We start from the raw sequence: 1,153,433 nt of genomic DNA on the forward strand, positions 1-1,153,433 counted from the left end.
GCACATTATTTCTCATCTGCATATCTAATAGCCTTCTAACAGGTCTTCTAACCTTGCTTCCAAGAGGATATTCTCAACACAGAGGCTAGGAGTACACCTAAGTTAGACAACATCACTCCTCTACACAAGGCTCTGAACTGGTTTCCTATCTCTTTGATTAAAGTCAAAGTCTTTATAACGATCTTTGAGGTCCCATGCAATCTTCTGTCAATATCTCTCACCCTCGTTTACCACCAATGTCCTCTATAAACATTCCATTCCAAACACACTGGCCTCTAGGTTGTTCCTCAAACACAGCACTTGAACACATCAGAGAGATCACTGCCTCCAGGGCCATTCCTGGTTTTGTTCCTATTCTGAGCATTAAAACAGAGCCTGCCACATAGTAAGTGCACAATAAACATTTGTCAAGCAATTTAATAAATTATAATTTAAGACCTCTGTTAATTTAATTTGTTTTATCAAAAGGACAGATTTTAAATTCTTCATACAGTGCCAGAAAGTAAGAATAGGCTTAATGATCAATGGAACCTAATAAGAATGACCAGAAACAATTTTGAAGGGACTAAGATCATTTAAATTGTGAAAAATGGAGTTCAGGGAGACACACACTAAGTCCGTAGAAGTGAAGCACCAAGAAAAGAAAACCAAGCAAACAAACTGAGTGACACTGTGAAGGTGAGTAGGTCTAAGACAGCTTGAAACCTTGACAGAGCAAGCAGTTCTACAGGTCTCAGGCGGAAAGCGTTTCGCTTGGCTAAACCGTATGTGCGGGGCCAGGGTGTTGTCTGCGGTATGGCTCTTGTGCGTAGCAAGTTAAGGATTCACAGAGGTTTGAACATGTTCTTACCTTCACAAATCTTTTACTTTTGCAGTCACTTTCACAGTACAGATTTTATAAACGATTTAGTTCAACTTTTACTAAAATTTGGAATCCCCTGATACTCTCTTTTTTCCCAATAAATCCATCTTACAAGAAAAAGTATACTCAGACCATTTTTTTCTACAGAATCCAGTTCTGATCATGTAACTGCAAAAAATATTTCAATAGTCCCAGTTCCCTTAACCTGGCCTTTGATGGTCTCCTGGTCTAAATATATCTTTTCACCTTTCAGATCATGGTCCAGAGTGGGTTGGCTGGTGTTCTCTTTTCTTGCAAAGGCCAGGGATCAAGGGTCCTTTCATCTTAGGATTCTTAACTTCTCTAGGTCATTAGAGGCTTCTCTCTTCAGGATGAAAGTGAAGATTGTGCCTGGAGGTTTTTATGGGCAAGGCTTGGAGGTGCACATAGCTTCTGCCACATTCCATGACTTATCTCAACACTTAAATAGAAACTGGGAAGTGCAATCAAGCTGTGTGCTCCCAGGAAGAAGAGGCAGATATGGGTATTGGTGAGTAAAGGATTTTCCGTATGGCAATTTGTCTCCCCAACTCCCCTAATTACTCATGTTTCAAGGCATAACCTGGGTTTTCCAGATTCCAGGATCTTCAAATATGTAAACAGTCTCTCCCCTCCTTGAATGCTTTAAGCATTTGTCTCTACTTTTGCTTTTACTTACTGTATTTTCTCTTTTTGATAGTTCTTTTAGTATGCCATTTTTCCACCAGGTTGAAAGCTCCCTGAGCTGTTGTTGACTGTCTTAGCTGAGCCCAATATGGCACGAGATGAAAAATGCATGTATGCTGAGTGACTTAATGAATAATCCATGTAAATCTCTCAGTTAAAAGGAGAAAAAGTGGAAGAGAGCTAAGTAATTTCATAAACTTAATCCTAAGATTTCACCCTGAGATATTTGGGGAGAGTCAGTCACACTGTAACTAAAACACTGTTATCTTTAAACATTTTGAAATGCTCTTAGAAATGCTGATACTCCCATATAAGAACATAAAATAATATTTTCGTTTTAAAAACTATTTTGTCATGGGACAGAATGCTTTTGACCATACTTAATTCTTGCCTGGATTTGTTTTTTTTTGCTTTTTTTAATTAAAAAATATAGTAAAATTTATTCTTATTAAGGTAAAGTTTGATGAGTTTTGACAAGTCCATGTTATGTGACTGCCAACAAAATCAAGACTTAGAACATTTCCATTACCCTAAAAGTCCCCTTGTGTCCCTTTTTAGTCACTCTCTCTCATCCCCTCTGGCCTTTGGCAAACATTGATCTGTTTTTTTCTTTTTTCCCTATAGTTGTGCCATTTCCAAAAAGTGGCATCATACAGTAGGTGAATTTTTGAGTCTGACTTCTCTTCACTTTGCATAATGTATCTGAGATTCATTCATTTGTGGCATGTAGTTTATTTTTATTCTTGAGTAGTATTCTGTCGTTGTGTAGATCATGGTTTCTTTATCCATTAAAAAGTTGAAGGATTGCCTAAATTTTGAGTAAAATTATCGTCCTAATTTGGAAGATCCCGTAGAGCATGGCATGGCAACACACTCCAGTATTATTGCCTGGAGAATCCCCATGGACAGAGGAGGCTGGCAGGCTGTGGTCCACAAGGTCGCAAAGAGTCGGACATGACTGAGTGACTAGGCACAGCACAGTGCATCATCATAATCAAAATTATTTACGCTTCTGCTTTCCTCTTCTTTGTCACTCACTAGTCTTAGCTGCTGTGCAAGATTTCCCAGGATAGGTCATACTATTGCTATTACTTTGCTGACATTTATCTGCTGTTTTATAAAAAAGCCTAAGTGAACCTGGAGTAGAGATTTCCATCTTGAACAATCAGACCAAAACATTAACATAAATATTTCATATTTCAATTTTTGATAGTATAATTTAAATTATACTATCAAATATATAATTATATTATATAAAATTAATTAATTTTAATTAATTTTAATTATGCTGCTTTATTCATTACACCAATAGTTTCTGGGTACTTACTTTTTCCTGAAATTGACAAATCCTCGGAGATAGTGGCAAGCAAATACTTGACATAATTTCTATGCTTGCAGAGTTTACTGTCTAATGAAGGAGACATTCAGTTAGGTAAATGGTGATTAAAAGAAGAAAAATATTAATAATAAAAGTACTAATGGGCTCTGAAACCTGAAACTGTGAGTTAAGGCTCAGGAAGTGAAGTTTGAGCAGACATCAGATTCAAGAGAAGAGAGGACCATTCTAGAAACAGAGACCAGACCCATGACTCAGTCAGGAGGAGGCATAGTATGTATGAAATTTAGAAGTTTAGAGAGCAAAGGAGATGGAGGTGTGACAAGAGACTTGAAATGAAGGTAAGAGACAGAAGGACTTAGGAGCCGCAGTCAGTCAGTCAGTTCAGTCACTGAGTCGTGTTTATTTATGGAAATAAGATAATTCTGGGGGAATTATTAGGAGCTCAGTTTCAGACTTTTAAAATTTGAGGTGTTTTTATTTTTTAATTGAAGTATAGTTGGTTTACAATGTTGTATTACTTTATGGTCACAGCAAAGTGATTTTAGCTATATATATTTATAGCTAGCACCACCTGGGAAGCCCATAATGGTAAAGAGTCTGCCTACAATGCAGGAGGCACAGGAGATGCAGGTTCGATCCCTGGGTCGGGAAGATCCCCTGGAGGACAGCATGGCAACCACTCTAGTATTCTTGTCTGGAGAACCCCATGGAAATCCGGCAGGCTGTGGTCTACAGGGTCACAAAGAGTCAGACAAAACTGAAGTGATTTTGCATGTGTGCACATGCATATGTGTGCACATGCACACACACACACATATTCTTTATTATATTATTTTCAGTATGTTTTATTGCAATACATTGAATATAGTTCCCGGTAATGTACAGTAGGGCTTTGTTGTTTATCTATTTTATACACAGTAGTTTGTACCTGCTAAACTCAAACTCTTACTTTATCCCCCTTGCCACTCTTTTTCCCCTTTGGTTAACATAAGTTTGTTTTCTATGCCTGTGAGTCTGTTTATTTGTGACATATTTTAGATCCCACATATACTTTACATCATATAGTATTTATCTTTCTCTTTCTGACTTACTTCAGTTAGTATGATAATCTTTAGGTCCATCCATGTTGCTACAAATGTCATTATTTTATTCTTTTTTATGGCTGAGCAGTTTCTATTGTGTGCATGCGTGTGTGTGTGTGTGTGTATAAAGAGGTGATATAGATACACCATTCATCTGTCTATGGACATTTAAGTTGCTTCCATATCTTGCTTATTGTTAACGGTGTTGCTATGAATACTGGAGTACATGTATCTTTTTAGTTTTCACCTTTTCTGGACCTAAACCCAGGAGTGGGATTGCTGTATCATATGGCAATTCTATTTTTAGTTTTTTAAGGAAAAGGAAACTTCATATTGTTTTCCATAATGGCTGTGGAATTGACATTCACACCAACAGTCTAGGAGGGTTCCCTTTTCTCTACACCCTCTCCAGCATTTGTTGTTTATAGACTTTTTAATGCTTAAAGTGTTTTAAACATTCAAAAGGACTTCTAAGCATGCAGGGTTGGCATGGGTCAAAAGAGGGTTATATAAAGCCTGCTGATATAACTCTTTGGGTAGTCTGCCTAGGTGGGAATTGAAACATAGTCATAGATTAGAATGCTAGGGCATAGATACAGAGGAAAGTAGTAGAAATTAAGATTAATCTTTTAACACTGCAACATTAAATGGACAGGAAGGGGAGAATAATTTTAGAAGAACATCCAGAGATATACAAAAAAGCCAAAATGTGTAAAATGATGAAAATTCAGAGATGAGAGTGTTTCAGAAAGGAGGAACAAGTCAACATAGCGAATGCTACCAAGTGAGAGCAGTGTTCAAGAGATAATGAGTAGAAGTCACATCAGAGTGGTTTGAAGGGTAAATAGAAGATGAAAAAATGTAGACAGAGAATACACACAACACTTCAGAAGAATATTACTGTAAAGGGCAGTGGTGAATCATCAGGAGAAAGAAAATGTGGCAACTCAGAGCATGAATGATTTGGTGAAGGTTTTCTTTCCTTTAATCTTAAAGACATGAACATGGCTAAAAAAGCTAAAGGAGGGACTTCCTTGGTAGTCCAGCAATTAAAACTTTGCCCTCCAAGGGGGTGCGGCTTCAGTCCCTGGTTGTGGAGCTAACATCTCACATGCCTCGCAGTCAAAAAAAAAATCAAAACATAAAGCAGAAGCGATATTGTAACAAATTCAATAAAAACTTTAAAAATCTTCCACATCAAAACAAATCTTTAAAAAAAAAGCCAAGAGATGGAATATATTAAAAGGGAGGTGTTTAGAATAAGAGGGCAGGGGAGGCTGGAAGGAATGGGTTCTAGAAAATAGGTGGTGGAATTAGCTTTAGGTGATTATTAAGAGAGAGCTCCTTGCTTTTAATAAGAAAGATAGAAACAGATATGGGTGGGATTATTTTTGCTGTCAGGGAAGACAAAAAAAGTTGTAACTTAATGGCCGATGTTTCCTCTGTAAAGTGTTAGTTGCCCACTTGTGTCCGACTCTTTGCGATCCCATGAACTGTAACCCACAGGCTCCTCTGTCCATGGAATTCTCCAGGCAAGAATACTGGAGTGGGTTGCTGTTCCCTTCTCCAGGGTATCTTCCCAACCTAGGGATCAAACCCTGGTCTCTTGTAATCTGCATTACAAGCAGATTCTTTACCGTCTGAGCTGCCAGGGAAGCCTATTTTCTCTGTAAGGTAGAAGGTAAATCAAAGCACTGTAAGAGTCTGCAGGTCTGAGTGTTGGTGGTTTAAACTGAATAGAAAAGGTTGGAAATGACAGCTGAAATGTGAGACAGTGAATTAACAGAGACTGGCATAGGCTTGACATAAACTGATCCCTTCCTGGATTGCATTCAAATCATCCTCTACCCATATGTTCAATGCTTACCTTTGTAACAGTCTCTGCAGTATTGAATTACCAAATGAGATGAAATCTTGCATTCAACTCTTTCTCCCACACTGTTCCTTTTACAGATAGTCATACTATGCAGACATATCTAGAAATGCACAGCTTCACCATTATGTCTTTTCTTTATGTCCCTTCATGAGGAAAATGTTATTCCTGTGGGCACTGGAATTTCCCCCAGAACATTTGTGGCTGCCTCAAAATTTTTCTTCTAGATCCTTCTGCTGAGACACCAATCTATTGGTGGCATTCCCCATTCCTCTTTAGACTATAGTCATCTTCTCACAGATTTGAGAATATTATTAACTTTGTCATTTTTAGCATAAACAATTGATTTGGTATAATTGGCCTGGAGTAAAATTGTCCATGTAATATTATTGTGCCTCTTGGTAAAGTCCTTCGCAGCTAAAACAGTGCATTATCAAAGTATGTGATTAACGTTTTCATAGTTTCTATGAAATCACTATGACCAAATTTTAAATAATTATGTATTGGCAAGCACTTTTTAGTAACATAAATATAGACACTATGTGTGTCACATAGTAGAAAGTGAATGCTGCATTCCACCTTTAATTTGAGGGAAGTAAGGGAAGAAGAGAAGGAAGCATCTACAGACACCACATGCACTTTGCAACAGAATATAATAAAATATATTTTAAATTGTAACTATGTCTTTATTTATAAATTATATTCAAGTTTCAGTCATGCCTTTTGCTAAGCTAAGGGGCTTCCCTGGTGGCTCAGAGGTTAAAGCATCTGCCTCCAATGCAGGAGACCTGGGTTCGATCCCTGGGTCTGGAAGATCTCCTGGAGAAGGAAATGGCAACCCACTCCAGTACTCTTGCCTGGAGAATCCCATGGATGGAGAAGCCTGGTAGGCTACAGTCTACGGGGTCGCAAAGAGTCGGACACAACTGAGTGACTTCACTTCACTTCACTTTGCTAAGCTAAAGTGAATCCTCCCATGCAGGTGTTAATGCTTTAAATTATAAATGGTCAAGAAGCCTAGTTAGGAAGAAATATTAGATGCTTATATGATATCAATGTCTGGGTGCTCAGAAAAAAATATAATTAAAGTTCATTAGCTAATGCATATAAACAAAATATAAAATAAAGCTGCATAACTTAAGGCTTTTTAATATATTCTATTTTTTTAAATTTTGTTCTGTTAAAGAAAGTGTTAACAGCATGCAGCAATTTTAGAAAATAACTGTAAGAGGGAATAGTATCTTACAATGACCATCTGCCTTCCTGATTTAGGATCACTCATCTACAGCCTGTAGTCTGTGTCCAGTGCTAAATATTTGCTCTTGTTTTCTGTTTTCTTATTCCTTTGAGTGGATAATTTTGTGTCAAGAAGCTTTTACCTTGTAGTACAATATTCATACTTGATTTTTCTTAAAGCCATGTTACAGTCAAATTAAATATATATATATATATATAGATGGCTTAACAGGAATTATTTAGGAAGAAAAAAGAGGTAATGGGAAAACAGACTACATGCAAAAGCAAAAATGACCTTCTGTAGTGAATTTCACTGTTTTTCAAGTGTGGCAAGAATAATAAATCTTGGCAGCTGAAACTTGCTGTTCACCTGAGGGCTGCCAATCACTCCCATTTTGAGAGGCAGAATTTGTGAATTGTCAACACATCTTTTAGGCGAGAAACCAGTGTTCATCAAGAGTAAAATGAAAGCAAATGCTCAAATAAATTGAAAATCAAAATGCTTCCTGGTCATCTGATCTTGAGAACATTTTACATATAATCTACAGTGCCTATGTTATAACAACTATAATATGTGAGATACAGATGACAAAATGCATGGCTCTTAGTGTGCTTCTTAGATGGATTACATTCTAGAGATCAGTGACTGGAGTTTTTTCTGCAACCCTTAAACAGTAAACTATTTCTCATTGAGCAACTCCCATAAATACAACCCTATCACTGAAACTGCTGACAGCCTGGTAGGCGATTTCAGCGGTGGAAGCCAGGACTAAACACACTGAACTACATTAGAGTTGGTCCCTGGAGGACAGAATTGAACTTCATTGGCAAGGGCACAGTAAGAGTTCCATTTGACTCCTCATTAAACCTCTCATAGGGATTACAGCTCCTTCTTTGTGGGCTGCTATTGCTTCACTTTCTACAGAAGAGATAGATGTGAACACTTAGTCCTGGCTATCTTTTTTTTTTTTTTTTTAACCTATTTAGGAAAAGATTACTTTTCCTAACCAAAACAAAGTCTCTTGCAGATTAAAAAAAAAAAAACCGTCTTCCAGTTTCTTGCTCATTAACCACCTTATTATTTCCTAAGGAAGCAGAGAGCTTTATTTCATTTTGTGAGAATTCATTTTTAAATGCCTGTCTTAGGGAATGCAAGAGATTCTATTTTATCTGCATTTATTATTTGTCCCAGAAATGCAGCATTACAGAGGAAACAGTTGGTGCTAACGATCTCAGCCTTCTTTGTCAAGCAGTGTCATTTTGATCATGTAATCACAACAAACATTTTGAAGCATACATTACTATAGGCACCTTATGTTGCCCATGGCCATTGTTGTGGATTTGGAGTCCTGAAAATAGCAAAATAAGATTCACCATCCTTTGGAAGTACTGCACTGGAAAAACCAATCAATAGTTCAAAAAGCACACAGCAGGCTCTATGGATTGAAAACCCCACACAGGTGATGATGCAGCATTTGCATTCTTCTTGGGTGTCACTCCCAGAAAGATTCTCAAGCCTGCTATTTTTTTAAGTGCAATAAAAACAAATGAAAGTATTCACAAACACATGAAAAGATGCTCAACATCACTCATTATCAGAGAAATGCAAATCAAAACCACTATGAGGTACCATTTCACACCAGTCAGAATGGCTGCGATCCAAAAGTCTACAAGCAATAAATGCTGGAGAGGGTGTGGAGAAAAGGGAACCCTCTTACACTGTTGGTGGGAATGCAAACTAGTACAGCCACTATGGAGAACAGTGTGGAGATTCCTTAAAAAACTGGAAATAGACCTGCCTTATGATCCAGCAATCCCACTGCTGGGCATACACACTGAGGAAACCAGAAGGGAAAGAGACACGTGTACCCCAATGTTCATCGCAGCACTGTTTATAATAGCCAGGACATGGAAGCAACCTAGATGTCCATCAGCAGATGAATGGATAAGAAAGCTATGGTACATATACACAATGGAGTATTACTCAGCCATTAAAAAGAATACATTTGAATCAGTTCTAATGAGGTGGATGAAACTGGAGCCTATTATACAGAGTGAAGTAAGCCAGAAAGAAAAACACCAATACAGTATACTAACGCATATATATGGAATTTAGAAAGATGGTAACAATAACCCTGTATACGAGACAGCAAAAGAGACACAGATGTATAGAACAGTCTTATGGACTCTGTGGGAGAGGGAGAGGGTGGGAAGATTTGGGAGAATGGCATTGAAACATGTAAAATATCATGTATGAAACGAGTTGCCAGTCCAGGTTCGATGCACGATACTGGATGCTTGGGGCTAGTGCACTGGGACGACCCAGAGGGATGGTATGGGGAGGGAGGACGGAGGAGGGTTCAGGATGGGGAACACATGTATACCTGTGGCGGATTCATTTTGATATTTGGCAAAACTAATACAATTATGTAAAGTTTAAAAATAAAATAAAATAAAAAAAAATAATAAAGATATGGAAGCTTTAAAAAAAAACAAAACAACAAATGAAAGTATTTTATCCAGCAATGGCTAAGTGAAATACCTTCTCTGAAGAGAACATTTTCTCTGATTATGAAATAATACCCTCAGTATTCAGTCCACCTAATCACAGTATCAGAATGGAATATTAAAAATGTTAACAACTAATTCTTCACTGGGGAATGCTTTACTGCTTACCGTTTACTGTTATTGTTCTCTCAAAGTGGTCCATGTGTGCAAGTGTACAAGAGCATAAAGGGCTAAGCAACTTGTGATGTAAGTGATAAAGAGAAAAACAGAAAAGCAACATAGAAAAGATGATTATTGTAAAAATGCACATTATTGTGAAAGTTCTTTTTGCATTTACATGATGAATATATGATTAGTAGACTGTATTTCTAACACCCAATGGCATCCCACTCCAGTACTTTTGCCTGGAAAATCCCATGGATGGAGGAGCCTGGTGGGCTGCAGTCCATGGGGTCGCTAGAGTCGGACACGACTGAGTGACTTCACTTTCACTTTTCACTTTCATGCACTGGAGAAGGAAATGGCAACCCACTCCAGTGTTCTTGCCTGGAGAATCCCAGGAACGGGGAAGCCTAGTGGGCTGCCATCTATGGGGTCGCACAGAGTCGGACACGACTGAAGTGACTTAGCAGCAGCAGCACACACATCTGTTAAGCCTATATCCATGCAGTATCTACACACCCATGGGTGGGTGCTCAGTCACTCAGTCGTGTCTGACTCTTTGTGACCCCATGGACTGTAGCCCATCAGGCTCCTCTGTCCATGGGATTTTCCGGGCAAACATACTGAAGTGGGTTGCCATGCCCACCTCCAGGGGATCTTCCCTACCCAGGGACTGAACCTGTGTCTCCTACCGCTCCTGCATTGCAGGCGGATTCTTTACCACTGAGCCACCGGGGAAGCCCATCTACACATGCATACATGAACATATGCACACACATATGTATCTTTATATATATTTATAATCCAAACACATACTTTAAAATCTAACTTTATTTAAAGTAGAAATTGTTGGAAACTTACGAGTGTGGTTTTGGCCTAAACATCGTTTTGGTTCCAGACATGAGATCATTTTACTGTCACTTTTGGGAGTGAGTGGGAATAGAATTCTGCTTTTAGGAGCTTCTGAATATAAAGAGAATATACCGAACTAAAACCCTACAAGTCTAGTCCCAAGAATAACATTTTCAGATAGCCCATGACTCTGACTTAGAGGGATGCAGAAACAACTAATATTTTCTCAAGAGAAAGAGAAGGTCCAGGCCAATCAAGTGGACACGAGGGCACTAAATTGAGTATGTGAAGAGAAGAAGGTGAGAAGGAAAGTAGTTTCCAAAGGAAGACACCAAAGGCATAAATTCAGACCATTATTCTATATTTATGCAAATAAGAAATCAGTACACATATATACTCATGTAAGTATATTCAATTTAAACCTTTCTAAGATGCTCAAATACATACCAGCCATCTGTGCAAACAAATATGGAGTCATTATGTTGTACCTCTGAAACTAATACAGTGTTATATGTCAATTATAGCTCAATAATAATTAAAAAAATAGTACAGAAAGGTCCCACGTACCTCCACCCAGTTTCCTTCAAGAGTAACATCTTATATAACTATAGTATTTGGGTATTAAAATCAGACAACTGACAGTGGGAGCATTCACAGACCTTATTCAAATTTCACCAGTCTGTACTCATTTGTGTGTGTTTCTGTACAATTTTATCATCTGGGTAGATTTGTGTAACCACCACAGTCAAGATACAGAACTATTTTATCACCACTTTTAACTTACACAGCCTCTCTTTCCCCTCCTCCTACTCATACTTTGCTAGTGGGAATGTAAAATGACATAATGACTCTGGAAAAGTTCAATAGTTTCTGTAATCATTAAACATTTTAAAAAGTATATAAATGTTTATATGTTTATAAATATGAGTCATATAATGTGAACAAACCTCCTCCTACATTCTACTCAGGTTTCAAAGGACAGCCCTTGCAGTTTACAAAATCTCTGACTTCAAACAGGAAAAAAAAAAAAAATATATATATATATATACACACACACATATATATATATGCTAGTTCCTCCTGGGTGAGTGTTGGATAGAGAGAATGAGAGTGTTTATTTAATTAATTTTTATTGAGGTATGAAGTGAAAGTGAAAGTCTCTCAGTCCTGTCCAACTCTTTGAGACCCCATGGACTATACAGTCCGTGGACTTTTCTAGGCCAGAATACTGGAGTGGGTAGCCTTTCTCTTCTCCAGGGGATCTTCCCAACCCAGGGATCTAATCCAAGTGTCCCACATGACAGGCGGATTCTTGACCAGCTGAGCCACAAGGGAAGTTTAGTTGCTTTATACTGCTGTGTTAGTTTCTGCTGGACAGCAAAGTGAATCAGCTCTACTTGTACGTGCTGCTGCTGCTAAGTCACTTCAGTCGTGTCCGACTCTGTGCGACCCCATAGACGGCAGCCCACCAGGCTCCACCATCCCTGGGATTCTCCAGGCAAGAACACTGGAGTGGGTTGCCATTTCCTTCTCCAATGCATGAAAGTGAAAAGTGAAAGTGAAATCGCTCAGTCGTGTCCGACTCTTGGCGACCCCATGGACTGCGGCCTACCAGGCTCCTCCATCCATGGGATTTTACAGGCAAGAGTACCGGAGTGGGGTGCCATTGTACGTGAGCGCATGCTAAATAGCTTCAGTCATGTCCGACTCTTTGTGACCCTATGGACAATAGCCCGCTAGGGTCCTCTGTCCATGGAATTCCCCAGGCAAGAATACTGGAGTGGGTAGCCATGCCCTCCTCTAGGGGACCATCCTCATCCAGAGATCCACACCACCTCTCTTATGTCTCCTGCATTTGCAGGCCTTTTTCACTAAGGCCACCTGGGAAGCCCATACCTGTACATATATCTCCTCTTTTTCGGATTTCCTTCCCATTTAGGTCATCACAGAGTAATCAGTGAAATTCTCTGTACCATACAGTAGCCTGGAGAATGGGAGTATTTAAATGCGAGGAAGAGAGTAGAAACCGGAAGGATTATCCTCCTGAGTGGGCTTCCTAGGTGGCGCTGCTGCTGCTGCTGCTAAGTCGCTTCAGTCGTGTCCGACTCTGTGCGACCCCATAGACGGCAGCCCACCAGGCTCCCCCGTCCCTGGGATTCTCCAGGCAAGAACACTGGAGTGGGTTGCCATTTCCTTCTCCAATGCATGAAAGTGGAAAGTGAAAAGTGAAATTGAAGTCGCTCAGTCGTGTCCGACTCTTAGCGACCCCATGGACTGCAGCCTACCAGGCTCCTCCGTCCATGAGATTTTCCAGGCAAGAGTACTGGAGTGGGGTGCCATTGCCTTCTCCGTCCCAGGTGGCGCTAGTGGTCAAGAATCTGCTTGCCAATACAGGAGATGCAAGAGATGGGGGTTCAATCCCTGGGTCCGGATGATACACTGAAGTAGGAAGTGGCAACCCCCTCCAGTATTCTTGCCTGGAAAATTCCATGGAGAGAAGAGCCTGGCGGGCTACAGTTCATGGGGTCGCAAAGAGTCAAACACACGGGCGCGCGCGTGCGCGCGCATACACACACACACACACACACACACACACACTGAGCTCCATCACTACATTCACAACCACCACTTCCCCCAACAAGGGTTAACTGCAACTAGTAGCAGATATAGGTAGATCTAGAGGGGACCCGGGTTCCAGTTCATGAGTTGCTCAAGAGGAGTCCGGGAAGAACTCTTGCGTCCCAGAGACTGTGGAAAGCGTCGGGGCGGAGCCTGGAGTGAGGGGCCGTCCAGTGCTGCGAGGCGGCGGGCGGACCCTGGTGGGAGGGCCCCGCGGCTGCTGTCACTTTACGAGTCCGCAGCCCGGAGCGTGAGTATCTCGGCAGCCGGAAGACCGCGGCGGGCGGTGCGCAAGGCCCCCGCCTCTCGCTCCCCACGCGGACGCCGCGCCAGAGCCTCGCCCACTCCAATCCCCACCCTCACCATCCTTAACTGTTGAAGAACAGCCGCGCCTGGCGCGTTCCTAGAGGATCCCGGGTGCAGAAGGCGGAAGGGGGGCAGGCACAGGGTGACTGGAAAGGCAGGATGCGCCCTCCCGGAGCAACCTCGGCGCCCAGGGTCTGAGGCTGCAGCCCCAGCTCGCCATTGTGAGCCGCCGGCGGAGCCAGGCGGCGCCACCGTACTCCCGGCTCCCTGTCCACGCCGCGATGGGGCACCTACCCACGAGGACGCGCGGCGGCCGCCGCCTCCTGCCTCTGCTCTGGCTCTTTGTGCTGTTCAAGGTAGGGGACCCCCCTCCCCCAGCCCCCGCGGTCCTGCCTGCGCTCGCGCTCCCTAGCTCTGCCGCCCGGGAGCCGCGCGCCCCGCGGGCGGGATGGCCCGGCTGCCGGCAGCTCCAGCTGTGCCGCCGGAGCGCACGCTTTGTTGTCCTTGCCTCTGCGTGTTCCCCACGGGCTTAAGGGATGGGGTGGAAGAACAAGGAAGTTTGCTCCCTCCAGCTTTGACCCTATGTGCTCTTTGACCGCCTTCGGCATCTCCATCAAAGGTCGGCTCTCCGGTGGTGCTTCCTCAGACAAAATGAGGTCACTTTCCCTTCTGGTCGCTACTGCACCTTCACCTTCAATGCAGCTTCACCTTTCTACCCTCCCCCAACGGGGTTGTGGAGTCTTTGTCTTAATTTACTTTCTGCTGGAATGATACACCGGGGGCTGAGCTCCCTGGCCGAAAATGGACTGCCGGGGTGGGTAGTGAGCGTGATCGTCTTTGACTAAGGAGTGTAAGCATGAGCCTGGACAGGACTCCTCTCCCTACGTTTTCCTCTCCAACCTTTACAAAGTCTCTAGACTTTCCCTCACTATATTTACTGAGGATGCTACCTCTAAATTTCAGTGTCAGACATCTGTATAATTAACTTTGTCGTGTCTTCTTTGGAATATCTTCCTCAGTGTTTTACTTTGGGGAATATAAACCAGACAAGGACTGCTTTGAAAGAAATCCTAGTTTGATAACTATACTGGACGTAAAAATTTTTTTAAGAAATTTAAGTTAGATGTCTTTGGAGAAGTGTTATGAAGTTATAAGGAAGGTAATTGTCTTTTCTTCGTGTCTTCCGGGTGCCTACTTCAGTTCTGTTATTTAGTCCTTTTTTTGTTAAAGCAAACTCCAGTGTCGACAGGTGACCAGGAGCTATCCTTTCAGCACCACAGCGCTATCTTAGAAATGGATGAAATATTAATGGATGCAAACGTTTTCTTATCAAAGAGTCACTTCTTGCTCATACGCACCATTAATTATGAATGTCTGATAAAGAGATAGTGGAACAGAGCCAATGGATTGAGAACAGCCAGTTTTAAATATTCCATATTTTCATTTACCTTCGTGGAAAAAAAGAAAAATAGTTTCTGGGAGAACAAGCAATAGAGAGCCTAAACACTGTTCCAAATTATACTTAATATGTTTTTACATTTTCTGAAGCTATCAATAATTTTTAAAATCTGATGAATAATAAGCTTGGTCATATATTTTTACTCTAAGAGGCTGCTCTCTAAATAGACACCATAAATGTGTACATTCTATGAACATGCACAAACTTTGAAGTTCCTATTAATATTTCTATTTGTCATATTCTGTCATGTTTATTATGTCTATGCAACACTTGTCAGTAAGAAACTGAATAACCACAGATTTGACTAAGCAACAGCTAGGACTTGCACGTATGACATCTGATCCAAATTGAACCTTTGGCAGTATCTCAGGTTTTTATTTGAATGCTTTATACGGAGCAAGAATTTCAGAAATGATCAAATGATGAGTTTGGGAGTGGAGGAAGAGTGCCATAAATAAAATGGAAAAATTTGTGGCAGGAGTTCTAATCAGAAACTTGATATTGGAATTAGAAATTGCAGTCAGTGATGGAATAGACTGTAATAGATGTTCACCCAGTTCCACATAATGAATGTTTTCCTGCATATTTGTAGTTTAGTGTAACTTCTGATAGTAAGTACATTAATAAAGCTTGCCATTTAATAAATACTGTCATGGGACAAATGATCTTGTAAAGAAAATCATTACTTAATATTTCATGTAAATGCAGCATTTTATGTCTCCTGAATATAAAGTATAACAGAGAAAGGATATATATATATGAAAGTGTTAGTCACTTAGTCATATCCTACTCATTGCAACCCCATGGACTGTAGCCCACCAGGCTCCTCTGTCCCTGGGATTTCCCACGCAAGAATACTGGAGTGGGTAGCCATTCCCTTCCCTATATGTCTGTGTATATATATGTATATATATATATATATATATATATATATATATATTCCCACTATGTAAGTCTTCTAGGTATTTTGCATATGCTATTTCATTCACTTATTTTGTTACAATTGACAAGAAAGTGGTTAACCAGGCACATAGAATAATGCATTTACATCTTGTAAATATTATATTTCACAGTAAATTTGGTTCACAGCATAATCTTTCCACAATTTGTAGATGCTTTTGCATTCAAGATCCTGAATAAGTGCCAAACAGTCCACTAGAAACTATTACAACATTGTTAATTGGTCATATTCCAACATAAAATAAATGTTTAGTAGAAAATAATTTTAAAAATTTAAAAAAGGAAACATCAGTTCAGTTCAGTCACTCAGTCATGTCCGACTCCTTGCGACCCCATGAATTGCAGCATGCCAGACCTCCCTGTCCAACACCAACTCCTGGAGTTCACTCAAACTCACATCCATCGAGTCGGTGATGCCATCCAGCCATCTCCTCCTTTGTCGTCCCCTTCTCCTCCTGCCCCCAATCCCTCCCAGCATCAGAGTCTTTTCCAATGAGTCAACTCTTCACATGAGGTGGCCAAAGTACTGGAGTTTCAGCTTTAGCATCATTCTTTCCAAACAACACCCAGGGCTGATCTCCTTTAGGATGGATTGGTTGGATCTCCTTGCAGTCCAAGGGACTCTCGAGAGTCTTCTCCAACACCACAGTTCAAAAGCATCAATTTTTCAGCGCTCAGCCTTCTTCACAGTCCAACTCTCACATCCATACGTGACTACTGGTAAAACCATAGCCTTGACTAGACGGACCTTTGTTGGCAAAGTAATGTCTCTGCTTTTGAATATGCTATCTAGGTTGGTCATAACTTTCCTTCCAAGGAGTAAGCATCTTTTAATTTCATGCCTGCAGTCACCATCTGCAATGAGTACATAGCATTCCATTATTAAATGCCAATTTGTTGGTGGAATCTCAGTGATGAAATCTAAAAAGGTTTATCTGTGTTGAGTCAGAACGAGCCCATTTCCCTATGTGATTGACTATAACCAATTTCATTGCTGTAGCCTCAAGATGCCTGGCTAAGGAAGCCTTTGTGCACTGTTCTCTGTTCATGGTTTAGATATGGACACATTTAATCAGGCACGTCCAATTGTTTAAATCACCCACTTTATATTGTGAGGTTAATATCTGCATAATTGATGTTTCCTAAGCACAATGTTGGTTATGAGGATTTCTACTTTCATATAAATAGTGGTGGTATATATAAAAATAGAAAACAAAAGAAAAACTCTGTTATCAAATATACTGGGAGGCTACCAAACTCACTTGAGCTTCCCAGGTGACCCAGTGGTACAGAATCCACTGCCGATCGATGCAGGAGATGCTGGTTCTATCCCTGGGTCAGAAAGATGCCCTGGAGAAGGAAATGGTAACCCACTCCAATATTCTTGCCTGGAAAAATTCCACAGAGAGAGGAGCCTGATGAGCTACCATCTGTGGGGTCACAAAGACTCTGACATGACTGAGCACACGCACACACAGCAATCTCAAAGTGTTCTACCCTTGCTGTGTGACCCCATGGACTGTAGCCTGCCAGGCTCCTCAGTCCATGAGATTCTCCAGGCAAGAATATTGGAGTGGGTTGCCACGCTCTCCTCTAGGGGGATCTTCCCAACACAGGGATCGAACCCAGGTCTCCTGCATTGCAGGTGTTTTCTTTACCATCTGAGCCACTGGGGAAGACCAAGAATACTGGAGTGGGTAGCCTATCCCTTCTCCGGGAATCTTCCCGACCCAGTAATTGAACCAGGGTCTCTCCTGCATTGCAGGGGGATTCTTTACCAGCTGAGCTACCAGGCAAGCCGTTCTACCCATGGAGTAGTGTTAATATTTATCTGGTGATTCTCCCTCTCTGTACATCTTCCCATAATTTCAGGGGAAACAATGTAATTTCTCTCGCTTAGCCTATCTTTACTAAACCTCTCCTTGAAAATTACTTCCTATATCACTTCACTCAACATCAGTATTTTCTCAATGAAGATGTAAATTGTGGAATATGACATCATAGGAATTAAAATTCTGCCTTCCCTGAAATGGTTCCCATTAGTGGTCAACTGGAAGGTTTCCCTAAAGTCATAGGCTTGGCATGAATTCTTCTTTCTTTCTTAACCTCCTCTCTATATTTCCTTCTATCTCTGCTCTTACTTGATATATAATCGAGGAACATTAAATTTGAAAGGGCCTCAATTACATTTTCTGAAAGAGGTTTATGTAGAATTCTATAAAGCATATGTGTTATCATGCTGATCAGAGTATTTATTCAGGAGAAATACCCACTTTCCAAGGTTTATCTGTCTTTCTCCGCTTCCTTTCCCCTGCCCCTCTCGTTTGATGTGGACCATTTTTAAAGTCTTTACTGAATTTGTTATAATATTACTTCTGTTTTATGTTCTGGGTTTTTTTTTTTTTTTTGCCATGAGGCATGTGAGGTCTCAGCTTCCCAACCAGGGATGGAATCCTCACTCCTTCCATTGGAAGACAAAGTCTTAACCACTGGACTGCCAGGGAAGTCCTTTATCTTTCTTTTTCTCCCTAATTCTCTTCACCACCTCCGTTTCTCTCCCTCTTCCCCCACCCTCCCGCCCACCCCACACACATACAGGCACAGACACACAGAAAAATCTTCACTTTCCTTTTTGAGGTTTTACATTCACATTCTATATCACACAAGGTTGGCAGTTGAACTACAATCTTTTCATCTTTCTGAAGCAGCTTATACATTCTCCTTGCAGTGAAGTTTGCTGCCATTAATTTCTTCGTCAATTGACTTCCTTGGCAAATGTTGTTGCCAACCTATTAGAAAAACTCTTTTACATGTGACATCCCTAGTAAATTGGAGAAGGTTCACTGGGCTGGACTTCTACAGGGAATTGGGTGATAATCCTTCCCAACGTGAACATCTGTTTGCTTCTGTTCTTTGCTATGTGAAAAATTGTTGCTCTGTGAAAGTATAAAAAATTCAGAATTACCTGTTTCTCATTTTGGCTCATAAGAAAATATGTGTCTGTATGAATAAATAATTTAAAACAAGGGGAGTTTTACTTTATTTTTTTTAATGTAGTGCTAGTTCTAGTATTTAAATATCCAACTTACAGGTATTTAAATTTATAAGTACATAGATTCTTTTGTTTCATAAACATAATTTTGACTTGAGTCTTTAGTGTTTCCAAAGGATCTTGGTGTTGGATAGAGTTGGTACATCTGTGTAAGCCATTGTGATCAGTAGCAGCTTAGCACAGTAGAATGCCTCACAGCTGTGACCACAGATATTTATTTTTCATTTTCTTCCTAATATAATACCTTCAGGTACACAGTTCCAGTGGTGTTGTATTTTCAGAAATATAGCATAGTGCAGCGATGAGCTTTACTGGAAAAAAAGCAGTGTGTTCATTTAGTTACTCCAAATACATTGTGAATGTTTTTGAAATGAAGCCAAGCCTATTGTAAATTTTGGGCTTCCCTTGTGGCTCAGCTGGCAAAGAATCCACCTGCAATGTAGGAGACCTGGGTTCGATCCCTGGGTTGGGAAGATTTAATGGAGAAGGGAAAGGCTACCCACTCCAGTATTCTTGCCTAGAGAATTCTAGGCAAGAGTTGAATATGACTTAGCGACTTTCACTTCCACTTTCATTGTAAGTTTTTGTCTTCTATTGTGCCTAGTATGCAGTGTTAGGCATATGATAGAAGTTTAATAAACAGGTTTTAAATTTTTGGTATTGTATAAGTAGTTTTTGACAGAGATGTGGTATCAGTAATATTGAGTTGTGAACTTATCTTTAAGGAAAACATGAGGAAATTAGCATTGTGTGAATTAAATCATTATAATTACAATGCAATCATTATACCAAAAATAATAAAATATTACCCATCCCTTATATTAAGAACTTATTAAAGTCTTAAATCAAAACACCTACATGGTCAGTTCAGTTCAGTCACTCAGTCATGTTGGACTCTTTGTGACCCCCTGGACTGCAGCACACCAGGCTTCCCTGTCCATCCCCAACACCCAGAGCCTACTCAAACTCATGTCCATCGAGTTGCTGATGCCATCCAACCATCTCACTCTCTGTCATCCCCTTCTCCTCCTGCCTTCAGTCTTTTTTTTTTTTTATTTTATTTTTAAACTTTACATAACTGTATTAGATTTGCCAAATATCAAAATGAATCCGCCACAGGTTTACATCAGTCTTTCCCAGCATCAGCGTCTTTTCCAATGAATCAGTTCTTCGCATCAGGTGGCCAAAGTACTGGAGTTTCAGCTTCAGCATCAGACCTCCCAAAGAACACTCAGGACTGATTTCCTTTCGGATGGATTGGTTCGATCTCCTTGCAGTCCAAGGGACTCTCAAGAGTCTTCTCTAACACAATTCAAAAGCATTAATTCTTTGGTGCTCAGCTTTCTTTATGTTCCAACTCTCACATCCATACACGACTACTGGAAAAACCATAACTTTGATTAGATGGACGTTTGTTGGCAAAGGAAATACCCATATGGTATTTCCCTCCAAAATAATACTTTGGATTGCTCATTTATTCATCACTGTTACCTCAAATGCTATTAACTGTCATCAGTTAAAAGTTTGTGTTGAGGACTTCCCTGGTGGTCTGGTGGTTGGGAATCCACCTACCAATGCAGGCGACATGGGTTCAATCCCTGGTCTGTGAGAATTCCACCTGTTGGGAGGCAATTAAGCCCATGTGCCACAACTACTGAAGCCCATGCTCACCTCAACTTGAGAAAGTCTTCATCAGCAACAAAAACCCAATGCAGCCAAAAATAAATAATATGTTTAAAATATGATATATTTTGTACAAGTTTGAGTTAAAATACTAGGAGGAATAACTTTCCTTACCTATATATATGACCTACAGCTTCAGCCAATATGCAGATACACAGGTGATATTTTTGCTTCCTTTTCCATATCAGCCTTCTTCTGCGACCAGTACCAACTGGAACTGACAAAGGTTTCTGCATTCTTCTAATAGAAATCCCTCTGATTTTTTGCCATAACTTTGCTTTTAGGAGATGAGGCCTTTTCTACAGCCTGGTCTTAATCATATCTGTGGTAGTGTTCAACCCAGGGGCATAAACCAATGCAAAGCCTTAAAGAACTCTTCTTTGGTGCTCTTAGAGCCACACTGGTGTCAGTTCCTTCTCCTTAAATAAGTATGTGGGAGACCTCCTTGTGCACTTGTGTCATTGATTTGAAAAGCTAAAACAAGGTTGACATGGCACCAGTGGAATGAACACCAGGGTAAATGGGGTAGGACAAAGCTAGAGACAGAACAAAGTCTCTTGTCCTCTCCTCTTCTGGTGCTATTGGTTCCAGCAGGTTCCATGTTGTTTATATCAATGATTCAGAAGGGTATATAAATAACCTTCTTGAACACCTCTTATGTAATCTGTCATCACTATGCTATGCTATGCTAAATCACTTTAGTCGTGTCTGACTGTGTGTGACCCCATAGACAGCAGCCCACCAGGCTCCCCCATCCCTGGGATTCTCCAGGCAAGAACACTGGAGTGGGTTGCCATTTCCTTCTCCAATGCATGAAAGTGAAAAGTGAAAGTGAAATCGCTCAGTCGTGTCTGACTCTTAGCGACCCCGTGGACTGTAGCCCACCAGGCTCCTCCATCCATGGGATTTTCCAGGCAAGAGTACTGGAGTGGGGTGCCATTGCCTTCTCCGCTGTCATCACTAATTACTCATAATTGATGAGCTTGTCCTTTCCTAAGCTTGTTCTTGGTCTTCAGGGTGCTGATTTCTAGTTTTCTTTTTCCTCTGAAGATGGTGCCTTCCAATTTATTTCTATGAGTATAACCATGTCTTATCTCTGTGTCAGAAAATCATCCTCAACTCATTCATTCAGAATCTAATTCTCCAGTAAAATGTGTCTCTTTTCCCTAGGCATTCCAGATCAATTCCTCTTACTTCTAAATATACTAAAATCATCAAACAAACAAGAAGATATTTGAAACAATGTTGTAGAGGTTTCTGGATAGAGCAGTTTTCCTCTCCTTTTTGTCAAGAAGTTGAGATGAAAGAGAGAGAAATGATATATGCTTGAAAAAATCTTTCGGAAGCGGAGAATCAGAATTGAAACTAGGACTCTGAGTTCAAGGGCTGTGTTGCAAATTATAAATACTCATGGTAATTTCTGTAAGAAAGTGAATATAGGGAAAATTAAGGAATCAAAAGAAAAAAGTTTGATGAAAACAGTATATGGCCAACCTTCTATCTATATGTAAATGTGTTTCTTCTTGAATACTCTTCATTTGTTTGGTATCCCACTCTTCCTAAATAGGAATACTGCACAGTTCATTTTTCTAACAATAAAAATGCTGTTTTCTCTCATAAACCAAATTAAAACCAAATGAATCTGGTCATTTTGTACCTTTACTAGCAAATAAAAATAATAGGGATGTGACTTATCTACAATGTAGAGGTACAAAATCAGAACTATATTTTGTAACACTAATGTATATGTGATTTAAATTATGAATGTTTCTCTTGTTTTGTATCATCTCATTTAACTGTTATTTAGACTTTTGTTGCCTTTTTTCAGACCCACTGTTGTGAAAAGCATGGTGGCAGTTAGGAAAATACAAATTTATACACATGGAAATCAAGGGATGGAAGTCAGTTTAAGGAAATTCCTGTATGCTGAGCCAGAATGTAGAGTCTTTATCCTCTAGGTGAAGAAGACTACTGAAGGGTTTAATCAAAGCTGAATGGAATAAGATTTGCATTTTTGATAGAGCCTTTGGCTATTGGAAAGGCTTTCTCAAAGGTATACCAGATCTGGAAGCAGTTAAACTGGTAGGAGGTTATTCACACTAGGGTGATGGGAAAAGGGACCAAAGGTGGTGTTCAAAATAGCTAAACTGACAAGACTAGTTACATGTGGGAAATTAATGAAAGAGGAGTCCAAGGTCTTTTCCAAGTAACTGATATCTTTGCCTGAAATGTTGCTGCTATTATGATACCAAGTGGGCTGGTGGCATCCATTTTCCTCCAGATCAGCGTACCCCTTTCTCCACCTACAGTGCTAGGGAGCTCCCCTATAAAGGCTGCTTCTTCAGGTCCCCTTGCCCTTTGGCCTATAGTGAGTTTGACTGATAGGAAGCATCAGAGTCCTTATTCTGACAGCGTCCACCTTGGCTGGACCCTGATAGGCAGTAGATTCAGTCTCTCTTCCAATCTTGTAGTCAGCCTTTCTGTTAAGGCCAAGTTCTGGCCAAGTTCCAGAAACAGCTTCTTGGTCCCTGTAGGATAATAGCTTCTCACTGCTGCTTCTCCCTGGGTACTTTAACATCCCTATTTAGTATCATTATTTCTGCTCCACACCTTAATTAACAGTCTCTTGATTAAACTCTATGAAGTTTCTCCTGACTGCACTGCTGGGACTTCTACTGCTGTAGTGCATGATGAGGTTAGTGGAGGGCCTCTTGAGTTTGACTTGCCTAAAAAAGCAGGTGCTTAGTTAGAAATGAGTCTGATCTAGGGGAAAGGGCAAGCCTGAAGTTGTGAATGGGGATGTTTCAGCAGAGAGCAAAGGAGAGAAGGGCAATGGGCCAGGGTGGGACCTTGAGGAGCACTAACATTTAATAAGGAACCTTGGAAGGTGAAGAAGGAATAGCCAGAGAGGTATAAGAATCAAGGAACCCAAGCTCTGGTTTCAAGTGGGAGTGATTTGTCAACAGTGTCAAACACAACAGAAAGGTCCTGTAAACTAAGGTCTGGAAAATTTTTGGATTGGGAAATAGTCTGTTGGTCTTTTAGAGCTTCGGAAGGGTGGCATGCTTCTGGGACTTGAAGAGTTAAGAACTGGCCTCTTGTTTTTTAGGATTGGCATCTACATCCCTGTCTGTATTTATACTTTGCAAATAAGATGTAGAGAAAAAAATGTATGGACACCAAAGGGGAAAGGAGGGAGTGGTAGGATTAATTGGGAGATTGGGATTGACATATATACACAGTTGATACTGTGTATAAAATATATAACTAGTGAGATCCTACTGTATAGCATGGGGAACTCTACTCTGTGCTCCATATGACCTAAATGGGAAGGAAACTCACAAAAGAGGGGATATATGTAAACACAGAGCTGATTCACATTGCTGTACAGCAGAAACTAATGCACTCCAATAAAAATTAGTAAAAAAATAAATAAATACATTACCACTTTAACAAGAAAAAAAAAAAGATAGATATTGTTGGGCCAGAGAGACCTGATTTCAATCTCAACTCTCTAGGTTGTTGTTCTTACTAGCAGCAGGATGTGGGGGAAATTATTTCTCTTCTCTGGGGTTCCTATGGTGATTGGCTATATTTATCTCAGAGGATTACTGTCAGGAATAATTGGGATAATGACCATAAAATATCTTAAACAGTGCCTAGAATACAGAAAGCACTTAATAAATGTTGTGTCTAAAAACTAAAATAGAAAGAAACAGGATAATAAAAATAACCAAAGGAAAATCAAAGAAGATGAACAATTAAAACTGCACCTAAAGCAGCATCATCCCAAATGTACCCGAACACTAGAGACTTCAAATATTAACAGGTGTTGTTAAAAATAAACACTTTTGTGCAGACTTGAATTTGGGAAGTAATCTATTTATTAATAACTTTGTTTTAAACTAGTATCAATTAATTTATTATTTTTTTGTACCAGGATTTCTTGAAAAGTTTACTATGCTAATATTCACTGTGTTTTCAGAAGGAAGACATAGTGTGTAACATTTTCAAGTTTGACTGCAGAATTATGTTTTTAAAAATGATTCATGTGTATGTGTATGTATGTTAGTTGCTCAATTATGTTCAACTTTTTGTGACCCCATTGATTGTAGTCTGCAAGGCTTCTCTGTCCATGGGGATTCTCCAGGCAAGAATACTGGAGTTGGTATCCATTCCCTTCTCTAGGGTATCTTCCCAACCTAGGAATTGGAGCTGGGTCTCCTGCATTACAGGTGGATTCTTTACCATCTGAGCCACCAGGGAAGCCACAAAATGATTCACTGGAATAGTGAATACACTATAAAATATGGAAAACATGTACATTTTTTTCTTCCAAGAGAGCTGAACATCAGTCCTTGGAAAGAAAGCAGGGAATAGTTGCTCTCCTTCATGCAAATTCTTCAGATTCTGAAATTTAGACTATGATAAATATTACTTCTATGTTTTCCTATCATTAAGATTATTTTCTTTATTAAAAAAGAAAGACATAAAGAAAAATGTGTCCAGTGTACAAGCGTATTCTTTCTTAATATTATTTCATATTATTTATTCACTATAAAATGCTTCATGGAAATAGTGAATACACTTTAAGAAACAATATGCTTGTACACTAGACACTTTTTTCTTTGTCTCTCTTTTTTATGAGGAAAGTAACCCTAATGAGAGGGAAAACATAACAGTAAGATCAATCATAATCTAAATCTCAGAATCTGAAAAATTTGCATGAAGGAAAACAACTATTCCCTGCTTTCTTTCCAAAGAACTGATGTTCAACTCTCTTGGAAGAAAAAAATGTGCGTGTTTTCCTTATTTTATGGGTTATGCTAATTCTGGGTTTGGTAACTGTACATACAAAAATTTCTTTGGTCTTTGTTAAAAGGATGGAAAATTAATTTTAACATTATTTTTCAAATATCATTGTCTTAATATATGACTTGACTTAGAACAATTTTGTTCAGTATATTTCATTGAATCTAAAGCTATACTTTTCAAAGGTCATGTAATTCAATGCTTGAAGTGAAAGTGAAGTCACTCAGTCATGTCCGACTCTTTGCGACCCCGTGGACTATAGCCTACCAGGCTCCTCCGTCCATGGGATTCTCCAGGCAAGAGTACTGGAGTGGATTGCCATTTCCCTCTCCAGGGATCTTCCCAACCCAGGGATCAAACCCAGGTCTCTAGCATTGGAGGCAATGGCGTTAACCTCTGAGCCACCAGGGAAGCAAGCTACTACTTATCTAATATGACTGCCAATTGGTCACCAATGGAAGAATTGCTGTCCGCTGAGAAGTAACTGTCCCACTTTGGAGCAGTCATTTCGTTGTTTGGTTTGGTGTTGAGGTAAGCTGGCTCTGGCTGTATCTTTCACATATTATTTCTATCCCTGTCTTAACTGTCCCACTTTGGAGCAGTCATTTCGTTGTTTGGTTTGGTGTTGAGGTAAGCTGGCTCTGGCTGTATCTTTCACATATTATTTCTATCCCTGTCTTATTTTAGTATGGCACTATGTTGTGACTGTTCCTGCTTTCTTGAATGTTATGAACAATTGCTTGCCAACAGACTTGTCAGGCTATAAAGATAATATGTGAGAAGCTTGTCATCACTCTGTCGTGGCCTCAGCCCTCCATCATACCACTTTAAGCTGTTTACAGCAGCCCAGAATTTCTGCCTGTTGCCATTCTTCTCTTTCATGGCCATAATAGCCATTCGAGCAAAAGACAATTCTCTTTCTTCTCAAGTTCCATGATGAACCATTAAGAGCGCCCATCTCTGCTCCAAGAACATTCCTCAGCATGTTTTTCCCAAGCAGCCAATCTAAAATCACCCCCATCACTCCAAAATGTTACCACATTTACGCAGCTTTAGTTTCTTAAGAGAAGGTATTACTCCCTCCATGACATTATACCAACTCTTTATTATGACTTAACTCCTCTCCTGGAATGCTTGTAGGTTCCATGAAGGCAGCATCTTTATTTTTTTTGCTCACTGCTGTATCTCCAGCTGTTGGAAGGGTGCCTAGTCCAGGGTAGATGCTCAGTAAAATATTTGTTGAATATATGAATGAACATTGAAAGAATACACGGAGTGAGAAAGGTCAAACAGGAGTTACGGGACAGGCTTGAGACAGAGGAAGAGCAGGTTGTAAGCAGGTGCAAGTTCAGGGAACGGAGCCAATGCACAGTGAGATGAACCAGGAGGAAGAGTCCATCAGGTGCGCAGTGCTGAGCAAGGCTCCGGGAGAGAGTGGAGTCAGAATGGGGAGGTAATCTTGAAATGCTATTTTATTGGTCTTGTGGAGGAAGCAGAGGTTTTATCACCAGAGTGAAAATGAAGTCTTTTGGACATTAAGATAAGCTTCTTCATACATTCCCCCCTCCCTCGCTATTGTATTGTCAGAATAAAGTACTGACAAATGATGTATGTTCAAGCAACGGATGCATTCCCCTCTGTGGCAAATTCTCATCTGTAGTGAAGTAAAAACTCAGCCTTTCTGATCACTTATTCTCTATTTTATTCACTGATTATGCATACAATTTACTTTAATTTCCAAACAAAGTGGCTTTGGGTTTTTTCAAATCCAAAAATGTGTTCTTGGTTCTACAATTTGAGAATATCAAAAAATAAAAATAATTTTTAAAATAAAACTTTTCCTTTATTTTTCTCTCACCATGCATATTAATGTGCTCAGAATGACTGTAGACCACTAAAAACATTTTCAGAAACTCACATGACTGATTGAAACTCAGATGATTATTATTTTCCTTCATTAATTGAAAGCTATGATTCCCTTTATTCCTTAAAATAATATATATCTATATTTTTTATTTTTTAAATACATGTTAGTATCTCCTAGAAATTTTTTAATGGATTTTAGATAATGAATGTTTTCTCTTGTATAAGATTCCAATAGGTCATTTTATATAGAAACAAATGGTAATTTTTATATTCAATTGAATACTAGATAATAAATATTTTATTATCCAAACATGGACAGACCATTAAATATTCTGATTGAATTAGTGTTGTAGTCATTAAAATGTTAGTACATATACACCAATCTTGACAATCTGGATTGTCAAGAGTTTCAAATGACTAAAATATAAAACTATGCATAAAACAAATGCTATTTTTACTTATGCTATTCTGCTAGAGAATTGAAAGGTATTATATTGTCTTGTAATATACTACATTTTGTCCACAGTCTACTTCTGTATTGGTAAAGAGTGAGATTTTGAGTTACTTGCAATTACTTTTCTCTATGACTAATTTTCTTTTTGTTTGTTGATAATTCAATATCTTCTCAAGAGTCAAAAACAGAGGAAAATTGTGATCAGATAATCTGTACACTCACATAAATGGCTTAAAAAGGATTTTCCCCTTCCATGGATTTATGATAAGGAGAAATGCGTGTGGAAAGCACAAAAATAATATTAATAATTCTATGATTAATAATTTTTTTAAGGTTTGTGCTTTTTTTTATTGAAATCTGCAGTTATTTATTTATTTGTTTATTTGTTTTGGCTACCCCTGATGGCATGTGGTATCTTAGTTTCCTGACCAGGGATAGAACCTGCGCCCCCTGCAGTGGAAGTGTGGAGTCTTAACCACTGGACCTCCAGAGAAGTCCAGATAAATTATTATTTTTTTAAGTTTAACAGTTTTCTTTCTTTCTTTTTTTTTTTTAGTATCAAAGCAAAATTTCTAGGAATCTCTAAGAACACAATTATATGAGTCTCTTTCTGTCTCTGTGTGGTGCCTCAGAATTTGGCTAACTGTCATACTTCATGCTTCCCTACTGAAGTCAACTTGGTGGTCGAGAAAATAGATAGTCTAGTAATATTGCTTTGGGATGTCCGTTTACTTTGATGTTGTGCTGAAAACTAAAGTGTAATCCTAAAAATGGAGTGTCTTGACAAACGCCACAAAGTAGTAAGCATCATTTTTATAATAAGGGTTGACAGCATCACCATAAGAAATCCCTTATTACTTGGATGTACTAAAAACCCCTAGATTTTATCTAGGAAGAAAAATTGACTTGTAAATTTTCTGAATGTTAAGTGGATTAATAAGGTGAATAATACAAAGCCAAGGGAATTGTATAATGTCTGTAATGTATTATTAAACAGTGAGTCATGTGGTTCTCCCTTAAAGGATTTTAGAAAAAGCTGGCTTATTATAGAGTTATTTACATATAAATATAGAGATTAGATGTGGCCAAGTTAATTTTGCATCATCATGGGGACTTTCTTCCACAGTTTCCCTGAACTAAATTATACTTTTTAATTAGTCCTTCAGAAATAACTATAGGCCTCACTCAAAATGGATAGGTACTTGGGATTTATGATATGAAGATTCTGGTATTATCAAAACTGCTCAAAAATGATTGCAAGGACTTAGATTTAAGTTCAGTTCAGTTCAGTTCAGTCGCTCAATCGTGTCTGACTCTTTGCGACCCCATGAATCACAGCACGCCAGGCCTCCCTGTCCATCACCAACTCCCGAAGTTCACTCAGACTCATGTCCATTGAGTCGGTGATGCCATCCAGCCACCTCATCCTCTGTCGTCCCCTTCTCCTCCTGCCCCCAATCCCTCCCAGCATCAGAGTCTTTTCCAATGAGTCAACTCTTCACATGAGGTGGCCAAAGTACTGGAGTTTCAGCTTTAGCATCATTCCTTCCAAAGAACACCCAGGACTGAATTCCTTTAGGATGGACTGGTTGGATCTCCTTACAGTCCAAGGGACTCTCAGGAGTCTTCTCCAACACCACAGTTCAAAAGCATCAATTCTTCAGCGCTCAGCTTTCTTCACAGTCCAACTCTTACATCCATACATGACCACTGGAAAAACCATAGCCTTGACTAGACGGAACTATGGACTTAATCCTGAAAATTTAGCTTATCAGTTGTTCAGTTTCTAGGTTGTGTCCGACTCTTTGCAACCCCATGGACTACAGCATGCTAGGCTTCCCTGTCCTTCACTATCTCATGGAGCTTGCTCAGACTTATGTGCACTGAGCTGGTGATGCCATCCAACCATCTCATCCTCTTCACTCCTTTCTCCGCCTGCCCTCAGTCTTTCCTAGCATCAAGGTCTTTTCCAATGAGTTGGCTCTTCTCATCAAGTGGCCAAAGTATTGGAGTTTCAGCTTCAATATCAGTCTTTCCAAGGAATATTCAGGGTTGAGTTACATAACAGTTTTACCTAATTAAAAAGAAGTCCCTTATCAATTGCTTCTTTTTAATTAGGTAAAACTTAAATCTGCAAAAAATAAGCACCCTACCTTTAGACATGTTCCAGCTTCCTTCCTTGAATTTATTTTTTTGTCTATTTGCACCTGACAAAAGACAACTGTATTTCTAATTCTTTTCTGCATCTGATTGCTGCCACATCTTTTTATTTTGTTTTTGAAGGCTAGTTAGAAATCTAATAAGACTCTTTCATTGAAATTCTTGTTGCTATGTTGAGGGTTTCAATTAGCCTTTTTTTAAAACCATGTGATTTCTTGTGGTTCTGAAGTAGGGAGTTCTTAATTTGAAGTAAGTCTGAATCAGGCATGCATCACCAAACACAAGAATTTTCTAAAGTGGATTAAAAATTTGAGAACTAATACATGTTCATTGTGGAAAATGTATAAAATACAACCAGCAGAAAGGGAAGAAAGTTGTCATTCCTACACATTCAATTCTAAAATAACTACCATCTGGGGATATATCATTCCAATTTTTTTCCCATGTCTGTGTAGCTGAGTGGGTAAGTAAAAAAAAAAAAATAGCATCAAATTGTCCTACTATTTTAGCATGCTCTTTTCACTTAAATGTATTATGATAATTTTTTCAGGACGTGAGTGTTTTCAGTTCTCTTCAATTTATGAATTAAGCCACGGGTCTGAGGGTCAATTATATTCAAGTCCCAGTTGTGTTGGCACCAGTGAAGGACGTGGATAATCATACATATTGATTATGACCATGAACTGCTGGGGATCATCACCTATATGTGTGCCTTCCATTAGCATGATTAGCTCAGAATTAGTCACAGAAAAACTTCAAAGGCTATGTTGACAGGCATTTATTTTCTATTTCTCCATAGTTAAATATCATGCATAAAAAAAATTAAGAATAGGGACTTCCCTGGCAGTCTGTTGGTCAAGACTTCACCTTCCAATGCAGGTGGTGTGGGTTTGATCCCAAGTTGGGGAGTTAAGATACCAAATGCCTCAGGGCCAAAAAAACAAAAACAAAAAAACCATGAAACAGAGACAACATTGCAACAAGTTCAATAAAGACTTGTTAAAAAACTTAAGAGTATAGGCTCAGTCCTGAAGAAAATCAACCCTGAATGACTCTTCCAGTACTCTTCCAATACTTCCAAAGCTCCAGTACTTTGGCCACCTGTTGGGAGGAGCAGACTCATTGGAAAAGACCCTGATGCTGGGAAAGACTGAGGGCAGGAGAAGAAGTGGGTGACAGAGGATGAGATGGTTGGATGGCATCATGAGTTTGAGCAAACTTCAGGAACTAGTGAAGGATAGGGAAGCCTGGCATGCTTTAGTTCATGGGGTTGCAGAGTTGGACATGGCTTACCAACTGATCAATAACAACAACACAACAATAAACTCTGTAGTCAAAAAGATACAGGGTTGAATTTTGGCTCTGCTCTTCTAGCTGTGTGTCATCTGATGGTGTACTGACTTTGTACTGACTTCTTCACTGAAGACGCAAATTACAGTGACTGCCCAAACCATTATTTTTTCCAGTGGCCAAGTCTGCCATCTTCTCCACCACCTGCCATCTTTTGAGGAAAACGCCTTTTTGATTTGATTTTTATGGTTGGAAAGGGTCCTCCTTGACCTTAATGTCCTGGACAGAGTGATCAATCGAGGGGTGAACCCTGACCTGAGCTAAACCCAATGAGGACTGCACCCCACCACTGTCTTTGACATTAGCATGAGATCTAAGCCAAACCTATCAGAAACTTTCCCTGTAATTACTTCCAAACTGGCAATGGTTGGAAAGAATATGCTTCAGCTGTGACATGAGCTAAGACACAGGAGCTAAGACATAAGCCTGAAAGCTATCCCCAATAAAGCTGATTCATAAGAAGAAATATTTTCTAGCAGAAAAGGAGGAGGTAGAAGCAATGGAGGAGCTTCCCTGGTGGCTCAGTTGTAAAGAACCCACCTGCCAACACAGGAGCCATGGGTTTGATCCCTGGGTCGGGAAGATCCCCTGGAGAAGGGAATGACAGTCCACTCCAGTATTCTTGCCTAGGAAATCCCATGGACAGAGGAGCCTCCCATGGGCTATAATCCATGGGGTTGCAAACTGTCAGACACAATTTAGCAACTAAAAACAACAACAGAAATGGTAGAGGCTTCAGCAAGACATCTTTCATTGCATAAAGACTATCTCACTTCTCAGACTCTAGCATGACTCTACAGCAGTCTACAAAAATGCAGTTCTATCACAGTCAAGCAGGCACATAAATGCTTGGAATCTTTAAGAAATCTGAATCTTGTACACCTAAAGCTAAGACAGCATTATAAATCAACTATACTTCCATTTAAAAAAAAAAGAAGTGCGAATCCGAGTTGGTATGATACAATTTATCATACCAACTGGGGCCCTTCCAAGACTGAAAGGGATCATTATGCCAGGACAGCAGACATAAATCGGCCTGTTCTGTCCTGGAAAAACAGGACAGATGGTTACTCCTTCCTGAATGTACTAACAGGCATGTTTGATGCAGTATGGAGTCACTAGCTCCTTGCCCATGTCATCCATCTCTGAAAACTTCTGTTCTAAACAAGACAAGTTGGCTGTGTAAGAGGAATTGTAATTATCTTTGTCAAAAAACTAAAGCTGGTATAGGAATGTTTATAGTAGCTTGGTTTGTACTAGCCAAGCACTGCAAATAACCAAAATGACCTTCAATAAGTGAATGGTTAAACAAACGATGGTATTTTTGGTACCATGTGATATTATTACTCAGCAACAACAAAAAAATAAATTATTGAAACCCACAGGAACTTGAATAAACCACAAGGAAATCATGCTGACTGAAAAAAGCCACTCTCAAAATGTTGCAAAATATATAATTTCATTTATATGAAAGTGAAAGTGTTAGTCACTCAGTCATGTCCGACTCTGTGACCCCATGGACTGTAGCCCACCAGGCTCCTCTGTCCATGGGATTCTCCAGGCAAGAATACTGGAGTGGGTTGCCATTCCCTTCTCTAAGGGATCTTCCCAACCCAGGGATCGAACCCAGGTCACCTGTATTGCAGGCAGATTCTTTACCATCTGAACCACAAGGGAAGCCCTTCATTTATACAGCACCCTAGAAACAACAAAATTATAGAGATGGAGAACAAATTGCTGGTTCCCAAGGATTAGGGATTAAGTGGGGTGGAGGAGGAAGTGTACGTGACTATGAAGGTGTAATGTGAAAGGGACTTATGATAAGTGAACCATTGTGTATCCTGATCATTGTGATAGTTACATGAAGTTATACATGTGATCAAAGTGTGTAGATCTACATATACACACACAGATGAGCACATTATCATTTGTGGAATCTTAGTATATTCTGTGGATTTTACCAATGTCAATCTCTTAGTTTGGGTATTTCCTTTTTTGGGGATATTTTCTTCTTTTGGTATGCAAAATATCAACCTTGGAGGAGCCAGGGTGAAGGGTGCATGGGACCTGCCTGTACATTTCTTTGCAACCTCCTATAAATCTATAATTTTCCAAAGAAAAATGTTAAATAACTTTGTTTAGTTTGTATTATATTCTCTTTTTTCCTGTGCCAGGCACTCTGCTAAGTATTTTAAATGACTAATTGATACAGACTTTTAGTGAGGAGGACTGTATGTGAAAGGCAATAATTATATGTGCAGGGAAAGGAAAGCCATCTAAGCAAATGTGAAAAAAAATAAGGAAAATACACAAGGACCTCAATATAATAAGATTAGCTGCAAACTCAAATGCGTTATGAGAATGATGACACGTTGAACGCTGATCTGGTGAGATAGCTACTGAATCCTGGAAATGAGCAAATGTTAAGGCGTTCCTAGTCATAATTCCCATCCAATCAATGTTAAAGACAACATTTTCATGATTCTTTAGAGAATCAGTTAAGAATGGAGTCGTGGAAACTACCATTTGGGGAGATTAGGACAAAACACTTGGATGAAGTAATATCATTCTTCCATTCTTTTAGCAATTATTAAGTGACATATCTGGAAATAATATAAATAAATCAGAATGAAATAGTAAGTTAAAGAAAAGCTTAAGAGGCTTTTACTCTTGCCTGGAAAATCCCATGGACGGAGGAGCCTGGTAGGCTGCAGTCCATGGGGTCGCTAAGAGTCGGACACGACTGAGCGACTTCACTTTCACTTCACTTTCAGTAAGAGGCTTTAGCAAAACAGGGGCAATGAATGGAGGATATATGAAGGTGAATAGACTTTTAATATTTCAACTAACCTCTCATCAAACAGGTATTTAACTGTACATAAAAGAAAAGTGCTGTATTCATCATTTTTAAGAGTAGAAAACAAAGTTATGGGAACTTCCTTGGTTGTCTAGTGGCTAAGAATCCATATTCCCGTGGCAGGGGCCCTAGGTTTGAACCCTAGTCAGAGAACTTGATCCCACATGCTGCACCTAAGACCTGGTGCAGCTAAATAAATAAATGAATATGTATATGTATAAAGAAACAAACAAAAAAAAGTTAGGTCCTCAGGAAGTCTGTCAAACAGGGAAAACTAACATAAACATGTTACATGCTAAAGAGCTACATGCATATGACTTACCACTGTAAGAGAACCCTCAAGTAGTAACACACTAATTTGCAAAGCAATGAGACAGACACCTCTATCCAGCCAAGTGTCTTTCTCTTCAGATAAGGGAGAACACACTTAGGCTTGAGGGAGCACTGGTTTCATGAACGAAGACAGATTTTGATCTAAACCTTGCCTGTTGAAGCTCAGACAAGGTTAAAGAAAACATTCCAGATTGAAGAAACAGAGGCGCAAACACAGGAATGTGAGAAAATATAAGTCCTGGTTAGGAGGGTTGAATAAAAACAGGGCGGATGGAAGTGAGGTGGTTTTGCCCAGCCATGAGCTTTTATTCATAACCTTCTGTTCAGTAGTGCTACAAAGGCAAACATTAAAATGAGCTTTAGCTCAGCAGTGGTGTGCAGAAAAAAAAAATTATACCTCATTTTAGCTTTAATTGCTTTTATAATTCTGAATTTGCTGTTAAATGCAAATGCTTAATTCTAAATACTTGTGCTCTGTCTTAATTAGATAAAATAATCCTCTGTTGCTTGGGTAGTTTGGTAAATTAGTCCCTAGGCTTAAATTCCCCTGGATCATGTTGTTTATGCATTAATCTTTATGCATTCTTTAGAGATAATGGAAAATAAATGGATTTTTTTTGCAGAGATAAGTTGTAACTGTCAGCATACTTTCAAATTTATATCCTCCATGTGACTGAAAAATTGCTATGTTTATCATAGTAATTATTATTCACATGTATATTATCCTATACATGTAAAATTTCTTCTGCAATTTTATACTTCACTTAAAACCGCTTCAGTTAAAATTACATGTTGTTAGTCAAAACTAAATAAAGAATCTAAACCTCTCTTTCATGTATTGGGTTGACCAAAAATTTCATTCGGGTTTTTCTGTAAGCTCTTATGTAGTAAAGAACCTGCCTGTCAATGCAGGAGATGCAGGTTGGATCCCTGTGTCGGGAAGGTCCCCTGGAGGAGGAAATGGCAACCCATTCCAGTATTGCTGCCTGGGAAATTCCATGGACAGAGGAGTCTGGTGGGCTACAGTCCATGGATGGCAAAGAGTCAGACACAGCTGAGCACTCATGCAAACACACTTATGAAAAAACCCAAAGGAACATTTTGGGCAACCTGGTACCTCAACATCCTGCCAACTCAGAAATCAGCGAACTACAAATAGTGCTGCATAAGGCTTGTCCCAAAGGAAGCAACCAATACAAGTGTCTTGGGCAGGAGTCAGAAGTTCCTCCAAGCCTCACTGGTTTTCTGAGAACGATGGTGATGATAACTGAAAATCACTACCATTTACTGGGTAGCTGCTGTTTAGAGGGCATCCTTATCTAATCTTGAGCATCACCACTTTAGTAAATGGGGAAACTGAGTTCCAGAGAGGTACTGAAACAGTTCAGAAGGAAACCTTCGACTGACCACAGAACCTTTGCACACTATCCCATATTGTTTTTTGTGAAAACTCTGGCACAGCTTTTACTTCCCCACTCTCTAGACTACAACCTCTGCCTCTTCCTCTAGAAATATCTCAAGACACAGGCAACTGACTGAATTGGTTTTGAAGTCCTTGGTGAGGACTGCCATTTGGAGAGAAGTGGGAGATTGGGTGGGCTTCCCAGGTGGCATTAGTGGTAAAAAACCCAAACTACCTGCCAATGCAGATAGACTTAAGAGACATAGGTTCGATGTGTGGGTCCAGAAGGTCTGCTGGAGGACGGCATGGCAACCCACTCCAGCGTTCTTGCCTGGAGAATCCCACAGAGAGAGGACCCTGGTGGGCTATAGTCTGTGGGGTCACACACAGTCGGACACAACTGAAGCGACTTAGCACATACAAAAGCATGGGGGATGGAGTAGCCCTGGGGACAACTGATTCCCATTCATTCCCAAATTTTCCTGCAGTTTCTCTTCTCTGTCAATCAGTCTGTGAGTCACATGTTCCCTGACCAAGGTCTGCTGACTGTCAGAGGATTCCTGCAAATTCACAAGTGTCAGATTTATGCTTTTGTTTATCACCTTCTTCAGTTTAGTGGATCTGTGGTGTCTGCCCTTTGTTGGATAATTGCACAGAGCTGAAAGGAGTGGAATGTGCTGATGCGAGGGCCTGGGTTTCAGTTTTTGTACATCCAGAGCTTTCAGAGTCAGTGCCTGAAGCACGAGGGAAGGTTTTGCCCTGGCTTTAGAAACCTGCATGGAATTGTGTGACTTGCTTCCAATATGTGACATTTGCACCTCAGACAGGCTTTTCCCCCCATGAAAGATACCACCTGGACAAAAACAATTTTAACACTAATGTCTTCCTCTGATTGCATTAGATTTGCAAATTAAACAGATTAGTGGCAGTGTTCTGTGTTCCTCTCAGCTCTTCTGTTTAATACTCTTATCTGACAAAGTGTAAACAGAAGACATAATTAATTACTCATAACTTACCCGTCAAGTTGAATAAAAAATTACCTCCCCAAGAGTCCCATTATTACATATCTGACTGTTCTGTGAAATTAGTTTTGCAAAGAAAAAGCATACCTAAAGATAAGAGTTTTGTTTGTTTTTCTCTCCTTTTTATTTAATTTAGTAGAGTATCTGAATAAAGATATGGAGGAACAACAGTAACTGTTAACATAATTTTAAGGAGCTTACTTCATTTGCCCAAGGGGATGTTGTTTCTCTTTTTAAAAAATTTTTGTGTTTGTGAGATACCAAACCCTATGAAAGTTATAAAAATGAGGAAGCTTCTATAGAGGAAGGCCTCAGAATATGATTATTATCCTTCTAGTGTCCTGCTGAGAAAGTTATTAGCCAAGCAGACTATGCCATACCATCCCCTCCATAAATTGCCTGAATCCCAAGCCAGGAAATGTACTACTATGACTGAAAACAAAGTTGAGTAATTGTTAAGCCGTTTCTTCTGCTTTGTCTATCAAGGGTTGATCTGAATAAAATGATGCTTCTTCTTTAACTGGAGAGCTTAGCATTTCATATTTAGCCCTCAATCTGTTTCATGATAATTTTTGAAGGAGCAAACTGCTCATGACAAAATGTGCTGTACTATTATTAAAGGTGTATTGCCTTTATAGATTTCTATCACTTTGAAGCAAAATGATGGCTAGGAAGAGATACTGAGTGAACGTTGTTTCTAAGTTTCAATAGCTATTTAATAACGTGCTATAGTGAAAGTGAAAGTCACTCAGTCGTGTCTGACTCTTTGCGACCCCATGGACTATACAGTCCATGAAATTCACCAGGCCAGGATACTGGAGTGGGTAGCGGTTACCTTCTTCAGGGGATCTTTGCAACCCAGGGATTGGACCCAGATCTCCCACATTGCAGGTGGATTCTTTACCAGCTAAGCTATGAGGGAAGCCCAACATGTAGTATGTGTGTCCCCAATTGCTCAGCAGGTAAAGAATCCGCTTGCCAATGCAGGAGACACAGGAGATGTGGGTTCGATCCCTAGGTCAGGAAGTTCCCCTGGAGGAGGAAATGGCAACTCACTCCAGTATACTGGAGCTTGGACAGAGGAGTTTGGCTGACCATAGTCAACGGGGTTGCAAAAAGTCGAACGTGACTGAGCACACACACATATTAAATATATGCCCTGGGTTAAAGAAAACCAAATATTTGATGAAAAACATGTAAGAGTTATCAATAAAACAAGGCAATGTAAAGAAAACTTGCCCACAATCACTTAGTCACACAATCTCTCTGCAAAAATGAGGCTCATAATCACTTCCCCCTCCCAGGATTACAGTGCAGGCTAAATGAGATAATCTGTGAAATCTCTTTGTAAACTGTAAAGCAAAATTTAAATGTAAAATATTATTTTATTAAAACTACTTGCAACCCCCATTTCATTTAGTCTGGTATAGAGGTGTTTTCTTTACCCACATGTAACTGTCCATGTGTGTGGGATGTGTCATTAAGGTCTGTAATTAACACTGCAATACATTCATTTTCTTCTTAAAAAGTAAAATTTGCTATACCCAAGTTAACTTTGGGTCTCCTATCATCATAACTTGGTTATGTAACAATTTATTAAATGCGGCAAAATATTTTCAAATCAGCTCTAGCTCTCATCTACTGATCAGATCATTCTCATAAGAAAGTGATTTTCATTTAACTTCATGATATAATATTGTTGAGCAGTCTATTCGTACAGGTTTCTATCTATGATCACCTGTCATCTTTCATACATGTTCAACAATTATCCATTCTTTCTCTCCATGAACATTTATTGAGCAACAATTGTATGCTAAATATTGTTCTGAACATGCACTGTTTCTTTGGGTTTCACTCATCCATGGTATAAATAGCTTCATATTTACAATAATAATTCCAATTATAGAGGCACACAAAGCATCTACCTTCTTCCTACAAAGTGCTCACTCAGTACTTCTCAGACTACCTAGTGGAGCATGAGCTATGGAACCCTAGCTCTTCTGGGTACCACCTCTGCCCTTCCAAGGCCTACATTTCCCTTTTAGACTTCTCTCCCATTCCACCAGGTACTACCCCTGCCAGCCCCAGGATCTTTCCTGATGCATTCAAAAATATGGGGAACTGCTAAGTCACTTCAGTCATGTCCGACTGTGCGCGACCCCATAGACGGCAGCCCACCAGGCTCCCCCGTCCCTGGGATTCTCCAGGCAAGAACACTGGAGTGGGTTGCCATTTCCTTCTCCAATGCATGAAAGTGAAAAGTGAAAGGGAAGTCGCTCAGTCGTGTCCGACTCCTAGCGACCCCATGGACTGCAGCTTACCAGGCTCCTCCGTCCATGAGATTTGCCAGGCAACAGTACTGGAGTGGGTTGCTATTGCCTTCTCTGAAATATGGGGAAAGAATCTAAAAAAGAAGGGATATGTGTATATGTAAAACTGATTCACTTTGCTGTATGCCTGAAACTAACACAACACTGTAAATCGACTATACTCCAATAAAATATTTCAAAAAAAGAAAAATAAATTTCCATCCCTTTGATAGCTAAGCCTTTCTTACTGACTCAAGCATGTATTTTTTAAAATTTTATTTTTATTGTTTTTTTTCCCCTAGGGGCTTGTCAGCCATAAGCCAAATAGATTTCTGTAATTCCTGTCCCACTAATTCTTGAAGCATGTGTAATTTCCATTTAGACATAGCTTGGTTCTCCTCCCCCAAACTTCATCACATTAACAGTAGCAAAAACTACTCATCTAATTTGATCTTCCTCTTATTTGCCTTGTCCACCTTCTAGTGGAGTTGAATAAACTAGCAGACAGTGAAATATCAAATGTTTAGTAGCTAACTGGAAGATTTTTTAAAAATGAAGACAACATAACAAAGAAAGAAAAAAGCTTGTGTTAAATGCATTCTGTGTTATGACCTTTATAAAACTTTGACAACTGAATGTAAAAATAATAGATACAAGGTCAAATTTTATATACATTTGATACTCTGTCTCAGGCATTTATTTATATTCCCAGGTGGTGCTAGTGGCAAAGTACCCACCTGCTAATGCAGAGGATTTAAAAGATGTGGGTCCGATTCCTGGGTTGAGAATATCTCCTGAAGAAAGAAACGACAACCCATTCCCGTATTCTTGCCTGGAAAATCCTATGGACATAGGAGCCTGGTGGGTTACAGTTCATAGGGTTGCAAAGAGTAGGACAACAGACATAACTGAAGCACCTTAGCGTGTATTGAGATATTAAAAATTACTAAAAGTTCTATTTATTTCAAGGGTATTTGTATTTTACATTAGATGTCTGAAATAAATAGCCATTTTACATAAATTTACAATTAAAATTTGAAAGAGCTTTATTGTTTTATGAACATATTCTAACTTAAAAGAATTTTTATATGAGTCTACTTAATAATTAGGCTTCCTTGGTGGCTCAGTGGTAAAGAATCTGCCTGCCAATGCAGGAGATGCAGCTTCTATCCTTGGGCTGAGAAGATCCCTTCGAGAAGAAAATGGCCGCCCACTCCAGCATTCCTGTTCCATGGATAGAGGAGCCTGGCGGGCTACAGTCTGTGGGGTCACAAAGGAGTCAGACATGACTTAATAACTAAACAACAATCTAATAATTATCATGTCCTAGCAAAAATAGAAGAAAAATATAGAAAGCAGGTTTTGTATCTTGAAAAAAGAGAAATAATAAGAAATGTGCATCACAATTTTCAATTTTGAACATTATTAATGTTAAAAATCCCAGAATTATGTACTATGTCATACTGTGAGTGTGGTGCTTGCTGATGACATCATTTTCAGAATGATCAGTGAGCATAATCAAATGGCTCTAAAATACATTTATTTGGAAATTTAAGTTCCAAGAGCAGATCACCTTCAAGTAAGAGGATGTATTTCACAGACATGGCACTGATTTTTCAGAGCATGTTTTCCAAAGGATTGCCAAATTCTATTAGATCTCCTTCTATAGAAGTCTTCTAAAACTGGGGTATATGCATATAAGTCAGTGAAAATAATATCAATTTCTTCCTCCTAACTCAGTAACTTAAGATTAATCAAACACCTATTAAAAGAGATGAAAGCAAATGTAGTATGTATTATTGAAATGGGTCCAGGTTATAAATTAAAACTTCTATATGTGATCTTTCAGATCATAAAAAATTCACATGATATTTCCTTAAAGAAAATTTCCAAGCACTATACGGAAAAGAATGTTTTAAGTTTGTGATTTCATGGCTCTTGTCATATGTTGATCTCAGTTCAATATCAAGTCTCTCTCTTTTCACAAGCCATCTGGGAGATTGACAAGCTGCATCTCACCAGATGGCCCACCATACCAACCCTCTCCCTTCCATGGCACCACACCTTCATGATAAATCCTGGAATGCTTTGATATAAAGTCCCAGCTCAGGAAGGAATCCGTAGCTCATGGCATTAAGGTTCATCACTGTCTACTTCATTTCCCAAGGTTGAAATGGGATATAACTTCCTAAACAATTCTAGGGCACAGATGACCAAAGTGACTCTACCCACCAGCTTCCCATCATCCCTACTTTCTACTACTGCATCTCTCTCTCTCTGCTCTCTGGTCTATTACTTTTATGACTACCACACTTTATAGAGGGCTTCCCTGGTAGCTCAGTGGTAAAGAATCTGCCTGCAGTGCAGGAGACCTGGTTTTGATCCCTGGGTTGGGAATATCCCCTGAAAGATGAAATGGCAACCCCCTCCAGTATTCTTGCCTGGAGAATCCCGTGGACAGAGTGGCCCGGTGGGCTACAGTCCATAGAGTAACAAACAGATGCAACTGAGCACGCACACACTCACACTTTATAGAAAAATGTCCCTTTCTTCTTTCTTCCTTTCTGTTTTTCTCCTCTACAAATCATTGGAATATATACATTAAAGAATCAGAAAGTAACTACACAGTTTTGAGCTCTGTGTGAATGATAATATTATCCAGAATCTGGCATGCAGCTTGTTTATATCTTGTAACAAGAAGTTTAATTGCCTGTGTCAATTATTTTATAGAAAAACTACATATTTAAAATTTATTGCCTGTGAAGAGGCTCTCAAGGCCCTCTGTCTTCCTTTTGTCTTTATAAATATCAGGGAGACGCTAGAGAATTCGTGAAGGACAAGGACATGCAAAGGGGTCTTTTTGTTTTCCAATTTAGAACTCCTCTCATAAGTTTTAAAACTTCCTCCAGCTCTTTAGTTTTTAAGAACAAAGTGTAAATCAGAAACCTGTACAAACACAATAGGTTTCATTTATCTGGTGTCGGGGCATCTTTCTTTTTAATAGATTGGATTTTAGCTTCTAAAGTTCTGCTTTCTTTTTTAATTTTTGTTTGTTGACTTTTATACTGCCTCTGAATTCTTTGACAAAGGTATGAACTTCCCATATTCTTAAAACCATGTTCTGAATGTCAAGCCTGAGTACTTCCTAAGCTTTTCTTCTCATTAAAGAGTAATTGGCTGTCATAAATGTACTACCGCAAGAAACAAACCCCATCATATAGAACTTTGCCTTTACAGATTTTATTTCAAAACTTCTTTTTGCTCAAGTTTTCAATGGGCTATCTTATGTATAACTTTATTTCTCCCATTGCATGCCCCACTTGATTGTTTAGTTGCTAAGTTGTACCTGACTCTTTTGTGACCCCATGGACCATAGCCCTCCAGGCTTCTCTGGCCATGAGATTTTCCAGGCAAGAATACTGGTGTGGGTTGCCATTTCCTTCTCCAGAAGATCTTCTTGGCCAAGGGATTGAACCTGTGGCTCCTGCCACGTTTCCTGCATTGCAGGCAGATTCTTTACTGCAGAGCCACTGGGGAAGCCTGCCCAGCTTGGACATGGTAATAGTACAGCTGTATTGTTTTCATGTATGGATATTTGCTTTTCTGTCTATCAGACACAGAGTCATAGGAAATTTTCCATGGGCTTGTCAGAGACAACTTGAGGGAACCTCAACTCAATCCAATCTGATGTAGATCCCAAACAAGTTGAACACTTCCCTCTGGTATGCTTTTGTAGACTAGAAGAACATCAGCCAATCTTTTCTAAGAATCCTGCATGTTCTCTTTGTTGTAGAGAAAAAGATAAATAGAATAATGAATGAAAGAGGACTGTCTCCATGTAGCAAGAATAGATTAGTTCCAGCATAGCAGAGGAGGAACTACTGCTAATTCAGATAGTCAAAGGATAATGGAGTTGAACAAGATGGAAATCTGTCATCTCCTCTCCCTACTTAAAACACATAAATGGCTTCCTATGATTCTTTGGAGGAAATCCACCCTTCTCCCTTAGCCTCCCTTCTTGATCTGATTTATGACAACTTTTCTGGTATCATTTCTTTCCTCATTCCTCACTTTTTATACTGTGGTCATTCTGAATTTTTCTCAATTCCTCAACCTTCATAGTCATTCTCACCATTCTCCAATCCTTTGTACATGCCATTTTCTCTGCCTGGAAAATTCCTTTTTCCCACACTCTCTCCTTAATTCAACAAGCACATATTTACCCTCCAGGTCTCAGCTAAGATAACCTTTTATACAGAGACCATTCTTGACCTTCTCTCCTTCTGAATTGGGAGAAGTGCTTAAGTAAGTTTTTAACCTTCTCTTTAGGTCTCTTCTCCCCTCCATCCCTCTGTGTTCATCCATCTGGAAAAGTTCTATTTATTCCTCAAGATACAACTTAAAATCTCTTCTTATTTGAAATCATCCCAAGCTCATTTGAAGTGCGATAGATTTCTTCCTCCTTCATGCATCACTGTAACTTGAAAATATGTTTATTATTGGTTACATTACATTGTAGTGGTGATATTTGGCAGTATCTTTGTATTTCTGACCAGACTGTAATATTACCTTTCGAAGAAAAACTTTGTCTTAGAGTATAATATGCCTTTATTATTTTTGTATGCACAAATCTGTTCTTCCCTATATGTATTTCCTACAGGTATAATTTGCTTAATTATCTGTCTCTCAATTATTCTGTAAGCCTTCTAGGGGAGGGACAATGTTTTATTTACCACTTGTCATCACATTTCACAAAACTTGGCTCACATAGAGACTTTAATACTTTTAGAATAAAAGTATGAGTTCATAGTAACTTCATACAACTGATAAATCTTTCTATAATAAGTCACAGAAAGGACAGGGCAAAAGACTTTTGACTTTAAGTAGCCTTTACTAATAATATTGATGATTTATGGTAAATCAGAGGTTGTAAAAAGATTCATTTGGTCTATTTGGTTACAAATCATTTGCATTGTTCCATGAAGGGCAAACATCTAGAAAACATGATGTCTAGCCTTTCTATAAAAAATTACAGTGAATAAACCAGATAATAACATCAAATTAAGATAGAAAGCCCAGAAATAAACCCATGCACCTATGGGCACCTTATTTTTGACAAAGGAGGCAAGAATACGCAATGGGGCAAAGATAGTCTCTTCAATAAATGGTGCTGGGAAAACTGGACAGCTACATGTAAAAATGAAATTAGAACACTTCCTAACACCATGCTGCTGCTGCTGCTAAGTCGCATCAGTTGTGTCTGACTCTGTGCGACCCCATAGATGGCAGCCCACCAGGCTCCTCTGTCCCTGGGATTCTCCAGGCAAGAATACTGGGGTGGGTTGCCATTTCCTTCTCCTCCTAACACCATACACAAAGATAAACTCAAAGTGGATTAAAGACCTAAATGTAAGACCAGAAGCTATAAAACTCTTAGAGGAAAACATAGGCAGAACACTAGATGACATAAATCAAAGCAAGATCCTCTATGACCCACCTCCTAGAGTAATGAAATAAAAACAGAAGTAAACAAGTAGGACCTGATTAAACTTAAAAGCTTTTGCACAGCACAGGAAACTATAAGCAAGGTGAAAAGACAGGTCTCAGAATGGAAGAAAATACTAGCAAATGAAACATCTGACAAAGGATTAATTTCCAAAATATACAAGCAGCTCATACAACTCAATACCAGAAATACAAACAACCCAATCAAAGAGTGGGAAAAAGATCTAAGCAGACATTTCTCCAAAGAAGACATACAGATGGCTAACAAACACATGAAAAGATGCTCAACATTGCTCATTATTAGAGAAATGCAAATCAAGCTGCAATGAGATATCACCTCACACTGGTCGGAATGGCCATCACCAAAAAGTCTACAAATAATAAATGCTGGAGAGAGTGTGAAGAAAGGGGAACACTCTTGCATTGTTGGTGGGAATGTAAATTGATACAGCCACTATGGAAGACAGTATGGAGATTCCTTTAAAAAAAAGTAGGAATAAAACCACCATCAGTTCAGTTCAGTCACTCAGTTGTGTCCAACTCTTTGCAATACCATGGACTGCAGCACACCAGGTTTCCCTGTCTAACTCCCGGAGCTTACTCAAACTCATGTCCATTGAGTCAGTGATGCCCCAGCAATCCCACTCCTGGGCATATACCCTGAGGAAAACAAAATAAAAGGACACATGTATCCTATTATTCATTGCAGCACTACTTACAATAGCTAGAACATGGAAACCACCTAGATGTCCATTGACAGATGAATGGATAAAGAAGTTGTGGTACATATACACAATGGAATATTACTCAGCCATAAAAAGGTACGCATTTGAGTCGGTTCTGATGAGGTGAATGAACCTAGAACCTATTATACAGAGTGAAGTGAGTCAGAAAGAGAAAGATAAATATCATATTCTAACACATATATATGGAATCTAGAAGAATAGTACTGAAGAACTTATTTACAGGGCAGCAATGGAGAAACAGACATAGAGGAAAGACTTATGAACATGGGGAAAGGGGAGGAGAAGGTGAGATGTATGGAAAGAGTAACATGGAAACTTACATTACCATATGTAAAATAGATAGCCAACGGGAATTTGCTGTATGGCTCAGGAAACTCAAACGGGCTTTGTATCAACCTAGATGGGTGGGATGGGGAGGCAGATGGGAAGGAGGTTCAAAAGGGAGGGGATATATGTATACCTGTGGCTGATTCATGTTGAGGTTTGACAAAAAACAACAAAATTCTGTAAAGCAATTTTCCTTCAATAAAAAAAATTTTAAACCCATCAAATTGTTTACCAATGGCCTAAAAAATTGCCTAATACACTCAAAATACCTAAATACTAATATACCTGCATACATTTATTTTTGTCACTCAGCACATTATTTATCAGTTAAAATATTCTAGGCTCTTTTAATAGGCAGAATATTGGTTTCCCAAAGTTGACTATACCCTAACCTTGGGATGTATAAATATGTTACCTTATATGACAAAGGAGACTTTGCAGGTGTAATTAAGATTAAAGATCCTACAGTACTGAGATTGCAATACTGAGATTATCCTGTAATTCCTATTGGGATCAATCTAATCCCATGAATCCTTAAAATTGGAAGAAGGAGGTGGAAGAATAGCTCAGGATGCACTCAGAGAGAATCTGCCATTGCTAGCCTTTGAGATGAAGAGAGTCAGGCACAATCCAAAGTGTGCAGCTAAACTCTAGAATCTCAGCACAGTCCTCAGCTGACAACTAGCAAAGAAATAAGAACCTCTGTTGTACAACCACAAGGAGTTAATTCTGCCATCAAACCTGAATGAGAAGAAAGATTTACCCCTAGAGCTTCTGGAAAGGAAGCCCTGCCAACACCTTGATTTTAGCCTAGATTTCTGACCTATAGAATTGTAAGGTAATAAATGTATGTTTTAAGTTGCTGTAGAAATTTATTATGGCAACAATAGAGAACTAAGACAGCACTGGACTAAACTCTCGGGGGAAACATGATTAAGGTATAGTCTTAACTGCAGTCTCTTCTTCAAGGATTCTTGAAGACCACAGAAGAGTCTGGTCAGAAAAACACATTTATGGACAAATAAGACAAATTTAATGTAATTAATCCTATTACAGGAATATATAAGATTTATGATTCACAAAAGAGTGATGGAATTAAGGAAGGAACCAGCTGTATTTGCATGGGGTCAGGGAAAGTTTCAGAAAAGAGAGGATTCTAAGGTGGGTCTTTAAGTGATAAATCCTAGTTATGCAATTGGCTGTGTGGATAGATAGCTTGTGCACCAGTTAGTAAGATTTAGGTGAAGAAAGGGTGTGATGTGAGATAGAGTATATAGATGGGTAAACGACACAGGGACTTATTTATCATATAAAATACTTTGTCAAGGGATTTGTATTTTTAGAACTTTACTCCAGCAGCAGAATGTAAAATGAAGAATAGAGAAGGGGCAAGTCTGTATATAGGGAGACTGCTATAGTATTCTTAGACAGAAACGATGGACTCTCGGCTTCATACCAGCTACTATTTACCAGAACTTTGTTATGCCTCAATAGCTATGCCAATATTGTATGTATGTAATCTAATTTAATTCTTATTAGTCAGTCCTAGTGAAGTAGATGTCATCTCCATTTCCTAGATGAGGAAATGAAGCTTAGACTGACACACCCTTCAAAAAGATAGAGGTCCGAGAGGGAGGGAATATATGTATGCATATAGCTGATTCACTTCGTTGTACAGCAAAAAGTAACACAGCATTGTAAAGCATCTATACCCCAATAAAAAATGATATGCACCCCAAAGAGAAAACAAAAATGAGATCTAAGCTCGGGTGTTAATAGGGTTAAAACCTGAAATCTAATCCTTTCTGCAGTTTTGAAGCAGGGACCCAAAATAAGGGGATAGAATGGAGAAATATAATAGATAAAAATCAAGTGAGCTTAGACAGAGTAGATGTGGTAATAAGAGAGAATTAGGGTTCATTGCAAGATTTATGACTGGAATTATCCAATTAAAGATGGCACTGTTCACTAAAAGGCCATAGAGAAATTTTCTAAGTCGGGGCAAGGTAAAATAAAATTAGTTTTGGATGAATCTGAAGTGTAAATGCAGGGACTTCCCTGGTGGTCCAATGGTTAAGACATCACCTTCCTGTGCAGGGGGTGCAGGCTGGATCCCTGCTCAGGGAGCCATGCATGCATGCTAAGTTGCTTCAGTCTTGTCCAACTCTTTGGGTCCACAAGGACTGTAGCCCGCCAGGCTCCTCTGTGGGATTCTCCAGGCAAGAATACTGGAGTGAGTTGCCATGCCCCACTCCAGGGGATCTTCCCAACACAGGGATCGAACCCTGTCTCTTATGTCTCCTGAACTGGCAGGTGGGTTCTTTACCACTAGCACCACCTGGGAAGTCCGGCTTGGAGAGGCTAAGATCCCATGGAAATCAGAACATAAACAATAGAAACAATGTTGTAACAAACTCAATAAAGACTTGAAAAATGCTCCACATTAAAAAAAGTCTTTAAAAAAAGTATAAATGGTATGTCCAAGGAGAGATACCTAGAAGCCCTTTAGATACGTGTGCAGAACCAGGATGTGAATTGAAGATAAGGATTTTAAAGTCATCTACCTAGAGATAACTTTTATAGACTAGAATGTTTCATATGAAAATCTTGGAGAAATTTCCTATTTCTAAAGGATAATGTACGAGTCTATCCTTAACCTTGTCCTGAAAAAAAGTCTCATCTGAGGCTAGATGGCTCAGCCAATACTTTGGCCATCTGATGCAAAGAGCCAACTCACTGGAAAAGACCCTGATGCTGGGAAAGACTGAAGGCAGGAGGTGAAGGGGACAACAGAGGGTGAGGTGGTTGGATGGCATCACCGACTCAAATGGACACAAGTTTGAGCAAACTCTGGGAGATAGTGAAGGACAGGGAAGCCTGGCGTGCTGCAGTTCATGGAGTCACAAAGAGCTGGACACGACTTAACGACTGAACAACAACAACAACATCAATGTGCCGACTGCCAGAGTGGGGCTGCTGGCAGAATGCTAGATGACCAAGCAGCCTGGGATCCTACCCAGGTGTCCTGCCTAACAGGGTCAGAGCCCTGTTCCCATGGAAGACCCTCTATACCAACCAGCGTGAATTTGAGCTTTTCCTCTAGATAACATTTTAACCCCTTCATGAACATGTGGACTCATCACCCCCCCCACCCCCAGGTTAGCTGCATATCTGACAGTCAGCAGACTGACAGCTCAGCCAAGGGAACAGCAAAGGCCAGTTTTGCAGAGAATTGTTAAATCTGGTTTAAGTTTACGAGTGGAAAATGGGAGAAATTGAGGGCCATACTGCTTCCCGGTCCCTGACCAAAATCTTTTAAATGAAATAACTGTCTTCAAATATTCTGATATAGGATTTCTTGAAACTGTCTGGTGACTTCATTAGAGGGAGAAGCAGCCACTAACTGCAAAAGACTACCTCTGTTGTACCAGACACACAAGAAGAGGTTTTCACAATTGCAGAGCTATTTATACACAGCCAGCTTCTGTCCTCAGTTCGCGCACACACACAGCTCCCATTGATATCGGTGGAAGCTACAGACATGTGGCTAGAACAGAACTTGGCCCACAGAGCTGCAAGGCTTGGCATTCTTTTGCTCACCCTGACAACTCCAGCACAGGATCCCTCAGCGTATCAGCTTTTAGAGGAGAGTTCTTGATTTCTTTTTTTCTTTCACCCTCCTTTTCATGGCCTTGAGATACAAAAGGGGAGCCTGAGAAACTCCTGGTGGCAAGGGGCTTCTTGCAGAGAATAAACTGTGTGAGGGACGTGGAGAAACTGTGACCTCCAAGTGTCTGGATTCAAAAACTTGACAAAATAATTTCATTCATTGTTGTAGTCCCCAAGGTACAGATGAATGATCTGGCTCCAGAGTCACCCTGGAAATAAAAGCAAAAGGTGTCTTGAAACAACTTTTGAACCCATAAAAATTCTCAGGTCTGACATTTAAATTTGCAAGTGACATATTTCAATATGGGGCTTCTCACGTGGCTCAGTGGTAAAGAATCTGCCTGCCAATGAAAGAGACATGGGTTCAATCCCTGGGTTAGGAAGATCCCTTGGAAGAGGAAATGGCAACCCACTTCAGTATTCTGAAGAATTCCTGGACAGAGGAGCCTGGTGGACTGCAACCCATGGGGTAGCAAAGAGACGGACATGACTGAGCGACTGAACACACACATATTTCAATAAATATTTAAAATCTGTCATGAATATGTAGTTTATATTCTTCCTTATAGGAAGTGTTCCTTCTCTAGTCCAAGTGATTCCAGTGGGACTATAATGGAGATTCCTGTCTCCATTATAAGGTTATATGTAAGGCTGGGCAATCAGCGTATCCAGTCCCCCTGGACACAAAAACTGACACAAGTGGGCACAGAAACCAAGGAGAGATAATCAAGCTAAGCTATTTTAAAAATTATAGAGGGCATATGTATACCTATGGCTGATTCATACTGATGTATGGCAGAAACCAACACAATATTGTAAAGCAATTATCCTTCAATTAAAAATAAATAAATTTTTAAAAAATTATAGGGGAATTCCCTGGTGGTCCAGAGGTTAGGACTCTCTGCTTCCACTGAAGGAGGCCCAGATTCAGTCCCTAGCTGGGGAAATAAGATCCTGCAAGCCACATGGCATGGCCCCCAAAAAAGTTAAATTAAAAAAAAAATAAGATTATAGGGTCACAAGGAAACTGAGATGCTCTTGAGATCAGGAGATGAAAGGATACAAAAAGCATTGAGCAGTCTGGGCTAGTTTTCTACCATTTAGAGAAAACTTGACACATGATGAAGCCAACAGAGAGGAAGGTAATGGTATTAGAGGAAAAAATACACATTTTTGAGGATATCATTTAAGTATCTGGATCTAGCCATGCCTCACTGGATTTCCATAATAAAAAAGAAAGTAAATGCTTCTTATTCTCAACCTATAAAGATTTTATAAAAAGCCTTGTTCACTTAAGATGTTTCTCTCTGTCCCCAAAATATATTTGACTGTAGGGATGACAAGAAAGTTCATTTTCCTTCTATTTTAAAGTGTGTGTCTATTACTGAATAATAGGAAGAGGAACCATTCAAAGTGCTTTGCATATGTTGTCTTACTGAATATTGCAACAGGCCTATGAGACAAGTAGAGTGACCCGCATTTTACAAACGAGAAAAACAGGGCTCAGAGATATGAAGTAACCAAGCAAATGGGTTTGACTCCAAAGCTCATTCCCATAACCACTAAGTACATCTTTCTATATTGTAATGAAACTGTAGAAAGGGTCTCTAAAGACTCAGATTCTTTCTGCGTGTAGTTACCAGCACATCCACTTCACCACACAGCATGTTACCCCATATACCTTTTCCTTTAGTGTAGACGGATCTTCTCAATTCTATGAATTTTGAAAGTCTAAGTAGTAAAGGAATTTAGAGTGAGGCTGAAGGGAGACAGGAAAGAAGAGAGAAGCACATAGATTGAAATGAGTTTGGAAATTAAGGTAACTATGACTCATGTTGGTGTTATTTCTCTCTGCCTCCAAACAGGGCTCTCACCCGAAATGAATCTTTTGTAGGCTGGGTTGAGTATCATTCTATAGTTCTCACTGCTTCACTCCTAACTCTCTTCTCCTCCAAAGGACTGAGAATAGTGACCAGAAATGACCTCTTCCATCAATAGTCATAGCTCGGTTTGGGTTTCACATAAGTTAGAACTGTGCTCTCCTTTCCCACTGATTTCCATGTTCATTCATGGTCTTGGGCAGATAACTGGGCTAGGACTCTCCCTTTTCTGCCCAGCAACAGCCCAGTGCTTTCTGGGTAATTTTAGTTCCCACTATTAAGCAAACACATCAGTATGGACATATAGTGTCAGTTAAGTCTTCTCCTGAGAAGCAGCGTTGCCCTCACATCCAGGACAAGAAATGTAGGTATTTATTTGTAATCTCTGATTGACTGCAAATCAGTCAGAGATTTGAGAGTGGCATTGTCATATATACACTGCTGCTGCTGCGTCACTTCAGTCGTGTCCGACTCTGTGCGACCCCAGAGACGGCAGCCCACCAGGCTCCCCCGTCCCTGGGATTCTCCAGGCAAGTACACCGGAGTGGGTTGCCATTTCCTTCTCCAATGCATGAAAGTGAAAAGTGAAAGTGAAGTCGCTCAGTAGTGTCCGACTCCTAGCGACCCCATGGACTGCAGCCTACCAGGCTCCTCCGCCCATGGGATTTTCCAGGCAAGAGTACTGGAGTGGGGTGCCATTGCCTTCTCCACATATATACACTACAATGTGTAAAATAGATAGCTAGTTGGAACCTGCTGTATAACACAGGGAGCTCAGCTCAGTGCTCTGAGATGACCTAAAGGTGTGGGATGGGGAGGCATGTAGGCTCAAAAAGGAGGAGATAGATGTATACATATAGCTGATTCATGTTTTCGAGTGGAATCTAACATGACATTGTAAAGCAATTATTCTCCAATAATAAAATTTTTAAAAATCCTATTCTCATAGTTTTCTTCATCCGAAGTTAAAAAAAAAGAATCACACTTGAAATCTTGCCGGACAAAAGAACATTTTGGTCGGCTCTTTTAAATCTGAAAGTCATGTAGCTTCACTAAAAGTTAATAGAAGGTTTAATATTTATTAGACTGAAGTGTTAGGTTGAAAACTCCTTGTAAATGGACCCTGAAGTTTTCTGTGGCTATTTGTATTATTATATAAAAGAAAAAAAAAGCTTTTATTCATTTGAGGAGGTAGCTGGTATTTGCTAGCAAAGGAGAACTGCCATATAATTAACTGTGTCAAAATGTTTTCTTTGTTCACAGTTAATCTAACTGCAGCTGCTAGGAGGCAGAATGCATAAATATGACTGTGTACTTTTAATTACAGAAAATGACAGGCGTAAGTTGTGACTGGAGCCTTGCCTGATATTGTTATAGGCGAAAATGTTGCTCAGAGACTCATTGAATTAATAAGTAGCCTTTTGTTTTTTTGGGTGTCAAAATTTTATAGATGTTAATAGTGATGAAAATAAAATTAAAATTCTAAATTCTATTCAGCCAAAGGAAATTAGCATGAAATCAACTTAACATATTGAGAAATGGTGGTACACAAAAACCATTTTATATCGAGTTTTACCCAGAATAATGTTTCATGCATGTGACTTTGTCTTGGAGAAAGAAATGTCCCAAATATGTGAATTTTCTAGAGGCACTGGTAAGAATCAAATTTTTTTTCCAATTTCCTTTCTGTTCTTTGCAAAGTCACTCCAAATTTAATTTTGATCCTGGGTTCTCTATTAATAATGAAGAAAAATATAATTCATATTTGCTGACCTTTCTGATTCTGATGATACGTAGTAGCCCATACAGGGAAAAATGGGTACTCCTGGGCCCTCAAGTTCATTCACCTCTAAACATTTATGCTTATTCAATTCTCTTAACTGGAAATGAAGCAGCACTTCATTCTTTGAGACACTATTCTCTTCTTGCTCCTCTCTCTTCTTTTGCTGGATGGTACAGCAGAACGTTCACTAGGTTTTACATCAAACAACATGTTTTATCTTCTTTGTAATCTTGAGCAAAGTATTTAAAATCTCTCTGAAAACCATTTCATTCTTCTCTAAGTATGTAATAGAATAATCTGTATTTAAATCCTAAATCCAGTGGTTGCTCAAAATGTCATTTTTTTTCCTTTGTATGTCTTTCCTCTATGATTATTTTTTAATCATCCATTTTCTTTTGTTCTTTTTATTTATTTTTTTCTGTACAGTGTTAGACAGGTAGAGGGTATGGTTTTGGTTAGAGAGGTTTCAAGAGTCATGGTCAAGGCTGTTGGATAAGTACTGTTTTCAGCTTCCCTGTTGCCTTCATTCTACTGTTTAATCCCCCTATGTGGTCACTGTGGGGGTGGCTGTCACCTTGGTGACAGCAGTTTTGTGCAGCACACGTGGTGTGAACTAGGCCCGTGCGAAGTATAAACAGGACCTGCTGTCTCAAGTAATTCACTATAAGCAGACAAGCTATTGCCTTTGTTCTCTTAGCAGCTCTGCTGCTGAAATACACTAATAATAGAACATGTTAGTTGAAATGGTGCCTCTCCATCTCTAATTACTGCATGCCAACGTATTCTGACTGCTACCGTCAACAGTTGATGGCTGGGGGTGGGGGTGGGGGTTGTTTCAGCTTGTGCTCAAGGGAGTTCTCCTGCTCATCCTGTCTTCACCCCCTTCATGGCATGTGCAGTGACTTGACTGATTCATTTCAGTATGCTGAATGGTTTCAACGAAATAGAAATGAACATTAAGAAAATATTTTCAGATGAGCAGATGTTCCTTGTGGGTTGATTCTGTGGAAAGGGAATGAACAGTCAGAAATTTCTCAGTTAAGACAATGCATCCATTCTTGACTCCAATGTCTCTGCTCTTGTTAGAGACAGTTATTCAGTTTCACCTCTACAACTACCTGCTCCCCCCAAGTCTCCCCATATTTCAGACAGTCCTTAAACCATGAACCCGGCTTTCTTCCTGCTGTTGTTGCTCCATCGCCAAGCTGTGTCCGACTCTTTGCAATCCCATGATCTGCAGCACGCCAGGCTTCCCTGTTCCTCACCGTCTCCCAGGGTTTGCCCAAGTTCATGTCCATTGAATCAGTGGTGCCATCCAACCATCTCATCCTCTGTGGCCCTCTTCTTCTGCCTTCAATTTTTCCCAGCAGCAGAGTCTTCCTGCTGTAGATAGTCAATTCTGCTCAGTCAGATGTTGAGGGCTTAGGTAATCTGTAATATAAATTGCATAAATGAAAGAAGCTTGATGCTAAATGATTTAGTCCACGTCCTCCCAGCAGTTAAAGCAAAGATAGAACAAAAATCCAGGTTTCCCATCTGTTGATCTATGTGCTTTCTTCCTCACTTTATTGTGTCTTTTACTTGTTAGTTCAGGTCACAGGTGTTGCTGATAAAATGTGAACAGAAGTTGGCAGTGGCAGGTACAAATCCCAGGCCAACATGGAAAGTTTGTCACTGCAAGAACTTCTGTTCAGTGTTAGTTACATCTGCTAGAGATTTTATGCTCAGTTTGCATGAAGCTTCCAAAAGACTCTTGGCATTTTTACATCACTTTCATTTATTCCCTCCTCATACATTTTGGCATAGATCAAAATGCTGTGTACAGTTTACACATTTTTGCACTCAAAGTTGAATTTTAGGTGCATCCCAGAATTTGGTCTAATTCTGTAAAATAAAACCTGAGTTGAAATTGGGCTACACACCAAAACAAGTATGATATACGTGAGTTACAAAGACATTGTGTGTTTTCTAGATCCAACCAGCAATTTCTTAAAGAAACAGTACATGATCTCAAAGACCACTAGAAGCAAATTGTGGGGAGTTTTGCCTTTAAAATGTATTTACTTATTTATATTTTAAATTACTTTTTATTGGAATTTAGATGATTTAGTTTGCAATGTTGTGTTAGTTTCTGCTGTACACCAAAGTGAGTGTTATACATATACATATATCCACTCTTTTTTAGATTCGTTTCCCATGTAGGTCATTACAGAGCATTGAGTAGCGTTCCCTGTGCTATACAGTAGGTTCTTATTAGTTATCTATTTTATGTGTAGTAGTGTGTATGTGTCAATCCCAATCTCACAGTTTATCCTTCCCCCCCCACCTTTCCCTCCTTGGTGTGTGTTGTATGCTCAGTCGTATCCGACGCTTTGTGACCCCATGGACTATAGCCCGCCAGGCTCCTCCATCCACGTGCATCTATTATCAAAAAGCCACAAATAATGTATAATAGTAATGAACACACATGATAAATAAAAATTGTAAAATGTCCTGTTTAAATAACTGTCCAAACATAGTATGCAGGAAAAATAACAAAAAATTAATGTGTTATTAACCACCAGAATTTAAAGTCTATATTCTTTTTAGTCATATACATACTTTTTAACTTGTAACATATAGTTAGCTATTAAAAATATATACCAATAAAAGAATATATATGATAAATATTTAATAAATAGTTCAGGAATGACTTGCTTAAGAAACTCAGGATAGCAGAAGAATGGTGCTTATTTGGTCAAGGTTCATTAACAAAGTGTTCTGTTAAAGAACCTAGCCTCTACCACAAGAATAAAAGGCTATTTTGATCTGTCAAAAAAAATGAATTGCGTATCTAGTAGTGCATCTGGTTTTGTTGAAGAACACAAATGACTAAAGGAATCAATGAGTTAAAACATTAAATTAGTTATGATGTTTGGTGAATGTTAAAAAAAAAATCAACTTTGAAATTCTGTCACCATGTAGATTCTGTGTTACACTATACTGCCCCTAATAGTCAACATTAAATCAAATTTGTGTGTAGAAGAGAATAACTATCCCTTCATTATTCCTACTCTTATACCATACTCTTCTGGAACAAGCATAACCTATGAACACAAACTCTCCCATTGACCCCATTTATAAGGACTTTCTGTGTTTCTGTTACTGGAACACACACTGCCATTGCATCCCATTCTCCAAGCTTCTGAATAATCTCTGAAAATCACTGAAGACCCCAGGTTCACCATGAACTGTGAAAGCCATCAGCTACTGAGAAAACAATAAAAATGAAGTGCAACCCTGGTTGTGGACAGTACATATGGATTAGGATACTGAGTCCACGTGAAACATTTTCAGCCTCATTCATCAGAGCTAAATGTCAGGTTTTGTACAATGGTGTCACATTTACTAAGTTGGCTAAAAAGTTATTTGGGGTTTTTCTGTAACATCTGGAGGACAAACCCAAACAACCTTTTTGGCCAATCCACTAGTTTTATTTCACATATAAAGTATAATTCCAGTTTAGAAGTTCACCTATAGCATTGACATTATACACTACCATGTGTAAAATAGCTAGCTAGTGGAAAGCTGCTGTATAGCACAGGAGCTCAGCTCGGTGCTCTGTGACCACCTAGATGCGTAGGATCGGGGTCGGGGGTGGGAGAGAGGCCCAAGTGGGAGGGGATATAAATATATAGTTATGGCTGATTTTATATATATATAGGTATGGCTGATTTGCATTGTTGTACGGCAGAAACTAACACAATATTGTAAATCAATTATCGTCCAATTAAAAATTTTAAAAGTTGCTTTAAAGTTCATCTATTCTTAAATGTTTCTAAGTACATTTTATCTAAATATTTTCTTAGATTTACTTTGAATAGGTCAGGCCTTTATAAAGCAAACAGCAAATAGAAAATACTTGATATTTACAGAGCATTTCCTCAGGTTAATGTATCTTATTATCATATGCCCTTTCTTCTATGATATAGTTTATAAAGTTTTAGAGTTTACCAGAAAATGGATTGGGACGTAGGAACTGGGTCCAGTAAAACAGGAACCAATACAAAAAAAGGAATACTTTCTTAATTTAGAAGTAATTTAAACTATAATATAAAGTCTAGTTCCAAATAAATGAAATTTGACATGTATATTCCACAGATACTAATAAATTACATGATACTTTTTAAAAGTATAAATCTGAGTTAAGCATTTTCATTATTATAGACTAATGCACACAGAATTTTCTAATTCCAAATTGGAAAAGTTAAACCTATTCACTAAAACATTTTTAAAATATTATATATATTTTCATTATTACTTGAGTTTTCTAAAGTATACAAATTAATATTGAGAAACCTTGCAAAATGTGATTGAAATGAAATTTACAAGAAAGACTAAGCTGTAAATTCAAGATGGTAGAAATTTAATTTCTATGCTGACCTTAGGTATGTCTTGGGATGAAAATTGTCATCCACTTAACAAAATAAATCCAAGCTCGGTTTCTATATGGAATGAAGTTTAAAGTGAATATAGAATGAAAGTAAATATTTAGAATATTAATTCCTTGAGCTCCTCAATATCTTAGTTTTGCAAAGACTTCAAAATCATCTTCTCTGGGGACAAAAGAAAGTAATTACCTCTCCTCCACATGGTGTTTAATCATGGTCTATTTTTCGAAGAACAGCTGTGTAACACTGGCTGGGCTACAAAGTAAATACACCTCCTTCAACTTGCCTAGATTTAAAAGATAATGAATGTGTTGGATGACAGAATCTGAGTTTAAAAGTTGAATAGGCTGGAGCTATAGGCTGGAGAAGGAAATGGCAACCCACTCCAGTGTTCTTGCCTGGAGAATCCCAGGGACGGGGGAGCATGGTGGGCTGCCGTCTATGGGGTTGCACAGAGTCGGACATGACTGAAGCGACTTAGCAGCACAGTCTGAGAAAGAGATGAAAGTTATCAAGGATAAATATAACTCTTGTACTTGAGTCCAGGAAATCAAGCGAGCAAACACAAGGTGAAGAAGGTGTGACTTAGCAGCAAGAGAGCAGCAAGGGTAAATTAAAAAACACAAAATCTATTTGACAAGGAACTAAATATGCCAGTAGTTCGATCTGATTAACAGAAAAAGAATGTGACTCACACTACATTAGTAAAAGCATTCATGAATTAAAACCTTAGTTTGACACAACAAAAAATAATTGTGGCGGACTTATGGCTCTTTGAGGCTTCTCTTATGGCTCAGCTGGTAAAGAATCTGCCTGTGATTCGGGAGACCTGGGTTTGATCCCTGGGTTGGGAAGATCCGCTGGAGAAGGGAAAGGCAACCCACTCCAGTGTGCTGGCCTAGAGGATTCCATGGACTGTATAGTCCATGGGGTCACAAAGAGTTGGACACAACTGAGAGACTTTCACTTTAATGCCATCACTATTCATTTAAAGTTTCGTTACACAGAGGTTGAAAGATTTGCACTGACATTATTACCAGTAATACTAAAACTCCAAGAGATTCTTTTATGATGGAATTTGTAAATTCATCAGTACTTGGTGGCATCAGAATTTTATGCACATAAAAATATTAGCAAATATGCAATACATAAATCACTGATACAACATGCAGCTAAAATGAAATTATAGTGGGGAACTAAATATTTAACTTATACCTCACTTGTTAATGGCTTCCCCAATGGCTCAATGGGTAAAGAATCCACCTGCAATGCAGGAGGCACAGGAGACACGGATTAGATCCCTGGGTGGGGAAGATCCCTGTTAGGAGGAAATGGCAACCCGCTCCATTATTCTTGCCTAAAAAAATCCCATGGACAGAGGAGCCTGGTAGGCCACAGTCCATGGGTTGCAAAGAGTTGGATAAGACTGGGTGATTGAGTATGAATGTCTTTTTAAATCTACATTTTCATGATTCTGGCAAACACTGATCATTTCCCTTTGCACAATACAGAAGAAAAAATATGGTCAACATAAAAATCGCAGGAGGATCTGGGACTATGACATATAAGACATTTTTGAGGCTTCACTCTGGAGAACAAAGAGTGCAACAAGACACACATGCCAGGAGATAAGATAAACCTCTAAGCATATGTAAAAGAGAGAGGTTATTAGTACCTTTGTGAATATTCATTATTACAGAATTGGTACATTTCCTAGGTGGAAAAAGTGTTTTCTTGGCTTCTCTCTACAAATAAATCACTATAATAAAAACCCTCAAAGGAATGTCAGGTGGATTTTCTGGTAATGTTTACCATAATTGATTTCTGTGGGTTCCTAAATGCTTTAATCCAAAACCTCATTTATCAGCTTTCTGTCTATTTCATGGTAATTACAGGGTTTCCTATTACTGTATCATGGCAGGTCAAAGCAGTGTTGTGACAAGGAGCCCCTGTATTAGAAGAGAAGCACATTCCACATACCAGCCCAGCAATCCAAGCTCTTGACTGTAATTAAACTTGCAGGGGAGTTATCCTTGATGACAGGGAGGAGGTGGGATGATTTGCAGGACTTACTATGTCTTAACAACAATGCAAATACCTGCCCCCGAATTTTTGCAGCATCTGTACACATCTGGCTGAAGAAAAAAAGACCGAGTAATTTTATTCTGCAACAGAGAGATGCACCCTGATATTTCTGAGCCATACCCTTGAATCCTAGAAGCATTGGTCACATTAATTGAACAGTAGGAACATGCCCTTTAAAGAAACTGATCAACAAAATTTTGCTATTTTACTGCTAATTCATTGCAGGTAGAGACTTCTGGCCTGGAATCCAGAAACAAGGTCATTTTTGAAATGGGTTAATAGCTAAATCTATTAACACTGCATTCTGACCTAGTCTTTTTTTTTTTTTTTTTTTCTGGATTTGACTTATTTTTCTTTTTACTTATTTATTTTTCAAGTTTTCTTTTATTTTTAATTGGAGGGTAATTACTTTAAAATATCATGTTGGTTTCTGCCATACATCAACATGAATCGGGCATAGGTATACATATGTCCCCTCCTTCTTAAGCCTCCCTTCCACCTTCCAGACTTTCCCACCCCTCTAGATTGTCAAAGAGCAACTTTGTCCTTGCTCTTCCTCACTTCTATGGCTTTGACTATTGACTTCTATCTTTATCAAGAACTTAGAATCTGGTTTTGACTATACTGCTTCTTCTTCACTGGGCAGGGCCTCTTACTATTCAATGGCAGTCCTGAGGAACCTTATATTCTAGATGCCTGGCTCTTTCCCTTCCTCCATCCCACCCCCGCCCCTGAAAATCCCACCAGAAATCTGACCAATCCGCATGACTCTTCAGTTTTTGTGAGTTTCAAACAAAAGTGTAACACAAAATAGAAGTGATTCAGACTTTTGAATAGTACTGTTTGAAACATGTTCAGGTCCTCTGGGATTCAAAAATTTGCTCATTGCCACCTGGTTTTTCTTTTGCCTCTGGGGGAGAGGGGAGTAGTTTTATAATAGCTGAAAAACTATTTTAATATGTATCTTCTAAAATAGCAAGACTTTATGGTATGTAACTTGGAGCACCTGGAAGTTGTATTTTAATCCAAATAATACATTTCTATTAAAGGAAAAGGCCCTTTAAGGAAAATGTATTAAGCTAAATTAGATACAATCCAGAATAGCTTTGAGTAGCTGAGCAAATCCTTGGATGATGAGGGTCACTTTGGGCTCACCGTCATGAGCGCAAGTTCCACTAGACAAGACACAACCATACAAGCTGCATTTGCTAAATAGTATCCCCACTCACTCAAACTTCCACAGCTGCTACAGAAAGTAAAAAGCCCTCCTTATGGAAAATGGCAAGTAATGAGCTTGCTACTGAGAAACGGTATATTTCTTGCTATATCGGTAAACAAGGATGTCACAGTCATCAGTGATTCCAGCCCTCCAGGGCACTCAGGAAGAAGAATACCTGAGCTATGTGGCAACCATCAAGCTGTAGTCACTCCCTACAGGGAACCCTGAAGAACTCAGGATATAAAAAATTGCAGAATACTGACCCCAGATAGCTGGGATGCACATGAAAGGAATGATTTCATTGAGTCCAGACTCTTGCATCTTCCCATATATAGAAAAGCACTAAATTCCTTAACTTGAGTGACCTGATTTTCTTTAATTCACAAAAATACTTTTGGTGTTCAGACTACCCGCCCTTTGTTGCAAGCTTCTATATAACCTGACTCTGTACCTCTCCTCCTCTCCACCCCACTCCCTCCAAGGAGCACTTGAGGCTACTTGAGGATGCTGCCTACCAAGTTTGAAGTTATAAAGATTCCCACAGAATAAACCATAACTCTCAACTTTTAGGTTGTGACTATTTTTTTAGTTGACGCTACCAAACCCTGATTTTGGCTACTGAGTATGTCATGCTGTAATTGCTCATTTTTATCCTTTGGGGAAAGGAAATGGAAAGATATCAGCAGAGTTGGAGTCTGAGACAAAGTTGAGAGTTGGGGCTGGTGCACTGGGACGACCCAGAGGGATGGTGTGGGGAGGGAGGAGGGAGGAGGGTTCAGGATGGGGAACACATGTATACCTGTGGCGGATTCATTTTGATATTTGGCAAAACTAATACAATTATGTAAAGTTTAAAAAATAAAATTAAATTAAAAAAAAAAAGAAAACAAAGAGGGCTCCCAGAGTAAGATTTAAAGGAAATCAGGGGGAAAATAAAAGAATTAGACTCATGGTGCCTTTCCTATCTCTACTTGTGTTGGATCCCTGTGCTGCTTGCAGGAATTTGACTTTCTGTCCCTTCTCACAGCTTCTTGACTGTTTCTTTTGTTTTCTTTACTTCAACTCAAAAAGTATGGTTTTAACTCCTCAAATAGATCTTTATTATTATTCTCATTTTACAGATGAAGAAGCTGCGGAACAGTGAGGCAGGTCACCCAGTTAATAAGCAGTGGAGCAGACTATTTAACTACTAAGCTATACTAATGTGCTCTGTCGCCGAGTCACGTCTGACACTTTGTGGACCATGGACTGCAGCCTACCAGGCTCCTCTGTCTATGGCATTTTCTAGGCAGGAATACTGGAGTGGGCTGCCATTTCCTTCTCCAGGGGATTTTCCCAATTCAGGGATTGAACCCACGTTTCTTGTGTCTCATGCATTGACAGGTGGATTCTTTACCACTAGCACCAGCTGGGAAGCTATGTTGTTGTTGTTCAGCCACTAAGTTGTGTCTGAGTCTTTGAGACCCCATGAACTACAGCATGCCAGGCTTCCCTGACCATCACTGTTTCCCAGAGTTTGCTCAAATTCACGTCCATTGAGTCTGTGATACTATCTAACCGTCTCATCCTCTGCCGCCCTCTTCTCCTTTAGCCTTCAATCTTTCCCAGCATCAGCATCTTTTCCAGTGAGTCAGCTCTTCACATCAGGTGGCCAAAGTATTGGAGTTACACTGCCTCCAAAGGAATCTAAAGGTATTAATATCAACTGGTGTCTACAGTGGTAGCAACAAGATCAATAAAGTGGATCAGTTTTTTGTTATTCTTATTATAGGCTATGTAAGACTACCAATAAACAGCATTATTTAAACCCACAACACAAAAGATTTTGAAATACTTGTTTTATACAGACCTAGCCTAAGTTTTCTCAATTTTTCTGTGGCTACAGAAACTTCACTGTGGAATATCCTTTGCATGTAAAAAGCATCTTTTTATACATCTGAAATATCCTATTTAAAAAATCAATGAAATAAGACAGTGTCTTTTTCTCCATTCCATTAACAAAGAACATCCTCTTCAACCCAGTAGGCTGCTTATAAATGCATACTTTTATCATAAGAAAGGCAGAACCAAAATTTGGAGATGGATCAGTATGCATCCAATACTTGCCACTAAAAGCTAAGAAGGGTAAGTGCTTGTGACTGGATGTGCTGTGTGTGCTTAGCTGCTCGGTCATGTCTGATTCTTTTTGACCTCATGGACTGTAGCCCGCCTGGCTTCTCTGTCCATGGGGACTCTCCAGACAGGAATACTGGAGTGGGTTGCCATGCCAAATGGTGGCAATAACTAAATATGTTAGGAATAGCATTAATCCTGGATCTCAACCAAGCAAGTGTTTGGGCAAGAGCTGCTTACACACACAGTTGCTATTTTCAAGTAACTCATAGTTAGTTGATAGAATATGTAAAACTACATTTAAGTACATCTGTAAAATCACTTCCGTAAGTGAGGAGTGCCAGAAAGAGCCAGGTGCTCCATAGTGCCAGGTATCAGTGAAGACATCAGGTGCATCCTCAAAGCAAAGTCAGTTATTAGGTGACAAATACCTCGCAAAACTTTTGCATGCTGTTTTGAGTTGTAATTTTTCTTCTGTTCTTTTTGTGATGTTTCCATGTGGTATTTCTTAAAGATAAATTATGTCTGATTAGAGTGCCAAAATATTGATACTTTAGACTGCTAGTTCGTAGCCTACTCTTTACTAAGAAGGTTGTCATTCATGTTTTTCTGAGATCATAGAATAGCATTTCACAGATAAGTTACCAGTAGTATCCAGTATCCTTAACAGAGGAAGGGGGAAAAATTAAAATGATTGATAGACTCTAAGTAAACATTTTAATTTATATACTATACTAAATTTATATTTAATTTAATTTATATATACTTCATTCTGCTATCTATATTTTTACCCTAAGAATGCTGTTTTTTGAAAAGCATAGGTGAAACTTGAAAGTCCCATTTTTCTTATATGTAAAAATATTTAGTATAATATTTATAGGAATTTCAATGAAGATTTTAAGACAAAAATTGTACACAAAGATCCTTTTGTTAAGAAATATATGGGTCATATAATTAAGATAGCACCTAATTCATACTAATATAGAAAAATTCTTAAGTTTGTTGACTGAAATGTTACCTTTTTACCTGTTGAAATGTGTGCATGTATGTTTGTGTGTGTGTAGATTCTAAATATAACTATCTGGTGACCAAAAAGCTAAGCAGGAGATGGTATAAATTAATAAATGTCAAAGTTAGATCAGATAATCAAACTACTGACTTGTTTCAGGTAGTGCCTGAATATTTGAATATTTTGTTTATGTATCTTATATTTATTTCAAATTAGCCAAAGATTTTATAATTAAAAAATTAAGAAGGTCAAGGAAAAAATGCAAAGTTACTCACTAGTGACAAAATTGAGTGAAGGAGATAATGAAATAACTCCACTCCATAAATACACACAAAGGTACATGCTATTCCTGAAAGCAGGAGAAGGAAGTTGTGATGATTCATGTCTTCATCACAGCTAAATTAAGTCAATACATATTTTCTGAGCATCCATTTTAAAATAGCAATTTTTTAGGCTCCTCAAGAATGCAGATATGCACAGCCTTTGGTATCATATCTTCAACAAAAAAATTTATAAAGAAACATTTAAAGAGCAGGAATCAAATTACAGCACAAGATAACAAGAAGCACTGCAACAAGACACTAAGTGGGATAAACCACTTGTGTACCATGACCGAGGAAAACCTTACCTAGAAGCAGGGAGCTAAAAAACTGCTAGAAGTCTGATGGTTAAAAAGAAGAGGGAAGAATGTTCTTGAATACTGTGAGACTGGTAGGCTACAAGCCATAGGGTCTCAAAGAGTTGGACACGACTGAAGCGACTTAGCACACACATGCACATCATACGAGTAACAAAAAAAGGTAGTAAACAACTCTGAATGGCAGTTTCAAGTCTGTCATAATCAATTCAATGAAAAAAAAATTAAAAACCACAATAAATTACAAAATAATTAAAGACTTGTATTCAAATTAAAACTGTAAAATAATTTTCAAAAAATATGTGAACAGTAATTTGATTATACCATGTGGAAAACTTCTCAAAATATAATTCTATAGGCATACAAATCTAACCCTCTGTATGTCAAATTTCATTATAAATAAAATTAAAAACCAAGAAAAATTAAGGGGAAAGGATCATTCACTATGTAGGCATCACAGGTGTCCTAATTTTTTATGTTCCTGATGCTTTTAACATATTAAGGATTTTTGCAAATCAATTCAGGAGATGAATATTTCAGTAGAAAAATAGGCAAAGGAATTAATGAGTGACTCCAAAACAAATTAAAAGTGTCTAAGAGCCATGAAAAATATTAATAAATATTGTAAAAATTTACAAGGAAACTTTTATCTTTTTTTGCACAAAAATTATAATTCTCTTTGTTAGAGTGATACAGGAAAACTATAAACTTCTCAAGAGCAAGTGACATAAAAAATCCAAAGGCTTGCAAATGTGAATATATTTAACCCAGTAATCCTACTTAAAAATCTATCCTAAGGGATTAATAAAAGATGATACAAAACCTTTGTCAAAGATGACTGAAATGATACATATGAAGAATATTCATTGCAACAGTACTTAGGATATTAGCAAAATTAAGAAGCCTAAATTTCCAACCAGAGATTATAAGTTAAGACATATTTATACTTTGTAAGCAAGAACATTAATATTGCATAAAATTCCAGCAACATAAAAAATGTTCATGATGTATTGCTAAATTAAAAAATAAATGGGCTTCAGTAACTATAAAACAGATGATAATATGGAAGGATTTTCACCAAACTATTTACATTAACTTTTTCAAGTTGGTGAGAGAATGATTTTCCAAATTTTCTGCAATGAGCACATATTATATTGATATTTATAGTTAGCAAAATACTTATATCTTGTAAAAGTTGTAATACTTTGCAACCAATAAGTAATCAGTAAATGTTAAAATAGCTAGCAAAATCTCAAACTCACATTTTGATTTTAACTACTGATTACATGAAAATGAGATTCCTTAGCATTCACTAAATCAGCCATTTATTGCATGTATGTGTGTGTTTGTAATTTTATTCCATATGTGTGCAGGATTTTTATTTTTTGGAAATTAAAAATTATCTTTTAAAGAAGTTTCACTTTGTAAAAATTCTTAAATTATGACTCCTCTAAAATATATTGTGTTCACTAATTTAATTCTTCTGTATCCCAGGTATTTGTGGTATATTAGTGGTGATGTGTGCTCCTAATGTATCACTCACTGGAACGTACTGAGAATGTTTTCTGCCTTCTTAGCATACGTGTGGGTGCTAAGTCACTTGAGTCATGTCTGACTCTTTGTGACCCTATGGATCATGAACCCCCACCCCCATTCCCTCAGGCTCCTTGTGCATGGAGATTCTCCAGACAAGAATACTGGAGTGGGTTGCTATGTCTTCCTCCAGAGTTTCTTCTTCACCCAGGGATCAAACCGGCCTCTCTTCTCCTGCACTGGGTGCAGTGGTCTCCTGCACTGGGATGCACTGGGAGGTGGGCTCTTTACCACTAGCACCACCTGGGAAGCCCTCTTCTTAGCATATTGGGATGCAGTTTAAGAACTGAGATGCTCAGGACTTCCCTGGCAGTGCTGTGGTTAAGACTCTGCTCTCCCCATGCAGGAGGCACAGGTTTGATCCCTGGTTGGGAAATTAAGATCCAGCATGCCTCACAGTGTGGCCTAAAACACAAAAACAAGAACGAATTGAGACACTTGATAAACAAGAATCCTGGAGCCTAAGGAGAATACATTTGAAAGATCTTCACCTTTTGCTGTCTGTAGCAAGAGCCATTTGTACAATAATAGCATGTTCAAATTCCATGATATCTTTTATCTGAAAGACTCTAAAGTCCATTATGGAACCAATTAGGAGATTCCTACCTATTGTAAAACACAGCACCTCTGGTTGACCACAGCTTGACCACGTGGCAGTAGAAATTCAATTGGATAGTTTCTCATCTGTCTTAAGAGAGGACGTAAAGAATAACTTCTGTAATGAAAACTCCTATGATTTTATTTTTCTTCAAGAGGGAGGACAGTGTCATTACACAGATTGGAAGGCAGCCAAAACAACAAAGCTAAATACTTGAAAGTGAAGTACCCTGCAAGAATTTACCAATAATAAGTTGCTGGAGGTGGGCAGATGGGCTTGGAAATGATACACAGCACTCTTCCTACTGGCTTGTGAATTGAACAAATAAATCGTTATAGATAAGCTAGATGTTGATTTTGAAATATAATGAGAATACTGTTTTCCTCTATAGTTTTGTCAGTGTGGACCATTTTTAAGGTCTTTGTTAAATTTGTTACAATATTGCTTCTCTTTATGTTCTGTTTTTTGGGGGGCATGAGGCATGTGGGATCTTAGCTCCTTCACCAAGGGTTGAACCCACACCCCCTGCATTGGAAGGCAAAATCTTAACCACTGGAACTGGACCGCCAGGGAAGTCCCCTTCCATAATTTAGCCTGAGAAATAAGTAGTCTGTCTTATCAATGCCCAGAATTTTCATAAGCAGTGCTACTGAAGATATATTATTTTGTGCTGCTGCTGCTGCTGCTGCTAAGTCACTTCAGTCATGTCCGACTCTGTGCAACCCATAGACGGCAGCCCACCAGGCTTCCCCTCCCTGGGATTCTCCAAGCAAGAACACTGGAGTGGGTTGCCATTTCCTTCTCCAATGCATGAAAGTGAAAAGTGAAAGTGAAGTCGCTCAGTCATGTCCGACTCTAGCAACCCCATGGACTGCAGCCTACCAGGCTCCTCCTTCTGTGGGATTTCTACGAAAAAGTACTGGAGTGGGGTGCCATATTTTGTGCTAGATTCAGACTAAAAATGGTGCAGGCAGGTGAACCATCTATATTTATCAGTTGATTAACTAGACTTGGTTCTGAGTCAGTTAATGACATGACTGTCACAAAGGCAAATTGGAATGTAAGTTTATAGGACAGGCAGTAATTATTGTCTCCAGACGTTTTACATGGAATCTAGTTAAAATACATGGAAAAATTAAAGTAGACGTAATCGCAGTACCTATGAGAAGCTGATACAATATTCAGATCCATATCTAAAGTGCTAAGTAAAGTGGGCACAGGGGCTTGGTAGAAACAAACATAATTATGTAGCTATGAGGTTGAACATAGGCTTTGCTGTCTTGGACCATTAATGCTAGCATGGTGATGGCAAATAGTCTTGTGAGAGACACACAATGAGACAGGAGAGGAAAGGAATTTGGGCCCTGAGACTGGCATCACAATTGAGGTTTTCAACAGCACATTTTCATGAGTTGTTTTATATTATTTCATACTGAAAGAACTTTTGGAGAGGCAGATCTTAGGAGTGGTGGAAATTGAGAGATTTCTAAAGTTTCCCAAAGTTTATTTTGAATCTCTCCTCAATATCATCAGTAGTTTTTTTATCTTTTTCCCTCTACCCTCTCTGCTGTTTCTTGAGTATAATATACTATCAAACTATTCTAGTTTTTTTATTTAGGGCAATGTTTCTCTATTAAAAGTTAAGAAATCAGGGAGACTGAAATAAGTGAAGTAGTGTTTATGCAAAATATAATTAGGCACCTAATATGAACAAATCATTTTATATAACATGATGATTGACATTTAATTGACACTCAATAAATGTTGATTTCATCTTTTGTGTTTACTACCAGTGAGAAATTTTTTCAGAGACAAAGATGGTAAAAAATATACAAATAATGTTTATAAACAAATGTAGCATAAAACACTGAGAGAAATTCTTAATCTGTGTTCCAGAGATATTTTAGGGATTCAGGACCATAAACACATTATAAAAAGTATGTATTTTTGTACTCACAAGTATATATTGGGAGTGAAAGTCCATACCATTCATTACCTTTTTTAAAAGATTCTACCACTCCCCAAATCCAAAGAACAACTGATTGAAGAAAAGGAGTGAGGATATTGAATCAATTAAAGAACATGCTGATTTGTACAGACATTTGTTAATACTTTTGCTTTGAAAATATTTCACAATATATTTATTACCTAATTTGGAATGGTTCAGAACAATTCCAAGACTTATATCCATATGAAAGAACAGTCTCATTGAAATATTGGAAAGAGAGTAAGGTAAAAATAGGAGTAGTCAATAAAGGGACTTGGAGCATCTAGGATATCAGAGTGAGAACTTCCATAAATCTATTCTATAAAAGAATGAAAATAGACCCTCCTATACCTGAAAAAAAAAAAAAGAGAATGAAAACAGAAAAGAAATTTCTAAGTCAAATTTTCAGAGCTCTAGAAATTCACCCAAGTTTTACAACAATCTGAGATGCATTTATTCAAGAAAAGCTGCTGAACCTCAGTAAGAACAAGATTTATGGCTATTTAACTTGACCTACACTATTCCCTGCTTGTTCCCCAGTTCTCAAGCAGCCTTGAAAATTAACAGACTTGGAGCCAATACGGAGGCAGACCAAGTCTGGATCTTCTCATATAGTCTCATCCTTAAAGCATCAATATTATCTGATTTGTCTCAAAGCTTCTTAGAAAATCTCTGTTCACAGGTCACTGTCATTATTTGACCTGATTTAGAGCTCAAAAGTCCTACCTCCAGGTCATTTGTTGAAAACAATCAGTAGAAATTACTATCATAGATGCCTACATTAATAATTGTGGCAAACAAAAGCCTGGACAAATTATAAAAGGAAGATATATTAATGAGATGTTCATAGGGGTTTTTAGAAAGCTCTGATATATTGCTGAGAATTTAGAAGGGCATATACTTGCTCCTTGGAAGGAAAGTTATGATGAACCTAGGCAGCATGTTAAAAAGCAGAGATGTCACTTTGCCAACAAAGGTCAAAAGCTATGGTTTTTCCAGTAGTCATGTAAGAGTTGGACCATAGAAAAGCCTGAGCACCAAAGAATTAGTGCTTTCAAATTGTAGTGCTGAAAAGACTCTTTTTTTTTTTTTTTTTTTGTAGTTCTGTTACATTTATTACAGCACGCATCTTACTTCTGGTTTGATTTTAGAAAATATAAAAATATTGGCCTTAAGAAAGAAAACAAAGCCTTCTAAAATTCCAATCCTAAGATATAACTATTATGAATATTTTTGGTTCATTTTCTTAATTTTCAAAAATATATAATTGGTAAGTTCAAGACAAACTGTAAATGCAGTAATTTTTCTTCTTTTTTCACAGATTATAGTATATCTTATTACATATTTTCTCAAGAATCTTTAATATATGCATATTATTCCTTCATAAGGATGAAATATTGTTTAATCATCTAAATGTTGACTTATACATAAGAGAAAAAAGAAATGAATCTATGTCCAAAATAACTTCAAATTTTGAAATTTCATTTACAGAGACTAAATATTTTCCCGTGTTTTAATTGGCTATTTGACTCTTTCTTTTTTCTTTTATGTTGTCCTAATGTTTTATGTTTGGGAAAAATTTCCTTATACCCAACTTTCCCTATAACAGCTAATTAATCCCTTCTATATTCTTTGAAGTATTTCCATTATCAAAACAATATATGTTCATGATACAAATTTTGGAAATATTTGAAAACTGAAAGAATAAAAAAGGTCATCTTTAGTATTTTGATGTTTTACTGTTAAGAATCCCTTAGGCTGCAAGGAAATCAAATCAGTCAATCCTAAAAGAAGTCAACCCTGAATATTCATTGGAAGGACTGATGCTGAGGCTGAAGGTCCAGTAATGTGGCCACCTGATGCAAACAGCAAACTCATTGGAAAAGACCTTGATACTGGGAAAGACTGAGGGCAGGAGGAGAAGAGGAGATGGTTGGATGACATCACCACCTAAGTATACATGAATTTGAGAAAACTCTGGGGGATAGTGAAGGACGGGGAAGCCTGGTGTGCTGCAGTCCCTGGGGTCGCAAAGAGCTGGGCATTACTGAGCAACTGAACAGCAACAGCAGCATATTCTGTCTGTAAAGAAAGGCACTTCAGATTCAAAGACATGAATAGATTAAAAGTTTAAAAGATGAAAGAAAAATACCATGCAAACAGTAACCAGAAGCAAAACCTCTTAATAGAAATGAAGGGAGAAATAGACAATTCAATAAAATTAATTGATGAATTCAGTATCTCACTTTCAAAAAAATGAATGGAACACCTAAGGGGGATATCAGCAAAGAAATAGAAGACTTCAGTTCAGTTCAGTTCAGTCACTCAGTCGTGTCCAACTTTTTGCGACCCCATGAATCGCAGCACGCCAGGCCTCCCTGTCCATCACCAGCTCCCGGAGTTCACTCAGACTCACATCCATCGAGTCAGTGATGCCATCCAGCCATCTCATCCTCTGTCGTCCCCTTCTCCTCCTGCCCCCAATCCCTCCCAGCATCAGAGTCTTTTCCAACAAGTCAACTCTTCGCATGAGGTGGCCAAAGTACTGGAGTTTCAGCTTTAGCATCATTCCCTCCAAAGAAATCCCAGGGCTGATCTCCTTCAGAATGGACTGGTTGGATCTCCTTGCAGTCCAAGGGATTCTCAAGAGTCTTCTCCAACACCACAGTTCAAAAGCATCAATTCTTCAGTGCTCAGCCTTCTTCACAGTCCAACTCTCACATCCATACATGACCACTGGAAAAACCATAGCCTTGACTAGACGAACCTTTGCTGGCAAAGTAATGTCTCTGCTTTTGAATATGCTATCTAGGTTGGTCATAACTTTCCTTCCAAGGAGCAAGTGTCTTTTAATTTCTGCATGGCTGCAGTCACCATCTGCAGTGATTTTGGAGCCCCCCAAAATAAAGTCTGACATTGTTTCCACTGTTTCCCCATCTATTTCCCATGAAGTGATGGGACCAGATGCCATGATCTTAGTTTTCTGAATGTTGAGCTTTAAGCCAACTTTTTCACTCTCCACTTTCAGTTTCATCAAGAGGCTTTTGAGTTCCTCTTCACTTTCTGCCATAAGGGTGGTATCATCTGCATATCTGAGGTTATTGATATTTCTCCCAGCAATCTTGATTCCAGCTTGTGTTTCTCCCAGTCCAGCGTTTCTCATGATGTACTCTGCATAGAAATTAAATAAGCAGGGTGACAATATACAGCCTTGACGAACTCCTTTTCCTATTTGGAACCAGTCTGTTGTTCCATGTCCAGTTCTAACTGTTGCTTCCTGACCTGCATACAGATTTCTCAAGAGGCAGGTCAGGTGGTCTGGTATTCCCATCTCTTTCAGAATTTTCCACAGTTTATTGTGACCCACACAGTCAAAGGCTTTGGCATAGTCAATAAAGCAGAAATAGATGTTTTTCTGGAACTCTCTTGCTTTTTCCATGATCCAGAGGATATTGGCAATTTGATCTCTGGTTCCTCTGCCTTTTCTAAAACCAGCTTGAACATCAGGAAGTTCACGGTTCACATATTGCTGAAGCCTGGCTTGGAGAATTTTGAGCATTACTTTACTAGCATGTGAGATGAGTGCAATTGTGCAGTAGTTTGAGCATTCTTTAGCATTGCCTTTCTTTGGGATTGGAATGAAAACTGACCTTTTGCAGTCCTGTGGCCACTGCTGAGTTTTCCAAATGTGCTGGCATATTGAGTGCATCACTTTCACAGCATCATCTTTCAGGATTTGAAATAGCTCAACTGGAATTCCATCACCTCCACTAGCTTTGTTCGTAATGATGCTTTCTAAGGTCCACTTGACTTCACATTCCAGAATATCTGGACAACACTATAAACCAACCAAACTGAACAAATATCTATAGCATACTCCATCCATCAATAGCAGACTACACAGTCTTCTCAAGTGCACACCAAATATTTTACAGGATAGAAAACGTGCTAAGTCATTGAACAAACCTCAGTGAATGTAAAAGAATTGAAATAATCAAAGTACATTCTCCAGTCACAATAGAATTAAATTATAAATCAATAAGGGGAAATTTGAAGAATTAAAAAAATGTGGAAATGAAACAATACGTCTAAATAATCAATAGTTCAAATAAAAAATAGCAAGTAAAGTTTAAAATGCTTAAAATGAGTGAAAGTGAAAATACAAAATACTAAAACTTACGAGGTGCAGCTAAAATAATGTTAACAGGGGAATTTATAGCTGTGAACATCTGTATTAAAAAAGAAGAATCTTAAATCAATAATCTAATTTTCCAAATTAAAAAAACTGGAAAAAGAAGAGAAAGCTATATCTAAAGCAAGCAAAAGGAAGGAAGTCATTTAAAAAATTAGAGCATAAATAAATGAGATAGAGAGTAGTAAAGCAATAGAGAAAAATCAGTGAAGCCAAAATTGGTTCTTTGATCAGCAAAATTAACAACAGTTTGCTAGAATGATCAAGAAATGAAGAGAACAGAATCAAATTACTAAAATCAGGAATAAAAAGGAGACAGCTTACATAACTTAGACAAAAATGACAAATTTTTAGAAAAACACAAAATGCCAAAAGTGATTCAAGAAGAGTTAGAAAATCTGTACCTCTATATGTTTATTGGCACATTTTCCCCCCTTTGTTTCCTCTTTCCCTAAATTTTAATTAAAAATCCAGTAATAGATACATTTGCCTTTTTTAGTGGCAAAAATCGACTTAAAATGTTTAATTTTCTTCTCCTTTTTCTTTCCCTAAATGGAAAAGATCTCTTAGGCAGTGTTAATGTCTAAGCTTCAAACTCCTAGTTGGAAAAATATTTGCATTTAATAAACATTTTGTGGCTTTTTAACTTTAAGTGACTTTTAAACTGTGAGTTTAAAATTTCCTTATCTCTAAACTTGAGGTATTATAGCTTATAGTAGCCTTTGATAGAGGATTTACTGAACAAAATAATTTAGGAAAATCTAAAAATATTTCTTATTATTTCTACAGCCATCCTTGTAAAGCCCAGATTCTCAAGCAAACAGAGCCTTGATGAAAGCTCTTGTGTTATTGCTTTATTAGGGAGGGCAATTCTCAGAAAAGTAGGAGGAAGAAAAAAGGGAGATAACACAGAATTGAGCACAGTCTGTGTGTGATTACCAAGCCTGCCACTGCTTGGTACCAAGCAAACTGCAGCAGATATTTTTGACAGTCTTTCAAGAGGCTGGGTGAATCATCACATCTCAGGATGGCCCATTTGGGAGACGAATAAAAAAGAATTTATCTGCTAGCTCCCATCTCTCAAAACTCCTGAAATTTACCCCAACAGACATTAACTTCCCCACACTTCCAGGTGACGGTACAAAGACTCTGAGCAGCCTTTGTTATCACATGTCTCAGCTCCAACAGGGAAGCCTTGGCATCAGAGAGAAGAACCCCACAGCACAGGCTCTGATGAGAGAGACAGAATAGACCAGCATGATGTCCATTAGAGCCCGTGCATAGATGAAACGGTGGCAGCAGCAGGGGTTTCAGAGACAGGTGACCCGAAGAGGGAATGAGACAGGGCACAAGTGTGTCTGATTCAACATCCAACCAAAGTCTCCAAGTAAAAACTAGGCACGTGTTTGTGCATGCTATAGGCTTCAGTTGTGTCTGACTCTTTGCGACCCTATGGACCATAGCCTACCAGGCTCCTCTTTCTATGGGATTCTCCAGGCAAGAATACTGGAGTGGGTTGTCGTGCCCTCCACCAGGAGATCTTCCCTACCCAGGGATCGAACCCACATCTCTTAAGTCTCCTGCACTGGCATGCAGGTTCTTTACCACTAGCACCACCTGGGAAGCCCAGACACTAGGCAGAATATTCAAATTCAATGTAGGAAGCCTTTTGAATGAATATGTTATTGTTCTGTTCTCGGAGAAAAGACAGTGTTAAAGGCTTGATTATAACCACTTTCAAAGAACCATAAAAATTAGAAATGTTTTAGTACATTGCATCAAAGCACAACTTTTGGCTCTCATTGTAAGTCTTTATACGTACTCTAATTTTTATTGATCAGTTTGCTGTATTAGTCATCTCGGGCTGACGAAACAGAATGCCATGAATTGGGGGCTTAAACAACAGAAATTTATTTTCTCATAGTTTTGGAGGCTGGGAAGTCCAGGTCTTCCTGGTGGGCACTTTCTTCCAGTGTGTCAGTGGCTGCCTTCTCACTGTGTCCTCCAGAGCAGAGAGAGAAAGAGATCTCTTTCTTCCTCTTCATATAAGACCGCCAGTCCTATCAAATTAGAACTCATGTCTCTATGATCTCCTGTGTGTGTGCTCAGTTGCTCAGTCATGTCTGACTCTTTGCGACCCCATGTACTGTAGTTCACCAGGCTCTTCTGTCTATGGATTTTTCCAGGCAAGAATCCTGGAGTGGGCTGCCATGTCATTCTCCCGGGGATCTTCCTGACCCAAGGACTGAACTTGAATATCATACATTGGCAGGCGGATTCATTACCCCAGAGCCACCTGGGACACCCCTTTATGATCTCATTTAGTCTCAATTACTGCCTAAAAGTCCTGTCTCTGAATACAGTCATGTTGGAGGTTAAGGTTTCAATGTATGAGTTTTGAGGACACACAATTTAGTCCATAGCACTCACTTATCACAAAGAATAATCTACTGAAATGTTAAAATAAAATGGAATTTGAATAATCCAAAACATTTACATTTTTATAAATTACTATAATTAAAATATCTTTGGGTGCCAATAATTTTGAGGTATCTCCATATACGACACAGTTTTCTTCTCAAAAATAAGACGTGTGAAAAAATAGAAAGTATCACTATAACTCTGAAAGTATCGCTTCCTTGTCAAGTTTTCAGATAAGAATATTTTAGATAGTGCCACTAAATTGATACATACATGAACCAGTAAATATATCCACACTGATTTATTTGAGCCTAATCCTGATGGCTCAGTTGTAAAGAATCCACCTGCCAAGCAGGAGAAGCAGGTTTGATCCCTTGGTCGGGAAGATTCCCTGGAGAAGAAAATGTCCACCCACTCCAGTATGCTTGCCTGGGAAATCCCATGGACAGAGGAGCCTAGCAGGGCTACAGTCCATGGGGTCGCAAAAGAGTTGGACGTAACTGTGTGACTATACAACAACAAAGCCTATACACGCATCTACGATTAAAGATGCACTATATATTATGAGTTTTCCATATAAAGGTAAAAATAAAAACCTCATTACCGCTCAAAATTCTCAGAGTCCTGTCTCATAATAATAACATGTTTGCAGGGTTGTAGATCCTACCCGCAAGGTTGCATCACTTAGCTCCACTCATGATAAGAATGCTCAGTATTTAACTGGCTTTGTCAGACACTCACCCATATGTCCACGTCTTCTTCCATAACAGACAAGTATCTAGACCTAAGGTTCTCATTTCCCTCTGGAAACTGCTTGTATGAATAGCTACGCCACCTTGCTCTTTATTTTGGGCTGCCAGATATTAGGTTGGAGACTCATTTGAAATATCAGTTGGAAAGCTTTTCTGTTTTCAAGTTACGTAGCCCATGAAAACTTTCATGAGCCACATCTGTCTCAAAATGAAATAACATGAGCAACCTAAAGAAAAATGTTGCTTTCCTTACAGAGTGCCATGTTATTGCCCCAGGGGAAAAAAGTCCAAATCTCTTAACAAGCTGTTACAATGAGTTGGGGCAGGAGGCTGCCCTCATACCACAGAACTTGTAATATCCTGCATATGGTCACTCCCTCCAGAGCTCCATGTCTTTCCTCTTGCTCTTCCTGTGCCCATAAATTCTTCCCACCTGCCTGGTGATGCGTACCCCTCTTCCTCAAATGTTATCTCCTCAGGGAAGCCCTTCCTGATGTCCTCAACAGAGTTGATGTTTTTTCCTTTATGCTCCCTTGGTATTTTCTTTTTTAAATTTTTTAAAAGTCTTTACTGAATTTGCTACAATATTGTCTCTGTTTTATATTTTGGTTGTCTGGCCTTGAGGTATGCGCTATCTCAGCTCCCCAATCAGGGAGTGAACCTGTACCACCTGCCCGGGAAGGTGAAATTCCAACCACTGAACTGCCAGGGACGTCCCCATCCCCTAGCTTTTTATTCATCTCTCCGGCTGCCTCGCCCACTTGGCCAGCATTCACTTTTGGCAGGGGTCCTGCCATCTGAGTATATCTGTATCTAGAACATACCTGGTACTGCACCTCTCTACTGAATGAATGATGTTGCTCAGTCACTCAGTCGTGTCCGACTCTGCAATCCCATGGACTGCAGCACTCCAGACTTCCCTGTCCTCCACTGTCTCCCAGAGCTTGCACAGATTCATATTGATTGAGGTGGTGGTGCTACCTACCTTCTAATCCTCTGTCACCCTCCTCCTTTTTGTCTTCAGTCAGTCTTTCCCAGCATCAGGATCTTTTTCAGTGAGTCATCTTCCAATCAGGTAGCCAAAGTATTGGAGCTTCGGCATCATTGGCAGTCCTTCCAGTGAACATTCAGGGTTGATTTCCTTTAGGATTGACTGGTTTGATCTCCTTGCAGTCCAAGAGAATCTCAAGATTCTTCTCCAGCACCACAATTCAAAAGCATCACTTCTTTAGCACCTAGCCTTCCTTATGGTCCAACTTTTGTTGTAGTGATGTCTCCATGGTCCAGAGTCCATGGAGTCTGGTCCATGGTCCAGAGTAATGTCTCTGCTTTTTAATATGCTATATAGGTTTGTCATAGCTTTACTTCCAAGGAGCAAGTGTCTTTTATTTTAATGGCTGCAGTCACCATCTACAGTGATTTTGGAGCCAAGAAAATAAAAATCTGTCACTGCTTCTTTTTCCCCATCTGCTGAATGAATGAATCAACCAGCAAATGCATTAAAGACCAATGATGCAAGTTACTGAAATAAAAGAAATAATGCTTGAATACTAGTATATTACTTCATAACAAACCAGAAAAATCATAAACAGTGGTTTTCAAAGTCAGAAGCATATCCTTCTGATGATACCAATCTTAGAAGAGGAGTTTCTCTCTTGCTATTGTTATGCCAGAATTCAAAGACTTTTTTCTGGTTATTCCAGAGACTGGAGCTGTACATCTACAGGACTAGTTATTTCTCTGATCCCACAGTTTAGTGTATGTGAATCTCAGCACTCTACAAGGAAAAAAAAAGCTGTAAACAGTGTTCATAATAGCACAGCCTCCAGTAAGGCCACTGCTGGAAGCCTGTGTGCATGCTTGGGCATGCCCAGTTCCTTCAGTCATGTCCAGCCCTTTTTCAACCCCATGGACTATAGCCAGCCAGGCTCCTCCATCCATGGGACTTCCCAGGCAAGAATACTGTCATGGGATGTCATTTCTTCCTCCAGGGGATCTTCCCAACCCAGTGATTGAATTCAGGTCTCCTGCACTGCAGGCAGATTCTTTACTGTCTGAGCCACTGGGGAAACCCACTGGAGGCCTTAGTGAATTCTAAAAGAGAGTGCAATTTTTTCCTTGCAAGTACAAATTATTTTTTTAACTGTAAAATGCAACGTGCAAATTTGTCTCCCTAATGGAAGTATGGTTAATTTTCATCATGTGAGAAAACAATATATAAATTTCAAGGAAAAAAATATGTAAATTCAAGAACAAATACTGCATAAAAATTTTTCTATACCTCTTTTGGATGCTGTAGAAGAGCCACCCACCTGCCCTCACACCAGTTTTGTTATAAAATTCTATTTTTTAATTAAAAAGATATTGAGGCTTTTTTTCTTCCCATACTTTAAGCTGTTCAGAAATGATAAGATTTGAAAGACCTTTGATCTTCGCCAGAGAGTAATGCCATTAACAAATGCAAAAGAATAATAAAATGCCTAAAACGATAAGGTATTAGGGTCTGAGCTAAATAGTCCTTTAATTGGAAAAGGTTCATGTGTTAATAGTCAACGTTAAGCGGTAACTAGTAGATATAATATGTGCTTTTTTTTAGTAGAGAAGATAAAAACTTGTCCAATTTTAATGTAAATTTAGTGGAAATTTTAATGTCCCACTCTAAAATGCTATGATTAGTTTCAGAGGAATAAAAAAAAAAGTCTTTATCAGTGAGCACATCCATAAGGTTTTAACAACAAAGTTCCTTAAATAATTTTATTCTCTGAAATTGTTTCATAACTGGCAAGAAGATTTTCATGTTTAATAAGTACATGTTATATCCCTTGTTTAAAAAAGGAAATCCAAAAATGTTCATTCTTGTCTTCATCTTAGAAAAGCTGTTTGACCTCTTTCCTTGCTCTCACTGAGTGATTTTTTTAAAACCTATTTTTTTCTGTCTTCTTCAAGAAAGGCGTATTTTGACAGTATTTTTTCCCCCAGGGAATCTTTAAATAGCCAGGTAACAAGAATTCATTGTGCAAATGGTACAGTGAATGTGAAAGTAAAGAATGACATTTAGGACAATTTTTACTCTAGTTTCATGTTCAGGGATCTCAGTTTATTAATGAAGAGATTTGGTCTAACCATGTTCCCCAAATATTGTTGTCACATTAAATAATTTGCTGGGTTTTATTTAATCTGAGAAGCTCATCCTTTCTCACAGCTTTTCTATCATCCAATTCCTTCCTTTCACCTTAAATAAAGTGTTGGAATGCCAAAAGATTTCTGGATGAAGTCCATGTTCAGTTCCATCATCTGAGATTAGACATTGCCTGTTTCCATTAACAAAACCAGTTGTCTATCCAGGCTCAAGAAGTTAGTATGCAGGTTCTAGCTGCCCCTTCAACTTTATATCTCTAGAGCTGTTGTGGTTTAGTCACTAAGTCATGTCCAACTCTTTGCCTCTGGACTGCAGCACTCCAGACTTCCCTGTCCTTCACCATCTCCCATCTTCATCATCTCAAACTCATGTCCACTGAGTTGGTGGTGCCATCCAACCATCTCATCCTCTGTCATCCCTTTCTCTTCCTGTCTTCAGTTGTTCCCAGCCTCAGGGTCTTTTCCAATGAGTCAGCTCTTCACATCTAGTGGCCAAAGTATTGGAGCTTCAGCTTAAGCATCAGTCCTTCCAATAAATATTCAGGGTTGATTTCTTGGTTTGATCTCCTTGCTGTCCAAGGGACTCTCAAAAGTCTTCTCTAGCACCACAGTTCAAAAGCATCAATTCTTTGGCACTTAGCCTTCTTTATGGTCCAACTTTCACATCTGTACATGACTACTGGGAAAGCCATAGCATTGACTATATGGACCTTTGTCGGCAAAGTGATGTCTCTGCTTTTTAATACACTGTCTAGATTTGGCTTCCTTGGTGGCTCAGACAGTAAAGAATCCCCTCGAAATGTGGGAGACTTGGGTTTGATCCCTGGGTTGGGAAGATTCCCCTGGAGGAAGGCATAGCAACCCACCCCAGTATTCTTGCCTAGAGAATCCCCAGGGACAGAGGAGCCTGGCAGGCTACAGTCCCTGGGGTTGTAAAGAGTCAGACATGGCTGAGCGACAAAGTACACACTAGCACTAGATTTGTCATAGCTTTTCTTAGAAGGAGCAAGCATCTTTTAATTTCATGGCTGCAGTCTCTCTCCACAGTGATTTTGGAGCCCAAGGAAAGAGAGTCTGTCACTGTTTTCATTTTCCCCCCATCTATTTGCCATGGGAGTCTCCCCAAAAAAGTTTCCTTCAAAAGCATATTCAAGTCCTATGTTAAACTCAGTTTCTCCCTAACGCAAATCAGAGATCACTGCTTGTATAAAGGTAGCTTTTTTTACTGAGGAGTATAATCTTAGAGATCAAGCATGGGGAGCACAGATTTTGAACAGGGAAAGAAGAAAAACCAATGTGGAGATGGGTTACTGATAAGACACCGCAAGTACAACCATTGTTCAGTCTCACAGGATCTTTTGGAAGCCTTGTGTTTCAGAACTGATGGCTTGGCGGCAAGAGGAGGAAGCATTTTCCATTGGTCCTCATCTCTAGTACTTAAGGTTGGAACTTAAGTGGTACACTTCTGGTTTGTATACCTTGGGGCCAAACATGGTCCCACGGGTATCCCACACCCTTGTGCCAGGCAATCTTATGGCAGGAAGTAAGAGTTACATGGTGAAGGCCCCAAATCAGGTACTGTATGACTGAACCAGGGTGAAGATTGTTGCCGTATTTAATAAAACTAGTCAGCACAGCGGTGGTTATGGTCAGAGATGGGCTGAGAGGATATGAAATGGTCAGTATAGCCCATCCCTTGCACCACCAGATCCACCATGCCCTCCACTAAGTGCAATCTGTCAGAGTCCCCTTCAAAGTCATGTAATCTGTGAGCAGACTTACTTCCAAGATTTATTGGGATGAACTCTAGTCCCCACTTTGCAACCAGTAACAAAGTCAGAGTTGACATGAATCATCTCCCTTCTTGTCTATTCACTCTATTGACTTCCCTTGCTCTTACCCAGTGCTTTGACTGGCTTAGATTTCTTGTTGCTGAGATGACCTTGATTCTCATACTTGAGAGATCTGAGCCCTTAGTTGCCTTTCCACTTGGTGGTATATTTGCCGTAATGGCCCATTCACATTATCTCTTTGCAAAGAAATACAAATATTTACTCCTCATGTATGTTACAGTTCCATACATATTCCTTCCTGTTCCCGTTATGTATCACCAATCCTAGCACCGCACAGAAACTTGAGTCAGTTGCCTCCACCTCATGCTGCAATGGCGTGAGCAGCCCAAATGACCAAGAGGTAGCTGTAGCTTCAAGTTAGAGTGGAAAATAAGAATATAGTTCTACTTTGTCCTGTGGTAAAAATAATCCCTTTCCAGAGATCAAGCCCACTTATCCTGCAGAACCTATATTTGTGGAAATGGGGAGCACACATTCCACAAGTGAGTCCCTGAAGAGTGGTCAGATGAATCCTACTCCTTGTTTCTGGGACCCACATATTCTAGCTGCTAGAGGCAGCAGCATATATTAAAGCCACTGATTTGTGCATATACACATCCTAGAAAGGGCTTCCCTGGTAGCTCAGATGGTAAAGAATCTGCCTGCAATGCAGGACACCTCGGTTTGATCCCTGGATTAGGAAGATCCCCTGGAGAAGGAAATGGCAACCCTCTCCAGTATTTTTGCCTGGGAAATCCCATGGACAGAGGAGCCTGAGTCCATGGGGTCACAGGAGTTGGACACTACTTAGCGACTAAATCACCACCACCTAAAGGATTTATAAATACTTAGTTGCTCAGTCATGCCCAACTCTGTGGCCCCAGGGACTGTAGCCTGCCAGGGTCCTCTGCCCATGGAATTTTGCAGGAGAGTATACCGGAATGGGTTGACATTTCCTCCTCCAGGGGATCTTCCCAACCTAGGGATTGAATCTTCATCTTCCACATTGCAGGCAGACTCTTTACCACTGAGCCATCAGGGAAGCCCGGCACTAACATGAGACACAAACAAAAGAATCCTTTTGTGCCCAAGGCCACAGACTCCGTCACATGCATCTTCCTAAGAGTTCACTGTCTCATCTTCTAATTATCTTTCTCCAGAGTCCTGACTGAATAGCCGAACCATTTACTCTGCCCGGGAGCCCAAAGCCAAGGCCACTTTTTCTTCCATGCGAAGTGAACTTCCAAATATTAATTTTGAAAGTTTACTTCCCTTACCATGTCCTAAGTGAGCCTAGACTGTAGCAATTATCCAGTAATGCTAGCATGAGTAAATTTGGGTTGGTCAAAAAGTTCATTTGGAAAGATCCTGTGGAAAAACTTGAATGAACTTTTTGACCACCTCAAAGCATCAACTTGTCTGTGAAGATACCTCAATTGTTGTCACCTCTTTTATTCAGTCATGGTGGTGGGAGGGGGTTGGTACCATACAGATGACTTGGGCACTTCACCACCTGTTTATGTAGTTTACTTCTGTCTTTTGGAACTTCCCAGACTTCATCTTGAATGGTACTTTTATTAGATATCACTACACTTTCTGCCCAAACTTATGATTCAATGGCTTAGATAATATACAGTTCTAGTCCCATAGTCCAGAGAAGGCAACGGCACCCCACTCCAGTACTCTTGCCTGGAATATCCCATGGATGGAGGAGCCTGGAAGGCTGCATGCAGTCCATGGGGTCGCGAAGAGTCGGACACGAATGAGCGACTTCAGTTTCACTTTTCACTTTCATGCATTGGAGAAGGAAATGGCAACCCACTCCAGTGTTCTTGCCTGGAGGATCCCAGGGATGGGGGAGCCTGGTGGGCTGCCATCTATGGGGTTGCACAGAGTCGGACATGACTGAAGCGACTTAGCAGCAGCAGCAGCAGCAGCAGCAAGATCTACTATCATGCCAGGAACTGTTTTTCAAATGTTACATAATTGTCTACTACTCAGGAAATTGTCTTGCTCTAATACACTAGGGTTTTGTTTTTTTTTTTGCCATGAGCTTTTGTCTATTGAGGTTTGCCCTCTGGCACATAGGCAGCTTATTAGGATGCCTAAAAGTACTGGCCAATTACTGCTAATCATGTTCAATTTCTATTTATGTCAGCAATATTATAATCCAACTTGAGGTGTTACAGAATATAAAAATGATCAAGGTCCCTGCAGACTATATAGTGACAGAGAACAGGAGATTTAGTTTAGCTCTGAGGGAAGAAAATGAATGTATATTGTCCTTCCCGTGGAAAAGTGACCTGATTTTTATTTCTGTTATCAAAGAGAGTTATGGAGAACATGTCCACCAGATCACTAGTTGCCACAAGCTACCACGTCTAAGAGGCTGACTTGATCTGATACCAAAAAAGGTACCTCTACATGTGGTAATTAGGATGACCACTGATTAAGCTCTGATGTTTCATTGTCATTTGCCCTGATACATCTGGATTATTCAAAGGCCAGACAAATTGATTACATGATATTATAAGGAGAATCTCCACTTTTGCAACCCTTAGGATTTTAATGGTGGTATGAATGTCTGAAATTCTTGGAATGAAGTACGAGTTCTGACTGCTGTCTTTACTGGAGGTGGTAAGGGCGGATACAATTTCTAGGGCTTTTCTTAGCTTTTCCTGCCATAGTGACTGCTTCTTCTTAATAAGGTACAGTTTTTCCAACTTCAGAGTATAGCTATCTCCAATTTATACATTCAAGAGCCTGGGGAAATAACGAGGTTTTGTCCATGTTCCTATTAAACATTTGAGATGGACTTGAACCCAAACTCAATTTATCACCTTTAGAGGATACCACAGGAGTGGAAGAAATCATGTATAATATTGATTGGCCAAAAAGTTCCTTTGGTTTTTCCATAACAGCTATGGGAAAAACCAAATAAACATTTTGGCCAACCCAATAGCACAGATGAGAACTCTGATAATATTTAAGAGGGAGGCAGAGGGGAAACTTGCAGTTAAAAAAAAAAAAAAAGAGAGAGAGAGAGAAAGAGGAGTCAGAAAGGAGAATGAAATGAGAGCAATAATCAACAAATGTAGGGAAGAAAATCTTTTCAGGAGGGAGAAGTGATAATCAATGTGAAATAGTGCTGAGTATCACATTCAAAGTTAGAATGACCTGAAGTCAATAGGTAGAGACAATACGAAGACATTTTTCCTTTGCTTGAACAAGTGAAGCAGAAGAGCATGGGGCAGATGCCAGATTGCAAGGGGCTGAGAATTACAGGGAAACTGAAGAAACTCAGGCAATGAGGTGGCTCAGACAGTAAAGAATCTACCTGCAATGCAGGAGACCTGAGTTCAATCCCTGGGTCTGGAAGATCCACTGGAGAAGAAAATCGCAACCCACTCCAGTATTCTTACCTGGAGAATCCCATGAACAGAGGACCCTGGAAGTCTACAGTCTATGGGGTCACAGAATGAAACATCACTGAGTGACTAACATTAAGCTGTTTTAATAAATTGACCCATGAAAAGAGGACATGAAGGGATGATGATTTGAAGGGAAGAAGAACCAGAGTAAGGTGTGGCTGTTGCTGTTTTTTATTTGGTATTGAAACAGTATGAATGAGTTTTAGTTAGATGAGAGAGAGAAATCAAAGTAATAAGAAGGTGAATAAAAAAAAGATTCCTTTTTCCCCTAAATGCTTTTATTCTTCTAATTCTTATGTGAATAATGAAAGATTTTCCCATAGCCCCCTCTAGAATCAAATTTTTAGTTTCTTTTATTGGCTCATTTTACAACCAACATTTTAATTTTATTTTCTTATTGCTTGTAGCTTAGTTCAGGAAGATTTTGCAAAACTATTAAATGTTACACTGCAGCATAAGAAAAGGCAGGCATAATTCCACAATTACCTTGCCCAAATTGAAGCTGTCCAAATTTGAATTATTAGAGCTTTTAAAGAGATAACGACCTATTTCATTTTATTGTCTCTTAATATATGACAGCACTGTAGAATTAAAGATCACACACACTGATGATGAAGGCCCTTTTATTGGAAAATGGGATATTCCGGTATGCCTGAAAAGATTGATTAAGAACTGAACCAGGATAAGTGTGTGGTTGTTTCAAAGTAATCAGGCCTTTGGGACTCCTTAAGGTTATAAACAGAAGCAGGTGTCTAATTCTTCATGAGTCGTTTTTACCACTGAGAACACAGATCACATTGTGTGTGTTTGTTTGTGTGTGTGTGTAGCATATAATTTCTGGAAGATACTGTATGCTGCAGAAATTAGTTTCCTTTAGTTCTTTTTACAAGTGGGGTCCTTCTTTGGATGTATTCTCATGGAAGTATATCTGAATATATGTGATGTGTTATGTACAAGTGTATTTGTGAATTTGCACATAAATACACAGGTTCGTATGTATATATAGGTGCATATATTTGTATGTTTGTATATGCAAATTAAAGTTCAATCATTGGTGTTGGACTCATTTGAATCACCCTTGTGTGTTCAATTATGATTTTAAAATTTCCTTTCAGGTGTGGGAAAATAAGTCAGTTAGGTATGTATGCTTAGTTTGGAGAAAAACATAGATAAGTCATACAATAGCCTTAAATGCTACTAAATTACTATATTTTACTGAGAAATAATTGACATACACCACTAAGGCATACAGCGTGAAGATTTGATTTACATGTATTGTGAAATTATTATTGCAGTAGTTCCAGTAAGCATCCATAATCTCAAAGATACAATAAAAAGACAATAAAAAAAGAAAAGAAAAAAATTTTCTCCTTGTGATAATTCTTGGGATTTACTCTCATAACAACTTTCCTATATAATCATATGGCAGTAGTTGGCTATTGTTATCATGTTCAACATTACAACTCTAGTCCTTATTTATCTCACAGCGGCAATGTGTGCATTTTGACCATCTTCCTCCAATTCTCTCCTCCCCCCACATTCTGCCACTGGTCACCACATATCTGATCTCTCTTTATACTAGTTTGATTGGATGGTAGGTTTAGGTTCCATATATAAGTGAGATCATACAGTATTTGCCTTTCTCTGTCTGACTTACTTCACTTAGTTTAATGCCTTTAAGGTTCACCCCATATTGTCACAAAGGTTAGAATTTTCTCACTTTTTTATGGCTAAATAACATTCCATTGTGTGTGTGTACATATACATTCTTTTTACCATTCCTTTCCATTATAATTTATTGCAACATATTGAATATAGTTTCTTATACTATAACTAGGACCTTGTTGTTTATCTGTAGTCGTTTGCTGATAGCTTTTATTTACTTGCCTGGTTGCTCAATGTAGGTACCGTGTTGATAGGAGTGGTAAGAGTGGGTACCATTGTCTTGTTCCTGACTGTAAAGATAAAGCTTTCAACCTTTCATCATTGAGTATAATATTAGCTCTGGGCTGGTCATGTAGGTATTTATTAAGATATGTTCCTTCTCTGTCTAATATCTAAGAGTTGTTACCATGAATGGATGCTGAATTTTGTCAAATGCATTTTCTGTACCAGTTGAGATGATTATGATTCTTCTGTTTCATTGTTTTAATGTGATGTATCACACTGATTGATTTGCAAATGTTGAACCATTCCAGGGGTAAATCCCACTGGATCATGGTGAATGATTCTTTTAATGTGCTGATAAATTTAGCTTGGAAGTATTTTATTGTGAGTTTTTGCATCTATATTCACCACTAGCAGTTTTCGTTTCTACTGGAGTCCTTTTCTGGCATTGGTATCAGGATAATGCTAGCCTCACAAAATGAGTTTGTGAGTGTTCTCTCCTCTTCAATTTCTCAAAAATGTTTCAGAAGGGTTGATGTTAATTCTTCTTTAAATGTTTGGTAAAATTCACCAGTGAAGCCATCTCAGTTCAGTTCAGTTGCTCAGTCCTGTCTGACTCTTTGCAGCCCCATGGACTGCAGCACACCAGGCCTCCCTGTTCATCACCAACTCCTGAAGTTTAATCAAACTCATGTCCATTGAGTCAGTGATGCTATCCAACCATCTCATCCTCTGTCATCCCCTTCTCTTCCCACCTTCAATCTTTCCCAGCATCAGGGTCTTTTCAAATGAGTCAGTTCTTTGCATCAGGTGGCCAAAGTATTGGACTTTCAGCTTCAGCTTCAGTCCTTCCAATGAATATTCAGGACTGATTTCCTTTAGCATGGACTAGTTGGATCTCCTTGCAGTCCAAGGGACTCTCAAGAGTCTTATCCAACACCACAGTTCTAAAGCATCAATTCTTCAGCCCTCAGCTTTCTTTATAGTCCAGCTCTCACATCCATACATGACTACTGGAAAAACCATAACCTTGACTAGATGGACCATTGTTGGCAAAGTAATGTCTCTGCTTTTTAATGTGCTGTCTAGGTTGGTCATAACTTTTCTTCCAAGGAGCAAGAATCTTTTAATTTCATGGCTGCAGTCACCATATGAAATGATTTTGGAGCCTAAAAAGTAAAATCTCTCACTGTTTCCACTGTTTCCCCATCTATTTGCCATGAAGTGGTAGGACCAGATGCCATGATCTTAGTTTTCCTGAGTTTTAAGCCAACTTTTTCACTCTCCTCTTTTACTTTCATCAAGAGGCTCTTTAGTTCTTTGCTTTCTGCCATAAGGGTGGTGTAATCTGCATATCTGAGGTTATTGATATTTCTCCCGGCAATCTTGATTCCAGCTTGTACTTCATCCAGCCTGGCATTTCTCATGATGTACACTGAATATAAGTTAAATAAGCAGGGTGACAATATACAGCCTTGATGTACTCCTTTTCCTATTTGGAACCAGTCTGTTGTTCCATGTCCCAGTTCTAACTGTTGCTTCCTGACATGCATATAGATTTCTCAAAAGGCAGGTCAGGTGGTCTGGTATTCCCATCTCTTGAAGAATTTCCCACAGTTTGTTGTGATCCACACAGTCAAAGGCTTTGGCATAGTCAATAAAACAGAAGTAGATGTTTTTCTCAGAGAAGGGAATGGCAGCCCACTCCAGTACTCTTTTGCCTGGAAAATCCCATGGACCGAAGAGCCTGACAGGCTTCAGTCCATAGGATTGCTAAGAGTTGGACACGACTGAGCAACTTCACTTTCACTTTTTACTTTCATGCATTGGAGAAGGAAATGGCAACCCACTCGAGTGCTCTTGCCTGGAGAATCCCAGGGACGGGGGAACCTGGTGGGCTGCCGTCTATGGGGTCAGACAGAGTTGGACACTACTAAAGTGACTTAGCAGCAGCAGCAGATGTTTTTCTGGAACTCCCTTGTTTTTTTGATGACCCAATAGATGTTGGCAATTTGATCTCTGGTTCCTCTGCCTTTTCTAAATCCAGCTTGAACATTAGGAAGTTCATGGTTCACACACTGTTTGAAGCCTGGCTTGGAGAATTTTGAGCATTACTTTGCTAGTGTGTGCTGCTGCTGCTGCTAAGTCACTTCAGTCGTGTACGACTCTGTGCGACCCCATAGATGGCAGCCCACCAGGCTCCTCTGTCCCTGGGGTTCTCCAGGCAAGAACACTGGAGTGGGTTGCCATTTCCTTCTCCAATGCATGTAAGTGAAAAGTGAAAGTGAAGTCACTCAGTTGTGTCCCACCCTTAGTGACCCATGTGAGATGAGTGCAATTGTGCAGTAGTTTGAACATTCTTTGGCATTGACTTTCTTTGAAATTGGAATAAAAACTGGTCTTTTCCAGTCCTGTGGCCACTGCTGAATTTCCAAATTTGCTGGCATATTGAGTGCAGCACTTTCACTGCATCATCTTTCACGATTTGAAATAGCTCAACTGGAATTCCATCACCTCCACTATTTTGTTCATAGTCATGCTTCCTAAGCCCATTTGACTTCACATTCCAGGATGTCTGGCACTAGGTGAGTGATCATATCATCATGATTATCTGGGTCGTGAAGATCTTTTTTGTACAGTTCTTCTGTGTATTCTTGCCACCTCTTCGTAATATCTTCTGCTTCTGTTAGGTCCATACCACTTTTGTCCTTTATTGTGTCCATCTTTGCATGAAATGTTCCCTTGGTATCTCTAATTTTCTTGAAGCGATCTCTAGTCTTTCCCATTCTGTTGTTTTCCTCTATTTCTTTGTATTGATCACTGAGGAATGATCACAAGATCACTTTCTCATCTCTCCTTGCTCTTCTTTGGAACTCTGCATTCAAATGGGTATATCTTCCCTTTTCTTCTTTGCCTTTAGCTTCTCTTCTTTTCACAGCTATTTGTAAGGCCTCCTCAGACAACCACTTTGCCTTCTTTCATTTTTTTTCTTGGGGATGGCCTTTTTTTTTAGAGAGAGAGCTTTATATTTCTTTCTTTATTTATTTTTAATATAAATTTATTTAATTGGAGGCTAATTACTTTACAATATTGTATTGGTTTTGCCATACATTGACATGAATCCGCCACGGGTGTACTCGTGTTCCCCATCCTAAACCCCCTCCCCTCTCCCTCCCAATACCGTCCCTCTGGGTCATCCCAGTGCACCAGCCCCGAGCATCCTGTATCATGCATCAAACCTGGACTGGTGATCCGTTTCACATATGATAATATACATGTTTCAATGCCATTCTCCCAAATCATCCCACCCTCACCCTCTCCCACAGAGTCCAAAAGACTATTCTATACATCTGTGTCTCTTTTGTTATCTCACATACAGGGTTATTGTTACCATCATTCTAAATTCCATATATATGTGTTAGTGTACTGTTTTGGTGTTTTTCTTTCTGGCATACTTCACTCTGTATAATAGCCTCCAGTTTCATCCACCTCATTAGAACTGATTCAAATGTATTCTTTTTTTTTTTGCATATTTTTTTTAAATTTTATTTTATTTTTAAACTTTACATAATTGTATTAGTTTTGCCAAACATCAAAATGAATCCACCACAGGTATACATGTGTTCCCCATCCTGAACCCTCCTCCCTCCTCCCTCCCCATTCCATCCCTCTGGGTCGTCCCAGTGCACCAGCCCCAAGCATCCAGTATCGTGCATTGAACCTGGACTGGCAACTCGGTTCATACATGATATTTTACATGTTTCAATGCCATTCTCCCAAATCTTCCCACCCTCTCCCTCTCCCACAGAGTCCCTAAGACTGTTCTATACATCAGTGTCTCTTTTGCTGTCTCATACACAGGGTTATTGTTACCATCTTTCTAAATTCCATATATATGCGTTAGTATACTGTATTGGTGTTTTTCTTTCTGGCTTACTTCACTCTGTATAATAGGCTCCAGTTTCATCCACCTCATTAGAACTGATTCAAATGTATTCTTTTTAATGGCTGAGTAATACTCCATTGTGTATATGTACCACAGCTTTCTTATCCATTCGTCTGCCGATGGACATCTAGGTTGCTTCCATGTCCTGGCTATTGTAAACAGTGCACAATGAATATTGGGGTACACGTGCCTCTTTCCCTTCTGGTTTCCTCAGTGTGTATGCCCAGCAGTGGGATTACTGGGTCGTATGGCAGTTCTGTCTCCAGTTTTTTAAGGAATCTCCACACTATTCTCTATAGTAGCTGTACTAGTTTGCATTCCTACCAACAGTGTAAGAGGGTTCCCTTTTCTCCACACCCTCTCCAGCATTTATTGCTTGTAGACTTTTGGATCACAGCCATTCTGACTGGCATGAAATGGTACTTCATAGTAGTTTTGATTTGCATTTCTCTGATAATGAGTGATGTTGAGCATCTTTTCATGCATTTGTTAGCCATCTGTATGTCTTCTTTGGAGAAATGTCTATTTAGTTCTTTGGCCCATTTTTTGATTGGGTCGTTTATTTTTCTGGAATTGAGCTGCAGGAGTTGCTTTCATTATTTTTGAGGTTAATTCTTTGTCAGTTGCTTCATTTGCTATTATTTTCTCCCATTCTAAAGGCTGTCTTTTCACCTTGCTTATAGTTTCCTTTATTGTGCAAAATCTTTTAAGTTTAATTAGGTCCCATTTGTTTATTTTTGCTTTTATTTCCAATAGTCTGGGAGGTGGGTCATAGGGGACCCTGCTATGATTTATGTTGGAGAGTGTTTTGCCTATGTTCTCCTCTAGGAGTTTTATAGTTTCTGGTCTTACATTTAGATCTTTAATCCATTTTGAGTTTATTTTTGTGTGTGGTGTTAGAAAGTGTTCTAGTTTCATTCTTTTACAAGTGGTTGACCAGTTTTCCCAGCACTTGTTAAAGAGACTGTCTTTTCTCCACTGTATATTCTTGCCTCCTTTTTCAAAGATAAGGTGTCCATGGGTGCGTGGATTTATCTCTGGGCTTTCTATTTTGTTCCACTGATCTATATTTCTTTCTTTGTGCCAGTAACATACTGTCTTGATGACTGTGGCTTTGTAGTAGAGACTGAAGTCAGGCAAGTTGATTCCTCCCCTATCTTACTCAAACTCTTAGAGAAAATTGCAGAGGAAGGTAAACTTCCAAACGCATTCTATGAGGCCACCATCACCCTAATACCAAAACCTGACAAAGATCCCACAAAAAAAGAAAACTACAGGCCAATATCACTGATGAACATAGATGCAAAAATCCTTAACAAAATTTTAGCAGTCAGAATCCAACAACACATTAAAAAGATCATACATCATGATCAAGTGGGCTTTATCCCAGGGATGCAAAGATTCTTCAATATCCACAAATCAATCAATGTAATACACCACATTAACAAATTGAAAAGGAAAAGCCATATGATTATCTCAATAGATGCAGAGAAAGCCTTTGACAAAATTCAACATCCATTTATGACAAAAACCCTGCAGAAAGCAGGAATAGAAGGAACATATCTCAACATAATAAAAGCTATATATGACAAACCCGCAGCAAACTTTATCCTCAATGGTGAAAAATTGAAAGCATTTCCCCTAAAGTTAGGAACAAGACAAAGGTGCCCACTCTCACCACTACTATTCAACATAGTTTTGGAAGTTTTGGCCACAGCAATCAGAGCAGAAAAAGAAATAAAAGGAATCCAAATTGGAAAAGAAGAAGTAAAACTCTCACTGTTTTCAGATCACATGATCCTCTACATAGAAAACCCTAAAGACTCCACCAGAAAATTACTAGAGCTAATCAATGAATACAGTAAAGTTGCAGGATATAAAATCAACACCCAGAAATCCCTTGCATTCCTATACACTAATAATGAGAAAACAGAAAGAGAAATTAAGGAAACAATTCCATTCACCATTGCAACGGAAAGAATAAAATACTTAACCTAAAGAAACAAAAGAACTATATATAGAAAACTATAAAACACTGATGAAAGAAGTCAAAGAGGACACTAATAGATGGAGAAATATACCGTATTCATTGATCGGAAGAATCAATATAGTGAAAATGAGTATACTACCCAAAGCAATCTATAGATTCAATGCAATCCCTATAAAGCTACCAAGGGTATTTTTCACAGAGCTAGAACAAATAATTTCACAATTTGTATGGAAATACAAAAAACCTCGAATAGCCAAAGCAATCTTGAGAAAGAACAATGAGGATGGTTTTGATCCCTGCCTCCAGTACAATGTCACAAACCTCCATCCATAGTTCTTCAGGCATTCTGTCTATCAGATCTAATCCCTTGAATCTGTTTCTTGCTTCCACTGTATAATCATAAGGGATTTAATTTAGGTCATACCTGAATGGTCTAGTGGTTTTCCCCACTTTCTTCAATTTCAGTCTAAATTTGGCAATAAGGAGTTCGTGATCTGAGCCATAGTCAGCTTCTGGTCTTGTTTTTGCTAACTGTATAGAGCTTCTCCATCTTTGGCTGCAAAGAATATCATCAATCTGATTTCGGTATTGACCATCTGGTGATGTCCATGTGTAGAGTCTTCTCTTGTGTTGTTGGAACAGGGTGTTTGCTATGTCCAGTGTGTTCTCTTGGCAAAGCTATTACCATTTGCTCTGCTTCATTCAGAATGTTTCACCTTCATTCCAAGGCCAAATTTGCCTGTTAGTCCAGGTATTTCTTGACTTCCTATTTTTGCATTCCAGCCCCCTATAATGTAAAGGACATCTTGTTGGGGTGTTAGTCTAGAAGGTCTTGTAGGTCTTCATAGAAACATTCAACTTCAGGTTCTTCAGCATTACTAGTCAAGGCATAAAGTTGGATTACTGTGATATTGTATGGTTTGCCTTGGAAACGAACAGAGATCATTCTGTCATTTTTTGAGATTGCACCCAAATACTGCATTTTGGACTCTTTTGTTGACTATGATGGCTACTCCATTTTTTCTAAGGGATTCTTGCCCACAGTAGTAGATATAATGGTCATCTGAGTTTAATTCACCCATTCCCACCCTTTTAGTTCACTGATTCCTAAAATGTCAATGTTCACTCTTGACATCTCCTGTTTGACCACTTTCAATTTTCTTCATTGCAGATTTTCTTATTACTGATTCAATCTTCTTACCAATCTATTCAAAGATTTTATTTCTTCCTGTCAGTCTTCATAAGATGTATGTCTCTAAGAAAGTTCCCATTTCTTCTAGTCTGTTGGTGGTGTATAGTTGTTCATAATAGCATTTATAATCTAGGAATTATCACCAACACTTCTGGTAAGATCCACTTCAAAGTGGATAGGGCTGTGACTCAGCACCTTTGCCTGGGTGCAGGCAAACTGGGTTTGAGGGCCAGTGAAACTCCTCATTAGAGGACTCAAGTCAGGCAGATCTGAGTTTCCTGGTCAGAGTGCACCCTTGACTTGATTGTGCAGATGAATAAAGCCACTGGTTGGGATTCCTACTTGGGCACTGCAGGTAGGAACTCAGTTCGTCAGGATCCATGTGCTGGATATTGCAAGCCCCTCTGCCCTTCTCCATCACAGATTCTCAGTGATTGAGCCCCACAGATGCCACCACAATCCCTGGGGTGTGAGAACAGAGCAGGGCTTCCCACAGAGAAACACACAACGCTGCGGGTGGGAGCTACTTGTTCCCCTTGGATTTTTCTTTTTCCACTGGAGGGACTGAAGGCTCAGGAAAGACCTCTTTTCACTGTGTTAAGCTAGAGGAGGAGCAATACAGTTGACAAGTAGCTGTCCTTGTACCCTTCTAACACAGTCTTTCTTGGTCTCTAAGGAGAAAGGAGGTGGTTTAGCCTCACCCCCATGTTGTAGAATTCTCTCAGTGGTATCTTGTTCTTGAATAGCTTTGACTTTTAATAGTTTTCTTCTTATAAAGAGGAGGAGCAAAATCCTAGGAACACTTGTATCACCATTCTAGTAATATCACTTCTACTCTTTTTTTAATGAGTTTTTGCATTTATTAATTTATTTTTATTATTCTGTTATTTATTTTTTAATTGGAGTATAACTGCTTTACAACATTGTGTTAGTTTCTGCTGTACAACAATGTGAATTGCTATATGCACACATATATCCCTTCCTTCTTGAGGGGGATCCCACCTCCCCGTGCATCCCATCCCTCTACGTCATCAAAGAACACCGAGCTGAGTTCCCTGAGCTATACAGCAGCTTCCCACTAGCTATCTATTTTACACCTGGTAGTGTATACAGGTCAATCCTACTCTCTCAATTCGTCCCATCTTCTCCTTCCCCAACTGTGTTCACAAGGCCACTCTGTTTTTTAATTTTCCTTTTCCTCCACTCTTTACATAGTTAAGAACTGTGTAAAAATTTGAATCCCAAGTATAATTCTTACTGTGATGAGATAATAATACATGATTAGGAAAAAAATCAAAAGGAAAATTTTCAATGAAAAAATAATCCAGAAACAAAAATTCATAGGGCCAGATAAGGTATCTACAGGCTCATTCCCTATTAGGTTTTTCATCTGACATCAGCTGACCCTTCAACATTATATGAACCCTTATAGAGGAAGAAAATAAAATCAAGTTAAGAGAGCATCTTTATTAGGTCATTTACTCCTCTTAACATAGTCCTTCCATTTGAATATTTACAATAAAACAGACTTCTTTGCTTCCCTATGGGAAGTTTAACAAAGAAAATGGAATTGTAAAAGGAGCCACAGGTCATAGACAAAGTATTTTTACAAACTCTCCCAGGAAGTGACTGAGTTCTGTGACCGATGTAATTAAAACCATCTCTGGGAGTTTTGCCATTGGATATCTGGGAGCTGGGCACATATGTGAGTTATTGGATATTTCTCCTTTACTTATAATTCATAACTAAATTCTAAGACCATATGATATTTGTCCTCAATAGAAAGATACTATGATACACTGAAATAATTTAGTGTTTTAGTCACTGGCCTACCATCAAAATTTGTAACTCAAAGTTTATGTTTCTTTCTAATTACATTTGCTTTCCTTAGTCACCAAGATCTAAGCCACTGATAATATTTATATCTCTAACAACTGTGTTTTATTTATACAAAGAAAGAACACAGACAAGCTTTCATTAAGCAATGACTGTGTGCCAATCACTGTGAAATATGCTATCACATGTGGTGTTTACTCCTTGCAATAACACTAAGGGATTAATATCATTATCCCCATTTTACAGGCAATACAATGAAGAAGTTAGGTTCCAAGCGAGTTCTCTCTGATTGAAAAGCCCTGGCTTGTGCTGACAGTCAGAGGAAATAAGGATTTTCTTCCATTAGATTTTTTGGAGTCGGCCTCAGTTATCCAGTGTTTTTCAAAATAGTCACACTTTAATAAACTTGGATTTCACAAGCTCATTTCACCTTTAAAAGTGAAAATGTGAATATGTACAACAGTCCATTTGGTCTTATTCATCCAGTCATCAATCTTTATTGAGTATCAATGTGCAATCTACTATTTAAGGACCTGAGAACAAATCAGGAAAAGCTCCAGCCATCAAGAGCCTCACGTCCTAGTGAAGTCTGTGAGGGAAAGCTCCATCTCCATTGATGAAAATAATATACAAGAGTATTATGAATACTAATTGACCAATGCTATTGAAATACACCTTAGGAGGGTATACCCTCCTAAGGTACGCCTTGTGGAAGTGGGTCTTATGCATTACCATGGCAATGGTTTATCTCCCAGACCACAAACTTTTTTTTCAGTTACCCTGAAGAATTAAGATATAAGGAGTAAACCCCGAATCAAAACCAGTGTCCACAAGACAGTCAGTATGGAGACAAGGCAAGAATTAAATGATGCTTCCAGCACAGTGTGACTACCATCTTTAATGTGAAGATAAATATAAGAGAGATAAGGAGAAATTTAAAGTGGCCACAATGAGACTGATGTAAATGAATGGTGAGCCACTCTATATAATGACAACATGGTTAGCAGCACATAAAAAGGCTGTATATTTTATTGGTGAAATTATTTATTCATACAATAGCACTGTTTGAATATTCAGAAACAGTCTTAAACCTCTCCTTTTTTGGCCTACCATTTTTAAATAATGGTTCTTTGGCACCCTGAAGTCAATTCTTTCTATGTGCATTTTTACTTCTCATATTACTTTTGCCCTTTAAACCTTTGGATTCAGTGGGAAAAAACTGACAGAAATGTGTTCCAATTCTAGGTCTGCTATTTATATACCAGCTATAGTTACATTTATTTGAAAAATAACTCTCTGAATCTTGGTTTCTCAGTTACTTTACTGTAAGAACAAAACCAAACTGTTGTTTAATTGCTGAGTTGTGTCTGACTCTTTTGCAACCCCATGGACTGTGGCCCATTAGGCTCCCCTGTCCATGGGACTTCCCAGGCAAGTATACTGGTGTGGGTTGTCATTTCATCCTCCAGGAGATCTTCCTGACCTAGGGTCGTACCTGAGTCTCCTACATTGGCAGGCATGTTCTTTACCCCTGAGCAACCAGAGAAGCTCATCAAAACAATAATACCTACCATAAAGGTTTGTGAAAAATAAGTGAAATTTAAGTTGCCTATCATTTAAGTAGGAATTTAGTAAATTTAGTTAAATCCCTGGAATATCTCTTCCTGTTTCAACACCATATAAATGTAGTTCTTTACAGAAACTTCATTTTTTAAATTATGTGCCTAATTCAAAGTAGGTCTTCAATAAATACCTGTGGATTAAGTGCTCATATTTTATATTTCAAGTATTTTAAATTCAATACACTTAACTACGTACAACTTAGTAAGTATCATGTTTGGGGCATATCAAATTATTTTGCCACTAGTGTATTAATTCAGGATGGAAACCCAGTCTTAGTGTCTTCTTTTTTTGTTTGTTTTAGAGTTTGGTTCAACCCTTGAAAAGCTTTCTAACCATTAGAGCTACCCTACAATGGAATGGAATGAATTGTTCAGGAGTAGGCTCCAAATTTCTGCAAATGCCAACAAAGGCTGAATAGACATCCATTAGGAAAGTGGTAGAGATTTCTAAATTAGTTGGAAATTGTCCAAGATGATTCCCAAGGTCTCTTCTCTCTCAATGATCTCTTAACTCTCAACAGCATACAGTGCTTCACTTAGAGGCAAGTAAGAAAAAGAAGCTAGGATTTCCCAGTGTCTTTCACAGGAACACTTAAAGTGTTCCTTATACTTTAATACTTAAAGTATTATTTCATCTCAAATCCTCTTTATAGGTAATAATAATAGCTAACAATATTGTGACTCCACCAGGCACTATTCTGAGTTCTTTATGTGCATTCACTCATTTAATCCTTATAACAATCCTAGGAGGTAGGTACTACCAGCATCGCTATTTTACACTGGAGGAAAGTAACGAGTAGAAAAAGTCAAATAACTTGCCCAAGGTCAAGTAAGTAAGTGATGGAGCTGGGAATCAAATCCAAAGGAGGTCCAGCTTTAAATCCTGCTAGTATGCGATACAGAGGGTCTCACACAGTACAAGCCTCTTTCTCACAGATCCAGAGTTTGTCCCACTAAACTAGAAGTTCATAAAGGCACAGACCATATCTATTTATATTCATCCTTGAAACTATGGTACCATCCCACTCCAGTACTCCTGCCTGGAAAATCCCATGGACGGAGGAGCCTGGTGGGCTGCAGTCCATGGGGTCACGAAGAGTCGGACACAACTGAGCAACTTCACTTTCACTTTTCACTTTCATGCATTGGAGAAGGAAATGGCAACGCACTCCAGTGTTCTTGCCTGGAGAATCCCAGGGATGGGAGAGCTTGGTGGGCTACTGTCTATGGGGTCACACAGAGTCGGACACGACTGAAGCGACTTAGCAGCAGCAGCAGCAACACATAACAAGTAACCAATGAATGATTTTCTTGCTGTATTAAAATTAATCTGGCTCCTCTTTTTCATGTTTTTTAAAAAGTTGTATGTTGTTATTTAGTCACTAAGTTATCTCTGACTCTCCGTGACCCAGTGGATTATAGCCCATCAGCTCCTCTGTCCATGGGATTTCTCAGGCAAGAGTACTGGAGCAGGTTGTCACTTCCTTCTCCAGGGAAATCTTCCCAACCAGGGGTTGAACTCATGTCTCCTGCATTGCCAGGCAGATTCTTACCACTGAGCCAAGGAAGCTCCCTTTTAAAAGTTATATCATAGAAAAGTGTGTTGTTTAGCTCTCATATTAAGATTATTTACCTGATTAGAGATAAGAAGTAGTTCAGAAATGCTTGTTTTTACTATATTTAGAACCAAAATGCTGAAGCTTATGTGAACAGATAACCTATTAGAAAAGCCTCTGATGCTGTGAAAGATTTAGGGAAGAAGGAGAAGAGGGTGTCAGAGGATGAGATGGCTGGATGGCATCACTGATGCAATGAATATAAACTTTGGCAAACTCTGGGAAATAGTGAAGGACAGGGAGGCCTGGTGTGCTGCAGTCCATGGGATCGCAGAGTCAGACACGACCGGGAGATTGAACAACAACAGAACCAAAAGACCTTTAAGATAACTTAGGATGAATACCTAAAACATGCTAGGATGACCTACATTAGAAGTACGTAAGAATAAAAAGCAAAACTGAGGGCATAAACATACCAAGGAGACAGTTTAATATATATACACATGCTGTCCCATACAATTACGTCAAGTGGGACACACGTTTGTTCTGAGCTTTTCAAAACACAGTCACAGGAAAAGGGAAATTGATCAGCTTCAAATTTTAGCTGTCCTCAAAATATAAAAAGAATATTTCTCAAGAGAAGCAAATCTATTCTTAGTGTCAAACTAGGAAAAAATCTCTTCCAAAGATCAAAAGAGACTTCAAAAGGAAATGAACAATGTCTTCCAGAAAATTCTGTGAGTATTTTTCTTGACACTATCTTTTATATGAGATTAAGGTCTTATACCAAATCTCTTTAGTTGGGAGGGGACCACACAGACAGCAGGTTCCTCCTCTGTAACTGGTTGGTATTTAGTTTCAATCAAAAGACTGAGGTGAATTGCCAAGATCCAAAGTGATAGTCCAAATCACTGTTTAATTCTGAGTTAGAGTTAGCAATAAATTGAGTCAATATCCTGCATAAACCCTTTTTTTGTTGCTTTGTTTTTTCTAAATTTTACTTTTTAAGGGGTAGTTAGAGACTTGGGGAAGGTCATGTACACACTGTTATATTTCAAATGGATAACCAACAAAGACCTATTGTATGGCACATGAACTCTGTTCAATATTACGTGCCAGCCTGAATGGGAGAGGGGTTTGGGGGAGAACAGATACATGTGTATCTATGGCTGAGTCCCTTCACTGTTCACCTGAATTGATCACAACATTGTTAATCAGCTCTACCCCCATACAAAATGTTTTTGGTCATAAACTCTTTATTTTTTTAAAAAAATCTTTCTAATTTATTATTATTATTATTATTATTTTTGCACACCAGCTTGAATCTAACAGTCCCTTCAAATGCTGTCTGCCATTTCCTTAGGCTAAACCTGCAATTCTTTTTTTTTTCTTTTTTTTAAATTTTTTGTTTATTTTTTAACTTTACAATGTTGTATTGGTTTTGCCATATATCAACATGAATCCGCCACAGGTATACATGTTCCCCATCCTGAACCCTCCTCCACCCTCCCTCCCCGTACCATCCCTCTGGGTCGTCTCAGTGCACCAGCCTCAAGCATCCAGTAGAAAAGAGAACCCTCTTACACTGTTAGTGGAAATGCAAACTAGTACAGCCACTATGGAGAACAGTGTGGAGATTCCTTAAAAACTGGAAATAGAACTGTCTTTTTTTTTTTTTTTTTTTTGGTTTTCAATTTTCTATTGCAAGATAATTGCTTTACAATTTTGTGTTGGTTTCTGCTGTACAACAAAGCAGATCAGCCGTAAGTATACACATATACCCTCCCTCGTGAGCCTCCCTTCCTTCCATCCCACCACTTGCGGTCATCACAGAGCGCCAGGCTGGGCTCCTTGTGTTATACAGTAACTTCCCACTAGCTATCTGATTTACGCTTGGTATATATGTCAATGCTACTCTTTTGGAGAGGGTTGGAGGAATCGAAAGAGTAAACCTACAGTTCTTAACAAGATCCACAAGGCTCCCCAGCAGCCTCACCCACCACACCTTGTTCCACTGTACCTACTGTTCCCTGTCCTTAAGCTAAATTACCATCATTTCTTCCTCATGCCATTGTCATTCCATGTCAGTGGTTCTGCACACACCATTCTATTTGCTTGCAACTTGTTCTCCTTTCCAACTGTGCCATCCCTTACCTAGTAAATTCCTGCTTCCCAAAAGTTACTCTTGGACCAGGATGTCATCTCTACTCCCCTTATGTGGACTGGGCACCTTGCATCATTACCAAAGGTCTTCACACTCTGTAACAAGTATCAATACTTCATGAGCTCATTCACTTTATCCTTCATTTGTTCAACAGTTAATCTCAGATGAGCATCTCCTTTGAACTAGGTACATTTCTAGCCCTGAGATACAGCCATGAACAAAATATACAAATATTCCTACCCTCACGTAGCTTTCATTCTAGTGTGTGGAGCTATTAATAAACGTCTTCACTAAAATACAAGCATCACGTGGTCATTCACAATTTCTATCTTACTCACTGATGCAACCCCTAGCATCAAGCACAAGGTGTTGCATGCAGCAGCAGCAGCATGGGTATAGACATGGAAGCAAATGACCCTAAAACTGCAGTGGCTTAAAGCAATACAGATTTGTTTTCTGACCGTTTTATATGACTGGGATCTCTTCCACCCCTCCCATCACAGTCAATCAGGGACATATATCAGAAGAAAAGCCATCATTACAAATACTGCTGATCATTATACTGGAGAGAACTCTCCAGAATTTTAACCAGGATTAAATATCTCTCCAAGGTTTTAACCAAGAGTTGAATACTCCACGCCTGAAGTGCTACACAAGACACTTCCACTTATAACTCACTGGCCAAAATTAGTCAAATGAGTCACCTGGCCATATCCAACAATTAATACAAAGAGCCAGAGGGAAGAAATAGATATTTGGCAGCTGTCACTGTTGATTGTAACAGAGAGAACTCAATGAACATTTGAGGAAAAGAAGACTGAATCACAGTGAGAACTAGCTGTGACAAAGATAAAAACCATGTCCTTTCTCTGCGTGAATTCCTCTGTGAAATATGTTTGCTCCTATTGTGCCATATGTAAGGATTAAGCTAAGGATAAATTGAGGATGCATTGCTTCTGCTCACATCATCTACTCATAGCTTGATTAAACACAACCAGGGATGGCAAAATTGTTATCCACAAAATATAAAGCAGATATCCTTCAGGCAAGATAACTAAAATTTCACTATGTACTAAAGTGATTATTCAACTGAACTATAAAATATTTCATGGGTCGAATTTCATTAGACTAGTTCACACGGCTATTTTCTTTGCAGTGCCTTGCAAATCAACCTTAAACACATTCTGCAGGGTTGATTGAAAAGCAAAATCTATTACACATTTTGCTCTCCTTGCCAACTATAATTTTGTATTTTGCCTGAATATTCAATTTTCTATATTTAATTAAAAATTAATTAAAATTCATTAGAGTATAAACTGTAGCTCATCATTCCATTGAATCCTAACTATAGGTCATGCTTCTTAAATACAGAAATGGCCTAGCATTTTATTTCAATATGAGTGGAAGAACTGTCAAGATTATAGTATTTTGGTGCCCAGATGGGGATTTGGTTTTTATTTGACTGAATTCTGTCTTTAATTTAGGACCTGAAAGGAGCTTTGGGGACTTAAATTAGAAGGTTTAGCCAGAGCAATATGAAAACCTAATAGGGCGAGCCTAGACAGAAATGCGGGTGGAGAAGCCTGAGCCAGAGCCTGACCAGGAGCAGGTCTTCGGGGCTCCAGCTGTGGAGACTGCTGGGTCTGGCAGCGGTGGTGATGCTATGGGCTGGCCTATTAAAAAAAGAAAGAAAAAGAAAATTCAGCAGGAAATTCTTCTTGAAATTTAGGGGCTTTTTTGTGAGATATGTTTGCCTCTGCTTAGTGGGATTTTTAACTATATAATTCTGACAATTATGAGCCCCTACCTAAAGGACTAATCCACAATACTATACTTTAGAGCTGTGCTTCCCACTTGAGGTCTTAGGACATACAGTTGGGTACCTGGACATTTCCTATGTAAGTTGTTAAGTGTTCCATTTCTATTTGATTTTTTTTTTCTTATTTATTTATTTTTTTTTTAATTTTATTTTATTTTTAAACTTTACATAATTGTATTAGTTTTGCCAAATATCAAAATGAATCCACCACAGGTATACATGTGTTCCCCATCCTGAACCCTCCTCCCTCCTCCCTCCCCATACCATCCCTCTGGGTCTTCCCAGTGCACCAGCCCCAAGCATCCAGTATCGTGCATCGAACCTGGACTGGCAACTCGTTTCATACATGATATTTTACATGTTTCAATGCCATTCTCCCAAATCTTCCCACCCTCTCCCTCTCCCACAGAGTCCATAAGACTGTTCTATACATCAGTGTCTCTTTTGCTGTCTCGTACACAGGGTTATTGTTACTGATTCAAACGCATAGATAAATAAACACATATACATATAAATATTCTAGATACTCAAGATGATAAACGCTGTCATTCCTTTTATTTCTGACTTTAATCTTTGTTTGAATTATATTTATTTATTTCATTAAGAATGTAGCATGAGCTCTGTCCTCTTACAATACACTATTCTTGACTCTCAGTACCCTGTTAGACAGCAGATCTCTAGAGCTCATTCATTTCACTTAACTGAAACTTTATGCCTAACCTATTAATAATGTCCTATTCCGCCCTTCCTTCTAGCCCTTGGTGACCATCACTTCAGTCTTTGATTTTATGAATGTGACTCCTTTAATTTTCTCATATAAGTGGAATCAAGCAGTACTGGTCTTTCTGTGGCTTAGTTCACCTAGCATAATGTCCTCAAAGTCTATATATTGTCCCATATTGTAGAACTTTCTTCTTTTTAAAGATTGAAATAGATCACGTTTTCTTTATCCATTCATCTGTTGGTAGACATTAAGGCTGTTCTCACATCTAATCTATTTGAATAGTTCTACAATGAACAGCAGTGTCCTTGCATCTCTTTGAGATCCTTATTTCTGTTATTTTACTGACACCAAGCAGTGCTACTTTAGTGATTCTGTTGAATATATAGAATGCAATAGGAAAATTGAGAATTTAAGCAAGTGAAACATAAATAATAAGATATAAAAGAGAAGTTGTAAAATAACTAGAATAAGATTGGTGTTAATGTAAGTACATATAACCAAGAAGAACTTAGACTGTCACAGTCGGTGCTAAATGCAAGCATCAAATGCAATGCGGTGTCAGCAAAGAACATCCGCCGCATTAAATCAATGTGGCAATTTCAGTTTTATCAGTTGTGTAATTTTACTTCCATTTGATCAGTAAATTTTTAAAATGTAATTATTTTTAATTGAAGGATAATTGCTTTACAATGTTGTGTTGGTTTCTGCCATATGCCAATATGAATCAGCCATAGTTATATATGTGTCCCCTCCCTCTTGAACCTCCCTCTCACCTTCCACCTCCTCCCATCCCCCTAGGTTGTCTCAGAGCCCCGGTTTGAGTTCCCTGAGTCATACAGCAAATTCTCACTGGCTACCTATTTTACATATGGTGGTGTATGTGTTTTCATGCTGCTCTTTCCATTCACCCTCCCTCTCCTTCCCCCAGTGTCCACAGGTGTGTTCTCTATGTCTTTGTCTCCATTGCAGCCCTGCAAGTAGTTTCATCAGTACCATCTTTCTAGATCCCATATATATGTGTTAATATACAATATTTGTTTACCTGTTTCTAACTTAACTTCACTCCATATAATAGGCTCTAGGTTCATCCACCTCATTAGAACTGACTTAAATGCATTCCTTTTTAGGACTGAGTAATATTCTGTTGTGTATATGTACCACAGCTTCTTTATCCATTCATCTGTTGATAGAAGACATCTGTGTTGCTTCCATATCCTAGCTATTGTAAATAATGCTGCAGTGAACATTGGGGTACATGTATTTTTTTCAATTATTGTTTCCTCAGGATATATGCCCAGTAGTGGGATTGTTGGAGAAGGCAATGGCACCCCACTCCAGTACTCTTGCCTGGAAAACCCCATGGACGGTGGAGCCTGGTAGGCTGCAGTCCATGGGGTCACTAAGAGTCGGGCACGACTGAGCGACTTCACTTTCACTTTTCACTTTCATGCATTGGAGAAGGCAATGGCAACCCACTCCAGTACTCTTGCCTGGAGTATCCCAGGGACAGAGGAGCCTAGTGGGCTGCCGTCTATGGGGTCGCACAGAGTAGGACATGACTGAAGCGACTTAGCAGCAGCAGCAGCAGTGGGATTGTTGGGTCATATGATAGTTTTATTTCTAGTTTTTTAAGAAATCTCCATACTGTCTTCCATAGTGACTATATCAGTTTACATTCCCACCTAATTGTAATTGGTAAATTACCACTAATTGGTAAATTTTTAGTTTATATTCTACCTGCACAGTAAACATTTGCTTTCTTATTCATTGAAAGTTTGTATCTGTTTGATGTTGCACTAAGAGTAAAATTCAAACCCCTTTCCATGATCTGTAAGGTCACCATCGACCTGGTCTCTTCCCACCTGGCCTCTTGCCATCTTGCTACACTTATTGTGTCACTGTGCTCCAACTTCACTGGCTTTTCTGACAATTCTTAAAGCACACCCAGCCCTCTCTTAATTCAGTGTCTTTATACTTGGTGTTTCCTCTGCCTGGAAACTTTTTCAGGCTCTTAACAGAACTAGTAGCGTAGTAGTGTCTCATCTCTACAGTTTTAGCTTAAAATACCCTTTTAAAAGGGGCTTTCCCTGACCTCACTCTCTCCTCTACCATTATTTTCTATCAGAGTCCCTGTTTATTTCCTTCATGGTACTTAGCTCATTTACAACCTTTTGTTTATTTAGTTGATCATTGCTTGACTCCCCTGAAAAACACACACACCTCAGAATATAAAGTCTGTGAGTACAATGATCCCATTGTCTTATTGTTCATTTTGTCTTCATTTCTTAAAAGAATGCTTGGTCCATACAATCCTATTTGACCCAATAAAATATGCATCCATCGCAAGTCTCCAGTACTTTTTTTCTAAAAATCTATGTTAATTTCATCTGTGAAGGGTGGCATGTTGTGTTTTGTGTATTATTTATTGTCTCTAATTACTTATGGCATTGAACATTATTATGTATTTATTGGCCATATATATTTTTGCTGGAAAATTTCATGTTCTTTGCTCACTTTTCATTAAGGGGAATCATTTCATTTATTAGTAAGCATTATTTATATAATCAAGATTTTGATCTCTTAACCATTTTGTCCATTACAAACATGTGACTTGCAATATTTTATAATTTTTGTACCCAGTACTTTCCCTTTTTGATATGAGAGTTGTCAGTGTTTTACTAATCATATTTCACAGGTGAGTAAACTGAGACTTAGAGGAAAAAATTTACAAATGATTCATTTTTAATATGAATTCTCTAACTCAAAACTCTTAGTTTTTTCATTCTCCAGATCAGCTGATTTCTGCACATTTAGAGATGCAATATGTCTCAATGTCTGACAGTGGATATTTAGCCAAAGTTACATTTCTGTGCGTATGTTTAAGAGAAGAAGTAAGTCTGATTGCTTTATGTCACATTCACATGAATATATCATGATGCTATCTAGTAAAAGATCTCAGGCCCCAGGGGGAATAAATTAGCAGTTTGGGATTAACATATACAGACTACTATATATAAAATAGATAACTAACAAGGACCTACTATATAGCACAGGAGCTATATTCAGTAACTTATAATAAAAAAAGAGTTTGAAAAATAACTGTCACTTCGCTGTACACCTGAAATTAACACAGGTTTGCAAATCAACTAGATGTCAAATAAATAAATAAATAGATTCATGGAATCTCAATTTGAGAAAGGCTGTTCTGGTGTTTTTCATGGAAATTTCTCATTTGCCTGCATGGAGATCATGTGGGCTAACTGAAACCTATATTTCTGAACTAAGGGCTAACTTGTTTTATAATCACCTCAGCAATGGCAGCAGTGATATCTTGTCCTAATCAGACCCTCTAATTGATAGTCGTATATATCCTTGGCTAATACAAATGGGAATGTGCATGATTTCCTAATTAGCTATTAGGTGGACAAAAATGTTTAATAATATAGAACCAATTGGGGAGAAGAACATCAATGGGTATTCTTCTTTGTGAACAAAATAGGAACCATTATCCAAGATTATCTTTATTTTCATTTGACTCTACAGAATATTGTGTAACATTTAATGGTAGATAAATAGAATACCTACCATTAAGGGATCAAGTACAAATTCCAAATGTTTTTGTATAGTTACTAAAAGAAACTGCATTTCATATTAAGATATTAAAGTCAATGAATCTAATTTTTCATTGTGTTGTTTATTTTATTTTAATTGGTGGTTCTTTTTGCCTTTTGGCCTACCATAGCATTAAAAAGGTACTGGCAGCTTTGGGACCAGAATTCAGGGGTCACTGAGTCCATTATAATATTCTTGTAACCATAACTGACTATTTCTAACTCAGAGGATGGTTTGGTTTGTAATTATCACAATTATATATGTAACCCATCTTCTACTGGCCACTAGGTATGCAGTTATTCGACATGTAACCCCATGGATATAGCCCACCAGGCTCCCCTGTCAGTAGAATTCTCCAGGCAGGAATACTGGAGTGGGCAGCCGTTTCCTTCTCCAGGGGAACTTCCCAACCCAGGGACCAAACCCAGGTCTCCGAATTGCAGGCAGATTCTTTCTACCATCTGAACCACCAGGGAAGCCTGGTACATTGCACATGGATACTCTTAAAGCAAATTTCACAAAGCGTGTAAGGATATATGGCAGGTTTCTGTAAGTCCAGAAGAGATATAAAGAATCATGAAACATCAAATGAAATTCATGTTTCTGGAGCAGCCAAATCAATCATGAACCCTGAAACTTTGAGCATGCTTTGATCAGCTTATAGCCTTATGTACACTGTCTACCTTGAAATATTGTCATTTTTGAAAGTAATTTAGGTACTGATTTTTAATCTTCTTTTTATTTTTGGTATTACATACAGACTTTTGTTTGCTTATTCAAACTGCCTTATATGCATTTTTTCTCTAGTGAACTTCCTTGGTTAAACAAAGCTGATAACGACATGGTCTTAGATTAAGTTTGGTGATGATTGTCTCCTCAAAGATTTGAAATTAGGTCACGGTAAAAAATAAGTGCTGTCCCAATAATAATTGTGTTAATAGAAAGTGCACACAATGTCACATAAATAATGAGACCCAAAAAGGATTATTATAATATTTTGTTAACTTTCAATTTGTTAATTCTCAATTTACATTTGACCCATCAGGATAAGGAATCAAAAAATCATAACAAGAGAATAATTTTGCACCAGCATAAAGTGGAATAGTATTAACACAATATTTATCTTTAAAAAAAAAGTTTTACTAGTCATTAAAGTGGTATGGACTTAAGAGACTAAATGATATTATCCTGATTAAAAACTAAACTAAAACAAAGATGTGCAAATAGTCAGTGGTTTGGGTACATAAAGGGATTTTACAGCCATTTATTATTTGTGCTATTTAATTTGGTCACAGTCTGAGAGATTTTTCCCAAGTTTTGGATCACAGGAACAAGATTATCACTTTTACATGGCTTAGACAATAAAGAATCTGCCTGCAATGTGGCAGACATGGGTTCGATCTTTGGATCAGGAAGATCCCCTGGAAATGGGAATGGCAACCCATTCCAGTATTCTTGCCTGGAAAATTCCATAGACAGAGGAGCCTGGAGGGCTACAGTCCATGGGGTCACAAAGAGTTGGACATGACTGAGCAACTAACACTTTCACTACATACTTCAGGGTTGTGGTCCCTTCATCATTTTCCTTAAGATAAGCTTCATCTCTGAGTTAAGGGTAAAAATGTATTCTAACCTCCAATTTAGTGCCTTTTTTAGACTCAGCATTATAGAGAAAAATCTAAGAACAATGTCATTCTAGATCCTACTGTGGCTTGTAATCAATAATAGAAGTTATTTAAAGGCTCATGAAAATTCATTTTGTACATAAACACAAAAATACCAACTTCTTTTCTCAGCTTGAATTCCTGGAATTTAGTACAGTGTCTAATCCAAAAAGTACTAAAGAATATCAATCTGTGAACAATTCTGGGCTCTGTGAAGGAAAACAGGATAAGTAGAAAATGCATTTTTCCTCTTCGGTAGCTTACTATCTGGGAGAAGGAAATGGCAACCCACTCGAGTACTCTTGCCAGGAGAATCCCAGGGACGGGGGAGCCTGGTGGGCTGCCATCTATGGGTCACACAGAGTCGGACACGACTGAAGCGACTTAGCAGCAGCAGCAGTAGCAGCTTACTGTCTACTTAAGAGTGCCAATACAGAACAAAGAAAGAACAAAACTATATGCATATATATTGCATAATAAGCTTCTGTCCAATTCTGCAATTACAGCTGGGATTTCTAACTTTTCTCTTGCCATAACCCCAAACATTTTTATTCTCTTCCTTTTTTTTATTATGTTCATCGAATATGAAATTAGACCTCAGAGGATTTCTAAAAGAAGGAGGAGAAAATGAAAATGAAGAAGGACAAGAATGTAGATGACTATTCATTCAAGTGTTTCTGTGGTCTTCATGCACGAGACTTGAAACTATCTATTTATTTATCAGGCTCATTCAGTTTGCCTTCCTAGCAATTTCAAAGTTGACTGCTCCTTCAAGATAAGAAAATTAAAGGATGAGAAAGAGCAGGCACAGATGGTATGGAATGGAAGATTGGATCGAAAGGCTGATTTGATTTCCTTAAAATCCCAAACTCTAGCTCAAGATTATTTTCTTCAGTATTCTCCCTTATCATTATTTAATTTTGGTCTCCATGATTGAGATACTGTTGTCCCAAGAAAGAATACATATTTTATATTAACCATTTGAGTATTTACCTCCTTTGGATATACGTGAATGTTTCTCTATGTTGAGGGAGGGAGATTTTTAATAGTGTCGGCCATTATTGGTATCTGCTAGAATCATTACTGTTTTCTTCATTATCATATATTAGAAAAGCAGAGTGAAGTTTTTTTTAAGTATTAAAGTTAATACCATTTTTACTTTAATACTCTATGAAAGGCTGCATTATCAATATCTCTTCCCAAATAAGGTCAGTGACATTCTATGTTTGATAAAATGGCCATAGTTTTGGAAAGCAGATGAGTCATATGAGGTTCCATTCTCTCTTTAGGTAATTTGAAAAAGGTTTTAAGCTTGATGGAAGTCAAATTTCCTGTTTTTCACAAATGTTATCTCTGAGGTGTGAAAATAAAGGAAATGCACCTTATTTTCCATTAAAGGTGATCTAGCATACTATAATTTCCCCTCAGCCATAATTTTTTACCTGTAAAATGGAAGTACTCATATCAATCTGCTTGAGTTGTCAAGAGCATTAGGCATTTATAAAGAACTAAATTTGACACATAACGATCAAATAAATGGTACTTGCTATTGTTTGCAATATACTGTCTACTTTTTCTTCAAGGTTGAATTCAGGTCCTAATTTTTCTTTGAAAATCTTCCCTGAAAATTCAACCCTTTGTGATCACTACCTATTCTAAACACTTCTCTGTATTTGTCATATGTATTTTGGTATACAGTACTTTGTACCTGGGCTTCCCAGGTGGTGCTAGTGGTAAAGAATCCGCCTGCCAATGCTGGAGATGCAGGTTTGATCCCTGGGATGAGAAAATCCCCTGGAGAAGGAAATGGCAAACCACTCCAGTATTCTTGCTTGGAGAATCCCATGGGCAGAGGAGCCTGGCAGGCTATAGTCCATGGGGCCCCAAAGAGCTGGACACAACAGAGCTGAGCACACACACTCTTTGTACTTATATTTGTGTTTTTCATGTTTGTCTAGTCTCCCCAGATAGACTGTAAACCTCAAGAGATAACAAATAATAAATAATGCCATTTTGTATCTCTAGGATCTACCTAACATAGTACCCTGTGACTAGTTGACTCTCAATAAAAATGGAGGATAATTCAGTAATATTTCAGCTTCCATATTTTCATGATAAATGTGATTTCTATATTAACATCTTAGAGTTAAATAGTATTTTATAATAATAACTCACTTTGAAATTCCAAACTATCATTGGAATCTAATGAAGAAAAAATGAATCTGGTGGAAGTCAGCTAGTAAATATCACAATTGTGTCAAAACACTACACCTGATTTCAAAGCCTGGCTTTGATTCTCACTCCACCAATTTATCTTCCCCAAGATGTTCCAAGCTGGTGAAGAATCTGCCTGCAAAGCAGGAGACCCTAGTTCAGATCCCTGGGTCAGAAAGATCCCCTGGAGAATGGAATGGCAACTTACTGCAGTATCCTTGCCTGGAGAATTCCATGGACAGAGAAGCCTGGCAGGCTTCAGTCCATGGGGTTGCAAAGAGTCGGACATGACTGAATGACTAACACTTTCACTAAGGTGTTTCGTCCACTATAAGGGTCCTGACAACAAAGAGCTCAGAGACGTTGCCAATGTACACAGACCAATGGCTTGGTTGCCTGTATTGAGAAACATGCAGGACGTTTTGTCTGACATTTAGAGTTGGGAAATAGCACAAGCCAAGAGAGTATCTGCTTTCATTTGTCAACTAGCAGACAAGTGTGTAAAAGTAATGTTTATTGTAATAAGTATCCACAGGAAGTAAACTTTTATTGGCCTATAAGATGCTGTTGCTCTCTCTCTTACTCTCAGAGTAAGGACCACTAGACTCAACAAGCTGAGGAAAATGTAGCAGAAGAGAGAGCCTCATGGCAATGATGCCTGCCTGATTAAGGTACACTGCAAGGTTATTGGTTCAAAAATGATGAGAAAAAAAGACAGAAAAAAAAGAATGGGGAAGAATATTTACAGATGTAAATAAAAAGAAAAGGAAATAAAAGATTGCATAAAGATGACACTAGAAATATCAAATCAATGAACAGAACCAGTGAAACATATATAAGGAAAATAGTTCCCTAAATGCAACAGGATCTTTGATGTGAGAGCAAATGTTAATCAGAATTAGCACAAAACTTCATGACCATTTCTTTTCCCCTCACAGGTACACAATGAATCAATAGGGTTATTGTTGAATACATTACCACTCAACAGCAGTGTGCCACAGGGAGAGAACAAAGTATGCAAAGATCGATGGTCTTGATTTTGAATCAAGTTCCTCTCATTCATTTTCTTAATGTGTAGCCGTAGTAAATTATTCTGAGTCTCAGTATCCTAACTTAATAATGGAGTTTTTTCCTTCCTGATGATTGAGAGTATTTTATTAATAAAATGAATGGACATTCAGTATGGTGGCTCCTATTGTATCCTATTTGTATAGAAGTTTTGGACTTAAAAAATGATAATCAAATTTAACACTGTAATGACTTAACATTTGATTATTATTGAGGGGTGGCCAATAATGTCTAATGTGAACTGGGCTAGGTTGTGAGCTATGTGCTTTGAGGGAAAACCAGAGAACTGGAAGAGCTATGAAGGAGACTGACTCTGGGAGGGTGAAAGTGAAAGTTCTCAGTCGTGTCCGACTCTTTGTGACCCCATGAATTATAGAGTCCATGGAATTCTCCAGGCCAGAATACTGGAGTGGGTAGCCTTTCCCTTTTCCAGGGGATCCTCCCAACCCAGGGATTGAACCCATGTCTCCCGCATTGCAGGCAGATTTTTTTTACCAGCTGAGACAGAAGGGAAGCCCAGGTATGAAGAGATAAATCTAGAAAAGGGAAGAAAGGAAAAAGGCCTGGTATTGGGTACCATGAGTGTGAAAGCCTTGATGATGAGATAGCCCAGAGGCAAGGCAAGAGGTTGCTGGGATAGTGGTAGATTGTGCAGTGGTGGAGGGGGGTGTGAGGGGGAGGTGGGGAGAAAGGATAATGCTGATGTTTTTGAACTAGTTAACAAAGGGGGTTCATAAATAACACTGTATTATTGGAAATTCTTTAAGGTAATCATGTTTGTTTACTTTAATTTATAATATCAGGTTTCAGTATCTATTATTTAAGCTAAAATAATAGCAAACTAATAACAATATGTAATATTTATTATTTGCTATTTACATCATATTTACAGGACTTCCCTGGTTGCTCAGACAGTAAAAGAATCTGCCTGCAATGTGGGAGACCTGAGTTCGATCCCTGGGTTGAGACGATTTCCTGGAGGAGGGCATGGCAACCCACTCTAGTATTCTTGCCTGGAGAATCCCCATGGACAGAGGAGCCTGGCGGGCTACAGTCCATGGGGTTGCAAAAAGTCGAACACAACTGAGTGACTAAGAACATTTACATCATATGGGTTTATGGACTGTCTCTAAATATTAACTGTGTTTTCATGACCCAAACACAACAAAAGTGATTCTGCGTGAATCACTCCTTTGTAGTTCATGTGCACTGGCATTTTCTGATTCTTTTTTACCAAGAGAAAAAGAAATGAAAATGAAATTCATGTTGATGTATTGCAGAAACCAATACATTATTGGAGAATAATTATTATCCTCCAATTTAAAAAAAGGCAAAAATCATGCTAGAAAACCAAGTGGAAATTGAATATAATCCTATATATTCTGTATTAATTAAGTTGCATATACTTTGGGTGAAAATGGATTTCATCAGTAATCAGATCAGATCAGATCAGATCAGTCGCTCAGTCAACTCTTTGCGACCCCATGAATCGCAGCATGCCAGACCTCCCTGTCCATCACCAACTCCCGGAGTTCACTCAGACTCATGTCCATCGAGTCAGTAACGCCATCCAGCCATCTCATCCTCTGTCGTCCCCTTCTCCTCCTGCCCCCAATCCCTCCCAGCATCAGAGTCTTTTCCAATGAGTCAACTCTTCGCATGAGGTGGCCAAAGTACTGGAGTTTCAGCTTCAGCATCATTCCTTCCAAAGAAATCCCAGGGCTGATCTCCTTCAGAATGGACTGGTTGGATCTCCTTGCAGTCCAAGGGACTCTCAAGAATAATATCCAGGTATAATTGCAAAGATAAATTTACATTTTTCTATGGAAACAATTTAGTCTATGAATTAAATTCAGATCTGCTTATCATTATCAACTAATGGAAAGTCCTGCCAATCATAAAAATATTATTGCATCCTAATAAAAATGTAAGTGTTATGATAGAGAATACTGTAATCAGGGGGGTGAAATTTAGAATCATTCATGATCAGGAAACCACAGGTTCCTCATTGAAAAAGTGGTTTATTATTGATGTTCACATGTAATATAACACCTCATATTTGACAGTAAAATTGGAAGGAGAGTGATTTAAATCTTGGCATGAAGGAAATTAAGTGTCCCTGACAGCTAATTTTCCAAGCTGAGATCAGGATGCTATGCAATTAACTTCCTAAAGGAATTACATGGACAATTATGCAATATTTTTGGTAATGAGGAAATGTTAATTCAGTAAATTAAAGTCTGAGGAAGTAAACTGTTATGAGAAATGTGAAGTTAATGATTTCAAAAATGATATTTGAACTGTATCTTAAAGATAATGAATGCCCTTTAGGTCATCCAGTAATTTTAAAAATTACTTAATTAAAAAAGTAAGAAGGATGTTTGGTAACTTAGACTGTATCTTTTCTTCAAGTCAATTAAAGCAATGATTCAAATCTTTAATCCCATCACCTCCTAATTGGTATACTCAGATAACTGTATATGGTTCAAATTAGTTATTTGCCTACATTTTTTCTGAATATTTGCTTCCATTGGCTTCATGTAAAATGTAAACTACTGCTTGATGTAAAAATAAAATAGAGTTCTGCGCAGGGGTTTTCTCTGGTAATAGAGCAGGTTTGCTTCAGAGCAAGTAGTCCTATTTTTAACTTCTTTAAATAATCTACTTTTCTTGCTTCTCCTGGGCATGTGCCTTGCCCTTGGGAAGGGAACAGAAAAGGTTAAAATATCTGTAGAGAAGCTGACGGCAAAGTAGTGGAGTTATAGAATCTCCACATATTCACCAGTGACTGTAAATTGATACAGAATGTTCTAATGTGTACAAATCACTACCATTCTAAAGTCTGCCCATGACACTTGACCACATTCAACCCTGACCTAAATAGTTTGGTGGACACATTTGATATTTAAGATAGAAAGTCTAAAGGACCACACTAAATACTACCATGATGTTTAAATTAGGCAATCAGAATACAATCTCCTTGGAAAGTGATTTCCTGTTATTTCCTTTTTTTTTTTTTAAGAACTTAATCCTCACATAATTTATCACAGAGATTCAACATGTTTTGGGGTCATTTTACTCTATGTAACCTAGCCCCGTCACAGTTTGTGAGAAAATCAGCTATATTGGCCAAGCTGCATGCTTCAAGCAGTCTAAAAACCATCTAAACTATTATCATTGAATAAGAAAAGAGACAATCATCAAGTGACTGGGAGAAGGGTTTGTGGGATGTTTTGCCAAGACCAGTTACTACCACGTTTATTGGCTTCACTCACTGGACTCTGACCCAAGTGTCAGCAAAATTGCAAAATGTCTTTGGGGTCACTTACATATGGCTGGGACACTATGAATTTTTAATTTAGAAACACTAGATTTTCTGGTGAGAGTAAAAATTGAAAGATACCTGATGCTATTTTAAGATACCCAGTGTTATTATTTCTTGTCCCAAGGGATACCGTTCCTTTTGAAAACCAATTTTTAGAAATCAGTTTTTTCAGTGTTTGGTATGTCTTTAAACCTAGATACACTATCAGTTACATTTTATATACATTTCAAGAGAGGTGAGGCTTTTTTATTAACAGTGTTAAAATCTGGCTGATAAAATGCTTCAAAATAAAATGTTTTACAGTAAGAAAGGATATCATGAGGTCATTGGGTTACCCAAAATGTTTTTGTTTCTTTCTGTTTGTTAAGATATGTTTAGCTGCTGCTGCTTTGCGGATGAAGAAAACCCTTAATTAGAAAACCCTTAATTACTGTAACTTCTACTCTTTTTTTTTTTGTCATCCTAGTTATAACTAGTTGAGTCATTATAGGGAAACAACTTAATAAACAAACCTAAGTAATTGTATTGAATAGTGTTTATTTTTTATCTTCTTATAAATGTATATTTGATCATCTTTACCTTCACGTGCTCACCATTAATTACTAGAAATAGTAATTAATTGCTTAGTTGCTATCATGTTTGACTCTTTGTGACCCCATGAACTGTAACCAGCCAGGCTCCCCTGTCCATTGGGTTTCCAAGGCAAAAATACTGTAGTGGGTTGCCGTTTCCTTCTCCAAGGGATCTTCCTAACCCAGGGACCAAACCTGTATCTACTGCATTGGCAGGCAGATTCTTTACCACTGAGCTTCCAAGGAAGCCTGGAAACAGTATTATAAAGCTCTTGAAGCTGGAAAAGGCAAAGAAACAGGTATTTCCTTGAGCCTCCATATAGAGCAGATTCCTGCTAACACCTTGATGTTGGCCCCGTGAAACTGACTTCAAACTCTGACTTGCAGAACTATAATGTGTGTTGTTTTAAGCCAAAACAAGACAAAAACCCCCTTTGTGTACTTGCAAAAAATTACAGGCCAATGAACAGATGTTCTCATTACAATTAATGTTTGGCTATGACTATAAGTGGGATGACTGCTTTGACTAAAAATAGTTATCTATTTTAAATCATACTTTTTGAGATTGATAAGGTTTTAAAATATTTTAAATATTAAAAGATTTGTTAAGTGGGAAAAATATTTATTTGATCTAATTGTTCCATGGCTAAAGAGAAGGTTTAAAATGACTGACATCTACTGTATAGCACAGGGAACTTTGCTCAGTGTTATGTGGCAGCCTGGATGGGAGGAGAGTTTGAGGGGAGAATGGATAAATGTATATATAAGGCTGAGTCCCTTTGCTCTCCACCTGAAACTATCACAACATTGTTACGTTTAATTAAAAAAAGACTGACATGGCATCAAGGAACATATTTAAAATTAAAGTTTAAGTGTCAATATGTTAAATAAATATTCCCATTTATCTAAGTACAAAATGTAAATTGAAAAATAATTAGAAGAGAAACAATTGTTCTTTACCCCATCAGCTTTTATACATTATTTATCTAGTACAACATTTATCAGACTCATCTAATCGTAAGAATTTCCTGGGTCCCTTGTTAAAATATGATTCCCAGAAGTAACTGAGCACATCCTGACATACTTTTAGGAAATGTTGATTTATTTTTTGCATTAGAGATGGATGCCTCAAAACTTTACATATGGATGATATTCATAAGATTTAGGACTCTTATTAAAATGCAAATTTAGATACATTTATTACAAGCTCCCAAAAGATACAAACAGTGCTGTTCTATAGACCACGCATTGAGTCAGCAAAGCATTCTAGAAGCATACAAACCCCCACCACAGTGTCTCCTATGTAGCAGGTCCTCAGCAAATGTTTGCTGCTCAATCAGAATCTAGCTAGAGCCATTAAAAATAATGAAATAATGCCATCTTCAGCAATATGGGTGGACCTGGAGATTATTATATTAAGAGAAGTTAAAGAAAGACAAATATATAATATTGTTTATATGTGTAATGTAAAAAACAATGATACAAATGAACTTATTTACAAAAGAGAAACAGACTCACAGACTTAGAAAACAAACTTATGGTTACCAAAGGGGAAAGGTTGGGAGGGAGGATAAATTGGGAGTTTGGGACTGACATGTACACATGTTACATGTACCATTATATTTAAAATAGATAACCAGAAAGGACCTGCTGTGTAGCACAGGGAACTCTGTTCAATATTCTGTAATAACCTAAATGGGAACAGAGTTTGAAAAAGAATAGATACCTATCTATGTATAACCGAATCACGTTACTGAATACCTGAAATGAAGACAACATTGTTAATCAATGATACCCCAATATAAAATAAAAATTTAAAAAATCTAGCTAGATGCATTGATATAAATCATCTCCTTTTCTTTTCTTATTTGTTCTCCCTGTCTTAACTAAATCCTCTACAAGAAGCTATTTTATCTTATCCTGGTAAATTGAGCACTTATGTTTGTTCTGTGGGAGTTGTGCCCTTTCTGTGGAGTAGCTGTCTAATGGTCTGAATCATACTTCTGACAGTATTTACTTCAATTTTTTAATTTATTAGCTACTTCAATCATAGTCATAAATTACCTTTTAGGAGGCCTTCTTTTCTTAACCATTACCTTGAGCAGAAACTCAATTTGCTGAACACCTGTAAGAGAAGTAGAAAGTGTCTACTAACCTTTTATTTTCAAAAAGCACCAAAAAGAGAGGAAATGGATGTGATTATTTTTTCTTGAAAAGGAAATTTAGTCATCTAATACAGTCATTTAGAAAAGTACCATTCCCGAATCTGTACTTGATTTTCTATGTTAAATTGGTCAAAATCTATCCAATTATTTTTTAAGCCTATAAATGTTACCACAGAGAGTGTGAAGCCATTACTGTCCATTAGTTTCTTCAAAAACAAGCTCAAAAGCTAATTCCACCAAGATGGTGTGGACTCTAACAGCCATTTATAGCATGAGAAGCTCTAATAAGAGAAATGGTGGTGAGCAGACATAGTTCGGATGGAGAGGCCAAGAAAGAACTGAGACAGGATTCAAACTCAGCTGCCATGCCCACTTCATAGGAAAACACTCAGATTTTGGAAAATCCATAAATCATCTAAATTGCTTTCCTTGCTGACCCATCTGGCTGCCCAAAGGCAAAATGCCCTAAATGGCCTCTTTGCAGTCTCCCAGATAATTAGCAGCTTGCTCAGGAAGAGGTAAGAGAAATTTGCTGTTTGAAATCGTCCCCAGCATTTTCTTCTTCATGCAACTTCCTATTCTATAAGCCAGGGTTTTTATTAGATGAAACAAGTGTATGATACACTCTGTTGTTGTTCAGTCACCGAGTTGTGTCCAGCTCTTTGCGACCCCATGGACTACAGCACACTAGGCTGTCCTGTCTTTCACTACCTCCCAGAGTTTGCTCAAATTCATGACCATTGAATCAGTGATGCTATCTAACCATCTCATCCTCTGCCGCCCCTTCTCCTCTGGCCCTTCTCCTTCAATTTTTTCCAGCATCGGGATCTTTTCCAATGAGTCGTCTTTTTGCATCAGGTGGCCAAAGTATTGGAGCTTCAGCATCAGTACTTCCAATGAATATTCAGGGTTGATTTCCTTTAGGATTGACTGGTTTGATTTCCTTGCAGCCCAAGGGACTGTCAATACCACAATTCGAAGGCATCTGTTCTTTGGTGCTCAGCCTTTTATAAAGAAATCCAGCTCTCATATCCATACGTGACTACTGGGAAAACCATATCTTTGACTAGATGCACCTTTGTTGGCTAAGTGATGTCTCTGCTTTTAATACACTGCCTAGGTTTGTCATAGCTTTCCTTCCCAGGAGCAAGTGTCTTTTAATTTCATGGCTGCAGTCATTGTCCGCAGTGATTTTGGAGCCCAGGAAAATAAAATCTGTCACTGACTCCACTTTCCCCCCTTCTATTTGCCATGAAGTGATGGGACTGGTTGCCAAGAGTTTTTTTAATGTTGAGTTTTAAGCCAGCTTTTTCATTCTACTGATTCTATAAGGAAAATAATGTGCAAAGCATTAACTATGTGTATTTCTATTACTCTTTGGAAAAAGAAATAGTGTTTAGTTTAAAGAAGTATCTAAATATAATTATGATAGCCAGCCTCAATTATTAAAAGGTTGTCATGATGAAGATAGCAGAAGTTTCATTTTTGCTACAGAAAAAAAAATCAACAAGTGTGACTCACATGATAAAGAGCTTTATTATAATCAGAATCTCAATAACATCTCATTTAAGCTCAAGGATTGTATAACTTAGACATGGGACAAATAGCATTTATTATACATTTTAATCTCTAATTTATTTTTCCATAAGTTCCATCTGTATGCAGTGGACTACTTGAGGCTAGGAACTATTTGTCATTCATCACTGTATTTCCTGAATCTGTACAGTATCAAGCTCATATTCCCTGAACATGTTTTACTGAGCAGTACTAAAAGGCACAGACTCAAGTCTTTGGAAGCTTTGCCATGGCACTGTGAATGAATGGATGAGTCATGAGTCTCAAGCATCCTTAACATTTCCCACTTGCCATGATTAATGATCAGGCTAAATCTTAGCTCCTCTCTGTTAATCCAATTTTCTGAGCTCTTTATTGGCAGCCCTATGTTAGCAGTTTCTTTATATTCTGACATAGTTTTACCACTTTCTCTTTTCTTGGCAAATTGACATGCTCATATCTGTGACTAAGTGGAATTGTGCAGTATTTTCTCTAACTTGTAAACAGTAACACAAGTTCTCTGACATTTTTTTCATTACCCTTATAAATTTGCACTTATGTCTGTGGTTGGCCAGAGAAAATCAATAGTAATATAAAATCAGTATACCATATGAGAAGTGGAAAATTGGCTGGTATATAAATTTTATATTAAATTCCTATCTAAACACTCTTATACAGATTGCATGTAGTTGCAAGATTCTCTATTATTTACTCTAGACCTATCTGTGCCTTCCTAAGAGCCACAGGACTCTAGACTCGAGTGCTTTATGAAATTATCTGAACAAATTTATGGGAATGGTCAGGTCCTTTATTCCTACACAGTCCACCGACCTATATGCAAAGGGACCCAGCATAAGCTTTGAAATTTTAATTAACAATACTTGTGAAAACATAAGTATCAAGAGAAAAATGAGTGAATTCTACTCATATTACTTATAAGTTTTTTAATAACTCTGAATATAATAGAGGATCTTTAATTCATATCTTCAAAAGAATATGTTGACAATGACTGAGCCCAATTTGCTGTAATGCTGTATGCTTTGAACTGTAACTACCACAAACAGCAAACCTCGTGACTCAGTGTGACCCACTATCCAGCAGCATTCGAATTGTCTGGAAGCTTGTTAAAACTGTAGAAGCTAGGGCCTGCTCAGACTGACTGAATCAGAACCTAATTCTTATTAAGGCCCTCAGGAGATTTGTATGTACATTATGTTTGAGAAGATACTTTAATGAGTACATAGTAAGTATTGATCACACTCCAATTCCTTCTCAGAAAGGAGCTGATGTAGTCTTAACCGGAGTGATATACAGAATATAACTGAAGGACGGAAACACTGGCCTGTTTGAAATTCACTTCTGTGTCTGTGTTATCTCCAAAGTGAACTCTGAACTGGGATTCTTTGGGGCCTTTAATACTAGGATTTCATCTTTCCTTAAGCATGTTCTCAAATCGTAGCTTCTGTGGACTGAGTTCACAACTGATCATTCTCAACAAGGTGGAAATATGCTCTGTGTAGGAGTGAGTCACTCAGTTGTGTCCAGCTCTTTGCGAACCCATGGACTGTAGCCCACCAGTCTCCTCTGTCTATGGAATTCTCCAGGCAAGAATACAGAGTGGGTAGCCAGCCATTCCTTTCTCCAGGGGATCTTCCCAGGACTTCTGCATTGCAGGCAGATTCTTTACCGTCTGAGCCACCAGGGAAGCCCAAAAGGGAATGTACTCTAAAGCAATGCAATTCAAACAGGTCAGAAGACTGGTTGCCCATCTGTGAATACTTTCTTACTAGTCTTCAGCCAGATAAGGACCTTGGTAGAATATGAAGGATGACATCAGACACTTGTGTAGAATATGAATTGCCTACATCACTACGAAGTGAAGTAAAAGTGAAAGTCGCTCAGTTGTATCTGACTCTTTGTGACACCATGGACTATGAAGTCCATGGTATTCTCCAGGCCAGAATACTGGAATGGGTAGCCTTTCCCTCTCCAGGGGATCTTCTTAACTCAGGGATTGAACCCAGGGTCTCCAGCACTGCAGGCGGATTCTTAACCAGCTGAGCTGCAAGGAAAGTCTCTTAATTTCTGCTACTATTTTTTTTCTTAAAGAGTTATTCAACAAAGGCAGCATTGTGTTGATTTCCATTTGAGTATGAGCTCATGGACTTTGTCATGGAAAACAGGCAAAGAGATTAAATGAAGAAGTTTTCTGTATTCACTGCAATGTAAACATGCTTAATCACTCCAAGCTCTTCATACTATAGGAGCTCCCTGGTGGCTCAGCTGGTAAAGAATCTGTCTGCCAATGTAGGAGACACAGAAGATGTGAGTTTGAAACCTGAGTCAGGAAGATCCCCTGGAGAAGGAAATGGCTACACTCCATGGGGTCGGGTAGCAGAGTTGAATGTGACTGAGCACACACATGCTTCATAGTATAGCACAAATCACTGGCATAGAATAATTTGTCCATAAATACCATTATTTTCATTGTATTCACTACTGAGTTTCTGGAAGCTAGCACAGAGATGGACTTAAATAAATGTCTATAGAACAAACAAACCACCTAACTCAATTCCTGCTATAGTTGTTTTCTTCTTTTCTGGCTTGGATTATGAGCTTTTTGAGGTATAGATGTAGTTGGTCCTCTTTGAAGGGCCATCAGTAGACATGACTTTAGGAACCAAACACATTCCACACGTGCATACACACATATATACACACACCAAATATTGTAATAAAAGTAGAAAATTTTGATGCTTTTGAAAGCTTTAGGAGTCATGCATATGTACCTTTGTTGTACCTATGGTCTTTCACTGAACTGATTTATTTTCCTGTATTTCCTTCTGGGCTCTGAGTCTCTAGCTTGCTGGCTAAAATATGGTAGGAGGTCAATAAAGGTGTTTTGTTTTGTTTTTTTAAAGGATGGGGAGAAACAGAGGAGAAGGGTGGAAAGAAGGAAGGAGAGAGGTTCACGTAAAGAAATAACATAGCTGACATTAAAAGATATGATATAGAGAATTTCCTGGTGGTTCAGTAATTAGTACTCATGCTTTCATTACTCAGGGCATGGGTTCAATCCCTGGTCAGGGAACTTAAGATCCTACAAGCTGCATGAGTTGGCCAAAATAAAGAAAAGATAAAATATAGTACAAGTAGTACCTGACTGGCATAAAGGACCAAAACCAGAGTTCTGGAGAGATGACTCAGAAACCTGTAAATAGCAAAGTCTAATTGGTGGGGAGATTATTACTTCATTGCCTGGACTAGGTAGGAATGAAGAGAGAGAAATAAAAGCATGTGATTTTCTTATCATCAAGGTATCAGAGTGTTTTCCTTGGAGTCTATATCTCTACCATATTCCCAATAATATATGATATTATTTATCATTTCTGAAACCACTTCAGTATTCTTTCCTTGAGAACCCCATGAACAGTTTGAAAAGGCAAAAAGATAGAACACTGAAAGATGAACTCCCCAGGTCGGTAGATGTGCAATATGCTGCTGGAGAAGAGTGGAGAAATAACTCCAGAAAGAATGAAGAGATGGAGTCAAAGTGAAAACAACGCCCAGGTATAGATGTGATGGGTGATGGAAGTAAAGTCCGATGCTGTAGAGAACAATATTGCATAAGAACCTGGAATGTTAGGTTTATGAATAAAGGTAAATTGGAAGTGGTCAAACAGGAGTTGGCAAGAGTGAGCATTGACATTTTAGGAATCAGTGAACTAAAATGGACTGGAAGGGGGGAATTTAACTCAGATAACCATTATATTTACTACTGTGGGCAAGAATCCCTTAAAAGAAATGGAGTAGTCAACAAAAGAGTCCAAAATGCAATACTTGGGTGCAATCTCAAAAATGAAAGAATGATCTCTGTTCGTTTCCAAGGCAAACCATTCAATATCACGGTAATTCAAGTCTATGCCCCGATGAGTAAGGCCGAAGAAGCTGAAGTTGAATGGTTCTGTGAAGACCTACAAGACCTTCTAGAACTAACACCCAAAAAAGATGTCCTTTTCATTATAGGGACTGGAGTGCAAAAGTAGGAAGTCAAGAGATAACTGGAGTAATAGGCAAATTTGGCTTTGGAGTAGAAAATGAAGCAGGGCAAAGACTAACAGAGTTTTGCCAAGAGAATGCACTGGTCATAGCAAACACCCTCTTCCAACAACACAAGAGATGACTCTACACATTGACATCACCAGATGGTCAATACTGAAATCAGATTGATTATATTCTTTGCAGCCAAAGATGGAGAAGCTCTATACAGTCAGCAAAAACAAGACCAGGAGCTGACTATGGCTCAGATCATGAACTCCTTTTTGCCAAATTCAGACGTAAATTGAAGAGAGTAGGGAAAACCACTAGACCATTCAGGTATGACCTAAATCAAATCCCTTATGATTATACAGTGGGAGTGAAAAATAGATTCAAGGGATTAGATCTGTTAGGTGCCTGAAGAACTATGGGCAGAGGTTTGTGACATTGTACAGGAGGCAGGGATCAAGACCATCCCAGAGAAAAAGAAATGCAAAAAGGCAAAATGGTTGTCTGATGAGGCCATACAAATAGCTGAGAATAGAGGAAAAGCTAAAGGCAAAGGAGAAAAGGAAAGCTATACCATTCTGAATGCACTTCCTCACTAATAAGAAATACTTCCTCACTAATCAATGCAAAGAAATAGAGGAAAGCAATAGAATGGGAAGGACTAGAGAGCTCTTCAAGAAAATTAGCCATACCAAGGGAATGTTTTGTGCAAAGATGGGCACAATAAAGGAGAGAAACAGCCCTAACAAAAGCAGAAGATATTAAGAAGAGGAGGCAAGAATACACAGAACAATACAAAAATTTTTTTAATGACCTGATAACCACAATGGTGTGATCACTCACCTAGAGCCAGACATCCTGAAGTGTGAAGTCAAATGGTCCTTAGGAAGCATCACCACGAACAAAGCTAATGGAGGTGATGGAATCCCAGTTGAGCTATTTCAAATCCTAAAAGATGATGCTGTTAAAGTGCTACACTCAATATGCCAGCAAATTTGGAAAACTCAGCAGTGGCCACAGACTGGAAAAGATCAGTTTTCATTCCAATCCCAAAGAAAAGCAATGCCAAAGAATGTTCAAACTACCACAGAACTGAACTCATCTCTCAAGCTAGTAAAGTAATGCTCAAAATTCTCCAAGCCAGGCTTCAACAGTACATGAACTGTGAACTTCCAGATGTTCAAGCTGGATTTAGAAAAGACAGAGGAACCAGAGATCAAATTGTCAACATCCACTGGATCTTTGAAAAAGAAAGAGAGTTCCAGAAAAACATCTACTTCTGCTTTATTGACTACATCAAAGCCTTTAATTGTGTGGACCACAACAAACTGTGGAAAATTCTTCAAGAGATGGGAATACCAGACCACTGTACCTGCCTCCAGAGAAATCTGTATGCTGGTGAAGAGGAAACAGTTGGAACTGAACAGGGAACAGCAGACTGGTTCCAAGTTGGGCAAGGAGTACATCAAGTTTGTATATTGTCACTCTGCTTATTTAACTTATATGCAGAGTACATCATGAGAAATGCCACACTGGATGAAGCACAGGCTGGAATCAAGATTGCCAGGAGAAACATCATTAACCTCAGGTATGCAAATGACACCACTCTTATGACAGAAAGTGAAGAGGAACTGAGAAGCCTTTTGATGAAAGTGAAAGAGGAGAGTGAAAAACCTGGCTTAAAACCCAACATTAAAAAAAACTAACATCATGGTATCTGGTCCCAACACTTCATGGAAAATTAATGGGGAAAAAATGCAAACAGTGACAGGCTTTATTTTCTTGGGCTCTAAAATCACTGCAGATGGTGACTGCAGCCATGAAATTAAAAGATGCTTGCTCCTTGGAAGAAAAGCTATGACCAACCTAGACAGCATATTAAAAGCAGAGACATTACTTTGCCAACAAAGGTCAGTCTAGTCAAGGCTGTGGTTTTTCCAGTAGTCGTGTATGGATGTGAGAGTTGGACCATAAAGAAAGCTGAGCGCCAAAGAATTGATGCTTTTGAACTGTGGTATTGGAGAAGACTCTTGAGAGTCCCTTGGACTGCAAGGAGATCCAACCAGCCCATCCTAAAGGAAATCAGTCCTGAATATTCATTGAAAGGACTGATGCTGAAGCTCAAGCTCCAATACTTTGGCCACCTGATGTGAAGAGCTGACTCATTGGAAAAGATCCTGAGGCTGGGAAAGATTGAATGTGGGAGGAGAAGGGTATGACAGAAGATGAGATGGTTGGATGGAATCACCAACTCAATGGGCTTGAGTTTGAGCAAGCTCCGGTAGTTGGTGATGGACCGGGAAGCCTGGGGTGCTGCAGCCCATGGCATCGCAAAGAGTTGGACACGACTGACCGACTGAACTGAACTGAACTGATCATTACTGAAGGATTACTTTGTTTAAACCATGTGACATCTAGTGTGAAAAATAAGAAAGTACAAAGCTCAAATGTCAGATTGCCTAGGGTCTGATTCTAGTTTGACCTTAACTAGCTCTGTGACTTTGAGTAAGTCACTCTGTATTTCAGTTCTTCATTTTCAAAGTGGGACAGTGTTAGCACCAACCTCCTTGTATTGTTGAGAATACATGATGTTCTTAAGACCACATGTGATTCATGAATTTTTAAAAAATTTTATCTATTAATATTGAAATCTAGTTATAAGAGAACAAAGAGATAAATGTGACGTTTTTACTTAAAAAAAGAAAAGAAAGAATGATTCCCTCTCAGATGCTTCCTTCGACATAGAGTTGCTTAAGCAAAGCTTTGCAACAATTCTAGAATAACTTACCCCAGGGAGTGAAATTTGAATATTGCTACACTGAGGATTATGTAGCCACTACATAAATATGAAGGTGAAGACTTGGTACCAAGATGGCTTTCTTTCTTTTTTTTTTTTTTTTTTCCTCAAGGACTTCTCAGAGCCTTTTTTTTTTTTTAATTTTACATAATTGTATTAGTTTTGCCAAATATAAAAATGAATCCACCACAGGTATATGGCTTTCTAATGGGTGAAATAGCAATAAATAGCTTGAAAGAGAATTATGTAGGTATGTTATCTAAAACTGAGTTCCTGATGTGTGCCAAATATTTCATATATTGGGTCAAACCGAATAACATTGACAGTAGTTTATATTTCTAAACTGAGAAATTGCTACATAATAAGAATCTGCCCAATTGCACTGCTTCCACTCCTTTAAATAGAATTTTTATTTTTCAGGAATGAAATTGGAGCTCAGGGAAGTTAGGTGACTTGCCTAAACCACACAGCTACAAAGGAACAGCATGGAGAAGTGGGTCCAAGTTTCTAGGCTCATCTCATTAGTGGCTAATTCCAACATTCTTCACATATTTCCTGGTCATGTAAACAGTACAAGTCACAATACATGTTTGCTATATAAATGAGAGACTGGGCAGTAAGACAGTAAATATTTAAAAGAGGGTATTTAGTGGTTAATTCAAGATAGCACAAAGCATGTTGATGTTTTAGCAGAAAATATGGATTAAAGATGCAAGTCCAATGTCACATAAAACCAAAGAACGTTTCCCCTCTGCATAATAATGAGGTAATTACTATCTGTCAATTCCTGTGCGTTAACATTGTACATCCTTTCTCCCTAAATTCTAAAAGTTTCGGTCATATTGATATGTAAAGGGAATTTCTTATTTGTTTGCTTAACTTTTTAAAGCGAGAGTAAGGAAGAGAAAATATTATGTATTCGGGGAGAGAATCATTTTTGAGAAAGTGAAGAAAAGACTGGTGGAGGCAGGGTCATGATGGAAAGTGCCACTCCCCACCCACTCCTGGAACCCCTGGGAGGGAGAGGAACAGCTCCCTGTCCTGCTTCTCACTAACTGCTGTGAAACCTGGGAAAACGCCTTACCTGGGCCTCCAATTCCTCTTCTATAAAGGAAGGTGGCGGAATCATTTTCTTCTCTGGATATATGCTCAGGAGTGGGACTGCTGAAACACATGGCAGCTCTATTTTTAGTTTCTTAAGGAACCTCCATGCTGCTCTTCACAGTGGCGGTACTGATTTACATACCCACTAACAGCGTAGGAGGGCTCCCTTTTTTCCACATCCTCGCCAGCATTTATTGTTTGTAGATGTTTTGATGACGGCTAGTCTGGCTGGTGTGAGGTGATATCTCATCATAGTTCTGATTTGCATTTCTCCAATCATTAGCAGCATTGAGTATCTTTTCATGTGCTTCTTGATCATCTGTATGTCTTCTTTGGAGAAATGTCTATTTAGGTCTTCTGCCCATTTTTTGATTGGGTTGTTTCTTTTTACGTTATTGAGCTGCAGGAGCTGTTTGTAAATTTTGGCGACCTTGTTGGTTGCATCATTTGCAAATATTTTCTCCCATTCTGTAGGTTGTATTTTCATTTTGTTTATGGTTTCCTTTGCTGTGAAAAAGCTTTTGATTTTAATTAGGCCCCATTTGTTTACAAGGATCTCTTAGGACAGGGAAGCCTGTTCAATATCCTGTAATAACCTAAATGGGAAAGAATTTGAAGAATAGATGCATGTATATGTATAACTGAATCATTTTGCTGTACACCTGAAACTTACACAACATTGTTCATCAACTATGCTTCAATAAAAGATAAATATAGTAAGTGAAGTGGCTGAGCTAGATGCTTTCCAAGGTTTCTTAGAGCTTTTATAATGTATTGATCATGTAAAATTAGACAATTATCTTTTGAATGTATGCTTTGCAGAATGCTGTGCTTAGTTGTTCAGTCATGTCCAGTTCTTTGCGACCCCACGGACTGTAGCCTGCCAGGCTCCTCTGTCCGTGGGGATTCTCCAGGCAAGAACACTGGAGTGGGTTGCCATTCCCTTCTCCATTGCAGAATGCTAAGGTGTAAGAATAGATTGGTAAAACATGAATTAGTCTGTGATTGGAAACAGTCTATTTAATTATAGTTTATTTCTTACAGGAATATAAACTGAGGTGGGTTGTAGTTAAACCAATATTAGGCCAAAGTGTGAAATAATTAGCTCAGTGCGCTTAAATATTTTTGAATAATCAGGAGTCATTGACTATTCTGTCCATAAACTCAACTTTACTATCTACTTCAGCCTTAAGTTAAAAGCAAGCATTTTGATTCATTCATATCTATCACAATTTGGGGGACATAGAAGGGTTTTTTTTTTACATTTACACATTGGCAACTCAGGTTTATGTGGTTTTAAGAGTTGCTTCTTGGCTTTCAATATCATGCTGATAAGGCAAGAAATAGGACAATTAGAGGTTCCCTCGCATACATTGCTTCTGGCTGCCAATACCCTAATTACTCCTCTAACCCATTTACATGACTCACACTCAGTGCCTTGAATCCTGATGATAAGAGATGATGCTAGGAGTAACATACTGTAGTTCCATCCCATCTCTCTGCTTTTACCTTTCCTCCAGCTGAGAACTTAAGTCCACAAGTTGGAGAAGAGTCTGGTCATCAAAAGGGAATTCATTAGCCTTTTAAAATATGACAGGCTAATTGCCCAGGCAACCTACAAGGAAAAGCACTTCTGACTTGCAGGACAGCATTTCCAGTCATCACCAATTTTCTGGCACTTTAAGTTTTAACTGAATAGCCTCAAATAAATACAGTAAGAAAATGAAAGGTAGCATATGTTTTACCTTTTCAGTGAAATATATTATTTACTTGCACAGAACACATTCTATTTTAAATTTTGTATTTATGGAACATCAAAATTTACACATTTGACAAGCTCTTTTTTTCTGTAGAGGCTTTCTCCACTAGAGCATGAAGATGGGAATTTAAAAATGACATTGATTGATGCTTACATTTTCCTTTAACATTTGAAAATGTTACACAATTATGTTTTTAAGTAACAGTGGACCTATTACTGTAGAATCAACTTGTAATTATCCACAAAAACAGAAGTATTTTAAAATAAATATTATTCATTCATCATTTACAAAGATTAAGTCTCTAATATAAAAACTAACAACAAAAGAAATAAACAAATGATCGCCTGGTGCTTAGGATGATTGTAATCTTTTGGAGACATGCACACAGAATGAGAAAGCAAGTCAAGAGATGGTGATGAACCCATAGTTAACACATAAACCAAAAAATAAGTGCATGAAAGAGGGGACTTTTTATCCCTTTTGAGATGCTAAGGAAGATCTCCCAGAAGAGAAAACATCTAAAGGATGCACAGAATAGTCCCAGGATGAAGAAATAGAATCAGGTCATTTCAGGTGGAGGAAATATAAACAGATGTTCATGAGGTGTGTGAAATATTCAGGGAACGGTTGCAAGGCCAAGGCTGTTCAAGAGTAAAGGTGAAGGTGAGCTGGGGCCTCACTGTGTAGGCCATTTGATGTGGATGATTATCACTCAGTAGGGAACCAGGTCTCATCTGTGAGGCTAGATAGAGGTCCCTCTTCTCCATCAAACATCAAGTCATTCCTTCCTATGCTATGCTATGCTAAGTCACTTCAGTCATGTCCGACTCTGTGCAACCCCACAGACAGCAGCCCACCAGGCTCCCTCGTCCCTGGGATTCTCCAGGCAAGAACACTGGAGTGGGTTGCCATTTCCTTCTCCAATGCATGAAAGTGAAAAGTGAAAGTGAAGTCGCTCAGTCATATCAGACTCTTAGCGACCCCATGGATTGCAGCCTAACAGGCTCCTCCGTCCATGGGATTTTCCAAGCAAGAGTACTGGAGTGGCTGTGGTTATTTCAAAACTCTTTGTATTTTCCCAGTTACTAGAAGTTACAGTAAGATTGAGGACTTCCCCTGTGGCTTAGCGGTAAAGAATCTGTCTGTAATGCAGGAGACAAGGATAGACAAGGGTCCAAGGTTCCATCCCTGGGTCAGGAAGATTCACTGGAGGAGGAAATGGCAACCCACTCCAGTATTCTTGCCTGGGAAATCCCATGGATGCAGGAGCCTGGTGGCCTACAGTCCACGGGGTTGCAAAGAGTTGGACACGACTGAGCGACTTCACTTCACTTCACTTGTGTGCATGGGTGCATGCATGTGTGTGCTCAGTTGTGTCCGACTGTTTGTGACCCCATGGACTGCAGCACACCAGGCTTCCCTGTCCATCACCAACTCCTGGAGTTTACTCAAACTCATATCCATTGAGTTGGTGATGTCATCCAACCATCTCATCCTCTATGGTCCTCTTCTCCTCCTGCTTCCAATCTTTCCCAGCATCAGAGTCTTTTCTAATGAGTTGGTTGTTTGCATTGGTTGTACTATAGGCTCAAGGAAGTATTGTAGAACAGGAGAATATAGCCAATATTTTGTAATAACTGTAAATGGAAAGTAACCTTTAAGAATTAAAATAAGCAAAAATGACAAAGAAAAAGAAATAGGAATCGTCCAAAGAGTTTGAGGCAACGAACAACATGACCAGTTTTATATATTGAAAAGATTATCTGAATACAGTGTATAGAAAAACTGAAAGTGTATAAGAAGAAAATACCACAGAAATCCAGGCAAAATTAATGAGAGAATGTGGGCAGAATTAAGAAATTAAAAAGGATGGGACTTGACAAGTTAAAGAAGACCAGAGAGTGTGAGGGTGAGAGATGAGTTGGAGGTGATTCCCTCATTTTCAGATTGTGCAAAGGATGGATGGTGAACCATCTTCAGAAACAGGGGAATACCTAATAAAGGTTAGGTTTAGGAGCAAGGTTTAGTTTGTTTTAAGAATCCTGAGTTTGAAATGTCTTCCAGACATTCAAATAGGTATTTCAAGGAGATAGCTAAATATACAGGTCTAGAGCTCAGAGGAAATACCAAGGCTGGAGAAACAGATTTGAGAGTTTTCAGCACAGATGGTTGGTAACTAAACTACAACCCTGGATGAGATCACCAACAAAGATAGTAGAGGGAAGAAAAAAATAAAAATCTAGATTATGGGGGAATTCCTTGGCAGTCCAGTGGTTAGAACTCTATGCTTTCCCTGCTGAGGACCTGGGTTCAATCCTGCAGGTCACAAGGAATGGCCAAAATAAAAATGTAGAACATAAATATAAAAAACATGCAGAAGGAAGGTGGTAACGGCAGGCAAAGGAGATTGAGGAGGGGGTGGGCAGGGAGAGGTTACATGAGGAGTTTGTGGTGAAACAGAAGCCCAGAGGGGGCATCTGTATAGAGAGGTCAAAGAAGATGAGGAGAGAAAATGAAATTTCAGACTATAAAAGGGGTCTGAAATGTTACTGTCAGGACAAGGTATGACCAATACCTCTTCAAGTCTGTAATGTGTATGTCATGCGTTAATGTCTAAACCACTCTGAAGCCAGAGTGGTTTAGACAGATTCTCAAATGATCCTAATAAAGATTTAGCTTTGTTGAAAACAGTGTTTTCATAAAATACTTGGAAATAGTAAAGTAGATTTCAACACAATATTTTGATGTTAACCTCGATTAAAAATTGTTTATTCATTTGAAAGTAAAAGTGTTAGTTGCTCAGTCGTGTCCAACTGTTTGAGAGCCTGTGGACGTAGCCCGCCAGGCTCCTCTCTCCATGGGATTCTCCTGGCAAGAATACTGGAGTGGGTTGCTGTTTCCTACCCCAAGGAATCTTCCCATCCCAGGGATCAAAGCCAGGTCTCCCACATTGCAAGCAGATTATCATCTGAGCCAACTTCCAGTAACTCAAAGGACAAAATGACTGATGACTCTTTCCAGTCCTAGGATGAAATGCCCTGAGTACTTGGCACAGGAGTCCATAGTTGGTCCTTGATTAAAAAAAACAGGAAAAAAAAAAAAAAAAAAAGAGTAGCTATTTCCCTCAGAGATACTGCTGAATATCACAATATTAGACTCTAAAAGGGCTTCCCTGGTGGCTCAGATGGTGAAGAATCTGCCTGCTGTGAGGGAGTCCCAGGTTCGAACCCTGGGTCTGGAAGATTCTCTGGAGAAGGGAATGGCAACCCACTCCAGTATTCTTGCCTGGAAAATTCTGTGGACAGAGGAACCTGGTGTGGTACAGTCCATAGACTTGCCAAGAGTCAGACACAACTGAGTGACTAACACTTTAACTTTCTTTCAGACTCTAAAAATTGGAATTGTAGCCAAACAAGGCTTTCTTTAGTGTCCAAATGAATGGAGTTGGGTTTGAGAAAGCAGATGGACTGGCATTCCTTCTCCTCTCAGATGGTATTTATTCATTATTTCATTCACATTGAAAGAATGTTTTTTTTTTTTTCAAAAATTGAACCTACTGGAAAGCCATATCACTTAATCATTTCTCTCCCCCAAATATCATGAAGTATTTCATTTTTCTCTCACTTCAGTTCTTCAAAGTTTTTACAATAAAGTGCCATGTTCAATTATCTCTTTTTGTAATTAAAATATTTTAGTGGATGAGCAAACTGATTGCCAAACTGTACAAGACCTATGGTTATTTTAAGAGACAATTATCATTTTAATGGTTCTAATCATCCTTATAGTTCAATGAAATAAGTTTTTCATGGATGCAGCTGTAAAAGCAAATGAAAAAAATTCAGATACTTTTCAAAGGGATTATTTACTCTTGCATTTGGCTTTTTAGTTTAGAAAACAATTAATATTTGAAAAACTTTGCATAAGGTTTTGAAGTTATAACCAAAGGACTATATATTATTTAAAAGCCTATTTACTAATGTTTAATCATTTCCACTACTGTATAGCAAGGAAATTATATTCAATATCTTGTAATAATTCACAAGGGACTATAATCTGAAAAAAATGGAATCTTTGTGCTGTACAGCTGACACTTACATAATATTATAAATCAACTATACTTCAATTTTTTTTTAATTTTATTTTATTTTTATTTTTTTATTTTTTATTTTTTTATTTATTTTATTTTATTTTTAAACTTTACATAATTGTATTAGTTTTGCCAAATAATTTGTTTTAGATCTGCATTGTCAACCTAGAGGAGCATGATTAGTTTCACTTCATAATTATGCTGCATATTATCACATGTCAGTCTTAGCTAATATTTTCTGACCACTCAAGCACCTTTAATTTGTTTAAATTAATGTGCATTATGATTTTCAGTTCAGCAGTTTATTTTTTCTTTTGGGACAAAATGTTATCCTGTGTCTTATCCAAAGCTCTCTGTGCATTAATAAATACTTGATCTCTGGGTCACCATGTAGCCGCTGAATTTCCTTTCTGTGCCTGTATCACAGGTCCTTTTTACCCAACATGTGCAAAAATAGCATATTTAAAAGGGAGTCATCCTGTAAAATGTCCCTGGCAGAATTATTTCCATTATTAGTATTACAAATCTTATTAAATCTTGGCACAACTGCAGGAGACATTTTATTATTTTTTAAATTTTTATTGGAGTATAGTTACTTTACAGTGTTGTTAATTTTTACTGTACAGCAAAGTGAATCAACTGTACATTTACATAGACCCCTCTTTTTTGGATTTCCTCCCCATTAGGTCACCACAGAGCACTGAGTAGAGTTCTGTAGTTATCCCTTTTATACATAGTATCAATAGTGTATATGTATCAATCCCAAACTCCCAATTCATCCAGTCTATCCCATTTCCCCCCTTAATATCCATGTTTTTTTCTTTACATCTGTGTCTCTATTTCTGCTTTGTAAATAAGATCATCTGCATCAGTTTTTTCAGATTCCACATATATGCATTAATATACGATATTCGTTTTTCTCTTTCTGACTGCAAAAGACTTAAAATCATTCAAAAATTATTGCTTTATCAAGTGAAAGCAGATGTAGACTCAGATGAAATATTTTATGTGCAAATGTGTTAATTTCACATTTCACATAAAATTTTAAAATACCTGTAGGTCTCAATTTAACATTTTGGTTTTGATCCACAAGCAAAACAGTCACACTAAAAGTAAATTCATTTGGATAGCATGTCTCCAATATAAGGAAAATTAAAGAGGTTGAGAGCAAGTGCTTTATTTTCTTTCAGGTGATAAAGTAGCAAAGATTGATATTTCCTAGAAAAGTAAAAATTCTAATGGTTGTGCCAGGGGTCTGAAAATCCATTTGAATAGCAATCATTGTTCACAGAAAACATAGAAAGTATGACTCACACATACATGCATGGGAATTTTTTCCAATTTTATAGGTGCTATTATGATTAATACAACAGAGTTTATAGCAGCCTTTTGAAAATTTGACCAAACTGAATTGACTTCTCCTAGCAACTACTAACATTTCAATCCAGTGAATGTCTGAGAAACTCTCTGACATTTAAAAGAACTTTTGAATTGTGTGTAAAGGTTTATAGGGTTGTTCAGCATATCACTAATTATAGCAGAAGATGTGAAATGACCTAAATACATGAAAATAGGAGTTTGATTAATAAATCATATTATATCTATAATTATGTCCTTTAGGTTGCAAGAACCACAGACACAGCCAGTTTCAAAATAATCATAGTTACTGCAAAGAAGCATAGCAGCTGTGCTATTGGACACAGCTCTTGGGTTTATCCTTCTCTTCTCAAGGGTCTCTATTGGTATAGCTCCTGCTTTCCCAGATGGCTCAGACGGTAAAGAATCCACACGCAATGCAGAAGACACAGGTTCATTCCCTGGGTCGGAAAGATAATCTGGAGAAGGAAGTGGCTACCCACTCCAGTATTCTTGCCTGGAGAATTCCGTGGACAGAGAAGCCTGGTGGGCTACAGTCCATGGATTACAAAGGGTCAGACACAACTGAGTAACTAACACTTTCACACTTCACAGTTTCTCTTATACTTAACTTGTATAAGCAGAGACTGTCTGATCAGATTATTCAGTCACTATCATATATGAAGCATCTCCCATAATCATAACATGTGGGCAGGAAGCTAGGATGGAGTCCCTGACCTTCCCAACTATCAGATGGTAAGAGTAATTGCAATAAAAATATGACAGCCTTCTCAAAGTATATGAAATTATCCATTCAAATAATTATTCATAAAACATGATTCTATATGATTTAGGGTATTTTTACAAAACACAGTTTACACCTATCTTGAAAACTAAAGCAGAGAACCCATAAAATTTTTTCTGTAACTGACATGACATATGGGTCATGTTGTCCCTGCTTGCTTAGTATTTTGTCATTCTTTCAAAAGTAATTTATTAATGTCAATCCTGATGCAATATTGAATGGGCTATAAATTTGTTCTTTTAGCATTTGGGCTAAGATTGACTGCAGCTATTTAGTAAATGAATTCACAAAGCATTTCCCCTCTCCTTGGCAATCTCCCTCTAAAATGCTTCCTTACCTCTCTCAATTTTTCTCTTTCTTCATATTTCCCACTCTATATCATCCTGTTTTCTTCTTTCTCCTGATTCAGGAGATCTGGGGGCAGGGCATGGTGGGGTGGGGATGGTCTAGAGTAATCAGCTCTCCAAAGTTAGAAGAAATCAGTAGCAGCAGCAGCAGTGATAAATGATGGTTCAGTACCATGGAGAGCAGAACACGTGCTTTCCAAAATACTAACCCATACCCTACCAAATGTCAGTTGCCATGTTATTGAAAACATTCTTATCAGCCAGCTATTGACTCAGACTGTGATTCATGTCAAGAAGTTCTAGCAAGATTGGTTTTACCTCTTTAACTATCTATGCTAAAGGAACAAGTACCCCTCCTCCAACCTAGATGGACCAATACTTCATCAAAAACAAATGTATGAAAAGTTAAATTGAGTTAAAGCAGACATATAAAATACAAGTCCCAATTTGTTTTTCATTACTGCATGACAGCAGACATAAAACAGTGTGGCAAATTGTGATAAATGCTTTTGATACTTACCCTCAATTGATGTGCTTACTTTGTCACAGATGATTAATAAATAGCTATTAGACTGGTTCTGTCCCACAGACCTTCCTTTGATTAGTAATTACTGAGGATCATAGCACTTTTTGTTTCATTATGGGCTCCATAGTTGGCAAACCTTATAAAGTTTCAAGCACCCCAAAGTGGAATACTACCCAGTCACTCAAATAAAAGGAGAGAATATTTATTGATGTGCAGAGATTTTTCCCATATGCTAATTTGTAAAAGCATGTTATAAAGAAGCATAACCCCATTTTCATTAAAAAGAATAGTTACATGGTGAAAGGAGGAGGGCATGGCAACCCACTCCAGTATTCTTGCCTGGAGAATCCAATGGGCAGAGAAGCCTAGCAGGCTGCTATAGGGTCTCAAAGAGCTGGACATGCCTGAAGTGACTTAGCACATAGAACAACATGGAAAAAGTCAGAAAATATAACAGTGGTTCCTGGGTGATGGATATATGAAGGACTTTATGCTGTTAACTGTTTCTTTCCTATATATTTAAAATTTTAATGCCATGATTATTTATTAGAATATTGAGACTCACAGAAATGAACAATTATTTTTTAATTGATCATTCACTCAATATTTTTGCATTGCAATTCAGAGTCTATCACTGTGTCTCTATATGCTTTGATAAGTCACTAGTTTCAGTTCAGTTCAGTTCAGTCACTCAGTCTGGTCCAACTCTCTGTGACCCCACAGACTGCAGCACCTCAGGCTTCCCTGTCCATCATCAACTACTAGAGCTTGCTCAAACTCATATCCGTTGAGACAGTGATGACATCCAACCATCTCATCCTCTTTCATCCCCCTCTTCTTTGGACTTCAATCTTTCCCGGGATCAGGGTCTTTTCCAATGAGTCAATTCTTCACATCAGGTGGCCAAAGTATTGGAGCTACAGCTTCAGCATCAGTCCTTCCAATGAATATTCAGGACTGGTTTCCTTTAGGATTGACTGGCTTGATGTCCTTGCTGTCCAAGGGACTCTCAAGAGTCTTCTCCAACACCATAGATAAAAAGCATCAATTCTTTGGTGCTCATCTTTCTTTATGATCCAACTCTCACACCCATATATGGCTACTGGAAAAACCATAACTTTGGCTAGACAGGTCTTTGTAGGCAAAGTAATGTCTCTGCTTTTTAATATGCTGTCCTGATTTGCCACAGTTTTTCTTCCAAGGAGCAAGTGTCTTAATTTCATGGCTGCAGTCACCCTCCACAGTGATTTTGGAGCCTGAGAAAATAATCTGTCACTGTTTGCATTGTTTCCCTATTTGTCATGAAGTGATGGGACCAGATGCCATGATCTTAGATTTTTTAATGTTGAGTTTTAAGCCAGCTTTTTCACTGTCCTATTTCACTTGCATCAAGAGGCTCTTTACTTCCTCTTCACTTTCTGCCATAAAAGTGGTGTCATCCGCATATCTAAGTTATTGATATTTCTCTCTGCAATCTTGATTCCAGCTTGGGCTTCATCCAGTCTGGCATTTCTCATGATGTACTCTGCATATAAGCTAAATAAGCAGAGTGACAATATACAGCCTTGAAGTACTCCTTTCCCTATTTAGAACCAGTCCATTGTTCCATGTCCAGTTCTAACTGTTGCTTCCTGACATGCGTATAGATTTCTCAAAAGGCAGGTCAGGTGGTCTGGTATTCCCATCTCTTGAAGAATTTCCCACAGTTTGTTTTGATCCACAGAGTCAAAGGCTTTAGCGTACTCAAGGAAGCACAATTAGATGTTTTTCTAGAACTCACTTGCTTTTTCTATGATCCAATGGATGTTGGCAATTTGATCTCTGGTTCCTCTGTCTTTTCGAAATCCAGCTTGAACATCTGGACGTTCTCAGTTCATGTACTGTTGAAGCCTAGCTTGTAGAAGTTTGAGCATTTCTTTGCTAGCGTGCTAGCCCATAAATAGTGTGTACAGCCTTGTGTGTGTGCTTAGTCTCTCAGTAGTATCTGACTCTTTGTGACCCCATGGGCCTGTCAGGCTCTTCTGTCCATGGGATTTTTCAAGGAAGAATACTGGAGTGGGTTGCCATTTCCTCCTCCAGGGGATTTCCCCAACCCAGGGATTGAACCTGTGTCTCCTGCATTGCAGGCAGATTCTTTATCCACTGAGCCATGGGGGAAGCATGTAAAAGAAATGTAGAAACATTTATTATATGGAAGTGGAAGGGCTGATCTTATTTGATTTTTATTTTCAAAACATTCAGTTTCAAAGATGTATTTGATTAAATAGCAGAAATTTCATATGGCTTACCAAACATTAAATGAGTTATAGCTAAGTAAGACTTCCTGTCCCCTTTTTCTAAAAATTATTTAAGTTCCCATAACAAATAGATAATCATTACTCTTATCCATTTTACAAAATATACCTTGGTATCCCCATGTAGGAAAAAAAAGACTCCAATATAATGTTCCAATCTTAACTGACTGACACAAACGACAAGTTCTGCAAATATCTGCTTGGTTTCTGCATTGTAAGTTATCTTTAATTAATTAACCCTTATCTCTATAGGGCAGGCCTTTGACATGTCTGGAACAAAACTCAGCCAAATTTCATGATAGGAGGGACAGAAACAGCTCAAATGAAACACACCTGCCAAGTCTAGCTTAGATGAATTTATTTCTTTTGGGGCAGAAAACACTTATGAAATTGATATTTATAAAGTAGAGTTGGTAGCATATTTATAAAAATTATTAAACACGTACTTTTCAAAAAAGTTTTGTTGGAGGATAGCGCTTTGCAATATTGTTTTGGTTTCCTATGTACATCAACATGAATCAGCCACCTGTATGCCCCCTCCCTCTTGAACCTCCCTCCTGTCTCCCACCCCATCCCACCCCTCTAGGTTGTTGCAGAGTACTGGGTTGAGCTTCCTGTGCCACACAGCAAATTCCCACTGGCTGTCTATTTTACATATGGTATTAAAATGGTAAATCACTTAGAACTCTAATACCTCATTAATACATCATTAATGTATTTAGAAAAGGCATAATAGAGCATTATTCCTCAGTAGATTATTCTAATATTCTTCAATTTGTACAGGAATAAACAATCCCAAACTTGTTTCTTAAACTTTTGTTTTTTTTTAATTTAAAATTAATTTAAAATTAAAGTTAAAATTAAAGCTAAATTTTATGTTAACTAAGTTTTAAATTTTACTAATATATCCACATCTCCATACTTAAAGTCTCCTTGTCAGGGTAAAGAGAATTATTCAATGAAACAGAATGAGAAATACATACATTTTAAAACCTTCTAGGGACTTTCCTGGTCGTCTAGTGGTTAAGACTTCACCTTCTAATGCAGGGGGTACAGTTTCAATGCCAGATCAGGGAGCTAAATAAGATCCCACATGCCTCAAGGCCCAAAAAAACCAAAACGTAAATCAGAGGCAATATATTGTAATAAATTCAATAGAGAATTTGAAAATGGTCCACATCAAAAAATCTTAAAAAGTAAAAATAAAACCTAGTCCTCTTCCAAGAGATGGGAGGCTAGAGGCCCCACAAATGTAGTAGCTGCTGAAACACCTCAAAATCAAATAGCCTGCTCTTATTTACAGGGGGCTCAAAAGCAAAGGAGGGAAATATTCCTTTCGGTGCCACCAAGATCCATCTGATGGTGCCAGCAAAGAGTGTTTTAAGAAAGACTTTCTTGTGAAGGGGTTTCTCTGGTGACACAACAGTAAAGAATCAGCCTGCAATGCAGGAGCAGCAGGAGATGTGGGTTTGATCCCTGGATGGGAAGACAGAGGAGCCTGGCCGGTGACAGTCCATATGGGAGTCAGACATGTCTGATGTGAGTTAGCATGCATGCACGCTGTGAGCTTGGAAAGAGCAGACCAAGTTATACTTGTCTCTTTTCTTTTTGTCATTAGAAGACAAAAAAAAAAAAAAAAAGGAACACCTGCACAGATCCTACATTACTGATGCTTGGGTTAATTACCATGCCTCCTTTGTGCCACGCCCCCTTCCCTGTATGTTGGCTCACAGCAAGTGGCCCAACCTCCATGACTCTTGTGGTATTTGCTTGCAGCCGAGGTACAGCATAAGAATCATCAAGCACCCCCAGCAGAGGGCTGCCTGGAAAAAAAATAAGATTTCAGTTAGAAAACCAGTTCTATGGTTGAATCTTACTGTATAACTCTTATGGCAAGTAACACAGGATAACCACCAGTGGTCACACTTTTCTCTTTGTTAATGGATGTCAAGGGGGAAAAGGCTGTAGAAAGGGTAAATGTCATAAAAAAATGAATATTCAGCTCCAAAATTGTGCACAAGTAAATCTGAAAAAAAGAATCACAGCAGGTTCTTATTGCTCAATTCCAGCCCATTGACAGAGAATAAAAAGGCAGAGCAATATGAGTGAAAAGCAAGCTATCAGGCTCAGCAGGACTTTGCCACCTTAGCTTTGCATGCTGCTGCATTTATGAGTTTAACTCTTTTGCTACCAGCCTTCTTTGATCTCACTTGATCCAAAAAGATGGTGAAGGTCTGGATGAACTAGGCTCCGCTGACACAAAATTGCTGTTGTTGTTAGGTTGCTAAGTTGTGTCCGACTCTTTTTCGACCCCACGGACTGCAGCCCACCAGACTCCTCTGTCCATGGGATTTCCCAGGCAAGAATACTGGAATGGGTTGCCCTTTCCTTCTCCAGGGGAATCTTTCCAACCCAAAGGATCAAACCTGCATCTACTGCTTGGTAGGGAGATTCTTTACCACTGAGCCAGCTAGAAAGCATGGACACAAAACTAGGTCTAGGAGTAAGATAACACATACCATGATGATGGAATTACTAACTTAAAACCAACTAATGAATTCCTGGTATAAATCCTGAAGGATGCATCCAGTAGTTGATCCTTGAATTAGTCACAAACCTAAATGCCTCATAACTAGTATTTGCCACATACACACACACACACACACACAAGATCCTGGGAGCAGTTTTTGAGAGCTAAATTTGCCAGCAACATAAGTGGGTTGCATCTTACTGTCTTCAAACAAAAAAGAACAATTGCAGGCATATTGGATTGCTGGTTCTTTTAAAACTAAGGATTCAATACTTAATTTCATGTTCATTTCTAAAGGATTGCCATTGATAAAAGAGAAATTGTGGATTTCATGTGAGTCTTCTCAGAAAATGTTTATTTCGGGTTGAAGTTTAATTTCAGTTGAGCTGCCTCACAGAAAGAAGTAAACATTACTACTGTTGTCACTGAGATTGTGATTTCAGTTTTCAAAAACTTCTACATTGTATTTACTTCTGGGGAGTGTAACAATAGAGTCACAAATCTGTAACAATATTATAGCAATGTAGCTGCTACTGCTGTTGCTACTGCTGCTGCTAAGTCGCTTCAGTCCTGTCGGACTCTGTGCGACCCCATAGACGGTAGCCTACCAGGCTCTCCCATCCTTGGGATTCTCCAGGCAAGAACACTGGAGTGAGTTGCCATTTCCGTCTCCAATGCATGAAAGTGAAAAGTGAAAGTGAAGTCGCTCAGTCGTGTCCGACTCCTAGCCTTCCCCTCTCCAACAAATGGAGGGTGTTAACTACTTGACGACCATGAGCACGTAGCCCTCGGCCTCCTGAACCCAAAGGACTGGTCATGTTCACCGCTGTGACACCACCCAGCTACCTCACTATCAGCCAATCGAGAATTGTGCACTAGCTGATCACAAACCCTGCCACCACCCCCTCTTCCTCACCTGGCCTTTAAAAGTGCTTTGCGAACCCCCTGGGAGAGCTCAAGGCTTTTTATGGCATGCATGAGACACACGGTCTCCTTGCATGGTCCTGCAGTAAACCTTTATCTGCTCCAAACTCCAAGGATGATTCAGTTTGTTTGGCCTCACGGTGCTTCAGGCACATGAACTTGCACTAAGAAATTCTTATACCTTGTAATTTTGAGAAGCTCTACTAAAGTATGACATGCATTTTTGTAGTACAAAATAGTACGAAAGCTATTTCTCTTATGCTATGATAACTTTTTGTATGTTTGTGCCTAAATGCAGTGAAAAACCCTCAATTTTTTGTTTTGTGTTTTTAATTTGTTCATTAGTTATATTAAAAAAAATGATCAATTCTGCCAGCAGTCTCCATCTCTCCTTGGAAAATAATCACTTGTATACAACAACAGACTCCAACTCTGTCCACTCCACTCATGTGAGTGCCAAATTTACCTTGTTGTTCAGGTGCTAAGTCCTGTTGAGCTCTTTGCAACTCCATGATCCGCAGCACGAGAGACTCCCCTGTCCTCCAGTATCTCCTGGAGTTTGCTCAAATTCATGTCCATTGATTCAGTGATGCTATCTAATCATTCCATCCTCTGTTGCCCTCTTCTCCTCCTGCCCTTAATCTTTCCCAGCATCAGAGTCTTTTCCAATGAGTTCGCTCTTTGCCTCTGGTGATGAAAGTATTGGAGTTTCAGCATCAGTCCTTCCAATGAATATTCAGGGTTGATTTCCCTTAGGAATGACTGGTTTGATCTCCTTGCAGTCCAAGGGACTCTCAAGATTCTTCTCCAGCACCAAAATTTGAAAGCATCAGTTCTTCAGCACCTAAGTCAGCTTTATTTCTTGTGGCAGAAATATAAAAAAATTAATTGATTTGGTAGGTTTGGGAGGATAAAGTAGCATCATGGAAATATCACTGGGGTGAGTTCAAGATCTGCATTTCAAAGGCATCTTCCTCTAACCAGGTGGATACCTCTAGGCAGACCCTTTCCCACCTCCTGGCCTTGGATTTCCTCATCTGTATTAAGGAGTTTGGACACCGTAATCTCCAAGCCTCAAGCCTGCTTCCCACCGACAGCTTGTAGGGACTTTACTGATTCTTCCTTACTAGATCTCTCATTGCCACCCTTGTTTCCTTTGCCACTACCACATCCAGATAAGTCTTGCTTCAACTGTTACCACAGCTTTCTTTCTTTATATAGCTTTATTTTATTTTTTGAATGTGCTTTTTGTACACTTTTTTATTGGATTATAATTGCTTTACAATGTTGTGTTAGTTTCTGCTGTACAACAACATGAATCAGCTATACATATACATATATCCCCTCCCTCTTGAGTCTCCCTCCCACCCCTAACCCGACCCTCTTGGTCATCACAGAGCACCAAGCTGAGCTCTCTGTGCTATACAGCATCTTCCCACTAGCTGTCTGGTTTACACATGGTGCTGTATGTATGTCAATGCCACTGTCTCAATTCATCCCACCACTTCCTTTCCCTCCTTGGTACCCATATGCTTGTTCTCTACATCTGCTTCTCTATTTCTGCCTTGTAAATAAGGTCATCTAACCCATTTTTTCAGATTCCACATATATACATTAACATATGATATTTGTTTTTCTCTTTCTGACTTATGTCCATCTACCTCACTGCAAATGACCCAGTTTCATTCCTTTACCATGGCCTTCTAATTGATCTTCTACTTCATTTCACCCTCTCTCCATCTGAGCTCCACACCACTACTTCTTTTGTTCTCAAAAGAAAATCTACTCATGGCCATCGATGCTTAGACCACTTCAGTGGTCCCAAGGTGATGCCCAAACACATGAACATGGTCTGCAAGTCCCTTCCTGTTCCTTGAAGACACTCTGCTGCCCCCTGTCCCTGTACACACTGCTGCTCTCAGCCCCTTCCTCCTGAACCATCCTCTATACTCTAGCCTGTTGACCACTGAGTCCTGATCTATCTTTCAAGCATCAGCTTCATCATCACTAGGTAAGATATTCTTGGCGACCAGAGGACATTGGGCTTCTCGTCATAATTTTTGCTGCTTTGACTGTTATGGTTCACTTAGAATTAATCTTTGTGAGGGCTGAACTGGTCTTCCTTGCTTACTGTCGTGCTCTTGTAGCCAACACCAAGTAAGCATTACAAATTATTATTTGAATTCCATCCTCTGCTTCCTAGTTATTGATAAAATAATAATAAGTGCTAAATATTGCTTTAAGGATTAGGCATAATTCATCTAAACACCTAGAATAAACCTTGGCATATATTAGGCATTTAATATATGCTAGCTGTTACTATTGTTACTATTCTTTTCTTTATTTAATTATAGCAGTTAGTATGGGCTTAATTATAATTACCTGATAAAAATCTTTCTCACTTCAATGCTAAATGAAATACACAAAGTAGATGCATTAATCAACTAAACAAATGCATCAGGTTAATGGTATTTCTTATTCCAATGAAACAGAAAATCATTTTGTTATGTAGTAAATATATATAACTAATCATATCTATTGTAAACTATACAGCAATATAGTTGGAAAATATAGTATTGAATTTTCATAAAGTATTACTAAATTCTTCCAGTAAATGTTCTATGTTTTGTTTCCCTGAAGCTTAAGCTAATGGAAAAGGCTTGAGAGAAATTGTAATTTTGAAGAAAACAGACCGTGGATACTCATGACCTAAAAGAAAATCTGGCATGCATATCTTAATATTCTTAGAAATTACTCTTAGGTTCAGCTTTTATTAATTCATAACTCTTCAAAGTTATGAATTGAAAGGGACCCTGTAGCCCAATCTCCCATCCAATATTTGAATCTCCATGGCACCATCTTAGCCAAGTGGATGGACAGCCTCTGCATGGGCAGTTAGATGATTAAATCTCTATTAGTTCCCATAGCAACATATGAATCATTAATGGTTTATCTACGAGTCTTTAAGAATACATTATCTGCAAGTCAGAAACAAATTATATCATAGTCACAGAAGCAAAAAAAAGAAAGTGGATATGGATAAGGAAACAATTGAGAGATTAATAAAAATTTAGCTTGATTTTTGTCTCTATCATATATTAAGTAATAACATAGAGTCATGACCAGCAAAGATATAAAATGTGTCTTTTTCTGCCACTGCTTTATTGTTCACAATTACTTATTCCAAGTTTACAAGTTTTCTTCATTATCTCTCATGCATTCTTCCTTTATATCCCTTTAGTCTTACCTCTGTGCCTAATTCCTGCTTTCTCTCTACTTACTTACTTGCCTTTCTCCCTAATACGTTTCTTGCTTTGGCCGAGTATTCTTTTGGTTTTAAATACAGTGATATGATTTTGCCATAATAATCCAGAAACAGCTGCAATAAGAAATTCTCTGACATGTAAAAATAAGCTGAACAGACACAGAAAGAATATGTGGTTGAAGGCTCAATAACTGTAGGGTAGGTGGATGAATGGATAAATGGATGAATTTCAGTTGATAAATATTTATTAAGTTCCAAATAGTAAATTGCTGCGTTAGATTCTGTGATAGATAGAAGTGACGTCTGCTTCTCTGCCTTTAGAAGGTTAAAATCTACAGGAAATTTATACACAGAACTAACCAAACATAGCACAAGACAGACAGTGAGTAGCAATTTGAAAGGGAAGAAAAACTGGGGGGAGGGGGGAAGGTAGAGAAGAAGGGAGACATGGAATATTATTCAAGAAGGAGGAAATAAAAAGTAGTTAGCAAATAGAAAATTAATATTGAATAAGTATTATATTTCAGGATATTCCAGAAAGGAAAGCTGTGTTTTAAAACTTAAAGCACATGATATTAATTTGTAAAAAAAAGTCATAGAGATCTCACAGTCAGCCACAACCTAGTAAAAGTATTGCATGCTATGACTTTAATTCAGGCTGTGTGTGTGTGTGTATGTGTGTGTGTGTGCATATACACTCAGTCATGTCCAACTCTTTGAGACCCACAGACTGTAGCCCACCAGGTTCTGTTACTAAAGATATTTTGTTTGACATAAATTGTGTAGGTTATTGCAAATTGGCATGAGGTACTTGTATCAGGTCACCAGTAACAGCTGTTGCCTTTAGGAACAGAAACTAAAATAGTAATCAAAGATGTAGAAAAAGATTTGAACATTTCTGTACAGAATACTATGAAAAAGTTTTACCTTTACCAGTCATTTCTGTCCCATCAAAATGTTCTAATGGTAAAAACCACCTTTAAAATTATTTCAAGGATACAAACATTTCTATTTTTGTCACCTTTTCAATTACATCTTGTACAGGGCAATAAGAAGCTATTTAATGATGAAATGCCAATTAACAACAAGTGCAGTATGTCAAGTAAAAGTAATGATATTTCCTCACCAAATACCACAGCATGATTTATAGAAATGCCATCCTTTCTCAAAGAATGGGATCCTTTCATTTGGTGCAGTAAATTGCATACTGTCTTTTTACAGCTGTTCCCAAAGACAAAGATATTTTTGAGCTTCATTTATAACACTTAAATATAAGATTGTTGTTTTAACCTTCTTGTAATTCAAAATAGCATCAGTGATGGCGGAACATATTATTCATGCAGTGGAAAGTAAGAAATGGTGATGATTTAAAGTTAACACTGTGAAATAAAGATGAATGTGTACAACGTTAACCTCAAATTGTTTGAATAGATGTTATGAACACTTAACATGAGGCTAGCAGGATCTTGGTAAAAGAGCCATTCAAAATTATTTCCACTTCCTACTGTAAGATAGATAAAATTATATTTATCTTAGAGGGTTGTTAAGAGGATTAAGTAAAGTAATGTGTAAGAAGTATTAATACAAAGTATATTCTTTTCTGTTGACTGATTGCCCCTTCTATACCCCAATATCTCATCATCATCTGGCTCTTCATTTTCTTTCCAGCCCCTCCTCTCTTATCAGGGCTTTCCTGGTGGCTCAGACAGTAAAGAATCTGCCTGCAATGCAGGAGACCCGGGTTCTGTGCTTGGGTTGGGAATATCCCTTGGAAGAGGCAATTCCTCTCTACTCAAGTATTCTGGAAAATCCCATGGACAGAGGAGCTGGCAGGCTACAGTCTGTGATGTCGCAAAGAGTCAGACACAACTGAATGACTTTCACTCACCCCTCTATTATCTGTCCCCCTTTCTTTCTGGAAAAGTCCATTCTTTGTAATTTGAATAATAGCTTAGCTGTCTTTTTTGGGGATTTTGTTTGCCTACATTCCTCTGTTCATACTGTTAGAGTGTTCCTTTCTGTCCCAAGTGGTTCCTTATCAAGTATTTTTTCATTAAAATTTCCCCCACTAAGAATTTAACATAATAAATATTTTGCTTCTATTGCAGAAAGCAAATCTGAGTGTTTCACTCACCTGCTTGATAACCCATATGTGGCTTTCCATTGCCTTGAGCAGTAAGCCTCAGTTTTTTTAGAAGGACTTACAAAATATCCCATGGTCTAGTCTCCACTACAGGACATTCTGATCTCATTCTGGTTTCACAAATACCTTGTGCTTTCTCCAGCCCCTAAATCTTCATATATCGTATTTTCTTCATAGATCGTATTTTTTCTCCAGCTCATCAGCAGTCCAACTCTTACTATAGCTTGTACTTACCTGCAAAGGCTCTTGCTTTCTCTAGGGTAATTCTATTGCTAGGTCCTCTTTTATCATCATTCACTTCTTTACAAAAGTGCCTTTTCCACTTATAATTATTTAATTATCTAAAACACTATAATTCTTCTTTTCTGCTATAGACTCCAAACACCCCTGGAACCAGGCCGAAATTCCTTTTCTTCACCATCCTGTCTGCATACAGCAGACACTCAATTTTCAAAACTATGTGAAGATACACACTGAGCAAAGCATGTGTGTAAAGTACAGCATGTCATCCTTGACTTCTGGGCTTTAATTTATCTGGCATGGGGGGAATCCATCTTCTGAGAAAATCATAAAATCCCAGTAATGGTGGAAGGCATAAAAAACTATTTGCCTTAGAGGTCTGGAAGCTCTGCTGTTTACAATGTTAACAACTCAATGAGGAGGGGCGTCAAAGGGCAGTGCTTACAGAAGGTCACAGGGATCCCACCTAAATTTGCAGTGAACTGTGTGTTTTGTAAGCAGATGGCACTCTTTGTTAACTGTCCTCAGGATTTATTAATAATTAACTGCTGTTACAGTTGGAGAGATGCTTCATGCCTGTGGAGAAATTCGACTGAATTCAACCACTCTAAAATAAATGATTAATAGATAACTAATGAGAACCTGCTGTATATCACACGAACTGTACTCAATTGTCTGTGGTGACAAAGAGGGCCTATATATATACGAATAGCTGATTCACTTTGCTGTACAGGAGAAACTAACACAACATCGTAAAGCAACTTAACTCCACTAAAAACATTTTTTAAGTATTTAACTTTTTACTGTATGTCCTATAAAAACTTACCTTCTTTCATTCAGCATTAAGTTTTTATATTACTTGGTGGCTCAGATGGCAAAGAATCTGCCTGCAATGCAGCAGACCTGGGTTCAAACCCTGGGTCGGGAAGATACCCTGGAGAAGGAAATGGCAACCCACTCCAGGATTCTTGCCTGGAGAATTCCCTGGGCAGAGGAGCCTGGCAGAGTTGGGGCGGTGGGGTGAGGGAGGAGGCAGGGCGTGGGCACTACACTCCATGGGGTTGCAAAGAATAGAGCATGACTGAGCAGCTAACACACTTTGGGCTTCCCTGGTGGCTTAAATTGTAAAGAATCTGCCTATAATGCAGGAGACCTGGGTTTAATCCCTGGGTGAGGAAGATCCCCTGGAGAAAAGTGTTAGTCACTCCAGTCATGTCCAACTCTTTGCAGCCTCATAGAAGAAATGGCAACCTATTCCAGTATTCTTGCCTGGAGAATCCCATGGAGAGGTGCCTGGTGGGCTACAGGTTATGGGGTTCCAAAGAGTCAGACACAACTGAGAGACCAACAAAAAAATAAATGATTAACACCATCATCTTTCACATTATCTTTCAATAAGTGGGACAGCTACATTTTTTACAAGCATCTTTCTGATGCTTAAAACCTATAAATCCTGGCAAGAATAGAGAAGAGAGATGGGGAATTTAAAAATTCAGGCAAAATAATGTTTGTCCGGGCTTCACGTTATGAAAATAACACTTTTTTCACAAAATTGACCTGTCAGGGACCCCTATTTTTCATAACATATTAAGCCAGAAGAATGTCACACATTGCAGAACTTGCCTGGTCATTGAATTGTTGAGAACAGATGTATGTCATGGCTTCCTGGATGGCGGAGCCACCTCCTCCTGAGTGGATCATCAGCAAGGCATAGCTTCCCAGGTCTTTAAACTTGTCAACACAGTAGGTCTTAGAAACTGTTCCCATAGTAACCTTCAGTCAAACAGGTTGGCTCAGGCTGTCACGTACAAGCATGAGAGAAAAAAAAAAATGCTGGCCACTCTTGTTCCGGATGCCACCAAAGGGGTAATATTAATTATTCAATAAGTAGACCAAAAGAGTGGTTATGGAACCATTTATGATCCATGGTGTTAGTGTCCTAAGAAGATACATCTGCTAAAATTTACATGTCCCCAAATATATAACTTGCTTGCTTGCTTGCTAAGTCGCTTCAGTCATGTCCGACTCTGTTTGACCCCATAGACGGCAGCCCACTAGGCTCCTCTGTCCCTGGGATTCTCCAGGCAAGAATACTGGAGTGGGTTGCCATTTCCTTCTCCAATGCATGAAAGTGAAAAGTGAAAGTGAAATTGCTCAGTCGTGCCTGACTCTTAGCGACCCCATGGATTGCAGCCTACCAGGCTCCTCTGTCCATGGGATTTTCCAGGCAAGAATACTGGAGTGGGTTGCCATTTCCTTCTCCAATGCATGAAAGTGAAAAGTGAAAGTGAAATTGCTCAGTCGTGCCTGACTCTTAGCGACCCCATGGATTGCAGCCTACCAGGCTCTTCCGTCCATGGGATTTTCCAGGCAAGAATACTGGAGTGGGTTGCCATTTCCTTCTCCAATGCATGAAAGTGAAAAGTGAAAGTGAAATTGCTCAGTCGTGCCTGACTCTTAGCGACCCCATGAATTGCAGCCTACCAGGCTCCTCCATCCATGGGATTTTCCAGGCAAGAGTACTGGAGTGGGTTGCCGTTCCCTTGCTTTTATGGAGCCATTTTATCTATAATTATTTGATGGGGAAAGTAATAAATTTCAGGTTGTTGTTATTCAGTCACTAAATTGTGTCTGACTCTTTGTGATCCCATGGACTATGGCATGCCAGGCTCCTCTGTCCTCCACCATCTCCCACAGTTTGCTCAGATTCATGTCCATTGAATTGGTGATGCTATCTAACCATCTCATCATCTGCTGCTGCCTTCCCCCTTTGCCTTCACTCTTTCCCAGCATCAATGTCTTTTCTAATGAGTCAGCTCTTCACATCAGGTGGCCAAAATACTGAAGTTTCAGCTTCAGCATCAGCCCTTCCAAATTCCAGGTAGTCTATTGTATTTTCTAACTAAACTTTCCCTTTTAGGTACACATGCATACACACACATACATGCATATGTATACATATATGTATGTATATATTATTTTTATATATAATGTAAATCTTAAATAGGACCATGATTCTATTCCTGTTGATAATCTCCCAAGAAAGTAAAAATAAATCAAATTTACATACCCCAAAGAGGGGTATGTAAAAAGAATCAAGGAGAAAATTAGGTCATAAATAATGTAACAACAATTAGCTATTGTTTTTGAAGGCCCTAAGTATTTGGTATTCAACTGGGTAATACACACATGTGATCTTGTTTTTCCCCCCAAATCTGATTATAATAGGTTCTAGCTTTTCCATAATTTACAAGAAGCAAAGGAGGCTCAAAGAATTAAAATGAGAGACTATCACTCAAGTGAGATTTGAACTCAGGTCAGCCTACCTCCAACATTTCTTTTTTATCTCCCAAACTGATTTTTTTTCATGATATCACACTTTTTTTTTTAGCATGTCTCAAGCATGACCTAGAGGAAAAAATCATAGCTTGTGTTGAGGGAGCTCACCACCAATTAAGGAGAGCCACAGGGCTTCCCTTGTGGCTCAGCTGGTAAGAAATCCACCTGCAGTGCAGGAGACCTGGGTTTGATCCCTGGGATCAGAAGATCCCCTTGAGAAGGGAATGGCTACCCACTCCAGTATTCTGGCTTAGAGAATTCCATGGACTGTATTGTCCATGGGGTCACAAAGAGTTGGACGTGAATGAGCGACTTACTTTCACTAAAGGACAGGTAAGTGGCTTAAATGGTAAAGAATCCACCTGCAATGCAGGGGACCTGGGTTCAATCCCTCGGTCAGGAAGATCCCTTGGAAAAGGAAATGGCTACCTACTCCAGTATTCTTGTCTGGAGGATTCCATGACAGAGGAGCCTGTGGGGCTACAGTCCATGGAGTCACAAAGAGTCAGACACAACTGAGTGACTAACACTTTCATTTTTCATGAAAGTTAGCTTTTGGGAAATCTTTTTGGCTCCAGGATCTGACAGTATGGGGACTGTGGTAAAATAGTCATAAAATTTGTAGTTCAAGCATTGCTTTGAGCACCAGCTCCTCCACATAACAGTAGAGTAACCTTAAGAAATTTTAATTTCTTTGTGTTTCAGTGTGTTCATCTGTGAAATGAGATAATAACTTAATGGAAGTTTCTGAGGATCAAATGAGAAAATTTATTTGAAGCATTTTATAAAATATAAAATTACTGTTATAAATTACTGTTATAAATATAAAAATTACTGTTATTTTATAAAACATAAAATTGCTATTGTTATTATCTTACATATTATATTCAGTCTTGGCATGTATCTTCACCATAAGTTTCTTTACACTTTAAAAAATGCCACATTGAATTCTTTCCTCAAATTAATTAATGTGTTTGCTTTAATCCACAAAAGTTAAGAGTTCCACAGAGCTTCTACCCCAAGTCTGTATCAAGAGTCAGGAAATAATTCCTGCATTAGCATATATAATAAAATGCCATTTTAGTCATTCATAGGCACACACACATGGCAACTTGCTAAGCAAAAAATATCCATATTTATTTAAATTATTGCTTAATGGGTAAAAATTGACTTATCATTCTACTCTGGTTGGACAGAGCAAACAGAATGCTGAGAGTGCAAAGATAATCTATTTAATCAAGGACATGGCCAGTGCAACAAATTCAAGGGTTATAATCCAGTAGCCTATGGGCTGAGACTGAACTGCAAATGTATTCTTCTTCTTTTTTTTTATTTTGGTATGGCACTTTTTATTTGTAACATTTATTTACAATATAACCAATGTTCATGAACCCAGAAACTTACCACAACGCCAAAACAAAGCTAATACGAACATTCTCGTACATGTGTGCATTCATTTCTGCTGAGCATGTATCTAGAACTAGAATTCCTGGGTCATGTGCTATTTAAATATTCAGCTTTAGTAGATATTGCCAGTTTTCCAAAATGCTTAAGCTAATTTCCACTACCACCAGCAGAGAATGAAAACACCTCTTGGCCTGAATCGTTGTCAACACTTGCTTGTCTTTTAAATTTTAACTATCCTATGGGTATGTAGTTTATCTTACTCTTTAACTCCTTAAAAGTTGTCTTATGCTTTTATTACTTTATACTAGTAAAGGATGTGCCCTTTAAAATGTCACTAGTAACTTCTTTTTTTATCTTTATTTTATTTTTTAATTTTACAAAATTGTATTAACTTCTTGATGACCAAATCTAAAGGCTTTTCTTCAATCCTTGCCCTTCATCTCTTAGCAATGTCTGACACCACTGACCACCGCTTTCTTCTTGACACTGTATTCCTTCAACTCCCACGATATTGCTTTATCCTAGAAGATATACCTTTTTTAAATTGGAGAATAGTTGCTTTACAATATTGTGTTAGTTTCTGCTGTACAACAACATCAATCAGCTATATGTATACATATATCCCCTCCCCCTTGAACATCCCTCCCTTCCCCTTCCCCCATTCCGCCCATCTAGGTCATCACAGAGTACTGAGCTCAGCTCCCTGTGCTATATAGCAGATTCCCACTAGCTATCTATTTCACATGTGGTGGTATAATTATGTCATTAAAAAGCACCATACAACAAAATAAAGATACACTGGCCAAAGAAAACACATGTGTTTGCCCCTAGGCAAACATAAAATAAAGGGTATACTAGACTTTGGAATTGTGGATAAAGATGTACTTTCTATTTATGATAGATTAGGTTTGACATTATACATCTTTATCTACAATTCCAAAGTCCCGTATAACCTTTATGTTATGTTTGCCTAGAGGCAACCAAATGTGTTTTCTTTGGCCAGTATATCTTTATCTTTGTTGTAATGGTGCTTTTTAATGATGCTCTACGACAATGCCTGTACCTTCCCATTTGCTAACTATTCCATCATTCAATCCTCTTATACTTGACTGCTTCACACATTTATATTACCTGGCTGACATTTGAGTTTAGGCCTCTTTACCAAGAGGCCAAAGAAATGAGGGCTCTGTCTTATGAAGTCACAAAGACAGAAATGGCTGTATCTGAGCATGTTAAAACATGAAAGGCAGAATTGGTATTAATGTGGACTCAGGCACCTGGTTAGAACTGATATATTCCAACCGAAAAGATACATTTAAGTGTTAGTCGCTCAGTCGTGCCCAGCTCGTTGCGATCCCATGAACTGCAGCCCACCAGGCTCCTCTGTCCATGGGATTTTCCAGGCAAGGATACTGGAGTAGGCTGCCATTTCCTTCTCCAGCGGATCTTCCCAACCCAGGGATTGAACCCGGGTCTCCTACACTGCAGGCAGATTCTTTTAGGACCCACATAAAGAAGTCTGGCAGTACAGAGCAGATTGTAAACATATTCACCCAGAAAGCCATTATCAAGGACCTGCTGTTTGATGAGTGAATTAAGTCAGACAGAGAAGGAGAAATATTATATGACATCCTTTATATGTGGAATCTAAAAAGAAATGATGCAAATGAACTTACAAAACAGAAAGAGACTCACAGACTTAGAGAATGAGCTTATGGCTGCCAGGGGGAAGGGATAGTTAGGGAGTTTGGGATCGACATGTACACACTGCTGTATTTAAAATGGATAGCCAACAAGGAACTAGTGTATAATACAGGGAACTCTGCTCAGTGTTATGTGGCAGCCTGGATGGGAGGGGAGTATCAGGAGAATGGATACATGTGTATGTGTGGCTGAGTTGCCCTGCTGTGCACCTGAAACTATGGTAACATTGTTAATTGGCTACAACACAGTACAAATTAAAAAGCTTAAAGAAAAGAACCTGCTGTATGAGCTTTCTACTAGCACATAATAAAAACTGTATAAATTAATGTTCTTTATTACAATAGGGTCATAATTGTTGCCATTGTCATTGCTATGATTATTGGTAAGACACAATTCTAGGAAGAACAGAGTCACATAAGGCCTGTCTTTCTCTTTACTCACAAATTGAATATATCCCCAATGTCTTGCCCAATTCCTGATATATGCTGGTTGCTCAAAACATTTCTTAAGAATAATCAGAATAAATAATGGAAGATTAGGGAGAGGCCATCCTTAGCCTTTGAGACCAACATCCAAATTCTCCTCTGACAATTTCTGAAAGACAGTTGTCAATCATTCTAGGAAGTCGTCAGAGCAGCTCTAGGACTGTGATCATCCTGAAGGAAATGAAAGGAAAGACTGTGTGTGCTCAGTCACGTCTGACTCTCTGTGAATCTATGGACTTTAGCCCACCAGGCTCCTCTGCCCATGGGATTTCCCAAGCCAGAATACTGGAGTGGATCACCGTTTCTTCCTCCAGGGGATCTTCCCGACCCAGGGATTGAACCCACGTCCCCTGTGTCTCCTGTATTGCAGGTGGATTCTTTACCACTGTACCAAGACTATCTTGTTGGAAAAGGTTTCCCAGGAACCGGACAGGAGTCTAAGTGGATGCATTACATAATGTCTGCAGAGAATTATGGTCGTAAGTGCTATATAAGCACCAGACACCATTAATATTACTATTTTAAAAAATTGAGCATTCTATCATTTCCTCTGTGGTAACCTTAGCACAGCAGAATTGTTTAAGTGTTCCCTCTAAAATGCCCTCTGATAAGACTAATCATTGACTGGATTGCCGGCTGGTGCACTGGTAATTTTCTAGAAGTACATCACACAGACGGGTCAACATGGGCAGATCTGGCGCACTTGCTCGGAGACCGCTCAGGTCTTATGTGAATTGTTACAACAGCCTCCTTACTTTCTCCTGGCCTTCGATGAGCCCAGTCAGACAACTCCTAACTATACTAGTCCATCCTCCTAACTATATCGGCCTTTCTAAATTGTGATCTGTCTAATCATGTCACTTTTCTACATTAGAACTGTTCACGATTTCTTTTGGGCTAAAATACATCCTGAATCCTTAACAAGGCACAAATTGTGCTAGGGCTCTCCAGCCTCTCTTCTGAGCATCCTACCACTATCTAACTACTCCAGAGCACTGTGGAGCCTCTTCCCACTTCTCTAGGTGACTTTTCTGACCGTTGTACCTCTGGGAAACTCCTAAGTAGCTTTCAAGCATCGCTTTCACCCTGAAAACTTCCCTGATATCTATCCAGAGAAACAGAATGGATCACTGTCTTCTTTACACGTCTATAATACTGGACAATATTCTTCTTTCAAGGTCTTTGGCTGCAAATTTTGGAAGTCCAGCTTTAAACAACGTAAGCTATAAGGTGGAATTTATTCACTCATGTCACCAAACTGCATGGTGGGTGGGCCTTATGATGACAGAGACTGGGGCCTTTGAACAAATCAGAAATTCTCCCTCAAACAATGATCTTCAAGGGGCAGAAATTACAGACACTGACTTCCCCAGGTCTGCATCCACACACGCAAGAGACCAGAAGAGAAGGGCTCCTTATCACTAATTCTAGTTAAAACTTTTCAGAGGAAGCATTTTGGTTGTCTGGCTTGGTCCATGTACGTGTCTCTGTAACTGTCTTCATGGGGAGGGGATAGGTACTATGATTCACCCAAACTGAGTCCTGGGGTGCTTTGACCTGGGAGTTGGGCACCATAATCAGCAACCCCATCAGCATCCTTACAGGCTTTATAATGAAGAAGAAGCAGTGATCCAGAGAAGAGGGTACAATCTAAGTCGGGATTTCAGATAGACAGGAAAAACAGGTATCAACCAGTTTTTCAAAGTTTTTAACTAATGATTTTCAGCTGGGTTATAACTATGCACCTCTCCCTGGAGTCTGAGTTTCTGGAGTTTAAGTATCCTGTCTTACACACTTCTCTTTCACTAACACCGAGCACGCCAGCACTATGCCTGATGTCATGTTGTCAGTTAGCTAATGTTTGTTGTTGAACTAATAAATGCTATTTCTCCAAGGATCTGTGATTAAAACATCCAGTGAACACAGCTACTGAATTTGGCTGGGTTTTGAAGTTCGTTAAGTGACTATTTACAGAACCTCTATAGTTTAAAGGTCATTGAATGGTTCAAAACATAACTAAAACAAAACCTGTTTTTACACACTCCAAAATTTATACATACACATAAACTTAGAAAACAACGTCAAATTTTATGAATCCAAGAGTAGGGATATCTGCATTATATGGTCTTAAAAATGCAAGCAGTCAATAAGTTATCTATGATGTGACATTTTGAATTTGATGTGGTCATGGAATGATATCTTGGGGGTTTTTTTTGATCTCATGGTCTTTGTGTGAATGACTTTTATTTTCTTCATTAATTTGAAAGACATGCTAAAACAGAAAAAAATAGATGTGTGGCAGAACCAATATAATATTGTAAAGTAATTAGCCTCCAATTAAAATAAATAAATTAAAAAAAAAAGAAAATAATAGAACAGCCACTGAATGAAAAATTTCTACCATGCAAGAGAATACCATCAGGAACATTCCAAGATATTCCTTTTTTTCTTTTTGGTAACTTATTGGTAAAATTTTAGTCCATGATGTTAATTACAACTTTAAAATTTTTTGAAGCTTGCATTTTCCTCTTTAATGGGATGGAATAATAATTATAAAATAGATGTCTCTATTTTGCTTAGTCAGTCATGGGTAATTATTTTTACCATCTTTATGGAGGTATAATTGACAGATACAAATTGTACATATTTAAATTGTACTTATTAAAGTTTGATTTTTAAAGTTTTATTTTATATAGGAGTATAGTTGATGAACACAATAATTTTTGAAATATAGCTAATATTAATTGATTTCACACTTTCAGCACTTTTGTAAAAGCCATCTAACTCTTACAAAAATCCCATGAGTTATAGGAATTATCCCTATTTTATATATTAAGAAGCTATGGTTAAAAGATCCCTGGGATTTCCCAAGTTCACAAGGGTAATACTCTGCCCAAAAAGAATAGAAATTCAGACCCTCTGATTCCAAGTCCATTGCTGTGTTCTTAAGGAAATTATTTAATCTCTCTGAGCAAAATAGGAATAATAACACTGATTTCTTTTTTAATTGATTACTTATTTATTTATTTTTGACTGCACTTGGGCTTTCTATAGTTGCAGCAAGTGGGGGCTACTGTTCCCTGCGTTGCTTGGGGTTTTCATTGTGGTGGCTTCATTGGTTGTAGCTCACAAGCTCTAGAATGCAGGCTCAGTAGTTGTGGCACACAGGCTGAGTTGTCCCACAGCATGAGATCTTCCCAGGCCAGGGGTCAAACCCTTGTCCCTTGCATTGGCAAGTGGATTTTTAACCACTGGACCACTAGGGAAGTCCCAATAACACTTACTTCTAAAGATGGTTGTAAGGAATAAAAGGAAAATATACATAGGTATGTATCAGTTCAGTTCAGTTCAGTCACTCAGTCATGTCTGACTCTTTGTGACTCCGTGAACCGCAGCACACCAGGCCTCCCTGTCCATCACCAACTCCTGTAGACCACACAAACACATGTCCATTGAGTTGGTGATGCCATCCAACCATCTCATCCTCTGTCGTCCCCTTCTCCTCCTGCCCCCAATCCCTCCCAGCATCAGGGTCTTTTCCAATGAGTCAGCTCTTTGCATCAGGTGGCCAAAGTACTGGCGTTTCATCTTCAACATCAGTCCTTCCAATGAACACCCAGGACTGATCTCCTTTAGGATGGACTGGTTGGATCTCCTTTCAGTCCAAGGGACTCTCAAGAGTCTTCTCCTACACCACAGTTCAAAACCATCAATTCTTTGGTGCTCAGCTTTCTTTATAGTCCAACTCTCATGTATATACATATATATATAAGTCAGTTCAGTTCAGTCTCTCAGTCGTGTCCAACTCTTTACAACCCCATAGACTGCAGCACACCAGGCTTCCCTGTCCATCAGCAACTCCCGGAGCTTGCTCAAACTCAAGTCCATCAAGTCGCTAATGCCATCCAACCATCTCATCCTCTATCAACCCGTTCTCCTCCTGCCTTCAGTCTTTCCCAGGATCAAGGTCTTTACCAATGAGTCAATTCTTCACATCAGGTGGCCAAAGTATTGGAGCTTCAGCTTCAGCATCAGTCTTTCCAATGAATATTCAGGGTTGATTTCCTTTAGAATTGACTGGTTGGATCTCCTTCCTGTCCAAGCGACTCTCAAGAGTCTTCTCCGGCACCACAGTTCAAAAGCATCAATTCTTCAGTGCTCAGCTTTCTTTATGGTCCACTCTTACATCCATACATGACTATTGGGAAGACCATATCTTTGACTAGATGGGCCTTTGTTGGCAAAGTGATGTCTCAGCTTTTTCATATATATTAGTGCAAAGTTCAACCCAGATCAAGGGACAGAGAGACAGGTCAGTGCAGCACAGTTGCTACTTTTGTCAAGGATGCTAGAAGAGATTCTTGGACTTCTGATGAGTCCATACCTGTGGCCAGTTCACGTCCTTATCCCATATCCTAGGGGATTCATCCCCCATTTTTTCTCCTCTTTAGTGCTGCCCACTCTATTTCCAGTAGCTTCTTTCTCCCAAGACTGGCTATAGAACAGGTGGCAGGCTCCTGGGCTCCCCTTCCTTGCTGAAGCCAAGCCCCCAGGCCCCGTTTTGCTGCCTTAAGCCAGGTACCTCCAGTTTAGGAAAAGAGAAATACCAAGGGGCACCAGAAAACTTGTGGATCCCAGACCTTGTTCTGACATCGACTATCTGCCTGATATTTGCACCACTGTTCTCTCAAGTGTGAAATGAGGGTGTTGGACCAGAGAAATTCCTATATTAAACTTTGTTCTGCAAAGGACATTTCAGTGAAAATATTTTTACTGTGGAGTCAAGCAATAGCATTACCAGTCTCAGAAGGAAAAGAAAAGTTTTAAATATTTTTCTAGCCACCAGATAAATCAGCATTGGCCTTGCCTAAGTGCACCAGATCCATTTTGATTATTTCTAACGCTTCTTTTTGGCCCTGCTTCTCAGCAAGGATAGCATGCCTGCAGCATACATTCAGAATTTTCTCCTGAATATAGATTCCAGGAAAAGCTAGAGCAAAGAGGACAGAGAAGAAAGAAATAGCATAGATGACATTTCTTTTAGGCTCACTGCCTAGATCGCACTTGGCCTGCTGCCTTCTTCTCATTAGTTCCACTGACTGAATCTGATTAGCCCACCCTGATTTATTTTTGGCAACCTGGGAGCACATGGGCCAATGCTTATTTTCATGGCTGATACAATCATCCTCAAAGCTGTTGTTAGCATTTGGAAGATTAGTTCCTTTCCCTGGAAGCTGTTACTGTCTACAAAGCATCGTGACACATGAGACATATATTTCTTCAACACGCTACAAAATTGAGTTTATTTATTCTTCTTTTCGTTATCACAAACACTTCCAGTTTACTGGCTGTTAAAACATACAGCAAAGAATTCTTAGCAATTGCATATTCCATGTCTGTAAACTTATTATTTTCTGAATTAGTAAATTGACTTCTGTAATCAATAATGTATAAAAACCAGGTTTCAGGTCTATTGGGTATTCAGTGCTTGCATCAGCCTCATGTTCTACCTGACCACTGCCAGTGGAGAATGGGTCATGTTTTAGATATGATCCCAAAAGTACATAACTCAGTTTTAAAAATCTGCAGATGTATCAGAGGATGAGAGACAAATGTGAACAAAGGGATCTGGGACTTTCCTGGTGGTCCAGTGATTACGACTCCATGCTTCTGTTGCAGGGGGCATGGATTCAATCCTTCATTACAGAACTAAAATCCCACATGCTACAGGCTGTGACAAATATTTTTTAAAGCAAATCTGGGGGCTTCCCAGGTGGTGCCAGTGGTAAAGAACCTGCCTGCCAATACAGGAGACATAAGAGACCTGGATTCGACCCCTGGGTCAGGAAGATCCCCTGGAGGAGGACATGGCAACACACTCCAGTATTCTTGCCTGGAGAATCCCATAGACTGTGGAGCCTGGTGGGCTATAGTCCATACCGTCACAAAGAGTCAGACATGACTGAAGTGACTTAACACACAGGCATGCAAGTGGTACTGTAGTTATTGTTTGGAGTCCATTTCACTAACATAAAATAAATGTATTTAAAAAATAAAGTAAATCTGTACTGACAATCCATTATTAAAGAAATTTTCCCAGGCCTATTCAGGTCACAAACCACTTGGCATATGCCATGTACTGGTCTTAGAGCTGAAGACACAGCTAGAAATAAGATGCAGTCTCTGCCCTGGAGGGCTTACAGACTAGTGAGGTAGGGATGATATGAACACTATTAAGTCTACTAAATGTTAACATATAATTAAACTTCTCTTAATAGCCAGATAGTCTTTATAAGTGGTGCTAAGTCGTTTCCATCATGTATGACTCTGTGTGACCCTATGGACTACAGCCCACCAGGCTCTTCTGTCCGTGGGATTCTTCAGGCAACAATACTGGAGTGAGTTGCCACGCCCTTCTCCAATTCTTTATTAGTACCAGGACCTTTAAAAACTAGGTTTCTTTAAAAAATTAAATAAGAAGAAAAAAATCAGTATATTTTTACGTCTTCTTTTAAAGGATTGATGTATCACATGCTTGATTTGTCTTGACACTATGCGAGGTACCAAAATCAATAAGCAGATTAATTCTAAGAGGAGAAGGCTCCCATAGAATTAATATAATCAGCAATTCTTTCGTTCATTTTACAAATGCTTATCAGCTATATACTGTGTGTCAGTCTCAATGTTAGGAAAATAAGTCAAGAGGAGAAGACAAAGACGTGTGGAATGATCAAGCTTGATACTTGTGTAGATTAGTGGTTAACAGTCTGAACTATATGTGTGACCTGGATCAAGTGACTTACTCTTTCTGGCTCGCAGTTTTCTCAGCTATAAGCCGAGATTAAAAATAATAATACCTGTCTCCTGAGACCCCTATGAATCTTAAATGTGATGATTATGTTTACCAAGCCTGCCTACCTTGGTACCTGGATGCTTGTAAGTCCTTGACAAGTTTCAGCAATTTTTCTGTCCCACTTTCATGGAAGAAAAACCTGAGGCTCAGAGCAATGAAATAATTTGTCCTGGACATCACGCACACCCAGAAGGAAAAGTAAAACAGAACAGCAAATGTTACAAAGTACATGAATTTTGTCAAGATCAGAGAACAGAAGTCCCAGTCTGCCTATGGAGTGTGGGAAAGAATCAGGAAGGAATATTTAAACCAACTACACAAATGATTTTTCAAATACTGTTCATAAACAGTTACCTGGGGACTTGGAGCAAAGTTTTCAGTGCACTGACTGCTGACTTTTCCATCAATGCCCACGGCTTTTCAGTCCAGTCCCTTCTTCAAAGAGCATCATGGTTTCTTTTAATGAGGACTGGCTAAAATTTAAAGAGAAGGATAATAAGGTTTCTCAGCCCTGATTTTTTTTTTTTTTTAGTTGTCAGAACTGGCAGATGAGATGTCAAGGAGAAAATAACTGCGTTGAAACATTTTTCTAGAATTTTCCTAGGACTACAGCAGGACTACTCCCTCCCAAGTAAAACAGTGCTTCTTCAAACCATATAGCTTTTTCAACAAAGATGAAACCAAGGACTTCTCTGAAAGTTGAGTGCCAAGATGATTTTCATTCATTTATTTTTACACAGTTCCATGATGTTTTTATTTTGTGTTTACTACATGGCACAATCCGTGAATTGAAAGTAGCTTTTCAATCCGGAAGAATACTAAAAGTGAAAAAGCCTGAGAAGATCAATAGCCACAATAGGGCTAATATTCCTCTTTTTGATTTTCCACATATACTAAAAAAAAACCTGTGTAACCTTATTTCAGGAAGCAATATTTGTCACAACATTAGTTTTGGGGGAAATTATCTCAGTATAATTTTAATGAAAATAATCTGAAACTTGACCTCCATTTTCTTTTTCTCTGTTTTCTTAAACAGGATGCTACCACATTCCACGTAACTGTCCGAGATGATAATAGCATCGCTGTCTCTTTAGAAGCTTCAGACATCATGAGTCCATCATCTGTGTATGTTGTGAAGATAACTGGTGAATCAAAAAATTACTTCTTTGAATTTGAGGAATTCAACAGTACTTTGCCTCCTCCCATTATCTTTAAGGCCAATTATCATGGCCTATATTATATAATCACTCTGGTAGTGGTAAATGGAAATGTGGTTACCAAGCCGTCCAGATCAATTACTGTGTTAACAAGTAAGCATCATATGTAATATGATCCTCTGTGTTTCTTTGTTGGGTGTATTCTCTTGTAGTTCTCAGTCAGTCCAGAACGGCAAGATCAACTGCCTTCAAATCAAGTGACAAGGTTCGAAGTTCTGCTTCACTTGGAATATAGTTTCTCACAGAAGTTGATCACATTATAGTGTAACCTTTTGTTTAAAAAAAAAAATGTGTTTTAAACAAAAAAGTCAACCTCAATAGTGTATTTTGAGATTGAATGGCCATTTTAGATTCATGACTGGACCATGTAATTTGCTATTATATAACTTAATAGTATGATCATAATTAAGTTTTTTTTCCCACTAGAACATATAGTCTCATGTTAAGCAACTTGCTTTTTGAAGTAAAGAATTTATACTCATATTTAGCTGGCTCAAATTCCAATTACACATTTTTAGCTGAGAAAATAAAAGACATCAGTTATCAGTTGCTTTTCCCCACCTCAGCCTGAAAATAGCCTATGTTTCCAATGCCCAAGAAAAAAACTGAGGACAAAAAATGTCATTGATATTTTAATCTTTAGTAACTCCTGCCTTAAGAGGTCATGCTGATATTAGAAGTGTTTTAGGAATGGTTTTATCTATATATGATTTTTACTTTACTCTCTGACTTTAAAACCTACTCTCAAAATAAAATTCAATGCTACTGTATAAGGTGAGGTTGTTGTTGTTTAGTCGCTAAGTTGTGTTGTGGACTGTAGCCTGCCAGGCTTCTGTGTCCATGGGATTTCCCAGGTAAGAATACTAGAGTGGCTTACCATTTCCTCCTCTAGGGGATCTTCCTGACCCAGGGATGGAGCCTGAGTCTCCTGCGTTGCCAGGTAGATTCTTTACTGCAGAGCCACCAGAGAAGCCCCATAAGCTGAGGTATAGATGAAAACTGTTATCTATCAGTTCAGTGGCTCAGTCGTGTCTAACTGTTTATGGCCCCATGGACTGCAGCACGCCAGGCCTCTCTGTCCATCACCAACTGTTATCTATAAGATGGTAGAGTTTATCACTTAAGCAATGTAATGTCTCAGCAAAGTTCTTTTTGTTCATTGTTCCTCAGTGCAAATTTTCCAGGGACTGTAACCTTTTAATTGCCATCTGAAAGTGATCTTTCTGGCTACAGTTAAGGAAAAGGACATAGTGATATTTACATTGGGGTAAAAAGAAAGAGAAACACCAAAGAAGCAAGAATGCAGAATCAAGCTAAAGGACCTATTTTTAACATGTCTGTCAAAAATTATTTAAAGTTTCCCTTGGTAGAATACCAGGAACAGTACTGAGTTCTAAAAATTAGGAATGGCACAGACCCAAGACCTTCATGGTTTAAAGATATAATGAACAAATCTCTAAGCTCACTGAATCAAAGAATGGACTTGCCTGGTGAAATACTATCTTAAGCTTCGGAAATAGTGAATTAGGAGCTAATAGAGCCAGGCAGCAGATCTAGGTACATAATGCCTATAATATAACTCCTTGAAATCAGAAGCCCTCTGCTTTATTCATCTTCATAATGTCAAAGGAACATCTAGCATAACCCTTATGCTTAATTGGTGATCAATAAATATTAATTCAATTTAGTTAAGCAAGTAACAGGAAAAAGAGCCAGGGGAAAAAAGGGCTAAGACACAGAGAAAAATAAAGCTGTAGTAACTTTTGCTGACCCAACACTCATTAACATGAGCTCAGCTACTCTGGATTAGACAAAGCTGGAGAAGTCAGCTTTTAGTTAACGGTTCACAAAGAAATTTAAGTAAGTAAATAGTGAAAGATTTCTGAAATATCTTGTTGATATTTTAGCACATGAAGTAAGTTCTATTCAAAGTATCTTCTATTTTCTTTTGTGATTTTATTCTTTGATATGCAGGCTGGGAGGTGTGTTGTTGATGATCCAAAAACTGGGCAATTTTGCAGAGACCTTTTTGTTGATCTAAGTAAATGAGAGACCGTTGTTGCTGTTCAGTCACTAAGTCACTTTTGACTCTTTGAGACCCCATGAACTACAGCATGTCAGCTTCCCTGTTCTTCACTATCTCCTGGAGTTTGCTAAAACTTATGTCCACTGAGTCACTGATGCCATCCAATTATCTCATCCTCTGTTTCCCCTTTTCCTACTGCCCTCAGCATCAGGGTCTTTTCCCAGCATTGAGGTCTTTTTCATTGAGTCAGCTTTTTGCATCAAGTGGCCAAAATTGGAACTTTAGCTTCAGCATCAGTCCTTCCAATGAATATTCAGGGTTGATTTCCTTTAGGACTGACTGGTTTGACTGCCTTGCTGTCCAAGGGATTCTCAAGCATCTTCTCCAGCACCACAGTTAGAAAGCATCAGTTCTTCAGTGCTTAGCCTTATTTATAGTCCAACTCTCATATCCTTTTATGACTATTGGAAAAACCATAGCTTGACTATATGGACTTTTGTCAGCAAAATGATGTCTCTGCTTTTTGTCCAGGTTTGTATGTAGTAGCTTTTCTTCCAAGAAGCAAGCGTCTTTTGATTTTGTGGCTGTAGTCACTGTCTGCAGTGATTTTGGAGCCCAAGAAAATAAAATCTGTCACTGTTTCCACTTTTTCCCCATCTATTTGCCATGAAGTAATGGGACCAGATACCATGAACTTAGTTTTTTGAATGTCAAGTTTTAAGCCAGCTTTTTTACTCTCCTCTTTCACCCTCATCAAGAGGCTCTTTAGTTCCTCTTCGCTTATGCAAATTCAATCAAATGGCCTATCTTATTATGCATTCTGTGAGCACTGGTTGAGTGATGTTTTAATAAATGTCAGTTTAGGTCACATTGGTTGTTCAAGCCTTCTATCCTTAATGATTTGCTTTCAACTTGTTGTAACAGTGATTGACAGAGAGTGTGGATCTGTTTATTTCACCTTTCACTTTTTTTAATTTATGCTTTATCTATTTTCAAGCTCTATTGTTATGTTGTTAGGTGCAAATAATTTTAGGATTACTATGTCTTCTTGTTGGAGAAGGAAATGGCAACCCCCTCCAATACTCTTGCCTGGAAAATAGGTTGAGCTTCTTATCTGTATGCAATGTCCCCCTTTATCCCTGATCAAATGACTTGTGTTGAAGACTATTTTGTCTGATATTAATATAGACATTTTAGTTTTCTTTAAGTATTTTCATAGTTTACTTGTTTCATCTTTATACTTTAACCTACTTACATCTTTATAGGTAAATGGGTTTCTTGTAAACAGCATACAGTTGGTTCTGCTTTTTCCCCCAATCTGAAAATCTCTGTCTTTTAATTGGAGTGTTTAGACTAGCACTAGCCAATAATCACATATGTAATATTAAATTTTCTGAGAGACACATATTTTCTGAAAAGGTGAAATAAATTTTAATAACATAGTTTACTTAACCAATTGCATTCAAAATATTATTGTTTTAGCATGTCAACTTTAAATACACACAACCTAAAAGTTGAAAGTTAAGTTTTGTTCAGGGAACATACTGAGAACTTCAAGCTCCGGAGGCAGCATCTCAAGTGACCCTGAGAAAACTGCTCCAAGGAGGCAAGTGGGGAGCTAGGATATATAGGAGTTTTGCAACAAAGGGGAGATAGTAGGAACAGCCAATTGTTAATAAAAGAAAATAAAATATCTCAAGGAATGTAGCCATCTTCTACGTATGGGAGGAACTTCCTGGAAAATGCTAGTGGGAAAGAATCCACCTGCCAGTGTAGGAATTGCAAGAGCTATGGGTTCCATCCCTGGGTTGGGAGGATCCCCTGGAGTAGGAAATGGCAACCCACTCCAGTGTTCTTCCCTGAAGAATCCCATGGACAGAGAAGCCTGGCAGGCTACAGTCCATGTGGTCACAAAAAGTCAGACATGACTGAGCATAAATGCACACACACTGCCTGTATGAATCAGGAAAATGCTAGTTGCTTTCTTCTCTCCGGCTTTAATGGTGCTCCTTCTTTCTGCCATGCCCTACTAAAGGGAAAAGTGTTGCTGTGTCCTCTCTGGTGTCCCAGAGGGGCTCATCTTTGGAATTTAGCTCATTTGGGTGCCTTGCAATCTCATCTCTCCGATAAACTCAAGAAAAATTATGTCTCACGCGTTATTTGGCTTTTTCTTCTCACTGTTAGATGTTAAGGGATAATACTGAATTGCAGTTTTCTACACCCTAAGTGAAAGAGGAAACTTGCATTGATATCTAAAGAGTAAAAATTAATTATGATGGTTTATTGTCTCTCACTTTCTATTCCATTTTCAAATACTTAATTATACCATCCCAGTTTTGAAAGCAGTAATAGTTTGGGACTATAGGAACTGGGTTGTTTTTTTTTTTTTTGTACAAATATTTCTGGGACATTAGTGATATTTGGGTTTCAGCTTCCTCTTTTAAAAAAGAGAGGGTTAAAATGGATGACTAAGATTACTTTTGAGCTCTAAAATTACCATTATTTATCTGCTAATGATGCATTTTTCCCATCTTTATTTTTCTAAGGGGAAGGTTTCTTGAAAGTTTACGAAACATTTGTAGGATCTGCTCCCATAGCTGACAAGTTGAGAATGAAAGGGTACATTTGATGCAGTCATTTATTGTGTGTTGCATCTTTGTCTTCATGAAATAAGCAATGACAAAGCAATTGGCCCTAGGGCAGTCCTTTGATATTTCTCTACAGTTGTTCTGAGTCTGGCACTCTTCAGAGAAAGCTGAGGAACATAGCAAAGAATAAATTCAGCACAAACAAGTCATTTGGCCAGTTCAAGAGTTTATAACCCTTAGGCTCTGATATCTGATTAATATTTAACTGTTTGAGAACCTTCAGCATATCATGGGCACATTAGAAACAAGGAGTAGTTTCTCAGGAGATAAAATAATACATGAAAACAACTTCTTAGAAAGTTGGGAAATCCTGTTTACACACTGCTGTCTCCTGTGTTTGTTAAGTCCTAGAGACATGACTACAGAACATACATGGGGCATACAAATTCAGCCATGATAAATAAAAATAATGTCTGAGTTTTTACTTTATATATTGTCTACATTCTCTATGCCACATCCTAGGTGCCAGAGAAATAAATAAAATGCCCATTCTCAAAGATCGTATACAATAGTGGAAAAGATAAAGAAAACTTTAAAAATATATGATAAGTGCTGTAAAAAAATTATGTAAGAGACTACCCAACCTTCTTAGGAAACACTGGGAAGGCACCTCAGAAGAAACAATGATAAAAAAATTTAGTGAAAATTTGCCAAATGGATAAGCAATGGAAAGTGTTACACTCAGACTTAAAGTGAATCATAGATTTTTTAAAAATGCAGGCATAGCATTTTTTAATAGCAGGGCACACCTATGAACTGCAAGAGTGAAGATGGCAAGCATCTATGATTTCAGAAAATGAATAAAAAGGTCACTAGAAATATTGGGAATAACCTTGAATACTTTACAAAAGTGTTTAGACCTTAATCTTTAAATGATGAGGAATGAGGACAGGTCTTATACAAGGAATGACACACAATTTGATTGGGGGAAATCTGCTTCTTATAACAGAGCTGCAAGGCACACGGTCTGAATCTTGCCTTGGAATGGACAAATTATCACACAGATATTTTGAATAGTGGATCAAAGCATGAACTTTAGAGTCAGAGAAATCTGGGAACCATAATGTAGACTTTGGCAGATTATTCCATTCTTCTAGTTTTCTAATTTATAATCTATTCCACTGGTTAGCCAACTTTTCCTGTAAAGGCCTAGGTAATAAATATTCTATGCTTTGTGGACCATATGGTCTGTGTTACAGTGATTCAACTCCACTATGTTAGCAGAAAAACAGCCATAGATAACACATAAACAAATAAGCATGGCTGTGTTCTAAGGCAACTTTATTTAAAAACACCAAAATTTGAATTTCACATAATTTTCATGTGTCATGAAATAGTATTCTTCTGTTGAGTTTTGTCAACCATTTTAAACTGTAAATAGCCTTCTTTGCTCAAAAATCATACAAAAACATGTGGCAGGCCAGATTTGGCTTGTGGGCTGTTGATTACTGATTTGGTAGTGGGTGCTATTAAATAATGTAAATTTTTTATACTAAAAAAATTTAAATAAACTCCTTAACATAGTTTGTAGAATCGAGTATAAGATCACTAAGTATAATTAATACCAATGATATTAAATAGAAAATTTCTCAAGAGGCTGAGAGCAAAGGAGAAACAGAAAAGATCAGATGGGGAAAAATCAGTGAGATGGAGGTGACAGATTTAAAACAGAGACTGACAAAAGTGAGAATATCAAGTAGCCTGAAAGCTTAAAACGTTTAAACAGAGATAAGAAAAATTAAGGTGAGGTTGGAGGCAGGAAGAGTAATTTAGAAAGTTGTTTAAATATTCCAGGAAAGTGTTGGAGAGGAAGAAATTCTTACCTACCCTTCTAGGTTTTTCAGGCTGGTCTAAGAATTAAACTGATGTGAGACAGATGAACAAAAGAAAATCAAACTGAAATGTAATCAATTGTGTAGATGGGAGAGACCCAGGAAACAAGAATTCTCTGAAATGGCCAAAACCTTCACCTTAGAAACCATCTTCAGCTAAAGACAAAAGAAGATGTTGGGGGTAGTGATTTGAGACCATAAAGGAGGAGGAAGGCAATGTACATGAAGATGGAAAAGCAGATGTTTGATAAACAAAAGCTGGGCCCTGAAGAGACCACAGGACACAGAGAGGACTCTGATCTCCAAGCCCTGCTGAGTTTCTCTCACCACTTCCAGCCCATATTCTTTGCCAATCCCCCTGGTGATACTCTATTCCAGGAACAGGCCATCTAAATTCTTTTAACAGTTAGGGGGAAGATCAAAGTTTCTTCCTGATTCTTCTGTTTCTTAAAAAACAAAAAAGCCTCATGCCAAAGAGACACATTTTGTGGTGGCAAATTTTGCTCTCTACAAAAGAAATGAAGACTTGAACTAAGTTAGTAGATGCGATGTTAAACATCCTTCCTGGGCCACAGGTGGCTGCTGCTGCCAGCTCAACTCAGTGGCCTGTTTGGATACAGCTGAACCATTAGGTCAGGTCCCAGGCTGTTATCTAAGCATCAGACAAGAGCTCTGGCCTGGGACCTGGATCGTTCCCTTTTCCCTACTCCTGACATCAGAAGTGGGGGACTAAGCCCAGGTTTGTCTCCATCAAGAGGATCATGTCAGAAGACACATGTCCTTAGGTTGGTCACATCAGAAGCAAAGGATACTGAGCTTTCCTTTTAATTCCTAAAAAACAGAGCAATCACAGGAAGAAATCACCTCAGCAACTAGCAGATATTAACAAGTACAAGCCTACATCTGCTTTCTTAAAACAGTACTTACTCCGCATTTGCTTTTGTTTTTTCATCTTCTAAGATAGTCACATCCAGAACTTCAAGAGTCTTCCTATTCATGAACTGTCATGATGGTTCAAAGGGAATTAAGAAACAGGAAATATTCTTCAATTTGAAGATAGTTTTAATTATGTGGGCCACCTAATGAGGAAATAATGATCCTATTAAATGCCATTTTTAATTTTTTATTAAAAGAAAAAATGGGACTCTATGGTAGGATTTTTTAGTAAAAATAATGCAGTAAATTTCTGCTTTGTCATATATTCTTTGCTCCCACCACAAAGTGAAAAGAAAACCAGAAATATATTTCTAGGCTCAGAAATAAGACAGGTGTTTCCATGAATCAGAAACTCAAAGTACACAAAACCAATACAATGTTGTAAAGTAATTAACCTCCAATTAAAATAAATAAATTTATATTTAAAAAAAGAAAGAAACTCAAAGTAAGGAAGAAGGCTGAAGTCATGGAGCCTTTGTGCTCTGAGTCTGAAAGAAGACAGTACTGAGTCTGGGTCACCATAGAGTAGGAAGGATTGAATTTTTACAAGTTAGATATGACCCAGAGCCAGGCTCATTGTTGAAAGCAAAGATTCTTCCTGCTTGTCAAAAAAGACACTTGTGGAGTCCTAAGGATGCAAGAGACACATAGTCTTACTATCAAGTACCAAGCTTAGTTACGCTCTTACTCAGAGAACAAGTTTGTGAAAACAGCTATATCATCCATAATAGCAAGAACCCCAGAGTGATGTTATACGCCCTGGCCCTAGACTACAGCTTCTGGTGAGCTGAAAGGATGCTAAACTGCCTCAAAACAGTGAAGAAAAAGCAAGAAATGGGACAATGAGAAAGCAAAATTTGGCCAAGGGCTTATGGTTTAGAACAAATGAAATCTATGCTAGACAAGATAGACATCAAAATTATTATCACATTTTGGATTATGTTTTATGTAGCAACATAACAAAAATTTGTAGTATGTTATCATCTATAAAATGATAGATGAAAGAATTCTACTTATTTAAAAAGATTAAGCAATAATGAAACAAAAATTGGCAAAAATAAAACAGAAACATTTAGAATATAAATTTAGATTTTTTAAAACAACAAAAAAGATATTTAGATTGAGACAAAGTAGGTAATTGTTGAATGAACTAAGTCAAATTTTGGTTTCTTATGTTATTGAAATTGAAATTTCAAAGTGTAAAACTTAAACTAAGTCTATTTCTTTTGTTTTGTTTTGTTTTTTAATTTAATTTATTTTAATTGGAGGCTTCAGTTAGGCTATAGATGTCCAAGAATCCTCTCAATACTAAAACTTTGAATCAAAATCAGTTTTTTCTATAAGAGTTGATTCATGCTTTGTCGCTCAGTTGTATCTGACTCTGCAACCCCACAGACTGTAGCCGGCCAGGCTCCTCTGTCGATTGGATTTTTTTAGCTGAGAATATTGAAGTGGGTTGCCATCTTCCCCATTCAGGGATTGAACCCGTGACCCCTGTGCCTCCTGCTTTGCAAGGGAATTCTTTATCCACTGAGCCATCAGGGAAGCCAATAAAGAATTGACTCCATGCCAAATTATTTTAAATATTTTCTTGAATGAAATGCATGCTAGTAAGACTCATTCAGTAGTCCCTACTAAAGAGTGAAGGGACTCTGGCACTGTACAAGACTTCGGCTGAAAAGTGGTAATGGAAGAGATTCAGACGTAAATCAATCAATCGGTTATTTAAAAAATGAGTGTTTATTTACAAAGTTTTGTGATGAGTTAACAACTCATACAAAATAAAAATAAACATTTTTAAACTTCTGTAGAAAAGCTGGTAAATATTATGAACTATAATTCTCATAATATAGGATGGTTTGCAATCTTATACTTAATATTTAAAAAGTGCTAAGCTCACATGAAGAAATAACTGATTATTAAAACATTTATGCCTGGTCAGAGCCAAAACATATTTTCTATTGTACTCAGTCATGTCCCACTCTTTGTGACCCCATGGACTGTAGCTTGCCAGTCTCCTCTGTCCATGGAATTTTCCAGGCAAGAATACTGGAGCAGGTTGCCATTTCTTCCTCCAGGGAATCTTCTCCACCCAGGAATCCAAACCAAGTCCCATGCATCTCCTGCATTTGCAGGTGGATTCTTTACCACTGCACCCGCCTCCCAGGAAGCCTATTTTCTGTTACTTGTCTGTTATTAATATCAAATTTTCTTGACTTGGGGGAAAAATGAACTAGGAATCTGTAGATACAGACTCCGCTATGTCCTTGTTAAATTACCATTGACAAGTAATTTAAAGTCTCAGTTATCATTATTTTTATATGTTGAATTTTGTTCTTCCTAGATCTTAGGGTTGTTGCAAAAGGCAATTGGAAAAATGAATATGAAAGTTCTTTGAAAAGCAGAAATCACCACATAAAATATGCTTTATTAATTACTGCTAAGGAGAACAGTCAGCTCAGGAGTACTGAGGAGTTTAGTGTCTTACAGATAATTAAAGTATGTGTAAAATGCTAATAGGTGTCATCCTTGGCACTTCCAAGTATTAATAATGGTATTTTGCTCTCTTCCCAATTCCCCTTTCTCCATTAACTTTCCTTCTGCAGAACCTCTTCCTGTAACCAGTGTTTCAATATATGACTATAAACCTTCTCCTGAAACAGGAGTCCTCTTTGAAATTCATTATCCAGAAAAATACAACGTTTTCACAAGAGTAAACATAAGCTATTGGGAAGGTAAAGACTTCCGGACAATGCTATATAAAGGTAAGAGGCAACAGAAAGATGAAAAATGATGACTCTTACATTTTACATAATTTCTGCCAAATGGTCTTGCTCTTGCTCTGAAGAAGTCTTATAATTCACTGTTTGATCATAATGAACCAATAAAAATAGTTACTGATGCATGAAAATATTGTTATGAGGAGACTTAAAATGTTTGGTTCATTATTTTAGAGTCATGTGTCATGCATAAACATAAAAACTCAAATTATTATGACTTACATGTTATTCTTGCCAAATATTATTCCTGCATGTCTGGTGTAGGAAACAAATTTAAATTTAGAAGCACAGCACCTAATCATTTCCTTCTGAGTGCATTAAGGCATTTCCAGACCTGGGAAGTTAGATGGGGGTCTTTCAAAAAATTTCATTTGGAGATGGTCCAACATTATTCTCAAATGCTTAAGACAATACTTTACAGTTCCTTTGTGTATATTTATCTGTATGACTAGTTAAATGACTGCATTAATATACAAAAATGGGTTTCACTATTTTTACTGGCTTGATGGGAATCTTGTGGTTAGAGAGAGAGAAGGTGGTCCAGGGGAATTAAAAATTTCTAAAGAATCCCAATCAATTTCTCTGAATAGACTAGAGGGCAGAAGTGGGCCAAGTGGGAGAGGGACAGGGAGAGGACAGAGGACATTCAGTTTGGGGAATTGAACTGGAGAGACAAACATTCTCAGGACACAGAGCCACTACATATATCTGCACTGAGCGTAGGTGCTGGTCTCAAAGTTGATTAGCTGTAAATGAAAACCAGGTAGAGGATACTTACTCAACCACCTAAGGCATGATACCCAGAAACATCCCACTTTGACTTGCTGCTTTTATAAACTCCTGAATCTTCCAAGGATTTTTTTTAATGAGACAGTGTTTAAGGCACATGCAGTAACTCTACAGGTTTTTGTTTTAAACTTAAAAGAAATCAAATAAACAAAAATAGACTCTCTTACTGCATTCTTTGCTTTCAATGAAAACAGATTACCTGAAAATTAGTAATTGGGACCTTGTTTGCTTATTGATCACATGCAAATATAAGTTTATAAATAACTGAAAACCATCACTGATACTTTTGTTGAGCTAAATTCCATGAGTTTAAAAATGTTAACTAGTATGCTCTTTTTTTAAGTTAATTAATTTTTCAAATTATTTTTGGCTTTTCATTCAATAAGTGATATTTTCAGTTCCTTTCCCTCATTTCTTTCCAACTTGGATTGGGTTTTTAAGTTTATTATTATCTTCCAAAAAAAAACATTTTCTAAATAAAATTCAATTTTTAAAATTTTCTTCTTTTTTCAGGAAGGTCCCATTTGCCAAATGACAAATCATTTTCTTTTAAAAAATAGGCTATATTTTACAAGTGAGTCTAGTGAAAACATTTCTTGTAAAATTATTTTTTCCTAAGTCATAAATTGGCAAAATACCTTGGGTTCTTACAGTAAATGATTAGCATAAACCTAATCTCTACAATTTCTATATGTAACCATTTCCACTTAATGCATCAAATGTTCCTATAATAAAATTTTAATTCCAAATATATCTAATTCTTGCAGAAAAAGCCTTTGAGTCTACAAATTTCAATTCTCATCTCTAGCCTTAAATCAATTTTTTATTACTGACTATACTAGAAGTCACAGGAAATATTATTTGACAGATAGTCATAATTGTTCAAAACTTTCTAGAAGTCTGTGGCATTTAGAAAACCAAAAATTTAATATAATTGTTTTTTTTCCTCAGATTTTTTTAAGGGAAAAACAGTGTTTAATCACTGGCTGCCAGGAATATGCTATAGTAATATCACCTTTCAGCTGGTATCAGAGGCAAATTTTAATAAAAGCACTCTTGTGGAGTACAGCGGTGTCAGTCATGAACCCAAACAGCATAGAACTGGTAAGTCATTTGAAAAATTAAATTTAGTGAAAAAATAATTAAATTATATGTTGTTGTTATATATATGCTTTCTGTTATTCTAAGGAAAATTCTGTTCCAGAACTCAGAAAAAAAAACATATTTCAATAATCTAAAATGAATTTTCTATCAATGCAAAATGAGCTGAGCAAAATACTCAATAATAAATTTAAATATCAATGAAATCACAGATTTTTAATCTTTGAGAAATCAAGTTATAAGTAAGTAACTTAACTGAATCAAGTAGACATCAGTAAATCTACAATATGACATAATAACCATATGGCAGAAGAACAGATGTGAGATGCTCTGGTATAGATTATCTGATTATTAAAAGAAAATATTAGGATTCAGGTACACTTAAAACTTGGCAGTGCTTAACTTTAGTATCATCACTAATTTGAAGCACAATCATAGGATGGATAGATGGATGAATGGATGGATGGATAGATAGGTGGGCAGGAAGGTGAAAGAACAGATGGATAAAATAAATACACACATGCTAAATACCCATCACCAATACCAATATAACTGACATTTTCCCCCCAAAACATGCTTAAGTATTCAATAAGCATGAGGAGACACAATTGATACAAACATTGGGAATGGGTTATAATAGATCACTAACAGACCCTGCCAATCTGAAATTTTAAGATGTCATGATTCTCATTCTTTAGGCCAAAACAAAGAAACTATTTCAGCTAAATATTAATATTTTATTCACCTCACATCAACACCTAAGATTCTACTTGTAGTTTTCATTATTCAAGTAAAGAAACTGTTTGAGCATCTTTTCCCTGGGAGATTTTTAAAGTACTGGAGAGATGAAGACAAAGTCCGCTGAAATGGTTTCCTGGCCTCAAAAATGGTAGAGGTACTATTGGCACTCATGGGCTTCCCTGGAGGCTCAGTGGTAAAGAATCCGCCTGCCAGTGCAGGAGACATGGGTTCAATCCCTGGGTCAGGAATATCCGCTGGAGGAGGAAATGGCAACCCACTCCAGTATTCTTGTCTGGGAAATCCCATGGACAGGAGTCTGATGGGCTACATCCATGGGGTCACAAAGAGTTGGACATGACTTAGCAACTAAACAGCTATTGGCAATCATACAAGGTAGAATGCAATAAATATTATTAAAGAGTCAGACACGACTGAGTGACTGAGCATGTACACACAAAGATATATAGCAGCATGAAAGAGCGAAAGATTAATTTTTATTAAAAGCTCCTAAGAGGTGAGTGTTGAGTTGCTATTTGAAAGATATGTAGAATTTGTTGTAGGTAGAGACCATTCAGTGGCCTTCATAATTTTCTACCACTAGAAAAGCATACTTCCATAATTCATAAACTTATTTTGTGGGCATAGTTTTCATTTTGAGAGGTTAGAAGCGAAGCCATATTTGCAACATGTGTATTAAAATTCCTAAGGTAATTTCAACATGCAACTCTCCTAAGTGCAACTATGTCATAGGGAGTATTTTTAGTCTTGATAGCTGTAAGACACTATAGTTGCTTTTTTGTAAAAAAGATCTAGTGACAGAGACTCGGTTTTTTAGAAAGGAGATTGTGATGAGCTGAAAAATATGAATGTAACTCTACTTTGGAAGTGATTCAGTCACCACTTTGACTAACATAGTACCACTATTTAATGTATCTGAAGTGTGACTGATGATACGATAATGTGTGCGCATCATGTACAAAATCTTAAGTAGACATGTACTTGAAACGACACTTGTTCTTGATGTAAAAGTACAATTAAACTCTTTTTTCTGAATCTGCTTTTATGTTTGACTCATTAATAAAGTATTCATTATAGTAGTTTAAAAATACATAAAATGATAATTCTCTTTCTTACAGCCCCTTATCCACCTCGGAATATCTCAGTTCGTATAGTGAACTTGAACAAAAACAACTGGGAAGAAGAGAGCGGCAGTTTCCCAGAGGAATCATTCATGAGGTCACAAGATACAAGGGGAAAGGACAAAGTCTTCCATTTTACAGATGACATTCCTGAAATTCCCTCTGGCAACATTTCTTCTGGTTGGCCTGATTTTAACAGCAGTGATTTCGAAACAACATCCCAGCCATATTGGTGGGACAGTGCATCTGCGACTCCTGAAAGCGAAGATGAATTTGTCAGTGTGCTTCCCACAGAATACGAAAACAACAGGACACTCAGTGAGATGGAGAAATCGGCATCCAGCTCTTTCTCTTCTTTCCCTGTACAAATGATATTGAGTTGGTTACCACCAAAACCACCCACTGCCTTTGATGGGTTCCATATCCACATAGAAAGAGAAGGTAAAGTACTAGGAAATCAGAGGACTTAAATGGTGCAAAGGTAAAGGAAATGGGAACTTTTAAAAATTACATTTAGAAAGAAAGACTGCAGGCAGACAGTTAAGATATAAAGAAAAATGGTAGAGAAAATGAAGAATATATTGACTATCCCAAGGCAGACTGAAACCAGAAAACGAAAATGAACAGATTGGGTCAGAACCTGGTTTGGGTAGTTCACACATCGCCAAGTATAGGCAATTGTACATATTTTATTGCTGACATTTCACCTCCCCCAGGCCACTGAGGAAACTTTGAATAGATTTTGAATTAAATTTCTAACCATCACAAATTACAGAATATCCTGGAGAAGTGTTCTGTTTTCCCAGTACACAAACTTGTGAAGCATGCAGCGAAAGAATCTTGCTGACAACATGGCTACTTTCCCTAGAGTATCAGACCTGTGTTCTGCTCATCAGGCTAGTCTTATTCCCCTCTGGGGGTGCTCCCTTGGAACCAGCACAACTCACATTTTTCCAAAGAGGGACTGGTAGTAGAATAAAAATACATAGCAACTGGTATTCCCACTCTAGCTACTATATTATATATATTGTATTCACTTAGCAGCCAAGAGACATTCTTTATATTTAACCCATTACTTTATGAAAAATAGGGCCATGGCATTCAGTAAATTTGGGTCATGAATCATATCTGAATTGTTGTTTGGTAGATTTTCATAGTTATTTGTTGTTTATTTTGTTTTTATAATGACATAATTCATTATTTGCTCTCCAGTCTAGTAGTTTGAGTGGCAAAGGTTGTCAAGCTGTCAAAATTTGAGGTTAAATTGACAGCCTTACTTACATGCTAGGGTATTCAAATCATATAGTCTCATAGATGACATATTGTTTGCCCTTGTTTGATCCAATAGAATGAAATACAAGATTTGTGAATTCCTCTATACTGGAGTATAGAGCAACCAACAATACCCAAATATTATATAAAATTGAAATCCTTTGTCATTTACAATTATTTGAGTCAAAAGTCTTAACATTTGCCTAAAATTGCCTATATTTGTAAAAAGTTCCCTTAGTCTTTTATTTTTCTGTTGCTCGATATAGTCTCTGGAAAAAAAGGTCTTATATCTTAGAATATTTTGTAATGCCTCTTTCCATGAAAGTTCAATCATGCTTTTATCTGACTGCAGTGTGTTCTGTTGAAGGCTACTCTGGTCACCAAATGATAAAAAAAAAAAAAACTTCAAATGAAGTAATAAGCAGCAGGAGATGGACTTTGAAGCAATGTAAAAATCATTTTTACTTTTAAAATTTCTGGAAGTCAGCCAATGAAGCAAAATATAATGTGTCAGAAAATATACCCAGAGGATTATTTCTAACTAGAAAATAATTCAATATATTTTAAGACAATTATGGATATTTAATGTTATCACAAAGGACTTGCACAACATTTGGTACTGTTTCTTTTAATTCTTTATATCCAAATGAGAAAGTTGATCATTGCTATCTTCTCCTAACATTATACTTCCATTTCGTGTGTATCATTTTACTGCTGACAGTATGTAAGAATGCAGTATATATTTATCCATATTTTTATTGATTTGGACACTGTATTTTAATTTTGTTATTTTAAAGTACTGTAAGAAAACAATTTGAACTCTTAACCATCTTTTTTCAATAGCAATTTTAGTTTGGAGGTATAATTCAACTTGACATAGGGAAAGAGGCAAAATAAGAAAATACTTTTTAAAAAAATTAATTGACTTGTCTATAGCCAAGGCTGTTCCAGATATCAATTCATATATATTCTCTTCTTTATATATGATTTAGAAAACTTTACTGAATATTTGACAGTGGATGAAGAAGCACATGAATTTGTTGCAGAACTGAAGGAGCCCGGGAAATATAAGTTATCTGTGACAACCTTTAGTTCCTCAGGATCTTGTGAAACTCGAAACAGTCAGTCAGCAAAATCACTCAGTTTTTATATCAGTAAGTACCAAAGAGATTATTTTGCACTTACAGAGGAGCTAGAACAATGGAGCTGGTGTGATGAATGATGCTTAAGCATCAATTATTCATCAAACCTTAGAGACCCTGAGAATTCTTCAAGGTCATGAGAGGCCCAAATCCATGTGATTTTTGACAGCAGAGAAAATATATGTATGTTTCATAGTAGCAAATTTACCCCGGGATTTAACTTGAGGATCTTTTTTTTATTATTGAGATAATCGAACATTTGTTAAACTGACCTTTCACACTAGTGGTAACAAACCCTCCAAGGACATGGACACATAGTTGAGGAAAGAGGACTTTTGTTTGAAGCCATAATGAAAACTGGTATTTTTGAACTGTGTGAAAAGGCTCATTGAGTTTGAGGAGCTTGAAAGAAGCAGAGATTCAAATGTAGTAAGACCTAGGTGGTCTCTCCAAAAATTAGCACAAACTAAGATAGAGTATGGGACTTCCCTGATGGCTCAGATAATAAAGAATCCACCTGCAATGCAGAAGACACAGGTTCAATCCCTGGGTCGGGAAGATCTCCTGGAGAAGGAAATGGCAACCCAATCCAGTATTCTTGCCTGGAAAATCCCAGGGACAGAGGAGCCTGGTGAGCTACAGCCCATGGGGTCCCAAGAAGACAGGCATGACTTAATGACTAAACGACAACAATGAAGCTATAGCATCATGAAAATACCAATACCAAGTCTTAGGGCAGCTTCTACTGATTCCATCAGGGATAATAGCAGGCCAATAACTAGCCTCAGAAAGCTATACAAATAGTGCACATAGGTAATGTTTTCTGCTAATCTGACTATGCTTACCAAAAGTTTAGAGGCCAAAAATCTGTTTCCTAGCTTATCCAGAGTTAATGTGCCTCTGATCAGCAGAAAAAAAAACCCAGAAGGCAATGGATAAAAACTTCATTCCGAGAAGGATGATCACCATATGTTATCTCCTCCTCCAAAGGCAAAATACCACCTTTCACTAAATGACCCTCAAAAAGACAGGCAAGATAAAAAGGAGGAGGGCAGAGGAGAGAAATCAGTTTATTTAGCAGCCTAAAAATGTTGAAAATACCCTATATAACAATTTTTCTAAGGAAATCAAAAATGTCACCATTTGTGAAAAGGCTTGAAATATCCACTAGACAAGCAGAAAAAAAAATCCGTGATCAGCCTACATGTCTGTCAGTTACAGGAGATCTTTGACATGGCATCATTTGAGAATGAAAGCAAAGTTTAGTATTGAGTTCTTCCCATGAGGCTTAAAATGTTTCATTAACCCAGAGATTCCCTTGTCTGCCAGCAGAGACCCACTGCAAGTTCCAGGAAAACTCCCACAACTTCAGGCCATTAGCTCTTCCCTGCTCTGAATTTCTACTGTGTTTCATAATGAAGTGAAAGTGTTAGTCGGTCAATCGCATCCAACTCTTTGTGACCCCATGGACTGTAGCCTACCAGGCCCCTCTGTCCATGAGTTTGTCCAGGCAAGGATATTGGAGTGGGTAGCCACTCTCTTCTCTAGGGGATCTTCCTGGCCCAGGGACTGAACTCAGGTCTCCTGAATTGCAGGCAGATTCTTTACAGTACAGAGCTTATCTCTGAGTGTGATATTTTTCTAGATGGATTTTATTTGGGTACCTCTTGTTTTTCATGCCACATAATAAAACCCTAAGTTGGGGTTATACTCTTTGCTTATTTATTATTTCTGTTGTACATTCAACAAATATTTATTGAATCACTTTCCAGTGATAGGCACTTTATTCTTAGAGTATCCAAACTGACCAGAGCTGCTGAGAATGTCAGAATTGCTCACAAATATGATTCTTTTGAAGAGATGCATGTTAATATTCATTTAGGAAAATATAGAGTACTAGAAATTTTGCTGTTTCTTTGCCAATAAAATAACCTGTTTGGAGCTTCAGATACTCTGTTTTGCAGTAATGAGTTATTCAGGTATACTATGTGTATACCTTTGATTTTACAAGAATACTGTATTTATGTAGTTTTGAAGGCTTTCCTCAGAGGTGAAAATTAAGGTAGAAATTTGCATTAGTCTCCCAAAAGCCTTCTGAAGGGAGCATTGCTATTATCTCCATTTTTAGGTGGGAAAAAAAAAAAAAACTTAGACACAGAAACTGTAGCCACTTAGTGTGAGAAGGAGAATCAGACTCTAGAAATCTTTAGTAGCAGAGCCCATTTCCATGGAGTCTGCAGTGACCTGTTACCTTGGGTTGATTATCAGGTCCATCCTATTATAAAGCCATTAAATGAGTGAGGTTTTTTTGCCTCCATCCACCCTCGCCCCCACAACCTCAGATCTTTGTAAAAGTAATAACACTTCACATTTGATAGTTTTCTAATACATTACAATCTCATTTGATCCCAGCAACAGTCTTGTAAAGCAGACTAATCATATGGCATCTTGGTAAGCTAACACAAAGCCCTGGCCCAGGAGATAGGAATCCCAGGTTGTCTCTCAATACTCGCTCTGTGACACTGGGCAGGTCATTCACATCTTTGGGCCCCAATTTCCCCATCAGTAACCCACACTGGAACTCTTAAGTCCTTTCCAATCCTAACGTTCTATGATTTGTCCATTTGACAGATGCAGTGACTGAGATTCAGAGAAGTCATTTGCCCAACGTTGTATCGCTAATAATGAGCAAAACTTGAGTTTGGGACCAACTTTCCTGCTTCCAGATGCATCCTTCTCACAGTTTCATAGTGCTCCAGGAAGTTTCACACAGGGGTTAAGAGCATGGATTTTGAAACCAAACTTCTTGTGTGTGAATCCCAGCTCTACTTATTCTATCTCTGCCTCAGTTTCCTCATCTGAAACTGAAACCAATCCAGTACTTATAAGTTTAGTTAAGAAAATTAAAGAATTAAAATATGTAAACATAAATAAGCTTAAAAGAGCCTGGCAAACAGTGAGTCCTACATCTCTTTGCCATTGTAATTATTATTATCATTTATATTATTTTTATTTTCTTTGCCCCATTTCCCATGAGCTTGAGACTGCCCTCCCCAGCAGAGTCACTTATTCCTCCCCTTTTCCTGGGCTCCAGAAATACAGCTTCTTATTGAGAGAACTGAGAAATGTATCCTAAGCAAATAAAAGAAGTTGCACATTTGCATTTTAACAGGGACTTTCAGGAGATAATAATCACCTTACCATTTCTTGGGTCTTCACTATGTGTCAGGCACTGTGCTAATAACCACTTTGGAAATTTAAAAGAACAAAGCTAATGGCGGGCACTTTTAGGGAGATATTTTATAATGAGGATCCCACCGTGTCCTTAAATTATCACCCAGGTTTCCACCAGCTTCTATAATTGAGCCTTTCTGTTGCCTATTTCTTCTCTAAGGGAGTCACACTCTGCTTTTTGATCCTGCTGTCACCAAATTTAAAATTTTCTTCACAGGATTGCAGTAGAGGCTAATTTGAATCTCAACATAATTATTTCTAGAGCCCAAAGATCCTAACAGCAAAAGAATCACAAACACTCAGGAAACCACACCGCCACACACACTCTTTGTTTAAAGAGAAGTAAACTCTGTCTAGTGTAGAAGTTACCAGAATAATCTCAGAGGCATGTTATAAATGAAGTGGAGCTTCTGTCTCTCAGTAGAATTGGTTTCGTTGCTGCCACCAGGCTGTTGCTTAGGTCGATGGGGAGGTCACCCAGTGGAGACCGTAGCTAAGCAGAGGATGTGAAGACTTGCCAGTCTGGCTGCCAGTCTGACTTGGAATGTCTTTGTAAGGGCAAAAGGAAAACAGTTTTAATTTTTAAAACTATAGTCAATCTCAACCTGCTCAGCCTGAAACCTCCCCTGTGCTCTGATTTGACATCCAGGTCCTTCAGGAGAATGGATTGAAGAACTCACGGAGAAACCCCAGCACGTGAGTGTCCACGTCCTAAGCTCAACCACTGCCTTGATGTCCTGGACGTCTCCCCAAGAGAACTACAATGGCACCATCGTGTCTGTGGTGTCCCTCACCTGCCAGAAACAAAAGGAGAGCCAGAGGCTGGAAAAGCAGTACTGCACTCAGGTAAAGGAAAGGAAGGGCCCGTCAGGCTCACTCACCTCCTGCAGCCCAGCCTCGCAGGAGATGCCAGGGTGCCACCGTGGCAAGCAGCTGTGCCAAGGTCTCCCTGGTGCATCATGGATACAGGAGCCAGGAAGTCAATACGCAAGGCTCTGCAATCACAGTCACCTTCCTTTCCTCTCTTAGAACTACCGTCTTCCTTTTACTTCCATTCCTCGTTCAAGAACATATCCTGAGCACCTGTGATGTGCTGGGTACTGGAGGAGATGGTGGGAATCTAGACAATTTTTATACATCCTGCTCTTGCTGACTTTATAGTCTAGAGAGAACAATAGTAAGAACACATGTTATTACTGCAGAGTATAAGACCTAGGCTAAAAGTAAGTGACGGTGGGGCTATATGAATTCACAGAAAGAAGGGCATGAATAAATATGGATTGGGGCAAAAGGATTTGAAAACTAATCAGAAGAACTTTACCTTCTAGGGGAGGAGACATGAAGCAGAAGGTTTAGTGGAGATTTGTTTACTTGGTGCAGATTTTTTATTTTTTCTATTTTTCCTTGTTGTCTTAACTATAAAGGTAATACATGCTCACTGAAAAAAAACCAATGAAAAAACTTCAGGTACATAAAGTGAAAAACAATCTCCTCACTAATATAAATGGAGACTTTTAAAGGACAAATAGCAGTTAGCTGAGTGAAAGGGGTAGGTGGGGGAGGTGGAGAAACCTGGGAATCTGTAGTTCTGGGCGTGACTACCAGAATGAATTGCCATGCCCCGTCATCAGTTCTGAATGAAACCACCAACCTGGGCATCTAAGCAGACTTTGCTCTCAGATGCCCTGAATACATCCACTGGAAGCCTGCAGCCAGTCCTATTTTCCTAAACCAGGTTTTACTTTTTTTTTTTTCCATAAGATCAAAGAAACTGATTCTTAGTGTCTTACAAACACAATACTTTAAAAATTGGAGTGTAACTGCTTTACAATGTTGTGTTAGTTAATGCTGTACAATGAACTGAATCAGCTATATGTATACATATATCTCCTCCCTCTTAAACCTCCCTCCACCACCTCCCCCGCATCCTACCCCTCTGGGCCATCACAGAGCATCCAGCTGAGCTCCCTGTGCTATACAGCTGCTTCCCACTAGTTGTCTGTTTAGCATATGGTAGTGTATATAGCAGCAGCAGCAGCAGCAGCAGCAGTGTATATATATGTCAATGCTGTTCTCTCCGTTCATCTCACACTCCCTACCCCATGTCCACATATGCATTCTCTACTTCTGCTTCTCTATTCCTGACCTGCAAACAGGCTCATCTGTACCATCTCTCTAAATTCCGTATATATGCATTAATATACATTATTTCAAACACAATCTTTTCTTGCTTAAAGGCAAAAAAAGTTTAATTATTAATTTATGTGGAGTATGCTGGAAATAGAATATGCACTCAAAACAGGTGTTTGCTGTGTGGAAGCTATTTGGAGTGTTTCCATTTATTCCATTAAAATCAGGCATTTCGTGCAATTCAAAGGGTGAGAAATTTTAAATTAAGAAGATGAATTCGGGAATCATGGCCTTTGGAGCTCTCAAAAACCCTAGAGAGCTGAGATAAGCCCAGCATGAAGATGAGGCTACCCTCTCGGCTTGAATTAAAGAGTAAACACGCTAAACAGATTAACTAGTCATCACAGCTCACTGTGCAGTTTATTAGCTTCCTTCCCTGAGTGTACCCAGCACGACTGACTCTTCACATTGATAGAAAATGTGTTGTGCCCCAGAACATGACTAGAACTTGACTGCTCTCAGGTATGATTTTTCTTCTTCCCTCTAATGTTACATATAAGTTACATATCTTAAGTTACATATCTTATACATAGAAGTGTTAGTGTTAGTCGCTCAGTTCAGTTCAGTTCAGTTTAGTCGCTCAGTGGTGTCCAACTCTTGCAACCCCATGGACTGTAGCACGCCAGGCTCCCTGTCCATCACCAACTCCTGGAGTTTACCCAAACTCATGTCCATTGATCCGTGATGCCATCCATCCATCTCATGTCTGTCATCCCCTTCTCCTCCTGCCCTCAATCTTTCCCAGCATCAGGGTCTTTGCAAATGAGTCAGCTTTTCACATCAGGTGGCCAAAGTATTGGAGTTTAAGCTTCAACATCAGTCCTTCCAATGAAGACCCAGGACTGATCTCCTCTAGGATGGACTGTTGGATCTCCTTGCAGTCCAAGAGACTTTCAAGAATCTTCTCCAACACCACAGTTCAAAAGCATCAATTCCTCAGTGCTCAGCCTTCTTTATAGTCCAACTCTCACATCCATACATGACTACTGGAAAAACCATAGCCTTGACTAGAAGGACCTTGGTTGACAAAGTAATGTCTCTGCTTTTGAATATGCTATCTAGGTTGGTCATAACTTTCCTTCCAAGGAGTAAGCATCTTTTAATTTCATGGCTGCAGTCACCATCTGCAGTGATTTTGAAGCCCAGAAAAATAAAGTCTGACACTGTTTCCACTGTTTCCCCATCTATTTCCCATGAAGTGATGGAACTGGATGCCATGATCTTCGTTTTCTGAATGTTGAGCTTTAAGCCAACTTTTTCACTCTCCACTTTCACTTTCATCAAGAGGCTTTTGAGTTCCTCTTCCCTTTGTGCCATAAGGGTGGTTTCATCTGCATATCTGAGGTTATTGATATTTCTCCCGGCAATCTTGATTCCAGCTTGTGTTTCTTCCAGTCCAGCATTTCTCATGATGTACTCTGCATATAAGTTAAATAAGCAGGGTGACAATATACAGTCTTGACGTACTCCTTTTCCTGTTTGGAACCAGTCTGTTGTTCATGTCCAGTTCTAACTGTTGCTTCCTGACCTGCATACAAATCTCTCAAGAGGCAGATCAGGTGGTCTGGTATTCCCATCTCTTTCAGAATTTTCCACAGTTTATTGTGATCCACACAGTCAAAGGCTTTGGCATAGTCAATAAAGCAGAAATAGATGTTTTTCTGGAACTCTCTTGCTTTTTCCATGATCCAGCAGATGTTGGCAATTTGATCTCTGGTTCCTCTGCCTTTTCCAAAACCAGCTTGAACATCTGGAGGTTCACAGTTCATGTATTGCTGAAGCCTGGCTTGGAGAATTTTGAGCATTACTTTGCTAGTGTGTGAATTGAGTACAATTGTGCGGTAGTTGGAGCATTCTTTGGCATTGCCTTTCTCAAGGATTGTAATGAAAACTGACCTTTTCCAGTCCTGTGGCCACTGCTGAGTTTTCCAAATTTGCTGGCATATTGAGTGCAGCACTTTCACAGCATCACCTTTTAGGATTTGACATAGTTCAACTGGAATTCCTTCACCTCCACTAGCTTTGTTTGTAGTGATGCTTCCTAAGGCCCACTTGACTTCACATTCCAAGATGTCTGGCCCTAGGTGAGTGATCACACCATCATGATTATCTTGGTCATGAAGGTCTTTTTTGTATAGTTCTGTGTATTCTTACCATCTCTTCTTAATATCTTCTGCTTCTGTTAGGTCCATACCATTTCTGTCCTTTATCGAGCCCATCTTTGCATGAAATGTTCCCTTGGTATCTCTAATTTTCTTGAAGAGATCTCTAGTCTTTCCCATTCTATTGTCTTCCTCTATTTCTTTGCATTGATCGCTGAGGAAGGCTTTCTTATCTCTCCTTGCTATTCTTTGGAACTCTGCATTCAAATGGGTATATCTTTCCTTTTCTCCTTTGCTTTTGGCTTCTCTTCTTTTCACAGCTATTTGTAAGGCCTCCTCAGACAGCCATTTTGCTTTTTTACATTTCTTTTTCATGGGGATGGTCTTGATCCCTGTCTCCTGTACAATGTCACAAACCTCTGTCAATAGTTCATCAGGCACTTTGTCTATCTGATCTAGTCCCTTAAATCTATTTCTCATTTCTCACTCAGTTGTGTGCAACTCTTTGCGACCTCATGTACTCTAGCCCACCAGGATCCTCTGTCCATGGGATTTCCCAGGCAATAATACTGGAGTGGGTTACCATTTCCTCCTCCATATACATGGAAGCCAAAGGCTAAAAGTGTAGAGAGATAGTGTAAATTATATATGAACCAGAAAAGTCTGGTCTAATTGCTTGCTGACAGTGGTTTCTTTGAAACGCAAATGTGAAACTGTTGAAGATTGTAGGCAAGGAGGGAAAGTAGAGGGCAGAAACTGGACCGCTGTTCTAGGTGTTACCTCAGTTACCAGAAGAGGATTGTGGTAGTATTACATCATTACATCATCATCATCATCACACACACCTATATTTTCAAAGAAGGAAACATCAGTTCAAAAATCTCAAAAATTGGCCTAGAGAGGAATCCAGAATATGCTCTCACCAACACTGGTCTGACTTAGGTTATTTCTTAAAGCAACCATTATCCAGAGGGAAAGAAATTATAATATTTCTTCAGTTCTCTTTTCAGTGGTATGGTGATTATGTTAAATCGAAAATTCAAAATGCAGCTCAAAAATAAGAGTGATTCTAAAGTCAAACACAGATGAATAATTAACCACAATGTTTTATTCTCTCATACTTTCCTTCTCCCTACTTTTTCCCTACATTCATCTCATCACCTGTACCACAGGATCACTGCTTTATTGATTACCATCACCCATGAGATTTGGTGCTAGTTCCCCTGCTCCTCCCCACAGTTTCATTGATTTGTTTTCTAGGAGGTTCTGTGTGAGATGCTAGAAATAAGAACAAATTTGATTTGAGCCTTGATTTCATGAAGCTTAGAGTCTAGCCTTGCATGTAGATATCTTGAAGTGAAGTGAAGTAAAAACTCACTCAGTCATGTCCGACTCTTTGCAACCCCCACAGACTGTAGCCCCCAAGGCTCATCTCTCCAAGGAATTCTCCAGGCAAGAATACCAGAGTAGGTAGCCAATCCCTTCTCCACGGGATCTTCCTGATTCAGGGATCAAACCCAAGTCTCCTGCATTGCAGGCAGATTCTTTACCATCTGAGCCACCAGGGAAGACCCTTGGTACCTCTCAATTTGAATTTGTCCTCATTAAGTGTATGTACTTCATGTCTGGTTGCTGTTTTGTGTGAGTTCATACGTGAATATTCATGAGAAAGAGAGTTTTGTAATATGTCCCTGTTAATAAGCATTGTATTCAAGCTATTCACTAATAAGTCTGTGAAAATGCAGTGAGCATAATAAAGCCAGTGCTCAGTGTCATATAAAGGACTCTCCAAAGACTTACACACAATTACAAATTTCAGAATAAAGAAGCATCATGTAATATATGGATATATATTTAATATCTTTTAAAGGCCAGGTCCATTCTTTTTACCATTTTTAAAATTTTTACCTTCACACATGGCATGTGGGATCTTAGTTCTCCAACTAGGGCTCAAACATGTGCTCCAGCAGTGGAAGCATGGAGTCTTAACCACTGGACCACCAGGAAAGTCCCAATGTACATTTATTTTTACATGTGGTCTGCTTGGTCCATACATGTTTGGTGACAATTTACAGGCGTGTATAATAACTAAGTGACTAAATTGGAAAGAAAGACCAATCAGTCAATCAGTTTGTTAGCTTTACAAATAAGGAAATGATAGAGCTAAGAGGGTGAATATTGAAGGGACCTGCCTGCCGTCACACAACTGATTAGTATCAGAGCTGAGACCCCATCTCAAGTGATTTGACTTCTGGGAGAGAACTTTTTCTTGTGCATTACAGATGATACACTAGGAGAAGGTCATCCTCACCACTCATCCTGATGGAGTCAAGAGTGTTGACTAAAAGCAGAGACTCTAGACTCAAACAGAATTGAGTTTCAGACCTGATTTTAGCAGCTACCAGCTCTGAGTTCTTTCTTTCTAAGTCCTACCATCTGAATCTGTAATAGAAGGAGAAGCATATCCTACCTCATAGAGCTGTAATAAAAATAAGAGGACTTGATGCTTAATGCAATGTTTGGAACATACCAATAGTAAGGTGTGCTGGAAATTAACTTTTATTATTATGCAGACCTAACTGAATACTTTTTGTGTCAAGGGAAGAAGCTGAAGAGGTTCTAGAGATTCTCCATAGAAACTGAGTAACTATAATAAGTATACAGAAAGATGTCACGGAAAGAGGATTCCATAATATATACATAAGACCATTTCTGGGGAATTCCCTTGTGGTGCAGTGGTTAGAACTCCAAGCTTCCACTGCCAGGGCCCAGGTTCAATCCCTGATTGGGGAACTAAAATCCCAGAAGCCATGTGGTTCAGCCAAAGAAAGAGAGAAGACCATTTCAGACTTAAAAGAACTCTCATCTAGTTTAACCTCCTTGTTTATATTTCCTATGCTGTATGGTGTATCTTTCCTCCATTTCTTTAGCTGAGAAAGGATAGGGCCAGGGCCTAGATGGAAATGCATTGGGCTGGACTGAATTCTTTGGAATGGAGACAAAGCCAGTCAGAAATAAGAGATAGGAAATACTGGAATGCAAACATGGGGTGAAAATTGGAGAAGGAGTGTGGAGTACTCCTCTAGAGAACGAAACATGTTATTTAGTAAGTAGAGTATTACTACTTGGGGCTCTCCATGTGGTGCTAGTGGTAAAGAACCCACCTGCCAATGAAGGAGAGGTAAGAGACGCAGGCTCAGTCCCTTTGTTGGGAAGATCCCCTGGAGTAAGAAATGACAACCCATTCCACTATTCTTGCCTGGAGAATCCCATGGACAGAGGAGCCAGGCAGGCTATGGTCATAGGGTTGCAAAAGAGTAAGACACAGCTGAAGCGACTTAACACTAGTATAGGAATATTTCCCCTGCCCACCTCCAATCCACCGCTAAGCAGGTCCAGGATAAAGAAAAAGGTATAAAGGAATAGAAGTGATGTAGGTGCCTCAGTAAATATTTTAAAAGTAGGAGGAAATTAGTATTTATATTAATAATTTGTGACTAAAGTCAAGTTCAATATCATTTGCCCTCCTCTCACTTTTTTAGTAGTGTGATACATATACACATTATTGGTTCTTATTTTTTTTTAAGGCAGTGTAATTTTCCTGGCATGAATTTATTAGGATAGCATATTTAAGTGGTTATAATTCCAGGAAGTCATTTGAATAATTAGAATCAACCACTGCCTAAAATATTATCAAACCAAAGAAACTTTACCATCACCCTGAAACAATCTACCCTCTGTGTGTTTTTTGAGATACTCTAAATGAAAGCAAGGTTACATTGTCAGGTATGTTCACATGTTTACAATTGTTAAGTTTAAAGGAAAAGTTTGGAGCAATATTTATGGTATAACACCTGTATGGTTCAATACTTAATTGTTTATGGATATATGTATCAAAGAAGGTCTAGAAGACTGCCCCCCAAAATGTGGGAAGTGGTGAGAGGAGACCAGAAAGGCTACAAATTGACCTCATTTGCTCTTCTACAGTGTGACCAGTTTTAACAATGAGCACTATTAGTTTTACCACTTAAAATGTGTTAAGTACTAGAATAAATCCCACTTGATCGTGGTGAATGATCCATTTTATGTATTGTTGAATTCAGTTTGCTAATATTTTGTTGAGAATTTTTGCATCTATAGTCATCAAAGATATTGGCCTGTAATTTTCTCTCTTGGTTTTGGTATCAGGGTAATGGTAGTCCTGTACAATGAATTTTTGGAATAGTTTGAGAAGGATAGGTATTAACTTTTCTTTATATATTTGGCAGAATTCCCCTGTGAAACTGTCTAATACTGGACTTTTGCTTGCTGGGAGATTTTTTTTTATTACAAATTCAGTTTCACTACTAGTGATCAGCCTGTTCCAGTTCTTCCTGATTCAGTCTTGGCAGGTTGTCACAGTGGCCTTGTAAAGCGCTTGCTGCTGTGTCTTGGTGCTTTGCCCATATCATGGAGTGGAGGTCACGATGCTAGGCTTCCAGTCCCAACACTGATCCAAATATGTGACCTTGGCTATTCTGTAGCTTTACCTTCTTGATCTACTAAATGAGAGATTTGGACTAGATAATCTCTGAGGTCATTTCCATCACTATAATTAGATATTTTATGCTTCTAAGTGTTGAGAGACTAAAGACATTCCTGCACTGATCTTTGTATGTAATCAGCTGACACTACAATTTAGGATGTCAGACTATCCTTATTTTATTGCTGATTTGATTTTGGTTAGAGGCTGATGTGTCTCTAGTGTACATAATTACAATTGACATTGATGGGTATAGAGCAGTTCACAAGGCTTATTAAAGCCAGCCATAGAATTTGAATGTTCTGGGTTCCCTTCAGCCTTCTCATAAACTATAAATCATCCTAATGTTGAAACTTGACCTTCCTCAGCATGAATAAAGGCTTCTGGATTTCAAAGGCATTTGTGAGTTTGCAGTGCCCCTGAATACAATGTTATCCTGTGAGTCACACGCTGAAACCCAGTTCTAAATAGATCTTATTGGGTGTTTGGTTTAAAGGTGAACTCAAGCAAATCTATTATTGAAAATCTCGTTCCTGGTGCCCAGTACCAGGTTGTGATGTACCTAAGAAAAGGCCCTTTGATTGGACCACCTTCAGATCCTGTGACATTTGCTATTGGTAAGTTGCTAGCCACAAGAAAAATACCTTTATCAGAGTACTGTTTGGAGGGGTGCCATGTCTAAGTTCGAGTCATTATCATCAGTTATGGGAGGTCCATACTTGTTCTCCCAATATTCAACCTTCAGAGTAATTAATGACCACAATTGTATACCTGGAAGACATCCTTAGCATTCATTACTTAGGAAAAAGAAAATCTCAGGCAAATATGGTTAGTTTTCAATGATTGTATCAAAAAAGTGAAATACCTAGTTAGTCAGTAAGTAGAGATGTGAAGCCATTGTTAAGATATTAAACATTCCTTCTTGACTTTCTTTTTTCACTCCCCTCCCTTCTTCTTAGTTCCAACTGGAATAAAAGACTTGATGCTCTATCCCCTGGGTCCTACAGCAGTCGTTTTGAGCTGGACCAGGCCTTACTTAGGAGTGTTCAGAAAATATGTGGTCGAAATGTTTTATTTCAACCCTACAACAATGACATCAGAATGGACAACCTACTATGAAATAGCAGCGACTGTCTCCTTAACTGCCTCAGTGGTAATTTTCCTTAACCGGCTGTCACATTTTCCTGTGTCAACATGCATTCACATACCAACTGTGTCTGAAAAAATTATTATGTAAACTAGATCATTTGTAAACACATGCAGGTAACTTGCTACTTTCAAGTTTGGGATTGTTTTAGCTCTTAATTTTATTTTTGTATTTTGAGAAAGAAAACTGTGTGAAACTGGCTTTCACTCTTAATTGAGTGTATTTGCTAATCCCCAATTTAGTAGACCTGTCACATGCTTGCTTCTTTGGTGGCTCAGCTGGTAAAGAATCTGCCTGCAATGTGGGAGACCTGTGTTGGATCCCTGGGTGGGAAAGATCCCCTGGAGGAGGGCATGGCAACCCACTCCAGTACTCTTTGCCTGGAGAACCCCCACGGACAGAGGAGCCTGGTGGGCTATATAGTCCATGGGGTCGCAAAGAGTCGGACATGACTGAGCAACTAAGCACATCACATGCTTATTGTTTCTTTCTGCTCCTAAAACAGAAAACACATTTTCCTTTAGTTATTCAGTAGTGAGTGGACACTTCTTAACTTGAGTGATGACTATTCTTGACATCAACAAATCAGTTAAATACCTGCAATGTCAGACCATTAGTGATGGTCTTCAAATGAGCAGGTAAAGATTGCTCTTTTGGAATAAGTTTAGAAGTACAGGTTATCTACAGGTCACACAGAAAGCAAACAACTGTCCACTACTCAGCTGACAACACTCATGATTGCCACCCAGTATGAACACATGCTAACAGTCCAAGATGAGAGAATGTAGAATTGTGAAAGATCATGTCTTAGAAATAGGAAGATGTGTCCATCCAGTCACTTACAATTAAGTACCAGTTCACTTGTGTAATTTAAGAAACTGCAAATGAAAACCCATTTTCAAACTATCTGTATCTTCGAATAATTGTTTCAGTTCAGTTCAGTTCAATCGCTTAGTCGTATCCGACTCTTTGCGACCCCACGAATCACAGCACGCCAGGCCTCCCTGTCCATCACCAACTCCCGGAGTTCACTGAGACTCATGTCCATCGAGTCAGTGATGCCATCCAGCCATCTCATCCTCTGTCGTCCCCTTCTCCTCCTGCCCCCAATGCCTCCCAGCATCAGAGTCTTTTCCAATGAGTCAACTCTTCGCATGAGGTGACCAAAGTACTGGAGTTTCAGCTTTAGCATCATTCCTTCCAAAGAAATCCCAGGGCTGATCTTCAGAATGCACTGGTTGGATCTCCTTGCAGTCCAAGGGAGTCTCAAGAGTCTTCTCCAACACCACAGTTCAAAAGCATCAATTCTTCAGCTCTCAGCCTTTTTCACAGTCCAACTCTCACATCCATACATGACCATAGGAAAAACCATAGCCTTGACTAGATGAACCTTTGTTGGCAAAGTAATTTAAGAAACTGCAAATGAAAACCCATTTTCAAACTATCTGTATCTTCGAATAATTGTTTAAATTGTGTTAAATTTATGTGTATCATTTTATTTACATCTCACTTCATTCCAAAGAGAATATTTTAATGGAAAATTTGAGAAGCACAAAATCATCTGTAGACAGTCAGGTTCCTCTGTCCATGGGATTTCCCAGGCAGCAATACTGGAGCGGGTTGCCATTTCCTTCTCCAGAGGATCTTCCCAACCCAGGATTGAAGCTGCATTTCCTGCATTGACAGGCAGACTCTTTACCACTGAGCCACCAGGGAGGCCTCCCAAAGGCACAGAAAGGAAATTAAAAATTACTCATTTTTTCATAGCCTAAGAGAAATATATAACTCTATTCCAAAAATATGATTTTCCTTCTGGGCCTTTTTCTTCTTGCTTTTTTTAGAGGATAGCGAATCTGTTGCCAGCATGGTACTACAACTTTCGAGTTACCATGGTAACGTGGGGAGACCCGGAGCTCAGCTGCTGTGACAGGTCCACTATAAGCTTCATAACAGGTGAGTGTGTGGGAAGTGGCCCCATGAGAGCAGATGCCTATTTTGAGGGAGTTCTGAAGGGGCTTATCTCCAGAAAATGGCAGTCCTTCACCCAGGACCAATTGAACATCACTTTCATGGAAGATGCTGCTGCTGCAGCTGCTGAGTCGCTTCAGTCCTGTCCAACTCTGTGCGACCCCATAGACGGCAGCCCCCCTGGCTCCTCTGTCCCTGGGATTCTTCAGGCAAGAACACTGGAGTAGGTTGCCATTTTCTTCTCCAATGCATGAAAGGGAAAAGTGAAAGGAAAGTCTCTCAGTCGTGTCCGACTCTGTGCGACCCCATAGACGGGCAGCCCACCAGGTTCCTCCGTCCATGGGATTTTCCAGGCAAGAGTACTGGAGTGGGGTGCCATTTACTTTTCTGTTCATGAAGATGATACACTTGATTCTGAAAGTTCATAATTTGTTTAAATGATAGCCTTTAAAAATTAAAATGCAATTTTTCTCTGAGTTACTGTCCTTGATTTCTTTTTATCCTGAGTCACTGCCCTTGATTTATGCACCACTGTTAGGAATTGATTAGAATCGAGATGTAACAGGCAGAGCTTTCAGCTTCACACCGCACTGAATTGATTTTATCCATTTGATAATTGTATTTGCTAGAGTGCCTCCATTTCCTTATTAATTAAGCCATTTGTAAAGTCACAGGCTGACTGCAGTATGGTCCACGGCAGGAATTAAAACAGGCTTGCAGACTTGTAGACTTGGGTGTGAGTCACAACTTTGCTGCCTTCTACCTGTAAACTCCAGCAATTCTTCTAAGCCTCAGGTTTTTTCAGTTGTAAAATAAGGATAATAATAGTATCTATTATCTGTTACTATTATCTATTATTAGGTCCCAATTAAATAAGCTATTTAGCAAAATACATGACCCAGACTTAAAGTACTTACAATACTATTAGTGATGGATCCTCAGAACCTTAAGTTATGTATTAATAGTTCACTATCATATGTCAGAGACAGCAGAGGTGGGCAGAGGTAGCAATTAAGAAGAAATTCAACCAAGAACAGTAACCCTCGTTGTCTGAACTAAGATTGTTCAAGAACTTTTGATGAGACTGCAAAACTGTCATTAGAGTTATACTGAGAAAAGAAAAATATTGTTTAGATGAAGAATAACTGTCAAAATATTTCCCTCACCGGACAGCTAGTTTTATAGGCTTAAGATGTATCAATTAAAAAACAATGGAAAGATAGTAATCTTGTGGATTCTTATACAGTTAACTTACATAGTTCACAGCTTTTCTTTACTGGCCAATGTCTGGTACTTCCTTTGTTCCAGATGTTAATGGTAATATTAGAGTAGGAGAATGAAAGGCCACCGTAAAAAGAGAAAATGCCAATTATTTGACAAGCCCTGTGTTAGGCTTTTTGAGTACATTAATAATCACATATTTAATTATAATTAAACTTCACTGTGTGAGTAATTCATACACTTAACTTGATTGAGATGAGTGGTCTGAGAATGCTCTTTCCTTGTCAGAAGAAGAAGCTGTCTAGAAAAAGCCCAGACTTCACATCTGATCACTTATTGAGCAGATCTGACCTTGCTAATTTCCAGCTACAAAACTTTGAGCAAATTAACTTAAGGATCCTGAATTTCTATTTTCTCACCGGTAAGACTGAAAATATTGCCTAGCAGGTGACTAACTGGACAAAACTAACTGTCTTAGAACTCACTGCAGTGTCGGGAAACTACCTGGACAGAGGCTCTGTGGTGTCTCCCAGGAGTGACATCAGAAATGACGTATTAATAGGATTTGGAGTTCTGGACCCAAGTGCTTTTGGTGTGCCTTTCAAAGCTGGAACCACCTGGGAATAGGCAGAAATCATGAGATAACAGTTTAGGTGGACAAAGCAAGTGTGCATTCATAAACTTTGGTTAGTAAGCAAGCTACTTGCCTAGGTAAGCAGTCTGTTGTCTCCAATGAATTGATCTTTGGGAATTTCTGATTTTTTCCTGGGATCAACTACTAAGTCATGCTGACACTGGCAGTCCACAGTCTTACCTAAGCATATTGACACAGATGGCCTCAATTTCCATATCTATAAAATGGGCATAGGGACTTCTTTGGTGGTCCAGTGGCCAAGACTCCGTTGCTCCCAATGCAGGGAATTCAGGTTGCATCCCTGGTCAAGGAACTAGATCCCACATGCCCCAACTAAAGATCCTGCATGCTGCAAATGAGACCCAAGGCAGTCAAATAAATAAGCAAATAATTTTTAAATAGGCATAATAATACCTCACAGGGTAGTGTGAGAATTAAATCATGCAATCTAAATTGTTATTAAAACATATGTGGTACCTGAGCTTTATTTCTATAACTATATCTAAAACTATTTGAAATTTTAGCCTTTTTAGGGGCAAGGGGCGCTTTCTTCCCTCATTTCAATTTTAAAGCAAATAAAGATCTGATACTTCACTTTCATATGCTTTTTAATCGTAATCCAAATTGACAAATTGTGTAGTATAAGAGAAAATAGGAATAAAATATTTGAATAATGGCTGATTTTTAGGCCCTCAAGTCTACCATCTGGCAGGCAACTTGTCTGCAAGTCAAGTTCATAATTATACTAGTGTACCAAGTAATGTTTAATAAACAAATAGTGACATCTGGTGGTCTTTCAGCAATACACTGGATTTGAAAGCAACAACATGAAGGAGAATGATCTGAAGACTTGGTACTTGTGATGGGGAGACGTATATGTCTGGCTTTTTAATTTTATTTTTTTAACTCTTTATTTTGTACCGGGGTATAGCCAGTTAACAATGTTGTGATAGTTTCAAGTGAACAGCAAAGGAACTCAGCCATACTTATACATATATCCATTCTCCACCCAAACTCCCCTCCTTTCCAGGCTGCCACATAAGCAGAGTTCCATGTGCTATACAGCAGGTCCTTGTTGGTTATCTATTTTAAATATAGCAGTGTGTACATGTCCATCCCAAACTCCCTATAATTTTAAATGTGTCTTGTCTTCACTCAAATTAGAACATGAGAATATACCCTTTGAAGAAGCATTAAGCATAGGTACTTGTAAATAATGAAGTATGTACAAATATGTTAAGCCAGGGTGATTATGCTTTATTAGAATTTTCTGCATTATGATATGGGTTTGTGCTACTTGTTATAGATATTGTTGACAATTTAAAATTTTCATTGTCAAACATATAGAAATGCTATTCATACACAGTATGAAACAGAAATGTATTTTTTACTCTGTTAAAATCTCTTCAGTAAACAATTATTCTGAAACATATATATGAATATTCATTATATATATTACGGCATGTTGAAAAAAATGTCTTTTTTTTCCATTATGATTTATTATTTTATTTATTTATTTTTGGCTGTCCTGGGTCTCTGTTGCTGCACGCAGGCTTTCTTAGTTGCAGTGAGTGGGGCTACTCTTCATTGCAGCGTGTGGGCTTCTTACTGCAGTAGCCTCACTTGTGGATCACATGTTCTAGGTACATGGGCTCAGTAGTCATGGCATTTGGGCTTAGTTGCTCCCCAGCATGAGGGATCTTCCTGGACCGGGGATCAAACTCATTTTTCCTACATTGGCAGGTGGATTCTTTACCACTGAGCTTCCAGGGAAGCCCCAAAATAAGTCTTTTTTAATATGTAGAAATTCTCCTCCAACCATTAGTTGATTTGGGGCTGAATCATGCAAAGAAAACTTGCTTGGCTATATTCAAGATCACATGGAATTTAAATTCAACTGTCTATGTGCTTGCTGAAATCTTCAGAATTATCAGTTACTTTTAAAAAATAATTAAAGTATGCTTTCAGAACTTATGTATTACAAAGCTTGTGATGAAATCTCGTCCCCTACTGGGATTCTTAAAAATTTAAATGTGTAAGATTATAAAATAAATTAATAAACTTGGTGTTAGAATTTAGCTTTGAAGCATGATTTTCAAAATCCCTTCCTTCCTTTCTTTAATACTTGCTTCAGCAACTTTATTTAGAGCCCTACCTTCCACAAAGCACTGGGCTACACACTGTCAATGCCATTGTCTTGTTATCTTATGGACATATTATTTATTTTTCTGTCCCTTTACTCATTGATTCTACTGTCTATCCTGTAACCTTCTTTGCTGCCAAAATAAAAAAGATTTATTTTTACAGGACCCCAGAGTTTTCAGTACTGCTTGGAAAATAAGTTCACCAGTGCCTAATAATATTAATTTATTGATGCAGCAACAAATTAACTGAACAATTGACCCAAACAAGTTAATGTTTTAGTAATCTTATAACTGAAATTTTTGTAAAAAGGCGTGCTCTCCTCAGGCATAGTTGAGTCTGGCTGTCCTGGGTCTGAGCCACGCAAGGTAACATCCCACAGAACAACTGCCCACCTCATACCATCCAACTTCACTATATTACAGACATGTCCACGAGTCCCTAGGACTATCATGCGTGCTGTTGTGCATACATGCTAAGCCACTTCAGTTGTGTTCTAACTCTTTGCAATGCTATGGACTGTAGCCCTCCTAGTTCCTTTGTCTATGGTATTCTCCAGGCAAGAATACTGGAGTGGGCCAGTATTTCATTCCTGCCCCAGGAATGAAACTCCCATCTCTTATGTCTCCTGCATTGCCAGGCGGGTTCTTTACCACTAGTGCCACTTGGGAAGTCCATCATGAGGTGTGAATTTTAATTCTTTAAACTCTGTATAGAGTTTGGTTTCCCTGGTGGCTCAGACGGGGAGACCTGGATTTGATCCCTCTGGGGATCCCTTTGGGAAGATCCCCTGGAGAAGGGCATGGCAAGCCACTTCAGTATTATTGCCTGGAGAATCCCCATAGATGGAGGAGCCTGGCGGGCTGCAGTCCATAGAGTCACAAAGAGTTGGACGTGACTGAGTAACTAAGCACAAGCTCTGAATGGGATTTCATGTTGTATTGATAAGTTCTTTAATTACTAGTATTCTACTAAATTAAAGTGTGTTTCTTTCCTCCATTGTAGCCCCAGTTGCTCCGGAAATCACGTCTGTGGAATATTTCAACAGTCTGTTGTACATCAGTTGGACCTACGGGGATGACACCACAGACCTCTCCCATTCTAGAATGCTCCACTGGATGGTTGTTGCAGAAGGAAAGAAGAAAATTAAAAAGAGTGTATGTTTCTTTGAGTCCCAGTATTGGGCACCTGACATTTATTTGCGTATACTATTGAAAATCATGAAGCAAACATTTACTGAGACATTAAGCAAGTGTTTGCACGCCAATTAGCACTGTTTTTGGTTCTGGAGATGGTGTGTGTGTGTGTGTGTGTGTGTGTGTGTGTGTGCATGCGTGCATGTGGATGCACGCGTGCTCATGTGCATGCTCAGTTGAGTCTAATTCTTGCAACCCCAAAGACCGTAGCCCGCCAGGCTCCTCTGTCCATGGAATTTTCCAGGCAAGAATACTGGAATGGGTTGCCATTTCCTCCCCTAGGGGATCTTAGAATCCACTCTCTCTTGAGTCTCCTGTATTGGCAGGCAGGTTTTTTTTTTTTTTTTTTTAACCACTAGCACCACCTGAGAAGCCTCTCTGGAGATAGGATAATGAACAAAATTGAAGTCCTTCTTTCACAGAGCTTACCTTTTAATTTTTAATAGTTGTAGTTGATTTCACCTATATTTAAAGTTATGATTTGAGCTTTTTCTTCGTAATACCAAACATTTTCAAGAAAATCACAGTATTTTCACTTTTTTCTCCATATGTCCCTAACACCCTCAATATTTGGAGACTTTGAAAGTACTGATTTCTCTCCTGGTTTATTAAGCTTTTTGACATTGTACTAGTTAGGGTACCAACTAAACAATTGAAATAAAAAAAATTTTTAAGATTGTGGTTTAAAAAATATCAACATCTATATCTCTCTCAAGGTGCCCAGGACTAAAGGGGTACCTCTGCCATGAGAGATTATTCAAGAGTCCAGATTTGTTCTATTTTGCTGCTCCATCTGCCACTGCGTATAGTCATCACCTGCATAGGTTAACTCCACTCACCTTTACAGCCCCATTCCAGCCTGCGGGAAGGGAAAAAGAGAGGATGTGGAGGCCCAGCACTTAAAAGGTGTCAACAAAACTCTAAGTTGACCATGGGACTTCCTCTAACAATCCATTGATTGGAATTGGGTCACATGGTCCCTACTATCAATATTAGAAACTGGGAAATGTAGTCTTTAGTTAAGAAGCCAGGTGTCTGTGGATATGGCTAAGTTTCCTCTGAGCTTCTCAGCTTGGGCTGAGCAATGTTCCTATTTTTGCAACCCAGTAATTGCTTTTTCTAAAATTTGCTGTGAATGCAAGAGGGACAAAAAAAATCATAGTAATACCTATTCCAAACAAAGGAATTAATCACAAAAAATGTTCTGATCTGTGTTGTGCTTATTTAGAGCTACCTTGTATTTGGCTCAGTTGAGGAATTTGTATCATTTTCAGAGGAAATCACATATCCATAAGGTTTAATCAGCTGTAGACTGCAGCACAGAACAGAGATGGGATGCCTGTGATAGCCCTACAGCTTGATTTTGGTGATCTTGCAGGTAACGCGCAATGTCATGACTGCAGTTCTCAGCCTGCCGCCTGGAGATATCTACAATCTCTCTGTAACTGCTTGCACAGAGAGAGGAAGTAACACCTCCATGCTCCGTCTTGTCAAGCTAGGTAAGAAGAGAACACAGGTGTGTGTGTGTGCAAGTAATCATGCTGGAGGACTAGTGTTTGTATCTCTTGGTTTAGCATGGTCTTCTCAACTCAAAGAAATGGAAAAAACTGGTTCAGTGTCTTTTATAAATGCAAAAAAAGACTTTACACTATCCAAAAAAGTACATTCAACATATGTTTCTGTGAGGACAGTGTCTACTGTGTTGGGAGAAGGGAGTTCATTGTTCATAATAAGATTAGAAGAACCACAGAGTCTTAGGATTTTAGAGCTGGAAGGACCTAGTGCAATAGTCTCAACCCTATCAGATACTATTTCCCTTTTACATAAATAAAGCTGAACTTCATAGATAAAATAATCCACATATTGATTTTTCAAATTTGATGTAGCATCCTAAGTCTACGATAAAATCAAGATAAAAGGACAATAATTTATATTAAAAAAATAACATGGATTCCCTATGTATGTGTTCAGGTACAGCTTTTCACTCTTCTAAAAGTCGTAATGGGACTACTTGATGACCACCTACAATGAAAATGAATAAATATGAGTTTGTAAGAAGTAACAAGAACTGTAGTTCTTCCATACAAGAAGGATAAAAATAAAGGAATGAACAAATTCATATTAACTCATTTATTACTATTAATTAAAAATAAATAACTGTCAAGCTTAAGTGCAGCTGGGCCCTAGAATAAAAACTAGAGTTAGGAGAAATATTAAGAGAGTAGATATATTTGCTTATAATGAAAGAAAGTGGAAAATAATGTTGGTTAGAGTGAGGATAACATGCTAAGGAAAATGATGAGCTGCAAGGGAAAATGAGGAAATTGCGTGGTGTTAAAATAATTATATTATGAAAAGCAACTGGGAAGTGACGCTATGTAATGCAAAACACATCTTCTACATTCAACAATACCATGTGTTAAAATATTTAGTTTCGGGTACTTAAAGGGACCTCAGAGATGACATCCTATAATTTGCAAAAGAGAACATATTGGCAAAAAGTTGGGTGGTAGACTTCTTGGGCAGTGTCAGTTTAAGGATGATAACCCCACAATAAATGCACATCAATATACAATTATTACAGCAGAGACCTCATCATTTTAATCATTGAAAATAAAGCCTATACGTGACTAGATGTCATGAAATCATTTTGTGATCAATAAAAATATTGAATAATTACATTGTACACCTGAAACTAATACAATATTGTGTATCAATTATAATTCAATAAAAAATAAATTTACATACAGAGTGGCAATAAAAATATTTTCAAAACACTTAGTGCAACTTACTGACATCATCATTTCAGATGTCTGCCAGCTTGTACTCTGTGTCCGAGTCTGTCCATAAAAATCTCAAATCCTCTCTGTTAGTACTATGTTCTATGTACTGCTTAAGTGAAGATGAACCAGGGTGACTTAGTAGCAGCTTAAATACCAGGATCAGTAGTGCTGTCAGTGATGCTTTAGAAATTCTTGGAAAATCTGAGACAAAACAAAACAATATTTTCTCAGATTTTCCACTAGTTGCATTTTCTCTATAATTCAATGCACAAGACATTAAGTTTTAAATCTTTTTTGTCTCCTATTTGCCGTGATAAGAACTAAACTCTTGCACTGAAAGCATTTAGAATTAAATAGATAATTGAAAATGCATGATGTACTAAATAGACAATCTGGTCAGTAAATTATTGAGTAGTTTTTCAGTATCACTTTCAAAAATGTATTGAAGTACAATTGATTACCAATGTTGTGTTAGTTTCAGGTGTCCTGCTAAGGGATTCAGGTATACATATACATGTATTCATTCTTTTTCAGATTCTTTACCCATATAGGTTATTAAGAATATTGAGTAGACTTTTCTGTGCTATACAGTAGGTCCTTGTTGGTTATTTATCTTATATATAGCAGAGTGTGTTTGTTAATTCCAAGGTCCTAACTTATCCCTCCCCTTCCCCACATTTTCCTTTCAGTAACTATAGCTTTGTTTTCTAAAACCATGAGTATGTTTCTGTTTTTCAAATAAGTTCATTTATAGCATTTGTAAATTCAATTCCACCTATAAGTGATATCATATGGTTTGTCTTTCTCTTCTTGACTTACTTTATTTAGAATGATAATTTTTTCCAATATTAATTGTGTGATAAAGTACTTGTAACTATATTTATAATGAATTTATTCTGGTCACAAAATTAGAAGTTTATGTGGAATGTGGGACATGGGACAATTTTTCTCTTTGGAACTTTCTTGATCATAGAAAGACATGTAGAATTTCTGAGCCCTGCCCACAGAAGTCTGATTGACTTTGTGACTTTGTGATCTTTTGTGACAGCTAAAAACATTTCTGCAAATTTCCAAGCACCCTTAAGGGGGCTCTACTGCTCTTATCAAGACTCATGAAAGTGAAAGTGAAGTCACTCAGTTGACTCACTTTTTGCTCAGTCTTTGCTCACTCTTTGCAACCCCATGGGTTGTAGCCTACCAGGCTTTTCCGTCCATGTGATTTTCCAGACAAGAGTACTGGAGTGGGTTGCCATTTCCTTCTCCAGGACTCATCAAGACTCATGAGTTAAGTTCAATCTTTCTTGCACTGCCCCCAATCTACTCCTCCTTAGCAGTCTATACTTGAATTTCAGGAATGTGGAGATCACCAGTTTCCAATACTAGATGATCTATTTATTAAGAAAAAAATCATCTGCTTAGCAATTCCAACCATTATCTCTGATTTTTTAAATTTAATTTATTTATTTTAATTGGAGGCTAATTACTTTACAATTTTGTCGTGGTTTTTGCCATACATCGACATGAATCAGCCAAGGGTGTACATGTGTTCCCCCATCCCATCCCTCTGGGTTGTCCCAGTGCACAGACCCTGAATGCCTGCTTCAAGCATTGAACTTGGACTGGTCAGCTATTTCACATATGGTAATATACATGTTTCAGTGCTATTCTCTCAAATCTTCCCACCCTTGCCTTCTCCCACAGAGTCCAAAAGTCTGTTCTTTACATCTGTGTCTCTTTTGTCTTTTGCATGAATGTTAGTTCAAATTTGCTTCCAGGTAACTGGAATTACTTGAAGACTCTGCCTGTGCTCCCCAAGGCTTTCTCTTTCCAAGCTTCTAGATGCTTTATCCAATTCATTTGGTATGCTGGTCTCCCTTACAGTGTAAGTTCAGAGGTGGTCTTACCAAAGTAGCCTTCAGTGGCCTATTGCTTTGCTGTCATTTTTACGTGACATTATGAATGATCTATGAAGTCTCAAGAATATGGGTTAAAGTCATAAACTGAAACAATTACACTCACACAAATAGGAGTGGGAGTAAGAAACTGACTTTGTTTCCCAAACTTGCCATTGGGTTTTGAGCCTCCATATCTCTCCATTAATGAACAAGATTGCCTATACCAATTTAGGAAGTTCCTTTAAATGTTTCAAGTAGGGAAGCAAGTTATCACAGCAATTATTTCTAGTGAATCATTACCCTTAGAATCAATCAGCTTTTCCATGTTGTATATTAATATCAGACAGAATATTCCCTCAATCTTGTTCCTCTCTGAAAGCAAGACAATCTTTGTATAATGTATCTGTCCTCAGCCTTTTTTTTTCTGAAAACAAAATAGAACAGTCTTATGGACTCTGAGAGAGAGGGAGAGGGTGGGAAGATTTGGGAGAATGGCATTGAAACATGTAAAATATCATGTATGAAACGAGTTGCCAGTCCAGGTTCGATGCACGATACTGGATGCTTGGGGCTGGTGCACTGGGACGACCCAGAGGGATGGAATGGGGAGGGAGGAGGGAGGAGGGTTCAGGATGGGGAACACACGTATACCTGTGGCGGATTCATTTTGATATTTGGCAAAACTAATACAATTATGTAAAGTTTAAAAAATAAAATTAAATTAAAAAAAATAAAATAAAAGCAAAATGTGAAATTAAAAAAAAATAAGAACATACTTTTTATCCATTTGTCTAAAGGTCTATTTTCCATTCTCTAATCACATTATTGTGTTTTATAAGCTGTTTTAATTTTCTACAACACAATGCCTTCTCTGCTGTAGATACTTAATAGGTATTTGTTGAATGGAAATGAAACTACAGACTTCAAAGTTGAAATTAGTATTATTGTTAATATTTAACCAAAACAAGTTCCATCTTTCAGAGAAGTGAAATATTTTGCTTTAGTAATAACTGAGTTGCAAGTTTTTTTTCACAAAACATTCATTCTTGCCATCTGAGGAAAGAAACCATTCTATCAGTGAATCCAGAACAAAAGTAAATTAATCCAAAATGGTATACTACCAAAATTATCCGATTATTATGTCATCAATGGACATCCAGGAGAAGACAGTACTGCTGATGGTGCTGTTTGCAAGGCTTGGAGCCAGTCATCCCATTAAGAATTTTAGAGTGCCAAGAGTTTCATGGTACTACAGTGGTAGATGATGGCAGTTCCCTTTGGCAGTCAACACAAATGTCAATCAAATCTGCATTAAGACTTGTCATTTTACAAGTACTCATTGGTCTGCATGCAATCATGGCTTCAACCAGCAACCAGTCATAAATTCTAGCCTTGGTGAATCCACCTGGAGCTCTGGTGAAACATTAGGAGGATTTGTAAGTTTACATCAGACAATCAGTTTTCCAACTGAAAAAAAAGGAAAAGAAGGAAAGAAGGAGTGAGGGAAAGAAATAAGAATAAAAAAAAAAAAAAAAGAATGAGATTCATAAAATAGATCAATGGTAATGTTGCAGGAAGAAGGACCTGAGAGTGGGCCCAAGAGTGGGCTCTTGTTTAGCACTTGGAAATGAATTGTCCGAGGAGACACACATACTGACAAAGCAAGAGATTTTATTGGGAAACAGTGCCCAGGTGGTTAGCAATAGAGTAAGGGAAACCAGGAGAACTTCTCTGCCATGTGGCTCACAGTCTAGGGTTTTATGGGGTTAGTTTCTGGGTTGTCTCTGGGCAATCATTCTGACTCAGGGTTCTTCCTAATGGCACAGACTTTGCTCAATCAAGATGAACTCCAACAAGAAGGATTCTGGAAGGTTGGTGGGACATTTGGACTGAAATTTCTCCTTTTGACCTTTTCTGAATTCTTCCAGTTGGTGGTAGCTTGTTAGTTCCATGTCCCTTACCAGGACCTTCTGTTGTAAGATAACTTATGCAAGTGGTTACTATGGTAATCTGGCCTGGGTGGGTGGTCTCAGTCAGAGGTTCCCCTAACAGTAATAGCATATCCATTCATTAATTTATTTAACAAATATATGCTGAGAAACTTCTAAGCACTGTTCAGATGTCAGACTTCTTATGTGCTCAGCTGTGTCCGACTCTTTGCAACCCCCCTGGACTGTGGCCCACCAGGCCCTTCTGTCCATGGAATTCTCTAGACAAGAATACTGGAGTGGGTTGCCGTTCCCTCCTTCCAGCAATCTTCCCAATCAAATCCAGGTCTCCCACATTGCAGGCAGATTCTTTACCTTCTGAGCCACTGGGGAAGAGCATTAAAATAGGGCAGTACAATGCAGATGGCTTTCCAGTAAAAGCTTTCTCTGAAGAAGCAATGAGAAGAGATCTGAATAACAAGAAAGGACCAGCCATGAAAAGGTTGGGCAAGAGCTCCTGGGCAGAAAGAATCAGATTATATAGGATTATAAGGCTTGGAGTTGAGATTTTATTTTCAGGTTGCATATGAGAAGTCATTTAGAGAATTAAACAAATAATCTGACTTATATTTAAAACAATCCTTCTGGTTGCTCAAGGGAGAAAAGATTTGGAGGTCAAAAATAAAGGTAGGGAACCAGTTAAGGGGTTAGTCATCACTAACCTTAAAAACAGCATTCTAATTCAAATAAGTGCCATGGGAAATGATGGTGACTTTGACCAAAATGGTAGGAAGGGAGATGGAGAGAAGTGGGCAGAATTCTGGAGCTGTTTTGGAGGTTGTGGCCACAGAACTTTCTGATGGGGTGAAAACAAGAAATGAGTGAAAGAGAAATTAAGAATGGCTCCTAGACTTTGCCCTTGAGCAACTAGGGTGGGGGTCGGGCAATTTATTGAGATTGAAAGGACTAGAAAAACTAGAAGAGGAGTTACCTGGGCACAAGTTGAGAGTCAAGGATTCTTCCTCAGACATAAAAAAACATAAAAAATGCAGTTGTCGAATAAAGAGACTATTGCTATGTAGTGTTAGTGTTAGTCACTCAGTTGTGTCTGACTCTTTAAGACCCCATGGACTGTAGCCTGCCAGGCTCCTCTGTCCATGGAATTCTCTAGACAAGAATACTGGAGTGGGTGGCCATTTCCTCCTCCAGGAGATCTTCCCAACCCAAGGCTCGAACCTGGGTCTCCTATACTGCAAATTCTTTACCATCTGAATCACCAGGGAAGCCCATTGATATATGTGTCTGAAGGTCAGGGGAGAATTCTAGGCTGGGAATATAAATTTGGGAGTGACTGAATAATTACATACTAATTAAAAATAGAGAAAAAGAGCTCTGGTCTAGGCAAGAAGAGCTACTCCAGTATTTAGTGATTGAGCAGAGAAAGAGAAGACAGCAAGAGAAACCTGGAAGAAAGAGGCAATAAAGTCAGAGAAAGGCAAAAAACTGTATGTACACCAACATTGTAAGAGGTCTGCTTTATCCTGACCACAGACATGTTCAGACAGGTTCAAGGTATGCACTCAGATAACTTTAGCTCTGGAAGAGATTTGGAAACAATTTAGTGTCATGTCCTCCCTTGGGCAAGCTGAAATCTAGAGAAATCTGACCCACATTACACACTGTTGAACCTGGATCTGGAAACACTACTTTTTAATCTGTTTAATCTGTTTCTTGCCTCTTCCTGGATTGCGGGTGGACTTTTTTTCTAAAACTTCATGTTTCTATGAACACATTTAACAGAGCAGGGAAGAGCCTCACACCCATTCCTGTGGCTTTCTGTTCCTGTTTGGGAATTTGAGCATTGTGAAATTGACTTGATTTCCTAAGTCTCAGTCATGAAAGTTTTTATATAGATTAGAAATCTTTAAAACATAATTTGACTATGGACACAAATATTAGGAATTGGAAGGGATATTTGAATCTTCTCACTTCTCCTAACTTTCTCTCTCTCACACACAGACATCAAATTTAAGTAGATTACAAATAATTATATCCATTTCGATGAAATGTAATTTCTGACTTTATAAGAGCCCAGCCATTGCAAGGCATTGGCCTTCTGGGTCTCATTCTCAGTTGAGAAAATATGTTTAATTCTTGTGTTGAAGTCACTGAGTTTACAATTTTGGAAATAGTTACTTACATATAGGCAGTTGTTATTTTTGGTAAGAAGTGAGTGAAGTGTTGTAAGTCACAGCCAACTGATGTCTAAAGTACCACTCCCGGGCCACCCATTCCTTTCTGTGAATCCTCTTCCAATGCGTGACTAACTTGTTGCTGCTGCTGCTGCTGCTGCTAAGTCGCTTCAGTCGTGTCCGACTCTGTGCGACTCCATAGACGGCAGCCCACCAGGCTTCCCTGTCCCTGGGATTCTCCAGGCAAGAACACTGGAGTGGGTTGCCATTTCCTTCTCCAATGCATGAAAGTGAAAAGTGAAAGTAAAGTCGCTCAGTCGTGTCCGACTCTTAGCGACCCCATGGACTGCAGCCTACCAGGCTCCTCCATCCATGGGATTTTCCAGGCAAGAGTACTGGAGTGGGGTGCCATTGCCTTCTCCGGACTAACTTGTTATCCCCCACCAAAACAAATAAGCAGAAATGAGTTCAATAATAGGATGAATACATCTGTGTCAATATAGCACAGAGAGGGGACAGGAAAATGGATGAATGAATGGATTGAAGGGAAGAAGGAAATGAGAAAGGAAAGAAAGTATGCATATTATTTATATATATACATAGAGACAGATATTTGTATTTCGGTTTCCCTAGTGGCTCAGAAGGAAAAGAATCTGCCGGCAATGAAGGATACCCGGGTTCAATCCCCAAGTCTGGACGGTCCCCTGGAGAAGGAAATGACAACCTATTCCAGTTTTCTTGCCTGGGAAATCCCCTGGACAGAGAAGCCTGGTGGACTGCAGTTCATCGGGTCATAAAGAGTCAGACACAATTGAGCAACACTTTAGGTAGTTATTCTATTAAATTGGGATAATCGTATGACTGTGGTGGCTGGCACAAAGTTTATCAAGTAGAACATATATATATACACACCACCAGTCAATTAGCAGCTAATAAAATAACTAAGGTACTCTACTTTTAAAAAATTAATTTATTCTATCAACAAATCTGTACTTAACATTTATTGTGTGCTATACACTAAACTAGGTGCTGATGAAACAGAAATGAACAAAGTTGACAAAAATGTCTACCCTCATTCTCATGGAGAAAAAGAAATGATCAAATAAGCATAAGAATGTCAAGTGATGATGAGTTTTGTGGAGAAAAATGAATCAGCAAATGAGAAAGGAAAGGAAAGTTCTGGGCAGCTGGGGGGATGCACTTTTTGCAGAAATGGAGATAGAGAAAGCTTTACAGTGAAGATGCTATTTCAGACAGATCCTGAGGCAGCTGCGGGAGGCAGCTGGGCAGGTAACTGGGAGAAGTTATAAGAAGCAGCAATGTAGGGAGGGAGGGAGTAGGAGGGTGGCTCAGGATGGGGGGAATACATGTGCACCCATGGCTGATTCATGTTGATGTAATGCAAAATCCATCACAATAGTGCAAAGTAATTATCCTCCAGTTCAAATAAATTAATTTTTTTAAAAAGAAAAAGAATACTATATAAGTGGAATTATATAATATGTAACTTATCAGGAATTTTTTGTTCGCTTGGCATGATTTTCTGACATAAGATTCTTCCAAATTGTTGCATGTATCAATTGTCATTCCTTTTTTAGTGCTGTGTAGCAGTCCATAATGTGGCTATACCATAGCTTACTTAATCATTTATCCATTGAAAGCCATTTGGATTGTTTCTAGTTTGGGACTATTACAAATAAAGCTGCTATGAACATTTGTGTAAAAAAAAAAAAAATCAGCAGTGTGCCTAGCAAGTTCAAGGAAAAGTCAGGAAGGCAGTATGGCTAAAATGGAATGAACGAGAAGGGGGGAGAAGGGTAGCAAGGGAGCAAATCATGCAGGGTTTTGTCTTTCATGTTTTATCTCTGGCTGCTCTGGGTCTTAGTTGCTGCATGAGGGCTTTCTCTAGTTGCAAACAGCAGGGGCTACTCTTTGCTGTGGTGCACAGGTTTCTTATTGTCACCTGAGAAGCCGAGAAAATGGGCAGTAGCTAATGATAAAAGGATCCAGTTGTGTTTGTTTATCTGGTTTTTGTTTTATTTTTCCTTCCCTTTAAGTGGGTGGAAAAACCTTGTCTTTGAGCTAAACAGATTGATTCAACAGAGCAGGGGAAATGATGATGCAGAATAGTTAGAGGTGAGATTTGTTGGGGTGATGTCTTTGATTGGGCCAAAGGATTTGGGACCCAGGGTGCCAGTGGAGGGGATGGCCTCAGGCTGGGTGGCTCTGTAGTAAGGTAACAAATGACAGAGTACATGGGCATCATGGGGGTGTGTGAGTAAATGGAATTAATGGAGAAAGCTTGTAACAGTTTTCATCTGTTTGACCTCTTATAAAGACATGCAATTTCCTTTGGTTTGCAGAGGAAACCCACTTGCATTGATTAGGCTGCCATGCATGTCACTGTTCCATGGCTCCATTCCTGGGCGCAAGACAAATCGATACCTGTCCTCAACATACATCTCCCCCATTTCTCATCACGGTGGTTTTCTGAGTAATGCTGAAATTTGCCAGCTGTCCACAGCCCTGTCACACTTTCAGCAAGTCCTTAAAAGCATTTGTCCTGCCCACTGTAAAGTGACTTGCATGTTTTGCTTGTTTCTCTTCAATCTATTACAAGAATCTGGATGTGCTGGACTGATAGGGCAGCTATTGTGATGTCTGGCACAGATTTAAATACACAATCAAGTTCCTGCTCTGGAAAAGTTGGTCTTCTGGACAAACGAAGTTTCCAGAAGTTTCATCATCTGGAAGTTTCATCATCCCCAGTTATATGGAAGTTAATGGAAAATGTTCATATGTTTAGGAAGGAAGTCAGGTGCAGAAGGGAGACCCTTAACTGGGAGTACTTGCCTTCACAGTCAAATTGTGTCATCTTAGAAAGATGACTCAAGCCCTTTGAATTTCAGCTTACTTTTCTACAAAATGAGGCTCTGGACTAAATGATCTTTAATGTTCCTTTCAGTTTTAGGATTTAGTTCATAACTGCGTTCAGAGTAAAGGCAATGAGGCAGATGACACAGTAAGAGGAGTGACTTTTTTCTGGGAATTGTGCAATATGTAAGTCCTAACTTAAAAAAAAAAATGCCAAGCAAAAACACATATTCCTGGAACCAACAAAGGAGGAAGTAAGATCTTTTGTTTTAAACTAAGTAAAGTTCAAAGAGAGATTTCTCTGAAAAATGCTGTAAATCTATAGAAGCTACTTGAGCTGTACTACCATAAACTTACCCAATGATTCATAGAAAAGGATTTTACTCTTGCCATCATTTAGCCATCAAGAATTTATTTAAAACGTAATGGAAACAACAGGACTTCCCTGATGGCTCGGTGGCAGCGAATCCACCTGCCAATGCAGGAGACAGAGGTTCAATCCCTGGATCAGAAAGATCCCCTGGAGAAGGAAATGACAACCCACTCCAGGATTCTTGCCTGGGAAATCTCTTGGACAGAGAAGCCTGGTGGGCTACAGTCCATGGGGTTGCAAAAGAGTCGGACAGGACTTAGCAACCGAACAACAACAACAATGGAAATGAAGGGATTCCTGAGAAAATTCTATGTTCTGTACATAAAGTGAACCTAATATAATTTAGTGCTAAACATTTGCCCGAATTATTATATATTCTCCAGTGTTACTGTAATGTTCTAATTACTTATGAAGTTTATGTAGGAAAAGAAATCTCCTGAAGTCAATAAGAGAATAGGCCTGAGAAATGTCAGATCTAACAAAAGTGTCTTCTTTAATAAGCATTTTCCTCTATTTAATTTCATGGCATATCAATCTTAACTCACCCTTAGGGTTTTTTTTTTTTTCTTTCAAAGAGTGCTCTCTTCTGCAGATGTTGTTTTTAACCAAGTTGAATGTAATTTATGCAGCTTTAACCGCTTAAGTCACAGATGTTTTCTTTGGCCAAGTTCTACGGTTTACACTGCTTAAGGTAGAAGACTTGAGTTGAGGAAAATAAAAATAGATTTCAAAGACTTACTATACTATAAATGTTAAAGACCAACTTTTGTGTAAAGAGGACGGTAGCAATTTACTGTCAGGCTGAGGACTGAAAATAGATTTTGCCATGTCAGTCATTTTTTACAATGTTTTTCTATTGAATTCTCCATATCTTCAATGTCACACATTTGTAAAACGACTCACTAATTTTAAAGGTGTAAAACACAAACGGAATAAAACCAGTTGGCTTTCATGGATAGCATCTTAGCCTCATTAACATAATTCAATCGGCCGCTAAACAAATGGGTCACATTAAACTAAGAAACAATATAATAACTGTCAGATAAAGATGGGATTTTAGGCAATAAATATCTTCCATTCTGATCCAAGGCTGAATGTTATACCTGACTCCCTTTGGAATTCCCGAGGAAAGAAAGACATTTGTGCTGGAGCAGAGAATGGGAATCAAATACTTGCTCATACTTCACTGGAGGTCACTTCACTCCTCAGAGATTCAGTATCGTGAACCTCTCATAATCCATCCTACATTAAATGGGAGGGAGACCATCATGGCTCTCCATTCAGCCCATGTTCTGTGCCTGGTACTTCATCTCCTATAAAATTAGGTTGGATTCCCAACTCAAACAGGAGTGGCATTGAAGGGGAGAGATGAGAAGGAAAGAGAGGGCCAAGCAGTCCAGTATAACACTTGCAATGCTGAGAGTATTTAAAAACAAACAACCCTGTGGGCCTTCCCTGCCTGTCCAGTGGTTGAGACTGTGCTCCCAATGCAGAGGGTTCAGGTTGGATCCCTGGTTGGGGAACTAAGATCCCACATGCCACAGAGTGTGGGCAAAAATTAAAAACAAACAGCTGTGTATCTACATCCCATTTTGTAAAAATAGCATGTCTGTCTCCTTTCCCTGTGTCCATAGGTTCACAAATCAAATATCACGGATTTTGAAATTATTTTTTTTTTAATTTTATTTTATTTTTAGACTTTACATAACTGTATTAGTTTTGCCAAATATCAAAATGAATCCGCCACAGGTATACATGTGTTCCCCATCCCGAACCCCCCTCCCTCCTCCCTCCCCATTCCATCCCTCTGGGTCGTCCCAGTGCACCAGCCCCTAGCATCCAGTATCGTGCATCGAACCTGGACTGGTGACTCATTTCATACATGATATTTTACATGTTTCAATGCCATTCTCCCAAATCTTCCCACCCTCTCCCTCTCTCACAGAGTCCATAAGACTGTTCTATACCAGTTCTATATCAGTGTTCTATATCAGTGTCTCTTTTGCTGTCTCGTACACAGGGTTATTGTTACCATCTTTCTAAATTCCATATATATGCGTTAGTATACTGTATTGGTGTTTTTCTTTCTGGCTTACTTCACTCTGTATAATAGGAAATTATTTTATACCAAAGGACATCAGACATATGGAGAAGAGGAATTTTGAAAAAAAATTAAAATATCATTTAGATAGAAAATGATAACCAGAAGATGTTCCATAACTAGTATGTCCATGACTCGTTTTTATATACAATGTCTTGTATACATTAAATTAAAGTTCATTTACTCTTCATAACATTAACAAAGTCTTCATATCTCTCCCCTTTGTGAACTAGACTGAATTTGATATTTTGAGCAGTAAGAGACTGTATTAGTTTGCTAATACAAAATATTAGCAAATTTGGGGGCTGCCAAAACAAAATACCACAGACTGTGGCTTAAACAAAAGAAATACATTTTCTCACAGTTCTAGAGGCTATACGTCCAAACCCTAGTGAACTGTGTGTGCAGAGTACTCAGGTTGTGCCCTCCATAGTTGCAGGAAAACCAGCTCAGGGCTCCCGCTGATTCTACATTATGGTGAGTTGTATAATTATGTCATTATATATCACAATGTAATAATAATAGAGAGGCTTCCCTGGTGGCTCAATGGTAAAGAATTTGCCTGCCAATGCAGTAGATGTGGTTTCAATCCCTGTGTCAAGAAGATCCCCTGGAGGAGGAAATGGCAACCCAATCCAGTATTCTCGCCTGGGAAATTCCATGGACAGAGGAGCCTGGAGCACTACAGTCCACTGGGTTGCAAGACTTGGACACAACTTAGGGACTAAACCACCACCAATAATAACAGAAATAAAGTGCGCAATAAATGCAATGTACTTGAACCACTCCAAAACCATCTCCCACCCCACCCTTGCCCCAGATCAGGGAAAAATTGTCTTCCACGAAACCGATCATTAGTGCCCAAAAAGTTCAAGACCACTGTTCTCAGCCATCCTAGGCTATTGGGCTGAGCTGACCTTGCCTTCTCATGAGAAGAGTCACAGCAGCAGGGGGACCCTCTGACCAGTTTCTGCCAAGAATTTCCAAACTTCTCTACCAAACAGGAAGGAATGTTCTAACCCAGCATTATCCAATTCAAATATGGTGAGAGCCACTAATGTGATTTTAAATTTCTAGGAGCCACACTACAAAACAGTAAAAAGAAATAGCTGAAGTTGAGTTTAATATACTTTACTTAACCAGTAAATCCAAAATAGTTTCATTACAATATGTAGTCAGTATAAAGAACTATTAATGAGATATTTTTGTTCTTTCTTCATACTAAAATAAAATCTTTGACGTCCAGTCTGTATTTTACTCTTATAGCATCTCTCAATTTAGATTAGCCAGATTTCAAGCATTCAGTAGCCACATGTGGCTAGCAGTTACTGTGTAGCCCAATACAGTCCTAATATTTTAATACATCCCCTGGGGCAAATGAGACTTCCCTTGTGGCTCAGCTGGTAAAGAATCCACCTGCAATGCAGGAGCCGTGGGTTCTATCCCTGGGTTGGGAAGATCCCCTGGAGAAGGGAATGACTACCTGGAGAAAGGAATAGCTACCCACTCCAATATTCTGGCCTGAAGAATTCTGTGGACTGTATAGTCCATGGGGTCACAAAGAGTCAGACACTACTGAGTGACTTTCACTTTCACTGGAGCAGATGTTGTCCTGAGTAGTGAAATTTAATTAGAAGTCACTCCTTACACCTCCACTTATGAAATATTGTGATAACTTTCTTTATTTTCTTCAGAATAGCAGGGTGGAATTTCTCCCCAGTTTATCTAGGAAAATATCCCTACCACAGAGATCATAAGTATTTTCAAGCAGGTTTCTTGTGAATATTTCTCATTGACCTATAGAACTGAAATGCATGATGTCTTTCAGAAAAAGATGCAGAAATAATGGGTACAGTGATTTTGGAATAATCTATTGCCTCATATACTACCTGAGGGAGGAAAAAAAATTGTTACTTGGCTGTTAGAGGTTCCAGATCCTTTGGATATTTTCCTAAGGATACACTCATCACCTGCATCCACATTCTCAGCCAGACCAGAGGAAATGTGTATTCCAGTATCTAAGTCTTATTTCTTCGGTCACTAAAAATACTTCTAATTCACAACAATCTTTCACTCTGCCCCTGAGAGCTGATGACTTTTTACAAATATAATCACCATACAAAGGCAGAGAATGTCAAAATTCAATGCCGACGTGTCTGATCTTACTTGATGCTTGAATCCTAACACCTCTGATTAATGAATCTTGACTTAGGTTTTAAATCTGTCAACAGGTAAGATTTATTGCATCCCTACACGTGGCTAGATCAAAATGAAGACAAAATAATTTATTACACATGACCGCAGTTCTTAAAGGACCCAGTGGAATCAGGACTTCACTCACACAGATCACATAAGAAATAGTTAAGGGTGAGAGAAGGTCAGAGAAGGGACAGAGCCTCAAGAGACAGTCATCAGATAAGCCTTGAAGGAGAAGGTAAGGCTTTTTCTTTAAGATGATCAGAAGAGCAGAAAGAACACACTGAGGGTTGAGAAATACATGAGTTGAGAAAGAGTAATGCCTGTGTAATGGTCAGCAAGAAGACTGGCTTTATGAGGACAGCATGTCTGTGCAGGAAAGATGGTGGTGACGGGTAGCAGGTGGCCAAAGTATGTAGGATCTTTAACACTTAGCATACGGTAAACTCCCTACGTACTATGAGTTCCATTCCAAGAGCATGTTTATAAGTTCAACAAAGGTGGCCTAGGTGCCCAACTAACACATTCAGCTATACAGTACTGTACTGTGATAGGTTGATAATACAGGCAGGAAGAGTTACTGGCTGGAGAAGGAGAGGAGGTGGGAGATGGGAGATGGTGGAGCTGAAGGATCGTCAGCAATAGGAGACGGAGGGCAAGTTGAAATTTCACTCACACCTGTTTTTGATGGCCAGGTTCTGGTTCCTTGCTGGATTCAATTCTAACTATAAAGATCCTATACCACTGTACTCTATACAGTACTCTACAGTTAGGTACACAAAAGCACAGCCACGTGTAGAGGAGGCACACACGTGACAATGTATTGCCAGACATATGCACTAACTTAACATAATTGAACATGTGAATGCATTCGCATCTTTGAAAGTTTGCAGCCTGAAGTTTCATATGTAGGGGACTTACTGTATTTGGATTTGACACATTAGAAATTGATCACAGTAAGTCGTTGTACAGATAGAATCTAACAGGAGCAAAGTGGTGTTTTTATTTTTATTTTTTTCATTATTCATGTAAGTGGTGTTTTTAAACAATTTAAACCATCATTGACAAAACAAAGAATCAAGTAAGAGGCAGGGAAAAGGAGTAAAGGGCTGTTGTAATGATTGCTAAGTGTGATGGCAAAAGCCTGGGTGTGCAATATAATAAAAGAAATAAACAGAAGAGATGAAAGGAAGTATTAAAAGGTAGTGCAAAAAAGGAAGAGGAGAGCCTCAAAACTGTCAGCTTAGACAATTGAAATGTTGTTCATGAGAGTATCAGGGAGAGGTGAAATGCAGAATTGATTTGTGGAAAGGCAAGGACTCCATGTTCCATTTTAACCTTATGGAGTTTGGTGTTAATAGTGAGATACCTGAGTAAACACAGATGGAAAATCAATCAGATTTGGAGATCAAGATCTGGACAATGTTCATATCAGATGATACAAGGGAAGCCCAAGAATACTGGAGTGGGTAGCCTATCCCTTCTCCAGGGGATCTTCCTGACCCAGAAATCAAACTGGGGTCTCCTGCATTGCAGGCAGATTCTTTACCAACTTAGCTATTAGGGAAGCCCAAAATATAACTCCTTCTTCCCCGGGTGGGACTCAAACCCACAGTCCCTGGCTTAAGGGGCCAGTGCCTTATCCATTAGGCCACAGGGGCTGATTCATACCAGATAGCTGAACTGAATTTATCAACCCAATAGGAAAAAAATATAGAGATGTTCTAGGTGTTCTAATCACTGTCCAAGAAACTTACTCTGAAGAGAAATTCTGTAGTGTGCATCTTTTAAAGAGACATAACCCAGGCTCAGCCTAACAAATCACCCGTTTCCGCCTCAGACAACATCACCCTTGCTTCCAACCATTCAGGTTCTACAGGAGTCAGAATCATTGGAGGATTTGGTCTCTGACTCATAATCCAAATAGCAGTGACAATTATGAAGGACATAAGAAGTGGAAGTAAACCTCTGTGTTTCATCAACAGTCTTCATCAGAGGGGAAGTGAGACAGTTCAATGTTTAGAGGAGTAAACAATTTATAGCAAACGAGAAAGGAGTTCTGACATCTATTGTGAATTATGCTTGCCCAAGACCAACTCATCACTTTATTCCTTCAACTCTTCTGCCCAGCCTTGTCAGGTTGCCTCTGGAAAGGAAAAATGCTTCTTTTATAGTTGGACACAAACTTACTCTACTGCGGTAGGTCACAGCAAGAAGGATTCTGACAAACTTCTTGGTTCTGGTCATGATGATGATATTCCAGAAAGAAGGTCCAGACCTTCCCCCACAAAGACATATCATTTCTCAGAGGAAAATGCCCTCTAGGGCTTTTTCAAGCCCCACTAAATGCCAGGAGCCTTAGAACAGACTTGGGAGGGTGGGACAGAGAATGAAAAGAAGTTGAAGTGGCAGGTAAGCAGTGCAGTAGTTGCCTGTCACGCCTGTCATGCTAATGGGCCGAGTATGCAGCTGCGTGAGCCTGATGGCTGGACACACGCGGGTAAGAGGGACCCTGGCTTAAGAGCTTGGATGCAGGCATAGCGTTCTGTGTATTGGAGGAACTTGAGAGAACGGCTCAGAGAAGAGGGGCATAGGCAGGGGACCAGGAGAGGTTCAGCAGTGGGTGAACAAGACAGCAGACCAACACCCAGAACTGACGGACAGCAAGCCCAGGGCCTCAGTGCTGGAAAAGTATACAAAAGGGCACAAGCAGAACGGCTGGCTTAACTAGTGGATTAATACATTGATCAAGATTAAATGTCCAGGGATTCCATGAAAACATCTATTTCTGCTTTATTGACTATGCCAAAGCCTTTGACTGTGTGGATCACAATAAACTGTGGAAAACTCTGAAAGAGATGGGCATACCAGATCACCTGACCTGCCTCTTGAGAAACCTCTATGCAGGTCAGGAAGCAACAGTTAGAACCGGACATGGAACAACAGACTGGTTCCAAATAGGAAAAGGAGTACGTCAAGGCTGTGTATGGTCACCCTGCTTATTTAACTTATATGCAGAGTACACCATGAGAAACGCTGGGCTGGAAGAAGCACAAGCTGGAATCAAGATTGCTGGGAGAAATATCAATAACCTCAGATATGCAGATGACACCACCCTTATGGCAGAAAGTGAAGAGGAACTAAAGAGCCTCTTGATGAAAGTGAAAGAGGAGAGTGAAAAAGTTGGCTTAAAGCTCGACATTCAGAAAACGAAGATCATGGCATCCCGTCCCATCACTTCATGGGAAATAGATGGGGAAACAGTGGAAACAGTGGCTGACTTTATTTTTGGGGGCTCCAAAATCACTGCAGATGGTGATTGCAGCCATGAAATTAAAAGATGCTTACTCCTTGGAAGGAAAGTTATGACCAACCTAGACAGCATATTAAAATGCAGAGACATTACTTTGTCAACAAAGGTCCACTGGTTTTTCCAGTGGTCGTGTATGGATGTGAGAGTTGGACTATGAAGAAAGCTGAGTGCCAAAGAATTGATGCTTTTGAACTGCGGTGTTGGAGAAAACTCTTGAGAGTCCCTTGGACTGCAAGGAGATCCAATCAATCCATCCTAAAGAAGATCAGTCCTGGGTGTTCATTGGAAGGACTAATGTTGAAGCTGAAACTCCAATACTTTGGCCACCTGATTCGAAGAGCTGAGTCATTTGAAAAGACTCTGATGTTGGGAAAGATTGAGAGCAGGAGGAGAAGGGAACGACAGAGGATGAGATGGATGGATGGCATCACCGACTCAATGGACATGGGTTTGGGTGGACTCTGAGAGTTGGTGATGGACAGGGAGGCCTGGGGTGCTGTGGTTCATGGGGTCACAAAGAGTTGTACACGACTGAGTGACGAACTGAACTGAACTGAATTCCATGATGGTTCGGTGGTTGAGAGTCTGCCTGCCAGTGCAGGGGACACAGATTCGATCCCTGGTCTGGGAGGATCCCACATGCCATGAGGCAACTAGGCCCATGTACCAAACTAGTGAAGGCCAAGCACTCTCCATGCACCACAATGAAGACCCAGCACAGCCTAAATAAACAAATGAAATTATTTTTATAAAATGATTAAATGTCTATAGAAAACAGACTTACAGACACAGCGGGAACAGGAAGTGATGAAGTGAAAGTCGCTCAGTCATGTCCTACTCTTGGACTATATATACAGTCCATGGAATTCTCCAGGCCAGAATACTGGATTGGGTAGCCTTTCCCTTCTCCAGGGGATCTTTCTGACCCAGGAATCGAACCCGAGTCCCTGTATTACAGGAGAATTCTTTACCAACTGAGCTATTAGGGAAAAATTGAGAGAATAGCACTGAAATATACATATTACCATATGTAAAATAAATAGCTAATGGGAAGTTGCTGTTTAATACCGGGTGCTCAACCCTGTGCTCTGTGGTAACCCAGAGGGAGGGGATGGGGTGGGAGGTGGAAAGGAGGTTCAAGAGGGAGGGAACACACGTATACCTATGGCTGATTCATGTTGATATCTGGCAGAAACCAACACAACATTGTAAAGCAATTATCCTCCAATTAAAAATAAAGAAATTTTAAAAAGATTGCCTAAAAGAATAAGATAAAGAAATCAGTCCTCTAAAAGTTTATCAATAATCAACTTCTCTTTCATCAATCTTTTTCTTTAAAAAATTGTGTTATCGCTTTAGCTTTATGCCTCTTAATTTTGTCTAAATTTTCAAGAAGCCATTCCTCTGAGTAAATGATTCCAAATAATCTCTCAAGAAAGGAAGGCAGGTTTTTGGCCTCGACACCAGACTGGATCTCTCCATGAGAAGGGAGCACATCACTTTCATTTTTCTGTCTTTTCAGTACCGAATTCTCACCCAGGAAGTTCTGTACCTATGGGCAGTGCTAATTCCATTGTAGTTGCAGCAAAGACTATTAATAGATTATGCCTATAATAAAGCTGAAGTAAAAAACAGAAGTTTCCCAAAAAGAGAAGTATAAAATGAAAGAGGATAAAAAGGCAAAAAATTCTGCCTTCCAAGTTAGACGACAGTCTTGTTGAAAGGACATATTTCACAAAGCAATAGAAAATCTGTAGGGTGCTTTTAACTGTCTGTGTTTGGATTTTTTTTTCACCTATTTTATCCTTCTGATTAATGAAGGAAGGATATGTTAGATGAAATTAATGTTTTAAAACTTATCTTTGCTCAGAACCGGCTCCTCCAAAGTCCCTCTTTGCAGTGAATAAAACCCAGACCTCAGTGACTTTGCTGTGGGTGGAAGAGGGAGTAGCTGATTTCTTCGAAGTCTTCTGCCAGCAAGTTGGCTCCAGTCAGGAAGCAAAACTCCAGGTACCGTATGTTGGATTTTCCTTTTCTGAGTTAATTTTAATTAAGGCTCATTATCTGAGCAAAGTGAAAATCTTTCTTTGAATGATATAAAAGGAAAACTCTGCATGTATGGTTTTGTGTTCCAGTGATAGAAATTTAAAATTATTCTTAGAATGGGCCCCAAATATGTTAAAACTAACTTGCCAAATCACAAAGTTTATTTTCATCTTTGTATCAGTCTTCTGTCTCCAGTTTTTATCCACTCTGGGTCATGCTGGAGAATTAAATTGAGGTGGTTGTCTGTTGGCCATTAAATTGAGATAAGGTATAAAAATACACTGCCATATAAAATATAATTTAACAAATATGAACTAATTGGCCTTTATGTGGCAGACATTGTATGGGACACAAATGTTAGAATCACTATTGTTGTTTAGTCACTAAGTTGTATCTGACTCTTTTATGACCCCACTGTAGCCCACTGGTCTCCTCTGTCCATGGGATTCCCCAGGCAAGAATAGTGGAGTGGGTTGCCAAGCCCTTCTCCAGGGGATCTTCCTGACCCAGGGATAGAATCTGAGTCTCCTACATTGGCAGGCAGGTTCTTTACCACTGAGCCACCAGGGAAGCCCTGGTATAATCAAGGTGCTTTGCTGTGCTTAGTCGCTCAGTCATGTCTGACTCTTTGTGACCTCATGGACTGTAGCCCTCAGGCTCTTCTGTCCATGGGGATTCTCCAGGCAAGAAGACTGGAGTGGGTTGTCATGCCCTCCTCCAGGGAATCTTCCTGACCCAGGGATTGAACCCAGGTCTTCTGCATTACAGGCAGATTCTTTACCATCTGACCACCAGGGAAGCCCAAGAACACTGGAGTGGGTAACCTATTCCTTCTCCAGAGGAACTTCCAAGCCTAGGAATTGAATCGAGGTCTCCTGCACTGCAGGCAATTTTTTTTACCAGCTGACCTACCCAGGAAGCCTGGTATAATCAGTACCTTAAATTATTTTTTCATTTAATTGTGGATATTACACTAGAGTAGAAATAATTAAAATGAAGTATAAGTGCCAGAAGTGAGACCCATATTACTAAGAGAATTTAAAAGACATTAGTAAGGAGGATAATTTTATTTGGGAAAAAATGAAGGCTGAGATAGGTGAGTGTTAAAGCTTTAGGGTCACAAGTAACAGATAAGATGAATACTGAGTTATCCACCAGGTTAAATTGAATGGAAGGAGACAGATGAGCCTTGGGGTAACAAAACCACAAGACAAAACTATTTTATAGTCAGACATGGAAGAAAAAGGACAAATTTTTGAGGCATGTCACAAAATACAGTGCAAAGATGAATACTATGAACATAAATAATTGATGCTTTTTAAATAATGCAGCTCATGAGATTGAAAAGAAAAAAGGATTTCTAGCAGTATGAATCTTTTTATACTGAGTGTTAAACATAATTTGCTTTGATTTCTCTCCCCTTTTGATAGTCTGGTCTACAAACCAGACTATCTCTTTTTTGATTTGTACTGAACATCTGAATCCTTTGGATCCCAAGAATCCTTTTAGAAAAAAGCTGCTCTGCCAGTAGTGAATTTAATTCTCTGCAACTACAGTAATGTCTTCCTTTAAGAAAATGATGATCAGGCAGCTACTTTATACAATGGAGGCCTGTTAGCAAAAATCTTTTCTCAGAAGCATTCTTTTATAGGATATTGAAAGAAGTGAGAGTGTGAACTCCTTGCTGATGGCTCTCATCTCTTTAGGTAGAGGCGTTTCCGACCCTTGTTTTGAAAAAGGATGTTTTACTGGTTTATGTTGTACAGTTGTACTTGTCAGTGGATGGCCATTGGCCCACCAAATTAACAACTTTTACTCAAGAATAAGTTAACATTAAACATTTTGGAGAACACAGTGTCTTTATGCCTTTGGTGGATGCTATTTAAAAGCAGAGAATGTAGACAAAAGGGGTAGTGTTCTTAATATACAAAAGTGAAAGTCACTCAGTTGTGTCCAACTCTTCCCCAGGGACTATACAGTCCTTGGAATTCTCCAGGCCAGAATACTGGAGTGGGTAGGCTTTCCCTTCTCCAGGGGATCTTCCCAACCCAGGGATCGAACCCAGGTCTCCCGCATTGCAGTCAGATTCTTTACCAGCTGAGCCACAAGGGAAGCACAATATTCAAAGATCTACTACAAATAAAAAAGATAAAGATCAGCAACCCAAAGCAACTATTTCATAGAAAATAAACATAGAAGGCTCTTAAACATATAAAAAGATGATCAAGCTCACTCACGGTGAAAGAAATGCAAAATAAAACTATCATGAGGGACAGTTTCCACTAATAAGATGGGAAAAGTTCAAAAAGTTTGCAAATTGTATACAATTTGTTGCGTAAAAACAAACGTAGGGAAATGGGTATTGTCATGCACTGACAATAGGCGGGTCCCTTGGAAAATGTCTATGGAAGATAATTTGTCTATACCTTTCAAGATTAAAAAGATATAACTTGTGACCCAGCAGTTCAACTTCTAAGAATATGAGTGTTTGTATATGTATGAATATTCATATACATACATACACACAAATATATTCACAGGTTTTATATATGAATGTATATATGTATATATTGTTGTTGTTGTTTAGTCACTAAGTCACTCTTTTGCAACCCCATGGACTATATAGCCCATCAGACTCCTCTGTCCATGGGACTTCCCAGGCAAGACCATTGGAGTGGGTTGCCATTTCCTTCTCTGGAGAATGTTCCAAACACAGAGATCTAACCCACGTCTCATGCTTGGCAGGTGGATTCTTTACCACTGAGCCACCAGGGAAGCCCTTGTATATATACACATATATGCATACATACATATATAAAATGAGTGTGTGTACATATGCATATGTTCCCATTAATTGTGAAACTGTTGAATTGTCTATAACAACAAAAAATCAGAGATCACGTAAACATTTATTAGTAGAGGACTGGCTAGATAAAGTATGTTCTTTCAATGGATTTGTGTGCAGCCCTTAAAGTGAAATAGCTTTATCTGTACTGGTATGGAAAGAGTGCCAAAGTATACTGATAACCAAGATAAAAATAAGTAGAATGGTGCACAAACTATGTTATCACTGTATTCTTATATGTTTATACATCCATAAATTACAGATGGAAAGAAAAAAAGAAAACTACAGCAGTGACTGCTTCCTTGGAAAGTAATTGGGTAAATGGGAAGTACAGGAAGAAGGAAACATTTTTCATTGGTTCCCTTTTTGTCTTTTCAATTTTCCTACTCTGTCCACACGTTACCTACTCAATTATGAAAAGTAATTTAAAAGCCAAACTAGATGAAAAAAACATAACATTTATCTTGTTTTCTGCACCTCCAGGAACCAATTTCTGTTTCCTCTCATGTCGTGACCATCTCCAGCCTCCTTCCTGCCACCGCCTACAATTGTAGCGTCACCAGCTTTAGCCATGACAGCCCCAGCGTCCCGACATTCATAGCGATCTCGACAATGGGTAAGCACAGGCACCAGTGGAATCTGCTATCTTTGGAAATTATATCTTTCCTGATTTGCCTTAAATTTTCCTTTTAAATGTAAATAATTCATCTTTTTTAAAAAGAAAACTCACATTTCACTGAAAAGTTTCAAGCTCTGAGTTCAGGAAAACTTTAATTCCAACCCCAAACTGTGCTTACCAGTTATGTGATTTAGGGAACGATAATTACTATTCTGAAGCTTTGTTTTTTCATCTGTAAAGCTGGAGTAATAATATGTACCTGTTGACATGTTTTGAGGCTTAGAAATCAAGTACCTAAAGCTCTAGTACATGCTGTCTAAATGCTAGTTGTTTTCATCATCAACTTCATCGTCCCCATCACCCTCTTCAGTGGTACCCACAGTACTGTAAACAGCTCAGGTGCATCTGTTGTAGTCCTGACCTTGCCCTCTCACTGATTGAATATTGGTGAACCTAAATGACTAGACCAAAACTAAAAAATTTCCAGTCAAGTAGAATGCATAATTGGGGAAATTAGAAATTAACGAAAGGTTCGGTATAATGCTATTCCCTTATTCTTTTTCTGAGTTATATTATTTGTTTTACTCCTCTGCTTGAGTCTAATTCTGTCATCTAAGACCCTCCCTGAAGCTGCCTGTAATAAAGCCACTCTTACCATCACATTACTCTTTTAATGGGTTCACTTTCATTTATGTATGTAAGCATTAATCATGTTTAGCCACTATATCCAGTGACCACTAGAAGAAACTTTTTTTTTCCTGTTTTTAGTTTCTGCTTTTTCAGAAGAGCAAAAATGGACCTGAAAAGCATACTAATGGTCTCCCATTTCAACACCCTTTCCATTTTCTAAAAATACTTTAATGTTCATGATTCCTTGTCATCTGTATAGCAACCCAGTGAAACAGGTGATATTATTAAATGTATTTGCAAGTGAGGAAAAGTAGGCCAGGAGAGACTGATAATCAGAGCTTCCCCAAATGGAAGGTAGTAGTCAAGCGAACTTGAACAATCTCTTCTATGAGTCTAACATTCTTTCTGTTCTAATACTTCTGTCTGTACAGTGGAGTCAAGCTGGCCCACATGGGAAGTGGCAAATGCCCAAAGCCTCAGGGACTGTGCGGGTTGGCCAGGACTGTGATGTTGTGATCAGTGCCGAGGATGGTGTCTCCTCTTTTCCTCTGATCCGCTTTTAAGAGCTTTACAAAAATCTTTGATGTGTATTCGCACCTTTAACATCCTTATCTTCCGGGTAGTATGTAAATTAGGCAATGTGTAAGTGCACTAAAGGATGGATCATAGGAAACCTAGTGTGTGAAAGGGATACAACCCCTGTTCTTAAAGGCTCTAAATGTATTAATAAGTTTAATCTCTTGAGTTATGCAGATAGAAAACCTCCAAACATATGGTTACAGATCATCAGAAAGCCTGCTGCTAGCGATGCGTTAAGTGCTGCGGCAGATGGCAGGGTGCTAATGCCTTTTTCATATACGTTATTATGTGAGGGGAATACACAGTTGTGCTTTCTGACTTGAAAGCCATGGACATAAAGTAAAAGCCTGCCTCTCTCTAAGCTTTTGAAAATGTTAAACAGTGATGATACATGATAATGATTTCTAGCATTTTTGTTTTCAAATGAGCTTAAATCATGGCACAGGCATTATATACATTTCATGGTTTCCTTTAATAAGAATGTCCTGAACATAGGCCTTTGAAGTGGATTCAGTTCTTCCACCCACCCAAACACTGTTTGTCAATCTATTCTACTTCGTAAGAGTTGACCAGCAAGGAGCCATCACTGACTCGGAGAAATGCCATCGTTGCTGTTGTTGCTACGGTCGTAAGTGTGTTAGACTTTAAATTAGATGAAATATGATGAATGGTGCTGTTAGTTTCCATGTCATGGAAGCTCCAGTGAAGATGTATGGCTTTTATCTTTAGTTACAGAAATGAATCCCAACGTGGTGGTCATTTCCGTGCTGGCCATCCTCAGCACACTGTTAATTGGACTGCTGCTTGTTACCCTTATCATTCTTAGGAGAAAGCATCTGCAGATGGCAAGGTAAGTTGCATTTTGCTCAACTTTTACCCACAAGCTTTAGAATATTTTTATCTATCATGTCGGCTTCCCTGGTGGCTCCAAAGGTGAAGAATCTGCTTGCAATGCAAGAGACCTGAGTTCGATCCCTGGGTTGCGCTTATCCTCTGGAGAAGAGAATGGCAACCTACTTCAGTATTCTTGCCTGGATAATTGTATGGACAGAGGAGCGTGATGAGCTATAGTTCATGGGGTCCCAAAGAGTTAGACACGATTGAGTGATTAGCATATTTACCATGTACGTGTAGCTTTTACATATAGGCTTCCCTGGTGGCTCAGTGGTAAAGAACATGCTTGCCAATGCAGGAGACATAGGCTCGATCCCCGGGCCAGGAAGATTCCCCTGGAGAAGGAAATGTCAACCCACTCCAGTTTTATTGCCTGGGAAATCCCATGGACAGTAGAGCCTGGCAGACTATAATCCATGGGATCACAAAAGAATCAGACACAATTTAGTGAATAAACAACACAACAATGGCATTTTCACACCTAAATTGTACAGGGGTGAGTTTACTTTTAGTTTTTAATGCCTATTTCTATTTTTTGTTTTCTAAGTAGACTTTTCAATATTGTTTTAGAAAACATTACCATTGAAATAGTAAAGCAAAGGATGGTTTGTTTACACAAAGTCAGACCTTTTACTGTTAATCTTATCATTTTAAGTAGCCCATATATTGGGATCCATTCATTGTATTTGGATACTTCCAAACATATTTTGGGCTTCCCTGGTGGCTCATATGGTAAAGAATCTGCCTGGAATGCGACAGATACAGATTCCATCTCTGGGTGGGGAAGATCCCCTGAAGAAGCGAACAGCAACCCAGTCCAGTATTCTTGCCTGGAGAATTTCATGGACAGAGGAGCCTGGTGGCTACGGTCCATGGAATCACAAAGGGTCGGACACAACTAAAGGATAACATTTTCACTTTCACTTTCAAAATATTTTGGGGTTAAAGAAAGATCTATCCCTACTAAGTATGATAAATGAAAGGAGTTAATACATATGGAGACCACAAGGAAGAAAAGAAATCCCTTTCCTCGTTAGTTCTGTTGAAGCTGTTTTATCAGAAAATATTTGTTGAGTTTATGAAAAGGTCCTTTTGAGTCCCCCTGTTAGTTCTGTTCCTTTTACACAGATTTGCAGGCAGTTTCATTTTTCTTGCTGTTAGGAAAGCCTTTTGATTTACGGTTTTGTGGATTCCCTATTCCTTTGACCATGGATGCATTTCTTATCAGAGCGCATCCTCAAGTACTTTCTGTTTGGAAGTTCTTAGCATATAAATGGTATTAAAGCTATAGACTGGAGGTAGTCCAGGAATGAAGTGTAAATTAGAAAAGAGGGCCCTGGATTAAGCACCAGAACAATCTAAGATTTTTAGAGAGAAGATGAAAGATAATGGCAAAAACAAAGCTGACAAGTGGCATCCAGTAGAGTAGAAAAAAAATTAGGAGAGTGTGGTAGCCTAGAAGCAAGGAAAAGAGCATGTATCAAAAAGAGATGATGCACTGGGACGACCCAGAGGGATGGAATGGGGAGGGAGGAGGGAGAAGGGTTCAGGATGGGGAACACATGTATACCTGTGGCAGATTCATTTTGATATTTGGCAAAACTAATACAATTATGTTAAGTTTAAAAATAAAATAAAAAGAGATGATAACAGTCCTGCATTAGAGATTAGTTAGGAACAATACTGCAGCAACAGCATAGTGTCATAGGAAGCAAGCAACAAATGTTAGCTGTTAATAGTAATAGTGAGGGGGGGTTGGTAACAGAAGTAGAAATGGGATAGGGGTATTTATGAGGGTATTATTGCAGGAGCGTCCTTTGTGATGGATACAGGCAAATATTTAGGAGGAATGATTCTACTTCAGCCAGCTTGTCATCAGAGCAGAGATTCTTAATATTTTTTGTACATGGTTCTCTCTGGCAGTCTGATGAAGCCTGTAGATCTCTTCCAAGAATAGTGCTTTCCTACTAAATGCATAAAATAAGACACACAGGATTAAAAAAGAAAATAACTATATGAAAATGTGGTAATCAAAGTGTTCAGAAAATAAATGAGTTGTATGCTTCTTTATTAACACAGTTGATAACAATATTTAGTAGGAAATCTAAGAACTCTCAAATTTCATCAGAGTGATGATGATGAACAATATTTTAATAACTGCAGCAGGTCTATTGTAGAAAAAGTCCTCAGTTTCTATTACCAAATCTCACAACTGCTGATGGTGGCATTGGGGCTTGTTGTATACTTTAATACTTGAAGCAGTTACTAAATTTCAGTTATAAGTTGTGAAAATAAAGATGTGGTTTTTTTCCCACATATGTTCATAGAGCTATAAATTCTATCCTTGGACCCTAGATTAAGAACCCTTGAGTTAGAGAGTAAAAGAAATCCCATATACAGGAAATTGATATAGGAAAATTAATTGATGATATCCAATTTATAATATATACCACATGAAATAATAATATGTTAGTGTGTTTTTCAAGGAAGAAAGCTATTCTTAGAACACTAATGAGGACAGACAGATAACTGAAGTAATGACATTGTGCCAATAATGTCAGAATCCCTGCCTCAATTCTGAATAAGCCCATCAATTTTATAGAGAGAAAAAAAATGAAATGTATCCACACCAGCGAGCTATGTTATTTCCACATGTTGTTAACCAAAAGGCGGAGAAAGCATGAGAATTAGGTTTACCTTTTCCCTCCGCTTCTGGGGGGAAAAAAAAAAACTTTAACAATATTTTCTACTGACTGCATAAGCCAATCTATTTCAGTATGTATCACTTTTTATCTCAAGTGATGAATAACATGGGCATAACAACATAAGAGGAAAGTTTTGGAGGAAGAAAACAATTCAGTTTGATCCACCATCTATTAAAGAGGAAATCAAAATGCTATAAAAACAAGAAATAGTTGCTAAAAATGGAAAACCTTTACCCTATCTAAGAGCATTTCTATACCTTACTAGTGAAGGTTCTGTAAAAAAAAAATAATAATAATAATGAAAGTATTCTACCTACTATAGTTCGTTCAACAGTTAATGTTACGATCACGAGTGCACTTTGGTAAGGATTGTGAACCAAATCTTTTTGGCTTCAAATAACTTGACTTGGGTGTGTGCACCCCCGTGAAAAATTTTGTCTTTCTACTTTGCATCATATCCAAATGCGGAATGCAAGCAACTTATATTGACTTTTTAAATGGTTAATGCTCTGATGATTAAAGACTCTTTTTTGTTGTTGTTCAGGAACGCAGCTGTGTCTCACTCTGAGCCCCCATGGACTCTAGCACACCAGTCTTCCCTGTCCCTCATCATCTCCCAGAGTTTGCCCAACTTCATGTTTATTGCATCAGTGATGCTGTCCAGCCATCTCATCCTCTGAGATGACATCAAGGCTTTTTACCTTAAGATAACTTTTTACCTTGACATAAAGACTCTTTTATGTCAAAGTAAAATGTGCTCTGTCAAATGCTGATCTTGATTTTGTGGTTCTTTTCCAACAGGGAGTGTGGAGCAGGAACTTTCGTCAATTTTGCATCCTTGGAGCGGGATGGGAAGCTCCCATACAACTGGTGAGTACTGTTTTGGAACAAGTCTGTAGGTAGCTTGACTATGCTGTGTGTGCTCCAAACTTGATTGTGCTGTATTTGGAAATAGATGGTTTTGCCTGGTTACCCTTTCATAATTTCAGTGATGGTGAACTTGAAGATGACTTCTTCACAGAGTACATTAGCTTATATAAGCTTAATTTAACTAAGGAGAGAAAATGAGGTGGTCAGCTCTGTACTGATACATTACACAAAGGAATGAAATGAAGCAGTTGTGTGAGTTGCCCGCAGCTAGGCTGATGAAGGGTTAATGCAGGAGGGTCATGGAGGAAGTATGGCTGAAGATGGAAGAGGATAGTCCAGGGACGTAGACAAGAGACAGAACAGCATCTCTGTTTAAAACTCAGGTTTCAGTGCCTGAGCCACTACTTCTGTTGAAAAATCAAGAAGTATACAGTTCGGGGCTCTCAATTCTTATGCTTACCAGGAGATAAATACCCAAGATTCCCTGAGAAAGGTAGCCTTGTTATTTCTATATGCTTGAGTATTAAGGACTTGGAGGGAGGAGGTATTCTGAGAACTAAGAAAGCATTGTCATGAAGTTAAATCAGTTGACATTATACCTAGCAGGAATCCATATGAATTAATGATCCTATGCACAGCAATGAATACCCAACAAAATTGCAAATTAAGTAACCATTTAATATGAAGCCAGCACTGCTTATATGTTCTAGTTTCTTTCACAAGCAACTCCATGCAAAATACCCTTAAAGATATACATTTCATGTTAATCCTCAGTGATTTTTTTTCTATTTTCCTAACCCCCTAAAAATGTTTAATCTGAAAGAAGTAGATATGTGATACTAGAAATTTTACTCTCAGAATTAATGAGGGGGGTGCTTTATTTAAACTGTAAATGCTAAATGGGCAACTAGTTGAGACCACTTTAGCTGAAAATCTAGGTGATATCAGATTATTTTTAATAAGACCATATGCTGTGCTATTTTAAAATTTCACCCTGAATGGAATTTTGCTATTCAAATACAATTCATCCAACTGTCAAGAGTAACCCATAAACACTTGATAGTAAAAAGTTATAAAACATTTCTAGATTTGTTCAAATATTATTAGCACTCTCTCCAAGATCAAGAGACAGACTCACTGATATTCATTTCTTGCCTATGCTCAGTCACTCACTTGTGTCAGACTCTTTGCAACTCCATGAACTGTAGCCTGCCAGGCTTCTCTGTCCATGGAATTTTCCAGGCAAGAGTACTGGAGTGGGTTGCCATTTCCTACTCCAGGGGATTTCCCCAACCCAGGGATCGAGCCTGCATCTCCTAGTTGGTAGGTGGATTCTTTACCACTAGCACCACCTGGGCAATCCCATTGCTTGCCTGTCTCACCCTTAAAAAAGACCCATTCACAGAGTAGTGATGAGGGACCCATCTAGAAACTGGTAACATTGTGCTTGTGACTCAGATCAATACATTTACTAACTACACAACTGGTCACAATTTACAAACTTTATGAGAGATCAGTTGTGGGAGAACCGAAACAAAAGAGAATTCATTTCAGGACATTCCTATAAAAGTTAAGAAAAATTCTTGTGCAGCTCTGGGCCAAAGACAGTGTTGCCAACGCCAACATTTTCTGGCTAACTGAGAATACATATCGCAGTGAGGATGTATAAGAACTAAAGTAACAAACTGACAGTCGTTTTCCCTAATTCTCAGAATAACTATAAATACAACCAAAGGATATTTCAAGATCTACATTAATACATGTTTTATTTTACTAGGTTTTAAATTACTGAAATTTGATTCAAATCAGGCATTTTTAAATCAACAGTCTGCATTAGAATTAACGTGAAGCTAAGTAATTTTGCTCCCACTCCATGGAGTATAAGTAAGATTAGCAACTAGGCAGTCAGTAATACATTGGATGAATGGTATGTGGATGTCATGCCATGCCCTTGTTTTAAGGATTATTTTGAGGAATGGTGTATTATAATCATTTATATTTTAAATAATATAGAAAGCCATACCTAGCAGTGCACCTTTATAAGAATATGTTCTGAAAGCTTGTTTACCAGAATCAGTATACTCAAACTAACCATTTGTATTCCTTACACAAGCTGCTGTTAGCTATCAAATGATGTTATAGATTTCTTAAAATAGCCTTAAGCATTGCAAGGGTAATATCCAAGAATAAGACTGGAGGTAACTAATGAGGCATTTCAGAGCCTCATTTAAATGAATGCAAAATGTAATCACCTAATAGCAGGCTAATTGACACAAACCAAGTTGAAAGAAATATATCTGATTACAATAAGGCTGCATGTGAATAAAACTGATTTGGGCAATATTATAGCATTTAAGCCCTCATGTTTAAATTTCAGAGAATGGAATAATATTTAACCATAATTAAGGTGCTTGTCATTTTAATTGATCCCAGTCAGTAATTTACTGATCTCTGTTCACAGTTTGTATTACTAACTCTTGCCACTTTTTCATCTTTACATCTGTTATCTATCAACGCTCACAGGCGTAGGAGTATATTTGCTTTCTTAACCCTGCTACCCTCATGTCTTTGGACTGATTATCTTTTGGCATTTTATATTAATCCTTGGTAAGTGACTTTTTTACTGTTTACCTAACACAAAATCTTTAAAAGTTAGCTTTCAAGAAGTAAACCAAAGAGAAAACCTTTTTTAATGATTCTATGTGTTTAGCAGCATGTGAAATTATTAGTCATGTATTGAAATGGAATAAAGCAGCTAATGGTACCCAGATGCTAACTATAATGTTTTCCCAATTAAATTTTCTTCTTGTGATGTTCTTGGCAAGCTTTTCTTCCATCTATTGTTAAGTTATTCATTTCATCGTTGAGTTAGTCCATGGCCTCTCATCTTTAAAAATGATGCATTCCATTTTTCTCACAATTTCCATTGGTTAGCTCCATATTTCCAAGAAGGAAAAAAAAAAAAAAAAGCAATCAGACAAAGAAACCCAAAACACTGTTCTCTGTTTTGGGGGGACTTTATGTTTTTATAATAATACTCACTCAGTGAATATTGAACCACTGACTATGTGTGAGCCTCTTTGTATAATCCTTTGATTTAATAGCACCTCTGCAAAGAGTGTTATCAGCATCATTTTACAGTGGTAGAAATAGAGGTGAAAGGAGATTAGCTATCTTGACAGCCCATGACTATATAGAAAATTCAGATTCCAAACCCAAGTGTCTCTGAAATCTATTCTTTCCTCTCTAAAAAGCCTCCTTTAAATTCTTATTTTCTTGACTTTTAAATCATTTTAATAATTAAATCTCAAAGAGTATCTTTTCATTTTTATAAAGTATAATGATCATGATCTTGAATTTTGAGATTAATGTATCCAGAAGAACTATTTCTTTTTCTGAACCATAAGTCAGCATAAGGCAGCAGTTTCTCAGAGGAAAAAGAAATCATTGTCCTTAAGTATTAGTCCATGGTGTTTAAGTACTAAATTATGTACGAATGGATCCAGAAACCTGGACAACTTGAGAAGGACTCAAATAAAAACAATAAAAACAGTTCACGGACTGGAAAAAGGTCTCATGGTGGGGGAGGGGACAGAATTCAATATTTAAAGCATTCTGGAGAGTTAGCCATTCAAATAGAATTGATCAAATGTTCAGCTTCTCTGAAGACAGAGGAAATACAGTGGGCAAAGTTAGAACTTTGATTTGCAATGGGAAAAGTATAAAAAAGAATGTCCTCACAATGGAGATTGTTAATACCAGAATTTGTATTTTCTTTATTAAAAAAAAGGACTAGTTGAAAAACTTCTGAAACATGGTAGACAAGCTGTATAAGTAATAAAGACAGAAGAATGTACTGGATGAGAAAGACCCCTTCACTATTATTCCTAGTTTATTCTTAATAACAGTCTCCCTTATAGGACTTCACCACAGTCAATCAATGTTTTAAATATTTGACATCAGATGGTGTTCATGTATGAGTGGAAAGTGAAAAGGTAGTAAAAGTGTTAATCACTCAGTCATGTCCAACTCTTTGCGATCCCATGTACTATAACCTGCCAGGCTCCTCTGTCCATGGAATTCTATAGGCAAGAATACTGGAGTAGTTAGCCATTCCCTTCTCCAGGGGATTTTTCCAAACCAGGGATCAAACCCAGGTCTCCTGCATTGCAGGAGGATTCTTTACCGTCTGAGCCACCAGGGAAACCCAAGAATACTAGAGTGAGTAGCCTATCCCTTCTCCAGGGGATCTTCTCAATCCAGGAATCCAACTGGGGTTGCCTGTGTGGCAGGCGAATTCTTTACCAGCTGAGCTACCAGGAAAGCCCTCCCACTGATGAACACAGGTTCAAATTTCAGCAACCCCTTCAAGGTCTGTTATTTATAGTACTGCTCAAATAGCATGCGACCCAACTTCGGAAGGGAAAAATCCACTCAGTAGTTTTTAAAAGAATGGTCCTGAGGCTATAAATGGTTATCTCCAGATGAGAAGAGAAAGCAAAAGATGGAGCCCCAGGCTTTCTGCATTTTCCATCAACTGCACACATAACAAGAAACGAAAATATACTGAACCAAACTGTGTTTCCAGCCCTAGACTTGTGCTATGCAAGATATAAAAGAGGTAAAATGGATGGTCCCTGCTCCTTCAATTACAGTTCAGTACTCACAAAGCCACCCAAATTCGCTACTCTATGCTACTTTTCTCTTTATCTCATAAATTGTGGATATTTTCCCCTGCTTTCATTTGCTAGGTAGTCTTTTAAAATCCTCCTTCAGATGTGTGTGTCTTCATATTTCACCCCTCTATTAACAACCACCCCAAATAACAGAGCCATCCTCTTCATTCTTAACACTGCCTGGCTTCATGTCTAACCTGTCAACTTCTTGGATAGATATGTTCCTGATGATTGTCTAAAATCCTCCTGATGCTTCTCATGGTTTGTGTGGAAATCCAGAGACTCTTTCTCCCTCATATTGATCTCAGGTGGCAATGGCTTGGAGTGGGCCTTTGTTCCCAGCCAGAGATTGGGCTGGGTCACAGCCCACTGAAAACACCAGATCCTAGCCACCAGACCAGTGGTCAATGACAAGACCCCTCGCCCTTTGGCTTTGCGGAAAAGAATTTCACAAAGAGGGAAAGTAATGAAACAAGTAGAGTATTTATTAAGAGGGAAAATGTACAGTGCATGTGGATGGACACACAGGCAGACTCAGGGAGAGAGAGAGTTGCTGAGTTGCATCCTCATGACAGTTGAATTGCTTTTATTGGGCATTTCTTCAGGGTTTCCTTCAGCCAAGCATTTTGCTTTGCTTGGTTCACAGTCCATATTTGATATATCTCAGGACTCCCATGTTGTGGGAAGATCCTCCCACACATCTCTACCTCAAAGGCATCTGGGCAGAGTATCCCTTGACATTAATCCCCCTTTGACCTCCAAGGAGCCTTTCTCTGCAGGTGTAGTCAGGGAGGTCTCCTGACTTCAGGAACAAGAAATACGTGGTCTGAGCAAGGCCTAGCCTCCTCCCTTAATTGTCCTGCTATTCTTTTCTTGCCAATAGAGAATGAATCTCCAATTGGTTTACCCTGCCGGGCCCATCTGTCTCCTGCCTAAATAGAGTGGTTCAAATCTTTTCCCAAGTAGTGGCAGAATCACAGTGGAGCCTATGTGCCCATTAGCTTAATCTTAAAATTGCATTCTGCCAGGATTTCTGACTTTAGTGATCTCAGATTGTATTTCCTGTTCAAAGAAAACCATCTCATTTGGACCAGCTGTCTCCAGATTCAGTGTTGTTATTCTCTTTTCTTTACTATCATAGTCACCTCATGCTCTACTCACATACTCATCTGCCTGTTCTAAATCCTTAATAGTCAGTATTTTAAGCATGTTGCAATATTGCTGCTCAGCTTTACTCCTGTTTGTGGCATGTTCTATTCAGAGAATGACATAACTCTAAAGACCTATTGAAGATGTGAAGATGATTTGTGTTTGTATCATGAAAAAGTACATAATGCTTAGGAAATTTAGAGTTTTTTGAGTTTATTGTTTTCAGGTTTACTTTGTGTTTGTTTTTAACCATCATAAACCCCATGTCTCTGCCATTGCCTGATATTCCTCTTGGAATGAATTCCATTCTGGTATGCTTTCCAAGACAGTCATAATCATGAAGAACTTATAAAGAATGCATCTTTTTTAAAAAATGTATTTATTTTTAATTGGAAGATAATTGCTTTACAATATTGTGTTGGTTTCTGCCATACATCAACATGAATCAGCCATAGGTATACATATGTCCCCTCCCACTTGACCCTCCCTTCCACCTCCTAATGCATCTTAACTTCTTGAAGTCATTAGGATTTTGAACCTTATCTAATGAAAGTGAAAGAGAAAAAGTAAAGGAAGTGCATAATCCTATATGTGTATATACTACATGTCAGATGGGTGTTATTAATCAGTTATTCAGAAAATCTTTTGCAATGACAAGATGATGACCTCAGCATCACCCAAAATGCACACACTCATGAGCTCTGTCCATAAAGTAATGAAGGGAAAACTGCTAGCAAAGCCCGAACTTACACGTTTAAAAGCGAATTTTCCCTTGCTTTGAGTCATAGGATCAGTACAGCCATTGAAAATGTGGGAAAATTCTCTCAGTCTTGCTGTGAAGTCCCACAATTCAGTACTGGCATGTCCCATAGCTTTACATAACAAGAACCCTTGGGAATCTTCAGCAATTCAGTAAAATCTAATCAGAACAATGAAAGTCATACACAAACTATGAAGACATATACTTAAGAGCATACAAAACATGTGGTAGAATTTCATATTGTATTTTAGGTTCATTCAATCAGTGAATGTGACAGAAAGAAAAAAATAGTACCTCTCTCCCATGAATCAGGTTTCAAGACAGCTGTGGAATAGTAGCGGCTTAATATTTCAGCACTACATTTATTCAGTGTCACCCTACCACAGACATTTGTTTCCTCCTGGTTTCCCTTAAAGTCTGTTTGGATCAGAAAGGTTTTGTGTTTTTCTTTTTTTAATTTCACTCTGAATTACAAAATATGTTGGCAACCTCCAGAGTTACCATGCTGCTGCTGCTGCTGCATCACTTTAGTCGTGTCCAACTCTGTGCAACCCCATAGACGGCAGCCCACCAGGCTCCCCCGTACCTGGGATTCTCCAGGCAAGAACACTGGAGTGGGTTGCCATTTCCTTCTCCATTGCATGAAAGTGAAAAGTGAAAGTGAAGTCGCTCAGTCGTGTCCGACTCCTAGCAACCCCAGGGACTACAGCCTACCAGGCTCCTCCGTCCATGGGGTTTTCTAGGCAAAAGTACTGGAGTGGGGTGCCATTGCCTTCTCCGAGAGTTACCATAACTGTTCCTTATTATGCTAAAATTCTGCTTTCATCAGGCACTAAAGTGATTGGCTCCTCGTACAGGAAGTAAATGTATGATTCCTAGGGTTAAGTAAGTTATCATTACAGTTCAGTTCAGTTCAGTTGTTCAGTCGTGTCCAGCTGTTTGTGACCCCATGGACTGCAGCACGCCAGGCCTCCCTGTCTATCATCAACTCCTGGAGTTTACTCAAACTCATGCCCATTGAGTCGGTGATGTCATCCAACCATCTCATCCTCTGTTGTCCCCTTCTCCTCTTGCCTTCAATCTTTCCCAGTATCAGGGTCTTTTCAAATGAGTCAGTTCTTCACATCAAGTGGCCAAAGTATTGGAGCTTCAGGTTCAGCATCAGTCCTTCCAATGAATATTCAGGACTGATCTCCTTTAGGATGGACTGGTTGGATCTCCTTGCAGTCCAAGAGACTCTCAACAGTCTTCTCCAACACCACAGTTCAAAAGCATCAATTCTTCAGCACTCAGCTTTCTTTATAGTCCAACTCTCACATCCACACATGACTACTGGAAAAACCACAGCCTTGACTAGACGGGCCTTTGTTGGCAAAGTAATATCTCTGAGATCGTGCATGAGACAGGGTGCTCAGGGCTGGTGCACAGGGATAACTCAGAGGGATGGAATGGGGAGGGAAGTGGGAGGGGGGTTCAGGATGGGGAACACATGTAAACCCATGGCTGATTCATGTCAATGTATGGCAAAAACCACTACAATATTGTAAAGTAATTAGGCTCCAATTAAAATAAATAATTTTTTTAAAAAGAAATTCACACAGATTAAGAAAAAAAATAATATCTCTGCTTTTTAATGTGCTATCTAGGTTGGTCATAACTTTTCTTCATTACTAGAGTAGGGTAAAAGAATTATTCAGTAGCACAGGAAGCTCAGCATGATGCTCTGTAATGACCTAGAGGGGTGAGGGAGGGGTGAGAGGAAGGAGATAGATGTACACACATCGTCGATACACTTCACTGTATGTTAGAAACTAACTCAATTGGAAAGCAATTACTCCAATTTAAGAAAATTATTCAGGAAGTAATTTCTTTAGGTTCCCAAACACCTATGTGGCACAGCTCTGTCCAATATGATGGTGGATTTTTGTTTTGCGGGGGGGGGGGGGTTCCTGTGGGGGAAGATGATGAAGAGGCAAAGTAAAAACCTGAATGTTTATTCCTTCTAAATCCCAAATATGGAAGACAAAAAGAAGCTGAGGGAGAAAAGAAATTACAAGAACTATCAAATGGATTATCTTCACTAAGAATTGGGAAGAAATAAAAACTCTCTGAAACTAGAAAAGGAAAAACAGAAACATCACTTTCGTTTATGAATATGTCCTTCCTTCTGTTACTTCCTCTTCACCCACAAGTGCCATTTCCCCAGAGGGATCCTTCATGAGACCAAATCTAATATCCAGTTCTTAACTGCATCATTAAGTAAAATTGTGAGGATGATATAATAAAGATGTTTTGTTTCAATTCAATTAAATAAGCATTTATTGGCCACCCACTAGTGTTCCATGAACTGTATATACTCAGCTCTGAGGGCAAAGGACAATCTAGCAAGGAGGGCATGCACAACTCATGGTCAGACCACATGAGAGATACTCCATGAATCAAGTGCTATGAAATTCCAGAGGAAGTAGTATTTCATTTGCTAAAGACTTTACAGAAATGGGGGTACCCAAATATTCATAATTTTAAATATCAATAAATATTTTGCCACATAAGAGTACTCAGATCACAACTGGCTACTTACTACCTATTGTTTGTGCTCTGAAGGTCTGGGTGCTCCCATCAATATTTCAAGACCTTTGAAAATTACTTATAAAAGTTGTAACACTCAATCATGTATCAATATCATTTATTTAAGACAATCTAAATAGAATAATGAAGCCTTTCAGCAGATACTATCCTAGTTTTAGGTAACTTAGGTCAGTTATCTTACATATTGGTAGAAAATAATTACCCTTTAAAATACTCTTAAAATGTTATTAGCTGAAGCATAACTAGTATTATATGTGTTTGAGTTTGCAGACTAGTAATGAATCAGAAACAAGCAGGTAATAGGTGCAATTCTTCAGATAGCTTAAAACTTTGTTCAAAACTAAATAAGAACAATGCTATAGGAGAATTTATGACACATGGCAACACTGAGCACAAATTCACATTCTTGTTGAAAATACCTGAAAAATGTTATTTTTAGTCTTTAAAAAACCAGTATGTCCATTCTCTGTCCATCAGCTGTCACCTTTATTTCCCAATTTTTTTCCTTCTTGCTTGTAGAACCTGGAATGTTCACCCAGTAGATATTTCTATGTATTTACAAAACACTTCAGCAACTTAATACCTAGGAGCAAGAAATTATATTTCTAGAACTCAGCTTTTTTGCAAATCTGAAATATAAAGTATAGGTTGCTTCTGAAATCTAAAGGAATTTTTTTTAATGAATCTGAAATTTTTATCATTATCTTTTCATTTAAGGGAAAGTAATTAAACAAATTAGGCATGTTTAATAAAAATTTAATATAATAGAGGTGCCTGATATACAATAATTATTTAAAGCTCCCTAAGCTTAATCATATGTTAATCAATTCTTTAGCCCAGATAAATTTGCTTCTCTTTTTTTTAATTCTCAGGAGTAAAAATGGCTTAAAGAAGAGGAAACTGACTAAGTAAGTTTTTCTTACTATTTCATTTAAAAATATTCTTCATAATGATCTTCACTTTCCAAATTGAAAAGATTGTGTGTCTTTAATAGAAGGAAGCTTAAGAAAGAGGCAATGCATATTATGTGTTGCAGTCATGTGTTGGTGTGTTTACACATATGGATGTCAGTGACCACCAAGAAAGTGTACCAACAGAACACTTTTCAAGAATAAGGAAAACTCTCACTGCATGAAATCTGCGAAGAATGGGTTGTTAGGAATTATAGAAGTCTTACAGAAGGATGTCTACTCTTCTACATCTATAAAAAATATACAATGTTTAGCTACATCAAAGTAGTACAAAAACCTTTGCCATTTTGTAGCTTCAAATTTCATGCTTATTGCAGGAAAAAGGCTTTTATTCTATGTGATGTTATAACAAATACTTTGATAAATGCTGTCTCAGGAAATCTTCATAATAAATTGAAAAGGATAATTGCTTTAGCTTGCCTGTGGTTTCACTTAATCTGCTGAATGGTTAAGTCATAAGAATTATAATTCTGAGGGGTGAAAATGAACTATCAGTTGATTTCAAAAGCCTAATTAGAGTATCACCTCTAGGCCTTTAGTTGAAAACTCTACACATAAAGAGTCGATCGTTTCTATAAATAGACTTTATTCTTGATACTTGCCTGGGACAGAATATTGGTGAATTCATTAAGGAGCCAATTAAGCCAATTTCCATCAGTTCTATGGTATCTGTGCTAATGGAGTACATAACACAAAAGAAAAGTTAATCCAAAATATTTCTATTCGGCTTTGAGTGACATATAATGCTTTGGCACATGTACATGACAGAATATTTTTTTCCTGAATCTATTTCAAATTAATACTCATTCATTGGCATCTATCAAGTGAGGTAGGAGAGACAAGACCAGCCAAGCAGAGGAGAGGAGCTGTCAGGTGGAAGGAATGATTTGACAGAAACACTTTGTTGCCCAAAATTTTTAGTTGAGTTGTTAAGTGAGGTCCAGAGGCATAGATTAGAGCAGTTAGAGGTTGGAGTCTCAGGACCAAGAGGGGACCTAAGATGGAGGCAGAACGAAGCAGGAGGTGGACCCAAGTTTGGAGTGGTGTATAGATGTGGTGGAACCTGCCCATAAGCCGAAACCCCATGTCAAGCTAACGTCCTCCTTCCCTCTTCTCATTTTCCCTCTAGTCCTCTCTCCTTCTTTACAGGTCATTTTTTAGGTACTCTTTCCATCTTTCCATTTACTTTCTCTTTATCTTTTCTCTTTCAGTCCAAATGCCCCACCATTACCACCTTCCCTCTCTCCACTTACCTTCATTCCTCTCCTTTCTCACCTCTTCTTTCCCCCTTTGGTCTAAATCCTTACCCCCACCCCACCCCCACCCCCCACCCCCAATTGATTTCTGCTCCTTACCAGCTTTCTCTCTCTTCTCTTCCTCTCCCTGATGCCCACCCTTCTACTTCCTGGTCCTTCCTCTGACTTTCTTTTTCCTCCTCTTCTTGCTTTTGCTTTTTCTAATCCCATTTTCCTCCTAAGGGGATGAGAACTAGAATCATTAAGCCCAATTTTAAGGTCATTGTATTGCTCAAAGACAGCAGGGAGGGGAGCCTCCCTGCCCCCTGCCCAAGTTAGCTGTTCTTTTAGAAGGATGGCAAGTTTGAATGAGAAAGCTTTTAACCAGGAGTCCTTCTCCTTGGTTATCCTTAGCATTCTCTGGCTTACTTCCCTGGTGGCTCAAATGGTAAAGCGTCTGCCTACAATGTGGGAGACCTGGGTTCAATCCCTGGGTCGGGAAGATCTCCTGGAGAAGAAAACAGCAATCCACTCCAGTATTCTTGTCTGGAAAAATCCCATGAATGGAGGAGCCTGGTAGGCTACAGTCCATAGGGTCGCAAAGAGTCGGACTTGACTGAGCGACTTCACTTTCACTTTCTCTGGCTTAGTAGCCCTGAGATCTTGAACTCCTCACATAACTGTCTCAGCCTTGTCTCTCTCTGGAGCACCTTCTTAAAAGTGAAGTGAACGTGTGTGTTAGTCACTCAGTCACATCCTACTCTTTGTGACCCCATGGACTATAGCCCCCCAAGCTCCTCTGTCCATGGGATTCTCCAGGCAAGAATAATGGAGTGGGTACCCATTCCGTCCCCCAGGGGATCTTCCCGACTGAGGGATCGAACCCACATCTCCTGCACTACAGACAGATTCTTTACCATCTGAGCCACCAGGAAAGCCCAAGCATGAGGCTAACGTTCTCCATGTCTAACCTCAACCATCAACCAAGCAAGATAATGCATAAGCATATTTACAGTTTATAGTATGTTTTAAGGGTACAGAGCTTCCCTGGTGTGATTTTCACACACACACACATACACACACACACACACACACACACACACTTAAGGGTACCAGTCAGTGTTATTATTATTAAATAAAACCATTACAATTTGTATTATCTAGGAGACATAATACCCTTAAAATCTACTAAAATCTTAACATAAATTAATCAGAGGAGCTAGTCAACAACTTTGAACAAATATCTATTATATGCTCTGTGTTTGCTAATAAGAAATAAGACCACAGGTGGATGACATAAGCTGAGTAAGTTGCCGCAAAACTGAGAGAAAGGCTAACTCTGTGGACCCTGGTAAGGTGGAAAGGCTTGGGTTAGGTGACAGAGCGCTGTGTCCTGCAGAAGCTCCAAGAACAGATTGGGACAGGTAAGCCCTAGAAGAGATAAGCAGCTAGAGACAACTACAGAAAATAGAACTGAATTCTTATTCCACAAAACAAAAACAAGGCGAGAACTTCTGTGGCATATGCAGAAATGTAAAGTCGGATGTGCTACTTTATTTTATTTACGAACTGTTTTGAGACTTCTGGAGATGTGCAAGGCTCTGAACACAGCCCTCTCTGAGCGAGGCACTGGGAACTCCCTGGAGATATGCTTCCAGCCTTTTCTCTGGGGAGACACAAGTCCCTGCCTTTGTCAAACTGTTTAAATTTACAAGTGTCTATGATATACAAGTGTCAACCTTGCAATGTAAGTGTCCCTACGATATTTCATAGATGAGCATGTTAAATCTCAGGAGAGTTAAGTAAATAAAGTAAAACTATAATTCAAACAGGTCTTCAGGCTAATCCTTTGTTTTTCCCTATAAACTGGAGTTTTCTAGAAACAACACATATACCTGTGTGTGTATGAATATGTGTGTGTGAAATATGTTGCTGCTAAAGTAAAAGTCAGTGGAAAATCTAGAGATTTTTCCTATCTCAAGGAAGTTAAGTACATAGGGCTCTCTTTTTTAATTATAATATATTAGGGATTGGTAATTTTAACCCTAAAAAAATATAAGTGCTAACCTGTGAGAAGTAAAACATCTGTTTTCTGCAAGGAAATTGTTCATGTTTGAGAAGTAAGGCATTAAACATCATGTGACACCTATCAGCAGGATTTTTAAAATGTACTTTTCTTTGTGTTTGACAAAGCCCGGTTCAACTGGATGATTTTGATGCCTACATCAAGGACATGGCCAAAGACTCTGACTATAAATTTTCTCTTCAGTTTGAGGTGAGTAGATAAAGTATTTCCTGCCCTCTGGGGGCATTGGAACTGGCAGACTTGTACCTGCATCAATCCTCTGCTCACTGGGCAATGCTGAGTGTGATTCATAAAAGGCAGAATGATCACTGGATTCAGGGTTGTCTAGGGTGCTGGTTCAGAGCGAAGGATGTCATCCCTTAGTAGGTCAGTGTTTGAGTGGCACAAATGAAGGAAAGGAGAGAATAGATGTAGGCACTGGGGTGAACAAACAAGGCAACAGGAGACGTTTTCCGCGGTAACACTGAAAACCAGGGATGGAAAGTGAGGGGAAGCAAACTGAGAATTGAGAGTCAGAACAATTTCTCTTTCAGGGAATTTTTACTGCGTTTCTCACATCATTTAGGCCACGGTAAGTGTGGATGGTGGATGAATTGGACAGGAGCCCCTTATTTCCTGAGCATAGAGGAGCCTGGTGTTTCTTATAACCTCAGGAGTTTTGGCAGTCTATTGGATATGCGAGGTTTTGTTTGCTTTTCTTGGAGAAATTGGAGAGAGTTACACATGCTTTGTGTTGAAGAAGAACAAAATTAGCGACATCTCCTTTTTCTGGAGCACACTTTTTTCTTTGAATCCAAGAATGTGTGTCAGAGTAGATGGAAATGAGTCTAGGATCTCTGTAGTGTGAGGGATACAGCTGGTCCCCAGGTTTTCTTCTCACATATTTCACAGCTCAGAATACAGTCTGGAGCCTTCTACAGCAAGGCTCAGGTGACTCGTGATTCACGAAGACCAAAAAGACAGGAAAGATAAAGTGATTTCTAAATTGTGTCATTTTTTTAAAGCCTTATAGGCTTTTTTTTCCTGTGAGACACTAGGCTGTTGAATAAAGCTGCCTTCTCCTCATTATCCATATTCATTTCTTCTTTTCCCGCACCAGCCAAGAATAGCTTTGTTCTGCAAGAAGCAGCAGGAGTCCTGGTGTGGATATTCATCCCAACAGGGGATTTAAGGATGAGAAGAGTCTCATACATTATCAAATACAAAGCCCCCAACTATCACCTGTGTCTTGAGAAATGTCACATAAAGCCTGACTGAGTTATCCATTGTATGCAGCTGGCATATGAAATTATAAATGCTACACCAGATGCTCAAAAACAGAAACCCAATTTGAAATGGAGATCTATGGGAGGGTTGGGGGCTTCCGTGGTGACTTAGTGGTAAAGAATCCACTTGCCAAGGGGGGAGACTCAGGTTCAGTTCCTGGGTTAGGAAGATCCCCTGGAGAAGGGAATGGCAACCCACTCGCAGTATTCTTGCCTGGGAAATCCCATGGACAGAGGAGCCTGGCAGGCTACCGTCCATGGGGCCACAAAAGAGTCAGACATGACTTAGCAGCTAAACAATAACAAAATGGGAGGATGATATTTCAGAAAAGTATACCAATGAAAGAAGGAGGCTTTTTATAAGAAAACATAAGGCTAAACTCAAAAGAAAATAAATATCTAAATAATTCCCATCATGGTGATGAAAATGATTGGGTTAGCCAAAAAGTTTGTTTGGATTTTTCCATATCATCTTACGGACAAATCCAGATGAACTTTTTGGTCAATACAATATAGCCTAGGTACACTTTCAACTTCATTGAAGCTGCAGTCATTTAATTCCCACTAGCTGACTTGATCTCAGTGGCACAGCGAGGGTCATTGCCTTTGCTGGCAGGCAAACTTCAGTACTTTGCTGAAGTACTCTCAGTTCACACCATCAAACCCCAGTGTAACTATTACTGTGCTTCTGAATTGCATCACTAGTTTAAAAAAAAAATTCAGAGAATCATTTTCCAGTAAAAAAAAAATGTGTTTTTTTCAGACAGAAAAAAATTCTGTGAATGACAGAAACACAATTCAAACTGGTTTAGACCAAACATAAAGGGAACTTGTTCAAATGAAAACTAAGATATCCCATATAATCAAAGGGAGGATTGAGTGACTACACCAGGAGGGGAGCAGGGAAGCAGCTGAGACTCAGGAATGGCTAAAATCAGGGGCCAGAGAACCCCTCTGTAGAGGAATAGAAATTTCTCGTTTCTACTTCTCTCTCTGTCTTGGCCTCACTTTCTCTGGCCTAATCCAACCCCTTTCTCATAGTGGATTATGGAACCACCGACAGCCTCAGAGTGTTGCTGAAAGTGGAATTGCTCAAAAACCATTAGAAGCCAGATGGTTGGAAAGGCAAGTTTGCTTTATTTTTGGATGCCTGTCCAAAGGCCAACTCTCCCCACTGACGACCAGTGGGCAAGAGCTTTTATAGACAGAAGGAGGGAGCTACATGCAGAAACAGGAGTCAGTTCTGACAGTCATCTTGAACCTGGTCATCAGTGGTCTGACTAGCTTCATCTTGGTTGTTTTAGGTACAGTTAATCTTCAATTCCAGGGTCTATTCGTTTCTGTTTCTTTGAGGCCAATTCTCAAAATTGTGGCAGCTTGTGTCATGGCTACAGTCTAGTCATCATATAGTTAACTTCTTCCACCTGGTGGGGGAGTATCTATAAAACAGCTCACACTGTCTGCAGCCAGGGAGGGCAGAATCACAAAACAGGAATTCTTACTGGAACCACGTGGCTAAACCAAAGAGAGAGAGCATTATTCCCAAAATTGTTATGTTGAATTATGTTCAGTTTAAAAAATGGCAACCCACTCCAATATTCTTGCCTGGAGAATCCCATGGACAGAGGAGCCTGGCAGGCTACAGTCCATGGGGTTGCAGGGAGTTGGACATGACTGAGTAACTATCACTCAGTTTAAAATCTAAACTGTTGCTGTGCATGCTTGCATCAGTCGTGTCTGACTCTTTGTGACCCCATGGACTGTAACCCACCAGGTTCCTCTGTCCTTGGGATTCTACAGGCAAGCATACTAGAGTGGGTAGCTATTCCCTTCTCCAGAGGATCTTCCTGACTCAAAGATTGAGAACCTTGGTCTCCTTAATTGAAGGCAGATTCTGCATTGCTCAGATTACTGTTTGAGCCACCAGGGAAGCCCATACACACATATATAATATATGTTAAATTAATTATATTATTATGGAATCATATATTGTATGACTATTATACTGTTGTATTTTATAGTTATTGTAAGTATACTATATATGATGTTATCCTGTATATGATCACATAATAGAAATAGGTGATAGATAAATACAGAGATGAATGGAAGGATTTATTTGAAGAAATTGGTTCACACAATTGTGGAAGCTGGCCAGTCTTGAAATCTGTAAGGGGTCTAGGGATAAGATGATGCTGCCCCCCAAGTCCAAAGGCAATCTAGAAATAGAAATTCTTAGTCAGGGGTCATTGATCTTTTTTCTGAGACCTTCAACCTAGTGGATAAGATCTACTTATTTTATAGAGGTTAATCTACTTTCTCAAGTCTATTGATTTAAATGTTAATTGCAACTAAAAAATACCTTCACCCAACATTTAGACTGATGTTTAACCAAGCAACTTGGTGCTAGAGTGTAGCTGAGTTAACACATAGAATCAGCCATCACACCATGACTTGGAGACATGTTTAATGTTTTTATTTATTATTAATCTTTTTTGCACATCCCTTTGTTCTTAGAACATTATTGGTAAAATATGTAATTTATTTGGTGCCAAGTTCTGATATTGTATCTCTGCTCTGGTGAGAAAATACAGATTACTCTCTAGAAGTCTGTATTCAATCATAGGCTCAGATTGTTGGTTTTGAACTAACATTTGCTTAAGCAGTGACCCAGTGGTCTGACTCATTTCCTTTTTCATTTGACAACCTCCCAGGAGTTGACGTGGAGAAGGCAATGGCAACCCACTCCAGTACTCTTGCCTGGAAAATCCCATGGACCAAGGAGCCTGGTAGGCTGCAGTCCATGGGGTCATGAAGAGTCGATCATGACGTAGCAACTTCACTTTCACTTTTCACTTTTCACTTTCATGTATTGGAGAAGGAAATGGCAACCCACTCCAGTGTTCTTGCATGGAGAATCCCAGGGACGGGGGAGCCTCGTGGGCTGCCGTCTATGGGGTCGCACAGAGTCGGACACAACTGAAGCGACTTAGCAGCAGCAGCAGCAGGAGTTGACAACCTTCAGCTCCACCCCACCCCCACATCCTCAGGTTCAGAGTCAGAGGAACCTCATCTGTTTTCAAAGACCCATTGTGCATCCACACTTGATTTCAGGGTGCACATCAAACCTTTCACATGGCAGCCCTCAAATTTTCCAGAACTTGATCATTAATGGAGGCTTAAGAATGAAAAATGTTTCTTGCTCTAATGGGACCTCAAGAGCATTTGTTGTTGTTGTTGTGTAGTTCAGTCGTTAAGTCATGTCCAACTCTGCGACTCCATGAACTGCAGCACACCCTGCTCCTCTGTCCTCTACTGTCTCCTGGAGTTTGCTCAGATTCAGGTCTATTGAGTTCAAGAGCATGTAGAGATGGCTGAATCAATTAGACTAGCTAAAGTCAGTATCTGTATAGTTATTTGTTCCATTTATGTTAATACTTATTCACTTTGTACTAATATTCATATTCATTCAAAGTGACAAAAGATACTCTGTCAAATGTATTCACTTTGACACTGACCTTGAAATTGAAAGATCATGCTCATGTTGAGAAACTCCATCATTTATAAGCATCATGCAAATTGAAACTAATGTCTGGGTTTACATGTATTACCAGTACACTGTAAGTCATACTTAAAGCTACATGTGTGTGTGCTCAGTTGCTAAGTCATGTGCCACTCTTTGTGACCTTGTGGAAATGTAGCCCACCAGGTTCCTCTATCCATGGGATTTCCCAGGCAAGAATACTGGAGCCAGGTTGCCATTTCCTTGTCCAGCTGATCTTCCCAACTCAGGGATGGAACCTGCGTCTCCTGCGTTGCAAGCAGATTCTTTACGACTGAGCAACCTGGGAAGGCCAACATAGGGCTACACTAGTTGCTAATTTGCATTTTCTGAACAAATTCACTTTTTAACTTTACATATGATTTTGAATATGCTGGAAAGATTGATTATCCTTCTGATGAAAACATACATCTTTTCTTAAGGAGGTTTGAGATCCAGGGATTAGATTCAATTCCTCATTTCCTGTGTCTCATGTTGTAAATATTTTGAAGATCCAGACTTTAGAGCTCGGAATTGGAGAGCCCACAAAACATGGCACGTATTGCTCATTTTGCCATTAACTTCTGTGCTTTGTGTTTGACTGGGATGCTAGGGAGAGTCCTCACCACCTTTGCTTAGAAATGTGGCTGTAAAGGTCAAAACAAAACTATACCACTTGCCACATGGTTCACAGGAGATGACCTTTGATTTCTTCTTATTTGTAGCTGTTTTGACTCATTTCATTCCAGTTCCCTGGAGATCTACCTGCAACATTGTTGAAGTAAATCAACTCAAATCTTCAACAGTCTTATACCAGGGATCTTACTTTGTTCCCAGACCTGATTTTTCTCTGCTCTCCCTCCTTGCCTCTATTTGATCTCAGCTTCCAAGTGCCAGTACTAGTAATTTGTCCAGTGATTGGAGTATTTCCCTTATATCCCATCCTAGAATCGAGGGCCCTACCGGCTACTGCTAGACTTTCCTGAGGCTGACTTTGTTCTTTCCTGGTCTTCCATCATGACCAAGTTTCCCATTCTTCCTTAAGAGTACCTGTTAAAGTTTGACTCATATTGTCCAAAAGATATGTTCGAACCCTAATCACTCATTCCTCAGAATCTGACCTTATTTGGAAATAGAGTTATTGCAGATGTAATTAAAATGAATGAGTTCATACCGGAGTAGGGTAGGCTCTTAATCCAATATGTCTGGTGTCCTTATGAAAAGCCAGAAGACACAGAGACAAAGAAGAAGACCATGTGATGGCAAAGGCAGAGACTGAACTTGGAATCATGCACTTGCGAGTGAGGGAGCACCAAGGATTGCCAGCAAACCTTCAGAAGCTAGGAAAAGGCAAAGAAGGATGCCCCTGTAGGTTCAAGACGACACATGTCCCTGCTGGCACCTTGATTTGGGGTTTCTGGCCTTCTTTATTATTAGATGAGAAATTCCTGTTCTTTTTAAGCCACTCAGCTTGTGGCACTTTGTTATGACTGCCCTAGGGAACTAATACAGAACCTCAGTAGATACCTTGTTCTAAATCCTTTCTTCTCTCTTTGGGTTTACCTGAAAAGAAACCAGTCATTTCCCAGTCCCACAGGACCTTTCGCTTGTCATAGATGGAACCTCTCATGTCAGCATCACAGGTCACATTGCTTCTCCTGACTTGTCTTGTAGTCTAGTCATCTAGCTCATCGGACTCTAAGGTCCAACCTTATCCCAAAGCAAACAAGTGCTGCCTAGCTGCTGACATTGTTATAGATTCTAAAGCCAGAATGCAACTTGTGCTCTTCTCAGAAGATGGTGGTCCGTGTTACGGACTGAAGGTGCCCCCACTTCTCAAAGTCATATGTTGAAGTCCAAGCCCCAGTGTGATGGTATTCGGAGATGGAGCCTTTGGGAGATAGTTAGGGTTAGATAAGATCATGGGGGTGGAGCCCTCATGATGGGATTAATTCCCTTGTATTAATAAGAAGAGACACCAGAGACCTTGCTCTCTCTTCCTCCCAATGCCCGCCATGTAAACACAAACGAGATCATGTGAGCACACACCCAAGATGATGACCACTTACAAACAAAGGGAAGCCTCACAATGAAACCTACTTTGAAGTGAAAGGGAAAATGTTAGTCACTTACAGTTAGACTTACTGTACATTTATACACATACATACACACACACATACATATGCACTATATGTGTGTGTGTGTGTGTGTTAGTTGCTCAGTAGTGTCTGACTCTTTGCAACCTCATGGACTATAACCCGTGAGGTTCCTCTGTCTATGGGATTCTCCAGGTAAGAGTACTGGAGTGGGTAGCCATTCCCTTCTCCAGGGGATCTTCCTGACCCAGGGATCAAACCCAGGACTCCACATTGCGGGTAGATTCTTTATCATTTGAGCCACCAGGGAAGCCACCACCGAAACCTACCTTGCCAGTGCCGTATTCTTGGACATCGTAGCTTCCAGAACTATGACGAGTGCATTTCTGTTCCAGCTGCTCAGCCTGTGGTATTTTCTTACGGCAACCCAACCTGACAAACACAGTGCATGTGTTTGTGCTCTGATTTTCAAGACTGTATGCTTCAAACACAGCCAGCACAACACAGACTGCCACTGGCTTCAGTCACTCTGTTCGTTTTCTAGGGGGCTGCCACAACAAATTACCATAATCATGATTACTTAAAACAATAGAAACGTACTTTCTCACAGTTCTAGAGGCCAGATGTCTAAAATTAAAGTGCTAGCAAGGCCATGCTCCCTCCAAAGGCTCAAGGGGAGTATCTCTCTTTGTCTCTTCCAGCTTCTGGTGGACCCAGGCATCTTTGGCTTGTAGCTATACATAGCTCTAATCAATGCCTTCATCCTCATATGGTTCTCTTCTTCTCTCTTTTATTCTGTTTTATTTTATTTTACTCTATTTTATTTAATGTTGGACATTGCCTCCATCTTTTTTTTTCCTTGATCATGCCACATGGCATGTGGGACTTTACTTCTTCAGCCAGGGATTGAACCCACATCCCCTGCATCAGAAGCCTGGAGTCTTAACCACTGGACCGCCAAGAAAGTCCCTCCTGGGGACTTTTATAAGGACACTTACCATTAGCTTCAGAACCCATCCAGATAGTACAGAATGATCTTATCTTGTGATTCTTAATTACAACTGCAAAGACTCTCTCTTAACAAGGTTCCAATGTGGACATATCTTTGGAGGGATCAGATTTAGCCCACGATAGATGACTGAGTAACCTAGGAAAAAACCCCACAATGATAAATTATATTAGAAACAAAACTGGCAAAAGAAAATTCAAAAATGATGTATGTGGGTTTCAGGCTATCACCTCATACTTTGCGTTCCTGAAGATTTAAGCCACTGGAGTTTCCATCTGGCTGGAAAGAAAATAACTGCGAAGCTACTGGGCTAGAAACTTAGTATTTAATTTCCTACCTAGTGACAGGCTAAATTACAAAAGATTGCAAGGCATTTTATGTACCCTTGCCTTCCCTGCTTTGCTGCAATTTAACTTTGGCAATTTACATTTACAGTGTTCAGCCAATTAAACGTCTCTTATCAACTTAAGGCATTTATAGCAGGAAGGCAACACACAATTAAAGTTCTATCAGCTAGTCAGCTCCCATATGTGCTCCAGTGCTCGCTCTCAATCTGTTTCCACAGTTTCTTTTCGTACCGGAGGCCTTTTCCTGTGGTTGATCAGTCTGTCTGCAAAGTGAGGGCTTAGTGGAGAGAGTTGTACAGTTAGCACAAATGGCAAAGGAGGGAGAAATAATGGAGCCAGACAAAGCAAAACAAAGAATCCTAGCAGAAGCATTTCACAGTCATGATCAATAAGTGTTGCATTGATATTAACTAAGCTTAATCATTCTGTATGATAGTCACCATATATCAGAAAGGTATGGAAAAATTATTAACCTTATCTTACACATAATTAAACTAACAACAGGTTACAGAGGATTAAACAATGAGAGAATACTTTTTCAAGACCCTAAAGTTTATAAAGGCTTCCCAGGTGGCTCAGTGGTAAAGAATCAGTCCACCAATGCAGGAGACACAGGTTCAATCTCTAGGTTGGGAAGATCCCCTGGCAGAGAAAATGGAATCCACTCCAGCATTCTTGCCTGGAAAATCCCATGGATAGAGGACCCTGGCGGGCTCCATGGGGTCACAAAGAGTTAGACATAACTGGGCATACATGCACACCCTTTATAAGTGTTCCACCAAAATAAACCAGGTATTTACATAAATAAATAAATTTATTTATATAACTTTATTTAAATGAAATAGATGAAAATTTAGACAATTTTATCTATAAAGACACTCCCCAAAGGAGGTATGTTTCCAAAATATTTTAAGCAAAGGAAACATCATTTAAGCTTAGAGCCGCCAAAAGGAGGTAACCTAAAAATAACACTGGTTAGGTTGAAGTTTGCTAAAAATAAGTTTTGGTTCTTAAAAAAACAATATTATCAGTCTTTGACAATCCTTTTTAAAATAAAAAAAAAAACAGTTATAAAGGAAAAATGACAAACTTCTGTTTGATGGCATTTGGCAAACAAGGATTTTGACTGAGATAGGAAAAACATCCAAATGTGTAAACTGAAGATCAAAGTCAACACTGTTGGTCTTGAGATTGACTTCGACTTGGGCCAAGAGCTTGACATTTTGTGAGCTTGAAAAGCCAAAAATGATTAAAAAAAAAAATCAAAGGAAGAGAGAAATCTGGATAATCAAGTCAGTTCATCCATGCTGTCTACAGCTTGCATTCCAATTTCATTTAACACGCACCCTAAGCTACCGACAAACTTCTTTGTGGATACAGCAGGAATCCCAAGAACTGGGTGTCTACAATATTTGCTTTGCATGAGCACTTGAATCAAGACACTAAAGGCGCACGCGCGCGCACACACACACACACACACACACACACACACACAAAGTTTCCCTGTTCAATTTCTCAAAACATGATCAAATGTCTCCAGCTCCTCTCAAAAGTCTTTCAAAGGTGCTCCAAAATTCTTTCCCCTGAAAAGTATTCCTCCAGCTTCTGATTCTTTGAAGTAATAATTGGGAGGAATCATGAAGAGTAACATCCTATGTAGGCTCAGTCGCTTCAGTTGTGTCCATTCTTTGCAACCTGATGGACTATAGCCCGCCAGGCTCCTCTGTCCATGTGACCCTCCAGGTGAGAATACTGGAGTGAGTTGTCATGGCCGCTTCCAGGGAGTCTTCCTGATCCAGGGATTAAACCTGTGTCTCCTGCGTCTCCTGCATTGTAAGGAGATTCTTTACCGCTGAGCCACTGAGGAAGCCCCAGCATCCCATATAAGTAAATAAAATTTCCAGCAAGTGGTGTCTATACTTCTTAACTTAATAGTCATTTAGAAAAATGCATACTATCTATGTAACCCCATTTGTAGTTGGTTACATAGACATACGGTTACATAATATTGCCTTCAGATTTGTACGGGATCTGCTGCATTGGTTATGCACTGCACAACTCCAGGGAGCACCATTCTTGTAGACCACAGCATAAATGATGCCTCTGGGGAAATTCAGGTAGTCCGACTCCAACCCCTTGTTTCCTTCCACACACATAACATAGCAGCTCAGAAACCCCCTTTTCCAGTAATGTAGACTTTCTGAGGTATGTTGGTTGTCTGTATATATAAAAATTGCTCTAACAATGCAGTTTCTGATAACAGAATTTATAATAGTCCTGATACACACAAGCAAATATTTGAATGTTCCTATTTTCATGGCAGGGTTCGCCCACCCACTACTGCTCCATCCTTATTTTGCAGTTTCATCACCAGATCTCTTTGTTGTTATTCAGTTGCTCAGTTGCATCTGACTCTTTGTGACCCCATGGACTGCAGCACTCCAGGCTTCCCTGACCTTCACCATCTCCTGGAGCTTGCTCAAACTCATGTCCATTGAGTTGGTGATGCCATCCAACCATCTCATCCTCTGTCATCTCCTTCTCCTCCTGCCTTCAATCTTTCCTAGCATCAGGATCTTTTCTAGTGAGTTGGCTCTTCGCATTAGGTGGTCAAAGTATTGGAGCTTCAGCTTCAGCATCAGTCTTTCCAATGAATACTCAGGATTGATTTCCTTTAGGATGGACTGGTTGGATCTCTTTGCTGTCCAAGGGACTCTCAAAAGTCTTTTCCAACACCACAGTTCAAAAGCGTCAATTCCTTGGAGCTCAGACTTCCTTATGGTCCATCTGTCACATCCATACTTGACTACTGGGAAAACCATAGCTTTGACTATATGGACCTTTTTTGGCAAAGAAATGCCTCTGCATTTTAATACACTGTCTAAGTTTATCATAGCTTTTCTTCCAAGGATCAAGTGTTTTTTAATTTCATGGCTGCAGTTACATCTGCAGTGATTTTGGAGCCCAAGAAAATAAAGTCTGTCACTGTTTCCATTGTTTACCCATCTATTTGCCATGAAGTGATGGGACCAGATGCCATGATCTTAGTTTTCTGAATGTTGAGTTTTAAGTCAGCTTTTTCACTCTCCTCTTTCACTTTCATCAGGAGGCTTTTTAGTTCCTCTTCACTTTCTGCCATAAGGGTGGTGTCATCTGCATATCTGAGGTTATTGACATTTCTCCCAGCAATCTTGATTGCAGCCTGTGCTTCATCCAGCCCGTCATTTCTCATGATGTACTCTGCATGTAAGTTAAATAAACAGGTTGACAATATACAGCCTTGATGTACTCCTTTCTCAATTTGGAACCAGTCTGTTGTTCCACATCTGGTTCTAACTGTTTCTTCTTGACCTGCATACAGGTTTCTCAGGAGACAGGTCAGGTGGTCTGGTATTCCCATCTCTTTAAAGAATTTCCACAGTTTGTTGTGATCCACCTAGTTAAAAGCTTTAGCATAGTCAATGAAGCAGAAGTAGATGTTTTTCTGGAATTCGCTTGCTCTTTCTGTGATCCAACGGATCATAGAACAGACAGACTTCTAGTGACTGTCAATCCAATATCTTGTAACATGGAGAGTGTTCCATACTTTTTGTTCCTCACTCTCTCCTTTATTATACTTTCTTGAAAGTTCATTGCTTATAGGAGAAATACCTACAATTTCTCATAGAATAGGAAATATTTTTGCCAACTGCATAAATTTCAAGTTACCTTGTATTCCTGAAAACTCTGAAACATATCTGTTTTCAAATCTTCCACACCCTGAGAGTGTAACACACAATTTTTACCTTCTCTCAGGGATCACCTAGCTATCCAAGGTATTTATGTATTACATTAGTCAGCCACTACTGCAGTAAAACTACATAAGAAATGACCTCAAAATCTCGGTGGCCTACAACACTTATTTCTCTCACTCGTGGGGCAGGGGGACAGCTGAGAGGGTTCTGCTTCGGGCTGTGAGTCAGCATCAGGTCTGTTCCATGTGTCTTCTCATCCTGGGATCAGCAGTTTCTCTGGGCACATTCTTTTCCACCATATGGCAGAAGCCCAGGCAAGCAAATCAAGCTGAGCAAACACATTTAAAGCTTCAGATTGGACATGAGTTCCACCCAACTTCGTTGGCCCAAAGCAAGGTGACAGCAGTAGAATGGAGAAGTACACTCTGTTTCAAAAGGGAGCCGAAAGAAAAGTGAAAGTGTTGGTCACTCAGTTGTGCCTGCTGTCTGTGACCCCATGGACTATAACCCACCAGACTCCTCTGCCCATGGGATTCTCCAGGCAAGAATACTGGAGTGGGTTGTCATTTCCTCTTCCAGGCGGTATTCCAGACCCAGGAATGAAACCTGGGTCTCCTGCATTGCAGGCAGATTCTCTACCATCTGAGCCACCAGGGAAGCCCCTGCAACATCATAAGGCAAAGGGGTGTGATCACTGTGGTGGTTCTATTAGAGGCAGGAAGTGAAAAATAATCCACTATGAACAATAATCCAGTGTGGACAATAATCCAGTTCCACAAGAGTAGGATTGCTGGATCATGTGGTAACTCTGTTTTTAGTTTTTAAGGAAACTCTATACTGTACAACATACTGGCTACACTTTTCCACTCTAACTTTTAATATTTTTCTTCTCATTCTTTGCAAATGACTTCTATCAAGTAATCTCTCTGATGGAATCTTAAATCTTTTCTGTCATTTACAGGAGTTGAAGTTGATTGGACTGGATATTCCACACTTTGCTGCAGACCTTCCACTGAACCGATGTAAAAATCGTTACACAAACATCCTACCATGTAAGACGGTCAATAATGCTGATCCTGCTCTTGTCTTCCAAAGGCTGAAGGGCTGTTATGGCAGATGAATCAGTTCCACCAACCTCTAGCCAGGCCAGGAATGATCTGTATCCTCAAAGCCATGTCTGCAATTGCATTGATTGCATTGGTGCTTTGACATCATTAGATCTTGTGTGTAGGAAGATTTAATTATCATGCTTTTAAACAAATTGTATCTGAACAGAAAAAACTGACCCTTTGACCCTCAGATCAAAACGTCTTAGCCAAATAAGGGATAAGATAAATTGTGCTCATAACCTATTTTCAATCAATTCATTGACAGTGGAAGGAGGCAAATAGAAAGGAAATGCAAGGTGTGAAAAAGGCTCCTTTCTTACTTCTGGCAAATTCTGCTCTTCCTTAGGATTTTGCAGTAAAAGCAACATTCAAAGAAAAAGTAACACAAAGTACTTAATAGGACCATTAAAACACATTCTAATATAAATTTAACATTATTCTCTGCTACACTCTAGTAGGGGCTGGGAAAGAAGGGAAAAGTGAAAACCTTTACAAAGAGAAGCCTCCTTCATGAGGGTTTTTGACAAAATTAGGTAGGAACTGTGGAAAACTCTGAAAGAGATGGGAATACCAGACCATCTGACCTGCCTCTTGAGAAACCTATATTCAGGTCAGGAAGCAACAGTTAGGACCGGACATGGAACAACAGACTGGTTCCAAATAGGAAAAGGAGTACGTCAAGGCTGTATATTGTCACCTTGCTTATTTAACTTACATGCAGAGTACATCATGAGAAACGCTGGGCTGGAAGAAACACAAGCTGGAATCAAGATTGCCGGGAGAAATATCAATAACCTCAGATATGCAGATGACACCACCCTTATGGCAGAAAGTGAAGAAGAACTAAAAAGCCTCTTGATGAAAGTGAAAGTGGAGAGTGAAAAAGTTGGCTTAAAACTCAGCATTCAGAAAGCAAAGATCATGGCATCTGGTCCCATCACTTCATGGGAAATAGATGGGGAAACAGTGGAAACAGTATCAGACTTTATTTATTTGGGCTCCAAAATCACTGCAGATGGTGATTGCATCCATGAAATTAAAAGACACTTACTCCTTGGAAGGAAAGTTATGACCAACCTAGATAGCATATTAAAAAGCAGAGACATTTCTTTGCCAACAAAGGTCTATCTAGTCAAGGCTATGGTTTTCACAGTAGTCATGTATGGATGCGAGAGTTGGACTGTGAAGAAAGCTGAGCACCAAAGAATTGATGCTTTTGAACTGTGGTGTTGGAGAAGACTCTTGAGAGTCCCTTGGACAGCAAGGAGATCCAACCAGTCCATTCTAAAGGAGATCAGTCCTGGGTGCTTTGCAAGGAGTGATGCTAAAGCTGAAACTCCAGTACTTTGGCCACCTCATGTGAAGAGTTGACTCATTGGAAAAGACTCTGATGCTGGGAGGGATTGGGGGCAGGAGGAGAAGGGGACGACAGAGGATGAGATGGCTGGATGGCATCACTGACTCAATGGACGTGAGTCTGAGTGAACTCCAGGAGTTAGTGATGGACAGGGAGGCCTGGCGTGCTGCAGTTCATGGGGTTGCAAAGAGTCAGACATGACTGAGCGACTGAACTGAACTGAACTGAATATTATTATGAGCTTCCCTGGTGGCTCAGTGGTAAAGAACCTGCCTGCAATGCAGGAGCTGTAGGAGCTGCAGGTTCGATCCCAGGGTCAGGAAGATCCCCTGGAGGAGGGCATGACAACCCACTCCAGTATTCTTGCCTGGAGAATCTCATGGACAGAGGAGCCTGGAAGGCTGCACAGTCCATGGGGTTGCACAGAGTCAGACAAGACTGAAGCGACTTAGCACAGCACAGCACAATATTATCATATAACACTTTCTGTCTGTATGCATTTCAGGATTTATTATCTTCATTTGAAGTCCATTTACAAAAAATCCATCAACACCATCTTCTTTTCTCTAGGCTTCCCAGAGATAGTGAATTCTATGGATATCCCTGAAAGTGAAAGTGAAAGTTGCTCAGTCATGTCCGACACTTTGCTTCTCCATGGACTGTGGAATTCCCCAGGCCAGAATACTGGAGTGGGTAGCTTTTCCCTTCTCCAGGGCATCCTCGCAACCCAGGGACCAAACCCAGGTCTCCCTCATTGCAGGCAGATTCTTTACCAGCTGAGCCACAAGGGAAGCCCAAGAATACTGGAGTGGGTAGCCTATCCCTTCTCCAGTGGATCTTCCCAACCCAGGAATCAAACTGGGTCCCCTGCATTACAGGCAGATTCTTTACCAGCTGAGCTACCAGGGAAGACTTGAGTGAAATGGAAATCCTAGGTTTAGGTTACATTCGATAGCCTTCACACAACCCACCAGATATTTTAGTTCCTCTACATATTCTCCACAATTCCCTGCAAATCTAGAGACCACTCTTTTAAGAACAGGAAGGCTGATGGGGAGGAAATAGTGGTTGGGAGATATTTATATATTTATTTAAACAAGAAACTAAGATTGAGATATGGCTAAAATATAAAGCTAAAATAAACTTTACTTACCCTATAACTGACCAATTTAACTTGATTTGGGGTACAAATATTGAGTATAGAATTGTCTTGACAAGTCTTCATTACACTCTGAATGTTTTTCTTTTTTTCTCTTTTGTTTTGTATCTGTTAATCCCAAGCTCCTAATTTATCCCCCATCCCCCACCCCACTCATTTCCCCTTTGGTAACCATAAACTTATTTTTTATATCTGTGAGTCCATTTCTGTGTTATAAATAAGTTCATTTGCATCATTTTTTTTAGATTCTACATAGAAGTGATATATGATATTTGTCTCCTTTTGTCTGACTGACTTCATTTAGTGTGGTCATCCCTAGTCCATCTAAGTTGCTGCAAGTGGAATTATTTCATTCCTTTTTATGCCTGAGTGCTATTCCATTGTGTATGTTTACCACATCTTCTTTCTCCATTCATCCGTTGATAGCCACTGAGGTTGTCTCCAGGTCTTGGCTACTGTTAGTACTGCTGCACTGAACGCTAGGGTGCATGCATCTTTTCAAACTAAACTTTTCATCTTTTCCAGATATACACCTAGGGTGGGATCGCTGGATCACGTAGTTACTCTATGTTTAGTTTCTAAGGGCCCTCCATACTATTCTTCATAGTAACTGCACCCTTCTGCTGTGACGTTTAATATTTTTCTCCTTATTCTTTACAGATGACTTTAGCCGAGTGAGATTGATCTCCATGAATGAAGAGGAAGGTGCAGACTACATCAATGCCAACTACATTCCTGTAAGTAAAAAAAAAAAATTCCTTAAATCAGGCCTCCAAAAACAGACAAACAAACAAAACCAGGCATCCAAATTCTACCCCAGCCAGAGGAAGACTATTACAGCTGCAGAGATGAGTCGAACAGTTCAATAGAGAGTCATTCTTCACCAAGCAGTTCAACTATAAAGAACAGTTTCCATTATTCCATTTTAGAATAAAGAATGGCAGGGAGGGGAGGGAGCCCAGAGAATAATAATGTTCAAATATCTTTGAAAAGGACTAGTGAAAGTGAAAGTAGATAATTATACTAAAGATCTACTTTCCTATGCTTAAATTTCAGTGTTAATGCCGACCTGTGCTTTTAAAAGGTATCTGTATAGACACGTGATTGTTATTGTAGAAAGGTGTGGGTGTGATTTTGTAGCTTCCCAAGAAAAATGTTTAAAACCACACGGATTTGTCCAGTTAATTACTATGACTGCCTCTTTAATGGAAAAAAATTGGAGAAAACATAATATAGGTGCATGATCCTTTACCAGGTTTCTCCCCAGTAAATTCTCAGTTGCTACTCATTTGTGTGGAACAGCAATTGGTGTTGATTTTAAGGCTTTCCTGGTGGCTCAGATGGTAAAGAACCTGCCCGCAATGCAAGAAACCTGGGTTTGATCCCTGGGTCAGGAAGATCCCCTGGAGAAGGGAATGGCAACCCACTCTAGTATTCTTGCCCAGAGAATTCATGAACAGAGGAGCCTGGTGGGCTACAGTCCTTGAGGTTGCAAAGAGTTGGACATGACTGAGTGACTTTCACTTTAGCTCCTTAAGTGACAACTTTGTCTTTGTCTTCCAGGGGTACAATTCACCCCAGGAATACATCGCCACACAGGGGCCACTGCCTGAAACCAGAAATGACTTTTGGAAGATGGTCCTGCAACAGAAGTCCCAGATTATTGTCATGCTCACTCAATGTAATGAGAAGAGGAGGGTAAGTACTTTCAATCCTTTGAAAGTAAAGAATTCAGTCTCACTTAGCAGTAAAACCTGCACCAGCCACTGCCAGGGAATGTGCTCACTGTTGGTGGGGAAGGGAGGCTTAGAAGGGAGGGGACATATGTGTACCTGTGACTGATTCACGTTGCTTTATGGCTGAAGCCAATACCATATTCTAAAGCAATTATCCTCCAATTAAAATGTTAAAAAGTGGGTGGGTGTAATTTTATAGGCTTCCCAAGAAAAATGTTTAAAATCATATGGGTTTATGCAGTTAGTTACTATGATGGCCCCTTTGATGGAAAAAAAAGGAGAAAACATTACATAGGTGTATGTTCCCCTTGCTTCATTCTTTATCCTCACAGTAATCCTATACGATTCTTCAGAGGCGAGTCATTTGCTTTCTCTAAATGATCACTGACTGTTTCTTCCCAGCCTGTTGGTCTTAAAAGGTTATGCTATTGCCCCCCTCAGGTGAAATGTGATCATTACTGGCCATTTACAGAAGAGCCCATAGCATATGGTGACATCACGGTGGAGATGATGTCGGAGGAAGAGCAGGACGACTGGGCTTGTAGACATTTCCGGATCAACTACGTAAGTCACGGAGCAGGGTTTCAGGGGCCATCCCCACGCTGAGGGAATCCCCAGGGTCAGGAAGCCCATCCTCCTTCATGGGAGACTGTGAGTGCTTTAGACTTGGTGACGCTGCTTCCTCCAAGAGAAAAATGCCACATACAATGTGCTTGTTTCCCATCTCCCGGAGGGTGATGTGGATAAGATGCTTGGTCCAGACAGCCGGAGGGCATGGAATCAGAAGGCTGCACTGTTCCGTCTCAGATTCACCCAGGGTAATAGAAGACATGGTGACCCACGGCTCACCAACATGACGAAGGAAAGGAGTGTTGCCACTACTTATACTATGTATGAGTATAAGGAGGATATGCAAAATAAGGATATACTTACATTATAAATTAAAATGTAATTTTAGAGGTAGTGGTTTGGGTTTTGTTTGGCTTTGTTTCTTATTGTGTTGTAGTTTGGTTTTTCTTATTTCAAAGGTACTTCTGGACCTTATTAATCATGGTTCCATGGCTCTTTTGAAATGCTGTTGATTTCTGGTGGTTAGGATGTCAGAAATGTCTATTTTTCCTGAAGGCAGACTTTTGAGCTCAAGCTGAATGTTGGTGTACCAGGCTAGGTGCTGACATCAATCACAGTCATCCTGGTTCCTTCCTTATGGCTCCTTCACAGAGAGCAGTTCTAAACATAGGAGGGAAGTTTTACTAGTACTGTGTTCTCCAGTGGAGTGTGCTCTCTGTTGAAGACAAACAGTAGGAAATGCCTCATTAAAACTCACTTCTCTGCTTAGAAACAACCCTTCCTCACAGTATGGATCAGGGGATGAACAAAAAGAGGCTGCTTTGTGAAACCTTTGCGCTAAGAATGAGTTTTGCCTTTTAAAAGTTGGAAAAAATTAAAGGAAGAATACTATTTCACAAGAAATAATATATGGAAATTATATAATTAAAATACCAATGTCCATAAGTAACATTTTATTGAAACATAGCCACAAACTTGTTTACTGATTTTCTATGACTATTTCTGTCCTACATCAGGCTTGAATAGTTGCAGCAGAGACTGTATGATCCACAGAATCTAAAATATCTGTTTGCCCTTTGCAGGAAATGCTTGCTGACCTTTTAATATAGACAATGGAAACAATGTTACAATATAACATAAGCCCTCAAGAACTCACCATTTATTGATATTTACAAGAAACAAATCACTTCTTAACCGCTAGCAGTTAACAACGGCTTTAGCTGCATTAAGAATGTAGGCAGATCCCAGTGTAACTGCTCCATGCTGTTCCATCTCTTTGAAATGCTCATCTCCTCCCGTTCTCTAAGAACATCACTACTCAAGAGTGTCCGCTCAAATGTCATCTCTTTATCAAGCTTTCCCTAGTCTTAAGAGACCCTTCTCCCTTTCCTCCCCTGCTCTAATCCCATGTGTATCACTCCATCACCGTGCACTGTAAGTGGTCACAATTCTCTGATTTCCTGTCTGCCTCCTGCATGTGCTATGAGTTTCATATACAAGTATCCTGTTTTGATAATCCTTGTAGGGACTTCCCTGGTGACATAGTGGTTAGGACTTTACCATCCAAAGGCAAGGGTGTGTGTTTCATCACTGGTCAGGGAATTAAGATCCCACATGCTTCCTGGCCAAAAAACCCAAAGCGTAAAACAGAAGCAATATTGTAGCAAATTCAATGAAGACTTTAAAACTTGTCCTCATCAAAAAAAAAATCTTAAAAAATAATAATCCTTTTAATCCAAACGGTTAGCCACTTAATAATCTTGTGAAATGAAAAAAAAAATCAGTGAATGGATGTTTTCAAAAATAAGGGAGTATTAAGAACACATCAACAAATTTAACCATCAGAGAAATATTTAACAATAGGAATTTTATTTGAACTCTGCTTTCTGTCTTGGCTATGTCAACCAGAAAGCAGTGCAAACTGCTAGACAAATATAGAATAGATTTGAATAGAATAAATCTTTCTCTAGGTTTTGCATATAGGAGAAAAAAATTGCAAAGCAAACATAAGGTATGTTCCCTTGACAGGGAAGAGTGACATCAATTATGGTATGATTCATATTACGCTTCTTGTCCTTGATCTTAAATGATGACCTTTCAATGACAAACGTGTAAAGGGCTTGAAGCAGACGAATAAAATGTTTAATGACAGAGTTTGCTGGAAATATTTTTATAGTCACAAGCATCTGGTCCCAGAGTGCCCCCTTTGGGCCATAAATATACAGAATCTAAGTTTTAAGCTTCTGCAGTGAATGCTAAACTAAAGACTGTCATGCTATTGGTGATGAATAGATTTTTTTTTTTTTACTTTTTTTTAATTTTTGGCTTATACACTTCTTTATCTCCTCCATATTTCCATATGGAATCTTTCATAGTAAAACTAGATAAAATTACATAAATGAGAAAATCAGAGACATTTTGGAATGGCTAAGATGTAACCAGTAAGGTTTTCTCATTTAGTAAGAAAGGAGGAAAATGACCGTAACACACAATTTATCACTTTCCAGTACTTGAAACTTGACATGAACTGAATAATAATTGGAAACTAAAAACCAGCAAAAACTGGTTTGTTCCCATTGACATGTGCCTTGCTATTCAGCTAACAGGAATCAACCATCTGGTGCAAAGACCTCTGCCTTGCAGCTACAGAGAGACGGACGACAATTTAAAGAATTCCTATTTTTGAACCACTTGCGTATTTTAGCTGGATACCTTGTCAGATCAACCAGAGGAGATTTTATATATATTCTGTATACATAAAGATACAGATAGAAGATTATATATATTTATATATATGCATGTATATCCCACAGTGTACAAGTCTTGTGCTCAGTCTGTGATCCTTATTTGAAAAGAGCATTTTCATGAATGTTTCTGGCAACCACAGCTATGTGGTGATGAAGTATCCTTAAATCCTCCTGGTGTTGACTAATTCATTCATTCTGCACAATTTATTCTGCTTGAGTTACTTTCTTGCCGTACTTCCTGAAGGCAGCAGTGAAGCTGGCCAGCGTCTTTGCAGATTTCAGGCTTCATGTATCCAAGACAAAGTCCTTGAACCTATACAGAGAGGAAGGCATTGAATGTGGCTGGGGATGTATGGCCTTAGGCCAAGGAGACAATGGGTCTAGTTGAAGTGCTGATATATATATATATATATATATATATATATATACACACACACAAATATTATATTTTATTTATTCTTATTTATTTTTGTAATTTTACCTCACCCAAGACCACAGACTCTTTGAAATTCATTTAATACTTGAAAACTAAACTTTATATACAGACAAATTCTTCCAAATTACAGTATAATATTCCATCTCCTGAATGGATTCAAGAGTCTTAGCAAGTTTGGGAGATGAAGGATGCATTAGATCTTTGTGAGGCTTGGATTTGGAATATTTCTGGTAGTTGATAACAAGAGCAGAATAAAACTGTATGCTTATATGGTAGTAGGAGCTAAAGCAAGTAATTCTTAAAGGACATATATCCTAGTTGTTATTTATTCCAATCAGAGAGAATAATAATATGTTTGGTGTATGGGTTCATATGGATAGGAAAATATAGAAAATATCCACTTATTGGGATTCCCAGAACCACTCACTGAAATGCACTGTGCTAGGGACTTCCCTGGTGGTCCAGGAGGTTAAGACTCTGTGCTTTTACTGCAGGGGCACAGGTTCGATACCTGGCCGGGGAACTAAGATCCTGCATGCTGCCCAATTTGGCCAAAAAAAATAAATAAAAGGAGAATGTTTAAAAATAATAACAATTTTAAGAAAAGAAATGCACTGAGATAGATGAGATGAGATCAGATCAGATCAGTCGCTCAGTCGTGTCCGACTCTTTGCGACCCCATGAATCGCAGCACGCAAGGCCTCCCTGTCCATCACCAACTCCCGGAGTTTACTCAGACTCACGTCCATCGAGTCAGTAAAGCCATCCAGCCATCTCATCCTCTGTCATCCCCTTCTCCTCCTGCCCCCAATCCCTCCCAGCATCAGAGTCTTTTCCAATGAATCAACTCTTCGCATGAGGTGGCCAAAGTACTGGAGTTTCAGCTTTAGCATCATTCCTTCCAAAGAAATCCCAGGGCTGATCTCCTTCAGAATGGACTGGTTGGATCTCCTTGCAGTCTAAGGGACTCTCAAGAGTCTTCTCCAACACCACAGTTCAAAAGCATCAATTCTTCGGCGCTCAGCCTTCTTCACAGTCCAACTCTCACGTCCATACATGACCACAGGAAAAACCATAGCCTTGACTAGACGAACCTTTGTTGGCAAAGTAATGTCTCTGCTTTTGAATATGCTATCTAGGTTGGACATAACTTTCCTTCCAAGGAGTAAGCGTCTTTTAATTTCATGGCTGCAGTCACCATCTGTAGTGATCTTGGAGCCCAGAAAAATAAAGTCTGACACTGTTTCCACTGTTTCCCCATCTATTTCCCATGAAGTGGTGGGACCGGATGCCCTGATCTTCGTTTTCTGAATGTTGAGCTTTAAGCCAACTTTTTCACTCTCCACTTTCACTTTCATCAAAAGGCTTTTGAGTTCCTCTTCACTTTCTGCCAGAACAAGTGGTAGTAATTACGTAGCAGCAGTGATGAAACTATCTAACAGAAACTACCCTTCACAGACATGCTCACACTTAATTCTCACAACAACCCTTGTTAAAAGTATTATGAGACCCTCTTCAAGTAAGAGAATGCTGGTGTTCAGTGAGTGCATCTTGTGTTAGGTCCCCTCGTATCAGAATCCAAGACAGGGATTGTCACACATAGGGTTTTTTGAAAGTGTAGTATTGGGAGAAGGCAATGGCACCCCACTCCAGTACTCTTGCCTGGAAACTCCCATGGCGGAGGCACCTGGTGGGCTGCAGTCCATGGGGTCGCTAAGAGTCGGACATGACTGAGCGACCTCACCTTGACTTTTCACTTTCATGCATTGGAGAAGGAAATGGCAACCCACCCCAGTGTTCTTGCCTGGAGAATCCCAGGGACGGGGGAGCCTGGTGGGCTGCCGTCTATGGGGTCGCACAGAGTCGGACACGACTGAAGCAACAGCAGCAGCAGCAGCAGCAGTATTAGGTGAAATCCATACAAGAAAAGGGAAGCAGGAGAGGACAGGACAGTCGTCTTAGCCTGACATTTTGCTCCCTAGTATCCATCACAAAGGGGCTTGCTTCCCTTGTAGCTCAGTCGGTAAAGAATTGGCCTGCAGTGCAGGAGACCCGGGTTCAATCCCTGGGTTGGGAAGATCCCCTGGAGAAGGAAATGGTGACCCATTCCAGTATCTTTGCCTGGAAGATCTCACAGACAGAGGAGCCTGGTGGGCTGCAGACCATGGGGTTGTAAAGAGTTGGGCACGACTGAGCGACTAACACTTACTTACTTATCAATCACAAAAGGAAAAGGGGGCGGCAGAGGATGAGATGGTTAGATAGTATCATTGACTCCATGGACATGAGTTTGAGCAAACTCCAGGAGAGAGTGAAGAACAGGAAAGCCTGGCGTGCTGTGGTCCACGGGGTCACAAAGAGTCAGACTTAGTGACTGAATAATAACAACATCCATCACTCAATCACTGTCATCTGTTGTCACTGTCCTCAGCCTGGGAACCTGATCTCTTAGGCACTTTCCAGCAGGCAGCTCCCTTTAGTGGGAGACAGCTGTGAGGGATGGGGCTGCAGCCAGATGCTACTAGCAGCGCCAGGGAGACAGAATGGATCACCGGGCCAAGCGGACCCAAGCTGGCCACCAACCGCATCTCCCAGCGTTTAATTCATTGCCCAGCACTGATGTAACTTCTGAATGGCAGAACAAGGATGCAAACCCTGATCTGCTTAAGCTCTCATCATGACCCAGGCATGGATTAGCCTATTTATCCTACTGTTTGAAGTTTTATACAATTAGTATTTGTTTTTCTCAGGGCCTGCTTTGTGCCAAACACAATGCTGAGAGCTAGAAAGGGAGGTGTACTGACCGGGAGTAGAATGCAGCCTTCCTATCACTCAAGAGCTGCCATGGAGGCCTGAGCCATCCTGACTGTGGATTGAGAGATTAATGCTTGTTTTTCTCCCAAAGGCTGACGAGATGCAGGATGTGATGCATTTTAACTACACCGCATGGCCTGATCACGGGGTGCCCACAGCCAATGCTGCAGAAAGCATCCTGCAGTTTGTACACAAGGTCCGACAGCAGGCTATGAAGAGCAAAGGCCCCATGATCGTGCACTGCAGGTAACCTCCTCAAAGGTGCTGGCTGTTAGAAGTCATGGAGGGAATTGCCCATCATTCCATAAACCTCTGATCAGATTGAATTAACTGGCCAATGAGTTATAATTTTTAAAAATTTAAACAGTGGAGAGGGAGGTGGAAGGGGCATTCAGGATAGGGGGGATACATGTATACCTGTGGCTGGTTCATGTTGATGTACGGCAAAAACCATCATGATATTGCAATTATCCTCGTTTAAAAAATAATTTTAAAAAATTTAAAAAATTATGATGAATGAAGTCTTACTAAATACATGATTTACATATAATATGACTATCTTAGGGCTTCCCAGGTGGCTCAGAAGTAAAGAACCCACCTGCCAATGCAGGAGACACGAATTTGATCCCTGAGTTGGGAAGAGTCCCTGGGGAAGGAAATGGCAACCCACTCCAGTATTCTTGCCTGGAAAATTCCATGGACAGAAGAGCCCGGCAGGCTGCAGTTCATGCAGCCTGCAGACCCTGCAGTTTTGCAGGGTCACAAAAGAGTCATATACAACTTAGCAACTAAACAGCAACAACATTGTTTATCAGAGGTAGCAATGAGACAAAGATGTCAGAGGAGGCATTGGTAGCCAATAAGCCTGGATCTAGCACTTTGGGCTTTGTGAGCTAGAATGACTAAGTGTGTGTGTGTGTGTGTGTGTGTGTGTGTGTGTCAGGTGGAGGGGTGGGGGGTGGGGGGTGGTAGTGGTAGTATGTGTCTCCCTGGAAAGAAAAATGCTTCATAAGCTACAAAGTTTCTGGCTAGGGAGGCTGCACTTGCTGTCAGTCATTCCCAGGCCAAAAAGCTTTGCTTCCCAGGATGAGGTTACCTAGTCTCAACATGCTTCCTTCCAAGAGCAGAAAATAAAGCTGCTCAACCCTGGTCAAACATGTGGCCTCCTTTCACGCAGGGAGCAGGTACAGTTCTGGATGTGGTTTCATGAGTGTTCACCCAGGCCCAGAAACATTTTCGGTGAGAAGATAAGAGGGAAGAGTTGCCTGGTAGAAAAAGCAAATCAGGGCTCTGAACTTGTGGTTTTTCATGTTGGATTTCTCTCCCAGCAAATCTCACAAGTAGATTGCTTTTTGTTGCTTTTCATTTCTTTTTTCTCCTGTGTGCATGTGCATATGTTGTGAGTCATGTGCAACTCTTTGCGACCTCCATGGACTATAGTCCACCAGGCTCCTCTATCCATGGACTTTCCCAGCAAGAATACTAGAGTGGGTTGCCGTTTCCTTCTCCAGGGGGATGTTCCTGACCCAAGGATCAAACCTGCATCTCCTGCCTTAGCAGGTGGATTCTTTACCATCCGAGCCACCAAGGAAGCCCTTTCTTTTTCTCGTATTTCCTCATCATTCAGAGTTCAGAGTCCGCTGGCACTTCAGCCCATGAGTGATTGGAAGGAAAGGAGAGCTGAGTTTATCTGTGACACTGGGGACTGTGGTGATGAACTGGTTAGCCCGAATCACTCCACTTCCCTCTATACTCAGAGTCCTGGGACTTGGGGACTGAAAGACACTGGATCCAAATATTAAATCTGATTTTGAGACAATTATCTCAAAGATCCCTGGGTGACTGAAGCAGACCAGCACCCACTAGCAGGGCAGACAGGCTCTAAGGAAGGTCTGAGACAGTAAACTTGACCTAGGGCTGAATGGCCCCAGTGCTAGAGCTAGAGTGTGGGCATCTCAGCTAGACTTTAAAGTTGGACAGGAGGGTTTAACTCTGAGGCTCCTCAGAAGGCTGGAATTGTTTACATGTATCAGCTTCTTGGGCTTCCCTGGTGGCTCAGTGGTAAAGAACCCACCTGCCAAAGCAGGACACGTGGGTTCAATCCCTGGGTCGGGAAGATGTTCTGGAGGAAGAAACAGCCACCTACTTTAGTATTCTTATCTGGGGAATCCCATGGACAGAGGAGCCTGGCAGGCTACAGTCCATGGGGTTGCAAAAGAGTTGGACACGACTTAGCAACTAAACAACAAGATCATCTCCTTGAGAGCTGGTTCTTGCCTGGTTCCTGCTGTTTCCAGAAGGTTCCTTATGAATCCTCACTTTCCTAAGGAATAGAGAGCCCAGGGGCAGGAGGGCCAGGGGTGGCCAAGGCAGGCCCACAGCAGTCTAAGGGAGGGAGCAGTGATAAAACTGTAACATTAGGAGACACACCAACCAGGACTGCATACTTAAACATCAGGGAGGTAAGTAAGTTCACTTGTATCGTTTCTTTTTAGATTCCTCCTATAAAGAATGTCATATGATACTATTTACAAAACAGAAACAGACTCTCAGAGAAATTATGGTTGCCAAGGGGGAAGGATGAGGACGGGACAGTTACAGGGCAAGGGAGTTTGGAATGGGCATGTACACACTGCTGTATTTAAAATAGATAACCAACAAGGTCCTTCTGTATAGCACATGGAGCTCTGCTCAGTGTTATGTGGAAGCCTGAATGAGAAGGGAGTTTGGAGGAGAAGGGGTACATGTCTATGTATGGCTGAGTCCCATTGCTGGGCACCTGAAACTATCACAACATTGTTAATCGTCTATACTCCAATATAAAATAAAGAGTTTTAACAAATAAGGGCGTCCCTGGTGGCTCAGTGGTAAAGAATCTGCCTGCAAATGCAGGAGACATGAGCTTGATCCCTGATCCAGGAAAATTCCGTATGCTGAGGAGCAAGTAAGACCACGTGCCACAACTATTAAGCCTGTGTTCTAGAGCCTGGGAACTGCAACTATGAAAGCTGGCGCACCCTAGAGCCCTTGCTCCACAAAAGAAGAAGCCACCACGATGAGAAGCTGTCAAACCACAACTAGAGAGTAGCCACCACAACCAGAGAAAAACCGGTGCAGCAATGAAGACACAGTTTATAGCCAAAATCAATAAATATGATTTTTTTAATCAGATGGGAAATGATGGTACATATAGTTTTGGTGGGTTTTACACTTATTTGTTTCCAACAGTGTAGAAAATGAAAATGAAACTGAAGTTGTTCAGTTGTGTCTGACTCTTTGCAACCCCTTGGACTTTAGACCACCAGGTTCCTCTGTTCATGGGATTCTCCAGGCAAGAATACTGGAGTGGGTTGCCATTTCCTTTGCCAGGGGATCTTCCCAGCGCAGGGATTGAACCCGGGTCTCCTGAATTGCAGGCAGACGCTTTAACCTCTGAGCCACCAGGGTAACCCTTCTAACAGTGTAGAAGGGCAGTCTGTTAGTGACGTGGTATTGGAACCTCTTTTTCAGTGCTGGAGTTGGTCGGACGGGAACGTTCATCGCCCTGGACAGGCTCTTGCAGCACATTCGGGATCATGAGTTTGTCGACATCCTGGGGCTGGTGTCAGAAATGCGGTCATACCGGATGTCTATGGTACAGACCGAGGTAGGAACTGAATCATAGGCATTTTTAAATTGGGGCTTGACTGAAAAACTTCCCACTAGTCAATCCCATATTTCAAAACCATTGTCTCAAAATGTTTTTTGCATTTGCTGTTCCCAGTTTCTTACTGTGTGCATTCAAACTGCTCCAAGGTATAAAAGAAACAGATAACCATTCGGTATATAGTGTCTACACTTTTATTGGTGTCCTATGCCCTCCAGTAAGCCAGAGCACATGGATGTATCTATAATGGAATAAAACCTCTTTGAACAGACCGAGAGTTCAGTGAGGGTAACAGCCATCTGGGGAAATGCCACCAAGTGGAGACTTGGGAATTGGTGTGATTTAATTTCTATTTAAAATGCTAGACTCAATTCTGTAAGTTTGTCATTAGTTTGCCCTTCGTGTGACTCTGTTCACTTGTGAGGATAATGTGTGTTGCACGTGTGCTTTCTGATGAGATAAAATCTTTATGATTTTAAGGATTTCCAGCCCTTCATCCACCAACGCAGCCAGTCTCCTTGAGCTAAATGAATGGATTCCTTATTGTAACACCACAGAGGCATCTCCAGAAATAGCCATCTGTGCTACCTGCCCCTCTCCCGGGGCCTCCTCTTCTCCCAAGCCCTTTCCTCCCGTGAAGCCTTTGAAATGCCCTCAGGCTGGAATGGCAGCCCCGCCCGGTGCCCACACACGGCATCACAGCCTCAGAGAATCCGTGGGTGTACACCTGTTGGGTGCCCCAAACCAGAGCACAATAGCTTCTTGGTAATCTTAGTCACCCAGCCGTACTCGCAACTTCTTAGCTTCAGGCGAACAATAATAATCCTCCTCTTCGAGGAGTGTGTGTGGGAGGAACACTTGTGGGATAGAATACAACCTGGCCTGACAGCTGATTTCAGTTCCCAAGGGATTAAAGCCTGCCTACCTCTTCCCTCTGCTTTTCCCGCCAACCACCACTAGATGTCAGTGTAGCGCAAAAGCCTGCTGTCCTGGCTCCTGTCTCAGTGCTTCCGGTTTTCTCCCTTTCCTTGCCCTTTCCCATCTGGCCAAGGTTCTGCACAGCCGTTCATTCCAATGTGTTTATTTCTGAGCTATAGCAACATCATAGCACTTTGGAAACAGTAACTCATTCACGTTCAGATGGCTCAGGGATGATTAGGAAACAAGACATCTATTCGTGTCCTCCTTGAGATCACTCACATCCCAGCCCGGCTGCCTTCTAATTTACTGCCGTGGGGACATGAACATCACCTTGTTATCATAAGTTTAAAAATGTCCCGGTTTCCCAGACAAGCCCAACTACCTAGTAATTAAACATTGCTTTATGAATCCATCCATATTTTTGGTTTTCACTTCTATAAATCCATATCCTACTATGTGATTAAAACTCCCTGTTATGTATATTAATCCCCAAGCTTCAAAGGCCCACTCCTTATTTTAAGTATTTTGGATTTGATGAATTGTCTGCCCTCATTGACTTAATTTATACCTTTTATAATTTTATAGACTGTGATTATAGCCTGTTAGCTTTCAACTTCCCAACAACAGAATCTTAATCCCTTTTTAAAAACTACCTTCACACGGCAGACCCTCTATCTGGTTTCCAGCATCATTATCCTTCTTCAGGTGTGGACATGAGACAAGGACTGCCACAATGTGCCTTTCTGCACAGCTGAGAAAAAGTCTGATTCCCTCCGTAACTTTCTTTCCTCAAATTTTGATTGCTGCTTTGTTTATGGTAATAGGTTGACATCTCCAGGGAAGATGGTCTTTTTAAAGTATGATATCCCTTCCCTGAACTCACGTGGGAAAATTCAAGGTCTGCAGAAGAGGCAGAGGTCACCACGGGTCACTTATTTTTCCCAGCTGTTCCAGTCCACTCTCAAGTTCCCTCAGGATTTTGCTGGGATCCTCTCTAGCTCAAGTTGTTTGTTTATGTCAATTTCATCGTTAGTCATGTCTGGAACATCTTGTCCATTGATTTACCTCTGTTTTCCCTCATTCCTATGCTCTTTGTGGTTCAGCCTGTAACTTGAATGTTAGGATTTTTCCTAACATGCTCCTTGAGCTCATTCATGCCAGAGTTCTGCAGCCTCCTAGTTTACTGATGGTAATAAATAAAAAGAGCTGAGTAAACAATTATTTTCCTTCAGCCATCCCAAAACACTCCTGACACTAATGGTTTTCAGGAGGCCAGAGTAATTCTCCAGCTGAGTCCGTGTAAATACAGAAACCACAATGCTGTATACAGGTTACCTCCCAGGCTAGTTTCTGATTTTTCTAGGTCCTCTCAATGGCCCACCACCCCAACCCCTCTACAAAGAACAGAAGTCACTGATTAATTTGACCATGTCCTCAGATGCACGTTTCAGGTGCCTGCTGCATGGGCTGTATAGTGATGAACCCTCCTCCTCTTTCTCACCTGAGCAGATGTACCGTGTGGGTCCCTACATGAGAGCAGAGAGTAGGGTGGTTAGATCAGACTCTGTGAAAGGCCTGAGTCCCAGCTTGACCACCGAACAACTCACTTCACCTCTCAAAGCTCCCATTCCAATGAACAGATACACACAGATATATAAAATAGATAACCAACAAGAACCCTGCGAATAGCACAGGGAACTCTGCTCAATATTTGGTAATAACCTATAAGAAAAAGAATCTAAAATAAAAGACATAGATGCATGTATAAATAAATTTCCTGTACTTCCAAAATGAACACACTAGGCCTTCCCAGGTGATGCTAGTGGTAAAGAACCCAACTGCCAATGCAGGAGACGTTTTAAGAGTCTCAGGTTCAATCCCAGCATCGGGAAGATCCCCTGGAGGAGGGAATGGCAACCCACTCCAGTATTCTTGCCTGGAGAATCCTATGAACTGAGGAACCTGGTGGATTACAGTCCATGGGGTCGCAAAGAGTTGGACACAACTGAAGCGAATCAGCACACATAAATCAGTTATGTGCTCTGTCGTTCAGTCATGTCCAACTCTTTGTGACCCCATGGATTGTAGTTTAAAAAGTTAAAAAAAAATTTTTTTTTAATGTTTTTTGAAGTTCCCATTTCCCATCTATAAAATGCAAAGGACGACGTTCACGAATTGTTTGTTGTAAAGTATGCATCAGATGAACCGATACCATCAGGATAAGTGCTTTGAAATTATAAAGTGTGGATGGCCTTCACCTCTCCTGAGCTCTCTTCTGTTTTCATCAAAGGTTTTCTTTCATTTTGTTCTCACAGGCTTTCTCTGGAAGTCAACTAGGTAGGGCCTTGCTTTGAGCCTCCAGGCCTCCTGATCCGCAGCTTAGATTTCTCCTGAACTCTCAGATATGTGTCTGTTAATAGTCTTTTGTTTACTTTTTCTGTGGCCTAAGTACTTTATTTATTTATTTATTTTTGACACAAAGTTTCACCACTGCATCATTATGGGTTGAGAAACCAGGCACTCTCTGCCCTTATCAGTGCCCTGTGCTTGACTCAACACCAGAGACCATGGAGGGATATGTTATAATGAGAAAGGGAAGCTCAGTTACTGATGTGATATTGTCATGAAATAAGGGAATATATATTCCCCCAATTAAAAAAAAAATACATGTGAGTCAAAGCCAGGGAAGTCTAAAGTCTTTAACCTTATCATTTGTATGAAGTTGTCAAACAAAAGACTCCTTAAAATCCTGTGGATATTTTAACTGGTTCTTATTTAAAGATTATTTTTAATGGTATTACTTAGAGAGAAAGTCTGAGAAATAAGGAAAAGGAAATGGGATAAAGATAGCTACTGTCAGCATTTTGGTATTCGGAAAGATTAAAGGCAGAAGGAGACGGGGGTGGCAGAAGATGAGGTGGTTAGATAGCATCACTGACTCAATGAACATGAATCTGAGCAAACTCTGGGAGATAGTGAAGGACAGGGAAGACTGGCATGCTGCAGTCCACGGGGTCACAAAGAGTCAGACATGACTTAGCAACTGAACAACAGCAATAACAACATCTCGGCCTTAGTCAAGTATAATGTTCCCATAATTGTACTCATATGCTCTATACACATATCATAATTTTACATTCTGATTTTTCACTGAATTTTGCTACATGTATCATCCCAAATTGCCTAAAACTCTATAAATCTCATTTTAGAGACTAAATACTCCCTCACTTTAGATATATCTTTGCTTATGCAAAACATTCTCCTTTTTCTATGACATTAAATTGTACTCCTTCCTACTTTCTTCTATCCATCCACACAACGTCATTTATTAGCATTTTATTAATTGTACCTCCACCAACTGGTTAAAAATGGCTGCTTCAACAAATTCAAATCATCATTGAATGCTACTTTTTGTTTAACTTTACTCACTTTGTAGATTAAAAAAAATAATTGTTTTAGTTTACAATTTTTTTTATTACTTGGCCATTTTTTGTACATGTTTTAATATTTTCTCAGTTTACTTCAAAAAACATTTAGTTAGTACAAACAAAGTGCTGGGTATTAGGAATAAAAAACACCCAGTCCCTGCCTTTCAGGAATATTTGGTCTAGTGATTAGTATATTTTATTTATTTGCCAATTTAAGTGTGTATGTTACTGATGTGGATGAATTTTAAACAAAGATAAAGGTATTGACATTTGTCATAATTCTTGAAAATATTTTTCCCTCTCAGTTTCTAGTTTGCCCTTTATTTTATTCTTTTTTCTGCTTTTTACATACAACAGTTTGACATCTTTGTTCTAATTTATTTCGTTGTTTAAAGTTTAGAAAGCCCAGTGGCCTCCCTAGCAAGCCAGTGGTTAAGACTCTGTGCTTCTGATGCAAGGGGTGTGGGTTTGATCCCTAGTCCAGGAACTAAGATCCCATATGGGGCATGGCATGGCCAAAAAAAATTTAGAAAGCCCTTCCTTAAAGTAAGCAGAGAAGAATTAATCTATATATGCCTTTATATTTTTATGGCTTAATTTATTAAGTTTCCTGGAATTTATTTCAGTGTATTATGAGGCAATGTGCAATTTTTTTTGAAAAAGCCCCGTGATTTACTGATTGAATATTCATTGCCTTTAGCATTAAGTAGTGATAGTCTAAATCCTATTATTAAACAAAATATTTTTACAGTTGATTCTCTTGGATCTTCTAGTTTTGAAATTGTGTTTTACAAATAATGAAGATTGTTTCCTTTGACATTCATCATAGTATTTAATACTCCCATAGTATTAAAATATTATATTTTTGCACAAACATATCTTTTTTTATTTTTGGCCATGCCATATGGTATGTGGAATCTCAGTTCCCTAACCAGGGATTGAACCCATGCCCCCTGCAGCTGAAGCACAGAATCTTAACCACTGGCTACCAGGGAAGTCGTTGCATAAAGACACCTTGCTCTAAAACATCTTTGTCTTTTGCTCCAGGAGCAGTACATTTTTATCCATCAGTGTGTGCAACTGATGTGGATGAAGAAGAAGCAGCAGTTCTGTATCAGTGACGTCATCTATGAGAATGTCAGCAATTCCTAGCTCAGAATCCCAACAAGTAAGTAGAGAAGACCCCATCGTTGGCACCCTGTCTTAGAACAGTGAGAGAGGATATGATGGGATAAAGCAAAGGCGGCAGCAGCTGTTAGCACCGACTCTGCCCCCACAGAGCTGGCCATAGGGAGAGACACAGTAGCAGATCTTGGAGCTTCAGTGTGCCTTGGTTGGTGAGTGTGGCATGCAGGAGCTTCAGCAGCTCATAAAGATTGGACCTCCATTTCCTCCTGCCTGAACCTTAAATTACTCATATTGAATCTGTGCCTGCAGGATCCAATCAGGATATTACCATCCAACCCTATTTGCAACCCACTCCAGTATTCTTGCCTGGAAAAATCCCATGGACAGAGGGGCATGGGGTCACAGAAGAGTTGGAAATGACTTAGCGATTAAACCACCATCACTACTTGTCTAGATACTTTATGCAAATATTTTGTTGACTACAAGTGCCATAGAAAGAGTTACAAAGAAAATATGAGCTGAAGTCAACACTCCCAAAGAAGAAAAACAATATTGACAATAGTCTCAGGTTATTGGAGTTTGGAAATGCCTTGATTTCATCTATTATATGAGCAGTTACTTGAGGACATCCTGAAAAAATTATACCACAGTCAATGCCTTGTTCTCACATTCTCTGTAGATCAGATTTTGGAGGTTCAGATAATTGTGCCTAAAGTAACAAATAATCTTGTAATTCAATTGGGTAAACAGAGCATGGCATGTGTCTGAATATATTATTGGGGGCACCACTGACAGGGAGAGAAAGGAGAGGGGTGCCTTGTGGAAACATGAAAGGGTATGGACCAGTGGGTACCAGGATAGAATTAGCATTGGTCCTTTACATCCATCAACAAAGAGAGACAGGAAGCAGGAAGGATAAAGACTAAGAGAAGGCATGTGTGTGTCCTAAGTCGCTTCAGACACGACTGCAGGACTCTTTGAGACCTCATGGACTGTAGCCCACTAGGCTCCTCTCCATGGGAAGACAGACAGAGGCAAATTCGCAAGTAGAGGGAAAGGCTTTCAGAGCCATAGAAAGGAGGACTTACACAGAGAAAGATGCACAGGTAAGCCCACATCCTCATGGGCTGTGGGGTTGAGTGTAATGAGAACTAGTGATGGAGTCAGGAAGTGATCAAAGCACTTCCAGCCACAGGGTTGTTGATGAGTGGCTTTGCTCTCCCAGGCTACTTACTATCTCTTTCTCTCTCTCTTTCTCTTTTTCTCTCTCTCTCTCTCATTCACAGGACAGAACATGATGTGTACCCATCCCCCTTTGCTCCCAGAGTTTTTTAGGGGGGCCCTACTAGCCATTTGCTAAAAAAGAGCCCCACTTTGTAGTATGTGGCCAAGGAGATAATTTATCTCGTATGAGCACCGGGAAGACTTAGCCTTAAAGAGCCTACTGTGTCTTTTGGACTCTTTCACTTCTGGACATTCAATAATGGACCAAATTCGACCAAACACCAGAAAGGTCCAGATGCTCTGCAGAGGGCAGGCAGCACAACACTTCTGAAGAGTTTCACTGGCCCTTTACTTGTTGGGCTGAGTTTTTTGTTGTTTTTAAGTGCAATAATTTTTGTACCTGTGTGATTTTATCAGAACATTACCTTGTTTTCTGCCCGCACTGTTGATCAAACTCATAGCCCAAGAAGGAACAGATATTGTTAGTGTCACATGATACCTCATTGTTAAAAAGAGGCATGGCCACACATGAAGAAATAGCACTTCTGCTTCAAGGAAGTTGAACCAATCATATCTATACTCCAACACAGGCTATTGATTAGGATCGGGGAGGTAGATGGGGGTAGAAAAAGGGGTTCTCCCCATGGACCAAGCGCATATCTTTTCTAGATATGAAAAGCTGTAATTCATCTTCAAAGTAGAGTAGAAAAAATATTTAAGTCTTAATTGTTCTAGTTTTTTATTTTTTATTTTTTCCTGATTAACACTTCAGTGATTCTTCCTTGGCCCTCTTGGACTAATATCACTGTTCAGATTCTTTTTCAACAAACTAGATCTGATTCAGAAGACTCTGTGAGGTCTGACTCTTTAGACTCCGTTGCTATCTGGGCAGTCTTGGTGCCTAGTTTGCATTGTTTTTTCTGTTGACCTGCATACATGTAAAAGCTATTTCTTTGCAAGCTATAAACACGCACTTTCCTCCAAAGAGCTGGGAATTTATAAAGTTGTGGCAATGAACTGCAGCATGCTAGGACAATGATTTGGCTACATTTTTTGGGGGGGTAATATTGTCAAGCGTCTCTCTGGATTCAGACAGAGATCTCTTTCTGTTTTGTGTTCCTTTGGGCTGTCAGTTTCATTTTAACCTGTGTAACTAGCAACACTTTATTCTTTGCATTTTGTATAATTACAGTACATGATGGTGTCTTGTGACATGAACTGCTGTCAAAATGGACACAGATGGTATCCTGAAGCCTGTTACTTTGTGTTGCTTTCCTGAGAAAGAAGAATTGATGATTCACAAAGGAAAACACTTTGAGTTGAAAATAAACACAAATTGGCTGCCTCGCCCAGGCTGTCCTGAACTGTCCTGTGTGCGTTTCATGAGGCTGTGTCCCCCGTCTGTGTATCCTTCCCTCGCCCTGGCTCCCTCCTATCCTGAGAACCTTCAGGAAGCCATGCACGTGACATCAGTTTCATATGTGATCAGTGACCTTAATGCTGGTGAAGGATGCCAAGGGAACAGCTCTGCACCCCACTGTCTCTTGTCACTGAGAAGGCCTGGCCATAGTGCAGCTTGGCACAATCCTCTGCGAGACCTGGCCAGAGACTCTCAGGTTGGCATCATGGGGAGAATGGGCAGAGGTGGTCCAGACCCTGCAGGTTAACAGCTTGGTTCCCTGGGTGTTATCAGTTTTGACTTGCACTCCCCTCCTCCCCCTTCTCACCTCCCCATTGCCCCCTCCTTCTCTTCTCACTCCCACACCTGAGATCCCTTCTTGGACATGTTAATATATTGCTCCATTCCCAGGAACTAAAGAAAAGTGCCAAGTGTTTATGTGTGACTTCCTTAGGTGTTTGCACAGAGACAGGTCAGGAGTGAAGTGTGCACCCTGGGGTGAACTGATAAGACACCTGCTGGTATTAGTGCATGTCCCATGCTCACAGACTGGAACTTTACTTCCCTGAAACTTAAAGCGCTTTGTAAATATTTTATGATTGTCTTGAGCACCCCTTCTTGGTAAGGATCAAATAGTCCCAGATCAATTTTCCCAAAAGAGAAGATGAAGTATCCAGAGATAGAGGGAAGATTCAGAGAAAACTCACACCAGCTACTTTATCAGATCCTTCGTTCAAGGGTTTTCACAGCCATCACTCTGCACACCCCTGGTACACCAGTGCTCCTAAAATTGTAAAGTTTATGGTGGGAAAAGCATCCATCTGTCAGAAGACTTGGATTTTCATCCTATTAGGGGACTTTGAAATTTATCTGTCCTGAGTCTCCATTGATGAACTGTGGAAGTGCCTACTAAAAGCACCGTATTTCACAGGTGTAAAGGGTATCAGATATGATAATTCATGCAAAGATGCTTTGTATCTTATTCTTTCTTGTACCCTAGGGGATTCTCGAACCAGCTCAATTTCCACTCTAGGATTCAACTTTAAAAATTGAGAGCAGAGGCAGTCAGGGCCTCTGTGTTATTAACTAAGGTATTTTTTAATCATCTGAGTAGTGCTTACAGTGAATATGGAGGCATTAGCACATGTGGTCCACAGTAGCCTACATGGTGCTTAGAAAGAGCTGAAGATTCTGATTTTATATAAATAGCTTAGAGAATATCTTTGCAAACCCTGGTTTCCTAATATATTTATGTTACAACACATGACATAAAACATTTTGCAGAGGGGGTGGGGAAAAGTGAAGAGAAAGGAGAGGAAATAAGATTTCAAAATGAACCGTCAGTGAAAAGCCTAGATATTTGGCAATTATTTCCTTATAAAAATCATGGTGTATAAGTTTGAAACATATCAAAAGTGCAGTGCATCAGTTTACTTAAAAAGTAAGTAGTGTCAAATGTATTTTTGGGGGGAAACAGATTTCTCTTTCTAAATATATTCTGAGTCACATAATTTTGGATGAACAAGATATTTAACTTTGAGTGATACTGAGATCAAATTTCTGGGCTTCAAAAGCCAATTTCTGAAGTTGATTGAGAAATGACCTCAAGGCTCTGATTTATAAATTTAATATCTAATACCAATATATCCATACCTACACATTATATTAGTCTTCCCTTATAGCTCAATTGGTAAAGAATCTGCCTGCAATGCAGGAGACCCAGGTTCAATCCCTGGGTTCAGAAGATCCCCTGGAGAAGGAAATGGCAACCCACTCCAGTATTCTTGCCTGGAGAATCCCAGGGACAGAGGAGCCTGGCAGACTACAGTCCATGGGGTTGCAAGAGTCAGACACGACTTAGCAAATAAACTACCACCACACATTATATGGCTTTATTTAACTTGCAAAGGAAGGAAGGTGAAAGACGGCAACCTTTTGCTGTGTTCTAGTCCAGGATTTATCATTTTCCACTACAAAGTCAACACTGCCGCTCAAATTTAAAATGAGAAAATTTAGTAAGGTTTTTTTTTTTAAGTTCCTATAAAATCTTTAATTCGATTTTATAATCTCCCCCCTTTTCTAAAATCTGTCCCTGCCCCCAGAAAGGTGATACATCTCTCAAACAAAGCTGGGATGTAAACCTGTAAAGCAGGGGCTGGAGTCTTTGAGAGTTTTTTGCAGACCTTATGAGAACTGCTGGCTAGGGCATTGGCTCTCAACCAAGGAGGTAAAGTTACTGAATTCAATTTCTAAGAGCCAAAATCCTCCCTGCTTTCTAGGAGGCCTTCCTTTCCTCCTCGGGAAATGTCTGATGTAATGTGCTTCAAACTAACTGGCTGCGTTCCTAGCTCACCGATCACTCTCCTGGGGCTTGGCACAGGCTCAGAGCTCAGAGGCCTTACCCAGCTCTGAACAGAACCTCTACTTTGGCCAAAGGGGTTAGAAAGCAACAAAAACCTAACATACACCAACTCCTATCTCTGCCTCTGGTTTTTTAACCATTCTGTTTGGATGCATTTGAAGGAAACTTAAGCCATCATCTAACTCCTGGCCTTCCAGAACAGCAGGATTTTTGTTTGTTGTTTTCAGTTTCAACTTATGCTTATCACAAAACCTGATCCTGGTGGGCCACTCAGTAAAAGATGAAGGACCATGTATAGCTCTGGGAGTTGTATTATGAGGGACATGAGCAAACTGAAGATTGTCCAGGGTGGGTCACCAGAGCCCTGAGCAATGCTGAAGGCAAAGGTGATGACCACCAGACCTCGACTGACTGAAGCCATTCAGCCTGGAGTCAAGGACGAGTCACTGGTTTGTTGAATCATTCGTTAAACAAATACGTGTTTTTGTCATCACTTTGAATGAACCGATCAATCAACCAAAGAAATATTTTTTGATCACTTACAATACTCAGGCACGAGAGCACAAATCTAGAGAAGGGAATGGCAACCCACTCCAGTATTCTTGCCTGGAGAATCCCATGGACAGAGGAGCCTGGTGGGCTACAGTCCATGGGGTCACAAAGAGTCGGACACGACTGAGCAATCCAGCACACACGCAGAGCACAAATGGTTGCCATAGGCTGACTTGGAAAAATATGGAATCAGAGTTTGGTTGTTGTTGAAAGGACTAAGAAAGCAATTAGACAAATGAAACAAGTTTTTTTCTACATTTTTCACTTGTGTAGCTCAAATGTCAATACATCTGTAAGGGCACACCAGTAATGGTGGTCTACCTTTTGTCCCAACAGCTCATAGCACAGAAATACCATGTTCTCGTGGTTTTTGTTACTCATCAGTCACCAGAGACCCTGACATGCTTCTTCTTCATGAGGATCAGCAAACCAGCCTAGTCTTCTTCTCAAAATCAGACTCTCCTCCACCACATCCCTGGCAGATGGCTAAGTCTTTTCTATGAACCACTTCCAGTATGCTTCTGGAATTGCCATCTCTAGGGCAGCCCATCGCTCCAATCATCAGAAAGTGTTTCCTTCTCTTGCTTATACATCTAAGGACCTTACTACAATAAGGGTGTCTGGCTCTATACCTCTCATGGAGAGAGGCGTGAAGTCCAAATCCACTTTCCCATTTTGGTCAAAGGGCACTGTCCAGGTTACCTTGACAGAGGCTGACTTTCAGAACATTCCATTTGAGGAAAAACAGTTAATTTATAGCTCTCAAAGAAAATTATTTGTTGACTCAACACCCACGCTAGGCACTGTGGAAGCGACTGGGGTTGTGACATAGAGACAAGGTCACTGCTTCAGGAGTTTACATTCTAGCAGGTGGAGTCAGTGGTAAAGAATCTGCCTGCCAATGCAGGAGGCTCAAGAGACTCTGGGTTCGATCCCTGGGTCTGGAAGATCCCCTCAAGTAGTAAATGGCTACCCACTCCAGTATTCTTGCCTGGGAAATCCCATAGACAGAGGAGACTGACAGGCTACAGTCCATAGGGTAGCAAAGAGTCACGCACGACTGAGTGACTGAGCATGCAGGCAGGGGACGTAAGAATGGAAAGTAAGGGCAGCAGAGTAGTACAGATAATGTGATATGTGCTTGCTAAATCACTTCAGTCGTGTCCGACTCTTTGCAACACTATGGACTGTAGCCCACCAGGCTCCTCTGTCCATGGGGAATTTTCAGGCAAGAATACTGGAGTGGGTAGCCATGCCCTCCTCCAGGAAATCTGCACCAAAGGATCGAACCCGGGTCTCCTGTGGAAACTGCATTGCTGATGGATTCTTTACTGCTGAGCCACAGGGGAAGCCCACAGATGATGTGACAGAAATACATAAAGCACAAACTGTCGACCCAAGAGCACAGATGATTTCTTTCTGGAAAGGTCAAGAAAGACTAGACTGCCATATTAAAGTATTTAAGATTACAGAGCTACATTAAGGGCTGCTAAGGCTGTACACCCTACTCTGCAAGCAGCAAGTATTCATAAAACACCCACACCGTCCATCGCTGGGGCTCATATGGGTAACCAAACCTCCAAACCCGCCTTCTGAAGCTTTTCTTCCTGGCTGACTCTCATAATGACAATTTCTTTCCAGGACTCCACAGACCGCTCCAGCTCATGTGTTTTTCAGCAGAAGCAAGTGGGTTTACTGTCACTGAAAACATAATTGAACATACCAGGAGTCACATTTTCCAGGCACTTAAAGTCAGTTTTGCTCAATGGAAGGAAGGCAGAAGTAGTAGACTCTATTCCCTGGCCCCTGGGCCCCGAAAATCAGCCTGGAGGAGTCCTGCCTACCCCTCCCTCCATCTCCCCTTCCTTTACTTACATATCACCTCCAGATAAACATTTGTAGTTGTTGTTGTTTAGTTGCTCAGTCATGTCTGACTCTACGACCCCACGGACTGTAGCCCACCAGTCTCTTCTATCCATGAAATTCTCCAGGCAAGAATACCGGAGCAGGTTGCCATTTCCTCCTCCGGGGCTCTTCCCAATCCAGGGATTGAACCTGCCTCTCCTGCTTGCCAGGTGGATTCTTTACGCCTGGGCCACCTGGGAAGCCCACAGGTAGGCATGGTGGTGGCAAAAAGGTGGAAGGGGCTGGGTCCCTGGGTCGACACCTGGAGAAGCCCCTGCCTGCACTGGCCCATGATGTGATCCCATAACACATTTCCACTGTGTTGTCATGAGGTTCTAGAGTTGTCGGTTATGGTAGTCAGTGTGCCCTTAACTCAAATGGCAGCACAGGGATAACCTTTCTATTGTGTTCCATCTCAGTTATGGTGGGAGTTTCTCAGGGCAGTGCTGTGTGACTATCCAATAAAATTTGCAGAAGACAGGTTAAAGGTGACACAGAACAGAGAGAGGGTAACACACAAGGCAAATAATGGCTCAGGAAGAGGTCACCACAACCGTGATGCTGCTTTTAATAAATAAACTTTTCTATGGAAATACATACACTCTTCTCCAGAAGTGGTTTTCCTCCAAGTTAGAGCTCTCTTACTCTCTCTTTTTTGTCCCTTCCCAAAACCCATAACAGGGCTTCCCTGGTGGCTCAATGGTAAAGAATCTACCTGCCTATGCAGGATACCTGGGTTCGACCTTTAGATCAGGAAGATCCTCTGGAGGAGGAAATGGCAACCCACTCCAGGATTCTTGCAGGGGAAATCCCATGGACAGAGGAGCCTGGTAGGTTACAGTCGGTAGGGTCACAAAGAGACACAACTTAGTGACCAAGCCACAAGAACAACAAACCCCATAATGAGACCATTACGTAGGAAACACACTCAAATTTTTCAGCCATACTGGGGACTATGGACTCGGAATCTGATTCCTGGGTTTCAGCAAAAAATAGGACCCTGGGTGGTTCCACATCAATGAGATCAAATGTACGGGGGGCTGTGAGGCTTGGCACATGGGGAGCTGCTGAGCCCGATGTCATGGTAAGTCCAGGGCTGTGGAGAGGAGCTCAAAGCCAGCTGACACAACCTAATTTTGTTCAGTTCTAAGAACGCCAAAAGCCTATGGGCTGTTTCAACTAAGAAAAGTTAGCTGCAACCACTACTGCCTTTACAAATGCAAGCAACAGAATGGGCTTGGAAGGGTTCTTTCACGTTCAAAACCAACTAAATCACATTCTCCCTTAATCAGCAAACTTGGGAAGCTGGACAGGATAGGGCCTAGCAGTATAGCAGACGAAGCAGTTTAGAACCACAGACTGTGGTTGGAGAGAGACTCGAGCTAAGCCGCAGCCCCTGGCTATGACTCAGTGGCCTCATCTGTGAAATGGATGTAGTGATGGTAGCTTTTTCTCAGGGCTTCAACAAATAGATGATGTGCAAAGGGCTTAAAACCCTTCCTGGAATGACTTAATGTGTTACATGGTTCTCCAGGAAACAAGTAAACTTACCATCTCCGAGGGCCATCTTGGAATTCTCGAATACATTTGATAAGAGCGTCTAAAGCTGGTGCCTGTGCTGGGCTGGCTCGGTGCCCCCAGAGTGACACCTGAACCACCCCGCTTCCCTCCCAGTCCCAATGGTCAGGAAAACTTTGGGTTATAGAACAGGCCCAGGCTGTGACCCAAGGAGGACCCTCATGCCATAGACACGTGGTGCCTAGCAGGAGCCGATCCTCTGGATCAGAGCCCTGCACCACCTGGGCCTGGCTTTTCAACTGTGAATCTCCTCTGTCAAGGGCATCACGAAACCCACACAAGCAGGCTTCCCAGAAAAGCAATGTCAGGGCTTGGTCCACATTCAGTGGAAAAATCTGCAGTGGTAGTGCAAGAAGCCTGTGCAAATCTGTGGAAGTAAAACCCTGTCTGAAAAGCCAGCTACTTGTTCTGAAACAAAAATGCCAACTTGTGATTACAAACATCAATACCCAAACCCACCTGGGCAGGGCCAACAGTGAACAGGTGTCCCTGGTGAACATCACCAAATCACTCTGAGAACTGGTTGTCTTGTTCATGTGGGAGAGGGAAGTGAGTGAAAGTTGCTCAGTCGTGTCCGACTCTTTGAGACCTGGTGGACTATACAGTCCATGGAATTCTCCAGGCCAGAACACTGGATTGGGGAGCCGTTCCCTTCACCAGGGGATCATCCCAACCCAGGGATCAAACCCAGGTCTCCACATTGCAGGCGGATTCTTTACCAGCTGGGCCACCAGGGAAGCCCAAGAATACTGGAGTGGGTAGCCAATCCCTTCTCCAGGGGAACTTACCAACCCAGGAATTGAACCAGGGTCTCCTGCATGGCAGGCGGATTCTTTACCAGTGGAGCTACCAGGGAAGCCCTGTCTTGTTTGAGACCTGGAATAAGAAGAGCGTCCTCTACAGGGCTGTGCTGAGAGCTGCTTGCTGTGATGCCTGGTGGTTTAGGGACGTGGAGTGACATGGTTAAAACAATATAGACTTTCGAGTCATGGTGCTCTGCCACCTAGCATCCCTGTGCCCTTGAGAAGTCACCTACTATCTCTGAGCTGAGAGTGAAAGTGTTAGTTGCTCAGTCATGTCTGACTCTTTGCAACCCTGTGGACTGTAGCCCACCAGGCTCCTCTGTCCATGGGATTCTCCAGGCAAGAATACTGCAGTGGGTTACCATTCCCTTCTCCAGGGGATCTTCCTGACCCAGGGATCGAACCCAGGTCTCCTGCATTGCAGGCAGATTCTTTACCATCTGTGCCACCAGGGAAGCCACATATCTCTGAGCCTGAGTGTCCCACAAGACACAAAGCACTGTGTGGAGTTGTGGGAAAACTCAGAACTGGTCATGTAACGCGTACGCTAAGGACAGAGTCAGAATGGAATACATGCTGTGTGATTCTCCAATTTTCTATATTTCTCTCTGTACATTTAGACCATTAGACCTTCCCCTCATTCCAGCACCCAGACATCTGCAGAGTGAGCCCACCCAACTGAGTTCTCATCACCCTGGGTGCACTGATCGGGAGACCCTCTCCAGTAGATGGGCTCCCCACACTGGTGGTACCAACCCTTTGTGCTAAACGTTGCCACACTTGGCATCAGGAGCTCTGAAGGAGAGGCTTATCCACATACGTCTATCAGGGTTATGGGACACTCACTTTGACAAATGCTAAAAACAGTGGGACATATCTGAGCAATTCTAGACAGCTGTTTTAATTTGCATTTTGCAAATTACCGAGGCATAAAATAACAATGTCATTCCCTCATTTTTTTTCCTGTTACTGCAAGATAAATGAAATGATTTACCCAAACATCCACATTTTGCCCTATGATAAGATTGGTTTTAGAGACGAGGCAATAAACTAACTCCCTGTTGTTTAGTCACTCAGTCGTGTTCCACTTTCTGCCACCCCATGGACTATAGCCTACCCGGCTCTCTGTCCACGGGATTTCCCAGGCCAGAATACTGGAGTGAGTTGTCATTTCTTTCTCCAGGGTATCCTTAGATCCAGGGATTGAACTCAGGTCTCCTGTATTAGCAGGTAGATTCTTTACCACTGAGCCAGCAGGGAAGCCCATACCACAGACTAAATCGCAGCAAGTATGGATCCATTCCTGGTTCTGGTGTGGCTATCGTAGGGAAGACTGAAATGAGGAACAGTTCGTTTTGCCCTGATGTAATAGCATCTGACATAATTCTGTTCCTAAGCAGTATGGGAGGGTGTTCTCTTTGGTGAGGGCAATTCTTGGACAAGGTCTTAGCTGTGAGTTACCAGCAGTTGCATCCCCCAACAGCAGGGGCATGAGAGTGTCCCATGGGGGCAATCTGGTAGTGCATGGAGGCATCTGCTCCACTCTTCCACTCTCAGAATTCCCTGATGCCCCAGAAAGCCAACTCTGTATGCAAAGTTCCAGCCTGAAGAAAAGATTCTCATCTTTAGACATCGGAACGGAGGAGGAAGGCAGGTATCATAGCAGGATCTAGAAATAAGGAACTGTGAGAGGATGTCAATGGCAATTATCTTGTCTCAATAGAGCAGTGTTTTGCAGGGGTGATCAGCCATCTGAAATTATCCCAAGATGTAAGTGACTGTTGTGACCAAGCACTGTATTTCCTGGTCTAATTGTTGCTACGGAATGATTAGTTTCCAACCCACCTTCCCGTTCATCTGCAAGGGCCTTCATGGAGGAGGAGCTCTGTGGAATCTGGACCAGTGGTTTCCAAATGAGGCTCCAGGTCTCCTCTTTGCAGCTTCAATGAGAGGAACACTGAATTTTGCCTATTTTATACAGTGAGATACCATATAAAATTTCATATTTTAAAAAGATGATTTTTCTGCTTAAAACATTTTTTATACACTGACCTATGATATCTGAGAGAAAAGATTTGCAGGATGTAGAAAAGTCTCTGAGTTAGATCAGATTTCAGTTGTTCCACTTACTCTGCAACAAGCTACTTAATTTATATCTGAGTTTCAATCTCCTCATCCACAAAGTGGGGAATATATGTGAAAGCTTTCAGCACACAAGAGTTCACTTTCCATTTTCTTTTCTTTAAGAATAGATGAAAGGTAGGCTTCCCCAGTGGCTCAGCGGTAAGGAATCTGTCTGCCAATGCAGAAAACACGGGTTCAGTCCCTGATCTGGGAAGATCGCACACGTCGAGGAGCAACTAAGCCCGTGTACCACAACTATTAAACTTGGGCTCTAGAGCCTGGGGGCTGCAACCACGGAGCCTGCGTGCTGCAGCTATTGAAGCCCATGCTCCACAACGAGAGAAGCCACCATAATGAAGAGCACACACACTGCAGCTAGAAAGTAGCCCCTGCTCTCTGAAACTAGAGGAAAACCCTCGCAGCAACAAAGACCCAGCATAGCCAGATAAATTAATATCAAAGGCTTCCTAAGTAGTGCTAGCAGTAAAGAATCTGCCTGCCAGTGCAGGAGACATCAGAGACTCAGGTTCAATCCTCAGGTTGGGAGGATCCCCTGCAGGAGGGCACAGCAACCCACTCCAGGATTCTTGCCTGGAAAATCCCATGGACAGAGGAACCTGGCAGGCTACAGTCCATAGGGTTGCATGGAGTCAGACATGACTAAAGTGACTTAGCATGCATACATGTATAAAAAAAGAAATGCACACACAATCCTCACAGGATTATAAACAAAGAACAGATGGGAGTTAAGAAGGCCTTAGTGTATGGTACCAGTTCAGAGTAAGAAACCATAAAATAGGACAAGCTCTTGGAGACCTAGAGATAATAATTACTTACCATTAATGTGTGTGTGTGTATGTGTTTTATTCTCAGATTTTTTTGTTATCTGAAAGAGATGATGTGTTCATTTGGAGGAGTAGCAGGAATGACTGAAGCTAGAGCAATTATCTTCTACTCCATGGCCACGCTTGAGGGATAAGGCTGACTGTTTCAGGGTCCAGGAGGTGGGGCAGCCCAGAAAGGCAGTAAGACTTTGGCCAAGTGCCTGGAGCCACAGTCAGGAAGGGAAGAGCCCAGGCAACCAGCCAGCACCAGGACCATCTGGACCTGGCAGGAGCCCTGGTTCATTGCCCACTTGGTCACAGCAGCAAACTAGATGAAGTATGCCTAGGACCCTTCAGGAAGCACATGAGCTGTTAGAATATCCCTAGTGGTACAGACATGACTGAAGCGACTTAGCAGCAGCAGCAGCAGTGGTACAGAACCCAGTTTCGGAACCTCACTTCCCTCAGAACATCTGATAGACATATCTCACCCCAGTTCAGATCAGTGTCTAGGAGGATGGTTCTCAGTAATTCCTTTAATCTTATCAGAATTTTACTTGCTTTTTATCTGATAACCTTTCCCTCACAAATGTGATTTGAAACACCTGAAAATTTGGGCACTAGGAGATATTTCTTTTCTTGGTAACTGGGTACCTCCTGCATCAAAAAAAAAAAAAAAAAAAAAAAAAGTGAGGATTTCTTATAAAACTGAGCTCAGAGCACTGGCTTCTTCATCTTCTTTTCTGTCCCAAACATGCAAAAAGAAAGTAATAAATAGGCGAGGAAAGGAGGCTGTGAGTGATATAAGGCCAATGACGTGGTGTGAGGCTGTGATGCAAGCTGGTGAGAGCCTGTGACGTGGTGTGAGGCTATGAGGTTGTGTAGGAGTCAGTCCTGGAGAAGCCTGCATTGAAGAGGGGATTGAGGACCAAGATGGCGGAAACAGAATGGGTTGGGCTAGGGGGTAGATGGGAGTACTGAGTAAAATTCCTGTCTGGGACCCAGAACTGCTGGAAATAGACCCCTTCTCTGGAAATTGCCTATAGAAGCCACGGCTTTTTGAGCATGTTATGTTTTAAATAAGGAAAAGAAGATCCAAGAGTAGGGTGGTAAAATGTAACTACTTGATACTTTCTCCTGCTGATTCATCCCCAAGGACCCTTGACACAACCTTACAAAGATCTCTGAATAGACTAACTTAAAAACATGTCTTTTGGGAAAAACCAAATGTCACATATATAAAATCACAATCTCTGGGAAGTCAGCACTGATTTTTGGTGGTTTTAAGATGTGATTTGCCCCATAAGAGATCAGTAAGACTAATCCCAGGGATAAATACAGCAAGTTGCCAACAGTTCTTCAGATTGTATATCCTCTGAACTCGGAGGCTACCTCTAGGATTCTCACTGAATATGCAGTTCTTAAAGCAGACCCTTACAAAATGTTTACTAAGCGAACATTGTCTTTTCCTATTCAGAAACAACCAGTCTTTATAAAAATCCCTGTGAGTTTGTACAACTTTTTAATATTGTTCCATGTAAGCACTGGGAAGAAAGAAACCAGAACCAACCTCATGAGATCTTCACTCAGCAGCAACACAGCCTCTATAAAAAAAGGCTAAATGTAAATTCTAGGGCTGACAAAATACAATAACTGAAAAGAAGATTCACTGGATTGTCTTGACACATACTGGAAGACAGATCAAAGGGGAGAAAAAGAGTTGGTGAAGCTGAATACATTACAAAAAAAATTGTATTATCTTTTGGCCGCACCATACAGCACATGGGATCTTCATTCCTCAACCAGGGATCAAATCCACGTTCCCTGCAGTGGAAGTGCAGAGTCTTAGCCACTGGATCACCAGGAAAATCCCAAGCTGAATACATATGGATATAAATTTCCAATCTGAAGAACAGGGAAAAAAAGATTTTTCATATATTGAACACTAGGCAATAAAAACTGAAAAATAAATGCAGAAAATCCTACAGTTGCTCCAATTTTCTGCCTAGGTATGGCTTTCAAAGTTCAGTGCAGGGAGAGAGAACTGAGGTGGAGTTCAGTAGACTTCTTGAGTTGAGGGGACAAAAGCTTAGAGAGTGACAAGGGCAAGGAAGCTAAAATTCATAGCACAGAGTCACAGAGCAAAGAAAGCTGCATCAAGAGAGAGCTCTGGAGATACACATAGGGTCCCCATAGAGTCCTAAGTGGAGGATGGCTCATTGCATGCCTATTAGAAAACTGCTCAAGCCTGAGGAAAAGAATCACATGAAAGGACTTAGAAGGACAATTCTGAGCTCACCAGAACCAGGTATAGTCCCTATTATCATCTGTTACAGTGGGAAACATAATGCATGGAGTAATAGATTGAGGATTCAGGAGAGTTTTGCTTCAATAGTGCAATAGAATTGGTTGTAATATAAATATTGCTCTGGTTCCACCTAAAAATACATAAAGAAAGGCAAGATCAGAAAGGATCCAACTCTTACTAAGTAATTGAATAGCATCCCCAAACTAAGCACAATAACATTTGAAGTTATACAAAAGTATCCAGCAACTAACAAGGTAAAATTCACAGTATCTGGCATCCGATTAAAAATTACATTAAAAGTGAAAGACACAGAAAAGAATCCTGAAAGTGGTCAGAGCTTTTAAAATTTCAAGCACACAAAGAAGCAAAAAAAAAAAAAAATTCATTAAAAAATCAATCATAATTAACCTAGAAGATATAATGATGACAGAATTAGTAAGTAAGAATACTAAGATAGTTTCACTGCCTTCCATACGACTGAAAAAAATCAAAGAAATATTGAGCAAGTCAAGTAGGGACAGGAAAGATATTTTTCAAAAAGTAAAACTTTTAATGATGAAAACCCTAATATCTGAGATGAAAAACACAAATGGAAAAGATGAAAAGCAGATTAGAAATTACAGAAGAAAACATTAGTGAACTTGAAAACAGGAACAGAAACTACCCAAAATGAAATTATATCATCAACTCAATGGATGTGAGTTTGAGCAAATTCAGGGAGACAGTGAAGTCTGATGTGAACCCTGATGTGCACACCAGGGAAGCCTGGTATGCCGCAGTCCATGGGGTCACAAACAGTAGGACACGACTGAGCAACTGAACAACAACAAATGAAACACCGAGAAAAAAACTCAGTAAAAAATTATCAGTGACCTTAGGAAAACTTCAAATGGCCCAGCATACATGAAATTGGAAACTCCCAAGGACAGAAGGCAGGAAGGACAAAAAAAAAAGTAATAATGACCAAAACTTGACCAAAATTAATAGAAAACTATAATCCTAGTTTCCAAAAGCTCAATGAACATCAAGAACAAAACCGAGAAATATACAAAGGCCATGCCATAAGCAAATGGCTTAACACCAGTGATGAGATCTCCACTTTGGCAGCAACAGTTGATTGGTGATTAGGTGATCCTAGTTTCTAGTTTTTTCCCCCTCTGTGTTTTCAGAACCAGCATCGCTGCACCGCCCCCTCCCCACCCACCCCAGAGGTAAACTGTCCAGAATCGCCTCCCTCTCCTTCGAGCTTCCATGCCAGGTCTCCAGGGGTTCTCTCCTCTGTGTTCATGAGGCACCAACATGGGACAGTGCCTTCTCTTCAGTGGTCTGTATCCCCGCTCCCAGGGCCCTTCCCTTCTTCAGACTTCTAAATGCTGGCAAACCCAAGCCCCTTCCCTGTGCAACACTAGCCCAAAGGGCAGGGGCTGCTTCCTATTATTCCCACCTCTGTGATGTCACAGTGTTTTCTTTTTGCCTGTTTAACCAATTCCTTCTGTAAAATACTGTTTAAACAACAGAGAAAGATGACTGCATCTTGTTGGGTAAAAGAATAAACATTTATGTGTATGCTTATATATTCTTACTTTATTCTTGTTGCTCCCACTAATGTAATCTTAAGGAAAGACTTTGCCAGTCTTTTCACTATGATATTCAGAGCATCAGAACCATTTCCGGTATATAAGTGGATAAATATATGAAATTTTTACAAGTTGGATGTTTGCTATAAGAGGTTATAGAATCCAATTCAAAATAAGACTGCAAAGTAGAGTTAGACAGAGACAATTTAAGTTGGGCCAGGAAGTTCATTTTTACAAAGATCTAACCTGGGAGAGATTGGGGGCAGGAGGAGAAGGGGATGACAGAGGATGAGATGGCTGGATGGCATCACTGACTCGATGGATGTGAGTCTGGGTGAACTCTGGGAGTTGGTGATGGACAGGGAGGCCTGGCGTGCTGCGATTCATGGGGTCGCAAAGAGTTGGACACGACTGAGTGACTGAACTGAACTGAACTGAACTGAACCATTTAACAGTTCATTTTACAAAGATTTATTGAGCATCTACTATCAGACACTATAGCAGAAACATTTTTTGATCATTTTATAGAATTTAAAAGATGTATAAAAGAGTGTATATGTAAGCTAGGTAGCCAGAGTTGAAACAGATTGATTATTGAGCTGTTCTCTGTTTCAAATCTACCCCCTTTAGTCTCAGCTTTGCAATTTGGGGCTTTGCCAGGTGGGTGACTGCCGGGGTCCAGCCCCGGTGGATCCAGGGTATTTGAAGGAGAGACAGCATAGGCAAGGATCAGGAAACAACTGCTTAATTAAACATTAATTAAGGATATAAAGAGTAATAGAATGAGGATAGCTCAGTGAGGAAATTCAGTGGAGAAAAGAGGCTGAGTAGCTTGGTTTACGCGGGAGACCAATAAAACTTCAAGGCAAGAAGTTTGCACCACTTACGTAGGCCGCAGGTGTCCTTCCGTTCTCCCAAAGGAGAGGAGACACTGAGGCCTCCCCGGTCTGATCTTAGAAGCCCAGGCATAATTAGCAAGCATGGCGAGTTCCGCGCTCCAGATGGAGACTCAGCCAGAATTTGCGAGAGAGAGCGACATGGGGAGACCAAGTTTCGGTGAACAAGGCCCGCACTTTATTTTCCAAAGTAGTTTTTATACCTTAAGTTATGTATAGAGGATAATGGGGGAAGGGGTGGAGTCATGCAAGGACAGCAGTTCCTGGTCCTAATCGAAGCCAGGCTTTCAAACTTATCATATGCAAAAGTTCAGGTGATTTACATCATCTTCTGGCCAGGAGGCCTGTTAACATTTTAAGAAACTTATTTTTTTCTAAAGGTGATTATTCTAAAGTCAGGCGCCAGCCTCCAAAAAGCATTGGATAGAGTTGCATTCCTATAGGGCAAAGGTGAGGTGGGCTCAATCAAGCAAAGAATTAACTCAAGGGTCCAAGGTTACAAACATTGAGGCTACCACTTACATTTCTATACACCCATTATATCAATCAATACACTGCCAAGGACACAGTAGGTAAGGAGTATGGAGACTTAGCAGCAAATTTTGGCCCAACAAGTGAAAAACCCTTCACCAGTACAATTTCTAATCAATCTTTCAACTACTCAAAGGAATCTGTGTTTAGACCATTTAGAACATCTCCTGCCTCTCACAGTTGGGAGGCTCTGAACAATCACATGTGGCCGGAAAAACCTATTCAGGCAGGCTAGAGGATTTCCAAAGGAGTTTGTAGGTTGAAACACTGTCACACCAGGAATTGTTAACTGGAGCTGTAAGCTAACTCTTTTTTCAGAGAGAGGTAGTGGGGGACAGCCCCCTGTAAAGTCAGAGGTGTAGGTGAGAGCACAAAGCAGAAAGTAGGCAGACTCTGGTTTTGGGGGTAGATGCTCGAGAATTTCCAGGGAGACTCCTGAGGCTTGATCCTGCCTTTGCGTACGCCAAGCCTCCTTCCTCATGACCTTTGTCACGGGTGGAGTTCCTCACGCTGGCTCCCGGCAGTGATAGAATTCCAGTTGAGCTATTCCAGATCCTGAACGATGATGCTGTGGAAAGTGCTGCACTCAATATGCAATATGCAATATGCACTCAATATGCAATATGCCGGCTCCCGGCAGGTGACCAATAGATTCTGCCACCAGGTCATAAGAAGCTAGACAGGGAACAAGGGACTTGCTTCCTTCTGTTTTACTTTGCGTTTCTGTCAACATGACCTTAATAAACAGCCCTCCACTTTGTAAGTAGCAATTGATTCCCGGTAGGTTCCAGTGACTCCCAAGAGCAGCCTCCTTATTCTCCCTCCAGAAATCCCAGTTTCAGCTGCCTGGCCTGCTGTCCTTAAATATTTGAGTCCCAGCTCCATGGATTTGCCCAACTATTTTCTTTCTTTTTACTTTTTATTGGAGTATAGTTGTTTTACACCGCTGTGTCAGTTTCTGCTATACAGCAAAATGCATCAGCTATACATATACATATGTCCCCTCTTTTTTGGATTTACTTCACATTTAGGTCACCACAAAGTGCTGAGTAGAGTTCCCTGTGCTATATAGTTGGTTCTTGTTCTCATTAGTTATCTATTTTATACACACTGTCAATAGTGTATATGTGTCAATCCCACTCTCCCAATTCATTCCCATCCTCCTTTCTCCCTTGGTATCCATACGTTTGTTCTCTATGTCTTTGTCTCTATTTCTGTTTTGTAAATAAGATCATCTATACCTATTTTTCTAGAACCCACATACATGTGTTAATATATGGTATTTGTTTTTCTCTTTCTGAATTTATCCCACTACTGGCCATACACCCAGAAAGTGAAAGTCTCTCAGTCGTGTCTGGCCTTTTGGTACCCCATGGACTATACAGTCCGTGGGATTCTCCAGGCCAGAATACTGGAGTGAGTAGCCGTTCCTTCTCCAGGGGATCTTCCTGACCCAGGAATCGAACTGGTGTCTCCTGCATTGCAGGCGGATTCTTTACCAGCTGAACTACCAGGGAAGCCCCACACCCAGAGTAAACCATAATTCAAAAAGATACATGTTCATTGCAGCACAATTTACAACAGCCAGGACATGGAAACAAACTAAATATCCAACAACAGAGCAATGTATAGAGAAGATGTGGTACATACATCAGATCAGATCAGATCAGTCACTCAGTCGTGTCCGACTCTTTGCGACCCCATGAATCACAGCACGCAAGGCCTCCCTGTCCATCACCAACTCCCGGAGTTTACTCAGACTCACGTCCATCGAGTCAGTGATGCCATCCAGCCATCTCATCCTCTGTCGTCCCCTTCTCCTCCTGCCCCCAATCCCTCCCAGCATCAGAGTCTTTTCCAATGAGTCAACTCTTCTCATGAGGTGGCCAAAGTACTGGAGTTTCAGCTTTAGCACCATCCCTTCCAAAGAAATCCCAGGGCTGATCTCCTTCAGAATGGACTGGTTGGATCTCCTTGCAGTCCAAGGGACTCTCAAGAGTCTTCTCCAACACCACAGTTCAAAAGCATCAATTCTTTGGCGCTCAGCCTTCTTCACAGTCCAACTCTCACATCCATACATGACCACAGAAAAAACCATAGCCTTGACTAGACGAACCTTTGTTGGCAAAGTAATGTCTCTGCTTTTGAATATGGTATCTAGGTTGGTCATAATTTTCCTTCCAAGGAGTAAGCGTCTTTTAGTTTCATGGCTGCAGTCACCATCTGCAGTGATTTTGGAGCCCAGAAAAATAAAGTCTGACACTGTTTCCATTGTTTTCCCATCTATTTCCCATGAAGTGATGGGACCGGATGCCATGAGTGGGATTTTACTCAGCCATAAAAAAGAATAAAACCGGGTCATTTGTAAAGATGTGGATGGGCCTATAGACTGCCATACAGAGTAAACTATTTTTTTTTCCAGCTGAATTATTTTCTGAATTCCTGAGGCAACAGCACCAGTTAGGCTGTGCCCCCTTTCTGGGAGGTCTGTTTATTTACCAGTGGTGGGAACTTTTCTCCAAATTTCTTATCCCTGTAACCTGACTCCTCAGATGTCTGGCTCAAATTCTCCCTCCAGCTTTTCAATTCCATGAATTTCAACTCTTCTCTTCGTCACCACCACCCTGAAGGAGGTAACTACTTCCTGCAATTACTACCTCTGTGATATTTTCCTTTGGAATTTTATAGCATACAGACTTACTTATAAATGACACCAATTCTTTTTGAATCAGATTATGCTATACTACACACAGGTTATTTTAACTTTCCTATCCTAATTTCTTTTGTCTTATCTCTACATTTTCAGATATTTTCCATAAGGGCTAAGTTATAAATGTGCATCAGGAAACTTCCTGGTGGTCCAATGGTTAGGACTTTCTGCTTCCACTGCTGGGGGAAGATGGGTTCAATCCTCAGTCAGGGGATTAAGGTCCTGCATTCCATGTGGTATGTCCAAAAACTTTTAATTAAAAACATTTAAAAATAAACAAATAATTAAAAAATAAATACATGTGCATCCATGCTTATGAAATGGGAAAGATATACAATAAGTATTATTCTAATGTTTGTCTCACTTTGTCTGAGGGACAGTGCTTTGGGGGAACTGAGAAATGGAAAACAAGAGGCTCTCTTATTCCTCATGATTTGGGGAAAATTAACCTCTAGGAAGCTAATCCTCCCCACCTATAAAATACAACTCACAGGTTATTGTAGCTCTCTAACAAGGCATTTATATGGCAGCACTTCATAATCACAAATGCGGGGTATAAACTTGTTTCTACTACTGGGATCAACTGGACTTGATGGCAGAAGAAAATGTGATGAAATAAGAGGGGTGGAAGGAAGAGAAACAACTGAAGAAAGTAATCTAGAACAGTTTTTACCCACTCAGAACTTCACTGGAAATCAGTTTAAAAAGGAAAAAAAAAAGTGGGCCTCTGTTTTTCCCCTTCCACTCAACCATGATCCCCATGCTTCATGCCAAAGGTCCCTTTTGCCAATGAGACACAAGCCATTTATTAACATACAGCAAATACTGTTTATTGCAGACTTTCCAGCTGACTCATGTGAAAAAGGCACTATGAAAATTAATGAATCTAGATAATCTCTCTAAATGGGTTTATGTTAAAATATACAACATTCTTACATAACATCTGTTTTATATATGTGAAATAATATAACATTTAATGACAAAAATCATGTTTCCAAAAATAACTTTGTTGAAGGTTAGGTCTCTTTCTTTTCTCTACCTAGAATCTTTCACAGGATCAAAATATGTGTAGATTATTTCTTATTACCAGAAAAACTTGACATGGATAAACACATAAGATGGCCCCAGTTTACTTTTAACTACTTATATCAATATTCAGGACTGGGGCCTTCATTAAGCAAAATACTGTAACACACACCAATGCAGGCTATTTCCTGTGACAGATTTTGAATGTATGTGACCTCTTTTACACTTGTGCTTTCTTAATATATAAGAACACAGTATAGGTAATAAGTAGAATATAAACTAAATCCAAATACAAGCTATACAAGGAATTGTGAGCAACAGAGCCGTGACAAATAAAATGTCTCAGGAATGTTCCAAAGGTTTCTATTTGTATGTCCAAGGCCTTGTTGTACTTTACAGTTCATTAAATGTTTCAATTTTTTTAAACTGTTGGCATTAAGAACTTTAAATAAATCTAAATAGTCTATATGTCCAAGAAGAGACCTAAGTAAGCAGAGACTAGCCTAAAGTAAGCTACACCCTGGATGATACACAACACAGTCACAGGCAAAACTAAAGATATTTAGATTTTGAATCATGGGCATATCTATCTTTTTGTTTTGCTGCAATAAATAAATTCACCACTGTCAAAAATATCTGCTTATGCATTGAGACTGAGATGAAATAATTAATCCATTAAAGGAAACCTCACCTTGGTCGAATATGCAAAATATTTCCCAAGGTCAAAAATTCTGCTTAAAATTTTTAATTTTCATAAAAATAATGGGCCCAGAAGCAAGTCCTCTGCTTACTTAGGTTTGCATTGTTTCTTTATGGCGATAAATTCTGTATACCAAGAAGAAAGAATCTGACATTCCTTTCATGGCTTCTTAAAACAAAGCATGGTGGAAACATGCCAAGAATGATGGGATTTTGAAACTAATTAGTGATGCTTCCCTCATCAAAAGACTCCACTCCTGAGTCGCTTGCAGCAGCACTGATTTTTTCCTGTCGTCTTCGCATGATTTCTTGCAACTCAGAGCTGCCGCTGTTATCCTGAAAAACAAACATGGTTCAGACAAGACGGTTAGTGGTCTGTGAGGCTGCAGATCACATAAGGAAATGGCTCAGGCTAAAAGTTCTTTGTGTTTTTCTTCTCTCGTCTCTTGGCGGGGAACTGAAGGCTGCCCTTCACGTAAGTGACGATTTGGACTCCACTAACCTCACTTTTTCACTGATAGTGTCTAAAGACCATTCATTCACCATGCTTTCACTTGAACATGTTAAAGGTAAATCAGTAATGCATGTGGAATGCTTTAGATTCCCTGGGAGAAAAAAGAGATTGTATAATAAGCACAAAAAGATGCTAACTTATCAAAGAATGCTCTTTACGTCAAGCAAGATATTCATCTATCTGCTGTAGGGGATTCTAAATCAGGCCCAAAGACTGGGCTCAGAAACACCAAGTTTCCTCACACCAAAAGGTTCTGACCATCTGACATCTTGTTGGTTTTTGTCCTTTTGAAGTCTGACCTACAACCCCTATGCACCCACTATAATCCCCTCTCATCTACAGAAGTCTCTGGCGACACAGGTGAGTAAACAATGAACTAGATACAAGAGAAGGGCATGATGGGAAGGTGCCTGGGGAAGATGCAGAACCTTAGGTAACAAGTCTCTGCCTCCATTCACATCCAGAGGAAGAGGAACAAGAGGCCAGGAGGACATGGGCAGTCAGGGAAAACGATAGCAATAGGGAGTCAGGACTGAAGGAACTCAGAAGTGTTAGGATTATGGAACTTACTTAACCCTTAACATTCTCAATAAAAACAGAATGCATAATGGTAACCAAACAGCCTGAGGAAAGATATAATCCTGACTCATATTCAACAGACAGAAAGCCCAATATAGAACCAAGCAAGATCAATGTGGTAGGAAAAAATTTCAAGGGAAATATTTCTCCTGACTGAGAATGGTTATAGGGTTGCATGCACGAGGCTATTTTAGTTCATTATTTAACTGTTGAATTTACACAGTTAATATACCTGCTAGAGATAACTGTGTATTGATTTCACACCAAAGCCTATATCCTTTCATCTGAATCTGAGTTTAATTTTCATGAAAGCTATTAAGAGCTGTGAGATGTAACAGTTAGAAACTACTACCCTTACATAGCCCGTGTTAAGCAGAGAAGGATATTGGAAGCTTAAGTATATCCAATCTAGAAAAAATTTATTCTCCTGCTTTCACAGAAACAACTATAACTAAGGAATAAATAAATAAAAATAACTAATATTTTCTCTCTGATTGTTTATATGTATAAGCAGGTCTAGGCTTATCTGATAGCTCAGTTGGTAAAGAATCTGCCTGCAATGCAGGAGACCTGGGTTTGATCCCTGGGTTGGGAAGATCAGCTGGAGAAGAGATAGGCTACCCACTCCAGTATTCCTGGGCTTCCCTTGTGGCTCAGCTGGTAAACAATCTGCCTGCAATGTGGGAGACCTGGGTTTGATCTCTGGGTTGGGAAGATCCCCTGGAGAAGGGAAAGGCTACCCACTCCAGTATTCTGGCCTGGAGAATTCCATGAACAGTATAGTCCACGGGACTCTAAAGAGTTGGACACGACTGAGCAACTTTCAGTTCACTAAACAGGCCTAAGGCATACAGCCACAGTTTTAACACTTTATAACCTCTAACCTGGGTTTCCCTGGTGGCTCAGTGGTAAAGAATCTGCCTGCCAATACAGGAGATGCAGGTTTGATCCCAGGGTTGGGAAGATCCTCTGAAGAAGGAAAGGGCAATCCACTCCAGTATTTTGCCCTGGAAACCCCATGGACAGAGGAGCCTGGTGGGCTGCAGTCCGTGGGGTCACAGAAGAGTCAGAGACAACTTAGCAACTAAACAACAGCAATCTCTAACTTGCTAGAATCTACAAACTAAATGTTAAGGACAGGCAAAAATGTTCTGGCCTCTTAGGTCATTTATTCACTTGAAGTAAATGAGTAAATAAAATTCCTATAGGAGTAGTTAGCACATATAAAATTAAAGCATTAGGCTTTTTATTAGACATCCCAAAATACATGAAGTTCAAGCTTCATTTTGCAGGCACACTTACAATAAATTAATCTCCCTAAAAGTGGTCACTGATGACTCCAGTAACAGATTATTAAACCTGATTCAAGTTGAATTCAGCTCTGTAAGAAAGGCAAAGAGAGTGACCAATATGGACACAAACATTATTTCCAGAGCTTTCAAACTGCAGTCCACCCTCATGACTAATACAGAAAAACACCATCTTGGGTTGGTAAGTCATACCTCCAATGCAGCTTTCTGAACAGTGATTTGGCTAAAGACTCTGGCCCCTTCCGGGCAGACGGTTCTCAGTTCATCTTTATTGAGAGAGAAAAGCTGTGCACCATTTAATACTCCAAGACTATTAACAGTCCTGAGAAAACAAAAGAAAGAAAAGAAAAAAACAGAACATTAAAAATACTGTCTGAACTTGTGGTGGCCAAGGGGCAGGGACGAACTGAGAGTCTGGCGTTGGCAGATGCAAACTATTACAGATAGGATGGATAAGCAACAAAGTCCTACTGTAGAGCACAGGGAACTATATTCAACATCCTGGGGTAAACCGTAATGGAAAAGAATATAAAAAAGAACATATACAGATGCATAGCTAAGCCACTTTGCTTATAGCAGAAATTAACACGACACTGTAAATCAACTATATTTATATAAAAATAAATTATAAATACATACATACATACAAACTGTCTAGAAAAAACAAAACGAAAATTTATGGTCCTCTACAATCTCTCTTCTCTAGGTGTTCTATACACTGCAAATCATAAATGGTACTAGAGTGCTTAGGGGAATGACAGGGGGCTAGCTTGATAATGACCTTGAGGTCATTATCACCAAAAATAAGATCACTAACCATAAACTATCAAAAAAGCGCCATCTGGGTTTATTATTCATATTATGTAGTAGCAATTCCTTGAAATGTGATGTTTTGTAGAAGGAATAGATAACTTTCTAGCAGTTGGGCAACTGACTAACCAGCGTGCCTCATTCTTTTCAGTCATAGGTGAGTCCCATGTGTCAGGTTCTCTTGAATACATATTGTTCAAAGAGTTCAAATACACATGTTCAAATATGTGTACCAAATATACACAAAATATTTACAATTTTTTAATAGAAAAATAGAAACTTCACTATGGAGTTCTGAAAGGAAAAGCTCTATTAGGTTATAACCCATGATAAGTAATGTCATCTATTTTTTTATTTGCTTGGGATCTACATGCTGCAGTGGGAGGAAAGTTTCTGCTTTGTGTCCTCTGTGGCCTGGGAAGTCTAGGTTAAGACCACAGTCTACACACGTGACCTTCTGAAGGATAAAGACAGCTGCCAACAGATTGCTTTAGAAGCCAAAGATGAACAGACACCACCATCTAGAAAATGGGGTGCCAACAAAACAGTTATTGCCGCTTCTTGCAATTCGTTTTTTAGCTATAAATGGCTAGAGTCATTTCCTAAGTATAATGGATACAGCTTGGGTTCTCACATTTTCTAGGAATCACTTGTGCATCTTAGTGATCAAATTGAAAACACTGCATGTTTTACGCACAGAACTGTAAAGGATCCCCAGAGAGACTTACACGGGGTTGAAGCCCTTTGACTGCAACCACGTCTTCACTTCTTCTGGGGTGGAGTCATAAGTGATATTGACAACTGGCACATTCTGCCGTGGCACGTGGAACTTCTTCTGGGCGGCGCTCCGACCAATGGTCAGTCTGTGGATAAGTTCATCCTGCACTTCCTCCATCTGAGATTTCCTCCCTAGATACCAACACAGAGGAGGTTATTTTTTTTTTTAAAGCTCCAACAACTCACTCTCTCCAGAACTCCAATGCCAACAATCTTTTGACCCCAGCAGGGCTGACAATCTAGTATTCCTCCTATCTTCCCTTTCATTTTCACCAAGCATACACTTCATAATCAATTATTAAAATCACTCCCTGTTTCTTCTCTGTCTTCATTGTATTCATTTGGCAAGACCCCCACCCTTGTTAAATCTCACTTTTGTATTCTGTGCTACACCTGCACACCGAATAGACCCAACAGTGCTGAGTGAGCTCATGTTAATTTCATGATCATGAACCTCCACTGGGCGGTTAATGCTCCCTGATAATCATACTACATTTCCTGAGGCCAGTGGTTTTCAACTGGGTGGGGGATTTTGACTCCAGGGGACATCTGGCAACAGCCAGAGACACTTGGAAGATGTCACAAATGGGGGTCAAGAAAGAAGGAAGCTACCATCATGCAGTGAGTAGAGGCCTGATATAACAAGACAGGCTGCAGTGCACGCAGGTCGGTCTCCTATAGCAGAGAGTTACACAGCCTCAAATGTTCACAGGGCTCAAAGTGAGAAATCCTACCTTGGACCATACAATTGCCTGCTGTAAGACAAACATTTCCTATGTTCTTCCTTCTGTGAACCTCCCAACACCCAGTCTCCAATCCTCACCCTGAGCTGATGATCTCACTTTCATCATTTCTGAGTAAAATAAAGAAGTTAAACTTAGATCCCTAAGTTTCCTTAGCAGCTCTCCCGCCTAAGATTCCCTAGTAGCTCTCCTCACCACCAGCACCACCAGCACTTTCCCTGTACACTCTGACAGCTGTCCTTCTATTACGTTATAGACAAGTGACTCCACAGTCCTCAGGCAACCCCTCTATAAGTGCACTAGACTCCACGTCCTCTATTTAAATCCTCTGACAGTAATTTCCCCCTGCTTCTTCCATGTTATTAATTTCTTTCTTTGACTGAATCATTTCAACCAATTACAAACATGCTATTATTTTGTTACTTCTCTCACATTTAAATAAGTTCCTTTTTTATTAAGATTTTTAAGTGGACCATTTTTAAAGTCGTTACTGAACTTGCTGCAATATTGCTTCTGCTTTTATGTTTTGGTTTTGTGGCCGTGAGACATATGGGATCTTAGTTAGCTTCCTGCTACTGCTGCTGCTGCTAAGTCGCTTCAGTCATGTCCGACTCTGTGCGGCCCCATAGACGGAAGCCCACCAGGCTCCCCCGTCCCTGGGATTCTCCAGGCAAGAACACTGGAGTGGGTTGCCATTTCCTCCTCCAATGCATGAAAGTGAAAAGTGAAAGGGAAGTTGCTCAGTCGTGTCAGACCCTCAGCGACCCCATGGACTGCAGCCCACCAGGCTCCTCCATCCATGGGATTTTCCAGGCAAGAGTACTGGCTTCCTGAGTGAGGATCAAACCTGCACCCCCTGCATTGGAAGGTGAAGTCTTAACCACCGGACTGCCAGGGAAATCCCTAAATAAACCCTTTCTTAACCCCATGTCCCCCCACCCCTCAGCTACTGCCTATTTCTCTGGCTCCTCTTTTAGCAAAACTAAAAAACCTGTCCAGACTAGCCTACTGAAACTCCTATTCTTCAGTTTCCTCTTAAATTCACTGGAATTAGGCTATTGGTGCATCTCTCCACATCATTTTGCTAAACTCCAGTGGTTGATTCCCAATGATTTACTTATGTCATCCATCAGCAACATTTGAAGAAGGCAATTCCTCCTTGAAACACCTTCTTATGGTCTTCAGGACACACACATGCTCTGATTTTCCTCCTGTCTCACAGGCCTCAGTATCCTGTTCTCGGAATTGTCTCATCTCCCTAACTCTCCAGGGCTCAGTCCTTAGACCTCTTTTCTTGATGCACTCTCTGCATCAATGATCACTGTGGGCGGTCTCATGGCTTTAAACACCATTTAAAAGCTGGTGACTACCCAAATTATTTCTTCAGTCCAGGTTGGTCCTCAGAACTCTAGACTCATATTATACCAACTCTCTACTTGATATATTCATTTGGATGTCTACTAGATATCTCAAATGTAACATGTCTACACTGGAATGACTCATCTTCTCCTGAAGCTTGCTTTTATGCTAGACTTCCCAACTTAGTTGGGAATTCTATTTTTCCAGTGCCTCCAGCAAAATACCACTGAAGTATGCCTGATTCCCCTTTGCCTTCAATTACATCCAATCCACTGGCAAAACTTGTTGGTCTACCATAGAATATGTCACACATCCAACCACTTCACTCCATCTTTTTTCTGTTGCCAGCTTGGTCTGATCCACCAGCCTGTTCACAGATCTCTCTGCCGCTTCTCTCCATGACCCTACCCTTTGTTCTTCATTCTTTTCTCAATACAACAGCTAAGTTGATCCTTTTAAAATCTGAGTCAGAGACATACACATACATATTTGTAGTATATCACCTTCAAGGATTAAGTACAAATAACTGATACAGTAATCCAATTTAACTAACTTGGCAAGTGACAGTGACTTGGTCACTAAGGGAGCTTTTGTGACCACTCTTCTGATTCTTTTTTTCAAGGAGAGTATTTCAGAAAGTATTTGGTGTCCCTGGGAAATAAGTGAAAGTGTGAAATAATAAGATAGTGTTATTTTAGCCTAATTTTTTTTTAATTCCTCAAGTACCCAGGAAAGCTTTTGAAGAAGAAAGAAGTCAAAAGAAAGAGAAATAAGTGAAAGGAAGAGAGGGAAGGAGGGAGGATGAGAGGCTAGAGAGAGAGGGAATATTACCAATGGTTACATTTAGCTAATACACAGTATGCATTTTATTAGTTAACTCTTTTAAATCACTACGATTTAGTCACACTGCCATACAATAGAGGAGAACATCTCAAAGAAATAATAAAAAAAAGTATCACCACACTAAAAGATTTATTTCCTTATCTGTTGACTTAGCCATCTCCAGTCTAAAGTACAACCTCTTTCCAGGGAATATAAAAACCTCTTGTGATGTGTTCCTGGCTTTGGTTTCCACTTGCAATGTTCTAGTACATAACAACACACTAGACTACCTTTACACCTCTCTCTAAAACAACACTTCTTATATTACTAAAGATTAAACTCAAATAAAAGGAGTAACATTTCAAAGGAAGCAGAAGACATGCAAAACAACTAAAGTATTGATCTCTTCAAAAGTGAGAAGAGGAGAGCCTCACTATGATGAATAGAACTGAATAGCTTATATGACGATAGAAAACAATAGAATGGGAAAGACTAGAGATCTCTTCAAGAAAATTAGAGATATCAAGGGAACATTTCATGCAAAGATGGGCACAATTAAGGACAGAAGTGGTATGGACCTAACAGAAGCAGAAGATATTAAGAAGAGGTGGCAAGAACACACAGAAGAATATACAAAAAAGATCTTCATGACCCAGATAATCATGATGGTGTGATCACTCCCCTAGAGCCAGACATGCTGCAGTGAGAAGTCAAATGGGCTTTAGGAAGCATCACTGTGAACAAAGCTAGTGGAGGTGATGGAATTCCAGCTGAGCAATTTCAAATCCTGAAAGATGATGCTGTGAAAGTGCTGCACCCAATATGCCAGCAAATTTGGAAAACTCAACAATGGCCACAGGACTGGAAAAGATCAGTTCTCATTCCAGTCTCAAAGAAAGGCACTGCCAAAGAATGTTCCAACTACCACATAATCGCACTCATCTCACACACTAGCAAAGTAATGCTCAAAATTCTCCAAGCTAGGCTTTAACAGTAAGTGAACAGGGAAATTCTAGATGTTCAAGCTGGATTTAGAAAAGAAAGAGGAATCAGAGATCAAACTGCCAACATCCACTGGATCATAGAAAAAGCAAGAGAATACCAGAAAAACATCTATTTCTGTTTCATTGACTACGCTAAAGCCTTTGACTGTGTGGATCACAACAAACTGTGGAAAAATCTTAAAGAGATGGGAATACCAGACCACTTTACCTGCCTCCTGAGAAATCTGTATGCAGGTCAACAGTTAGAACTGGACATGGAACAATGGACTGGTTCCAAATCGGGAAAGGAGTACATCAAGGCTGTATACTGTCACCCTGTTTATTTAATTTATATGCAGAGTACATCACACGAAATGCTGGGCTGGAAGAAGCACAAGCTGGAATCAAGATTCCCAGGAGAAATATCAATAACCTCAGATATGTAGATGACACCACCTTTATGGCAGAAAGCAAAAAGGAACTAAAGAGCCTCTTGATGAAAGTGAAAGAGGAGAGTGAAAAAGTTGGCTTAAAACTCAACATTCAAAAAACTAAGATCATAGCATCTGGTCCCATTACTTTATGGAAAATAGGAAATAATGGAAACAGTGTCAGACTTTGTTTTCTTGGGCTCCAAAATCACTGCAGATGGTGAGTGCAGCCAATGAAATTAAAAGACAATTGCTCCTTGGAAGAAAAGCTATGACCAACCTAGATAGCATATTAAAAAGCAGAGACATTACTTTGCCAACAAAGGCCTGTATAGTCAAAGCTATGAATTTTCCAGTAGTCACATATAGATGTGCGAGTTGGACCATAAAGAAAAATGAGTGCCAAAGAATAGATGCTTTTAAATTGTGATGCTGGATAAGACTCTTGTGAGTCGCTTGGACGGCAAGGAAAACAAACCAGTCAATCCTAAAGAAAATCAACCCTGGATATTCATTGGAAGGATTGACCCTGAAGCTGAAGCTCCAATACTTTGGCCATCTGATGCCAGGAACTGACTCATTAGAAATGACCCTGATGCTGGGAAAGATTGAAGGCAGGAGGAGAAGGGGATGACAGAAGATAAGATGGTTGGCTGGCATCACCAACTCAATGGGACATGAGATTGTGCAAGCTCCGGGAGTTGGTGATGGGCAGCAAAGCCTGGTGTGCTGCACTCCATGGGGTCACAAAGAGTCAGACACGACTGAGGGACTGAACTGAACTGAACTGAGCTCATATGCCCCAAGGATCCAGCAGCTGGTTTGAATCAATGGACCTGTTGCCTTTTTTTCCTTGTCCATGGGTATCTGGTAACATTTTTATGGGTGAGTATTCAAATTACAGCTCCTTCAATTTTATTCTTATCATAAGTCTTATCAGACTTATCAGAGACCATATGCAGAGAACATAGGTAGCACAAAATATATATTTGAAAGAAACCAGGCTACCAATAAAGAAACGTGTCTGTTTGCTTCAAAAAGACTGTTGAGAAGCCCCAACATTCATTGAGAAGAAATGTTCTCCAAAAAGTACTCATAAAGATAAAAAATTATCAAGAGAATATTTGTTTTACCAAAAGGATTATCTTTATTTACTGACAAACTATTTTTTGAGCTATCTCTAAAAGGAACATTATATAAGTAAATGTAGAATGTTACTAGTTTAAGAAAACAGGTACAAGTGTTAATTTGGGGAGAGATGTTTATGTTTTACATACCAATGTCACCCTTTTACTTATGAAAAACAGACTTAAAAATGATGAGTCACAATTATCAGGAGACTTCTTTATCTTTAAAGAATTCTAGCCATGCCTCTTTCCCATCAGGTTATTCTTAGTTTCTTCGACTAGGACAAAGAACAAATTGTCCCAGCCCACAGACTGTTCCAAAATTGGGCCTGGATGCCTATGAACCCTGATCTCAGGCCTGGAAAAAAAGTGCCACCGTGTCAAAGATTACTGCACTGGCGTATCAGAGAAGGGAGATACTATAAACTGGTGGTAAGAAGGAAGAGGCTCTGACAGCAATATTTTCCTTAGGGAAATCAACAAAAACATTTATAGAACTTTCTCATCTCAAAACTGTGTCTTTACTGTCTGAAAAAAAAGAAAAGCAACATTTTAAAAAAATACACGGAAATGTAGCCAGTTTAAAATTTAGTAGCCAATTATACACACACTCTCAACCACACACGTGTGCAGGCATAGTTGTTTTTGCTGCACAGAAAATGTTCATCATTTTTCCATTAGTTTCTTTGGTAAGGTCAAGATATGGGTAAGAAGGTAATTTAAAATTTAATGTACTTCAGTTAAGAAAGTAATGTATAAAAGTAGGTTTGTGCTTATTGTATTTAACCAGAATTTCTAGAACAATTAAACAGTAATAGTTTCAGTGTCTTCTTTTAAAAAAACTCTTAATTTATCAGGAAGGACCACAACTGAATAGATGGGGCTATGATTTACCAAGATAAAAACCTGAATCTCATGTATCCCATCCAACTATAAAGTTAATAGTTCAAGACATGTATCTGGATGCCAGAGACGAGATTTCACATGAAGATGAATTTTCGAGTTACTCCAACAGTATAAACAATAATGAAAGTAAAGAAAATAGAGTGATCATCTACAGTAAAAGTATGTTTATATGAGAAAAGAACAGAATTCAGAACTAATTATCTTAAGCTAGTGTGATTTTGTGTGTGTGTGTGTGTGTGTGTGTGTGTGTATACACACCATATATACGACAGGGACAGAGTAAAGGGACGAAAGAAAGTGAAAGTGTTAGTCGCTCAGTCCAACTCTTTGTGACTCCACGGACTGTGGCCCGTCAGGTTCTGAAGTCCAAGGAATGCTCCAGGTAAGAATACTGAAGTGGGTAGCCATTTCCCTCTCTAGGGTATCTTCCCTACCCAGTTGTCAAACCTGGGCTTCCCACATTGCAGGCTTTACCATCTGAGCCACCAGGGAAGCCAAATAGGTGATTAAATAGTTAATCCCACTAGAGGATTGTAAGTAAAAACTATGGGAGACCCCTGTAAATTAATGATTACTCAGGAAAGGAGCTTTGCTTAACCACAAAACCTAGCAGACATGCTTAGCAACAAAACCAGGCAGCAGAAGCATGAGACATGTCCCAAAACAATAAAACAATGGTGGCATGGGACCCACATCCTGCCCAGCGAGCTCAGTAAGTCAGCGATCCCTAGGACATGCTCTGTGCACACATAAACAATGATTTGTGGACCTAGTTTTACGAGGCAGGGACAAGAAAACTCCCCTGCCCGACCTGGAGGAGGAGCTGATGATGGAAGCATGACGTCCACTCAACCAAGACAAAGAAGTTATTTTTCCCCTCCTGATGTTTCCTTTGATTATAAAACTGTAGCCCAGTAAGTTCTTGGGGCAGGGTATCTCTCGTCCACCAGTTCATGAGCCTCACAAGTGTCCTATTCTAATAAATCACTTTTTATCTGTCTCTGTGCCTCTTGCTGAATTCTTTTTCTGCACTGAGACATAGAGGACTATGGTACTAGAGCTCTTCAGAGCCCCTGAACCAACACCCAACAGTTTCAGATATATATTTAGGCTTCCCTGGTGGCTCAGATGGTAAAGAATCTGTCTGCAATCTGGGAGACCTGGGTTTGATCCCTGGGTCAGGAAGATCCCCTGGAGAAGGAACTGGCAACCCAATCCAGTATTCTTGCCTGAGAAATGCCATGGACAGAGGGGTCTGGTGGGCTAGAGTCCATGGGTTTACAACGAGTCAGATATTAAAGTATAGAGAAAATGATTACATTGTTGAAGGTCTCATGGCCAGCAAGTGATGTTTCACTATACAGACTCAAGCCTGTCTGGCTTCAGAGTCTGCATTCAGCCACCACAATATATTGGAATATGTGTAGAAATACACACATTAGAGAGTAAAGAGGACTTCCTGTTTCTTAGAATTACTTGGAGGATGAGAAATTAGGTATAAGGGACTTTGCAATCAGTGAAGCACCATGCAAGTATAAAGGACTATTAAATATATTTAATAATATTTATTACCAGCAGAGGGGCTTCCCTAGTGGCTCAGTGGTAAGGAATCCCTGCAATGTAGGAGCTGCAGGAGACGCACGTTCAATCCCTGAGTCAGGAAGATTCCCTGGAGGAGGGCATGGCAGCTCACTCCAGTATTCTTGCCTGGAGAATTCCATGGACAGAGGAGCCTGGTGGGCTACAGTCCACAGAGTCACAGAGTCAGACATGACTGAAGTGACTTAGCATACACCAGCAGAAACAACACTCAAAACTTTTTACCTAGTAGTGCTTTTAATTCACAGGAGAAACTGAGTATTTTTGCCTCCCTGGGGAACTTACGGTCCACAGGAACTTGTTTTTGTCGCTGGCTGTCTCGCACAATACTGCCACCGCTGTCGCTGGAGCTGCTGTTTTGACGGGTTATGTTTGCCGGGAGCTTTGACACAGGAATAGGTGCTGGAGTGGAAGGTGGGAGGGGAACAGAGACAGGAGCTGGTGTTGGAGGAGGTGACGGGGCAGAAGGAATGTCGGTTGCTCTTGGGCCATACTCCATCCTTTGTTTCTACAAAGAAACAAATAATCCATTCAGAATTGTGAAGATATAAACCTAGGCTAGGAAAATAAATCATATTTTGGATGTTGTTGGCGATGTATTTGTAAACTTACTTGCAGATCCACAGCAAATTTGTGGGTGTGTTAATATATACACATGCACACATATAACCCTCCAATCCTACACGATGCAACAATTATTAAAAATTACTTTTAAATATTCTACACATTTGTTCAGAATCAAAATGTAAATTCAGCAGTCAAAAGTGTATACTAATAGCAAACAGGAGTACTAATGACAGTAATAAATGACAAGAAACCTAAATTTGAACCAGGAATCATACAACAGCAGGGTAGGCGAAAGAGTTCAACAATATAAGGCATTAGTTACTCCTTATTTTAAATGTATGTTTTATTCAAAAGTGTTTAATTCTGTTATTTCCAAGTAATTTTCTAAAAAGAGGGACAATATTTCAATAGGTAAAAGGACTATGCTTTAAAATAAACAATTTTAAAATACTGTTAATTTTTTCAAACCATAACCTTTTGGCCATCATCTTAAAGCTAATTTGTTAAGTTTCTTGTTAAAAATAGGAATGTGGTGAGGGTCATGAGATAATCTTTAAGTGTTTATGACTACATCTCAAAGCATATTATTAGAAAAAAAGGTCATGTGGGGATTTGCATTTTAAAAGGTAGATGTGACAGAATATATAACTTTCAGTTATTTTTAAGTGATTTAGGCTATTATAAAATAATATTTATATATATTCCCTATTAAACTAAAAACAATACTTAAAGCTTTAAACAAAAACTGTATTAGAATAAGTTCCAAATTTTCAAAAGGCAATTTTTTGGATCTGATCAAAGCTACACAGCAATGACTTATAATTTAGGTAAAGTTTAGATACAGAACTGGCACAATTTTAATTATTCTCTAATTCAGGATTAGCCAATAAAATGCAAAAAGCAAGCCTTTTGGTAATCTGGTTCTTTGTCTAGAACAGTTTTTTAATTTCTAAATTGGCCCAAATATAAGGCAGTGTTGATTTTAAAAGAGGCCTTCCCAATTTCCACAGAGATCAAAAATATCAACACACACCACACACATTCATCACTCTTTCTTAAGGAACAACACACCATCCTCAGAGGCACCGTCACCGCAAATGAGTAACACCTGTGGAAACCAGACGGGGACGCAGAACCGGTTCACTGCTGTCTCTTTAAAAGCTTGCATTCACCCACGTGGGTAGGGGAGGCAGGAGGGTTATGAGCCAAGGATGGGAGAAGAACTGAGAGCAAAGTTTATCCTGCTGCTGTTTCTTGGAGGGGGATGGGAGTGAGGAGGAGTTAAATTCACAGAGCAAGCCATGGAGTCAGATGGGAGAGAAACAGACTTTGCCGGCTCCTCCACATCCAAGGCCTGGAAACATTTCTAATATTCGATAATCGAGTACATTATTATTATCATCTACAAAACAACGTTCCTATATTTGGGCCAATAAAATATTTCGAGCAATCAAAATACAGCAAACATCACAGACAAGTAACACTTAGCACACACCAATGTCATCTGATTAATGTATATACAGTGTTCCCTTGACAAAACCGTCGTCGGCACAAGATTTCATCAAAGGTTAGTGAATTCTCATGTTAGGATTTCAAAAGTGTCAGCATTTAAATGATTGCTTTTAATGCTTAAATAAACCAAAAATTGCTATCAGCTTCTGCATTCCATGATATGATTCATATTTTTCTGCTTTCAAAAAAACAAGAACAGCTCGTGTTTTGCTAGCCATCAAATAATACTGTGAACAACTGAATACCTGTGTTATTGTAACACTCAAGCCTGCACACAGGCTCGCCAAATCTTCTGTGCCTCATTTCAATCATCTGTCATTGCTACATAATACAACTTTATCAGTATAACCTATCACAGGCTTAAGAGATATATATATATATAATATATATATATATAATATGCAGAGAAACCAAAGGAAAATGTTTCATGAATTAGGTTGTAAATTTTATTTACTTGCATATTTCCCCCTTCTGTGGTCCTCCTACCTGGCTCATGCTTCCAACCCCTGAAATAAAAAAGGGATGGGGCAGGGAGTGCCTTCCTTAAATCATTACAACCTGTTCCGAAACGAAGGTGGCTTTTCCATGGAAATGGCTAAGTCATCCTCCATGGGAAGGAAAGAGAATCAGGCCTGACTCGTGAAATCACTTTTCTCTCTCTGTGCCCCATCTTCTCCACTGTCGTCTACTTACCACCCAGTCACTGCTCTTCCCCTGCTTCCCCCAACTGTTTCTTGGTTACTTCTGGTTGGAAGTAAAGAGCTGATGGCCCATCAACTTAATGGAAAGTCTTAGAGAGTAGAACTCTACCCCGAACTTTCTTCTCCTGAACCAAGGGTGCTGAGTCTCCAAACCCAAAAAGAAATCTTGGCCAAGTATTCCCATTTTGCCTGGGACCCTCCCAGTGTTAGCACTGAAAGTCCCACATCCCTTCAAAGCCCTCAGTAGTGAGCAGACAGGGATGATGGGTCATCTCGCTGTGGCCCTACTTCTCTACCATCATCGGCACTTCTTAACTCTTGTCTTTTATCTCCCACAAATATATTTCAAGTTGCACTTAAAATCTCTCTTGGGTTTTTTTCTCTTTCTCTGAAAGTCAGAATTGCTAGATTCCATGGAACATGTTGGCTTCCCGGATGGTGGTAGTGGTAAAGAACCTGCCTGCCAATGCAGGAGAGGTAAGAGACTTGAGTTTGATTCCTGGGTCGGGAAGATCCCCTGGAGTAGGAAATGGCAACCCACTCCATGAGGAGACTGGCAGACTACAGTCCATGGGGCCACAAAGAGTTGGACACGTGATTGAGTGACTGAGCATACATGGAACATGCACTTTCTGTTGATAATTAAGTCTAGTGAGTCACTTTTCTGTAGTCACTAAAGCTAAGTAGAAATTCTCAAGGATTAAAGAAAGAGATTTGTCAATAAGCTCTTGATTCATGCAAGATACCACTTCAGAGGGGAAATTATGCAAGCAAGGCCAACAAAGCCATTAAAATTGAACTGTTCTTAAAAATGGATCTACACATTTTTTTCCCTCTAAATTTAGCCTCTTTGGCATTCTGCAGTGAAAACTAGGCACAGCTGGAACATTTGGAGGGTGTTAAGTCCAGAGATTGAATCCAAAAAATTACATCAAAAAAGAAGTGCCTTGAGGGAATAAATGTAGGTTACCTCTGACAGCTCGCCAAGTAATTGCTATTAGAAAAATGGAGCAAATCACGTCAAATGAGAAAATTTAACATAGGAGATGGAACTACAATAATATCAATTATACTTCACATCAAATATCAGAGAGTGTGAGATAATTAGTTTTTGGCAGTAAAATTACCTGCCCACAAATCAACCAGAGAAAGAGCCTGTAAATATATAATTAATTTCCACCACTATCCAGTCATATAAAACAAATTATATAGACTCACACTATAGTATAAACAGTGTGGAGTATTTCAGTGACGATTTGTATATCCAAGTATTGTGTTTTATAATACTAAGATAAGGGTTCATCTTATAGTTCATAAAAAATACAACTACAGTTCATTACGTGTAAGACTAATTCTTCTTATAAGTTGCTTTACAAAAGGAAATATATATATATATCATGATTGTTTTTAGCAAGTTGAACTTGTAAGCACTTAAAATTTTATAATTTTGTACACATGCATGTTGGGCAGGAATTTCTATATACATGGAAAGAGAGAAAGAGAGTAGGTATTATTCAAATTACTGTAAGAAATATTTGGAAAAATTTCCATGCATGAAGCAGAATAAAAGTATCTAAGACCATCCACCATCCCAGTCTAAAGACCATGCCTCTACTTAATAGATGAATAGAGTGTTCTAAGATTAACTTAAAAAAATTTTAAGAACTGAATATTATTAGGATGTTGGTCTGCTGGAATGAATATAAAGACATCTCTAGTAAACTTTTCCTCTCTGCCCAGCAATATCTGAATATCAGGACTGAGCCTGAAAAACAGAGCATTCGTAACAGGAGCTGAAATTAGTACTGCTAGTGGTTTAGTATTCACCTGGAGAAAACATCTCCACTTTTAATTTAGGGCTACTTAAACATGTATATGAGAAGGCAACAGCACCCCACTCCAGTACGCTTGCCTGGAAAATCCCATGGACGGAGGAGCCTGGTAGGCTGCAGTCCATGGGGTCGTGAAGAGTTGAACACAACTGAGCGACTTCACTTTCACTTTTCACTTTCATGCATTGGAGAAGGCAATGGCAACCCACTCCAGTGTTCTTGCCTGGAGCATCCCAGGGACAGAGGAGCCTGGTGGGCTGCAGTCTATGGGGTCGCACAGAGTCGGACACGACTGAAGTGACTTAGCAGCAACAAACATGTATATAGAATATAAAAGAATTTTATATCTAGACTGGATTCTCGAGATCATGAAACTTGGCCCCTTCCATTTCACAACTCAGCAAACTGGAGCACATAAAAATAATATACAAGTAGCTCATGGAGTTCAGTATCAGAAAAACAAATAGCCCAATTAAAACAACAGGCAGAAGACATAAACATACATGTTTCCAAAGAAGACACACAGACAAATAAATGCATGAAAAGACGCTCAACATGGCTTATTATCAGAGAAATGCCAATCAAAACTACCATGAGATATCACCTCACACTGATTAGAATGGCCATCAACAAAAAAATCTATAAACAGTAAATGCTGGAGAGGACGTGGAGAAAGGGGAACCCTCTTGCTTCTTTGGTGGGAATGTAAATTGATACAGCCACTGGAGAATATGGTGGAGAATAATATGGGGATTCCTTTAAAAACTAGAAGTAAAACTATTGTATGACCCAACAATCCCACTACTCAGCATAGACCCTGAGAAGATGCTAAGGTCATACAGCTACTCAGTGGCAGAGCCAGGACTAGAATCCTCATCTACCAGGACCTAGACTGGAGCTGTTTCCATAATACAACATCTCTTGCTCTGCAACAGAGCAGACAGGAAAACTTTCTGTTGAACCTACTGGACCATAATGACCAGACATTCAAAATTACATGCATCTTGGTAGGGTAGCATATCTATAATAAGCAGAGACTTAACAATTAATAATAAATAAAAGAGTTCTTCAGTCAAGCCTCTGAGGATACTGGAAATAACAGAAGGGCAGGGGTTGGTTTCAGACTTGGCATTCAACATGAAAATCTATGTCATGGAGATCAGACTTATGGACATGGGGAGAGGGGAGGAGAGGGTGACATGTACGGAGAGAGTCACATGGAAATTTACAATACCGTATGTAAAATAGACAGGCAATAGGAATTTGCTGTATGTCTCATGGAATTCAAACAGGGGCTCTATATCAACCTAGAGGCGTGGGATGGGGAGGGAGGTTCAAGAAAGAGGGGACATATGTATACCTATGGCTGATTCATGTTGAGGTTTGACAGAAAACAAAATTCTGTAAAGCAATTATCCTTCAATTTAAAAATAAATTTAAAAAAATAGAGATATAATATACAGCATGATTAAAAAACCCTGTGTTGGCAAAAGGGCGATTCTGGTAGACAGACAGTCCAAGTGCAAGACGTCAGGAAGTCAAGTCAGAAGACCTACGGGCAACTTGATGTGGCAAGTAGATGCCAGGAGGGCAGGAAGCATCCTGGCGGTCCATGTGTTGCCTAGCGAAAGTAAGCCAAAGGCCTGGAATGCTTGATGACAGTATTTTCATCAAAAGATAGGTCATTTATGTTCATTTCTCCATCATCTCTCAGGAACATTTACTTCTTTTTCCCAGTGGTTTCATCCAACCTTTTTTTAAATGTCCTGCATCTTTCATAAATTCTTTAATACCTCCCTTCTCTTTCATTTTAAAACTTTGCTGAAGCCATGGGGGAAACACTTTCGGTGGGAACAGCTGTCTTTATAGAGAGCTGTTAAAATTCACTCCAAATGTGAGGATCTTAAGCAGCCTGGACTCATGGGGACATCAGGTGGCAACTCAACAACTATTTCAGACTGGTGCCAGGTACAAGCATCCCTGCCAACAGCAGACAATCTCTACCCAAAAGTGCATGAGCCACAGGGAACGGCTGCTCCTGTGCCCTCTTCTAGCAACCGCCACTAGTTATTGATTGCCCCCAAAATTTGTTTGGGCTTTTCGGGAGCATGACATAGAAAACCTGGACAAACGTTTGGGCCAGCCCACTATGTATACTTATTTACAAGGAATGTAAGCATATGAGAATAACAGTCCTAACACTGTGCCTTTTAAAAATTCAGTGCCTTGTAGATGCTGCATGGGCTTCTCAGGTGCCTCAGGGGTAAGGACTCTGCCTGCCAATGCAGGAGACTCAGATTTGATCCCTGAGTTGGGAAGACACCCTGGAGACTGGAAAGGTTACCCACCCCAGTATTCTTGCCTGGAGAATCCCATGGACGGGGGAGCCTGGTGGGCTACTGTCCATGAGGTTGCAAAGAGTCAGACGTGACTGAGTGATGAACACTTTCACCTTTCACAGTGAACGCTCTATGTCTATGCAAAACAGGGTATCAATCTTTTGTAAGCATTATTTCCCAAGTCAATCAAGTATATCAGAGCATGGGTTATGATTCTAGAGTCCCAGGGCCCCATCCTGGCTTCACACAGCTGTGTAATTGTGGGCAAGCTCCTTCTCCATACTTAAATTTCCTGATACATAAAATGTGCCTACTTCACAAGTTTGATGTAGGAATTAAATATCCTAGTATTTGTGAGGTCCTTAACGGACATAGCAGATAGCCTGAGCATCTTTCTGTGGTACAGTACAGAGATTTAGAATGTTTTCGTTAAGAAGTTTCTTTAAATTTCTGTAAAATTTGGTATCATTGGATGAATGAGACAGAGAGAAAAGTGTTAGCCACTTCTGAGCAGAAAGAGGGTCACTGCTCCTGATACATGAACACAAAGTAAGGGCAAAGCCAGGGGAGATGGCCTGGAGATTTGATTCTGGGCGGCAGGCTTTTATAGAGGATCTGCTCAGTGCTAGGATTTCTGTCCTTCTCTTCATCAGGTGTGAGATGCTGGCACTCAATAAATATTTGCAGGGTGAATGAATGAAAGATGAATAAGACACTGAATCCATTTTTGATATGTTTGTAATCCAGTGGAGTTCTATCAGATTAGGGTGTTAGGATTACTGAAACCAGTAATACGGTGGCATCTTTATGTATTGTCATTCTGAAAACAGCTGCATAATTTTTATTTAGATACTTGAAAGTATCTGGTAACATTTGTAGAGATAAAATAACTGGCAAATATTTCTGAGGCTGTTTTTCTTTTTTTACTCTATCTAGTCGCTTTTCTCTGAGTGTGTTACAAATACTTTGAGAATAGGAATTCTTTCAGAGTCATATTTATGCCAGATAGAAGATTTTCAAGCTTGCTTATTAAAATTTTACCAGATTTTGGTGGTTTTGCTGGGATCAGACCAAAGTTTTCAGGAGATGTTAAAAAAAATAGATTGCTTTTATTTTTTTTTAATTTTTAAAAAAAATTTTTTTATTTTTTAAACCTTTTAAAAGTGGTGCTTCGAAGCTAAGCGCGCACGCACATACACACAGCTTCTATCCACGTTTCTATGTACTTCGCCACATTCAGAGCTATATCCAGAAAATTTCAACAGACAGTCAGATAGTGTTGAAAAGTTTAAAAGGAAAACAGCCCAAACAAGCAATCCCTACAAGTTTCTATTTACATAAAGTAGCCAAGCAAACTCCTGAAACCCATGAGCACTTAAAAAATTTCTTGGTTTTGCCAAAGCTGACAAAAAATATCAGCTGAGCTTCTGTTCAAGGAAGGAGAAACAGATTTTATGTTCTCAGAAAGTACTCTACCTATGATATGTATTCATAGTTTTGGTTCAGGTTTAGACAGAAGCAACCTTTAAACAGAAAGTCAACTTATGGCTCAAGCCAGGAATCTGAACTGAAGAAAAAGACAAGACTGAACAGTAAACAGGAAAGGGTAAGAGAGGTTACACTCCCCAGGAAATCTCAAGTGGGCAAAAATACTTAGAATTCACGTTTGTATTTGCAAGTTTTAGGTATCTTATTTTATGGGAGTTCGCCATTCCTAGCAACCAAGCACACAAATAAAAACACATTTGGCTAAGTGTTTCTAACACTTTATATATAAAATCTGGGCTTCTGTTCACATATAGCAACCCAGGATATCCTTTGTGAATAGTGCTTCTTATTGTTTACCATGAGTTAAATATTAAAAACAGTGCTTATAACATGTACACACTGCTATATTCAAAATGGATAACCAACAAGGGCCTCCTGTATAGCACAGGGAACTCTGTTCAATGTTATGTGGCAGGTTGGATGGGAGAGGAGCTTGGGAGAGAATGGACACATATATACATATGGCTGGGTCCCTTCGCTGTCCACCTGAAACTATCACAACATTGTTAATCAGCTCTATCCCAAGACAAACAAAAAAGTTTAAAAAGAAAAAAAACAGTTGCTATAGCTCAAAGGGTATACACTCCATCACTGGTTTAGGCATACACTCTAACACTGCTTAAGGCATTCAGTCAAAACCTCTATAGCAAAGAACACAAAGAATTGATATTTGCAAACCAGACAGAAGCCTATATTTGGTCAGGTAATCACATCACAAAATCAGAAAAGTAAGAACTTAGGAAAGAAAAAAGTATTAAGACTCGATTAGAAAATTCACTTCAAAAATCCGTGAGAAACAGAGTAGACCATACCTTGAATAACTCAAACTCCTTCTTTGGCATCAAGAGCTAATGACAAATGATGAACATAAAATAAGTACATGATACATAAGCATAGCAGGCCAGCCCAAACACAAGCACAGCAAACAGGATTCCCACTGCCATCACTTTAAGTTATCAAGATATATAAATTGTACGTCAATTCTTTATTTTAAATGTTTACTTGATTCTGGAATTCCAGTAAGGTCAAATGTCTCTCCAGATAACTGTGGGACGTGCACTGAGCTTGAATGCTGTGTGAAGCCAGAAGCCCTTACAGAATGATGGTCACAGTACATGACCACAGTTCTAGGCTTGGACAACCTGTGTTTTACTAAGCCTAGGCATGGAATTTCCCTATTTCACTGCATATTCTACATAGTTTCAGCTTCCACTCAAATCTGTGACATTATTATGCAGTCAGATGTGACCTTTTGCCCAAAATTCTGAAAATGAGAAGAATTTTCCTGGGGCCATGGGAAGGTAGTTACCACGGGTTCAAAGACTAAGCGTGGGACAGTCCATCCATTCCATCTCTGCTGACAGGTCTGACCCTAGACAGCAGGTCACAGATTCAAAAGCACGTGGTGCTGGCCCAAGTCTCACGTGATCACCAAATGTGAAGAAAGATAATGGTGCTAAAAATTGGGTGGAGGGTCTGCCATGTGAAGGCAGTTTTTTAAAAGGGATTAGGATGCGATAGTCGGGAAGCTGAAAGCAACAGACTCTAATCAGTCTATTCAGAGGATGAGGGCAAAGTCTGGGGAAGATGAACTGGTAGACACTCCAACCACTGTCTCAGTGCCATCGTCCATCAGGACCCTTGGGCAGGAGGGCTCTGGGTAAGAGTGAAGAGGCAGAAACACTACTGGGTCAGCCAAAAAGTTTGCTCGAGTTTTTCTGTAACATCTTAAGGAAAAACCCGAATGAACCTTTTGGGCAACCCAATATTTCTCCAAATGTCAAAAATATTATATGGTAGAATAACAGTATTCAGAGAAACAGTCACTGAGATAAGGATCTTCAGCAATTGCCTGAAGAGGTAAGTCAGAAAATATATGTACAATTCTTCCTTATGTCCCTAGCCACTGTCTCAGCTACCTAGGGAAACAAAGGTATAAATTATACAATCAATGAAGTCTCAAAATGACTAGTACATAAAAAGTGTTTAAGTTCTGTTGAGGGGCAATGAATCTAAAAATTTGAAAAAGTTAAATTTTTGCTCAAAAATCGTAATTACCTGTATGGTATGCGTGTAAGGTGGATCAGCACGCCCTAATCCAGATTCTGGGGGTCTCACGATATCCAAAATGTTATTTGGCACAAATCCAGAGTCTCCACTTGCATTTCGAACTTTCCACCATTGCTTCCTATCATCAAGGATCTGTCATCATGCAAGAAAATAAAGATGTCATTTCTGTACCAAACTAATCTATAAAGGAAGTTCAATCTTTATTCTTAGACCAAGCAAATGGTTTCACTTCTAATACACTGACTCAACCCCAACATACGTGGGTTAAATGATTCTCAGGAATGACACTAAGAATTATAATGACTAATACAGAACAGTTATGGTACCATTCCACCCCAGGTCCATATTACTTCCCAAAAATCTTTAACTATTTGTGGTATCAGAAGTGTTTAAGATGAGTCACTTGGAAAAGGTCTATTGTTTCCACTGTTAGAACAGACAGGAAATATATTTAAAAACTTTTTTTTACAATAACTATTATGACCTGGCCACATTATATATTAAAAAAAATGACGTCTCAGTTATAACTAAAGAAAGGGATTTTGGTCATGGTGGATTATTCCCTAAACCATTAACACACTCACTGCTGGGTATATTTGTGCAAGCATACTAAAACAGGAAGGAGGAAATGTTTTCTCTTATTAAATTAAGATGGTGTCCCACTCCTGGGCATATACCCTGAGAAAACCATAATTCAAAAGGATACATGCACCCCAGTGTTCATTGCAGCACCATTAACAATAGCCAGGATACAGAAGCAACCTAAATGTCCACTGAGAGATGAATGGATAAAGAATGTGTGGTACATATATACAACAGAATATTACTTGGCCATAAGAAGGAATGAAACTGGGTCATTTCTAATGATGCAGATGAACTTAAGAGTCTGTCAAACAGTGAAATAAGTCAGAAAGAGAAAAAATATCATATAGTAATGCATAAATATGGAATCTAGAAGGATGACACTAATGAACTTATTTGCAGGGCAGGAATGGAGACGCAGATGTAGAGAATGGGCACGTGGACACAGCGTGGAAGGGGAGGGTAGGACAAATTGAGAGAGCAGCACTGACACATACACACTACCATGTGTGAAACAGACGACCAGTGTATTACAGATACAGTGTACAGATTACAGTACACTGGGAGTTCAGCTTGGTGCTCTACGATGACCTAGAGGGGTGGGATGGGGCGGTAGGAGGTAGGCTCAAAAGGGAGGAGATAAATATATATATATATATATATATATACACACACACACACACACACACACACATATAGCTGATTCACTTTGTTGTACAGCAGAAACTAACACAACATTGCAAAGCAATTATATTCCAATTGAAACAAAAACAAAAATTATGGTACATCTACATCTGAAGTGATAATCAGCCTTAATGCCAGAAAAAATAAAGGCCAGAAGAAGGAAGAGGGCAAAGTAAGCCAAGAAATCCAACCACATTCCCCACAAAACAAACACATCAGATACCCCTTCCTAAACAGACACAGGTATCTATAATATGCTGTATCCTTGGAAAGGTAAAATATACCGAAGAATAATTTCTTGACCTCAGCATTTGAGGAAGGTTTAGATATACACTGGAAAAGGAAAACAAGTTGACTTTATTAAGAGTATAAAAAGGTAAAATTCTATTACCTCTAAGATATCATCCTTTTGAACAGAGAGCTCACTGTTGTTTCTTGCCACAAAGTCATACTTGGACTTGGCATATTTCTTGGGTTGTAGATCATAATTTCTACAAGAAGAAAGAAAAAACATGATCACCCCACTAGCTTTTCCTAAGAAAAACAGAAGTAAAATGCTAAGGCAAGCCAATTTCTACCAGAAACCATTTGGACAAGTTATTTAGATAGTAGTTATTTTATTATACCTTATAGAATATGAGAACTAAAAGAAACTTTGGCGATTTTACCATTAAAATGAACAAACTATGGCCAGGGTAAAAATAAATAATGCAAAATCACAAAGCTAGTTAGTGCAAAGCCAAATCTAGAATGCAAATCTTTGAATTCTTTGTCCATTAAATCCAATATCCAAAATATTGGATATTGTTTTGTAAACCAACATTTCTACCATGAAAGGGCCAGGATAATGATCAATGTTACCATGTGTCATAAAATTAAAAGAGACTGATGATAATTTCCAATTGTGGTAATTTAAATTATATGTTGATTTCACTGATTCAAGCAATGACTTCAATTCATTAACCAAATATCTATGAAAACATTATGACTAAGTGTTAATTTTTAGGAAACCTTTGTCTCGTTATCTACATTGCAAAGGAAGGTATGGATTAAGTTCAAGACAAATAAAACTTCTTAATTTGTTAATTAATTTACTATAAACATTATAAGAGTAAGAATAGGTATATTTTAAAAAAACTTTATTTTGTATTGGGGTACAGCCAATCAACAATGTTATGTAAAAACAAAAACAACGTTATATATAGTTTTAGGTGAACAGCAAAGGGACTCAAGACATAAATGTACATGTATCCATTTTCCCTAAACTCCCCTCCTATCCAGGCTGCCACATAGCATCCAGCCGAGTTCCATGTGCTATACAGTAGGTTATTGTTGGTTATCTGTTTTAAATATAGCAGTGCGTACATGTCCATCCCAAACTCCCCAACTATCAAGAACATGTATATTTTTTTAAAAGGAAACTTTCTTTAAAAACCAAACACTTCCTTTAATCATTAAATGATATTTAGCAGATTTAACAAGGTAATTTTAAAATGCTTTTATATAATAAAATGAGACATATCAACAATATACTAATATTTTCATTGCAATAATGAAATAAAAACTTTATTTTAAAATTAATTTTACTCCCTAATCTTCTCCTCTATTTACATTCCCACGTTTCCTCATATATTTCTGTAAGAGAAAAAGCAGGAAGGAACTAAAGATGCTTGGTCTTTCTTTCCCTGTGAAGTGGCCATTCAGCTTGTTGCCCACCTAGATCGTCTGTAATACCGAGTCACAGTGGGGCCTGCAGGACAGTCTTTGCTATTTTGTACGTCTTAGAAGTAACTGCCAGCATGCACTTACAAAGTGCTTTAGAATCTACAAATCTTCATGGTTTATAGTTTCTTGCTCTCTATAGATTAAACACGGGTAAGACACTGACCATAGTCATCAATCTGAAAATCACACTTTGCAATTTTTTAGATGTACCAATGCTTCTTAAGAGATCTAGCATGTATCAAAATGTATGGTCTCTTTCTGATTTGAAGTAATAGATACACACCTGATAGAGAGTCTGCATATAGAAATACACACCTGATATAGAGCAGACAGAGAAGGTAATGATATGAGACTTCTAAAAAAAGCCACAAATTGCTTTTGAATAGCAGCAAACTATAATCCCTCAAAGGTGAGGGCTCTGAATTCAAAAAGTGCTTTCCCTAAAAGGCACTATAATTTCACTGAAGAGTGAATATACTTCATATGGTATTTACTGCATTTCTGGCATGTAGTAAGAGTTTAATAATAATTATAAAAAACAAACTCCAAATCTCTGCATTACATTTCAGACCAGAAAACTTTCAGTTTTTGCAAGAATGATGACAAATTTTCTTAGCAACATCAAAGATCCAGGTGTCTATTAACTATTCAGCTTCTGTTAATAATAAGCCCAGCTGAGAGACTGGACCCCCGAAGATAACTGAGATATTCAATTTACTCCTTTAAAAAATTCTTTCTCTGGCTAAATATTGACAGTTTTAAGGTCTCTATACTTGAATATCCCTTCACTAATGGAATTTCCTTCACTAATCTGAAATAATTTCTAGAATAATCACAGCTAAGACAGGGGAAAGAAAAAAGGAAAAGGATAATATTAGGACGAGGAACAAGTTACTTAAGAAGAATTTCAATGAAATAATTTTTAAACTGCAAAACTGATTTTCACCTGTATCTACTAAAAATTGAATCTATAATTAAAACTTCTTTCATATGTTGACATTTTCAAAATGTATTACTCATTGCTGACTTTTCTTTGTACTCAATTTAATATGTTACTAGTGCCCTTAGAATAATAACTGTTTAATTTCCACATCATTTTACTCAAGTATTACCTCTGTTATCACTCCTGGCAAAAAAAAAAACAAAAAAAACAAAAAAAAAACCCCACCTTGTCTAGATTCTACTAAGGAAAAACATATACTGAAATATTAAGGGTGTCTAACAGTCATAGTAAGAGATGCTTTGAGATAGGAAAGTACTGCGGCCAGCTCTCTACCACACTTCATCTGAATGATCATTCTCCTACACCTTTGTTATCAATATTTCACCTTTTCCCTTCTCTTATGTACATGGGTTGTCTCCATATAAACCTCACATACAGTTTACCTTGGAAATAAGATTTAAAGAGTGAACCTATTTCAATGCAATTTGTTTCTTTCCCATCTTAATTCTCCATTTTTTCCTACACTGAATTTTTTGAGAGAGTAAATATGGGAAAATAAATGAAGTATGAAACTGAAAAGTAAAAATGAAATACAGAATGAAATGGTAAAGTGGTGAATAAGGCATTGATTCTATTTAAATATTCAGTTTATATTTAGTTTAAATACTTCTATCTAAAGGAAGGTTTGTTTGTTTTTGCTGGGAGAGACAAAGATAGAAATTATTTCTTTTAAAAGTTACAGAGCTGGAAAGATCCTTAGAGACCATCTGGTACACACTAGAGAGTTTCAAAACAATTCTTAATTCACAGATTCTGTCAGAAGCATCTTTTAAAACATGGAAAGTCATCCAATGGCATTTGCGCTGTTAGAATTATAGATTGGAGACCTTGCTCACCAAAGCCAGCTCCACAAAGGAACATCTGAAACTTTAACAGATAATTACTAGATGGAAAGTTTAAAGAAGTAGTGAACAATGCAGACACTGGCACCTCTATCTGTGTCAAACCAGAGATAATCATCTACAGCTCTCCAAATGAGGCTAATGAAAAGTTACCTATCTACATGGCGAAGAGGAGTTGGCTTAAAAGCAACAGCAGCCTCCCCTTGGTCCGAATGGGGCCCTCTTCCATAAATGTTATTGAATGCCGTGTACCCATCAGCTGAAGGATACTCTGATACACTGGAGTGCTGAAAGACAAAGCAGGGAAAGTTAAAAAAATCACCAAAACTATTTGAATGAGCACTGGCATCAGTTAGCAAGAACCATCTACTACACTGTGACCAGTTTCATTTTCAGGTGATTGACTATTACATGTTAATGTATTATGAAATGGGAGGGTGATACATTTTTGGCAAAGGCCTACTTATAATAAAAAAGGTAATCAGTGCAAAGACTAAATCTTAATTCAGAAATAACCAGGTATAAAAACAAGAAATTCTTTCCTCTGTGTGAGTGGCTCAGTTGTGTCTGACTCTTTGTGACCCCATGGACTGTAGTCTCCCAGGCTCCTCTGCCCATGGAATTTTCCAGGCAATAATACTAGAGTGGGTTGCCATTTCCTATTCCAGGGGATCTTCCCCACCCAGGGATCAAACCCACATCTCTTATGTATCTCTTGCATTGGCAGGTGGATTCTTTACCACTGAGCCACCTGAGAAGCCTTCTTTTCTCTGAAATTTCAATAACTTGAAATTTGATTTCAGTATTAGGCAGAGTTTAACAGCTTGTATAACATAAAACTGATTGAAAAACAACAAAAATAAAACTCTGAATCTTTGCTTTGTATGTTTAAGAAACAAACCTTTAACACCCTACCAAAGGAAATACTACTGCAAGAAAATCATTTGAACTCTACACATTAAAATTATACTACTCTCTCTTTATTCTTATTTTTAAATGTACATGGACACTATGTTGTTCTTAAAAAATGGAAGCACTATTATCAGATTTACTGTTAACAGAAACACAGAAAAACATTGATCTTGACAGCCACGAGTACAGGATAAGAAAATGCTGAAGTCATTTCTTTTGTTAACACAATGCAGATGTGAGCCTACTGGGCTACTAAAAGGGAGAACCATTATCTATGGGTCCCATTAAGCAGCATAGCTTTAAAGATACATGGCCAAAAAAAAAAAAAAAAAAGCAAACAAAAAAGCTCATCTAAGGATTCTTGTATTGTTTCCTTATATACAATGAACTGTGATAGCTCGTCCCAGGTGGCACTAGTGGTAAAGAACCTGCCTGCTCACCGTGCGGGCAACAACAGTCCACAGGGTCGCAGAGACAGACATGACTGAAGTGACTTAGCACACATGCATGCACATGGTAACTGTACAACAGACCCTAAAGCATTAGAATCCCTTGGCTATTTCACTGGGACAAAATATTTGAACCTGGGAATGTTTCAGAAAAGTTTTGAATGCATGTTTACTATAGTTAATTCCAGTGACTAAGTTGGCAGGCATAGGGCTAAGTTCATCCACAGACAGAGGAGGTGAAGATGTCTCCAATGGACTGCTGCTGATGTCTAAATGCCCATTTCATGTAACTCCTGTGGAATATTTATCAGGATGCTGCACTTGACATACAAATACAGATAACAATTTTTACCATTTGAATACCTTACCTTAAACCATCAACAAAGTGAAAAGGCAATCTATGAGATGGGACAAATCATGTATCTGATCATGTATCTGAGAAAGGGTTAATATCCAAAATATCTAAAGAACTTAATAGTAAAAAGCAAGCAATCCAATTAGGAAATGGGCAGAGGAATTGGATAGACATTTCTCCAAAGACATACAAATGGTCAACAGGTATATTATGTAAAGGTGTTCAACATCACTAATCATCCTGGAAAAGGAAATCAAAACCACACTGAGATAATCATGTCACACCTGATAACAGGCGGATTCATTTTGATATTTGGCAAATCTAATACAGTTATGTAAAGTTTAAAAATAAAATAAAATTTAAAAAAAAAAAAAATAAAAAAAAAAAAAAAAAAAAAAAAAAGACAAGGGATAACAAGCATTGGTAAGGATGTGGAGGAAAGAGAACCCTTTTGCACTGTTAGTGGGAATGAAAATTGGTACAGCCAGTATGGAAAGCAGTTATGAAAGTTTCTCAAAAAACTAAAATAGAACTTTCATATGATTCAGCAGTCCCACTACTGAGTATAATCTTGAAGAAGATGAAATTAGGAATTCAAAGAGAATTCTGAACCTCAAAATTCACTGCATTATTCATAATAACCAAGATATGGAAAGAACCTATGAGTCCATTACAGATGAGTAGATAAGGAAGATGCAGTATATGTGAATATATAATGGACTATTATTTGGTCATGTAAAGGAAGAAAATCCTGCCATTTGTGACAACATGGATAAATCTTGAAGACATTATGCTAAATGAAATAAGCCAGGCAGAGAAAGACAAACACCACTTGATATATGTGGTGTGTAAAAAAGAAAAAAATCAAGTTCATAGAAACAGAGAGTAAAAACGTGGTTGCCAGGGTTGGGGTGGGGGGCAGGTGGGAGAAATAGGAAGAGTCTGGTAAAAGGGTACAGACTTTCATCCATAAATAAATAAGTTCTGAGGATCTAATGTAAAATGTGGGTACTACAGTGGATAACATTGTATTATATAATTAAAACTTGCTAAGAGAGTAGAACATAAATGTTTTCAACAACAGATAAATATGTGAGGTGATGGGTGTGTTAACTAACTAGATAGAGGGCAGGGAATCCTTTCACAATGTATACCTACATCAAATCACAATGAAATAGACTTTAAAAAGCTTATATTTTTATTTGTCAATTACACTTCTGTGAAACTCTAAGTAAAAAATAAAGAACAAATGGCTTACTTTAATTCAGCTTATCATATCCATAGGAGCGAGCACAGGCACTAGATGATCAGGCCATCTTTATTAAACGCTATTATAAAGGGAAGAGTTGAAGAAACAAGAACCACCCACACCTTCTGGCTGGCTCTGAACATGACTGTGGTCAGATGGTATGAAATCACTGGTTTTGAGAATAACTGGGAATATTAGCAGGGAGGAGAGAAACGATGAAAATTGACTAACTGTGATGAGTACACAACGTAGTTCAGGCGGCTGCTGGTTTTGAGGAAGGACAGAAGCTGAGTATGCCACCCATATTTGCCACTCCTCATCACCTATGCCTTTCAATTCAAAACAAAATCACCAGATCCTGAATCACCCAACATTTGTCCTAAATGCATCTACTATAGTTGCACTGAAGTATAATAAAATCTCTCTTCTGGGGATGATTGCATTTTCTGCATTGTTAAATCACCATTACTTTAGCCTCTTTTCCAACGAAATCTTAAGGCATAAAATCCCCAAGAACTGCTAGCAGGTGCTTTTCAGGTCCTTTTTTTCCCAAACATCTGAATAAGTGCTCAAGCCATACAATGGAAAATAGTTTACAATGGGAAAATGAAAACTCATTACAAGGAAGAATCCTCAATAATTCTTGTAAAGATACTTATTCACTGAGAGTAGACAAACTTATACACTGGAAGCCAGGACATATTACTCTCTCTTTAAATGCACAAATTGAAAGAGAACTCACAAAAGTGAATTTCTGAGGCACACATTATTAAATGGATAAATTTCCTTCTTTAAGATCTGAGGACTGTAAGCAAAAAATTTCTATGATTTGAAAATACTCAGCTGTAACTATAGCAACAGCAAGTGTATCATAATTTCATGATTGATTACATTTTTTTCCCTCCAGAAAAGTTACCCTTTACGAGGAGGGAAAATTCATTGTGATGAGGTCTGAACTATAAAATACAGCTAGGGACATATGTCTGCTAATCAGGGCCAAGAACTGTGAGATCATCTTTTTAATCACGCAATTAGAGGGAAAGGCAGTTACAGAATTCACCCCGACCATTATCTGCAGCTAGGAAAAAAAACAGAGCAGAAAAAGATTATTTTCAGAGTAGTATATTTGCTTTATTTGTAAAATTTCAGAATTTAACCATTCTAACACTATGTCTATTGTCCAAAGAATTGATTTTAAGATATTTAACTTATATAAATGTTTCTCCCTAAAAGTGAGGATTTACTTTGATTTGCTATTTCATTCCTTGATATCAAAGTTGCCACACTGTAAATACCCACAGGGATCTGAGAAAATTAAGGAATTCAATAAAGGAGATGAACAGGACTTTGAGGAGGATCTAGCCATGAATTTTGTGTTTCTCCTTCCAACTAGACCTCATCTGTCTAACTCCTTGGGTTCCAATCACGCTATTTGATTTGGTTCCACTTTAAATGGTGTTTAATTTTCTGTCAAAGAAAAACTCATTTTTAAGGAATGTGAAGAGATAACATACCCAATTTGAATCCCTTGATCCACTCTCCCAATAAATTACAGTCTAAAGCCTACCAAAGACCATAAAAAATACAATAAATTTTACGATCTCCTCAGCGTGTAATAGTGGTGTAAGTCATCATTTGGACCTAGGACTTGAGTCCAGGAAAAGCTCTGGCCTTCTAGCCAGGCTGATAGGACTTGGGAAGGCTTAGTATGAGGCAAAAAAATAAAAGAAAGAAAGAAATGAGGCATTCAGGAAAGAGCAGCTTGGAACAGGCTTAGAGGTCCTGGGTCCGAGGGACTGTCTTGAGGGTCTGATGATGGGAGAGAAACATAGGAAAAATGAGCAGCAGCTGCTTATCAGGCAATTCCCTGATAAGGAAAGTACAGAGTCCAAAAGATGGGATCATCAGGGCTCAAGAGCCCTGGCATGAAGGGCAGGGAGGAGAGCCAGAGGCTGTGAGGTGTGATACCGGCTGGGTTCAGGCTTCACAGGGAAACACAGCAACTGTCACCATGACAACGAGGTGAGAGCTAACTGAGAGCCGCAGGACATCTAGTCACAAGTCGAGAACAATCTTCAGGTCAATAAAGTGAGAACTCACAATCAGAATTAAGAGTCGTATACAACTGAGCATCTTCACTTTCACTTTTCACTTTCATGCATTGGAGAAGGAAATGGCAACCCACTCCAGTGTTCTTGCCTGGAGAATCCCAGGGACGGGGGAGCCTCGAGGGCTGCCGTCTATGGGGTCGCACAGAGTCGGACACGACTGAAGCGACTTAGCAGCAGTAGCAGCAGCACAGATCACTGCACCTCCCTCAAAAGATGATGCCAAGGACGTTTCTGGTAGCTCAGTGGATGAGAATCCGCCTGCTTGCCTGTGCAGGGGACACCACTTCGATCCTTGGTCTGGGAAGATCCCACGTGCAGCAGAGTAAGTAAGCCCCTGTGCCACAACTATTGAACCCTCCTGCCTCAACTACTGAAGCCAGTGCTCCACAACAGAAGGAGCCACCGCAATGAGAAGCCCCTATAACGCAATGAAGGGCAGCCCCCGCTCACCACCACTAGAGAAAGTCTGAACAAAGCATTAAAGACCCAGTGCAGCCAAAAATAAACGATTTTTTTTTTAATAGATGATGCTGAAAGACTACCTCTGTGGATAATCTCTTTGTTTCTTGCTTGCGATGATGTTCTGCTGCATTTGCCACAGACTCATTCAGTTGATAGAGATCTGGCTCCACTGATGATCCCATGAAGTTCAGCATTGGGGGCTCCCAACCACTGCGGAACCGAGGGACGTACGGTGGAATAAACTGTTCTTTTGGCCACTCTGCTCTGTGGGAGGACGTTAAGACAAGTGAACAGTCTTAAGAAATTAAGAAATGCTTCTATGCTCAAAATGACCTTCAGTAAGGCTGGCCACACACACACAAAAATGAAAACAACAACAAAAACAATTCGCACCTAGTCTGCCCTCTTTCCATCCAAACAGAGAACCTTACATGTTTATGCTTATATTTAATGGTGATACATGAAAGGAAGGCCAAGTTCTACTTCATGATCTGCTTCCACTACATTGCCTTAATGCTCCATCAACTCAACTTTTAACATGGATATAGGTCTTTGACAATTTGAGGAAAGAATGCAAAGCTAGAAGTGTGATGAGTACTTAGCGCATAAGGTTCTCCAAGCATCTAAAGCAGTTTCTGATCTTCATCTTCTTCTTCATTCCCCTCCCATCACCATGATACTTTCTGATACATATTTTTCAAAAGAGAAACAGCAGACAACATTCTTAAGGCTCATGACTTTTTAAGTTACGAATTCTCCTAAAATGAAGCAGATTGCCGATTTTATATATTAAATGGATCAGCTAGATTTTCATCAGTAAAATCAAGTGAGGCTTATCTGTAATAAAATCATGATCCATTCATTACTTAATAACTCTGAGACTTATTCCTGCAAGCTCCTAATCACTTAAGAACCACAAAAACAACTAAATGGGAGAGAGATTATTAAATTCTGCTAAAATATGTTGTTTATGTTTCACACATGATTTAATTCTTCAGGTTATATTTCTACTATGATGAAGTGAGCTATCATTCAGATTGTTATGTACCTTTATGATTCTTTTTTATCTTTATGGGTTTTTAAGTCAGCATATTCATTTCCTAATACTCTAAATAATCAGGATAGGAAATGACCATTTTCTCATGTCAAAAGCTAACAATATGAGTTCCTTCTGATGTAGTTTTCCTGCTGCTGCTGCTAAGTCGCTTCAGTCGTGTCCAGCTCTGTGCGACCCCATAGACGGCAGCCCACCAGGCTCCCCCGTCCCTGGGATTCTCCAGGCAAGAACACTGGAGTGGGTTGCCATTGCCTTCTCCAATGCATGAAAGTGAAAAGTGAAAGTGAAGTCGCTCAGTTCGTGTCCTACTCTTTGTGACCCCATGGACTGCAGCCCACCAGGCTCCTCCGTCCATGGGATTTTCCAGGCAAGAGTACTGGAGTGGGGTGCCATCGCTAGTAGTCATTAATTTTCTCATTTTGAGGTAGGACCCAAGACAAAGAAACTAAAAAGCCTAGACTATTTTAGTACTATGAGATCTGATAAATTGAATAAAGTTTACAGAAAAAAATGAAAAGATCTCTACCAATGCTTACCATAAAATCATAATCTACATAAATCTAATAGATTTAATAAATCTATTTAACTAGTTTCTACATAGTATGAGATATATAATACATTCTGTATTAATATATAAATAATATGCATAAATAAATTTAGATAATATTTTGAATGTAAAAGCAGCAACAGCAGTGTTAAGAATCTTCTGCTTGGTAAACCACTCCACATGTAAAGCATATTCCAACACAAGCAGTTGCCAAAGTCCAAAATGTAAGTGGGAATGGTTTATACATATTTCAATAGAAAAAAGGAGAAAAAGATATGAATTGGTCCATTACTTTTAGGCTAGCCTAAAAGCCTTAGGAAGACAAACTTCCCAGTGATCATATGAATGATTTACTCCATGCAGTGAGATTAATACAAAGATTGGAATAAATGAGGAGAGAAGACATTATTTAATCACATATAATGAAATGAGAAATATTTTTGAAACTTGCTTGGCCCAGCAATCTCGAATACTGAAATTGTTAATGATTACTTTTCCACAGTCACCTTACTGACAAAACATAAATGACAAAACATAAATGTAAAATCATTCCCTCCTCTTTTCCATGTCCACCACCACAGTTCTTATCTCAGGGAATGCTGATTAATAAGGAACCTCTACAACTGCATTATTGTCCCAAGGGTCCTCATGCCTTGGGTGAATCTGTCCACATCATTACTAGAGTTAATGACCAGACTGACATTTTAAAGGTGTGGCTGTGTATGTGTCTCACTCCTATTCACAAAGCTACTGGTTCTCCTCAGCATTGCACTGGGAGCCTTCAGACCCCAGCCTTGCTTATCTCTGTAGACCTCATTCACCACCATTCTTCCACTCCCTGTCCTCCACAATCCTCTACAACCCCAAGTCTAGACTCCAGCTAATTCCACATTCATATTGCATTCTCTTGACTGCTTGCTTCATGCCTTCACTCATGCCACTCTCTTAACTGGACAGGCCCTTTCCCTGCTACGTGTTTGTGGAAATCCTAAGCCTGTTGAAAGGCACCTAAGCAAAATAACTATGAACATCTATTCCAGGGCCAGACTGCCTAGCTCTGCCATTTATGAGTTGTACAGCTTTGGGGAAATTACTTAATCTCTCTTTGCCTCCGTTTCCTCACCCGTAAAATAGGCATAATACAGGGACCTATGTAGAGTGCATGGTAGAGTGCCTAGCAAACACTATATGTACACATGATTATACACATGTACCCACTGGTGTTATCATCGGATGATTTTAAATGCCAGCCCTTCTTTGGAAGCTCCCCTGGAGAAAGGAATGACAATCTACTCTAGTATTCTTTCCTGGAGAATTGCATGGACAGAGAAGCCTGGTGGGCTACACAGTCCATGGGGTCATGAAGAGTCGGATGTGACTGAACATGACTAACACATGGCTTCTTTTAAAGCTAACTGCTTTCCTCTCCAAACCATCTTCCTGATAGCTCCATCTTGCCAAGTGACAGTTTTAATGAGTTTCTCCTGGGACTCATCATGCCTTACACTTCTATCTTCTCCACTAGACCTCCAGCTTTTTAAGAATTTAAGCCTTCTCATCTACAACATCTACTCCTTCAAACATAGAAGGTTTTAATGAAATATCTCACTAGATTTGTGTACTAAACAAACAACACTTAAAAGTTATTATAGGTGCGCTGTCCTTAGTCACTCAGTACTGACTCTTTGCGACCCCATGGACTGTAGCCCAACAAGCTCCTCTGTCCATGGAATTCTCCAGGCCAGAACACTGGAATGGGTAGCCGTTCACTTCTCCAGGGCATCTTTCCAACCTAGGGATTGAACCCAGGTCTCCCACATGGCAGGCAGATTCTTCACCATCTGAGCCCACAGGGAAGCCCTAGTAAATGTGCTGTGCTGTGCTTTAAAAAAAGTTATTATAGGTATTCAATGCTAAACACGTATGTATGTTTACCTGGTTTTCATCCAAGAGTCTCCCAGTGACATCCACAGCTGCCTCTCATCGGCACTGACCGTGTAATTTAAGAAATCGATGGTGTCCTTCGTCAGTAGAGGGCTGAGCACTGAACCGGCCAGCTCAGGACCTCCTGTTGCCTGCACCACCTAAAGTGGCAACAAATCACTTTTTAGCAAGAAGATGATGATTAAATGCACATTTTCAAAAATGTGTAGATTTAAAAAAAAAACCATGAAAAAAAAGTGGTCTTTATACACTCCAATTAAATCTTGATCCAGATCAATCTGCCCAGCCCAATGGTGACTAATAATTTAAAATGAAAAGTTAATAGTTTAACAGTTTTCACAGAATCTGTCTACTGGCTTCACATGACTGTACATTCCCTGGAAAATATTCATGGTTACCCAGAGAATTCTTAGTCAGATGGTTTAACTATTGCTTCCTTTTAATATATATATATATATCTTTACTGGAAAATCTATTATGCCAAACTTGAGAAATACAGTTCTCGAAATGAATACACTAGGGAGAAACAAGGCTTGAGTTAACAGTCTATGACTGTGCCTATAAAGACATACAAAAATAAAGGGATCCAGAGGGAAAGGTGAGAGAAGAAGGAAGGAGAAATGGTCCTCTGAATCTACGGTATTGCTTCCCAGAATTTAATTCAAGGATATAAAATAGATAACTTCATGATTAGCAAATGCGAATAAACAGGTGCAACTCTCTGATAAGCAAAATGATGATAAGTAGATGTCTAAAATCTGCTCCAATGTTCCTTCTAAGGGACTGTTTCCTGGCTAACGAATGGTAATCTCCTAGAGCAGAAACCAGAGCCCTTTTATAAAAATCTCACCTTCCCGGAGACATGGCACAAGAATAAAAGGATCTTTTTTTGAATGGCGCCAGACCGAGAGTCAATTTCTCTCCAGTCATCCTGGTGTGATGAGCCTGCCATGCTGTTTTATGTCTGTGTCTCTGCACATGCTGGTTCCTAGCCTTTCCAGAAGGCCCTTCATCATCATTTTAGAACTCTGCTTGTGTCCCACCTCTTTTGAGAAGCCCTTCCTAACCCCACAGTGGAACTCTGACGCACCCTGGGGTCTGCAAGCATGCATATCAGTCACACATTTCACTGTAACATGGACCATATTTTTCAGTTCTCCTCCCTTGAGAACATGGACCAAAGTTTATCTGACTTTGAACTACAGAAGACACAAGGTTAGGGAATGAATGAGAATACATGAAAGAAAAGATGAAGGATAAGGGAGGTAGGTAGACTCTTATTTGAGAACAAAACCTACCGTGACAGCCTGGTTCAGGGATTTTTAAACTTCCAAGCCCTAGAACCTCTAATAGACAGCAATGACTAAGAGGGAAAGTAAGTAAGTAAAGAAACTAAAATCTTTGGTTTAGCAGTGGGAACAGGGAAGGGACCAAAAGAAAGTAAATAAAAGGCATGGGCCAAAGTCCCCTCTTAAGAATGTAAGTAGGCACGTGTGCGCATGTATGTGCTGTGGGTATGCTTGTATGGAAATGCTGAGGACAGGGGAGGCACCCATGAAGTCTTATGGTTTAATCACATGTCTTTGTTTAAATCGGAGTATAATTGCTTTACAATGTTATGAAAGTTTCTGCTATACAACAAAGTGAACATGTATACATATATCCCCTCCCTTCTAGCCTCCCTCCCACCCAACCCCCAGCCCACCCCTCTAGGTCACCACACAGCACTGGGCTGAGCTCCCTGTGCCATACAGAAAGTTCCCTGCTAGCTATCTATTGTACACATGGTAACTCACAAAGTTTAAAACCACAAAATTTTGTCTGGCTGGCAACAGGCACCGAATAAATGTACCTATCCATTTCTCTTGTCTAAATAAAATGTCTGTGACTCAGTAGGCAGCATACTGAATGAAGCAACTGAAGTGTTATGTTTGGGAGACCATTAATAAGTAGTCATTTTTGAGAAATGAAAATATAAAATAAAAAAAAAGAAAATATAAAATAAATCAGTGTTTTCAGATGCATAGCCTGATTACAAAGAACTAATTTTTTTATGTTAGGGAAACCAGTCCCATCATTTTATAGTTCCATTCTGTGTAACGTCTAATACCTACTTATGATCTGTGAAAGACTGTGAACAGAATGAAAGGAGGTGGCAAAATTGCTTTCTAAACAATACTTCCTAACACTCGAACTAAGATAGTTTTAAATGTGTTGAAGAATAAAGAATAAAAATTTTGTTAATGAGCTATAACCAGTTTCTTTGCATATGGAGAGCTTTGATCCAATTTTTAAAAGTGCTTAAAAAGCAAGAATTATTCAACAATAACTAGGCAAGTAGAAATCAGATGCTCTATTTATAGCAACAACGTAGGGACACATTCATAAATTATTGATGTAGCCTTGAACTTTCATCTTCCATCCTGCTTATCACAAGATAGTTCTGAAATTCATGTTGATACGGTTACTTACTTTCCAATGTTTGTAAAACAGTATTCATTTCATATTCTACTTCAGGTCTTGTCTAGTTACCCTTGGGGAAAGAAGAATGACGTGTATTCCTTTTTGTTACCTGGATTCTTTTTCTCATTTTTTCTGATATTCAAGCAAAACCTATGAGAAATGCTTGAATTTGCTCCATTTTTTATAAAGATTGAAGAACTCAGTGGCTATGGTCTTCATACACTCTAAATCAAATTAGTGAAATTTATCTGCTTCATAGTTACCATTCTTACCTTTTAAAAAAAGATCACAGAAATAACACACAGAGCAGTCACATACCACTAACAATTATCATTATTGCTATTGTTATTCTAGAAAGCAATCATTTGCTCTTTTTACAGGATGAACCATTCAAAACCACTCCATCAAACAGAAAACCGTCCTTCTAGAGGTATTTAAAAGAAAGATTCTGTCTTCTCACTGTGGCTCCCTCACTTACCCTCCTCACAAAAAGAGGAATGACATCAAATGTGTGGTCTTATGCTGTATCTTAGAAAAGAGTGATTTGTAGCCCAGTCTCTTCTGGGATCTGTCTGTACGAAAAGCTAACAACTGTTCCACCTGCTTTCTGTTGCCACGCTTTTCTTAAATCCCAGTGCTTTACTTTGTGCCCTCAAATATTATTTCAGCTAATTTTCTTAGCTGTCCAGGAAGACAAGACAGTGGTACACGTTAGCTTGGAAAACCCACTATTACACGGTTTGTAAATATAAAAAAGGGAAAATGGGAAGGAACGTATACTACTGCACCTATTTCATTAAATGCATAAGAAAAGACTATACCTGCATATGGAAAATCTAGAAGATGAAAATGTGTATCTTGGATCCTGGCCTATGCCACAAGTGGTATAACCTTTTGCTGGATAAAATCATGGAAATATCCAGCTTCTTCATCAAGTGACTGTTCCCAATGCACCATTTTGTTAGCTTCAAAAATTACACCTTATATAAAAGTATGTTTTTTACAAAAATACAAGAAGGGGAGTTTTCTGCAGGAAAACCTGTGTTATGAACACATTACTATACCTGGCATGTATGGGCCTTCAAAGACTATTAACTATCCCCTAGTATCCATTCTCTCCTTCTTCCTTCTAAAAAGAGAAGTCCCTACATTTTCGATGGACTCATAGCTGCTCCAGTGGAGATGCCATGCCTCTGGTGTTAGGCATGGCCATATGAGTAAGTCCACACCATTTGGATAATGCCAGTAACTGTTTAAGCTCAGTCACCTTCTTAAAGTTATTTTTCTTTGCCATTGTATGGCTGTTACTAGGACACGGAGGTAAGTCAGCTTCCACATTAGAAGTGCCTAGCCTGAGTATCTCAATTCCTCCTCTTGCAAACATTTTCTTCATCTGGCTTCTAGAATACCTACTATGGTACTCCTGTTTTTCTTCTCCTGATTTCCTGCTTATTCTCACTTTTTTGCTGATTCTTCTCACTCTCTTCACTGAAACTACCTAAGGCTCCATCACCCCTTCTTCTTTTTTATTTATCATCATTTCCTTGGTGGCACCATCCAATTTCATGGCCATGTATGCAGAGGATCTTCACAGTTATAACTCTAGCCTGATTTCTCCATTGAATCCCAGATTCATACATTCAACTACCAATTCAGATTTCTCCATCTGGACATAACTCAGTTTTGACATCATCTAAAGAATATTCCTTACCTCCTGCCAAAAACCTATTTTACTCACAGTCTTCCCCATCTCAGTTAATAATTAGTCCATCCTTCCAGTCTCAAGCCAGAACTGTGGAGAAATCTTGGACTCTTACACAATACTTACAATCTGCCAGCAACTCCTGTTGCTTCTGTTTAATAACAAGAATTACACTTATCACCACCTCCAATGTTAGTTACTTGGTCGCAACTACATAATCTCTCATCAGGATTATTTCCAGGGCCACCTCAGTCCCTTCTTCCCTCAAATTTCTAAACACTGCAGCCAAAGCAATCCTTTTCTGCTGTAAACCTTCCAAAAGCGTCAAAGGTTCCACAATCATCAGTGAAGACCAATAGGATATGTCCTCCTGTTTGCTGACTTCAGCTCCCGCTAGTTGAGCTCCCTTTTATTCCATTCAAGTGACAATACCTATTTCTTCCAAGAACAGGATTTACATGTTACCGTCTCGGAGCATCAACATTAGCTGTTTTCTGCCTGGAACTCTCTTCCTTCAGAAATCTACATGACTCATTTCTTACTTCATTTCCTCAAATGATACCTTTTCATGGAGTCATTCCCTTAAACAACCCTATTCAAAAAAGTGTAATACTTCACAACACACACACACACATACATGGCACTCCCTGTCTCCTTCTCTGTATTTTTCCACACAGGATTTATTTTGAGTGAATTATTTATTCATTTTTCAGATTATTGGCTGCCACTACATAATACAACATAAGTTCCAATAAGAATTTATGTGTTTTATGGTCCAAAAGGATGCATGTACCCCAATGTTCACCGCAGCACTGTTTATAACAGCCAAGACATGGAAGCAACTTAAACATCCACTGAGAGAGGAATGGGTAAAAAAGATGTGGTACATACATACAATGGAATAGTACTTAACCATTAATAAGAATGAAACAATGCCATTTGCAACAACATGGATGGACCTACAGACTGTCATTGAGTGAAGTCAAAGAAGAAGAAATATTGTATTACATCCCTTAAATGTGGAATCTAAAAGGAAATGATACAAATGACCTTATTTAAAATAGAAACAGACTCACAGACTTAGAGAATGAATGTATGGCTGCCAGGAGGGAAGAGAAGGAGGAAGGGATAGTTAGGTAGTTTGGGATAGACATGTATACACTGCTATATTTAAAATGAATAATAAGGACATACTGTAGAGCACAGGGAACCCTGCTCAATGTTGTGCGGCACCCTGGATGGGATGGGAGTGTGGGGGAGAATGGATACACGTGTGTGACTGAGCCCCTTTGCTGTCCACTTGAAACTATCACAACATTGTTAACTGGCTGTATTCCAATACAAAATAAAAAGGTTAAAAAAAGAATTTATGTGTTTTGTTTTTGATGAGCTACCAATAATGCCAAGCATGTAAAGTGAAAGTGAAGTCGTGTCCGACTCTTTGCGACCCTGTGGACTGTAGGCCACCAGGCTCTTCCGTCCATGGGATTTCCCAGGCAAGAATACTGGAGTGGGTTGCCATTTCCTTCTCCAGGGGATATTCCCGACCCAGGGATCAAACCCAGGTCTCCTGCATTGCAGGCAGACGCTTTAACCTCTGAGCCACCAGGGAAGCTCATAGCATGTAGCAGGCTCCCAATTAATATTTGCTGAATAAATAAATGAATGAACAAGTGATTGAATCAGATGCAGCTCAGGAGATGGAGGAACATCTCACTGAAAGAAATCTCTGGGTAACTTCATAGAGCAAAGCTATCTGTCAGCATTGGACTCCTCATGCCTAGCCTGTTTTGAGAGAAATAGAACTTTCTATATTGTTCAAGCCATTTACGTTGTATACTCAGTTCAGTTCAGCCGCTCAGTTGTGTCCGAATCTTGTGACCCCATGAATCACAGGACGCCAGGCCTCCCTGTCCATCACCAACTCCCAGAGTTCACTCAAACTCACGTCCATCGAGTCAGTGATGCCATCCAGCCATCTCATCCTCTGTCATCCCCTTCTCCTCCTGCCCCCAATCCCTCCCAGCATCAGAGTCTTTTCCAATGAGTCAACTCTTCGCATGAGGTGACCAAAGTACTGGAGTTTCAGCTTCAGCATCATTCCTTCCAAAGAACACCCAGGGCTGATCTCCTTCAGAATGGACTGGTTGGATCTCCTTGCAGTCCAAGGAACTCTCAGGAGTCTTCTCCAATACCACAGTTCAAAAGCATCAATTCTTCAGTGCTCAGCTTTCTTCACAGTCCAACTCTCACATCCATACATGACCACTGGGAAAACCATAGTTTTGACTAGACGGAACTTTGTTGGCAAAGTAATGTCTCTGCTTTTCAATATGCTACCTAGGTTGGTCATAATTTTTCTTCCAAGGAGTAAGCGTCTTTTAATTTCATGGCTGCAGTCACCATCTGCAGTGATTTTGGATACTAGTATATACTAAAACACTGGCATTCAATAAATCTTTCTTTTTTCTCATTTTCTTAGTTCTGTCAAAGACATCAGTTTCCTCAGCTAATAAATTAAGTGTTTGGACTAGGCAATTTCTAAGTTTCTTTTCAGTTCAGTTCAGTCATTCAGTTGTGTCTGACTCTTTGCGAACCCATGAACCGCAGCACGCCAGGCCTCCCTGTCCATCACGAACTCCCAGAGTTTACCCAAACTCATGTCCATTGAGTCAGTGATGCCTTCCAACCATCTCATCCTCTGTTTTACCCTTCTCCTCCTGCCCTCAATCTTTCCCAGCATCAGGGTCTTTTCAAAAGAGTCAACTCTTCACATGAGGTGGCCAAAGTATTGGAGTTTCAGCTTCAACATCAGTCCTTCCAATGAATATTCAGGGCTGATTTCCTTTAGGATGGACTGGTTGGATCTCCTTGCAGTCCAAGGGACTCTCAAGAGTCTTCTCCAACACCACAGTTCAAAAGCATCAATTCTTTGGTGCTCAGACTTCTTTATAGTCCAACTCTCACATCCATACATGACCACTGGAAAAACCATAGCCTTGACTAGACGGTTCTTTGTTGACAAAGTAATGTCTCTGCTTTTTAATATGCTGTCTAAGTTGGTCATAACTTTCCTTCCAAGGAGTAACCGTCTTTTAATTTCATGACTGCAGTCGCCATCTGCAGTGATTTTAGAGCCCCCAAAAATAAAGTCAGCCACTGTTTCCACTGTTTCCCCATCTATTTGCCATGAAGTGATAGGACTGGATGCCATGATCTTAGTTTTCTGAATGTTGATAGGACTGGATGCCATGATCTTAGTTTTCTGAATGTTGAGCTTTAAGCCAACTTTTTCACTCTCCTCTTTCACTTTCATCAAGAGGCTCTTTAGTTCTTCTTTTAAGCTTTCAAATTTCACATCATCAATGTACACAACAGACGCCAAAAGAAATAGTACCCAAGCAAGGCAATGAAGAAAAACTATCAAGATAATCTAGACAGATATGTGGGGTTGAAAAAATGCTAAGAATAATTACTTTCTGAAATTAACAAAATCTTACCATATTTAATGGAGTAAATAAAAAATGAACCAAATCTGCAGCACTAGGATTCTGGATGTGAGATTTCAATTTGGCCTGTAAGATTAAAAAAGCAGGCAAACACATTACTGCAATGTAATCAGGCCAAAGACAGACATTCAAAAAGGTTCAACACAGACTCAAAAGAAGAGGTTTTGCTACTAGTTTCACCTTTGGAATCTCAATTAGCAAGCACTGAATTAGATTAGGAGAATTTCATTTTAAAAATTAGAGTCATCCTTTTTTGATCAAGTGTCTTAGATGTATAAGTTTTGCAATCTGCTATTCTAATTAAAGGCAAATAAAAACACATACAAAAAAATCTACAATAACAGTTTAATCTCTTAATTTGATCAGGTACATCCTGGCTAGACTCTGATCTCTTCCATTTGTTGCTTCAAATAATACATAAATAAATTTCACTTACCAGAAGGTTAAATCCATGTTTAAACTTTTGGAAACAGTCCACAAATGCATCAGGAGGTGGAGGTTTTGCCCGCAGTGTTAAAACACCCTCTAAAGAATTAAATAGGAGAAGCAGGTAGATGAGGGCAAAGTTCCAAGAAAACTTAATCAATGAAAAGAAAACACATTTATGTTTGTAAAGTTTGATGATCACATCAGATATCATGCTACCTAGTCACCTCCCCACTTCTCATAGACTGACTGTAACAAATTAAGATCACCCAACCCTTGAAATGGATTACTGTACCCTTAGGTGCTACCAGATTACTGATCAGGTTCCATAAATTTATACTGTAGCCCTTCTACATGCTCATCACTGTGTTTATCACCATGAAGACTATAAAAATGTGTAAGTTGTGTAAGTTACACATCCTACTCCTAAGGCCCTAAAAATCCATAGACGATATGAATCAGATAAGTAAGAGACGTTTCAACTGAGGCTACAAAGAGACTACAGATGAGGAAATGTACACTTAAGGATGTGTCCTGGGAAAAGCAGTTTTTAGATGGGATTTGCAAAGTTTGTTCCAGGGCAGTCTGGTAAGAAAAACATCATGGTTGAATAAAAGCAGCATTAGCAAAAACATGGAAAAAGGAAATAGTTTCTACGTGAAACAACAAACAGAAAAGCAAAGACACATGAGAATGGAAAAGTAGATCAAGGTGAGACTGTGAATGACCCTGACCACCAGGGTGAGGAGTTTGACTTACATAAACAATAGAACATGAGATTAACAAGCTTTTCAGCAGAAAAAGTGAAGTAACTGCCTTACACCTTTAAGAAGAATGTCCTCACAAAACGGAAGACTAGAGGCTTGAAGGTTGCTTAGAAAGCTGGGTAAAAAATGAGGTACCTTGAAGCAGCTGCTGGATATGAAACTGAAAAGGGAAAAATACTTTATACAAGAGAGGCTGAAAAAATAAAATCAATGTTGGTTATAAACTAAAGAATGGACTCACCAAAAAATCTATGGTTCTGAATTTGGATGACCAATAAGATGGCATACCCTTTGTAAAGAGTACAAGAGCAGCAAGTACATCAGAAAGCAATAATACTGAATTTCAGAATATATGAGGTAAAGTATATCCACATACATACTTCTAGAAGACAGGTCTACTGTTATGTGCTTATGATATAGATAGAGCTAGAGAAAGATGTGGAAATCAGGTGTAATGAAAAGAATATTTATTCTTTTCTTATATATTTCCATCTATACCATTTTGTTACAAAATTATAATTTTATATATCTTGAAAGGGAGGCAAAGGGAAAGGGAAGTCACTCAGTCGTGTCCGACTCTTTGCAACCTCATGGACTGTAGCCTACCAGGACCCTCTGTCCATGGGATTTTCCAGGCAATAGTCCTGGAGTGGATTGCCATTTCCTTCTCCAAGGGATCTTCCCAACCCAGGGATCGAACCTGGGTCTCCCGCGTTGTAGACAGACGCTTTACCGTCTGAGCCACCAGGGAAGTCCAATATATCTTGGGGTCATTTTAAATAACTGAACTGCAGCATATGTAAAAACTGCTTGAAGGTGACCTGACTGTTTGGAGTTTTGTGACAAAAAATTAAAATCCATTGATATTTTTAACTATTTTAATGAGCAGAGTCAATCCTTTAATTTAACAAAATAATGAGGTTCTACATTTATGGTAAAATAAATTTAAATATGAGAAGAATGGTGCTATGACTTTAACAGACATTATCTTTACAATGACTAACAAAAACTATAGACAGATGGCCACTATTGAATGAGTCTCTAAATAATTTAGGCAGAATGACTTAGAGTCTTTCTTTACTGTAGCCAAATTGGGATCAAATGGGCTATTCCCCAGGTTTATCGTACTCTCCGCCTACATCACTGGTTCTCTCAACACCAGAAAAGGGATCTTGGTCTCTGGTCAATGGAGTTCTGTTTAACAACTCTGAAGTGCCAGCTCTGCCTAGCACTGGCATTCTGAATGGTTCTTTAGAAGGTTAAGAAAATCCAACTTACCTCCTGGTCCTTTCTTTTTACCTTTCTTAGCTTTCTTCCTTTTAGAAAGTTCAGAAAATGCTTCAGCTGCTTTTTGGAGTTTTGTGATAAAAAATTCAATGTCATCCAAAATGTGGTTTAAGATTTGCTGAAATTAGAAATTACAGAATAAACTATAAAGCAGAAGAAAACTATTTTTGCCTTAGCTTTACACTGTGAAGGAAAATCAGAAAGTTTAAAAGAAAGAAAAGAAAAAGGAACACTTCCCACATATAAATTTCAAGTTTATCACTAATTCTAAGAAAAAGTATTCAACTAGCATGCCTGTGGCTAAAGTCTAACATTCACATTTTTATTTAGTTTTATTTTATTCTATTTTCAATATCATAAAGAAAACATTCACAATACATATTCAGATTAACTATTTTCAATGACTCTAATTTTCTCATTGTGTTCTTCCCACATAAAGTTGGGGGGCGGGGGTGTTCTAAGAAAATAGTTTGTTAGAATAGCACTAGCATTTCAGTTTTTCTAATAAACTTCCCAATAAAGCAATGACAATATTATTTTTCAGGACTAAGGGTATATAGAATGTTGTGATAACATAACACACACATTGATAATCTGTAATAATAGGCATTAATAGGAATTTCTACAGGGTAAAGCAGAATTAATGATGCACTATGCTTTCACAGATCATGAGATCAACTTCAATTATACTATATATTATATCATATCATATATTAATATATACTGTATATTATACATACTATAGTCTTTCTTGACTTCCTTTTACGTGTGAAACTTGACATTCTTTTAAAGACTAAAAACTGAGATTAAATAAGCTTTTGAGTATTAAATAAACCTTTAAGTGTTAACAAGTAACACTGTAATATAAAAATTAAATTTCAAACTCTAAAGTCCTTTAAGTATTTGTTTCCAAATAAGCTCAGAACATAAGTAGAGTATAAAAAGCAATTATACTGACATTATATTTTATAATTATGTCACAGGGCATTGTCATTTTGCCAGGAAATTACTATAGAGAAATCAAAATCAATATAGCCTTATCTTTTATAAAGTATTAAAATATACGTATCTACCCTTAAGAAGTGTCACATAACTTTTATCTTTCAGGCATTATAAAATATTTTAGAATAAATTCCAGGAAGACAAATTAAAAATATATTTTAATTATAGATTACAAACCACAAGAAAAGAAAAATCCCTCAAATCTTGACAATTCAGCTTAAACTCCTTTGTAAACCAGTTAATATCCTAGTTCTATCACAGCCATAGTCTACTAGCTAAATATTGGCATAAAGGCAAAAATTGTTAAGAAAAAAAAATTATTCAAAGGTCATAGCCACCACTGAAAAGAAAAAATATAGTTTCCACAAAATATCTTTATTTAAATCAACTTAACTTTTCCTGTTAATATTTTTTCTCTAAAAAAAGAAAAAGCCAATGACCTAATGATGACTATTTCACTTACCACATCTCTGTCAATGCGGGCTGCCATCATCTCAGGTGTTTCTTCCTGCTGGTAATAATTTCTCTGTTTCTCAACTAAAGAAAAGAAAATCATACATATTTCAACCTATTGCTTAAGTGATACCAATATAGATAACCAGACATGCAAACTGTCTAGAAAAGAGTGTCACTGGCAAAAGTAAACACTTGCACTGGATACAAAAATCAAAGCTGTGCTCATCACCCCTGGCCTGCACCCTCGCCACTAGCATCTCTGACACGTGTATCCTCACCACCCTCATCTCTGACAGTCATTCCCACCACCACACTTGACAGAGCTGAAGGACCAGCCTTCCATGTGCATGGTATTGATTTACCCTGCTATGTCCCCTCTATTCTCTCTCTTCTAACGTCAGATGCCTGTGGAAACAAGCCCAACAGTGCCCTTTAATTCCTACAGAAGAAAAAATATACACGTTTTTTAATCACCAATTTCTTAAAAGGGGCCAACTAAGTTCTAAGTTTTAAAGCTCCTCATTCTCATACTTTCTAACACTGTGATAATAGTAAAGCTTTGGGTCTTCTGATATAAAGAGCTTCTAATATTCCACTTGTAATTAAGCTTAAAGCCCACAATATCGGGCTTATTCTCATTTGAAGCTATATGCTTTAAAAGCAAAAATACCTACAAGAATTTGCAAATTGAAGAACAAAAGTCACGAGATACTATGTTAGCTCAGCTGACTGGGGCATGATAATCAGTATCATTATCTGAACTCCTTCCAGCTACAAGACTGTTAACACTGTCAATTAACACAGATACTCATTCCAAGATTTCTCAGTAGATGAAGTGAAAGAAAAAGGGATGGATGAAACAGGAGAACTGCATCATTACTAAATGGAAACACAACTCATGATGGATCCTCATGGCTCATCATGTTCAATACAGAGAAGTGCAAAAAATACTGCAAACTGCTATGCCTCCTCTATGCCTAAGTTACCCTTAAATGGAATATTCACCAAAAAAAAGGAAAAAAAAAATCACTGAGTCTTACGAAACTTAATCAGTACAATTTCCATATATGAAATCTAGCCAGTTAGCTGCTGTTTTTACATGTGGTTGGCTGCTATCTTGCTTATAGGTATACTGGGCAACAGTTAAGTTGAAGCTGAAATATAGGTATTAGGAACTCCCAAAATACCATTTGGAGGACACAGTGAAAGATATGCAGTACTTCTCAGAGTTTTTCATCGTCTGAGGCACTGCTAGGAACACACTGCAGTTGCCACTATTCTACAGAGATCTCTTGTGGAGTCAGGGCAGAGCTATGGCTGCATGCGTGCCTGCATGCTCAGTTCTGTCTGACTCTTTGGGGCCTGTGGACTGTAGCCTGCCAGGCTCCTCTATGCATGTGATTCTCCAGGCAAGAATACTGGTGTGGGTTGCCGTTTGCTCCTCCAGGGGATCTTTCAGACCCAGGTATCAAACCCAGGTCTCCTGCACTGGCAAGCAGATTCTTTACCACTGCACCACCTGGGAAGCCCCAAGAGCTATGTCAAGGATCCAAAGAAGAAGTCATCCAACCTAAGTCAGCTGGAGCCTTCAGGCGAGCAGAGAGATACTCTTCTTAGAGGGCTTTCAACTACAAAGTGGCCTGGATCCAGGCAGAACTTCATATGGTAAGCAGTGTGTTCTGTTTGACCTAGTAGTAAACTAGAAGTTCTGAAAAGCTTATATAACTGTAACTTAATAGATGAGACTGTACAGAGTATTTTAGACAACATCTAATGAGGGACTTCACTGGTGACTCAGACTGTAGAGTCTGCCTGCAATGCAGGAGACTGGGATTCGATCCCTGGGTTAGGAAGATCCCCCGGAGAAGGGAATGGCAACCCACTCCAGTATTCTTGCCTGGAGAATCCCATAGATAGAGGAGCCTGGTGGGCTACAGTCCATGGGGTTCACAGAGTCGGACATGACTGAGTAACTAACACACACAATGAGGGCTCAGAAATCCCTGGGAATAGATTTTTCTTGTTGTAAATTATAGGTTTGATGGATGTTCTTATAGGTTTATTCAGAATGTCTAAAAAACTTAAGGTATCTTATCCTTCCTCAACTTCAAGGAAGACCATTTTGACCTCTCTCAAAATAAAATCCACATCTCCTCTACCAAAAGAGTAATAATAGCAAAAGTACTCTAAGTACACAAGAAGTAGAAAACACTATAAAATTCCACTCAGCATTTTAAATACAAAGTGGAAATGTATATAAAGTGTTATAAAGTTACAGTAACTAATAATTATGCTACTTTATTTTTGAAAAATGGATGCTTCAAAGATTTCTTTCTTTCATCTGTTTGGTAGCTGGGCTTATATGTAAACTGAAAATAGCTTTAAGGACACAAGAATTTATGTAAAGTTTAAAAATAAAATAAAATTAAAAAAAAATAAAATGGAAAGTGATTGATAAAAATGAACTCAATTTGGCAAAAATGACTACCTACTATACTGTTCCAGGTACTATCATATACATTATTCCCTTTCAGATTCACAGAAACATATGAGTTTAACTCATTTCCATTCTGCAAGTGAGGCATAACTTTTAAGGTCACACAGGTATATCCCGGGCTTACCCCAGAGCCTAAATTTTGGTTCACCAGACTCAAAGGACAGTCTAGTATCACTCATTTTGTCAATTAAGTTTTGTAGTTTAACTACACTGCTAGATATTCTCATGAATGATGCTTTACTAGGTAAAGAGTAAGTGATTTAAGTAGTCACACTGAACTAGGAGGTAAAAGAATTGACGCTATGGTCTCCATCAAATTCAGACTCACCAGATCACAATTTATTTACCCTTTAAATCAAGAGACTGGACCAAACACATGTTAAGGCATTTTCCAGTTATACAAATTTCAAACATAGTGAAACATTCTGACATATATTACAGTATGTTCTTTGGTACAGTTACTTGTTTTAAAGAATATCAAAGCAAAATGACAGTACAGACATGGGACCCATTAGGTAAATTTACATGATGGTGAATGCAATTTAGCCCTTTTCCACCTCCCTATCTCCTGTCCTGACATCCTGCCCTTGTAAACATGAACAGTTTGTCCAAGAGAAGACAGTGGTAAGATAACAGTAGTGGAAAGAACTTTGAAGTATTATCATTAAAAAATATTGATCTAAATTATATAAAATATTAAAATAATTTATATATTAAAATATTATATTAAATATATTATATAAGTGTAATATATTATATTTAAATATATTTTATAATATTAAGTATATTAAAATATTCTATTATCATTCTTTTAATTGTTAGTTGAGTCAAACTCCCTCTTTGAGTGCTTTAAAAAGAAAAGACTCTAACACTAGATTTATTAAAAGATTGGTCTTAACTCTTAAGAGACAATAATCTTATAAAGCCCAAGGTTTAACTTTTCTTTACATAAGATCTATTTTTACAAAACTAACCTCAAGTTTCAGCTTAGAAATCAGCATCAGAGGCTGAAAGCAAGAACTGGGTCACAATTCAAAGTAAATGTTCAATAAGTACCAGTTCCTGGAAGTACTCACAGTCTGCTTGGTCAGCTGCCAATGCGGACCAGGCTGCCACTCGACTCCTAACGTCCACCTGGGTCACAGTGCCAGGGGGCACGGGGGCAGGAGCCTTGGGTGGAGGTGGTATACCAGGGTCTGCTTTGGAAATCATCCTGAAAACAGATGAAAACAAACTGAATTTTTACCATCTCTATTTCTATAACACATCAGTTCTCTCAGTTTTATGTATTAGTTCTTTAACCTCTAGAAGTATGCCTTGGGGTAGAAAAACAAGGATTTCTTAACCATTCCATATTATGTATATTTATAAATGTATATGAAAAGTATAGAACATTTTCAGTTCAGCTGAAAACCAGGTTTAATGTATTTTTCTGGGTCTCCTATGATTAGCAAAGGGTGTTAACAAAACTAGAGTCCTAATATCTGTTTATATTCCCTTAGGCTATCTTCCCTTAAAATGCCACTCTTTTGTTCATGAGTCTCTAGGATAACAGAAGTGGGAGAAGCCACACCAGAGAAATCCCAGAATTATGGGGAGAAAAGCCATGCACACACACATACACACCAACAACCCTGGGAAAGCAAATGAGCTGAGATTACAGACTGTAATCTGTAAAACATGATAATATACCTTTGATGAAAATATTTTAATTTTTAAAGAAAAAAAATGACTCAAATAAAAACCAATTCTAGCCCTTAATTTCTTTTAATGCTTTTACCTCAAGACATCAAGCCGCCTCTTCTGCTTCCCTCCTTTGCTGTCACTGATCGCACTCTCAACATCTTCACTAATTAGGTTTGCCTGCAACGAAAGACAAGTTACCTAGGAGGTTATGGATTTCTTTATCTTGGTATGTAGGTTAAAACAAAAAGAGGGATTATGTGCGCTGTCCAAATCAATAAATGTCCTGATGCAAAAGAAAAGTGACTTTTTAAAAAAAATCTGCTTTTGAAACATGACACTTGTAGTTTTTTTCAGTGAACTTTGTAACGAAAGGATTCGAAAATGGAAGGAATTTTTAAAGACTATTTCATCCAGACTCCTTTAATTAAAAAAAAAAAAAAGCTATACTTGTATAAAAGCAAAGAGAAAAAGGATTTGCATATGTTGAAAGTATAATCACATGCTGAAAATGTAACTGGGTTAATACCTCTGCCTGGGAAGAGGTGGAGGAATCGGAAGTACCAGCATATGCAGCAGCATCCCTCCCCTCCCCCATCCTCACTGTCCACTGGGCACCCATTAACCGTGGACATACATAACTCAGTTCCAGCAGAGCCACTCCCTCAGTTTAAGACAGCCCCAAGTCATCACTAGGTGAACCCCAACACCTGGCTGTAACCCTTGTGATAACCCTTTTATTCTGTCACTTCAGGTTAATAAAATTTAGCTTTCTCCAAAGGAATGATGTTTCTGATACTCTTCCAACAAGAGCATTTGAATGTCTGATGTGGTTTTCTTGGGAACCAATGTGAGATTAGCAGCTAAGAAGTTTGTTTGGTTCTGAGGTTTATTTATGGGGCCTCCCTGGTGGCTCAGAGGGTAAAGCGTCTGCCAACAATGCGGGAAACCTGGGTTCAATCCCTAGGTCGGGAAGATCCCCTGGAAAAGGCAATGGCAACCCACTCCAATACTCGCAAAGAGTCGGACATGACTGAGCGACTTCACCTATAGCCAGTGATTATTACTGTATATCACATTCTTGCTGGGATATATTCATCTCCTATTTTATGTCTGCTTGTTCTCTGTAATTATGTATGTTTTCCCCAAATACACACACACACACACATTGTTATTTAGTTGCTAAGTCGTGTGTGACTCTTTACAACCTCACAGACTGCAGGCTGCCAGGCTCCTCTGTCCATGGCATTTCCCAGGCAAGAATACTGGAGTGGCTTGCCATTTCCTTCTCCAGCGGATCTTCCTGACTCAGGGATCAAACCTGCATCTCCTGTATTGGCAGGAGGATTCTTTTACCGTGGGGCCACCAGGAATGCTCCCATATACACACATACATACATAGTTACATATTATATTCTTTACCATAGGCACAGGTATCATAAAATTTTAGCAGTGAGGCGACACTTAAAGATCATATAATCTTTTCTTATTTTATAATTAGTAGAACTGAGGAATACTCATATGATTTGGCCTAGGTCACACAACTATTAAACGAGATTGCTAACATGTCCTAGTCCAGCTTCACTTGGGTAAGAACATTCTAGTTTCAGGAAGAATGTTTAGGAGTCCTGAATTTCCTATGGGTAGGGTGTGGAGTTGGCTATCATATTTCCAAGAAAACATTTATACTGAGGTGGGCAGGAGCATTGTATAAAGTTCCATGATAAAGAAAGGTTAAAACCCAAAAGGGAAGTTGCAAGAAACTACATATATCATTGCATTTATATTTCTAATGGGGCAAGGGAAAAAATCCATCCCAAATGTGGAATATGGCACCAGTGAGTACATGCATAGAGCTGTGTGGTGGTACTTGAGCTTTTAAGCAGGACAAAACAGCATTCTGTAAATCTGTTTTGGACCCATCAATATCATCATGCCCCAACAAATAAAGCAAGCCCTTTATCCTAAAAACTGGAATCCAGAAACTTCACTCAGTCCAATAATAGTTTCCAGGGAGAGATTTTCGAGCACTGAGACATATAGCAGATTTAAGATGTCTTTAAGCATAGCTCTCTGTGTTTAAAATGTTTGAATTAAATTTCACTGTTTTCAGAGTAAAATATCCATCTTAATCCTTACTGATGTAACAAATCTAACCTTGCAAAAAAAATTCTAATGCGTTTTATGACTTTACAAAGGCAACATATGAGAAGTCGAATGAACATACAAATTATCTATTGTCACAATTCTTTCCAAGTAAGAAAGTCATTTATTTAAATAAATTTTTTAGAAAGTCATTTATGACATAAATTAAAATAAAAAGAAAATTATAAAATATACTATTTATAGTCAATCTTAATTTACCTATCATATTTTAATGTCAAAGAATTACAGAAATGATCAAATGACACTTTATGCTAATCTCCCAACATTTCTTTATAAGAAAAAGAATGCCTGTATATATTACATACAATCAAGTGGTAAATCACTGTTCTTGGCAAAGCAAGAATCAACTCAGTTAAAAACGATTTCCCTTTTAGAGAAATCAACTCATGAAATAAAGATTCAAGGTTGCAGATAAATTCTAATGTCCAATAAAGCATCACAAATTACAATCATTTGAAAATTACAGTGTATTTTGAAATATAAATCTTCAGGATATGGCGTATTATTACCAGTATAGTAACTATGCTCAACTCTTTTCACATTATGACTTGGGGATTACATAACTTGAGCAATTATTCAAGTTACATAATTGAACAGTAACCCTTAAATCAGTACCATGGAAAATGTCCAAATGTTTCATTGCAATAACCCATGCTATGTGATTGGTGCCAGCATAAAACAGAATAAAACAGATGACATGGTTATTGTCTGTGAAGCATGATTTTTGAAGAATCAATCTTTAATTATAAGTCCAAGTCCCTCAGTGAAGAATTTAATGTATTATCTGCACATTTTTTAAATAAACAGAATGCATCTTATTTTTTAAATAACACTCAATCTTCTCTTTATTTACTTAGCCTAAACATCCTAGGGAAGATACTGAGGTGTTTTCCTTACAAAACTGTAAGAAACTAAAAATCTAGTACCTAGTAGCCATATGATTCAGAGAAGGCAATGGCACCCCACTCCAGTACTCATGCCTGGAAAATCCCATGGACGGAGGGGCCTGGTGGGCTGCTGTCCATGGGGTCGCTAGGAGTCGGACACGACTGAGCGACTTCACTTTATTTTTTTCACTTTCATGCATTGGAGAAGGCAATGGCAACCCACTCCAGTGTTCTTGCCTGGAGAATCCCAGGGACAGGGGAGCCTGGTGGGCTGCCATCTATGGGGTCACACAGAGTCGGACATGACTGAAGCAATTTAGCAGCAGCAGCAGCAGCCATATGATTGAAGGAGGTAATCAAAGCTAGAACATCTGCTTAAAGGGAGAGAAAATTCACCAGTCTTTTACCTTAATCTCATCACACTGGAAAAGATGAAGGTCTGGCTTGCTCTGGGTTGGCTCTTTGCACACCAGGGCAAGAATCGAATCATAGCTACAGGAGTGCATCACAGCTTGACAATGCTGAATGGTGTTCAAAGGAAAATTCTCCAATTCATTCTAAAAAGCAAAAATACAACTTGCCTTACTTTTCATTGGATATATAAAATCTGCTCCACAAAGAGCTCTAGGCATCATACCAATAATTTTTAAAAGTATGCAAACCACATTGACAATGAACAGTAGTAAACACAGAAAATACGGGAGGATGAGTAGGTACAAGGAGACAGAAAAGACACCATCCTGGGCTAGAGGAGGAGTGAGAGAAAGAGCAGAAAAGATGGAACTATTTAATAAAGGGATGTGGTTCTGTTCTTAATAAACAGAAGAAAACCTGAAATTATCAGTACTGATTGCCTAAGATTATGGGAAAGAGAGGATGCCCTTAAGAGAAAAATAGGTAAACTGAGGCCTCTTTCCAAAGTTATTATCCATCTTACCTGGTATTCTTTTCCCTGTGGCTCTATAATATCAAGGTTTTGCTATGTTTTGTTTTTACTTGAATATTATAGTCAAACTCTTAGTTTTTATCTTTAGTAATCACAAATGTTAAGCTAACAATAATACATCATTTGTACACTTTTTATTTCCGTGAATCTCTGAGATGGAAAAATTTACTATGTAAGTTTTTCCAGCCAAAAATGTCAAACATCAGGGTTAGAAGAATCTTGCTAAAAAATACATTCTTTGAAATGATTAAGCTATTTGGTCATATGAAATTGAATAGTTTCTAACCAATAAAAAGGCATGCCAATAAGACCCTGATAGATCAAATAATTACTTCTGAAACAAATTAACTTTCTGTTCATAATAATAACGAATTCTTTGTTAATGAGATACATTTAAGGTGGTTATCCTAACATGAATGGCCTTACACAAATAGCAAGCAGTGTCATGATGTAATTGATGGGAGAAATGGTGGCTTTTTATAAGTAAACAAAATCCAATATCCCTGATAACTGGAACATAAAAAAACCCAATAACTTTTATTACAGACAGCACATATACACAGACATCATACCATAAATTGATTCTAAGCCCTCATTCCTTGGGACCCAGAAAGGTGAAACAAAAAATGCACATTCCATTAAAACAAAATGTAATTTCTAGGCCACACCAGGGAGATAACAATTTTCTTTCAAAATAAATTAAATAATATCCCTTCTCTATAACTACTTGAAACTAGGAGGATTAGAGAAGCTCCCGGGTGTTATTCTCTCACAGAATGCAATGGATGAGATGAAAGAAAGGGCAGATTTTACACCCTACTCCTATCAGAATACCTTAACATGATTACAAAAGTTATTTTCTTTATCTTAGCAACTCAAATGCCTACTAGGTGATGGGGCTCAGAAAAGGCCTCTTTTAAGAGCTCCAGCATCTTACCTGACTACCTGCGTGAAAGAAAGCTACCCGGTGTTGACCTGGTGGAAGCTGAGGCACATACACACAAACTCCTTCATCCCAATTCACTCACTGGGGTTCAAACCACAACACTTGGATATGGCTTGGCCTAGCATATAATTAACATATGTCTTTAAGAATAGTGCCCTATAGGGGCTTTAGTTTAGCGCTATGTATTTTTTCCTCACTTCTTCCATCTCATCATATATGGTTAAAGAAACATTGTATCCCCTCTATTTCTAGTTTAAAAAACATGATTTTGCATGCATAAAGTATATGGAGAAGGACATTTTTCCTTCAAATTCACTGACAAGAGTATTTTATAGTGCCAAATATTTACCCATTTTCAAACAATCTGACCTAACATGAACATAAATATTTTTAGACTTTCTTGAAAATAAAATAGTATGTGTTTTTCAAACTTGCCTTTGATTCTAAATCGATCAGGCTCACAGCTTTCTCATCCACCTGAAGAATCATATCTTGAGTCCATACTTTGCCCTTAGCATCGAGCAATTTCAGCTTCCTTATTCCATCATCAACAGTTATCATAGCATCTTTCCGATCCAGAACAAAGGTGGTCAAGTGCTTATGATTGAGAAAAGAAAAAACATAACACACATAGCCTCTTAGTAAACATTTTCCCCCCAAAATTGTAAAGTTAACCTAACTGAAGTCAGCTAGTAGAGGGGAAAGACAAAGATTGGGTTGGTCAAAAAGTTCATTCAGGATTTTCCCACCTCTTATGTGAAAACCCAAATGAACATTTTCACCAACCCAATAAAAGTACTTTAGAACTTCATGGGAACCTTACTGGGATAATAAAATCAAAACAGGTTTTTGATGAATAGAGAAAATGATGCCTTGAATCATAAAATATCTAAATCTGTGTAATACTGAGCCTTGTTGAACTAGACAAACATGAGAAAAACAGACTTTAAACAGCTTAAATAATATGCTCTTTATTTAATCCATTTTATTATATCTTGGTTATTTAGATGTTGAACAACAGAACAACAGTCTACAAACCAGCCTGAAAACTATAGATACTGGTAGTTGAGAGCAGCAACAGCAATTCTAGTTTGCAACAAGTGTCAAACTTTTCACTCCACTGAAACAAAACTTTAAATTTCATTAAGCATGCTTGAGGAAATAGAAACCTAAAAACAGGAGCAATTTAAAAATTATTCCCTAATTCAATATTTTCTACTATAATAAGCAAAGTTCACCCAAATAGATTCCAATTAAGAGCAAGTATGTTAAAAGACAGCAATAGAGGGAAAATTTTTTAAAAAAGAGACCATTGTTTAAACAGAACTTGCAATAACTATAGACAAAACCATCAAGGTTTATTTCAAGAAGAGTCCATAATACAAAATAGAAGTCTTTGTTCTGTTTTTAACCAAAAAAAAGACTGATAATGATAAATGAGTAGTTATTTTAATTTATTCTCCATGAAAACAGATTAACTAGATACTTCTATATTTAACATCTGTTTTTAAAAAATCTAAAAGAAAAATTTCAACCCAATTTACAACATCATAGACATGAAATAAAACATCATTCTGATTTTACTATCAATTTTTATGTCCCTCAAGCTTCATTCTACATTGTAGCAAACATCAAAGTATCTTACTTCAACACGGTATTGGGATATATCTGTCACGCTGCTGACACTGTCCCGTGCATAATTCTTCCTTTGTTCTGGAAAAGAAGTTTAAAAAGTTGTTATTTACCCATGAATAGGCTGAACTTCATATAGCAGTGTCTCATGGCCATCTCTAAAACTAGTCTATCTCATATATAAGTACAGTAGTTGACAAGTCACCATTGTGTAGTTATCTGAAAATACTCATTATTCATATTCAATGAAAAAGTCATGGAAAAGCTTACATGAAATGTAAAAACGATCTGACCAACATAAATGATCATAATCCCAAAAGTTAACAAGATTATTCATGTGTAAGGAAAAAAGTTATTTCATCTAAAGATGTTATTAATCAGGGACGTCCTCTTGACCAGAAAAGAGAAAAATCTGGCTTGTAAATTTCATCTTTTAATGCACTGAGAACAAAAATGGAGCTGCAAATACTGTCACGGATACTATATTATATGAGTTAGACTACATTATTAAAATAATAGACACTGCAAGGCACACGTTTCACCATATCCACACTATGGAGCAGGTTAGAGGAGATTCAAAACATGATTCAATCACACTCAATGCCATTTAACTCTAATATTCACACATCTACAGAACACAAATGTGATACTCAGAACTGTAGGTAAAAGCTGTTAGAAAAAAATAAGAAAGCTAGGTAGAAAGTTACTGCACCAACTAAATAAAAAAGCAAAAAGCAACCTGTTTTTCTTTTGCAAAATGCTGCAAAACCAAAATAAAATATGTGACGCCAATATTTTCTACTTGTTGCTTTCTAATCAAGCAACTTGATCCTTTGTAAATTTGGGGTTGCCTGATTTTTTTTTCCTGTGGTGAAAACACTCTTAAGTGGGAAGCAGAAAAGTTTGGATTATCGCTTTTGTCTCTTGTCACTAAGTAGGAGACTGATTTTGGCAAAACTCTGCATTTCAGCGCCCTTATTGTAAATACGAGGGTTAAATAAGCTCACGTTTCGTGATTCCTACAGCACTAAAATTTATTCTCTCTCTCTCTCTCTGCCTCTGTCTCTACCTCTCACATAAACACACCTTAGCTCTCCTAATAACCATGTTTTTATCCAAACGTAAACCTGTTTGTTTCAGGTAATATAGAAATTTTCTGATTTTGCTACAACAGAAATTGAAAAGTTCTGCTGAACATAAAAGCAAAGTAAGTACAAAAATACTAACTCAGAAAGTTAATACATAGGATTTTTTAAAATGATAACTTTCGGTTTCACAATACCTATGAAAGTTACAACTTTTCATTTACATTTTTCTTTTTTTTATTTTATTTTTAAACTTTACAATATTGTATTGTTTCTGCCATATATTGAAATGAATCCGCCACAGGCATACATTTTTCTTAAAGCTTAGGTGAGAATATAAATGCCTTTTACTATATCACTCTGATATTATTCCAATACATTCTGATTTTGCTTTTGCAGCATGAAAGTTATTTACTAAAAATGGGCACACTATAACATTCACCATCTGCTACCTTTCTTTTTTTGTTTGGACGATGATCTGAAGAAGTATGATCCATCTGGTCCTACCAAAACAATGTCACCAAAAACAAACATCTGATTTCACCTTAAATTTTCTATTCCAGTATGACAAAACATAAACCTTAATTTACACCTTTTTAAGAGTGAACAACCATAATTTTTCTGATTATTAGCCAAGGTTTAATCAATGTGAAATATGAACAAATGGATACTTGATGGTAACTCTTAACCCATGATAACTCTTAAAAAGTCAATATTTCATTCAGGGACACGTCTGAGAAAAACACTTTTAGAAAGAATCAGTATTTCAGAATCACCGGTTCATCATATTCTAACACAATTCTCCATGCCCAACTCAGAACATGAGGGCAGTTCTGTTTCCTTTTGTCTGGCCTCAGGATCATAAAAGAAATGGCAGCAGTTGCCATGGTCTCCCATATCGATATGGCAACCCTGGGATGTTCAAATGCTTAACTGAGTTTTTCAGTTAAGTGAATGGCAAACACAATTGAAGATAAAAACTATTAGATGTTTTGTAATTAAATATTGTCATTACAAAACAATAAAACTTTGTTCCCCCAAATTTCCCTACACATAGTTTCTCAATCCTACAGAAAAATACTTTACAGAAGTAGAAAACCCTGTTTGATAGCATTCATAAACAGTATGATGCTAACTGAAAGATAAGGTACCATTCCTAATATTCTAAATTAAGGATCCACTGGAGGAATTCCTAAGCTCTTTCTCTCCAGTGTTATACAATAAATAATATGTATGTGTTACAAGAAATCACCTTTTAAAAATCCTAAAAATGTGTAAATGCCATAAAGTAGATTTACAAATAAACTAGTAGTTTCAGTGATTTAAGTCAATGAATAAAAGTTACTATGAACATTTTAATAGAAAATTTTGAAATAAAGCTCTTAAAAGGCAATTAGAGTAATATTTATTTTTTAAGAAAACCATATGTACTCTCAAGTACAGCGGTAAATAGTACTTATGCTCCTAAACCTGAAATATCTCACCCACAGCTCTAAAACAGTATGGAAAGCCTCAATAAAGTCACCATGATACTTAAGATAAAGTCTCTATCAAGGTTCATCACTTTCTCTAAGAAATGGTTCTCAACCTCGGCTGCACATTAGAAAAGGAACTTTAAAAAACACTTCACGCCCTCCCCCACCCACACTGCACAGCCCAGGATTCTAATGTAGTTGGTCTAGGATGCAGTCTGAGCATTGGGCTTTGTAAAAGCTCTCCAGGAAATTCTAATTTTTTTCATTCTAATTCCAAGGTTGGAAACTACTATTCCAAAATCAGTACAAAGGCCAACTCAACTACCACCTCCTAAGGTGAAGTTTTTTTCTTTCCAAATTGAGTGTAAGTCATGGTCAAATAGTCTCTCTCTCTGATACAATTAGAGTTAGGAACAAACTCTACTTGATTGTAGTGCCGCTGACGGTGCTTCGCTGTTTTTCGTAACGGCTTTATTCCATGGACCAGAATACACAAACCCAAAGGATGGAATTAGGTGGCTTCAGTTAGCAAAGACGGAAATTCTTTATGCATTATTTTAGTGTTATTGAGCTGATACAGTGCCATGAAAACTGCTATTTTACTTCTGGACCAGGTAGTTAAACTTAGGTTTCAGTGAACTTTGGATGATTCTCATGTATCACTATAGGTTCATCAAATCTAACAGCTGTATTCCTCTGAAGGTGGCTGCTGACAGTGGAGGAGGCTAGGCTGTGGGGGTTTATGGAAAATCTTGGTACTCCTCAAGTTTTCTGTGAACCTAAAACTGACCCCCAAAATGTCTTATTTAAAAAAAAAATAGGTTTCACTTAACTCTTCAATGAGTACAATGACCACTATAACAATACTCAGGTCTCAGCATTTACACCTAATTCTCATTCGCCTATATTGCTGTTTACACATAAGATGGCAAGATTTGAAACAGCTAATATTCAGAAAATTGTTATTTTCTCTTTCTCTGAAAACAAATTATTATTTTCTCTTTTTCTGAAAACAAAGTGCTGCTCAGAAAGTAAGAATTTGGTTATTAAAAAGAAAAAGTGTAACATAAAAGTGAAAGTGAAACTCACTCAGTCGTGTCCGACTCTCTGCGACCCCACGGACTATATACTCCGTGGAATTCTCTAGGCCAGAATACTGGAGTAGGTAGCCTTTCCCTTCTCCAGGGAATCTTCCCAACCTAGGGATCAAACCCAGGTCTCCTGCATTGCAGGTGGATTCTTTACTAGCTGAACCACCAGGGAAGCCAAACATAAAAGTAGCTGCCAAGTACTCCTCTAAGTAAAACAATACGTTATTGTTCATACTACTTTACACTTATAGAAACTTTCAGCCATAGGAAAGGAGAACTCCTTTCCCATTATTTTAGTGTTTAATTTCTGTACAGGAGAGGTGGCTTAGCGGGAATCAGTAAGAAGTAGTGAGTAATAATTACAAGCTCTCATGATGTAGGCAACTATAAGCAAGATTGACAAATCAGTCTTTTTTTAATATAAATTTATTTATTTTAATTAGAGGTTAATTACTTTACAATATTGTATTGGTTTTGGCATACATCAACATGAATCTGCCACAGGTATACACGTGTTCCCCATCCTGAATCCCCCTCCCTCCTCCCTCCCCATACCACCCCTCTGGGTCGTCCCAGTGCATCAAGATCACTTTTAAAAAACAAACAAGGTCATTTTTACAAAACCACATTATTTAAGAATTCATTTTATTGCCTGGTCCAACAAGTTGTTAAAACAGCTCATCCCCCAAGGAGAAAAAAAAAGCTTTAAAACTTTCAGATAACATAGAAAAATTCCTAAATTGTCTTTTTGAGTCTCATGCACTTTGACATACTCTATGAAGCTGGATGTCGACTCTAACATTGCCCAACCTCCTGGTAATATATAGTCAAGAGCCTTTTACTTACAGTTTTTAAAAATGTTTTTTCTTAAACTATGTATTTTTTCCAAGTAAATTACACCTTGTCAACAAGGAGGATGGAAATAAGAGAAGTGGGTTTTAACCCTTTGGTGCCACCTGAATTTATAAGACCTCTCCTAGACTTCAAATGGGACAATTAAAGAGACTAATAATTCCAAACTAAGAACTGAAAGAAAAAGAAAGATAAGAACAAAACAGAAAATATGTGGGTCAATATCTATTAAGAAAAGCAGTATATTTGAGTACATGAGTTGAGCACTGTGTAAAAATACAGCAAAGTTTACAGTCAGTTATACAGAAATGAAGCATACAGAAAACAGATTACTGATGCTCACTTTACCAGTACCTCCATGAAAACAAAAAAGAAAAGCAAGAAAAAAATAAATATACCTTTCCACATGTTAACATAACAACAGTATTCAAACTTCAAGTAAAATGAAACTTGAGAGACTGCCTGTCATATTTATCTTTTACTACATCACCGCCCAACAATATAATAAATGTAGGTCATGACAATAAAGTATTACTAACTGGTAATTCTGTGAAACATATTTTTCTGGTGACAGGAGGACTTTAAACATCTGGTTAGTTATGCCAAGTTGTCACATTCCAAACTTAGCTCATTTAAAGGAAAGTCACTTTTCGAGGAAGTTCAGCTGTTCAGAACACAGCAAAGAACCCACACTTAAATAAAATAAGCCCTCCGAGTGGGAGACAGAGATGTCATAATATCTAATGTTAATATTTGCACATTTTAATGCCTCTATTCCCTACTTACAACCTATGTGTAATACTCACAAGATTTCCTATTAGTTTCTTACCCTACATATATCAAAAGCAAAGCTAGAAGCAGGCATGTTGCCAACAAAGGACAGTTCACCTGACTTTATTAAAACTGCATGGGGCCTAGCCACACAGGAATATACAACAGCTTCAAATACTCCTAAGGGAAAAGATCCTGTATGATTTGGTGTAAAGTAAAGGAATGGGCTTCTCTGGTGGTTCAGTGGTAAAGAATCCACCTGCCAATGCAGGAGACATGAATTTCATCCTTGGGTCAGGAAGATACCCTGGAGGAGGAAATGGCAATCCACTCCAGTATTCTTGCCTGGAGAATCCCATGGACAGAGAAGCCTAGCAGGCTACAGTCCATGGGGTCGCAAAGAGTTTGACAGGACTTAGCAGCTAAACAACAACAGCAACAAAGGTAAGGAATGCAGTCTCTGAGCGTCTCACAGTACACAAGCTGGAGTATGCGCCACTGACCCTCTGAGTCATGGACAAAGGGTTACAGGAGCCACGCCCCAACAGAAGGGAATGTCTAAGGCTTTTAACAAGCATTTCCCTTAAAAAAAGACTTTGACAGGCAGGCTAGCTGGAAAAAAAATACATAAAATTTTCAATTCCCTGATAATGGCAGCCAAATGAAATGTTACCACCGTGAGATAAGAAAAGAAAGAAACTGTAGAAGAGAGAAATTAATACATATTTCCTACTTATGTTGTCAGGGACTTTATTGATGCAGAGCCTCTCACATGCTGGCTTTAATGGATTCATTTTGATATTTGGCAAAACTAATACAGTTATGTAAAGTTTAAAAATAAAATAAAATTAAAAAAAAGAGAGAAAAATTTCTTGTATAATAATGAATAAATGACAGTTTAGGGTGATTAAAACTGCCGCACAACTTAACCATTTTCCTCGAATAAATTAAAGAATATAGCTAGAAGAAGCAAATTTATTATCATAATTGTGCAGTTCACATTCATAGGACTTATGAAAAAATATTTCTAGTGATAGCTGGGGTGCAAACTTTAAAATATATGATGAAGATTACCTCTTGTTCCTGGCAAAGTATCACTGAGATGAGATGTATGACATTATTTGGAGTTAACAGTAAAATATTAAATTTGATGCATCTGAGAACCCATGACTAAAAGTTACCGTCCTATACCCTTCCTCACTACTATGATGGGTTCACTACTTCTATTTTTTCATATACACAATATTATATGTATATGAAGCAATATTATCATCATTTCTATTTTGCAGTTGAGGGAACTGGGACCAACAGATTAAATCATTTGCTCAAAAAGGCGGCCCTTTTGGTAGAAGTGCTATGATTCAGCCACGGATCACATGGCCCCCCCAAACCCATGCACTGCCTCTCTGAGAGAGATACTGAAGCAGTCATAACGGTACATTATGGTGTCAGACTTAAAAGTGTTCTCATAAAAAAGACCAAACTGCATGAAACTCCTGACACAGGCTCTAGCCTGTGCTCGGTACATAAAAAAACTGGTCATTACCGTGAAACTCATGTTGCAGCATGCTAAATAATGCCCACACATCCCAGAGGAATCCATGTGCCACCCATGAAGGCGAGTGAATTCTTGAAAGATTTATTCAACTGGTTTAATCATCAGAGAGGATAAATCTTAAAGGCATACACTGTGACACAATAAATGACATTACAAATCTCTCCTTTACCAGCATGTTAATTACAAAAGAAGAGTTAAAACTATGCAGTTTGGGAGGCTAAACAGTCCTAAAATTAACTAAATATAGTTAGAGCTTCCACTGGAATATTCCAGTTGAATAAACTAGAGGAGGTTTGTTCAAAACCTGGACATGTTTCTATGCTGCCATTCATCCATGTAACCATTCATCCCATTCACTCACTGCATTTACTGGGAACCTGTCAGAGAAAAGGCATAATGGACATGTGTGTCTTTGTGGACAGTGTGCTGAGAGGGAAAGCTGAGTATTAGCTTCAAGGAGGAGTGAAATGTTACCTGCAACTTCAAGAAATTTAAAACCCTCTGACATCTAAGCCTAACACACTGCTGAGTCTTCTTTCTTCCTGATGATTGCCTCTTGCATTTGCCTGTTTCCATCACTCTATTTATGTCTTCTGTTTACCTATATGCTGCTCATTTTTGTCACACTACCCCAAATTAACTGTTACTTTTTTTTCTTACAGTCAAGATTTTTAAATTTATGTTATTTTGACAAATTATCTCACCTTAGAAAGGAGCCCCAGTTTGCTTTATATGTAAAAAGGGGGGAATAAAAATTTACTACTTAAAAGCTAAAGATTCAGTTCCTAGGTAGGAAGACTCAATATTGTGAAAATGACTATACTACCAAATGCAATCTATAGATTCAATATGATCCCTATCAAATTACCAATGGCATTTTTCACAGAACTAGAGCAAAATATTTCACAATTCATATGGAGACACAAAAGGTCCCGAATAGCCAAATCAGTCTTGAGAAAGAAGAACAGAACTGGAAGAATCAACCCTCCTGACTTCAGATTATACTGCAAAGCTACAGTCATCATGACAGTATGGTACTGGTACAAAAACAGAAATATAGACCAATGGTACAAGATAGAAAGTCCAGAAATAAACCCATGTACCTATGGGTACCTTATTTTTTACAAAGGAGGCAAGAATATACAATGGGGCAAAGACAGCCTCTTCAATAAATGGTGCTGGGGAAAACTGGACAGCAACATGTAAAAGAATGAAATTAGAACACCTCCTAACATCAAACACAAAGATAAACTCAAACTGGATTAAAGACCTAAATGTAAGACCAGAAACTATAAAACTCTTAGAGGAAAACATAGGCAGAATACTCGATGACATAAATCAAAGCAAGATTCTCTATGACCCACCTCCTAGAGTAACAGAAATAAAAACAAAAGTAGACAAGTGGGACCCTGATTAAACTTAAAAGCTTTTGCACAGCAAAGGAAACTACAAGCAAGACAATCCTCAGAATGGGAGAAATGAATAGAAAATGAAACAACTAATAAAGGATTAATTCCAAAATACAGAAGCAGCTCATACAAGTCAATGACAGAAAAACAGCCCAATCAAAAAGTGGGAAGAAGATCTAAACAGATATTTCTCCAAAGAAGGCATACAGATGGCTAAAAAACACATGAAAAGATGTTCAATATCGCTCCTTATTAGAAAAATACAAATCAAAACTACAATGGGATACCACCTCACACTGGTCAGAATGGCCATCACATCAGTGAGCCCAGATAAGATAAACCAAGCTCAGCCCAGGTCACCAGAGCTGTGACTCCTAGACTCGTGAGAAATAATAAATGGTTCTTGTATTATGCCAAAAAAAAAAAATCTACAAACAATAAATGCTGGAGAGGGTGTAGAGAAAAAGGAATACTCTTGCACTGTTGGTGGGAATGTAAATTGATACAGCCACTATGGAAGATATATGGAGATTTCTTAAAAACTAGGGATAAAATCACCATATGACCCAGCAATCCCACTCCTAGGCATATACCCTGAGGAAACCAAAATTCAGAGAGACCCATGTATCCCATTGTTCACTGCAACACTATCTACAATAGCTAGAACATGTAAGCAACCTAGATGTCCATCGACAGATGAATGGATAAAGAAGTTGTGGTACATACACACAATGAAATATTACTCAGCCATGAAAAGGAATGCATTTGAGACAGTTCTGATGAGGTGGATGAACCTAGAACTTATTATACAGAGTGAAGCGAGTCAGAAAGATAAATATCATATTCTAACACATACATACAGAATCCAGAAGAATGATTCAGTTCAGTTGCTCAGTCATGTCCAACTCTTTGTGACCCCATGAACTGCAGTATGCCAAGCCTCCCTGTCCATCAACCAACTCCCAGAGTCCACTCAAACCCATGTCCATTGAGTCGGTGATGCCAACCAACCATCTCATCCTCTGTCGTCCCCTTCTCCTCCTGCCCCCAATCTTTCCCAAAGGTCTTTTCAAATCAGAAAAGAATGGTACTGAAGAAGAAGAATGGTACTGAAGAACTTATTTACAGGGCAGCAATGGAGAAACAGAAATAGAGAATAGACATATGAACATGGGGAGAGGGGAGGAGAGGGTAAGAAAGAGTATGTATGGAAAGAGTAACATGGAAAACTTACATTACCATATGTAAAATAGATAGCCAAAAGGAATTTGCTGTATGGCTCAGGAAACTCAAACAGGGGTCTGTATCAACCTAAAGAGGTGGGATGGGGAGGGAGATGGGAGGGAAGATCAAAAGGGACCTATGTACACCTACGGCTGATTCATGTTGAGGTTTGACAGAAAACAATAAAATTCTGTAAAGCAATTATCCTTCAATAAAAAAAAAATAAAAAAAAAAGCTAAAGATTCAATCCTTGGAGCAATGATTTCATGAAATTGCTTGCAATACAAAATATTAACATTTGAAAGTGAGTCTTAATTTTTATTCTTTATTCCTGTCTTCAGTTAAGTTCAGTTGCTCAGTCGTGTCTGACTCATTGCAACCCCATGAACCACTCCCTGTCCATCACCAACTCCTGGAGTCTACCCAAACCCATGTCCATTGAGTCGGTGATGCCATCCAACCATCTCATCCTCTGTCGTCCCCTTTTCCTCCTTCCCTCAATCTTTCCCAACATCAGGGTGTCTTCACATGAGTCAGCTCTTCGCATCAGGTGGCCAAAGTATTGGCATTTCAGCTTCAACATCAATCCTGTGTAAAATCCAGGACTGATCTCCTTTAGGATGGACTGGTTGGATCTCCTTGCAGTCCAACGGACTCTCAAGAGTCTTCTCCAACACCACAGTTCAAAAGCATCAACTTTTCAGCACTCAGCTTTCTTTATAGTCCAACTCACATCGATACATGACTACTGGAAAAACAATAGCTTTGACTAGATGGACCTCTGTTGACAAAGTAATGTCTCTGTTTTTTAATATGCTGTCTATGTTGGTCATAACTTTCCTTCCAAGGAGTAAGCATCTTTTAATCTCATGGCTGCAGTCACCATCTGCAGTGATTTTCCTGTCTTAGCTCTCTGAAAACAGACCTTTGAATCTATAGTATTTGTGAAAAGCTTAATACTCTTTCTCCTTAACAAAAATCTTTGGGTTATTATTTATATATCTGACTTATCTACATTATTTAGGTCTCTGATTAATCTATTCCTATCCATATACATTGAATCCATCCTCACCTGCTACCAGAGTGATTCAAGACAAATAGGACCTATTATTCTCCCTTCCACCCCCACCTCCATTAAAGCACTTCATTGACCAGTCATTCCTTTTAAACAATGTCCAGATGCCAGTGCATTGTTTTTTTCTAATGTGGTCTGTGTTTGCTTTTCTGATCTTCTTTCCTGATGTACCACCTTGAACCCTCCAGTTAGTATTCAACTGTTTACTACTCACTGATGCACTATATTTATTCTACAGGTGTTAACTGAGCATAAGTTATACATTAGCCACTGAGCTAAACTTAGGGAATCCTTAAGCAAAGAAGGCAAAGGTGGCCCACATTCATGGAGCTTAGGGTCTATTTTTAAAAGGGTTAATACAACTGTTTAAGGCATCCTCTAGCCCCACAAATGCCTGGAGAATTTCAGAGTTCAACCTCTCCATGAAATTCCTCCTGCTCACCCCACTCACATAGAAGACCTGACCCCACTGCACCACCATCTGTACCTCGTTGCCATCCGAGCTTATTCAGCACTTTATAACGTCTCATGCACAGGTCCACCTCACCAAAACAGTGCCCAACCAATGACTGTCTCTTATTCATCTTTGAAATGAACCAAATGACATGTAAAGACTGTGAAGATCACAGCCAGGCACACAGAAACAAATAAGTATCTATCTTGAAATGAAAGACTGAAGGAATTATTTTTGCAAAAAAGAAAAAAAGTTTTTCCCTTTTCAGTTTCTTTAAGTCATGCTCTACAGTGCAAGTTTCATAAAGTCAAGGGACCTTATTATTGGCCCTGTTTGGGGCACATATATTACTGGCCCTGTTCTGGGCACATATTAATCACAAAATAAATATTTGTTGAATATATTCTCTAGATCTACAATTCATAATGACTAGGGCATGGTAAGAATGTCACAATATTGTACTCAAGAGAACTGAAACCAAAGCTAACCAAATTGACAAGGTCATAGGAAAATGTATATGATATAAAATCCATTTTATGGATGTGTCATTTGAGTTCTAAAGTCTAGTCACTGGATATACAGGAAGAGAAAGAATCACAAAATCTTGGAATGAGTCATTTTTACCACAGCCAAAATTCTGTAGCTCTGAATGACATAAAAAGAAAAGAATTTCAACTTGAGAAAATGCTATTGGTTCCTACAGTTGATAACAACGATAGCAAATATATACAGCGTTTTCTGCTTGCCAGGCACTGTACTAAGCATTTCACATGTAGTAGCTCATTAAATTCTTATATCAAGCCTATGAGATAGTCCCATTATACAGATAAGCAAAATGAGGGACACATAGGTAAAGTAATTTGTTCAGGATCACTCATCTAATAAATGGTAGAACTGGATTTCAACCAGGATGGCTGGCTCCAGAGTCTGCTCTTCACCCCAGTACTAGTCTCATTCTCTATGGGTATACAGTAACAAAAGGCCACACAGATCCCATAAAAGCAAATGTCTTCCTAAACACATGTGATATGTTTCAGGAGTCCTCAACTTCTTTGTAGTATTGAATTCTGTTTTATATTTGAAGTTAAAAAAAAAAACAAACAGTATTTATAGCTGGGAGAACAGAAGGAAGACAATGGAAGTTTGAGAAAGATCACTAAGAAATTACATAAGGGCTATTGGTTAAACTGTAATGCTACCCCAAAAGTTCAAGAGCTGTAAGGAAGAAGTCCCGCTGTCAGCCCATGATCAACAGAATCAGTCATGAAGATCAACAAACACATCACGTATCATTAGATGGGGAAATCTACCTAAGGTACTTAGGTCTCCATAGAAAGCACTGAATACATTTCATCTGTAGTTCTAAATTGTATGACAGCCCGTAGAGATTGTGGCTTTGGTAGATTCCACAAAAATTATTTTTAGAATAATCCTTATGCATTTATCTCTACTTCATTCCCAATAATATAACCAAGTCATAGGTTCAAACTGTGGCTTTGAACATGTCATTTGCAAAAGTAGTCAGAAATGTATTTATACCCCATTAAATATACGAACATACCATAGAGAGCCTTTGCACTTGTTCGTGAACTGTGATCTCTGTCCATGGAAAAGGTGGCTGATGATCCGTAGCCACTGTAATAAAAAAATATAAAAAGGTAAGTGTGATGAGTTAAAGTCCAAATGAAGCAATAAAAAGTCAAAACTACAAATGCAAATTCCAGTGTACCACAATCACCATGTGTTTTTAGAAAAGTATATAGAGTTTATACAGCTGGTTCTGTCCAGAAATAGACTATTGGATCCTGATCCAATATAGATTCTCTCAAATGCCAAGTCAGAACCACAGCCAAGGGACTTCCCCTGGTGCTCCAGTGGTTAAGACTTGGTGTTCAAAATGCAGAGGGTACAGGTTTGATCCCTGGTAGAGGAGCTAAGATCCCACATACCTTGTGAACAACAAAAAAAGACCAAAACATAAAAACAGAAGCAGTATTGTAACAAATTCAATACAGACTCAAAAACAAACAAACAAACAAACAGCCATGGAGATTCAATAAGGTTGAAGCTAGCTTAGAAAAATTTAAGTTTACCATACTAAATTGAGTTTTGAGTGATCCAATTCTAAAAAGTTCTCAGTCATTTAAACTATAGCAAAATAGACACTATTGTTTTCACAAATGCTTAAAGAGAAGTTAACAAAAGTAACACTTTATCATTAAATCTGACTAGCTATACCCTACTTCCAATTTACTGTTATGTGAAGTAAACATTATTTAAATTTTTAAAATTTACTCAGTAAACATTTATTAAGCCCTAAAATCTAGAAACTCAATATTCAGAAAACTAAGATCATGGCATCTTGTCCCATCACTTCATGGCAAATAGACGGGGAAACAGTGACAGACTTTATTTTTTTCAGGCTCCAAAATCACTGCAGATGGTGACTGCAGCCATGAATTAAAAGATGCTTGCTCCTTGGAAGGAAAGTTATGACCAACCTAGACAGCATATTAAAAAGCAGAGACATCACTTTAACAACAAAGGTCCATCTAGTCAAAGCTACGGTTTTTCCAGTAGTCATGTATGGATATGAGAGTTGGAATGTAAAGAAAGCTGAGCACTGAAGAACTGATGCTTCTGAACTGTGGTGTTGAAGAAGACTCTTGAGAGTCCCTTGGACTGCAAGGAGATCCAACCAGTCAATCCTAAAGGAAATCCGTCCTGAATATTTATTGGAAGGACTGATGTTGAAGCTGAAATTCCAATACTTTTGCTACCTCATGTGAAGAACTGACTCATCTGAAAAGACCCTGATGTTGGGAAAGATGGAGGGCAAGAGGAGAAGGGGATGACAGAGGATGAGATGGTTGGATGGCATGACCAGCTCAATGGACATGAGTTTGAGTAAACTCCGGGAGTTGGTGATGGACAGGGAGGCCTGGCATGTTGCAGTCCATGGGTTGCAAAGAGTCAGACACAACTGAGCAACTGAACTGAACTGAAAATCTAGAAAAATGAGGAGTAAGGTGGGTAGCTTCCCTGATGGCTCAGTGGTAAAGAATCTGCCTGCCAATGCAGAAGACAAAGGTTCGATCCCTGTGTTGGGAAGATCCTTAGGAGAAGGAAATAGTAACCCACTCTAACATTCTTGCCTGGAGAATCTCATGGACAGAAGATCCTGGTGGGCTGCAGTCCATGGGGTCACAAAAGAGTCAGACAGGACTTAGCAACTAAACAACAACAAACGTGGGGGTAGGGAGTGTATTGTTAATACAACAAGTAAAATGGTTACTATAGAATGTGATATCTGGGTAAAACTAATAGATAAAACATCAAAAAAAGACTAAGTTTCTATAAGTATGCTCAAGAAGACTTGACTGGCATTTAAGCAGAATCTAAAAGAATGGAAGGCAGCTCCAGAAGCAGGTGAGAATTAAGTGAGGAAAAAAGCATGTAGATCTTGCTCAAGAACCAGCATGGCTGCTGAAGGAATAAGCATCTAATGGGATGTACAGAGATGAATGGCTCAAGAAGCAAGGAAGGCAAATAGAGAGCTTAAGAATTAAATTTCTCTTCTCTTTATAGAGGGAAGTAACATGATCCAAACTACTTTTTAAGAAAGATAATCCAGGAATTAATGGCAAGGTAACCAGATGGAAAGACTGAAGGCAAAAGGAGGAGTGTGGCAGAGGATGAGATGGTTGGATAGCATCACTGATACAATGGATATGGATTTGAGCAAACTCTGGGAGATTGTGAAGGACAGGGAGGCCTGGTGTGCTGCAGTCCATGGGGTCACCAAGAGTCAGACATGACTTAGCAACTGAACAAAACCAGATGGAAAGGGGCTGTAAAAATTCACGCAGGAGATAAAGCCCACAAATAAAGTTAGAAGAGAAGGAATAGTTTGGGATAGAAATAAGAATTCCTTAATAGAAGAAATTATAATAAATTCATGATTAAATGGATATTTATTATAAGAAAAAGGAAAAAATAAAGCTGTGGTAAAACTTTCTGACTTGAATAAACTGATGGACAAGATAAAGATGACACCTGACATACTCCCCTGGTGTCTCTTACTGACCAGCACTAAAGGTATTGGCAATCATCTTTGTAAAAAAAAAAAAGGTGAAGCAATGTGAACAGGCTAGACCTGAAAAATGTGAATAACCGAGCTATGAAAGACAGTGAACTCTAAATCAGAATGACCAATATAAAATAACAACAATATTAACCACAATATAAAAGGCAATGGCCACTTAAGTCAGTGTACCGATTTCAAATTATATCTAAAGCCACAGGAACTGGCCTTTTTTTTATTTTACACAATGGAAAATATCTTGAGAGACTGGACTAGATGACATTTAACTTTCCTCAAGTGCAAATATTTTACAAATAACAAAAATTGAATGCTCCAGAGAAAGTAAAAGCTATGAAATAAAGTACATATTCAACTATGGAAAGCATTAATACATAAAATACCAGAACAAAACGTGTTCAATTAGATCATTGTCATTGGGGTTGATTGCTTAGCCATCTTTTTTCTTATGAGACACAGTAAACTTTTAACATTAACATATCTTAGTGTTACAAAGAAATTATTTATTGAGGAATGAACTACATAAATAAGTGAAACAGATTTTTGCTTAAAATATAAAACAATTAAAACCACCAAAACAAATTAAAATAGGCAAGAAATTAAATATAAAATTTCCAACTTACTTCATTTGAGATGGATTCATTCCAAAACCACTGGGATGACTGGAAATATGACCATTCATCGTGATTTTAATGCTTGTGTTCTGAAAAGAGAAAGGTTCATGGATTGAAGGCAGTAAAAAGGTTGAGACATCTCAGCTTTAAAGTTACTCATTCAACAAAATACGTGTCACTTCCAGGATGACGCTAGAAATATAAATATCTCCACCCTTTGAGAGCTCAGGCTCCAGAATTACATATGGACATACAAACAAAGATTAAATTGCCATTTAAAAACTTTTTTTCCTAATATTTATTTACTTATTTAGCTGCCCCGGGTCTTAGTTGCACCATGTGGGATCTTTGGTTGCAGCACATGGGATCTAGTTCCCTGATCAGGGATCAAACCCCAGGTGAGTAAAAGAAAAATTGTAAATATAGTTCTGAACCCTCAAACTAGATAAACATAATTCTATGTTTTACTCAATTTTATGAAATGTTATTTTAATATTTCATTATGAAAGTAATATAAACTCATCAAATTAAAAAAACTTGAAAAATACAGAAAAGCACAAAATACAAAATAGACTGAGGGGAAAAGTATCACCCAACCCCATCATTTAAAGATAACCATTTAACAGTCCTGTCAGTTTCTTCCAGTCTTTTTTTTCCTATATCTAGCTTTTCTTTCTTCCTTCCTTCCATTTTCTTTATTCCTTCTTTCAAAGCATATCTGACTACATCCTATCCATACACTTGGATATACCTTTTCTCAAGAAGGTATTCATTTATACATTCCTTTTACTCTTCAGAAGAAAAGCAACTTTTTAAATTAATACCAGATACTTCTCTTCAGAAACCATTTTTAATCTTTTTCATAAACTGAACAAATTTCCTTCAAATAAGATGAGTGCAAATAAGTAAAACTTCCTTATTGCCATATCCAATGGCCTTTTCTTTTTCTCCTAGACAGCATTCCTACACCTGAGTTATTTCTATTCACCCCTAAATACTTGGCCCTTCCTGGTTTCTGTGGCACTAAACTATTTTGGCTCTTGTCTTACATGCCTGACTTTTGTCTGCGTTACATTACCATGTTGCTTCAATAACTGAGAGGAAGGTGGGACGTATCCCAGCTTTATTATGAGACAAAGACAAAGAGAATAGAAACATTAACAACTACTGTGTGAGTTACATGTCAGGTACTATGATGAATACTGGGACTCCTAACGACATCAAAAGAGACATAGTCCTAGTTTTGGGCCAATAGTCTAATAGGAAAAACATACATGTAGTAAGAAAATATAATATTTTAAATTGTTGTTACTATTACAAAGGGAAAATTCAAGGCCAAATTGGGGGGGGGGGATATGATTTATGGGAACTTAAACAGGGAGGGCACAGAAAGTCTATAATAATATTCAAGGCCTAGTAACTTCAAATTAACTCTTTCCCATTCTTCAGATCTCAGTTCAATCACCATGTCCTTGGGGAAGCATTTACTGACTTCTGTGAATAGATAAAAGCCCACTATCAGATACACTCAACACTATACACAATTTTTCAAAGTATTTACCACAGTTGTAATTTCTCATTTGTTTAAATTAATTCCTGATTCTTCATTAGACTTTAAGCTCCATGAGGGCAGAGACTTATCTGATGACTGCTGTTTCTTAAGCATTAAGAATGGTACCAGGAACAGGCTGGGTGTTCATTAGATATTAATTCAAAGAAAGAAGGATGGACTGGAAGTCTACATCCTACTCTTCAAAGAGTCTACTGTATTCTTATGGAGACAAAACCAATCCATATGAAACACACAGTAAATAGGTCCCCAAGGTATAAGGCTCTATGTTAAATCTATTAGAGGTTCTGAGATAGGAAAAGCAAGGCAAACGCCATAATTTTTGGAAGGGTTGGAACTTGACCTAATTCTTAAAGAATGGATAAGATTTATAAAGGTCCTGAAAACACTCAAGTTTAATTCAACATTTTCTGAGAGTCTTGTCCATATTTATTCACAGCTTAGAAGCAAATTTCTAAATTAAGGAACAAAGAAATATTGACCTTTAACCTAGGTAAATAGTGCACCCATAAAATTACATTTATACTATATTACTGTTTCTGTTTTTATTATTGTTGTTGATTTTCCTTTGATTTATACTTATACACAATCAGTGCACAGAGGTAAACCAGTTCTCTAGAGAAAAACAGAACCCTGATTTGTAATACTTCCTGATTTGTATTGTATATATATTGCCACTACGGCTCATTCCAAGCTAGCAATGGTTTAACAGCAGCTTACAAAATCCTGAATATTTCACAGTTGGTTCTCATAAGCCTATAGGATCAAGAGACAGCATACCACTGTTACATTCTAGAAACTGGGCCAGGACAGAGGCCTGAGATAACATTATGGTGTCTCTGTGTGGTGTGTGTGTGTTCAGTCACTCAGTAGTGTCCAATTCTTAGTGACCCTATGGACTGTAGCCCACCAGGCTCCTCTGCCCATGGGATTTCCCAGGCAATAAAACTGGAGCAGATTGCAATTTCCTCCTCCAGAGGATCTTCTGGACCCAGGGATCAAACCTGCGTCTCCTGCATCTCCTTCACTGTAGGTGGATTCTTTACTGCTGAGCCACCAGGGAGCTAAAGGTTAGGACAGAGGCTTTCACAAAAGCCTAGAACTTTAACACCATTTCTGGCACTAACTAGCCTAAGCAAGTCAATTAAGCCTCTTTCTCTATTTTTTCATCAGTAAAATAGAGGTAATTTGGTCTCTCTAGCTCACAGGGCTCAGAGAAGGCAATGGCACCCCACTCCAGTACTCTTGCTGGAAAATCCCATGGACAGAGGAGCCTGGTAGGCTGTAGTCCATGGGGTCGCTAGGAGTCGGACACGACTAAGCGACTTCACTTTCACTTTTCACTTTCATGCGTTGGAGAAGGAAATGGCAACCCACTCCAGTGTTCTTGCCTGGAGAATCCCAGGGACAGGGAAGCCTGGTGGGCTGCCGTCTATGGGGTCGCACAGAGTCGTACACGACTGAAGTGACTTAGCAGTAGCAGTAGCAGCAGAAGCTCACAGGGCTAACAAAAGATCAAATGAGATAGATGTACAAGTTTCTCCTAAAGGTAAAAAAAAAAAAAAAAAAATACTCTTTTAAAACAAGCCGGTTCATTTAATATACAAATTAAACCCCCAGGGTTTATAGTGATTTTGATCTAGTTTGCATTTTAAAACCACAGCAGGTGGTTTTAGTGAAAAGCGATAGCCACAGCTCATCTTTTTCATGTTTAATTCTTCATGACAGTCAAATAAATGCGTGGTTTGTGTTTTGTTTTAAAATAGTGATTTGTCAGAATGAGACACTTGAAAAAGGAATAGAAAATGTTGATTTGCTAAACTGAATTTTAAATATAGAAACTTTCCTCTTTAGCAACCATAGTGTCATTTGTCACAGATGCTCATGTAGCATTGTGGAGGCTTTTAGATATTTAAACAAAGCAATACAGGGCACTCTTTGCAAAGGAAACAATTACAAATGTTTGTTTTCCTTTAGGCTTTTGAAAGATATATCCTATTTATACTTATATGGACCATATATATGCTGAGTCCGCAGTTGCTTCAGTTATGTCCGACTCTTTGCAACCCCAGGGACTATAGCCCACCAGGCTCCTCTGCCCATGGAATTCTCCAGACAAGAATACTGGAATGGGAAGCCATGTCCTCCTCCAGGGAATCTTCCTGACCCAGGGACTGAACCTGCATTTCCTGCATTGAAGGCAGACTCTTTACCGCTGAGCCACTGGGGAAATATATATATACACATATATGCATACAAATATATATATATATATATACACACACAACACATATATAAACCATATGTAGATATGTATCTCTACATAAGTCAAGTGGGCTTTATGAAGCACTGCTGTTAATAAAGCCAGTGGATGTGATGAGATTCCAGCAGAACTATTCAAATCCCTAAAGGATGATGCCATCAAGGTTTTGCATTCATTATGTCAGCAAATCTGGAAGACCCAGCAGTGGCCACAGGACTGGAAAAGGTCTATCCTCATCCCAATTCCCAAAAAGAGTAGTACCAAAAAATATGCTAACCATTGGACAAATGCACTCATCTCCCATGTTAGTAAGGTCATGCTTAAAATCTTGCATGCTAGGCTTCAGGCTTCAGTATTATGCGAACCAGGAACTTCCAAATGTCTAAGCTGGGTTTAGAAAAGGTAGAGGAACTAGAGATCAAATTGCCAACATTCACTGGATTATAGAGAAAGCAAAGGAATTTCAGAAAAACATCAATCTCTGTTTCATCAGCTACACTCAAGCCTTTGACTATGTGGATCATGACAAAGTGTGGAAAGCTCTTAAGAGAGATGGGAATACTAGCCCATCTTACTGTCTCCTGAGAAACCTGTATGCAGATCAGAAAGCAAAAGTTAGAACCCTGTATGGAACAACAGACTGGTTTAAGATTGAGAAGGCATTATGACGGGGCTGTCTGCTGTCACCCTGTTTGTTTAATCTATACGCTGAGAACATCATGAGAAATGCCAGGCTGGTCTTCTATGAAGACCTACAAGACCTTCTAGAACTAACACCCAAAAAAGACATCCTTTTCATTATATAGGACTGGAATGCAAAAATAGGAAGTCAAGAAATACCTGGAGTAATGGACAAACTTGGCCTTGGAGTACAAAATGAAGCAGAGAAAAGGCTAACAGAATTTTGCCAAGAGAACACACTGGTTATAGCAAACACCCTCTTCCAACAACACAAAAGAAGACTCTACACATGGACATCACCAGATGGTCAATACTGAAATCAGATATATTCTTTGCAGCCAAAGATGAAGTAGCTCTATACAATCAGCAAAAAAAAAAAAAAACAAAAAACAAAAAACAAACCAGGTGTTGACTGTGGCTCAGATCATGAACTCCTTATTGCCAAATTCACACTGAAATTGAAGAAAGTAGGGAAAACCACTAGACCATTCAGATATGACCTAAATCAAACTCCTTGGGATTATACAGCGGAAGTGACAAATATATTCAAGGGATTAGAGCTGATAGACAGACTGCCTGAAAAACTATGGACGGAGGTTCACGATATTGTACAGGAGGCAGTGATCAAGACCATCCCCAAGAAAATGAAATGCAAAAAGGAAAAATGGTTGTCTGAGGAGGCCTTACAAATAGCTGAGAAAAGAAGAGATGCTAAAGGCAAAGGAGAAAAGGAGAGATATACACATTTGAATGCAGAGTTCCCAAAGAATAGCAAGGAGAGATAAGAAAGCTTTCCTCAATGATCAATGCCAAGAAATAGCGGGAAATAATAGAATGAGAAAGACTAGAGATCTCTTCAAGAAAATCAGAGATACCAAAGGAAAATTTCATGCAAAGACGGGCACAATAAAGGACAGAAATGCAAGATTTTAAGCATGACCTTACTAACATGGGAGATGAGTGCATTTGTCCAATGGTTAGCATATTTTTTGGTACTACTCTTTTTGGGAATTGGGATGGGGATAGACCTTTTCCAGTCCTGTGGACAGAAATGTTAGGTCCGCCTAACAGAAGCAGAAGATATTAAGAAGAGGTGACAAGAATACACAGAAGAACTATACAAGAAAGATTTTCATGACCCAGATAACCACAATGGTGTGATCACTCACCTACAGCCAGACATCCCAGAATGTAAACTCAAGTAGGCCTTAGGAAGCATTACTATGAACAGATCTAGAGGAGATGATGGAATTCCACTAGAGCTATTTCAAATCCTAAAAGATGATGCTGTGAAAGTGCTGCACTCAATGTGCCAGCAAATTTGTAAAACTCAGCAGTGGCCACAGGACTGGAAAAGGTCAGTTTTCTTTCCAATCCCAAAGAAAGGCAATGCCAAAGAATGTTCAAACTACCACACAACTGCACTCATCTCTCATGCTAGCAAAGTAATGCTCAAAATTCTCCAAGCCAAGTTTCAACAGTACGTGAAATGTGAACTTCCAGATGTTCAAGCTGGATTTAGAAAAGGTAGAAGAACCAGAAATCAAATTGCCAACATCCACTGGATCATAGAAAAAGGAAAGTTCCAGAAAAACATCTATTTCTGCTTTATTGACTATGCCAAAGCCTTTGACTGTGTGGATCACAACAAACTGGAAAATTCTTCAAGAGATGGGAATACCAGACCACCTGACCTGCCTCCTCAGAAATCTGTATGCAGGTTAAGAAGCAACAGTCAGAATTGGACATGGAACAACAGACTGGTTCCAAATTGGGAAAGGAATACGTCAAGGCTTTATATTGTCACCCTGCTTATTTAACTTCCATTCAGAATACACCGTGTGAGATGCTGGGCTAGATGAAGCACAAGGTGGAATCAAGATTGTCGGGAGAAATATCAATAACCTCAGATATGCAGATGATATCACCCTTATGGAAGAAAGCAAAGAAGAACTAAAAAGCTTCTTGATGAAAGTGAAAGAGGAGAGTGAAAAAGTTGGTTTAAAACTCAACATTCAGAAAACTAAGATCAAGGCATCCTGTTCCATCACATCATGGCAAATAGATGGGGAAACAATGGAAACAGTGACAGACTTTAATTTTCGGGGACTCCAGAATCACTGCAGACGTTGACTGCAGCCATGAAATTAAAAGATGCTTGCTCCTTGGGAGAAAAGCTATGACCAACCTAGACAGTATATTAAAAAGCAGAGACATTACTTTGCCAACAATGATCCATCTAGTCAAAGCTATGGTTTTTCCAGTAGTCATGTATGGATGTGAGAGTTGGACTGTGAAGAAGGCTGAGCACTGAAGAATTGATACTTTTGAACAGTGGTGTTGGAGAAGACTCTTGAGAGTCCCTTGGACAGCAAGGAGATCCAACCAGTCAATTCTTAAGGAAATCAGTCCTGAGTACTCATTGGAAGGACTGATGTTGAAGCTGAACTCCAATACTTTGCTACCTGATGGGATGAACTGACTCATTTGAAAAGACCCTGATGCTGGGAAAGACTGAAGGCAGGAGGAGAAGGGGATGACAGAGGATGAGATGGCTGGATGGCATCACCGACTCGATGGACATGAGTTTGGGTGAACTCCGGGAGTTGATGATGGACAGGGAGGCCTGGCGTGCTGCACAAAGAGTCGCACATGACTGAGTGACTGAACTTAACTGAACTGAAAGCAACTATAGTCCCATAAAATTTTTGAAAAAATAAAATAGTTCCCAAATCCATGGATCTGGGACTCAGATCTCCGAAGAGAGCAGGTCAGGCAGTTGGAACTGGAATTCCTGAACAGGAACATGGAAGTTGCTACTGGGAATATGGGGAAGAGAGAGTGGTTGGATCAGATCTTGAACAATTTCTGAGCAAGGTTTCCATGAAATTTCACAAGTGGTATGAGGAATTTAAAGTGAAATCTGTATAGTATATATTTATTTTTGTATGAGTTTTCCTTTTTACATGTACCCTCCCTATACAGGCTTGATAAAACCTTTCATCAAAATGTGTACCTTACACATTATATTATCTCTATGACTAATAGTGGACTTACAGTCTTATATACTGGTTGCTACAATAAACTGACTTCCTGTTTTGTTTTGTTTGTGTTTCCATCACTCTGCTGCTAAGTCGCTTCAGTCGTGTCCAACTCTGTGCGACTCCATAGACAGCAGCCCACTAGGCTCCCCCGTCCCTGGGATTCTCCAGGCAAGAACACTGGAGTGGGTTGCCATTTCCTTCTCCAGTGCATGAAAGTGAAAAGTGAAAGTGAGGTCACTCAGTCGTCCCCGACTCTTAGTGACCCCATGGACTGCAGCCTACCAGGCTCCTCTGTCCATGGGATTTTCCAGGCAAGAGTACTGGAGTGGGGTGCCATTCCATCACTCTAGGAGACAGATTTAAAAATATATTGCTGATATTTATGTCAAAGAGTGTTCTACTTATGTTTTCCTCCAGGAGTTTTATAGTGCCTCATTTTACATTTAGGTTGTTAACTAATTTTGAGTTTACTGTTGTGTATGGTATCAGAGAATGTTTCAATTTCATTCTTTTACATGTAGCTGTCCAGTTTTCCCAGCACCACTTATTGAAGAGACTGTCTTTTCTCCATTGTATATTCTTGCCTCCTTTGTTGTAGACGAATTCATATTAGATGCATGGGTTTATTTCTGGGTTTTCTAACCTATCGTTCTATTGATTCATATGTCTGTTTTTGTGCCAGTACCATATGGTTTGGATGACTGTAACTTTGTACTATAGTCTTAAGTAAGTTACCCTGATTCTTCCAATTCATCTTTCTCAAGATTGCTTTGGCTATTTGAGGTCTTCTGTATTTCCACACAAATTAAAAAATTTTTTGTTCTAGTTCTGTGAAAAAGGCCACAACAAATTGACTTTTAAAGGGGCATATACTTTATCAGTGGAAATTTTTCACTCAAAAGTACCCTGTGATGTAATTAATCAGCTAAAGTAGATTCTGGTGCCTCCTCACCACCTGCCACCCTTTTAAAGAGACTTATTTAGTCCACTGAATACACTTGAAGTCTTATTAAAACTGCAGCATTTTATTAAAACTACAGTATTTTGAAATAAAATTTTAAATTTCTGAATCATATTAGGTTTACAGAAAAATTATGAAGATAGCACAGAAAATTCTTGAATTCTCCATTCCCTTGTTAACATCTTATATTAATATGGTATATTTGTCACAATGAATCAGTATCAACATTTTATTATTAGCTAAAGTCAATACTTTATTCAGAGTTCCTTCATCTTTTTACCTTTTTTTTTTTTTTTCTTTTCTGGAATCCTATCCACAATACCACATTACATTTAGTCCCCATGTCTCATTAAGCTCCTCTAGAGTGTGAACATTTCTCAAAGTCTCCATGCTTTTGATGACTGAAGGGGCTGGAATAATAGATTATCACAAATCAGGTAACTTAAAACAACATAACTTTATTCTCTCATAGTTCTGGAGGTGAGAAGTCCAAAATCAAGGTGTCAACAGAGCTAAGTTCTCTGTGAAAGTTATAGGGAAGAATTCTTCCTTGCTCCTCTAGCTTCTGACGGTTGCTGCTAACCTTTGGTTTTCCGTGGCTTGTAGATGCATCACTTCAGTCTCTGTCTCTGCCTCTATATGACCTCTGCTTGCTGTGTCTCTGAGTCCAAATTCCCTTCTTTTCAGAGGGACACCAGTCAGTGGATTAGTGTTCACCCCAATCCAGTATGACCTCGTGGTAACTTGGTTCATCAACAAAGACCCTATCTGAATGAGGGGTTCACAACCAAACTAAATTGGTTCAGCTACTATGGAGAACAGTAAGGAGATCTCTTAAAAAACTAAAAACAGAGCTACCACATGATCCAGTGATCCCAATCCTGGGAATATATCCACAGAAAACCATAATGTGAAAACATCCATAGACCCCAGTGTTCGCTTCAGCACTATTTACAGTAGCTAAGACATGGAAGCAGCCTAAACGTCCATCAATAGATGAACAGATCAATAAGATGTAGTGTATAAAAAAAATATGTATATGTAGAATATTACTCTGCCATAAAAAGAGTTAAATAATGCCATTTGCAGCAACATGGACGGACCTAGAGATTATCACACTAGAAGTAAGCCAGACAAAGACAAATATCATATGACATTGCTTATATGTGGAATCTAAAACAAGTGATACAGATGAATTTATAAAACAAAACAGACCCACAGACATAATAAATTTATGTTTACTCAAGGGGAGAGGGGAGAGGGATAAATTAGGAGTTTGGGATTAACATAAACACACTATGCATGCATGCTCAGTCACTTCAGTCTTGTTCAGTTCTCTGTGACCCTATAGACTGTAGCCCACCAGGCTCCTCTGTCCATGGGATTCTTCAGGCAAAAATACTGGAATGGGTTGCATGCCCTCCTCCAGATGGTCTTTCCAACCCAGGAATCAAATACCATAAACACACTGCTGCTGCTGCTGCTGCTAAGTCGTTTCAGTCGTGTCCGACTCTGTGCGACCCCATAGACGGCAGCCCACCAGGCTTCCCCGTCCCCGGGACTCTCCAGGCAAGAACACTGGAGTGGGTTGCCATTTCCTTCTCCAGTGCATGAAAGTGAAAAGTGAAAGTGAAGTCGCTCCGTCGTGTCCAACTCCTAGCAACCCCATGGACTGCAGCCTACCAGGCTCCTCGGTCCATGGGATTTTCCAGGCAAGAGTACTGGAGTGCGGTGCCATTGCCTTCTCTGATAAACACACTACTGTATATAAAACAGACAACCAACAAAGTCATACTGCAAACACAGGGAACTATACTCAATATTTTATAATAACCTATATGGGAAAAGAATACATATAACTGAATTACTTTGCTGTATATCTGAAACTAATGCAACATTATAAAATCAACCATACTTCAACTTAAAAGAATTTTAAATTAAAAATAAATAAACAAACGAGGTCACACTAGTATGTACAGGGCAGTAGGACATGAACACTTCCTTTGGGGGGACACAATTCAACCTGCAATGAGGACCTTGGCCGTTTTCTGGGGAGTGCTGCACTTTGCTATTCTGTAATTTGCTATTCTGTAGGATGTCTCTCTATAGGGGTTTGACTGACTTTTTTCTCATGGTTAGAATGGAGTTATAGATTTTGGAAGAAAGACATAGAGACGTGTGCCATTCTCATCACACCATACCAAGACTAGTACATGCTGCTACCCTGACTCAACATGGTTTATGCTGACCTTAGCAGCATTTGTCAGGTCTCCCCATGATAAAGTGACTTTCCTCACCACCATTACACAAGCCCTCTTGGGAAGGAGGTCAGTATGTGTAGAACATTCTTAAGGGGTAGACAGTGATGCTCCACCTCCTTGAGGAAGAACTATCTACACAAATTATTATGAATCATTCTACATAGAAATTTGTGTGTATTTCCCACCATTACTTTATTTATTCTATTTTTTTTTAAAAATATTAAACCAGTAAGATGGAAAAACAAAAAAGAAGTTTAGATTCACCAAATAAAAAGCCCTGATGATTCATTCCCTGTAAAACTCCTATTTCAAGTGGTCCAGAGAAGATCTGAGTTAAGGTTCAGTTGTGCTGGGTAAAGAATACTGCTAAAGAGAGAAAAGAACTAGAGAAAGAAAAGAACTAGAAAACAAAACCAAGAAAGCTACTAAAATCAGGGTATGAGAGAGATTATAGCCCTTAGCAAAAACCCCTGGCTACCACCAGCAAAAGATGATCAGAATTTTAAAAAGTAAACATTATTTAAGACGTTCCAATCTTCCCAGAGTTATTGGGCACGGATTCTCAGAAGAGGCGGGAAAATACTCACTGGGGACATTTTCTCTCAGGGTACAAATAAAAATATAGATTTTTTTTTCTGTCAATTCATTCCTCAACTGAGCAGAATTCAGAGAACATTTTGGAAAAAGAAGTCAAGAAGACCATCTCACCCACCCCACCTGCCACCTCCCCCAATAATTTTTTTTTTCAAATTTCTTCTTCTTGTACATCAGCCTTGAGGGTTACTATTCACTGATATTGTATGAACCTCGGTAGAAGGTTTCCAAAATTAAACTTGGTGCCATTGACTAATACAAAACAAAAGCCATGAGGAAATCAGGACTTCATATGATGTATGATATATCTTAATTGCTAAACGTCCTTTTCCCATGGTAGTGCCCTACACTAAATTAATGCAGGTCAACATATCTTTTAACAAAGGCAAACAAAGAGTTATCTGGGCCTGACATAACCCAGCTGGGTGGAGAGACAGACAAAAAAAAAAAAGTTCTAAATTATCCTTAGTGAAATCGAAACTCCTGAATTCAAATTTCATTATGATGTATTAAATGGCCCCTAAAAATAGTAAATCATAAAACCTTACAGATACAATGAGAAGAGCTCTGACCCACAGATGAGACATAACATTTTAATATTTAACTACCCTGTTGCCAAGATTACCTTTCTCAGCATTACCTAGAGCAAAGGATGTTAAACAATAAACAGAACATGACAGGCAATTAGCTCTGAATTTTCAGTACAGCTCCTTAAGAGGGCCCATGGTTTACAAACTAGACAACATAATTTTAGAAATGGTCACAACCCACAAAATGGGAAATGCCACCTTTAAGCAAATGTTGTGCTGAATTCATCCCACTTTTCCAAAACATAAATACATCTCCCTAAGGTTATTAGAAGTAAAAATGTTTAAGTTGAACATTTATCAGGATTGATACAGGACTTTAGAAAAAAAAGTACAAGCGAAGATCAGATCAGCTTACTGAAATATTATAATGCACATGGTCACATCACTCCTACTCTGTTTCTCAGATATGTTATTAAAAGATGCTACTTCCCATCTTAATTTCATCTTTCCCTCTCTGCCATATCACTCAAATATTAATTTGATAAGAAGACATGGAAGTCTCACATCTTATCAAAGACTATTCATTATTTCAATTTGTTTGATCTGTTTTAGCAAGACACAGTTTTACAGATCCAAATATCAGCATAATGGTTACACGGGGGCAGGTATTTCACTGTGATAGAAGACCCTGTGTACTGCTCTAGGTATCAGAGCATATCCACTTCAACATACATAATTTTTTAAGCCCATGGAAAGTTCATGACTAGGCAGATAAGGTAAAACTCTCAAACCATTCTGAACTTTTTCTTATTCCTATTATTCAATACAGCTTAATATTTTGTTGACAAATATAAAAATGCACTCCTTTCAAAATACTGTTTTTCATTTATCCTCAGAAACAGAGGCAGTCCTAATATGCTGTTAGAAATTGATGCAACAGAAAATAGTCAAAACAAAAAATGTCAATTCCAGTGATCACCTCCATTTGGCTGAATACGAAAATAACTACTCAATAGTAGGTACTCCTGCTAAGAAAATAACCCTTGGCACCCCATCAAATTCACAGAAGATCCAGCACTAACAAAGCCTTCCTTGAAAACTTGTCCATCTTACAGAGATGGGGAAATTTTAGAGGGGGAAAAAAAAAGGAAGGAAAAGGCATATTTAGAAAATGAGCACATTACAGGTAATGCAAAGCACAGTAAAGAGTTCAAGAGAGCTAGATTAGGGGTGAGTCTACAGAACAAAACCTCCCTCAAAGGACTAAATCAAAGAAGGCAAGATAAAGGCCTTTAGAAGTGTATGGTACAGTGCGGGAGAGACATGAAAAGGATCATTTATGATACAATGTGGCAAGCAGAGCGCAGAAGACTAGGTGAGCCCCTCCTATTGAGAAGGGGAGGGCATTCAGTTCCTAAAAGCCTTCTGGTCTTCAGTTCATGACGTATGAACCAGGTAAACTACAAGAAAAAAGGGAAGAGTGAAGAGTCAGCTTCATACAGTTAGAAAACCACCAGGAGTTCAGAGTTGCTGCAGAATAACTTGAAGAGGGAGGGCGTAAGAAGGAATGAAGCTGGAGATACGATGAGAATGAGCATCACAGAAGGCAAAGTTACATGTGTATCTATTTGGTTAGACCCAAGTTCAGTTCACGGAGAAGGCAATGGCACCCTACTCCAGTACTCCTGCCTGGAAAATCCCATGGACGGAGGAGCCTGGTAGGCTGCACTCCATGGGGTGGCTGAGGGTCGGACACGTCGGAGCGACTTCACTTTCACTTTTCACTTTCATGCATTGGAGAAGGAAATGGCAACCCACTCCAGTGTTCTTGCCTGGAGAATCCCAGGGACGGGGGAGCTTGGTGGGCTGCCGTCTATGGGGTCACACAGAGTCGGACACGACTGCAGTGACTTGGCAGCAGCAGCAGCAAGTTCAGTTCATCGTGTCTGTGCAATTGCCACTAACGGTACACTGGGGTTAATTTCCTTTTTTGTACACTCTTTTCTCTTCATTAATAATTATCTTACCCTTGACCCTTAGTTCTCCTATGTACTTTTATTAATTTCATTCCTTTACTCTCCACCATAAGTGGTGGTCTCCTTTCAGTACATTTAAACACCATCTAGTCTATCCTTTTCCTCTTTCTGTGGGCATCTCTCTCTGATCTCTATATATTCCTACCATGATCAGAACTGATGACTCTCTAAGCCTCCAGCAGGCTTTCATTGTGGTACCCAAATTCAACATCTTCCCCTTCATTAGCCTCATCTTTCTCCTATCTTAGATCCTTGTTTCCTGGATCCCAACTTTCCCACTTTCTTAAAGTTTTTTTTTTTTTTAATCTTGGAAAAGCACATACTTCTGGAACTTTCTGAGAAAGAGTATGATGAGAAAGGTAATTTCTGAAGCTTTATATAACTGTAAATGTGTTTAGCCTGCTTTCATAGATGATCAATAGTTTGTCTCAGTTTCAAATTTCATACTGCAAATTATTTTTGCCCTGTAATTTTGAAGGCATTATTCTTGTGTCTACACTGTTTTTCCTGAGATGACAAGGGTCATTCTCAGTATTCTGTAAGGGCCTATTTTTTTTTTTCTTTCTGCAAGTTCTGGAATTTGGCAATCTTCAGATTTTCTCCCCTGATGTTTTCATGAATACCTGAGTGTAGGAGTGTTTTTTAAAATTTAATATATTAGAAATTCAATAAGCCTTTTAAATTTGAAAATTGTTTTCCTTAAATTCTAGTAAATTTTGAGTTATTTCTTGCACAGTTTCTTCACTACATTTTTAAAAATTTTCTTTAGAAAAAAAAAAGCTTATTATTCAGAATAGGACCTCTTATGGAGTCTCTAATTTTCTTGTCTATTCGCTTTTGTTTTCCATTTCCTGTTAGTTTGTTCTACTTTTTGAGTGGCTTCCTCAACTTTATCTTCAAAATACATTTTAATTTCTCATTGTCCTTCATGAATTTTTAATTTTCAGGAGTACATTTTCATGCCCTACATGTTTCTTTCCTTAAAGCACCTCTTATTTCCTAATTGCAGTGTATTCTTTGATATTTCTGAGAATATTAATAACAGTATTTTAAAATTTTATTCGCCTTTGTCTTTGTTTCTGTCAATTTCCTTGTTTAATCTAGGTTTGTTTTGGTCTTTGGATTTCTTCAAATGTCTGGTGATCACTGGTTGTTCCTCACCTAAAAGATGGAGCACTAAAAAGCTGACTGCAAAGTCTGTGTCAATGGGTGGGTCTTGTTAACAGGTGGGCTTCACTGCAGAGTAATCTGGCTGGGCTGTTCCACTTGGAGACCCCAACTATTAATACCTATAAGTCTTCTGCACAAATGGATCAGAGTCTTCCAAGAAGCATCTTCTGGTTTCATACCTAGAGAATACATATCTGACTTCCAAAATTTGGGGGAGGAACTGAGGTACCCTGAGGGTGTCTCACTACTTATTAAGTATTGCACTTAGTCCTCTACCCTCCATCTGGGCCTTGGTATCTCCCACTCAAGTTCTCCACTTCACACTCTCCAGGGAGTAAACTTCCAGTCCTGCTGGACAGTGGGGAGGCACGTGGGGTCCAAGTTCTCTTGAAACACACTGCCACCTCTTCCTCCTGTTTTCACCTCACCCTCACTGCTGAGCCTTTCTGATGTGAACCTCAATGTCTCTCCCTAGAGGCTTGGGTTTCAGTTTCTCAGGATGTGTAGGCTAGTTACAATCATTTCTGGATTTTCCAGGGTCCCTTGGTCTTACCAAGTTTCTGCATTTTTAAAATCCCTTCACTGTCATCTTTTTTGGAAGAAGCGGAATAAATGTAGTGCTTAATCTGCTTCTGGGAAATAGATGGGGAAACAGTGGAAACAGTGTCAGACTTTATTTTGGGGGGCTCCAAAATCACTGCAGATGGGGATTGCAGCCATGAAATTAAAAGATGCTTACTCCTTAGAAGGAAAGTTATGACCAACCTAGATAGCATATTCAAAAGCAGACACATTACTTTGTCAACAAAGGTCCGTCTAGTCAAGGCTATGGTTTTTCCAGTGGTCGTGTATGGATGTTACTGACAGTTGGACTGTGAAGAAAGCTGAGTGCCGAAGAATTGATGCTTTTGAACTGTGGTGTTGGAGAAGACTCTTGAGAGTCCTTTGGACTGCAAGGAGATCCAACCAGTCCATCCTAAAGATCAGTCCTGGGTGTTCCTTAGAAGGACTGATATTGAAGCTGAAACTCCTATACCTTGGCCACCTCATGCAAAGAGTTGATTCATTGGAAAAGACTCTGATGCTGGGAGGGATTGGGGGCAGGAGGAAAAGGGGACGACAGAGGATGAGAAGGCTGGATGGCATCACTGACTCGATGGACATGAGTTTGGGTAAACTCTGGGAGTTGGTGATGGACAGGGAGGCCTGGCATGCTGCGATTCATGGGGTCACAAAGAGTCAGACATGACTGAGCGACTGAACTGAACTGAATCTGCTTCTTTCTCTAATGTATTTTTTTTAAATCAAAAATGTCATCTTTATTACTATTAAGTTGTACCTAAGAACAGGGCTTGTATATAAAATTAGATAGCTCATGGAAATTTGCTATATAATGTGGCAAGTCCAAATCAGGTGCTCTGTGACAACCTCAAGGGATGGGATGGGTTAAGAGGCAGGAGGGAGATTCAAGAGGGAGGGGAGATAAGTATACCTATGGCTGATTCATGTTGATGTATGGCAGAAACTAAAACAATATGGTAAAGCAACTGTCCTTCAATTAAAAAGAAATTTAAAAAAATTTTTAAAGGAACATGGCTTGACTTGTGGTTTCTTATCATATCCTAAAATGTGTTTTTCCGTTTTTAAAAAATTTTATTATTTTTTTCTGTTCTTTTTCAAATTCTTTTCTTATTTAGGACATTACATATCTAATATATTTTCATGGCCTAAAAATGGACAGATATGTGTTAATGAAAAACTTAGGAGAAAAATTCAAGTCACCTCTAATATGAACTTGAGAAGTTAAGGTGGCTACGAAATATGAGTGCAAGTTTATACTAAAAATAAAAGTACCATAAAGGTCAGAGTAAAAGCACACACACACAAAAAATGAAGGTAATTCACTTTACAAAAAGTCAGCTGATATTTTGGTAGTATACAATTAACTGCCTGTTATTTTTGTAGCAACAAATGCTATTTTCAATTTCCAGGAAAGGAACATTATAATATGTAAAAGTGAGGCAATATCTCAAGGTAAATCAGGCATTATTGTTAACGAAAAATGCTGTAACTATTTTTCCAGAAATTAAATCATAGCTCAACAGAGTTAGGTTTCTAAATGAAACCTGAAATTTATCATTAGGTAAATAACCACTAATTTACTCATTTTAATTAAACAGATTTTTAAATAGTTTTTTCCAAAGAGATGCCTTTTAAAATAAATGTATCTGGGAGCAAATTCTTTGTGAGTTCCCCTCAAACAAAAGTCAAGAGATATCTGTGCATTCATTTTAAAATTCAAGTTGCCTATAAAAAATAGAGTGAAGCTTTCTTTTCTTCAGAGATTAGATATTTTTATAGTCATAAAAATTAAAGGAAGAAAATTTAAGTCCCATTGGGAAAAATTTTTAAATCAAGGCTATGAAATTTCATACTTAAAAGACAGTAAATACAAGCTTTGACTGTAGACAGTACTACTTTTAAAAAACATCTGCCAAATTATAACAAAATGGACATTTTCAAAAACAGACATATATCTGTTTACTATTGTAAAAAAAAATAATGCTCATTTATTAAGCATTTTAGGGTGTCAGCCAGTGCCAGGCACCATTTGTACATTATATTACTAAATTCTTACCACCTTATGAGGTTATAAGAGTTTTATTATCCCTATTTTAATAGGAATCTGGGACCTACAAAAGTTACAAGTAAAGGTAACTCGGCCATAATAGCTGTGTGCCACCACTAAGGACTGACTGCCAGTCATACTTTTAGCCACTGGTGTACACTTTCATTTCACTAATGACAAATCTGGTATTTTGAAGCTGGCTGGGGCTACATCAACACTCATGAATTAAAAGCCAAAATGACCTTTTAATAATTACTCAAACAAGATTCATCCAGTGTTTTTCGGCACAAGCCAATAATAGTACTCATTCATGCATTTGCTCCTTCATATGGATTTACTAATAACCATTCCATAGTTCCTGGTGCTCAAGATAAACACTGTTAAATAAAACTTCCAGCATTGATGAAAAAGAACAATATCATCACCATTCAGTATAGTAGCTGTTTGGGCACAATTAAACACCTGAAGTGTAGCTAGTACTACTGAGGAACTGAAATTTTAATTTTACTAAATTTAAATTAATTTAGTGGTGCTTCTTCATGGTGCTTATAATCTAGTGGGAAAGCCAGAATGAAATAAGTAAAATAACAAATATAATAATATATCATTTGTTAATTGCTTAGAAGAAAAAGAACAGAAAAGGTGGAGGACAGAGGAGGCTGCTGTGCAACTGTCCATGTCGTGAAGAGTCAGACATGACTGAGCAACTGAACAACAACTTATAAATCTATAAAGTCAGATTGAGTCAAACCTAGCTACAAAATTCTGACAAGGATGGGACTGAGAGATTCATTCTGAAAATGTTATTTCAGGATTTCATCACTTAAAACCTAGGATAATTAGTGTAACTTTAAAACAAAGAATTTATGCATGTTTTTGAAAGTGCTTTCAGTGTTTCAAAAGTGATGAACAGAAACAATGCCCTGTTGGCAAATACATGCAAAAATAACTCTGAATGATAATGTTGTGTTTTTTTTAACCCTATTCCAGGTAACAATCTGAATTTAAACTAAATAAAATAAAAGATAATAGGAAAGAAGAATTGAAAAAACTAAAGTAGGAAATTAAAAGACGCTTGCTCCTTGGAAGGAAAGCTATGACAAACCTAGACAGTGTATTAAAAAGCAGAGACATCACTGCCAGCAAAGGTCTGTATAGTCAAAGCTATGGTTTTCCCAGTAGTTGTGTACAGATGTGAGAGTTGGACCATAAAGAAGGCTGAGCACCAAAGAATTGATGCTTCTGAATTGTGGTGCTGGAGAAGATTCTTGAGAGTCCCTTGGACAGCAGGAGATCAAAGCTGTAAATCCTAAAGGAAACCAATCCTAAATACTCATTGGAAGGACCGATGCTAAAGCGGAAGCTCCAATACTTCAAGCACCTGATGCGAAGAGTTGACTCATTACGAAAAAACACCCTGATGCTGGGAAAGATTGAAGGCAAAAGGAGAAGAGGGCAGCAGAGGATGAGATGGATGGCATCGCTTGCTCAATGAAAATGAATCTGAGCAAACTCCAGGACACAGTGGGCTTCCCTGGTGGCTCAACTGGTAAAGAATCCGCCTGCAATACGGAAGACCTGGGTTCAATCCCTGGGTTGGGAAGATCCCCTGGAGAAGGGAAAGGCTACCCACTCCAGTATTCTGGCCTGGAGAATTCCATGGACTGTATAGTCCATGGGGTCACAAAGAGTCGGACACAACAGAGCAACTTTCACTTTCCGGGACATAGGGAAGGACGGGGAAGCCTGGCATGCCACAGTTCATGGAGTCACAGAGTTGGACACAATTAGAAACTGAACAACAAAGGCAGTGAAATCTACAAAATGGTAACTGAAAGTACTTCAAATTTAGGAGCCCAGGAAATGAGAGAGAAACAAATGCACTATCATTACTACTTGGGCAGAAATGGAAGTTTTTATAGCAACATGTCCACTATTGGGCCACAGTCAATTTATAAATCAAAAAACAAAAATATTTTCCAGGTATTAAATTCTGGATTTGAGCACTTGGAACAGAAATAGAGCAAACACAACTCTCCAGTGAATTAATAAGTGAAAAAAAGGTGTTTGGGTCAGCCTGGGAAGGGAGAATCACTTCAGGCTGTCATGTTCCTGGATCACATTGTGTGGATTTTTGTTTGTGAGGTGAAGATAGATCTGTTTGGGGAAGCAGGCTATTTGAGGTCTAAAGGAAGTAGAAATTTGAAGAGGGAATTATCACAAGGCTGGTAATGCCACATTTGCATTTCTTTCTTTCCATTCCCATAGTTCCCAACTCTGAGCAACTGGGAAAAGGGCCCACAGGCTGAGGGAGTTAGAAAAAATGGGGAGGAGCATGACTGGATGTTCCTAAAAGGCAGCGCTCATAACAAGCACAAGTTTATTTTAATATTTCTAAATAGCCCCCAAATTGATCCCAGCCCTTTAGTAAATAAACTTGATATTGTTTAGCTAGCATAATTGCCGTTCCCCTGTTTAAGCCAAATGATTTTATAGGTCAGTGCACGAAGAGCACTAAACTGCTACCGTAATAGTAGTGATGGAACCAAGAGGAAGAGAAGTGGCGGCGGCAGCAGCTAACAGTCTGAGAGCACGATGTGCCAGTCACAGCTCTGAGTGCTTTGTATCTATTTACTTTCTTTTCATTGTCACTTCAAACTTACAAGATAGGGACCATTACTATGCTTGCAGTACTCATGAGTTAGGCTAGGTTCAGTTCAGTTCAGTTCAGTCGCTCAGTAGTGTCCGACGCTTTGCAACTCCTTGAATCGCAGCAAGCCAGGCCTCCCTGTCCATCACCAACTCCCGGAGTTCACTCAGACTCACATCTATCGAGTTGATGATGCCATCCAGCCATCTCATCCTCTCTCGTCCCCTTCTCCTCCAGCCCCCAATCCCTCCCAGCATCAGAGTTTTTCCAATGAGTCAGCTTTTCACATGACGTGGCCAAAATACTGGAGTTTCAGCTTTAGCATCATTCCTTCCAAAGAACGCCCAGGACCGATCTCCTTTAGAATGGACTGGTTGGATCTCCTTGCAGTCCGAGGGACTCTCAAGAGTCTTCTCCAGCACCACAGTTCAAAAGCATCAATTCTTCCACGCTCAGCTTTCTCCAACAGAGTTAAATAACATGCCAATGTCACTAAGTAGGAATCTAAATAGGAATCTTAAAAAAAAGCAGGAAGTAGGAATCTAAGAAAATATATACAAATGAACTTATTTATAAAACAGAAACAGACTCACAGACCTAGAAAAACTTATGGTTCCCAAAGGGGAAAGGGTAGCAAGGGATAAACTGGGAATTTGGGATTAACAGGTATATTCTGCTATACATAAACTACATAACCAACAAGGACCTACTCTACAGCACAGGGAACGTTATTCAGTATCTTGTAATAACCTTTAACATAAAACAATCTGAAAAAGAAGAAATATATATATATAATATATATTATATATACTATACAAATGTAGAACTGAAACACTTTGCTGTACATCTGAAACACTATAAATCAACTATGCTTCAATTAAAAAAAATTTAAAGTTAATAAGTAGTAGACACAGAATAAATTCAGCCACTCTGCCACAGAGAGGAAAATAATGGTCAGAGGGTTGTTTTTCACCTGAATTCACATAGCATCTAAATAGAATTAAAGTGATTTTTTTTTCTTTTGCTATAAATTTATTGCAAATGAGCTGTGTACATTTGTATAGAAAAGAACAGTCGAGTTTACTTATAAAGAAGAAAGAAAAGGTCTGGATTCTGGATATTCACAAAGTAGAGGCAGGAGATAGTTAGGACTATTGGAAATCATATCAAGACAAAGGCAAAGACAGTACCAGGATAAAAACAATGGACCCTAGAACTTCAATAGGATCACAAAATTCGAAAAGGGCATGACATCACCTTGATTTCTGTTTAGCAAAGTCTATGCCTATTATGGGCTTCCCTAGTCACTCAGATGGTAAAGCATCCTCCTTCAATGAAGGAGACCTGGGTTCGATCCCTGAGTCGAGAAGATCCCCTAGAGAAGGAAATGGCAACATACTCCAGGATCCTTGCCTGGAAAATTCCATGGACAGAAGAGCCTGGCAGGCTACAGTCCATGGGGCTGCAAAGAGTTGGACACGACTGAGAGAGAGAGACACACACACACACACACACCCCTATTACAGAGTCGTTCTCTGAGAACATAGTCCCACTTGCATAACTGCAATCAATAAAGCCAGAATTGACCTTTATATCCAACTTTGAGGCAATGTATGTTTTTATAAACATGGGGACGTAAGAATTAATATGAAAGATAGATACCAAAAAGTGCCCCCCAAGAAGCCTTATGAAACTGTAGAGATATTCCATTTTTCCTCTATGAAACATACATAGTGGGAACTTTTCCTCCAACTTCTGTGGAGGAAGTTCCTTCATCTCTCAGGAACTTCCACAATTCAGCTTAAATACATGTGCTGCTTTTTCTAACAATTTTATTTACTTTTACTGAAGTCAGTGGGAAAAGAGTTAACAGTTTTTCTCCAGCTGCTAAGTGTCAGCATAGCTTAAACTCAGCAACCTCTTCTAAGGGTTACAAAAGATTACTCTCCAAGGGGGAAAAGGTGATTGTTTCTGATAACATACATTTTCTTATATTTGGTGTTATCTCTTAAGTAATTCTTAAACTCCATATATTAGTGTCATGTAAGCACTAAAAAGGGCTTCCCTGGTGGCTCAGCGCTAAAGAATCTGCCTGCAATGCAGGAGACACAGGCTCAATCCCTGGGTGGGGAAGATCCCCTGGAGAAGAAAATGGCAAACCACTCCACTATTCTTGTCTGAAAGATCCCATGGACAGAGGAACCCAGCAGGCTACAGTCCATGGGGGTGCAGAGAGTCGGACACGACTGAGCATGCATGCAGTGCGCTGCACCAAGATTAGAAAGAACCCATCCATACTATGTCTCGCTTTGCTAATACTATTCCTAACTCTGTGCCCTTGGACGTGTCACGTAACCTTATAGTTTCTTAATTAGTACCCAGGTGGCTCAGTGGTAAAGGATCTGTCTGCCAATGCAGGAGACACAGATATGGGTTCGATCCCTAGGTCAGGAAGATTCCCCTGGAGGAGGAAAGGGCAACCTGCTCCAGTATTCTTGCCTAGGAAATTCCATAGACAGAGGAGCCTGGTGGGCTACTGTAACACAGGGTCACAAAAAGTCAGACACAACTGACTGTGTGCACACACACACACACACATGCTGGAAGCTAGAGTATCTCCAAGAGCTCTTTGCAGCTCTAAGGTCTGGTGTATTAGCTTGATGACATCAGTGACAAAAGCTAGCTCATTAGCTTAGTTACCTGCTTCTTGTCATACAAAGTTACCTACATAGACCATCTGACAGAATAGAGAAGGGCATGTTGTTTTCTCATTGGTGGAGGGTGTGGTCCTTACATAAGTAACTTTGAGGACTGGCTGAACTCTACCCTCATAAACCCCAAGCCTGACTACGAAGAAAGCATGTGACACGAGGAATGTTGTCCTTTTTTTTTCTTTATAATTTAGCTGCAAAGACACCCTGGGGATAGCACGTAGCAGCACATAGTAGCATATGAACTAGTTAGCCAGGAAGAATACAATGCATCTCCCTGCTTTCTTAGCAATTGAACTGTTTCATTCCAGGATGCTGAAATGGAATTTTTTTAAACAAGTCTTTGCATTTGGTGAGATATGAGACTCAGCGTTTATACAAAGTGAAAGGGGCTTCCCTGATAGCTCAGCTGGTAAGAATCCACCTGCAATGTGGGAGACCTGGGTTCGACCCCTGGGTTGGGAAGATCCCCTGGAGAAGGGAAAGGCTAGCACGAAGCAGCACATAGTAGCATATGAACTAGCTAGCCAGGAAGAATATAATGCATTTCCTGGCTCTCTTATGAATGGAACTGCTTCGTTCCAGGATGCTGAAATGCAAAATTTTTTAAACACGTCTTAGCATTCGATGAGATATGAGACTTGGCATTTATACAAGAGCGATGCTTAACCTCAACTGCCACTGTTGACACCTCCAGGAGGGTTGTTTTGTCAAGAGCCATGTGCCTGCTTCCCTGCCATGAAGGAAATAGGATGAAACTTGAGTGGCATGCTCCGGTAACAACTGTATGTGCCAAGACAGAAAATCAAAGACTCTGCTCATCAAGGCTCAAGTGCTTAGAATGGAAAAAAAAAAAAAGAAAAATGACCAACTATCCATCAACTAAGTGGACAAATAATCCACAGTATGGATCACCTCTGCCCACACATGATCCCTAAACATATTTCATGGCCCTTGCAAACCTTACAGAGACTCAAATGATGATAATCTCCTTTTAGAAAATAGAGATGACCCAGTTGCTGCTCTCCAAGAAGATGGGTGAGCAAGCTTGCCCAGGGGCAATTTTCTAACATCTAAAACCCATTTTCCTATTCCTAAAAATTAACAATAATAATGCTTCTGCCAAGAAGGAAAATGCTTTGAGGGTACTTTTTCCCCCCAGAGCCACTGGAAACAATAAAAACTTACTGAGTATGCATGAGTATTAAGTCTCTTCAGTCATGTCTAACTCTAAGACTTCATGGACTGTAGCCTGCCAGGCTCCTGTCTGTGGGATTCTCCAGGCAAGAATACTAGAGTGGGTTGCCATGCCACACTCCAGGGGATTTTCCCAACCCAGGGATTGAACCCCTATCTGCTACATCTCCTGAATTGTAGGCAGGTTTTGGGGTTTTTTTTACCACTAGTGCTACCTGGGAAGCCCACTGAGTATAGTCCAATGCTTTCCTTGTGGTATTGTGAAAGACAGTGAAAGTCGCTCAATCGAGTCCAACTTTTTGCAACCTCATGGACTATACAGTCCATGGAATTCTCCAGGCCAGAATACTGGAGTGGGTAGCCTATCCCTTCTCCAGGGGATATTCCTGACCCAGGAATTGAACCGGGGTCTCCTTCATTGCAGGCAGATTCTTTACCAACTGAGCTATCAGGGAAGCCCGTGGTATTGTGAGAAAACTAACAACAACAACAAAAAATTGTGAAGATAGGCAGCCCTAGATTAATTAATTTTATCTGCATACTGCTGCTAAGTCACTTCAGTCGTGTCCGACTCTGTGCGACCCCATAGACGGCAGCCCACCAGGCTTCCCCGTCCCTGGGATTCTCCAGGCAAGAACACTGGAGTGGGTTGCCATTTCCTTCTCCAATGCATGAAAGTGAAAAGTGACAGTGAAGTCGCTCAGTCGTGTCCAACTCTGGCTACCCCAAGGACTGCAGCCTACCAGGCTCCTCCCTCCATGGGATTCTCCAGGCAAGAGTACTGGAGTGGGGTGCCATTATCTGCATACCCCTTATTTTATTTATTATTTTTAGACTTTTTATTGGGGTGTAGCTGATTAATAATATTGTGATAGTTTCAGGTGAACGGCGTAGCAACTCAGCCATACACATATATGTATCCATTCTCCCCCAAACTCCCCTCCCAGGTAGGCTAGGGAGTCCTGAATTTAAATCCTGATATTCCATTTCTCTGTGATCTTGGACAAATCGTTATCCTCTCTAAGCCTCTGTTTACTTATCTATCAAATGAGGATAAGACTGTCGTAAGGATTATAAAAAGCCACAGGTCCCTTGAGATCCATATCTGTATCTACGTCTATCATCTTCTTTATTTTCCTGAAGAAGTTATTTAGGAGAAAAATAGAGATGGAGACCCTTTCTTTAAATACTGTTTCTAAAAAATGAAATTCACTGAAGCAAAATCCAGTTTCAGTCAATCAAATAGGACACAAGAGAAATATATGATACAAAAATAAAGGATGTTACCCACTACATTTGCACACGCACAAAAAGAAAATTCCTTAGCTCACCTTTCAAGACCAGGAAGAGTTTGCCCGGAGTCATCTCTCCAGGCTTCCACATTCTCATAGGCTCTGCCACCTATAAAGCTTCACTAGAACCACAGGCTCTTCTGGGTATTCTTGCACTGGTTAACCTACAGGCTTCTGCTCCTACCCTGAAAGCCCCACCCACTACTTTGTACCAACCATCCAGTAATTGCTCAATTCCTACTTCTTTCTTTCTTAAGGTTTTCCTGACTAACTCAACATTAGCTACAGCTAATCAATTGCCAGTCAACAGCTGGCAATTACTTATCATGTTTAACATTTTTTAGTGTAGCTTGGAAGAACCTCTCTGATATTTCTTGGGAAATCTGACATTGCTCTGGGGTGTGGCAAACTCATACAGTTTTTAGCAAAATAATTTCAGTAACTAAGCATGTGCTGCTGCTGTTAAGTCACTTCAGTTGTGTCCAACTCTGTGTGACCCCATAGACGGCCTCCCACCAGGCTCCCCTGTCCCTGGGATTCTCCAGGCAAGAACACTGGAGTGGGTTGCCATTTCCTTCTCCAATGCATGAAAGTGAAAGTGAAGTCGCTCAGTTGTGTCCAACTCTTGGCGACCCCATGGACGGCAGCCTACCAGGCTCCTCCATCCATGGGATTTTCCAGGCAAGAGTACTGGAGTGGGGTGCCATTGCCTTCTCCAAGCATGTGCTACAGAAAGCTTATATATGCATGCTAAAAAAATAACACATAGAATTTTAGTGACCAAAGTGGATACTATTAGCAATAGAAATGTTCTCTATGATTGACACAGATGACCGACCACGTGACACAAATGACTCCCACCTAAAGAAAATTCGATACAAAATAGAAACAAATTTAGAAAATACAGAATTGGAATAAGATTTTTTTAAAGAATTTATTTAGCAGAATTTCTACAGTCACAATTAGATAAGACCCTCAGTGTTAACTGAGCAGAAACACCAACGAAAGCACTGCTGCTGGCATGGGCATGTACAAACGATTTTAACATCTGATCTGAAAAGCAGAAGTTTGGGTAAAAGTGCGCCTATTTATATCAAGGAGGTTCAGAACTGACTCAGAGGAAAAAGTATTATCCTCTGACTAAACAAGACCACTTCCTGAAACACCCAGTGTTTTTCTTGGAAGCAAGGATATACAAGTGCCATTTCTCTCAAACACTGATTAAACAAAATTGAAGTCTAACACAAAACAGAAGACATATTTTCCGAAGCCAACCAGGTTTCAAAGTGGAGACCATTCCATAAACATATATTATCTGGTCATGAAAGGGAGGACTTTAAATACAGTCAAAAATGGATAATTCAAGGTATATTATAATGAATAAACCACTACCTACCTATACATATCCCTCTTTATACCAAAATCTCTTAATGGTGAAGAAACACTATGATTTTCATCCACAAAATTAACTAATGTCTTTTGCTTAAAACAACCTAATTTTTTCCTTTTCTCTTCTCTGAATCACCTGTGTGTCCAATATTTAACGTGTTCAATCACTTCAGTCGTGTCCAGCTCTTTGTGACCCTCTGAACTATAGCCTGTCTGGCTCCTCTGTCCATGCATTCCCCAGGCAAGAATACTGGAGTGGGTAGCCATTCCCTTCTCCAGGGGATCTTCCCAACCCAGAGATCAAATCCATGCCTCCTGTGTCTAATACATTGAAGGCAAATTCTTTATCCACTGAGCCACTAGGGAAGCCCAATATTTAATAATAATTTACAAAAACAATAGGTAATACTTAAGTGCTTGTATGTGCCAAGTCTTGTTATAATTCTTGGCATGCATTAATTTACTTGACAACCACAACTCCTCCAAGAGGAGTTGCTGTCTCTACTCTACAGAAGAGGAGACTGAGGCACAAAACAATATAGTACCTTGGCCAGTACCATGCAGTGAGGGTATGATTGAGCCCCTAACCCAGGCAGACCTATGTAAGAGCCCAGATTCCCAGTTTCTGTGCTCAGTCTGTGTGTGTGACACCCTTGCCCATCATAAAGTTGCTAAAACTTAAAAACACTTAAACACACACACATACAATGACACCTATATACATCTGTATTGAGCAGGCTTTCCAGGTGGTACAGTGGTAAAGAATCTGTCTGCCAATGCAGGAGACACAGGTTTGACCCCTGGTTTGGGAAGATCCCCTGGAGGAGGAAATAGCAACCCAATTCAGTATTCTTGCCTGGGAAATCCCATGGACAGAGGATCCTGGAGGGCTACAGTCCATGGGGTCACAAAAGAGTCAGACACGACTGAGCAACTGAGCACAGGGGACATCTGTATAACATTTCATATTTACGTAATCCAAGCTGAAATCTATGCATGCCCATCTATGTGACCATCGTATCAATAGCATTTGGGTACCACTAATACCAAGTCCTTTGATCGAGAAGAACAATTACTTGGATAAACTTTGAAACATTCCACTGGTCCAGATACCCTGATGTCAGTCTCACTTGTTTTTCCGTCCCAAAATGTTGGAAACATCTCACGGGACTGCAAAAACACCACAATGATACTGCCCTGGACAAGGCCCTTGGGGGAGAAAAATACACATAACATTTCCTTCTTCAAAACAACAAGCAATTAAACTGAGTTTTGCTGTTTGCTTCCTCTTGAGTAATCTAGACTGGAAAGGGTTCAAATATCTGACTCTTGCAGTATTTTGCTTCCACGAAAAGATAATCCTTTAAATATGCCACGCTTGCTAGTAAGTGTTCGCTCCTACCTATAACCGATTCATAGAAACCAGGTTAAATATTAAATGACTCCCTATTTCTAGTTCTAAATTCTTGAAAAATAAATTCTTAGTTAGCTAAGGAGGCAGAAAACACACTTTGGAACAAGTCACACCACCCTGACCTTTGGATGATTAAGGGGAAATTTAAAAGGAGGGGATTTATCCCAGAAGGGTGAGGTCCTTAAAGCAGCAGCCTCAGGAAGTATATTGCCAGTGTGAATACCACTGTGGAGGTGCTGAAAATTCAGGGGTGCTCCTAGAAGCCTGCCTGCCTAGTGTGATTTGAGGGTTAACATAGAGTCCTCTTGTCACCTTAAATGATACCATTTACCCAAGGGACAGAGGGAATGAAATTCTTATTACTGGGGACTTATTCTTTTAAATTAAGCATTTTTATCCCTAGGAACCATGATTAAAATACAAACACCTCTGGGAATAATAATGTATTACGTTATCAACACTTAAGTATAACTTATCAGATACTTCTCCTAAGATAGGAGGAAACCAGGGTAATGTGAGAACGTTACTGATGAGGTCAGTATGCCCCAAAATATAAGAAATCTGCACAGAAATGGAGCCGTAGCAAACAATTGAAGGAAAATGTGCCTGCTTGTCACATGGACTCTGCTCAATGTTATGTGGCAGCCTGGATGGAAGAGAAGTTTGGGGGAGAATGAATACACGAATATGTATGGCTGAGTCCCTTCTCTGGTCATCTGAAACTATCACAACATTGTTAATTGGCTATACTCCAACACAAAATAAAAAAAAAAAATTTAAGAAGCTAAAAAAAAAAAATTGTCTGCTTGATACTTTTGCCTATGGTAAAATATATTTAGCTATTAATAACTGCTAAAATTATGAAAAAAGATTTCAGCTTACAGATGGAATGATTACTTATTAGAGGCAGACATCCCATACAGTGAGCAAAATCCTGCAAGAAATTCTCTCAGTGTTTCTGTTTCCATCTACCAGGAGTTAGGGCTTCCCTGGTAGCTCAGCTGGTAAAGAATCTGCCTGCAATGCAGGAGACTCCAGTCTGATATCTGGGTCAGATAGATCTCCTAGAGAAGGGATAGGTTACCCACTCTAGTATTCATGGGCTTCCCTGGTGGCTCAGCTGGTAACGAATCCATCTGCAATGTGGGAGACCTGGGTTCGATCCCGGGGTTGGGAAGATCCCCTGGAGAAGGGCATGATAACCCACTCCATTATTCTTGCCTGGAGAATCCTCGTGGACAGAGGAGCCTGGCGGGCAACAGTCCAAGGGACCACAAAGAGTTGGACACGACCAAGTGACTAAGCATAGCACTAGGGGTTGGGCTTCACATCTCTCTTTGGACATATGCAAAGAGATAATTACAATGCAACTTCGTAAATGCTACTGTCTTGGTATAAACAATGTAGTATGAAACCATCAACCTAGGAAAGCTGGCATAGTTTTAATCTGGGAAGAGACAGTAGAACCAGATGTGAAAGACAAAAGGAGTGCGTCTATCAGCACGAGTACCAGTAGGAAACAACATTCTAGGCATATGCAAAGCATGGTACATGGAAAAAGGCAAGTTTTAGGGAATAGTGAGATAATCCAATGTATCTGTGATACAGGGTATGTAAAAGATGATGTAGCAGAGAAAAGTGTGACACCAGATTGTGAGGGGCCTTGTAGACCATGTAAAGAAATTTAGACTCAGTTTTTATGAAAACAGTAAACCAGTGACAGGAGTAACAGTCATATTACTAATTTTAATGAAATAACTATAGCGGCATTCTGGAGGGTAGATTAGATTAAGAAGCAAAGTTAGCTAATTTTGAGATAATTTTATCTGTTTCTTTCAATTCCTGTGGGACTCTCCCCAATTATATTCTGCTCTACATATTTTTAAAAAAAAATTAAGACTCACCTATGTCATTCTCATAATGTCTTCAAACTTCTGAACTCCCCAAGGAGAAGCAGGAAGATAGTTTAATTAATTTAAAATGTGCTTACCAACAACCTTTAAGGACACGGCTCATATTTTCTAGAGTTATTAGTTACATAAGAAACCCAAGGGAGCTATATTCATCCTATTTAAGAAAAGTCCACTTTAAAAATGCAGAGACTAGGAGTTTCTGGTGGCCTAGTGGTTAGGATTCTAGGCTTTCACTATCATGGCCCAGGTTCAAACTTTGGTCAGGGAACCGAGATCCTACAAGCAATGCAGTGTGGCTGAAAAGAAAAAATCCAGAGACCTAAAGGATGCTTTTTGGTTTTAGGGTTTCTTTAACAATTAAACTTATTTATTTTTAATTGAAGGATAACTGCTTTACAATATTGTCTTGGTTTCTGCCAAACATCAACATGAATCACTTTTTGTTTTTAATTTAAAATATTCCTTTAATAGTGTGGCCATTGTGGAAAATGATGGGCAGCTCCCCCCAAAAATTAAACACAGAAGTACCACATGTTCCAGAAATTCCACTTTTGGGTGCAGACCCAGAACTGAGAGCAGGAACTGAGATACTTGTAAAGTCATACTCCAAGCAGCATTATCCACAACAGCCAAAGGATGGAAGCAGGTCAGGTATCCACCATAGATGAACAGATAATTAGGATGTGGTCTATACATATAGTGGAACATTATTCAGCCTTTCAAAGAAATTCTGATGCATGCTACAACATAGATGAGGCTTGAGCCATTAGGCCAAGTAAAATAAGCCAAAGGTCAAATACTGTATGATTCTACTTATATGAGGTACCTAGAGTCGTCAAAGTCATGAACCTAGAAAGGAGAATGGTGGTTGCCAGAGCTGGTGGGGGACAAAAAGGTGATGACTAGTTCAACTCTAATGAGTATGGAACCATTTGTGAAGATATAAAAGTTGCAAAGATGGATGGTAGGGACAGTTGCACAACAATGTGAATGTACTTAATGCCCAAGAATTGATAAGAAAGAAGATTTAAATAGTGAAGTGAAGAAAGCACCCTTGTGACTGCATGCTAAGTCAAATCAATCATGTCCAACTCTTTGCAACCCCATGGACTGCAGCCCGCCAGGCTCCTCTATCCATGGGATTCTCCAGGCAAGAATACTGGAGTGCGTTGCCATTCTCTTCTCCAGGGGATCTTCCCAAGCCAGGGATCAAACCTGGGTCTCCTTCACTGCAGGCAGATTCTTTACTATCTGAGCTACCGGGAAGCCACTGTATGTTATATATATATTTTTTTTTCATGATAATAAAAAATGTAAGTGAGGGATGAATAAACCACTGAGTGTTTGCAAGCCAATAAGGTGTGGCTGCCTGAAATGCTGTATCTTACTACAGCTGCCTCCGTCATGAAGACATACCAGACGCATCAAGGATTTCTGTGGCGAACACACACAGATTAAAACCATCCTTCCAATCCTTTGTGTGTATGTATGTGTTCACATAGATATATTGATATACATGGGTATATATACATATTTTGTTGTTGTTGTTTTCCTTGTTAAATCATGTTCAACTCTCTGCAACCCCATGGACTGTAGCCTGCCAGGCTCCTCTGTCCATGGGATTCTCCAGGCAAGAATAATGGAGTGGGTTGCTATTTCCATCTCCAGGGAATCTTCCAACCCATACATGTTTTAATTTGAACTAAATTAGATTATCATATATCCTACTTTAATAAAGATCAAGAGATATAATCCCTAATTCGCAAAAGCAATAAGCTAAACTGTGTTTGGGGGAGAAAAAAAGAGCAATAATCCAGTTTCATCAACTCTCGATTTCTCTCTAACCATATCTGGCAGCCATTCTTAAATGCCATTTCTCAGTGACCCATAATTTTTTCATGACTCAAATGAAGTAGGATTCTATGTCCCACCCCCTACATACCAATCTCACAGTATATTAATGGGATAAACTAAGACAACGTATATATAATATATATACATATGTAATTATTTTAACATAGAAAATGATTTGGAATAGATACGCTATTTTACAAATGGGTCATTTGACGTATGATCAAATGGCTCAAACAATGTTTTTAAATTCCTCTGCATTTTTTACTTTTTAAGTGAGTGCTCAAATAATCTAATAAGCATACAAACTTTGAGGCAAACATCCACTGAACAAAATAAAATACATCAGTATTCCTAAGGGGGTAAATATATAAATATACAGATATAGAGAGAGATATATATATAGTATATACATATATATATCAGCATGATCAGTCACTCAGTCATGTCTGACTCTTTGCAGCCCCATGGACTATAGCCCGCCAGGCTCCTCTATCCATGGAATTTTCCAGGCAAGAATACTGCAGTGAGTTGCCATTTCCTACTCCAGGGGATCTTCCCAACCCAGGGATCAAACCCACATCTCTTGCATCTCCTGCACTGGCATCACCTGGAAAGTCCCATATTGTACATATAATATACACTTTTTCAATAAGATGGCTTCAAAGGTCAAACTTTTAAAGTAATAAGATTTAGATTTTGCTTTCATTCTTAATAAGTTCATTATTAAGTCCCATACCAAATATCAAAGGGAATTACAAAATTACATTAATAAAAGTTAAGACTCATTTTAAAAGGATAAGAAACAAGTCTGTAATTTTAACAAAGCTATCATTAACTTGATGTATCATGGTAAATCAATTGTTAACTGCAGGAGTTAGTCCCTGGAAATAAGCCAGGCGACACTGACAATATCTAACTCAAATATTTTAATACTTAAGAAAGAATGTGTTTCAAAAAAAAAAAGAGTTTTCCACAAGTCATTCCTCCCAACATACATGTGAAAAGCTTATATTCTTCAGAGGGCATGGGTTGTCTTTTTTTCCTTGCTGATCAAAATGAACTCACAACTCTGAGAAAGCACCCCCCATCTGCCAGCCAGTATTTCTCCTTTTGTAAGGAAATAGACTTTTGACATCCAGTATGAAATTCCTCAAACTTAACATTAAATCCCATCAAATAAAGTTCCTTAAAGTTTAAGCTTAAAGCACAGACATGTTTATTATTAAATTCTTGTATAATCAGCTATATATGTATTGCTTTTTACCACTTATGGCTCTTTTCAACTCAAAATTAACATTTCAGAATAACTGAAATGTTTTCTTTCCTTCTGTCTTCAAGTCCCATTCTCCTTCCCACTTAAGTGACCTTCTCTTCCCTTAATTGTAGTAAACCCCTATTTCACCTCTATTTTATAGTAAATACCTTATAAAACATTCCTTCCAAATCCACTGCAACTGTAGTTCACCCCCTTGGGAAATATACGATTCTCTCTCCTTCTCTTTCTACCTTATAAATTCCTCAGTGCACTCAACCTGTAAGTGATATTATCTCAATTTAGAAGTTCAAATTTGATTTTTAAGAAATAAGTTCTACAAACAGGAAGTGCTTCAGTATTTAACTTCTTAATTAAACCTTTAAGCCTGATTATCACGTGTTTGGTTACCCGGTGATCACCCAGAGAACCTGGGCTCATGTGTTCTAGGACAGAACACCCTCCCCCTCAGCTTGTTATTTTTGGCAAAGTAGCTATATTCGTTCTATCTCAGAGTTAGTCCTGGCTTTGTCATAATGCCAATTCACTTCTCCTGCTTAGGAACTGATCCAGCTGAAGTGGTCTACATTCCTTTTTCCTGCCTTTTCTGTGCAGACTTTCTCCTGGTCAGGATCCATTCAGATACTTAACAGCAGTTAAGAAGGTTTGGAAAAGCTGGGCTGCCAGTGGCCTAGAGTAACCTGGGATTACCAACAGTCCAAGGACTTGAATGTAATTAGGTGAGCTCCAGAGAGGAGGGCAGTAGGCTACATCCAGGCAATCCCTGGACTCAAAATTACGCCATGAATTTCCCAGAAAAATATCTATTCAGTCTTTGTCCCTTTGGTAAATCTTGCTGAGAGCTTCCTTTGTGCCAGCAGGTATGTCCGAGGCTGGATATATACAATGATGAACAAACAGATACAATTACTCTTCTGAGTCGACAGGAGACAGTGGATGCCTTTGATCATCTCTTGAATATGCCAAGCTCTTTCCATCCTCCAGGCCTAGAACTCTATGTCTGGAATAACCATCCTCTTTGTCTTTGACTGTCTAAATCCTGTGCGTGCGGGCTCAGTCTCTCAGTTGTATCCAACTCTTTGTGACCCTATGGACTGTAGCCTGCCAGGCTCCTCTGTCCATGGGATTCTCCAGGCAAGAATACTGGATTGGGTTATCATGCCTCCTCCAGGGGATCTTCCAGGGATCGAATCTGTGTCTCCTGCATTGGCGGGCAGATTCTTTACCATTGAAGCCACCTAAGAAGCCCCTAAATCCTGTGTCTCAATCTAAATAAGCCTCTCGAGAACTATTCCTCTGACCCTTCCAATCTGTATTAGATCCTTTATTGCATGTTTTCATTACACCCTGAAGTCTTCCTCATAAAACTTTATCATTAGACACACAGGCCAATATTTGTTTGATAATCTGTTTTTCAATGATAAAATGCTATGTGGTAGAATCTCTATTGAAGCAGAACATACTTTTCTATTTTGTACTTTATATTGAGAATATTTTAAGCTTTATCTTTCTTTTAGGTGAATATTAAGTTTTTAACATGAGGCTTGAATTCTCTGTTCTTTACATTTTCTTTATAACTCTTTATCCACAAATCTTCCGTCAGGTGCAATTTTTATAATTAAAATTACACAATTCTCGCCAGCCTGCATGGGAGGGGAGTTTGGGAGAGAATGCTGCTGCTGCTGCCCCTAAGTCGTTTCAGTCGTGACCGACTCTGTGCGACCCCATGGACTGCAGCCTACCAGGCTCCTCCATCCATGGGATTTTCCAGGCAAGAACACTGGAGTGGGTTGCCATTTCCTTCTCCAATGCATGAAAGTGGAAAGTGAAAGTGAAGTCGTGTCCGACTTTCAGCGACCCCATGGACTGCAGCCTACCAGGCTCCTCCATCCATGGGATTTTCTAGGCAAGAGTACTGGAGTGGGTTGCCATTGCCTTCTCCCTTGGGAGAGAATGGATACATGTATATGTATGGCTGAGTCTCTTCGCTGTTCACCTCGAACTATGACAACATTGTTAATCAGCTATATCCTAATAAAAACTTAAAAGTTTAAAGTTTTGGGGAAAAGTCATACAATTCTGCAACCAATTCTATTTTTTTGTGTACACAATTTACATTTTTTTCAATATTTTAGATATTAGCTAAAATTATTCATATCTGGTATCTAGATATTTTCAAGTCAGCATTCTGAACAGACAATATTCAATTTTTACGAACAAATTTTCTCTACCATGTTCTTATGTGGAGAAACCCAGACAAATATGAATCCCACTACTTAATAAATGTGAAGGTTTACTTAGCCTCTATGAGCCTGGTGTCCTTATCTGCAAGTGTAAAATCTTTCAAGAGTATGAGAAATAAATACAAAGTCCCTAGTAAAATACTATACTACATATCAATTCCTTCCTCCATGAAGGGAAAAAAAAAGTCTGTGAAATATACCAGGTTCTGTTACCTACTCTGATTTCCTGAAAGAAGACAAATCTAACTTTTTCTGCTTTATAGTCTATACTTCAGGGCAGGGTTGAAATTTTACTGTAAAGAGCCAGGTTGTAACTATTTGAGGTTTCTGGGTCACATGCGGTGTCTGTCAAATTCTTTGTGTTTATTTTTAATAATCTACAAAAAATGTGAAAATCATTCTTGGCTAGTAGAAAGAAAACCCTGGACACAGTTTGCTAGCCCCATGCTCTAAATTTATAGATGCTCATTAATCCTCATCTCATTATTTGTGTAATATTAGGCTCTTTAATACTTAACTGAAAAATTTCTCTACTATTTATCAACTCTTCAGTTTAATAAACACTAATTAACACATATATATGCAAAGTGCTATCAGGCAACTGATTACCTAAAGAAAAAGAGATACATCTCATGTTATTAAAAAAAAAGTACAAATAAGGCCTTTTGAAGCTTTTCTCTATTGTCACTTCTCTCTTTCCTTTTTTCCCCCCCCCTGAGCCTACTACTAATCTGGATTTACAGCATATACGTTCATGACCTCAGGTTTCTCTTCCCATAATCCTGAATTGAAATTGGTGCTATCTTGAGCTCCTTGATGAGAATCTGATTAGGCTTCTTGTATCACAGAACTGGGCTTCCCTGATGGCTCAGTGGTAAAGAATCCGCCTGCCAAACAGGCAAATTCAATCTCTAGCTTGAATTCAATCTAGAATTCAATTGGTTCAATCTCTAGATCGAGGAAGAGTCCCTGGAGAAGGGAATGGCTACCCACTCCAGAATTCTTGCCTGGAGAATCCTATGGACAGAGGAGTCTGGCGGGCTACAGTCCATGGAGTCACAAAGAGTCAGATATGACTTAGAGACTCAACAACAACCACAGAGTTAGGGGTCCCCCCACTGCCCATCCCTCCTCAGGCTCTCTCCTTTCAATTCTGATACACTTTTATAAATTCACCTTTCTCCCTCCAGCTTCCAAAACAATAATTTCTTCCTCTCTTTCCTATTTCAGCTCACCTAATTCCTAGTTGTCCAATTTTTGTCCCTTTTCACGCAAAATCCCAATGGAAAAACTCTGAATTCCATGTCAGAATGAGTTGTTACTGCTCTGCCTCTGAGAATCTGTGCAATTTCTTAGCCTGAGGACCTCTGATTCTTTATCTATCACAGGGATTAAAAGACAGCCTGTGATGCCAATCAGATGCAGTTAAGGCCAGAGAAAATAACACAGCTGGAGTTTTTGTTTATAAAGTACTCTAAGAGACCTCTGAGATCTCTGGTTCAGAAGTCAGATGTGATTCAAGATCTGGCTCTGCCATTTATGTTATGAATTAATGACTTTGGGCAAGTTAACTAACCCCTCTAAACCTTATCTTTCTTCATCTATAAAATGAAGACATCTATTTATAAGGTTTTGTGAGGGCTGCATGGCTTAATCCATACCCAGCACTCATTATAGTGCTGGGCATATAGTAAAGGCTGACAAAAAGTTAAACATAATTATTATCTAAGGGTAAATCAGGGATTCCCTGATCTTTTAGGTTACCTTCCCAGTCTCTACATACTTCTGAGCATACCTATTTATTTCCACAGGTAAATTTATGCCTTTTTTTTATGACACTGGTTAAACAAGTTCTCTGGCATTTTTCTCTGTTGCACTGTGCTCCTCTTACAGGGATTTTTTTTTTTTAAATGTCTCTCACCATTCAAAGAGAGGGGAGAAGGAGGACAGAAATGAAGGAAGGAAAGAGAGAGAACTCTCCGTTCACAGTCTGTATGTTATCAATTAGTACAGTCAGTTTGGTTATAATGTGGCATATGTGTTCCTGAAAAATTGTGATGCTATGCAAAATCACACCGTGAAAAGCACAGAACTGAGGGGAGAAAATAGCCGTCAGTGATACATAAAAAAGAAAAGACCCTAGCACAGGTTTTCAAATGTTAAATGGCTAAAAAATAAATAAAAACGATAATAAACATGGTACCTTACTTTGCAAAAGACCTGAAGTTTGCTTGTGGAATTGGGTGTCCAAGGACTGTGGCTTGTGAGTTCATTGTGCAATGGTGGAAGAAGGCTTATCTGAAATTGGAGGGTTATGAATCAAGACATGGGTGGTCGTGGCTCATGATATGCAGTGAAGTCAGGGAGCTGTGGGGCAGCAGAAGTGTGTGCATGGGTATTTTGTCAATTTCTATGTGGCTCTCAGTTCAGCTAGGTGAAATGCCCTGTGTTCACCAACTAGGTGAAAATAAAGTAAAATCAGGCACAATAAATGTGAAATCTACATTCTACTCAAATTGCTCCCTAACATCAATGCTGTAGGAATAAAATTTCATTTTCAAAACAAGCACGGTAGCTGAACTGACTGTATTTATCTCCAAACTGTGAACTCCTGAAAAACATTCCCAGAAATATAATCACTATTTTCAAAGTCTGTGTTGCCCTTCAATTTCCTACCAGCCCAAAGCCTTTACCAAGAAGTCATTCTTTCCTCATCAGTATTGAGTTACTACACAAAATCTAAAATATTTAACTGCATCTTTGTTTCTTCAGCTTTCCCAGCTATGGAGAGCTCTGATTCAGACAGCCATGCCGTATGTGTTTAGGTATCTAAACAGTCCTGTCCCCAAAGGTGTCCACTCAACAGAGAATAAAAAGGCCTGCTAGTCAATAACTCACTGCCATGGCGTGACATTTACTCAGTTGTCAAATATTTACAGTGAGAATCTACTAAGTACATGAAAGCATAGGAGTTATAAGATGAAACCACATCCTACACTGCTATATTTAAAATGATAACCAACAAGTCCTATTGTAATCACAGGGAACTCTGCTCAATGTTATCTGGCAGCCTGGATGGGAGGGAAGGTCGGGGGAGAATGGATACATGTATATGTATGACTGAGTCCCTTCACTGTCCACCTGAAGCTATAACAACATAGTTAACTAGCTATCAGTTTACTTCAGTTGCTCAGTTGTGTCCGACTCTGCAACCCCATGGACTGTATACTCCAATACAAAATAAAAAGTTCAAAAAAAGAAAAAGATGAAGCCACATCCAACCCATCATAGTAAGAGGTAGAGACTCAACTCAGCAGAGTATTTCAAGTCACTGCTATGTAAGGGCTTCCATGTTATGTAGAAGGTGTAAAATATTACAACACATGTAAAAATAACAGTGACACAAAACATAACATGAAGCACCTTAATAGAAAGTACAAAATACATTACCTTCCATGTTGGAAGAGGGGACCAGGAGAAAGTTTATGGAGGTGATTAGCAGACCTGAAGGATGAAGTAAATTTTGGATATGAGAGAGAGACTTCCTTAATGTGGCATGAGTCAAGAAAAAAGCAGGACATGGAGATGTAAAGCATAAAGATCAAGAAGTGTAGGCCTTAAATTAAGATATATGACAAGTGGTAAGTTACGAACCAGATTTTGCATTTGACATGATGGGAAATGGAAATGCCACGGACAATTTTTAGCCAGTGAAATGCAACATCAGTGATGAATGGGCAATGGGGAGCCCAAAGGGCTTTCAGAGATCCCAGGCTTTGAATAAGTTAAGAGACTTCATTCAGAGTCTTTGGAGGCCAGGCCAGCACAGCAGGAGGGCTTCCCCCAGCTACAATTCCCCGCTTTGTGTCCAAGATTGATATTCACGGCTCTACTTAATGGATACTAACTGTGTCATTTGGTCTGGCAAATTGTATGAAAAAGTGGGAAAAAAAAGAAAATTACCTACAAAATAAGGAAAAAGTATTTTTTAGAAACGAGGAAGGAAACAGAAGAATGCAATGCAACCTACAGTAGTAATAATACTGTCAGATACTTAAATCTGACATTCGTTAGGATCATATAATTAGGGGAGTTAAATAATATGATCCTGAATCACATCGAAACATCTGACACAATGTATTTTTAATACTCAAAAAACTGTACACCAATGTTCCTAAGAGCAAAAGCATTCTTGAACAGACGTTCATGTGAGATCTACAGCAAGATTAAGAAACATACATGCATTTCAACTGAGATTTTACATTACCAAGTAGAGAGACAAAATTTTACAAGGTGCTTTAAATTTTTAGAAAGTATACTGAGAATTAAAACTACCACAAGCTTCTTCTAATCAAATTCCCAAACCTAGTTAGTACATTCTATACAGAAGACTTGCATTCAAAGCCCATAAATTTTAACTAAAATAAGTATAGTTTTTCACATAGCTGAAAAGTCCAATTAACAGGTTCACCTGTCAAACAGTTAAAAACATACACAAACTTCAACTCTAAAATAAAAAAGAATTTTTAGAGAATATTTAATGGTTTAATCAAATCAGAACTGTCCTATAGGGTAAATTATCAAGAGAATGTATGATAATCTACCTCATTATATCACCTCCACAAAAATTTTATGCAATTCAACTAAGCTATTATTTAAAAATCTAAAATATAATGAGCTGACTCGGAGTCCCTTAAAACTCCAAACCAGTTCCCTTAAGTAAACGTCATACCTACCTTGATGAGTTAATGACATATGTGATTTCACTGAAGAATAGATGAAAAAGGAGACCTCTCTATACAACTTATTTCAGAATTATTTACATAGAAAATGAGTCTAAATGTTTATCTTAACCTCTTCTAAGTCATTCCCACTTATATGCAATTTACTTAAACTGAAAATACTGTGTGCAAGTTTAGTTACTGAAAAACAGAAACCTCCTTGAAAATAGATACAGCAGGTACAAGGATACCCTTCTTCAGGTGAAAACAGGTGTGTCAAAAGGCAAAATATTTACATACCACCCCCAGTGCATGTGTAAGATTTATACTAACAGTGAGACTGACATGTGCCTGGGAATTGTGGCCTGTAAAACTGACCAAAGCTTTGTAGCAAGGGTAAAAGTAAATCAAGCCATAAACATCTCAAGGAATCTCATTTTCTTCTCATGCTGACAAAAAGCTGCATACAATGGTTGTATGAGTAGTTCAAACTTCTTTGAACTGTTAATATTCCTTATGGTATAGAGTCTCAATAAATAACAGACACATTACGGGAAAATCAACTTAGCCAGGACTCCATTTCCAGAAGGATCCATACAGTCATAACCATGGCACCTGAACTCCAGAAGGCATGACACTTTCCAGCACCCTAACAGCGATGTTATCAGTTACTTCTGCTATGCACTACAATGTGATACACTTTCACTAGCTCTCCTCCAATTTTCTACAGTATCTTAATTTATACTTGCACTTAATTATTAGTAAGAGAACAAAAAGGCTCCTCCTGAACAGTAAATGTAACAAATAAATAGATAAGAGCTACAAAAAATAGTAGATCTCTATGTACTAAGAATTATATATACTTGCCATTAAGCTCATACTTAAAGCACCCTGAGTATAAAATTACGGAGTGTTATGAAAGAGCTTTATGAAAAGTTATGGATTTTTGGAGAAGAGTTGTTCTTTGAAAAACTCCATTAATTGACTATTTAAACATTTAAAATATCCATTAACATTCATGGATTTAAAAAAAAAAGAAAACTTAAAAGACACATATTCACTACTTTCTTGGTCCCAAGCAAAATGTTTACACAGAAATTTGGCAGTGCAAAGTCTGTGCTCAGAGCCAATAAAAACTTAAGAAAACTGAGCTTGGTAATAAGCACATTTTCACAGTACAACTAAAGGCATAGAACAACCCAGAGCAATTAAAATTTATAGGATAATAACAGTATTTTGCATATCAGATTAATTTTTAAGTAATTTTAAGAAAACTTGAGATACACATACACACACACACTTTCCCAACTGTTAATAGTCAACAGACTTTTTTCTTAGCTATAATGATGGAGGAAGGATTACTCTCTTAACCACTGACCTAAGAAGGGAAGAAAATTCTGCGTATCCTCACCTCTATAAGCAAGAACCCTGGAGGTAGGAGGCAGGACCCTATAGCACCTAGGGTACCAACTTCACCAAGTCCAGAAGTCCCCTGGAGTTCCAAATAGGAATTTACAATATTGTCAAAGGGTTTATTGGGACTAAAAGTATTACCACATGTTTCAAGGTCTACAAATATCCTCCATGATAATTACGCCTTTGAGAGCCCTCCTTAGCAAAGAAAACATTCACAAACTCAAACTTACCCACACAAGCCAGGAGAGCTGCTCTGAGCGATCCTCCGGGCAATACTGAGAGGACATTCCTCTCTGTTCACTCTGGTGCCAAGTGACCTTCGGCACATCAACATCAGCAAGGGTGGGGCTTGGAGCTTCAGTTTCGGCATTGTGCTACCCTGGACGAAGTTTCTCTGGTTTCTCCAGGGCGTTAACTAAGACTTCCTCTTCTTGTTAAGTGAGTAAACACAGTCACTATGCTTCCAACTCTTCCCTGAAGTGGTAAAGCCGTAAATGGTACAAATACTGGTGGGAAGATTGCTAGTGCTCTAAATTTAAACAGACCCTGTACAGATGGGCTATTATTATTCTCAGCTAAAGAGGTGATTTCTAAGGAACAGAGGTTAATAAGTAACTTAATGGGAATTACAGGTGCCACAATCCGGTCAACTGAGCTAATGAAGAAGACTTTCCACCATAGGTACACAGAAAAAATGAGAAACAGAAACAGATTTTTAAAATGAAATACACAGCTCCACTTGCTGTAAAGAAAAACCCCCTGGTGCCAAAACAAAGCTAGGACTGATGGCCAAACCAAAGCCAGGACTGATGGCCAAACCAAAGCCAGGACTGATAGTCAAAGTTCTAGTAAGTACAAAAGCAAACATCGTCAGTTGTGGCCAACAGAACAATCACTGAAGTGCCTTTAAGGCTTGTGTCTAACTGATATTGGTACGGAGATGTCCCCTCAAAGAATGGGATCAGAAGAAAGTTCTCTCCTAACTTATGGTTGCCAGCAGGGAAGGATGGGGGGAAGGGATATTTAGGGAGTTCGGCATTGACACGTATACACTGCTTATAGTTAAAATGGGCTTCCCTGGTAGCTCAGACCGTAAAGAATCTGCCTACGATGAAGGAGACCTGAGTTCGATTCCTGAGTCAGGAAGACCCCCTGGAGAAAAGGAAATGGCAACCCACTCCAGGATCCTTGCCTGGAGAGTTCCATGGGCAGAGGAGCCTGGCGGGCTACAGTCCATGGGGTCACAAAGAGTTGGACACAACTGAGTGACTAACACACACAAATTCTTTGTTGCGACAACACTGAAGGCATGAGCTATGGGGAAAGCACAACACTTTCATGTCTGTGCACTAGCTTCTGGCTTCAGCTTCATAGTTAAAATGGATAATCAACAAGGACCTACATACAGCACAGGGAATTCTGTTCAATGTTATGTGGCAGCCTGGATGGGAGGGCAGTTTGGAGGAGAAGAGATACATGTATGTGTATGGCTGGGTCCCTTTGCTATCCACCTGAAAGTATCACAACACTGTCAATCCGCTATACTCCAGTATAAAATTAAAAGTTAAAAAAAGAAGAAGAGAGTTCTCTCTCAGGAGAGCAGAGTTGGGCTAGATTTCTAGCCCTGCTTTTCTTCAGCACAGTATACAAATTGCCCAAGCATCCATAGCAACCCTAATGCTCATATAGGGAGAGAAGAAGAGGCACACAAGTTGGGCATAAAGTTGGTTCTGAGGTCCTTCCATAAAACTGGAGCTATCGACAAAGGGCTGCAATCACAATTATAGAATGATGAGGGTGACAGGAGAAATCCACCCATTGTCTTAGTAAGACTTTCAGTGGGGTTTGTCTCTGAGAGTCCGGGTGAGAGGTCAGGTGAAACACAGCCAGAAATTAAAATCTTAAGCCTGGGGCCTCCCTGGTAGCTCACTGGTAAAGAATCTGCCTGCCAATGCAGGAGACATGGGTTCGATCCCTGATCCGGGAAGATCCCACATGCTGCAGAGCAACATAGCCTGTGCATCATTAATACTGAGCCTGTGCTCTAGAGCCTGTGCTCTAGAGCCTGCGAGCCACAGTAACTGAGTCTGCAGGCTCTAGAGCCCGTGCTCCACAGCAAGAGAAGCCACCGAAATGTGACGCTTGGATAACACAACCAGAGAGTAGCCATCGCTCGCCACAACGAGAGCAAAGCTCCCGGCAGCAACAAAAGCCCAGCACAGCTAAAAAATAAATTAATTAAATTAAAAATAAGACAAACAAACCCCAAGCCTGTGTCACAACAGTTCTGAAGTCTGTGAGAATCTCCAAAGTAAGAAATGGAAGCAAAAATGGATCCTGGGCTTATGATATCCCTGGAGTATCTGAAATAAACAAACATAAAACTCCATTAAAAGTAGCACTACATCAACATGGCCGTAATGGATTCCCACAAGCTAGAAAAACTAAACCAATACAAAACAAAAGCAAAAAAGAATCGTCACTACAAAGGAACTTATAATTTAGAAATTACAAAATAGGTGAGAAAATGATTTACTGTGATTTGATGTATTTGAGTACTAACAAATAAAGCAAATGGAAAATTTAGCAATCAACTAATGTTTTAACATGAAGATGCCAGAAAAGCAGAATTATTAAGAGATGGGGGAAGAAAAGAATCTATAAATAGGGAAGTAAAAAAACAAGCAGGTTTTACAACAATCAAACTGAATTTATGTGCATATCAGTTCAGTTCAGTTCAGTCGCTCAGTCGTGTCCGACTCTTTGCGACCCCATGAATCGCAGCACACCAGGCCTCCCTGTCCATCACCAACTGCCAGAGTTTACCCAAACTCATGTCCATCGAGTTGGTGATGCCATCCAGCCATCTTATCCTCTGTCGTCCCCTTCCCTCCTGCCCCCAATCCCTCCCAGCATCAGAGTCTTTTCCAATGAGTCAACTCTTTGCATGAGGTGGCCAAAGTATTGGAGTTTCAGGATCAGCATCAGTCCTTCCAATGAACACCCATGACTGGTCTCCTTCAGGATGGACTGGTTGGATCTCCTTGCAGTCCAAGGGACTCTCAAGAGTCTTCTTCACACCACAGTTCAAAAGCATCAATTCTTTGGCGCTCAGCTTTCTTCACAGTCCAACTCTCACATCCATACATGACTACTGGAAAAACCATAGCCTTGACTAGATGGACCTTTGTTGGCAAAGTAATATCTCTGCTTTTGAATATGCTATCTAGGTTGGTCATAACTTTCCTTCCAAGGAGTAAGCGTCTTTTAATTTCATGGCTGCAATCACCATCTGCAGTGATTTTGGAGCCCCCCAAAAATAAAGTCTGACACCGTTTCCACTGTTTCCATCTATTTCCCATTATATGCATATAGATATGCACATTTCTCTGCATAGAGAACCCACAGTTTTCATCAGAATCCTGTAACTTAGAAAGGGAATAGCATCACTATAAATAGAATTTTAAAAACTTGTTTAGAAAAGTGCTAATTGATACCAGAACTTAATTATCTGGCAGAACCTATTCATACCAACTTTTCTTCTCTACTATTTTTCAACTTCCTGACTACTCGGCTCTGTAACTCTTCATTTCCTGGAAATTCTAACCCATCCCCCAAGCCATTCAGAAACCTCCAACCCTTGCAAAAAAGATAGAGTGGAAACTGTGATGTGCCACCCTGATCCTCTTTCACAACTGAAGGGTTTTTTTTCCCCCAGATGTGTAGTGATGCCAGTATACAGGCCTTGGCTATCAGCTCTCTTAAGAATGGCCTTAGCTGAAGAGTCTCCTCATGTAAGTTCATGCAGCCTTCATCCAAAGACTGGCTGGAGACAATGGTGAAACGCCATCCCAGCTTTAGGGCCTCCAGGGGTCAGACTTCCACCAAGACTACAAGACAGCCTAACCTCCTCCCTGCCCAGAGTTGGTTTCTTCCTTCCACTCCCCAGGGCTTGATTGATCCCAAGGGCACTTTCTGAGAAATTTTCAGTGCACTAATTTCCATCTGAGTTTGCATCCTAGGGAACTCAAACTGCAACAGAAGAAAATCAGACAGGAATAAAAAAGACAGGATATGAGAACAATACTATCAAGGAAGTGAAAAGAGTAAGAAAGACTTGTAACCAGCCAGGAGAATGACAAAAGGTATTAATATAATCTCTTTCTTTGATAATAGAAGGGAAGGCCTTTTTGAAAATGAACAATATAATCACAAAAATTCCCACCCATCATATCAGTGTATATCTGAACTTGAGTGAGTCAAAGGAATCTTAACAGGGTATTCCAGCTCTAGCTCCTGTCACTTTGAAGATAAAGCTCTTAGGCCCAGGAGTCTGCAAAATGCCAAAACTGTAGCTGCTTAGATATAGGAACATTTATTCTTTTAAGACAGTCACTTTTCCCAAAGCAAGTTAACAGGTACATTTAATACTCTGCTACGACAAGGTTACCAGTAGTAATATGAGTGGGGTGTGTGTGTGTGCGCGTGTGTGTGCAATTTCTGGCTTCCTTTAATAGTCATGGAAAAATGTGCAGCAAACAAATGTATCACATTTCAAATACATATTTCTCATGGCTACTTCTGGTGAGCTGCCTTATCTTAGAAAGGGGAGAGAGTCAAAAACCTATGAGCCTAGCTTAGATTTGTCCCATGCCCCAGTAGCAGAATTCTGATATATCTTTTAGTTCTGAATCATTGATAAAGATGTTAATGATAGTTTTATAAAAGGCTAATCTTAACCTAGTTGTGATGTGTGCTCAGTCATCAGTCATGTCCGACTCTTTGTGACCCCATGAACTGCAGAGCCCACCAGGCTCCTGTGCTCAAGGAATTTTCCAGGCAAGAATACTGGAGTGGGGAGCCATTTCCTCCACTAGGGGATATTCCCGACCCAGGGATCGAACCCACAGTCTTACTCTGGTACAAGCTGGTATATGACTAATCATTATCCAGAATACTAATAAGAAAACTGCACAAACTAAAACAATATTCATACGCACACTCAGAATGCCAATGACACTGGACAAATGTAAACAAGGTTCATGGGTATTTGCTGATTCTCTCACCTTTCGAACAAAGAGCAGAACACCAGAAACAGTCACGAGAAACAGTATATATTTGGAACGTGACAGATTTGACTGCTATATATTTTTCCCATGACTACTGAAGGAAGTTGGAAATTGTGCATGCACACACACACGCACACACACACATCTATACTAGTAACCTTGCCCTACATTCCACATTTTGTAACCACAAATACAGAAGCAGAACAAGATAAGCTGTAGCAAAACCTCTCAAACTAAACCCACCAGATCCAAAAAGACATGAAGGCATTTACACAAATTGTTAGGACCACCAAGCAGAATGGATCAACACTGCTGTAATCCACTCAACCCGCAAGCCTAAACAGAGTCTCACTCTCAGTTCTTCCATTTGTCTTTCATTCTTTCCTCTCCCAAGAATCACAATCTGCCGGGTCTTCTCTAAGCCAACCCTTCTTCTCCTTCTAACTTTAAAACCTTTTTTTTAATGAGAGTAAGAAACGAATGTGCTAGAAATATGAGAAAATCCAAAAGAAACTGTGTATGTGTCTGCACTCAGTTGTGTCTGACTCTTTCTATGGACAGTAGCCCACTAGGCTCCTCTGTCCACGGCATTCTCCAGGCAAGAACACTGGAATGGGTTGCCATCTCCTCCTCTAGGGTATCTTCCCAGGCCAGGGATTGAACCTGCATCTCTTGTGTCTCCTGCACTGACAGCCAGATTCTTTACCACTAGCTCCACCTGGGAAGCCAAAAGAGGTTTCTAAACTCTAAATGTCAAACCTCAATTATATACAAACTAAGCTAGTTGAATACATATGGGTAGAATGACTAACAAAATACCTTAACAACTTATCTGGAAAAGGAATGAGACTGCAATATAACACATATTGGGGAAGAATCACATCACATTAATACTTTACAGGCATACAAAAGGGCAAACACGCATGGCATGTGAATGAGGGGAAGAACCAATTTCATATAATAAAAGATCAAATGAGTCACTATAGGTTTAGAGTCATTGTTTGGACACAGAATCTGGATAAAAGGTAGAATCATAAAAATAGAAGAAACATAAATGGGCACTTCTTGTGAATAAATACACACAGGACTAACAATATTCATTCTTCACATAAGTCATTTAGAAGAATGAGATCATAATTCAATTTCAGGTTTATAAACAGCTTGTGCTGTTTATGCTTAGTTGTTTAGTCGTGTCTGACTCTTTGTGACCCCATGGACTATAGCCCACCAGGCTCCTCTGTCCATGGGGATTCTCCAGGCAAGAATACTGGAGTGGATTGCCATGCCCTCCTCCAGGGGATCTTCCCAACCCAGGGATCAAACCCAGGTCTGCCACACTGCAGGTGGATTCTTCACCAGCTAAGCTACCAGGGAAGCCCATAGACAGCTTAAGTCTCTCTTATTATAAGATGGAAAATACTGATTTGAGAACAATGAACTCATTATTACTGTAAAATAATATAATGGCATGTAAGTGAACAAAATGGCAGTTCTGCCTTAAACTGGCAAAGTTTTAGGTATATGCTTGGGAAACATCACACAGACTTACCTGATTATGGATTTCAGTGTCATTTTCAACCTAGGAATCACTGTAGAGTTCCAAAGAGTCATGCTTTTATTTGACAATTTCAATTGAAAGGCCAAAAAAATTTTGAAAAACATGGTGAAAACAAAAGAAAAAAAGGATTTCTCATTTCTATTCATGTCCTACAACCAAAGAGAAGTTGGAAAGTGTGGTGACCTCAGCTCAAAGAAACTGATCGCTTGTGTTTATGCCCTCACTCTGCCACTGAATAGCTCTGTACCTCAGGGAGTAATCTAACCTCCCTCTGCTCCATTTCCTCACCCGTAAAAGGAGATCAATGAGACCCGTTTGTAAACTCTCATTCACGTCTATTCTAGAACATTTACCTAATTCAAACTTAAAAGGAGAAAATCTACTTTATTAGATTTGGGCTAAGATGGGTTGCAAAGAATCAGTCATGACTGAGTGAACTGAAGACACAGCAACTGGCAGTTTCACTCTTTTCAACAGAAAATGGTAAATTTTCAGAAAAATAAAATTACCAAGGATAAAAGTGTGTGAAAGTGTTAGTTGCTTAGTCATGTCCAACTCTTTGTGACCCCATGAACTGCAGAGCCCACCAGGCTCCTCTGTCCATGGAATTCTCCAGGCAAGAATACTGGAGTGAGTTGCCATTTCCTCCTCCAAGGGATCTTCCTGACCCAGGGATGGAACCCAGGTTGACAAATCAGGAAAAAAAAAGGTGTCAGTTGCCATGAGGACAGCTATAAATTCACCTCAGAAATTATAAAGAAATACTTTTACAGAGCCTCCAACTTCTGCTGAAAAATTCCCATTTGCATATACAGACTCCGCCAAAACACAATAGGAACAAAGAATTTCTGAGAGGCAGAGAAAATAGAAGTTTTTGGCACACAGTACCAATATTTCTCATCATTATAAAGATTTCACTTACAGCTTCCTCATTTCACCTGACTCAGATGCGGCTGGCATTTCACAGAACTGGCGAGGTGAATGCATATCAAAAGAACTGCCAAGATGTTCCCTGTAAAACAGCATTTTTAAACTTATAACATCATCCCCCAAACCTATGCTTTCCACAAAAAGTTAAACTCTTAAAAAAAATGATCAGACTACATTAGCCTATTAAAATCATGGGTGCTTCAGGATATTTAAGTGCCGTTTGGGAAGAAAAAGACATTTAATATAAGAGTACCAAACTCTTCCCAAAGTATTTTTACAGTCAGGAAATTGTCACATTAGCTAGATAATATGACTTAAGGTGGTGGCTCAGTGATAACAAACTCACCTGCCAGTGCAGGAAATACAGGAGAGGTAAATTTGATCCCTGGGTTGGGAAGATCCCCTGGAGAAGGAAATGGCAACCCACTCCAGTATTTTTGCCTGAGAAATCCCATGTACATAGAGCCTGACAGGCTACCATCCACGGCGTGGGAAAGAGTCAGATACGAATGAGTGTGCACACACACACACATATACACACACTCTCTCCTAAGTATAATCACACGCTCTGGCACCAGGAAGAAAGGAAGGAGCAAGCCAGCAAATGCAGAAAATGAACCATGAAAGCTGATACGGTACCATCTTACCAAAAACTCCAGAGAAAAACACCCTATGAAATATTGTGAAGAATCATCCTATATACATTTTAACAAGCTAATATTAAGCAAGCAGCCTTGAAAAATTAAATCAGGCAGCATTACGATAAACAGAATGAAATGCCTGTTTTCAGAGCAAGCAGTTTAGAAAAAGCTGTGTAAACAGTCCTGACAATGACATAGCCTATATCATCCTTCGAAAATACAACTTGCAATTAAATTTGCACATCAAATGATCCTTGAAGCTTGTATGTTACCAATAATAGGGGTGGCAGAGGGGTCTTAAATCATATGAGCCTTGCCAGTGGCACAGAGAACTACAGTCACATAAAGAAAAGCCACTGCAGCCAACACTTCAACATGTGTTTGAATGCCACAGGGATGCACGGATATTAAAGTGCTAGAGGCTGTATCAGTTTTAACTTCTTTGAATATCACTGGACTCAAGTTTGCCCAGGCAACAGAAAAGTGGTAATACAATGAAAGTGAATGGCAACCCACTCCAGTATTCTTGCCTTGAGACTCCTATGGACAGCGAAGCCTGATGGGCTACAGTCCATGGGGTCAAAAAGAGTCAGACAAGATTGAAGAGATTTAGCATGCATGCACACACAACCTTAAACAAATCATTAATATAGGCAATAGGATATAGTTATAAAGAACTTGCCTTTATGTGCAAAACAGGTTCAGATACCAGTACTGTTACTCACAGCTGTATGACTTTGGCCAAATTACTAAGTCTTTACGCTTGTTTATGAAGTGAAAATAACAGACTCTTTTTCATAGAGGCTGAATGAAATGCATGTAAAGAGCACAGCCTGATTAACTGTCAGGAATAAATGGCAGTTTAACAAACATCACCACTTCTCTGAGTTTTCTTTATCTTTGCCTGAGTGTGATCTTAAACTGCTGCATGCTTTATATCCTTATCAAATGAACTCTCATCAAAACTTTAACCATGACTATTTTTAAGTCTTTTACCATTCACAATTATTGTTTTACTCTGATTCTTCCCTGAAAGCTTTTATATAATGTGAGAACATTACATAATGGCCTAACTTGAATAATGTAGAGACCATGCCACTGGGCTGTGTAAGAGTTTCCAGAACTAATGAGGAAATTGAACTGCTAACTAAAAATCAAGCAGAATATGGGACTGAATGAACTAGTGTGGATGATTATATTTTTTTGTTTGAAGCATTGCTGGTTCTTTACTGTTATGTTTTCCAGATTTAAAGAAATCTTTTTTCTCTTTTCTCTAAAGCTACCTATAATTTATAGCAATCTGGTAAATTATACCTTTGTAAACAAAATCAAAGCATTTATCTCTTCTCCCTACCTGATCTCCCCAGAATCTGAAAACTCTTAGTGAATATTCTACCTGCACAGCCATATAGTTATCTACATAAAGTTCAATAAGCATCTGTTCTTCTAAAAGGAGAGAATGGTAAACACTGGCTGTATTAGCGAAACTTGCTCTGGAATGTCACATCTGAGAATGATGTGCACAGAATCAAGGTAGGACGAGACAGCTTTAAGGAACTAAGGATGAATTTAGGGAGCCAATGTTTATAAAGTGCGCTTCAAAAATCAGCCTGTTACCTTGCTTATACGGTTTCTGCCTAACAAGTGAGAGAGCAAAGTCTATTCTTACAGGACCCAGGAACCTAGGGATACTGGAGCAGGGGGACCTCCAGAAGACAGGAATTCACCTCTCTCTAAGAATTGCAGGCAAAAGCTGATGGTGAGTCACTGGCTTAGTTTCCTAACCCCAGAAGATTTTAAGAGGACAATCTGAGATGCCGTATTACAAGTGGTTAAGTGCAATCTGAGATTTCTTATTAGAAGTGGCTCCAGCAAAGCAGACTTAAAAACAGCGTACATTGTTGATAACTATTCTTGTGGGACTGATATAAATTATCAGGCTGAGTTTAATGAGACCAGACTTATTTTGCAAACAAATTAGTCTTACTTCAAATATCTTTGACAGAAATGAGTGTCCCCAAAGACAAAAATTATGTTCCAGTGCAAAACTACAGCACACCCCTGTGGGTATTAAATTCTTGTCCTGTTCATTGTCTTTGAGGTTTGGTCAACTACCTGTAAACTGGACTGGATCCTGAATTCTTCTAGGCTCCCCCAATATTTAGCTACAACTCTCCAAACTAATGTGTTCAATTTCTTTCCCATTCTTCGGACTTGGAATCACTAAAAATTAAAGCTGCCTCTTTCCCAAAGTCCTTCAAGCCAAAGCTGGACAACTTGATGTGAACTTCAGGGAAATCACCACAATAACTCATGTATGGACAACCTTCCTTCCTGCTGCCATAAGAGTCCCTCAGAAAGTTCTCCAGAAGGCCTGATGTCATCACAAAGACAAACTGCAAACTAGGAAAATCTGCCACATTGCTGCTAGCACTCTTCCTACTCTATCTGAAGGTTCTCTGAGTCCAACATCTAGAAATATTCTCGACAACTGATTGCCCTCTGCACTCAAAAACTAAGTTCATAGTTTGTTCTAACCATTAACCTGTTTTTTATTTTTTTGTCTCCAGAGAAACCTCCAGCACCTAGAGACCATTTCAATGGGTTACTGGACAAGCTACACTAACTCAGTTTATAGACCAAGAAAGTTCTTGGCAAAGTTTCAGAATGAATGACAGGGTTCAGGACACACTACTCCCAAAATATACCACCTTGGCATAGAATATTTTAAGTGGGGAGATAGTGGAGGACAGACGAGCTTTGCGCGCTGCAGTCCATGGGGTCGCAAAGAGTCAGACGTGACTTAGTGACTAAACAACAAGTGTGAGGAAAAAGCAGAAGCAAGACAGTCACCCAACCACCCCCAAGTCTTTCTCCCCAGAAACAGGCCCTAAAATAGCCATGTGAGAGGTATCCTTCTATATCCAGAGAAAAGGAACATCTCTATCTCTGAAGCAAAAGGCACACAGAACAATCTGAACACACAGGCCTCCTTAAATTCCTCCCAGTTCCCAACACTTACCTCCTACTCTTTAACCTATCATATTCCTCCATAACCATCCACTCTTCATCAAAATCAGCAATAAAAACACTCAGGTCTGTTTCTCCATTTCCTTACAGAGGCTTCATGTCACAAACAACTTTCACTAAATAAATGTATGTGATTTCCTCCTGTTAATCTGCCTTTGTCAGCTTAATTTGCAGGTCCGGCCAGGGGCCCTGAGAGAATTAAGGAAAACATTCTTCTCCCCTATGCTCCAGACATCACTCTTCACATGAGTTTATAAGTTTTTTCTTCTGTTCACCCACACTCTCACCAAACACTGCATATCATTTGTTATAAAAATTTATTTCAATTTGGCAGAGGAAAAATTTTTAAAACATTTCTTAGTTTAGCAGTCATAGTCATCTCTCTTTAAAACAATTTCGATATAACTTCCTCATAATTTTGTTGCTGATTTTTCATCTTTTTTTTTCTTTTAGACCAACAGGATTCATCTGTCAGTTGTCAGCATGAGTATTTTAAAATTGTGTATATATAAGGCATAAACATGCATAAGATTTTTTTCCTCTAGACCAAAATAAACATGCAGCTTAAATATATGTTTTCAACGTCAAGCTCCAACTTAGAACATATAATGTAGACCTTATATCCATACCTTTTATTAAAAAAAAAAAAGGTAGATTAGGTCTTTTTGTACTTTTTATCATGGTATCATACGTGCCTGTGTGCATGCATGCTCAGTCATTCAGTCATATTCGACTCTTTGAGACCCTTTGGACTGTAGCCCACCAGGCTCTGTCAATTTTTCAGGCAAGAATACTAGAGTAGATTGCCATTTTCTTCTCCAGGGGATCTTCCCAACCCAAGGATCGAAGCCAAATCTTCTGTGTCTCCTGCTGTTTCCTCCTTCCCCTCTGAACCATCAGGGAAGCCCATAATAGTACCAGACATTATCTCTAAATTGGGAACAACATTAATCTTTTATAAATTGGATGCATGTGGTAATCCTTTCTTTATACCTGTCTAGATTACTCTGTGGTGGTTTAGTCGCCAAGTCATGTCTGACTCTTGCGACCCCATGGACTATAGCCCGTCAGGCTCCTCTGTCCATGGGATTACCCAGGTAGAATTACTGTGGGTTGCCATTTCCTTCTCCAGGGGATCTTCCCGACCCAGGGATGAAACACTGGTCTCCTATACTGCAGGCAGATTCTTTACCAACTGAGCCATCAGAGAAGCACCTCAGTCAGTTCAGCTCAGTCCCTCAGTTGAGTCCGACTCTTTGAGACCCCATGGACTGCAGTACGCCAAGCCTCCCTGTCCATCACAATTTCCTGGAGCTTACTCAAACTCACATGCATCAAGTTGGTGATGCTATCCAACCATTTCATCCTCTGTTGTCCCCTTCCCTTTCCACCTTCAATCTTTCCCAGCATAAGGATCCTTTCCAATGAGTCGGTTCTTCCCACCAGGTGGCCAAACAAAGTATTGGAGTTTCAGCGTCAGCATCAATCCTTCCAATGAACATTCAGGACTGATTTCCTTTAGGATTGACTGGTTGGATTTCCCTGCAGTCCAAGGGACTCTCAAGAGTCTTCTCCAATCCCACAGTCCAAAAGCATCAATTCTTCGGCACTCAGCTTTCTTCACAGTCCAACTCTCACATCCATACATGACTACTGGAAAAACCATAGCCTTGACTAGACGGACCTTTGTGGGCAAAGTAATGTCTCTGCTTTTCAATATGCTGTCTAGGTTGGTCATAACTTTCCTTCCAGAGAGTAAGCATCTTTTAATTTCATGGCTGCAATCACCATCTGCAGTGATTCTGGAGCCCAGAAAAATAAAGTCTGACACTGTTTCCACTGTTTCCCCATATATTTGCCATGAAGTGATGGGACCAGATGCCATGATCTTAGTTTTCTGAATGTTGAGTTTTAAGCCAAATTTTCACTCTCCTCTTTCACTTTCATCAAGAGGCCCATTAGTTCTTCACTTTCTGCCATAAGGGTGGTGTCATCTGCATATCTTACATTATTGATATTTCTCCCAGGAATTCTGATTCCAGCCTGTGCTTCAGCCAGCCCAGTTTTTCTCATGATGTACTGTGCATATAATTTAAATAAGCAGGGTGACAATATACAGCCTTGACATACTCCTTCCTGATTTGGAACCAGTTTGTTGTTCCATGTCCAGTTCTACAACAGCATTTATGTGAGGATGCCTCTTGTCATTCTTTATTTCTTAATGTCTTTGAGTATTACCATATTCATTAATGTAACAGAAAACTTTTATAGCATCTTAACATAAAATCAAAATATCACCCCTTAGTCAGCCAGCCAGTCAGTCCCTAAAGTTTATGAACTGTCAGAGCTTGATATCAAAATCCAATCCTCATATCAGACTCCCAGGATAAACTGTGCATTTTATACATATGAGCTTCCCTGGTGGCTCAGATGGTAAAGAATCCACCTGTAATGTAGGAGACCCAGGTTCGACCTCTGGTTTAGGAAGATCTCCTGGAGAAGGGCATGGCAATCCATTCCAGTATTCTTGCCTGGAGAATCCCATGGACAGAGGAACCTGGCGGATTACAGTCCATGGGGTCACAAAGAGTCGGACACAACTGAGCGACTAACACACAGAGTAACATATATGGTATGTTTCAAATACCACCCTAAAGTCTCCCTTAGTTGACTTTGACATTCTAGAGGAAACTAAGATTCAGAAAGAATAAGGTAGCTTTTCTGAATGTGAATTAATTTTATCAAAGGTTTTCTATATCTTTAAATATAAAATATAATTCAAATCAGCTATACTTCTATTTTTAAATTGGGTGGCTATGGTACTACAAGTAAATATTACATGGTCAGTTACAGGGATTTTAAATTAATGCTTACATGAATCTTTGAGAAAGACACATACATGTGCATAACTCCCATACCCATTCTCTTGGCATTGCTCCATTTGTAAGGGAGCCTATTTACAGACATCTCAGGACCTGAGAGTAATGGATACTGCTTTTTTCTGAAAAGCTACCAGTCTTCAAGATTCCTCCCCAAATTAAAATTGTATATAATCTGTAAAAATAATGAGCCTTCAGTTCACTTTATATCATTTTGATTCATTTAACAATGAAACAAAATTCAGTATTGACAGAAGATTACTCATTCCCAGGTATCTTGTTAGGGAACATTTTTTTTTTTTTTTGATTCACCTTGTTTACTTCAAGGCAAACCCTATTCTGCATGCCATGAGGGTACCACTAGCCCACAGATGCATGCCAATAAATCAGGATAAGGCAGAAATACCTGACACTCACCTGCTGGCCCTCTAAGCCAATTTCCGCTCATTTGTGAGGACTGTCAGTAATTACAGCAACAACACACTGTATCTCACACCACCAACTCTGTATTGCTTGAAATCACTCTCCAAGCGTGCGTATGTAGTGCATATATAGTCTACAGAACACTTTCGCTTTTTTTCTTCTTCTTAATTCTCGTTTGTCACCTTATCAAAATTATACAATGGGATTTACACCAATTATTCTTAGTCATATGATGACTCACCCACTACTAAGTACTGACCGTACACATGAGACCTGTAGAAATCTCATTATAACAGCCCTGATTCATCACCGAAGGACAGAGACATGGATGAAGAAAAATATGAATGAGGGAAAAAATTTGAATTTTAAAAATTCATAAGCTCTGTAAATAAACTACTTAATATATATTTACTAAACAGTGTATATTTCTGTTGAAATTAAGTATTTGTTGAAGTTTGCCTCGTGTGAGTATGCTGATTGGTTCATAAATAAAGTCAAGAATTTGCCCTTTAGGTAACTCTGTATTACAGACATAGATACACACACTAAAAGCATACAAGTAGCACTGGTATATGCATGAACATTAAACACAGCATAAACCTAATAAAAATCATACTTAAGTACAAATAAAAGATCAGAAGACTTTAATATGATAGCTAGGGAGGAGTTAATCATAAAAACGGAATGAGTAGACAAAGATTGCAGGAAGCAAATGGCCACTTGTTTCCTATTAATAGTAAAGTTAGAAAGACTTTGCAGGGAGCTAATACTGAAGATAATTTCACAACTGAAACAAAACAGCCTGATAAAGCAAGAAGGATTAAGCGTGTCTTTCCTATGAAAGACAAGCTAAGGAACAAAGGATACAAGCAGAAAGAAAAACAGCAAGAAACAAGACATATAATAATGTCAAGGAGAACAGAGTGATGGGATTGGGGGAGGGGACTGAGAATTTCATATTCAGCTGTGGGGTATAAAATTCAGTCTCTGAGGTTTTTGGGGGACTGTTGTTTAAGATTTAAGAGAAGAAAACCTTAAAAAGAAATCACCCGGAGAAGGCAGCATCAGTTCAGTATAGTTCAAATGTGGACCAGAGAACTAGAACAACTAAGTTCTATAGTGATAAATGCCAGGTGGATTTATGAAAAATAGTCAAAAGGGAAGTGCCAGGTTTTGTCAAATACCTAGACATCTATGGAGTGACAGAAAAGAGTGAAGATAAATACATATATATACACATACATATATACAGAATGCTTTGCTGCTTGAGATATTTACGATATAGCAGGCATTCCTCAAAATAGTGAAATACAATAAGAGGTGGGTTTTAAAGCAATAATCTGTGGCTTTATCTTTTTTACTTATTTATTAATTATTCATTCATTTAACATAAGTTAGTTACTAGTTTTCCTGCTTCCTTTGGCCTCCTGAAAGCATGAATAATAGATTTATTGAGTGCCTATTGTGAAGCATGTACCATACTGGGCATAAATGAAATCATCCTAGAACCATAAATGATTTTTATGGATTCTCTTAATCCACAGAAGTAGAAGAGAGAGCAAGAGGGAAATCTTTTCAACTAATGAAATGGAAAACAATTTTGATTACTGAGTGTTATGAATTAGAGAAGACGTATAACCAGAACTGAACTAAATGAAACTGTTGCACATGACCTCTTAGATTTAAATTATTAAATAGATTATAATGACTGTAATTCAGTAAGTGGTATTTTCCCAGTGTTTGAAATTCACTAGCTCTTTTAAATCATCATTCCACTCAGGAAATTGTATTAAGTTGTTTAGCTAAATCTGAGCAATACACAAGTAACTACAGTTTTACTGTTTAAATTCCTCACAAGGCCTGCGGCATCTGGAGTTCTGCTTGTTTTCCTGGCTGATTTAATTTCTAAACATCTAGGAATATATTCAGCTGGGATTGCTATAGGAAGCTCTCATCATATCCAGTTTGACCATTCGGCATATAGTATGTATTTCCAAATTAACAACCCATTTGATAACCCCAGATTCATCATATCACTTATGATCATCCTCCTCATTCCTACGTTACATTTTAAATGTAACTGAAAAATCTTAATATTTATTTTAATGTTCATACATATGGACAAGTTTCAGGCTAAGATAGCTGACTCACTGCCACAGCTTACAAAAAGTACTTGAAACATGGACACATTAAAATCAAGAATGGGTAAGTCTAGTTTCCTTTCTCAAGATGTTTTTGTGAGTTTCCTTCTCCCTCCCCTGTAATTCTTCAACAAATGACAAATCTACAACTACAGAACAGGATAGTCATTCCCCACCAGTTCCAACTGTGAAGGGAAGCTTAAAAGCAATGTGAAGAGTAAGCGCCTGCTAGTTAGCACTGAAAGGAAATAATCGACAGATTAAAAGCAATGATGCAGCTAATTCTACTAAATCACTGGGTTTGCCTTCTAACTACTTGCTTTTTATTGGTGGAAATTTAACTGTTGCCCAAAGTACAGGCAACTGGTTGTAAGAAAACACAGGTGACCCAAGCTGGAAGAATCATGCCAACCATAAAACTAAGCAGACTATTCATCACCATGGTAATAACTCTTAAAACAGACACAGAAGCCAATTCATAGGTTCCATTTTCAAACCAGGAAGTGATTTGGGAGTGTATGCATGTATATAATTTACACAGTATCCTGTGCCAAGTTAATAACAGTCCAAGAGATGAAGCTAAAAGTAACTACAGAAGTGGCCCTTTCAGTAACATTGACTCACAATGCATGGAAAGGTAATCTGTTTCTTTCACAAAGAACCTCAGAGGATGTTACAACAATAATCAGGAACATTCTCCCAGGTATTAAGTCATTAATTGAATTTGAAAGGTCACACATTACTCCTAACATCTACTTGAGGACAGCACATCTCTTACACAAGAAAATAAGTCCGAAGTTTAAGCTTTGTGACTTACTTTCAATACAAAAGAACACTACCTAAGAGTTTGAATAAGTTTAACTGAATATGGTCTTTTCAGAGAGACTACTTCCAGACATATTCAAAGCATAACATATTTTGACCTCAAGCTTCAGTAGCAAAATATTCAAACCAATAAAAATGTGCTAAACACAACTAAAAAAATAAAACGATAAGGCACAGATTGGAATATTAGGAGTCATATTTCTTTTAATTTCTCCTTCAAGGCAAGGGTCCTTGTGACAAATCCCCATGTGTTTTGCAGTTTTGAGGAAGTCTTCAGTTCAGTTCAGTCACTCAGTCGTGTCTCTTTGTGACCCCCATGAACCACAGCACGCCAGGCCTCCCTGTCCATCACCAACTCCCGGAGTCCACCCAAACCCATGTCCATTGAGTTGGTGATGCCACCTAGCCAGCTCATCCTCTGCCATCCCGTTCTTCTCCTGCCCTCAATCTTTCCCAGCATCAGGGTCTTCTCAAATGAGTCAGTTCTTCAAATCAGGTGGCCAAAGTATTGGAGTTTCAGCTTCAACATCAGTCCTTCCAATGAACACCCAGCACTGATCTCCTCTAGGATGTGCTGGTTGGATCTCTTTGCAGTCCAAGGGACTCTCAAGAGTCTTCTCCAACACCACAGTTCAAAAGCATCAATTCTTCGGCATTCAGCTTTCTTTATAGTCCAACTCTCACATCCATACATGACCACAGGAAAAACCATAGCCTTGACTAGACAGACCTTTGTTGACAAAGTAATGTCTCTGCTTTTCAATATGTTGTCTAGGTTGGTCATAACTTTCCTTCCAAGGAGTAAGCATTTTTAATTTCACGGCTGCAATCACCATCTGCAGTGATTTTGGAGCCCAGAAAAATAAAGTCAGCAATTGTTTCCACTGAATCCCCATCTATTTGCCATGAAGTGATGGGACCGGATGCCATGATCTTCGTTTTCTGAATGTTGAGCTTTAAGCCAACTTTTTCACTCTCCTCTTTCACTTTCATCAAGAGGCTCTTTAGTTCTTCTTCAATTTCTGCCATAAGGGTGGTGTCATCTGCATATCTGAGGTTATTGATTTTCTCCTGGCAATCTTGATTTCAGCTTTTGCTTCCTCCAACCCAGCGTTTCTCATGATGTACTCTGCATATAAGTTAAATAAGCAGGGTGACAATATACAGCCTTGACGTACGCCTTTTCCTATTTGGAACGAGTCTGTTGTTCCATGTCCACTTTTAACTGTTGCTTCCTGACCCGCATACAGGTTTCTCAAGAGGCAGGTCAGGAAGTCTTCATTTCTCCTTTATTTTTGAAGGACAATTTTGCAGGATACAGAATTCTCAGTTGGGAATTCTGGCCTTGGTTTTCCCACTCTCTAAAGTATTTAAGTCTACACTCCTCTGCCTGCTTAGTTCACAGGTCTTTCTCTTTTGCACTTGATATCATACTGCCAGTTTAATTTAACCAATACATATTCTAAGCACTGAGGTAGTACTTGAATATAATCTGAAAAATAGGGATTCAGTAAGATAATCTAAAAAATAAGGATTCAGTAAGATACATCGCAACTAGACTGTTCATATCTGCAGGGAGCTTAGAAATTAAGAGGTTTTAAAACAGATCATCCTAATTTGTATACGAAACTATTAACTTTTTGAGGGCAGAGACCTTACTGATACTCTGACCTCCTACAAGTCACCCTTCAGTACACGTGCACTTCCTGTGTTGCTAAGGAGAATTACAAACTTGACAATCAGGAACCCTATAAATCCATGCCAGTATTAGTTGGTCTCTGATTGCTGCTCGTCAAACTTTCTTTTTGGTTCCATGACATATTCCCTATAGCAACCATATTCTGAAGCTGTAATCCAGCTCCTCTCTTCTTTCATCCTGCTCAGAAAATAACTGCATTTCACATTTAACTATAAAACAATAGAGATGAGCTGGATGACCTCCCTAATCTACATGGAAATAAGAAAATCTCCAATAGCACAAACAATCTATTAGATATTAATACTGCTTTAAAAATGGATTCACAAATGACAAGCTTCCATATGACATTTAAAATACTCCATGTGCTCACTTCAAAAATGAAAAAAGTTGAGTCAATAATATAGCCTATAGTATTATCCTTGGAGAAGGCAATGGTACCCCACTCCAGTACTCTTGCCTGGAAAATCCCACGGACGGAGGAGCCTGGTAGGCTGCAGTCCATGGGGTCGTGAAGAGTCAGACAGGACTGAGTGACTTCCCTTTCACTTTTCACTTTCATGCCTTGGAGAAGGAAATGGCAACCCTCTCCAGTGTTCTTGCCTGGAGAATCCCAGGGACGGGGGAGCCTGGTGGGCTGCCGTCTATGGGGTCGCACAGATTCGGACACGACTGAAGTGACTTAGCAGTATTATCCTATAGGCATGTCTTCATATGATATGGAAATAAATCTTTTTTGGATGGAATAATCAAAATGTTCTGGGCAACTGTTACCCAAGTTTTTTAACTGATTGAATCAAATCCCCCTACACAGAATCCTTGTCCTCTTGGAAATAGTTACTGCCTTTTCAAAGTATTCTGAAGAATTAAATTCAGCGTATAAAACCTTAAAATAAATGTTTCACTCACTCAGGCTTTTTAACCTCAAGCGAACTTCATGCTAAAGAGTCAGAGCTAGAGTATTTTCTGAAAAGAAACATTTTTTTCTAGTAATCTCGCACAAAAAATGATTTCATTCAGTCTGACGTGTCAGAAGTTTCAATTATCCCCACACTGACAGCAAGAAGTTACTCCATGCGCTGTTATCTTACCCCTACAGCTTGTACATTCTGAACTGAAAGACAAAAAGTAAAGTGTTCCTGTTTGTAGGCAAAAGAAAGCTGATGATTTATCACTATATATAGTCTGTTCTTTAAAATCTGATTTCATAGATTTTTAAATTTTTTTTAATTAAAAAAAATTCACAGATTATAAAATTTTTCATCATATCCATACAGTGTAAACATTCAGAAAAGGTGGATTTTAAGTAGTTATTACCTTTTTGAATGTTGCTTTTGCCAAGGTAAAGAGTTTAAATAACTGTCTACTTCTAAGAGTAGTAAAGTCTGAAGTTAAACTATGCATTTCATAAAACTCTAACACTATTGCCAGAAAGAGCTCATTAGTGACCAACTAATCCATTTTTGTAAGTCAAATATGTTGATCTATCTGTAAGCCTAGACTTTCTCATCCTAACAAAGATGAACAGTGCAACAAAGAACTTCAAACTATACTAGATTCTCAAGGTGATCTATTGAAACAAGAGACCTTTATCAAGGTTACATTCTATAATTATGAATATGATCACAAGGTGGAGGAGAAATCAGCAATGACAATAATTAACTAAGTACCTATTTGTGGTCTGCGCTGTTCTAGACACTCTCTCTACGTTATCTCATTTAATCCCAACAATTCTATAATGGTAACACTGCACCCACTGTATAACTCTGAAGGTTGAGACTCAAAGCAGATACATACCCAAAATTTTACAAGTATTAGATGGTGAAGACTATGAACCCAGGCCTTTCTGTTATATCCCTCACTCACTATTTAAAAATTTTTTTAATTGGCAAAAGCCTCCTTAAAGGATGTTTCTTTGGACTGGTCCATTAATTTTGTGGAAACAAAGAAATGACTTATAAGTGAAACTAAATAAACCAATTGTTTAACAAGTAAGAAACCAACATCTCTTTTGAAGATACAAAAGAATGTGGTTTGCCATTGTATAAAGAGAACACAAAAGTAGTTGCCAGATGACTCAGCCAAGCAATAAATTAGAGGTTAAAGAGGCTACAGAGGAATTGAAACTGTAGTGCTACCTCTGCAGATTAAAGGACAAGTCACTAATCATTGTGAAAGGCCCTGAACACAGCAGCCACTCAGTCACTTAGCAAGGAGCTGAATAATAAATAAATTGTGCAAGGAAAATGTAACACTTTCCTTGAGACTAAGACAGTCAGCAGCTGCAACATTAGACTAAAGATGACCAAAATAACTAGTTATAGAGTAAGGACCACCATACTAGAATGGGATAATACCTACAATACAGTACAGTAATTTCACAGTATTTCTCTTCTAAGACATAGAAAACTACTCTCAAAACTAGTTACCGGAAAGAAATATAGTGTCCTGGCACTTAAAAAAAAAAAACACCTTAGTATACGTTTTGGGAGACCAAGAATCAGAGCATATGTGAAAATAGACTTAGGGAACAATCTTACGGTTGTCAGTGGGGAAGGATGGGTGGAAGGGATAGTCGGGGAGTTTGGGATGGACATGTACACACTGCTATATTTAAAACAGATAACCAACAAAGACTTACTATATAGCTCAGAGAACTCTGCTCAGTGTTATGTGGCAGCCTGAATGGGAGGGGAGTTGTGGGGAGAATGGAGATATATATATATATATATATATATATGTATGTATGTATGTATGGCTGAATCCCTTCACTGTTCACCTAGAACTGTAACAATATTGTTAACTGCTATACTCAAATACAAAATAAAAAGTTTAAAAAACAGGATATATGAAAAACTCTTTTGGACAGCCCAAACAGAAGACAGACCATGATGTGTGCTTGTGGGCTAAAGAACAAGAGAAATATAGGAAGTTAAAAAGAAAACCAAACAAAAAAACTGACAGTTAGAAGAAACAGTTTTCTTCAGACCACAAACACCAAGGCAGATAGATGAATGGCTAAAACTCTAGAAAAGGGAAAACTAAGAACTAGAGTTGTTTCCACAGCAAGAATGTAAAATTCTGAATATAAGGATACTGTAAATAATGTAAAAAGGTTTCTAATGAAAGATACATTTTTAGCAACTCACAGATTAATAATCCTTTCTAATATTTCCTAGTAAGTAAAGAAATTTATAGTTCTAGACCTCCAGTGATTATAAGACCATTTAACTGGTTTTATTTTATCTTGTGTTCTTTCCTCCACCACATCTACATTCTCTTAGTTTTCTCATCTTCTCCTTTTGTGCTTGCCAGTTTTTTCAGAAATGAGACATAAGATGGCCCTGTCTCACTACAATTACCACTGGTTCAGTGGTATTAGGCCGTAACTATATTCAAAAAGTTCATTCTTTAAAAAGATTCTCTCCAAGTAAACTGTTAATTCCCATTTAATTCATTGTGACAGTTCATAATACTAAGGCCTCTACCTTACATTTTTGTAATTAAAAAACCTTCAAATCCATGATCTCAACTTATTCTCACAACATGTAATCTGGAAGGTACTAGAGTCAATAGCTGTATGACTCCCATTTTAAAACTGGCAAACTGACCCAAAGAATTCAACACCAAGAGAAGCTGCAGCAAAGCCGGCTGGTGTGGGAGAGCTTCATACAGCCTGAGGCTCTCACCACCACTCCACACTAACTGCACTTCATGGATAATTGTGGTATGTTTCTGAGTACCCGCAAATGACAAAATTTCCTAAGAAACAGAAGACTGCTTTAAATATACTAGTGAAAGTGAAAATCCCATGGATGGAGGAGCCTGGTGGGCTGCAGTCCATGGGGTCGCTCGAGTCGGACATGACTGAAGCGACTTAGCAGCAGCAGCAGCAGGTAAAGTGAAAGTTGCTCATTTGTGTCTGACTCTTTGCGACCCCACGGACTATACAATCCATGGAATTCTCCAGGCTAGAATACTGGAGAGGGTAGCCTTTCCCTTCTCCAGGGTATCTTCCCAACACAGGGATCGAACCCACTGCAGGCGGATTCTTTACCAGCTGAGCCACAAGGAAAGCCCTAATTTATCTTCAAAAGAATTCACCACAAAAATGAAAACATGCTCCAAATCTTTTTTTTTTTTTCATGCTCCAATTCTTATGTTTCTCACTTCAGCCCATTAAGAGCTATATTAGAGATGACCTTCACATAAAAGTAAATGAATAAATGTAAGGTAAAGTATCACTCATTTTGAAGCACAGCTTGCAAATAACAGTTGCTTTTGCTTAGTAAATACACTGTGTTCTCTTGTACTTATACTTTGTGTTCTCTTTTTATCTTAGATTGAAAACTATATAGGTGGACAAGATAAAGAGGAAAGAGACCATGAAGAATCACATATTGTGACAGGCACATTAACATGCTATCTGATTTAATCTGTGCAGTCACTCTGGGAAGTACTGAACAAACTAAGACTCTAGATTTAAACTAGGACTTGAATCCATGTCTAATCCCAGAGGCCTCAAAGACACTTTAGTTTGCATCTTTGTAATAGTTTCTAGCATTTTACAAAATGTGGCATCTGGTCTCATCAATTCATGGGAAATAGATGGGGAAACAGTGGAAACAGTGTCAGACTTTATTTTTGAGGGCTCCAAAATCACTGCAGATGGTGACTGCAGCCATGAAATTAAAAGACGCTTACTCCTTGGAAGGAAAGTTATGACCAACCTAGATAGCATATTCAAAAGCAGAGACATTACTTTGCCAACAAAGGTCCATCTAGTCAAGGCTATGGTTTTTCCTGTGGTCATGTATGGATGTGAGAGTTGGACTGTGAAGAAAGCTGAGTGCCGAAGAATTGATGCTTTTGAACTGTGGTGTTGGAGAAGACTCTTGAGAGTCCCTTGGACTGCAAGGAGATCCAACCAGTCCATTCTGAAGGAGATCAGCCCTGGAATTTCTTTGGAAGGAATGATGCTAAAGCTGCAACTCCAGTACTTTGGCCACCTCATGTGAAGAGTTGACTCATTGGAAAAGACTCTGATGCTGGGAGGGATTGGGGGCAGGAGGAGAAGGGGACAACAGAGGATGAGATGGCTGGATGGCATCACTGACTCGATGGACGCGAGTCTGAGTGAACTCCGGGAGTTGGTGATGGACAGGGAGGCCTGGAGTGCTGCGATTCATGGGGTCGCAAAGAGTCGGACACAACTGAGCGACTGAACTGAAGTGAAGTAGAATAGTGAAGTTGCTCAGTCATGTCCGACTCTTTGCAACCCTGTAGACTGTAGCCCACCAGGCTCCTCTGTCCATGGGATTCTCCAGGCAAGAATACTGGAATGGGTTGCCACTTCCTTCTCCAGGGGATCTTCCCGACCCAGGGTTGGAACCCAGGTCTCCAGCATTGCAGGCAGACGCTTTAACCTCTGAGCCACCAGGGAAGCCCATTAAGTAGAATAGGCATATTTAATTATTTCTTATATGTAATTAAACTTGTATATTCAGCTCACAGCCTACAAATAAACACAGTAACCAGGGTATTTTAAATAGACCCATATTAAAAGTACATTATTAAATGACCTATATCTATGTAACTTATAATGATGTAAAGTAAAGTACATTTAAAATGTGTACCTATCTATGCATGTATGTATGCTCAATTGCTAAGTCACATCCTACTCTTTGCAACCTCATGGACTGTAGCTTGCCAGGCTCCTCTGTCCATGGGATTTTCCAGGCAAGAATACTGGAGTGGGTTGCCATTTCCTCCTCCAAGGGATCTTCCCAACCCAGGGACCAAACCCGCATCTCCTACATTTTATCACTGAGCCACCTGGGAAGCCCAGAATAACATATTGAAAGATTCACAAATGAAACAGTATGTCTGAAATATGCTTTGTTTTACAAGCAAGGGAAGAAAATGTGGAGATGGATGCACTAAGATTAGTTGAGAGTTAATAACTTGAATCTACATCATGGTTATAAAAGTGTTTGTAACACCATTCTGTCTACTTTGTATATGTGAAATTTTCCACAGTACAAATGACTTTTAATCTGAGAAATTTAGTGCATCAAAAAATGGTACCTCAAGTATAACAGAAGTACATTAAAAAACAATTTAAAATTTAACTGCATGTTCCTATAAAAAAAATGTTTTGACTAGATAATAATACTGATGTGTCAACTAGAAGATATTTGCCTTAAGTCCTTACTGAAAATGTTGTTTTGTTTGTAAGTTATGGCCCATCTCTTTATTAAGTTCTACTAGTACACTGGAAACAGCAATTTCTTGGAAACTGGAAAAGTAATAACTGGTTAAAAAATATAAGCAAACTGCCAGACTAGATTTTTTTTTTTTTTTTTACTTCCAAAGTTTTTTGTTTTCTTCAACTGACACTAAGAAAGATCATGATGAATGGGAATGGTAGCACAGATTTTGGTTCAAATTCTTCAAGTTTGGATAATGCATTTGTAATTTAAATTTCATATTATGAATCTTTGCTAAGTGAGAAACAGTTGCATTCAACATAAAAAGGTAAAAAGAACAAAGGGTCTGAAATTTAGTTTTGGGTCTTTTGCTTAGTGGTTTTACATAATTTCAAGCAAGTTCAAATTCCTTCATCTATAAAATAAGGAAATTAGTGTCTTCTATACGATACTGTGATGTGTGGATTTGAATTACTGTATATACAATATATGTAATATATTGTATAGACACTACAGAAATATATATATTCCTGTAATGTTTAATACACAGTAGCTAATATTCTGTCAACGTCTAGTAATTATTCTACAAGTTGACATGACTGTTTTGCCAGTTAACATAGACCTACTTCTCCCCACATGCCAACAACATTTCCCATGGGTGCAAAAAGTCACTTGGAAAATACATCCACTCTGATGGACTAAGAAACACTTTTATACGTGAAGTGTGTAAATGTGTAAGTGTCTTCATGTAATCAGCAGACAACAAAATGTCCCTATAACCTCTACTTATCTAAGCTGTAAAGATTCTGAATAAATAAAATGGTTAAAAAGTTTAAAGAGAGGATGCTTTCAGTTAAATAGCCAAAGTAAAGTTACATTTTAAATGCATTTGGCATCTGCAGGATTAATTCACATGAAAAATGTCAAAATAAATCATTAGACTTACTGATAATGCTTCTACTATAAGAAAATTCTTACCCTTGAAAATAAAGTCTCCATAAAGAATGGCTGCCTTCCAACTAGCCAGACCTCCTAGGGCATCTGCATGTACTTTGAGGCACATCATGTTATAGCACTCATTTGTTTACATATTTGTCCCCTAGTTGGAATATGAATTCCAATAAAACAGATGCAAACTTATCTTCTTTTTGTTTATCACCAGCACCTGCATAGTGCCTGACAGTAGCAGGTGCTTAATAAATATTTTTTGAATTCACCTATGAGTACATTTACCTTCACTCCAAGGACTTCTGGATCAAATCATTAAGTTCCCCACAGTTAAACTCTATGATGGAGCTGAGTCTACCAAACCTGGGATTAGGATTTAAGAGACTTTCGGTGTGGTTTCCCTTTTCCCCCTTAGTCCATGGAGGTAACATCTACTCTAATTCAGCACAAACTCTCTTCCTGGGTTACTCTTCCAAGCCTCGCCTTCCAGCCATACAACCAGGTAACATAACACTCTACATGCCAGGTGCCACACTTAAACACAGCACACATTTCAGTTCACCTGATCTTTACAGTAACCTTGGAGTTAAGTATCAGTACTACTCCCATTTTACAGATAAAGATGTCAAAGCTTAGAGCTTATAAAATGTGTTCAAAGTCCCAAGGTTACAGAGCAGAGGCATAACTTGAGCCAGGTCAGTCTGACTACAGCCCATATTCTCAACACTGAGTCCTCTGAACAGAAGCTTACTAATAAACAAAGTCTTTTGAAAAAGGCTCTAAAAGTCCCTTGAGATCACTTTCGATGTTTTTTTAATGAGCTTTTAAAAAGCGATGTTAGCTTCCTTTGGGAGTCCTTCATTTTTCCCTGTTAGGTTCTGACACACAGGGAATCCATCGATACAGAGAATACTAACCAATAGAAGGTCTCGGATTAGGGCAGACAAGAGTTGAGAATGGAAAACATGCTCGAAGAAAAAAAAATCTAAGCAGTCGAGAAATCTTGTGAACAGAAGATTAGGGGGAAAAAAATCAAACTGACAGATGCAGAATCTTACTGCATAAAGGATGAGATATCTACTAATGACTGAAATTTGGATAGAGCTTAAAAATTACAGAGCACTTACAAATACATACACTAATTCAATAAAAGAGAAGGTCCTCAGGCCCAAAGCTGCCAACAGAACATAGATGCTCTGTAGATTTGACACCAAAACTTTCACTGGAACCAGTAGAAGCTACATACGCTAATGAATAAGACCCTGTTTCCCAAGTTTAAATCTCAGTTTTGCCAATTATGCGTGTCTTTGGCAAAGGTACTGATCAACCGTTCTGAGCCTCTATTTCCAGAGATGTAAAATAGAAATAATATCACCCTTATAATCAAAGTCTACAAATAATATATGCTGGAGAGGGTGTGGAGGAAAAGGAACCCTCCTGCACTGTTGGTAGGAATGTAAATGGTGCAGCCATTGTGGAGAATAGTATGCTGCTGCTGCTGCTAAGTCACTTCAGTCGTGTCCGACTCTGTGCGACCCCATAGATGGCAGCCAGCAGGCTCCTCCGTCCATGGGATTTTCCAGGCAAGAGTACTGAAGTGGGGTGCCATTGCCTTCTCTGGGAGAGTAGTATAGACGATCTTTGAAAAAAAAAAAAAAAACTAAAAACAGAGCTGCCATACGATCCAGCAATCCCACTCCTCGGAGAAACTCTAATTTGGAAAGATACATGCACCCCATGTTCACAGCAGCACTGTTTACAAAAGCCAACACATGGATGCAACCCAAGTATTCAGCAGCAAATGAATGGATAAAGAAGGTGTGGTACATATATATAATATTACTCAGCCATAAAGAGAGACTGAAATAATGGCATTTGCAGTAACATGGATTATCATACTAAGTGAAGTCAGAAAGAGAAAGACAAATATCATATGATGTTACTTATATGTGGAATCTTAAAATATGATACAAATGAACTTACAAAAACAAACAGGCTCACAGATAAAGAAAACAAACTTATGGTTACCAAAAGGAAGGAGAAGAATTTGGTTAAATTAGAAGTTTGAGATTAGCAGATACAAACTACTATATATAAAATAGCTCAATAACAAGGTTGTACCATATAGAAAAGGGAACTATGCTGAATATACTGTGATTAGTCATAATGAAAAAGAATATGAAAAATATTATGTATCTATAAACACAATTGAATCACTTTGCTGTACACCAGAACCTAACACAATATCATAAATCAATTATACTTCAATAGAAATAAAAGAAGAAATACCTCTCTTATAGCAAAATGATGAAAAAACAGTTAACATATCATGCTGTCCAAGACCATTAGTTGAGTACATCTATGTGGACTACCAGTAATAGGAAAAAGGTAATATTCTTTTAAAAAAATAGTGCTTTCAGAGAGCCTGCAAGGAGATCAAACCAATCAATCCTAAAGGAAATCAACCCTGAATATTCATTGGAAGGACTGATGCTGAAGCTGAAGCTCCAATACTTTGGCCACCTGATGCGAAGAGCTGAGTTACCAGAAAAGACCTTGGTGCTCAGCAAGATTTGAGGGAAGGAGGAAAAGGGGGTGTCAGAGGATGAGATGGTTGGATGGCATCACCAAATCAATGGACATGAGTGTGAGCAAACTCTGGGAGATAGTGAAGGACAAGGAATCCTGGTGTGCTACAGTCCATGGGGTCACAAAGAGTCAGACACGACTTAATGACTGAACAACAAAGAGACCCTGAACATTGAAAAGTAACAGCAGCCAACAAAATGCACAATAAGGCAAGCTTGTCCTCATGCTCAGATTTCCAAGCAGAACTGAACTGCCCACTTGGAGGATTCCATTCAGAAAGAAATATATGAAAAAATTGTTCTTCACTAGGGCAGGCTTCATGGTCAAGCAAGCAGAACAGGTGCACAGCATCTCATACACAAAGGCCCAGGATCCTGTTCTGCAGTAATTGTCTTAAAATTCTTAGTAATCGTATCTTTGAGTCTGTGTTTGGTACATGAAGTCCAATGGCATGATAAGGCTTGGCTTAGAGCCTTGGTTCATGAGGAATCCCACCCCCTAACACCTCCTTACCAAAGCCAGTAACTGGACTGCTGGGAGGCAGGGAGAAGAAACACTGGCCATCCACATCCTAGCTGGTAGCACCACAGCCTATCAGGTGTGGCTCATGGCATCCTCTTGCCCACTTCCAGTGAAGGCACCAAGCAAATCTGGGGGCAACCCCCTGGAGGTGGATTGTAGTTTGGCGTGGCAGTCCATGAGAAAGAGGGCCTGACTTTTCCACCCAAGCTGGACACCCCTCTTTTCATTTTGCTCCGGGCCCTACAATTACGTAGCCTGCTCCATCCTTTTCTTCATGATGGCAACAAAAATACTGCCACCAGGAGAGAAGCGTTTGGTGAGCACGTATTTCTTCAAGTATAAAAGCTACTGGAAAATTATTAGCCACTCCCAACCTAGATCAGCCAGCAGTTTTCTTTACAACATCATACAAGGGATCAGTAACAGGAAGTCAAAGACGTCTTCACCTAGAGTGGAACTGAGTAAAACAGGAAATGTTGTTGTTCAGTTGCTAAATCATGTCCAACACTCATTACGACCCCATGGACTGTAGCCCACCAGGTTCTTCTGTCCGTGGGAATTTCCAGACAAGAATACTGGGGTGTGTTGTCATTTCCTTCTCCAGGGGATCTTCCTGGATCAGGGATCCAACCCACGTCTCCTGCACTGGCAGGTGGGTTCTTTACCACAGAGCCACCTAGGATAGCGCTTGTGAAAAAAGAGCTGGCCTCTTCCTGATCCCTGCCATGAGGTGCCCTGGAATACCTTCCCAGCCCCCTTCCTTATTTAATTCATCCTTATCCTTGAAGGTTTTCTTGAAAGCAGACATTTCTAGGTCCAGGGCATATAAGAATGAAGAGGAGAGAAAGTGAAATAGTTCAGTAATGGTAGCAAGAACTAATATCTAAGAGCTTGTAATGTGCCAGGCTCTTTAAGTATTTGACATATTTTATGATTTAATTCTCACAATGAGCCCATGATGTAAAGAAAATACTGCCCTATCTTAGATATGAGAATATGGAAACATGGAGAATTTGAATATCTTGCAGCTACTAAGCACAAGGGAAGCCCAAGCTGGCTTAGTGGTAAAAGAACCCACCTGCAATGCAGGAGACGCGGTAGGAGTCACGGGTTCAATCCCTGGGTCAGGAAGATCCCCTGGAGGAAGAAATAGCAAACCTGCTCCAATATTCTTGCTGGAAAATACCATGGACAGAGGAGCCTGGCGGGTAACAGCCCATGGGGTTGGGAGAGAACCAGTCACGACTCAGTGACTCAACAACAAAGCATGAAGCTTGGATTCAAACCTAGATAATGACAGCAGATAATGACAACACAGTGTGATAAATGCTAGAACACAGATTATGGGAAATACCTAGAACCAAGAATTTAAGTAAACTGGTTAGTAAAAAATAAAATTAATAAATACATTGGTTAGTAAAATATAAAATTAATAAATATGTTGAAAAGCTTTAGAAATACACAAAGAGAAGGTAAACAAAGATACTGGCCCTCTCTTTAAATTTTTCATGAACCATTTATTAATAGATAATAGCTCCAGGTCACTACCTTTTAGTAGAAATGCCACCGGCTATCACATTTGGTTTCAGAGATACACAGAAGTTTAAAAACAACAAATGATCAATAACTAGGGCAAATACATTGCCAAATAAAACTAGTTAGCTGCTATTAACCTGAATTACAATCAAGATAAAACATGTGATCATATCATAAAGTATTGCAAAGCCACTCTAGCAATGGCTGAAGAGTTCACCATTTAATGCAACACGTAGATTTTACATGGGGTTGCATATCCAACTAATAATTTTATTGGAGGAAAAGAAGCATCATACAGTCAGGCCTATAAAGGTCTTTTTAAGGTGAGCCAACCCACACCAGTCAATGAACCAGCTCTTTCACTCAGCAGCTCATCTAACCGATTTTTTTTTTTTCTTGATGCAACAGTCTTAGGGAGATTTTCTAGAATTAAATTGCCCGCAACTGTTCTGTGTGAAGAGATTAGTCCTATAATACATGCTGTCCTACAGGTCAATCTTCATTATCTGTAAAGTATAATTTAACTTCTATAGTATCAGCCCCGTATTCTTTAACTTTTTGTTTTATATTGGAGTACAAACGATTAACAATGGTGTAGTAGTTTCAGGTGGACAGCAAAGCGACTCAGACATACACATACATGTATCCCTTCTCCCCAAACTCCCTTCCCATCCAGGCTGCCACATTACACGGAGCAGAGTTCCCTGTGCTCTACAGTAGCTTCTGGTTCCCTTCTCCATTTTAAATACAGCAGTGTGCACATGACCATCCCAAACTTGCTATCTCCATCCCCTACTCTTCCCCCCACAGCCTCATATCTTGCCTACCTAATAAAACATTTCTCCTTTATGTCCTGATTTATTCAACACTGAACCTGATCTTCCCCACAAAACAATACTCTTCAAATATCCTCATTTACTTTAAGGGTATTTCCTTTCTCATCATTACCCAGCTTGAAGCTCTAGTTGTTACTGGCTCCTCCATCTTCCACTCAACATCACCTCATGATCAAAATAAGCTTAACTCGTCTTCCTACTACAAACAATTTCCTCATCTAATCCTTTTTATAAGACTGAGAAAATAATTAACTCTTAAAAAGCACTGTGGACTTCCCCAGTGGTCCAATGGTTAAGATGCCACGTTTCCACTGTAGGGGGCAAAGGTTCGATTCTTGGTCCAGGAAGTTCCACATGCCTTGCAGTGCAGCCAAAAAAAAATATTAAAAGGAAAAAGCACTGCTTCTATTTTGCTGTCCAGTGGCAACATATGAGGTCACTTAATAAAAACAAAATTAGTTTAATAATCAAGCAGCCTGGATTTCAGCCTCAATTCCTCCACTAACTCATCTGAGTAACTCGGCTAGGTTTCCTTACCTGGAAAACATGAGTCCTGGGCTAGAAAAGTAATGCAGTCCCTTACCATGAGAACAACAAACCTCTTATACTGGAATTCATGGTCCACCATGCCATAACTTAGCTAATCAACCTCATCTACAATCGTCATCCAAGGCATACGCTCTGACCACCAGCTTCTCACATGCTCCTGAATTTTGTCAGTCCCTCCAGTGCCCTACAGACAATTCCTTTTCCTAAAATGGTGTCACCCTCTCCTTTCATTAAAGACATTCTCAAACAGAAGGCATACCAGGGATTTTTTTTTTCTCTTTGTCCTTTTCTGACATTAGCAAATTCTCAACAGTCGCCACATATTTTGTATGCAGTAAATATTCAGGGGAAAAAAATGTACTTCTTAAACTAGAACTACAAGATAAAATTATTTCAATATATGAAATAGTACTGAAACTAGTAACCCTCAATGGCAATCCTCTTTTACCTTCCTAGGAACTTTATTTGCTGTACATATTCGGCCCTGTTAACTCTAAAACTCAATCTACATAGGCTCCAATAGCCACAATCTACATTGTGGCTCCAATATAAGGACTCAGTAGTTAATGAACTAATTTTATTTTGGTTCTCCAAACTGTACAGTCTAATTTATCATTGCTGAACCGAACTGGATATTATATATAGCTAATGTGGTCATGTGAAAGTTCTTAATCTTAGTACATTAACCAACTGTTTCCTAGAAACTCAACCTATTTTTAACATCAAACCATGTTATTTTATGAGAAGCAAGTTAGTTCCAGTAATATCAATTCAGTCATTTGACAAGTGAAATTATTTTTGTGAACTGACCTGAGAACTCCCAATTACCATCTACAAGGCTGCACTGGTAAGAAATTGATGAGATAATAATTTGGGAGGGGCTCCAAACATATTTTCACATCCCCAAGTGGTCATTCAGTTGCCAGAAAAAAGAAACCAATGGCCCAGAGATATCATCCAGTTCTCTGGGGTCTGTGTTGACCTGATTCTGACACAGAAACAGAACTAGTGCTTCATATACTCACTAAAGGGCTTCCCTGGTGGCTCAATTGGTAAAGAATTTGCCTGCAGTGCAGGAGACCAGGGTTCAATCTCTGGGTCAGGAAGATCCCCTGGAGAAGGGAACAGCTGCCTTCACCAGTATTCTTGCCTGGAGAATTTCACAGACAGAGGAGCCTGGTGGGCTACAGTCCACGGGGTTGCAAAGAGTCAGACATAACTGGGTGACTAACATGCATGCGCGCACAGACACACACACACTAAAAAGAGCAAAGAATTTACTAGCAAAAGGCTTGTACCAAACCCCACCACTTAATAACTCATAGCCACAGGCAAGTCTTATCACCTTTCATCCTCAGATTTCTCATCAGTAAAATGAGAATAATCATAACACCAGCCTCCTCTACTATATAAGACCTCTGAGGTTCCAATGATACAGTAATGTAAAAGTGTTTTTGAAAAATGCTTCACAGATACAAATTAAGATATTATGTAACAATATTCTTAAATCGAATACTCACAGTTGTGTTTATTATCAAGTATATACCACCCAGTAAGAAAACAAAAGTGAGTAGGATTAGTAAGATAAAAATTATCCTTAATGATACCAATTTCCTAAGTCTGGATTTTCAGACATCTTGCTTTTTTAAGTAGGATACACAAAACTCTACACAAACAATTTCAGGCAGTTAAGTATCTGAATACCTTTCCTGAAAGATCTCCTGGGAGAGAATTTCCACAGCTCTCTTGGTGTTTTTCACTGGGGAACTGAACAATTCAAACAAGGTACAAATAAGTACCCTGGAGAAGAAAATGGCAACCCACTCTAACATTCTTGCCTTGGAAATCCCATGGGCAGAGGAGCCTGGTGGGCTACAGTCCGTGGGGTTGCAAAGAATCGGACATGACCTAGCAACTAAAAAACAACAAACAAGTTCTCATTTCTTTCACCAGATATAAAGAAAACAAAATATAACATGTTGGTTTAAGTGGAATAATTAGATATAAAATTCTATTCTGCAACAAGTTTCTTGGCAGGTGAAGACAAAATGTTAATATGCAAGGCATAATGGACCTAAGCTTTTTCTCCTTCATTCAATTTCCCTCCTTGCAGAGGCAGAAACATCTATTGACAAGAAACGAATCAAGATCAGGCTCCCCAGATTTCACTCTGAAATACTAAAATTGACACCTGGCAACTTGCGGTAAAAAAACATACAGTCTTGTCGGCAATCCACAGCGCAAAACATCAGCACTTTATGCACTTGTTACTGTTGATGTTAAACTCCTCTAACGAAAGCAAATATTAAGACATATGATACTAGAGAGAATTTAAGGCCCACTTAACACAATTTCTCCAGCTCTATCCTTGTGTTTTTTTGGAACAGCAGGATGTAACGTACTGACAGAATACATTCACTACTTGACTATTTAAGCTTATGTATGCCCCAGGCTCTCATTGAAGGACAACATAAGAAAGAAGGACTTTAAAGAATTGCTTTCATTCTGTCCAATGTGTTATTCAGTGTATCTGTTAATACAATATCTTCCTATAGCCCTAGCTTTCTGTGGCACCTCACTGAGAATTCACACATTATAAGTTATTGAAATTCTTACTGAGTGTCTATCACCTCCCCTGGTCTGTAAATTCAAGAGCAGAAACTACATCTGATTGAATACTTATTTCTCAAATACGGAGTACAGTGTCTGCCACATAAGGGAGTTTAATAATTATCTATTGAATGAATAAATCATATACCATAATTTTATTTTTCCAGAACATATGTTCAGTCCTCCTGGGTTGGGGAGATCCCCTGGAGAAGTAAATGGCAACCCACTCCACTATTCTTGCCTGGAAAATCCCATAAACAAAGGAGCCTGGCAGGCTACAGTCCATGAAGTTGCAGTCGGACATGACTTAGCGACTAAAAAAAGAAAAAAAAAGGAAAATTATCTCTTTAAAAGAAGAAACCACATCTTCCATTTATTTATCTTCTCTACTCTTCCCGGAACTTGCTGTGATTATAGCAAGGAAATGAATCATAAATATTTGATGGTGATGATGACAACAATCATGACAGTGGTAACAGTGGGAAGACAAATTATCCTCATTGAAACAACATATAGGGATTTCCCTGATAGTCCAGTGGTTAAGAATCTGCTTTGCAGTGCAGGGGATGAGGGTTCAATCCCTGACTGGGGAACTAAGATGCCACATACCACTGGGCAACTAACTAAGCCCGCGGGCCACAGTGGAAGAGCCTGCATGGTGCAACAAAGATCCTGTGTGCTGCCACTAAGACCCAACACAGCTGAAAAAAAAGATATATACTGTTCATCATTAACATCAGATGCAACTGTCTCTGTATGCTGAGATTACAAATGGTTACTTTCCTATTTATCCTCTAGGTTTGCCAAGATTGAGTGATGCTCCCATATACCAGTAAGTCTAAAAAGAATTAGTTTCTTATGTGTAAACAAAATCTAGACTGACTATAATAATTCACCTAAGATTAATGAATCTCCAACCATATGAAACTGACACTGCAGAAGCCTCCAAGCCTTTTGCCTTTTGTCTCCTATGTCCAGTGACTTCAAATGATAACTTCCCTATTTCCTCCTGCTGAGGAAGACTGCCCAGAGAATTGGATGCTATCTTTCTAAACATGCTGGGTGCTTGGATAAAGGTAAGGTGAGAGCAGGGAGCCAAGAGCTACAGTGATCTCCCACCCTGTAGAGGACGCACCTGCCACTCTGGTGCTCAGCGTGTGTTTGTCACATCACTGCCCTAATTCCAACTCCAGTTTTATTCATAACTGGCAGAAGCAACTGCCCTTGATTAGTAAGCCTGGCTTTATACTCTATTCTATGGCAGACACACATACACACACAGAGGCAAAATCTATACCTATACATGAAACTGTTTATTACAATCAGGGGTAATTTGATTTGATAAGCAGCAGTCCAAGTACTCAATGAAGACAAAACTCAAGATGAAACTCCTCTAAGTGTTACTATAAGATAAGCTCTCCTTCCCCAGTGGCTCAAAGGGCAATACAAGAGACCTGGGTTCAATCCCTGGGTCAGGAAGATCCCCTGGAGAAGGGAATGGCAACCCACTCCAGTATACTTGCCTGGAGAATTTCTGGATGGAGCAGCCTGGCAGGCTACAGTACATGGGGTCGCAAAGAGTCAGACACGACTGAGCAACTAAAACTCTCACTTTCAATTAGATCATTTGGTTTATCATCTGAATAGGTTTTACTTCCCCAGAGTAGCAATGTTTAAAAGTATATATATCTATGACCTAACATGGTCCATGTCAGAGTCCAGAGGCAATGGTAGAGGAAGAGGTGAATCTGACAGCCTGTCACCCAGAATCAAAGAACCTCAAGCAATAAATAACTACTTAACACCACAGGGTGCCAAAACAAGCAAGAAGGAGAAGAGTGGGGGACTTCCCTGGTTGTCCAGTGGTTAAGACTCTCCCTTCCAATCCATGCAGGGGACACGGGTTTGATCCTGATCAGGGAACTAAGATCCCATGTGCTACAGGGCAACTAAGCCCATGCACCACAACTAGAGAAGCCTGCACACTGCAATAAAAAGCCCACATGCTACAACGAAGACCCAACACAGCCAAAATTTTCAAAAAAAGAATGAAAATAGTGGATGCCTTTCTTCACTTTGTTGAGTACTTGAAACCACAGCAATTATTCACAGAATATTGAATAGAAATATACTTCTGCTATTGAAGTGTAAAAACATGTTGGCATCCATTCAAGCAACTTTCAAAAGCATGTTTTAGAAAGATGTCCATTAGTCAGACACTGGACTTTAACTCAAAGAAAGAGCATCTTATATAAAAAATATCTCTTCTTTTCCTTGATATTGAAAGGATATTCTTCCTAAACTCCTCAGATCAAATCAGCATACACAGAGAACAAAATGATCACATTAGACATCAAAAGTAAACAATAAGATCCAGAACTCTGCTTCTTTCCTTGTCATAATATAAACCAAGTCCTTGTCTCAGCATTTGAGATTGTGCATTTTCAGTTTCAGCATTCCAGCCTCAACTCGACTGTTAGTCGCTCAGTCACGTCCGATTCTTTGTGACCCCATGGACTGTAGCTGCCTAGGTTCCCCTGATCATGGAATTCTGCAGACAAGAATACTGGAGTGGGCAGCCATTCCCTCTTCCAGGGGATCTTCCCAACCCAGGGATTAAACTCAGGTCTCCTGCATTGCAGGCAGATTCTTTACCATCTGAGCCACCAGAGAAGCCCCCAGCTCCACTAACCCCAATACTTATTCATTCAGCAAAAATGTTAGTTGGCCAAAAAGTTAATTTGGGTTTTTCCATAAGGTATTATGAAAAACCTGAACTTTCTGGCTAATCCAATATATGAAACTATGGCAGTCAACAACGCTATGATGATCCCAGTCTTTAAAAGTTCACTTTAAAGTGTCTTTCACTCAAACAAGTCAATTCAGTGTGTCCTCCAAATGCCCATTCAATAAATATTTACTGGACAGGTTAAATGTTGGGCACTTTTTCAGACACTAGCAATACAGCAGTAAACAAAAGGACATTTCTTGCCTTTATAAAATGCACACCCTGCGGATGAAAAAATGTGTGCCTGTCCCTTTATACCTTTATGCTGTATTCACATCATTTCTCCTTTCTCCTCTGTGACCCACCAACACATTCTCTTCATCCTAGCACTAATCCTACCAAATCTCACGTATGCCATAGTTCAGACAACATGTTATATGCTACCTAGATTGCTGATGAATAAACTGAGACTCAGGCAAGATTGAAAACTGAAGCATGTGGAAGGAGAGCAGAGGGTCAGCTAAATTTAGGAAATCAAAGAAGCATTAAGGGATTCTGCACAGGTCTTTAAGGCAAAGACTAAGAGTCAACTTGGGAAATCAATGACTCAGCCTGGGGTGCAGCTGAGGGTTTTGTCATACAAGCAACACAGAAACCCAGTTACCAGTGTGAAGCACAAAGTTAATGCAAGACCAGCAGCAACGGTGTTTGACATCAAGTAAGAAGCCACTCTGTGTGTGTGTGTGTGTGTGTGTGTGGGCACGTGTGCATGCATGTGCACACACAGTCATGTCTGACTCTTCATGACACCATGGACTGTAGTCCTCCAGGCTCCTGTTCATGGGATTCTCCAGGCAAGAATACTGGAGTGGGTTGCCATTTCCTCTTCTAGAGAATCTTCCTGGCCCAGGGACCAAATCCACGTCTCCTGTAATGCAGGTGGCTTCTTTACCATGGATCCATTGGGGAAGATACTGGTTGAAGAGTACAAATTTTCAGTTATAAGATGAATAGGTTCTGGGGATCCAATAGCACAGTAATTAGAGTTAAGAATACTGTATTGTATACTTGACATTTGCTAAGACAGTAAATAAGAAGTATCCTCACCACATCAAAAAAAAAAAAAAAAGATAACTGTGAGAGGTGGCAGATATATTAATTGACTGTGGCAATCATTTCACAACACCTAAGCATATCAAGCCACCACACTGTACATTTCAAATATATACCATTTTATTTTCCAATTATATCCCAATTAATCTTGTGGGGAAAAGAAATTCAGGGGCCTGGAATCAGAAATATCATTATACTGAATCTCAGATTCTCTTAAGAAAAGGAAAAAAAATCCCCAATTATATATTCTAAATTACCTTTCCTTTCCTGATAAGTTTGTTAGGAAGTAAAAGAGATGGGCCTGAGAAATTATACTCCAACAATAATATTGATGTCAGTAATGATAAAAGATCACTTCATGGCAAACAGATGGGGAAACAGTGGAAACAGTGGCTGACTGTATTTCTGGGCTCCAAAACCACTGCAGATGGTGATTGCAGCCATGAAATTAAAAGATGCTTACTCCTTGGAAGGAAAGTTATGACCAACATAGACAGCATATTAAAAAGCATAGACATTACTTTGTCAATAAAGGTCCGTCTAGTCGAGGCTATGGTTTTTCCAGTGGTCATGTATGGATGTGAGAGTTGGACTATAAAGAAAGCTGAATGCCGAAGAATTGATGCTTTTGAACTGTGGTGTTGGAGAAGACTCTTGAGAGTCCCTTGGACTACAAGGAGAGCCAACCAGTCCATCCTAAAGGAGATCAGTCCTGGGTGTTCACTGGTAGGACTGATGTTGAAGCTGAAACTCCAATACTTTGGCCACCTGATGTGAAGAGCTGACTCATTTGAAAAGACCCGGATGATGGAAAAGATCGAGGGCAGGAGGAGAAGGGGATGACAGAGGATGAGATGGTTGGATGGCATCACCAACTCAACGGACATGGGTTTGGGTGGACTCCGGGAGTTGGTGATGGACAGGGAGGCCTGGCATGCTGCGGTTCACGGGGTAGCAAAGAGTCGGACATGACTGAGTGACTGAACTGAAGTGAATAACAAAAGTAACAGAAAATTAACTGTAATAACATCAATAACCATAATCATAATGCCTCGTTATTGAGGCATATATATTTATGTTATTCATTAAAATGTCTTAAAAACACTTTTGAATCTACTAACTCATTTCATTTCATAAAATCCTATGAGGAAGGCAGGGAATCATTATTTTTCTAATGACATCAACAATATTAGTTGCATCATATCAGTTACATTATGGTGGAAGGGGCATTTGTAGGATAATCATAATTTATTTATAGCATTGGTGTCTTAAGAAATGTGACTCAGGCTGTAACTGGAACCTCAGGAAATCAGGATATTTCCTTGAGCTGCAAATCCAGTGGTGAACAAGAGACTCCAGCAGAGGCTGGCAAAAAAACTGTTTTCTTCCCAGTCTACCAAAGTAATCTGGCCTTATCTAGAAACATCTAGAAACAGGACACGGAAGCCTGGTGTGCTGCAGTCCATCATGTCTCAGGGTCAGACACGACTAAGCAACTGAACAACAACAAAGAAACACTGCCTTCCAATGCAGGGGTTCAATCCGTAGTCAGAGAGCTAAGACCTCACATGCTTCAGGGCCAAAAAACCAAAATATAAATCAAGCAATATTGTAAGTAAAATTCAATAAAGACTTTAAGAAAAGAAATATTATCAATAAAGTCCTTAGGCTTTTTTTGCTTATTTTCAAAAATATTTTTAAGAAGCAAAAATTAAATAAAATGCAATTGTAAGAATGGTACTAATAATGCATCCTAGTCATAGAAAGCAAGTGCAAGTCACTCAGTTGTATCTGACTCCGTGCAACCCCATGGACTGTAGCCAGGCTCCTCTGTCCATGAAATTCTCCAAGCAAGAATACTGGAGTGGGTTGCCATTTCCTTCTCAGGGCATCTCCCCAACACAGGGATTGAACCCTCATATCTTGTGTCTCCTGCATTTGCAGGCAGATTCTTTACTGTCTCTATACAGATGAAGCTCTGTGAAATGACCAAGGTCTTTTCTCCTTTTCCAGAATTCCTTCTTGAATTTTTCATATACCTCCAACTTTATTTGAGGACTGAAAACTTACCATAACAGCTATAAATGACACTACCATTATTGAGATAAGGAGTAATTAATACTATAATACAATCCAGGCACAAAAGCGTAAGTACCAGCAGATGCAATGGATGTATTTAAATAAGACCATGGATGCTCATCTCTGTCTTACAGATACCAGGAAATGGCTAAAAAGTAAAAGGTACTAAAACTAATTAGAGCAAATCTCAGTAGAAGTATTTCTAGTTATCAAAAATTACTAAATACAGTACATGAACTACACTAGTTTAATCTAACTCTGATCCTCTCACTTCCCCTATAATGCTCATGCCAGAGCTATTTTAATACTTAAATAGTCTGGTACTAAATGGACTCCATTCTTGAATTTTAGCAAGTAATTTAAAGCTTTCATACTACCAATAAAACGGCATTGGTAGCATAGCAATTACAGAGTTAAAAAAAAAATGATGTAAATGTTAAGTAAGAGTGAGGATAGTTACTGTTTCCACAAAGTAACTCCTGCAAGGGAAGGGACAGCTGGGCATTTCATCCCAGACCTGAGGGGGCCCGGGGGAAGGACAGAGCCAACAGTTCACCCACCAAGCTGCCATCTGGCTTGGGACCAAGCAGAACAACAGAGCCTGGCAAGAGAGTCGCTGTGTTGTGTCTCCAACTGGGCATTAGCTTCATCCCAGTGGACACTGTTTGGAGACACAGTTTCACACCATTCTTCTCCTCTGAGTTCTCTCCCTGTGCCAGGGGGGATGAGGGGAAGATTCTGTCACAGTAGGTGTTGGCCTGACCTCAATTAAGACACTTGTCCCATTTGGAAAAAGAGAGTTTCAATGACTCTGTTCTATAAACTCCCAGAGAGTCCAGAACTCAAACCAAAATTGCTGGCAGATGAAGGAAAGGATGGAGCTGGCAGGGATCATGAGCTTGGCCGGAAAAAGAAGAGCAGGAATGGAAATCCTGAACCTCTTCACATCACAACATTATAAATCTGAAATACAGGGGAAAACACTCAGGGAGGATGAGTCATGTAATAGCACAGTCCTGTTTCATTTAGTCGCTGGTTTGGGAATAGAGCAATTGGCATGGCTTGGTAATCAATGAGGAATACTTGAGTAGCTACTCCTCTCAAGGTCCTGGGCAGAGTAATGTATGCTAGCAGCAGTAAAGACATCCAAATAACTCTCAAACTCTTCTTCCATAACTGAAGATGATGACTCCTTTCCCTGAACATCCAGTCCCAAGTTTTCCAAGCAAACTGTCTATAAAATGTGAATGAAATATGGGAAAGAAATCTCCCATTCCACTTCCTGCAAAGAAAAAGAAATCTCTACAAGCAACAATATTAACTTTTTTCCCCAAGTGATAGAGGCAGAGATGCAGGCTGGCTGAGCAGCTGATCATGTGATGCTGTGATGTGACAATGCTAGGCAACCTGCCACTCAGTCACTTTTTACTTCGCCTCTCCCAGGTGTGACGGGAGGGAGTCTGGCTTCCCCTTGGAAGCCTAAGCCTTTGGAACCGAGTTCCTCCCTTTGCTATCCCCTCGACCCAGATACCACATGGGTCTGATGTGGGCACAGGCAGAAAACTGTCCTGAGGTCAAGTCTGCTAGATCCTAGAAGGCAAAGATGTCAGGAGAACAGCTTCGACAAATGCTGTCTATCAAAGGTACAGGTGGACGGCATTACTCACACATGAGCACGTTCAGAGCCTTTTAGGGCCTGCAAGCCAATACATTCTGTCTGAGATTTTGGAAAACCAGCCCCTCTTTTTTTATTATTTTTTAAATGTATTTCTTTTAATTGGAGGATAATTACTTTACAATATTTTGATGGTTTCTGCCCTACATCAACATGAGTCTGCCATAGGTATATACGTGCGTCCCGTCCATCCTGAACCCCCCTTCCCAGACCCTCCCTCTAGGCTGTCACAGAGCACTGGCTTTAGGTGCCCTGCTTCAGGCATCGAACGCACACTGCTTATCTATTTTACGTAAGGTAATGCTCATGTTTCAGTGCTATTCTTTCCAATCATCCCACCCTCTCTTTCTCCCACCTAAGTCTTTATTTTGAAACCACCTGCAGCAATTGGGTCTCAGTCTATGAGTTTCCCTCAACAAATCCTTAGTCTCTTTCCTAACCACCCAAGCCCACACTTAGACTTCAAAATTTAATACTCTCCTCTCCCCTCCTTTCCCGTCTGCCAGTGTCCAAGAATATCCTAATACTCCCTCCTTGTCTCTCCAACAACTCCACCCTCTGCAGTTCTGTTCCGTCTCTTAAACAGTCCTGTGTTCCTTCACATTTATCTCACCCTTCCAGAGTTAAACACATAGGCCTTCCTATCACCTCTCAAAATTTTATACTTTGCCAAACTCATTTATTTTTTCATTGCTTTTCCCCCAGCTAGACAGAATTACTTTGATATTTTCATATGATTATGAAGCAGCCAGAGTTGTATTCCAATTTACTTTTCTAAATTGTTAATTGATTCATTCACTCGCTCATGGAATTTTTCCTGTAACCAAGGTTACATGGAAGAAAATGTTGCTAAATATTCAGTCTGAGAGCAAGTAACAGGTGAAAATGTACAGCCCACAGAGGAATGAAATATCATGAACTCGATTAACATTAGCAACGTAGTCTAACCAACACTGTTTCACCAGAGAGACACGATGAAATATTCTAAGTGGACCCATAAATATACTAAGATGATTAAAGCAATAGCAGAAATCAATCCTTCCTGCAGGGCTTACAAGAAGTGTTTTTAAACCACAGCATCCCAACAACACAGATTTGCAATGAGATTTTGCTGAGAAAGTTTTAAAAGTTTTACTTTGTTTTCACAATATACAGAGGGATGAAGTCATTCTTTGAAAGTTCCAAGCTCAAATAAACAAGCAAACAAAAAAAAAAGGACAAGCAGTACAAATGAAAAAAAAACAAAAACATTTTAACTGGACTATGTTGTTGAAGATAACATTCAATCAGTGTTTAAACATTTAGTATAAAAATAGTCTAGTGATTATGTAGGAGAATGTTCTCGATCTTAGGAGATACGTAATCAGAAATGAAATATCTTGACATCTGCAGCTCACTGTGAAATAGAAGGAAAAAAGCATTACATGTATATATACTTACACAGAGAAATAAAATGTATGTACATATACATTCACACCCCCCCCACACACACACACACAAAACATATAGGTGGGGAGGGAGGAAGAGGGAGAAAAAGTGAATTCAAATGTGGCAAAATCCTCACAACTGGTGAATTCGAATGAAGCATAAACAGATGTTCATTGTCTTATTCCTCCAACTTTCCCATAGGTATTAAAAAATTTATTAAAAAGATGTAGAGAAATTAAATTCTCCTCCTTCTTTAACACCTATTATATACTTCTTACATGAACTATATCATTAAAATTAGCTTATGGTTTCATATTTTACAACTTGGTATTTTATATCCTCTACATTTTCACTGATTTCATAGTAACCAAAAGAGTGCTATAATCTACGAAATGTGTCCCAATAAACATATTTTGATTAACTAATTAAGTTTTAAAAGGAACATCTGTTCATTCAATTGGGAAGCAGAATTATTTCTCACCAAATAAAGTTATATCATGCTTTTAATGTAGCAATTAAATATATTTTCACAATCTCAATCTGATTTAATATAGAACTAATGTTTTGCAATAAAGAAACATTCTAATGAAGCTCTATAGTATTTCATACAATAGAATTACCAGCTACCAATTCAGGAACATACCAGCATCAACAACTTAAACTTCTATATACTAAAAAAAAAATTCTTAGCCTTGTTTAAATTTCAGAAGGGAAAACAGAATTCCAATTGTGTTTTCACTATAAAATTGTGGTTAGCTGTTTCTGCTATATAGCTTTATATTTTAAAATAATGGGATAGGATTCTTTCCAAGAATCAGGTCATAATCATAACCTGGATAGATAGGGAAATGGGTGTGTATGTTAATGACATCCGTCAGTGATATCCAACTGGGTTCAGACAGTAAACTTCCCAAGTTGGTGATAAAAACAAGGCAAGTCAGGGAAAGATGGGAGATGATATTTAACAACCTATAGATGACACATCAGGGTGAGTTCCAGACTAAGTGGGGAGACTGCACAGATCAGAGACACTGGAGGATGCTAAAACAGCCTGACCACTGCCTTAGTCCCCCAACAACGGTCTCTGAGAAAGGAGCAAAGGTGACACGCAAACAACCTACCATCCCACAACACAGGGGCTCTGCTGGCTGCACAGCAAGGGGACTCTGTTCCTTAATGTAAAAAATTGCAAACTTCAAACAGTATCTATAAAGGGAACAATGCAACTCTCAACTGGATGATAAAACTGGAAGAAAGATAAACTCACCAGGACATACATATATATGTACACACTACATAGCATCTTCTTTTCTCCATCCCATTTCAGTCTGGAATCAAATTTTAGTGCAGTTCTTCTGTATCATAATGCCAGTGGTCCAGTTTAGACTTCAAAGTCCCAAATCCCAGACTCATTTCACACAGAAGGCATATCTATTCCAGGCCTCCTCCACTTGTTCATGCCCCCACAATATTTTACTAATGTATATTAGAATTATTTATCTTCCAAGGAGATTTCTTGCTACTGTGAAAACAAACCATGACTTAATTTTTTTAATTCATAACAATACTCTGCACAGTACTTGTACAAAGCTAGAGTGTAAAAAATATTTTATAAGAAAAGTAAGAAGTAGCTAGCTGAGAGGTTAAAAGATATGTGTTCAACTCAACAAAGTTCAAGGCAAAAGCAAACTTTAAAATATCCTAGGATCAGTAGGAAAGAGACCAAATATCAGATAGTGGCTATCAGGACCAAGGACTGATTTTACCTGAGGTGTAAAACCTACAAACTTTTGAAGACCTTTTCTCTGTGTAAGTCTATGACTGCCAGTCATTTTCTAGGCTTGGTGAAACTTCAACTAGATAAAATAATATCTGAACTTCAGAAGAAACTGTACTTCAACAATTTATCTTTTTTCAATGAATACCCAACAATGATATAAATCTAAGGTGCTAGAGTCTACAGGAAAAAGTTCAGTTTGAATAATATGACTAAAACTTGACCTCTTCTTTATCTAATCACTCATCTCAAGGTACAAGGTCTCATACTTTCTAAGAATGATATTATAAATAACTCAGTGAAAGATAAGTACTATCTACAACCATTATAACTAAAGCATCATCAATGCCATGTACAACATCATTCTCTAAAAAGAGGAGACCATTAACCACTTTCCATTAAATCATTTCGTATTAAAAGTCAGAAACATCTTTTTCTATAAACAGGTTAAGCTGCATTTAATATTGATCAGGTTGTAATTAAGCTTAGGAGTTCTTTCCGTTATGGGGTCACAGCCAATTTAGAATTCCAGAGAAATCAGAAAAAAAGCATCAGATCCAGAAATTCCTAGTGGTCCAGTGGTTAGGACTCCATGCTTTCACTGTTGAGGGCCTGGGCTCAATTCCTGGTCAGGAAACTAAGATCTCAGCAAGCTGCAGCCAAAAATGTTTTAAAGAAAGAAGAAGATTCAATTTTTAACATTTTAAAGCTTTTTTCAGTTCACAAATCAAAACTAACAACCAGATTTCCCTTAACAAAAAAAACTGCAAAGAATACCTAGATGAAATAAAATAAGCTTGTCCCCTGAAAATTAATGCCTAGCAATGTATTGCTTCACTTTAAAGTTATCAGAGTACAATAAACTACAGAATACAAGTAAAAGCCTCATGCATAAATACTTGTTAGGAACATGGGTGTGACTCCATACTTGTACTTATGTCTCCACACCCACTGCTGATTTCTACATCCATCTCAAGCAGATGTTAGAGTGGTTAGATATTAATAGGAGTTTGAAAAAAAACTCTTATTGGGGAACAAAGAGAAAGAAAAAAAGAAAGGGAAAAAAAAACAGAGCCCCCCCTTCCAAAGAGAGACAGAGAATAAAGGATTAGAAAACTGTACCCTTCAAACAGCTTTCAGTTTAAAAGAACAGTTGGTTTTGGTTTTTTAATTATTAGGAAAAAAAGTATGAGACACAAAAATTATCGAGGGTAGGGAAGGAAGAAATAAATGACAAGAGGCCAACAAAACTTGGAGAAAGAAATTTCTTCATAAAAGCAAGAAGTGAGGTAATTAGTATTACAAACAAGTAATTTTCAAAATGTCTATATGGAGTTAAAGGAATTATGAGTCTCTTATAAGGCAAGAGTATTTTGATTTTAGATAATGTATCTACACTCGGAGAAAAGGTTTAATAGAGAAATGAATACTCAACAAGAACATAGGCAGAACACTCTATGGTATAAATTGTAGCAATACCCTTTTGGATCTGTCTCCTAAAGCAAAAGAAATAAAAGCAAAAGTAAACAAATGGGGATCTAATCAAACCTAAAAGCTTGTGCACAGCAAAAGAAACTATTAACTAAACAAAAAGACAACCAATGGAATGGAAGAAAATATTTACAAATGATAAGACTCACAAGGGGTTAATATCCAAGCTATATAAACAGTCCATACAACACACACACACACACACACACACAAACCACACAATCAAAAAACGGGCAGAAGACCTAAAGAGACATTTTTCCATAGAAGACATACAGATGGCTAACAGGCACATGAAAAGATGCTCATCATTGCTAATTATTAGAGACGTGTAAATCAAAACCACAGTGAAATATCACCTCACACCTGTCAGAATGACTATCATCAAAAAGTCTGCAAATAACAAATGTTGGAAAGGAAGAGGATAAAGGGGAACCCTTGTACTCTATTGGTGGGAATGTAAATTGGTATACTCACTATGGAAAAGAATATGGAAGTTCCTCAAAAAGAACCTAAAAACAGAACTAACACACGCTGCTGTGCTTAGTCGCTAAGTTGTGTCCGACTCTTTGCAACCCCATGGACCCACCAGGCTCTTCTGTCCATGCGGATTCTCCAGGCGAGAATACTACAGTGAGTTGCCATGCCCACCTCTCAGGGATCTTCCCAACCCAGGGGTCAAACTCAGGTCTCCCACATTGCAGGCAGATTCTTTACCGTCTGAGCCACCAGGGAAGCCCAAGAAGTAACAAATGATACAGCAATTCCACTTCTGGGCAGAAAGCTGAAGAAAATTAAAAACACTAATTTGACAAGATCCACACACCCTAATGTTCAAAGCAGCACTATTAACAACAGCCAAGAATTGGAAGCAACCTAAGTGTGTATCAATAGACAAATGGATAAAGAAGATGGGGTGTATACATACACACACAGACACACACACACACACACACATGCTGGAATATTACTCGGCCATTAAAAAGAATGAAATTCTGGCAGCAATGTGAATGGACCTAAAGAATATTATGCTTAGTGAAATAAGTCAGAGAAAACAAATACTGTATGACCTCACTTATATATATGATCCAAAACATAATACAGATAAATGTATATATCAAAACAGAAATAGACTCACAGATTCAGAAAACAAACAACAGTCATCAGTGAGGAGAGGGAAGTAGAAGAGGTGGGAGTTGGGGTACAAGACGAACACATACAAACCACTTTGTATAAAGTAGGTAAGAGACTAGGATATATTGCACATGCCAGGGAATAGCAGCCATTATATTAGGGTAATGTTTAATGAAGTATAAACTGTAAAAACACTGAGTAACTATGCTATACACTTGACACCAATATAATATTGTTAATCCACTACAATTCAATTTTACAAACAGAATGTGGTGATGACCATGTCCTAGTTAAATGAAACTGACTGTAATACAGGCTTAAATTTATGAAATAAGACTCCCTGGGATCATGTAAACATATATCTAGCTTGATTCGCTAAACCAGGAAAAAACATTCAATCATTACTACCGAACAGAATTTCATTCTTTAACTATTCATAATTTTAAACACCAGGTCACATTTTAAGCTTTTCAGATTTGTGTGTGCTCAGTTGCTCAGTTGTGTCTGACTCTTTTATAGCCCCATGGACAATAGCCCACCAGGCTCCTCTGTCCATGGAGTTTTCCAGGAAAGAGTACTGGAGTGGAGTGCTATTTCCTATTCCAGGGGATTCTCCTGACCCAGGTGTTGAACTCATGTCTCCCATGTCTCCTGTGTTGCTGGTGTATTCTTAACCACTATGCCACCTGGGAAGCCCCAGATTTATGTTTTTCACAAATTCTACAAACCAGTCAAACAGCAGCCTCTGTTTTTTAAATACATATATTAATGATAAATCAACAGTGGCAATGGTGATGACAACGATGGAGAAAACTAATGGCAGCAGCCAACATTTTGGGTGATGAACAAGAGATTGCATGTTGCTTCTTATACTCCATTCAGTGTGCTTATATGATCAAGGAAAACCTAAAGAATACAGTTTACAATACATACAGGTTAATGAAACATTTACAAAGTGGAACTGGAATGAGATAAAAATAGAATCAAAAGAGCTCAGGTCTACTTTTTCCACAACGCAACTTTATAGAAACAGACTAGTTCTACCAGTCTGAGGTCAAGTGACTACTACTCGCCAGTGGTATTTTATACAAAAACCAAAAAAATTTGTTTCTGCGGTAAGGTTTATTTTGAAGCTTTCTTTTCTAAAGCCACAGACAGACAGTACATAGGACAAAGCCATTAGATAGCAGAGAAAAGTGGTTCCTCTTAAATGGAAGATGCAAAAGTTCACAGTATCAGGTCAGTCTTAGGCCATAAAAAAGTACTTTATACCAACATTGTTAGTTTTTCTCTTCTTCAACACTGAAACAAATGCCCTATTTTTCAAATATATTTTAAGAGTTTTATATTCACCCACCTCCCCCAAAACTAAATATTTGTTTCAAATTGTGTCTTGTTCTCTGTTAAACACAGTTGTTATAATAAGGAAACTGAAGTGGTTGATGGCTATAGCTCTTCTTCTAGGAATATCTGTCAAAATACTCATTTGTCAGTTTCAAGCTGTCTAGAAATCTATTTTCTCAATTATATTTCACAAAGTAAAAGCATTGCAAGTGTAAAGGGGGGGAAAATGTATTACAGAATTGCCTTTCCCCAGAGAATAAGAAGCTCGATATTTTTCAGTTGTTATTTTACAAATAAAGATTTCCACTCAATTTAAGATAATATAAATATTACCTTAAAAATTAGAATTATGCCATGCTTCCCTTGAAGTAAGAACTGAGCTAAATTAAAATCAACGACTTGTAGAATATCAGAGCTGGAAAGAGCCTTGGAGGTGTCCATTTTTTTTAAAAGACCATTCTGGATTATACAATTAACTTTTGAATAATCCTGGGAAGGGGCTTCCCAGGTGGCTCAGGAGTAAAGATTCCACTTGCCAATGCAGGAGACGCAGGTTCAATCCCTGGGTGGGGAAGAACACCTGGAGAAAGAAATGACAATCCACACCAGTGTTCTTGTCTGGAAAATCTCATAGACAAAGGAGCCTGGTGGGCTACACTCCACAGGGTCGCAAAAGAGTTGGACATGACTTAGCAACTAAACAATAGCAAACAACAATCCTGGGCAAACAGGGGAAGATGGGATTTTAAGAACAGAAGTAAAGATGCAACACAGTTCCCTGGCAGCTTGTACAAACTTGGGTGTGCTCTATTTACCAAGAATTAATTAAAGAATACCACTCTAAAGTTGAGTTCTTGATACTTTTAAAATTATTAGCGAAAAAAGTATTTTCAGTATTAAGCAAATATAATCTCCTTCCATCATCGTAGTGATTTAGCTATCTGCACATAAGCATACAGGAAAAAAGTCTTTTTCCTAGCCCTTAGGGGTGAATGACTATCATTAAACAATAGTGACGGCTGCCTCCTGAAGTCATATTAACAGTGACAGCAGAAAACATATGATACAATAGTGACAAAAAGACAAAAGGAGACGGTCTGGCACACTCTAAAGGTTCCAGGTTTACATACCTTTTGATTCCATAGAAAAAGAAAAATCTACAGGGATCAAAATCATTTCTTAGACACAAATCATTTTAATCAGACTATAGTGTTAAGGCTTTATAGATAAAAATTAAAATCACCTGAGCAATTAAAATATAAAATAAAAATTAGACACAACTATAATTGTTCACAATTGAGTAGCAAAGAGTTCTCTGTAAGATATTTAAATTCCTTACTAGAACTAATCAATGACTATAGTAAAGTTGCAGGATATAAAATCAACACACAGAAATCCCTTGCATTCCTATACACTAATAATGAGAAAACAGAAAGAGAAATTAAGGAAACAATTCCATTCACCATTGCAATGGAAAGAATAAAATACTTAGGAATATATCTACCTAAAGAAACTAAAGACCTATATATAGAAAACTATAAAACACTGGTGAAAGAAATCAAAGAGGACACTAACAGATGGAGAAATATACCATGTTCATGGATTGGAAGAATCAATATAGTGAAAATGAGCATACTACCCAAAGCAATCTATAGATTCAATGCAATCCCTATCAAGCTACCAACAGTATTCTTCACAGAGCTAGAACAAATAATTTCACAATTTGTATGGAAATACAAAAAACCTCGAATAGCCAAAGCGATCTTGAGAAAGAAGAATGGAACTGGAGGAATCAACCTACCTGACTTCAGGCTCTACTGCAAAGCCACAGTTATCAAGACAGTATGGTACTGGCACAAAGACAGAAATATAGATCAATGGAACAAAATAGAAAGCCCAGAGATAAACCCATGCACATATGGACACCTTATCTTTGACAAAGGAGGCAAGAATATACAATGGATTAAAAACAATCTCTTTAACAAGTGGTGCTGGGAACTCTGGTCAACGTCTTGTAAAAGAATAAAACTAGAACACTTTCTAACACCATACATAAAAATAAACTCAAAATGGATTAAAGATCTCAACGTAAGACCAGAAACTAAAACTCCTAGAGGAGAACATAGGCAAAACACTCTCTGACATACATCACAGCAGGATCCTCTATGACCCACCTCCCAGAATATTGGAAATAAAAGCAAAAATAAACAAATGGGACCTAATTAACCTTAAAAGCTTCTGCACATCAAAGGAAACTATTAGCAAGGTGAAAAGACAGCCTTCAGAATGCGAGAAGATAATAGCAAATGAAGCAACTGACAAACAACTAATCTCGAGAATATACAAGCAACTTCTACAGCTCAACTCCAGAAAAATAAATGACCCAATCAAAAAATGGGCCAAAGAACTAAATAGACATTTCTCCAAAGAAGACATACAGATGGCTAACAAACACGTGAAAAGATGCTCAACATCACTCATTATCAGAGAAATGCAAATCAAAACCACTATGAGGTACCATTTCACACCAGTCAGAATGGCTGCAATCCAAAAGTCTACAAGTAATAAATGCTGGAGAGGGTGTGGAGAAAAGGGAACCCTCTTACACTGTTGGTGGGAATGCAAACTAGTACAGCCACTATGGAGAACAGTGTGGAGATTCCTTAAAAAACTGGAAATAGAACTGCCTTATGATCCAGCAATCCCACTGCTGGGCATACACACTGAGAAAACCAGAAGGGAAAGAGACACGTGTACCCCAATGTTCATCGCAGCACTGTTTATAATAGCCAGGACATGGAAGCAAGCTAGATGTCCATCAGCAGATGAATGGATAAGAAAGCAGTGGTACATATACACAATGGAGTATTACTCAGCCATTAAAAAGAATACATTTGAATCAGTTCTAATGAGGTGGATGAAACTGGAGCCTATTATACAGAGTGAAGTAAGCCAGAAAGAAAAACACCAATACAGTATACTAACGCATATATATGGAATTTAGAAAGATGATAACAATAACCCTGTGTACGAGACAGCAAAAGAGACACTGATGTATAGAACAGTCTTATGGACTCTAAGAGAGAGGGAAAGGGTGGGAAGATTTGGGAGAATGGCATTGAAACATGTAAAATATCATGTATGAAACGAGTTGCCAGTCCAGGTTCAATGCACGATACTGGATGCTTGGGGCTGGTGCACTGGGATGACCCAGAGGGATGGAATGGGGAGGGAGGAGGGAGGAGGGTTCAGGATGGGGAACACATGTATACCTGTGGTGGATTCATTTTGATATTTGGCAAAACTAATACAATTATGTAAAGTTTAAAAATAAAATAAAATTAAAATATACTCAGAAAAAAAAAAAAGATATTTAAATTCTTTGAAGAGATACTTCATTTTTTCCCATATGCTCCCAAGTTAAACTCTGTCACCACATAAGATCTCACTTTATGCTCCATTAATCAAGACTGCATGAACTAACCACTAAAAAAAGGGTGAGTTCTCTTTCTATAGAATAATGTCAGCAAAATAAACTGATGGTTATCAAAAAGCACTCACAATAATAGACATAGTCAGGAACATGTTACAAGTTATTTTTCCATCATTAATAGCACAAACAGCAATTCTACTTCTGTAAATTTTATTGACACTCTCATTAAAATAGATGCCATAGTTGGTATATACATATAAGGAAGAAATAAATGAAAAATATACCTTCATGGAAATATGTAAGAGAATTCTTCAGGATTTTAAGTAAACCAAGCAAACCAGTATTACGATATCAATCAACTTTCATTTAAACACGTATGGTGTAAGACACCATTGAATGAAACAATTAGAATATAACATGTCCACAGAAATATCTTAAGCATCATATCTGGAAAGCAACACTTAAAACATTAACACAGAAAATGTATTTATAATTTAAAACAGTCTCTATAAAATTATTCTATATATGTCATGAGAATGATCAAGACTCAGCTGAATTTCTTCTCAAACAATGAACATCTCTAAATAGTAACTATATTTTCAGTCCTTTGTCTAATGTACCAGAAACTGAGTACAGAGCAAAATAAATATATTGAACACAGTACAAAAACTTCCTAAGCATTCTGACCAGAGTAATATTTATTTATTTTTCAATTTTTTTTTCTGGTTATACTTGTTTTGCTTTCAGCAGCTGAATAATACCCAAAATAGTTCCAGTGTCTTAATTATTTGTAATTTCCATTTCTTAGATGGACTTCATTTCATTATAAAAACCTGGATTGAAAATCACATGGTAAACAAAACTTGAACAAGCAACACTGAACCCAATTCATTTTACCAAAGAAAACTGAGAAACAATAATTAAAAAAAAAAAAAACAGAAAAAGAATGGATATTATTCATAATATTAAAAATATTCACAATTATCATGGAGCTTTCTAAAAACAATGGGCTGAAGAGCTGCTTCTGAGGCCCTTTTCAGGAGGGTTTGATTAATAAAAGTATCAGCAAGCTCGCACTGTCTTACTCACAGGCTGGCATTTTACACCCATCTTAACAACTGTTCTGTAATGACAGGAATGGATAGAACAGAAAGTGTCAAGTCGAAATACTCTTCACCTTTGTTAGCCTTCTATTTCAAGAGTTCAGTTTCTTCACGAAGTTATAAAACTTTAACACAATGGCTCACTTTATTAAATCTGTGAGATGTTTAATGGGAATAATCATAGCCCACACTTAAAAACTGAGAACTTGAAAAACAAGTGTGTTTGCCAGAGGTTTTTTCCCTAAATGACAGAGTACATTCTGATTGTCCCCATGATTAAACTTTCACAGAGTATTTCAGTGCAGGCTCAGTAAAAAACGGTGGCCAGTATTAAAATTTTTCTTTTCAGGTGTGGGAATTGAGGACCTGCTGATGTAGAATTCATGATGGAATATGCAGGATAGAGATTCATTCATTTTACCATTTAACTAATACATATATTAAAGCTTTTATCACACATAAAATCACTGCCCTAAGCCTTGTGGCCCAGCCAGGAGTAAAATTCAGATATGGAATCTATAGAGTCGGAAGGTGGAGGGCAAATACCCGGTGTCTGGTGAGACACACACATATGCCTTACAGCAGACAACAGGAGTGAGTGAGTGCCAAAGAGATCCTGAGAAAACAAGCCGGAGGACTGCGGGAGCAGTAGGGGTGGGATCAGGGAAGGTGAATTTTATTCCATGATGGCATAGAATATATTTGCCAAAAGAGAGAATAGATTTGCGTATGAAGATAAGGTCAAAAGACATTTCAAGTAAACAGAGAGAAGACAAACATTAAGAGTCGAGAACCTGGGGAGATGGAAGACTTCAGGGGCAAGTGCAGAGTGCTTCATTTTGGCTAAAGAGGCATTTATAAGAAGCGAGAGAAGTGAGGCTAAAAATGAAAGCAAGTAACCAGGTTATGGAGGGCCGAGACTGAATCTTTTCCTGTCGGCAGTTTTTTAAGGACTGGCCTGACGTCATCTGTAGCTCAGCTGGTAAAGAATCCACCTGCAATGCAAGTGACCATGGTTCGATTCCTGGGTCGGGAAGATCCCCAGGAAAAGGGATAGGCTGCCCACTCCAGTATTCTTGGGCTTTCCTAGTGGCTCAAAAGGAAGACTCCGCCTGCAGTGTGGGAGACCTGGGTTCAATCTCTGGGTTGGGAAGATCCCCTGGAGGAAGGCATAGCAACCCATTCCAGTATTCTTGCCTGGAGAATCCCCATGGACAGAAAAGCCTGGCAGGCTACAGTCCATGGGGTCACAAAGAGTCGGACACAACTGAGCAACTAAGCACAAACTGACATCATCTGAGCTCGGCTTTAGCAAAATTGAACTGGAAGGAGCAATTAGAATGAAAACTGAAGTAGCATAGAAGCAGATGCAGATACGCCTGAGGAGGTAATAGCTTAAGAAAACATTTATGTGACCCTAAAATTGTGAATGTTAAAGCAGACAGGGCAAAGGCAAGGATTAACTTTAATGTGAAAGTCGCAGGAGTTGGCAACCAATTGGACGTGGCTGGCAAAGGGGAAGAGGTCAAAGATGTGCTCGTCTCATGGGCAGGAGATTCTCCCTGGCTTTGAACTGTCTCGAAAACTAACTCACTGTAAGGATTCTTTGTGACAGTATTGAGAGCTAATTTCAAAATACAAAGGAAAGAGGGAAAGAAATATATTTTGTATAACTTAATCATGTATTCAAATGAGATATTACAAGGAAGTGATCCCAAAGTCCCTTCACTATTTTGTCCTTTTTTCTTTCCCTCTAAGTTTTTGGAAGTGAATTAGAGAAAACATGCCTGTCATATAAAAGCCCTTTTACTGACAAACGTAAAATAAAACTTAAGGGCCATCTGATCATAACTTTTCCTTTTTAATTTCAGGCAACAAGGTACCAAACATAAAAGTAAACTACCCAAAGGCCAAGTGACGGCTGGAATAAGCACAGGGCAAGCAGTCTGGGTAAAGAAGCTTTGCTCTCTAGAGAGCTGTGGCTTCAGATCCACTTTCTGTCAAAATAAGGGAGTTCAACTTTTGAACACCAACTGAAGTGCAAGTCCAAGCCCAAACACTCTGTTACCAAAAGAATCGATGCTTTTGAACTGTGGTGCTGGAGAAGACTCTTGAGACTCACTTGGACAGCAAGGAAATTAAACCAGTCAATCCTAAAAGAAATTAATCCTGAATATTCATTGGAAGGACTGATGCTGAAGCTGAAGCTTCAATACTTTGGCCACCTGATGCGAAGAAACGACTCACTGGAAAACACCCTGATGCTGGGAAAGACTGAAGGCAAGAAGAGAAAGGGGCAAGAGAGGATAAGATGGTTAGATTGCATCACCAACTCAATGGACATGAGTCTGAGTAAACTCTAGGAGATAATGAAAGACGGGAGCCTGGCATGCTGCAGTCCATGGGGTCACAAAGAGCCAAACATGACTTAGAAAATGAACAACAAGAAAGAACAAAACTATTCCCTGAAACATGGCTGAGCAAATTTTGTCCCTCATGTTTTTTAGCTTCTTGCTTTAATTTTAGAACATTTTACAACAAGTCTCTAATTCTGTTTAATTTCAGCCAAATCACTTTAGATGAATCTGAAAAAGCAATCACTTGATCAGCACAGAGAAACTTTGGGAAAGAGTCAGGATGCTACAAAAAAAAAAAAAGAATTCACACCACACAAACGTATTTAGCATACACATAATTTAAGATCAGGAGAGCTAAAATGACATAAACCAACCTAATCACTTTATCATACAGAAAACAGTATCTTCTTTCGGCAAGAAAGAGGTTAGTTTACTCCTGAATCAGCAAGGAAAAAGAGAGATGAAAATCCCTCTCTAGGGGGAAAAAAACAGATTGTTGAAGAACATTAGAAAGACTAGAGAGAATATTTTTCAAAAGGTTTTAGCAAGAAGGGTAAGATATGTTTCTCAAGTTCTGAGATAGATTTTATGACTCTTGTTCCAATTATAAAAAGAGAAAACTTCAGCCACTATAACTCAACTCTATTGAGAATTAAATAAATTTCTGCAAACTATGAACATAACATTTTTACAATGTTTTGGAAAAGTAATTTCAAGCATAGGACTTTTCTTCAATATTCACTCAGCGTCTTTATAGAGTTTCTGCAATAAACCAGACCATAACTTTGGCACTGGAAAAAATCGTTTTCAAACTTAAAATTCTTCAAAAATATATATGCATACACATAAATATATAGTAGCTTCTCAGTATCATAAATGATATATAATAGATCCCTCTTCATTTCAGTTATATAGCATTTCCAATGTAGTTACACATTTTATGTTTTTGATGTCACAATTTACCTTTTTTTATACTGTGTATCCATTAACAAATTATTGCATCTCTAGATATTTTCCATACTTTTGTCCTTTAAAATTCATACTAGAGTTAACTGCTTAACACACTACTATAATACAGTATTAATGTATTCTGAATATGACTATAGTTATGTTTACCATTGTATTTTACAGTTTCATGTTTTTTTGTTACTATTATAATTGGGGTCCTTTCATTTTCAGCTCAAAGAACTCCTTTCAGCCCTTTGCATCAGGCAGGTATAATGGTGATGAATTCCTCAGCTTTTGTTTGTCTGGGAAAGTCTTTCTCTCTCCATTTCTTTTTTTATTTGGCTGTGTGGAGTCTCAGTTGCAGTACATTAGACCTTTAGTTGAGGCATGCAAAGTCTTAGTTGCAACATGCGGGATCTAGTTCCCTGCCCAGGGATCGAACCCAGGTCCCCTGCATTGGTAGCATCAAGTCTTAGCCACTGGACCACCAGGAAAGTCCCTGTATCTCCATTTCTGAAGGACAACTTTACTGGATAAAATAGTCCTGGTTGGCAGTTTTTTCTTTCATCACTTTGAATATATCATCTCACTCTCTCCTGGCCTTCACTCTTTCTGCTGAGAAACCCACTGATAGCTTTGTGGGGCTTTCCTCGTCCTTAAGGAAGGTTTTTCTCATGTTGCTCTTAAAATTCTCTTTGCCTTTGATTTTAGACTGTTTTATTATAATGTGTCTTGTAGTAAATCATTTGGGGTTGAAATCTGGGGGGAAATTATGAGCTTCATATGTTTAGATGCCCAACTTTCTCCCCATATTTAGAAAATTCTCATCCATTATTTCTTTAAATAAGCTTTCTGCTTCCTTCTCCCTCTGGGGCTTCAATAATATGTAGTTGTTTCTCCTAAAGGTATTTCATAGCTCACATAGGCTTTCTTCATTCTTTGTCATTCTTTCTTCTTTGAACTCCTCTGACTGGATAATTTGAAATAACCTACCTTCTGCTTCACAGATTTTTTCTTCTGCTTGATCCAGTCAGACACTGATGTTCTCTATTGCATTTTTTCATTTCATTCATCATATTCTCCAGAATTTCTATTTGGTTCTTTTTTTTTTTGATTCCTGTTTTTCTGTTTAATGTTTCATTTTGTTCATATATTGATTTTTTTTTTAATTTCACTGAATTGCCTGTGTTTTCTTGTAGGTCCCTAAGCTTCCTTAAAATTACTATTTTTAATTCTTTCACTGGGAACAATTGTAACTCTTTTCTTGGGGAAGGGTGCTAGTTATTCCAAAATTACTGTGTTCCTATATAGTGTCATTTTTCCTTGATTTTTCATGTTCCTTAGAGTCTTGCATTGCTGTCTTTGCATTTGAAGAAGCAGTCACCTACTCCAGTCTTTACAGACTGTTTTTAGGAGAAAAACACCTTCCAGAGCCTTGTTAGGAATTTGGAGGCTTTTTCAAATCTTTTCTATGGAATCACCTGTTCCACACTTATTGTTCCTTTTTGTGAGTGAATTCTTAAGACTGTATGCCTTCTGTGGATCCTGCAAAGCCAGGTCAAATGATGAGAGCTTCCCATTTTGCTTTCCCTGGGGCAGTCTTGAATGCTCAAGTTCATGTGGTCTCTCCCAATCCTGCAGAGTCCAGTTGGCTTTCCATTTGTGCTCACCAATGTCTGCAAAGGTTAGATGTCTTTGCTTCAGGGGTGCACACAGGGAGCTGGCCGAAGGGTAGAGTATGGAGCTATGAATGGATGAGGCACTGAGGGTGCTCAAACACTCTCAGTTTCCCCTGTGGAAGAAAGCGTCAGTCAGGAAGGTCCCTATTGGCATTCAGATGTGCCACCTTGGGGAAAGGGTGATGCAAGTAAACCAAAACTGTTCCTGTTGCCCTCTTCGCTGCATGCAATCTCAGACATTTTCGCCCCCACAACAGTATGTTGAACTTCTCTGCTGGACTACCAGACTTCCACAAGGGCACTACTGTCCATGGGTGATTGTCAAAACCAGGTACTCTTTGTGGGGAGAAAACAATGGTTGTTGTTGTGCAGTCACTAAGTCATGTCCGACTCTTTGTGACCACCACCCTCTCCCCCCCACCAAGAACTGCAGCACACCAGGCTTCCCAGTCTTTCACTACCTCCCAGAGTTTGCTCAAATTCATGACCACTGAGTTAGTGATGCTATCTAACCATCTCATCCTCTGCCGCCCCATTCTTCTGCCTTCAATCTTTTCCAGCATCATGGTCTTTTTCAATGAGTTGGCTCTTTGCATCAGGTGGCCAATGTACTGGAGCTTCAGCTTTAGCAACAGTTCTTCCAGTGAATATTCAAGGTTGATTTCCTTCAGGACTGAGTGGAGAAAACAATAGAAAACTCTCATTCCCCCATGTGATGATACCATTCTTCTGCAGCCCAAAGGACACTCAGCCCACTGATGCTCTGCTCAGGACTATAGTCATTTCCTAGTCTGCAATGAGTTTGGGTTCTTCTGCCTGATATTAACATATATATATATATATGTTAACATATACATGTATATAATATAACTATATTAACATATAGTATATATAGTACATAATATGTGTAAACAAATTTATTTTTTCTCTTTCTCCCCAGCTTATCAGGTTCACATTACTGTTTATAAACCTTTCTAGAACCTCATCATCATCTATTTTTCTTTCTTCCTGTTTGCTCTGGGATTGGGAAAAAAAGCTAAGCAAGTTTGTTCTCAGACTTTAATAAAGAGATTTTTAATATAGGCCAAGTATTATACCTGTGACTGAGTAGATAGATATCATTTATATCATTTTCATAATTTTCAATGCCTCCCTCACTCCATGATTTAGGTGCAAGCAGGGAGAGCCACCTTATTAGCATCTGTATCATCAGTGCCTAGAACTATATCTAGTTTTTTTTTTTTTGAAGATAGCTAATATTTTGAATAAATGAATTTTAAATTTCCTGACAAATTCAATAAAGCATCAGGCTCATGACAGTACAGTTATATGAAGGCTTAGAATGCTTAGATATTAGGAAATTCTGCAATAAACTAGTTGCGTGACTTAGGACAAATCACTTGACACATCTTGGTTTTACTTTCTTTGTCAGTAAAATAAGAATGCTGAACTACACAAACTCTAAATTTCTCATATATATATATATATAATATTTTAATATTCTTATTTTGATTACTCACAAGGACTTCCCTGGTGGCTCAGATGGTAAACGTCTGCCTACAATGCAGGAGACCTGGGTTCAATCCCTGGGTCGGGAAGATCTCCTGGAGAAGGAAATGGCAACCCACTCCAGTATTCTTGCCTGGAGAATCCCATGGACGGAGGAGGAGCCTGGCGGGCTACAGTCCATGGGGTCGCAAAGAGTCGGACATGACTGAGTGAATTCACTTTCACTTTCAAGCTACTTTTTCTTAAATTTATTTTTCTTAAATAATTATGATACAAAATAAGTCACTGCCAGATAGGCACTTTGGTTGGCTCCTGATCTCTCACTGGCAAATACTATAGGTCTTCTTTTCATTGAAAGGAGGGTTGTGAAGGGTGGTGGCAAGCAAAAGTTTGTTTAAATTTAACATTTAAATTGCCCCATTTAAATTTTTAAATTTTTTAAATTTCCAAATCTCAGCACTTTATCTATAAATTACACCAGCCAGACATAACTTGAATAATGTATTTCACTAGTTCACGAGGGTAGAGAAGACAGTCACAGAGATATGTCTTAGGTAACTGGAGGTCAACCTTAAGGCATCTATGGTGCAACATATGGAAGAAAGACAGGAGATAGGGGAACAGAATAACACTGTAAACAGATTGCCTCAAACTTTCACCTCCAGTATGCTCTGTGAAAGGAAGCAGGTGAAATGGTCCAATAGCGAATAAATGAATTCTGCTCAGTTTTTCCATCATACTCTCTTTACCTGTAGAAGAGAAGCCCGCTAACACCAAAAGGCATGTTAAGCATACATTCACCAAATACATATTAAAACAAAAACTGAGTACATACTCTGCATCCAGCATTGTGCTAAGGCACAAGAAAGACAAAGATTATTCCAACACATCCTCCACCTGTAAGTGCTCAGACCAGTAGAGAGAAAAGAGAGTAAATAAACCATAAAACACAGCATAATTACTATTTTAAAGTAAGTACAGCCTACCGCTTAGGCACAAAGAAAGGACTTTTTTTCTGGGAAAGTGATCTTTAAGCCAAATCTAAAATGATATAGATAAGCTGATGAGGACAAGAGAGGAAATCCAGGCAGAGGAAATGGAGTGTGCAAAGTCACGCAAGAGTGAAGCTGAGTGTATTCAGGGAATGACAATTGTTAACAGCATTTGTGGGGCACTGGCAGTCAGAGGAAAAGCCTGGGAGGAGAGCAGGAGCTGCTATGTGCCGTACGAGGGGGAACTGTCTGTGTAGTGAACATATGGGGAAACAATGAGGAATTTTAAGCAACATAAAAAATATGATTACAAGTCAAGACAGGGAAGAAGGGATGCAGTCACCCATTCGATAATAAGAATCAACAAACTGATCCCTTCACGGTTGGACAAAGTTAAGGGTTAAGGCAGAATTAGGAGTTCAGAAAGATTCACAGAGTTACCATTTGTGTAACAGTGGCTCCATTCAGAGGAACAGGAAGAGAAGAGAAGGGAGCTGGGTTAGGAAAAAGGCAACAATGTATTTGGGCATCTGTGAAGGCCAAGGGGCCTGTGCAACAGGCCTGGAGCTCAGGAGAACAGCATCTGCAAGAGATAAAGAATTGAGAGTCAACGTTCTAAGTGAAACAATGTGAGTGGCTGAAGTCACCTTGGAAGATAATGAAACATGAAATTAGATGAAGGCTGAGAAAAGAATCCTGGAAAATTCAGAAACTTCTCAACCTGTCAGTGTTCAGATTACAGACAAAACCATGCACTGAGAACCTACTCATCCCCACTCTCCCAACCCCCACCCACTCCCTGCAAAAAAGTGCTGGCTCTCCTTGCTACCAACAAATGATGCCAGAACTTACTGTAGAAGATTACCACCGTGGAACAACTTTTTACATATCTATTAAACTCCAAGGAGTAGAGCTTCTGAATTAACATCTAAGTACAGACAGATAAAACAAGAAACCAGGAAAGAACAGCACAATGGGAACCAAAGGAATAAAACATTCTTCAGGGGAGAAAAAAAAAACAAAACAGTAATCATTGCAAACATATATCCATTCAGCAAATAGACAATCTACAGGGACTTCCCTAGTGGTCCAGTGGTTAATAATCCACACTGCAATGCAGAGGACACAGGTTCAATCTCTGGTCGGGGAACTAAAATCCCACATACTGTGGGGCAACTAAGCCCGTGTGCCACAACTAGAGAGCGCCTGGGTGCTGCAACTAAAGACTCCGTGTGCAGCAACGAGGACTGATGCAGCCAAACAAATAAATAATAAAAATAAGGAAGTAAAATTAACAATCTACAGAGTACTAGAAACTCTAGGTGACAAAAATTCAATACTGAACTAAATATAATCCATGTTCTAATAGCCACAGCAAAATCAAGTACGAGAAAAACCAAATGTTTTCCTTTAAGTTTGGCCTTCATGAAGATTACAAATAACCTACAGGAATGAGCTTAGGCAGCAGACTAAAGTGGGCTGACAAGTGTATAGGAAAAGTGAGGTAGAGAAAGCAACAGGTACAAGCTTGGTGTCAAGAATCTTGGCCGGGAACCAGATGCAAAGGCAGCACAAGAGATCATTGAGAGAACAGCTTCTAGCTGCGCGTCACACTGCACCAAGAGACCCATGACTCCAACAGCTTACTATATAGACACTGACTCAGGCACACGCATATGACAGAAGAATAACTGTTTAAACTGACTCTCTCATACATTTACTAGGACAGAGAGGCCTAAATTATTAAAATTACATCCCAATATTATTAATTTTGATTATTAATGACTCTCTGACTACAATTTGGTCTACGTCACATTGAAAATTAGAAGGCAGTCACAAGGTTAGAAAACTTCAATCACATCTGAGGAAGAAGGAAAATGAATGAGATACCTCAGTGCAGTTTGGGATTAAAGACAGGCATGGGGCCAATTACCTGTTGAAGGGAGATGCATGACATATCTTAGAACTGGGTTTACAAGCCCCTTCAAGACATGCTGGAGAAAAGTAAGAAAATGTTAGGAGTGGGAAGAGAGACATGATATGGTAGAAGCAAGTAGTTAAGCACGAGTTCTCGTCAGAAAAAAAAAAACCGTGATTTTAAAAACCTAGCTGACGCAAGTTTGAATGAGTTTTATTATTCCAGCAAATAATCTCCATATATTTCAACACAGCATATGACATGAACTATGTATATACAGTAGGAAAAAGTTCCTATTCATATCAAGTGGGAATATATAGAGACAGGAGAGCAATTAGAAGTCAGTGTAGGACCTTCCTGGTGGTCCAGTGGGTAAGACTCAGCACTTCCACTTCGAGGGTCGTGGGTTCAATCCCTGGTGGGGATCTAAACTCACATGCCGTGAGGTGTGGCCAAAAAAGAAAAAAAGTCAGTGTATAACCAAAAAGGACTGACTCACATTGGTATCTAAAATTCTCATTTTTGTAGTAACAACTTGTAGAATGTAGTAATATAACAAAGGCTGGAAATCTTATGTGACTTTTAATATCACATAATCAACTTCAGGTATTCATAAATATTAATATTTGCCTAGTGAGAGAAAAACAAGCATCTTATTTGGATAGTTCAGGAACTGCTACCAGAAACGCACAAACTAATTTACTACAAAAGCAAAGGGTGAAAATGATTTCACCCCCTCTAACCAATACAATTCAAATCTTACCTTTTTCTTTAAGAAAAAAAGACTTTAAAAATAACTAATTTCTAGTATGCCATAAATTAAAATTAAAAAAAGGTTCCTCTGGTATTAACTTGCTTGGTAGTGATTTGTTAACATATAAGAAGCAATAGCCAAAATGAGGAAATAATGAATTAAGTTTTCTTTTGGAACAAAAGTGCTTCTATAATATGGATTTGGCAAACCTGCAGAGATGGGATTTATATATCCACCTCTTCTCCCTTCCCCAACCCTTCAACTTGTACACAAGCCTACAGTTCTTCAAGCTGACAGCATACAGCTATTAACTCCCCAGTTAGGACGACAGAGCTTGGAAAATCAGGTCACAAGGTTGCCACGGGGACTCTAATTATCTGTCTGGCAAGCTTGCGTGATTCCTACTCCCCTCTGTGATCCTGTCATATATCACCTGGTAAGCAAGATAAGGTAAAGATTAGCAGGGCTTTCTACAAAAATATTTGCTCCAAATCACTAGGAATGTGGGAAAATGCAGGCACTCTTCTCCATTTATGTCAACACTGTCATTGAAACTTTTATTCAGAAACTTCTTGATCCACAGAACTTTTTTTAAAAGTCCAGGGTCAATCATGACCCAAACCATATATGCTGACTTACAATTTAAAAACAATTCTTGATCCCGTTCCAACCGAGCTCTCTGTAATGCAAATAAAGACGTTTTTCTGAAATAGATAGTTATGAATCTTTCATTCACAATAGCTAATGAGAAACACATGAGCCAAATACATCATGGGGTTCATGTCAGTGGTATGTAATCTGAGCAGTGTGTTAGGAAGTGCTGGGCTCCACCAGAGGAGGACGAGGCAGCGTTGCTTCAAATGAAGGTCTTCAAGTTACCCACATTTCAAAATCCCAGTAAGACACATTTTGCCATCTCTAAAGATGACCACTTTACGACCAGCCTGAGGTCTTCAGCATGACTTCATTTTATGAATAATGGCTTCTTCATTCCTAGGCATTTCCAAGAAAAGAATACTGAGTAGTGTCTATAAAACTAATACAAACCATACTTGTCTGTTCTGATCTTAAGCTGACCTTAGTTGAAAAAATCTTTCAAAGGGAGTACTGGTATACCATAATTTTCCCCAAAGCTGTTCACAAATAACAAATGTTCTTCTGCAGGATGACTGTAAAATAAAATGCAATTTGAAAATGTTATTATTTTATAAATCCACAATATTGGGATGTGTTGAAAACTAGAATACAAAATGTTAATATCTTCACTCTCTTAGAAATGAAAATGAGAAGGAAAAAAAAGAAAAAAGAAAAGGAGACAGATGAAGGAAGGGAGGGAGGAAGAAGCCAGAAAGGTTATTCTTTATTTTCTACATTTTTGACCATTTACATAGAATCTGGTGCTTCTTTTAAGTTTTTTATGCTTCTTCTAACTAGATTTCTGACACTGTGTACTCTAAGGTTAGCAACCTTGTCTGTTTTGTTAATTACAGTAATTATTGCTACTTAGTAATACAGGCATTTATTTAATATTTCTTTATTGAAAAATAAGTTTCACTAAATGAAACAAAATTATTTTCTATTAAATAAAGCTGTATATGTCCAGAATTGTTAGATCAAGGAATTAGATTGGGCTGAATTAAGCCAATGTGCTTGCTAATGGTTTAACCAAATCCTTAATCTCACATAACTATCTCATATATGCATATCACAAAAGGATCACTGGAGAAAGCTGAAATGAGTCAAACAAGATCTATCACCACAATGACTAACAAAACTCACCCCCACATACAAAAGACCCTGCAGGATGTGTTTTGCTATAGTCACTATGCATTTGTATACATATTCCTCTTCTGTAATTTTCCTTTTAAAGGAAATGTTACCACAGTATCATCCTTCCCATGGACAAAGGAGCTGGTAGGCTACAGTCCATGAGGTCTCAAGAGTCAGACATGACTTAGTGACTAAACCACCACCATCACATTATCCTTCCCAGTGACTGGTATGACTGACAGCAGTAACAGAAACTTAGTAAGACTAAAGGGGAAATAGGAAGCTAAGGTGATCACAGCGAGAAGTTTCTAAAAGAGCATCAGGAGCTTCCCCGGTGGCTCAGTGGTAAATAATCTGCCTGCCAATGCCAGAGACACGGGTTCAATCCCTGGTCCAGCAAGAGCCCACATGCTGCGGGGCAACTAAGTCCACGCACCACAACTACTGAGCCTGTGCTCTAGAGTCTGGGAGCTGAAACTACTGAGCCCACGTGCATCAGCTACCGAAGCCCTTGCTCCTTAAAGCCTGTGCTGCCCAGCAAAAGAAGCCACCACAATGAGAAACCCAAGGACTGCAGCTAGAGAGTAGCTCCTGCTCACCGCAACCAGAGAAAGCTCTCTTGCAGCAATGAAGATCCAGCACAGTCAAAAATGAATAAAATTATAAAAATCTTTAAAAGTTCTTCCAGAAAAAAGTAATTAGTATCTTTTGAAAAAATTAATTCGTATCTTTTGTCTTTAAAATTAAGCCAAGTTCTCTAATCAATTCCTTGCAAAATTCCACATTCTTCTGTCCTCCTCTGGAAGAGAGAAAAACAGCAGGTTTAGATCAGCCTAAAAGCTTCCCCCCAAATTTATATCTGCTCTCTCAGGATCATGGAATCAAACCCATCTGCCTCTATGGACAGCAAGCATTTGTTACATCTAATTTCTAAAATCCAATCAATGTCCACAATAGTCTAAGAAAATCAGCATTAGCCAGAAAAATCCAGCCATTAAATCTTGCAAGAACAGGTATAGTTTGGGACACAACTTTATTTTATGTTTACTTATCAAATAAATATCTAACATATATTTCTAACAAATAATACATTATTCTTAACAGTATATTTAATCAAAGTGCCCCATATGTAGTTCATGAACAGCACAGTAGTGGTAAAAACAGCTTACAGGTTCTCGGGAAATCTTAGCGTTTCTACTTTTGTTACTGCTGAACTATTTCTCTCATATATCAGATGCTACCACCACTAATTCTTCCAGTGATTTCATCACTTAATCCACAATTTCTTAGTTTGGAATCTTTTAGGTAAATCATATAAATGCCTTTGAAAACCATAAACATAACATGAAAATCTAATTGGCAGCCAATGAGTTAAATTATCCCTTATTTTTAGGTCTTCTACTTCATAGTACAGTGACAACTCACAAAATCATACTTCAAATATTCCAATTGCCTGGTAGAGAGAGAAAATGGAAATAATTCTAGGTTACAGATATAGGTAGGCTTCCCTGGTGGCTTAGAAGTAAAGAATCCACCTGCCAAGCAGGAGACATAGATTCAATCCCTGGGTCAGGAAGATCCCCTGGAGATGAAAATGGCAACCCACTCCAGTATGCTTGTCTAGGAAATCCCATGGACAGAGGAGCCTGGCTGGCTACAGTCCACGGGGTCCCAAAGAGTCAGACACGACTGAGCAACTAAACAACAGTTACCGGGAAGCTGTGAGAGGGGAGGCTTTGAGGGCAAGATGAGGGAAACTTTACTCCTATTTGAAGATCCTTGAGAACACCATGGACTTTTCCATACCAAAAAAAAAAAAGTTTTTACATTATACAAATTTACTTGACAACTGTTTGAATTCAAATTCTAAAATTCCCTGTAGTATTAAGGGGCTCCTACAAAACAAAATGTTTTTTAAAAAGTCACTAGCATATACTCTAACATACAAACAAAACCATGGTGGATCTTTTCTAATTAGTATAAAAACTTAGTGGTGTCCAGATGCATTCCAGCTGAAGTCAGTCACTGTGAAAGTACTTAGTCTGGACAAGATTTCATTATCTTCATGAGACTTTACTACTTCCAAAATAATTTACTTACTACCCAAATAAGATGAAGGTGATGAGGGCTTCAATCCCTCCTTTGTTTCAAACTCTCTGGCAGCCTAAACTTAACCTTCACTGTCATAACCACCATGAATGTCTCTTTTATTCAGACTTTACTCGCCACAGCTGAGATCTCACCATGCAGTGAGAAAGTCTGAATGGTAACTGGAAAGATAGCAAAGTTATGAAAGATACATTTTTCAACTAATGCCATTTGGGCCCTGAAAAAAAGTGGTCAGACACTGGGGCTGGAAGACAGAGTAAGGCAGGAAAGAGGGAAGCAGGACAGAGAAGGGGTACTGAGGGAAAACTCACATGGTCATTTATCTGCTTCAGGATTTTTAAACGACTGTTTCCTTCGTGAGACTATGCAAAGTCTTCAGATTAAATTGAAAAACGTGAAGTACAGTCAAATGCGTGGACCCTGTAATAAATGGTGCTGAAATTTTTGTTTTGGTCGTTTGGATAAGATATATATGAAAAAGTAAAACAATAGAAAAAGATGTTACTTTAAACTCAATTTATCTTATAATGCTGCATAGCAAATATGCTAATGCAGAAAAACAGAAAAATGATTACTCCTAAATTTAAAGAAGTTATAAATTTTTTGTTATTATTCTTTACATATTATTCTTCAGGCTTGGCTATCATAGATCATTCACTTAAAAACAGAATAGCTAAGACTTTAAGCAAATCTGTGAATCTACATATGTTAAAATCTTTAGAGGGCTATTTTAATAATTAAAAACACCCTCTTTAATATACATACTTTAGGCATACATATTAATTCTACACCTTTACATGCATGAGTATCATGTGAATAATGCTACAAGATTTGGCCTGATGACTAGATTTTTATCACAGAAAGAATTCCATTGCTTTTAAATTATTCAGAGTCTAACAAGGCCCCACAAAAGAGCTAAATAAAAAAACTACCAACAAAAACTGATGTTTTCTCTTGACTAAAAGGACTCTGAGATATAAAAAATATCTAACCTAGCTTATCATCCACAAACTAAAAAGATTTTACATCAGAAGTTCTGATAATGCAGATAAACATACTAAAATAATAAAGACAAATCAAGAAACCCTAAAGATAGGGTTCTAAATCAATATTTCTGAATTAAAGAGCAATATTTTTAAATCCCAATATATAGTTGTTCATAAAACAAAGTTTTCAAATATACTGGAAAGAGAAACTGGAAATTACATATATATATACATAAACACACAGACAAGATTAACATGCTTATTTGGGGGGAAAAGTCTATATAGCTATAATAATGTCTTATTTTCTTCCATATGAAAGTTAAATGTATCTGCTCTCTTTCATCATAATTATATCTTTCTCACATTTAAAAGTCAATATATTCAGAATCATATTATGTGTTCATATCTAAGATTACCATTAACTCAAAATGTCAAAATTATTGTAGAAAATTAAATCATGTTCAATGTCTTCTCAAAAGTAATGCATTTCATCCACGTACTTCTTTATGAATTTGTTCTGCTGCTTATATTTTTTAAATACTTATTTTCTAATGAAAAATATTAGAAACAATTACAATATTATAAAACATTACAAATATTAGAATCTGCAGAAAAATCAGAGTATTCAGTGATCACAAATGTTATATTTCAGACACTGGAAACATTCTATTATTGCATTAAGCCAATATGTCACTATTGGTTTACTATATCAATAATATGCATATATTTCTAGGAAAAGGAATAATATTCTAATGGTGATAGAGAAGTAATATTCTAATTGTGCTAATAAAAAACTTTCTAAATGAAATTCATATCACTAGCCTTTAACAGAGGACTTTGAAAAATATCTTTTCCCCTCTATTTAATTATAAACTTCTCTTCCTTCTATTGAGCTTCATGTTCTTTTCTTTCTCCTTATATTAAAACCACAACTTTTCAACAGAACTCTGACCTCTTATCAATTCATAATTGATTCACTGAACAAATTACTTTAGCACATTCCTAAGTATTGTGTTTCAGGTTCTGGTGAAAAACTGTTCATGGTTGTTAGAATTTTGGATTGGCTCAAACAGGACTAGATCCCACTTCATTAGGATATTAGATTCTTATGTTGCTATGCTACTAAATATACAACTTCCCTGATGATAAAGTATCTGCCTGCAATGCATGAGACCTGGGTTTGATCCCTGGGTTAGGAAGATCCCCTGGAGAAGGGTATGTCAGCCCACTCCAGTATTCTTGCCTGGAAAATTCTATGGACAGAGGAACCTGGCAGGCTCTAGTCCATGGGGTGGCAAAAAGTCAGGCATGACTGAGCACTAACACTTTCATGCTGCTAAACATAAGAACGTTTTGCTAATAAACCATAATGGAAAAATATGTGTGTGTGTGTGTATATACATATATATAATTCATCCGTGTGTGTGACTCTCTCTCTCTATATATATATACACACACATATATAACTGAATCACTCTGCTGTATAAACTTATATTGTAAACTATAATTTTACAATATAAACATATTATAAATCAACTATACATCAATTAAAAAAGAAAAGAATGATCTGAAACTATTACATTGTTAATCGGCTATACTCAATATAAAATAAAACGTTTTTTAAAAAAAGAATGGTTTGAGACAGGACTTCTGATTTCACCCAAACACACAAGTGCTCTTTCTTAGTAAAATCACTTGAGTGTCACAGGGCTGAAAAGGAACACAAGAATTTATCTGCTACATAAAGGACTACATTCAGAAATCACATGATTAGCAGAAGGCATTCATGCAATTCTTCTAGCAGGTTTGGTACCTTGAGTTTCTCCTACTCCACTGTAATGACTACTCTTTTGTATTGTTACTCATAAAAATGAAAAGTAACTGGTTATTCAGTTCTTTCTAATAATCCTGGGGGCTCCATCTGTGAGAACGTGCAGAATTCCCCATCACTCCTGTCATGCCAACCCATTCTGCACACATCACATGTATTTATCTTTCTGCCTGGAATGCCCTGGAGTCCTCTCATTCTTGACCTCAAAAATTTATCCTATAATAAAGCCAAGTGTCACATACCCAGTAAAGACTTTTCTGACTCCATCAACAACAGTGAGCCTCTCCTTTCTTCTATGTACTGAAATATAAATATAAATGTGTACATTTTTTTCTCTTGTTCACTTAACCTCTTCCCAACAACTGCATCAACTGGTACTACTATTGTTTCCACTTCTAACATTAGAAAACTAAGGCAGATAAGGTCTCTCTGATTTCAAAGTCCATCAGTTGCTTGTTTGTTTAATACATACTCCATTTAGCTCCACACTGTATTGAGATGGTTGTCTGGCTGCCTCCATTCTCTGGGTTCCCTGATGACAGAAGGCAGAGATCCTGTCTTATTCCTCTCTGTGTGTACAGCGTCTGGCACAGAACAGATACTCAACAAATGCTCAATAAATGATGAATTGAATGAACAAATGAAACATAATTACCTTCAAAGTCCTTGGTGAAGAAAAGTTAGTCCCCTTCTAAACATTCTAAAGATACTTCTGTTAAAAGTTATGATAGTGTGCTGATTTCATCTAGCAAACGTTTTGTGAGTGGGTAGCACATGTGATGTGCTTAAATATCAATGAGACACTTTCTTGTCCTCAAGAAACTTAATTCAGCAAGGCATAGGCATAAACAAATACCTAATGACAACAATACGTGTTCTACTTTTCCTAATCCCCTACAACTTCCTCTCTTTAAAGGAATCTCATTCTTTATAGATGCTGCATGCAATACCTCATAGCTCTGAGTCAGTGGGATGTAAATCCATCAACATTAAAAAAAAAAAATTAAAAGAATCTCCACAGATCTCAAAATCACAATCTTTTGAGGCATTTGCAGTTAAATCAGTAGTCATTTAAGTACTATGCTAAAGAAAAGAACAAAATCAAAGACACATTAATACTATCCTAGCACTTTTTCAGTCACTAGAGATAACACCAGCTTACTACAGCTGTATCATCAGTAATATCAGTTATTAGAGATTCTTTACCAGCTGAGCCACCAGGGAAGTCCAAGAATACTGGAGGGGGTAGCCTATCCCTTCTCCAGGGGATCTTCTGGACCTAGGAATCGAACCAGGGTCTCCTGCACTGCAGGAAGATTCTTTACCAACTGACCTATCAGGGAAGCCAGAAACACAAGGAACACAAGAAAGCTAAAAACATGGGTTTTAGAGTCAGAAAGATCAAGATATCTATCCTAATTCTGTCTCTCTCTCCCGATGAAGACGACAGGCAACTCATTTTCTCTTTCTGAGCCTACTTCTTACCTGTGATATAGAAATAAGGAGACCTGCCTTCAAGAGATCTTATGAGAGTTAAAAGAGATAATGTATGTAATGCTTGCCACACCAAAGGTGTTAGTTTTATAATGTCTGGTCTAATCTAGATGCTTCTTGAAGGGTTCTGGTTCTAACTGTAATATAACAATACTGCTGGCCCTAATGTCAACAACAAAAAGTGTTGACCAAAAGAAAGGTAGTTGAAAAAAAAAAAGTCACTTGAAAAAAGGCAAGAGAGTCTCAGGTTTCTAGATGGTGTGGATATCATCTGTCCCTTCTCAGCATACATCCTGCAAATCCCTTATTTGGGACTTTTTCTGTGAAAAATGGAGCTTTATTAATTATTTCTATGATTAGATCTAAACTAACTGACGTGTTACTCAATTAACAATTCTAATTTCCACAAAGAAGAATCTCTGAGTTGGTGAGAAAGAAGAAAATGAATTATATACGATGTCCAGGAATCAATCTTGGTATATAGTCCAAAGTCTATGCAGTGTTACATTTTGGCTTTCCAACTCATTTCTCAACTATTTCTTTTAACTGGTTTTGCAAAACATGTAAAAACAATCAAATCAAAACACTTTCCTTTCCACCGTAAACCTAATTTATAATCTACTTTACCTAAAATATCACATTTACTAGCCACTGGTACAACTTGAAGGGCTTCCCTTGTAACTCAGTCGGTAAAGAATCTGCCTGCAGTGCAGGAAACCCGGGGGTTCTGATCCCTGGGTTGGGAAGATCCCCTGGAGAAGGAAACGCAACCCCTCCAGTGGCCTTGCCTGGAAAATCCCATGGACTGAGGACGGAGGAGCCTGCAGTCCATGGGGTCACAAAGAGTCGGGCACGACTGAGTGACTTGAAATCCACTGGGAAAAAAAAAATGAATCTGACACAGACTTCACCCTTTGTACAAAAATTAACTCAATATGAGTCATATATCTAAAAGCAAAACACAAAACTATAAAACTTTTAAGGGGTGGGAAAAGAGGATAAAATCTAGGTGATCTTGAGTTTGGCAATGAGTTTTTAAATGCAACACCAAAAGCCTATCCACAAAACTGATAAGTTGGCCTTCATTAAAATTAAATATATTTGCTCTGTAAAGACACTGTTAAGAGAACAAAAAGACAAGCCACTCTAGAAAAAATACACTTGCAGAACAAGTATCTGATAAAGCACTTGTACCAAAAATACATATAAAGAATTCTTAAAATTCAACAATAGAAAACAGGACTTCCCTGGTGGTCCAGTGGTGGAATCCATCTTGCAATGCAAGGGACACAGGTCTGATTCCTGGTCTGGCAACTAAGGTCTCACAACCGTGGGGCAATTAGGCCCCATTGCCACAACTACTGAGCCCTTGCACCATAAAGCCTATGCTCCACAATGAGAGAAGTCCCCCCAATGAGAAGCCCAAGCACTGCAACTACAGAGTGGCCCCCACTTGTCACAACTAGAGAAAGCCTCTGCGTAGCAAGGAAGACACAGCACAGCCAAAAAGAAAACAGAGATCTATTTTTAAATGGGCAAAAGTTCCTAACAGACATCACATCGAAGAAATATACAGATGGAAAATAGCATATGAAAAGATGCTTAACATTAAATGCCATTAGGGAAAGGGCCAATTAAAGCAATGAGATATTACTATGTGCTTATTAGTATGGATAAAATCCAAAAAGCTGATAATATCAAATGTTAAGAAGGATGAGGAGCAATGGGAGCTTGCATTCACAGCTGGTAGAAATGCAAGTTGTACAGTTTCTCTGGAAAACAGATTGGTAATACGTGACAAAGCTAACCACAATCTTACCATATGATCTAACAATTGTGTTCCTAGGTATTTATCCAACTGATCTGAAAACTTTTGTCCACACAAAAATTTACCCATGAATAATCGTAGCAGCTTTACTCATAGCTGCCAAAAACCAGAAGCAAGCAAGATACCCTTTAACAGATGAATAGATACAAACTGTGGATACATCCATACAATGCAATATTATTACATGATAAAAAGAAATGAGTTATCAAACCACAAGACATGAATGAACCTTCAATGCACATTCCTAAGTGAAAGAAGCCAATCGGACAAGGCTGTATGATTTTAGTGATATGATATCCAGAAAGGGCAAAACTATAGAGACAGTAAAAAAAAAAATCAGTGGCTGACAGGGGGAGGGGTTAAGGGAGTGATATATGAAACACAGAAGATGTTTAAGTGTTGAAATTATTCGGTATGATCCTTCTGTAGATAAATAAATGAAATTACACATTTGTCAAAACCCACAGAACTTCACAAAATAAGGAGTGAAACAATATATGTAAATTTTAAAAAAATCACTTAGAAGGTGTGGGGATCCCAAGATGGAATTTAGGATGTGACAAAAGTATCTATCTGTATCATAATGTGTGCAACAACCTCACTTAAAAGGATGGGAGGGAAAGGGGTGGCATCTCGAAGACTAAGTGGAATCTGTAAAGGAACAGCACATAAGCACTGTACTCTAGTTGATAAAACTGTTTCCTCCTCTTTCTAAAGAAAGCACAGGTTAACAATTTTGATACTGTTGTACACACATAATGGGTTTGAACAATTAAGTGAATGGATGGCAGATGGTGAAAGCCAGGTGTCTTCTCCCTGTTAGAGTGAATTTACAGATAAGTGAGGAAAGAAATCCACAATGATATAGGTGGTAATGGATTAGGCGGAGTAAGAGACAACCATGTGAACTCATATTTAGCTTAAAATAGATATGCATGTGGAGGAGATGGTACTCCAGTCCAGTATTCTTGCCTGGAGAGTTCCATGGGCAGAGGAGCCTGATGGACTCCAGTCCATGGAGCTAAAAAGAGTTGCACTGGACTGAGCACATGCACACAGATACACATGGTTACATAGACAAACATGCATAGCTAAGTATATCTACAGGCATTTGTATACACACATATGCATTCCCTGCTGTCAGATGAGAGATTCTAGAAGTAAGGACACCTCAGTAGCAGCAAGAATACCTAGAGTCTGTGATGACCTAGAGGGGTGGGAGGGAGGGACATATATGTATACATATAGCTGATCCACACCGCTGTACAGCAGAAATGAACACAACATTGTAAAGCAATTATACTCCAATTAAAAATAATACTAATTTTAAAAAAGAAAAAAGAATATCTAGAACCCAGATCTTGGCTTCTAACATCATTTCCCAAGAAGATGAAGCAGATTCTTTCTGGCTAACCCTAGGGCTGGGGCAGGAAACAGAAATATAGAAGATAATCTTGGAGCATCTTTTAATGTTAGAAAGTAAGGAAATATTTTTTTAAAAAACCTTACATTAATAGAGAGATGTCAAAGGAAGACAGGAACCAACTGAAAGAGCTCACAGTGTCCAAAACTGAAACAATTTAGGGAACAAAATAAAGTAGTATTGGATTCCAACCCAAAGTACAAATATACGTATACCCAGGAGTCCAGACCAATATAAGCAAATGATTGAGTAAATTAATAAATGGAGTGTGAGTGAGTGAAAGTCACTCAATCATGTCCAACTCTTTGTAACCCCATGGACTATACATACAGTCCATGGTTTTCTCCAGGCCAGAATACTGGAGTGGGTAGCCTTTCCCTTCTCCAGGGGATCTTCCCAACTCACAGATCAAACCCAGGTCTCCCGCATTGCAGGGGTATTCTTTACCAGCTGAGCCACAAGGGAAGCTCAAGAACACTGGAGTGGGTAGCCTATCCCTTCTCTAGGAAATCTTCCTGACTCAGGAATCAAACCAGGGTCTCCTGCATTGCAGGCAGATTCTTTACCAACTGAGCTATGAGGTAAGTCCTTAATAAATGGAGGAAAGAGACAAATCTTCCATGCAAAAAAATTCCAAAAAATGTATATATATAATCTACACGTAAGAAAGAGAAGCATAATTCTCCACTTCTTAAGTATAGGCTGTTCACAGTGACGTCCCTCTAAGAAACAGAATTAAAATAAAGAAAAAAGAGAAATCTTTTCAGTGCAGAAAACCAATACTACTGCAGCCAGGTGATCAAGATCAATATCAACAGTGATAAATCATGCCTGATAGTGAAAGTGAAGTGAATGTCACTCTGTTGTGTCTGACTCTTTGCGACCCCATGGACTATACAGTCCATGGAATTCTCCAGGCCAGAACACTGGAGTGGGTAGCCTTTCCCTTCTCCATGGGATCTTCCCAACCCAGGCATCGAACCCAGGTCTCTCGCATTGCAGGTGATTCTTTACCAGAGATCGAACCCAGGTCTCCCACATTGCAGGCCAACTCTTAACCAGCTGAGCCACCAGAAAGCCCAAGAATACTGGAGTGGTAGCCTATCCCTTCTCCAACATAACTTCTCAACCCAGGAATTGAACCAGGGTCTCCTACATTGCAGGCAGATTCTTTACCAACTGAGGTAGCAAGCACCGTTTACATTACGTGATAAAAGTAGCACTGTACCCTAGTGACCTTCCTCTCGAAAACCCAAAACCTCAATCTGATGAGGAGAATTTCGACTAATTCCTATAGACGGCATTCTCCAAATACCTGACCAGTACTCCTCAAAACTGTAAAAAGCATCCAAAACAAGGAAAGTCTAACAAACTGTCACAGCCAAGAGAAGCCTAAGGACATGTGACAACTGAGTGTAATGTGACACCCGAGATGACAGGTCCTGGAAAAGAAAAGGCACATTAGCTATAACTAAGGAAATCTAAAGTATAAACTTTTGTTAGTAATAATGTACCATCGAGCTTCCCTGGTAGCTCAGTGGTAAAGAATTTGCCTGGCAAAGAAAGGAGATGCAGGTTTGATCCCTCTGGCAGGAAGATCCCTGGAGAAGAAAGTGGCTACCCACTCCAGTATTCTTGCCTGGGAAATCCCAAGAACAGAGGAGCTTGGCGGGACAATAGCCCATGGGGGCTGCAAAAGGGTCGGACAGGACTTAGTGACTAAACAGCAATGTACCAAGACTGTCTCATTGATGTAACAAATACTAATGCAGGATAGTAATAGGGGAACAATATGGAGGTATATGAGATGTCACTTTACTATCTTCACACTTTTTCTATAAATCTAATCTAAAAAACAAAATATGTTTTTAAAAATACCATTTAAGAATGTATCTAGAAAACACTGAAGAGGCTGTAGTAAAGCATGGAAGAACCTCACACCTTCCATGGATACACTAAACCTCAGATGTTTACAACTACTCCATTACAGAATTTTTCTGAAGGAAATATTTTCAATCACTAACAGCTGCAAACAATTTCACACAGGAATTCCCTGCAGGGATGTACCCTAAGTGAAGTACTTAACTAAAATTAAAATTCTTTTTCCTCTTACATACCATTGCAGATGTCTGAAAGTTTGTAATTATCATTAACTTGTGTTGCCTTCTGATGACCCAAACATAGTTGTATGCTTAACACAACTCCGAAAAGCTGACTAACTTTATATAAATCAAATCAGTGCTAAAATATCCATCTGACAAAACTTCAAGCATCTAAACCAAGACCTTAAGAAAAACCATCATCTTTTATTCTGGATACTCTTAATGTATTTCCTCATACACGTCGTGGTTCAAGTGAGCTGCTGCAGAATTAAAGTAGATAAATGAAGAAAACAGAAGAGTCTGGAGAAGAAGAATAAAAAGTAGTGGGTGAGGATTTCCCTGATGATCCAGTGGTAAAGACTCTGCTGCCCCACTGGAGGGGGCATGAGTTCGATTCCTAATTCAGGAACTAAGATTCTGCATGCTACATGTCCAAAAAAAATTGATAAATTTTTTTAAAAAGTTTAAAGTAGTGGGTGAACACGGGTGTAAAATAATGAAAGAAAAGGAACAGATTACTATTTGAAATGTACCACATAAAATCACTGAAAGGAAAGGGCAGGAAGCCTATACCATAGCATTAAAAAAAATAATAATAAAGAACTGATATCTGAAAAGTATTAGCATAGACAAAAAATTGAAATCAGGAAAATCTAGAGATAAAAATAAAATAAAAATCTTTACATTTGATCGGAAACAAGCCAAGTGTTCAAAATTTGGCATTAGATTCCCAACAGGGAACAAACAAGAATAAACCATTTTGAAGAAACTTCATGCTAAATACAACTTAAAATAATCAGCCAATATTAGTAAAAGGATGAAAATTACTATATAATGATATTCAATGACACTGAAAAGTGGGAGAAAAAAGATTACAATGAGGATGTATCAAATATTGTGAGTTATCTCACAACACTGGAATTAAAAGCAAGTTATCTTTCCTTTTCTTCTATGAAGAGAATGATTTGTGGAATTTTTAGAAGTCTTAATTTCTGAATTCTGCACTAAAAGCAGTCTATAAAATGTTATTACATTTGTGATACATTCTACCCTACCCTTTACATGGCAAGTCTACAAAGTGGGTTATTTTTCAAATTGCCAAGTAAAAATGTGAACCCATGACCAAAAATTTCCCACACCAGCTACATAAGAACTATAGTAATATGTCCAGAAAACTCCAATTCCAAATAGAAAATAAGTGAGAAAGGACAAAACAGCCTTTAATTTTCAATGACCACATGATCTAAATTACCGGTTCACACTTTACAAAACCCAGTTCCCTGTAGAAGAATGGTATCCTTTCAATGGAAATACCTTAGAAGCAATACACAACACAGCTACTTTGTTATATGTATATAAAGAAGACTACTAGGAATCCCAATCCTTCTATTTCCCCCGAAAATAAAGCCAAAACCAAAGTAGTCACACGCGTCTCAAACGAAGTTTTATCTGAACTCTTCAGGATTAGCTATTCCTCTTATTATCTGAGGTGAGGACTGAAACCGTCAAAAGAAAACCAATAATACACTTCATGGAAATACATTTTGTAAAGGTGAATTCCAATTCCTAATGCTCTACCGCTCTTGACGCCTAAGGGGTTCAAATCCTCATACCTAATACATCATCCTACCCCCAAGGAGAGTCCAGCGAGGCTGTGGGTACCATGGGGAAAGGATTTGACAAACAATGCAAGGAAGGGGACGAACCCTGGCAAGATTCTGCATACAGGGAGTCCTTGAAAGGAAAGAAGAAAGTGAGAGGGTAGGAGGAGCGGGCAGGGTCTTGGAAACCCACTCCGAAGGCATTTACTGACAAAGACTCCAGAAGGGCCATCTTCCCAAAAGTAAAATGGTAAGTGAGCCGAGTGAAGCCGCTAAGAAAGGAAATTCACCAGGAATTAGGAGTGACAACTACGCACAAACAACGTGCTCTCTCGAAATTGGAGGGGTATGCGATGGCGGGATCTTGTTGCAAAGTGTCAGTTGGAAAAGACCACAAACACACACCCCCACCAATGTGGGGATGGGGAGGGTAGCTCTATGAAAGCCCAAGTCTCAGACAAGCCGGGAGAAGAATATTCGGCCCTGGAGTCGTCCGGAGGACCAGAGAAACGCAGGTGTACCTGCGGAAGCTCAGGTTACCGGGAAATAAGACAAGGACCGTGTGCGTCTCCTCCGCCCACCCTGCCGGAGCCCCGAGCGCGGAGGGCGGGCACCGGCTCTGGGCGCCCGGGACCCGCGCGCGGGCTCGCTCCGGAGGCAGCGCCCTAGCACACCTGGCTCCCGACACCAGTTGAAAGCAGTCAGACTGAACGAAGGCGGACGCGGCGCCTGGCACCGCTCCATCTCGGCGCACAAAGGCGGGTTTTGAAAATCGACGGAAGAGTCCGAGCCGCGGGACCCCGGTAGGCGCCCTTCTCCGAGGGGCTCTTACCTCGAATCCGCCCGCCGGGCCGCGCTTCCCCGGAGGCGCCTCGAGCCCTCACCCGGCGGGAGGCGGCGGGAGAAAGCCCCCGACCCGGACCGCTCCCTCCCAGTCCTCTGCGAGCCGCCGGCCGCCGTCGGCGCCCGGCCGAGGAGAACCGGTCTCCCGGGGCGAGCTGAGCGCCGGCCTCGCACTCGGCGAGACTGCCTCGCCCGCCGCCGCTGCCGGGGAAGTCTGGAGCTGCACGCCCGCTCGCCGGCTCGCCCGCTGAATCGGCCGCGCGCCGCGCACGCCCAGTTCCCGGAGCGAGCCCGCGAGCACGCGCCGCGCGCCCTGAACCCAGCTCCACTCTCCGGGTCTTGGCGGCAGCCGAGCCGCCGATTAACTGGTCTACCCCAGCGCGGGAGGCGAACGCGCCCGGAGGCCGGGTGGGCGGGAAAGGGGCGGGAGGAGAGAGGGCAGGGCACCGCGCGGAGCTATCAAGGCCACGATCAAAGTCGGACAGAAGTTCTGAGCCGCCGACGTGTTTCCAGAAGTGCCCTAGCAGGACCGACTAGCAGCCGGGAGGCGCAGGAAGGGGAGGAGAGCAAGAGGTTTGCCCCAGGCAAGAGTGGATGCTCCGGGCGGAGGGAGCGCCCCAGGTCCTGGTGCCCACATCGTGGCCACTAACCTGCGAACAGTAAACCCGGCGCACCCAAAGACCCTCCAGCCTCTGTCTTCCTCCCGGAACCCTCCCACCATTTTTTTCCCCCTTTTGTCTCTTCTTTTTATTTTTCTCCCCAACTCATGCCATCAACTAGTGGCACCCAAGGGGGCCTCCATTCGGTCCCTGGGAGTCTCCAAACTGCCAGTCCTTAGCTGCAAGCAGCAAGACCAGACCCGCTTCACACGCCTGCCTGGAATGCTATTTTTTTTTCCTCGTAGCTCCTGTCAAGAGCCTGATGAGGTTTGAAATAGTGGAGGCTTCTTCCACATAATACCTTTCACGACCTTGCTCAGTTCAGTTCAGTCGCTCAGTCGGGTGCAACTCTTTGCGACCCCATGGACTGCAGCATGCCAGGTTTCCATGTCCATCACCAGCTCCCCAAGCTTGCTCAAACTCATGTCCATCGAGTTGGTGATGCCATCCAACCATCTCATCTTCCGTCATCCTAACCAACCCTCATAACCTTTTCTCTGCCCAATAGCCTCTGGAAGCACTGAATGAGAAGTCTTTTCGTGTGTGACATTGCATTCACTTCTTCTTGAAACCCCCCCAGCCCCCACATTTGTCATAGCTATGGCCCCCTCCTTTCTTACTTCTTTAAGGTCAGGACTCCCAGGAAACAAGGAAAGACTATAAAATAAACTTGGTTAAAATAGATTGAATCTGCTTGTTTCGTCCAATAAGGAAGAAGAGTAGTCAGGGGAAAGAAAGATTTCACACCAAGATGGGAAATAAAACCAGTATCCTAAAAGTTGGAATAGACCTTAAGTCCGGTCCACTATCTGAAGTAGAGATCCTCTCTCCAATATTTCCACTATACCATCAACCACTTAAACTTTTCCATTGTCAGAGATCTCTATTTTTATCTATATTATGTATAGTTATAATTTTTATTGAATACTATACCAGGAACTTCCTGGTAGCTCAGAGGTTAAAGTGTCTGCCTCCAGTGTGGGAGACCTGGGTTCGATCCCTGGGTCGGGAAGATCCCCTGGACAAGGAAGTGGCAACCCACTCCAGTATTCTTGCCTGGAGAATCCCATGGACAGAGGAGCCTGGTAGGCTACAGTCCACGGGGTCGCAAAGAGTCGGACAGGACTGAGCGACTTCACTACTACTATACTAGGAAGTATGCAAATTTTATATGCTATTGCTAATCCTTAAAATGATATGGGCCTTGTTATACCTATTTAGCAGGAAAAGGAAACTCAGAAGTTTCATTCCTTTTGGCAAAGCCAATGCTGATGCCAGAATTAAAATCCAAATTAAAAATGCTTAACTCTAAAGTCTGTGTTATTTGATTTGTGGACATCAAATCAACTTTCCTTAACTTAAGCACTGGTGCTTATTCTGCCCCTAAGAGCCACACAAAATTAACATCATTTCTTATTGACATCACAAGGCTTGAAATATTTGAACCAGTTATTAAGTAACTACCAGATCTTCTCATATTTTCTTCTTCTCCAAAATCTCTAGAACCTCTCACTGTTCTTCAAATGGAATGGTGAGTCCTTGTAAGTACACTCCATACCCTGCCTTGAATGTGCTTTGAGCTTCCATTTTTCTCCTTAAATTGTGTGCTCTGAAGAAAACACAACGTTCAAATATAGTGGGTTGAGAAGCAAGTGTTGCAGGGATCAGCCCCTTTGATCCAGGCATACCCTGACAATCAGTTCAGTTCAGTTCAGTCACCTAGTCGTGTCCGACTCTTTGCGACCCCATGGACTGCAGCACGCCAGGCCTCCCTGTCCATCACCAACTCCCGGAGTTTATCCAACCTCATGTCCATTGAGTCGGTGATGCCATCCAACCATTTCATCCTCTGTCTTCCCCTTCTCCTCCTGCCTTCAATCTTTCCCAGCATCAGGGTCTTTTCCAAGGAGTCAATTCTTTGCATCAGGTGGCCAAAGTATTGGAGTTTCAGCTTCCACATCAATCCTTCCAATGAACACACAGGACTGATCTCCTTTAGGATGGACTGGTTGGATCTCTTTGCAGTCCAGGGGACTCTCAAAAGTCTTTTCCAACACCACAGTTCAAAAGCATCAATTGTTTGGTGCTCAATAACGCATCCCAAACCTGCATTAGGTTTTTTAGCAAGCATATTCAGTTCAGTTCAGTCTGTCCGTCATGTCTGATTCTTTGTGAGCCCATGAATTGCAGCACGCCAGGCCTGCCTGTCCATCACCAACTCCCAGAGTTTACTCAAACTCATGTCCATCGAGTCAATGATGCCATCCAGCCATCTCATCCTCTGTCGTCCCCTTCTCCTCCTGTCCCCAATCCCTCCCAGCATCAGGGTCTTTTCCAATGAGTCAACTCTTCGCATGAGGTGGCCAAAGTATTGTAGTTTTAGCTTCAGCATCAGTCCTTCCAATGAACACCCAGGACTGATCTCCTTTAGGATGGACTGGTTGGATCTCCTTGCAGTCCAAGGGACTCTCAAGAGTCTTCTCCAACACCACAGTTCAAAAGCATCAATTCTTCGGCGCTCAGCTTTCTTTATAGTCCAACTCTCACATCCATACATGACCGCTGGAAAAACCATAGCCTTGACTAGAGGGACCTTTGTTGGCAAAGTAATTATAGAGAGGTAAAACATCCAAGTCAATTTCACATAGACTACAATTAAACCGTATCTTTCACCTTACATAGTTTATACTTCCATACTTTTATGTTAGGGCTTCCCTAGCAGCTCAATGGTAAAGAATCTGCCTACAGTGCAGCAGATACAGGAGACACGGGTTTGATCCCTGAGTCAGGAAGATCCCCTAGAGAAGGGAATGGAAACCCATTTCAATATTCTTGCCTGGAAAGTCCCATGGACAGTGAGCCTGGCAGGCTACAGTCCATGGGTGTACAGAGAGTTGAACATGACTGAAGCAACAGCACATGCACACACACTCATCTACATTCTTACAACAATCTTCTAACAGTCTCCATTTTATACGGGAGGGGAAAAATACACAAAAGCAAGAGCCATAAGCCATCTGTTATGTGACAAAGTTGAGATTTGAACTCAGACAGCTTGGCTCCAGAAAACATGCCTTTGATGATTATGTTCTACAGTATATTAAAAAAGAGTAGACAGAGAGTGTAGAAATTCCAAACCAGCAGAGGAAGGGCAATAAGAAATGAACAAATAAACATAACAGTATATCCATTTTTCTACCCTGTGCACAGAAAAACTTAAAAAATACTGGAAAGAAGTGTAGAAAAGGGGGGTCAAATAAAAGATAGAAAGTAAAAACTGAAGGGAAAAACATTCAAATATGTAAGTAATCACAACATAAATATTAAATTCTATAGCTAAAAGAGCCAAAGTACTTTTCAAAAACATTGGTATATGCTATTTATAAAACATAAGGACATGGAAAACATAAGATATATCAGGTATATAATAATGAAAAGAAGACTGGTGGAGCTACATTAATATCACACACAATGAACTTTAAAATTAAAAACCATTATTGGAGATAGAAAGGGCATCACATAAGAATAAAATCTGTAAGAAGAAACTGATAGATCCAACATTACATTGGGCTATTTCAAAATTATCTTACCTATTGATAAGTTATTGGCAATTCCATGTATATAGATAGATACAGATATATAGATACACAACATTTAGAGATTACAATGTCGACATACAACACTAAGAGAATACATGTTCTCATCAAACCTGTAAGAAATACTTACATAAATTTACCAGTGTACCTTAACACATTTCAAAGAATTTGGATTATTTGGACCAGGAGTTGAAAAACTTCTTCTGTAATGGGCTAGATCCCAGGTGGTGCTAGTGGTAAAGAACCCATCTGCCAACACAGGAGATAACACAACAAACAGCACTGAAATATGTTTATTACCATATGTAAAATAGATGACCAGTGCAAGTTCGATGCATGAAGCAGGGCACTTAAAGCTAGTGCTCTGGGACAACCCAGAGGGACGGGGTGGGGAGGGAGGCGGGAGGCGGGTTCAGGATGGGGGAACACATGTGTACCTGTGACTGGTTCATGTCAATGTATGGCAAAAACCATCACAATATTGTAAAGTAATTATCTTCCAATTAAAATAAATTAATTTTTTAAAAAAGGAAAAAAAAAGACTTCACACCTCCACTGCAGGGGGCACAAGTTTGATTCCTGGTTAGGGGAACTAGGGTCCCACATGCCAAGTGGCCATAAATAGATAAATAAATAAAAATATGCCAACCATTCTTAGCTCACCAGCTGTAAAAAAAAAAAAAAAAAAAGGTGTTGACTGAGTTTGTTGATTCGTAATATAAACTTCGTAATCTCTGCTCACAAGGCAACAGATTTAGAAATACATTGCAGACTAATTTTTTTTAAGATTTCACTTAAAAGTTAAATAACAGTACATTTTAATGTTTAAAGATCCACTTAAATAAGTGGGATTTAAAAATAGACTTCCAAATAACCATGAATCAAAGAGAAAATCATGAATGAAAATTTTGAAATACTTAGAACTGAAAAAAAGAAATAAGTTCTGGTATAGTCAGGACATGAAATATCTCGAGCAGTGAACATGAGGCAACAACCACCACATTCAGCAGCATAAATGATTCTTAGAGACATAAAGTTGAGTGAAGGTCACATAAATTATGTACAGTAAGTTGCTCCTTTTACAAAGTTCAGAAACAAGCATAACTAAATGACATATTATTTGTTGTTGTTCAGTCACTCAGTCATGTCCGACTCTTTGTGACCCCATGGACTGAAGCACGCCAGTCTCTGCTGTCCTTCACCGTCTCCCAGAGCTAGCTCAAACTTGTGTCCATGGAGTTGGTGATACCATCCTACCATCTCACCCTCTGTCACACATATATATTTGCTAAAACCAGTGTATAAACAAAGGGATGTTTATCTTAAAATTCAGAATAGTGGTAACATCTAAGGAGTCAGGAAGGGAAATGAAAAAAAGGGAGGTTTTTATAGACAAATTGTAATAGTAATGTACTGGGGGTGGGGGCTTCCCTGGTGGTCAGACAGTAAAGAATCTGCCTGCAATGCAGGAGATCTGGGTTCCATCCCCAGTTAGGAAAGATCCTCTGGAGAACCCCTGGAAAAGGGAATGGCAACCCACTCCAGTATTCTTGCCTGGAGAATTTCATGGACAGAAGAGCCTGGTGAGCCACAGTCCTTGGGGTTGCAACGAGTCGGACATGACTGAGTGACTAACGCTGCTACTACCACTAATGTACTATGTATCACTGGTGTTTACCGTAATTACTACTCTTGCTCCTGTGGAGGAAAAGGTTGTTAAATTGCAGACAGCAGAGAGGAGGACATTAATGCAGGGAAATGGTTATAGCTATGGAAAGGCTGGAAAAGATGAGCCAGAATGAGAGAAGAGGGACAAGGCAATTGTTACTCAGATTTGTGGTGAAAGTGATCCAGTTAGTGTTCTCTCATTTACCTGGACACAGGTCATCAAAATGTGAGATTGCTTTTTATCCCTGACCTTTCAAAGTCCCCTGAGCTCTGTAGATAAAGCACTCCTTTCCAGGAGAACCACAGATAGTCTATCCCATGTCTCTCTACAATCAAGGGAAATTTAGTTCTCCTAAATCTGACTGTTATTGATTCCCTTACTAGTAACACCTGAATATTCTTTAAAATGCAGATGAGACACCATTCATTTTACCTTTTTGACATAACTGTACTGCTCACTCCACGGAATGAAAATTTGCCTTTTGAAAACATCTCACTATTTTTTTAAAGGGAAGCAAGGCAAGTTTTACTGAATATCTACTATGTTGCAGACACTGAGGGCTATTTGTACACATTCTCTCAATTAATCCCTACTCTAAGATCATGGGAATGATTTTTTTATCTCACTATTCATAGCTTTTTTTTCTAATCAAATCTAAACTTTTTATTTTTCTACTTGGGTCTAATCACAAAAGCAGATGAAAATCAAAGGAGAAAAATAAAATAACCATGGGGAAAAGTAAGCCTTCAAAAAATCATTAATTTTAAATTACAGAATAGCCATAAAATGGAATTCACAATGAAAAAGAATGAAGTGGTTATATTAAGTACTAACTTGGATGAACATCAAGATATATAGTCATTTATAAGGAAAGGTGAGTTGTAATACACTATGTAGTATGAATGAATTTATGTAAAAAAAGAATAACAGCTAAAGAAATACAAGCCATATTTTAACAGTATTTTTTTATTTAAATTTATTTATTTTATTGGAGGCTAATTACTTTACAATATTGTATTGGTTTTGCCATACATCAACATGAATCCGCCACGGGTGTACAGTATTTTTTATGGGGAGAAAGGTGATAGTGTAGTGAAGAGTTCCTTTCACTATTTAGTTAATTATTTTTTGCTAATTTTATTTTATGATTTTAATTTTTTACTATTTTAGTTAATATATTTTTATAGTATTTGAATTTTAACAATGGACCTGTATTATTTTGTGGCAGAGAAAATTTAACATAGTAATATTTTGTACATTTTGTGTGTTTCTGTCTAGAATTCAGCGAGGTTTTTTAAAATTTCGGTTACTGAGGCCTAAAATATCTTTAGGTTTCTGAGCTAGAATAACCCTCAGGCTATTTAACAATTCCCCTTGGGTACCCTCATTGGCATTGCAAACACAGACTTTGTTTCCTTAAGTTGGCACCCAATTTTTTTTTTCTCCATTGACAGCAGAGTCCTGGAGAGAGGAGAGGGTGGAATAAAACAAACAAACAAACAAAAAAAACACGTCCTATTACACATTTGATTTTAAGAAGCAAATTCACACCTCTTATTAGCTTTCTCACTCCAGTAGCTCTGGAACTCAAGAAAACTCCAGCAACTTGAAAGATAATTTCCCTGATTGCTGTTGTTGTTATTCAATCACTCAATCGTGTCTGACTCTTTGAGGCCCTATGGACTGCAGCACGCCAGGCTTCCCTGTCCATCACCAACTCCCAGAGCTTGCTCACTCATGTCCATTGAGTCAGTGATGCCACCCACCCATTTCGTCCTCTGTCATCCCCTTCTCCTGCCTTCAATCCTTCCCAGCATCAGAGTCTTTTCAAATGAGTCAGCTCTTCACATCAGGTGGTCAAAGTATTGGAGCTTCAGCTTCAGCATCAGTCCTTCCAATGAATATTCAGGATTGATTTCCTTCAGGATTGGTTGGTTCGATCTCCTTGCTGTCCAAGGGACTCTCAAGAGTCTCCTCCAACACCACATTTCAAAAGCCCTGATAATGGTGCTTAAATCCAAGTTTCGGCAAGACGACAGCAAAAATATCCCCCAGATTCCAAGTCTAATTTCATCTTAAAGAACTTGGACACACACACACAGAAATCTCTGGGTGCTTGTTGACTTTGCAAATACACTTTCCTTCTCTCTAATGAACACTTTTTTTTTTTAATGCAAAGCTTTCAAAGAATGTGCCACACTTTCTTGTCTTCCTAAGCAGAGTGTTTATCTTACTCACCACAGTTATCATTGTGCACATTCATGATTGTACCACGCAAGTACACAATTCTTTATACAAACCCTTGCAACTGGATGTTTGCATCTTGTGAAGGTAACATGGTGCTTATACTAGAGACCTATTCATAGCACCCCAGCAGGGTCTGTAATTAACACATTACTTCTGCAACAAAACAAATTCACACACTTTAAAATGAAGCTCATTAAGTAGCCCTTCAGATTAGATGTGCTGTCAGACAAGCACAAGTCAGGTCAGGCTTTGTTACCAAATGAAATTTGGAAAAAACAAAAAAGCAAACAAACAACTTTAAAAAAATTTTTGACTTGGCATTGCAAATTGGCATCATGCACCTGTATAAGCTGCGACAGGAGGAATTGAATTGCTGACCTTGCATTTGAAACTCTAATGGCTATCATTGTGAGTGCTTAATGTTTGCTTCTTTAAGTCTTTCTGCCTCCTTTGTGTAGTTGGACAGTCTTCCATCCTTTTTTTGTTTTTGCTGTAACTTCCTCTACCACCTTCCTGCCCTAATAATTTATTATTTTTCTAAATTTCTTTTATTTTTTAATTGAAGGATAATTGCTTTACAGAATTTTGTTGTTTTCTGTCAAACCTATTACGTTTAATCTCCTGTGACTTGGAAAAAGATAAATTATTATAATTGAACTTGAAATTAGAGTGCGTAGATTTTAATAAGGAGCCCTAGAGTTATTTTTTGATAAGATACAAATTTTACTCACATTCTTGACAACATCTATTTCAACAATTTAAAGACTTTATTCTTTACTAATGATTGTCACCTGTATTCACAGTTTTTGAGATTGTTATCTTTGGAACATAACTCTAACTTCCTGCTCTACAAAAAGGAAATATTATGCCTCCTTTTATAGATGTCACCTTGTTTCAGAAACTGACACCTGGTGAATCATGCTATTCTAAAATATGCATGTATGACCTTTTGGTAATATGAAAATAAGCTAAGGGCTACAGTTTATTTCAGTTCAATTCAGTTCAGTCGCTCAGTCGTGTCTGACTCTTTGCGACCTCATGGACCACAGCACGCCAGGCTTCCCTGTCCATCACCAACTCCTGGAGCTTACTCAAACTCATATCCATCAAGTTGGTGATGTCATAGTTTATTTCTTAAACAGTTTACTTACTCTTGCCCCAAAAATAATCACATTAGTTGCCTACATGCTCAGTCATGACTGACTTTTTGGGACCCCATGCACTGTAGCCCACCAGGCTCCTCTGTCCATGGAATTTTCCAGGCAAGAATACTGGAGTGAGTTGCCATTTCCTTCTCCAGGGGATCTTCCCAACCCAGGGATCAAACCTATGTTCCTGCATCTCCTGCATTGAAAGGCAGATTCTTTACCAGTGAGCTGCCTGGGAAGCCACAAAAAATGTGATCACAATAAATATTAAAGTATTTGTAAAACCTTAAATTATGATCTCAGGGTGACATTTCTAAATCATCACAGTCAGTTGCCTGTATTTTCCTTCTTTACTCCATTGGCAAGTCCTTCTGTGTTCTGACCTCACCCTGTATATTTATCTGCATTCATCAATGCTCCAGCTGTGAGCTTCCCAAGGCACTAATATGTGGAACCCTTCTGTGGCCTTGCCCACACGGGCCACACTGATCACTGTAACATGAAGAAACCTGGGGTGGAGTGGAGGGACATGACTGGAAATCAATACAGGAATGTTCGTGATTCAGGGTTCCAGGAGGAAAGTAGCCAAAGCAGGTGAAAGATCAATACCAGGTGCTGAGAGTGACATGATGAAAGGAAAATATTGAAAACTGTAGGAACCCAGAAACCCATTCAGATGACTCAAGCCTAAGAAAGCATCTACGGGCCTCTGATTCATCCATTCAGCAAAGGTTCAAGCACTTGCCAAACACAGGGATGGGCCACGGGGATACAAAAAGCAGTACAAAATGGTCCCTACCCTTGAGGGCTTGCAGTATTAGCACTCTCTGAGCCCAGAGAAATGAACGCCAGCTCAGCTGTGCAAAGTCAGGCTGGCATCACGGGGACTCGTCCGACTGCCTTTCAACTTCCCAGATGTTCCTCGAGCACCCTGGCCTCCTTCCACCACAGCTCCAGCACTTGCTATTCCCTGGCCGCGGAATGCTTGTCTTCCAGATATCCACATGGCTTGCTCTCTCATTGCATTCAGGTTTCAGCTCAAATGTTACCTCATCAGAAAAGACTTCTCTGACCAATCACTCTATTTAAAGCTGTACACCGCCCCCCCAAAAGTACTGTGTGTTGAGTCACTTCAGTAATGTCTGACACTTTGTGACCCCATGGACTGTAGCCTGCCAGGTTCCTCTGTCCATGGGATTCTCCAGGCAGGAATACTAGAGTGGGTTGCCATGCCTTCCTCCAGGGGATCTTCCCAACCCAGAGATCCAATCCACATTTCTTATGTTTCCTGCACTAGCAGGCAGGTTCTTTATCACTAGTGCCACCAAGGGGAGGGATTAGTTAGCAGTTTGGGATTAATAGATATACATTCCTATATACAAAATAGGTAATCAACAAGGGTTTACTATATAGCACAGGGAGCTATATTCAAGATCTTGTAATAACCTATAATGGAAAAGAATCTGAAAAAGAACAGATTTATATATATATATATGTGTATATATATACATATATATATTTATCAGTCATGTCGGACTCTTTGCGACCCCATGAACTGACTGCAGCACGCCAGGCCTCCCTGTCCATCACCAACTCCCAGAGCTTGCTCAAACTCATATCCATTGAGTTGGTGATGTCATCCAACCATCTCATTCTCTATCGTCCCCTTCTCCTCCTGCCTTCAATATTTCCCAGCATCAGGGTCTTTTCAAATAAGTTAGTTCTTCGCATCAGGTGGCCAAAGTACTGGAGTTTCAGCTTTGGCATCATTCCTTCCAATGAATATTTAGGACTGATTTCCTTAAGGATTGACTGGTTTGATCTCCTTGCTGTCCAAGGGACTCTCAAGAGTCTTCTCCAACACCACAGTTCAAAAGCATCAATTCTTCAGCACTCAGCTTTCTTTATGGTCCAACTCTCACATCCTTACATGACTACTGGAAAAAACATAGCTTTGACTAGATGAACCTTTGCTGGCAAAGTAATGTCTCTGCTTTTTAATATGCTATCTAGGTTGGTCATATATATATGATATATATATATGTCACATATGACATATATATAAATACATACATACATATATATATATATATAGCTGAATCACTTTGCTGTGCAGCTGAAACTAATACAACATTGCAAGATAACTATATTTCTATTTAAAAAAATTGTACCCCCTAAACACACACAAACTCAATTCTTTCTCCTTCCTCCTATGGTTTTACTTTGTCTTCTTTTTTCTCAGCACTTATCACAATCTGTGATCATCTTGTTCAATTATTCATTGTCTGTTTCCCTCATGTAAATTCTGTGAGAGTAGGGATTTATCGCTCGTGTTTATTGCTGTATCTCCAGTGTTGGGCATAATTAAATGAATAAATGAATGAGGAGAAATTTGAGCTGAGTTATGAAGAATATGTATTGGTTTTTCAAGGAAACAAGTAGTGTGTGGGGGGGAGGGCCCAGGGAGGACAGCAGAATGTACAGAAGAACAAAGATAATGCAAAGGAACCTACACCTTGGAAGGAATTTAGAGGGAAATAAAATGATTGGTGGGTTTTCATTCACTGTTAAGTAAGTGAAAGAGTAAGTAAATGAGTGAATGAACGCATGATTGAATTAATGATCAGGTTTTGGTCTTAAAGAACACATAAGCATAGATGGGTGGAACAGAAGACAAGAAGTGGAGATAATTGAGAAGGCTGGTCTTCTACAAAGAGGAAAATAAGGAAGACCTGAATGAAGAAAGTGGGAGCAGAAAAGAGAGACCACACCTGAGAAGCCAATAGAGCTGTGATGTGATTGAACATAGCGGGAGTAGATGAAGGCAGAGGATTCTGACGGAAGTGTCTGGATGGGTAGGGGTGCCATTGGCCACACAGTAAAACCAGGATTGGTGAAAGGAGGTGAGCTGTGCAGATAAGTCACCCTATGTTGTAAATCTTAGGATTAAAGTCTCTCTGTAATAGGTGGAGACAACTAATATGTAGGTGGAACTGTGGACCTAAGTGTAAAAGTGAAGACAGAAGACAGATTTGGAATAGCATGGATGCCTTTATCTTCAGGAAAATAGAATAAGAAACAAAATCTAAGGATAATTTAAGAGAGCAAGAGGTGGAGGGAAGAAGAGGAATGTCCACCAAAAACAGAGAAGCACATAATAGGGTGGTTAGAGGAAAACTGGGAGTTTAAGCCCCTGAGAACAAGCAGGTGCTGTCTGGCTCACTGCTGTAGCCCCAGTGTCCTGGCAGAGGGCAAAGAGACAGGCAAATACATGTGGAAAAGAGGGGAAGGGAAAGAAGGGGAAAAGAAAGGGCTGGAAAGAAGCTTGGAAGGAGGGAACTGATTAACAGTAGGACTACGAAGGTGGCAAGAAGGGTAATAAGAATGAAGAGCTCAAATTTATTTTATTAAGGGCTTATAACATGACGGAGACCATTTTAAGCAGCTTCTGTGGCTTGTCTCATTCTAGCCTCACAACACCCTTGTGAATTAGGGATGATGATGATGATACTGCCTCTTTATAGATGAGAAAATGAAGCACAGAGAGGTGAACTTACCCCAGTTTACACAGGAGGTAAACGACAGAAGCAAGATCTCAAGTCCAGCCATCTTACTCCGAAGCCCACTTGGCACAGATGGAAGAGTGTGCTTTGTGAGGGCCCATGAGGGAAGAGGATTTCAATGGAGGGGCAGCTCTGTGGCCTGGGAAGGGGAAAGGAAGGAGAAGCAGCGGAGAGAGCAAATGTAGACTGCTACTGCAAGGAAGGAAGAGGGACCCATCGTAGCTGGAAAGGAACACAAGAGTGGCAGAAGCCGTTTTGTGTTTTTAATGAGCGAGTCTGGAGCATGTGGACTCGCTACAGTCTGTTTACATCACACCCCAGAATTGCTAAAAAGAAAAATGAGGGGGTTGGATGAAAAGACACGCGGGTTACTTCCAACTCTGATTCTACTATTCCACAACTTCGAAATTCTTTCTCAGTGGAGCCAGATGGAATATTTCACTCAATAACATGAGCTGGAAAAATGATTTAATATACTTTTAAAGAGGTAGTTAAATAGAAACCCTATTATTTGAGTTTCCTTATAATTCATGAGTTTTTTCATCTTTTCCCATCCTGGTTAGTGACATTTCTTGTCTTTAGGAGGAACCTAAAGTTTTTCTTTGTCTTTAGGCCCAAAAAAGCCTAATGACATATTTTTGCTTTCTTTTCATAAGTTAGGAACGGGTCAGGGTCATCTGGGTTCATATCCTTTTTCCTTATTGCCTTTTCCCTTTTGTACCCTACTCCTCCTTCCACAGGAAAAAGTTAATTTAAGTGTAAGCAGTTAGAGACAAGACATAATGTTTCTTTCACAATATGTCTTAAACGATGTAATCATTAGTGTTGTTTCCTGCAATTCTTTCTCCACTAACAATTCCTTGAAACCTTTCCTTTCCCCCAATTTTCTTTCTTTTAGGCTAAACTTTTCCTTTCCTCCTCCTCTATAAGCAACTGGAGTGTACACATACTATAAACATACACATTCTGGAATTCATAATCCCAGAAATTATCCTAGACTCTCCTTTTCCCTTGGATTCTTCTTTTCCCTCTATTCTCACCACACAGAGCCCTTTCAGTGACACACATTCCTATCTTTTTCATGCCTTTGCCCAGCTTTTCTCTCTCTGCTGCTGACACGTGCTCAGTCGTGTCAAACTCTTTGCAACCCAAGGACTGTAGCCTGCCAGGGTCCTCTGTCCATGGGATTTTTCCAGGCAATAATATTGTAGTGGTTTGCCATTCCCTTCTCCAGGGAATCTTCCCAACCCAAGGATCAAACTCATGTCTCCTGCATCTCCTGTGTTGACCAATGGATTCTTTACCAACTTGTGCCACCTGGGAAGCCTTTTCTATCTCTAGTTGCTCCTTTTCCGATCCACAAGATACCAGTTTTCAATGATCTACTAGCAGGGCTGTGAGGATGGGGAAAGAGGTTGGCTATGGAAAACTCAAGACTCACTTCTTTTCTGGCTTTGGGATGTGTTTTCACACTTACCCAAATTGGTATATACCCGATTTTGGAAAATCATAGCACTTCAAACAAAGTAAAGCTCTACTTGGAAGACATGTCTCAAAAGGAATTATGAAGCTATCCACTCAGTTAATCTTTGCTCATTTTGATTCTGGGCATGCCTCCAGACAATGGGTGAATAGCGTTATCTCTTAGACAAATGCAAATAATCTTCCCAGAGAGATCTTTATTTTCCCCTCTAAAACATGATATCTTCCTAGCTCTCAATTCCCTGGAGCAAGGTGATAATTAAAGTGTTTAGGGTTCAAAGGCAGTCTCTCTGAAATTCCTGATGAGTGAGCTTCAGAGAAGAGGAAGATTAAACAGAGATGGCAATGATATCATAAGTGAAACAGGTTACGATGTTAATAACATGTTGGAAATAAGACGTGTCTGCCTAGTATCAATAATTGACTCTGTTCACATTTTCCTGACACATGTGAATCCAAATCCCATCGTTCATAATAGTCTCTATTTTGGCAGGCGTATGCACCAAGCAAAGATGAACAGAGTGCAAATAAAGAATCTTTGTCAGTACTCTAGCCAATACCATGGTGGCACCTCATTATAAAGAGACCTAAAACAGTTCGTGACAGCCAGCAACCTTTCTCTAGAAAGAGCACAAATCTCCATATCTCTGAAGCCAAATAATAATTTGCACCTTTTATCTTTACAGGCTGTGCCTTTCAAACTATAAAATATGTTAGAATACTCAGCAATGATCTGTGGCAACTCAAGTACTTCTTTCTTTATATATAGGCAAAATTTTCAAGTACTGACAATCCTGATGATTCTTAACCAATTTAATCCGCTTAATCAGCAAAGGTTCCTTCTCTTATTTGTGATAAGAATTATTCTCATGGTATTTGATACAATTAAAAAATAGATAATATCTTCAGTCTATTTTTCCTTATTTCTGATTTTTCTTGATTAACAGAAAGCTGAATCTGAATTGTTAAACCAGGAAAACGTTGCATTGGCTAAGAATATGGAACTTTTTAGCTCAAAACAATTAATTGGCAAAAGGCCAATGCAAATGCTTGCTGTCTATTCAACTTTTATATCTATTTTTACAAAGGCTAAAAATATCTAGAACATGTGATTTATGCCACCTCACAGTAAGAATTCATCTGTATATGATAATGTAAGATGCATCTGTAAAAGGAAAAATTTTCCCTAAATGAGTTTTTGGATTTCCTGTATTCCTGGGACACAATAATTTCTGGCTGTTTGACAAAAACCCATCTTCTAGAGCTTCTGATACTCCTCCCTAAAGGTCAGTGCGAAGAAGCTTCCTTTTTACTTTCTCTGGGAGGAAAGATCAAAACAACTCTCAGGCCACCATTTTCTCTCATGACCTCCTGTCCTTCCCTGCTCTTAGCTCCCAGGGGTCATGCCAAAGATTGCTGGTTTTAATCCAACTTTTTAAACTGAGGGCTTGGAGAAGCAACTTAGAGTTGCATAACATTTAGACATGAGATAAAAAGATTATTCAAAAAAACTGACTTTCAAACCCTTAAATGGGCTTGGCCACGCTTTCATTGGCTGAGTCTAAGAGACCACTGTGGTCCCAAGACTCTTTAAGAGGTGGAATTTTATTTCTGAAATGGATTTTGGACCATATGCAATACATATAAGAAAGTTGTCTTTTCCAGCCACAGTGGAAAACATCTGTTTTACTAGTGAATTTGACTCTATTTGCCAGAATAACTTCCCAGATGTTTTGAAAACTCTAAACAACTGCAGCCTTTCGGATCTGCTCTGGTTCAAAACTTGATTTACTAAGAAAACATGTAGGTCTGTGACATAAATGAAAATGAAAATATTTCTCTTAATGAATCCTTAATACTAAAATATTTTAGGTATGGCCTCAGATTAATGGTCTTTCATAGATTTTTTTCTTCTTAGGATATGCATTTAGACATGTATATACATAACTTCTTGGAAGGGATTAGAGTGTGAATAGAAAATTATTTCCACTCTTCTGAATCTAACTAGTGCTACTATTAGACTATTAGGCTCCTTTTTCAATTCCCCAGCATTCAATAAATGTGTGCATGCTAAGTCATTTCAGTCATGTCTGACTCTTTGTGACCCCATGAACTGTAGCCCACCAGGCATCTCTGTCCATGGGATTTTCCAGGCAAGAATACTGGAGTGGGTTGCCATTTCCTTCTCCAGGGGGTCTTCCTGACCCAGGGAGCGAACCTGCATCTCCTGAAATGGCAGGTGAGTTCTTTACCACTAATGCCACTGGGAAGACTTTTCTTTCCATTTCTGTATTCTATTCAATTTTCTTCTTCCTCCTTTATGAAATCCTCTAGAAGATCACACTCATGTCTGCTACAATTCAGAAATGCAAAATGTTTTAAAAGAAAATTCCAAACAAGACAGAACAAATCTATTGTATATTAAAATTCAGTATGTATTTCCCTTATAAATACTTGCTAACCTTTTACATGCTTCATTACATGTTAAACAGCAAGAACCTATATTTTGAGTATTTTTTAGTTGCTACAGTCAGTCAGTCATTTCTAATGATCACACCTCTTTTCATTCATTCCCTGGAATGTAGGCTTAATCTTGCTCAACCTTGCATTGCATGCCTGCATGCTCAGTTACTTCAGTCCTGTCCCACTCTTTGAGAACTTTGCATTACCAGTGCCTAAAGAAGAGCAGGGGGTAAGCATTCCATTACCATTTGTTGAATGCATCTAACATTCCCTAGATGGGGAAGGTGAGTGGGTATTATGCCCCAGGAACCATGCTAAGTCATCTTACAAACACACACACTATATATATATACTTCATGTAACCTTCTCAGGAACTCAAGTAAGAATTATTATCCTCACTGTACAACTAAAGGAAGCAGAAACTCAGAAAGGGAGGAGAGTAATCTATCCAAATTTACACAGGTAGAAAGTTGCAAATTATTTAGCTCCAAAGAAGGCTCTTTGAATAAAATGAGAGATAAACAAGACCCATACAAATTCTTTTTTTCTTTCCCCCATTTCCCTCTCCGGTGGCTGGTTCTGAAGAAGACTTTAAAAATAGAATTGACAGAGTAGCAATGAATTGTATGCATTACCCAATGTAAAATAGATAGCCAGTGGAAATTTGCTGTACGACACAGGGAGCTCAAACACTTTTCTGTGACAACCTAGAGGGGTGGGACTGGGAGGGAGGTTCAGGAGAAAGGAGACATATGTATAACTAGTGCCGATCCATGTTGATGTGTGGCAGAACCAACACAATGCTGTAAAGCAATTACCCTCCAATTAAAAATAAATAGTATTTTTTAAAAGAAATTTAACTCTTCTTCCCTAATATAGAAAAGCTGGAAGGGTCCAGAATTATTTAGTCATGATATTATGGTCAAGATATCTCTGCAATCACTGTAAACAAAAAGCAGTGAACTTAAATTGAGCTAAATAGAAGTTTGGGGAGCACATTGGCAGGAACCCGGTTATCCCCTTTTGATCAAACTTCACTGGACTTGGCTCTGTGTGTGTGTGTGTGCTCAGTCATGTTTGACTCTGCGTCTCTATGGACTGTAGCCCACCAGGCTCCTCCATCCATGGGATTCTCCAGGCAAGAATACTGGAGTGGGTTGCCATTTTCTTCTTCAGGGCATCTTCCTGACCTCTACTCTATTTCCTAAGAAGAATCGCAAGTGAGACCTTCAAATGGCTTTACATTTTCTGATGTAACTTTCACCCTGAAGTAAAAATTAGAATTACAGTCAATCAGTTCAGTTCAGTTCAGTCGCTCAGTCGTGACCCCATGAATCGCAGCACGCTGGGCCTCCCTGTCCATCACCAACTCCCGGAGTTCACTCAGATCACGTCCATTGAGTCAGTGATGCCATCCAGCCATCTCATCCTCTGTCGTCCCCTTCTCCTCTTGCCCCTAATCCCTCCCAGCATCAGAGTCTTTTCCAATGAGTCAACTCTTCGCGTGAGGTGGCCAAAGTACTGGAGTTTCAGCTTTAGCACCATTCCTTCCAAAGAAATCCCAGGGCTGATCTCCTTCAGAATGGACTGGTTGGATGTCCTTGCAGTCCAAGGGACTCTCAAGAGTCTTCTCCAACACCACAGTTCAAAAGCATCAATTCTTCGGCGCTCAGCCTTCTTCACAGTCCAACTCTCACATCCATACATGACCACTGGAAAAACCATAGCCTTGACTAGACAATGGTAGGGTCCAAAATGTAAACAGAAATAAAACTACCAGAAAATTTACTAATATTTGCTGTCATCCTGTTAAGTTACACACATACATATTGAGAATACAGTCCTTGGAAATTATGATGTTTGTTTTTTGCATATTTATGTAATTTAAATGCATCAACATAATCATTAATTTATTCAGCAAATAGTTGTTGAATATCTCCCAGCTATAAAGTAATTAGTGGTACAAAAGAGTTATTGAAATCCAGTAATCAATATAAATCATGTGAAAAAAGATTCAAATTTTTTGTCAAAAATAATAAAAAGACAAAATGTTTTGAGATTTCAGAGTGAGAAAGGGTTATAAATAGCTAATGGGAATCAATGGTGATTTTGATGTATTCATCTTTATATTTTAGCATATGTTTGACTTACGGGAGTAATAATCAAAGTTTTTGAACAAAAGCCATTTTTCAGGACTTCCCTGATGGTCTAGTGGTTAACACCATATTCCAATGCAGTGGTGCAGGCTTGATCCCTAGTGGGGGAACAAGGATCCCACATGCTTCGGGGCTTGGCCAAAAAAAAATTATTTTTCAGACATTGTGTGGGCTGTTTATGGCACTATTGAATCGATTAGAACTGCTTTTAGCTTCCATTTGCTTAAACAATAGTGAGACATTTAGATATTTCACTCAACAAGAAGTCTGGATTTGCTGTAGGCAATTCAACAGCAAAGGAAGGGTTTCAATAATATCACAAACAGCATGGGTTCTTCCCATCTTTACCCTCTGCCAGTTTTGTGATTGCAAGATGATTAACAGACTTTCTTTAGCATTATGTGCTCAGACAAAAACTTTAAAAGTAGAGAGAAAGGCTGTATTCTCCTTAAGTGCCTCTGTTATAGGAAAGGAAATGTCTTCTAAATGTTCCCGGATCACTTTCCCCATGTCTTCTTGGCCAGACTTGGCTCACATACCCTCCCCTAGAGCAACTGATGATGAAGAAGAACAGCATTGTCATGATATAGTAACAACTACATGTACTGCCTTCTCGCCTTCTCTCAAGACTTCAATTTAAATAAACAATATGTTTGCATGGATAGTAGAATTTTTAAATTACTCCTTCGAATAGAATTATTATAACAGTTTTTAATTTGTCAACCATGGCTACAGTCCAGTCCATCAAAGGTATATTTATCTTATTTTAGTACCAAAAAGCAATAAGTATTGTTTAGATGGAAATGGTGATTCACTGAGGTAAAATTAAATTCAATTTCTTTGTCATTTTGCCCAATCTGTGGTCCTAGAATTTTACTGAGTGGAGTTTCAACTCCAAACTTGAGAATGAAAACCAGTCCATGTGAAATTATTACTGTTATGTCAGAGAAAGTATGTGGCCAGTAGATTTAATTCTAATTCCAGTGGGAATTAGATTAATAAGGCAAGCATATTTGAAATCATTGTACACGCCATTGTCATTGTCTGCTTGAATTCAGTGTGTTAATTTCTTCCACCTTTTATATTTAACCAGAGTTCCAGCTTTCCACTTTATTCAGTCCAAATATTAAAGTAGTAACTCTACTCATTGTGTGTAGTTTGAGAGAACTATTTTAACATTAAAAAAAAGGAATTTGTTTTAACATCATGTGTCTTTGAAACTGCAATATGAATATTTTTATTTATGGATTTTTCTTCACTTAAACCGTGATATTTCTAAGACTATATTCCAGTTATCTATTACTGCATGACAGACCACCCAAAATGTAGTGACTTAAAACATACCCTGAGAAAACCACAATTCAAAAAGACACATATACCCTACATGTACCCCAATGTTCATTACAGCACACATTACAATGGCCAGGACAGGAAAGCAAGCTAGATGTCCATTAACAGATGAATGGATAAAGAAGTTGTGGTACTTATATACCACGGAATATTACTCAGCCATAGAAAGGAATGAAATTGGGTCATTTGCAGTGATAAGGATGAACCTAGAGTTTGTCACACAGAGTAGAGTCAGACCAAAAGGGAAAAACAAACATCATATATTAATGCCTAGATGTGGAATCTAGAAAAATGGTACAGATGAATCTATTGGCAGGGCAGGAATAGAGAATGGGTTATGGACACAGAGGGGGAAGAATAGGGTGGGACAAATTTGAGAGGGCAGCACTGACATATGTACACTACCATGTGTAAAATAGTTAGCTGGTGGGAAGCTCTGTAAGGTAGCAGAGAGCTCAGCTCGGTGCTCTTCCATGACCGAGATGGGTGGGATGAGGGGGTGGGGTGGAGGTCACAATAATCATTTTTTTTTCCTGCTCTTGAGTCTGCAGTTTGCGGGGGCAGGGGGGGGGGCTTTATTGGAATGGCATGTTTTGTCCACCATTGCATCAGTTGGGGGCAACTTAACTGGGGCAGAATCCACTTCCAACATGGCTCATTTACTTAGCTGGCAAGTTGCACTAGGTCTACTGCAAACTCCACTGGGGCCATTGGCTGGGTACCTCGGGTGCTCTATGCAGGAGGTTCTCCATGTGGGCCTCTCCGCAGGACTGCTCGGGCTTCCTCATAGTGCAGCAGTTAACAGTTGGGTTCCAGGAACTAATATTCCAACAGAAAGTTGAAACTGTCAGTATCTTCAGGCTTAGGTCAGAAATTGTCTTAGCGTCAATTCTGCTGTGTTGTACGAGTCACACAAACCTTATTGAAAGCAAGTGGATGTAAATTCCTTCTTTTACAAATCCTGCAGGATTAGACTCATTAGTGTCATCTAATGTAGCCAAACTTTTGTTTGTTTGTTTTTGCCGTGCCATGCCACATGTGGGATCTTAGTTCCCTGACTGGGGATGGAACCCTTGCCCCCTGCACTGGAAGCATAGAGTCTTAACGCTGGACAACCAGGGAAGTCAAACTTTTAAAAATAGAAAGCAGAATGGTGGCTGACAGAGTTTGAGGGGAGGGGGAGTGGAGAAACGGTTAATGCAGTGGATATAAAACTTCAGTTTTGCAAGATGAAAAGGTCTCAAGATGTTACACAACAATACAAATATACTTAACAGTACTGAACTGGTGGCTCAGGCAGTAAAGGTTCTGCTGCAATGCTGGAGACCTGGGTTCAGTCCCTGGGTCAGGAAGATCCCCTGGAGAAGAGAATGGCTACCCACTCCAATATTCTTGCCTGGGAAATCTCATGGATAGAGGAGCCTGGCAGGCTACAGTCCATGGAATCACAAAGAGTTGACACGACTAAGTGACTGAACAACACAAACAACATTGAACTGTTCACTTAAAAATGATTAAGATGATAAACTTTGTGTTTTTTACCACCATAAAAAACAAAAGAAAGAATTTTTAATAATCATTCTTTTGATAAGAACAGTGTCAACAAATATGACTGTCTTTAAACTTCACAGACTGGAAAGAGGATTTGGTTCTATATTCAAAGTTCATTCTCATGGAAATTCTCTATTTTTTATGATATAGTATGTCCAAACCCTGAAAATTACAAATTTTGTAAATAAAAACCACAGTACAAATATAGTAGAGTTTAAGTACAGAAGCTACCATCATTTTTGGCATTAAAAATAGTCTAGATTAAAGCTTTAACTGGAAACATCAACATCCTCTGATATCTAAAATTAAATTGTATATTTTAGAAATTATGCTAATGCCACATATATTTTAGATAATTATTTTGTTTGGGTTTTGAGCATTAGAATCAAAACCTGATTTTTTTTTAAAAGTTGCTTGTAAATATTTACAAATTTGAAGTTGCAATTAACAACAATTTGTAATTACAGAACTCCAATTTTTTTTTCACCTTTTGTATGTGTGTGTGGCATCACTTTACCCTTACAATATATACTTTATCACATTTTTAGGTAACAACAACAAAGCCTAGGTATGTTAATTAACTTTTTCTCCAAGATTACTAAAAATACTAGCTACAGAATCAAGACTCGTTTAGGTGCCAACAAATGCTTTTTTACTCAGAAAATTGGTCAGAACCAGTGCTGATCATGAAGCAATTTTGGTGTATTATTTAATTTGATAATAATGACTAAGTAAGAAATGTCCCTTGCTTATACTTCCATGTTCTAATAAAATAATTCTTAATTAGATAAGGTATTTTTCCTTTTAAAAAAGCAATATTTTAATCCTATAACCTCTTAAATATTTTAAAATTGTACTTTGAGATTTAGTTATAAGAAAGTGAACTAGAACAGGGATTTTTCCATATAGAGTTAAATGGAATTTGGTAGGTAATTTCTGATAGTAAACAAATAAAAGTCATTTTTATTTACTGAGAGAATAGTGCTAAGTCAGTATCAGGCACACCGAGGTAGTTTCCAAATAGCTTTTTTTTTTATGAGGATGATGTGCTTGGACTTTATAGAAATTGAAAGGTTTCATGATACAGTAAAGGACAAATCTTATGAGCTTTCTTCTATTTATCATTTGACTGCTATAGAGAAAGATGCCACTTTATTTCTTTGATCTGTGAGAAAATTCTCTGTTCTCTAGTTTTACAGGCATCATTAATATTATTTGTCACTTATTGTTCAACAACGATGTGCAAGGTTAGGAATGAACAGTCACAGCCATAAAGTGAGAGGATAAAAAATAAGGTGGTATTTGCACGGCTAGTATCTTTCCTTCCAAGGATAAGCTATTCAGAGTTTCTAATACTATTAATCAGAGAACCACTTCTTTCTGGAAAACTGTGATGATAATGCTATTTTTCACTGGTTTTATTTTACCTAACCAGTAGCTCCTTCACAGTCTAAAACAAGTCTATCTCCCCTTTAGTTGGCAAAATTTAAATGTGGTCTGTAGATAGTTGCTCATTCATGTCTGACTCTTTGCAACCTCATGGACTGTAACCCACTAGGCTCCTCTGTCCATGGAATTCTCCAGTCAAGAATACTGGAGCAGGTTGCCATTTCCTTCTCCAGGGGATCTTCCCAACCCCCAGGGATTGAACCCAGGTTTCCTGCATTGCAGGTGGATCTTTACGATCTGAGCCACTGGGGAAGCCCTCAGTAGACTAGATAGTACTGCTCTATTAATGTTAATCTTCTGATTTCAATCACTGTCCTGTGGGTATGGAAGAGAATGTCTTGGTTTTAGGAAATACACGTGAATTATTAGGAGAAAGCCGAGTTGTATGTCTGCAATGTACTCTCCAATGTTTCAGAAGAAAAGTACTAATACCTGTGTTTGTCTACATATGTGTGAGAAAGAGTGAATGATAAAGTGAAAAAGCTAAAATGTGAACGGTGAGGAATATGGGTGAAGGGTGTACAGGAATTCTTTGTATTGTTTCTAAAACTTTTTCTGCAGGTCTGACTTCAAAATAAAATGCTTGGGAAAAAAAAGAACAGTCTGCCTCCTCTTTCTGCCTGGCAATTCTCATGTCTGCAGTGTTGCTCCGGGTACTTTTCTATTACAATTCTACATTTCCTGATCACAACACCTAATATTTTGGCTTCTAACACAAAGTTCTGTACTAAGTTCCACACCTATGAGGGCTTCGCCAGTGGCTCAGTGGTAAAGAATCCACCTGAAATGCAGGAGACACAGGTTCAATCCCTGGGTTGGGAAGATCTCCTGGAGAAGGAAATGGCAACCCACTCCAGCATTCTTGCCTGGGAAATCCCACGGACAGAGCAGCCTAATAGGCTTCAGTCCACGGGATTGCAACAGAGTTGGACATGACTGAGGATTAATCAATGACAACACCTATAAGCCAGTATCTCTACCTGTACATCCTACAAGATCTTGTCCGTCTTCCAAATCATTGACAATTAGTCCCTTTAGCTCATATTCACTAGCTCAGCAGGTTCTATTATTTCTTCTTAAAATATCCTCATTCTACATGGAGGGGTGGGTGGGAGGGAGGTCCAAGAGGGAGAAGATATTTGTATACTATGGCTGATTCACTTTGTTGTACAGTAGAAAGGAACACAACATTATAAAGCAATTATCCTCCAAATAAAAATAAATCAAAAGGAAACGTGTTCATGTTTGCCAGATCCTTTTCATCCCCATTACCACTAACATCTTTCAGGCCTAGATTTCTTTCCTAGATCATTACAAAGTTCTCCTTACAGGCCAAATTTTCCAGTTTCACTCCAAACCATCCTGTGAACTGCTGCCAGATGACTGTCCTTAAAAATGACTAAGAGCACGTGACTACCACACTTAAAACGTCTTCCCTCATTGTTTAGAGTGGAGACCAGTCTTTCTCTTCAAATATAATAAGCCCTCCAAAACACAATCTTTACCTTTCTTTCAATTATCTTTCTCCTCCACAGATTGCCCAAACTATTCATCATTTCCTGAAAGAGACATCATATTTTTTCATGCCTCCATACCTTCATTACTTCGGCTACCTGATGCAAAAAACCGACTCACTGGAAGAGACTGATGCTGGGAAAGACTGAAGGCAGGAGGAGAAAGGGACGACAGAGGATGAGATGGTTGGATGGCATCACCAACTCAAAGGACATGAGCAAACCCTGGGAGGCAATGAAGCACAGGGAAGCCTGGCATGCTGCCGTCCATGGGGTCGCAAAGAGTCAGACGTGACTGAGCGACTGAATAATAAAATACCTTCACACACAGGCACGCATACACCCTTTTGAATGAAATTATTCCTTCCTTCTCTTCATAGCTATACTGTCTCTGTTTACCAAGCCCTTGAGTAAACATAACCCTCTCTTTGAAGCTTTCTCTCATCCCTCCTTCTCTGCTACAGGTGGTTTATTGCTAAATGTATCATGCTACCAATTTTGCCTTGACCAAACATAACTTCTATTGTTGCACTTACAGGATTGTATTTCTATTATTTTTTCATGTTTATCTTCTGCAGAAAAGCATGAGTTCTTTGAGGGAACCTGACTTCTTACCAGCAGCATATAGTTGCAGAACCTTCTACAAAACCTACCAATTAAGTTATGTAGTATAAGTGGAAGAAAAAATGTGAGGATAAGCCACACTAAATATAGAATGCTTATTAATTTCTGAAGTTGTGTTAAGAGACAGAACTACATTTTACTCTGAGAGAGAAAAGGCTTAAAATTAAATACTCAGACAAAGTAACACTTTGAAATCCAGTCACACACACACAAAAATTTAGTGTTTCAGGTTTAAATAAGTAGTATCAGATGCTTTCCTATGTAACAATTAAAGCCAGAAATTTTTCAGAAAACATGATTAGGAAAAAAAAATGGAAATAATAAACATTCTAAACCATTGCAGAGGCACAACATAATGAAATTTATTTGCTATTGTTTAGAAGTTTTTATATTATGAAAGTCATAATGTGGAATAATGTGAAATACACAAAATAATCAGTAGAAAAGGAAGAAACAAAATTATAAATAACAGTAATAATAATAATAATCGCTACTGTTTATTGATTATTACATGCCAAGCACTGTGCTGGAACTCTATATATTTTATCTCATTCTAGTCTCAGAACAATCCTCAGTGTAGATATTATTGTTTATCCCATTTACTGATGAAGAACTTGTGTCTTAGGGAATTTAATTAAATTACCGAAGTCACATAGTCTAGCAAGTGACAGAGCCAGGTCTTAAAGTATGACTTGGAAACCCAAGCTCTTACCTATTGCACTAAAACAGAAATAATTCTTGAACCATGTTTGACAATGTTTCTTTTGTCCCTTAGTGAGGAGAAGCTAAGAATCACGTCAGAATCACATAGAATCTCCAGGGACTTCCTTGGTGGTCCACTGGTTCAGAACCCACCTTCCAGTGCAGGGGACGCAGGTTCGATCCGGGGTTAGCAACTAAGATACCACATACCTCAGAACTAAGCCTGTGTGCCACAGCTACTGAGCCCATGCACCACAGCCAGAGATTTCATGCACTGCAACGAAAAGATCCCACATGAGGCAGCAAAGACCCCACACAACGTAACAAAGACCAGATACTGCCAAATAAATAAATAAATATTTTTGGAAAGAATCAAACTCCATTTTAATTATAGTACTTGGATGAGACTAAATTTTGTGATCATGCTCTTGCGAGCATGAGAGCAGCAGTTGGGAATGGTGTATTCCCTGAAGGGAATATATATTTACCATGTCAGTCATTTATTCACTAAGTAAATCCCCCAACCATAATTGAGAATCAGACAGCCAGTGACAGCTGGAGATGTGAGAAGAGAGAAGTCTCCCATGTCTTGGGCTAGAAAGCAATTGATCTTTGTCCCCCAATAAAAGAGATAGGAAATGGTTTTGGTGGAAATTGATGACCTGCTGCTGGCACATAGTCAAAGTGTTTGCCTGATCAGAGAAGGGGATCAAAAACTGGAATTTGTGCAGAAGTTATATGTTCTCACTAGTTATCTATTTTATACCTAGTATCACTAGTGTATATGAATCAATCTCAATCTCCCAGGTCGTCCCACCTTTTCCCCCTTGGTGTATGTATGTTTGACTCTATGTCTGTATCTCTATTTCTACTTTGCAAATCCATCTATACCATTTTCTAGATTCCACACATATATGTTAATATATGATATGTATTTTTCTGTTTCTGACTTACTTCACTCAATATGACAGTCTCTAAGTCTGTATGCGTCTCTACAAATGACCCAATTTCACTACTTTTTATGGCTGCCCGATTGCTAATTCCTCTCCTACCAGCCTTCTGCCACCACACACAGGCCCTTAAATTCAAACATTCTGAGTTATGAGCACTTGTCCAAATGTGCTGTTCTCTCTTTTGCATTTGGACACATGATACTGTTTCTGTGTGTAATTCATTTCCCCAAACTCTTCCCTCATTCTGTCTCTGAAATTGATTCCTTTGGGTCCAATTCAAGAGTCATCTTTTCTAAGAAAACTTTCAGGACTAGAATTGAGCTTTGTATGCTCTACTCTCCCTTAAAATTCTGTGGAGACTTGAGCTTTATACTTTATCACACTGCATTGTTATGATATGTTTACCTATCTACTTCCTTTTTACACCACGTGCTCTGAGGTGCCTGGCCTCGGGAAGGACATGGTGATATTTGTTGAGGGAGTGAATGGCCGGTAATCCTCTTATTCATCCATAGTCACTGCTTTAGTCCTAGGAGATTTGCATGCACCCTTTCTTGTGCGAAAGTCCTGTAGACTGGAGGCTGGCTCTTCCTTTAATTTGCAAATAAGTCCAATAGAAATTTAAATTAATAAGGAGGGCAGAAAAGGACTTAAAATGAAAAATTTGACAGTATTTTTTTTTTCTTCCTTAGTTATATTCATTGAAGTTATTACTGATATTTTCATGTATTTACTATATGAACTAAATTGATGATACTTAGGATATGGTCAAATGTATACCATATAGCTATATTATTTACTGCTTTCAAGATAGTTGCTGAAGGAAGCATTTCTTTTTTTTTTAAGTGTTCACTAAGTAGATTTTTTATGAACAGTTTTTCTAGTCTCCTTTTTCACTGAAAAGAGAGATACACTTTTCCTTTAAGCAAGATTGTTGTTTAGTCGCTAAGTCGTGTTCAATAGACTGTAGCCTGCCAGACTCCTCTGCCCATGGGATTTTCCAGGCAAGAATACTGGAGTGAGTTGCCATTTCCTTCTTCAGGGGATCTTCCCAGACCAGGGCTTGAACCTCGTCTCCTACAATGGCAGGCAAATTCTTTACCTCTGAGCCACACGCACACACCTTGAGAAATCCAATTTTGACAATAGTTCAAGGTAAAATGAATTTACTTTCTTTGAAAATGTCACAGTCAGTATATAAATTTGTTTTTCTTGTCTAAATAAGGACAGGATACTACAACTGAACAGTTATACGGAACAGTATACTGAATAGTATACTAAAACTGAACAGTTTTTATATTTTCTTTTATCACTAAAAAAAAAGACACACTTTTCCTTTAAACAAGGTAAAGTATTTGAAATGAATGAAAGTACATCAGGACACAAAGATTTAATTAATTCTCCCAATTTATACCCACTAAGACTTCATAGCTCTTTGTGAATAAATCTTTCACTATCATGTCATTTTTTTCTGGCACTGTTATCCCATTTGTAGAGTAGTAGAATATATTGATCTGACTTTTGACACAATAATCAAATTTCATTTAACTTTCAAATGAATTTGAATTACAACGTTTGTAATAGAGATCAATACTTTTTTATTGGAACATAATTGCTTTACAATGTCATGTTAGTTTCTGCTGTACAACAATGTGAATCAGCCATATGGATACATATATCTCCTCCCTCTTGAGCCTTCCTCACACCCTCACCCCCATTTCACTGCTTTAGGTCATCACAGAGCATTGAGCTGAGTTTACTTGCTTTTTAAATTAATATATATTTATGGAACAGACTGTTTTACTGGAAGTTTCTGTCCCAGAGTGTATGACCTTTCTATTTTAAATGATCAAGGGAGAGCCTTTCTGTTCTGCTGTGTTCAAGTTCTATTTTGCTAGTATTTCATTGCATAAAAATGAGTATGGAATATGACTCATAATGATACTGACACCCTTACAAACCCCTTCTTTCTAATTGTGAAATCAAGGTTCTGTATTTTTCTTATAATTACATTAACTCCCCTACTCATAGCTTTCCCTCTACCACTGATTGAATATTGTTCTTGCTTCTTCTTCTGGGCAATTTTGCCCCAGATACATATCTGAAAAAATATTTAAGCTATTTTTTTCCCAAGACTTACCCAAACCAATGTGAACTGACTCTATATGCCATCAGCCTCCACAACAAGATTTCATCTGCAGGGTTGTTTCAAATTTCTTCTTTGGTTGTAAAGTACTTCATGCACTCAAAAAGGCATAGAGACAATAAACACATGAGAACATGCTAACATCATTAGCCATCAAGAAAATGCAAATTAAAACCATCACGCTCAATAGCATAGCTGTAAAAAAAAAAGACTAAAAAATAACAAGTGTTGGTGAGGATGTGAAGAAATTAGAATACTCAGACATCCCTCATGGGAATGTAAAATGACACAGCTGCTTTGGAAAACACTTTGACAGGTCCTCAGAATACTACACATAGAGTTAACGTATGACCTAGTTATTCCACTTTTAGGCGATGTGAACATATGTCCACAAAAGAACTTATACACAAGTGTTCATAGCTGCATTATTCATAATGGACCAAAAGTGGACATAATCCAAATTTCCATCAACTGATGTTTGGATAAACAAAACATGATATATCCAAACTATGGAATATTATTTGACCATGAAAAGAAGTACTGATATGAAATGACCAAAATAGGCAAATCTATAGAGACAGAAAAGATTAGTGCTTGCCTAGGGCTGTAGAGGATTTGGAGGAAATGAGGAATAACTACGAATGGGTTCATGGTTTCTTTTGGGAGTAATGGAAATATTTTAAAAATTGTTTATGGTGATAGTTGCACAACTTTGTGAATATACTAAAAATCATTAAATTGCATAATTTAAATTGGTGAATATATATGGTATGTGAACTTCGTTTCAGCAAATTATGTTAGAAAATACACAGAATAAAAGAACCTACACATTGCATAAAGAATATGTAGCAGAGACCATTAAGATATCGCCAAGGTTTTTAAATATGCTGTTTTGCTATTTTTCCACCAAATTTTTTTAAAAAGCAAAAGTTTGATGCAGGATACAGGATGCTTGGGCTGGTGCACTGGGATGACCCAGAGGGATGGTATGGGGAGGGAGGTGGGAGTGGGGTTCAGGATGGAGAACATGTGTACACCCATGGTGGATTCATGTTGATGTATGGCAAAACCAGTACAATATTGTAAAGTAATTAACCTCCAATTAAAATAAATAAAATAAATAAATTGAAATCCTTGGTCTTCACTTTCCCCACCTTACCCAGAAATAACCACTATCATAAAGTTGGTGAGCATCACTCCTATGCATATTTTGATCCTTTTACTACTTATGTGTATATATATTAACAAAATATGAATCTACTTTGAATGTTTTTGACATTTTACATAAATGGTATAATAAAAAGTAGCTTTCAAAGTTTTCTTTTTCACTTAGTATCGTATTTAAAATTTTTAAATGTGACCAGTAAACTTACATACCTACATCGCCACTTAAATTCTATGTAGTACTCCACTGTGTTAAAATAGCACAATTAATTTACCCATTGTTCTAGTAATGAAAATTCAAGCTGTTTTCAAACATTTACTGCTACAAAAAAAAAAAAAAAAAGACTTGAAAAAAATCCTTAAACATGTTTCTAGGGATGTATTTACCATAGTTTATCTAGAGGTATATATACTTAAAGTTGAAAATTTATGGGTAAAAGGTTATGATCAGTTTAAATATCGTGTAAGCTAATTTCCAACATTTGTATCAATTTACATCCTTGCTAAAGTGTTTAAAGATACTGTTTTCTCCCTCCATGGCCCTCTCTTGGTATTATCAATCACTTCAAATCACTTCAGTGTAATGTTGGTGAAATAATATCTCATTGTATTTTTAGCTATTATCCCTTCAGATATTTCCTCAGGTCTTTCTCCTTCTTGGCCCCTATAATGCAAATACTGGTGTGTTTAATGTTGTCCCAAAGACTCGGATGCTGGGAGGGATTAGGGGCAGGAGGAGAAGGGGGTGACAGAGCATGAGATGGCTGGATGGCATCACTGACTCGATGGACATGAGTTTGGGTAAACTCCGGGAGTTGGTGATGGACAGGGAGGCCTGGCTTGCTGCAATTCATGGGGTCGCAAAGAGTCGGACACGACTGAGTGACTGAACTGAACCAAACTGAACTGAGAGGACTTTTAGGCTGTCTTCAGTTTAGTTTTGTTTCGTTTTGCATTCTTTTGTCTATATTCTGTTTTGCAGTAGATATCCACCCTTCTGTCTTCCATATCACTTATCCATTCTTCTCCCTCAATTATTCCACTATTGATTCCTTCAAGTGTATTGTTCATCTCTGTTTGTTTGTTCTTTAGTTCCTCTACATTTTCGGTAAACATTTCTTGCATCTTCTCCATTCTTTTTCCAAGATCCTGAATCATCTTCTCTATTGTTATTCTGAATTCTTTTTCTAGAAGGTTATCTCCACTTCATTTAGTTATTTTTCTGGGGTTTTATCTTATCACTTCATCTGGGACATAACATTCTACATCTTCATTTTTATTAACTTTCTGTGATGTAGGTTTCATTCTAGCAGTTTGGGACTGTAATTCTTCTTGCTTCTTTTCAATATCTCATTGTATTTTAATTCTATTTTCTTGAATTCGGGTGTGATTGAGCATCTCTGTGTCTACTGTCCTTTGGGTATTGTTTCTGTAATATTTTTTCCCCTATCCATTGCTTATTTTCCTATTGGGTTATTTATTTTATTCACTCTTGTTTGTAGGAACTCTTCATGTATTTTGGATTCTAATACTCTGCTAGCATATGTATTTCAAAAATCTATCCCAATTTTGGTTTTCTTTTTAAGTTTTTAAATAATGCCTTTGTCAGATGCAGGTTTTCAGTTTTTATATCATTAAATTTAACAATCTGTTCTTATGGTAGGTGCTTTCAGAGATATGAACAAATTTGGCTTCATTTTTTGCTGCACGTTTTAAGATTTCACTTGTTGTATATGAATTTTAATCCACCTGAAATTATTTTTTTATTGTGTGAAGTAGAAAAATATTTTTCTTTTCCTTTAATACCATGTATCCCAGAACTCTTTCTTCAACTGACTGATAACTGTTATACCTCAAGTTCCCTGTATAGATTTTTGGCCATTTCTGGACTATTGATTCTTTCTCCTTGGTCTATTTGTCTTTCCTTGTGTTAGTACAATGCTGTTTTAATTGCTGTACCATATAAATCTTGCTCTCTGGCTATATTTGGTTACCCTATCTGCAGCGCTTTGGAAAATTACAGAATAAACTTGTGAAGCCAAATACTCTAGGAAATAAATTTCTCAAAATGATAAGATGTTGGCATTGATTTTGGAATGTTATCTGGAATAATTCACAGTGGTACCTGTTAGCGATCTGTACAACTACCTGAAAATATTTTGAATCATGACCAGCTGCTAGGACTTTGGCTTGCAAAGGAAATTGCCTCTGGATATTGAATATTATACCTACTATGGAAAAGAATTTTCATCTGAAATTGTGTAGAACTCCATTAAAACACTGGTGCTATGAGAAAGTTTTGCCTTCAGTTTTTTTTATAATATAAAACTATGTATATATGGAGCTATATACTGTGTGTATATGGAAAAGTTATTTTCGAGGCAAAATAAATTCTGAAATAGTAAGACATTAATTATAATATGAGTTTCTATGGTGCATAACAAAACATTCATATACACAAGTATTTATAGTAAAAATTATTGAATACACTGAAATACACAAACAGAAAAATTAACAAGATGGAATAGATCTTACCATGGTAGTATTAGCACTAGGCAAATAGCTTTTCTGACCCTGAGTTCTTGATAATTGCCTGTTCGGAAGTTTCCCCTGAAAATAGGATCATTAATTACAGCTCAACATTTCTCAAGATGATTTGCCCACATGTCAGTTTCCCCTCTCAACTTTCCTATTTCTGTCATTGGTATCATTGTCTTTACAGTATCCCAGATTCGAAACCTTGGAATTATCCTTGATTTTTTACCTTCATATGATCTACCTCTCCAGATGCCCCATTATCCCTGGGCTTCCCAGGTGGTAAAGAACTGGGCTGCCCAGTGGTAAAGAACCCATCTGCCAATGAAGGAGACATAAGAGATACAGGTTCGATCCCTGGGTCGGGAAGATCCCCTGGAGGAGAGCATGGCAACCCACTCCAGTATTCTTGCCCAGAAAATCCCATGGAGAGAGGCCCCTGGTGGGCTACAGTCCATGGGGCCACAAAGAGTCAGACAGAAATGAAGTGACGTAGCACACATGCAGTCTCTCTATGGTAGGCAGAATGATGGCCCCTCCTTCCCCTACCCTCAAAGGTGTTCATGACCTAATCCCTGAAAACTGTGACTATGTCATGTTACATAGCAAGGGGAAAATCAGAAATTGGAAATGGAATTAAGGCTGTTAATCAACTGTCTGCAACATAAGGAGATTATCCTGGTTTATATGGGTGGACCCAGAGTAATTGCTTGCTTGCTTTCTTAGTTGCTCAGTCACATCCAACTATTTGCAGCCCCATGGACTGTAGCCTGCCACGCTCCTCTGTCCATGGGGATTCTCCAGGCAAGAATACTGGAATGGATTGCCATGCCCTCCTCCAGGAGATCTTCCCAACCCAGGGCTCAAACCCAGGACTCCTGCATTGCAGGTGGATTCTTTACCATCGGAACCACCAGAGAAGCCCAAGAATACTAGAGGGGGTAGCCTATCCTTTTTCCAGGAGATCTTCCTGACCCAGGAATCAAACCACTGTCTCCTACATTGCAGATGAATTCTTTACCAGCTGAATTATCCAGGGAACCTGGAGTAATACAGGAGTTCTTTAAGTGTGGAAGACTGAGATAGAAGATTCAGTGTTAGAGTGATGGGCCTTCAGAAAGGTTTAACAAGCTTTCCTGGCTTTGAAGATAGAAAGGGACCATGAGCCAAGAAAGGTGGGCAACGTCTAGAAGCTGGAAAAGATAAATAGATCCTCCCCCTAGAGCTTCCAGAAGGAATGTAGCTGACCAACACCTTGATTTTAGTCCAGCAGAACCCATTACAGACTTCTGACCTTCCAGAATGGCAAGATAACATATCTGTGTTGTTCTAAACCCTCAAGTCTGGGGTACTTTGTTAGAGCAGCAAGAGGTAACAAATACACTCTCCAGCCACCAATCACGTCTCCACTGGTTCTTATTTTACACTTCCTCTCAAATTTCCTTTTCATCTCAATTTCTAGTGGCAGTATCCAGTTTAGGCCTTCATTTGTTAGCTCTGGATGTTGCAATAGATGCCTAACCATGATACAGTGGACATAGTCCTAAATTGTGAGGAGGGATACTTGGTTTCTAGTCTGTCTCTGCTATTAATTAGCTTATGACCTAAGGATATCTCGATGCCAAACTTCCTCACCCTCCATGCAACACACACGTACACACACTCTCTCACATTATAAGATGATTAATTCCATTATTTCTAGCCATTTTAAAGCCACTGGATAGCTTGTCTACCTCTTATATCCTCACTTCTTCAATCCATACTATGCATCTGTCTAGAATGCTTCTTAAATCCTATTTTGTATAATTTACACACAATTGTACAACCTGCATTGACTTTTCATTACTTATAGATTACATTAGTCCCTATTAAAGAACTTTTACAATCTGCATACTGCCCCATCTCTCTCCAAGTTTTTTTTTTCTCTCCCAGAATATCCTGCCCTACCCGTTTCAGTAAAACAGATGTATTCTTCAAAGGTGGCCCCTTCAGGCTCTTCCTCCCTCCTGCAATATCCATACCCCACATTTCTAATTATCTGAGTCTCACTCTTGTAAGAGTGAGAGTGGGCTTCCCTGGTGGCTCAGAGGTTAAAGAGTGTGCCTGCAATGCGGTAGACTTGGGTTCGATCCCTGGGTCGGGAAGATCCTCTGGAGAAGGAAATGGCAACCCATTCCAGTATTCTTGCCTGGAGAATCCCATGGATGGAGGAGCTTTGTGGGCAACAGTCCACGGATTGCAAAGAGTCAGACACAACTGAGCGATTTCACTTTCTTTTCACTTTTCACTCTTGTAAACATTTCCTAGCTGGCCCTAGTGGGAAAGACCCACCCACCAATGCAGTAGACTCAAGACATGCGAGTTGGGTCCCCAGGTTGGAACACCCCCTGGAGTAGGAAATGGCAACCTACTGCAATATTCTTTCCTGGAAAAGTCCATGGACAGAGGAGCCTGGTGGGCTACAGTCCATGGGGTCACAAGGAGTCGGACACGACTGAGTGACTGAGCATGCACACACCTTCTGCAAAGGGCCCAGTAACTGCCACCCTCCACAGTTACTGCCTCTACTGTGTTTCTCAAATTAAATTCTGATAGGAACTCACAGATGATCTAAATTTTCCAACTCAACACTTGGGGTTGAAAAGGGGTGGGAGAAGAGCCATAAAGAAAAAGAAAAACTAGTTCAAAGGGCTAAAGCTTTGCCTTTCAAGTCTCTGGAAAGAGTGAGGAAACAAATGTAGTCACAACTAATCTGGTACTTTCCTGCTTTAGTAGTTCTCCCTTCATGGGTATGTCTTGTCTCCCAAAGTATAAGCCTTTAATGACAGGGTCATTTCTTATATTTCTTTTATCCCTATCAATTAGAAAAGGGTCTGATGTCTTACCAACAAAAGTTACTCACTGGTTTGCTCAGGGTTACAACACATAAATTGTAATGACATTAACATACCAAATCCAGTTTTAGTTTCCGCAGTTCACGAGGGATTCAAAATACTTAGAAAGTATTGAAACAATGAGTTCATCCATCAAATATTTATGAAAAGCTTGCTTGAGCTCAGTGTGTGTTAGCCAAATAGTCCCCAATGCTGGAATATGTAGACTCTCACTTAATCTCCTTAATGCCTCGACCTCCAAAACCCACCTCCCCAGCAGCACTGTTTGGTATCTGCCAAACATGACTCATAGTCCTCTGATCCTTCTTGAATTCCTCTGGATTCTGGGAGGAAGTTCTTCCTACCACTGATTCAAAGCCTACCTCACTGCAAGCTGTAGAGTCACGTAAATCCTAGAGGGGGTTCATTTCCCCCACAACTTCCCCAAAAGAGCAATGTCTTAAGAACCTGAGAATCTGTGGGTGGTATTATAATAAATTAATTGCCATGCTACAACTTCATGAAACATTTTTAGATGTCCTTGATTTAATTAACTCCTAATAGCATTTATCCAGATTCTTTGCATGAAACTCTGTGTCCGAGCCATCTATTCAGCCAATGTTTTCAATGCTGACTACAGCTTTATCTCCATGGGGGCTTTATATCTTTGCCATTTTATCCTGAAACATGGATTTCTCCCTGATCAACTTTCACTCTCATATTCCATGATGCTAATGGCTGAGTTGCCCTGATGGAGGTGAGCTGTTGGTTCAAGTCTAGGGTAAAGATTTTAACCCAAAGTGAACCTGAGTACTTGGTCTGAAATCTCAGACAGCATGTCAGCATAGATCCATCACTGAGAATCTTAGGCCATTATATTTAAGAACTGTTTGTTGTTCTGTCACTAAGTCGTGTCCAACTCTTTGTGAGCCCATGGTCTTTCACACAGCAGGCTTCCCTATCCTTATTATCACCCAGAGTTTGCTCAAACTCATGTCCATTGAGTTTGTGATGCCATCCAACCATTTCATCCTCTGTCGCCCCCTTTTCCTCCTGCACTCAATCTTTCCCATCATCCCAGCCGACTCTTTTCCAATGAGTTGGCTCTTCAAATCAGGTGGCCAAAATACTGAAGCTTCAGCTTCAGCATCAGTCCTTCCAATGAATATTCACGGTTGATCTCCTCTAGGACTGACTGATTTGATCTCCTTGCTGTCCATCACATATGGCTAAACATTTGTTTCAATTGCTTTTTCTTTCTCTATGGTCTATTTTCTTTCAGTTGTCTTTTTCCTTTTTTCCCCCACACTTAAATTTACTTCCACATACACATTGCACCAGCTGTCAGTAGCATACAAATGCCTCCTTCTTTGGCTTGTCAGTGACATAAATTTTTTTCTAGCATATCCTGACAAGGGCATTGTATTTGAAATGTCATTTCCTTCTCTCATTTAGTCATGGAATTTAAGTCTCTTTCAAATATTCTGTCTTTATCATACACAGTCTTTTGCCTGTACAACATTTTTTTCTTTCCCACACCAAATGTATATATTTATATGACATAATAGAACTAGTAAGGAAATTACTGCTTCAGCTTTCTAAAATCATGATGGTACCTTGGAGCTAATATGCTATAAATTAGCTATTTCAGTCATATATGTGTGTGTATATACATAGATATGCTTGCAATGCACAACCATCCATAAACCATGAGTAATATACTGATGTACAAAGTCACACATATAAACTAACTATTGCTGATTTAAATATACAGCACAAGTCTACCCATATAGTTACAGGGTTCCCCAGGTGGCGCTAGTGGTAAGGGACCTGCCTGCTAATACAAGAGACATAAGAGATGTGGGTTCGATCCCTGGGTTGGGAAGATCCCCTGGAGGAGAGCATGGCAACCCACTCCAGTATTCTTGCCTGGAGAATCCCATTGGTTATCACCCAATGAAAATTTCAGAGCATGATCATTCTGTAAAGTACCAGAGCTGAGGATAGGAAGAAACAAAGGGATAAAGTAAGTAGACAGACAGGGCTTCCCAGGTGGCACTAGTGGTAAAGAACCCACTTGCTAATGCAGGAGATTTAAGAACCGTGGGTTTGATCCATGGGTAGTGGAAGATTCCTCTGGAAGAGGGCATGGCAACCCACTCCAGTATTCTTGTCTGGAGAATCCCATGGACAGAGGAGCCTGGCAAGCTATTGGGTCACAAAGTATCAGACATGACTAAAGCAACTTTAGCATGCACACGAGTAGACAGACAGTTCTCTCCATGCAGGAGACCTGGGTTTAATCCCTGGATTGGGAAGATCCCCTGGAGAAGGTAAGAGTTACCCATGCCAGTATTCTGGCCTGGGGAATTCCATGGACAGAGGAGCCTGGCAGGCTACAGTCCATGGGGTTGCAAAGAGTCGGATAGGACTGAGTGACTTTCACTTTCAGCTAGCCATAGCAGACACAAAGGCCAGAGTCTTGAGACCCAACTCAGAGTGACCCAGGCTAAATAACTGCCTTGATAAAACTCTGACTGACCTGTCTTCAGGCCTAAATGTGACAACTGCTTTAGGCCAGAGAAACATCCTGAATGGATAGTGAGGCTTTGAGGAAACTGCTTGAAAATGTCTTGAGGAACTCAGTCCAGTCTTTATGATAGCAATGTCACTCCTAGGATATAGGCAGTATTCGACTCATGCATGAGACTTAACAGGGGAAATGTAAATAGCAATGGAAGATGAAGCAATAGTGAAAATAAAAGGCAAATATGAGGAAAAGGCCAGTGCAAGCTTCAAAGCAATGTTGACAGTAATTCAGAAAGAATAAAACAGGCAAGGATGAAATCTTTTAAACCAGTAAGAAACCTAATAATAGATTACAAGCTCTGTAAGGGCAAAGATCTAGGGATCTGTTGGGAGAGGCAATCGGCTAATGGGCCCTAAGAGTCCCATCAGAGTCATGCTAAGTATGCCAAGAACACAAGGCCTCCACTGGTCTTACCTGGGCCATTTCTCAGGGTTACATGTGTAGCAAGCAACTTGGCAGGGAAGGGCTTCCCAAGCGGCTCAGTGGCAAAGAATCTGCCTGCCAAGCAGGAGATGCGGGTTTGATCCCTAAGTCAGAAAGATCCCCTGGAGAAGAAAATGGCAACCCACTCCAGTATTCTTGCCTGAAGAATCCCATGGACAGAGGAGTCTGGAGGGCTATAGTCCAGGGAGTCACAAGGAGTCAGACACAACTTAGTGACTAAATAGCAACAGCAACTTGGGAGGGAAGAGGTAACAACTCCCCTCAGAGAACAACTTGTTCTCTCTGAAACTGGTGGATTCTGCAAGCAAGCGTTGCTCTCCTGTAATGCAACCCAACACGTGTGGAGGCATCCAGGTAGGCCCACCTGAGTTATCCTGTGGAAACTGGGGGGTGTGAGAAACTGACACAAGCAAAGAGAAAGCTCATGTTGGCTGCTGTGCCCGGAGTAATAAAGTCCTTAGTCTTTGACTCCAGTCTCATGTCTCCTGCCAGCATCCAGACACAATAACAGGCTTGCTTATTAACCTGAAAATTGAGTAAGATTCCCAACCCTTTTTCAGCTCAACTCCCACCACCCAGAATAATACCCAGTGAAGAGGGGTTGTTTGATTTGTTAAATGAGTCCCTTACTTAATGAATATCTGAATTTGCTTTATCTTACTATTAACCTCACTTATAAGCATTAAATTAATTGACATATAGTTGTGAAATCATGAGGCCTATTATTTATTCCTGATTAAAATATCATGCTAAGGAGACATCTCTGGTGTTCCAGGAGTTAAGAATCCACCTTCCAATGCAGGGGACTTGGGTTTGATCCCTGGTCAGAGAATTAAGATCCCACATACTGTGGGGCAACTAAACCTGCATGCCACAACTACTGAGCCCATGAGCCACAACTAAGACCCGACACAGCCAAATAACTGTTTTTTAAATGATCATTCGAGGTGCTTACTACTTAAGCTCAAATAAAATGGAGTTGGTGAAATTCCCTTTAAGAAATGCATGCAGCCCAAGCAATTTGAAGGTACACTGTTTGCATTTATGTGTCTCCAGGGAATTATAACCTTCTGAGGACAAGAACTGTGTCTTTTCACCCTTGGATTCCCAACACTTAGTATGTGCCTGGCACATTTAAAGGGCATAATAATAATGATAATGATAAGATAATAACAACTATCATTTGTTGAGTACCTACTGCATACCAGGCCATGTGCTCAACACTTCGTATTTAATCCTCAGAACCATAACTTAAGTAACATTATTATATCCATTTGAAAAATGAGGATCCACCAGGGACTGAGCCCATTTCTCCTGCATTGGTGGGTGAATTCTTTACTGCTGAGCCACCAGGAAACCCTAGAGGGGAAGGATGGGGTGGAAGGTGGGAGGGAGGCTCAAGAGGGAGGGGACATATGTATACCTATGATTGATTCATGTTGTTTTATGGCAGAAACCAACACAACATTGTAAAGCAATTATCCTCCATTTAAAAGTAAATAAATTTAAACTAAAAGCAAACAAACAAAAAAACAAAAACGAGGCTCCAGAGGCACAGAGAGGGGAGGAAGCTTGCCCACAGACACACAGCTAGTAAGTGGTGCCTGTAATGGGTTGAACACTGATGCCCAAAGATCTCCACATCCTAATTCTTGGACCCTGCAAATGTTACTAAGGAGACTCTGCAGGAGTGATTAATTTAGGGATCTCAACACGGAAGATTATGCAAGTTTGTCTGGATGCATCCTGAATGCCATTACAAGTGTCCTTGTAAGAGGAAGACTGAAGGAGATTTCACAGACAAGGGAGAAGAAAGCAACGTGATCACTGATGCAGATGCTGCACAGCTGGCTTTGAAAATGGAGGAAGGGATCACAAGCCAAGGAATGCAGCTGTCCTCTAGAAGACGAACGAGGCAAGGAATGGATTCTCCCTTAAAGCTCCTGGAGGGAGCTCAGCTGTGCCAACACCTTAATTTCAGCCCAGTGATGCTGGTTTCAGACTTCCAGAACTATGAGAGAATAAATTTCGGTTGTTATCAGCCAAGAAAAATAAAGAAAAAAGAAATGCTGCCAATAATTCCCAATGATTTGTCAATTCATGGGCTAATCATTTATAACATATTTGAGAGAAAGCATCAAAATCTTAGTTATATTACATATCATATATTTTAATTTTGTGTTTAATATTTTAAAATGCATTTTATGAAAATAGTGAATACCAATTAATAAGGAAATGAAAAAAGACCTCTTGCTATTAATTTTACCCAGACCAGAAATCCAGATCAAGAAGCCTAACAAAAATAAACAGCCTAATTTTTCCCTTCCCCCTTAAGAAAGTCACTGGTTTCAGATCCTCTGAAGCTATTGATATTAAGACCTCATAGATAATCCTCTCACTTCTATCTAGAATTGATTTATCAATACATAAATAACCACTGATTAATGATATCTGCCAACAGAATCTTTTCCAATTATACACTAAAAAATAAAACAATTGAGACTTCAATTATGTGCAGCAAGGCGTATGTGGTGTGCCAGTCTCTGCTGTGTACTTTCACATACACAGCAATGCATAATTTCTGAGCAACACCTGGCAGGTACAAAGTCTCTGTAACTGGCTCATTGTATTTTTCTCAATAGGTTGCAACCCTTTTTTGCATGTGGGCTCCACACCTTTCTAAATACTTGCTAATTTATGGGAGAGGCAACTTTCTTTTCCTGGTGAGAGGCTGTCGAATTTGTTTTAGCTGAAACGGAGAACTTCCTTTATAGTTTAAACCGCGTGCAACTGTAAACTACCAGCAGGGGCACAAGAAACACTGGAACAAAACTTCAGTGTGCAAAATGGGTCATCAGTGTTTGTTCAAGTCTTTAAATATGGCGGTCGCCTAATCTTCTCTAGATGTCTAAAAATAAATTGAAGCTGAAAAGTACTTTATTATGAACAGAATAAAATGGGGCCATGAGAGTAAGCTCATTACACTTTTTTTTTTACCACCACTCTTTCATCTTTCTTCAAACAATTCACTCACGTAGGATTCCAGAGCCTTATGGTTTGGACTAATATGGTCATTAAAATCCCATGTTTATAAATGAAGATCAACTAAAACATTTAGATTATTCAGATCATCACATTTAGTGGGAAAAAAACCAGTATCTTTTGAAGTAAAACAAATGTGGAGCTATGTAAATTTTCTTAACAGGTATTGCACCTAATAATGTTGTTTGGTCGCTCAGTGGTATCCAACTCCATGGACTGCAGCACACCAGGCCACCAGGCTTCTCTGTCCTTCACCATCTCCCGGGGTTTGTTCAGACTCATGTCCATTGAATTGGTGATGCCATTCAACAATCTCATCCTCTTTCATACTCTTCTCCTTTTTTCTTCTTTAATAATAACAGTTTGGAATTTATTAAAATGTACATATTTTTAGGTCACTGCATAACAAGTATGACAAACTTTAATGCAGATTTGCCTCATTTCTGCTGTGAAGCAGAATTTCCTAAGATGCTCAGTGATCTCATTACAACCAAAAAAAAAAAAACCCTATTGTGTTAATTTTTAAAAGCATTTTTTTAATCACTGTCATACCCACTTTCTTGCATATTATTAATATATATAATATTAATATATTTACAATATATATAATATTAATATATTTACAATCATCTCTTCATTAGTCTATTGCTACCACTAAAAGACTGAAGATCCTTGATGGTATTTCTATAATCATACCTACTTAAATGCTTGGAACGCCCTAAATTATTAGTTAAGGAATTCCCTGGTGGTCCAGTGGTTAGGACTCCGAGCTTCCACTGGAGGGGGCTTGGGTTCCATTCCTGTTTAGGGAACTAAGCTGTACGACATGGCCAAAAATAAATAAATGTTAAAAATTTTTAAATAATTTTAAAATAGATTATTGGTTAAATGTTGGCTTAATAAATAAATTTGTATTCCCCCTCTCTTCAATTTTCAACTTAGAGCTCTTTTACCTCTACACACACTTCTTAGGTTTTCATCCGTATGTGGAGAGCATCCAAATATGTCTGTCCATCCAGCCACTCCCTCCAGATCTCAAGTCTTTTTATTTCAGCTGATTGTCGATATTCCCTCTGAATGCCCTGCAAGTCTGTACTCTCAACATGTGTAAAATTAAATTCACAGTAGTTTCCACTAATTCAATTCACCTTTAAAACTACAACTTAGGAGATATTTGTTGACATCCCTTTGCAAACGGCACTCACTAGACAATAAGGGTGAGATGAGCAAGATAGTGTCAGGCCTCAGTAGGCTTATCGACTAGTAAGGGAGACAAGCACTTTCAAGGTACCAGGTGCACTGTGATGAGTATTAGAAGAACAAACTAAGAACTGAACATCTGGAACTGCTCACAAACACCAACTCGTCAGGAAGTAAGAACATTTCGACAGAAGCTAGATATGAACTTAAAAAAAAAAATCTCCAAAATTTTGGCTTCAATGGATCCTGACCTGCTTTATCACTTGCCCCACATTCTTAGCTTTAACTTGCTGGAGGTGGTCTGTGTATCTCCCCAACCTTTAGACCCCTACTTGCTGTCTGAGAACTGGCATCCTGGCTCCCATCTATCTGGCCTTCTGTGCTCTCATTCGGCCTCAACTTGCTTCCAAATCTGTAAGATGTATTCTAAGAGGGGATTTCCCTAATGGTCCAGCAGTTAAGACTCCGTACTCTCCTTTGGTTCCAGAGCGTGAGGCTCTGGCAGAAGCATTCATGAGAGGGTGACCCAGCACGGTCCTTCTTGGAACTGGATAGCCATTTTATTTCCCTTGCCATTAAGTCACTAAGCCCGGAAGATTAGAGAGTTTTATTTCTGGGGTTCCTGTAGACATACCCACCCACATACATACGTACATATATATATTATATATTTTTTTAAAAGACTATGATCTCAATGCAGGGGACTGGGATTCAGTCCCTGGTCAGGGGACTAGATTCTACCTGCTGCAATTAAAGACCCCACATGCTGTAACTAAGACCAGGCTCAGCTTAACTCCATGAGGTCACAGAGTTGAACACAACTGAGCACACATACACACAAATAAATAAAAATTTAAAAAATATATTTTAAAATGATGTGTGCTTTTAAAATGGATAACCAACAAGGACCTACTGTATAACACAGGGAACTCTGTTCAATGTTATGTGGTAGCCTGAATGGGAGGGGAGTCTGGGGGAGAACAGATACATGTATATGTATGGCTGAATCTCTTTGCTGTCCACCTGAAACTATCACAACATTGTTAATGGCCTATACTCCAATATTAAATTAAAAGTTTTTTTTTAAAAGATGTATACTGAGAGGAAGTAAAATATCATATTTCAGGAAATACTTTAAGAATCAACCTTTGACTTGAATATTAGAGTAAGTTTGATTTTAAGAGGACAATAGAATGGGAAAACTCACCTAGTTAGATGGACTAGTTTGAGCCAAGACACAAGAGACAATCTAAGGGCATATTCCAGAAAGAGTGGATGGGAATTTGTTGTGTTTGGGCCTTTTTGGTTCCCCACTGTTTACTTACTCTTCCACTCACAAAATAGGAACACTTGATCAACAAGAGCCTCACCCTCAAGGATATTAGGATACTCCTAATATCAGGGAAAAGGATTCATATTGTGCCAGAAAAGGGGAAGTGGAAAGATGGAGAAGGAAGTACATATGCAGTAAAAATAAAGCAGTAAATAAAGCTAGAGTGGGTAGCAGAGTTACACAAGGGCAGTTTAAGGGTGTTGATGGTGGAGGAACCTTACATGATTCCCTCATTCATCAGCCCAAGCCCAGACAACAAAGAGCTTATGAGTAACAGTAACAGAAGAGTGTGTGAGTGCTCAGGTGTGTCTGACTCTTTGCGACCCCCTGGACTATAACCCGTCAAGCTTCTCTGTCCATGGGATTCTCCAGGCAAGAATAGTGGAAGGGGTTGCCATTTCCTTCTCCAGGGGATCTTCCTGACCCAGGAACCAGAACTGCATCTTCGGAGTCTCTTGCATTGGCAGGTGGATTCTTTACCACTGAGCCACCTGGGAAGCCCCTAATAGACTAGTGGACACTCTTAAGAGTCTCTGGGGATTTCCCTGCTGAGCTCCTAATGCAGAGGACCCTGGTCAGGGAACTAGATTCCACATGCCTCAACTAAGATCCCAATTGCCCCAAAGAAGATTGAAGATCCTGCATCCCACAACTAAGACCTGGCATGGCCAGATAAACAAAGAAATGTTTTTTAAAAAATAAAGAAAGGCAATGAAGATAAAATAATACCTTCTGAGTTTGAATAAAAATGTCAACTATGGAATGACCAAGTGTCACTAGGAATCATACCATAGAACTGTTTGAATGCCTGCTAAGTCGCTTCAGTCGTGACCCCATGGACTGTAGCCCACCAGGCTCCTCTCTCTAGGGGATTCTCCAGGCAAGAATGCTGGAGTGGGTTGCCATGCCCTACTCCAGGGGATCTTCCTGACCCAAGAATTGAACCTATGGCTCCTTTGTCTCCTGCATTGCCAGGCGGGTTCTTTACCACTAGTGCCACCTGAAACTATTTAGCAGGTGATAAGGATCCATGTCAAATAGATGGGGGAACAATGGAAATAGTGACAGACTTTATTTTCTCGGGCTCCAAAATCACTGCAGATGGTGACTGCAGCCATGAAATTAAAAGACGCTTACTCCTTGGAAGAAAAGCTATAACAAACCTAGATGGCATATTAAAAAGCAGAAACATTATTTTGCTGACAAAAGTCTGTCTAGTCAAAGCTATGGTTTTTCCAGTAGTCATGTATAGATGTGAGAGATGGACCATAAAGAAAGCTGAGTGCCGAAGAACTGATGCTTTTGAACTGTGGTGTTGAGAAGATTCTTGAGATTCCCTTGGACAGCAAGGAGATCAAACCAGTTCATCCTTAAGGATATCAGTCCTGAATATTCATTGGAAGGACTGATGTTGAAGCTGAAACTCCAATACTTTGGCCACCTGATGAGAAGAACTGACTCATTTGAAAAGACCCTGTTGCTGGGAAAGATTGAAGGCGGGAGGAGAAGGGGACGACAGAGGATGTGATGGTTGGATGGCATCACTGACTCAATGGACATGAGTTTGAGCAAGCTCCAGGAGCTGGCGATGGACAAGGAAGCCTGGGGTGCTGCAGTCCGTGGGATTGCAAAGAGTCGAACACGACTGAACAACTGAACTGAACTGAACAGAAGGATCCATGTAAGAAACTAGTAACATTATGTTTTGTCTTGAAACTAAATATTTTTTTTAAATTTCATAGCAAGTGGAGGATTAATATAAACTGCAACTTTTTATGAAGCTGGAATATGTTTTTTTCTCTTTGTTGTTGAAGAGAGTTGAAAGTTGTCTTCAACATATGTTGAGAATTTCTTCTTAAGATGGCTTCACACAGAGAAAGCAAGGCACATGTTTAACTAGAATAAATCAGGTGAAGACATTTATTACATTTATTACTTCCTGGGTCAGGAAGATCCCCTGGAGAAGGAAATAGCAACCCATTCCAGTATTCTTGCCTGGAGAATCCTGTGGACAGAGGAGCCTAGTCTAGTGGACTACAGTCCATGGGGTTGCAAAGTGTTAGACACAAATGAACATGTGCACGCACACACACACACAAGATTCCACAGGTGTGGTTAATACATTTGCTTTGGGGGCCAGTGGGACAGTCTTTAGTAGGGCCACAGCCCATCCACATGAGAGCAGTTGTGTGAATAAGGAAACGATACCCCTTCATCCAAGCAGATATATTCTCATGTAGGCACACAGACTAGCAAGCCAAATGAGAGATGGATTTAACCCTGTTTGCCCCCTTAGCAGACCCTTGTGTACTCACAACCTGTGACAAAAAAAACTAGGCAGCCCTCTTGTTCTAGCTACATTTAAAGTGAATTTGGGAGGCTCCATTCCCCTTTGCTGTCTGACCTAGAAATAGGCACTTCAAAAGACAATTAGCCTGTTTTCTGGCACAAGACATAAGGCTGGGTTCCCCACCCCCATGCCTACTTTTCCTTCTGTGCTTCTTTGAGATCACATTACTTATAGCCTTGTGTGTTGAAAAGGGAAGATCAGACCCATTTATTTAATGTCATGATCAATATTGATCCCAGGACCATCTACAGGAATAGATTCTTGGTAGGCAGTGCTTACTGTGGCTCTTAGGAGTTCAGGGAGAATTTATGAGCTCAATTCTTTTTTCAGTTAGAAAGGAAACACATTCAAGATGTACTAAAATAGCAGAAAAGAAGTGTAGTGCCCTACTTTATGAGCACAAGATGAGCTTGTATTTACTAGACAAAGAATTTATAGCTGGGAGAAGTAGATTTCAGCTTATGAGAATTTCTAACTCTCTACTTACACCAATAGCTCATTGTACAAAATTGGTTTCTGAGAGACTCTGAAAAATGATAAGGTCATAAACAATTGGGTAATAACATTCAATTACTAGCTTTCTCAACAAATACTATTGCCTGATGATTTAGTGCAATTGTAATTTATAAATAGCCACTTAAAATACACTCTTCCATTACATACAGTGAAATAAAACTTTTTAGATAGGTTATTACAATAGAAAGTAGCTACCTATAAACCATGTTTGCTATTGAAAGATTTGTTGTAGGAATCTAAAGAAAGTGTGGACTGAAAAGTACTTTTTCAACTTGCATAACTGTAAGACAAGATGAAGCATTTTATACTTTATGACATCTTTTAATTAGATGAGAAATTAATATCCTGTTTTGTTGTCTCTGGTTTTCATTTGCAATTACATGTAAGGCTAGTCACAAGTTTTTGAAGTTCTAAAGTATTGAAAGAGTCATAGTAGGGCTTTCTGTTTAAAACAAACGAGACAAAAAACCGGACAGTTGAATCCTATCTTAACATCCTACAGTGTGACAAGGAGTATGTCCCTCCACATTTTGGCATTTTTATGTTGCAAATAGATATTTTAACCCCCATTACCCTAAGGTCTACTGTCACAAAATAAGGGTGATGATTATCTCATAAAGATTAGATAGAGTCCATGCTTACTACCCTCTTCCTAACATAAATCCCTATCCTGCTCTCTCATTGTCTTGTAAAGAGGTTAGGGTCAGTTCTAATGGCAAATTAGCATTCAAAATATTTCCCATCCCTGATAGTTAGCGACTTGGGAAAGGTCATGTATACACTGTTATATTGAAAATCAATAACCAACAAAGATCTATTGTACAGCACATGGAACTGCTCAGCGTTATGTGCCAGCCTAGATGGGAATGGGGTTTAGGGGAGAATGGATACATATATGTGTATGGCTGAGTCCCTTCACTGTTCACCTGAAACTAACACAACACTGTTAATCAGCTATACCCCAATACAAAATGCTTTGGGTGTTAAAAAAAAAAAATTTCCATCCCTGAATGGGTGTTTCATTAATTTTTGCCTTTCCAAATTCTACTTATAACCCAAAGCTTCTTTAGCAAGCCCTCTCTAACCCATCCTACCTCCTTTGAGATCTGATATCACTTATACTCATATACTCATCTATCTAATTTTAATGCAATCCTATGCCATCTTACAGTATGTCTGTCTAATATGCATGAGCTTTGTTTCCCTGGCAACACTGTAAGCCTCAGAACAGAAAACGAGGTGTATCTCATTTTTGTTCCTGTATAGAGCTTGGTGTAGAGCTGAGTACAGAACTGGTGCTACTCAATTTAATTCTGTAAGTTTGATTCATGTTTCTTTGAACATACAGACCATGTAAATTCCCATGATGTTAGGTTCTATGATCAGCGATCACCCCCATATACATCACTTGACCCAATGCTACAAACTATATAGATAGACAGATAGATGATAGAGAGATAGATATCCACATAATTTTTTTAACCACCAACACTCACCAGATTTAATCCCCCCTTTAACCATAGTTTACCACTCAACCTCATTTAAGAATAAGACACACATAATTAAAATATGTTAAAGGAAATTTATCTTAAAATTCAATTCCTTCAAGAGACTTATTAATAGTTTGGAAATTAAAAGTGTTTAAGAAAGCATAATCAGCATCATAATAATGCGACTAGAGAATGAATGTGGACCACTTCACCAAATGCATGAAAAGAAGTAAAATTGAAAAGACTGAATAAGGATTAACCAAAGGCCTTATATCAAGAAAAATACTGGGGCTTCCCTGGTGGCTCCGTGGTAAAGAATCCACCTACTAATGCGGGAGACACGGGTTCAATGTCTGGGTCGGGAAGATCCTACATGCCATGGTACAACGAAGCCCATGCACCACAACTCTTCAGCCTGAGCTCTAGAGACCAGGAGTGGCAACTAATGCAGCCTGCATGCCCTAGAGCCCGTGCTCTGCAACAAGAGAAGCCACTGCAGTGAGAAGCTCTCGCACTGCAAATAGAGAAGCCCCTACTCCCTGAAACTAGGGAAAAGCCCGAGCATCAACGAAGACCCAACACGGCCAAAAATAAATAAATAAATAAATAAATGTGTTTTTTTTTATTTTATTTTTTAACTTTACAATATTGTATTGGTTTTGCCATAAATAAATGTTTTTAAATGTGTGAAGTTACACAATGTTCCAAAAAATTTTTTAAAAAAGAAAAATACATGAGTTTCAGTATATATTTAGATAAATTCATGAATGAAAGATGCAGCATAAATCATCCAATGGGAGAAAAGGAATATAAAATAATGTTTACTGTTTACTGAGCACTATCTGTATATCAGGCTCCACGGTAAATGATGTCACCTTAATCTTCATAAAAGACCCTTGGGTGCAGGGGTACTCTCATGCTCATTTAGTAGAGGAGAAAACTGAGGCACAGAGAGGTAAAGTTGCACAGTTAATCCACAACAGAACTGGGATTCAAACCCAGAAAATTGATATCAGATATGGAGTTTGAAATAGGATACCCATTTAACCCTGGGTGGATATCTGGTGGCAGCTACCGTACATTTAACAAGGTCCTGTTCTCTAAAAACCTGGAGACCACTTTGATCTGAACTTCTTCCACAACTGCTGTGAGCACAGACTTTTTGTGGCTGACACAGCACAAGGTGACCCTCAGTGAGTCACACACCCTTGTATAATGTCCTCTCTCTGACTGCAGCATGGAAACTTTAACTTGCTCCAAGTAGAAGAATATGGGTATGACAGCCTGGATGGGAGGACGATATGAGGAGGAATGGATACATGTATATGTATAGCTGAGTCCCTTTGCTGTCCACCTGAAACCATTACAACATTGTTAATTGGCTATAACCCAATACAAAATAAAAATTTTTTAAAAAATAAAGAACTCCAAGAAGCAGAAAATAAAGAATATAGCAAAGAGAATAGGATAACACTCTCATAATTAGATTACATCACATAAGATTCTGTGTTAGCCGACTGGACAATGATACTCTCTTACTGGTCTTCAAGAAGCAAACAGCCATGTTATGAGCTGCCTATTGAGATAGATGGTTCCATGGCAGGGCATTGTTGTAAACCACTAGGACCAGTGAGTGACTCAGCCAACAGCCAACAAAACTCCAAAGTCCTCAACCACAGAGCTGGTAAAGAATCTGCCTGTAATTCTTTTTTTAATGCAAGAAACCTGGGTTTGATCCCTGGCTTGGGAAGATCCCCTGGAGAAGGGAAAGGCAACCCACTCCAGTATTCTGGCCTAGAGAATTCCATGGATTATATAGTCCATGGGGTTGCAAAGAGTCGGACACGACTGAGCAACATTCACTTCAGTTCACTTCAATCACACAGTTACAAGTACATGAATTCTGCCAACAAGCTAAATCATCTTGGAAGCACATTCTCCCCTAGTCAAGCCTTCAGATGAGAAAACAGCCTAGCTGACATTTTGATTACAGAATTGTGCAACTGAGGAGCAAGATTCTATGATTGTCCTCTGTACCCCTACCCTCTAGGGTACACACACCTTCCCCTAGTCAATCTAACATGAATCTAGGTGCTATTGTGAAGGGATTTTGCAGATGCAGTTATGATCTGAAATCAGATGACCTTAAAGTAGGGAGGTTATCCTAGTTTGGGCTAAACTAAGTGATCCAGTAAGAGGGACTAGACATTTGAAGTGTGAGGCATATTCAACACAATGGAGACTCTCCATTGGCTTTGAGGATGGAGGGGGCCATGTGGCAAAGAATGTAGGAGGTCTCTATGAGCTAAGAGAATCTCCCCACTGACAGCCAGCAAAGAAGGGCCAGCCTCATTCACGGAACTAAATTCTACTTGGAAAAATGATCCTGACATCCAGCAAGGCTGATACCTTGATTTTAGCTACTAGAGACTCTGAGCATTCAGGTGCACTGTGCCCATACTGCCCAGATTTCTACACAGCAATGAACTAGTAAATGGGTGGAGTTTGTGGTGATTTGCTTAATTTGTTACACTGCAACACATAACAGATACATATGTCATATTTAGAGCTGACATAAATTGAATTCATAAAATGAATTTCATTAAATGAAATTGAATCATTTCAATTAAACAGCCGGTTCTTTGGTGGCTCAGACAGGAAAGAATCCATCTGCAATGTGGGAGACCTGGGTTTGATCCCTGGGTGTGGAAGATCCCCTGGAGAAGGGAACGGCTACCCACTCCAGTGGAAAGAGGAACCTAACAGGCTATAGTCCATGGAGTTGCAAAGGGTTGGACCCAACTGAATGACTCTCATTTTCACAATGCCTGAAATATAGAAGATGGTAAGTATCTGTGGGGACTTTTTCTCCTAATGAGCTCTGAAATAGAGAATTTTTTCTATAATTGTCAAAGTTACCAGTACTATTGTTACCGAAAAGTGGGAGGTCTGGCTGCTCACCGCCCAAAAGCCAATAAACAGGCCAGGTTAGTGAAAAGGAAAGTTTGCTTTATTTCAGATGCCGGCAGCTGTGAGAAAGGGCAGACATGTCCAAAAGCCCACTCCTTCCTCCCTCCTTCCCCCAATAGGCAGAGTTGGGGGAGAGGGGCTACATGTAGAAGCTGCACAGTCATCTTCAAACTAGTCAGTGGTCTGACCAGTGTCACTTTGGTTGTTTTAGGTACAGTTAATCTTTAGTTCTAGGGTCCGTTTGTTCCCATTTCTTTGAGGTCAGTTCTCACAATTGTGGCAGCTTATGTCGTAGCTTTAGTCTGATCATCACTTCTTCCACCTAGTGTTTTAGTATCTATAAGAGCTCACAGGATATGGCTCAGAATATTATCTGTAGCCCTTGAGAAGGAACTAAAGGTTCTTGACTATGTTTAATTAGTACATTATTATTATTCCGTCTCCTTTGACTGCTTTCCTTTGTGTCGACATGTTCTCACTTCTCTGATTAAACTTATTCTTTGACTAACGTTTTCCACCACAGACAAAAGGCAGGCAGAGGAGATGGGGGGAAGGACCATAGGCTCCTGCTCTGTTTCACTGTTTGTAAGGAAAAACATTCACCATTCAGAACAAATGAATAATACTATGTAATCGTTATGGAAGCACAGTGCAGCCAAACTCTCCTTTGGATGTCTGTGATAATCCAGGACTCAAAACAAAGAGAATAAAAGTCACTAAACTTTACCTGTTGGGGCTTCCCTGGTGGCTCAATGGTTAAAAAAAAAAAAAAATCCTGCCAAGATAGGAGACACAAATTCGATCCCTGAGTCAGAAAGATACCCTGGACAAAGAAATGGCAACCCACTACAGTATTCTTGTCTGGGGAATTCCACAGACAGAGGAGCCTGGTGGGCTATAGTCCATGGGGTCGCAAAAGAGCCAGACAAAACTTAGTGACTGAATGACAATAACAATAAACTTTACCTGTACACCTCAGAATCGGAATACAAAGAATTCAAGTTATTATCCTGGTTCTTAAAAGTAGAATTTTAATATTTCCTATTTCAAACTATTCCACAACTTACTATCTCTCCGCCTTTCCAGCTTTCCGCCATAAAGTCCTAGGATACTGAGGTCATGGGGAAAGTTTCAATAAATTGTCTCTTGTCTCCTGACTGAATCATAAAACTTGGCAGCTGTGAATTTGTTTGTCATAAGATGATCTCTGTGTTGAGAATTCAAGTGCTTAAATTCTGGCCTATGTGTCATAGGTAATTTGAGTATTGGTTCCAAGGTCTTGGGATACGTTCCAACATAAGTGTGTGTTGTCTGAAATTTAGAAATTCTCCCGCAGTGGAAATCTTCTCACTCTCTGCTTTAAGAGAAGTTACCAAATCAGTTCTATCAGCTTGTGTGGCCCAGAGGTGGTTTCATGTCACTGGTAAAAATCAGTGATTCTCACATACATGTTTATTTAGACCCCCACAAAGATAAATTTATCCTTTAAAAAAATAAATTTCTTGAGACAGTGAGCCGTTTTATGTTGGTTGTGAATTTATTATACTTAATTTTTTTCTTTTGTTTCTGAGGCATGTGGGATCTTGTTCCCCGATCAGGACTCGAACCCAAGTCCCCTGCACTGGGAGTGTAGAGTACTAGCCACTAAACCACCAGGGAAGCCCCCACATTTGCTTTTGAATGGAAAAAAAAATCAAAATTCAGTTAAAATGTTTTCTTTTTCTTTCTTTATTTCTTTTTACTTTAAATTTTACCTAAATTTCCTATCCAAACCTCTAGTCCTGCCTTAGAAAGACCTCTTTGTTATTTCTTACAGTAAAGATAATATACTGCTTTAGAAAGGTAGAAAGTCACTATTTTTTTTTAAAGGGGCATGACATCTTTTGCCCATGAAAGTATTATTATCACAGATTCTGACTGGCACTTGGGAATTTACAAATTCAATTTGGTAAAGCTTTATACTGAAGCTCACCAAATAGACTGGTTCACAATTTGATACAAAAAATATTGGAAAGGTGCTACCCTTTGAGGATTCTGGAATGCCAGAGATGTTCTTATTACATGCTGAAAAATAATCTCCTGTTAGGATGACTTAGTAGTCTATCAGATATTTTTAAAAATGTTATGTGTGTGTCTGTGTTAATCACTCAGTCGTGTCCAACTCTTTGCAACCCCATGGACTGTAGCCCACCAGGCTCCTCTGTCCATGGGATTCTCCAGGCAAGGATACTGGAGTGGGTTCCCATTCCCTTCTCCAGGGGATCTTCCTGACCCAGGGATCGAACCTGGGTCTCCTGCATTGCAGGCAGATTCTTCACCACTATGCCACCTGGGAAGCCCTCTAAATGTTATACTTGGGGTAAAAGAGATGAGATGGGCTCTGTAAGATCAGTAAAACACATGAAACACCAGGCCAAGAAGGCTTTACCTATGGGAAAAAAATAGAGGATTTTGGAAGCACTCTTCTACACAGAATATTAAGAGATTCTCAAAACTGGAAAAAAAAAACAAAAAACAAAAAACTATTGGAAGGGAAGAATGATAGCCTGAGATATGGAAAGATAAAGCACAGTTAAGTATAGTATAATAAACAGCTCTCTCTCAGCTCTCCAGCTCTCTCTTGAATCACATTTCTTCAATTTATTTATAACCCTCATTGTTTCCATATATCTCAGGTCCCAATGTGGAATTCATTTTCTTCCCTAAAACACTGCTTGGTAGACGGCACCACCACCAAATACCTAAGACTCTTCCTAGACTCCCTCTCCTGGCCTGTGTACAGCTAATGAGCAAGTCCCTCTGCATGAAGCTTTCAGATATGATTCTTTCATTTGCTTTGTTCCCCAACTTTGGCTTTACAACCAACCCTAGCCATGGCATGCCTAAAATGTTGTAACACCCTCCTCCTAGCTGGTCTTCCCTATCCCCATGGCCACATGTCTATCCCTCCCCCACACTCCCAGCTAACTCTCATGGTCAGCTGGAATGATCTTTCTAAAAGTCTCATCTTTCCATTTCCTTGAATGATTTCCCATGGTCTAAAGAATACAGTCCAAACTCTTCAACGTGATGTGGGAAGTGTTTGTGATTCGGCTTCTGCTAGTTCAGCTGTTTTTCTGATGGTTCCTCCCTATACAGAACATACTATCCCCACAAGGATATCCTCCCCAGGTGCTCTTCTCAGCCCGTGATTCCCTTTTTTCCTTTATCTGTCTGATCGGCCTCTACTTTTCCTTCTATTTCAGCTGATTGCCCATTCAGTCAATCTCATTTCTTTCATTCATCCATGAGCAAATGACCATGAAGATATAAAGCTGGATAAACACACAGCCAACCCTCAAGAATCCTAGTCCAGGGGGATTCAGTAGAGACCCAGTAGCAGGTTGACATGGCCACATGCACTGAGAGATGCCAGGCGCTGTGCTGTGGGGGTTCAGAAGAGGGGAAAAAACAACAACAAAGTCTGTGCATTTGCATCCTCTTGCCATCTTTCTTAGGAAGAATTTAAAAACCACAGACCGCAGGCTGATCCAATATAGTGTTTCAGTTATTCCCCAAACATTTCATATTTAAATTTATTCCTCACAAAAGCCATAGCTAAATGCAACAAGGGTTTTGCTATAATATCATGTACAAGTGAATATATTTATTTCCTTTTTTTAAAACTGTTTTTTGCAAGGTACTAATATTCAACAAACACTTCAAGTATAAACATGATATTGAGGTTCATTCAGCTGTGTTGTTTGGCTTTATCTTTTGTTCTTGTTCATAATGATTTCTTCCTAAATGTACTTCAGCTATCTATATAATAATTCAGCCATATTTACTTTATTGTGGCTTGGTTTTAATTATGGTACTTGTTGAAACTCTGTAGTGGCATTTGCTTTACTGTATTATGTGATTTCCAATTACAAGTAAAATTGCTGGGTGGCTGCCTGTTATCTGCCAGTAGTCCATGACACCAAAATATTTCTTTTGAAATTTGCATTTTCCATATTTCAGGGCTAAGAGTTCTACATACCCAGAATTGATGCCTTCCTGCTAGATCACAGTATTTGTATTTGCATGAACCAGATAATACATTTCTCCTCACAAAATCAATTTTGATATGTTTGATAGTGTATACTTATTCCCACATCCTATAACAAAAATTCCATTGTAAACTGGAGGCATATTTCATTTACTAGGAAATATCAGGAAATAGAGCACTTCCAGTTAAGGGATTTGGAGAAAGATATGCAAAGGAAGTAACAATTGAGCTGGCTTGTGATGGATGGTTTTGAAGCAAGACAGGACTGACTGAGAAAGTAAAACCAAGTCTAGGAGGAAAATTCACGGAGATGGGAAAGTTCAGAGTATAACTGTGGTTCTTCTGTAACTCAGAAAGACTATAACCAGTGTGTACACAATGAATCTTAGGAGGAAAAGTTGAAAAACTAGATCATGGAGCCAGATCATGAAGGCCCTGAATGAGAGGCTGCATGCTAAGTCGCTTCAGTTGTGTCTGACTCTCCGCGACCCCATGGACTGCAGCCTGCCAGGCTCCTCTGTCCATGGGATTCTCCAGGCAAGAATACTGGGGTGGGTTGTCATTTTCTTCTCCAGGGGATGTTCCTAACCCAGGGATCAAACCTGGGTCTGTTAGGTCTACCTGCATTGGCAGCAGGATTTTTACCACTAGCACCACCATAAGAGGCTACGGGTATAGAAGTTCAATTGATAAGAAATTGGGAGACGTTGAAGGGGCTTTGTTTTGATTGAACTTTAATTGAACTATAACACGGTGTAAGTTTGAGGTGTACAATGTGTTGGCTTGATAATTTACATATTGCAATATGATTACCACTGTCATATGAGTTAAAACTGTTACCGTATCAAAATACTTATTATTTTTTGTGTGTTGAAAATAGTTAAGATTTAGCCTCTTGGCAGCTCTGAAATTTATATTATTGTTGACTGTAACCATTATTTTGTAAGTTAGCTCTCCAGGATTTATTTACCTACTTCTTTTAGGTTTTTACACTTTAACATCTCCCTAGGGACTTCCCTGGAAGTCCAGTGGTTAAGATTTTGCCTTCCAATATAAGAGATATGAGTTTTATCCCTGTCAGAGAGCTGAGATCCCACATGCCTTGTGACCAAAAAAACAAAACATAAAACAGAAGAGATATTGTAACAAATTCAATAAAGACTTTAAAATTGTCTACATAAAAAAAAAATAATAATCTTAACAAACAAAAACATATCCCTATCCCTGGATCCTGGTAACCACCATTCTACTCTCTGTTTTAACAAGTGCAATTTTTTCCTGTTCCACATATCAGAGAGATCATACAGGTTTCTCTGTCTGACTTACTTCACTTATCATAGTGCACACAAGGTCCATCCACGTTGTTGCACTTGGCAGATTTCCTTCTTTCTCGTGACTGGTTAATATTCCACTGTGCATATGGATCACATCTTCCTTATCCATTTTATCTGTTGATAGACAGGTTGCTTCCATATCTTGGCTCTTGTAAATAATGGTGCAGTCAACATGAGTGTGCAGCTATCTCTGAAAAGTTTTTATTTTCAGAATAGAAATAGTACAATGGCTGCCCTTCAAAGAGACTGACCTGGCAGCAGTACTTTAAATGGATTAGAGAGGAGAGCTGGGAGGCGGGGACACCTGTAGAGAGGCTAGCCGTGCGCATAATGTACCATAAATGTGATGAAGGTCTAAACCTGAGAACTAACATTGGGAGCCTGCAGAGGAATAAAAAGAGAAAGAAAAATGGTATAGACACTGGATCGATAGAATTCATTAGTTATTTGGATCTGGAAGGCAAACGAAAGAAGAGGTAAGATGTGCTTTGGTACGTGGGAGAATGGTGGTATGAGTTAGGACAGAATCAAGTGTTCATTTTGAAATGCACTGAAGCACTGAACTTGAGGCATCAGCAGACCATTCAGATAGAGCTTTCCAGGAGGCACTTCACAATTTAGGAGCAGAAACCAGGAAAGAGACTGGGTTTGGAGAGGCTGACTTAGTGGTTGCGGCAGCCACCAAAGTGAGGAATGTGCCTGACAAATGCCCTACTTCAGAGAAAGTCATTAACTGAAGGTCTCCGATCTTGGACTGTACACTCACATAGTTTTTGAGCTGAGGACATGCATCTCACAGATGGCTTCCAGACAATGAGTAAGGTACAGTGGCAATACTAAGGCAGACCAGCCGGAGAACACAAAGCATTCCCTGCAAATTGGTGCAGCTGCTATGGAAAACCGTAGGGAGGTTCCTTAAAAACCTAAGAATAGGGTTTCCAGATGACCCAGCAATCCCATTCTTGGGCATATATCTGGAAAAGATGAAAACTCTAATTTGAAAAGATACATGTAGTCCAATGTTCAGAGCAGCACTATTTACAATAGCCAAGACACAGAAGCAACCTAAATGTCCATCAACAGATGAACGGATAAAGAAGATGTGGTACATATACATGGAATATTACTGTCATAAAGAGAATGAAATATTGCCAATTGCAGCAACATGGACGGACTTAGAGATTATCATACTGACCGAAGTAAGCCAGACAGAGGAACACAAATATTATATGATATCACTTACATGTGGAATCTAAAAAATAATACAAGTGAACTTATTTACAAAACAGATACAGACTCATAGACTTAGAAAACAAACCTATGGTTACTAAAGAGCAAAGAGGAGCAGAGGGATAAATTAATTAACAGTACTGGATTAAGATACACACCATCATTCATTAAAAAAAACAACAACAAACAACAAGGAGCTACTTTTAGCCCAGGGAACTATGTTCAATATGTTGTAATAACCTATAATGGAAAAGAATTTGAAAAATACATATATATGTAAAACTGAATCACTTTGTTGTGCTCCATAGCAAACACAATATTATAAATGAACTATCGGTTCAGTTCAGTCGCTCAGTCGTGTCCGACTCTAAGCGACCCCACAAACTGCAGCACGCCAGGCCTCCCTGTCCATCACCAACTCCCGGAATTCACCCAGACTCATGTCCATCGAGTCAGTGATGCTATCCAGCCATCTCATCCTCTGTCGTCCCCTTCTCCTCTTGCCCCCAATCCCTCCCAGCATCAGAGTCTTTTCCAATGAGTCAACTCTTCGCATGAGGTGGCCAAAGTACTGGAGTTTCAGCTTTAGCATCATTCCTTCCAAAGAAATCTCAGGACTGGTTGGATCTCCTTGCAGTCCAAGGGACTCTCAAGAGTCTTCTCCAACACCACAGTTCAAAAGCATCAATTCTTCAGTGCTCAGCTTTCTTCACAGTCCAACTCTCACATCCATACATGACCACTGGAAAAACCATAGCCTTGACTAGACGAACCTTTGTTGGCAAAGTAATGTCTCTGCTTTTGAATATGCTATCTAGGTTGGTCATAACTTTCCTTCCAAGGAGTAAGCGTCTTTTAATTTCATGGCTGCAGTCACCATCTTCAGTGATTTTGGAGCCCAAAAATTAAAGTCTGACACTGTTTCCACTGTTTCCCCATCTATTTCCCATGAAGTGATGGACCAGATGCCGTGATCTTCATTTTCTGAATGTTGAGCTTTAAGCCAACTTTTTCACTCTCCACTTTCACTTTCATCAAGAGGCTTTTTAGTTCCTCTTCACTTTCTGCCATAAGGGTGGTGTCATCTGCATATCTGAGGTTATTGATATTTCTCCCAGCAGTCTTGATTCCAGCTTGTGCTTCCTCCAGCCCAGCGTTTCTCATGATGTACTCTGCATATAAGTTAAATAAACAGGGTGACAATATACAGCCTTGACGAACTCCTTTTCCTATTTGGAACCAGTCTGTTGTTCCATGGCCAGTTCTAACTATTGCTTCCTGACCTGCATGCAGGTTTCTCAAGAGGCAGGTCAGATGGTCTGGTATTCCCATCTCTTTCAGAATTTTCCACAGTTTATTGTGATCCACACAGTCAAAGGCTTTGGCATAGTCAATAAAGCAGAAATAGATGTTTTTCTGGAACTCTCTTGCTTTTTCAATGATCCAGCGGATGTTGGCAATTTGATCTCTGGTTCCTCTGCCTTTCCAAAACCAGCTTGAACATCTGGAAGTTCACGGTTCATGTATTGCTAAAGCCTGGCTTGGAGAATTTTGAGCATTACTTTACTAGTGTGTGAGATGAGTGCAATTGTGCGGTAGTTTGAGCATTCTTTGGCATTGCCTTTCTTTGGGATTGGAATGAAAACTGTCCTTTTTCAGTCCTGTGGCCACTTCTGAGTTTTCCAAATGTGCTGGCATATTGCATGCAGCACTTTCACAGCATCATGAACTATACTTCAGTTTAAAAAAATAATAAGGAAAGAAAGGACGGCAAAGCAACATACTGTCAGCCAAATTGACTTAAGTGAAAGCAAAAGTCGCTCAGTCGTGTCCGACTCTTTGTGACCCCATGGACTATACAGTCCATGGAATTCTCCAGGCCAGAATACTGGAGTGGGTAGCTGTTCCCTTTTCCAGGGGATCCTCCCAAACCAGGGATTAAACCTAGATCTCCCGCATTGTGGGCAGATTCTTTACCACCTGAACCACAAGGGAAGGCCAAGAATACTGGAGTGGGTAGCCCATCTCTTCTCCAGCAGATCTTCCCGACCTAGGAATTGAACCAGGGTTTCCTGCATTGCAGGCAGATTCTTTGGCTCAAGGACACACTAACAGCCACTGAACCTTCCATTGGTTGAGCAGCAATCTACAAGGTACCACCCAACCATCCTTTTTTACAATCTTCTCTCTCCCTCACTTAGGATCAGACTTGCATCAAGGTCTGACCTGTCTCCCAAGCATATCTGAACTCTCCCCAATGTTTTTTTAGCACAAGCATTTCACATAAGCAATAAAATCTTTCCCCATTTAATGCTGTCCTGGCATCTGCTTCTCAGAGCACCTAGATTAACACAAGAATTACTTGAAATAGATAATATATACTCCATAAGCCATTTTGTACAACTGGCATTGATGATCAAAATGGTCCCATGGTTAAGACTCCATCTTTCCAATGCAGGAAGCCTGGGTTCAATCCCTGGTTGAGGAAGTTCCACATGCACTGTGTGGCAAAATAAATGATCTTAAATTTTCTAAGATCTTGAATCATTAAAGCAATATTAAAGTAACAAATTTAATTCATAAATTATAAAATTATATACATTAGATAATACCTTTAAATGAGGATGTTATGCTTTTATATTTAAAATATTACTTTAAATGGAAAGGGGGAGTCATTATAAGAAGTTTATATTAATCTCAAATAAATATTCCGGAGTTAAAAGTCTTTGAGTTAGAGTCACAGATGAGTGATCTTTGAGGCACTGCAAAACCCCAGGTAATTAATATCTTTTATTTTCCAACTACTCAGAAAGATGGTGATCCATTTATGTTATCCTTTGGCACCTTTTTGCTCCTTTTTAAAACTTTTTAACATTAAAAAAAATTCTGATATGTATTTTATAAATATGATGGATAAATACTAAATACAAACATTCAAAACATCTGACTAACCAACCACTATAGTGTATTACAGTAAGTTCAGCAAACCCTGAAGGCCTTTTTGATTGTAAGAAGCACATAATCTATAGTTTCTCTTATGCCACTATTTCCAAAAAGAATCTATGCTCTTTAAGAAGGTATGGCTTAGAATCAATCAAAACAAAAGATTTAATCAATGTAATAATTAGGCTAGCAACTGGATCATTCAAGCAACTATGGTTTTCAGTTTATTGCATATTCTAAAGGCCAGTGTAAATAGGGAATTGTTGCTTTGGTTACTAGAATGGTAGCGTATCTCTTTAGATGTTATAATTTAACTTTGAAGAAAATGTTGTATGAATAAGCCTTTACTCCAAGGGCTTGTGTTTCTTCACATCCTTAGGAATTGCTTACTTTCTCTTTCCCATTAAGCTGTGGTTTAGAAACCAAGCATATTGTTAATTCTATCTCTATTGAATCCCTTTTGACTCAGGAGATTAACAAACAATGTTGGCAGGAACATCGGTCAATCTTCTGAAAGGTAGCCAATGAATTTGGAGTTCTTTTGGCCAGACAAGTCATGGGTTCACAGCCCAGCCCTGAGCTAAGTTTAAGGACAATAAGATTAGTTCTGATATCTAGAAAAATAATGGAACATATGGGAAAATGCTAGAATTAGAAAAAACTAACATTCTCCGATTTTTCTTTACAGTTAAAATTCATGGAAAGTTAGCATTGGCTAGAAAGGTTGTAGAAACATATACATGCACAATTAAAGGGTTGGATGATTACTTGGAAAGTGTGGATCATATAAAATTTTGCTATGAAAAAAGACCAAATACAAATCTTTCTTGACTATGCATGAGTTTTCATCCAAATAAAACCATTCATAAATTGAAAATACGGTAAGTCAAAAATGTATTTAATGTATCAAAACCATGAACATCATAGCTTAGCCTACCTCAGATGTGTCCAGAACACTTACATTACTCTACGGTTAGGCAAAATCATCTATCACAAAGCCCATTTTATAATAGAGTATCGAATGCCTCATGTAACTTATTGCACATGCATGCTTAGTCACTGTGTGTGTGTGTGTGTGTGTGTATGTGTGTGTTGGACTGTAGCCCGCCAGGCTTCTCTGTCCATGGGATTCTCCAGTCAAGAATACTGGAGTGGGTTGCTGGTTCCTCCTCCAAGAATCCTATACCCCAGTACAAAATAAAAAGTTTTTAAAAAGAGAGAGAGATAGTATGACATTGCTCTTATGTATTAAAATATCAAATCATTATGCTGCTGCTGCTGCTGCTAAGTCACTTCAGTTGTGTCCGACTCTGTGCGACCCCATGGACTGCAGCCTACCAGGCTTCTCCATCCATGGGATTCTCCAGGCAAGAACACTGGAGTGGGTTGCCATTTCCTTCTCCAATGCATGAAAGTGGAAAGTGAAAGTGAAGTTGCTCAGTCGTGTCTGACTCTTAGAGACCCCATGGACTGCAGCCTACCAGGCTTCTCCATCCATGGGATTCTCCAGGCAAGAACACTGGAGTGGGTTGCCATTTCCTTCTCCAATGCATGAAAGTGGAAAGTGAAAGTGAAGTTGCTCAGTCGTGTCTGACTCTTAGCGACCCTATGGACTGCAGCCTACCAGGCTCCTCCATCCATGGGATTTTCCAGGCAACAGTACTGGAGTGGGGTGCCATTGCCTTCTCCCTCAAATCATTATATACCACATCATATATTAATAGTATAATAATATATTATTTTATATAATGTGTGATATATTAATATGTACTGTATATTACATATTATGTGTATTATATAATATACAATTATTACATTTATAAGATAATAGCATATATTATACATATAAACTCAAAAGGTTGGGGAAAATTACAGTCAGCACCTAAGTAAAGTTAAACCAGAGACCCTCAAAGTTAATACTCAATGTCTTCTGTTCAAAATTTGATACCATCTTATCTTTAACTCAGCAACACTAACTAGAATATAACAGAATCCAACTTTTAGGATCATCCATCATCTATCACAGGCAGACAAATAAATCAACATGTGACATTTTAACATCTCCAGGGTCAAAAAGTATTACTGTTTCATAAATGACAAAGAAAGAGATAAATATGTGCCAGTGTAATTTTCTTATTTCCTTCCAAGTACAAATGATTAATATATAAATTGCCATCTTGTTTTCCCAAGAAAGAATAGCCTAGGTCGAAAGCTCACACATCAGGTTTCCAATAAGAGTCCCAATTCCATCCACCAGCATCTTACTCAGGTTATGGATCTTTTGAAGGCTTTGTGGCTTTACAGACTTACTGTTTGTAGCTTGATGGTCTGCAGAAAGAATTTAAAAAGTGATTAACTTCTCTTTTTGGTCTACACATGTGTATTTACTTTGAACACCAATATCAGGTGAAATAAATAAAATTAACCTCTGTTTAGAAAACAGTAAACCAAGATATTTGTGGTGCACTTATCCTAATAACTTGGGCATTCTTCTGTTTGGGTAGCTGTCAACTTTCCCTCATTATTTGAAATGTTTTTATTATGTTCAGGTATTTTGGGAATGATACTATGACTCAGAATTATGTGGTAAGAAATGTTCAGGTGATACACAAAATGAAATGAATAAGTTAGAGAAAAACATAGCCAACCAACTGATTATCATTTAGGTGCATAGTATCTATATAAGAAAAAGTTCTATACTTAGATGAACCAGACTCAAACCCCATTTCATGTATTTATTGTAAAATGAGGCTGACTAATAGAATCTACCTTTTAGGGTTAATGGGATTAAGTATGAGAATTCTTGTAAATCCCATTAGCATAGGGGCTGACACATAGACAGGACTTGATGACTATGAGCCACTTTGTTATTAGCAATCTCAGCTGTCAACTCATCTTTGAAGGTCATCTCCTAAATCTTCCAAATACTTTAATGACAATTATCCCTCTCCTTCTGTACTTTGTGATTTTGTTTACATCTCTCTTATAGCACTTCTACTATGAATTATGATAATTAATACATACTATACCTGCCTTCCTCATTACATATTAGGTTACAAATGGAAAGGACCACTTCTTCTTCATCTTTGTATTTTAATCTCAGTACTCTTTCTCCAAGACCTAATACCAGATTTATATATAAATCTGGACTTTAAAGATTTAAATTAAATTAAAAAATTTTTTTTCTTACCTTTGTTTTACTTACATTTTTTTATTGTTTACAAACCCTTGGGTCGAAGGCTGACTTTCAATAGATCACAGCTGGGGAGCTGCTCTGCTGCGTTGGAAACCCTGACCCAGAAGGAGGTCGTCTACAAATGCTTTAGCACCATCTTCCCCACGAACATGCCCTGCATGATGGGTGAGGGGGCGGCCGCGCCCCAGATCCCAGGACAAAGGCTTCTCTGCACCAAACCCCGGTCCTCACGCGCAGCGGGGGGCTAAAGAGTTGTGTGTTGTTGTTGTTGTTGTTGTTGTTGTTTTTTGATGTGGACTATTTTTTTTAAGTCTTTATTGAATTTGCTACAATATCATTTCTGTTTTATGTTTTTTGGTTTTTTTGGCTGTGAGGTATGAGGGATCTTAGCTCCCTGACCATGGATTGAACCTGAACACCCTGCACTGGAAAGCAAAGTCTTAACCCCTGGACCTCCCGGGAAGTCCCTACATGCTGGACTTCAGGTAACTTATTGACAGATTCTTCATCACCCTTTGGGTCTCACTTCAAATGTCAACCTCTCTGTCCACGGATTCCAAGAGTGCCTCCCCAGCCCTACCCACCCCCCACCAAAGTAACTCTATTACATCACCCTGTTTATTTCTTTCACAGTCCTTATCATTTGGGAAAATAATATAATTCACATTCGTACTTGTGTGTTGTGCGGCTCTCCTGACAGAATATAAGCACTGTGATTGGGAGCCCTTGTTCACCAACAGATCTTTAGCCCCAAGACAGTTCAGTGTCAACTTAGGTTCTCAGAAAATACTTCTTCAATGAACACCTCCTATGGCCCAGGTATGACAGTGGCAGCTGAAGTGATGTGTTCTTAGTGCCCCTGGTTTAAAGAGCTAGTAAAGTTGGTGACGACTTTTGAATGTTTAAAAAAGTGAGGTTCAGGAACGATTGTGATAAGATGGCAGTCCCTGCCTCACTTCCTCTGCCTTTGCCATTCCAATTCCCTCTGTCTGCTCACAGGGAGCCCCACCTACAGGCTTAAGCCCCAAAGAATTCCCAAACCTGTCATGGTGTGGGGAAGGAAAGCCTTAAACAGCTGTTAGAGCCACAACTGAAGATCTAGTGAGGGGCTTCCTTGGTTGCTCAGTGGTGAAGAATCTGCCTGCAAATGCAGGAGGCATGGGTTCTATCTGGTCTAGGAAGAGCCTCGATGGGATGGTCTGCCAAATAATAACTCCCCAGGCAAGCACTGTCTCTTAGGATAGGTAATGAAAGACCTTGTCCCACTAGAAAACAGGGACTTTGAGCCATTTGAATGATGCAAATTCAAAGTTTTGAATTGCTTTCACTCTATGCAGTAGATACAGATGGCCTTCCACTTGGCTCATTCCCAGATTTCTGTTAGGGTCTGGTGAGTGACTTGGGGTCTTGAGAACTAATTCAAAAGGTCTGGTAGGATCTTTGGTAGAAATAGGGTTGGAGCCTGATCGTCATTAGAGAGCAAGGGCTTTTTCTTCTTTTTCAGACTGAAAACTACAGGAGTCTTAACCAATTCCATGGAGTGTTGCATATATTATGGCTTGGAAAGAAAATAAACCCTTTGTGGCAGAAATTCATGAACTTGGTTTTAAAGAAATTGCATGAGCTACTCCATAGTATACAATTATCAACTCAGCTTCTCATTAACTAGAAAATAGTATCACTTGGACCAGAAACTTGACTCTGGAGCTTCCAGCTTGGTGACCACGTGGAGATGCTGGAAGGGTGACACGCCTGCCCAGAGAAGGCAGGGAAGCTCTGCATTCCTTCCCACGTACCTTGCCCTGTGCATCTCTTTTATCTGGCTATTCTTGAGTTATATCCTTTTATAATAAACCAGGAGTAATCTAAAATACAAGACACATAGAGATAACACTACATGAAGACAGAGGTAGGGACTGGATTGATGCATATTCAGCCAAGAGACCCCAAGAATTGCTGGCAACACCAGAAACTAAGGAAAAAAAAAAAAAAAAAAGAAAGCAAGCAATAAAGAAAGAAACTCTTTCTTAGAAACTTGAGAGAGTGCATGGCCCTGCCAAGACCTTGATTTTGGATGTCTGGCCTCCAGAACTGTGAGAGAATAAATTTCTGTTGTTCTAAGCTGCGCAGTTTGTAGTACTTTGTTTTGGTAGCCCATTTACAGATTAATCAAATGGTAACAAAATTTTCTTCTGAGCAAAGCATTTACTGCATAGGGAAATACGCCCCCAAATAATTTGATTTCCAGACAGTTTATTGTAGTGTCTAGGTTGTTGTTTACTGAAGAGGGATGGAAAGCCTTTTCAGTTGTGATGGATTCTTGTGACAGATTAAAGAAGAGTGCGTGTTCTCTTCTGTGAAAATTATAGAAATAAGCAGGAAAAGAGGAGACTTCAGTGTTCATTATGTAATGCTGGGTGTAAAATGAGAAGAGAATTGACTTATTTGCTTTCCAGAGATAATTTGATGAGTCAGGATTTTAAGTTATATTGTCTTTTCTGACAAAGGCTAGATCCCTGTGTGCTCAATTGTATTCCATTGGAATTGCAAAGTTTTACTGTAAGACGAAGATTTAGCAGGACCAATGACTGATAAAACCATAAGAAAATAGGTTTTAGAAAAATGAAAACCAGCCTCCGGGAAGTTGCTGGAGTAACAGTGGTCAAAGACTAATGGAAGCTGGATTTTACACAGCAGAATAGGCATATTTAATACATGTGAATATGTCTCTTTTTGTGGCTGTGCAGCTTGCAGGATCTTAGTTCCCCAATCAGGGATTGAACCTGTGCCCCCTGCAGTGGAAGTCTGGAGTCCTAACCACAGGACCACCAGGGAATTCCTAACATGTCTTCTTTAACTTGTATTTTTTTTGACTGCACTGGGTCTTTGTTGTTGGTGTGGGCCTACTGTAGTTGCGGTGCTCAGGTTTCTCATTGCGGCGGCTTCTCTTATTGTGGAGCATGGGCTCTAGAGCTTGGGCTCAGTAGCTGTGGTGCATGAGCCTAGTTGCTATGCTCCATATGGGATCATCCCCGACCACGGATCGAACCTATATCCCCTGCATTGGCAGGCGGATTCTCAACCACTGGACCCCAGGGAAGTCCCTAATATGCCTTTATTAAAAAACAAAACTTGATTCTCACTGCTGCTGCTAAGTCACTTCAGTCGTGACCGACTCTGTGTGACCCCATAGACATCAGTCCACCAGGCTCTCCTGCCCCTGGGATTCTCCAGGCAAGAACACTGGAGTGGGTTGCCATTTCCTTATCCAATGCATGAAAGTGAAAAAGTGAAAGTGAAGTCGCTCAATCGTGTCCGACTCTTAGTGACCCCATGGACTGCAGCCCACCAGGCTCCTCCATCCATAGGATTTTCCAGGCAAAAGTACTGGAGTGGGGTGCCATTGCCTTCTCCACCATCAAATCCATGAGCATATTTTCTCAGCATCTCCTTCAAAACACATCTAGACCCTGATCATCTTTTCTCACCTTCACTGCTCCCACTCTAGCACAAGTTTCCATCCTCTGTCCTGGGGGTTATTGCAATATTCCTGCAAATTTATATCCTCCCATTACCTCAGATCTTCTTACCCTTTCCCTCAGAACTCTCTGGTTGGCTACTCATTTCCCTCTAAGTAATAGCCAAAGTCTTACCAATGCTCACAAAGACCCACATGACCACCCCCATGCCCCTGCCCCTGGAGACAGAAATGGCAACACACTCCAGTATTCTTGCCTGAAGAATCCCATGGACGGAGGAGCCTGGCGGGCTACAGTCCTGCAACTGTAGGGGTCACAACGAGTCGAACACAACTAAGCAACTTCACTCATCACCATATGCCACATCATACATGTTATTTGATTAGTTTGCCCTCCACTCTGAAGGTTCTGCATCTGCAGATTTGACCAGACTTGGATCAAAATATTTGCAAAATATGTGTTTCAAAAAGTGAAACATATTTGCATTGCAACAGCAACTATTTACATAGAATTTACACTGTATTGGTAACTATTTATACAGCATTTACATTGTATTAGGTATTAGGGTCACAAAGGTGGCTCAGATGGTAAAGTGTCTGCCTGCAATTCGGGAGACCCAGGTTCGATTCCTGGGTCGGGAAGATCCCCTGGAGAAGGAAATGGCAATCCACTCCAGCACTCTTGCCGGAAAATCCCATGGACGGAGGAGCCTGGTAGGCTACAGTCCATGGAGTCACAAAAAGTCGGACACGACTGAGCGACTTCACTTTCACTTTCACCTTTCAGGTATTATAACCTAAAGATGATTTAGGAAATATGGGAAATATGCTTAGATTATAGGCAAATATCACACTAGTTTATATAAAGGACTTGAGGATCGGCAGATTTTGTACCTGTGGTGGGTCTTGGAACCAATCCCTTGCTCAGACCAAGGGACCACATATTTACCTACTCACTGTAGGTGCATTGAAAGTAAAATATTTGTGTATTTTATTTACTGCTCTACCCCTAATCTCTAAGACAGTCCCTGGAATACAGTGGCACTAAATAGATATTTTTTGATACATTTCAGTCTGCATTTTTCTGAAGGCTTCATTAGACTCTAAGTAAAGGCTATTTTTTAAGAAAATTGTAATATAATTGCTTTACATGCAACTATGTTGCTTCCAAATGTTGTGTCGTTTTCTTCTGTACAACAAGGTAAATCAGCTTTAAGTATGCATGTATCCTCTCCCTTGAGCCTCCCTCCCACCTCACCCTCATCCCACCCCTCCAGGTCACCACAGAGCACCGAGCTGAGCTCCCTGTGCTATAGGGCAGCTTCCTAACAGCTGTCTGTTTTATACATGGTAGTGTATATATGTCAGTCTCAATTTCCCAGTTCATCCCACCCTCCCCTTACCCATGTCCGCACGTCTGTTCTCAACATCTGCGTCTCTATTCCTGCCCTGTGAATAGGCTCATCTGTACCGTTTTTCTAGATTCCACATATGTGTTAATATACGATATTTGTTTTCCTCATTCTGACTTACTTTGCTCTGTATGCTATCTCTATGCTCCACATATGTTCTTTGAATTAATCAATATAAAACATTTTGAAAGGAATTTAAAGCTCCATTTATTAAGAAATTCACTTTGCACTTACATCAAATAGCAATTAATAGGCACAGATGGTGTTATTTTTAGATTTGTTTGTTTGAATAAAAGAGGAAAGTAATTGAAAGAAACCAACATTCCTCTTGAATATTGACTTCTTTTCTTTTTTTTTCTCCACTTATTTTAAAATTCAAATTATGTTCTGAAATGTCCTAAAGGATTGAAGCAGGCATTATCAGTTCCATGGATACTGAATCCATATTTCTTAGGTTAATGCAAAACTGAGGCTCCCTGTTCGCTTATTTTAATTTTCTTTTTTTTCTCCATTTCTATATGCAGAGGATAAAGGGAAACATTCATCCGCACAGAATGGCATGGCACGCAGAAGTGATGAGGGCTGCACTCCAAGAGGATTAAGCACACAAAGAAGATAATTAACTTGCTGAGGCCCTACAGAAAATTGTGGAATGGTAAGAACGGCATTCAGAATTTCTGCTATCCTAAGAAAGATTGATTCAAATAGCTACAGTACATGCCTCAGAGTTCATTTGTAAGCCCCGAGTGTTCATAGAAATGAAGAAGAATATTTAACCTTAAACATCAGGCAAAGAAAATAAAATGTTGATAATTTACAAAAGTGGTTTGCTTTTAAATATAGGCTGACATCCAGTTCACGACCAAAACAGACTATATTTTTGTTACTGTTTTAAAATCATTCAGCATAGCAATAGAATGCCACATAATAAAATTTCACTAGGGAAAGTGATGAAAGTGCAGAGATCCTAGACATCCCCAAATACAAACCCATATATATATATATATAGGTGGTTAGAATAGACACTGATAAGATACTTTCCTGGGTGGGAAAATTATGAGCAATTTTAATTTTCCTTATTTGAGCGCCTGTTGTTGTTTAGTCACTAAGTCGTGTCCAACACTTTTGCAACTGCCTGGACTGTAGCCCACTAGGCTCCTCTGTCCATGGGATTTCCAAGGCAAGAATACTGGAGTGGGTTGCCATTTCCTTTTCCAGGGGATTGTTCCGACAATCCCCGACGGGGATCAAACCCACATCTTCTGCATTGGCAGTGGGTTCTTTACCACTGAGCCATGAGGGAAGCCCAATCGAGGTCTTAGAGTCTTTGAAAAATTTTATAAAGAACGTGTTTTTTCATGAGAAAAAATTATGAAAATTATAATGTGCCTATGTATTATTTCTAATATATATAATGGTCAGCCCTTAAATTTAGACATCAGAAATGCACTTCATGTGTTTGAAAGCAAAGCGCCCCATTGATTGGGCAGAAAGACATCTCCAAGTTTACCAAATTTGATGATTCCCTGACTGCTATTTATTGTAAGTTGACAATGTAGTACCAGGCACGTAAGTCATCATCTAAGAAAATCAGACAGCAGAACAATTTTTGACGAGCAGTTGGACTTTGGAAAGGAAGGCCTAGGGAAAGAAAAACTGGAGAGAACTGAGATTCCTTTGATGCCTGTAATACCCTACATGCAAGGAGCAGTGAGAAATGGGCAAGAGCTAATTTTTTTAATTTTTATCTTATTTTTAATTGGAGGATCATTACTTTACAATATTGTGATAGTTTCTGCCATACATCGACATGAATCAGCCACAGGTATGCATATGTCTCCTCCCTCCCCATCTCACCCCTCTGGGTTGTCACAGAGCACCAGACTTGGGTTCCCTGTGTCATACAGCAAATTCCCACTGGTTATCTATGTTAAACATAGTTATGTATAAGTTTCAATGCTATCGTTTCAAATTATCCCATGTCTCTTTCCCCCACTGTGTCCAAAAGTCTGGCCTTTATGTCTTCATCTCCTTTGTTGCCCTACAATAGTTAATGTTTTAAATCTTGCCTAAGAACTTGTGGTTGTTGCGCTTTAGTCACTCATTCATGTCCGACTGGAGCCCGCCAGGCTCCTCTGTCCATGGAATTCTCCAGGCAAGAATACTGGAGTGGGTTGCCATTTCCTTCACCGGGATCTTCTCAACCCACATCTCTTGCATCTCTTGCATTGGCAGGCAGCTTTCTTTACTACCGAGACACCAGGGAAGATGGCCTAAGGAACTACTATCCTCTAAAATCTTGGGAATATTCATTAATATTACTCAATACATTATTTCAGATAAGATTTAAAATCACTGTGACACAGATTTCTGCCTTCAGGACATTCCACACCGGAATATGCATTCTCCTTCCACTCTTTGGCTTTGGGAAGCTTCATTCAATTTGACCCACCTCAGGTCTCTACCAAGGCAGAAAGGAGGTGGCAGTCTCTTCGCCTTGAATAATATCAGCTAGAAAGTCATTCCTCTGGGTATCATCTGCAAGCCTAAAGGTATAAATCAAGAATAAAAACAAAAGGATTTCAAGGATAAAGAGAATTTCCACCACCTTTTAAGTACAGATGTGGATGACTGGAGTGGAATTGGTTGGGACAATACCAATAAATGGGAGATGTTCTTCAGAAAATTGATTTAAATCTTAGATGATTTAAAACCACAAATTTCTTAGTTTACATTGAAATATAAGTATAAACAATATAATATGTGAGTTTAAAAATATATATGTAAACCACACACAGTCCCTTTAAAGGGTCTTCTACATTATAAATGGGGAATTATATGGGAAGAGATTGCCATCTAGTGGATAAAGTAAAAATACATTATTGTGTAGGAGGTGGGCAGGGTTAAAATTTCTTTATGCAAATATTAGCATTCCTCATTACACTACTTTATTAATCAAACACTTCTTTATTAATTTAAGAATCATGTACGTTTAGATATTTGGATATATATAGTGTTTTAAAACATATAAATGATTTTACCAATAAATTTTTGTTATGTTTTTCAATTTAAAAGTGTAATATATGCCATTGCAGAAAATTTCTGAGCTACAGAAAGGTATAGAGAAGAAATCTAGAACTCTGCTGCCTAGAGACAACACAGTTAACATTTTAATGGATTTCTTTCAACCCGTTTTCTATGCATTCATAACTTTTCATATAATTGACATCTCAGAGAGTAATGTTTGAAGAGTGCTTTAAAACACTAAAGTTACATTATATGTTTTTACCCATGTGATTTAAACTTGCTATTGTCTGAGTGAGCCTCCTTTCCTGGAGGAAATAAAATATGCATTGCATGGAAAAGTAAGAGAATATCCTATGTTCAGGAAATTGCAGTGGCTTATACAGTTGGAAAATGAAGTTAGAAGTCAAAGCTCAGTGAGAGTGTTAGGGAGAAGATGAACAGGAGATGGAGCAGTATGTGGAAATCAGGCTCAGGGAGAACCATGGGTATGTCAGATGGATACATTGTCTGCTGATAGGGGTAACTATTGAGGAATTTGGGGTAACAGTGATATAATTGGATTTGGATGGCACACAATAATAAATAATAAGTTGATACTAATACAGAAGGCAGACTAAAATAATGGTTCTGCAAGCTGGCTGAAGTCTAGAACTACCTCAGTTCAGTTCAGTTCAGTTCAGTCGCTCAGTCGTGTCCGACTCTTTGCGACCCCATGAATCGCAGCACGCCAGGCCTCCCTGTCCATCACCAACTCCCGGAGTTCACTAAGACTCACGTCCATCGAGTCAGTGATGCCATCCAGCCATCTCATCCTCTGATGTCCCCTTCTCCTCCTGCCCCCAATCCCTCCCAGCATCAGAGTCTTTTCCAATGAGTCAACTCTTTGCATGAGGTGGCCAAAGTACTGGAGTTTCAGCTTCAGCATCATTCCCTCCAAAGAAATCCCAGGGCTGATCTCCTTCAGAAGGGACTGGTTGGATCTCCTTGCAGTCCAAGGGACTCTCAAGAGTCTTCTCCAACACCACAGTTGAAAAGCATCAATTCTTCGGTGCTCAGCCTTCTTCACAGTCCAACTCTCACATCCATACATGACCACAGGAAAAACCATAGCCTTGACTAGATGGACCTTTGTTGGCAAAGTAATGTCTCTGCTTTTCAATATGCTATCTAGGTTGGTCATAACTTTCCTTCCAAGGAGTAAGTGTCTTTTAATTTCATGGCTGCAGTCACCATCTGTAGTGATTTTGGAGCCCAAAAAAAAAGGGAGCTTTAAAAATACTGATCCCCAGCTCCAGTCCAAACCAATTAAATCAAGATCCTCAAGAAGGAGATCTTTTAAGTAGTTTCTCAGATGGTATTATTGTACATCTTGGGGTGAGAATCACTAGACTAAAGAGAGATGAAACTAGAGACAGAAAACCACTAAGAAGGGGATTGCATTTGGTCATGTGAAAAATTATATGTGCCTCAACTAGGTTAGTGACAGTATGAGCATGGAGAAGTCGTGTAAGTGGTAGAGTTGGCACAAGTTGATAATTAATTGAACACAAAGTATGAGAAACAAAAGAATCAAAGATTATTCTCAACTCTTCTCAGTACTCTATAATGGCTATACTCAGTAATGGCTATACAGCAAAAATAAATTTATAAAACATGGAAAAGATTATTCTCTAATGGTGTCTTGGTAGATGGTGGTGTCAGGAGGAAATACAGCAAATTGGGCATGTGTGTGGGAATCAGAAAGTGTGTAAGAAGGTACAGTTTTCCTTTAGATTCATCACCGATGACACAAACACACTAGATACATTTTCTGTTTGCCCTGTTGTGAATCTTTGGGCCAGAAAATGTCTCTCAGCTCCACTTCACCCTCTGATTCTCTCCTTTGGTGACCTTTGGTGTTAGTCAGCTGCATCCGACTCCTTGTGACCCTATGGACTATAGCCTGCCAGGCTCCTCTGTCCATGAGTTTCTCCAGGCAAGAATACTAGAGTGGGTTGCCATGCCCTCCTCCAGGGGATCTTCCCAACCCAGGGATCGAACCTGCATCTCCTGCATTGAAGGTGGATTCTTTACATCTGAGCCACTAGGGAAGCCCACCCAGGTGACCTTGGGACCCAGACTACAAATCACATCTTTGCTCCACAAGGCTCTTCCAGCAGGGGGCGCGAGAGGAACACCATGACTCTGGAGAAGAGGGATTTACTCCTCCCTGCTTGCCCTCTGGTGGCTTCCTGATCGGCAGGGGTGCCACGGAAAATCACAGTAGGCCATACCTTTTCACCCCTGTAGCCAGCAAGCCTTTTTGTAGCAGCCACTGAATCCAATTTGCAATTTTTTCAACACACAGAGAAAGAGCCTCATCCCCCTGCTTGGTTCCCACCCCAGACATCAGCGACCAGCTGTCTGATGTCCCCTCCTCAAGAGGCCTGGATTTCAACATCCCAGGGCCCCTTCTCTACGTTTGTACGATTTTCTCTATTCCCTTTTGCTCTTTCAGGCCTAGGGATGGTATCTGCTTCCTGGAAGTTGCGATTTCCATGAATCCTTCGAGTTCTCTTTTTAATCATTTAGTGATTAATATCTTTATATTTAATGGTAAAGAATCCGCCTGCCAATCTAGGAGACACGAGTTCAATCCCCGGTTGGAGAAGATCCCCTAAAGAAGGACATGGCAACCCACTCCAGTATTCTTGCCTGGAGAATTCCATGAACAGAGGAGCCTAGCAGGCTATGGTCCACGGGGTTGCAAAAATCAGACACAACTGAAGCAACTTAGCACATCTTTGTATCTATATGTCTACTCCTTATATTATGTTTTTTCCACTCAAATAATGTGTGGTTTCTGTCTCCTGACTTGACCCTACAGGGCCAGTTGGGATGAAAAAGTGCACCCTCAGCCCTCATTTGCTTGATCCTCTTTCCACATTTCCAGATAAAATAAATATTGAGCAGTTTCAGTGGCTCTTTTTATAGAAGAGTTAAATAAGCATTTAACTTACAAAGTACATGGTATAAGAACCTTGAGAGAGTCATTTCCTAGGCAGGTTGATAAGGAGTCTAGAGGTCCCCAAGGAGAGAGGGGTCTGGAATTCTCAAGAAGGAAGAAAGGACAAACCTTTTTTTCCTTCTCTACATTCCTTAGTATTATATAACAATAATGTATCCTGCCTGAGGACAGTCTCTGGATTAAGGACAGCCTTTGGGTTAAACCTTCTGGCTAATTCTGTTATCTTAAAATGTAAATTATGTGAGTAGGTGTGGTGAGGTCTTTACAACCTCCAGACATTCTTTGGATTATATAACCTCATTATTAACATAGCAAGCTGGTACTCTTTCTGCCCCCTTCTGATGCCTATGTCAGAAGCTTTCTCTATCTTCTTTATACTTTAATAAAACTTTATTACACAAAAGCTCTGAGCGATCAAGCCTCGTCTCTGGCCCCGGATTGAATTCTTCTCCTCCGGGGGCCAAGAATCCCAGTGTCTTCGCGTGATTCAACAACAACCTTTTAACCTAGAAGTTATAACTTTATCTAATTCTTTCTCTTGTACCCGTGAAATGAAATGTGTGTGTGTGTGTGTGTGTGTGTGTGTGTGTGTTAGTCGTTCATTTGTGTCTGACTCTTCGCAACCCCATGGACTGCAGCCTGCCGGGCTTCTCTGTTCATGGAATTCTCTAGGCAAGAATACTAGAGTGGGTTGACATTCCCTTCTCCAAGCGATCTTCCTCACTCAGGGATTGAACCCAGGCCTCCTGCATTACAGGCAGATTCTTTACTGTCTGAGCCAGCAGGGAAGTTCTGGCTTCCATGAAATGAAAGTATCTCCTGCCATATCCATAAACAAGAAATGTCACAACCGTCAGCGATTTCTGGCCTCCAAATGTGAATGAATGCTCCCCAAACTGTGAGCCAACAGATGCTGCCACCCCGTCCCCCCACCCCACCCCACCGTCCAAGGTGATTGCTGAGGATCTGAGGTGAGTGGAAACGCAACAAGCAGCCATCTATCACTCCTTAAGGTGAACAAGGAAACAGGATTTGGCCCCAGACAGCTGAGGTGCATATGAAAGGAATGAATTCAGTGAGCCCAGAGGCTTGCATCTTCCCATACATAAAGTGCTAAATTCTTTAACTTGATATCTGATCTTTAATGTTCAGACTGCCTGATCTGTTGTTGCAAACTTGTAGACAGCCGGACTCTCCTTCCCGCCTCCTTGGAGCAGTTTTCTCAGAGCTACTGAGATGCTTGCTGTCCACTCCCTGGGCTCAGAGGAGTCCTAAACATTCCCACCAAATAAAATAACTTTCAGGTTGTGACTGTATTTTTCAGTTGACATACCACACAAGTGAGAGGAAGACAGAGAGCCCTCAGCATTTAGGCCTTCAGGTGGTTGTCCTTCATTTCTGGATTCTGTCTCCCCAAACTCTTACCCTCTTCCTGCAGACCTTTCTCTAGCTTGCACCGCTGAGGGTTTCTATCTATTTTCTCAGGAAATTCAACTTCTCCCTAGTTGAGAAAAGTCAAGTTGCTCAGTCGTGTCTGACTCTTTGCGACCCCATGAACTGTAGCCCCCCAGGCTCCTCCGTCCATGGAATTTTACAGGAAAGAATACCTTCTCCAGGGGACCTTTCTGACCCAGGGATCAAACTCAGTTCTCCCACAATGTAGGCAGACTCTTTACTGTCTGAGCCACCAGGGAATCCCCTAGCTGAGAAAGGGGCCACATTACTGTGTGTGGTTAAACTACACAGGTTTTGTTCACAAAACCTGTGTGGGTGTGGCTGCCATTTTCCATCCGATTTACAAAAGAACAAAGGCAGCTCACTTCCATGAGTTTTCTTCCCAAGAAATCACAATCTAGCATCCTGATGTGACTTTAGAGTTTACTCTCTTGTGAATAAACTTTGATTTTCTGGATATGGATCTTCTGCTTTTTTCCTGGATATATCCATATTATTAGAACCATCACTCTAGTTTGGAATTGCTTTGTCTGAATAGTTTAGGAAAAATGGTGCCAGCTTTGAAACTGTTTACCACAGATTGGGACTTGAACCCAGGTGGCTGGGACTCGAACCCAGCCAAAACCCACCGTACCTGGTTTCAGGGCCTAATGAAGTTCAGGTTCTTTATGTCTCATCGCAGAAAGAATTCACTGAGAGACAAACTGATAGGTAAGAAGTGGATTTATTCAGATTCAGAGAGAAGCACACTCCACAGACAGAGTGCAGGCCATTGCAAAGGGCAAGGATGGCCACGAAATGGTGCATGGTTAGTTTTTATAGGCTGGGTAATTTATATGCTAATAAGTGGGAGGACTATTCCAACTATTTTGGGGAAGGGTCAGAGATTTCCAGGATTTGGGCAATCACTCACTCCTTGGTCTTTTAAGAGTGCTTTAGAACTGTCATGGCACCTCTGGGTGTGTCATTTCACTTGCTGATTGAGGATTAAAGTCTAGTCTTGCCTGCCATCTTGGTCCCATTTGATTCTAATTGGTCTATGTTATGTCCTTGGGCTATGCCATTCTTTCAAAAGTTGTGCCCTGCTCCTTTCCCTCCTGTCACAGTTCCAAATGGATTCTTCCAAACAATGTAATATCTCCTCTCAGCAAAGTGTAAGTGATGGTGGGGTGAGGGGATCTCTTTTATATCATCAAACTATCTCTATCTCTATATGTATCTCTATTCCTTGGGGTATGGCCATATCTGTTTATGTCTATATCTATTGTCTATTTATGTCTATATCTCTATCTCTGTCTCTACCTACAAAACCATAATAGCTGATCTTTCTGTCCTAAATACTAAGATATATGCAATATCAAAAGTATCCATATTTTCTCCCTTCTCTTCACTTGGAATATAATTTGAGATTTCTCACCCCACAAGCAGCAAATCTCTTTACAAAATCATAAAAAGCAAAATGAATAAGAGAAAATATTTATAAATCATTTATCTTTTGCTTAGTTGTTAAGTCATGTCTGACTCTTTGCAACCCCATGGGCTGTAGCCCACCAGGTTCCATGGGGCTTTCCAGGCAAGAACACTGGAGAGGGTTGCCATTTCCTTCTCCAGAAACTTTATATCTGATAAGGGGTTAATACCAAAATATATGAAGAATAGCAAACACTCAAGCGATCTAATTTAAAGATGTTGCAGAGGAATGGAATAGACATTTTTCCAATGAACACATGCAATGACTCACAGGTACATGAAAAGGTGTTCAACATCACTAATCATTGGGGAAACGCAATTTAAAACCACAATGGGATATCATTTCACAGCTGTTAGAATGGCTATTATAAAAAAGAAGAGATAACAGATTTGGTGAGGGTGTGGAGAAAGGGGAACCCATGTGCACTGTTAGTGAGAATGTAAATTGGTACAGCCACTATGGAAAACAGTATGGAAGTGCCTCAAAAAATTAAAAATGAAACTACCATATGATCCAGCAACCCCACTTCTGAGCATACATCCAAAGGAAATTAGCGTCTCAAAGAGCTATCTGTCCTCCCGTGTTTATGTCAGCATTATTTACAATTAGCCAAGATACAGAAACAACTTAAGTGTCCATTGACAGATGCATGGATAAAGAGAATGTGACATACATGTATATATACACACACACACAAAATATGGGAAGTTGTTCAGCCATTAAAATAAATGAAATCCTACTATCAGCGACAACATAAGTGAACCATGAGGGTGTTATGCTAAGTGAAACAAATGTGGAATATAAATTTTTTTTAAAAAGCTCATAGATATTGAGAACAGATTGAAAGTTGCCAGAGGCAGGAGTTGGGGGGGTGGAGAGGTGGGGGGAATGAAGTGTGTTAGCTCAAAAGATACAAAATTTCACTTAAAAACTAAATAAGTGGATGGAATGTACAGCAAGGCAACTAGAGTTCATAATACTGTATTGCATATTTTAAAGTTGCTAAGCTGAAAACTTCTCATCACAAGAAAAAAAAATTGTAACTATGTATGGTAAGTGATGTTCACTAGACTTATTATTGTGACTGTTTTACAATATATACAAATAGCAAGTCATTATGTTGTACACCTGGAACTAATTTAATGTTATATGTCAAGCATACCTTAATACCTTCATTTAAAAAAATTAACAGCCTAAAATGCCACAAGTTTGTTGTCTCGCAGTTTCTGTATTGCAATCTAGCATGGTTTAACTGGGACTTTTGTTTAGCATATTATAAGACCCAAGTAAAGGTGATGGTCAGCTGTGTCATCTGGAAGCTCAATTAGGGAGATATTCACCTTCAAACTTTACTGAAATTATTTTTTTCTGGCTGATCTGCAGTGCAGCTTTGCACTGCTTAGATTTCTATCTACATGGACTATTTTGTTCCTTATTTGTATTCTAAGCACTGTGCCATTGACACAATGTTTATTATGACATCAAAATATCTGTGATAGCTAGGGCTTCCCTGGTGGTCCAGTCGCTAAGAATTCGCCTTGCAATGCAGGGGATCCCACTGGTTCAATTCCCGGTCTAGGAAGATCCACATGCCTCGGGGCAACTAAGCCCCTGAACTACAGCTACTGAGCCTGTGCTCTGGAGCCCTCAAGCTGCAACTACCAAAGCCTGCGTGCCGCAGAGTCTGTACAACACGAGAAGCCACCACAGTAAGAAGTCCAGGCATGCCAAGTCACTTTAGTTGTGTCTGACTCTCTGTGACCCTATGGACTGTAGCCCGCCAGGCTTCTCTGACCGTGGGATTCTCCAGGTAAGGATACTGGAGTGGGTTGCCATTTCCTCCTTTAGGGGATCTTCCCAACCCAGGGATCGAACCTGCGTCTCTTTTGTCTCCTGCATTGGCAGGAGGGTTCTTTACCACTAGCACCACCTGGGAAGCCCAATAAGAAGCCCAGTGCACCACAACAAGAGCAAGTCCGAGTGCAGCAACAAAGACGCAGTACAGCCAAAAAGAAATACATAAATATTAAAAAATAATCTGTGATATCTAGTTAGAGAAGTCTTTTTTCCTTGTTTTTTCTTCTTCTGGGGTGTATCAGGGAGTTTTGGTCTTTCGCCATTCTATGTAAGATTAACATAAGCACTTTAAGCTTTAATTTGAACAACTGAGGCTTTGGTTTGAAATTGCACTGAATCTGTGTATCAGTTTGGTGATGTATTCATTTGCTAGAGCTTCTATAACAGAATACCACAGACTGGTGGCTTAAACAACAGGAATTTATTTTTCACTGTTCTGGAAGCTGCTGCTGCTAAGTCGCTTCAGTCGTGTCCGACTCTGTGCGACCCCATAGATGGCAGCCCACCAGGCTCCCGCGTCCCTGGGATTCTCCAGACAAGAACACTGGAGTGGGTTGCCATTTCCTTCTCCAGTTCTGGAAGCTAGAAGTGTACAATCAAGGTGTTGCTGTTTGGCAATTCCCTGGTGCTGCCCAGGGATTAGGACTCTGAGCTTCCACTGCAGGGGGCACAGGTTCCGGGAACTCTGATCTTGCAAGCTGTGTGGCATCCCCCCCCACCCCCGCCCGCGCCAAAAAAGGTGTTGCAGGTTTGGTTTCCTCTGTGGCCGCTCTCCTCTGCTTGCAGATGGCCGCTTTCTCACTGTGTCCTCCTGTGGTCACCCCATGGTCTGTGTTGTTGTGACCTCTTCTAGTAAGTCACCAATTATATTGGACTAGGTCCTGCCCCTATGATCTCATTTTGCCTTTATTATCTCTTCAAAGGTCCTGTCTCCAAATACACTCACATTCTGAGCTACTGGTGGCTAGTGATTGAACATAAGATTTTGGGGGCAGTACATTCAGCCCCCAACAAGGGAGCACTGATGTTTTCCCAATATTGAATCTTCCCATCCATGAACAATACAGCCATTTTAGTATTTTTAATGTCTCTTTACAAAATTTATCATGCTCCCCAGAAGCCCTGAGAAGTAATAGAATATTCTCACTTTATTTCACCAGACCTCTCTTTTTTCCTTCTGTGCTTTGGTTTGTGTCTTAGAAGGTTGACATTTTTGGAGTTCATCAGAGGGCTCCCTTGCCTTCTGGCCTCTGTAAAGTTTTTGCCAATGGGAAGTATGGGTAGGAGACCTGAGTGCATACACATCCCTGCCTTCTTGCCCACTTCACTGCTGATGGTTGGCCGCAGGCTATATTCCTCTCCGGAGTCTTGCAGCTCTTTTTTTAAATTTTTATTTATTTGGCTGTGCCTGTTTTAGTTGCAGCACACAGAATCTATTAGTTACAGCATTTCAACTCCTAGTTGTGGCATGTGGGACCTAGTTATTCACCAGGGAGCAAACCTGGGCCCTTGGACTGGGAGCATGGAGTCTTAGCCTCTGGGCCACCAGGGAAGTCCAGCCTTGCAGTCTTGACTGTCACCTTCTCCTGTAGCCAGAGTGCTATGAAGTTAGGTTCAGGTAACTGCTCCTTTTCAGTTGCCCATTCAGACCTATAATTAGTACCCCATTTTTCTCTCTTGAGTTTCTCCACCACTCCGTTGCTTGCTTTTGATCCTGACCACTTAATAAATGATCTATTCATTAAACTCTCCTCTGGGAGTTAAATTTTCCTGCTGGGAAATACTTTGTCAGATTTATTCTCAAGTACTTTTTATCTCTTGATGCTATTTTATTATTTTATAGCATAATTTAAAATTACATTTCCTGTTTGTTGTATAGAAATTGGAATGCAATTGCTTTCGCTCTATTTTTTTTTATTAAACCTGGCTAAACTCTAATTCAAATGATTTATACTAGGTCTATAAAAATACTTAAATATAAAAAAGTATATATTTTTCTTTATATATAATCTTCAAAAAATCTTTAAATAATCCCAGATTTGTAATTTTCTTTGCAACATTTATGCCTTCTAGGGTTATATAAACATCTAGTTCGATGCTGTATTGGAGTGATCGTCGTACTCATTCTTGTCTCATACCTAACCTAACAGGAAACGCTGTAAGTTTTTCATTATGTGCGATATTTCTTTCAGATATTCTATCAGGTTTAGAAGGTTCCCTTTTAGTTCTGGTATATAACAGCTTTTATCATGAATGATTGCACATTAAATTTTATCTAAAGTTTTCTGCACAATATAATGAAATATTGATATCATTTTTTTCTTTTAATGTGGTTTGTTGTTGTTTAGTCACTCAGTCATGTCTGACCCTTTGCAAATCCATGGACTGCAGCATGCCAGGCCTCCCTGTCATTCACCATCTCCCAGAGTTTGCTCAAATTCATGTTCATCGAGTCAGTGATGACATCCAACCATCTCATCCTCTGTCATTCCCTCTCCTCCTGCCTTTGATCTTTCCCAGCATCAGGATCTTTTCCAATGTGTCAGTTCTTTGCATCAGGTGGCCAAAGTATTGGAGCTTCAGCTTCAGCATCAGTCCTTCCAGTGAATATTCAGGGTTGATTTCCTTCAGGATTGACTGGTTTGTTCTCCTTGCAGTCCAAAGGACTCTCAAGAGTCTTCTCCAACAGCACAGTTCAAAGGCATCAATTCTTTGGTACTCATCCAACTCTCACATCCATATATGACTACTGGAAAAACCATAGCTTCGACCATATAGACCTTTGTTGGCCAAGAAATGTGTCTGCTTTTTATATGCCATGTATGTCATTGCTTTTCTTCCAGTGAGCAAGCATCTTTCAATTTCATGGCTGCAGTCACCGTCTACAGTGATTTTGGAGCCCAGGAAAATAAAATTTGTCACTATTTCCATTGTTTCCCCATTTATTTGCCATGAAGTGACAGTACCAGATGCCACAATCTTCATTTTCTGAATGTTGAGTTTTAAGGCAGGTCTTTTCCCTTGTTCAGGGGATCTTCCTAACCCAGGGATAGAACCCGGGTCTCCTGCATTGCAGGCAGATTCTTTACCATCTGAACCACCAGGGAAGTCTTTAATGTGACTCAGTTCAGTTCAGTCGCTCAGTCGTGTCCAACTCTTTGCGACCCCATGCGACCCCATGAACTGCAGCACTCCAGGCCTCCCTGTCTATCACCAACTCCTGGAGTCCACCCAAACCCATGTCCATTGAGTCGGTGATGCCATCTAACCATCTCATCCTCTGTCGTCTCCTTCTCTTTCTGCCCTCAATCTTTCCCAGCATCAGGGTCTTTTCCAATGAGTCAGCTCTTCACATGAGGTGGCCAAAGTATTGGAGTTTCAGCTTCAACATCAGTCCTTCCAATGAACACTCAGGACCGATCTCCTTTAGGATGGACTGGTTGGACCTCCTTGCAGTCCAAGGGACTCTTAAGAGTCTTCTCCAACACCACAGTTCAAAAGCATCAATTCTTCTGCATTCAGCTTTCTTTATAGTTGATCTCTCACATCCACACATGACCAATGGAAAATCCATAGCCTTGACTAGATGGACCTTTGCTGACAAAGTAATGTCTCTGCTTTTTAGTATGCTGTCTAGGTTGGTCATAACTTTCCTTCCAAGGAGTAAGCGTCTTTCAATTTCATGGCTGCAATCACCATCTGCAGTGATTTTGGAGAAAAATAAAGTCAGCCACTGTTTCCACTGATTCCCCATCTATTTGCCATGAAGTGATGGGACCGGATGCCATGATCTCAGTTTTCTAAATGTTGAGCTTTAAGCCAACTTTTTTACTCTCCTCTTTCACTTTCATCAAGAGGCTCTTTAGTTCTTCTTCACTTTCTGCCATAAGGGTGGTGTCATCTGTATATCTGAAATTATTGATATTTCTCCCAGTAATCTTGATTCCAGCTTGTGCTTCTTCCAGCCCAGCGTTTCTCATGATGTACTCTGCATATAAGTTAAATAAGCAGGGTGACAATATACAGCCTTGACGTACTCCTTTTCCTATTTGGAACCAGTCTATTGTTCCATGTCCAGTTCTAACTATTGCTTCCTGACCTGCATACAGGTTTCTCAAGAGGCAGGTCAGGTGGTCTGGTATTCCCATCTCTTGAAGAATTTTCCACAGTTTACTGTGATCCACACAGTCAAAAGCTTTGGCATAGTCAATAAAGCAGAAACAGATATTTTCCTGGAACTCTCTTGCATTTTCGATGATGCAGCAGATGTGGTTAATTATAATAATTGCAGTAGTCTGTCTTCTAATATTAAACTAACTTTGAAATCCATGGAACTGACCACAGTACATTATACTCTTAGAACTCATAATACAAATGAGGAGAAATTATACTTTTTGTTTTAGATACAAGGCAGTTTTCAGTTGTAGGCTTACCTACACACAATGAGCTACAGATGGACATATATTAATATTTTCCCGACTAGTTTTCCTAACTGGAGTTGTGTTTTATATATATCTCCATCAGTAATGCAGGAATTTAATAAATAATCATTTTTCCAGCATTCACTAAATGCCACTGACTCTAATTGGAAAGGAAATCTGAAAAAGAGGTGATATATGTACTTGTTGTTGCTGTTTAGTTGCTAAGCTGGGTCTGACTCTTTGTGACCCCTATAGACTATAACCTGCCAGGCTCCTCTGTCCATAGGATTTCCCAGGCAAGAATACTGGACTGAGTTGCCATTTCCTTCTCTAGGGGATCTTCCCAACCCAGAGACTGAACCCTAGTCTCCTGCCTGGCAGGTGGGTTCTTTACCACTGAGCCACCTGGGATGCCCCCAATATGTGTATAAGTATAGCTGACTTGGGGCTTCCTAGATGGTTCAAGTGGTAAAGAATCTGCATGCCAATGCAGAAGATGCAAGAGATACAGGTTTGATCCCTGGGGCAGGAAGATTCCCTGGAGTAGGAAGTAGTAAGCACTACAGTATTCTAGGCAGGAAGTTGCAGTATTCTTGCCTGGACAATTCCATGGACAAGGAACCTGGTGGGCTACAGTCCATGGGATGGCAAAGAGTCAGACAGGACTGAGGATAGCTCATTCACTTTGCTGTACAGCAAAAACTAACACAACCTTGTAAAGCAAGTATACAGCAAAAACAATTTTAAACATAAACTAAATGCTATTCACTTTTCTGGTATTACAGTACAAAGATGACAAAGCCATTACGGAGCTCATAATTTAAACGTGAAAGGAGTGTGTGTAACTGTGTGTTCGACCACAGGGTGAGTTGGCACAGAGAGAAGGAAAGATAACTGAAAACATACACAGTAAGTGCTGTCGTATTGATGAATGAACAAAAGGCTGAAGAAATAGAAAAGGGAAGCATTTCAAGTCTCCATTCAAGTTATCAGCATGACTCCTGAATGAAGATACATATTTACCACAAAAAGATGATGCAGAAGGAACCATTCACAGACATTTGGGCTGATTAAATATGTGTTGGTATGTGCCAAGACATCACGGCCTTAAGGATAAATTAGTGAAGTGGCCACAAAAATCTCTGCTGTTTTGGTTGACATTCTAACCAATTTCAAAGGAAAGAAACAACTTGCACAGGGAAATGACCTTTCCTGCTCATAACAGATTTTGTATGAGCAATCCTTCAAGTTACCCTTGTCACACCATGCAGGGATAAAAGTGCGCAGCCTGCAGAAGAAAATACCAGTGTTTCTATTATACTTAGTTTATAGATTCTAGTATTTCTAGTTCTGCCTATGAACTAACATGTATGTAACTTTGATGGAATACCAGACCGCCTGACCTGCCTCTTGAGAAATATATATGCAGGTCAGGAAGCAACAGTTAGAACTGGACATGGAACAATAGACTGGTTCCAAATAGGAAAGGGAGTACGTCAAGGATGTATATTGTCCCCCTGCTTATTTAACTTATATGCAGAGTACATCATGAGAAACGCTGGGCTGGACAAAAAATAAGCTGGAATCAAGATTGCCAGGAGAAATATTAATAACCTCAGATATGCAGATGACACCACCCTTATGGCAGAAAGTAAAGAACTAAAGAGCCTCTTGATGAAAGTGAAAGAGGAGAGTGAAAAAGTTGGCTTAACTCAGCATTCAGAAAACTAAGATCATGGCAGCCAGTCCCATCACTTCATGGCAAATAGATGGGGAAACAGTGCAAACAGTGGCAGATTTTATTTTGGGGGGCTCCAAAATCACTGCAGATGGTGATTGAAGCCATGAAATTAAAAGACACTTACTCCTTGGAAGGAAAGTTGTGACCAACCTAGACAGCATACTAAAAAGCAGAGACATTAGTTTACCAACAAAGGTCTGCCTAGTCAAGGCTATGGTTTTTCCAGTAGTCATGTATGGATGTGAGAGATCTACTATAAAGAAAGCTGAACGCCAAAGAATTGATGCTTTGGAACTGTGGTGTTGGAGAAGACTCTTGAGAGTCCCTTGGACTGCAAGGAGGTCCAACCATCCTAAAGGAGATCGGTCCTGAGTGTTCACTGGAAGGACTGATGTTGAAGCTGAAACTCCAATACTTTGGCCACCTGATGAGAAGAACTGACTCATTTAAAAAACTTTGATCCTGGGAAAGATTGAAGGCAGGAGGAAAAGGGGACGACAGAGGATGAGATGGTTGGATGGCATCACTGAGTCAATGGACATGAGTTTGGGTAAACTCCGGGAGTTGGTGATAGACAGGGAGGCCTGGTGTGCTATAGTCCATGGGGTTGGAAAGAGTCGGACACGACTGAGCAACTGAACTGAACTTACAAATTATTATCCGTATACTGGGAATGGGAACTCAAGCTTTACTGATGTATTTCATCAAAGAATTTGAGGACCACTGTTCTCGAGTTCTTCGAAGGCCTCAAAATAAAAAGTAATTTGAAATTAACTATATTTAAACTCACAGAGCCCGTCTAAAATACTCGCAATGGAGAAATGTTAAGTGGCTGGGGAATGTACTTAAAGGCCCTGGAGACAATCCCGGAGGAGCTGCCGTATACAACTGTTAGGAATAAAAAAAAGTTCCTACTGTTTGCAGGTTTGGGTCATCGCTGGGAACAACTAAAGGTAGATGTTCACATACCCAGCACAGTCCAGCCGCCTGAACTGCTTGGTGCACAACCTAGATAGGCCGCCAGGTTCACGTGGGCAGTACCTGCTTTCGCACTTGGCAACTGTGCCCAGAAACTGCATGGCCACTGTCGTTCTGGAGTTAGAGCTCAGAGCTCCGCGTGCCGATTTTGAACCAGAGCCAAAAGCTCCGCCAAGAGCCGTGCGTACAGGCGTGGAGGCCAGCGTCACGCGTTCACCATACGTGCTTTCGCGCCTGCGCGCTGCCGTCTTCGCGCCTGTATGCAGCTTCTGCCGGGCGAATCCGCCTTCCCGCCGCTTCGTCACTTCCGGCGGACGCTTAGCGTCATTGGTGTCATCACTTCCTGCGGGTACCGGTGTGGACGGTACGGGTCGCGGCCGCCGGGTCTGCGCTTCTCCCCTTCCCCTACTCTCCTCCCTCCTTCCCTTTCCCTCCCTCGGCGGCGGTCGGTCGCCCGTCGCGGACTCCCTGACCCGTCCCTAACCCCTTCCTGACCTTGGAGCCACCGGATTGGCCTTTTCCTGTGCCCTGGCCCAGCGTCAGTGTCGGGGCGGGGGGCCTTGAAGAGCCGGAGGCGCTGCCACACAGGAGAGAAAAGACTAGACGACCCCTCGGCTCTGCAGCGGGATTGCTCGGCTCGCAGCCGCCATGGCGATGAGGCAGACACCGCTCACCTGCTCCGGCCACACGCGGCCTGTGGTGGATCTGGCCTTCAGTGGCATCACGCCTTATGGCTATTTTCTAATCAGCGCTTGCAAAGGTGAGCGGGGGCGCTAGTCGGGCCCCTGATAGCTGAGGTCGGGCGGAAAGCGAACGAGGTTGGCATCCCCGTTGCGGAACGAACTGCGGCTCTCGCAGCGTTTGAGGTTAGGGCCCCACGGCGGGCTGATGGGGAGAGGAGTAGTTGTTAGGGCTTCCGCAGCTGACGCCGAGAGGCTTTCCTAAGTAATGCCCCTAACGAAGGCTTCTCGTTTTACCTTTATTGCTATTTTTGGAAAAGCTGAACTGTGCGCTTGCCTAGACGTCCCGGCCAACAAACAGTGTAAATATCTCTCAAGGATTTGGCAGAATGCAGCTACTAGGCCAGGCCTTATTTTACGAAGACTTAGCATTCCTGTTACCTCATTGAATAGTCTTTTCTCGTATGGAATTTTTCATTTCCGTTTTCCATCTTTCAAGTGGAAGCTATGTGTGATGGAAGCTGAGATTTATATTAAGAAGTTTGTCCAAAATAAGACTCAAATCTAGATTGTTTTGACGCAGGTCAATCTTTTCACCTAGTTACAGATGCTTCCCAGAGAGAATGTGCAGCTGGGTTCTTCATTGAATTTATTTCTGAACGATCCTTAGTGACCCCAATGAGTGAGAATAGTTCAGACAACAAAAACAGTTTCCACTTCTTTTTCAATATGATCGTTTTATGTTTGAGCCTTAGATTTTAAGTCCTCCGAACTTCTAAGTCACATGTCTTCTTCAATATTTTTTAGATGGTAAGCCTATGCTTCGCCAGGGAGATACAGGAGACTGGATTGGAACATTTTTGGGTCATAAGGGTGCCGTTTGGGGCGCAACATTGAATAAAGATGCAACCAAGGCAGCGACAGCCGCTGCAGATTTCACAGCGTAAGTGCAGCCAGAAATGGCCATCTTCGGAGTTCTCTGTGGATTGTGCTCTGAAATGATCAAAACGTCGTTAAAGGTTACTCGTGAAATTCTTACTGCCTACTATATGGAACACCCCGTGTTTGATCTCACCAGAATTCCGGCCTGATCCTACTTGCTTCTTTCTCTTAAAAGGTTCTCAAACTGTTCACAGAGACTCAAATGACTTCATTCTGTGTAAGGGTGAAATCTAAATTGTTGATTTCCCCTTGTATCTAGATTATCATCATCTTTGTTGATTGCACCAGCAGAATGTCTGCTGATGCCATTATTTCTTATGTCACTGCCATCTTAGTTCAGGTCTCTACCACTAGTCGTTTCCCATCTGTTCATTCTCCCTGGTGCTGTCAGTTGTCTTCCTGAACACAAATATCTGATCACTTCTCTAGCTAATGCTTTTCCTGTCTTACCTCTGCTTTGTCAGTGATCCATGACCTTGGGTGTACATTATTAGAAGCTTTTAAAATACTCATATACATATTGGTCCGGGGGTGGGGGGGGGCGGTAAAGTCCCCAACAACAGTTATTTCCTTACCCGAAGTTCTTCTAGGTGATTCTGATGTGCAGCCTTTAATCATCGGCCTAAAGGTTAAATTTCAGTTGTTGCCTCTTTAACACTTTGGCCCATCCTAATTCACCATCATCATCTGCACTGCACACCCCGTGCCCCACAGTCTGGTTACACTCATTGTTGCCAGAATGGACCTTACTTACTCTGATTTTTGGCTTTTGTGTATATTATTAAGCTGACTTGCCAGTGACCCACTTTCTGGTCTGCTCATGTGTATCATATCTTATATAACCTTGGTACCTCTACTTCCTAATGTTTGTGACTTAGCAGACACTTAAATGTTTTAAGGAAGACAATGTCAAGGGTTATTGTACATGCGGTAAACTGTTAGAGTTGAGAGTCTTGAGAGTGAAAGTGGTTTTTAAAAATTGGTTTTTTTAAACAGAATTTTACACTAAGGAGCAATTGTAAATGTGTTTGTTGTGCCTTTGTATTAAGCAAATTAAACATACTAGGCTTATTATGAAAAATAAAGGCAGATTGATTGAGGTGGTGCATACCTGACTGTATTTGTTGAAACTTGTAGAGCTCTATGGCATGGAGTGAGTTTTACAATACATACTTTTTTTTTTGTTAAATAGAATTTTTAAATAAACAGAGGGAGATACAATCCCATGCTGATGTGGGATTAAATTTGAGATGATGAGAGAGCAGTAAGAAAAGTTAAAATGTCAATTTGAACTTTTTTCTTCGCCTTCAAAGAATAGATGTTGTTATGTTTATGCATAACCATTGTAAGGGTTTGTGCTTTGCCCTGTTGTGAGTCTATGCAATTCTGATAAAATAGGGAACTGCTTGGTTTTATGTAAATCCTTTAATGTCAAATGTTGCTTTAGAGGTCGGCATGCATGCTTATAATGTGACAGACTCCTTTGTTAATTATGGGATGTGAAAAATAGAAAGTAAAAGTGATTCTCATACAGGGAAGATTTGTGGAGGACTGGAAGGTGAGGGTGTCCATTCCCTCTTTTTGCTCACCCTGTTGGCCGTGTTAAACTTCTGACTCTTACAGTACTTTCTGACTTACGTGTTGTTGCTTCTTGAGGCCATGGGCCATGTCTTATATTTTTTTGTATACCCGGCTTGTTCAGTGCTTTGTCAAACAAATAAGGAAGTTTCTGAAGCAGAAGGACTAAGAATGGATGAATTACAGATCTTGGTTTTTTTTCTGAGACATTTATGTCTCCTGTGGGTTCAACCTATTTTTTTTTCTTCAGTTTCTCCTAAGTTTATTTTTTGCTGAGTCCATTAGGAACATTGTCACTGGGAGAGAATGTCATTGGTTTCATAACAGAGATAGAAAATTGGAATTAACAACTCTGCGACCCTAGGGACCGTAGCCTGCCAGGTTCTCCTGTCCATGGAATTCTCCAAACAAGAATACTGGAGTGGGCTGCCATTTCCTTCTCCAGGAGATTTCAGATATTTGTTAGGTGGATTTTTAAAATATCATTATTGAAACTAGGTCCTCAGTTGGCTAAGTTAATAGTTAATAAAGTGATATTTTAAATTTGATTAGGTAAAATGTAACAAGATCTTAGACACTACAGATATTAGCATTAAAATAGACAATCTTTTAAATTGCTTTTCTGGAGAGATTCATTTCCGTTAATCTCAGTTCTGTGTTATCTGGCTCAAACATGAGTGCTAATGACATGAGCAAAATGCTCTGTCTTCTCTTGCCTGATGGACAGTCTTGCTGTGATCTGAGACTTGAACAGAAGCTTGTTAGTAATGATACCCATCTCTGTAAAATCTGTGAACACCTGATGTACATTTGACAAATTGTAATGCCAGCCCTTAGGAAAAGAAATGAAATGCATTAGACAGAAATTACTGCTCATGTGATAATTACTCTGAAATGGAGAGAGAAAAAGGTGTGAAAAATATGGCACTTTAAATGTTTAACAGAGTTCTGAAAAGAGTAGTCAGGATTTTATCTTGCTGCTAGAGGCACAGTTATCTTTGTTTTTAGGTCACTAACAGCATTAATAACCCAAGTCATACATTGAGGACGTTTCTCTGTATAGGTATTCAGTGTTGTTTTGGGGCTTTCTTAACATTTCAGGTCTTAGTGTCTGTGTTTACACGGGGTTATTAAAATCATGAATGCTGGGGCCAGATTGTGTTTGAACCCTGGCTCCATCCTTTAATAGCTCTGTGATCTTGGGAACTTTATTTAACCTCTCTTTTTCACAGTTTCATCATCTATAAAAGTGAGAATAGCAATAGTGCCTACCTCTCGTCGTGAATGGCTTCCCTTGTGGCTCAGCTGGTATAGAATCTGCCTGCAATGCGGGAGACCTGGGTTCAGTCCCTGGATTGGGAAGATCCCCTGGAGAAGGGAAAGACTACTCACTCAAGTATTCTGGCCTGGAGAATTTCATGGACTGTGTAGTCCATGGGGTCGCAAAGAGTCGGACACAACTGAGCGCCTTTCATTCGTCGTGAATATTAAATGAGTTGATATGTTTATATTTAGAATATTACCTGAAATCTAGTACACATGTAAATGTTAACGTGTAAGGTAACACTGATAGCTACCTCTCCAATAGACCAAAATCATGTGTTCTTTTGGAACATCTGTGGCTAAAGCCAAGAAACCTTTGGGTTTCATGCAAGGAAGTTCTAGTAGATCTAAGTAGCAGGAGGGAATACTTTTGGGTTTTTTCCCTCTCAGTTCAGGCTTTCAGATGCCATGATGTAGTCGGAGAAGGCAATGGCGCCCCACTCCAGTACTCTTGCCTGGAAAATCCCATGGACGGAGGAGCCTGGTAGGCTGCAGTCCATGGGGTCGCTAAGAGTCGGACACGACTGAGCGACTTCACTTTCACTTTTCACTTTCATGCATTGTATAAGGAAATGGCAACCCACTCCAGTGTTCTTGCCTGGAGAATCCCAGGGGCAGGAGAGCCTGGTGGGCTGATGTCTGTGGGGTCACACAGAGTCGGTCACGACTGAAGTGACTTAGCAGCAACAGCAGTGGGAAAGATGTAAGCATTTGCATTAAGCAGGCCTGAGTTCAGGCTTCCCTGGTGACTTAGCGGAACCTGCCTGCCAATGCAGGAGACGTAGGTTCCATCCCAGAGTCAGGAAGATCCCCTGGAGAAGGAAATGGCTACCCACTCCAGTATTCTTGCCTGGAAAATCCCAGGGACAGAGGATCCTGGTGGGTTATAGTCCATGGGGTTGCAAAAGAGTCAGACACAACTTAGCAACTAAATAACAACAAGGCCTCAGTTCATGTGCTAGCCATACTTTGTATTTTCAGTTTGATCATGAGATGTTTCTTAAACCTCTTGTTTCATATTTGTCAAATGAATGTAAGCCAAGCGTGGTTTGGGGGCAAATCAGCGATTTTTTCCCACTTACATGCCTGAATCTAGCCTTGTGTCTGTTGCATAGCAGGTGCTTGGTTAGTGGGAACTGAGCCTTGACCCTCGTTTGCTGTGTGTGTGTCTGTGAAGTGTGGGGATGTGTGCATCCTTTCTTTGTATTCCCATTTAATGACCTGTGTGGGCTCTGCTATTATGGAACTTGACCCAATAAAGAAGAGCTCCTTAGTGTAATTTTACGTGTCATGTTTATCTAAAGGAGAATTTTGTCCGATTTTCTTATAGACAGAGTATATTCAGCAGGGCTGGTCTGTGAGTCAGTTTGGAATGTTATCTTGAGGTAATTTGGGCAGGCAAGTCAGCTGAAACTATCCCTGAAACACCATTCTCTTTATATCTTTTAATTCGTCTTTTAATTCATAGAGCTAATGTTACCACCACATCTCCTTATCCTCTTTTTTTTTTTTTCCCTCTTGTAAAAAGCCAACAGGAAGAGCTAATTTTTCTCTGAGTAAGGTTCTCAATAAATCAAAGGTGCTCGTGTCTCCTTTTTGATGGCTTGGCTGTCCTGTTAAGACAGGCAGTTATTTTCCCGAAATAGCTTAATTTTTTGTTAAGGCCTTAAAGAAGTATGTTAAGCAGCCCCTCTTTTGAGACTGCTAAGTCCTTTCTCAGAATATGAAAAGTATTGAACAGACAGCATTGATCATATGCAAAAAACTGGGGACATAGAAGTATCACTAGTTTAGGGAGATGGCAGGTACCTCTTGAGTTGTACAGAAATGAATGCTACAGGATTAGCTGTTGCAAGGGTATTGTTAATGATGTTTCATTAACCATCTTCCTTTATGGACCCTTCCAGCCATTTCTCTCAGGGGAGCTCTATGGAGGATGTCCTTTCCCTTGCTTTGATTTGATCCCTGTAGCCAGCTAGTTAATAACCAGTTTCTTGCCCGGAGTTTAGGTTATTCCAGATTCCTTTTAGGATTCTAAGCTGTTTTTAGGACTATTATTGGGAATAATGGAAATATGCCAAAGTTAGTACAAGTGACTAGAACATGCTCTGTTGGAGAGGGTGGCACTCGATTTTACTAGTGTATCTAGTGGGAGGAACGCGAGTGTAGGTATATAGGCCCTCGGCATGGTACTAGTGCAGTCGCTCCAGTTCTTGCTTCTGGAACAATGAATGGACATGATCTAAGCAGAATAATTTTATTTTGGGGAGTTTGGTGAAGATGATTGAATATCCTTGAAATTAGTATCTCTAAGGACATCGCCCAGTTTCTTTGAGACTCGAGAGTATGTGAATAGGATAAAGATTTCAAATATATTTGATATTTTCTTCACTTTTGATGTGCTTAGTCGCTCAGTCATGTCCGACTCTTTGCAACCCCATGGACTATAGCCTGCCAGATTCCTCTGTCCATGGGGATTCTCCAGGCAAGAATACTGGAGTGATATGCCAGACCCTTCTCCAGGAGATCTTTCCGACCCAGGGATCGAACCTAGGTCTCCTGCATTGCAGGTGGATTCTGTACTGTCTGAGCCACCTCGGAAGCCCTTTGATACCTTCTGTTAATTATAGCAGTCTAATCTATGTGAACTCTTTTTTTTTTTTTCTCCCTCTCCCACAGAGTCCATAAGACTGTTCTATACATCAGTGTCTCTTTTGCTGTCTCGTACACAGGGTTATTGTTACCATCTTTCTAAATTCCATATATATGCGTTAGTATACTGTATTGGTGTTTTTCTTTCTGGCTTACTTCACTCTGTATAATAGGCTCCAGTTTCATCCACCTCATTTGAACTGATTCAAATGTATTCTTTTTAATGGCTGAGTAATACTCCATTGTGTATATGTACCACTGCTTTCTTATCCATTCATCTGCTGATGGACATCTAGGTTGCTTCCATGTCCTGGCTATTATAAACAGTGCTGCGATGAAGATTGGGGTACACGTGTCTCTTTCCCTTCTGGTTTCCTCAGTGTGTATGCCCAGCAGTGGGATTGCTGGATCATAAGGCAGTTCTATTTCCAGTTTTTTAAGGAATCTCCACACTGTTCTCCATAGTGGCTGTACTAGTTTGCATTCCCACCAACAGTGTAAGAGGGTTCCCTTTTCTCCACACCCTCTCCAGCATTTATTGTTTGTAGACTTTTGGATCGCAGCCATTCTGACTGGTGTGAAATGGTACCTCATAGAGGTTTTGATTTGCATTTCTCTGATAATGAGTGATGTTGAGCATCTTTTCACGTGTTTGTTAGCCATCTGTATGTCTTCTTTGGAGAAATGTCTGTTTAGTTCTTTGGCCCATTTTTTGATTGGGTCATTTATTTTTCTGGAGTTGAGCTGTAGGAGTTGCTTGTAAATTCTCGAGATTAGTTGTTTGTCAGTTGCTTCATTTGCTATTATCTTCTCGCATTCTGAAGGCTGTCTTTTCACCTTGCTAATAGTTTCCTTTGATGTGTAGTCTATGTGTAATGTAATCTATGTGAACTCTTATTACTGATTTCCCTGTGATTAAGAGTAAACATGTGGACAAAACTAAAAGTAAAGTAAAATTAAACAGTATAAGCTGAGTTCTGTGGAAGAACAGAAAGGAATGGTTGATGGAAGTGAGAAAAATAGAAGGTTTAGTGAAAAAATAGCATTAGTGATGAACCCTGAGGATGAGTAGAACAATGATAGCTGAGAATGTAAAGTTTGTTGTTGCTTAGTTGCTAAGTCGTGTCCAACTCTTGTTGCAATCCCTTTGTCCATGGGATTTCCCAGGCAAGAATACTGGAGTGGTTGCTATTTCCTTCTCCAGGGGGCCTTTCTGACCCAGGGTTTGAACCCTCGTCTCCTGCATTGGCAAGTGGCTTCATTACCACTGAACCACCAGGGAACCCTAAGATTATAAAAATACAGACTAAGTAGAACACTATGAGCAAAGGCAGAGGAGCCATGGCTTGTTGGAGGGATTGTTTATAATCTGATGTGACTAGATTCAGAGAAATAATGCAAAATGAGGTTGGGAAAGTTGGTTGGACCAGAGAGTTGAATTGGAAATAGGAGAGGGTGGAATAGGTTTCCTGTGCAAAGAGAAGTATTTGAGAGTTTAGTAGCAATACTACTCACAGTTGACATTGTTTCTCTGAGCATACTGTTACACTTCTCTACAATGTTTCCATTTTTTCCCAGGATGTATTTCTCAGTTCAGTTCAGTCCTTCAGTCGCTGAGTCATGTCCTACTCTTTGCGACCCTATGAATCGCAGCACGGCAGCCCTGTCCATCACCAACTCCTGGAGTTCACTCAGACTCACGTCCATCGAGTCATTGATGCCATCCAGCCATCTCATCCTCTGTCATCCCCTTCTCCTCCTGCCCCCAATCCCTCCCAGCATCAGAGTCTTTTCCAATGAGTCAACTCTTCGTATCAGGTGGCCAAAGTACTGGAGTTTCAGCTTTAGCATGCTCTTTAAGGCTACTGGTTTTGATGCTTACATTTTCTGGACTTTCTGACATAAATTGTGGTGTGGTTTTTGTTTGTGTCTCTATAGCCATGTGTGTTTGTATTTTATTTCTTTTCTTTTTTTAAAAAAAATTTATTTGACTGCATGGGGCTGGGTCCTAGTTGAGGCCCTCCGGACCTTCATTATGTCATGCAGTATCTTTCATTGTGGCTCGCTGACTTAGTTGCTCCCCGCCTTTTGGGATCTTAATTCCCTGACTAGGGATGGAGTCCATGTCCCCTGCATTGCCAGGCAGATTCTTAACCATTGGGCCACCAGGGAAGTTCCTTAATTATATTTCTTAAACATATTATTGTGTGTGTGTGTGTATATATATATATTTTTTTTTTTTTTTCCCCCCTCAGCTAAAGCTAACACTACTGAGGCAAGAACTTTGGGATCATTTTTTTTTCTCCCTTTTGTGCCTCCCGTTTGTCTCCCTTTTCTCCTTTTTGAGTCTTGAGTGACATACTTGATATGTTTATTCTATGTTTAATGAGTGAAGAAAAAATACTCCTTGCTTTCTCTGTTTTTCTTTTGTTTTCTCTATTTCATTGTTCACTTTATTCCTAAAAATAAATGTCAATTACATTAAGAATGGAATTTTTAGAATAATTATGAAGCATAGCTTGTTCCTCATAACAGTTTCTTTTTGCCTTGTGGAAGGTTTTCTTGTTTATTTTTCAATCACCTCTTCTGATCTAAAATGAATTTTTTCTTCTTTATTGTTCAAGCTTTTTTATTTGGGGGAACTTCTTAACAGTATTTCTGTGAACTATTATTTAATCATTATCCCCCAGCGTACACATACATACATATGTGTGTATAGACACACAATCACACATATACTTTGGGTTGGGATGGGTTTGTTGGAAAACCTACAATTGAGAGATTTAAAAACCTATAATTAAAATCCTCAACATTAGCATTATGTAATCAAAGGCTGATGCTTTGTGTGGAGGTTAATTGGACTAGGATTTGAAAATATAAGTCAACTCTGAGGGAGAGATGGGAGAGTATTTTTTTCTCTACTGTCTTGATTTAAAATTTTATATAATCTCTTTCTCCTAAGTATTTATTGTTTTTCATCTCATTTCTCGTGTATATGAGAGTATAGATGAAAACAATTGGAAAGGTGAAACTGAATTGGTTAAAATGTTTGCGGTCGTGTTATAAGAATATTATGGCTACAGGCTAAAAGGAAAGTAAGGATTTATGGTTCATGGATCTTATTTATTTAAATTTGATCTTTTCCATTGTCAAAATTATATTGCTGTATCATTTTTACCTTATAATACATTTATATAACATCTCAAATAACTCATTTGGTAACTAATTATCAAAATTACCATGTTTGTCTTTTACTTTTTTATGTTTTACTTTTAGCAAAGTATGGGATGCTGTCTCAGGAGATGAATTGATGACCCTGGCTCATAAACACATTGTCAAGACGGTGGATTTTACGCAGGTATTAGAAAGTGGAATTTGTTTTAGGGAGTTAAATTGCTGTTATTATAGGATATGTCTACGGTTTTATATTTGATTGGTTTGTATTTAGTTCATGTTTGGTTTTGTGGGGGAATATTTTGTATATGCTGGTTACATTTGATTTGACTTTAGATTAAACTATACACATTTACAGTTGACTCTTGAATAACAGTTTGAACTGTACGGGTCCACTTAACATGAATTTTCTTCAGTGGTAAATACTGCAGTATTAAACAGTCCACAGTTGATTGAATCTTTGGACGTGGGGGAACTGAGGCGGGTGGGGACCACATATATAGAGGACTGACTATAACTGATAACGTGGATCTTCCACTGTGTGGAGGCTGGTGCGTTAATCCCTGAGTTGTTTAAGTCAACTGTATTTTTTCTTGGTTGATCCTATGAGATTTTTAAGAACCCTGGAACTCTTGTATCAACAATAGTAACAAACATCTGAAAAACCCAAGTAATGTTTCCCAGTGACTTAGAAGGGAGAGGATAAATTTGAGATCATCGTCATACTACTCAGTAGGCAGCGGGATCAGAGCCAACTGAGAGAAGTCATATGGTTGGTGATGTGACATTTGAACTGGGAAGCTTACAGGATTTGGCAATTATGAGAAAGATAAATGCTCTATAGTATTTTCTCAGGAATAATTGATCTGTGTGCATCTCTTTGTGATCTCTGTGAACTTTATTTGCATTTTATGTAGTGTTGAAGAAGCTGCAAAGAGATATAACTATTAAAGTAGTTAATCTAATACCATTTTACTTGTATGTGTTTTCAGGATAGTAATTACTTGTTAACTGGGGGACAGGATAAACTGTTACGCATATATGACTTGAACAAACCTGAAGCAGGTAATTTTAATTCATATGTATTTGTGGTTTTGTTTTCTTTTAATTTAAATAACTTTTCCTGATTAAAGGAATTCATGTTCAGTACTCAAATTAGGAAAATGTAGTCACAAAGAAAAAATTAAATTTTAATCCACCATCCAGTCCGTTCCCCACCTCTGTCATGTGGGGTCTTTTATTTCCCTGACCAGGGATCAAACTCACACCCCCTGTATTGGAAGCTTGACCACTGGACCACCAGGAAAGTCTTATCATCCAGTATTATTAATTAATGTCTTTCGTTTTTGGTTGATGTTTTTCCAGTCTTTTTTCTTTTTTAATGCAGATTTTTTTTAATGGATTTTTTTTTTACACTATTTAAAGAAAAAAATATATCCTGATAAACTTTTATTATGACACTAAGTCTTAAAAGGTACATAACAGTGTTAACTACCTTTTGGTTAGAAGGAGTGGTTATTATCTGTAGAAGGTGAGAAGGGTAAGAATTCTCAATGTATATACATACTTAGATTTTTGAACCACATGGGTATATCAGCTATGCTGAAGAATGCTGAAAATCTGTAGTAGTTTTTTCATGTCTTTTAATACTCTATATTCATTCTTTCTAATGACTTTATGACTTTCCATTCTATGGATAAGTGAACTAACCAATCTCCTATTATGGCCTACTTGGGCTATTTACAAATTTTCAAGATTATAAGCAGTGTTAGGCTAAACATCCTTATAGTTTCAAATATTTCACAGTTGTTTCTGTAGCATATCTACATAGAAATAGAATTGTTGGGACAAAAAGGAGATATACTTGGAAGCCATAAATAGATATTACCAAAGAGGCCACCAGTGAAGTATAAAAATGTACCTATAGCCAACCTATTCCAGCAAACACTAACTAGCTTTATCTTTGCCAGTTTAATAGAAAAATTCTTATTAATGGGAACTTGAAAAACAATTCATGAGGTTAAAATACTGTTGAATACCATTTTAATTTACTTTTGTGGACTAATAAGCACCTGTTCATTCTATTACTGGTTTTAAAATTTATTCTAATTTGTCATTTGCTTTTACATTTTGTTAGTAAGGTTTGTGGTATACACATTTTTAATAATTGGATGGTGAAATCTGACATTTCCTCTATAAATTCTCTCAGTGCACAGAAGTTGTAAGAGATACATTTTCTTCCCTAGTCCAGAGCATCATCTCCATTTTGCAGTATTTCAGTGCTTTCCTAATCACATGCTGCATATTTTAAAAGCGACTAAAATATGAGAAAAAGAGTTTTATTTATTATATATTAATTGGGTTCTTAAATTTTGTGTTGTGGGCATAGTTTATTCATAAGTCAGTAAGCTTTAGAAGCTTATAACAAAGTCAAAGCTACGTTGGAAGTTAAGCAGTTATCCTCGAGATACCTTTTCTAAAGGTATTTCTAAGGTGAGGAAACAAACTGCATTATCTTTATTCTCCTTTGGTACCTGGGAATTAATAACTTTATGCAGAAACAGCAGACTACTCTGACCTCACCAAATCACTGTACCTTCTGACTCAGCAAGATAGTTCAAAGCTCAGGCAGTTAGCTTTTGTGTTCTTTTCCCTTTCTCAAAGCTGCCTTTGAAAGTGACTCTTCCACTGTCTTGCATTAGAAAGAAGAACTTTTACCCTGTCAGACACCAGATTAGAAACTTCAGGGGATGGCTGCTATAATGTGTGCACGGTTTTCATCTGTGTCTGATAGCAGTGTCTGTCTGTGTTTTGCATTCAGTTCTTGCTATCCACACAAACATCATGCAGCCAAAGAGTGAGTTGGGATCATAGTACTGGTCTAGTGTTGTCTCTTTGGACCTGTCCACCACTGGCCAGCCTCCAAATTCCCACACACAAAACTTTGGGAATAGAGATTGTCCCTTTGGGGAATTTAATGTAAGATGCCTGTAGTAACTTTTTCTTTTAAGTGATGGTACAGGGCCCGGGGAGCAACTTTAAATGTTTCGATTGTTAAACTCTGAGGTATAGTAACTATTGTTAATCCCAGTTTACCAGTGAAGAAATGTAGCCTTCAAAAGGTTAAGTGGTTTGCCCAAAGTTAAAATTGTGTTGAATGGTATTGCCTGCAACATCTGCTTTTGCCCAGACATAGCAAGTGTATTAACAATTGTATTTTAAATTGTTTTATGTGAAGAACCTAAGGAAATCAGTGGTCACACCTCTGGTATTAAAAAGGCTTTGTGGTGCAGTGAGGATAAACAGATCCTTTCAGCAGATGATAAAACTGTTCGGTGAGTAATTTTTCTTTAATAATTTAAAGTTGAAAACATGTTTGACCTTGGAGCTTATAGTTAAGTTTCCTATAACTATCATGTAGGAAGAATTGTGTCTGAACATTACAACTGTGTCTGCATCTGGGTCACATTTTTTTGGAGCTGCCTGTTATAAACATAGAGTGGGATTCACAAGACTTAATTAAAACTGTTGACATCTTTTTATAAGCAGGTGCTCTTAACCTGGGTGAGTGGACTGGCTGGCCATAGGGTGTTAGAGTGTAAGAACCATTATTTAGAGCAGTGCTGAAATTGATTAGATTAGGAGATGTATCTTAATAGCATAATCATTTGGGAGGTATATTTAAAGTATTAGTTTTGACTTTACCAACAAGCTACCAAATAATTTGATGTTTTATGCGAAAGCCACATTTCTCAGTATCATCTGTGATTTGTGAGTTGGAGTGGAGGTTGTTTTACTACAGTTGTGGTTATTTTTTCATTGGTTAATCTGCAGTTGTAATTTAAGCTGTAAGTATTTTTCTTAAATGAGTAAATACCACCTTCTTTTCTTTTTTATGCAGCCTTTGGGATCATGCTACTATGACGGAAGTGAAATCTCTAAATTTTAATATGTCCGTTAGCAGTATGGAATACATTCCTGAGGGAGAGATTTTGGTAATAACTTATGGACGATCTATTGCTTTTCATAGTGCAGTAAGGTATGTCTGAGGAGTATCTTCATTTTCTTTTCTGGTAACAAAGGGGCAGTTTAGTGTACTTAACATTTGCAAGGCATGTACTAAGGTATTTAATGCTTTTAAAGGCAAATCTTGGCCTATGTGATATAATACGGAGGAAGATTGTTTCCATACCTAGTAATAGTGAGTTTTTTGAAAATTTGGTAGACTTTAATTGGAAGAATTAATCAAATTAATTTCCAGGTGTTTGGGACATTTATTGGTAAAATTGAACAATTTTTAATGTATATTTTTCTTTAAAGATCCCTAGACTGATGCTATAATTTATATTGTTCATTACTTTAAAACCTCTGTAATCTTGATTCTGCCATTTCACTTTAAAATTACAGAAAAATTAGTGATTTTCCTTTTTGTTTCCAAATAGGGCATAGATTTAATGAATTCTTTATAAGTAGACTTAATTTTTATGATTATGAATATATTAAATGCTTATGTTGGAAATTTAGAAAATAAAATTTTAAAAAACTTGGGTATAATCCTATAGCCATAGAACCAGAAAGTTACTGGTAGCTGTGTTTTTTGCTAGTCTTTTTTCCTTGGGGGCAGTATGTGTTTGTATGTGTTTTTTCCTTTAGTTACCAGAATCCTAATAAGTATAATTTTCATTTTTTTATTCTAAGATCCTCTTAGCCATTAAAATTCTTTGAAAACATTTTTACTAGGTGTATTATTATAGAATCTGAGTGAGTGAGTGAAAGTCACTCAGTCGTGTCCGACTCTTTGCAACCCCATGGACTATACAGTCCTTGGAATTCTCCAGGCTAGAATACTGGAGTGGGTACCTTTTCCCTTCTCCAGGGGATCTTCCCAGCCCAGGAATCGAACCTAGGTCTCCCGCATTGCAGTCGGATTCTTTACCATCTGAACCACCAGGGAGGCATTATAGAGTCTACCATGTCACACATTAGTTCCCCTGTTTTAACTCTGCAGTGAGATTTATGGTCACATCTCTTGCATGTTTCTTCACAAGAGAACCCTGTCAGTAGAGTTACCAGTTCAGAGGTCAGGAATGTCACGGCTGGCGCAGTCTGCAGCCTGTGTGCAGCTTTGTCTGCCCATCCTGGCCCTGGACAAGTGCCTCCCACACACTGCACCGCTCTCGGGTGGGTAAAATCACAGAGGAACATGAGGGGATAACAACAGAAGATGGTGTTGGAATAGTCGGGATCAACAATTTTTCACAGGAATCTTTGGGAGATGTTTAGTCTGCCTGAAGTTGGAACAAGGTTGAACAGACAAGATGAGCCAGGTGCTTTGGAAAGTGTGAAAACTACTAGTGAGCTCTGTTCTCCTCTCTCAGGAGAAGTAAGTGAAATTAGTGAAGCTCTTGCAGAAAAGCCAGGACTTGTCAACAGATCTTGTTATGAAGATAATGGCCACACTGACTAACTCTTCAGAATTAAATGAATTGATGGGTGAAGAAGCGTGTGAGAAATACAGAAAATCTATTGAGGAGTAAAAACGGAACCCCTGAAAAAACTAGTTTAAATAAACAAAACAGAGGGTAGGCATGTGTTTAAAGTTCTTAGTGTACATACCACATATTTGATTTCCATAAAGAATGTACCACATTATATTCTGACCAGCAGTCCTGACCTTTTCTCTGTAAAGGGCCACTTGCAGAGCTGAGCTTCACTGAATAGCTGAAGAAATGAGAAGGCAATCAAGATGGAGATGAGCAATTAAGAATGCTAGAGAGTTCACACACACACACAGTGAATTGATAATGGAATGTTATTGCCCAAAACCATTAAATTGTGCAGCTGAGTTCATTGGTTGCTTCTGGACTTGGGCAGCGTGCAGCCCTGGTGTAGAACCTTGCCTGAAATGGTGGTGGTAGAGGTTTGCTGGCCTATTAAATATTCTGCCATTTAAGCCAGAAAGTTGCTATTCAGTGATCTGTGTAAGTCATGACTAACTTTCATTTTCAGGCTTTGTAGTGTGTGATGATGGGAGTAGGATGGCAGCATTTCCGAGTTGAAATGCTCTAATGTTTTGTGTTGGAAGCCTTTCAGGATTTTTAGGGTTAGACTGGAAAAGAGCTGATGCCCAAACTCATTGATGTTCAGGGGAGGTTGCTGTTATGCATTGATTTTTATTACTTAGCTATAGTCTCAGATTTAGTTATTATCTTATAGCCTGATAATTAAAAACTGAGCCATTTTGAGCAGTTTTATATTTCACAGCATTAAAGCTTTTTCCTTTGCAGAAAGTTAAAAGTTCTCAGCAGCTGAAAATAGTATACAAATAATCCTTTATATTAGTTAATTACTTGCTGTAAAAACTTCTTCTATTTACCAAGTAATGCATGTTTGTCCTGGAAAAATTAAACAATGCAGAGTTAAATTTTTTTTTCCAAAGTAAAAATCCTAGTACATTAGCCATACTGTTTTCATTAACCAACCTAATCGTTTCCAGGAAGGCATTCACTGCACAAAATGGATAGCCCTCTATGGAAGGGGCTGTGTATTTTGGGTGTGAATTTCGCTTGGGCATAGTAGGCTTCTGGTTTTTTTTTTTTTTTCCCCTAATATTATTTAGATGTATTTTTGTTTGTTGTTTTTCCTCTTTTAAAAATTATAGTTGACTTATAAGACTTAATTTCTACTTTACAGCAAAGTGATTCAGTCATACATATACATTCTTTTTTATATTCTTTTCCATTAAAGATTTATCACAGGATGTTGAGTATATTTCCCTCTGCTCTACAGTAGGGCCTAGTTCACCCATTCTCTATATAATAATTTGCATCTGCTAACTCCAGACTCCCATTCTATCCCTACCCTATCCCCCACCCCCCTTGGCAACCATGAGTCCATTCTGTCTGTGGGTCTGTTCTGTAGATAAGTTCATTTGTGTCATATTTTAAGTTCCACATATGTGACATCTTATGACATTTGTCTTTCTTTTACTGACTTACTTCACTTAGTATAATAAGTTCCACCTATGTTGCTGAAAGTGACATTATTCATTTTTATGGTTGAGTAGTATTTTGTATGTATGTACCACATCTTCGTTATCCATCCATCGGTGACCATTTAGTTTCCAAGTCTTGGCTGTTGTAAACAGTGATGCTATGAACATAGGGATGCCTGTATCTTTTTGAATTATAGTTTTGTGTGGATACATGCCCAGGAGTGGGATTGCTGGATCATAATGGCAACTGTATTTTTAGCTTTTTGAGGAACCTCCATACTGTTCTGCATAATGGCTGTACCAACTTACATTCCCACCAACAGTGTATAAGGGTTCCCTTATTTCCACACCTAGAGGGGTTTGTTTTTTTTTTAGCAGCACTTGGTTGTTCAGTCACTGCGTCGTGTCTGACTCTTTTTGACCCTGTGGACTGTAGCCCGCCACGCTCCTCTGTCTTCCTCACATATGTCAGTATGTTTGAATAAATGGATATTGTATTATTCCTTAAGTTTTAGAATTTAGGAACATTTTAAATGTAACATTATTTCCTCATATTATTTATGAAATATTCAAAACTTATAAATGTTGTTTAATTTTTTTTCTAGTTTGGACCCAGTTAAATCCTTTGAAGCTCCAGCAACCATCAATTCTGCATCTCTTCATCCTGAGAAAGAATTTGTTGTTGCAGGTGGTGAAGATTTTAAACTTTATAAGTATGATTATAATAGTGGAGAAGAATTAGGTAAGTTGTCTTTTTTTTTTTCTTAAGATTGTGTCGGTACCTTGATCAAAGGTTAGGTTTCAGTGATTAACACCTTAGTTAGCCAATTTTTTTTAGCTCCTACTTGGTTTCTAGGACTTCCCTTGTGGCTCAGTCAGTAAAGCGTCTGCCTATAATGGGTTCAATCCCTGGGTTGGGAAGATCCTCTGGAGAAGGAAATGGCAACCCACTCCAGTACTCTTGCCTGGAAAATCCCACGGATGGAGGAGCGTGGTAAAGAGGGGTCGCAAAGAGTCGGACACGACTGAGGGACTGCACTGCACTGCACTCACTTGGTTTCTAGCTAGCCTGCTCTACAGCCCAGTGAACTTAAGCTTGTTAGAATTGTACACAGAGAAGAAAACACAGTTTTGTTTTGCTTCTTTGGGAAAACTGATGGCTTGTGTTGGGTAAATATAACCTCAGTGAATACACTAAATAGAATCTATTTTAATTGTTCAGTGTTCATAATTTATTGGTTGAATATTAAGTGACTTAAATAGAGATTCTTTCCCGTTGTTTTTATTTAATGTCACTTTTCAAGTTTTAGATGTTTGGCCACATGTTTTATTCTCTGAAGAAGAGAAAGTAAATTATTTGCTGGGTATCTGAGGTTGCAATTCGTGAATATAGAACCTTGGATGCAGACATTCTTATTTCAAAATCTCAAATTCTTTCTACTCTTATGATAATTTTTTATATTCATGATAACACAGTTATGGTATTCCCTGAGAGAAGCTAGTGCATGAATGTCTTTGAGTTGAGAGGACATGGAGACAGAATAAGAACTGCTGCTACTGCTGCTAAGTCACTTCAGTCGTGTCCGACTCTGTGCGACCCCATAGATGGCAGCCTACCAGGCTGCCCTGTCCCTGGGATTCTCCAGGCAAGAACACTGGAGTGGGTTGCCATTTCCTTCTCCAATGCATGAAAGTGAAAAGTGAAAGTGAAGTCATTCAGTCGAGTCCGACTGTTAGCAACCCCACGGACTGCAGCCCACCAGGCTCCTCCGTCCATGGGATTTTCCAGGCAAGAGTACTGGATTGGGGTGCCATTGCCTTCTCCAGAATAAGAACGTTGGTCTAATAAACAGTTTTGAAAACTGGTAAAGTGATGAGGCATTAGAAAGTAAGTGAAAAAAGTTCGGAAATAAGGATATGCCTTAAACAGAATAACACCACTACTAATGTGTACATTTTCTCATTAAACTCTATATAGGATAGGTATTGATCCTTGATCTTCATACTCTGTGATCAGTGGACTACAGCTCTTCTGCTAGGAGAGTATGAGAGGCAGAGTGTGTAAAAGAGCTCCATCTGGTGGTTCTCTGTAGTCATAGTAAGAATTGCTTCCCTGGTAAATAGTGAGTTAGGATTTGAAAATGGGGATTGAATTGATAAACTTTAGACTTGCTTTCTGTAGACTTGAAGGTGGGGTGTCATTTACCTCCCTTTCTTTATCTTTTTTTTTTTTGGTTTATTTTAAAAGAGATTTCTAGATGTCTGTTTAAAATTTATTGGTTTTGGCTGCGCTGTGTGCAGCCTTTTCATCTAGTTGTGACAAGCAGGGGCTCTTCTCTGGTTGCGGTGCTTGGGCTTCTCATACTGATCTCTCTCCTCACAGAATACAATCTCAGTAGTTGTGGCTTGTGGGCCCTAGGGCTTTGGCTCAGTAACTGAGACACACAGCTTAGGTGTCCCGCTGCATGTGGAATCTTCGCAGACCAGGCATCAAATTCACATCCTCTGCTTTTCGCAGGCAGGATTCTTAAGCACTGGACCATCATGGAAGTCTCTTTTATCTTTATTGGAACATGAAGTCTTGTTCTTTTGTTTTGTTTTGTTTATGATGAGAATCAATTGAGTTTTAATTCGGTATAGTTCTTTGACTTTGCCCTCAGGAATTTCACATCTTTTCTAGTGTATCAATACTTAATGTCCTATTTAAGTATTAAATTATCTAATACCCCTTCTCTTTCTCAGAATCCTACAAAGGACACTTTGGTCCTATTCACTGTGTGAGGTTTAGTCCTGATGGAGAACTCTATGCCAGTGGTTCTGAAGATGGAACATTGAGACTGTGGCAAACTGTGGTAGGAAAAACATATGGCCTTTGGAAATGTGTGCTTCCTGGTAAGAATTTTATTCATAATTTTGTATCATTTTTCATTATTGATTCTGTCTCTGTTTCTGTCTTCTTTAGAATAAGGTTTAAGCAAAGAGTAGCCTGATGAATAAATCATCCATTAATCTCTGAATAATACTACTTATTGATCCTTACTAGTACAGTAGGCATGTTTTTAATAAAAATATTGTTATTGATCCCAAGTAGTTATAGTTTGGATCTAAAAGTCTGAATCTGAAAGATATACTATTTTAGAATTACAGTTATTAAAAAAGGTGTTTTGTAGTTTATTGCTTGCCATAGTCTTGGTGTACTCTTCATAGTTGTTAAAATACTAGAACTTGCTCATGACATTTTAATTCATGTACTCATCATTGCTTTTCTTTTCATAGAAGAAGATAGTGGTGAGCTGGCAAAGCCCAAGATCAATTTTCCAGAGACAGCAGAAGAGGAGCTAGGTAAATACTAACATTTAACTTCTGTAGGGTCTTGGAGGATGGAAAATTGAAGTATTAGTTAACTCATTGACAAAATGTATTCAATGTAAGCGTATACTTATAGGAAATTTAAATATATGTATATTTATATATACATATAAATACATAAAAGATAAATCATTTTAAATACTTACTGCATGGTACTAGCCAAGGAGATGTATCATGGAGATGACTGATATGGTTACTCTTAAAGATCTTAGAGTTTGACTTAGGAGGCAGATGCTAAAATAGACTGTTGCAGTTGTAATTTTTACTTAACACTTGTTAAGCACCAAGTGCTCTTTCCCAAATATAGAATTATAAATTGTAATGTGCTCTGATCAAATGTAATATTGATTGAAATTCAAATCAATAAAAGGGAGCCAGATCTTCAAAAATCTGACTTTAATTCAGTGTCTACTAGACAGTTGAAGTCACTGAAAATGTAGCCCAAATGAGAGCCCCCCCTGGAGTAGAAGAGCTTGCTGGGAAATGGTCAAGTCTTTCCTCACTGCTTCTTAGTTGCCTCGGTTCATCGTTCGTGGCTTGTGCACTGTTCTCTTTTGCTTCCCCTCACCAGCACGCTTGAAAAACTTTTTCATTCATTCCTTAATCTCACAGAAATATAGAGTGGCTTCTTCCCTTCCTTAAGTCGACTAATGGGACTTCCTGTTTTTGAATTGTAGAAGAAATTGCTTCAGAGAATTCAGATTCCATCTATAGTTCAACTCCTGAAGTTAAGGCCTGAGCATCAGGCAAATGCCACAGACAGTACACAACTTAATGGACTAAAACAAGCGGAGAAAAGCGTCAGCCTCCAGAGTTACTCTCTGCTTACAGCAACATGAGCAGTAAATAATGAGGAATATGAATTAGCTCCAGTGCGGGAACTAACCTACTTGGTGATACCTATGAATGAAAACACAAGAGTATCAGCTAAAGGCAGGTGGAGTTATGCTCTTATAATGTGATGATCTGTTGTCTTTTTAATGAATATGTGTAAGCCAACATCCAATTTCTCTTATTACAATTAGATTTCTTGTAGCTGTTTATGTTGTTATGAAGAGGGAAAATATATTGGCCTATTTTTCTGACCTTTCCCTTAAAAGCAGAAAGCTGGGGTTTTTTTTTGCTTTAGTTATAAAGAAGAGGGAATACATGATAAAGTAACAGTTTGATTTCTCTTTTATTGTACACTGCTTCTGAACATCTAATTGTTTTTAGTTGTCTCAATAAAATGGCTCTAAAACAATGCTGTGTGTGTTTCTTGGGGAAATTGATAGATTTGAGTAGTTGGGGTGTTTTGGCTGTGCCAGGTCTTGGCTGTGGCACTTGGGATCATTTTTTCAGTTGCAAATGCAGGCTCCTAGTTGCAGCACGTGGGGTCTAGTTTCCTGACCAGGGATTGAACCCAGGCCCCCTGCATTGGGAGTGTGGAGTCTTAGCCACTGGACCCCTGGGGAAGTCCCCATAGATTGTAGTTTTATAAATGGAAATGGCCAGAAAGTTTTTCTGTATCATATCAAGAGACCACCCAGGTAAAGAATCTGTAGTGAACAGAAATTGTTTCCTGATTTTGAAATTCAGTTACTTGCACTGAATTTTTGAAGTCTTCATGTACTTTGGTTGAGTTTTATATACCTTTCTCCCTGCTAGATTGGACAGAAATGCTTGAACTGCCTTTTAAGAAAACTTTCAGAAAAAAAAAAAAAGACTTATTTAAATGATAGGTACTTATTATAAGAAAAAAAGAGTTAAGAATTAGCAGAAAGATAGCAGAAAAATCACGCAAAATCCCACTAACCCCTAAAATCTGTTAAAACTGATCACTGCACATTAGTATACCTTTGCGTGTATATATACAGGTAGAAGAGATTTTATAAAAATGGGGGATAATTGTAGTCCTGCATTGTTTGTTTCACTACCATTTTAAGTTCAGGTGACAGTCCAAAAGCCCTTTTACCAACCTTCTTATAAAATGGATCAACTGAGTTTAGATTTGTGATACATTTATTTTTTAATAATATGGGAGGACTACTGAACTTGTTTGGAAATACTTCTGACAAATGAATAATATCTGCCAAATTGCTTTTTCTCTCCTTGTTTATCTTGTGAATGATCCTTGATAACTTTCCTTAAAAGAAATAACCAACCCCAAAATAAGTCTTTGAGGATTTCTGGTAACTGGAAGAAAGCACAGTAGGCTGTGACTGCCTTAGAGGTTCGAGAGAGGTGTGTTACGGAAAGTCAACTGATGGTCCACACAGGGTAGCCTGGGTGTGGGAGGTAGGGGGAGGGTGTATTTTCTTGTCAGCTTGCCATATGCCTGATCCTTTGCAGCAGCAGTATTCTCAGTGTACCACAGATTCTAATCATACTTTGACTTACTGTAAATAAAGCTGAGCTTTATATGCACCAGATTGGAATTTTGAAATTGACTGGTAATTTGTGAAGTTCATGACCAAAGAGAATTTCTTCTGGAAATGGCAACCCACTCCAATGTTCTTACCTGGAGAATCCCAGGGACGGGGGAGCCTGGTGGGCTGCCGTCTCTGGGGTCGCACAGTCGGACACGACTGAAGCGACTTAGCAGCAGCAGGTTTCCTAAAGGTCTGAAGGCCCTTTATACCATCCCTGGGTGGCAGATAGCTTGAAATCTCTAAAAGTTTAAGCATGGAAGCAGCCTAGGTGTCCATCAACAGATGAATAGATCAGGAAAAAGCTGTACATACATTCAATGGAATATTACTCAGCCATAAGAAGGAATGAATTTGAGTCATTGCTAGTGAAGTGGATGACTCTAGAGCCTGTTATATACAAAGTGAAGTAAGAAAAACATCATATATTAATGCATATATATGGAATCTAGAAAAATGGTACTGATGAACCTATTTGTAGGGCAAGAATAGAGACCAGACAGAGAACAAATTTGCAGATGCTTTAGGGGAATGAGAGGGTGGGATGAACTGACAGAGTAGCATGGAAATGTGCATTACCATATGTAAAGTAGATAGCTAGCAGGAAGTTACTGTATAGTTCTGGGAGCTCAGCTCTCATGTCGGTGCTCTGATGACCTAGAGGAGTGGAGTGGGAAGGTGGGAGGGAGGGGATATATGTATACTTGTGACTGATTAATGTTGTACGGCAGAAACCAACACAACATTGTAAAGCCAATATCCTCCAGTTAAAAAAAGTTGTAAGTTGAATTTCGGGCCTTGGAACTCTCATACCATAGCTTATACTTGTGTAATTACAGTGTTCATGTTGGTCAGATCTCTGGTTGATTGTATAAACTGTCAAGTTCTTAGGTTATTAGATTCTGATCATCCAGTTGAGTCATTGTAGGTTTTAGCTTTTGCCAGATTAATAGAGTTGATCATTAGCTACTTTTGTTTTAACAACAGAGGATATGTTTTTAGGGACTTGACTAGCTCTGAGGGGTACCCTTGTTTTTCTTGGTGGCCTTGTACATGCTAAGTATACAAGCCACCTGGCAGGCTGTGGGAACAGCCAGTGTTCGGTATCCTTTGTGTCTTGGTTTTCTATTGCTGCTGTAACAAACATCACGGGTTTGTGGCTTGAAACAACACAAACTCACCTGATGGTCGAGGCCATCAGAAGGTTGAAATGAGTCTCACTGAGCTGATGTTGGCAGATGTTGGCAGAACTGTGTTCCTTCTGGTAGGAGAGAATCTTTGCTTGCTTTTTCCAGCTTCCAGAGGACCCCGGCATTGCTTGGTTCATGGTCCCTTCCTCCATCGTCAAAGCCAACAACGCAGCATCTTCAAATCTCTGAGTCTCCTGCAGCCCTCTTTCATGGCAAAGACATTTGTGATTACACTGGGCCCATGTCAGTTCAAGATTCTTAATCCCAGCTGCAAAGTCCCTTTTGGCATGTAAGAAACAGAAAGTTTCAGAGGTTAGGATATGGACATCTTTAGTGGGCCATTACTCTGCTTACCACACTTTATTATGGTAGAACCCTGTAGTAGAACTTATTTTAGCAAAAAGTTCAAGTTTGTATTTTAAAATTGTATCTGTCAAAGCCGCCAGTGTCCTGCGTGTTTCTAACTCAGTGGTTCCTTTCTGTTTTGATCTTAATGAAAGCTTTGCTGCTGCTATTTAGTCGCTCAGTCATGTCAGACTCTTTGTTGATCTTATGGGCTGTAGCCTTCCAGGCTCCTCTGGCCATGGGATTTCCCAGGCAAGAATACTGGAATGGGTTGCCATTTCCTTCTCCAGGGGATCCTCCCGACCCAGGGATTGATCCCGCATCTCCTGCATTGGCAGGCAGATTCTTTACCGCTGAGCCACCTGGGAAGCCCCCATAACTAAACCTTTAGCAACATTCAGTTGTCTTACTTGTTTTTGAAGGTTTTTTTTTTTTTTTTTTTTTGACTTTGTGAAACTTCTATCACACTTGTGATTTTCCTTACATCTTTTTGACTGCTTCTGTAATCTGCCAGCTCCTTCTCTTATGCTTGACCTCAGGTCTGGTCTGTACTTTCTAGCTCTGGTCTCCAAAGAGAAAATGTAGGATTCAGTCTCTTCCGAAATCTTTCAAATTCTATATCCTGCCTGCGGCCCTGAGCGTCAGAATTTAATGTCACAGTTGCTGCTCCACGTTAGTAAGTATCTCAGGTTTACCTGTGGAAAACAAATCTTAATTTCTCAACCAAACCTATTTCCCCTCAACCTGTTACCCATTCCACTCATGGGCACTGCCTACTTCTTCAAGCTGAAAGACGTAAAGAAGGATGAGTCTGTTAGTCTCCGTGTAAGTCCTGTGGGTTCTTGTGAGTCTACTTGCCTCATCTCCACTGTTACCACCCTAGGCCAGGCTATTCCCATGTGGACTGTTTTAGTGCCTGACTGTTCCCCTTTTATCCCTACTCCCTCACCTTGCCCTCATCCTACCCTTCCTCTACACAGGAAAGCTAATTACTTGAGGATTTGAAGAGGCTGCGTGACTGTCTTGTTTAAATCCATAGTATCGTCCTCTTATACCATATTTTTACTATTTTCTGACCACTGCCATCTGTGACTTCATTTTTTCCCTTGTTTGTACTTGCTTTAGCCATAGTGGCTTCATTTCTCAACACTGCCCCCCCCCCCTTTTTTTCAAGATTTTTGTTTTTGATGTTGGATCATTTTTAAAGTCTTTATCAGATATGTTACAATATTCCTTCTGCTTTATGTTTTGATTTTTTGACCACAAGGCATGTGGAATCTTCGCTCCCCAATCACGAATTGAACCTGCACGCCCTGCATTGGAAGGCGAAGTCTTAACTACCAGACCACCAGGAAAGTCCCTCACAAGGCCTTTGACTTGGCTTGCTTGCTATTTCTGCTACTTGGGCCACTCTTACTTAAATATTTGCATGGCTGGCCCTTTCTTGTGATTCAGGTGTCAAGTCCTCTTCACTTGCTATTTTGTCCTATTTGATCTTTCTGCTATCTGAAATAATCTTGTCTTTTTTTTTTGTCTTCACCAATTCTGCTTTGCTTAGAAAGGTGGCTGGTATGTTGAAAGTGCTCTCGAAGATGTTGAAATAAGTCCCTAAACAAGCATCAAATCGCACCAGACCAGGGAGACGATTTTTCACCTGTCCCCCATGGAGCAGACCTTTCTATCCACTGAAAGTCAGATATGGCAGGCACATGCCTCTCTCCAGTGAGTTCACGTATAGCTTCAGCTGACCTGAGATTCAATCACCTACAAGGATTTCAGCTCATTTGATAAGTCTCCCCATCTCCACTCTGCTTCCCATTCCATTCTTCCTCTGCAGCTTTCTCTCCACATCCTAATCACATTATAGCTCAAATCCTGCCTAATTTTTAATAATTTATCCTATATATCATTGCTTCTCAGTTTTAGTGTCATTTAGAGGTTTTTTCCTAAGAGACCAGGATTGAGTACAGTCAATTCTCAAGAATATTTCATGTCAGTCAATAAAGTTAAACACATTTTTTTTTTTTTTTTTGGCCACACAGTATGTGTTATCTTAGTTCTCTGACCAGGGCTGGAACCTGAGCCCGTTGCACTGGAAACTCAGAGTCTTACCCACTGGACTGCCAGGGTAGTTGCAACACATTCATTTTAATGGCTACAAAATAATTTACAGATTACATTTTTTAATAGTTCAAATTCAGTGGAATTATTAACTTAGCTGCCTGTTCCTCTTTGAGACCAAGGTGGAGGCAAATGGATGTAACTTTTCAGGACAGAGCAACAATAAGATGGTGAATTGAAAATGCAGACCAAGGGAAAATATTTCTTTATTAGGACCCTTATGTTCCACACCTGAATATTTTCAGACAGTGATTCTGTTGGATTACTATATGTTACTGAACCCTAGGGGAGATTCCTGAAGGAAAAGAATTGCTGGAACACAAACATTCTCAGATAGGCCTAGCTTTGCTGAGCTATAAGAGTGCACAATTGCCAGTGTGACATAGTATCACCTAGACAAGTGTGAGTTTAAAATCAATAGAGTTCCTGAAGAAACAAATGAGACATCTAACAAATCTACTTGAGTAAACAAGGCCAAAGTATGCATCTAAATGCCAGCTAAAGGACAGTAACAGTACTTTATAGGCTGAACCACTTGATGTAATTAATGAGAGAATGGAACTTGGTCAAGTGGAAACAACTGGTTTAAGTTCACAGATGTGTGTGGAAACAGTATTTATTTAAAGTGCCTTATGTTAGATTTTCCACTTAAGTTTTAAAATATTGTTGCTGTTTAATTTCTCCAATAAACCCATGAGATAGGTAATATCTCCATTATGCATATGGGAAACTTCATTTCAGAGGTTAAATGACTTGTCTAATGAGTTTGGCTTCAGAGAAATAGGAACAGTAAGTATGTTTCTGTGAGTTATACTGTCTGGGTTTGAATCATCTTCTATCAATTATAGACTAATCTCTTTGATCCTCAGTTTCTTTATCTATAAAAGGAGATGACAGTTTTCACACATAGATTTACCTAGGGGGGAAGAGATCAAATAATTGATGGAGAGGGCTTAACTCGTAGGAAGCACTTAATATAACCTAGTGGGTACATGCTCAGTTTCTCAGTGGTGTCTGACTCTGTGACCCCGTGGACTAGCCCTGGACAGGCTACAGAGAACAGACTCCTCTGTCCATGGGATTTTCCAGCCAAGAATACTGGAATGAGTTGCCATTTCCTCCAGGGGATTTTCCTGACCCAAGGATCAAACCTGTGTCTCCTGCACTGGTAGCAGGATTCTTTACCACTGTGCCACCTGGGAAGCCCCAATATTATGTATTTATTCTATCAGTGATCCCTCCTAACTTTGGGATTTGTTGGAAAAATAGATGAAAAAGATGGGGAGTGGATGTCAATGAGAAGATAAAATGGTCTGCTTCTAATTTTGCCAAGTGAGTATTAAAACATCACCTACCACCATAATCTTCATGAAAGAAAAGACATTTTGAAATCCTAGTTGGTAGTGAAGGGCAGAGTCTCAGAATAAAGGGCTATTCCTTAAACTGAATAAATTTAGCTTCATAAAAAAGACAATATAATTCTTTTTTTATTTTAGGCCATGCCACACTGCTTGTGGGATCTTAGTTTTCTGACCAAGGATTGAACCTTGGCCCTCAGCAGTGATAGTACAGAGTCCTAACCAGTGGACCACCTGGGAATTTCTTCTTATTTCACCATGAAGTAGGAATTAGAAGCTCTAGAAGTCACTCTACAGTTCTGAAATATTTCAGTTCTAATATTCATACTCTTTCCCAACCCTCCCTGTTTCTAGTTTCCCCCATCTGATTTAGAAATACTATTGACAATCCACAGTCTAAGTGAATTTTTACCTTAGGAATGAGTGAATGACTGCTCTAAGAAGTCATGGAGACTGCAGTTGAATATTGGACTTGTTAAAACAGTGGGCAGTATAAGAAAGTAGCACAAACCGTAATAAATAATCATTCATCTAACAAATATTCTACTAGGCCTACATGTGTGACTAAGCAAACACAACTAATTCATGCCCTTTGACCCTTAACATTTGGATTACTCCTATCTCCCAGGTCAGGTAGGTTCTAAAGGTTTCAAGGTAAACAGAACATATTCTTAGAGCTTTAATTTTAATTGAAGGAGTCAGAAGTGGGAGAGCTGGGAGAAAAGTAATTTATCTGACAACTCGAAATTTTTATTAAAAGCATAACATGGATTTCCCTGGTGGTCCAATAATTGGAGTTTGCCTATCAATGCAAAGGACATGGGTTTGATTCTTGGTCCCGAAAGACCCCACGCACCTCGGGGCAGCTAAACCTATGCACCACAACTACTGGGCCTGTGCTCTAGATTCCATGTTTGGGAATGAAAGAAGCCACTGCGATAAGAAGCCCACGCACTGCAACTAGAGAGGAGCCCCACCCACTTGCTGCAATTAGAGAAAGTTTGCACTCAGCAACAGAGACCTGGGGTAGCAAACAAAAAAAAATATATTCCCATAGCCACAAAAAGGAATGGCATGCAAAATTTGCATGGGTTAAAAGAATACAATAAAGACAGTTTTACCCTTGTAAAAGACAGTTTGGGCCAGAGCTCCAGATTAGCATGCATGGTTTACTCTCTGCCTCTAGGCCAGTGATTCTTTGCACTTTGCTTGCGTAAACATCATCTGAAGAACTTTTTAAAAAAATACAGATTTCACGGTCCTAGAGATTATGATTCAGTAAGGCTGTGGTGAAGCCTAGAATCTGCTTTAGGAAAAATCTTTTGGGAGAGTCCAACATAGCAGTGGTGGCCCACGGATCTGAGAGGCCTTACCTTAGGATGGATACCTCATCAGTTTCAGAAGGCAAAAAATGTAGAACTGAAATCCACAGAGTGAAATTTAGCAACATTTCCTCATTAGAGAAAAAAACAAACCCTGCACTTCCCTGCTGGCCCAGTGGTAAAGAATCCACCTGCCAATGCAGAAGACATGGGTTCGATCCCTGATCTGGGAAGATCCCACATGCCTCAGCAACTAAATGTGAGAGCGGAAACTACTGAGCCCGCTTGCCGCATCAGCTCAAGCCTGTGCGTCCTAGAGCCCGTGCTGCACAACAAGAGAAGTCAGTGCAATGAGAAACCCATGCATGGCAGCTACAGAGTAGCCCCCACTCTCTGCAACTAGAGAAAAGCCCATGTAGCCGTGAAAACCCAAAATAGCCAAAAATAAATAAATACACAATTTTTAAAAATCTCACTTTTTGCATTGTATCCCCACTATCTCTGAATGCTGCCAATTTAAGATACAGTCAAACTGTATAGATTAATTCCAGGTTCAGTTCAGTTCAGTTGCTCAGTCATGTCCGACTCTTTGCGACCCCATGGACTGCAGCACCCTAGGTTTCCCTGCCCTTATTTAACTTATTTAACGTATATGCAGAGTACATCATGCAAAATGCCAGGCTGCATGAAGCACAAACGTATCAAGATTGCTGGGAGAAATATCAATAACCTCAGATACCAGATGACACCAACCTTATGGCAGAAAACAAAGAACTAAAGAGCCTCTTGATGAAAGTGAAAGAGGAGAGTGAAAAAGTTGGCTTAAAATGCTACATTCAGAAAACTAAAATCATGGCATCCGGTCCCATCACTTCATGGGAAATAGATGGGGAAACAATGGAAACAGTGACAGACTATTTTTGGGGGTTCCAAAATCACTGCAGATGGTGACTGCAGCCATGAAATTAAAAGACGCTTGCTCCTTGAAAGAAAAGCTATGACCAACCTAGATGGCATATTAAAAAGCAGAGACATTACTTCACTGACAAAGGTCCGTCTAGTCAAAGTTATGGTTTTACCAGTAGTCATGTGTAGATGTGAGAGTTGGACTATAAAGAAAGCTGTGTGCCGAAGAATTGATGCTTCTGAACTGTGGTGTTGGAGAAGACCTTGAAAGTCCCTTGGACTGCAAGGAGATCCTACCAGTCCATTCTAAAGGAAATCAGTCCTGAATATTCATTGGCAGGACAGATGCTGAAGCTGAAACTCCAATACTTTGGCCACCTGATGTGAAGAACCAACTCATTTGAAAAGACCCTAATGCTGGGAAAGATTGAAGGCAGGAGAAGAAGGGGACAACAGAGGATGAGATGGTTGGATGGCACCAATGACTCAATGGACATAAGTTTGAGTAAACTTCGGGAGTTGATGATGGACAGGGAAGCCTAGCGTGCTGCAGTCCATGGGGTCCCAAAGAGTAGGACACAACTGTGCGACTGCACTGAACTGATGATTACAAGTGATATTGTTTTTGTTAATTTATCATGGGTCCAGTGGCCTTGGCTGATGTTGGTGTTCTGTAAAACTGTATTATATTCTACTGGGGAACGCAGTGGTCTAGCTTTGAGTGCTAGGCCAGCTCCGGGCTTTCAAGGTGAAGATAAAAATAGGTAAAATACTATTATACAGGACTTACCTGGTGGTCTAGTGGTTAAGAATCTGCCTGCCAGTGTAGGAGACATGGGTTTGCTCCCTGGTCAGGGAAGATCCCATAGGCCATGGAACAGCTAAGCCCATGCACCAGAAATACTGAAGGCTGTGTGCTGCAGCTACTGAAGCCTGCGTGCCTCGTGCCTGTGCTCTGCAACAAGAGAAGCCAGTGCAATGAGAAGTGTGCATATCAGAAAGAAGAGTAGCTCCTGCTTGCTACAACTAGAGAAAGTCCATGCACAGCAATGAAGACCTCAGTTCAGTTCAGTTCAGTCGCTCAGTCGTGTCCGACTCTTTGTGACCCCATGGACTGCAGCACGCCTGGCCTTCCTGTCCATCACCAACTCCTGGAGTTTACCCAAACCCATGTCCATTGAGTCGGTGATGCCATCCAACCATCTCATCCTCTGTCGTCCCCTTCTCCTCCTGCCCTCAATCTTTCCCAGCATCAGGGTCTTTTCAAATGAGTCAGCTCTTCGCATCAGGTGGCCAAAGTATTGGACTTTCAGCTTCAACATCAGTCTTTCCAATGAACACTCTGAACTGATCTCCCTTAGGATAGACTGGTTGGATCTCCTTGCAGTCCAAGGGACTCTCAAGAGTCTTCTCCAGCACCATACTTCAAAACCATCAATTCTTTGGCGCTCAGCTTTCTTCGCAGTCCAACCCACATCCATACATGACTACTGGAAAAACCATAGCCTTGACTAGATGGATCTTTGTTGGCAAAGTAATGTCTCTGCTTTTTAACAAGCTGTCTAGATTGGTCATAACTTTCCTTCCAAGGAGTAAGCGTCTTTTAATTTCATGGCTACAGTCACCATCTGCAGTGATTGGGAGCCCCCCACAATAAAGTCTTCCACTGTTTCCCCATTTATTTGACATGAAGTGATGGGACTGGCTGCCGTGATCTTTGTTTTCTGAATTTTGAGCTTTAAGCCAACTTCTTGGCTTAAAAAAGAAAGCCTCTTTCACTTTAATCAAGAGGCTCTTTAGTTCTTCTTCACTTTCTGCCATAAGGGTGGTGTCATCTGTGTATCTGAGGTTATTGATATTTCTCCGGGCAATCTTGATTCCAGCTTGTGCTTCATCCAGCCCAGCGTTTCTCATGATGTACTCTGCATATAAGTTAAATAAGCAGGGTGACAATAATACAGATCTACGCCAACCAAAAAATGAAATAAATAGAAAATTTTAAAAATGCTCTTTTATGTCTGAATGGGATGTAGACACATCCAAAATGTTCAGCAATGGCTTTGGGCTGACAAGGATGAGAGGCAGTTCCATGTAGAGGGAAAAACTGGAATTACTTTTCCTATGAAACCTATAGTTACTGCATGAAGCTGACAATAACATTAGCAGCTTCCACTTGTTGAGCCCCTACTATATGCTATAATGTGTATTGTATTACTGCTTTACACACATACAACTTTGCAAGTCAAATCTGTTTTGATCATCTGTGTTTAAAACTCAGCAGTGGCCACAGGACTGGAAAAGGTCAGTTTTCATTCCAATCCCAAAGAAAGGCAATGCCAAAGAATGCTCAAACTACCGCACAATTGCATTCATCTCACACGCTAGTAAAGTAATGCTCAAAATACTACAAGCCAGGCTTCAGCAATATGTGAACCGTGAACTTCCTGATGTTCAAGCTGGTTTTAGAAAAGGCAGAGGAACCAGAGATCAAATTGCCAACATCTGCTGGATCATGGAAAAAGCAAGAGAGTTCCAGAAAAGCATCTATTTCTGCTTTATTGACTATGCCAAAGCTTTTGACGGTGTGGATCACAATAAACTGGAAAATTCTGAAAGAGATGGGAATACCAGACCACCTGATCTGCCTCTTGAGAAATTTGTATGCATGTCAGGAAGCAACACTTAGAACTGGACATGGAACAACACACTGGTTCCAAATAGGAAAAGGAGTACGTCAAGGCTGTGTATTGTCACCCTGCTTATTTAACTTCTATGCAGAGTACATCATGAGAAACGCTGGACTGGAAGAAACACAAGCTGGAATCAAGATTGCTGGGAGAAATGTCAATAACCTCAGATATGCAGATGACACCACCCCTTATGGCAGAAAGTGAAGAGGAACTCAAAAGCCTCTTGATGAAAGTGAAAGAGGAGAGTGAAAAAGTTGGCTTAAAGCTCAACATTCAGAAAACTAAGATCATGGCATCCGGTCCTATCACTTCATGGCAAATAGATGGGGAAACAATGGAAACAGTGTCAGACTTTGTTTTTCTGGGCTCCAAACTCACTGCAGATGGTGAGTGCAGCCATGAAATTAAAAGACGCTTACTCCTTGGAAGGAAAGTTATGACCAACCTAGATAGCATATTCAAAAGCAAAGACATTACTTTGCCAACAAAGGTCCATCTAGTCAAGGCTATGGTTTTTTCTGTGGTCATGTATGGATGTGAGAGTTGGACTGTGAAGAAGGCTGAGAGCTGAAGAATTGATGCTTTTGAACTGTGGTGTTGGAGAAGACTCTTGAGAGTCCCTTGGACTGCAAGGAGATCCAACCAGTCCATTCTGAAGGAGATCAGCCCTGGGATTTCTTTGGAGGGAATGACGCTAAAGCTGAAACTCCAGTACTTTGGCCACCTCATGCGAAGAGTTGACTCATTGGAAAAGACTCTGATGCTGGGAGGGATTGGGGGCAAGAGGAGAAGGGGACGACAGAGGATGAGATGGCTGGATGGCATCACTTACTCGATGGACGTGAGTCTGAGTGAACTCCGGGAGTTGGTGATGGACAGAGAGTCCTGGTGTGCTGTGATTCCTGGGGTCACAAAGAGTCGGACACGACTGAGCGACTGATCTGATCTGATCTGAACATTCTTAGAATCAGCTAGTCATTAGATGGAATTACTGCTGTATTAAGGAATTGGACCCATTTGAAGTTTGCTCACTTTCCACTGGTCTTGCCGGGTGGCTCAGCTGGTAAAGAATCTGCCTGCCAATGCAGGCAACGCAAGAGACGTGGGTGGGGAAGATTCCCTGGAAAAGGAAATGGCAACCCACTCCAATATTATTGCTTGGAAAATTCCATGGACAGAGGAGCCTGGTTGGCTACAATACATGAGGTTGGAAAGAGTCGGACAGGACTGAGCACACATGCAGTTTCCACTACGCCAGGATCTCTCTGTTCATAACTTTGATGTCTCTATGTACAACAATGGAGAATATAGTACATGCTTGGCAGGATTGTTCTGAGACTCCATTGCTATCATTTCTCTGAAAGTACCTGGCCTAGTAACTGGCTCATGGTAAACAAACTGTAACTAAGTTTTCCCTTTTACATCAGAGTGAAGCTATCTCTGATGGTGAGTACGGAGTTCGTCAATAGTCTGTGCTGAGTTACTCCAGTTAACTTAAACCTCCAGGTCAAAAAAAGGCTAAAAAATTTCACAGAATAGAGTTTTAGAGCTCCAAGATGTTGTCAAGGTGCTTTCTTACAGATGAGGAAAACGAAGCTTAAAAAGGCAGTTATGGCCAGTGTCTCACTTAACCGCTTTCAGAGCAAAGCTGAGACCCATTCCTAAGCCCCCTGTTTCTCAGGCCACAGAGCTGCTTCTTTTCAGGAAGCCTAGGTTAGAAGTCACAGGACTTGGGGGACTCTGGCGTGCAGTTTGGTGGCCCTTAAAAAGTTCGGGGACCACCGATGCCCTTTCAGGTGTGCGGCCGCAGAGCTCTGTTAACGGTAACTGGGAAGAGCTTCTCCTGTCTTGTTTTGTAATCAGGGAAAAGTTTCAAAATGCTTTTTGTTCAGTGCAGTCGGTAACTGAAGTATTTGGCGACGAGTTCTCGCAGCCTGATTTGCGGGAGTTAGTATGGGAGTTCCGTGCCTGGCGGAGAGGACCGAGGAGGCTAGGCGGTGCGATTTTCTCTTCAGTCAAGGGAGTCACGTTCCAGGCATCCGGGGGTGTTCAGTGGTTCCGCCCTCAGATGGGCGTGGCCTGGCGGAAGAGGGGCGTGGCGTGGCGAAGCAGGGGTGGGGCGAAGCAGGAGCTGGAGGAAGGAGGAAGGGCCGTACAGAGACGGGCTCCCTGAGCCAGCTGTGCTGCGGCCTCTTCGACATGTCGGCGCACCAGCAGGGCACGGAGCTCGGTAAGGGCCCGCAATCGCTCCCTCTCCTCTCCATTGCTCTCGATCCCTTGCTTCCTCCAGCCTTGCGGCGCCTGGTGCCCTGGCCAGGGGTTTCGGAGGCGAGTGCTAGACCGGTCGGGTGGCGCAGGCGTGGGGGCAGCAACCCAGGAGATTCAACCCTTGGGCACGTGGACCCTGCAAGTCTTGACTCACGAGCCTTATATTTATAATCGGAGAAAGTAATCGGAAGGGATTCGACTTTGATCTTTCAGCTCATTCGTTCATCTGGTTGCAAAGAACAACAGCAGTAATCAAAAAACCCCAAGACCCGCAAACAAACCAGATGAAAACCTTCGTTCCGTATTAACAGAATTACCTTGCGCTATTTAATGCTGGCTTTCCATGGGTTATTGTTGGCACAGCTCTAGGTCCAGAGTGGTCTTACTGTTGAAAAAGTTGTCAGGTCTCTGGACTATGTGCTGTATGCTAAGTCACTTCAGTCGTGTCCGACTCCGTGACACTGCTGATTGTAGGCTCCTGTGTCCATGGGATTCTCCAGACAAGAGTACTGGAGTGGGTTGCTATTTCCTCCTCCGGGGGATCTTCCCGACCCAGGGATTGAACCTGCATCTCTTAAATTTTCTTGCATTGTGAGGCGGATTCTTTACCACTAGCGCCACCTGGCACTATATAGTCCGTCCTTGGATTATATAACTTAATGGAAATTGTATGATTTTATAGGTACAATGATTTCTAAAAATGCTTGGATTATTTTGCCATTTATTTCATTTCATTGATATTATCAAATATTTCTGGCAAGAAAACCTAGTTTTGATTTTCCTGAATGTGAAAAATTTGTAATTCAGACATAGCAAAACCATGATGGAGCCAAAGGTTAGGGATCTTAGTTTAAGTATGATAGCTTGCTTATCTGTATTCTGAATCTTCACTTTAGCTGTGTGACTTTGGGCAAATAACTTACTCTGCTTAAATTTCTTAATCTGTTAAATGGTTATAATAGTAGCACTTGTCTCATAAAGTGCTTTGGAGATTAAATGAGAGGGTGTTAACTGATACATTGTGAGCACCTAGTAAACTACTATATACCATATACTTACTATTATATACTATTTGTGTGGAGAAGGAAATGGTGACCCACCCCAGTATTCTTGCCTGGAGAATTCCTTGGACAGAGGAACCTGGTGGGCTACAGTCCATGGGGTTGCAAAGAGTCAGAAACGACTAAGTGACTAACACACGCACACATAGTATTTGTGAGTACCTAGTAAACGATTATACACCAGATATATAGTAAGTATAAGGTATATAATAGTTTACTAGGTACTCACAAATAGTATATAATAGTACTCACAATATGCCAACTAAGTATACAATAATATAAGGAGAATTCTATTTTTAGGGGCCAATTTTGTGAAAATTAGCTAAAAATTTATATAATACATGTAGGTACTTTTTTTTTTTTTTTTCCTCTTTAAGTGGTTGTTCTCATTAAACAGCTTGGATTTCATGAGATGGTCCAGAACCCTTGTCGAATGGTAGAAGCTTGTCTTTATGAAGGCAGGTGATTTCCTCACCACATTGAGTCACCTTTACTCACTGCCCTTTAGTAGGTTATATTTTAAACTCAAGTTGTATCTTTGAAATGTGGACTTTAGTAAAAAAAGGAGTTTCCTAGATTGGAAGATCCAGAAAGATGATGGATGGAGGATAAGAATGGGCATAGGGCTTGGTCACCTTGGTATCTTCAGGGTATGGCTGTGACTCTGTTTACCATTTGATGCACTATTGTTTCACCAAAACATAGAACTTTTTCTTTCAAGAAGCACAATTAAACCATTTTTTGCTTTTTTTTTTCTTGAGTTATAATTGACATAGAAAATTTTATTTCCAAGAATTAGAATCATATCCATTTCTTTGTTGAAAAATAACAGTATAGACAAGAGAAAAACAATTCCTGTGTAGAAACTTTAGAAAAATTGGTTTTTGTAAACAAAAACCAATTGCTGTGTAGAATAATAGTACATGTAATTTTTATACAGCTATTTAAATGATCATAGTTTTGTTTTATTCTCTTTGTTTAAATAACATCAGATATATTTCTTGGATGTTTTTCCTTCACTGGTATTAATCATTAATCCAGACAGAGATTTAGCCTAAAATGCTAAAATAAGTTATTTGAAATATTTATGTAGTGGGAAAAAATCATTCAGTATTAATTTATGCAATATATTACTTAGTGCCTTAGTCTTTTGAAATAACACTAACTTTTTTTTAAAGAAATGAACTTTTAATCCTTTATTGGGTTGGGAAGATCCACTGGAGAAGGGATAGGCTGCTTACTCCAGTATTCTTGGGCTTCCTTTGTGGCTCAGCTGGTAAAGAATCCGCCTGCAATGTGGGAGACCTGGGTTTGATCCCTGGATTGGGAAGATCCCCTGGAGAAGGGAAAGGCTATGCACTCCAGTATTCTGGCCTGGAGAATTCCATGGACTGTATAGTCCAGGAGGTTGAAAAGAGTTGGACACGACTGTGTGACTTTCACTTCACACCTTGATTATAATTAGATTATAGATTGACCTATGGTTCTCAAACCTGAGTGCATTTCAGGACCACTGGAAAGGTTGGGCCCCATGTCCAGAGCTTCTGATTCATTGAGATCTCAATTTGTATTTCGAATGAGCTGTCACCTAATGTTAATGCTGTAGGTCCAGGAGCCACACTCAAGAAAGCAAGCACCTAGGCCAAAGCCACAGGCTGCTCAAAAGCTAGACCAGCTCTAGGGTTCTTCTTCCTTCTGATTCCAAACTGGTCAAGCCTTCTTCATAGGAAGACACAGCTGTCACCTACCCACTTACAGCCAACACTGCTCAAAGAAAAGATATAATCTATCTAACTATAAGCTTTGTAGTTCTGTGGTGCACCTTTGGCCCTTTGTTGTTATTCTTTAGTTGCTAAGTCATCTCCAACTCTTTGTGACTCCATGAACTGTAGCCCACCAGGCTCCTCTGTCCATGGGATTCTCCAGGCAAGAGTACTGGAGTGGGTTGCCATTCCCTTCTCCAGGGGATCTTCCCAACCCAGGGATCGAACCTGCATCTCCTGCATTGCAGGAAGACTTTACCTGCTGACCTATTGGGGAAGCCAATCTCTTGTGTACAGAAAGGAAATTTTCAAAGATTTCTGAAAAACAGAAAAGAAAAAGAAAAAAAACTCCTTGAAAACTGATTTTTAGCTGAGACAGGATGGGGACAATTCTATGAATTTCCTGTTTTGCAGTAAAAAGAAATTGTTTTAGGCATATATTTACAATTGGAATGATCAGGAGCCATGATTACTGAGAAAACTGTTTTGCTCTGTAGAAACATTTTTTGTAATTCAAGTCAGAACAGACAAGGCAATTTATTTGCTTAAAATACAGATAAAGAAGATCAGCTTTGGATTAGTTGCTAAACCAAGAAGCAAGATGGAGTTTTGTATTTTATGAAATACATTTATTCATCAAAAAGTTGTTATTGAGTAGCAGTTGTGAACTGGTTGATATTACCTGGGCTCTAGGGATACAACATGGACAAGGGGAGTCCCTGCCTTCATAGAACTAGGTCCGATGGCTAGCTGCATTGAGCCAAGCTGCAGTTAAAATAAGTGCAAATGTGATACACTGTTACTTTCCATTTATTTTGTCTTTTAAAGAAATTAGATAGTTATGCCTAAACTGTACCTTAAATGAGTTACCATAACAGAGAAGACTCTTGAGAGCCCCTTGAACTTCAAGGAGATCAAACCAGTCAATCCTAAAGGAAAATAAACCTTGAATATTCATTGGAAGGACTGATGTTCCAGTACTTTGGCCACCTGATATGAAGAGCCAACTGATTGGAAAAGACCCTGGTGCTGGTAAAGATTGAGGACTGAGGAGAAGGGAATGACAGAGGATGAGATATGGCGTCATCAACTCAGTGGAGATGAGTTTGAGCAAACTCTGGGAGACAGTGAAGGACAGGAAAGCCTGGAGTGCTCAGTTTATGGGATCGCAAATATTTGGACACCCTTATGGCAGAAAGTGAAGAGGAACTAAAAAGCCTCTTGATGAAATTGAAAGAGGAGAGTGAAAAAGTTGGCCTAAAGCTCAACATTCAGAAAACGAAGATCATGGCATCTGGTCCCATCACTTCATGGCAAATAGATGGGGAAACAGTGGAAACAGTGTCAGACTTTGTTTTTTTTGGGCTCCAAAATCACTGCAGATGGTGATTGGAGCCCTGAAATGAAAAGACGCTTACTCCTTGGAAGGAAAGTTATGACCAACCTAGATAGCATATTCGAAAGCAGAGACATTACTTTGCCAACAAAGGTTCGTCTAGTCAAGGCTATGGTTTTTCCAGTAGTCATGTATGGATGTGAGAGTTGGACTATGAAGAAAGCTGAGCGTCAAAGAATTGGTGCCTTTGAACTGTGGTGTTGGAGAAGACTCTTGAGAGTCCCTTGGACTGCAAGGAGATCCAACCAGTGCATTCTAAAGGAGATCTGTCCTGGGTTTTCTTTGGAAGGAATGATGCTAAAACTGAAACTCCATTACTTTGGCCACCTCGTGTGAAGAGTTGACTCATTGGAAAAGACTGTGATGCTGGGAGGGATTGGGGGCAGGAGGAGAAGGGGACGACAGAGGATGAGATGGCTGGATGGCATCACCGACTCGATGGATGTGAATTTGAGTGAACTCCGGGAGTTGGTGATGGAGGGAGGCCTGGCATGCTGTGATTCATGGGGTTGCAAAGAGTCCAAAACGACTGAGCGACTGAACTGAACTGAAATGAGTGACTGAACAACAGTAACAACAAGGGCAATTTCCTCAAAGACTGCAACAACACTGTGGTCCTCAAATTGAAAACTTTAACATGAATTTATTATTATCATCCAACGCACAAACTTCAAGTTTAGCCAGATGTCCAAATAATGTTTGTTTAGTTCAAAAAAATTCACTTCAGTATCATGTGTTGTCTTGAATCGTCATGTCTCTTTAGTTGTCTTCAGGCTGAAATGATTGCTTAGTGTTTTGTTGACTTCTGCAGCACAGAGGCCAGTTGTTTTAAAGACTGTTCCTCTGTTTCTATTTGCCATGTTTGTTTTGTGGTTAGATTTAGATTATGTATCCTTGGCAGGAATTTCACAGGAATGATGCTACATACTTCTCATTGCATCCTATTAAGTAGCCCATGATATTGATTTGTCTCATTATTGATGTTCATTTTGATCATTCGATTAAGGTGTTGTCTCCAAGGCTTCACCACTGTAAAGTTACTTTTTAACCTTTGTAATTCATGTGTCTTTTGTGTTGTGGTACTTTGAAGCTAAGTACCCTATTTCTCTGCAAATTTTCCATTTATTTATGTTTTTTTATATTAGTATACATTTGAGGTTTCCTATTTTTTTTCAAATGGTTTGTAGTTTTTACTATTATTATTTAATATTGAAATTGTTGAGGTTTTGCTAAAGGGATTCTCTTCATCTTAGCTCCTCTCTCTTTTTAACATGTCTCATTATTTTTGAAGTACTTCATTCTTTCTTGGCTTAACAAGGTGTTCCAGGCTTCTCTTATATTGGATTGGCTAAAAAGTTTGTTCTGATTTTTCCATAACATCTTATGGGAAAGCCCAAATGAACTTTTTGGCCAACCTAATACTTCCCCTGGTGACTCAGATGGTAAAGAATCTGCCTGAAATGTGGGATGCCCAGGTTCAATCCCTGGGTCAGGAAGATTGCCCGGAGAAGGGCATGGCAACCCACTCCAGAATTCTTGCCTGGAGATTCCGTGGACAGAAGAGCCTGGTGGGCTACATACAGTTCATGGGGTTGCAAACAGTCAGACACTACTGAGTGACTACACTTTCACTTTCAATACTTTCCCTGGCCCAGCACTAGAGTCAGCTCTTTCTCCAAGGAATGTTTTTTTCAGTGGATAATGGTGTTTAGAAGCCATGATCTGGGCAGCAGGTATGGAGACTGGTGTGTCCCTGCTCCTAAGCCCCTCACTTGGTAGAGTTAGACTGTGTACACACACACACACACACACACACACACACATTTACTTCTATAACTACCTACTTATCATCTATCTATATCTCTCTGTATAGTGAAAACCATGAATTCACACCGATTCTTCCAATTCCAGACCAGCATCACAGATTTATTCAGTTTTTCTTCCTTTGCATGTTTGAAACCCTTCACATGCTGGGTTGTACATACTCCATGCCCAGTAGACGTTCTTCTCAACTTTCTCAAGTTCTGACCCGCTGTGCTGGGCACCTGCATCCAGCCTGTACTCCAACTGCTGCATCAGGCTGCTGCCGACATCGATACCCCCCAGCAGGTGGTTCTCTGGCTCAATGACTCTCCCTGCTTCGCAGGGTGGGGGTAGGGTTTAGGATAATTGTTAGGAGAGGACGGGGACCAGAATACATTTAAAAAATTTATTCTTATTTATTATAAACTTACATTAAAAAAAAAAGAGCAAAGTAGAGTTCCTGCTGTTCTTGGCACTTGTTCCTTGTTGCTCATGATAATGGTTGGGCTGCCAAAATGAGCATAGCCTGGTCTCTGCTTTCCTGAAGCTCACAGTCAACTAAAGGAGACTGTCATGTATAAAAAATGATCACAGGAGGATACAGTGGCCATATTGTTGTTGTTATTGTTTAGTCGCTCAATTGTGTCTGACTCTTTGCGACCCTGTGGTCTGCAGCACACCAGGCTTTCCCGTCCTTCACCATCTCCTGGAGTTTGTTCAAACTCGTGCCATATAGAAGTAATCAAATTGGAAAGTTACAGAGGAATTTACAGGTAGTCCAGACCAGGTTTTTGGAAAGGATGTTTTTGACAGGGAGTAGTTTCTGCAAAGGAACTGACCCAAAACAGCCTGGCATGTTTCATTAACTATAGGAACCCAAGTTTCAGATTTCTAGTGCAATCTTCTCATTCTATAATGACTAACCATACTATTTTCGTGAAGAAAGAAGAAAAAAGTCCTTCATATTCTAGGTATGAAATTCATACACAGAGTCAATATATAATTATGTACACTTGTAGGTTTTTGAAAAAATATTTTATTTATTTGTTTAGGCTGTGCTGGGTCTTAGTTTCGGCATATGGACTCACGGTTGTGGGATGTGGAATCTAGTTCCCTGACCAGGGACTGAACTCAGGTCCCCTGCATTGGGATCTCGGAGTGTTACCCACTGTACCCCAGAGAATTTCCATACTTCTAGATTTTAAATGGGACCTCCTTTTCTGAACTTGAACTTTGATTTTATATTAAAAGTCTTTTACCCTTTGCATATAAGCACGAGTGATAAGGCTATCTTTTATTATTCTGATACTATTTTGATAAATGGCTTCCTACTTGGCTCAGTGGTAAAGAATCTGCCTGCCAATGTAAGTGACGCAGAACACGTGGGTTCGATACCCGGATTGGAAAGATCCCCTGGAGGAGGAAATGGCAACCCACTCCAGGATTCTGGCCTGAAAAATCTCATGGACAGAGGAACCTGGTGGGCTACAGTCCATGGGGTCACAAAGAGTCAGACACGACTGAGGAAGCACATGTGATTCATGATTTTAGTAACTAGAAAGCACTATAAGGGAATCATTTGTGTCTGTGGTATAATTAAATAATTAACAGCCCTGCATGGTGCCTGCTAAGTTAAAAAAAATAAAGCATCTGAGCTCTGTGAGTTTTAATTGTTAGAAGGGAAGACAGACTTCAAGCGCTCATGTGAAACGGGATGCCTCTGCCAGGAAAGAAAAACTAGTCAGCGAGACAGCGCAGAGAGCCCCGGAGGATGCGGTTTAGACGTGTCACTAGAAATTGTTTAAGTGGAGAGCGTCGGCCCTTTTAAAACACTGCCTGTCACTGGAGGATTGGGTCACCTTGAAATGTGTTCATCTTTGAGTTAAAGGCATGAAAAGGCACTTTGAAATTTTCCAGTTAACTTTGGTGTGTGTCGTGTGCGTGTCTGCAGTTGTTTCTCTTCTCCGCCCGCCTCAGCCGTTCACAGGCAGCTCCCTGGAAACCAGCGTGGTCGCACGAGAAGGATAAATGTTTCATCTCCATTCCAGCGAACTATACAGACTTTTTTAAAGTGTGGAGACACTCCAGGCTGCGAGTTCTGACTCTCTTTGTAGAGTCAGGCCTTCCTCCCCTAAAGCAGAGTCTGAGATAAGAGCAGCCTCCAGTAGTTCCTTCCTAAAAAGGTGCCACTTAGCTGGTGCTTTGGTTCTCTTGGACTGTGGTTAATAATGTCGGGATTGTGGCCTTTAATGTTGGGCGGAAATAATCCAAATTAACTGCTCTTGTAATCTCGGTTCAGATAAGCTTTTCAACTGAGCACCTAGTGGACCCAACTCCTGCCCCATGGCCACAAGGTAGGGGGTGTGTGTGTGTGTGTGTGTATGTGTGTGTGAGTGTGTGGTTTCATTCAGTGTCTGGCATGTTTCGGGTAGAGAGACTGTTTATCTCTGATGTAGAAAAGAAAGAAAGTCGCTCAGTCATATCCGACTCTTTAGAACCCATGGACTGTAGCCTACCAGGCTCTTCCATCCATGGGATTTTCCAGGCAAGAATACTGGAATGGATTGCCATTTCCTTCTCCAGGAGATCTTCCCAGCCCAGGGATTGAACCCAGGTCTCCCGCATTGTAGGCAGACGCTTTACCATCTGAGCCACCAGGGAAGTCCCTCTGATGTAGAGATCTATGTATAAACATTACCTAGGAATAGTCAAACACTGTTTTCTAGGAAAATAAACAGTGTCCATGTTTATAAGGCTACTTTTTTTTTTTTTTTAACATGTCACAGTTTCCTAGCAGGAAGGCATCTTAGGTATCAGTTTAACATCCCTGTGTTACAGATGAGTAAATGGAGAACTAAGGAAGTTAAACCTGTGGGCACATGACTGTTGCAGGTGGTACTGGACATAAAGCTCTCTCTTTGCTGATTTATTCCAATACGCAGCATTATCTCCCTCCTCGTTTGACAGAGAAGGGAAAATATTGTATGAGCTCCCTTATATGCAGAATCTAAAAGGAAATGATACAAAGGAACTTATAAAACAGACTCACAGACTTAGAGAATGAACCTACGGTTGCTGGGGGGAAGGGATAGTTAGGGAGTTGGGGATGGATATGTACACACTACTATATTTAAAATGGTTAAGCAATAAGGACCTTACTGTATAGTATAGGGAACTCTGCTCAGTGTTATGTGGCAGCCCGGAGGGGAGTTCAGGGGGAGAATAGATATATGTATGTGTATGGATGAGTTGCTTTGCTGTTCACCTAAAACTATCACAATATTGTTAACTGGCTGTACTCCAATATGGGCTTCCATAGTGGCTCAATAGTAAAGAATCTGCCTGCCAATGGAGGAGATGCAGGTTTGATCCCTGGGTTGGAAAGATCCCCTGGAGAAGGAAATGGCAACCCATTCCAGTATTCTTGGCTGGGAAATCCCTTGAACAGAGGAACCTGGTGAGTTATAGTCCATGGGGTCGCAAAGAGTCAGACTTGGTGGCTAAACAACAACCCTCAAATATAAAATAAAAAGTTTAAAAGAGGCAGATTCCTGACCTCTGCAGTAGCTTTAACTATACATATGAGAGGAGAAGCCCAGGAACTTGCATTTTCACAAGCTCCCCAGAAGGTTCTTAGGAAGACTGCAGATTCAGAACCCTGCAGTAAGCCAGAGTGACCCAGATTAATTGGAGTTTCAGAGAACCTTCAATGACTATTCAGTTGGCCTGTATCCACAGGTTCTGCATCTGTGAAGGGCTGGTGGTACTGTGCCATTTTCTGTAAGATGTTTGAGCATCCACAGATCTTGATATCTACAAGACTCCCAGAACCAATCCTGTGGATACCAAGGAATGACTAGATTATTTTTTGATAAATCCTTTTTATGTCACTTTTGCCTTGATATTAATATCTTTATATGTCATAGTTTTTTTTTTTTTAATCTTTGGTTAGGTAAGTTTCGGTAAGCAAATTTGGGGAGAATTTATCCTTTTATTTTCTAGTTGAAATATGTTGCATGATGTCTAAAGCGTATTGTGAAGGCAGCGTTGGAAGCATCAGGAGTGTAGGATAGTTAAGTGGGTGTATTTATCTGAAAAGTGCATTACATCTGAAATGGAGTACATTTTATTCAAATAATGCCTCTGGCTAATAGAAAAATGTGATCAGTGGTCTTTGTGATGATTTTGGAAACTGACCTGAGAGCATCTTCTCCATGATCTCACAGACTTGAGGGGACAGACCCTGAAGATCTGGGGTCTGTCCCAGAACAATACCCAAAGACATGGTGTTGTCTACCACAAAGAGTAATTTAGTTAATTTTCTGGTGGGAAAATGAACATATTCATATTTTGTTGGAGATTACAAATTAAGTTTGTATTGTGGACTCAGGGAGGAAGGGTACAATCCTCTTTACACTTGTATTTGGTAAAGTAGCTCCAGCTCTGTGTAGTTTGGCATTTTTGAGGGGAAATTGTTTTATTTTCTTCAGTATTTAAGGAGAAACTTTAATACTTCTGATAATTTTTGAGAAAGAAAGCAACATATTTCAGTCTTCCATGTCTTTATAAGGAGAGTTTATTTTCCTTTTGCAAAAAGTGTTGATCCTTCAGGAAGTAATCATTATTATACTCGCAAATCCTTCTATCCAGCACAAATATGTAGAGTACCTAGTGCGTATTCAGCATTGTTGTGTCTTTGTGAAAGAGACCAGGGCCATACAAGTTGGGGTGCCCTGCCCTTGAGAAACCTATTCATCAAACTTTAAAACTGGGAAAGCATAAAGCTTCATTCTGGCCAAGGAAGACAGACTTGGCTCATCCTTGGGATGTGCAATTGCCCTGTTTCAAATCATGAACCCGTCAACATGGTATTTATTACTGACCTTTGGGTAATCATTTAAAAGTACTGTGGGAAATCTCTTGGGTGAGACAAATGAAGATCTCGCATGGGTTTTTATCAGTGGCAACACCTCATGGATCTGACTCCAGGAAGAAAAAGTCACAATTTCAGTCTGCAGAGGAATATTGACTGGTTATAGTATCACACTGCTGCTGCTGCTGCTGCTAAGTCGCTTCAGTTGTGTCTGACTCTGTGCGACCCCATAGACGGCAGCCCACTAGGTTCCTCTGTCCCTGGGACTCTCCAGGCAAGAACACTGGAGTGGGTTGCCATTTCCTCCTCCAATGCATGAAAGTGAAAAGTGAAAGTGAAGTCGCTCAGTCGTGCCCGACTCTTAGCGACCCCATGGACTGCAGTCTACCAGGCTTCTCCGTCCATGGGATTTTCCAGGCAAGAGTACTGGAGTGGGGTGCCACTAGTCATTACATAAAATAGAGAAGTTGTAGAAGTTAGTTTTTAATATGCAGAGTCCAGGCAATAAGCATTGGTGCTAATATGGAAGATGTCTTAGAAACAAAGCAGAGTTCTCTCTGCTTCTGAAAGAGTGCAATTGTTTTGATGCTGACAGTAGTCCTTTTACAAGCCAAGTAAACAGGCCGCCTACACAGTGAATGTCCAGGGATCTGTGCTTGGCTGTGTATGCTTCACCAGCTTTATGCATTGTGGTTTTTCTGGAAAGCACACAGACTTAGGACCCAAGCATTTTGGTCCTTACCCTGGCAGCATCTGGCTATGTGACCTTGGTAGGGGACTCCAGTGCACTGGCTTGTACTTTACATGTTGGTGAAAAGGATGCATGACAGCATACATTTATCTATTGTAGTAATTGTGCCACTGTAGGGGGGACATTGATAATGGGGAGAATATGCATGTATGGTGGTTTTTGTTTCTGTTTGCAGCCCCATGGACTGTAACCTGCCAGGCTCCTCTGTCCATGAGATTTCCCAGGCAATAATACTGGAATGGGTTGCCATTTCCTTCTCCAGGGGATTCTCCCAACCCAGGGATTGAACTCAAGTCTCCTGCATTGATAGGTGGATACTTCACCACCAGGGAAACCCAGTGGGGCAATCAGGAGGTGATAAATAGGTTTACCAACCAGAGTACATTATGAGAAATGCTGGGCTGGAAGAAGCACAAGCTGGAATCAACATTGCCGGGAGAAATATCAATAACCTCAGATATGCAGATGACATCACCCTTATGGCAGAAAGTGAAGAGGAACTAAAGACCCTCTTGATGAAAGTGAAAGAGGAGAATGAAAAAGTTGGCCTAAAGCTCATGGTCCCATCACTTCATGGGAAATAGATAGGGAAACAGTGGAAACAGTGTCAGACTTTATTTTTTTGGGCTCCAAAATCACTGCAGATGGTGATTGTAGCCATGAAATTAAAAGACGCTTACTCCTTGGAAGGAAAGTTATGACCAACCTAGATAGCATATTCAAAAGCAGAGATGTTACTTTGCCAACAAAGGTCCATCTAGTCAAGGCTATGGTTTTTCCCGTGGTCATGTATGGATGTGAGAGTTGGACTGTGAAGAAAGCTGAGTGCCGAAGAATTGATGCTTTTGAACTGTGGTGTAGGAGAAGACTCTTGAGAGTCCCTTGGACTGCAAGGAGATCCAACCAGTCCATTCTAAGCGAGGTCAGTCCTGGGTGTTCATTGGAAGGACTGATGCTAAAGCTGAAACTCCAATTCTTTGGCCGCCTCATGGGAAGAGTTGACTCATTGGAAAAGACCCTGATGCTGGGAGGGATTGGGAGCAGGAGGAGAAGGGGACAACAGAGGATGAGATGGCTGGATGGCATCATCGACTCAATGGACATGAGTTTGAGTAAACTCTGGGAGTTGGTGATGGACAGGGAGGCCTGGCGTGTTGCGATACATGGGGTCGCAAAGAGTTGGACATGACTGAGCGACTGAACTGAACTGAACTGAATTCTTTCAAAGCTGGAAATAGGAATGTCTAATAACATCTGTTAAAGTGAAAGTGAAGTCTCTCAGTCGTGTCTGACTCTTTGCGAACTCATGGACCGTAGCCTACCAGGTTCCTCTGTCCATGGAATTTTCCAGGCAAAAGTACTGGAGTGGGTTGCCATTTCCTTCTCCAGGGGATCTTCCCGACCCAGGAATCGAACCCAGGTCTCCCGAATTGCAGGCAGACGCTTTACCATCTGAGCCACCAGGGAGCCCTACATCTGTTAAAATTTCATACCAAATAATTGAATTAAGTAAATATACTTTATGCTCTAACGTTTCTATGTACAGCATCCTAGAAATAACTTTGAGTTTGGAATCATAGAGACCTGTTTAAATCTTAGTCCTGACATGTGCTGTGTGACCTTGGACAAGTAATTTAATCTCTGACCTTCAGCTTCCTTGGTGGCTCAGATGGTAAAGAATCTGCCTGTGATGCAGGAGACTGAGGTTTGGTCCTGGTTGGGGAAGATCCCCTGGTTCTCCAGGGGAATGGCTACCCACTCCAGTATTCTTGCCTACAGAATTCCACTGACAGAGGAGCCTGGTGAGCTACAGTCCATGGGGTTGCAAAGAGTTGGACATGACTGAGTGACTGACACTTTCACTTTACACTTTTTCAGTTTCTTCATCTATAGAATGGACTAAATGCCTTCGTGGCAGAATTAGTATGAATATTCAAAGAGAAATATAGTTAAATCACTCTTAACTTGATTAGTGGTAGCCATTATTCCAGTGATCTTCTGAAAATATGGCTTTCATTATTACTTCACCTCCTCCTCTAAAGGCTTGCTTAATTTCCTTTGCTGTTTACCACTCGTCTCCCAAAGTTCTTTGCCTTCTCTTATGGCACCGACTGATTTCTGTCTTGTGTTTGCGTTTTGTAGTGATGCTTTATAATTATTATTTTTGGCCATGCCTCATGGTTTGCGGTATCCTGGTTCCTTGACCAGGGACTGAATATCCACCCACTACAGTGGAAGCTCAGAGCCCTAATCGCTGAATTACCAGAGAATTCCCTGTTGTGATGCTTTATTAATATCTATGTTTGTTAGGTCTCTACATCCCTCATATTACTTGTTGTTGTTCAGTTACTCAGTCGTGTCCAACTTTTTGCAACCCCATGAACTGCAGCACGCCAGGCTTCCCTGTCCTTCACTATCTCCTGGAGTTTGTTCAAACTCATATCCATTGAGTTGGCAATGCCATCCAACCATCTCATTCTCTGTCATCCATTTCTACCTTCTTGTTCTGCGCTCAATCTTTCCCAGCATCAGGGTCTTTTCTAATGAGTTGGCTCCTGGCATCAGAGTACTGGCCAAAGTAAACACCCTGGGAAAGATTGAAGGCAGGACGAGAAGGGAACGACAGAGGATGAGATGGTTGGATGGCATCACTGACTTGATGAATGTGAGTTTGAGCAAGGTCTGGGAGATGGTGAAGGACAGTGAAGCCTGGTGTGCTGTAGCCTGTGGGATCCCAAACAGTCGTACACGACTGAGTGACTGAACAACAAAAAACTGGATCTTCCACTTCAGCATCGGTCCCTCCAATTCAGGGTCAGATCCTGGATCTTTAACCTCTGGGTAATCGAGAGTCAGCTCACGTTAGGGATTTTCCTTATGAGGCAGGGGAAATTTTGACTCTGGAGCACCTGCCTCTTGCTGCAAGTTCTCCTACCCCTGCAGTATATGGAGGGTGCCTCTCCCTTTGTTTAAAAGCTGTCTGGGAAATCTCCTTGGTGGTCCAGAGATTAAAAACCCACCTTGCAATTCAGGGAACTGGTTGATCCCTGGTTGGGGAACTAAGATCCCACATGCCACGGGCCAGCTAAGTCTGCACACTGCAACTAAGACCCTATGCAGCCAAAAATAAGAGTTCCTTTTTTTAAAAAAAATGTTGTCTGGAATAAGAACAGAAAATTCCCTCCTCACCAGTGAGTGAGTGATCGGTGATGTAGAGAGTTCCTTTTCCCCAGGAAAGGTAACTTTAATAAGTACCAAGGAGTGACCCTTTAGTTGTGCAGTTTGTAACATTTAACCAGGGGGAATATTGGGTGGCTGGCGAGGAAACTTCTCGCTATTGCCTGCCATTTTGACTTCTGTCCACTCTGTGTTTGATACAGTTGACCTTACAGAAAATCTCTCAGGCTTCCAGTCTTCCGTAGCTGTTAGATCCTCCCCTGCAGAAGGGAGCAGCCTTGTTTGTAAGACTTGGACCCAGCTCCTGTGGAGAGCTGACTCAGTCACGTGACTGCCTCAGGAACTTCCCGTTCTGGTGCGGCAGAGGGGGGTGGCAGTGGGGGGCCTGTGTTCCTGCGGGTACACCCCGAGGGGGACTGCTTCCCCAATGTTTCCCAACGACGAGCATGGCCTCGGAGATGCTCTTCTAGAGCTGATTCAGCTGAACTTCCAAGTTGGCACATCAGATCCCTTCTTGTTTAAAGTAGGGGTGATTTCAAGTTGTTGGTGATGTGTCCCAGAGTGTCTGGTAAAAGCAGCACCCTTGTTAAAATCCTGTGCCATCAGAGAAGTTCTTCCTGGGGAGAAACTGGAAGGCAATCAGCTGCTGCTGCAGAAGGCAGAGTTTTGATTATGCAGCAGGAGGTGGGAATTGCCTAACTTCCGTTTTGAGCAGAGCTTCCTAGGCAGTGTTGACAGTCACTGTGTTTCATCACGTGGTGGGGGGGAGGGTTGGTGTGTTTGTTTGGGAGGCTGCATCAGCTCCAGCCCTGCCTGCTTACCGGCAGGGTGTTTTAGCACGTGTTAGACGCCTGCTGTTTAAGGGGTACAGCTATATCTCAGGCTCCTTCTGCATGTGTGTAGATATGTGTATTTACACACAGATAAAGGCATTCCTGGAGAGCAGGAGACTGGTATGTAGGGCTGTGGAAAGCATTTGATATTTTCTGTAAATCAAAGGATATTGAGAAGGTGATATAAGGCATGTATGGTACATAGAGTAGCTATGCAATAAATGTTTCTTTTTTCAATTTTTCTTTCAAAACTTCGTTCACTTCACTTTCAAAGGATGACGTCCCAGTTTCAGAATTTGGGTATGTAGTTGTAACCCACTTAGGTTAAATTTTTCTGCAAATAAATATATATGTTGGGATGGTTACCCACTTAAGTATATAGCCTCTTTTTTGGAAGGAGATTGGCCTTTGAAGTCAGACTGCCTGGTATTCGAGTCCTGATTCTTCTACCTGTGATTTTTTGAGTTTTCACAGCTAAAAATATGTGGTGGATAAAAGCTGGGTCACAGACTGAAGATTAAATGAGGCATGATGTGTAGGGCAGCTGGCATGGTGCCTGGAATGTGGTGAGCTATGGTAAGGGTTACTTAGCCTTCTCTTTACAAGAGATGTAACAGAAATGTTGAAAGGTTTTGACCTTAATGCTCAAGAAAACCTGGTTGTGAACAAGAGCATTGCCGATTGGAGTATAACATAGGGTTGTGAGGGAGAAGTTCAAAGGATCTAGGGCACCTGGAGGCCTAGTGTATGCTGGAGTCTAATGTTGAAAGAAGGTATGTAGTCAATAATGCCAACTCTTTGTGGCTCCATGGACTATAGCCAGGCTCCTCTGTTCATGGGATTCTCCAGGCAAGAATACTGGAGTGGGGTGCCATTTCCTATCTCGGGATCTTCCCAACCTCCTGTCTCTTGCGTCTCCTGCTTTGGCAGGTGGGTTCTTTACCACTAGCACCACCTGGGAAGTCCTTTCTAGTGACTTGCTTCTCTTCCTTTGGAAATGTATTAAAGGTAGCTATCATTTGGAGGTTCCCCCACCTCCACCACCCCAGAAGGGAATTTATCCATCCAAAGTTCTTTTATTTTTCTAATTTTTGGAGGGTGATCAGCATCTTTGAAAATTGTTAAATAACCAGACTACAGAGTAAGTGTTTATTGGCTAAGTATCATTGATGTCATCCAGTAACTGTTTTAGGCAAGTAATCCCAGACAAGTCAGTTCAGTCCAGTTTACTTCAGTTGCTCAGTCATGTCCGACTCTTTGTGACCCCATGGACTGCAGCACCCCAGGCTTCCCTGTCCATCACCAACTCCCAGAGCTTGCTCAAACTCATGTCCATCGAGTCGGTGATCCTACCATCTCATCCTCTGTCTTTCCCTCCTCCTCCTGCCTTCAGTCTTTCCCAGCATCAGGATCTTTTCCAGTGAGTCATTTCTTTGCATCAGGTGGCCAAAGTATTGGCGCTTCAGCTTCAGCATCAGTTGTTCCAGAGAATATTCAGGAATGATTCTTTTAGCATTGACTGGTTTGATCTCCTTGCAGACCAAGGAACTCTCAAGAGTCTTCTCCAACACCACAGTTCAAAAGCATCAGTTCTTTGGTGCTCAGCTTTCTTTATGGGCTGACTCTTACATCCATACATGACTACTGGAAAAACCATAGCTTTGACTAGACCAACATTTGTCAGCAAAGTAATGTCTCTGCTTTTTAATATGTCTTTTAGGTTTGTCATAGCTTTTCTTCCAAGGAGCAAGCGCCTTTTAATTTCATGGCTGCAGTCACCATCTGCAGTGAGTTTGGAGCCCAGGAAAATAAAATCTGTCTCTGTTTCCATTGTTTCCCCATCTATTTGCCATGAAGTGATGGGACCAGATACCATGATCTTAGTTTTTTGAATGTAGAGTTTTAAGCCAGCTTTTTCACTGTCCTCTTTCACTTTCATCAAGAGGCTCTTTAGTTCCTCTTCGATTTCTGCTGCAAGTGCTCATCTACTATTTTTGTTTTGGTAAAAGTGGATATTGGTTTCAAAATCAAAATACACAAAGTTTAATAGCAAAATTGTGGTGATTCTCCGTAGGACATTTAAAAAGTATTTGCCTGAAAGGTGAAGTGTCTGGAATAATATGAACTCACAAGCTTTAGGAAATTAGTTTACACCCCTCTTAAAATATGTTCTTCATAACTTACTACATCTTACCTTAAAGACAAAACATAAAAGTAAATGTTCCTATACACAACTATGTATACAGTAGATAACAAATGAGGACCTATTGAGTATCACAGGTAACTCTACTCAGTGCTCTGGTGTGACCAAAGTGAAAGTGAAAGGCGCTCAGTCGTGTCCGACTCTTTGCGACCCTATGGGCTATACACTCCATGGAATTCTCCAGGCCAGAATACTGGAGTGCATAGCCTTTCACTTCTCCAGGGGATCTTCCCAACCTGGGTTTGGATCTGTCCCAACCCAGGGATTGAACCCAGGTCTCCCGCATTGCAGGCAGATTCTTTACCTGCTGAGCCACAGGGAAGCCCAAGGATACCAGAGTGGGTAGCCTCTCCCATCTCCAGCAGATCTTCCCAACCCAAGAATCGAACCAGGGTCTCCTGCATTGCAGGTGGATTCTTTACCAACTGAGCTATCAGAGAAGCCCTATAGTGACCTAAATGGGAAGGAAATCCAAAAAAGAGGGGATATATGTATATGTATAGCTGATTCACTTTGCTGTACCCCAGAAACTAGCACAATATTGTAAAGCAACTACGTTGTTTAGTCACTAAGTTGTGTCCGACTCTTCTTCGACCCCATGGAGTGTAGCCCTCCAGGCTCCTCAGTTCATGGGATTCTCCAGGCAAGAATATTGGAGTGGGTTGCTATTTCCTACTCCAGGGGATCTTTCCGACCCAAGGATCGAACCCATGTCTCCTGAATTGGCAGGCAAATGCTTTACCACTGAGCCACCTGGGAAGTCCCAAAGCAACTCTACTCCAATAAAAATTCAAAAAGAAAAAGTAAATCTTCCTGGGCGAGCTCATGTATTGCCTTACATTCACAAGTGGGACGTGTGTTATGAGAACAGAAGGACAGGGCAGGAGTAATGGGGGAATTGGTTTCAGGAAAAATAAGTATAGGTTTTAAGTAACTGTTGAGTTCCATTAACGTATTTATTCTTTATTTTTGGAAGGGAGCTTAACATACTTGTTTAAACTGAAATGAAGTAGCTTTTGTTCCTGTTTTAAGTTCTGTTCTGCAGCCTTTAAATTATGCTTATACTTTGATGGGATTAGTTGTGTATAAGTCTGTTCTAGCATTTAAGTATCCTTGCAGATACTAACTTGTGTGACTGGCGTGACATCCAGCAGAGGTGCAGCTTTGTGAATAATGTTTTCTATTTAAAAAAAGTGCCAAAGGCCTTTTGAGACACTTTCAGATTTTAATTTAGGAAAGCCTGTCATCCAGTCTCTCATTGAGAGGAAAGAGTTAAGTAGGTTTTCTGTGAGGCTCTTAGCTCCTAGAACAATCGATCAAATCTTCTCAAAGGACTGAGAGATGGATCTTTACCCAACAGGGGGCCAAAGTTTTCCAGCTTCTTGATGAATTTCTATGAGGTCTAATGATTCCTTTTGAACACTGGGCACACTTAGGGGCTTGGGGAAACTCTGATAAGTTTTCCCAAAGTTCATTAAATTGAAAGGCTAACTAAGTATTTGGACATACTTAAAACCAAATGTGGTTTAGTAAGCCTTATAGGGTGTCTTTATGAAAGGATATAGTGGTAAAATCAAGATCTTGGCAAGGAAATGTCTTGTAATATGGGAAATTTTGTCAATTAGCGAATTTATTTAAGATGCTAATTTGTCTAAAAAACATGTGCTTTCCAAATTAAAAAAGCCCATGTACCTTCCCAACTTGCTTTGCCTGGAAAGGGTGTAGATAGAGGCTGAAAACCAATGCTTGATTTAGGCTGATAGAATAAGTCTGTTTCATAAAGGTGAAAAATAAGGTAGAATGTCAAAGAAACTGTAAAGGACCTTTTGTCTTCTTGCTTCTTAGATTTTTTTTCTCCTATCCTTACAAAGCAAAGCTTCGGTGATATGATGAGATGTCAATTATCATGTAAATCTATATGTTAAGTCTAAGTCCAGAATGTGAGCCCTGGTGGTCTATAAGCATGGAGAAGCTTCATCTTTTAGGAGTATAACGGTATACTTCCTCGTGACATTTCTGAAATCGAAGGAAAATGAAATATAGGAATGCCTTGTTTTATTGCACTTTATTGTACTTGGCAGAAGTTGTACTTTTTACAGACTGAAGGTTTTTGGCAACTTTGCATCGAGTAGATCTACCTTCACCATTTTCCCCACAGCATTTGATCATTTCTTATCTCTCTGTCATGGTTTGGTAACTTTTGCAGTGTTTCAAACTTTTTCATTGTTACTGTATTTGTTATGGTAATCTGGGATCAGAGATCTTTCATGTTCCTCTTGTAATTGTTTTGGGGCCCTATGAACCATGTTCATAGCAAACTTCATCGATAATTGTTGACTGTGTTCTGACTGTTCCACCGACCTGCCATTCCCCCATCTCTCTCCGACTCCTCAGGCCTTCCTATTCCCTGAGAGTAAATAGTATTGAAATCAGTCCAATTAATTACTCTATGAGTGTGCGTGCTAAATCACCTTAGTTGTGTCCTACTGTTTGTGACTCTGCCAAGAGGGGTGTCCTTCCTGGGATCGCAAAGAGTCGGATATGACTTAGTGGCTAAAATTACAATCATAGTAACAAAGAAAGGTGAGGAAGCTGCAGAAGAAAAGTTTGAAGCTAAAGAAACTATCTCCTAAACATCAAAGTGCAAGGTGAAGCAGCAAGTGCTGATGCAGAAGCTGCAGCCTCAAGGTGGCTTCACTGAACAATAGATTTTCAACTTATAAATGATGTGAGAAATGATGCCTGTCTTGGGAAAATTCCTCTCAGTGTTTGTATCAGTAAAAAGCTCATTAGATGCTTTTGGGGGCATGGATGGGGCTTATCCACCATAGGATGGTTCTGCTGGGCTATTTCATTGAAAGACTCTCAATTGTTCAATAATTCGTGGTCTTCTCTTGGCCTGGTCCATTTCTGTTCAGGTGAATCCTCCAATCTCTTTCCTGGGGGGAACATAAGCTAGATGGCTACTGTTCTCAAAGTGGAGGGGAAGCAAGCTGGTGGTGGCTCTGGATATCAACCTTCACTGTTCCCTTCTATCTGCTCTACTATAATCTTGACGACAGAAATAGTACAAGGTGTTGGGGGAGCACGTTAGTAGGGTCACCTAATGTATGTGGGGTGACAGGGAAGGCCTCCTCGAGAAGGATTAAGCTGGTATCTGAAGGATGAGAAAGGAGCCAGCTAGGTGAGAATGAGGGGAGAGTATTCTAGGCAGCATACATGTGTGCTCAGTCGCTGAGTCATGTCCGACTTTGTGTGGCCCCATGCATTGTAGCCCACCAGGGTCTCCTGTCCATGGGATTTCTCAGGCAAGAATACTGGAGTAGGTTGCCATTCCCCTCTCCAGAGGCTCTTCCTGACCCAAGGATCAAACCCATGTCTCCTGCGTTGCAGGCAGATTCTTTACCACTGAGCCGCCTGGGAAGCCCCATTCTAGGCAGAAGGTTTATAAATTTATTTGAGTAGATGTGTCTTGTAAGGGGGACCAAGAAAGCTGTGAGTTTGTTATAGTAGTTCATATAATCAGAAGAACAGCACCAGGGATGTAATACCAAAGGCACTCTTTCTTTTGGTGGTTAGTTATATTAACTAATTAATGTACTTAGTCGCTCTGTTGTGTCTGACTCTTTGCGACCCCATGGACTGCAGCCTGCCAGGTTCCTCTGTCCATGGAATTCTCCAGGAAAGAATACGGGAGTGGGTTCCCATGCCCTCCTCTAGGGGATCTTCCCAATCCAGGGATGGAACCCAGGTCTCCCTCATTGCAGGCGGATTCTTTATCATCTGAACTACCAGGGAAGCCCAACTAATTAATACCATGTCCTTTTCAGATATGTAAATAACAGCAATGAGGTTCTAAATGAAATGTTTGCTTAAGAATCCAGATTTAAACTTACTACATTGGGTATGAGAAGTTGGACTTTGTGAGGAGTTGAATGATTACATTAGTTGCAAGTTTTTCATGTTAGTTTGTCTGTTGCTTGTTGACTTTGTCTTCTGGATGTCACCTGAGATTTGTTGGTTTGTTTTTGTAGTGGTAATATGACCGATTAGACTAGTTTTAAGCAGATACTGAAATTTAGATTAGCTGTTAGGTATACTCTTTGCGACCCAGTGGACTGTAGCCTACCAGGCTCCTCTGTCCATGGGATTCTCCAGGCAAGAATATTGGAGTGGGTTGCCATTTCCTTCTCCAGGGGGTCTTCCCAACCCAGGGATCGAACCCAGGTCTCCCGCATCAGAGGCAGACACTTTAACCTCTGAGCCACCAGGGAAGCCCACATTATCAATCTTGGCCTTTCGGGAAATGTTCCCAGCCTGTCTTTCAGGCTTTGTTTCTGTTTCTCTCTGATATGTTTTCTTGATTCTTCAGAAAATAAAAGAAGTTTAATTTTCCCTAAAAGATCATGGCATCTGGTCCCATCACTTCATGGGAAATAGATGGGGAAACAGTGTCAGACTTTATCTTTTTGGGCTCCAAAATCACTGCAGATGGTGATTGCAGCCATGAAATTAAAAGACGCTTACTCCTTGGAAGGAAAGTTATGACCAACCTAGACAGCATATTTAAAAGCAGAGACATTACTTTGCCAACAAAGTTCCATCTAGTCAAGGCTATGGTTTTTCCAGTGGTCATGTATGGATGTGAGAGTTGGACTATAAAGAAAGCTGAGCGCCAAAGAATTGATGCTTTTGAACTGTGGTGTTAGAGAAGACTCTTGAGAGTCCCTTGGACTGCAAGGAGATCCAACCAGTCCATTCTGAAGGAGATCAGCCCTGGGCTTTCTTTGGAAGGAATGATGCTAAAGCTGAAATTCCAGTACTTTGGCCACCTCATGTGAAGAGTTGACTCATTGGAAAAGACCCTGGTGCTGGGAGGGATGGGGGGCAGGAGGAGAAGGGGACGACAGAGGATGAGATGGCTAGATGGCATCACTGACTCGATGGACATGGGTTTGGGTAGACTCCGGGAGTTGGTGATGGACAATGGGGCCTGGCGTGCTGCGATTCATGGGGTCGCAAGGAGTCGGACATGACTGAGTGACTAAACTGAACTGAAACTATATTTGAATTGAATTCTTCCACCCCAGGGTCTCACTTAGAATGCAGCTCTTTGGCTTCTCAGCTGTCCCACCCTCCCCTTATCTCTACCCCTTCACAGCTGTTGGGGTGATTCTTTCAGCATGGCATTTTTTTAGTTCCTGCACAAGCAGACTCTCTCTTTCTCTCTCTCTTTTTTAAAGAGGGACTTTTTTTTTTTTTTTTTTTTTCCCCCGGTTTGGCTGCACCTTGTGGCATGTGGAACCTTAGTTCCCTGACTAGGATGCAAACCTGTGCCCCCTGCATCGGAACTTGAAGTTCTTGAAGTTAACCACTAGATGGCCCGGGAAGTGCAGATCGTCACTTTCTCTTAAACTTTCACAGCACTGTGTCCCTTGTTTACTCATTAAAAACGTAGAGTAAGACCTAAGGTCCTATTTCTACTCTTATTTTCACATCTTTTGGTTGCAACATATCTATAATTTTGGCCAACTCAGTAATTTTGGCATCTAGTGTGCTGTGCTGTGTTGTGCTAAGTCTCTTCAGTCATGTCTGACTCTTTGTGACCCTATGGACTGCAGTCCACCAGGCTCCTCTGTCCATGGGATTCTCCAGGCAAGAATACTGGAGTGGGTTGCCATGCCCTCCTCCAGCAGATCTTCTTGACCCAGGGATCGAACCCTCGTCTTGTACATCTCCTGCATTGGCAGACAAGTTCTTTACCATTAGTGCCAACTGGGAAGTCCACCCAGTGTGATAGGGCTTACTAAATCTGTTTCTAGCTGATTTGAATGCAGATTCCTTTTTATTTCCCCTGTGATCTATCTTCAAGTTTTCACAGTCATATATTAGAGAATATATGTAAATGTTCCAAGTTATCCTCGTTCTAAACATCTTCAGAATGTCCCCATTTTATTTGTATCTTCATTTGACATTATATTTGATATCAAAGGCAAAAGAGCCTACCCATTTGGCCCTATTGCTTTTTCCCATTTAACCATTTTTTTTAAACTATTTTAAACTAACTTTTATTTTTTTCTCCCAGATTTTGAGAAAGTAAGTGTTCATTATGAGGCTTCCCAGTTGGTGTTAGTGGTAAAGAACCTGCCTGCCAACAACCCACTCTGATATTTTTGCCTGGGAAATCCCATGGACAGAAGAGCCTGGTGGGCTATAGGCCTTAGGGTCACAAAGAGTTGGACACAACTAAAGTGACTTGGGATTGGCCCTGGTGGTTCAGATGGTAAAGAATCTGCCTGCAATGTGGGAGACCTGGGTTCGATCCCTGTGTCAGGAAGGTTCCTCTGGATAAGGAAATGGCAACCCACTCCAGTGTTCTTGCCTGGAGAATCCCTGTGGATAGAGGAACCTGGTGGGCTATAGTCCATGGGGTTGCAAAGAGCCAGACATGACTGAGCAACTAACACACAAGTGACTTAGCGTGCACACATGTATTCATTATACAGTTGGCAGAAACTGAGCTATAGTTCCCTCTCCCCCCACCCCCCCACCCCGGACTTCCTATTATGTCTAACATACTAACTGATCAAATAAATTCATAGTAGTTCTCCAGTACTTCACATGTGGAGTCCTCTGGCTAAATTTCAAGATTCCCTGTGACTTTATAGTACCTTACTTTACTCCCAAACAGAACTTTTGGTCATTCTTAATTGTTCTGTGAACAAGCCATCACCATTCCTATATTTGGTCTTTATTCATATTATACCCAGTATGTGAAATGTCTTCCCTCTCCTCGACTTGTAGTTCATTTCTCCTAATCTATCAGCGCAGGTGGACTCGTTGGAATCTTCCTGACTGTCCTAGTCTTCTCATAGTGATGGATTTGGAGCCAGAACCCAAGCTCCTGCCTTGTTCTGCACTGTCATGCCCTCTGTTTAGCATTCCTGCTCAGATCCACTGAATGATGGCTGTCACACCAAGCTGGCCATTTCTTTCCTCCTTGTCAGCAATGGCTTTCTATCTTGGTGGGTAAGTTAATCACAGAAGACCTGCATCATCACACTAGCTGTACTATAAAAACATTGTGAGATAGCTAACAAGTGCCTGACATGGAGGCAATGGTCCATAAACAGCCATCCATGGTTTTCCAGCTCCAGACCCAGTGATGCTCATATCGTAGAACCAGAAGCTAGAATTCCTTTCTTCCAGGGCACTGCTGTGTCTCCAGAGCTGATATGCCTTACACTTTGGTTAATCTCTATCCTTGGTAATCTAGTACAAGGCCTCAGTAGATGGCCTGCGGGTTTGGTCATGTTACCACTGTGCTGTTTAAGTTTTACAGTGAACTCACTCGGAACTCTAGTAAATTAAAAATGAAAAGGGTGGGGAACTATTGGATATTTTAATTGCCTCTTTCTTTGACTTCTTGGTTCAAGCCAACAGTATATTTCTCAAACAACTTTGATATGTAGACTGCTGAGGAAAGCTATATGGTCCCAACCTGGCAGGTTAAGAGTTCTTTGAACTAGTTAATGAAATGCTTCATACTGGGAACCTGGAGAAATATCAGCTTAGTTTCTGAAAAGCCTTTTGATAATGCTTCCCTTAAGGGTTTAAGAAAAATGCCAACAGAGTAAAAAGTATTGCTTTTTTCATAGATTTCAACATATTTAAACAGTAGCAAAACAGAGTACAAAGGAAAAACTGCTGTTCTTTGCCCAGGGAGGTCAGTCATTGGTTGATACCAGTTTTATTATGGCAAATAATACTGTTAGTGCTAACAGAACTCTTTGGAGGAGAGCTTAGAAAGACAACTGATGGACATCAAGTTAAAGATATTTTGAAAAGTGAAAAATGTGTTAGCTTTGTAAATACACTGAGGTGAATTTAAAAACATGGGCACCTACTGCTATGATATTTTAACCTGTAGAGTTTCACTGTAATTTTTAGAAACAAATGTTGTTGATGTATGTTTAGGATGCTGTGGCAGAAATACCGTGGAATGTGCAGCCTATAAGAAACAGAAATTTATTTCTCATAGTTTGGGAAGCTGGGAAGTCCAAGATCAAGGTGCTGGCAAATTTGATGTTGGATGAGAACCAGTCTCCTCATTGGTGACTGTTTTCACTATAAACTCACATGGCAAAGGGTCAGGGCATCTCTCTGGGGCCTCTTTTATAAGGCAGTGATCCTATTTGTGATGGCTCCATCTCATGACCTGGTCACCTCCTGAGGCCTAACTTCTGAATACAATTACTTTGGTGATTAGGTTTCAACATATGAATTAGGATTGGGGGAGGGTAAAGCATGCAGAGCGGGTGCTACTGCTAAGTCGCTCCAGCCATGTCCAGCTCTTTGCAACACCATGGACTGTAGTCCGCCAGGCTCCTCTGTCCATGGGATTCTCCAGGCAGAATGTTCTAATCCTAAATGTATAGTTTAGTTTTTACATACCTATATAAGTGAGTTTCAGTGTAATTTGATTTATACATTTGTATTAGTAGAAGGTTAAATATTTACATTTAAAAAAATGTAGTGTATGCTATACACTACTCTTATTTATTATATTTTAAATATTTACTTATTTATTTATTTGGTTGTGCTGCATAGCACAGCATATAGGATCTTAGTTCCCCCACCAGGGATGGATGGAGCTTCGTGCACTGGAAGCTCGGAGTCTTAACCACTGGACTGCCAGGGAAGTCCCAGATATTTAGATTTTAAAGTTTGGGAAGGAAAAAACATAGCTCTTAGTCTGCTATTTTATAGTTGTGAATCAGTTTCTTATTACAAGCTTTTCATATTGGTTTCTGTATGTTCTGTATGTTAATTATTGCTATAAAATAAATTGCTGTTTGATGATGCTAGGTTATGAGACCTGTGGATTGACCCAGCTTCTAAATTTATCTGATTATTTCCTCATGATGTCGTTTAACTTACTTCTGTATCTTCTATATTTTAAGTTGGAAGTTATATCTTATATTAGTCTACTACTAGAACCAGTAGTAGATAGATGGATAGACAGATAGATACATACCTAGCCACACACACACACGTGTGTGTGTATGTGTGTGTGTAGCCTTTTATTCTATTCAGGTCTTTCTTCATTAGATTGGATGAAGCCCACCCACCTTGGGGAGGGCAATATGATTTACTCCATCCACCAGTTTAGGCCTTGACCCCATCCATTAAACACCCTCATAAGACACACGCAGAAATAATGTTTAATCACATATCTGGGCACCTTGAGGCCCAGTGAGGCTCCATTTTCCTGATAGCTCAGTTGGTAAAGAATCTGCCTGCAGTGCAGGAGACCCTGGTTCGATTCCTGGGTGGGGAAAACCCCGTGGAGAAGGGAAAGGCTACCCACTCTAATATTCTGGCCTGGAGAATTCCATGGACTGTATAGTCCATGGGGTCAGAAAGAGTTGGACACGACTAAGTGACTTTCACTTTTCATAAGACAAATCTTGTCAAAAAAGAGGTCTTGATTTTCTATGAATGTTTTACTAAATTCATATACTATAAAATCACAGGCTGTCTCAATTTCATTTATGTGGTATTGTGATTTATAATAAGAAATATATACTTGGTGTTCATCTATTCTTCTTGGCACAGAGCTCCTAAACTCTTTGGATTTCCTATGATGAGGGGATGTTCTGGACTTACATGGAGGTGCCCTGGCAGAGCCCAGGCTCCTGCCACTCCCTCTGAGGCATAGGACTTAGGAGTCGCAGCCCCATCACCATCTGGCTGTGGTTACAAGTTGCTGATCTCAAGTGAGAGCAGCAACAGAACCGCCCTGCTAAGCTCAGTCAACCAATAGTGTGAGGAGAAATCATAAGAGAATTGCTGTTTTTAGGCATGACATTTTGAGGTAGTTTGTTACACAGCGATAGGTATGCATGCTAAGGCACTTCCGTTGTGTTTGGCTATTTGCCACCTCATGGACTGTAGCCTGTCAGGCTCCTCTGTCCATGGGATTCTCCAGGCAAGAATACATTCCCTTCTCCAGTGGATCTTCCCAACCCAGGGATTGAACCTTAGTCTCCTACATCTCTTGCTTTGGCAGGCGAGTTCTTTGCCACTAGTGCCACCTGGGAAGCCCTTACACAATGATTGATAATAATCAAATCAGATAGGTTGAGATATTCCCAAGTGCAATTTTAGAATTTTAAAATTAAGCCTTGTACATGGGTTGAAATCTCGTTTTTGTTCAAGCCCTCTCGTTTGCAGAGGGATAAATTTCAGGGTCGTCGTCTTTGTAATATTTGCAAACAACTGTCAACAAATAATTGTAGTTCACTATGTTTCAAAAATTGGAGGCTTTGGATGTTTTATTTACATAATAGGCTTTTTTTTTTTTTTAATTTTGGTTTTGGCTGCACTGGGTCTTCATTGCTGTGCAAGGACTTTCTCTAGTTGCAGTGAGTGGGGCCTACTCTCTAGTTGTGGTGTGCAGTCTTCTCGTTGTGGTGGCTCCTCATGTTGCAGCGCAGGGGCTTTAGGGCAGGTGGGCTCAGTAATTGTGGCACACGGGCTTAATGGCCCCGTGGCACATGGGGTCTTCCTATATCAGGGATTGAACCCCTGACCCCTGTACTTAACCACTGGACCACCAGGGAAGTGCATACTTAGTTGTTGTTTAGTTTCTAAGTATTGTCTGACCCTTTGTGACCCCATGAATTGCAGCATGCCAGGCTTCCCTGACCTTCAATATCTCCCAGAGTTTGCTCAAACTCATCTACTGAGTCAGTGATGCCATCCAAGCATCTCATCCCCTGTCGCACCTCCCCCACTCCCCCGCCCCACCTTTTGCTTGCTCTCAATCTTTCCCAGCATCAGAGTCTTTTCCAGTGAGTCAGCTCTTTGCATCAGATGGCCAAAGTACTAGCGCTTCAGCTTTAGCATCAGTCCTTTCAATGGATGTTCAGGGTTGATTTCCTTTAGGACTGACTGATTTGATCTCCTTGCAGTCCATGGGACTCTCAAGAGTCTTCTTCAGCAGTTTTTTTAAATAAGATTTTTCAACTGATTTTCAAAAAAAAAGCCAATATTTATAAGTCTTATTTATAAAATAGTTCATGACTGACATATATCAGCTTAGATTGATTGACAAAATTGTTCTTCATCTTCAAAGAGTCATATGTTCCTAACATTCAACTGATCATAACCAGTAAAGAGATAGTGCACACTGCCAGGAAGAAGTATTTATTTTTAACTAAACATAAGTTTTCTCACAAAGATCAGGTAGTTCATTTATTCTGTGTATATGTAAAATATTTAAAATTTGACAGCGATAGCTTGCACTTTGATTGTTAGACTACGGGAACTTATTTGGATGAAATTATAAGTGTCTATCACAACCAAATCCAAGTGTTTTTCTGCTTCCTCAGTTTCTTAATAAGAACATTGTTTCTATTTTGATGCTATATTCCAACAAAATTTGCATCTGTGGCATCTCTGCAAAATCAAACAATTGATCCGTTCAGTGCTAACTTGTTTAAATTTATAGTGGTGGTCACATAATGTTAGGCGTCTTACCTTCAACAAAATAGACTTTAAATTTTTTCTTGAATTTAATGTTAGATTTTTAAAAAAATGAGCCAATATTTGAATTAATTTAGCTGATTTTTCTCTTTAAAACACCCATGACCGGAGTTCAATCAAACTCAAATCCATCAAGTTGGTGATGCCATCCAGCCATCTCATCCTCTGTCGGCCCCTTCTCCTCCTGCCCCCAATCCCTCCCAGCATCAGAGTCTTTTCCAATGAGTCAACTCTTTGCATGAGGTGGCTAAAGTACTGGAGTTTCAGCTTTAGCATCATTCCTTCCAAAGAACAGCCAGGGCTGATCTCCTTCAGAATGGACTGGTTGGATCTCCTTGCAGTCCAAGGGACTCTCAAGAGTCTTCTCCCACACCACAGTTCAAAAGCATCATTCTTCAGTGCTCAGCTTTCTTCACAGCCCAACTCTCACATCCATACATGACCACAGGAAAAACCATAGCCTTGACTAGACGGACCTTTGTTGGCAAAGTAATGTCTCTGCTTTTCAATATGCTATCTAGATTGGTCATAACTTTTCTTCCAAGGAGTAAGCGTCTTTTAATTTCAGGGCTGCAGTCACCATCTGCAGTGATTTTGGAGCCCAAAAAGATAAAGTCTGACACTCTTTCCACTGTTTATCCATCTATTTCTCATGAAGTGATGGGACCAGATGCCATGATCTTAGTTTTCTGAAAGTTGAGCTTTAAGCCAACTTTTTCACTCTCCTCTTTCGCTTGCATCAAGAGGCTTTTTAGTTCTTCTTCACTTTCTGCCATAAGGGTGGTGTCATCTGCATATCTGAGGTTATTGATATTTCTCCTGGCAATCTTGATTCCAGCTTGTGCTTCTTCCAGCCCAGTGCTTCTCATGGTGTACTCTGCATAGAAGTTAAATAAGCAGGGTGACAATATACAGCCTTGACGTACTCCTTTTCCTATTTGGAACCAGTCTGTTGTTCCATGTCCAGTTCTAACTGTTGCTTCCTGACCTGCATACAGGTTTCTCAAGAGGCAGGTCAGGTGGTCTGGTATTCTCATGTCTTTCAGAATTTCCCACAGTTTATTGTGATCCACACAGTCAAAGGCTTTGGCATAGTCAGTAAAGCAGAAATAGATGTTTTTCTGGAACTCTCTTGCTTTTTCCATGATCCAGCGGATGTTGGCAATTTGATCTCTGGTTCCTCTACCTGTTTTAAAACCAGCTTGAACATCTGAAAGTTCACGGTTCACGTATTGCTGAAGCCTGGCTTGGAGAATTTTAAGCATTACTTTACTAGCGTGTGAGATGAGTACAGTTGTGTGGTAGTTTGAACATTCTTTGGCATTGCCTCTTCTTGAACATACACTAGAAATTTGGGATGTAAAAACAAGCACTGTATAGAATACTCATTTTACCTAAATGAGAAGTTATGCTTCATAGTTTTATATAACTGTATCTGCTGAGGCTGTATTAAATTGCCATTGTTAAGCACAGGCTTCTTAACATAACTGCTAATATTTTAAGTAGATATGAATCCTTTTAAGCAGATTTGGGTCTTGGAATCAGTGATATTTTTTTGTAGAGATATTTTGGCATGTGATAAACATTGAAACCTGTATGCAGGTCAGGAAGCAACAGTTAGAACCGGACATGAATGACAGACTGGTTCCAAATAGGAAAGGAGTTCATCAAGGCTGTATATTGTCACCCTGCTTATTTAACTTCTATGCAGAGTACACCATGAGAAGCACTGGGCTGGAAGAAGCACAAGCTGGAATCAAGATTGCCAGGAGAAATATCAATAACCTCAGATATGCAGATGACACCACCCTTATAGCAGAAAGTAAAGAAGAACTAAAGAGCCTCTTGATGAAAGTGAAAGAGGAGAGTGAAAAAGTTGGCTTACAGCTCAGCTTTCAGAAAACTAAGATCATGGCATCTGGTCCCATCACTTCATGGCAAATAGATGGGGAAACAGTGGAAACAGTGTCAAACTTTATTTTTCTGGGCTCCAAAATCACTGCGGATGGTATCTGCAGCATGAAAGTAAAGGACACTTATTCCTTGGAAGGAAAGTTATGACCAACCTAGACAGCATATTAAAAAGTAGAGATATTTTGTTGACCTTTGTCGACAAAGGTCCGTCTGGTCAAGGTTATGGTTTTTCCAGTAGTCATATATGGATGTGACAGTTGGACTATAAAGAAAGCCGAGTGCCGAAGAATTGATGCTTTTGAAGAATGGTGTTGGAGAAAACTCTTGAGAGTCCCTTGGACTGCAAGGAGATCCACCCAGTCCATCCTAAAGGAGATCAGTGCTGGGTGTTCATTGGAAGGACTGATGTTGAAGCGGAAACTCCAATATGTTGGCCACCTGATGTGAAGACCTGACTCATTTGAAAAGACCCTGATGCTGGGAAAGATTGGGGTAATAGGAGAAGGGGACAACAGAGGATGAGATGGTTGGATGGCATCACCGACTCAATGGACATGGGTTTGGGTGAACTTCAGGAGTTGGTGATGGACAGGGAGGCCTGGCGTACTGTGGTTCATGGGGTCACAAAGAGTGGGACATGACTGAGTGACTGAACTGAACTGAAATGTTGAGAAGCATTTTTTGCAAACTGCAGAGCATGAACTTTTCTGAGAAATGGAAATTCAGAATTTAATTTTTCAAAAGAATATTTATTTATTTGGACACTCTGGGTCTTAGATTCGGCACACAGGATCTTTGATCTTTAGTTGTGGCATATGATATCTAATTCCCTGATCAGGAATCAAACCCTGGCCCCCTGCATTGAGAGTGTGGAGTCTTAGCCACTGGACCACCACAGAAGTTCCTAATTTTTCATTAAACATACTATTTTGAGCTCATTGTTGCTGGTAGATTAATTTATTTATTTTTTTAATAAAAAAGCCTCATCCCAAATACATAGTGTTTGGGAGTTTGATCCTTGGGTCAGGAAGATCCCCTGGAGAAGGAAATGGCAACCCACTCCAGTATTCTTGCCTGGGGAATTCCATGAACAGAGCCACCAGGGAAGCCCCATTGGTATCATATATGGTTCATATAATAATAAGGTTCTGTCTGGTGACCTTTGGTGCTAAGGTATTTGGTGACCGTTCTATGGAAGCAGTAAAAGTGGCATCTGACCTTATCATATCTGCCTGGCGCCTTGTAGTCATGTCAGGTTGGCTTTGTGGAAGAGCTCTGTGGCCGAGGATTGGTCATGAAAGTATTGGTGTGGTGATGCCCCAGAGACACATTACATGTGCTGATGCCTGGGCTGCGGCAGCAGTCATCTTACTGGTCTACCTACTCGCATCTCCCTCCCTTTCTTCCTAACCTGCACACTGCTGTCAGTGCCTCTTAATTCCAAAGAGTTGAGTATATTTTGCTTTTACTGTTCAGTAAGGTAATGCATGCTCTTTGTAAAAGTTTTAAGTTAAAAAAAAAAGTTTTAAGTATTATGTGACTATAAAGCATGGGAAAGTAAAAATCTTATGTGATTCTACCTCTGAAGACAAACATTGTTATCAATTTGGTCTATATTCTATTATTTTTTTGCACATATACCAACAGAAGTATATTTTATATTTTTGGATATTAGATTAGACCTTCAAATGAAGACTCATTCTAGACCCCACCTGTTGGAAATGATGAAGCTCCTAGCACAGTCTCTGTCTTATATCTTTACGGTGTAGAAACTGGGCAAGGCTGAGTCTTCTCACTAATATAAACTGAATATTTTCTGAGCTTGACTGGATCAGATATATATTGACATCCAAGGCTTTTTTTTTTTTTTTAAAAAAAGCTAACCTTTTCCAAGGTTAAGGTTGAAAGACTAGACACGATGAAGTTGATACTTCAGTTGTTTAGTGTCTAAGGTAAAAAAATAAATTTATTTTGATGTGGTGGGCTTAGTGAGCACCTATTTGTGTGCTTGGCATTTGTGAGTGATTCCTAGCAAGTTGCAAGTTAGAACTGAAGATAAACAACACAGGAAAAATAGACATCTGGGTGCCTACAGTAGGAAGAGGTACTCTGTAATAGATGCTGGGATTAAAAATATACTATGGAAGTGCATCTCAAGAACTGACTGTTTGGGGACAACCATTAAGGCACAGATTTAGTGGTACAATTTTAGGTATAAAAACCCAGAAAGAATGAGAAGTGAAAACGTAGGAAATTTTTAATCTTTCTTACTTTTCCAAATTTGAGAAAGTCTAATGAAGTATCACCATGTATTTTTCTCCATTAGGAGCAAAGATAAAATCAAAATACAATATAAACCTCCTTTTGTGGAGTTATCATTTGGTATTACACTTTTTAGGAATATTGAGAAGAAGTACAGGAACAGCCATGAACATAACAGGAAGTGATGGAAAGGTGAAGTGTCAATTTTCAGGGAAAAGGATGTCTGTCTCCACGGAGACTTAAGAAAGAAAGACAATAATGATTAAAAAAAAAGTGAAAAGAGTGTTTAAGAACAAATTTATAATTGAAAGAAGGGCCTGAAAGCCCCTGAAATGGCATACTAAGAGGAGCACTGGGATTTTCTCCATGTAAGAGTTTTCTGAAAGGAGTTATCGCCTTCCAATTATGGCTTTACGACTACTCTCCCCAAAGACACATGTGCTTGAAGCCCCTCCTGGCCCCCTAAGAGAAACTTCTATGGTCCTGATGAGATTGTGTGCCTTAGAATCACTTCTCCGAGAAAGGAGATGCTAAAGGGTACTTGAATAAAATATTAAAAATTATGAAGGACATAACAAAGGCCAATCAGTCCTTTCTTTTCCCCAGACCCCATAATAGGAGAACAAGGATTATCTGATGAAATTAGAGAGTAGCAAATTAAATGCTAATAAAATGGGATAGTCACTTACATAATTCATTATCATGGGAGGTCACAGAGGCAAATTCCGTGGCTGGATTAACTGTGGGGCTGGCTGATTTTATGACCACTAAAGATATTTTTAGCAGTGGAGGCTGATACTGTGAGAGAAGTGATCCTATTATATTCTCCCAGAGATGGTTTGCAAGGACATCTAGCGAGTGAGAGAAGTGATCCTATTATATTCTCCCAGAGATGGTTTGCAAGGACATCTAGCGAGTGGTGTCTGAGATGTGTGAGAGCCAGCCTCGTGGGTTCTGATCTGTGGTGGGAAATTGTAGTAAAAATTAGTTTTTAGGGGAATGTCCTCAGGTATTGTATTCATGTTGCAGTCCCAACTTCTCTCGTAGAGATCCAAAAGTCCTTTAATGAGAAGCAGCTGGGGTACAAAGTTTTGTTACACAAGATGGGGAATTCCTGAAGATCTTTTATCTTTTGTCCAGCAGAGTGACTATAGATAGTTAACAGTGCTGTGTTGTATACTTGAAATGTGCTATGAGAGTAGATCTTAAATGTTCTCAGCATACATGAAAAGGAAAAAGAATATGGGAAATGTGTGAAGTAATAGGTAATATTCATTAGCTTGACTGTGGTGATTCTTTCACAGTGTATATGTTTATCAAAACATACACCTTAAATATATGCAGATTTTATTTGTCAAGCTGTGTGTGTGCTCAGTTGCTGAGTCGAGTCTGTTTGTAACCCCATGGACTGTAGCCCTTCAGGTTCCTCTGTCCATGGGATTTCTCCAGGCCAGAATACTAGAGTGGGTTGCCATTTCCTCCTGTAGGAGATCTTTCCGATCCAGGGATCGAGTGCTTGTTTCCTGTCTCCTGCATTGGCAGGCAGATTTTTTACCTCCAGGGAAGCCCTACAGATGGGAGAGAGCATTTCAAAACAAGCAACAGAGATGTGTCCTGGAATTTTGTTGTTGTTTTTGTTTTTGGCTGTGCCGGGTCTTAGTTGCAGCTTCAGGATCTAGTTCCCTGATCAGGGATCAAACTCCTAGCCCTCTGCACGGGGAGCATGGAGTCTTAACTACTGGACCATCAGGAAGTCCCTCTCCCAGAATTTTGAGCAGCTTGTTTTTTTTTTTCCCTCTTCTGACTTTTTTTAATTTTAATGCTCTAATTTCTAATACACTTTAAGAAATTCTCCTTTGAGGAAAGAATGGGGGTATCCTATCAGCATCTAATAGATATTAATCTTATCAGTGAGGGGATATTGATCAAGGATTCCTTTAAGCCCCAGTGTTAATTCATTTATGTGTTTATTAATCATTCATTCTCCTGGACTGGGCACTCCCAAATAACTCTCTGCTGGCAGAAATGAAGCCTGTGACATGAATAACACAACGTTTTCCTCCACCATTAGGCATATCTGTGTAATGAATCAGTACAGGTTCTCCTAGTTCCAAATGTATTTGATTTTGCACAGAGTAGGACTTTTCATGGCTGGGCTTCCTTCAAGAAAATTATTTATAGTTGAGCAGAAAAGAAATATAACTTTTAAAAAAAGTTTTGGGCTTCCCTGGTGGTCCAATGATTAAGACTATGCTTCCAATGCAGGGGATGTGGGTTCGATCCCTGGTCCGGGATCCAAGATCCCACATGCTATGAGATGCAGCCAAAATAATAAAAAAATAAATAAATAAAAAAAAATAAAAATAAAAAAATTAAACAGTAAATAAAAGTTTTGGTACTGATAAGTCTTTCCTTTTGAGGACTGTGTAAAAAACAAGTGAATGTATTTAATAAAATCTTCAAGTTTTAAATTGTTGTTCTTTTTGCTTCTAGATCTTAGCTGGATCTCCAAAATACAAGTGAATAAACCAGCAGTGCTAAGACGTGCAGAACAAATCCAGGCTCGTAGACCTGTGAAAAAGGAGTGGCAGGTAAGGGCTTTTCTTAAAAACTCTTTCCCTTGCTTTACAGGCCTGATCTCTTCCCTCGAGGCCACAAGACTGAATTTCACTCAAGCTGCATCTCAACTTAAAAGGTTGCAGCTGTCCATGACTTATTTTAATAATTCATATATGATGAAGATGGGTTGGAGAAAGATAACATGTTTATCCAAACAGGTTAAAATCTTATCATTCTTGAGTGGCAAAGCTGCAAATGAATTTGAGGCATTTTTATTCATGAGTGAATTAAATGGCATATTTTCTCAACATACTTATTCAGTTTCTTAGACACACCTTTGGTTGTCTTCTATTTTAATTTTAAAACCGTAGCACCTAAACCTGGTGGGTCCATTGTTGGAGGCCCTGAGGTTGTGAGAATTGATCTTCTTTGATCATCATGTTTATGTACAATTAATTTTCCCAAATTATCTTTCAAAATTTGAAAAATGGTGTTTTGTAGAGTACTGGTGGTCAGCATATTCTTCAGTATGTCCTAACCAAAGACATGCTATGCATCTCAGGACTGAAAGGAATTCAGAGTTCATTCCACAATTGAGGCAAAATATCGTGATTGAATCCTTTAGGGTGACAGGTTGCCTTTTGCTCATCCTTAGAAATAATCTGATTGAAAAGATAAAAGGAATTTATTTGAATGAGTTGTGAAATATGAATAATATTGTTTTAAAATTGAAATTGAATTAAACTGGGAAGAAAAAAAAAAGAAAGTAGAGACTCTTTATCATGTCTCATTCCAGATCCCAGGGCTGGAGGTCTAATACAAGATGGAAACTTTTGTTCCCGAGTTCTCCCTTATCAGGGTAGAACCTTCCCAGGTCACTCAATGGTAAAGAACCTGCCTACCAATGCAGGACATGCAAGAGACGTGGGTTCCATCCCTGAGTCAGGAAGATCCTCTGGAGAGGGAAATGGCAACCCACCTCTGAGTCTCCTTGTGTTGAGATGTAAAAGTCACACGTGGGGAGACTTGTTCTATTAGGAATTTCCATTTGGGGTATCTGTGGAAGAAAAAAGATTTATAAGCAATTTTTTCCCCTTTTATTTTTCTCTGTGTAACATTCATCTTTTTGGTTAAGCTTGAACACATCAGAATGTATGCCTCAGAACAGCATAGACGGGAGATTTTATTTTATTTAAAGCAGTTTGTTTTAAAAATTTTTTTGATGTGGACCTTTTTTTTTTTTTCCTTTTGGTCTTTTTTGACCTTGTTACAGTGTTGCTTTTTTTTTTAATGCTTTGGTTTTTTGACCCCAAGGCATATGGGATCTTAGCTCTCCAACCAGGGATTGAACTAGAACTAGAACCCCTTCTTCCCTTAGAAGGTGAAATTTTAACCACCAGACTACCAGGGAAGTCCCTAGACATGAGATTTTAGCACCCTTATGTACCTAATGGTTTTCTACTAACTAACTGTATTGGAGATTAATTATTTTTTTTAAGCCTTGTTTTTACTTTTCTTCAAACCAGGCTGCATGGCTCCTGAAGGCTGTTACCTGTATAGATCTTACTACACTTTCAGGTGATGATACAGCTTCCAACATTCAAAGGCTGTGTTATAAAGCCAAGTATCCAATCCGGGAAGACCTCTTAAAAGCTTTAAATATGCATGATAAAGGTAATGTGTACAGTCTGTCTGGTGTTTACCTTTTTTACAGTAGCAATCACTGAATCTAAGAAGACTTAAGATTTGGATGCTGAAATGATAGTAACAATAAAATCTGTGATAGAATTGTGTACGCAGAGTAATAATTGAGATTCTTCTCTGAAAAACAGCAGAGAGAGAATCTGAGTCTCATTTTTAGGTCATTTCTTGCCCATCATGGATTAAAGTTGCAAGTATTGAGTTTATTTTTTGTTCCAGTTCTTCAGTTTTGGAAATTTTCTGTCTAGTGCCTTAAATACTATGATTCTGATTCCCTAGCCATGTGTGAAAAAGCCAGTCTCATTACTTAATAATCACATCTCATACATAAAGTATTTTCTGTGAGTAAATGAAATGCTTTTGAGAATAAAATACAAATGGGAAATATTGCCGGCTTGTATACTGGGTTAGATCTTTTGAAAAAAATGTTATATTCACTCTCTTCATGTACATGAAAGAAAGGACTTTCTTAAGTTGCCATAAGTTTAGAACCTCAACATTTTAGAAATGGAGGAGACTTTGAGAGTGAATGCCCTTGTTTCTAAATGTGAAAACTGAGACCTGGAGGGTGAGAGGACAGTGTGCCTCGTTCGTCAATGGGCTAGTTTTAGGAGCCAGATCTAAACCATGAAGGGATCTTTCGTGGTTCCTAGGTGCCTGTCTCTAATGAATGCAAGTAATGCTGCATTGACCCAATGCAGGTATTTTTTCACAAATAGTTTGTGTTAATAGATGACTTATAGATCTAAACAGCTGCATAGGATTTAGAAAGTATTTAGTATGTTTCGTTTACGCTGACGATAAAACACCTACCATTTGTAACACTTCAAAGCAGCAGCTTTATATGAGTCTTATGCTATCGTTTTATAGTGTCTCTTTGATTTTTTAATTTAAGAGCTTATTCCTCAAACTGAGGGCTCCAGATCCAGATTTTATTATTTTCTGCAAAAGAGAGACTAGGATTAGTGACGTGTCATTTTGCAGTGCAGGCATACCTTGTTTTATTGCCCTTGGCAGACACTGTGTTTTACATGTTGAAGGTTTGTGGCAACCCTGCATTGTGCAAGTCTGTTGGCATTGCTTTTCCAACAGCATTCGCTGACTTCTTGTCTGTGTCACATTTTGATAATTGTCTCAGTAACGCACACTTTTTCGTTATTGTAATACTCTTTATGCTCATCTGTGATCAGTGATCTTTGACATTACCATTGTAATTATTTGGCATTATGTTTTTAAAAAGTACATACTTAATTTTAAATTAAGTATGTACTTTTTAAAGATAATGCTATTGCACACTTAATATTGGCTACAGTATAGGGTAACTGTAACTTTTATATGCACCAGGAAACCAAAAAATTCCTGTCACTCATTTTTTTGCGATACTTGCTTTATTTCGGTGCTCTGAAACTGTACCTGCACTATCTCCAAGGTCTGCCTGTACTATCTTGCAAGGTTCACTTCTGTTTTTCTTCATCTAGGGTCCTGTGTGAACCCTGTAAAAACTTAGATTTTGTTATCTACATGAAATAAAGCATTTTCATTGAGTCAAAGCCACTAAGTTTACCATTTAGGATATTTTTTCAACAAATGGTACTATATTAACCTCCAGGAACATTGTATTAAAAATATTTTATTCTCTAAGGATGAGGAAATGATCCATGTTGTCAAGAACTAGAAGGGAATGTGGAAAGTAAAAGCCTTTTAATTTGTTGCAATGTCGTAGGAGGATTATTTCTTCTCTGATTTTGATTTCTGCCAATGTTGAAGTATAAATAATAATTAAAAGCATATTGCGTGACTTGAACTGCACATGAAGTAGGCCGTTATGCCTCCTTTCTCCACAGGCATCACTACAGCTGCCGTTTGTGTTTATCCTGCCCGCGTGTGTGATGCAGTGAGAGCGCTAAAGGCTGCAGGCTGTGACATCCCAGTGGCATCAGGTAAGGTCTGTGGTTTCTTTTGTCATTTTTTCAGTATGTTTCCCTTCAACTCAGACACCTTGAGGTATTATCTATATAGTTATTTCATTTTATTTATTTTTGACTGAACTTTAACTTACTCTAGTTGGCCGTGAGCGGGCGCTACTCTTAGTTGCGGTGTGCAGGCTTCTCACTGCAGGGGCTTCTCTTGTTGCAGAGCACAGGCTCTAGGTGTGTGGGTTTCAGTAGTTGTGGCGTGTGGGCTCAGTAGTTGCGGTGCATGGGTTCAGTTGCCTGAGGCCTGTGGGGTCTTAGTTCCTACACCAGAGACAGACTCATGTCCTCTGCATTGCAAGGCGGATTCTTAACCACTGGACCACCAGGGAAGTCCCTATCTATATGATTTTATGCTGCCGTACTGTGCTCACTCATTTCCAGCTCTTTGCGACCCCATGGACTGTAACCACCAGGCACTCTGTCCATGGGATTTTCCAGGCAAAAATACTGGAGTGGGTTGCCTTTTCCTTCTCTAGGGGATCTTCCCGACCCAGGGATCTAACCTGCCTCTCCTGCATCTTCTCCATTGGCAGGCAGATTCTTTACCTACTGAGCCACTTGGGAAATCCCACATAGTTTTATAGTATAATTTTAACCAGTCTTGTCTATTTAATTGATTGTATTTATTCATTCTTTTCATATTTGTCAATTGCCTGTTGAGTAGCAGACATGATATTAATTCCTAAGACTACAGAACCATGGGCTTTCCCAGTGACTCAGTGGTAAAAGCATCAGCCTGCCAGTGCAGGAGATGCAGGTTTGACCTTAAAGGAAATTCAGTTGTTAAGGAGGAATCGCCAAGTTAAAAAAAAAAAATCATAATGTAGGACATATTATTTTTTTATAAAATATAATAATAAAACTATGCAGAAGATACAGTTGTAACTCTGAATGCAGAGTGATTTATTCTGCAGAGGATGGTGACACTCAGAGGGTAAGGGGCTGCTTCAAAGAGATGTAACTGCATCGGGTCTTAAGGATAAGGAAGAGTTTAGAGAATGGATAAGCTAGGAAGTGGGTTTCCCAGGTGGTGCTAGTGGTAAAGAACCCGCCTGCCAATGCAAGAGATGCAAGAGAAGCTGGTTCGATCCCTGGGTCAGGAAGATCCCCTGGAGGAGGGCATGGCAACCCACTCCAGCATTCTTGCTAAGAGAATCCAATGAACAGAGAAGCCTGGCGGGCTGTGGTCCATAGGGTCACAAAGAGTCAGACACGACTGAAGCGACTTAGCAGCCATACAAGCTAAGGAGTGGCATTTCCAGCAGAGGAGCTGGCATGTATAAAGGTGCAGAAGTGCTTTCGGGGAACTGAAATGGTTTGCAGCTGTTGCTTCCTAAGGTAGGTCAAAGGGAGAGCTGGGGAGTTGAAGCTGGAGAGGTAGATGGGGGCCAGACCCCATGGGGAAACCTTACCAGGCTGTGGTATTTGGGTTTTATTTTGTTGATGGGGAAGATACCAAGAGATGTTAAGTAGAGAATGCCATGATCTACTTCATAATGTAATAAGTTAGGTGATGGTAGTGGATAAATTAAAGGGGATTGAAATGGAGTCAGACTGATCATAGTCCCTGTGGGAGATGACAAGAGCCACCCCCAAACCTGAGCAATAAAAGAGGGTATGTTCAAGAGTTAGTGACTTAAAGAAAGATGCAGTAGGAGAACAAGGCATGAGGGAGGGAAAAGTCCTCCTGAACGCTTCCCTGTATGTGTGTGTTTACAAATGGATAGATAGATATTAAATTAGATTCTCCTTTTAAAAGATGTTAGAGGGATATCCTAGTGGTTTAAAGAAGGAGGCTGAGAAGATCATTAATTTATTTTGTTAGAGATACATCAAGAGAAACAAAGTATACAGTATTTATATATTAATATAGCTTATTCGTGAAGATTCCTGAAGTATTTGGCAGCTTCATCTTAATCAGCCTTCATTTTTCATTCAGTTCAGTTCAGTTGCTCAGTTGTGTCTGACTCTTTGCTACCCCATGGACTGCAGCACGCCAGGCTTCCCTGTCATCACCAACTCACGGTGCTTGCTCAAACTCATGTCCATCGAGTCGGTGATGCCATCCAACCATCTCATCTTCTGTCATTCCCTTTTCCTCCTACCTTCAATCTTTCCCAGCATCAGGGTCTTTTCCAATGAGATAGCTCTTCACATCAGGTGGCCAGAGTATTGGAGTTTCAGCTTCAGCATTAGTCCTTCCACTGAATATTCAGGACTGATTTCCTTTAGGATGGACTGGTTGGATCTCCTTGCAGTCCAAGGGACTCTCAAAAGTCCTCTCCAATACCAGAGTTCAAAAGCATTAATTCTTAAATGCTCAGCTTTCTTTATAGTTCAACTCTTACATCCATACATGACTACTGGAAAAACCATAGCTTTGACTAGATGAACCTTTGTCAGCAAGGTAATACCTCTGCTTTTTAATATTTTTCATTAGGCTCAATCAGTTCAGCTTTTCCTTTACATAACAGGGAAACATACTTTCCTCTAAGGTAGCAGACCCAAGGAATTTAATAACATCAAGGAAACATGAAAGGTTACCTTTAGACACAAGAATGAAATCAGTGATGAGCATGTTAAAAATGTTAATACTTTTTCCAAAAGTGTCATTGTGTTTTTAGTTTTCCTTCTGTTCAATATGGGAGACCTGGGTTCGATCTCTGGGTTGGGAAGATCCCCTGGGAAAGGGAAAGGCTACCTACTCCAGTATTCTGGCCTGGAGAATTCCATGGACTGTATAGTCCATGGTGTCGCAAAGAGTTGGACACAATGGAGTGACTTTCACTTTCATACTTGGGGCTAGTTCTTCCTGACTCACAGCTGCTCCAGTTTTGTGGACTAATTAGGTGCTTTTCCATCATGCAGTGTCTCCCCTTTATTCTCATCTGCTTGACTGTTCATTTGAAGATGGGCAGTGGATGGAATGTGTATTTCCATTTGGTTACAACAGCTATAAATATGAATGAGTAAGTCATAACGGTGATAGCCAACTTGGTCAAGAGTAGGATCCAGGATTAACTAGTGTCCATCCACAAGGCTACTGCTACTACTTTATGAGTATCACTGTGATGATGATATATCTTCTTAATCACTGTTTTCCTAGAGCTCCCCCGTTAGCATCTCTGCCAGCAGCTTAATTTCAGATCTTCCAAAAGATATACTACTAGTATTTATCCTAATGTCAGTCCTATATAAGATCGCATTCAGTTTCTTCACAGTTCACTTTGCAAGGTATGCATGAAGTTCTAAAGTGTCATTTATACTTTGGTCTGAACACTGATTTTTTCTAGTCTGAAATTCTTTGTTGAGATACTGACCAACTGAAATTTGTCTCCCTCCCTCTCTTCCTTCCTTCTTTCTCTGCTAGTGGCCACTGGCTTTCCAGCTGGACAGACTCATTTGAAAACACGATTAGAAGAGATCAGATTGGCCGTGGAAGATGGAGCTACGGAAATCGATGTGGTGATTAACAGGACCTTGGTGCTGACAGGCCAGTGGAAAGGTAAGGGCACGTGCTTACCCAAGGGACTCAGTCCTTCCCTGGTCAGCCAGATGGCAAGGACCTGAAAAGAGGCAGCGTGGTTTGGAAGTCACTGTTCTAGATCACAAGTCGCTAGATCAAAGGGTGAGTGGAGGAGAAAACATGACTAAGACTGCCCATCCTTGTTGCTTATGACTCTGGGCAGATGCCCACCTGCATGAACTTTTTATATCCCTTTTAAGGAATCAGTTATTCCCAAGCAGTGAATTATTAACTTTTGCTCTATTCTCTGCTGTTTTGTTACTCAGTACAAAAATCACCCCAGGCAAGTATTTTATGCAGAGTTTATTTTAATATGCTGGAGGAAGCTTCCCTTTTTTATGTTAATCTTTGTGGATTTTGAGGATGTGGGTTTATTGATTAGTTTACGAAGTCTAAGTTTACTCCTGTTCTTGAACATAGCTCCTTTGGATTTTGTTCTGTATTCACCTTCAAAATTTGTGATTTACTATCAAGTCAATTACAATAAGACATTGCCCAGTCCAGTAACAAGTTGTTTCTTTTTTAAGAGATTGATTTTACTTCTATGTTAAATATATTTTATATACGTAAAGTTTTTTTTTAAAGTTAATAGACTATTTTTTAGAGCGGTTTTAAGTTACAGGAAAATTGAGCAGAAAGTATGCCGTTCCCATATACCTCCTGTGCACACACCACTGCATACAGTTTCCCGTATCATTAACATGTTGTATTATTGCAGTGTATATGTTAAAATAGCTGAAGCTGAACTAATAACATTGATAATTACTTAATCAAAGGAGGTAGGATGTGCTCAATCATGTCAACTTTTCTGACCCCATGGACTATAGCCCGCCAGGTTTTTCCAGACAAGACTACTGGAGTGGGGGTTGCCATTTCCTTCTCCACAGGGATTGTTGATAGCTAAAATAAGTACAATTCTGTATTTTTTAAAAAAAATCATTGTAATATGTAGCTTAATTGAAAATTTTTAATGAAATCATAGGATAAAACCAGAATAATGTATTGTCTCTTTAGCTATGTAGCTATCAAATAAATGGCATATTTTATTCTAATTACAAAGGGTAATTTGTAATTAATTAATTAAAATTAATTCCCACTGTTAATTAACCAGTAATAAAGGAAGTTGGTGTTCTATTTAATCTCCTCCCCTACAAATAACCCTTGATAACACTGCAACGCACAACTTTCCAAGCCATTTCCCCTTCATAGACACACATGCAATGCCTACTATTTTGTAAAGTTTAAAATAAATATTTTTTTAAAAGTGAAAAAGTTAGAATTAAAAATAGGATCATGTTTAATGTATTTTCCCTTAACCTAACAATTGCACTTGCCAATATCTCATAGGTATCTCTAGACTCTATCCATAGATCCATCTAGCTCATCTTCTGTAAATTCTAATTCCATTGTTTATTCACTAAAAATTGCTTTTGGTTAGGCAGCAACAAAGATTCAGTCAGTGGTTTAAATGCTCAAGGATTTACTCTGTCATGTAATGTCTATGTTCATGCATAGTCACTTAGTCCTGTCTTCCTCTTTTGTGACCTCATGGACTGTAGCCCACCAGGCTCCTCTGTCCATGGGATTCTCCAGGCAAAAATACTGGAGTGGGTTGCCATGCCCTCTCCAGGGGATCTTCCTGACCCCATGATCGAACCCGTGTCTCCTGCATCTCCTGCATTGCCAGGCAGATTCTTTACCACTGAGCCACTTGGAAGCCTCCTCATGTAAAGTCTAGGCCTAGGTATTTCAGGAGTATTGTGGCAGTCCCTCAGAGTCCTCAGAGACCTGAGCTTCTTTTACCTTCGGCTTCCAAAGATCATAGCATCTGATCTCAGCTTCAAGACCACTCCATTGTTTACAATGGCTTTTGAAGTTCCAGCCCTTACACTTGTCTCCCAGATGACAGGAAATAGGGACTTGTCCTGTCTCTCACACACCATCTTTGCTTACACCTCATGGCCCCGAATCGAGTTCTGTGGTCAGGCTTGACTGCAAGTGAAGCTGGAAAATGTTGGCTTGGAACATTCGCTATGTTTCCATTCATTCTTTATACGTTGGATGGTGCACATTTCTGTGCCTCAGTGGAAAGGAGTGAGGGAAATTTCTGGTTCCGAAAGAGACTGTGCCACATGAGCTAAATAGGATGTGATCTTAAAAAACTTGACAGCAAAAGGGGACTTCCCTGGTGGTCCAGTGGCTAAGACTCTGAATTCCCAATGCAGGTGGCCCGAGTTTGATCCCTGGTCAGGGAACTAGATCCCACAGGCCGTAACTAAGCAATTGCACCACAGCTACTAAGGCCATGCACTCTAGAGTCCTCACGCCACAACTACAGAATCCAGTGCATTGCAACCGGAGAAGTCCTCGTGTTGCAATGAAGACCCAGCCAAAATAAATAGATTAATTTTTAAAAAGTTGGGGCAAAGCAACAATAGCAACATTTAAATAAGAATATTTATGAAGTCAAAAGGCACAGCAATCTGGACCATGAGCTATGGGGCAGGTTGTCTCAGAGATTTCCGCAGCCTCTGGGGAGCGTCACTGTATTCCAGGAGAATCCAGTCACTAGTATAGCAGTTCTGAGTGAAAGTGAAGGTCACTCAGTTGTGTCTGACTCTGCGACCCCATGGACTATACAGTCATGGAATTCTCTAGACCAGAATACTGGAGTGGGTAGCCTTTCTCTTCTCCAGGGGATCTTTCCAACCCAGGGATCAAACCCAGTTCTCCTGCAGTGCAGGCGGAAGCCCACAGCACTTCTGAAGGGTCTAGGAAAAAAGGTCAGGTCGTTCCCATTAGCTGATACTCCTATCTGTACCCACCAACATTTTTAAATCCTTACCAGGTTTCAATATTTTTTTTTTTCAGATTTTTGTTATTTATGTATTTGTCTGTTTTTGGCTCTGCTGGGTAATTGTTGCTTTTTTGTGGGCTTTTCCCTAGTGCAGCGAGCAGGGGCTACTCTTCATTGCAGTCATGGGCTTCTCAGTGCAGTGGCTTAATTGCCCTGAGTCATGTAGGATCTTCCTGGACCAGGGATTGAACCCATGTTCTCTGCATTGTCAGGCAAATTCTTAACCACTGGACCACCAGGGAAGTCCAGGTTTCAATTCTTGACAGTGCACAAATATCTTTTTGTGCTTTCGATTTTTGTTCCTTGTCTTATGGGTCATGTGTGCCTTGGGCATTTACAACCATCCTTAAATGGCTTATTTTAAATAGATGTCCCTCATCCCTATATATTAATTCTGCTTGTCTACTTCTTGTAATAGATTTCAGTTCAGATTTAAAGCTAGAGTGGGAAAAAAATGAGTAAGCTTTATGTGCTAAGTTGCTTCAGTCATCTCTGACTCTTTGCAGCCCTGTAGACTATAGCCCCCCAGGCTCCTCTCTCCATGGGATTCCTAGAGTGGGTTGCCATTTCCTCCTCTAGGGGATCTTGCTGACCCAAGGACTGAACCCACGTCTCTTACATCTCCTGCAAAACTACTAGCGCAAATTTAGAAATACACTCTGTGTCATTTAGTTGGATAAAAAAAAGTATGCTCTTTATCTTTTATTAAGTAATTATAGCCATAGAAGTATAGATTGTATTATAACTTGTGCTCCTGTCTTTAGAATACTACTAATTGGAAAATCAAATACAATAGGAGATGAGATTTGATGTAATTGGCTTTCCCTTAATGAAGCAGGAATGGTTGTTTTTAAGAACTGATAATTTCCCAATAACAGACATTCATGTAAAATATAATAACATATCTTTGTCCCAGACCATACTTTTCTATTAACCCTTTCTGTGGTGTTAATAACCTCTTGACCCCAAACAAATTGAAAAGAACCATTGAATGCTAGAAATTTAATTCTAACTAGAAGCCTGCGAACGTCTTGGCCCTTTTTCACTGCAATATTTTGTCTTAATTTCAGTTCCAAGTTTGATTACATATTGTGTTTTTCAGTGTCATGTTTTAATATTAGCTGTTTTCTAAAATATGAGCCTATCATCGATTTCTTGGAATTTGCTAATGGAGAGGCGTCTATGAGGCTGTTAGACATTCCAGTCTAGGTCCCTCTTCTCTTTGCACTAAGGTGTGGAGGACACTGGTTAAAAACCAAGAGAAAGAATCCTGTTTTTAAAACCTGGCCATTCAGAGTGTCTCTTCACCATTTCTCATGGTCACAGGGGTTCACAGTTCAGGATATGAACTCAGAAGGGAGATATGAGAAGGACTTGTAATTCCTCTGCTTGGATTCACCTTGGTGGTCGTTTAAAATCTACTTCCTCAGGACTTCCCCAGTGGTGCAGTGGTTAAGACTTCACCTTTCAATGCTGGGGGTGTGGGTTCAATCCCTGGCCAGGGAGTTAAGATCCCACATGCATCATGGCCAAAAAACCAAAACATAAAACAGAAGAAATACTGCAACTAATTCAATAAAGACTTTAACAAATGGCCCATGTCAGAAAATTAAATAAAATCTACTTCCTCAGACTTTGAACTTTTCTACCCACCTTGCATGCATGCTAAGTCATTTTAGTCGTGTCCAACTCTGTTCAACTCTATGGACTGTAGTCCACCAGGCTTCATCTGTCCATGGGATTCTTACTGGAGTAGGTTGCCATTTCCTTCTCCAGGGGATCTTCCCAACTCAGCAATCGAACCCATGTCTCTTACATCTTCTGCCTTGGCCAGTGGGTTCTTTACCTCTAGTGCCACCTGAGAAGCCCTCTACCACCTTGGGGCTCCTTAAGTCTTGTCAAATGACCTTCTTACTACTTCTCAGAGAAAATACATCTGTTAAGCAGGAACTTCCTCAAGGTCCTTGCATCTAATCTGTTCCCCTTTTCCTTCTCCTCTTCTTCCTCCTGTGTCCACTTCCCCAGCTGCTTCTCAGAGCTCACTCCTCTCATCAGCATCCTAGCAGACATCCAAAAGTTCTTATGATTAAAAAAAAAAAAAAAAAAAAGCCCACAGGCTCCATTCCTGCTCATCCCCAGCTGAGTCTCCCTTTCTGTTCTCCCTTTCATGGCTGAAATTCTTACAAGAGTTTTGTTTACTTGTTCCCTTGAATCTGTTTTTCCCAAGACACCAGTGGCCTCTTATTTTGCTGTCCCTGGGGATACTCTTTGGTCATTTAGTTTTGTGGCCCAGAAACAGTTGACACAAGGGACAGTTTCTTCCTGGAAACACTCTCTTGTCACGGCTTTGGTGATCCCACTGTCTTCAGGTTTTCCTTCGTATTTCTGATGCTTCCTGTGTCTTGTTGCAAGCTCCTCCACCTCCCCTGTCTTCACCGAAGTGTTTGTGGTCCTTGGGCTCTAACCCAGAAAACTCAATTTCTCAGGCTTTGCACACTGTTTTTTGGGAACCTCCTGTCCACACTGATTTCGGCCATTACCTGTGCTGAGGACTAAACCTCCAAGGTGGGGGACCTGAGTCTGTCTGACTCGGGAACCTGCATTCCATTTCCCCACTAAAATTATTCCCCATGAAATGATGCTTTCCATTGATTAGTTTCCCTTGGACTGCAAGGAGATCCAACCAGTCCATCCTAAAGGAGATCAGTCCTGGGTATTCATTGGAAGGACTGATGTTGAAGCTAAAACTCCAGTACTTTGGCCACCTGATGCGAAGAGCTGACTCGTTTGAAAAGACCCTGATGCTGGGAAAGATTGAGGGCAGGAGGAGAAGGGGATGACAGAGGATGAGATGATTGGATGGCATCACCGACACAATGGACATGGGTTTGGGTGGAGTCCGGGAGTTGGTGATGGACAGGGAGGCCTGGCATGCTGTGGTTCATGGGGTCACAAAGAGTTGGACACGACTGAGCAACTGAACTGAACTGATTGATTAGTTTCACTTAAGCAAACATTCAAAGTCAGTGAATCTGGGCTTTCCTGGTGGCTCAGTGGTAAAGAATCCACCTGCCAATGCAGGCGACATGGGTTTGATCCCTGATCTGGGAAGATTCCATGCCATGGAGCAACTAAGCCCATGGGCTATAGCTACTGAGCCTGTGCCCTAGAGCTCGGGAGCTGTAACTACTGAGCCTGTGTGCCCTAGAATCCATGCTTCGCAACAGGAGAAGCCACCACAGTGGGAAGCCCTCCCACTGCAACTAGAGAGTAGCCCCTGCTTGCCATGACTAGATAAAAGCCAGTGTAGCGACTAAGACCCAGCACAGCCTAAAAAAATCAGTGAATCTTCACCATAGCAGAGAATCCAGCCGTTTTAGAAATCCATTAAAAATATTTTCATTTCCCTGACTTTATTTACTTGTTCTATTAAATACAGCTTATTTTTGTCTAGGTCATTCATAACGGTTGTATCAGTGATTACAGGCACCTCATTTGATTTGGCTTTGCTCTATTGCACTTCACAGATTTTTGCAAACTGAAGGTTTGGGGCAACCTTGAGTTGAACAAGTCTTTAGGCACCGTTTTCCCAACAGCATTAGTTCGCTTCATGTCTCTGGGTCACATTTTGGAAATTCTTACATTATTTCAAACTTTTTCATTATTATTATTATATGATGGTGATCTATGACCAGTAGTCTTTGATGTTACTGTTACACAAGGATTGTGACTTGCTGAAGTCTCAGATGATGGTTAGCATTTTTTAGCAGTAAAGTATTTTTTCCTTTAAGGTATGTACACTGTTTCCTTTATACATAATGCTACTGTATACCTAATACACTACAGTATAGCATAAGCATAACTTTGCATGCACTGGGAAGCCAAAAATGTCACGTGACTCATTTTATTCCATTACTTGGTTTATTGTGGTGGTTTGAAACTGAACCAAAGTATTACTGAGGTCAGCCTGTGTATTATTCTGGAACACAGTGATGCTCTCAGGGGCTGAAGTCTGGGAGATGACTTGCCCCATAGCTAATGGTCCAGGCTGCTGTGCTTTTTTTTTAGACTTCATATATCTTTGTACTGAAACATCTTTGCTACTGTTGTTGTGCCTGGTCCTTTGCTGTTAGGCTTTTTACTGTCAGCTCATTTCACTGTCCTTCCCTCACTCCTTTCCATCTGGGCAGAGAAATGGACACCATCTAACAGTTGTTCTGACTGCGTAGGGTGTGGAATGTCTTGCTGGTTCTCAGACCTTCTCATGTTATTTGCCTCAGCTCCCTGCCTCACAGAATCCAGGACATCCCCCAGTTATGTGTACTGTCAGAATTGGGAGCTGGATTTAGGGAGGAGTAGGGTCTACGCTGAAAGTCACTCCAGATCATTTGGATTCCACATTCCACCCCCCCACCCCCCCGCCCAGCCATCCCATATATTCCTAAGGAGAAGCACTAACTTGGAGCAACTTCTTTTTTTTTTTTAAACATGCTTCTAGTTCTTGATTCTGTATAGTTTAGGCATGCGTGCTCAGTTGTGTCTGATTCTGCGACCCTGTGGACTGTAGCCCACCAGGATCCTCTGTCCATGGGATTCTCCAGGCAAGAATACTGGAGTGGGTTGCCATTTCCTCCTCCAGGGGATCTTCCTGCATCTCTTGCATCTCCTGCATTGGCAGGCGGGTTCTTTACCACTGGTACCGCTTGGGAATTAGGTGCCGCATAATTGAAGCATTGTTGAATTTGCATATTCATTAATTAATACAAATCATATTTCCCATGTATTTGTTGTTTATTGAGCCTGGTTCTGCAGTTGGCTGTAAATAGGAGGCTTAAGGAACAGTGTTACTCTGTTGAGTTTAGCCAGAAAGACATCTACTTCTGTGCTCTTGGGAGGCTAGTTCTCCTCTCCCTGGGAAGACTGTGCCTTAGGTGAAGAAAGTAGTTATCCTGTGCTGGACCCAGAGAGAGGTGGGGTCAGCAGCCAGATGAGCCAACCATCACTGGAGTCACAGTCAGGCCCAGAAAGTACCCAGGACAAATATACTGTGGAGTAAGAAGGGTGGGGGTGCTTCCCTGGTGGCGCTAGTGGTAAAGAAGCCACCTGCCATTGCAGGAGATATGAGAGACAAGAGGTTTGATCCCTGATTTGGGCAGATCCCCTGGAGGGGGGCACGGCAACCCACTCAGTATGCTTGCCTGGAGATTCCCATGGACAGAGGAGTGATTCATAGCATCGTAAAGAGTAGGACACAACTGAAGTGACTTAGCATGCACGCAAGCAAGAAGGTGGGGGATTGCTCCAGGAGACCGGAAATCTTAGGGTCTTTGCAAGGTCTTTGCATTAGACAAACCCTGGTTGGAATCCTGGTGCTATTGTCAGTAGCTGTTTGCTCTTAGATAAATCACTTAGCCTCTCTGTACCTTCTGTTCCTTTTCTGTAAAACAGGCATAGTGGCATCTGCTTCACGGAGTTATATTAGTAATAGGGATTAAATTAGATGATGTCCATAAATTGCTCATCCTCTTGCTTGGCCCAGATGAATCTCTCCATGCCCACTGTGGTTTCCTCTCTCTCCCCCTCCTCCTGAGGAAGGTAGTATGTTGCCAAGGGAAGTAACGACATAGCAGAGGCATCGAGTTGATGAAGAAGAATTCTAAAGACGTAGGTTTTAGTATTTATCATTTAGCTAATTTACACCTGGTCAGTGAGCACTTCTCTTCTGTCTGCCTCCCTCCATTTAAATAAGTGACCAGGGACTTCCCTGGCGGTCCAGTGGTTAAGACTGTGCTTCCAAGCTTCCAGTACAGGGGATGCTAGTTCAATCCCTGGTTGGGGAGCTAAGATCCCACATGCTGTGCAGTGTGGCCAAAAAATCAACTAATAAATTAAGTTACTAGTGAGGGGATAACACATAAGGGTTTTCTACGGGTGTTCCCAGCTATAATGGCCTGTGATTTTGTATTTGGTGGTGTTCCTTGTTTGTGTGTAATATTCCCATGATAAGTCCTTGTAATACGGTATTTTTTAATGATGATATTGAGGTTGACACCTCAGTTGCATTCCTTAAACAGTTCTTTGAAGAAAGAATTCACCAGAAGAGGTTCATCACATCATAAATCTTATTGAGCAGGTTTTGAAAATTAAATGCATTCCTTGCTCTGTAAATATACAGAGGTTTTCAATTTTTTAAAACTTTTTTATGACCACTCTCTGCTGCATATATTTACCTAATATATTACCAGTGACATGGAAAGACTATCAGATTCAAGCATCTTCCAGGACCTAGAGCTGGTGTTAAGTAGTTTTTGGAAACCCATTCCACACTGAAGCATGAGCAGGTAGTGGGGGTTTAGCCACTAAGTCGTATCCGACTCTTGAGACCCCATGGACTATAGCCCGCCAGGCTCCTCTGTCCATGGGATTCCCCAGGCATGAATATTGGAGGGGATTGCCATTTCCTTCTCCAGGGGATCTTCCTGGCCCAGGGATAGAACCAGCATCTCCTGTATTGCAGGCAGTCTCCTGCATTGCAGGTGGATTCTTTACCTACTGACTCACCAGGGGCTCCCTGGTGACTCCAAAGGTGGCTGCGTCTGGGATATTTTCCCAGCATTATGTGTTCAGAATCACGTCTGGGATTATCGTTTGTCTTCTGTATCCACAGCCTCACATACCTTATACACTGCTCAGTTCCATTTTTTTGCAGTTGTTTATTATTTTTTTCTTTTACTTGTTTATTTATTCAGCTGCGTTGTCTTAGTGGCAGTATGTGGGATCTTTGTTGAGGTGCACAGAATCTGTCTAGTTATGGCATGTGGACTCAGTTGCCCCAAGCCATGTGGGATCTTAATCTTAGTTCCCCAACCAGGAATCATACCCGCATTCCTTACATTGCAAGGCAGATTCTTAACCATTGGACCACCAGGGAAGTCCCTACCCTGTTCGGTTCTTCAGCTCTCCTAAACTTGGTTTGTGGAGTATATGCTTCAAGATTCTCAGGAGCTTTAGGATGGTACAATTTATTTTTCTTATTTGCTTAGTTTTACAAAAGAAGGGTGGTAGAAAGACTATCTCCTAAAAGAAGTTAGGGTTTTTCTTTGTTTTGTAGAGCTGTTAATCATAATATCTTATGAGAAAAGCAATCTCTAAATCTATAGACACTTTTTTGGGGAGGAATCACATAATCTATAACCTGGGCTTTCTGTTTTGAGGGTTGTTTATAACAGAAACCCTCTGGAGATACTTATGACTGCTGTATGCTTTTATGGTTTTTGTTTTTATGCTATGATTCTTCAAAACTTCAAATACTATTGGCAAAAATGTGTGTGTTTTATCTCTTGTAGGTTGTTATTTTACTACCTAGTGTTTTAGCTCATCTCTGTTTTAGTCTTTCAAGATTAATTAGTTGCCTTAGTGGATGAAAACTGTTCTTGAACATTTTGTGACTTTCTTAGATTAGAAGGTTGCTGTGTAATTTTATATTAAGTGTTTTACTGTACATATAATTATCTTAAGAGTGATTTTCAGGCCACTCTTGCACAGTGTTGAACATCTTTCTGGTACTCAAAAAATAATTGCTTAGATATGTTCGTTAACAATTATTTTTAAGTGCCTTTGAATAGCATGAAATATAAAGGGAAATCTACTTTATGGCTTTTAGATGGGTGATACAGTCTTTAAACACTTGGGTTCTTAACTTCAATCATAATTTCTATACACGAAAGCTTTACTAACAGTTTTCTGTGTCTATGTGCTTTTGTGCTCAGTCTCTCAGTCATGTCCAATTCTTGGCAACCTCACGGGCTGTAGCCTGCCAGGCTTCTCTGTCCGTGGGATTTCCCAGGCAAGAATACTGCAGTATTGGCAGAAATGGCAGTTTCCTCTTCCAGGGGATTTTCCAGACCCAGGGTTCGAACCTGTGTCTCCTGCATTGACAGGCAGATTCTTTACCACTGAGCCATTTGGCTAGCCCTTTTCTAAGTCTACAGTAGTACTTTTTCCAGAAAGCTTAACAGGTTGCCAGCAGCCTCAAGATGAAGAATCTGTTTTCCTTTTAGGTAGGAGCTGGAGAGGAAGAAGAGACTTTTAGATGGACAAAAGTTGAATTCTTGAGATGCAAGTTCCTGCTGGCACAGGGAGCCAGCGGCCACCTTGTTTTGGATGCTCTTTAAAACCAATGCAGCGTGACCTCCTCCGGCCCCTTGGGCCAGCATCTGAGCCTTTCCCAGAGTGGCTGAATTATCTAAATCCTACCATGGACCGCTGCACTGGCTCAGCCCCACTTGCTTCTCCCGCTGGCAGGGACAAGCAGAAGGTCAGGTTATGACCTCCATGTCTTCTCCTCAGTGTGGCAGAAGTAGGAGGGACAAGGGGGGACAGACAGGAGGCCACGCCTCTGCTGGTTGTGCCGTTGTATTGATTAAGCATCTGCAGTGTAATCCATCTTGGGTTTCTAGTACACCCACTTTTGCTACTCCTGAAAACCTCATTGTAAGTCAAAACATTTATTATCAGGTTTCTTAATGTGACATCACTCTGCCAGCCACTGCTCTGGTGTGTGTGTTTTGTTAAATTTTGCATTAGTCTGAGTAATTTGCAGTCGTGGTGTTTGAATTCCATTTTCATTTGTCAGTCATCTTTTATAATAGCTTTCCAAATTATTATTTTTCTGATACATGCAAGAATTGTTCTTTTTTTTTTAAATGGGGAATTTTCAGTTTCTGTAATGTTTGAATTTTTAACAGTGAATGTGTATTATGAGAATGTGAGCAGAAAAATTAATAAATGCTTGAGAGAACAAGGTCATGATATATGCAGAGACTTAACCATAAAGGGATTTACTGAAGTATTGCTTATAAGAGCAAATAATCTGAAACTTTGACTATCCAATAATAGATGGTTGAATACATTGTTTATGACCATGCAATGGAAGATTATGCAGCCATTAAAAATTGTTCTACAGACATGAATTTATTAATTTGGAAAGATGTCTATGATATACCAAAGGGAAGAAAAGCAGGTTACAAAATAATATGTACCATATATAATCACACATTAAAAAAAAAAAAACCAGTAGAATAGTTGATAGTTTCAAAAGCCCTCCTGTGAGAAAACTACCTGGATGCTAAATAAACTACAACAGTATAGCAAACGTATCTTTTTTAACTTTTATTTTTTAATAATTTACAACTTACAGAAAGGTTACAAAAATAGCACACAAAACTCCCATTTATTTTTCACTCAGATTCCCCAGTTATAAAATTCTACCCCATTTAAATTTTTGCCTTCCCTCTTTCTCTCTCTGTCTCTCTATACGTGTATGCAGAGAGAGATAAATAGATATAGATATATTTTTTCTGAATTATTTGAGATTAAGTTGCTGACCTATTGATACATTACTATTAAGTACTTCAGTGTGTATTTCCTAAAAACAAGGACACTCATATGAAGCCACAGTAAACCATCAAAATCAGGAAATTAACATTATTGTCATTAATGTTACCATTAAATCTCCTGCATCTTCTGCATTGGCAGGCAGATTCTTTACCACTGAGCCACCTGGGAAGCCCACATGTCTCTTTAGGCTTCTTCAATCTGGAATAGTCCTCAATCTTTTCTTGTGTTTGAAGAATTGAGGTCTATTTTGTAAAGCGTACCTCAGTCTGGGTGTGTTAAATGTTTTTTCATGATTAGATTCACATTAGGTATTTTTGATAGGACCACCCCTGAGGTTTTGCTCTGTTCTTCTCAATGTCCTCTGCTTTCAGGAGTCCCGAAATGTTGATCTGTTCCATTATTGATGGTGTTACACTTTTACTTGGCTAAGATGGTTTCTGTCAAGTTTCTCCATTGTAAAATTAATAAATATTTTGTATTTTAGTAAGTATTTAACATCGACTATGAATGGAGATATGGTTAATATCCTGTTCTTCATCTAACTTTTACTCGGTGGTTTTAAGTGTTCGTTGGTAATTCTTCAGTTATACTCTGATAGTTGGCAAATGGTGATTTTTTTCTGATTCCATCATTTCTTTTATACTCATTAGTTAGCATTACCTTCTTCTCCCTCCCTTTCTTCCTCTCTTCAAGAACTCATAGATGCCTGGTTTTTTTGTTTTTTCCCAGTTGGTTATAATCCATTTCTATCATTATTTATTCTGGTATTCAAATTGTCCCAGATTTGGCAGATGGGAGCTGCTTCAAATTAGCTCCTGTGCCCTTTTGACATGTTTTTGTTATTCTTTAAGACCTTCTTTACATGTATTTAAAAGATATTTCGGGCTTATTTTTAGCTTTCTCTGCCCCAGACTTGGAATCAGCCACTTTCCCAAGGAGCTTTGCTTGTTTTCATTGAAGGTTGGTGTTTAGAAACCAAGATCTGGGTGCTACAGGGTGCTCATTGCTACAAGGTTGCTGCTGTTTCGATGCCTTCTCAGGGGACAGATCTACGAAATACATAAATGTATACAATGCACACCTGTAAACATACATACAGCTCTATCTATCCGAGATGTTAGGAAAGATTGAGGGCAAGAAGTGAAGGGAGAGACAGAGGATGAGATGGTTGGACGGCATCACCGACTCAATGGACATGAGTTTGAGCAAGCTCCGGGAGATAGTGAGAACAGGGAAGTCTGGCGTGCTGCAGTCTATGGGGTCGCAAAGAGTCGGACACAACTGGGCGACTGAACAACAGTAATAAGTTAGACATCTCTTCTGGTGCCCCAAAGAGGTTGTAGCTTACGTTCTTTAGGAAATGTGGATCATAGTGTCCTCTGCTTTTTGTTTATTTGTTTATTTATGACTGCACTGGGTCTTCGTTGTTGCACATAGGCTTTCTCTAGTTGTGACGAGTCGGGGGCTATCCTTTGGTGCTGCACAGTCTTCTCATATAAATCCAGGCAGTCAGAGCACCCACACTATTGTCCATTATACCATACTTCCCAGTGTAGATGTGTTATACTGGAGTCATAGGTTGAAGACTAATAAACCAATTCTGATGATCTCATGGACTGCACCCCGCCAGGCTCTTCTGTCCATGGAATTCTCCAGGCAAGAATACTGGAGTGGGTTGCCATGCCCATCTTCAGGGGATCTTCCCAACACAGGGATTGAACCTGGGTCTTCCACATTGCAGGCAGATTCCTTCCTGTCTGAGCCACCAGGGAAGCCCCATGGTAAGCTGAAAAGGGGTTTATTATTTATTATTAGGAGGATCTGGGGTAGGTTACTGAATCAGTGGGAAGCTGAGAAGCAGGCTTGGAACACAAGCAGGACCATGAAGACTGGGAAGCAGAGAATAAGCCAGATGTGTCACAGAAGGAGTTTGGTTACAAGATCAGTGCTGTTGCTGCTGCCACTGGCCAGCGTGGGTACCATGCTGGCTGGTGGCCACTCTGGACTCTTGGATCTACTGCCATTGCTGATGTTGCATTACTGATGAAAGTCTCTAACTGTCCTTCATCTTTGCATCACTCAGTAAAATTCAAAGGATTATGTAGAAGCATTCCTTTGATGGAGCCCAGACCTCACTTTGGGCTTCCCAGGTGGTGCTTGTGGTGAAGAATCTGCCTGTCAATGCAGGAGACAGAAGAGGCTTGGGTTTAGTCCCTGACTTAGGAAGATCTCTGAGGAGGGCATGGCAACCCACTCCAGTATTCTTGCCTGGAGAATCTCATGGACAGAGGAGCCTGGTGGGCTACAGTCCATAGTGTTGCAAAGAGTTGGACACAACTGAAGCAACTTAGCACAGCACACACACACTGCATTTTAAAAAGAGCAGATTTGGTATGCTTTCTGATTTAATTGTCCTGGTAGACTATGGGCAGAATGGTAACAGAAACAAATAACAGCTTTCCCAGTGTTGATCTTTAAAGATGTAAGATACTTTTTCAGTTAACCTTGATCCTGTTAGGTGATGAAACAGGTCAGTAACATAATTTAAGGAAGTGGCAATTAAAGAATTAGAAGGCACTTGTTGCATATTGGTTAAATCAGAGTGACCATTTTTTGGTTCATGGATTAAAAAGCAAGAATTCCAGGTGGCTGATAACTGAGTCATAAAATACATCTGGGTTTTCTGGTTAATTTTAATGGTAGGTGAAGAACTTCAGTGGATATTAAAGGATAATATATTTTAGAAAAAGGCTGGTGGTTTTGCTTGTAAATATGCTCAGGATCAATGTTTTAAGAATTTTGTTATACAGGCCAAAGTTCCCTTTCACAAATGCTGTAACAAAATATTTTCATGCCTTATCTGATGGGTCACTGAGTGTAAGCACTAATGCATATAACAAAATTTCAGTGTAGTACAAAAAGTTGGGTCAGGCCATGAACCAAGATTTGACTTTTATCAACACTTAGTGGAAATTCATTTTACTAGAATTCTGAACTTAATGATTAAAATTTTTGAATGCTTACAATAAGCCAGGTGATGCACAAAGTTTTGTGTGTGTGTATACCTATCTATCTGTATATATCTTATCTTTTAATCCTCAAATAACCTACAAAATAAATATTATTATTGATAGTTTAAGGCTAGAACTGAGGCTGGGAGAAATAACTTGCCTAAGGTCACACAGAAAGTGTTGGAGTTGAGTTTTAAATCCACATTTGTTGGACCCTTGAGATTGCTCATTGTACTAGGAAGAAAAATCCTTAATTAGATCACAACTTAACTCCAGATTATCATTCTTGAATTTTTAGCTCAAGAGGTTTCCTTGTCACTAGTTCTTAGAGGACAGCTTTCTATTTTCAAGAACTGTTATTCCATCCAAGATTCACTCTCTGAGTTAAAAGAATATAAATTGTTACTCCACATCGTCTTTTGCTGTTTATCCTAGTCTTGCACGTTGTTGTATTGGATGTGTGGGTGATATGATTTTCTCATGATTTAGGTGCGACATGCAGGGTAAGGTGGGCAATGTGGCATCTCGGGTCATTTCTGATACTCACAACTACTGACTGTTAGGAAGTTGTAAAAATATTCCGCCTTTTCTTGAAAAAAACTGTGGGTACCTCTTGGGAGCAGCAAACATTGTTCTTTTCCATGCATCTTGTAATAGAATCCTTGGCGCTGCAAGTTAAGTTTGGGTTTTCTAAAATTGAGAAGACAAGTTTTGTTCCATCTTTATCTTTCATGGTTTGGGGACTTGGCTGGTGGTCCAGTGGTTAGGATTCCATGCTTCCGCTGCAGGGGGCATGGGTTCCATCCCTGGTTGGGGAACTAAGATCCTGCATGCTGTCTGGCGTGGTGCATATCCCCCCTCAAACATAAAAACATAAAACACCAAAAACTTGAGTGGTTTGACTTAGTTTTCTGACTCAAGACTGATTTTTAGTCTTTTATAAGTACTTTAGAAAACGTGTGGATTATACAACTCTCATTTTAGCATTGAAAATGCTTCTCCTAACCCTAATGTTTATTATTACCCTAATCCTGGTAGTGTAGCAATAACTGAAGTTCAGGAAATGAGATGTAGCCACCCTGATGCAGGGTAAGAGCTTGGTGTTATTGGTAATAGACAGTCTTAAATAATTTTTCAGAATTTTAGTACTCATTATACTGTACTGATTTTGCTTGCTAATATTCTACTTTGAATATGAAATGTTTCCCCCTCAATTTAATTTTATATATAATGGGCTTTGAGGGTATATATGTGTGTGTGTGTATAAAATAAATATATATATATTTTCAATTCAGGTGCTTTATGAATGCTATATGGAGCTCTAGAAGGCAAATGTGGTACTGGGGTCAGAGGTTAATAGATTCAAAGCTGCATCTCTGAATTCCTCCACAGCTGAATTTGTGTACATACACCCATCACTCCCTGTCTAGGTTCAACGCTTATTAGTCTGATATATCAGTGGCGCTAGTGGTAAGGAACCTGCCTGCCAATGCAGGAGATGTAAGAGACACAGATTTGATCCCTGGGTTGGGATGATCCCCTGGAGGAGGGCACGACAATCCTCTCCAGTATTCTTGCCTGGAGAATCCCATGGACAGAGGAGCCTGGCAGGCTATGGTCCATAGGGTTGCAGAGTCAGACATGACTGAAGCGACTTAGCACACATGCATGCATAGACAAATACCCTGGCGGAGAGTGGGGCAAACTGTTATGTCTTTATTTTCATTAGCAGAGCTCTCAGGAAAGGCCTGCTTTATATTCCAACAAGAGAACTTATTATATGTGAATGGGAGAATTCAAAAGGACTGGAGGATTTTTTTTTCTTTAGTTTGCAAAGTGATACACCCCTGTATATATCGTAGATGAATTTCTTTTTTTCTCCTGAGTAACTATCCTACGGAAGCAGTAGAAATTATTTGTAATTTGCATGTCTTTATAATGATACTTTAAAAGCTCTGTGGCTTGGAACCTGGGGCCAGGGCATAGAAACTGTTTCATGGTTGCAAACGAAGGAGTTCCTTAGAACAGGAGGGGAACTGCAACAGAATGCTTGAGGCAATATTAAATTGGGGTGATTTTTTAGAAAGTGACAAATGGTTTATGTTTCCTAAATCTGAGATGGGTTCTACCAGTTCTAAATGGCTGCCAAGTTATGTTATCACTTGCCGGCTTTGTAACGGCCTCAATTATTTCCTTCCTCAGCCCTGTATGATGAGATTCGTCAGTTTCGCAAGGCCTGTGGGGAGGCTCATCTCAAAACCATCTTAGCCACAGGAGAACTTGGATCTCTCACGAACGTCTATAAAGCCAGTATGATAGCCATGATGGCAGGTAAGCGTTTTATATTGAAATGATGGTATATATTGAATGGATGCTTTTAAGAGAAATTGGTAAGACGAAGCATTTGGCTATTAACTGAAAGTGCTAACCACTTGCGGAAAAGGCAATGGCAACCCACTCCAGTACTCTTGACTGGCAAATCCCATGGATGGAGGAGCCACATGGGTTGCAGTCCATGGGGTCCGTAAGAGTCAGACATGACTGAGCGACTTCACTTTCACTTTTCACTTTCATGCATTGGAGAAGGAAATGGCAACCCACTCCAGCGTTCTTGCCTGGAGAGTCCCAGGGGCAGGGGAGCCTGCTGGGCTGCTGTCTGTGGGGTCGCACAGAGTTGGACACAACTGAAGTGACTTAGCAGCAGCAGCAGCAGCTAACCACTTGGAGGGTTTTTTTTTTTTTTCTTGTGGGAGGGGTCAGCTATTTTATGAATACACGTGCAGTGGGAAATGGTCACAAACTTGGCTTTCTTCCACGTTTTTGCGTGGCGTTTCATCACTGCATTATCCTTGTAAGGCAGTAGATGGCTCTCTTGTTAGTGAATTGCCTTCTGTGTTAGTCTTTGATTATTCATTCATCAACATATGTTAGACAGGAATTTCTTTAACTCTGACTTACTCCTCTCTGTGAATTTAAGTGTTTGATTTTTTTCAGACATCCATATCCATCCTGTCTAAGGCAGCCTGAGCTTTTGTCTGTGTTTTATTTTTTTTCTTAAATTTAGGGCAGTGTCATTGTTTTGTTTTTTGTTTTTTTTTTTGAAATGTAGCTTGACTCAGTCTTTGTTTTCACAAACAGCAGGTCTAGCTATTCATACACCCAAGCTTGACACTGATTGCTTTTTCTCACCTTCGTAGGAATCAGGGAATCAGTGTTGAGAGTTTTGTTTTTCGCTGTATTTCATACATTCTTTCCATCCTGTGTGCTGCTATCTTAGGCCACTGTCATTCCCCACATGGATCACTTCAATGGTCTTCTAACTAGTTTCCCAGTCTCTGCTTCTGTCCCCTTTCAATCTGTTCTCCACACTGTTGCCAGAATGATCTCTCAGGAATGCTAATTGGGTTGTGGTACTGCTTGTTTAAAATCCTTCGGTGGCGGCCCTTCGTTTTCAAGATACAATATAAATTCCTTCAGCTTGGCTTTGATAAAGGTCCTTCCCAAGACCCTGCCTGAGCCTCCGCGGCCTCCTCCTTTTCGTATGTGGGGCTCCATGGAGTTACCTGCCGTGCCCTGCAGGTGGCGCAGGATCTTCTGTTGTGCACAGACTGTAGCTCTCACTCGGGGGCTCAGTAGCTGCGGCATCATGCTGGCTTTCTCAGAGAAGGCAATGGCAACCCACTCCAGTACTCTTGCCTGGAAAATCCCATGGATGGAGGAGCCTGGTAGGCTGCAGTTCATGGGGTCGCTAGGAGTTGGACACGACTGAGTGACTTCACTTTCACTTTTCACTTTCATGCATTGGAGAAGGAAATGGCAACCCACTCCAGTGTTCTTGCCTGGAGAATCCCAGGGATAGGGGAGCCTGGTGGGCTGCAGTCTGTGGGGTCGCACAGAGTCAGACATGACTGAAGCGACTTAGCAGCAGCAGCAGCAGCAGCTGGCTTTCTGGTTGTGGCACATGGGCTCCAGAGTGCACGGCTCAGTAGTTTCTCCCCCAGGCTTAGTTGCTCTGCAGCCTGTGAGATCTTAGTTCCCCAACCAGGGATCAGACCCTCATCCCCTGCATTGCAACGTGGATTATTAACCACTGGACCACCAGGGAATTCCTCCCCATGGAGGTTTATTGAAACCTCTGTCAGATAACTTACTATACCGTGATGGAGTGTTGCCTCTTTAGCTGCCCTACTAGTGGCTTCACGTTTGGATGAATATACGTGACTTCCCGGTTCTTAAATTTGGGCCTCTATTGCAGTCACCCTCTAGATTTTTCTACTCATGTACTTTTCATTAAAGACTCTCTCAGACCTAGCGTGGTTCCCTGGAATTGTACTGAAAATTAGCTGACCAGGCATTAATGAAGCTGTTGCTCTGGTTTGCTGCTGTATCCAAAAGATCTCTGCTCTGCTTATTTTATTTAGAGTGAAATCTCTGAAAACCTAAGGATAGGGAAGAATGGAACATTGTAATGAATGGGTCATCAGTTATATTGGTATTCCAAAGGTCCTCAATGATAGAAGATGCTGGAACCCTCAGGAGCCTGGGGAAAGCCCATTGGAGTCTTAGGTAGACAGGTAGCCTCCCTTTTCATGCTCCTAGAAACAGGACCAGGGAGTTAGCCCAGAATGGCGTGATCCAGGTCACAGTGAAAGTGTTTTCATTCTGGGTGAGCAAGCCAACTCTGTACCTATTGCTTAAAAAAAGGAACATTATTAGGTCCTCATGCTTGGACACGTCTGTTCCACCCTCCACTCCACCCTTTGCATCCACAGACAGAAATGTGACTGGAAACATGCCGTCACCTGTCTCTTCCTTTTGGCTCGTATCCCTGTCCATCTTGTTTATCTCCTTCAGTTTTTCATCTGATCAGTGTCTGATACTGTGAGTGATGGAACTAGTATTTGTGATGTGCTTTACTAGATACTTCAAAATTATGTTCCTTCACCTTCACACCAGCCCTGTAGCTGATGAAGAAACTTAAGATGGAGGGACTTGCCTAGGGTCCCAAAGCTAAGTGAACATATAAGTCATTATTTGAACCCAAGTGTTCTGGCCTCAGGTGTATCGCTTTTTCAGTTTTAACTCACCTGTCTCCCAAGGCACTGTGCCAGACCTTATCATGAATTAAAGGCAGTCTTTGTGAGATGTATATGAAAGCATCTAGCACTTCCTGACCCACAGTTTTTGCTTCTCATTCTGTTATGGAGCTATATAATAGAAATGAAGTAGTTTTTGAAAAATTTTTTAAATGAAATATGTGGACTGCCTTCACATTTCATCCTGTTTCTGTATTATCTAAAAAACTCTTTTTGTTTTCTTCAAAATCAGCTTTATTGAAGTAAATTTATATTCAATAAAGTTCAAGTGTTAACATGTACGATATGATGAGTTTTGACAATTCGTATATTCCATCTTCCCAGAAACAGCCTTTCCCCTTTGACGTCAGTTCCACTCTTTTTAACCTTCTGCTCCAGGTGCAATAACTGGTCTGATTTTATCACCATGGATTAGCTTTGCCAGTTTTAGAACATTATACTTATACAGTATGTACTCTTCCTTGTTTTTTCACCTACATGCCTGTGAGGTGTAATACCTGTGAGATCCATTCATGTCATTCTGTGTTTAAGAAGTTTGCTTGCTTGTTTTTCATTGTACAAATATAAGAGTTGTTGAATTTATTGATAATAAGGTGCTTAGAATAGTCTCTTACTAGTCTGATGTCTGTAGGGTCCGTAGTTATATCTCCTTTTTTATTCCCAGTATCACCCATTTTTGTTTTCTTTCCTGTTGTTGTTCTTTGTTTTGTTTTGGTAGAAAATATAGTCTTGCTAGGGATCTGCCAGTTTTATTAATCTTTTTAAAGAACCAATATTTTGCTTTTTTTGCTTTATCATTGTTAAAAATGTTTTCTAATTTTTCTAGTTGTTTAGAATGTTATTGGAGTGTTATTTAGTATGAAATGTTTAATTTCCAAATATTTTATATTTCTATGGATATCATTATTACTGACTTAAAATTTAAAATTCTTTTATGCTCAGAGAATACCCATTTTAAGAATCTTTTGCCTTTTGTAATTAATGAGATTTATGTTATACCCCATTTTATGGTATATTTAAGTATCTGCTTCAAGTGCACTGAAAAAAATGTCATTTATTTGCCAATGTTAGTCGTAATGTTCTGTAAATGTCAAGTAACTCAAGTTGGTTGGTCACATTTTTTAGATCTGATTTTGTTTCGTTTTATTTTGGTCTACTTGTTCTATCAATTTATTAATATCAAAGATTTCTGATCACTGATCACCATAACAAATATAATAGTAATGAACACTTTTGAAACATTTCAAGAATTACCAAAACATGGCACAGAGACTTGAAATGGTACTGATAGAATTACTTGATGAAGGGTTGCCGCAAACCTTCAATTTATAGAAAATGCAATATCTGTAAAGTGTAATAATGCAAAGCACAATAAAATGAGGCATACCTATATTCCTCTTTACACTTCATTTGTCACAAATATAAAAACCTTAGAGCAGTTCCATTTACACCCTCATTAGTCCCCAGAATTATTTTACTATTCTTCTTCTATCTGTTTATAAACCCCTCCTCAAAGTGATGTGATTTTTAATAGTCTTTTGTCTTTTAAGAAAATTAAAAGAAGAAATGTAGGTAAAACCAGTCTTTTGCATGTCATTTCTTTATCTCTTATTCTTCTTGTAGTCTGCTGGTGATTAGTTCTCTCAGATTTTGTTCACTGGAAAATGTCTTTTTTCACCTCCATGTTTCAAGGGTGGTTTGCTGAATATAGAGTTTTACGTTACAGTTTTATTTCTATTTCAGTATTAACCTTATCATTCCATTTCTTGGAATTCTGTTTCTTCCTGTTTTCCTGTAAGTAATGTTTCATTTTACTCTGGCTGTGGCCACAAATATTTCTCTTTATTTTTCTCTAATTTGACTATGATGTGCCTAAGTGTGGTTTTCTTCATATTCATCCTTCCTTGGAGTTTATTGAGCTTCTTGGATTTGTAGGTTGTTGTTTTAGACATTTAAAAAAATATTTTTTCAAATATATTTTCTTCCCCAGTCTTTTTTTCCTTCTGGGACCCAAGTTCCTGAGTGTTAGATATTGTCCACAGCTTCCTGGGGCCTGTTAACTTCAATTTTAATCTCCCCTCAAACCTCCAGCCCCCTTTTTCTGAATGGCTAATATACATGGATCTTTCTTCAAGTTCATTGACCTTTATTTTCTGCCTTAAATTTACTTTAATGCCCATCCACTGAAATTTGTGCTGATGAACATTTTTAGTTTGAGAATCCATTTGTTATTTTTTAGAATTTTAATTTTTCTACTCTTTTCCAATTTTTTTCATTAATTTCATTCATTCTTTAAAATTCTTGAACATATTTGTAATAGCTGATTAAAAGTCCTTATCTGCTCATTTGTATATCTGAATTACCTTAAGGTCTTTATCTTGAGCTGCCAGTTTCCCAATGCCTAAAAATAGTTGCCTTATATATTTTGTTCAGTTATACAGTTATTTATATAACTATTTATAGCAGGAGGGCAAGTCTCATAACATTTATTCTATCATGGCTGGAATTCTTCATGGCTCTTGTTTTCCCATCGATTTAGCATCAAAAATCTTGAAAGGAGTTTATCATTTACATTCATAATAACTTTTACCTTATAATTTTGATAACCATTTCTATGATTATAAACCCAGTTCTCTAAAGAGACAGAGGTAAAAATATATATAACTATGTTAGTCTGGTGTTATACATCACTGTAAGTAAACACTTGGTTATCCAGAGTGTGTTTACATTTTTTGGTCAACTAAGTGATTAGTAGCCTAGTTTTTGGTTTAATCTAGGGCTTCCCTGGTAGCTCAGTTGGTAAAGAATCTGCCTGCAGTGTAGGAGACCCAGGTTTGATCCCTGGGTCGGGAAGATCTACTGGAGAAGGAAATGGTAAACCACTCCAGTATCCTTGCTTGGAAAATTCCATGGACAGAGGAGCCTGGGTTGCAGTCCATGGGTTGCAAGGAGTTGGGCATGACTGAGGAACTAACACTGAGGAATCTTTCAAAATATTTTAGGGGAAGGAGCCATGGTCATGGGAGTTAGAAGACTTGGACTCTCATTCTGTCTTACAGAATTTGTGACCCTTGAACAAATAAATTCATTTCATTATGAGTTCAAATGAAGTAACACATGTGATTTTGGTGTAGCTGTGTGTGCTAAGTCACTTCAGTCCTGTCCAACTCTTTGCAACCCCACAGACGTTAGCCCGCCAAGCTCCTCTGTCCTTGTGGTTCTCTAGGCAAGAATCCTTCTCTGGAGGATCTTCCCAACCCAGGGATCAAACTCGCATCTCTTGAGGCTCCTACATTGCAGATGGATTCTTGGCCACTGAGCCACCAGGGAAGCCCTGGTATAGCCGTAGGAGATAAAAGAAACTGAGCTGGACTCTATTCTGTACTGATCCTAAAGCTTATTGTATTCGTAGAATTGTTTAACGAATCTTACATATGAACTTGTTTTGCCAGCTTTTGACTCTGTCTTAAAAAAGAAAGTTGTAAAAAAACAAATCTGATTCACTGAGAATCATAATTAGATGTGTCATTTTTTTTTATGGTATACTTCTTAGATATCGTTGTCCTTGTTTCTAATTGTTTAATGACGAAAGCTGTAGCAGCCACCTCAGCTCTTCAGCCATGTATGAGATCACTTATTCAGCAGCCACAGTGATCCACAAAGATCCAAGAACCAAAAAAAAAAAAAAGAAAATATTTTGAAAAGATGAAATATATGTGATATAATCTGTAATATAACAATAATGGTGGGTAGCATTTCTTGAGCATTTACTGTGTGACAGGTACTCTTTAGAGGTTTTATTTATATTTAATCTTTACAATAACTCTGCGAGGTAGGTATTCTTCTATGGTAAAGTAATAATTAAATTAAATCAGTTAAAAGGGTATCTTTATTGTAGGGACTTCCCTGGTGCTCCAGTGGCTCAGATGCTGCACTCCCAATGCAGGGGGCCCGGACTCAATCCCTAGTCAGGAAACCAGATCCCGTGTGCCCCAACTAAAGATCCTGCATGCTGCAACTAAGAAATTAATAAAAGCAAACAAATAAATGAATAAGACCCCTCTATTTAACAGAAAAAAAAAAAGGTTATCTTTACTGCTGTTTTGTATGGTCATTATTGCTATTTGTAAATATCCCAGGTATTTCTGTCTTCTTTACATCATTTCCTCTGTCTGTTGTAGCCTTCTCCCCTCCTGATAGCCATTTTTAAAGATTTAAGTGAAGTTTTCATACTCTATCAGATTTCTCTGCGATCTTTTAAAGGCAAAACTAATTGTTCATACTATCCTCCTCCTTGGATAATTATAAATACCAGTAGCATAGTATGTGTGTGTGTATATATATATATAGTTATATATACATTGTGTGTGTGTGTGTGTCTGTGTGTGTGTATAAAACTATGAACCTCCTTGAGGCCAACGAGGTTCTTATCTTACTTATCTGTATTCTTCTGTGATTACTACCATGTCTGACATCTAGGACAGCCTAAGGAAATATTGTGGAATATACAAATGAATCAATGAGAAAGACAGAGATAAAGAAAAGTGAAGACAGGCAAAATGAAATGAGATTAGATTAGATCTAGTTCCTCTTTCCTGATGTGTCACAACTTTGAGGAGTCTGGACATGTGGTTTTGAGAGCAAATTTCTATTTTAATTGAACAAAAAGTTAGAAAAAATATACCTTTGGCAAGGAGATTATGTATACAAAGCATGGCTTGAGCAACCCAGGCATGTGGTATGATGTCTAAAGGGTTTCTTAGGATTCTCAGATAGTTCCAGAGGCAAGGAAAGGACCAAGGAAAAAACGTTTTGCCTTGACTTTTTCATCAGTGAAATTGGATCTTGGGACTTCCTTGGTGGTCCACTGGTTAATAATCCACCTTGCAGTGCAGGGGACTCGGGTTCAATCCCTGGTTAGGGAACTACGATCCCGAATGCCATGGGGCAACTGAGCGCTTTCACAACTACTGAGCCCTTGCACTACCAACTAGCGAGTCCGTTCGCTGTGATGAAAGGTCTCACGTGATGCAACAAAGATCCTGTGTGTTGCAGCTAAAACCTGAGGCTGCCAAATAAATAAATAAAGTAATTAATTAAAATAAAATATTTCAGAAAAAAGAGAAAATGGATCTTACTTTTACATTAGTGGAAACGTGGTGAGAGAAATACAAAAAAAGAAGACGGTGAAGTAGGAGTAAACAGTTTGAAGGGAATATAATCAGGGAAGAGAAACGAGCACCATATTTTTTTCATCAAACAATCCAAGAACAAGGTGATAGGAAGTAAGATAGAAAGGGAAACATGCTTATAGAAAAGAGAAGTCGAAAGCAGGTCATCTACTGCTCAGGGATTTCCGCCCAGCAAATGCACACATTAAGAATAACGCCAGATTGTAGGCATGTGGCTTTATCTTTCAGTAGCCTGGACTGTTCACACACACGCAACAGCTAACAAGCTCTGCTCTGAAGTTATGCTAGACCTTATCTTTGGAAATAATGCAGGCATGATAAATAAGGCTGGAGTAGAAAAGCACTAAAGATGCAATCATAATGTCATCAGGTTTGAATTGCTGATGAAGATCTGTGGGAAGAGTACAAACATAAAAATATGGGGCTTGAGAAAAGCAGACCTTGAAGGGAATGCGAAATGAGTTTTGAACTTGGCTGGGATTTTGTAACGTATAGGAAATCAAAAATGAAAAAAGTAGGAACCAGGGGAGGGAATACTCGAAATGCAACCCAATAAGATCAAAGTAATACAGAAACAATGAGATGAAGCTGAGAAAAAGAGAAGAAAATAGAAGGGAAGCCATTAAATAAATAAAAAAGGGAGAAAACAGTGGGAAATTTGCTGTGACTGAAGGAAACCAAAACCCTAAAAAAAAAAAAAATGCTGTGATTAATAGCAAATTAACATCTAAGACTTTTTTAAAAGTTAAAAAAATTTTAAATATGAGTCAATCCTAGTATAAATGACAGTATAGATTTATTTTTCTAAAGACTGTCATAAGTCACACTGAGTCCTTCATCTCAGGCTGCAAATCTCTGTATCCTAAAGGAGTATTGATCCAGATGGCACGTCCAGACCCCTGTGGTGTTCCAGCCTGTTTTTTTTTTTTTTTAAATAAGATCTTGCCTTTCATAGGAAAAGCATTTAATTTATGAAAAAGTTTGCTTCAGTTGAAAGTTTATCACTGTGGAAAGCAGAAGAATATACATGGGTATTAGGTTAAAAAGTAAAGAATTTAAAGTGTAGATTTATTTACAGTTCCTTAAACCAGCCCTGAAAATTAAACCATTTATAGAGTAAAAACTAATTAACTTGCCATCTTATTCAAGGCCCCAAGCAAGAATAGAACGTTTACCTTAGCCCATCCACACCCTCCCCATCCTTTATGAGTGTAAAATAAAAAACTCCGCAGAAGAGAGGACTTTCCATGTTTGCTGGCCTCCCAGCAGGGCAGGAACTCCTGATGGTGCATTTTGGTCCATGCATGTCATTTTTTAAAACAGGGTAAGTGTATTTATTTAAGCATAAAGCATTTTTTGTGCCTCCTCATGGCTGGACTTCTAGGGAGGAGGGGCAGGGAAGGAATAGCTTCTAAGCTTGGTTTTTTATGTGGAGTATACTAGTCTGTGTAAAATTTTACTATGTGAAATTAAAAAAAAAAAAGTAACCCACCTTATTCCAAAAGTGTATAACTGCCTTTTACAGACCTGGCTTGCTAAGAGAAATCTCCCGGGCAGAAAGACTTGCACATAGCCAGTGCCTAGAAAATGCTTCTTTATGGGATGGGTCATCAGGTACAAGGACATCAAAATATGCAATTGTAAACAACATATATAAAATTCATTTTTAAAAAGAGATCTATATTTTTCTCAGCAGAAGAAGTAGGGATTTTTTTTTCTTAGTGGAATTCTGGTTTATGACTTGGAGGTGAGACCCATAGGTGGTTGCTTGTGTCTCTGAGATGGTTATTCATTTGTCTTTATTTTCTAACATGTTGATTTTTGTTATTTGTCATATGGTATCTGTGCCAGTTACTCACCTATTAGCAAACTCATAAATGCTGTGGAATTGAAATCCTCGAATGGGCCCCTTAGTCCTTTGCACTGGGGAGATACTTGATATACATATTTGGGGTTTCCCTGGTGGCTCAGTGGTAAATAATCTGTCTACAGTGCAAGAGATGTGGGTTTGATCCCTGGGTCAGTTGGGAACATCTCCTGGAGGAGGAAATGGCAGCCCACTCCAGTATTCTTGTCTGGGAAATCCCATGGACAGAGGAGCCTGGCAGGCTTTAGTCCATGGGGTCATAAGAGGCAGACATGACTTAGCAACTAAACCACCACCGTATGTATTTGTTGAATCATTTCGTGAACAAAGGTTAATAAATCTTGTGGAGTAGTTCACCAAATTCTTTTTGCAGTTGTCCTAAAGCAAAGTAGGGGAGGTACCTCCTCAGCATTGAGTGGCTTGGAGACCTGAGGCTTGGAGGTTAGATAACTAGACTGAGACCACACATGGAGGACAGAGCAGAATTCTGAAGGACTCAACCCCAGATTCCATACTTTAGTCAGTGCACCATCCTGCTCTCTGTCCCACCATCAATCTAGATTATGGAAGAAAAGTTTAAGCTACGTTTGACCTTTGGAGGCCCAGAGGTATTTCTTGAGTCCCTGAATGAGATTTATATGTTGAACGGTACTTTTCTATGGAGGACAAGAAAAATAAGACAATAAAAGAGAATGTTTGGAGAAAAACTCTAGGGGGTGAGTGAGTGAGTTAGTCACTCAGTCGTGTTTGACTCTTTTCAACCTCATGGACTGTAACCCACCAGGCTCTTCTGTCCATGGGATTATTCAGGCAAGAATACTTGAGTGGGTTGCCATTTTCTTCTCCAGGGGGTCTTCCCAACCCAGGGATCAAACCAGGGTTTCCTGCATTGCAGGCAGATCCTTTACCATCTGAGCCACCAAGGAATCCCCTAGAGGGTGGTAGACATGAAGGAGCCATGGGAGGGCAAACCCAGAGCCCCACCCATGATAGACCCACAGCAAATCCTTGTTGAAATGAAAGGGAAGATTGCAAGAGAACCCTGAGCTCAAGTAGCTTCCACTGTATCTGCCTGCTCTGCTGATGGTCCCCTGATGATGCACGTGCAGGGTCATGAATATCAATGGCCACTTGCGTTCTGTACAAGGTTCTAGCTTCTTTTTAGATTCTCTTCCTTGGGGGTGCCCAGGGAACAGCTCACAGGCAGCAGTTGAAGTGGACCTTTTTCTTGTTTACCTGAGGAAGGATGAGGAGAGAGGTCAAGGCTGAGGGCCGTATGAGAATGAAGGAGCAGAGAGATACGATGAAAGGGTGTGAGGATGGAAATGGTACTGGAGCATGTGTAGAAGGATGGCCGAGCATGGGATGAGGGAAGTTGAAACATCCTCATGCAGAGTGATTGAAAGGAAAGGGGACATCTTATTTGGGAAGAATGTGAGCATTGGGGTTGTGATATTGTGTTCACATGCTTTTATGCATGCATATACACAACAAGTGGTGAAGGCAATGGCAACCCACTCCAGTACTCTTGCCTGGAAAATCCCATGGACAGAGGAGCCTGGTAGGCTGCAGTCCATGGGGTCATGAAGAGTCAGACAAGACTGAGCAACTTCACTTTCACTTTTCACTGTAATGCATTGAAGAAGGAAATGGCAACCCATTCCAGTGTTCTTGCCTGGAGAATCCCAGGGACGGGGGAGCCTGGTGGGCTGCCATCTATGGGGTCACACAGAGTCAGACATGACTGAAGTGACTTAGCAGCAGCAGCAGCATACACAACAAGGCATGAAAAGACATGATTGTTGTCTATTACCCAAGGACGGAGGACTGGCACCTTACTTTTAGAAGATATAGAAAGATGGATTTCAGCCCAGTATAAAGCAGAGTTTTGATAAAGTCCAAGTTTTCTGGAATTTGCATGGCCACGTCAGGAAGGAGGTATTCAAAGAACCGGCTGGGATGACAGCCCACTGGAGCCAGTGTTGGATACATGATACTCAGCGACCATTGGGGTGCTTTCTGCTTTGGAGGTAAATATGATCCTGAAAGAAGAAACATTGTATATGATCCTTTGAATCTAAATGTTAAATATGATCCTTTGGCTCCAAGTGTTAAATGTGATTCTTCAGCGTTGAGCCTGATACTAAAGGAGAAAAATATTTTACATGCCTGCACACATACACACAGGTTGTGTATGTATGAAATTTCTGGGTAGACTTAAATCCAGGATAGACAGGGCCTGCAAATATGGGATTAATGGGAAGAGAGGGAGGGTATTGGTTTTCTAAACTGCACCCTAAGAAAGTACCAAGAACTGAGTACCTTAAAACAACGGATATTTCTTATCACAGTTCTGGAGGGCAGAAGTCTGAAATTAACGCTGTGTCCACAGGGCCCTCTCCTTCTGAAATCTGTAGCAGAGAATCCTTTCTTGCTAGAAAGCTTCTGTTGTTTGCTGGCAATACTTGGCATGCCTTGTGTGTGTGTGTGTTAGTCATTCAGTCGTGTCCAACTCTTTGTGACCCCATAGACTATATATAGCCGGCCAGGCTCCTTTGTCCAGGGATTCTTCCAGCCAAGAATACTGGAGTGGGTAGCCTTTCCCTTCTCCAGGGGATCTTCCTGACCCAAGGATTGAACCTGGGTCTCCTGTATTGTAGGTAAATTCTTTACTGTCTGAGCCACCAGAGAAGCCTTGGCTTATATTAATAGATGTGTTACTCTCATCTCTGCCTCCATTGTCACATGATCATCTTCCTGTGTATTTCTGTCTCTTCTCTTATAAGGACACCCATCATGTAATAGCCCAGCTTACATAGTAAAACTTTATTTTTACCTAACTGGTTGCAATTGAAATGACAGTATTTTCAAATAGGTCACTTTCTGAGGTTCTGGGGATTGGAACTTCAACATGCCTTTTTAGGGAGCGCAATTGAACCCATAGCAAAGAGAAGCAGCGTTCTTGCCCTATGGTTCTCTTGTTTCCTGTAAAGACCTGAAGAAGTTTTGAGAAAAATACATTGAGTCAAACCAGCAAACTTAAATTCAGGTACAAAAGATTGATTTTTCCCCTCTAAGCAGTGTTGGATGGCTTTGTGGATAGGGGAAATCTAGTAGATATTAAATATTTTTATCTGCAAAAAGCTTTTGGTAAGGTTCTCAATAGGAGATTAATGGCTAAAATAAAGAATGAAGCATTAGGAGATAAATTTGCTTATGAGCGAGAGACAGAGACTAACAGTAGAAGGAAATACTTTTTAGATTGGAAAGGAGTGACATACAGCACTAGCCAGGAATCAGTTTTGGGACCTATGGGTTTTTCACTTTATTTTTATTGGACTTTGTAATAAAAATACAGATCTTCAAACAGTCCAAGACAGAGTGAGTAATACTACAAGCATCAGTAATCAAAAGTTATTCTCTATCATAAACTAAATGACTGATAATAAATACTGACATGAGACTACACAGTGTACCATAATATTATAAAATGGAGCAAGCGATTCTCCTGTGTTCTCTTTTCTTCTGCAAGGGTGAATATTTCTTTATTTGTTTTTCACAAAATATTTGCAGGTTTCTTGGTTTACTTTGTAATCCAAATCAATGAAAAAAATATTTTTTTAAACTTGGAAAGATGTGTTAACTAAGAGAAAAATTGGTCAAAGCAAGACAAAGGTTATATTGCTTCCTTAGAATAAAGAAGTTAGGGACCCTGTGTGTTAAATTTCTCAGTGAGCTACTGAATAAAAAAGACTTCAGGAGTGAGGGGGCATCATTGAAATCATCAGCTTACTCTGCAGTCATGGCTTTAATGGAAGCTTATGCAAAAAAAAGCATTGTTAGAATGATAAAGCTATATATCTGAGGGAGTGAAATATTATATAGTATGGGGATTTTTTTCTTTTCCTTTTTAAAAGTTTTAATTTAATGGCTCTAAAAAAACTGTAAAATTAAGTAATTGTACATGTAACTTTTGTCTTCCCAGGAACTAGTTAAGTATGTGGGAAGAATACTTTTCAAATTGGAATGTTGCCTGCAACTCCTTCTGTCTCAGTTACTAAAAGGTCTTTGCAGATTTCTGTCTGTTTTTTCTTGATTTGTACATCGTCAGATAAGCCAAGAGGAATAGAGCAACTAAACGTTCAAAAATTAACTCATAAAAATTCCAAATGTTTAGAAAACTGGAAAGAATAAGAGAAACTTATAGGATATAGAGAAACTTTTGTTCATCTCAAAGCTTTCATTTTATTAGGTAAGAAAACCAAGATTCAGACAAGTCAGATTCATGAGGAAATTACCCCAGAACAAATGAGTCAAAACACAGTCTAGGTTCTCCACCCAGTTTGCAAATTAGAATTTCCTGAAGAGCTTCTTCCGTAAACTGTTGAAAAGATCCTACCACCCAGAGATTCTGATGTTAACCATCTTGAATGGGGGCATTTGAATGAGTACTTTAAAAAACTCCCTTCGTGTGTCTACTATGTAGGCAGAAATGAGGCCTTTGATCTGGAATATAGGTTTCTTGATGATAAGACAAGAGTCCTTTCCACTCATCTTAGTAGTTTAGAAATTATTCCGGGAGAGAATTACAAATTCAAGGAGAAAAGCCTTTAGCAAAGACAGTTCACAGTGAACAAGCTGACTGTTCCGGTAGTTAGTTACCTTACAGAAGGCTCGTTGGGAACTCTGAACCTGTATTCCGTAGAACAAGATCATGAATGGTTACTTGATCTCCGTGCCAGCCCTGAATGTAGCCGACAGAGTAACTGAAATTTCACACTGCAACAGCAGTTCTGTAGGTCCTAACCAACACACAACAGTGTTTTATGGAAGGCCCTGAATTTGTTTTTCTAATTAGGTCTCTATGAACATTTTTCATCCTTTTTTGCTGCCTTGATAATATTGAGGTCCCTCTTCCCTTGATCTGCAAGGTATGAGATTTAGGACTTGAATGGGGACTCCCCGCCCAGGTCCGAGCTATGCTGGGGAGTGGAAGGAAATGAGAGAGTGCGGGGTGGTAAAAGGGATGGGGTGAAGACAGAGGGGCTGGAGGAGAGACTGGTGGGGAAGAGAAGGGTGAGACTTTCTGTCCTCCTAATACCTAGGGTATTTGTTTCCCTTGAACAGGCTCATCCAGCAGGTATTTTATGAGCATCTAATGTTTATCAGCTGCTGTTCTGGGCTTGGAGGGCCACAGTCCATGGGGTCGCAGGAGTCACACACAACTCTACTATTAATAAAACAGCAACAACATTCTGGGCATTGGAAAAGGAGACGACAAGAGAGAGGGGAGAGAAAAATAAGAAGTAGCGCCTTCCCTTTGTCTCTCAGTCTGGTGAGGAGGTGAAAAAATGGGGTTTATGATTTTCCCTATTGGGAATGGTAGGAGCTGTGGGTACACTTACTCTGGGGCTTCAGGAACATGCCACCCTCTGAGGTCTCACAGAAGGATTCACAAAGCAAATGACCTGCGTGGAGGAGTCATTAGGTACAGAGGAGGAGGGACATCTCAGGCAAAGAAGCTCATGCCCTTTTATACCTGGAGCTGTGAAGAGCATACCATGGTAAGAACACTGATATGATTAGGGTGGAGACGTGGCAAGCGAGTGGATGAAGCGAGTAAGCAGCCTGAGGCTTATGGCTCTGCTATAGAATTTGCATTCCTGTCTGTGGGTGTGGAAAGTTTTTAGCCTTGGCAGTTTATAGCCAGGAAGTGAGTGATCGACAAATTCGTTCATCCATTTCTTTCTCCACTATGTGCTAGGCACTGGGGATGAAGATCAATAAGATACCCTTTCTCCAGACTCCCCGTCCTCCCTTCTTGCTCTCTGCAGTAGTGGAGTAGTGATCAGAATTTCACTTTCAGGGGAATGAATTTAGGGGAAGACCAGGAACCTGTTAGGAGGCTGTTGTCCCAGTCTGGTGACCAGGATGAGGAGCTGAACCTGGGCAGAGCAGTGAGGCTGGAGAGAAGTGGACAGCTGAGGGGGATGCTAAAGGGATGGAATGAATAGTATTTGATGAACGGTTGTCTGCTAAACAGGGGAGAAAAAGGACAGAACAGCTCATAATGGTGCAATTTGTAAGGATAGGGAGTTCAGGGGAAACAAGGCCCCCAAAAGGTGGGGCTTCAGATGGCACTGGTGGTAAAGAACCCACTTGCCAATGCAGGAGACATAAGGCTCGGGTTCGATCTCTGTGTCGGGAAGGGCCCCTGGAGGAGGGCATGGTAACCCACTCCAGTATTTCTTGCCTGGGAGAATCCCATGGACAGAGGAGCCTGGTGGGCTACAGTCCATAGGGCTTCAAGAGTCAGACATGTTTGAAGCAACTCAGCATACAGGGCAAGGCTTTTTCCAGGCCAGGAAGCTGAACCTCTGCCTCCTGTTACAAGGTCCTCCACCTGTTATCCATCAGGGTCCTTGGCTTTCCTCAATCAACAGAAATTGACTAGAGGCCAGACAGGAAATTCAGGCAAGGCTTTACTGGGGTTGATGCTGAAGTAGGGGGAAGGGAGGAGTGAAATCAAGTAACAGGTTCCCTGTTCCCTCTCTGAGTTGGGATGAGGTGGTTCCTTATATGGGGTAAGGGTAGGGATGTGTCCAGAGGTCAGGCTGGAGGGGTGACTTAGGTGTGTTGCTCACCCCTTAGATGCTGTTGTGTACAAGGGTACATGTGCAGTACCCTGCTTTTGCTCCAGATCTTCAGAAGTGGCATTAGGGGGTTTTGGGTCTCTGTTATCTTTCATCCAGAATTCATCCCAACTGCACATGCACACAGTTCTTTTTATTCCCATTCGGTTTCTTTGTATTTTGTGGCTCAAGGAGAGGTGTGTCCAGGTGCAGTTGTTGTCATTGTTTAGTCACTCAGTCGTGTCCAGCTCTTTTGTGACCCCACAGACTGTAGCCTGCCAGGCTCCTCTGTCCATGGATTTCCTAGGCAAGAATTCTGGAGAGGGTTGCCATTTCCTTCTCCAGAGGATCTTCCTAACCCAAGGATTGAACCCATGTCTCCTACATAGGCAAGAGGATTGTTTACCACTGAGCCATCTGGGAAGTCCGTCCAGGTACAGGCATTCCAGCAAAGGGTCCCAGATCCTAGACCTGTCTCATAACCTGTTCGTTTGTCTCCCCAGCTTGTTGCAGAACCAATCCCCCAGAGTCTCACCACTTCTCCTCTACTCTTCTGTTCTTGTAACAAGGAGAAGAATTTTAAACGAAGTCTGAGTAAGGCTATGAAGATAAAAGAAAGAGAAGTTATTTTTATGTTTAGAAAACATTAGCAAGACAAGGCACATAAAGCAAAACAGAGGACGAATACAGTTATTTTAGTGATTCGGGAGCAGAAAGGAAATTCATGCTTTTACTTGAATTATCTTGATGCTTTGTTTTCCTAGTGACCTAAGAATTCGTGTTATAGTATGCTTTTTGTAAAAAATTTATCATCAGCTGGGACATCGAAAGTTAAGTTTCCTGTGTTACAAAGCTGCTAAATTGGGCAGGGGACAACGGGGGAGGCACTGAATAGTCAATGAAATGGGGAAGAATTTAGATCATCCGTGTCACACGAAGCCAGCAAAAGGCTGTTTGTAGAATGTTAGCTGCTATCACACTGGTTTTATATTAACATTCTAGTGAATAATTAAAATTTGCCTGTTTATTTTTTAATAAAAAGGAAAAGCGTATAAATTACCTCAGAGTTTATAATGTTATCTCTAGTCGTGTTCATGGATGTGGCAGTTTCTGAATAGGACTGCGGATGAGATAACTTAGTTAAAAAGCAGATTTTCTTCTGCTTTTTCCCGTGTCCTCATCTCACAGTGTTCATTATTCTAATGCCATTCAAAAATATAAAATGAAAATCCTTAAAACTATCACTTGGAGACATTTTCATTAGAGATGATATTTTCTAAATTGAGTGGTTATTAAATACATTTTTCTGCTGAAATTATTTTTGAAGTACATCTCTCACTTTCATCCTCTGTCCTTATATAAGCCCACACCCAGGCGTGGCTGATAATCCTGTCTTCCCTCTTTGCTTTTTTTCCCCCTCTTTGTTTTTTAACCATACAGACTCCCATGAGGTGATCAGTGTGCTTAGCTGCTCAGTCATGTCTGACTCTTTGTGACCCTTTGGACTGTAGCCCACCAAGCTCCTCCGTCCATGGAATTTCCCAGGCAAGAATACTGGAGTGGGTTGCCATTTCCTCCAGTGGATCTTTCTGACCCAGGGATCGAACCTGCATCTCCTGTGTCTCCTGCATTGCAGGCAGATTCTTTACCTGCTGAGCTATTGGGGAAGCCCCACAAGGTGATCAGGGACTCCTTTACAATTGAATATAGTTTTCCATTGAACCCACCCTTCTCCACTATTGCTTTTTCTGGTTGTTCCTTCAACTAGAAGGAACTAGACTGGAAAGATTCTGGATTTTTATTCAAGTAATCGACCCAGGGAAAAAAGCACCTCCCACAGAGATGGGGGAGAAGGCAATGACACCCCACTCCAGTACTCTTGCCTGGAAAATCCCATGGACGGAGGAGCCTGGTAGGCTGCAGTCCGTGGGGTCGCTAAGAGTCGGACACGACTGAGCGACTTCACTATCACTTTTCACTTTCATGCATTGGAGGAGGAAATGGCAACCCACTCCAGTGTTTTTGCCTGGAGAAACCCAGGGACGGCGGGGCCTGGTGGGCTGCCGTCTATGGGGTCGCACAGAGTCAGACACGACTGAAGCGACTTAGCAGCAGCAGCACAGAGATGGGAAAGAGATTCAGGCTCAGAAACAAAGAAAAGGACATAGGCATTGTGAAGCCGCCATCTGTGGTCTTGGGTGATGTCGCATTTAATTCTCTTAAGGATGTACATTGTTCAAGTAATTCTACACACAAAAGGGATTACTGAACTCCACCAATTTCCAGAGGTGCGGTGGTGGTCTGAATTTGTGTCTATTAGTAGGAAGAGTGTTGGTAGGTAGTAAGGGGGAAAATACAGCTGAGGAAAGACAGGAAGAAAGTCAATGGTATTAGAAGAAGAATCTTCAGAGGATGATGAAGTGATGAATAGGAGAATTTTTTAAAATATTTACTTATTTCTTTGTTTTTGTGTGCACTTGGCCTTCGTTGCTGTGTGGGCTTTCTCCAGTTGTGGTGAGTGGGGGTCACCCTCTAGTCGTGGTGTGTGTGCTTCTCACTGAGGCGGCTTCTCTTGTTGCAGGCTACAGGCTCTAGGCGGGCAGGCTTCACTAGTCGCAGAGTGAGGCTCAATAGTTGGAGCTTATGGTTTCCCCACTGCATATGGGATCTTCCCAGACCAGGGATCAAACCTATGTCCCCTGTGTTGGTTGGTGGATTCTTAACCACTGGACCACCAGGAAAGTCTGACTAGGAGAATATTAACATGGAATGACTCCTGTTCCCAGGGTCAGAAATGGGGGAGAGGAAGCATTTGGCTGGAGAGTCGTTCAGAGTTCAGATGCTTTGGGAGCTTAGAAAGGAATTCCCAGTGTGGACTTTTCAGACAAAGTGTCCCTATCCTTAGTGCCCCAGATAGGTCCAATCAAATAAAAGTAGAATAATGGGCTTCCCTGGTGGCTCAGACAGTAAAGAGTCTGCCTGCAATGCAGGAGACCTGGGTTCAGTTCCTGGGATGGGAAGATCCCCTGAAGAAGGGAATTGCTACCCACTCCAGTATTCTTGCCTGGAAAATCCCATGGACAGAGGAGCCTGGTAGGCTACAGTCTGTGAGAAATGACTTAGCAACTAACGCTAATCAGTATTCTTGACTGAAGAATTCCATGGACAGAAGCAGTCCAACACTAACTTTCACTTCCAACAGTTACTAGGTACTTTATAACCAGAAGTTTATAAGCTCTGAACTGTTGGCTAGAGAGATTCCAGATAGGTAAAGAAATACCACGTAGGAGCCATTGGATGTAACCTTGACTTCATGCATGACCAGGAACCAGCAAGGTCATTGGCAGAGGACATGGGGATACCCCTGCACTTCAGAACCTGCTGCCCTCTGGGGGTATCCCTTTTCTCTCCTAGTCCTTCTTCCTTAGCCAGTCCCTGCCTGTAACTATGTCCTTGTCCTCTCCTGAAATTTCACCCTGTCTTGGGCAAGGGGACAGTCCATTCCTCTCTTCTCTTCCTCTGCATCTGATGCTCTGCTTGGCCCGGGGCTGCTTTCCTGGCCGTGCCCTCCTTTCTCATCTCTTTGTTCGTCCCCTGCTTCATCCTGGGGAAGCACCCTGGAGAGCTGACTTTGGATTTGTCTGAAACATAAGTGACCTAACTTCAGTTTTTGAACTGTTCAAGACCCACTCCTGGGACTTCCCTGGCAATCCAGTGGTCTGCCTTCCAATGCAAGGGGTGTGCGTTTGATCCCTGGCAGAGAAACTAAGATCCCATACACTACAGAGCAACTAATCCTGTGTGCCCCAACCAAAACCTAACATAGCCAAAAGTAATAATAATAATAGATGCATTCCTTACCACCTGTTCATGTGATGCCTTTTTTTTAATTTATTTTTTAATTGAAGGATAATTGCTATACAGAATTTTGTTGTTTTCTGTCAAACCTCAACATGAATCAGCCATAGGTGTACTTACATCTCCTCCCTTTTGAACTTTCCTCCCATCTCCCTCTGCATCCCACCCATCTAGGTTGATACAGAGCCCCTGTTTGAGTTTCCTGAGCCATACAGCAAATTCCCATTGGCTATCTATTTTACGTATGGTAATGTAAGTTTCCATGTTACTCTTTCCATACATCTCACCCTCTCCTCCCCTCTCCCCATGTCCATAAGTCTATTCTCTGCGTCTCTTTCTGCATTGCTGCCCTGTAAATAAATTCTTCAGAACCATTTTTCTTGATTCCATATTTGTGCATTAGAATACGATATTTATCTTTCTCTTTCTGACTCACTTCACTCTGTATAACAGGTTCTAGGTTCATCCACCTCATCCACATGCATTCCTTTTTATGGCTGAGTAATATTCCATTGTGTATATGTACCACAACTTCTTTATCCATTCATCTGTTGATGGGCATCTGGGTTGCTCCCATGTTCTAGCTATTGTAAATAGTGCTGCATGTGATGTTTTTTTTAAATATAGTTTCTTACATTGGTTTTGTAGGACTGCTGTGATAGTACCACACAGAGTGACTTAAACAATAGGAATCTAGGCAGCCTGGATGGGAGGGCAGTTTGGGGGAGAATGGATACATGTATGTGTGTGGCTGAGTCACTCTGCTGTGCAACTGAAATTCTCACAGCATTGTTAATGGGCTGTACTCCAATATAAAAGAAAAAGTAGAAAAAAAAAAGAACTCTATTTTGCAGTAGTTGTGTACAGATGTGAGAAATGGACCATGAAGAAGGCTGAGCAATGAAGAACTGATGCTTTTGAATTGTGGTGTTGGAGAAGGCTCATTGAGAGTCTCTTGGACTGCAAGGAGATCCAACCAGTCATTCCTAAGAGAAATAGACCCTGAATGTTCATTGGAAGGACTGATGCTGAAGCTCCAATATTTTGGCCACCTGATGTGACATGTAGACTCATTGGAAAAGACCGTGATGCTAGGAAAGGTTGAAGGCAAAAGGTGGAACAGGATGTTTATGCATGCAGACTTCAACAGCTGTGGCTTGTAGGCTAAGTAGATGTGGCTCCTGGGCTCTGTAGCATAGGCTGAATAGTTGTGGCACAGGAGTCGAGTTGCTTTGCGGCATGTGGAATCTTTCTGGATCAGGGATCGAAGTCAGGGTGCCTGCATTGGCAGGTGGATTCTTCACCACTGAGCCACCAGGGAAGCCCTCCAATTTTAGCTTGTAAACACTTCAACTTTAGTTTCTTCCTCCATATTTTATTCTCTTGAGCTCCCAGTATTTTCTGTCTGTTGATAAAAATGGTTCCTTTCTCTCTGCTTCTTTGGTAACTTCTTCAGACAGATTGGTTTATAGAGGTGTCATTTGCTAGTCCTCAGAAGTTACTTTTCTACCAGAAATCTCTGATGTTCAGTGATTTTGCACTTTTGAGCTTTTCCTAATAATTCCTACCAACTTTCTCAAATCACTGCTCACCTCCTACTTTTCCTTCTACGTTTTATTTAGTTGGACTTTGACTCCTGTCATCCAGTGTGGATGGAGAGTTAGTGGTCCAGATAGACATAGCTGGTAGTTCCTTGAGATCTCAGCCAGGCAGAGCAGAGCATGTGTAGGGGGCGATACTTTGTGTCTTTGGCTGCAGAGAGTGACTGCAGAGAGAGAGAGACATTAACAGATGTAGTGTACCATTGAATTTCTAAGTCAGAAGAGTGAAAGCAAATAGTTACAGATAGCATGGAAGTGAACGGTGATGGCTCAACTAAATAAGGAGTTATTTTTCTCATAAAACAAGAAGTCTGGAGGTGCAGCCAGCTACTGCTGTTGGCTCATCATCATTGTCTAGATTGGTACCTCAGTTATTGGCTTGATGTTTCCCTCATGGTTGAAAGATGGCTGCCAGAGCTCCGGTCATCACATTTACATTAAAAATTGGAAGAAAGCAATGTCAGTGCCACTTCATATGGAAGGAAATAGTTGAATTGGGCTAGGTAGGATTTTGGCAGGCAGAAAAGAAGGAGGGTATGAGGTTGATAAGGCAGAGGATGTTTTTGCAAAACAATAATGAGTCTGGTTTAGAAGGCAGAAGTGTGCAGTGGTGAAAAGCCTGGACTTTGACTTAGAAAAAGCTGTGTTAAATTCCATTCATGAGACTTAAAAACTGTTATCCTAGGTTCCTCAATATCTATAATCCCTTGTTTCATCATTTGTAAATGGAAATAGTAAGAATAACCTGCCTTCCTAGCTGTTGTGGAGATCAGATGAGAATAGATACATAAAGCCAAGCACCTAGTGAGTTCTTAGCAAAATAAAAGACCCCTCTCCTCCTGTTGTTATATTATCATCATCAGAATTAGCTAGAGTCCAAGATACTCTAGGGTGGGCAGAAGAAGGGAACAATGGAATATTTGGCTAAATATAGGCCCTGGAGAGTGGAAATTTTAAGATTTTACTCTTTAAGCAGTTGAAGGTTATGAAATGAAAAATGCCACCATCAAACCTGTCTTATCTGTTCATTCCATATTTCAACAATTTGTAGGGCTTCATACTTAAAAATTTTTGTGCTCTTTTGTTTCCATGTATTAAATATAAACACCTGGGCCAAGTCAACCCAGAGAACCTTCTTCTTTCTCAAGAATAAATTGATGGTATTTGTGACAGAAGCACAAGTAAATGGATTGTAGCATAAGTTGACACTGTTTGCTGTCTCTAACCTAGTTTTCTAAATGCCTTTTTCCCTTATAGGTTATCATTGTGAATCCCATTTCCCGTTTTTGGTAATCAACTTAACAGCTGAAATTTTTTCTTCACTGAGGTTTTACATTTTAAAGTTACCTATATATTCACTTTGAATTTTGACATTTAATAACTCCCCTGAAATACCTAGGAGAAATTACATCTATGATAAAACATGTACTTCAGAAGGAGGGAATAAATGCCACACTCAAGGCAATTATATAGGCAGTATTAAAACCATTAAATATGTATTGAAATTTTAAAATATAGGTTTAAAAGGAATGTAAATGAAGACCTCACTTATACATATTGAGAAACTATTTCTATTCTGTTTGTGGGGGGAGGGGAATCTCCTAAAAAACCAGTAGCCTTAAATCAGACCTATTAGTTTTATAATAGGGAGTTCTGTGAGAGACAGATAAAGCCTGTGTGTTAAGTGTGTAGTGTAAGCTATTTGTTTGAAACAGCTTTCTTACCGTATGGGTATATACAATTTCTACTTGAGAATTTTAGAAAAGGAACGTATAGCCCTTCTGCTATAAGGGAAATACAGGATATGAGCATATGTATTTATTTATTCACTGGCAAGTCAGTGCCTTGAAAAAAAAAGTGATTTTCAAGGAGATCTTAGATGTTGTTGTTGTTCAGTTGATAAGTTGTGTCTGACTCTTTGCGACCCCATGAACTATACCACGCCAGGCTTCCCTGTCCTTCACTATCTCCCAGGGTTTGCTCAAACTCATGTCCGTTGAGTCGGTGATGCCATCCAACCATGTCATCCTTCTGTTACCCCCTTCTTCTCTTGCCCTCAGTCGTTCCCAGTATCAGGGTCTTCTGAGTCAGCTCTTGGTATCAGGTATCCAAAGTATTGGAGCTACAGCTTCAGCATCAAGTCCTTCCAATGAATATTCAGGGTTGATTTCCTTTAGGATGGACTGGTTTGATCTCCTTGCTGTCCAAGGGACTCTCAAGAGTCTTCTCCAGCACCGCAGTTTGAAAGCATCAGTTTTTCAGTGTTCTTTATGGTCCAACTCACATCCACACATACTACTGGAAAAACTATAGTTTTGACTATATGGACCTTTATTGGAAAAGTGATGTCTCTGCTTTTTAATACACTGTCTAGAGAATCCCAGGGATGGGGGATCCTGGTGGGCTGCCGTCTATGGGGTCGCAGAGTCAGACACGACTGAGCGACTTCACTTTCACTTTTCACTTTCATGCATTGGAGAAGGAAATGGCAACCCACTCCAGTGTTCTTGCCTGGAGAATCCCAGGGACGGGGGAGCCTGGTGGGCTGCCCTCTATGTGCACAGAGTTGGACACGACTGAAGCGACTTAGCAGCAGCAGCAGCAGCAGCAGGTTTGTCATAGCTATTCTTCCAAGGAGCAAGCATCTTTTAATTTCTTAGATGAGTTCTGATTAATATGTAAAATGGGTCCAGCGGGCAGGTACGTAGTATTTACTCAGGACTTTTGCACAGTCTGGGTCAGAACCGTTCTTCCTCCCCAGTTCACAGACTTCTTTTTCCTCCTCCTTCCTTGCCTTGTGTGTTTTTGAGAATTTGTGAATGACCCTAACACCCTGATGGTGCATATTACTTGGCAAAAGTTTGTGGTGACCTGTCCCAGTGGTGCCCTTACCCACGGATGAGATCTGCTAGGCTCTGTTACTTCTTCCTTTGCCAGCTTGTTTCTCTTTTGTTGAGGACTCAAGGTCTCTAGTGGTGGCTGAGGGAAAAGAAATAAAGATAAAAATGAAGGCGTGACTAGTTGAAAAATAGTGAGAATTTTAACTTGAAAATGATTTGTGAATGATCAGAGGGCAGCATTGTCTTTGTAAGTAGTTGGTAAGTGGTCACTGCATAACCCAGACGGTTGGCCAGAGAGCTCCACACATAAATACTTCCCGTTCAGAGCTTTTCAAGGTTCACCCATCTCTGGATCTGCTCTTGGGAAGCGTGTGAATCTCCAGGTACAGCGAAACAATCATCTAGAGATAAAAACACCCCTCAGGAAAATTAACACAACTTCTTTTATGAAAGACAGGTCACTATAAAAAAGTCACTCTACTTACTTATCATCAATTGTTGGGGGAAAAAAAGATTTATGATGACATTGAGGTATGATAATCTCAAATATGTTCTGCATTGTTTTTTAGAAGCTTTGTGTTTAAAATTCATAGCACTTTCTAATCCTGATAAAGTAGTCTAATTTTCTCACTCGCTTTTGTTCAGTAAAATGTATTTCTAAATCCATTTTAAGCAGCGATTTCTTCAATTTGAGTAATTTTCTCTCGAGTTAATAGATTCCACACAAGCATACCTGACTTTTAATGTTAATATACACTATATATTCCAAACTTGCTAGTGACAATAGAAAGCACAATCAGAAGGAAATTCGGTTGTTTAAAGCATATCTAGCTTGTTATTTTGTTAAAACTCTTCTTCATTTTACTCTTTTTTGCCAAAGTATAGTGATACCGAATCACATTTTACCCTTTATTGAGGTTTCGTCTGCCTCTTCCCTCCTAGCAAATGGGAAAGGAAAAAAAATATATTAGATATGTCATTTTAAGATAAGATGACTTTAAAACTACTATGTCAATAGAGAACGTTTACTTACCATAGTAAATCCCTATATCAGAAGGTTCAGCTCTAGGCAGTGGCCCAAAAGGAAAGCATTTTGATTTTGAGACATCTGGCAATGGTACCTTGATTTATAGATTGATGTTTTCATTTTATATTGAGACTAAAATGCTTTACTGTTTTATCCAGACTGTTATACCTCCACAATGACAATGCCTATGTGTATTTCTGGCATCTTCTTTTGATCATAGGGTACCAGCCTCATGTCATGAATCTCATTTCTTTTTTTTCTTCTTCTCAATGGTGCCACCAGTTTTCTGAAAAGGAGCTTACTGTGATAGAGACAGATAAAGAAAAATTTTCAGAAATCAGACCAAGAGAAAGAGAAAACAGCTATAACTTACATAACTAAGTCATTGTTCCCTCTACTGGTGCAGAGCCCCATAAAGGGAAGTCTTGTTTTGTACACTGCTATGTCCCACTCCCCTCCCCCCACCCCCCGCCTTTTAAAAAATAATTTTATTTATTTTATTTTTGGCTGCCCTCGGTCTTTGTTGCTAGGCTTTTTCTAGTTGCGGCGAGCAGAGGCTACTCGCTAGCTGTGGTGCTCAAGCTCCTCACTGCGGTGGCTTCTCTTGGTGTCAAGCACAGGCTCTAGGACGTGCGGGCTTCAGTAGTTGCCTCTCCCAGGCTCTGAGCACAGGCTCAATGGTTGCGGCACACGGGGACTTGGTTGCTCTGGGGCATGTGGGATCTTTTTGGACCAGAGACTGAACCCATGTACCCTGCCTTACATGGCAGATTCTTAACTGCTGGACCACCAGGGAAGCCCCATGTCCCCTTTTACAAGAGTAGTAACACATAGTATTTTTTTTCTTCTTCTTAGTTGCCAAGTCGTGTTTGACTCTTTGTGACCCCATAAACCGTAGACTGCCAGGCTCCTCTATCCATGGGATTTCCCAGGCAAAAATACTGGGGTGGGTTGCCATTTCCTTCTCCAGAGGATTTTCCTGACCCAGGGATCGAACCTGCGTCCCCTGCATTGCAGGCGGTCTCCTGAGTTACAAGTGGATTCTTTACCGACTGAGCATAGTAAGTGCTCAGTAAATACTAGTTGGATGGGATTGGGATAAGATTGGGATAGAGTGGTTGGACTAAGCATAGAGCTGGGAGCAAGTTATACATTGTCATCAGTTTGCAAGTGTAATTTTAGAGTTCCTCTTACATGTTTGAAAACCAAAAGCAAGACCAGTTCTAAATAGGATTAAGGGACTAGTCAGCTGACCAGTTTCCTAGGGTGCCAGTCCATAAATGGCACTGAATAACTGAGAACATTCAAGAAAGAAAAAAATGTATTTACTAGAATTTCTCTGTAATACATGATTTGGATTGGGCCTATGACATTTTAGGGACATGCTCTTTTGTTCTCCAGACAGATCTCTGCTTTCTAAGGAGGGTGGGTCCAGTTCATTACAGTGGTTTTGTTTGATTGAGTGCAGTATTCAAATCAGGAGTTGCAGAGTCAAATTTTTTGGACAAGAGAGTATATAGTTGTGCTGTTGCCAGGGATCTTCTTATTCTACTTTAGGCAGGATTAAGCCTTTTTAGCTAAATGAATTTAAAGCAACATTTAAAGGTTGTTAGTTTAAAAGGATATCAAATAGGAGCCTATATAAGGTGATTACAGATTTTGATGTCTCATTGAAGCCCTAGGCGGGAGTGCTCTCTAATTGAGATAAATAATTAAAAAGAAATTAATAGCCATAGTAATAAAGTAAAATGAAACAGGTGAAAGTAATTATAAAAATATATATTATTTAACCCAATAAATCTATAATATTTCATTTCAGCATATAATCAGTATGGAAATTTCTACTGAGATATTTTACAGTCTGTGTTTTGTATTGCCTTCAAAACACCATGTGTATTTTATATTTGTGGCACTTCCTGGTTTGGACTTAACCACTTTTCCAGTGCTTAGTAGCCACACGGTTGACTGACCACCATCTTTGACAGAGCAGTACTAGTCTATGCACTGCGTATCAGTGACCCCAGCGCACATCATTGAGCTGGTCCTAAAAGGTCTTTTTATAAAAATTCCCTCTTTGGCCTGCATGAAATTCTCAGTTTGGGTACCATTCTTAAAAAAAATTTTTTAAAGGAACAATAATGATAAGTGTATTGAAGTATTTTCCTTCAAACATAATGCTGTGGGTTGTTTAATGCTTGAATATGAATGTTGTTCATCTGGTTGTGTTGTGTGTTAGTTGCTCAGTCATGTCCGACTCCTTGCGACCCCATGGACTGTCGCCCACCAGGCTCCTCTGTCCATGGAATTCTCCAGGCAAGAATACTAGAATGGATAGCCATTCCCTCCTCCAGGGGATCTTCCCGGCTCAGGGATCAAACCTGGGTCTCCTGCATTGCAGACAGATTCTTTACCATCTTAACTACCAAGCTCATCTACAGAGTGAAGCATTATCAGTAAACAACCACAGTTGAGACCAATGATCACTAAACGTTATAATTATTAAGAAAGATGGGAGAGGAAACCAGGCTTATGGATGTCATACTTGGGAGCTGATGGAAAACCCCTTGCAGAGATTACTGGGAGTAGCCTTAAGACATGAGTTCAGGAAAGGGTTGAGGGTAGAGGTGATTGTATGCACTTGGTTTGTCGACTGATTAATAATTTTACCTAGAGTTAGTTTTACTAGTTTTCCTCTCTCTCCTGCTTTCTCCCTCATGAGCGAACTTCATTTTTTCTTTTTCTTTTAAATTGAAATGTAATTCCTATAAGGTGAAAGTCACTTTGAGAGGGTGCAGTTCAGGGGATGTTTAGTATATTCATGAAGTTGTGCAAGCACTCCCAGTGATCTAATTTCAGAACCTTTTGTTTTAGTGACAAATCTAGGGCTCACTTACCCCTCACTCTCCTTCCTTGGCAACTTTACTCAGAAGACAGAGAAGGAAGCGAAGAGATGGGAACCATGAGAGCATGATGTGATGGAGCCCATTTCTGAACTGTTGACTGTACATGGCTACATCCTCAGAAGCATTAATAATTAATAATAACAAATAAAAATAAATAAATAATAAAATAATAATAAAACCTCGGAGGAGGTTTAGAGCTCAGTTTGGAAGGCATTCTGCTGTATCCCATTGCCTATCGTGGCCCCAAATACTGATGATATGACCTTGTAAACATTTGAGTTAAACAATCCTTTTATCAAATTGGAAAAGCAAAACTAAACTATTTAAAGTCGTGTTATTCCAGTTCTAAAACTCATTCCAAAGAATCTAAGTTTTAGAAATGAAAGGAAACTTCGGGCATATTAGACATAACTTGAGGACTCTTGTTTGTGTCATGCCGTTCTAACACTTATCTTTGTATGGTTGGCATAACTGTGTAATGTCTCCCAGGGACATTACTGTCAATTATCAAAGATTATGTAGTCAGATGGAGAAGGCAATGGCACCCCACTCCAGTACTCTTGCCTGGAAAATCCCATGGACAGAGGAGCCTGGTGGGCTGCAGTCCATGGGGTCGCTACAAGTCAGACACGACTGAGCAACTTCCCTTTCACTTTTCACTTTCATGCATTGGAGGAGGAAATGGCAACCCACTCCAGAATTCTTGCCTGGAGAATCCCAGGGACAGGGGAGCCTGGTGGGCTGCCGTCTCTGGGGTTGCACAGAGTCGGACACGACTGAAGCAACTTAGCAGCAGCAGCAGCATGTAGTCAGAGTTTCTACCTTGCATTTCATTTGAATCATACTGTTTGGCATTGTTTTAAATGGCCACATTTTAACTTTTATTGAGAGGAAGGCAACTGCAAGGAATATGGTTATCATGAACTAATCTTCCCCTTGGGGTATTTGAGATATTTTCTAACTCTGAGATTGTGATTGCTTTCTGATTGCCATTCTGCTCGAACATGCCTTACTGCTTAATTGTGTTGCTCTGTTGCTTTTTTCACATGATGGGCTGGACCAAATGAGAAAGATGAGTTGACCAAAAAGTTCATTTGGATTTTTCCATAACATCTTATAGCTACTCTTTGAGATCCCATAGATGTTATGGAAAAACCTGAATATTGGCCAACCCAGTATTTCCAGAGCTCATTCTTCAAATTGAAGGAAAGAACTGAGAGAGCTAGTGTTTCTTTTTTTGTTTAATCTGGCTCTTTTCTCTTCCTTTGGCAAACATTTCCCCCACTTTTCATAAGATTAGCCAATATCCCTGTATCCTATAAAGATGCCTTTGTGGTGTACTTGTCTCCAGACTGAGTATGAGCGCCATGTTGATACACCTCCATAAGGTCCATCTGCTTCCAACCATCCTCTGGCCAGTTCTTCAACCATATGCTGAATCTTTTATGTCTCAGGCTTCCCTGGTGGCTTGGCTGGTAAAGAATCCGCCTGCAATGTGGGAGACCTGGGTTTGATCCCTGGGTTGGGAAGATTCCCTGGAGAAGAAAATGGCTGCCCATTCCAGTATTCTGGCCTGGAGAATTCCATTGACTGTACAGTATACAGGATCACAAAGAACCGGATGTGACTGACTGGCTTTCACTTTATGTCTCACCCCAAATTATTTTCAAGCCTACATTGAGTGGAAGAATACAATATCTAAGAATATGGTTTTAATTGGGGGCTTCATATTTTTGTACAGTATTTTTTTTTTAGTGTCCCATTGCAGATTTCTAGTATAAATTAGTGTCATAATTACCATACAAAACACTCTTGCTAACTTTAATCGGCGATTTCTTACAGAGCAGTAGAAAACATGGTGCTAATGAATAATGTGCCCAGAAGCTCTTATTATAGGGTTGGCATGAATTCCACTTAATGACAAGCTTTCTCAAGCAGCAGTTGATTTTAAATCCTATTTTTCATTAGTGAAGTATAAAATGTTAATCATACCTTCCATTGTGCTGTTCTTTTGTAGCCTAGTAGCATATATCTTCCATGTTCACCAAGACTCCCTTTAAGATACTACCAGTAACTTCCTATCTCATAAAAAAAGATTTGTTCAGGAAATAAAAATGTATGTTTCCCCATTGTTAGCTATATGTTTTTCTAATAATCACATCTGAAGCTTATTATGCAGTAATAGCCTTAAGATATTATTTTTTTTAAATGTACTACTTTGGTCTTAATACTAGTTTTTAATCTCTTCTTGTTTCTATGAAGTCTGAATGAGATTTTCAAAATTGAATAATAATTTGATCCGTTAATCTTTTGAAGCTAGTAATTTTATTTTCCTCTCTTTGCAGTCTCTGAGGTTCGCAAATGAATAGAGCTTCATTACTGCAGTCTGCATTTAATAACCATTATCCATTATCTTGTAATTAAGACTCCCTGTAACGAATCATGAGGACAATGCAAAAATACATAGTACATTTCTTTAATGAACTGGAAAATGTTCATCTTGTTCTATTTAGTAATGAGTTGCTGAATAGTCATTAAATCCACTGGAGAATAGAGCTAGATGGATTTTGAAGACTGTCTTGAGTTTGTGGTTAATCTATTAGAATTAAAATTTCATCTTCTATTTTTATCAACAGCTGATTAGAAGTCATTCTGTTTGACCAAATTGATTAGAAGACCATATACAAGGGCAGCTGTTGTTTAATGAAAGTTTTTAATGAAACTGTACCATGGAGACTTGTAATTATAGGCCTTAGAAAAGCTTTGAGTTGCTTTAGACCATGAAAAAACTCTTGTGCTAGAGATTTCAAATTAGGAAAATAAAAAAAAAATAATTTAATATTATACTATAAATTTATTATTAATTTTAATTTCAACCAAGCACATTTGAATACTTGTCTTATTTAATGTGTTCCTTCTGACCCTTCAGGGCTTTCATCTCCTAGTTTAGTTATTTCACTGAAATTATGGGCACTAATGAAAGAATATTTATATGGATATCTATTTTAATTGTGAGATATTTTCTTATAAGGTTTTTTCCCCCAAGCTGAACAAAGGTGAGCTTGGTTAATGTTGGATTTACATGAGCTCTGAGGAGAACCTCTGGTGCTCTGTGGTGTCAGTAACTCCAAATCTAGCATTTATTTCTCTAAGGTAATTTTGGTTTAGCAGAGGGGCAAAGGAAGCAATATTAAAATAAGTAAAACAAAGTGTGTGCCTACTCAATCCCACTGGAAAAATCCATTGTTCTTTTGACAGTTGTAAAATACAAAGGTACTTTCTAAGGTGTTTTGTGTAATTAAAGCTAGGTCATATTCCTGGGCTTAAAGAAATAGCCAGTGGTGCCTGCAACCTACCTGCTCTACGAATCTCTTATGTAGTCTCTGATTTTCAATTGTCCTTCTCAGCCTATCCAAGCACTGTATTTAGCATCTTAAACATTGATTTCAGATGATCAGACCTTGTATTTCCTATGGGATTGTTACAGTCAGATTTTAGAACCCACATTGACACACATATCCCAAATATCACCCTTCTGTACTTCTATGCTTCCTGTCCCTCACAGACATTCCTTAGATGGGTCCATTTATTACTGTTGGGATATGTCTTGAACTTTCTATGCTTTTGGTGTTTCTTCTAATGGTATTTTTCTTCCATCTGCTCTCTCATCTTCACATTTTATCTCTCCTTCAAGGTCTCTCCCAAATTTCACCCATTCCATGAAGCCTTCTCTTATTTTTGCTAAAGTGAATCTGAACCTTTCCAATTCTTGTTGACTGTAATCTTATATCCAAAACACACAAATACTGTATATAAGTTGTATCTTCTTCCATATGTGACTTTCCAGACAATAAAGGCTTGCCTTAAAATTTAAGAACTTCTGGTGTCAACTTTGACATGTGAAGATCTTGGATGCTTTCATAACTGTACTTGGAGTAAGAAAAAGCCAAATAAACTGAAAATCAATGACTTTTCTCAGAAATAAATGACTTTTCTCAAACATTAAAGAATTTAAGTCACAGGGCAAACTGCCACCTTGAAATCTGTAGAGACAGGCAGATTCTGAGAGTCAGAGCAGAGATCTGCTCACCTGTGAGAGTCGAACTGGTAGGAACACGTAAATGGTAATTTTGGCAAAGTGTTGGAGGCTGCATGTGGCCCCTACATTTTTGCGGGTTTTCTCTCCAGGAACCCCAGATTCTCACAGTGAAGAGCCAAGAAAGATCTTCTCTTGGCCCTGAGAGGGAAAGAGAAAAATAATCATTGTGAAAAATGCCCAGATCATTCTTCTTAACAAAGGTCCACTTTCCAAGGCAAAAGGCTTTATTAGAGCCTCATCCTACCGGGGAGGGCATTTCACTCTAGTTTTCCTAAATCATCAAAGTCAGGGAGAAAAGCCAAGACACACTTATGAAGGTTACAGCCCAAGGACAAAGACCCACTTAAAGACTGAAATTTAATAATAAGATTATAAAATACTTCCTTTCTCCCATGCATTATCATTACAGTAATAGGACTCCAGTAATCTAGTGGATTACAGCTGACAGAGCTAAAAGACATATACTCTCCCTAAAGAGGAAGATTTAGGAAGACTGAAGTAAACACGAGGGACAAAAACAAGGACATTATAGGTTTCAAAATCTCTGATACCTTTGGCTACAGCAGACGGTACACACAGCCTGACTCTTAGCCAGATCAACATAAAATCTCACATTGAAGTCCTCCTTACGCTCTGTTCTTATTGCCTGATGTCACACCTGGCATTCAACAGAAAATTACGAGAGATGCTAAAAGGCAAGAAAAAACACAATCTGTAGAGACAAACAAACATGAAACCAGAGTTAGATATGGCAGATATGTTAGAATTATCAGAAAGAGAAATTTAAAGTAACCGTGACTGATATGTTAATGATCTTAATGGGGAAAGTAGACAACATGAGGAATGATAGGTAATGTAAACAGAGAGACAGAAACCCTAAGAAATACTCAAAAGAAAAAGCTAGAAATCAAAAACACTGAAACAGAAATGAAGAATACCTTGTCAGGAGGCTGGATAGAACTGCGGAAAGAGTCAGTGACTATGAAGATACATCAAAAGAAACCTCTTAAACCGAAATGCAAAGGAAAGAACAGGTGAAAAAAAAAAAAAAAAAAGAACATCCAAAAACTGTGGGGCAGTTTCAAAAGATGTGGCACATGCAACTGGAATAGTTGAAGAAGAAAGAGAAAATTGAGCAGACAACATATTTGAAGAAATAGTGGCCAAGAATCTTCCAAAATTAATGATAGATACCAAACTATAGATCCAGGAAGATCACTCAGGGGAATAAATATCAGAAACGAGCAAACAAAAAACAGTATACTTAGATATGCATGTTCAGTCGCTCAGTTGTGTCTGACTGTTTGCAACCCCATGAACTGTATCCCACCAGGTTCCTCTGTCCATGGGATTTTCCAGGCAAGAACACTGGAGTGGGTTGCCATTTCCTTTTACATAGGTATGTGAAAGTGAAAGTGAAGTTGCTGAGTCGTGTGCGACCCCATGGACTGTAACCTACCAGGCTCCTCTGTCCATGGGATTTTCCAGGCAAGAAGACTGGAGTGGGTTGCCATTTCCTTCTCCAGGAGATCTTCCTGACTCACGGATTGAACCCGGGTCTCCCACATTGTAGGCAGACGCTTTATCATCTGAGCCACCAGGGAAGTTCCTTTACATAGGTATATGTGTATATAGTATTCACACTGAACAAAACCAAAGACATAGAGAAAATTTCATAAAAAGCCAGAGAAAAGAAAAAGAAAACAATTTCAATGGACTTCCATTGAAAACCATGTCAAAATAAAATGAAGTAAAGTATTGAAGGCAAAAAACTCCACCAATCTAAAACTCTATATTCAATGAAATTATCCTTAAAAATCAAAGGGCTTAGACATATTAAAAACTGGGGGAAATCATTGCCAACAGATCTTCCCTATCAGATGAGATCAGATCAGTTGCTCAGTCGTGTCCGACTCTTTGCGACCCCATGAATCGCAGCACTCCAGGGCTCCCTGTCCATCACCAACTCCCGGAGTTCACTGAGACTCACGTCCATCGAGTCAGTGATGCCATCCAGCCATCTCATCCTCTGTCGTCCCCTTCTCCTCTTGCCCCCAATCCCTCCCAGCATCAGAGTCTTTTCCAATGAGTCAACTCTTCGCATGAGGTGGCCAAAGTACTGGAGTTTCAGCTTTAGCGTCATTCCTTCCAAAAAAATCCCAGGGCTGATCTTCAGAATGGACTGGTTGGATCTCCTTGCAGTCCAAGGGACTCTCAAGAGTCTTCTCCAACACCACAGTTCAAAAGCATCAATTCTTCGGCGCTCAGCCTTCTTCACAGTCCAACTCTCACATCCGTACATGACCACAGGAAAAACCATAGCCTTGACTAGACGGACCTTTGTTGGCAAAGTAATGTCTCTGCTTTTGAATATGCTATCTAGGTTGGTCATAACTTTCCTTCCAAGGAATAAGTGTCTTTTAATTTCATGGCTGCAGTCACCATCTGTAGTGATTTTGGAGCCCAGAAAAATAAAGTCTGACACTGTTTCCACTGTTTCCCCATCTATTTCCCAAGAAGTGATGGGACCGGATGCCATGATCTTCGTTTTCTGAATGTTGAGCTTTAAGCCAACTTTTTCACTCTCCACTTTCACTTTCATCAAGAGACTTTTGAGTTCCTCTTCCCTTTCTGCCATAAGGGTGGTGTCATCTGCATATCTGAGGTTATTGATATTTCTCCCAGCAATCTTGATTCCAGCTTGTGCTTCTTCCAGTCCAGCATTTCTCATGATGTACTCTGCATATAAGTTAAATAAACAGGGTGACAATATACAGCCTTGACAAACTCCTTTTCCTATTTGGAACCAGTCTGTTGTTCCATGTCCAGTTCTAACTGTTGCTTCCTGACCTGCATACAAATTTCTTAAGAGGCAGATCAGGTGGTCTGGTATTCCCATCTCTTTCAGAATTTTCCACAGTTTTTTGTGATCCACACAGTCAAAGGCTTTGGCATAGCCAATAAAGCAGAACTAGATGTTTTTCTGGAACTCTCTTGCTTTTTCGATGATTTGTCATATTTTGGCAATTTGATCTCTGGTTCCTCTGCCTTTTCTAAAACCAGCTTGAACATCAGGAAGTTCACGGTTCACATATTGCTGAAGCCTGGCTTGGAGAATTTTGAGCATTACTTTACTAGCGTGTGAGATGAGTGCAATTGTGTGGTAGTTTGAGCATTCTTTGGCATTGCCTTTCTTTGGGATTGGAATGAAAACTGACCTTTTCCAGTCCTGTGGCCACTGCTGAGTTTTCCAAATTTGCTGGCATATTGAGTGCAGCACTTTCACAGCATCATATTTCAGGATTTGAAATAGCTCAACTGTAATTCCATCACCTCCACTAGCTTTGTTCTTAGTGATGCTTTCTAAGGCCCACTTGACTTCACATTCCAGGATGTCTGGCTCTAGGTCAGTGATCACACCATCGTGATTATCTGAGTTGTGAAGATCTTTTTTGTACAGTTCTTCTGTGTATTCTTGCCATCTCTTCTTAATCTCTTCTGCTTCTGTTAGGTCCATACCATTTCTATCCTTTATCGAGCCCATCTTTGCATGAAATATTCCTTTGGTATCTCTGATTTTCTTGAAGAGATCCCTAGTCTTTCCCATTCTGTTGTTTTCCTCTATTTCTTTGCATTGATCACTGAAGAAGGCTTTCTTATCTCTTCTTGCAATTCTTTGGAACTCTGCATTCAGATGTTTACATCTTTCCTTTTCTCCTTTGCTTTTCACTTCTCTTCTTTTCACAGCCATTTGTAAGGCCTCCCCAGACAGCCGTTTTGCTTTTTTGCATTTCTTTTCCATGGGGATGGTCTTGATCCCTGTCTCTTGTACAATGTCACGAACCTCATTCCATAGTTCATCAGGCACTCTATCTATCAGATCTAGGCCCTTAAATCTATTTCTCACTTCCACTGTATAATCATAAGGGATTTGATTTAGGTCATACCTGAATGGTCTAGTGGTTTTCCCTACTTTCTTCAATTTAAGTCTGAATTTGGCAATAAGGAGTTCATGGTCTGAGCCACAGTCAGCTCCTGATCTTGTTTTTGCTGACTGTATAGAGCTTCTCCATCTTTGGCTGCAAAGAATATAATCAATCTGATTTCAGTGTTGACCATCTGGTGATGTCCATGTGTAGAGTCTTCTCTTGTGTTGTTGGAAGAGGGTGTTTGTTATGACCAGTGCATTTTCTTGGCAAAACTCTATTAGTCTTTGTCCTGCTTCATTCCATATTCCAAGGCCAAATTTGCCTTGACATTTCTTGACTTCCTACTTTTGCATTCCAGTCCCCTATAATGAAAAGGACATCTTTTTTGTGTGTTAGTTCTAAAAGGTCTTGTAGGTCTTCATAGAACCGTTCAACTTCAGCTTCTTCAGTGTTACTGGTTGGGGCATAGACTTGGATTACTGTGATATTGAATGGTTTGCCTTGGAAACGAACAGAGATCATTCTGTTGTTTTTGAGATTGCATCCAAGTACTGCATTTCGGACTCTTTTGTTGACCATGATGGCTACTCCATTTCTTCTGAGGGATTCCTGCCCCTAGTAGTAGATATAATGGTCACCTGAGTTAAATTCACCCATTCGAGTCCATTTCAGTTCACTGATTCCTAGAATGTCAACATTCACTCTTGCCATCCCTTGTTTGACCACTTCCAATTTGCCTTGATTCATGGACCTGACATTCCAGGTTCCTATGCAATATTGCTCTTTACAGCATCAGACCTTGCTTCTATCACCAGTCACATCCACAGCTGGGTATTCTTTTTGCTTTGGCTCCATCCCTTCATTCTTTCTAGAGTTATTTCTCCACCGATCTCCAGTAGCATATTGGGCACCTACTGACCTGGGAAGTTTCTCTTTCAGTATCCTATCATTTTGCCTTTTCATACTGTTCATGGGGTTCTCAAGGCAAGAATACTGAAGTGGTTTGCCATTCCCTTCTCCAGTGGACCACATTCTGTCAGATCTCTCCACCATGACCCGCCCATCTTGGGTTGCCCCACAGGCATGGCTTAGTTTCATTGAGTTAGACAAGGCTGTGGTCCTAGTGTGATTAGATTGACTAATTTTCTGTGAGTATGGTTTCAGTGTGTTTGCCCTCTGATGCCCTCTTGCAACACCTACCATCTTACTCGGGTTTCTCTTACCTTGGGCGTAGGGTATCTCTTCACAGCTGCTCCAGCAAAGCGCAGCCATTGCTCCTTACCTTGGACGAGGGATATCTCCTCACCACCGCCCTTCCTGACCTTCAACGTGGGATAGCTCCTCTTCCCTATAAGAAATGTTAAAAATATTATTCTGGGAGTAGGAAATTATGTAAGTCAGAAACTCTGATTTACATTGAAAAAGAAAGAACATCAGAGAAAAAATAAGTGAAGGACAAAAATAAATTATTTTCTTTCTCAATTGATCTAAAAGATAACTGTTTAAAGTAGTAACAGTGATAGTATATTGGATGATTATACCATTCAGTTCAGTTCAGTTGCTCAGTTGTGTCCAACTCTTTGCAACTCCATGGACTGCAGCACACCAGGCCTCCCTGTCCATCACCAACTCCTGGAGCTTACTCAAACTCATATCCATTGAGTCAGTGATGCCATCCAACCATCTCATCCTCCGTTGTCCCCTTCTCCTCCCGACTTCAATCTTTGCCAGCATCAGGGTCTTTTCAAATGAGTCAGCTCTTCGCATCAGGTAGCCAAAGTATTGGAGTTTCAGCTTCAGCATCATTCCTTCCAAAGAAATCCCAGGGCTGATCTCCTTCAGAATGGACTGGTTGGATCTCCTTGCAGTCCAAGGGACTCTCAAGAGTCTTCTCCAACACCACAGTTCAAAAGCATCAATTCTTCGGCTCTCAGCTTTCTTCACAGTCCAACTCTCACATCCATACATGACTACTGGAAAAACCATAGCCTGACTAGATAGACCTTTGATGGCAAAGTAATGTCTCTGCTTTTTAATATGATGTCTAGGTTGTACCATATGTATAAATGAAAATGAACTACAGTGGTGTTATAGGGGATAGGAGGGAAAAATTAGGAATACTTGGTTGAAAAAGAACTGCAGTACTTATAGCAATATATAATGTTATTTGGAGGTAGATTTAGATTACTTAAAAATGTATATTGAAAGCTACCGGGCAACCACTAAAAAATATACAAAAGAAGTATAACTGATATGCTGAGAGGAGATAAAATGGAATCATATAAAATATTCAGTTAAAGCCAGAGAAGGTACGAAGAAGTGTAACAATAAAAATACAACACATAGAAAAGTTATAATTAATTATAAAAATAAGACCCTATTGTATGTTGTTTGTAAGGAATCCACTTTAAACATAAAGACTTTGAAGGTTCAAACTAAAAGCTTGGAGGAACATATACCATGCTAACCTCAGAATAAGGGGTATTAATTTCAGACAAAACTTCAGAAAAAGGAACATTTTTAGGGATAAGTAAGGACATTGCATAAAAATAAAGGGGTCATTTCTCAAAGAAGACCTCCTGAGCAATCCTAAACACATATACATCTAAAAACAGAGTATCAAAATCTGAGGCAAAATCTGGTAGAACTGAAAAGAGAAATAGACAAATCTATTATTATAACTGTACTTCATGACCTGTCTTTCAGTAGTGGATAGCTCAAGCAAGCAGAAGTATCAGCTAGGATGTAATTGACCTGAATAGCCATATTAATCAAGTTGACATTTATAGAAAACTATCCAATAGCAGCAGAATACATATTTTCAAGTTCACATGGAATGCTCACCAAGAAAGGACACATCCTGGTTCTTAAAGCACACTTAAATGAATTTAAAAAATAAACAATAGAAAGTATGTTCTTGGACGACAGTGAAACTAAACTAGACATCAATAGAAGAAAGACAGCTGAAAATTTCCCAAATAGTTGAAAATTAAGGTACTTCTAAATAACATTTGGTTCAAGATATTCTCAAAGGAAGTTTTTGAAATTTCTTTTTAATTAAATGAAAGTTGAAGTACAACTCATCAAAATTTGTAAAGTATTGCAAAAGCAGAGCTTAGAAGGAAATTTTTAACTGCATATGTTAGAGAGAAGAATGATCAAAAATCAATAATCTCAGCTTCTACCTTAGGACATACAAAGAGAAAGAACAACAATTTAAGCCTAAGGCAAGCAGAACAACAGAAATAAAATTTAGAACAGAAATGAAATTGAAAACAAAAACAATATAGAAAATTTGAAAACCCCAAAAGCTGGTACTTTGAAAAGATCAATCAAATTGATAAAACTCTAGTTAGAATAACCAAGAATCAAAGAGAGAATGCTAATATCAGAAACAAGAGATCATTACTATTCCTATCATCGTTAAAAAAAAATAATAAAAGAATAGTATGAAGAACTCTTTGCCCACAGTTTGATAATACAGATGGCTTAGATCAATTTCTTCAAAGATATAAATAACCAAAACTCACACTGAGAGAAATAGTCTGAATAGACCTATGGCTATTAATGATGTTATTCTAATTTTATTTTATAAAATATTTTAATGATAGTATATGATAATGAATTTGCTTCTTTAATAATATTTGATAATTTAATAATAATATATTTGATACTTTAATAAATTGTTGAATAAATATTAAGCAAATTATTAAATAAAAATGTTTAAAGCCTTCCAAAAAGGAAAGCACTAGCTTTTGATGGTTTAACTGATGACTTGTACAAAACATTTAAGGAAGAAAATAATACTAGTTCTCCACAATCTCTTCTAGAAAGTAAAAGAGAGAGCACTCACTCTGTGAGACTATCATTACCCAAATATCAGTTATGAGAAAGAAAAGCAATAGATGAATATTAACATCACTCATGAACATAGATGTGAAAGTTGTCCACAACGTAGTAGCAAAAATGAGTCCAATATATAAAAAAAATAATATACCACAGCCAACTGGGATTTACTCCAGGTGTGCAAGACTGATTCAATGTAATATAATCTACCATATCAATAAGCTAAAAAAGAAAAAAAAAGTATGCTAATATCAATTGGTACAATTAAAGCATTTGATATATTCCAACACCTAATCCTAATAAAATCTCTCAGCAAATTAGGAATAGAGACGAACCCCCTCAGCTTGATAAAACATATCTACAAACTTCAGCTAATATGCTGAGAAACTGGATGCTTTTTCCCTAAGACCCTTCTAAGAACAGGGATGAATGTTCTTTCTCAGCATTCCTACTCAACATCTTACTGTAAGTCCTAGTTGTTGCAATAAGGCAAGAAAAGGAAAATCAATGTATAAAGATTGGAAAGTGTGGTAGGCTGAGAAAGGCTCCCCAAAATAGATTTACATCCTCATCCCCAGAACCTGTGAACATTACCTTTTTTTTGGTGGGGAGAGCCTTTGAAGATGTGTTCAAATTAAGGATTTTGAAATAACATTACTATTCTGGCTTATCCAAGTGGGCTCAAAATGTCATCCTATATACTCTGGGTTGGGAAGATCCCCTGTAGTAGAAAATGGCAACCCACTTCAGTATTCTTGCCTGGAAAATTCCACAGACAGAAGAGCCTGGTGGGCTATGGACCACAGGGTTGCAGAGAGCCAGATACAACTGAGCCCTCATGCACACGCATGCCCTTATAAGAGAAAGGCAAAGTAATATTAAGCTTACATACAGAAGGGAAGGTAATATGCAGATGGAGACAGAGCTTGGAGTGATGCAGGCAAGGAATGCTGGAAGCTATAAGAAGTCAAAGAGGCAAGGAAGATGTTCTCTTGAGAGCCTCCACAGGGAAGACAGCCCTGCTGACTCCTTGATTTTGGACTTCTGGCCTCCATAACATTGAAAATAAATTTTGGTTGCTTTGAGCTACCTAGTTTGTTATAATTTGTTATAACAATCACAAGAAATTAATACAAGAAGAAAGGTATAAAACTGTCTCTCTGTGTAGATGACATGACTGTTTATGGAGAAAATCCCTCCAAAACAACGGAAGCTACTAAGTGAGTTTACCAAGGTTGCATGATATAAGTTTAATATACAAAGGTCTGTTTCTTTCCTATTTACTGTAATGGACAATGGGAATTTGAAATTTAAGAAAAACTGATTGCAATAGTAATCCATAATTGAAAGAGGTGTAATCTAATCTAACAACATATGCCCTTGATTATATGCATACTTGTTAGATTGCCAAAAATTGACACCAATCGCTCATGAAGATACAGAGCAACAGGAACTCTTATTCATTACTGTTGGGAATGAAAAATGGTATAACTACTTTGCAGGAAAATTTGGCAGTTTTTTTCAAGGCTAAATATGGTCTTACTGTAAAATCTAGCAATTACTCTCGTTATTTACTCAACTGATTTGAAAATTGCTTATGTGCACACAAAGACCTGTATATGAATGTTTATAGCAACTTTATTCATAATTGCCAAAAGTCAAAACAACTAAGATATCCTTAGATAGATGAATGGATAAACAAATGGTGGAACAATCATGCAATAGAATACTATTCATCAATAAAAAGAAGTGAACTATGAAGCCATAATCTACAACAATGGGAAGTGATTATTAATATATACTCTTGATAGCCTCTCTTCTGAGATGAAGAATTTAGATGATATCCAATACTGGTTTTTTAAAAATAATTTTATTTATTTATTTTTGACTCTGCTGGCTCTTCATTGCTATGCATGCTTTTCTCTAGTTGCAGAGAGTGCAGGGCTGCTCTTTATTGTAGCTCATGGACTTCTCACTGCAGTGTCTTCATAGGCTCTAGGGCGTGCAGACGAGAAGGCAATGGCACCCCACTCCAGTACTCTTGCCTGGAAAATCCCACAGACAGAGGAGCCTGGTAGGCTGCAGTCCATGGGGTTGCTAAGAGTCGGACACGACTGAACGACTTCACTTTCACTTTTCACTTTCATGCATTGGAGAAGGAAATGGCAACCCACTCCAGTGTTCTTGCCTGGAGAATCCCAGGGACGGGGAAGCCTGGTGGGCTGCCGTCTCTGGGGTCGCACAGAGTCGGACACGACTGAAGCAACTTAGCAGCAGCAGCAGCAGCAGCAGGGTGTGCAGGCTTCAGTAGTTGCAGTTCCTGGGCTTGAGAGCACAGTCTCAATAATTGTGATGCCCGGCCTTAGTTGCTCCTCAGCATGTGAGATCTTCCTGGAACAGGTATTGAACCTGTGTCTCCTGCACTGGCAGGTGGATTCGAGCCACCAGGGAAGCCTTGTATCCAATATGGTACCCAAAGCCTTCTAGTGAATCAGAAGACACTGACACCTATTAGGAAAACACATCTTGGTATCAGTGTGAATCTTTGCTGATGTTCTTTTACATGTATTTTCTGGCTTTCATTTCTTCTCTCTGCTTGTTATTTCTGATATTGTAGGGGCCAGATATTGGTTCTGTAGTCCCATTCATTCATTCATCCATCCATTCATTCATTCATCAACTTAGCACATGCCTACTTCAGGGCCTTTGCACTTGCTGTTTCCCTCCTTGTGATGCTCTTTTCAAAGATTCCTTTCATCTGTCTCTGGATTTCACGCATCAGAAATACTTTTATGATGACTTAAATTACAGCTATCTCTCCCCACCTCCATCACTCTCTTGCTCATTACATTGCATTACTTTTCTTCACTGCACTTACCTCCACCTGGCCTTCATTCATTCATTCAGTCAGTTCAGTCACTCAGTCATGTCCGACTCTTTGCAACCCCATGGACTGCATGCAGCACGCCAGGCCTCCCTGTCTATCACCAACTCCCGGAGTTTACTCAGACTCATGTCCATTGAGTCAGTGATGCCATCCAACTGTCTCATGCTCTGTCATCCCCTTCTCCTCCCACCTTCAATGTTTCCCAGGATCAGAGTCTTCAAATAAGTCAGTTCTTTGCATCAGGTGACCTTCATTATGTGTTTATTTATTTATTGTCTTTTTCTTCTCGAGAATCTAGTCATAAGGGCAGGAACTTTGTTTTGTGTACCTGTCTGTTCCCAGCAGGTAGGCCAGAATGCAGCCCATAGTAAGCTCCCAGTAAATACTTCTTGATGAATGCGGGCATGATAGGCACATCTCCATTTCTTCCAGTGGGCCTTCAGGTCCAAAGGAAAGAAAGTTTCTGATGACCTGATTGGGTAGATCAGAATTCTCATAGTTCTTACACAGATTGCAGCCCTACCTAGGTCCCTGCTCCATTTCGGTTTGTGTAACATTGACAATTTTCAGAATCCTTTCATAGAGACTGTCTCTTTTGATTACTTTTATAACGCTATGAGGCAAGTAAGGATTTCCAGACATATTTTATAAATGAGAAAGGTGAAGTGATGGAATTTGCAAGGTAAATGTCAGCCAGAGCTAGAAACCAGATCTCCTGACTTCTGGCTTATCAAGTGATTACGAGGGATTTATGCTGCATCTCCACCTGCTCCCTGAATGTACGCTTTTGAGGGAAAGAGCTTGAATGATTTGTGTTTATATTTTCTGCCGTGCCTTTCATATTGTACTTACTCAAGGTGTGTCAATTTGAACTTCTCTATCCGCAGAGTCTTCCTGGAAGTGTCTTGTGCCCTTGAAACTAGAGGGGGAAGTTTTGACCACTTCTTTCCTCTACTTCTTTTGACCACCTTGATGGACCTTGGGAGAATCTCAGAGATTAGATTACAAATGATTTCACAGATTCCATGGGCGTGGGCCATAAATTGCCCAGGAATCATCTGGGAACCTAGTTTCTATTCAGATTATAATTTAATTGGTTCAGTGTAGGATCCGAGGGTCTGCGTTTTTAACAAGCTCTCTGGTAATGCCTGTGATGCTGAGCTGTGGTCCACAGAACAGTTTGAGGGTAGATTACCACATGGAGGATGAACCCCGTGTCTGACTGTGTAACCCTCATTAAGTTTTTTGGAGGCACTGTAGCACATGGGTTAAATTCTATTGCTTTCGTTAGAATTCTTCCTCCCTCACTTACTGTTTGACCTCAAGCAAGTTACTTTCCTTTCAGTTCAGTTCAGTCGCTTAGTCGTGTCCAACTCTGTGACCCCATGGACTGCAGCATGCCAGACCTCCCTGTCCGTCACCAATTCCCAAAGTTTACTCAAACTCATGTCCACTGAATCAGTGATGCCATCCAACCATCTCATCCTCTGTCGTCCCCTTCTCCTCCCGCCTTCAATCTTTGCCAGCATCAGTTCTTTGCATCAGGTGGCCAAAGTATTGGAATTTCAGCTTCAGCTTCAGTCCTTCCAATGAATATTCAGGACTGATTTCCTTTAGGATGGACTGATTGGCTCTCCTTGCAGTCCAAGGGACTCTCAAGAGTCTTCTGCAACACCACAGATCAAACGCATCAATTCTTTGGCGCTCAGCTTTCTTTATAGTCCAACTCTCACATCCATACATAACTACTGGAAAAACCATAGCCTTGACTAGATGGACCTTTGTTGGCAAAGTCATGTCTCTGCTTTTTAACATGCTGTCTAGGTTGGTCATAACTTTTCTTCCAAGGAGTAAGCGTCTTTTAATTTCATGGCTGCAGTCACCATCTCCTCCTTCAAAATAGGGATCATATTAGTACTTAACGCATACAGTTATTGTGAGGATTGAGTCAATACTTGTAAATCACTAGAATAGTGCATAGTACCCAGAGCTCAGTGACTCTTAACTATTACTCTCCTCTCTTTGTCTCCTTGTGCTATTTTGTTAAACTACATCATTAAGTTGAAGATATATTTGAGAGACAGGAAGTTGTTTAAAGTATTTGCAAGTTGAAAATATGTGGTGTCTTTCATGAAAGTCACAGTGTAGTTGGAAGACAGCTTTTGTTAAGAAACAATCAGCAGACATCAGCTAGTGATGATTCTCCTTGGATTGTCACAGTTGTACTGTGCACTTTCTACTGCACATAAGAAGATGAGGGGAAAATGAGTAAGCCCTCCAGTTTTGTAGTAGTGTGATGCTAAGCATAGGGCAAAAAATTGTTTCTATTTCTCTCAGTTTTCCATTAAATAAACCAACTCAACTTTTAGTTGATGATATGGAAATGTAGACACAAGAGCCCCAGGGGTCTGGAAGAATCCATTTGGCGCCTAATTTAATTAATTTTATAGTAAGAGGAACTTGGGAGACTCAGGAGACATGGGTTAGATCCCTGGGTCAGGAAGATCTCCTGGAGCAGGAAATGGCAACCCACTCCAGTATTCTTGCCTGGAGAATCGCATGGACAGAGAAGCCTGGTGGGCTACGGTCCCTGGGGTGGTCACAAAGAGTCAGACACGACTTAGCGACTGAGCATACACACAAAGTAAGAGGAAAAAAATATATAGACAGAATGACTTTAAAGAGAGATTTGGTTTTAGTTTTTCAAATAATTGATGAAAAATAAATTCCGCAGGGGAAAAAAAGGTACATGACTTGCTCCTTTCACTGACTCAAAAGTGAAAAAAAAAAAAGTGTTTTAATTAATAAATTTTAAAAATTGATATGGAGTTTTTCTTCCTCTTTTTTTTTAGGATCAGATTTTATTAAGACCTCTACGGGAAAAGAAACAGTAAATGCTACCTTTCCAGTAGCTATAGTTATGCTTCGGGCCATTAGAGATTTCTTCTGGAAAACTGGAAACAAGGTATTTTATTGCCAGCAAATCTTTCTTCCTTCTGAGTAAAGATGATGTTGTTTATAATACTAGTCACAGCCACGATAGCTGTCTTTATATGCAGATGCTGTGAATGCATTCCCTTTATTAAGATAAATGTTTAATTTACCTTTCATGACAAAAGAATACATTCATGGGGAAAGAATGTGTGAATCATAGAAAAGTGAGGGTGAGTGAGGGAGTTAGTAGGTGTGATCAAGATGTAAACTCACTTTACGTTCTTTTATTAACGGAAGACAATGTTATCACTGACAAGAGATTCCTAAATGGGTTCTTTAACGAACTAATTCTGCCACAACACAGAGGCTTTCTGCTAAGGCGTTGGCCGGCGAAAACAGGTTAATGCAGAAATTAAACTTCCTTGAGGAATGGAAAGAATTGCAGAGTAACATTTATTGAATGATAAGCTGTGGTGGTGATATGAAAAGTATGCAATATAATGGGAAATAATCTTTTCCTGTCATTATTGAAGGACACACATAAATTGGTTTTTCTGTTGGGAAACCCCCGGTCCAGAAAAACTTATTACTTTTAATAATATGAGGTGAAGAGAAAATTCTCGAGGAGATGAACTTATTAAACAAAATAATGAAATGCTGTGAAACAGCAGGGAAAAGGTAGCTAGACGTTATATAGCTCTTGAATTAAATATCCATTTTTGCGTTTTATGGCAGTCAGATGTGCTCTTTGGAAGACTGTTAAGCTGAGGAGGGTATATGCTCGCTTTTGTCAGCTTTTCGAAAAATAATACGTATTTTTTGAAACATATGAATTTAAAAGGAAAAAATGCGTATGAGGTGTTTTTTTTTAAAATGAGTTTGGATTTTCCTTTTCACTTCAAGTTGCTTGTTTAGCTGCAAATTATCTCAAAGGATTACTTTTTTTTTTTTTACATCATGGGAGAGAAAGGTAATTTTTTTTTTAAATGAGACTTTGCCTTCACGAAAGGCATCTTTTAAAACCAATCTCTTGATGTCTGCTGAATAGAAACCAAAAAAAGAAGTTTAATCCTTTGCCAGCTGGGATGTGATGACTTTATATGTGACTGTATTTCAGTTTATTTTGGAATCGGAGACCTTTCTTAGAAAGTACCTAGGTTTAAGGGGCGATGAACTCCTTCCAGAAATTTTCCTTCAGAATACCTTTATATCTTAAAAGTGTTCAAATAGGATAAATATCTACTGTGACCTACATAGGAAAGTTGACTTAACTTGAGTAACCTCTACTTGGTAGCCTTTCTGCAATGATCCAAATTTAAAAACAATTTTTTTTTTTTTTTTTTTTAAAGAAAGGCTGTAAATATGAGAACTCTAGCTTCAGGACCCTCAGATGAGATCACCACCATTCACTAGACCTGGGGTTACTCTCAGCCAAAAAAACATTCCAATAGATGCAAAGTTTTTTTTTTTTTTAAGAATTTTTTGATGTGGGCCATTTTTAAAAAGTCTGTACTGAATTTGTTGCAATATTGCTTCTGTTTTGTTTTGATTTTTTTTGGCTGTGAGGCATATGGAATCTTAGCTCCCTCACCAGGGATTGAACCCTCAGCTCCTGCATTGGAAGGCAAAATCTTAACCACTGGGCTGCCAGGGATGTACTGATGTGAAGTTTTTTATACTTCCAAATGCCTGGGCCCTCACCCCCAGCAGCCCTGGGTCAGGGACAGTCCTCAGGCATCTCTATGTCCATAAACTCTGTGATGTTATTTAGTTGCTCAGGTGATTCTGACTCTTTGCAACCCCATGGACTGTATCCCACCAGGCTCCTCTGTCTGTGGGATTTCCCAGGCAAGAATACTGAAGTGGGGTGCCATTTCCTTTTCCAGGTGATCTTCCTGGTCCAGAGATTGAACCCGTATCTCCTGCATTGGCAGGTGGATATTTTACCATTGAGCTACACAGAGAAGCCCTCGTATGCTCCACAGTCAGGGCTAAAATTCTCCATTGGAAAAAAAAAAAAAAAAAAAAATTCTCCATTGGGCACCCAGTCCTGTATTGTTTTTAACAAGCATTCATTGATTCACTCATTGAGCCGTTATCTTAAAAGTGAACACGTCCCTTCCTGAAAGAACACTTACACAAGAATTTTTCAATAAAAGTTTTAACTGTTTAATGATCTAGATTAGGGTAGAAAGGGAGGAACAGTTTGCTGTCTCTCATGACTTTCTTTTTAACTGTATTGCCCCTTTCCTTAGCTAATAAAAGTTCATCCTGGTTTTACTGAGAAGCAGGTAGAAGTCAGTTCATATTCATCTGGATCACATTTGACTTCACAAAGAAAGGACCCATGTGTGTATCTGCAAATCAGGGGCATTTTCTCCTAGTGTTGACAAGCTGTCCAGGCAACCCTTAGACGGTGAAGCTTCCACATCATTGATTTAAGGGATGTTTTAAAATGTAACAGGTTGCCTTCCAGACCATGATTAGTGTCACTCTTGAGAAGCAGAGGTTTGATATTTTATAACCGATTTCATTGCAGATTTATGTTTTCCATATTCTCTCCCTTAAAAAAAGACAGGATAAACTTACGCTGGAAACTCTGTTTCAAAGCATTGCCAAATAGACTTGCTGATACAACAGAATTATATAGAAAAATCTGTGTGCAGTACTGCCTAATTGACAGAAAATGCTCCTATGATTAACATGTGTGCTAATATCAGCTCACTGATTTTTTTTTTTCTTTTTTGCCTTATCTCAATAAATAGCTTCACTCCACTTACCTCTCCCACCCTCACCTCCCCTTACTCTTACAAGGTCACCTGGGCTCCAGAGTGATAGGCAGATGTAGTTAGAATCTCTGTGTGGCTGTTGCTTAGCTGTGTGACATGTGACCGAGGCAGGGAAACCAGTGAGGGGACTTCTGCCGATGTTCCCGTGAGGACTGACGAGGTCTGAACTAAACCAGTGGAACCGGTTTAGAACAGTTGAGAGGAAAGCGGGTGTGTGTATGGAGAGTTGAGAGGAAAGCGTTTGTGTGTATGGAGAGTTGAGAGGAAAGCGTGTGCGTGTATGGAGAGGGATTCAGAGGGTGGGCTTGGTGAGACTTGACTGTTGGTCATTGGATGTGGTGTGGTGAGGAAAATGGGGGAGGCCGGTTTAGCTAGAAGTTTCTAGCTTGGGTTTATTGACCTCAAGCAAGTAGACTGCCAGCTATTTCTCCAGCAAAGATGGATTTACTGGGGATCAGTGAACATGGCGAGCCACATGCAACTCCCTGCAGGGCAAGGGAAGAAGAATGCTTGAGAGGAAAAGGAAGATGGGAGGTATAGTAAACAAGGAGTCTGGTACTATTCACAGACTGAGTCCTTGCCAGGAAAGAAGAGTCTCTCTTCTTCCTGTTATCCGGGAGTAAGTGCCCCCAACTCTGTTAAATTGAGGTTTCCTTTTCTTTCTTTTTTTAAAAAAATTTATTTGGCTACATTAGGTCTTAGTCGTAGCATAGGGCAACTTTCCTTGTGGCGAGTGGGCTCAGTAGTTGCAGAAACGCAGGATGTGGGGTCTTAGGATGAGGGATCAAAACCATGTCCCCTGCTTTAGAGGGCAGATTTTTAATGACAGGACCACCAGGGAAGTCCCTAATTGAGGTTTCTGTTTATTCATTTTTTTTTATAGGCTGATAATGGACCATATACTTATTGTGTCCCTTCTCTGGCATTCTGTTAGCAGCAACCACCCCTCCGACATTCCCCCTCACTGGTGCTCCCCAGCAGAGCAGCCAGACTCTTGAGTGGTCAAATGTGTGAGCTTCAGTCCTTGGGCTTTGGGTATTTACTCTATCGGATAGTCAAGTTCTTAAGAAAAGTATTTCTAGAAAAGCAGGTTTTACTGTATATAGGACACATCTATCCTTTTCTGATGGACTCAGGGACATCATTTGTAAACATCAGATACTGGCTGAATTGCAGTATTGGTGGTCACCTGCAGAGACTGCTGCAGTGTGAAGGGCCCCTACACTGTCTTTCTCTCCTGTGCTTATTTAGCTGTTTGGCTGTTTTATGCAGCTTGGTCTACTGACAACTTAAAAGTCCCTGTAGTTAAGTTGATTAAAATAACTGTCACCTGTCCTTGGTGGTTCCTGTGGTTTGGTTAGTACAGCTTCACTGATTCTTCTCACTTTAAACCCATGAATGTATCTTTTGCAGCTCAGATTGAAGGGCCAAAAGGAGTACATTCCCCTGGCCTCCTGATAGAAATGGAGAATGAACGGGCTCTTGTGTTATGTTTTCCTGTTTATTGACACCTCTCTTGTTTATCCCAGGTTCACAGCTATAGTCTAGATGGTTAAGGCTTATGACTTTCCAGCAAGTGAAATGTTAATGAGGGTTATTAACTCTCATTAGTGTCTCCTTGGAAGCAGTGACATTCTTCCCATTAATCTTGGAAAAGTCATTTTGTCCTGTGAATGGGCTTGAGTCAGTGCTCTGAGTGCTGGGGGAAGTGAAATAGGCTTTAGAAAAGAGAGAGAGGGTGGAGACCCAGTATTAATGCAAGACCGGTTTTTAAAGCAACACAGTAACAATACTAAGCATTATTCTCTTTCCCTTGTCCTCTTTCAGGTAGGCTTTAAACCGGCCGGAGGCATCCGCAGCGCGAAGGACTCCCTTGTGTGGCTCTCTCTCATAAAGGAGGAGCTGGGAGACGAGTGGATGAAGCCTGAACTCTTTCGAATAGGTGCCAGCACTCTACTTGCCGACATCGAGAGGCAGGTGAGGAGCAGCAGCCCGCTGTCCTTGGAACACCTGACAAGTATTTTTAAGAAAGAAATAAAAAGTCACTTGTTTAAAGAGAACTTACAGATGGACAACGCACAAATGGAAAGGTGCTCAACATCACTAATCATTAGAGAAATGAGATCAAAGCTACAGCGAGGTATCACGTCACACTGGTCAGAATCAGTTCAGTTCAGTTCAGTCGTTCAGATGTGTCCGACTTCTTGCCACCCCATGGACTGCAGCCCGCCAGGCCTCTCTGTCTGTCACCAACTCCCAGAGTTTACTCAAACTCCTGTCCATAGAGTCGGTGGTGCTATCCAACCATCTCATCCTCTATCATCCCCTTCTCCTCCCACCTTCAGTCTTTCCCAGCATCAGGATCTTTTCAAATGAGTCAGTTCTTTGCATCAGGTGGCCAAAGTATTGGAGTTTCAGCTTCAACATCAGTCCTTCCCATGAATATTCAGTACTGATTTCCTTTAGGATGGACTGGTTGGATCTCCTTTCAGGCCAAGGGACTCTCAAGAGTCTTCTCCAACACCACAGATCAAAAGCATCAATTCGTTGGCTCTCAGCTTTCTTTACAGTCCAACTCTCACATCTATACATGACTACTGGAAAAACTATAACTTTAACTAGATGGACCTTTGTTGGCAAAGTAATGTCTCTGCTTTTTAATATGCTATCTAGGTTGGTCATAACTTTTCTTCCAAGGAGTAAACGTCTTTTAATTTCATGGCTGCAGTCACCATCTGGGGTGATTTTGGAACCCAGAAAAATAAAGTCTGCCACTGTTTCCACTATTCCCCATATATTTGCCATGAAGTGATGGGATCAGATGTTATGATCTTAGTTTTCGGAATGTTGAGCTTTAAGCCAACTTCTTGACTCTCCTCTTTCACTTTCATCAAGAGGCTCTTTAGATCTTCTTCACTTTCTGCCATAAGGGTGGTGTCATCTGCGTATATGAGGTTATTGATATTTCTCCCAGCAATCTTGGTTCTAGCTTGTGCTTCCTCCAGCCCAGCGTTTCTCATGATGTACTCTGCATGTAAGTTAAATAAGCAGGATGACAATATACAGCCTTGATGTACTCCTTTTCCTATTTGGAACCAGTCTGTTGTTCCATATCCAGTTCTAACTGTTGCTTCCTGACCAGCATACAGATTTCTCAAGAGGCAGGTCAGGTGGTCTGGTATTCTCATCTCTTTCAGAATTTTCCACAATTTGTGGTGATCTGCACAGTCAAAGGCTTTGGCATAGTCAATAAAGCAGAAATAGATGTTTTCCTGGAACTCTCTTGCTTTTTTAGTGATCCAGTGGATGTTGGCAATTTGATCTCTGGTTCCTCTGCCTTTTCTAAAACCAACTTGAACATCTGGAAGTTCACAATTCACATATTGCTGAAGCCTGGCTTGGAGAATTTTGAGCATTACTTTACTAGCGTGTGAGATGAGTGCAATTGTGCGGTAGTTTAAGCATTCTTTGGCATTGCCTTTCTTTGGGATTGGAATGAAAACTGACCTTTTCCAGTCCTGTGGCCACTGCTGCGTTTTCCAAATGTGCTGGCATATTGAGTGCAGCACTTTCACAGCATCGTCTTTTAGGGTTTGAAATAGTTCAACTGGAATTCCATCACCTCCACTAGCTTTGTTCATAGTTATGCTTCTTAAGGTCCACTTGACTTCACATTCCAGGATATCTGGCTCTAGGTGAGTGATCACACCATCGTGATTATCTGGGTCATGAAGATCTTTTTTGTATAGTTCTTCTGTGTATTCTTGCCATTATCAAATTGGCCATCATCAAAAAATCTACAAATAAATGCTGGAGAGGGTGTGGAATAAAGGGAACCCTGCTACACTGTTAGAGGGAATGTAAATTTGTATAGCCACTGTGGAAAACGCTGTGGAGGTTCCTTTAAAAAAAGTAAAAATAGAGCTATCATATTGTCTAGCAATCCCACTCCTGGGCATTATATCCAGAGAAAACACAAATTCAAAAACATACGTGCACACTGATGTTCATACAGTAGCCAGGTCATGGAAGTAACATAAATGTCCATTGACAGAGGAATGGACAAAGAAGATGTGTGTGTATATATATATATATGTACATAATATGCAATAGAATCTTACTTAATCATTAAAAAAGCATGAAATAATGCTATTTGAAGCAATGTGGATCTACTGGGAGATTATTATACTTGGTGAAGTAGGTCAGATAGAGAAGGACAAATATTTTATGAAATCACTTATATGTGGAATCTAAGAAAATAATATAAATGAACCTATTTACAAAAGAGAAATAGTCTTACAACTTAGAAAACAAACTTTTTGGTTTCTAAAGGGGAAAGGGGAGGGGGAGGTGGGAGTAATATACAAGTTTGAGATTAACAGATACAAACTACTATCCATGAAATGGATTAGAAACTAGGATTTACTGTATAGCACAGGGAACTGTATTCAATATCTTGTAATAACCTATAATGGAAAATAATCTGAAGAAGAATATGTTTGTGTGTGTGTGTGTATATATATGTATATATATATATATATATATATATATATATAAATCACTTTGCTGTATGCCTGAAGCTAACACACCATTGTAAGTCAACTTCAATTTTACTTTTTTAAAAAGGCATTTATTGGACTGTGAGAACAAAGAGATGAAAACTCAGTTCATTGACCTCATCATACCCCACCTGCCTTCTTCCAAGCGAACTTCCACCTAAAGTAAAGTTGGAAGGAGATTCTGCTGAAGTACATAACAGTGGGGCTTCATAATGAAATATTAACTAAAATCATTATGTAATAGTGTCATTATTAATTGATATGAATAGGAATATAATAACTGATGACTAAACTCTGCTTTCCCTACAGATTTACCATCACGTGACTGGAAGATACGCAGCCTACCATGACCTCCCCATGTCTTAGATAATCAACAAATTCCAAAAACGTCCTTTGCAACAATGTGTAAAAATTATCTTTCTATGTGATTGCTAAAGTTATTTAATGAAAAAATGGGGGGATAGATAACTTACCCCCCGCCCTTAAAATTTCCATTGAATTTAGCTTAAAGAATGAATGGAAAAAAACCAACTAATCTACACATGGTCCCCATTTCAGGCATATCTGAAATGATCTGAATTACTATATCTCCAGGGTTAATGTTGCAAAGGTTTTCTCTTAAAGAACTCTGAGTAAAATGTTAATGATAGCTTTGATAATGTTAAATTCTAAGGGAGCAAATATTGACTTGCCCAAGAACCACTATGCAGCAAAAGAAAATGAAGCACCCCGAACTTCTCTTGCTCTTCCAAACTATTTCAGGACTAATTTCCTAATCACTCAACACGAATTTCCTGCCATGATAATTTGTCTTTAATTTTCGCAACAGAAATGCTCTTTTACTAATTGTTTTGCTAATGAAATATCTGTCATTTTATATGAAACTATGGATATCATTGAATATTTTTAATGAAAACATTCCTATCATTTATTAAAAAAACTTTAAATTATAGTAATACATAGGGAAAAGTTAATCTATTAAACTTAAAAAGAGATTTTATCCATGACTTTCTAAGTCTCTCTAGTACAGTCCTTGTGTCTTTGTCTCGATAAAGCACCTATGTACATTATTGACAAGTACCACTTACGTCTTATATTCTGAAACTTTTTCCTGGTAAAGTGAATAGGAAAGAAACAGCAGACCCTAACATATGTGTGAAGCTCTTTATGTATATCAATTTACTTTAGCCTTTATTTAATCTCTTGGTATAGTAAGGTTAGTATAGTAAGGTTTTGAATCCTCACAACAGTCAGTATTGATGCTATCATCCTTTTATACAGATGAGGGACTGAGGAACAGAGAGCTTAAGCAACTTGCCAAAGGTCACAGAGCTCAGAACTAGCAGAGGCAAGAATCAACCCCAGGCAGGCAGCATGGCTCCTGAGTCTCTGCTGTCACCGCAGGTACGTACAACTGTCCCCCGGCCTCAGAGACACATAGCCAGAGCCCCAGTCAGCTGTGGGGACCAGTAATCTGCTTTGGGGGCTACTGGTTCGTTTACTCATTGTCTCTCTCAGCGCCCCTCCTCCCACCTTTGTAGAAATTAAGTTTTCTTAAATGGTGATTTTCATGGAGAGCATCTTTTTTTTCCTCCCTAAACAAGTCTCCAGCTACTCATAAGTGGAGAACACTGGACTGGGAATCGGTTTTGGTTTTGTCTTTTCATCTGCTGAATTCTAAGCCCGCCTCTTCCTCTTTCTAGCTTTGTGACCTTAGTCCTGTCTGTTCACATGCCTGAGCCTCAGTTTCTTCATCTGTAAGGTTAAAGGAGTTGGTGCAGGTGATACCAAGATTTGTTCAGACCTCAAATTATATTACCCTAAAGATAATGATAACAGATCTAAGATAATAGTTTATGGCTATAAAGAAAAAACACTTTTGCAGCAACCTAAATTAGAATTTGCCTCTCAGAAGTCAATTAGACACGTCACTCAAAGCACCTCTCCAACTGTGAATGAAATAATGAAAAATAAGAGTGGAGAAGAAATGCTGCTTTCCCCCACAGCTTAGCAGAGAGCAAACTTTTGACTTACGCCTCTGGATGTGGTCAGTGGCTCTGATTGCTGTTTCTACCATCATAACATGCTGGTCCACATGCCCACCAGCACAATGGCCAGTCACCTTTGGAGAAGAAACTTTGCAGAAAAATAATTACATTCCCTCACCTTTGAAGCTATTCCAATTTCACAGGGGTTTCTGTTTTCCTCCCATTAAACCCAGCTGGTCATTTCAGTTGATCAAGTGAACAGGCATCATTATCTTCAATTCTAATTTATATGAGGCATCCACTGAAATTGACCTCTGCGGACAATTATAGATTCACATAGGAAATTAAGACTGGTGAGTCTCTCAAACTTATTAGAGGCTGATGAGCATGCCCTGATCTAAAGGTAAGTAATCATATATTTGGGAGGACAATTTATTCTAGGGACTGTCAGCCCCTTCGTCAGGAATGTCTGCCCCTTACCTGGCTCTTGAAATCAAATGTACCGCAGATGACTTCAATAGGAAAACACTAGTAAATGTGGATTGCCATGAAAACATAAGAGGAAGAGATCATTTCTGAGGCGACCGTGATTTACTGCAAGCAGATTTGTGTACTTTGGGACACAGGGAGCAGATGCTTTATACAATCAGAAAATGAGTCACTGTGTTCTGTATTTAAAGCTTGTAAGTTAATGAAAGCAACTCCTACCCCACCCTTACCCCTTCCTCTGTAAAAATTGTTGCAGTGGTTCAAGAAAGCAGAATTTAAGCCTGAAAGATATTTTTAAACAAACAACCCATCATATCACTTAGGGGCTTAAGAAGACTTTAGAGAATATCTAGTTCTGTGTTTTCAAAAATTCCAAGTGAGAAAGTCAGTATTGCAAGATGATGTAGAAAATCAGAACTGAGCCCAGAACCTATTAATAGATCCACCTCACGCCATGAGATACTTTACAAGATGTAGCCAGGGCTTTGGAATTAAATGTGTCTTACTTGTTCATACGCTCTGCCATACCAAATGATTATGTTTGTTACCATGTGAGTGTCAGACTTTTGAAAGATTCACATTTGTCTCTAGTCATCTAAATGGTGGTATAGAGAAGACCAACTCTAAATCTAAACCAAGTGATAGTGTGGTTATTTTTCTCTTTAAAAATATTTTGACATGGACCATTTTAAAGTCTTCATTGAATTTGCTACAGTGTTGCTTCTGTTTTATGTTTTAGTTTTTTGTCTGTGAAGCATGTGGAGTCTTAGCTCCCAAACCAGGTATCGAACCCACATCCCCTGCATTGGAAAGTGAAGTCTTTAACCACTGGACCACCAGGGAAGTCCCTAGTGTGGCTTGTTTAATCTGTTAGACTTTTAGAATTTTGAGTGATGTCAAGAATTGATGTTTTTTTTTTTAAAAAAGAAAGTTGAACATCGCTTTATTTTTGTTTGTTTTGCTTTTAAGAAAAAAAGAGGGGGCACTTGTTTAGCTTCTAGCTTGTCTGCAGATGAAGAGAAAATGACAGTGTAATCACAAAACAGATTTGTAATTACAGTATCTTTGCCTCATTCTGGAGTATTTTAGCACTAATGGGAAATTCAGGTAAATTAGTTTGCATGAACTGTAGCTTCTAAGGAGACCTGTGCAAAAGCAGAAACTGTTACAAATCTATCTGGAAGGCCGTCATGACAGTGACAGGAGTCCCTGTCCTGACTGAGCAGAACAGTTGCTGTGTCGTACCTATATATGTCTTAAACCAGATCTAGAGAAACCAAATCAGTTTCTTTGGAAAAGTCAATTTACACTTCTGGTACAGACGGAAACCAGCATTAATTTTTCTTCCTAAATCAATTGATCCTTTTTGGATACAACATAAGTAGGGCAAGACTGCAGAGTTAGAAGACAGAATTTTAATAGATCCTACTTTCAAAGAAAATGAAAAGTTATCCTGTTTGGGCACTAGGAAAAAGGTATGAGGTGAAATCCGTTTCTCCATTAGTTTTCTTGATTGGGCTCAAGAGTCTCGCTTCCCAAAGGAAAATGTCTATTTTATAACCACCACCAAATGATCCTTTCCAGAAATGACCACAGGTAACATCTGGCTGATATATAAAATACGTAGTAAAAATAATCATTTTTAATTAACTAAACCCTGCTCAGGAGAGAGAGTCAGAGGAATATCCATCTGGTCAGTTCTTATTTAATAGGGCAAATGAGGATCAGAATGTTTAATCCAATATATACAGAATATTTAGTGACCTTACCATGAACTGAACTTTTTTTAGGAAGAGGAATGGGGTGAAGAGGAGGAATAAGAATATCTAGAAAGGACAAACCTAAGTTTGACTTTTTAAGAAGTACATCTCGTACTATAAAACATACGTAGAGTATGAGAAACTTAGGTTTTGTGACATTAATTTCTATAGTTCAGTGACAAGAAATGCGTTTCAATTTAATTGAACAGTCAAATGAGGTCATATTTCACTCCATAGCTTGAAAGGGATGATGAGTTTTAAAAAGTATTAAATAAAGGTAAAAGGAACTGGGATTATTTAGCCTAAGGAGAAGACTGAAGAGTAACTGAGGTCTAACAGTCCCAGGAAAAGATACCATATGGGATCTTAGTAACCAAGAGTCCTGGAAAGGATCATTTGGTGGTGGTTGTAAAAATATCTATTTTCCTTTGAGAATCAAGACTCTTGAGCATGATGAGGAAAGCAAATGCAGAAATGGATTTCACCTCCTACATTTTTTTCTAGTGCTCCAAAGGGCATAACATTTCATTTCTCCTCAGTGAAGAAGTGAATTTGTGCTGCATGTGAAGTTAAGTTAGTTCTAGAAAAGAACTCCTTTAATACCCTGAAATGTGTAATTGAGAAGGTGCAACTTGCTATTCCATCCTCAGAATTTAATTCTACTCTGATTGGAGTGGTTTTGTTGTGCTGCCAAAGAAGGTGGTTCTCAAACACATAGAACACAAACACCAGGAGAGTTTATAACACAGAATTCTGGACCCCACCCCTAGAATTTCCAATTCAGTTTAATTTTCATTTCCAAGAAATTTTCAAGTGATGTTGATGCTCTGATCCTGGAACCCATTTTGAGAACCACTGTATTCAACACCTAGATTCCAACATAAATGTATCCATTCAACAGCAGACCTTCTTTATCACAAGATGCCAGGATAAATGTGTATTTTTTACTGCTTTTCATAGTGGAGAACAAAAGGGAGAATGGAATAACATTATCTGTTAATCCTTTCACAGTAGGCAATGAACTGGATCAAACTTTGGGCTTACAAGTAAGCTTTGGAGCCTAGCATAAACATTTTAGATGAGTGTAGAATCATCCACAAAATCTTGCAAAGGATTTCAGCAAGCCAAGATAGTAAGACTTGGTGGTATTTGAATTTACCTCTTTAGAATGCTTTAACTTTTGGTGATTCTTGGATAATTGCACTTAAAAGCAAGATGTATTTTAACAGAATCCATTCTTTAATATTTGAAACAGATACCATGTCCTAGGAGAGAGACATTTCACAGATACTTAGCATCTTAGTGTGAAGTTACTGTGTGTAAGTGACTAGGAGCCAGTGAAAACATTAGGTTCTTGGTTTTTTTCAAGGCTAATAGGTGTTTAAAATTTGTTTTTGTTTTTCTTTTCAAATATGTGTTCTGCTGGTACTATACATAGTCGAGCATGGTTCTTAGTTGCAAATAACAGAAATCCCTCCTACCTAGCTTAAGCAGAAAATAAATTTATTTAAAAATCATACTGAGTACCTTACAGCAGCGATCCCCAACCTTTTTGGCACCAGGGAGTAATTTCGTGGAAGACAGTTTTTCCATTGGCCAGTGGTGGAGGGGATGGTTTCGGGATGATTCAAGCACACTGCATTTATTATGCACTTTATTTTTAATCTAATGCCGCCGCTGATGTGACTGAAGGTACTGCTCCACTGCCCAGAGGTTGGGGACCCCTGCCTTACAGAATATCTAGGAAGGCCGGATAGGCACAGAGACAGCAAGCTCTGAGTAGCACCCAGAATCTTAAGATCTGCTCCATGGGTGACTTACTCTTAGCATCTCTGGGCCCTTGAACCTAGAACCTCTGTCTTTGCCACCCCTGAAAGCTGAACTGCTCATTTATCCCAGTGGCCAAAGATGCTTTCTTGGGTGTCAAACCCCTGTGGAGTTGTGTCTGGTCGTTGGAGCCTCAGTCACATTCCTTTCCGAACTGTAAAGGAATCTGGGCCAACAGCTTTGGTCTTTTGTGAGGAGGTGGCAAGATAGTATTCAAAAGGTGTTGGATGGTCACCAGTCATAATAGTTGTCCACAATAATATAACAAGTTGATGCTGGAGAGATGGTTTGTGGTCTTTCCTCTCAACTGTATTTTCACTTCTTTGTTTTTGTTTAGTCTCTAAATCATGTTCGACTCTTTAGCAATCCTATGGATTACCTGCCAGGCTCCTCTATCCATGGGATTTCCCAGGCAAGAATACTGCCATTTCCCTCTCCAGGGGATCTTCCCAACCCAGGGATTGAACACAAGTCTCCTGCATTGGCAGGTGGATTCTTTACCACTGAACCACCAGGGAAGCTCCATTCACTTCTAGTCAGTCCCCAAAGCTAAACTCTGCAAAGTTGCCCCTTGTCTTTTGGGCCCATAAAACAGTCTAGAGATAGCCTATGGTATCCTTTTTATACTTTCTCACCAGTGATACATGACAGTGTTTCTTCCCCAAAATACTTAAACTTAGGTTTCTTTAGGCAGCTATCTCAGAGAAGGCGATGGCACCCCACTCCAGTACTCTTGCCTGGAGGATCCTAGGGACAGGGGAGCCTGGTGAGCTGCCGTCTATGGGGTCGCACAGAGTCAGACATGACTGAAGCGACTTAGCAGCAGCAGCAGCAGGCAGCTGTCTATTGACTTCCTGCCATGAGTAATGGTAAAATTAGTGTTTTCTACTTTCTCCCAGAGTCACCTGACTCTTGATTACATAATTTTTCATTCATATTTAGATTTTGAAATGTACTTGTAGTTCTATTATATGATTTATCAGCTTCAATCATCTTTCAATCCTCTGCTCTACCAGACGAGAAAATCATCAGGTTGACATTACTACCCACCATCTGGCCTCTTTCTCTCCAGACCTTGGCTGTATTGTTTCTACATCATTAGGTTTATAACATTTAAATTCTATTCTGTGACCGTGATCTCCAGAAATTGTCTTCGTTTTAGTCCTACAGTTTAATGAGGTCAATACTTAGGACCAGTATTCCATTTATCTGTTTGCTCTTCAAAGTTTGGCTTGTAGTAGTTTCTTGGGGAAGGGCTTAGGGAGTGTTTCCTGAGGTTTGCAAGTTCAAAAATATCCATTTTCATTATGCTTTGATGACTATTTGTGTACAGTTCTTAAACCATGCAGTTTATATCCGCTAGGGCTTTGTACCACTGCTCCAACGTCTTCTGCCATTTAAACATTATTGTAGAAAGTAACATTCTGACTCAAACTTTTCGCCTTAATTCACAAGTTTGTTTGTTTTTTTCTTTCAATTCCAATAACTTTACTAAAACAGTGTTGAATGTTTTGTGTCAAATTTTCCTGTAGTTCAGCATGCCCTCTCAGTCTGTAGGTTTATGATGTATTTCTAGAAAGTTACTTTGAAGTTTATCTTTAGCTTTTTTCCTATGTTGTTATGTTTTACATCTTCATCAGGATACTAAGTTACTATATGTGTTAAGACCTCTTTAATCTGTCCTGTCTTGCTACTATTTTTTTCTAATTAAGTTTCTTTTTTTCTACTTTGAACTTTCCATTTCTTCTTTTTGTTTATTTCTGACACTCTTGTTTCTTTCCATGTTTTTTTGCAAAATCTGGTTGCTGCCAGTGAATTATTTGTTTCCTGGGTTCTTTCAAATCATATCTCACTTCCCATTATCTTACCGCAGCTTCCCTGAGCTCTTGTATATTTGATATGAGCTCTTTCTTTATAGATATGGTAGCTTTAGTTTGGTCTTTTTGTTTGTTTCCAAGTTTATGGCAGTATGCTTGGCCCAATTTTTGTCTACTATATGGAAACGTTTTTCCTGTTCTACAATGAAAGATGTATTTATCTTCCATTGTATCTATTTTTTCTTTTATTTTCTTGTAGTAACTTTGCCTAGATGCTCATATTTTAATAAGACAAAGTTTTTTCTGGACAAGCTACTGACAAGAGATTTGTGTGGGAGAGATACCATGTCCAGGTTCTAGACCAGGCAGGAATTCTTGCTGTTCACAGACAAGTAAGTTCCTCATGATATAAGATTGTATTTTTGAGTGAATTCTTTTGGCCTTAACTCTCCCTAGCTACCAGAGATCATTGGCTTTGAGGCGTCTCTGATTGCATTCTTGCTCTCTGACCCTGCCTTGACGACAGGCTGCTTTCTGCAAATAATGGGGGGTTCTATATGATTTTTTTTAGCTCTACCTCCCCTGCTTTATTATGCCAAACTGGGTCCAGTAAAAATACCTGTTGCCAGTCTGTGTACTTATTCCAGTTGATCCATAGAATTTATGGATCTGTCTTCTTAGGGTTTGCAACTTTCTGTAATCTGCTGCCTTTGAGGTCAAGGATTTGGAATTTGTATGAATATTACATTTGAATAGAAAGGGTTGTTCATTGTATTTGGATGAATATAAATTCTGATGGACCTTGCAATCACTAGTAGAAACAGCAACTCTAAAATTGAAAGTGCTAAGAAATATGGATTGAAACTGTATCACGGGCATCTGGCATTGTTCAATATTTCACCCTCGATAAAACATCTTGCCCATCAGGATGTGCAGGAAAATAATAAAACTGAACTTGGAAAGTGTCTGGCATGTAGAAGCCCTTTGTAAAGTTCTAGTTCTCTGGTACCATGATTGCACTACAAAAAAAAGTGACAAATCACACATGTAAAAATATACTACTTTGATAATACAGATCTAATCATTGTTTGAGTATAAACATGCTTTGTACCCTTGAAACTCATCACTAACCAGCATCAGAAGATTCAAAATCAGAAGCCTTGTCTCATTCCTATGACCTCCTGTAATGGCTGTTTTCTCTCATTCTTATAATAAAATTATTACCTTGTGTCTTTTAAAATTTCTCCTTTTATGGCAGGCAGATTATGGTGGGAGGGATAAATAAGAGGTGGGTAGGGGTCTAGGCCAGACCAGCATCTAGGAGTTCTGCATCCCTGGATTCAACCAACTGTGGAGCAAAAATACTAAAAGAAAAAAATACCATACAGTTCCCAAAAACAAACTTAAATTTGCCCTGCCCTGGCAACTACAGGCATACCTTGTTTTATTGTACTTCACTTTATTATGGTTCATAGATAGTGGATGTTTTATTTTTATTTTTTAATTTTTTTGCTGTACCAGGGCATTTCTTAGTTCTCTGACCAGGGACCAAATCCGTGCCCCTGCAGTAGAAGCAGAGAGTCTTAACCACTGGACCACCAGGGAAGTCCTGATGGTGCATGTGTTATAAATTGAAGGTTGTGCCAATCCTGTTTCAAACAAGTCTATCTGCACCATTTTTTTTTTTTAAATCATGGAGAACAATTCACTCTTCGAAGATGTACAACATCCGTACTTCAATTTTATTTTTTTTTTGTTTTTTTTTTTTTGACATGTACATGCTGTTTTTTTTACTTCTGACTGTGCTGGGCCTCTGTTGCTGCATGTGGGCTTTCTCTGGTTGTGGAGAGTAGGGGCTGCTCTCTAGTTGTGGCGTGCGGGCTTATTGCAGTGGCTTCTCTTGCTGCAGAGCACAGGCTGTAAGGCATGCAGGCTTCAGTAGTTTCAGCATGCAGGCTCAGCAGTTGTGGCTTATGGACTCTAAGGCCAGGCTCAGTAGTCGTGGCACATGGGCTTAGTTGCTCCAAAGTATCTGAGATCTTCTGGGACCAGGGATCGAACCTGTGTCCCCTGCATTGTCAGGGATATTCTTAGCCGTTGTGCCACCCAGGAAGTCCCTGCACCATTTTTCTAACAACATTTGCTCACTTTGTGTCTCTGTGTCATGTTTTGGTAATTATTGCTGTATTTCAAAGCCTCCACTAGAAAACTATTATGACTCACTGAAGGCTTAGTTGATGGTTACCACTGTTTAGCAATAAAGCATTTTTTAATTAAGGCAGATATGTTTTATTTTTACACATAATGCTGTTGCACACCTAACAGATTACAGTGTAGTGTAAACATAACTCACATGCATTAGGAAACCAAAAAGTGTGTGACCCATGTTACGGCGGTATTTGCTTGATAGTGGTGGTCTGAAGTAGACCCACACTATCTGAGGTATGCCTGTATTTACAGAGCACCCTGGAGAAAGGAATGGCCACCCATTGCAGTAGTCTTGCCTAGAGAATTCCATGGACAGAGAAGCCTGGCAGGCTACAGTCCATAGAGTCACAGAAGAGTCAGACAGGACTGAGCAACTTTCACTTCTTTCTTTTTTACATTGTGTTAGGTATTATAACTAATTGAGAGATGATTTAAAGTGTATGGGAGTGAACAACCCTGGTGGTACAGTGGATAAGAATCCACCTGCCAATGCAGGGGACACAGGTTCCATCCTTGATCCAGCAAGATCCCACATGCTGCAGAGCAACCAAGCCCACAGACTGCAGCTACTGAAGCCTGGGCTCTAGAGCCCATGCTTGCAACAAGAGAAGTCACCACAAGGTGAGACCTGTGCACCACAACGAAGCCCCAGTGCAGTCAAAATATGTAAATAAAAGTAAAAGTACATGGGAGTGTGTATATGTTATATGCAACCACTGGACTGAGCGACTTCACTTTCACTTTTCACTTTCATGCATTGGTGAAGGAAATGGCAACCCACTCCAGTGTTCTTGCCTGGAGAATCCCAGGGACGGGGGAGCCTGGTGGGCTGCTGTCTATGGGGTCGCACAGAGTCAGACACGACTGAAGCGACTTAGCAACAGCATACCGTCTTATATAAGGGACTTGAACATCCTCGGATTTTGGTATCTGCAGTGATCTGGAAATGAGTCCCCAAGGGATGCTGAGGGATAGAGCAGAACGGGCAGATCTCTTAACTGGGAGTTTTGCAAGTCTGAGACTCCAGAGTGGAGAGAAATCTGATTCAGTGAAGAGGCTCTAAATATGTCTGGTGGGTAGAGGGAGCCAGATTTTAAACTAGGAGATCACAGAATAAGAAATTGGGGTATGGTGGCTAATAGGTCGAGCAGGGATGATCTAGGACCAAAGTCTGGTTGGCCTGTGTATTCTCCCTTCATCACAGTGGCACATGGCCTGGAGCTTGTAAAGTGATGGGGACAGAGCAGACTGCCTTATATTCAGTTTATCTGTCAGCATTGTCATTCTGCTCATCCCGAGTGGGAACTCTGAGCAGTAGGACAATTGCAACCAGCTTTAAATCCCTTACAATATACAACAGAGTTCCTTACAGAGAGTAGGTGCTCAGGATTTATTTGTTAAATTAATTTTAAAAATAACTATCACTCTGGATAAATACAGGGAAGGTATGATTATAAAATAAGGCTGATCCACAGGATAAACAACAACAGAAAAATCAGCACCATTAGGCAGACAGAACTACAGCTTTGCTAGTGACTGGAATTCCAAAGTACATGCATGATACATATTTTTAGGGGAGTTTTTCATAGAGTAACCACACCTTGAGTTTAATGCATTTAAATTTTTTGGAACAATGATCCATTTTTACCAATGGTTTCTGTAATTTCAGACTTAAAAACTGGCTGGATGAGTTGCAAATGTATGAAAAAATGGTTTGTGAAAGCAATTTTTAATCATTAAGTTGTTTGTTTTGATGGGTAAAAAAGCACATATCTTTTTAGAGCAATGTTTATTTCATGTTTTGAGTGGCAGGAAAAATAATTGCATGTTTGAAATCTTTGAAATATGTTTTAATGCCTTTAAAATGACTTAAGAGCAAATGTGCCAAATTTATCTACTGCTTAAGCCTTTCCATCGTTGAAAGTTAGCTTTACTTTCCAAGCTTTATGGAAGTATTTAATATGCTCTTCGATTGTGTCTTTTAAACAGCAGTCAGTGTCTGTATCTGGTGGACTGGTTAGAACATTTGACACACCTGCAGCAAGATTTTGCAAAGAAGAGATAGTATAGTTTTGTAGATGCTTGATTCTACTCTAAAAAGATTGGGTATGAGTATTTTTAACATAAAAGAATTATGCAAACATGTTCTTATAGTAGCATTTCATTGATAGATTTAACAGGTATCTGCCTGATATATATGCTGAGCATTAGTTTTCAAAAAAGAGTAACTGCCTTTCTTATTTAAAACACTTTCATTTTAATGAGACAAGGTATTTAGAAGGATTTGGAAAAATCTACAAAATTCAGAGATCACTCTCCAGCATTTTCTGAGCGCCTAATGTATATTTTAAGTTACTGGAAATTCACGGAATTGCAGAATTCTTTGAACACATATTTGCTAATACAGACTAGTAATTGGTAGTTGATTATACACTCAATATGTTGTAGGTACCATTCTAAAGTGCTTTATATGTATTAACTCTTTAATCCTCACAACAGTCCTACAAGATAGGTATGATTATATTTATAAATTTGTAGATGAGTTAGTTGATGGAGATATAAAGAAATTAAGTGATTTGTTTTAAGGTCACACATAGAGTTGGAATTTGAGACCTGTTACTCTGGCTCTGGGTTTCCTAAGTGGCTCAGCGGTAAAGAATCTACCTGCAATGCAGGAGATGTATGTTCGATCCCTGGGTTGGGAAGATCCCCTGGGAAAGGAAATGGCAACCCACTTCAATATTTTTGCCTGGGAAATCCTATGACAGAGGAACCTGGCGGGCTATAGTCCATGGGATTGCAAAAGAGTCAGACACGACTTAGTGACTTAAACAATAGCAAATCTTTGGCTCCAACATCTGTGTTTTTAACTATGATGATATAGAATGTCCCAGCCACTTTGGTAAAATGTAACCATTGTGTGATGCTTCCAATAAAAGGTAACTCACCAGAATTATATAATTTCAGGGGATAAAAACAGACCCCCAAAAGTCATTTAGTCTAACCATTCAGCCAATGGTAGTGCTCTCAAGCAGTGTACAGGCTGCCATGGGGATGGGGAGGAATAGCAACGCAGTGGAATCTCTGTAATGAGCTGTTCAGGGACAGAAACAGTGTCCTCCTTACAGGTTAAACATGTTATATCAGGCTTTTATTATATTTACTGCTGAGTCTTAGATCTGGGATTTGGCCCATGTTATTTCCAAATCCTTATATAATGAGCTGTGTTGCTGCAGATTTCTACCATTATAGCTATAAATTCGAAACACACAAACACACAGAGGCATCCATCCAAGTATAAAATTACTAGGGAAATGGGAAGGACAAAACAATGAATTGGTAGGTTTGGGGGGTGGTAATTACTGGTGGCACTGATGTGGCTAGATCTTGCTAGGAAATGATAGTCTGGAATGATTTCAGGGGCATTGTGAAAGTCAAGAACAGATTCACGAGGGTCAAATGATGTAGACGAATTTCAAATGGTGTGATGAGCTTGTAAATTACTCCATAGAAAAAGGGTGCCTGTGTGTTTTATGTTTCCAGATTTGTCAACAAAATAAATGTAGGGGATAAAGGGTGTTACAGATATTGCTTCCCCAAGTTTAAAAAAATTTTTAATTGAATTTATTTTTGCTTATTTATTTATTGGCCATACTACGTGGCATATGAGACCTTAGTTCCCTGACCAGGGATTGAACCTGCACCCCCTGCATTGGCAGTGTGGAGTCCTAACCACTGACCAGGGAAGTCTCCACTCCCCGCCAAGTTTTTGAAGGAAGAAATAGTACTTTATTTGTATTTGTATCTTTTGTGCCTTGCCTGCTTTGATCTTCAAAATTTGTTGAATTTATATGTACCATATGTCATTTAAGCAGAAGGGAGACTATGTCAGGAAGTTAAATAAAACTTCATACAGTAGTTAATGTTTGAGTATGACTAGGTATTTTATGGGCTTCTCAGGTGGCTCAGTGGTAAAGAATCAGTCTGCCAGTGCAGGAGATCCAAGAGACTCGGGTTTGATCCCTGGATTGGAAAGATCCCTTGGAAATGGCAACCGCTCCAGTATTCTTGTCTGGGAAATCCCATGGACAGAGGAACCTGGCAGGCTACTTAACGCAGAGTCAGACAGAACTGAACACACACGTATTGCATTCAAATAAGAATCTGGGGATTTGAATGTAGCTCCAGTCATTCCTGGGAGCCTTCTTGGGAGTGAGCCCTTTCTCCATTCTCAGAATAATAATGGAGCAGGGGCTCTATATGGGAAAACTGCCATTGTCCAGCCCTCTGTGTCTCTGGGTGGTGGATCTGTTAAGTTTTGGGGTGGAATCTCAGGGAGCTCACAGTCATCATCTAGTAAACTACATGCTTCAAAACCAGCCCCATTGATAATAAAAGTGATCCTTAGTTCTCTCTCTGTTTGCTTTTCTGTTTTGTCTCTCAGTTTATTCAGAATTTGGATAAGGTTATAATTTATTGGGCTCGCTCAAATCCCAATATAGCCAGCAGTGACAGGCATTCTTGGATGGGAATAGTATATGTGAAAGCATATGGAACTGAAAATGCATGATGTCAGAATTATGTCTGGCTGCAAGAATGAGCACAACAGGGGATAATCAAGGAAAGTTTAGGGTTGAATGAAGAAAGTACTCATATGGCATGATAATGAGTAAGCCTTTATCCTTTGGACGTTTGGTTCTAAAAGTATGCTCTGGAGACCCCTAAGGTCTCTAAGAACATTTCAGGGGGAGTCCAAAACCACATTCATACTAGTACTCAGACATCATTTACTTTTTTCACACTCATTTTCTCATGAGTGTACAGGGGAGTTTTCCAGAAAGTACATGTGCACAGTATTACGACAGATTGAGTGCCAAAGTAGATCTGAGACTTCAGCTTCTAGGCTAATAGGATGCCCTTTTTTTTCAGCCAGTCATTAAAGAGATTTGCAAAAATGTACAGCAATATCACGTGTCTCACTAGGGTTTTTTTTTTTTTTTCTAATAGTTATCTTTGCCCCAATTAAGCTTTGCAAAGACTCTTGACACAGAAAAACTGGAAATAATAAATAGGCCAAATAGGTCTTTTTTTTTTTTTTTTAAACTTTACATAATTGTATTAGTTTTGCCAAATATCAAAATGAATCCGCCACAGGTATACATGTGTTCTCCATCCTGAACCCTCTTCCCTCCTCCCTCCCCATTCCATCCCTCTGGGTCGTCCCAGTGCACCAGCCCCAAGCATCCAGTATAGTGCATCGAACCTGGACTGGCAACTCGTTTCATACATGATATTTTACATGTTTCAATGCCATTCTCCCAAATCTTCCCACCCTCTCCCTCTCTCTCAGAGTCCATAAGACTGTTCTATACATCAGTGTCTCTTTTGCTGTCTCGTACACAGGGTTATTGTTACCATCTTTCTAAATTCCATATATATGCGTTAGTATACTGTATTGGTGTTTTTCTTTCTGGCTTACTTCACTCTGTAAAATAGGCTCCAGTTTCATCCACCTCATTAGAACTGATTCAAATGTATTCTTTTTAATGGCTGAGTAATACTCCATTGTGTATATGTACCACTGCTTTCTTATCCATTCATCTGCTGATGGACATCTAGGTTGCTTCCATGTCCTGGCTATTATAAACAGTGCTGCGATGAACATTGGGGTACACGTGTCTCTTTCCCTTCTGGTTTCCTCAGTGTGTATGCCCAGCAGTGGGATTGCTGGATCATAAGGCAGTTCTATTTCCAGTTTTTTAAGGAATCTCCACACTGTTCTCCATAGTGGCTGTGCTAGTTTGCATTCCCACCAACAGTGTAAGAGGGTTCCCTTTTCTCCACACCCTCTCCAGCATTTATTACTTGTAGACTTTTGGATCGCAGCCATTCTGACTGGTGTGAAATGGTACCTCATAGCAAATGAAGCAACTGACAAACAACTAATCTCGAGAATATACAAGCAACCCCTACAGCTCAACTCCAGAAAAATAAACGACCCAATCAAAAAATGGGCCAAAGAACTAAATAGACATTTCTCCAAAGAAGACATACAGATGGCTAACAAACACATGAAAAGATGCTCAACATCACTCATTATCAGAGAAATGCAAACCAAATAGGTCTTTTTTAACACCAAAAAGATAGTCAATCTTTTGGAAAAATGTTATTTACATTAGCATGTGATGGATTTATTTTTAGTGAATAGAATAAAAAATTAAAATTTTTATTTATATTGATGTATGATAATGTGTTAATTTATAATACAGCAAATATTAGTAAGTATAATTAACATAAACAAAAGCTGTATAGGGCTCTTAGTAGTTTTAAAGATCAAGTGTGAGAATGTATCCTCTGCATGCTGCTGCCTGCCAAGTCGCTTCAGTCGTGTCCGACTCTGTGCGACCCGATGGACTGCAGTCTACCAGGCTTCTCCGTCCATGGGATTCTCCAGGCAAGAACACTGGAGTGGGTTGCCATTTCCTTCTCCAATGCATGAAAGTAGAAAGTGAAAGTGAAGTCACTCAGTTGTGTCTGACTCTTAGCGACCCCATGGACTGCAGCCTACCAGGCTCCTCCATCCATGGGATTTTCCGGGCAACAGTACTGGAGTGCGGTGCCATTGCCTTCTCCTATCCTCTGCATAGTGGAGAACATTTAGAGGTTTTAAAGTAAGGGATCAAGATGATCTAGTTCATATTAGATATTTAATTCTTCAGAAGTTATAAAGAATGGCCTTGCCCAGCTTTGGTAAAGATGTGGGAAAGGAGCATTCCATGGGTCAGAAGATGAATTGGTATAGCCCTTAAATAGAGAGTTTTGGCAATATCTACCAAAAGACTGTAAATAAAGCATAGTTTTTGGCTCAGGAATTTCACTTTTAGGAATGCATTCTAAGGAAATAACTGAATAAATGCTAAAGATATAAATACTGTGTATTAATACTTATTGTAATATTATTTATAATGCTTAAAAGAAATAGAAAATGACCTAAATGTTCATATTTTAGGCTCTGCCAGCTTTGGAAATCACTGCCTGGGCCAGACTGAGCCTTGATTCCCTCTTTTAATTATTTTTTAATCTATTTATTTACTTTATTATTATTATTTGTTTATTTTTGGCTGTGCTGGGTCTTCATTGCTGCATGGGCTTTTCTCTAGTTGCAGCTAGCAAGGGCCACTCTCTAGTTGTGGTGCTTGGGTTTCTCATTGCGGTGGCTTCTCACTGTGGTGGCTTCTCCCATTGCAAAGCCTGGGCTATAGGGTGCACAGGCTTCAGTAGCTGCTGCCTGTGGGCTCAGTAGTTGTAGCTACTGGTCTCTGGAGCACAGGCTCGATAGCTATGGCACACGGACTTAGCCACTCTATGGCATGTGGGATCTTCCTGGACCAGAGATTGAACCCCAGTCTCTTTCATTAACGGGCAGATTCTTCACCACTGAGCCGCCAGGGAAGCCCGTTTCTTTTAATTATAATGAGATTGAAAGTTAAGCATTCCAAGAGTCAGAGGCTCATTGAAGGATTGCATGTGCCCTTGGTTCTTCATCAAATTCAGCACCCAAATAATATTCCAAATTTACCTGCCCTGCAATCAACCATCGCCCTCAAGGTGAGAGGCTTATAAATCCCAAGGGTCCAGACACCCGAAGCAGGCTGTCCAGACATCCGAAGTATGTAGCTGTGGTGGACAATCACCAGTGGCCACATAGCTCTACATGTGCAGATTTGACTGGGCTACCTTTCCTGAGATAAAATTCTAAGTCTGCAATAAAATTATTTTACATCTTCCTGTAGCCAAATTAAGGATATAAAAATGTAAGTTTCTCATAAAACTTCAGTTCAGTTCAGTTCAATCGTTCAATTGTGTCCGACTCTTTGCGACCCCATGAATCGCAGCACGCCAGGCCTCCCTGTCCATCACCAACTCCCGGAATTCACTCAGACTCAAGTCCATCGAGTCAGTGATGCCATCCAGCCATCTCATCCTCTGTCATCCCCTTCTCCTCTCGCCCCCAATCCCTCCCAGCATCAGAGTCTTTTCCAATGAGTCAACTCTTCACATGAGGCGGCCAAAGTACTGGAGTTCCAGCTTCAGCATCATTCCTTCCAAAGAAATCCCAGGGCTGATCTCCTTCAGAATGGACTGGTTGGATCTCCTTGCAGTCCAAGGGACTCTCAAGAGTCTTCTCCAACACCACAGTTCAAAAGCATCAATTCTTCAGCGCTCAGCCTTCTAAACTTATGAATATATAAATATATACTTTTAAAAAGTTCATAAAGTTCATAAAGTGCACAGGTCCTAATCAAAGGATTTATAGAAGTGACTCATTTTCCATCAGTGCAAACATGCAGATTTCTTAGTTGTCAGAGCATAATGATCCTTGGCAATATTAGATTTGTTCCCAGAAGAACAAAGCTTACATGATTGGCACTAGAACTTTCAAACCCATTTAGTATTTCTCCAAGAATCTCCAACAATAATCCAACAATAGGGGAGTCATAAGATTACAGTACATAAATATAACGGGCTACTAGTAACCTCAAGGATGAAGAAAGAAATAATTTTTATCTTTTATCTATAAGTAAGTTTTTTTCCCTTTGTTTTCTTTCAGGATTTTTTCTTTATCTTTGACTTTCTGTAGTTTGGAAATCATATGCTTAGGTGTAGTCTTTCTGGAATTTATCCTGCTTTGTGTTCTTGAAGCTTTCTGGATCTACAGTTTGGTGTCTGGTAAGAATTTGAGGAAATCCTCAGTCATTGTTTGAAAGATTTCTTCTGTTTGTCTTTTCCTGTGGCATTTCCATTATGAATTTGATATACTTTTTTAGTTGTCCTACAGTCCTTGAGTATTCTGTTCTTGTTCAGACTTAATTCTTTTTACATTTTAATTTTTGAGGATAATACTGATATGTCATTTAACTCACAGGTTCTTTATTCAGTCATGTCCAGTCTACTAGTAAGTCCATTAAAGGAATTCTTTATTTCTGTTACACCGTTGATTTTTTTTTTGGAGGGGGGGTATACCTCAGCTGAAACTCCAGTACTTTGGCCACCTCATGCGAAGAGTTGACTCATTGGAAAAGACTCTGATGCTGGGAGGGATTAGGGGCAGGAGGAGAAGGGGACGACAGAGGATGAGATGGCTGGATGGCATCACTGACTTGATGGACGTGAGTCTGAGTGAACTCTGGGTGTTGGTGATGGACAGGGAGGCCTGGCGTGCTACGATTCATGGGGTCGCAAAAAGTCAGACACGACTGAGCGACTGATCTGATCTGATCTGATCTGAAGCATTTCAAGGCTATGGTTTTTCCAGTGGTCATGTATGGATGTGAGAGTTGGACTGTGGAGAAAGCTGAGCACTGAAGAACTGATGCTTTTGAACTGTGGTGTTGGAGAAGACTCTTGAGAGTCCCTTGGACTGCAAGGAGATCAGCCCTGGGATTTCTTTGGAAGGAATGATGCTAAAGCTGAAACTCCAGTACTTTGGCCACCTGATGCGAAGAGTTGACTCATTGGAAAAGACTCTGATGCTGGGAGGGAGTGGGGGCAAGAGGAGAAGGGGATGACAGAGGATGAGATGGCTGGATGGCATCACCGACTCAACGGACGTGAGTCTGGGTGAACTCTGGGAGTTGGTGATGGACAGGGAGGCCTGGTGTGCTGAGATTCATGGGGTTGCAAGAAGTCGGACACGACTGAGTGACTGAACTGAACTGAAGCATTTCTTTTCTTTTTAAAAATATTTATATATTTATTTTTGTCTATGCTAGTTCTTCATTGGAGAAGGCAATGGCAACTCACTCCAGTATCCTTGCCTGGGAAATCCCATAGACAGAGGAGCCTGGTGGCTACAATCCATGGGATCACAAAGAGTTGGACACAACTTAGTGACCAAACAACAACAATATATTAGCCTTGAGAAAATCATTATAATCCTACTACCAGTGGTGAAGAATCTGCCTGCCATTGCAGGAGACATAAGAGATATGGGTTCAATCCCTGGTTGGGAAAGATCCCCTGAAGGAGGGCATGGCCACCCACTCCAGTATTCTTGCCTGGAGAATCCCATGGACAGAGGAGCCTGGCAGGCTACAGTGCATAGTATTGCATAGAGTCAAACATGACTGAAGCGACTTAGCAGGTCTTCACTGCTGCACCTGCTTTAGTTCCTCTAGTTTTGGTGAGTGAGGACTACTCCACCTTGTGTTGTGCAGGTTTCTCACTGTGACGGCCTCTTTTGTTGCAGAGCATGGGATCTAGGCATGTGGGCTTCAGTAGTTGTGGCATGTGGGTTCAGTAGTTATGGCGCACGGGCTCAGTTGCTTCACTGCATGTGAGATTCTCCTGGACCAGGAATTGAACCCTTGTCCCCAGCATTCGGAGGCAAACTCTCAGCTACTAGACTGCCAGAGAAGCCGTAACTCTAGCATTTCATTTTTGTTCTTTCTTAGGATTTCCATCATGCTGCTTGTGTTTCCATCATCTATCTGTTGTTGCAGGTTCTCTATCTATAGTACCCTAGCATATTAATCACAACTGTTTTAAATTCTTCATTTGAAGAAAAATGATACTGGCTCTAGCAATGAGGGGTGCTATGGTGTTGTGTATGAATGTCCACTGGCTGGTTGCATTTGTCAGAAAAATTCCCTGGACTGTGGCCTCCAAGTGAGCTATTTGCACAGTTTGGCCAGGTACCAGTGTGCACTGTTCCTTTTGACAAGAAGACTGGTTTTCACACAGGTATGGGTTGGATTCAATTTTCTTCAGAAAAAGAACTTAATACATGATAACAGGAAAACCCTGTTATTCATGGAATGAAGTTCCATGTTCAAGCTCAAAAACCTAAAGCTTTGCAAAGGGATCAAACATCTGATGAAGATAAAGATTTTTGAGACCATTACTGTTAAATAAAGTAAACAAACTGAAAAAAAATTTTTCCCCATCTGATAATTTTAACATTCCTGCCTTTTCTGGTTCTGATGTGTGAGCTGTGTCTTCAGGGTGTATTTTTTTGCATTTTGGTGTGCCTTGTAACTTTTTTTTGATAGCTAAGATGTGCTGTACCAGGTAATGGGAACTGTAGTAAATAGACCTTTAGTTAATGTGGTGAAGTGTGGGATCAGGAGAAGCATTCTATGGTCCTGTAGCTGGGTCTCAGTCTTTCAGTAAGCCTCTACCTCTGGACTGTGAACTTCACAAGTGTTTCTCAGGCTTTATTTCTCCCCTTTTAGAGGGCATAGGATGGCTAGGGAGGGCTGGAGTAGGATATTTCCCTTCCCCAGTTCAGTTAGGCTCTGATGCTAGCTGAGTGGATTAAACTCTTGACAAGCAGTTTCCCCTGAGGGCAAGTCTTGTTAAAAACAGGGTGCTCTAGGTTTCCCTGGTGGCTCAGTGGCAAAGAATTCACTTGCCAATGCAGGAGACATGGGTTCGATCCTTGGTCTGGGAAGATCCCACGTGCAGTGGAGCAACTAAGCCTGTCTACCACAACTATTGAGCCCGTGCTCTAGAGCCCAGGAGCCGCAACTACTGAGCCTATAAGCCACAATTACTAGAGCCTGTGCTCTGCAACAAGAGAAGCCACCGCAACGAGGAGTCCATGCAACACCACTGAAGAGTCGCGCCTGCTTGCTGCAACTAGAGAAAAGCCCACACAGCAATGAAGACCCAGAACAGCCAACAATAAATAAATAAAATTATGTATGTTAAAAAAAGAGAACTATCATTAAAAAAGATAGGGTGCTCTGAGGTATTTCAAAATGGTTCCTTTCCCCTTCCCCCTGCAGAAGCCAAAGAGGATTTGTCTCCAAAGTTTACTTTGGAAATCTGGTTGAATACCTGGGCGTTAATATCACGATATTGTTGGGGCCTTCCTATGATGAGTTCCTTTGGAGTTTTAATTCTTGGACTTATCTGCACTGGGACTCCAGCAATTCATTGATTACAATTCATATTTTCCTATCCTAGCACTGGTTCCCACGGTGGTTTCTTCTTGTGAGCCTTGACTCTCTGAAGCCACAACTTTGTATCCACCTATCTCTGCAGTCTTGAGGGCAGCCATTTTCCCTGTGAACTTGTCTTATGGATCCAAGAAGAGTTGTTGACTTTTAGTATCTTCAGTTTTCCACCTCTTGTTAAGAGGGAGTAGCAACTTCCAAGCTTCTATCGTGTCAAAATGGACATGGGAATATAAAGGATTAAAAAAAATAAGAATGGCTGCATTAAAATTTATGATTCAAATTACTGTTAGTAGATTTAAGGAAAACTGAAGACATCTGTATTGTTTATAATGTATCTAACTGTTTTGCACCGATGTTAGTTTCTTGGTTTAGATAATGTACTACAGTTAATATAAGGTGTTACCAGTGCAGGAAACCTGATGGAAGGTTCCCGCACTCTGTGCTATATTTTACAACTTCTTGAGAATTTCTAACATTTAAAAATAGAGGCTTTTCTTAAGTAAATGAAACTAGAAAAAACATTCACAACATAAGAAGGAAAAAAAAAGCCTCAATGTATAAAAAGCTAACCAATCAATAAAAAATACATCCTAGCAGAGAAGTAGGCAAAAGACATAAATAGGTACTTTGCAAATCATGGATACCTAATTTATGAAAATTTGTTTAGACTCACTCACAGCTGAGACACAGCAGATAGAAGACATATCACTTTCTATTTATTATCCTGGTAATAATTAACAATGAACATAATAATACCAATCACTGCCGAAACTGTCAGTAATTGGGTGCTCCATCTACTGCTCGTAGAAGGGTAAATTGGCACAATTTCATAGGAAACCAATTTGATAACACATAAAGTAGCAAATAGTTGCAGTTTCATATATAGGAGTTTATTCTTAGGAAAGCAGTACACAAATATATCTATAGACATATTCATCAAGCGTTATTTATAGTAAAAATCTTAAGGAACAATAATAGAAAAATGATTAACTACAGCAGAATATCATTGTTGTAGAAGAATATTAAATGGCATGGGAAAATGATTCCAGGTATCAAAAATCTAATTAAAAAACAATATGAAAAGATATGTACAATATGATGCCAGTTCTGTTTCCAAAGGTTATATGTGAAGGAAAAAATATGGAAATAACAAAATAGCAATAATCAGATATCCCGGGGTAGTGGGGTCCTGTATGATTTATTTTCTTCTTTGTGATTGTCTTAGTTTTTCATCTTTTAATGTTGATCATGTATCGCTTTTATAAACAAAGCAATAAATAAAATAGATCTTAATAAAATCTGTCAGCCAAATTTATTAAACTCCCATTATTCTAGGTTATACAGGAATAATACTCTTAAATTTTTTTAATTTAATTTTATTTTGGCTGCACAGCATAGCATGTGGGATCTTAGTTCCCTGACCAGGGATTGAAACCACACGCCCTGCAGTAGAAGTACAGTCTTAACCACCGAACCACTAGGGAAATCCCAGTAATAATACTCTTTCATACTTGTAAAGCTAACAATCTAAAGGATAAGCTAACATAAGATGGTGTGCGTGCCTGCTCAGTTATGTCCAACTCTTTGCGACCCCATAGACTGTAGCCTGCCAGGCTCCTCTGTTCAAACAAGAATTTTCCAAACAAGAATACTGGAGTAGGTTGCCGTTTCCTACTCCAGTAGATCTTCCTGACCCAGGGATTGAACCTGTGTTTCCTGCATTGCAGGCAGATTGTTTACCACTGAGCCACCTGGGAAGCCCCCAACGTAAGATGACAGGAACACCTTAACACACATATGATCCAGCAGAGCTATTACAGGAGAGCTACGAGGAAGTCTGTGTAAGAACAGAATGTGAACTTGGCAGTCAGTCAGATCTAGCCTCAAGTCCTACCTGGTTTGACAGAAAACAACAAAATTCTGTAAAGCAATTATCCGTCAATAAAAAAATAAAAAAGAGAAGATTGCTTTTAAAAAGTTTTGTTTTCTCTTCTAAGAATGGAGGTAGTAATACTTACATCATCTAAGGGATAATGACAAATTAAATAAGGTATGTAAATGCCTAGTACATACAATATGTTGAATAATTTTTAGTTTCTTTTCCTAAAAAGACCTTTGGTAATAAACATGTAATATTCTTTGTAATATTCATTGTATACATGGACCACAACTTCTTCATCCATTCATCTGTGGATGGGCATCTAGGTTGCTTCCATGTCCTAGCTACTGTAAATAGTACTGTGATGAACGTTGGGGTGCATGTGTCTTTTTCAATTTTCTCAGGGCATATGCCCCATAGTGGGATTGCTGGGTCATATGGTAGTTAATTCCTAGTTTTTTAAAAGGAATCTCCATGCTGTTCTCCATAGTGGCTATATCAATTTATGTTCGCACCAACAATACATCAGGGCTCCGTTTTCTCCACACCCTCTCCAGCATTTAGTGCTTGTAGATTTTTTGGTGATTGCTCTTTGGACCAATGTGAGTTCTAGTGAGGTGGATGAACCTAGAACTTGTTATACAGAGTGAATTAAGTCAGAAAGAGAAAAATAAATATCATATATTAATGCATATATATAGAATCTAGAAAAATGGTACTGATGAACCTATTTGCAGGACAGGAATAGAGACACAGACATAGGAAATAGACTTGTGGACAAAAAAGGGGCAAGAGAGGGTGGGACGAGTTGAGAGAGTAGCCTTGAAACGTATCCATTACCATATGTAAGTGTGTTAAGCCGCTCAGTTGTGTCCAATTCTTTTCACCCCATGGACCATAGCACACCAGGTTCCTCTGTCCACTGAATTCTCCAGGCAAGCATACTGGAATGGATAGCCATTACCTACTCCAGAACCTGGGTCTCCTGCACTGAGGGCAGATTCTTTACCATCTGAGCCACCAAAGAAGTTGTAAATGTATGTACATTTTACCATATGTAAAATAGCTAATGAGTAGTTGATGTATAACATATGGAGTTCAATGCGGTCCTCTATGACAAGCTATGGAGTGGGGGAAAGAGTCAAAAGGGAGGCAACATAGTTATACTTAATGGCTGATGCATGTCATATGGCAGAAGCCAACACAATATTTTAAAGCAATTTTCCTCTAATTAAAAAATAAATTAAAAAAATAAACTTGTCTTGGAAAGTTTGTAAAGAGAAAAATTAAAACACAATGAAGAGGTAAGAGGTCATAGGTTATCCAGACTGGAGTCAGATAGGGTGTGGTGCACATTGTGGGGGGTGGGGAAGAAACTAATAAAGGCTGAAATGGAAAAGAGCTACCCCCTCAGCTCAGTGAAGCTTCTCTGGTTAGGAGGGGAGGGATGAGAGCATTACAGTAGAAAAGAAAATGGGAAACTTGATGAAATGTTTATTACGTTCCACTGGAGTTAAGCTTCTTGAGGTCAGGCACCTGTCTATCTGGCTCACTTTTTTTCCTTCCACTTTTATTGAAATATAGTTGACATACAGCTCAGAGTGTAAGATAAACAGCATAATGATTTGACTTACATACATTATGAAATGATTTCCTCAGTAAGTTTAGTGAATATCCATCATCTCATACGGGTACAAAATTAAAGAAATAGGAAAATTCTTTTTTCTTGTAATGGGACAACTTCCCCATATAAATACAGCAATGTTAGTCATAGACATTACACCCCTAGTAGTTATGTTATAGTTGGAAGTGTGTACCTTTTACCATCTTCATCCAATTCCTCCTCATCTCAGCACCCACCTTTGGTAAGCACAAATCTGATCTTTTTTTCTATGGGTTTGTTTTTGAAGAATAGTTGACCTATGTAACACTGTGTTAGTTCCTGTTACAAAGCATAGTGATGTGATACTTCTGTATGTATCCAAATGATTACTACAATGACCTTGTGTCACTGTAGAAAGATATTACATTCAGTTCAGTTCAGTCTCTTTGCCACCCCATGGACTGCAGCACGCCAGACCTCCCTGCCTATCACCAAGTCCCAGAGTTTACTCAAACTCATGTCCATTGATAATTGTGATTATATTCCCCACAATGTATGTATGTATTTATGTATGTGATTATTTGTTACTGATTTCTTAAGTTCAAAAGATTTTAGTAACCCTGCATTTTCACTCCTTGCCCACAAGCTTTACTGGATTTGATGTCATATTTTAAGACATTTGTTCTGTGTATCTCTCAACTACTTCCTGTGGATAAAGATGATTTTACTACTTTTGTCTTTTAACCCTCCTACTAGCTTTATATGGGCTTCCCTGGTGGCTCAGATGGTAAAGAATCTGCCTGTGATTCGGGAGACCTGGGTTCAATCCCCGGGTTGGGAAGATGCCCTGGAGAAAGAAACAGCAACCTGCTCCAGTATTCTGGCCTGGAGAATTCCGTGGACTGTATAGTCCATGGGGTCCCAAAGAGTCAGACATGACTGAGTGACTTTCACTTTCACTAGCTTTATATGTGGCTGATTTACTACCTTTATGATATAACTGGGTTTGTAGTTATCTCATGGTGGTTTCGTTTGCATTTCTCCGGTGACTAATGATGTTAAGATTTTGTCAGATTTTTGCCTTCTGCACGAATTTGATGTCCTCCATCAAATATGAATGACAGTAATGTAAATCAAACATGCCAACACTGTAAAATGCCTCCTACAAACAGTTTGCTTATTGATTCACTTTTATTCCCACCCCCTTTAAAGTGTTCTTATATATACATCTTGAGGACATATGTAAGTTTCTATCTCTTCGAAGCATTTTCATTTTCATTATTTCGCTGGATTTAGTACAAAGTACGGAGAAGGCAATGGCACCCCACTCCAGTACTCTTGCCTGGGAAATCCCATGGACGAAGGAGCCTGGTAGGCTGCAGTCCATGGGGTCTCGAAGAGTTGGACATGACTGAGCGACTTCACTTTCACTTTTCACTTTCATGCATTGGAGAAGGAAATGGTAACCCACTCCAGTGTTCTTGCCTGGAGAATCCCAGGGATGGCGGAGCCTGGTGGGCTGCTGTCTATAGGGTGGCACAGAGTTGGACACTACTGAAGCGACTTAGCAGCAGCAGCAGCAGTACAAAGTAACTTTTCTCTTGGTAAAATCCCCCAGATTATTTATATGACCAGCATGAAATGATGCTTTTGAGAGCACTTCTTGCCCCATATTTTGAGGCATTCCTTTCTTTAGGAGAGTTCAAAGCCTTTTGATGTTAATATTCATAGAATCTTGGTGAAACGGATAGGAAGCACTGAGAGAAGAAAATGAAATTCCAGAAGGCAAAGTGACTTAGCCCAAATCTCAAAGCGAACTTCTGTAATGCAAACTGTAAGTTGAGTCACAGTCATCAGATATGTCACCAGACTGACTGCAACCTGGCTAACCAGGGCACCTCTCCCTCATGGAGTCAGACTGATAAAGGTTTCAAATGAAGTCGAATCACTTCATCTTCTGATATAAAGTTAGTATCATTTCCCCCCAAATCTTTCAGAACTAGAAAGTTATCATGAGCCATGCCATGTAGAGTCCCCATGGATTTGCCAACTGATGGCGATAAAGAAAAACATGGTCATTCTGCCCCACAGAGAAAGATGTGTGAGAATGCAGTAATGTAGGGGAAAACAGTTTCATAGAACAATTCACAGAAATCTCCTGTCCTTTTGTACACACATAAATACTTTCAAGTAAGAAGACTCTGTGTTTTGAGGAAAAACAACAAAGAAAAGGATAGGACCTCTAGCAATAAAGAAATAAAACACACCGGTGTTCCAGGTTGGTTTTTCTGAACATACTGCATATTTAAAGAGTCACTGTGAGGAAATATGTCTGATGTTTAGCAAATATGCCAGAATTCATACACCCAAGGATGGTGCTTTTTTACCTCCTTAAAGTAGGCATCTTGGGATGTTTATACGCTTATTTCAATGTCACTGCATCACTGATAAAAACATTTTTGGGATTGCTATTTTGGAATTGACTTCAGAGCCTTAGGAACATTCTTTTGATTAGCTTCAGGATTCTGTGGCTCCGTAAGAAAGTAAGTTTCAAATATTCACTCGCCATTTGACTACTTTAAGTCTCAGACTCCTTATTCTGCTCTTTTGTATATTTGTTTATTTTTGGCTGTGCTGGGTCTTCCTTGCCTCATGTGGGCTTTCTCAAGTTGCGATGTGCTGGCTTCTCATTGCGGTGGCTTCTCTTATTGCAGAATACAGGCTCTAGGTGCTCTGGCTTCAGCAGTTGCAGCTCGTGATCTCTAGAGCACAGGCTCAATAGTTGTGGCGCATCTGCTTAGTTGCTCTGAGGCATGTGGAGTCTTCCTGGACCAGGGATAGAACCCATGTCCCCTGCATTGGCAGGCAGATTCTTATCCACTGTAGCACCAGGGAAGTCCTCTCCTCTTTTCTTACTCCTTATTCTCATCCAATTCTGTTTGTCTTGTTTTTTTAATTTATTACTTAATCTCTCATTTGCCTCTCCTTCTGTAAATCAGACATGACAGTGAGCTCACAGTCTCAGGGGAAATCTTTACTTCTATTCTGGACCATGCTCTCGTCTTGTCTTCTGCCTAAGGTGCTATGGGCAGCTCTCAGTAGAAACCTTGGTCCAGCCTGATTCCAGAAACAATTCTCCTGCCCACTCCAAGGCCAGATGACTACATACACACCTAATACAGCAGTGGGATGATGACCCACCAATGACTCAGTGACAGTGATCGTCATCATTTAAGAGCAAAAGTAATTTGTTAAAATGGCCCACAGTGATTTGGTACCAATGGCTGATATGTAGGGAATGACATATCAGCTCAAGCTGCATAAGGAAAATAAAGGCTGAGAAGTGAATGCAAAGTAGAGAGACTGGACTTGTCCTGAGGCTCTGAGTGCTGCACTGCGTTCCTCCCCTTAAACTAGGGGATGCTGCCTGCATGGCAGCGTGGACTCATCTCTTGCTCTCATTACATTAGAGTGAGCTTGGGCTCTGCTCCATGTTTTCTTCTCTTTGGGACCCATGCTGCTGGGCCTTGTCTCTTGATGGAGGAAAATGCAACTTAGTGGACCATACACACAAATATTTGGGGGCACTGACTGTAGAGTTGGAATGAACACACTGCATGCCATAGTTGGTTGAAGGGAAAACTAATTTATTATAGAGTAATTTTTTTATTTTGGAATTTTTATAGTATGTGTTTTATTTTTATTCATTAAAATTTTTTAATTGGAGGATAACTGCTTTACAATGTTGTTTTAGTTTCTGCTGTACAACGATGTGAATCAACTATACATATGTGTATACATATGCATGCATGCATGCTAATCACTTCAGTTGTGTCTGATTTTTGGGGACCCCATGGACTGGAGCCCACCAGACTTCTCTGTCCATGGGATTCTCCAGGCAAGACTATTGCAGTGGGTTAGGCTTCCCTGGTGGCTCAGAGGTTAAAGAGTCAGCCTGGAATGCAGGAGACCTGAGTTCAATCCCTGGGTGGGGAAGATCCTCTGGGGAAGCAAATGGCAACCCATTCCAGTACTCTTGCCTGGAGAATCCCGTGGAGGGAGGAGCCTGGTAGGCTACAGTCCATGGGGTCCCGAAGAGTCAGACACGACTGAGAGACATTTTTTAAAATTTTTTATTATTTATTTTATACATTGGGCTTCTTCAATGGTTCAATGAGTAAAGAATCTACCTGCAATGCAGAAGACACAGAAGACAGAGGTTCGATCTCTGGGTTGGGACGATCCTCTGGATGAGGAAATGGCATCCCTACATACAAACAAGTTCCACTCCAGTATTCTCATCTGAAAAATTCCATGGACAGAGGAGCCTGGTGGACTACAGTCCATGGGGTCACAAAGAATCAGACACAACTGAGCCACTAACCAGAATTTTTTCTCTCCATACATATATGCCCTCCCTCTTGAGTCTCTCTTCCACCTCCACAACCCATCCCTATGGGTAGATTCATTTTTAAAAGCTAGACTTTGTTGGTTTAGTTTTAAATATCTTTGTTGGGAGGGAGGGCACTTATGTTCCTATCTCCAGCAGCTCTGAAATATTTACCCTGTAGAAGGAAAAGTCATGTAACAGTAAATAAAAACTCTGACAATAAAAATGCATTAGTATTTTCTTTGGGATAATACATTTTTATAGTGGCATTTATCAATTTATATTCCTCGTGGCATTTTACTTGAATTGATAGAAAGACAAATTGTGTTTTCCAAGCACAGGAAAGCAGATTATCCCAAGTAGAGAAATGGGGAAACTGACTACATCTGTATGTTGGTTCATAATCTCAGGAACTTCCAGGGGGCAGATCTGAAACTGAACAAGGAGAGCCAGGAGTGAACAAAGAAAGAGGCAGACCACTCCAGGCAGGTAGGTGGCAGTTCTCAGGAGCAAGAAAACTTATATACCAGGTTTGTCTCAGACGGCTGCATGATGCATAGATCTCTGCCCCCACCCACGAAGATCTTAGGAATTTACATAGAGGCCTTAATGGGGTTCAGTCACATATACTATCCTGATGGTCTCACCACCACTTCACTCTCTCAAGGTTGCATGCTTGAAACGGCTTCAGCTATAAGACTGGGTGCAGAATGGACATTCCCAGGACAGGGAAGGGTGAGGAGCCTCTGATTGCCTGAGTCCATCCAGCTTCTGGGTCAACAGCCAGTCACGTTCTGTCCATGGCTTTTGTCAACACTGTGATTACTGCTCATGCTCAAAGATGACCCCTTTGTGGGATTCTGGATACTTTTCCTTGCCGAGGTAAGTCAGATTCCAGTGCTTTATTTGCAGTATTTCCCATGACAGCTTCACCTGAAGAAGCTGTGTGTATGCATGTGTTTTAAGTCACTTCAGTCATGTCCGACTCTGTGCAACCCCATGGACGGTAGCTCACCAGGCTCCTCTGTCTGCGGAATTCTCCAGGCAAGAATACTGGAGTGGGTTGTCATGCCCTCCTTCAGGGGATCTTCCTGACCCAGGGAACAAACCCACGTCTCTTATGTCTCCTGAATTGGCAGGCGAGTTCTTTACCACTAGCATCCCCTGGGAAGCCCAGAAGAAATTGACATAAGACCAAAAGAAAACCATCTAATTACAGTAAGTCCCCTACATACAAACGAATTCCATTCTGAGAGCAAGTTCGTAAGTCCAATTTGTTCGTTAAGTCCAACAAAGTTAGCCTAGGTACCCAACTAGCACAATTGGCTATATAGTGCCATACTGTAATAGGTTTAGAATACTTTTCATACAAATAATACATTAAAAATACACAAAAATTAAAAAAAAAACATTTTAATCTTACAGTACAGTACCTCAAAAAGTACAATCACTGGCATACAGAGGCTGGCATCAAGTGAACAGACAAGAAATAAAGATACTGTACTACTGTACTCTGGGCTTTCCTGGCAGCTCCGTGGTAAAGAATTTTTCTGCCAATGCAGGAGACGTGGGTTCGATCCCTGGGTCAGGAGGATCCCCTGGAGAAGGAAATGGCAACCCACTCCAGTATTCTTACCTGGAGAATCTCATGGACAGAGGAGCCTGGTGGGCTGCAGTCCATAGGGACACAAAAGAGTCATATATGACTTAGTGACTAAACGCCAACAACTGCTAGACTACTCTACACAGTGCTGTAAAGTACACAAACGCACAGCCACTAGTAGAGAACGCACGCGTGTAACAATGTATGCCAGACACGTGGACTAACTTACATGATTGGATGTGTGAACGCACGTTCACATCTTTGAAAGCTTGAAACTTGAAGGTTCGTATGTAGGGGACTTACTGTAATAAAAACGCTAGGATCCTACTGCCAGGATTTTGGCCGATGCCTCAGAGAATCAGGTAGTTCTCCAGGCGCGTGTGGGAAAGAGGCAATCCTGAGAATGTATGGGGAGGGTAAGGCAGGCAGGAGAGAGTCAGGGAGCCCAGGCAGCAGGCCCCTTGTCCCCATCTGCCCAGACCCACATGAAGGGTGAGAATGGTGAAGGCAGGGAGTTGTACTGGATTCTGTTCTCTCTACACATTGAGTACTGAGCTCAGGGTTCCTGACATGCAGGGGGAAGGGAAGGAAAGGGCAGGATGTCAGGGCTCCATCATCGCAATCCTACAAAAGAAACAGATTGTAAAAGCCGCGAGAAGGATTTATGACTGCAGGGACCTTTGTGAGTCCTTTTATTAGCCTAGTATATCACTCCCCTCCCATCCTTGTGCTGACAACACTCCTTAGCCCTTCCCTGGATTTCTTGTCAAGCTGGGCAACTATATAAAATGAACAGACCGGAGCTGCAGGAAGGGACTGATTGATTCCTGTGTGCGCCCGCACACGAAGAAGCAATTTTATTCTAAGAGGTTCTCTTATGCTGGCTTCTGGTGAGGGAATCTCAGATGGTTTCTGACAACTCTGTGTTTTTAAAGACTTTTATTTTTTCTTACAAGGGTCTTCCTAAGAGCATAAATCAAATTATAAAGAGAAGGGTATGCTCTCTTAAACAGTTTTGAAAAGTAAAGTGTGAGTCATTCAGTCATGTCCGACTCTTTGTGACCCCATGGACTGTATCCCACCAGGCTCCTCTGTCCACAGAATTCTCCAGGCAAGAATACTGGAGTGGGTTGACATTTTCTTCTCCAGGGGATCTTCCCAAGCCAGGGATCAAACATGGTTCTTCTGCACTGCAGGCAGACTTTTCCCACTGAGCCATCAGGGAAGCCCCAGTTATTTGAAAGTTTGGAGAGGGCTATGGTGGATGTGCCGGGCCCAATACAGTCAGTGAATGGTTCAGGCCCTTTCAAGCCATCTATGCAGCTGGCTTTGCATTTCTGGGGCTTCTCTCGTGGCTCAGATGGTAAAGAATCTGCCTGCAGTGCGAGAGACCTGTGTTCAATTCCTGGGTCAGGAAGATCCCCTGGAGAAGGGAATGACTACCCACTCCAGTATTCTTGACTGGAGAATTCCATGAACAGAGGCTACAGTCCATGGGATCCCAAAGAGTTGGACATGACTGAGCGACTAATATTTTCACTATGACTGAGAAGTTCACAAGGGACAGATCCAATGTTTTCTCCTCTGTAAAACCTTTCTTTTTTTAAACTGAAGTACAGTTGATTTAGAGTATTGTGTTAGTTTCAGGTATACAGGAAAGTAACTGGGTTATACATATATATGTATATATTTTTATTTTGATTCTTTTCAAACTAAAATCTGTATTATAGATTATTACAAGATATTCAATATAGTCTCCTGTGCTAGACATTAAATCCTTCTTGCTTATCTATTTTGTATATAGTACTGTCCATCTGTTAATCCCATATTTCCAGTTTATCACTCTCCCCACCCTTTCCCCTTTAATAACCATTTGTTTCCCATGTCTGTGAGTCTGTTTCTGTTTTGTAAACAAGTTCATTTGTACTGTTTTTTAGATTCATATGTAAGTGATACATTTGTCTTTCTCTGACTTACTTCACTTAGTATGGTAATCTATAGGTCCATCCATGTTGCTGCAAAAGGCATCATTTCATTCTTTTTTATGGCTGAGTAATATTCCATCACATATATATTACATACTACGTATCTGTTTTATCCATTCATCTGTTGATGGACTTTTAGGTTGCTTTCATGTCTTGGTTGTCATAAATAGTGCTACAATGAAGACTGAGGTGCATGTATCTTTTTCAATTAAAGCTTGTAAAGCCTTTCTTGATTTCTCTAAGTTTGACTAAATTTCTCTGTATTCCAACAACAAAACAACAAAATTAATAGTTGCAAAAAATGTAATGAGTGTTAACATGTTCTATAGTCATTATTCTACATGTTAACTCACTGATTTTTACAACAACCAGGTGAGGTCTGTGGATTTTTTTCTGAGACTCTGAACAGTTAAACGACCTGCCCAAGATCACACAGCTACAAAGAGGAAGAATATGGATTTTAACCTAGCTGTAGGCAGTCTAACTCCAGAGTATGTATTCTTTATTTCAAACAAGTTTTGGTTCAAAGGGAAAGAATAGCCTCTCAGGCTGTGAGTACTGCCACTTAGTCATAGACCTAATATTGCTGAAGCTGAAGCTCCAATACCTTGGCCACCTGATTCAAAGAGCTGGCTCATCGGAAAAGACCCTGATACTGGGAAAGATTAATGGCAAACAGAGAATGGGGTGGCAGAGGATGAGATGGTTAGATAGCATCACCAACTCAATGGGCATGAACTTGACCAAACTTTGGGAGATAGAGGAGGATGGGGAACCCTGGCATGGTGGAGAACAGGGAAGCCTGGCATGCTGCAGTCCATGAGGTCGCAAAGAGTTGGGCATGACTTAGCAACTACACAGCAACAACAGACCTAAAATGCCTATTTTGTACCTGCTTTGAATCTCACTGAACTCCCATGCCTGGTGGGTCCACTAGAATTCTGTGCTCATGGAATCCTGACTTTTATATGCTAATGGACTAGGAAGGCATTCACTTTATGTGTGTGTCCTCTGCCCACGTGCATGCTCCATTGTCAGTTCGGACTTCACTTACAAAACCCAAGCTCAAAGAGAAAATTACTAGGAATTTCAAGTTAGTGACCACAAGGCATTAAACCAAGTGTGAGAGCCTGTTGAGAACACAGTCCTTTGTAACTACGCAAGGTTGTGTCTCCAAGAAGTCATCCCTGCTTGTGAGATAGTACTTCACTTTTTTTGTTTTTCAGGCGAGATAGTGATGGTGGGACAGATGAAGTATACTTCAGCTCAAACCAACAGAAGTTGGAAGAGCCCGGATTTGAACTCTGATCTGTCTGTCTGATTCTAAAATTCGCATTCCCAAGTGTTCAGTACTCTAATCAATCAGCTATGCAAATGGTCCCCAACCTTTTTGGCGCCAGGGACTGGTTTTGTAGAAAACAATTTTTTCTCGGACAGTGGGGTGGGGGGAAGGTTTCAGGATGATTCAAGCACATTCCATTTATTATGCTGCTGCTGATCTGACCGGAGGCAGAGCTCAGGCAGTAATGTGAGCAATGAGGAGCTCACATGAAATACAGATGAAGCCTCACCACTCGCCCACCACTCACTTCCTGCTTTGCAACTAGGTACACACAGTCACAGACCATTACCAGGCTATGATTTGGGGGTTGGGGACCCCTGGTTATGCCGTTGCCCCCCGTAACCATTAACAGATTACAAAGAGTGGATTATCAGTTGTGGCTTATAAAGAGTCCAAATTGCTTTCCATCTCTGTTCATTCTCCTGTGTAGCAATTGACCAAATGCCTTACCTTTGCTGCACTTTATATTTTTTTTAAACACCTTTCTCAACACCTTTGATCATCACCACAATCTTAGGAGAGAGTTAGTCACTCTTTTTGTAGATGAGGAAATTGAGGCTCAAATGCAGAAAGTGATGCTCCAAGATCATTTTGTCAACAGCAGAGCCGAATCTGGAGTTCTTCTTTTAACAAGTCTCTTTTTGAGCCAAAACTCAAACAGTAGGACTTGTGGTCAAGTGATAACAGAAGGAAGAATATTGGCTCATAAATCAAAATGAGGTTTTCAGATATCCTTTACATAACAGGGAGCATGACCTAGTAGAAAGAACCTGTGAATTGAGGTCAGAGACTGGACTTGAACTCTGCCACCTATTGTGTAAACTTGGCGACTTCCACTTTTGAGCACCAAAACTCTCATATACAAAAAGAGATATTTATGTTGTTGTTCAATCACCAAGTCATGTCCAACTCTTTGAGACCCCATGGACTACAGCACACCAGGCCTCCCTGCCCTCAGCATCTCCTGGAGTTTGCCCAAGTTCATGTCCATTGTATCGGTGAAGCCATCCAGCCTTCTCATCCTCTATTGCCCTCTTCCCCTTCTGTCTTCAATCTTTCCCAGCTCCAGAGTCTTTTCCAGTTAATCAGCTCTTTGCATCAGGTGGCCAAAGTAAGGAACTTCAGCTTCAGCATCAGTCCTTCCAATGGGTATTCAGGGTTGATTTCCTTTGAGATTGACTGGTTTGATCTCCTTACTGTCCAAGGGACTCTCAAGAGTCTTCTCCAGCACCACAGTTGGAAAGCATCAATTCTTCGGTACTTGCCCTGAGGGACAGTTGTATCAAAGTGAGAAAACTTGTGAGGCTCAGTAAATGTGAGTTTCCCTGTTCTTACTGGTCATGACCTACTGGTTATATAGATAGTAGAGAACTCAATCTAACATTCTGTATTCCAGAGAGGCCAGGCTGGCTAAAGGCAAATTCAGAGTGAAGGAAACACCCAGAATCTTACTGTGTTCTATTCTTCACCTTCACACAATCTCTGCTGCTGCTTCATGTCATTGATATTAGGCATGAAAAAGACACACCACCAGGTACTATGACTGACACATAAAAGATGTGCTAAATGTGTGAGGCCATGGACATTCTGGTCTTTATATGATATCAATTCAGAAATTTCATTGTGAAGTCATTTGACGGTATGAACTAATGGGTAATTTGGCCACACTTTACCAGACTTAAAAATCATTATTAATTTCTTTAGTACTGTAATAACATTGATTTAGGTGAACATTTATAATATAGAAAGTGTATAATATTTAGCAGTAATTAACATCTTTTAATTAGGAAGAATTGCCAAGCAGTTTTCTCTGTTGGCTCTGTTGTTGGCTAAAAGTGCTGCTGGATGCAAATTCAGCTTAATCACAAAGGGGACAGCTTGCGTTTTATGTTAAATTTGCCTTTAATGGATTAAAAATATTCTTTGGTATTATATTTTGTCATAAGAAGGCACATTTGAATCACCAGTGTTATAGAATGTGAGTAGTCCAAATGTCATAAATGTTATGAATAAAACCATTCACCTAGTGATGTGCACATAGGATAGATCAAAGTGAGTGTAGAAATTTGATATGTCTGTCCATATGCTCATCGAGTTGTGTAGGTCTTAATACTGGCTTTGCTATTATTATTCCTCTAGAAGCACAACATAAAATTTCATCTTTTCACGTGCATTTATAGCAAATGTTACTCCTTGCTAACCAGAGAGGCATTTAGGAAATTGCTGGGTATGAAAATTGCTGACATTTTCTGAATTTCAAATGACAAATGAGATGTTCCTGTCAGTTTACTGTGTAACTCCATAGCATATGGTGCTTCTGCTGGTGGGTGTTATTTCAAAGTTTGCAGATCACACCACAAGAAAGTCCCTCTGGTGGGCTTCTGGAACACTTAGCAACTGTGAATCTGAAGTGACAGTACAGAGGGAAAAGACTTTAAAAAAAGAGATTTTTTTTTTTTTTTTTTTTTTTGACAGTGAGAAAGCAGTACAAAGTGAATGATAAGTTAATACAGGGAGGTGGAAGGTAGAGTCACTAATCCAGCAAAAGAAAAAAAAAAAAAAACACCAAGAAAAAGCAGTTTTCTCCTTTATAGGACAAATGGAGAAGTTACCTAAATTCTTAAAAACAGTGTATAATGTCAGATTTCAGAGAAGAATAAGAATTAAGAGACTGACTAGAATTAAAATAATTGTCAACTGGAGAAGACGCTTCAGACTGCCTTGGAATGCAAGATCAAACCAGTCAATCCTAAATCCAAAAATCCTAAATCAGCCCTGAATATTCATTAGCAGGACTGATGCTGAAGTTCCAATACTTTGGCTACCTGATGCGAGGAACTGATTCATTAAAAAAGACGGAGATGTTGGGAAAGATTGAGGGCAGGAGACGGTGGCGACAGAGGATAAGATGATTGGATGGCATCATCAATTCAACTGACCTGAGCTTGAGCAAACTCCAGGAGATAGTGAAGGACAGGGAAGCCTGGCGTGCTGCAGTCCATGGGGCTGCAGGGTTGGACCCGACTTTAACCACTGAACAGCAACGACGACTATGTTACACAGAAGCTTAGAAATGGAGAGGAGATTGTTCTGAGTGACAGAGAAGAGTGCCAGAATTACATTTACACCAGAAATTGCAAAATAGCTTCAAATAATGAAGATTTGAAAAGAAAGCCTCTCTTATTCAAAATGGGGCAGCTTATTTAAAACCAGCTCTGAGCAGAGCCCTGTTCCTTTCATTGCAATCCACTTTAATAGGTCACTTTGTTTTGCTTTGTTCAATAATGCCTTCATTCCAGAGCATTTCTGTACAGTGGTCAAGCTACCAGTCAATTAAATGGAAAAGCCAGTGAAATTAGTTGCTGGAAATAATTGACTGGTCAGTTCCATTACAGTAGCTCCAACTGCCTTAAGGACCACTGCTCAAGGCTCATTTTTCTATTTGTTCCTCCTTGGAATCCAAAAACTTTCCATTGTTTATCAACCACCAGAAGTTTTATTTATGCCCTAAGAGTGCGGAGAAATGTTAGTGACTTAAAATGATGTGTTTTTAAAAGACTTGACCCTCACATTCCTCTTATCCTGTAATCCTTCAACACTTTTGCCCCCAAATCTATGGAACAGTAGATTTTTCATGTAGGATAAAAGGAAATTATTCAGTAAAAAAAGGAGTGGCTGAATTGTATTGACTCTCATGGTCACTGATATAACAGGTGTTAGGAGTTGACCCATACAATAACAAGAGACAATAATAATAATAATAGGTAAAATGTACTCTCGGAGAAGGCAATGGCACCCCACTCCAGTACTCTTGCCTGGAGAATCCCAGGGATGGGGAGCCTGGTGGGCTGCTGTCTATGGGGTCACACCGAGTTGGACACGACTGAAGTGACTTAGCATAGCATAGCATAGCAAAATGTATTCTACTCTAAGCATGTCAAGTGAATTGAATCACATCAACCTTCCAGGTGATGCTAGTGGTAAAGAATCCGCCTGCCAATGCAGGAGATGCAAGAGGCGTGGATTTGATCCCTGGGTCAGGAAGATCCCCTGAAGGAGGAAAGTGGCAGCCCATTCCAAAATTCTTGCATGGAAAATTCCATGGACAGAGGAGTCTGGTGGGCTACAGCCCATGGGGACACAAAAAGTCGGACATAATTGAAGTGACTGAGCACTCATGCACACATTCAGCAAGTTCAGTTCAGTTGCTCAGTTGTGTCCGAATCTTTGCTACTCCAAGGACTGCAGCACGCCAGGCTTCCCTGCCCATCACCACCTTCTGGAGCTTGCTCAAACTCATTTCCATCAGGTCGGTGATGCCATCCAGCCATCTCATCCTCTGTCATCCCCTTCTTCTCCTGCCTTCAATCTTTTCCAGCACCAGGGTCTTTTCAAATATGTCAGTTCTTCACATTAGGTGGCCAAAATATTGAAGTTTCAGCTTCAGCATCAGTCCTTCCAATGAATATTCAGGACTGATTTACTTTACAATTGACTGGTTTGATCTCCATGCAGTCCAAGGGACTCCCAAGTCTTCTCCAAACCTCAGTTCAAAAGCATCATTCTTTGGTGCCTCAGCTCTGTTTATAGGCCAACTCTCACATCCATACATAATACTGGAAAAACCATAACTTTGATTAGGTGGATCTTTGTTGGCAAAGTAATGTCTCTGCTTTTTAATATGCAACAGTTAGAACTGGACATGGAACAACAGACTGGTTCCAAATAGGAAAAGGAGTATGTCAAGGCTGTATATTGTCACTCTGATTATTTAACTTATATGCAGAGTACATCATGAGAAATGCTGGGCTGGATGAAGCACAAGCTGGAATCAAGATTGCTGGGAGAAATATCAATAACCTCAGATATGCAGATGATACCACCCTTTTGGCAGAAAGTGAAGAAGAACTAAAGAGCCTCTTGATGAAAGTGAAAGAAGAGAGTGAAAAAGTTGGTTTAAATCTCAACATTCAGAAAATGAAGATCATGGCATCTGGTCCCATCACTTTATGGGAAATAGATGGGGAAATAGTGGAAACAGTGGATTACTTTATTTTTCTGGGCTGCAAAATCACTGCAGATGGTGATTGAAGCCATGAAATTAAAAGACACTTACTGCTTGAAAGGAAAGTTATGACCAACCTAGACAGCATATGAAAAAGCAGAGACATTACTTTGTCAACAAAGGTCAGTCTAGTTGAGGCTATGGTTTTTTCAGTGGTCATGTATGTATGTGAGAGTTGGACTATAAAGAAAGCTGAGCGCCGAAGAATTGATAGTTTTGAACTGTGGCGTTGGAGAAGACTCCTGAGAGTCCCTTGGACTGCAAGGAGATCCAACCAGTCCATCCTAAAGGAGATCAGTCTTGGCTGTTCATTGAAAGGACTGATGTTGAAGCTGAAACTCCAATACTTTGGCCACCTGATGCGAAGAGCTGACTCATTTGAAAAAATCCTGATGCTGGGAAAGATTGAGGGCAGGCAGGAGGAGAAGGAGACGACAGAGGACGAGATGGTTGGATGGCATCACCGACTCAATGGACATGGGTTTAGGTGGACTCCAGGAGTTGGTGGCCTGGTGGGCTGCGGTTCATGGGGTCGCAAAGAGTCTGACACGACTGAGTGACTGAACTGAACTGACCTAAACTGACCCGGGGAGTTCATCTCTGTGTCCTTTTGCCTTTTCATACTGTTCATGGGGTTCTCAAGGCAAGAATACTGAAGTAAACATTATAGCAACTGTGGGTTCTGTATTTTGCAGGTTAAAAGCAATGGAAATTTCATGTTCTTCCATAAATACATGAATGCATGTTAACATGTGTGTCTCTCTTCATTTGTGGGAATACACAGTGGCGCTGTGTGGTTAAAACAGGAATCACATTGACTGGTACTGACAGTACCCACCTGTGATGGCTAATTTGATGTCAGCTTGGCTGGGCAAAAGGGTGTTCATCATTTCTGGGTGTGTTTGTAGAGTGTTTCCAGGCAAGACTAGCATTTGAATTGGTAGATTGAAGTAAAGAGGAACTTCCTTGTCAGTGTGAGGGGGCATCATTCCATCCCTTGAGGGCCTGAGTTTAACAAAAAAGTGGAGGAAGGACACATTCACTCTGCTTGAGCTGAGACATTCATCTTCTCCTGCCCTTGGATAACAACATTCCTGATTCTGAAGCCTCTGGCTTTAAACGGAATTATACCCTAAATTTCCTGGGTTTCCAGCTTTCAAACAAGACAGGCTGGGCCTCTGTATCACCTGAGCCAATTACTATAATCATTCACTCTCTCAGTCCATATGGAGAGAGATTTATATTAAATAATATGCTGTGCTTAGTCGCTCAGTCGTGTGCAACTCTTTGTGATCCCATGGACTATAGCCTGCCAGGTTCCTCTGTCCATGGGGATTCTCCAGATAAGAATACTGGAGTGAGTTGCCATGCCCTCCTCATTAAATAATATTATGATTCTCTCTATATATGTATGTGTGTGTGTGTGCTCAGTCGTGTCTGACTCTTTGCGACTGAATGGATTGTAGCCCGCCAGGCTCCATTGTCCATGGGATTCTCCAGGCAACAATACTGAATTGAGTTGCCATTTCCTCTCCCAGGGGAGCTTCCCAACTCAGGGATGGAACCTGCGTGTCTTGTGTGTCCTGCATTGACAGAGATTCCTTACCCCTGAACCACCCAGGAAGCCTCTGTCTCTATATATGTACGTCCATATATCTATAGCGATCTGTTTCAGGGTTCTCTAGAGAAACAGCTTGGTTCTATTTTCTCTGGAGATGCCTAACTAATAGACCCATCTAGAGGCTTATAACAGTACCTGGCTCAGGGAAAGAGTTCAGGAAATGTTAGCATTAATTATCATTTTTACTATCATCATTGTACTTCTGACTCCTTTCCTTTCTCATTGACATCATTTCTATATCTTTGAATTAGTACTAACCAAGCTTATTGTCTAGATTCTCTGGGAAGATGTTATTGATATATAAGTTTGATTTACAGTAGCTGCCTGTGTTTCTTTTCTTAAAAGTAATGGTTATTAGGCTCAACACATCTTATTTACTTGCAAGTCTTGTTCCCCTCCCCCCCCCCCGTTTCTCCAGGAAATATAGCAAAACACTTAAAGCTTGTGTATAAATTTGTTTTGTGTGACAATTTTCTATCATAAAAAACGGCTTATCAAAGACATTTTAATAAGTTTATAGAACTAGATTTATGTTTACTTTCCAACTGTTTACATTTTTAAAGGTCCTTAAATAAGTGAGAAGATATATATATATATATATATATATATATATATATATATCTCAAAATAGAGGAGATGGTGATTTGTAGCATGCTTAGTTGCTCAGTCGTGTCTGACTCTTTGTGACCACATAAACTGTAACCCGCCAGGCTCCTCTGTCCATGGGGATTCTCCAGGCAAGAATACTGGAGTGGGTTGCCATGCCTTCCTCTAGGGGATCTTCCCAACCCAGGGATCAAACCCAGGTCTCTGGCATTGTAGGGGGATTCTTTAATCATCTGAGCCATGACAGGAAATAGTAGATTGTACGTTACTTCTGGGCAAGGATATAATTTCTTCTTTCATTGTAACTTCTTCAGACTCCATAAATGTTGTCTGGACTAACTGACATTGATTCTACCCTAAATACATTAGAAATTGAACTTTTCCTTCAACATATAATTAGTGTGTTTCTTGAGATCAGCAGGATAAACAGACTGCTAGGTGTTTATAGCAATGCTATCATTTCATTTTTAGAAAAGTTGTACAAATAGGAAGAGATGACAAGCCACAGTTTCATGCTGCGTGAATCTATGCAGGTATCATTTACTATGATGTCCCTATTAGTAGAGATACAATTGTGATTTGATGTCACAAAACATTACCCTTTCCTGACAGATGTTATGAGCCAAACTGCTTTTAAGAACCAGTCAGCCTGAAAATGACAGAAGTCCTGTATCCTCATCAGATTCCACATTGGGAAGCGTTTCATCTTTCATCTGTCACACTCAGTCAATGTACATGACATCGGTTGCAAGGCCTACATTTGTAACAACAAGGTATCCAGGTGTTCTGTTGACATCAAAGCTCAGAGAGCGCAGGCTGTTGTGTTCTGGGAAAGGAAGCCACAGGGAGAGGGGAACCAGTCACTGTGTAGGTCATTTCAGTCTGATGTGAGACGTGCAATAGTGCCAAGAGGCTGCTAAGTTCAGTTTGAAAGTATGGTCAATAGAAAGATGAACATGAGTGTGTACCTGCCATGTTGCTTCAGTCATGTCTGACTCTGTGTGACCCTATGGACTCTAGCCTGCCAGGCTCCTCTGTCCATGGTATTTTCCAGGCAAGAATACTGGAAAGTGAAAGTGAGAGTGAAAGTTGCTCAGTCATGTCTGATGCTATGCAACCCCATGGACTTTCCATGGAATTCTGCAGGCTAGAATACTGGAGTGGGTAGCCTTTCCCTTCTCAGGGAATCTTCCCAACCCAGGGATCGAACCCTCATCTTTAATGTCGTCTGTGTTGGCAGGCGAGTTCTTTACCACTGGTGCCATCTGGAAAGCCCAACTAAGAGATGACACTTGCATAAACTGTCTCCGAGAATCAGCCATCAGCAGAATGGTTGCTAAGACTAAGAACAACCTTTGAGGGACTTCCCTGGTGGTCCAGTGGCTAAGCCTCTTTGCTCCGAATGCAGGGTGCCTGCGTTTGATCCTTGGTTAGCAAACTAGATCCCACATGCCACAGCTAGGACCTGGTGCAGCCATATAAACAAATAATTTTTTTTAAAAAAGAACAACCTTTGAACACAAAGTACCCTAAACCACCCATGACTGTTTCAAAAACCAATGTAGAGTGCATTCATGAGAGTCTGAAAAAGGCATCTCTTTTTGGTAGACAAATCAGAAAAAGGCTGCTTTCTGGTTGGATGTGCCAATTATCAGTCCACAGCCTTTCAGCCACAGATCCACTCTTCTTTGCCTTGCCAATAATTCTGCCACATTTCTCTCATGCACTAAATTAAGCCTGTCAATGGAGGGTGATGTAAGGACGTGGGAAAAGACGTCCCTCTTCCCGTTCCACTGTGTGCTCTCTTTCAGCAGTAAGGCACCTCGCAGTTGGTGTCTTCCTTCAGTTTTCCATAGCATGGCTTTCCAGAAAGTCTGCTCTGGCTGCACCTCAACAGACTTCTCTGCCATCTCTGGGACCCGTGCTTTCTCCAGTAAAACCTGTATCTTGCCCCCAGTGGACAAGGGTCTCTCTCTTTTAGGTTCATTCCTTACTTGGGTGCTTTGCCTCAGTCGTAGAGGTAATGGCTGATGCCCGTGTCAGTGATTCCTGTGTTGTTTCGACTGCTCTTTACCCTTGGAAGCTTCCCTCTGTTACTCCCATCCCCTGTTGTATTTAATTATTCTTTGTATTAAAACCTTCCTTAGTCACAGTATGCATTGTTTCTATCTCCTGAATAGACCCTTCCTAATACAATAAGAACTATACAAAAATGATCTTCATGACCAAGATAATCATGATGATGTGATCACTCACCTAGAGCCAGATATCCTGGAATGTGAAGTAAAGTGGGCCTTAGAAAGCATCCCTATGAACAAAGCTAGTGGAGGTGATAGAATTCCAGTTGAGCTATTTCAAATCCTGAAATATGATGCTGTGAAAGTGCTGCACCCAATATGCCAGCAAATTTGGAAAACTCAGCAGTGGCCACAGGACTGGAAAAGGTCAGTTTTCATTCCAATCCCAAAGAAAGGCCATGCCAAAGAATGCTCAAACTACCGCACAATTGTACTCATCTCACACGCTAGTAAAGTAATGCTCAAAATTCTCCAAGCCAGGTTTCAGCAATACATGAACCATGAACTTCCTGATGTTCAAGCTGGTTTTAGAAAAGGCAGAGGAACCAGAGATCAAATTGCCAACATCCGCTGGATCATGGAAACAGCAAGAGAGTTCCAGAAAAACATCTATTTCTGCTTTATTGACTATGCCAAAGCTTTTGACTGTGTGGATCACAGTAAACTGTGGAAAATTCTGAAAGAGATGGGAATAACAGACCACCTGACCTGCCTCTTGAGAAACCTATATGCAGGTCAGGAAGCAACAGTTAGAACTGGCCATGGTACAACAGACTGGTTCCAAATAGGAAAAGGAGTACGTCAAGGCTGTATACTGTCACCCTGCTTATTTAACTTATATGCAGAGTACATCATGAGAAACCCTGGGCTGGAGGAAGCACAAGCTGGAATCAAGATTGCTGGGAGAAATATCAATAACCTCAGATATGCAGATGACATCAGCCTTATGGCAGAAAGTGAAGAGGAACTAAAAAGCCTCTTGATGAAAATGAAAGAGGAGAGTCAAAAAGTTGGCTTAAAACTCAACATTCAGAAACCTAAGATCATGGCATCTGGTCCCATCACTTCATGGGAAATAGATGGGGAAACAGTGGAAACAGTGTCAGACTTTATTTTTCTGGGCTCCAAAATCACTGCAGATGGTGACTGCAGCCATGAAATTAAAAGACGCTTACTCCTTGGAAGAAAAGTTATGACCAACCTAGATAGCATATTGAAAAGCAGAGACATTACTTTGCCAACAAAGGTTCGTCTAGTCAAGGCTATGGTTTTTCCAGTGGTCATGTATGGATGTGAGAGTTGGACTGTGAAGAAAGCTGAGTGCCGGAGAATTCATGCTTTTGAACTGTGGTGTTGGAGAAGACTCTTGAGAGTCCCTTGGACTGCAAGGAGATCCAACCAGTCCATTCTGAAGGAGTTCAGCCCTGGGATTTCTTTGGAGGGAACGATGCTGAAGCTGAAACTCCAGTACTTTGGCCACCTCATGGGAAGAACTGACTCATTTGAAAAGACCCGGATGCTGGGAAAGATTGAAGGCAGGAGGAGAAGGGGATGACAGAGGATGAGATGGTTGGATGGCATCACCGACTCGATGGACATGAGTTTGAGCAAGCTCCGACAGTTGGTGATGGACAGGGAAGCCTGGTGTGCTGCAGTCCACAGGGTCACAAAGAGTCAGACATGACTGAGAGACTAAACTGATACACAGGTCAAGTTTACTTAATTTAAGAGAAGATGGCAAAATTGTGACTATCAAGAGATAATATAATCACAGGCCATTGTAAAGACTGGCTACTACAGACATCCTACAATAAACCAGAAGGAGGGAAGGTTCCTGCCAGAGAGAATGCTAGAGGTGAGAATGGCACTTTGCATTAGCAAGCGATGTAGAATAAAATAGTGTCCCAAGCACAGTTATTATTAGCATGTGCAGAGGAATGGGAAGGTGAAAGGTAATGGCAGGTGTTGAACCATTGCTCTGTTATACGATTCAGGGTTTTGAGGTAGGTAGGTGGCATTGGGCAAATGCAGTGAGAAATGATTGGATAAATTGTCAGAGGTAAAATCACAAAGGATCTGGCTCAGCATTTTGCTTGGAGGCTATGGGGAGCCATGGACAGATTTTTAATCAGGGTAATGATTTTTAATCCTTGTATCTGGAAAGCAAGCCACTCAGATGCAGTGTACCTCTTGCAGGGTTAATTTCCAGCTCTTTTCGGAAGCACAGGCACCTTCTATGTGGACCGCCTGCCCTTTTCCCCCATTCTTGCTCTGGTTTTCTTGTCCTTAAGCACAGCTGCAGCATAAGGGGAATAGCCAGGGTGAATTGAAAGGTTAAGTTCCTAGTTTCTACAACCTTCCTGGGAAGCCTCCTTTACAGGCCTGCCGGCTTGCTGGGTGCTAAAAGGACCACGGTAGAAAGCTGACTGATGCTAGCTTCAGCCAGTGAGGATGCTGGAGTCAAGGGACATCAGTGCTCTGGAAGGCCACTTTATACAAGTGTCAGTGTGGCAGGCCAACTGGGGATTCTTCAGGCTTTTCAGCTGTAATCACAAGCAAGGAAAAGAAAACCGTCGACCTTAGCATTTTCAAAGATAAAGAACTGCAGTATGTTTATGTATATTTATATTATACAAATATTATATGTATTGTAGATATATAGTATGTTTTAGGTATATCTATAATATCTAAGGGCTTCCCGGTGGCTTAGTTGGTAAAGACTCTGTCCCCAGTGCAGAAGACCTAGGTTCAGTTCCTGGGTTGGGAAGATCCCCTGGAGAAGGAAATGGCAACCCACACCAGTGTTTTTGCCTGGAAAATCCCATGGATAGAGGAGCCATGGGGGCGCAGGGGTCAGACACAATTTCGTGACTAACCCACCATCACCACTGTAACATCTAAAATATCTAGTGTAATTATAGATACACAATATAGCTTTATATTGTTTATATTTATTTTATATTATACTATATATAAATATGTTAGGTCTGAGACCCTGGATTAGGAAACATTACATATCTTTTCCAGGAATAGAGGTAATTTACTGCAGTTAATTTCCAGTTTTCCATAGAAGAAGGAATAAGAGTAAGACAAAAAATTTAAATCCTTTTGTCATCCTTACCTTCATTTCTGTTGTCATGGTCTTCACTTGAAGTACCCTAGAGGTATAAGCAAATTAGTTTACAAGAAACACATTGCCTAATTTTAATCCCTTCTAACTCATTCATAAGCCTTGGCAATTTACTTTCCCTTCTTAAGACAATTGGCTCACCACATCATTAGGGAGCTCCCTGGTGGCTCAGTGGTAAAGAATCTGCCTGCCAATGCTGGAGACTGAGGTTCAATCCCTGGTTCAGAAAGATCCCCCGGAGAAGGAAATTCTTGTCTGGAGAATCCCATGGACAGAGGAGCCTGGTGGGCTGCAGTCCTTGGGATCACAAATGACTTAGGGACTAAAACAGCAACAACAACAATTGTTAGGGAGTAGCCAATTGTTCGGTCGTTCAGTCGTGTCCGACTTTTTGCGACTCTGTGGACAGCAGCATGCCAGGCTTCCCTGTCCTTCACCATCTCCTGGAGTTTGCTCAGATTCATGTCCATTGAGTCAGTGATGCCATCCAACTATCTCATCCTTTGTTGCCCACTTCTCCTCCTGCCTTCAACCTTTCCCAGAATCACAGTCTTTTCCAATGAGTTGGCTTTTCACATCAGGTGGCCAAAGTATTGGAGTTTCAGCTTTAGCATCAGTCCTTCCAATGAATAATCAGGTTGATTTCCATTAGGATTGACTGGTTTGATCTCCTTGCAGTCCAAGGGACACTCAAGAGTCTTCTCCAGCACCACAGTTCAAAAGCATCAGTTCTTTGGCACTCAGTCTTCTTTATGGTCCAAATCTCACACCCATACGTGACTACTGGAAAACCATAGCTCTGATAATATAGACCTTTGTTGGCAAAGTAATGTCTCTGCTTTTTAGTAGGCTGTCTAGATTTGTCACAGCTTTTCTTCCAAGGAGCAAGCGTCTTTTAATTTCATGGCTGCAGTCACCATCTGAGGTGATTTTGGAGCTCATGTAAGTAAAGCCTGTCACTGTTTCCATTGTTTCCCATCTATTTGCCATGAAGTGATGGGATCAGATACCATGATCTTAGTTTTCTGAATGCTGAGTTTTAAGCCAGCTTTTCACTCCTCTTTCACTTTCAACAAGAGGCTCTTTAGTTCTTCTTCACTTTCTGCCATAAGGGTGATGACATCTGCATATCTGAGGTTACTGATATTACTCTTGGCAATCTTGACCCCAGCTTGAGCTTCATCCAGCCTGGCATTTTGCACAATGTACTCTGTACATAAGTTAGATAAGCGGGATGACAATATACAGGCTTGACATACTCCTTTCCCAATTTGGAACCAGTCTGTTGTTCCATGTCTGGTCCCAGCTGTTGCTTCTTGACCTGCATACAGATTTCTCAGGAGGCAGGTAAGGTGGTCTGGTATTCCCATCTCTTCCATAATTTTCCATAGTTTGTTGTGATCCACACAGTCAAAGACTTTAGCATGGTCAATGAAGCAGAAATAGATATTTTTCTAGAATTCCCTTGTTTTTTCTATGATCCAATAGATATTGGCAGTTTGATCTCTGGTTCCTCTGCCTTTTCTAGATACAGCTTGTACACCTGTATGTTCTTGGAGTAGGCATGGTTTGTGCCTTTAAATATCTCTTTCAGATTGAAAAGATCCCATTTTATGAATTTCACTCTTATAAAGACACACTCTTATTGTTGATATTAATGCTAATGGAAGTGTGAAATATGAATAGAGATACAGTAATTCCCAAACCATATAATCAGTCTCTGAATGATTTAAAATTTGTGGACTACTAGACTCTGTGTTTTACTTGCTGTTGACATAATTCAGATAACAAAAGGAAGCATCATCAAAAACTCCTAATGAAGAGGAAGCCCATCTTGCTGATTCCTGGTCTTATTTTTTCCCAGAAGCACCCTATCTGGACTAGTATAGCCCTTAGGAAAATATCATACACCTTTAAAATTCACTGTCCATTTAAAACAAAATATAGATAATTTTAAAGATAATCTGGGGTGTTTTATACCTTCTTATTTAGCCCATTCTTCCCAAGATCTTTCTTCGTTCTTTGTATGTTTTCTCAGTGCTCTGCTACTGATTTGCACTCATGGTTTGCAGAAGCCTAAGGACTAAAGAGTCTTTCTAGCAGTCAAGAAAGATGCAAACAGTTCTGGCCAACAGGGCAAAAATTCCAAACAATAAAGACACATGATGTTCACACAACAAGGGCAGGATAGAAGGAAAAATCCACTTAACACTGAATTACCCTGTACTGTGCTGTGCTTAGTCACTCAATTGTGTCTGACTCTTTGCAATCCTATGGACTGTAGCCCTCCAGGCTCCTCTGTCCATGGGATTCTCCAGCAAGAATACTGGAGTGAGTTGCCATGCCCTCCTCCAGGGGATCTCTCAACTCAGGGATTGAACCCAGATCTCCTGTGTTGCAGGCAGATTCTTTACTGACTGAGCCACCAGGGAATTACCCTGAAGTTCCTCAATTACAGTTATTTGACTTAACTATGGAAATTTCAACTGGCCCCTTATTTTGTTAGCAAATGAGACAGTTAACTTTATGTGTCAACTTGACTGAGTCAAGGGGTGCCCAGGTATTTGGTGAAACATTATTCTGGCTATTTCTATGAGGATATTTTTAGATGAAGTTAACAGATGATTGTTAATATTGCCTCAATGGACACGCGTTTGAGCAAACTCTGGGAGATAGTGAAGAACAGGGAAGCCTGGCATGCTTCAGTCCATGGGGTCGCAAAGAGTTGGACATGACTGACTGACTGAACAACAAAACATTTAAATTGGTAGACTGAATAAAGCAGATTGCCCACCATAATATGGATGTATCTCATTTAATTGTTTGAAAGCTTATATGGAACAAAAGGTCTGATTCTCCCCTAGTAAGACAATTTCTCCTGCCTATGGGAAGAATTAACTGCCTTGATAGAATATGCTTATTTGGATGGAGGGAAAACTTCTCTTTTTATATCCCCACGAAAGTCTATACTACCTACTGATAGACCCTTATGGCAGAAAGTGATGTAGGACTAAAGAGCTTCTTGATGAAAGTGAAAGAGGAGGGTGAAAAAGTCGGTTTAAAGCTCAACATTCAGGAAACTAAGATCATGGCATCCAGTCCCATCACTTCATGGCAAATAGATGGGAAAACAGTGGAAACAGTAGCAGACTTTATTTTTTGGGGTTCCAAAATCACTGCAGATAGTGACTGCAGTCATGAAATTAAAAGATGCTTACTCCTTGGAAGAAAAGTTATGACCAATCTAGATAGCACATTAAAAAGCAGAGACATTTCTTTGCCAACAAAGGTCTGTTTAGTCAAGGCTATGGCTTTTCCAGTAGTCATGTATGGATGTGAGAATTGGACTATAAAGAAAGCTGAGCACAAAAGAATGGATGCTTTTGAACTGTGGTGTTGGAGAAGACTCTTTAGAGTCCCTTGCACTTCAAGGAGATCCAACCAGTCCATCCTAAAGGAAATCAGTCCTAAATATTCATTGGAAGGACTGATGCTGAAGCTGAGGCTCCAATACTTTGGCCACCTGATGTGAAGAACTGACTCATGGAAAAGACCCCGCTGTTGGGAAAGATTGAAGGCAGGAGGAGAAGGGGACAACAGAGGATGAGATAGTTGGATGGCATCACCAACTCAATGGATGTGAGTTCGAGTAAACTCTGGGAGTTGGTGATGGACAGGGAGGCCTGGTGTGCTGCAGTCTATTGGGTCGCAAAGAGTCAGACACAACTGAGTGGCTGAACTGAACTGATAGAGGCTTCAAGTTTTCCTTCACTCTTCTTGATATATTTCCAAAACTTCCAAGAATATAACATTTCAAACAGTTATTTATAAATTTTGGGATCAATTAGGGTCCAGACAGGAAATCAGAAACCACATTAGGTATTTCAATAGAGAGAGTTTAAGATAAAGAGTTGCTTAAGCAAATGATGGAAGAATAAAAAAGCAGAGGCTGAATATTTAAGTTACACGGAGATAGTAACTGTAGGAAACAAACGTGAGAAACAAAGGGAAGAAGTTTGAGTCATCTAAATCTACAAGCTTAAGGAGGGGACCCTGCAGAGTTGGGATTCATATTGCTCAGTATGCGGAGCTGTGTAGCAGCATCTGGTACCTAGAAGTTTGAGGACTGGCCCCATGGATGCAGGACTCAGAAACTTAATGGGGCAGTTTCCCAGCTTTGTCGCTTAGGTATCATCTGGGAGTGATGAAGACAGCTAGGGACTGGAATCACTAGGCTGTTGCTGGCAAGGCATGAGCAATTCGCGTATAAAAATCAAGTCCATATTCCACCTCTCTCTCTCTTTCTCCTTCTCTCTACTGGTTATGCCTAATAGACAAAGGATAAACAGTTTTGCCAAGTCTTTGTCCTAGCATCTCATAATATAGAGGGATAGATTTACATTGCCCTGGGAGATAGTAGCTCAATAACCATTATGGGACTTCCCTGGTGGTTCAGTGGTTAAAGAATCCACCTGCCAATGCAGGTAACAGAAGTTTGATCCCTTATCAGGGAAGATCCACGTGCCTTGTGGCAACTAAGTCAATATGCTACAACAACTAAAGCCCGCGTGCTTTGAGCCCATGCTCTGCAACAAGAGAAGCAACTGCAATGAAAAGTCTCTGCACCACCATGAGAGAGTAACCATCGTTTGCTGAAGTTAGAGAAAGCCTAATAGGCAGTGAAGACCTGTAGCAGCCAAAAACAAAAAACCATTATGAATGGAAAGATCTGAAAACAGGTTTTGACAGAGAAGAAAACCTAAATAGATAGATTCTAGTGGAATTAGAGGGGAACATGAATGAAATTATAGGAGAGTATACAGCAGAATAGAAAGGCAGACTTGTAGCAATTTTGCATAGTATCAGCTTTGATGCCTCTAGATATAATAGTAACAAAGAAAGGTTAAGGCTAGTTCTAAATATTAATAAATCTGTAAGAGCAATATATATATTTATTTATATTTAAAATCTGTATTGCTAATCCAGCTATGCTAAGCATGGTGTAAAGAAAAAAATGCTTTATATCCATGTTGATATTTTGTCATTTTCACTGACTCTGATAAAAATGATTAAACTTATTGCAGATATAAGAAACAACTAAATAGTAACATAATTTGAAACATTGAAGCATCATTACATTGGGAAATTATATAATATTCCAAATATTTAAAAAGTTCAGTTCAGTCACTCAGTCGTGTCCGACTCTTTGCGACCCCATGAATTGTGGCATGCCAGGCCTCCCTGTCCATCACCAACTCCCGGAGTTCACCCAAACTCATGTCCGTTGAGTCAGTGATGCCATCCAGCCATCTCATCCTCTGTCGTCCCCTTCTCCTCCTGCCCTCAGTCCCTCCCAGCATCAGAGTCTTTTCCAATGAGTCAACTCTTCGCATGAGGTGGCCAAAGTATTGGAGTTTTAGCTTTAACATCATTCCTTCCAAAGAAATCCCAGGGCTGATCTCCTTCAGAATGAACTGGTTGGATCTCCTTGCAGTCCAAGGGACTCTCAAGAGTCTTCTCCAACACCACAGTTCAAAAGCATCAATTCTTCGGCACTCAGCCTTCTTCACAGTCCAACTCTCACATCCATACATGACCACAGGAAAAGCCATAGCCTTGACTAGACGGACGTTTGTTGGCAAAGTAATGTCTCTGCTTTTGAATATGCTATCTAGGTTGGTCATAACTTTCCTTCCAAGGAGTAAACGTCTTTTAATTTCATGGCTGCAATCACCATCTGCAGTGATTTTGGAGCCCCCCCAAATAAAGTCTGACACTGTTTCCCCATCTATTTCCTATGAAGTGATGGGACCAGATGCCATGATCTTCGTTTTCTGAATGTTGAGCTTTAAGCCAACTTTTTCACTGTCCTCTTTCACTTTCATCAACAGGCTTTTTAGTTCCTCTTCACTTGCTGTGTAACATTGGATAATTATAATGTGCCTGGCAGTGTTTTCAGTGCTTTACATGTATTAATGCACTTAGTTCTCATCATAACCCTATTTCTCTTACCTTCCCCATTTTGTAGATTAAAAAAGACTATGACAGAGAGAGAGGTTAAGTAACTTGGCAATAATCACACAGCCCCAAGTGACAAAGCTAAGATTTTACTCCAGTATTCTGACTTTTAAGCATTCCAGTCTACACTGTTAGTAAAATAATTTTTGGATTAAAAAAAAAAATCTTTTCTAGTGATATTGTAAGCTTTAGTTTCCTTATCTATAAACAGGGATAATAATGTCTGTGTGGAAAAGGGGGCCACAGAGGATAAAATGGTTAGATGGATAAGGTGGCTGACTCAGTGGACATGAGTTTAAGCAAACTCTGGGAGATAGTGGAGGACAGAGGAGTCTGTTGTGCTACAGTTCACAGTGCTGCCAAGAGTCAGACATGACTTAGTGACTAAATAACAGCAACAACAATGTCTGCAAGATGGAATTTTTGTAATGATTAGATAATACAACATTTGTTAAAAGCTCTAGTGTAGGGTTTATCATGTATAAAGTCCTTAATAAATGGTATTTTTCATTTATACATCTGAATATCTTTATTGAGGTAGGTGAAATGTAATTCATCTGGGGGCTCACTTGAAATTTTGGAGATAAACAAAAGTATCTCTTGTAACTAAGATTCAGAAGCAAAAGAAGAGCTCATTCTGACCACTAATACAGCCTAATAAACAATAAGGAGTTCTAGGAAGGACAGCATGGATTTTTAAATGTACTTTTTAATAGATCATTATCTGAATAATAACCCTAACTTTTAAAATCTCAATTTCTTAAATAACCAGGAAGCAACAAAACAAAACAATTGCTAGCAGAGACCTTTTGGCCTGCCCTTCTAGCCCTACTCAATCTGCACTCAAGAGAGAAAATACCGTTTGGGAATGTGAACAGTGATGGGCTCTAAGGTGACTTATTTTTCTGTTTGCTTTTAAAAAGAGAGATGAGAGGATAATGTAGTTGTAATGGCTGAATTGTGTAATTATGGATAGAGGAAATATAATAATATGCTTCTCTAGCATGAAACAATAACTCTGATTCCTTCTCATTATTTTAAAAGTGAATGAACATGTATACACAAATGTTCTCGATGAAAGCCTAGTTTTGTAGGGTTATTTATGCAGGAGACCTTGCACATATATCCTTGTAAGACTAGGCTTCCATATTGGTGAAAACTAACTTGGATGGGATGCAAAGAAACTAAAGAAAAGCAGGTAATACTTTGCTCTTGGGAGGTTTTAGGAAATTTCAAAACATGGCTAGAACCGCAATACCAAAGAATCTCAAGTTTGTAACCAAGGCAACTCTTCCTGCTCTGCATTCAGGCTTTCCTGTTGATTATCTATTATAATGCCAATAATTGCAGCTGAGAGGAGTCTCTGTTTGTTGTGAGAGACAATTAGCACTTGAAATAAAATAACAGATCTAAATAAATTGGGGGACTCAACAGTAGGACCTGATCTCTTAGGAACAAGCAACAGCTTTGGAATAAGACTGACTCTTGTGTTTCCAGCAGCCTCCAGAGTAAGAGAGTCATCACTGAAAGTTATTTGAGGTCTCATTGGTGATTACTTCTGTTGTTATGGTTGAAAACCATTTGTTTCTTCTTAGATTCTTTTGGAAAATAGTTTAACAAATCCAAACCTGCAAGGAGGTGATACTGAATTTTCAATGATAGGCCTCTTCCAAAGATTTGTCTCTACATGTCACGCTTTGTTTAAAGTATTTCCTCCAATTACTGTCACAATTACTCTTCACCGTTATATAGACTGTATTTTAAATTGGTGTTTATTTTCATTCAGATGTGAATGGAAAGCTTTGCAACTTCTGATCTACATCTTTGCCTCACCTGCAATTTTTGCTTTCACAGTGAAAGTCATCATTAGTATTAAGACCATTTGCAGAAACCATTCCATGGCACAGACTCTCAAAATCAGTGTTTTAAAGAACTCATGGACCCATGACTCTTAGAAACTTTCCAAAGTCTCAATAAATCTTTAGTGTTTCGAGGACAAATTATTTTCCCTGATTCAAACTTAGTTGCTTTCAGAGTCTCATTTATTATTTGTTTAAACAAACACACTGGTCTATTGCTTCCATGTGATGAGATTTCTGCTAGAATGACACTCCTAGCCTCTCCCTTCAGCTATCTGATTTGTGGGTTCAACAGAAGAAACTGAAGGAGCTGGACTCAACCCCTTCTGAACTCAATCCCTTTTGGACTTTCCTTTTTCTGAGTAAATGTGTCCACAGGCTTCATGGATTCCCACCAGCCCTCTCCCAAGTGGAAAGGGCTCTGTTTCTAGGGGAAAGTGTCTTGCAGCTGTCAAACTATCCCAGCAAATAAGAAAAGAAGTTTTTAAAATTCAACAATAAAGGCAGATCTAAAGCCACATTCTCCAATCAGCTTTAGCAGTAATAAAGCTGTTGGTTTGATAGCCATCTGTTTAATCTCTTTTCTCTCTAAATTGGTTCTGAATTCAACTGGGAAAGAGGGATGTTATTTATTGGCTGCTCCAAACACCTAACATGTGTCTTCCATATCAAGTGTAGTTGATAAATATTAACTAATGACAAAGTCATAGAATGTAAACGCTACGAGAGCAGAACCTTTGTGTGTGTCATTCAGTGCCGTTTCTCTAGTACATAGAAGTTATTAAAAAATCTGTAAAGTGGCTGAAGTTATAGCTTCTTGAGTTCAGATCACAAAGATTCTTACATTTCAGAATAAAGAGTTTGGGACTTCTTTTTTTTTTTTTTTTTTGTCATTGACACCCAAAAGATGGATGAAAGATGGTCTCAATGTAAACAAAGGAACTAGAACCATGGCAGAATCATTGAATTATTTACAGGAGAGACTGGTAGTGTGGTCTGCTATGGATTGGAATTGGGGCTTATCTATAGCTTTTTCTCTGGCCCAGGACCCCAGGACTGGGAAATCTCAAAGGATGGAAAAGGAACAAAGAGCACAGATATGGACCAGTGGTAAAGGCTGGTCCTAAGGAACACAGGAAAGGATGTGAGGATGCAGAGAATGAATCCTAAAGTAGGAGAGGGAGCCTACACAACATTGGGTATGAAGCCATGCAAGACAATGTCTCTGAGCCACTGCTCCCAGGGATAGAAAATAGAGTGGTACAGGACACTGGTAAAGATGTTTATGAAATAGGAAGCTGTTCTTTTTAAAATTATGTTTATTTATTTATTAAAAGACCCTGAAGCTGGGAAAGATTGAGGGCATGAAGAGAAGAGGGTGACAGAAGATGAGATGGTTGGCTGGCATTACCCAGTCAATGGACATGAGTTTGAGAAAAGGAGATGGTGAAGGACAGGGAAGCCTGGCATGCTGCAGTCCATGGGGTCCCAAAGAGTTGGACACGACTGAGCTACTGAACAGCAGCAACAACTTACTGATTTAGCTGTGCTGGGTCTTAGTTGCAGCACTCTTAGATCTTCACTGAGGGATGCCGGATCTTTAATTGCAGCATGTGAACTCTTAGCTGGAGAAGACAATGGCAACCCACTCCAGTACTCTTACCTGGAGAATCTCAGGGACGGCGGAGCCTGGTGGGCTGCCGTCTATGGGGTCGCACAGAGTCGGACACGACTGAAGCGTCTTAGCAGCAGCAGAACTCTTAACTGCGGCATGTGGGATCTAGTTTCCTGATTACGAATTTCTCCCTCCCTGAGTCTCAGCCACTGCAACACCAGAGAAGTCCCAGGAAGCCATTCTTGATGGCAAAGACAGTGGACTTTAAAATTCATACTTTGATCCTATTTGACAAAGAGATAGGAATTGGCCATGAGAGCTGAAGCAGGACAGACTAGTCTGAACCGGACACAAGTGAGGAAGGCGAGCACCTGAAACTCTACCTGTTCGAAGGGGCGAGAGCCTGCCAGAAACTCAGAAAAAGGGCACGTAAGAGGACTACGTGCGGGGGTGCTAAGTTGCTTCAGTCGTATCCGACTCCCTGAGACCCCATGGACTGTAGCCCCCCAGGCTCCTCTGTCCATGGGATTCTCCAGGCAACAATACTGGCGTGAGTAGCCATTCCCTTCTTCAGGGGATCTTCCCAGGGATGGAAACTGCCGTTTCCCGCATTTTCAAGTGCGTTCTTTACCACTAGCGCCACCTGGGAAACCCAAGAGAACTACAGGCAGGTGCAAATGAGAAGACTTAAGAACTGATCCTGCTGCTGCTGCTGCTGCTAAGTCGCTTCAGTCATGTCTGACTCTGTGCGACCCCAGAGACGGCAGCCCACCAGACTCCCCCGTCCCTGGAATTCTCCAGGCAAGAACACTGGAGTGGGTTGCCATCTCCTTCTCCAATGCATGAAAGTGAAAAGTGAAAGTGAAGTCTCTCAGTCGTGTCCAACTCTTAGCGACCCCATGCACTGCAGCCTACCAGGCTCCTCCGTCCATGGGATTTTCCAGGCAACAGTACTGGAGTGGGTTGCCATTGAGAACTAATCCTAGAGACCTCAAATCAAAAACAAAACAAAACAAAACAAAAAAAACCATTTCACACCACAAGAGTGTAGAAGAACTGGGGCAACGCACAGAGATTCGAGGTCAGAAGCTGTTCTTGTGCTTACACGAACTTCAGGTTCCTAAGAGGAATTGGTATGTCAACTCCACGGTATAGTGTTTATAATTTGTTGTCCATAATTAGGCCCAAGAATAGCAAAATAATATAGCTCTCATTCCTATGTATGGATTCAGGCATTCCCCAGAACTCTCTTAATGAAGTCCCCGAGGCTACCTTTGGGGTATGTTATATATAGGACTCACCTATTAGTTAATATTATGGTGCCTGGCATGGGCAAGAACGTATAAACAGAATTGCATAATTCTGTCCTGTAAAGCACATTAGTTGATCAAGAGTCCCAGGAGTTCTGGGGTACTGTCTGAATGCAGGTGTGGAGTTAGAACACCTGGGTTTGAACTCTATCAAGCCACTTCCTAGCTAGCTGTGAAAGCTTGGGTCAGTCACTCCTCATTTGTGGCTTCAGTTTCCTCATCTGCATAAACGTACACATAGAGATTAGAAGAGTGTTTGCAGTATAGAGCTGAATATAACAAGGTAAGTCAGGTACATTAAATAAGTGTTTATATAAAATGAATTGATCATCTGCTTAGATAAATTTCATGAGTTTTTTCAACGTAGATAATTCACATAAAAACCTTTGCCCTGTGACTGGCATATGATTGTGTTCATAGAAATGGTGAGATTTACTATTAATGGGTCCTAAACATGTGCTGAGTGCCTGCTGGGTACAGAGTGACTGCCGCATATGAGCTGAAAGTCCAGCCATTGCTATCTAACCATCCTTTATATGGGTTGATCAAAAATTTCGTTCTGGGTTTTTCCATAACATTGTACAAAAACCCAAAACAAGCGTTTTGGCCAACCCGATATTTCATATTTAGTCTCACCTCTTTCAAAGCTGATAGTTTTCCTTTTCTTTACAGTAGCACTGATTTTTATTTTTATTTTTTGCTTTTATGTAATAAGGTTTTATTAAAGTATAAAGGAGATAGAGAAAGCTTCTGACTTAGGCATCAGAAGGGGGCAGAAAGAGTACCCGCTTGCTAGTGTTAGCAATGAAGTTATATACTCTCCAATGAATCCAAAGAATGTCTGGAGGTTGTAAAGACTTCACCAGACCTACTCCCATAATTTACATTTTAAGATAACAGAATTAGCCAGAAGGTTTAATCCAGAGACTGTCCTCAGGCAGGATACATCCTTGTAAAGACCAGGTCTACTCCCATAATTTACATTTTAAGATAACAGAAGGTTTAATCCAGAGAGTGTCCTCAGGCAGGATACATTATTGTTATATAATCCTAAGGAATGTAGAGAAGGAAAAAAAAGTTTGTCCTTTCTTCCTCCTTGAGAATTTCAGACCCCTCTCTCCTTTGGGACCCCAAGACTCCTTATCAACCTGCCTAGGAAATGACTCTCTCATTCCCCCCTTTTCTTTTAGGAGAATTATGTTGCCTAGGGAAAAGGGGCGTCATTCTCATTCCATAACTGCTTCTGAGCTGACAAGGGGCGTTGTCCCTAAATTGATGAGGCAACATATTCTCCTAATCCTCATATTGAGGATATCTGATACAGGGGCCCCAAATAGTAGTTGGAGGAAGCTACAGCAGTAGCAGGAATTTGAGCAACCATTTGTAACTTAAAAGCTTTCAAGCGTACAGTAGCACTGATTTTTAAATAGTATTTATTTATTTGCTTATTTATTTATTTTTGGCCGTGTTGGGTCTCTGTTGCTGCACACAGGCTTTCTCCAGTTGCGGTGTGTGGACTTCTTTCTCCCTGTGGTGGCTTCTCTGGTTGTGGAGCACAGGCTCTAGGGCACACAGGCTTTAGTAGCTACGGCACATGGGCTCAGTAGCTGCAGATCCCAAGCTCTAGAGCGCAAGCTCAGTAGGTTGTGGCTCACGGGCTTCATTGCCTTGTAGCATGCAGGATCTTCCCAGATCAGGGATCAAACCTGTGTCTCCTGCCTTGGCAGGGAGATCCTTTACCACTGGACCATCAGGGAAGTCCAGTACTGATTATTTTTCTTCCAAAAATATAAGCAGTATGTGAGTGTTTACCTCGTCCAGCCTACCTCTCCTCTTCCCTATAAAATTTTAGTAACAGGTGACTTGGTAAGCTTTGGACCTTCTGCTCTTCTCATCCTGGGCTCATTCAAGGGTTCTTATTCCCACTGCCTCTTTCCTTCACCTTTCTCTCCCTTCCTTGTTTCTTCATATATTTCTAAGTCTCTATTATGTACACTATATATTGCTAGAAGCATGTTCTCAAGCATTTAGCATGTACATGAGGAGATAATACATAAAAAGTTAAATATAAGACTTGAATGGTCATGCAAGACACAGCTGCAAGAGATATACCAAGGCTGTTTATGCTACATGGTCAGTGATATTCATTATAGACCTAGTATATCACACTGTTGATCAGTGTTGTTTGTCCCTTCTTGCACACACACGTGAAGATGGCTTTATTCTCTAAATCATGAAGATGTAGACATCATCTAGTTCCAATGATGCTAGATGAATTTAAAATCTTAAGCAGGAAGAAGTTAAAGATCCAAATGACCACATAAAGAAAATTCAGTTATCAGTCACATTTTTGGAATTTGATGCACTTATTTAGAGTTTGATGCCATTATTTAAAGGGGCTCCCGAAAGCACCACCAAATTCGTACTAGGGCATGGGTGTGCATAAAATGTGAACAGAAAATTTGCTGACTAACTATATACAGAGAATTATTCCAAGTAATGATGTTTTGATAAATTGAGCTGTTGTATTTGGAAAATGTGAAATGAACAGATACTCATGTAGGAGGAAAAACTTAAGCAGTAATGCTAAATGGACTGGGGTGATAGTTGGTGGCAAGTTCATATGAACATGAAATGTAAGGGGGCGCAGAAAAGAAGAACAATATGATTTTATGTGGACCAAGCCAAGAAATCACAGCATAGATCAAGGGAGACATAGGCTAGTCTGTTTTCATCTCCTTGGTAAAACACTTTTGGAATAATACACACAATCTCAGGATTTAAGTGCAAGGAAGATGTTAAAAAACAGGACATTCCAATGTGAAAAGTACAAGTGATTATAAGGATCTGTCAGATTGATTTATGAGGTGTGACTGGCACAACACCACCTAAATCTGTGCATACATGTGAGCATCTTACAGAAAACAAATGATTATCAAAATAATTATAGTGTTTTTTTTTTTTTTTTTTTTTTTTTGCAGTTCTATTGTCAGGGATGAGCATTTGTTGGCTTAAGATCCCTGGCCTTGAAAAGGAGATTATTTTAAAATTTGTCATCAGACAGACCCTATCCAGGAAATAAAAATCTGTGTAATTCACATACAGTTGTTAAATTCAAGCTTACTTGTAATAAGCTGAAGAAACTGTGGTTCTAAAATGGTTCTAGTGGCAATGGAAATGAAAAATAACCTTAGCTGATGGATAACTAGTAGCCGTTGATAGATTTATTCTTTTCCAATAACCCAAGTGTTGGGTTTGAAATTTTATAAATATAGCATCTTAATGGGAGAAGTGATTATATAGTATCTTAAAGAGAAGGGGGTGGCAGAGGATGAGATGGTTAGATGGCACCACTGACTAAATGAACATGAATTTGAGCAAATTCCAGAAGATAGTGGAGGACAGAGGAGCCTGGTGTGCTGCAGTCTACGAGGTGACAAAGAGTTGGACAAGATTCAGTGACTGAACAACAACGACAAAGGGAGATGTGATTAATACTTTAGGAGAAGAGAGGTAACTAGAATGGCAGAAAGAAATGAAAAGCAAGCAAAAAAGACTAAAGGATGAGAAGTTTCTTAGGATAGATGAGAGAGCTTGGGCTAATTTAATGGTCATCAGGAAGGTGCTTAAAAATTACCTTGTTCATTAAAAAAAGATATAAGCTATAAATTACTAAAATTATACGAGTATATAAGGAAAACACGAATGTTTTAAATATAGGATAAAAATAGTTCTTGTAGGAGCTACTATTTACTCAAAAGGCTGACTCTGCATATATCAGTGTTATGAAAGAAATCACTTTAAATTCCTTATGTAATCAACTGGCATTTTATAGTGAACTGCAAAAACCCAGCAAAGGTGAAGAATTTTAGAATACCTGTTTCTCAGAAATGATTGCCTTTTACATATAAATGTACTTTAGAGTATATTCAGCTTGAGTTATTTTCTGTTTGGAAATAATTGCCTCTAAGTGGTATTAAAAAAGGAAAGTTATGGGCAAACACACAACTTGTAGAACTAAGTAATTTAATGATTGTGGTTCCTCATATATTTATGCTTGAGTTTATGGAAATGTGTTTTGAAATTCATGTAGAGCACTGAAAAAAAGGTTATAGGACAAATGATTCAAATTGAGGTCAATCAAATCAAAACATCAATGCACCTCACAGTACATTTATTTTCAACATAGGCACAAAATAAGCTGCATGCTCACTAAAACAAGGCATATACATTTAAAATTTTATTTTAGTCAGAATTAACATCTTTTGAAAAAGCCAGTTAGTTTCATGAGTTCAAAAACCTCCCATTGCCCGTCACTGTTTTTTGAATCAAATGAACAATTTTTAGCTTATAAGCAGCTCAATTATCTTTTTCAGCCTTCTCCACAGTATAGATGACTCAGCCTGCTTTTCCTATTTCATTAACTCATGGCTTATAATTTAATAGTTGCTTACTTTGTAAGTAAGTAGAATAATTTTATACCCCTTCCTCATCATAATGAAATTCTTTCAAATTCTTAGAAGATACCACATGTGTTCCTTCTGAACTAGTTGTTACAGTTCAAATGCCTACAAAGGCCATGTAGGTAATACAAGTAGATACAGTGAATTTGGAGGGGACCAGACACGTGGGGGAGGACCTGTTTGAAGGTCAGCCTCTGCAGGATTTTGAATGTTGATAGACTATAATGATCGGCATGGTTGCTGGCTTTTCCACTTCTTTAAGAGGAGCCTGAAATCTAACTGATGTGAAACTTCCAACTTTTAAATGTGGGAATTGATTCAAAGAGAAAAAATGTACTATCTAAACTCTAAAAGAAAATAGGTTTCCAGACTGAATAAGGTCCTTGAACTTTTATCTTGTTTTTTTTAAATTTTTTCAAGCATCTGAAATCTTTTTCATAACAAGGCAGATCTGGGATTAGTTTTTGTAGCCATGGCTGGCCCATCAAACTCTGAGCCCTTCATGTCCCTGTGCAAAGGTTCCTGGGGCCTTGGCAAAATGCCTGGACACCTCTTGGCCCTTTCAAGGACTGGAGAGGTCATGGCCACAGCCCTTGGGAGAGAGGCCCCAGGGCCAGCTGGTTCAAGGAGAGGAGCTTGCCCCCAGCATTGAGGATGTGGCCCTGGGTGTGGCTGCCCACCTGGACCCCCGAAGAGCACACACCTGCGGTTTGGGTACCACCTGGACACACACATCATCTGTTATAATCCCTGCAACCACAGCTGTTTTGCTTTCCTGGCCAGGACGCTTCATTTTCCAGGTCATCCAGGAAAGGAACGGAGGTGGCCCGTGGGTGGGACTCACGAGCGACCTCTTCAGTAGAATCTGGTTGAAGGTGGAGTTAGCTCCTCCAGCCAGAAGCCTGTGCAGCTTGACAAACAACCTTATGGAGATGTCCTGGCTTTTGGGCTTATCTACAAAAATAATCTATAAACAATAAGAAGAATAGAGTGTTAGCTGTTTTTTGTTTTGTGTTTTTTGGCTGTGCTGGGTGGGTCTTCATTGCACTGTATGGGTTTCTCTAGTGGTGGACGTTTAGGATCTTCCCGGACCAGGGATCGAACCCATGTCCCCTGCATTAGAAGGTGGATTCTCAACCACTGGACTACCAGGGATGCCCCCAAGTATGGAGTTTTATTTGAGCCAAATTGCGGGCTAACCCAGCCCCCACTTTCCATATAACTCTGAGAAAATGACTTTGCAACAAAGTTTTATGTCTTGTCAGAACAAAGAACATTAAACTAGTCAGGGTTACATTTCTTCAAGGTTTTTTTTTTTTTTTTTTTTTTAAAGAACAGCATGTACACAGCAAGTGACCATGGCCTTGCCCCTGGGAAGGGAGTTTTATCATGGAGAAGGACCAGCATTGGCACCCTATGAAAAGGGGAATTTAATCTTTATTTTTATCATGGACATTCTTTACTTCTGGCCAACATGCCCTTTTTCTTTCGTAATTAAAGCAGATGTACAATGTATGTTTGATCAGCCACCAACAGGCTCTTTTAGTTAGCCTAAAATTCAAGTTAACTCATGTATGGGCCAGAATGACTTCCTTGTATTTCAGCATGTGAACATGTCTTTTTATCACACCACTCACGTCAAACTTTTCTGTCCTTTTTTGTGGGGACATCAATTCCCATGATGGTGCCCCATCCTTGGCAAGATGCCAAAAAAGAGAAACAAACTGGGGTGGCAGGGGGAAAGCCTTCAGCCAGTGGCACCCTGGTCCTTGAATTTTTAGTTTTAACCACTATGGCAAACTCGAAACCAACTAAACTCCCAACCCTCAATTCAATTTTCTACCCTTGTATCTTTGTTCACACCAGTTCGTGGGCCAGGACAGGTGTTGTCCTTTTTTTTTTTCCTGTCAGTTCACTCTGAAACTTATCCTGATCCTCTTCTTTAAGAAATACCCTTTCTTTTCCTCCAGATCTCTTTTTTCCTCTAGATCCATGTAATATTAAACCCTTTCCTACCTGAAGTCTTCCTTGTCTTATTCATTTAAATATGTATTTTATTCTCATTGCTCACTGTATAAAGTCCTTTAAGGCAGAGATTATTTTACTCTGCCTGACACTTAGGAGACATTCAGTAAATGCTTGTAGAATTGAAATGAGGGCTATAACTGACAAATGTCCTGTCGGCAACGTTTTTCATGGAGACTCTTACTTGAGCTGAACCACGTAGAGTTAATATTTACAAGGCTAAGGTCTAGGGGAAAAAAACCAGTTAAATCACGTTTCCTTAACAGATGGTGCATCTGTGTTTCCTAATGTAATATCCTGACTGTGTATAATTGTCATAATTAAGTAATAGTTGCCTGTACTATCTTTGGTAAAAAGAATCACTTCTATATGTGGACTTTAATATCCCAATCCTCATCGGCAAATGCTCCTGCATTTATCTCAGGGCTGTTTCTCGTAGATTTCCTTCTTTGACCCCCAAACAGTTGATGAAGCCCTTCTTGGTTTCAGGTTGTGAAGGTAGGCAGTTTAGAGAAAACCAGGCCTATGTAGTTAATTCCTGAACCGAATTTTTTGGCTTTCTGGTCACTCTCAGCTAGGTCTAACGCTTGAGTTAGCATCACTTGAAACTCAGCAGACCTTGAGGAGTGTTGATGGATCTTTTTTCACTCACTTGAGCACTGACTACACTTACCAATAGAAGAAGAAGAGCTAGAAATTGTTATCATTCATACTTCTTTCTGTTTGATCTGTATAAAGTGCACTGTTTTCAAGACAATTGGGTAGGTGGTGGAGAGATCTTTAAAACTGGCATCAAGAGACCAGCTGTTTGATCTTGAAAAGCAAGGAGATTACCTGAGCACCCCAGGTCTAGTTTTCTCAAGTGTAAGATACAAATTGATATGCCTGCCACTTAGAGTAATCCTCATTTCAGGGTTAAATGAAATAATATATGTGCAGACAACTTTGTGGACATGCTTTCCAAGTGTTCACTGTTGTTTATTTGAAGAACTTATGCACTTGTTCCTTTGCTGGTAGATATCTAATTTCTCGGGAATCCTTTTGGGTCTGCAAACAATGGTAGGACCAGATGGAGCCAAACCCACTGATTTACACATTGTCTAAAACAGCTTCACTCAAGCGTGGTGATGCTGAAGAGTGACAACAGAAACCTTAGGTCCCCGATAAGTAAGAAATATTTAACATCTTGTTCTTTACAGAAAAAGTTTGCCTACTTCTGCATAGTTTGTTTGTTTTTTTTTTTTTTTTTTTTTTTTTGCAGGAGGTATTCAAACATTTGGCCTCGAGTCTTAACTTGAAGAGCACCTCAACTAGACCTTCTCAGGCTTACCGTTTATTTTTCCTGTGGTCACAGGGCAGGAATGAAAACACCTGTGGGATTTGGGACCAGAACAATAATTACTTCTCAGTCTTATCTCCCGCAGCCAGAAGAAAACATCTGCTTTTTTAATTCTGCAGAGAAGGGCAGAATTAAAACTCTACAGGGACTTCCGCTGTATCTCTGGCACGGAGAAGGAAGGGGCGAAGGCAGGAGAGAATGTTTCCGGTGTAACTGAATGCAAACTTAACACAAATCAGATTAGCTGAGGGTGAAGCCTGGGCTTTAAAGTTTAAACCTAAATAGGTCTCATTGCTGTTCTTGAACCAATGGATATAAGCTGGCAGAAGTCTGGCTTCTTCTTTGATTTGTTTAATAAAAGTCATTAAAAAAAATCAAATGGATCACTGGGCAGGAATTTGACCAGAGACACCTTCCAAGTAATAATTAGCTAGGCAATTTTTTCTTGAGTTTTATGTTGCCATAAATATTCATGACACATTCCCCATCAAATTGTAAGTTCTTCAGGAAACACTGTTATCAGTTTAAGAACATGAATCAGACTGATAAAGCTAATTGGTTAGGGTTCTTTTTTCTCCTTCATTTTAAATAAAGCTGTCGAAGGTTCCCAGGGTAATGAAGAGCTCTGTTGTTATGACAACTGCTTATTCCTTTCCCTTTGAAGAAGCTTGTGATGTGATAGGCAACACATCAGGAATAATTAAAACAAATGATAAGCGAGACACATCTGCTTAGAGGAATAAACCAGCACAAACTGAAACCATTTTACTGGTTTTCAATGACTATTTTCATGGCAGGAAATTCACTTCATTTGAGCTGGTCATTTGCGCCAATTTCCATCATTTCTCATTCCAAAAACCTTGTCACTCAGGGAGGATTTAGTTATATACCCGAGACCTTTATGGCTCAGAGCTTCTCACTGTCTGACTTAACACTTCTCCAAATAGTCTGAAACACTGGAAGTGATGGTTTATCAGGGGCACACTCTAAAGTGATACTGAATGTTCTCATGACTTACATACTCTGATTTCAAGAAAAGGGCAATTGTAGTTCTATGGCCTTAGTGCTCACTTGCTGGAACCAAACACAGTCTTCACTTGTTGCTTTGTGCCAAGCCCTTTCACGTTTCTTTCTCCTTTAACCTTTATTTAGGGAACTTGTTAATCATGTTAATTTCACAGCAGAGGAATACAATCCCCCCTAAACACATTCAAGGTAGCCTTGTTCGTTGTTCAGTCACTTATTAGGTGAGAATTCAAACTTAAGTCTTTCCCAGTTGATCTTTTTGTTGTTGTTGTTTAGTCCCTAAGTAGTGTCTGACTCTTTTGTGTCCCTGTGGATGGCAGCCCGCCAGGCCCCTCTGTCCATGGGATTTCCCAGGCAAGAAAACTGGAGTGGGTTGCCACTTCCTTCTCCAGGGGATCTTCCCCACCCAGGGAGCGAACCCACATCTCCTGTGTTGGCAGGCAGATTCTTTTCCACCGAGCACTTGGGAAGATGCTAAAGCTGAAGGAAAACATTGATTTGAATAATTAAAATGTAATGTATTTTTCTACTGAGTTGGGCTATTATTCCAATTCATCCTCATTTCTTCGTAAAACACTTAGTCTAGCTATCCTAATGCATTCCTCCACCAACTCCAGATTATGAACCATTAGGGGTTATACATATTTTAGGGATAAAACACAGATTATTTTCTTATAAAAAATTAATGAGAGACTAGGATATAAAATATCAGGGTTTCTTCACACATAATGAAGTGTTCCAGAAAAACATCTATTTCTGCTTTATTGACTATGCCAAAGCCTTTAACTGTGTGGATCACAATAAACTGTGGAAAATTCTGAAAGAGATGGGAATACCAGACCACCTGACCTGCCTCTTGAGAAATCTGTATGCAACAGTTAGAACTGGACATGGAACAACAGACTGGTTCCAAATAGGAAAAGGAGTACATCAAGGCTGTATATTGTCACCCTGCTTATTTAACTTATATGCAGAGTACATCATGAGAAACGCTGGACTGGAAGAAACACAAACTGGAATCAAGATTGCTGGGAGAAATATCAATAACCTCAGATATGCAGATGACACCACCCTTATGGCAGAAAGTGGAGAGGAACTCAAAAGCCTCTTGATGAAAGTGAAAGTGGAGGTGAAAAAGTTGGCTTAAAGCTCAACATTCAGAAAATGAAGATCATGGCATCCGGTCCCATCACTTCATGGGAAATAGATGGGGAAACAGTGGGAACAGTGTCAGACTTTATTTTTCTGGGCTCCAAAATCACTGCAGATGGTGACTGCAGCCATGACATTACAAGATGCTTACTCCTTGGAAGGAAAGTTATGTCCAACCTAGATAGCATATTTAAAAGCAGAGACATTACTTTGCCAACAAAGGTCCATCTAGTCAAGGCTATGGCTTTTCCTGTGGTCATGTATGGATGTGAGAGTTGGACTGTGAAGAAGGCTGAGCACCGAAGAATTGATGCTTTTGAACTGTGGTGTTGGAGAAAACTCTTGAGAGTCCCTTGGACTGCAAGGAGATCCAACCAGTCCATTCTGAAGGAGATGAGCCCTGGGATTTCTTTGGAAGGAATGATGCTGAAGCTGAAACTCCAGTACTTTGGCCACCTCATGTGAAGAGTTGACTCATTGGAAAAGACTCTGATGCTGGGAGGGATTGGGGGCAAGAGGAGAAGGGGACGACAGAGGATGAGATGGCTGGATGGCATCACTGACTCGATGGATGTGAGTCTGGGTGAACTCTGGGAGTTGGTGATGGACAGGGAGGCCTGGTGTGCTGGGATTCATGGGGTCGCAAAGAGTCGGACACGACTGAATGACTGAACTGAACCAAACTGAATGAAGTTTGATTTTATGAGAATTTTTTTTTTTTTGTCAACTTATATCTTCTTGTGTATACTTGGTTATAAGTCATGGTCTAAAAAGCTTAAAAGCCACCCCTCTAATACTGTCATTATTTGCCTCCTAATTGTCTAATTTCATTTCATTCCTCTTTTTCTGCCTTTTTTGATGGCAATAGACATAAAAAGCACCGTTAAATGTTTGTCTTTAATAAATGGTAACTGAAAAATCAGATTTGGCTATCTCTCTCTGAAATAGTCGGAGAAGGCAATGGCACCCCACTCCAGTACTTTTGCCTAGAAAATCCCATGGACAGAGGAGCCTGGTAGGCTGCAGTCCATGGGGTCGCTAGGAGTTGGACACGACTGAGCGACTTCACTTTCACTTTTCACTTTCATGTAATGGAGAAGGAAATGGCAACCCACTCCAGTGTTCTTGCCTGGAAAATCCCAGGGACAGAGGAGCCTAGTGGGCTGCCATCTATGGGGTCGCACAGAGTTGGACATGACTAAAGTGACGCAGCAGCTCTGAAATAGTTAAAAAAAGAATGTTGTCCTTTTTATATGAAACTTAAGATTCTGTTTTGCCATCTTGAGAGATGGGGAACTAAGACCTCAATGAAAGAAAAAATGATGCTGCAAGCCTCTAAGTTAAACTGCCATGCATATATTGCAAGATTTTCTTCCATACATTTTGTGAACCTCTTCAGTTTTATTGTTGCTGCTATTCTTGGAAACACCATAAAGAATTGGGAAGGAAGTTATATGAGAAGAGTGATTATGAAAGTGGTGTAAACATAGGGTATACTTCTATAAAATATTCTTGCCAAAAATATTTAATCTGAATTCATGAAGCCTCCAGACCTAATCTGTAGAGTAGAGGAAATACAGGGGATAGAAGCACAAGTTAACTGACACCATAGAGAGGCACATTTAGAGTGTGGGGTACTTTAAAGACAACTTTTCTTAAAAGAAAATATTGTGGAAGAAAAAGAGTGGGGTTAGGTACTAGATTAAAAAAGACTAAAGAGATAGTTAGGACTTCCCTAATAGATCAGTTGGTAAAGAAACCACTTGCAATGCAGGAGACCCTGGTTCAATTCCTGGGTCGGGAAAATCCCCTGGAGAAGGGATAGGCTACCCACTCCAGTATTCTTGGGCTTCCCTTGTGGCTCAGCTGTAAAGAATCTGCCTGCAATGGGGGAGACTTGGGTTCAATCCCTAGGTTGGAAAGATTCCCTGCAAAAGGGAAAGGCTACCCATTCCAGTATTCTGGCCTGGAGAATTCCACAGACTGTATAGTCCATGGGGTTGCAAAGAGTCAGACATGACTGAGCAACTTTCACTTTCACTTTCAAAGAGATAGTTAACAACCAAATATATTAAGTGAGAACTGATTAGATACTGCATAGAAAATGAGTTTAGAAAAATCATTTTTGGTATAACTGAGGGAAATTAAATATAGACTGGATATTAGATGGAATTATTATTAATCTCCTTAAGTGTGACTATATTATGGTTATGTAACAGAATGACATTATTCTTAGGACTTGCATGATGAAGTTTTTAAAAATGTGATTCATGTCCATATTCTGTAATTTACTTCTTAGTAATTCATCTATCTATATGCCTTATCTATCCACCAATCTTCTATTTATCAAAAGAGAGATAGATTGAGCAAATGTGGTCAAATAGTTACAAGTGAAAAATCTAGGTTAATGATACATGGCATTTTAAATACAATCATAACTTTTCTCTAGGAGTAAAAGGTTTTCAAAATAAGAAGTTGGGAGAACAAAAATTACATATTTTATGAGTCCATTTCCATAAATTTCAAAAATAGGCCAAACTAATTAATGGTATTAGGCATCAGGATGTAGGTTGCCTCCAGGAAGGACTGAAGGGATTATGATTAGGAGGGGACAAGTGGACTGAGGTCTGAGACTATTCTAACTCTTAACTTGGGGAGTGATATGTGAGTATGTTCCCACTGAGACCAGATCACTGAGCTACATATTTATTACTCATGCACATTTTATTTTTTTTTAATTGGAAGAGGATTACTTTAAAATGTTGTATTGGTTTCTGCTGTACAATAGTGCGAATCAGTCATAATTATACATATACTCTCTCTTGAGCCTCCCTCCCCTCCTCTACTCCATCCCTTTGTGCATATTTTATATATAGTTGTACTTTAAAAAGACAGAGTAGATAATTAATATTTTAAAGTGGTTTGTTTTTGTTGGGGTTGAAGGGATTTGATTTTTCAAAGTGAGAAAAGGAAAAGGAAAAGCCTGAACTTATATCCAAAGCCATGTCTGAGCTTGGTGTAGACCTTCAGCAATCTCTTGAGTTTAGGGAAATGGGGGCTTAAGATAATTTGTATAGTTTCTGCATGTGTGGTCCACTGGAGAAGGGAATGGCAAACCACTTCAGTATTCTTGCCTCGAGAACCCCATGAACAGTATGAAAAGGCAAAATGATAGGATACTGAAAGAGAAACTCCCCAGGACAGTAGGTGTCTAATATGCTACTGGAGATCAGTGGAGAAATAACTCCAGAAAGAATGAAAGGATGGAGCCAAAGCAAAAAGAATACCCAGCTATGGATGTGACTGTTGATAGAAGCAAGGTCCAATGCTGTAAAGAGCAATATTGCATAGGAACCTGGAATGTCAGGTCCATGAATCAAGGCAAATTGGAAGTGGTCAAACAAGAGATGGCAAGAGTGAATGTCGACATTCTAGGAATCAGCGAACTGAAATGGACTGGAATGGGTGAATTTAACTCAGATGACCATTATATCTACTACTGCAGGCAGGAAGACCTCAGAAGAAATGGAGTGGCCATCATGGTCAACAAAAGAGTCTGAAATGCAGTACTTGGATGCAATCTCAAAAACGACAGAATGATCTCTGTTCGTTTCCAAGGCAAACCATTCAATATCACAGTAATCCAAGTCTATGCCCCAACCAGTAACGCTGAAGAAGCTGAAGTTGAACGGTTCTATGAAGACCTCCAAGACCTTTTAGAACTAACACCCAAAAAAGATGTCCTTTTCATTATAGGGGACTGGAATGCAAAAGTATGAAGTCAAGAAACACCTGGAATAACAGGCAAATTTGGCCTTGGAATATGGAATGAAGTAGGGCAAAGCCTAATAGAGTTTTGCCAAGAAAATGCACTGGTCATAACAAACACCCTCTTCCAACAACACAAGAGAAGACTCTACACATGGACATCACCAGATGGTCAACACTGAAATCAGATTGATTATATTCTTTGCAGCCAAAGATGGAGAAGCTCTATACAGTCAGCAAAAACAAGACCAGGAGCTGACTGTGGCTCAGATCATGAACTCCTTATTGCCAAATTCAGACTGAAATTGAAGAAAGTAGGGAAAACCACTAGACCATTCAGGTATGACCTAAATCAAATCCCTTATGATTATACAGTGGAAGTGAGAAATAGATTTAAGGGCCTAGATCTGATAGACAGAGTGCCTGATGAACTATGGAATGAGGTTCGTGACATTGTACAGGGGACAGGGATCAAGACCATCCCCATGGAAAAGAAATGCAAAAAAGCAAAATGGCTGTCTGGAGAGGCCTTACAAATAGCTGTGAGAAGAAGAGAAGTGAAAAGCAAAGGAGAAAAGGAAAGATATAAACATCTGAATGCAGAATTCCAAAGAATAGCAAGAAGAGATAAGAAAGCCTTCTTCAGCGATCCAATGCAAAGAAATAGAGGAAAACAACAGAATGGGAAAGACTAGGGATCTTTTCAAGAAAATCAGAGATACCAAAGGAACATTTCATGCAAAGATGAGCTCAATAAAGGACAGAAATGGTATGGACCTAACAGAAGCAGAAGATATTAAGAAGAGGTGGCAAGAATACACAGAAGAACTGTACAAAAAGATCTTCACGACTCAGATAATCACGATGGTGTGATCACTGACTTAGAGCCAGACATCCTGGAATGTGAAGTCAAGTGGGCCTTAGAAAGCATCACTATGAACAAAGCTAGTGGAGGTGATGGAATTCCAGTTGAGCTATTCCAAATCCCGAAAGATGATGCTGTGAAAGTGCTGCACTCAGTATGCCAGCAAATTTGGAAAACTCAGCAGTGGCCACAGGACTGGAAAAGGTCAGTTTTCATTCCAATCCCAAAGAAAGGCAATGCCAAAGAATGCTCAAACTACCGCACAATTGCACTCATCTCACACACTAGTAAAGTAATGCTCAAAATTCTCCAAGCCAGGCTTCAGCAATATGTGAACCATGAACTTCCTGATGTTCAAGCTGGTTTTCGAAAAGGTAGAGGAACCAGAGATCAAATTGCCAACATATGACAAATCATCGAAAAAGCAAGAGAGTTCCAGAAAAACATCTATTTCTGCTTTATTGACTATGCCAAAGCCTTTGACTGTGTGGATCACAATAAACTGTGGAAAATTCTGAAAGAGATGGGAATACCAGACCACCTGATCTGCCTCTTGAGAAATTTGTATGCAGGTCAGGAAGCAACAGTTAGAACTGGACATGGAACAACAGACTGGTTCCAAATAGGAAAAGGAGTACGTCAAGGCTGTATATTGTCACCCTGCTTCTTTAACTTCTATGCCGAGTACATCATGAGAAACGCTGGGCTGGAGGAAGCACAGGCTGGAATCAAGATTGCTGGGTGAAATATCAATAACCTCAGATATGCAGATGACACCACCCTTATGGCAGAGAATGAAGAGGAACTCAAAAGCCTCTTGATGAAAGTGAAAGAGGAGAGTGAAAAAGTTGGCTTAACGCTCAACATTCAGAAAATGAAGATCATGGCATCCGGTCCCATCACTTCATGGGAAATAGATGGGGAAACAGTGGGAACAGTGTCAGACTTTATTTTTCTGAGTTCCAAAATCACTGCAGATGGTGACTGCAGCCATGACATTACAGGACGCTTACTCCTTGGAAGGAAAGTTATGTACAAACTAGATAGCATATTTAAAAGCAGAGACATTACTTTGCCAACAAAGGTTCGTCTAGTCAAGGCTATGGTTTTTCCTGTGGTCATGTATGGATGTGAGAGTTGGACTGTGAAGAAGACTGAGCGCCGAAGAATTGATGCTTTTGAACTGTGGTGTTGGAAAAGACTCTTGAGAATCCCTTGGACTGCAAGGAGATCCAACCAGTCCATTCTGAAGGAGATCAGCCCTGGGATTTCTTTGGAAGGAATGATGCTAAAGCTGAAACTCCAGTACTTTGGCCACCTCATGTGAAGAGTTGACTCATTGGAAAAGACTCTGATGCTGGGAGGGATTGGGGGCAGGAGGAGAAGGGGACGACAGAGGATGAGATGGCTGGATGGCATCACTGACTCAATGAACGTGAGTCTGGGTGAACTCTGGGAGTTGGTGATGGACAGGGAGGCCTGGCGTGTTGCTATTCATGGGGTTGCAAAGAGCCGGACATGACTGAGGGACTGATCTGATCTACATACATACAAAATACATTATAATAATTAAAAATGATTATTGCTTTAGCTATTGAACTTGAAAGCCTGGCTATACTGTATATGGTTATCATATCATTTTAAGTTCATTACTATAGAGTTGTGTTGTAGCTCTTTCTGTAAGATTTTTACAGTAAGTTCCAAAATACTATATTTTTTATGATAAGAGAATGTGTACTCATCTTCTAAAGGTAATGGTACTGCCAGACAGAATGAAATCTGGTTTACAGGCAAAAATGGGTACTTCTCAACTGGTTTCTCTCTAAGCCCTTAACTTTGGATTAGGAAGAGAATGAATGGTTCTCCCCACTCTCTACTACTTCTCTTCTGTTATGGTTTCCTAGATCATGGTTTCAAACTCATTCATTTACTAGGGCATTTTCTGCTCAAAGGGGATTAAGTCCTACAGTGGTATAAGATGGTCTTAACAGATAATATAGAGGATAAGGAAGGTTGTGATTAGTTCTTGGAGGGGTAGATATCACTTCAAGTCAAGATGGTGAAGAAGCACTTGTGTCTTCTTCATCCTCTCTCTTCTGCAGCTATAGAGCTTCCCTGGTGGATCAGATCGTAAACAATCTGCCTGCAATGTGGAAGGCTGGAGTTCAATTCCTGGGCTGGGAAGATCCCCTGGAGAAGGGAATGGCTACCCACTCCAGTGTTCTTGCCTGGAGAATCCCATGGACAGAAGAGCCTGGTAGGCTACAGTCCATGGGGTCGCAAAGAGTTGGACAAGACTGAGCGACTTTCACATACACACATAACAGATAATATGGTAATTCTTATGTATCAGAAACTTTCTGGAGAAAAAAACCATTCACTGTGACCCAGGTTCTGCTTATTTTTCTTCTGATATATTCATCTCTTCTTTTGTTTATTTGTTCAACAGAGTCCTTCATTTAAACGTACGTTACATGAGGGTAGCAACTTCATCTGTCTTGTGCACTGCTGAGTCCCTAGTACCCAAAACCAGGCACAAGGGAGATGCTTAGAAACTATTTGTTGAAATAATGAGTGGATAAATGTGCTTTAAGCACCTACATATATATTCAAAGTAGACATAGAACAGAGAGGAGAATCGGATGTTGAGACTTCATAAGAGCAGAACAGTGAACGCCTCAGTTTGTCTTAATGGCTTTCAACTCACGGTTTTATCTCCTCAAGTCTTATATTAGTTCATGTATTGCATCTGCCATAACAGGAAATCCCCAAGTCCTAGGGTCTTATGATATTAAACATTTAGTTTTTACTTAGCAACCAAAATTTGCGCTTGGTAGCAGCTGAAGTAGAGAGTAGGGGGGTTATGATCTATCAGTCAGTTCAGTTCAGTTCCTCAGTCATGTCCAACTCTTTCTGACCCCATGGACTGCAGCACACCAGGCTTCCCGGTCCATCACCAACTCCTGGAGTTCACTCAAACTCATGTCCTTTGAGTTGGTGATGCCATCCAACCATCTCATCCTCTGTCGTCCCCTTCTCCTCCTGCCCTCAATCTTTCCCATCATCAGGGTCTTTTCGAACGAGGCAGTTCTTTGCATCAGGTGGTCAAGGTATTGGAGTTTCCGCTTCAACATCAGTCCTTTCAATGAACAGCTAGGACTGATCTCCTTTAGGATGGACTGGTTGGATCTCCTTGCAGTCCAAGGGACTCTCAAGAGTCTTCTCCTACACCACAGTTCAAAAGCATTAATTCTTCGGCATCAGCTTTCTTTACAGTCCAACTCTCACATTCATACATGAATATTGGAAAAACCATAGCCTTGACTAGACGGACCTTTGTTGGCAAAGTAATGTCTCTGCTTTTTAATATGCTGTCTAGGTTGGTAATAACGTTCCCTCCAAGGAGTAAGCGTCTTTTAATTTCATGGCTGCAATCACCATCTGTAGTGATTTTGGAGCCCAAAATATCCACTGTTTCCCATCTATTTGCCATGAAGTGATGGGACCAGATGCCATGATCTTACTTTTATTAATGTTGAACTTTAAGCCAATTTTTCCACTCTCCTCTTTCACTTTTATCAAGAGACTCTTTAATTCTTCTTCGCTTTTTGCATAAGGGTGGTGTCATCTGCATATCTGAGGTTATTGATATTTCTCCCAGCAATCTTGATTCCAGCCTCTGCTTCCTTCAGCCCAGCGTTTCTCATGATGTACTCGGCATAGAAGTTAAAGAAGCAGGGTGACAATATACAGCCTTGACATACTCCTTTTCCTATTTGGAACCAGTCTGTTGTTCCATGTCCAGTTCTAATTGTTGCTTCCTAACCTGCATACAGATTTCTCAAGAGGCAGGTCAGGTGGTCTGGTATTTCTATCTCTTTCAGAATTTTCCACAGTTTATTGTGATCCACACAGTCAAAGGCTTTGGCATAGTCAATAAAGCAGAAATAGATGTTTTTCTGGAACTCTCTTGCTTTTTCGATGATTTGTCATATGTTGGCAATTTGATCTCTGGTTCCTCTGCCTTTTCTAAAACCGGCTTGAACATCTGGAAGTTCATGGTTCATGTATTGCTGAAGCCTGGCTTGGGGAATTTCGAGCATTACTTTGCTAGCATGTGAGGTAAGTGCAATTGTGCAGTAGTTTGAGCATTCTTTGGCATTGCCTTTCTTGGGATTGGAATGAAAACTGACCTTTTCCAGTCCTGTGGCCACTGCTGAGTTTTCCAAATCTGCTGGCATATTGAGTGCAGCACTTTCACAGCATCATCTTTCAGGATTTGAAATAGCGCAACTGGAATTCCATCACCTCCACTAGCTTTGTTTGTAGTGATGCTTTCTAAGGCCCACTTGACTTCACATTCCAGGATGTCTGGCTCTAAGTCAGTGATCACACCATCATGATTATCTGGGGTGTGAAAAATCATTTTTGTATAGTTCTTCTGTGTATTCTTGCCACCATTTCTGAATATCTTCTGCTTCTATTTGGTCCATACCATTTTTGTCCTTAGTTGAGCCCATCTTTGCATGAATTGTTCCCTTGGTATCTCTAATTTTCTTGAAGAGATCTCTAGTCTTTCCCATTCTATTGTTTTTCCTCTATTTCTTTGCACTAATCACTGAGAAAGGCTTTCTTATCTCTCCTTGCTATTCATTGAAACCTGCATTCAAATGGGTTTATCTTTCCTTTTCTTTTCTCTTCTTTTCACAGCTGTTGGTAGGGCCTCCTCTGACAGCCATTTTGCTTTTTTGCATTTCTTTTCCATGGGCATGGTCTTGATCCCTGTCTCCTGTACAACAAGGTGAGGAGCAATGTCTGCATGTTGCTAGACCAGCCGTAAAGAGATACCCCACATCCAAGGTAAGAGAAGTCCCAGTAAGACAGTAGGCACTGAGAGAGGTCATCAGAAGGCAGACAGGCTGAAACCACAATCACAGAAAACTAGCCAATCTGATCACACGGACCACAGCCTTGTCTAACTCAATGAAACTAAGCCGTGCCCTGTGGGGCCACCCAAGATGGATGGGTCATGGTGGAGAGTTCTGACAGAATGTGGTCCATTGGAGAAGGGAATGGTAAACCACTTCAGTATTCTTGCCTTGAGAACCAAATGAACAGTATGAAAAGGCAAAAAGATAGGGCACTGAAAGATGAACTCCCTAGGCCAGCCAGTGCCCAAAATGCTGCTGGAGATCAGTGGAGAATAACTCCAGAAAGAATGAAGGGATGGAGCCAAAGCAAAAATAACACCCAGTTGTGGATGGGACTGGTGATAGAAGCAAGGTCCGATGCTGTAAAGAGCAATATTGCATAGGAACCTGGAATGTTAGGTCCACGAATCAAGGCAAATTGGAAGTGGTCAAACAGGAGATAGTAAGAGTGAACATCGACATTCTGGGAATCAGCAAATTAAAATGGACTGGAATGGATGAATTTAACTCAGATGACCATTATAACTACTACTGTGGGCACGGATCACTTAGAAGAAATGGAGTAGCCATCATAGTCAACAAAAGGGTCCAAAAATGCAGTCCTGGATGCAACCTCAAAAATGACAGAGTGATCTCTGTTCGTTTTTAAGGCAAACCATTCAATATCACAGTAATCCAAGTCTATGCCCCAACCAGTAACACTGAAGAAGCTGAAGTTGAATGATTCTATGAAGACTTACAAGACCTTTTTTAACTAACACCCCCAAAAGATGTCCTTTTCATTATAGGGAACTGGAATACAAAAGTAGGAAGTCAAGAAACACCTGGAGTAACAGGCAAATTTGGTTTTGAAGTAATGAATCAAGCACGGCAAAGGCTAATAGAGATTTGCCAAGAGAGCGCACTGGTCATAGAAAACACCCTCTTCCAACAACACAAGAGAAGACTCTACACATGGACATCACCAGATGGTAGACAACAAAATCAGACTGATGATATTGTTTGCAGCAAAGATGGAGAAGCTGTAAACAGTCAGCAAAAATAAGACCGGGAGCTGACTGTGGCTCAGATCATGAACTCCTTATTGCCAAATTCAGACTGAAATTGAAGAAAGTGGGGAAAACCACTAGACCATTCAGTTATGACCTAAATCAAATCCCTTATGATTATACAGTGGAAGTGAGAAATAGATTTAAGGGACTAGATCTGACAGACAGAGTGCCTGATGAATAATGGACGGGTGTTAGTGACGTGATCCATGAAACAGTTATTCCGAGATCCAGGACCAGGGAGGCTCTGGTGTGTGCAAAACAAGGGTCTGAGCTTACTCTGGTGATATTCAGCTAGTGGAAGAGAGAGGATGTAGAAGACACACGTGCTTCTTCACCATCTTGGCTTGAAGTGATATATACCCCTTCTGCTCATGTTCCATTGACAAGAACTAATCACAACCTTCCTTATCACTTACCCCAGATACAATAGGAGCTGAGAAGGTATGGCTTCACCAGTTAATGACCTTGCAGGACAAGGCCTCATGACTAGAAGGGCTCCATGCTGGGTTTCAAGGTGTGTTATCATTGTCTGGAAATTATTGATACATTTTAAAAACGGGGCTCACTGCAGATTTCTTTACAACTTTATAGTTACGACTTTTTTTTCTTTTTTTTAAATTTTATTTTACTTTTAAACTTTACAAAATTGTATTAGTTTTGCCAAATATCAAAATGAATCCGCCACAGGTATCACCTAGTTCTATCGATCATTGCACAGCTCAGGAAATAAAAGGCAAAAAGTTAAAAAAAAAAAAAAGAACATGGGGCTCAGTATTTTTATTTTACACCAGGGCACACAAATTACTTAGTGGGACCTGAAGCTGAGAAATGGAATCTTTGACAGGGCAGCCTCTTCCCAACAATTGTTCTGCATTACAGAAGGGAATCATCAATATTTGGTGAACAGCTAGCCATCTCTCCCACCCCTAAGCATTGTTTCCAAGTTTGAAGCAAATAAGACTCCATATGATATTTTAAAACATCCAATATTTAAGAACCCCCAGAAACCAAGTGAAAAGAATTTTAAAAAAATCAATAATCTTAATTTTTTTTAAATGACAGAAAGCTATTAGCTCAGCTAGGAAAAATTGACAACAAGGGCATACCTCAATGTTACTAGAATAGGCATCGGTGGAAAAGCAACATGGCACAGATAAATGTGACAGCTGTAACCACATGCCAGTTCTAGTATTTTGGATTCAAAAAATTAAGCATATAGTACTTGTCAGCTATTCATCTATGGTTGGGAAACCACCACTAAGACAGGCCAAAACACAAATCCTTACCAATACAACTTCTATTTAATCCCATTATTTTAAATATATATATATCACCGCAGATGGTGACTGCAGCCATGAAATTAAAAGACGCTTACTCCTTGGAAGGAAAGTTATGACCAACCTAGATAGCATATTCAAAAGCAGAGACATTACTTTGCCAACAAAGGTTCGTCTAGTCAAGGCTATGGTTTTCTCTGTGGTCATGTGTGGATGTGAGAGTTGGACTGTGAAGAAGGCTGAGCGCCGAAGAATTGATGCTTTTAAACTGTGGTGTTGGAGAAGACTCTTGAGAGTCCCTTGGACTGCAAGGAGATCCAACCAGTCCATTCTGAAGGAGGTTAGCCCTGGGATTTCTTTGGAAGGAATGATGCTAAAACTGAAACTCTAGTACTTTGGCCAACTCATGGGAAGAGTTGACTCATTGGAAAAGACTCTGATGCTGGGAGGGAGTGGGGGCAAGAGGAGAAGGGGATGACAGAGGATGAGATGGCTGGATGGCATCACTGACTCAATGGACGTGAGTCTGAGTGAACTCCGGGAGTTGGTGATGGACAGGGAGGCCTGGCATGTTGCGATTTATGGGTTCACAAAGAGTTGCACACGACTGAGTGACTGAACTGAACTGGTATATATATACATATTATATGGGCTTCCCAGGTGGCAGTAGTGGTAAAGAAACCATCTGCCAATGCAGGAGATGTAAGAGATATGGGTTCAATCCCTGGTTTGGAAAGATCCCCTGGAAGAGGGTATCACAACCCACTCCAGTATGCTTGCTTGGAGAATCCCATGGACAGAGGAGCATGGTGGGCTACAGTTCATAGGGTTGCAAAGAATTGGACATGACTGACCCACTTGCCTGTGAGTGTCTAGGAGTTTCCAGTGGAGGCGGGCTGCTGCAGGGTTGGGGAAACTGAGTGTAGCAGTACATGCATGGCATCTTTTGAATGAAGTCACCATTACCTTCATTACCTCCACCATAGTTTGGCCCCAGTAAATAGCTGGGAGGGAAAACAGCTCCACACATCAACAGAAAAATGGATTAAAGATTTATTGAGCATGGCCCTGCCCATGATAAGAGAAACCCAAGTAAGATGGTAGGTGTTACAAGAGGGCATCAGAGGGCAGACACACTGAAACCATAATCACAGAAGACTAGCTAATCTGATCACACGGACCACAGCCTTATCTAACTCAATGAAACTAAGCCATGCCTGTGGGGCCACCCAAGACGGACGGGTCATGGTGGAGAGGTCTGACAGAATGTGGTCTACTGGAGAAGGGAATGGCAAACCACTTTAGTATTCTTGCCTTGAGAACCCCATGAACAGTATGAAAAGGCAAAATCATAGGATACTGAAAGAGAAACTCCCCAGGTCGGTAAGTGCCCAATATGCTACTGGAGATCAGTGGAGAAATAACTCCAGAAAGAAAGAAGGGATGGCACCAAAGCAAAAACAACACTTAGTTGTGGATGTGACTGGTGATAGATGCAAGGTCTGATGCTGTAAAGAGCAATATTGCATAGGAACCTGAAATGTTAGGTCCATGAATCAAGACAAATTGGAAGTGGTCAAACAGGAGATGGCAAGAGTGAAGGTTGACGTTCTAGGAATCAGCGAACTAAAATGGACTGGAATGGGTGAATTTAACTCAGATGACCATTATATCTACTACTGGGGGCAGAAATCCCTTAGAAGAAATGGAGTAGCCATCATGGTCAACAAGGGTCCCAAATGCAGTACTTGGGTGCAATCTCAGAAACAACAGAATGATCTCTGTTCACTTCCAAGCAAACTTTCAATATCACAGTAATCCAAGTCTATGCCCTGATTAGTAATGCTGAAGAAGCTAAAGTTGAATGGTTCTATAAGGATCTACAAGACTTTTTAGAAATAACACCCCCAAAAGATGTCCTTTTCATTATAGGGGACTGGAATGCAAAAGTAGGAAGTCAAGAAACACCTGGAGTAACAGGCAAATTTGGTCTTGGAGTATGGAATGAAGCAGGGCAAAGGCTAATAGAGTTTTGCCAAGAGAACGCACTGGTCATAGTAAACACCCTCTTCCAACAACACAAGAGAAGACTCTACACATGGACACCACCACAGATGGTCAACACCGAAGTCACATTGATTATATTCTTTGCAGCCAAAGATGGAGAAGCTCTCTACAGTCAGCAAAAACAAGACCGGGAGCTGAGTGTGGCTCAGATCGTGAACTCCTTATTGCCAAATTTGACTGAAATTGAAGAAAGTGGGGAAAACCACTAGACCATTCAGGTATGACCTAAGTCAAATACCTTATGACTATACAGTTGAAGTGAGAAATAAATTTAAGGGAGTAGATCTGATAGAGCACCTGATGAACTATGGATGGAGGTTCTTGACATTGTACAGGGGACAGGGATCAAGACCATCCCCAAGAAAAAGAAATGCAAAAGAGCAAAATGGCTATCTGAGGGAGCCTTACAAATAGCTGTGAAAAGAAGAGAAGTAAAAAGCAAAGGAGTAAATTAAAGATATAAACATCTGAATGCAGAATTCCAAAGAATAGCAAGGAGAGATAAGAAAGCCTTCCTCAGTGATCTGTGCAAAGAAATAGAGGAAAACAACAGAATGGGAAAGACCAGAGATCTTTTCAAGAAAATTAGAGATAGCAAGGGAACAATTCATGCAAAGATGGGCTCAATAAGCGATAGAAATGGTGTGGACCTAACAGAAGCAGAAGATATTAAGAAGAGGTGGCAAGAATACACAGAAGAACTACACAAAAGAGATCTTCACAACCCAGATAATCACGATGGTGTGATCACTCACCTAGAGCTAGACATCCTGGAATGTGAAGTCAAGTGGGTCTTAGGAAGTATTACTACGAACAAAGCTAGTGGAGGTGATGGAATTCCAGTTGAGCTATTTCAAATCCTGAGAGACGATGCTGTGAAAGTGCTGCACTCAGTATGTCAGCAAATTTGGAAAAGTCAGCGGTGGCCACAGGACTGGAAAAGGTCAGTTTTCATTCCAATCCCAAAGAAAGGTAATGTGAAAGAATGCTCAAAGTATCATACAATTGCACTCATCTCACACGCTAGTAAAGTAATGCTCAAAATTCACAATCCAGGCATCAGCAATATGTGAACTGGGAACTTCCAGATATTCAAGCTGGTTTTAGAAAAAGCAGAGGCACCAGAGATCAAATTGCCAACAACTGCTGGATCATGGAAAAAGCAAGAGAGTTCCAGAAAAACATCTACTTCTGCTTTATTGACTATGCCAAAACCTTTGACTGTGTGGATCATAACAAACTGGAAAATTCTGAAAGATATGGCAATACCAGAGCACCTTATCTGCCCCCTGAGAAATCTGTATGCAGGTCAAGCAGCAAGAATTAGAATTGGACATGGAACAACGGACCGGTTCCAAATAGGGAAAGGAGTATGTCAAGGCTGTATATTGTCACCCTGCTTATTTAACTTCTATGCAGAGTACATCATGAAATATGCTGGGCTGAAGGAAGCACAAGCTGGGATCAAGATTGCTGGGAGAAATATCAATAACCTCACATATGCAGATGACACCACCCTTATGGCAGAAAGTGAAGAATTAAAGAGCCTCTTGATGAAAGTGAAAGAAGAGATTGAAAAAGCTGGCTTAAAAGTCAGCATTCAAAAAACGAAGATCACGGCATCTGGTCCCATACCTTCATGGCAAATAGTTGGGGAAACAATGGAAAGAGTTACAGACTTTATTTTGGGGGGCTCCAAAATCACTGCAGATGGTGAGTACAGCCATGAAATTAAAAGACGCTTGCTCCTTGGAAGAGAATCTATAACCAACCTAGACAGCATATTAAAAAGCAGAGACATTACTTTGCCAAAAAAGGTCTGTCTAGTCAAAGCTGTGGTTTTTCCAGTAGTCATGTATGGATGTGAGAGTTGGACTACAAAGAAAGCTGAGTGCTGAAGTATTGATGCTTTTGAACTGTGGTGCTGGGAACTCTTGAGAGTCCCTTGGACAGCAAGGAGATCAAACCAGTCAATCCTAAAGGAAATTAGTCCTGAATATTCATAGGAAGAACTGATGCTGAAGGTGAAATTCCAGTACTTTGGCCACCTGATGTGAACTGACTCATTGGAAAAGACGTTGATGCTGGGAAAGATTGAAGGTAGGAGGAGAAGGGGATGATAGAGGATGAGATAGTTGGATGACATCACTGACTCTATGGACATGAATTTGAGCAACCTCTGGGAGCTGGTGATGGATAAAGAAACCTGGCATCCTGCAGTCCCTGGGGTCACAAAGTGGTGGACACGACTGAGCGACTGAACGACTGAACTGAACTGAATTGAAGTAGAGTTGATTTACAAATTCTGTCAGTTTCAGGTATACAGCAAAGTGATTCCATTATACATATATATATTTTCAGATGACTTTCCATTATAGGCTATAGATATCCATTAAGATACTGAATGTTGTTCCCTGTGCTATACAGTAAATCCTTCTTCTATTTTATGTATAATAATTTGTATCTGTTAGTCTCATACTCCTATTTTATTCCTCCACTCTGCCCTTTACTCTTTGATAACCAGAAGCTTGTTTTCTGTGAGTCTGTTTCTGTTTTGTAAGTTCATTTGTATCATATTTTAGATTCCACATATAAGTGATATTATATGATATTTGTCTTTTTCTGTCTGACTTACTTCACTTAGTACGATATTCTCTAGGTCCATCCATGTTGTTGCAAATGGCAATATTTCATGTTTTTGATGGCCAAGTAGTATTTCATTATATATATGTGTGTGTGTACATATATACATTTGTATACCACATCTTAAACCAGTCATCTGTTGATGAGCACTTGGGTTGTTTCCATGTCTTGAATGCCATCCTTTTATATTTTAAAAACAACTTTAGAGAAGTATTAGCACAATAAACTTCACATATATATAAAGTATATAATTTAACTTTAAAATAATATAATTTAGCATATGTACAGACCTGGGAAATCCCCTTATCACTCCGTTCAGTCTCCAAACAATCACTGATCTGCTTTCTACCGGTATGGATTTAGTTTATATTTTCTAGAAGTTATATATGTACTATTTTTTGTCTGACTTCTTTTTATGAATGTAATTAGTTATATATCTAATCTAATCTACATAATTAGATTTTAATAGGTGCATAATGAAGGAAATGGCAACCTACTCCAGTGTTCTAATATCCATGTTGTTGCATGTTTTGAGTAGTTCATTTCTTTTATTGCTGAAATCAATTCCATTGTATGGATATGCCATCTTGTTTATCCATTCATTTGTTGTTGGACATTTGAATTATTGACAGTTACAAATAAAGCTGCAGCCACAATTTGTGTACAAGTAGTTCTGTGGACTTAGACTTTCATATATCTTAAGTAAATGCCTAGAAAAGAAATGGCCACCAGGTGTATGTATAACTTTTAAAGAAATTGTTTAACTATTTTTAAAAGTGGTTATACCATTTTACATTTCTGCCAGCAGTGCATGAGTGTTCCATTTGCTCCACACCATCAGTTTTTTTTAAATGTATTTTTATTTATTTATTTGGCAATGCTGGCTTTTAGTTATGGCATACATCATTTTCCATCTTTGCTGAGGCATGTGAGATCCAGGGATCAAACCTGGACCCCTGAATTGGGAGCATGAAATCTTATCTACTGGACTTCCAGGGAAGTTCCCATTAGTATTTTTAATTTTAGAGACTTTAATAGGTGCATAATAAAGGAAATGGCAACCCACTCCAGTGTTCTTGCCTGGAGAATCCCAGGGACTGGGGGGCCTCATGGGCTGCCATCTATGGGGTCGCACAGAGTTGGACATGACTGAAGTGACTTAGCAGCAGCAGCAGCAATGGTATTTCATTGTGGTTTTAATTTGTATTTCCCTAATTTTTGCCACCTGATGTGAAGAGCTGACTCATTTAAAAAGACCCTGATGTTTGGAAAGATTGAAGGCAGGAGGAGAAGGGGACGATAGAGGATGAGATAGTTAAATGGCATCACCGACTCAATGGACATGAGTTTGGGTAAACTCTGGGAGTTGCTGATGGACAGGGAGGCCTGGCGTGCTGCTGTTCATGGGGTCACAAAGAGTCAGACACGACTGAGTGACTAAACTGAACTGAATTACTAGTGATGTTTAAGATCTGTTCAATTCATTTTTATTATTTTTGTTTTACATGTTATTATCTTTTAGGGAACTTTACATAGTAAGAAAAAAGTTTTGTATCATCCAAATAGTTTCTAATGCATTACTTCAACTTTTGCATTTAAAAAATATTTTGCTTTCATTTTGAAGTATATTTTATAGGACATAAAATTCTTGGTCAACTGTCTCATTCTTCCAGTGCCTTAAAGATGGCTGCTGCATTGTCTTCTCATCTGTCTTGTTTAAGGAGAAATCTGTTATCCTCCTTATGTTTGTTCTTCTGTACATACTGTGTCTTTTTTCCTCTGACTGCTTTAAAATTTTTTTTCTTTTTATGATTGAGTTTAAGCATCCCAATTATGATGTTCCTTGATGTAGTTTTCTTCATGGGTATTGTGTTTGGGGTTTGTTGAGATTCTAGGACTTGTGGGTTTATCATGAGTCATGATCATGCTTTCCTGCTCAGTAGTGTCCGACTCTTTGCAATTCATGGACTGTAGACCACCACGATCCTCTGTCCATGGGATTCTCTAGGCAAGAATGCTGGAGTCAGTTGCCATTTCCTCCTCCAAGATATCTAATACATTAGTTCGGCTTTTGCATTTAAAAAAATATTTTGCTTTCTGACCCAGGGTTCAAACCTACATCTCCTGCATTTCCTGCATTGCAGATCGATTCTTTACCTGCTGAGCCACCATAGTTTTCATCCAATATGGAAACAAAGTTGATCACTATACGCTTATCTGCCCCATGTCTTTCATGGATACAAATTACATGTGTATTAAGCCATCTGAAGATGTTTCAAAACTCATGGAAAATCTGTTCATTTTCTTCCAATCTTTTTTTCTTTGTTTCTTTTTGGATAGTTTCTAGCTCTAGGTCTGAAAATTCACTAATATGTTCATCTATAGCATCTGATCTATTTTTATCCCCATACGGCATAATTTTCATCTCAGGGATTGTAGATTTCATGTCTAGAAGTTTGATTTGCATTTTTAAAATTTATTTTCATGTTTTTACTTAGACACGTTCAGTCTTTCATCTAACTTAGTGACCGTATGAAATACAATTGTCATAACTGTTTTAATATTCTTATTTACTTCCAATCTTATCACCTGTGTCATTTCTGGGCAGAATTCCGTTATGGAGTATAATTCTTTTATACTCAAGGGACACCCACTGTAGATCTTCAGAGTTCTGTCTGAAGCTCTCATTTCTCTGGTTACCCTTCTCTGTGAATTCTAGCTGCCTTGGCCTACCTAGACTTCCAGCTGTGTTTGCTTAGTGCACCTCAGGGTTCTTTGTGGATTCTTGTCTCCTGTTCTACCTCCTGGGAACTCTCCCTCACTGGGAACCTGAGGCAGTGTTAAAGCTCATCTTATTTCCTTCTTGTCTCTTAGTGATGGTTGCCTTTAATTTTCTGATATCCAATTTTTTGAAAACCTGTTTTGAAACATATTTTGTCTTTTTTTCCCATTTGTTTTAGGCAGAGTGCTAAGTCTGGTCACTGTTATTCATCTTGGCTGGAAGTGGATACCTCTACGATATTCTTTAAAAAAACTTTTTATTTTATATTCAAGTATAGTTGATTAACAATGTTGTGTAAATTTCAGGTGTACAGAAAAGTGAATCAGTTATACATGTATGTGTATCTGTTTTTCAAATGCATTTAGGCTATTACAGAATATTGAGCAGAGTTCTCTGTGCCATACAGTAAGTCCTGTTGGTAATTGTTTTTAATATAGTTATGTGTACCTGTCAATCCCAGACTCCCAAGAGTTTGGTAGACATTTTTGACTACCCATTTTTTTCATGATTTTTTTGATGTGAACCAGTTTTAAAGTCCTTATTGTATTTGTTACTATATTTATTCTGTTTTGTGTTTTGGTTTTTTGGCCACAAGGCATGTGAGACCTTAGTTTCCCAACTAGGGATCAAACCTGCACCCCCTGCATGGGCAGGCAAAATGTTAACCACTGGATCACAGGGGAAGTCCACTGATTACCTCTTAGAATCTTACAGCCACTACCACCACCACCACACACAAAAAAAGGCCCTGTCAGAGAATTGAATCATGGTGAAGAACATAAATTTCTTGTATACAATTGATACTCAATAGGTATTGCACAGGTGAATGATTGAAGTACTGGGAGGGATACTTCAGAAAAGAAATGCAGAAGAGGAGGAGAAGCAGAATTAGATTTGCCGTCTTCATACCACACGTTGCCGGTGGTCGTAACAGAAACAAAGCCTTCAGTTATGTCATCTGTCAGAAATTGTTGGTTCTGAAAGCAGTGGCAGCAGATGTAGATGCCAGCAAAGCAAATCACTGCTACTTAGCACAATGGGAACACTTCAGTTCTTCATGCGAATGTTATAGGAATAAAAGGAAATGCACCTTAGCAGATAACTTAAAAAAAAAGTGGGGTGAAATTTAGCATCTATAGTGTGAAATATCTTTGGATGGAGATGTGCAGTTGGTGAAATAATGTCATAGCACTTCAAAGACCAATCTCTTGCTGTCCTGATCCCACCCTGAAATTTCTCTTTCCTCACCAATAAAAGGATGTATTGCATAAATGCCATGACGTTTGTGGAGCTCTCAGTGTATCCGTGTAGAACATTATCTTAGCCGTGTGTAACGAGGAAACCTACGGTCAGAAAAAATGGGAGACTGCTGTGCCTGCCAGCATTACTATTATTTTCCAAGTGGAACTGGGGGCCATTTCAAGTTTGGAAAAAAACAAAACAAAACATGGACTAAGCCAACCGAGTATAATGTAATTCTTGAAATACAAACTGTCCTGCATTTTCCTTTTAAATCCACTTAAGTACCTGGAAAGCTTTAAGGAGGGATTTTAATGACTTTAATGTAAGAAATGCACACAGAATTGGCATGTCTGAAAAATTTTTTTCTCCTTTAAACTATTGAAGAAAGGACTAGAGAGAGTTTTTGAGATTGAGATATGAGGCTTATTGACATCAAAATGATGTACCACAAGGCCGGTGTAGGCAAAGTAAATCTGGTTCTATTTTTACCCCTTAGGAAGAAGCTTCCTGTCCACCCACTTTCAGAGCACAGCCCCTGTCCCTCAACAAAGAGGATGAGCTAAGACCATGGTTTCTGTCTAGGGGACCATAAGCACTGACACCTCCCAAATGTATTTTTCAAATCAAAATAATTACTTCTTTATAGTAACCTCTACATCATGAGAGAACTCTGTCTCTGCTATACACAGGCAGCATGAACCACTTGCAAGCATCCTCTGTTAAATTCCAAAGTATCTTCCCCTTGTCAGTGATTTGTTTTTGTGAAACTGTGCAATTGCATTGACCTCTCAACAGGCAAATACTCCTAGGAAAGGTGCCAGAATGAAAATTTTATCAAATAATCAGTATGAAAAGCCTGAGGACATTGAGAGAGGAAGAACTAATAGAAGGCATACAGAAAAAGAAGACAGGACCCAAGGACGTACTTCCTGTTTTAGAATTTTGCTAAGGAGAGGTGATGTCATTGTTTGTTCATCCATTCATGTATTCAATAAACTTTTACTAAATATAAATGCATCATTTATTATTTTATATCCTTCCTTACACCCCAAAGAATTTTTGTGTTTATGATACAAACTCAGTCCCCAGTGAGGGCGTGACATAGGCCCAAAGGCCACAGAAACACAGGTTATAGTAAACAAAAAGGCCAAGCTTAGTTCAAAGTATAAAGTGCTGTATAAATGAAGGTATCATAGATTATGACAGGCATCATTCAGAGGAAAGGAGAACTCTAAAAAGAAAAGAGATGGGGTTTGGTAAATAATTAGAAATGGACATGGCCCCAAGATTTCTGGTTTGAGCAGCTAAGGGTTAGCATAGCTGAGATGTAAAATGCAGGCAAAGGAACAAATTTGGGGGAAAAATAATGAGTTCAGTTTTGGAAATATTGAGTTTGTCTGTTCTGTAGGCAATGCCCTATGGATATATTGGTTGAATATACTGGTCTAGAGGTAAGGAGAAGTGTATTTAAATTGGAGGTAGAGATTTTGGAGTTATCTGTTTCTATGTGGTGGTTCACTATGTGAGTTGATAGAATTGACTGAAAAGAGGAACAATTTTAATGGGAAGCATAGGAAATGTGGAAAGACTGAATTGGAGGTGAAAGTGAAGTCGCTCAGTCATGTCCGACCCTTTGCGACCCCAAGGATGGTAACCTACCAGGCTGTGCAGTCCATGGAATTTTCCAGGCAAGAATACTGGAGTGGGCTGCCATTTCCTTCTCCAGGGGATCTTCCCAACCCAGGGATAGAACCCGGGTCTCCTGCATTGCAGACAGATGCTTTATCGTCTGAGCCACTAGGGAATTGGAGGTAGGGGCACAGAAAAGCAAGAAAGAAATCAAGAGACAGTGATGTGACAGAAACCAGGGGAGGAGAAAGCTTCATGGGAGTGGGGAGTGGTTGTCAACAGTGACAAAGGCTTTAGAGGGGTTATGAAGACCAATGTAGGACTTGAACAGGAAAATTCAAAAAAATCCAATAATGTGATGGAAGTAGAAGCTAGACATTAGTGCATTAAAGAGTGAATACCATGGAAGCAACCTAAATGTCCATTAACAGATGAATGGATAAAGAAGATGGAGTACATGTATACAATGGATATTACTCAGCCATAAGAAAGAATGAAATAATGCCATCTGCAGCAGCACGGATGGACCTGGATCTTATCATACTAGTGAAGTAAGTCAGAAAGAGAAAGACAAATGCCAGATGATAACATTCACGTGTGGAATCTAAAATATGATGGAAGTGAGCTTATTTACAACACAGAAACAGACTCACAGACATAGAAAACAAACTTACGGCTTCCAAAGGGGAAAAGGGTGGGGAAGGGATAAATTAGGAATTTCAGATTAGCAGATGCAGAATACTATATATAAAACAGATAAACAACAAGGTCCTACTGTATAGCACAGGGAACTATAATTGATATTCTATAATAAAACATAATAGAGATAGTATAAAAAAGAATATATATATATCTGAATCACTTTGCTGTACACCAGAAACTAATACAACAAATCAACTATACTTCAATAAAAACAAATAAATTAATTCATGGTTCATTAAAAAAAAAGGAGTGAATATCAGGCTTTCCCTGACACTACTTTAAGTGTAGTTGGTAAGTGTACACTTTCTTTTCTTTTTTTTAAATATAAATTTATTTATTTTAATTGGAGGCTAATTACTTTACAATATGGTAGTGGTTTTGCCATACATTGACATGAATCTGCCATGGTGTACATGTGTTCCCCATCCTGAACCCCCATCCCATCTCTCTAGGTCATCCCAGTAAGTGTACCCTTTCAAGGCAGGTTAGCTGTGAATACATTAAACCCCTTCAAAATGTGGTCTCTGTCTACATAGAAAACCCTAAAGACTCCACCAGAAAATTACTAGAGCTAATCAATGAATATAGTAAAGTGGCAGGATATAAAATCAACACACAGAAATCCCTTGCATTCCTATACACTAATAATGAGAAAATAGAAAGAGAAATTAAGGAAACAATTCCATTCACCATTGCAACGAAAAGAATAAAATGCTTAGGAATATATCTACCTAAAGAAACTAAATACCTATATATAGAAAACTATAAAACACTGGTGAAAGAAATCAAAGAGGACACTAATAGATGGAGAAATATACCATATTCGTGGATTGGAAGAATCAATATAGTGAAAATGAGTATACTACCCAAAAAAGCAATCTATAGATTCAATGCAATCCCTATCAAGCTACCAACGGTATTTTTCACAGAGCTAGAACAAATAATTTCACAATTTGTATGGAAATACAAAAAAACCTCGAATAGCCAATGCAATCTTGAGAAAGAAGAATGGAACTGGAGGAATCAACCTGCCTGACTTCAGGCTCTACTACAAAGCCACAGTCATCAAGACAGTGTGATACTGGCACAAAAACAGAAATATAGATCAATGGAACAAAATAGAAAGCCCAGAGATAAATCCACTCACCTATGGACACCTTATCTTTGACAAAGGAGGCAAGAATATACAATGGAGAAAAGACAATCTCTTTAACAAGTGGTGCTGGGAAAACTGGTCAACCACTTGTAAAAGAATGAAATTAGAACACTTTCTAACACCATACACAAAAATAAACTCAAAATGGATTAAAGATCTAAACGTAAGACCAGAAACTATAAAACTCCTAGAGGAGAACATAGACAAAACACTCTCCAACATACATCACAGCAGAATGAATCCTCTATGACCCACCTCCCAGAATATTAGAAATAAAAGCAAAAATAAACAAATGGGACCTAATTAAAATTAAAAGCTTCTGCACAACAAAGAAAACTATAAGCAATGTGAAAAGACAGTCTTCAGAATGGGAGAAAATAATAGCAAATGAAGCAACCGACAAAGAATTATTCTCAAAAATATACAAGCAACTCCTGCAGCTCAATTCCAGAAAAATAAATGACCCAATCAAAAAGTGGGCCAAAGAACTAAACAGAGATTTCTCCAAGGAAGACATACAGAGGGCTAACAAACACATGAAAAGATGCTCAACATCACTCATTATCAGAGAAATGCAAATCAAAACCACAATGAGGTACCATTTCACACCAGTCAGAATGGCTGCAATCCAAAAGTCTACAAGCAATAAATCCTGGAGAGGGTGTGGAGAAAAGGGAACTCTCTTACACTGTTGGTGGGAATGCAAACTAGTACAGCCACTATGGAGAACAGTGTGGAGATTCCTTAAAAATCTGGAAATAGAACTGCCATACGACCCAGCAATCCTGCTGCTGGATATACACACTGAGGAAACTAGAATTGAAAGAGACACGTGTACCCCAATGTTCATTGCAGCACTGTTTATAATAGCCAGGACATGGAAGCAACCTAGATGTCCATCAGCAGACAAGTGGATAAGAAAGCTGTGGTACATAAACCCAACGGAGTATTACTCAGCCATGAAAAAGAAAACATTTGAATCAGTTCTAATGAGATGGATGAAACTGGAGCCTATTATACAGAGTGCAGTAAGCCAGAAAGAAAAACACCAATACAGTACCAGTTCAGTTCAGTCACTCAGTCGTGTCCAACTCTTTGTGATTCCGTGAACTGCAGCATGCCAGGCCTCCCTGTCCATCACCAACTCCCGGAGTTCACACAAACTCATGTCCATCGAGTCGATGATGCCATCCAGCCATCTCATCCTCTGTCGTCCCCTTCTCCTCCTGCCCCCAATCCCTCTTAGCATCAAGGTCTTTCCAATGAGTCAACTCTTCACATGAGGTGGCCAAAGAATTGGAGCTTCAGCTTTAGCATCAGTCCTTCCAATGAACAGCCAGGACTGATCTCCTTTAAGATGGACTGGTTGGATCTCCTTGCAGTCCAAGGGACTCTCAAGAGTCTTCTCCCACACCACAGTTTAAAAGCATCAATTCTTCGGTGCTCAGCTTTCTTCACAGCCCAACTCTCACATCCATACATGACCACTGGAAAAACCATAGCCTTGACTAGATGGACCTTTTTTGGCAAAGTAATGTCTCTGCTTTTCAATATGCTATCTAGATTGGTCATAACTTTCCTTCCAAGGAGTAAGTGTCTTTTAATTTCATGGCTGCAATCACCATCTGCAGTGATTTTGGAGCCCCAAAAAGCAAAGTCTGCCACTGTTTCCACTGTTTCCCCATCTATTTCCCATGCAGTGATGGGACCAGATGCCATGATCTTTGTCTTCTGAATGTTGAGCTTTAAGCCAACTTTTTCACTCTCCTCTTTCATTTTCATCAAGAGGCTTTTTAGTTCCTCTTCACTTTCTGCCATAAGGGTGGTGTCATCTGCATATCTGAGGTTATTGATATTTCTCCCGGCAATCTTGATTTCAACTAGTGCTTCTTCCAGCCCAGCGTTTCTCATGATGTACTCTGCATAGAAGTTAAATAAGCAGGGTGACAATATACAGACTTGATGTACTTCTTTCCCTATTTGGAACCAGTCTGTTGTTCCATGTCCAGTTCTAACTGTTGCTTCCTGACCTGCATACAGGTTTCTCAAGAGGCAGGTCAGGTGGTCTGGTATTCCCATCTCTTTCAGAATTTTCCACAGTTTATTGTGATCCACACAGTCAAAGGCTTTGGCATAGTCAATAAAGCAGAACTAGATGTTTTTCTGGAACTCTCTTCCTTTTTCGATGATCCAGCATATGTTGGCAATTTGATCTCTGGTTCCTCTGCCTTTTCTAAAACCAGCTTGTATACTAACGCATATAATATGGAATTTAGAAAGATGGTAACAATAACCCTGTATGCGAGACAGCAAAAGAGACACAGATGTATAGAACAGTCTTTTGGACTCTGTGGGAGAGGGAGAGGGATGATTTGGGAGAATAGCATTGAAACAGGTATAATATCATATGTCAAACAAATCACTAGTCCAGGTTCGATGCATGATACAGGATGCTCCGGGCTGGTGCACTGGGATGACCTAGAGGGATGGTATGGGGAGGGAAGTGGGAGGGGTGTTCAGGATGGGGCAACACGTGTACACCCGTGGTAGATTCATGTTGATGTATGGCTAAAACCAAGACAATATTGTAAAGTAATTAGCTTCCAATTAAAATAAATAAATTTATATATTAAAAAAATGGTCTCTGGCCCAGAAATTGTATTTTGTTCCTAAGGAAATTATCTAAGATACGCACAAAAATGTACATATATCAATACTGATCACATTATTTATAATGATACAAAATTGGGAATAACTTTAATGTTCAATTATAAGGCATTGGTTAAGTAATTTATGGTTCAGTCATAAGATGAAAAAAATACTACCATTAAATTTATGTTGAAAGGAATATAGAGACATAAGAAATGTTTGCAACATATATTTTCTAAGACTTCTTCATTGAGAATGTATTCAATTTTTAGTTTTGGGAAAAGTCATTAAACATACTATCTCTACCCAAACCACACCTGGCTATGAATACAGTGCAGAGATAAGGCAGTTAGTGGAGGGAATCAGTCAAGGAATGGTTTTTCTTTTCTTCATCTTTCTCTCCCTCTATTCTCTCTGTTCTTCTTTAGTTAATTAGAGACCCCTGGAACATGCTTATTTGCTCAGAGGGAGGAGTCAGCACAGAAAGACCTAAAATACTGAGGATTAGGGGTCCTAATCCCCACTGGTTCACATGGTCCAGTGGTTAAGAATTTGCCTTGCAATGCAGGGGTCACGGGTTTGATCCCTGATGAGGGAACTAAAATCCCACATGATGTGGGGCAACTAAGCCCACAAACTCTGGAGCCCATGTACCACAGCTAGAAAGTCCTCGCACCTCAACAGTAGATCCTACATGACACAAGGAAGATCTCATGCCTCTAAGACCCAAGGCAGCCAAATATACAATTAAGTAAATACATATTTGAAAAAAATACTGCGGATTAGTTGTGGGACAGGAAAGAATATGAAAGGAAGCAAGATTTACCTGAAATAGGAAGAAAATTGGAGAATGAAGAGAAGATGGAGGAGGAGACAAATAAATGGGGATATATATGCCCAGATTGAAGACGGACAGGGAGAGAACATCTGAGATACATCCATTCAACATGCTTTACTTTTTCTGTGAAAAAGAAAGCTAGGTCACCCATCTGCAGAATATAAGGAGATTGTGGGTGGCATCAAAGACTTGAGAAGGGTTAAAATTTAGGAAGAGGATTGTTTGTAGGGAATGAGAAAGAACACGTCAGTCTTATGAATGAAAACTGATAATGCTAATGTGTGCCTTGTTTCCTTTCATATCAATTCCATGATGAGATGAAAGGAGGAACAGTGTCTGCCGACTGTGAGTGCATTAATGACAGGAAGTTACCTGTGAGTATGTGAATGAAAGGAACATTTCATGCAAAGATGGGCTCGATAAAGGACAGAAATGGTATGTACCTAACAGAAGCAGAAGATATTAACAAGAGATGGCAAGAATACACAGAAGAACGGTACAAAAAAGATCTTCATGACCCAGATAATCACGATGGTGTGATCACTCACCTAGAGCCAGACATCCTGGAATGTGAAGTCAAGTGGGCCTTAGAAAGCTTCACTATGAACAAAGCTAGTGGAGGTGATAGAATTCCAGTTGAGCTATTCCAAATCCTGAAATATGGTTCTGTGAAAGTGCTGCACTCAATATGCCAGCAAATTTGGAAAACTCAGCAGTGGCCACAGGACTGGAAAAGGTCAGTTTTCGTTCCAATCCCAAAGAAAAGCAGTGCCAAAGAATGCTCAAACTACCACACAATTGCACTCATCTCACACGCTAGTAAAGTAATGCTCAAAATTCTCCAAGCCAGGCTTCAGCAATATGTGAACCGTGAACTTCCTGATGTTCAAGCCAGTTTTAGAAAAGGCAGGGGAACCAGAGATCAAATTGCCAACATCCGCTGGATCATGGAAAAAGCAAGAGAGTTCCAGAAGAGCATCTATTTCTGCTTTATTGACTATGCCAAAGCCTTTGATTGTGTGGATCACAATAAACTGTGGAAAATTCTGAAAGAGATGGGAATACCAGACCACCTGACCTGCCTCTTGAGAAACCTGTATGCAGGTCAGGAAGCAACAGTTAGAACTGGACATGGAACAACAGACTGGTTCCAAATAGGAAAAGGAGTTCGTCAAGGCTGTATATTGTCACCCTGTTTATTTAACTTCTATGCAGAGTACATCATGAGAAACGCTGGACTGGAAGAAACACAAGCTGGAATCAAGATTGCCGGGAGAAATATCAATAACCTCAGATATGCAGATGACACCACCCTTATGGCAGAGAATGAAGAGGAACTCAAAAGCCTCTTGATGAAAGTGAAAGTGGAGAGTGAAAAAGTTGGCTTAAAGCTCAACATTCAGAAGACAAAGATCATGGCATCCGGTCCCACCACTTCATGGGAAATAGATGGGGAAACAGTGGAAACAGTGTCAGACTTTATTTTTCTGGGCTCCAAAATCACTACAGATGGTGACTGCAGCCATGAAATTAAAAGACGCTTACTCCCTGGAAGGAAAGTTATGACCAACCTAGATAGCATATTGAAAAGCAGAGACATTACTTTGCCAACAAAGGTTCGTCTAGTCAAGGCTATGGTTTTCCCTGTGGTCATGTATGGATGTGAGAGTTGGACTGTGAAGAAGGCTGAGCGCTGAAGAATTGATGCTTTTGAACTGTGGTGTTGGAGAGGACTCTTGAGAGTCCCTTGGACTGCAAGGAGATCCAACCAGTCCATTCTAAAGGAGATCAGCCCTGGGATTTCTTTGGAAGGAATGATGCTGAAGCTGAAACTCCAGTACTTTGGCCACCTCATGCAAAGAGTTGACCCATTGGAAAAGACTCTGATGCTGGGAGGGATTGGGGGCAAGAGGAGAAGGGGACGACAGAGGATGAGATGGCTGGATGGCATCACTGACTCGATGGATTTGAGTCTGAGTGAACTCCAGGAATTGGTGATGGACAAGGAGGCCTGGCGTTCTGCAATTCATGGGGTTGCAAAGAGTCAGACATGACTGAGCGACTGATCTGATCTGAAGGTTCTGCCTCTTCATCTCACCACAAGCATTAACATGTACTTATTGAAGTCTCACAATCAAGGCATGGAAGAGGCTGCACAATGATGAGATATGGTGCCTATCCTTATGGAACTTACATCTGGTTGGGGAGATGAATTGCAGCCACCTTAAAAGTTAACTGCATTACAAGGTAATTTTGACATAAGTGAGGAAAGTGGCATAAAGAAGCAGAGAAATGATTGATCACTTACAACTGGAGTAGTCAAGGATGAGTTCCTATTATTTTTACATTCCCTTTGTGTATTTATTTATTTCTCCTTTTTGATAGAGTAGACATTGCTATATTCATCTTTAACTCCTGCCACACTTCTTGGTACATGCCAAGTCCTTAATAACCACTACTGAATGAACAGATTAATGAATAAAAAAACAAGTCAAGTAATATTTGATGTACTTGAGGGGAGGTGGGGTGGAAATTCATCTCAGTAGGGTTATAGTAACATAAAAATGTAGAAGAAAGGAGAAAAGAAGAAACGGAAAGTAAAACAGCATTTGCTGAGTATAGGCCGACACTGTTATAAGCTTAGACGCATTTAATGTAACAGTAACCCTGTGAAAGAGCTATAAATATCTTCATTTGAAAGGATGAAGAGTTTCAAGGAGATAAGGTGACTTGCTCAGGTAGTGAATAAATGTGTCAGTGCTGGGCCTAGAACCCCAGAACACGAGGCTGGTCCTAGGACAGTGAAGAGATGGCTTTGCAGTGAAGAGATGGATTTTCATGTACTCCCTTGCAAGAACATGTCTTTCTCCAGCTTTACTACATCACATTGTGTTCCTGTAGCCTTAAACTCCTGTAACTACTAGCTACATCTCAGTTCCTAGAGGTGGTAATGGCCTGAATTCCCATTGTCTGAGTCTTCACTCTCGCAAAAGGGCCCCGGGTGGTCAGGCCTCTGCCCTCTCTAGTCTCATTTCAGATGGCTGTCTATTCGCCAACCTCCACACTCTAGCTTTCCTGAACTACACTTGCTCATTCACCCTTTTCGACCTTCTCTCATGCTAGTCTCTGTGTCCAAGGCCCTTCTTGCTTTGGTACCTGTTCATCTTTCAAAATCTAACTCCATGGCCACTTCTTTTTCTGACTCAAAAATAATGTTGGTTGCATGAGCTGATACTTTTGTCTTTCTGAGCTTCCATCATATTCTTTTTTCTTTTTCTGAAAATGGCCATGTTCATGAATTCTTCTCTTTTCCTTTCCTCCCCTAAAGAGCCCACCTCAGTATTTCTAGAGTCAAAGGTGGCCTCTTGGACTTCAATATTGTGAAAGACAAGGGAAATTTAGGCACTTATCCCTAAGGCCAAGGCTCTGAAGTTTTGGGCTTTCCCTAATTCCATCAGATAAGGGAAAAAGAGAATTTAAGTTATGTATATGTATATACGGAGGGCTTCCCAGGTGGTGCTGGTGGTAAAGAACCTGCCTGCCAGTGCAGGAGACATAAGGGACGTGGATTTGATCCCTGGGTCCGGAAGATCCCCTGGAGGAGGGCGTGGCAACTGACTCCAGTATTCTTGCCTGGAGAATCTCATGGACAGAGGAGCTTGGTGGACTACAGTCCATAGGGCCACAAAAGTGTCAGAAATCGATTCCTTCAATATACATAAAATTGAGCCCATAAAAGTGTTCCTTTTTATCAAGTTCTGGAAATCCTAGTGTATTTCCATCCTGTCCTACCCCTACTTATTAATATAATTCTACCCATATTGGGCTTCCTTTATGGCTCAGATAATAAAGAATCTGCCTGCAATGGGAGACCTGGGTTCGATTCCTGGGTCGGGAAGATCCCCTGGAAGAGTGTATGGCAACCCACTCCAGTATTCTTGCCTGGGAAATCCCCCACACAGAGGAGTCTAGTGGGCTGCAGTCTTTGGGGTGGCAAAGAGTCAGACATGATCTGCTGAGCTGCTGGAGAAAAGTTGAGAGGCCCTCTTCAGGCTCTGCCCCGAGGGGGCGGCCAGTGTGGAGCTCTGTGGGCCTCCTCCAGAGCATTTGAACCTTGGAGCTGGGAGGAGAGTGCTGATGCCTCTTTCTCAGGAACAGCAGGAAACAACACATGTGTTTAGTTTCAGGGATTAATTAATACTGCTCTGAAATAAATCCCTTAGAAGGATTTTCCTTCTTTTTGACAGAAATCCGTTTTCAAATGTAGACTAATTTGCTATTAAATGAGCCTAAGGCTGGTCTCCTCACATAGTCTTCTTCTGGAAGTCACTCATGATGCCAGAGCTAAAAACCACCCTTACAAACAAACAAACAAACAAACAAAAAAAACCACCCTTACTACTGCTGTGACCAGGGCATGCAGAGGGTGTGGCCATGTCTCAGAAGAATTGTGTGGATTTCTCAAGAATGACAGAATTATCTTCTGTAGCATTCACCCCAGAAGGGAAGTCAAATGAAGGATTATCCTGAACAGATGCAGAGCATCATTGTTACGCAGCATTGAACAATACCCAAAAGATGACTGTTCTATTAACCACTGTGGCTCTCCTGTTTAGCTTCTAGGACTTAGCACCCAGAAAGCATTCAGTAAATACTTGAATGAGTGGGTGAGAATGCTGCGATCCTAGGAATGCATTGCTAGTCTTCACTTAACCTGAAGGTCGGTATGCCAAGAACATTCTTTAAAGGTCAAATTCCTAGGTACCTTTAGAATGTTAAGGCAAAACTATTCTCCTGAGTATGAGACTAAAGGCACTGAGGGGGCCAGATGAAATGTAAGTTTGTAGACACAAAGTATGCATGATCCACGGGTTGACCGAAGAGAAGTAAGATGGTTGATGACTCTCTGAGGTGGATATCATGGCTCACTGCCCAGGGCTTCTGTGAAACAAAGACACTCCTGTCGTAGCACCTGGAGATATTGGTGATGATAGCTCTTACCTGAAGAATTCACTGGGAAAGATCCTGATTGGGAAAGATTGAGGGCAGTGGGAGAAGGTGGTGAGAGAGGATGAGATGGTTGGATGGCATCACCTACTCAATGGACATGAGTTTGAGCAAACTCCTGGAGACAGTGAAGGACAGGGAAGCCTGGTGTGCTGCAGTCCATGGGGTGACAAAGAGTCAGACATGACTGAGCAACTCAACAACAACAGGGAATTACCCTTGAAGGAAGAGATAGCTTCTTAGTTTAGCCATGATGCTTCCCCAGGAGCAGCCCACATTCAATGACAGGTTATTGGGGAAGGGAATGGTAGGTGGTAGAAGTGGCAGGGTGGCTAGTGAAGTCCCATGCCCATTGCCTCAAGGTAACACAAGTCTGAATAGCTATTCCAGCTCCAGAAGCTTCTGGAAGATTGTCTATGGTCTGTGTTTTGCCTGCATCACAACTCCAGTCTTTCCTCTGCCCAGTTTTTCTTCCTTCACTCTCTCAAGATGGTGGTCCCTGTGGGCACTCTCTATAAACCTCATATATGCAGCTCTCGGTTTCAGGGTCAACCCACTGTGGAGATTGACCTGGACATTCTATGTCACTATTTCTAGAGAGACAAGAGGTCATCCTTTTAAGAGCTAAAACATTCCAAGGAGCACTAGACCCGAGGCACCTGTGTATTCCAAAATATTAAAGGTGGTAACCAGAGAATTGGGGCTTCCAAAGTGGCACTAGTTGTAAAAAACTGGCCTGCAATGCAGGAGATACAAGAGAGGTAGGTTTGATCCCTGGAGGAGGAAGACCCCTGGGGTAGGAAATGGCAATACACTCCAGTATTCTTGCCTGAGAAATCCCATGGGCAGAGGAGGCTGGCAGGCTACAGTTCATGGGGCTGCAAAGAGTCAGACATGATTGAGTGATTGAGCAGCAGCAGCAGCAACCATAGAATCAAGGAGGCCTATGTTAACTTGAGTGGGTCAGAGCAGGTGTCTTTGTCCTCTCACACGGGGGAGGTCACTTCCTCACACCTGTAGGACGCAACTGTTGACTGCTCCATATCCGTGCTGCTCAGCCCCAAAACATACCTTGAGTTTTGATTTTCTATTTCAGTTCTTCTGAATGTTATTCCCTTTTTGTTCCTGCTGTTCCCAGCACTGAGAGTTAATTTGTTCATCCTTCTGAGAACTCTAATCCCAAAGGATAAGCAAATTCCCTTTGCAACCCAGAAAGAAAACAGAGGTCTTTGATTTCATGTTGTCACTAAGTCAGTTCCCAAGATTAAAGCCAAATCTAGGTATTTGCTGAGACTTTCCTAGAATGTCTTCATTTTGTGTACATTTTCCAGCACTTGGATGTTTATAATGATGTTAAGACATTTAAAGATGTTTTCAGCTTAATTTGAAGTTTAGCTAATATTTATTTAGCACGTATTATTTGCTTGACATTTCTATTGTAAAATAAAACATGGATATAGAAAATCAAACGGAAAAGCAAAGAGTAATGAATTCTATGTTTGTTGTAATCCCTCCTCGGGTTTAGAAATAGAACTTTTCTGGGATGCTGCCCCAGTAGCCCCTCTGTCTACCCTACCCCAAACTCAAATCTCCTCCTTTTCTCCAAAGTAACCACTGCTCAGATTTTCTTTTAAAAAATATTTATTTATTTATTTGACTGTGCCAGATCTTAGCTGCAGCAAACTGTTATCTTTTCATTGCACCATGTGGGATCTAAATTCTCCAGCCAGGGATTGAACTTGAGCCCCCTGCAGTAGAAGCAGTCTTAACCACTGGACCAGCAGGTAAGTCCTCGTAGATTCTATAATAATCACTTCTTTGCATTTCTTTAGAGTTTTATAAAAAAATGTGCATCCCCAGACTCTATAATTTTGACTTGCCTGCTTTTAAAAATGTAAATCTTTTACATTTCTTTGAATCTACAGCTTCCTCCTCCATCCCTTTCTTTCCCTCACATAAGTTGAAAAACTTGAGGCATGTGATCTTCACTTTCTCATAGTCTGGATTTTTCACTTTAACATTTTCTTCTCTCTTCTGTATACCCTACAAATTGGCAGCTGGATCCACACTTTGCCAGACCCATGTTTGACCCCTTCTGCAAGTGAAGAGATTTGAATCCCCATTCTGTCCATTCAGATATCTTTATTGAACCTCAAATTGTCCTGTATTTGGCTAGTGGGGGCCTCTTCAATCAGCTTCTGAGTCTTTCATGAATTCTTTGCTATTGGGTGTGTCAAGGTTTTCCAGGCTCATCTTGTACATTTCTGGCCCCAGATATTGAAATAGCTACTTCTCTAAGAAGCCTTGGGCATTTTTTCAGGGAAAATGGTATCTCAAAACCACAGACTGTTTGTTGGGGATGATCATTGTTTCATGGCTTCTACAGTGGACATGTTACTTCATGATTTCAAACTAATAGTTGGCATTTAAATTTAGTAGGAGAGGGATTTTTACTTAATTTCTGTATTGCATCTCTATTTCCTTTCTTTCATACCAAAATTCTAGTTGTCAAGGACACAGAAAGTGATAGAATCAGAATGTTGCATCATTACTCAATTCCAATATTTTATACATGTGCTCAGTCACTTCAGTCATGTCCGACTCTGTGTGACCCTATGAACTGAAGCCCTCCAGGCTCCTCTGTCCATGGGATTCTCCAGGCAAGAATACTGGAGTGGATTGCCATTCCCTTCTCCGATTATATACACACATGATACTAATACTACTACCGGTAATATGATCGTCTTAAAGAGATGGGAATACCAGACCACCTTACCCGCCTCCTGAAAAATCTGTATGCAGGGCAAGAAGCAACAGTTAGAACAGGACATGGAACAAAGGACTGGTTCAAAATTAGGAAAGGAGTATGGCAAGGCTGTATATTGTCACCCTGCTTATTTAACTTTTATGCAGAGTACATCATGTGAAATGCCAGGCTGGATAAAGCACAAGTTGGAATCAAGATTGGGAGAAATGTCAATAACTTCAGATATGCAGATAACACACCACCCTTGTGACAGAAAGTGAAGAGGAACTAAAGAGACTCTTGATGAAGGTGAAAGAGAGTGAAAAAGCTGACTTAAAACTCAGCATTCAAAAAACAAAGATCATGGCAACTGGTCCTATCACTTCATGGCAAATAGATAGGAAGACAATGAAAACAGTGACAGACTTTATTTCCTTGGGCTCCAAAATCACTGCAGATGGTGACTGCCTCGGTGAAATTAAAAGATGCTTGCTCCTTGGAAAAAAAGCCATTGACAAACCTAGACAATGTATTAAAAAAACAGAGACATTACTTTGTTGACAAAGGTCCGTCTAGTCAAAAGTATGATTTTTTCAGTAGTTGTGTATGGATGTGAGAGCTGGATAATACAAAAAGCCGATAACACTATACTTTTCCTTTTTAATGCTCATTTGCTCTTGGTTTTATAATGTGTGCATTCATGCTAAGTTGCTTTAGTCATGTCCAACTCTTTGTGACCCTATGGACAGTATCGTGCCATGCTCTGCTGTTCATGGAACTCTCCAGGCGAGAATGCTGGAGTGGGTTTCCATGCCCTCCTCCAGAGGATCTTCCTAACCCAGGGGCTGAACCTGCCTCTTATATCTCCTGCATTGGCAGTTGAGTACTACTCTTGCCACCTGGGAAGCCCTAATTCTATAATAACTATATGTTTTATATGTTTAGTTCTATCAGCCCTTGTGTCTATGTCTCTCTAGTGGTTTTGATTCTCTGAAACTCGTTTATAGTGTATTCCTCAGGCAAGGCTTACAGGAGTAATATTCCTTGAGTTTTTTCATGTTGATAACAGTTTGTGTATGCTCTTGATGTCTGAAAGTCAGTTTTGCTGAATAAAAAATCCTTTTCTTTATATTTCCTTTAGACACTTCTTTTCTTGAGTATGTTAATTAAGTCACTCTACTTTTTTCCCTGTCATAAAGCATTTCTGTTTTAAGTTTGATGGTAACTTAACTTTCCCCCTTATAAATAGCTTGCTTTTCCCCCCTAGATGCTCAGATAATTAATTTTCTTTAAAATCCAATGACTTTATTGGACTATGTCTTGCTGTTGGCCATTCTGAGTTGATATGCTCAGATGTGTGATGTGCTTTTTCAACATATAGTTTCAGTTTTCATTTTTTATTTCAGAAAATTTTTCTTAAATTATTGTTCTTAGTATTTGTCCTCTTTCTTGCTTCAGTTTTATTCCTCAGGGATCCTTATAATATGTAATTTGAATCTTCTTTGCCTATCTTCCTTTGCTACTTTCTCTTTAATCCTTCTTCTTTATTTCCTTTTGATTTTTAAAATCTTCCTCTTTTTCACCTATTTTCTTAAGGCCTATTTTGTGTTTACTTGCTTTTGTGTTTCAGTTTAGTCTTTGTTTCCAAAATGTCTTTTCATTTATTTATAATTCTTCTGCTCTGTCACTTCATTTCTGAGTTTTTTTAATTCTGACTAGATTGTTCCTTTACATCTTATATCATTTACTTAATGTCTTTTAGTTCATTTTGAAATAGGTTACAGTTTTGATCTATCCCTGTCTTTCTGATATGCTTTTATTGTCTACGGTGATGTTATTCTGCTTTCTATTCTCTTTTATCATATAATAACTTTGCATAGGACTTGACTTCGATGCTTTTCTGCTGCTCAATTTTATGGGAAATCAGTTTTCTGGAATTTCAGAGGCCTGATTCAGGCTAACATCTCTAATTTCAGAGAATCCTCTCTTCTATTGTTTTCCAAGACTTCCTGGTTCTGTTTTCCACCTCCAATTGTATCTGCATCTTTTCTTTCCTTGGTCTCTATTGGGCCTATTCCATTCAATGTTGATCAAATTCCAGAAGTTTCTCCTCAGTGCTGGGACCTTTCCTGAAAGGGACCTCAGTCCTACAAGAAAAAGTGCTAGATTCTTGCAGTTCCAGCTTCCACCTTGAGTCTTGCCTTGCTTATCGAGTGTGTGTGTCAGCTGCTTAGTCATCTCTGACTCTTTGTGACCGCATTGACTGCAGCCTGCTAGGCTTCTCTGTCCATGGAATTCTCCAGGCAAGAAAAATGGAATGGGCTGCCATTCCTTTCTCCAGGGGATCTTCCCCACTCAGAAACTGAATGTGGGTCTCTTGCATTGCAGGCAGATTCTTTACCATCTGAGCCACCAGGGGAGCCCTGCACTTGCTCATCACTGGATTGCATAAAGCCCTCCTGGGGTCAATGGCTGATCCCAAGTGGGTTCACAGTGTTTATCATGGCTTCGCTCTGCTTTCTTCTGCACAGATGCTGGTACCACTATGAGCCTGTGATTGTGCTGATTTATCCCCACTGGCTGATATTTTGAGGTTTCTAAAGAGTCCAAAATGCAGTACTTGGATGCAACCTCAAAAACGACAGAATGATGTCTGTTCGTTTCTAAAACAAACCATTCAATATCACGGTAATCGAAACCTATGCCCCAACCAGTAATGCTGAAGGAGCTGAAGTTGAATGGTTTTATGAAGAACTACAAGACTTTTTAGAACAAGCACCCCCAAAAATGTCCTTTTCATTATAGGGGACTGGAATGCAAAAGTCAGAAGTCAAGAAACACCTGGAGTAACAGGGAATTTGGCCTTGAGTATGGAATGAAGCAGGGCAAAGGCTAGTAGAGTTTTACCAAGAGAACACACTGGTCATAGCAAACATCCTCTTTCAACAACACAAGAGAAGACTCTACACATGGACATCACCAGATGGTCAACACCGAAATCAGATTGATGATATTCTTTGCAGCCAAAGATGGAGAAGCTCTATACAGTCAGCAAAAACAAGACTGGGGGCTGACTGACTCAGATCATGAATGCCTTATTGCCAAATTCAGACTGAAATTGAAGAAAGTGGGGAAAACCACTAGACCATTCAGGTATGACCTAAATCAAATCTCTTATGATTATACAGTGGAAGCGAGAAATAGATTTAAGAGGCTAGATCTGATGGACAGAGTGCCTGATGAACTATGGAATGAGGTTCGTGACATTGTACAGGAGACAGGGATCAAGACCATCCCCATGGAAAAGAAATGCAAAAAAACAAAATGACTGTCTGAGGAGCCCTTACAAATAGCTGTGAAAAGAAGGGAAGTGACAAGTAAAGGGGAAAAGGAAAGATATAAACATCTGAATGCAGAGTTCCAAAGAATAGCAAGGAGAGATAAGAAAGCCTTCCTCAGTGATCAATGCAAAGAAATAGAGGAAAACAACAGAATGGGGAAGACTAGAGATCTCTTCAAGAAAATTAGAGCTACCAAGGGAACATTTCATGCAAAGATGGGCTCGATAAAGGACAGAAATGGTAGGAACCTAAAAGAAGCAGAAGATATTAAGAAGAGGTGGCAAGAATACACAGAAGAACTGTACAAAAAAGATCTTCACGACCCAGATGATCACGATGGTGTGATCACTCACTTAGAGCCAGACATCCTGGAATGTGAAGTCAAGTGGGTGTTAGGGAGCATCACTATAAACAAAGCTAGTGGAGGTGATGGAATTCCAGTTGAGCTATTTCAAGTCCTGATAGATGATGCTGTGAAAGTGCTGCACTCAGTATGCCAGCAAATTTGGAAAACTCAGCAGTGGCTACAGGACTGGAAAAGGTCAGTTTTCATTCCAATTCCAAAGAAAGGCAATGCCAAAGAGTGCTAAAACTACCTCACAATTGCACTCATCTCACATGCTAGTAAAGTAATGCTCAAAATTCTCCAAGCCCGACTTTAGCAATAACCGTGAACTTCCAGATGTTCAAGCTGGTTTTAGAAAAGGCAGAGGAACCAGAGATCAAATTGCCAATATACGACGGATCATGGAAAAAGCAAGAGAGTTCCATAAAAACATCTAATTCTGCTTTATTGACTATGCCAAAGCCTTTGACTGTGTGGATCACAATAAACTGCGGGAAATTCTTCAAGAGATGGGAATACCAGACCACCTGACCTGCCTCTTGAGAAACCTATATGCAGGTCAGGAAGCAACAGTTAGAACTGTTAGGATATGGAACAACAGACTGGTTCCAAATAGGAAAAGGAGTACATCAAGGCTGTATATTGTCACCCTGATTATTTAGCTTATATGCCGAGTACATCATGAGAAATGCTGGACTGGAAGAAGCCCAAGCTGGAATCAAGATTGCCAGGAGAAATATCAATAACCTTAGATATGCAGATGACACCACCCTTATGGCGAAAGTGAAGAAGAACTAAAGAGCCTCTTGATGAAAGTTAAAGAGGAGAGTGAAAAAGTTGGCTTAAAGCTCAACATTCAGAAAACTAAGATCATGGCATCTGGTCGCATCACTTCATGGCAAGAAGATGGGGAAACAGTGTCAGACTTTATTTTTTGGGGTTTCAAAATCACTGCAGATGGTGATTGCTGCCATGAAATTAAAAGACGCTTACTCCTTTGGAAGAAAGTTATGACCAAACTAGATAGCATACTCAAAAGCAGAGACATTACTTTGCCAACAAAGGTCCGTTGGTCAAGGCTGTGGTTTTTCCAGTGGTCATGTATGGATGTGAAAGTTGGACTGTGAAGAAGGCTGAGCGCTGAAGAATTGATGCTTTTGAACTGTGGTGTTGGAGAAGACTCTTGAGAGTCCCTTGGACTGCAAGGAGATCCAACCAGTCCATCCTAAAGGAGATCAGTCCTGGGTGTTCGTTGGAAGGACTGATGCTGAAGCTGAAACTCCAATACTTTGGCCACCTCATGCGAAGATTTGACTCATTGGAAAAGACCCTGATGCTGGGAGGGATTGGGGGCAGGAGGAGAAGGGGATGACAGAGGATGAATTGGCTGGATGGCATCATAGACTTGATGGACATGAGTTTGGGAAAACTCCGGGAGTTGGTGATGGACAGGGCAGCCTGGCATGCTGCAATTCATGGGGTCACAAAGAGTCAGACATGACTGAGCGACTGAACTGAACTGAACTGAAAGAAATGTAATTTCTAGTATCATAGTCATTATTGACCACAAATTTGATTTACTTCCTTATTGCTTTATCAGTTTTAATGCAGCCATTCAGAAGAAAAAGAAAATTATGCTTTGTCCACTGCCACCTTCTTCTCTGGAGCACTATTGCCAAGCTCTCTACGAATACTGTCCCATTCAACTTTCAGGACATCCCTGTGGGATAGGAATAATTTTTTAAGAAATATTCTTATTATTTAAGAAATATTCTTATTTTCCATACAAGGAAACTCAGACTCAAGAGGTCAAACAGCTTCCTAAGGTTACTCAACCAGTAAGAGGTAGCTCTGGGACCTGAACTTATATCTGTTTGACTCCTAAGTTGACTAAACCTTATTTAAGAAATATTAAAAGATTGGGCCTTTCAAGTTTAAAATATATATTCCCATAGAATATTTTCCTAAGAAAATGCTGCAATTTGTGGTTAAGAAAATATTAGGGAGTGTTCATCTTTAAACATGAGAGTTTGGATTTTTTTTCCTTTTATGTGCATATCCACATTTCTCTAATGAAGGGTATTAAATTTAAGTTAAAAAACTCAGTGCACTTTATTCGAAAAATTAAAATGAACATGGTTGAAAGGTTCTCTGGCTAGTCCCAAAAGTCTATTTAACCTAATCATGTACCTGAAATACAGTATGCATGTGTGTGTACACACACACACACACACACATACACCCACACACATTTATAAATACATACACATATACATATTTGATTACATTAGCAAATCATGCATCTACAATATTAAGTTACAGCACAACTGTTAGGGGCATAGTGGTTAAAAATGTAGGGTCTGTGTTTGATAAACCTGTGTTTGAATTCTAGAGCTTTATTTTATTTGGGTTAACCGGGACAGATTTTTCAGTTCATTCTGGCTCTGGTGTCCTCATCTGTAAAGTGGAGATAATTTCATAGGGTTGTCCTGAGCATAAAATGGCATAATGCATGTGCACTAAAGCACCTAAGACAGTGCCCACCAAGGATAAGTACTCACTAAATGCAACCAGGACAGTACAGAAACTAGGCTGGCTAGGCTTAGTTAGGGGAAGTAGATGGAGAATTGCAGCCATTCTGAAAAGAATTTCTGCATAATATCAAGCTTTTAGAAATGGGAGGGTTTTTAGTTTGTTTGCTTTAAAGGAGAGACTGCTTGAGGGGTGGAATGAATTGGGAAATTGGGATTGACATATACACACTATTGATACTCTGAGGCTTCCCAGATGGCATAGTACTAAAGAATCCACTTGCAATGTAGGACACCCTGGTTTGATTCCTGGGTTGGGAAGATCCTCTGAAGAAGGGATAGGCTACCCATTCCAATATTCTTGGGCTTCACTGGTGGCTCAGCTGGTAAAGAATCTGCCTGCACTGTCGGAGACCTGGGTTCAGTCCCTGGGTTTGGAAGATCCCCTGGAGAAGGGAAAGGCAATCCACTCCAGTATTCTGGCCTGGAGAGTTCTATGGACTGTATAGTCCATGAGGTTGCAAAGAGTCGGACACAACTGAGCAACTTTATTTTTATTTATTTTTAATTTTTTAATTTTTATTAGTATTATTTTTATTGTATTGGTTTTGCCATACATCAACATACATTCACCATGCAGATGGTGACCTAAATGGAAAGGAAATCCAGAAAAGAGGGGGTATATGTAGATGGGGAAACAGTGGAAACAATGTCAGACTTTATTTTTTTGGGTTCCAAAATCACTGCAGATGGTGACTCCAGCCATGAAAATAAAAGACGCTTACTCCTTGGAAGGAAAGTTATGACCAACCTAGATAGCATATTCAAAAGCAGAGACATTACTTTGCCAACAAAGGTCCATCTAGTCAAGGCTATGGTTTTTCCAGTGGTCATGTATGGATGTGAGAGTTGGGCTGTGAAGAAAGCTGAGCACTAAAGAATTGATGCTTTTGAAGTGTGGTGTTGGAGAAGACTCTTGAGAGTCCCTTGGACTGCAAGGAGATCCAACCAGTCCATTCTGAAGGAGATGAGCCCTGGGATTTCTTTGGAAGGAATGATGCTAAAGCTGAAACTCCAGTACTTTGGCCACCTCATGCGAAGAGTTGACTCATTGGAAAAGACTCTGATGCTGGGAGGGATTGGGGGCAGGAGGAGAAGGGGACGACAGAGGATGAGATATCTGGATGGCATCACTGATCAATGGATGTGAGTCTGAGTGAACTCCAGGAGTTGGTGATAGACAGGGAGGCCTGGTGTGCTGCGATTCATGGGGTTGCAAAGAGTCAGACATGACTGAGCTACTGAACTGAACTGAACTGAACTGATGTATATGTGTATATATATATATGTGTGTGTGTGTGTGTATGGATATGTATGGCTGATTCACTTTGCTGTATGGCAGGAACTAATAAACATTGTACAACAACTATAGTCCAATAATAATTAATTAAAAATAAACATGCCATGCAATGAAAAAAAAAAATAAAGGAAAAGCTTTTAAAATTTGTCAATGAGTGCCTTTAAATTTTTTTCACTGCTGGAGGAAACAAGAGTTACAGTAGGTAACCTTAGAGTAGGTGGCTCAGTGTGTAAATGACAGCTCACACGCCACATAAAAGGTATGTATAGGTCAGATACTTGTGGTAACTGGAAATTGACTTCCTGTAGTGCTCTGGGGACAGATTGGAAATTGCCCTGGTGGGCCAGTACACACTTGGCAGAAAACTTTGTCAGGCCTCCCCGGGATGTGATTTGGAAGGCCATTTGTAACCCTGATCATTGTAAACAAATTGTTTGAAGTGGTAAGTTGAACTATTTTGGTGACAATTGTTAGACTATTCTGCAGTGAGTTTAATTATTACAAAAGGGTGGTTCTTCTTGGATGGTGTAATACGCACCATTCTTTCTGCACTGAGTTGGTTATTTTGTGATATTTTGCTGTAGAGATCATGTTGTTGTTATTCAGTCACTCAGTTGTGTCTGACTCTTTGTGACCCCATGGACTGCAGCATTCCAGGCTTTCCTGTCCTTCACCATCTCTCAGAGTTTGCTCAGATACATGTCTATTGAGTCAGTGATGCCATCCAACTGTCTCATCCTCTGTTACCCTCTTCTCCTCCTGCCTTCAGTCTTTCCCAGCATCAGGGTCTTTTTTGATGAGTCAGCTCTTCGCATCAGGTGGCCAAAGTATTGGAGCTTTAGCTTTAGCATCAGTCCTTCCGATGAATATTCAGATCCTTTAGGATTGACTGGTTTGATCTTGCTTTCAAGGGACTCTTAAGACTCTTCTCCAGCACTACAGTTTAAAAGCATTAATTCTTTGACACTCAGCCTTCTTTATGGTCCAACTTTCACATCTGTACATGACTAGACCTAGACAGTGTATTAAAAAGCAGAGACATTACTTTGCCAACAAAGGTCCATTAGTCAAGGCTATGGTTTTTCCAGTGGTCATATATGGATGTGAGAGTTGGACTATAAAGAAAGCTGAGCGCTGAAGAACTGATGTTTTTGAACTGTGGTGTTGGAGAAGACTCTTGAGAGTCCCTTGGACTGCAAGGAGATCCAACCAGTCCATCTTAAAGGAGATCAGTCCTGGGTGTTGATTGGAAGGTCTGATGTTGAAGCTGAAACTCCAATACTTTGGCCACCTGATGCAAAGAGCTGACTCATTTGAAAAGACCCTGATGCTGGGAAAGATTGAGGGCAGGAGGAGAAGGGGACGACAGAGGATGAGATGATTGGATGGCATCACTGACTTGATGGACATGGGTTTGGGTGGACTCCGGGAGTTGGTGATGGACAGGGAGGCCTGGCATGCTGCAATTCATGGGGTCACAAACAGTCGGACACGACTGAGTGACTGAACTGACTGACTGACATGACTAGAATTCATAGAAGCATTTAATTTTATTGAGCAAAAATATATGAGTTGAAATGTGTAAACCATGATGCCTCCCTCTGTATTTTCTGACTGTAACATCCTTTGCTCAGTGATCAGAATGCCTGTTAACATCCAGGGGCTGACCTAGAGGTCATTTTCTGTGCTCCAAACCTGGGGAAGATGGACAGGGGGCATGAATTGTGCTTGTACTGCAGTTGCAGCCACTTGAAGCCTTAGGCAATGGGTAGGCATGCATCCTTTGTCAATTAGTGATTGCATTAGTGCACCTGCCTCCCCAAGTCCAGCTGCTCCTCACCATCCCCTCTCTCTGAAATCACCTGGGCGAGTCCAGTGGTGCTGACAGCAAGCAGACATGAGAACAACCTCACCATTGACTCTAGTATCTCCTACAAAGGGAAACCAGGATGTAAAAGAACTCCTAAGCTAATGTTTAGTGTATAGAAAGCCTCCTGCTACAAATGTTCATTGCAGTCTATGCACAACAGATGATTTTCAGCACCAAGAATTAAGACTGAATTCTTCTCAGTTTCTTGAAAAGTTTCTTCTGAAAAACTGGTTGTCTTTTTTTCTGGTGAATATTTTGTGAATTTTGAAACAAATAATGTTTTTTTCTTTGTTTAGGTCACTGGGCAGTCACATTTGTGGCATCTCTACAAACCCTATACGGTCTAAGCCCTAAAGACACAAGCTTTGATGTGATCAGTTATCTGGAGAACAGGGCTACATCTCTGAATTTTTCTCTTTATTTTCCCTTCACCTAGCATTTCTTCTCCAGTGTGTATATGTGTCTGCCAATGCAGGAGACACAAGAGATGCAGGTTCAATTACTGGGTCGGGAAGATCCCCTGGAGGAGGAAATGGCAAGCCATTCCAGTATTCCTACCTGGAAAATCCCATGGACAGAGGAGCCTGGTGGGCTATAGTCCATGGGGCTTCAAAGAGTTGGACACAGCTGTGTGACTGAGAATGCATTCATCAGATTTCTGTAGGTCATTTCAAATCCTTTTTGAATCATGTTCAGTTAGATCTACACCTAACATTTTTCATGCCAGGACAAGAATATAGGATGCCTACATTCCTTCTCATTGTTGGATCAGTAATGAAATCTTCACTTAGTAAAGAAGATGGATGGTCTGTTGCATTTATTGTCTTTTGGAAAAAAAAAAAAAAAAGAACTTTCTTGAGACTTCTATGGCATCCCAGAAGTTAAGACTCTGTGCTTTCACGGATGGCACGGTTTCCCTCCCTGGTTGGTTAACTAAGATTCCACAAGTCTTGCAGCCAAAACAAAATAAAACAAGCAAAAAGCAACTTTCTTACTCATTTAATTGTGATCGGTAGCTGCATCTTTATCAAATGAAGACTTTGCAAGGTACTGTTCCTGAAATCTATGTGTAGGTATAGAAAACAAAACAAAACAACTATGTGTAGTTTAAAAAAAAGTCTGTCTTGACCTAGCTTTGAGGCCTTGGCAAGAGACTGGTCAGTTCCTCTTTTTGAGAACTTAAGTCCTCACCCCAATCATTTGCTTTATTTGGGCCACGATTGTTGTTTTGTCGCTAAGTCGTGTTATACTCTTTGTGACCCCATGGACTGTAGCCTGCCAGGCTCCCTCTGTCCATGGGATTTCCCAGGCAAGAATACTGGAGTGGGTTGCTGTTTCCTTCTCCAGGGCATCTTCTCAACCCAGGGATCGAACCCAAGTCTCCTGCATTGGCAGGCAGATTCTTTACTAATGAGCCACCAAGGAAGCCCCATAGACTCCTGGGTAAAAGATAGCACATGCTGCATACTAATTTGCTTCAGTTGTGTCTGACTCTTTGTGACCCTAGCCCTTTAGGCTCCTCTGTTCATGGGATTCTCCAGGCAAGAATGCCATGGTGGGTTGCCATTTCCCTCTTCAGGGGATCTTCTCAGTCCAGGGATCGAACCCATATCTCTTATGTCTCCTGCATTGGCAGGCAAGTTCTTTACCACTAGGACCACCTGAGCAGCTCAGGGTAGCGTAGGTGTAGCTGTTTGTGCCTAGAGCCAGATGAGAGGTGAAATAGCTGACTGTGGGTGACACCCGGGGGCACAAAGACTCTGATCCTGAAGCTGCCTTTGCTGGATTCTACCCAGGGGATCAAAAGGGAAAGAAAACTTAGGTTTAAATACTTTCACTTTCCAGGATCTTATTTCCCTTCCCCACTCCAATTTCCCTGGTTCATTTTCTCTTAATTGGTCTTGATTGGAAGTCATCATAAATCAGAATAATTTCTCTTTCATGCTCTTCAAATTTTAACTCACCAAAAAAAGTCTTTAGCTGGAAATGTCCATAAAAAATGAATGTCAGTGGTTTCATCTCTAACAGGGAGAAAATGAAACTCAAGACATTTTGGAGTCACAGTCAAACTATCTGAGGATGATTGTGAATTGATTTATACAGGGCCTTTAAGAAACTTCATGTCCTTTTTGGAATATACTAAGCAGGAATCACTCTTTCACAAATCCAGAAATTATAGCCACCCGTGAAGTTAAATGCTATATCTGTCTTAGCTTGGGTCTGTACCAGGCTGATAATTTACTTCAAGACTCAAAAAGGCGATTTGACTCTGCTATCAAGTCCTCAAAATGACTTATTCAATACTGAGTATTTAGATAAAAGCTCGATTTCATTCTCTTCCCCTTTCCTTCCTTCCTTCTTTCTTCTCTCCCTTCTCTCCTTTCCTCCTTTCTCTTCCTTCTGTCTTCCCTCCTTTCATCTCTTCCCTCCTCCCCCTCCTATCTTGCCTTCCATTCTTCAAGCCCACATGCTGTGGGTGACAGTCTGGTGACAGCACCCTATCACGTAGTAGCTGTGTGGGAAATATTAATGTATATATGGATAGATTACACATGTTCCCTTAGCTTTGAGGTTGTAAATGGGAAAAACCTGCTTTCTAGTACTTTCTAGACTTTGATTAATTTAAAATCTGCCATGTTGAAGACATTTATACACCAGTGTCTATGAATTTGTTCAACACCAAATACCAAATCTAGATTGTTGAGATGGAGGAGGGGTAGGGTATGGATATTTTCCTTGGTGTCATTGGAATAGCCACTGGATTAATTTCATTCATCTTCTTAACTTCTTCAGGTAGGAGAGCCCAGGCATGAGAATCAGAAGAAACTTAAGAAGATTTTTTAGTGAAAGAAACCAAAGTACCCAACTTAAACACGCTAGTTTGTTTTTTGGAGAAGGAAATGGCAACCCACTCCAGTATTCTTGCCTGGAGAATCACATGGACAGAGGAGCCTGGAGGAGCTACACTTCATAGTGTCGCAAACAGCTGGACACAACTGAGTGACTCAATAACAAATTTTTTGGAGCAATTTTTAAATTAAAAAAAAATCACTATATTAATGTTGTTGAGACAAACTTTGAAGGTTGACCAGAAATACCTAGAAGAGATGAAAGTCAAGAGAGGAAAACTTTCATGTTGGAATCATGTTTCACGCTCTGGGGTTCAATAAAGACCCTTTTAAATAGAGCTGCTTTCGTGTTGTCAACTCAGTGAAGATTGACAGAAAGGATACTTTACATTATTTTTTACTTTATGGCCATAAGACCTTGAAGAAGCCTTGAGCACCACTTTATCTATTTGTAAAATAGGGGCAACTGCTTTCCTTGCTTTGAAAAGCTGTGAAACCCAAGAGTGGTAATTATCAGCTATGTATGTGTGTGTATTTGCTAAGTTGCCTGTCATGTTCAGCTCTTTGTCACCCTATGGACTTTAGCCTGCCAGATTCCTCTGTTTTGGGGATTCCCTAGGTAAGAATATTGGAGTGGGTTGCCATGTACTTGTCCAGGGAATCTTCTGACCCAAGGATTGAACATGAGTCTCTTATGTCTCAAGCATTAGAAATATTTTCTCCTATAGGATGCAGAAAAGGCTGTCTGACCAAGAAACTGTCCCCTTAGCCTTTCAACACTTCTTTAAAAGAATTCAAAATCTTCTAAGTATTCATGTCTTGGATAGGACTTCTCATCTTATTTGTGAGCTAAAGGAAAGTAATTTGGCTCCTATGATACACTTTTCAGAGAAGGCAATGGCACCCCACTCCAGTACCCTTGCCTGGAAAATCCATGGACGGAGGAGCTCGGTAGGCTGCAGTCCATTGGGTCGCTAAGAGTCAGACACGACTGAGCGACTTCACTTTCACTTTTTACTTTCATGCATTGAAGAAGGAAATGGCAACCCACTCCAGTGTTCTTGCCTGGAGAATCCCAGGGACGGGGGAGCCTGGTGGGCTGCCATCTCTGGGGTCGCACAGAGTCAGACACGACTGAAGCGACTTAGCAGTAGCAGCAGCAGATACACTTTTGCCTATTTTTTGCCTGTTAGTAACATACAGTCCAGGTGGCACTAGTGGTAAAGAATCCATTTGCCAATGCATGAGACACAAGAGATGTGGGTTTGACCTCTGGGTTGGGAAGATCCCTGGAGGAGGAAATGGCAACCCCTTCCTGTATTCTTGCTTAAAAATCTCATGGACAGAGGAGCCTGGCGGGCTACAGTCCATGGGGCTTCAAAAAGTTGGATACAACAGAGCAAAAATACAAGGAACAAGTCATTTATAGCAAGGTGGTAATAGAAAGAGATGGAAAGGGAAGGAAAAGGAGGGGACAGGGAAGGTAGGAAAGGAAGTGGGGAGGGAAAGGATCAGAACATTTACTGAGCACCTGCTATGCGTCAAACACTACAGCGGACCTTTTATAGTTTAGAAAGTTAAATCATGTAGTCTGGTACTTTTTTATTTACTCCAGTGACTTTTGGTCTTTTGAGAGTAATTTATTGTTTTCAGATTAAGTGGTCAGTGACTCAGTAGTGTCTGATTCTTTCGGGACCCTGTGGACTGTAGCCCACCAGGCTCCTCTGTCCATGGGATTTTCCAGGGAAGAATACTGGAGTGGGTTGCCATTTCCTCCTTCAGGGAATCTTCCTGACCCAGGGATTGAACCTGCATCTTCTGCATTGCAGGAAAATTCTTTACAACTGAGCCCTCAGGGAATTCCCTGGGGTCTCCTTTAAAAGGGCACTAATCCTATTCATGTGGGCTCCACCCCCATGGCCTAATCACCTCCCACTTCCTAATACCATCACATTGAGGGTTAGGATTTCAACATATAGATTTGGAGGGGGAGTCACAAACATTCACTTCATAACTGATGGGAAAGAAGAAATACTCCTTGGCTTGCTAAACAGACAAAGCATAATCCTACTCCCTTCCCCTAGAGTTTGGTCCTCTTGAGTGTAACTCAGGAGCTGACTACTACAGGCACTGACAGAATACTAAGAGTCCTGATAAAGCTACTTACCAGCTCTTGAGAATTTTTCTGTGTCTCTGCTTTATGAGCAGCAAGTTTAGTGATAAGAGATAGATGAATAAAGCCTAGAGGCCAATTAACAGGCTAGACATGTCTTATCTAATCAGGCTGTGACATTCAAACCAAAGCTTTCCTTGTGTGTCTGCTTAGAAGGTGTTTGGTGGAGAACACAGATGCTTACAAATGAGCACCTGCTTTTTAGATGAACACAGTGGGATAAGAGATGGGATTTTTCCTGGGTTGATAAAATACTCACTTTAAAAAAAAAAATAAAAGAGTCTTATCTTTGGGCTAAAGGGGTTTGAAGTCTTCAGTGAAACTTTTTTTCCTTCACATTTTAGATAGACTCTCACTTGACTCTACTGGCTTGCTGGAATTCATAGACCAAGCAGAAAAATAAGAGAAAGAAAGATGTGCATCAAGCTGAATTTGGCAGTCCAAAAGATTTTTTTTCAGTCAGCATGGTGGGGTGCTTTTGCATGGTGATCTACCCAGTCTGCTATTGAAAATGTCTAATAAGACCAACTCTCTGCTTAAAAAGTCCCAAATCTCCCCTTCTTGTATGAGGTTGCAGAGCTTCTGTTAAAGCAATAGAACTCTAAGACCATGGTTATTTTGACTTTCCATCTGTCCTTTACTTTAAAAGACCTCTCCAATGAATGAAGACCAAGAATTCAAGAGATGGCATGGGTTTATGAAAGGGTAGTTGGGGAGAAGGGATGAAAATTTTGTTTGGATACATCAAAATTGTAGTGCTCCACATGGAGATACCTAATAGATAGATTTAGAAATAGTTCTGGAATTCAGGAAAGAGGTATAGAGTTTCATTAAGCCTAGATTGTAGTTGATGCCATAAAAGTAAATGACATTTTCTAGGGCTAGTGATGCATAAAGAAATAGAATCTAGGGTAAGACTACAGAGGGAACACCAACTTCTTGTGGTATTGATGACAAAGGAAAACCAGTACGAGAAAACCACAGGTGAACACATGATACCCAACTGAAAGGAAGTGGAAAGCGCCTCATCTAAGCCATGATGACATTTTAACCATCTTCATGACTTATACTCCAAGATGGATGGTTGAGTTAGTGGTGATTGGTGCCAAAACAGGGAATCTTTCAGAGTACAAGGTTCCAGAGAGATTGGTATGTGAGAGGATGAGAGAGGGAGAGAAAAACAGGCTTAAAAGGAGGAGAAAAGAGAGGTATAGGTGTGTGTATGTGCCTGTGTATGTAGAGTTTGAGCTGTAGAATATTCAGTGAGTAACCCTTTATGTGTATCAGTCTCTGATAAAACTAATAATGTGAACAGAAGTACATGCCAGAGATAATTGAGTATATACTTGATTCTCTGGCCCTGTGCATCGTCTATTTAGTTAAAGCATTGCTAGGAAGTTTAAAATTCTACCCCAACATTTATCTCTGTCAACACCGTGCATTTGAAATTTCAGAAATTCAAAATCTGAGGGTGCCTCTCCTTCCTTGGGTTCACCAATTAATTTTCAATTTGTTCATCAAACATTTAATGACTTTTCTCTTTGTCCAACATTTGCTTAAACACACACAGAATTAGGGAAACTGATTTCTTCTGTGTGCAGGGCAATGGGGGAGAGGTGGTGCCAGAGGTAAAGAATCTACCTGCCAATGCAGGAGACACAGGAGATGCAACTTCAATCCTTTGGTTGGGAAGACCCCCTGGAGGAAGAAATGGCAACCCTCTCCAGTATTCTGGCCTGTAAAATTTCATGGACAGAGGAGCCTGTTGGGCTTCAGTCCACAGGGTCACAAAGACTCAGACAAGTGAAATGACTGTGCACTCATGTACAAAGAGGTAATCAAGTTAAAATGAGGTCATACTGGATTAAGGTGAGCCCTAAGTCCAAGGCTAGTGTCCTTATAATTTGAAAACATAGAGGAAACATAGGGAAGAAGGCCGGATGAAGATAGAGGCAGAGACTGCAGTCTTGTGTCTACAAGCCGACAGATACTAAAGTGTGGCAGCCCCCAGGAGGGCCAGAAGAGAATGGAACAGATCATTGCCTAGAGCCTTCACAGGAAGCCCAGCCCTGCTGACCTCTTGACTTTGGACTTCTGGTCTCCAGAACTGTGAGAGAATATTTTTCTGTTTCTATTCACCTATGTGTTCAGTCTGTCGGTCATGTCCAACTCTTTGCGACCCCATGGGCTGTGGCCCGCCAGGCTGCTCTCTCTATAGGATTCTCCAGGCAAGAATACAGGAGTGGATTGCCATGCCCTCTCCAGGGGTTCTTCCCAACCCAGGGATCTAACCCACATCTCCTGTGTCTCCTTCATTGCAGGAGGATTCTTTACCTGCTGAGCCATTGCGGAAGCCCTTAAGTCACCTAATGTGTTTTTTTTTTTTTTTTTCAGGAAATCTCTAGAGAAAGAATGCACTTTCTCATTCATGTGGCCCCTTCAGGCCCACTGCTGCTCTCATGCCTTGCTAGGTGGGAAATCATTCTGATTTCTTGTGGCTCTGTTTAGATTTACCATCTGGGGTCTCACTGTCTCTCTTCCCCCTTTCTGCATTTTAATCCCATTTGAGAAAGTTATTAAAAAAAATAATATCCTGCCACATAATTAACGTACTTCCCTATAGTCTATGACATACTTGACTATTTCTTGAGGCGAGAGATTATATCCTTTTGGCTTGATAACTGTAGAGCCCAACCCACAGTGTGTGTTTAGTAAACGACTCTGGTCGACAGTGTCTGAAAGTAAGGATAATGAGCAGAGGTTCTTAAATATCTGTGTGTCAACACCCTTCATAATACTGGAATTTCTGGCAACACACTTAAGGGATTAAAACAGAAAAAGTTGTTAAATAAGCAAATTGGTAAAACTGAGAAAAAAATGTGCACTGTGATCACGTATCCACTTGCTGCCATTCAGCCTCGCAGGACTGTTTACTGCTCTGACTATGTTTTCTTATTTATTTAGGAAGCACTGTTCTGACAGTTTTAGTCATCACATGATTCGAGATCACAGATATACTCATGCTATAGTCAGATGTGCAAATAAAATGAAAATTCTTCATTTTTCAATAGTATGCTCATCTTCTTCACAAACTCCCACCCACTGGATAGTAGGGAAAGACAACCCAGCTATATTTTAGTTTAGTGTTTAAATGGTCTATTTATGTGAATAAACCTCTGTGTAGATGGTTCACAGAAAATGCTCAGTCTTTTGGAATTCCATCTCCATGCCCATTGGATTAGTTTCCTCAGTTCAGTTCAGTCTCTCAGTCATGTCCAACTCTTTGCAACCCCATGAATTGCAACACACCAGGCCTCCCTATCCATCACCAACTCCCCAAGTTTACTCAAACTCATGTCCATCGAGTCGATGATCCATCCAGCCATCTCATCCTCTGTCGTCCCCTTCTCCTCCTGCCCCTAATCCCTCCCAGCATCAAGGTCTTTTCCAATGGGTCAACTCTTCGCATGAGGTGGCCAAAGTACTGGAGTTTCAGCTTTATCATCAGTCCTTCCAATGAACACCCAGGGCTGATCTCCTTCAGAATGGACTGGTTGGATCTCCTTTCAGGCCAAGGAACTCTCAAGAGTCTTCTCCAACACCACAGTTCAAAAGCATCAATTCTTCAGTGCTCAGCCTTCTTCACAGTCCAACTCTCACATCCATACAGGACAACAGGAAAAACCATAGCCTTGACTAGATGGACCTTTGTTGGCAAAGTAATGTCTCTGCTTTTGAATATGCTATCTAGGTTGGTCATAACTTTCCTTCCAGGGAGTAAGCGTCTTTTAATTTCATGGTTGCAGTCACCATCTGCAGTGATTTTGGAGCCCAGAAAAATAAAGTCTGCCACTGTTTCCACTGTTTCCCCATCTATTTCCCATGAAGTGATGGGACCGGATGCCATGATCTTCATTTTCTGAATGTTGAGCTTTAAGCCAACTTTTTCACTCTCCTTTTTCACTTTCATCAAGAGGCTTTTTAGTTCTTCTTCACTTTCTGCCATAAGGGTGGTGTCATCTGTATATCTGAGGTTATTGATATTTCTTCCAGCAACCTTGATTCCAGCTTGTGCTTCTTCCAGCCCAGCGTTTCTCTTGATGTACTCTGCATCTAAGTTAAATAAGCAGGGATTAGATTCCTAGTTGCCTGCTATAGCAACATATGAAAAACTGGGTGGTGTAAAACACAGACATTTATTGTCCACAGTTCTGGAGAACAGAGGGACTTCCCAGGTGGTGATAGTGGCAAAGAACCCATCTCCAATGCTGGAGATGTAAGAGACGTGGATTTGCTCTCTGAGTCAGGAAGATCCCCTGGAAGAGGAAATGGCAAGCCACTCCAATATTCTTCCATGGAGAGAGAAGCCTGGTAGGCTACAGTCATGGGGTTGCAAAGAGCCAGACACAACTGAAGCAACTTAGCATGCAAGCACTGGAGAAGAGAAGTCCAAAATCAAGGTGTTGGCAGGGCCATGCTCTGCCTAGAATTTTAAGGGGACTCCATCCTTGCCTGTTCCTAATGTTTGGTGGTACACTTGCAATTGTTGGCTTTCCTTGGCTTGCAGCTGCACAACTCCAGTCTCTGCCTCCATCATTATATGGTTCTAGTAGTGATCACTGCTGAAATGTGATACCAGTATAAGAAACCCTCCCTTCTCTTTTGTTTGGTTCTAACCCCTGTACTTCTACAAAGTCATGAGAAAAGTGAGGTAGAAGACAACGATAAAGGACTCTGATATCTGCTTTCTTTTCTACCTCTTCCAAAATCTTCCCACAATCCCATCGACTGAAAGGAGTGGACCTTTTCCATTGTGTATCAAATGGGCCATCTACTTTAGGGCTGTAAACTTTGTTGTCAGATCAGTATGAAAGAAGGCATATGCCCTCTTCATTTTGGAAGGAACCCTGTGATCTGAGTCCTCCTGACATAGGTTTAATATAGGAGATTTAAGATATCTTTGTACTGGGAATAACCAAGTAGATTGGTTTAACACCCCCTTACCCCTTAAAGCTTGAATTGCAATGTATACATTCAGAGACTAGGCATTGAAAAGAGACTTCCTGAGTTCCAGTCCCAGTTCTACCACTTATTTTTTGAAATTAAGGCAGTTACTTAATCTCAACAAGTCTCTATTTCCTGGTGTTGAAAACAGGAATAATAACAATATTCTTTTGAGGGTTATTGTGAAGATGAAAAGACATAATGAAGAGTTCCAAGAGTACCTGACATATAGAGCTCGCCCAGTAAATGTTGCCCAGTAGCATTTATTTGGCATTACCTGCTTGACCATTATGAAATTCTATTTGCTTTTTTGCTCCCAGCAAATTGGAGTCCTCTTTGTAAGCCATTTTATCTGACAAGACATTGCCTTTCACACAATAGTTTAAAGCCTTAGTTTTAACCCAGATTCATGTCATTCTTGGATCACAAATTGCTGATGGGTCCTTGGAGGGTTGCAGTCCATCAGCACGTGGTGGGAACTCATGAAGAATCACAGATCCAGTGTTGAATAACTCCATGCCCAAACTTGGCCATGAACCTTCTAAGTCAAAGAGAAAATGTTGGCCTCTTAAATACTGAAAGACATAGCATACATTTATGTTTACATTTACTTACATTTTCTTTGTTTTATTTTGGAGTGGTGCTTTTCTTTGTATTCTGAATATATAGAAAATATGACATTGGAGGACAATTTCCATCTTTCTTTGTGATGTATCAATTTAAAATATAGAAGATTTTATGAAGTAAATGTGGTCCTTCCTGATGGAAAGAAGATATGTTGATGTCTGATTTCTAATTCACATTTTTATATGGAAGCCCTCCAATGATTTATTGATCTTGATAATAAAGCTCGACTGACAGAGGAAGTTCTATAAGGAAAGGAAGCTGCCATAGTCACATTTATATTTAACTTACTACTTTTAACAAAGGACTTCCACTCTATGAGTACTATTACATGGGACTCTACCGTACAAATATTCTTGTAGCATATTTTGAAGAGTCACAGAACTTTGTGAGGAAGCTCTTTATCTACCTTTGTGCTATTAAATGCTTATTGAAATATAGCCAAGACTATTAGTTTTCCCATTGGAAATTATAGGGTTTGGAAATTATTAAAGTGAGAATTAGTGAGGTTCTGTTCTATTTAACCCAAGTTTTCCCTCAGTTCAGTTCAGTTCAGTCACTCAGTCATGTCCGACTCTTTGCGACCCCGTGAACTGCAGCACGCCAGGCCTCCCTGTCCATCACCAACTCCCAGAGTTCACTCAGACTCATGTCCATCGAGTCAGTGATGCCATCCAGCCATCTCACCCTCTGTCGTCCCCTTCTCCTCCCACCCCCAATTCCTCCCAGGATCAGGGTCTTTTCCAATAAATCAACTCTTTGCATGAGGTAGCCAAAGTACTGGAGTTTCAGCTTTAGCATCATTCCTTCCAAAGAAATCCCAGGGCTCATCTCCTTCAGAATGGACTGGTTGGATCTCCTTGCAGTCCAAGGAACTCTCAAGAGTCTTCTCCAACACCACAGTTCAAAAGCATCAATTCTTCGGTGCTCAGCTTTCTTCACAGTCCAACTCTCACATCCATACATGACCATTGGAAAAACCATAGCCTTGACTAACGACCTTTGTTGGCAAAGTAATGTCTCTGCTTTTGAATATGCTATCTAGGTTGGTCATTACTTTCCTTCCAAGGAGTAAGCGTCTTTTAATTTCATGGCTGCAGTCACCATCTGCAGTGATTTTGGAGCCCCCCAAAATAAAATCATCCACTGTTTCCACTGTTTCCCCACCTATTTCCCATGAAGTGATGGGACCAGATGCCATGATCTTAGTTTTCTGAATGTTGAGCTTTAAGCCAACTTTTTCACTCTCCACTTTCACCTTCATCAAGAGGCTTTTTAGTTCCTCTTCACTTTCTGCCATAAGGGTGGTGTCATCTGCATATCTGAGGTTATTGATATTTCTCCCAGCAATCTTGATTCCATCTTGGGCTTCCTCCAGCCCAGCGTTTCTCATGATGTACTCTGCATATAAGTTAAATAAGTAGAGTGACAATATACAGCCTTGTACTTCTTTTCCTATTTGGAACCAGTCTGGTGTTCCATGTCCAGTTCTAGCTGTTGCTTCCTGAACTGCATATAGGTTTCTCAAGAGGCAGGTCAGGTGGTCTGGTATTCCCATCTCTTTCAGAATTTTCCACAGTTTATTGTGATCCACACAGTTAAAGGCTTTGGCATAGTCAATAAAGCAGAAATAGATGTTTTTCTGGAACTCTCTTGCTTTTTCGATGATCCAGCAGATGTTGGCAATTTGATCTCTGGTTCCTCTGCCTTTTCTAAAACCAGCTTGAACATCAGGAAGTTCACGGTTCACATATTGCTGAAGCCTGGCTTGGAGAATTTTGAGCATTACTTTACTAGCTTGTGAGATGAGTGCAATTGTGCAAAAGTTTTCCCTACTACAGCTTAAAAGTCACTAGTTCTTCTTTTGTCTTTTTGACTAATGAGAATAATTGATTCCTGTCTTCATTTTACATTATTCTCTTATGTATTTTTGTCCATTAAGCTTTCCCTTTTAAAGAAGTGTTTTCAAGAAATGCCACATAGATGACCTGTGAGTAGAGGTTCCTGATTATATTAACAAGGAAATGTTAATAATCTTATTTCTGGGTCATTAAACCCATTGGTGGGATTGGAATTAGACAAACAGATCTTTTCTATCTCTAACTGTAGCATGTCTATAAGCTTGGAGCAAAATGCTTTGCTTAGTGCTTTTCATTTCCCTACATACCTGCTAATTATTTGAGTCTGTTCTTGATAGAATGTTAGAGCAAGAAGTATCAATTGAAACCAAGAAGCTCAATTTCATCATTTCGCATATGGCCCAGGATGGTTCTTTCCAGCCCTAGGTTTTCTCACATGGCTGTGACACCATCTTACCCATCAGGTCTTAGCTGAAAGCTTAAATGTTAAATGTCACCACTTTAAAAAGACCTTCTTTGACTCGCCTATCTGGGAAGAATTTTTATCCTTTCCCTGTCACTGTATCTCCTTGATTTGCTTCCCAGTACTTACTATATGAGTCATGATACGGTGTGTGTGAAGTTACTTCAATCGTGTCTGACTCTTTGTGACCCCACAGACTGTAGCCCACCAGGCTCCTCTGCTCATGGGATTCTCCAGGCAAGAATACTGGAATGGGTTGCCATTTCCTTCTCCAGGGGATCTTCCCAACCCAGGGATTGAACATGTGTCTCTTAAGTCTCCTGTATTGGCAGGTAGGTTCTTTGCAATTAATACCACCTGGGAAGCCCAATGATATGTTGAATGGGCTTATTTATTGAATATGTTGAATACTTATTTATTCATTTTCTGCCTTTTCTGCTATACTCTAAGAAGACAAGGTTGGTGATACCACCAGGAATTGCTAGATTCCCAGTACCCAGTGAGGTGCCTGATACTGTGTAGGCATTTGATATGAGAGCTGGACCAGAAAATATCTTCTGTTTTTTGTTTCTTCAGCTTCCTCTGGGTCTTCATTACAGTGCAAAGGCTTGGTTGCCCTCTGGCATGTGGGATCTTAGTTCCCTGATCATGGATCGAGCCTGTGTCTCCTGCATTGGAAGGTGGATTCTTAACCACTCAACCACCAGGGACGTTCCTGTCTTCTCCCTTTTCTTCTTTAGTTACACACACACCCTTGATTTAAACCAGCAACATTGTTTACCTAAGATTCTTGGTCATGTGATGGCCACTTGTTGTTGTTCAGTCTCTCAGTCATGTCCAACTCTTTGCAACCCCATGGACTGCAGCACGCCAGGCCTCTATGTCCCTCACCATCTCCAAGAGTTTGCTCAAACTCATATCCATTGAGTTGGTGATGCCATCCAACCATCTCATCCTCTGTTGTCCTCTCCTCTTCCTGCCTTCAATCTTTCCCAGCATCAGAGTCTTTTTTAATGAGTTGGCTCTTCCCATCAGGTTATAGCCAAAGTATTCAAGCTTCAGCTTCAGCATCAGTCCTTCCAATGAATATTCAGGGTCGATTTCCTTTGGGATTGACTGGTTTGATTTCTTGCTGTCCAATGCCACTAGGCTTTTGCAAGTATGGTGGCGTATTTATTCCATGCCAGAATTCTTCTATTAGTGTTAAGAGCAAGGGGATAATACAATTATGCAGAAATCCTTAGCTATAGCATCTGGGAAGTGTTCATGATTTTTCTCCCCAAAGGGAAAGTCGATTCTGAAAGTGGAAAATGCAGACTAAGCTAAAGAACCAACTTTTAAAACAGTATGTAGACTTGCTCAAGTACTAGGTTGAAGCCAGTGATTTTGGAAATTGTTGCTGTAAGAAACTGTGCTGAACCATAGTTTGCAATTGTAGTGCAATTTAGGATCACCTGTAGAGTTTCTGAAAACCACTGATGTCTTGGCTGTACCCCAGGATCCACTGGAATAGAAACTCCAGTCATGGGTCCTGAGAGTGCATATGTTTAAAAATTGCCACTTGTCATCTTGTTATGTATCAGACTTCAGAACAAAATAGAGGACGCACTTTGGTCCTGGGTAACACAATTTGTGTTCAGAGTGTTGAGTATGTCCTTCTGAAAATTGATAAGCCAATAACTACAGTGGATGCAAGGTTACTCATGATACTGAAGTTTCTCTTTTCCCTTTTTTGTTTCTTTTTTTGGGGGGGGGTGTGTGTGCTGCATTGTGAAGCATGCGGGATCTTAGTTTCCTGGTGAAGTGAAATGTTAGTTCATCATTCATGTCTGACTCTTTGTGATCCCACAGACTACAGCCTGCCAGGCTTCTCAGTCCATGGGATTCTCCAGGCAAGAATACTGGAGTGGATTGTCATTCCCTTCTCCAGAGGATCTTCCCAACCCAGGGATCGAACCCAGGTCTCCTGCATTGCAGGCAGATTCTTTACTGTTTGAGCTACAGGGAAGACCAATCAGGGATCAAATCCGACCCCCTTGCATTGGAAGCATAGAGTCTTAAACACTCGGCTGTCAGGGAAGTCCTGACACTGAAGTTCCTTAACTGAAGATATTTTGTAGATAATTATTGATGGTGCTACTTTAGAATAGATAACTGGTTACAGAACAGTTCTGAAAGTGGTTCTGACTTGTTTTAAATGTGGTCCATCTATATGGTAATTGTGTTGCAGTGAGTCTTGGAGGTGGGCCAATTGTGCCTTCATGTAGGCTTGTCACCTCTCTCTTCCCACTCACCATATGGATTCCTTCTCCTGTTTTAAGTCAGAGTTTAGGGCTTGTCTCCTTCAGAAAGTTTTCTGTAAACAGCTCCTCTATCCTCCAGTAGCATATGGATGCTTGAACAGATACTAGTTCACCTTTGTAAACCACCGTGTCTTAGGCATATACGCCTATGAGTTGCCTATTGGTTACACTGTCCACCTTAATAGCCCTTCAGCAACATTTTAACATGGATTTCAAGGACCCAAAGACCTGATGAATGTCCAGTAAATATTTGTTGATTCATTGAGGAGCTAGGCCTGCTCCTTTCCAGGCAAGCCTTCTTATAAGGGCAAGTTTAAAGAAAAAGTCGGGGGAAGGTTGTTGGCAGTTTGTTTCTGTGAAATAAAAATGAAATAGAGTTTTTTCTTTTTCTTGTGGCTGATTTCCTTTCACAGGTTTCTTCACCAACTGGCTAGCATCCAACTTTGTCAGAGTTGAAACATCAGACAGCTAGAAAAGAGGTTCTCAGTTGATAAATATTTGATTTACAATGTATTGAGAGGTTTAAAGAAATGGAAAGGAGTTTGTCTAATGGGAGTTGTGTTTGTTACAGTGAGGAAGATCCCCAATAACCAGGTCTGTTTTTCTTTCCAGTGGCCAGTGGGTACCTAACTTTATCATCCTGGTTGCACTGTGAATTGTTCCAGGCTGAGCAGACGACTAAACAAAACGAGGAAGACTGGGATGCTCTGGTTCCACAACAGAAATACAGCTGAAGGGGATAGTCTTAGATTTTTCTTTTATTCTTTGCTATAACCTGTGATAAATATTGTATATCTCAGCAACATAGGGAAAAAATGATTGATCCTTTCTCAGTGATACAGATATGTGGCTGTATATGTTATATGCAGAGTGAATGATTGAGAGAGAACAGGATAGAGGGGCAAAGAGAGAAATACAAGGCACTATGAACAGAATTGCCAATAGCAATCTATCAAGGGCATGTCAGGAGTGCTGGAAGAGATAGTGAATTTTATCTCTAATTTAATCATTTGTTGCTTCTCTATTGTCAGAATTTTCTTTTCTTTTAAACTTTTACTTCTCACTGCCCACCTCCCCAAGTTTCGAAGAAATAGGAACCATCTGGGGAAAAAAATAAGCTGATTGAATTAAATGCTTAAGAGAATAATGTGCTGTCTTTTATATTTGCTTTAAATCTTGTATATAAAGATAATTATACAGATCCAGCCCTGCATAATAAGAGCGTTGCACTTTCAATAGCTTTTGTCTCCATCAGATTTAGTGCAGACCATTCATTCTCAATGGGAATGGTACTGCTCCTCAAAGAGCAAAAATTAGTTTGGCCACGGTGGGGTGGGGGCAAAATTATTGGATATCATTATCATGTATGACCCTCCAAAGGGTTATAGTACATAAATAGATATACAGTATTTCTGTCTTTTACTTTAATCTTGCCTGTAACTATTAAATTTTTCTCTGCTGAATGTATGATTTTTGGAGGATCTTTAACCAGGTAATTTTATTAATATAAGACCTGTGCTTTGTGGGAACCTTGCAGTCAAGACTAATAGCTGAACAAAAAGGAGTCTGAGTTGGTTTGCAGGCGTAAATCCAAATTCTTCATAGATTATGTAGTTATGTTAGTCTTCTCAAATTGTCAGAGAGAGCTAAGTGTATGGGAGGGAGAGGTTTACTGCAATTTAGGGAAAATGTGCTCTCCTTTGATCATGAGTACTATGTAACTCTTGAAAGGTTGGTGGCTAATATACTTGGGTCTGTTTTTTCAAGCAGTGTAGACGGTTTTCGCCAGGATGTTTCAGATTTCTTCTCCCCTCCTCCCCCATTTCCCTACAGAGTGAACATGTTTCAGCACCTCATTACAGTACGTCACCTACGTATGAACAAGTTTCATTCTGAGAGCACATTTGTTAAGTCCAATTTGTTTATAAGTTAGCCATGTCACCCAACTAACAATCGGCTATATGGTACTATACTGTAATAGGTTTGTAATAATTTTTCACACAAATAATATATAAAAACAAACACAAATAACATTTTTAATCTCACAGTACAGTACCTTGAAAAATACAGTAGTACAGTATAGCAGCCAGCATACAGGGGCTGGCTTCAAGTGAACTGGCAAGAAGAGTTATTGACTGGAGATGGGAGAGGAGGTGGAAGATGGTAGAGCTGCAGATGGTCAGCCATAGGAGACAGAGAGCAAGCTGTAATTTCACTCATGCCTGATGCTGATGGAATGCACATCTTTGAAAGTTTGCAACTTGAAGGTGCATATGTAGGGGACTTACTTTATAACTCTCAGAGTTGTCTGCACTGTGTTGGTGCTCAGTTGCTTCAGTCATGTCTGACTCTTTGCGACCCCATGGACTGTAGCCTGCCAGGCTCCTCTGTCCATGAGAGTCTCCAGGCAAGAATACTGGAGTGGGTTGTCATGCTCTTCTCCAGGGGATGTTCCTGATCCAGTGATCAAACTTGGGTCTCTTGCATTGCAGCCTTATTCTTCACTGCTGAGCCACCAGGGAAGCCCATTGTCTGCAGTGACCCTCCAGCAACTCATCAATTCTAGTTCATGTTTTCCTATCTGCCACTGGTTCCCATAGAGATTTCCACTTGTGTGTCTCTGCTCTGGGAATCCATGACCTGCTCTAATACCTGTCTGTCTTTCCAGTCTTGGGGGCAGCAGTTTGCCCTGTGTTCTCTAACGGATCCAAGAAGAGTGGTTAAATTTTCATTTTCTGTTGCTTTTTACCTTTTGTTAAGATGGAGTAGTGACTTCCAAGTTCCTTACAAGTGGGACTGGAAATCAGAAGTTACTACTTCATTATAAGAAGTCTTCTTTTGTTCCCTGTTGTTACATGTCTTTATCCTGTCTTAGCATCTTGATTTTATACTCTGAAAGGGTAGAGATCATGTAGAACTATAAAGCATTAGAAGGAGAGGGAGGGAATTTCAGCAAGTCAAAATCCACTTGTTCCTTCATTCATTTATTCACCATTCAGCAAATATATATGTGTGTGTGTGTGTGTGTGTGTGTGTGTGTGTACACATACACATATTTTTTGTGTACATATCACATGGCAAAACCTGTGTTGAAATTTGTGAGGTACAAATATAAATTGATCGTCAATTAATCTGGGTGGCACTAGTGGTAAAGAACCCGACTGCCAATGGAGGGATATGTTAAGAAACACAGGTTTGATCCCTGGGTTGAGAAGATCCCCTTGGGGAGGGCATGGAACCCACTCCAATATTCTTGCCCAGAGAATCCCTTGGACAGAGGAGTCGGGCAGGCTACAGTCCATAGGGTCATACAGAATTGGACACAGCTGAAGTGACTTAGCATCTAATCATATTATTAGAGAACTTAAGTTCAGGAACAGGAATAATACATTTCCCAAACCTTACAATGTCCTCAAAAAACCCAATTAAAATTATTTTATTATTTATTTGGCTATGAAGGCAATGGCACCCCACTCCAGTACTCTTGCCAGGAAAATCCCATGGATGGAGGAGCCTGGTAGGCTGCAGTCCATGGGGTCACGAAGAGTCGGACACGACTGAGCGACTTCACTTTCACTTTTCACTTTCCTGCATTGGAGAAGGAAATGGCAACCCACTCCAGTGTTCTTGCCTGGAGAATCCCAGGGATGGGGGAGCCTGGTGGCTGCCGTCTATGGGGTCACACAGAGTCGGACACAACTGAAGTGACTTAGCAGCAGCAGCAGCATGCTGGGTCTTAGTTGCAGCATGTGGGATCTAGTTCCTGACCAGAGAGCAAACCTGGGCCCCTGCTCTGGGAGCTTGAAGTCTTAGCCACTGGACTACCAGGGAAGTCCCTTTCTTCCAAAAACAATTTTTAATGGCTACATTTTGTATGAATATACCATCATTTATTCATTATTCCCTTATCGTTGGATTTTTAAATTTCTTGTTATAAACAATACTGTAAGGAATACCCTTACACATAAAAAGTGACTCATAAATGATTATTTCCAACATAAATTTATGGACATGGAATCACTAGGCTTAAAAGTGAATTCTTTAGAATGTCTTGACTTTAATGGCCTTTTCATATGGCTCTTCAGCAAATGTTTACTAATCTGCACTCCTGATAGTTCTGTGTGAATGTGACTATCTTAATATACCCTCACTGGTATTGAGTATTATTATTGTGAAAATCTAAGTTAAATTAATTTTAAAAGGGTGAAAAATGTATATTTAAGCTCAGACTGATTGCAGCACTTTCTGCTTTTCAAAGGAGGTGGCCTAATTCAAAATAATGAGAAAACAACCTCAACCATCCCATTCTTTTCAGGGAAACCTGTGGAGCTGACAGAAGGTCAGGCAGGAAATTTCAAAGTCTCTGTCAGTTCAGCTTTTCTGTGCTGGAGCTGGGATGCAGAATAGAGATTTATTATTTAGGGGAAAATATCAGTGACTCAGGATACCTGAGCCAAGTAGGGGGTGAAAAACTGCAGGGAAAAAAAAGAAAGATGTTGAGTTTTGATGTAGGTAGGGAATTCAGGGCAGGGGTGGGGGTGGGGGTGGGTTTGAGTCCCAGCACAGGGATTCAGAAAATAGAGACGATGGGGCAGACTTTAAAATAAGTAGATCATAGAAAAATCTGACTCCCATCCTTTCTGTCACCGTAAACCTTTGATGAATCTGTTTTTTATATGAAAATTAAGGAAAGGGGATATGGTCCATATTTGTGGCACATTGTTTACAAAAAATGGACAGAATCACAAGTTAACAAAATGGTTCGTCCAGGGCACAAAACTTACTCGGCCAAAGTGAAATAAGATGTAAAAAGAATTAAAAGTGATTCTGACAAATTCCAAAGGCATTAGGAAGGATTTAGGCTTTCCCCTGTGAAGACTAAATTGGGTTATATGTCACTGGTGTTTAAAATTGGATTTTTTAAATTAGTTATGAGGCCGAACATTTTTTCATATGGGTTTTAATTTTTTTTTTTTTTTCGGCTGTTCAGGTTTTTTTTTGTTAATTGTCTACTCCAATCCTCAGCCACTGGCATTCACAACTTACACAAAAATATTGGACTGAGCTATATGGAACTAAGACAAAGCAAACTTCTCTCACATCAAGACCATAATAGGCTTTACAGTGATAAATAATATTCATCAATATACTGCTCTAGATACTTGTCCTTGAGGGTGAGGGATAATGTGTGCCTATACCATTCTGGGTCTCCAATTATTATTATTATTTAAATTTGTATTTGCTAATTTACTTTATCATTATTTGTAAAATCATTGGCTGTTCTGGGTCTTCACTGCTGCACATGGGCTTTCTCTGGTTATGGTGTTCAGGCTTCCCATTGAGGTGGCTTCTCTTGTTGCTGAGCATGGGCTCTAGAGCATGCAGGCTTTAGTAATTGTGGTGCACGGGCTCAGTTGCTCCATGGCATGTGGAATCTTCCTGAACCAGGGGTCTAACCTGGGTTCCCTGAGTTGGCAGGCAGATTCTTAACCACAGGACCACCAGGGAATTGCTCAAATAATATTTGTTGAATGCTTAAGAAGGTACTTTGATTCTGCTCAATGCTTCTTGCTAGAGGTGCTAGGAGTATCTCACTCTTATGCCAGTAGCAACAAGAAATCCCTTCTCTACCAACTTCCCCCCACAACATTGTCCCTTAATGTCCAATTGGTCATGAGGGTTCAGAGATAAAATGAACATTTTCTCAGCAGGCTGAGCTATAAAGTGCATTTTTCTAGAGAGCAGAAATGGAGGGAAAAGCACTGATGGGACATTAAGACAATGATTGGGAACAGGTTTAATGGCACACTGAAGTTTGGATAGCATGGCTTATGGAGACCATCAAATTCAACCCAGGAACCCCAGACCAGACTACTTTGTTGGTCTCTTATTTTTGTGCTAATGTGGCATTGTTTTCAGTGATGTGCATTTCACAAAAAACAGAAATCCAAAGGTGACTTTGTCTTGCTTCCGATTTGAACACTATCAGAATGTCCATGAAAACAAATAAAAGTCAATCTCAAAAGGGCTTATCATCATAATAGCAATATTTTAAAAGTGATAAACTTCAAAAGCAGGATGGGATTCTGTTTGTTTTCCTGCTGGAATAGATAATGTTTCCTAGGATCTCCCTTTGGGAATCTCTGTCAGAGGATGAAAAGAACAAGGTTTATGTAGGCAGTGCCAGCTCCTATTCTCTTAGATTAAACAAACAAACAAACAAAAAAAACACAAAAATAAACAGAAAAAAGTTACTTCTTCCAGAAGATACCCATGCAGATATAGTAAAATTTTATTTGACCTCCTATTAATTGATCACTGTAAAAGATAATAGGCTTGTTTTAAAAACCTATTTAATCGGCACAATTTGCTAATTTTCTGCCTACAGGGGAGGAGGCTGAGGGAGAATAATATTAAGATCAAAATCCCCTTTGGACCCAGATCATTGATAAATTGATTATGACATTAATCAAACCCCCAATCTGGAAAGCTGGAAACCTGGGGACAAGTTTATTAGGTTTACTTAAATAAACCTAGGTCTTGGAATTGCAGTGGCATTGCTTATAGCTATAACTTATTCTAAGGAGCAGAACAGACCTGGGCAACCTCATTCAAATTGTCTTGTTGTCTCTAAGGAAATCTTCATCTTGTACACCCCTGGTTTGTAAGAGCTAAACAAATCCTACCTCTATTAGATGGGGGCACATTCAAAAGTACCATTTGTACCTGAAAACAATAAAATAGACTTCCTTCATCAACTTGAATGTACTTAGTCACTCAGTTGTGTCCGACTCTATGCGACCCCATAGACTGTAGCCCGCCAGGCTCCTCTGTCCATGGGGATTCTCCAGAAGAATACTGGAGTGGGTTGCCATGCTCTTCTCCAGTGGATCTTCCCAACCCAGGGATCGAACCCAGGTCTCCCACATTGCAGGTGGATTCTTTACCGTCTGAGCCACCAGGGAAGCCCATCATCAACTTACACCTAAAGAAACTGAAACACAGATTCAGAGTTTGTGGGTAACCCTGATACAGTCCAGGCTGTAGGAATGAAATGGGCATTTTGTTTCCCCACAGATTATCTGCAGGTTGTGGTCTGGAACTTTCTTCTTACAAGTATCTTAACTCCCACCATCTTCTCTGTATTAGACTCTTAGATTTACAAATGACAGAAAACCCAATTCAAATTGGCTTAAGCAGGAAAAAAAAAAAAAAAGACTTTATTGGCTTGGGAACAGCAATATGTTAGGCTAGATCTAACTTCAGATTGCCTTGATACAGGGGCTAAAATAATGCAAGGAATACCAATTCTCCCATCATCTTTTCCTTCTGCCTTCTTTATTGGCTTCATTCACAGTTCTGTTGGGAAGTGATTGGGAAGCTTGGAGCTCCAAACCAGCATTCTTCATGTTCACATCTAATAGAGAAAAAGAACGCTATTCACTAAATGTGTGTGTACATGCTCAGTCGTGTCCAGCTTTTTTGAGATCCCATGAACAGTAGCCCATCAGGCTCCTCTGTCCATGGGATTTTCCAGGCAAGAATAATGGAGTGGGTTTCCATGCCCTCCTCCAGGGAATCTTCGTGACCCAGGGATGGAACCCACGTCTCTTACGTCTTCTGCATTGGCAGATGGCTTCTTTACCACTAGTGCCACCTGGGAAGCCCATTCACTAAATAATTTAGACAGAAGCTGGCACTGACTCTCATCAGCCCTGAGGTCATAGGCTCGCCCCACAATGAATCAGTGTGGCTAGGAGGATGGAATTTTCTTCTTGTGCAGTCTAAGTCATATGCTTATCCCTGGGGTGGGATGATGGTGTCAATTACACCAGAATTTCATACTCAGAGAATAGAGAAGTGAGGTTAAGCAAAGAAATGGAGGACATATTGATACTACAAATAAGCAGAGGGTTCTGCATGGCCAGAAGACCATAAAGTCCAGTACACAGTTCTGCAGGCTTACTGATGAGATCATGAAGTTTAGCTCCTTCCAAAGACACAGATTTAATTGGAATAGGAATTATAAAACTAAATTTTTTACTAAAAGATCCAGTGTCTCATGCTTTGTGGAAGCAATTGGAAGACAGTCACCTTTTCTTGCCAGTCCCTTGGAAAATAGAAATTTTACCTTTAAGAAATGGGCTGCTGATCTAAAAATAAGTGAATGTAAGAATCACTGTTATTTCTTGTAATACACTTTTTTGTTGTTGTTGTTTGAAAAAAAGCATGAAACTTGAGAGCCTGCTGTCAGCTTATTGGATGTTGTCTATTCAGTTATCCAGGTTTCAGAGTCAGAGATAAATGTGATACCTCCATAAAGCTTTTTTCAGACACAAGGAACACCATTAATCTGGTACCAATAGCCACTACCACTGGTGGCCCAAATAGTAAAGAATCTGCCTGCAATGAAGGAGACCAGGGCTCAGTCCCTGGGTCGGGAAGATCCCCTGGAGTGGAATGGCTACCCACTCCAGTATTCTTGCCTGGAAAACCCCATGGGCAGAGGAGCCTGGCAGGCTACAGTCCATGGGGTCTCAAAGAGTTGGACACAACTGAGCAACTTTCACTTTCACTTTTTTCAGTCTCAGTAAACAGAGATCCTTAAGGCCTTTTCTTGGTGTTTGTGAAGAAAAGACTTTCTCTGAAGGAGACCATCCACTTCTAATACTTCAAATACAGCCATATGTGGGTAGATGCTACTCACATCTATCTCCCGATGAAATTCACTTTCTAGAACCAAACTATAATTCAATTCCTATTGGCATTTCAAACTCACTGTATTTAATATTCTACTCACTGTCTCTAGTCTTGTTCTCCTTAGTGTGTGTTCTCCGTCTCGGTTTACCACAGCATCATCATCAACTCCTTCATCCAAACCATAAACTTCCCTCTGCCTGTTGACTTCCCTGCCTCTCTTAAGCCGTCTTTTATAGGGTTCCCACTTGGATATTCATTTACATTCAAACAACATTTCATGTATATAAATTTTAAACCTGCTATATGCCTGGTCTATTTTAGATGTTGAGGATACTACAGTGAACAAAATAAAGAGTCCTAGAAACTCTGTTTTAGTGGAAAGCAAGAAAAAAATTCTTGAAAAAATATAAATGAAATAGGGAGAGGGCAGGAGGAGAGCTGGGAGTAGGGAATTGCTATTTTCTGTCAGGCAGTCATGGAAAGTTTCCTTAATGAAACAGTATTTGACCAAAGAGAATTTAAGGAAGTATAGGAGTCAGCAAAGTGGTTTTTGGGTAAAATGAGATTAGGTTTATGGAGCAGCAGAAAATAGAGAGGTGAGAGTTTATGCAAAGAATGGCAGGGAGCCCTTGTAGCTAGAAGGGAGGGAGCAAGGGGCATATGGTAGAAGGTGAGGCCAGAGGTGTGGAGGAGACAGAGTTGATTTAACCACCACTGGGGTTTTTCAAGGTCTATCAATCAGGCTACAATTAGAAGTCAGAAACCACACCAGGAACTGGAATAGGGAACATTTAATATAAGTAGAAGTACCTAAGTTTTTCCAGTAATCATGTATGGATGTTAGAATTGGACCATAAAGAAGGCTGAGCACCAAAGAATTGATGCTTTTCAACTGTGGTGTTGAGAAGACTCTTGAGAGTCCCTTGGACTACAAGGAGATCAAACCAGTCAATCCTAAAGGAAATAAACTCTTAGTATTCATTGGAAAGGCTGATGCTGAAGCTGAAGCTCCGATACTTTGGCCACCTGATGCAAAGAGCTGACTCATTGGAAAAGACCCTGATGCTGGGAAAGATTGAGGGCAGGAGGAGAAGGGGAGGACAGAGGATGAGATGGCTGGATGGCATCACTGACTCAGTGGATAAGAGTTTGAGCAAACTCCGGGAGATAGTGAAGGACAGGGAAACCTGTTGTACTGCAGTCCCTGGGGTCGCAGAGACTCCATTGATCATGACTGAGCGACGGAAGAACAACAAGAGGTGAACCATGGCTAACTATTAGAGGGGTAAGGAAAACTTTGGGTACACGGAAGTCATGACTGCAGAGAGTGGCGTCCAGGTCTCAGGCTGAAGGAAAGAACAGAGAAGGGATCTGGAAACCCGGAGGAGGGCCACACGGGACTGAGGTTCAGGTCTCCGAGGAGAGCGCATGGCCGCTGTAGGAGCTGTGCGCTGCAGAGCGACGCTTGCCCGTGTGCGGTGCCATTGCGCTTGTGTCGCGGGGACGCACACATGCCAGTCTCACACCACAAGGGCCGTCTTCCTCCTCTAGGCTTGCAGGCTCCCTCCAGCGCCCTCTATCGGCAGAGCCTGTTGTGGCACTGCAGGAAGAAAAAGGAACTGCAGAATCCAGCTCCCGTGTCACAAGGTAGGGCAACAAACGGTGGGTATGGACTGAAGACAGGAACATAATTGGCATAAAGAAATGGGTTCAGTGGAGAGGCAGAGGGGGCCAGAAAATGTAGGCTGTATGTCAGAGAGGGATTATAACAACGAATCATGGAATCTTATCTGGGAAAGGAGGGAGGAGATGAAAAAGGAGGTGAGGGGCAGTAGAAAGAAGATTTGGGGTCAATATATACTGCAGTGTGAACAGCCATCTCTAGAGATATGCAGAGCATGACCTGCACCTCTGTTTGCCAAGGTCCCAGGAGGCACCACGGGACTCAGTGGGACTAGAGAAAGATTGGAGGAAGGAGGAAGGTTCTAGGTACAAGCAAATCTGATCTTGCTCTGTCACTTTCCACCATGGTCATACAGCTGTTAGGTTGATCCAGTTGAAGAACGTCAGCCTATAGACTAATGTCTAAGACCTTTCTACTTGCTCTAAGGACTATGGAGAAGGTCAGTTTTCATCCAAATAATTATTGTTCAACATGGCAAAACTTAGGCATCTTTCAGTGCTTTTCTACTTCATTTTCTAAGTCAGGAAAAACAAAACCACAGCTTTAGTTCCAGTAATTGTATAACCAAGTGATGCAGTATTAGATATGCTTTATAAACCACATGAAGAGTCTCATCTTCCCCCCGCACCTTTTGCCTACATGTCTCTGGACTCTGCCCTCTTGAGAATCACTGACCTAAACATATAAATATCTAATAGGGGAATTTCAGGTATCTGCTAAAAGCCACCCATGAAGAAAAGTCACACTAGTAATTGACAGCTGACTCTGCTTACAGTAAATAGAACTGGTCAGAGTTCACAGACACTTGCATTTCACTGGGATGTACAAGTCACACAAGTCTCACATTTTTTAGTAGAAGCCCATTGACTGGCAATATTTTTACAAAATGACAGCTTTCTGAAAGGCATGGGATCTTATTTAAGTGAAAAAAAAAATAATAGTTATTTTTCACCAGAGGACCATAAATGAGGCTGAAATTAATGAATCCACAGAGTCAGGAGCACTGCTATGTCAAGTTTGGTTTGGGGCAGACCCCAGAATCATTTGAGGCAACCAGCCATGGGAGTCTTCATTCCTTTATCTTCCTCTTAAAACAGAAAAACCTATTCATCCAAATCTCTAAAGGGTAAGCTTCCTCTTTTTAATCTACTTATGCAGTATGAAATTAAGAGCCACTAACACCATTGTCCCAGAGAAGGCAATGGCACCCCACTCCAGTACTCTTGCCAGGAAAATCCCACCCATGGACGGAGGGGCCTGGTGAGCTGCTGTCTATGGGGTCACACAGAGTCGGACATGACTGAAGCGACTTAGCAGCAGCAGCAGCAGCAACACCATTGTTCAACAGAGGAGGGCTTTTAAAGGAGAACTGGAGAATGATATATAGGGATCCCTAATCCCTATATCCCTATATATATGTAGTGACATCTTGATAGAAAGAGGAGTGAGGAATTTTTCATGGGTATCTAAACTATGCTGCTGCTGCTAAGTCGCTTCAGTCGTGTCTGACTCTATGCGACCCCATAGATGGCAGCCCACCAGGCTCCCTCATCCCTGGGATTCTCCAAGCAAGAACACTGGAGTGGGTTGCCATTTCCTTCTCCAATGCATGAAAGTGAAAAGTGAAAGTGAAGTCGCTCAGTTGAACGACTGTATAATTAAGTACAAATAGAGAGTTGGACTGTGAAGAAAACTGAGCATCGAAGAATTGATGCTTTTGAACTGTGGTATTGGAGACGACTCTTGAGAGTCCCTTGGACTGCAAGGAGATCCAACCAGTCCATCCTAAAGGAGATCAGTCCTGGGTGTTCTTTGGAAGGAATGATGCTAAAGCTGAAACTCCAGTACTTTGGCCACATCATGCTAAGAGTTGACTCATTGGAAAAGACCCTGATGCTGGGAGGGACTGGGGGCAGGAGGAAAAGGGGATGACAGAGGATGAGATGGCTGGATGCATCACCAACTCGATGGATGTGAGTCTGAGTGAACTCCGGGAGTTGGTGATGGACAGGGAGGCCTGGTGTGCTGCAATTCGTGGGGTCGCAAAGAGTCGGAGATGACTGAGCAACTGAACTGAACTGAACTGAACTGAATCGTCTATGAACTTCCTCTTATTTTAACAGTGTTTTTCCTGCAATATGATAAAATATGATTGTTTATATCGAAGATTCTTTGTACTGTTAAGAGATATTTACAAGAAATTCCTAAAAATAATTCTCATAGCATGTGTATAATATTGGTTAATTTAACACATATTTACATATAATCATCCCCAACTTGGGCTTCCCAGGTAGCACTAGTGCTAAAGAATCCTCCTGCCAATGCAGGAGACGTAAGAGACATGGGCTCAATCCCTGGGTCAGGGAAATCCCCTGGAGGAGGAAATATCACCCCACTCCAGTATTCTTGTAGGGAGAATCCCACAGATAGAGGAGCCTGGTGGGCCACAGTCCATGGGGTTGCAAAGAATTGGATACGACTGAGCAACTGAGCACACATTCATCCCCAACTTATCAAACCATGTATACTTTTAGTATAATCCTAAAATAACTTATAATCATTTTCTCAAAAGATAAGAAAATAAAATTATATTCAGAATCTGGTCCTCCAATCCCACTGTTCTAGTTAAATGACCTGTGGTCTCTAGTTGAAGAATCTGCATCATGGTGAGGCTCAGTATCATTCAATGAAGGCTTCCTTCTTCACACTTGGCTTGTGCTTGTACATAATATAAGGTAATCTACAAGCGTTGATGATTTGCGTTCTTTAATGCTCTCTAAAAGTGATAAAAACATGACTGGTGCTTCTGTTAAAATACACTAAAGCAGAGAGACATCTTGGGAAGTTATTAGCAGTGTTCTCTGAGGCTACTGCACTTTTCCTAGGAGGAAATAGACTACCATTTGTGGTAAATCAAATGTGTATGAAAAACAGGGCATACGCAAAGTGAGAAATAAAGAAGCTAAGACTCCAAGGAAGTAGCTCTAAGAATGCCTGAGTCAGGAAGAGGTGGGAGAAATCTTAAAAGCTAAATGGAGAATAATTAAACAAAAAGAAAAACCCAAATAAACATGAAAAGGAGGAAGGGATAGGTGGAGAGGCAAGACTAAAAAGCGGGCATAAGGATCATACCTCTAATCAGCTGAGGAGAAATGCAGTCATTTTCCAACCTGGATTTCCTTAGGAAATTATTCACTCCATGTGGATGAATTCAGCTTCTAATATATATATATAACCCACAGCAACCAATGACTGGATGAGCAAGGTACACTCAGAGTAGATGTTCTACTGTCAGAGTAAGGATTCTAGAAGGAAGGCTGTTCATTGGAGAGTGATGTGGAAAGTGCAAAAGTATTCTTGCCCTTCCAAGATAAGGGGATTCACTCATTTTTCTATTTTTAAAAATTTGTATTGGAGTATGGTTGATTTACAGTGTTGTGTTATTTTCTGCTGCTCAGCAAAGTGAAGCAGCTATATGTATACGTATATCCTGGAGAACAAAATGGCAACCACTCTAGTATTCTTGCCTGGAAAATCCCATGGACAGAGTAGCCTGGTAGGCAGAAACCCATGCAGTCACAGAGTTGGACACAACTTAGCAACTAAACCACCACCATACATATATCCACTCTTTTTTAAAAGAATCTTTTCCCGTGTAAGTCATTACAGAGTATTGAGTAGAGTTCCCTGTGCTATACTGTGGGTTCTAGTTTTCTTTCATTTATTCTTTTGGCTGCACTAAGTAGCATGTGGGATCTTAGCTCCCCATTTGGGGATTGAACCGGACTCCCTGCAGTGGAAGCATCCAGTCTTAGTCACTGGACCACCAGGAAAGTCCCTCATTTATCTGTAATTTCACATTTCTTTGGCATTTCCTAGGTGATCAGCAAAAACACTTTTTCACAATCATGAGTCAGATCAACAACTTTGTTTCTGTCATGGTACTCACTTTTTGGCTAAAGAGAAAGAAATATATACATAAGTAATCAAGATAGTAAAAAGTTGGCTTAAAGCTCAACATTCAGAAAACAAAGATCATGGCATCTGGTCCCATCACTTCATGGGAAATAGATGGGGAAACAGTGGAAACAGTGCCAGACTTTATTTTTCTGGGCTCCAAAATCATTGCAGATGGTGATTGCAGCCATGAAATTAAAAGACGCTTACTCCTTGGAAGGAAAGTTATGACCAACCTAGATAGCATATTCAAAAGCAGAGACATTACTTTGCCAACAAAGGTTTGTCTAGTCAAGGCTATGGTTTTTCCTGTGGTCATGTATGGATGTGAGAGTTGGATTGTGAAGAAGGCTGAGTGCTGAAGAATTGATGCTTTTGAACTGTGGTGTTGGAGAAGACTCTTGAGAGTCCCTTGGACTGCAAGGAGATCCAACCAGTCCATTCTGAAGGAGATCAGCCCTGGGATTTCTTTGGAAGGAATGATGCTAAAGCTGAAACTCCAGTACTTTGGCCACCTCATGTGAAGAGTTGACTCATTGGAAAAGACTCTGATGCTGGGAGGGATTGGGGGCAAGAGGAGAAGGGGACGACAGAGGATGAGATGGTTGGATGGCATCACTGACTCAATGGACATGAGTCTGAGTGAACTCCGGGAGTTGGTGATGGACAGGGAGGCCTGGCGTGCTGCGATTCATGGGGTCGCAAAGAGTCAGACACAACTGAGCGACTGATCTGATCTGATCTGATGAAGAAATTACAGCAGAATGATGGAATAGAGCATCCATTTTATTACATGGACTGAATTATTAGACTTTTAAAATTTCCCCTCCCTCCCTCAATCTTGTTCTCCTTTTCATCCTTCAAACATTTTATTAAGCCTGCATTATGTCAGGCATATCTGGTTCATATTTTTATACTCCCCAGCCCTCACCAAAGATAAAAGTAGAGTGTTTTGCACCTAATAGGCACTCTGAAAGCTGTTTGAAAGATTTAGTTGTTCACAGAGTTAGATTCTAGTAAATGAAGAACATAAGATGTCGAAAGACAGGAAAGACAAAAATTAAGCATAATTAACACAGAAACAGGTTAAAATTAGCTGACAGTGAGCCTTATTGGCACAAATAATGACTATATCAATATGGCATTTGAAATAGCAGGACGGCATCATTTATCTCACTTTTGTGTCTCATCTGTCTTATGAATTCGGAGAAGGCAAGGCATTTTGCCAAGTTTAGAAGCAATTCAAATTTTACGTGTTAAGAGTTTCTACAGAAACTTGTGTATGTCTGTATTTGAACTCTGATTGCTGGCAAGATAAAAATGTCTTAGTTAAAAGAAAATCAGTTCTTAAGACAATGAGAAAGGGAAAAGGGGAGAAAGAGAGATAGAAATCCAATGTACCAAGTTAATTGTAAAGAATCAGCGTCTGATGGTCTGATGGCTTCTTAAAAGGTGGAAGGGAAAACAGAAATGGGCAGAATGCATTTTGGAGGGCATAGCCTTTGATCATAGAGTCGGCATGTTCATGTGTTGTGTGACTAACAAGTTAAGGCCAATTTCCCCTGAGAAAACAACTGGATGAAGTAGTTGAGTTGTGTGTGCTCAGTCATGTCCCACTCTTTGCAACCTCATGGACTGCAGCCCTCCAGGCTCCTCTGTCTGTGGGATTTCCCAGGCAAGAATACTCAAATGGGTTGCCATTTCCTACTCCAGATCTTCCCAACCCAGGGATTGAACCCACATCTCTTGCATCTAATGCATTGGCAGGCTGATTCTTTATCAACTGCATCACCTGGGAAGCTCTATGGATGATATAAGCCAAACATTTTCCCTCTTGATTCTCCTGGTAACATCGATGAATCTTTTTCAAGCAGAGTGAAATGAAAATGGAGGAAGGCCGACGAATGCAGATGCCAGCTCTCTCTTCCCACCTCATATGTAAATGTTATAATAGGATTTACTGACTTAGCAGTACGGTAGAGTGAAGGCACCCAGAATTCATTTTAATTCTGACTCCTGCTCACAAAGACTCCATAGGCTTGTAGAAAAGATCAGAATTAAGCAGAAAAACTCACAGCCCCACAAACACTTTGAGGAAGTGTGGATTTACCATAACATACAAACCAATCTTAAATCCAAGTAAAAAAGTTATGGGTGCCTGTTTGCAGGTCAGGAATAGAGACACAAAGAGAATGGGCCTGTGGACACAGGAGGGGAAGGGGAAGAGGAAATGAATTGGGATGGTAGGTTTAGCATGCATATACCACTGTGTGTAAAATAGAGAGCTAGCAGAAAGCTGCTATATAGCACCGGGAGCTCAGCTCAGTGCTCTTTGATGACCTAGAGCGGTGGGATGGGGGGAGGGAGTGGGTAGGAGAGAGGTTCAAGAAGGAGGAGATACATGTATGCTGGCTATGCTTAGATGCTTAGCATATTGCTTGTGATAAAAAGCAATTACACTTCAAATAATAATAATATTGATAATAATAATAGATGTCTGACGATGGCAGTGGCAGATCCACAGTTGAGGTAGGCAAATGTTGCAATTGGCAACATTATCTTGCATTTCAACATTCTTGCATAAATTCCCTCAATCTAAGGCATATAAACACATACTCTTGAAAGAACCCACATGACTCTTTATTTTTAGGAGGTTACATAAAATATTTATGTCTTTATGTCCTCCTAACCAATTACTTTCCCTAAGGAAAAAAAATAATAAGTATGAAATGTGATAAAAAATTTACCTTGTAACAAATAACAGGCAATTAACTCATTCATTTCCACATTTCTTCATTCTCTGTTACCATTGGGATGTATTGTAAAATAACTATCATTTTAGAACCTTTCAAACTGGGATCCACCATATCAATGGTGGCAGGCAAGTCAAAACACAATGTAGATTTCTTATCAATCAGAATGTCAAATGATCTCATTAGAGTTTCAGGTCTATATGTGGGTGCATTTCAGCTACTCTGCGTTTCCTGCATGAAAGTTTAGCAAAGATTAAGTCATTTACTAGCGACAGTTGGCAGAGGCAGCTGAGTGGAAGCTTTGATGAAATGTGTCAGTCATTTTCCAGCAACTCTGCCTTCAACACTCAGCTATCAGGAGTAACCGCTGTCACTGAGCTAAGCTGGTGTGGTTGGAATTCTTTTTGACATGATATTCCTTCTCCACATTTTTGCCTTTAACTTGTTTGTGAGCTCTTTACTTCTGTGGTTGTTTTTACCCTTAAAATTAATTTTCTGAACATGATAGCCTGGAATTCCTTTTTGAAAATAATTTGGGGTGGAGGGAGTAATGAATTGAAGGGATGAGCTTTAGAATTTGCACGAATAGCACATAGGGACTTCCCTGAGCTCCGTTGGCTAAGACTCCATGCTCCCAATGCAGGAGGCCTAGGTTCCTGGGCAGGGAACTAGATTCCACATGCCACAGTGAAGACCTGGTGTGGCCAAGTAAATAAATATTAAAAAAGATAGGAATTGGCACATAATTGGGGCTTCCCCAGTGGCTCAGCAGTAAAGAATCCACTTGCAATGCAGGGGATGCAGGAGATGCTGGTTCTATTGCTGGATCGGGAAGATCCCTTGGAGGAAGGCATGGCAACCCACTCCAATATTCTTATCTGGAAAATCCCATGGACAGAAGAGCCTGGTGGGCTATAGTCCATAGGGTTGCAAAGAGTCGGACACAATTGAAGTGACTTAGCACGCACAGTATATAATTAAAGAGTGAATGTCACCTGCTATCCTATTTATCTAAGATTTTGTTCTCAGTTTTACTTAAAATTAACTACTGAATCCTAGCTTAATTCTGAGAGTCAAATATTATTTCTGGTCTGCCCCTCTCATAAGTCTGAAGTAAATCCAATGTCTATGTTGCTGGTACACAGCATAAACTCCAAACATCTGCTTGTGACATAATTACGTAAAGCAGAAAATCTTGGCCTTCCAAAGGTCTCTCTAACAGATCACTCCAGGAACTATTCCAACTGTTTCAGAAACTGAGCTTCCAAGATGCTTCCTCTCTTTCTCTGAGGAATTGGTAGTGATTAGATCCTAACACAATTTGCAGTCTCTGGACATGTGTGCACAAATACCACATAAAATGATAAGCAAATTTAACACATAGGAAAATGAATTCGAAGCAATGACCATCTGTTATTAAAACAATGATTTTACCCAATCTTTAAGTATTTTTCTTAAACTGAAAGAAGCTACTTTAAGTGTATCTTATATTAAAAAAAAAAGTCAGCACTAGGTCCATGACTTCTGTCTGAAAGTGCCTCATGGAATTCTCAGCCACACAACAGTAGTTTTAGTTAATAATTTGGTAGTAACTGAGTAGACTGACCTTTTATAATGAAGTGGATTAGCCTGGGCATTATTACCAAAAGCTGGAAGCAGAGGACCTTCTAATTCAAAACTGTCCTCTCAAATTAGCTTAGGTGTATTTAACAAATTGAGTATTCATTTTAAGATTTTACATGTTGGTTTAAGGTGTTTATGAAAAGGCAAGTATAAGGAAAGTGAACCAAACAGTGGAAACATTGTTATATATTTTCTAAACATAAAGGAGCTTCATTTGGGGTTAGTTTTATTCATTTATCTTATTTCTCTGGCTGCATCGGGTCTTAGCTGTGGCTTAGTTGCCCTTGGCACGTGGGACCTTAGTTCTCTGGCCAGGGTCGAACCCATGTCTCCCGCACTGGAAGGTATTTGAGGTTAATTTTAAAAGAATATTTTACTTAAAAAAAAATGGACAGTTGTGTTGTGAGATCTTGAAAACTTTTAGTAGGTAAATTATCAAGTGGCATTGATTTGAGGGGGGAAAAGACATGTCAACAGATAATTACAATAAAATGTGCTAAGTGGTTTTATGAGGATTTGTGCCAAGTCCTCTGAGAGGGCTCCTCCCCTTCCATATGGGAGTTTTGGCAGTGACAGAATCAGGGTGTGGGTGCATTTGATGAAGTGATTGCAATCAGGTCAGAGGATTAAAGAACTCTTGAAGGAGGGACTTAAAACAGCCTTTCTCCTGATGGTATATTGAATTTGAAGGAAATAATGTTAAATAGGATAAAAAAAGACATTATTAGAATTATCTAAGAGCTCACTCTGGCATTCTAATTGAAATTAAAATTCCTCCTAAAATTGAATACAGTAATAATGCTTAAAATTTATATACCACTTTGTGCTTTATAGAGTAATTTCTCATTGTGTTAGCATTTGCTTAAAAAGTAATTTAATTTTTAATATATTCATTCATATACCGTTCATTCATTCAATAAATATGCTCTGTGCTAGATACTGGGTTGTCATTTCCTTCTCCAGGGGATCTTTCCAACCCAGGAATCGAACCTGCATCTTCTGCGTCTCCTGCAATGGCAGGCAGATTCTTTTACCACTGTGCCACCTGGAAAGTGCAGATACTGTGTCAGAAGCTGCTATTTCCAAGAAGAATAAGGCATTGGTCCTGTGTTTACATGATTGTATGCTTGCTAGGTTGTGAACATCTTTGAGGGTGAAGGTACCTGTAGCATTTAGGTACTCAGAAAATGTTCATTGGATGAATAAACCTGTGTATGTTTTGATCAAGGTGGAAAATGATAACTTCATAGATGCTGGAGCCAGAACACTTGATTTAGCTTGGATATACTAGTATGATATTGGAGAATTCATTTAGCCTTTTTCAGTCTCTATTTCCTCATTGTAGGATAAAATAATCTCTCTCGTACAGGGTTTTTCTGAGGATGGATGTGAAAGTGATTTCTAATAATCTAAAGTATTACTTAGATGTTAGTCATTACTACAAATAAGATTCCAATATTCTTCATTATAGAGCAACATTTTAAAGGAAGTAGCTCTATCAGGAGTAAAGCAATACAGCCTTTCCAGAATGGATAAATCAAGAGTGCTAGTCTAGTGGCAGGGTGCCAGGTACTCTTGGGGGAAATGACATCAATGATTAGGATCAGAGGTCAAGACAGAAGTCTCTGTACAGATGAGCAGACCAAAAGGGACTAGAAGTGTTGTGACTTGAGGGTAGCGCAGATCCCAAATAGTCGGCAGTGAAGGTATAGGGTTCCAAGTCTGACTAGTAACAAGGTAACCTTGCTCCAAGGTCAGTGAATGGTTCCACCTTTATCACTCAGGCATCTGAACTTTGGTTCTGGTATTCTGGGAATATTTGGAACTGCATTGAATGGAGTGGATTTATAGGGAATGGATGGGTTCATAGATAAAAGTATATGGTGGATATTGCTTAAAACATGTGAAGATAAAATAATTGAACTGAGGGGCTTCCCTGGTGGTCCAGTGGTTAAGAATCTGCCTTCCATTGCAGGGGATGTGGGTTGATCCCTGGTCAGAGAACTAAGATCCCACATGCCACAGGGTAACTAAGCCTATCTGCCACAACTAGAGAAAGCCCTCGTGTGACAATGAAGACTCAGTGTAGCCAAAAAAATAAAAATAAAATTAAAAAAGTTAATTGAACTGAGGTGGTTCATAGGTTGTTGAAGACAGATATCATAACTGATACTACTGCTACCACACCACCACCACTACCACTAACTATATGTTGACACTTTACTAACCATTGTGCCTTATTTCTAGTAACAATCATGGAAAGACTGTAAAGTATTCTCATGTTATTTTACAGATAAAAGCATATATTCAAATGCATCAGTTGACTTGCATATTGTAAGCAAACTGACTCAGCTCCTATGAGCTATTTTATATGACATGTCTTTTGTTTTTTAATGAGTCAGTGGATAGAGAACCTACCTGCAGTGCAGGAGACACAAAAGATGCAGATCTGATCCCTGGGTCAGGAAGATTCCCCTGGAGGAGGAAATGGCAACCCACTCCATTATTCTTGCCTGAAAAATCCCATAGGCGGGCGGGCTAAGGAGGCTGGTGGGCTACAGTCCAAAGTGTCACAAAGAATTGGACACGACTGAGTGACTAAGCTTGCACACATGATTGGAGTATAGTTACAATGTTGTGTTAGTTTCAGGTGCACAGCAATTCAGTTGTACATATATGTTCATTCTTTTTCAGACTGTTTTCTTGTATAGGTTATTACAGAAAATTGAGTAGAGTTCCCTGTGCTATACAGTAGGTCCTTGTTGGTTCTCTATTTTAAATATAGTAGTGTGTGTATGTTAATTGCAAGCTCCTAATTTATTCCATCCCCTCACATTTCACCTTTGGTAACCATAAGTTTGTTTTTGATATCTGTGACTTTGTTTCTGTTTTCCAAATAAGTTCATTTATATCATTAAAAAAATTAGATTCCACAGATGAGTATATCATATATTTGTCTTTCTCTGACATCTTACTTCACTCAGTTTGATACTCTCTAGGTCCAACCCTGTTGCTCCATCCCGACCAGGGATGGAACCTGTGCCCCCTGCACTGGAAGTGAAGAGTCTTAGACACTGGATTGCCAGGGAAGTCCCCCATGAAGGTTTTGAAATGGTAAGCCTCATCCAGGTACAATTCCACATGAAATTTCAAGCCAATTAATATACATGCTGAAGAGGCTGACTTCTTTCTCCAATAAGTCCTTTATCTATGTTCTTGGGTCATTTTTCAGGTGTGATATTCTCAGTGAGAAAAAGAATGGAGCACAATGCCTTCTTTTCTGGTTTTCCCCCAGCCCCAAGCACTCTACATTAAGTATGGAAGACATAGTTACATGCTATGAGAGTTTATTAGAATATGTTGATCCACAGACTAAAATAGATAAATGAATCTCCTCCCAATTATAAATCAATCAGATCAGATCAGATCAGTCGCTCAGTCGTGTCCGACTCTTTGCGACCCCATGAATCGCAGCACGCCAGGCCTCCCTGTCCATCACCAACTCCCGGAGTTCACTCAGACTCACATCCATCGAGTCAGTATTGCCATCCAGCCATCTCATCCTCTGTCGTCCCCTTCTCCTCTTGCCCTCAATCCCTCCCAGCATCAGAGTCTTTTCCAATGAGTCAACTCTTCACATGAGGTGGCCAAAGTATTGGAGTTTCAGCTTTAGCATCATTCCTTCCAAAGAAATCCCAGGGCTGATCTCCTTCAGAATGGACTGGTTGGATCTCCTTGCAGTCCAAGGGACTCTCAGGAGTCTTCTCCAACACCACAGTTCAAAAGCATCAATTCTTCAGTGCTCAGCCTTCTTCACAGTCCAACTCTCACATCCATACATGACCACAGGGAAAACCGTAGCCTTGACTAGACGAACCTTTGTTGGCAAAGTAATGTCTCTGCTTTTGAATATGCTATCTAGGTTGATCATAACTTTCCTTCCAAGGAGTAAGCATCTTTTAATGTCATGGCTGCAGTCACCATCTGCAGTGATTTTGGAGCCCAGAAAAATAAAGTCTGCCTCTGTTTCCATTGTTTCCCCATCTATTTCCCATGAAGTGATGGGACCAGATGCCATGATCTTCGTTTTCTGAATGTTGAGCTTTAAGCCAACTTTTTCACTCTCCACTTTCACTTTCATCAAGAGGCTTTTGAGTTCCTCTTCCCTTTCTGCCATAAGGGTGGTGTCATCTGCATATCTGAGGTTATTGATATTCTCCCAGCAATCTTGATTCCAGCTTGTGCTTCTTCCAGCCCAGCATTTCTCATGATGTACTCTGCATATAAGTTAAGTAAGCAGGTGACAATATACAGCCTTGAAGTACTCCTTTTCCTATTTGGAACCAGTCTGTTGTTCCATGTCCAGTTCTAGCTGTTGCTTCCTGACCTGCATACAAATTTCTCAAGAGGCAGATCAGGTGGTCTGGTATTCCAATCTCTTTCAGAATTTTCCACAGTTTATTGTGATCCACACAGTCAAAGGCTTTGGCATAGTCAATAAAGCAGAAATAGATGTTTTTCTGGAACTCTCTTGCTTTTTCTATGATCCAGCAGATGTTGGCAATTTGATCTCTGGTTCCTCTGCCTTTTCTAAAACCAGCTTGAACATCAGGAAGTTCACGGTTCACATATTGCTGAAGCCTGGCTTGGAGAATTTTGAGCATTACTTTACTAGCATGTGAGATGAGTGCAATTGTGCAGTAGTTTGAGCATTCTTTGGCATGGCCTTTCTTTGGGATTGGAATGAAAACTGACCTTTTCCAGTCCTGTGGCCACTGCTGAGTTTTCCAAATTTGCTGGCATATTGAGTGTAGCACTTTCACAGCATCATCTTTCAGGATTGGAATAGCTCAACTGGAATTCTATCACTTCCACTAGCTTTGTTTGTAGTGATGCTTTCTAAGGCCCACTTGACTTCACATTCCAGGATGTCTGGCTCTAGGTCAGTGATCACACCATCATGATTATCTGGATTGTGAAGATCTTTTTTGTACAGTTCTTCTGTGTATTCTTGCCACCTCTTCTTAATATCTTCTGCTTCTGTTAGGTCCATACCATTTCTGTCCTTTATCGAGGACAGAATATTATTGCATGAAATGTTCCTTTGGTATTTCTTGAAGAGATCCCTAGTCTTTCCCATTCTGTTGTTTTCCTCTATTTCTTTGCATTGGATCGCTGAAGAAGGCTTTCTTATCTCTTCTTGCTATTCTTTGAAACTCTGCATTCAGATGCTTATATCTTTCCTTTTCTCCTTTGCTTTTCACTTCTCTTCTTTTCACAGCTATTTGTAAGGCCTCCCCAGACAGCCATTTTGCTTTTTTGCATTTCTTTTCCATGGGGATGGTCTTGATCCCTGTCTCCTGTACAATGTCACGAACCTCATTCCATAGTTCATCAGGCATTCTATCTATCAGATCTAGGCCCTTAAATCTATTTCTCACTTCCACTGTATAATCATAAGGGATTTGATTTAGGTCATACCTGAATGGTCTAGTGGTTTTCCCTACTTTTTTCAATTTCAGTCTGAATTTGGCAATAAGGAGTTCATGATCTGAGCCACAGTCAGCTCCCGGTCTTGTTTTTGCTGACTGTATAGAGCTTCTCCATCTTTGACTGCAAAGAATATAATCAATCTGATTTTGGTGTTGACCATCTGATGATGTCCATGTATAGAGTCTTCTCTTGTGTTGTTGGAAGAGGGTGTTTGTTATGACCAGTGCATTTTCTTGGCAAAACTCTATTATTGCCCTACTTCATTCCGTATTCCAAGGCCAAATTTGCCTGTTACTCCAGGTGTTTCTTGACTTCCTACTTTTGCATTCCAGTCCCCTATAATGAAAAGGACATCTTTTTTGTGTGTTAGTTCTAAAAAGTCTTGTAGGTCTTCATAGAACCATTCAACTTCAGCTTCTTCAGCATTACTGGTTGGGGCATAGACTTGGATTACTGTGATATTGAATGGTTGCCTTGGAAATGAACAAAGATCATTCTGTCGTTTTTGAGATTGCATCCAAGTGCTGCATTTTGGACTCTTTTGTTGACCATGATGGCCACTCCATTTCTTCTGAGGGATTCCTGCCCGCAGTAGTCATCTGAGTTAAATTCACCCATTCCAGTCCATTTCAGTTCACTGATTCCTAGAATGTCGACATTCACTCTTGCCATCTCTTTTTTGACCACTTCCAATTTGCCTTGATTCATGGACCTGACATTCCAGGTAAATCAATAAATACTTATTAAACATATACCAATACATACTATAACACAAAGATGCGCTAAACATCAGAAATCTTATTCATCGTTAAAGTCCAAATTAAATGATGCAGCTGTGTATCACTACCCATTGCTGTGTAACAAAACATCCTCCAGATTAATAATTTATTTGGTCTTAAGTTGGCCACACAGTTCTTCTGGTCTTGGTTGTGACCAGTTTCATTTGGCTAGGCAGCTATGCTTCTGGGGGTAGGTTGAATGTTGGCAGGAGTTATGGGGTGATATCTCCCATTTTTCATCAGGCTAGCTCTTTTCTCATTGCAGAATCAAGAGAAAAAAGTGATTATGCTAGGCCTCCAGAGCCTCGGCTTAGAACTGACACATTATCCTTTTCACTGAACTCTGGTGACCACAGCAAATCACAAGTTGAGCCCAGATTCCAAAGGTGGGGGAAATAGATCCCACCTCTTCATGGGAAGATCTGTAATGTTGCAAAGAGCATAGACCAGGAGGGCCAGTAATTGGGATCACCAGTGCAATCTATCCACCACAAGATGCAAATACCAAGTAGACAAGAAAGGCTAATATGCAGTTAAAGAGTCAGACATTCTGCAAGACATTAGAGGTTCACCATATGCACGTCTTGGAAATAACGAGAAGGTAAGCTACCCAGGGGTTCTGTCAGTTCTGCCCTTCTTTACTTAGTGCTTGCAATGAAACTCTAATATACTGATGAATATATACAAATTTAAAACAGGAGATAGTATCAATTATAAAATCATACTGTCTTGCATCATTGAACCAAAGATACCAGAGTAAACAGCCATCAATATGAGCATTGTAGAGGTATGAAGATTAATTATATAGTGTGAGAACCAGGAACTTCTGTTTACAGACAAGGAGTTAAACTCTCACAGCAGCACTGGAGAAGACTTTTGAATTAATGGCTAATTTCAAACAAAGCATTTAATGTCACCACTTGAAATGTTTCAGTAATAATTCAAATGGTTTAATTCTAAGCCACTTATGATTAAATTTCAAATATGCTAAGGTATTATTAGACATTTATGGGAAAAATCATTTTTCCCCCTGAAAATTAAATGTTCTTCTTTGACGATGATTCAAGTTATATGGGGGGCTCTTGTTTCCTTTTAATTATAGCCCCAACACTTATATGGATAAAGCAGTAATATGATCGCAATTTCATTTTGGAGCCATTATTACTGAAATGCAAAAATATCTCAATCTCTCGCCCTCTCCCCCTCCTCCTAGGTTTTCTTTTTAATCCCATAAAAGCATCTGTCTTTGATTTCAAGTGGAGTACCTGCTGTGCAAGATGCGATGCAAATCCAATTTGTGTGTAACAAAACCAAATGGGCTGAAATGAACTCTGCATTTTAAAGATGTTTTTGTTTAATCATCACCATCACTCGTCTTTAATGAATGCATAATCAAGTTAAACTTCAGGCAAGAAATGGAATGGCTCTTCTTAAGACCGAGAAAGCAAATTCTTGTGATATCCCTCATGGCTGCTCTGCCTCCTATTCCTGTGTTGGCAGGAGAGAAAGAAGCAAGATCTTCAAATGCATTTGATGGCAAACTGTTGAGAACCATGGCGTGAGCAACGGGACTGCTCATTTTTTCCTGCTTTCTTCAGAAATCAGTATGATAATTGTTTAGAGCAGAAAGTGAGGATGCAGGATTCCTGGGTTCGTATTTTGTTCTCCCCTTTTCTGTATCTCATGGCAGACAGGAGGTATAATAAAGTGCTTTGGGTGTTTAGAGAAGGATCTACACGAGGTATTCCTATGCCACACATTATCAACACCAAAGGTTGGTACATAATTTCCTAAGTATAGAAGGTCTTTCGGGTAGTGAGTTTCTGTGATTCTTTCTTTTAGAAGGAGAGAATCTTCTGAAAAGACCTTATGATGTTAGACAAAATTTTTTTTTTGAGTTGAAGTATAGTTGATTTACAATGTTTTGCTAGTTTCTGGTGTATAGCAAAGTGACTCAGTTTTATTTATATAGGTATACATATAAATATATATATATATATTTTTTTTCAGATTATTTTCCCTTATAGGTTATTTCAAAACATTGCATATAGTTCCATGTGCTATAAAATAAGTCCTTGTTGGTTATCTATTTTATATATAGTAGTGAAAGTGATGCGGAAGGCAGTGGCACCCCACTCCAGTACTCTTGCTGGGAAAATACCACGGACGGAGGAGCCTGGTAGGCTGCAGTCCATGGGGTCGCGCGAAGAGTTGTACATGACTGAGCGACTTCACTTTCACTTTTCACTTTCATGCATTGGAGAAGGAAATGGCAACCCACTCCAGTGTTCTTGCCTGGAGAATCCCAGGGATGGGGGAGCCTGGTGGGCTGCCGTCTATGGGGTCGCGCAGAGTCAGACACAACTGAAGCGACTTAGCAGCAGCAGCAGTGAAAGTGAAAGTGTTAGTTGCTCAGTCCTGTCTGACTCTTTGTGATTCCATGGACTGCAACCCGCCAGGCTCCTTGGTCCATGGGATTCTCCAGGCAAGAATACTGGAGTGGGTAGCCATTCCTTTCTCCAGGGGATCTTCCTCACCCAGTGATCAAACCTGAGTCTCCTACATTGCAGGCAACTCTTTACTGTCTGAGGTACCAGGTAAGCCTAATGTATAGCAGTGAATATATGTTAATCTGGGCTTCCCTGGTATATAAATATACCACATCTCTGAAGAAAATTATAATTCAAAGAGATACATACACCTGAATATTCAGTGCAGCACTATTTATAATAGCCAAGACTTGGAAGCAACCTAAGTGTCTACCAACAGATGAATGGATAAAGAAGATACGGTATGTGTGTACACTGGAATATTATTCAGTCCACTTTTGTACAGTCATGTGTGCTGTGCTTAGTCACTTCAGTTGTGTCTGACTCTTTGTGACCCCATGGACAGTAGCCTGCCAGGCTCCTTTGTCCATGGGGATTCTTTAGGCAAGAATACTGGAGTGGGTTGCCATGCCCTCCTCCAGGGGATCTTCCCAACCCAGGGTAGTTGTGTACTGGACAAATCAATTCTAAACAAGGAAATGGGATGAGAGAATATTTTATAACATTACACCGGGAGATCTAATGAGAAAACTGAACTTGAAATGTACCCTGCCTGATGTGGGGTTGGATGGTTAATGAGTAGCAGAACTGGAGCTGGAACTCTGGTCTCTTGGTCCTCAGTCTTTCTAAAGCAATCCTGCAGTATAATCCTGAATTATGCATCCCATTGATGAACCTCAGAAAGGAAATATATTCTAGAAGAATTATCAAGGGATGAACTGTCTTTGAGCTTTGTATTCAAGGTGAATGTGAATGACAATAGAGTTAAGTATAACACATGCAACATATGATTTGTGGTTGTCAAGCAAAATTTAGTTTTTTTTTGATGCCAGAATGTAAGTCTTCATTTCTTCTGATTAATTTTAATGGTTAAGAGTTAGGATTGGACTTTTTTTGGGGAGGGGGCACACCACATGGTTTGTGGGATTGCAATTTCCTGACTAGGGATCAAACCTGGGCTCCCTGCAGTGGAAGTGCAAAGTCTTAACCACTGGACAATTAGGGAAGTCCCAGGATTGATTTTATCTGTAGCTGAGAGTCTATAAAACTCTGAGATGGACGGTTAAACTCTTGGATGAAATTCCAATATTGGAAGATATTTCTTCGTGATCAGGCATTGTCTTCTATTGGGAGAAAATTCTTCTGGAGGAATAATACTGGCAACCAGCATGTGTCTTTCATCTTTACATTTCTAAAGTTTTATCAGTTTCCCTTCTTATCAGGAACACTGCCCTGGGAGCAGAGTCTTGTGACTGCATGCCGTGGTTAGCTTTGGTAGTGGATGGAAAGGTTAAGGAAGGTTTGAGAATGGCCCACAGGGCAAGTGTGTTGAGACCTGCAATGAGTATTGTACAAAACAAGGGTTTGGACCAAAACTGAGAAATTTGACATACCTATTAGACATACCTTCTCATAACTTGTTTGAGGCTGGCTGCCCCTGAGTAAAGCAACTTTCAGAGCAGATACAACAATGTATGTTCCAAAGAGTCCATGCTGAGAATTCCCTGGTCCTTGATCTGTTTATCTTGTTCTCTACCTTGAGCTGTTCTATTCAGTTACAAATATGAACATTGAGTTTTAAATGGTTTTAGAATGTGCCATGTGATGAGAAGAAAAAAAAAAGGGTACAGTCATTAAACTGCATTCTTGAACAATATCATGTGCTTTATTTTTTTAATTGGCCAAACTATTTCATCACATGGCAGAACAACATCAACACCTTTCAATAATATTATTCTAGGGAGGTTAAAAGACACATGTGCTGGACTTCCTTGGTGGTCCAGTGGTTAACAATCTGCCTGTTAATGCAGGGGACACAGGTTCCCCTGGTCCGGGAAGATTGCCCATGCTGACGGGCCACTGAGCCCCATGCACCACAACTACTAAAGCCCGCATGCCATAGAGCCTGTGCTCTGCAACAAGAGAAGCCACCACAATGAGAAGGCCAAGCATCACAATTAGAGAGTAGGCTCTGCTCACCACAACCAGAGAAAGCCTGTGCAAAACAATGAAGACCCAGTGCAGCCAAAAATAAATTAACTAATGAGTTTTTTAAAAAAGACATGTGTTCCTTCCAAACTAAAAAATTTCAGTTTCAAAATTGCACTAGCTGGTCAATGAAATGTCTTGATCCCTCAAACTGTTTCATTTCTCTTCATACGGAAAGGAAGACCGCATCCAACATTTGTGTACAATGCATACACTGAGGCCAGGAAGTCATCCATGTCTATTGAGTCAAAGAGTCTATTGAATGCTCAGTTGCTCAGGCATGTCAGATTCTTTTGACCGTATGGACTGTAGCCTGCCAGGCTCCTCTGTCTATGGGATTTTCCAGGCAAGAATCCTGGACTGGGTTGCCATTTCTTCCTGCAGGGTATCTTCCTGACCCAGGGATCGAACCTGAGTCTTCTGCATTGGTAGGCGGATTCTTTACCACTGCACCATCTGGAAGGCCTAAAAATTCAGATATTTTTGGGGAAGAGTTAAGATCATCATGTACTTTGGTTCGATGTGGTTGATCATTTTGAGCAGTAAACTATGACCTAGGCATCTGAAAAATAAAGATTATCTGGGGAGATGCACTTGTCAATTGAACTCTAAATACAAGTTTGAGGGGTACCAAAATGTCCCTTTTGCAGTAATTTAAATTTGTTGAAAACAAAAATCTTTAACAGCCTTTGCAGTTCTAGAGTTTATCAAATCAGAAGATATCACTGTAGTGATAATTCAGTTGTTATCAACCGACATGGCCACTGGATGTCCCCACTCTTCCTCAAATGCAGTCAAGGCATCATTTAACTGGCAGTTATAAAAGCAATACATTTTGCAGGGAACCTTTAGAAAGATCCTACAAGAGTTCTGGTGTGTTTAGCAGTACTCCTTGCCCCTGGCAACAGCAGGATGGACTAGAAATGGGAGACTTAGAGACTGAGTTCAGTGGGAAAAATTCTTGGGTTCATGTCACTCTGTGTCATTGCATATTTACTTCTGTAATCCTCTACAATGGCCAGTTTTCCCAAAAAGTTCTAAAAAGAAAGTAACTGAGGATACAGCTATTATAATTCCTGCAGAGGAAACAGTATGAGCTGGAAAGGGTGAGGATATGGGAACGTGCCAACATTGCAGAACATGTGAAAACTTTCCTCACCAGAGTGAAAACTACAAAGTACATGGGATTCTTTAGCAAGAGAGAAGCTCTGAATTTTGGTCACTCAGTTTTTTTTTTCTCATCCATTGTACCTAACTTGGTAATAGCTGTAGGACAGCTAGCCTGACATTGGACTGAGTGTTAAGAGACCAGAATTTGAATCTTATTTCTATTTCTTACTTGCTCTGTGACATTAGACACATATGCTTTGCTTTTTTAAGCCTCAGGCTCTTGTTTGTAAGAAGGGTATCACAGTCCTGTCCTCAGATTTGTTGAGAAACTCAAGTGATATTTGAAAGAACTGAGGACACAGTGGTTACAGAATAAATGTCAAATATATTAGGAATTTAGGAAACAATTAAAAGCTAAAAAAATATATATATAAATCTTCCAGAGATCTTTGGTCTAGTTAAAATGGAAAATAGAAGGATTTAGTTTTACTTACAATATATTTTATTATCTACTCACAGGTGATGAAAATGTATTTAATCACATCAACTCCCTCTTTGCAACTGTCAGGAGCAATGCACAGCTCCTGAAGACTTCACCAAAAAAAAAAAAGAAAAGAAAGAAAGAAAAAAACCCTAGGAAAGTGGAACAGTCTGAAAAGAAAGGTGCTACAGATACTTACTAAGTCCTTAGGGTTTATGAAGGGACTCTTTGTGACCCCATGGACTGTAGCCCTCCAGGCTCCTCTGTCTATGGGATTTCCCAGGCAAGAGTACTAGAGTAGGTTGCCATGCCTTGCTCCAGGGATTCCTGACCTAGGGACCAAACCCCAGGCTCCTGCATTGCAGGCAGGTTTTTTTGTTTTGTTTTGTTTTTTTTTTTTAACCTTCTGAGCCACTAGGGAAACCCCGTACAGAGGGAAGGAGAGTACAAGTGAAATTTATTCCTTTACTAATGAGAAGCTGAAGCACAGTTCAGTTCAGTACAGTTCAGTCACTCAGTCCTGTCCGACTCTTTGCGACCTCATGGACTGCAGCATGCCAGGCCTCCCTGTCCATCACCAGCTGCCAGAGTTTACTCAAACTCATGTTGATTGAGTTGGTGATGCCATCCAACCATCTCATCTTCTGTCTCCCCTTCTCCTCCCACACTCAATCTTTTTCAGCATCAGGGTCTTTTCAAATGAGTCAGCTCTTCACATCAGGTGGCTAAAGTATTGGACTTTCAGCTTCAGTATCAGTTCTTCCAATGAATATTCAGGGCTGATTTCCTTTAGGATGGCCTGGTTGGATCTCCTTGCAGTCCAAAGGACTCTCAAGAGTCTTCTCCAACAGCACAGTTCAAAAGCATCAGTTCTTTGGTGCTCAGTTTTCTTTATAGTCCAACTCTCACATCCATACATGATTACTGGAAAAACCATAGCCTTGACTAGATGGACTTTTGTTGACAAAGGAATGTCTCTGCTTTTTAATATGCTGTCTAGGTTGGTCATAACTTTTCTTCCAAGGAGTAAACGTCTTTTAATTTCAGGGCTGAAGTCACCACTTGCAGTGATTTTGGAGCCCCCCAAAAGATGTGAGAGTTGAACTATACAGAAAGCTGACCACTGAAGAATTGATGCTTTTGAACTGTAGTGTTGGAGAAGACTCTTGAAAGTCCCTTGGACTGCAAGGAGATCCAACCAGTCCATCCTAAAGGAGATTAGTCCTGGGTGTTCATTGGAAGGACTGATGTTGAAGCTGAAACTCCAGTACTTTGGCCACCTGCTGGGAAGAGCTGACTCATTTGAAAAGACCCCGATGCTGGGAAAGATTGAGGGCAGGAGGAGAAGGGGACAACAGAGGATGAGATGGTTGGATGACATCACTGACTCAATGGACATGGGTTTGGGTGGACTCCGGGAGTTGGTGATGGATAGGGAGGCCTGGCGTGTTGTGGTTCATGGGGTCGCAAACATTCGGACATGATTGAGCAACTGAACTGACTGACTGACTGAAAATAAAGTCTGCCACTGTTTCCACTGTTTCCTCATCTATTTGCCATGAAGTGAAGGGACTAGATGCCATGATCTTCGTTTTCTGAATGTTGAGCTTTAAGCCAACTTTTTCACTCTCCTCTTTCACTTTCATCAAGAGGCTTTTTAGTTCTCTTTCTACAAAAGGGTAGTGTTATCTGCATATCTGAGGCTATTGATATTTCTCCCGGCAATCTTGATTCCAGCTTGTGCTTCTTCCAGCCCAGCGTTTCTCATGATGTACTCTGCATATAAGTTAAATAAGCAGGGTGACAATATACAGCCTTGACATACTTCTTTTTCTATTTGGAACCAGTCTGTTGTTCCATGTCCAGTTCTAACTGTTGCTTCTTGACCTGCATACAGATTTCTCAAGAGGCAAGTCAGCTGGTCTGGTATTCCCATCTCTTTCAGAATTTTCCACAGTTTATTGTGATCCACACGGTCAAAGGTTTTGGCATAGTCAATAAAGCAGAAGTAGATGTTTTTCTGGAACTCTTTTGCTTTTTCAATGATCCAGCAAATGTTGGCAATTTGATCTCTGGTTCCTCTGCCTTTTCTAAAACCAGCTTGAATGTCTGGAAGTTCATGGTTCAGTTACGGTTTAAGCCTGGCTTGGAGAATTTTGAGCATTACTTTGCTAGCATGTGAAATGAGTGCAATTGTGTGGTAGTTTGAGCATTCTTTGGCATTGTCTTTCTCTGGGATTGGAATGAAAACTGACCTTTTCCAGTCCTGTGGCCACTGCTGAGTTTTCCAAATTTGCTGGCATATTGAGTGCAGCACTTTCACAGCATCATCTGTTTGGATTTGAAATAGCTCAACTGGAATTCCATCACCTCCACTAGCTTTGTTGATAGTGATGCTCCCTAACACCCACTTGACTTCACATTCCAGGATGTCTGGCTCTAAGTGAATGATCACACTATCATGATTATCTGGGTCATGAAGATCTGTTTTGTATAGTTCTTCCGTGTATTCTTGCCACCTCTTTTTAATATCTTCTGCTTTTGTTAGGTCCATACCTTTTCTGTCCTTTATTGAGCCCATCTTTGCATGAATTTTTCCCTTGGTATCTCTAGTTTTCTTGAAGAGATCTCTAGTCTTTCCCATTCTATTGTTTTCCTCTTATTTCTTTGCACAGATCACTGAGGAAGGCTTTCTTATCTCTCCTTGCTATCCTTTGGAATTCTGAATTCAAATGGGTATAGCTTTCCTTTTCTCCTTTGCTTTTCTCTTCTCTTCTTTTCACAGCTATTTGTAAGCCCTCCTCAGACAGCCATTTTGCTTTTTTGCATTTCTTTTTCTTGGGGGTGGTCTTGATCCCTGTCTCCTATACAGTATCATGAACCTTTGTCCATAGTTCATCAGGCTATCAGATCTATCATAGTTCATTCTGTCTATCACATCTAGTCCCTTAAATCTATTTCTCACTTCCACTGTTAGGGGTTTGATTTATGTCATACCTGAATAGTCCAGTGGTTTTCCCTACTTTCTTCAATTTCAGTCTGAATTTGGTAATAAGGAGTTTATGATCTGAGCCACAGTCAGCTCCTGGTCTTGTTTTTGCTGGCTGTATAGAGCTTCTCCATCTTTGGCTGCAAAGAATATAATCAATCTGATTTCGGTATTTACCATCTAGTGATGTCCATGTATAGTCTTCTCTTGTGTTGTTGGAAGAGGGTGTTTGCTATGACCAGTGTGTTCTCTTGGCAAAACTCTATTAGCCTTTGCCCTGCTTCATTCTGTACTCCAAGGTCAGATTTGCCTGTTACTCCAGGTGTTTATTGACTTCCTACTTGTTCATTCCAGTCTTCATAGAACCGTTCAACTTCAGCTTCTTCTGCATTACTGGTCAGGGCATAGACTTGGCTTACAGTGATATTGAATTGCTTACTTTACAAAGTTGAGGAAAAGTTACTTTGCACCATCAACCCCATGGCTGTGCAGAAATCAAATACAGGACAAAGAGCCAAAGGAGTTACATCACTGGTTATGGAACCTCTGTCTGAAACATTCATCAAATATGGAAAACAGGACTCTCCTCAGTCTCCAACAGTTTCCATCAAGCTCCCAAATGGAGTCTCGTATCTCTAATTCCATGCTACCAGGAGACTATTTTATTTTCACTTAGGGGGAAAAAAAACTTGCAGGTAACTAAAGAGCAGTCATGGCACATGGTTCCTGCTGGACAAATGATGTTGGTGCTCATCTGCTGGGAGAACGTGCATGCGCACTTCTGAGCATAGACTACCAGGCTGCCAATTAGTTTTTCTGCAAGGAGGAGGCTGACTCCCTTTTTTGTTATGTAGCCTTTGCAATAACACCAATGTTTCTATGTAGTTTATAGTATTATTGTTTTATTTTGAATAGGTAGCGAGGTTATTTTTATTTTATTTTTAATATAATTTTTATTTTATTTTGAGGTATATTTGGTTTACAATGCTGTCTTAGTTTCAGGTGTACAGTGAAGTGATTCTGTTATATATATATATATATATATATATATATATATCCACTCTGCTTCAGATTTTTTCCTCATATAGGTTATTGCAGAATATTGAGTAGAGTTCCCTGTGCTATACAGTAGGTCCTTGTTGATTATCTGTTTTATATATAGTAGTGTGTCTATGTTAATCCCAAACTCCTAATTTATCCTTCCCCCACCCATATCTTTCCCCATTGTGGTTTAGTATTTCTGTCACTAGTGTTGGTTCAGAGACACTCCTAATATGAATGACTGAGTAAGATTCAGAAGTTTTTATGAGCTTTGTCTTGGTGGAGAGTGATTCTAAACTGCTGAGAGGTTTGATGGTACAGGAGTTGTGTTGATGAAGAAGTTATCCAATCAGGGTCTACGGCCAAGACTCAACTCTTGTCCATTGGCTTCGCCTAGCCCACTGAAAGCCTTTATTGTCCTTATTTTGTAAACATACATTTACCCACATTGTAACCTTGCAAGATGCTGAATGCAGCAAATTACAGGTTATGCTATCTTTAAGATCTCTAGATCTAAGACGCAGATATGAGTCAAGCAAGAATTGGAGTATAACTTATGTTTTCCTTTTTCAGAAACTATTACTGTATCTTCATTGAAAGTTAGGCATTTTATTCATTCAAGAAATTCCAATTTAAAAAATATTGTCCATTTTGGATCAAAATAACACCCTTGAAATTAGTAGTTTCAGTTTTGGTAATGTTTGACTTTATCTAGACTATTTCCCCATGTTCCCATGTTGTTCAGCTGTTTGTAGTTTGGAAGAACATTAAATAAATAAGGAAAGGGTAAGAGTAAAACTGCCAAGCCAAGTTGACTCTTCTGTCTGACAACTGAACAGCCTCGTAATTAGTTCTAACTTGCTGAGCTAGCCAGTCACAGAAATCTACATGGAACTGACTCAGTGGAAAAGACCCTGAGGCTGGGAAAGATTGAGGGCAGGAGGAGAAGGGTGTGACAGAGGATGAGATGGTTGGATGGCATCATCCACTAAATGGGGCATGAGTTAGAGCAAACTCCGGGAGATAGTGAAGGCCAAGGAAACCTGGTGTGCTGCAGTCCATGGGTCACAAAGAGTCAGACTTGACTTGAGGACTGAATAACAACACATGGAGCTCAGCCTTTGTGTGCATCAGAATCCTCTAAGCAACTTGCTTAGAGACTTGTGCTCTAATACAATTTTGATTTTAGTCGAGATTTTACCTTTATTTATTTATTATTTATTTTATTTTTGGCTGTGCTGGGTCTTCGCTGCGGTGTTCAATCTTTCTCTAGTTGCTGCGAGGGGGGCTGCTGTTTGTTGTGATACAGAGGCTTCTCATTGCCGTGGCTTCTCCTGTTGTGGAGCATGAGCTCTAGGGCTCACGGACTTCAGTAGTTGCAGCAGGTGGGCTCAGTAGTTGTGGCACATGGGCTTAGTTGCTCCTTGGCATGTGGAGTCTTCCCAAACCAGGGACTGACCCTGTGTTCACTGTGTGGGCAGGTGGATTCTTATCCACTGTACCACCAGGGAAGTCCTTTAATCAAGACTTTAATTCAGTGGATCTATGGTAGGACCCAAGAATCTGCCATTTTAATAAGTACTACTGGTGATTCATCCTCGGATGATTCTTCGGCCAAACTTTGAGAACGGATAGTAAGTGATACCTAAATCATCTGAATTCACAGGAGATTAGTCAGGATGCTAGGAGGAAAAAAGCTTTACTCTCTTAGGGGAAGAGAGGTGATAAGAGGCGGAGAAACTGAAGGGGAAGCTAGGGACAAGGAATAAATGAAGTTGGCCAGGTGTTGTGAGTGTTGATTGCTATGATAATACATCCTAGGAAAATGTATGAAGATCTTGTCTCATCATTATATAACTGCTTCCCATTGTCCACTTAGGACTGTGGACCACACATTGTTTGGAGGGCAGGGAGGCCAAAAACATGGACTCTGGGACTGGCCTACAATTAACTTTTGCTTCTGCCACTTATTAGCTGAGTGACTTTGGGAAAGTTACTTAATCTCTAAGTTTTCTTATCTGTAAAATGGAAATAATCATAGTATTTATGCCATGGAGTTGTTGTGAGGATGACATGGGCAAATATAAGTAAAAGTACTCCAAACATGCCTGGCCCTTAGTAAGTTAATGATAGCGATTGTGTTAGTCACTCAGTGGTGCCTGACCCTTTGTGACCTGATGGACTGTAGCCCGCTAGGCTCCTCTGTCTGTGCAATTCTCCAGGCAAAAATACTGAAGAGGGTAGCCATTCCTTCCTGCAGGGAATCTTCCTGACCAAGGGATTGAACCCCAGTCTCCTGCAATGCAGGCAAATTCTTTACTGTCTGGGCCACCAGGAAGCCCCTACAGTCTTTAGTAAGTTATAGGTTAAAGTGAAAATCGTTCAGTCATGTCTGACTCTTTGTGACCCCATGGACTGAGGCTTGCCAGACTCCTCTGCCCATTGGGTTTTCCAGGCAAGAATACTGGAGTGGGTAGCCATTCTGTCCTCCAGAGGATCTTCCTGGCCCAGGGATTGAACCTGTCTCCTGCACTGCAGGCAAATTCTTTACCGTGTGAACCACCAAGGATGGTGGTTATAGGTAAAAGTTAGCTATTACTATTCTTACTTCTAACTCCATGCTCGTCTGGGAAGGAAGGGGAGAGTTGAAAAAAGCAATGAGATGAGATCACTCAGAATAGAAGGAAAAACGTAGAGCTTGTGAGTCCTTAAATTGTTCCAAGCCTTTTGTAAGGTGACTTTAATTATTTTAAGATATCTCTATCTTGTAAAACTTGTCTGTCTTTGAACGTCTACATTTTTAGTACTTTCCTTTTATTTTCTTTTTGCTTGGCTTCTTGGGAAAGTCTTGTATGAAAACTCCAGTGTTGATGTAAAGAAAAGGGTGCCCTAGAGCATTAATTTTTCAGCTGGAGGGAGTTTTTGAAGTAAAATTTGTCCATATGTACTTAAGTATGTTTGTGCATATGAGATGAAAGAGTTCCTCACTAGATTCTGTGAGAGTACTGAGATGCCAAAAAGGTTAACAATCATCTTCTGAGAGCCAGCTTACCTGTGGCCTCTTCCTGACCCATTTCTATGACCCTAGATAAGTGGTTTTCAACTCAGAGTAGTTTTACCCCCTTCCCCTTTGGGGGCATATGGCAATGTTTTGAGATATATTTTCTGTTGATGGGCGGGGCTGTGTTTCCTCCCTGTTGTTTGACCTAAGACCAGACTATGGTGGAGGTAATGAAGATAATGGTGACCTCCTTCGAAAGGTCCCATGCACGCACTGCCACACTCAATGCCCCCGACCCTGCAGCAGGCCACCGCCAACCCACGCCTCTGCTGGAGACTCCTGGACACTCACAGGCAAGTCTGGGTCAGTGTCCTGTGGGGTCACTGCTCCTTTCTCCTGGGTCCTGGTGAGCACAAGTTTTTGTTTGTGTCCTCCAAGAGTCTGTTTCCTCAGGCGGATCATTGGTTGGGTTAATGGTGACCTTCTCCAAGAGGGCTTATGGCTCACCCAGGTCTGAAACACCCAGAGGCCCTGCCCCTGTGGCAGGCCACTGCTGACCCGTATCTCTGCAGGAGACACTCACTCAAAGGCAGGTCTGGCTCAGTCTCTGTGGGGTCTCCTGGTGTGCACAAGGTTTTGTTTGAGCCCTCTGAGCGTCTCTGGTGAGTATGGGATTTGATTCTAAATGTGATTTTGCCCCTCTTACCATGGAGGACATGGAGATCATGGAACAACAGAATGGTTCCAAATAGGAAAAGGAGCACGTCAAGGCAGTATATTGTCACCCTGCTTATTTAACTTACATGCAGAGTACATCATGTGAAATGCTGGGCTGGAGGAAGCACAAGCTGGAATCAAGATTTCTGGGAGAAATAATAACCTCAGATATGTAGATGACACCACCTTTATGGCAGAAGATGAAGAGGAACTAAAGAGCCTCTTGATGAAAGTGAAAGAGGAGAGTGAAAAAGCTGGCTTAAAACTCAACATTCAGAAAACTAAGATCATGGCATCTGGTCCCATCATTTCATGGCAAATAGATGGGGAAACAATGGAAACAGTGGCTGACTTTATTTTTTTGGGCTCCAAAATCACTGCAGATGGTGACTGCAGCCATGAAATGAAAGGATGTTTGCTCCTTAGAAGAAAAGCTATGACCAAACTAGACAGTGTATTTAAAAGCAGAGATATTACTCTGCCAACAAAGGTCTGTCTAGTCAAAGCTATGGTTTTTCTAGTAGTCATGTATAGATGTGAGAGTTGTACTATAAAGCAAGCTGAGCAATGAAGAATTAATGTTTTTGAACTGTGGTGCAGGAGAAGACTCTTGAGAGTCTCTTGGACTACAAGATCAAACCAGTCAATCCTAAAGGAAATCAGTCCTGAATATTCTTTGGAAGGACTGATGCTGAAGCTGAAACGCCAATACTCTGGCCACCTGATGCGAAGGGCTGACTCATTGGAAAAGACCCTGATGCTTGGAGGGATTGAAGGCAGGAGAAAAAAGGGGACGACAGAGGATGAGATGGTTAGACAGCATCACTGACTCAATGGACATGAGTTTGAGCAGGCTTTGGGAGTTGGTGATGGACAGGGAAGCCTGGCATGCTGCAGTCCATGGGGTCTCAAAGTGTCAGATGTGACTAAGTGACTGAACTGAACTGAGATATATTTGGTATATAATCCCAGCTAGTGGGTTCTACTGGCATCCAGTAAGTAGAGGCCAGGGATGCTGCAAACTATCCTACAATGCTCGGGGCAGCCACTTAGACCTTTATTGTTGTTCAGTCACCAAGTCTCATCCTACTCTGTAACTCGATGGACTACAGCACATCATGCTTCCCTGTCCATGGGATTCTGCAGACAATAATACTGGAGTGGGTTGCCATTTCCTACTCCAGAGGATTTCCCCAACCTAGGGGTCAAGCCAACATCTCTTGCGTCTTCTGCATTGCAGGCAGGTTCTTTACCACTAGCACCACCTGGCAAGCCCCCAGGTTGGGTATTAGGCACACTTAGAATTTGGATGCTTGATTGGAAGCAGGCAAATTTGAATTTCTTTTTCTGTAGCGTTGACTTTATCAGGGGAGACATTTCCTAACTTGGGTAATGGAGTCCCTATAATAATTAGCATTAATTGAAATCCAGGTAGGCAGCTTTACTGGAAAGCCTGACAACTAAATCACTCATGGTGGTGATGACCTAGGGGACCAGTCCTGTAGGTCCTTGTTTATTTGCATGAATGAAAAAGTGGGAGGCAGGACTGAGTGAGGTTATTAAGTTAGTTTTCATGAAGTGTATTCATTTTAAATAATCAGCAATTTGGGCTAAATGCCATGAACCAAACACACACACACACACACTTCTCTCAAGGTATATCTGATTTCTATCTAACTGTGGACAGGGATCAGCGTCAGCAAGATTATTCTTTGAATAATATATAGATCCTGTCTAGTTGCCTGGGGACAAGATCGCATGTGTCCCAGTCATGTCCCTAGAGTGTCTTTGTGTGACTCTCAACTTTTCTTTTATTTTTCCATCATTAAAGTGACCCAAGCCTTTATTGTTTTCTGTTCTGTGAAAACTCTTACCTCTGGAGAACTAGCTTTGGAGCTGAGGCCAACTTCAGAGAGAGCTATGGTATTTTAAAGAGATCTGAGTTCCTTAGCTTTCTAGAGTTGTATCCTTATTTTAGGGGGAAATAGAGTGGGTGTGTGAGAGGCAAAATCATTTAGATGACATCATTCCTTTTAGATGGGTCACTGATGAGAAAAAAGTCATGGAAAAACTGGAAGAGTCAGGATACCTGCTATGGAACATAAAATGGAAAATAAGATATAAGGCTCTGGCTTTGTAGTATAGACCTTGGAAATAGATGTCACCGAAAGTTCACTGGACAGTTTCTAAGTTTGACAGTTTCTCTCTATTCTTTCTCATGAAAGTACAGAACAAGAAGTGGTCTGGATTATATGAGGGTATATTCTCTACGGAAAGAAAGAAAGAAAGTGAAGTCTCTCAGTCGTGTCTGACTCTTTGCAACTCCATTGTCTGTAGCCTACCAGGCTCTTCTGTCCATGGGATTTTCCAGGCAAGGATACTGGAGTGGGTTGCCATTTCCTTCTCCAGGGCATCTTCCCAACCCAGGGATCGAACCCAGGTTTCCTACATTGCAGGCAGACACCTTACCATCTGAGCCACCAGGGAAGCCCACATATTCTCCATAATCCAGGACAAATGTGGCAGATGCCAAAGCTTTAAGAGTACCAGAAATCTTTTCCCTGTTGTCCCTGTGATTTTTCTGTGAGGAAAGAAAACAAAGAAATATCTGGATTCTAGTTCCAGCTTTGTCACTCACTAGCTGAAAAAAAGTTTCCTCAAATGCCAAAAAGAAGGAATTGTATTAGATGATATCAAAATTCCCCCTCAGAGCGAAGTTCCTATGAAATCTGTCTCTATCATGTGTCAAAAACACTGCATTCAATTTCAAGCAACACTTAACCACAGAAGTTTCTATGAGAAAGAGAGTAACATTTCTGTAATCTGTACCCCCCAGAACTCCCTAGTTGTGGACAAGTTGTCAGGCTCAGACTTTATCCTGACCAAATTCATCATCAGACTGAATTTACTGCTTGGGAGTTCCACACTTGAGTTTAAGCTGCTGTCACTCCAGACAGCCGGACACATTTACTCCTTTGGACAAAACCAAGACAGTGAGGTTACCCACCAGGAACCTGTTTGCCCAAGGGACTTGTCAACTCTACTTGTCAAGTCTCTGTTCAGGAAAGAAATTCTTGGAGAAGAGAGCTCCAGGCACCCAAGCTTGCTCTAACTACTGCTAGCCTTGTAGCTGAAAGGGTTTAGAATACATGACGGTGTCTATTATTTCCATTTGGCTGTTGCCATTAAGATGTTCACAAGACCTAAAGGTGCCTGGCTACTCTGCTTTGGTATTTGTGTGACAGAGTGGAGCTCTAAATGGGAAAACTCTTTGGTAGGGGAAGAAAATGTGGCTTTATTAAATTGAGGGCTTTAACATATAGAGTCTAAGAGACTGTAGCAGAGTTACAATGTCGGGAGCTGTCAAGATACCTATAAGCTCTGACAAGGATATATGGAAGTGGTGGTACCTGGGGGTCTTGGGAGTCCTGGAATGCAGAACCTTTGTGATTGGTAGCCTCGTTGTAGGGACACACTACAGCTGTGCAACTGCTATCCTCCGGAGTGACTCTTTAGGGAGTATGTATATGAGGGAAGGTATGACACAGCAGTGGCTACTTATCCACACGGGGTGGAGAAGGCTCTTCCAGGAGACCTTGTGAGCCCCTCAGGGTGAGATTTTGAGTATGGCAGAAGCTCCAACAATCTCAGGTCCACCTAAATGATCTCATTTACTTACAACTTCAAAGACACTATTTCCAAATACAGTCACATTCAAAGATACTAGGGGTTAGGGATTCAGCCTATACATTTGATGTAATCCAAGTCAGTCTAAATTCAGCCAGTAACTAGACTTTTCAATGGCATTAAGCCCATAAATTCCTGTTTTCTTTGTGTAATCTGGGCTTCCCTGGTGGCACAGCTGGTAAAGAATCCACCTGCAATTGGAGACCTGTGTTCAACCCCTGCATTGAGAAGATCCCCTGGGAAAGCAATGGCTACCCACTCCAGTATTCTGGCCTGGAGAATTCCATGGACGAGTCCATGGGGTCGCAAAAAGTCAGACACAACTGAGCAACTTTCACTTTCTTTTGTGTAATTTAGGTTGACTTTTTTTTGCCACTTAGAACTTAAAAATTTAAACAAGACCGCTTCCCAATGCAACGTCTCAGCTCCTGCTCCTCAATAGTCTTTCTCTCCATAGACAAAATATTTTTAGTGCTCTTAAGGAACTTGGAAATGAGGGAAGAGAGACAGATAAGGTTGCCACGAAGTGCAATCAGATGCTTATGAAAATATATCCTCATACCTAGTCCATGAAGCCTGAAAATATTAGTGATATTGAAGATCAGGTGTCAGCGCCTTCGTGTTCACACATAAAAGGAGCTTGGGGAAGTCCATTTAAACCCACATAGCTTGGGAGCAAATGCATAGGCCTATCACCTATGCCTAGATCAGAGTTCTTTCTATCCTTCTCTCTGGTATTTACTCCAGTTGTCCATAGTTCAGAGATAAAGAGCCTAAGTTTGATCCCCGAATTGACTCAACTATGTGATAAAAAGATTTACCTCCTAGGTGATCTGTGACTGCAAAAATTTTAAAACAAAGTATTATTTACATTAAATATGTACCATTACACCAAGGTCCCTGACTAAATTCAAACTGGCAAAATATATGTGATAGAAGACCGTTTTCTCACTTGCAAACAAATTCTTTTATAGAAATAATGCAAATGAATGTACTTCTCATTCAGGAAAGATTCACAAATGCTACAATCTAAACTGAGATCTTTGTAGATGTGACTTCAATTCCAGTATGTGAGAGGTAATCAATAATTATAGAAGGAAACTTCTCTAAGGCAATATTGGGCTTCAGAACCAGGACTGAGATTTGAAATTTAGAACACCTTCTACCTATCCCTGGAGTCAATTCTACATTCAGGGCATAGGCTTTGGTCTCAGGATGAACAGGGAGCAGAAAAATGCTATTTTATTGATACTTGCACAATTTTCTAAAGAGGAATCACATTCAGGGTGGATGGATATTTTTTATTTATTGAATGTTCTCAGTATTTCTCATTGGTGTCTCTAAGCAGCAGAACTAAGATCAATAGGAAGGCATAAAGTTGCAAGATGGGAATGAAAAATGAGATTAAGAGTAATGCTTGTAAAAATGCAAAGATACCTGTGTGAGAGACAGCAGAGGAAGCGTGACTCAGACTCTCACAAGCTCTCTTCTCTTCTTGTGTGGCAGCATTGATGCTGTGGCCCCCTTGAGAAAGCTCTTTCTAAAGTGTTGAGAAATTGGAGGCATGTGGAGCTTGAGACAGTGACAGAGAACATGGTATTTCAAGGGGAAAGACCATTCAGTCAAAGTTGAGTTTTTCATCACTGCTGCACATACCCAGGACTAAAATGAAGCATAGCTATTTTCTGGGGGTTGGATCTTGTCTTCCACAAATATACTAACACATTCAAATGAATGTTTTCATTGGAAAGAGTCACCTTGATAGAACATGTATTACAGCACTATAGCCATTGCTCAAAGCATCTTCGCCATTGCTTATATTTGTTTATATTCAGAGCTAATAAACATACATCTCTTGAATTTTGAAAACTGCCAGAAGACTGCAAGTGCCAAGATTGGGAAATAAAACCTTGATTTAACTGAATCTTTTTTTCTCTTTCTTTCTTTTACAATTGGTAATCAAACATGGAACGTCAATATAAAGTAATGGAATTGATTTTCTTGTATGGTTTATAAAATGATGCTGAAGGCTTAAGAAGGGTTGAACAATGACAATACCATAAATAGAACCTCCCAAGGTGGCTATTCTGAAGGGTCCAATGTTCAAGTGCATTTTGTTTGTGTGTAAACACACATGTACACACACACACACACAGAGCTTGTGTACAGGTTGCCATATTTTCAAGTGTCTTGGTTGTGTAGAAAATAAAACTTTATATAATTCAGCTAAATACACATTCAAAGACACTATTACTCTCTGGCTATAAACAATGCACTCTAAGTCCGTTCTGAGTTTTCCCTGTTTCTGGTTTAAATTCCGTCAAGTCATGAAAGATGAAAATGATAGTGTTAGACACTTGGTCATGTCCAACTCTGCAATCCCATGGCCGGTAGCCTGTCAGGCTTCTCTGTCCATGAAATTCTCCAAGCAAGAATACTGGAGTGGATTACCATTTACTTCTCCAGGAGATCTTCCTGACCCAGGGATTGAACCTGGGTCTTCAGTGTGGCAGGCAGATTTTTTACTGTCTGAGTCACCAGGGAAGCCCTTAGGTCATAGTTTCTGCTTTTTCTGGGTGCTAATAGGAGCTCATAGCACAGTCTCATAACAATACTAATGAGACAGTACCTACTCCCTGGTCTTCACCTGTCCTTCACTGGTTTATCCTGAGATAGGTAACTCTCCCATTTGGTCCACCATGGTGTTTTGTGCTTCTATGACCCCTCATCATGACCTCAAAACACATTTGGGGGGCACTTGTTTGTTCTCTGTCTTTCTCTCCTCTCTTTCAGAGCTATAACTTCTGTATCCTGAAGAGGGCAAGTGGAAGTGCAGGAGACTTGGACATGCCTTGGACTCTCTGCCCCAGGCATCCCATGAAGCCATTCAGCTCTACTACTGCCTTGCTTTAGTGATATAAGCAACAACAAAAGCCCTGTAAAGATATGCCTGGCACAGAACAAGGATCACTATGAATGTTTGTTGATTGACTGACTGGAGTGAACACGGATGCTGCCTTTCTGACTTCCAGAAGAGTTCTTTCGGACTCCCCAAATCATCCCAGGATTCTATTCCCTTCTTCACTTTCCTTGAAACTAATCCTAGAATGAGAGTGGAGAGAAGAACATGAGGCCCCTTCTAAGAGACTTTATAAGAACAATTCTAGATCTCCAAGGACTTCCTGTATGAACACAGTCACTTGAGGGCTGCCAAGTGTCCCCCTTGTTTAAGTTATATTCATCTTCCAGCTTCCCTGATAGCTCAGTTGGTAAAGAATCCACCTGCAATGCTGGAGATGCTGGTTCAATTCCTGGGTCAGGAAGATCCCCTGGAGAAGGGATAGGCTACCCCACTCCAGTATTCTTGGGCTTCCCTTGTGGCTCAGCTGGTAAAGAATCCTCCTGCAGTGTGGGAGACCTGGTTTTAATCCCTGGATTGGGAGGATCCCCTGGAGGAGGGAAAGGCTACCCACTTCAGTATTCTGGCCTGGAGAATTCCATGGACTGTATAGTCCATGGGGTCGCAAACAGTCGGACACAGCTGAGCGACTTTCATTTCACTGCATATCTTTCAGCATTTAGATGAAACCTACCTCTTGATTCTTCCCTAGACTGTATGCCCCATGAGTAATCTTCTCTGTCTTCCTCACCTTTGTATTACTAGGTACTATATGGGTAGAGCAGCAGTCAATACATACCTTTGAAATAATTAATGTGAGCATGAAGAGTTGAACAATTTGAACCAGGCTATTTTGACATTTCAGAGGGTTGCTGGTGTTTTCTAGATTTTGCTGGTTGTTATCTCAGAAGAATTAGAAGTATTCTTTTAACCCTGGCTGCACTTTTGCAAATCTGGATATAGTGGGTTAAGAGGGAAAGTTTACTATTCTCAAGTAAACATCCCTTACACAGCCCCAAATTTAAGGAAATAGTTGGCTTTTAAAATGTCATTTATCTAACTTTTCAGATAGTTGGTTAATTTTTTTTTTTTGCACATTCTTTAAGGTCTTATTAGAGTGCCTTGGGACAACTTGAGATCTGACAAAGTCAGTAATCACGTAAAATTTTGGTTATATGATGAACAGTCCATTGCTTACCATTCAGACTCCTCAGTGACCATAAATGACTTTGAAAGGAAGAATAATTCTCACCAACTAGTACAGGGAAATCTTCCAAGGACACTTTGCATAGCAAAGATTAGGAATGGCTGGTAAATCTTTAATGGACAATTGGCTCCACTTTTCATGGGTTTATGAGAACAGCTGCACCAAACTTACTAAATTGAAATGTTCTGCACTCTGTGGAGAAGGGTCAACTTCTCTCTTCCTTCCTTCCTCTCTCTCCCCCCACCTTCCCTTTTCTCCTTATTTCATTTCATCCTTTCTTCCCTCCCTCCCTCTCTTCCTTCCTTATTTTCATTTTTTCCATTACATTTATAGCTACCGTGTCTTTAGTTAACTAGTTTTGCGCAGAAGTAACTTTACTTATGATTGACACATGTGAGGGTGAGAAAAGTGCTCTTTTCCACTTTTTTTTTCTCATTCACATCCAGTTCAGCTGTACATAGGAGCTAAATTGTTTCTGCTGCTGCTAAGTCACTTCAGTCGTGTCCAACTCTGTGTGACCCCACAGATGGCAGCCCACTAGGCTCCCCCGTCCCTGGGATTCTCCAGGCAAGAACACTGGAGTGGGTTGCCATTTCCTTCTCCAAAATTGTTCAAATTGTTTCTAGGGATGAATAATAAAGTCCAAGGAAGATACTAGTTGTCTGGGATTTTCTTTGGACATATGCCTTCTTATATCAGATACCAAACACAGAGAGTTATTATATACCCTCCAAGTCAAGACAAATATTTAGCATGTCTGTGATATTTGATCTTTATTAACTTGGGTTCATCACGAGGAGTGGCACAGCCAACGGGAAGGTGGGAGTTAGAAGATGTTAGTCCTTTTCTTGGATTTAGGGCAACTGTTTAACCATAGCTTTGAAATTTGAAATTTTAGATAGATTGCCTTTTCATTTTGTTGTTAGTTACTTTGGTGTGCAGACACTTTTTAGTTTTATGTAGTCTTACTTGTATATTTATGTGTTTGTTGCTTGTGTTTTTGATGTTGTATCCATACAATTATTGCCAAGAGCAATGTCATGAAGCATTTTTTGTTTTATGCTAGGAATTTTACAGATTCAGGTCTTATGTTTAAAATGTTTAATCCATTTTGAGTTGATATTTGTGTATAGGATAAGACAAGGGTCCCGCTTCTTCTTTTCTATGTGGAGATCCAGTTTTTCCAACACTGCTTACTGAACAGACTATCTTTTATCCATTGTGTGTTCTTGGCATCTTTATTGAGGATCAGTTAACCCAATATGTGTGAGTTTATTTCTGGGCTCTCTACTCCACTTCATTGGTCTCTTTGTCTTTATGCCAAAACCATACTGTTTTGGATACTATAGCTTTATAGTATATTTTGAAATCAGGAGATTTGATTCCTTCAGCTGTGTTTTTTCTCAAGATTGATTTAGCTATTCATGGTCTTTTGTGGTTTCAATGAATCTTAGGTTTTTAAAAATTTCTGTAAAAATTGCTGTTGGGATTTTGGTATGGATGACATTGAATCTGCAGATCACTTTGGGCAGGCAGTATGGGTATTTTAAAAATATTAAATCTTTCTATTCATGAACATGGGATGTCTTTTATTTGATTTTTTTCTAATAAATAAATGTATCTGTCTCTTTAAAAAAATTTCTTCTATCAATGATTTGTACTTTTAAGTGTGCAAATTTTTTACCTCTTTGGTTATTCCCAAGTATTTTATTCTTTTCCATGCCAGACAGTAAATGGATTGTCTTAATTTTGGATAGTCCATTCTTTTTGTATAGAAATGCAGCTGATTTTTATATGTTGATTGTATATCCTGAAATTTAATGAATTTGCTTATTAGTTCTAACATTAGAAAAAATGGAGTCTTTGGGGTTTTCCATATACAAGATCATATGATTTGCAAAGAAGGACAGTTTCACTTCTTTCTGATTGGGATGCCCTTTATTTTTTCTTATCAATTTGTTCTGGTGAGGATGTCCAATACCATGTTGAATAGAAGTGGTGAGACTGGACATCCTTGCTTTGTTCTGATCTTAGAGAAAAAGCTTTCAGTTTTTCATCATTGAGTTGTTGTTATCTGTGGGCTTTTCATATATAGTCTAGGACTTCACTGATAGCTCAGTTGGTAAAGAATCAGTCTGCAATATGGGAGACCTGGGTTCAATCCCTGGGTTAGGAATATCCCTTGGAGGATGGAAGGGCTACCCACTCCAGTATGCTGGCTTGGAGAATTCCATGGACTGTATAGTCCATGGAATTTTCAAATATAGTCTTAATTATATTTAAAAAGACTTTTCATATATAGTCTTAATTGTGTTGGGATGATTTCTTTCTATTCCTACTTTTTTGATAATTTTTTATCATGATATGGTGTTGAATTCTGTCAAATACTTTTTCTGCATCTACTGAGATAATCAAATGATTTTTTTCATCATTTATTCTATGATGTGTTGTATCAAATTAACTCATTTTCATTGTTGAATAATCCTTACATCCTAGGAATAAATCCCATTTGGTTATGGTAATCCTTCTAATGTGCTGTTGGGTTTTAGTGTATGTGTCAAACCTACAGTGAGTTTCTTATAGATAACATATAGTTTGATTTTTTTTTTAGTCCATTCAGCCACTCTATGTGTTTTGATTGGGGAATTCAAACCATTTACACTAAAATAATTATTGATTGGGAAAGATTTATTATTGCCACTTTTTTTGTTTCCCGTTAGTATTATAGTTACTTGGTCCCTCCTTTCTTTCCTTGCTGTCTTCTTTTGTATTTTGTTGATTTTTTTTTTTTTATTGATACCTGTCCTTTTCACAGTTCAAATAGGAGACTTAAATGGGGTTTGGTGGAAATCACCAGACCCGCATCTTTCAAGCCCTTGATGGTTGGTACTAACTTCTGTAATCTCTCCAGAAATATAGTATTGCTTTTGGTTTACTGTTTTCCTATGTAGAGGCTATTCTAATGTGTTCCAATGGCCTTTCCAACCGTAATACAGTAAGTTCCCTACATATGAACAAGTTCCATTCTGAGAGTGCATTCATAAATCCAACAATGTTAACCTAACTACTCAACACCACTGGCTATACAGTACAGTACCAGTTACATCACCACTGCTTTTATGCTTGCTTCCAGACATCCTGGGCTGAAATAAAGCTACTATACTGCTGCACTCATACAGTACTATAGAGTACTGTACAGTAAAGGGCACGAAGCACAACCACTTGTAGAGGATGCACACATGTGACCGTGTATGTCAGATAGCTAAACTAACTTATGCGATTGGACGTATGAACACACAATCACATCTTTGAAAGTTCATATGTAGGGGTCTTACTGTTACCCTCAGTCTACAAGGAGAGGGAGTCAATGTGGAAATTGTGCCAGCTGCTAAGTATGTCTGTTCCAATTACACATTCTGGAACTAGAGAAATAACCACAGGGTGGGTTTGGGAACATACTGGGCCCACTGTGAATAAAGTATAAGTCCCTACTCTAACCTGGGTGCCATAGTGATGTTCTGGGTCTCATGGAATTCATGTCAGTTCAGAGCCTGAATCCAGGAATTCCCAAATGGTCTGGTCATTTTCTTATGCACAGTGTACAGGTACTCTAGTAAAAGGCAGCAGATCCCTTTTTGAGAGGCCTGGGAGAAAAATTGACAATATATTTTTGCAGTGTACTGGGGTCTTTTCTCAAGGGGACCTGGTTCCCTTTCATCCAAATTGTTCTGGAAAGAGGCTCAAGTCTGAAATTTGATTAAGCGGCTGTAACTCTCTGTTTTTATGCTCAGGTTAAACTTGCCTTCATTTGATCTAGAACTTTTTTCTGCTAGTACAGATTAAATAAGAATTTAGCATCTTACTTCTGGGAACACCATGGTCAACTAGTCAGTGCCATAGTTCTGCATGAGTCAGGCTGTTCTGCTTTGACTCTGCTGTTCAGTGTAGTAAGAAGGCTCCCTTTGCCTTTGGTGGTTCAGTGCTGCCATTGGCTTCTGCCACTCTGGGGTCCAATCACTCCCATTGCATTTAGGTTTCCCAATTCAGTGACTGCCATTCCCACTGTAAGGTCTGGCCTACAGAGATCCTACCAGCATCTCTGATGTATAGCAAAGAATACCAGTGCTGAGAAGTATTCTCTGAGTAAAGGATTGAGAGGTCACATGAATTTAGAAAACACTGAATAGCAAATCCATTTCTCAGAAATTCCTAGTATATATAATAAAGCTTCTGAGAAGTCCTGAAGACATCAAACTAAATTGCTTGTTAAATCCAGCATTTCATGATGGACACTTCTTCCCTAATAATTCTTTTGAGAATTTATACTCTACAGAGCCAGACTGAGTGTCAGAACTCTTGGAAGATTTTGCAATGAAATAGGGGTTTCTATATGGACAAATTGCATCACCTCTCTGGACCTAGATTTCTTCATTTATAAAATAAAAAACTTGATTAGATGTTCATTAAGGTCCTTTTTAAGTATAACTGCTTGATGATTTGGATTCATTTCTATGTGAACAAAATCCATTATGCCTTGTACAGATCACCAACAAGGTTTTAGAAATCTCCACTCAATTCTCTACAGTCAGTCAGTTCAGTTGCTCAGTCATGTCCAACTCTTTGCGACCCCATAGACTACAGCACACCAGCCTTCTCTGTCCATCACCATTCCTGGAGCTTGCTCAAACTCATGTCCACCCAATTGGTGATGCCATCCAAGCATCTCATCCTCTGTTGCCCACTTCTCCTCCTGCCTTCAGTCTTGCAGAGCATCAGGGTCTTTTCCAGTGAGTCAGTTCTTTGCATCAGGTGGTCAAAGTATTGTAGCATCAGCTTCAGCATCACTCCTTCTGATGAATATTCAGGATTGATTTCCTTTAGGATTGACTGGTTTGATCTCCTTGCATTCCAAGGGACTCTCAAGAGTCTTCTCCAACACCACAGTTCAAAAGCATCAATTCTTTGGCACTTAGCCTTCTTTATGGTCCAACTCCCACATCCACTGACTAGACATTGACATTGACATCCATTGACTAGATAGACCTTTGTTGGCAAAGTAACCTCTCTGCTTTTTAATATGCTGTCTAGGTTGGTCAGTTTCCTACAGATACCTCAAACTCATTTTATACAAACATGTTTGCATCGTTTCCACTATCCTGGTCCCCCATCCTCCTGTATTTCTTTCTTTAGATGAGTGGCATTAACAGTCAGTTTGTTGCTTGAATCAGAAACCTGGTGATGATCTTGAACTCTTTTTCCTTTGTCACCACCACATCCAATTAGTATAGCTTAGTGATTAAATATATGTGCTTCTATGTTGGACTCTAAGAATCCAAGTCCTAATTGTGGGGAAAATGGGCAAGCAGCTTGGCTTCTCTCTGTTTCACTTTCCTTATGTACAAAATGAAGACAAGAATAATTCCTAGATTATAGAGAGGTTGTGAGAGTTACATGAGATTATTCAGTCCCAGTGGAAATCCAATAGTTTCTTCTTATTATTCTGCCTTTGAATCTCTGATGTTTTCCCCATATCCCATCCACATCTTTCTACCCTAACCTCCGATTTCCTTATCTTTTATAAAAAATTAATTTATTTATCTTTCATTGCTCTGAGTCTGCATTTCTGGGCATGAGTTTTCTCTAGTTGTGGTGAGCTGGGGCTGTGTTTTGTTGCAGTTCACTGGTTTCTCGTTGCAGTGGCTTTTCTTGTTGTGGCTTCCTGCTCTAGGCTCATGGACTCAGTAGTTGTGGCAGACAGGTTTAATTGCTCTGCAGCATGCTGGATCTTCCTAGACCAGGGATCGAACCTGTGTCCCCTGCATTGGCAGATTTAGTCTTAACCACTGGACCACCAGGAAAGTCTGGATCTCATTATCTCTTACCAACATTCACTTACACATAGTGACTATCCTGAGCTAACTTTTATCTAGCCCCTACCAATTGATCCTCTACATTTTTGGACTGAGTGTTCTTTTTGAAGCACAAATCTGTCATGTTATTCTGTCCTCGAATCCTGTGCTCCAAACAACTGCTCTTGTCAAAAGTCCAAATGACTTGCAGTTTTCAGAATAAGCTGTGCTGTTTTGTACTTTTCCATGTTGCTTATGCTACTTCCCAATGTTACCTGAAATGCTCTTGCTTCTGCCCTTTGTCTAACAGATATCTGTTCCTCTTTAGACAAAAAATGTCCATAATGACATTTGGGGTCCCATGTGCATTTCTAGAGTCTTGCTACTTCTTATGAAGAGTTGGATCCAGTTTCCCCTCTTCACATCTAGACAGGGTTCTCTGATTACTTCAACAAACAGAAAGCAGTAGAAGTGATGCTGTGTAGCCCCTGGCTAGTACACAAAAGATGATATTGTTTCTGCCTGGCTTTATGTCTTTCTGGGGATACTTGCCATAGGCCACTAGCCATCAAGTTTCAAAGAGGCCCATGTAGAAAGACATGGAGAAGCCCACATGGAGAGGCATAGTAGCATCAGCTACTAACTGGAATGCTCCTTCTGTACATGGATGTAACTATATGTATTTGTGTATAATTGCATTGTGTCCTACTCTTCGTGACTCCATGGACTATAGCCTGCCAGGCTCCTCTGTCCATGGGATTTCGCAGGCAAGAATACTGGGGAGGGTTGCCATTTCCTTCTCCAGAGGATCTTCCCAACCTAGGGACTAAGCCCATGTCTCCTGCTTGGCAGGCAGATTCTTTACCACTGAGCTACCTGGGAAGCAAGTATATGTATATGTATATGTATTTGTATATGTATATGTATATGTATAATGTATGCTCAGTCTCTTCAGTTGTGTCTGACTCTTTGTGACCCTATGGACCATAGCCCACCAGGCTCCTCTGTCCTTGGGACTCTCCAGGCAAGAATACTGGGGTGAGTTGCCATGCCTTCCTCTAGGGGATCTTCCTGACTCAATGATAGAATCTGCATCTCCTGTGGCTCCTGCACTTCAGGCAGATTCTTTATCACTGAGCCACCAGGGAAGCCCGTATGAATATGTATATGTACATGTGTAGGTGGAGATGCAGTTCTCCACAAACAGTTCTGTTTTCATGGACCACATATTCTCTATAATCTTATGGCCACATGTAGAAAATAAAGATCCTGTAATAAAACAGGTATCTTCAATGAGGCACATACCCTTTTAGCTAGACTAACTCATTAATGTGAAAAATCATTTACGATGTAGCATGGATTAGCAGAGAAAGCTGGAAGGAGAGAAGTCCTTGGATTTTTTGCACCTGCTTATCTAGCCAGTGAACTTCATGGACAGTTACACATGTAAGCTTCTTGGATATTTAAGCCTTCTCTTGTGTGCTGCATACGGTGATCTGGGCCAGCCGTCTGGGATGTGACTCCTGCTTTGAGAGTAATGATAAAGTTTCTAGCGCTCAGTGTTGTTGTGGGAGGCAGACTGTCGTGGAAGTGTTATTATTAATGAGCATTACTACTGGACAGCTTGAATGAGGGGATAATTTATTCTCTGTGAACTTCTAATTGCAGTAAAATGGTTCATTCACTGCCACACTTGTCCATCTTGTTTGTTCCCGTCTTTCAGGCATGGTTGGCTGCAAAGAAATAAGGCAGAACTGTACAAGCTGCACGAAGACAGAAGTCTGCATTTCTGGAGATACTGTAGAATCCAGTCAATAAGGTTTAACCCATGTGAGTGAGGCGTGGGAATGCATTAGGAAGCATTCTGTTATGCTCAAGGGATCCCTCATCAATTCAGGGAAATTAAGGCACTTACTCTGTGCAATGCATCCCACTCCAAAATGGGAGTTCAGGTTGTCCAGTAGTAATGCTCATTAATAATAACACTTCCACGACAGTCTGCCTCCCACAACAACACTGAGTGCTAGAAACTTTATCATTACTCTCAAAGCAGGAGTCACATCCCAGACGGCCGGCCCAGATCACCGTATGCAGCACACAAGAGAAGGTGTAAATTACCAAGAAGCTTACATGCGTTACTATCCATGAAGTTCACTGGCTACACAAGCAGGTACAAAAAAATCCAGGGGCTTCTCTCCTTCCAGCTTTCTCTGCTAATCCATGCTACATCATAAATGATTTTTCACATTAATGAGTTAGTCTAGCTAAAAAAGGGTATGTGCCTCATTGAAGATACCTATTTTATTACATGGGAAATCAGTGTCTTCAGATGATGTCTTTCTGCTCTGGCTTCTAAAGCTCACCCTTCCTCTCCGGCATTTCTGACAGAGAGCTCTTTCTCTTCCTTAAAAATTCAGCATGAGAATTCAGCATAAGAATTCAAAATTCTCTTGACTCTCATTTTGTTTCCAGAGATGGCTTTGGGAAAATGAAAACTGTCCATAATGATGGTGCGTGTGCTTTCTTGATAGTTTCTTCGATGTTCTGGTGACTTCCCCCTGCTTCTTGCCAAATTTCTGCCTCCCACTGATCCCATTCTTTTGCCTTCTTTTATCCCTGTTAGCAGTGTTGTCTTGCTCTTAGCATCAGTGTCTTGAAATGTGCTTCTGACTTGCTGCTACCATGGTAATAGACACTTGTCATCAGTTATTGACTTGTTACTGTGTTTAGACAAGGTTTGGTCACTTGTGATTTAGCAGGCTTAAGTATTACAACAACCTGATTCCCAGCCAGTACATGGATTCTAACCTGTCTAAGGTGGATGATAGATTAAAGTTTGGGTGCTGATAGGGGACTGGAATGCAAAAGTAAGAAATCAAGAAACACCTGGAATAACAGGCAAATTTGGCCTTGGAATATGGAATGAAGCAGGGCAAAGACTAATAGAATTTTGCCAAGAAAATGCACTGGTCATAGCAAACACCCTCTTCCAACAACACAAGACAAGACTCTACACATGGACATCACCAGATGGTCAACACTGAAATCAGATTGATTATATTCTTTGCAGCCAAAGATGGAGAAGCTCTATACAGTCAACAAAAACAAGACCAGGAGCTGACTGTGGCTCAGATCATGAACTCCTTATTGCCAAATTCAGACTGAAATCGAAGAAAGTAGGGAAAACCACTAGACCATTCAGGTATGACCTCAATCAAGTCCCTTATGATTATACAGTGAAAGTGAGAAATAGATTTAAGGGTCTAGATCTGATAGATAGAGCGCCTGATGAACTATGGAATTAGGTTCGTGACATTGTACAGGAGACAGGGATCAAGACCATCCCCAAGGAAAAGAAATGCAAAAAAGCAAAATGGTTGTCTGGAGAGGCCTTACAAATAGCTATGAAAAGAAGAGAAGTGAAAAGCAAAGGAGAAAAGGAAAGATATAAGCATCTGAATGCAGAGTTCCAAAGAATAGCAAGAAGAGATAAGAAAGCCTTCCTCAGCGATCAATGCAAAGAAATAGAGTAAAACAACAGAATGGGAAAGATTAGAGATCTCTTCAAGAAAATTAGAGATACCAAGGGAAGATTTCATGCAAAGATGGGCTCATTAAAGGACAGAAATGGTATGGACCTAACAGAAGCAGAAGATATTAAGAAGAGGTGGCAAGAATACACAGAAGAACTGTACAAAAAAGATCTTCACGACCCAGATAATCATGATGGTGTGATCACTCATCTAGAGCCAGACATCCTGGAATGTGAAGTTAAGTGGGCCTTAGAAAGCATCACTACAAACAAAGCTAGTGGAGGTGATGGCATTCCAGTTGAGCTATTCCAAATCCTGAAAGATGATGCTGTGAAAGTGCTGCACTCAATATGCCAGCAAATTTGGAAAACTCAGCAGTGGCCACAGGACTGGAAAAGGTCAGTTTTCATTTCAATCCCAAAGAAAGACAATGCCAAAGAATGCTCAAACTACCGCACAATTGCATTCATCTCACATGCTAGTAACGTAATGCTCAAAATTCTCCAAGTCAAGCTTCAGCAATGCGTGAACTGTGAACTTCCTGATGTTCAAGCTGGTTTTAGAAAAGGCAGAGGAACCAGAGATCAAATTGCCAACATCCGCTGGATCATGGAAAAAGCAAGAGAGTTCCAGAAAAACATCTATTTCTGCTTTATTGACTATGCCAAAGCCTTTGACTGTGTGGATCACAATAAACTGTGGATAATTCTGAAAGAGATGGAAATACCAGACCATCTGATCTGCCTCTTGAGAAATCTGTATGCAGGTCAGGAAGCAATAGTTAGAACTGGACATGGAACAACAGACTGGTTCCAAATAGCAAAAGGAGTTCGTCAAGGCTGTGTATTGTCACCCTGCTTATTTAACTTCTATGCAGAGTATATCATGAGAAACGCTGGGCTGGAAGAAACACAAGCTGGAATCAAGATTGCTGGGACAAATATCAATAACCTCAGATATGCAGATGACACCACCCTTATGGCAGAAAGGGAAGAGGAACTCAAAAGCCTCTTGATGAAAGTGAAAGAGGAGAGTGAAAAAGTTGGCTTAAAGCTCAACATTCAGAAAACGAAGATCATGGCATCCAGTCCCATCATTTCATGGGAAATAGATGGGGAAACAGTGGAAACAGTGTCAGACTTTCTTTTTTGGGGCTCCAGAATCACTGCAGATGATGACTGCAGCCATGAAATTAAAAGATGCTTACTCCTTGGAAGGAAAGTTATGATCAACCTAGATAGCATATTCAAAAGCAGAGACATTACTTTGCCAACGAAGGTCCGTCTAGTCAAGGCTATGGTTTTTCCTGTGGTCATGTATGGATGTGAGAGTTGGACTGTGAAGAAGGCTGAGTGCTAAAGAATTGATGCTTTTGAACTGTGGTGTTGGAGAAGACTCTTGAGAGTCCCTTGGACTGCAAGGAGATCCAACCAGTCCATTCTGAAGGAGATCAGCCCTGGGATTTCTTTGGAGGGAATGATGCTGAAGCTGAAACTCCAGTACTTTGGCCACCTCATGGGAAGAGTTGACTCATTGGAAAAGACTCTGATGCTGGGAGGGATTGGGGGCAGGAGGAGAAGGGGACGCCAGAGAATGAGTTGGCTGGATGGCATCACTGACTCGATGGACATGAGTCTGAGTGAACTCCAGGAGTTGGTGATGGACAGGGAGGCCTGGCATACTGAGATTCATGGGGTCGCAAAGAGTCAGACACGACTGAGCGGCTGAACTGAACTGATCTGAAGGTCTCTGAGTAGACTTGTGACAATGTATCACTTGGGGAAAAGATCTTGGCTGTCAAATAGTATGGATTAGACCATAGACAATGGATGCTAGACCATAGACCATAGTCCACCTCAGTTGAACACACAGCCGGAGAGAGGGAGGAAGATAGATACGGAGAGAGAGAATGAGTTTGTGTATGTATGAGAGACAGAGATAGGCAGAGTGAGACAGAGAGACTGGGTCTTGTCATCACAGTGCTCCATTATTTGACACTTTTACTAAATTTACTGGAGGAATCCCAGGAATGTCCATGTAGAGGCTAAGGAAGTGGAGACTAGTTGGCCTAAGGTTCCATCTTGATCTAGCAATGACTGTCAATTGAGGAACAGACAGCTTAAATTATAGATTAAGGAAAACTCCAAAAGGACCCCTACAACAATTGCCACAGAGCCTGAAATTCTGCCCTTAGAGTCATGCCTTTGGGTTTAAGCAGAAGAGCAATAATTTTTCACAAAAGAGAGGGAGGGGCAGTCCCTGGGATTGTTAAGAGTTGATATTGTTTGCATGCAACAATTACTGATGGAAGAAGTCCTATTCTTTTGTGCTGGGACAGAAGATACTGAAATGCCTTTGGCCAAGGCACTGTCTTCCCTGGAATTGCCCTGATAATATATAAAAATCTATTGTAGGCAACAACTCTAGTGAGGGGCAGTTCTATATAAAGGGCTTGCCCCTGGAATTTGTAATCAGGCTCCCTAGGTCCAAATTTTCACTCAGTCCTTGCTGCTTGTATAACCTTTGTAAAGTTATTAACTCCTCTGTGTTTCATGTTTTGTATCTGTAAAAGGGGATTTACCATTGTACTTACAGAGTATTTATTGTGATGACCAAATGCTTGTGCACATGTTCAGTCGCTTCAGTCCTGTCTGATTCTTTGTGATCCTTTGGATGGAAGCCTTCCAGACTTCTCTGTCCATGAGATTCTCCAGGCAGGAATACTGGAATGGGTTACCACGCCTTCCTCCGGGGGATCATCCCAACCTAGGGATCGAACCCACCTGTCTTATATCTCCTGCATTGGCAGGTAGGTTCTTTACCACTAACACTACCTGGGAAGCTAATGATTAAATGAATTAAGATTAAAAAACACACATACACACAACAGAGCCTTGTATTTAGCAGTACTACAGGAGTCTTCACCATTATTAATAATATTTTGGAGGGTAAATTTGCTTTCCTTAACCTGTTCTTTCCTAAGGCAGTTTGGAATTGACTATAGCACATCTGGGGGCATTTTGTTGCAAAGGGAAGGAAAGGATGTTTTTAGCCCAAGATCCTCTTTCCAAACCCCAGGGTGTTCAGTCTGGGGGCGTCTTTTCAGTGCAGTGCTCCTGAAAGCCTAAGATCCACACAAAGACAGTGGCTGGCTCCACAGAGGGAGCTAAGGTCTGGGGAAGAGATGTTAGAACAATGCTGTTCTGGGTAACCATTCTGTCAGAGTATCTAACCCCAGTGGGGCTTCCCAGGTGGCTCCATGGTAAAGAATCTGTCTGCCAATACAGGAGACATGAGTTCAATCCCTGGGTCAGGAAGATCCCCTGGAGAAGGAAATGGCAACACAATCCAGTATTCCTGCTTGGAAAATCCCATAGATAGAGGAGCCTGGAGGGCTACAGTCCACGGGGTCACAAAAGAGTTGGACACGACTTAGCCGCTACACAACAGCGGACCCCTATGTGGTCTTTCCTTTCATTCTTGTTCCCTTTGGGATGATGGGGAGAGTGTTTCACCCAAGTGGCTGGGAATCATCTGGTGTTGGTGACTATTGCGAGTGTCTTTTGTAGAAGGGGCTGGCACTTTAAAAACAGACAGACCAAGTGAGCATCTTGAGACATCCACTGTCTCTGTGACTCTCGATTATTCGCAGTGTCTCAGAGCTCCAATGTCTCCTGTACGAAACGGGCTTGCCAAAATGTGTCTATTTCCCAGGGTGCTGCCAACCAAATGTGATGATACATGTGACAGCAGCTTGTAAACTATAAAGGGCGACACAGATATGAGTTGTTATTACGAGTGGTTCCTCTAATTTCCCTGTTCTGTACAAGCAGACCTGAATGTTAGCAGCACCTGCGTGCTGTCGTCACTCAGCTGTTGATTTCATTTAAGGACCTTGTTTATAAGTCTGTGGCTGGTGATTGTATGTCAGCTTTTCTAGCAGTGGTGATGGGCTATGCCCACCACCGGCCTGGTTCAAGGTGCTAAGGCTGAAGCTCTTTTGTCATACAGCAAAGGGATCCTGTGGTTTTTAGGAGTCTCCCTCCTTCAATTTGTAAATCATGTAATATTAATAGGAAGCATTTTGGAATCATGAGCTGTTTTTTGGTGATACTGTTACTCTGATAGTTGATAAAACGCTTTCAGAAACCAAGAGAATTAGATTTTGGCCAGGGTGGAATGAATGCTATACATCAAGATTACCTGAAAGGGATATGAGAAAGGATTAAGCTGAGTCCAAGAGATAATGAGGGGAGGGACTTCCCTGGTAGTCCAGTGGCTAAGACTTAAGGGGCCCAGGTTCAATCCCTGGCAGGGCAACTAGATTCCACATACCGCAACTAAAAATCTGCCATGATGCAACTAAAAACATCACAGGTGAAGCAACTAATGCCTGATTGATTAATTAATTAACAATTAATTAATAAAAAAGAGAGAGACAATGAGGGGAAATATCCAAGAAGCTTGAAAAAGTTTACCAACTTCCAGGAGCAGATTTCTAACTGTTATTTAAAAGGTCACTCTGATGGGAACATTTTCACTGGCAGATTCACATCATAACAAAGTGGTTTTCTTAATTTTGTATACAGTTCAATGCAGGGACTTTTGGCTGCACTGGATTGAAGTGTTACAAGAAGAAAAGAAGGAGGAAAGAGATGTAGCCGTCAGTTGCGGACAGAGTCAGCTGGTGTCAGATGTGTGCTCTGCAGGTCACAGGAAACATTTTCAAGTACCTCACCTTTCAGGTCTCGGTTGTGGACAGAAATAGAGCACAGAAGGTGATTCTTAGGAAAGACTTCATCTTCCCGATCTTTTACAGCTGAAAAATGGAGCAAACGAGTGTCTGGGTTCAGACCCTTGGCAACAAGTGACTGGGAGTCAATGCAACACTGTGGGGACACAGAACTTTGCCTGCCACTGAGCATATTACTGGAGAAATACTGTACAGAACCCAGCAGGCTTCTGCAAACAACACATCCCTTTAAGTTAATTGGTGTTATAGAGAAGCTGAAATGCTCTGCTTATTTACAAAGCTACAGATTTATGTAAAGCAAAACCAATTACACTTAATGCCTAAACTATTCCAGGTGCTCAGTGATAATGTTGCTAAGCACTAGACAAGAAACTAGTGTGTGAATGCCTCCTGTTTCCAATGCAAGTGTGTGTAGTCCCTGCAATTTAGCTAATCACGAGTGTCATCCCCAGTGTGAGAATTCTAAGCTCTTTTGGTGTTTGCTTGGGGTCATCTTTATAATTCTGTAGATCTTTTTTTATCTCTAATGATGAGGGAAAGCATAATGAGCACTTTTTCCTATCATGATGTAGAAATTAAGGAGACAAAGGCAAATTTGGGAGGGGTGGACAACAAAATAAAGCAAACCCTATTTCTAACAGTGAGAGGGACTGTTGGAGCTTCTGACTTGTTCTGAGATGAGGTGTGTTTAAAGGTTTTTTGATCTTTGGAGCATTGATTAAACCCAAATCACAAACTCAGCATTTAACCTTTTACAACAAAGAAAGATTCTAAGGCAGATCAGGGATCGGCCTCACTGTTTCATCAGAGAACAAATGCCAAAAAAAAAAAAAAAGAGGGATTTGAAAAAGTTACAGGGCAAGAATTTTTGTCTGTAAGGGTTTGTCTTTTCACTGTCCTCAGAACAAACAAATGAAAAATAGTTTGAGTAAGAGAAACACCTGGTGCTTTAACAGCTGCTCTTTTGCAATTAAAAATGCATATCACACCTCATCAAGATATATAAATCTTTTATTCTGCAGATCTAAAATATTTTAGATATACACAAGGGAGGTGCTTTAATTGCAGAATCATTTCCAATCAACTGATAAAACCCACCTCTCCTATCCAGCTTGAACTGTCCCAGAAAAGAGTGGTGCTCAGATTTTAGAGAGCATAAGAATGATTTGGGTGGGTTTATCAGAGCTGCCAATTCCTGGGAAAAGTTTTGCCTTAAAGCAGTCTGTGGTTGGGACCAAAAAGATCTGCCTAAAACTGGGGGTCCTCAGCAAAATGTTGATAAACACTGCTACAAAGATTTGGGACCCTAGTTGTATTTTTTTAATGAATTTTTTTCACATTTATTTGCTTATAGTGGTAAAATCTCTTTTGGAAAACAGTTTTCTGAATGCATCTGAACTGGTACCAGTGGAGGCCAGGTTAGGGAATCTAAGTATCTCTTTGATTTGATCACTTGCCCTTCCCCCAACACTCATTTAACCTCCTTAATTTTCTTCTTTCCTTTAATCTCAATAATTCCACCACTTATATTTATTTTACAATTTCTTCAGTATGTGAATATTCACTTTTGGGCAAAGGATCTCTATTTTAGTAATGCTGTTTTTTAAAAAAAATTTTTTTTAAGATTTTTTTTTTTGATGTGGACCATTTTTTAAAAGTCTTTATTAAATTTGTTACAATATTGCTTGTGTTTTTGGCTTTTTGGCTGTGGCTGGGATCTTACTTAGCTCCTCAACCAGGGATCAAACCTGCACCCCCTGCAATGGAAGGCAAAGTCTTAATCACTTGACCCAGTAATGCTGCTGTTTAATTCAGAGAAAGTTTCCTTCACTCATAACTTGATAGTGTAAGAGCAAGATGAAGTACAGTAAAACTATATAGGCTTATTATTTATGTATAAGATATAGGTTATTTGTGTTTAGATTTGTTATTTACTCTGACATAAACTGTGTCTGATTATTATGCCTGGCATGTAATAAGGGCTCAATAAATGTACTGAAGGGAAGAATATTGACATACTATTATTTCAATTCTAAGGACTTAAAACTACGACAACTAAGAAATGTCATATACATTGCTTTAAATGGCTGAACCATTAAAGTACACAGATAACGTCCATAAGGCCACTCTCATACCAATACATATTAGCTCTTAAACTAAAAGGCATAGCATCCAGCTGAAGAAGACAGTGAATACTCTGCTCATATGATGGGTTGAGTCGAATAGTTTCACAGGGCTGTTTCCTAAAGATCAATACTTGAAGAAAATTCCTGTGTACTGCCGTAAAATTTCAAAGACTTTTCCTGGAGGGGAAGGGTTTCTTTGAGATTACTTCCACTGGTGTTCTGGGCATTAAAATGATTTAGATTACAATACCTAAAAAAGAAAGAAAGAAAGGTTTTTTTTTAAGGCCAGATGTAGATGACTTGATAAATCATTTGCTTTCTCTCCGTGCTTGTCTCCCTTTTATTACAGTCCCATAGACACTGGCACAACGGTGATGATTATTTAAGAGCCCTGCTCCCCAGAAAAGTCTGGATAAAACGACAAAGGGAGTTTTAGGACATGTGACCGTGTCTCACAAGGACCTTTAGGTGGTGCTGTTTTACAGTCTGCCATGAGTCTGATGGTGAGAAACGTGGAAGTCTGGAATTATCAACTTTGTAGATTTAATGGCGGCAGGATTGGAAAGATTTACTTCAGTCGTGTCCGACTCTCTGCAACCTTACGGTCTGTAGTCCACTAGGCTCCTCTGTCCGTGAGATTTCTCAGGCAAGAATCCTGGAGTGGGTTGCCATTTCCTTCTCCAGGGGATCTTTCTGACCAAGGATTGAACTCACGTCTCTTATGTCTCCTGCATTGGCAGGTGGGTTCTTGACCACTAGTGCCACTTGAGAGTGGTCAGATGCACTAGGGGTTTTTAAATTTAGCACTGAGACTGTGTGGAAAACACCACTATTGAAGAAAAAAATCTACAAATGTGTTTCTAAACTATGTCCCCTTATCCCTGACTTATGCAAAATCTGGATTCCCCATCTTCTAAATGCCAGACAGTAAGCCAGGGCCCAGTACTCACCCTAACTTACCAAATTCTCACTACAACCTGGGAAGGATGGAACCATTCCCATTTCACAGGCAAAAAAGACTGATGTTTTAAGAGGTTACATAACTTGCTTAGGTTCACATGAGTAAGAGTTGACAGAGCTTAGGTTTGAAACCAGAACTCTCTGAGTCCTGACTGTTTTCCTCTATAGCATGCTGCCTCTGAAGACCAATTGTTTCGTCAACATTTTGAAGAAGCTCTAGGAGGAGAGGAATTTCAGGATGTTTTATTCACTGCTGTATGCCTACTGCTTTGACCAGTGCCTGGTACATGTTGTTGGTTAGTTGCTAAGTCATGCTCCATCCTTTTGCGAACCCATGGACTGTAGCCAGCCAGGCTCCTGTCTATGGGATTTCCCAGGCAAGAATATTGGAGTGGGCTGCCATTTCCTCCTCCAGGGTACATATCAGATGTCCAATAAATATTGGTTGAATGAACAAATGAATAAGAACTATAAGTTCAATTTTATCAAAGACACATAAGTCTCTGAGGTTAGGCTTTTTTTTAATTTGTGAAGGTTTCTAATGCTAACTTTGCCTTCTTTCCCTTCTCAACATTGCTAAAAATACCTGTAAGAAAAGGATATGCTTTGAATAACTAGTCCTTTGTCTCTGATTTAGGTCTCTTTTGCTAATTGTTACAGGTTATATACAAAAGATTACTGGTATCATTAACAAATTAAGCACAATGATATTAACTTTATGTGTTTTACAATATTAGAGGGATGATGGTGTCAAGTTGTAATAATAATTACCCTTCTATTTTCCCCTGCTATAAACATGTGTGTGTGCACTCTAAGTCAGTTCAGTCATGTCCAACTCTGCAACCCCATGGACTGTAGCCTGCCAGGCTCCTCTGTCCATGGGATTCTCCAGGCAAGAATACTGGAGTGGGTTACCATGCCCTCCTCCAGGGGATCTTCTCAACCCAGGGATTGAATCCATGTCTTTTATGTCTCCTGCATTGGCAGGGGAGTTCTTTACCACTAGTTCCACCTGGGAAGCCCAATAAACATCTATAATATCCTTTATTAATATCTTAGCATCTGATGTAGGATGCATATTTATATTAAGGTCTATAGTGATATTCCTATAATACTTTCCAGCAAGGGAAAACATTTCATCCACCTACTTCCTTCAGCCCCAACCTGGAGAGCCTCAGATGTTCATGTCACTATTTCAGATGTGATTGAAGAGGACTCTAATACAGACAGAGGCAGGAAACTGTTTGCTTTTGTTTCTTCTTAGAAACAGAAGGTACACCTGGTCTGGCACTCTGGAATATTCCTAACTATACTTAGCTAGGGCTTCCCTGGTATCTCAGAGGTAAAGAATTCCTCTGCCAATGCAGAAGATACAGGTTCGATCTCCTTGGGTTGGGAAGATCCTCTGTAGAGGGAAATAGCAACCCACTCCAGTATTCTTGCCCGGGAAATCCCACAGACTGAGGAGCCTGGTGGGCTATAGTCCATGGAATTGCAAGAGTTGGACATGACTTAGCGACTAAACAGCAGCATACCCAGTTAAGTGATTTTCCACTGACCTCAACAAGATTAGTTTGGTTCTAGGACTTACACTAGGATTGTAGCACAGTAATATAAACTTGATGATGGGGTGCCCTTGTATGCTAACACAGACCTAATTCCACTTGTATGTTAGTGAGGGTGCTGTTTCATCATTAATCCAGTGGCCTCAGAATCTTTGGGACAAGAATAGCTTGGGACCCTCCCTGATACTTGGGACTGACATTGATAGATTTATCACCAATATCTGGCTCTGACCAGATATACCTTTGGGTTTGGTAAGAGCTAGATTGTGTTTGGAAGTGTATTGAGATAAAACATCATCTCTCTCATAAATAATGCTTCAATAATACCATCCCTGGGATATCTGTGTTTTCTCCTGTTTCCATCCTTATTGTTTGTTGTTGTTTAGTTGCTAAGTCATGTCTGATCCTTTTGCGACCCCGTAAACTGTAGCCCACCAGGCTCCTCTGTCCATAGGACTGTCCAGGCAAGAATACTAAAGTAGGTTGCCATTTCCTACTCCAGGGGGGTCTTTCTGACCCAGGGATCGAACCCTTGTTTCCTTTTTGGCAGGTGGGTTCTTTACCACCAAGCCACCAGGGAAGTCCCTTATTTTTTGCCAGTGTTTGACAAAAGCAATCAGTATAGAAATAAGCTGGAATCCTGCACTTCTCACTGCAGACACTGATCTAATCACTTATATTCCATACCGTTTCTCGCTTAATGCTTTTGGTTTGGCCTCTCCAGTCCCAACTGGGAATAGATACCCAAGGCAATGTGTTCCTTTGAACTAATGTAGTTGGTTCTAGCTATTTAATCTCTATGAGCAAATTTCTCAGACTCTCCTTTCTTTTGAAATGAGACAAGCATTGTTTTCTTGTGGAGGCTGATCAACAGGTGGTGCTGAGTACAGTTACCTGAGCTGAAGGGACAGTCTCCATCCCCATAGAGTTAAGGGGTCATCAGAGCAGGAAGAGGGCTCCTCCATGGCACTTAGAAGCAGCATAATTTACTCAATTAGGTTTTCACTTCAGTGTTCTCATGTATTCAGTTCAGTTCAGTCAATCAATCATGTCCATGGACTGACACTCAGTTGCTCTTTGTGACCCCATGGACTGCAGCACGTCAGGCTTTCCTGTCTATCACCAACTCCCGGGGCTTGCTCAAACTTAAGTCCATTGAGTTGGTGATGCCATCCAATCATCTCATCCTCTGTTGTCCCCTTCTCCTCCTGCCTTTAATCTTTCCCAGCATCAGGATCTTTTCCAATGAGTCAGTTCTTCACATCCGGTGGCCAAAGTATTGGAGTTTCAGCTTCAGCATCAGTCCTTCCAATGAATATTCAGGACTGATTTCCTTTAGGATGGACTGGTTAGATCTCCTTGCAGCCCAAGGGACTCTCAAGAGTCTTATCCAACACCACAGTTCTTATGTATAGAGTGATAAGATCAGAGAGGTGAACAAACATGCTGCTTAAGACAGAAATGCTCAACATATGGAAAATTAATTTCTTCTCATCCTGGTTTGTTTCATCCTCTCTTTGTTTCCTTCCCTCATAAAGGATGCAAGATAAAATAAAGCATACAGGAGATGGAGAAGATTTGGTAAGAATCCGATTTCTTTCTAAATAAGCCCTACATTGGGGCTTCCTTGATGGCTCAGTGGTAAAGACTCTACCTGCAATGCAGGAGCCGCAGGAGACATACGTGGGATTGGGGAGATCCCTGGAGGAGGGTATGGCAACTCACTCCAGTATTCTTGCCTGGAGAATGCCATGGACAGAGGAGCCTGGCAGGCTATAGTCCATAGTGTTGCAAAGAGTCGGACATGACTGAAGTGACTTAGCACACATGCACAAGCCCTGCCTACATTATCTCTTAGTCCTTTTCATCTCTGGTTCCTCCGATCTCTGGTGCTTTGTATATTTTTATTCCTGCCTCCTTCTCTGAACCTGCTGTAGCATCTCTCACTTTATAGTAACTCACTTGCTCAGCAATCACAGAAGAATAATCACACTTAAATATTTTGAGTGCTAGATGCTAGCTCCATGTAGACCAGTACTTTGCTTTCTTCAATTTTATTTTTCAAGTGCTTGGAACAATGCTTAACACATTGGTTGAATGAATGGATGAATGAATAAATGTGTGAGTCAGTCCCAGAGCTAATAGAGTTTTGGTTCCCATGCTAGTGCTACTTGAATTTAGCCCACAGTCATGGTCATCCTGGCCATATCTCAGTATGAGTCTAGGTGAAAAATAAACAGGAGAAAGAAGAGAGCATAAGGCAACACATGAGGCCATTATTATTATTATTGCTAACATTTTTGAGTATTTACTTATCCTCACAATAACCTTATGGCACAGTTACCATTCTTGTGGTTTCCTTTTGACGAAGAAGAAACTGAGGCTTGGCAAGGTTAAGCAACTTGCCGAGGTTTGTGCAGCTAAGCTGTGGGACTGGATTCAACTGGGCTGAATCTAAAGATTGGTGTTTTTTTTCAACTTTATTGACATATATTTTTTAAATTAAGATATAGTTGCTTTACAATGTTGTGTTAGTTTCTGTGGTACAAAAAAGTGAATCAGTTATATGTATATATATATATATCCCCTCCCACCCCAACCCGTCCCACCCCTCTAGGTCATCACAGAGCACCGCGCTGAGCTCCCTGTGCTATACAACAGGTTCCCACTAGCTATCTATTCTACACATGGTGGTGTATATATGTAAATTCCATTCTCTCGATTCAGCCTGCCCTTGCCTTCCTCACCGTGTGTCTGCTTGTCCATTCTCTATGTCTGTCTCTATTCTTGCCCTGCAAATAGGTTCATCTCTACCATTTTTCTAGATTCCACATTTATGTGTTAAGATACGATTTTGTTTCTCTTTCTGACTTACTCCACTCTGTATGACAAACTTGAGGTCCGTGCACATCTCGACAAATGACCCAAACTACTTTTTGAAACACAGGTCAAATCTTACAGTGGGAGAGTACGTGAAATTGAGACCCAAAACAGGTTTGTGAGAATTAGCTGATGGGCGGCACTCATGTATTTGGAGGCAGTGGCCAGAGGGGAACGAAGCCTTGCCTTCAGTTTCAGTTTTTATTGCCGACTCTGTTTTGCTGCAAAGACGGGGACATTGCTGTTGAATCCTTCTGCAAGAATCTGACTTTCTAATGTGGTGGTCAATCTAAGAACCAGGTAGGCATTTTTAAGGAGATTTTACAGTACAGAGGGTCACTTTGATAACATATACTTTGGAAGGTAAGAAATTTTAAAATTCAGGAAGCCCTTAAGACTTTTCTTTTTTGTTTGTTTTTTTTTTATTTTTGTCATTAATTCTGTCTTGCATGAGGTCTCAGTGCTTCTCTTATGCTGGACCATAGGCCCCATGATAGTGAGGGCATAGGTGGCAAGGAACATTGACTGACTTCATGTCCTTCATGTCCACATCCCATGACTGATGCTCCAAAAGAGATTTATTAGAGGAATAAAAGAATGATTCAGGCAAGGAATAAGTGGCACTAGATGAGAGACTAAATGACTAAATAGATAAATGAATAGAAAGAAATGAGGAAAATAGACATATTTAGTTCCTGCAACATGGAAGACATTGTGCTTGGTCTTTTATCAAAATTCACCTCCCCAGAAAGCCCACAAAAGGTTGGAATTATTGTCCTTATTTTACATGCGTGAAGACAGAGGCTCAGAGAGGTGAGGCACTTTGCTCAAAAGCACACAGCCATCCAAGAAGACATCACTGAGAGAGAGAGACAGGCTGGCAATGGATGGATGGTAGATGATACATATTAAGCCACTTGAATGGTCTCAGGTGACTGGCTAAATGATTTTGCACAGTTTGTTATTGACCTTGAAATGGTCACTGCTGATTTAAAGGCCTGAATGGAATCCAAATCTTAAGCCTCATTAGATTTCTAGCTATTTGTTTAATGATATTTGCTTTTAATGATAATGACTCATTCATTCTTATTATCGATATGGTTATTTCTAATTCTAAAATGGCACTGTATGTTGGAGGAAAAATATCTTGTTTTAGAGTTGAGCAAAGAACTTTTTATTATAAGGACTGATGGAAAAAGTGAGGTCTAAATGGAAATTTCTTGCTCTGAATATCTGTTAAATTTCTCTAATATGCTAATTTGTCCAGTCATGGAATACAAGATTCCCATTGGCTCAGTGATGGCTCCCAGATCAATATTTCATGGACTCAGAAATTGTTCATCTTACCACACACTTACTTACCTTTGTGAAACACTCCAGAATCCCAGGACGTTCAACAATGTTAATGATGCCAAGAAGAAGAAGAAGTTTTCTAAATTGCCTTTGTTTAATGTGTTTGGAAACCAATTGCCTGTTTGGAACAAATGTAATTGTTATTCAACTGCAGAGTTGTAAGTTTCTGTGAATATTTTATCATTCCACAATTCATAGAGTTTTATTCGCTTGAATAATATCTACAGAGCAAAAAAGCACATCTGAAACTCAGAGTTAAAATTCATTTAATTCTGTAATTAACAGTAAAATAATAAGCAAAGCATGCCAAATGTTTTGAAGGTCAAAAAACTTGATTTCTATAGCACAATATAGGTATCAGAAGAACCTGATTATGCTTCTAATTTGCAAGAATCACATGTTTTATTTATTCTTATATGTTTAATATATAGAGCAGTGCTTTGCACCCCCACAGGGATTGTTTGGTAAAATACATTGAATGTATTAAAAATATTTGTCATCACCAGATAGCCCATTGCATGTGCTAATTGTAAGGTTGTGAATGTGAAGGTCACTCACTTGTGTCTGACCCTGTGATCCCATGGACTGTAGCCTGCCAAGCTCCTCTGTCCACGCACTTCTTCAGCCAAGAATACTGGAGTGGGTAGCCATTCCCTTCTTCTGGGGATCTTCCCAACCCAGGGATTGAACCCAGGTCTCTTGCATTGTAGGTGGATTCTTTACTGTCTTAGCCAGAAGGGAAGCCCAAGAATACTGGAGTGGGTAGACTATCCCTTTTCCAGGGGATCTTCTCGACCCAGGGATTAAACTGGGATCTCCTGCATTGCAGGAGGATTCTTTACCAGCTAAGCTACCAGGGAAGCCCAATTGTAAGGTTAGTGAGATAATACATGTAGATGCCAGATGTTACTTTATTTTGATAACCGAGATAGAATAAATCCAGTGTTACTTTAATACCACAGACCCTATTGGTCATATTGCAGTCTGTGGTTCATGTGAAGATTTTCTTTTAACCTGATGAGAATTCCTCAATTTAATACCCTTAAGTAAGGAATCTTCACCTCCTTCTGATGTCACACTGAGTATGTGCTGTGCTGTGCTAAGTTGCTTCAGTCATGTTTGACTCTGTAACCCCATGGATAGAGGAGCCTGGCGGACTACAGTCCATGGGATCGCAGAGTCAGACTGTAGTCCTCCAGGCTCCTTTGTCCATGGAATTCTGCAGGCAAGAATACTGGAGTGGGTTGCCATTTCCTCCTCCAGGGGATCTTCCTGATGCAGGGAACGAACCCGCATCTCTTATATCTCCTGCACTGGCAGGCAGGTTCTTTACCACTAGCATCATCTGGGAAGCCCCAAACTGAGTATATAGGAAATTAATTAGAGTTCAAGGTCATTGCTTTTACTACGCTCCTAAGTTGTGACTTTTGCTTTGGATCTTTGCTAGAACTCTATTTTCATACCTAAATCTATATATCTGTATCCATATTATCACTATGACTTACACACACACTCAATTTTTCTTCAGTGGGTGTTTAAATTTAATATTGAATATATTCTATGAAATATAATGTATTCTATCGTATACATTATACATGTAGCACTTATTTTTATGCACTACTTTTAAAAACAGCAGTAGGATCTTAGTAGTAATAATATATCATAGATATATAGTATTATGGAAGTTTAAAAGATTACTTAAAAGGCAAAATCTACCTTCAGAGAGAGAATTTAAATTCAATTGCAGTTCTGAATGGGCAAAATAGTCAATTCAGTTCAGTCACTCAGTCATGTTCGACTGTTTGCGACTCCATGGACAGCAGCACACCAGACTTCCCTGTCCGTCACCAACTCCCAGAGCTTGCTCAAACTTATGTCCATCCAGTCAGTGATGCCATCCAACCATCTCATCCTCTGTTGTTCCCTTCTCCTCCTGCCTTCAATCTTTCCCAGCATCAGGGTCTTTTCCAATGAGTCAGTTCTTCCCATCAGGTGGCCACCCCACAAAATATTATGCATTATGAGACTAGGAAGAAATCATCTCTGAATAGTCAGCTTCTACACTGGGTTGTGAACAATCCGTTTACGTTCCAACTGACTTGATCTTCAGTGTCATCTCTGGCACATGGGTTATAAGTTGCTTCCTTAACTAGTATATGGTTTTTGGCTCTCTCTTGACAGTGTATACTTTTAAATGGGGTTTGAATTAAATGCTTTGTTCAAGGTTGATAGTCAGCAAGTGCACAAGCATGACAGCTGTGAAGAATTGTGCCATTTCCCACTTAAAGCTGCTGCTCTTCTGTCATTTAACTTCCCAATGACTATTATTATGGATCAACCATGAAAATTATCTTGTGTCCATTATAGTCTAGGACCTATAATGAAATCTGGTATTGAGTTTAAAGCTATTTTGTAAGTTCTACTTCCCCATTTTATTAATTTGTGTTCCATTACAATAGAAATTTATGGTTTTATTGCTACATTGGCATGCTGCCTTTATCTGATATTTAGGAGAAGTTTCACTGAATGTCTGTGTCTGTCTATTGGGTATTTTGTAACCCTTTTAATGCGTGTGTGTGTGTGTGTGTGTGTGTGTGTGTTTAGAAACTAAACATTTGATTGTACCTGAATGGGGGAGTCAGGGTAGAGGTCAAGGTAAGTTGAGATAGCATCACACTTATTTTCAGGAAGAACTAAACCATCCTGCTAAGCCTATTCAAACAGCCCCATTTCCTTATTTCTCATGAATTAATATCCCAATCATATTTCTGTCCTTTTCATTTCACATCAGCACTTTGCATGTCATGCGATTATACCATTTTATCACCGTGTTTCTCTGGCTAGAGTAAGAGGAGTTTGCACAGAGTAGGCAAAGCCTCAGAATTAACATGACATTAATTCTTCTTGGAGCATGAATTTTACTCCATAATAAGTAATTGAAAAGACTATCTTTATTCCATAACAAAGTCAGATGAGGGAGAAGAATACAAATTTTGTAAGATCTGTAAAGGTAAAACATAATATTTCTAAGAAATTGTGCAATTACAGCAAATACCAGACTATCAGGGCTTCCTAGGTGGCGCTAATGGTAAAGAATCTGCCTGCCAGTACAGGAGAGATAAGAGACAGGGGTTTGATCCCTGGGTCAGGAAGATCCCCTGGAGAAAGAAGGGCATGGGAACCTACTCCAGTATTCTTGCCTGGAGAATCCCATGGACAGAGGTGCCCGGCGGGCTATAGTTCATAAGGTCACAAAGAGTTCGACACAACTGAGAGACTGAGCATGCACACACGCGCCTGGTGTGGGGTTAGTGTGCGTGCATCTCTCTCATTGGGGGTGCTGGGGTGGGCACACAAGAGAAACAGCGTCACCTGGTATTATATGCATGGGGCTGACAGGAGGATGTAGTACTTGAAAAGTTAGAGAAAGGCAGTGGAAATTTACAAATAACACAAGATATTTTGTGACTGGAATTATTTAAAAAATAAAAGAGAACCACACCGCCTAGTCAAGCTCCTGATAATACTCCTTTATTCTTTTAAAATTTTTATTGGGGTATAGTTGATTTACAATGTTTCTTAGCTTCTGCTGAACAGGAAAGTGAATCGGTTATACATATGCATATATCTACTCCGTTTTTAGATTCTCTTCCCAAACAGGCCATTACAGAGTATTGAGTAGACTTCCCTGTGCTATACAGTAGGTTCTTATTACTTTTCTATTTTATATATAGGAGTATTCTTTCTAAAATATGATTTTTAATGTTCATCTTTCTTCCTAATGCTGATCTCATTCTGGTTCCATAGTTTTGCCTTTCCTTCTCTAGGGGATCTTCCCAACTCTGAGATGGAACCCGGGTCTCCTGCATTGCAGGCAGATTCTTTACCTGAGTCCCTAGGGAAGCCTTTGATTGTGTAGCTAATTTACATGGTGCACTTCATGGTCAAGAAAACCATCACCTGAATTGATTACATGGAGCAAGCACTAGCATCAAGTTGGAGAGGGAGATTCTTTGTGAAGCTTAACTTTGCTTTATATATGAGATTACATGTCTATGTGTGCTCTTTAGATGCTGCTAAGTCACTTCAATTGTGTCCGATTCTGTGCAACCCCATAGACGGTAGCCCACCAGGCTCCCCCGTCCCTGGGATTCTCCAGGCAAGAACACTGGAGTGGGTTGCCATTTCCTTCTCCAATGCATGAAAGTGAAAAGTTAAAGTGAAGTCGCTCAGTCGTATCTGACTCTTAGAGACCTCATGGACTGCAGCCTACCAGGCTCCTCCGTCCATGTCCATGGGATTATCCAGGCAAGAGTACTGGAGTGGGGTGCCATTGCCTTCTCCTCTTTAAAGGTAGCATTGCCTATAGAAAGATATAGAAAAAAATACAGAAAAGCATTGCTGGAATCAGAGAGACTTTTGAAGTCTATTATTTAATAGTTTGATTGTTGAGGATTTGCCCAAATGGATGGCTTCAGCCTTGGTTTCTCCTCTCTAAAATGATAGCAGTACCCCCTCTCACTGAGCTGGTATGAAAAAAAAAGAGATAATAGATGTTGAGGGTTGGACACAGAGAGGGTAACCCCATAAGCATTAGGCTATCCTTTCTTGCACCTCACTTGAGAGGTGCTCATACAAACTCATGGAGCCTGAGCCTGATCTTGAGCCCATCTCCTGTCAGATATTTCTTCATGTTCTGTGTGCCTTTTTTTTTTTTTTTTATCATTATCCCAGGACTGGTTGTAAAATGTTCCATTTAACATTGTCAGTTGACTCAGCTCTTAGGTACTATAACTTTATTTTAGTAGCTTATAAACTTTTATTGTCGTAATTCACATTTGTGCCATTTTTCATCTGACATTTCTAGTAGCTGATTGAAATCAGGAGCATCCTTGCAAAAGGAGACAAAGTGAAGGCTTTAGGTCTCGAATGGAACTAACGAGACTTCTCTAGGTCTTAGTTGGGGTGGACAGGAAGGTTAACAACATGAGAAAAAAATAGCCACATGAAGAGTCTGGGGGATGACAAAGTGCTGTTTGTTAATGCTGACAGTTAAGCCTTGGTGACGTATTTTGATATTGTAACCAGCTTGTTAGTAATGAGTGTTAGACTACTGACTAGAAGAACACTCACAAAATATTTGGCATTATTCACCATCCCCCTAAATCATCTCTCACTCAGCTAGATTTAATTGTTCATTTGAAAATCATTTAAGAAATTTTTATGTACCAGGAAATGGGCATTCCATCGCTTAAGCAAAGGAGCTCATGGATTAGTAACATGAAACATACAAACAGATACACCACATACCTTGTTTTATTGCACTTCACAGATCTTGCATTTTTTACAAACTGAAGGTTTGTGGCAACTCTTGTCAAGCAAGACTACCAGTGCCATTTTTCCAACAGATTTTTTTTTTTTTGGCCACACTATGTGGTGTGTGGGATCTTAGTTCCCCAACCACGGGAACTACAGGCCCCCAGCCGTGGAAATGCAGAGTCCTAACCAGTGGACTACCAGGAAACTTCCCCCAAACAGAATCCTTTTTAAATTAAGGTATGTACATTGTTTTTTTTAGACATATGTTACTGGGCACTTAGTAGACTTACAGTGTAAACATGTTTTATGCTATACCATCTTAATAGACAATATAGTATCTTAATATACAATGTCTTTTATACATACTGTCTTAATAGACTGTATAGTGTAAACAGCACTCTTATATACACTGGGAAAGGAAAAAAATTCACGTGACTTGCTTTATGGCTATAGTTGCTTTACAAACCTACAGTGTCTCTGAGGTATGCCAGTAATTATTCTCGAACATTCGACTTTATAGGCACTAAATAAAATGTTTCTGTTTATCTTAAATTATCATGGTCATTTTAGAGATAAAAGGACCATAGACTTATCTAAACTAGTTCTTGTATTTTATTAATGAAAAGATGAAGGCACAGAGAGGTAAAGGGAAACTTCACTCAGTAGAACCCTCATTTTCTTTTTTATTTTGAGCTTTTTGTTTCTCTTTTTCTTAAATATTTATTTGTTTGACTGCATCGGTCTTAGTTGTGGCCTGTAGGTTTAGTTGCCCTGCAGCCTGTGGGATCTTACTTCTCTAACTAGGGATCAAATCTGTGCCCCCTGCATTGCAAGGCAGATTCTTAACCACTGGACCAGGAGGGAATTTCCAGAACCTTCATTTCTTACTCTTAAAACTGCACAACTATAGCTCCCTATTGGTGCTAATGTAATGATTAATTATGATTTTCCTTAGCATCTTGTCAACAGTCTAAAAACATCTGGGCAGCAGTCTTTGAAATAGCTTGCTCCAAATAACATCCAAAATATCTAAGATGGTATCTCCACCTAAATCCTGGGATTGATATTCAACTTATTATGAGACTTAAATAATTTACACTACATTTAAGGTTTTAGGACTGGGCTTGAGAAATACATATAGTGACCCACACATGCTATGATGCTGTAAACAGCACAAAACTGCTGATGTGAAAGAAAATACTTTATTCCTATTGCATGTTATGCCCTGTGATGTGAAGCCTAACATTTCATGTAATGCCTTTGTATCTTGAGTGTCACAGAGCCCTAAAGGCCTGACCACACATTTCCCTGCTTCATCAGATATGTTCCCAACCCAGGGGGATAGTGTCCCCTCCAGCTAGTTCACTATCAGCCAGACCAGCTACACTCCAACTGGTCCTCAACAGATTTCACTTCTTACCAGGCCTTCACCATTATTCAGCCCAGCAGTCACATCCTCGTATGGGAAGCAGAGATCACATCACTGTTTGTTGCTCTAAGTCTGTTCCTCACAGACCCTGCTTGTATTCTCTCTTCCTGAGTGCAGTCCCATAGGGCCGGGCACAGCATGCTCTTGTACCCTAACATGAGCACAGGTGATGGATAAACTGCCTTCAGTCTCATCTGCCCACATGTTCATCTTATGCTATTTAGGTAGCAGGATCCCTCTCTCACCAACATGGTGAATAAGGGGTGACTGGGATATGCCCCCATCCCAAAAATCAAGGTCAGTCCTAGACAGAAAGATGGTATTTGTTGTTGAGCTAATGCACAGTTACTGTTTTGTTTTTTTTTGGGGGGGGTGATGGTGGGGAAAGCCCTTCCCTATACCCCTCTAGCCAGCACCCAGAACCAGGTACCTCTGCTTCTAAACTACTATATCAGGGAGTGGAACTTGCATAAACCATCAGGCAAGAAGTAATGGGGGCACAGCATAGTCAGGGGACGTTGCATCCCAGAAGTGTAGTCTTCAGAAGTATTATAGGTGAACACGAGTTCTGGGAGCACCCGAAAGTCAAGTACACTTGAGACTGAAGGTTATAATCACACTGTATGATCAGAGTGTTGAAGAACTAGAAAATGGGGGTAGAGAACGTTCTCATGTCAGTCTGCTTCTCATCGTAACTTGGGTTTTAATGGGGCTCTTTAACAAAAGACTTTGGCAAAAATATGGAATGTAACTGTACTGTGCTCAGTTGTTTCAGTCATGTCCAACTCTTTGCAACACCATGGACTGTAGCCAGCCAGGCTCCTCTGTTCATGGGATTCTCCAGGCAGGGATACTGGAGTGGGGTTGCCATGCCCTCCTCCAGAAGATCTTCCTGACCCAGGGATTGAACTCGTGTCTCTCATGTCTCCTGCACTGGCAGTCAGGTTCTTTATCACTAGCGCCACCTGGGAATGTGACTGGAGGTAAGGAAATCCATATACATTCTCAGTTAGTAGATACTGCCTCTCAGTAAATCTGTTCCTTGAGCTTTCCTCAGTAAATCTGTTCCTCAGTAAATCAGATGGTAAAGACTCTGCCTGCAATGCAGGAGACCCAGTATCGATCCCTGGGTGGGGAAGATCCCCTGGAGAAGGAAATGGCAACTCACTCCAGTACTCTTGCCTGGAGAATGCCATGGACACAGGAGCCTGGTGGGCTACAGTCCATGGGTTCACAAAAAGTCAGACAGAATTGAGTGAGTAACACACTTTCACTGAGATGAGTAAATAGAAAAAAATCCATATGAGGGAAGAAATGTGATGATAATACATATTATTACTGTTGTTTACAAAATACCCCAACACAAAATGACAAAGGTTAAAATAATAATGATAAAATGAGAAACTCATACAGCAAATGTAAAAATAAAATAGCGGAAAAACTAATTTCAGGAAAAACTGAATTCAAAGGCAAAACCATGTCAAAGGGACATCGAGGATCTTTTTATATTGATAGAAAGCTCAATTCAAATGGCAGATATGTCAATGAAATATAATAAGGTAATGAAACATAAAAAAATCTGTTGGAAATGCAAAGAAAAACACAGATAAATAATTCTGCTGAATGATTACATCATAGTTTGATTCATTTTTTGATAGAGTAGGCAAAAAGGAAAATAATGTAGAGAATTAGAATAATGTAATTGGCACTTTGCTGTACACCTGAAATTAATGCAATACTGTAAATCAACTATACTTCAATAAAAAGGAATAATATGATTGGTGAGAGTTTAATTAAGATTACAATATTGTTGAGTACAAAGAAAAATGTTAGAGGACTTATAGAAGTTTAGATAACATTAATGACAACCCAAATTCCTGTAAATTGAAGATTCTGCTCCTAAATAACTAGCTGGTCAAAGAGGAAATGAAATTTACAATCACAATGTATTTAGAACATAAAGAAAATGAGAAAATTGCATTTACAAATTTAAGCATACAGATTTAAATCCTATTAAGAGACATTTAAAGGCACACTGTTTTCACTTTTAGAGTAAGAATAAGCATACGTGAATTAAACACTGAACATGAAAAATCAGAAAATAAAACAAATCTAAGGAAAGTAGGAGAGGAAGGAAATAGAATATAAAGTCAATATCTTAAAGTATATTAAACAGTTCTAAGAGCTGATTCATTGCAGGAAAATGTAACAACAACAACAAAAACTTGACAAATCCAATCAAAATATACAACAAAAGAATCAGACGATATAACAGTGTTAAGTTACGAGTATGCTAGGTTAGTGTCAAAAAATGTTCTGGAAACAGGATGATTATCTAGGAAAACGTTATTTGCCAAAATAGAACCTAGAAGAAATGAAAAATCTTAATGGGCAAGAAATAGCAGGGAAAGAAACATTGCAAAGAATGATACTCAAAGACACATTAGGTCTGAATGTACCTTTTCATTTTCATGGAAGAAGTGTCTTTCCTCCGGATCTTACAGAGCAAAAGATCATCAAGTATTGATGCTACTGAGGATTGTTTATCCCATGTAGTTAAGATGATTTAATATTGAAAAATCTATTAATTAAATATACTGTAATGTCAGGAGCAGTAAGAAAAATCAAAAGGTGATCTCAAGAACTGCTTAAGAAGCATTCAATAAAATTTAGCCTGCTTCATTTAAATCTTAGAGAACAAGAAACAGAAATGTTCTTATGATAACATCCTTTAAGATTCTCTTTATAAACCTATAAATATGCTTAATAGAAAATTAAGAAAAATTCCTATTAAGGTAATGAGAAAGATAAAATGTGACTGTATTCTGGTATTAACATTGCCCTGAAGTTCTGCGTCCTGATGAGGATGCAAAGCAGAGGAGTTAATATTGAAAATAAGGATGAAAATTATATTTATCTTAAGATTAGAGAATTCAGCTGTAAACTTAAAAGGATCAACTAAAATGCCCTCATAAATTTACTAAGAAAGTTTAAAAAGTTAGATGCAAGATGAAGACATAAACATAAATAATCTCCCTATATAATAGTGATTATCTCAGTGAGTTGTAATGAAGGAAAATGATTCAGTTCATAACAGCAAAAAGAAAAAGAGCATAAAATGCCAACAATAACTCTAAGAAATGTTCAGGATATATGCAAAGAAAAATTCTTACTAAACTGAATTTTTGAACACTAATAAATGAAAAATGTTACACACTTAGATGGAACACTAATTATAGTAAAAACTTTCTCCCCTAAAATTTGCTATTGACTTCTACTTATTTTTTTAAATAACAGGATTTGGGTAAAACTAATAAAATGACTTCAAAATTCATATGGAGGTATAAACCATAGGGAATATAATTTTTACATTTATTATATTTTTATAAGCGAATCACCACAAGAAGTATGATTAGTAATACCTGATATGCACTGCATGCATGCATGATTAGTTGCTCAGTCATGTTTGAATCTTTGCAACCCCATGGACTGTAGCCTGTCAGGCTCCTCTGTTCATGGGATTTTTCAGGCAAGAATACTGGAGTGGGTTGCCATTTTCTCCTCCGGGGATTTTCCTGACCTAGGGATCGAACCTGCATCTCCTGTGTCTTCTGAATTTGTAGGCAGGTTCTTTACCCATTGAGCCACTGGATGCATTATATATCATAAAACCATATAATTAAAAAGAGAGTGATACTAAGCTAAACTCAAGAGGGATTGGAAAGGAACAAGATGGAAAGAGATCCTTGAAACAATGCTAAGACCACCTGAGAACTAAGTCTGGTTCATTTATCCTGTAGTTGTGGAATATTTTGGGTTTAACTAATTTTTCTCAATATATATCAAATTATGTTGTGAAACTTGTTTATTTGAATCAAATAAGTGTTATCTTCACTTAATACAAAAATTAAGTCCACATGAATAAGTCTATTCTACTAGAATTCCATAGGGCTTCCCTGGTAGCTCAGTGGTAAAGAATCTGCCTGCAATGCAGGAGACCCACGTTGGGTTCACATCCCCTGGAGTAAGAAATGGCAACCAGCTCCAGTATTCTTGCCTGGAAAATCCCATGGACAGTGGAGCCTGGCGGGCTACAGTCCATGGGGTTGCAAAGAGTTGGACACGACTGGAGTGACTGAGCATGCAAAATTCCATAACCATAGATAAATGTGATGAAGTTAATCACAATGAAAAAGGTTGATAGATTTGATTATTAATATATATCAACAAAACACATGTAAAACACTCATCTATAAAATTAAATGTTTAGTTAAAACTGGGAAAATATTAGCAATAAATGGCAATGATATAATAATATCCCTTAAGTTTAAAGAACATGGAAAGCAATAAGAAAAAACACAGATAGACTAAAAGAAAAATGGGCAAAGAATATGATATGTCATTTTATGAAGAAAAAAAGCAATGTTCATCACATTAAAAATTTCAATTTCCTGTTCTTAAAAATACAAATTAAAGTAACAATGGAATATAATTTTTTGCTAATCAGATTGATGAAGATTAAAACAGTAATATGCTCAGGGCTGAAATTAATACATTGAGACAAGTATTATCCTATCATACTGGTGGCATAATTGATTAGCCTTTTAGAAAACAATTTGGCTTTACTTCTCAAGAGTCTTTAAAATATTTAACTTCATTGAAAGAGCAATCACATTTCCAAGATTCTAGTCTAAGGGGACAATCCTTATCTCATGTACTTTAAGATTATATAAAATATGCACACCTTGGTAATATTTATAGCATTAGAAAATGGGAAATTTTATAATATAAAACATTCCTCAAGAAGGAAAAGGCAAATTAATATATATTATACATGTATATAATATATATTAAAATTAAATCAATATATATCCCCATCCATGCAATAAAACATATCAAGTAATTATTAAAAGTAAGCTTTCTTTTTTCTTTCAGAGAAGAATTTCAAATGACATTGGACTATCTCTCAATATTTTTAAGGAAAGAACAAAAGGCAGGTACTTGATACAAATTTGTTTATTGAGCTTTCAGCAGGATTAATTCAGGCACTAATTTTGTTTAAAATAAATAACCATAGGGCTTCCCTGGTGGCTCAGTGGTAAAGAATTTGCCTGCCAATTCAAGAGAAATGGGTTTGATCCCTGATCCGGGACGATCCCACATGCTGTGGAGTAATTAAGCCTGAGTGCCACAACTATTGAGCCTGTGCTCTAGAGCATGGGAACCACAACTCCTGAGCCCATGGGCCACAGCTTTTTCTCCATTCCTTTATACTTTGAATTTATTTCATCATATATGGCAGAATAATAATATTTTAAAACATATATGGGCACCTTTATGGGAGAAAAATATTTTTAAACCACTTCATCAAACATACTTTTGAGGGTATTTGACTTCTAAAAATCGTTTCTGATTTATTATAAAAGACCAAAAATGGCTGGTTTTCCACTACAATCAACTCTTTTTCAGCAGTCAAAGTCTGGATGACAGCCTCGACATTGTAAGTTGCAAGTTATGTGCTATTTATGAACCTATCCTAAGATTTTATTTTGGAAATTATAATACCCCAAGTGACAATAACCAGTCGAGTCTGAACCCTTCAGTGACATTTCACTATGTTCTGTATTGAAATCCTAGGTTTACCCAATGCCTCAGGTATACATGACATTATTTTAAGTGCTAAAGCATATTGGGTGTTTTTTAAATTTTATTTATTTTTTAATTGGGGGAAAAGAGCTTTACAATTTTGTGTTGGTTTCTGCAGTACAACACACACTATATATAATATATATATATATATATAATGACAAGAATATTGTTTTTGATTTAAGGCAGATTTCAACTATCTCTTTTTGGAGGAAGAGGTAGTATTTTCTCTTTTTACTAACATTTCATTCTGAATGCTATGGAGCTGTGAAAATATTTAAAATTTTTTACTGAAGTATAGTTGATTTACAATGTTGTGTTAATTACCGATGTACAGCAAAGTGATTCAGTTGTACATGTAAATATACACTGTTTTGAAAATATTCTTTTTCATTATGATTTATCATAGGATATTGAGCATAGTTTTCTGTGCCATACAACAGGACTTGCTGCTTACCCATTCCACATATAAAAGCCTATATCTGCTAACCCCAATCTCCCGCTCCATCCCTCCCCTAAGCCCTCTCCTCCTTGGCAGCCAGAAGTCTGTTCTCTATGTCTGTGATTCTGTTTCTGTTTCATAGATTCATTTGTGTCATATTTCAGATTCCACATAAGTAATTTTATATGGTATTTATCTTTCTTTCTGACTTACTTCATTTAGTATGATAATCTCTATTTACATCCATGTTGTTCCAAAAGGCATTATTTCATTCTTCTTTATGACTAAGTAATATTTCATTCTATCACACACAGATGTTCAGTAATTACTGCCAGCTTCCCTGGTGCCTCAGATGGTAAGAATCCACCTGCAATGCAGGAGACCTGGGTTCGATACTTGGGTCAGGAAGATACCCTGGAGGAGGGAACAACATGGGAACCCACTCCAGTATTCTTGCCTGGAGAATTCCATGGACAGAGGAACCTGGTGGGCTACAGTCCATGTGGTCACAAAGAGTCAGACATGACTGGGTGACTCACATACACAATATTTCATTATATATATATATATACACCACATCTTCTTTATCCATTCATCTGTCAATGAACATTTAGGTTGTTTCCATGTCTTAGCTATTGTGAACCTAGGGGCACATCCATCTTTTTGAATTACAGTTTTGTCTGGGTATGTATCCAGGAGTGGGATCGCTGGATCATGTGGCAATTTTATTTTTAGTTTTCTGAGGAATCTCCACACTGTTTTCCATAGTGGCTGCACCAACTAACATTCCCATCAACCGTGCAAGAGGGTTCCCTTTTCTCTACCCTGCCTCCGGCATTTATTATTTGTGGACTTTTAAATGATGGCCATTCTGACTGGTGTGAGGTGGTACTTCATTGTAGTTTTGATTTGCGTCACTCTAACAATTAGCAGTGTTGAGCATCTTTTCAAGTAACTACTGGCCATCTGTATATCTTCTTTGGAGAAATGTCTATTTAGATCTCCTGCCCAATTTTGGATAGGGTTGTTTATTTTGTTGTTGAGTTGTATGAGCTGTTTATATATATTTTGGAAATTAAGCCCTTGTCGATCATATCATTTGCAAATATTTTCTCCCATTCTGTTGGTTGTATTTTCATTTTGTTTAGGGTTTCCTCTAGGGTGCAAAAGCTTGTAAGTTTGATTAGGTCCTATTTGTTTATTTTTGTCTTTATTTAAAAGTCAAAAGATCAGGAGATCAGTCCTGGGTGTTCATTGGAAGGACTGTTGTTGAAGCTGAAACTCCAATACTTGGCCACCTCATGAGAAGAGCTGACTTATTTGAAAAGACCCTGTCACTGGGAAAGATTGAGGGCAGGAGGAGAAGGGGACGACAGAGGATGAGATGGCTGGATGGCATCACGGACTTGATGGACATGGGTTTGGGTAGACTCCGGGAGTTGGTGATGGACAGGGAGGCTTGGTGTGCTGCAATTCATAGGGTAAGAAAGAGTTGGACACGACTGTGCAACTGAACTGAACTGAACTGAAAAGTCAAAAACCTTCCAGGGACGGGGGAGCCTGTTGGGCTGCTGTCTATGGGGTCGCACAGTGTCGGACATGACTGAAGCGACTTAGCAGCAGCAGCAGCAATGCCTTTTGAAATTTTTCAAAGACTTCAGTTGGGCACAGGGAGCAATTATTTCCTTCAAACTTTGTTAGATTTTTAAAAAAGTTATTTTATAATGGGAATGGTTTAGCAAACATCCAAAATGGTTGAGGCAAAACTGAAATGGGTTTTACACCTTACTTTATTTTAGGCACATCTATCACTTCACTGTCTGCTTTTGGCTTTGGAGCCAAGAAGTAGGCAATTAAAAAGATGTAACCATCATTCTCCAGGGTGTATGTGCTTCTGCATCTCGAGAAATAAACCCTATGCAGTAAAAAGAGCTTTCCAATCAGGAATCCACCACTATAGAGTTTGGGCAACTTGTATAGCTTTCTGAGCTCATTTCCTTCTTATCCGTGATGGGGCTACAAATACCTACCCCCAAAGAATTGTTGTGAAGATTTAATGAAATAATATCCTTGTGAAATGCATGTAGCAAGGTCTGCATATAACTGACACTTAATAAATGTTAATTTCTTTCCTTCCTCCTTTCAGTAACCTGATTTAAATGCTTCATTTGAGATTCATAGCTCTCCTACCTGAGTTAATTTTTAAAACACATTAATTTTCATGATACCTGAAGGAAATAATACCTAACAACTATATTCTAACTTTGGCTTTTCTACCATTTTTTTCATATTTATCTAATAACTACTCAAATTATTATTACCCTCAATTTACAGACAAGGAAACAGAGGCACAGAGAGGCTGAACTGTTTGCCTAAAGTCATGTAAAGGAGATAGAATAAGTATTTGTTGAATGAAGGGGTGGTTGGAGCTTGGGTCCTGAATCTATACATGCTTCATACTTTTTTCTCATAACAATGTCTGCATGGAGACTTAAATTTGCATTTCTACTTCTTGGGAATTGTGGATAAAAATGAAATCAGCTTGCTGTTTCCAGGAAGGGACACAGTGTCTTTCAAAACTGTAGAGAAATCTCTATGCATTGTTCACTTGAACTGCAGGAGAACAGGCCTGGGTACTATTTGGGATAACAAGCTTTCTTAGAAGGGTGAGTTCATTCTTTTGAAGAGCATTGGGAGGTAAAAACCCATCAAGATAGTGTGTTCTCATGATGATTTCAATGAATTATCATGGAAATGAGTTTTAGAAAAGAGGTAATGCTTTGTGATAATAGCCCGATAATGCCATTAGCTATGAACTCTAATTGTAATAGCATTAGTCAAATGAATATATCTGATATTAATTTGAGTGTCAAATATTTCTATAAGATTCTTCTTGTTAATTAAACATCAGCCTTGGTATTATTAATTCAGTATCTAGCCAGTACTTGCACATAGTAGGAACCTAATATGTTTTTGTGGACTGATTTAATAAATCCATCTCTAAGTGGAGCTATTTCAAAGAGTGAAATATTGAGTTTAAATAGCATCATGCCTATAGCAGGAACTGATTTTTGTCCCAAATCTGCCTGCTTGTACAGTCTGTTCACTCATTTGCAGCTTCAATTAGCTAATGGTGCAGACATTAATTTCAGAATTTGAGAAGAAAGCTTTCTCACTTTTTTGCATATTTATAAGAAAATAGCCTATAAGATTTACCCCAGAGTACTTAAAGTCATGAATAGAGTTTGTGCCTTTCTCCCTGTGTCTTGTGGTCTTTGCTGCTGCTGCTGCTGCTGGTAAATCGCTTCAGTTGTGTCGGACTCTGTGCGACCCCATAGACGGAAGCCCACCAGGCTCCCCTGTCCCTGGGATTCTCCAGGCAAGAACACTGGAGTGGGTTGCCAGTTGTGGTCTTTAGACCATTTTAAAATCTACTGGACAGTTTCATGACTGCCTTGAGCACCTGAATATTACTGGGTAGAATCATGCTTTAGGAGGTTTGAAATTGCCCTTCATGATCACCAGTGTCAACTACGTCTTCAACACTACCGCCCATCTTAACACTTTTCTTCTTTTTATTTACTTTTTGGCTGTGCTGGGTCTTCATTGATGCACACGAGCTTTCTCTAGTTGTGGTGCATGGGATTCTCATTGTGGTGGTGTCTCTTGTTGCAGAGCACAGGTTCTAGGCACATGGGTTCAGCAATTGTGGTGCATGCACTTAGATGCCCTGTGGCATGTGGAATCTGTCTGGACCAGGGACTGAACCTGTGTCCCCTGCATTGGGGGGCAGATTCTTAACCACTGGACCACCAGGGAAGTCCAACACTTCTCTTCTAAATCATCTTTTATAGCTCTCGAAATAACATTCTCCTATCTCCCGTTCTTCTTATTCTTCATTCTCATCCTATTTCCTTTTTGCTCTCAGGAATGGTTTGCTGCCTACTTTATGAAGAAAGTTGGGACCCTTGAAAGGAAGACTCCCGTATATTTCTAATACGAGAACTACACATCTGCTTGCACCTGCGCACCCACTCTCCTTTCTTCTGTTTTAGTAGAGGAAAGAAATATCCACCCTCTGATAAGAAGTCAATCTCCCTTTCTTTCGTGCATCTTTTTTTTTTGCTCACATATATTTCTTTCTTTTTTTAAAAACTTTTTATTTTTTATTGGAGTATAGCCCATTGATAACGTTCAGATAATTTCAGATGCACAACAAAGTGACTCAGCCATATGCATACGTGTATCCATTCTCCCCCATTCTCTTGCGTTTTTAATTTCTCCACTTGTACCAGATATTTTCATCTGTTAAACATGCTCCAGTATCTTTCAAGATTAAAAAAAAGTATCTTGAACTCACATCTCAGTTTCCCAGATAAAACACAGGACCCATAGTTAAATCTGATTTTGAGAACAACCTTGAAATAATTTTTAGAAGGAGCATGTCTTGAATATTGCACTGGTAACTTTATAAAGTATAATTTATGCAAAGTACATCCATAATATTGCATGGGATATATTTATTCTAAAAAAATTTTAGTTTACTTGAAATTCAGATGTAACTGGGTGTCATGTATTTGTATCTGCTAAACTTGGCAAATCTACTCACAGCTTCCTCCAGCCACCACTTTATTTTTTAAATCTTCAGAGAAAGTTCTTCAAGAGAGACACAGATGTATAGAACAGTCTTTTGGACTCTGTGGGAGAGGGAGAGGGTGGGATGATTTGGGGGAATGGCATGGAAACATGTATAATATCATATAAGAAACGAATCACCAGTCCAGGTTTGATATAGGATCCTTGGGGCTGATGCACTGGGATGACCAGGAGGGATGGTACGGGATAGGGAGGTGGGAGGGGGATTCAGGATGGGGAACACGTGTACGCCCATGCGGATTCATGTTGATGTGTGGCAGAACCAATACAATCAGATCAGATCTGATTAGTCGCTCAGTTGTGTCCGACTCTTTGTGACCCCATGAATCGCAGCACGCCAGGCCTCCCTGTCCATCACCAACTCCCGGAGTTCACTCAGATTCACGTCCATCGAGTCAGTGATGCCATCCAGCCATCTCATCCTCTGTCGTCCCCTTCTCCTCTTGCCCCCAATCCCTCCCAGCATCAGAGTCTTTTCCAATGAGTCAACTCTTCACATGAGGTGGCCAAAGTACTGGAGTTTCAGCTTTAGCATCATTCCTTCCAAAGAAATCCCAGGGCTGATCTCCTTCAGAATAGACTGGTTGGCCTTGCAGTCCAGGGGACTCTCAAGAGTCTTCTCCAACACCACGGTCAAAAGCATCAATTCTTCAGCGCTCAGCCTTCTTCACAGTCCAACTCTCACATCCATACATGACCACAGGAAAAACCATAGCCTTGACTAGATGAACCAATACAATATTGTGAAGTAAAAAAAAAAAAGTTGTTTTAAATGTGACGCTTTTATTTCCTCACTTAGTAGATATTTTTGACCCTGCTCCAATCTGGTTTTCTTTCCCTTTTCACTGCTGAAATGACTCTTGCTACAGTTGTTAGGGATCATAATGTTGCAAATCTAAGAATACTTTCCATTCTTCATTCTATTATTTGATCTCACAGTAGCATTTTTTTATACATAAACATATTGTTTATATAAAATATAGGGAATATAACGGAAAGGATTGCTCATTATCAAATGATGTTAATGACTATTTTGCTGCTGTTAAATAGAAATGTGTTCTATGCAGATATTTAATATCTGACTTCATTTACATCATCGAGCAGCATTTCTGAAACTAAAAGATTGATGAATTTTCCGAGTTTTATACTTTCTATTTCTTCTTTTTTTGACCATTCCTTACATTACTTGTTTGAGCTATTTCACCCTCAGAGCATCTTTAGAATTTTCTTTTTCATTTCTTACTGATCCTTGTTTTTTGTTAGACGTTTTATTTTGTATTGGAGTATAGCCGATTATCAATGTGGTGATAGTTTCAGATCTTTTAGTAGCATTTAACACAATTTACCATTTCCTATTTTCAATGAACACACAGCATGCAAACACACATGCACGCACATACATATACACGCATGAATGCATATATTTCCCCCTACCTCTCTGGCTGTCCTCTTCCTTCTCTAGCCGGCCATTTCTCCTCCACCCAACCTCTAATATCTAGGTCCTTCTCTCCTTTTCTTCTCATTCTTAATACTCACACTAGATAATTTTGTCCACTTCCTTGGATTCAAATGCTATTTTTTTTGCCACAGATTGTCATATTTATATATCTAACCCAGATCCTTTTTCTGAGCTCCAGGTATTTCCCTTTGGATGTCTCATAGATAGGTCAAACTTAATGTGTTAAAAAATGAACAGGTGATAAGTTTTTCAACCTATCTGTCTTCTAATGTTCTCCATTTGATATATAGAATCTTTGCCCACCCAGTTATCTCTTGGCAGAATCTGGAATACTTCCTTGACCCCACTTCTGTCTCCTGCATGCTACCACCTCCTAACTCAAAACCATCACTAAATACTGTTCTCCCTACCTCTAAAATCAAGCTTACATTCATCCATTTCTCTCCATCTGCCTACTTTGTCACTAGTTCATCATTACTAGACTTGCCTGAGTTTTACTTCAGTTGAACCCATCCTGCTTCTCCCAAGCCATGCTTCTTTCTTTTTCAAATTACACTGCATCCACAGTGATCTTAAAACACAAATAGATGTGACTTGCTTAATGCCTTTATAAATTCTTATTGCATACAGATTTTTTAAAATTAGAGGGAAACTGTTTTACAATGTTGTGTTGGTTTCTGCTATACAACAAGGTGAATCAGTCATAAGTATACATAGATCCCCTCCCTCTTAAGCCTCCCTCCCACCCACCCCATCCCATCCCTGTAGGTCATCACAGAGCACTGAGCTGAGCTTCCTGTGCTATACATCCACTTCCCACTATCTGTTTTACACGTGGTAGTGTATATATGTCAATGCTACACTCTCAATTGTCCCACCCTATCCTTCCCCCACTGTGTTCACAAGACCATTTTCTATGTCTGTATCTGTTTCTATGTGTCTCTATTCCTGCCCTGTAAATAGGTTCATCAACACCATTTTTCTAGATTCCATATATATTGCATACAGCTTTTTTTTTTTTTTTTTAAATCTGTAAGCCAAAGTTCCTGCATGATTTTACTCCTACTTTCTTGACCTGACTTCACGTGATTCTCCCTGAATATTTTCAGGCTACTGATCTTCTCTGAGCTCCTCTGATGCACCAGGTGACTCCTTACTTCTAGGCTTTGATATATGCCTGCTTCCCTGGTGGCTCAGTGGTAAAGAATCCACCAATGCAAGAGATGTGGGTTCCTGGGTTGAGAAGATCCCTTGGAGAAAGGCATGGCTACTCACTCCAGTACTCTTGCCTGGAGAATTCCATGGACAGAGGAGCCTGGCAGGCTATTGTCCATGGGGTCAAAAGGAGTTGGACATGACTGAGCGACTAACACTTTCACTTGTTATATATTCTCTCTACCAGAAATTCTTCACCCTTATTCTTACCAAGGCAAATACCATTCATCTTTCTAGAGTCAACTTCAACACTGCAGGCTGGAACACAGGTGTGTGTCTAACTCTATTTAGATGTGTAAGTTTGCCTTGCAAAGGGTGTACCACTAATGACATGGGTCCAGGAGGGCCAAGAAAAATCTCAGAACATAGCTTTATTTCATCTCATCCCAATCCAGTCCTAGAATTGAAGCTGACTAGGACACCTGTGCTCTGCGTTTATGGAACATATTCTTTCCTGAAGAATTATAAAAGTGCCAAACTAGAACATCATATCCATGATAATCCTAGCCCACTTGGGAAATGTTGAGATCCCACTCAAATTACAATAACAACCACCCAACAACACAAATCATTATTTTTTGTGTGCTTTTACTGATCTGGTGCTTTATATCTATTTCCTCTGGTCGTCCAAGATATCTTAGAAGTTGTTAGTGACACCATTTTAGAGAAGGAGAAATTGAGACTCAGAAAAATTAAGTAATGTGCAGTCAGGAGTGCAAAATTCTTTCTTCTGTCCCTCTCAGTTCTTCTGGCTGGTCTAACTAAGAATGAAACTGACCTGAGACAGATTGACAGGAGAAAATAAAACTGAATCTTGTCCTTACAAGGACCCGCCCCACCGCCTCCCCCCTCCCCGCCACACACACACACACACACACACACACGACAGGTTCAAAGAGAGAAAGATACAATGAGGTATATATGCCATCATGATGTAAGAAATGGGATAGGGACCTGGAGCTTCCAAAAAAGGAGGGTCATTCATAGGATGATAAGAAAGACAGTAGATATTTGATAACTATGTGATGTCCACCCTGCCATATAGATAAATATAATAACGTAATAGTATAAGAACCTTGTGGCTTCCTAGGTGGCTCAGTGGTAAAGAATCTGCCTGCCATTGTGGGAGATGTGGGTTTGATCCCTGGGTCAGGAAGATCCCCTGGAGAAGGGAAGGGCTACCCATGCCAGTATTTTTGCCTGGAGAATCCCATGGACAGAGAAGTCTGGTGGGCTGAAGTCTAGAGGGTTACAAAAAGTTGACACAACTGACAGACTGAGCACATAGGCCTAGATAAATATAGACCTTCAGTAATCAGATGTTTGCCCTGCCATCTTAGATACAATGTATCTCTGATGAAAACTCTTTTTTTTCTGGGGAAAACTTTCCATTCTAAATTTTTTCTAGGAAGCTAAGAGAGAGGCAATAGGGTCCCCACTGCCTTTCACTCAAAATAATCCACATGCAAAAGGAACTCATCTTGAGACCTGTTCTGAACCCCTAGAGCTAAAAACTTCACAGCTTATTAAGGGCAGAGTTGAGTTTGAACTCAAGTGCTCTGGCTTCAAATTCTGCCCTTTCTACCTCTCATCAGCCAACAGCACTGGATACTTGCTGTCCATGTTGGAAAGGTATTTTGAGCTTTGACCTGATACTGTTGTGAAAACTTAAGGTCTCAGGGACACGCTGAGGGTCTCTGTGGAGCCAAACGTTGAGGATGTAGAATAAATTGTTTCTGGGACCTATAATACCACTGGATGAGGGGGTCTCTGCACCTGATTCTGACTGAGGAAGAGCAGGGCTTGCTTGTGGAGCACTGGGGACCTGCCATATTATCCATGGGAATGGGGGCACTAAACTCCTATCAAATGTAGAATATGGCCTAGCTTCCCAGGTGGTGCTAGTGGTAAAGAATCTGCCGCCAATGCAGGAGATGCAAGGGGCACAGGTTCGATCCCTGGGTCAGGAAGATCCCCTGAGAAGGAAATGACAGCCCACTCCAGCATTCTTACTAGAAAATCCCAGGGACAGAGGAGCCTGGCAGGCAACAGTTGGACATGACTTAGCTTCTGAATAACAACAACATAGGTGAATTACTGCGTAGTGAGCTGCTTTTCCCCTCTGGGTCTGTCATTTTAAAACCCATATGAAGTTGGACCTTAGGCACTGACCTGAGTTTGAAGAAACCCATCTCTAAGAAAATAGGCGCGGACCTGTGAAATCCAGCTGAATAGCTTTCCAGATGCATAAATATTTTCTTCTTTCAAGTTTACTGCAACTGCAAATTCCCATTTCAAGAACAATTCAGTGATTCATGCCGACAAGGCTGTCAGTGGTCTCAATCATCAGAGATATTTATTTGAGAATTTTAAAAGATCACAGTTTTATTTTAAAATGGCTCTTCATGGGCGTTAAACTGCTACGTTCTCTGCCCCTTTGCTGAACTCCGAAGAGGAAGGACTAAGAGGGACAGGAAGATGTATACCTTGACCTCTTGATTCTGCCCAATTATCCTTTTTTTCTCTGAGACATTCTGCTTTGGATCTTTCAATCACCTCCACGTCCATAACTAAGATGTCACTTTTCACTGAATTCCCATTTTGTTATTTTTGTCAGAAGGTAAGCTTGTGCTCACGCATGTGAGAAAATTGATCTGGTTGCTAATGGCACAGAGTCGAAATAAGCAGTTTGACTGACTTCTTCACTCCCTTTTTATTAGCATTGCTACTTTTAGATAAACTATTCCTGAAATGATTAGTGTAGGAGGATGGGTTTAGTCTTGTATCTTCTCCTTTAAGGCACTTAGAGTTAGAGATCCCAGAAGCATCAGTTTTCTCACTTGTACTGAAAATGTCACTCTAACAGCTATCTGTCTGCACCGTCGAGTTTTGAGAAATCTTTTGAATTTACCGCATTCACACCATTCTCCATCACGGTGCTAAAAATGACTAATGCAGCTTGGAGACTGTGATAACTGATCATCTTTTCCAATCATACACTAACACTCACACACACACACTCACATACACACATGCTCTGCTGACATGAATCCTTAAAGATTTAAAATATCCTATATGCTAAATGGAATGTGGAGGCTTGTGGGATGCTTAAACATAGAGCTATAGAGTTCTTTTTCATGATGCTCAGTTCTGTCAAAGAAATTGGTCTGGTTGTTTGATTAAACAGACTGATCTTATTTCTAACTGAATGGGCCACTATGGCTTTATTCTATATTTAAAATAATTTCTAACATTAAAATGCTCAAATACATTATTTAACTTTATCTTCTCATCATCTCTGAGAACAGAGAAGGGCAGTGTTTCCTTTTTTTAAACATTCTTAACGAGATGGTGTCCTACCTGAAATCATGCAGATAGTCTAAGGATCACTCTCTTTTAGAGGCCCTAATTAGTCACCATAAGCCAGTTTAGGGTCACTAAAATCAAATCATCTAAATGAACTTCATTGCCTTTCTTGATGAATGCTAATCTGATGGCTAAAGTGACTATCACAAACTCAGATATATCTACTCCCAGAAAAAACTATGTGACAAAAGTCTGTGATGTCATTCTGGGAATGATGGAGAATCTTGTGGGCTCAATGATAGTAATTAGGTGAAGAGGCAGCTGATTATATCCAAAAGGGGAGGATTAGTTGATTACAATTAACTTACAGTGAGGTCTCTAGGAATTTTCCACAAGGCTCTGCTTTTGGTCCTGTCCAACTCAACAATTTTATCAATTACCTGAAAGAAATCTAGGACCTTGCTTACTAAATTTGCCAGTGACACAAAGCTGGTAAAGAAGTAAAGACCAGTAATTCACCAGATGACAGAATCAAGTTTTTAAACTGTCTGTTATTTAGAATGATGGGCTGACATTTATTAAGGATAAGAGATAAAGTCCTGCATTTAATTAGACAAAGAAATTGTGATAAGATGATTGGAACTGAACTGAGAGAAACTGCTAAAAATAAAAAAAGAAGCCTCAGGTTTTAATTGAATATAGGTGTGATGCAACTGCTGAAAAAGTAACTACAATCTCTGTTGGCATTCTATTAAAAATGCCAAGAGAAAGAGAGATTGAGAAGGTTGATAAAAGTAACATATCTATCTTGGATGTACCCATTTTGAGCCTTGTGATTGAGTCTGGAAATCATATTTTAAGAACGATACTGACAAATTGTTATCTATCCATCAAGATAGAGGGGTTTTGATAATGAAAAATCAGGGAATCATGTACCATGAAAAAAATTGGAGTGGTTTGTATATATATTAGAAGGGGGTCAAAATAGCTATCTTTATTGAATACTTATTAGGCATATTAAGTACTTAATCCTCTAAGCAACATAATGAATTATTTTTTGTTGCTATTGACATGAAAACTGAAGACACACAGCTAGACTACCTGGATTGGAATCTGTGGAGTTTGACTATAGAACCTACTCTTTTAACATTGTACATTATTGCCCCAAATATTTATTGAATGTTTTGAAGAGTTGCTATGTGGACAGAAAAACTAGGTTTATTCTGGGAAATATATTTATCAACAGATGGGTTACTTCTCAAAGTAGAGAACATTCCCTGGGTGCTAGAAGAAGATTGTGCGTCTTCTAGTTTTTGGTACAGTGTTAGATTAGATGACCTCTACAGTGACACCCCATTGCAAGATTCTAACTGATTAGGATATGACTTGATGTAATACAGTATTAGTATGAATAGAAAAATATTTTAAAGAAGTAAATTAAATCAATTAGCAGTAATTTAAATGATGTTCTAGAGACACAGATGTATAGAACAGTCTTTTGGACTCTGTGGGAGAGGGAGAGGGTGGGATGATTTGGGAGAATGGCATTGAAACATGTATAATATCATATAAGAAATGAATCGCTAGTCCAGGTTCGATGCAGGATGCAGGATGCTTGGGGCTGGTGCACTGGGATGACCCAGAGGGATGGTATGGGGAGAGAGGTGGGAGGGGGGTTTGGGATGGGGAACACATGTATACCTGTGGCGGATTTATGTTGATGTATGGCAAAAACCAATACAATATTGTAAAGTAATTAGCCTCCAATTAAAATAAATAAATTTATATTAAAAAAATTGATGTTCTTTTAAATATAAGTTTAGGGACTGCTCCTCCCCTCTGCCTCACATTGCATGATGCTAAGATGTACTCTGGAGAAGGCAATGGCACCCCACTCCAGTACTCTTGCCTGGAAAATCCCATGGACGGAAAAGCCTGGTAGGCTGCAGTCCGTGGGGTCGCTAAGAGTCAGACACGACTGAGTGACTTCACTTTCACTTTTCACTTTCATGCATTGGAGAAGGAAATGGCAACCCACTCCAGCGTTCTTGCCTGGAGAATCCCAGGGACAGGGGAGCCTGGTGGGCTGCCGTCTATGGGGTCGCACAGAGTCAGACACGACTGAAGCGACTTAGCGGCAGCAGCAGCAGCAAGATGTACTCACTGTGTGTTCTTGGTAGACCTCCTTCAATGGGCACCAAACTCTGCCAAAACTATATAAACTTTTGGGCTTTCATGGTGGCTCAGTGGTAAAGAATCAGCCTGCCACTGCAGGAAACGTAGTTCCATCCCTGATCCGGGAAGATGTCACGTGCTGTAGAGCATCTAAGCCCATGTGCCACAACTATTGAGCCTGAGCTCTAGAGCCAGGGAGCCACAACTACTGAGCCCATGTGCTGCAACTACTGAAGCCCATGCACCCTGGAGCCCGTGTTCTGCCAGGAGAGAAGCCACTGCAATGAGAAGCCTGCCCACTGCAACTAGAGAGTAGACGCTTGGTCAACTTTATAAAATTGTTGTAATAGACCCAGTAATGTTATATAACAGATCCTACCATACAATGCAGATTCTCAGTAAAAATAGATTTTCAGTAAAATATATTTGCAAGAACAGTTATGTGTAATAAGGAAATTGTCTGGCCTTTCTTCCTGGTTCCTGGGAGGTAAACTCTAAAATCTGTGAATTTCCCAAGTGACTGAAGTGTCTTTGTTATTCATGGTTGGCTCATTAAGCTCCACCTGATGGTTTTTGTTAATGGCATGACTCAGAATGGGAGCTGGCAAGCCTGGAAGACCAACCATAGGGTTAGAGGGTTGGGATTTTGAGCCACAGAGTAGGTATCAGCCCAGTCTCTGGGGAGAGAAGATAGGCTGGAGACTGAGTTCAACTACATGGCCAATGGTTCAGTCAATCCTGCCCACATAAGACAGAAGTGTTAGTTGCTCAGTCGTGTCCAACTCTTTGTGAACCCAAGGACTGTAGCCCGCCACGCTCCTCTGTCCATGGGACTCTCTAGGCAAGAATACTGGAGTGGGTAGCCATTCTCTTCTCCAGAGCATCTTCCGGACCCAGGGATCGAACCTGGGTCTTCTTGCATTGCAGGCAGATTCTTTACAGTCTGAGACACCAGTGAATCCCCTACCTCAATCAAAACTCTGCATACTGAAGCTCAGGTAAGCTCTCCTGGGTGAGAGTGCTCTGTGTATTGTCACACACTGATGTGACAGTTGGGTACCACATCTCTGAGGATGAAACAAGCTTTGTTTCTGGAACCCTCCCAGACTTTGTTTCATGCATTTCTGCCTTTATCTCATTCCGATTTGTACGTTTTTGCTATAATAAAGCTGTAATCACAAGTATTGTGCTTCCTAGCAAATTATCAGTTCTAAGGGGCAGTTTGTGGGGAATCTCCACATTATAGGCAGCTTGTCAAGAGATGTTTAGGTAGAGGTATTGGTAAGATTTTTCCAAGCTATCTTATAAAATCCTAATACTGGTGTTCTAGGCTTTGTTTACATTTAAAGACTCCGATCATCAGAGATCAAATTCTGTTGTTCACACTTAGTTATGACAGTTTGAATGTGAGCTCATAAGAACTGGAACCACGTCTCACATAATTCCATGTATTAATAATATAGAGCCTGGCACATGGTAAATACTCATTATATACTTTGGCTTAACTTTCTCAGTTAACTAAGAACAGGGTTTGATCTTAACAATCAAAGACTGTAGATTTGTTCCTTGAACTCTACTGTGCCTATCATTTAATTTATTACTCAATTTTATTGCTTCCCTACACCCCTGGAAATTTTGTGAGGATCTGTAAGTTAATTTTTCTTGGCATGGTATCTCTAGTACCCAATATGGTATCTGGAACAGAGTGGATCCTCATAAATATTTTTTGAATGGATACCTAGTGTTAAAAGGAGTTTCTCTTTCATAGAATTTTTTTTTCCATAGTTGGAAGGTAGGTAAATTAAATTTATTTGTAAAGAATATGAATATTTGTTTACAGTTTTAAAATGTATTTTATTTTTGAAAGGAGATAACAATAAGCTTTCAGTATTTCCCATAAAATAAGCACAAGCAAATTTAATAAATTTTAAGCTGTATTAACATCTCAGAACAAATAAAGGAAAAAGTCTGTAGATTTAAAATCCAGCCAAAGACATTTGTCATGACAGCTAATCTTTAATGTTATTCTGTTTGATTTTTCTACCAGTCCATGTAACAGTAGTACTTTTTATGTAGCATGTGACTTTTTCAGATTGGTTGTTTCTTCTGACCAAAATCGGAGAAGACAATGGCACCCCACTCCAGTACTCTTGCCTGGAAAATCCCATGGACAGAGTAGCCTGATAGGCTGCAGTCCATGGGGTCTCGAAGAGTCGGACATGACTGAGCGACTTCACTTTCACCTTTCACTTTCATGCATTGGAGAAGGAAATGGCAACCCACTCCGGTGTTCTTGCATGGAGAATCCCAGGGACAGTGCAGTCTGGTGGGCTGCCATCTATAGGGTCGCATAGAGTTGGACACGACTGAAACAACTTAGCAGCAGCAGCAGCTGGAGAGAGAGTTTGTGCATAACTAAGCTATTCTAATTCCTTGGAGGAACTAGAGAAATTTCTGTTAGAGTAAGTGACCAGTCCGGAGAAGGCAATGGCACCCCACTACAGTACTCTTGCCTGGAAAATCCCATGGATGGAAGAGCCTGGTAGGCTGCAGTCCATGGGGTCGCTAAGAGTCGGGCACGACTCAATAACTTCGCTTTCGCTTTCTGACCAAAATATCTATTGGGAAAATTTTCCAATTCAACTCACAATTTCTCTTTGGTTGCAGACTATATTTCTGGATAAAGGATCATCCAGATACCCCCATCCTCCTATATTTACACAGGACTTACATTTTCTGAGGGTTGTCTATGACCCATTATTGAATACAGCCCTGTTGAAAAACCTAATAAGAATATAATGACCAGTTTGCGTTAAAGTACAATAAAGAAAGACAGCAGACAGGATCTCATGAGAAGTGACATTCTGTAATTACCTCCTCCTATCAAAAGAAAAACAATTCCCAGAAATTAATGAATACAGCAAGAGTCTATTTCCTATCTTAATTCTATCTTAATTGCAAAAGTGGATCAATTAAAAAAAAGACTACGCTGGCAAAGCCTCTCTTAAGGTTTTGTCTCTCAATTCTCTAGTCATCAAATCAATATATATATAAGCAAACCATGGAACTATTTTTTACCTTCTGAGATGAGGTAGACCAACTAGAAAAGCAGTGCCCCCATGAAACAAGCAAATCCATTGATCAGTGTCAAGCAATTCATAAAGGTTCCTCTGATGGTACTTGGAACAAATCTGTGTATTACAGAGACTGAGAAGACAAAAGTTCAGAATTTAGAACATTATTCCTTTTTTAAAACTTTTTATTTTATATTGGAGTATAGCCAATTAGAAGTGTAATGATAGCTTTAGATGAATAGCAAAGGGACTCAGCCATACATATACATGCATCCATTCTCCTCTAAATTCCCCTCCCATCCAGGCTGCCACATAACATTGGGCCAAGTTCCCTGTGCTAACCAGTAGGTTCTTGTTGTTTATCTATTTTAAATACAGGAGTGTGTATATATTGATCCCGAACTCCCTAACTATCCCTTCCCTCCATTCTTCCTCCCAGCAACCATAAATTCATAGAAAATTCTCTCTAAAGTAAAAGTATAGGTACTCTTCAAATCAGTATTGATCATACCTTCAAGAAAGTTTACTGATGCAGGTAAAATTTCTTTTGGGCCTTGTTAACACTGGGCTTCCCTTGTGGCCCACCTGCAATGCAGGAGGCCTGGGTTTGATCCCTGGGTTGGGAAGATCCCCTGGAGAAGGGAAAGGCTGCCCACTCCAATATTCTGACCTGGAGAACTGCATGGACTGTATAGTCCATGGATTGCAAAGAGTCAGACATGACTGACAGACTTTCACTTCACTTTTGTTAACATTACTAGAGTAAGATATATTATGATGTTAAAAAATGCTTGCTCCTTGGAAGAAAAGTTATGACAAACCTAGACAGTGTATTAAAAAGCAGAGACATTACTTTGCTGACAAAGGTCCGTTGAGTCAAAGCTATGGTTTTTCCAGTAGTCATGTATGGATGTGAGAGTTGGACCATAAAGAAAGCTGAGTGCCAAAGAACTGATGCTTTTGAATTGTGGTGTTGGAGAGACTCTTGAAAGTCCCTTGGACTGCAAGGAGATCCAATCAGTCAATCCTAAAGGAAAACAGTCCTGAATATTCATTGGAAGGACCGATGCTGAAGCTGAAACTCCAAAACTTTGGCCACCTGATGCAAAGAACTGACTGACCCTGATGCTGGGAAAGACTGAAGGCAGGAGAAGAAGGGGACGACAGAGGATGAGATGGTTGGATGGCATCACCAACTCGATGGATATGAGTTTGAGCAAGCTCCGGGAGTTGGTGATGGACAGGGAAGCCTGGAGTGCCGCAGTCCATGGTGTCACAAAGAGTCAGACAGGATTGAGTGACTGAACTGAGCTGATACAATGTTACAGTTTACAGATATCTACAAGGAATAAAATGTGGCAAAATACACTCCTTTGTAGCTATAAGGAAAATTTAACTGCTAGGTGGTTGAGTGTCCCAAAATACTGGAGAGTATCATGCATGCATGCTAAGTTGCTTCAGTTGTATTAGACCCTTTGTGACCCCATGGACTGAAGTCCACCAGGCTCCTCTGTCCATGGGATTCTCCAAATAAGAATACTGGAGTGGGTTTCTGTGCCTGCCTCTAGAGGATCTTCCTGACCTAGGGATTGATCCATCCTGTGCCTCTTACATCTCCTGCATTGGCAGGTGAATTCTTTACCACTAGCACCACCTGGGAAGACTTGTACTGGATAGTATCATGGTGATATCAGTAAGTTCTATGATTCTGTTGTCTATATACATCATTAGATTCCCCATGGAAAACTCAATCTATCATAGAAAACTAGCATGGCGGTGGACAGTGTGAGCTCTGACTTAGATAAGCTTATGATAAAATCCTGGGTCAGATGTTTATTACTTCTGTGATTTTAGGTTGTTGTTTAATCCCTAAGTCATGTCCAACTCTTTGCAACCCTATGGACTGTAGCCCGCCAGGCTCCTCTGTCCATGGGATTCTCCAGGCAAGAATACTGGAGTGGGTTGCCGTTTCTTTCTCCAGGTGATATTTTCAACCCAGGGATCAAACCCATGTCTCCTGCTTGGTAGGCAGATTCTATACTTAAACTTCTCAAGCCTCAGCCTTCTTCTCTATGAAATGGTAGTAAGATCATTCATTATGTACTTGTTGGAGGTGTATGACTGTTACTTGCTATGATGTATATAAGAACTGAATAGGGTTAGCTATTTGTAACAATATTAATTTTACCAAATCAAATATCCCCTATTTGTGCAAGGTACTGTGCAAATCCTTTTATATGCATTACAAAATTTGTTTTTTGGCTGCACCTCATGGGTTGTGGGATCCTAGTATGGCAACCCACTCCAGTGTTCTTGCCTGGAGAATCCCAGGGACGGGGGAGCCTGGTGGGCTGCCGTCTATGGGGTCACACTGAGTCGGACATGACTGAAGCGACTTAGCAGCAGCAGCAGCAGTTCCCTAACCAGGGATTGAACCCAGATCCTCATCTGTGAAAGTGTGGAGTCTAAACCACTGGATTGCCAGAGAATTCCCTTTTATTTATTTTTATATGCATTTAAATATCCCATTTAAGGAGAGGCAGTAGCTTAAGCACTGGGTCTCCAGAATGGTTATCTTTTCCCTCCCAAGTCATTGTTTGAATACTAGTAATGATGGTGGTAAGGGGTGAAAAGAAAATTATGGAGGAAAGTTTTTATTTTAAATTTCAATTAAACATAATTTTTTGATATCAGAAATAAATGAAGTAAGCATATATAACTGTATGCATTCCATATCAACATAACTGTGAATAGCCATCTTAGGGATACAAACTAAAATCTTTACAGTATTTATTATAATTTGATACCTGTGGTTTGCTTCATAATTATATCATGAAGAGCAAGACATTATGTAAATGAAGGTAGAGATGAGACAGTTTGGGGCATGTGTAGAAAATTATTAGAGCTGGAATGTGAATACATGGGAGTTTATTGTACTAATCTCTCTCTTTTGTATATAAGTGGCAAAAAAGTGTAAAGAAACACTTTAAATAATATGAATGGTTTTAGCTCTGAGTGGCTGAATGATTGGATTTAAAAATTTTTTTTCCTACTCTTTTGTACTTAGCAAATTTTTCTGCAATGAGAGATTGTAAATAAATATTGAAGCTCGTTTTAAAAAGAAAGGTGGTGATAGAAAACTGATATGCCATGAACACTAAACTTTTAGTTTCACTCTCTGTGTTCTCCATGTGTTTTTATTTATCATTCAATAAACATTTAAAGGAATCTCTGTGCTTCAGATGTGCTGAAGTGCTAAGGCTGAGGGTGGGAGAAAGTATCAGTACATCTTCCCTGGATTTTGAACTCTGGGAGGGCAGAGAGCAGAGATATGCATAATACTAAGGGCAGCACTAACCAGGTGCTTAATATCACAAATATTGTTATTGGAGATTAAGGTAATGATGATGAGAAGTAAAATGCTGTGAAGAAAGGCTTCAAATATCGGCAGCAGGAGACATGGGTTCCAGAGCTGTCTTGTGCCCTGCAAATTACCTGCAGGAGTTTGAGGCCAAGCTTGCAAGTTTTCTCAGGAAGAGCCAAAGGAAAGTGCAAGAGAAACGCTGAAGAGGCTTTGGGCAGGAATGACTCAGTTACAAAAAGGATTTGGCTGGTGAACTTTCCTCTTTCTAAATACAAGGAGACAAACAATGGGCAGGAAGATGAAGTAGGACGATTTCTTTCAGTGAGAAAAAGCAGAACATTCGGGCCCATTATTACTTTGCTAGTTAATTATTAATCCCGTGCTTTTCTCTTGCTAGAACTTCTGGTGCGGTATATAATTCATGAGCACACTTTGCCAGCTCTCTGCCTGCTGGTTAATCTCTCTTTGGTGTCATTTTCCTCGTTTTTGAAAACCTCTGGTTCCCTTTTATAGGACTTCACTTTTCAAGTCCTCCGATCTCCAATTTCAGGCATCTACTTGCATGTTCTGATCTTTTTTGACTTTGGTGATCATCGACTTGATTTTTTTAGGTTCCATGATATTTCTTTTAGCATACTGTAGTATAGATGTAATCAACAAGTCTGCCACTATTCTAAAATCCTAATTTTACTGTGAAAAGTTTTAGTCGCTCAGTCTTGTCTGACTCTTTGCTACCTCATGGACTTTGTAGCCCAACAGGCTCCTCTGTCCATGGAATTCTCCAGGCAAGAATACTTGGAAAAGTAGCCATTCCCTTCTCCAGGGGATCTTCCAGATCCAGGGATCAAACCTGAGTCACCAGCATTGCAGGCAGATTTTTTACTGCTTGAGCCATCAGGGAAGATCATTTTACTGTGAAGAAATAGTAAAAAAATATACAGTGTACGGGAAAGCTGGTCTTGTTGCCAAAGAGCAAGCTGAAATGTGTCTCCAGGTAGAGACTGTAGTGTTTGCAGAGATGCCGCATCACAGTTTATGTGGAATCTACAAACTATAGAGCCATAACCGCCTTCCTCAGGCAGCTGGTACTGGAGACTCATTCCTGGAAATTTCTTTTACTTCACTTGTTCTTAAACAGTTAAAATGTGTTTATTGCATTTGATGAGGGGTTTGTTTTGAACATGTGGAGAAGTATGGCAGAACTAGAAAATGGAACTTTATGCTATTACCATTTTCAGATCGTTATTCCTCCCTCATCTCTATAAAATCTTCAACTTTGAATTTCATGTTACCTGGTTAGATCACCTAATATTTCTTGTCTTTGCTATGAGCTGCCAATCTCTGTGACATTTTCTTATATTTTTCAAAGTCATCAGCTCCCGTCTCATGGTTACACTCTCTGGTTCCACTTCTGCCTTAATTCTTGGCAGTTTTTAAAAAACATATATTTTTTGATGTGTACTATTTCTGTCTTTATTGAATTTGTTATACAATATTGCTTCTGTTTTATTTTTATTCTGGGGGCTCAATACATGTGGGATTTTAGTCCCCCAGTGAACTCAACCCTCCTGAATTGGAAAGTGAAGTCTTAACCACTGGACCTCCAGAGAAGTCCCCTGCAATTTTAACACACACATACATACAGATCATCTTTCCAACCTTCCATTCTGTCATATCTTGGTTTTTCAGTTCCATGGCCCCCTTTCCAATATCCTTGTCCCCCACTTGACCTTAGCCACTCACACCTATGGACACATGCTGAATCTTGTACCTCAGACCAGGGGTTGGTGAACTACCATCAGGTAAGGTCCAGTTGCGACCTATTTATAAATAGAGTTTTACTGGGACACAGCCATGCCCATTCATTGTATATCATGTCTGACTGCTTATACATCACAATGACAGAGTTCAGTAGTTGCACCAGAAATGAGTGCAAAACCAAACCACTTACTATCTGAAAATTTTAAGAAAAAGTTTGTCAATGCATGCCCCAGAGTAGTGATTGTCACTGATCTATAATCTCAACTTTGTGCACTGGCCTCTGACTACCACCTTCCATCTTCCCAGCTTACTCTCAATGACCCAACCATCAAAATGCCTGTCCTCCTTCAGGGATTCCACTCCATTACTCCTTTCCTTATTTTCACCTCTTTTCATGCCCTACATGTTCTCACTACTCTTTTTATCCAAGCTAAGTTCCACAGTCAACTATTAGAATCATATTCTTCCACATTCCCCCATTTCTTTGCCTGTCTCTTGCCTTCTGGAAATTGACTGGCAAGACAATTCACTATCTGCTCTTAGATCCATGCAGTCTGACATAGCTAGAGAAAACCACATAACCCTGCTGACCAATTCATTTAAAAAATTTTTATTTTATTTTATTTATTTATTTGGCTGTGTCAGGTCTCAGCTGCAGCATGGTGGTGGCGGTTCAGTCTCTAAGTTGTGTCTGACTCTTTGCGACCCCAAGGGCTGTAGCCTGCCAGACTCATCTGTCCACGGGATTTCCCAGGCAAGAATACTGGAGTAGGCTGCCATTTCCTTCTCCAGGTGTGGCATGCAGGAGTTTTTAGTTGTCGCATGTGAATTCTTAGTTGTGGCATGTGGGATCTAGTTTTCCAAACAAATGGTTGAACCTGGGCCCCTCCTGGAGCAAAAATAAGTTTGAGAGTTTGACCAGTTTATCTCTTCCTCACTCTTCCAACTGCATGAGACCCCTTGCATTTTCTTGCCAGACACACTCCCACATGTGCATTTACATGCCACTTTTCCAGCAGTGATGTTTATTAAAAATATTTTAAACAGCTCACACTTAAGTCCACTATATCCCTGGAATATTAAATCTTTTATTTTTTAAAAATAAGAAGTGTACATGGGGAAATACCAGGTGAATAGAAAAAGGAGAGATGAGACAGGACCAGATTTAAATTATATTTCAGAGTAAAGACTGACTTGCTGTTGGATTGGAGGTGAGAAGTAAGAAGAAAAAAGGGACTTTGGATGACTGGTGACAAAGACACCATACTGCTCCCACTATCAGATCTCCTGGTGTTCAAGTTGTGGGAGGTGTGGTTTTCTACTATGACCTGTGAGCCGGACATCTGTGCTTGAGCCCTGAGTCTTGGACTATTAATTTCCCTGAAGCATAGTAACAATAATAACAGCACACATGTGCTGTACTCTGCTTAGGCACTCAATTGTGTCCAACTCTTTGCGACCTCGTGGACGGTAGCCACCAGGCTCCTCTGTCCTTGGGGATTCTCCAGGCAAGAATACTGGAGTGAGTTGCCATGCCCTCCACCAGGGGATCTTCCCAACCCAAGGATCAAATCCAGATCTACCCCACTGCAGGCAGATTCTTACCTGTCTGAGCCACCAGGGAAGCTATACAATTGTTAATGGTGAGTGTGGTCTATCCTATATATTGTCTATGTACATGCTGCGTTTTCCTTTACATGAAATACTTCACTTAGTCCTTCCAACATCCCTTCCTCACTTTACAGATGATGAGAAAGGCTCAGAAATGCAGACTAATTTTGCCAAGGTCACACAACTAAGTCAGTGGCTGAACTGGGTTTGAATTCAGTTCTGCCCGACTTTAAGATTCATGGATATTAACAACTATGCCATACTGCCTTCCAGAAGAATGATTCTTGATTTCATAGTTCAAAACATCCGCTCACATTTTATGTCATTTAATTCTCAGGAGTAGGTTTCATTCCCATTGACTGTTACACCGATGCTGTGATATGAGGAAGAATTATAAGTATTTCCATTTTAAAGGTCTAAAAGGTGAAGCTTAGTGGTTAAGTGGATTTTTAAGGTCACATGTGTAGTTAATAACAAGGCTGGAAATTAAAATGAAATCTTCCGCTCCCTGTCCCATGAGCTCTATAGAGGAAAAGTCAGTGGACTTAGTTGGACCTCAGTTTTCAGATGGGAAATCAGGGATGGATGGACTAAGTGCTTAATATGACATCATCTGCCTTTTTAACTCCCTGGTTAAAAGTACCTCTCTGGCTTTCAAATGCTGAACCACAGTTGCTTAGCTGGCTGGAAATTTCCTAACTGTATTCACTCATCACCTTCATTGATTCCTTGATGACTCAAGCAGTAATGAGTTCAACTGCACTGCAGGAGACAGGAGATTTGGGTTTGATCCCTCGGTCAGGAAGATCCCCTGGAGGAGGAAATAGCAACCCACTCCAGTATTCTTGCTTGGAAAACCCCATGGACAGAGGAACCTGGCAAGCTATAGTCCACTGGATTGCAAAAGAGCTGGACATGACTTAACAACTGAGCACATGAGCATTCACTCATCACCTTCATTCATTACCTATAAAATGTCAGCTGACTACTTCCAACAATTTTCTGGAAACATCAGGGAAGTCACAAACATTTGTGTGGTGACATTCTTTTATACTTTTTTTGTATTCCCTCTAGTGTCAAACAGTGATAGCCACATCTTAGAATCTCATAAAATTATTTATTTCATGTGAATGAAATGACTTAAAGTTAGAAAAAAGAAGTCTAACATACATATATGGCTGTAATTACACATTTAATTTAATTTTGATTTTTTTTACAAGAATTACCCTGATGTCATATATAGGTATATGTGCATATATATTAAATACATATATGTATATGTACATTGCTTTGAGGAATTTAAGAATAATTGAAGATAATAGAATAATTGAAGATTTTAGACGAGAGAATTAGAATTGTCATCTATGAAAATTGCTCAAAAGGTTGAGTTGAGCAGATAGAATGGGAGAGACATTAGAGGCAAGAAGAGAGTCAGGAAGTTATAAAAGTAATTTTGGTAAAGTATAATTGGCTTGAGTTACAATCAGGATTCTCTGTGTGGGGAACTTATAAGGAAGACAGAAATGTAAGATGCAATAGATCACACTGATAAGTATACACACACACACACTCACACATCCATACTGCAGTTTTGTAAGAAGTCACTGAAATACTTTGATGAATTTTGAAGTGGCTAGTTTAATTAGTATCAGCATCTAGATGATACAGAAAACCCTTGATAGTTAATAAAGTTATTTTGAACCTGTCTTATGAAACATTAGTGATCACACTTAATTTTAGTGTCATTTAATTTAAAGACACTGAGTTGTCTGGAAAACTGGCTTAAACTTTCATTTCATTTGCATGCTTATATACTCTCAATGTGTGAAAAAGAAGAGAAGCGAAAAGCAAATGAGAAAAGGAAAGATATAAACATCTGAATGCAGAGTTCCAAAGAACAGCAAGCAGAGATAAGAAAGCCTTCTTCAGCAATCAATGCAAAGAAATAGAGGAAAACAACAGAATGGGAAAGACTAGAGATCTCTTCAAGAAAATCAGAGATACCAAAGGAACATTTCATGCAAAGATGGGCTCGATAAAGGACAGAAATGGTATGGACCTAACAGAAGCAGAAGATATTAAGAAGAGATGGCAAGAATACACAGAAGAACTGTACAAAAAAGATCTTCATGACCCAGATAATCACGATAGTGTGATCACTCACCTAGAGCCAGGCATCCTGGAATGTAAAGTCAAGTGGGCCTTAGAAAGCATCACTATGAACAAAGCTAGTGGAGGTGATGGAATTCCAGTTGAGCTATTTCAAATCCTAAGAGATGATGCTGTGAAAGTACTGCACTCAATATGCCAGCAAATTTGGAAAACTCAGCAGTGGCCACAGGACTGGAAAAGGTCAGTTTTCATTCCAATCCCAAAGAAAGGCAATGCCAAAGAATGCTCAAACTACCGCACAGTTGTACTCATCTCTCCAAGCCAGGCTTCAGCAATATGTGAACCATGAACTTCCTGATGTTCAATCTGGTTTTAGAAAAGGCAGAGGAACCAGAGATCAAATTGCCAACATCTGCTGGATCATGGAAACAGCAAGAGAGTTCCAGAAAAACATCTATTTCTGCTTTATTGACTATGCCAAAGCCTTTGACTGTGTGGATCACAATAAACTGTGGAAAATTCTGAAAGAGATGGGAATACCAGACCACCTGATCTGCCTCTTGAGAAATTTGTATGCAGGACAGGAAGCAACAGTTAGAACTGGACATGGAACAACAGACTGGTTCCAAATAGGAAAAGGAGTATGTCAAGGCTGTATATTGTCACCCTGTTTATTTAACTTCTATGCAGAGTACATCATGAGAAACGCTGGGCTGGAAGAAGCCCAAGCTGGAATCAAGATTGCTGGGAGAAATATCAAAAACCTCAGATATGCAGATGACACCACCCTTATGGCAGAAAGTGAAGAGGAACTAAAGAGGCTCTTGATGAAAGTGAAAGTGGAGAGTGAAAAAGTTGGCTTAAAGCTCAACATTCAGAAAACGAAGATCATGGCATCTGGTCCCATCACTTCATGGGAAATAGATGGGGAAACAGTGTCAGACTTTATGTTTCTGGGTTCCAAAATCACTGCAGATGGTGATTGCAGCCATGAAATTAAAAGACACTTACTGCTTGGAAGGAAAGTTATGAGCAACCTAGATAGCATATTCAAAAGCAGAGACATTACTTTGCCAACAAAGTTCTGGCTAGTCAAGGCTATGGTTTTTCCTGTGGTCATGTATGGATGTGAGAGTTGGACTGTGAAGAAGGCTGAACACCAAAGAATGATGCTTTTGAACTGTGGTGTTGGAGAAGACTCTTGAGAGTCCCTTGGACTGCAAGGAGATCCAACCAGTCCATTCTGAAGGAGATCAGCCCTGGGATTTCTTTGGAAGGAATGATGCTAAAGCTGAAACTCCAGTACTTTGGCCACCTCATGCGAAGAGTTGACTCATTGGAAAAGACTCTGATGCTGGGAGGGATTGGGGGCAGGAGGAGAAGGGGACGACAGAGGATGAGATAGCTGGATGGCATCACTGACTCGATGGACATGAGTCTGAGTGAACTCCAGGAGTTGGTGATGGACAGGGAGGCCTGGCGTGCTGCGATTCATGGGGTCACAAAGAGTCGGACACGACTGAGCAACTGATCTGATCTGATCTGATCTGATACTCTCAACGTACACTACAATTGTCATTTTTGGAGGGAGTATATAAGTGAGTTTATGAATGAGAGGGAGAGGGTGGGAAGAGGGAAGGGAGAAGATCAGAGGAAAGGTTACATATCGGTCTTATCTTCTAAGTTTTAGCAGAATTTTCTCCTGTTTCTGACCAAATGATTGCTACCTTTAACCAGATTAGTAAATCTTCCATTCCATCCTATCAACTTCAGGTAGAATTAATCATTGTCTGTATGTGGTAAAAGAACGAAGAGAAATTGTAATTTCTTTTTAAATGAGGATGATGCATAAGCTTGTTGTGAAGCATTGTGGGAAATTTCTGGGGCAGGATCAGATTTCCAACCACTTGAGTCAATGTACTCCGAGTAAAGACTCAGTATGTTCCAACAGGAGGTGAAAAAAATTATTACTCACAGGCTGGGTTGACCAGGGTTTCAGCCACTCTAAGTAAAACGTATTGAAGAACGAGGTGGGACCAGGGCATGGAGGAGACGGTGACAGCCTTGCCTGAAAGAGGTTGCTCCACTGGAGGGAAATACTTTCTGTGTATTTCAAAGAAGCCAGCTACCAACATAGACAAAGCAGCACAAAGATTGCCAGCGACTGAAGAAGAATGCAAAGGAAAAAACCAAATTTTAAAAAGTCACTGAAATGGAATATTTCCTACCATATCTATAAACAAGGATTTCACAGCCATCTATGGTTCTGGCCCTCCAAATGGGAATTTCTCAACCCGGAGGGCCCCCAAAAGGAAGAACAATCCCTGTGATATAGCTGCCGACACGACACTCCTTACAGACAGGAGTGAGGGGGTGGGCAGCTGGGGATGTGAAAATGCAGGATTACTGGCCCCAGATAGCTGAGGTGCATGTGAAAGGAATGAATTCAGTGAGTCCAGACACTTGCATCTTCCCAGACATGCATGTGTGCCTGCTAAGTCACATCAGTCATGTCCGACTCTTTGCAACTCCATGGACTGTAGCCTGCCAAGGGTCCTCTGTCCATGGGATTCTCCAGGCAAGAATACTGCAGTGGGCTGTCATGCCCTCTTCTCCCATACATAGAAGAGAGCTAAATTCCTTACCGTGAGATATCTAGTTTTCCTTAACTACCAGTAATCTTCGATGTTCAGACTATCTTCTCCCTTTGTTGCAAACTTCTATAGAATCTGACTCCATCCTGCACCTCTCAGAGCAGTTTCTCAGGGCTACTTGAGATGCTGCCTCCCTGGCTGGAAGTCCTCAAAATTCCCATCGAATGGAACAGCTCTCTACTTTCAGGTTGTGAGCATAGTTTTTTAGTCAACACCCCCGATCAGTGTAATATTTCTTACACACTGACACTAGAGGATGTATCCTCAACATTTTGTTATTGTTATTCTGGGGATGTCCAGATGTCAGCGGACTGTGTAGTATGATTTTCCTATGCTTAGGCTTTGGTCTCTCAGAAATGGCTGCTAGAGTTCCCTGTTTACTGTTCAAGGTGGTTTTAGAAAAGGCAGAGGAACCAGAGATCAAATTGCCATTATCCGCTGGATCATGGAAAAAGCAAGAGAGTTCCAGAGAAACATCTATTTCTGCTTTACTGACTATGCCAAAGCCTTTGACTGTGTGGATCACAACAAACTGTGGAAAATTCTTTAAGAGATGGGAATACCAGACCACCTGACCTGCCTCTAGAGAAACCTATATGCAGGTCAGGAAGCAACAGTTAGAACTGGACATGGAACAACAGACTGGTTCCAAATAGGAAAAGGAGTACATCAAGGCTGTATATTGTCATCCTGCTTATTTAACTTATATGCAGAGTACATCATGAGAAACGCTGGGCTGGAAGAAGCCCAAGCTGGAATCAAGATTGCTGGGAGAAATATCGATAACCTCAGATATGCAGATGACACCACCCTTATGGCAGAAAGGAAGAAGAACTCAAAAGCCTCTTGGTGAAAGTGAAAGAGGAGAGTGAAAAAGTTGGCTTAAAGCTCAACATTCACAAGATCATGGCATCTGGTCCTGTTACTTCATGGGAAATAGATGGCGAAATAGTGGAAACAGTGTCAGACTCTTTTTGGGGGTTCCAAAATCACTGCAGATGGTGATTGCAGCCATGAAATTAAAAGACACTTACTCCTTGGAAGGAAAGTTATGACCAACCTAGATAACATATTGAAAAGCAGAGACATTACTTTGCCAAAAAAGGTCCATCTAATCAAGGCCATGGTTTTTCCAGTGGTCATGTATGGATGTGAGAGTTGGACTGTGAAGAAAGCTGAGTGCCGAAGAATTGATGCTTTTGAACTGTGGTGTTGGAGAAGACTCTTGAGAGTCCCTTGGACTGCAAGGAGATCCAACCAGTCCATTCTAAAAGAGATCAGTCCTGGGTGTTCTTTGGAAGGAATGATGCTAAAGCTGAAACTCCAATACTTTGGCCACTTCCTGCGAAGAGTTGACTCATTGGAAAAGACTCTGATGCTGGGAGGGATTGAGGGCAGAAGGAAAAGGGGACGACAGAGGATGAGATGGCTGGATGGCATCACTGACTTGATGGACATGAGTTTGGGTGAACTCTGGGAGTTGGTGATGGACAGGGAGGCCTTGCATGCCACAATTCATGGGGTCGCAAAGAGTTGGACACGACTGAGCGACTGACCTGAACTGAACTGAACTTACTGATTGACTATCCAGATGGCCTAAGTTATTTAAGCTCACTATCATTTTCCTTGGCTCTGTGTGTGTGGGCTTAGTCTCTCAGTCATGTCTGACTCTGCAACCTATGGACTATAGCCCACCAGACTCCCCTGTCTGTGGGGATTCTCCAGGCAAGAATACTGGAGTTGGTTGCCATGCCCTGCTCCAGGGGATCCTCCCAACCCAGGATTGAACCCAGGTCTCCCACATTACAGGCACATTCTTTACCATCTGAGCCACCAGGGAAGCCCTTCCTTGGAGCTAAAAGGTGGTTATTTTGTAGGATGCCTATGAGATTTAAATAAGATCACATACAGGTAATATTGGGCTTCCTTGGTGGCTCAGAGGAAAAGAATCCACCTGCAATGCAGAAGATGCAGGTGACATGGGTTCAATCCTTGGGTTGGGAAGATCCCCTGGAGAAGGGGATGGGAATCCGCTCCAGTATTCTTGCCTAGAGAATCCCATGGACAGAGGAGCCTGGTGGGCTACAGTCCATGGGGTGGCAAAATGTTAGACATAACTGAAGTGACTGAGCATGCCCAGGTATTATTGTAACACTTCCTGGTAGCAACTAGTAGCAATTGTTGAAGCTAAGGCAATGATTTTGAACTTTTATCCTCAGATAAAATACATTATTCTGAAAAAATTTAAAATCTATGTCTGAATAAAAAATGATTTGGGAAAATTTAAAATAAATGATCTCTTCAAAAGATTGTAATTACTATTTTAAAAAAGGTTATGAAACAAACTGTAAGCATTATCAGTCCTTGGTTTTCTTACATTTCTCTAATCCTTGCAGAAAAAGTAAAGTAGCTATTACAGAATTAAAGATTAGGAACTTTTTCTTAGGAAAAAATATTAAATGTAATTAAATGGGTAGAGAATATAAATGGAAGGAATTATTCAGATAGCAGTTCAACTCTTCTCTTATTTTTAAGGAATTACCTAGGACATTTTGGTTGAAAATGAGAAGAGATTTTGTTACAGTTTATATCTACTGTGAAAGTGCTGTACTCAATATGCCAGCAAATTTGGAAAACTCAGCAGTGGCCACAGGACTGGAAAAGGTCAGTTTTCATTCCAATCCCAAAGAAAGGCGATGCCAAAGAATGCTCAAACTACCACAGAATCGCACTCATCTCACACACTAGTAAAGTAATGCTCAAAATTCTCCAAGCCAGGCTTCAGCAATACGTGAACCGTGAAATTCCAGATGTTCAAGCTGGTTTTAGGAAAGACAGAGGGAACAGAGATCAAATTGCCAACATCCGCTGGATCATGGAAAAAGCAAGAGAGTTCCAGAAAAACATCTATTTCTGCTTTATTGACTATGCCAAAGCCTTTGACTGTGTGCATCACAATAAACTGTGGAAAATTCTGAAAGAGATGGGAATACCAGACCACCTGACCTGCCTCTTGAGAAACCTATATGCAGTTCAGGAAGCAACAGTTAGAACTGGGAACAACAGACTGGTTCCAAAAAGGAAAAGGAGTATGTCAAGGCTGTATATTGTCACCCTGTTTATTTAACCTATATGCAGAGTATATCATGAGAAACGCTGGGCTGGAAGAAGCACAGTTGGAATAAAGATTGTTGGGAGAAATATCAATAACCTCAGATATGCAGATGACACCACTCTTATGGCAGAAAGTGAAGAGGAACTCAAAAGCCTCTTGGTGAAAGTGAAAGAGGAGAGTGAGAAAGTTGGCTTAAAGCTCAACATTCAGAAAATGAAGATCATGGCATCTGGTCCCATCACTTCATGGCAAATAGATGGGGAAATAGTGGAAACAGTGTCAGACTTTATTTTTGGGGGTTCCAAAATCACTGCAGATGGTGATTGCAGCCATGAAATTAAAAGACACTTACTCCTTGGAAGGAAAGTTATGACCAACCTAGATAGCATATTCAAAAGCAGAGACATTACTTTTTCAACAAAGGTCCATCTAGTCAAGGCTATGGTTTTTCCAGTGGTCATGTATGGATGTAAGAGTTGGACTATGAAGAAAGCTGAGTGCCAAAGAATTGATGCTTTTGAACTGTGGTGTTGGAGAAGACTCTTGAGAGTCCCTTGGACTGCAAGGAGATCCAACCAGTCCATTCTAAAGGAGATCAGTCCTGGGTGTTCTTTGGAAGGACAGATGCTAAAGCTGAAACTCCAATACTTTGGTCACATCATGCTAAGAGTTGACTCATTGGAAAAGACTCTGATGCTAGGAGGGATTGGGGGCAGGAGGAGAAGGGGATGGCATAGGATGAGATGGCTGGATGGCATCACTGACTCAATGGACAAGAGTTTGGGTAAACTCCAGGGGTTGGTGATGGACAGGGAGGCCTGGCGTGCTGCAATTCATGGGGTTGCAAAGAGTAGGACATGACTGAGCAACTGAACTGAACTGAACTGATATCTACTGCACCCATTTCATTTCTCAAGTTATCATTCATATTGCTGGACTTAATCCCATTGTTAGAGCAGAGGCAAACTTTAGCTTGATGGAATTTACTTGAAATTTAGAGATAGTCACCTTTTGCTAACTTGCATAAAATTTCAGATAAGCAAACTTTCAATTCAGAAAAATCAATCTAATGTTTAAATAGCTTAGTGTTTGTTTTAGTTGATAGAGAAACTGGTAGGTAAATTTTTTGATTGTATCTCAACATTTAAATGTATCCATAATGTCTGCTCTTTCTGAGACCTCAAAAAACAGAAGGTATAAAAAAGGAGGAAATCTGAATAACAGAAAATTTAAGGAATTTTAAAATATATTATTACTTTAAATTAGATTCCATGAGGGTCCATTCATAATGAAGTAGAGATTTTGGTTCTGTTAACAGCTCAGATTGAAAAAAGGAATTTTAATATTACCTATCTTGAAGATATGACTTCCCTGGTGGCTCAGAGGGTAAAGAATCAGCTTTTGATGCAGGAGACCTGGGTTCGATCCCTAGGTCAAGAAGATCCCCTGGAGAAGGGAATGGCAACCCACTCCAGTATTCTTGCCTGGAAAATCCCATGGACGGAGGAGCCTGAAGGGCTACAGTCCATGGAGTTGCAGAGTTGGACACAACTGAGTGACTAACACGCATACACCTTGAAGATAAAATTCATCACAGAATTTATCTATACTTAGCACACTAAAACTCACTAGAAAGAGACCTAAAATGTCAATTTGATTTAATATTTACTCTATTACTGCTATGCGTAAAGTTGTCTGTTAGAGCAGTTGGGGAGGTAAGATTAAAAAAAAAATTGTTCTCAGTTTTTGTGGACTTATAATGCTATTCTAAAAGGAGAAGAATTTACTTCCAGCTGGAAAAATGAGAGAAATCCTTCTATGATTTAAAGAAAGACTGAACTTCCTTGGTGGTCCAGTAGTTAAGAATCCTCCTGCCAATTCAGGAGACATGGTTCAATCCCTGGTCAGGGAAAATCTCACATGCCTTGGAGCAACTAAGCCCATGTGCCATAACTACTGAGCTCATGCCATAGAGCCTGTGCTCTGCAACAAGAGAAGCCACCAAAATGAGAAGCCCTCGAAGCGCAACTGGGGTAGCCCCTGGTTGCTGCAACTAGAAAAAGCCTTCATGCAGCAATTAAGACCAAGTGCAGCCAATAAATAAATAAATACTAAAAAAGAAAGAAAGAAGGGTTTCAGTAGGAAGAGGTGAGGGCAGCATTAATGGCCTGAGCAAAAGCGCAAAGTCATGAGAGTATCAGACAAATTTTCAGAATGGTGAGAAACTCAAGTTATTTAGGTATCAGGGGAGAAGACAGATTGAGGTCAGATCATAAGAGGCATTTCATAAATTTTTAAGGAATTTTCAAATTACTCTGAAGAAAATGGAATCATTGAAGATATTAAACACAAGTGAAAAGATTAGAATTGGCATTTAGGATGAGAACTCTAAGAGCCAGGTGCTGTTTGATAGAATGGGAGTGATACTGAAGGTAGGAAGATAGCTAGGAAGTTAAAGGCTAAAGTACGGGCTTCCCAGGTGGCGCTAGATGTAAAGAATTCGTCTTCTAAGGCAAGAGATAGTCGTGGGTTTGATCTCTGGGTCGGGAGGATCCTCTGGAGAAGGAAATGGCACCCCACTCCAGTATTCTTGTCTTGAAAATTCTTGGACAAAGGAGCCTGGTGGGCTACAGTCCATGGGGTCACAAAGAGTTGGACATGACTGAGCAACTGTACAGAAACCGACCTATTTATTAAGTACAGAAAAATAAATTATTTCTTTGGTTTTGCAATGACATACATATTATTATTGTTTAAAAATGTTTTTTATAATCATATTATTCAACAATATTAGACAAATGACACCTAAAGATTTAAAAAAATGATTTGCCTCTGGGAATTATGACTGACTGAATGTAAAGAAAGCAACAGTTGGAGACTGTTACTTACTGTTAAAAAACTCTCAGAACGATTGATTTTCTCACCTACCATGCTTCCCTGAATCTAAGATTAATTTAACTATATGAGGAAACATTCTTTCATACCGCTGAGAAATGAAAAAAATGCTGCCAATCTAGCATAATATGCAACCCAATTTCACACACACATACAATGGACTGAATTGTGTTCCTTCAAAATTCATACATTTGAAGCCATAACCTCCAAAGTCATCACTTGAAGACAGAGCCTTTAAAGAGGCAATTAAGGTTAAATGAGGTCATAAGAGTGGGAGAGTAACCTAATATGGTGCTCAGTTGCTTCAGTCATCTTCAACACTTGCAATACTGTGGGACTGAAGCCTGCCAGACTCCCCTGTCCATGGGATCTCCCAGGCAAGAATACTGGAGTGGGTTGTCATTTCCTTCTCCAGGGAATCTTCCCAACCAAGCAATTGAACCTGGGTCTCCTACATTGGCCAGCAAATTCTTTACTGCCTGAGCCACCAGGGAAGCTCTGTATGACTGTTATCTTTGTAGGAAGAAGAAAAGATACCATGTCTATACAGACACAGAGGAAAGGAAGGGTGAAGACAACAAGAAGTTGGCCATCTACAATCCAAGGATAGAGGACTTAGGGGAAATTAAACCTGCTAACACGTTGATCTTGGATTTCTAGCCTCCAGAACTGTAAGAAATAAACTTGTTGTGAAAGCCACCTAGTGTATGATATCTTGTTCTGGTAGCACTAGCCAACTGATTACAGGTATGTTCAGGAATTACATGAAAATTAAATTGTTCAAGAATTTCCTTGGCAGTCCAGGGGTTAGGACTCGGAGCTCCCCAATGCAGGGGGCATGGGTTCAATCCCTGGTTAGGGAACTAAGATCCTTCATGCAAAAAATTAAGTTGTTCAAATATTATGCAATTAAATTGTAAGATATTCCCATGAACCTCAAAGAAAGGATCAAAGTAGATAGGATAGATTTTTAAATTTTCTTGGCTTTCTTATTTTAAAATTTGAATTCTCTGTGTATCTTCTACAGTACGTCTCATTCTAACTAATTTAGTATAATTTAGACAAAGATATCATGTCCACTCCCCCCCACCACCTTTTTTTTTTGTTATCCCCTGTTGTATATAAAAAGGCTTATATTGTATTTTATCCAGGAAAGTTTATAGCTTTAAAGGCAATAGATTAGACAAGAGATGGGCAAATATTTTTTGTAAAAAACCAGTGGTAAGTATTTTTGGTTTTATGTGACAAAAGGCAACATTTTGAAGCTATGTAACTATTATATAACAAGAAATAGAATATATTTTCTACAAATTTTTTATTGATAAGATTCAAACTAATAATGCTTTTTTGAGGGTATAATGTAATTTCACTTAATTGGTATTCAAAGTTATCATTTCTTATCAAATCAATTGCAAATGTTCATCAGTGAAAACAACTTTTAGCTTGCAGATAATGTAAAAGCAAATGGCAGGCCAGATTTGGCCCATGAGTGTAGTGGTTGGCCAAATTTTGGTTGACTTGTCAGCTTTTATTGCCTACTGCAGAATTTTAGCTCTGACCTGACGAGAAATTGTAGCATTTTTTTACCTAAGCCTCTGCTGGCAGTATACAAGCATGAAATGTGAGAGAGCAGTCTCTTGGGTTTTTGCTCTGTCCTTGAAACTTAAAGTCTAGTCTTTGATCAACAGCATAGGAATCACCTGGCAGCTTGCTAGACAGAATTTCAAGCTCCATCCTAGAAGGTTTGATCAGACCTACATTCAACCAGATCCAAGAAGCTCTGAGACCTGTTCTAGGAAAATCCAACGAAAGACAGTTCTCCAAACAATTTCAAGCAAAGCACAAATATTTAGTTCATCTACCTAGATATTTTAGGGCAAAGCATATTTTACCTGAAACATCAAACTAACTGCATTTGCTTTTTATTTGCTACTGCACTCTGGCGCAGATGAAAAATGGCTTTTTTAAAAATTCAAAACAAAGCTGCATTCCGACCTAAATTAAATCTGCTCCAATTTTATCCTTAACACCTATGAGATCATAACTTGTCCAAAGCAGAGTGTAGTTTATCAGAAAGTACACATTTTAAACCTCTAGCAGATCTGTATTTACAAGATAAAGCACACGGTTCCAAAGGAGATCTTATATTTAGATAAATAATGTATTTGCTTTAATATTGGCTATGTCATTGTAGGGGCTTCACTGGTGGCTCAAATGGTAAAGAATCTGCCTGCAATGCGGGAAACCTGGGTCTGACCCTGTGTCGGGAAGATCCCCTGGAGGAGGGACCAGCAACCCACCCCAGTATTCTTGCCTGGAGAATCCCATGGACAAAGGAGCCTGGTGGGCTATAGTCCATAGGATTGCAAAGATTTGGACATGACCAAAGAGGCTGAACACACACATGGTTGTAGACAACTCTCTAAAAGTCTTAAATCACTTAGAGTTTATTCTATTATCCCACCGTGTGATAATTTTTCAAATGAGACCACAATAAATTTTTTAAGTCAGAATTTATTCAGACATTTTGGTTGTACTTGCTGTTTCCTGTTGAAGCAAAATCTAACACTACAATATAAATATGTAAAGATGCTTCCAACATTGGATAAATTTGCCTCACTGAGAAAACTATGGATTTTTTTTTAACGTGTCATTTGATGTCTAAGTCTCTGATATGTAACACAACTGAAAGGATGAAAATCTACTGAGTCCTTGAGAAATTGTCCTCAGATCCATGATTTTGGCAAATTCCAAAAACAGGAAACTGGCTAATGTAAGAACACACTGGTGTCCATAAAACACTCTTATAAAGATAGCTATGATTTTATCATCGTATATATTTCTGCCTTTGTGGAAGCTCTTTCTCACCTGCTACTTGGCGTATGTTTTTTGCTTTGTTTCTCCTGTTAGTGGTATGCTCCTGGGCAATGGCACCCCACTCCAGTACTCTTGCCTGGAAAATCCCATGGATGGAGGAGCCTGGTAGGTTGCAGTCCATGGGGTTGCTAAGAGTCCGACATGACTGAGCGACTTCACTTTCACTTTTCACTTTCATGTATTGGAGAAGGAAATGGCAACCCACTCCAGTTGTTCTTGCCTGGAGAATCCCAGGGACGGGGGAGCCTGGTGGGCTGCCGTCTATGGGGTCGCACAGAGTCAGACACTACTGAAGCGACTTAGCAGCAGCAGCAGCCATATTCTGTCTTTTGTTTCTCTTTAGACCACTGGGAACTCATTTCAGGAGGTTCAGCTTCAGTTTGTGTTTTAACTTCTGAATCTGAAACAGGTCATTCATTTGCATGGAGATCAGTTACACAAACATATCTGTAAGGCATAAAATATTGCTTCAGTTCACTTACTAGATGGTCTAATTTAGGGGTCCCCAACCTCCGAGATCCAATGTCTGATGATCTGAGATGGAATTGATACAACAATAATAGAAATAAAGTGCACAATAAATGCAACACTCTTGAATCATTCAGAAACCATTCCCCCCTGCAACCCATGGAAAAATTATTTTCCCTGAAAAAAATCTATTTTCCTTCTGGTCTACTTTACCTCAAATTTAATTCCAGTGTTGATGTCAACTTTAAAAGTAAGAACCTAAGAACATCGATGTGCTTTTCTTAAACAAATGAATAACTGAATGAATGAGTTATTCAGGCTAGATATTTGCATGTTACTTTTTTTAGTGTTTACAAAACTTCCTGCCAGGTATTTTGCAGAAGGTATACACCATGATGTTTCTTGGTGTCACAGTTCTGAAAACTATACTAGAGAAAAAGTAGTTTTGATGAAATACTCCTACTTTCAGTGAATTTAACTGGATCCCTGGCTTGGTTTTTAATTTATCAAGCACTTTGATTCCAACCAAAAAGAAACTCTGTCAATTATTAGAACTAGTAGAAGGTACTCAGAGAAGGCAATGGCACCCCACTCCAGTACTCTTGCCTGGAAAATCCCATGGACGGAGGAGCCTGGTAGGCTGCAGTCCATGGGGTCGTTCAGAGTTGGACAGGACTGAGCGACTTCACTTTCACATTTCACCTTCATGCATTGGAGAAGGAAATGGCAACCCACTCCAGTGTTCTTGCCTGGAGAATCCCAGGGACAGGGGAGCCTGGTGGGCTGCTGTCTATGGGGTTGCACAGAGTCGGACACGACTGAAGTGACTTAGCAGCAGCAGCAGCAGCAGTAGAAGGTACTATATATAAACCAGTAGAAGGTATATATATATAAAGGGACCAGCACCTTGGTTGTACCTGAATCATAAAGAACTTTGAATTAGGATTTGAATTTTCAAGTTTTATTTTAAAGAGGAAGGCCTGGAAGATATTTGGATATACTTCATCTGCATTTCAATATCAATGTTACTTAAAAGCCAAGATAACAGCTACCTACTGCTTTGTGCACTTCTGCTTTGTATAAGGCTTAATAACAATCTTAATTAAGCTAATTTTAGTCAGATTAATACTGGTGTGTGTCAGCACTAGCTACTAAATGTCACATACTGGATCTTAACTAATGGTAGGAAAGGAAATACTCATGGTGTAAACAGTTTTGAACCAAAAAAAGCTAAAACAAAGTATATCCAACTATGACAGAGGATACATCATAATATCATTGATTCTAGATTCTTGGTGTATTAAGGCTGACTTAAATAGATAAATACATAGATACATCTGTCTCATGTAATGTTAGGAAAATACAGTCTTGATGAAACACTCTGTGTGTATCAAACCTTTGTCATCCAAGTTCTAAAAGATTCGGAGATTTTTTTTTATCATTGGTACGGTTATATACTTGTTAATTTCTTTAGCTGATAAACTCAAGAATGTCCTATCTTCAATCAGAAACCCCTCTTTCCTTGCATTGTTATGAGCTAGATAAAGAAAAGCAAGCTCATTTTTTTTTCCTGTGTTAAATTTCTACTTTGACCAACCAAATGAGATTTCTCTACCCCTCACTCTTCGCCTGGGCTGTCATTATCCTTGTCAAACCCTAGGCATCTCAGCGTTGGCACCATCTGCCTCCTTAAACATGACAGCCCTTGGACAGGGAGTGACTGACTGTGAAAGGGAGTGCTGCTGCTAAGCTGCTGCTAAGTCACTTCAGTCGTGTCTGACTCTGTGCGACCCCATAGATGGCAGTCCACCAGGCTCCCCCGTCCCTGGGATTCTCCAGGCAAGAACACTGGAGGGGGTTGCCATTTCCTTCTCCAATGCATGAAAGTGAAGAGTGAAAATGAGGTTGCTCAGTCGTGTCCGACCCTCAGCGACCCCATGGACTGCAGCCTTCCAGGGTCCTCCATCCATGGGATTTTCCAGGCAAGAGTACTGGAGTGGGGTGCCATTGCCTTCTCCGGAAGGGAGTGGGGGAACCTTAAAGACCAACTCATTGTGATGGCAGAAGGATTTTTCATTTACTTCATAGCCTTGATTAGAAATAGCAGTAAGGATTCCAAATTAACACTGATAATGTCTATAATTTAAATGTTCAAAACAGCACTATTTACAATAGCCAGGACATGGAAGCAACCTAGATGACCATTGACAGATGAATGGATAAAGAACATATGGTACGTATATACAATGGAATACTGCTGCTGCTGCTGCCACTGCTAAGTCGCTTCAGTCGTGTCCGACTCTGTGCGACCCAATAGACAGCAGCCCACCAGGCTCCCCCGTCCCTGGGATTCTCCAGGCAAGAACACTGGAGTGGGCTGCCATTTCCTTCTCCAATGCATGAAAGTGAAAAGTGAAAGTGAAGTCTCTCAGTCGTGTCCGACTCTTAGCGATCCCATGGACTGCAGCCCACCAGGCCCCTCCGTCCATGGGATTTTCCAGGCAAGAGTACTGGAGTGGGGTGCCATTGCCTTCTCCAACAATGGAATACTACTCAACCATAAAAACGAACGAAATTGAATCAGTTGTGGTGATGTGAATGAACCTAGAGCCTGTCATACACAGTAAAGTAAGTGCGAAAGAGAAAAACCAATATTGTGTATTAATGTATATATATATAGAATCTAGAAAAATGGTTCTGATTAATCGATTTACAGGGAAGGAATAGAGGTACAAAAGTAGAAGACAGACTTGTGGACACAGTGGGGGAAGGAATGGGGGTGATGAATTGAGAGAGTGGCATCGACATATATACACTCCTGCTGCTGCTGCTAAGTCACTTCAGTCATGTCCGACTCTGTGCGACCCCAGAGACGGCAGCCCACCAGGCTCCCTCATCCCTGGGATTCTCCAGGGAAGAACACTGGAGTGGGTTGCCATTTTCTTCTCCCATATATACACTACCATGTGTGAAACAGATAACTAGTAGGAAGCTGCTGTATAGCACAGGGAGCTCAGCTTGGTGCTCTGTGATGACCTAGAGGGGTGGAATCAGGGTAGGAATTGGGGTATGGGAGGGAGACTCGAGAGAGAGTATATATGTATACATATGACTGATTCACGTTATTGTACAGCTGAAACTAACACAACGTTGTAAAACAATTATACTCCAGTAAAAAGGAACTATAGATAGCTAGTAAGTGGAATAATAATAACAAATAATGAAACAATGGCCTTACAATTAGAAGGTCTGAATTCAAATAAGACATTATCTTTGAGATCCTTGACCTAGTAAATGATGATTTATCATGAGATTAAGTGGAATATGCATAGGAAGGTGCCTAGGTTCAAATGAGGAATTCATAAATATTTGTTTGTTCATAATTTATATACTTACATACTTCACTCACATTTTCAAGGCACTTAGGTTCAAAGCAAAAGTGAATTTTAATGTTAGATTAATTCAGTTATGTAAATCACTATCAAAAAGTACCCTAGGTTTATGCTTCTATGTCCTGATAAAACTTATTAATCTTCCATAATCACAAGCAGGATATGGAAAACTTAAGCAAACATCTAGTTAAAAAGATACATATCATCACACCTCTTTATTTCCCCAGAGCAAAATATTATGCAAATGAGTGAGCAAGTATGTAAATGAACAAATGAATGGAGTCTGGCTTAGAAACAATTGAATTCAGTAATTTGTACTCAGAAGGATATAGCTCAGATTTTTTAGATGAATCTGGTTTTTTTCCTTTTCTTCCTGCCCACTAAGTCTGTTACCAACCTTCACAGGGAATATTTAGTTCATTAACATCAAATAATATATCAGATAATTCTAGCTAACTTTCCTCCCTCCAGAAAAACACATACACTTCTTTAAGAATAGACATGCTTTCAAATAGGTGAGACTGGAGAACTGTCCAAGAGAAAGTGCTCATATTTCAAGTGAATTTAAGATTTCTTACACTCAAGAAGGATTTTATTTTATTTTTTTGGCCACGCCATGTGGCCTGCAAGATCTTAGTACCCCAACCAGAGAATGTACCTGAGTCCTCACCCGGGCCCTCATTAGTGAAAGCTAACCATTGGACTGCCAGGGAATTCACAGAAAGGATTTTAAAAAGTAGTTCTTTCATCCATATTGTATATCATATTTCTCTAAAGTAACCCAATTTAAAAAATTTTTTAGTAATAAAGCATAATTCAGAAGCTTAGAATGAATTTTCATGATTTTGTACAGGACTGCCAAGAGTTCTGGCATTTTGCCATATAAATTTACCCCCACGTTGTTCTGCATTCATTATATTTTAATAGTACACTTACTGAGGGTATGTACAAAGTCTTACTTTTCTTTTGTATCCTCAAATAGTGCTGGACATTCACTAAATACTGGGTTGGATTTCTATACTAGCAGACAAAAAAAAAAAGCAGTTTGTAAGATTTAAGGATTGTTAAAACCTATTAAGTTTTATAGTTTGTCTAAACCTATAACAATAAATAATGTCAGGGTTACTGGCTTACAGAATAAATCAAAAAATATTTTGTGCTGAAGACCTCTACAATTGAAGATAAAATAAACTGAGTTTAGTCACTTTGAGTTCTTTCTAAAAACAAATCTACTCTGTGATGTGGTCTAGAGTGATCTTGTTGATGGCTCTGGTAAATAACAGGAGGCACATATGCTAAAATGTAACTTCTATAAAAAGAGAAACAGCAAAATATATATATATATATATATATATATATATATATATAATAATGGGTTGCCAGAAGACTGCGTTGTCTTTACAGATTTATACAAAGGAGGTTTTAAGAATAACAACAGGAGCACCAAAGAATTGATGCTTTTGAACTGTGGTGTTGAAGAAGACTCTTGAGAGGCCCTTGAACTGCAAGGAGATCCAACCAGTCCATCCTAAAGGAGATCAGTCCTGGGTGTTCATTGGAAGGACTAATGTTGAAGCTGAAACTCCAATACTCTGGCCACCTGATGCGAAGAGATGACTCATTTGAAAAGACCCTGATGCTGGGAAAGATTGAGGGCAGGAGGAGAAGGGAACAACAGAGGATGAGATGGTTGGATGGCATCACCGACTCAATGGACATGGGTTTGGGTGAACTCTAGGAGCTGGTGATGGACAGGGAGGCCTGGCGTGCTGCAGTTCATGGGGTCGCAAAGAGTTGGACACGACTGAGTGACTGAACTGAACTGAACTGAACCAAGAGAAAAGAAACTTCCAGATGCCTGGCCTTGACTCTCAATGAAATTATTTCTCAAGTAGATGATAAGACATAATGTTGCCATTGCATGCTATTCTTAAGAGTTTCAAACTTCCTCTGCTTTCTGTTTATCCTCACCAAACAATTAGACCTGCCCCTGCAAATGATGACTTAGTATTAGCTAATATTTGTAGAGCTTCCACACTGTGCCCCAACTGTGCTCTAGGCGCTATTATCACCTTGAATGATTTCAAACGTTTTACAGAACAAAGGGTTCCAACATTTATCTCGGGTATGGCCCTCAATTAAAAAAGTGAACTAGAAGACAAAATTAAGTGGCTTTCCCAAGTCACCCAGGAACAGCTCAGCAGCAGAGCAGGGGCTGAGACCCCAGTCTCTGGTCATCAGATGAGCTTGGTTTTCCTGTTTCTTATCTTCCTGTTCCATGGCAGTGCTTGGGGGACCACAGCGAGGCAGAGGAGAATGTCACCAGAATGCTCCTCCTCTCCCATTTCATTGGCAGAAATTTTGCTTTACCGTCTATAGATTGTGTTCTGAGTAAGAAGTCCTACATTTTTTTCACTTTAAAAAATCGAGAGTAGACCATATCAACAACAACATGGTAATAATATGAGGTCAGTGTTCAGTCGTGTCCAACTCTTTGACGCCCTATGAACTGCAGCCCACCAGGCTTCTTTGTCCATGGAATTTTCCAGGCAAGAATGCTGGAGTGGGTTGCCATTTCCTTCTCCAGGGGATCTGCCTGATCCAGGGATAGAATCTGTGTAAGATGTCCTACATTTTTTTCACTTTAAAAATTAAGAAGGGACCATAACAACAACAAAGTAGCAATTATATGAGGTCAAGGATGTGTTAACTAACCTTATTGTCATAAATATTTTGCAATATAGAATGGTATCAATTTATAACATTGTGTACCTTAAACTCACACATTTGATGCTTTTGAATTATGGTGCTGGAGAAGACTCTTGAGAGTCCCTTGCACAGCAAGGAGATCAAACCAGTCAATCCTAAAGGAAATCAACCCTCAATATTCACTGGAAAGACTGATGCTGAAGCCGAAGCTCAATACTTTGGCCTCCCTATGCGAAGAGCCGACTGATTGGAAAAGGCCCTGATGCTGGGAGAGACTGAGAGCAGGAGGAGAAGGGATGACAGAAGATGAGATGGTTGGATCACATGGCCTATTCTACAGATATGAGTTTGAGCAAACTCTGGAATATAGTGAAGGACAGGGAAGCCTGGTGTGCTCCAGTCTATGGGCTTGCAAAGAGTTGGACACGACTGAGAGACTGAATCTTTATTTTAAAAACGGAAGGATAATTCTTTAAGAATATGTAAATAGACACCCAAAGGAATACAGAGAATATACAAATATACTGCTGCTGCTAAGTCACTTCAGTCATGTCCGACTCTGTGCGACCCCATAGACGGCAGCCCACCAGGCTCCCCCGTCCCTGGGATTCTCCAGGCAAGAACACTGGAGTGGGTTTCCATTTCCTTCTCCAGTGCATGAAAGTGAAAAGTGAAAGTGAAGTCTCTCAGTCATGTCCGACTCTTAGCGACCCCATGGACTGCAGCCTACCAAGCTCCTCCATCCATGGGATTTTCCAGGCAAGAGTACTGGAGTGGGGTGCCATTGCCTTCTCCGATACAAATATAAGTAGACCTTATTTGTACATGGGTTTCCTGGTAGCTCAGATGGTAAAGCGTCTGCCTACAATGCGGGAGACCCGGGTTTGATCCCTGGGTTGAAGATCCCCTGGAGAAGGAAATGGCAACCCACTCCAGTATTCTTGCCTGGAAAATCCCATGGACTGAGGACCCTGGTAGGCTACAGTGAATGGGGTCCCAAATAGTCGGACACGACTGAGCGACTTCACTTTTTTTCTTATTTGTACATGAAATTTTAGATCCATGAAACTATTTATGATTTTTTAAAAATTAAAATTTTAAATGAAGGACAGGGAAGCTTGGCGTGCTGCAGTCCATGAAATCCCAAAGAGTTGGACATGACTTAGCAACTGAACAACAATGTCAATTATATCTCAAGGTGGAAAAAGTGTTTGAAAATTATTGTTGCGCACCTTACTATTGGAAGAAATACTGTACTGAAACTGAATCACTGTAGTAACTTGTAATAATTTTTTTTCTGCTGGTTCAGAATTTAATTCCTCCCAAGTATTATGGCTTACCTGTGTTAATTTTTTAAAACATTCTCAGCGTCAACTTAGGAGTAGAGACTATTTTACATGAAGAAGGAGAGGCCATTTGGTGGCAATGAAAATTTCGCCACGTCTTTATATCAGGTGTGTCTTCTGAGAAGCATAAAAGGATAGGAAGAAAATGGAACACTGATGTCCATGTAGAGACTTGAGAAACTGGACATCGATACTCTTGAATGTACCTTCTTCCTAATTTGTCAAAATCAGACTCCACTCCAGAGCACATAGCTAACTTAGAGCCTTGTACAGTGTTTCTTATTTTAGTATGGGATGGAGAGGGTGGGATGAATTGAGAGAGTAGCATGGAAACATTCACTTTACCATATGTAAAACAGACAGCCAGTGGGAATTTGCTGTGTGACACAGGGAGTTCAACCCAGTGCTCTGTGACCACCTACAGTGGTGTGGAAGGTGGCATGGAGGATTAAGAGGGAGGGGACATATGTATGCCTGTAGCTGATTCATGATGATGTATGGCAGAAATCAGCACAATATCGTAAAGTAATTGCCCTCCAATTAAAAAAAAGTTACAAACCACTTACTAGAAATGGTAAGTTGTACTTACCAATGCATGCTGACAGAAAAGAGCCATCTCTCTTAGAGGGAAGCAGGCAGGTGCTGAAATATTCCATAAAAGGAGCCAGAATGAGTAGTGGTAGGATACTGATGACATTCATGACTGAAACTGGCAGAAGCGATCCACGCAGATTAAGACTGGAGTTCACGGTCTGCAGATAATATCCTGAAGGAATCTGCTTTTCGACAGGGAAAGAGCCATGCATTAAGACAGTGGTTTAAGACTTCCCTGGTGGTCCAGTGGTTAATACTCTGAGCTTCCAATGCAGGGGGTGTGTGCGGGCTTGGTCTCTGGTTGGGGAGCTAGGATCCCACGTGCCCCATGGTGAGGCCAAAATAAATAAAATGATTTCAAAAAAGAAAAAAAAGACGGTGGTTTAACTTTAGAGGAAGATTCCTGTGGCAGATGCCTTGTCCCTTGCCTGTACCTGTGACAGATAAGTTGGACATTCCCCATGTCTTTGAGGTCAGGATTATGAGCTGACAAAGGTCAGTAGGAGCTCTGTTTAGTCTGTTGACAATGCTACTGATTCTTTATGATGAATCTTTTGTCATCTAGTCTTTCTTCTTAGTTTTCCTTGGAAAAGTAACAAAGACCCTAATTTTGTGCTTCAGATGACACATAAGAAATCAGGTAACAAATATTGCACATCAGCAAGTAAAGTTTTTGTTTTTCCCAACAATAAAGCAAAAGCCAGCAGAAAGTATTAAGACTTTCTTTTCACTCATAAACAATGGATTGTGGCTAGTATATCCTTTAAATAGCATTGAGTTTGGTAGCAAAGTAAGTAAGAATGATTTTTCCCTAAGAAGAGGGGCCCAGTGTAGAAACCCATTACTTGATGTAGGCTATATTTATTAGGCTCCCTGGATTGGTCTCATTTTTAATATGTCAAGTAAAATGAGAAAAAAAAAGAGAGAAAACAGACTTGTGTCTATACTCTCCTTTTAAACTAATTGTGAAGCACTAGGGGACCAAAAAGGGAATTCCATGAAAAATGTTGCACAATAAAGTAGAAGAAATTAAAAACAAACATACAAAAAAACCTACAACAATTGACAATACCTCTGCTCTACTGCAAACCCTCAACATAGTGTAGGAATTTCATTTTTAAAATAAATCCTAATACTAACTAAAACTCTGACATTAACTTGGAGTCTCTTCATGTGCTCCAAACCTTTTGTTAGGTTATAACTGTTAGGTTAGAACTAAAGCTCAGTGTCACAGGAAAGGTGTATCTTCTCACTTTTACAGTTCATGAGCTTTGTTGCAATAATCACATCTTTGTCATTATCATTAGCAGCACAGAGTATTTCTTGAATTCTCAGTGGCACACAAAGCTATTAATTGGCTTGGTGAGAAAGTCAACCCAAGTTTTGTCCTTAAGGGATGGAGTCTCCATATATATATATATATTTTTTTTTTTTTTTTCCTTACAGTGTGTGAACTTCATTAGGATTCCTGCTTTACCCCCATCCTGGGAGAGCAACCTGGCTCAAACATCCAGATGATAACTTCTTGTTTTAAACCTTCACTATCTCCTTCTCTAATTATCAGGTGTGCAACTTGAGAAGCATAAGGAGAAGCAGAGTCATAAGTCAGTACAGTTGCTAACAAGTCCACCGATTATAAAATGAGCCTTTTGCTCTGTTAACTGCCTCCATCCAGGGATGGACTACATTTTCACTGAGTTTTTTTTTTTTTTTTTTTGATCTATATAAAATATGTCCTGGTGATAATTTATCTTCCAATCTTGAATTTGACCGTTGGGATAGTAAACAGGATTGTTATAGTTGGTTAAAGACAGCAAGAGAGAAGGGAACATTAGCTAGTTCTGCCCTAGTTCCATCAAAACATTAAGTTCCTTCCTTAATCAGAGGAAAATGAATGATTTTTTTAAGAAAAAGTGCTGGCAGCAGAGCTCCTCGAAGACTGAGAGGCTCACAGCACAACTTGGAAGTTTCTGTTACTGATTTCAAACGAGAATTATTGTTAATAGGAATAGAGTTATTATCAGCATGAATCACAGACACAGAAACCTGTTAACTTAATAATGTGGCAAATGTATGATTAATCTTTAGTGAAGCAATATTCATATATTGCCTAATCTAAGAAAAGGCTCCGATGTCTTGAAAGCTTGAAATCATTTCTGCTTCTGCCTCAAGTTCTGAAATCATCTCCTTTTAAAATTTTAAATACTCTTATTTCATACAAGCCTCTGAGTATTCAGGAATAATTGCTGTCAATAGAGATTCATTTTCACCTCTGAATGGCCGGTAATGTCAAATGGCAACATCATCGGCCTTAATATCAACATATTTTAAATGTATGTCTTGGAACTGAAGGTCAATAATTGCTACTAAATTTAAAATATGGCATGCTATGATGTTTTATTCTTGGTGCTTTGATCTCCTTTATGCTGGTGATTATTTCATCTGGAGGCAAAAATCTAACACCAGCCTATCCCAGCGGAAGTTTCATCTGCCTCCCTTGAGAAGTATATTCTAACCATTTTCTCTGGAGTTTCTGGTATAACATTACTGTACATGATTTTGGAACCTGTATAGTCTGTAAGAGGGTTTTTTTTTTTTTTTTTTTTAATAAATTTTTGGCTGCAACGCCTGGCATACAGAATCTTAGTTCCTTGACCAGGAATCAAACCCATGACTCCTGCAGTTGAAGCACAGAGTCTTAACCACTGGACTGCCCAGGGAGTTCATTGTACAGGGATTTTTAAAAATATAATTTTATCTATTTACTTACTATATTTTTGGCTGCTCTGGGTCTTCATTGCTTTGTTGCTTTTCTCTAGTTGCCACGAGCAGGGGCTACTCTCTAGTTGCGGTGCTCGGGCTTCTCGTTGCAGTGGCTTCTCTTGTTGTAGAGCATGGGCTCTAAGGCACCCAGGCTTCAGCAGTTGAGGCACGTGGGCTCAGTAGCTGCGGCTCCCGGGCTCTAGAGAACAGGCTCAATAGTTGTGGTGCATGGGCTTAGTTGCCCTGAGGCATGTGGGATCTTCCCTGATCAGAGGTTGAATCCATGTCTCCTGCATTGGCAGGCAGATTCTTCACTACTGAACCATCAGGGAAGCCCTGTATAAGGGTTTTTAACCCAGATACAAGAGAGGCATAGTTGGTAACAGCAAAGTGTGGGCACTGATACCCACCATGGGTTGGGACAGCCATGCTGCCATATTGCAAGTAGGGCAACCAAGAGCAAATAGCAAGTCACTTAATGTCTCTGAGACTCAGATTTAGGATAACTAAATCAGTCCTGAGGCACGCTGTGGGGGTTGATTTAAGACACTGTGAAGTCATCCTTTAGAGGCTATGCCACATATAGGTGATCAATGATATTAGTGTTTGTTCTTTGCAACAGAGTAGGCATCTAGATTTGGTGATATGCTTAAAAATTAGTTTATCAAAGTTTATTATAATTTATGTCAAATTTTAAAATATATGACAGTTTTCAGAGAAGGGCTGAATTTAGTCAAAAGAAACAGTAGGAGTCACTACATTATGAGGGTAAGAATCAAAAATTTGTGCTATTTGCACAGAAGGTTCAAGGCCACCCATGGGTCAGTTAGCGATTTTGTACTCATGATTAATTTCTTCATTCTAAGATTTTTTATAATATTAATGTTCATATATAGAGGTGGTATTTTTGTATTTTTGCACCATCTATTATTGTGGAGTCAAGAGAGAGGTTGAATCTACTAAATTAGCCTAGTTTTCATGCATTGTTTAGAACAAGGGTCAACAAGCTTTTCTGTAAAAGGCCAGATAGACAATATTTCCATGTGTGTATTCTGTTGCAACTACTCAACTCTGCTGTTTGCATGCATAAACAGACATACTATTACAAACAAACATAAGACTGTGTTCCAATAAAACTGTATTTATGAACGCTGAATTTTTTTTTCTTTTAAAAGAAGAGGCTTTTATTCTAGTTGCTGGCAGGATCCTTCTAAACAAGGAGAAATCCTATACTTATTCTTTTCTAACAATTGTACTTTATTTTTTTTTTAATCGAAGTAGAGTTGATTTATAGCATTGTGCTACTTTCAGGTATACAGCAAAGTGATTCAATATATATACACTCAATATATAGGGGCTCTCTGATAGCTCAGTTGGTAAAGAATCTGCCTGCAATGCAGGAGACCTCAGTTCGATTCCTGGGTCAGGAAGATTCGCTGGAGAAGGGACAGGCTACCCACTCCAGTATTCTTGGGCTTCTCTTGTGGCTCAGCAGGTAAAGAATCTGCCTGTAATACGGGGGATCTGGGTTCGATCCCTGGGTTGGGAAGATCCCGTGGAGAAGGGAAAGGCTACCCACTCCAGTATTCCAGCCTGGAGAATTCCATGGACTGTATAGTCCATGGGGTTGCAAAGAGTCAGACATGACTGAGCGACTTTCACTTCACTTCAAACTCTCTCTCTCTCTCTCTCTCTATATATATATATATATCATGGGGTTGCAAAGAGTCAGACATGACTGAGCAACTTTCACTTCACTTCAAACTCTCTCTCTCTCTCTCTCTCTCTCTCTCTCTCTCTCTATATATATATATATATATATATATATATATATCATGGGGTTGCAAAGAGTCAGACTTGACTGAGCAACTTTCACTTCACTTCATACTCAATATATATATATAGGATTAGCCAAAGTTCATTCAGGTTTTCCCATAAGATGTTATAAAAAACCCAAATGAACTTTTTGGCCAACCCAACACTCGTTCAGATTCTTTTCCCTTATAGGTTATTACAAAATACTGAATGTAGTTCCTTGTGTTAGATAAGGCCTTGTTGGTTATCTATAGTACTGCATGCATGCTAAGTCGCTTCAGCAGTGTCTGACTCTGTGTGACCCTATGGACTGTACCCTGCCTGGCTCCACTGTCCCTGGGATTTCCCAGGTAAGAATACTTGAGTGGGTTGCCATGCTCTCCTGTAGGGGATCTTCCTGGGCCAGGGATTGAACCTGTGTCTCTTACATCTCCTGCACTGGCAGGCAGGTTCTTTACCACTAGTGCCACCCAGTAAAGTGTATATGTTAATCCCAAGCTCCTAATTTATCCTTACTGCCCTTTCCCTTTGGTAATCATAAATTTGTTGTTTGTTTTCTATGGACACCTCATTTTAAATTTCATACAATTTATAATTATAATTGTGCACCCAATTATAATTAAAATGTGCTGCAAAATATTATTCTTTTTTATTTTTAAAAATCATATGAAAATGCAAAAAGCTTCTTACCTAATAGGATATGTGAAAAAGGCAGTGGGCTGGATAAGGTTTGCAGGTAGTTATTTGCTGACCCCTGGTTTAGAGCAAGCATTGTACTAAGAGTCAGAAGATAAGATTCTGCCTTTTCTTTCACTACTACTCACTGTTTGACCTACTTACCCCAAATCACTTATTTTTTTTCAAGTCTCAGTTTCCTCTTCAACAAATGAAGGAATTGAGTATTTTAATCTCTAAGATTTTTTTCTAGATCTATAGATCATAGAATCTACTATTCTGTGAAACACTCATTAGCCATCTAATTCCAAGTTAGATGTTAGCAATGAAGAGTTTCAAATTTCTTCAAAGATTTTTATAATCATTTATATTTCTTCATAACTGAATCAGCCAATTTAGCTACTTGTTAATACCAATTTTTAAAGGCTTGGTCAAGGAGGAAAGCAAAGTTAATTTATCTCCAATTTTGTTGCTCAGATGCTCAGTCATGTCCGACTCTTTGTGACCCCATGGACTATAGCCCACCAGGCTCCTCTGTCCATGGGATTCTCCAGGTAAGAATACTAGGGAGGGAGGCCATGTCCTTCTCCAGGGGAACTTCCTGACCCAGGGATCGAACTCTTTATCGCTTACATCTCCCACATTGGCAGGTGAATTCTTTACCAATAGCACCACCTGCAGAGAAGGCAATGGCACCCCACTCCAGTACTCTTGCCTAGAAAATCCCTTGGATGGAGGAGGCTGGTAGGCTGCAGACCATGGGGTCGCTAAGAGTCGGACACGACTGAAGTGACTTAGCAGCAGCAGCACCACCTGAGAAGCCCATAATTGCCCATAGATCTCATTTTTTCTGAGTTACTCACAGGCCTTGGAAATTCTGTAAAGTATTGTCTGCCATGTCTGCACCTACTGCAAGACACTTGCAGTTCTACAGGAAAAATGCCACACTCATATCCTCCTCTGGAATGCTTATACCTGACTCCACTTAGTCCTTAAAAGCTAGAACCTGTAATGATTAGAAGCATTTATAGGTTAACATCCTAAAGAAGTGTATGGGAAGCACTTATTGGGGTGAAAAGAAATGTCTACTTGTAATGTTATCATGCAATCATTTTACTGTTTCTGTGGGTAGTATTAGTTATCTTTCCTCACCTGCATAATGCACATTTTGTAGAGGAGCTGAAAAATAAACAGTGGCAGAAGGTTGAAGAAAAATTTTATGTCTTCCACAAGGAGCTCACTGTAGCGACCGCCATTTTTGTCCTTGGCATGGTCCAACCAGCTTGTCACACCTCCACCAAGGTGGGATACTGCAGACAACATGTTTTCAGTGCATTAATAAACACCCTAAATATTGTCAGGAGGGAGCAACCTGCAAATAATTGGAAATATTATATATTTAGTAAAGGAATATTTTTCAGTTTTCCAAAATATCTATCAGAAAGATAACAATGGTAAAGATGAAGGGCAGTAAAGTGAGAAGATTTTAGCACCCAAGGGGCTGAATTCAAAGGAACAAGCTTCTGACGAGGGTTCTGGCATCCTGGTGACCAGCCCAAGGTGGTGCCTGACAGCCGATGTAAAAAATGAAAAAGGTAAGATCAACGGGAGCATATTAAAAAGGGAAGAAAGGTGACAAAATATAGCACCAAAGTAAAAGATTTCAGAATCTCTCAGAAGCCTCTAACTTTAACACATTAATGAATGAGACAACCTGAACTTTCTTTTACAGCCTTAACACAAAGAACTGGTACTATTTTTTTTTAAATATAAATTGCCATATAAATAATCCTCACTTTCCTTGTCAGGTAGAAGGTGGTTTCTTATTTTGACATGTAGATGAAAGGAAATATATTCTCTGCTTTGGCTTTATCCTTGAATTTCAGACATAAGGTTAAACTTTGAACTCTTCAAATGACTTTATATATGTTGATAGTGTCACCAAAAGTTCAGATTAGATTAGCTGGCTTTTGACTTTTCCAGTAGTTTCCTCTGGGTTTATATGGCTGTTGCTTAGCATCAGAAGCATTTTATTGTTTTAGATATTTGCAATCACTTAACTGCTAGTGATTTGCAACCTCATTGTTGCTTCTTTTATGATCTTTCAAATTTCACCTTTTCATTGACTGCTAAATTGCTTCAGTCGTGTCCGACTCTGTGCGACCCTTGAGACGGCAGCCCACCAGGATCCCCCATCCCTGGGATTCTCCAGGCAAGAACACTGGAGTGGGTTGCCATTTCCTTCTCCAATGCATGAAAGTGAAAAGTGAAAGTGAAGTTGCTCAGTCGTGTCCGACTCTGAGCGACCCCATAGACCGCAGCCTACCAGGCTCTTCCGTCCATGGGATTTTCCAGGCAAGAGTACTGGAGTGGGGTGCCATTGCCTTCTCCGATTGACTCTATTAGGACTTCCTAATCCAATGACAGATAAGAGATCCTGGTTTAGTTAGCAGTTCAGAGGTGCCATCATGAATGTTTCAATGTTTCATAGCACTCCCTTAGACCAGATAAACCCTGCCTCAAATTACAAAGACACCAAACCATGGTTGCAGGATAAACAGTGAAATAAATAGGAACATGCTTGAGTTTCTCCAAAGAAGGCTGCTTTAGAAACTCAGAGTATATAGTTTGATCATCATTTTAAATATGTTCAAGTTTCCCATAATAAAATTCTAGAGGAAATGCATTGATTGTAACCAAGTTCATTTAAATGCCACAGTGTTGGTTTTCAGATTTAAATAAAGAATATTAATTTCTTTTTATGGTTATAGAGTGATGATATTGATTGGATCTGGTCTTTTCTTTAAGAGTTGTAATAGACCTATTATGTCAGTCTTTGATTAATTGAGGAAGCTGGGGGCCTGGTAATTGAATATGGAGCCTTTCACCTCTAAGTCACTGAATCAAATCCAGCCCAAATTGGTAGTGACCAAGAATGATTACAGCAGAGGCTCTTTGGCTGCCTCTGTGAAGTGTGTTGAGGTCAAGTGGAAGTATGTCGGGATAATTGCTGACAGGAGACAGGCTCATATCTACTGTCACTCTTGCCTTGTAGTCACTGTGGCCAGACTTGGATGAAAGGCCCCCAGAACTGAGAAGTCCAAAGGAGACAGACGTCCCTGTGAGTGGCCAAGGTTTGTGTCCCTTAACAATGAAATAATTGGGACATCTCTTTACTATTGGACGAAGAACTGCTCTATTAGGAAACTTTCTCAGCTATTTCAATTAGTTTACTTAAGGTTTTGGTAAGATGAGAACTAAAAATGTCTTGATGAACAGTCTAGAGACTGAATTTGAACAGGTCTGGGCTTGGAGACTTAACTTCCTGACATTTCCTTCTGATCCTGCTTCAGTTGCTCTTCAACCTGTTCTCTGCTCAACTCGTGAAACAGTACCCAGTAGTCAGAAGGGTCATTACTGGCATTGATCCAACTTACTCTGTGCTTTCAAATAGGCTTTATTATTAAATGATAACTGTTTGAAGGATAAAAGACTATTTCCAGAGGAATTTTCCCTAATTTCCTTCCTATGTTTTAAATTCAGGACTTTATTGAATATAATGTTTTAAACTCACTATTTCTTCTTCACATAAACAAATCACTATGTCTCAAGGAAAATTGGGATCTGCTTTTATGTGTGATAAATTGATATCTCCAATCTTATTAAATAATTAATATTGCTATCTTATTATTTCTAAAGAAAGGGAGTTTGAATTAGTGCTTCTGAAATTAGCTGTGTTAAAAGATAAAAGTTTTTTTAAAAAATTTCTCAACTATAATAGTCAATATATTTGTGAAGTATGATAAAATGAAATACCTAAGAAATAACATAAAAACAAAGATACAAAATATAAAACCTGATTATCTGATGATTAAATTCAACAGATATATGATGTAACTTTCCATAATACTTCTACTGTGTTTTCTCCTAGTGACTTTATTTTCTTTGTTACACCTTAGTAACAATTTATGATAAGCATTGCTTGATGGACCAAGTTTTCAGTAGCCTACCTTAAATACACACTTTGAAAAATGAATTTATTTAGACAAGTAAAAGTGTATCTGATATGGTGATATGTAACAATGAAAACAAAATGATTAAGAACAAGAAATGATTAAGTATGAACAAGATCTAAAATTTTAGCTAGCTCTTCAAGTGTGCATCAGTTCAGTTCAGTCACTCAGTCGTGTCCGACTCTTTGCGACCCCATGAATTGCAGCACGCCAGGCCTCCCTGTCCATCACCAACTCCCAGAGTTCACTCAAACTCATGTCCATCAAGTCGGTGACGCCATCCAGCCATCTCATCCTCTGTTGTCCCCTTCTCCTGCCCCCAATCCCTCCCAGCATCAGTCTTTTCCAATGAGTCAACTCTTCGCATCAGGTGGCCAAAGTACTGGAGTTTCAGCTTCAACATCATTCCTTCCAAAGAACACCCAGGGCTAATCTCCTTTAGAATGGACTGGTTGGATCTCCTTGCAGTCCAAGGGACTCTCAAGAGTCTTTTCTGACACCACAGTTCAAAAGCATCAATTTTCGGCTCTCGGTTTTCTTCACAGGCCAACTCTCACATCCATACATGACCACTGGAAAAACCATAGCTTTGACTAGACAGGCCTTTGTTGGCAAAGTAATGTCTCTGCTTTTGAATATGCTATCTAGGTTGGTCATAACTTTCCTTCCAAGGAGTAAGCGTCTTTTAATTTCATGGCTGCAGTCGCCATCTGCAGTGATTGTGCATAAGTGATGCCAAACAAATATGAATGCCAACATTCATTCATTCATTCAACATATTTTATTACATACCTACTATGTTCCAGTAACTTTTATGGTCCTTAAGAATATAGTAGTGAAGAAGATCTATAGGTCCCTGAGAAAACACTAAACAAGCTGGGAAATATTAGGTGAGTTCAGTGATGAAAACAAAGTGAAGTGATAAGATAGAGACTGTAGAAATAAGGTGTGCATGTCCGTGCTCAGTCATGTCAAACTCTTCGTGATCCCATGACTGTAGACCGCCAGGCTCTTCCATTCATGGCATTTCCTAGGCAAGAATACTGGAGTGATTTGCCATTTCCTACTCCAGGACATCTTTTCAACCCAAGAGTCAAACCTTCATCTCCAGTGTCTCCTCAATTGACAAGTGGATACTATATCACTGCTCTACCTGGGAAGCCTGGGGTAGGGTGTAGACAACACCTAAAGAGTTGAAATTTGAATTGAGAGTTGAATAGATTGGAAATAGGCAAAATGACCCAGAGGAAGCATATACCAAGCATGTCATGAAGTAGAAATTAGCTGGGAGTAGCTCAGAAACAGTAAAGGTCAATGAAGCTGTAGTTCAGAATGATGGAAGGAAATAAAGTCTAAGAATTGGTCAGGGTCAGACTTTACAGGCCAAAGTAAGGAACCTGGAGTTTATTTTTCATGTTATGAGAAACCATTAAGAAATTTTACACAGAGTAGATATAAGATATGATGTACGTTTTTAAAAAGTTACTCTGGAGCTCTGATAGTTGCGTGCATAATGGATTTTACGGAACAAGAGACAAAGATGGAAGACGGTTAACAGGTAGTGATGACTTGACCAGAGACCAGAAAGAAGAGAAGTGAACCGAATGGGATGTGTTTACATGTCAATGCCAAACCCCTAACTATGCCCCTCCCCAATCCTGCCTCCCTGGGAACCATAAATTAACTAAGTTTATAAATCTTTTTCAGTTTTATTAATGCCAAAGCCCTAACTATGCCCCTCCTCAATCCTGCCTCCCTGGGAACCATAAATTCACTCTCTAAGTTTATTAGTCTGTTTCAGTTTTATAAATAAGTTCATTTGTATCTTTTTTTAGATTCATATAAGTGATACCATTATGATATTTGTCTTTCTCTTCTGACTTATTTCACTCAGTATATACTGACAATCACTAAGTCCATCCATGCTGCCATAAATGGCATTATTTCATTCTTCTTAATGGCTGAGTTTTTATAATGTACACACTGCTATATTTAAAGTGGATAAACAATAAAGACCTACTGTATAGCACAGGGAACTCTACTCAGTATTGTATAACTACCTAAATGTGAAAAGAATTTGAAAAAGAATAGATATATGTACAACTGAATCACTTCACTGTACATCTGTAACACAACATTGTTAATCACCTATCATCTAATCACCTATACTTCAATATAAAATAAAAAGTTAAAAAAAGAATGAGAAGTGTTGTTGAAGAATCAACAGGATATTTTGACATGGGGAGAGGGTGAAGAAATGAGAAGATCTGAAGATTCTATTTCTATTCCCCTTACATGAAGATGGAAAAGGCAAGCACATTTGCAGTTGGATGAATTAAGAGTTGAGGTTTGGTCATCTTAAATTTGAGATGACCCCTAGATAACCAAATGAAAATGGTGAATAGGAAGTCAGGAATGTGAGATTCAAGATGAGGAGAGGTTAAATGAAACGGAGTGTTTGGTGTGGGTCACTTAAGGAAAGAGGGTAAAGAGAGAAGAATGGGATAAGAATAGGCCAAAGTAAGGAACCTGGAGTTTATTTTTCATGTTATGAGAAACCATTAAGAAATTTTACACAGAGTAGACATAAGATATGATGTACGTTTTTAAAAAGTTACTCTGGAGCTCTGATAGTTGCGTGCATAATGGATTTTACGGAACAAGAGACAAAGATGGAAGATGGTTAACAGGTAGTGATGACTTGACCAGAGACCAGGAAGAAGAGAAGTGAACCGAATGGGATGGAATAAATTCCAGGACTCTGTTCCAATACTTTGGCCATCTGATGTGAAGAGCTGACTCAAGACCCTGATGCTGGGAAAGACTGAGGGCAGGAAGAGAAGGGGACGACAGAGGACGAGATGGTTGGATGGCATCCATGGACATAAGTTTGAGCAAACTTTGAGAGATAGTAAAGGACAGGGAAACCTGGAATGCTGCAGTCCATGGGGTTGCAAAGAGTTGGACACAACTGAGTGACCGAACAACAACAACTCCATTAGGAGACTATAAGAATGAGAAAAGGTGGCCAAGGAGAAAGAGTGGACAATGAACCAGATGGACTGTTAGTCAGAGGAAAGAGGAAGTAATAAACCTAATTGATAAGGTGAACTGAGAGGGAGCCAGTAAGGAGGCAGGAAAAGGAACTATGCTGTCATCTGTCTATGCAGAGGGAGCATCCATTATCCATTCAAACTGTAACTATCCCTGAGTGTCAGGAGGGAAGTTCCACTGAAAACATCTATACCTAAACATCATACCACATTCTTGGATTAATCTATTACGCTTAATAGGAAACTCAAGCCTTCTGTAAAAATAATATTGTGTGTCGTGTAGACTCAGCCTTTAGAAAAATCCATTGTCATTATAATCCTCAAATTGCTTTTCTACACCAGGAGCAGAAACGGGAAGTTGAAAAAAAAACCTGAAATGAAAATGCAACCGAAACTTCAAGCCCCAGTTTAAACGTGCATGGCAAACCCACCAGTGTGCACATTTTAAAATAAAACAGATGAGCTATTTTAAATGCTTATTGCCAAACTTAAAAGATTGTAACCATTACTATTAAAAAAAAAAAAACTTTAGAAAGCAATTTTTTAATTCTTTGTACCTTTAAGTCCTTGGCTCTGATGGTCTGCTCCTCTGACCTTGATCTAATCATGAATATCTACGCTACTTAATTATAATAAAAAATCCTACATTGCACTCTAGATGGTAGATGCACTTTTTTTCCTTCTTCTTCTTCTTTGGTCACCTGCCAGTTCTCAAAATTACAGCAGTGGGAAGAAATGCAAATGAAGACTGTGCTTGAGAGCTAAACATAATGGAATGCATGGTCCACATTTGAAAAGTTACCTTAAAATAAAAGGTAGCATATAAAAAATCATTTCTTTAAGGTCACCTATGGCTTTGAATTACAGCTTTGAGGAAGTTCCAATTTAGTCATCAGAGAGGAAGAAGCCAAAATAAGGATGATATACTTTTCTAAAGGGAAGACAGAGTTTTACTTTACCATAGTTGGGTGATTGTATAACTTTGAAAAATAAAACAAAACAAAGCAAAGCAACTCCAAAATATTCATTTTATAGAGTATTATGTAAAGTAAACCGCTGGTGAACATTTTGTAACTTTACCTGCAACGAATACAATTTTTTCTTGTAACTGGCCAAAGAAAGTTTACCTTATCACATGTTAAAATATGTAGGATGTGAAATACAGTAGTCTGGCAGTAAACAGAGCTGATCAAATTTGTATTACATGAAGAAGTAGTTCTTTATTCAGATGAATATATACTTTCCAATAGGAGATTATGAAGCAAATGGTTGGATGCTGAATAGTTGTTTAGAAAATCTGAATGTAAAAATTATGTATAAGCTTCCCTGTTGGCTTAGTAAGTAAAGAATCTGCCTGCAGTGCAGGAGACCCATGTTTGATCCTTGGCTTGGGAAGAAGCCCTGGAGTAGGAAATGGCAACCTGCTCCAGTATTCTTGCCTGGAAAATTCCATGGACATAAGAGCCTAGTAGGCTGCAGTCCATGTGTTGCAAACAGTCAGACTCTACTGAGTGACTAACACATTCACAAAAGCAGAATTACTTGACAGTTACATACTCCAGAATATGCCAAAGTGGTCTTTTGACAAAAGTTTATACTTCCTTTACATTTTCCTCTTTTTTGCCTTTTGGAGCTGAGAGGATCTCTCAGACATCTTTTTGCATAATGAACCCATTCCACAGACTGCCAGGAGGCTGTGTACTGCCCAGCTGTGACTGACAGAGCACAGAGCTCTGAGAAACAAGGCAGAGGCTTCCAGGGTAATGCTTCCCCTGTCTCACTGCGTCAGTACGTACTGTAAAAAAAAACAAGCTCTAGCCTGAGAAAAGTAAGATCTGGGTTCTGGTTCCACATCAGCCATTGCCTGTGACGTCTTGGCAACTCATTGAATTCAATTATGTCTCATCTTCTGCACTCAGTTTAACAATAATAAATGCTGAACATTTACTATATTCCAAGTATGTATACGACACAGGAATTTTCTTTTATAATTAAATTTATTTATTTTTAATTGAGGGCTTCCCTTGTGGTTCACCTGGTAAAGAATCTGCCTGACGTGCTGGAGACCTGGGTTTGATCCCTGGGTTGGGAAGATCCCTTGGGGAAGGAAAAGGCTACCCGCTCCAGTATTCTGGCCTGGAGAGTTCCATAGACTGTATGGTCTGTGGGTTCACAGGGTCGGACACGACTGAGCGACTTTCACTGATTTTTAATTGAAGGAAAATTGCTTTACAGTACTGTGTTGGTTTCTGCCAAACTGACACATGAATTTTTAACTGTATTCAGAAATAGATCATTTCAACACAACGTGCTAAGTGGAAAAGTAAAGCTCGGGATGGTACAAGAGCAGAAACAAAGCCCATGGAGTATAGTCTGTAAAATGAAACACTGTGCCCTTCTTGCTCACTTCACTGATATGGGGTGAAAGGAAGTACCAGTGGTGAATGTGCTTAATTTTAAAAAATATAACTTCTTGCATTGCCATTAGTGGTAGCTGTATAGATAAGGGGTAGAAGTAGGGGTAACAGTCAAGGTACTACTGAAAGTAAAATGTGTTAGAAATTAAGATCAGAGTTTTTTTAAACAAGAGAGATAATATGAACAGAGTGACTGATCAAAGGAAGAGAACAGAAATTCCAGAAATGCAAGTGGTGGTATACAGGAAGGTGGCATCTCAAAGCAGTGGGAAAAAATATGCTTTCTAATAAGAGGCCGGGTAATACGACAGTCATACGGAAAAAGATAAAATTGAGTTCACTCTTAAAACTTATTCTAATACAATTTCCAAATGGGTCACAGATATAAAGGTAAATATATATATATATATATATATATATATATATATATGCCAAAAGAAATATGAATGAATTCTTTTATAATTTGGGAGTGAGGAAAACTTTTTCACCAAAGTTCAAAATCTAGAAACATAAAGAAGATAGGTAAATTTTATTTCAAACATAAACTATGCAAAAGACAAAGCATAAGGACAAAAGTCTTGTGCATGGAAGGGCTCTACCAGTGGCTCAAGGGCAAAGAATCCACCTGAAACGCAGGAGGTGCGGGTTCAATCCCTGGGTTGGGACGATCTCCTGGAGAAGGAAATGGCAACTCACTCTAGTATTCTTGCCTGGGAAATCCCATGGACAGAGGAGCCTGGTGGGCTACAGTCCACAGGGTCACAAAGAGTCAGACATGACTTAGCAACTCAACAACAGCAACCTTGTAGTGCTGTTCATCACAGCACTATTTACAGCAGTAGACCATGGAAGCAACCTAGATGTCCATCGACACATGAATGGATGAAGAAATTGTAGTACATATATAAAATGGACTATTACTCAGCTACAAGAAGATATGAATTTGAGTCAGTTCTAATGCAGTGGATGAACCTGAAGCCTATTATAAAGAGTGAAGTAAGACAGAAATATTATATATTAATGCATATATATGGAATCTATGGGCTTCCCAGGTGGCACTAGTGGTAAAGAACCCGCCTGCCAATGCAGGAGACATAAGAGATGAGGGTTCAATTCCTGGGTTGGGAGGATCCCCTGGAGGAGGGCATGGCAACCCTCTCCAGTATTCTTGCTGGGTGAATCCTGTGGACAGAGAAGACTGGTGGGCTACAGTCCAGTCCACAGGGTCACTAATAGATGACCTGCTAGTTGTTTTTAACAATAGGTTAAAAACAACTAATAGCTCATCTTTGGAAGACACTGAAGTTCACCTCATTAATTTAAAAATCTAAAATGAGAGGGAAAGAATTAGACATTTATCTTCTTTTCCTTACACAAACTACTTCTGTGTAATGAAATATTTATTGAGAATATATTTCAGCTAATAAAATTTCTCTTTATAGAATTATTTCAGCTAATAAAAGAGGAAGAAATATAAAATATCACCAAACTGCAACCCCCAATGGGATCATAGATTTAGACAAAAATTAACAATGGGTATTGACCCTGCAAAAGCAGATAATGAGACAGTGTGAAGTACCTAACACCATCTGTGAAGGAATTTTGCCAAAAATGAAAAATCTGAATCTGATCAAGAATCTATGTCTGTCAGACATTTTAGGGGAAATAAAAAGGGAAAACCTTTTGGATGACATTAAATGGATGAAATCAGCAAAATTCAGATTATGCGAAATGTTCAGATTTCTTAAGGAAAAAAATATAGAAAGGAGAGAAATAGAGATGAAGGGGGAATATATATGGTTTAAGGGACATAGCTGCCATTTGGAATATATGGGCCTTATTTGGATTTCATTTGAATAAATTATAAAACAAAACAAAATAAACAGATTTTAAAAGAGAAATAGATTTTTTTAACAGATACTTGATCATCTTAAGAAATTCTCTGTGTGCGTTAATGACATTGTGATTATATTTTTAAAGTATTGAGCATATAATTAGCTTTTTATACACACACATATGAAGCACTGTAATATTTAGTTCTTGCTTCAGAACTACCAATAGGGATGGGGAAAAAATGAGCAGAAATGAATTGAGAATTGTTGAAGCTGAGAGCTAGATAGAAGGGTTCATATATGATTTTTTTCTACTTTTGTTTATGAAGTAAGTGACAGACTCTATAAATTCTGTGAGTTGAAAGTGAAATTATACGGAACCTAAGAGGAAGAAGATGCATCAAGAAAACCATAAAAACAAACAAACAAAAAAATGTAAAGTGAGATTTACTTACATTTTTCTGGCTGGTAAATCAGGTTATAGTGCATCATATAAAGAGTTATCAGAGCCATAAGTGTAGACATAAAAGGAATAAGTAAAACCAGGGCCCAGGCCCCTGAGTATTGGATATAAGATATTCCCAGAAAGACCACAGTTGCATTCAGGTTCATGATGCAATAAAACCTGGGAATCAAAAACAAAAATAAAATTGCTATTGAGTAACTTCATATAATAATTGCTAATTCTTTCAATAAACATAAGCTATAAAGTAGTAGCATATGAGGCAAGCTAGATTTTGCAAATATTGTTTATTAGCTTTCTTTTTTCAAATTCCATTTTTTAAATTTTTATAAAAATTTTCAAGGTTATTCTCCATCTATAGTTGTTACAAAACAGTGGCTCTATTCCCCATGTTGTACAAATACATCCTTGTAGCCTATCTTACATACAACAGTCTGTACCTCCCACTCCCCCAGCCTCTATATTCCCCTGCCCCATAACCACTAGTTCATTCTCTGCATCTGTGAGTCTGCTTCTCTTTTGTCATATTCACTAGTTTGTTGCATTTTTTAGATTCTATATATAAGTGAAATCATACAGTTTTGTCTTTCTCTATCTGACTTATTTCACTTGACAAAATACCCTCCAATTCCATCCATGTTGCTGCAAATGGCAAAATTTCTTTCTTTTTTATGCCAAGTAGTATTCCATTGTATGTATATACCACATCTCCTTTATTCATTCATCTGTTGATGGACACAGGCTGTTTCCATAACTTGGAAACTGTAAATAATGTTTCTATGAATATTGGGGTGCATGATTCTTTTCAAAATTAGTGGTTTGGTTTTTTTTTTTTTTTTTCAGATATATCTACCCAGAAGTGGAATTGCTGGGTTATATGGTAGTTCTATTTTTGATTTTTTGAGAAACCTCCATGCTGTTTTCCACAGTGGCTGTACCAATTTACATTCCCACCCATAGTGCCCAAGGGTTCCCTTTCTTCCACATCCCTACCAACATTTGTTATTTGTGTTCTGTTTGATGATAGATGTTCTGAGGGGTGTGAAGTGATATTAATATCTCATTGTGGTTTTGATTTGCATTTCCTTGATGATTAGATATGTTGAGCATCTTTTCATATGCCTGTTGGCCATCTGCATCTTTGTTTATTAGCTTTCTTATTAAGTACATACTTATTAAGCGGGGTCTGGTTGCTTACTGCTCAACAGCCAATAAAGAGGCAAAGTTGGTAGAAAGGAAAAATTGCTTTGTTTTGGGTGCCACCAACTAGGGCAGGGGGCTTCCCTGCTGGCTCAGTTGGTAAAGAATCTGCCTGCAGTGCAGGAGACCTGGGTTTGATCCCTGGGTAGGGAAGATTACCTGGAGATGGAAACGGCAACCCACTCCAGTATTCTTGCCTGGGAATTCCCATAGACAGAGGAGTCTGGCAGGCTAAGTCCATGGGGTCACAAAGACCCCGGACACAACAACCAGGGAAGGGGGAGAGCAGACTCCTGTCCAAAGGCTGACTCCCCTCCACTGACAATCAATGGTCAAGAGCTTTTATCAGCAGAAGAAGGGGGGTACATATAGAAACAGTACAGTGAATCTGAGAGTCATCTTGAAATTGGTCATATGGTGGTCTGACCAATGTCATCTTGTCAATTTAAGTTTTGAATATGTATGCACCCATGAAATGATCACCCCATTCAAAATCTTGAACATCTACTCTCCATAACTGACCTGGAAAAGTAATCAAATGTCAAGCATGGTCATGCCCAGCAAGCTGACTGACTATAATCTACTAATAGTGATTTATATATCACCATGCAGGGGAGGTACAATGTTAGAATTTTCTAGGACAATGGGATAGAGTCCCTTGGCTCTACCTCAGGTCATCTTTAATGCTTCTTCAAGCCGGACACTTGAACTGTGGCTGGTAATAACAAAGAGAAGCTGGAGCTGCAAGCAATGCTATAGTCCTTTTAATTTTTAAGAAACCCTGTTTCAAATGCTAAGTATTGCAGAGAAATCCAAGAGGACTCCCTGAGACTCTTCAGTACACCCACTGGGGAATGTAAATGGAATTACTTTAAAGAGGGTCAAGGAAAATTACAATTCTTCCAAGACTTACATCTTGTGAAATATAGTTATAAACCAAAGAATTATAGTGCTGAATATCTCTGTATAGGAAGAGATTTCACATAAAGTACTAAGTGTATTTTAACAAATGTCACCCGACCTATTTGATTGTGTAATTTTCTAAAAGAATTGCTTAGTACAATCACGTTTTATATATGTCTTTGTTGACCCGTGGACAGGACAAGCCATAGATAATTAAGGGTAAAATTATATATGTATCAACTGTAAAAAAAAATAAAAGAAATAAAAATCCACAGTCTTCAAACTCACCATTAAGACTCCTTTCATCTCATAGCTCACTAGCAAATTGAATATATAAAGCACCTCTCGCACAGAAAGTCAGAGAGCAAAGCACTAAAGCAAAATAAATACCAGTGATTAAGGAAAATTGAAAGCAGCAGTAAAAATATGTTTCTTTAGTCTACTTTTAAACACAGACTGGGAACTGCAAATAATTGGGAGTATATATAAATGGTAATTTTTTTTTTGGTCTTCATGATTCCACAGTGTTGAATACAAATAAAGGGGAAAAACCTTATCGCTGCAAAATTTAGCAAACCTTTTGGGATTAATAATTTTTAAAATTCGCCATAATTTATTTAGTAATAGTTTTTAAAGTCACTCACATGTTTTGTCATTTTTTAGACTGACCAATTTTGACATGCTTCAAACTTATTTTAAGTGATTATAAGAGAAACAGTTTGAAATGGGCTTTCCATCCTATTTGAGAACATAATGAAAGAGGGGAGGAAAACTTCCAGGTCTCCCAAGCCTTAGTGGATAATTTTAAGAGTTCAGAGAGAATATGTTATTCTTCATGGAATGATACTGAGATAATTCACCAGGATTATGGTGGCTCTTCATCTGGATTTGTGGCTCTTCAATGGGTTAAAATTGAACTGTTTAGAAGAGTCAATGTAACAGTGGGGCGCTGATTTCATGGTGGATGCTGTTGTCAATCGGAGAAAGCGATGGCACCCCACGCCAGTACTCTTGCCTGGCAAATCCCATGGACGGAGGAGCCTGGTAGGCTGCAGTCCATGGGATCGCGAAGAGTCGGACACAACTGAGCGACTTCCCTTTCACTTTTCACTTTCATGCATTGGAGAAGGAAATGGCAACCCACTCCAGTGTTCTTGCCTGGAGAATCCCAGAGATGGGGGAGCCTGGTGGGCTGCCGTCTCTGGGGTCACATAGAGTCGGACACGACTGAAGCGACTTAGCAGCAGCAGCAGCTGTTGTCAGCCACTGCTTCTTTCAGCATGACCACTGGCCCACTGAAATACTTCAGAGAATAACCTAGCTGACATGAACTTGGAGAAAGAGAGACCAGAGGAAGTTTTGCAGTTTCTACTTAAAATTATTGGAGTATAGTTGATTTACAATGTTTGTTTTGGTTTCAAGTCTACAGCATAGTGAATTAGTTAAATAGTACATATATTCATTCTTTTTCAGATTCTTTTCCCACATTGGGTTATTACAGAATACTGAGTAGAGTTCCCTGTGCTGTACAATAGGTCCTTGTTGATTATCTATTATATAAATATAGTTGTGTGGGCTTCCCAGGTGGCTCAGTGTTAAAGAACCCGCCTGCCAATGCAGGATCCAGATTCGAGCCTTGGGTCAGGGAGATCCCCTGGAGAAGGAAATGGCAACCCATTCCAGTATTCTTGCTTGGGAAATCCCATGAACAGAGGAGCCTGGAGGGCTACAGTCCATGGGGTTGCAGAATAGGACATGACTGAACAATTAAACAATAGTAATATAGTAGTATCTGTGTGTTCATCCCAAGCTCCTAATTTATCCCTCCCTGCTAAGTTTCTTCTCTTTAACCATAAGTTTGTTTCCAAAATTAGTGAGTCTGTTTTTGTTTTGTAAATAAATTCATTTATATAATTTTTTCCTACTTTTCATCTATAAGTATTTTTCAACAATGCTATTAAAGAAAAGACAGCTTAATAAAATAAGATCATTGATTTTGGTGGACAGGCAGCACAATTTAAATAAAAGGTTTATTTTTAATTAAGAAATTCGGGGGACTGCTCCATTCTCTTTCTTTGCTCTCCCTGCCTCTCTCTTCTAACTTGCTCTCATTCCTTTTCTGTCTTTATTTCCCTTTCTTCTGTCAACATCCCAATTTTAACAGTTGTTAATGCTGTTGAAGAGAAAACCAGGCCTAAAATGATGTCACTTGGGCTAAAGTCCATGATACCAAACCTAGACTTAGATACATGACTTACTTGAAGTTTTGAGCCTCCCCAGAAATGTAATCAACCAGTCTGGAATTTTCTGGTCAGCATCAATGAAGTCATCTGTCTTGTGAACCTCTCCGTCCCTCAGGAGAAAAAGCAGCAATCTATGTGGTGCAACCCTTGCCATTCCCTTCCCAATACCCACTCCCAAAAGAAGATATTCTGACCCCAAAATAATGCTTTCTTTTCTTTTGCTAATAGCTCCCTTGCCCTACCCTTCTTTCTACAAAAGGCTTCCACTTCGTACAACCCTTCAAAGCACCATTCTGGTTGTTAGAAGAGATGCTCCCCAATTCATGAATGACCTGATAAAGCCCACTAGGTCTTCAAATTTACTCTGTTGCTTTTTTTAAAAAAAGGTGTATCATTTTCTCATTTTCTGAGTTTAAGATCTTTGAACCACTGCATGTTTATTGATGATAGTAATAATGATGATAATAATGATAATGTTGTGTTAATTACTATTGACACACCTACAGGTTAAAAGCCACCACACAGGCCTTAAGAAAAAGCAGGAGGCTGCAGGATCAGTAAGAAATGTAAGAAATTTCTTTTTTTTTTTTTCTCAATGTTTTTTAGTTTATCATTGTATGTCAGAGAGAAATTCTGAGTATTTTCTGAATGCTGACAATTTTGGCAAAGATAACAGAGGAGGTGCCTGTTGTTACTACGTTGAGTGGGCACATTTGTTACACTTGGCTGGAGCCCAGGCAAATAGAATTTTGGAAGGTCTAGTGGTTTTTTAAAAAACTGTTTACAAGCTATTCCTCAGTATTCAACTTAGAAGATATTCTGAGTGCAAGCATACCTTGAAGATATCAATACTATGGGTCTGGTTTCAGACCACCAAGATATAACAGGGGGCATGAAGTTTTTGGTGCAAAAACTTTTGGGTTTCCCAGTGTATATAAAAGTTATGTTTACACTGCGCTATAATGCATTAAATGTGCTATAGCATTATGCCTAAAAAAAATAATGTGTTTACCTTAATTTAAAAATATTTTATTGCTAAAAAATACTAACCATCATCTGAGCCTTGACTGCATGGTGGTAGTAACATCAAGGATCACTGATCACAGATCACCATAATAAATAAAATAATAATGATGAAGTTTACATACTATTAGAATTATCAGATGCTTCAGAGACACAAAGTCAGCAAAGGCTGTTGGAAAAAATGGCACCAATAGACTCGCTACACACAAGGCTGTCATTAACTTGCAATTTGTAAATTTTATGAAATTTACATTTCATAAAAATTTATAAATTTATGAACTTAAAAATTCTATTCCCTGTGAAGCACAATAAAGCAAAGCAATAAAAAGAGTTATGTCCATGTTAATGAGTACTAATAAGAAATGAGTTCTAATAAGACTATGCCAAGAAATGTTTTGATTTTGTTAGCTGAAATGTATCTTGTAAATTATGATTTTACCATTGCAGAATTGTGTAATTTCATATTTTGTTTTTCTCCTAAAGGATTAGGTAGGATTTCTCAATCAGGTAGATTTCTGGAGTGGTAAAGAAAAACTGTTATGAATTATCAAAATTTTCTGAAGCATCTTCATACAAAATAATTGCTTCCATTAGAGTTTAGCTCCATTTCTTTTAAAAAATCCAGACCATGTGTGGAATTCTCTTTTCTTAAGTCTCTCGAACTGTTATAAAAATTCTGAAGCACTTGGTAAAAATGCACATTCCTCAGCTATGCTCCCAGGAAATTCTGATCTGAGAAGTTGGAGGTAGGGACATTGGCAATGTTTTTTGTTTGTTTCATTTTTTAATTAATTTTTATTGGCATATCATTACTTTACAATGTTGTGTTAATTACTACTGTATGGCAAAATGAATCAACCATACACATACATATACCCTCTCCCTTTTGAATTTCCTTTCCATTCAAGTCATCATACTGCATTAAGTAGAGTTATGGGGAACATTTTTTAACAAAACCTCAAATGATTCTTAAAATCAGGCAACACTGCTTGAGAGCAGTGGTTCTCAAACCTAACTACTTAGGCAGCTTAAAAAAAAAGCCTCTGGTTCCCATCTCAAATTAACATGATCAGAATTTCTGGTGGCAGGGTCCAGGCATCAGTATTTTTAAGCTTTCCAGGACATCTAGGTTTGAGAATCACTTCTCTCAGGCAATACTCTAATACTCCCTGGTGGCTTAGCTGGTAAAGAACCCACCTGAAATGCAGGAGACCCAGGTTCGATCCCTGGGTTGGGAAGATGCCCTGGAGAAGGGAATGGCAACCCACTCCAGTATTCTTGCCTGGAGAATCCCATGGACAGAAGAGTCTGGTGGGCTACAGCCCATGGGGTTACAAAGAGTCAGACACGACTAAGTGACTAACTTTCACTTTCTCTCAGACAATACTTTAGTAAAATATTACAACAGGTTTGAAAAAAAAGGCTGTGGGATAATAATATTTTACCTCTAGTATTTTCCTAAGATAAAAAATATTAAATTTGAGCAAGTATTTTAAATCAGAACAGTTTAGTAGGAGACATATATTATGTAGAGTCAAACTTAGTACCAGATAATCAAAACTTCAGGGATGGAATAATTCAGTCTCTAGACTTCTACAAGAAATTTACCAATATCCTATTTGAGCCTTTACAGCATGTAGAATTCACTCTGGTAACTGGTTCACAACAGACTATGATATGCAGATGGGATGCAAATTATCAGGTGAAGTAAGCAAAGATATGAGTGAGTGTTAGTCGCTCAGTCATGTCCGACTGCGATCTCATAAACTGTAGCTCACCAGGCTTCTCTGTCCGTGGAATTCTCCAGGCAAGAATACTGGAGTGGGCTGCTAGTCCCTTCTCCAGGGGATCTTCCCAACCCAGAGATAGAACCTAGGTCTCTTGCATTGTGGACAGATTCTTTACCATCTGAGCCACCAGGGAAACCCAAAGTAGAGACGTGAGGGAGCAAGATTTAAGTTTAACTGTGGGAGGATTTAAAATTACGGCCATGAACAGACTTAATTATTCACCATTCAGTTTGCTTCCGGAAAAGATTCTGCACAGGTGTATTTACTCATATGATCTCCAGGATGGTAACTCTTAATTGTACACCTCAGAGTTTGGAAAATACTGAAAGAGCCAGGTTCAGTTCTGGGTGATGGCACAAGCAGAAGTTGGCAGATTACTGTGCCTCTTGATTTCAGGGAGCTTAGCTTTATTCTTTCAGTGAGGTACATATTTGAGGATAATCCAGTACCAGATGGTGATGTTGGCTGGGAGAGGTTTTCTCACCTACATTTGGCAGCTCCACTCGGAAGTGGTGCTTTCAATGCCTGAGACTTCCAGTCTACACTATTTCACATGATCGTTAGGTGGTAGAGATGCAATGACACATCTCATTAAGGGTCCCGTAACTATGAACATCTGACATCTGTGCTGAAACCGGAACTGGATGCAACCTTCAAGTGGTTATGGATTCAAGTGGCATGTTGCTTTTTCAAAAGCCACTACTGAAATTCATTATATTAACTAGGCTTGTCATTTCTAGGGGCATTTTTGACTTGAAGAAATAGATGATAAATCAAGGGGTGGCTCATTTTAAAGATGACCTTCTCCTAAATGGCCTTCCTCTTTCCCAGAAGTTGGACAATGACTTTAGCTGATGACTTATTCATCATTGAATAGCATTGGTCATAGCTACCCTGATTTGAAAACCTATAATGTGCCCTGGTACTTTGCGTAAAAACTCCACAACAGCCCTCCAAGGCATCCACATTCTGTGGTTGAGGGACCTGGGGCTTTGAGAGGTGAAGAAACTTGCTGAAAACCTAAGACACCTAAGTGACACAGCTGGGTTCCCGCCAGCTGCCTGGCTGCCCAGCAGGGGTTCTATCCATCTTGCTACCAGCCCCTGCAGTACGTACAAGAATAGAATGAACATTCATTTCTATAAACTGCAACAAGCAGCTGTTCATAAAAGTTTTTCCATAGTTTAGTATTTGAACTGAGAAAGAAAAAACAACCATCTTCAGCCTTCAAGGAGCTTATTATTTCTACAGTCTTTCATCATGTTAAAGAATAACACTCTGATTCTTTATATCCCTTTCTCAGAACCCTTAATTTAAAAAAAAATGTTGCATGATCCCTTTATTGGAGATTTTAATGAAATCAGAAAATAATAAGTAACCCAATCTAAAGGTGTTCATCTTAAATGTGGCCCGGCTCCAGAAATTCATTTTCACCCTATTCCTCATCCCCCTTTCCAATGTCCTAAAGCACAAACCCATTGGGTGTCCCCTCCGTTTCCCCGAGGAAATATTTCATTTATATAATGTCTCCTTTGTAATCAACGCTGAGAAATGTCACTTTGATTAAACACAATTCTGAATGACTAAGACCACAGTACAATAAATTCTCCAGAGCTATCTTTCAGAACAACTGATTGCTCTCTAGTCTTAATCCTCCAGAGTCTTATTTAATCAAAATGATGTTGCTAATTAAGGATTAAAACCTCCGAACAGAATAAAAAAGAAAGATTTTTCTTTCTCCTTTGGGCAGGTCAAGGAGGCAGAATTTGCTGTAAGAAGTAAAGAGTTCCTTCCACCTTTGGTAAAATAGCATAATTCTCTTTCAACTGGACTTAATCCAAAATAGGCCTGAGTGCTTTGTAATATTAATATAATATGGCAGGAGGGTGGGGAAAAGAAAAGGAAGGAAGAAAGAAAGACAGAAAGAAAAAAGGAAATGTCTCAGATAGCTACATGTAATAATACCTAAATAATATTTATTATAATTTTTTCATTTAATGCTTTAAATATGAGTTCTCTTTAGACATTTTGTCTGATGCTATTTCTGCTTTGCTTTTATCTATCGCTAACACTGGTGGAAAAGGCAATATTTTAGAAAGTGTTGCTAACTCGTTTCACAGAGAAGAGGAAGAAAGACAACATATCTCAGATATATCTGATATCCATCGATGAATGACAACAACAACAAAGTTCTCTACTAAGTGTTGAACTACATTTTCTTAAGATCAAAATTTCCATTCTTTTCTTGAATTTGCATTTGATAATTAAAATTGGTTCTTTAGAAACACATAACACTGTAAAAGAACTCACTGGGAGAGAAAGACTCATAGAAATGTGGTTTGATTTCTATGGACTAGAAATTCTGTCAGGTGCTGGGTGCCGGGGTCCAGCCCCCGGCTGATCCAGGGTATTTGAAGGAGAGACAGCATAGGCGACCTATTTATTTAAATATTTATCAAAGATATAAAGAGTAATAGAATGAGGATAGCTCAGTGAGGAAATTCAGTGGAGAAAAGCGGCTGAAATAAGGATAGCTCAGTAGGAAAATTCAGTGGAGAAAAGAGGCTGAGTAGCTTGGTTTACGCGGGAGACCAATAAAACTTCAAGACAAGAAGTTTGCACCACTTACGTAGGCCGCAGGCGTCCTTCCGTTCTCCCGAAGGAGAGGAGACACTGAGGCCTCCCCGGTCGGATCTTAGAAGCCCAGGCATAATTAGCAAGCATGGTGGGTTTCGCGCTCCAGATGGAGACTCAGCCAGAATTTGCGAGAGAGAGCGACATGGGGAGACCAAGTTTCGGTGAACAAGGCCTGCACTTTATTTTCCAAAGTAGTTTTTATACCTTAAGTTATGCATAGAGGATAATGGGGGAAGGGGTGGAGTCATGCAAGGACAGCAGTTCCTGATTCTAATCGAAGCCAGGCTTTCAAACTTATCATATGCAAAAGTTCAGGTGATTTACATCATCTTCTGGCCAGGAGGCCTGTTAACATTTTAAGAAACTTATTTTTCTCTAAAGGTGATTATTCCAAAGTCAGGCACCAGCCTCCAAAAAAGCATTGGACAAAGCTGCATTCCTATAGGGCAAAGGTGAGGTGGGCTCAATCAAGAATAGAATTAACTCAAGGGTCCAACGTTACAAACATTGAGGCTACTACTTACATTTCTATGCACCCATTATATCACTCAATACACTACCAAGGACACAGTAGGTAAGGAGTATGGAGACTTAGCAGCAAACATTGGCCCAATAAGTGAAAAACCGTTCACCAATACAATTTCTAATCAATCTTTTAACTACTCAAAAGAATCTGTGTTTAGACAGTTTAGAACATCTCCTGCCTCTCACAGTTGGGAGGCTCTGAACAATCATATGTGGCCGGAAAAACCTATTCAGGCAGGCTAGAGGACTTCCAAAGGAGTTTGTTGGTTGAAACACTGTCACACCCAGGAATTATTAACTGGAGCTGTAAGCTAACTCTTTTTTCAGAGAGAGGTAGTGGGGGACAGCCCCCCTGTGAAGTCAGAGGTGTTGCTGAGAGCACAAAGCAGAAAGTAGGCAGACTCTGGTTTGGGGGTAGATGCTCAAGAATTTCCAGTGGGGGACTCCTGAGGCTCGATCCCGCCTTTGCGTATGCCGAGCCTCCTTCCTCATGACCTTTGCCATGGGCAGAGCTCCTGCTCCTGGCAGTGATAGAATTCTAGTTGAGCTATTCCAGATCCTGAAAGATGATGCTGTGGAAAGTGCTGCACTCAATATACAATATGCCGGCTCCCGGCAGCTGGGGGTGGAGTGAATGTGAAATAGAGATGTTGGTTGATGTTTTAATGGATATTTAAGAAGTAAAATTCTTCTTCCATCCTTCTCATCTTCTTGCTGAATTTATAATCCCTGCCGAAATTAGTCTATTACAATGTAGACATAACTAAGAAAAACAAGTTATTGATTACTGCTATGTGCCATGTTCTTTACCAGCAATATACATATTATTACTTCTAAGAAAATCCAAGAAGAGGTATTATGATAACCCTTCAGAAATGGTTAAACTAAGAATAAATGACATTACTAAGATCAGGCAATTGTGTAGAGCTGAGATTTCCACCAAGGCCTGTTTGGCTCCAAACCATCTTCTATTCAATACGACACACCATCTCACACTTGTTTATGTGGAGGACAAATTCATCAATGTGTTTCAAGAAGGTGCCGTTAAGCTGTTATTGGTCTATACCTGACACATAGGCTCCTGGGACTACTGGCTTAATCACTGTCACAGGTATTATCTCACTGTCACCCAGCCCAATCAATGGCAAAGGCTGAATGACTGCCATCAAAATGGACCCAGAGAGCAAACAATGAGAAATGCACAAAGGGAAAAGGATGTTATAAGCCTGTTTTCTCTCCTAGCTAGCTCTACTTACCAGTTAAAAAGGGATGTTCGTTTCTGGGATCCACACTCCTGAAGGCTGTAGCACCCAATGGACAGACTACAGCTCTGATTCCTCCTGTGCCGAGGCAGACGGCCAGCAGTGCTACATGAAACGGCCTTGTCTGCTCTTTTTTGGGTACGTTGTTAATCAGATGGTGAGTGCCTATGTAGAAATCCTCCAAGGGAAAGGCAGCCACAGATAATAAGGCAGTGCCTGTAGATGCAGAAAAAGAGAAATAAATATGCATAGACCACTGACTCACCAAAGCACACCAGAAATAAAGTTTTTCTTCTGAATGTAGCCTCGTCTTGTGATAGTCTTATTAAAATATTAATCATGGCAATTCTGGAGGCAATATAATTTTCCTAAAAGTAAATATTTCCCTCAATATGTGTTTTTAATGAATCCAGAGTCCTAGTTTATTTTTCCCTCAAACTCAAACCACCTCTCAGAATATATAAACAAATCATGTCCATTTGGGAGGAACTTTTTATTTTGTATTGGAGTATAACCGATTAACAATGTTCTGATAGTTTTAGGTGAATAGCAAAGGGACTCAGCCATACATATACACACACTGCTATGTTTAAAACAGATAATCAACAAGGACCTATTGTATGGCACATGGAACTCTGCTCAGTGTTATGTGGCAGCCCGTATGGGAGAAGGGTTTGGGGGAGAACAAATCAAGTCCATTTAAACAAAATTAAAACAATTCAGAAACACCTGATGTGAGATAATAAAGATGTTTGCACTCCCACCCCTCAGAGAAAACCATCTTTCACAACGATTATTTGTTCCTAATCAATAGAGACAGAAAATGCTATGATCTTAAGCAACTCAGAAGCCTGTTAAAGAAAACTTTTGGGGTTTTTTTTTTTTTAACATGAAATGCTTATATTTTTCTTTTTTAAATTTTTTGTTGGAGTGTAGTTACTTTACAATATTGTGTTAGTTTCCACTGTATAGCAAAGTGAATCAGCTCTACGTCTACACATACATATACATATATCCCCTGTTTTTTTAAATTTCCTGATGTCCATCAACAGAGGAACGGATAAAGAACACGCGGTACACAATATACAATGGTGTATTACTCAGCCATAAAAAGGAAGGAAGTTGGGTCATTTGTAGAGGCACGTGTGAACCTAGAGACTATCATACAGGGCGAAGTAAGTCAGAAAGAGAGAAACAAATACCGTATATCAACACATATATGTGGAATCTAGAAAAATGATATAGATGATCTTATCCACAAAGGTGATTGGCATTGATGTATATGTACACTGCTATGTAGTCTGTTACCAAGTAAAAAAGAGTAAATCATGCTTAAATACCTCTTCATCAGAAAATACTCCCTGATACAGAACAGCCGCCTTGTCACTATCTAGTCTGTCCTGTCCACTCCCCCAGCTTTATTTTTCATCATTGTGCATTACCACCCAACAAAATAGCTATTTCTTGATTTTCTTGTGTCCCATTTGAGAAAGTTAACTTCATAAGAAAAGAGACTGCCTTCTTCTCTGTTACATTCCAGAACCTGGAACAATGCCTAGTAGTCAACAAGAAACATTTGTGGAATGGTAAATGAATATTTGCCATGCAGTGACTTAGTTTATGTTTCACAGAACTGAAGCAGTTTACAAGTTTGAATCACACTCGGATCGATTCGGTGAATGGTACTTGGCCATCGGATAGAAATGTGTGCAGGCTGAGTACCTGCTACCCATCTCTTCCTCATCATCTTCCCTGTCACCCAAAACTGCATTTCTGCTGCACTGGTTGGTTTTGATGAACTACCTTCCTAAGTTCCTCAGCTCAGAACTTGGAGTTAATTTCTGTCCTTCCATCATATTTGTGCCCTTATTTAGTTGATGAGTTTTTTTGTGGTTTTATGTTCTTTCCTGGATTGATACTTCTCCATCACCTAGACCAGCATCCAGAGATTTTCTGTTCTCTCTCTAACCTCTCACTGTGATTGTTTATTGGAAGATTTCCCAAACGTGTTCATCTCATCTTCAGTAACTGCTTTGTGTCTAGAAGACCACCTTGAACTTCACAGTCTAAATTTCTAGACTGTTCATCAACTTGGTCTCTATACCTTATCAAACAAACTTGATATTTTACCAACATTGCTTGCAATCACTTTGCTCCAAAAATTTTAAGGATATATTTCTTTTCTTGCTATGTAAAGTAGCACAGGATAGTGTTAAATTCACTCATTTTTTTTAACAGGTAACCATAGCTCATAACATGGAAATCATGTATTCAAATGCAGTCTTAATTACTATATGACTAATTAAAAGATCATTTTTCATGAAAATGTTTCTCAGTTATTCTACATGAACTTCAAAACACCTTTTAGCACATTTCATTTTAATTGTGAAGCAAATAAACATCACATTTCACATAGAATTTGTCACAAATTTGGGTTTGTGATAAGAAGGGGGAAAAGGAGGGCATTCTACAGAAGACAGACATTTGAAGAGATAATTAGTATAAAATATAATCAGTGCAATGATAAAGGTATCAGAGCAACTTCTAACACACAGAGACACACATACATACATACACACTTACTAGTATCCCTCAAATTATACAGAGAATAAAATAAATTGAAACAACATTCTAGGCTCATTTATTACACTTTATGCTAAAAACAAGGTGGGAATAATATAAATCAAACATTCTAATAAAAATCCACTAAAATAAGTTGTAAAACAATCCAGTCAGAAGTGGACACTCACCTAGAAAATGCAGAAATAAGCAAATATGGACCAGCTTGTTTCTTCCTAGGCAGACATCAGCAAGCCAACCTGCAAACACCCGGGTAAGGCTTGACGCTCCTATAAAACACAAGTTCAAAATGGCGGCCTGATAATTGCCATAACCAAGCTTGACAGTACAGAAGGGAATCATATTGCAGACGACTTCGAAGAAAGTGAACCTCTCACACAGCTCTACTAGAAGTAAACAGATTCCAACCTGAATTTTTTTCATGGAGTATGAGGAAAACAAATAACCAATATGTCTTATGGTTTTCTCCTTCTCGATGCTGTGATTTAAGGGTTCCCTCTCATCGGTGTTTTTAAAGCCTGTAACAGACATGACTACCCTCTTTGAATACTACTTAAGTTAGTGGTTTGAACTTGGTGATTTTTGCCCCCATCCATCTAATGAAAAAATAAATAAGATCTTTGCTTTGAATTTCACAACTCCATGCTAAAGTTTCATAAGGCTTTTTTTACACGTTAATGTTCATTTTGATGATCCAAGAGAACATGAGAAGAGACATGAGTATTTAAACCATGGTAGCTCAGTGTGGCCAAATCTGATTTGTTTGTCTAATTACTTAGAGGCTAAATTAGGCTTTTCCTCCAAAATTTATATTGAATTACATGAATCCAGTTTCATACATGTGGAAACTCATCTGCCTCACACTGATAAAGGTTTAAATACGGAGGCAGAAGAAGCAGTTTTTCAGGAGAATTTGAGCACTAGATCAAGAAATAATTTGAGCCTAATAATTTCTGATACTTTAATTAAAAGAAGCCAGAACAGTACCTAGAGATAAAGCACGAAAGGAAATCTGTTTGGAGGGGGCAGGATACCTTATCATTATTACATTTCTTGTTATTTTTGGTTGGAATTCTGATAAGAAAGCTAATTAGGTAACAAAAGTGCTAGTACATTTAGGTAACAAGCAGAGTTTGCAAGAAAGTAATTTAAGTGCACTAATGAAAGGAGAAATTTTTAAACAAAAACCGTGTTCCTTTAAGTTGACCCCATGCTTGTAGAACAGCCTCTCAGAGGAAATCAGAATGAAAAGGTGCTATTTGATTCATTATTAGTCAGCAAGAGGGGTACAGCAGCTATCCTACACATGCTTTGGGGAATATCGACTCTGGTATCATCCTGACCCTCCAGCTGGGTGAATGGATGTTAACATTCTATTTTGGAAAGCAGGAGAGCACAAATTAAGCTAAAAAAGCAGCAGTAAAAAGAGAACATTTTAACAGTTAGGAGTTTAGCGGAAGGACATAGGAAGACAAGGGAGTAGAATTATTGGGTCAAAGTCATAATAATTCAAAACATAGGGGGTGAGTACAGAAATGTTATTTTCATATTGGAGTCGAAAGCAGAAGACTGACAAAGACTTTTGACTGTGATTCTTTGACCTGAGAGATTGGGTGCAAAACACTTTGTGTTGGCCTCCTCTAAGGGTCTGATTGGAATGGTGGCTATCTTCACCAGCTCAGCACTGCTTCTCCCGCTTTGGTTAACAATGCCCTGTTTTTCCTTTGTGTGGAGTAATCATGCAATTTCTTATCCAAACTTACACATATTTGTGAGCGAAAGTGATGCTATTTATAGTTATTCCTGAAAAACAGGTACACACTGGGATTGTGTAGGGCAAACCCCAATATGTGGTCCTCCTACCTTTGAGGAATGACTTCCTTCTGTTCCACGAGATCCTGGTGGGGCTTTCTTCTGGCCAAGGGAGATCAGCACAGGTCTAAGATGGTCGTTTTGCTGTTTCTCCACAAGGAATTTTAGTCATAAGTGGACTGATAAGATTAGACCTGGTGGAAGCCGAGTCTGATGGTACTACCCAATAGGGATTGTCCATGTGCCCCTGATGGAGAGCTTAGGACTGTTCTGGTTCACATTCTTCAGGGGGACATGGTTAGTTTTTCCTTCTGTAAAGGATTCAATTTCTTTTCTTAAGACAAATCTTTATTATATTTGTTACCATACTGCTTCTGTTTCATGCTTTGATTCTTTTGAGTGCCATGTGGGGTCTTAGCTCTCTGACCAGGACTTAAATCCACACTCTCTGCATTGAAGGCAAAGTCTTAACCACTGGACCACCAAGGAAGTCCCAGGACTCAATTTACAATTAATTTTGGTTTAAATTAGCCCCCTTTGATTTCTGTGGCTTACAAAGAACCCTCAGTGATACTGTTTTTGTTTTTGTTTTTTTCCACCCCAGATGGAAGGGAAAGATCGTCCCCAGCCACTGGTTGATATATTAATACTTAGCCAGTACCTGACAAAGAACTCCTGCAGTGTGATTTCACAAGCAGGGGAGTACCACCTCTTACCGGGGCCTGGTGATGATTGTGTTTGAATTCTTTGGCTCCTGTGTGCATTCTTGCCCAAGGACATGACTCAGGTGGTGGGAACCTGTCATCAGGGGATGGTTACCAGGGAGTGTGCAGTGTGTGTTCTGTCACTAAGTCGTGTCTGACTCTTGGTGACCCCATGGACGGTAGCCCACCAGACTCTTCAGTCCATGGGATTCTCCAGGTTAGAACTCTGGAGCGGGTTGCCATTCCTTCTCCAGGGATTGAATCCTTGTCTCCTGCATTGGCAGGTGGATTATTTACCACAGAACCACCTGGGCTTCCCCAAAGCAACAGTATTTGCTGAGTAGAGTTGAAACAATAGGAAAGCATTTCTCAATACTGAGCTCAGAATGAACTTAAAGGACAAGTCTCAACTCCACTTGAGAATAACACTTGGCCAGAAATACTGAAGACTGTCATTATGAATACACTTGAGTCCTTAAGTGGAAATTTAGGCATACTTTGGCTTTATACAACCCTATCCTAACACCAACACCCTCAGGCTTGTTTTCTGTCCTTCCCCCTCCATGCCACCCTTAATAAAGGGATATTTCTCCCCCCCCCCATTATAGAAATAGGTACACACATTAGATACAATTTGTAAAATGTCTAAAAGTAGAAGAAAAAAACAGTGAATCTTTTTGAAACATTTCCTTTGATGTTGTCCCTTCATGGCTAGTTTTTATTAGCAAGGTTTAAATATTTCGGTTGTATAATTGTATACAATTATTGTATAATATGTTTTCTACCCCTTTTGTAGGTAGTGTTATAAGCAGTTTAACATGCCATTGCGAACTCCTTGTAAACATGAATTTTTATGGTTGCATTAATAGACAGATACATGGCTTACTTAACTATTCCTCCACTTGGGATTAGTTACATTTGTCTCAGATTAGTTATGTCAATCTTTAACTCTGGACCCTGAGCCCACATTTAAAAGAGAAGGCACCTTATAAGCAAAAATTTAATGAATATTTGTGCATAAAAGTTCTCATTTCCTGATTACAACCTTAGGCTAGTTCTCAGAAATAACATCACTGGGTTAAAGTGTGGGAAAGTTTTTAGACATCTTGATATTTAATGTCAAATTATAATACAAATCAGGCATGTTTTAAAATTAAAGAGCCTGTATCATTTTTTGGAATGCAAAATTTTACTTATCGTATTTAGTAGAGGAAATTTATTATAATGCATATTTATTATATATATTATATATTTATAATATATTATACATATTATGCATATTTAATGTATCATATCTAATAGAGGAAATTAGTCAAAGGCCTATTTGATAACCTAATGACCACCCATGATTTTTACTGAGCACCCGGAGCCTGAATGTATCAGATTCCACAAGGGTTTCATTGGAAATGTACCAGAAATGTAAGCCCTACTTTTAAGGAGAATATTTTTAACAATTTTAAATTTTTAATAATTTAAAAAGCATTTCTATAAAATATCCCAAAGTTGATTATAAATTCTGAGAAAACTGTATTGTCTTTCAAAATGATTTTACAGTATGTTGGTGTAATCATTTCAAATTTGATATGTACTTATGGAATAATTTTTCATAAGTCCTCTCTAAGCATTAAAAATTTTTTTTTAATTGAAAGATAATTGCTTTACAATGTTGTGTTAGAATAAGCATTTTTAAGGGAATGGTGGGAATGTAAATTGGTACAACCACTATGGAGGACAGTACAAAATTGCCTTTAAAAAACTAAGAATAAACCTATCATATGACTCACTGATCCTACTACTGGATGTATACCCTGGGAAAACCATAATTCAAAAAGACACATGTACCCCCAATGTTTATAGAAGTACTATTTACAGTAACCAAGACATGGAAGCAAATTAAATGTTCATTGACAGACGAATAAATAAAGCTGTGATATATATATATGCATGCATGGGTGCTAAGTTTCTTCTGTCATGTCCGACTCTTTGAGACTCTATGGACTATGGCCCACCAGGCTCCTCTGTCCAGGGGAATCTCCAGGCAAGAATACTGGAGTGGGTTGCCATGCCCTCCTCCAAGGGATCTTCCTGACCCAGGAATGGGACCCAATCTCTTGTATCTCCTGAATTGGCAAGCCAGTTGTTTATCAATAGTGCCACCTGGGAAGCCACATATATATATAACTAAGTTGCTTCAGTCGTGTCCAACTCTGTGGGACCCCACAGACGGCAGCCCACCAGGCTCTGCCATCCCTGGGATTCTCCAGGCAAGAACACTGAAGTGGGTTGCCATTTCCTTCTCCAATGCATGAAAGTGAAAAGTCAAAGTGAATTTGATCAATAGTGTCCGACTCTTTGTGACCCCATGGACTGCAGCCTACCAGGCTCCTCTGTCCATGGGATTTTCCAGGCAAGAGTACTGGAGTGGGTTGCCATTGCCTTCTCTGATATATATATATATATATATATATATATATATATATATATAATACATATATGCACACACACAGTGAAATACTACTTGGCCATAAAAAACAAAAATAATGCCATTTGCAGCAACATGAATGTAACCAGAGATTATCATACTAAGTGAAGTAAGTCAGAAAGAGAAAGACAAATACCATATGATATCTCTCACATGTGGAATCTAAAATACGATACAAATGAACTTATTTACAAGATAGAAACAAATTAATAGACATAAAAAACAATTTATGGTTGTCAAAGGGCAAAGAGAGAGGGATAAATTAGGTGTTTGAGATTAGCAGATACAAATTACTATGTATAAAATAGATAAACAACAAGGTCCTACTGCATAGCACAAGAAACTATATTTAATATCCTATAATAAATCATAATAGAAAAGAATATGGAAAGGTATAACTGAATCACTTTGCTGTACATCAGAAACTGATACAGCATTATGAATCAACTATGCTTCAATAACAAATACTCCTTTGATTCTCAAAGATAGTTTTCTCTGTGTTCTTAGAACACTGTGTACATCTTTCTTAAAAAATAGTTTTTAATTAGTCTGCATTTTCTTCACCGACCGTGTGTTGAGAATAGGGGCAGTTTCATGTTTATCTTTATACCTCACTGCCTAGAACAGTGCATGGAATGTTATTTCACTTTGTGTCTAGTGGCTAAGAGTGAGCGTGACATACCTGACAGAAATAACATTTACTCATGCAGAGTTCTACAAGAAGTGCTGCTTATTTATTTGTTTTTTAAAATCTGCTACCAGATCTTGACTCTAGTAATTGGGTAGAATCCACTTGATGTCTATATATGAATACATGACTAGTTGATTTCCTGAGTGAATAAATGAAAAAACAGTTTAAGATGAGATATTCTTAGGACGTTTTGAAGGAAACAAAGGCATTGTTATGCACCTAATGAACCCTATCTGACCACTAGCAATATTTACTGAGCACCGGGTAGCTACCAGGCCCTGGGGAGCCCATGATGACAAAACAGCAAACTTGGCTGGGTAGGGGTAACCATAGAGTGAGGAATATCAACAATTAAGCAAGAACTACACTCCAGAGAGTTATGTGCTGTGGTGGAGGAAGAAGAGAGTGCAGTAGAGCTTATAGCAGTGCTAGCTATCAGGGAGCAGGGGGGCAAGATATGTATGCATATGGTTGATTCACTTTGCTGTACAGCAGAAACTAACAACATTGTAAAGCAATTATACTCCAATAAAAATAAAGTCCACAGAAATATTTCCATGGAAGTGATACCTATGCTTGAATCCCCTGCGTGCATGCTCAGTCGCTTGAGTTGGGTCCAACTCTTTATGACTCTGTACTGTAGCCTGCCAGGCTCCTCTGTCCATGGGATTCTTCAGGCAAGAATACTGGAATGGATTGCCATTTCCTCCTCCAGGGGATCGTCCCTATTCAGGGATCCAACCCGTGTCTTCTATGTCTCCTGCATTGCAGGTGGATTCTTTACCACTAGCACCGTCTGGGAAGTCCTTGAAATCCCTTGAAAGTGAAAGTGAAGTCGCTCAGTTATGTCTGACTCTTTGCGACTACATAGACTGTAGCCTACCAGGTTCCTCTGTCCATGGGATTTTCCAGGCAATAGTACTGGAGTGGATTGCCATTTCCTTCTCCGGGGGATGTTCCCAACCCAGGGCTCAAAGCCGGGTCTCCCACATTGTAGACAGACGCTTTACCAGATGAGCCACCAGGGAAGTCCTAACTGTCCTTAGAAGGATACAATTCACCCTTGGGAAATGTATAAGATGAGGCTTGTTCCTAACAGAGGACATACTCTCCACAATATAGATCACTTTACTTTTTTTAAAATTAATTTTTACAAGGTTGTGTTACTTTTTGCTGTGCAGCAAAGTGAATCAGTTGTGTGTGTGTGTGTGTGTATATATATATATATATATATATCTCCACTCTTCTTTGGATTCTTTTCCCATACAGGTCATTACAAAGTATTGAGTAGAGTTCCTTGTGCTATACAGTAGGTTCTTGTTAGTTACCTATTTTATATATATTAATAGTAGTTTGTATATGTCAATCACAATCTCCCCATTTTCTTCACTGGCCATGTGTTGAGAATAGAGGCAGTTTCATATTTATCTTTATATGCCTTTTCCTAGAACAATGCCTGGAATATTATTTCAGTTTGTGTCTAGTGGCTGAGAGTAGAAAAGAGTCCCCTCCCCCTTTTTCCCCTTGGTAACCATAAGTTTGCTTTCTACATCTGTGACTCTATTTTTGTTTTGTAAATAAGTTTATTTGTACTATTTTTTTAGATTCCATATGTGATATATGATATTTATCTTTCCCTGTCTGACTTACCTCACTCAGTATGACAATCTCTAGGTCCATCTTTGTCACGGCAAATGGCATTATTTCATTCTTATTTTATGACTGAGGAATATTCCGTTGTATATATATACCACATCTTCTTTATCCATTCATCCATTGATAGACATTTAGATTGCTTCCATGTCTTGGCTATTGTAAACAGTGCTGCAATGAACATTGGGGTGCATGTATCTTTTTGAATTATGGTTTTCTCAAGGTATATGCCCAGGAATGGGATTGCTGGATCATAGGATAGCTCTGTTTTTAGTTTTTTAAGGATTCAAAAGGCTTAGATTGGGGAGCTCCAAGGTCGGGGAGAAAAGAGTCAGGAAGCTAAGGGATAAGAAAAAATCTAGATCATAAATGGCTTTATAATATTGAATTTGGACAGGGTCCTGAAGTCATCCCTCTTTTATATGTTGAACCCATTGAGTAGAACAAATTTCTACAATAAAGCAGGATACAGAAAGCTAAAATCTTTCATACCAAATCATTTTTCTTCCACTCACGATCAGAAGTATGGACCCCAGTTAAGAGGTATTGACAAAACTCAATAATTCCTAACTACCTCTTTTACTAACCACTACCTAGAATACTAGCATAGTAATCTAGGCAAAAATGAATGAAAAAAAGAAATGCTAGGATTTGCTAGAAAATTAAAGGTAAAGTCTTTAGTACTAATTGGATATGTGTCCTGCCCGTGTTCTTGTCTGGAGAATCCCAGGGAAGGGGGAATCTGGGGGCTGCCATCTATGGGGTCACACAGAGTCGGACACGACTGAAGCAACTTAACAGCAGCAGCAGCAGCATGATGAAGTAAGAGTGTCAAGGATGATGAGTACATTACAATGCAGACATTGCTGTGGATAGCCGTACTGTTCAACACTAAGGAACAGAAAAAAGTTAAGTGAAATTGAAAGTAGCTCAGTCATGTCCAACTCTTTGCAGCCCCATGGACTATACAGTCCATGGAATTCTCTAGGCCAGAATACTGGTGTGGGTAGCTTTTCCCTTCTTCAGGGGATCTTCCCAACCCAGGGATGGGACCCAGGTCTCCCGCATTGCAGGTGGATTCTTTACCAGCTGAGCCACAAGGGAAGCTCAAGAATACTGGAGTGGGTATCCTATCCCTTCTCCAGCGGATCTTCCTGAGCCAGGAATTGAACCAGGCAAATTCTTTACCAACTGAGCTATCAGGGAAGCCCACTAAGGAACAGAGCTGGAGTCAAACTATCTCTACCATTTGACATATTGGGGCACCTGCAGAATATCCAATCAATGATGAAACAGGGAAATGGAGTTCCCTTTGTGTATATGTGGGAAGAGTTACTTCCTGCTTTGAGTGGAAGTGAAACATAACCCCAGTGACATTTTGTAATGATGTTAAATATTCCAAAGAAAAAGTATTTCAGAACATTGCTGTTTAATCCCCTCTACTGAATAATACGTATATTTCATGGGAATTTATGGAGCACCATGTCATATCTTTGAAAAGCACCTAGAGAAGACTATAGGAGACTATAGCCTCTGCTAAGCATATGCCAGGATGATAACCTTAAGAAAAAGTTAACATTTTTATTCAAGAAAGAAAATGGATTTGTTTTAGTTGTTTCAAAATTCATCACAAGATATAATCTGTTTTAAAATTCTAATTTTTTGAGTCACTATTTTTAAAATTTTGCCAAGTCTACTAAACAATTTGTTATTTTTAATAGTAGATTATATCTTCACTAAAAGAAAAAAGGAAGCAGTTGAATCATGTACTATGTTAATCAGTATGAAGGTAAAACTAATTTCTTGTCATTCACCTCAGATTTGGGTTTTGCCAATTTTAGAGAAGATCTGTAGGAGGAAATTACTACTCTCTATGGTACTGACTTGAAAACTTAAAATGTTGATGAATGTTAAGGCCCCCACTTAAAAAACATTAAAAACAAATTTTCTTTGGCCACGCCGCAAGTCATGTGGAATCTCAGTTTCTCAACCTGAGATTGAATCTATGCCTCCTATATTGGAAGTGCCGAGTCTTAACCACTGAACTGCCAGGGAAGTCCCAACCCCCAGTTTTAATCTAATCATTTGCTTAGAGTACGGGTTTGGTCGTTAATAGACATGTTTTGAAAGAATGATGCCTTGCTTAAGGAAAGCATCTTACCATAGGGGGAAGAAGGATTGGAAATATAGATACAGGAGTAAGACTGGTGGCATCTGGTTTTTAAAATTTATAATTTTAGATAGACTGGCACCTAACATCAAAATTATACAGTCTTAAATCTGCAAGAGGGTATTTGTGCCCAGTGGACAGAAGAGCCTGGTGGGTTATAGTCCATGGGGAAGCAAGTGTCAGACACGACTTAGTTGCTAAACCACCACCATCACCTTGTTTTGCAATGTTTTACAACTGAAGGGGCTGAGAGGTGAAGTGATTTGTCTAAGCTTACTTAACTAATTGAAAGCTTGTCCTGTGATAAAATTCATGCCACTTTTTTGCCAATCCAATTTTATTTCTATAGCATTGTAGTTGGGTAAAATAATCTGTTTTAGAGCTCTGAAGGTTGAGTACCTTGAAAACTAGAAATTGACCCAGACCAATAAAGTTTATAGTTAATCAAGTTCATAACATTGTAGAAATGCTTTTAGACTCAGTTCTCCTGTTATCTACACACATTTGTACAATAAACTTAACTTCTCAGGACCTCGGTTTCCTTTCATGGTGACTAATGCCCTGGATTACATGATATTTAAAGCCCTTTCTAGTTTTAGATCCTAATTTCCCTTGCTAAAGATCCTGGAAATTTATAAGAAATATATCCTTTTCACAGTAGTAATAGAGTTGGCTTCCTATAAATTTTACTTTTCATATATGTAAACTCTGAACAGGGCATAAGTAAGATTTAACTATTTTAAAAGATGCAATTACCATGGTTATAGCTAGATTTCTATCTTTGTAGTACTGTCCCTGTGGATCCAATTTGAGAGGTGAGAAGGTAAAAAGCAAAGGAAGAGCTCCTCATCTCTCTCTCACTCCCTGGACCCCAGAGTTAGAAAATCGTCCCGGTCCTTTCAAAATTTATGCAGGAGAAAAAACAGAAAATTTAAAAATATATAGTTATAAATAGCACTTTGATACTGATTTCATTGTTTCTTCAAACTCTGCAAATTTTATTCTCGGGACTTTATTCAAACACATGTAATTACCTAAGCTAAGCAGTTTTTCATACTTTCAAAGCTCTTGTGTTATTGCACCTGTATGACGGCTTTATAATTCAGTAGTAATTGAACAGCAATTATTTTTCATGATGCATGTACATTTTTATATCAGATTGTTGGCAGATATTCTTTATGATGATGTCGTTTTCACTAATGAGGAAATTAGAGCGAGTTATCTCATAGAGTTAGATGTCTTTTTCTGACTCATTTCCGAGCTCTTGACATGGATTTTAGAAAGTTGTATTGTGAAGCTACATATACAAATGGGAACAATGTTATTTCTGAACCCACAGAATCCAGGGGCAGTGGTGAGCTGTTTTATAAGGCTGGTAAGATCCTGCCTATCTTGTCCATGTGATAGACTCTGATATTAACTTTACATATATATCTACCTATATGTTTAGATTGTAAAAATTCCGAGAGAACAAAAATCATACCTTTTAAGTTTTCACAGTGCTCTGCCCAAAGTGTGTGCTATGTGTGTGTGTGTATGTGTGTGCTCAGTTGTGTCTGACTCTTTGCAACCCCATGGACTGTAGCCTCCCAGGCTCCTCTGTCCATGGCATTCTCCAGATAAGAATACTGGAGTGGGTTGCCATGCCCTCATCCAGGGGATCTTCCAGATCTGGAATCGAACCCACATCTCTTAAGTCTCCTGCATTGGCAGGCGGGTTCTTTACCACTTCTGCCACCTGGGAAACCTCATTTTGATAATTCTAGAGCACAGTATGAAGAGAAGGAGTGGTGAGAGACAAGCAAGATGGGGCAAGATTGTGGAGGGTCTTGTTTCATGCTAGGTTTTATGCTGAACTCATGAGAAAGCCATGAAATTTTCTAATTGTGGATTGATGGAGTCAGAACTATATTCTAAACAGGCAGAAGGAGTATCCTTCCAGCATCAATGGGAAGAATGGCTAGGAGGCCATAGAAACCAGCTAGCGAAAATGTAACCTGGGAGATAAGTGATCACAGCCTATTTGTGGGTGTTTTAATGAGGGTAGAAGGCAGGGGTTAGTGAGTCATGAAGGAGGAAAACATGATGAAAATTTCTGACTGATTTAAATATAGATGATAGGGAAGGGGAAATCAATCTTGACTCCCAGGTTTCTGACTGGAGAGATTTCATAGCACTATTTGCTGAGACACAGTTGCGTGGGAGGGTTTTGAAGTAGGAGTGTATGTGGGGATGAGGAACATCATGGACTCAATTTTGATATATTGCTTTTGAGAAGCCTGAGGAACATACTGAAATAGATGTCCAGAATATCCATATCTGAAGTTGAGGATACAACCTGGATCAGAAATACAAATTGAGTCACCTGCTTACTGATGCTCAATAGAACCATGCTGCTGCTGCTGCTGTGTCGCTTCAGTCGTGTCTGACTCTGTGTGACCCCATAAACGGCAGCCCACCAGGCTCCCCCATCCCTGGGATTCTCCAGGCAAGAACACTGGAGTGGGTTGCCATTTCCTTCTCCAATGCATGGAAGTGAAAAGTGAAAGTGAAGTCGCTCAGTTGTGTCTGACTCTTAGCGACCCCATGGACTGCAGCCCACCAGGCTCCTCCATCCATGGCATTTTCCAGGCAAGAGTACCATAGGAGTGGTTGAAGCCATTCGAAGAGGGTGGGGAGAGGCAAAACAAGGCCTGGTCGGGGATTTCAATATTTAAGTCAGAAAAAGAGTTGTGTATGTGGGAATGAAGGATGGAAAAGGGAGTGGTGGCCGGGGTGGGATTGCCCAGTAGATTTTAGAAGAACTGAATAGTCAAATAAAATGTATTTAAATAATTTAATAATAAATAAAATATTAATATCTTTGGGCTTCTCAGGTGCTTCAGTGGTAAAGAATCCACCTGCCAGTGCAGGAGATGCAGTTTCAATCCCTTGGTCAGGAACATCCCCTGAAAGAGGAAATGGCAACCAACCCCAGTGTTCTAGCCTGGAAAATTCCATGGACAAAGGAATCTGGAGGGCTACAGTCCATGGGGTCTCAAAGAGTCAGACGTGACTGAGCAACTGAGCACACACATACACATTGCTATCTTTGATGAGGGGCCAATTTCATTGGCACACTAAATGCACTGAACATGTTTTCAAAGCGCTCAGAGCATGTTCCTGGATTCTTATGTAAGATGCCTGTATGAAAGGGTGGGATTAATTCCCCTGAGTTGAGGAGACCATCAGATAATATTTGAACTGACCATGAAGAAAATGGGAATTTGCCTTATGGAAAAGGTGAGAAAGTGAATTCTATTTAGGGCAACACTATGAACAAAATCCTGCAGCCTGGTAAACATAGAATATTTGGGTCCCTATGTGACTGCGTGTTCCTGACGGTCCCCCTTCTCCAGGCCTCCAAGTTTCCACTTGTGCACACCCCCCATCTATTGATCAAACTGACATAGAATCCAATTGGTAAGAGAGCTTCAGAAACAGTTTTCAGAGGTCAGTCTCCAGTGATACAGAACAAACTAAGCAAAAGGCCCAGAATGAACCTGAGAAAAAATAATACTGGAAATGGACTGGAAGAGATAAAGGGAATAAAGAAGTCTTAGGTATTTATGCCTATGGGCTTCCCCAGTGACTCAGCAGGTAAAGAATCTGCCTTGCAATGCAGGAGACACGCATTCAGTCCCTGGGGCAAAAAGACACCCTGGAGGAGGAAATGGCAACCCTCTCCAGTATTCTTGCCTGAAAAATCCCGTGGAGAGTGGAGGAGCCCAGAGGACTACAGTCCATGGGGTTGCAGAGTCAGACATAACTGAGCATACATTGATGCCTAACTGTACTCATTGTATGGAATGGGTCAAGGATACTGGTCCCAGAGAGATTATGGAAGTCAACTGCATCCCTGCCCCACCCGGGCCCCCATACACATTTGGGTGAATGAATGACATTTAACTGGAGTGGAAGATACAGAAGAAAAAGCTCATTTAGCTTGAATTTAGGTGTATGATTGAAGTTCCCAAGAAACGTAAGGATATTCAAATACAGAAATTTGGACCTGGGACATAAGAATGTGAGCCATAATGAAGTTGACCTGGGATTCATCAATGTATAGATAATCATTAGAGCCAATAAAATAGATTAGTTCATAAGGGGTGTATAGCAAGATGAGAAGACCACCAAGGACTCAGTCCTGTGAGGACTTGACAATTCTGGATTAGACTTGATAATATTTGTTTTTTTCACTCATCCTCCTAGATCCTGATGTCATTTTCTCCAAAGGTATCTATGGTAAGTAGGTAAGTAAAATGGAAAATTGAGATTATTCTAAATATTGGAAAGTATTTCAATATTTCTTTTTAAAAGAACATCTACCACTCAGAGGAATAAAGATTGTTTCAGTCTTTATTTGCCTGCATTTTTACTCTTTTTAACAACACCATTAAAAAAAAAAAAAACCACACTGGTTATTTGGATTGACTCATTTCATTTTATCTTTTAATTTTCAGATTCCTTTTTTTTTGGGATTTTACTTATAGCCATACCCAGTTAATCTGCTTTTTTTAAAAAAAAAATCTACTTGGTGCCTTACTCTAGCCATCTCTACTAAGAGAAATCAGCAACTATTTCCTGAATCTCTTTGTGCGGTGCTGATGGTCTTCATTTAACACCCAGAGAGCACAGAACATTTAGCTGTTGCCTTCCCTTACATTTGCAATTCATACTCTGTGTCAATTCATGTGGTTGATATTATAAAAATCATTTTAAACCTAGTTTAACTTTTCTTTTTTAACGTTTGGCTTATTCATAATTTTATGAGCTATAAATTTTATTGCATTGTGAATTGCCTTTCCCATCTGCAGATAACTCTGAGGAAGTCCTTGGAGAAATTGCTTAGGATGTGGTAAAAAAATGAAAAGAAAGGGACTTCTGTTGTGATGTGGTGTTAGGCCAAAATGTATCCTTGAGTAGAAAATGACCTGGGGGGAAGGATTTGGGCTCTCTCTGTAAATTCAGTTTTATTTGAAGGGTTCACTCTGCCTGAACAAGTAAATTCTGCCCACAACATGCAAAATGAAGATGAAATTGGATGCAACTGCATGGTTTACTGAAACAGTAGTTCTAATGAATCCATTTAAAGTACTTCTGAGCAAAAATGTTCTTGAGTGTGATTATTCAGATACTGTCAATAAGAATGAAAATAAGGAGAACATGCAAATTCCTATTTTTCCTGTGAAATGCGGATTGAGTCTTGGTATGGATTAAATCTGGGATTATTACGGCCATACCAAAAGGAGAAGGGAGCGGCAGAGGATGAGATGGTTGGATAGCATCACCAACTCAATGGATATGAAGTTGAGCAAACTTCGGGAGATAGTGGAGGATGGGGAAGCCTGGCGCACCGCAGTCCATGGGGTCGCAAAGAGTCAGACACGACTTAGCAACTAAACAATGACAACAACCAGATATTTATTGAATGTTTGAGGATTCCCACAACTACATTTTATTATTAAGGCAAAGCTGAAATATGCAGAAGGAAAATTATTATGTTGATTATTTTCATGTTGGGTTTATTTATATTGACAAACACTAAATGACTGTAAGGATATTAAAGTACAGCTATAATGAATTGGGGGTTCAAGTTCTTCTGGCTTGTTGATTCAGCACAAATAAAGTTTATTTATTCACTAGCTATTTAAAACTACTTTGTTTATATCTCCAATAGTGTGAAATATTTTCCTAGAGAGTTTGGAGAGGTCCACTATCAGAGTGTTAAGAAATAGAAGATACTGCATTTGAGTACTGTTTGCTGGAATTAAACTTCACTTTTAAAATTTTGCTGTCTGGAATACATATTTTTACTATGTCCATGTACACCAAACATGTCTTCATGGAAGAGCCTTTTCCTCAGCCCCTTCCTCTGTCTAAATAGAAGGATTTTCTCCCAGATAACCACATATCCATCTTCTTCACCTCCATCAAGACTTTGCTCAGTTACCATTTTCTCAATTAGGCCTACACGGAGCTTCCTCTTTAAAATTGCTCACTGACTCCCCACTGGAGTTGCTTCCCTGGTGGCTCAGTGGCAGAGTCTGCCTGCTAATGCAGAAGATGCAGCAGGTTGGATCCCTGAGTCGGGAAGATCCCCTGGAGGAGGACATGGCAACCCACTCCAGTATTCTTGCCTGGAGAATCCCATGGGCAGAGGAGCCTGGCTGGCGGGCTACAGTCCATGGGGTCTCAAAGAGTTGGACACGACTAGCACACACTCTACACTCTGGGAACCAGCTCGTCCTGCTTTGCCTGGAACATTCCTTGTTTTAACACTGCAAGTCCCACATCCCAAAAAGCTCCTCCTCTAGTACCCTTTACTCTGTCCAAGTTGTTAATTTATGTGTATATGTATGTATGTATCCATCCATCTTCATATACACCACACACACACATGTACATACACACACTTAGTTGAATGTTTCCCTATAGAAGAATTGTTACAGCAGCAGGACTTTTCACAGTCACCACCCCCCCCACCCCATCCCCACAGAAACATCCAAAGGCCTCAAAGCAGTGCTCAATAAATACTCATTAAATGAATGAAGAAAATTTATATGTCAAGGCAGATTAGTAAAAATTAGAATAGAAAGGCCATGCTGATGTCCCACCTATCAAATTGGTGTTTTGATTTTTATCATTTTTCTCACTGCTGCTGCTGCTGCTGCTAACTCACTTCATTCGTGTCTGACTCTGTGTGACCCCATAGATGGCAGCCCACCAGGCTGTTCTGTCCCTGGGATTCTCCAGGCAAGAATACTGGAGTGGGTTGCCATTTCCTTCTCCAATGTATGCATGCATGCTAAGTCACTCCAGTTGGGTCCGACTCTGTATGACCCCATGGAAAGCAGCCCACCAAGGCTCCTCTGTCCACGGGATTCTCCAGGCAAGAATACTGGAGTGGGTTGCCATTTCCTTCTCTTTTCTCACTCATACTTACAGGTAAATGCTGCATGACTCAGAGATTGCAAATGGCAGGAAAGGTAATGCTTTATATCCTGATCATTTGAATGGGAAATTGAGATTTAAGTAATGAAAATATTCATATCAGAATTGTACTGCTGGATGATAAGACTGGATAGTAACTTTCAGCTATGTTTCAGTCCGTTAGAGAGAGACACTGATAGAAAATAAAGAGGAGGCAATGGTGAGCCTGAAAGAACATTCTAGAACTAACTTGGCATCTTTTTTTGAAAGAAGGCAAGGGTACAAGCAGATTCAGATTCAAATTCAGTCTACCAAAATGTGTGTGGGTGCTTTTACATGTTGTATATAGATATATGTATCTGATGGGAAAAAAAATCCCAAACCAAAAGCCAAATATAACAGACCTGGTGCTGTGCTTAGTCACTCAGTCATGTTCAACTCTTTGTGCCCCCATGGATTGTGACCCACCAGGCTCCTCTGTCCATGGGATTCTCCAGGCAAGAATAGTGGAGTGTGTTGCCATTTCCTTCTCCAAGGGATCTTCCCAACCCAGGGATCGAACTTAAGTCTCCCACACTGCAGGCAGATTCTTTACCGTTTGAGCCACCAGGAAAGCCCAAGAATACTGGTGTGGATTCTTTACCAGCTGAGCTACCAGGAAAGCCTATAATAGATCTGGATGTGTTTAAATGACATTAAACCAATATCTTAAGTAGAAATGAGGATATTAGCCCAGAAAAATGGCACTGTTTACAGAATCACTCAGGTACTCAGGATGAGTCCCTACAAGACTTTATAATGGTTTCTTTCAGCCTATGCCCTGACTGATGGCTAAGTCTTGTTACCTTCCATTATCCCTCCTTCTCCTTTAAGCTTCTGAGTTTTTGGAGATTTGTCTCCTCTTTCCTAGCCTTACATCCAATCACACGACTGCACTTGTTTTATTTTCAGATACTTTTCAGCTTGTCTCCTTATTTGGTGTTCCCTCCTAACCCCTTGCCATAATTATTGTAAAAGACTCTCTCCACTTTAGTGATATTACAATTCCTTCTCTATCCAGCTGCCATAATCCTCAATTTACTGTGTCACTCTCCCGAATAAAGCACTCGCTCCTTGGGAAGACGTTGTGCTCACCATCCTCTGACCTCTGTTTTTCATTCTTCAGCAACTCTTTCTGCTTCATCAACATCAAACTACCCATGTGTGTATGCTCAGTTGCTTCGGTCATGTCTGACTCTGCAGCCCCATGGACTGTAGCCCACCCGGCTCCTCTGTCCATGGGATTCTCCAGGCAAGAATATTGGAGTGGGTTGCCATGCCCTCCTCCAGGGGAATCTTCCCGATTTGGGGATCGAACCCTTGAACCTCTCTCAAGTCTCTTGCATAGGCAGGCAAGTTCTTTACCACTAGTACCACCTGGGAAACCCATCAATATTTCCCACCACGACTCTGGCCTTAATTTATTTTGGCCCATGCTGTGTCCTCTTTCATGAATACTATCCTCTCCAGTTGGCTAAGTTTCATTCGTATTTCAAGATTTATGTAAAATTTCCTGTCCTCTCAGAAGCTGTACCCACGTTTCAGTCCATGGAAGGTGACATGTCCTGTCTCTGTGCTGCTCCAACACTGTGCTTTAAGATATCACATTACCATTATCTATTTTTATCTCTTTTCCCCATTTTGTCCTTCCATCTAGCAGATATGGATGAAGTCTTATTCCTTTTCAGATTGACAGCATCCAGCAAAGTACTTGGTGATGAAACAGCTGCTTGTTGAAAGAGTGAATAAGTGAATGAATGAATGCTTATATGGCTTCACTGTTACCAGCACTGAATTGATGTTTACACTCAAGTCATTTATTGGTCAGCAAAGGACTTCCTTTAAACTCTTTTTTCAAGGTATCTCTTGTTTCTCTTATGGAGAACCCTCTTTTCCTTCGACACCTGACAAATGAGTCACACCTCAACTGTAATGAAATTTTCCTTCCACTGCCAATTCTCTGTTCCTGATGGAAGGATCCATGTTAAAACTTTTTATTTTATTCCCTTCAGACTATTGTAATGGTCTTTTGGCTGGTGTCCCAGCACTTATAATTAACAGACTTCAGTTGGTATGAAATGTTGCTGCTGGAATCCAACCCAACACTGGATCAAATAAGCACGTAACTCTGGTTTTCGTGTTGTCAAAATTAGAGATGGAAAATTATTATTAGTTCCACATAGACTCTGATCCTCTGGGGAGTTAAGGCAAAATTGCTCCCCTCTGGTGTTTTGTCCACTGAGTTTAAGTGAATCAAGCAACAGGTTTTCTGCTATTTCCCTTGGGAGATTCTTTCACTGTCAAATAGAAGTGATTAAAAAAAAAAAAAAAGAAGGGGAAAAAAAGAAGGGAAAAAACCTCTTTCACTTATATTAGGTTTTCTTGACTGTTTTCTTTCTAGCCTTTGCTCAGTGGAATTCCGAAGCATCTATACCTGATGGAGTGTATCCTTTTGGCCGAAAGGTTTATTTTCTTCTGTGATGCTAGTTGAAGGCATTGCCTTTATAATGACCCATTTAATCCCAGTCACTTGGAAATGAGTTAAATACTGCCTCCTTCACACAATCTAAATTGGTTTAACATCTTTCAGTGCAAGTTATTTGTGTAATTTCCTGCCCATGCTAATGTATACATCTCAATCTGACTACATAGACTTCAGGTCTAAACAAATGATGTCAGGGGCCCAGGAGCGAATTACTGTATTGATCTATTAAATAGACCTAAAATGCTTGTTTGGATTTGGAAGTCACTTGCAATCAGTAGCATTTTAGTGAAAAGCTGAGACTGCGAATGACTTAGTAGGAGGAGGCAAAGCCACATTGTCTAACTACCCTAGGGACTGGTTTCCAACAAGTTTTCCCAAAGCATTCCACTACTGGCAGGATTTGCTATGAGACGTGATGTCAGTTTCTCCATTAAATGCATCCTTTTTATTAGATTATGGTATGAGGGAGGAAGAAAATTTCCTCCACCCTTCTCAGTTCTTCTAATTGGTCTAAGAATTAAATTGACATAAGACAGATTAATAGGAGAAAATCTGTCAAAAGTTTAATAACATTTATACCTAAGAGGAACTTCCCAGGTGGCTCAGTGGTAAAGAATCTTCTTGCCAAACTGGAGACACAGGTTTGATCTGTGGGTTGGGGAGATCTCCTGGAGAAGGAAATGGCAAACCACTCCAGTATTCTTGTTTAAAAAATCCCATGGATAGAGGAGCCTGGCAGTCCAAAGAGTTGCTAATGGACATGACTTAGCGACTAGACAACTACAAACAGCAACAATACCTGAGAAAGACTCAAGAAAACTGAGTAACTCACCAAAGAGGCAGAAGTGCTTAGTCACTCAGTCCTAACCAACTCTTTGTGACCCTTTGGTCTGCAGCCTGTAGGTTCCTCTCTGTCACTGGGATTTTTCAGAAAAGAATGCTGGAGTGGGTTGCCATTTTCCTCTTCCAGGGGATCTTCCCGACCCAGGGATCAAACCCATGTCTCCTGCACAGCAAGCAGATTCTTTACCCCCAAACTGAAACTTCAGTTTGGGGGTAAACTTAAATACTATCTTCAGTTAAAGACAAAAGAAGATGTTGGGAGTAGTGGGATTTCGAAGGGGAGGAAGGCAATTGACATGGATATGGAAAAGTAAGCATTTGATAAACAAATGTTCCATGGGCCACTCAGACTGTGGGACACAGAGAGGAATTTTAACAGACTTTGCTATGTTCTTCCCTGTCTCCACACCGAGTTCATATTATAGTGATCTAAGCAGATACTCCCTTCCTGGAACATGTCCTCTGCATCCTTTTAGGCACTTAGGGGGAAGGTCAACAGTTCTTTTTGAGTTTTTTGGGTCTTCAGTTCAGTTCAGTCGCTCAGTCATGTCCGACTCTTTGTGACCCCATGAATCGCAGCACGCCAGGCCTCCCTGTCCATCACCAACTCCTGGAGTTCACTGAGACTCACGTCCATCGAGTCAGTGATGCCATCCAGCCATCTCATCCTCTGTCGTCCCCTTTTCTTCCTGCCCCCAATCCCTCCCAGCATCAGAGTCTTTTCCAATGAGTCAACCCTTCGCATGAGGTGTACTTCACCAAAGTACTGGAGTTTCAGCCTCAGCATCATTCCTTCCAAAGAAATTCTAGGGCTGATCTCCTTTAGAATGGACTGGTTGGATCTCCTTGCAGTTTGGGGTCTTAAAATTAATCAAATTAAAATTATTCCTGATGCCAGAACTATGCAATTTGGGGTGGTAAATTTTGCTCCCTTACAGTGAATGGACATAGGGGAAATTTCTCTCGTTCTACCTCTTCACAAATACATACTACATCCATTAAGAAGGATTTTAATAGGGGAAGAAAGCTTGTTGGGATCTGAAGCCAGATGGACTTCCATTCAAATGCTGATTCTTCTACCTTCTAGCTGCGGAATGTTTAAAAAGTTGTTTGCATTTCTAAATCTCTGATTTCTCATTTATAAATTAAGAATAGGAATATGATACTCATATAATTGCTGTGGGGATGAAATGAAAAAAAGTATGTACTATGTTGGCATATGGTAGACGCTCAGTGAAATTCCCCTTCTCTTTCTGTAAGAAGAATATTCTACTACATAAATCAATGAGGGTGTGTTGGAAAACATAGGTAAATATCTGGTATGAATTTAGTGTGCATTCCGTGGAGATAGGAAATCAAGGTGTACTTTATGTTTAGTTATTAATAAAGTGCCACAAAGACATTGAATAAAAAATTCCATGTAAGTTCAAGATACTACTGCCACTGCTAGTATTTTTATCCACTTAGTGATAGGTCACATCCCTTAATAGCTCTTTCTTGACCTATAAAACACTTTAAACTTTTTTTTCCCCAAAGCATCTTTCTATATCCTCAAATATTATTTGGGACACCTCAGTCTTGCCTACTTGTGTCAATATTAAGTAAATGCATCATACTAAGAAGTTCTTTCTTTCTTTTTTTAAACATTTATTTCTTTACTTTGGCTGTGCTGGGTCTTCGTTGCTCTATATAGGCTTTCTCTGGTTGTGACAGGTGGGGACTACTCTCCAGTTGTGGTGTGTGGGCTTCTCACTGCGGTATCTCCTTTGGCTGTGAAGCACAGGTTCTAGGCAAGCAGGCTCAGTATTTGTGGTATGTGGGCTTAGTTATTCCACAGTATGTGGGATATTTCCAGACCAGGGGTCAAACTCGTGTCCCCTCCATTGGCAGGTGGATTCTTAACCACTGGGACCACTAGGTAAATCCCCAAATTTATTCATATTCTGGAAACTTTTTTTCTTCCTCTTGTTTACAATCAATTGATTAATAATATTAATGAACTTCTTAGAGCAAGCAAAGTATGATGTGTGTATTTATGTGTATGTTGGGGGTGGGCAGGAATGTTGAGCAAAAACTGAAAGAAGCTTTATGTCATTTGAATAGATCCAGTCTCCCAAGCTTCCATCTTCTTCCAGGCTAACTTTTGAGGTTCCAAACCTTTATCATTTGTCTTGTATTACTGCACATTCTCCTTTGCTGCCTATGTATCAATAACAAAGGCCGTAGAGTCTTTGGATGTAGATGTGACATGAGGGTTGAGCAGGAGGGTGCCTGCCTCACACCACCAGGTGGATTTCTTGCTAGTCCTGGTTAAACCTGTAGGAAACATGTGGGAAGACTGGGTGCCGCATGGCTTGCAGTCTTGAGCAGATCAGCTGTAAAAATTGTATTTCAAGCTATGGTATGATTCAGTAAAAATAATCTATGTTTTGCTCTCTGATTTTTTTTTTAAATTCTTTGTCATCTTAGCCTTTAAGTTGTATATTATATTTAGAGAGATTTTCCAACTTTTAAAAACAACTCTATGAGACAGATCAAAATCAAACCTAGTTGAAAAAAATAGTTCTGAAAGGCAGATGTTTAACTTATTTGTATCCAAAGCTAGGCTCTGGTCCCATTAAAAGAAGTGCCAGAGCAGTGTTGATTTGGTTGTGTGTGTATTCAGTTGCTCAGTTGTGTCCGACTCTTTGCAATCCCATAAACTATAACCCACCAGGCTCTACTACTCATGGAATTTCCCAGACAAGAATACTGGGGCAGGTTACCATTTCTTCCTCCAGAAGGTTTTTCTGACCCAGGGATCAAACTGATGTCTCCTGCATCTCATGCACTGCAGGTGGATTCTTTACAACTGAGCACCGGTTATTTTTACACAAATCTGCATTACTATCAAAGAGACCTTACTCCAGGTATGCAAAATCAAGTAGCATTAATTCATTAGTGTTATCTTTACCAACTATATTCAAGAGCATAATTCAAAGCAGGAAGTAACTGAAACACACAACAGATATTTAAACCAATCAGTGCAGAGTCATGCTTAGAGGAGATAAATCTAAATCTTTTCTGTCTTCTTAATTTTTATAGTACAGACACAGCACATAGCTTAGGGCATGGGTATCTCCATTAACATTAACACCTTTGGACTTTGAAGAAATCTTTGAGTTTGCACTTTAAAGAAAAATCGAAAGCCACCTAATTTTCACCAACAGGAGAATAAATAAATAGCTTGTATTACATTCACATATGACCACTGAAGAGTAGGTAAACTGAGTGAACTAGAGCTACGCTTATTAACAAAGGAAAATCTCAGAAATATACAGATGTATGAGAAAACATTCAAAACCATACATCCAGGATGGCAGCATGCCTCTAAGGGTTAAAAACTAAAAAATTAATAATTGCTGTGGATACACACATAGGGATGGGGATGATAAAGAGTAAATTCACAACAGAGGTTATCTCTAGGGAGAGAGTGAAGAGAATGGAATTAGGTAGACGTTGATATGGGGCGCTACACCTCTATCTGCAATATTACATTACTCCCTTTCTTTGCCGTCGGAATAGAACTTTCACCTGAGTTTAAAAGGGCACATGGTTGTCTAGCTAGAGATTATGTTTTTCACTCTTGCCACGGTTGTATAGTCATGTGACTAAATTCTTGCCAAGGTAGTGTGACTAGAATTGATGTGTGTTATTTTGTCACTTCCTTAGAGGAAATGGCTTGTTTTTTCCCCTTCTCCTTTTCTGCATGCTGGAATATGGTGCAATAACTGCTAATCCAGTCTAAACTGGAGGACATGTATGGTACTCTGGGGGTAGGTATCATGGGCCGTGGGGCAGTGGTCTCGTGTGATGTATATAACAGTAATTCATAACTTTCACTCCTGTGTCTTACTGTGTAAATACCCAATGGTTCATCCATGGTCTTATTGATGGACATTAAGATCACTTCTTTTTTGGGGCTGTAAAGAATATTATTATACAATTTTCCTTACCTTACAGGTTAGAGTTTCTCTATGGTATTTTCTGTCTTAGTCCGTTTGGGCCACTATAACAACAACAACAACAAAAATACAATAAACTGACTGGCTTATAAATATTTATTTCTCACTGTTCTGAGGCCCAAGATTAAGGCAGCAAGAGATGACTGATGAAGTGGCATATGAAGACCCACTCCTAGATGGCCATGTTTTCTCTATGTTCTTACATGGCAGATGGGATAAGGAAAATAAGTATGCCAAGGCTGTATATCATACCTTGCTTATTTAACTTATATGCAGAGTACGTAATGCAAAATGCCAGGCTGGATGAAGCACAGGCCGGAATCAAGATAGCTGGGAGAAATATCAATAACCTCAGATGCACAGATGACACCACCCTTATGGCAGAAAGTGAAGAAGAACTAAAGAGCCTCTTGATGAAAGTGAAAGAAGAGAGGGAAAAAGCTGTCTTAAAACTCAACATTCAGGAAACTAAGATCAGAGCATCTAGTCCCATCACTTATGGCAAATAGATGGGGAAACAATGGAAACAGTGAGAGATTTTATTCTGGGGGACTCCAAAATCACTGTAGATGGTGACTGCAGCCATGAAATTAAAAGACACTTGCTCCTTGGAAGAAAAGCTATGACAAACCTAGACAGCATATTAAAAAGCAGAGATGTTACTTTGCCAACGAAGGTCCATCTACTCAAAGCTATGGTTTTTCAGTAGTCATGTATGGATGTGAGAGTTGGACTGTAAAGAAAGCTGAGTGCCTAAGAACTGATGCTTTTGAACTATGGTGTTGAAGAAGATTCTTGAGAGTCCCTTGGACTGCAAGGAGATCCAACCAGTCCATCCTAAAGGAAATCAGTCCTGAATATTCATTGGAAGGACTGATGCTGAAGCTGAAACTCCAATACTTTGGCCACCTGATGCAAAGAACTGACTCATTTGAAAAGACCCTGGTGCTGGGAAACATTGAAGGCAGGAGGAGAAGGGGGCAACAGAGGATGAGAAGGTTAGATGGCATCACGGACTTGATGGACATGAGTTTGAGCAAGCTTTGGGAGTTGGTGATGGATAGGGAAGCGTGGTGTGCTACAGTCCATGGGGTCACAAAGAGACATGACTGAGTGACTGAAATGAATTGAACTGAATCCCTGAGGGCTCCACCCCCATGACCGAATCACCTATCAAAGACCCCCAACTCCTAATCTTAGGGGTTGGGCTTTCATCATACATTTCATACATTTTGGGAGGGGGGACAAAAACATTCAGTCCACAGCATAGGAATTAAATGGCTGAATCAGAGGCTATCTCTATGTTCTATTTTCCTTAGTACAATCTGGATAAACTTCTTTCCAAATGGCTATAACAAGTTAAACCTACAATATGTTAGAGTTTCACCTTGTTTTGATTGAATTTTAATTAAAAAATTTAAATATCATTGTTCTAATTTTTACAATATTAATTACTCATTTCTCACTGTGACTTTAATTTGTATTTTCTTGATTGCCAGTAAGAACAGGCATCTTCTCATATGCTTAGGGCTATTTGTGTTGCCTTGGCCAAAAAATGTCCATTTACATTTTTGCTTATTTCTCTGTTGTGTTATCTTTTTCTTACTGATTCTACATACAAATCCTTTGTTAAGAATATAGCAAAAGTCTCCCACTTTGTGGTCTTTCAATGAATGGAAGTTTTTAGTTTCAATGTAGTGATGTACCTATCTTTAACTGTATGGTATGCCAGTTTTATTCTAGTTTAAGAAATTCTCTGCTCTCAGACTGTAAAGATATCATATACATTATTCCATAATATCTATAGTTTTCACTTTTCATATTTAAAAATTCTACAACTAGCAACTGATTTCTGGATATGATCTAGGTTAAAAAGAAAATATTCAATTTCCTTGTAGATAACCAATTTTTCTAGACCCATTGAATAATTATTACTCAGCTTACTGACCTCAAATTTCTGCTCAGTATTATTTGTGTGGGACTATTTTAGGGCTCTTTGCTCTTTTTCATTATTTTGCTTATCTAGTCTAATTCACATGCCACATTGTCATATTAGAACTTTAATAAAAATGTTGGACAAATCTCCCACTCCTCCTTGCTCTTTTTATCCAAGATTATCTTGGGGAGTCCTATTTTTTTGGTTGCTAAATCTTAACTTCAGAAAAATTTCATTTTTTTCCATTGTATTTGTGCATTCTCTTGTTTTTATCAATTAATCTAGGAGAGAATTTTGGCTTTAGTTCTTTATTTGTTTTTCAGTTGACTTAAACAATTCTTTTATGTGAGTTTCCCATAAGCTTAACTTTTAAACTTTCTTGTTTTCTATCTAGAGTTGCCCTTCTGGTTCAAAATTAAACAAGGAAAGAAAAGAGGTCCTCGGTAAAGAATTGTTTAAAAAAGAAACTAAAGAGTTTTTGTTGTGGTTCAAAGGAAAAATGCATACATTCAGAAAAAAATACCTTAGATGGAAACAATGAAAGTGAAAGTCATAAAAGGGTAAGCATGAGAACAAACCTTGTACGTGAACTTGAAGAATGAAGCAGAGGTTGGGGGGAGGTGAATGTGGGGGTGGGGTGGGGGGGTGGATGTGTGGGGGGTGGGGTGGTGGATGTGTGGGGGGTGGGGGGGTGGATGTGGAGGCCAGGCTTGCTACCAGCTGGCCCAGGCTGGCTTAGGATGGCTCTGCTGCTTTCTGGAGCATTCCCTGAGGGAGACAGCAGAGGATCCAGAGGTAAATATTGAGGGTGGGAAAGAATGAGTTCATTATGTAAATAATAGTTTCAAGCCAGACGTTCAGAACTAGTATACCTTCCTTGCCTCAGGCGGTAGTACAATGCATTTTGAGAGAGTTTTCATATCCTCAGGGGTCTTGCTATCAAATTCCAAAATTACTCCCTCTCCTCAGACAGCTTCCTTCACAACTGCTGAAAAAAAAAGAAACTATTAGAAAGGTCTCACGTTGAGGAAATTTTGGTAAAGTGTGTTACATGCAAACAGGAAGGGAGCAAGAATTAAACAATTCGGATAATTACTGTCCTGAATGCTGGCTTGTGTAGAAAAGAAGAGATTCTGCTTTTCAGTGTTTATACTGAAGTACATAGAGTGAAAAAAAAAAAAAAAAAGAATTTCATGAAGCTAATTAAAAACAAAAAACAAAAAACGAAGCAGGCTTTTAGCCACTCAGATCCTATAAAAATCAAAAGGACGGATGTGACTTAAACTTGCTTTACTGAAGCAAATTTTCACAACCTGACATTTCAACTGAGCTATGGGATACCGAAATAATCCCACAGGTATATAAAATCAGATACTATATCTGCATGTAAGTATTCTGAAGCTCAGGGATTTGGAGTTCCCAACTGACAACCTGGGAAAACCACATTACTTACACTTGCTCAAATAGTCCCTAATTAGCCCTTCTGACCCTCTTGTATACTACTAAATGGCCCGTTATAGAACGTTAAAATGGAATTCTTTCCATTAAAAATGATTTCCTTGCTAGTGAACATGATCTAGGTTTAATGGACAGTGTTGGTTACCACCAGGTTGCCCTAATGCACAGTGGATGCCTTCCAGAGCAATGGGATGGGAATGGGCATTAGGCTGTCTGGTTCAGTCAGTGAGCTGACAGAGGCAGGAGCCTTCCTCGGGTGGTCCAAATATTGCTTATGTGCTTAGCTTGCTCTGGGTCTATGACTTTTTAATCTAAAGAGCTGAAAACTCTAATGAGAAATTGTGTAACGAGCCTGAAAATGATCAGTTTAAAGAGACTTTTAGATCACCTCTTCAGGTCAGTTTCTGAGTTTTATTTGATTAGTGGGACAGACAGGCTGATGCTGTGGGAACTTCTGAGATTCTGGCATACTCCATCCTCAGTTCCCTGGACATCCATACAGTGCCTCACACAGTACGTGTCCAATGACTATTAGATCAATGCTGTACAATGCTTCTGAGAGGCCTATAATTAAAATTTTTGAAATGTGCACTTAAATCAATAAACACATATTTATTGATTACCTATATGTGCCCAGTATTGTGTCTGGTCAGCTTTAAGGACAATTTAAAAGATGCATTAGAAATAGAGACACAGAACAAATGTTGGGATGCCAAGGCGGAAGGAGAGGTGGGCAGGATGAATTGAGAGATTGGGATTTCCATACAAACATGCTATTGATACTATGTATAAAATAGGTAACTAACAGAGAATTTACTGTATAAGGGAACTCTACTTAGTGCTCTATGGTGACCCAAATGGGAAGGAAATCCAAAAAAGAGGGGATATATGTATGTGCGTATGTAAGCTGCTTCAGTCCTGTCCATCTCTTTGCAACCCCATGGACTGTAGCTCGCCAGGCTCCTCTGTCCATAGAATTTTCCAGGGAAGAATGCTGGAGTGGGTTGCCATATAAATAGCTACTTCACTTTATTGTACAGCAGAAACTAATACAACATTGTAAAGTAACTATATACCAATAAAAGTTAATAAAAATAAAAGATGCATTAAATGTTCTTCTAGGAGACAGATCATAAGGGAAACATTAAATAATGTCTCTGAAATTCTCATATTTACTGCCATCCACACCTGGAGGAAGTATCTTTTTTGCTTAGCTGGTTTTGGAAACAAATATTGGGTAAGCTGAGTGGCTGAGTTACTTTACTTAAGAAGAGGGACAGAAATGTGCCGTGGAATTTGTTCTGGTCTCTAGGAGGTATCCAAGAGGATTCCAAGCCTTGTGAAAATTGCTCTGCTTTCTAGAGGGTGGAATGTGACCCTGCAACTTCAGAAGCACAATCATTTAATGATTTTTACAAAAGCATCCTGTCTACCCACAACAAGCTTTCCTGGTGGCTCGGTCAGTAAAGAATACACCTGCAATGGAGGAGACTTGGGATCAATCCCTGGGTCAGGAAAATCCCCTGGAGAAGGAAGTATTCTTGCCCGGAGAATTCCATGGACAGACAAGCCTGGCAGGCTACAGTCCATGAGGTCACAAGAATTGGGAATAAGTTAGTGACTAAACACCACTGCTGCTGCTGCTAAGTCACTTCATCCGTGTCTGACTCTGTGTGACCCCATAGACGGCAGCCACCAGGCTCCCCCATCCCTGGGATTCTCCAGGCAAGAACACTGGAGTGGGTTGCCATTTCTTTCTCCAATGCCCACAATAGAGACATCAAAAGGTTCTAGGAATGAAATACATCGCTTTATAATCTAGAGCATGTTCAGTTTTTGGAAACCGTGTTTTGATGGTCTGTTTAATACCTTTCTTGTGTGGAGCTCCTTCTCCCCAATTTTAGCTTGTCTTTGGGCAAACTCCAGGAGATGGTTAGGGATAGGGAAGCCTGGCTTACTGCAGTCTGTGGGGTCCCAAAGAGTTGGATGCAACTGAGTGACTGAACAACAATAACAACAACCAGTGAAGAGAGGTGGATGCACTCTGTGAGCTGTTTCTTGTCTCTCTAGACCAACTCACCGGGAACGCCTGCAGGTCCTGCGTTCATCTGTGTGGTGTCCTCCGCGATCCAGCCATACAGATGGGCTCAAGAGGCGGCTTTTTTTTTTTTTTAATGAAGCAATAGAATTACAAAATACTAAATTTTTTTTTCAAAATTTAATGTTTTCCATAAAATCTGTTGGCAAAAACCCTTCTCCCTTCCCGTCTAAATTCTTTGATTTTTACTTGTTTTTTTTCTTTTGGAATTTTCCCCCATCATACCTAGAAACAACACAGATATATTCTGATATTGAGTAAACTAATACATTACAATAGGTGGTACTATCCCTCATTTTCCTGTTAGTTTAAAAAGAGGGTTTGAAGATACTGAACTACTTCAGTTCATTTTGGCTGTGACTAAGCTGGAATCAAAATTGCCCAGAGAAATATCAATAACCTCAGATATGCAGATGATACCACCCTTATAGCAGAAAGTGAAGAGGAACTCAAAAGCCTCTTGATGAAAGTGAAAGTGGAGAGTGAAAAACTTGGCTTAAAGCTCAACATTCAGAAAACGAAGATCATGGCATCTGGTCCCATCACTTCATGGGAAATAGTTGGGGAAACAGTGGAAACAGTGTCAGACTTTATTTTTTGGGGCTCCAAAATCACTGCAGATGGTGACTGCAGCCATGAAATTAAAAGATGCTTATTCCTTGGAAGGAAAGTTATGACCAACCTAGATAGCGTATTGAAAAGCAGAGACATTACTTTGCCAGCAAAGGTCTGTCTAGTCAGGGCTATGGTTTTTCCAGTGGTCATGTATAGATGTGAGAGTTGGACTGTGAAGAAGGCTGAGCACCGAAGAATTGATGCTTTTGAACTGTGGTGTTGGAGAAGACTCTTGAGAGTCCCTTGGACTGCAAGGAGATCCAACCAGTCCATTCTGAAGGAGATGAGCCCTGGGATTTCTTTGGAAGGAATGATGCTAAAGCTAAAACTCCAGCACTTTGGCCACCTCATGTGAAGAGTTGACTCATTGGAAAAGACTCTGATGCTGGCAGGGATTGGGGGCAGGAGGAGAAGGGGACAACAGAGGATGAGATGGTTGGATGGCGTCACTCACTTGATGGACGTGAGTCTGAGTGAACTCCGGGAGTTGGTGATGGACAGGGAGGCCTGGAGTTCTGTGATTCATGGGGTCGCAAAGAGTCGGACACGACTGAGCGACTGAACTGAACTGAACTGATGACCAATCTAGACAGCATATTAAAAAGCAGAGACATTATTTTGCCAACAAAGGTCTGTCTAGTCAAGGCTATGGTTTTTCCAGTGGTCATGCATGGATGTGAGAGTTGGACTATAAAGAAAGCTGAGCGCTGAAGAATTGATGCTTTTGAACTGTGGTGTTGGAGAAGACTCTTGAGAGTCCCTTGGACTGCAAGGAGATCCATCCAGTCCATCCTAAAGGAGATCAGTCCTGAGTGTTCATCGGAAGGATTGATGTTGAAGCTGAAACTACAATATTCTGGCCACCTGATGTTGGCCAGCTGACTCATTTGAAAAGACCCTGGTGCTGGGAAAGATTGAGGGCAGGAGGAGAAGGGAACCACAGAGGATGAGATGGTTGGATGGCATCACTGACTCAATGGACATGGGTTTGGGTGGACTCCAGGAGTTGGTGATGGACAGGGAGGCCTGGTGTGCTGTGGTTCATGGGGTCGCAAAGAGTCAGACATGACTGGGTGACTGAACTGAACTGAACATGACAACATACATTTGACAGGGAATAACATCATGTCCAGTGTCATGGGTATTAGTGTGCCCCTCCCTCTTCTAAAGCATTACTTTACTAGAGTGTGAGATGAGTGCAACTGTGCGGTAGTTTGAGCATTCTTTGGCATTGCCTTTCTTTGGGATTGGAATGAAAACTGACCTTTTCCAGTCTTGTGGTCACTGCTGAGTTTTCCAAATTTGCTGGCATATTGAGTGCAGCACTTTCACAGCATCATCTTTCAGGATTTGAAATAGCTCAACTGGAATTCCATCACCTCCACTAGCTTTGTTTGTAGTGATGCTTTCTCAGGCCCACCTGACTTCACATTCCAGGAAGTCCAGCTCTAGGTGAGTGATCACACCATCATGATTATCTGGGTCGTGAAGATCTTTTTTGTAAAGTTCTTTTGTGTAGTCTTGCCACCTCTTCTTAATATCTTCTGCTTCTGTTAGGTCCATACCATTTCTGTCCTTTATCGAGTCCATCTTTGCATGAAATGTTCCCTTGGTATCTCTAATTTTCTTGAAGAGGTCTCTAGTCTTTCCCATTCTGTTGTTTTCCTCTATTTCTTTGCATTGATCACTGAGGAAGGCTTTCTTATCTCTCCTTGCTATTCTTTGGAACTCTGCATTCAGATACTTATATCTTTCCGTTTCTCCTTTGCCTTTCACTTCTCTTCTTTTCACAGCTATTTGTAAGGCCTCCCCAGACAGCCGTTTTGCTTTTTTGCATTTCCTTTACATGGGGATGGTCTTGATCCCTGTCTCCTGTACAATGTCGAAGCTCTGTCCATGGTTCATCAGGCACTCTGTCTATCAGATCTAGTCCCTTAAATCTATTTCTCACTTCCACTGTATAATCATAAGGGATTTAATTTAGGTCATATGAATGGTCTGGTGGTTTTCCCTACTTTCTTCAATTTAAGTCTGAATTTGGCAATAAGGAGTTCATGATCTGAGCCACAATCAGCTCCCAGTCTTGTTTTTGCTGACTGTATAGAGCTTCTCCATCTTTGGCTGCAGAGAATATAATCAATCTCATTTCGGTGTTGACCATCTGGTGATGTCCATGTGTAGAGTCTTCTCTTGCATTGTTGGAAGAGAGTATTTGCTATGACCAGTGCGTTCTCTTAGCAAAACTTTATTAGCCTTTGCCCTGCTTCACTCTGTATTCCAAGGCCAAATTTGCCTGTTACTCCAGGTGTTTCTTGACTTCATACTTTTGCATTCCAGTCCCCTATAATGAAAAAGACATCTTTTCAGGGTGTTATTTCTAAAAGGTCTTGTAGGTCTTCATAGAACCATTCAACTTCAGCTTCTTCAGCATTACTGCTTGGGGCATAGACTTGGATTACTGTGATATTGAATGGTCAGTTGCTCAGTCATGTCCAACTCTTTGTGACCCTGTGGACTATAGCCCACCAGGCTCCTCTGTCCATGGGATTCTCCAGGCAACGAGTGGGTTGCCATTTCCTTCTCTAGGGTATCTTCCTGATCCAGGGATTGAACCGGGTCTTCCATATTGCAGGTAGAGTCTTTACCATCTTAGCCACTAGGAAAGCCCCCCAGTGGCTCTACATGGTGGTAAATGGATTAGCAGTTTAAATGCCAAGGGTCACAGGCCTGACCACAGCACAGCATGGCCACTTGGGTTCCTGCAGAGATGGCCTCAGTTTCCACTTTTGTCCCAAATGTTTACTTCTTGCCTGACTGAGGAGGGTCTCAAGGCCTTGGATTGGAAGCCATTGAGCTCTCACTCTGCCTCACCATGTAGATAGATGACAGAAGTGGTGGGACTTTCCTGGTGGTCCAGTTGTTATGATCCCTTGCTTCTACTGTAGGGGACACAGGTTCAATCTCTGTGTCCTAAGATGTGGGATCCTAATATCCCACATGCTGTAGGGCAAAAAAAGAAAAGAAAGAAGAAGTGGGGGTTGGGGGGACAACGGGCTCTTAATGTCGTTTGGAGATACTTGGTTCTCGCAGATTCAAGCTTAATGTTTTTCTGACATCCTAGTGTGCAAAGTGGCTATCAGAGTTAATACTGTGAGGAGACAAGGTAATGAGAAAAGTTTTACCAGAGATAATGAAATATTGCATAATGTCTGCATTTTACCATTGATTTAAGTGCATCCTTGCTGCTGCTGCTAAGTCGCTTCAGTTGTGTCCGACTCTGTGCAACCACATAGAAGGCAACCCACCAGGCTCCCCCGTCCCTGGGATTCTCCAGGCAAGAACACTGGAGTGGGTTGCCATTTCTTTCTCCAGTGCATGAAAGTGAAAAGTGAAAGTGAAGTCGCTCAGTCATGTCTGACTCTTTGCGACCCCATGAACTGCAGCCTACCAGGCTCCTCCATCCATGGGATTTTCCAAGCAAGAGTACTGGAGTGGGGTGCCATTGTGCCATTGCCTTCTCCGAGTGCATCCTTAGAAAACTCAATGTAACAAAAACCCAGGACGTTTTTGGAAGTGGTATGCTCTCTAGCAATTTTGTGTGAAGTTTTATACAAGCACTGTTTTATGAGTTATATAAAATGATATAAAAATAGGGAACAAATAAGAGGGAAAACTGTAGGAAAAGTTTCTAAACACAGGGTAGGAGGCTGAGAAAAATGGCCTGAGAATGGAGTGAGAAAACCCACAATGACTGAATCTTGTATGAGAAGGTTGAGGGTAGGGTAGAAAAGAGAGAAGTGGCTTTAAGGGGTGGATCTTGAACCCCCCAAAGAAGTTTTTCAGAAACTCCTGCTCTGTAATATGTAAAGTAACAAATCTTGTTTTTCAAGCAAACTTTCAGTAAAATTATCTCTCATCAAAGTTTTGGAGTCAAATTTGTTGAGATTTGCAAACAAGGCTTAGACTGGTCTTAAGATCTAGAACTGGTTGCATTCACATTTCAAGAATGTTGAAAGAAACATGCCACTAGATATCTAAGTTCTTATTTATATAGAATAAGTATAATACTTGTTTTTGACACCAAAGTAGGACATATGGTCTGAAAAATAAACTGACTTAGTTAGTTGATTGATAATTAAAATTTCTGAAATGTTTCAGAATTTTGGGCACCAATGTGTGACCAAAATTGCAGTTGATAAACCCTAAGGAAAATTGAAAAAAATGCATTAAATATGGCTCTCTGAAATGATATCATAGGGATTAAATTATTTCAGAAAATTATATCAACTATCTTGGTTTGGGGATATCCCAGAAAACCCAAGCTATAGGTTCAGAAACTCTTGGCATGCTATTGAGAATGTTAAGTTGTAGGTCATGAAAAATTTTAATATAGCAACCACTTTCCCCCTAAGTTGAAATGGTAGGAATTTTATTTATGGAATTATATTTATGGGGCAGCTGGCGTGTGCCAGGTGCCTGGCTAGGCCCTAGGCACATGCATAAATCATTACCATTGCCCTTCAGAAGAGCATGGTCAAATGGGAAAGAGAGAGACATGCAAACATGTACGATAGTAGAATGGAATAAGCATCGTTGTAGCAGTAACTGCAAGTTTAGACAGATGGACCCTATCTTCCTGCTGAGCTGGGGTTTGCCTAATCAGATGGAGAGGCAAGAGTCCTTATGGCTGGACAGGGACAGAAGGTGGGGCCAAAGGATTTGGTGAGGATATTGACTAAATAAGAATGTACAGGAGATAGAAAAAAGATGCAGGAAAAAGGAGATATTTGTTGAATGGCATGAAGTCTGGTAGAGCTTTAAGGACTTAGCTGGTACCCACCATTGTGAAAGCTTTGTAGCTCTTCTCCCTATTTTTAACTTGAGCTCAAACTATCAAGGGAATCTTCTATAAAATAGCACACATTTCTGCTTTCCTCTTAAAGATCTCCCAATGTTTGAGAAAATAGACCCCTCATTCTGGCTTTCAGAATTTTCTACAGTTTGGCCCCCACATACAATTTTGACTTCTAAAAACAGCATTTTAACATATTTCAGCCACATAACTCTCCCTACTCCACAAATACACTCAACTTAATCAAGATTGACTCCTTTGTTGTTTTAGTATCTTTTCTAAAAACATTGCTCATTGCTAAAAGCCCTTTTCAAATACTGCTCCTCTGTGACTCTGCCTAGTCCTCTTTCATTCTTATCTACAGTAGGATTTTCTTTTTTCTCTCATCTGAATACACATCGACATTTATTTCTATGGTGTCTTCTGTCTTAGAATTATTTATGTGTGTGTGTGCTAAGGCTCTTCAGTCATGTCCGACTCTGTGCAACCCTGTGGACTTTAGCCCACCAGGCTCCTCTGTCTATGGAATTTTCACAGGCAAGAATACCAAGTGGGAAATTCTGTTGCCACTTCTTCCTTCAGGAGGTTTTCCTGACCCAGGGATCAAACCTGCATCCCTTATGTCTCCTGAACTGGCAGTCAGGTTACTTAGCACTAGCAGCACCTGGGAAGCTGCATTGATGTACATATATGTTTTCAATCTCTTTGCTTGTAAGAGATTCAAGAAATTCTTATTGTATTCAATTTCAGGTCTTTCCTCTCACTCCTCTTACATCAACTAGCATAAAGTAAGGCCATAAATAATGATTACAAAGAACAAAATTGAGTGGTTCATGGAGTTGATAGTGAGAGACTTGAAAACGCAAGGTGGAAATGAAGTGTGGAGAGTTGTTGAGTTGTGATCCTCTGGAGGACTGTTGGAAGAATCTCTCTCTTATTTTCATGTGCATGCGTGTGTTTGTGTGTGTGTGTGTGTGGGCACATGCACGCGCACCCGTCTGAGGTCTTCTAAATATTTAAATCAAGATCAGAAATTCTCTGCTAAAAGCATTAGTAGCTGCGACTATGCAAAAACCATTATAACCTCCTTATTTACTGTGTGATGAGATTGACAGCCTCATTTAAACATTGTGAATAATGCAAAATGCCTTTGTTGGGGATTCCAATGTACAATTTTTCCAACAGTTTCGATGAATGAATACAAAGTATTTTCAATGCCAATGATTTCTGAGAAGGAATTTGACTCAAGGTTTTTGTCCCCTACTTGCATAATAAAAACGTTACAAAGAAATACTATCTTTTTCTAAAAAAAAGAAATTATTTAGCAGTCCAGAAGATTATCTGTGGGTACTGGTAGGAAATTTGGATTCGGTGCTTGTATAATGAAAAAAAAGCATGAAAAATGTAGAATGTTATCTGTTTTATACATAGTATCAGTAGTGTGTATATGTCAATTCCAATCTCCCAATTCATCCTGCTCCCCATTTCCCCCATGGTGTTCGTATGTTTGTTCTCTACATCTGCGTCCCTATTTCTGCTTTGTAAAATATTGGTCTGCTGCTGCTGCTGCTGCTCTGTCGCTTCAGTCGTGTCCGACTCTGTGCGACCCCATAGACGGCAGCCCACCAGGCTCCCCCGTCTCTGGGATTCTCCAGGCAAGAACACTGGAATGGGTTGCCATTTCCTTCTCCAATGCATCAAAGTGAAAAGTGAAAGTGAAGTCGCTCAGTCGTGCCCGACGCTAGCGACCCCGTGGATTGCAGCCGACCAGGCTCCTCCATCCATGGGATTCCCCAGGCAAAAGTACTGGAGTGGGGTGCCATTGCCTTCTCCGAAATATTGGTATAGATGATCTTATTTTTCTCCCCTCACTATTTAAAGAAAAACTCCTTATAATTAAAGAATGTATTACTCTGTACTCTTCATGTATCTCAGGGGCTTCGCAGGCAGTGCTAGTGGTAAAGAAACCACCTGCCAGTGCAGGAGATGCAAGAGACATGGATTCAATCCCTGGGTCAGGAAGATCTCTTCAAGTAGGAACTGGCACCACACCCAGTATTCTTGCCTGGGAAATCCCATGGACAGAGAAGCCCGGAGGGCTACAGTCCATGGGGTCACAAAGAGTCGGACATGACTGAGCATTTGAGCACACACACACACACTTCATGTATCTCCTTGCTCTATTGTTTTGCTGGCTCTCTTACTCTAAAATGGAAAGCTGTTTGGATGCAGAAGCTGTTTTCTAATAAGTAGACAAAATTCCTTTTGTTTTGATCCTTTCTCTTTCTCTGCTATTCCATCTAGCAGCTCTCAAATATTGCAGTTGATCTTCATTTAATTTAGTACTGTTTTAGTACTCGTTTCTGTACTTTATTCTTGTTTTTCTTTTCTTATTTTTAAAACTTTTTATTCTATTTTGGAGTATAGCCAATTAATATTGTTGTGAGTTTCAAGTGGACAGCCATACATATATAAATATCCATTCTCCCCTAAACTCGGCTTCCATCCAGGCCACCATATAACATTGAACAGAGTTCCCTGTGCTATACAGTAAGACTTTGTTGGTTATGCATTTTAAATATAACAGGGTGTACATGTCCATCTCAAACTCCCTAACTATCCGTTCTGCCCCCTGCCCCAACCATAAATTCATTCTCTGAGAGTCTGTTTTTGTTTTGTAAATAAGTTCATTTGTATCTTTTTATTAGATTCTGCATATAAGGGATATCATATGATATTTCTCTTTCTCTGTCTGACTTAGCTTACTCCATATGACGATCTCTAGGCCCACCCATGTTGCTGCAAATGGCATTATTAAACTTATTCTTATTTTTCTAATAAAAAGAATGAAGCCACTAATATGTATGAAACTTTCCTGGGATTTTGTTATAGGTTGAATTGTGTCCCCTCAACTTCATACGCTGCAGTCTTCACTTACAACACCTCAGAATGTGATCCTCTTTGGAAATAGGATTATTTCAGAAGTAGTTAGTTAAGATGACATCATACTTAGCAGTCAAGGTTAAGGATGGGCCCTTAACCTGGCATCATTGGTTTTTTTGTAAAAGGAAAATTTGAAGACAGGCACACACAAGGGAGAATTCCATGGGGAGACAGCAGAGAGTGAGGTGATACCTCTACATGCCAAGGAATTTCCAGGATTGCCAGCAAACCACCAGAAATGTGTCTTTTGTATACATCACAGCTGCATTTTCTGAATAGATGTCACTTATATGAGTCTTAAGATTCAGGTTAAGTTACTAGGAAACACAGAAGAGGAAATGATCATTTCTGTCTGGGTTTTTTTGTTATAATTGTTTATTTATTATTATTTTTGACTGTGCTGGACCTTGTTGCTGCATGTGAGACTTCTCTAGTTGCGGTCAATAGGGGTTACTCTCTAGTTGTGGTGTGAGGACTTCTCATTGTGGTGGCTTCTCTTGTTGCAGAGCCCTGGCTCTAAAGCACAGGCTCTGCGTGGTGCTTAGTTGCCACAAGGCATATAGGATCCTCCCAGAGCAGGGACCAAACTCATGTCCCCTGCATTGGCAGGCAGCTTCTGAACAACTGGACCACCAGGGAAATCCAGTTGCAGATTTTTTGTGGCTTGTTGGTGGCGATACATATTGTAACCAACTCATCTTATATTTGCTTTGCTTTGCTTCATTTCTTGCTTCACTTTCTTAGGGCTATTCTGCCTTGTCCTCCCCACACCAAAATGAAACACCAGCATGCACAGTTTTTCTTAATCTCTGGGAGAGGCTGAAACAACTCTATGAGGAGTAATACCAGAAAGCAGAATCTCAGATTGGAATTTTGAAGTTGAATTGCCCACTGGTCTGAAGGTAAAAGGACTCTTAGCATCCAGCAGCATCACAGTGATGGACACTCCTGTGGTTAATTGGAAAAAGGATGCATCTGCAATGCGAGGTATTGGGAAAGGAAGTGGCTGTTACACTTGAGCATTGATAATTATAAGGACTGCAGTGTAGGAAAGTTACCTTTGATAGGCTTGGGGCACCTCCTTGCCAAGTTAAAACCCACTGATTTTAAAACTTCAAGCGGCTTTAAAAGGGTTTGTCACCTCATATAGCCACATGACAGACTGTTCTGTAAATCAGAACTAGGATCTTCTTATAAATCAGTGCTACAAAGAAGGCTAAAAGAAGAGTCTTAGTAAGGGTCCTATGTCAAAGTTAGACGTCTGATAGGGAAAGAGTAGACCCCTGAGATATTTAAGTAGACAAATTTGAGAACACTAAGGCCAACAGTTCTTCTACATGCTTCTGGGTGGCTAAAGAAACTCCTTCTTCCTTCTTTAGAGGAGAACAGACTCTGTTTGTCCAAAGACCATTCAACGACCTCAGCTGAGAAGCTGCCACCTGAGATGATGCTTGTTCCTCTCAAGATGTGTGATTACTATCCCTTCAATGCTGCTAGACCAAATACCCATAAAGAGTCTCAACACAGCCTCGGTGAGGAAGTAAAAGTCTTATTTCTGAAAGATAAAGAGGACAAGACAAAGAAATTCTAGAAATTGCTACTATTCTGTATCAGGGATTAGGATAATACAGATAACTGGATCTTGACACACTGACTTGGAGATAAAATAATAGATATCTGAATACGGAAACATTCACTGATATGGTGGACACTTAACAATGACTCAGAGGACTTCCCTCGTGGTCCACTGGTTAAGAATCTGCCTTGCAATACAGAGGACGTGGGTTCAATCCCTGGTTGGGGAAGTAAGATCCTACATGCCACAGGGCAAGGAAGCCCACGTACTACAAGAAGCAACAAAAGACCCTATGTCCTGCAAGTAAGACCCTGCACAGCCAAATAAATAATTTTTTTTCTTTAAAAAAGCAAACAAACCAAACCAAAACAAAAGCAATGACTTAGGAGTCAATGCCTGAGGTTGGTTCTGGGAGTTTGTCAGGATGACTCCTAGAAACTTGGACATGATAATGGACAGTAGTAAATGAAGTGGAGAGGCCAGAATTTCCTTGGCACATTGAGGAAATTGAGGGAAGGCTCAGAGAGGTGAATTGTTAGATGGTTCTATAAGGTAAGACCCACCATTTGACTTTGGTCCCTGGGAGAGACTGGGCAGAAGAGTAAAAGTGATGATATTCCTTTCACTAAGGTAATATGGAAGTCATTAGAGAGGACACCAAAATCTTGGAGAAACTTACTGGTAGATGTTTTCTGCAAGCTGGGGATTGGCAATAAAATATGCCATGAAACTAGACTCCCTGTTATCAGTAAGGATGTTGGGATTATAGAATGTCAGGAGCCAGGTAACAGTGCTTAACTATCATAGATAAAATTGATTTAATTACAGAATAAGAAGTAAAAGTAGCAAATAAGTTGTGACAATCAAAGTCTGTTTACCTGTAGGAATCTGTGGTAAAAGTCAATAGGTCATGGTAATCCTGAGAATAAGATATAGGAACAGCTAACTAAGGGATTCTCAATTTATGTAATTAAGAAATAAAAACAAAATGGGGTTGGCAAGTAGAAATTAGTTGCTATAATGGAAAATTGAAGCCTGAGTGTAGTTTCCAAATCTAAGTCATTTTTACAGACATAGATCACAATGATTGAAGGGCAGACTGAATTCCTTTGAGGAAAGACCACCCCCACAATACTACCAAAAGTTTGTCTGGTAAATACTTCTCTGAACCTTCAGAAAAGATCACATACCCATTTACTGGAGAACAGTGCAAAGGGAATACATAATGTTTTCAAGGATCTTAGATTTGTGATCTGACATTTGTTGTTATTTAGTTGCTCAGTTGTGTCCAACTCTTTGTGACCCCATGGACTGTAACCCACCAGGCTCCTCTGTCCACAGGATTTTCCAGGCAAGAATACTGGCATGTGTTGTTACTTCCTTCTATAGGGGACCTTCCTGACCCAGGGATAAAACTCAAGTCTCCTATATTGGTAGGTGGATTCTTTACTGCTGAGCCACCAGGAAAGCCTGATCTGACATTAAATTGTATTATAATCCCTTAGTTTTAATGGGGTTTATGGAAGGCAGGTGAGAACTGAATTGCTGGCTTCATAGTGGGATTTGTGGGTCTATTGATCCTATCTGTGTCTATTTCCCCACCCTCTAAGGTTAATTGATACTATATTCTTAGCTGCTGGCAGAACCCTCTCATTGGTTCTCTGATCGTGGAGTAAGGTCCATTATGATAGGAAGGGCCAAGTAAGTCCCTATAATCAAAAGCAATATTATGTCCTGGAAGGGATTGCAGAGTTAGTGCTTTTATTCAAGGGTTGAAGAGTACAGGGACAGTGGGGATTATGTCTTAATCCCTGCCTTCTCAATTCTCCTGTCCAGTTTCTGCAATAACCTGACAAATTATGACAGGATCACCAGGAACTTGGAGCCCCAGTAGCAGAGACTACATATGTAGGTTCTTGACTGTGATAGATCAGCATTGCCTTGGTATGTGGCATGCAGCTCTGGATTTGATGAATGCTTTTGGACCTCCGTCGATATATACCCTTCATCGTTTTGCACAAATCCCCTCCTTTCTGTCATAACACAGGGATCTGGATTATCTTGATGGTCTTCAGGCTGTCATGTAACACATCTGTGTTGATGACATCATGTTAACTACACCTGATGAGCAAGAGGAGGCAAGTGGCCCAAACGCTTTCATAAAACATGCTATGTGACAAAGGGAGAAAGGTAAACCCCAGGGACTTGGTACATCAGTGAAGTGTTTAGGGACCTACTGGTTTGGAGCACGTTGGGAAAACTATTAATAAAGGATTTGTATCTCTTATCACTAAGAAGGATGTACCTTGTACTTTGCATCTTTTATCACTAAGAGGCCCAGGACTTGATGGGTCTTTTTGGATTTAGAAGGCAGAGTATATGACTTATTTATCGAGGTACTCTGGAAATCTGCCAGTTTATATCTGGACACAGTGCCAGCATGGCATGTCCAAGGTGCAGGCTGCAGTCAAGCCACCCTGCCATTTAGAGCATCTGACCCACTGTTTTCAACTAGGGGTAACTATCATGATGAATGAGGATTTCCCAGGGGGTGGGTTGCAGTGTAGTCCTTTAGGGTTCTGAAATGAGGCCACTCTCTGTTTTAAAAAATTTTATTATTTATTTACAGCTGTACTGGGTCTTCATTGCTGCACATGGGCTTTTTCTAGTTGTGAAAGCAGGGGCCACTCTTCTTTGGAGTGCCTGGGCTTCTCATTGGGGAGCACAAGCTCTAGGAGCACAGGCTCAGTAGTTTTTGCACACAGGCTTTGTTGTTCCACTGCATGTGGGATCTTCCTGGACCAGGGATCAAACCTGTGTCCCCTGGCAGGCAGATTCTTAACCACTGGACTACTACTCTTTCTTTTTAAAGAATAGCTCCCTAGATGTTTCAGAGCCCTCATGGAGCCTGAGTAGTTGATCATGGAACAGCAAATGAGAATGGGATGTGAGCTGCCTCTCATGAATTGAGTGTTTTTGGATCTCATGCATCATCATATTAAATGCACACAGCAGAGAATCCTTGTAGGATGAGGTGGTACAGTCATGACCGGACCTGATCACTGGCACTGCTGAGTGCACAATTCACCAGCAGCAGTGACTTCACACTTAGCTCTCATCTGCCACTATTTTTTGGATAGAAAAGCCAGCTATCCAAAAAATAGAAGAGCCAGCTGCATGGTGACAATGCCACTGACATTCTTCCATCTTAGAGGAAGCACTAATTCATTCTTACCAGAACTAATAATGGAAGCAGATGAATCTGTCAGTACATGACCATCTGGGGACTTCTCTGGTGGTCCAGTGGTTAAGACTCCATGCTTCAATGCAGGGGGTGTGGGTCCAATCCCTGGATGGGGAACTGGTGTCCACAGGCCATGGAGCATGGCCAATAAAATATGTATTTTAAAAAATGACCATTTTTGTCTTACATAAATGACAATTTCATGTGGTTCAATCAAGTACATTATTCTGGATATGAGTATGGCAGGCAGAATGATGATACCCATTCCCCTAAACATGTTTACAGACTAATCCTTGAAACCCCGGAGTATGTTAGGTTACATGGCAAATGGGAATTAACATTGCAGATGGAATTACAGTTGCTAACCAGATGACCTTAGAATCGAAAGATTTTTCCAGGGTTTTCTGGAAAGTTTCAATGTTAATGCTAAGGATCCTTAGAAGAGAGCCTTGAAACAAAGAACCAGAGAGATGGCAGTGTAAGGACTCAGTTTTACACTGCTTGGAAGATGGGGCAAGGCAGCCATGAAGATGGAAGGCAGCCATGAAGGAAGGACTGTGGGCATCTTCTAGAAACTGGAGAAGGCAAGGAAATAGCCCCTCTTCTACCACCTGGCTAGCATCTCCAGGGAGGAATACACTCTGCCTGCCAACATCTTGATCTTAGCCCACTGAGATCCACAGCAGACTTCTGATCTACAAAACTGTAAGACAGTTCATTTATGTTGTGTTAAGTGACTAATTGTGATGATCTGTTATAACTGTAATAAAGAGCTAATGTAGCTGACATTTGAGCAACATAGGGGTGAGGGGTGCTAACCCCATGCAGCCTAAAATCCATGTATAACTTTACAGTGAGCCACTGATATCTGTGGCTTCATATAGGTGGATTTATTCAACCTCAGACCATGTATACTGCAGCATGAATTAATTGAAAAAAAATCCACATGTAAGTCAATCCTAAAGGAAATCCATCCTGAATATTCATTGGAAGGACTGATGCTAAAGCTAAAACTCCAATACTTTGGCCACCTGATGTGAAGAGCCGACTCTTTGGAAATAACCCTGATTCTGGGAAAGACTGAAGGCAAAAGGAGAAGGGGTCAGTGGCTGAGGATGAGATGATTAAATAGCATCACTGACTCAATGGACATGAGTTTGAGCAAACTCCAGGAAATATTGAAGGACAAGGAAGTCTGGCTTGCTATAGTCCATGGGGTCACAAAGAATCAGATACAACTTAGCGACTGAATGAAAACTGAGGAAGTAGTGGGGCTTCCTTTATGGCTCAGATGATAAAGAATTTGCCTGCAATGCAGGAGACATGGCTCGATCCCTGGGTTAGGAAGATCCCTTGGAGAAGGAAATGGCAACCCACTGCAGTATTCTTGCCTGCGAAATCCCATGGACAGAGGAAGCTTGCAGTCTACAATCCATGCGGTTGCAAGAGTTGAACAGGACTTGGAAACTAAACCACCACAACCACCTGGGGAAGAAGTGAGGCCACCTTCTATACATCTAAGATTGGTACTTTTAAAAAAAATGTTTATTTACTTGTCTGCTTGCATTTTCTGCCCCTTTATTTTTTCCATGGTGTTTTTTGTTGTCTGTCATTTTATTTATTTTTAGGCCATGCCATGTAGCATGTGGAGAAGGAAATGGCAACCCATTCCAGTATTCTTGCCTGGAAAATCCCAGGGACAGAGGAGCCTGGCAGGCTACAGTCCATGGGGTCGCAAAGAGTCGGACACAACTGAGCGACTTCACTTGACTTGCATGTGAGCTCTTAGCTCCTAGACCAGGGATTGAACCAGTGTCCCCTGCATTGGGAGCATGGAGCCTTAACCACTGGCCTGCCAGGGAAGTCCTTAGCATTGGTATTTTATTGGATTTTGTGAGCAGAGCTGAGTATCACTGAGTAAAGATAATTAGATTCAGTGCGTGTCGCCCCACATCAGCTTGCCTCCCCACCCCAAATTCAGTGGTTTGCTTTCTTTTCTGTCCAGACTGGCCCTGGAAACTGCTCACAGCATTTTGTGCTACACTCTGAAATTGCTTTATAGCCACCAAACCTCCAGTTGTTTACACCTTCCCCAGGAGGTAAGGGCTGAGTTCTGATACAACCTCTATGTCACTTGGAAGTACATGGGCTTCCCTAGTGGCTCAGCAGATAAAGAACCCACCTCCCAGTGCAGGAGACATAGGGGATGCAGGTTCAATCCCTGAGTCAGGAAGATCCCCTGCTGAAGGAAATGGCAACCTGCTCCAGTGTTCTTGCCTGGGAAATCCCATGGACAGAAGAGCCTGGCAGATCGCAGTCCAAGGAGTCTCACAGAGTTGGACACAACTGAGCAACTGAGTGCACACCCACTGCAACTAGTGAGCCAGGGTAGTGCTAGCGCTTCGTTCCAGCCTGAGCTGGGGTACTTGGAGGCTCCAGTTTCTTCCGTGGTTATCCAGAGGGACCTGGAGACCAAAATGGAATTGTTGAGGAAGTTAAAGCCCAAAGGAGAAAGTTAAAGCTCAAAAGAGATTGGTTTTCTCTTTGACCAATAAGAGATGGAAGACATGATCCAAAGAAAATCTGTTCACCCATCCTCTCGCATAGATTCTACCTAGTGGGGCTTTCATTCTGTCTTGTGGAATGGAGAAGCACCGGGATTTCCTTGAGAAGCTGTGCCAGTTCAGAAGCAGATCATCTTGTACTTCCTTCTTCCCCCTCTCAATTTATTTTGCCCCTCACCCCTCCCCTCAATCTTCAGTGTTAGCACTTTGGCTTTGCCTTCGATTCTGATGTTTTAGAAACCTGGCCTGAAATATTGCACTTGGGGCATGTTGAAGACTTGAACTACCTGAGTCACAGTGCAGAAGGTAAAGAGGGGTAGATGGCTGAGTTAATTCAAGAGACGAACTGTCTGTATCTGCTATTGCTTTGGATTGGAACTGAAGAGCTGAGGAAGAGAGGCAATTATAAAACCTTTGAAGTTGATGGTATTGGCAACTGCTGAAATGATGTGTTAATGAAGATTTCAAATATTAAATGTTTGGAGAGAAGGTAACGAGCTGAATTTTGAATATATCCTGCTTGAGGTGCTAGGCGGGAAACTTCCAGGTGTTGAAGTCTAGGAGAAAGTTGGAAAAGCATTCTTGCACCTCAGGTGGTGGCTTTGGTAAATGCAAGGTTGAGGTCAGCTTGCTACAGTGTAAATTTTTTATACACATAGATTTTTTTATGGCCACATTTCTGGCAGACATGGAGGTGTGTTTCAGCAGTGAATATAATACCTTTTGGAAAATAAATCATCCAATAGCATTTATTTGAATGTCCCCTGCCCTAAAACATTTTAACACTCCTGTCATTTATTTCTTCCAAATCATCTATCATTTATCCTTTCCTGGGTAAGGCCACATTTATCCACAGGGCTGGCTATGATGTGCTATCAGAGGTACCAGTAAGGCTGCTCTGTTTCAGGAAGTATCTCTTTACTGCCTTGCTCAAGCTGGATTTTCACAATTAGTGGTTCTACTATTGAGATGAAGGATGTAATCTGTCAAAATTTGGTAGGTCATTAGTGGATTTGGAGAGACTGAAAGTAATAGATTCTCTCTGAGGGAAGATTGTGTGCATGTGAGAAAGAGAGAGAAAGGCGGTGTCATCAATGGTGTAAAATAGTGGTTCTGTTAAGATTCTTGTGTCTGTCACTCGGGTTTCATCTTAGACCTGTTGTCTTTGGCTCTTGGAAAAATTACTTCACTAAGATTCAGTTACACCATACCTATAAAATTGAGCATAATCATAATAAATACCTAAAGGGCTGTTTTGTGATTTAAATGGAAACATGAATGAAGGGTACTCCATTTATGCTAAGCTCTCAAAAATTATTAATAATATTTTTAAAAGTGTGAATTGGAAAGCCAAAGACAAACATTACCTACTTTATAATCCAGTCTGGAAAAGGGCTTTCAGATAATGGATGATCATTGTTAGTAAATTTAGATTTGGGATACATTTTTTTCTCTTAACTCATATTATTCATAATTTAAATAAACTGAATGATTCCAAGTGACCCCTCCCCCCACCCCTGTGGAAGTGTCATTTGCCTGCCTTGCTTTTTAGCTCCCTGGGAAAGTGGCTTTTCAGTGTTAAAGTCTTACGCATTCACTTGGAGGTGGATGGTCTGCCTTACCTTCAAAACACACCTTAAATTGTCCATCTTTCACCATCTATTAATACATGGCTTTGACAGTGGCAGTGACCTCCTGATGGAGCTCATTTTCATTTTTTTCCCCTACAATCTGTTCTCCCCTTAACACAGAGATGGCATTGAGAACAGTTCAATTGATTCCTGTTTTAGTTCGTTAGGTGTTAGTTAATGTTAGGTGTTCGTCATGTCTGACTCTTTGTGACCCCATGGACTGTAGCCTGCCAGGTTCCCCTATCCGTTGAATTCTCCAGGCAAGAATACTGGAGTGTGTAGCCATTCCCTTCTCCAGGGTATCTTCCTGACTCAGGGATCGAACCTGGGTCTCCTGCATTGCAGGCAGATTCTTTACCATCTGAGCAACCAAGGAAGCCCTTGTTTTGATTAGAGTAAAATCCAAACTCTTAATCATGACTTCCAATGTCTCCCATTAGTAGATTTCTGTCACATCAATATCATTAAAAGCAGCCACAGATCTTATTCTTTTTTTCAAAATATCAAGCCCTTTTTTTTCTTTCTTGGTTGCTTTCTTATCCGGGGTCTTTTCACTGGTCTCATCTCTCCCAGCTCATGACAAGTCCCAAAGTTGTGTTCACAAATGATCAACCCTTTCTTTTTCTTTATAGCACTTTTTTATTGTCATTATCTCATTTCTCTATTATTTCATTTGTATAAGCCTCTCTCTTCTATAAGAGCTACATGAAGCCAGAAGCCTTATTTCTATCTTGTTTAGCATTGTATCTGCAATGTTAAATGAGCCTAGCATAGAACAAGTACTCAGTAAATATTTGTTTAGTGAGCAAATGAATGAACAAATGAACACAGGCAGTATTATTGACCATCCATGTTTCCATGACTAAGAGAGTTAGAAAATGAAGTGATGATGAAGACCACCCACAATCACGATAATATACAAAATGTCTCTATGCCTATGGGTAGTTGAAAAGAAGTAAATGTGAAGGTTTTAACAGTTGAGAAAAAGTGCATAATAATTGCAAACACATTGCTTTTGTTTGTTTGTCAGGCATTGTTCTAAGAAAAGGAAGCATATTAATTCTTTAAGTCTCACTATAACCCCACCAAATAGAAGCTGTTATTAGCACCCATATTTTATAGATGAGGAAATAGTTGCAAAGGAGTTGAGTAAACTGATGCTCAAGATCACACAGTTAGCAAACATGAGGGGAGGATGTGAATCCAACAATCTTGTCCACATAGCTACCCCACTCTGTGACTCTCTAAAGTAGTCTAACAGGCTCAACATGATATGGATACTGAATGATGCAAGCAAGGATCATAGCTCATAAGTGTTCATATCCACTTAGCAATTAATTCTCTACCTTACATGTGATGGTCATATATCAGGTTGAATCGGGTAGGGTTGAATCAGCAGGGTAGGTGAGGAAAGAAAAGCCTTAAGCTAGACCTTAAAAATCAACAAGTTAGTTGAAAGAAAATTCTAGAGGTCACCAGGAAAAAAAAGATGATAAAATAAAAACAGGGAACATTTTGATAATACAGATGATAAGATTTTTATAGAATCCAGAAAAAAGTAGGATACATGAATGTGTTTCCAGGGAAAGAATCGCATTCCAAAGAGAGGGTAACTTGACTAGAGAACACAAATACATGATGAAATTGGCAAACAGAACCCTTCAGTGGAGAGGAATGATTCATGAGGCTTCATAGCTTGATGAAAATATGATGAAAATATCATCTCTAGGGGCTATGCAATTTTTAAGTCACTGATTCTGTACAGTGAGTCCTTGGTATCCACAGAGATTGGTTCCAGGACAACCTCACAGCCCTGTGTGTGTGTGTACTAAGTTGCTTCAGTTGTGTCCAACTGTTTGTGACCCCATGGACTATTGCCTGCCAGGCTCCTTTGTCTATGGAATTCTCCAGGCAAGAATACTGGAGTGGGTTGTCATTGTGCCCTCCTCCAAGGGATCTTCCAGACTTCCCCTACAATACCAACAGTTTCCAGATGCTCAAGTCCCTTATATAAAATGGAAAAATATTAACACATAACCTATGCACATCCTCCTGTATATATTATATTATCTCTAGATTACTTATGAAACCTAATACAATGTAAATGCTATGTAAATAGTAATAAACACAATGTAAATGTCAGGCTGTGAATTGTTGCCAGTTTGCAGCAAATTCCAATTTTTCTTTTTGGAACTTTCTGAATTTTTTTTTCCAATTATTTTCAATCTGCAATTAGTTGAATCTGTAGATGTGGAGCCTGTGGGTACAGAGGGCCAGCTGTATTTACCAAGTAACCTTCAAATTTAAATTCAACTTCTCAATGTTTCCTGACCTGGAAAAGAAAGGTTCAAGATCATAGGTAGATTTGTTGTTGCCAATAGGGATGCGGGTATGGAAGGGATGGATTGGAAGTTCGGGATTTGCAGATACAAACTATTATATATAGACTGGATAAACAACAAGGTCTTACTGGGAATTACATTCAGTATGGTTCTGTAATAAACCATAATGGATAAGAATATGCAAAAGAATATATACATGCATAACTGAATCATTTTGTTATAAGCAGAAACAAACACAACATTATGATAAAGAATCTGCCTGCAATGCGAGAGACCTTGATTGGATCCCTGGGTGAGGAAGATCCCCTGGAAAAGGGACTAGCTACCTGCTCCAGAATTCTTGCTTGGAGAATTCCATGGACAGAGGCTAACTGTCCATGGGGTCACAAAGAGTCAGACACAGCTGACCTGCTAACACACACTATACTTCGGCAGGAGTAGAGACTCAGATATAGAGAACAGACTAATGGATACAGAGGGGGAAGGATAGCGTGGGACAAATTGAGAGAGTAGCATGAAAATATACATTACCATATGTACAACAGATAGCTGGAGGGAAATTGCTGTGTAACTCAGGGAGCTCAATCTGGTGCTGTGTTATGACCCAGAGGCGTGAGATATGGGGGCCGGGGGCTGATAAGATAAGAAGGAGGTTCAAGGAGGGGGGTCTTATGGATGCCTATGACTGATTCATGCTGATGTATGGCAGAAACCAACACAATATTGTAAAGCAATTATCCTCCAATTAAAAATAAATCAATTTAAAAACGAGTTTGTTTCCAATCAAGAATTATGTATCTTGATCTCTCTAGTACACACACAGACATGCATGTGAGCACACACATACACTGCCTTCTCCTAGCATACAGTTATATAATATTCTAATATTATCATCCCCCTGACACAGACTACACCCATAGACATCATAAGGGTTGAGAACTGGGAAAAGGAGCATGGGGGTGACATTAATTGAAAGACTTGAATGAATTTGTTTACCACTGTGACCCTCACTATTTATCTTACTTGTCAGCTTCCAACATGGTCTGATTTTCAGCATTATCCCAAGAATTTTGGTGCGTGGGTCCCTCCCAAGGCTCATGTTAATCAGTTGACATATAAACACTCATAATTACATAGATTTTAGATAAAAACTGGGGATACAGATAAAACACATTCTAAAATAAAGGCAATGCAGTTCATCACAGAAGGGCTCTGTTCAGCAGATAGGAAATACAGGCTGCATAGCTGTAACATTACTCTGTACTCTTGGAACTATGACCTTGACTCCCTGGACTGTGTGGCAAGGCCTGCAGTCTTTCTCCAGTCTTAATTGAAATCAAACTAAACTAAATATAAGGCTTTTCCTCCCCTCCCCCCTTTTCTCCTTCATTCCATTACTTTTTCATAGTTAATGTCTATGTGGAACTAACTGGCTGCACTGTTTTTCAATTCATTCTCCCCAAAGCCTCCTCTGGAGCCATAAAACCATGAATAAGAGGAATTAGCAAACAGAAAGCCTATGATTTTAGAGTATCTGGGGTAAATGGGAATATAATTAGGCTGGTGCTGGTTTACAATTAGGAGAGGGATTATATCTGCCTTTGCTCACTGTCTACCAAGGTAACCCAGAGAAATACGACTAATTTGGAGGAGAATTATCACGTTAGCCCATAGCTGTCGTTCAGCGTCTCTCTCCCCCAGCTGCGGTAACTCCACCAGCCCCTTCTTGCAGAGAAAGACCCCGCTACCACCCCTGCTGCTTTATAAATGCTCTCTTCAACCCGAAGGGATTGTGCTCACAGCACAGTGCAATTTTCATTTAGAAATGGGCTTCCAATCGTGTTGACACACCTCATTAGCTAAAACCGACCTCTTAAGTCAGGGAGTTTCATACAGGTGTTAAGTACTGGAGGAAAAAAAAAAATCAGCCCTAACAAGTCAATGAAGAAAAGCTTTATTCCTCACCCAAATAAATAAGGGAAGACAGCATTGCTTACTCCAAGTCCCTTGTACCGTGTAATTCTAAGCTTGATGATCTTCGCTGTTGCTATTGTTTTATTTTATTTTCTTTTTCTCCACTCTAGGGTGGAACGTCGCATTATTTGTAGATGATGCGGGTGCGGTTACACACAAGTTTGGCTTTCTAGAATTATAGAAAAATGGCGCAATATTGTTTTTCTCTCCATGGCTTCCGCCCATGTGCGTTCTCCTCGTTGTCAGGTGTGCCATTTGGAAGCATTCAGTTAAATTTATTTAAATGTTTAATTTTATCAGCCTCTGCTGAGCGTGCGTTTGGCACTTTATTTTACTTATTGGTTTATCCGATGAGCTGTTTCTCAGTTGTCTAAGGGAGTATGTGTACTGATAACTGTGGCAGGTGTTTAAGCGTTTGGCAGGATTTGTCACTTGGAAGAGAACCAACCCAGCTTGGGCCATGTCCTGTGGTAGTAAATTTCAGCTCCGCTGTAGGTTTCTCCCGCTTATCGATGATTTACTTGTCAGGGAAGAGCCTCTAAGAGGTTCTATTGAGTTAGATGACTCTGCCATCCTCAGAAATATTTAATGAATCAGTTCCCATTAGAAGAGTAGGCTGGAGACAATCGCTTGTCTATTTTGCTCTTTTTCTTCCTGTTTCTTTCTAAGCCTTTTCCTGAGAAAGAAAATTGCATCCTAAACCTGCCTTGTGTAATTAATGTGTGATCCTTGCCTTTTTTGGGGGGGACATCATTTTACGTTTCATGATGAGCGTTTGCTAACAGCAGAAATGGGATAGAGGATGTCAGGAGAGAGAAACTACTCGAAAGGCTTTATGTGATGAACCACATTGTCAAGCATTACTGGAAAAAATACGACCGCAGATCAATGACAAAACACAGGAGAGAGACACCAATGATACCCACAGACAACCACGTGCATTTAAGTTCCTCTAACTTCTTTATTCACAGGTAGATGTTCTGCAAAGCAGATTCTGGAATGCTATTGGGGTAAATTGGTAGCTTTTAGAACCAGGATGTTTTTCTTAGTAAACTTGGTGTCCCTTCTCCAGGTTTCATGGAATCATTTTTGTTTTAACTCTCCTTCTAAGTCTTTTTCACTTGACCTATCTGTAAACTGCAATCTTGCTTCATTCTAACTATCAGTTCAGTTCATTCGCTCAGTCGTGTCCGACTCTTTGCAACCCCATGAATCGCAGCACTCCAGGCCTCCCTAACTATAGACTATCTCTAATGATGTTTCCAGAGATGCAAAACAATGACACTTTAGGGAGTTTTTGTTTTTAAAATTTTATTTCTTTTAAATTAATTTTTACTTTGTTTTTAAACTTTTCGCTTTGTATTGGAGTATTAACAATGTTGTGATAGTTTCAGGCAAACAGCAAAGGGACTCAGGCATACATATACATGTATCCATTCTCTCCCAAACTCCCCTCCCATCCAGGCTGCCACATAACATTGAGCAGAGTTCCACTTGCTATACAGTGGATTGTACCACCTCACTTAAAACAAGCAGAGACTAGCCCACTTCCTGATACACATACCCTGTTCTGTTCAAAAACATTTTCTGTGATTCAGGATTGGTGGTCTAGTCACTCAGTTGTATCTGAATCTTATGATCCCATGGACTGTAGCCTGCCAGGCTCCTCTGTTCATGGGATTTCCCAGGCAAGAATACTTGGGTGGGTTGCCATTTCCTTCTGCAGGGATCTAACCCACATCTCCTGCACTGCAGGCAGGTTCTTTACCACTGAGTCACCAGGGAAGCAGTGGTGTTGAAGTTTTTATTTGGTCACTTAAGACACTAAGATATCATCAAATTCTATTTGGTTTCAGATTGTGTTCTAGAAAAAAATGCTCTAGTGCAATGTTATCAAAGCTCTAATACTGTTAAGAGTGATGCTGTTGCTGCTAAGTCGCTTCAGTTTTGTCTGACTCTGTGCAACCCCATAGATGGCAGCCCACCAGGCTTCCCCATCCCTGGGATTCTCCAGGCAAGAACACTGGAGTGGGTTGTCATTTCCTTCTCCAATGCATGAAAGTGAAAAGTGAAAGTGAAGCCACTCAGTCGTGTCCAACTCTTAGTGACCCCATGGACTGCAGCCTACCAGACTCCTCCATCCATGGGATTTTCCAAGCAAGAGTACTGGAGTTGGTTGCCATTGCCTCCTCTGACTGTAAGAATAACCTTCTTGAAAAATGTAGATTCTAGCCAGAAACTAGATTGACTTGGATCAGAATCTACAGAGGGAAGAGCCCAGTAATCTATAATTTTGACAAAGGCCTACTTTTACTATCAGACAATTTTGGGAAACATTGCTCTGTGTCTATGAGCTGTTGGTCTAGGGGAAAGAAAATGGTCTATGAAGACAGGCAGACGTGGACTTGAGTCTTTGCTTTCTCATTTCCTAATTATGTGGCCTGGCAAGTAAACTTCTCTGATCCTCATGTTTCTAATCAGTAGATTAAGGATAATACTAATAGAGACTGATATTAAAAATATTTAACAGCCTGGTGGCATGGCAGCCACCAATTAGAATCAATACTAGCCAGAGCTCTGTGCCACCCATTGATTTCTTTTTTTAAGTCTTTATTGAATTTGTTCAATAAAGACTTGGACTTTATTGCAAGTCCAAGGGTCCAATAAAGAAGATCCAACCAGTCCATCCTAAAGGAGATCAGTCCTGGGTGTTCATTGGAAGGACTGATGTTTAAGCTGAAACTGCAATACTTTGGCCACCTCATAAGAAGAGTTGACTTATTGGAAAAGACCCTAATGCTGGGAAGGATTGGGGGCAGGAGGAGAAGGGGATGACAGAGGATGAGATGGCTGGATGGCATCACCGACTCGATGGACATGAGTTTGATTAAACTCTGGGAGTTGGTGATGGACAGGGAGGCCAGGCATGCTGGGATTCATGGGGTCGCAAAGAGTCAGATACCACTGAGTGACTGAACTGAACTGAACTGAATTTGTTACAACTGTTTCTGTTTTCTGTTTTGGTTTTTGGCCATGAGGTATGTTGAATCATAGCTCCCTGAGTAGGGATCAAACCTGCACCCCCTGAACTGGAAGATGTAGTCTTAACCACTGGACCATCAGAGAAGTCCCCAGGCATCAACTTTTTAGTTACCATTCATGGGGAGAGCAGTTGATCACAAGAGAGCCTGGGAGTTGAGGAGTCAGGTGGGGAGCACTTGGAAGACTAAGGCCGTGGGTATTTACTAACCCATGAGAAAGTATTACAGTATTTCCATAATTGGGAAGGCGATGTCCTTACGCCTATCAGCAGGTTAGCAGCTCTCAATAAATTCAGATGGTTGGGAATATTAAAATAATGTTTAAAATTGCAGTGCCTAGAATCCTGTAGGTATTCAAAAAGTAAAAGTTACTATTAGCATTCATGCTTTTTTTTTAAATTTTATTTTATTTTTAAACTTTACATAATTGTATTAGTTTTGCCAAATATCAAAATGAATCCGCCACAGGTATACATGTGTTCCCCACCCTGAACCCTCCTCCCTCCTCCCTCCCCATACCATCCCTCTGGGTCGTCCCAGTGCACTAGCCCTTTGTGGAACTGAACCAGACCAGAGAAGAGCAGGTCCAAGAGTCCACAGACACTCCCAGAGTCTCTAGAATAGGATTATAATCAAGTTATTGATCTAGCCTTGGGAGGGCAAGGATGTGAGTACAGAAAGGGGATCTGAAATTGGTAAATGATTCCAGGTATGGAAAAACAGCTAAGATATGAATGAGGGTTATAGGGAACCTCATGTGTCACCTTAAGCAGAGACAGAGCAGATAGTACAGGGTCCACCAAGACTCCAACCCTGTAGAGAGAGCTATCAAGAATCTAAAGAGACATGTATTCAGATACTCAGCAGTGGATGCCAAGAGCCTAGCTGCAGGGATAGGGTGCAAATTAGGTGAAAGACTAGGTAAAGATGACACAGCAACTAGAATCCAGGCTTGAGGAGACTTGGCTGCACAGGGTCATAATAGCAAAAAAATTGATATAATGTGGTGATAAAGCTTCTTAAATATGAACACTTAGTCCTCTACCTAAGGACTGGGCTGATTTTGCCCTATGGGTCAAATTGCAGCCTACAGAGGAAGGCTAAGTGGACAATTATCCAAGCAATAACTCTGATCTATGTGATGATGGAGAAGCCCAGTGTTGCAAATTCCAGCGAGAGACTGAGAACGCAGTGGGTGAGAGAGGATGGCGGTGATTTGCAGAGGCGGGGGCAGGGAACAAGAAACGAGGAGAGCTCAGCAGGCAAGGAGATGTCCTTCAGAGACCTGCCAGTCTTTTTCCTCCCACGCTCACCGGCTGTCTCTGCCTTTAGACCGTTTTCCTCTCATCCATTGACATTTGCTCCCCAAATAATGTAATTGTGGAAGCCAATCTCTATTGCCCTAGGAAAGCATTATACACATTTATTAAATGGAAACAGAGCTATTTGTAGAGAGTTTAACTTTAAAAAAAAAAAGAATGAAACTACTACTCTTCAGGTAGTGACCACAGTTCAGTCTGCAACCCTGTTATTGAGTCACTGCTGGAAGGAAGAACCCAGCTGTTGGCACTTCTGCGGGGCTGGGAGAAGCCCAAATTGAGAAAACTTCATGTTTTGTAACCCACAGCAGTATTGATTATTCTCTGCTGTCTTCTGTGGGAATCAGAAATGATTTTAGCAAGAAGGCTGGCTGGGGGCAAATAGAAAAACAGGTTTCTGAGTAGTTCAAGAAGCACCAGAGAGGGAGCACTACCAAGTGGGACTTCTGGTTCTCCTGCTGCCTTTCGCAACCACCTCTTCCTCCACTTACCTCTGGCCAGTGTTGATGTGGAGCCATTGGGAACATTAGCAAACCCCAAAGCGAAAAGTTACCAAAGTCCTTCTTGGTTGCTCTCATTTCTAAATGTTGACACTGTTGACTTAGAGTGATTTCCAAGATGGGTACCTGGTCCTCCAGGACTTAAATAATGCATATTTATTTATATCTTTAAATAAGTTTCTTTAGGTACCTCCTATTCTCAGAACTGTCACAGTTAAGCTGAAGGGGGTGAGTTCAGGCTGGAAAGACAGTTTCTTTCTCTGGAGTTTAAATTAAATCCTTGACATTATGAAACATTACAGATCCATTACCATTGTCGATTGTGTACTCTTCCTATGTTTTTCCTATTGCATTATTCAGAATTAAGTTAAGAATTCTTTTTATTGTGTCTTAATGTTTCTGGGATGTGGACAGATCAATATTTCCAGCCTGTGCACACTCTACCTAAGGGCTGTGAGTCATATCTGCTTTGAAAGAAATAGCACTTAAGGACTGTCAGTCAAGTCAGTTGTAAGAAACATAGACCTCTTTAAGAATTACTCTGCCTCCTCCTCACATCTAAATATAGCCAACTGGTTCGAGTGTCTAAGGCAGATAGCTAAGCTGTATTTTTAAAATGGTACAATTGCAATTAATCTACACAAATAAAAAGCTCAATGTCTTATTACCTATGTATAGCAAATATATAATCTTTGTTAAACTAAAAACCATATAACAATATGAGTAAGGAATATAAGTAAGAAAATGACCCAGTTTCCTAAAGTCGTTTGGACGTCAATATTACAGTATATTGTTTTACTAGGTCCTTATGCCCAGGTTGGAAAAGCACTGGGGCAGGGTATGTGAAGATGAGATTTCTAGTCTCTGTTTGGTCACTGCTTGACTGCGTGACCTTTATAAACTACTGCCTTCGACTCTTCCTTCCCAAGGTCTGAGTCTCCTTTCAGACTGCAGGTTAAGGACTACATATTAAGAATGGACTGTGTATTTTCAGATCCACTTGCTGCATCTTTGTGAGAACTTGGAGTTCATATCAATCAGCTTGATATAGAAGAAATCCCCCTTTAACACTCAAACCGGCTTGCCTCATTAGGATTTGTTCATTGTTCCTGGAAGTAAATAAAAGCAAAATTGTTCCTCTGGTATCGAATATACTAATAACATAACAAGTATTTATTCAGTGATGACTTACCTTAAGCTCATCTCTGTGCTAGGTCTGTAGTTAATTGTCTCTCTGTATGAGCTTCCATTTACCGACCACATAATTTATATTTGCAAAGTGATATTTGGATTCTTCTGGCACATTATTGCCAAGAGCGCCGATAAAGGAATCATACTATGCCCTAATATCCCTGATTATATTTGTATCAGTGTCGTAGAGGTTGTATCAGCAGACAGAACAATGGACTGTACCATTAAATTAGCACAATTTTGCAGCACCGTCTGGCAGAAGCTCACACTTAATCCAAGAGGTTATTCAACCCTATCCAATATGATTACTCTATAAATATTTGCCCAAGCTCAGCACCAGCCGTTATATCACTAATCACACACAGGTTGGTTATAGCGAAGACCCCCAGTGTCAGCAATTTGAAAAACAAAGCTAATTAGTTTTGATTTAGGGATGGGAAGACTTATTAAGTTGAAAGTGGAGAGTTCGCACAGTATAGTGGCTATTTAGAGCACAGAGGAATATGAAGGAGATTTACTCTTATTTGCATAGGATTTTGAGAAGGAATGGAAGGACTGTCAGGCTAAGAATACAGGCATGTGTCACAATAAGTGGCCTCCGTGTAGTGATGGCTGGGAGATTGGGGTGAGCAATAGAACAACCCTATTAAAATAGAATGACCCCCTAAAAATATGATCCCAAATGAATATTCATTAAGTAATCAGTGTGTTTCTATATATATATACCAACTTTAAGACAAGTCCTTGGTTTCCCTTTCCAAACAGAGTACTGATCCTAACTCCTCAACAGAGAATCCTGGTACCAAGTAGTGTTGACCCGTGAGGGTTGATATGGAGGGTAGCAAAGGAATCCCTTCCCCCTGCATCCCTGAGCTACCGGTATACTGTGGTACTTGGGTTTATTATTATTATTATAGTCTTTCCATCCTCTAAGAATATTTTGAATTGGAAAAATTTTACTTAGTGACATTTTTTGCTGCTGCTGCTAAGTCGCTTTAGTCGTGTCCGACTCTGTGCGATCCCATAGACGGCAGCCCACCAGGCTCCCCCGTCCCTGGAATTCTCAAGGCAAGAACACTGGAGTGGGTTGCCATTTCCTTCTCCAATGCATGAAAGTGAAAAGTCAAAGTGAAGTCTCTCAGTTGTGTCTGACTGTTAGCGATCCTATGGACTGCAGCCCACCAGGCTCCTCTGTCCATGGGATTTTCCAGGCAAGTGTACTGGAGTGGGTTGCCATTGCCTTCTCCAGTGACAGTTTTTACTTAGCCCTAAATAATGCAGGGCTATTTATTCCACTTTTTGAAAGGCTATTGTTTAACAGAAAGACCTCCTTAGACACTAAACCCTGGAGAAGGGAACCACTGGAGGCAACCACTCCAGTACCCTTGCCTGGAGAATTCCATGGACAGAGGTGCCTGGTGGGCTACATTCCCTGGAGTCACAAAGAGTCAGACAGGACTGAGTGGTTAACACTCACACACAGACACTAAAGGAAGAGAAGGAACATTAATCAGCCCTTAAATGGGACCAAGCTGGGACTTTCCTGGCAGTCCAGTGGTTAGGACTTCATCTTCCAATGCAGGGGGTACAGATTTGACCCCTGGTCAGGGAGCTAGGGTCCCACATATATTGGGGCCAAAACACCAAAAAACATAAAACAGAAGCAATATTGTAACAAATTCCACAAAGACTTTAAAAACAGTCCACACCATTCTTAGGTGTTTAGGTGTTTTTAGGGGTTTAGGCCAAAAATTGGTGTAAACACTGTACTACCCTCTTTAAATATTCTCTCATTTAATTTAAAACTCATTACAATTTTCTTTTTAAGGTTCTTAATTTCACCTTTAAAGATGAGGAAACTGAGACCCAGTGGGGTTAAATAATTTAGCTCGGGGCATTTCATACTCTTCCACTGATTACCAGATTTTTCTACTCACAGTTGAGATCTTGGGTAAGTCATTCCTTTCTTTGGGGTCACTTGCCTCCTCCATCAGAGAAGGCAATGGCACCCCACTCCAGTACTCTTGCCTGGAAAGTCCCATGGACGGAGGAGCCTGGTGGGCTGCAGTCCATGGGGTCGCTAAGAGTCGGACATGACTGAGTGACTTCACTTTCACTTTTCACTTTCATGCATTGGAGAAGGAAATGGCAACCCACTCCAGTGTTCTTGCCTGGAGAATCCCAGGGATGGGGGAGCCTGGTGGGCTGCCATCTATGGGGTCGCATAGAGTTGGACATGACTGAAGTGACTTAGCAGCAGCAGCAGCCTCCTCGGTGAAGTAACAGGAATAGCTAAGATCACTGGTCTCTCAACTTTTTTGATTATACTATCTTATTAATTAATAAAAAATCTTGGAGCATTTATTGATGAATATGTATTTACAGTAAGTCACACATATAGTATTGTGAATCCATTCATTAATTAATGAGCTTATGGCTTTCTTAATTTTACATTAAAAATATAAATCTTTGTATTTTCCCCTCAGGATTGAATCAAGATATCAAGATTATATGCACCCTACTTTGTCAACTGCAGGAGTCAATGATCTCCACCAGCTTTCAAAATCTATGATTCCAGGCTGTCCGTTCAGCTTTGTAAATTATAGAAAGAATACATTGATGAAAATCTTCTTGGCATGAGTAAATTATGATTGAAGGGGCAGAAGCAATTGAAAAAACTAGGCCAAGAATGCTCAGTTGAAAGCCCTGGGCAATGCAATGTAGAAAAACTGGAAACCCAATAAATGGTGAGGAAGAAGAAGAGATGGGAGGAGATGATGATGATAATAACAACACAGTAGAATACTTTCTATGTTTTGGCCCTAAGTCATTTTACAAATATTTATTTTTGTAACCACCACCACAACACTACGAGGTAGGAGCTATTGCCTTTAAATGGGGAATGGAGAAGACAGAAATGAGGAACAGAGAAGTCAGGTATCTTTATTGATTGTATATCTAATAAAAAGCTGAACTGAGATTCAAAGCCAGTCTCTGGGTCTCAGAAATGAGGCCAAAGGTTGTAGAAAATTGCAAAGTATTAGTGGATGTTTCTTCATTGTCTTATTACGAGCAACTCAGTGGTTGTATTAGTCAGAGTTCTCTAAGACAGAAAAGGCTAGATAAGTAGACAGATAGATAGATGATAGATAGAGTTATTATAAAAAACCTGGTTCGTGTGATGATAAAAGCTGGGAAGTCAGTAATCTTCAGTGTGGGTTGGTAGCTTGAAGACCCAGGAGACCAATGGTGCAGATGAAGACCAAAAGCAATTGGCTGAAAAGTCCTTCTTGCTCTGGGAAGCCAACTTTTTTTGTTCTATTTAGGTCTTCAACTGATTGGATGCAGCCCACCCATATTATGGAGGACAATATGTTTATTCAGTGTTCATCAATTTACAAATTAAATTCATTCAAAAATATCTTCCAAGTTGACCTAACCACCTCATCAGTGTAAGCCATTCAGTGTATTTCATCTACAGTATTTCTGAGATGGATTCTTGACCTGATTAAAACCAATTAGAGCCAAGAAAGCTTATCTCTGTGATTTAATGTGTTTCCAGAGACAGGACTCTCTTGCAAATATGAGGGAAGAGGTTGCCTGGAGCGCAGCCAATACCAAGGAAGCAGAGCAGAGTGGCAGAGAGACAACCCAATTTTATCTTATGAAACTTGATCCAAGCATTGTGGAAGCTAGATATACCTGTGGACTATCCAATTATGAGACTTGATGAATCTTTTCTAATTGAATTTGAGTTGAGCATTCTGATACTTGCAACATAAAAAGTTCTAACAAATATATATAGAGAAGTTTGGCATGGAATGATCCCAAAGGTTTTGAGATCAACTTCAGGTTATAGGCAGCTACCATGATTTATTGGGCTTTCCAGATGATGTAGAGGTAAAGAATCTGCCAGGAGATGTAAGAGGTGCAAGTTCAATCCCTGTGTTGGGAAGATCCCCTGGAGGAGGAAATGGCACTCCACTCCAGTATTCTTGCCTGGAAAATTCCATGGAAAGAGGAGCCTGGAGGGCAATAGTCCATGGAGTCCCAAAGTGTTGGACATGACTGAGTGACTGAACATACCCCCCGCCTCCACACACACACACCATCAGAAAGACTGTGGCAGCTGACTATTAGACAGGTCCAAGAAAGCATTGCAGGCATTTTTGTGTATTTCTAGGTTCAAGGAAAAGCCAGGCTGACCTTTTCTGCCAGATGAACTATTGCCTGCTTCATGGTTTCACCTAAAACTCGCTTAATGACAACAAATAAAGAGAAGGATGTGGCCACACATCAATAAAAATAAAACCAGAATTTTTTGAAGGCTTGGTGACTAAAATTACTTTAATGTACTCTAGAAAATAATTATCTTAAGCTCCAGCAAAAATAATCTTTCACAAGTCCCTTGTACAAACATTTTCCCTTTTTTCTCAATCCTGGTCAATCTCACTGTATTTCAGACTTTTCTTTTGCTCACATTGTCTCCCTGCTAACTGTCTATATGATGGTACCAAAAAGTGCTGTCCTCTTCAAGAGCATTTTCCTGTTTGTTTTCACTCAGATTGATCTTTTTCTAAAACCATCAAGGTTGGTATTGCCTTTTCTACTCATCTGAGCACTTAGTCATGTCTTGTATGATTACCTTGTAGGCTCGTGTCCATGAAAGAAAAAGAGAGATGAACCACTCCAATTTATTCTTAGAAGACCAAATTAGAATGCACTCAAGGATTTGCCCTATAGGTCAGGCAAGAAAGAAAACAGAACAAGGAAAGATCTAGATGTATTGCTTAACCTTAACTTAGAGATAGGCACATGGAGACTGGAATGCTTTCAATTGAAAAATCAGACCATATTAGACAAAAAGGATGTCAGTACCTTCAGGTTCAAATGTATCATCAGTCTCTCAAAGGAGGAGCAATGTAGTGATGAACACATGATAACAAATCAACAAATCAGGAATTGAGAACAAGCCCAGAAGTCAGGAAATAGCCAGAGTGACAGAAATTTTTGACAAGGAAGCCTTACTTGGAGTCTGAAATGAAACCAAGACTTTAGGCATTAAGATTAGGGGCGTAAGCAGAGGGTAAGGACTCTCTGATTTAAATTTGATATAGGTCTTAATCTGGAATTAGGTCAGCGAAATAGAATGCTCTAAAATAATACCCCCCCCCACCAAATAAAATAAAATAATCCCAAACAAGAATCATGACTGCACAACATAAGAGCTGGAAACTTAGCCTTAGAAAATGTAGGTTCTATTTTCCAGCTGAGTGATCTTGAACAGGCATTATAACCTCTCTGTGACTCAGTTTCCTCTCTGGTAAAATGAGAGGGTTGGGCCAAAGGAACCCAAGGTTCTAAGGGGGTGATTCAGGGTTCATATTTGCTCCAATCACTAAAGATTTTAGACCATCTGAGAATCCTGCACCTTGCTGAAAATTATTTTAAATATTAAGGTTCTGTGTAAGAGTTCGTTTGAAAATAGAACTCTACTGAAAAAAAAAATAGTTTGAAAACTACTTGAACAGATGCTACTAGAGTCTGATTTTATGCTATAAGCTAGAATTATTTATCCTTCCACCAAATAGCCCTAGATGATAAGTGATTTGTGTTTTATTGATATCAGTTGAGAGTGTCTTGTGAAGAAAAGGGCCTAAAGTACCTTTGGCAAAGGAAGAAATCAGATATTTAGATTTCTGATCTAATATATTTGCAATCGTATTTTACATTAAAAAGTAGTACATGTTCTGATGTATTACATATAATACACCTTTTTTAACAGTAAAGAGAAGTATAAGGAAGAAGGTGGAAGTCATATGGATGCCTTTAAGCTGGAGAAAATAATCATCCCATTTCATTTATTTTCTTCCTGTCTTTTTTGTGTTTGTGTGTGTGCATGCCCACACCACAATGTTTTTCAACAAACTTAAGGCCCTTTATGTATATTCTGTACATTTTAAGGTGAGTAGGAATAGTGTGGTACGACTGAGCGACTTCACTTTTACTTTTCACTTTCATGCATTGGAGAAGGAAATTGCAACCCACTCCAGTGTTCTTGCCTGGAGAATCCCAGGGACAGGGGAGCCTGGTGGGCTGCCGTCTCTGGGGTCGCACAGAGTCGGACATGACTGAAGTGACTTAGCAGCAGTGTTAAAATATTACAAAAGTAACCAGATTACAAGACCATGTAAACATGCCATAAAATAAATAAATACAATCTGCTACAAAAGTTAAGCAGAAGGCTTCTCTGGTAGTCCAGTGGTTAAGAATCTGCCTTGCAATGCGGGGGACACAGGTTTGATCCCTGGTCTGGGAAGACTAGAGAGCAAAGGTCCTCCATGTTGAGGAGCAACTGAGCCTAAGCACCACAACTACTGAGCCCTTAAGCTATAACCACACTTTAGAGCCCTTAAGCCATAACTGCTGAGACCATGAGTTACAACTGAAACCCAGGTGCCCTAGAGCCTGTGCTCTGCAACAAGAGAAGCCATTGCAATGAGAAGCCTGCACACTGCAATGAAGAGTAACCCCCGCTTGCTGCAACTAGAGGAAGCCCAAGTGCTGCAGTGAAGACACACTATAGCCAAAAAATAAAAATAAACCTTTTAAAAAAAAGTCAGCAGAAATGAGATCACTTTAAAGAAAAGCAATATTTTATTTTTTTGGCTGCAACATAAGGCATGCAGAACTTCCTCCTTATCCAGGAGTTGAACCCATGCCCCCTGTATTGGAAGCGTGGAGTCTTACCTACTGGACCACCAGGGAAGTACCTGAGATCACGTTTACCTGGGTAGAAGTTTCAGAATTAAGGGAAAAGAAGTCCAATGGGTTTTAGATAGACTGATGTGAGAGAGGAGATATTATCAGATAAGAGGAGATGTTATCGAAATGGAAATGAGGGGAACATGTGTTGATTGATCAGTTCCAGAGTGAGAAATCCATCTAGGCTATCTCCCTAGTTTCTGCTTTCTGTTCCTGGCTTGGCATTTCACACACAGGCAGGCCTTGTCTTATTGTGCTTCACAGATACTGCACTTTTTACAAATTAAAGGTTTGTGGCAACCCTGCACTGAGCAAGTCTATCAGCTCAATTTTCCATCAGCATTTACTCATTTCATGTCTTTGTGTCACAATTTGATAATTCTCACAAAATTTTCAAGCCTCCACCAGCAAAAAGATTACAATTCATTGAAGGCTCATATGATGGTTAGAATTTTTAGCAATAAAGTGCTTTTTACTTGAGGCGTATACATTATTTTTTTAAGACATAATGCTATTGCACATTGAAGAGACTACATATAATCCAAATATAACTTTTATATGCACTGGGAATCCAAAATATTCCTGTGACTTGCTTTATTGTGATATTCAGTTTATAGTGGAAGTCTGGAACTGAACCTTCAATATCTCCAAATTATATCTCTATAGCTAAAATAGCAGCATTATTTATAATTGCCAACATATGGAAGCAACCTAGGTGTCCATTAACAGATGAACGGATAAAGATGTACAATATATATACAATATATGTACTGTATATATACAACATATGCATACAATATACACAATGAAATATTACTCAGCCATAAAAAATAATGAAATTTTGCCATTTGCAACTACATGGATGGACTCAGAGGGTATTATGCTAAGTGAAATACATCAGACAAAGACAAATACTATATGATATGTGGAACTTAACAAACAAGACAAACTAGTGAATATAACAAGAAAGAAACAGACTCAGAGAACTAACTAGTGGTTACCAGTGGTGAGTGGGAAGAAGGGAGGGGCACAAGAGGGATAGGGCATTAAGAAGTAGAAACTACTATGTATAAAATAAATAATCTATAAGGATATACAGACAACACAAGGAATATAGTTAATATTTTATAATAACTATAAATGCAATATAACCTTTAAAATTGTGAATCATTATGTTGTACACCTGAAACATATATAATATTGCACATCAACTATATCTCAGTGAGAAATAATTTGTATACTGGTCCCATAACCTATTAACATATTTTGGCTTTCTTAAGCCATTGCTGACATAGGATAGAAGATTCAGAGTTGACACAAAGGGCCCTATCAATGTCAATGCGGGGTACCTCTTCACAGCTGCTCCAGCAAAGCGCAGTTGCCCCTCCTAACCTTGGGCATGGGGTATCTCTTCTCACCACTCCAGCGCCGCGCAGCATTCAATATCATGGTTATCCAAGTCTATGCCCCGACTAGTAATGCTGAAGAAGCTGAAGTAGAATGGTTCTATGAAGACTTACAAGACCTTCTAGAACTAACACCCAGAAAAGATGTCCTTTTCACTATCAGATCAGATCAGTCGCTCAGTTGTGTCCGACTCTTTGTGACCCCATGAATCGCAGCACGCCAGGCCTCCCTGTCCATCACCAACTCCCGGAGTTCACTGAGACTCACGTCCATCGAGTCAGTGATGCCATCCAGCCATCTCATCCTCTGTCGTCCCCTTCTCCTCCTGACCCCAATCCCTTCCAGCATCAGAGTCTTTTCCAATGAATCAACTCTTCTCATGAGGTGGCCAAAGTACTGGAGTTTCAGCAGGAATGCAAAAGTGGGAAATCAAGAAACACCAGGCAAATTTGGCCTTGGAGTACAGAATGAAGTAGGGCAAAGGATAATAGAGTTTTGCCAAGAGTTTTGCTGCTGGTCATAGCAAACACTCTCTTCCAACAACACAAGAGAAGACTGCACATGGACATCACCAGATGGTCAACACTGAAATCAGATTGATTATATCTTTGAAGCCAAAGATGGAAAAGTTCTATACTGTCAGCAAAAACAAGACCGGGAGCTGACTGTGGCTCAGATCATGTAACCTTTATTGCCAAATTCAGACTTAAATTGAACAAAGTAGAGAAAACTACTAGATCATTCAGGTATGACCTAAATCAAATCCTTAATGATTATACAGTGGAAGTAAGAAATAGATTTAAGGGACTAGATCTGACAGAGTGCCTGATGAACTATGGATGGAGGTTTGTGACATTGTACAGGAGACAGGGATCAAGACTATCCCCAAGAAAAAGAAATGCAAAAAGGCAAAATGGCTGTCTGAGGTGGCCTTACAAATAGCCGTGAAAAGAAGAGAAGTGAAAAGCAAAGGAGAAAAGTAAAGATATACCCATTTGAATGCAGAGTTCCAAAGAATAGCAAGGAGAGATAAGAAAGCCTTCCTCAGTGATCAGTGCAAAGAAATAGATGAAAACAACAGAATGGGAAAGACTAGAGATCTCTTCAAGAAAATTAAAGATACCAAGGGAACATTTCATGCAAAGATGGGCACAATAAAGGACAGAAATGGTATGGACCTAACAGAAGCAGAAGATATTAAGAAGAGGTGGCAAGAATACACAGAACTATACAAAAAAGATCTTCACGACACAGATAATCATGATGGTGTGATCACTCACCTAGAGCCAGACTTCCTGGAATGTGAAGTCAAGTGGGCCTTAGGAAGCATCACTATGAACAAAGCTAGTGGAGGTGATGGAATTCCAGTAGAGCTATTTTATATCCTAAAAGATGATGCTGTGAAAGTGCTGCACTCAATATGCCAGCAAATTTGGAAAACTCAGCAGTGGCCACAGGACTGGAAAAGTCAGTTTTCATTCCAATCCCAAAGAAAGGCAATGCCAAAGAATTCTCAAACTACCGCACGATTGCGCTCATCTCACACATTAGTAAAGTAATGTTCAAAATTCTCCAAGCCAGGCTTCAACAATATGTGAACTGTGAACTTCCAGATGTTCAAGCTGGATTTAGAAAAGGCAGAGGAACCAGAGATCAAATTGCTAACATCCTCTGGATCATCGAAAAAGCAAGAGAGTAGAAAAACATCTGCTTTATTGACTATGCCAAAGCCTTTGGTTGTGAATCACAATAAACTGGAAAATTCTGAAAGAGACGGGAATATCAGACCACCTGACCTGCCTCCTGAGAAACCTGTATAGAGGTCAGGAGGTAACAGTTACAACTGGACATGGAACAACAGACTGGTTCCAAATTGGGAAAGGAGTATGTCAAGGCTGTATATTGTCATCCTGCTTATTTAACTTATATGGAGTACATCATGAGAAATGCTGGATTAGATGAAGCACAAGCTGGAATCAAGATTGCCAGAAGTATCAATAACCTCAGATATGCAGATGACACCACCCTATGGTAGAAAATGATGAAGAACTACAGAGCCTCTTGATGAAAGTGAAAGAAGAGAGTGAAAAAGTTGGCTTAAAGCTCCACATTCAGAAAACTAAGATCATGGCATCTGGTCCCATTACTCATGGGAAATAGATGGTGAAACAGTGGAAACTGTGTCAGATTTTATTTTTTCAGGCTCCAACATCACTGCTGATGATAACTGCAGCCATGAAATTAAAAGACACTTACTCCTTGGAAGGAAAGTTATGACCAACCTAGACAGCATATTAAAAAGCAGAGACATTACTTTGTCAATAAAGGTCCATCTAGTTAAGGCTATGGTTTTTCCAGTAGTCATGTACAGATGTGAGAGTTGGACTATAAAGAAAGCTGAGCACAGAAGGATTGATGCTTTTGAACTGTGGTATTGGAGAAGACTCTTGAGAGTCCCTTGGACTGCAAGGAATTCAACTAGTCCATCCGAAAGGAAATTAGTCCTGAATATTCTTTGGAAGTACTGGTGTTGAAGCTGAACTCCAATACTCTGGCCACTTGATGTGAAGAGCCGACTCATTTGAAAAGACCCTGATGCTGGGAAAGATTGAAGGTGGGAGGAGAAGGAGATGACAGAGGATGAGATGGTTGGATGGCATCACTGACTCAATGGACATGAGTTTGAGTAAACTCTGGGAGTTGGTGATGGACAGGGAAGCCTGGCGTGCTGCAACCAGCCCATGGGGTTGGGGACATGACTGAGCAACTGAACTGAACTGAACTGAATGTCAGTGTAGAGCAATCTATTTTCAGATACTGTGTGAAGTAAGAAGCAACTATTTTTTATCATAATAGGGGGTATAAACTCCATCCCTATCTTTCTTAAGCCATGTGAATACCAGAATAGAACATCATTGATCTTACAGAGACGGTAACATGAAGATCATCCTTGTCTGTAGTCAGTCAGCAATTTCCACAGATGTCACATACAGACTTTCATATATATATATATACTGTGCTATGAGCAAGTAACCAAGTAAAGACTGATACTTCACCCAAGTAAAGACTGATGCTGCATAGGTTTTGCTGGACAAAACAGTAGAACATGTAGGCGGAAAATTCAACCTGAATCAAGTTATTGCTGGTTACCGAACCACTGAATCCGGTGACTGCCAGTTTCTTTCCAAGAAAGAACTGACACTGGGATCAGAGCCTGCTGAGAGTTCATTGTGTATTAGTTGTTTGACTAAGACATAGCTATGCTTCAAGGGTATTTACATTTTGAACCTGTTTAGTAGAGCCCAGCTCAGCACCTCTCATGAGTCCTTAAAGAAAAACCAACTCCCTAAGTCTTTAGAGAGTTGGATTCTTTATTGAAGACTAATGGGAAAAGAAGAGGAGGGTTATATTACATACTATGCTTGAAATCCTCATGAAAATCCTCTTCAGCTATATCTCTCCTCCCTCTGAAGTTCCTCTTTTTCACCAGCCACTTCATCTCTTTCTCAATACTTCCCTTAGCTGCTCCTGTTGATCTACTGTTCCTGGTTTGTCAGGTATCTGCTCTGGTAACCCTCTATCCTTATCTCTCTTCTATCTTATACAGAGCTATTTGAAACTTGTCTTTTTTTTTTTCTCAGTTTTTAAAAAATTACCTAAAACATTTTTCATATTACTTTATTGTTTGCCAACTTGTTTGGAAGGTGCCAGAAAATTGTAAAGTTGCAAACTTTCTCTACTTTATATGTGTACTAACATGTATTGTCTGTTTTCTGAATGTCTGTTTAGTAGGTTTCAACAGATCTTTCATACTCTCTCAACAGAAAGAATTTTGAGTTACACATAAGCACTCTTTTGGGTACTATTATAATTGGTTGCATGTCCAGTTGACCTCACTATCAGCGTCAGGTTTTAATGTCCCAGGAGTTGACTGAACCAGATAATAAGACCATCGCATGTCCCAAGTACTTTACCTTTTCTGCCCTCCGATTCATCCCACTGATGAGAATGGCAAGACAGATCAGTTGAAATCATTGTTGCTTAAATTCTACTGCAAGTTTCTAGAAGAGTGGCTTAATTGGTGCTGTAGCAATGCTGGGCAGGCCACACTGGTGGGGAAAGAGGCTAAAATTGGAGAATCCAGTTTAAAAATTCTGTTATTTCTGTGGCCGCTGGAAAGGTGTCCCCTGAAGGGTACCTAAGATAGTTCTCCAAGTTCTGCTATAGGCTGGGTGAGGTATCTTTTTGTTCTGGGCAATTTATTATTTCCCATTTGCTTTTCCACCTAGGAAAGGAGTACTTTGTAAAGAAGATTTGACTAATCTGGTCAGTGGAAAGGCTTTTTAACCTATTTTTTAACCTAATAAAATTCTAGTTTAATAAATCAGCAATACTAAAAATACAAGTATGAATTCATTTTGGAGAGACTGAATACTCATCTGGGCCAATAAAAGGGAAATATTTCAAATATTTTAATATTAAATTAAATACTTATATGTTAAATAGTAAGACAGAGGAATCTGTGTGGCATCTTAGTCAGTTTTGTCCCCACCTTCCCCTTTACTTTCTAATTGATGTATTTCAAGGTCATTTATATCTGTTCTTCAGTTTCCTAATATAGGTAAGGAAGATAATACTTTTTCTAAAGTGTTCTTTTAAGAATCAAATTACCATACAATGGAATATTCAGTTCAGTTCAGTCGCTCAGTCGTGTCCGACTCTTTGCGACCCCATGAATTGCAGCACGCCAGGCCTCCCTGTCCATCACCAACTCCTGGAGTTCACTCAGACTCATGTCCTTCGAGTCAGTGATGCCATCCAGCCATCTCATCCTCTGTCGTCCCCTTCTCCTCCTGCCCCCAATCCCTCCCAGCATCAGAGTCTTTTCCAATGAGTCAACTCTTCACATGAAGTGGCCAAAATACTGGAGTTTCAGCTTTAGCATCATTCCTTCCAAAGAAATCCCAGGGCTCATCTCCTTCAGAATGGACTGGTTGGATCTCCTTGCAGTCCAAGGGACTCTCAAGAGTCTTCTCCAACACCACAGTTCAAAAGCATCAATTCTTCGGCACTCAGCCTTCTTCACAGTCCAACTCTCACATCCATACGTGACCACAGGAAAAACCATAGCCTTGACTAGACGAACCTTTGTTGGCAAAGTAATGTCTCTGCTTTCGAATATGCTATCTAGGTTGGTCATAACTTTCCTTCCAAGGAGTAAGCATCTTTTAATTTCATGGCTGCAGTCACCATCTGCAGTGATTTTGGAGCCCAAAAAAATAAAGTCTGACACTGTTTCCCCATCTATTTCCCATGAAGTGATGGGACCGGATGCCATGATCTTTGTTTTCTGAATGTTGAGCTTTAAGCCACCTTTTTCACTCTTCACTTTCACTTTCATCAAGAGGCTTTTGAGTTCCTCTTCACTTTCTGCCATAAGGGTGGTGTCATCTGCATATCTGAGGTTATTGATATCTCTCCTGGCAATCTTGATTCCAGCTTGTGTTTCTTCCAGTCCAGCATTTCTCATGATGTACTCTGCATACAAGTTAAATAAACAGGGTGACAATATACAGCCTTGATGTACTCCTTTTCCTATTTGGAACCAGTCTGTTGTTCCATGTCCAGTTCTAACTGTTGTTTCCTGACCTGCATACAAATTTCTCAAGAGGCAGATCAGTATTACTCAGCCATAAAAAGGAACACATTTGAGTCAGTTCTAATGAGGTGGATGAACCTAGAACCTACTACACAGAGGGAAGTAAGTCAGAAAGAGAAACACAAATATCATATATTAATGCATATATATGGAATCAATAAAGATGGTACTGATGAACCTGTTTGCAGGGCAGCAATGGAGACACAGACATAGAGAATAGACTTGTGGACAGAGTGGGGGAAGCAGAGGGAGGGACAAATTGAAAGAGTAACATTGAGACATCCACATTACCATATGTAAAATGGATAGCCAGTGAGAATTTGCTGTATGATGCTGGGAGCTCAAATCCAGAAATCTGTGACAGCCCAGAGGGGTAGGGTGGGGTGGGAGGTGGGAGGGAAATTCAACAGGAAGGGGACAAATGGATATCTACAGTGGATTCCTGTTGATGTATGGCAAAAACTAACACAATATTGTAAAGCAACTAATCTCCAATTAAATTTTTTTAATTAAAAAGAAAGGAAAAAGAAGAATCAAATTATCAGTAGAAGAAAAGACACTAGGAAAAAAAATGAGGTGTTATAAAAATTTAAAGTGATTAAAATTAAATTTATGACAGGAAATTAGTTGGCCTTATGCTCCTATCAGTCATACCTAGCTGTACTGAAAGGGTGGTTGTTGTTGTTTAGTTGCTCAGTTGTTTCCAACTCTTTGTGATCCCATAGACTGCAGCATGCCAGGTTTCCCTATGCTTCACCATCTCCTGGAGCTTACTTAAACTCAAGACCATTGAGTAAGTGATACCATCCAACCATCTCACCCTCTGTCATCCCCTTCTCCTCCTGCCCTCAATCTTTCTTAGCATCAGGATCTTTTCTAATGAGTCAGCTGTTTTCATCAGGTGGCCAAAGTACTGGAGCTTCAGCCTCAGCATGTCTTTCCAATGAATAATCAGGCCTGATTTCCTTTAGGATTGACTGGGTTGATCTCCTTGCAGTCCAAGGGACTCTGAAGAATCTTCTCCAACACCACAGTTCAAAAGCATCAATTCTTCAGCACTCAGCCTTCTTTACAGCCCAACTCAAAATACGTTAATTTATATAAAATGTATGCCCTTGTCTATGAATATTTACTGTCACAAGCTTAATTCTTGAAAGTGACAAGTCTCTCAGTCATGTCTGACTCTTTGCAACCCCATGGACTGTAGCCCTCAGGCTCCTCTGTCCATGGGATTCTCCAGGTAAGAATACTGGAATGGGTTGCTATTCCCTTCTTCAGGGGATCTTCTAAACCCAGGGATTGAACCCAGGTCTCCTGCATTGCAGGCAGATTCTTTACTACATTCCTGGGGTTTGTAAAATGTCAAGAAATATTTGAATTATGCATATTATTTCCAAGGATAAAAAGTTTTAGTGGGTTTACATTGATAAGTCCATAAAAGTTTCCTGGAATGATTAGAAAGATGTCCACTGAAGCGAACCAAATCAGATATTCTCAATTCAGGATAAATTGTTCTCTGCTCACCATAAAACTAATACTTCTTAATAACATTGAATAATCTCAGTGCTGAAGTCTCCCTTTTCTTGCACTCATGTCATTCCTCAGCCCTGCTTGAAAATTTGTACTCTTGCTACCATTGATATATCTGTTCTAGAAAGGAACAGGCTGTCGTTTCCAGGACTGTCAAATCAGGAGCTTTCACGAGAACGCAAAGATTCACTCTATTATTGCACATCATAGAACTCATGCTTGTAGCTTGAAAATAGAAGTCTTTGGTGTAGGCATTTGCTTGTTTGACAGTTCTGTCCTAAATTTTGAAACCAGTGGTACTGCAAAGTGCCTGTCTGACAATGGTGTACCAGCACTCATTCATGCAAAATAATTACTGTTCACGGTTCCTTAGCTGAAGTCAATAGCTCTGTGCAAAACACAACATAATGCAGAGATCTAAAGTTACTAAATCAAAACTGAGAAAAAGAAGAATTTTAAATGGGCTTGGCAGAAGAAAAAAAAGCTTCTACAAGATTTGCCAAGTGCCTTTTCTCAACACAATGGAAGCTTCTAATATTTTTTAAAGGGCCTCCATGATAAGAAATGATGGTTAACTTTTATTAGCATGTCCTGGTAATTGTTATCACAGAACTTCTATGATGTCAAAGAGATAAAAGCAATTATGGACATAGCAAGTGGTGCCCATTGCTTGGTCTCTAAACTTGAGACTATTTTCAGGTTGCTTCTGTGAATTCAGGTTTTTGTTTTATTTTAATATCTATATCCAACATATTATCCACCCTGAAGGGCTTGATTTAATTAACCTAAGTATGTATATGATTACTAACACACATATGGAATGTTGAACTAGCAAATTTTGGGTTGGCCCTGGTGACTCAGACAGTTAAGAATCTGCCTGCAATGTGGGAGGCCTGGGTTGGGAAGATCCCCTGGAGAAGGAAATGGTAGTCCACTCCAGTATTCTTGCCTGGATAATCCCATGGACAGAGGAGCCTGGCAGGCTACAGTCCATAGGGTTGCAAAGAGTTGGACATGACTAAAGTGACTTAGCACAGAGTTTTTATCCACACATAACACAATTTATTTTCCCATTCTTCTGCTGATGGGCATTTAGGTTTTTCCAGTTTGGGGCAATTACAAATAAAGCAGTGAAGACATTCTCAAGCAATCCCTTTGTGTCTAAATGTCCTCATTTCTCTTGAGTGATACCTTAGAGTGGAAATATTGCATTAGGTCCTGCTATAGGTCCAGAGAAAGAATTCCAACAACTCCAGTCACAAAATTCAATCATATACATGTGTGTGCATGTTAGTTTCTCAGTAATGTCCAACTCTTTGGACCCCATGGACTGTAGCCTGCCAGGCTCCTCTGTCCATGGAATTCTCCAGGCAAGAATACTGGAGTGGGCTGCCATTTCCTTCTCCAGGGGATCTTCCTGACCCAGGGATCAATCCCAGGTCTCCCACCTGGATTAGGACCATAGCCTAAGCCTATGTTTTTGTTTATAGGAACCTACAAGATGGTTTTCCTAGTGTGGATACCCCATTTTTACACTCACAGGCAACATGTGAGAATCCCAGTAGCTTCACACCCTCATCAGTATTTTATCTGTCTTTTTAACTGTTGCCATTCTAATATTTGGGAAGAAATATCTCACTGCGGTTTGACTGCATATCTCTTAAGACTAATGCCATTGGATACTTTTGCATACGTTTCTTAACCATTCATATATCTTCTTTTGTGAAGTGTCTGTTCAAAACTTTTGCAATTTCTCTGTTTTTAATTATATATTTTATCTCCTAATTACTGCTAGAGATAGTCTTTATATATTTTGCATACATGTTCTTTGTTAGATAAATGTATTGAGACTATTTTCTCCCAGACTGTGGCTTGCCTACTCATTTTTTTTTTTTTTTAAGTCTTTATTGAATTTGTTACAATACTGCTTCTGTTTTATGTCTTGCTTTTTTGGCTGCAAGTCATGTGGGATCTTAGCTCCCTGACCACGGATCAAATTCAAATCCCCTACATTGGAAGGTGAAGTCTTAACCGCTGGATCGCCAGGTAAGTCCCCTATTCATTTCCTTAATGATATCATTTGATGAGCAGAATTCTTAATTTTGATAAACTCCAGTGTATCAATTTTTTTCTCTTACAAATAATGCTTTTTGTGTCTAGCCTAAGAAATCTTTGTCAACTCCTAGGTCATGAAGATATTTTCCTATGTCTTATTCTAGAAGTTTTATAGTATAGTATTAGCTTTTAAGTCTATGATCCATCTTGAATTATTTTTATATGTATGGTGTGAGCTGGGGGTTGAAGTTCCTTTTTTTCCATATGGCTATCCAGTTGTTCCAGCTCCATTTATTGAAAACTTTCCTTTCTCTATTGCATTGCTTTGCTGAAAATCTAGCACTAGTGGTAAAGAACCCACCTGCCAATGCAGGAGTCTCAAGAGACGTGGGTTCCATTCCTGGGTTGGGCAGATACCCTGGAGGAGGACATGGCAATCCACTCTAGTATTCTTGCCTGGAGAATCCCATGGACAGAAGAGCCTGGCGGGCTACAGTCCATAGGATCACAAAGAGTCAGACTGGACTGAAGAATGTGGCACAGTGCACAATGTCCTGAAAGTCAACTGACCAACTAAGTGCGATTCTATTTCTAGATTCCTTTCTGCTCTTTTGACCCACTTGTTTATCCTAAACCTTTAGCATATTCTCTTGATTAGCTTCATGAGTTTTATTATTTTTTAGTTCTGTTTTTGTGGCTACTTTTAACTCCAGCAGGTATTAGGTTCAGATTTTATTTTAAAAGTTAACACAATTTTCAAACTCCTCTGGACCTCAGTGACTATAAAATAGGAAAAATAAAAACTCTCTTATAGGGTTGCTGGGAGAGGTGAACAATCTAGTATACCTTTAAAACGGGCTTTCCTGGTGGCTCAGTGGTAGAGAACATGTCTGCCAATGCAGGAGATGTGGGTTCCATCCCTGGGTAGGGAAGATCCCCTGTAAAAGGAAATGGCAACTCACTCCAGTATTCTTTCCTGGGAAATGCCAAGGACAGAGGAGTCTGGTGGGCTAGAGTCCATGGGGTCTCAAAAGAGTTGGACATGACTTAGTGATTAAACAACAACAACACAATACCTTTAAAAAGTGTATTATAATTCTAAAATAATCTTTGTAAGATTAGAATGTTGCTTATTTTTCTTTCACTTTTTGCTTCACTTCATATTAAGACATGTTCTCACGTATATTTACTGAAATATCCAAGAACGGTCTATATCCTTAGTTTCAGATTTGCAGAGGCAGGTACTGCATGGATTAGAGAATAAACAAAGTTCCAAGAGAATCAAAATGAGTGATGGGCACCTGATTTCTTCCCACTTATGCAAAACCTAGTCTAGCAGTGATAGCAATACTTTCTGACATTTTTCATTTGTCTGTGTTTTTTTTTTTTTTTAAGGCAAGAACTATTAGATTTCTAATGCTTTATTCATCCAGATCGTTCTGATTTGATATCCCTTTTCTTTGTTGTAGCAGCTACTCTTTGCTGAATGACCTTTGCTCTCCCCACCCCACATCAGTGACCTTTTAAACTGTTTTAATATTTACTGTGGAATTACTTGTCCTGAACCTTGGATTGAGTTTCCCTGAAAGATCTCATTATAGGCTTAAAATGGTGGTAAGCAGAAGGGTTCAGAGTTTGAACCCTTCCCTTTACCTAAACTAAAAGAAGCTGAAAAATAACTCTTTCTCTTCCTCACTCATCTAAGGGCATGCAACAGATATGAGTAGAAGTGTAAATTCTTTCATAACCTTTTTCCTATTACTACCCTAGTGAGTGAGTGAGTGAAAGTAGTTCAGTCGTGTCCGACTCTTTGTGACACCATGAACTATACAGTCCATGGAATTCTCCAGGCCAGAATACTGGAATGGGTAGTCTTTTCCTTCTCCAGGGGATCTTCCCAACCCAGGGATGGAACCCAGGTCTCCTGCATTGTAGGCGGATTCTTTATGAGCTGAGCCACAAGGGAAGCTATTACTACCCTAGATCATGCCCCAATTATCATTCTCATTTTTAAATTGAAATTCCTCTTCCTTTGGTTTAGCAGCAGCTTCTTACTTTTGGCCACTGTTTTTACTCGACTGCAAACTCCTGGAGCACAATTATTTGATGCCATTTATCTTAGTTTCATGGGCCTTCCCTGGTAGCTCAAATGGTAAAGCATCTTCCTGTAATGCAGGAGATCCAAGTTTGATGCTTGGGTCAGGAAGATGCCCTGGAGAAGAGAATGGCTACCCGCTCCAGTATTCTTGCCTGGAGAATTCCATGGACAAAGGAATCTGGCAGGCTATGGTCCATGGGCTCGCAAAGATTTGGACATGACTGAGCAACTAATACACACGTCTTAGTTTCAAATCTTAGCATCAAACCAAGTGCCCTGTATTCACTTCATAACTGTCTATTAAATTAATTCTTTACAGTAAATAGCTGATTATTATAGACAATGTCATATATATAACAGGCAATAATTGTACATGATTTATTGATAGCAGGAACTCAGTACTTATTCACTGATTGATTAATAGTTTGAATTCATTTTATAATTAGAGCACCAGATGAGTGGGGTGATCATTTCAAAAACTTGTTAGAACCGCTCACCTGGAATTCTGCATATTGAATTATTTAAACAATAGCTCTCTGTACCTTTTTCTGTAGTGTTATCCATAAGATTAAAGCCATTTTACCTCTTAATAAATGAAAAGAGTCTTCTAAATACTTGTACTATTAAAATCCCCTGACAAGAATTCAGAATTATCTCAAATTCTTATTCCAGTGAGTGTCATAGCCAAGTTCCAGGGTACTTGACCAAGAGAGAATAAATATATGTAGTTTTCAAAAGACTCAGACAATGCAAGTGAAGCACTAATGTCTGCTCATGCTAGACTTTCTGATTCTTCTCCTGATATACTTCTGTAGAAAGTGTTCCTGGGCCTGTGATTAATTTCTGCTTCCTAGAGCAAACTGGTAAATCTTACTTCCTTTTTTGATAGAATATGGATTTGTCCATCAAATCTTAAGACAGCTAGTCTTGGGGGCACCTTTTACAGCCAAAAAGAGGTAAAATGATGTCAAAAAAAGGAAGTACGCTACACACAGCAGGTGGTAAATGTGTAAGAGGTAGGAGCACATGAGAAGTAACATAGATGGAAAACATAAATCCTTAAACATGTTTCAATAAAGCCATGGAAGTGTTGACTTTAAAAAAAAATGCAGAATGTGAGAGTTGTGAGTTATGTTTTATCTGGGGAAAAATGAGGACTGCAGCCTGGGAAAACATCACCTCAGATAGCTCTAAGAAACTGTTGTAAAGAAGCAGGGTAAACGGTCAATATACACGTGATTTGGTGAAGCGTGAGTATATGCAATCAATCACATATTTTTTTTTGCAGAAATTTTCTTAGTCACAAGGAGCAGATGTCACCATGAAGGATTTTCGTGTTTTTCTAGATATGAGAAGATACAAGAATTGGGCTCCTAAAATCACCTCCTGAAAATACATATCTGAAGACCTGTTCTGCCAGTACCTCCTGCCCTACCTCGACCTGTCCCCACATCCAGCCAGAGTGCCTCATTTCTGCTCCACTCTGAACTCTTCTTGGCAGGTGTTGAAAATCAGCAGCTGCAGTAGCACCTATTTAATTTTTATAGATAGATGATAAGTGCCAATTCAGATCAGATCAGATTCAGATGAGTTGCTCAGTCGTGTCCGACTCTTTGCGACCCCATGAATTGCAGCACGCCAGGCCTTCCTGTCCATCACCAACTCCTGGAGTTCACTCAGACTCATGTCCATCGAGTCAGTGATGCCATCCAGCCATCTCATCCTCTGTCATCCCCGTCTCCTCTTGCCCCCAATCCCTCCCAGCATCAGAGTCTTTTCCAATGAGTCAACTCTTCACATGAGGTGGCCAAAGTACTGGAGTTTCAGCTTCAGCATCATTCCTTCCAAAGAAATCCCAGGGCTCATCTCCTTCAGAATGGACTGGTTGGATCTCCTTGCAGTCCAAGGGACTCTCAAGAGTCTTCTCCAACACCACAGTTCAAAAGCATCAATTCTTCGGCACTCAGCCTTCTTCACAGTCCAACTCTCACATCCATACATGACCACAGGAAAAACCATAGCCTTGACTAGACGAACCTTTGTTGGCAAAGTAATGTCTCTGCTTTTGAATATGCTATCAAGGTGGGTCATAACTTTCCTTCCAAGGAGTAAGCGTCTTTTAATTTCATGGCTGCAGTCACCACCTGCAGTGATTTTGGAGCCCAGAAAAATAAAGTCTGACACTGTTTCAACTGTTTCCCCATCTATTTCCCATGAAGTGGTGGTACCGGATGCCATGATCTTCATTTTCTGAATGTTGAGCTTTAAGCCAACTTTTTCACTCTCCACTTTCACTTTCATCAAGAGGCTTTTGAGTTCCTCTTCACTTTCTGCCATAAGGGTGGTATCATCTGCATATCTGAGGTTATTGATATTTCTCCCGGCAATCTTGATTCCAGCTTGTGTTTCTTCCAGTCCAGCGTTTCTCATGATGTACTCTGCATATAGGTTAAATAAACAGGGTGACAATGTACAGCCTTGAGGTACTCCTTTTCCTATTTGGAACCAGTCTGTTGTTCCATGCCCAGTTCTAACTGTTGCTTCCTGACCTGCATACAAATCTCTCAAGAGGCAGATCAGGTGGTCTGGTATTCCCATCTCTTTCAGAATTTTCCACAGTTTATTAAGTGCTAATGGCAAGTGCCAATTTGTAGTTGACTGAAGTTACATCCATAAATACTGTTGTGGGACAAGGAGGCTTGAGATGTTGTTGTCATTCAGTTGCTAAGTTGCGTCAGACTCTTTGCAACCCCATGGTCTGCAGCATGCCAGGCTCCTCTGTTCTCCACTCTCTCCTGGAGTTAGCTCAAACTCATGTCCTTTGAGTCAGTGATGCCATCTAGCCATCTCACCCTATGTTGTCCCCTTCTACTCTTGCCCTCAATCTTTCCCAGCATCAGGGTCTTTTCCAATGAGTGGGCTCTTCACATCAGGTGGCCAAAGTATTAGAGCTTCAGCTTTAGCATCAGTCCTTCCAATGAATATTCAGGACTGTGATCTGCTTTAGGATTGACTGATTTGATCTCCTTGCAGCCTAGATACTGGTATTGGAATAACTACACCTTTCTTAAACACTCCCCTTAAGTCTTTACAAAAGCTATACTAAGCTGATTGTATAAGAACTGACCCAGTTTAATTTCTTCCTCTGAACCCTTTCTGTTCAGAGTGGGGAAGCAAATTGTCCAGGATCTCTGACTTGGAAGACTTTCAGGTAATCTACACCAAAGGTTACATTGTTGTCAGTGCCAGCCTTTCGAAGCAGGGAAAGCAAAGTTCAACAGAAGTATCAGCGACTTCTCATCAGGTTCCTTCCTTGCCCCGCCCCCTAGATTTAAACCTTCTCTAAGGCTTTCAGTGGTTTCAACACTGAAACCTTTAAAAACTGTTTGCAACTGCATACACTTGAAAGGTCCCCAGGCGCTGCAGCGGGCAAGCTGCCTTTGGAGCTGAGAGCTTCCGCCCGCGGGGAAAAGAAAGAGTTCAGAAAGCGCAACCGATGGGCGGAGGTTACTCCGGGAGAGAAAATCAGGCGACTTAGGGGAGGGGTTTGGCAAGGTCGACCCTAGTGCTTTCAGCGACCCGGAGCCAAAAGCGGAAGAAATTAACCAGAGGGGGCGTGGCCTCTGTGTCCCGCCAGCCCCGCGCAGTGAAAAGTCCCACAGCTCCCGTGCGACGCGCTTCTGGGACCGGCTCGTGGTCTTTCTCCTGCTCGGATTCACAGCACCTGCTCGGGAGTGGTGTGTAAGTAGAAGGTGAGAAGAGAGAGGGTGGCGCCGGGGGGGGGGGGGGGGGGGGGCGCCGGGGTGGCAGGTGCAGGCTTGGGGTATCTCTGCCGACCTGAAACTTGTTTGCACAGAGTAACTGCTAAAAGTTTGCTTTTCAATCCACTACTTTTAAAAGGGAGTTTCGGTCCTTTACCCCCCAACCCCGTAGATAAACTGTCAAACTCCAGGATTAAAACTTGAGAGAATAATTCTTTTTGTGTTTAAGTGATGATTTACCCACTTTGAATTCTCAAGCCAAGGGAGCATCCACTTGGAAAGGGCGCCAGTTGAGCTTTGGAGGAGTAAAACGTGAGCTCATGTAACAACAATCAAGGAATGGCTGCAGTTTAAGAAATTTCTGTTCATGCTAAGGGGGTAAAATCCTGCAGAACTTCTGAGATCCAGGACAAACTGGCCTTTGCATCGCCTGAAAGATAGAACTTGCTTTTCTTGGTTCACTTTGACAGGCCAGAGAAACATCAGCAAGGTAAAAATATAGTAATAATGAACAAAGTGCAGCATGACCTGAATCAGATCCTGTTAGATGAATTAGATACCACAGAGTCAGACACGACTGAAGCAACTTAGCAGCAGAAGAGTCAGTTGACTGGAAAGCTAAGGATCAAACCCCTTGGGAAGGTTCTCAACTGTGGGGGTGGGTGGGGGGAGCCCAGTCTGGAGGTGGAAGCCATGTGGAAGGAGTAGAGGAGAGAGGAGCCCTTCCCTGGGAGTTAAGGCCTCATCTGTGGCTGCCATTGCTGGACTTGGGCAGTGGGGGCCAGGGTGCCTGCAGATTCTATCTCCCTGCTGCGGCGTTCTTTGAAATAGTCACAAGCCCTTTTGGTAGTCCTGACACCACTTTTTATTTTCTCCTTTTCCCTCTGCTGTTTACTCTCTAAGAAAGTGCCAAGTGGGCTGTCATCAAACATTATTGAATAGCCTTTGGAAACTTGTCCAGGCCCCCAGCTAACAGGCTTTAAACCAGGCCAGCCCAGTGTTCTCAGGGCCCTAGCCTGCTGTGAATACCAAAGAAGACACACCTTTTGAGTTCTTGGGGAATTAGGCTGGTATTGAGTTTTGCTGTCTTCTGAAGTTTCCAAAGTAAGAGGCCTGTGTGTGTGTGTGTGTGTGTGTGTGTGTTGACCATCTTTGAAAAATAGCAAATCAGTCCAAATTTGAATATTACTTTCTGTGGCAGGGGCAGTTTTTCTGAGGGTTTGTTTGAGAGTGGAGTTTCTTTAATGCTGAGACTAGAAAAGGAGGTCAGCATAGTTTCCTGAGCATAGTCCCCCTTCCCCTACAGCCCAGCAGCATTCCCCCCACCCCCACCCCGAACATCTGGGCCCTGAAGCATAGGGGGCCATGTCTGCGGTCACTCAGTCTTCTCCATAAATTCTAGAACTCACGAACAGCAAGGAGACCGCTGAACTGTCTTTTCTCTTTATCTCACGGGCAGTATTCTGTTGCTTTAAGAAGGTCTGAAATCACAGAGTCATGACCACGGGAATGTGTGCTCGCATTTTCTATGTGTTGCACAATATTGATGGAGAAAGGCCGCCATAAATAAGAGAACTTTGCTCTTTTTGGCCAAGAGTCTATAAAGAGAAGAGGACTATTTCTCAGTTAATAGTATCTGTCACTAAACTGTGATAGACAATAAGGGGTGGGGGTGGGATTGTAGGGGGAGAGTGAGGGGGATAAGACAGGAAGGGGATTTGACAGAAAGAATTCCCCAGAAGACCAGGGTAGTCCAGAATTCTCCTTGATGGGAGATAGCCTACAGGTTCAATATTAGAGAAAACTGGGTTCCAGTCTTGGGCCCTCCACTGTGAATTTGGGTCAGATTACTAATTCTACCTCTCTGGGTCTCAGTTTCGTTATATGTTCAAGGTAGAGACAAATATTTGCTCTGACTACTTGAATTTCTCCAAGTTCTCAAGAGAGATAATGCTATGTCCTATGAAAACTCTGAAATTGTATCGTCAATGCCCAGAACAGTGCCAAGGTAAGGGCATATTTATTCACCAAATACTTACCTAGCACTTACCAGATCCCACTGCCTTTCTTTTTTCTTTTTCTTTTTTATTTTTTTATTTCAAACTTTTTATTTTGTGCTGCTGCTAAGTCACTTCAGTAGTGTCTGACTCTGTGTGACCCCATAGACGGCAGCCCACCAGGCCCTTCCGTCCCTGGGATTCTCCAGGCAAGAACACTGGAGTGGGTTGCCATTTCCTTCTCCAGTGCATGCAAGTGAAAAGTGAAAGTGAAGTCGCGCTCAGTTGTATCGGACTCTTAGCAACCCCATGGACTGCAGCCTATCAGGCTCCTCCATTCATGGAATTTTCCAGGCAAGAGTACTGGAGTGGGGTGGGGCATAGCCAATTAACAACGCTGCGACAGTTCTAGGCAAACAGCGAAGGGACCCAGCCACTCATAGGCACGCATCCACTCTTTCCCAGACTCCCCACTTTATGCTCTATTCACTTAATCCTCCCAAGAGTTTTGTGAGGTAGGAGGTTTTATTAACCTCATGTTGCAGGAAAGATTCGTTAATCACAGCTGGTAAATGACAGAACTGGATCCACTACGTCTAGTTCTGGAGTCTGTCTTTGTCCTTTGCAAAGGCACCCCCTCCACATTAGGTGACTGAGTCCCCTTCTCTGGTGAGATGGGTACATATATTCTCTATTATGCCAACCAGTGTTGGACAATGAAAGGGACAACACGCTGTTCAAATAGAATTCATCACTGGAATAATTTCTGTAACTCATCACCAAGTTTCGTGTTTTGCTCTGCTTACTTTTCTTAGAAAATTTCTACTGCATTCCTTGACTACTCAAATCACTGAACACTTTAACTTCTGAATTATTATTACTGCTCTACCGCTCTCCTCTCTCAATGATCTTTCATGAACAAAGCTTCTCGTAACTTCTTTTTGGAGTGCAGTGCAATGGCATGATGCAAGTTCAAGGCAGCTATCAACAAATAAACCTTGAAAAAAAAAGTCTAGATTAGCACCGCCTAATTTTATGTTCTAAATTACTCCTATTTCTTAATGTCTTACCTTTAGCTACCCCACCCTCAGATGTGCTAGGAGTGGACCACGTCCATCCTCAGAGGCGATTTGTGGGCCCACAGAGTGCAGTGTCAGGAGCTCAGTATTGGCCATCTCCCAAAACCATAGACTGGAGGAGCTAAGCCACATTCTTGGGGATTGAGAAATTCTCTCTGTGAAGTACACTTTGTGCATTGTTCACATTTAGAGGAAAAAAAAAAAAATATCCTGCCGTTGACCTTTGTCCCCAACTGCTCAAGATTTTGTATTCTTTTCCCAGCAACAGTCTGAAAGTCTTCCACCTTTTCTCTACTCTTTCAATACCCATGTTTACTGAGAGAAAACCATCTTCTCAACTTTTCTTTCACTGCTAAATGCATTTCATTCTGAGAACATTGGTGAAGACCTACCAAAACCTGTTGACTTTTAAAACTAGGGTTGGATGGTAGCACCTCCTACTTGATAAACTTTTCTTAAGCTGGTTTTTGTTTTTTTGTTTTTTTTAAATTAACCTCCCTGCTGTGTCTGTCCAGAGGCATAGGATTTAGGGATTCCTTATTAAGCTAATTACTCCAAGTGCACTGTGAAGTCGGAGAAGGCAGTGGTACCCCACTCCAGTACTCTTGCCTGGGAAATCCCATGGATGGAGGAGCCTGGAAGGCTGCAGTCCATGGGGTCGCTGAGGGTTGGACACTACTGAGCGACTTCACTTTCACTTTTCACGTTCATGCATTGGAGAAGGAAATGGCAACCCACTCCAGTGTTCTTGCCTGGAGAATCCCAGGGACGAGGGAGCCTAGTGGGCTGCTGTCCATGGGGTCGCACAGAGTCGGACACGACTGAAGTGACTTAGCAGTAGCAGTACTGTGAAGAAGAATGCAGTTTATTGGTGACTCCTCCCCACCCCCATATTAGAACAATAGTAGATACATTAAATGTTGCAAAAAGCAAGGGGTGAAGGCTTCCTGGCAGTCTAGAGGTTGAGACTTTCCCATGTAGGCAGGTGTGGGTTTGATCCCTGTCGGGGTGGGGCACTAAGATCTCAAATGCCTTGGTGGCCAAAAAAAAAAAACCCCATAAAACAGAACCAGTGTTTTAACAACTGGTTCTTTGCCCAGCAACAGTTGGGAGGAAAATCCACAGCAAAAAAAAAAAAATCTTTAAAAATGTTACTAAAAGTATAATATTATCTTGCACTGAGAAATGTGGATTGAAAAAAACATAATGTGAGAGCTATGAGTTCAGTTTTTGTTGAGGCTTACTGAGAACTGTAGCCCAGGAGACAGCCCCTCAGCTAGCTTCTCTAAAGCTGAGGAACTTCTCTAAAGAGGTAGATGGAGAAGTGAGTATATAAATGATTTTGGTAAAGGGGGTATGTGCAGTCAAACCCAGATCTTGGTAGAAGGTTGCTGCTGGTTATGAGGAATAGGTGTCTCCATAAATGATTTTAGTGCTTCTCTAGGTATGAGAAGATGCAAGAAATCTGGCTCATAAAAGTTTCTCCCGGAAAATGTCTAACTATCTGAAAGCCAGTTTTGCCAGTTTTCCTAGAACACAGGGTGACTTCTTTCAGATAAACTCTGAACTCCTTTCAGGGCATGATAAAGATTCTCATAGAATCAGATGGCAAGTGACAGTCTTTAGCTGGCAGAATCTATCGTACTTGCTTTCAAGACTACTGACCTGTGGAGGTGGATTAATTTGCTACTGTGTGTGTGTGTGTGTGTGTGTGTGTGTGTGTGTGTGAGTGTTTCAGCTAAATGCAGCTGATCCTTGAACATCATGGGGGTTGGGGACCTATCCTATGGGTAGGTGAGAATCCACGTATAACTTATAGTCACCCCCTCCTTATACACAGTTCCTGTATATCCATGGCTCTGCATCTGCAGGTTCAACCAACTACTGATTGTGTACCACTCTGGTATTTAGTATCGAAAAAAATCCAAATATAAGTAGATCCACATGATTCAGATCTGTGTTGTTCAAGGGTTAACTGTACATTTCTATTTGCCTGAACCCAAGGAGGCTATTTTTAGCCTACTTTTCAAACTAGAGATTGCTTAGGAAGCTTTGGGTTTTTATTTCCAAAATGAGACTAATACTTACCTTGTAGCGTACTTGGAAGAAGAAGGAAGATAACTGGTAGAATGGGTGCTGGCACTGGGGCAGGGGTAGGGTAGGTGCAGGGTAGGCATTCAGTCAATGTTAGTTGAATCAGAATTAAGCAGTTTGCAGTTTCTTGAAGGAGACAGTGCAGTGTGGTTGGTTTATGAGATGTGAGATCAGAGACTTGGGTTCCTCTCCCAGTGTAGTTGCTCAATATCTCTAATTTCCATTTTTTTCATCTGTAGAATAGATATACTCATTATCTTTATAGGCTTATAGAAATTATGTAAGGCAATGCACATAAAGTACATGGTATAATATAGCCAAGTCTTATAAAATTAAATATATATGTATTATATATATAATATATATTATAAATATATATTTAGACATATATATATAGACATGTCACATTCAACAGTAACATACAGACAACTGGATGACCAGTAGCAGAGTCTGGAAAGATATAAGGGTTTATGGATTATTGGTAGATGGATAAAATGATTAGAATAATCACTCTAAATAGGTTGTATGCAGGGGTTGAGTTTTAAAGGCAGGAACAGATATGTCTACAAGAGACAACACTGCATGCTAAGCCAGTAAAATGGTGTTTAAGCTTGGGTATGAGAAAAGATGGGCTTCCCAGGTGGCACTAGTAGCAAAGAACCCACCTGCCAATGCAGGAGACATAAGAGACATGGGTTTGATCCCTGGGTCGGGAAGATCCCCTGGAGAAGGGCACAACAGCCCACTCCAGTATTCTTGCCTGGAGAATCCCATGAACAGTGGGGCCTGGCAGGCTATAGTCCATAGGGTTGCAGAGAATTGGAAATGACTGAAGTGACTTAGCATGCATGCACACATGCACTCATGATAAAAGATGTGTGTTTATGTGGAAGAAAGAGAAGGTGTAGTAGTGGGGCTGATAATACAACAGAGGAGGTTAAAAAGAATGTCAGATAGTGCAGACTTTCAGCTTTTTCCTAAATTCTTACCCACTTGGATTTGAGTATCATCTGTGTACCTCTTCTTCCTCCTCCTGAGCACTTCTCCAGTTACTCTTCCAACTCTAGATTCAGGGAGTTACATTCCATTTACTCTTGACAGCTTTTTGATGGGAGTAAATATAGAATATGAAGTGACCTGAAGAGTTTTGTAAAGCTAACCCTCCTCCCCTTGTCCCTTCTATGAAAGTATCATAAATGCTTATTTCTCCCCCCACATTTGCAAGCCTTTTATTTTATGTTTTCATTATCCTGTTTCACCCTCTTCACTTGTGTTGGTGTGAATGAGGACCCTGGTCATGGTGATAGTGATGATCATTATAAGGAGATAATAAGCTTTATTGAGGGTTTTCATGGACCTGGCACTGTGCTAGGTATGTTCCACATGTTATCTCACTTAAATCCTGACAATAACCCACTAAGTTGGGAGATGCCAACTCATTGGAAAAGACCCTGATGCTGGGAAAGACTGAGGGCAGGAGGAAAATGGGGGGGACAGAGGATGAGATGGTTGGATAGCATCACCGATGCAATGTACCTGAGTTTGAGCGAACTCCCGGAGATGGTGAAGGACAGGGAAGCCTGGCGTGCTGCAGTCTGTGGGGCTGCAGAGTTGGACACGAGTTAGTAACTGCTGAACAACAACTATTCCTATCTTACCAAAGAACAAATCCAGTTCACAGAGGCTAAATCTCTCAATCAAAGACAATAACCAAATGATGTGACTGGAATTCAAATCCTGGAGTCTGAGATCTTGATTACGACTGAAACGACAAAAGGTTGTGAACTGGATTTATAAAGAAGGGCGGGTATGAGAACTTACGCATTTCTACTCAAACATTAATGGTACTACTATGTACATAGTTTGATGTTTTGAAAGAGATTTATGGATTCTGGTTTGTGTCCAATTTGTGGCTCATCTTAATGCAAAATATGATTTTATTCTAGCTTTAGCGAAGTTAACCTATGTATATTTGCTTGTGATAACCCCTATATTTTCATTTTCACACAGTACTTGTTTGATATGTTCAAGCTTAATAATATAGAACCAGAAAAAACCAGGGATGGGGGTGAGATGAATTGGGAGATTAGGATTGACATATATACACTATTGATACTATGTATAAAATAGATGACTAAGGAATGAGAGCCTACTCTATAGCACAGGGAACTCTACTTAGGGCTTAGTTGTGACCTAAATGGGAAGGGAATCCAAAAGCGTGGCTGTATGAATAAGTATAGCTGATTCACTTTGCTGTACACTAGAAATTAATACCGGAGAAGGCAATGGCAGCCCACTCCAGTACTCTTGCCTGGAGAATCCCAGGGACGGGGGAGTCTGGGGGGCTGCCGTCTATGGGGTCGCACAGAGTTGGACACAACTGAAGTGCTTTAGCAGCAGCAGAAATTAATACGACATTGTAAAGCAGCTGCTGTTGCTGCTGCTGCTAAATCACTTCAGTTGTGTCCGACTCTGTGCGACCCCATAGACGGCAGCCCACCAGGCTCCCCTGTCCCTGGGATTCTCCAGGCAAGAACACCAGAGTGGCTTGCCATTTCCTTCTCCAATGCATGAAAGTGAAAAGTGAAAGTGAAGTCGCTCAGTTGCATCCAACTCTTAGCGACCCCATGGACTGTAGCCTACCAGGCTCCTCCGTCCATGGGATTTTCCAGGCAATGGTAAAGTAGCTATACTCTAATAAAAACAAATTAAAAAAAAAGAAAACCATGAATAAGAGCAAAGACTATTTGTATTTCTTGACTTACATAAAAAGAGTAACGTAAATGATTAAAATGGAAAAAAAAAAGAACTAGAAAAAAACATGATACTATTCATTAAAAAAAATCTAAATCATTATTTCTTCTTCAAATAACTCAAGATATCTTCAAGAACAATGTGGTTAATACTGTAGTATAACGATACCAAGTGACCATCAAGTTATTTGGGGGTATTTATGTCTGTTTTTTCCTATCTTATCTAAAATCTTTTTAACATTCCAGACCAAAATCAAAAAAATGGCCAGCCTTTCGCAGCTAATGGAGAATGAAGTATTCATGGCCTTTGCCTCCTACACAACGATTGTGCTTTCAAAAATGATGTTTATGAGCACTGCAACTGCATTCTATAGATTGACAAGAAAGGTAAGACATGGGAGGCAGTATTTTAAGAGTTGGGATTCTGGAAAGCAATTTTCTTTTTTTGTGTGTGTATGTGAAACCCAATGGCATATTGTTGAATACTGTAAATGAATATGCAGTCATTTAGTTCTAGTGGTTCTGATATATTTACAGAATAGGTAGTTTCTCCCAGAAATCAGTAAATGGTTATTTGTTTGTTTTTATTGTTCAGTTAGCATATGAGATTTCTGAAGTATCAGATTTTTCAAGGCAACTTTGTGATACTGAAGTTAATTTTGCTAACTAGAGCTTAGAAAATAGTCACTTTCTAGACGGTGAATTGATATTTTCAGCTCTATTACAGATCAGGGATATGCCTTAGGGCACAGAATCAAGTTCTTATTATCAATAGAGTCTCTATGATTGGGACAAGGCATTTGAATTTTGTGTGGTTATAATTTCTTAAGTGAATAGTATTTCTACCCAGCATTATAACAATTTTTTTTTTTTGATGGAGGCTTGGGGAAGGTGGTAGAGTTTTGAAACATAACCCATATACAGGGGAAGAGCTTCCCTGATGGCTCAGTAGAAAAGAATCCGCCTGCAGTGCAGGAGATGCAAGAGACCTGGACTCAGCCCCTGGTCTAGGCAGATCCCTGGAGGAGAAAATAGCAACCCACTCCAGTATTCTAGCCTAAAGAAGCCCGTGGACAGAGGAACCTGGCAGGCTACAGTCCATGGGGTCGGGAAAAAGTCGGACACGACTGAGTGACTGAGCGCGCAACCTGTATGCAGGTTGGTTTTGCGACAACAGTGACATGGGTAAAGCAAAGCTACAAAGTTAGATGGTTTTTACTGGTGTGACTCCTGTGCCTGTTCACCAACTTCTTTCTGGAAAACATCATTTCTCTCTCTTGGTCCCGGTCCTGAGTTTCTGTCCTCCAGAGCCTTGCTTTATTTAGAAGTCATAGTCCTCCCTAAGGTATTTCCTTATTACTGTCTTGAGGTATCATTCCTTCCCAATGATGTTTGCATTTTAATGGGGCACATATCCACACGGGTAAACCTCTAACAGGGCAAGGTGTTTGAGCCTCTGGCTATAAAGTGGCTGCTACTACCAGGTCTTAACTCAGTGGTAAAGAATCCACCTGCCAGTGCAGGAGACACAAGAAATGAGGATTTGATCCCAGAGTCAGGAAGATCCGCTGGAGCAGGAAATGGCAACCCACTCCAGTATTCTTGCCTGGGAAATCCCATGGACAGAGGAGCCTGGTGGACTGTGGTCCATGGGGTCTCAAAAGAGTCAGACACAGCTGAGAGACTAAACAAGCAACCACCAGATCCTCACTATCCTCTAGAAATGCTGTGGCGTCAAGGACAGCAGAAATGTTGCTTGTCTTAGAAAAGGGGAAGGGAATTCGAATTTGTGAAGTGCCAGTGGTCTACGCTAGGCACCGTGACACTCTGTTTGTGTGCCAGGTCATGGAAGCATTTTACATAAATGTTAGCATTATCCTGTGAGAGGAGCATTACTCTTCCCATTTTATGGATGAGGAAATCAAAATCAGAGTGGTTCAGTAGCTTTCCCAAGATTACACACCAACCAAGGCTGAGGCTGAGATTCAAATTCAGATTGGTTTAAACTCCTATTTCAAGCACTTTCCGTTGTAATACATTATTTACTTACTCAAAATCTCTTTATTGAACATCCAGTATGTGCCATGCATTTATTTCAGAACCAGACAGACAGATCTGCCCTCAAGAGCTGATCAGTTCTCCTCAACATCTTTATCTGAAATAAATGCTCATGTCGTATTAAGAAAAATACTATAATATTTATGAAGTTTCTCAGCTTAAATTAAGGCTAATTTTATAGTTCATGTTTTTCTTTATTATAAATCATTTAATAGTGGAACATAAGTATTTTTAAATGCATGTTTCAAGTTTCAGGGAATGGGGAAATCATTTCAAAGAGCATAATAATCACAGGAAGGACTATGTGCAAATATGCCCTGGAACATGTGCTTGGTGTTTATAGAAATGCAATTCAACTTCTTATATTTCACTGGATTGTTCAACCTAAAGTTTTAGTTAATTCAGAGGAAAAAGAGGCACACATATCCTAACAAAGTACAAAACACTTTACCTCTCCCCACTCTTTTATGCTGCATGCCTGTTCTCTAGTATCTTTGGCAAATAAACTTATGACTTTCATATGAGCCAATCAATTGGAAATAACGTTCTTCAGGAAAAGTGCATCAACATTACTATTAAAAAATGCCAGTTCACCACAATAATAACTTTTTATTATTGTAATGAGGACTCAGAATTAGGCTTTTTTCTGGTTTTGCTGCCTTTTCACTGTTTTTATTTATTGGTTTTTTATTTAAGTTCTTATTTATGCTTCTCTTTAAAAATTTTTTTACACTCATTAAAAATACAGGTTTTAAGAAGAGATGCTTTCTCCTGTGTTTATGTGCTCAGTTGTGTCCAACTCTTTGCTACCTTATGGACTGCCTTCCAGGCTCCTCTGTCCATGGGATTTCCCAGGCAAGAATACTGGAGTGGGTTGCCATTTCCTCCTCCAGGGGATCTTCCGGACCCAGGGATCAAACCTGCATTTTCTGTGTCTCTTATGTTGGCAGGCAGATTCTTTACCACTTAAGCTACCTGAGAATCCACATTCTTTCTCCTAACACTGGGTTTGATCTATAGCTCCCAATTTTTTTTTTTTTTCACAATGACCAGCTTGGATGCCTGTATTTCTTCTGATAAAATACGAATATCAGGTAGAGTACCTCCCCCACCCCATGTTACTTGGTATTTGAAATAGGTTTTTTTTTTCTTGTTATTTGGAATAGGTTTTTGTCAACCCAGAAGACTGCGCGGGCTTCGGCAAAGGAGAAAATGCCAAGAAGTATCTTCGGACAGATGACAGGGTGGAACGTGTTCGAAGGTAAACCAGTGTCTCCTGAAATGACTCATTTGATCACAGGATGTTGGTCTCAGAGTCAAGTGAGGATGTTGGGGTCTTGAAGAAAAAGAAAAGTCAATCATTTTACCTACTCTGTATAATTATAGAAAATTAGTGATCTAGACGTCTCCAACTATCACTGTGATTGCATGTATTTCCAATTTAGCTTTTCTGTGCACTTTGTTAGGGGTAATGACTTTGTTCTGTGTAGGGATTTATCAAAAGTAATGACAGGTAGGAGGTGAAATGAGGACGGTAGATTCTTGCAGTTTTTGTCCTCTTTCTCCAGAGGTGAGACTGTCAGCTTGGGTAAAAGTTTGAAGAACTAGGTATTTTTGTATAAAATGGAAAGTATGAACTTGGGAAATCTCTACCTATCTTCTCTCTCTCTCCCTCCTTTGTAGATATTATATTTAATGCACAGAGAACTCAGTGAACAATGAAAAGCAATAAGCCAAGATACCATCTACCCAGCTTCCTAGTGATACCACTAATAAACTTATTTTAAAAGCACATTCAATTCTATTTCTGAAGGTATATTTCTTAATCCTTGTCATAAAGTGAATTATAAACTTTTTCTTTCATCTTTACTGAAGCTTAATTGACAAAATTGTAAGTGTACAATTTGCAGTGTACAATGTAATTCGATACACATATATGTTTCTAAGGAGTCCTTCCATTGAATTAGTTGACATTAATTAATGAATTTCATTAATTAACACTTCCATCACCTCTCAGATTTCATCTCTCCTCCCCTCTTTTTTGGTGAAAACATTTAAATTCTGCTCTCATAGCAACTTTCAGTTATATGTGCTATGTGCTCAGTTGCTCAGTAATGTCTGAGTCTTTTGTGGCCCCCTGGACTCTTAACCCACCAGCCTCCTCTGTCCATGGAATTTTCCAGTCAAGAATACTGGAGAGGGTTGCCATTTTCTACTCCATGGGATCTTCCCGACCCAGGTATTGCACTCACATCTCTCGCATCTCCTGCATTGGCAGGCCGTTTCTTTACCACAGTGGTGCCTGGGAAGCCCCAGCTTTCCGTTACACAGTTACACAATACAGTGTTATCTGCTGTAGTCAGTGTGTTATCCTTTAGATCCTCAGACCTTGTTCATCTTATAACTGACACCTAGTACTATTTTCTCAACCTCTCCAGATTTCCCCCAACCCCTATCCCCTGGCAACGACTACTTTCTGTTCTTGTGAGTTCAGCCTTTTTTCCTTTCGGTAGATTCCATTTATAAATGATACCATACAATATTTGTCTTTCTCTGTCTTAGTGATTTCATTCAGCATAATGTCCTCTAAGTTCATCCAAATGACAAGATTTCCTTTTTTTTTTTTAAGACCGAATAATATTCTAATCTTTTTTGGGATAATGGTAGGTAAGTTCTGTGCTATGCTGCGCTGTGCTTAATTGCTCAGTTGTGTCCAGCTGTTTGTGACCCCATGGACTGTAGCCCACGAGGAACCTCTGTCCATGGGGATTCTCCAGTCAAGAATACTGGTGTGGGCTGCCATGCTCTCCTCCAGGTATCTTCCCAACCCAGAGATTGAACACAAGTCTCTCGCATTGCAGGCAGATTCTTTTAACATCTAAGTCACCAGGGAGGACCTTCCAAACTGTTCTCCATAGTGGCTGTACCGGTTTATATTCCTGGCAGCAATGTAGAAGAGTTCTCTTTTCTCCATATTCTGGCAAGTATTTGCTACCTCTTGCCTTTTTCACAGTAGCCATCCTAATAGGTGTAATGTGATAACTCATTTTAGTTTTGATTTGCATTTACCCAGCTGATTAGTGATGGTGAGTACCTTTTCATGTACCTCTTGGCCATTTGGATGTCTTCTTTGGAAAAATGGCTATTTGGGTCTCCCTTTTTAAATTGGATTATTTTATTTATCTATTAGTTTGGGGCTATGAAATTGTGAGTTCCTTATATATTTTTAATATTAACTGCTTATCAGATATGGGGTTTGCAAATATTTTTTCCCATTCCATAACTTGCCTTTCAATTTTGTTGATGGCTTCTTTTGCTGAGCAGGAGCTTTTTGATTTGATGTAGTCCCACTTGTTTATTTATTTATATTTTTTTTGCTTTTGGTGTCAAATTCAAAGATATCATTGCCAAGACCAGTGTCAAAGAGCTTACAACCTTTATATTCCCTCTAGAAACTTTATGGTTTCAGGTCTTATGTTCAAGTCTTTAATTCATTTTGAGTTGATTTTTGTGTACGGTATAAGATAGGGTTCAGTTTCTTTTGCATGTGGAAATCTAGTTTTCCTGACACAATTTACTGCAGAGGCTGCCCTTTCCTGCTGTATATTCTTGGCTTCTGTGTAAAAAATTGAGTATACATGCCTGAGTTTATTTCTGGGCTCTCTATTCTGTTCCATTGATCTGTGAGTCTGCTTTTATGCCAAAAAAATACTGACTTGTTGTCTATAGCTTTGTAATGTAGTTTGAAATCAGGAAGTATGACGTCTCCAGCTTTGTTTTTATTGCTCAAGATTGCTTGGATATTCAGGGTCATTTGTGGTTTCACACAAATTTGGGGACTTTAAAAAAAAAATTCTCAAAAAATGCCATTGGGATTTTGAGAGGGAGTACATTGAATCTGTAGATTACTCTGGGTTGTGTGGACATTTTAACAGTGTTAACAATTTTTCCAGTCCATGAGGAGAGAATATCTTTCCATTTATTTATATTTCGTCTATTTCTTTCATCAGTATGTTATGGTTTTCAGTATATAGCTCTTCCCCTCTTTGGTTAAGTTTATTCCTAAGCATTTTATTCTTTTTGATGCTATTTTAAAGTTTGTCTTCCCCAGGTGACTTAGTGGAAAAGAATCCAGTTGCCAAGCAGGAGACGGGTTCAATCCCTGGGTCAGGAAGATCCCCTGGAGAAGGAAATGGCAACCCACTCCAGTATTCTTCCCTTGGAGATCCCATGGACAGAGGAGCCTGCTGGGCTACAGTCCATGGGGACTCAAAGAGTCCGGTACAACTTAGTGACTAAACAGCAACAGCAGTAAAGTTAGTCTATTTTATCCTTCCAAAAAATCAACTCTTCGTTTCATTGATTTTTTTCTATTGTACTTTTAGTTTCTATTTAATTTATGTCTGTTCTGATCTTTGTTATTTCTTTCCTTTACTAATTTTGGGCTTAGTTTGCTTTTCTTTTTTTAGTTTCTTGATATGTCAGGTTAGGTTGTTCATTTGAGATTTTTTTCTTAAATGTGGGTGTTTATCACTATAAACTTCATTCTTAGATTGCCTTTGCTGAGTCCCCATGAGTTTGGTATGTTCTGTTTCTATCTTTATCTGTCTCAAGATATTATTGATTTCTCTTTTTTCTTTGACTTGTTTGTGAATTTTCCAGTTTTCTTTTTGTAATTGATTTCTAGTTTCATATTGTTGTGGTTGGAATAAATGCTTGATTTTGCACTTCTTAAATTTATTAAGACTTGCTTTTTGGCCTAAGATATCTATCTTGGAGAATGTTCCATGTGTGCCTGGGAAGAATGTGTATTCTGTTGCTGTTGGATGTAAAGTTCTATAAATGTCTTTTAGGTCCATCTGAGCTAAGTGATCTTTCTAGATGATCTATCCATTGTTGGAAATGAGATATTGAAGTCCTCCATAATTATGGTATTGTTATTTCTCCTTCAGATCCGTTACGGTTTGCTTTATATATTAAAGTTTCCTATGTTGGGTGCATATATATTTATCAATGTTATGTTCTCTTAATGCCTTGATCCCCTTTATCATTATATAATGAACTTTTTTGTCTCTTGTTACAGTTTGTTTTGATATAAGTATAGATTTTTCAGCTTTCTTTTGGCTTCTTTTTGCATGGAATATCTTTTTCTACACCTTCACCTTGTGTCTATGTATGACCTTAACTCTTCATAGGCAGCATATTGTTAGGTCTTGTCTTATTTTTGTTCATTCATTCTTGTTTGATTGGAGAGGTTAGCCCATTTTGATTTAAAGTAATTTCTGATGCTTCCCTGGTGGCCCAGACGGTAAAGAATCTGCATGCAATGCAGGGGTCCTGAGTTTGATCCCTAAGTTGGGAAGATCCCCTGGAGAAGACAATGGCTACCCACTCCAGTGTTCTTGCCTGCAGAATTCCATGGACAGAGGGGCCTGGCGGGCTATAGTCCATGGGGTCACAAAGAGTCAGACATGACTGAGTGACTAACACTTTCACTTCACTTCTTGTACTTATTGCCATTTTGTTAATTTTTTTCTTAGTTGTTTTGGAATTCCTTTGTTCCTTTCTCTTTCATTGTGATTTGGTGATTTTTCTCTAAGGGTAAGCTTTGATTGCTTTCCTTTTATCTTTTGTGTATCTACTATGAGTTTTTACTTGGTGGTTACCCTGAGTCTTATGTAAAACATCTTGTTTTATATTAGTAATAGTCTATTTTAAGTTGATAACAACTTAGCTTTTAATGCATGCAAGTGACTTAATGACTAAACAACAACAACAAATCTTAATCCACATTTTCTAACTGATTTATTGAGAAAGTTGAGAAAAGAGCCAAGTTTATATCAAAATGAAGAATATGAAGATGTTCACAAATGCAGGATTGAAGACTAAGTTAATCTTGAGACTATATACCATAAGGGAATCTGCAGAAATCTTTGGAGGGGCTTCAGACTTTCCAGAAAATCAAAAGTGAAAAGGCAAATATGATCTTGATTCTAAAGGGGTTAAATGCTGCAGCTGATACCTGAATTAGAGAAATAAATTTTTTTTCAGTCTCCATTTCATTATCTATTTATACTCACCAAATTTTAGAAGTGTAGTCAAATATATTCATGGTGTTTCCTATCTTAACTATTCATCAGAAAACTAAATATCTAAATGTTTAACTATGGCTGTGAAAACTCTTCACTGCTTCTTTAATTTTATATAATTTTGCTTATCCTGTGAAATGTGTCTAGAATTATACCACAGTGTAGATGTGCAGTAGAAAATACTAAATGAAGATGGTACATAACTTCAGTGTTTCACATGTTAGAAAAATGGATTGGCAATAGAATCTCAATAGAAGAAATTCTTCAGTGGGGAGGTCAGTCAAGATGGTGACATAGGGGACTCCTGAACTTCTCTCTTTACACTCATGTTGTTGTTGTTCAGGGTGTTCAGTGGCTAAGTTGTGTCTGACTTTGTGACTCCATGGACCACAGTATGCCCATGAAAGCTTAGCTAAAGAAATATTATTTGGGGATTTTAGATGCCTTCCACTCTCCCTTCTCAGCCCCTACTTCTGTCTCTCCTTGCCCATGGGATGGTATTTCTAGAGGAGAAAGCCATTATCTAAGCTGATCTTCTCATCAGATTGTGAACAACAAATAAAATTTAGTGAGAACAATTGCCCTTAGTTGTCAAAGGAGTGAGTGCCCTTGAGGAGGTGCAGGGACTGTGTGTACAGCGCCCCCTGGTGATCAGACACTGGCTTTTCAATGTGGCAAGAAAGAATCTCCAAGAAAGAGAAGCTTCTAGTTTCCAGGTGTATTTTTTGAGATCAGATCAGTTCTGTTAACAAAGTGATTTACTAAATCACTTTTGGAGATACTTTTCAGAATAAAAGTTCCCACAATCTCCCCTCTCCATTTTTAACCTAGAATTTTTCTTTTTCATTACTTCTATTTGTAATTATCAAGTTGTTTCTATTAGCATATTTTGGTGACAGGGACTGAATTTGGCTACAAAGGGCATGAAAGTTATGCTTTTAGGCATGCAATATTGAGAAAATATACACTACACATATGGGACCCTTAATATAAAATATAAAGTAATATGTGTTGACATGTTAAGATTAGTAGCCTAAAGTAAGTTATTTATATTTTGGGCATATGGAAATCAATAATGATTAGAAAGCCTTTTACATATGCATTTATTTTATCCTATCCCATATTGTTCTAGAAAGAATTCAAGACTATATACATTGCCCGTGTGTGTGTGTGTGTGTGTGTGTGCATGTGCACACACTTAGTTGTTCAGTCATGTCCAACTCTTTGCAACCCCATGGGCTGCAGCCTGTCAGGGTCCTCTGTCCATGGGTTTTTCCAGGCAAGAATACTGGAGTGGGTTGCCATTTTCTACTCCTGGGGATCTTCCTGACCGAGGGATCAAACCCACGTCTTTTGCATCTCCTGCATTGACAGGTGAATTCTTTACCACTGAGCTACCTGAGAAGTCCCATGTACATTCCTTACAACAAGATAAAAACCAGGGCAGCTGAAGAAATAAGGTGAAACATTTAAAAGAGAAAAAAAAGGGTTTTAGTACTTAGGAAGAGATGTTTCGAATAAGCTACCTTCAATGAAATTTTATTTGAGGATTTTAGATGCCTTCGACTCTCCCTTCTCAGCCCCTACTTCTGTCTCTCAATAGAGAATACCTCTTTATTGAGACTCTTCAGTGGGGTCCAGTTGACACTCACTTGGAATTCTTGAAGGAAGTGGAGGATGGGATAAAACTTAAAGCTAGATGATTCCTTTCTGGCCCCAATGCATGAATGAAGCATTTATTGAGAGATTGCTGTGTGTCTCACTGTCACTCCTTTTATTGGAATGCTGTAAAATGGCTTTAAGACTGACTTCCTGCCCTTGAGGGGTCTATAACTTTTCCACTGAAAAGCAGGCTAACGTGCATGTAGTACTTAAAGAATGATATAAAGCTGTCTCTTGTTAGATGTTAAGTAGTAGGATACAAATATAACTTCCTAGGGTCTTTGGGAATATTTCACAAGGGAAGAAGTTGAAGAATGTTAGGATTTGGAAGGAAAAAAGGAGATGAGAGAACATAGGAGTTTGGAAAAATTTCTTTGCAGGAACTTGAACACACTGCTACATGCTGAGCATAAAGAGCTTTGGGTAAGAGAAAGGAGTCAGCTGGTCTGGTGTGAAGCTCCTTTTGTGGTTGGCCACCCCCTGATAGTTCTCGATGATGTATAGCAACTCTGGTTTAGGTCAGGGCGATGCTGAGATCCGAGTGGTTCTGATAAGCATCTTGAGCACAGAGCAGGGCTGGAGTTAAGGTCAGTCCAGAACAAGCTTGCACCAAGGGGCATCTGCCCAAAAGAGAAAGGACATGGGAACATGGGATGATGGAGAGGTAGAAAGTGCTCATAAAGATGGATGTCCATCTGCTACTAGATTTTGGTAGCCATCTAGGAATGACAGAGAAATGAAGGAAGCTTCCCCTTTAGGATGCTTTCTGTTGTTTGAGTAGAGAAAGGGTTACAGTGGGAAGGTGATACTGAACTACAGCAGATGCTCCCCAGGAGAGGGTTTGTCTGCGGTGGGGTCTAAAAGGAAGAGTGATTGACAGGTACACACTGTTATATTTAGAAAGGATAACCAGCAAGGACCTGCTGTAGAGCACAGGGAACTCTGCTTGATATTATGTGGCAGCCTGGATGGGAGGGGAGTTTGGGGGAGAATGAATACATGTATATGTATGGCTGAGTCCCTTTGCTGTCCAACTGAAACTATCACAACATTGTAAATCGGCTATACTCTGATATAAAAAAAAAAGTTAAAAAATAAAATGAAAAAAGAAGAGCATATAAGATGGCATAAATTAACACACTGTGAGGCTCCGTTGAAAACTGGCCTTACTAGAACAGTGAGGAATACTGTGAGACCATTTTGAGGGTTGAGGACAAGGAAAAAGAACTGAATGAAAGAAATAGAGGGAGGCCAGAAAAAATGGAGAGGCCAGTAAGTTCCAAGGAACCCCTGCCCTTGAATTTCCTCCCCCAAACCTCTACCACTGGAGCTCTTTATCCCTAATTTTCTTTGACTTTCTTCTCTGTTTTCACACTGTATTCTATTTGTTAATTGCTTAATATAGACTTGGGGCTTCCCAGGTAGTGCAGTGGTAAAGAATCTGCCTGCCAGTGCAGGAGACACAAGAGACACAGGTTCAATCCCTGGGTCAGGAAGATCCCTTGGAGGAGGAAATGGCAACCCACTCCTGTATTCTTGCCTGGAGAATCCCATGGACAGAGGATCCATGGACAGGCTGCAGTCCATGGGGTCACAAAGAGTTGGACACAACTGAGCAACTGAGCAACTGAGCGCAAACATATTTCTACATGGCCTCATCATTATAGGTTCTTTCTCAACTTTAAAAATGTCTGTCCTTTTAGAATGTGGTAAAGGAGAAAAGTAACATGGCCTAGATGGGAGGTGAAGAAATATCTGTGGTCCAGCAGGAGAATTCAAAGGATCCAAACAAATACCCTTGATGTAATTGGTGATGTGAGCTCATCTTTAGTAGAAAATAGTGTTTCTGCCCTTTCTTGCCCACCTCGCTTTCAGTAACCCTTGGGTTGTTCCATAAAACAGAGGGAACAAGAATACTCATACCCTTTCTGTCTTGGCTTTATTTAGGAACATGTGGTTGTTTATTTAAATCTTTCAAAATTGTTATGTATCTAAGTTACTGTTACCTTCTGCATGCCTTTATGTTGTTATTCTGTTTGTCAGGAGAACTTATAGATAATCTACAGAAAACAGGAGAAAGGAAAGGAGATGATAATGGTGATTTTCAGATCAGTTGCTCAGTCGTGTCCGACTCTTTGCGACCCCATGAATCGAAAAAAGTGAAATTCGCTCGGTCGAATTTCAGTCCAGTCAATGGGCTCTTTGTCACCCCATGCACTGCATAGTCTATGGAATTCTCCAGGCCAGAATACTAGAGTGGGTAGCCTTTCCCTTCTCCAGGGGATCTTCCCAACCCAGGGATTGAACCCAGGTCTCTATCTTTCATTTTGAAATACGTATCAATAGCTTGGGTTTTTCTTACCTTGGGCATGGGGTATCTCTTCACGGCTGCTCCAGCAAAGCGCAGCCATTGCTCCTTACCTTGGACGAAGGGTATCTCCTCAAAGCCGCCCTTCCTGACCTTCAATGTGGGATAGCTCCTCAAGGCCCTCCTGCGCCCGCGCAGCCACGGCTCCTTGGAAGTGGGGTTGGTCCTCCCGGCCACCGCCCCTGGTCTCTGTTGTGCAGTTGCTCCTCCCCGCCGCCGCCCTTGACCTCGGGCTTAGGGGCATGGGGTATCTCCTCCCGGCCGCCGCCCCTGACCTCGAACGCGGGGTAACTCCTCTCGTCGTGGCCCCTGGCCTCCGGCGTGGGTTGCTCCTCCCGGCCGCCGCCCCTGGCCCTAACCTCGGGCGCGGGGTAACTCCTCTCGTTGCCGCCCCTGGCCTTGGGCGTGGGTTGCTCCTCCCTGCCGCCACTGGGATATTCCAAATCCTGAAAGATGATGCTGTGAAAGTGCTGCACTCAATATGCCAGCAAATTTGGAAAACTCAGCAGTGGCCACAGGACTGGAAAAGGTCAGTTTTCATTCCAATCCCAAAGAGAGGCAATGCCAAAGAATGCTCAAACTACCGCACAATTGCACTCATCTCACATGCTAGTAAAGTAATGCTTAAAATTCTCCAAGCCAGGCTTTAGCAATATGTGAACCGTGAACTTCCTGATGTTCAAGCTGGTTTTAGAAAAGGCAGAGAAACCAGAGATCAAATTGCCAACATCCGCTGGATCATAGAAAAAGCAAGAGAGTTCCAGAAAAACATCTATTTCTGCTTTATTGACTATGCCAAAGCCTTTGACTGTGTGGATCACAATAAACTGTGGAAAATTCTGAAAGAGATGGGAATACCAGACCACCTGATCTGCCTCTTGATAAATCTGTATGCAGGTCAGGAAGCAACAGTTAGAACTGGACATGGAACAACAGACTGGTTCCAAATAGGAAAAGGAGTATGTCAAGGCTGTATATTGTCACCCTGTTTATTTAACTTATATGCAGAGTACATCATGAGAAATGCTGGACTGGAAGAAACACAAACTGGAATCAAGATTGCCAGGAGACATATCAATAACCTCAGATATGCAGATGACACCACCCTTATGGCAGAAAGTGAAGAGGAACTCAAAATCCTCTTGATGAAAGTGAAAGTGGAGAGTGAAATAGTTGGCTTAAGGCTCAACATTCAGAAAACGAAGATCATGGCATCCGGTCCCACCACTTCATGGGAAATAGATGGGGAAACAGTGGAAACAGTGGCAGACTTTATTTTTTTGGGCTCCAAAATCACTGCAGATGGTGACTGCAGCCATGAAATTAAAAGATGCTTACTCCTTGGAAGGAAAGTTATGACCAATCTAGAAAGCATATTCAAAAGCAGAGACATTACTTTGCCAACAAAGGTTCGTCTAGTCAGAGGCTATGGTTTTTCCTGTGGTCATGTATGGATGTGAGAGTTGGACTGTGAAGAAGGCTGAGCTCTGAAGAATTGATGCTTTTGAACTGTGGTGTTGCAGAAGACTCTTGAGAGTCCCTTGGACTGCAAGGAGATCCAACCAGTCCATTCTGAAGAAGATCAGCCCTGGGATTTCTTTGGAAGGAATGATGCTAAAGCTGAAACTCCAGTACTTTGGCCACCTGATGCGAAGAGTTGACTCATTGGAAAAGACTGTGATGCTGGGAGGGATTGGGGGCAGGAGGAGAAGGGGACAACAGAGGATGAGATGGCTGGATGGCGTCACTGACTCGATGGATGTGAGTCTGAGTGAACTCCGGGAGTTGGTGATGGACAGGGAGGCCTGGCATGCTGCAATTCATGGGGTCGAAAAGAGTCAGACACGACTGAGCGACTGATCTGATCTGATCTGATCAATAGCTACAAGTTCTATCAAAATCTCAATTTATAGTCTAGATTCTTAAGCAGTTTTTAACTGTGGAAACTAGAACAGGGTTACCAGATTTGAGAATTAAGCACTTTATAAAATATATTTATAAAAATATATATTTTTTATAAATACACACTTTATATAAAAAAAAATCTTGTCAGTAATTGACGTGTCTTGTGTTCACAATCGTAGCCAGAGGTTCCATGAATTGGAGAAAAAGTTGTGTCTAAGCCATGCTTTCTGTTTTCTAGCTGTGGTATGCAATTCAGATCTAGGATGCATGACTTTCCCTTTATTATTGTCTATCATGTTTGTGTATATTTTGCCCATCACTACTAACTAATTCCTTTTGTAATTTTAGGATAGGTTGGCTGACATTTTTCCCATGTTTGAAAGGCTAGTTATATATTCTGTAATCTGTATGTGGAGAAAATGGAATTCTTGATATTAAGATTGGTAAATTGATTTCTGGTAACCTAGTGGCTTGGGTGAATGGGCAAGGGTGGTATCAGTGACCATTTTGCATCCTAGCACAAGTGAGGGGAGTCTTAAGAAGGATACTAACCCAAAGGATTTTCTGCTTTTGGGAAGAAGAATTTTTATAAGAGGAATCTTGAATTGCTGTTGTACAGACCTCAGAAGAAAAAATATTTTATATGTATAAAAATGATGGGAGTTTTATTATGTAGACGCACTTTTGATATTCTTGGAAGTGCAGAAAGCCTTCTTTCTTATATATTGAGATACACTGAAAATAAAAGAAACAAAATAATGAGTCATTCTAAATAACATCCAAGTGGATAGGGAATCAAGGGAATTTGAGAGAAATAAAATGAATCTTACTTTGCATGTTGAAGATCCATTAACACTTCTATTTAGTTTCAGAAGAGAGGGGAAAGTGAATGTATTTCTGCTGATTTTGAAATTAGGGTTTTACAATTCATCTTTTTTTCCACAGAGCCCACTTGAATGACCTTGAAAACATTGTGCCATTTCTTGGTATTGGCCTTCTGTATTCCTTGAGTGGTCCAGACCTCTCTACAGCCATCCTGCACTTCAGACTCTTTGTCGGAGCACGAATCTACCACACGATTGCGTATTTGACACCCCTTCCCCAGCCAAATCGCGCTTTGGCTTTTTTCATTGGCTATGGAGTTACACTTTCAATGGCTTACAGATTGCTGAAGAGTAAACTGTACCTGTAAAGAGAATCATACAACTCATCATCCAATGATTTTCTAAAAATTCTGTACTTCCAATTTATAATGAATCCTTTTATGATTTTAAGCGGGAGGGAAGCAGAGAAATTAAGATAGAGAAAACCCAATCTGCATATTAATGCCACCAATAGCCTTTATTCTTATTTTGTATTTACACAGGACATTTAACATAATTTTTAATTCCTTTGTCTTATTCATAAAGTACTTTGTCATAAATTTTGATTATAATTTGTAACATTTGTTCAACATATCATATTTTAAATCTTTAAAAAGAGTAAGTACATGTATGTTAAACCTGTATTTCAATATTGATGAAATGGGTATATGAAATAAAGAATTCAAAGGATAATTTCATTTAGTTTTATCTTTCTCAAAATATTTTCAGAAGTTTCAAGCTACAGAAAAGTAGTACCATGAACTTTTATATATGTTTCACCTAGATTTACCACTTGTTAACATTTTGCCATATTTGCTTTAGTTCCATCACTCAATGTTTTTTCTGAACAATTTGAAAGTTGTTCAATTGCTAAGTCATGTCTGACTCTTTTGGGCCCCATGGCCTGTAGCACACCAGGCTTCCCTGTCCTTCACTATCTCTGGGAGTTTGCTCAAACTCCTGTCCATTGAGTCAGTGATGCCATCCAACCATTTTGAAAGTGAGCTGCTTGTAAGACACTTTGCTTTAAATACTTCAACACGTATCTCCTATGTACAGACCAGTCTCCAAATAACCATATCATTATCACACCAAAGAAATTTAACTAAGATGGTATAGATGAACCTATTTGCAGGGAAGAAATAGAGATCTCACTTGGTGCTCTGTGATGACCTAGATGGATGGGATCGGGGTGGGAGGGAGGTCCAAGAGGGAAGGGATATTTATGTATACATATAGTTGATTCACTTTGAACAGCAGAAACTAATGAGACACTTTAAAGCAATTATACTCCAATTTAAAAAAAAATATAACTCTAATACAATAGTATTATTTAACATATATGGTGAGTAGGGGAAGTTGCTCGGTCGTGTCTGACTCTGTGACCCCGTGGACTATACAGTCCATGAAATTCTCTAGGCAAGAATACTAGAGTGGGTAGCTGTTCCCTTCTCCAGGGGATCTTCCCAACCCAGGGATCGAACCCAGGTCTCTCACACAGATTGTTTATCGGCTGAGCCACTAGGGAAGCCCATTTTAACATATATATTTAACATACATAGTTCGTATTTAAAGTTTCCCTAATTTTCCCAATCATGTCCTTTATAACTATTTTTGATCTAGGAATCAGACAAGGACCTTACACTGCTTTTTGTTATCATTTCTATTTACTTTTCAATAAAATGGATGAGTTTATTTTATTTTATTTTTTTGTCTTTTATGACACTAGCATTTTTTGATGAGTTTGAGGCTGGTTTTACAGAGTGATCCTTAATCTGATTTGATTTTGTCTATTATTTTCTCATTCTTGGGTTCAGATTAAACGTTTGGTAGTGTGTTCTTCAGATTACAGTACATTAATAGACATGTGTCAGTTTGTCCTGTTAGTGGTGATCAGTTTAGGAAGGTAGTATTGGTCAGGTTTATCCATTGTAAAGCTATCTTTTTAACTTTATAATCATATTTGAGTGGTAAATTGAAACTGTGCAAATCCTGTCTTCCTATAAACTTTTACCCAATGGATCTAGCATCAAAAATGCTCAGTTTTGTTTCCATATAAAAATATATAATCATAAAACATAAATGTTTACAAGCCTATAAAACACTGTATACATCTATACACATTTAGATTTTTTTGTCTTAAATGGAACTATGTGTACGTAAACCTTTTTAATAAATGATGAGCATTTAAAATAATGATATTTTTCTTATACTTGACATTTATATTATTAGTTTTTCTATCTCTTGATTGATCTTAATTCTAAATACATACTTCTTAAATAGTGCTTTTAGTGGCTCTCATAATTGTTCATTTAGGTTTACCACACAAAAGAAGAGTTACTATGTTGTATTATAAGTTTCATAATTTGATTAGCTCTTAAGTTCATGAAATGTTTTGGACAATTGACCATGAGAGTTCGGTACAAGTTTCATTTTACTTCTTTTCCTAATATTAAAAGCAGCTTTGCATATCAGGAAAGCTTTGTGCTATAAATAATGGGAAAGACCATGAATTCAGAAGTGAAAAGTTCAAAATTTAAGGATTATCTCTACCTGCATAAACACACACACATGCACACACCCAACCCTCTGGATTTGGGTAACGTATTACCCTGTCCAATATGTAGTTCCCTTATACTTTTGAGAGTTTTTAAGGTCAAATGATCTATGTACATGAAACATATGAAGAAAGGATATTCTAAACAATAAAGTGTCTTCCATATGTAAATTATTTGGGTAATCTATCAAGCACAAAGATTCAGTTAGCTGAGTTCTATATGAGATACTTGTTTAACCATCATCACTTCTATAACTGTTTTAATAAATTTTCTACTTCCCTGGTATTGCTTCTCAGAGTAGCATCAGAATGCACTGTGGTTGTTATAATGGGTATGCACTCAGCTGCTAATATTTGATAGCCATTACTTAATGACTATCAGGAAAAAGAAAGGACATTTAAGTTACATATTCGGAGAGGTATAAGAACTATATATATGTCCAGAACATGCCTAAGAAGAAATGAAAATGTCTAGAGATTACTAACTTCCATTACCAAGTCTGAATAATAGTTTTAAAGATAATTTAAAGTGGTTTCTAACTGTATATTCACGCAGAAGAGGAGCTGTAGGTGTTGGAGAATTTATTAGTGAAACTTTTAATGGGAGAGAGTAGATGAAGGGTAAGAATATTTACTGGTTCAATGTCCCCTGCACCAAAGAATCCCCACCTGATCACACGACACACTGGGCTCTGGGGTTGGGGGGTGGAGTCTGTGCCATAAATGGCTTTGCCTTGTGATGGGACAGAGGTGGAGAAGAGATTGCACAGCTGTATTAACACTGTTAACCTGTGAGGGGTGTGATGAACATGCTCACGTTTCTACCACTTAAATAGAACTCTTTTAAAGCAACAATTGTGTTTCTTTATCTTTGTATATATATTTTGATTCATGTACATGGACTTACACATTTGTATTCACATACCCCATTCTTGGACTCCACACAGACACACACACAGTTAATATTATACCACCACCATCACCAGTATTAAATTAACCATTATGGATATACTTAGTAATTAGGTAACAAGTTACTTTTTCAAATTTCACCAATCCCTTCACTCACATCATGGTGTCTCGTTACAGACCCTAAACAAACTCTGCAATAAGTAAGTGAAGATCTTTCTGCAGAAATCAGAAGGTATTTATCTGTAATTCTTACAGTGATGGGAGTTTTAAGAGAGAGAGTGAGTGACTCTCAAATGGGGCTGGAGGATGGGGCAGGTTTTATCAGAATCTCTACAGCTAGCATCTACACACACAAGATATATATAATCTATGTTATTTAGGACATATTCCCTATGGTTATTTCATGTAGTATTATATAGAGTAGAACCACCTTATATAGGTGGGGACATCTATCTCTATGACGTTCTTCTTTGGCTTGGACATGTTGAAAGCAGGTTGTGGGACATCAGAATTTTATATATATTAAAGGGCTCTCTGGTTTCAAAAGACTGAGCAAACCTTATCTTATCAATGCCAAGTGGGTGAGTCCCTCTGTTTTGAAAACTTATTACTTTATCAGGGTATCAATGTGACTAGGCCCTGAGAGGTAGGCTTATAAATGAAACTTGAGTGTAAGTCATAAAAGCAAAGAATTCATAGAAACTCAGTCTTGTAACTTCCTCATGATCAAGTGGTCTGAAACTCAGGGATTAGTCCATTCTGGCATTGTGGTTAAGCTGCTTTGGAAAGTAAATTATGATCAGAAATAACCTGTTGAATTTCTCTGGGGGAGCACTGCCAAAGGTACCAAAGTTACTCCATGACCCAGTGCTCTGCATATTGTAAATAGGCTTATGTGGCAAAAAAAAAGGTTTGTGTGGTCTGGTGAGTATGGATTTAGACCAGAGTTGGATGAGTCAAATATTCAGTGGCATAAGATTAGGCAATCTGATACATCCATTTCAAATGGATCTTCGCATACATAGATCCATTTCATAAAGATGATGTCATGAGTGGTACTAAAAATATTCACAGTCCATTGGCTACAGTACCGCACATTCATCTCCACACCTGGACCAGTCTTGTGAGTGGGATTGAAAGACCCAGTCTAAAGACACAAATTCCTCACCATTGTGGGCACTTAAGTACAGTCTACACTGATCTTTGCATTCTTCTTTTTGTCTGTTTCCTTGGCTGTCTAATCCTTCTTCCGAGTGAAATAGTTCTCTTTGCACCACACTAAAAGTCAGAGTCTACCTCTTGGGTCTTCTTGACCTGAAAGTAAGCAACTGCCCTTATCTATGCTGTGCTGGCCTAAGTGGTTAATTATCAAAGGTCAAATGTTCAACTTCTGATTCCTATTTTTTAGGGGAACCTCAAGAAACACATAGGTGGTTCAGTGGCAAAGAATCTGCCTGCCAGTGAAGGAAATGTGGGTTCAGTTTCTGGGTTGGGAAGATCCCTTGGAGTAGGAAATGGCAGTCCACTCTAGTATTCTTGCCTGAGAAATCCCATGGACAGAGGAGTCTGGTGGGCTGTACAAAGAGTTGGACACAACTGAGCAATGGTACATTCCTGCAAGCAACACCTAAGCACTGCTAACAGCTCGGTGTAACATTCAGTGATTCCAAGGCCAGATATTTCTCTAGGCATTGAGAAGAAGGGAATAGCAATTCTGGTGCCCAAAGCATTCAACTTTCATGTCAAGCCTAGGGAATCCAGGATAACCTAAGTTCTAGAAACCATTCACCTGAGGGTTCTCCTTTACAACTACCCCCGCCCCTGCCCCCCCCCCTTTTTTTTTTTTTTTTTTTTGAGTTGCAAAGTTGCTTCACACTGAGTCTTCTTGGAGGCAGGTGGTGAGAAGTGAGGCAATTTGCCTTGAAAGTCTCTACAATCCATTTAGAAACAGCAGCACAAAAATCCTATGATCATCTCCCCCCTGCTAGCCTGAAATGTCAGCCCTGTGGGAAGCTGATAGGTGTTCCTGCGATCAGTGGAAGCACCACCTCTACATTCGTACCTTTCAGAGCACTTTATTCACCATACATCCTATGTAAACTGTTGGATTTGACAAGGAAGGGTTGTCAAAGGCAGACTACTGGGAAGGGGCTATGTTGGCTTGAATTTGGCACTAATCTCTCATGCTTGACAGCTCAAGTACAAGATTGTGGATGAGCTATAGGACCTATGAGCCTCCTCAGTCAGCAAGCGCAGGCCCTAAGTCACATTTAATTCAGAAAGCCCTGACAGCCCTGCATGAAACGGAAGCAGTAAAATGGAGAGGTAGGAGCTGCGTGCAAGAGGAGCCATTTAAGTTATTTCCTCCTTACTGGAGTTCCGGAAAATAAGAACCAGGATGAAATAGACTAGGGTACATCATGAAGAGATCTGCGTTAGCAATTTAAAGAAAATTGTCTAAATGTTAAGCCTGGGTGACATGATTTTTTATAGCTAAAAGGGGAGTTAGTGGAGTCAGAGCTGTCTAAAATCCTTCATCTTTTACCCTAAATTATACATATCTGCAGAGAAAGAAATGGCAACCGACTCCAGTATTCTTGCCTGGAGAATTCCATGGACAGAGGAGCGTGGCGGGCTGCAGTTCATGGGGTCGCAAAGTGTCGGACACGGCTGAGCAAGTTTCACTCACATTACACATCTATACCTATTTGTTGCTTTTGTTTAGTCACTCAGTTGTGTCTGACTCTTTTGCAACCCCATGGATTGTGGCCTGCCAGGCTCCTTTGTCTATGGAATTTTCCAGGCAAGAATACTGGAGTGGGTTGCCATTTCCTCCTCCAGGGGATCTTCCCAATCCAGGGATCAAACCGGTGTCTCCTACGTGTCCTGTATTGGCAGGCGGATTCTTTGCCACTGAGACACCAGGGAAAGCCCATCTATATCTGCATCGCTATATAAACAAAACCATCTAAAATAAAGAGAAAAGTAAAGAATTGAAGCAGCTTTATATAGTGAATAGAACATTAGATTTGGAAGCACTTATATTTGAATCTTGACTCTGACACTTTCTGGCTGCCTGAGATAATGACCAAGGTATTTAACTTCCTTAAATCCCATCTTTAATTCTAAAATGGCAAAATTAAGCCTTTACCTATGGTATTAATAATCTTTGGCCATAATAACTCTGCATAACAAATCATCCATGACTCAGGGGCTTTGCAAATGATTTTGCAGGGTTCGACTGACGTTGGCCGAGTTTGCTCATGTATCTTCTATGAGCTACAAGTTGGCTGAGTGGTTTTCCTGGCCATGTGTCTGACTCTCTCGTGTACCTGGCTGGACAGAGGTATTGGCTGGAGCTTGGCTGATTCTAAATGATCTCAACTAGGGTTACTCAACTCTACTCCATGTGTCTCATCTTCTAGTGTGGGGGTCAGCAAACTATGGCTCATTGGCCAAATCCAGTCCATGGGTTGTTTCTATAAATAACAAACATTATTATAAATATTTCCATAAATGTGTTCATTGGAATGCAATTGTGCTCATTCATTTCCATATTTTTTTGTGGCTACTTTTAGGCCACAATGGCAGCTTTGAGTAGTTGAATAGTGACACTAGAGGCCATGTGGCCAACAAAACCAAAAAGATTTACTTATCTGGTCTTTTACAGAAAAAGTGTGCTGACTCTTGCTCTTGTAAGCTAGCCTAGATGTGCCATCATGGCCATGGCAAAGAGTAAAAAATAAAATGGAAATGTGTAAACACCTTTTCAAGATTCTGCAAATATCAGATTAGCCAATATGCTATTGGCCAAAGAAAGTCATATGTGTGACTGCAGAATTAAAGTGCTAGGACACAGACTCAGTCTATTAGAAGAATAGCAACATCGTGTGGCCCAGGGACCTGGATGCCTGAAGAGATGAGGAATTTAGTCTATTTATGCAACCAATCTACCACACCTGCCCACTTTAGGATATTATTATGAGGGGTTCAAGTCAGACACATGTAAAACATATTTACTCTACAAAACTATGTGATTAAACAGCATTCATTCTAATGCATCCTAATTTTATCATATTAGTGGTTATAACCTGTTATATACTTGGTGTGATAGGAATAGTTATAACTAACTATGTGGTATGTGAACTTGGCCTTCTTGCTCTCATTTGCAATGTACTCCTTGAGGGGACAGATGGGACAAGGAACAAATATTTGGATAGCCTTATCGCCTCTATAATCAAGGTGGTTCCCAAATGGTGCCCAGTCTGTTCTCTTGAAATTATCATCTGCACCCTGCTCCCAACCAAGTGTTTTATCAAAATTAAACAAGTTCGGATTATTGGTGCATTGAGTGTAGCACAGACAACACCACTGGCACAAATTTTTTGTTAGTATTTGCTGGAATCATTGTATTTTATCTTTCTATGGATTGAACTAATCATGAAAATAAGGGCTGTACTAAATCCTTGTCTGAACTATGTCTATAACTTGATAGCTGATGGAATGTAATTTACTTTTTCTTTATAACTCATCTTTCATGACAATACAGTGTTGAGAACCAAGAACTGGTTCTAATCATAGCTTCCCATTGATTTGCATGAGACACTGGCAAATCACCTCCTCTTTCTCTCTCCATGTCGTCACATTTAAAATCAAGGGATTAAGTTAGAAAAATATTTAAAACTGTCTCTGACTCTAGAAATTCTGTTTGTTCTCGAGGCATGTGTTGGTCTCTTCCTTTTCCATTGATAAAATATGAATAGAGAGTTGTGGGAATAATTATGGTAGGAAGCTTGTAGCCTCTATTAATGGGGTCAAAGCTAGATTTGTGTGTTAAATAGCATTTTGTGGTTAGTGTCTTAGCATAATAATCTTTAAATTCATTTTCCCTGAATCACGATTGTGATGCTACCAAATTCAAAGGGTTGTGTGTTAATTTCAGAAATAAAGAAATGCACTGAGTTACCCCCACTTTAGGGCTTCCCTGCTGGCTCAGATGGTAAAGAATCTGACTGCAATGTGGAAGACCTGGGTTCAATCTCTGGGTCAGGAAGATCCCCTGGAGAAGAAAATGGCAACCCACTCCAGTATTTTTGCCTGGAGAATCCCATGGACAGAGGAGCCTGGTGGGCTACAGTCTTTGGGCTCGCAAAGAGTTGGACATGCTGAGTGACTAACACACATACACACACATCCTTTCTTTAAGATTTCCTTCCATTAAATTTTCTTCAGACATTGATCGTGCTATCACTTAAGTAGATCAGTCACTAGTAGAAGTGACTGTGGAACAAACAGATAGAATGCAAGAAGAAAGTGAAATAGAGTTCCTTGGTCTTTTTCACTCTAGGCTCCCAGAATCTTGACTCTAAGAGTTACTTTCTACTTAGTCCAAATATTTATATGCAAAATAGATATTTTATGTATATTACTTAATTTTTTGTGAAAGAAATATATTCTGAGGGCCTCCTATGTGCCAGGTGCTGTTCTAGGCATTTGCTATGCATCAGTGAATAGACACACAGTTTGCCTTCTAGTGGGAAGTCTTGAATTTAAGGATTGTAAAGAAAGCAAAAGGATTTGTTGAACTGACTGAACCCATATTATCATAAGAATTTTCTATGCCAGTGGTAGTCCACTAGGGCCTGTGGGCCCAATCTGGTCTTCTACTTATTTTTTTTGGCTTACAAGCTAATTTTTTTTTTTTTCCTAATGAACATTTGCAATAAATCTGATGATAGAGAACATTAACCTTGAATTCCACTTTGGCAAAATGTTATCCTCTGAATAAAATTTCCTTCTCACTAGTAAATCTGAATTACAAAAACGAAGTTGTTCTCTATCATTATTTTTTTAATTTCATTTTTATTTTTTGAATAAAAGATGTGGAAATTTATTTTATTTGTTATATAAGTTCCTAAGTTCCTACATAGCATGATTGATTTTGCCTTTTAGCTCAGAAAGTCTAGTATTTACTATCTAGCTTTTTACAGAAAAAGTTTCTCAATGCCTGATCTATACAATTGAATACAAAGAATATGAATGGATACAGGAATTTTTCTAGGTCTCTTTCACTAAATAACTGAATTTAATCAAAACAACTTAAAAAACTTTATTTCAGCATCATTTTATATTTAAATTATTATCTATCTTTGTTCTAAATTATTATGTCCTATATGGTATGGTATATGCTGAGGTATTTGGTAATCTTATAAGCAATTGTTTTCTCGTTTGTTAAAGGATTGAGATATTGTTAATTGACCTCTGTGAAAACAAAGCTTTTCATTTTGTGTATGGTTTTCTTTGCTGTCCAAAGCTTTTAAGTTTCAGTCCCACTTGTTTATTTTTCCTTTAATCTTCATTACTCTAGGAAGTGGATCCAAAAAGATACTGCTGTGATTTATGTCAAAGAGTGTTTTGCCTATGTTTCCTTCTAAGAGTTTTATAGTATCTGGTCTTATATTTAGATCTTTAATCTATTAAAAAAAAAACAAAACAAAAAGACAACCGACAGAACAGCAGAAAATATGTATAAATGAAGTGACTGACAAGGGATTAATCTCCAAAATATAAGAACATCTCATACAGCTCAATACTAAAATCAAACCAATCAAAAAATGCTGCTGCTAAGTTGCTTCAGTCGTGTCCGACTCTGTGCGATCCCATAGATGGAAGCCAGCCAGGCTCCCCCATCCCTGGGATTCTCCAGGCAAGAGTACTGGAGTGGGGTGCCATTGCCTTCTCTGATGGGCAGATGTAAATAGACATTTCTTCAAAGAAGACATTTGTTGTTGTTGTTCAGTTGCTAAGCTGTTGTCTAATTCTTTGCAACCCCATGGACTACAGCACACCAGTCTTCCCTGTCCTTCAGTATCTCCTGGAGTTTGTTCAAACTCGTGTCCATTGAATCAGTGATGCTATCCACACATCTCATCCTCTGTCATCCCCTTCTCCTCCAGCCCTCGATCTTTCCCAGCATCAGGGTCATTTCCAGTGAGTCAGCTCTTTGCATCAAGTGACCGAAGTATTGGAGCTTCAGCTTCAGCATCAGTCCTTCCAATGAATAGGGAATGGCAAACCACTCCTATATTCTTGCCTTGAGAACCACATGAACAGTATGAAAAGAAGACATATAGATTACCAAAAAGCACATGAAAAGATGCGCAACATTGCTAATTATTAGAGACATGCAAATCAAAACTACAATGAGGTATCATCTCACATCAGTTGGAATGGCCATCACCAAAAAGTCTACAAATGATAAATGCTGCAGAAGGTATGGGGAAACAGAAACCTCCCACATCATTGGTGGAAATGAAAAGTGGTACAGTCACTGTGGAGAACAGTTCTTTAAAAAATTGAAAATATATGATTCAGCAATCTCACTCCTGAGCATATATCTGAAGAAAACCACAATTTGAAAAGATACATGTACTCCAGTGTTCACTGCAGCACTATTTACAATAGCCAAGATATAGAAGCAACCTAAATGTCCATCAACAGAGAAATGAATAAGGAAGATATGATACATACATATAAGGAATGTTACTCAGTAACAAAAAATAATGAAATAATGCCATTTGTAGCAACATGGATGGACCTAGAGATTATCATACTAAGTGAAGTAAATCAAAGAAAAAACAGATATCATCTAATATCGCTTACATGTGGTATCTAAAAAAATGATACAAATGAACTTATTTATAAAACAGAAACAGATTCATCTACTTTGAAAACATATTTGGCAAAACTAATACAATTATGTAAAGTTTAAAAATAAAATAAAATTAAAAAAAAAAAAAAGAAAACAACCTTGTGGTTGCCAAAGGGGAAAGGTAGGGGAAGGGATAAATTGCGACCCCATGAAATGCAGCACACCAGGCCTCCCTGTCCATCAACTCCTGGAGTCCACCCAAACCCACATCCATTGAGTCGATGATGCTATTCAACCATTTCAGCCTCTGTCGTCCCCTTCTCCTCCTGCCCTCAATCTTTCCCAGCATCAGGGTCTTTTCCAATGAGTCAGCTCTTCGTATCAGGTGGCGAAAATACTGGAGTTTCAACTTCAACATCAGTCCTTCCAGTGAACACCCAGGACTGATCTCCTTTAGGATGGACTGGTTGGATCTCCTTGCAGTCCAAGGGACTCTCAAGAGTCTTCTCCAACACCACAGTTCAAAAGCATCAATTCTTCGGTGCTCAGTTTCTTTATAGTCCAACTCTCACATCCACAAATGATCACTGGAAAAACGATAGCCTTGACTAGACGGACCTTTGTTGGCAAAGTAATATCTCTGCTTTTTTATATGCTATATAGGTTGGTCATAATTTTCCTTCCAAGGAGTCTTCTAATTTCATGGCTGCAATCACCATTTGCAGTGATTTTGGAGCTCAGAAATTTCCACTGTTTCAGAAACTCAGAAAGAGTTTCCACTGTTTCCCCATCTATTTCCCATGAAGTGATGGGACCAGATGCCATGATCTTAGTTTTCTGAATGTTGAGATTTAAGCCAACTTTTTCACTCTCCTCTTTCACTTTCATCAAGAGGCTCTTTAGTTCTTCTTCACTTTCTGCCATAAGGGTGGTGTCATCTGCATATCTGAGGTGACTGATATTTCTCTCAGAAATCTTAATTCCAGCTTGTGCTTCCTCCAGCCCAGTGTTTCTCATGATGTACTCTGCATATGAGTTAAATAAACAGGGTGACAATATGCAGCCTTGACATATTCCTTTTCCTATTTGGAACCAGTCTGTTGTTCCATGTCCAGTTCTAACTGTTGATTCCTGACCTGCATACAGGTTTCTCAAGGGGTAGGTCAGGTGGTCTGGTATTCCCATCTCTTTCAGAATTTTCCACAGTCTATTGTGATCCACACATTCAAAGGCTTTGGCATAGTCAATAAAACAGAAATAGATGTTTTTCTAGAATTCTCTTCCTTTTTCCATGATCCAGCAGATGTTGGCAATTTGATCGCTGGTTCCTCTGCCTTTTCTAAAAGCAGCATGACCATCTGGAAGTTCATGCTTCACATTTTGCTGAAGCCTGGCTTGGAGAATTTTGAGCATTACTTTACTAGCATGTGAGCAGTACTTTGAGCATTCTTTGGCATTGCCTTTCTTTGGGATTGGAATGAAAACTGACCTTTTCCAGTCCTGTGGCCACTGCTGAGTTTTCCAGATTTGCTGGCATATTGAGTGCAGCACTTTCACAGCATCATCTTTCAGGATTTGAAATAGCTCAACTGGAATTCCATCACCTCCACTAGCTTTGTTCGTAGTGATGCTTCCTAAGGCCTACTTGACTTCACATTCCAGGATGTCTGGCTCTAGGTGAGTGATCACACCATTGTGATTATCTGGGTAGTGAAGATCTTTTTTGTACAGTTCTTCTGTGTATTCTTGCCACCTCTTCTTAGTATCTTCTGCTTCTGTTAGGTCCCTACCATTTCTCTCCTTTATTGAGCCCATCTTTGCATGAAATGCTCCCTTGGTATCTCTAATTTTCCTGAAGAGATCTCTAGTCTTTCCCATTCTATTGCTTTCCTCTATTTTTTTTGCATTGATCACTGACAAAGGCTTTCTTATCTCTCCTTGCTATTCTTCAGAACTCTGCATTCAAATGGGAATATCTTTCCTTTTCTCCTTTGCTTTTAGCTTCCCTTCTTTTCACAGCTATTTGTAAGGCCTCCTCAGACAGCCATTTTGCTTTTTTGCATTTCTTTTTCTTGGGGATGGTCTTGATTCCTGTCTCCAGTACAATGTCACGAACCTCCATCCATAGTACATCAGGCACTTTATCAGGTCTAGTCCCTTAAATCTATTTCTCACTTCCACTGTATAGTCATAAGGGATTTGATTTACGTCATACCTGAATGGTCATGCAAAGATGGGCTCGATAAAGGACAGAAATGGTATGGACCTAACAGAAGCAGAAGAGATTAAGAAGAGGTGGCAAGAATACACAGAACTGTACAAAAAAGATCTTCATGACCCAGATAATCATGATGGTGTGATCATTCATCTAGAGCCAGACATCCTGGAATGTGAAGTCAGGTGGGCCTTAGGAAGCATCACTATGAACAAAGCTAGTGGAGGTGATGGAATTCCAGTTGAGCTATTTCAAATCCTGAAAGATGATGCTGTGAAAGTGCTGCACTCAATATGCCAGCAAATCTGGAAAACTCAGCAGTGGCCACAGGACTGGAAAAGGTCAGTTTTCATTCCAATCCCAAAGAAAGGCAATGCCAAAGAATGCTCAAACTACCGCACAGTTGCACTCATCTCACACGCTAGTAAAGTAATGCTCAAAATTTTCCAAGCCAGGCTTCAGCAATACGTGAACCGTGAACTTCCAGACGTTCAAGCTGGTTTTAGAAAAGGCAGAGGAACCAGTGATCAAATTGCCAACATCTGCTGGATCATGGAAAAAGGAAGAGAATTCTAGAAAAACATCTATTTCTGTTTTATTGACTATGCCAAAGCCTTTGAATGTGTGGATCACAATAGACTGTGGAAAATTCTGAAAGAGATGGGAATACCAGACCACCTGACCTACCCCTTAAGAAACCTGTATGCAGGTCAGGAATCAACAGTTAGAACTGGACATGGAACAACCGACTGGTTCCAAATAGGAAAAGGAGTATGTCAAGGCTGTATATTGTCACCCTGCTAATCTAACTTATATGCAGAGTACATCATGAGAAACACTGGGCTGGAAGAAGCACAAGCTGGAATCAAGATTTCCAGGAGAAATATCAATAACCTCAGATATGCAGATGACACCACTCTTATGGCACAAAGTGAAGAGGAACCCAAAATCCTCTTGATGAAAGTGAAAGTGGAGAGTGAAAAAGTTGGCTTAAAGCTCAACATTCAGAAAACTAAGATCATGGCATCTGGTCCCATCACTTCATGGGAAATAGATGGGGAAACAGTGGAAACAGTGTCAGACTTTATTTTTCTGAGCTCCAAAATCACTGCAAATGGTGATTGCAGCCATGAAATTAAAAGACGTTTACTCCTTGGAAGGAAAGTTATGACCAGCCTAGATAGCATATTCAAAAGCAGAGACATTACTTTGCCAACAAAGGTTCGTCTAGTCAAGGCTATGGTTTTTCCTGTGGTCATGTATGGATGTGAGAGTTGGACTGTGAAGAAGGCTGAGAGCCAAAGAATTGATGCTTTTGAACTGTGGTGTTGGAGAAGACCCTTGAGAGTCCCTTGGACTGCAAGGAGATCCAAGCATTCCATTCTAAAGGAGATCAGTCCTGGGTGTTCTTTGGAAGGAATTATGCTAAAGTTGAAACTCCAATACTTTGGCTACCTCATGCGAAGTGCTGACTCATTGGAAAAGACTGTGATTCTGGGAGGGATTGGGGGCAGGAGGAGAAGGGGATGACAGAGGATGAGATGGCTGGATGGCATCACTGACTCGATGGACGTGGGTCTGGGTGAACTCCGGGAGTTGGTGATGGACAGGGAGGCCTGGCGTGCTGCGATTCATGGGGTGCAAGAAGTCGGACACGACTGAGAGACTGAACTGAACTGAATGGTCTAGTGGTTTTCCATACTTTCTTCAATTTCAGTCTGAATTTGGCAATAAGGAGTTCATGATCCTAGCCACAGTCCGCTCCCGGTCTTGTTTTTTGCTGACTGTATAGAGCTTCTCCATCTTTGGCTGCAAAGAATATAATCAATCTGATTTCGGTGTCGACCATCTGGTGATGTCCAGGGATAAATTCTTTTCCATCTGAAAAAGAATGGATATATGTACATGTAGAACTGAATCACTTACAACATTGTAAATAAACTATTCTCTAATATAAAATAAAAACTAAACACCAAAAACAAAACAACAACCAAAAAACAGCTATTACCAGCATGTTTTGAGTCTGTATGTGCTGTCCTTGGCAGTGGGATCTTCTCTCTGAGATAAGAGCTCTTTGTCAAAAATTCTATTGAAGTACAGTTGATTTACAAGGTTGTGCTTGACTTCTGTACAGCAAAGTGACTCAGTTATGTTGTGCTCTGTCTCTCAGTCTTGTCCAATTATTTGCAACCTCACGGACTGTAGTCTGCCAGGATCCTCTGTCCATAGAGTTTTCCAAACAAGCATACTGCAATGGGTTGACTTCAATTATATATTCCTTTTCATAGTCTTTTCCATTATGGTTTATCACAGGATAATGAATATAGTTCCCTGTGCTCTACAGTAGGACCTTGTTGTCTACCCATCCTTTTCATAATAGTTTGTATCTGTTAATCCAACACTCTCAGTCCTTCCCTCCCTTCCCCCCTCTCCCTTGGGAACCACAACTTTGTTTTCTATGTCTGTAAGTCTGTTTTTGTTTAGTTGATATGTTCCTTTGTGTTGTAATTTAGGTGTCACATAAGTGGAATGAGTGATAACATGTAAGTGATATCATATGGTATTTGTCTTCTGAGATCAGTGTTCTTGATGTTACTCTGATGGATATTGAAGTTTTAAAGCCCCTTTGGCTGGAAGAGTCTCCTTTTGCTTGGAATAGATAAATAGAAGAGGAGGGCCTGGCAACCCATTCCAGTAATCTCGCCTAGAGAATCCCTGTGGACAGAGGAGCCTGGTGGGCTACTGTCTGCTGCTGCTGCTAAGTCACTTCAGTCGTGTCCGACTCTGTGCGACCCCATAGACGGCAGCCCATCAGGCTCCCCCGTCCCTGGGATTCTCCAGGCAAGAACACTGGAGTGGGTTGCCATTTCCTTCTCCAATGCATGAAGGTGAAAAGTAAAAGGGAAGTCTATAGGACTGCAAAGAGTCAGACACGACTGAAGTGACTTAGTATAACACACACAGATATATAGAAAATATGACACTTTCAATGTAACTCCATTACATCACTCACTTCTCAAAAATGGTAGTTAAAATCATTAATGTTTCATCATTTCATACCCAATGCCAAGGAATTTACACTAACAGAGAGCAGAATAAGCTATGGCCAAATGAAACTGAACAGAAAACTCAGAAACAGTTGATGAGGTCTAATTTAACATCTTTGTTTTTTCCTGGGACATTTATGCTCATGGTAGTGATTTTATATTGCATACATATAACATAGTCACAGTTATTGCTTTTAGAATTGCTCCTAGTATCTTTGATGGATTTAAATTTATCACTATTTCATGGAGAAATAGTATACTGCTCCTCTAGGAAAAGCACGACTGCTCTGCCACACAAATGTGAAATTTTCTAATTAAAAAATTACCCCAAACTCTTTATCAAAACCAACGACCATTATGTTTAGAATTCTGAGTTAACATTTTAAAGTATGTTTCAAAATATGAGTGAGAAAAATTACACAGATTTCCATTTTTAGGAGTCTATTCCAAAGATACCTGGATCAAAAATATAAAAGTACTTATGGGACTTCTCTGGTGGTCCAGGGGTTAAGAATCTGCCTGTCAGTGCAGGGCATATGGGTTCAGTCCCCGATCTGGGAAGATTCCGCATGTCGAGGGACAAATAAGCCTGTGTACCACAACTACTGAGCCCATGAGCTGTAACTGTGGAAGCCTGTGCGCTCCAGAGCCTGGGCTCTGCAGCAAGAGAAGCCCCCACAACGAGAAACCCGCTCACCACAACTAGAGAGTCAACCCCAAGCCCCACAACTACAGAAAGCTCGTGCACAGAAACGAAGGCCCAGTGCAGCCAAAAGTCATCTTTTAGTAAATAAATATTTTAAAAAGTACTTGTGAACAAGACTGTTCATTGAAGTACCATTTGTAATAGCAAAGTACTGCAAATAATTCAAATTGATTGGGTTTAGAATCAACATTTTCATTTCTAAAAAAGTGAGGTATTAACTGATTTCACATACCCATATCACAGCACTGTAATTAATATTAAAACTACTTAATTAAATATCATCTGCAAATAAAATATAAGGTTTAAATATTTAAGAGATCTAGTATTCTCATTAAAGATAAACAAAAAAACAAAAGCATAATAAACATTTTTTTTCAACAAAAAAAAATACTTAAAAGTGTACTTGTGAACAAGCCTAGTCACTGAAGCACTATTTGTAATGGCAAAGTACTGCAAATAATTCAAATACCAATAAGGAATGGTTGAATAATATAATGTATGCACAGAATGGATTATTATGCAGGCATAAAGTGAATGAGAAAAATTTAGTGTTACTATGGAATAATCTCCAGGACATAAGAAAGTGTGTGTGATTATAAACCAACAAAAAGACAAAGACAAACCATAAAGTTTAAAACTTATATTAATAGCTAAATATAAGAAGAGGAGGGAATAGATGGAAGAGAGAGGGATGGAAACTGTTCTTTTAATTTCCTTTAATTAAATTCTTTTAACTTTCTTTGTTTTGAAGATGCAACTTTGGAAATGTAAATGTTTTACATAGTAAAAAAAAATTAGAAACAAAATGGAATTCCTAAATATTGAAAGCAAAAAGAAAAGAAATTTCAAAGTGTATCCTATTGATGGTACAACCTTTCAGAGAGAAATTATTCCAGGTGATTTTAAGACATCACAGTTGAATTGTGCATCCCCAGTGGGACAAAATAAGTTTAAAAAAAGGAAAGACTCTCTTCAGTAATGATATAATTGGTGGTAATGTTTATTTTATTCTGAGACCATCATATAATAGTATGGATAAAGTAAATAAATAATTATATTTATGTCATTGAAATCAGGGTTTGGGGCATGGCAGAGAGTGAAATGGATATGAAATCAGCTGGGTTGGGTAAAAACCCTGTATTCCTAAATTTGAATTGAAAGTATTAGTTTGAAGTTGTGATGTATTTTATCTGAAACAAAACTAAGATGATATTTTCTATCTCTCGCCACTAAAAAGGACTAGCAGCCATATGTAGGAAATGCAAAATGAATCTTGTCACATCAGAAAATAAGAATACTATTCAAGACTATTAACATCATCTCTAAAGGACTTGGGGGCCTAAATGCATTGATTCTCTTAACAAAAGGAGAATGACTTAAGTATTAGTAAGTGTAATAATTGCAATAAATTGTAAGACATCAAAGATTTCTTAACGTGTTAATAAAATACATATATACACATTTACACACAGATGTGTACCTATATATGGTCTTCCCAGGTGGTGCTAGTGGTAAAGAATCTGCTTGCCAATGCAGGAGATGTACGAGACGTAGGTTCAATCTTTGGGTTGGGAAGATCCCCTGGAGGAGGTCATGGCGACCCACCCCAGTATTTTTGCCTGGAGAATCCCTATGGAGGCCTGGCAGACTACAGTCCCTAGAGTCATAAAGAGTTGGACACGACTGAAATGATTTAGCATGCATGCACATGCATATACAATATATATAGGAGGTCACATATACATATAAAATAACCAAGCACTTATCTTGCCTCTCCTACGCAAACTGTATCTCAGCATAAACAATTGCTTATGAGGGAAAAATAGCTCTTAAAAGCCTACCATCTAAGAATTAAAGAAATAATTTATCTTTTTAACACCTTAAGAATTACTGGATCTAAGTAACTATTATCAATGACTGATAACATTACACACACACACACACACACACACACACACATACACACACAAAGACAACCAGGGATTGTCTTTTTGAAAACAAATTTACATTAAATATAAAGGACAAAAATCACCATGAGGATAAATCCAGAAAAATTTAGACTGAGGAAAACCTCATAGGATGAACCATGCATTTCTTCAACAAAAGCTTGAAGAGAGAGAAAAGAAAAAGACAGACAGACAGACATATGGGGACAACCTAAAGATTTAAAGAAACTTGAGAGGTTTATCATATCTCTATGTATGGATGTCATTTGGATTCTATTTCAAAAACAAAGTGAAAATGATATAAAAAAATGGGGACATGGAAGCATGATTGAATATTTGATAAACTCTGCTCAATGTTGTGTGCCAGCCTGGAAGGAAGAGGGGCTTGGGGAAGAATGGATACATACATGTGTATGACTGAGTGCCTTCACTGTTCACCCGAAACTATTACAACATTGCTCATCAGCTATACTCCAATACAAAATGTTTCCAGTGTTAAAAAAATAAGAAATTATAAAAAAGCTGTTTTAGAAAGTTCAAGGATTATCATGTTATTGAATGTACAAAAAAAAGTCTCCATCTTTTAGAAAAATATTTAAAGATGATGTGATAGCTTCAAAACTCAGGGATGGGTTAGAGAGAGACACGAAGGTATCAAGTATCAAGGAAGCAAGTTTGGTCATGAGTTGTGAACTGTTGAAGCTGAGTGGTAGGTACATAGAGAATTATTGTACTGTTTTCTCTGCTTTTATTTATATTTAAAATGTACTAAAATAAAATAGTAAAACAGGGGGTAGCAGCGAGCAAATTCTTCTAAGACCTAGAACTATGGCTTATCAAAACCTAAATAAGTTGCAGTTGCCTGTTCAACTAATACTTTAACAATATTTTGTCCTCTAGAGAGGAAAATTGGAGAAGGCAATGGCACCCCACTCCAGTACTCTTGCCTGGAAAATCCCATGGACGGAGGAGCCTGGTAGGCTGCAGTCCACGGGGTTGCGAAGAGTTGGACACGAGTGAGCGACTTCACTTTCACTTTTCACTTTCGTGCATTGGAGAAGGAAATTGCAACCCACTCCAGTGTTCTTGCCTGGAGAATCCCAGGGACGTGGGAGCCTGGTGGGCTGCCGTCTATGGGGTCGCATAGAGTTGGACACGACTGAAGCGATTTAGGAGCCGCAGCAGCAGAGAGGAAAATATATATAAGCTGAATTGTATTAGTGGGTAATTGTGATTATCATTTTTATAAATAAAACTTTTCATTTTGCATGTATTTTAATGTGTGTTTTATATATTTATTTTTTGGTCATGCTGCACAGCTTGCAGGATTTTAGTTCCTCAATGAAAGATGGAACCCATGCCCTCAGCATTGGAAACACAGAGTCTTAATCCCTGGATCACCAGGGAAGTCCCCAAACTTTAGATTATTTTCCAAGTGTGGAGTAGTGAAAGTGTTAGTCGCTCAGTCATATCTGACTCTTGGGACCCCATGGGGTGTAGCCTCTGTCCATGGAATTTTCTAGGCAAGAATACTGAGTTGGTAGCCATTCCCTTCTCCAGGGGATCTTCCCAGGGACTGAATCCAGCTTTCCTACATTGCAGGCAGAATCTTTACCATCTGAGCCACCAGGAATTTCTCCTTTACAGTTTTGGTTAAGATGTTGCCATGTGGGGCCAATGTTTTGATGTAATAGACTCTGTGTATGTCTGTATATATACAATGGAGATAATGTTTTTGAAATATGCTCACAAATAGTACAATCTCTCTTTTAAACCATGCTTTTTTTTTTTTTACCATTACTGTATGTCTGAGTTTTTATCACTCCCAGAAAGAAGAAATTAGGTACCTACTAGAAAGCAGAGGCTCAGAAGTAGGAAGAGGGCAGATCTGACAGGGGAATTCCTCCTGGAAGAGGGGCAGGAGGCAGAAATGCTTCTGGTGCAAAAAGGAAGGAGTTCAGAGAGACTGGATGTGGGATTGGGGTGCTACTGGGATCCCCTGAGGAGACTACACACCTCTGGACTTTATGAGAAGGCCTATGTCATTGGTTTAATAGTGCCCCCACAACCCTGAGGTGTTTTAACCCCTGGAACTTATAAATATGACCTTATATGGACAAAGAGTTGTTGCAGGTATAATTAAATTAATGATCTCAAAATGAGATTATTCTGGATTAGGATGAGATTTAAAACCAATGGCAAAACCTCATCAGAGATGAGAAGGGAAAAGAGACACAGACACAGTACATCCTCTACATACAAACTTCATGCTACAAACTTTCAAAGATATGAACATGCATTCCATCAATGTCAGGTGTGAGTGACATTGTAGTTTACACTCCGTCTCCTACAGCTGACAATCCTTCAGCTCTACCATCTCTCATATCCTCTCCCTCCTCCAGTCAGTAACTCTTCTTGTCTGTTCACTCGATGTCAGCCCCCATATGCCAGCGGTTGTACTGTAGTACTGTACTTTCCAAGGCACTACAGTGTGAGATTTAAAATATTTTCTTTATTTTTTGTGTTTGTTTTTTATGTATTATTTGTATAAAAAGTATTATAAACCTATTACAGGACAATAGTGTATAGTTGATTGTGTTAGTTGGGTACCTAGACTAACTTTGTTGGACTTACCAAATGCACTCTCAGAACAGAACTTGTTCATAGATAGGGGACTTACCGTAGAAAGAGAAGCAGGTAATGGGAAGATGGAGGCAGAGACCGGAGTTATGAAATCCAGGAATGCCAAGGAATGACAAGATTGCCAGTAGCTGCTAGGAGCTAGGAGAGAGGCATAGAGCAGATTCTCTTTCAGAGCCTCTAGACAGAACCCACCCTGCTGACCACTTGATTTCAGACTCTGGCCTCTAGAGCTGGAAAAGAATCAATTTATTTACCATTGTTTTAAGCGGCTGCATTTGTGACAATGTGCTACTGCAGCTGTATCAAATGAAAACACCCTGCTTCTCATAGGGAACTATGGGAGGAGTGCACCCCACAGGGTGCTCCAGAGTGACCAGATTGGCTCAAGGAGTAGTAACATCAGTGTCACGTGGTTCGGGAGAGGTCCAGAAATTAGAGCTTCAGCTCTCCACTGACTCACTGTCACAAACTGTTTCCTGGAGTTCTGACATACTCTTGATGGCATCGCTGAAAAACTAGTGGACCCATCAAGAGATCCCTGTCCCGAAGGATGACTCCAGTGAGTGCTGTAGCGGGACCTGTAGGTGGAGAGAAGAGGTATAGACCTAAGACGAAGTTGGTTGGAAAGGATGAAGTAATACCAGACAACAAATGAGCCAACAGCAAACCATGGATTTCACCAGTATGGACATAGAGTGGATTTAGATGGTGGTGGTTTAGTCGCTAAGTCATGTCTGAGTCTTTGCTACCCGATAGACTGTAGCCCACCAGGCTCCTCTGTTCATGGGATTTCCCAGGCAATAATACTGGAATTGGTTGCCAATCCCTTCTCCAGGAGATCTTCTTGACTCAGGGATCAAACCTGGGTCTCCTGAATTGCAGGCAGATTCTTTATTGACTGAGCCACCAAGGAAGACCCATGGATTTAGATAGGACAGTCTAAATACAGTCAGAGAGCAGGGGGATCCAGTTTCAGCTCAGAGAAGTAGGAGCAAGAAGAGAAATACAACACAGGGACTAGAGATCACCTCCCCAGTTTCATCTTCTTCTTGTCCCAAATTTCTGTTCGGAAAGAGGGAGAAACTTAAGTTGTTAGAAGAGTTTCAGCTGTAATACAAATTCAACTGCAATGGGCCATTGTAATCAAGAAGGGTGTTAATGATCATGAATTGGACAACTGCAATAATTTTCTGGTCATTAGCTGGGTGGAAGTAGGTGGGTTGAAGGAAGAACTTCGATGTTACATCAACTGAAAGTGAATGTCGCTCAGTTGTGTCAGACTCTTTGCGACCCCATGGACTGACTGTGTGTAGCCTGCCAGGCTCCTTTGTCCATGGAATTCTCCAGGCCAGAATACTGGACTGGGTAGCTGTTCCCTTCTCCAGGGAATCTTCGCAACCCAGGGCTCCTGCACGGAAGGCAGATTTTCTACCAGCTGAGCTACCAGGGAAGCCCATTCCATTAGATACCTTTAAAAAGCTATATGATGATACATGAGTTGTAGTATAGGGCTTTTCTGGTGAATGACTAAACAACAACGCATAAAAAGGCAAAACCCACCAATTATAGACCTTAGATATGTTTCTCACAGTAAAATCTACTATGATTTTTACTAGCTATTAATTTGGACCTAATTGAATTTATTTGCACATCTATCAGCCTGTGTAAGAGTCAGCTTTTGACAACAAAAGTCTGACACAACTTTATTTATTGTAGCTTCAGTCTTTCCATCAAATGCCAGGAGAGATCTGCTTCTTCTAAGGGCTTTGTTTTATCAATCTGGGTGGCTAGCTTTGATTTGGCTTTGTCATCTTGCTGGGGAACTCACAGGTAAATCTCATTAAGAGTTTTGCTGATGCTAATTTATAGATCAGCAAGTTTGGAGGACTGTTTTTAATGTATTCAGTTTATTTTGGACCTTTGCTTCATTTCTGCCTCTCTGGAGTTAGGTCCATTTTACAGCCAACCAGAAAGACAGTACTGAAGTAATTGTTCGTAAAATGATGATCTTCTATCTGTATTCTCTCCTTGGCACTCTTGCCTGAAGAATCTATCTATTGCCTTCACTCTTTGCTTCATTCTGGATGTAGAGACTTGTTAGAGGTGTCCTGACAAGTGGCTGGAGTGTCCAGCTCCATTTCAGGGGCCGGGCATTACGTTGACCTCTGCTTTCCTTCAAACGCAGTGACTAATTTGCTAGAGTGCGAGGTAAAATTCAATAAATGAATCCAAATTCCCCAGGCGGCTTGGGGTTTGGAAATTCTTGGACTCCTTTGGAGCAGGTTGGCGATTTCTCCTTACCACTAGATGTCCCTGTGTGGCTTTTCTTTTGGACCCCAGAGCTGTACTGGACGTCAGTTACCTCTGCTCTGCTGGATGGAAGCAAAGTGCATCGCAGTCTCTGAAGAGGCTGTTTATCGTGGAATATCATCCAAGCTGGGCTTCCATGGTGGCCCATATGGTAAAGAATCTACCTGCAATGTGGGAGACCCATGTTCAATACCTGGGTTGGGAAGATCCCCTGGAGAAGGGAACAGCAACCCACTCTAATATTCTTGCCTGGAGAATTCCATGGACAGAGGAACCTGGCAGGCTACAGTCCTTGGGGTTGCAAAGAGTCGACACGGCTGAAGTGACTTAACACACATACATTATCCACCTGGGACCAGGCACAACTTAGCCCTAGTACACTCATTCAAGTTTAAGGGCATGACAAAGCTGGAGAGTTATCTGAGTCTGCACAGAAATCAGGACTATGTCCACAGAGGTCCCAGTTCTTTTCAACTTGCATTCATTAAAATTTTCCTGCCTCCCAGTGCCCTCTTGGTAACCTAGACCAAAGCTTTAAAAATTATCATGGAGAGCTGGTTAAAAAAAATTTTTTTTTTCACTTATACTCTCTTGCAGACCAACACATGGTCTTACTGTGCTTGACATCACAGGTAACTCACTTGGTGAGTTTGATAACAACCAAAGTGGGTGTTTGCTGTCCAATGAAATGACTGATAATATACTTAAATGTGATGTTGCACAGCAATGTCAGCTGACTGTACAAGGTTTTGTTTTAAAAACATTCCCTTGATTTCTGTATTTCTTTTGTAACAACTGGTACAGCTGTTGACTGGTAACAGCTTGCAGACCGCTGCTGATATGAGGGTCATGCTTTGCGTGGCACTGGACTAGACATCATCATAAGGCTTAGTTCTACAAACTTGAATGAAAACTAATGGGCTATGAGGAACTGGAGCAGCTCAAGGCAGCTTTAGATGACTTGAATAGAGACTCACACAATATGCTGAAAGTTGTTGTCTCTGTCCTTCGGCCCCAGGTCCGGCCTGGATCTTCCACTGAGCTACTGCACTGAATCTCAGATTAGGGCAACATTAAACAAAAAAACTAGCCTTCCCTAGTGACTCAGATGGTAAAGAATCTTCCTGCACTGCAGGAGACCAGGGTTTGATCCCTGGGTTGGGAAGATGCTCTGGAGAAGGGAATGGCTACCCACTCTAGTATTCTTGCCTGGAGAATCCCATGGATAGAGGAGCCTGGCAGGCTACAGTCCATGGGGTCATAAAGAGTCAGACACAGCTGAGCAACTAACACTTTCACTTTCACTTCAAACAAAATGCAATGGGTGATCCCCAAAGACCACAGCAGCAAAAAGGAAATGAAAGTTTTTGCAACTTCTGAACCTGTTATCAAGTTCAAACAGTTCTGCAAAGCACACAGAAGACCAGTAAATCTAGAGATGAGCTGTTGGGGCAAGGAATAGAGACTTGATTCAGAAAGCAAGCAGATCTTTGTGTTCCAAAGAACCATCTTGCCTAATTAGAATTCAGGCTTCTTTTATACTAAAAGGGGAAAAAGTAAAGTAAAAAATTTCCTGCTTCTGGTCAGTCTCCAGAGAGGATGTGTTAATTTCTTCATTCCTGTATTCATTCCCAAGTAGGCCTGGTCAGGATGTTTGCTGTGAGCAAAAGGTATAATGCTCCTTACCTGGGAGGCAGTGTTCCCAGAGGTGGAACATTGTGTATAATTTAAACTTACAGGCACCATCCCTTTAGTGATCAACATATAACAGAACACAAAAGTTCTTCTTTATTACAAACCTTTTTGCAGAAATTAAGTGAATCTTCTCTGCTCTGTACTTTAAAAGAGAAATAAAGGTGATGAAGGATGGTAAATATCATGTATCTGGATTCATTTTAATAATTAGCCATAGTGACACCTGGGTGGTCAGTCATCTGCTGCTTTATGCTGCAACCAGCTCCAATTACAGCAATAGTGGAAGAATTTTAACTTCACAAACTGAAAAGAAATAGTTTGTTTACTCAGCGCACCAACAGTTTGTGCTCCAACCATCATTTATTAAGCCAGTTATTTGTGATGTAAGAGCACAATTTGCCTTAAAAACAATGTTGAGAATGGTGGTTAATTTTCCTGTTCACTCACAGAAAACCATTTAAACCAGGCAGTAATTGAGTTAAATAAACACTGTTTCTCTCTTTGTTATGATTCCATGGGTCAAGTCAAGCAGCAGAGAACATTGTTATAAGTGTTTGAGATCCCAGTTCCAAATTTTGAGAGAAGAGGGTTCTCTTCTTTCTCAGGATGCCCTGTGGAGAAATAGGATTTGTATAGACTTCCTTGCTCTGGTGGGGATGGACAACAAGATCACATGAGTCCCTCATAGCAGTAGCTAGCAAAGAAGCAGGATGAAGGGTTCTATTAACTGTTTATTTAGAACTTGAAGTATGAAACCATGTTTCCTGAGCAGTTTTGGGACCTTTGTGCAGGGGTGGCTGGGAGTCAGGCATGTGACCTCTTGGAGAAGGAAAAGTCACATGGATCTAAAAGCACTGAATCAAATGTTATCAACTGGAAGACTAGGATAAAGCCACACAAATGAAAAAGGAAGATGAGAGAAGTGTTCATGTGAGAAGAGAGTTGAAGGACAATATATGCAGCTTTGTCAGCAGGGGATTGAAATTCCACAGGTGAAGGCTTATTTTCATATATTCACATTTCGGGGCCTGAAGCCCCTCAGGAGAGGCCCTAAATATGTCCTTCCAGAAAGATGACTCTAGTGTGGACCAACATCTTTAGAGTCTCTGATTGGTAATATAATAGAGGTGGGAAAGATATAGGTTTCATGGAACCAAAAGTGTATGCAGTTTGATGGTGATTTAGGGTGGAAAAAAGCAAACTTAAAAATATAAAATTAGGTATAAAATATATAATTTAGATAAGAAAATAAATAAAAACAATATATCCATTTTAAAAAGCTAACAAGTAGATGTCCCTCAACAGATGAATGGATAACAACATTGTGGTATATAGGTATCAGTTCAGTTCAGTTGCTTAGCCGTGTGCGACTCTTTGCGACACCATGAATTGCAGCATGCCAGGCCTCCCTGTCCATCACCAACTCCCGGAGTTCACTCAGACTCACGTCCATCGAGTCAGTATTGCCATCCAGCCATCTCATCCTCTGTCGTCCCCTTCTCCTCCTGCCCCCAATCCCTCCCAGCATCAGAGTCTTTTCCAATGAGTCAACTCTTCACATGAGGTGGCCGAAGTACTGGAGTTTCAGCTTTAGCATCATTCCTTCCAAAGAAATCCCAGGGCTCATCTCCTTCAGAAGGGACTGGTTGGATCTCCTTGCAGTCCAAGGGACTCTCAGGGGTCTTCTCCAACACCAGAGTTCAAAAGCATCAATTCTTCGGTGCTCAGCCTTCTTCACAGTCCAACTCTCACATCCACACATGACCAAAGGAAAAACCATAGCCTCTGACTAGACGAACCTTGTTGGCAAAGTAATGTCTCTGCTTTTGAATATGCTATCTAGGTTGGTCATAACTTTCCTTCCAAGGAGTAAGCGTCTTTTAATTTCATGGCTGCAGTCACCATCTGCAGTGATTTTGGAGCCCAGAAAAATAAAGTCTGACACTGTTTCCACTGTTTCCCCATCTATTTCCCATGAAGTGATGGGACCAGATGCCATGATCTTTGTTTTCTGAATGTTGAGCTTTAAGCCAACTTTTTCACTCTCCAGTTTCACTTTCATTAAGAGGCTTTTTAGTTCCTCTTCACTTTCTGCCATAAGGGTGGTGTCATCTGCATATCTGAGGTTATTGATATTTCTCCTGGCAACCTTGATTCCAGCTTGTGTTTCTTCCAGCCCAGCGTTTCTCATGATGTACTCTGCATATAAGTTAAATAAGCAGGGTGACAATATACAGCCTTGACATACTCCTTTTGCTATTTGGAGCCAGTCTGTTGTTCCATGTCCAGTTCTAACTGTTGCTTCCTGACCTGCATATAGGTTTCTCAAGAGGCAGATCAAGTGGTCTGGTATTCCCATCTCTTTCAGAATTTCCCACAGTTTATTGTGATCCACACAGTCAAAGGCTTTGGCATAGTCAATAAAGCAGAAATAGATATAGATGTTTTTCTGTAACTCTCCTGCTTTTTCCATGATCCAGCGGATGTTGGCAATTTGATCTCTGGTTCATCTGCCTCTTCTAAATCCAGCTTGAACATCAGGAAGTTCACGGTTCACATATTGCTGAAGCCTGGCTTGGAGAATTTTGAGCATTACTTTACTAGCATGTGAGATGAGTACAATTGTGTGGTAGTTTGAGCATTCTTTGGCATTGCCTTTCTTTGGGATTGGAATGAAAACTGACCTTTTCCAGTCCTGTGGCCACTGCTGAGTTTTCCAAATTTGCTGGCATATTTTGTGTAGCACTTTCACAGCATCATCTTTCAGGATTTGAAATAGCTCAACTGGAATTCCATCACCTCCACTAGCTTTGTTCATAGTGATAGTGATGCTTTATAAGGCCCACTTGACTTCACATTCCAGGATGTCTGGCTCTAGGTCAGTGATCACACCATCATGATTATCTAGGTCATGAAGATCTTTTTTGTACAGTTCTGTGTATTCTTGCCACCTCTTCTTAATCTCTTCTGCTTCTGTTAGGTCCATATCATTTCTGTCAGGTCCGTATCATTTCTGTCCTTTATCGAGCCCATCTTTGCATGAAATGTTCCCTTGGTATCTCTAATTTTCTTGAAGATATCTCTAGTCTTTCCCATTCTGTTGTTTTCCTCTATTTCTTTGCATTGATCACTGAGGAAGGCTTTCTTATCTCTTCTTGCTATTCTTTGGAACTCTGCATTCAGATGTTTATATCTTTCCTTTTCTCCTTTGCTTTTCACTTCTCTTCTTTTCACAGCTATTTGTAAGGCCTCTCCAGACAGCCATTTTGCTTTTTTGCTTTTCTTTTCCATGGGGATGGTCTTGATCCCTGTCTCCTGTACAATGTCACGAACCTCATTCCATAGTTCATCAGGCGCTCTATCTATCAGATCTAGGCTCTTAAATCTATTTCTCACTTCCACTGTATACTCATAAGGGATTTGATTTAGGTCATACCTGAATGGTCTAGTGGTTTTCCCTACTTTCTTCAATTTAAGTCTGAATTTGGTAATAAGGAGTTCATGATCTGAGCCACAGTCAGCTCCTGGTCTTGTTTTTGCTGACTGTATAGAGTTTCTCCTTCTTTGGCTGCAAAGAATATAATCAATCTGATTTTGGTGTTGACCATCTGGTGATGTCCATGTGTAGAGTCTTCTCTTGTGTTGTTGGAAGAGGATGTTTGCTATGACCAGTGCATTTTCTTGGCAAATGCTATTAGCCTTTGCCCTGCTTCACTCTGTATTCCAAGGCCAAATTTGCCTGTTACTCCCGGTGTTTCTTGACTTCCTACTTTTGCATTCCAGTCCCCTATAATGAAAAGGACATCTTTTTTGGGTGTTAGTTCTAAAAGGTCTTGTAGGTCTTCATAGAACCGTTCAACTTCAGCTTCTTCAGCATTACTGGTTGGGGCATAGACTTGGATTACTATGATATTGAATGGTTTGCCTTGGAAACGAACAAGATCATTCTGTCGTTTTTGAGATTGCATCCAAGTACTGTATATATATATATATATATGTGTGTGTGTGTGTGTGTGTGTAGTGAAATATCACTCAGTCATAAAAAGGATTGAATTTTGTCAGTTGTAGTGAGGTGGATGAATGTAGAGCCTGTTACACAGAGTAAGTTGTTACACAGAAGTTGTATATCAAGTTGTATATGTTGTTATACAGAAGTAAGTTGGAAAAAACAAAAATCTTGTAAGTGACACATATATGTGGAATCTAGAAAAAATGGTACTAATGAAGCTATTT

At 39.7% G+C, this 1,153,433-nt stretch overlaps 6 protein-coding genes, 1 long non-coding RNA gene, 1 other non-coding gene and 1 pseudogene across 14 annotated transcripts; 5 read left to right on the top strand and 4 right to left on the bottom strand.

Annotated features, from left to right (window-relative positions):
• The first annotated feature begins 13,528 nt into the window (after positions 1–13,528).
• Positions 13,529–279,419, top strand: PTPRO (protein tyrosine phosphatase receptor type O). Its single transcript, XM_055571060.1, has 27 exons — positions 13,529–13,900; positions 162,569–162,842; positions 172,798–172,956; positions 174,712–174,864; positions 176,739–177,182; positions 179,006–179,167; positions 183,039–183,235; positions 191,700–191,820; positions 192,163–192,356; positions 194,192–194,303; positions 199,321–199,472; positions 200,890–201,010; positions 221,037–221,176; positions 224,541–224,673; positions 226,615–226,735; positions 230,286–230,354; positions 232,878–232,961; positions 240,401–240,436; positions 243,928–244,009; positions 256,771–256,861; positions 260,095–260,171; positions 260,998–261,132; positions 261,612–261,734; positions 267,829–267,983; positions 271,248–271,383; positions 276,780–276,900; positions 278,147–279,419. Exons 1-26 carry the CDS (start codon positions 13,826–13,828, stop codon positions 276,882–276,884), a joined length of 3,651 nt encoding a protein of 1,216 aa, XP_055427035.1. The 5' UTR covers positions 13,529–13,825; the 3' UTR covers positions 276,885–276,900; positions 278,147–279,419.
• On the bottom strand, positions 246,244–251,830 carry LOC129645723 (uncharacterized). The gene is made up of 3 exons (XR_008711479.1): positions 251,718–251,830; positions 251,049–251,267; positions 246,244–246,600 (listed from the first exon to the last, which is right to left on the bottom strand). It is a non-coding gene; the product is annotated as an uncharacterized LOC129645723 (long non-coding RNA).
• Positions 279,420–298,457: 19,038 nt separating the features above from the next.
• EPS8 (EGFR pathway substrate 8, signaling adaptor) lies at positions 298,458–496,286 on the bottom strand. 4 transcript variants are annotated; one of them, XM_055571097.1, is made up of 22 exons: positions 496,147–496,286; positions 373,918–373,997; positions 370,754–370,827; positions 359,736–359,786; positions 358,212–358,279; positions 357,002–357,163; positions 355,082–355,231; positions 351,719–351,801; positions 351,015–351,151; positions 347,449–347,522; positions 345,975–346,101; positions 343,940–344,028; positions 343,495–343,569; positions 335,821–335,969; positions 332,362–332,545; positions 326,897–327,030; positions 323,565–323,664; positions 321,896–322,039; positions 311,624–311,846; positions 303,320–303,500; positions 301,974–302,103; positions 298,458–299,714 (listed from the first exon to the last, which is right to left on the bottom strand). In XM_055571097.1, the coding sequence occupies exons 2-22, from the start codon at positions 373,974–373,976 to the stop codon at positions 299,598–299,600; spliced, it is 2,511 nt and encodes an 836-aa protein (XP_055427072.1). In that variant the 5' UTR covers positions 373,977–373,997; positions 496,147–496,286; the 3' UTR covers positions 298,458–299,597. The 4 variants fall into 4 exon arrangements, with proteins under 4 accessions (XP_055427072.1, XP_055427082.1, XP_055427063.1 ...); XM_055571107.1 differs by lacking the exon at positions 496,147–496,286 and adding an exon at positions 417,985–418,005; XM_055571088.1 differs by lacking the exon at positions 496,147–496,286 and adding an exon at positions 415,951–416,024.
• An 87,555-nt stretch (positions 496,287–583,841) lies between these two features.
• STRAP (serine/threonine kinase receptor associated protein) lies at positions 583,842–605,471 on the top strand. 2 transcript variants are annotated; one of them, XM_055571128.1, is made up of 10 exons: positions 583,842–584,276; positions 585,004–585,139; positions 593,968–594,049; positions 594,858–594,930; positions 597,104–597,200; positions 597,767–597,904; positions 601,465–601,601; positions 603,602–603,751; positions 604,139–604,201; positions 604,906–605,471. In XM_055571128.1, the coding sequence occupies exons 1-10, from the start codon at positions 584,165–584,167 to the stop codon at positions 604,965–604,967; spliced, it is 1,050 nt and encodes a 349-aa protein (XP_055427103.1). In that variant the 5' UTR covers positions 583,842–584,164; the 3' UTR covers positions 604,968–605,471. The 2 variants fall into 2 exon arrangements, with proteins under 2 accessions (XP_055427103.1, XP_055427095.1); XM_055571120.1 differs by having other exon boundaries at positions 583,843–584,276; positions 604,136–604,201.
• On the top strand, positions 596,622–596,805 carry LOC129642595 (small nucleolar RNA SNORA23). Its single transcript, XR_008709847.1, has one exon. It is a non-coding gene; the product is annotated as a small nucleolar RNA SNORA23 (small nucleolar RNA).
• Positions 605,472–618,506: 13,035 nt separating the features above from the next.
• DERA (deoxyribose-phosphate aldolase) lies at positions 618,507–734,517 on the top strand. The gene is made up of 9 exons (XM_055571140.1): positions 618,507–618,798; positions 654,916–655,013; positions 656,508–656,655; positions 658,527–658,622; positions 662,029–662,163; positions 679,654–679,782; positions 726,081–726,193; positions 730,779–730,928; positions 733,820–734,517. Exons 1-9 carry the CDS (start codon positions 618,522–618,524, stop codon positions 733,874–733,876), a joined length of 1,203 nt encoding a protein of 400 aa, XP_055427115.1. The 5' UTR covers positions 618,507–618,521; the 3' UTR covers positions 733,877–734,517.
• A 62,096-nt stretch (positions 734,518–796,613) lies between these two features.
• On the bottom strand, positions 796,614–797,809 carry LOC129638302 (ribosomal protein L18-like; annotated as a pseudogene).
• Positions 797,810–924,770: 126,961 nt separating this feature from the next.
• Positions 924,771–1,020,770, bottom strand: SLC15A5 (solute carrier family 15 member 5). The gene is given in 11 exon segments (XM_055566154.1): positions 924,771–924,918; positions 931,436–931,544; positions 960,152–960,280; positions 970,971–971,159; positions 989,041–989,227; positions 995,451–995,605; positions 995,608–995,670; positions 1,006,069–1,006,238; positions 1,017,654–1,017,702; positions 1,017,705–1,017,875; positions 1,020,410–1,020,770. Coding segments are annotated over 11 exon segments (1,731 nt in total).
• A 79,708-nt stretch (positions 1,020,771–1,100,478) lies between these two features.
• Positions 1,100,479–1,124,214, top strand: MGST1 (microsomal glutathione S-transferase 1). 3 transcript variants are annotated; one of them, XM_055571170.1, is made up of 4 exons: positions 1,100,479–1,100,644; positions 1,108,823–1,108,963; positions 1,111,801–1,111,895; positions 1,112,318–1,112,422. In XM_055571170.1, exons 2-4 carry the CDS (start codon positions 1,108,838–1,108,840, stop codon positions 1,112,328–1,112,330), a joined length of 234 nt encoding a protein of 77 aa, XP_055427145.1. In that variant the 5' UTR covers positions 1,100,479–1,100,644; positions 1,108,823–1,108,837; the 3' UTR covers positions 1,112,331–1,112,422. The 3 variants fall into 3 exon arrangements, with proteins under 3 accessions (XP_055427145.1, XP_055427128.1, XP_055427135.1); XM_055571153.1 differs by lacking the exon at positions 1,112,318–1,112,422 and adding an exon at positions 1,123,604–1,124,214 and having other exon boundaries at positions 1,100,492–1,100,644; XM_055571160.1 differs by lacking the exon at positions 1,112,318–1,112,422 and adding an exon at positions 1,123,604–1,124,214 and having other exon boundaries at positions 1,100,500–1,100,633.
• Positions 1,124,215–1,153,433: the final 29,219 nt, after the last annotated feature.

The sequence above is a fragment of the Bubalus kerabau genome, chromosome 1 (genome assembly GCF_029407905.1).
Source record: "Bubalus kerabau isolate K-KA32 ecotype Philippines breed swamp buffalo chromosome 1, PCC_UOA_SB_1v2, whole genome shotgun sequence".
Classification (NCBI taxonomy): Eukaryota; Metazoa; Chordata; class Mammalia; order Artiodactyla; family Bovidae; genus Bubalus; species Bubalus kerabau.

What these genes read in the sequence shown, in the direction of transcription:
- PTPRO (XM_055571060.1), top strand. Translation starts at nt 13,826, where the DNA reads ATGGGGCACCTACCCACGAGGACGCGCGGCGGCCGCCGCCTCCTGCCT. An exon ending in GGCTCTTTGTGCTGTTCAAG is followed by an intron (nt 13,901 to 162,568) that starts GTAGGGGACCCC and finishes TTTCTTAAACAG; the next exon opens with GATGCTACCACATTCCACGT. An exon ending in AAGCATCTGCAGATGGCAAG is followed by an intron (nt 226,736 to 230,285) that starts GTAAGTTGCATT and finishes CTTTTCCAACAG; the next exon opens with GGAGTGTGGAGCAGGAACTT.
- EPS8 (XM_055571088.1), bottom strand. Translation starts at nt 416,007, where the DNA reads ATGTCCTCTCAGTATTGCCCGGAGGATCGCTCAGAGCAGCTCTCCTGG. An exon ending in ATGAATCCATCTCAAATGAA is followed by an intron (nt 370,828 to 373,917) that starts GTAAGTTGGAAA and finishes TTTTTATTACAG; the next exon opens with TGGCTACGGATCATCAGCCA. An exon ending in TTCAGAAAGCTGCATTGGAG is followed by an intron (nt 299,715 to 301,973) that starts GTATGACTTACC and finishes TTTGTTTTTCAG; the next exon opens with GATAACAGCGGCAGCTCTGA.
- STRAP (XM_055571120.1), top strand. Translation starts at nt 584,165, where the DNA reads ATGGCGATGAGGCAGACACCGCTCACCTGCTCCGGCCACACGCGGCCT. An exon ending in GCCGCTGCAGATTTCACAGC is followed by an intron (nt 585,140 to 593,967) that starts GTAAGTGCAGCC and finishes TTTTACTTTTAG; the next exon opens with CAAAGTATGGGATGCTGTCT. An exon ending in TTGGAAATGTGTGCTTCCTG is followed by an intron (nt 603,752 to 604,135) that starts GTAAGAATTTTA and finishes TTCTTTTCATAG; the next exon opens with AAGAAGATAGTGGTGAGCTG.
- DERA (XM_055571140.1), top strand. Translation starts at nt 618,522, where the DNA reads ATGGGAGTTCCGTGCCTGGCGGAGAGGACCGAGGAGGCTAGGCGGTGC. An exon ending in TTTAAATATGCATGATAAAG is followed by an intron (nt 656,656 to 658,526) that starts GTAATGTGTACA and finishes CTTTCTCCACAG; the next exon opens with GCATCACTACAGCTGCCGTT. An exon ending in TTGCCGACATCGAGAGGCAG is followed by an intron (nt 730,929 to 733,819) that starts GTGAGGAGCAGC and finishes CTTTCCCTACAG; the next exon opens with ATTTACCATCACGTGACTGG.
- MGST1 (XM_055571153.1), top strand. Translation starts at nt 1,108,838, where the DNA reads ATGGCCAGCCTTTCGCAGCTAATGGAGAATGAAGTATTCATGGCCTTT. An exon ending in TCTATAGATTGACAAGAAAG is followed by an intron (nt 1,108,964 to 1,111,800) that starts GTAAGACATGGG and finishes TATTTGGAATAG; the next exon opens with GTTTTTGTCAACCCAGAAGA. An exon ending in AGGGTGGAACGTGTTCGAAG is followed by an intron (nt 1,111,896 to 1,123,603) that starts GTAAACCAGTGT and finishes TTTTTTCCACAG; the next exon opens with AGCCCACTTGAATGACCTTG.